This window comes from Myodes glareolus, chromosome 6 (assembly GCF_982192425.1).
Source record: "Myodes glareolus chromosome 6, mMyoGla1.1, whole genome shotgun sequence".
Taxonomy (NCBI): domain Eukaryota; kingdom Metazoa; phylum Chordata; class Mammalia; order Rodentia; family Cricetidae; genus Myodes; species Myodes glareolus.
Window position 1 is genome coordinate 76,965,319 of NC_142031.1, and position 1,153,433 is coordinate 78,118,751.

A 1,153,433-nucleotide genomic window follows, 5' to 3' on the forward strand; every position below is an offset into this window, starting at 1 on the left:
TTTATAAAATATTTTATATTTTTGAGGTTATAATATACTTTTCTCTCCTCCCTTTCATTCCTCTAAACACTCTGATATGTCATTTCCATGTTCTCTTTCAAATTCATAGCCCTTTTTATCTGCAATTGTTTTTGAATGCGTATATACTTTACACATATATGTATATTTATGTATATATGTAAATACATTGTGCATATGCATGTGTATGCATATATGTACAATATAAATGAATGGGTTTTATATATATATGTGTGTGTGTGTATGTTTTCCTAAATTTAACCTATTCAGTTATACATGTTTTCTTGTTCAACAAGTAAAACATGTTGAAAATTTGGCTTAGGACAACCAGTAAGTATACTGTTTCCTGGCAAATATTGCCCCTTGCACTATCACTTGGCTGTAGTTCTTTCTATAGGACTGAGTCCTCATGGGCTTTTTAATGAGGCACTGAACTAAGGGTTTATTTGTTTTAATTGAAAATGAATATAACTTTCTTTCAAAAAATAGAAATGTAAAGGACTGAAACTAGGCCTTAGAAATCCACTCACCAACTGTGATTTGCAAGTATCTCCTTGCACAGGGCACATTATTCTACTTTTAGAAACCTGGTTTTAAAAAGGAAGTGATCGACAAGCACCAACAGGCTAGGATTCTGGGCAGGAGATTAATATCTCAGACTTTGGTCTCTCATCTGAAAAATAAAGAAATTATAGTTAAATTTTAAAGCACTTTCCAATTATAAAATTAGGTGGTTAATAGCAAGGTCTCAATCTTCTTCTCATTGCCACTTTTCTATTGACTATTTCTTTTCCTTTTGCTTTTTGCTTAACATCATCTTCAGGTTCCTTATCCCTCAGCAAGCTCAAAAACATAATTTCTAGTCCACAATTTCATGTTCCTTCTCAGAAGTCAATTTAGGACAATTTCCTTGAGGTATCATTTTCCACTTTAAATGAGCCAGGTAGAAAACTTATCCAGTTGCTGAGTCATGGTACAGCAATTAATTCAATGCCTGACTTTTGTCTTGCCGTTTGCTTGTTCTTTCTGTCATAATCACAGTTATGTGGACTTGGTACTTATACTTGCTTTGCTTTAGGATGGTACAATCTTTTCTTTTACAACAGTCTTCTCCACAACTATGCTAAATTGTGTGCTCTATACCTTACGCAGCTCATATTTTTATTTCTTCACATTAAATGCAAATGGGAAATAATGATATAAATTCTTCCATTTCTGAACATATCAACTGCTCAACATTTCTGTATTAAAATTTAACCCCAAAAGCCATATTTTTAAAAGGCAAGCTTTTGGGGGAATATTATGTCATGAAAAATCTACCTCAACCCGTGGAGACTGGGTCCTGAAACTCTGATTATACTTAGCAAGGGAATGAATAATGAATAGACACACACACACACTCAGAAAGTCAGAATCAGGTGTGAGTATGGTCAGTCACTTTGATGAAAAGTGCCTAACACTGCCTGCAAACGAAAGCCTCGGTGATTCTTCTTAGGATTGGTTAATCTCCGTGGGAGGTCTAACAGTCTCAGGCTGTAAATATCCTAGAGAAGGAAACTATAGTTGTAGTTTTGTATGCCGTGATCAATCACCCATAAACATTCAGACTCAGACCCTAGAGTAATGATCTACCACCCCTCTGAGCCTCTACAGGGCACATATAATTAGAAACAGGCTGTACTTAGTCTTTTATGTGATAATCACTCAGGAATATTAAAGAAAGGCATACATTGTTTCTTAAATGTATTTTATATAAGTGTTATGATTGTTCGTCACTTTAAGAGACAAGCCACGCCCACTCCCTGCAGCCCCTCCCTCTCTGTCATCTTGGCTTCCCTCTGTTTCCTCTTCTGCTCCCCTTTCTCTCTCTCTCTGTCCTCTTCTCTTTCTCTCTCTCTCTCTCTCTCTCTACCCCCATCTCACCTCTTTCTCCCCCTTTTCCTTTCCCTCCATAATTCAACTAATAAATATCCAATTCTATTCTGTACGATGTGTCTGTTCATGTGCTTCATACCCACCAACTGCACCATCCTGCTCGCCACCAGGAACTTGCACCTTCACTGGGAACTTGCACTTTCTGGGTACTCATTGTCTGCGGGATCAGCCCACTGACACATGGCTGGGGACCAGGCAATGGGACCCTACACTCGGGACCCCCAGGAAAAAAAAATCATAACAATAAGAAGATCCCTTTCACTTGTCAGAACATTGCCCAAGTATGCTGCTACATGAGAATTCTGATAGTTTATGGAAAAGCAAGACAAGAGTCTTGTAACTGTCGGACGGACCCAGCCAAGACAAGCTCAATAGAGGCCTGAGTTTCAGTAGTTTACCCAGGTTCCAAGAAAGATCACAAACGGAGACTATCCAGGAACCACCCAGGAACAGATTATCCAAAGGAAATTCCTAATGTTACAACCATTGTGAATAGGATCTCCTGCCAGCACACAACCATTGCTTTTTCACCAGGACACTCCAGACCAACGTTACCCAATCAAGGATCCTGAACCTTAGGAATCTCTCACCCCCACCTTTGCTACTATAAACTGAGCTCGGCGTGGCTCTCTGATAACTCCTATGTTTTGGACAAATGGAGAGACCAGACCGAGTTTGAAAACTTGTATAAGTATAAAGGCTCCTTGTTTTTACATACAGGACTCAATCTCCTAGTTGTTGTTGTTGTTTTGGTTTTTTTTTTTTTGCTGGGGGGGAACTACAGGATCTGTGCCTCTGCTTCTCCTAAAAATGGATTTATTCTTGAAATGTACTCTCTTGCCATTCCCAGGTATTGTAAATAGGAGTATATTTACTTTTAATTACCCAGTATCTCACTATAATATAAATGATGATTGCAAGCAAGGGTTGCCCTTTTGACTGTATACAGCCTACACTTATGTGGACGTGACTTGTGCTTGTGACGCCTCTGTACTGGCTGGATTCATGAATTTTGTTTGTATGGCATTGCTTAATTGATGCTCTAAATAATGTTGTCTACAGCATGGGACTTTAGTCTGCCTTATTTGGGGACTCCATTCTTTCATGTTTAGGTCACTAACTGTGTGATAACATCATTTCCTGTTGTTTACAGCCTTCTCTCTTATTTTTTTGAGACTCATTTATGCCAAGGTCATAAGTTCTTGCTGCTTTTTTTGTTTGTTTTTATTATTAATCACATAAGTCCCTGCCCATAATCACAATGAACTCATACATAGAACAGTTGCAATTTTATATCCAGAGTGAAATTACCAGGCACGAGCAAGAATGGATCACGAAACACGCAATGAAACCCACATTAAGAGTTTATTAAGAGAAAGACAAGTGTGCAGGCCTTAGGAAGGTGGTGGAGGGACAGAGAGGGGCTGGAAGAGGGAGAAAAAGAGAGAGGGGGGAAAGAGGGAGGCAGAAGTTACCTCTTCAGTAGAGGGATGGAAAGAGAGAAGATGGAGTGGGCATGTACATCTTATAAAAGCAACCTAGCACATGTGCTCAGGGGTTTACATAGCTGTGGCTGTGTCATGCATAAATCACATGACCATGCTGCATGTAAGGCAAGCCTTCTTCATAGATGCTCTAAAGATGTAAATACTATTTAGTCTTACCTATGTGATGGGTGACAGATGTCATCACTTTTATCATGAATACAAAATTTGTTAGGGGGACATCTGCACATGCCAATGATAAAGTATGAGAACATATTAATTTTTTCTTATAATTGCTGTTACATAGATGATCAATGTAAAGTACACTTGAAACACTAGCAGATGAGAGGCAGTGACAAAGAATCATGGCAAGTTTGGCAGACTGAATTGGCAGAGTGAGTTTGAGGCCAACCAAAACTACTTAGAAAGACCATGTCTGACAATAAATTAATTAATTAATTAAAAGGTTATATATATTAATTTATGTTGTATCTTATTATTTTAGAAAAAAACGTATATTTGAAAGAAGCTTTTCAGAGAAAGATGCGGAAAAATTATATATGAGAGAAAAGATCTGAGACCATGACAGTGTGGTGGAGTTTAGCAAACAGACATATTTATCCAGCACAATAACAAAATACTCTATTCATGTAACAGTTAAATTATTTCCTGTATTATACTTCAGTCTTTATTTACTGTGCTTTGTATTTTATGCTTCTGACTTCTTTTCTTTCTCTTCCCTGTCATGGAGGTAGTTGTAATTTATAACCATTTTGCAACTTCTCTATAGCATCAAGCATTTACGAGAGTGAAAACCTGGCTGATTGCCAGCATGTTTCTATAAAGCCGTGCATCATTCGAATCTGGAGGGGTTAGAAACTAAACTCGTTATGTGAACACATGTAGGTCTTTACAGACCTCTTCAAGTAGCATTTTGTTACCTAACCTCAGGCATGGGATTTACCAGGTATAAAAACATATATACAAATACACAGATATATGAGTCTTCTTAAAAAGCTTCAGTTTATAGGTCAACCCCTTCTGTTTTCTCTGACACTCAAGGCAAGTCTAACACTTACAACTCATTTGAAATCACAAAGCCCATCTACTCTAAGTACTCTAGAGGTCAGAACACAAACTGTGTGCCAATTCCTTTATAAAGGCCAGAAGAGTTATTTTTATGAAAAAGATTGGCATATGCCTTTAGAGAAGACAGTTCAGAGTGAATTAAGTGAGAAAACTTTACAGGCCGTTTATACATCTAGAAATGAGCTCAAATTGGACTATAAAACAGTTTCTGGTGGTTGTGTAAGAACTAGCATTCCTCAGAAAAATGTGAAAATGGTTTTTCAACCCCAAATGGTGTCATTTTCAATGCCTCTAGCAGAATGAACAAATTACTGAATAGGCATGCATATGTGGTTGTATATCAAAGTCCATTCTAACCCCCAGGCTCCCTCAGTCCCTATTTGCAAGTACTTGTTATGTATTTCAAAGCATGCTGGTCCTTCCCACCTACCCAGGCTTCCTGCTTCTCAGATACCCATTTGTTTCTCTGTGTAAGGACAAGATTGTCTCTGCTGTTCTAATTACTTTTTAATTTTTGGCTTTTTGAGACAGTTTTTCTGTAGCTTTAGAGCCTGTTCTGTCCTAGAACTAGCCCTTAAAGACCAGGCTGGCCTTAAACTGAGCAATCTGCCTGTCTCTGCCTCCTAAGTGCTGGAATTAAAGGCATGTGCCACCACTGCCAGGCCTAACTTCTTGCTACCTCACTATCCCCACTATCACAGCCCTCCTTCCAATATTCTCTCCCATTTACTAGCCTCTTGCAAAAATAGTTCTGGCTATATGACCTTGCTATATATTCAGTCTGCTTTCTTTTATATCTTCTCTAGATTTTTCCAGATGCCTTTGGATGTTCTCTCTTTCTTATTCACAATAATCTCTCCCCAGTAATGTGCCAGCCATTTCAGGAGATTTTGTTTGTGTGTTTGTTTCTTACTGTGCCCTCTCTAAGCAAAACAACACCTCTATGCATAAATTAAAATATTGGAACTAAGATCATTATTACTCAAATTTAGAGAAAGAAAAGTTTGACCAAACAGGTGAAGTCGATCACAACAGGAGGCAAAGGGCTTTTTGCTCCCTTCCTCTATGGCACAGTTTGATCCCCAGCTAATAGCATTATATTACTTTGAGCATTTACTATGCATATAGTATTCAATTTGTATTCTGAACAAATATTGCAGTGTTATGAATCAAAAACCAAAATGCACAAAAATTCAGCTTAGACGGGAATCCTGGGGTGTTTCATTTCCTATCTCTCACACTGATATGAATAAACTTAAAATATTTCCTTGGACTGGGAAGAAAATGTGATTCCCTTTTAAAAATATGTTGAGCGAAACAGGTTTTAAGCTTCAGGTTCGTCAACAAAATAAGGATAACGGTATTTTCTTTTATAGAACAAGAAATGCAAATTTCAAACAATTCCATAAATTTTTTACAATTATAGCCTCATCAGAACTACCAACAATAGTTGCATTTCCTAATTGTTCATATCATAGGTAAAAGAGATTGTGACAATATCAAATCTTGTCTCCCAAATCCAACTGTTTTATATATTTCATCAGAATTCTCCCCTCCACAAACATTATTTTCTGCAGATAGATGCAGAATAAGTCCTTCTTTGATTACACAATTATTCCATTGCCTTTGCTAGTGATTCACATGTGTGGGAAACAACATAGCCGCTAGCCTTTCATTGAACTCTGCTGATCTACTCTGGGAAGTTATATTTGCTCTTAAAAGGGAACTAAAATGAAGGAATTCGTCAAACTTTTCCATTGTTTTTTGGAAGATGACAGTCTTGGAATGATGTCTATTTAATAATTAGTTGGTATAATCCAAGAAGAGTCAATTCCAGGAGTTTGAGAAATAGTATCCTGCCAGAATCTGCACCACAGATTATTTTCCTGTATTCTTTCTTCATGTTTCCTTTGGCTATCTCATAAGTTGACAATTTTCATTTTAGTTAAAAAATATTTTAATAAGAGTTCTTTTAGCTTTTGGAAAGGTAATTATAAACATAACTATACTATATAGTATTTCTTATAAAAATGATGTTAACAGAGTTACAGTCATTTACTATAAAAGAGCTTTAAATTTTTCTTTAACATTAATGCCTCTTCTTTGTTAAATTCTATCTACTAAGCACTTCTGAATATCTGTCTCTAGTTCCCAATTATGACTTATATTAAATTTTCTTTTAAGTACATCTGTATCAGTATTAGTGACAACATCACCAATGTACTATTGTTCTTACTTCTGTGTAACCTGTGATTATTTCAATTCATTAGTAAACCCATTGAAAAATGAAATTTTTTTGGGGGGGGGATCCCTGGATTTCTGCTAATATGACATTTCATGACAAAAATACCTTTCTCTTAAAAGAGACAGTAGCATCATACTAAAGCCTCCTTCACATTTTATCCATAGTTCCCTTTTCCTTTTGAATACGTTTGCATTTTTCTTTACCCCTTTCCATGCCAGGTTGCTGCACATTGATGTTTCACAAATATGCAACCCCATTACTCTTTGCTCTTAATAACTACAAGAGTGGTTAAGCAAATACTTTTTAATATGCTGTTTATTTCTCACATATTGTCAATATATACCAAATAACTCATGAGATGGTTAAACACCAGATTGTATTCTAAAACCAAGCAATAGTCAGTAAAACTATATAAATGACATATGTGACAATAACTATGGTTTTAAGTGTTTTCACTCTGTCAACAATTAATTCTTAGAATAACCTGTATAAAATTTTAATTTATTTAACTGTCCCCTTTTTATAGAAACTGTATCTATGGTTAAGTAAGTTATAAGGAATCTCCCAATTAGAAATGAATGGAGGCAAAATTTAAGTTAAAGAAAGCTTGGTTCAGAGATTGTGAAAGTAATGCTCTAGACTGTACTCAATGAGAAATCATCAACTACTCACATGAGATGAACTTTGCTTTTCACTGTAAGTGGGCTCATGTACTTGAACCCTAATTTATGAGTTACCCAGGCTGCTTTTGGGAGGTTCTAGAAAGTTTAAGGGTATAATCCTCACAGGAAGAAGAAGGTTGTCAAAGAACTAAGGGGATCTTGCATTTTTATAGCCATGATTTTTTACTTGCTTATTTTCAGCTACCTGACTTAAGGCTTTGATTCCATGCCTTCCTTACCATAATGGATTATATCCTTTGGTAAACTCAAATAATCCAATCCTTCTTTACATTGCTTCTTATTAGGTATTAAACCATAAAAACAAGAAAGGTTTTAGAATTTTAGAGAATCTGAATCACAGAACTATATGATATTAATACATACATGCATTTTGCTCTTTGCTTTACCCAGTATAACTCACAGTACTTTTTTTCCCAACATTCTTAAAAAAAGAGAACTTCCTATCAGAAACACATTCTTACCTTCCTCCTAGCTAACCTAGTGTTAAATGAGGTTTTTTTTTTTTTTTTACTGATTTTTTTTGAGCTCTACAATTTTCTCTGCTCCCCTCCCTGCCTTTTCACTCTCCCCTTCAACCCTCCCCCAAGGTCCCCAAGCTCCCAATTTATTCAGGAGATCTTGTCTTTTTCTACTTTCCATGTAGATTAGGTCTATGTAAGTCTTTCTTAATGTCCTCGTTGTTGTCTAAGTTCTCTGGGATTGTGTTGTAGGCTGGTTTTCTTTGCATTGTGTTTAAAAACTACCTGTGAGTGAGTACATGTGATAATTGTCTTTCTGTGTCTGGGCTAACTCATTTAAAATAATGTTTTTTAGCTTCATTCTTTTTCCTGAAAAATTAAAGATGGTGTTATTTTTTTTTTCTGTTTTGTGGTACTCCATTGTTGTAAATGTACCACACTTTCCTTTGTCCATTCTTTGATCGAGGGACATTTAGGTTGTTTCCAGGTTCTGGCTATGACAAATAATTCTGCTATGAATATAGTTGAGGACATGTCCTTGTGGCATGATTGAGCATCCTTTGGATATATACCCAAAGGGGTATTACTGGGTCTTGAAGAAGGTTGTTTCCAGCTTGCATTTCCACCAACATTGCAGAAGTGTTCCCTTTTCCCCACAACCTCTCCAGCATAAATTGTCATCACTGTTTTTAATCTTGGCCACTCTTATAGGTGTAAGATGTCATCTCAGAATGTTTTGATTGGCATTTCTATGGTGACTAAGGATGTTGAAAATTTCCTTAAGTGTCTTCCAGCCATTTTAGATTTCTCTGTTAAGAGTTCTCTGCTTAGGTCTGTACTCCTTTTTTTAATGGATTATTCTTTTGATGATCAATTTCTTGATTTATTTGTATATTTTGGAGATGAGTCCTCGGTCTAATGTAGGGTTAGTGAAGATCTTTTCCCATTCTGTAGACGGCCATTTTTTGTCTTGTTCACAGTGTCCTTTGCTATACAAAAGCTTTTTCAGCTTCAGGAAGTCCCATTTATTAATTGTTTCTCTCAGAGTTTGTGTTGCTAGGGTAATTTTTAGGTAATTTTATCAAGACCAGGTGAACATTTTAAACAGACCTATAAGTCGTGAGGAAATAGAAGCTGTCATAAAAAGACCTCCAAATCAAAAAGAGCACAGGAAAAGATGATTTTAATGCAGAATTTTATCAGAACTTCCAAGAAGAGCTGATACCTATACTCCTTAATGTGTTTCACATAATAGAAACAAGAGTCATTGCCAAACTCTTTTTATGAAGCTACAGTCACCCTGATTCCAAAACCACACAAAGACCCAACCAAGAAAGAGAATTACAGACCAGTCTCACTCATGAGCATCTATGCTGAAATTCTGGTAAACAGAATCCAAGAACACATCCAAAAAATTATCCATTACAATCAAGTAGGCTTCATCCCAGAGATGCAGGGCTGGTTCAACATACACAAATCTATCAATGTAATCCATCATATAAATAAACTGAAAGAAAAAAAAACATATGATCATTTCATTAGATGCTGAAATAGCATTTGACAAAATTCAACACCCCTTTATGATAATGGTGTTGGAGACGTTAGGAATACAAGGATCATACATAAATATAATAAAAGCAATATACAGCAAGCCAACAGCTAATATCAACTTATGGAGAACAAATCAAAGCGATTCCACTAAAATCAGGAACAAGACAAGGCTGCCTTCTCTCACCATATCTCTTCAAAATAGTGCTTGAAGTTCTAGCATTAGCAATAAGACAACATAAGGAGATCAAGGGAATTTGAATCAGAAAGGAAGAAGTCAAACATTCGTTATTTGCAGATAATATGATAGTGTACATAAGCCACCCCAAAAACTCTACCAAAGAACTCCTACAGTTGATAAACACCTTTAGTAATGTGGCAGGATACAAGATAAACTCCAAAAAAAAATCAGTTGCCCTCCTATGCACAAAGGATAAAGAAGCAGAGAGGGAAATCAGAGAAACATTACCTTTCATGATAACCACAAATAGCATAAAGTATCTTGGGGTAACTCTAACCAAGGAAGTGAAAGATCTATTTGACAAGAACTTTAAGTCTTTGAAGAAGGAAATTGAAGAAACTACCAGAAAATAGAAGGATCTCCCTTGCTCTTGGATTGGGAGGATCAACATAGTAAAAATGGCAACTCTACCAAAAGCAATCTATAGATTCAATGCAATCCCCATCAAAATCCCAACAAAATTCTTCATAGACCTTGAGAGAACAATAATCAACTTTATATGGAAAAGCAAAAAAACCCAATCCTACACAATAAAACTACTTCCGGAGGCATTGCCATCCTTGACTTCAAACTCTATTACAGAGCCACAGTAATTAACACAGCTTGGTATTGGCACAAAAAGGGAGATGTTCACCAATGAAAACAAATCGAAGACCCAGATATTAATTCACGAACCTATGAACACCTGATTTTTGACAAAGGAGCAAAAATTATACAATGGAAGAAAGAAAGCATCTTTAACAAATGGTGCTGGTATAACTGGATGTCAACCTGTAGAAGAATGAAAGTATATCCATATCTATCACCATGTATAAAACTCAAGTGCAAATGGATTAAAGACCACAATATAAATCTGACCACACTGAACCTGATAGAAGGGAAAGTGGGAAGTAGTCTGCAACACATGGGCACAGGAGACCACTTCCTAGGTAGAACCCTAGTAGCACAGACAATAAGAGCAACAATGAATAAATGGGACCTCCTGAAACTGAGAAGCTTCTGTAAAGCAGAGGACACAGTCATTAAGACAAAAAGGCAACCTCCTGAGAAGGAGAAGATCTTCACCAAACCCCTATCAGACAAAGGTCTGATCTCCAAAATATATAAAGAACTCAAGAAACTAGACATTAAAACTCTAATTAACTCAATTATAAAATGGAGTACTGAACTGAACAGAGAATTCTCAACAGAAGAAGTTCGAATGGCCAAAAGACGCTTAAGGTCATGCTCAACCTCCTTAACGATCAGGGAAATGCAAATCCAAACAACTTTGAGATACCATCTTACACCTGTTAGAATAGCTAAAATCTAAACACCAATGATAGCCTATGCTGGAGAGGATGTGGAGTAAGGGGAACACTCATCCAATGTTGGTGGGAATACAAACTTGTGCAACCACTTTGGAAATCTGTGTGGCAGTTTCTCAGGAAACTGCAAGTCAACCTACCTCAGGACCCAGTAATTCCACTCTTGGGAATATACCCAAGAGATGACCAATCATACTTCAAAAACATTTGCTCAACTATGTTCATAACAGCACTATTTGTAATAGCCAGGACCTGGAAAAAACCTAGGTTCCTCTCAATAGAAAAATGAATAAAGAAGGTGTGGCATATACACACTTTATAATTTTACTCAGCGGTAAAAAACAAGGACATCTTGAATTCTGTATGCAAATGGATGGAAATAGAAAACACTTTACTGAGTGAGGTAACTCAGATCCAAAAAGAGGAATATGGTATGTACTCACTCATAAGTGGATTCTAGCCATAAATAAAGGACATTGAGCCTATAATTCATGATCCTAGAGAAGCTAAATAAGAAGGTGAAGCCAAAGAAAAACATATAGTTATCCTCCTGGATATTGGAAGTAGACAAGATTGCCAGGCAAACTTTGGGTGCTCGGTTTGGGGGAAGGGGGTGGATGTAAGGGGAGATGGGTAGAGAAAAGGGAGAAGGGGAGGATTCGGGGGGCTTGGGGGAATGGGATTGGTGGGATGGAGGAAGGATGGATATGGGAGCAGGGAAGTAAATATCTTAATTAAGGGAGCAATTTTAGGGTTTGCAAGAGACTTGTCTCTAGAGGGGATCCCAGGTCCAAAGAGAGGTCCCCAGATTGTTCCTTGGGCAGTAGAAGAGAGGGTGCCTGAACTGGTTTTATCCCATAGCCACACTGATGAATATCTTGCATATCACCATAGAACCTTCATCTGGTGATGAATGGAGATAGAGACAACGACCCACTCTGAAGCACTGAACTGAGCTCCCAAGGTCCACATGAAGAGCAGAAGGAGGAAGAACATGAGCAAGGATGTCAGGACCGTGAGGGGTGCGTCCACCCACTGAGACTATGGGGCTGATGTAATGGGAGCTCTCCAAGACCAGCTGGACTGGGATTGAAGAGCATGTGATCAAACGGGACTCTCTAAATGTGGCTGAAAATGAGGGCTGACTGATAAGCCAAGGACAATGGCACTGGGTTTTGATTATACTGCATGAACTGTCTTTGTGGGAACCTAGCCTAGTCTGTTTGGATGCTCACCTTCCTAGACCTGGATGAAGGGGTGGAGAAGACCTTGGACTTCTCACAGGGCAGAGAACTCTGACTGTTCTTAGGACAAGAGAGGGTGGGGGAGGGGATGTGGGAGGGAAATGGGAGGAGAGGAGAAGGTGGAAATTTTTAATAAATAAATAAAAATGGAAAAAAATAATAAAATTAAGTATTTGAAAGAAGAGTTAGTGTAATATTTGGCAACCTCTAGGAAATGCAGTGGTATAATAAATTTGATTCTACTCTACTGAGAATGAAATTCAAGGGTAATGATGTGTGAACTTTGACTATACGATGCAATCAATACAATGTTGCGTAGGAATTTAAGGATTTTTAGTTGTCTTTGTAAAGCAAAGACTGATGTGCACAAGTAAACCAGTAGTGAACAGACTTTATTAATATTGGTTAGGAATATGGCATCCCTGTCTTTGGGCAAGGTGCTTTCTGTGTTTGTAAAATTAAGTTTTTATTTGTCTTTTTAATCAGTTTTTAATTGTTCCTGGTCTTCAGCAAACACATATTCATGAAACAACAACATTTTATCACCATCCCCATTTCTATTGCATATATATCCCATAAAGGGACTAATAGCATTCATTTTTCTTTCTGTTCAGGTTTAGACATTCTTGGTTTGATGTGCCCACTGTTGTTGGGTGACTTCACTAACTCACACATTTTGATATTGCCTATGAACTAACTGTTGTAACAAGGAGAAAAATGTGAGTGTTAAACTGTTTTTCTACTAGCTTCTCATACAGGTGAGCTTTAGAAACAACCCAGTTTAAGAATTCATACCTTGAATTAATTTCAGTTCTTTGAATGGAAAAATTATAATGACACCACTTTTTCATTCTTAGTAGGCATTTATTGATTTAGTAGATTCATTTATGTTGTTGTTGTTTTGATGCAGGATATATCTATACAAACTGGCTGTCCTATATCAACCTATGTAGACTATACTGGCTACAAGCTCACAGAGATTCTTCTGCCTCTTCTTCATTAGTGCTCAGATTAAAGGTGTACATCACAGTACCCTAACAGGTGATTGATTTTCACTGCTTTTTTATTTTTGTAATATCTTTTTAATAACATCTGGTAGAGAAATAATGTAAAGGCTGTCTAATAGAATTAAACTTGTTTTCTCACTTCACGGAAGATGATTTGATATACTGGTTATTTGCTATTCTCGTTGTAGTTTCGAGTCAGTTAAAAGGAAAGAGATTATCCTTCACCCAGATAACTCATCATGCATACGAAGAGGGATAAATGTTCAGTCTTTGATCATAAAATTCCCATTTGCTTCCTCAGTTTCTCCAAGGAACAGCAAATAGATACATAAATATAGACTCAAAATTCTTTGAGACAAAGGAGGCTTGTTGGTCAGGAAGAGTTCATCAAGAATAGCTCATACAATATAAGTATTAACAATACTAATTATTTTTATCTGGTCAGTAATATGCTTTTCCTGTTTCTTCTAACTATGTTTTCTGTCATTGTAGAAGAAAACCAAAAGTGTTGTTTTTTCTTTTCCACATACAAACACAAACACACAGATAGACTCAAAATTGAATGAAGTGGATGAAAATGATTTTCATTAATGTTGATGTATTAATGGCATAAAAGCTTTTCTGATTAGATATTTTACCTGAAGGAATTCCAGAATATCCATGACAGCACTGAACTCTAAACACAGAAGGGATTGCACAAGTGAGCGGTATCATATTTTATAATCCAAGAAATAGATTTCAAAAGAAAGCAAGTAGCTGGTTTTTTTCTCTAGCAAGCTGTAGGGGCTGCCTATGACAGGTCAAGTGTGTTTTTGTCTCCACCACAGTGTTTTTATTACTTTCATCCCAAAACACTGCTTAATTTCTGTTCAAACCAGATGAGCATATCTCAAAGGTTGCCTAGTGCAAGTCTACTTTACTTCTCTTTTTAACATATTTTCAATGAAAAGTAAAGCCGAATATTAAAGCACAGTAACATTTTTGTTCAATCTCTTCTAAAACAGTCACTTAAAATTTTTCAATAATGATTTATTAATCACTATAATAGAACCTTTATGCTGCTAAGTTACATTTTCAAATGCATAATTTGAAGTTTTGGTGAAGTTATAGAGAGGTGGACTACCTTCCATCATTCTTAAAGGATTTTAAATAAATAGATGCCATTGTCCCATGAATTTTTAATAATTAAATGAATAATGGGGAAATATGAAGAAATAAAGTAAACATTCAGGTAAAAGTGAGCAGTACTTTTGCTTCCTGAGCTTTTAATGTACTATAACAAATCAATGATATGAAAGAGATTTTCTCCCAAATATGGCAACACAATCTTTTTATCAGTGTGTACTGACCCTCATAATGGTGATGGCCCCAATGCTGCTCACTTAATTCTTAAACTTTCAGCTTGAAAAATACTGTCTTATATTACACAAAAGATAGTTGTATTTATGCCCAGACTCAACAATTTTCCATAATCAAAAATTTTAGTAATTTTTCAGTTTTGAGGGACTTTTGACAAAAATAACTCTGTAAAAAGTGCATTGATTCCTACATCAAATATCCTAGTTCTAAAAGAGCTAAGTTTAACAACATGAACATTTCAATAGTTTTTTCTGTGATGAGTTTCTGTAAGTGAATCTTTTTTTTTTTAACAGATGTTAGATATGCCTTTTTTCTGTGTTCTTTGTTTTTTTTTTTGTATAAGAAATGGTTGAGAATAGGGTAAAGTCTATAAATGCCATGGATATAAACTCTTTACTTTACCTCCTTTGCTATTATGTTCTGTGGTTAGAAGTAATACTGAGATAATCAAAGTTTGTAGAAGCACTGTTTGACAGAAGTGTGCTAGGCAGGGAAGTCTTACAAATGCTGGCAATAAGCATGCAGTCCAGTGAGAAGAGATCAGAATAGTTGAATTCAAAGGCAAAGGATGATGAATAGGTTCTCTTAAACCATGATGCTGTGTCTGCCTTCTCCATTGATGCCACTGTGGAGGTCTAGCTGAGCCACACAGAGGCCAGATCAACCAATGTTGAAAGAGTTGTATTTTATTGAGGCCTAACATAACATCTATTTCCAACACCATGGATTCTTGTTTAAAAGCTTTTAATGATAACAAAAGTATCTATATAAGAGATATACATGCATAGAATGGGTATTCTATTCTAGCAATTGCCAAAACATCTTACAATAATATTCTTTGATGAACATCCTCAACAGAAGGAGATAGTCTCACGCTATGTTCTGGTTCTTTGAGAGTCATCCACAATTCCCTCTTTAATATTCCCTTTTTATCAAATCTTCATTTTAACTGTTTCTACTTCTTTTACTTTCCTTTGTTTAAAAAAAAAGATTTCATTCTTCTACTTGGAGCTCTGTACAGAATGTTATAAGATCTACTTCTACACAAGACGTGGGTATGTTCTTCATTAATGGATTGTAGTTAAGTACATATAAAGAGTCATAGACTATGGAGCAGAAGAGGTGCATGAGTGTACACCACTTGTCTAAAACTCTTGGCTGTGTTATATTTATATTTAGGTCCCAAGAGTGGTTTCACATGCACCAAAGACACTTGATGAGGGAGTGTCTTTGAAAAGAATTCACACTTGTTGGGTAAGACAATGTCTAGTCTATGAAAGATTATTCAGGCTGTTTGAAAATGTGATTTTCTATTATCAGTGATCCATTTCTACCAAGATCTAGATGGCATAATAATAGTAAAATGTGATTGTAGTGCTTTCTGCATGTTAGACATTATGCATATTGAGTTTTCTCATGATCTCATCGGCACTTTATTATCTCAATGCAGTCTGTACTGCTATCTGTCCTCATTTTCAGAGAGAAAATATAGCACTGATAGTTTTAATATGACATCTGTTGTCACACATCAAAGGAAAAATATAAGATTTGAACTCAGACATTCTGATTTCACAAAGTGCTCTCTTAAATCCATTCTGCAGTACCCCTCTTTGGTGCTGAATCAAAAGCTCTTTCTTGAAAGCCAGTAAGTTATTTGAAGAAGGTTTGACTTTGCAGGAAATTCCACAAGGCCATTCCCGTGATTGTCTCTTCGGGGCATGCCACAGTTTCTAAACTGTATCCACTTAGTCACAATGACTTTATCTGGGTCATAGGGGTCAAGTGGTATTAAATCTTAAACACTTGAAATTTTCACGATCCAAAGTAACCTTTAAAAATACTTTCTAAATCAACTATTAAAACTAATTGTAACAAAATACTATTCTTCTACAGGCTTTTGTCACACATATTACCTTAAGACTAAAGCATACATTTTTATATTTCAATAAAAACTGTTGGAAAATTTTACTGTGTGGTAGCAACCTTAATTCTCTGCCTTTAAATTGAAAAAAAAATAGTTCAATAATGATATCTCTTTCAATGGAGAATTTATACTTTTTTAAGAGAAAAATTAAGAAATGGCTATTAATTTAGCTTGCAGGTTTCACACAAATACGGAATATTTCAACAGATGATTTAATAAAATGTATCTGGTATTTCCTTGTTTACAGTGCATTCTCCTAGAACACCTATAAGCAGGACAGAAAAGGGAGAATTCTTTTAACTAATACAAGTTAATTGAAGTCTCCTCCTTTGAGAACCAGAGTAATCCGGATATTCTGAATTCTGAGAACATGATGTAGCAGCCCTTTAAAATATCTTCACATTTTTCTAATACTCTTGTATTATTGTTTTATCTCATAGATCCCATCAGTTTTCTTTTATAAAGAATTAGAGCAGGCATCTTACTAACTGTCAAGAAGAAAGCCAACTCAGGTTCCTGGGCCCAGACTGATGGGAAGACAATCAGGGTATTGGGAGAGTTAGAGAAGTAGAATGGTTCATACACCATAGAAAGACACATAAAGGAAGAAACATAGATGTAGAGGATTAGGCAGAAGAGAAAAATAACTACACCCATATTCCCAAATACTGTTTTCAAATGTTTCTTTATATTTAAAGGGGGATATGATATAGATGTAAATAATTTGCATTGGTAGGGATCTTGGTTTACTGATACAAATTTTAGGTCAATTTTGTGATACTTATTTCTGATCTTGATTAAGATACTGTGTTCGTGTAGCTCACTTAAAAAATGTAGTGTATAATTAAGAAATATAGGTTCATAGGTAATCATCTAAAATAGTCAAGATTGTACTCATGTTAGGTTTTCTAGATATAGAAATATATTTCAGTTAGTTAGGTATTCTTCAAATCTTTCAGAGACCTTCAGAATATGGCATTTAAATGTTTTAAAAATTTAGGACTTTTCATGACAATGAAAAACTTCTGCTCCTGGCAGCACTGAGCTACTACTAAAGAATGATGGGCAATGAAAAGACTCTTTCTGGAGTTGGCTAGCCATTTAGGCAAGAAACTGCTCTTGCACGGACTGCCTCACTGGACATACAGGGCCTACAGAGAGATTACTGCTAATCTTGTCGAAAGGTGAGTCAATCCTTCGGGGTTTCTGCTTTATGACAGAGTCTGCTAGACATTCTGCAGGACACAGAAAAATGTGATTGATAAACTGCCAGTATAAGTGATATTGTCTTTGAAATTTCTTGCTTCGTGGAAAAGTCTGCTGGCCTACATGCTGAAAATGGATGTCCCAATGGTACAAAGAACTTTGGGTGACTGTTCAGGTAGTGAGATGTCTTTGTCATTTCTAGAGTTTTTGAAGTTGCTTACAATGCACTTCCTGTTTACTTAGGTAATATTATATCCTTCTGGAGTCTTTGATGGAATTAAAGAATAGATAGTTATAGTTTTCCTTAGTTATGATAAAAGATAAAATAGATATAAATATTATAACTAATTTTTATTTGATACCTATTTTGCTATATGTAATTTTACTATGTTAACGCTAAAGCCTTCCTTTTTATTTAAACAGAAAAGGGGAGGTGATGGGGGAGTCCCCTCTGTATGCTGTCATTACCATTAACGAACAAAGACAACTGCCTTGGCCTGTTGATAAGGCAGAATTTAGAAAGGCAGGAAAGACAGAACTAAATGCTGGGAGAAAGAAGGGTGGATCCAGAGAGACACCATAGAGCTGCCAGAGTCAGACATGCCAAATCTTTGCTTGTAAGCCACTACCATGTGGTGATACACAAATTAATAGAAATGGGTTAAGTTAAGATATAAGAGTTAGCCAATAAGAGGCTAAAGCTAATGAGTCAAGCAGTGATTTAATGATTACAGTTTCTGTGTGGTTATTTCAGATTTAAGCTAGCTGGGTGGCTGGAAAGAACAAGATGGCCCTCTCTTCCTACACAGTTATCTTACCCAGAGGCAAGAAGAAAGCCAACTCAGGTTCCTGGGCCCAGACTGGTGGGAAAACAAGCAGGGACCTACCTGGCACCCTTTGGGAGGAGTACTGGGAGTGTTAGAGAAATAGAATGGTTTATATGCCATGGAAAGACTCATAAAAGAAGAAACATAGATGTAGTGGATTAGGCGGGTGTTGAAAGTCAGCTTGTCACCTGGGTCCATGGTGACAGTTGTGAGAAGTAGACAAAGGAGAGAGATCTGCTTGCCATCCAGGACCATAGCGATATCTGGATCAGGTGGCTACCAAAAGTCACATGTATGTCTCTGGTCCTACTACAACCAGGATCTATATGTTAATATCCATGACTCCTGTTGCCTTTGGGACCTATGCTTACTCCAATGAGCTGGGTTGCTTCCTATGGCTGAGTTTGGGTTCATGAACCATATTGTCACTGTGTCTGTTTTGATCTGGGTGATTTTTCTGGTCTCCTGGGGCCATGGTAACATCCAGGCCTAGGCTGCTGCTGAGGACCATGTCTGTGCCTTTGTCCTACCACAGTTGAGTTCTATATTGATACCTATGACCCCCATGGTGCCACCAAAGGCCACATGAAGCCTCGTGATTGAGCTGTATCCTTTGGCCTTGTTGGTGTCCAGGGGACCTGCTGCGCTAAGGGTCATCCTGATGTGAGGAAACGAAGATATCACCCAGAACAAAACCAACAACCAGGCCAAACTGCTGAGGCTACTTGCATATGGAGTCTGCATTGAAATCTGTGGCATAGATTACCATTAAGGCCCATACAGAGGCCCAGTATCTGGGCCAGAGGCCGAGGCTTGGGTGTAGTCAGGCGATGACAGCAGAGGGCGATACAGACACGGGTAGCCTGTGTTACTTCCCAGTACCAAGCTGTCATTCAGGCCTAGGCTGCCCCCGAAGGCCATGTCTGGGTTCATGGCCTTGTAGCAGATAGGGCACTGTTTGTCATATATGGCTCTGGTTGCCAACAAGTGCCATGAAGAAGCCCTGAATCAAACCAACAGTATTAATGTCTTTTTTTCCTTATAATGAAAGGTGCCATTGGGGGTATACATAAATTATCTTCCATCAGTTAGGTTTTAATTCAAGTAAAAAGGAAATAATGATAATAAAAAAGAGATGAATTGTGTTAGTATATGTTCAAGACTAATTGGCTCAAAGATCAAGTGATGTTGGAATTCATCCAAAAAAAGGTACCACAAAGAGATAAGGGGAAATTTTTTTCGCTTTTATAGCATTTTACATTTTAGCAAAAGAGACAAAGATGTCACATTAAGTCTGGATTAAATTGATATCCCACATGGAAAGAATATCATAGACTTTTTGGTGTGAACATGATGATTGTGTCATTAACTTTTAATAAGTATCCATAGGAACAAATTATGATACTTGGGTACTATTATTTTGAGTCAGGTGCTAAGAATACTGACTCTGTAGTCATCCACAGGAATGGATACTCACTTTTTTCCATTTTATTCTGAATACTTTTTAAAGCAATATGCATTACACAGAAACCTTTTTGTCTTTACTGAACTATAGGAATAAGAGTAAAGAATATTTCTCTCAGAAGGAGAATTAGGCAAAGGACAAAGGGGTAAAGAAATAAAAATCAAGATTAGTAAGTAAAAGACCTTCATACAAGACTATGGGAAACTACTCTGTTGGAAATAAAGTGAAGAATTGAAGGAAAGGAGCTTCCAGAGGAGGGAGCTATTTGGAATTCATTACTGAGATGCGAGACTATACATGTGACCCAGCAGCCATAAATAATCTTGACTTTAAATCTCTTGGCTTTTATCTCTGAAGTCCAATTGACATGCTCTTCTATTCTGTCAGCTATCACTGGATTATATTTTCCAATAAACTTTTTATGCCGAAACTGAGCGATGGTGTTTGAGCAACTGAAAAGTATACTTTAATCCACAATATCACATATGCTTACAGTGAATCTTCCCAATGCAGAAATTTCTTTCCATCTCATTTCGATAGCCAACTCAAAGCAGATATTTACTACTAGTGGCTTAATTTTGTTACATGTGATCTCTGGCTACTGACTTATTAATTTTGAAAAGTGAGCATTGTGATCATTATGCATTTTTTCATAACCTATCTCATTAAACCCGTATTTTCCATCTTCTACTACTATAATAATTAGGAAGAATATGTGGTACATTGGATGGGTTTTGTGGTCATTATATCATGCATCTTTCTGATGAGATAAGAATTGCCACTTGTCTATTATCATGTTCTTGTAGAGAAATGAGTTAAAATACAATGCCATTTGATTTTTCTGAAGACCAGGTTCAGAGAGGTATTCAAATATTTTTGTGAAGCCTTAGAGCCTAATTATTGTTGTTTTAACTTTGCTTTTTTGAATATTAATTTTAGTTATGCATGAGAGTATCTGTGTGTGTCAGAAAGAGATAGAGTGATATCAAGAGAAAGAGCAAAAAAGAGAACAAGTGAGCATGTATGTGCATGGGAGAAAAAACATTCTCAAGTTAGTACAGTGATCAAAATTACTACGTCTGCATGCACTCCACCCACCCCAACTTTCACTTGATGATGACACTACAGGATGACACTGAGATTTTCTCTTGATCCAATTAAAGATATTTTCACATATATAAATGCATTATTGAAGGATATCTGTACTATGTAACAATAAAAAACAGGGTCTAATTTAAATGCCAGGAGGTTGGTTTTCTGAATAATCTCAGTAATAATGTTCCTGATTATCATTTGGGCTTTCTATGTCCTTGAACTGGAACATAAAACATGAAAGGTTCATTAATTCATTTCTGTCTTTCCTTTGTTATACCAAAGTTATTGGTGCTGTAATATAGACAACAAATTAAAATTAAAGCAAATGAAAGTGAAATTACTTGCCACTTTGCTCATTTAGTATATAAATATGAGTGACTGTCATTGATTTTGAGACAATGACTAACTTTACTTTATTAGTACTCTTGCAAAACATGATTTAAAACATGATTTCAGAGCCCGTCACTGAGCATATTTATCCATGTTGAGATAATTCTGCAGAATATTACAGAAAGTTTAGCACCAGGTATTGGGTGCTAATCAAATGCACAGAAGACATCTGTTCTGCATTTCCATTTCTGTGTAGATTAATTAATTTAATACTTTACCATATCCAATTTTTTCCTTTGAAAAAGTGATGTAGTAGCTTGATTTTATAATAATGCTTATAGTTCAGTCCCCTCTCCATATTTCTAATTTTACATTTAAAGTTTCAGATCTCTCACCCATATCTAGCTTGCAGGTTGATATGATGCTAGAAATTAGTTTTCAAATTACACTAGTAGCCCGGAAACCAAAACTATTGTGATGAGCACTAAAGTTAGAATGTTGAGGCTTTACTATTCTAGTGTGTTAATAAGTAAGATAACAAAGTTTTTTTTCATCTTCTTGTCAAGATTCTAAGTGTGTTTCTTGAATTTTAATCATAAAAAATGTGTTTTCCAGAATTATAGCCAGAGACAAAAAGTTGACTTAGTTGACCTCTAGACACCTTACTGCTAAAATAACATATGTAAGAGAAACATCATTTTGCTTCACTATATTTAAAACATTTCAAAATGTTCTCAAGAATAATTTTTATCTGCATAGATTTGAAGTCATTTTATTGATATATTATTTTCCTCATAATCCAGTTGATATGGCATTTGTGGAATTTCATTATGTAGTAAATAGCTATTTTGATGAATAAAGTGATTAAATTTAGTTTCAACAAAGTATTAGATTTGTAATACCATTTTCCATTATAAATGCCAATATAAGCAAATCTCTCCTATTATTGTAAGCTGAAAAACACATAATGAATACATAATGACAAAGTGAATGATAAACTGTAAAAACAAAAGGAAGAGAGGTGATATATATATACACATTTGGTATGTATGTATGTATGTATATATATGTGTGTGTGTGTGTTATGTATGGTAATGATATTAGACTCATGATGTACTTTTTTCATGAGTAATTTTGTGCCTTTCATTAGCTTAACTACATACATTAACACATTAAGAGATCTCATGTGTCAGTCAAATTCATTCACTCTACCATAAATCCTTTGAAGGAATATTCTGAAGGAAAGTCAGAAATGCAAATAAGCTTTAGTAACATTGCTTATTAAAGGCAAATATGCCTGACTTTGAAAGATTTTGCAATTATAATTGCATTTGAGTGATGGCAATTGTATTTTCTACACCTACGCCTAGAATTTTATGTTTTACATGCATACAATCCATCCTTTTTGATATTGTTTTTATATATTTGTATAAATTTATATATTTAATATATCCTGATTATAATTTCAACTCCCCCTAATCCTCCCATTTTCTCCCTACCTCCCCTCCCATCCTGATCTAGTTCCATTAGGCCTTTTATTAGAACAGGCTTCTAAGAGATAACAAGCATATAAAACTAAATATAATATAATAAAATAAAACAGTGAAATATGAAAATGAAGCTGACCAAAGCAAACCAATGTGGAAAAGCCCCAAGACAAGTAAAAAGAATCAGAGACCCACTCATTCAAACATTTGGGGGTCCTATAAAAGTACTAAAGTAAAATCTATAATATATGTGCAGGGAATCATACCACATATGGCACAAACTCATTTTGGCCCTGTGCTTGGTTCTTCAATGTGTATGTGTTCATATGAGCTTCAATCAATTGATTTACAGGGTCTTGTTCCTCTGGTATCCTCTTTTCCCTCTGGTTATTATACTCTTTCCACCTTCTTTTTTGAAGGATCCCCTGATCTCAGAGGGGAGAGATTTTATCAGAGGTTATTGGGCACCAGCCTCAATGTCCCCTCAGGGTTCAGAGAGAATGCTATAGCAAGGATGGAGACTTAGAAAAATTTGAGGTTGAATGAATAAACTCTCTCACACAAGTTTTTCCAAGCAAGTTTCTATTCTTTTGCTTTTATTCTAATTCTCCTGCACTATTCTAATTTCTCCTAGCTTCTTCCTCTAGCTTCTTCTTCTCTTCTAAAATCTCTACTTCTTCGGGAGCCTTGAAGTGATAAAGAAATTACAAAAGTTACTTCTCCTTGGTCAAATAAACATGACATACATAAGGAATGTTTTCTTATTAATGTTTTATGCTAATTCATGGACCTAGATTAACCAGCTGTGTTCCTTCAGAAACATACTATCTTTGGTTCTGGCATTTCTTTTTCTTTTTTTTTTCTATTAGAATGCTTACATGGAGGTCAATAGATAAACTGTGAGCTACCTGGTAAAACATTATGGTAAGCATTTCTAGTTATTGTTTTTAGCTTTGTTCTTATCACTTATTATTGATTGATGAAACAACATCCTAAATGAAGGAGATTTCTAAGAATCAGTATTACAATTCTGAACCACATAAATTTCAGGAAGACATTTTCTCCACAACAAGTAGCCTCTTCTAATTACTTATGGTTAAAATAAAAACATAGCAACATATTTATAGACTGTCTGTCAGGGTGTTTGCAATGTTCAAGAAACTTGTAACAGGGAAAGAAAATAAAACAAAGAATCACTGTGGCTTCATTTTATGCTAGTGTTAGTGATTCAACATACAGTGTTGCCTTGCATTTTTCTGCTTTACTGCTGTGCTACTGTGAGCAGATTATGCATTAGTATTTCATCAGGGAAATTTGAAGTGTTATTCTATTTATTTTAAGTGTCATATAATTAAGAACTGATTTACTATTCCATTTTAATATTACAAATGATAATCAATTTATTTACATAATATGTAGTCCCATAGAAGTTCAATTATCATAAAGCATTTGCTAAATGTAGCATAAAAATAGCATTTCCAGAGGGTTAGAATATGAAGCTGGAATTGATTTAGCCTGTCAGTGGATGGTCATGTCACAGATGAGTCCTTCATCTTAAGACAGGAACTGCAGTGGGGATTTCTTGGTCCTATTCAATCACACTTTTTCCTCATTTGAAAATGTATTATCCTCAGGGCATTTGTTACACAAGAGTAACAATGAAAATATAAATGAAGCTGTGGACATTAATGTTCTTAATAATCAAATTACATGAGTTTTTAACAGGGATAAAGATTTATAACTAATCTGTTATCAGAATAATGAACTGTTTGGGAATAGTCCCGGACCGCTCACATGCCAGATTCAAATGGCTTTAAATGGCTTTTCCTTTCAGATAGGCAAGAAAAGAAGAAAGGATGGGGACACCAATTACATATCTCAATTGTCTAAAAAGATGGGGGTCAGAATTATAATCCAAGGTAAAGGTTCGATGTTCTCAAGTCATAACTCAGAACAGGTGACCTAAAACCAGACTGCCTTGGTTCAAAGTCTTCTCAATACAAGCCCAGTCAGTTTTTCAATCCTTTTCCAGGAAAAAAAAAGTTCATTCTCAGAAAGAAAATGCTCAGCCTGGAATATGATACATCTCATATAACTTGTGGGTCAGCTTGCCCTGTTTGGTTTCCCTCAGTGCAGGAGGACCTAACATTTCAATACTTCAGCCTTGTGTTACTATTTCTTAAGTCGGTTTCTCAAATGATATTATGTGATTTTGTAGTGATTGCCCTGACCGATGATGAAAGAAAGATTACAGCACAATGCACACATATACACATGTATCTATATGTGTCTGTTTTTTATATTTACATTATATATACACATATATATATACCAAACCTTGTGAACTATAAGTAGCTGATATATTATATATATATTTTTTTACTTTTTGATGTACTCAAAGGCTCTAAATGGATAGATATTTTTAGATACATTTCATAATTTCTCAGTTTTATCTCTTATTTTCATTCATCTAAAAATGTAATTTGACTTTCCTAAAGATTTTATCTTTGATCATTTTAATTGCATTGTTTAATTTTTACAACTTTAAAATATCTGTAAAAACTTAATTATATTTGGTTTAATGATGTATTTTACAGGTGTTAACTATATGAAGTTGATTTGAACTGTTGTTCAAATTCTTAATCTGACTTGTTTTACACATCAGTGAATATAGTATATTAATATTAACAAATGGTGTAACTTAGAGATTTTACCCTGAATTTCTTTTGATTTTCTTCATGAGTATGTAGTGTACATGGTACTGTGTTACATCAAGATATTTTACTAATGTTATTTGATGTTATTGAACGTTCCTGTATAAAGTACAGACTCTTCTCTTTCCTCTCTACCCCAAAATATTATTGTTTTGTTTCCCTATACTATGTTTACACTTTTGTCACATATATACATATATAGTCCTTGTAATTTTATAAAATCTATAAACCATATATGAGATAAAAACTGAAGATATTTCTTTCTGAGATTGGTTTAGCTTAAATCAGAATTCTCAGTTGAATCCATTTACTTGCAGACAGCATAATACTGGTTTTTTTTAATGGCTGAAATGTTCAATTGTATGCATGTACCCCTTTTCCTTTTCCATTCTACTGTTGTTGGAAACCTAGCTTGGTTCCATAACATAGTTAACATAACTAATCCTGCAACAAATATTGGTGTACAAGTTTCTCTGTGGTATGTTCTCCTTAAATTGTTGTTGCTAGTATCCAGAAGTGTTAGCATGTGGACAATAAAATATAAATCTTCATAAGTTTTTTGAGAAAAATCTCTCTGATTTTCATAGTACTCAAATAAGTTTATGTTCTCACCAGTAACACATTTATTTATTTATTTATTTATTTATTTATGACAATTGTGGCTAGAGTACAATAGACTCCCAGTTGAGATTTTATTTGCCTTTTTCTGGAAGCTAGTAATTTTGTCTTTTTCATTTAAATATAAATTTAGCCACTTCTCTCTGACCTTTTGAAAACTGTCTATTTTATTAGCATATTTGTTGAATTTATATCTACATATTAAATGACTTTTGCTTATGTTTAATGATTATTCCTGTGTTGTAATATGGAAATTCCTTCAGATGTGTAAATAGCAAAATTTATCTCCCATCCTATATGCTGACTTTTCACTTGATTAACCATTTGTACAACTATTTGGGCAAAAAATTTATAAATCTTCACAATCCCATCTTTGAATTGTTATAATTAAATATCTTTTTAGTTTTCATTTTTGTCTATGTTGTGGTGTACTTTGTATCTACAAGAGCTCAGTGTTCTTGAGGCTTGTAAATCAACATGCGGATATTGGAAACAGAACTCAGGTTCACTGCAAGAGTAGTCAGTGCTTTTAACAACAGTTCAGGCATTACTTCTTGAGAGATTAGAATCTTATTCTCAAAGTCCATGCCTATGTCCATATTGTTTCTAATAGCTTCAGAGATTCACACCAAGATCAATAGCCTTGGTTCAGCTGCAGTTAGTTTATGTGTCCACCCAGTTTGCCAGTTTCACTAGCTGAAGAAGCTACCATTTCTTCATGTATGGCTTTCACATTGGCATAGCTATGAAAGACATTTCTTGGTTATCTACTATTATTGTGTTTTGTTAATATGTACCTTATATACAGTATTTTTCTTTAAATTGGATGCAATCAAGTTCAGTGTATACTATTTTAAAGCCATAACATTCTTTTGATGATTTTCCCTTAATCCATTGTGAAATATCTTTCTTTTTAAATCTAATTTTAATCTGAAATTTGTTTGTTCAATATTATAATTAAATAGTGTCATTTGGTAATTCATTTGTTTCATTTGCTTAGAATTCTTTTTTTTCATCTGTTTATTCTAGCATGTTAGCTTGTCTTTGATACTGAAATATGCTTCTTGGAGAAACAATTGCTCAATTTTTTTTCTTAAATATAATCTGATAAATGATGCTTTTGATTGGAAATTGATACTACTAACAGTCAGAGTTATATATAAATTTATTTAATATATATTAAATATGATATATTTAAAGATATATACTAATTTTTATCATTTTGATGATTTTCTGATGTTTGATGTTTATACATTCCTCATTTACTTAACTACTGTTTTAGTATGGTTCATTGTTTACTTGGATGTGTTCTATTTTTCTCTTTAGCTTAAAGGGATTCTTCCACTAAATTCTGCATATATGTATTGACAGTAATAAATTAATTAGGCTTGTGTTTATCACAGAAAGTTTTTCTTAATCTTTCAAGTTTAACAAATGGCTTTCCTGGTTATCCAAGTTTGGATTGTCATTTGTCTTCTTTAGCTTGACATAAATCATTCTCATTATTTTCTCAATTGTAAAGTTTCTACTGAAAATAAATTATTATTTTGCACCTATCTATATAAGTGACTTGTTATTTCTCTCTTGTTGATTTTAGTCTATTTTTAATGTTGCATTTTAGTATATGAGGAGATTACCCCAGGACATTATAATTCCTCTGGGACAGAATCCATATTTTTGTCAGGTTTTATTTTTGAAAGATTACCACTTTCTTTGAGATTTTAATACAAGTTTATGGTTGAAAACCATGTCTTCTAATAGGTATTCTCTAAATTTACCCAAGTATTTCCACTGAAGAGTGTTGCTACTTGTGTGTGTGTGTGTGTGTGTGTGTGTGTGTGTGTGAGTGTGTGTGTGAGTGTGCACACATGTGTGCATGTACCATCCATCATCCTGGACTCCAAATCACTTTCTAAGATTGTGTCAGATAGTGCTGCATATATTTGGCTACTCTCCTGTTTGGTAAATATATGTATAATTATTATGTCACTTTGATGATTCATAACTTATTAATTGGATATATCACTTCTCTCTAACAGCATTTTCTTTCTTATGTTCTATTTTTCCTGGTAATAATATCTTTGTGTACTGTTTCAGGAGTATGGGGTTTTTATTCTTTCATAGCTTATCATATTGTTATCTATATGGCAATGTATTTTTCAGATACTATTTGTTTTCTATATTTCTCACAATGCTTCTGTAATCTTCTATTAATTCCTATTTATATGAAATACATAATTTTAATATACAATTAAGTTTATTACTTTTAATTTCCTATATTTAAAAACTTTTTTCCTTATTAACAACCCAAAGTATTGTGATCAAGGTTTAATGTAGATTGAACTAAAATGACAATGACACAGTTGTGAAAAATGTGATTCTGTGAGTGGTATGTGCTTGGGTGTGTGTGTGTGTGTATATGAGTGTGTGTGTGTGTGTGTGTGTGTGTGTGTGTGAGAGAGAGAGAGAGAGAGAGAGAAATGAGAGAGAGAGAAAGAGACAACAATTAATGAGACAGAAGTCATGCATCTGCAAAGAGTAAAGGGCACAAGAAGGTATTAGGAGAGAGAAAATTTTACTATCAAAAATAAAATAAATAGAATAAAAGTAAGCTACATTAGTCTAAAATTAGAAGTCTATGTTATAGAAACATAATATCGGATTTCCCACTGTATGCTGTCAATACCATTGGTAAATAAAGAAATTGCCTTGGTCTATTGATAGGGCATAACTTAGGTAGACAAGGAAAACTAAACTGAAAGCTGGGCGAAGAAAGACATAGTTGAGGGAAGCCATGTAGCTCCACCAGGCACAGACAACTGAACTTTACCCAATAACCCACTGTCATGTGGCAATACACAGGTTACTAGAAATTTAAGTAACACAGGTTACTTAAATTAAGATGTGAGTGTCAGACAATAAGAAACTAGAGCTAATGGGCCCAGCAGTGTTTTAATTAATACAGTTTCTGTGTAATTATTTCAGGGCTGAGAAGCCAGGAACCAACAAGTAGCCTTCTTTCAACAAATTGGTGCCAATGTTGCAAACTGAAGTCCACTTAAAACCTAAGAGCTTGAAAAATAATTCTAGACATAAAAATACAGAATTTAACACAGCTTCTTGCTGTTTGCTGGCAACATATCACAGATCCTTTAATAGAGGTCTTACTGATTTAGCAATAGCAGAAAAAAAGCCATGCAGTTTTAAAATGCCGACTTTCTTAACCATGCTGCCAATATGACCTCTGGCTCTTTTAGGAGATGGAACATTTTTTTTTCCGTTAGACTTGTTTATTCAAGTATCCGAAAACACTCTTTCCACTTCCTCCCCTCCTCCCAATACCCTCCCTCTCCCCCCACTCCCTCTCCTCCTCCCTCACCATTCCCAAGAGCAATCAGGGTTTCCTGCCCTGTGGGAAATCCAAGTTCCTCCCCGCTCCCTCCAGTTCCAGGAAGGTGAGCATCCAAACAGGCGAGGATCCCAAAAAGCCAGTCCATGCAGACAAAACAAGACCCAGTGCCAATGTCAATGGCTTCTCAGTCTTCATTTGGACCTCGGGGGCTCAGTCAGCCCCCATGTCAGCCACATTCAGAGAATCCAGTTTGATCACATACACGTTCAGTCCCAGTCAAGCTGGCCTTGGTGAGCTCTCATTCGATCAGTCCCCTTGTATCAGTGGGTGAATGCACCTTTCGCAGTCCTGACTTCCAGTGCTCCAATGTGGGTCTCCGTCTCTATTTCCATCCATCGGCGGATGAAGGCCCCCTCTGATTTTGCTTTCCTTGCTCACGATCTCCCTCCCTCTGTTTCTCATTTGAACCTAGGGAGTTAAGTCCAGTGTTTCAATATGTGTCTCTGTCTCTATCTCCATTCATCGCCATATGAAGGTTCTGTGGTGACATGCAAAATATGCATCAGTATGGTTATGGGCCAAGGCCAGTTCAGGCACCCTATCCTCTGCTGCCCAGAATACAATCTGGGGACCTCTCCTTGGGCCTGGGAACCCCTCCAGAATCAAGTCTCTTGCAAACCCTAAAATGGCTCTCTTAGTTGAGATATAAACTTCCCTGTTCCCATAACCATCCTTCCTCCCTCCGCCCTCCCATTCCCCCAAGCCATTCCCAATCCTCCCCCTCTCCCCTCTTCATAGCCATCTCCCCTTAATTCCACCCCCCACCCCCGTGCACCCAAGATTGCCTGGCAATCGTGCCTACTTCTAATATCCAGGACGATAACTAGATGACTTTCTTCAGGCACACCTTCTTATTTAGCTTCTCTAGGATCACAAATTATAGACTCAAAGACCTTTAACTATGGCTAGAATCCACTTATGAGTGAGTACATACCATATTCCTCTTTTTGGGTCATTAAATTCAAGGAAGACTTTAATTTCTTTCTTTATTTCTTCCTTGACCCAGGGGTGATTTAATAGTTGACAGTTCAACTTCCATGAGTTTGTTGGCTTTCTGAGGGTAGCATTGTTATTGAATTCTAACTTTAATCCATGGTGATCTGACAAGACACAGGTGGTTACTAATATTTTTTTTGTATCTATGGAAGTTTGCTTTGTTACCAAGTATGTGGTCAATTTTTTAGAAGATTCCATGGGATGCAGAGAATAAGGTATATTCTTTCCTTTTTGGGTAGAATGTTCTATAGATATCTGTTAAGTCCATTTGATTCAATACCTCCAATAACTCTCTTATTTCTCTGTTGGGTTTCTGTCTGATTGATCTGTCCTTTGGTGAGAGAGGTGTGTTGAAGTCTCCTACTATTAGTGTGTGTGGTTTGATGACTGCCTTGAGTTATAGAAGTGTTTCTTTTACATATGTGGGTGCCTTTATATTAGGGGCATAGATATTCAGGATTGAGACTTCTTCCTGCTGAATTGTTCCTGTTATGAGTATGAAATGTCCATCTCTATCCCTTCTGATAGATTTTCGTTTGAAGTCAATTTTATTAGATATTAGAATGGCCATACCTGCTTTTTTCTTAGGTCCGTTTGCTTGGAAAACCTTTTCCCAACCCTTTACTCTGAGTAGGTGTCTGCCTTTGTGGTTGAGGTGTGTTTCTTGTAAACAGAAGAATGTTGGAACCTGTTTTCTTATCCAATCTCTAAATCTGTGCCTTTTTATAGGTGAATTGAGTCCATTGATATTAAGTGATATTAATGACCAGTTGTTGTTGACTCCGATTATTATTTTTTTGAGGGGGTAGTAGAGTGTATGTTTTTCCCTTCTTTGAGTTGTGCTTGTGAAGGGTCACTAGATGTCTGAGTTATTGTAGGCAGTGTTGGGAATGTTGGATTCCTTGGGTTTTGATTTGCCTTCTAACACTTTCTGTAAGGCTGGATTTGTAGCTACGTATTGTTTAAATTTATTTTTATCCTGGAATATTTTGTTTTCTCCGTTGATAGTGAACAATAGCTTGGCTGGGGATAGTAGTCTGGGCTTGCATCCAACGTCCCTTAGTTTCTGCAGTACCTCTATCCAGGACCTTCTGGGTTTTATGGTTTCCATAGAGAAGTCCGGTGTAAGCCTGATAGGTTTACCTTTTTAAGTTACTTGACCTTTTTCCTTTGCAGCTCTTAATATTCTTTCTTTAATCTGAATGCTTTGTGTTTTGATTATTATATGGCGAAGGGATTGTTTTATTTTTTTTGATCCATGTAGGAAGCCACCTGGAGGCACAGGTGGTCCTGCAGTTTGGAGGTATACAAGTCCATACCTGGCTTAGCCACGTGGGGCTGAGCACCCTTGCCTGCACCCTTGCTTGCACATGCTCAGACCAGCAGAATGGCATTAACCAATCAGGACAGCGTTCAAGCCTCTCCACCGTTTAAAAGCAGCTGCCTCTGGGCTCTACTTTCTCTCTCTAAGCTTTCTCTTGTCCCTGCTCTATCTTCCCTTCCCCCAATTTTCCTCAATCAAATGCTCCGAATAAAGATATGACCAGGGAAGGAATTCTCGTTTTTAGTGGCGTTCATTCCTGCTGGTCAGGATGCGCGTCGCAACTGGTGCTCGAAACCCCAGGACGCCGAGGGACCCTAACAACTACGCTGGGGGACCCTGAGAAGGAAGCACCCAGCAACTGGTGCTGAAAGCCCGGGAAGAAGAAAAAGCCGAAATCAGACACCGGACAGAGAGTCGTGAATTTCAGAACTCTGCCACGTGGAGCGGTGAGTGACGTCAGTTAAATCCTCAAGAAAGGGGAGGAAAAAGAATGGAAAAAGTATAGGCCTAAAAAGAAAAGAAAATAGAAGGAATCAAAGTTAAAGTATCTGAAAGAAGGTACAGAAAGTAACGGGGAAGAAAAACCCCTCAAGTTCAGTGCAGGTGGAGCTGAGAAAAAGCGAGGTTTACGGTTGGGAGATCCGCGGCTTCCTCCGTCCATACTCGCTGTTGGAGGCAACAGTCTCGTAGGGAGGCGGGTTTGAACATGTTTGAAGACTGCCTTCCCTGTTCTTAAAGAGCCACAGAGCTTTTGGAGGTGATTTTCGCCTAATTTTGATGAGAGCTCAGTCTCTGGCTCTCACGTACAGAAAACTTTAATTTTGATTGAGGAAGTAGCCGGCGTGGTGGCGCACGCCTTTAATCCCAGCACTTGAGCTCTGAGCACAGGCTCTGCGAAAAACCGCGTTTCCATAGCAACATGGGCGGGCGGAGGAAGCTCATCGGCGGGGCCACGTGCTGAGAGCTCGTCACTCTCCGGCCCCTGGGAAGGTCTGAGACTGGGGCCCCCCGCGGCCCTAACCGGGCCCTCCCCGAGCGGGGAGATGAGTTCCCAGAGAACGGGGCTCTGCGCGCGGGCAGACCGGGCAGGAGAGGCCCCCCCTCGTCGGAGCTTGGAAAAGACTCACGGCAGGCGGTACGAGTTCAATGCCTGAGGTGAGGCAGGGTGCACAGTTTGCAGGTACAGGATAAACGGCGAGCCCACACACGGCCCGGGGCGGGGCCATGCCTTTGGACCATGCGGAGCGTGCCACAATGGGCCACAATTGGTCGTGCCTCAGCCGCGGCCGCCAAAAATTCAGTCGGATAAAAACATTTGTCGCCAAAAATTCAGTAATTCAGTCAGATTCCCCAAAAAATGCACATTGTCCCGTCGTCAGCAGGAAGCAGCTAGATCGATTGTCGACGCCCATTTTCCCTCAAAGAACTGGTCGTAATTATCATAATAAAAGGCGTGTCAACCTGGTTACCCGTATCCTAGGTAACAAAGGTTGACCTATTGCCTCAAGCAACGGGTGGAATAAACAATGCTAACTAGAGGTTTTTTCATTTGAATGGGGGGCTGGAGAGATGGCTCAGAGGTTAAGAGCACTGCCTGCTCTTCCAAAGGTCATGAGTTCAATTCCCAGTGACAACTGTTTTGGTTTTAGACAATAGAGCAGGACTACCTACCAGTGACAGCTTCCCCCAGAGAAAGGATTTCTCTTGCAGTCTTTACATTTAATTTTTAATTCAAAATTTTGCTGGAAAAACAACAGCAGACAGAGACGCTCTGTTTTAAAGCAATTCCATCTTATTCTAAGGCCTGCTTTGATGGCACAGGCAAACAAGATTTGCTCTTTGGAGCAGAGACATGCAAGTCTCTAAGTTCAAAACCAGCCTACACCGAGAATTTTTAATACTCTTAAATGTTAATTTGGGAGGAGAGTTTTGTTTATGTTTTTCTAGGAATGCTGACATACATCTGGATGCCAGCGAGACTGACAAGAGAAATAAAGAAGAAAGATGACCCAGTGGATGCTGAGTGTCCTGCTGTGGAAGATTCATGTAGAGACAGCAGTGATGACCTTCTGGGCGGTGCCAAGAGCAGCTGTTTCACACCATCGACTTGAGCAACACCCTGTGCAACCTCTTATCTCTTACTCTATTTTGCCTTTTCCTTCCTTAGGAATGGGTGGGAGCAGAGATATTCATGGCATGCTGTGTCTAGGTGGAAGTGCTGTATGTCTTTGATTGGTGTGCTACCTGCTAGCCCAAGTGAGGTGGGACAAGGTCTTTGTGGCACAGGCCTTGGCAGCCTTGGTATGTGTATCCTCACCCCAGGTTTGGCTCTCAGCTTCAAAAGAGCTCATAGGCAATTAGCCATGCATAGCCTTAGTACCCTCTAGGGACCAGATAGTCCCACGGCATAGAGGAAGGTATGCATAGACGGAGGGTCTGCAGACACAGCCCTAGCACTCCCAGGGTAGTTGTCCCATTGCACGGGAAGGGTGTGTCTTGTTTTTTCTTTTCTTCAATCGGTCCACACATCATGAGGTGGGGACCAGATTGAAAAATAGTTTTGCCTTATTGCTTTTATTTACAGTAGAAGGGGGAGATGTAGGAAGCCACCTGGAGGCACAGGTGGTCCTGCAGTTTGGAGGTATACAAGTCCATACCTGGCTTAGCCACGTGGGGCTGAGCACCCTTGATTGCACATGCTCAGAACAGCAGAATGGCATTAACCAATCAGGACAGCATTCAAGCCTCTCCACCGTTTAAAAGCAGCTGCCTCTGGGCTCTACTTGCTCTCTCTAAGCTTTCTCTCTTCCCTGCTCTATCTTCCCTTCCCCCAATTTTCCTCAATCAAATGCTCCGAATAAAGACGTGACCAGGGAAGGAATTCTCGTTTTTAGTGGCGTTCATTCCTGCTGGTAAGGATGCGCGTCGCAGATCCAGTCTATTCGGTGTTCTATATGCTTCTTGAACCTTCATAGGGATATCGTTCTTTAGGTTAGGGAAGTTTTCTTCTATAATTTTGTTGAATATATTTTCTGTACCTTTGATCTGCAAGTCTTCTCCTTCTTCTACCCCTATTATTCTTAGATTTGTTTTTTTTTATTGTGTCCCACATTTCCTGAATGTTTTGTGATGAGAATTTGTTGGATTTGCTGTTTTCTTTTGTCAGAGTATTTAATTTCTCTATGGTGTTTTCAGAGTCTGAGATTCTTTCTTCTATCTCTTGTATTCTGTTGGATATGCTTGTTTCTGAAGTCTCTGTTCGTTTACGTAGATTTTCCATATCCAGCCAGCCCTCTGTTTGTGATTTCTTCATTGACCTCCCATTTCAGTTTTCAAATCTTGAACTGTTTCCAATACCTGTTTGATTGTTTTTTCTTGGTTTCCCAGAATTTCATTTACGGATTTACTCATTTCTTCAAACTTTTTGGACTATTTCTCTTCCATTTCTTTACTCATTTCCTGAATCTTTTTGTTATACTTATCTTCCATTTCTTTAGGGCAGATTTTCACCTCCTGTTTAAGTTCCTCTATTATTTTCATAAAGATCCACTTAGGGTCGATTTCTTCTATTTCTTCTGGAGTAGGGTGTTCAATTCTTCTATTTTCGTGATCCCAGGATTCTGGAGATGTCATGTTGCCTTTCAGGTTGTTGGAGGAATTCTTGCATTGGCGCCTGCCCATCTCCTCCTCTCTGGATGAAACTCCTCAGCACTCTCTGGATAGAACTCCTCAACACTCTCTGGATAGGATTCCTCAGCACTCTCTGGATAGAACTCCACAACACTGCAGCAGGGATAGCTGGTATTTCCAGGACCCAGGATACAAAAGGGCAGCAACAGTGGGGGCAGGGAGGGGTCCCGTGGAACACCGAAGACCCTGCTGCAGAAGCTGAGGGGGGAGGCGCTGTGCTCTCTTAGGGGACAGACCACCCAGGCGAGCATCCACTAACCTCTCTGGGTAGAACTCCTCAGCACTGCAACAGGGATAGCTGGTATTTCCAGCACCCAGGAGACAAAAGGGAGGCAGCAGTGGGGGCCGGAGATGGAACATTTAAATGGGGTTTGTGAGCAACATTCTATGGATTCCTTAGTGGAAACATTGACCAGCTGTGTGCCTAGAGATTGGGCCTTGTGCATGACTCCTGGAGGCAATGAACTTCTCCCCTATGCTAGCCTGGGCAGGGAAAGCAGATAGTTCTCTATTTTTCCTAGCAACAACATAGCTTAAATTCATAAGAAGTTCTTAATATTTTAAGAAGCTGTCCTGATCAGAAAATAATTATAAACATACAATAAAGATACATTTAGATGGAAAAGACATCTAAATGGTTCACAGTGCTATAGAAATAAACATAGGTTTGGGAGAGAGAAGAAAAATAATATAGACAGATATAAAAAGAAGTAAAAGTTTTTTTTTAAAAGGTAAAATCTTTAAAGAGAGAGTTCAGACAGTCATAGATGAAAATGAATAAAAAATAAACAAACCACATAAAGATAGAGAATACACAGAGAGTCTGGATTATGTATATTTTTGTTTTCTTTGAGTTTTCTTTTTTTTCTGTGAAGCAGCTAAGTACAGAGAGACATTTCCTTGTATGGGCTGCTAAGCAAAACCAGCATATATATTCTAAAAGTATCCTGACTTCCAAATTTGGGTCTAAGGCTATGTTGCTTTGGAAAGGAACTTGCGGATTCATTCCAGGTTAATGTGCTTTGATGGACTAAGACCCCCCTGAAAAGTTACCTTGAACAACCTTTAAAAAATTCCTTTGCCCAATGAAGAGTAGAAAGTAGTTTGGAGAAGAGCTATACCCATATTCCTAAGTATTGTTTTTAATGTTTCTTTACATTTAAAGGGTTATATGCTACAGAGGTTTGCATTCGTATGGATCTTGTTTTATTGATACAAATTTGAGTTCAATTTTGTTATACTGTATATTTGTGTATATATTATATATATATATATATATTTCTACTCTTGATTAAGGTATTGTGATTATGCAGCTCATTTAAAAATGTAGTGTATAACTAAGAAATATAGGAAAATAGAGAGTCATTTATAATAGTCAAGTTTGTAATTATGTTAGATTTTCTAGATATACAGAAATATATTACAAATGGATATGGATTAAAATCTTAAAAATCATACAGAATATGGCATTTAAAATGTTTTAAGAACTTAGGACTTTTTATGACAGTGAGACACATGTGCTTCTGGCAACACCAATTACTTCAAGAGGAAGATTGGCATCAAAGAGGCTCCTGATGGAGTTGGTTAGCCATTTGATCAAGAAAATGCTCTTGTCTCAACTGCTTGATAAATTAGACATAAAGGACCCACAGAAAAATGACTGCTGAACCTTCCTAAAGGTAAGACTGTCCTTAAGGGTTTCTTCTTCATGAAAGAGTCTACCAGACATTCTGCAGCACACAGAATATAGTGCCTGACAAACTGCCAATATAGGTGTAGCTATCTTTGAAATTTCCTGCTTCATGAAAAGTCTGTTGGATACTATGGGCCTGTAGGTTGAAGATGGATGCCCCAATGGAACAGAAGAACTTTGGATGACTTTCTAGGCAGCGAGATGTTTCTGTCAATTCTAGAGTTTTGGAAGTTGCTTACAATGCACTTCCTGTTAACTTATGTAATATTGTATCCTTCTGGAGTCTTTGATGGAGTTGAAGTATAGATGGTAATTATATAATTTTCATTAGTTATGATTAAATATAAAGTAAATAAAAATATTTTAACTATAATGCTTGCCTGCTACCTATCTTGTTATATGTAATTTTACTATGTTAACATTAAAACCTTCCTTTTCATTTAAACAGAAAAGGGGAGGTGATGTGGGATTCCCCTCTTTATGTTTGAATACCATTTGTGAATAAAGAAATTGCCATGGCATATTGATATGGCATAACTTAGGTAGGCAGGGAAAACTAAACTAAATACTGGGAGAAGGAAGGCAGAGTCAGAAGAAGCCATTTAGCCCTGCCTGACATGACATCCGAACTTTTCCCAGTAAGCTACAGCCACTTGGTGATACACAGGTTACTAGAAATGGGTTAAATTAAGATATAGGTGTTAGCCAATAAGAAGCTAGAACTAATGGGCCAAATGGTGTTTTAGTTAATACAGTTTCTGTGTGATTATTTCAGTGCTGAGCGGCTGGGAACCAAAAAGTGGCCTTCTTACAATAGGAACATGCTTTATATGTCATAATTTTTATAATAGTAGTGTACATGAGGAAAGGAATAGATTTAGTGGGAGCCATTACTGATGAAAATGCCTTCAATACTATGATATACACTATTCTTGGCTTAGACATTGCTTCCTGTTGTGTGGTCCTAAATGTTAGCAGAAGTTGACTGTTCAGGGCCTATTATATAAGTTTGTATTAGAAAGCCTTCTGATTTTCATGGCTTTCTAGATATCCAAGAATATACTGAAACTTTTGAAGTTCCTTAGTGATATCTCACTTCACAAGAATTTTAATGGTTGTGGTTAGTGTTCTCATTTTATGAATGACTGTATTTTAATATTTTCCCTACATTATTGCTTGTATCATATAGTATACAGTATTTTCGTTATTCACAAAAAAGATGATATGCCACACAATTTCCTAGGTGGATGTCAGAGCTCTCTTCTCACCATGAGTTGTAAAGTAACTAGAATGGTTTTGAGGGATGGTACAGTTGTTTTTCTCTGAGGATGTGAAAACTGGTGAATTTCCGTTTGTCAAGTATGACCACACACTCATACACACAGAGCAATACACATACACACACACACACATACACACACACACACACATACATGTACCTACAAGTACACATAAACATACACACATACACACATAAAATTTAGTTAAGGGTTTTGAGGAATAGGTAAGACAGGAAAATAGGGTGGATAGGATAAAAACGTATCCTATATGTACTCATGCAAATCTCAGTGTATAAACCAAAGCTATTATTAAAATGTATGAATAAACAAACTAAAAGGAAGGTTGCTGAACTATTTCTTGTAGTCACTTAGGGCATCTGGTACACCTGACTGAACAAAAAGTCAGGATGTTTGGGCACACAGGGTTTTTTATAAATTTATTGTTGCTAATTAACATAGAACTTGCACTCTGATTAGTTTTCAGTCTATTCCATGTGCTTATTTATTGCCATTGCCTTATCTAAAGGGCAGACACATTGAATCCACTTGTTATAAAAGACAATTTTCACAAGTAATGACCTTACATATTACTTATGCAGGATTCACATGTTTCTTTAAAAGAATTTTTTTCATATGTAAGAAATACTGTAATTCTGAGTAGTTGAAATCTGTTTGTACCAATTATTTACTATAAATGAGCTTTTCTCTGCTAAATCTTCATTGTCCTCAGAAACAGCTCTACCCATATTATAGCATGTAACTACATTCAACAAGCTAGAGCAAAATTTACATGTAATTTCATCAGAAGAATGCATTGTAATGTTACCCTGCAAATCATTTAGCCTGATCTGTATTCAGAAAACAATGCCATTACTGCAGAAGCACAACGAAGCTCACACTAATAATTTGTTTTGATTTGTCAGCATGAGCTTTGCATTGTAATGGAAATTATGCTACAGAAATTTATGAAGTTGGACTTAATTTTAAGGACAGTAAATCTCTTCTATCTAAGCATGATATTGCTAAATTATTCTGACAAATTAAGAGACATTTGGAAATATTTCCTTAATCTGGCACACTTAATAGATGCTCATAGTCCGCCTTGTAGAGAAAAAGATTATGTATTGCTTTTATAAATGACAAAAGGATGCTATTATTTCTTTATATTTTATTACAATATAAATTTTTTGTCATATATAGTGTATGTACACACACACACACATATATATATACATACACACAAACACAGCCAAGTGTATACTTATATCTATACATATACTAGACAATATACTAGACATGAAGCAGCACAGAATGAATATGGGGAATAAAGTGAATTCATCTTGAATCTTCTCATTTTCATATATTATTTAATATAATTATGAAAAAAGCAGCTTAAGTCTAAAAATAATATCCATTTAGATTATGAGTTATACCAGATCACCTAGTTGAAAGCACAGTCTGACTCTGGACTCTGGATCAGTGTCAGATTCCTTTATTTTCCATTTGTATGAGAGACTGTTTCACAAATGTTCAGATTCTTAATTAATATCTTTGTTAATTTATAACTTTAAGTCTGACTAGATTTGGTTCTATCACAGCATTAATATAATTATCTGGGCTTTATTCTGTACTTTGAAATAGATCAGCAATTGGAGCAAGATGTTTTTATAGAGTCTATTCATTGATGAGAGTTCTATTTTCTCTCAGTTGAAGTGTTAATATTTGTTGACAAAATATGAAATTATAAATTAAAATGTTTATAGTTTTAGAGTATATAAGTGGATATCTCAACCCCACTTTTGGCGTCTTTATGGTTTTTAAGAAAACTACTTAATCCAAATCACGTGTTGAAAATTTAAACCCAATTCAACAATGGAAAAATGTCAGTATTTTGGGGGAAGGTGGGATATAGGTTCTTAGTGATCCAATTTTGAGAATGAATTCAAGTGACTTTTGTAAAGGACAGAGGCCATAAGTTCTTTGTTCATCATCTCTTACTACGTTGTTTTTCAGTGATGGGATTGTATAATAATCCCAACTTGAACTTCTCAATAGGACTCATGAAACAAATTTCTAGTTCTTATAAGTAACTCTGAAGTTCTCTGTTGCAGCAGTGTTAAATAGGCTTGCATATTTAATTATGAAAAGAGGATAGTACAATTACATATAAGTCTTATCATTTTCCAGAAGATGTTTTAAGTGTAATACTTAGGAACATTAGGTACTTAACACACTGAATTAGTATAAAAAGTTATCATTGTGGCCAAGCTAGTTGCAAAATACACAGAAGCAATAGCTCTTGAGATTTATTTATAAACATATCAATAAGTTACTGCAATGTTCTAATTTCTCAACTTTTTTTTTGATACAGGGTTTCTCTGTTGCTTTGGAACCTGTCCTGAAGCGAGCTATTGTAGACCAGGCTGGCCTTGAACTCATAGAGAGCCACCTGTCTCTGCTGGGATTAAAGCCGTGTACTACCACTGATCGGTTCATTTCTCAACTTCTTGTATCAGGAAAGCACCCCTATCCCTGCCCAGAGAGTTCTTCTCTAGCTGATATTGGTGTCTTATTTACTTGTAATACTGTGAGAATGTAACCTTCCAAGTGTATAACCAGAACACTCTGGGGCATTACTCAATTAATCAAACCCTCATCTCTACCTATGTCTGTTGCCTTTCTTGAGATTCCGAATTCAGTCTCATTCTTTAGTTTTCTAGGAAAAGACAAATTGTGGCTAGTTCATTAAAATAACATTGATGTTGAACACCACTGACAGAGTTCTTTCTTTTTTTGTTTTCCTAGAACCAATATGCCAAAGGCAAGCTGATTACAACTGAGCCTCACTAACTTCCAGGCTCTATAAATTGAAATCAGTCAATCTGACTCATTTCATAATATGTGGGTTCCTCATCATTTTGATATGGGAAATTTCTGTTTTTTTTTCTTTCACCATGGGATTATCTGATGTCTTTCAATGTTTCATATCTTCTCTGAAAACCATTCACAAATGTTTCAGAACCTTGATCTCCTCAGCCCTCAATGCTTGTTTCAGTTTTCCATAATATTTAGCAATGTTTTTCAGAGCTAAAGATGCTAGCATTTAATGAGTTCATGAGCCAGAATTTGTAATAGTTAAAGATTTGACTATCTGTACTTTTCTTTTCTGACTGACATAATGTCATCTTGTTTCCAGCCATAATATGTTGTCATTTAGAATACCGTTGAATGAAAAATATGGTGCTCAATGAGTTTTCTTAAAGATTCTTATGTACTTCCTTTATGTGTGATCCAAAGTATTGAAGAAAACTCTTAGGGCTAGATGATCACAGTTGGAGTTATGGGGCTTTCTGCAGCATGTGACTCTTCTAGAAAGATCAAAAGATGAAAGGAGTGACAGAGAAAGTATCCATAACACTAATGATGGCTTTTGGTGGAGAGGAAGTGGAGTAAATGGTACACTCATCCATTGCTGGTGGGAAGGGAAACTGCAGCCACTTTTGAAATCAGTGTGGCGGTTTCTCAGGGAATTCGGGATCAACCTACCCCAGGATCCAGCAATACCACTCTTGGGAATATACCCAAGAGTTGCCCAATCATACTACAAAAGCATTTGTTCAACTATGTTCATAGCAGCATTATTTGTAATAGGCAGAACCTGGAAACAACCTAGATGCCCTACAATGGAAGAACGGATAAAGAAAGTGTGGAATATATACACATTAGAGTACTACGCAGCGGTAAAAAACAAGGACTTCTTGAATTTTGCACCCAAATGGATGTAAATAGAAAACGCTATTCTGAGTGATATAACTCAGACCCAAAAAGATGAATATGGTGTGTACTCACTCATAAGTGGATTCTAGCCATAAATAAAGGTCAGTGAGCCTATAATTTGTGGTCCTAGAGAAGCTAAATAAGAAGGTGAAGCCAAAGAAAAACATATAGTTATCCTCGTGGATATTCGAAGTAGATTGGATTGCCAGGCAAAAATTGGGATCTTGGGGGTGGGGGTGGGGTGACGATAAGGGGACATGGGGAGAGAAAAGTAAGGAGGGGAGGATGGGGAGACCCTGGAGGAATGGGATAGTTGGGTTGGAGGAAGGGTGGATATGGGAGCAGGGAAGAAGTTATCTTAATTAAGGGAGACATTTTAGGGTTGGCAAGAGACTTGACTCTAAAGGGATTCCCAGGTGTCCATGGAGATGTCCCCAGCTAGTTCCTCGGGCAGCTGAGGAGAGGGAGCCTGAAGTGGCCCTATCCTATAGCCATACTGATGAATATCTTGCATATCACCATAGAAGCTTCATCTGGCGATGGATGGAGATAGAGACAGAGACCCACATTGGAACACTGAACTGAACTCCCAAGGTCCAAATGAGGAACAGAAGGAGGGAGAACATGAGCAAGGAAGTCAGAATCGCGAGGGGTGTGCCCACCCACTGAGATGGTGGGGCTGATCTAATGGGAGCTCACCAAGGTCACCTGGACTAGGACTGAAAAAGCATGGTATCAAACCGGACTCTCTGAACATAGCGGACAATGAGGGCTGACTGAGAAGACAATGACAATGGCACTGGGTTTTGATCCTACTGCATGAACTGGCTTTGTGGGAGCCTAGTCTCTTTGGTTCCTGTACATGAATGGAGGTGGGAAGACCTTGGACTTCCCATAGGGAAGGGAACCCTGACTGCTCTTTGGACTGGAGAGGGAGGGGGAAGGCAGTGAGGGGGGAGGGAGAGGGAAGTGGGAGGTAGGGAGGAGGTGGAAACTTTTTAATAATAAAAAAAATTTAAAAAAAATTAAAAAAATGAAAACAAGTGTGGTATTACAAGGTAAGACTCAAATTCACAAATAGACTGATGAAAATAAGAAATAATAAAGCTATGAGTACATTTTAGGTGATATAAGACATATTTATATATCCATTTGTGTTATTATATGCCATTGGCAATTTTCTTGCAATGGATAACACTGAATGTGGGGATGATAGATATAATGTTTATTTTGTCCTCATGATGTATACACTCATTGAGTTGATTACAGACAAATACAGCACAGGACATATAACCCATAATTTATATACATTCTAAAATTACTAAATATATCATTTACATTAAAATTGAAAGAACTGGTGAGATCCAGAAGAAACCTGTGAAAGTAGGCAATCAGATAATGTATATTAAAATTTTTATCAAACTCTTTTCATGAATTGAGACTTTCTATATGTACTTAAATGAGTTGAAGGAAATGGTGCCATTATAGTTTCCCTAATATTATTACCATCTTTTTTCTCTAAAAAGAAAGGTGAAAAGAAAGTGTTATTTGAAAGTAGCATTCTATTAAAATAAGATATTCTTAATTTTCTCTAGAGATGTCTCCAGTTTCCACCTAGAGTTCCCGAAATAGTGTTGGTAGAGATTGTGAAAAGAATAATTTATATATTTGTGTATATATGATAATATTTAAGCATCTTCTAAACCCTTTGTGCCTGGGGACAAACTGCCTTGCCTACAGAATTACAAGAGCTAGAAAAGCACTCCAGCAGGGTATGTCTTTCGTTTGCAATCTAACCAATCCAAATATACATCCTCTACCTTAACCTTAAGATCCAATGAAGAGGAGGCAGTATTCTTTTGTCTTAGTTATCCTAATACCATATTTCAGAAACTAGAAGTTGATCTTAAATTCTTCTGTAATCGATAAAGGTAGGAAGTTATAAACTGTTTGCTCTACCCTGACTAAGCAAATCTGCAAATATCCATATATAACCCTGCGTTTAAATCTCTCCTTTGTTTTTCTAGTTGCTGACGAACTGTTGTCTATGATATCCTCTTGAATGTGGTATGACTCATATCATGATGGACATGATAAATTTTGTTTTCCTGAACTTGCATTATCTTATAAAATGACTGTATCTTGCTGACCATTTCATGAATACTGAAAATTAAGTTAGTTTGGAAATTATATGGATTTAGAGAATGCTTAGACCAGTTATCAAAAGTAAATTATATACCATATCTCTATCAATCTATCTATCTATCTCTCTATATATCTATCTATCTACCTAGCTATCTAGATAGCTATCTATGCAGAAAACTAGCTATCTTTCTATCCATCATCTATCTTATTCATCATCATCTATTTAAGGAAGGTAACATTATAAACAAAGATTCACATACTTTATTTGGAAAATATGTATGAGTGATTTCACGTATTGCTTCCCACATTGTGGAGTCTAAGTATTTTAGATTGAAAGGTTACTGAGAGCCTTGGAGGTGGGACCTAGGAAAAGGAGGGAGACTGGACACAGTTCCTTGAGGTTCTTTGTCACTGCTACTCTCTATAGTTTCTGCTTCCTGTCCTTAATGGGATGATAAAACTTCTCTGTCATTTGATTCTATCTTCATAATATTATGCATAGGTGCCAAGCAACAATGTGACAAACCTTTTGAAAGAATTATATGGCACAAATTCTTCTTTTCTAAATAAAAATCTGATGCATATACTGGTAGCAACTCACTGAAATTGCTTGTGTAAGCCCCTTGCATAACTAAAAGAATGGAATCATTGTGATCTGGGGATGCTTTGGTTTATGGCAAAGAGCATTATGCTGACTGCTCTATTCCTCTTTACTGACCCATTTTAAAGATTTTCACAATTAAAAAATATACCTGGAAAAAAATCCTATTGTTAATGCCAGGCCAGATATAATTTATACTAGGTAATAATGCCTGAATATCTCTTCTTTGTTGAAATGTGCATCTGGGGAAATCAGATGTGATCAGTTTTTTCCTGATAATAGATTGTTTTCAATTAAGTTGATTACCAATGATAATTAAATTGTCAACAGAAGTAACTGTGGATTTATTATTCTTGTTATAATTTCCCTCTCTCCTATTCTCATTAATAGTTATTCTTTAGATTAATTCCCACTGAATTTTAACATTAAAAAATAAAGACATATGTCCAGTGCTCCAGTATGGATCTCTGTCTCTATCTCCATCCATCTCCAGATGAAGGTTCTATGGTGATATGCAAATTATTCATCAGTATGGCTACGGGGCAAGGCCAGTTCATGCACCCTCTCCTCTGCTGCCCAGGGAACAATCTAGGGATCTCTCCTTGGACCTGGGAACCCCTCTAGAATCACGTCTCTTGCAAAACCTAAAATGGCTCCCTTAGTTGAGATATTTTCTTCCTTGCTCCCATATCCATCCTTCCTCCATCCCACCCATCCCATTCCCCCAAGCTATCCCGAATCCTCCCCTTCTCCCTTCTCTCTACCCATCTCCCCTTACATCCATCCCCCCACCCCTCCCTGTGCACCCAAGTTTGCCTGGCAATCTTGTCTACTTCCAATATCCAGGAGGATAACTATATGGTTTTCTTCAGGTTCACTTTCTTATTTAGTTTCTCTAGGATCACGAATAATAGGCTCAAAACCTTCAATTATGGGTTGATTCCACTTAGGAGTGAGTACATACCATATTCATCTTTTTGGGTCCAAATGAGGAGCAGAAGGAGGGAGAACGTGAGCAAGGAAGTCAGGATCACAAGGGGTCCATTCACCCACTGATACAGTGGGACTGATCTAATGAGAGTTCACCAAGGCCAGTTGAACTGGGAGTGATGGAGCATGTGATCAAAATGGACACTCTGAACGTGGCTGGCAATGAAGGCTGACTGAGAAGCCAAGGACAATGGCATTGGGATTTGATTCTACTGCATGGACTAACTTTGTGGCAGCCTGGTTTGTTTGGATGCTCACCTTTATAGACCTGTATGGAAGGGGGAGGACCTTGGACTTCCCATGGGGCAGGGAACCCTGACTGTTATTAAGACAAGAAAGGGAGGGGGAGATGGGGAGGGGGAGGTGGGGAGGAGGAGGGTAAAGGGAGGTGGGGAAGAGGTGGAAATTTTTAATAAATAAATTAATTAATTAAAAAAAATAAAGACATTAATTCAACTGATAATTGTTTCATTTCTTCTCATTTCCAGTTTCAGACGTATGGTTTACATGATCCATCTCTCTTACTTTTCATATTTAAGCCCAAGTTAAATGGTTACTACTTTATGAAAATTCTTTCTAATAAATATTTTCTTCATAAGTACTATCATTTTTTTACTTCACATATGTATTTTCTTTTACAACTAGTGTAATTTGGATTTCATCTGATTGTCAGAAACTACACATATTTACCAAAACTTAGCAACCAAGTGTTTGAGGTAGATTACCATTGACAAACATCCTCATACAAACTTAGTTGTTGTGAGTTTATATGTCTAATATATATATAGTGTCTACTATGTTATGTTTCCATGAACCCTCTCAAATGATGCTTAATATTAGCTATCCCTTTCCCCCTCCAATTGATTCTCCCATTCAAATCCCCCCACAATCCACCCATAACCACCTATTTTTTTCCCTTTTTAGGGTTATCTAATCTTCTATGCCTAGCTTATGTTGATATAGGGATCATAGCATGCCTTTTGATTAGTTTGAATAAAGTTTTGTATATTTTGTTGATTTTCTTTAAGAATCTTAACACCTTTGACATCAAAAGTTAAATCCCAAGAATGCTTGGTCAGCATGGGATTAGAACAGGGCAACATTCAGACCCTTAGAGATTTAAGATGCTTATTTTAGTGTACCTGACAACTTCCTTCATGTTATTCAAAATATAAATAACAAAACTAAAAAAAAATTCAAAAACTTCAACAAAGTTCTTCTTTATTTTTCCCAGGAAGAACAATTTAAAGTTTTCACTAAAATATTATTATTATTATTATTATTATTAATAGCATATTATTCTAAAATATTATTTTCTTCCTTAAGCAATTATTTCTCCAATGTTCTGTACATAAGACATGCTGAGGGTTCTCAGAGGAGGAATTCTTATACTTGGAGCTTGGTGGTCACCTGCCTGGATCCAACTATTCTCAAGCAGCATGAAACTGTCTCTGGAATTATTTACAAAGACATTGCAGAAGTTTGCAAAGTGACTTTGCTTTGTTCCTACACAATGGTTTGTTCCTGTCTGAATGATTGATTCTTTCCCTTGGTATTTTCATGCATTCAATCAAATAGTCAGGGATGGCTAATCTGAGAATATACTAAGGAGTGTTTTCAAATTTTGATTTGTTCCATTGTGCAGAACTTTCAAATTATAGAGTTCATTTAGAAGACAGTAAATTAGTAAGAAGCTGAGAAAACTATTTCTATCCATATCCTAGGTATACCAGAAGACGGTTATTAAACAAGATGAAGTCAACTTCTTATTGCTTAAGAAAGAATACAGCCAACAACATAAACGATTGCTAGCCTGAAGTTAATTTATGGAAAACATGCTGAATAAAGATATTTATTTTGAATGAATAAATAAAGAATTATTGACATATCATTTCAATATACTTCAAAAATACAGTTAAATAACTATTATCATTTTATATTTCCACATATACAGTTGGATAATGTTATAAGTTAAAAAAAAAAACTCCAAAGACTGCAGGTCCAAGCATGAGTCTGGGAACTTTCTGAGGGAGTAAGCTTGAGCCAGGTACTCTGCAGGTCTGGGTGCACATGAGCTTGGGAACTCTGAAGAAGTAGACAGGAGCCAGAGATTTTCGCAGAACCAGCTCCAATCCAGAAACTTCTGCAAGAGCAGATCCAGAACAGGATTTACAGAACCAGATCAAAGCTCAGAACCTAGGCTAGAACAGGCCTGAGATCACAAGTTCCAAGGAAGTGGAACAAATCCCTAGAGCATTGAATGATATCCAGAAACACAGAGTGACCAAAGGGGTAACTAGAACTGTGGCACTGACTGTATCATGGGAAACAACCATCTGAACCTCGGATTCACTAGCACCTAGAAGGTTAATCAACAGAATCATAGAAAGCCCCAACTATGCCTATTAGAGGGGGGGAAATGAGTAGAAAAGGTAAGAACACATGCAACACTACAAAGTGCAACATGCTATCAGTAAAACCTACAGATCCTACAACAGCAAGACTTAAACAACCAAATATAGATGAAGCAGAAGATAATGACATAAAAAATAACTTAAGGAGAATTTTTGAAACCCTTAAAGAAGAAATGAAAAATTCTATCAAAGAAATGGAGGATAAGACAAACAAAAAAATTGGAAGACATCAGCAAATCGTTTAAAGAAAACCCAGAAAAAGCAATTGAACATATGAAAGAAACTATTCAAGACTTGAAAACTGAAATAGAGACAATGAAGAAAAAACAACCTGAGGGAATTATAGAAAGAGAAATCATGAGAAAATGATTAGGAACCACAAATGCAAGCAAGAACAGTAGAATCCAAGAGATGGAAGAGAGAATCTCAAGCACTGAAGATACAATAGAAAAAAAATAGCATAGTCAGTCAAAGAAAACATTAAATCTAACAAACAACCAAAATTTCCAGGAAATATCGGACACCATGAAAAGTCCAAATCTAAGATATAGATATAGAAAAAGGAGAAGAAGTTCAACTCAAAAACAAAGAAAATATATTTAACAAAATCTTAGAGGAAACTTTCCCAACTAAAGAAAGATATTCCTATGAAGATACAAGAAGCTTACAGAACATCAAATAAACTGGATCCAAAAGCGTCATCTTGCCACATAATAATCAAAACACTAAATATACAGAGTAAAGAAAAAAATATTAAGAGTTGCATAGGAAAATGGCCAAGCAACATATAAAGGTAGACCTATCAGAATTACATTGGACTTTTCATTGGAGACAATGAAAGTCAGAAGGTCCTGGTCAAGTATTATGCAGACATTAAGAGACACAGATTCCAGTCCAGGCTACTATACCAGCAAAACTTTCAATCACCATAGAAGGAAAAAACAAAATACTCCATGCCAAACCAGATTATAAAAGATACCTAGCCACAAACGAAGCCCTAAACAAAATACTAAAAGGAAAACTCCAACCCAAGGAAGTTGGCTACATCAACAAAATCACAGACAATTGATAGTCTCATAGCAGCAAATTCCAAAGAAAGGAAAAATATAAAAATTAATATCACAAACCGTAAAACCTAAATTAACAGGAGAGAGCAATCACTGGTCATTATTATCCATTAATATAAATGAACTCATCTCACCTATAAAAAGGCACAGACTAATAGATTGGATACAAAAACAGAATCCATCATTCTTCTGCATACAATAAAAACACCTCAACCTCAAAGACAGACATCATCTCAGAGTTAACGGTTGGGAATAAATATACCATTCAAATGGACCTAAGAAACAAGCTGGAATGGGTATCCCAATATCTAAAAAAAATAGACTTCAATCTAAAATCATTCAAAAGAGACAAAAAAAGGACATTTTATATTAGACAAAGGAAAAACCCATCATATATTCAACATTGAAAGAAAAAGACAAGATCGTCTGAATAAATTGGGAGCATGAGGACCTTGGGGAGAGGAGAGGCAGGGAGGGGAACAGAGAAAAATGTAGATCTTAATAAAAATCAAGAAAAAAGAAAAAAACATCCAAAGATGTGTACACATATAAAAACTAGTAATTCCACAGTTTTACTGTGAAAAAGTCTAAAAAATGCCAGTACAATTAAGCAAAGCCACATGACAGGATGCTTAAATATATTTTTCTCATTCTGAACATGGGTAAGTAGACAACATAATTTTGGGATAGTCTTGTGAAAATGAGTAACCATGAGCTAATCATTTGAAATATCAGACAAGCCAAAATTATAGTTATTCTGTACAATAGCTGGCTTCTCAAATCCTTCAAGATCATAAATTACCAAAGACTGAGACAGTATTAATTAATAAGAAAAGAGTCATGACTGTGGTTGGGAACTTGGATGGTGCCTGAAGCAGAGTGAAAAATATATTAGTGAAAATTGTACAAAGGCTTCCAGAGGCTCATGGTTGTGTTCCATTAAGACTCAGCAGAATTTAAACAGCATTCATAAAATATTTCTTGTTAGTATAGCCATGAAATGTATTTCAATCTTTCTTTTCAATCTTCCCTGAAAATATTTTAAGATTCACAAACAAAGCTAAATGCTAAAAAATAAAGTTCTCAGATATTCTTCACCTAGCTTCTGTTAATAGTAGCACATTATACAATCACAATGTCATCTTAAAAAGGTAAAAATTAAACAATTTTAACCTACAAACAGTATTTGATTTTCACTAATAAGTTTGTACAATTTTGCTTTTACTGAGCTTTTACAGACATGTTATAGTTTGGAAATGTAATTTTAAACTGTAATCAAAATGCATAGACATAAAACACTAAAATACTCTCTTCTTAATCAGCAGTAATTTCTTGCAATATTCAATAAAGGTATTAAATTCATTCTTTAAGAATTTTATATATGAATATTGTGTTTCTTACTAACTTCAATTTTTTCTTTCTCTGAATCATCCCTTGAACCCTATCAAATTTATATATCTTCTTAGTCTTTGATAATCATTTTACATAAATGCATACATATAAATATGCAAATGTAACATACTCATTCATTTAATTTTGCTAATGAGTCCACGTATTTTAAGACTGACCAGAGATTTTTGTATAAATAGAGAAGGGAGTCATTCTTGGAGACTTATTCTCTTACTCGCAGAAGTTACCAATTGTCTGGAGCTCTGTATAAATCATTGAAGACTTATGAGCTTTCCTGCATTGATATTGACATGTAAACTGTTTTTGACATGATTCAGGACTTATTTACACAGTCATATTATTGACAGATCATGTGTAAAACTTCATTTCATGTATAGAAGATACAACCTCAAAAAAAATTGTCCTTGAACCCTTACAAATTTTCTCCCCCTTTGGAATATTGTCTGAGACTTATGTATCAGAGCTTGCTCCAATAAAGTCACATAGGGTACCTGAAGGTGGGTTCTGAGGCTATGGAAACATCAGATTGAAAGAAATACACAGAAATACACAGGATAGACCAGAGGGACTGCCAGCTTACTCTGAACAGTCGCAAATTTATTTCAGAGCCAGTTTATGTACAAAAGCTGAACAAAGCACTGCATAGAGAGTCAGTATCTAACCATAGATTATGCCTGTTCTTGACCAAGCAGTTTTTCTCTTCCCTCTGTATGTACCCTCCACTGGCATTCACCAGCATCTATCTTAGTAGATGATGTGTTATTTCTCATGGGAAAAATTGCTATTTCCCATGGGCTTAATCAGAACATTCTCACAGTCTTCAAGGATATTTGAAGCAAGCATAGCAGGTAAGCTTGAATTCAAAACACTTTTAAGTCAGAATGGACTCCCAATGGAAACTGAGTCACTTGTGTGCTTCCACACTTATGTGTTGAGACTATGTTGTAGATATATCAGTTGGAGATGGGCAACATGATCAAAAACTAAAGCACTTCCTTAAACCAGTATAGTTCCTAACTGTATTCTAGATGTTTATCCTTATACCCATATTGTGGTTCTCACCTCTCATCAAAGAGTTTCCATTTTTGTTACTGTTCATGTTTGAGATTATAATTTAATTGCATTTCTCCCTTCTTTTTTATGTCTCCAAGTTCTCCTATATATCCCTCACCTTCAAATTCATGGTCTCTTTTTTATCAACTGTATTGCATGCATACATGTATTTCTATATAAATACATATTCATAAACATAACTTGCTGAGTCCATATGATGTTACTGATATGTATGTTTTCATAATGGACCCTTTGACACTGTAAAACCAATTGAATTGTTTTTCCTTGGGGAGCACCACCTTTTCCATGTTCAGTTTTTTTCAGTTACCTGTACTTCTTCGTGTTTGGTTGAAGCTTGTACGCTTATGTTTGGGCTGTTATGTTGATAGACTTAACAGTGTTTCTTTTTATAGGAGATGAAAATCATTCTAGAAAGCCACAAATGATCAATAAGCAGATCCCTTTCATTTTAACCCTGCTCCAGCATACTAGAATGCCAATTTAAATACAGAATTTAGAAAGTGACATTTACCCTCCCCACCAATAAGTTATTAAAGGATACAGATACTAAAACTATAAAATATAAAACTAATAATTCCTGAGACAAAAAGTTTTCTTGTCTAGAATATAATCATTTTTTGTGTTTTGTACTTAAGAAAAGCTGAGCTGTTAAGAAATAATGGTATTAAGGGTTTTCAGGTTGAAAAGTAGTAGGTACTTGATAGTAAATAATATTAAAGTATACTATTTGGTTTAAACACTAAAATTACTTTGAGTAAATAAAGACACACATAGAAGAGCTATGTTTTATTTGACAGATCATGAATGCAAAACTACCTAAGCCCTGCACCAAAGATTACATAGTCTGTATTGTGATATCTTAACGCAAAGTCTTGTATTCTATGACTTTGGAAGTCCTTTAGATCCTATGTTCTTCTCAATACTGATTCAAAGTTTCCTCACAGAACCATTTATCATTTATGTGAATTCTTCTCCAGTTCTGGGGATAATTTCAAGATCTTTAAAGCAACAGAAGAGGCAATGGAAGGCAGTGAAATATCATGTGTTCTAAGTATGAAGAAACCTAGGAAAAATTCTCATAATTAAGGACAGAACTTGTGGAGTTTTAGGTGTGGATTCAATTCTGATAATACTTACAGTAATAATTTGTAGGAAACCACCTGGAGGCACAGGTGGTCCTGCAGTTTTGAGGTATACAAGTCCATACCTGGCTTAGCCATGTGGGGCTGAGCACCCTTGCTTGCACATGCTCAGAACAGCAGAATGGCATTAACCAATCAGGACAGCGTTCAAGCCTCTCCACCGTTTAAAAGCAGCTGCCTCTGGGCTCTACTTGCTCTCTCTAAGCTTTCTCTCGTCCCTGCTCTATCTTCCCTTTCCCCAATTTTCCTCAATCAAATGCTCCGAATAAAGACGTGACCAGGGAAGGAATTCTCGTTTTTAGTGGCGTTCATTCCTGCTGGTCAGGAAGCGCGTCGCAACTGGTGCCGAAACCCGCTGGATGCCGAGGGACCCTGACAACTATGCCGGGGGACCCTGAGAAGGAAGCGCCCAGCAACTGGTGGTGAAAGCCCGGGAAGAAGGAGCTGAAATCAGACACCGGACAGAGAGTCGTGAATTTCAGAACTCTGCCACGTGGAGCGGTGAGTGACGTCAGTTAAATCCTCCAGAAAGGGGAGGAAAAAGAATAAAAAAAATATAGGCCTAAAAAGAAAAAAAAATAGAAAGAATCAAAGTTAAGGTATCTAAAAGTAGGTACAAAAAGCAACGGGAAAGAAAAAAAACCCTTAAGTTCAGTGCGGGTGGAGCTGAGAAAAAGCGAGGTTTATGGTTGGGAGATCCGTGGCTTCCGTCCCAATCTGCTGTTAGAGACTCGGAGGCAACAGTCTCGTAGGGAGGCGGGTTTGATCATGTTTAAAGACTGCCTTTCCTGTTCTTAAAGAGCCACAGAGCTTTTGGAGGTGATTTTCGCCTAATTTTGTTAAGAGAGCTCAGTCTCTGGCTCTCACGTACAGAAAACTTTAATTTTGATTGAGGAAGTAGCCGGCGTGGTGGCGCACGCCTTTAATCCCAGCACTTGAGCTCTGAGCACAAACTCTGAACCGCATTTCCATAGCAACGTGGGCGGGCAGAGAAAGCTCATCGGCGGGGCCACGTGCTGAGTGCTCGTCACTCCCCGGCCCCTGGAAGGGCTGAGACTGGGGCTCCCCGCGGCCCTAACCGGGCCCTCCCCGAGCGGGGAGATGAGTTCCCAGAGAACGGGGCTCTGCACGCGGGCAGACCGGGCAGGAGAGGCCCCCCCTCGCCGGAGCTTGAAAAAGACTCACGGCCGGTGGTGCGAGTTCATTGCCTGAGGCGAGACAGGGTACACAGTTCGCAGGTACAGGATAAACCGGGAGCCCGCGAACGGCCCGGGGCGGGGCCATGCCTTTGGGCCATGCGGAGCGCGCCACGGTGGGCTGTGCCTCAGAGGCGGAGCTGCTGCTGCCGCTGCTCACAGCCACGGCCGCCAAAAATTCAGTCAGATAAAAACATTTGTCGCCAAAAATTCAGTCAGATTCCCCAAAAAATACACATCGTCCCGTCGTCAGCAGGAAGCAGCTAGATCAATTGTCAACGCCCATTTTCCCTCAAAAAACTGGTTGTAATTATCATAATAAAAGACATGTCAACCTAGTTACCCATATCCTAGGTAACAAAGGTGGACCTATTGCCTCAAGCAACGGGTGAAATAAACAATGCTAACTAGAGATTTTTTCATTTGAATGTGGGACTGGAGAGATGGCTCAGAGATTAAGAACATTGCCTGCTCTTCCAAAGGTCATGAGTTCAATTCCCAATGACAACTGTTTTGGTTTTAGACAATAGAGCGGGACTACCTACCAGTGACAGCTTCCCCCAGAGAAAGGATTTCTCTTGCATTCTTTACATTTAATTTTTAATTCAAAATATTGCTGAAAAAAACTGCAACAGAGAGACATGCTCTGTTTGAAAGCAATTCCGTCTAATTCTAAGGCCTGCTTTAATGGCACAGGCAAACAAGATTTGCTCTTTGAAATGGAGACCTGCAAGTCTCTAAGTTCAAAACCAGCCTACTTCCAGTACTGATTGTGCTGAATTTTTACACTGAGAGTTTTTAATACTCTTAAATGTTAATTTGGGAGGAGAGTTTTGTTTATGTTTTTCTAGGAATGCTGACATACATCTGGATGCCAGCGAGACTGACAAGAGAAATAAAGAAAAAAGATAACCCAATGGATGCTGAATATCCTGCTATGGAAGATTCATGTGGAGACAGCAGAGATGACCTTCTGGGCGGTGTCAAGAGCAGCTGTTTCACACCATCGACTTGAGCAACACCCTGTGCAACCTCTTATCTCTTAACAATTTTCTGACTGACTCTATTCTGCCTTTTCCTTCCTTAGGAATGGGTGGGAGCAGAGATATTCTTGGCATGCTGTGTCTAGGTGGAAGTGCTGTATGTCTTTGATTGGTGTGCTACCTGCTAGCCCAAGTGAGGTGGGACAAGGTCTTTATGGCACAGGCCTTGGCAGCCTTGGAATGTGTATCCTCACCCCAGGTTTGGCTCTCAGCTTCAAAAGAGCTCATAGGCAATTAGCCATACATAGCCTTAGCACCCTCTAGGGACCAGATAGTCCCACGACATAGAGAAAGGTATACATAGGCGGAGGATGTGCAGACACAGCCCTAGCACTCCCAGGGTAGTTGTCCCATTGCACGGGAAGGGTGTGTCTTGTTTTTTCTTTTCTTCAATCGGTCCACACATCATGAGGTGGGGACCAGATTGAAAAATAGTTTTGCCTTATTGCTTTTATTTACAGTAGAAGGGGGAGATGTAGGAAGCCACCTGGAGGCACAGGTGGTCCTGCAGTTTGGAGGTATACAAGTCCATACCTGGCTTAGCCACGTGGGGCTGAGCACCCTTGCTTGCACAAGCTCAGAATAGCAGAATGGCATTAACCAATCAGGACAGCGTTCAAGCCTTTCCACCGTTTAAAAGCAGCTGCCTCTGGGCTCTACTTGCTCTCTCTAAGCTTTCTCTCGTCCCTGCTCTATCTTCCCTTCCCCCAATTTTCCTCAATCAAATGCTCCGAATAAAGACATGACCAGGGAAGGAATTCTCGTTTTTAGTGGCGTTCATTCCTGCTGGTCAGGAAGCACGTCGCAATAATTCTTGATTTCCATTGGGAATCTCAAAATTTAAAGCATCAAGTAGTTATTCAGTCATAAGTTAGGTTACCACACTATAGTTTAGATTGCGATTGAGACTCCGTGTCTAAATAAATTTGTGGGATACTTGTCCTTTGTTGGATTTCCTTAAGATTGGGTGTAAGTTATTATGAAAGAATTAAAATGATAATAATAAAAATAAAGAATTACAATAAAAAGCATTCTATTTAATATTACTTCCCATTAGGAAGGAAGTAGGGAATAATATTTTCAATTTAAAAATAGAACTAGATATCCTAGGTATCCTAGGTATATAAATACTAAATTTAAAAGATTATTAAAATAGAAAAGAACATTTTTGTATGTAATAAGAGGCCTCCTAAGCAGAAGGAGGAAGCGACTAATTTTGTTTCTCTAAGCAAATAAGGTAGAGTAGGAATCAGTGAGCTTAGAAAAAAATGGAAACATTTGGATTAATAAAAGAAAGACCACTTAGCCATAATATGGACTGAAATAGTTAATTTTTGAGCTACCAGAATAGGGGAACATTGCTGAACATATACTTAAACGAGACATTGAGAGAGATTAGGTCCTATCCTGAAAGACTTAATTCAATCCTTCTCTGTACTGTTTTGTTGCTGGGCACTTCAATTATAATACTTTCTCCTCTAATAAATACTTGTTTTAATATAATTTTATGTTCATATCAGATTATTTTAACATAGCTGAAGCTAGAAACTCACAGTGAGATTATCCATGTTTTTGCTATTTTCATCTTTATTTTGTTAACTTTGAATTCCTCTGACTTCTGTTTTCTTTTATCTAAATTAAAAGATAAACCTTATTAGTCTTAATCATTAAAAAATTGGGAATCAAATATTGCTGTAAAAGTGGAATCAGAGAAGCAGAGTAACAGTCACCAGAAACTTCTTACCTATCTGAATCCCCATACGAAAGGGCCAAAATCCTATCTCTGCCCCCTCTCTTTCACTTCCTCTCTCTTATCCATAAAGACCTCCAGAACTCTATGATTATTAGTGGCTAGATATACTCTATGATTGCCAGAAAAACTTTATTTGTCAGAAGACAAACAAAATATTATACAACATTGAGTATACTTTAGGACTAAACGTTTTCTTATTATTCATTCCTCAGCCACATCTGTTAGAAGCATAAGTATCAGATAAGTGGTATCACAGTATACTGTGGGCTTTGCTTTTTATAATCCTAAGACTCACCCGCTTCAAGCAGGTTTCAAAGTTACAATGATTTATTTACTATTTCTATTTAGCATCATGTTAATTGTATTAGTTGCAATAAAATTTGACTTTTGAATTCACATCATTTTCTGACCATTGGAGGCTTGCTTCTTCTGTGTACTGAGCACTAGATGAAGAGATATTGAAAATGATAGCTCCTGGGAGAGAAGAGTTAGTTTGCTGGACAAATTTGGCCACCCAAGATCCATAATGACTGATGTCAAAAGTACACAGTGTTGTTTCAATTTTATATGCTCTGCTACAAGCACCCTACTATTGCATTGTCAATAAACTGCCATAAACTGTGTCACAGTTTCTTCTACCAAGGCCACTATAACAAACACAGCTACTCTCCATTATGTTACTGAGCATACCTAGAGGGAAAGTAATGGCAGTAAGTACTCTGACAGAGAATTTATTGGATTAGTTGAAATTTCATCTGGCTTGATCTTTTGTAGTTTTTTTTGCATACAGTTACATCCTCAATGTGTTTGTGTACACAGTTGCTCTCTTTTGTCTGAAAACACTATTTTGATGCAGTCATCTGCTATCTCTGGTTCTTATGATCCTTCCATTTCCTCTTTGGTAATAATGTCAGAGTCTTTGGAGGGAAGAATGTGCTACATATGTTCCAAAAGAGATTGAGTGCTCTGCTGTCTCCTTTTCTCTACATATTGGCAAGGTGTATCTCTCTGTGTTAGTTTCTATATTATTTTAAAAACAATATTTTATTAACTCTTTGAGAATGCCATAAAAGTTATTTCTGACATGTTTTAATATCCAAATTCTATTAGATCCACCCTCTCTACTCTCACCTTCATAACCAACCAATACAATTTTCTCATTTCTTCTTTCTGTTCTTTGTTTGTTTTGTTTCTTTCCTTTAAACAATTCAAATTCAGTTGTGTGGCCAAGTTACTTTTAGTGGGAGAATAAAGCCTTGTAAATATTTTACATGGCAGGGGTTAAAGCATTAATGAAATTATACTTTCCCTATTCCATCAGCATTCAGTTGCCTATAGCTCCATAAGTAGATGAGGGATGTTCTTCCTAGCGTAAATGTTAGGATTTTTTATGGCTTCAGACTGAACAGATATTACACACGCTGTCACTATCACTGTGTATTTGTGTATGCGACTGTCCTGTTATATGCCCTGATGTATTCAAAATATTACAGTTTCTTTGAGTGAAGAGTCACCACCTCTACTTCTTACAATCTCTCTGCCTCCCTCCATGATATTCTTTTAGGGTTCCTGAAGCTTGGAGTTCTGAATGTAATATGAGGATGTCATTTAAAGTTGATTACTCTACAATGTCTTATTATAAGCATACTGATTACTTGTGTGTCTCCATGTTAATCACCATTTAATGATTCTGGGGTATAGTATATAAATCATTCAAAGCTATTATTATGTTATGTCTATTTAGCAGCATAATTACACTTGACAGTTCTTCAGCACCTCTGTTCTACAAAGCTACAGGCTTTCCATCTTTTTAAGCAGTTCTACATACAAGTTTCAGCTTATGGAGCAGGCCTTAGGTTAATCCAGAGAATTGTTGGTAACTTTTACTACATTCAAGCCATTATTGTAAAAGTGACAATATTTTAGTTATTGCTGCAGTCTATTGCTTTCATATTTGGATAAGATTGATGCTTACTTTGTCTCTGCTGTCTATTATAGCATGCATAATGCCATTGAGCACTTTGAAAACTAGTCAGTAGAAACAAAGCTCTAGATGATTCTTAACTTCATTTCTCTATGTTCAATGATTCAAATAGAGTATCTCCAACAACATGGTCTTCTTGGAAAGTTCTACTGGATAACTAAGTGTATTCCTAATACCTTGTTATGCTTGAAGGCCTGTAACCCCATTGGTTAACAGCTCAAAGAAGGTTAACTATATCCTGAGTGTAGGTCTACTCAATTAAATCGGTTTTTTATATATTTATATATTTTAAGAAGATTCTATAGTATTCACTTTCCATTTTCTTTATCAAAAGTGCTTTAGCATTAATTATTTCTCACCATACTTATCTGCTATGCTTTGCTTCTGTCTATCACACCAATTCTCAAATGATCACATATCACAGCAATAATCTGTAAAAAAATAAATTATATTTGTGTTCAACTCATCATGACTTGAGGATCAATTAGAGAAAATATATGCAAGGAGACCAGTACATTACAGGTGTATGATTCCTCTTACCTGCTATGATAAGAGGGGTAAATACAAGTATGGTTATCACATAGTTTCATTTAGAAATGATCTCAAGGAAATTGTGATTCACTGTCTTCATATCTCTCTGAATGATGCTTACACTATCTCAAATCAAAAGCAACAGCAAATTAATGCATTCTATGCTTCTTTGAAGAGGGTTCTCTTTGGCAACAGAAGAACAGTTATTAAGTGACTGTTTTATTTAGATGTTTTAAAATTGAAACAAAGATCTGAAAAATTTGACTTCATATCTGAATTTCACAACTTTCCATCAGAGGTATTTTTAGTCCCTAGCTTTAAAACCCTAGATTATACTTCTGAGAAAGGTGCTAAAAACAGAGTTGGTCATATTGATTTTTACCCTTTAAGTAAGAAAAATCTTCAGTGGCCCTTATTTAATGCTATCCAGTTACCAGAGAGTCTGAGAGATACCACTTTTTGATTCCTGAGACCAAGTAAATAATTTCCAACTTTTCTAACTATGGGCTTACTACGTTGTAATTGCAAACTTACAAAAATATTCCAGAGTGTAAATAGTGTCATCACACATAGAGTGCAAGCTCTAGCCCAACCATTTCAAAATGACTCAATAACCTCCCATTATGCTTTACTCTTTGGACTCTAACTACCCTTTCAACATTGTATGAGATTAGATTAATGCCCATTTACTTGAAAGTTATGATACTTTTACATTGCTCATCCATTTCAGTCCCTGGGAGTGCCACAGAGGATTGTTAGCTGAAAGTAGTTTTGTTTTAGGAAAAGACTTATATTTTCATTTATCTTTTATTTCTTCATTTTCTGATAGTTAGGTGTCTGCTACATGAATCAGAATAGGAGGCACAAACTTTACTTTGGCCATTTCCTGCATCAGATCTGCAGAACAGGGGCTATCTGTGTGCTGGAACACGAGCAGGCATTCGTAACAAAAATCCAAATAACCCATTCTACAGAGTGGTTATTCACATTCCTTATTAATTCACAGCAACTTTGTGCAATGCCTATTTTTATTCTGTACTTAAGTGTTCCATATAACTTTTATCTTCCTTCTAATATGAATAATTTCTTGTGACATTTTATACCTTCACTATATTTCATATATGCATTCATATATAAACACACACATATATGATAATACACCACACACACACACACACACATAAATATATGATGTGACAATTAAGATGACCTAGTTCTTGTTCTCTTTAGAGGAACAAGCTAAGAGACAACAGTCACAATGGTCTTTACCAGCAAGTATTTCTTGAAAAACACAGAACCACAAAACAAGTCAATGCACATCCAAAACTCTAATGAAATCCTTCTTGTAATGTTTGTAGTTGTATATATAAACAGCAAATACTCATTTACAAAGTTATAAAAATAAATGAGAAGGTATATATACTTCTTCTTATGTCAGTTCTCTTTAAAAAAGCATAAATTATTTTATTTTAAATACACAGGTTCCCTCACAAGTACATGTGAGCATTAGGAAAACAGGAACTAATGGAATCAAAATAATTGCAAGATTATTGGAAATAATTACTGGATGAATATGTTCATCAAGTTCTCAGGAAACGTAAGACATTTATGGAAGACCTTTGCATAATCTTCCTGGTCTTTGATAATTTTAGCCCATTTAAGTAGAATTCCTAAATTGTTACTCCCAACCCTTACAGATATTAAATGTCATGTCCATCAAGCAGAGGCATGTACAGAAGGCATGAAATACAAAAGTGAATGGAATGTGACTGTGGAGTCCTTCTGGCAGTGAGAATCTTGCTGTATTGCTGGTTTTGCTACAGCAGGCACAGAAATATTCTCCTCTAGTTTATGAGTTAAACAATACTTCTATTTGGAGGAAACAGTAATTTGTCCCCACTCAGGTAGTCTGGTGTATGATAGACATTGTTACAGTTTCACACCTTGTGTTATCAAAAAAATTCTGAGACATTCAGCAAAATAGTTAAATTCATCTGATAAAGCATTTGTCATTTTATTCTAAAGCATGTGCTTTGCTTTTGGGAAAAACCTGAGTTATAAGTTCATAAAACCATTATTGTGCATCCAAGATACTTTAAGAGAATGTACATACTATCATGAAAAGTAAGTGAAATGTATCTGTTATTGCTAATCTAATCAGGGTCATTTGATTTCATATTTTAACAATAAGAAGACATTTCTTGGGATAGAAAATTGATTCAGCAGGAAATGATATTTTTCCCCAATCCTGAGTTCTACCCCCTTGACCCACATGGCAGAAGAAAAGAACTGACTTCTCAACATATGTCTAGGAATGTGCTATAGGACATATGCACCAAAACATGAAATGAATAAATCAAAAATTTAAAAGAACATGTCCTTTAATCATGAAGTAGTATATTACTAACTGGGTATTCTGGCACATATTGTATACTAGGGATAGGAAAATACAATCAAGAAATCATGAACATCCCAACCTTGGCTACATAGTGAATGCAAACCCAGTTTAAGTTTGTGATAAAAACTTAGTTCAAATGAATACCCATTATTATGAATGTAGCTCAGTACTGGAGTACTTGCAAAGAATGTCCAAATTTTGATACCTACTGTCATCAATAATTATTTAGACAAATATCATAAAACAATATATAAATTTCCATAGAATAACCTTCTTTCCAGAGATATATACATTCTGGATAAATTAACAAATAGGCTTTTTGTACATAGTTCTCCCAAGATAGACACAAATATTTCTGTCATGATTTCTACATAGTAGGATGATGTGGTATTCCATATGTATACTGTGAATACCATTGGTTAATAAAGGAACTGCTTTGGGCCTATACCAGAGCTGTAGGGGAACAGAGCTAGATGGGGAAGACTAAAGTGAATGCTGGGAGAAAGGAGGTAGAGTCAGGGATAAGGCATGTAGCCCCTCTGGAGCTGCACAGAACTTTGGCCTTTAGGCCACAAACACATGGTAATACACAGATTAATAGAAATGAGTTAAATTAATATGTAAGAGTTAGCCAATAAGAAATTAGAGCTAATGGGCAAAGCAGTGTTTTAAATAATATAGTTTCTGTGTGATTGCTTTGGTTCTAGAGGAAATACAATACAAGCAGCCTAATACAATAGTGGGCCCAATTAATAGTTCCAGATGGCTTTATTTTCAAGATCATGCTAACAACAATTAAAACCAGAGAAATGTAGGTGACAGTACTTACAGTATCCATAACTTTCAAAAAAAAGAGGGGGGTAGAAAATCAGACTTTTCTAAATTTTCTACTGCCTGGCTTCAAACAAAGTATAATTTATTATTTATTAAGTTAATTGGTTTTCCCCAATACATTGTAAATGATATTTGGACATGAATGTCTGTTTTGAACATTGATATAGTCTGAGCCCGTCAAAATAAGGGAACATGTTGGCATGAATATTTATGGATAGAATAACTATTTTTTAACTCAAAATAAGTCATATGACTTTCTTCTAGGTCATAATACTTCAATTTGAAAAATTTTATTCAGAACTGATTTCTGACATGTATTACACAAGCATTGCCATGTTCCTTCCTGGTTTTTATAGTTTTTACTTTCAAAAGGTTCAGAGCAAAAGTTCAAAAGAAACAGTCTTTAAAGCGTTTTCTATGTCCATCCATTTGCACGCAAAATTCAAGATGTCATTGTTTTTTACCGCTGAGTAAAACTCTAGTGTATATATGTTCCACACCTTCTTTAACCATTCTTCTATTGAGGGGCACCTAAGTTGTTTCCGGGTTCTGATTATTACAAATAGTGCTGCTATGAACATAGTTGAACAAATGTTTTTGTGGTATGATAGGGTATCTCTTGGGTATATTCCCAAGAGTGGAATTGCTGGGTCTTGAGGGAGATTGACTCCCAGTTTCCTGAGAAACCGCGACACTGATTTCCACAGTGGCTGTACAAGTTTGCATTCCCACCAACAATGGATGAGAGTTCCCCTCTCTCCACATCCTCTCCAGCATAGGCTATCATTGGTGTTTTTGACTTTAGCTAATCTGACTGGTGTAAAATGGTATCTCATAGTTGTTTTGATTTGCATTTCTCTGATCCCTAAGGATGTTGAGCATGACCTTAAGTGTCTTTTGGCCATTCGGAGTTCTTCTGTTGAGAATTCTCTGTTCAGATCAGCACCCCATTTTTTAATTGGGTTAATTAGAGTTTACTGAGTGAGGTAAGCCAGACCCAAAAAGAGGAATATGGTATGTATTCACTCATAAGTGGATTCTAGTCATAATTAAAGGTCTTTGAGCCTATTATTCGAGATCCTAGAGAAGCTAAATAAGAAGGTGAACCTGAAGAAAATCATGTACTTATCCTCCTGGAAATTGGAAATAGACAAAAGTCCCAGGTAACCTCGGGTGCATGGGGGGCTGGGTGGGAGGGTTGTTGGAAGGGGAGAGGGTTAGAGAGAAGGGAGTAGGGGAGGAATGGGGAAAACTCGGGGGACTGAGATGGGGGGAGGAAGGAAAGATGGATATGGAATCAGGGAAGAATATATCTCAACTAAGGGAGTCATTTTAGGGTTTACAAGAGACTTGATTATAAATGGGATCCCAGGTCCAAGAAGAGATCCCCAGATTGTTCTCTGGACAGAGGAGAGGGTGCCTGAACCGGCCTTGGCCCATAACCATACTGATGAAGATTTTGCTTATCACCATAGATCCTTCATCCGACGATGGATGGCGATACAGACGGAAACCCACATTGGAGCACCAGACTGAGCCCCCCATGGTCCAAATGAGGAGCAGAAGGAGGAAGAACATGAAAAAAAAAACTCAGGACCGCGAGGGGTGCGATCACCCACTGATACAAGAGTACTGATCTAATGAGAGTTCACCAAGGCCAGTTGGACTGGGACTGAACGAGCATGTGATTCAACCAGATTTTCTGAATATGGCCGGATTCTCTGAATGTGGCTGGCCCGGAGCCTTTCTCAAAAGTCATTGACAATGACACTGGGACTTGTTTCCTCTGCATATACTGGATTTTTGGGATCCAGTCTGTTTGGATACTCACCTTCCTGGACCTGGAGGGAGTGGAGAGGAACTTGAACTTCCCACAGGGCTGGAAGCCCTGACTGTTCTTAGGGATGGAGAGGGAAGAGGAGTGGGAGGGGGAAGGGGGAGGGTGTTGGGAGGAGGGGCGGAAATGGAAACTTTCATAATTTAATAAACTTTGAAAAAAAAAGAAACAGTCTTTAAATATTCATTTTCTTTATTAATTTATTTTTTCTTTTATTCTAAAAGTATAGTTATGGTTATCATGTGAGAAAATTTTGACAGAGTGAAATATGTTTAAATATTTAATATAGAAGCTTTGGTTAACTACTTTTTTCTGTACTATATACAACATATCTTAAGTTCTAGGAGAAATGGTTTCTCTTGGAGCTTACTAAACTAGACTGTGTCAGATTCAAGAGAAATAGAGCTGATTTTCAAGTTTTAACTTCTGGAATGATTCTGCATTAAAAAATTAGGTACATGAATAACTTATAAATTATCAGGTTTTCCTGTTTGTTCATTAGTGTACATTAGTACTCATTGAAATGGGTACTATAAGCAAATGTTTATATATAAAAAGTATATATATATATGTATATGTATACTGACCATAATATTTTAATGTCAATACACCATTATATTTGCTTCAAATTAGGAATATTTTTTTTGCTAACCTTCTCTCTCATATACTTACTGTATTAAATTATGTTACTAATGTATACTATATACTCTGGGTATATTGCTTAGTTTAATAATCACAAAATCTGTTGAATTAGAGATCATTTTCATTTGACAGATAAAGAAACTATTTTTTTAAGTTTGTGTATATGTCAAGATAATGTGACTTGGGAATATAAACCAAGTTTAGTCAAGTCTTTCAGAAATCAAAGCTCATCTCCCTAACATCAGACTTCTCTGTATAGATTCACACTGATGCAACTTTCATAGACATTTTTGACTTTTGCACTAGCAAGCAGAATTATTATTTTTAAAGTAATTCCATTTTCATAATTGCTTAAAGTTTATATTACATTTAGAAAAATCTTGTAATTACTCCTTTGTGATAGATTTGGTGCTATAATATCTTCAATTACAAATGAGGGAATGAAGAAATAATTTGTCTGTCCTCTCAGTAATTTGTGGCTTTTATGACCAATGATATCCTGAATCCAGATCACAGTTTCTTCCAGCCTTTGAAATATTTATATGGTTAAATGATATGTGATAACTGTGCCAACTTTAATGAGTGACCTTCAACCCATCCTTCTTTCACAATGTTTCTAATTTGCTACCCAATCACATATTCACACTTAAAGTTTGACATCTAATTCATGTCCATTTTGCCTTTAGGGATGCTATGACCTCAGTGTCTAATGCAGGCTCCATCTGTTCAATTTCCTGTACTCTTCCCTGGTCTAATCCCTCTTAGGTATTACTGTCTGGCCTCAAAACCTACAGGGAGCACAATTACCACATGCAGTGCATATCCATTTTCTATTCTTTTAGTACTTACAAAACATCTTCATCCCTGTCACTTCTCCATACTCTACCAAATACCATCACTTCTCTCTATGCTTGAGTCCTTCTTTTCTCTACAATGTGGATGTCATGAGGACAGGACATACAAAGCCTCTCCTTTCTTTTTCTTAACACCAATTGTTTAATTGTGTTGTCATCTTAAGGGCTCCAGCTTAGGCATCTAAAACTATCACACATTAAAGATGCATCAGAATGACAAAAATCAAAGGTAACATAAGTTTCAAAACCTACCCTCCCACCCCACCCCCCCAAAATAGAAAGGAATGAAGAAAGTGTGGTGAGATGGTGGAAGAATTTAGTTCCAACATTTGGGAGATAGACACAAGCCAAACAATGTGAATTGAGTTGAGGTCAGCATGGCTCACATAGTGAGTTCCAGGGTAAAGCCACTCCTTTCTAATTAGCATTCTGGGCCCTGATTTTCAGTTATTAAAAACCTCAGTTTCATATATTGTGTCTATTATGCACAATGCACTGTGGGATGATAGGGGAGTTCAGCCAATCATATTCTGTTTTCGGGGCGTGTCGCCCTCAGGCAAAAGCCTGCCTATAAACCTTACAAATGCTCTCCACTAGTCCTCTTTTCGCCTGGCTCCTGTGTCCGGACGGATCGGTTGGATTCTGGTGTAAGCTGTTGTAAGTCTTACTTCTGTTTATTAAAGCTGTATATTTTGTATCAAGGTAGTCTGGGGACTTTTCTTTACCAATCGCCCTGCAGCTTCAGTGGGATTCTTTAGAGAACATTTTACACTGACTCATATTCTCCACAGACAGCCAAGGTACCAGGGTAAAATTATATATTGTTATGGTATTTATTAAGGTTGATTTTGCCCTCAATTTACAAGGGAATGTCCTTTCCAGTTAAGAATATGCTAACTTTGGCATCTGTTTTTCTTTAATCTAGGAAGACTTAATTCTTCTACTTGAGTTTTGTGAAGTTATTAAACTCATTAAAATTACCCTATATATTGCTGATTTTTTTTATTTTATGTGTCCACTACCTATTACTCATTATATAAAAATATACTGCAAAGTCAGAGCACCTATGGAAAGCAGTGGTCACCAAATGCAAAACCAAAAATCTATACAAAAAAGCCTGGAAATTTATCTTAACTTATGTAATCTTCACACATATGGCTTCATATGTCTAAGACATTTTATCTCCATATACATGTGTGTGTGTGTGTGTGTGTGTGTGTGTTTATGAAACATTTCTTAATAGTCTTAATTAATATTAAGGGCTATAGACAGAAGTTTCTGTTCCACCCAATTCTGCAGCCATTTAGTCCCAAACAAACACAGAGAGACTTATATTGATTATAAACTGTTTGGCCTATTGCATGAGTTTATTATTAACTAGCTCTTATGACTTAAATTCACCCATAATTCTTATCTGACTTGATAACTTTTCTCAGTAAGGCATTCTCATCTTTCTTTCTCTGCACCCGATTGGTCACTGACTCCCTTCCTTTCTTCTTCTCAGAATTATCCTAGTGTGGTTGCCCTTCCTATACTTCTTGCCTGGCTACTGACCAATCAGCATTTTATTAAACCAATATGAATGACAAATCTTTATAGTGTACAACAGCATTATCCTACAGCATTTCTCCTTTTTTCTTTTCAAAAGAAAAATACTGAATATTATCCCCTTTGTTCATCTTTTTCCTGCCCATTATCCATAACAACTTGTAACCAACACACTAAACAAAGACAAACATTCATAATACATTTTTTGGAATGTGGGCAGTTTTCTAGGCTACTTCCTGCTGATTGGGGTTCTGGTGATATTATACAGACCCAAAAAACATTTATGATTGTGGTCAAATCTTAAATGGAGTATTCTGTGAGGCTTGATCATCTTAACCAGCAGCCTTGAAGCTGTTCTGGATGCAGAATTCAGAAGAAACTGCAACAGAGGTGCTCTGAAGCACTAGATTATCTGTACCTTCCATTTCCATTAGAAAATTTTAATTGGGTTATTCCTTGATCAAGCCTAATTTTTCGTAAATGTGAGTGAATCCCCAGCCTCTCACTTCCTGTGGAAGCAAAATTCTTCTCCAAAGTAACATATCTTTTGATTTAAATTTGATGTCAAGATGTTTTCAAAATATAAAGGTTGGATTAATCCAGCAGAATTTTTAATCAAATGTCTTTTTGCATCTGTTTCTCCTTTCTCAAAAGACAAAAAATTCACAAAAAATAAAATATAACATGTTCTCTGTGTATTTTCCATCTTTATGTAACATTTTAATAATTCAATATGTTTTATTTTTAAATTTTTGTTGAGCCATGGTTTATTTGTAGCATTGGCTGTCCTGAATTTAACTCTGTAGCCAAAGCTGCCCTTGAATTCATAGAGATCCAACTGCCTCTGCTTCCCTCATACTGGGATTATATGCAACAGCCGCCATAACCAATTACTCTATTTCTTTTTAATAATGATATTCTCTGTCCTTTTTCTTTTCTTTTCCAGGCACACATATATTTTTGAACATACTCAAAACTGTTTAGTATATTTTTTCATCTGATTTTATATATGTTCTCCACATTTTTTCTTCCTCCCTTCATCTCTCCCTTCCTGCCTCCATTTCTCCCTTCCTCCTTCCCTCCTTTCATTTTTGTTTGGTTCGTTTTCCTTTTTTTTTCGGTTTTTGTTTATTTGAGAAAGGGGTTCTCTGTGTATATTTTGGAACCTTTCCTGGATCTTGCACTATTCATTTGACTGGTCTATCACCATAGAAACTGGCTTGACTTTGCCATCAAGTGGTAGAATTAAAGTAATGGGTCACAACCTGATATAATGAAGCCTTCTTTCTATGTCCCTGTTATGGGTTATTTACATAATAGTCATTCAGATGTGGTACAAATAATAAAATAGGAAAGGCATAGATGGACAAAATCTAGTGTATTCACAAACCTTGAAAACAGGACTAATGGCATGTCACAAAAGAAACCACAAGTGCTAGTCATTGGCAGAACAAGTCATTCTTCTAGGTTCCAAAAGAGGATCAGAACAGAACAGTATACAAATTTTTCTAGCTATTTGAATAATTTCACCAAGCTCTAAATTATAGAGGCAGTAATTTAATATTTGACATCTGGTAGTTGAATGTTTAAGGAGAGAAACATTGTTTCCTCAGTACAGTGAACATGGCTCTAGAAGTTTCAGTTTGATATCAAAGGCTGGGAAACTGGTTGTCCTTGGAAAGGATAATTATTCAGACCCAGAAAGACCATAACATACAGAAAATGTAAGCAATTTAGAAACTATTACTCTATGTTAATGATTAGAATCATAAGTGTTAATCTGATGTTAGTAAACATATTAGCAGAATAATCATGGAAAATTTCAGGGAAGATTTTGAAAGTGATGGGAAATAAATGTTTAGAGCAAGATGCAATTCTACTAGTGTACGGATAGCTAAGATGCTGGTAAATGATGCACTTGCTTTGATCTGCTTGATAGGACTACAAAAATGTTTTTCTTCTGTGGTGATGTGAGGAGTCCATGCGTTACAACCAGAAAGAAATGGGGCATTTAGCTACGATCTAGATTGAAGAGGTTCTTTAAAACCAATCTTTCTATTTGTAAAGCAATAATCTTTACTTTTGTTCAAGTTTTCTAGAACAGTAATCAAGCGAGAAATTTTTAATTATCTCATTGCCTGACTTAGTCTGAAGTTTTGTTGTTCATGTGTGATCCTGAAATTGATCTGAATGCATGTTGAGTGTACAACACATACTATAATCAGACTTCTTGAAAAAAAATGTTTAAAGGTTTTATTCATGCATTCACTTAATGATTTAATTTTAGGGCTGATTTCAAAGAGGGAAGCAACTTTGGTCTATGGACTCTGTTAACCTTACACATTACAGTTAGAGCTCTATTATTTACACCCAAGTAACACACAAGAAGCAAAAGTTTACCACTCAAAACCAGCAACACAAAACACTACTCTCTGCATTTGTTGAAGCATTTTAGGATTGCCCTATTCATTTATCCATTGAAGTGAACATAGTAACTGAGAAACGGTTAGGAATGATAGCCCAAGAGTCAACAACATTTGATTTATTCATAAAACAATTGTGGTGTCTTGTTCCTCTCACAGACCTTAAAAACAAGTGAGTATATCTATTGCTAGATCCTAGAATCTAGATAGAGCTGAAATTAGGTGAGGATGTTCATTAAGATATGGTGAACAATCTTCCTCTGCTGCATTACCTCTAAGTCAGCAGCTGTGTAGTCAACTGGGAAAATCGATTTCTACTATCTCTTTTGGAAAACGAAAAGGTGATTTTTATAAATGAATTATAAAATGTTCGTCAAAATGCACATTGTAATAGATTCTTAAAAGTGGATAAATTATTTGATTAAATAAATGGAAAACTGATCAAAGATTTAAATCTGTAATTGTGATGATTTAATAGTTACATTATCATTTTTATTATATAATACTTATTATTTGTGTGTGCATGTATATATGATGTGAGAGTGTGTGTGTGTGTGTGTGTGTGTGTGTGTGTGTGTGTGTATGTATGTATGTGTGTGAAAGAGAGAGAGGGAGAGACAGAGAGTGGTGAGAGTGTGGGCACATTTGGGACACAGCATACTTTAAAATGTCACAGACAATTTCTTTGGGGAATTCTTTCTTTCCACCCTAATTTCTAGAAATTGGATTCAGGTTATCTGAATTGGGTGACTAGTACATTTATCTACTATGTCAAATCACTTGTCTCATTTTTAATTGTTTGATAAAAATTTTTTCTCTTGTAGAAAAGGTAACAGATATTCATAAAATAAACCAGTAAATGTGCCATAAGTTTCAATGAACAATCTAAGAAAATGCAGAAATTAAATAGGAAACATTTCTTACAATTGTATATGTTATCTTATCTTTGAACCTAAAATATTGTAAAACATAACATATAAGTGTGTTTCAATATTGTTATTTCAAAGAGCCGCCAAGGCCCAACAATGCTTGGAAGGGTCACAAGGAGGCACTGAGAGGCCATTGTGTGAAGCTGCAAAAGTGATGCTCTAGTTACAGTGAAGAACCTAAAAAGAGAGCTGAATATGAAGAATGGATCCACACCATGATGGTGATGTATGTTGCATGCAGCAAAACTAAAGGCATGAAAAACTAAGTCTTTTGAAATTGAAAGTTACAGAAACATAAGAGGGAGCTATGGATTTAGTGTTTGCCCATATGATTGTTAGAATTGGTTTTGACTAATTTTTCATAATCCTCCAATGCTCTATTTCAGAAGGGGAATATATTTATGTTTATAATTTTATAATTTTATTTTGGATTTTATTTAAACATTGTTTTAGTGGCCGTACCTAAAAGACTACCTTGATTCTAGGAATAGGCTTTGGACAATTAATCTATGATCAGATTTTTATAAGCTGTGCAAATTTTCAAAGTTGAACAAGTGACTTATGCTCATGTGTCAGGATTTATTGTGGTTTGAATGGAAATTGTGCCACATAGGCTCATTTATTTGGTTATTCCTTGTTGGTGTTCAGTGAGGTTATGTAATGTTTAAGGGGTACAGACTTGCTGGATAAAGGACATCACTGAATATAATGTATAAAGTACATGATTTTGAAGGTGTATATCATTACACCAGCTTGTTTGTTCTCACTTATGGGTATGTGATCAGAAAGAGTCCTGATCTGAAGACCCACTGTGAAGCCTTCTGTTCCAATTTGTATTCCTAGCCTTTTGGAATAATGAGCCTAAGCAAAGCTTTTCTCTCTCAAGTTGCTTTCAGTTAGAGTGCTTTATCATAGCATCAAGAAGTAAATAAAAATATATACTTATTAACTGTGTAACCTTTGAAAACTTGCTTGTATCCTAGTACCTCATTATCTCTTCCGATATTGTGGCTCATGGTGATATCACCTCATGAGTATTATTGGAAACTTAAAATACACTTGTAGATTCAGCACATAGGAAAGTATATGGTAAATGTCCTTTATCATTGTTAATATCATTGTTAATTGATATAGAAAATCCATAATTATACCCTATTAATGTTCAATAGAATGTTAATCTGGCAACAGAGATCATATTACAAGATGCTCATTCAATTCAAAACATATACACAAGAGTGTTTGAACAAAGATCATTTCCCAGAAACAATGAGGAAACTCTAAAATATTAAATGGTGAATAAAGCAAAAAACTAATTTCATCTACACATGAAGTTTTGTATCTTTCTTAATGCTAACATTTAAATATTAATTTACTTTATATTCTTTAAAAAATTCTCTATAATATATTTGTCTTATTATGTTACATTTTTGAAACAACTCTTTTCTGCGATATTATTTTGACTCTTCCTTTGAGTCTCAGAGTGATGTCTTATTTATACATATAAAATCAATTTTCTAAAACTCAGACATCCTGTTCATTCTAGCTTTTAAAGATTGTACTATTCTGCTATATTTTGCATTTGCAAAAGACCTGCGTTTGTGGACTTATAAAATCATAGTCTAGTATATCATCAAGCATAAAAAGTACTTATAGGTTTCTACAGTAGAGATAGACAAATATCATAGATTACCTTTATTGTATTGAACATATACTTATATCTGGCAAGTCGGTTATTAAAGGTCACATGGTTAATAAGTATATATTTTTATTTACTTCTTGATACTGTGATAAATCACTCTAATTGAAGGCAACAAAGAGAACAATGAAACAACATATTTCTAACCCCTCCTCTTGAGTGTATATGAATATGCATGTGTGTGTATATGTGTGAGTGTGTGTCTTTTCCTCTCTTTGTCAAATTTCTGAGATCCTAAGAGATATTGCCTTTTGCATCAAGATGCATCATTTTTTGAGTTAGAAAATAACTAAATCTGTTGAACCAAAACAGATGATACTCTTGGCTTTATTATTATGTGAAGGTATTGTATGGATATATGTTTACTCAATTAGGTCTCTCTCTGCCTTCCTTTGAAATCAAAATTATCTAATACATCAATTTCCTTAGTATTGTGCTTTTGCATTTCCCCATAAAAGAAAAATATTTCTTTTTTGAAATAATTTAAATATATGGAAAAGATATGTTATATTTGTGAAATTAAGATTGTTATAGCAGTTTCTTATATCTGTAGTATATCATTCATACATGTATATATGCATTCACATATATACATACATATGAATCATGAATTTTAGTACAGTATTACTGAACCTCATTTTTCCACAAGTTTGAGTGCTTTTGGGATGGTAGATGTTAAACTAATATACACATAGGTTTAAAGAAAGGATCAAAAAACATATTCTTGAAAGTGTGTTTATTTAACAAGCTTTATTTTCCAAAGATGAATGTAACAGTATCACCCATCCATATGATTTTCACTTAATACTACTTTGAAATTCTCTCACTAAAAGAAGAGTTTATTTCTATATCTGATTTGTGATTTTTCCGACCAATGCACTTTCTATTTATTTATTGTAATGGAAGAGTTCTTGAAGGTAAATTGCTCAATGCTTCTGAATGTCAAAATGCAGCCCTAAACGAAGTGGAATAGTACCTTTTCTTAAATGTACATACACCTTTTGCCTCCTTGTTGTAAGAAGACCACTTGTTGGTTCCTACCCACTCAGCCCCAAAATAAACACACAAGAACTATATTATTTAAAACATTATTTGGCCTATTAGCTTTAACTTCTTTTTTTTCCCCTTGTATTTTTTTTTATTGATTTTATTGAGCTCTACATTTTTCTCTGCTCCCCTCCCTGCCTTTCCCCTCCCCTTCAACCCTCTCCCATGGTCCCCATGCTCCCTATTTACACAGGAGTTCTTGTCTTTTTCTACTTCACAAAACGTGAGAATCTTTTGTTTGTTCTGTTGTGGTCTGATTGGAATTATTTGAGTTGGTATAGAGGCTCACCTAAGAAATATTCCTAACAGTATAGTGTTCTGAAAGACCCCACCACAGCCTGGCCTTCCTCAATGTTTGCAGTTCTCAGAGCTCTTTGAGATATTGAGAGCTCCTTGGTTGGGGACAAGGAAATGCGGGTGGTTACCTGGCATGAAAGCAGCGTTCCATGCTTCTGTCTTCCAAGGTTTATGAGCTGGAGTATAATTGGCTGACTGATCTGCAGTTGAGGTCCCAAAGTGCCCTGAGGGGGAACCATGGGCACTGCCCCTCTCTCCGTAGACCTCCAGAGAGAGGGGAATCTTCTCAGAGCTCTGCCTTAGAAATACACCCCTGCTGAGAGGACTGGTCCATTTTAAAGGTGAACCTTTCTGGGAGCATGTGTGGGCAGCCCCAGGCCCCCGAGAGCTTGAGCAGATGCCTTGGGAATAGCCTTCCAGACAGAGGAGGTAGGTGTGATCTCTGGGATGCCAGGCAGTCTGCTGTTGGAGGTAGACTTGCCTGTGCCACCTTCGCCAGCCTTTCCTCCATCTCACCCACCAGTCCCCATGCTTCTGGGGGACCTTACTGCTTAGCTCTGAGAACCTGTCCTTGGCAGGATGAGTCCACAGGCATTATGCCATCTGTTTGGTTAGTGAAGCTCCGGGAAGCTGGGACTGGGGATCAGGTGAAAGGAGGAGAAAGATATTAGCTTTAACTTCTTATCGACTATTTCTTCCATTTTAATTTAATCCATTCCTAGTAATCTGTGTATTGCCACATGGCTGAGGTTTACCGGATAAAGTTCCTTCTGGCTCCAGTGGGGCTACATGGCTTCTCTCTGTCTCAGTCCTTCTTTCTTCCAGCATTCAGTTTAGTTTTCCCTGCCTAGCTCTACTCTTTTGCATTATCCTAGGCAAAGACAGTTCTTTATTAACCAATGGTATTCACAACATACAGAGGGAAATCCCAAATCACTTTCTAACCTTTAGTATTTGTTCTTGGGGCATTCACTTTCAGAATTTGACTGGATTAGATAAACCTTAGCTCCATGAAAAATCAAATTTGTAAATAATTGTAGATGAGCTTCTAAATCAGATGGATCTTTAACTGAGAGCATGTGAGTGTGTTCTACTTGTTCAGCTTTGTTGAACAGGAGAGTTAGTGTCAGATTGCAGTTAAATGGTAGACTAAAGTATGGTTTTATCAGTTCATTAAGTGTCTTAGTTGGGTTTCTATTATTATTGATAAAATGCTGTCACTACAAGGCACTTGGTAAGGAGAGAGTTTATATAATCTTATACTGTCTGAGAAAAATACATCGTTAAGGGAAATCAGGAAAGCAACTCAAGCAACTGAAATAAAAGCCATGAAACATCACTATTTATTGTGCTGTGTCCCATGGCTTGTCCAGTTTGCTTACAGAACCTAAGACCACCACCCAAAGGGTGGTATTGCTCACAGTGTCTTAAGTCCTCTCATATCAGTTATTAATCAACACAAAGTAGTACAAGATGGCTAGAAACTAGTCTGAGGGAAACAACTGTAGCCTGTGTCAAGCTGACATCAAGATTTGCACTATTTCATCTGGCTATATATTTCTTTTCTTAAATAAAGTTAGTTCAAGCACTGGCTCTGTTGGTTTTGTTGCGGTATCATTGTCATGTCTTTTAGCAGCTAACTCATTCATACCCAGTTCATTTCATTATTGTGAAATCAGCAACTGTGGCATATGTTAATCATTTAATTTCTAATTCCAGATGCATATATTTATACTTGCAAGTATGTAATTAATGCTTAGAATAAATTGGACAGGTAGATAATAGGGATAGACATAATAATAATCATTTTTACAATCCTGATGGGACTGACTCTCTGTTGCTTAGCAAAGGTTTTCTTTGTTGTTCTCCAATTTAAACCCTAGCAAATTAATTTCCATATCCCACTACCTTGTATCTTAGCTCCCCAAAAGGGCAATGCCAAAAACACAGATTCTCAGATAAGGAATACCTGTATTTTTCCGGGTTGTTCCTCAACCGAGTTTGCACAGGCTGTGGGCCTTTAGAAAACTCTCTGATCAGATTCCTACAGAAGGTACCCAGAAACGAATGGCAGCAATCACAAAAGACACATTAAGGCTAGCTGCTAACACTCCATAATCAAACCAGCTCTATCTCGGCAGGAATGCCCAACACAGAAACCTCTTCCAGAAGGTAGGCTAGCAAAGCAGTCTCCAAATAAGTTCCACAGCCTTTTTCAAAGCTAATTCTTCTCCAAGCCTTGACCAAGACAAGCCAGAGACTTAGAAAGGCAGGGAGGGAAGGTCACCCACTGCTCAGTTTCAGCACTGCAACCCGCATGAAGCTTTCCAGTTGACTTTTCCCATCATCCTCTTGTTACAAAAATCATTTAAGGTCATGTGTGTGACACGAGTTGCCTTTAATGCCAACACTACATAGCAGAACAGTTGCAAACATTCCCCTGTGAGTTTAGATCTCCTTCATCTGTATAGTGAGTTCCATGATTGGTATTGCTTTAGATCTGTAGACTGCTTTAGGTAGGATGACAATTTTTTCCAATCAGGGTAGTTCCTTTTTATCTTCTTTTGTCCTTCATTCAGTGTTTAAATGTATATACATGGTTAATGCTATTCCAAGACATATTTAATTTTGGTTATTATAGTGGAGTAATTTCCCAATCTTTTTTTATTATTGATTTTTATTGATTTTTACAATTTCTTTGCTCCCCTCCCTGTATGAGGGTCAATGATGATAGGCTAAGTATGGGCAGGTCACCCAAAGAAAGTTCTTTACTTCCAACCATTATCATCTGCCAGAGTGGAATTCAGCCATCAATAAATTTAATAAGAGGCCTGAGTCTCAGTAATTTATCCTGAGGGAATACCTGGTCACAGAAAGTACCACAAACTGAGATTAGCTTGCACCATCCAAGAACAGACCATTCAAAGGAAATGCCTGGCATTCCAATAGCTGTAGATAGGAACACCTGCCAAAACATACTCACCAGGACATCCCTAGACAAATGTCAGCCAATCAGGAGTCCTAAACCTCAGAAACCCTTCACCCCCACCTTTAGTACTTTAAAACCCTATTCTAATTGAGCTTGGGGCTCTCCATTTATTCCATTATGTTGAAAATGCTGAGAGACTGAGTTTGCAAACTTGATTAAAATAAAGGCTCTTTGCTTTACATACAGGAATCAGTCTCCTTGTTGACTTTTGCAGGGACTTTGTGGATTTGGGCATAATACCTGCCTCTCCCCTTCCCTTAAGTCCTCCCACAAGGTCCCCATGCTCTCAATTTACTCAAGAGATCTTATTTTTTCTACTTCCAATGTAGATTAAATCTATATATATTTCTCTTAGGGTATTCATTGTTGTCTAGATTGTCTGGGATTGCAATTTGTGGCTGGTTTTCTTCACTTTATGTTTAAAAACCACTTATGAGTGAGTACATGTGATAATTGTCTTTGTATGTACGGGTTACCTCTTTCAAAATGATGTTTTCTAGCACTATCCATTTTTCTGCAAAATTCAAGATTTTGTTAATTTTTTGTTTTGCTGTGTAGTATTCCATTGTGTAAATGTACCACATTTTCCTTATCCATTTTCTGGTTAAGGGGCATTTAGGATATTTCCAGGTTCTGACTATGGCAAACAATGCTGCTATGAACATAGTTGAGCATATGTCCTTGTGGCACAATACAACATTCTATCAATATATACCCCAAAGTGGTATTACTGGGTCTTAAGGAAGGTTGTTTCCTAATTTTCTGAAGAATCACCACACTGACATCCAAAGGGACTGTATCAGTTTGCATTCCCACCAGGAATGCAGAAGTGTTCCCTTTTCCTCACAATCTCTCCAGTATAAGTTGTCATCAGTATTTTTGATCTTGACCATTCTTATAGGTATAAGATGGAATCTCAGAGTTATTTTGATTTGCATTTCTCTGATGACTAAGAATGTTGAACATTTCCTTAAGTGTCTTTCAGCCATTTTATATTCCTCTGTTGAGATTTCTCTGTTTAGGTCTGTACTCCATTTTTTTTTTGATTATTTGTTCTTTTGATGACCAATTTCTTGAGTTCTTTGTATAATTTGGAGATCAGACCTCTGTCTGATGTGGGGTTAGTGAAGATCTTTTCCCATTCTTCAGGCTGTCATTTTGTCTTGTTTACCACATTTCCATTGCTTTAGAGAAGCTTTTCAGTTTCAGAAGGTCCCATTTATTAATTCTCTCAGTGTTTATGCTGTTGGGGTTATATTTAGGAAGTCATCTCCTCTGCCAATGCACTCAAGTGTACTTCCCACTTTGACTTCTATAAGTTTCAATGTGTTTGGCTTTATGTTGAGGTCTTTGATTCATTTGGACTTGAGTTTTGTGCATGTCGATAGATATGGGTCTATTTTCATTCTTCTACATGTTGATATCTAGTTATGCCATCACTATTTGTTAAATATGTTTTCTTTTTCCCATTTCATATATTTTGCTTTGTTGTCAAAAATCAGGTGTTCGAAGGTATGTGGATTAATATCTGGGTCTTCAATTTGGTTCCATTGGTCCTCCTGTCTACTCTTATGCCCCTTTTGGATATCATAAATTGACCTAGCAGCTTCCTTAGAGTACCCTAAGCAAAAAAACCTTTCAATTTCCATTCATTACATCACAATTCTGATTCTTATCAAAGTTCTATTCATCTTACAATTTGGAATATTGGCATGCTTCTCCCAGGCTTTGAACCTGACAATGGACATGGTATATATTTTATACTTTTATGTCTACCTTAAGTCTCTACTCACTGGGTACTGCTTTCATCTTTATTTCTGGTGGACCCCAAAGGGAAAAGTTCAAATGATAAGCAATTTTACTGTATCCAAGAACTAAATGTTCAGGATTTGATATTAATCAAAATCAAAGAAGTCATGTAGCAATAATTATATGGATGCTGGTAGAATGAATGAGTGCCTAAGCATCTCAAAGGCTTATTAATTTTATTGAATGTTAGACCAATAATTACAAGAAAAGTGATCTAAAGGTATGCTGCTCTCAGAGACAGTCCATCTTACAGTCAAAAAATCCTGAGGTTAGTGAATGTCAATTTTTTAATGTGCTCTCTATTCTTTGTAGAAAAAAAGAAAATAAATTCTTTGTCTTCTATATTCCTTTTATAATTATCCTTGAGTCATAAAATGAATTATTGTTGATTCCTTCTCAAAATTAATACCAAACTACAGTAGGCCTATAGAAATTTTTTGCTAAAAATTTAGTCACTAGTATAATCTTATTTACCCTTTGAAACTGTTTATAAAATCCAGATTCTGGTTCCCTTTATTGGGATTTTTATCGGTTCTATAGAAACCTACTTAATTGGAGCCTTTCTTCTGTGGTAATCTTGATACAGACCATATACTTTCCAATTTGAATTTGCAAGTTCTCCAGCTGTTAATCTTCAGTTATTCATCTCAAAGTCCATATTATTGTTCCTTTTCTCCTGTCTACAGACCTACTTGTATGCTCATTTCTAGATGACTCTAGTTCTACAGACTTCCATGTTGTTTATACCAGCCAGGAGGAAATGTGCTAAATGACAGATTTGGATGTGATCACAAAAATACACTTGCTTTGATAACACAGCAATCATAAGTCTTTAGACATTTCTAGGCAAAAATTAAACATCAGTTGCTGAAATGTAGGACTTTAAGAGAATATAGTTCGCATTTTGTGGGCAGGTACTTCAAAGTCTTTCTCATTTGGCTTGCAAAACTGGTCAGAGTTAACACATAAACACACATTATTTAATCTAAAGATAAAAAGACATATGACTCAACTCCCCTGATTCTACCTCAAGTAATACATTTATCCTTATCTTTTCTTTCTCTTAAGTTGCTCTCATTTACACTGAGGTGTGGCATGGTATAATATCATTAGCCTTGATAACTGCCCTCTTCATGAAATCTTTCAAAAGTGGGTCTATTTGGACTGAGTAGGTAAATGCCATTCTTCAAATATGTGTGTATATGCAACAACTCTGAGGGAAGGATCATATGAAATTGAATGTTTGTCTGTGATGTAAAACTGGTACATAAATGAGGACATGATAATATTCATAAAATTTAAGGATAGTTTATATTTTCTATTTCTGAAAAAGAATTCTATCTTGAAAAGAAAGACACTTTAAGACTATAAGATCTTCAGCTCCTGACCACTTCTGTGACTTTATATAATATATATCATCTACTCATATGCAGATGGGCACAATAGTTCTTACTTAAATGGATGGTATCATGGGGCATTTGTGGGATATTGCATATATGCTGTTTAGCTTGTAAAATATATATGAATATAGAGGTATATTCAATTCATGATAACATAAAAGAAGACACTAAAAAACATCTATCTCATCAGTGAAAAATCCTTCACCATTTTAAAGTAAATTCTTGAAATGGGAATATCTTGATAGATGTGTATTAATATTATTTTCTTATTACTCTACACAATAAGAAAGAACAATAACAAAAAACAAAACAAAACACAATAAAATAAAGTGAAAACAATTGCAACTTACTGAGTACTTAAGTGAAAGATCATTTGTGCAGTAAAACCATTTTACCCCCCTACAAAAGCAAAACTATAAAAGGTTCTAGAATAGTTAGGAAATATGATAAATAACTCTCCTAGGTACTAGGAATTAATGACAGGTTTCGAGCTTCAATCAGTTTAGTCTGATCTTTTAAAATCTGGTGTTGTTTTAGTCACACTTGTTTTCTGGGAAAAGAAATTAACAAAGGAACCTTCCCAAGACCAGTATTTAAAAAAAAATTAAGTTGCTGCAGCCATATGTGTTCATAAGAAGCTGTTTAGATATTTAGGGCTTGTAACTGAAATGGATGGAGATGGAATATCAGTTTGCTGAAAGTGCTGCAGTTCTTGAAAGAAGCAAACAACACTGGAATTCACTTGCAGAGTGGTTACTTCAATGCCTATTCAGTTCAGAGTGCATCATCCAGAACTTTGACCATTGCATGCAATGAACTTTCTTAGTTAGGTCCCTAAAAGTGATATAATAATAGGATCAAACAAAGAACTCTTGTACTTTGTGTACATTAATTTTATTAGTTCTCTGAAGAACGTCCAAATTTGATGCCTTTATTATCTTGTTTTTCAGTTCAGCAACAAAGTAATGAGTGAGACATCTGCTTGATGTGACAGATTTCACTAAGGAGGAGGTGCACGATCTGAACCTAGGTGTCTGCTCCAGCATCTGTACACTGAGCTTTGCATTATTGCTTTCTGTGAAGCTAATTCATTCTTTCTTCCATTTTCTTCCTTATTAGGTTCTGGGCAGGGTATGGAAATTTTGTTATCAGCTCAACTCAGCAATGCTGGAAACTTTTCCTTCCTCTTATATACTGTGAATCTCTCCTCTCAAGAAACATTAATTTCAGTTCAGGATCTTAAGAGAAATCTTGCATAACTTTTCAGTGGCTTGTCTCAGAATTACCAAAGTACTTACCCCAGAATCTCTTTTAAATGAAGTAGTCAGTAATGAAAATGCTAAGCAAAACTTAGAGAAAGAATAAACAAGTGTTCTATCAGAATAATGAGTCAGATTCAACATTGGTTCAGTTGTCAACCTGTAGGCAAGATGATTTTTAAGCTAATTGGTATTGCTGTAACATTAGACAGGACATGAAAAAGAGGGGATATCCAAGTAAGTTAAAATAAGATATCTTACCATTCAAGGAAGAAGAGAGACAATAATAATTAAATGAAAATGAATCTTGAAAAGACATTTTCATCTAAAGTTTTAATGAGCCTTGGTGGAATGAAAAGTATGTATTAGAAAATTGTTCATGTTCACTAAAATATTGAAAGATTTTACAAAAGGAATTACCTGAGATATAAAAAAATCTCCTAAGAAATCCATTTATTTTTCACAAAGTTAGTTAAATCCTTAAGTGTTTAAGTATTTAATATTTTTCTAACTGAATCACAGTATTTACCAATCTGCTTTCTTATTTCCTGCTTGCCCTGACAACTCTTTAGTTCGTATTGGAGAAAATAATTGCCTTCACATCATAATTAATTGCTTTGTCTTTAATATCTAGTCTCTGTAGAGAAAATGGGCTACTTCTTACTATATTCTAATAGGCAATAGATTCATAATGCTAGTAATATATTCAAAAAAGAATGATAAAAATTTACACAAGATAGTAAACATAATTTATATAATTATGTTAGAAAATGGAATGAAATATGAATGAGACCATCAGGGGACTATTGAACTGAGGTATCTTTTAAAAAGAGATGATGTTATTTTCAAAATTACTAGAGTATTATGAAAATTGGCCAACCTATTAAGAATCAATTTCAAAATCCAGAAGAAATATGGAAACAGGGGTAAAATTGTAGTATCTCAGGAGTTAGCTTCTGTTTCTTCATTTGCCATTTTATTATTTTGCTTGTGCCCATAAGGATGAGAAGGTTCATGTTGGTGCACTGCAGTGGAGTGTATTTACATGTGTGTTTATAGGTGTTAAGGCCAGAAAACAGCCTCAGGTTTCATTCTTTAGAAGCTGTAAGCCTCATTTTTTCAGTCATTGGCTAGAATTCACTGAGTAACATAGATGTACTACCAAGAAGCTCCAAGTTCCTGTCTCTACTATTAAAGTTATAGCTAAAAGCATTATCTTTTGAAACTGAGTTCCTTGCATTGAACACATACCCTTCCCCATTTGTTTATTTATTTATACTGTAAAATTGTTCATTTCAGTTTTGAAAAAAAAAATCTCATTCTGTAGTTCAGACTGACGAGAGAGAGAGAGAGAGAGAGAGAGAGAGAGAGAGAGAGAGAGAGAGGATAGAGACAGGATTCTCTCTTTCTCTAAGAGAGAATATTCTGAGGATGCCTCAGAACCTCAAGGTCATTAAATGAAACACCTAGGAGTTCCTAGACTTTATTACCTCAGATAAAAGGGAAGGGAAGGATGTTAGGGAAGCAGTTAAGGAACACCTAACCAGAAATGAAATTTATAATCAGAATTTATACATAAAAAATAAACAATTTTATTTTTCAACATTAAAACTAAGCATAATACAGAAACATGACTTCAAACTCTACTTGAAAATGATACCAATTGTTTTTTTACAAACTGAGATATGGAATTTATCGTAGTTGAAAGTAGGTGTACAATTCTATGGCGTTGAATTCTCTTTCAGTATATGGTCTCTGGTATAGCAATTCCCTCACACATAAATATTTTATGAATCTAGAAAGTGATATGTTTTTTTCTAAATAAACTTTGCCATAAAAGATATTCTTCCAGAAGCAGAATGACTTTAGTATCGTTCAGTTTTAGGATGTATTTCAATGTTTTGGCACAATAAAATCAATTCTTTAATTCACAAAAAATAGTATAGGCATCCATATTCTCTGAAGATTGAGCTTGTTTAGAGGAACAAACTACTTCCTCAACTGTTGACAAATAGAAGAGTCCCTATTGCAGTTACTTTTCCACCATTTCTTACTGGTTGTGACTTTTCATTTTAACTGCTGCAAAGGTCACTAAATATAGAAAGATGAAGTTCTCATCTACTCTGCACATTGTAATAAATTAAAAATAAAACTAAGTTTCTTTTCCACAGGCCAAAGTCTCTTATAGAAAAAGTAGCAGGCTAATAGCAGAGCAACCTAAGCTATCCTTTTTCACAACAAATTAAAGGAATCTGAGAGCAAATATCAGAGGAGTTGAAGCAGTGTCAATGGAAGAAATCTATTCTCTTATTTAAGACTAGTGCCATAATCAGAAGAGTTTATTGTAGAGCATACCAACCTTGATGCTACTGACATTATACCTAGGGAATCCTTTGATGTAGGGTCTACTGTGGACTGTGGACTGTTCAGAAGCATATCAAACCTACACCCACTAGATGACAGTAGTCCTCCCTCACTTCCTATTATGACCAACAGGCATTGTCAAGTGGCCTCTGAAAGAAAACCTCTTTATTTGAATCTATGTATAGAGCTAGATATGTAAATATTTTCTGAATGAACAAACTAACAACCAGTGAAGGGAATCAAATTGCCTGGTACACGGGTGACCTCTGACCAAATAATTGTTCCTTCCAAATTCTAGTATGAGAATGTAAAACGCTTAAATTTTTGCCTTGGAAATGTGTTTTGCCTTGGAAATGTGTTTTGAATGAAGAAATCATTCACAAGTTCTATTTTGACATAAGTTGTTTGATTTAAAATTCACTTATTCTTTCTACTCATACCCATTAGAATGGTTAAGGAAACAAAACAAACAATAACAACAAAAGAAAAGCAGCATAAAACAACTAAAGAACAATGAAAACTTAAATTCCCAAGTAGATAAATGAAATGTCAAGCAATAAAAAATGAAGGACTTTAAATTAAAGGATCTGTAGGATATCTTCATTTATTTTAAAATACTGTATAAAATTCTGTACCCTAAAATGACAGTGATGAACACTACATTTGGAAGCCCTGTGTGTGCTGAGCAGACACAAGTGTGAGATCTTAAAAGCCAAGTCCCTAAGCTCAGCTAGAAAGGACAACAATGATCAAAGTGTGCTTATGCAAACTTTCAGTTCAAGTTGTCCTTCCTTTCCCAACAGCACATAAATTCTCTGTTCTTTTCCTGAAGCCTTAGAGGTACATGTTCTTCAACAGGTAAAACCTAAAGTTTGTGAACAAGGTAACTAACAAAAGGAATACCAAGTACTGATAAGGCAGGAAATTTCATTAAAACCAAAGATGAAGTGAAAAAACCTGTTTCTTTACTGAAGGGTGAAATTGTAAGCCCTGTTCCCAAATGTAGACTTTGGTTTATAGCTATGTAAGAGGATGTAGGGTAAACCAGATATTGGAGGAATCAGGATACCCTTTGCCATTAAGCCATGCTTCTTTAGAGAAGGTACTTGTTTTACTTTACATCCTTATTTATAACATTACAATAAAAATTGCACTAGTCACATAAAACTATAGTGTTAAATAAAATACCTTACTCTTGAATCATGCTTGTTTTTAGCTGTCATTTGTAATATTCTTGGCTGTCCTACACAGAACACTGTAGTTGTACCAGAGAAAACAAGTGTGTGAAAAGTCAAGGTCACATAAAATAGATCTACCTTTTCCTCAAGCATGGATCTTGGCTTCCATTTATTTCATTATTTATTTTTCTTTCCTATGTTAATCCTCCAGAGAAACTCTATTGAAATTTTGAAAAATCTGAAGTTTAGTTGAGAAGACTATGACTATAAGAGGAAAGGAAGCCTTGTTATATCAGCAGCCTGGAACAGGTGAGTCATGGTCCCTTCTGTTGGTGCAACTCACAGCAACATACCCTTCACTACACTTTTGGTGAAATGGAGGCACAGAAGACTATTGCAAGAACTCTTTCAGAATGCTTCCTGACTATAAAGATAACTAAGTATATTTTATTTGAAGCAATGTCCTCCTCCCTGGTTACCATGTTACTCAATATTGGGCTTTCTTTCCTTGGTGTGAATTGTTTGATAAGTCTCTTCATTGTTATAACTAATAGTGTATGCTTCCCTGGGACGAAGATTTATCTTCTGCTCATAATCCTGTAAATAAACTAAAGGTGTCCTGGTATTATTTTCTCATTTTCAGGGAGCTTAGTTTTCTAAGAGATGCAGTGGAATTGATTTTATCCCCATTTACAAACAAGGCTTTCAGGAAAGGTGGATCTTTTGGAGAAAATTTTTTTAATCATGAAAAATGTAATTGCATAAAATTATCATGTAACGATGCATATCATGTGTCCTAGGCAAATTTTTCTTTTATTCCTATGGTGTGGGACCAATAAGCCCAAGAAAAAGGAGTTCAAGGTATTTACAGTGATACTTTTCTCACATAAATTTTGAATTACCCCTCAACAATACCATAGTTGTCTACCCTCAGAATCAGCTTGGAGCTTCCAGGTAACTTTTCAATCCCCAATTTTAGATATCAGCTGTCAATCAAGAAGCGTAAAGCATTGAGAAACATCTCTAGTTTGAAGACAGACAAAGTCACCAAGAATGGTAAGGTGAAATTTCACAGAGTAATAGATAGACTTGGAGAAAATTATTATCATTTGAGAGGAGAATGTTCAGCTATGAAATAAGAGTATGTTTTGGTGCAGACATTAAAATTGCATTCAGAAAAAAAATTAGATCTCTGGTGAATATATAGTTATACAGCAGATATGCCAAGTTCAATGAAAAGTAAAAAAAAAATATGGAGTCTCCCAAAGAATACTAAGCAAAAGCAAAGAGACAGAAGAGAGAATGTCAAAGAACAGGATTAAAAGCAATCTCACCTAAATAGAGTGGGAAAGTAGCATTATAGCATGCCTAGTCTACCATAGCTAATAACAATAAAGTAAGGTAGAAGAAAGAGAGTTTCCTACATAAAGGTCCCAGATTAACCTTTTATTATGAATCTTTTTGGCAGTTTCTGTGGTGAATTGTAATTGAATACCCAATAAAGAAAAGTTTGAGGATACAAAGTGAGGCACATGAAGGTAACATCCAAATGATGCTTGCAACACCTTAGAGGGCAAATAACCTTCAGTGGAAAAGTGTCTGAAGATAAGTGTGGTGTAAGAATGGCTCTTAACACCACTGCTTGTGAAGGTGGAATGTTTTAGACTTGTTTGTAATTTAATTGTTTATGGAGCAATTTTATGTAAGTTTATCATTCTCCCACAAAATAAATGAAATCTTTCTGTATTCATACATTTGAAAGATACTAAACTTGCTAAAACACACTGCATTTGCTACAAATCTATACTTCAGCTTACAAAGTGATGAAAAATTCATGCTTGGTGTATCTTTTTTTCTAAGATGTTAACTTCACATCTTATTTTGATCTCAAAAATTTCTCATCTTCAGCTCATTGTAGTTATTTGTGTTTCTTTCCAATGTTCCTTATCTGCTCAGTCACATATATTTTGCTTTTCAATAGCAGTCTGTTCTCTTTTCATTATTAACCCATTTTGTAATCTGTCCCCTGGAAAGCAAATATTGAAAGAAAATTAAGGAAAACATCCAAGGCTTTACATGGAATATTTTTCGTTTAAGACCACAACTTTTGACCTCAGTTAGTCTTATGGAAGATATGCAGCTTATGGGGCTCAGAGGTGGCTCAGCACGTAAAGATATCAGGAAACACTGGTAGAAAGAGATAATCAATCCCTGCAGGCTGTCCAATTAGATATGACTCTATGATCTTTGAGTCAACTCTGCCATTTCTGTTTTGTAGTTTCCTCTTCAGGCATTAGATGATAATGCCCCAAATGTTAGCAGGAATCCATTCTTTTCAATGTGCACACTATTATCAGTGAGATCCATTTACTTTACCCCTGTTGACAGTCCTCTTATAAGAGGTACAGACATATGTATGTGGTTTATTTATCTGTAACATCATTTTAGGGTATCTAATACCCTTCTCTGAACCCGTTTGGCACCAGGTACACCAGTGATACATATTCATACATGCAGAAAAACATTCATATATAAAAGAAAATAATAAAATTTTTAAAAACCTAACACATTCTGAGTTAATTGTTCAGATTATTGCCTCTTGCTGGTATTTTCTCTGTTTTTCTCTAATTTGAAGTCAGACCATAACATTGTCAATTGCAAAATATGAAAAGTGTTTAGCAACATATGAAAATCTATTAATGTAATCCATCATATAAATAAACTGAAAGAAAGAACATATGATCATTTCATCAGAGGCTGAAAAATCATTTGACAAAATTCAACCCCCCTTTATAATAAAGGTCTTAAAGAGATAATGGATACAAAGATTATATCTAAATATAATAAAAGCAATATACAGCAAGCCGACAGTTAACATCAAATTAAATGGAGAGAAACTCAAAGTGATTCCACCAAAATCAGGAACTAAACAAGGCTGTCCACTCTCTTCATATTTATTCAACATAGTGCTTGAAGTTCTGACAGTAGAAATAAGACAACAGAAGGAGATAAAAGGGATTTGAATGGGACAGGAAGAAGTAAGACTTTCATTATTTGCAGATGATATGATAGTGTACATATGTGACCCCAAAAACTCTACCAGAGAATTCCAATAGCTGAAAATACGTTCAGTGATATGGCAGGATATAAGATCAACTCAAAAAATAAGTAGCCCTCCTATACACAAAGGATAAAGAAGCAGAGAGGGAAATCACCTTTCACAATAGCCACAGATGGCATAAAATATTTTGGAGTAAAACTAACCAAGAAAGTGAAAGATCTATTTGATTAGAACTTCAAGTTATTGAAGAAAGAAATTGAGGAGGATACCAGAAAATGGAAAGATCTCCCATGCCCTTGGATTGGTAAAATCAACATAGTAAAATTGGCAATACTACCAATGGCAATCTATAGATTCAATGCAATCCCCATCAAAATTCCATCAAAATTCTTCACAGACTTTGAGAGAACAATAATCAATTTTATATAGAAAAACAAAACACCCAGGATAGCTGAAACAATCCTATACAATAAAGGAACTTCCAGAAGCATTAACATCCCTGACATCAAACTTCATCACAGAGCCACAGTAATGAAAACAGTTTGGTATTGGCATAAAAACAGAGACGTTGACCAATGGAATAAAATTGAAAACCCAGATATTAATCCACAAACCTATGAACAGCTGATTTTTAACAAAGAAGCTAAAATTATACAATGGAAGAAAGAAAGAAAGCATCTTTAACAAATGGTGCTGGCATAACTGAATGTAAACCTGTAGAAAACTGAAAATAGATTCATATCTATCACCATGCACAAAACTCAAGTCCTAATGGATTAAAGGCCTCAATATAAATTTGACCACATTGGACCTGATAGAAGAAAAAGTGGGAAGTAGCCTGCAATACATGGGCACAGGAGACCACTTCCTATGTATAACCCCAGTAGTACAGACAACAAGAACATCAATGAACACATGGGACCTCCTGAAACTGAGAAGCTTCTGTAAAGCAAAGGACACTGTCATTAAGACAAAAAGGCAACCTACTGGATGGGAGAATATATTCACCAACTCCACGTTAGACAACAAACTGATCTCCAAAATATATAAAAAACTCAACAAACTAAACCCAAAAATTCTAAATAACCCAATTAAAAAAATGGGGTACTACTTTTATAATTTAATAAAATTTACTAAAAAAAAAATGGGGTACTGAACTAAACAGAGAATTTTCAAGAGAATTTCAAATGGCCAAAAGATGCTTAAGGATATGTTCAAATTCCTTAGCTATCAGGGAAATGCAAATCAAAACAACTTTGAGATGCCATTTTACACCTGTCAGAATGGCTAAAATAAAAAACACCAATGATAGATTATTCTGGAGAGGATGCAGAGTAAGAGGAAAATTCATTCTTTGCTGATGGGAATACAAACTTCAGCAACCAGTTTGGATATCAGTGTGGTGGTTTCTCAGAAAATTGTGAGTCAACCTACCTCAGGATCCAGCAATACCACTCTTGGGAATATACCCAAGAGATGCCCAATCATACTACAAAAGCATTTGTTCAACTATGTTCATAGCAGCAGTATTTGTAATAGTCAGAACTTTGAATCAACCTAGGTGCCCCTCAGTGGTAGAATGGATAAAGAAAGTGTGACACATCTACACATTAGAGTACTACTCAGTAGTAATAAACAATGACATCTAGAATTTTGCATACAAATGTACTGAAATAGAAAACACTATCCTGAGTTAGATAACCCAGACCCAAAAATATGATTGCAGTATGTACTCATTAGTGGATTCTAGCTATAAACAAAGGACATTGAGCCTATAGTTCATGATCTTAGAGAAGCTACGTAATAGTGTGAATCCATAGAAGACATAGATAGATCCCCCTGGAAATTTGAAGCAGACAAGATCTCCAGCAAAACTTGGGAGCTTGGGAGTGGGGGTGGGGTGAATGAAAATATTCATGGACAATAATTATTGCAACCTCAGAACATTGGTGCTAATGACCTTTGACCTCAAAATGTCTCATAAATTCTACAGGCTGGAAAGCACTTGCGTGCTTCAAGATGGTCTGGATTTGAATCCCAGCACACACAGGGTGGCATACAGTGTCTGTAACTACAGTTATTGCTATATAATGCTTTCTGTTCTGATAAGGGTTTTAGAGATAGATGGCTCAGCCTTTAAAGGTTAAGTTTTACAACAAAATATATGCCTAATTTGATGAGTTTGTTGTATCTAATATAAACAAATTACAGTTGTGGAATTCTATTCATCAGATCATTTTACATATCATTTTAAAAATCAATTTACTGAGGAGTTTGTCTAAATTCAAACCTGAGTATTGGAATTTCTTTTCCAGAACACATTTATGGCATATACATTATTTGTACAATATAAGAATATGTAGTCTGAACACTTTCCTATTACTAATTGTGTTATTTAATGGTGTTCAGGATGAAGAATGCTGTGAACATAAAAAGGAAAATTTGACTACCTACATGTTGCTTTTCTACTTAAAATAATTTGATCTTCATTAAATAATGGAAGTATCATTTTTGACTCCTGCCAGAGAACCAGGTAGGTTGACTGTAGATATTTATCTCTCCCTCTCTTGTATAGTCTCAAACCCAGTTCTACAACAGAACACCCAAAGTAGCCTTTCCTAATCCCTGAGCAAAATTCTTATAAATCAACCAGATCTTACCCTCCTAAAATATCTCCTCCCACTTGTTGCTTTATCCCAGGCAACAAATACAGCAGGTACCCCTGCTAAACCAAAGGCCACTCCTGTCAGAGAAGAAGGTAAACTGCCTATAGAGATTCCCTCCCCAATTCTGTTTTCTGTGATCCTGATTTTGTCTTTCAGTCCATTCCTAGTGCAATCTCCAACCTTCTCAGTGATCTTTCATCGCTATATATGTTTATTTCAAGGAGACTAAATAAGCAGATCCAGTTGGAATATTTCTGCTCTTCTCCTGCTTCCCATAGGGCACTTTAGAATCATAGCCTAACCCCTAAGTTTCAGCTCACAATTCTCAGAAACTCATTTTACCTGGGACCCCAGGTAGCCACAGATTCAGAGATAATTTTCTAACAGTCAAAATACAGTCATCACAGTCTCACAAAATCCAGAAAGAAAACAGAACCAAGGAAAAGACACCCACCAAAACCAACAAATAAACTAAACCAAACACCACAAACAACAATAAATCAAAACAAAAATAAAACAAAACCAAACAATGGATACACTAAATTGGAAAAGGACTTGGTCATATGTGAAACAAATCAAAAGAGACCATAGATGCCAGTCTGTACTACTACACCCATCCAAACCTTTAATCATCATAGCTGGAGAAAACAACAAATTCTATGGTAAAGCCAAATTTAAACAACATTTATCCACAAATCCAGTTTAACAGAAGGAACTAGAAGGAAAACCCCAACCTAAAGATGATAATTACACCCACAAAAATATGGAAAACAAATAATCTCAGTCCAGCAGAGAAAAGAGTGGAAACATACACACGCATATCATCACCATCACTACTAGCACCACCACCAAGGTAACAGGGAACAACAACCATTGGTATTGACATTTCTCAATATCAATGGTCTCAATTCCCTGCTGTGGGAGCCCCTTCAGTCTTTAAGAGATCATACCCAATTGGCTGAAGAAGCTCCCACAGTAATTTCCATTTTAAAACAAAACAGATTAATAGAATGCAAGTAAAAACAAAATCTATGCCTGTACTCCATCCAAGGAGTACACCTTAGCACCAAGTGTAGAGATTATCTTGTGATAAAGAGTTGTTAAAAGATATTTCACACAAATGTCCCTAAGAATCAAGCTGGTTTAGGATATTTCCATATCTAACAAATTAGATTTCTATTCAAAACAAATCAGAAAACAAAGAAAAGACCACAACACAATCATCAAATGAAAAATGGACCAAATATGAGTACATCTAGACTTGAAGAAAATAAAACAAAATAAAAGCAAAGACACTTTTACGGTTTAAAACGCAATGTGAGATTGGAATTTAGCTCAGTGGACTTAATCTCTAGTTCAGCAAACACAGAAATTATCAGGGGTAGAAAAGCAGGACTTCTAGGAGCCTAGGCATTACTGAGGGGCCTAGAGCTCAATTTTGCAAGATGAGAAAGTTCTAGAAACTAGTTGTACAGCAGTGTGACTATACTTTGAACGACAACAATAAACAGATCATCCAGACAGACACTAAACAAATGTACAATACTGGAACTAGCAGATGTTATAAACATAATGGACTTGCAGACTTTTACAGAATATTTCAATCAAACAGAAAATATCTTTTCTCCACCACATGAAATTTCCTCCTAAATTGACCACATGCTTGATTACAAAACAATTTTCAAAAGATAAAAAAATGAAATCACTCCCTGCATCCATTCAGATAACCATGGATTAAAGTTGGATATCAGCAACAGAAAAAAAAACCCTGAATGTTACAAACTTATGTAAACTGAATATCTCTCTAGTAAATAAAACTAGTCAAGACAGAAATGAAGATAAAAAAAAAAATCAATGATCTCCTAGAATGGAATGAAACTGAATATCCAGCATACTAAAACTTATAGGACACAATGAAAGTGGTTCTAAAAGGCAATTTCATAGCAAAATGTATGTATATAAAAATAAACAAAGAAAAAAAATGGAGAGCCCATACTAGTAACTTACCAGCACAGCTGAAAGACCTAAAATCTAACTAAGAAATACACCCAAATGGAATAGACAGCAAGAACAAAAATCAAACTTGAGGCTGAAATAAATATGACAGAAACAAAGAAAATAATAAAAACAATCAAAGAGCAAAGATTTGTTTCTTTGAAAAATTGAATAAAATAAACAAACTTTTATTCAAATTAACTAAAAATTGCAGAGAGAACATACAAATTAACCAAATTATGAGAATTAACCCTAAATGAGAAGAGCAACTTTCCAGAAGACACTCAGGAGATGAAAAGAATCCTAAGGACGTATTTTTAAAAACATAAAAAAGAAACAAATTGAGATATTTAAAAGAAATGGATAATTTTCTCGATAGGTTCCAATTACCAAAGTTAAATTAAGATAAGTTAAGCAATTTATAAAGGCCTATAACCTCTAGTGAAATAGAAATCATTAAAACCCCCCAAAACAGGAAAAGCCAGTGCAACAGTTCAGATGCAGAATTCTGCTAGACTTTTAAAGAATGGTTAAAGCCAATAATGCTCAAATTAGTTCACAAAATGGAAACAGAAAAAAAAAATTTGTCCAGCTGATTTTATGAGGATGCATTTACCCTTATACCCAACCCACATAAAGATCCAACAAAAGAAGAGTAATAGTCACCAGTTTTATGAACACAGATACAATATCACTCACAAAAATACTTGTAAATCAAATAACATATCAAAAAAATTCACCGTCATCAAGTTGTCTTCACTAGAACTGCAAAAAGGTTCAAAATAAAAAATCCATAAATGTACTATTTATATTAACAAACTAAAAGGCAAAACCACATGATCATTTCTTTAGATACAGAAATATCTTTAACAAAATCAAGTGCCCCCCCATACTGAAAGTCCTAGAGGGTACAGTGACAAAAGGGCCATACCTAGACATAATAAAGGCAGTTGACCAAGAGAACATAGCTAACATCAAATTCTATGAAAACAAAAGCAATCCACTAAAATCAGGAACCAGATAAGGTTGACTACTCTCTCAATTTTTATTCAACCTAGTACTGAAGTCTTAATAAGAGCAATAATAAAACTGAAGAAAATCAAATGTATATAAAATGAAAAGATATAAGTCTAAGTAGCTTCATTTGCAGATAATATTGTAGTATATATAAATTACCCTAAAAATTCTAACACTAAATTACTATAGCCAAAAAAATACTTTTAAGCAAAGCAACTGGATACAAAATTATCTCACAAAAATTAGTAGATCTCTTACATGCAAAGAACAGAGTGAGAAACAAAATAGGGAAGCAACACCTTTTATAATAGCTTCAAATAATATAGAGAACCTTTTGGTAAGTCTAACTAATCAATTGAAGTATTAATTTTATCTTTGAACAAAAAAATTGAAGAGTATATAAGAAAATAGGAAGATCTCTTTTGCTCATAGACTGGCATCATTAACACAGTACAGATAACCATATTATCAAAAGCAATCTGGATACATTCTCTCTCTCTCTCTCTCTCTCTCTCTCTCTCTCTCTCTCTCTCTCTCTCTCTCTCTCCCTCCTTCCCCCTCTCTCTTCCCCTCTCTTTCTGAGCACTGACCTTCACCAGGCCTGTATACCCCCCAATAAACTCCTAAGAGTGTTTGTTGTGTTTCCACATTTCCTTCTCACTTGCGACTAATTTCATTGGTGCCAGGACTCAGATGGCTCTCTTGTCCCAAGCCCCTCTCCCAGGGTCAAGATCCAGAACCCGGTATTTTTTCCACAACAATCACATGTTCCATCTGCCTGAGTGTGACCTCAAATCACACCACCAGCTTCAATTGGTGAGTTTCCCCATTCTGGTCAGCTTAATTGTTTCTCAGAATGAGAGGAATTGACCTTTGAGCTCCCATAAATCTTCTAGTGTTTATAGAAATGAGGGGAGGGGAACAGAAAAACCTGCTACAATTGAGCCCTTCACTGACATTCATCTCTGAATTGCTTCTCTTAGCTAAAATTGTGTTAGGACAACCCACGGTCAGTCCGATTGTGACTAGGGGCTCAGAGTTCCTTGAATTTTTCTTTCTCTATTTTTTCTTTTTCTTTTCTTTTGGGCCACTCGTCAGTGGTCCTCGCTATGAGAGACCACTTGGTCTCTAGCCTCTCTGGCTTCTCAGTCACCTGGAATGGAGCCAGTCAGGCTTAACTCCCCACCTGTAGATAGAGGATGCTGATCTACAAGCCCTGTGTTGTTTGCTGCTGTCACACTCCACCTATAGGGGGAAGACATCACACTAATGAGCCTTGTGGTGTTGCCATTTTCAGGGGTTTTCATGGTTTCAGCTATGGCTAGCAAGCCATCCAAGACCATGAATCCAGGGCCCCCGCTTCTATAGGATATCTTTTAGAGGTACAAAAACCACAGGCCTTAATTCCCTACTTACAGATTCCCACATTTGTCCATCTTTGTTCAAAAAATGGCGTCATTATAATTTAGATAATCATTGAAAGTGACTGCATAATGGCAACTTTGATCCCAATATTGTAAGGGAGCTTTCTAATTCCTGCTAGTACAAGGAAAATGAAAGGAGTTTCCCTATATTCAAGCCTTTTACTGTCTAAGTTATAAATCCCAATCTTATAATCTCACATTTCATGATATCTATATGATCCAATCTAATAACCTAATTCCTGAAGAGCACAGATAAGTTTGGGAGCAAGCCAGACTACATACAGGCGAGGTTCACCAAGCACATGCAACACACTCACTGGGGGCAGAGGCAGTCCTGAAGCAGGAACCACACTGGGATTATAACACTCTAGGTGGAATTTTAGCTAGGGATCGATTTTTGACTTACCTTCTCGCAGGTCTCTGTAAGGCTGCCTAGAAGCCAGTAAACTATAATAAACTTTTAGAGGCCATTCAAGATACGAAGGAAAATCCTTCTGCATTTTGGGATGCAGAAGCCCTGTTATAATACACTAACATAGATCCAGAAACCATGGAAGACAGACAGTTACTCATGACTTATTTTTTTTTCTCAGTGCTACCCTGACATTAAGGCTAAACTTAGAAATTTGGAGAAAGATCCCTTGATCCCATAGGCAGAAGTCTTAGAGTTTGCTTTTAAGGTGTACCATGAAAGGAATGACAAAGCCCAGAATTATTACTGTCATGTGCTAGCCATGGACCTCAGACTGGTCAAGGTAACAGACCACCCGATCTGTGCTCTCTGTGCAACCCCCTTGCTCCCTGGGGCTTGAGAACTGTCAAGCCTATGTTTCAAATGTTGTAGTACTTGTCACTGGGCCTGAGCATGCCCGAATCCTCATTCTTGTCCCACACGACTTTGTCCAAGATGTCATTAGGAAGGATGTTAGACAGTCGATTGTCCTCATGCACATCGTGGCATGGAAGCATCAAACCCAGATAATTTCCAAGTTGACCTTCTAGGTCTGGTCATGGATGAGTGAGGTTGCCCAGCTCCTTTGACCTGACCACAGCCATCATCTGTAACAGGGAGCCATGGGTAAACATCACGGTATCAGGGTGGCCCATCTCCTTTCTCTTGGACACCAGAACCACATACTCAGTACTGACCTTTCCTTCCAGTTTCCCAATTGTTGGGGTAGGAGGACAGGCTTATCTACCTCAGCAGACCCCATGACTTTACTGTGTTTTTAGGGGTATTTAACTCACTCATTTATTTTCAGTCATGCTGACCTGCCCAGAACCTCTTATGGGAAAAGATTTTTTGTTACCAACCGGTTCTGCATCACCCTCTCCCGGTACAGTTCGCACGCCTTCCGTACAGGCCACGAGCTTGGGGCAAAGGCCTGGGGAGTGAGCAAAAGACACAACACACAAGAGACCTGGGTCATTCGTCAAGAAATAGTCGAATGCCATTTTATTTAGCAGAATATAAGGCTAATATACCTTAGCCCTAGTAAGGGAACTTCCTCCCAGCCAGGGGGCCGAGGGGAACTGGCGCTGTGAGGGTATCTTCCCAGGCAGGGGGCCAAGAGGAGAGAGAAACTGGCACCTGTAGGAACTTTCCCGGGCAGGTGGGAAATTGCCATACCAAAAATAAAGCAAAGCCCTAGGCTGAATCACCAGGCTATAGCAGAGATAACAGAAACTAGCAGGAAACTTAGTTGGCTAGCCAAAACAGTCCTCCAGATGCACCCCAGGGAGTAAGGGGGGACAGGGCCCTACAATTTTTAGAAAAAGTAAGAGCTTCCATTTCCTTTGGTTTTTCCATTCATCTTATGTCAGACTTGCCAACAGCTCCTCTCCTCCTCCTTCTAGCCTTCTAACCTCCCAGCTCCAATGTGCCTTTCCCTCTACCAGCCTCTCAGGTGGATTCCCAAGTCTGGTACACCCAAAACCTTCTGTTGCTAAACACCAATTCCCCATCATTATCTAATTATAAGACCCTACTAAGTACATTACCACTCTCTTCAAAGCCTTAGGGGACTTAAGCCTATTATCTCTGACCTTCTAAGAAAAAAAGCTACTTTGCCCCACCTCTTCTCCCTTTAACACCCCACACTTACTATTAAAAAACCTAACAGAACCTATCCCCTGGTTCAAGACCTCTGGCTCATTAAATCCAGAGTGATCCCTCTTCATTCTGTAGTGTCTAATCCTTACACCCACTTTCCCCCCGAGGAACTTCCCACTTCTCAGTTCTAGATCTTAAGGATGATTTTTTTCTCTATTCTTCTCAGCTCTCAATCTCAAAATATCATTGCCTACACTGGGTTGTCCAAGCAGCTAGAACAGCAGCATTCCAGAACCCAAACCTATCTCAATCACCTAAGGAAATCCATAGAGTACAGCCCACATTCTCACAGACACCCCCTGACATCCAGAAAATTCTGCCCTACCTACATCAACTCTTTCATCCTAACAGCAATGCTTTGTTTCATTTTGTCAAGGTTCACCTCCAAGTCAGCCCTGAGGACTTAGAGTCCTTTTTATTTATTTATTTATTTATTTACTTTTATTAATTTATAAAAGTTTCCACTTCCGCCCCTCCTCCCAACACCCTCTCCCTCTCCACCTCCCTCTCCAGCCCTAAAAGCAGTCAGGGTTTCCTGCCCTGTGGGAAATTCAAGTTCCTCTCCCCCTCCCTTCAGGTCTAGGAAGGTGAGCATCCAAACAGACTAGGATCCGAAAAATCCAGTATATGCAGAGGAAACAAGTCCCAGTGCCATTATCAATGGCTTCTCAGAGAGTCCCTGTGCCAGTCACATTCAGAGAATCCGGTTTAATCACATGCTCATTCAGTCCCAGTCCAGCTGGCTTTGGTGAGCTCTCATTAGATCAGTCCCCTTGTATCAGTAGGTGAACGCACTCTTCACGGTCCTGCCTTCCTTGTTCATGTTCTCCCTCCTTCTGCTCCTCATTTGGACCTTGGGGGCTCAGTCCAGTGCTCCAATGTGTGTCTCTGTCTCAATCTCCATCCATCGTCGGGTAAAGGTTCCCTCAGCAAGCCGACAGCTAATATCAAACTGAATGGAGAGAAACTCAAAGCCATTCCATTGAAATCAGGAACACGACAAGGCTGTCCACTCTCCCCATACCTCTTCAATATAGTGCTTGAAGTTCTAGCAATAGCAATAAGACAACATAAGGGGATTTGAATTGGAAAGGAAGAAGTTAAACTCTCGTTATTTGCAGATGATATGATAGTGTACATAAGCTACCCCAAAAACTCTTCCAAAGAACTGCAACAGCTGATAAACATCTTTAGTAATATGGCAGGGTACAACAAGATCAACTCCAAAAAATCAGTTGCCTTCCTATCCACAAAGGATAAAGAAGCAGGGTGGGGAAATCAGAGAAACTTCACCTTTCATGATAGTCACAAATAGCATAAACTATTTGTTAATGTTGGAATAACTCTAACCAAGGAAGTGAAAGACCAATTTTACAAGAACTTTAAGTCTTTGAAGAAAGAAATTGAAGAGGATACCAGAAAATGGAAAGATCTCCCCTGCTCTTGGATTGGGAGGATCAACATAGTTAAAATGGAAATTCAACCAAAAGCAATCTATAGATTCAATGTAATCCCCATCAAAATCCCATCAAAATTCTTCACAGACCTTGAGAGAACAATAATCAAGTTTATATGGAAAAACAAAAAACCGAGGATAGCCAAAACAATCTTATATAATAAAGGAACGTCTGGAGGTATAACCATCACTGACTTCAAACTCTATTACACAGCTACAGTATTGAAAACAGCTTGGTATTGGCATAAGAACAGAGAAGTCGACCTATGGAATCGAAGAGTAGACCCAGATATTAACCCACAAACCTATGAACACTTGATTTTCAACAAGGGAGCTAAAGGTATGCAATGGAAGAAGAAAAGCATCTTTAACAAATGGTGCTGGCATAACTGGATGTCAATCTGTAGAAGAATGAAAGTTGATCCATATCTATCACCATGCACAAAAATCAAGTCCAAATGGATTAAAGACTTCAACATTAATCTGACCACTTTGAATCAGATAGAAGAGAAAGTGGGACGTAGTCTACAAGATATAGGCACAGGAGACCACTTCCTAGGTAGGACCCCAGTAGCACAGACAATAAGAGAATCAATGAATAAATGGGACCTCCTGAAACTGAGAAGCTTCTGTAAAGCAAAGGACACTGTCAGTAAGACAAAAAGGCTACCTTCGGACTGGGAGAAGATCTTCACCAACCCCTCATCAGATAAAGGACTGATCTCCAAAATATACAAAGAACTCAATAAACTAGACACTAAAACTCTAATTAACCCAATTAAAAAATGGGGTGCTGATCTGAACAGAGAATTCTCAACAGAAGAACTTCGAATGGCCAAAAGACACTTAAGGTCATGCTCAACATCCTTAGCGATCAGGGAAATGCAAATCAAAACAACTATGAGATACCATTTTACACCGGTCAGATTAGCTAAAGTCAAAAACACCAATGATAGCCTATGCTGGAGAGGATGTGGAGAGAGGGGAACTCTCATCCATTGTTGGTGGGAATGCAAACTTGTGAAGCCACTGTGGAAATCAGTGTGGCGGTTTCTCAGGAAACTGGGAGTCAACCTCCCTCAAGATCCAGCAATTCCACTCTTGGGAATATACCCAAGAGATGCCCTATCATACCACAAAAACATTTGTTCAACTATGTTCATAGCAGCACTATTTGTAATAGCCAGAACCTGGAAACAACCTAGGTGCCCCTCAATAGAAGAATGGTTAAAGAAGGAGTGGAACAAATATACTTTAGAGTTTTACTCAGCGGTGAAAAACAATGACATCTTGAATTTTGCATGCAAATGGATGGACATAGAAAACGCTTTACTGAGTGAGGTAACCCAGACCCAAAAAGAGGAATATGGTATGTATTCACTCATAAGTGGATTCTAGCCATAATTAAAGGTCTTTGAGCCTCTTATTCGTGATCCTAGAGAAGCTAAATAAGAAGGTGAACCTGAAGAAAATTATGTAGTTATCCTCCTGGATATTGGAAGTAGAAAAGAGTGTCAGGCAACCTTGGGTGCATGGGGAGGCGGGGTGAATGGAAGGGGAGAGGGTTAGAGAGTAGGGAGTAGTGGAGGATTGGGGAAAGCTTGGGGGATTGTGATTGGGGGAGGGAGGAAGGATGGATATGGGAGCAGGGAAGTATAGATCTCAATTAAGGGATCCATTTTAGGTTTTACCAAACACTTGGTTCTAGAGGGGTTCCCAGGTCCAAGGAGAGATCCCAAGATTGTTCCCTGGACAGCAGAGGAGAGGGTGCCTGAACTGACCTTGGCTCATAACTATACTGATGAACATTTTGCATATCACCTTAGAACCTTCGTCTGGCGATGGATGGAGATAGAGACAGAGACCCACATTGGAACACTGGACTTAACTCCCTAGTTCCAAATGAGAAGCAGAAGGAGGGAGAACGTGATCAAGGAAGGCAGGACTTAGAGTTCCTAAAAACTATCACTGCCTTTAAACTTATAAAATCTGTCAAATATTAGATCCCAAGAACAAATATCATAGCTTCTATTTCTCTACCCACCAGGCCAGGGGCTCCCTTCCAGGTACTGACTGGCAGCTTCATTTTCCTCATATGCCCACAGTCAGATGAGTTAAATATCTCCTGGTTTTGATGGACACCATGTCTGGGTGGACTGAAGAGTGTTCTATCACTAACAAGAGGGCCCAGACAGTTTCCAATGTTCTTTTACAAGAAATTATCTCCCAGTTTGGAATCCCATCCTCTCTTCAGTTGAATAATGGCCCAGAGTTTACCTCCCAGATCTACAAAAATTTATCTAAGGCTCTTACATTGCCTGTCATTTTCATATCCAATATGATCCTCAGTCTTGAGGGAAGGTAGAATGAACTAATCATTCCTGTAAAAATGTTTTTGATAAGATGTCACAAGAGCTTCACCTTGACTGGGTAAAACTTTTGCCTCTGGCCCTTCTTAGGCTTAGGGCTCTTCCCCAAAGCCTCCTTTTCATCTCACCCTTTGAACTTGTGTGATTAAAATAGAAGATCGGGTACGATTCTCTCCCCCAGACCAAAGACCCTCACCCCTTCCCCCTCAATGGCAGGGCCCCTTTAAAGTAATTCTTGAAACTCTCCACAGCTGCCAAGCTCGAGGGACTCTCTCATTAAATCCACCTGTCTTACCTTAAATCTTTTACTCTTCCAGCCTAAGATACCTCTTCAAATATGGTAGCTCAATCAGCGCCCTATTCCCTTAAGTTCCAGAGGACACCAAGATCAGTCACTTTTTCTCCAGTTACAGAAAAATAAAAGTTTCATCTCTGTACTCAACCCTCCTGTGCCAAAACTCCATATACTCTCTCTCTTCCTCTTTCACCTATCTGCTTTGCCAACATCTCTATAACTCCCATGTCATACTTAAATTTCCAGATCAACCACTCAGTTGTTTTTACAGGGAACATCATTAAACATAGAGCCAGAGGTACAAGAATTGTCAAGAGCCCAGGTTGTAAGAAGCAAAAAAGATCTTGAGGACATTCACAGTTCCAGACTCCAAACACTCACAAAGTAAACTTTAACATGACAGGTTTATCACTGACTGCAACAGTATCTCCTGGATATTAAGGTAATAAATACTATGATGCTAAAGGGAACAAGTGCCTTAATGTTTGCTTCAGGTAAAACATTGAGGGATCTAATAATTGCCCCTTCTTTTCATCCCTCCTAGCCACCATCTTACATTCCAACACTATATCACCATAATCATAAGCTTTTAATATTTCTAAAATTTATTTCTTTTCAAACATTTTTTTCATAAACTCCAGGGAGCCAATTGGACCTATCTAAATGGACCAGACTCACTCAGAATAAGTATCATTTAATTTTTCCTTTATCATTCCTGGTCTCAGAAACCCCTGGGAAATTTCCTGCTCCATCACCCCACCAAAAAACCCCTCTATCTATAATCTTGGGACTCTCCTTCCTTAATCACCAGGATCTAATTTTTTTTCCAGACATAATTTTCTGCCTTTCCAGCATCTCACAAGGTCCAAGCTGCTGGCAAGCCAGTTCCACAAGTCCAGAAGAAACACAAAAATAATCAGCCACCTCAGGACATTGTCATGTGTCTCATCTCTCCAACGCCTAAAAATCATCAACAAACAGTCTCGAGAGACCTTATGACATGCTGTTCCCACCCATTAAAAACCCAAAATTCCCCAAATTTTTGCCCCATTCTTATCAAATAAAAACCCTAAACTTCCCTAATTTTTATAATATACCAAAGGGTGGAATGTTATGATTTCAGCCACAATAATGTTAACACTTCCGGGTTCTAGGGCCATGCATATGTGAAAAAGCCCTCAGGCAGAAGTGCCTAATGGCCCCAGGGAAGTTAAAGGGCTCCATGTGACTCATGTGTGGTGTGGTTGCATCATCCACATTTGATTCAGCTAAGTCCTTGTACACATGCATGATTGCATCACTCATATATGACTCAGCTAAGCCCCTGTGCACATGCGTGAGCTCCGTCATCTGCATACTATGTAGTAATGCCACCCCTCTGTTTGCATGTGCTAGGTAGCCCTCAAAAGTTGCACATGCCATCTTCAGCTCTCTCTGCACACCGACCTTCACCTGTACAACTCCCCCGCTGCAATAAACTCCTAAGTCAGCTTGTTGCGTGTTCTACGTTTCCTTCTCACTCACTCCAGGTAATTTCAGTAAGAACTAATGACTGGCAGTTCTTCTCTGATCTTTCAGCATTGACCCCTATATCTGATTCTAGGTTTTTATTATTAAGACCAAGTAGAATTCATGTTATTGAGTGTTAATATCCAAACTATATAAAAGAAAAGATGTAATTTAAAAATGTGATACAGATTGAAACAGAGAATTTTCAATAGAGGAAACCTAAATGTCTGAGAAATATTTGAAGAAAAGTTCAACATCTGTAGTCATTAAGGAAATGCAAACCAATACTATTGTTAGATTCTGTCTTACACGTTTCAGAAAGGTTAAGATCAATAACACATGTGACAGCTCATGTTGGCTAGGATAAGAAATTAAGAAAACACTCATCAATTGCTTGTGGGATTGCAAACTTGTACAGAAACTATGGAAATAGGTATGGTGACTCCTCAAAGAGTTAGTAATTGACCTATCTCAAGATCTAGCCACACTACTTCTAGACCAATATCTAAAGTTTTCTTCATTCTACCATAATATCACTTGTTCAATCATGTTAATTGCTTCTGTATTCACAATAGCTAGAACGGAAAACAACCTAGATGTTCTTCAAAAGAAAAATTGATAGAGAAATCAAAATATATTTTCATAATGAAGTACTACACAGCTGCTATAAAAGTGACTCCATGAAATGTGCTGGCAAAGGAATGGGAATAAAAAGTCATTCTGAGAAAGTTAACACAGAGAGTAACAGAAAAAAATAGTAAATTTTCAATTATGTGTGTGTATTAGCTATTAAATAAATGATAAATCTATAATCTGTATAGCCAGATAGATTTAATATAGAAGTGATGGGGAAGGGCATAGGTATCCCTGGGATGGGTAAATAGAATTAATTTTATGGATGGGCAGGGGTTATGAGGACAGAATGAGGAGTATCAGATGGGGAGTGACAGGTAATGGGGTTAGGAAGGAAAGTATGGGGAGAGACAGCTAGAATTTAGGACCATTTGAGGGACAATATGGAAACATGGTACAGTGAAAACTTTCTTAAATATATAAGTGCCATCATAATGAAGTCTTAAAATGTTGTGGGAGATGGAGTTCAATCTGGCTAACTCTGGTTACCAAATGAAGCTTCTAGTACTGGGACTGCAGCACACCCAATAGAGTTGCTTTTTGTTTGTTTTTGTTTTGTTTTGCTTTTTGATGATGTAATTTTTAATTTTTTCTATTTTAAAAATTTAGATCTATTCCATTAGTTTGCATCCTGACTCCAGTAGTTTTCCCTCCCTTGTCTTCTGCCCCTTCAACCTCCCTTCTGCCTCCCTCATCTACTCCTTCTCTGCTTCTGTTTAGAAAGGGACAGGACCTCCATGGGTGTCAACAAAGAATGACATATCAAGTTTAGCTAGTACTAAGCTCATCTTCTCACATTAAGTCTTGGTAAGACCACCCAGCATGAAGAAAAGGTTCCCAAAAGCCTGCCAAAGCATTATGGATTGGCCACATTTTCACTGTTAGAAAAAATATATCATTTTAATCAATATATTATATACTAAACTTTAACTTTTGGACTTATGCCAATGTATTCCCATACTTATAGCATTATTTTTTCAACAGTTTTAGATGAGACATCTGAGGCACATGTTCATCACTATGTGATTTATTTCAATACTCTAATTTGAGAAGATAGATTTTAAATTTTAGATTCTTATATTCTTAATCAAGCTAAAATGTTTTAAGACAGTAATGGTCCCCAAGTACTAAAGGAACTATGGTTAGATAATTTAGGGTGTGGATTTTAAGGTAGGAAAATTGCTAGAATCAAAGATTTAAGAAAAAAATAAAGACATTTTAATCATAAACTCTTGTTTCTAAACTAATTTCATAATAACCATTGCACTCTTGCTTTCAGATGTGTTATGTAATATGGTTCAAAGTCATCTTTCTACACCACAAGATTTGTGAGTTCTTATTGCAGGAAAACATAAATTTTCTTTAGTCAATCAATGCCTTATTGAACTACAGTGGCAACAAATTTAGTACTCTAGAAAGTTCCTGTTTCACGTAAATTTATATTTTTAGTTACATGAAAAATTGGCAAAATACCATAAGATATGAATGAGAGAACCCTGCCTTTCATAGTCAGAATTATAGTTTCAAAAAGTTACATTAATTAACCATATACATTGAATGCATTTTCAGATTTCCTCTTGAGATCTTGCCACAAACAAAGTAGCAACGTCAACCTGCAGAAACTTGTTAGATAAACTTTTACTCTATTGCTCCTGTAATGACGCTGCACATTGCATCCCAGATACAGTAAGGGAGTTAGACTTTTTTTTTTTCTAATTGGTTACTATTACTGTTGCCACACACAGAAAACTGGATAGCTAAGATCTAGCTATCAAAGTTTTAACAAACATGAAATTTGTTTGTTTATGATTCACTTCTACAAGTCTCCACATATTAAATTTGGAATGGTTTTACAGGTTATGTGAAAAGAATATTCCATTCACAGGTCAATCATAATAAGCTCACATGGCAAACTGCAAACTATGCTATTGTCTGATATATACATATATATATGTATATATATATATGTAGAGAGAGAGACAGAGACAGAGAGAGAGAGAGAGAGAGAGAGACAGAGAGAGAGAGAGACAGAGAGAGAGAGAGAGAGAGAGTAGGTGCTGTCAAAGAAATGTCATGTAGCTGCCAAAGGAGAAAGATCCCAGGCACTACTCAGAATGTTCCCAATAGGCCACACCCTCATGATGAAGCATAGATTAATAGAAATGGGTCAGAGTTAGCTAAATATATATATAAGCTATTGGCCCAACAGTGTTGTAATTAATACAGTATTTATATGATATTTTTTGGTTCTGGGCAGCCAGAAAACTAAAAGTGTAGTCTCTGTTTATGATCATTTCCTCTGTGTTAATGTAGACCAGAGGACAAAACCTAGTGTAATAGGCACAATAAAAGAGAAAAATAAAAACGACCAGTGATTCCTATTACACTGTCATTAGCTTAGTCAATATCAGAGAAAATTGGTAACATTCACACAGTCCTAATTTTTATATTACACTTAGTTTGAATTTGAATCACAATTGCCTGTCTATCCCTGAAAGTATAATCATCACAAGCCATTTATGATGGAACATGACTTTTAGGAATGTTGGATACATGATAAAATTGAAATATGAGTTTAATAATTGAACCCTTTGAACATTTGTATAAACAAATCTCTTCCCTTCTATTTGTCTATGTACATTAAACAATAAAGAGAAAAATAATATTGGTAAATAATTTTATGAGGCATTATCATAACTGGCCTTTCTGTCTGTATTTTATATCTTTTTTGCATTCCTCTAAATTCTACAACTTTACCAGTAATACCTTCTATACCATTACATGTGTGAGTTTTCATCACAATAGATAGTCTCCTAAGAAATTATTGTTTCCATTGTTTTATTATCAGTATTTTGGGAAAAAAGATTGTGTTTAAACATAAAAGGCCTCTCTGATAAATTTCTTAAAAGGAATTTTTATGAATAACTTTACTAAAAGAAAGGATAGACCCTTAAAAAAACCTGAGTCAGATCCATCACATACTGAGAACAACACTGTTGGAGATAGCCCTGTTGAAAATGAGTAGCTAGACTCATCTAACTGGTTCTAACAATCATTTTCCTCCGCAGTTGGAGTCTTTTTGCTGGTTTTAATGAGTTTTTAAAAACGAAAGCAAGGAGGAGAAGAATAAGAAAGAAAAAGAGAAAAGAAAACCTGGAAACAACCAACCATTAAAACACCCGATACAGTGCTGTGTATATCCCATACCAAAAGATCACTAGCAAATCTGTTTAATTCAATAACGTACAAGTTTTGTTTGAACTTCATTAACATCTTAGATTCTCTGTGATGGATGTACCTATTTCAGTTGTTTGGAAAAGGATGGGAAAGTGAAGACAATCTGGAAAGAATTTGAATAGACAAAAGAAAATAATCAAAATATACTGTATAAAAAGATGATAGACAATAAATACCAAAAATAGAAGTAAAGCAGACTTTTGAATAAGAAAATGGAATGATTTAATAAATATAAAGTAGAAAGAATTTTTATTATTTCTGGTTATAAACATAATAATTATTTCACATTATGTAGTTACATATACACTATAAATTTCAACTAAACTATCTTTACATCATGGAGTTTTAAATACAGGTTACTGGCTCTGTTATTTACCTCAATATTATCAGCATGACTTAGTAGTCAGCAGGCTTATTCATAACTCTATTCTAACTCTACCATTTCCACTTTTCTTAGACCACCTTACTTGAAAACTTGAAAGTTCTAGCTGGGCTCTGGTGGAATAAGCTTTTAATTGCAGCACTTGAGAGGCAGAAGCAATGGATCTCTGTGAGCTCAAGGCCAGCTGGTCTATAAGAGCTAGTTACAAGACAGTCTTCAAAGCTACAAAGAAGCCCTAAAACTTGTAAATTCTTTTTAAGCCCCACCAAATTGTGTATGAATCGTAAGTTACTTGTTGACTTCATAAAACATGGATATCTTTAGCTGGCGGCTGAAAGTCATATCTCTTGAGGTATAATCATCTAAAAAAGTTAGTGCATTCAACTCCCAGTTTCTGAAGGAGGGTAAGAGTTTAACCATGATGGGACCAATTTACAAAAAAAAAAGAATGCACAGTAATATAGAATCTTTAATGAATTGGACACAACTGTTGGCCCAGCATTTTCTACTGATTGTCTCATTTTTTAACATTTTCCCATTCTTCCCAGTAATTCAATTAGCCCTTAAAATTCTCCTGCCTTCTATTTTATGGAATCTAGTCCAATATTTCTGGCCAATCCCAGAAATCTTGAGTAGTGGTTTTGTCTATTTAATGTTCCATTGCAGTTTTCTTTTGAAAACAAGTAGCAAATTCTTAGGACTTTATTAAACCAAAATGGGGTAAAGTTATATTTTGCATGTGTTAGGGAAGAAATATAGTGTGAAAAATGCCACAAAACAGGAAACAGAAAATAACCATGAGGCATAAAAAGAGACACAGTCCATTTTTTCAGTATTGTCGTCTTTGGAATAAGTGCCCAGTAGTTGACAGAATCCTGGACTCGAATCAATGGTGACATCCTGGAAATGTAGGCTATCCTCAAGTCTTATTTGTCCTTTCCACATTAAAAAAAATATCAAACAATTTTCTGAGATGGGATTTTCTGTCTTGGAAAGAGTTTTATGAAACTACCAGAGTTATTTCAATTTTCTATAGAAGATGGATCTGTATGCTCTGTAATTTATTGCTTAGATTCCATGTGCTATATATGACTGAACCACTTCATAAAAATAATTTATGAGAAAGGACTAAAAGTCTTTATCATTAAAATTTCAAACATTGGCTATAATGAACAAAACAGAAGGAGGGGTTAGACATTCTATAATTTATACATTTCTCTTTTCCACTTTTAATCTTTTTGAAAAATGAACAAAATTTATTTCAATTAAAAATTGAAAATATTTAACTTGGGCAAAGGATACTAATTAAGGGTAGAACACTTGAGGGCCTTGGTTAAATTCTCAACACAAAAGACAGTTTTAAATGCATAAATAAACAATACGTACTAATTGAGCATTAAGAACAGAAATGCTCAATGCTCAATAGTACGTATGTGTGGAAATTTTATTAGAGGATAAAGTTGAAGCAGTTTTGATGGTTTATCATGATATTTATGACTTTTTTCTCCTCTTCATTTTATGTTATTAATACTGTACAAATTCATATTATCAAGTTCAAATAAGGAAGACATACCGAGTTGTTGATAATGTTACTAAATATACAAGTTACAATTTCATTAATTGTGAGCTTATCTCCTTAACCTTCACATATGGGATATAGTGTTGTCCTTTTTATTATTTTGATAAGCAACAGGGCTAATTTTTTTTTTTTGATTTTCGAGACAGGGTTTCTCTGTGGGTTTTGGTACTCACCCTGGAACTAGCTCTTATAGATCAGGCTGGCCTCGAACTCACAGAGATCTGCCTGCCTCTGCCTCCTGAGTGCTGGGATTAAAGGCATGTGCCACCATCACCTGGCTAGGGCTAAATCTTTTTAAATACAAAATTAATTTCTGAATGATAGTAATTTCTTAACTAGCTTATCTTTCTGAAAATATACTGATATGATCCTCAAGGACAGCATCTCCATATGTCACCTTTAGGTAGTGTGTGCTTAACTGTGATGCTAGGCTACAGGAAACTGCTGGACAGAATGGCTTTTACATATGTGCTTAGGATTTAGCCTCAGGTCCCCTTTATTTCATAACAAATCTTTTTACTCATTCAGCAATCTTCCTAGCTCCTAATTTCATGTTATGCATCAATTTATAAGTTGCAATTGTACAGTATTAATCTTATAACTGAGAATAGAAACATCATATAAAGCCTGTTATTATATGAAGGTCAGTGGTATATACTCTAATGTAAAATAAATATATAATCTAAGATTTAGGAATACAAAACAGAAATGAATAAATTCATAAGGATGCTCATTAACAGTAACACTTGATTGTATAATCTTCTATGGTGAGTTCATTAAGAGTCTGTTTATTATTTCAGCATAATACTTATGAATCTTTGTTATACAATGTGTAATAGTATGTCGGCTTTATTCCAAACTGAATCTTGCACTTGGACTTATAAGTTGAATGAAGGATTTCATGAATGAAATCTTCTCTTAATTTAATTCAAGGGCTCTGAATTAAAAACCAACCCATTTGTGTATCAATATATAGCACAATGCAGTATCAGCACTTCACTTTAATGTCCATTAAGAACAAATATCTAAGGTATTTTTTTGAAAATAAAATTTTTGGTCTCTAATTATGTTGGAGGGGTTTGTTTGTACATATAAATAGTGTCTACAATCAAGTTAAGCATTAATCTCCATCTAATTATCAGCTAATATGCTAGCAGTGAAATATTTACTATTATAATGTTAGATTAAACTTGATCATGTCTGAAGATACAAAGTTTTTCACACATGTAAGACTTTAGGATGTTAATAACAGCTCTGCTAATAACTTATTATCTGTGGTGGATAGTTTTCTTAAAGTTGACCAAAGGTAGAGTTATCTGAATGGGGAAACTTAGTTGAGAAAATGTCTCAATAAGTCTCAGCTTTGGACATATTCTTAATTGCTGATTTACAGATATCGTGATGCCTTTACTAATTTGTAATCTTGGAGATGAGCAAGAAAGGAAATGTTGCAGCTTACCAATCATTTCTTAATATGACAAATTGCCAAGGATTCAATTGTTCTTGATAGTTTTATATCAATTACAAAAGTTGAATAGAAAAGAACTTTAAATGATAAAATGTCCCCATAAAACTTTAATTTATTTGTATACTCTTATTTAGTAATTGATGAGAAAAGTTCCAGGTCATTGTGAGTAGTGCTATCCCTGGTCTGGTGGTCCTGGGTTCTTTGAAAAAGATGCTGAACAAGCCTTGGGGAACCAGAAAGTAAGCAGCTTAATCTCTACATCAGCTGCTGCTTCCAGATTCCTGACATGCTTAAATTATTGCCCTGATGTCTTCTAATGAAGGACTATGATATGGAAGTACATGCAAAATAAAGCTTTTTCTCCATGAATTGCTATTGGTCATGCTGTTTCATCACAACAATAATAACCCTAACTAAAACACTACTTCTAAAACTATATCAACAAATTATTCTAAACCCCAAATCATTTCTACACAAATAGCCTTTTACTGCAGTATTTTTAGGCACTTTGGAGATTTTTATGTTGAATTTAAAGTTTCTGATACAAGTACCAATGAAAATTTTATCTCACTTTTATTTGCTGAACTAATTCTTGATTTTATAATATTCTTCCATCCTATAATTTGAAAGAAATTTTTTTTGGCAAATTGTTAACTAACTTAGCCTGTGGAGGAGAAGCCTTGGTTGGTAGCAGAGTTAACATTTTGATCTGATCCCAGCAGGTAAAGACAGACAAGCTGTCATCTTCCCTAAAATGCTGCTATGTAAACCACTTCTGTCTGGTGGAAAAATGCTAATTTTCCATGGAGAGAGGCTATTGAATGTAGACTTGCATTTCTCAAAGATTCACTTGATGTAGTAGGTGAATTTGGATGCAAATTCTTCTTATTAGTCTTTTTCCTTAATTTTTCTCAATGGTATTCTTCTGTAGCTACATCTTCGTTCTGTAAACACAAATCACAATTTAATGATTGTTATTCTCCCTGGAGAATTTCAGTCTCCTCTTATCCTGCTCCTCAAATTCTTCATAATCTAAAGAACTGAGCCAAGTCAGTTCTGAAATACATTTACATGATAAAGAATCTGAGTTATTTTATAACCACCTTGTTACATAAAGACAGAGAACTTTTGAATATGAAAGATGTGGAATGCTACAGACTGACCAAAGAAAATATCAATTTGAACATTAACTTCCATATCTCCTTTGTATTTTATTAATAATGGTTCAAATTAATCAATTTTTTTGCCTTACAGATTACATGGTTTGAATTATATGAATCCAGGATTGTAGGTGCCATAGTCAAAACACTTCTAAACTCAATACTTTAAACAAAATGAATGCTTATTTCACTCATTTGCCTTCACCAAGTTACTAGACACATAATATGATGAGCTGCATTTACACAACATAGGTGTCTTCAGACCTTTCTACCTTTGTAGTAAGTACAGAGAGGAAGGACAGAATAAATGACTAGTGTTAGGTAGTTCCTCTGAAAAAAGTTTGATCAGGATTGTGCACATTCCTTTGGTCTATATTTTGTTGACAATATTTGTTCCCTGACTATTTGTAAGAGAGTTATGAAGTCTAGCCACAAAAATCAGCCATATGTCAACCTCAGCCTCATACACCAATGTTCTCCAAGGAACTTCAGGGACCCTTTTCCATGAACCTACTGTAATATAGTCAATTGATTTTTGTATCTACTCAGAGGCTAGTCTCTCCAAAGTCTTCCTTTTAGACAGTGTCAAGTGAACAATAGTTTCAAAATTCTGCCTTTATTTTTGGCTCTAAATATAAGTAAACACTTGTCAACACCAAGCAACATATCACCAGCATGCCTATCTTAGCCTGTATAGCTTCAAATTCAATTCAGGTTTGTTCTGCAAATCTTTTATAGGAATCTACCAGTCAGGTGTATCACATACATCTCCTCACATGGTTGGCTCTCATTTGAACATGTACTGACATCAATCAAATTAGAGAACTTCTCTTAATAAAAATTCAATTTCTTATAACCCCATGCATTTTTGTCTTTAAGATTTAGAGTAATTTTTAAAGAACTCAGCCGAGGATTGGCCAACATGATAGTTGGACTGCAGCACCCACTGAGTGATTTACGAATAAGCTTACAGGGCACATTCTAGACTCAGTAGTTCTTTACAAACAAATTATCACCCCATAATCTTTTACTTGTCATTTTTTGAAAAAATATACAACTCTTTAACAAAGTCATCCTTATTCAAAATATTTCCTCCAGAGTTTATTACTATCTGCCTCCTATTGTATATGATTGTCATATGTTACATTCAACTATAGACACTAACTGATATCCCTAAATATTATATTACATTAACTATTCTATTGGACCAAAATATTATATGGTAAAGTATTCTTCCTTGTTAATTTCTTGTTAAAATCATACAAATAGTCAATATTGTAGTCATGTTAGTTGTGTTTTCTAGATATATGGAGATATATTTCAGTTGTTAGGTATTCTTCAAATCTTTCAGAGACTTTCAGAATATGGCATTTAAATGTTTTAAAAATTTAGAATTTTTCATAACATTGAGACATATCTGCTTCTGGCAGCACCAATCATCATCAAGAGGAAGATGGGCATTAAAAAAGCTCCATGTGAACTGTATATGTAGAATCCACAGAGAAATGACTACTGAACTTTTCTAAAGGTGAGATAGTCTTTCGGGATTCCTGTTTCATGGAGGACTCTGCCAGACATTCTGAAGGATACAGAAGAAAGTAACTGGCAAACTTCCAATATAGGCGGAACTGTCTTTGACATTTCCTGTTTTCTGGAAAATTTGGCTGGATACTATGGACTGTGAACTGAAGATGAATGTCCCAATGTTATAGAAGAACCTTGGGTGACTGTCCAGGCAGTGAGATGTGTTTGTCAATTCTAGAGTTTTGGAAGTTGTTTACAATATACTTCCTGTTTACTTAGGTAATATATTATGCTGGAACCTTTGATGGAGTTGAAGAATAAAATAGTAGAAATGAATATTGTAACTGTATTTCTTATTTGATAGCTGTTTTTTTCGAAGTAATTCTACTGTGTTAAAGTTAAAACCTTTTTTTTTATTTAAACAGAAAAAGGGAAATGGTGTGGGAGGTCCTTCTGACTGTGTGTTGCTATTCTTGGTTAATGAATAAAGAAACTGCCTTGGTCTGTTCATAGGGCAGAATTAGGTAGGAATGGAAGATAAAACTGAATGCTGAGAGAGAAAAGGCAGAGTCAGGGATCTGTTATAGAACTGCCACCAAAGTTAGACATGCTGGAACTTTAGCTGGTAACCCACTGCCATGTGGTGATACACAGATTAATGGAGATGGGTTAAACTAAGATGCAAGAGTTAGTCAATAAGAAGCTAGAGCTAATGGGTCAAACAGTGATTTAATGAAAAAAAAAGGAAAACCAAAAAAAAGAAAACAAAAACAAAAACAATGAAACAGATGAAGCAAACACTTCAAACAGTTCAAGGCTTGAAGACTGGACCAGAGACAATAAAGAACACAAACTGTGGGAATTCTGGAAATGAAAATCTGAGTAAATGAACAAGAACAACAGAGGCAAGCATAACCAATAGAATATAAGAGACAGAAGAGAAAAATCATAGGTGTTTAAGAAAATATAGAAAAAATAGATTCATCAGTCAAAAAAAATGCTCCATAAAATTCTTAACACAAAACCTCTAGGAAATCTGGAACATCATAAAAAGACTAAACATAAGAATAAAATAATGCAGATAGAAGAAGAACTCTAGCTCAAAGGCAAAGAAAATATATACATTTGTAGAAGGGAGGCAGCCTATCCTTCCTGGCCACAAGGCTATCTTATACCCAAAACAATCATGCATAAACTGTATTTATTAAATCTCTTCTAGGCCCATAAGCTCTAGCTTCTTATTGGCTAACTCTCACATATTAATTTAACCCACTTCAATTAATCTGTGTATTGCTACATGGCAATGTCTTACTGGCAAAGTTTCGGCATGTCTGACTCTGGCGGTGGCTCCAAATCATCTCTCTGACTCTACTCTTCTTTCTGCCAACATTCAGCCTAGCTTTCCCTGTCTACCTTAATTCTGCCCTACTATAGGTCCAAAGCAGTTTCTTTATGCATTAATGGTAATCACAGCACACATAGGGACATCTCACATATCTTTCCCTTTTTTGTTTAAATAAAAAAGGAGGATTTATTTTTAAAATTGTATATGTATAGAACAGGTATCAAGCAAGAATTACAGTTATTTGTATTTTTTCAAAGTTTATTAAATTATGAAAGTTTCCATTTCCGCCCCTCCTCCCAACACCCTCCCACTCCCCCCCTTCCCCTCCTCCTCCCTCTCCACCCCTAAGAGCAGTCAGGGCTTCCAGCCCTGTGGGAAGTTCAAGTTCCTCCCCCGTCCTTCCAGGTCCCTGAAGGTGAGTATCCGAACAGACTGGATCCCAAAAATCCAGTATATGCAGAGGAAACAAGTCCCAGTGTCATTGTCAGTGGCTTTTCAGAAAGGCTCCGGGCCAGCCACATTCAGAGTAAATTTTTGATGGGTGTTCATGAGAGCCTTTGCAGGGGGTCTTGTTTTATCAAACCACACTAGTCTGGAAGAAATTCACAGGTTTTCATCCTCTGTGGAAACAAGAACAATTTTTCTAAAACAACATATCCTTAGACCCAAATTTGGAAATCATGATACCTTTGTAATATACATACTGGTTTAGCTTAGCAGTCCATACAATGAAATGTCAACAAAAATGAAGATACAGTGTGCTCATACCTATGGGACACTATTAAAGCAATGAAAAGTTCATAAGAGAAAAATTCATAGCACTAAGTGGCTGCATAAAGAAAGTGGAAAAAACTCACACTAGTGACTTAGCAGCACATCTGAAAACTCTAGAATAAAATTAAGCAGACTCACTGAGGAAGAGTGGATGACAGGTAATAATCAAATAGATTGTTGAAATAAATAAAATAGAAACAATGAAAATAATATGAAGACTCAATGAAACAAAGAGCTGGTTCTCTGAGAAAATTGGCAAGATAGACAAACACTTATCTAAAAATAATCAAAACACAGAGAAAGAATATTCAAATTTAATAAAATGAGAAATAAAGAGAACAAAAGAGACACCAAGAGAATCATCAGATCACACTACAAAGACCTGTATTCCACAAAATTAAAAAATGTAAAGAAAATGGACAATTTTCTGAATAAGTACCACATACCAAAATAAAATGAAGACCAGATTAACAATTTAAATAGACCTATAAACTGCAAGGAAATAGAAGCAGTCATCAAAAGCCTCCCAACTAAAAGAAAAAAGGCCAGAGTCAGATGGATTTAATGCAGAATTTTTCCAGAACTTCAAAGACTAGCTAATCCCTATACTCTTCAAGGTGTTCAATATAATAGAAACTGAAAGAACATTCACAAACATTTTTTATGAAGCTATAGTGACCCTGATACTGAAACCACACAAATACTCAGACAAGAAAGAGAATTACTGACCAATCTCACTCAGGAACATTAGTACAAAAATACTCAATAAAATACTGGCAAACCAGTTCCAAGAACACATCAAAAAATCATTTACCATGGTCAAGTTGGCTTCAGTTTTATCCCAGAGATGCATATATGATCCAACATATAAAAATCTCCTGCACCACAAAGGAAGTAGCGGTGATGCAATGGGAACAGAAGAATTCTGGGAAGGAGAAACTCCCTCCATCATTCCTGCCCAGACCACAGAGAAGCAAGGTGTAACCTGCATTGCTGGAAAAGGTACTGAGCCACGTGGCTAACATAGATTAGAATAATGGGTTAATATAAGCTATAAGAGTTAACAAGAAGCCTGAGCTAATGCACCAACCAGTTTATAATCTTATGAAGTCCTGTGTGTGATTTTCTTTGGGGCTTTCTGGCTGTGGTGTACTGGGCAGGCCCCCTCATGTTACACATGGGAATAGATATGAATCTATTTTCATTTTTCTAGATATTGACATCCAGTTCTTGAAATAATAATAATCAATTTCATATGGAAAAACAAAAATATCCAGAATAGCCAAAAATCCTGTACAATAAAGGAACTTCCAGAGGCAACACATTGTATTCTGTCAATCATATTTTAAATAAATGCTGATTGGCCAGGCAGGAAATATAGGCGGGAAAAGCAGACCCTTCAGTCTGCCCCAAATGTCAAACAAATTCAGAGGGATGAGTTTGATTCCATGCTTGTTCATTCCCAGTCCATTTTGACTTGGAGAGCCCCCATTAGCTGAAACACATTGTCTTAGTGGGTAAACTTCTCATGTCCTTTACTTCCTTGCTCATACCTCCCTTCTTTCACTCTTCAACTGGACCTTGAGAGCTCAGGCCACTGCTATGATGTGCATCTATGCCTCTGTCTCCATCTGTTGTTGCACAAAGTTTCTATGGTGATATTTAAGATAATCATCAGTCTGACTATAAGACAAGGCCAGTTCAGGCATCCTCTCCTCTATTGCTTAGGGTTTTACCTGGGGTTATCCTTGTGGATTCCTGGGAATTTTTCTAGAGCCAGGTTTCTTGCTAACCCCAAAATGACTCCCTCAATAAAGATATCTCTTTCCTTGCTCTCATTTCTGTCTTTCCTCCATCTAAACAATCCCATTCCCTCATGTTCTCCCCAACCCTGCTCTTTTCCCCTTCTCTTCCCCTTCTCCCCTTTTTTTCTATCACCTGACCCCTTGTTCCCAATTTTATCAGACAATCTTGTCTGCTTGCAATTTCCTGGTGTATCTATATATGTTTTGTCTTCAGATTTACCTTATTAATTAACTTCTCTAGGATCATGAACTATGGGATTAATGTCCTTTGTTTATGGCTAGAATCCACTAATGAGTAAGTACATACCATATTCATATTTTGGGTCTTAGTTATCTCCCTCAGGAGAGTGCTCTCTAATTCCATACATTTGCATGCAAAATTCAAGGTGTCATTGTTTATTACCGCTAAGTAGTACTCCAATGTGTAGATGTGCCACACATTCTTATTCCATTCTTCAAATGAGGGGTATCTAGGTTGTTTCCAGGTTCTGGCTATTACAAATAATGCTGTCATGAACATAGTTAATCAGACGCTTTTGTAGTATGATTGAGCATCTTTTGGGTATATTCCCAAGAGTCGTATTGCTGCATCTTGAGGAAGGTTGACTCCCAATTTTCTGAGAAACTGAAACACTGATTTCCAAAGTGGTTGCACAAGTTTGCATTCCCACCAGCAATGGATAAGTGTGCCCCTTATTCCACAACCTCTCCAGAATAAGCTATCATTAGTGTTTTTGATTTTAGGCATTCTGACATGTGTAAGATGATATCTCAAAGTTGTTTTGATTTGCATTTTCCTGATAGCTAAGGATGTTGAACTTGTCCTTAAGTATCTTTTCACCATTTAAAATTATTCTCTTGAGAAATATCTGTGATTTTAGTATACCATTTTTTAATTTGGTTATTTGGAATTTTAATGTCTAATTTATTGATTTATTTATTTTGGAGATCAGTCATTTGTCTGATGTGTTGGTGAAGATCTTCTCCCATTCATTAGGTGGCCTTTTTGTCTTATTGACTGTGTCCTTTGCTTTACAGAAGCTTATCAGTTTCAAGAGGTCCCATTTATTCATTGTTGCTCTTATTGTCTGTGCTACTGGGGTTTTACTAAGGAAGTCGTCTCCTGTGCCCATACATTGCAGGCTACTTCCCACTTTCTCCTCTATAAAGTTCAGTATGGTCAGATTTTTGCTGAGGTCTTCAATCCATTTGGACTTGAGTTTTTTGCATTGTGATATGGATCTTTTTTCATTCTTCTACAGGTTGATATCCAGTTATGCCAGCATAACTAAATATGTTTTGTTTTTTCCATTCTATAATTTTAGCTTCTTTGTCAAAAATAAGGTGTTCATAGGTTTTTGAATTATTATCTGAGTCTTCAATTTGATTCCATTCATAAATATTTCTGTTTTTATTCCAATATCAAGCAATTTTCATTACTGTATCTTTGTAATACAGCTTGATGTCAGGGAAGAGAATCCCTCTGGAAGTTACTTTATTGTATAGGATTGTTTTGCTATTCTGAGTTTTTTGTTTTTGTTTTTCCATATAAAGTTGATTATTGTACTCTCAGTGTCTGTGAAGAATTGTATTTGGATTTTGATGGGGATTGCATTGAATCTATAGATTGCTTATGGTGGGATTGCCATTTTACTATGTTGATCCTTTCTCTCTAAGAGAATGGGAAGTCTTTCCATTTCCTGGTATCTTCTTCAATTTCTTTATTCAAAGACTTAAATTTCTTGTCAAATAGGTCTTTCACTTCCTTGGAAAGTGTTATCCCAAGAACTTTATGTTTTTGTAGCATTTATGAAAGGTGATGCTTCTCTAATTTTCCTCTCAGGCTCTTTATCATTTGTGTATAGAATGACTACTGATTTTTTGAGTTGATCTTGTGTCTTGCCACATCATTGAAAGTATTTATCAGCTGGCAAATTTTTTGGGGTCACTTATGTACACCATCATATCATCTGCAAATAATGAAACTTTGACTTCTTCCTTTCCAATTTGAATCCCTCTGATCTCCTAAGGTTGTCTTATTGCTGTTGCTAGAGCTTCAAGCACTATGTTGAGATATTTAGAGAGTGGTCAGTCTTGTCTTGTTCTTGATTTTAGTGGAATTGCTAAAGAGATTTTCTTCATTTAATTGATGTCAACTGTCGACTTGCTATGTATTGCTTTTATTGTAATAAGATATGATCCCTTTTAGTTTTTTTTTTTACCTTTTTTAAGTTTTTTTAATTGATATTTATTGAGCTCTTCTTTTTCTCTGCTCCCCTCCCTGCCTTTCTTCCCCCTTTAATCCTCCCCCCAAGGTCCCCATGCTCCTAATTTAATTAGGAGATCTTGTCTTTTTATACTTTCTACTACCCATGTAGATTAGATCTTTGTACGTCTCTTACAATGGCTGCATTGTTGTCTAAGTTCTCGGGGACTGTGGTTTATTAGCTGGCTTTCCTTGCTTTATGTTTACAAACCACCTATGAGTGAGTAAATGTGATAATTGTCTTTCTATGTCTAGGTTACATCACTGAAAATAATGTTTTCTAGCTCCATCCCTTGCTGCAAAATTCAAGCTGTCGTTATTTTTCTGCTGTGTAGTACTCCATTGTATAGATGTACCAGAGTTTTCTTATCCATTCTTCAATCAAGAGTCATTTAGGTTGCTTCCAGGTTCTGGCTATGACTAGAAAAAAGTTGCTATGAACATAGTTAAGCACATGTCCTTGTGGCAGAATAGAGTATCCTTTGGATAAATACCCAAAAGTAGTATTATTGGGTCTTGAGGTAGGTTGTTTCCTAATGTCTGAGAAATTGCTACACTGACATCCAAAGGGTTTGTACCAGCTTTCATTCCCAACAGCAATGCAAAAGTGTTCCCTTTTCCCCACAACTTCTCCAGCATAAGTTGTCATCAGTGTTTTTGACCTTGCCCATTCTTACACATATAAGATGGACTCTCAGAGTTGTTTTGATTTGCCTTTCTCTGATGATGCAATGCCCATCGAAATCCCAGCAAAATTTTTCAAAGTCCTTGAAAGAATGTTACTCAACTTCATTTAGAAAAGAAAAAAACCCAGGATAGCCAAAACAATCCTGTGCAATAAAAGTTCAAACTCTCCTACAGAACTAGAGTACTAAAAACAGCCTTGTAAAGGCAAAAGAACCGACAGGAGGCCCAAAGGAACCAAATTGAAGATGAGGATATCAATCCACACATCTTTGAACACCTGATATTTTATAAAGAAGCAAAAAATACCAAATGAAAAAAAGAAAGCATATTTAACAAGTGGTGCTGGCATAACTGGATATCAACACGTAGAAAAATGAGAATAGACCCATATCTATCTCCATGCAAAAAACTCAATTACAAATGGATCAAAGACCTCAGAATAAAGTCAGCCACACTGAACCTTTTAGAAATGAAAGTGGGAAGTACACTTGAATGCATTGACACTGGGAACCATTAGAACCCTGGCAGCAAAGACACTGGGAGAAACAATTAATAAATGGGACCTCCTAAAACTGAAAAGCTTCTGAATAGCAAAGGACACAATCAACAAGACAAATTGGCAGCCTACAGAATGGGAAAAAGATCTTCACTAACTCCACATCAGACAGAGGTCTGATCTCCAAAATACACAAAGAACTCAAGAATTGGACATCAAAAGATCACATAATCAGGAAAAAAAATGGAGTACAGACCTAATCAGAGAACTCTCTACAGGGGAATCGAAAATGGCTGAAAGACACTTAAGGAAATGTTCAACATCCTTCATCATAAGATATGATCCTTTTATCTATAATCTCTCCAAAACCTTATTTTTGAAGGGATGTTTAATTTTGTCAAATGCATTTTCGGCATCTAATGAAATGATTATATATTTCTTTCTTTCAGTTTATTTATATGATGGATTACATTGATAGATTTTCATATGTTGAACCAGCCCTCCATATCTGGAATGAAGCCTACTTGATCATCATGGATGGTTATCGTTTTTGATGTGTTCTTGGATTTGGTTGGCCAGTATTTTATTGAGTACTTTTGCATCAATGTTCATGAGTGAGATTGGTCTGTAATTCTATTTCTTCATTGATTCTTTGTGCAGTTCTGATATCAGGGTAACTGTAGCTTCATAAAAAGAGTTTGACAATGATCCTACTGTTTCTATTATGTGGAACAAATTGAGTAGTATGGGTATTAGCTCTTTTTGGAAGTTCTGGTAGAATTCTGCACTAAAACCATCTGGCCCTGGGGCTTTTGTTGGTTGCAAGGTTTTTTATGACAGCTTCTATTTAGACATATTTTGATAGCTAAAATGATTATATTTTCTAATAAGGTGAATTATACTGATATTATTTTGAATGATAACATGATTTACCTTCCTGGCAAACCTTGCTGCCTCATGTTCCATTATCACCTTTACTTTTGGCTACCACATTATAAAGGTTTGCCATATTGTTTGTGATGAAATTATGCTGTTTGTATATTCTAGCTTTAATGCAGAAATTTTATCTTACAATTTATCCATTTTCACACTCCAATCTAGACACTATTCATATTGATTTTCTCCAATCAAATTTGTTTTCTATTTCCATGCTATGTTGTGTGAGTGTGTGTGTAAGTTTCCATATCTTAAAATATCTAGGATCAACAAATGAGAGAAAATGAGGAGGTACCTGATACTTTATTCTCAAATCCTGATTCATTCCAATCAGTTTAATAACCAGTTGCATATGTTTCCTTCTAAGTTACATAATTTCATTCTTTCTGGTTAAATGAAACTTCCATATATTTATATACCACAATTTATTTTTCTAGTCATTGATTGAGGCATACATAGACTAATTCCATAACTCGGCTCTTATGAACAGTTATGTAATAAGAACTGAAATGCCAGAAACTCTATTTGGTGGCTACTAATGAGTGCTATTGCTGAGTTATATAGAAGCTCTGCTTTTAAGCATGCTTTTTGTTTTGTTTTGCTTTGTTTTGTTCTTTTTGTGACCCTGCAGGCTGTGTTTCAACTTGCTTCACTGTTTTTCATTTTCCCAACAGTTTACTTGATATTCTTATCCTCATAAATCCTTGACAGGATTTGTTTTCTTAATGATAGCCATTGTGACTGAGGAGAAATGGAATTGTGATGCAGTTTTAATTTTCATTAGGTTGGCAGTTAAAATGAGATGTAACTGTATATTTGTACTTCACCACTTGAAAGCTACCTTTTCAATACACTAGTCCACCTTTTGATTGGTTCCATGGATTTGTTTATAAGTGTAAGTAAGCAATATGTTCAAGACTGTAATACCTTGTCTGATGGACAGCACAAAATAAACTCTTCTCCCATTCATTCTTCACTCTATGGTTTAACTTGCTATGTAGAAATTGTTTAATTTCAGGGGTTTCTATTTCCCAATTCTTTGCTTTGTTTTCAGACATGTCCCTTCTATGCTTATAATTTTCTAGCAATTTACTTTTTTGTCTTGACACAAAATTCTAGTCTCACAAAATTAATTAAAAATATTTACTATCCCGCAGCTTTATGGAGATTTGTTAAACTTATATTGCTTTTTCATAATTGTTTAATAAAATTCCTCATCAAAATTGTGTAGGTCTGGAGTTATCTTCATACAATGGTTTTAGCTACAAATTTCTTTTCTTTAAATGTCAATGAACTACCTGGCCTTATTTTTTTTTGTAAATTGGGTAATTTTCTTGTTCAAGAAATTTGTCTCTTTATTTTACATCAGCCTCTATTCCCTATAAATGCCAACAAAAATGCAAGTTATCAAGCAGGTATTTTCTCTTCGACTCCTGTAGATTCTGGGATGTGTTCTTACTTGTGTACTTTTAGGGTTAAGCCATCATTCCTACGTGTGGCCTGTAGCAGTGAGGGATGGGAGTAATAATATGTGAAGATGCTGGTTGAGATCAATCCTTTGAAAATTAAAGGTACTAGAAATGTACCAAAAAGCCTCTCACCAAGCCCAGCTCACTCCCTTGACTTCATTAATAAATTTACTTCAAATGGTAAAAAAATGAAAAAAGGAATTTGTTCCTAATTTTTGCATAGAATTTTCACTGAATGCAAATCTTTCAGTCAATAGTATCTTTATTGGTGTCACTGCTTCTATCACTAATGTCTTAAAACTATTGCTTTGTGGTGATTTATCTACTTCATGGGGAAGAAAAGTACATCAGCTTCCAAAAGACTTTAGGCTTCAATTTTGGAAAATGCCTTCATATTTTATTGAAATAACTACTTCTGTCTCTATGTTTTTCCCCTTCCTTAAAATTTACCTCTTAAAGTAGTCATATGACAGCTGGGTGGTGTTGTCACATGCCTTTAATGCCAGCACTAGGGAGGCAGAGACAGGCAGATCTCTGTGAGTTTGAGGTCAGGCTGACCTCCAGAGGGAATTCCAGGACAGGCTACAAATCTAAAGAGAAACCCTGTTTCAGAAAACAATAACAACAACAACAAAATAAGTCATATTGCTTGTTCTGTGATGTGTATGAAAATATGCTCTTGATTTTATTTACATGATTCCTCTATAATGTGTTTCAATATTTTCTAAATATATTTTTCTAAATACTAAATTAAATTAATACTAAATTTTACTTTTAAGATTTTGGATTACAGTACAATGTTATGTAATTGTTCAATATGTTGGTTTCTGGCATGTATGGAATAGTGAGCCTAGGAAATAAAAACTCGCAATATATTAATATGCTGAATATATACAAGATTTTAAAGACTAATATATTATAAATGTGGTTACTGGAGGATTTTAAATTACATATTATATATCTTCTTAACAATGCTGGCCTCGTCATAATCATCATTTATGCCCCAGAAATGCTTAAGTATGTATGCAGCCTATTTATAACAGTTCTCCAATTGATTTATCCTGGGCAGTCCTAGATGCTTGTGTTATTATCATATCCAAGGTTCCAAAGTCTTCCTTTATGCTGTCTGTCCAGCATTTTTTGGAACTTCCACTTATCCCATGCTCTCCTCCAAGCAGTGCTGTCTTCAGCTATCTGCTAATGTTCATTCTCATAACATGGCCAAAGTACCTCAAGTGCCATTGCTATATCCTGTACTTTAATTTTTTTATGTAGATGGAGATGTTTCTTAATGTCATTGTTGTTCAGTCTACTTCTTCATGTAATGCCTAGAATTCTTTTGAGAAATGCCATCTCAAACATATTCACGTGTTGTTCTGACGACAGATTCAATGTCTAGGTTTCAGGGTTTTAAAGACGGGAGCTTAAGATAAATGTCTTATGTTCTTGTAATATTGTTGTTGTCATTATGTCTCTTGCTAACCAAACCTTTGCCAGTGCCTGGAATGCAGCCCTCATTATCCTTATCTGTCTCTTGACATCTGACATAGTTCACTCCATTAAAGTGAGGTTTCCTCCCAGATAAACTAAGCTTACTATTTGCTTGAGGTTCTGATTCTTTATTACAAGGTTAAACTCCTTGTGTGCCCTTCCCATTTTTTTATCTCAGTCTTCCACAGTCTGCTCCCGTCATACAGCTGTCATCAAAAGTCAGCAATCTGTGCTCTACTGTCAGAAAAACAGAAGTCATTGATTTGCACACCACTTATCTTTCCTCAGAGGACACCCAATGAAACAGTTTACCTGAGCTAATGGAAGCTCACCACCTCCAGTGGGACATGGAAAGAACCAGCATAGGACCAAACTAGACCCTCTGACTTTGGATGACAGCTGTATAACTTGAGCAGACTGTGGGGACACTGATAGAGGCAAAAAGATCTGTCCTTTGGCTTGTACTGCCATTTTGGGAACTCATTCTTTTTGGATGGATACTGTGTGCTGAATATATATATATATAATTTGCATAGCAAAGGTCAAGCAGTTGTTCCCCTTTCTGGTTCCTTTGTCTGAATCCATATGTTTCCATGACACTATAGTTCATTTTTTCTCTGGGATTCTTCTCTTGTTTTGAAGTCACTCATAATGATTAGTATGTCATTCTTATGCACCCTGATGGACTCATTCTGTAGCTATGTGTAGAAACTGATGATAACACCATCTTCTGCTTCCACTGTTGGCACATACATCTGTGTGATAGTTACTGGATGTGTCATTGTCTGAAATCTGGCTGATATAATTCAGTCATTTACAAGTCTGTACCCAAGCATGTGTATTTGGGCAACCTGGATAGAAATAAAGCTACACCTGCTGTGTGTTTTCCCTTTCCACCTAAGTTCATAATCTTGCACCCATTTACTACAAGTTCTTGTTTTCCCACCCAGTGTGTTTGTGCCAATCCAATGACGTCCCACCTGAAGTGGCTGAGCTCATACGTGAACAAGCCAGTTCCTCTGACTGTGTTTAGTGTTCTCACATTCCTGTTCCCTATGGCAGTGACTATTTTGGTGTGAAGAAGTGTCTTTCTTGTTCATTTCTATCGGTTCCCCTCCCCAATTTTAACTTTAAGAGAGACTAATCGTCTCTCCTGCGCTTAGGAAACTGAGGTACTGGGACACTATCAGATTCTGAACTTTAACCCAGGTGTTTCTGTTTATCTCGTCCATATTGTGTATCAAGGTCTGAGCTGATGACAACTAATAATCATGTCTCTTCTTTGTGTGACAGCCTTTATCTGACCTTTTTCCAAACAAAAGCTAAATTCTTCAGGTTTCCAGAGGACCTAGCTGGTCATTTCCAATTTTGTCATTGAGGAAATAGCTACTGGAAGACAATAGTGACCTGATATCTGATATTTCATTTTATAGAGTGTTTCAGAAATCATTGAGTCTCAATGATATGACCTTTCAATTTAGTAAGTGGTATCAAATCATAATACATTACATTTGTTTTTTTTCTTAATTTATTTCATTAGAAAGTTTACAAAGAAATATTTCTTATCTTTTACATAGTCTTTTAGATTACTTAATATCAGTTTTGGCAGAAGTGTTGACAAATGTTTTTAATCATTTTTCTTTGTTTCCTTGTGTTATAAATATATGGTTTCTAATATTTCAAGGTTATAAAAGATTTGATATCCTAATAAGCAGACATATTGAATATATCTCACATGTTTTAACAGATTGATACTATAGTAATGCTTAATATGTTTCCCTTGTGCAAGCAGAGCTTTATTATTTTGGTTTCAGTACACTTAAAAATATTCTTCAAATCTTTATTGCTGTTTTGCTACAAAACTTTACTAAAAATTTCAGTAATATGTTAAGCTACAGCTGTATTTCAACTCAGTCCTTCAACCTCACCTTCCAAGTCCCAGTGTTACAAAAATATGCCACACACACAGCTTGAATGTATTTTTTTTTTTTTTTGCTTTGGAGTAAGTGATGCTTCTAAGGAGACTATTCATTAATGAAATTAAGACCATAAGTTTAGATATGTTTAGTTCTGTGTTTGGCCCTGTCTCCAAGTCGGTATTAATTGTAATATACCTATATAGATTTTACAGCAATTGCACACACACACACACACACACCACATACAGCATTAAATTTTTTGAATCTGACAGGTATTCTTATTTATAGATTTCAACTATTATGTGACTATTGTTTTTTAATAATTTTGATCTCATATTAGTCTGGTTCAGAATAATAATCCACTTCAGAACAACAATAGTATAAGGATTAAAACATGATTACTGCAAAGACTAAAAAGGTATTTGGAATATAGACTGCCTATTGTATAGTATTTATTAAAAATTTATTCCTGTATCTTTCTCTACGTGAATTCTGTGGATTTTGAAGTTTAAGATCTTATTCTTTAAAAGAATAACAAGACAACAAGCATAAGTTCATGTAAAAATATTCATTTGAGTTTGAAATCTTAGATGCATTTTTGCTTTGCCTTTAAAAATGCTTAAAGCTGAGTTTTCTGAGTATTAAAGACTTGCTAGTATTTTCTCTTTTTAATGTGTTCCAGATCATCCTGTTTTTTTATTAACTGCATGACGATGTAGATGGTTAATAAAACTACTTCTCACCTCACCAGATGTCCTTGATTTGGCTTGAAGTTTTCCTGTAATTATCTATTCTCTCTTTTGTCGTTCTTATATCTGTCAAAGATCTGTTTTATTCACTTTTTCCCCTACTGCATAGAGAATTATGATGAAATAATCTTAGCATTGCATAAATATTTGAATTTGAATATTACTATTTTGTACAAAATAATGAGCCTTAATCCAAAATAAACTTGGAGTTGTCATTCTTGGATGCCTAAAATGAGATATCCCCGGATCTTGCCCAAAAGAATTATGCTGTTTACTTTGCACCTTTAAAGAAACTCACAGATCATATTTAGAATTCATTAGAGCTTAGTGCTTTAACCATGGAAAATGCACAAATATGGTGTAAATATTGTTTAAAGCTACAGTTTCTATGACTTTAATAAAATTTCTGTTTCTTCCCCATTACCTTACCATGCTTTATCATAGTTCATACATTTATAAATGACATAGCCTCTTGACAACTCTGTTGTGATTTTTTTCTCCTCCCTATCTATCCTTTATATCATCTTTATGGTTCTCACAATTTTAAGTATATACACATTGTTACAGATAAGAAACATTTCATTTTAAAGGATGTATATGAAAATATTGCTTTTTAACAATCGGTGAACTAGTATAAATGAAAAGAAAAATCCATAAGTAATAGTGAATTTAATAAAATTTAATAACAAAAATAAATAAAATACAAATAAAATAATATCTCATGGTTTTTAGTCTATTTTAAAAATTATATAGTTAATGAGATTTCAATTTAAAAACATTCTTTCAAAAGTTTGTAAAATATATTATAATTATTCCTGAAATGTTCTTCACTTGGAAGGTTTTATTTAAAACTGTTATGCTAGTTATTTTAAATAGATATATATTCAGTAATATTTGGATTTTGTAATATCCAAAAGTAATATTATTTTGCTCTTGAAATAGAATGATTAGAAACTGTTTTCATATACTTTTATTGAAAAGTTATACCTTTTGTATACCATGTAAATTTCCAGTAATTTTGAAGACAATTAAAATATTTTATCTGTATAAATTTTATCTTAACTTCAAACCCCAGGTATTCTTGGACCACAATGATATATTTTCTGTACTCCTGAAACCTTGTTCTTATTACTTGATTTTTAGTGTAAAGTCTTTTACTTGTTTTGTTTTTTTGTTTTCAAATATTTAATTTATTTTGCTATCTTCCTTTTTTCCATTAACTTACTCTTTTTCGTATTTATTGTAATTCTACATTGAGATTTGAGTTTTGGTCTACCCAACATCTAAATAATTTTTGAAAAGTTATTCTTAATGAATTATCTTTCTTGGACATGTTTGTGGTATTGGTTACATATGCAAGGATAACATTGGTTTTGTCTTTGCATTGCAGTGCCCACAGCTTCTATAATTACTGAATAGCTTTGGATACCATGTGCACCAAAGCAGAATTAAAGAAACCCACTCATCATCCATCCAGGGTATCATGAAGGGTGAAGAAACTCTGATAATCAGGAAAATGTCATGACTACCATAGTTATGCTGTTCACATGTGTTCTTTTATCCAATGGAAGTGGTATCACAGGGGTGAAAATAATATTCCTCCAACACTACGATGGTAAATCATATTGTCAGGAAGGCGGGGTTCTGGAACCTCAGCAATAAGAGCCTGGGAGCAACTTCCCTTTGTTTCTTGTGGCATATAGTCCATTACATGCTGACTACTGGATGAGCAGCTCAAAAGTTATTCATAACCCAAAAACAATATACAGTTTCCTCATAAAGTCAATGTTAGGGACAAATTTCACAAGCCGCTTTTTCTTAGTGATAATGCATGCTCCCATGTTGATGTCGCATGAAGCTAGCAGAAAAGACTTGCAATATTTATTTTTTTGTCAAAGCACAGGCATGGGAAATACACAATGTAGGAGGCACTGGTGTTTTCTTTCTATAGCTTAAGTATATATGAGAACTCAAAGCCTATTTCCACAGTGACACACTTCTTCCAACAATACCGTACCTATTCCAACAAAGCCACACTTTCTAATATTGGACCTCTCTATATGTTGCGGATTATTTGTTTAACTATGCAAAGATCTGTTTCATTTGTTTAAATATGTAGAGATGTGTTGCTCCTTTACCTTGCCTACCATGGCCCCTGATTGTCCTAATAAAAAGCTGAACAGACAATAGCAAGGAAAAAGTTATATGTAGGACTTCCAGGCAGGAAGAGTAAGTAGGAAGAGTGAGTTAAGCTTGGGAATAATGTGAAATTTCCTTCTGTATGCTGTGAATATGTTTTATTATCATTGGTTATATAAAGCATGAGTGGGAAACTGCATCTAGCAATCAATCCCATGCCCCTACCTCTGCACGGGAAGAAAGAAGAGATTTTGGAAGCCAAACAGGGAGACAAGGAAGAAACAGGAAAAAAGGACATACAGAATGAAAAAAGGTCAAAAGCTTAAAGGTAAAACATAACTGAACAGATTGAATTAAGTTAAAGGAGCTACTAGGACAAGACTAAGTTAAGGCCTAGCATTCAAAATTTATAAGTTTCTATGTCTTTCTTTGTGAGCTGGTTGGTGGTATAAAGAAATTCCAACTCCTCTTATGAGCTTGCCAGTGTCAATTACATTCAAACTACTACAGTCATAAAGTTCAAAAGAAAGTTTCAAAATGCTTACTGTCGCACACATTTTACTAAATAAATTTGTTACAGTTATGAGCTGTGTATCTAATTATTTGTGCTGAAATCTTGGTTTTGCAATTTAATATCTGAGTAACTTTTAATATGCCTTAAATTTCTTGTTTTGATGGGTAGGTTTAATTGTCAATTTGACATTATTTAGAATCAACAGGAAAATTAAACCTTAAACTGTGGGGTCTTTGTTTGGTTGGTAAGCAAGCATGGACATGTATGTGGGGAATTGTCTTAATTATGTCAACTGAAGCAGGAAAATCTAGCACAGTCTTGGTGGTTGGCACCATTTCCTAGGCAACTATCCTAAGTCACATGAAAGCAGAGAACTCAGCAAGCAAACAAGAGAGCATGTGTACATGGGTTCATTTCTCTCTGAACTGTACTGTGTATATAATGTGACTAGGTATCTTTAGCTGCTGTTTATGACATCTCTCCAGTTGACTGTAACCTGTAATTGAAAGCTGAAATAATTTTTTTTTCTCAAGTTGCTTTTTAACAAAATATGCTGTCCGTGTAGGAAAAAGAAAACCATAACAATGGTGGCTTAGTTTTATCACCAGTAAGAATAGTTAAAATTAATAATGACTACTTCATAATTTGCAAGGAAAAGTTCCTAGAAGTAGGTATGCAATCCTCTCAAGTCAAATATCATCTTCCTATAGTTTTTTGATGAAAGAATATTGTGCTATCTTGTATATACTTTTGACACAGTACTTATAAATCTCTAGGAATTAAGACAGAAATTTACTATCTTCATTATTATACGCTTATGGAATTATAATTTCAGATTGTAGAAAAACATTACTAAGTACCTTATTTATTCAATACAACCAAACCTTTAAAAAGTCTAAGGTAATTTATAGAATATTCCCCTAGATTTCATGATCAATCTGTAGGAATGGAGAATAACCTTTCCTCAGATGCTTTTATTTTCTAAGTTGGCACTTAGGTAAGTAGAAATCTAATCATGTTCTCATCTAAAATTTTATAAAATGTTAGCTATATAATTACTTTATATTTCTATCCCCTGTATATAGTGAAACAGTTATACACTGAATTATAGAAGTTCTATGTGACTGTTTGGATGATTGAAAAATGTATTTTAATAAGATTAGATCTGTTTTGTGGCAGAATATTAGAAATCCCAAGTGAATTATTTTGTCATCTTATAAGAAACAGAAAGACCTATGTAGTATTGACCAAAATGTAAAGACACTAGCAAGATTATGTAGAATCTCAGGACTGCATCAATTTTCCCAAAATAATTTCTGAAATATAAGGTGTAATCTATGATTATGTGAGTCAACAGCAAAACAAAATTAAATTCAAAGTGAATAAGTTCTGTAAGCTTGGATGGGTAATAAGGGAGGGGAGTGAAGAAAAATATATAGCTCAATAAAAACAATGAAAATAATAGATAGATAGATAAGATAGATACAGAAGTTAGATGATAGATTAAAAAATTGACCATCTCTGTGCACAGACTCATAGGCTTTCCAGAAGTAAAAAAGGCTTCCAAGTCACTTAAGCATGTCACACTAAACACTGTGACTCAGCTAAAAACAAAGAGAAAACTGAATCAAGAGCAAATTCTCTAGAATTGAGTTTGGCAAATGGGGTGTACCTGACACTTATGAATATAAAATTCATAGAAATTTAAAGGTATTATATCAGTCTTGGTGAAAGTTTCAGATAAAATAAAAATATGAAAGAATGTTGAGAAACTTATTTTAAACATGATTCAGAATTTGAAATGAAGAATCCAAGAAAAACACTGTCATTGAAAAAACTGGCCCTAGTTCAGGGACATTACCTGCCTTAAAGCAGGAGGAATATGTTTAGAAATGCCAAATCAGGTGTCATAATTGATATGAACCAGTGTCTCTCATTTCCTCTTACTTTAACTGCCATGGCTATGGTATGACCCTAACTCTATTTGCTCCCTGTGCTCTGTATCTTCTGTTCTAAAATTATAAATCTGCTGGTGACTGGTTACTACTGCTTCTCAATTCTGCAAGAGAAAACATTCATGTCCACAACTTGTTTTAATTTAATTTATTACCTATCTCTGTGTAACAGAGACAGTGGAAGCCTTGATTAATGGCAAAACAGTGAGTGCCCTGAATAAGAAAGAGATTCCTTAGCTGAACAAGGTCTTCTCTGTAAATATTCTCTCTCTCTCTCTCTCTCTCTCTCTCTCTCTCTCTCTCTGTGTGTGTGTGTGTGTGTGTGTGTGTATAACAGATGAAATACAGTAGAATAAATAAATCTGTTAAGAGCTTAAACTTTTGACTTATATGAATCACTGAGCTAAAATGTTGATTGGAAGTAAATATTTTGGAACAAAACATGAGACATTATAGCCTGTGTCTTCCTCATGCAGGATACAGTATTGGAAGAATATTCTACAATTATTCTTGAGGACATTAGGCAAGATGACCAATAGAATACTGTCCTAATGTTAGATCTATTTTTAAAAAAAATTAGAAACACATTTAGAGAATGGCACATAAAGATTTCAAGTGAAATGAATTCGGCACTGATACACATTATCTTCAATAGAGAGCGTATATTCAATGAAGGGATGGAATCAGGCTCAGACAGTATCAGGGAAGACATCATTTTGAAGATAAATTACAGATTTTCTATAAGATACATTGAGTACTTAACCAGTAAGACCTCAGGTATGGCTCTATTTAAAAATATGGTCATTACAGACATATTAAAAGAAGAGTTAGGATGTCTTTAAGACAATGAACATGTATGGAAATAATAGCTTTGTGAGGAAAAAGATAGATGGGATGATGCTTCTATACAATAAAAAGTACTGAAGATTTCTGTAAAGTCCAGTCTTTGGAAAGGGCAAAAACATGGTATTCCTCCTTGGGCTTGAGTGGAAGTATGTCCTTCTAAACTCATTTGCCTTTCAGCCTTAGGAGCTGGAAGACAGAATACCAGTCCTAGTCAATGACATAGACTTTGTTTATTTTTGTTTCTGAGAAAGATTTAAATAATTCGTGATCAAAGGGTGCTTTAAGCTATATTAAAAGAGATATAAATTACCACATCCCTAGATTAGAAATATAAATTATTCCTTATAGTCTTAAGCTACCTTTATGTTAAGACTTTAATGATTTGAACATGAATGTAACTAGCTCATAAACCACAGGAACAATGCCTTAAGAGTCCTTTAGCTTCTTAATTGTGCATTGAGATTCTCTCTCTTTAGACATATTGGGGAAGCTTAAGTCACATGAAGGGAAATTGTTCAGCAATAGAGGAAGGTTAATTTACAGACATAGCTAGAGGGACACAGTAGCCCTGAGATTCATTCAAACAAGATACCTGGAATGGTCAATCCAGTCCAAGCCTAGGCGTGTGACACCAGAAGTTTCCAGATGAACAGAGTGTAGGTACAGATGTTGGAGGAGTTATCGGTGCATTTACTCAGTGCAATAAAATATTGGACTGAAGTTGTTTTGTTATGTAACCTGAAAAACACAGAGGATTTTCATTTCTTAAACATCGGGTAGAAGACATATTGTTAGGGACTTTAAACTTATTATCTTTTTTAATATTTGCAAACATCTTCATTTTATATCCCTCCAACTTTATTTATAAAACATATGAGATTTAAAGAAGCTGGCAAGTGATGGTGCATGCCTTTAATTCCAGCGCTCAGGTGGCAGAGGCAGAAGGATCTCTGTGAGATCTGTTCTACAAGAGCTAGCTCCAGGACAGGCACCAAAGCTACAGAGAAATCTTCTTTCGAAAAAAACCAAAAAAAAAAAAATGAGATTTAAAGAAATTAATTAGAACATTTTTTTTTGGTAGTAACAGGTTAGAAAAGAAATTCAGCAAGGTATTTTAAACCCACAATTTGAAGAACAGATGTGAAGATGTGATGTGATACTCTATATCGTGTGTATGTGTGTTTATGTATGTATACATACAGATAGATAGATAGATAGATAGATAGATAGATAGATAGATAGATAGACAGATAGATGATAGATAGATAGATAGTTTTGCTTTGTTTTCAGCTGATTGTCAGCATTTTATCTATTTAAGAAACTAAGTTTTAAAAAGGTCAGTTTAAGTATCTGTATTTTAACTGCTGACTATGAGATCCTAAGAGTTATCAAATCTAGTTGCTTGAGACAGAATTGGTAAAAATTCCACTATCTAATTGAGAGCTTTATTTTTCACAAAATTTTATATACCTGAGTAACAGACATAATTTGTAGTGTGATATAGATACAGTATGAAAGCATTATAACACACTATATTTTATCTATAAATATAATATTAGAGCCTTTATTTTAAACTGGAAAATGGATGTTTATTTTAACTATTGTGATTAATATTTATCACAGTTTTTGTAATGTAATATTTATATGCACTAAGTAGAGGTGTCACATATATTAATTTAATACTCAATTTGAAATAATAAAAAACCCTGAGTCATTAACTATGGTTTAATGTTCTTTTTCTACTTTTATTGTTCTATTTATTATTCATATTTCCAACCAGTGTCAAATATTAACATTGGATATTCATTCTTTTGCTCATATTTTGCTTATCTAGAGCTAATCCTGCATGGCTGAGTGCAGTTTTTGAGGTTTTCACATCTACATTCAAACCTGCATCAGCACAGTGAAAACAGGAAAAAGAGTCCAAAGAAAATAGTGTGTTATTAAGCCAACTTAATGGCAACACTAAGAATATTGTTCTCTAGCCCGCCTGCCATCCCAGCTCCCATCCAGGTACGAATTCCTATATTTCTCCCTTCCCCATGGGGCCATAAAATTTCCCCAGCTCAGCTGCCTTGCGAGCTGGGCCTGGGCTGCAGGCGCATCCCGGCTGGAGGCAGTTGCTGGGTCTTAAAGGCTTCCCTGAGGACAGGTGGACCAGGGGCCAGCTCAGCCACATTCCTGACCAGCAGGGGCCCTGACTTCTAGCAGAGGGCCATCTGAGGGGTGAGTTTCCTTCGGACCAGGGCAGGGTCCCGGTGAGGAGGAGCTTGGGCGTTCCCCGACCCCATAGATGCCCAGGTCGCCCTGCAGTGCTGGCTAACCCCTCCCGCCTGCCATCCCAGCTCCCATCCAGGTACGAATTCCTATATTTCTCCCTTCACCCTGGGGCCATAAAATTTCCCCAGCTCTGCATTGTAAGTGCATCCCGGAAAGAGGGAGTGCCTGTGCTTCAAAAGCCTGCCTGAGGAAAGGTGGGCATTCTGTCAGTGAAGTCCCTGCCCAAGAAGGGAACCTGACCCGGTAACAGAAGTTCCAATAGAGAACATTTGAAGTAAGAGATGGGCAGACGCCAAGGCAGGACCTCATCCAACAATCTGAAAAACAACATGAAAACACCAGATCCCAAGGACCCTACAATAGAAGGACTTGAACACCTTAACCCAGAAGAAGTGGAAAAAAGTGCCATTATGAAAGCAATAGAGTCCCTTAAACAGGATATGAATAACTCCCTTAAAGAATTGGATGAGAAATATAACAAAAAGTTTGAAGAAATGAGTATAGAATTAGATGAGAAATATAACAAAAAGTTTGAAGAAATAAGTAAATCCGTGAATGAGACCCTGAGAAACCAAGAAAAAACAATCAAACAAGTAAAGGAAACAGTCCAAGAATTGAAAACTGAAATGGAGGCAGTGAAGAAAACACAAACCGAGAACCGGCTGGATATGGAAAACCTAGGTAAACGAACGGAGACTACGAAATCAAGCATAACCAATAGAATACAAGAGATAGAAGAACGAATCTCAGATTCTGAAGATACCATAGAGAAAATAAATGCTCTGGTCAAAGACAACGGCAAATCCAACAAATTCTCTACACAAAACATTCAGGAAATCTGGGACACAATAAAAAAACCAAATCTAAGAATAATAGGGATTAAAGAAGGAGAAGAACTGCATATCAAAGGTCCAGAAAATATATTCAACAAAATTATAGAAGAAAACTTTCCCAACCTAAAGAACGATATTCCTATCAAGGTTCAAGAAGCATACAGAACACCGAATAGACTAGATCAGAAAAAAACATCCCCTTGCCCTATAATAATCAAAACACAAAACATACATATTAAAGAAAAAATTTTAAGAGCTGCAAAGGAAAAAGGTCAAGTAACTTATAAAGGTAAACCTATCAGGCTTACACCGGATTTCTCTATGGAAACCATGAAAGCCAGAAGATCCTGGATAGAGGTACTGCAGAAACTAAGAGACCATGGATGCAAACCCAGACTACTATACCCAGCCAAGCTATTGGGCACTATCAACGGAGAAAACAAAATATTCCAGGATAAAAACAAATTTAAACAATACGTAGCTACTAATCCAGCCTTACAGAGAATATTAGAAGGAAAATCACTACCGAAGGAATCCAACATTCCCAACACGGCCTACAATAACTCGAACATCTAGCGACCATTCACAAGCACAAATCAAAGAAGAAAAACACATACACTCTAATACCTAAAAAAAAAAAAAAAAAAAAAAAAAATGACCGGAGTCAACAACCACTGGTCATTAATATCACTTAATATCAATGGACTCAATTCACCTATAAAGAGGCACAGACTTAGAGATTGGATACGAAAACAGGATCCAACATTCTGCTGTTTACAAGAAACACACCTCAACCACAAAGACAGACACCTACTCAGAGTAAAGGGTTGGGAAAAGGTTTTCCAAGCATATGGACCTAAGAAACAAGCGGGCGTGGCCATTCTGATATCTAGCAAAATCGACTTCAAACTAAAATCAATCAGAAGAAATGGAGATGGACATTTCATACTCATAACTGGAACAATTCATCAGGAGGAAGTCTCAATCCTGAATATCTATGCTCCTAATATAAAGGCACCCACATATGTAAAAGAAACTCTTCTAGAACTCAAGGCAGTCATCAAACCACACACACTAATTGTAGGAGACTTCAACACTCCTCTCTCACCAATGGACAGGTCAATCAGACAGAAACCAAACAGAGAATTGAGAGATTTATTGGAGGTATTGAATCAAATGGACTTAACAGACATCTATAGAACACTCCACCCAAATAGGAAAGAATATACCTTTTTCTCTGCAGCTCATGGAACCTTCTCGAAAATTGACCACATACTCGGTAACAACGCAAACTTCCACAGATACAAAAAAATATTAGTAACTACCTGTGTCTTGTCAGATCACCATGGACTAAAATTAGAATTCAACAACAATGCTTCCCCCAGGAAGCCAACAAACTCATGGAAGCTGAAGAGTCAACTACTAAATCACGCCTGGGTCAAGGAAGAAATAAAGAAAGAAATTAAAGTCTTCCTTGAATTTAATGAAAACAAAGACACAACATACTCAAACCTATGGGACACTATGAAAGCAGTGCTAAGAGGAAAGTTCATAGCAATAGGTGCCCAAATAAAGAAAATGGAGAAAGCACACATGGGAGACTTAACAGCACACTTGAAAGATCTAGAAAAAAAAGAATCTGATTCACCAAGGAAGTCTAGAAGACTGGAAATAATCAAACTCAGGCCTGAAATCAACAAAACAGAAACACAGAAAACAATCCAAAGAATCAATGAATCAAAAAGCTGGTTCTTGGAGAAAATCAACAAGATTGACAAACCCCTATCCAAATTAATCAAACAGCAGAGAGAGAACATGCAAATTAATAAGATCAGAAAAGAAAATGGGGACATAACCACAGACACAGAGGAAATTCAGAGAATCATTAGATCTTACTATGAAAGTTTATATGCCACAAAGTTGGAAAATGTAAAAGAAATGGACATTTTTTTAGATAAGTACCATATACCAAAGTTTAACCAAGAACAGGTGAACAATCTGAATAGACCTATTAGTCGCGAAGAATTAGAAGCTGTTATCAAAAATCTCCCTACCAAAAAAAGCCCAGGACCAGATGGATTCAATACAGAATTCTACCAGAACTTCCAGGAAGAGCTAATACCTATACTCCTTAACGTATTCCGCAATATAGAAACAGAAGAGTCAAAGCCAAACTCCTTTTATGAAGCTACAGTTACCCTAATACCAAAACCACACAACCAAGAAAGAGAATTACAGGCCAATCTCACTCATGAACATCGACGCGAAAATTCTCAATAAAATACTGGCAAACCGAATCCAAGAACACATTAGAAAAATTATCCATTATGATCAAGTCGGCTTCATTCCAGAGATGCAGGGCTGGTTCAACATACGCAAATCTATCAATGTAATCCATCATATAAATAAACTGAAAGAAAAAAACCATATGATCATTTCATTGGATGCTGAAAAAGCATTTGACAAAATTCAACACCCATTTATGGTAAAGATGTTGGAGAGACTGGGGATACAAGGATCATACCTAAATATAATAAAAGCAATATACAGCAAGCCGACAGCTAACATCAAACTGAATGGAGAGAAACTCAAAGCCTTTCCACTAAAATCAGGAACGCAACAAGGCTGTCCACTCTCTCCATACCTCTTCAATATAGTGCTTGAAGTTCTAGCAATAGCAATAAGACAACATAAGGAGATCAAGGGGATTCGTATTGGAAAGGATGAAGGTAAACTTTCATTATTTGCAGACGATATGATAGTTTACATAAGTGACCCCAAAAACTCTACCAAAGAACTCCTACAGCTGATAAACACCTTTAGTAACGTGGCAGGATACAAGATCAACTCCAAAAAATCAGTGGCCCTCCTATACACAAAGGATAAAGAAGCAGAGAGGGAAATCAGAGAAACATCACCTTTCACGATAGCCACAAATAGCATAAAATATCTTGGGGTTACTTTAACCAAGAAAGTGAAAGACCTATTTGACAAAAACTTTAAGTCTTTGAAGAAAGAAAATGAGGAGGATACCAGAAAATGAAAAGACCTCCCCTGCTCTTGGATTGGGAGAATCAACATAGTAAAAATGGCAATTCTACCAAAAGCAATCTATAGATTCAATGCAATCCCCATCAAAATCCCATCAAACTTCTTCACAGACCTTAAGAGAACAATAATCAAGTTTATATGGCAAAACAAAAAACCCAGGACAGCCAAAACAATCTTATACAATAAAAGAACTTCTGGAGGCATTACCATCCCTGACTTCAAACTCTATTATAGAGCTACACTATTGAAAACAGCTTGGTATTGGCATAAGAACAGAGAAGTCGACCTATGGAATCGAATAGAAGACCCAGATATTAACCCACAAACTTATGAACACCTAATTTTCGACAAGGGAGCTAAAGGTATACAACGGAAGAAGGAAAGCATCTTTAACAAATGGTGCTGGCATAACTGGATGTCAACCTGCAAAAAAATGAAAGTAGATCCATATCTATCACCATGCGCAAAAATCAAGTCCAAATGGATTAAAGACATCAACATTAATCCGTCCACTTTGAACATGATAGAAGAGAAAATGGGAAGTAGTCTACAAGATATAGGCACAGGAGGCCTCTTCCTAAGTAGGACCCCAGTAGCACAGACAATAAGAGAAACAATGAAAAAATGGGATCTACTGAAACTGAGAAGCTTATGTAAAGCAAAGGACACTGTCAGTAGGACAAAAAGTCTGCCTTCTGACTGGAAGAAGATCTTCACCAACCCCTCATTAGACAAAGGTCTGATCTCCAAAATATACAAAGAACTCAAGAAACTAGACACTAAAACTCTAATTAACCCAATTAAAAAATGGGGTACTGAACTGAACAGAGAATTCACAACAGATGAACTTCGAATGGCCAGAAGACATTTAAGGAAATGCTCAACCTCCTTAGCGATCAGGGAAATGCAAATCAAAACAACTTTGAGATACCATCTTACACCTGTCAGAATAGCTAAAGTCCAAAACACCAATGATAGCCTATGCTGGAGAGGATGTGGGGTGAGGGGAACACTCATCCATTGTTGGTGGGAATGCAAACTCGTGCAGCCACTGTGGAAATCAGTGTGGCGGTTTCTCAGGAAACTGGGAGTCAACCTCCCTCAGGACCCAGCAATACCACTCTTGGGAATATACCCTAAAGATTCCCTAACATACTACAAAAGCATTTGTTCAACTATGTTCATAGCTGCACTATTTGTAATAGCCAGAACATGGAAACAACCTAGGTGCCCCTCAATAGAAGAATGGTTAAAAAAGGTGTGGAACATATATACATTAGAGTTTTACTAGGCGGTAAAAAACAATGACATCTTGAATTTTGCATGCAAATGGATGGAAATAGAAAACGCTTTACTGAGAGATAAGCCAGACCCAAAAAGAGGAACACGGTATGTATTCACTCATAAGTGGATTCTAACCATAATTAAAGGTCTTTGAGCCTATTATTCGTGATCCTAGAGAAGCTAAATAAGAAGATGAACCTGATGAAGATTATTTCGCTATCCACAAGGAGGTAGGAAATAGACAAGAGTCCCAGGTAACCTCGGGTGCATGGGGGGGTGGGAGGGTCGATGGAGGGGGAGAGGGCTAGAGAGAAGGGAGTAGGGGAGGAACGGGGAAAGCTTGGTGGCCGGGGATGGGGGGGGGAGGCAGGTAGGATGAATATGGGATCAGGGAACAATATATTTCAACTAAGGGAGCCATTTTAGGGTTTACAGGAGACTTGATTATATATGGGATCCCAGGTCCAAGGAGAGATCCCCCAGATTGCTCTCTGGACAGAGGAGAGGGTGCCTGAATCGGCCGTGGCCCATGACCATACTGATGTATATTTTGCTTATCACCATAGATCCTTTGTCTGGCGAAGGACGGCTATGCAGTCGGAGGCTCACATTGGAGCACCGGATTGAGCCCCCCCCCCCCGAGGTCCGGAGGGGGAGGGGAAGGAGGAGGAACATGAAAGACGAAATCAGTACTGCGAGGGATGCTATCACCCACTGATACAAGGGAACGGATCTGATGAGAGTTTACCAGGGCCAGTCGGACTGGGACTGAACGAGGACGTGATCTAGCCAGATTCTCGGAATTTGGCCGGATTCTCTGACTGTGGCTGGCCCAGGGTCTTTCTGAAAAGCCATTGACTATGACACTGGGACCTGTTTCCTCTGCATATGCTGGATTTTGGGGATCCAGTCTGTTTGGAAGCTCGCCTTCCTGGACCTGGAGGGAGGGGGAGGGAGCTGGAGCTTCCCACAGGGCAGGAAACCCTGACTGTCCTGGGGGACGGAGGGGAAGGAGGGGAGGAGTGGGGGGAGTGGGAGGGTGTTGGGACGGGGGGCGGAAATGGAAACTTTTATAATTTAATAAAATTTACTTAAAAAAATAAAAAAAAAATAAAAAATGGGGTACTGAACTTAACAGAGAATTCACAAACAGATGAACTTCGAATGGCCAGAAGACACTTAAGGAAATGCTCAACCTCCTTAGCGATCAGGGAAATGCAAATCAAAACAACTTTGAGATACCACCTTACACCTGTCAGAATAGCTAAAGTCAAAAACACCAATGATAGCCTATGCTGGAGAGGATGTGGGGTGAGGGGAACACTCATCCATTGTTGGTGGGAATGCAAACTCGTGCAGCCACTGTGGAAATCAGTGTGGCGGTTTCTCAGGAAACTAGGAGTCAACCTCCCTCAGGACCCAGCAATTCCACTCTTGGGAATATACCCTAGAGATTCCCTAACATACTACAAAAGCATTTGTTCTACTATGTTCATAGCAGCACTATTTGTAATAGCCAGAACCTGGAAACAGCCTAGGTGCCCCTCAATAGAAGAATGTTTTAAAAAGGTGTGGAACATATACACATTAGAGTTTTACTCAGCGGTAAAAAACAATGCCATCTTGAATTTTGCATGCAAATGGATGGAAATAGAAAACGCTTTACTGAGTAAGGTAAGCCAGACGCAAAAAGAGGAACACAGTATGTATTCATTCACTCATAAGTGTATTCTAACCATAATTAAAGGTCTTTGAGCGTATTATTCGTGATCCTAGAGAAGCTAAATAAGAAGATGAACCTGATGAAGATTATTTAGCTATCTGCCAGGAGGTAGGAAATAGACAAGAGTCCCAGGTAACCTCGGGTGCAGGGGTGGGGGTTGGGAGGGTTGATGGAAGGGGAGAGGGTTAGAGAGAAGGGATTAGGGGAGGAATGGGGAAAGCTCGGTGGCGTGGATGGTGGGGAGGGAGGAAGGATGAATATGGGATCAGGGAAGAATATATTTCAACTAAGGGAGTCATTTTAGGGTTTTCAGGAGACTTGAATATATATGGGATCCCAGATCCAAGGAGAGATCCCCCAGATTGTTCTCTGGATAGAGGAGAGGGTGCCTGAACCGGCCGTGGCCCATAACCATACTGATGTATATTTTGCTTATCACCATAGATCCTTCATCTGGCGAAGGACAGCGATACAGACGGAGACCCACATTGGAGCACCGGACTGAGCCCCCCAATGTCCAAATGAGGAGCAGAAGGAGGAAGAACATGAAAAAGGAAATCAGGACTGCGAGGGATGCTATCCCCCACTGATACAAGGGAACGGATCTAATGAGAGTTTACCAAGGCCAGTTGGACTGGGACTGAACGAGGACGTGATCTAACCAGATTCTCGGAATTTGGCCGGATTCTCTGAATGTGGCTGGCCCAAAGTCTTTCTGAAAAGCCATTCACTATGATACTGGGACTTGTTTCCTCTGCATATACTGGATTTTGGGGATCCAGTCTGTTCGGATACTCACCTTCCTGGACCTGGAGGGAGGGGGGAGGAACTTGAACTTCCCACAGGGCAGGAAACCCTGACTGCCCTAAGGAACGAAGAGGGAGGAGGAGAGGGAGTGGGGGGAGTGGGAGGGTGTTGGGAAGAGGGGCGGAAATGGAAACTTTTATCATTTAATAAAATTTACTTTAAAAAAAAAGAATATTGTTCTCTAGTCCCTTCCAACACTGCAGGTATTTGTTGAAATGTTCTTATTAGAGAAATAGATTTTAAAGAAATACATTGCCTTTAGAGTACATTATTTTTAAAATTTCCACCTGAAGCATTATTAAGGCATGTATTAAAGTCAATTATCTTTCTTTAGTACTTTCATTTCATGGTTAAGCTTCATAAAATTAAATGATGTCATCCTTTGTCCCAAGAAGCTTATGATTTAATGGACTAATCTGGTTACATTGTACATATACATAGTATTAGATCCAATTTTGGTATACGTATGTGGATGTGGTAACAATAAAAATAAATAATAATAATATATCAGAAACATATTATATTGATATTTTCTTTATTTTAGTGGAATGTACTTCAAAAGAGCATCTCCTGGTTCAAGTTGTTTACCCTTTTACAAACTTAAACATCGAATTAACCACTGTGTGGTAGAAAGTTATACATTCACCTGTGCTAATGGACGATCTCTAACTCTTTCTCAGAAAATCGTGACTGATTTCACCTCTGTGCCTGTTTCCATCTCTGGATTTTAGTCACCTGGAATGACTTATATTCTTTGCAGTAATTATGAAAGAAAACAATGATTCAATTTTCATAAAATCAATTATAAAATTGCATTAGTATATTTTTTTCTTCAATGAAGTTTTGCTCATTTTAGAATTTTCTTCACTGAGAACAAGCTCTCAAAGTTATCTAAGCAACTTTCCAAGAAAGAAAAGAAGAACAATTATTAGTCTTTCCAAGATGTGTGGGCCTACTAACCACAACAACTACCAGTATGAAAAGATATACTCAGTGGTACAATAGTGGTGCTTATGTGTTGGGAGTAAGCAACAGTCATGTAATTGTAGTTAAGGGCCTGTCAGTTGAAAGACATTTATTCTTGGTACTACAAGCTTATTAAATACCTAATCTTAATTAGGTCATGGACTCTAGAGGAGAATTTGCTACTGCAAATACATAATCTTATGTTTATAATCTAACAACTTAAAAATTCCTCCTTTGTGGTATGAACTTCATAACTATACAGGGAGTATGGTACTATATGCAGAATGATATCTCCACAAAGACCTGAAGCAACAGTGGAGAAGACTCTTAAACTGACTGTCCCCTATAATCAGATTGATTACTACCTTAATAGTCATCATAGAACCTTCAACCAGTAACTGATGGAAGCAGATGCATAAATCTACAGGGTCACACTATGTTGAGCTACCGGAGACCAGGCCAAGAGAGTGAAGAACAATGATATGAACAAGACCATGATGGTGATACCCACAGAAACAACTCACCTGAACTAGTGAGAGCACATTGCCTTTGAACTGATAACAGGGGAACCTTCATAGAACCAAACTAGGCCCACTGAATCTGGGGGAAACTGGTAAGCCTTGGGAAGTCTGTGGGGCTACTGGTAATGGGATCAGGATTTATCCCTAGTTCTTGAACTAGCATCTTGAAGCACATTCTTTTTGGATGGATACCTTGCTTAGCATAAATATACGGGCGAAGGCCTTGGTCTTGCCTTGAAGTGACATGTCAGACTTTGTTGACTCCAAACAGGTAGCCTTACCCTTTCTGGAGAGTGGATGAGGGGAGCAGTGGGTTGGAGGGAAGGTTGGAGCTGGAGGAGAGGAGGGAGTGGGAACCATAATAACAATGTAAAATGAAAGAAGGTCGTATTAAAAATAATTTACAAAAATTTCCTCCTGTGTAGTGAGAATTTCGTAGCTATCCAGGTAGTGTGGTGCTACAGGTAGAATGACATCTTCACAAAGATCTCTCCATCCTAATACCTGAGAGTGAATGTTTTGATTGCACATCAAGGGAAAATGAGGTTGGTACTTCAGTCAAAGTTGTTGATAATCTTGAGAAGAATAAGTGATCCTGTGCTACCCATGTGGGCTTAGTGGAATGACACTAGTACTTACAAGTGGAAAATAGAGACAGAAAAAAGCAGACCATAGAGATAACAACATTGGAAACACTGCACAATATTATTGGCTTGGGGGATGAAAAAAAATTTCTTAGAGTTAAGGAATGTGGTTGTGCTCTTGAAACTCCGAGAAACAAGAATATTTTCCTTGAAGATTAAAAACTATATCCCTTCTGGAACTTTATATAATTTATGTAGATCCACTTCTGTCTTCTGAACCCCAGAACTGTGAAGATAACAAACTTTCACTTGTTTTACGGTGAAAATTATTGTCGATCTGCTATAAGGACAGCAGGAAAGTAATAAAGGTTGCAATAGCCTGAACCATTTTTTTAAAATGGGAAGTGGAAAGTAACCAGACTCCCAAATTTTTTTTTATTATTTATTGATTTATTTATTAAAAATTTTCACCTCTTCCCCGCCTCCCTTTTCCCTCCCCCTCCCCACCTCCCTCTCCCCACCTCCTCCTCCCTCTCTAGTCTTAAGAGCAGTCAGGGTTCCCTGCCCCGTGGGAAGTCCAAGGTCCTCCCCCCTCCACACAGGTCTATAAAGGTGAGCATCTAAACAAATCAGGCTCCCACAAAGTTATTCCATGCAGTAGAATAAAAACCCAGTGCCATTGTCCTTGGCTTCTCAGTCAGCCTTCATTGCCAGCCACGTTCAGAGTGTCCATTTTGATCACATGCTCTATTACTGCCAGTCCAGCTGGCCTTGGTGAGCTCCCATTAGATCAGCCCCACCGTCTCAGTGGGTGGACGCACTCCTCGTGATCCTGACTTCCTTGCTCATGTTCTCCCTCCTTCTGCTCTTCATTTGGACCTAGAGAGCTAAGTCCAGTGCTCCAATGGGGGTCTCTACCTCTGTCTCCATCCATCAACAGATGAAGATACTATGGTGATATGCAAAATATTCATCAGTATGGCTGTGAGACAAGGCCAGTTCAGACACCCTCTCCTCTGCTGCCCAGGGAATAATCTGGGGACCTCTCCTTGGGCCTGGGAACCTCTCTAGAATCAAGTCTCTTGCAAACCCTAAAATGGCTCCCATAGTTGAGGTATTTACTTCCCTGCTCCCATATCCATCCTTCGTCCATCCCACCCATACCCCCAAGCTATCCCCAATCCTCCCCTTCTCCCTTCTCTATACCCATCTCCCCTTTCATCCACCTCCCCCATGCACCCAAGTTTTGCCTGGCAATCTTGTCTACTTCCAATATCCATGAGGATAACTATATGATTTTCTTCAGGTTCACCTTCTTATTTAGCTTCTCTAGAATCACGAATTATAGGCTCAAAGACCTTTAATTGTGGCTAGAATCCACTTATGAGTGAGTACATACCATATTCTTCGTTTTGGGTCTGGGTTGCCTCACTCAGTAAAGCCTTTTCTATTTCCATCCATTTGCATGCAAAATTCAAGATGTCATTGTTTTTTACCTCTGAGTAAAATTCTGATGTGTATATGTTCCACACCTTCTTTAACCCTTCTTCTCTTGAGGGGCACCTAGGTTGTTTCCAGGTTCTGGCTATTACAAATAGTGCAGCTATGAACATAGTTGAACAAATGCTTTTGTAGTATTATAGGGCATCTCTTGGGTATATTCTCAAGAGTGGAATTGCTTGCTAAATGTGCTTTCCAGGTGGGTATCTTTTGATTGACAATCAGTTCTTAATTCTCCACTCACTTCAGTGCTTCCAGCACTTTAAAGTCCTTTTACAATATGGTACCATGAAAATTTCTCATGATTGGCCTTTAACTATTACTGAAAGCATCTGTATGTGATGATCAAATGATAGTGAAGGGATTCAACAAATCACATTCAGGTATTGGTGTAGGATATGTAACACAGAACATAACTAAGAGCAGTGGGAAACAACGCAAACACCTAGTATTTCAAGTGTTACTTGTCCTTTAAATCTAAGCCACATTAGAGTACATAAATGCTCATTCTAAGAAGGATTACAATCATCTGTCTTCTGTTTGTACTATTATACTAGAAGTTTCCAAATGAATGTTAAGAAGAATTTACATCAAGAGAGATTGATAGGGATCAATTCTGTGGAGAATTTTCAAGGAAAATAAGTGATCTGACAAGAAAATCTGACGAAACTACAGTAGCTTTGAGAATATTTTGGATTCTACCACTGTCAGTTTCCTATACTACTTTCCCCATCGGATATTCATTATGTAGTAGGTTTCAGACTCAACAAGCCTTGTTTCTGTGTCTTAATACATTGACCTCTTTTTCACCTTATCACTGATATATTTGGTGTTCCTTTCCCCTAGAATGTTCCAGCAGGTTTTACATGCCTAAATTTTCTTCTCATTATTTTTCTTAAATGACATCACTCAGGCCTATATTGATCAAACCATCTAGAGAGGATAGCAATTTCAAGTACCTATTTTTTTCCTTCTTAGCAATTGGCATGAATTGCAATTGATTCTTTTTTGCATTTCATATCTCTATTCCCAATCAAATAGAAACTCTATGGAAACATGGGTCTTGGTTATTATTCTCAGTAGTGCACCTGCAACACTGAGAATATTTCCTGAAAAATAATTAACTCCTTATTGAAATAATGAAGGGTTGTGAAAAATTCTTGACACTTCTAATGACATTATTACTTCCAATGGACTGAAATGATGATCAAGCCTCTAAGAATTAGAAACAATAAACCTAAATTATCATATGCAGGAAACAGTTCTCATGAGTTGTTTCTACTGCAAATTGCTTTCAAATTTCAAATATTTACCACTATTTAAAAATATATAAAACTGTGTATACTTGGATACAAGTAGTAAACAGAAATATTGTTGGACATTATAAACATCTATTCCTTAATTCTGTGTCAAATACTGAAATTTTAATTTACTTCTAGTTTTAATAATACATGTGGGAGAAAAGCTGGTATGTATGCAGCATAAACACGATGACATTAAAGGTGCAACTCCAGAGCCTATTCAACTGTACATGACAACTTAACAGTATGTATGATATGAACCCCACTATCTGTTATGTGCTTTAGGATTTAGAGGCTAATCTATTTTTTTGCATTACTGAAATAAAAAATAACTTCTTCATGCTATCAAAAATGAGTGATTATTTTGATGGTCATTTTCAGATTAGAAAATACAGTTACTTAGGTAAGAAAATTAGTTATTTTGTGTCATATCACTTAGTGACAACAGTAGCTATCATTTTGTTGTAATCACATAAGTATTTTCTCTGTGTGTGTGTGTCTGTCCATCTGTGTGGCTGTGTGTGTTCACATAGACACAATAATTTGCTTCTAAATTTTACAAGTAGTTGGTAAATTTCCCTTGACTGAATCAATGAATAAAGAAATGACCATTAGTGATATTAAGTACTGAGAATTCTGGTTATTTAAGAGTCATTAATATTCTAATTAAACTACATTTATTATTTCAGTATTCTGATTTTCTTGTTCTAATTTGGTGATTATAAAAATCTGAGTCTTTTAATTATCAGTGAATTTCCATTTATATGCAAAAGGCCTTGAAATCTGTATAAGGTTAAAATAAACTATTTTAATTTGACAAGCAAATAATAAAGATAATTTTCTTCTTGTCTCTATTTTATGAAATTTTTACTTAACATTTTAAAGCTGATATCGATAAACATCAAATAAAGACTAAAAATTCAATAATCTTGATGCACAGTCTTGGCAAAATTGTAATACAAGTATATTTCCAAAAAACAGTATTTATATAAAACTCAGAGGTAGCATCAAAATAAGTGGTGAAAACTTTGGGTCTTTCCTGAGGAGTTCAAAAATTTATGAAAAAACATTGCTAGTCAATCTTTACAACTCTTTTCATGTTGCACTTGATGTCTAATGGAAATAAATTAAATAGAAAATAAAGGGGTCAGAAAGGAAAATTGGAAACCAATGTTGCATTGCATACATGAATATGTATGCAGATTTTAAGTAATCCCCCCAAACAGCTAGAAATAATAAGTGAGTTTCAGATATTTTTTAGATAAATGCAAATGTGGAAATCTTAGTTTAGCATTTATATTTTAGCACAATTAAGTTACTGAAAAAGAAATTGTTCATACCAGTATGGGGAAATCATGAAATGAATACAGATACATTTAACAAAAACTTTGAAATAGTGGAAGAACTAAATACTGACTCTGATAGATTTTAAATAAAATATTTAAGTTCAAAATATAACATTACTATGGTTTATAATAGCAAGAAATATTAAAAGGTCAAGTTTCTCTAAATTGTTTATAAATTTTAAATGCAAAAAATAAGTGTAGAATAGTGTTTTGGGAGAAATTATCCAAGACTTTCTAAAATTTACATGAAAGTGCAATGAAGCTATAGTGTCAAAATAAGTTCTAAGACAAATTTCAACATTTAAGGATTCATATTATCCTATTTCAATATTTTTCAGAACAAGGCATGAAAGAAAATATTTTCCTAATAATGACAGAAAAAACAATTGGATAATCAAATCCACTGATCAGCTAACTTATACCTTAGTCAACTGAATTTTGAAAGAGATGTGCAAATTATTCAGAGTATGATTGGAAGTGTTTTCTACAATCTTTCCTGGATAATTTGCATTACCATATTCATATAACATTCTTTATAGCATAGAAAGCATTTATTTTTCTTACTAAAATTTACCAAAGTAAGCTAAGAGCATTAAATTCTAGAATGTAGTTACTGGCATGTGGCTAATGAATTATTTTTTAAATGGAAATAAGCAAAGAGCACAAATTTGTGAAATAGTAACTTAATATTTGTAAACAATTTTTCATCTATTTGTCTATCTATCATTAATATTATCTTTAAGAGAAGAAAATATAAGACATACATCAAGGACTGTGGATGTTGATTTTATATACAATTAATAACTCTTTGATAGAATATATAAATTATACTGTATGAATAATGATAAGACAAACATTGTAAAATACAGTGAAAAGGACTTGATCAGATTGGTCAGGAGACAATATATGTCAGTGTCCAGTAATTACATGCGAAAGTGTTCAAGATCTCTTACAAGGGAAATATGTATTATACAGAATATAAAGAGTCACTAAATGACCAATAATATTGATACATTCCAGAAACTGATAATGGAGAAGAAATCAAGTAAACCAAGTCTTGAGAAATATAGCTGGTTAAAATAATTCTTAAGTTTGAAGGTATTTTATCATTACCTTATAAAGTTGACAACACTACTAATATTAATCAGCATTCCACTCTGAAATTTACCTAAGAAAAGTAGAAACAGTTTAATCAAAACACTTTCACATATTTGTATAACAGATCTCATTATAGTAGAGAAGAACAAACACCAAACAACCAATTGCTCAACAACAAGTAAATTATAAGCAAATTATGGCATTTCTGTATAATACATTTCTTACAAATATAGATACATGAAACCATGTGTATGGATTTTAACTTCATTATATTCCTTGACGGAATTCAGACAGAACAATAAACACTGATTTCTTTTTCCTTTGGTAAAAGTGTAGCTCAGTCCAGTGCTCGAATGTGGGTCTCTGTCTCTATCTCCATCCATCGCCAGATGAGGGTTCAATGGTGATAAGCAAGATATCGATCAGTGTGGCTATAGGATAGGGCCAGTTCAGGCGCCCTCTCCTTAAGGGGAAGGAGGATGGGGAGAGGGTGAGGAAAATGGGAGGAGGGGGGGGTGAAATATTTTAATAGTAATTATAAAAATATTTAAAAATTAGTATAAAAGCTATAAGTATCTGTGGATATTTACTTCATAAACTTTATTTTTTTCATAAGAGAAAATGTCACCATCACTTTGAAAACAGGTGTTTACATTTACATTAAATAAATTATTTATTTCTAATATTGTGGAATTATTTTCTAACACAAGAGGGTAAGGAGAATCCTAATTTTCTTCCTTTGCATTGTGCATTGTAACATTTGTAGAGTTTTCTTGGGCAAACACACCACAAAGCGATTCTCTGGTTTCTCTGGAGTGCTACAGAAAGGGAACACTAAATCCAATAAAAATTGTTTGATTGATTTAGAATCTCTTTGATCACCATTAGCTAATGGTATAAAGGTTTCCATTTCTAAACTCATGGAATATGCCTTTGCTGTTTCAATGATTTCTTTTTTCTTGATTCCTTTTGGGAATTCCAAAGTTTGTTACTTTCATTTTTCTATCATTCTGGGAAACTTTACTCGTTGTCTTTTATAAACTCTTCTTACAGTTAGATATTGCCACTGCATTGTTGATGGTACGCTACCCATACACAGACCCTAGCATGGAACTTATTCTCTAGTGTTTTAAACTTACTGACTTTTCTTGTTTATACTTTTTGGTTTTTTTTAGAATTCTGGGAATTACATGGTATCAAATAGCATCTTTTTTCATTTTCCTACCCAAAGACAATATAACACCCACAAAGGTTATGTTTATGTTTTTTGTTTCAACCATACTTGACTCTTTTATTCACATTGACATATGAGCACTATCACTGACAATATGAGTGTCATAACTAAGAATCCATAGACTGGATTGTATGTTAGTTTGCTTTCCAGAAATTTGAATTCTAAAATTTTGGTTTACAAAAATTATTGCATTTCTCTGCAAACAATTTCAGGAATGGCTAATGTATTTTAGGAAAATATTTTAAACTCTGTGTTTATTAGTTCTAACATCTGAGTCAACATGAAGTTGAATTCTGCCTACTGTCCTTTCTCAAGCTTTCTCAAGAGAATTTGTTTAGCATTTCACCAAACTCTTTGCACAATTTTTTTCATTCATATTCCAAATACTTTGGTTATTAACTTATGACATGGAGATTTTGTACAAATCCTATGAACAATGTATTTGTTATTTTTGTATTGAACATCTAACATTGAGGTCATATTTTCAAGTGATATTGTATGAATGTTAGCTTTTAACAGTTTTCCCTGACACTTGTGTCTGTTGCAAATATATACAGTTCAAGTATTATTATCAAAATTGACTATTAATCTAAACTAAATTTCTGTTACCTTTGGATTGCACGTATTAGTTCATAGTTGTAGATATATATTGTAGTAGTTCAAGGCATAAGCATATTATTTCACATGCAATTTAATAGGAAGCCACTTCTAAACTTTCTTTTTTCTTTTTTTTTCTTAACATTTCCAAATCTACCCATGAGATCTTAGGCAGTAAGTGGCACTATTTTTTCTCCAAATGCTAAAATGAATTTCCCATGAAAAGAGCTTCAGAGAAAAGAAAGTTTAAAAGGACAACAGATTCCTCTGAGCCTTATGCTCCTCTTTTCCTGTTTTAGATGAGAAGGCCATATATTCTTGGGCCTCTTTCTTTCTCTACTTGTCATTTCTCATATGTGAAGATTGTGTATAAACCTGGAAGTAAAGGAAGTATGACAAACACAAACCACCATAGCATTTGCAGTTGAAATTTTAAATTTCTTCCCCAGTTTGTCTATCATTTGCTTTCCAGGAACCAAAGAGTAGTTCTCTGTGTCAGGCAAATTCAAATTAAATTATTTTTAAAAGATCAAAGAGAAAAAAATTATTTTTTCATTTTGCCTGTTTATTCCTAGCTATAAAATTTTTCTTTCTTCACGTTTAATGGAAAAAGCAAATGCTTTACCAAGATCTCACCATATTCTTAGATGAATCTTGGCTCCATTAATATAAGATAAATTACTTTCTACAATAAAAATAATGTTTTTTCTGGAAGGAACTAAATAAAATACCATGCTTTGTAGCTTTTCCTGTTTTTTTTAAATCATAATCAAAAAGAACTGAAGGGAGGCAAACATTACCACTTCAAATATTAATGGTACTTATACAGGTTTATGTATATGCTTCTTAGGAAAGAATTCCATAAGCTATCTTTACGAAAACTGTCAGAAAATGCTTCTCTATTTTTAAAAGAAATAAAATAAAGTTATATAAACTAAATAGAGACAACAAATGTGTGATATTGTGAAGATTAAAAAATAAGTAAAATACAAAATGAAAGAATGGATTCTATGGAGTAGATTCTTACTGAGGGAACACAGAGGTGCATAGGGAAACATTTGGGCAGACACACTGTAGAAAGGTCAATACCATCTACTTACTACATGCTTTTGATATATCCCAGAGATAAGCTAATGATTCTATTCTAAAGCACCAACCCTAATACATTGTGTGTCTAAATATTATATTTTCTTAAGCTTCCCAGTACACAACATTATTTCCCTATATTTATTTTTAAGACAAAATTAAATATATTTTCTTTATTCTTATCTCCTATAATACTTCTCCTGGAAAGGTGCTTTTACAAACTTAAAGCCTCAAAGCAGAATATTCAGAATTCTTTCCAGAGTTGATCTGCATTCCATTATGTAAAATTGGTTAGGAAAAGTTCCCTGGCTATCTCTACATAGCAAAATCTTGAATATGTTCTGGTAAAGTTCTGATGTCATTAAACTATTGTCTTTCTCCGTTAGGAACCCAAGAATCAGAAATAGTAGAAAAGATAAAGTGTGCTCTGGTATTCCACTACGTACCTGTGTGACTATGAAAAGTTACTTGATACCTCAAAACCTTGATACTTTCCTTATCTGTTCAATCACACTGACTTTGTTGCTACATTGTGCACTTCTAGATGGTGCTAGAGAAATTGGCCAGTTTTCAATGAAGCTCAAGGTTCCCCATCTTATGGTAAGTAGATAATAAACCATACTGAATAGACATTTCAGTCACCTGTTTAATTTTAGCTACTTGCTTCTGTTCTGCATGAAAACAGGGCAGAGAAATGACAGTTCAGTGCTGTGGGAACTCCTTCAGCCAATAGCCTTTAAGATACTGGCACCCCCTGGGCATGGTCACATGTACTACATAAACAGATGTAGAAACATGCATAGCATCTTGGCTGGTGGATTAAGTTTCTGTTCCCCACTCATGGAGAGGACTGTCAATCTGTGAGTCTACCTGTGAATAAAGAACCCTTTTTTATACTTCATTCTGAGTTAGTGTGGGAGTACTTTATTGCAATTGTCAACAGTTCAAGGAACAGACTGATATCTTAGATTTTTGCCAAGCAAAATGAAAAAAATATTATTTTTATTATTATTTTATTACTTAAAAAGCACCAATCCAAATACCCACTCCCTTCCCTCCTCCCACTCCCTTCCACTCCCTCCACAGAATAAATTATTTTAGGTTTAATAAGAAATCAGGACCAAAGTTTAATAAAATCTTCCATTGGTTTACTGTTTCAGTCTATGTTCCTATTGACTTTGCCTTAGTTGTCTGTTTTTCAAACAGAGAATGAATTGATTCTAACATAGAAGCCATTGAGGATATCTTCTGAACATTGAGGCAAATTTTCATTTTCTAATTTTAAGTGCATAGGCAGAAAAGACTCAGTCAGGGAATGGATATTTTATGCACTGCTGCTATGGGACAATGGTCTCTACCCTGTCACTTGTATTATTTTTAATAAAATGCTGATTGACGAGTTACCAGCTAGAAAGTAAAGGCAGGGCAACAGAAATTCTGGGAAGAGGGAAGATTCAGTCTGCAGTCCTGACCCAGCTGCAGAGGAAGCAAGATAGCAAGATGTGACTGACTCGCTGAAAAAGGTACCAAGCCTTGTGGCTAACGTAGATAAGAAATATGGGATAATATAAGTTACAAGAATTATTTAATAAGAAGAGCCCGAGATACTGGGCCAGGCAGTTTATAATTGATGTGCACCTCAATGGGATTCATTAGGACTTAACTGCTGAAGGACAAAGGGGGACAGAAAACCTCAGTCAACACACTGCTGTCTCTTTGCATTATTGAACAGAAGCTCAGTTGCTCAGATTTCTTGGCTGTTTATTTTGAGAGGCAGGGCCTCATTTTACTCTGCACTTTCCCGCTAATCAATGACCTACACAGAAAATGACTGAAAGCTGATTTCTCTGCTAAACCACTCCTATCTTTGGACATTTTAGGTTCAGAAGTACTAGCATCTTCAATGAGGATAACTTTTTATTTTGGGGACAGAAATCATAATTTAGTTCTTCATGGAAAAGCAATTAGAATTTCAAGGAAGATCTTTGAAAGAAAATTGGATGTGGAATCTCCCTGTTGATTGATTTATGAAGAATTCATCGGCAAAACTAAGGATGGGAGATAAAGGAGAGGACACTAAAGAATGGAATCAATCTTACCTTTGTTTATGATGACAAACTATTCCACAGCCTTCGTGTGCCTATAGCTTTAAGCCCCATTTCTTAATGCTCTTTTTGTATCTTCATTCCTTTCATGATATATTGCATATATTGTATAACTGAACAAAATGATTAAATAATCAAAATTTTGATGTTACCCCTTAAAGGTGCTATCTAAACATTAAGTATGGATCAAACTTCAAACTGAATTAATGTCACTTTGTAGATATATGTGAAGCTGTTTTTAATGTTTATGTAGCAGAGCTGAAGTCCCCCCACTTGTCTGTCTTTGTGGAAAACTCTAAGAAATTGACTAAATTTTTCTGAAAGTGCTTCTTAAGTACAGAAACTATTAAATGACATTTCTCCACTCCCTGTAACAATAGACAATCTGGTCCTCCAGGGAACTGTTTCACGTCTTTATTGATTAGCGTGGTAATAGTAATGGATTATATGGTATAGCATATTAGGATAAGGTGAGTCAACAGATCCTCCTATAAGGACCTTCATCTCTTCTCTCATATTCCCTGGGTGTACTGAGTCATGTAGAAGAGATGTTGGAAACTGGGATAAGTCAAGTTTGTTGTCACTTTCAGTTTTATTTTTAAATCATTAATTTATGTGCTGAGATTCATTCCCATGTCAACAAATGAGGACACTGGTTTGGAAGCTCAGGATGGCAAAGAAAGTGATTGCATCCCTCTTGTATCTGGCTCTACATTCATAATTTTCAGACACCACTCACGATTTCCTAGGTCACTGTTTCCATGCATCCTCACAATATCTACCTTGTTTAATAACAAGAAGTATTTCATTTTCACTGATGAAGGAATTATTTTTCCTTTCTCAGGAGCTCGTATATTATCTACTTGGATTCATGGTACTCACACACTCATAGTACTCAGTTACAAATCCCCATGAGCGTGACAGTTTCCTCAAATCACCATCTGCTTCAAAGGGCCTCAGTGCCTCTTACTGGTCTTTACCCACTGTTCCTCTTGCTCTTTCCCTGATACATAAGCTCACACTGATTTTTCTTCTCAGCACAAAGGCTGCTTCCTGGCAAAGCCAAATCTGGGCTCTCATCCTAGGTCAGGAATGATTCAATGATTTTCCATCTCAGAAGTTTCTTTTAATTCTTCCTTAAAGAACTTTGCTAGTTGGTTGCTATGCATTTTGTAAATATTTCATTACTTTTTTCCCCCTATCAGCTTGCCTCTGAGTTTGCAATGATAAAAACTTTGGTTACTTGGTTATCATTTAAGTATAGTATCTGACACACTAGCTGACCACTAATAGTCCTGGCACATATTTATTTTTTTGTTGAATGCATTGAAAATCTTTAGTTTTATTTTCTGAAGGCTTCTGTTAATTAGTTATGCTGATAACTTCAGTGCAACATTTTAAGTACCATATGGGTAAAAGTATAAACATAGTTCTCACAATTCTCTAGCTGGGAAAGTCTTAGATCAGGGTGTTAGTTGGTGTGAATGTGGGTTTTTTTTTCCAGTGGTGCTGGGAACCAACAAACCAGAATCCTTTCTATGTAGCTGATAGCTACCCTTTGGCCTTGTTCCTCTAATTAGTATCCTCAAAGCCTGTGATTATAAGCTCTGTACCATTACAAACTGTGGGTTTAGTTCTTCCCAGTGGCTTGTGTTCTGATTTTCAGAATGTACGACACGGTTCTCCCCGACTGAGAATACAAATTGGAAGAAAACTGAAGCCACTCAGCAGATGCCGTCTTTTTGTTTTCATATGTGTTCATGTGGAGTAGAAGGAACAAAAGGGAGCTTTCTTCTTTCCCAAAATGTCACCTTAAAAGTTGTTAGTCCAGAGAAACAAAATAATGTGTCTCTGTGTCTATCTTTCTGTTTCTCTACCCCTGTCTGCCGTCTCTGTCCCTCTTTCTCTCTGTTTCTGTTTGTGCTTCTGCTCATGCTCACATGCTTGTATCATGGGAATTGAATCATGACAATGCTGTATGAAAATTCCTGAAGTCTTCTTATGCAAGTTGGAGAATAAAGGAAAGTGGTAGACTCATTCATTTCTACTGTAAAAGGCATCTCTCAGTCTCACTGTAAAGGCTAAAGAGGAGAGGTGCTATTAGTGGGAATGTAAGTCATAAAGTATGTTAGATCAAGAAGAGGTAGGCATCTCTGCAAAAGAAAGAAAAAAAATTATCCTTCCTTTCCCATTAGATTCTGTACAAGGCTAACTGATACTCAGTAACACTGGTGTGGATGATCTACTTTACAATTAAAATATATCTTTTAGGAATATCCTCATAAACACAGCCAGAAATATTGATCTATTGGTATCTCTTGACTAATTTAAGTTGTCACATAAAATTAACCACCCTAGTCACTGGCCCTAATCATGATAGTTACTAACCTAAACATCATAATCATTAACCCTTACCACCATAGTCTCAAGCCTAATGATTGCAGTCACTGAGTCACTGATTCTATCATCATTGTCACAAACCTAAACCTCATGATAACCTAACCATTGTAACCACAAACTTAGTCATCATAATCACCAACAATCAGTTTTCAAATCTAACCATTATATGTCTCACTTTGTTGATCACAGTCACAAACCCATAATTCATTGTCACTGACAGCAACTATCAAGATCAGCAACCTAACCAATATCAGTGAATCTAGCCACTGTAATCACTAACCAAACCATAATAATCATCATCCTAACTTTCTTAATTAATGACTCTAATAATCAAATTTATCAGTCAAGCCTTCTGTCATTGAACATATTATAATCACCAATTTTACCTTCATAGTTATTGAGCTTAGACATCGTAATTACCAACCAAACCATCATGATTATTCATCCTAAATACAACAATTATCAACCTAACCATAATATTCACTGATTCAACTTTACTGTCATAGTCACTAAACTTAAATATCATAACCACAAACATAACTATGTCAAACTCTGAAACACTGTGAGTCTTAGGATATTTGTGGGGGGAGGTGGCTAGTTTGTTTGGTTTTTGTTTTTATTGTTTTTTTGCTTTGAAGGTAATTTATAAAAGAGTTAAATTGATGGTATAGGAAGTCCTTCTGTTTATGTGTTTCTTTCATTGGTTAGTAAAGGAACTGCCTTGGCCTATTGATAGGGCAGAACTTAGATAGGCAGGGAGGATGGAACTGAATCCTGAAAGAGGGGCAGAGTCAGTAGACACCATGGAGCCGCCAAAGTCAGACATGCTGAATCTTTGCTGGTAAGTCACTGCCACATGGCGATATACAGACAAAGAGAAATTGGTTGAATTAACATAAGAGTTAGCCAATAAGAAACTAGAGATAATGGGTCAAGCAATGATTTAATGAATACAGTTTCTGTATGGTTATCTTGGGTGTAAGCTAGTCAGGTGAGCTGGGAACAAACAAGCCTCCATCCCTGTTATAGATTGGTGCCCAAATGGCCAACAGAATCCACATAGGACCTCAGAGGGCTTGAAAAGGAACTCTAGGAAAAAAATACAGAGTTTAGCACAGCTTCTTGCTCTTTGTTGGCAGCATGCCACAGCTCATTTAGAAGAGGTTTCCTGACTCAGCTACAGGGAAAAAAAAAACAAAACAAAACAGTGGCGGTTTTAAATTGGTGACTTTTTGGGACATACTGCCAGCGCAAACTCTGGCTATAGTGCATTTGAATGACATTGTTGGGCCTCGGTTTTTGTGTGCACACTTAGAGATGGGAGAAATTAGCTGAGACCATGACCAGGAGCTCACTGCCTGTCAAGGCAGTGGGATCAGGTCTTCTAGGCTTACACAGGTGGGAGAGCATGGCGGATTCCTGCCACCATACACAGAGATGTTTCCAGGCTGCGGCAGTGCTCTGGATGGCAGATTTGTCTGTTGCTCAGATAAAAAGTGTTTATGTGCTGCACGCTCATTCTCAGGATTGGAGTACTGAGCACGGCTCCTACCTGGTGACCCTAGAGATAACAGGGGTGATTTTTCCACCATTTTAAAGTGGAGAGAGGCAGAGTCAGCATCCAGAACAGCTGCAACCAAGCTGCTTACCATGCTTACAATTTTTTTTTTTTTTTTTTTTTGGTTTTTCGAGACAGGGTTTCTCTGTGGCTTTGGAGCCTGTCCTGGAACTAGCTCTTGTAGACCAGGCTGGCCTCGAACTCACAGAGATCCGCCTGCCTCTGCCTCCCAAGTGCTGGGATTAAAGGTGTGCGCCACCACCGCCCGGCCCATGCTTACAATTTTAATAGCTCTTCAAAACAGTCGAGAATTACAGCTAAGACAATATGACACAGTGTTGGATAAATGTACATAGGCTTTGGAGAAAGAAGAAAAAGAGTATAGAGAGTTGGAAAAGAAGTCAATTGTTAAAAACAAAGTCTTTAAAGAGACGAAGTACAGACATCCATAGATTAAGAGGACTAAAGAAAAATAAGTCATGTAGAAATGGAAAATTAACAGATAGACTTGATTATGTATATTATTGTGTTTTCTTTGAATTATTTGACTGTAAAGTAGCTAAGTATAGAGAGGCATTTCATTGTATGGGCTGCTAAACTAAACCAGCATATGTGTTCTAAAGGTATCATGAATTATTGTGCTTATATTAAGCAGTGTTATTTTAAAACAAGAAGTGTTGAATAACCACTTATATTCCAAAAAGTGATAGATGGAAACCAAGCTGAATTCATAATAGCTTCTGCATTCCAGAGTATCATAAGTCTACAGAAAAATAAATACTTGAGTGATTATAATGAGGAAAAAGGGAGAGTGAGAGATCAAGATTTTGCAATGATTATTTGAGCTGAAATTATCAGGACTGTCATTTGTTGCAACAAGAGAGTACTTTCCAGAATTGCAGCATTTTAACTCTTTTTTAAGGATAAATGAGAAGCAAGAAAATGGACAAGATAGTGCTGAATATTAGTAGAAATGGGAAGGTCATAGCTATATATGAGGAAAAACAGTAATTTCTTACTGAATAAGAAGATATAAAGTAAGGAATGTGAAAAGAAAGATATATTTGTGAATGATATTGAGATTGGAGACACAATATATAATACAAACATAAGGCAATAAAAATATATAGCCCTGGTAGGCTGGTATTTTCCAAATGCAGAACTCTCCTAATTTGACAAACCACTTAGGCAAAAGGCACTAGTAGTCTGATTGGGGCCTGTGGACTTTGACTTAATCCTTTGTTAAAGTTAAAATAATGTTGTGCTAAACAGAGAGGCTACATTGTGTTAGAAGTCAAGGATTATTAGAGGTAAATATTAGATTTCAGATCGAAAAGTATGGTTTTTGTATTCTTAAACTTCAACTACTCAAAAGAAATCTGACTTTCAGCTGAGGTGTAATTCAGTATCTCTAGATTTACATTAGAAATGGTTCATAGAACTTTGTATTTGAAAAATAAGAGTTAATAATCTTCATTGATTTTTGTTACATTGATAAATAAAGCTATGCTATATTTTAGTTTCATTTCTGCCCCAATGGTAAAATACCCTGATTAAAAAAAAGCAAAAACAAAATAAAACAACAACAACAAAACAACTTAGTAAAGAAAAGCTTTGTTTTCGCCCACAATTCCTGGCTACCATGCTACTGTGGGAAATTTAAAGAAGAAACAAATGACAACTAGTCAAGAGCTGAGAAAGAATAAATGCATGAATCAATTTTTTATGTTTACACAGTCTGCAAATACTTATTAGATAATGATATATCTTGCTTTCAAGTTCAGTCTTCTCTCATCATTAAGGCAATCACAACAATCTTCCAGAGTCATACCCATGGCCAACTTGATCTACACAATGTCTTACTGAGACTATCTCTTTACATTGTGTCAAATTAGCAATGAAACTATCTCTTGCTTATAATTTTTTAATATTAATTTATTGAATTTTCTGTTTTATTACTTATTCATTTTATTTTATTGTGCAATGAAAGAAATGGAGACTTGTAGGTAAAATCCCAAAAAGTTACATATAAAGATGAAGGAGCTTAAAATTATTAAACTTTAATAATAAGATGTCATGTTGATTGACCTGAGCAGCTTGGATTTAAAATAAGGTATTTCAATATATGTGCTACCTCATGAGAGTAATGCACTTTTGACTGTGCCCCAAAAGTTCAGAAATTGGGTATTTGATTATTGGCTGGAAAGACAGGAAGAATGCAAAAGGAGAAAATTTCTTTCACATGATATGAATACAGACTTGTATTTATCTTGCCTGTTTGATGTCTCAATTTATTTTTTGTATCTGTGTGAATTATAAGTAATGATGATCCTTGTATTTTTCAATAACTGGAATTGAGATAATTACTTTTAATTTTGGTGGTTTCTAAGAGATACTATATTTATAATTAAATTTTTCATACTAGGATGTGATTGTTTCATAACAGAACAGGAAATATCTTCTACAGCAAGAGAATGTGCTTTGCTTCAGATAATAATGTCTTTATCTTCTTGTTTTCATAGTGCTTTCCAGTGTAAGAGCTAAAACCACCAACTAGTTACTATAAAGGTTTTGTGAGACCTTATGACTCCTTTCTAGATTTCTGTTTGCTTTGAGCCTGATCCTGTCATGGACTTTTCAACTATTCACAGGAAGCCCTCACCCGCACTGACCTCACTTGCAAAAGTCAGTGACCTCTACCACTGATATGAGAGTTTAGCCTATCTCCTTGTCCTGTTTTTTATCTGTAGCTGAATTAAGGGAATAGTATAAGAGGAAGTGGAACAAAGTAACTTCAATTGTACATGGACTATTGTTTTAGATGCTGTGAATACATATACTGCTGTTGAAAGAATTTAAAAGTAAATATTTATAAAATATGCTAAATGAATACAGAGTAGGCTTATTGGCATGACATACAGAGTGCTTCCAAATAGTTCTACCAAAATTAGAGAGGTTTTATTAATATAACAGTCATATTTATAAAATAACATTATTATTTAGTTATACTCTATTGTATCCATGGCATTATATCAATGAATATCTGGCACTGTTTTTTTCTATTGATTTTTAAAGAATTGGGTACTGTTAAGTTAGCAGTATTACAAATACTGAAGTTGTTTTTCATACCAACTGTAACAAGAATGCATTTTTCATGTAACTGGCAATCATATCATTTCCACATGAACAAATCCAAATGCCAAAATGTCAAAAGAAAGCAAGTTAGACCACTGATGTAAAGTCAAACCTGAGAATTTTTTCCCTCTTGAGAAATATACATTCTCATCATAGAAGAAAATTTCTTGCAGCAAGAGATGTCCATAGTGTTTGCTAATACCCATGATGTTTCTGCTGCTACCCTCAGTCATCTCTCTCTTATCTGCTATTAAAGAACAGAGACAGTCAGTGTTAATGCTGTTTTCCCTTATGAGCCAGTGGCTTTGTAAAACAGAATGAAAAAGTGAGAGCAAATGCAATTTGTTGAACTTATCTAGCAACTGGTTCCTCTGTGATTCACCCTGATCTTTGCATTGGAGATATTTCCATAAATAAATTGGATCCTTCTTGTTTTCCATGAAGACAACTAATTCAAATATTCAAGATATTTGGATGATAGGATCACTTTTCTTTTCTGTTGCTGTAATTATTTAGATGAATGTAACTGTGCATTGCAGCTTACAAGGTAATTGAGCAAATATGTGCTTTATTTCATGATACAGTCATGAATCTTTAAATATCAATGACCATGGTTTGCAAGTATAAAATAATGGCTGTCAGATGTATGATTATCATGAATGAGAGCACACAACTCTAAAAATGTGTTCTTTTAAAATTAATAGGTTTTAATTTATAATTACTTCATTGTAATTATTAGGTTTTTCCCTTGACGAGACAACTACATTGTTGAAAATATAGTCTTTTAATTTTTCTTTGTCTCTTTTTATTTTTTGTAGAAAAAAAATGGCTGTTTTGAAAATAATAGAATTATTTCTTCATTAGTATTTTTACTTGAATTCTTCTGGGAATTATGCTACATTTATAGTTGATACTTTCTTATTTTTCTGGGTGTTCTTCACATATTTTGTTAAGAAATTGGTAATTTTTGCTGTGCAGTGGTAGCACACACATTTACTTCCAACATTTGGGAGGCAAAGACAGGTGGAGTTCAATGAGTTTGAGGCCAGACTGGGCTACAAATTGAGTACCAGAAAAGCCACTACAGTTACACAGAGAAACCTTGTCAAAAAAAAAAAAAAAAAAACAAAAAACAAAAAACAAACAAACAAAAAAAGACAGAAAAAGAGTTGGTGTTGTTTTCATTAAATTGTTTAAATTCTGCCTTTAGAGTTAGCTAGTCATCAACGTAAATCTCAACAAAAATCTCAACTTGCCATCCAGCTTTCCTGAAGACCTTATAACTTATAAATTTACATAACTGATCATACTGAGAAGTTTAATATTTCACAATGACATAATAAGACCAAAGGAAAAAAATGTAAAGTGGCATTGTATGGGTTCAGTTTTGCTAAGCATTGGCAATATAACAGCCTGTCATCATCAATTATAAGATAATATCATAACTCAAACATGTACTCCCTTGGATCCTACAGGTCAATCCTTGCAAGAAAATACATATGCTCCTTACTGTTGTCTTCATTCCTCCAACTCCAATCCTCTAGTTTCATCCTCATTTTTGCAGCAGAACAGATGTAGCAACCTCCCTCACCACCTCATCTCTAATGGATGCTACAGATTTTCTTATACTCTCCCTCCCACAACTGTTTCCTTTATCCCACACTCAACACCAGCAGGCACTCCCTGCAAACACACAGGCCATTCAGGTCATGGAAGTGGGTTAACTGCAGATCTTCACCTCTCCTTCTACTGCTTCTCAAAATCAAACTCCAGTCAGCAGTGTGGCAGAAGGCATAGGTCTCGAACCAGAGCAATGACTCATTGCAAGGAATGTCTGCAAGTGACAATGTATGAACAGAAGGGTTTGCTGCGGGACTCTTTGTTCTACAGTTTCCAGTTTTCTTTCTTTCTTTCTTTCTTTCTTTCTTTCTTTTTTAATTTTGTTTTGGGGGTGAGATTGCAGGGTCAGAAGGCGGATGTGAGGGTCAGGAAAATGAATGCAATGGAGATACATGATATGAAAGACACAAAGAATGAATAAAAAGGAAAGCTATGAAAAATAATTGTCTTGACATATACATGTATACAGATACACATTAAATTTTTCAAAATCTATGTGACCAAATGTATTTTGTAACTAAGATGTCTTGAAACTAAAGGTGATTTTATGAGGTGTATAATATACAATAGGTTACACACTGAGAGGCAACCATTGAGCAGGCATGTATTTTAAAGAAAAATGCCTCAGTTGTCACAGTAAATGTGCTAATTCAGATTTATATCAATTCAGAGTAGGTAGCTTTTTCATAAAATGAGTTGTTACAAATCTTTCCATTTTTAGAGATTAAGTGTTTTTTTGGAATTTAAAGTAAGGATCTGTGTATATGCATCATTATAATCAAATGAATATTCCATAAAAATATATTTAAAGAAAATAAATGGAATCTACCACTCTTAGTCTGAATCACTAAACTGCATCATTCGCTTGTGTGGGCTTGTCAACTATTAAGACATGTTGATGGGAAATTAATTAGGAGACTTTCTTTTTCTGTATTGGTGAAATGCAAAAGTGATATACAACCTTAAGTTTCTAATAGAATATTGGCTAGAACAGATTGATCTGCATTTGGCAACTGTTTCATATTACTTGAAATGGAGGAACAATGTTTTAAGTACAGGCTATTAAAAAGAAGGTAGTATAAGTGATTTTAGGAAAGTATCTCTCTTGCCAATGACTTGTCATCTAATTGTTTCCTGAGAGGCATGGATCTTAGTGAGCTCTTTGCTCCACTAACTGCTTGTTTAGCTAGGTGGGGTGTTAATAATCTAGGTCTGAGAGTGCAAAGGGGCCCTGCAATTCAGCTTGCAATTCATTTTGAGATTAATAAGCATCTGTTTCTGATTGGGATCGTTTTTGTTATTTTCTTCCCACAGAGGGCAAATTTTAATTCAACATTAGTATGTATTTGAGTGTTTCAAACGTTCTAAAAGTGGATTGTCTATTTGTAATTTCTGTCTCTGGACATCTTTATGTATTTTCTGTGATTGCATTAATTTTACAAAGTTCAAAAAATTTTCAATGAGAATTCATCTTTCTTATTCTGTGATATGTTGAAAATAATTTTCTGCTATTTCTATTTTTTGTGATTTTATTTATTTTTCCTTAATTTTTTACTGATTCTTTGAGGATTTCATATCATGTATCTTGACCCAGTTAATTTACCCATCCATCTCTATTTGCTATTTGACCTTGCAACTTTCTCCCAAAGAATAAAGTAAAATTTAGAAAAAAAAAAACATTTCATACTGGAAGGTGTCATGTGACACAGTGAATCACACAATGTACCCTTTAGTTTAAAGATCTTTACTTGCAAGTGTTTATTGCAATGGGTCTTTGGCCTGGTTCCAGACTTCTGGCTTCTGCTATGGTAAGGGAAATCACTTGAGTTCTTGTTGAATATCTTCTTTATGCCCTGGATCATGGAGCTTTTCCAACTTTGGATCTGCAGGACAGGCTCTTTCATGCACTCTTTCAGTACATAGATAAATTTGTTAGGCAGGGTGGCGACTCATAGACCTGGTTCTGGTCAACAAGTTGGTCAGCCTGCTACCTCTTCCTCATCCTCACCATCAGGACTAGCTCTTCAGCACCATCCTGACTAGCTCACCCAGTACAGCAGGTAGCTAGGGAAGAGCCAGTTCTCCCTAGATTTCACAAATCTTTTGGTTGGCTCAGTTTCACCTACACCACTGCAGTCACCTTTACTGTGTTGCCCAGCAGAGGTTCAGGGCCTGCTTCCCTGAATGCTGCAGCTGGTGAGAGATGGGACCAGCTCTCCTGCTGTTATGTCTCAAAGCTGCTCTCCCATTTCCCACAGTTGTGAGGGTGCCTCTCCCACGTTCCTGCCCTCAGGGCCAGCTCTGCCACAACCTTATCAACAGTAATTTGTTTAGTTTTAAATCAATAAATTAAAAGAATTAATGTAAAGAAATTTTAATGTTTGGCTATTCTTTTTCTTTGCCATTTTGCTTGGAAAGGTTTTGCTTTCCATATATACATTTTTATTCTTCTAAATAATTTCCCTAGGATTGTATAGTGATATGTAATTCCCTACATTATTGGGAACTCATTTTGTTGGTAATATAAAAAGGATGTCTATATTTACCAAATATCCTTTAACATTTTTCTCAGCAAAATATACTAAAATATTTTCTAGAAAAAGAAATACGTGCTTTGGAGATTATTTAATGATTTTCATTCATTATTTTTTTTGTTTTTTTGGCAGCAAAAGTTTTATTGACTCCTTTTGCCTATAGTGATGTTTTGAAATATCTCACTTAATAATGATGTACATGTTCTACTTTGTTTCTGTTCTTGTCACAAAATAACCTGACCAAAATACCTTTGGAAGAAAAGATTTCATTAAAGTTACACTTTATGATCACAGTCTTCCAATGAGGAAGTCAAAAGAGGAAAATGAGTAAGAACTCAAAGTAGAAACTGTGGAAAAATACTGCATCGTGACTCACTCTCTGACCTGCCTACTAGCTTTCTTATATAGCCCATGACAACCAGCCTAAAGATGGTTTTGCTTATGGTGGACTAGATTGTCCATTAGTTATGACAATTTCTTACCAACTTAAACCCAGATCCATCTAACTAAAGCAGTTATTTAATTATGGTTTTCTCTTCCAGATGACATTATGCTGTGTCAAGTTGCCAATAAAACTACCCTGTATAGTATGTTAGTATGAAGTTTGTTCATTAATATAAATGGATCTATTTAATATAAATCTTGATATTTGATTTTAAATTTTATCAATAATGGTGCTGTTGATACAAATTACCCTTTTGAGACTGTCAATTAAAGTAGTAACTCAAAAGTCAATTAAAAATTAAATCTCCTGGAAAATTAAAAATTTTATGAAAAACACCATTGTTTTATATTGTTGTTGAACTTCATCAGACTTTTGACCATTATGTTTCTTAAAGCTACAATACTTAATTTCATATCAATCTCATACTTTTAAGAAGATCTTCATTATTTTAGATTATATTATATGTGTATATTTTCATTTGAAGTACAAAAGTAACCATTGTTCCTGAATACCATTAATACATTTAAAATGAACACTTGACTTATTGATATGACAAGGGTTTTAGTGTCAATTTATGGCTTAGTTAACTCCTTATTTGTAAGATAAAACATCAAGATTGAAACCTTGGGAAAGGACTTTTCTTTCCGTCTTACACTTCCAGTCAACAGTCCATCTTTGAGAGAGTCCATCACTGAGAAAAGTGTGTCAGAAACTTAAGACAGCAACCTGTAATTAGGAACTGAGACAGATACTGTGGAAGAATAATGCTTCTTGGACTGCTCATGGCTTGTTCAGCCTATATTCTTATACAACTCAGTACCACCTGTCCTGAAGTGGTACCATCCAGAGTAAGCTGAGCAAACCCCCATCATTCATCAATGAAGAAAACCATGCAGCATAGTTGTCTCAAACCAAAATGGTGTGTGTGTGTGTGTGTGTGTGTGTGTGTGTGTGTGTGTGTGTGTATGGGGATGAGGGCTAGGGAATTTGGTACAGGATAATTTTCTCAATTAAGATATCTACTTTTAAGAGGACTCTGAATTATCATAAAACTTGTCAGCAAAATTGCTGTCCTTTGGCATTTTATATGATGTCTCTTAGTGAAACAACATTATTAATCTAAATATAATTAAAGAATTTATGTTTACCTGTTGAGAACCTTAAATTCAGGTTGATTAGGGTAAACTTGCAGTGTTTTAGGAATAAATTTCAAAATAAGTATTGTTAGTGGTTGACATTCCTGACCATGTTTTTTCATACAGGGTTTTGATGATATATTTTTCTGGGGATGCTTTAGTGAATTCTAATATTTCCAGGCATTTAAAGTAATTTAAAATAGACACTAAACATGTCATTTAATATTGTGTGAGTATTTGTCTTGATCACAAAGAGTACATATGTTCCCTATTTCAAGTCGATAGTCTTGGAGATGGTCTGACATTTCTAATGAAGCAAGTCAGTTAAGCTTCTAAGCAATAACTCTTTTCTCTCACACAAACTTTCTCTGAAATTACTTTGGGAAGAAAAGTATCCTAATTATTGACAATACAAAACAAAGTGAGATTTTAATGCCAGGCCAGAGCCAAAAATTTGGAGTAATGTCAACTCAAAGTAGTCACATGTCCTGCCTCTGTCAACAAATTTCCTCTCTAGAAGTTTTCCAAGTTCCCTTGCAAGGCCTCTTTCAACATTCTGTTTTCATGATAGTAAATATCTCAATTTTTGTTTCAATTAAAGTGGTTTATAAAGTTACTTAAACTTTTGATTCTCAATGTTTTCATATTATATAGAAACAATGAGCAGTTAAAATAGCCTGATTTAAGTTATTAAATTATTAATTATTTTCTGACAATAAGATAAATAAGTGGAAGAAACTTCCTTTGATCTATCTTTATGATATCAAACATCTCTTTAAATTAATTTTTTTCTTCAGAATTTAGAATTTAAACTATACAATTATGTCAAGTGTATATTGCCCACTTGGGTTTTGTTTTTATTGTTGTTGCTGTTTCTTTGTTTTGCTTTTGCTTCATCAGACTCTTTTATCTGACAATATATTCTCATTACATTTCCCTATGACTATTCCTTCCATCTATCTCCAGTATCTTTTTGTCAGTCATTACAAAATAACAAACTTCTAGGAGATGATATGAAAACATTGCGTGTGTGTTTGTGTGTTAAGATACAAGAAAAATTAACAAATCAAAGTTAGACAGGATGAAACAAAAGGAATAGAGCCTGAGGGAAAGCACATGAATCAGAAACTCAATAATTTGCAAACTCAGGAATCTCATAAAGCCACAAAACTAGATATCATAATATAAAAATCTAAAGAGAGGGCAAAGGACATAGTTCACATCCATCCAGGTACTGTTCATGTTGCTTCAGTGTCTATGAATTCATACAATGCTTGCTCATGTTAATTTAAAAGGCCTTGTTTTCTTTATATTCTCTATCTTCTCCATCTCTTAGTCTTTCTTCATTTTTTGGCAGGGTTTGTTGCACTTTGAGGGGAGGAAAATGAAAGAAATTTTTGCTTTAGTGCTGAGTTTTGAAGGTATTTCACTCTCTGTGTTTTCTGATGTGGGTCTGTGTATTTGTTCCCATCTGCTTCAGGGAAAGCTTTTCTTTTTTTTTTTAAGTAATTTTATTAAATTATAAAAAGTTTCCATTTACGCCCCTCCTCCCAACGCCCTCCCACTCCCCCCTCCCTCTCCTCCTCCCTCTTTGTCCCCAAGGGCAGTCAGGGTCTCCTGCCCTGTGGAAAGTCCAAGTTCCTCCCCCCTCCCTCCAGGTCCAGGAAGGTGAGCATCCAAACAGACTGGATCCCAAAAATCCAGTATATGCAGAAGAAACCAGTCCCAGTGTCATTGTCAATGGCTTCTCAGAAAGACTGCAGGCCAGCCACATTCAGAAAATCCGGCCACATTCAGAGAATCTGGTTGGATCACATGCTCGTTCAGTCACGGTCCATCTGGCCTTGGTAAACTCTCATTAGATCAGTGGGTGATAGTATCCCTCGCAGTCCTTCGTCATTTTCTTCCTCCTTCTGCTCCTCATTTGGATCTTGGGGGGCTCAGTTCGGGGCTCCAACGCGGGCCTCCATTTGTATCGCCATCCAACGCCAGATGAAGGATCTATGGTGATAAGCAAAATATTCATCAGTATGGTCACGGGCCAAGGCCGGTTCAGGCACCCCCTCCTCTGTCCAGAGAACAATCTGGGGATCTCTCCTTGGACCTGGGATCCCATATATAATCAAGTTTCCTGTAAACTCTAAAATGACTCCCTTAGTTGAAATATATTCTTCCCTGATCCCACATTCATCCTTCCTCCCTTCCCCCCATCTCGGTCAACCGAGCTTTCTCCATTCCTCCCCTACTCCCTTCTTTCTAACCCTCTCCCCTTCCAACAACCCTCCCACCCCCCCACCCCCCATGCACCCAAGGTTACCTGGGACTCTTGACTATTTCCTACCTCCTGGCGGATAGCGAAATAATCTTCATCAGGTTCGTCTTCTTATTTAGCTTCTCTAGGATCACGAATAATAGGCTCAAAGACCTTTAATTATGGTTAGAATCCACTTATGAGTGAATACATACCGTGTTCCTCTTTTTGGGTCTGGCTTACCTCACTCAGTAAAGCGTTTTCTATGTCCATCCATTTGCATGCAAAATTCAAGATGTCATTATTTTTTACCGCTGAGTAAAACTCTAATGTGTATATGTTCCACACCTTCTTTAACCATTCTTCTATTGAGGGGCACCTAGGCTGTTTCCAGGTTCTGGCTATTACAAATAGTGCTGCTATGAACATAGTTGAACAAACACTTTTGTAGTATGTTTGGGAATCTCTAGGGTATATTCCCAAGAGAGGAATTGCTGGGTCCTGAGGGAGGTTGACTCCCAGTTTCCTGAGAAACCGCCACACTGATTTCCAAAGTGGCTGCACAAGTTTGCATTCCCACCAACAATGGATGAGTGTTCCCCTCATTCCACATCCTCTCCAGCATAGGCTATCATTGGTGTTTTTAACTTTAGCTATTCTGACAGGTGTAAGATGGTATCTCAAAGTGGTTTTGATTTGCATTTCCCTGATCGCTAAGGAGGTTGAGCATGACCTTAAGTGTCTTCTGGCCATTCGAAGTTCATCTGTTGTGAATTCTCTGTTCAGATCAGTACCCCATTTTTTAATTGGGTTAATTAGAGTTTTAGTGTCTAGTTTCTTGAGTTCTTTGTATATTCTGGAGATCAGACCTTTGTCTGATGAGGGGTTGGTGAAGATCTTCTCCCAGTCAGAAGGCAGCCTTTTTGTCCTACTGACAGTGTCCTTTGCTTTACAGAAGCTTCCCAGTTTCAGTAGATCCCATTTATTCATTGTTTCTCTTATTGTCTGTGCTGCTGGGGTCCTACTTAGGAAGAGGCCTCCTGTGCCTAAATCTTGTAGACTACCAAAAGCAATCTACAGATTCAATGCAATCCCCATCAAAATCCCATCAAACTTCTTCACAGACCTTGAGAGAACATTAATCAAGTTTATATGGAAAAACAAAAAACCCAGGATAGCCAAAACAATCTTATACAATAAAGGAACTTCTGGAGGCATTACCATCCCTGACTTCAAACTCTATTATAGAGCTACAGTATTGAAAACAGCTTGGTATTGGCATAAGAACAGAGAAGTCGACCTATGGAATCGAATAGAAGACCCAGATATTAACCCACAAACTTATGAACACCTAATTTTCGACAAGGGAGCTAAAGGTATACAATGGAAGAAGGAAAGCATCTTTAACAAATGGTGCTGGCATAACTGGATGTCAATCTGTAAAAAAATGAAAGTAGATCCATATCTATCACCATGCACAAAAATCAAGTCCAAATGGATTAAAGACATCAACATTAATCCGTCCACTTTGAACCTGATAGAAGAGAAAGTGGGAAAGCTTTTCTGATGATAGATTAACTGGACACTGATCTAAAAATGCACCAGAATATCATAAGGAATTGTTTTGCCCACTATGCCTTTTTTCTTTTCTCTTTCACATCAGTAATGTTTTGTTTTGTTCTGGTTAACTGGGATATTTAGTTTCTGGTTCTTGGTCATCCATGCAGTGTCAGACATGGGTTCTATGTCATGGAGTAGGTTAGACAGACATTTTTTGAGGGTGGGGGCAGACCAGTTCACAAAAAAGACACATAAACCTTTTATTAATTACAAAAGCTCAGCATATAGCATAGAATTGTTCTACTAGTTCCTAAATTAATTATTAACTCATTTCTATTAGTCTACATGCTGCCATTTGACTCATGGCATTTACTTTTCCTCTTCCACATCTCTGAATTTGGCTGACAACACCACCTTTTTTTCCCCGGAGCTCTCTCCGTCCTGAAGTCTCTGCTATACCTCCTGTCTAATTATGGGATGTTTAACTTTTTAGTGAACCAAACACAATGACATATCTTTACACAGTGCAATCAAATGTCTTGTAACAAAATGCACCTTAAGTCAAATTAGATATTGATTGGTTGCTCCCTCAAGCTTTGTGTCACCATTGTCCTTGAATATTTTGTAGATAGGACACCATTGTACATCAAAGTTTTATGCTTGCCATGGTACTGACATTCCTCCTTTGAAAACTATAGCACCCCTAGATTGTAGGGGTAAAGGCTGTATGGAGGTACCAGATCAACTCCAGGTTCAGTGAGTCATTTTGATATTATCTTTAGCAATGGAGGCTTGCAGTACATTTGTGGAGAGAAGCATATATACATTGACAATAGTTTTCAATTGTTTGGAAATTCCCATGGAAATCCTTTGACAAATAAGTCAGTTGTATGCCACCCGATCGTGATATTAAAAGTTTTATTTAGTGGTGAGATAGCTAGTTAAAACTCTGTCTCCCCAATTACTTGGTGACTTTATTTAAATGCTTTCATAATTTAGGAAGATTCTAGTGTTTTAAGTTTCCATATTATCCTTCAAATATCCTTTAATTTCAGTGATCTATATCCATATTCCCTCCCTCAGCAACCTCTATTCTCTTGTTCATCACTGATCCTCCTATTCCAACCACCCCCAACCATGCATAACTACCTATTCTATTTTCCTTTCCTAATGAGATCTAGCTGTTCCCTCCAGCCACTTCATCTATACCTACTGTCTTAGAGTATTATTACTGGGATGAGACATAATGGTCAATGTAACTTTTGGAGGAAAAGATACACTTGGTTTAAAATTCTAATTGTCTTCTTCCTTCTTCCTTCTTCAATGATGTTTAAAGAAAATCCCACAAAAGCTCAGAATTGAGTATAATAGAGGTTTATTTTTTTATGGGTAGACTCACAGATCACAATCCTCTGCTCAAATGGTGAACAGCAACTGGGAAAGAGATGACTTTTGATCTCTAATTCTTAATACCTTACATAACTTAAAGACTAAGATTTCATATTAGAATATTTTATAATAAACAACTGTGCAACAAATGAGAACAATGACCTAAAAATGTAACAATGTATAAACATCATGATCAGAGGTCAAAATGTATGTTGCAATATGATAAATATATCCTAAAATTCTATCAATATACAAAATGTCTTAAGCAGAGGTAGAAGCATGCATACACACGATATAACAAAATAAAGTTGCCTAGGTGTACACATACTGTAGACAAAAATAGGAACATAGTCAATATAAGTTAAAATTTGTATCAGTATAAAAGAATCTATACCAATATAAATTACCCATAAATAATAGCTCACAGGTATTTACTATATTAATCACTGTTATTATTAGTGTGAATAAGCTCACACGAATCTATTATCCCATGCACGTTCCTTTTTTTCAAAGAGATCCCTAAGCCTACATAATTCCCCCCTCCAATTCCCAACACTGTAACAATCATAACCAACTCCTAAATGATGTTCCTAACCCTGAGGAAAAATTTTGTTTGGAAAGGGGATGTAGTCTTTGAGAATTACTTCCAGCTGTCATGGGGGTGATGTTCTTTCTATGGGATCCTTTGAAAGTAAAATAACGTGTAAGTTCCAAGATTGCTGTCTGGTATAATTGCAAATAGTCTCAGAGTATGCTGTAAAGTTATTCTGAGGTTCCAACTTGGAATTTTGGCCAGAATGTTGTAAAAAAAAAAAAGTGCACCATTTCAGGTAACCAAGTTGGAACCACCTTGAGTAGGAGGTACACAGTGTAGGTCTTATAATAGTGCTATTAGCATCATGACATAATATCAACAAGGTGGAGCTGTTGTTGTGGGGCCCCATCTTCTTCTTGGAAATTTCAATGATTACTGGAGGAAAAAATCATTGTTCATTATGGAAAACTTAAACATTATATAGACATATGCAGGCATATATATTCAATGAAAGGTGAGATAGAGTAAAAAATAGATATAAAGAAAAGTAAAAAATTTTCTAAATTCTTTCTTTTTTCTGTCCCATACCAGATGGCTGTCCATAAGAGATAGAAACTCTGAATTTTTCTTTTAACAACATGCATGAATTTAGAGACAGAAATAACCATTGTCCAATTCCAAAATCAGCTCTATATATTTATATGTATATGTCTTATCACCTGTCCTCATAATTCATAATATATATATATATATATATATATGTGTGTGTGTGTGTGTGTGTGTGTGCGTGTGTGTGTGTGCGTATATGTATATATATATCCATTGTCTAACTCCCAAACATTCCATTTTCTTGATGATCCTTATTGGATAGTTATTTTTCCTGTGTCAGCATTGAAGCATCCAGGGTCTCTTGAATTTTTGAAAATGTGTGTTTTTCTATAAAGACAAGAGCAGAACGCTGCCCCCACCCTATGTGGTTTCCTTACCATCTGTATAGTTATCATTGTTGTGGAAGAGCTGTCTTTTCTCTTTCTCAAGAGTTTTATTTTTAACAAAGCAAATCTTTAATAATTTTGATGGTATCCGTAGTGTTTCCTCTTCTGTGAAAACCAGAGCAAAACACCTTCCCCAACATAGCACATTTCCTGGCCTCCATTGTGAGGTCAACACATCTTTGAAATACACTGACTCTGGGACTATTCAAATCTTTACCACCATCTAAGGTTTTGCTTAAATGAATTATTAGATCAGGTGTTGTCCCAATAGCCAATCGTAGAATGGAAAATATGCTTACAATCTTTGAAATTCATTAGAGTCCATGACCGGTGTCTTCCAATTTGTGCCTTTTGCATTCTAATTTTCTGTAAGCCTATTTTATAACTTATGTAATTGACAAAATCTCTTCTCTGTATTTTTTCAGGAGGAGTAGTTTGTAGTCCCCATTTTTGTAAAATTTCTTTACTTACTTCTTCAAACATTTTTTTCTGAAGGATCTATGTTTGAATCAGAAAACAAAATATTATCCCTGTAATGGTAAATTATAGATTTCGGAATTCTTTTCACATATTATTTCCAATGGCTGGCTTACAGTGTTGAGAGAGATGCTGTGGCAGTGTCAAGAGCATCAGCAACCACAAGTGCTAGAGATGAGGCAAGCTGTAGCCACTCAGACCCTGATGGGCTGCTTATCTGCATATGACATATGGAGAAGGCAGTGACAGGGCAAGAAGAGGTGGTGGCAGTTCCCAGCTCTGCACATCTATGTGGCATGAGCAGCAGGCTTTCCTGCAGGACCCAAGGAATCTGCACAGTAGCCAGGGAAGTTCCCTGAGTTTGCATTCTGTCCTGGCCCTTTGTGGTGGCACACACTGGTGGGATTTGCTGATTGAGGAAGAGACAGGAGGATCTGGAGTTGAGGATGACTGCCCACCTGTCCTGGCTGGGATTTTGGGATTACCATGGATGGCCGCTATTGTCACCACTGCAACCTCCTTCATGGCAGCTGGAATTGCCATCAGCAAGATGACTGCAGTGACTATTTTATAGCCAGCACCAGCCTTTAATATCATTCATGTGAAGTGTAGAATGAGCATGTTTGCAAGGGCATTTTCCAATTATATTTGTGCTACGCTTACACCAGTCTGGAACCTTAGTCTAATTACATAGAATGGGGGAAGCTGCTTGCAAGTGTTCTGAGCAAAACAACTTGTTTTCCTCTGTTCTGAGCAGCCTGCAGTTGCTCTTAGTACAAGAACTTAATGGCAGGTGACTGGGTTCTGATGGGTCTGCAGCTGAAAGATTCCAAGAGCTGAGGTGTAGCCAGAGCACTTATATAAGCTGCTCCTGAACACAAAAAAGAGGAAATTCTTTGGGAATTCAAGGATGCATCTCTGTCTCTCTCTCTCTTTCTGTGTGTGTCTTTTAATCCCCAGGCCTCTTGCCCTGCTTGTGAACATCCCATCTCATAGTGAAGGCAGTATGCTACAGGCGTAGTGCAATATTACATGTGTTACAGGACCGTAATACATGTAGTAACATGAATGCTAAAGTCATGAAGATCTTTTCTCATTCTGTAGGTTGCCTTTTTGTCTTATTGACTTTGTCCTTTGCTTTACAGAAGCTTCTCAGTTTCAGGAGGTCCAATTTATTTATTTATCTATCTATTTACTTATTTATTTATTTATTTATTGTTGCTCTCAGTGTCTATGCTACAAGGGTAATATTTTGGAAGTTGTCTCCTGTGCATTGAAGACTACTACCCAATTTCTTTTCTAACAAATTTAATGTGGTCACTTTTATATTGAAGTCTTTAATCCATTTGAATTTGAGTTTTGTGCATGATCATAGATATGTATCTATTTTCATTCTTCTACATGTTGACATTCTATTATAAGAGCACCATATATTGAAGATACTTTCTTTTTCCATTGGATAATTTTAGCTTCTTTATCAAAAATGAGGTGTTCATAGGTGTGTGGATTAATATCTGGGTGTTTGATTTGATTCTACTGGTCAACTTCTCTGTTTTTATGCCAGTACCAATCTGTTTTCACTATATTACTTTGTCATAGAGTGTGATGTCAGGGACAGTGATACCTCCAGAAGTTTCTTTATTGTGCAGGATTGTTTTGGCTATCCTGGGTTTTTTGCTTTTTCCTATAAAGTTGATATTATTCTTTCAAGGTTTGTGAAGAATTGTGTTGGAATTTTGATGGAGATTGTACTAAATCTATAAATTGCTTTTGGTAGGATTGTCATTTTTACTATGTTGATTCTTTCTATCCAAAAGCATAGGAGATCTTTGCATTTTCCAGTATCTTCTTCAATTTCTTTCTTCAAAGTCTTAAAGGTTTTTTTTCAAGTAGGTCTAACACTTCTATGGTGAATGTTACCCCAAGATATCTTATGTTATTTGTGGCTATTGTGGAAGGTAATGTTTCTCTGATTTCCCTCTCAGCTTTTTTATCATTGGTATATAGGAGGGAGACTGATTTTTCTAAGTAGTTCTTGTATCCTGCCATATTACTGAAGATATTTATCAGCTGTAGGAGTTGTCTGGTTAAGTTTTGTTGTTACTTCTGTATGCTATCATCTCATCTGCAAATAATGATCATTTGACTTCTTCCTTTCCAATTTGAATTCCCTTAAATTCTTTGTCTTGTCTTATTGCTACATCCGAAACTTCAAGAACCATTTTGAAGGAATATGGAGAGAGTGGAAAGCCTTGTCGTGTTCCTGATTTTGGTTCCTTTGAGTTTCTTTGCATTTAATTTTATGTTGACTGTTTTTATGATTTTTTTAAAAAAAATGCTTCAAGATACCCAGCAGCAGCAGGCAGCAGAAATGCTGTAGGTCCCAAATGGAGGTAGCGGGCCATGTGGCAGCAGGCAGCAGGCCCTGGGAGCAGCTAGTCCCAGGCAGAGATGGCTGCTGGTCCCCAAGCAATGGCTGGTCCCAGGCAGGGCGTCACATGGTGGGTGGGCAGTAGATAGAGACATGGATAGACATGACATGCAGAATGAGGTTGAATATTTATTCAGGGGGTTTTGGAGGGGGAAGGTAGAAGGGAGGAGAGAGAGAGAGAGAGAGAGAGAGAGAGAGAGAGAGAGAGAGAGAGAAGAGAGAGAGAAGAGAGAGAGAAGAGGAAAAAGAGACAGAGACAGAGAGGGGGAAACAGAGAAGTGGGGAGAGAGGCAGTAGCGAAGCTGCCTCTCTAAGAGGAAGACAGAAAAGAGAGTGAGTTCAGGCTGGAAGCTGAAGATCAGCCTGCCTCAGCGGATGGGGGAGGGAGTGGGCATGGCTTGTCTCTTAAAGAGACAGAACAACCATTACACCTGTCAATTTGTGGTATATTGATCTTAAAATATTTAGGTATGTTCTTTTTATTCCTGATCTCTCTAAAACCTTTATCATGAAGAGATGTTTATCAAGTATATTTTAAATATCTAATGAAATTATCATATGTTTTTTTCTTTCAGCTTATCTATATGATAGATTACATTGATTGATTTCTATATATTGAAACAGCCCTGCTTCTCTGGAATGAAGCCTACTTGATCACAGTGGGTGATTTTTTTGGATGTTTTCTTAGATTTGGTTTGTCAATATTTTATTGAGTATTTTTGCATCCATGTTCCTGACTGAGATTGGTCTGTAATTCTCTTTCTTGACTGGATCTTTGTCTGACTACAATATCAGAATAGCTGTAGCATCAGAAAATGATTTTGGCAATGTTCCTTCTGTTTCTATTGTGTGGAACACTTTGAGGAGTATAGGTATGAGCTTTTCTTGGAAGGTCTGGTAGAATTCTGAACTAAAGCCATCTGACCTTGAGCTTTTTGGAGTTGGGATGTTTTTGAAGACACTTTCTATTCCCTTGACATTTATAGATTTATTTTAATTGCTCAACTGATTTTTTTAGGAATATTGTATCTATATAGAAAAATGTCTAATTCCTTTATGCTTTTTAAATTTTGTTGAGTATAGGTTTTTGTATTGTGACATAATGATTCTCTGAATTTCCTCATTGTCTGCTGGTGTGTTCCCCTTTTCTTTTCTGATTTTATTAATCTGGTTGTTCTCTCTCTGCCTTTTGATTAGTTTGGATAACGGTTTATCTATTCTGTTGATTTTCTCAATGAATCAGCTCTTTATTTTATTGATTCTTTGTATTATTTTCTTTGCTTCTATTTTGTTGATTTTGGTCCTCAATTTTATTATTTTCTGTCTTATATTTCTCCTTGGGGAGTCTGCTTCTTTTTGTTCTACAGCTTTCTATGTGCTGTTAAGTCACTATTGTGAGTTTTCTCCATTTTCTTTTTGTTCGCACTTAGTGCTATGAACTTTGCTCTTAGTACTGTTCTAATAGTGCCCCATAGATTTGTATATGATGTGCCTTTATTTTTGTTGAATTCTAAGAAGTCTTTAACTTCTGTCTTTATTTCTTTTATGCTGCAGGGTGGTATAGTACTTCACCATTCAATTTACTTGAGTTTGTAGGCTTTCTGAGAGTAGTGATATTAAATTTTAACTATAAACCAAGGTTACCCGATATGACACGGGGGTCACTACAAATTTTTGTATCTGTCGAGGTTTGCTTTGTTCCTGAATATGTGATTAATTTTAGAGATGGTTCCATGAGATACTAAGAAGAATGTATATTCTTTTGAGTTTGGGTATAATGTTCTATAGATGTCTGTTAAGTCCATTTGATTCATGACATCTGTTAGATCTCTTACTTCTCTTTTAAGTTTCTGTCTGTTTGACCTCTCCACTATTGAGAGTGGAGTGTTGAAACTTCCTAATATTAGTGTTTGGGGTTTGATATGCAACTTAAATTTTAGTAATGTTTCTTTTACATATGTGGGTGCTCTTGTATTAGGGAAAAAGATGTTTAGGATTGAGATTACATCTTAATGAATTATTGTGATTATGTGTATAAATTGTCCTTCTCTATCTCTTCTGATTGAGTTTAGTTTGAAATTTATTTTGTTAGATATTAGACTAGGTACACCTCACTGATTTTTAAGTACACTTGATTGGAATACCTTTTCCTAATCATTTACTCTGAGGTAGTACCTATTGCCTGTATTTGAGGTTGAGGTGTGTTTCTTGTATACAGCTGAAGGCTGGATCCTGTTTTTGTATCCATTCTCTTCATCTGTGTCTTTTTATAGGTGAAATGAGACCATTGATATTAAGAGATACTAATTACCAGTGTTAGTTAATTTATATTATTTTTCAGTATTAGTGTTTGTGTGTTTCCTTACTTTGGGTTGTTCTGGTGGGGAGTTGTCTGTTTCCTGTGTTTTTGTGGGTGCAGTTAACTTCCATGGATTGGAGTTTTCCTTCTAGTATTTTCTGTGGTGGTGGATTCGTGGATATATATTGCTTAAATCTGTTTTTGTCATGGAATATCTTGTTTAATCCATTGATGGTGACTGAAACCTTTGCTGGGTATAGTAGTCTAGATTTGCATTCTTACTTTCTTAGTATCTGTAGCACATCTGCCTAGGACCTTCTGGTTTTCATTGTTATCATTGAGAAATCAGGTGTAATTCTGATAGGTCTACCTTTATATGTTACTTGACCATTTGCAGAACTTAATAGTCTATCATTATGTTATATGTTTTGTGTTTTGGTTATGATAAGGGGACTTTTTTAAATCTAGTCTATTTGGTGTTCTGTAAGTTTCTTGTATCTTCATAAGAATATCTTTCTTTAAGTTGGGAAGTTTTCTTTATGATTTTGTTGAATATACCTTTTTTGTCTTTGAGCTGGAGTTCTTCTCCTTCTTCTACCCCTATTATTCTTAGGCTTGGTCTTTTCATGGTGTCCCAGATTTCCTGGATGTTTTGTGTTAAGAATTTGTTAGATTTAATGTTTTCTTTGAACAGTGTATTTATTTCCTTTATAGTATCTTCAACTGAGATTCTTTCTTGTATCTCTTGTATTCTGTTGGTTATTCTTGTCCCTGTAGTTTCTGTTCATTTACCCAGAATTTCCAAATTCAGAATTTGCTCAGCTTATTTTTTTTTATTACGTCTATGTCAGTTTCAAGTCTTGAACTGTTTGCTTCACCTGTGTGATTGTTTCTTTTTCTTGGTTTTCTGAAGTTTTTTTGAGGTATTTATTAATTTTTCCAAGTGTTTATTTGTCTTTTCCTCCATTTTTAAGGGAGTTTTTTTTTATAATTTTCTCTCTAAAGGTCTTCATCATTTTCACAAAGCTATGTTTAAAGTCATTTTCTTCTGGGTTAGGATTTTCGAGTCTTCCTGTTGTATTACCATTGGAATCTGGTTTTTCCATATTGCTTTTTAGGATGTTGAATGAATTGTTGAATTGGTGCCTACTCATCTCTTCCTTCAAATGATGCTGGCAATATCTTTGTGCCATGGTCCAATTCTTGCAGTGGCTATCTAAGTGGTGGTGAAATCACTTTGGTCTGATCTGTACTGTCAATGTCTGCATCTCAGGAGCCTCTGAGGTATCTCTAAGTCTTTTCTCCTGGCTTACTCTTTTGGTCCTCCCTCTTGATTCCCACAGTAGTGTAGCAAGCACTTGATACCCTCAGTGCATTAGCAAGCTCTTAACTCCCCTGAGTATTGGAACAAGCTGTATTTCAGCATTTCAGTGAAGTTATAGAAGAATAGGTGTGTTTGGGGACAGGGTAGAGATAGTAGCTTCTAGTGTTTTTGGATGGGGTTGGATTTTGGGAGAGCTTTTCTGCAGGAAGGCCTCCTGCTGGCTGGCTTGAAAATTCGAGAAAGTTGGAGAAGGGATCCAAGGTTTCTTCCCCCTGTGGAGGTCCTAATGAGTGGGGTGTACTGCTATGTGGCTGTTCATTCACCACTTAAGTCCCTTCAATGTTGGAGCAAGTTTTGTTTCAAAGTTCCACCAAGGTTGCAGAAGGATAGTCGAGTTTGGTGGTAGGGTGGGTCTAGTAGCTTGAGATTCATATGGATGAGTTTGGATTTTGGGAAAGCCTACCTTCAAGAAGGTGTCTTGCTGGCTAGCTAGAAATTCAAGTGAGTTGAGGGAGAGGCCAAGGGTTTTGTCCCCCTGTGGGGGCCGTAGAAAGTGGGGAGTCACTCTGTGTGATTGTTCACTCATCTCTTTAGTCCCCTCAGTTTTGGAGAAAGCTGTGTTTTAGGGTTTCAGTGAGATCGCAGAAGGAAAGGGGAGATTGGGAGTGGCGTCTAAAGAAATTTTCAAAATGAGGTTTCTTCCTTTTATATTACATTATCTGTGTTAAATTGGAAAAAAACTATCAAACACCTGTACCCTCTGTGGATTTTCAGATTGTGTCTTGATTAGCAATGAATTACGAAAAAAATCCTAATATAAACAAATTATTACTCAAATTTGTCTCATTGTATCTGAGATAATCCATTCAGGATGATTTTACTAATTCTGCTCATTTGTTCTCTAATTTTATGATATCATTTCTTAAATGGCTAAAAATACTCTATCATGTAAATTTAGAGGGGAATCTAGGTTTTTTCTAGCTTCCAACTATTATGAATAAAGCAATAATGAATAAAATTGTTCATGCAAGTATCTATATGGTAAAATAAAAAGTCCTTTGGGTATAGTCCCAAGAGTTTTATAGCAGCATCTTAAAGCATTTTAATTTTCATCTTCCCAAGAAAGCACCACAATGATTTTCATAAAGTGTGGAAAAATTGGCATTCCCATCAGCAATCTTTGAGTGTTCCTCTCACTCTACATCTTTACAAGCTTGATCTGTCTTTGTTTTATTTATCCTTGGTATATAGATGGATATAAGATGAAATCACAAAGTAGTTTTGATTTGTTTTTCCCTTACAGCTAAGAAAGATGGACATTTCTTTACGTTTATTTTAGTCATGTGAGTTTCCTCTATTGAGAATTCTGTTTAGATTTATACACCACTTTAAATTGGGTTTTCATATATTCTTGAGATATTTATATATTTTTATATATTATTTTTCTAACAGATGTGTAAATGGTAAAATCTTTTCTAATTCTGAAGGCTGAGATTGTGTCCAAATTATCATTTGCTTTGTTGTTCAGAAGTCAGACTCTTTCATGAAGTCTCATTTGTTAAATATATATTTAAGCGTACATGTTAATTACATTTTGTTCAGAAAATTTTTTCTTATGTCAATGAGTTCAAAGCTATTCCCCAATTTTCTTTAATCTGTTATACTGTGTCTGGTTTGATAATTATTATTTTATCAATGTGGAATAGGGTAATTAAGTATAGATCTATTGTGATTCTTCTATATGCAACTTTCAGTTTTATCAACACCACTTGTTGAAGTTGCTATTTTTCCTGTGTCCATTTCTGATCTCTTTACAAAATAAGGTGTCAGTTGGTGTGTCTGTGTCTTCAAGTATTACATTGAATAGGTATGGAAAGAGCAGAAACTTAGTCATGTTCCTGATTTTAGTGGAATTATTTTGAGTATCTCTACATTTAACTTGATGTTAGTTGTAAGTTTGCTGTCAACAGCCTTTAATATGTTGAGATATGTCATTTGGACCTCTACTCTCTTCAATAATTTTATCATGAAGAGGTGTTGGTTTGTGTCAAAGGCTTTTCTACTTCTAATGAAGTGATCATGCAGACTTTGTCTTTCAATCTATTTCTATGGTGTGTTACATTTATCAATTTATATTTGTTGAATCTTTGTGACCTCCTAGGCATGAAGTCAACTTGATTATGATAGATAATCGTTTTAATGTGCTCTTGGATTCAACTTAAAATTATTTTATTAAGTATGTTTGCATCTATACCCATAAGTTTAATTAGTCTGTAATCTTTCTCTGTTGGAACTCTATGGGGTTTATGTAATAGGGTAGCTGTAGTCTCACAAAATGAATTGGGCATTGTTTCATCTACTTTGATATTGTGGAATCATTGGAGAAGAATTGGCATTAACCCTTTCTTGAAACTCTGATAGAATTATATGCTAAAGCCATCTGGTCCTTGGTGTTTTGTTGGTGGGAGTCTTTTCATGAATGCTTCTATTTCCTTAGGGGCTATGGTGGGTTTAAATTGCATATCTGGTCTTAAATTAAATTTGGTGAGTGACATCTATCAAGAAAATTATTCATTTCTTTTAGATTTTTTAATTTGGTGGGATACAGTTTTTTTTAAAGTATGTCTTTGTGATTTTCTGGATTTTGTTGGTGTCTGTCATTATACCACCTCTTTCATAATTTTGTTAAATTAGATTTTGTCCTTCACCCCTTTTAGTTAATGTGAATAAGGGTTTGTCAGTCTTATCGATTTTCTCTAAAAATCAACCTTGCTTGAGTGATTCTTTGTATTTTTGTTGGTTTCTTTCTATTTTATTGATTATAACCCTGATTGTGATTATTTCTTGCTATCTAAACAGCTATCTAGACTGTATGAATGCATGGTGCACAGAAATACATGCAGGCACATCACGCATATGCATAAAAAAGCTTTAAAAATAAAAATGGTGTTTTAGTCTTATAATATTACTTTTGGTGAGGCACAGACAGACATATTCCTGGAGTTCATCTGTCCAACAGCCTAGACTATTTTCTGAACTTCAGATCCGTGATTTTGTCTTAAGAAATTTGTTTATTGTATCTCAGAAATGACATCCAAGGTTGTTCTTGGACATCTACATACACATACATGTGTGCACTGACATGAGCACATGACTTTATTAACACAAACATACACATATGAGCACAGACACTGATTTTAAGGCTAGAAAGATGGTTCTGTTGGTAAAGATATCATACAAGTATGAGGACCTGAATTCAAACCACCAACACCTGTATTAGAGCCAGGAATGGTGACTCACAGTTGTAACCTTGGCACTAGAGAATGCTTAGGGAGGTGGTTAAGAAAGGTAGAGCCCTGTATTACCAGTTGATTTATTCAATTAGTTATCTTTATGCTCAAGAAGGATTCTCTCTCAGAAAATAGTCAAAATCAACAGATAAAGTTATCCAGCACTGAAATCTGACCTCTAAAAGTGTTATCATACATATGCATGCATACCAACAAGCATCTGAACACATATAAATAAATGTGTGCATACTACGTAAACATCTTTTTAAAAATCATAAAAGGGTTTGAAGAGATAGCTCATGGGTAAAGAACATTTGCTATACTGGCACAAACAAATATAATTGCAGCTTCAAATTCATCTAACACCATCTCCTGGACTCCATAATAAACCTGACTAATCTACAAATACACATAAATAAAATTAATGTATTTTAAAACTAATTCATCATAAACAAATGGGTGCTAAGTTATTGTATTAATAGGAAAGAATAAATGAAGTAGAGTTTATATTGTGATTATGGATTATGATATAAATGAAATCATAGCATAATTAGACTAATGTAATCAATAGGATTATATATTGGATAATTACAATTATTGTTCTTGGATAATTGTCTGCAGCATGCTTAATAAAATCTCAGAGACAGATAATCAGTTTCAACCTGAAAGTCAGAAAAATAAAACAGCCAGCTACTGGCTCTTACTTCTACCTCAGTCTAAAATGGTGATCTTGCTTCCAGGAATCCTCAGAATGAAACTGAAAACTGTCTTCTCTCTTCTGATATTCCTCTATGGTTTAGGAATTAAAGGCACTATCACCAGGTTTCTGTGGCAAACTGTTGTGGCTACTGGGGTTAAAGGTGTATGTCACCATTGCTTGGTGACCAAGGTGGCTGTTTTGCTCTCTGATCTTTAAGAAAGCTTTATGTATTATGATGCAAATAAAATATCACTACAATTATCTTATAAAAACCATAGGAAAAGTAGGTTAATGTAATCAATAAATGAATAATATGTATTAGAGAGTTACTGATATACTCAAGAACATATGCCTACTATGATAATTTAAATGAATATACCCCCCTTGTCTCATATAATGGAATACTTGTTCAACAGTGAGTGTCATTATTTTAAAGATGAGGTCATGTTTTACTAGGTGTGGCCTTGATTGAGGAAGTGTAGCACTGGACAAAGGTTTTGAGGTTTCAAAAAGCCAATTCCATACCTAGAGTCTCTCTCGTTCTGCTGCCTACAGATCTGAATGTAGAAATCTCAGATACTTCTGCATCTTGCCTGCCATGTGATAATGGACTTAAACCTCTGAAACTGTAAGCAAACCCCCAGGTATATAATTTAATTTCTAAGAGTTGTTAAGGTCATGGTGGCTCTTCATAGCAATAAAGTACTGACTTAGTTGCCTACCGAGTTTAAATATGGGTGATCAAACAACTTTGTTCAGAAACACATAGGATATGCCTTGACTTGTTCTAATATTAAAAGGAGACTTCTCCTTAAAAGAGGATCTTACAACAGTAATATCTTAAAACAACTCACTGAGTATATTGTTGTTCTTTTCCAAAGATGCAAAACTTATAACATGGAAACACTACCTCATGTCCTTTAGCACTGTGGAATTGTGAATAATAGGAGCAAAGTTTAAAATATTCTGCCTCAGATACTTTTCTTTTTTCAAACTTGGTGTAGGAGGTCCTTCTTTCTTTATGTTGCTTTCATTGTTTAATAAAGAAACTGCTTTGGGCTCTTGAGAGGACAGAACTTAGGTAGGTGAAGAAGACAGAACTGAATGCTCGGAGGAAGAGAGATGGAGTAAGAGAGTCTTTATGGAGTCACTAGAGTCAGGCATTCTGAATCTTTACTGGTAAGTCACTGCCATATGGTGATATACAGATTAGTAGGGTTAAATCAAGATGTAAGAGTTAGCTAATAAGTGGTTAGAAATAAAGGGGCAAGCAGTGATTTAATTAATACAGTTTCTGTGTGGTTATTTCGGGGCTAAGCTAGCCAGGAAGCCAGAATGAACAAGCAGTCCTTCTCCCTAAAACAATTGGTGCTCCAATGTGGTTGACTATATCCATGGGCTTGAAAAAGAAATTCTAGATAAATAAAATAGAGAGGGTTTAATACAGCTTTTTCCTGTTTGCTGACAGTATGGTACATCTCCTTTAAGAGAGTTTTTTCTGACTCAGTCACAGCAGGAAAAAAGTGGTCATTTTAAAATACCGGCTTTCTGGGCCACCGCAGGTATGAGCTCTGATTTTTTCAGGCAGGATGTCTGGCTATAGAACATTTGAGTTGGGTTTGTGTGCAGCATGTTGCAAGCAGCTTGCTTGATGACAACATGAACTTGCTGTGTGCCTGAAAGTGAGGCAATGTCCTCGCCTCAGAGGCACAAGTGGCTCAGAGGCTCAAGAGGCTCCACCATTGCCAGACTGGGCAGAGCAGGCAGGCAGACATTTTGCCTAGCAATGATGTAGCTTAAGTTTATAGAAACACTGAACATTTTAAGAAGTGCTCCCCGACAGTAAAGAATTACAGATTCACAATAGGATTGATTCAGACATAAATGATTCTAAATGGGTCACAGTGTTTGATATATGTAAATAGGCTTGGGAGAGGGAAGAAAAGGAGTTTGTAGAGTCAAAAAATAAAGTTAATGTTTTTTTTTTAAAAAAAGAAATGGTAAAGTCTTTAAAGAGACCAAGTACAGATAGTCATAGATTAAAAGGAGTAAAAAAATTAGCCACATAAAAATGGAAATTCACAGAGAATCTGGATTCTGCATATTATGGTGTTTTCTTTAATTTTTTGACTGTGATGGAGCTAACTATAGAGAGACATTCGTTTGTATTGGCTGCTAAGCTAGACCAGCATGTATATATATATAAAGGTATCTTGACTTCAGAGTTTGGGTCTAAGAACATGTTGCTTGGGAAAAGAGGTTCTTCTTTTGTTTTCAGGAAGATGATAATCTATGAATTGCTTCCAGGAAAATATGGCTTCATGGATCGAAACCTACTGAACAAACTCCCTCAAAAAATTAATTCACCCAACTGTTGTTGACTGAGATGAATCTAGCACACAAGATATACCATGAAAGATCTGATAAACAGCACCCTTAGTCATCAGGAAGCAGTATGGACAGAACTGTGCCTATATTCCCAAATATTATCTATAAATTTTTATATTTACATTTAAAAGGGGATATTATATAGATATAAATAATTTGCATTGGTATGAATCATTGTTTATTGATACAAATTTAAGGTTAGTCTTCTTATATGTATATTTCTGCTCTTGATTTAGGTGTTATGATTGTGTAGTTCATTTAAAATTGTAATGTATAATTAATAAATATAAATTAATAGATTATCATCTATAAAAGTCAAGTTTGTAGTCATGTTAGATTTTCTAGATGTACAGAGAAGTATTTCCAATGGATAGGCTTTCTTCAAATCTTTCAGAGACTTTCAAAATATGGCATTTAAAATGTTTAAGAACTTAAGACTTTTCATTACAATGAAATGCATCTGCTTCTGGCAGCATTAATCTACTTCAAGAGGAAGATAAGAATTGAAGAGGCTCCTTAAGGAGTTGGTTAACATTTGGGTAATACATCCTTTTGCCTGGATTGCTTAACTGGACATGCAGTAACCATAGAGAAATGATTGTTGAACTTGACTAAAGGTAAGGTGATCCTTTGGGGTTTCTCCTTCATAAAAGAGTCTGCAAGGAATTCTGCCAGTTACAGAAGAAAGTAACTGAATTGTCTTTTAAATTTCCTGCTTCATGGATAAGTCTGCTGGATACTATGGAACTGTAGACTGAAGATGAATGCTCCAATGGTACAGAAGAACTTTTGGTAATTGTCCAGGCAGTGAGATGTCTCTGTCATTTCTAGAGTTTTGGAAGTTGCTTACAATTCACTTTCTATTTACTTAGGTAATATTATATCATTCTGGAGTTTTTGATGGAGTTGAAGAATAGTTATTATTATAGTTTTCCTTAATTATATTAAAAGATAAAATAGAAATAAATATTGTAGCTGTTGTTTTTGTTTGATACCTGCTTTGTTTTATGTAATTTTCCTATGCTAAAGCTTTCCTTTTTGTTTAAACCAAAAAAGGGAAATGGTGTAGGAGGTCCTTCTGTCTTTGTGCTGATTTCATTGGTTAGTTAAAAACAACTGCTTTGGGCCCTTTATGGGGCAGAACTTAGGTAGGAGGAGAAGACAGAACTGAATGCTAGGAGGAAAAGAGATGAGTAAGAGAGCCACTATTCAGCCACCAGAGTCAGACATGCAAAATCTTTCCTAGTAAGCCACTGCCATGTGATAATATATAGATTAATAAGAATGTGTTCAATCAAGATGTGAGATTTAGCTGATAAGAAACTAGAACTAATGATCCAAGCAGTGATTTAATTAACACAGTTTCTGTGTGTTTTTTTTTTTTTTGGGCTAACCTAGCCAGAGTGCCAGGATAAACAAGCAGGCCCTTTCCTTGCAACATAATCAAGAACACGGAAGGAAGAAAATTCTGTCAGAGAAAGGAACACTTCATAAAAATGAAAAAAAATCTGCAAAGTTATCTTTATTTTCTTAATGTTTCCCTCTTTTTGTGTTGTTTTATTGGACTGCTTAATTTTGTTCTTATTTGGTGTCTTCATGAACATGGTTTTTATTGCCAAGAAAGGAAATGGGATAGAACGATGCTTTAATTGACAAGGAATGAGACTAACAAGAAAATTCAGAAAGGGGATTACTAAAACTTGTTTCTAATTACTTAATTGAAAGTTTGGAGGAAAGAAATTATATAATGACATGAGATTTTTAAAATTAAAAGAAAAATAGCAATAACAAGTATAAATACAAAAAATATGTAATTGACATTTCTATACACTTTTTCACAATTTAACAGGGTGAAAAATTTGAAAGGGTCTTCAAACATAAAAATATTTTTTAAAGATTTGAATTATAAATTAGTCAGAAACTTACAGTCATAACCTTGAAGTAATTAATTGTTAAAATGTGGTTGTGAATATTGAATTGTAGAGAGGTGGTTAAAAGATGCAGTTAAGAAAAGAGCACATGACAAATGAATTCAGTGTGTTACAGCAAGGCTTCATTCCTTCCACAGACAAATCAAACTGATGAAGGAATTTTAATTTTCATCTCTCTTTTTATTTAATTCAACGAAATTTTTCCAGGTGAACAGTCATTCTGGGAAACATTTCAGTCAAGCTACATATGAGCCCAAATCCCATCTCTGTAACTTCCTAACTGGGAGAACTTCCCAAAATGATATATGTAACTTTGCAAACAGAAGTTCCCTTGCAATTTATACACTTGAATGATTCCAAGATTAGTATTAAAAACCTGGTCTAAGATGGTGACTTAGTGTAATTGACATAGGATCAAAATAGTTACGATATATCTATGTTTACATCTACAGACAAAAGTTAATCAGCTTAAACAAAGAAGCCACTCCTTGCTATGAGCAGAGGTAAATGTGAAGACTCACAGCAATAAGACATTTATATTTCTCCCATTTAGAACTAAGGGAATTTTGAAGAAAGGATATGAAGAATGTAAGAGGCAGAGGATGGTGAGAGATTTGGGAAATATCATCTTCTAAACAAAGCATGCCTGTGGCAAAAATTAACACGCAGTATCTCTGCATACTGGCACTAATATAGTAAAGTAAGTCCCTCATAACATTGAGATCTAAAGGGAAGAAGGACCCATCAAACCTTACTACATACAGTGAAGCTTCTGGCAACTATCATGTTTTTGGAGACTGGAAGATATATTAAGAATACAAGTACTTAATAATAAGCTTATATACTGTTGATGGTTGGTTCCACACTCAGTGTCAAGCAGTCTTAATTAAAAAACAACACCTTTTTTTTGTGTGTGTGTCTCTGCTGATCTCAAAATATAGAATTTGAAAAAGAGATATTTGGGGGGAGAGTGAGAGAAGAAAAATAGTAGAGGATGGAGTGCAAATGGCCAGAATATACCATGTATAGGTATGAATTTATAAAAGAATACATTTTAGCAATAAAAATCATCAAGTAAATTTTGAAATTAAACCAAAACTTTTCCCCCCAGAAATGTAAACACTTGACATATCATTTAAGATAGGGCATGGAAGAGAAATTGATTTTACTAAACATTTGTGAAATAGAAAATTATAGTTAAGATTTTAAATAACCCCTAATTTATCAGAACTATGGCATTCTATACTATTGAGGAGCAAGGAGGAATCCTGCCAATGCATCCAGAGATAAGAAAAGTAATATGAACCAACAGAAGAAGATTGAAAAGATAGGTTTGTATTGACTGAGACTGTTCATTAATTTCTAGCTGCACAGACCAAAAATAATCACATAGAAAATATATTGTTTTCAATACTGTTTAGGTAATCGCTTAAGCATCTTTCTAATTAGCTCTTCTATCTTAAATTAGATCACTTCTGTTCACCTGTGTATCATCAAATGGCTATGGCTTACTTTGCAATGTTCTGACATCTGTCTACTTTGGTGGATACATGGTTTTTCCCTGACTCTGTCTAATATCTCCTCTACTATCTGCTTGAAATTTTTGCCTTGCCATATTCTGTGCCGTAATAGATACAAAAAAGATTCCTTATTAACCAGTGGTATTCACAGTACACAGAGAGGAATCACACATCACCTCCCCATTTCTGTCTAAATAAAAAGTGTTAACTTTAACATAGCAAGATTACATACATTGAAACAGTTATCAAGCAAGAATTACAGTTGCAATATTTATATCTACTTTATCTTTTCTCATAATTATGGAAAACTAATTATAGTTATCTGTTCAGCTCAGCCACATTCCTGGCCAGCAAGAAGCAGTGATCTTTTAGCAGACATCCATTGGAGGAGGGGTGAGTGTGCTCCTGGCCAGAGGGCTTTGGCTAGGAGGAATTCAGACTTTCCCCGACCCCCTCGACTTCCTGGTCATTCTGCAGTGGTGGCTTCACCCTACGGAGCACTCCCAAATCCCATCCCATCCTTCATCCAGGTACACCTTCCTCTCTTCCCTCCTTCCCCCTAGGGCCACAAGATCTCCTCAGAGCAGCTCCCTTGCGCCCTGGACCTGGGCTGTGGGCACAATCCAGCAGGGGTAGTTCCTGTGCTATGATAGCCTGCCTGAGGACAGGCCGGCCCTGTGACAGCTCAGCCACATTCCTGGCCAGCAATAGGCAATGATCTTCTAGCAGACATCCATCGGAGGTAAGGGGATTTTCCCAGCTCAGTTGCCTTGAGCACTGGGCCTGGGCTGTGAGTGAAACCCGGCAGGAGGGAGTGCCTGTGTTTCAATAGACTGATTGAGGAAAGATAGGCCTTCTGTCAGTGAAGTCCCTGCCCAACAATGGAACCTGACCCAGTACCAGAAGATCCAATAGAGAGCATTTGAAGGAAGAGATGGGCAGACGCCAAGGCAAGAACTCCTCCAACAATCTGAAAAACAACATGAAAACACCAGATCCCAACGACCATACAATAGAAGGGCTTGAACCTCTTAATTCAGAAGAAGTGGGAAAAAGTGCCATTATGAAAGCAATGGAGTCCCTTAAACAGGATATGAATAACTCCCTTAAACAACTGAATGAGAAGTACAACAAAAAGATTGAAGAAATGAGTAAAGAAATGGATGAGAAGTATAACAAAAAGTTTGAAGAAATGAGTAAATCCGTGAATGATACACTGGGAAGCCAAGAAAAAACAATCAAACAGGTAATAGAAACAGTTCAAGAATTGAAAACTGAAATGGAGGGAATGAAGAAAACATAAACGAGGACTGGCTGGATATGGAAAATCTAGGTAAACGAACAGAGACTACAGGATCAAGCAAAACCAATAGGATACAAGAGGAAGAACGAATCTCAGAGTCTGAAGATACCATAGAGAAAATAAATGCTCTGATCAAAGAAAACAGAAAAGCCAACAAATACTCATCACAAAACATTCAAGAAATCTGAGACACCATAAAAAAACCAAACCTAAGAATAATAGGGATTGAAGAAGAAGAAGAATTGCAGATCAAAGGCCCAGAAAATATATTCAACAAAATTATAGAAGAAAACTTTCCCAACCTAAAGAATGATATTCCTATGAAGATTCAAGAAGCATATAGAACACCGAATAGACTTGATCAAAAAAAAACATCCCCTCGCCACATAATTATCAAAACACAAAACATACAGATTAAAGAAAGAATATTAAGAGCTGCAAAGGAAAAAGGTCAAGTAACTTATAAAGGTAAACCTATCAGACTTATACTGGACTTCTCTATGGAAACCATGAAAGCCAGAAGGTCCTGGATAAAGGTATTGCAGAAACTAGGAGATCATGGATGCAAACCCAGGCTACTATACCCAACCAAGCTATCATTCACTATCAATGGAGAAAACAAAATGTTCCAGGAAAAAACAAATTTAAACAATTCGTAGCCACAAATCCAGCCTTACAGAAAGTAATAGAAGGAAAATCGCAACCCACGGAATCCAACATTGCCAACACTGCCTACAATAACTCAGACATCTAGTGACCCTTCATGAGCTTAACTCACAGAAGGGACACAAACAAACTCTATTAAACAAATAAACAAAAAATAATACTAACCGGAGTCAACAACCACTGGTCATTAATATCACTTAATATTAAAGGAATCAATTCATCTATAAAAAGGCACAGACTAAGAGACTGGATACGAAAACAGGATCCAACATTCTGCTGTTTACAAGAAACACATCTCAACCACAAAGACAGACATCATCTCAGAGTAAAGGGTTGGTAAAAGGTTTTCCAAGCAAACGAACCTAAGAAACAAGCTGGTGTGGCCATTCTAATATCTAACAAAATTGATTTCAAACTAAAATCAATCAGAAGAGATGGAGATGGACATTTTATACTCATAACAGGAACAATTAATCAGGAGGAAGTCTCAATCCTGAATATCTATGCCCCTAATATAAAAGCACCCACTTATGTAAAAGAAAAACTTTTAGAACTCAAGGCAGTCATCAAACCACACACACTAATAGCAGGAGACCTAAACACACCTCTCTCACCAATGGACAGGTCAATCAAACAGAAACTCAACAAAGAAATAAGAGAATTTCTAGAGGTAATGAATCAAATGGACTTAACAGATATCTATAGAACATTGCATCCAAAAAGGAAAGAATACACCTTCTTCTTTGCAGCTCATGGAACCTTCTCGAAAATTGACCACATACTCGGTAACAAAGCAAACTTCCACAGATACAAAAAAATATAAGTAACCACCTGTGTCTTGTTGGATCACCATGGAATAAAGTTAGAATTCAATAACAATTCGAACACCAGAAAGCCTACAAGCACGTGGAAGTTGAACAGTCAGCTACTGAATCATCCTTGGATCAAGGAAGAAATAAATGAAGAAATTAAAGTCTTCCTTGAATTTAATGAAAATAAAGACACAACATACTCAAACCTATGGGACACAATGAAAGCAGTGCTAAGAGGAAAGTTCATAGCAGTAAGTGCCCAATTAAAGAAAATGGAGAAAGCACATATTGGTGACTTAACAGCAAACCTGAAAGCACTGGAAAAAAAAGAAGCAGGCTCTCCCAGGAGGAGTAGAAGATTGGAAATAATCAAACTGAGGGCTGAAATCAACAAAATAGAGACACAGAAAACAATCCAAAAAATCAACGACACAAAAAGTTGGTTCTTGGAGAAAATCAACAAGATTGAAAACCCCTAGCCAAACTAATCAAATGGCAAAGAGAGAACACTCAAATTAATAATATCAGAAATGAAAAGGAAGACATAACAACAGACACAGAGGACATTCATAGAATCATTAGATCTTACTACGAAAGTTTATATGCCACAAAGTTGGAAAATGCTAAAGAAATGGATTGGTTTTTAGATAAATACCATTTACCAAAGTTAAATCAAGACCAGGTGAACAATCTAAATAGACCTGTTAGTCGTGAAGAATTAGAAGCTGTTATCAAAAATCTCCTGACCAAAAAAAGCCCAGGGCCAGATGGTTTCAATGAAGAATTCTACCAGAACTTCCAAGAAGAGTTGATACCTATACTCCTTAAGGTATTTCACGATATAGAAACAGAAAAGTCATTGCCAAACTCTTTTTATGAAGCTACAGTTATCCTGATACCAAAACCACATAAAGACACAACCAAGAAAGAGAATTACAGACCAATCTCACTCATGAACATCGACACAAAAATTCTCAACAAAATCGTGGCAAACCGATTCCAAGAACACATTAGAAAAATTATCCATTATGATCAAGTAGGCTTCATTCCAGAGATGCAGGGCTGGTACAACATACAAAAATCCATCAATGTAATCCATCATATAAATAAACTGAAAAAAAACCATATGATCATCTCATTAGATGCTGAAAAAGCATTTGACAAAATCCAACATCACTTTATGATAAAGGTGTTAGAGAGATTGGGGATACAAGGATCATACCTAAATATAATAAAAGCTATTTACAGCAAGCCGACAGCTAACATCAAACTGAATGGAGAGAAACGCAAAGCCATTCCATTGAAATCAGGAACAAGACAAGGCTGGCCACTCTCCCCATACCTCTTCAATATAGTGCTAGAAGTTCTAGCAATAGCAATACGACAACATAAGTGGATCAAGGGGATTCGAATTGTAAAGGAAGAAGTTAAATTCTCGTTATTTGCAGACGATATGATAGTATACATTAGCGACCCCAAAAACTCTACCAAAGAACTCCTACAGCTGATAAACACCTTTAGTAATGTGACAGGATACAAGATCTACTCCAAAAAATAAGTTTTCCTCCTATACACAAAGGATAAAGAAGCAGAGAGGGAAATCAGAGAAACTTCTCCTTTCACGATTGCCACAAATACAATAAAATATCTTGGGATAACTCTGACCAAGAAAGTGAAAGACCTATTTGACAAGAACTTTAAGTCTTTGAAGAAAGAAATTGAGGAGGATACCAGAAAATGGAAAGATCTTCCTTGCTCTTGGATTGGGAGGATCAACATAGTAAAAATGGCAATTCTACCAAGAGCAATCTAGAGATTCAATGCAATCCCCATCAAAATCCCATCAAACTTCTTCACAGACCTTGAGAGAATAATAATTAATTTTATATGGAAAAACAAAAAACCCAGGATAGCCAAAACAATCTTATATAATATAGGAATGTCTGGAGGTATAATCATCCCTGACTTCAAACTCTATTACACAGCTACAGTATTGAAAACACCTTGGTACTGGCATAAGAACAGAGAAGTCGACCTATGGAATCGAATAGAAGACCCACGTATTAATCCACAAACCTATGAACACTTGATTTTTGACAAGGGGGCTAAAAGTATGCAATGGAAGAAGGAAAGCATTTTTAATAAATGGTACTGTCATAACGGGATGTCAACCTGTAGAATAATGAAAGTAGATCCATATCTATCACCATGCACAAAAATCAAGTCCAAATGGATTAAAGACCTCAACAATATTCTGACCACTTTGAACAAAATAGAAGAGAAAGTGGGAAGTAGTCTACAAGACATAGGCACATGAGACCACTTCCTAGGTAGAACCCCAGTAGCACAGACAATAAGAGAATCAATGAATAAATGGGACCTCCTGAAACTGAGAAGCTTCTGTAAAGCAAAGGACACTGTCAGTAAGACAAAAAGGCTACTTTCGGACTGGGAGAAGATCTTCACCAACCTCTCAACAGATAAAGGCCTGATCTTCAAAATATACAAAGAACTAAAGAAACTAGACAATAAAACTCTAATTAACCCAATTAAAAAATGGAGTGCTGATCTGAACAGAGAATTCTCAACAGAAGAACTTCGAATGGCCAAAAGACACTTAAGGTCATGCTCAACCTCCTTAGCGATCAGGGAAATGTAAATCAAAACAACTATGAGATACCATTTTACACCAGTCAGATTAGCTAAAGTCAAAAACACCAATGATAGCCTATGCTGGAGAGGATGCGGAGAGAGGGGAACTCTCATCCATTGTTGGTGGGAATGCAAACTTGTGCAGCCACTGTGGAAATCAGTGTGGCAGTTTCTCAGGAAACTGGGAGTCAACCTCCCTCAAGACCCAGCAACTCCACTCTTGGGAATATACCCAAAAGATTCCCTAACATAACAGAAAAGCATTTGTTCAACTATGTTCATAGCTGCACTATTTGTAATAGCCAGAACCTGGAAACAACCTAGGTGTCCCTCAATAGAAGCATGGTTAAAGAAGGTGTGGAACATATATACATTAGAGTTTTACTCAGTGGTAAAAAACAATGACATCTTGAATTTTGCATGCAAATGGATGGAAATAGAAAACGCTTTACTGAGTGAGGTAAGCCAGACCCAAAAAGAGGAATATGGTATGTATTCACTCATTAGTGGTTTCTAGCCATAATTAAAGGTCTTGGAGCCTATTATTCGTGATCCTCGAGAAGCTAAATAAGAAGGTGAACCTGAAGAAATCCATGTAGTTATCCTACTGCAGATTGGAAATAGACAAGAGTCCCAGGTAACCTCGGGTGCATGGGGGATGGGGGGGTTGTTGGAAGAGGAGAGGGTTAGAGAGAAGGGAGTAGAGGAGGAATGGGGAAAGTTCGGGGGATTGGGATGAGGGGGAGAGAGGTAAGATGGATATGGGAACAAGGAAGTATATATCTCAACTAAGGGAGTCATTTTAGGGTTTACAAGAGACTTAATTATAAATGGGATCCCAGGTCCAAGGAGAGATCCCTAGATTGTTCTCTGGACAGAGGAGAGGTTGCCTGAACCGGCCTTTGCCCATAACCATACTGATGAATATTTTGCTTATCACCATAGAACCTTCATCTGGCAATGGATGGAGATAGAGACAGAGACCCACATTGGAACACTGGACTTGACTCCCTAGGACCAAAGGAGAAGCAGAAGGAAAGAGAACGTGAGCAAAGAAGGCAAAACTGGAGGGAACCTTCATCCGAAGATGGATGGCGATACAGACGGAGACTCACAATGGAGCACCGGACTGAGCCCCCCATGGTCCAGATGAAGAGCAGAAGGAGGAAGAACATGAAAAAGGAAATCAGGACCGCGAGGGGTGCCATCACCCACTGTTACAAGGGTACTGATCTAATGAGAATTCACCAAGGCCAGTTGGACTGGGACTGAATGAGCACGTGATCCAACCAGATTCTTTGAATGTGACTGGCATGGAGTCTTTCCGAAAAGCCATTGACAATGACACTGGGACTCATTTTCTCTGCATATACTGGATTTTGGGGATCCAGTCTGTTTAGATGTTCACCTTCCTGGATCTGGAGGGAGGTGGGAGAAACTTGATCTTCCCACAGGGCTGGAAACCCTGACTGCTCTTAGGGATGGAGAAGGAGGAGGAGAGGGAGTGGGGGGGAGTGGTAGGGTGTTGGGAGGAGGGGCAGAAATGGAAACTTTTATAAATTAATAAACTTAAAAAAAAAGAAAAAAAAAGAATAGCCAAACTCAAAACCACCAATGATAGTCTATGCTGGAGAGGATGTGGAGAGACGGGAACACTCATCCATTGTTGGTGGGAATGCAAACTTGTACAGCCACTGTGGAAATCAGTGTGGTGGCTCCTCAGGAAACTGGGAGTCAACCTCCCTCAGGACCCAGCAATTCCACTCTTGGGAGTATACCCAAGAGATGCCCTATCATACTACAAAAGCATTTGTTCAACTATGTTTATAGCTGCACTATTTGTAATAGCCAGAACCTGGACACAACCTAGGTGCCCCTCAATAGAAGAATGGTTAAAGAAGGTGTGGAACATATACACATTAGAGTTTTACTCAGCGGTAAAAAATAATGACATCTTGAATTTTGCATGCAAATGGATGGAAATTGAAAACACTTTACTGAGTGAGGTAACCCAGACCCAAAAAGAGGAATATGGTATGTATTCACTCATAAGTGGATTCTAGCCATAATTAAAGGTCTTTGAGCCTATTATTCGAGATCCTAGAGAAGCTAAATAAGAAGGTGAACCTGATGAAAATCATGTACTTATCCTCCTGGAGATTGGAAATAGACAAGAGTCCCAGATCCTACATCCAATATCCTCTTTGATATTGGAAGTAGACAAGATTGCCAGGCAAACTTGGGTGGAGTGGAGGTAGGGTGGGGGGTGGAAGTAAGGGGAGATGGTTAGAGAGAAGGGAGAGGGGGAGGATTGGGGATGGCTTGGGGAATGGGGGGGAAGGATGGATATGGGACTAGGAAAGTAAATATCTCAACTAAGGGAGCCATTATATGGTTTGCAAGAGTCTTGATTCTAGAGGGGTTCCCAGACCCAAGGAGAGGTTCCCAGATTTTTCCCTGGGCAGCAGAGAAGAGCGTACCTGAACTGGCCCTGGTCCATAACCATACTGATGAATATTTTGTATATCACCATAGTTCCTTCATCGGGCGTTGGATGGAGATAGAGACAGAGACCCACATTGGAGCACTGGACTTAACTCCCTAGGTCCAAATGAGAAGCAGAAGGAGGGAGAACGTGAGCAAGAAAGGCAGGACTAGAGGGAACCTTCATCTGACGATAGAGGGAAATAGAGACAGAGACCCACATGGGAGCACTGGACTGAGCCCCCAAGGTCCAAATGAGGAGCAGAAGGAGAGAGATCTTGAAAAAGGAAATCAGAACCGTGTGGGGTGCATTCACCCTCGGATACAAGGGGACTAATCGAATGAGAGCTCACCAAGGCCAGCTGGACTGGGACTGAAAGAGCATGTGATCAAACCGGAGTCTCTAAATGTGACTGACATGGGGACTGACTGAGAAGCCATTGTCAATGGCACTGGGTCTTGTTTTGTCTGCATGTACTAGCTTTCTGGGATTTTAGTCTGTTTGGATGCTCACCTTCCTAGACCTGGAGGGAGAGGGGAGGAACTTGAACTTCCCACAGGGCAGGAAACCCTGACTGCTCTTAGGACTGGAGAGGAAGGAGGGGAGGGAGTTGGGGGGAAGGAGGAGAGGGAGTGGGCAAATGGGAGGGTATGGGGAGGAGGGGAGGAAGTGGAAATTTTTATAAACAAATAAATAAATTTTAAAAAATAACAATTATCTCTTCTTCAACTGCATCAAAGGCTCCAAAAGGATAAAATATTACTTAAGTAAACAGCAAGTGAATTGTAAGCAACTTTCAAATCTCTAAAAATGACAGAGACCTTTTGCTGTTTGTACACTCACCCAAAACTCTTCTGTATCATTGCAGCTTCCATCTTCAGCCTACAGACCCACAGAATCCAGCAGACTTTTCCATAAAGCAGGAAATTTAAAGATCTCTTTTGATTTGTACTGGCAAATTTCATTATTTTCTTTTTTATGATTCCTACCAAATGTCTGGCAGTTCCTTCTTTGAGATAGGAACTCTAAATGATAATCTCATCTTTAGGAAAGTTCATCAGTCTCTGTGAAGGGCCGCAACCACATTCTCCATTACAGGATGGTGCTGGCATCCGGTTTCACCGCCAGCTGAACAAGATAATGCGCATGTAATTGGTAATTTTCCACTGCTGCGTCCCTGTCTACTCCCGAGGCGTCATCTGGGTTGATGGGCAGCAGACCAATCCAGGAGTGACACGTCCGAAGCGAGGACTGTTTCCTATATAAGGGATGGGTTCCCCTCATTCTGGGTCTCCGCTTTGGAAGCTTATGCTCTCTCTCTCAAGACATATTAAAGCTTTTCTGCAGAAGGATCCCAAGTGTGCCGCGTCGTTCTTGCTGGCGAGATGGTAGCACGGGACAAGTCTCTTTTTTTTGTTTTAATTTTTTATTACTTTAAGAATAATACCATTCAAAGTTTCTTCTTTCTCTCCTTCTCCCATTTCCTTCTTGCTTCTCCACTCTACTCCCCTTCCCCTCTCCCATTCCAGTACTAAGAAAAGGCAGAGTACTCTGCGCTGTGAGAAGTATAAGGCCCTCCACCCTCCATTCAGGCTTAGGAAGGTATGCACCCAAATAGAATAGGCTCCCAAAAGTCCAGTACATGCAATGGAGACAAATCCCAGTGCCATTATCATTGAATTCTCAGTCTGTCTCAATTGAGAGCCACATTCAAAGGGTCCAATTTGATCCCATGCTTGTACAGTACCTGTCCAGCTGGATTTGGTGAGCTCCCATTAGTTCAGACACACTGTCTTAGTGGGTGGAGTCATAGTCCTGACTTCCTTGGTCATATTCTCCCTTCTGCTCTTCAACTGGAACTTGGGAGCTCAATCCAGAACTCCCATGTGGGTATCTGTCTCTATCTTCATCTGTAGCAAGACAAAAGTTCTATGGTGATATTCAAAATAGTCATCAGTCTGACTATGTGGCAAGGCCAGTCCAAGAACCCTCTCCTCCACTGCCCAGGGTCCTAGCTAAGGACATCCCAGTGGACATCTGGGAACCCCTCTAGAGTAAAGCCTCTTGCCAACACCACAATGCATTCCTTAATTAAGATATGTTTTTATCTGCTGCCATATACGTCCTTCCTCCATCTCAACCATCCCACTCTACCAAGCTCTCCACAACTCTTCCCTTCACCTTCCTATCTACCCCTCTCCTCTTTCCCCCACCCCACCCCACCTTCATAATCCCAAATTTGCCTGGCGATCTTGTTTGCTTCCATTTTCCAAGAGGATTCTTATATGTTTTTCTTTGGGTTGACCTTATTACTTAGGTTCTCTAGTATCATGAAATATAGGCTCAATATCATTTGTATTAATAAGTGAGTAAATAAGATATTCTTATTTTGGGGTCTGGGTTATCTCATTGAGAATAGTGTTTTCAATTTCTATCCATTTGCCTGCAAAACTCAAGATGTCATTGATATTTTTTAACCACTGAGTAATAATCTAATGTGTAGATATGCCACACTTTCTTTATTCATTCATCCACTGAGGGGCATCTAGGTTGTTTTCAGGTTCTGGCAATTACAAATAATACTGCTATGAACATAGTTGAGCAAATGCTTTTGTAGTATGATTGAGCATCTTTTGGTTATATTCCCAAGAGTGGTATTGCAGGATCCTAAGGTTGGTTGACTCTCATTTTCTGAGAAACTGCCACACTGATTTCAAAAGTGGTTACACAAGTTTGCATTCTCACCAGCAATGGATGATTGTGCCCCTTACTCCACATTCTCTCCAACATAGATTATCATTGATGTTTTCGACTTTAGCCATTCTGACAGGTGTGAGATGATATCTCAAAGTTATTTTGATTTGCATTTCCCTGATAGCTAAGAAAGTTGAACATGTCCTTAAGTATCTTTTGGACATTTAAAACTCTTCTGTTGAGAATTCTCTGTTCAGTTCAGTACCCCATTTTTTAATTGGGTTATTTAGAATTTTAATGTCTAGTTTCTTGAGTTCTTTATGTATTTGGAGATCAGACTTTTGCCTGATGTGGGGTTGGTGAAGATCTTCTCCCATTCAGTATGTTGCCTTTTTGTCTTATTGATGGTGTCTTTTGCTTTACAGAAGCCTCTCAGTTTCAGGAGGTCCCATTTGTTCATTGTTGCTCTTATTGTCAGTGCTACAGTGGTTCAACGTAGGAAGTGGTATCCTCTGCCCATGTGTTGTAGACTACTTCCCACTTTCTCTTCTAACAGGTTCAGTGTGGTCAGATTAATATTGAGGTCTTTAATCCATTTTGACTTGAGTTTTGTGCACGGTGACAGATGGATCTATTTTCATTCTTCTACAGGTTGACATCCAATTATTCCAGCACCATGTGTTAAAGATGCTTTCTTTTATCCATTGTATAATTTTAGTTTCTTTGTCAAAAATCAGGTATTCATAGGTTTATGGATTAACATTCATGTCTTCAGTTCTATTCCATTGATCAATATCTATGTTTTTATGCCAATACCAAGATGTTTTCATTACTGTGGCTCTGCAATACAGTTTGATGTCAGGAATGGTAATGCCTCCAGAAGTTCCATTACTGTAAAAGATTATTATGGCTATACTGGAGATTTTGTTTTAACATTTAAAGTTGATTTTCTGTTTTCTCAAGGTCTGTGAAGAATTTTGGGAGGGGTGTTGGATGGGGATTGCAGTCAATTTATAGATTGCACTTGGTAGCATTGTCATTTTTACTATGTTGATCCTACCAATCCAAAAGCATGAGTGATCCTCCCATTTTCTGAATCCTCTTCAATTTTTTTCTTCAAAGACTTAAAGTTCTTGTCAAATAGATCTTTCACTTCCTTGGTTAGCATTAACCCTAGATATTTGTGGCTATTTTTGACTATCATGAAAGGTTACGTTTATATAATTTCCCTCTTATTTATCCTTTGTGTATAGAAGGGCCACTGATTTTTTTTCACTTGATATTTTATCCTGCCACATCACTAAATGTGTTTATCAGTTGAACGAGTTCTCTGGTAAAGTATTTGGGGTCACTTATATACACTACCATATCATCAGCAAATAACGAAAGGTTGACTTCTTCCTTTCTAATTCGAACACCCTTCATGTCCTTATGTTGTCTTTTTAGTATTGCTAGAACTTCAAGCACTACATTGAAGAGATATGGCAAGAGTCGACAGCCTTGTCTTGTTCTTGATTTTAGTGGAATCGTATTGAGTTTCTCCCCTTTTAATTTGATGTTGGCTGTTGACTTGCTGTATATTGCTTTTATTATATTTAGATATGATCCTTGTATCCCTAATCTTTCTAAGACCTTTATCTTAAAGAGGATTTGAATTTTGTCAAATGCTTTTTCAGCAATGAATGTAATGATCCTATGTTTTTTATTTCAGTTTATTAATATGATGGATTACATTGATAGATTTTCGTATGTTGAACCAGCCCTGCATCTCTGGGATGAAGCCTACATGATCATAATGGATGATTTTTTTTATGTGTTCTTGTATTCAGTTTACCAGAATATTATTGAGAATTTTTGCATCCATGTCGACGAGTGATATTGGTCTGTAATTCTCTTTTTGGTTGAGTCTTTGTGCGGTTTTGGTATCAGAGTAACTGTAGTTTCATAAAAAGAGTTTGGCAATGACTCTTTTGTTTCTATTATGCAGAACACATTAAGGAGTATAGGTATCAGCTCTTCTTGAAAGATCTGGTAGAATTCTCAACTAAAACTATCTGGTCCTGGCCTTTTTTTTTTTTTTAAGTTGGAAGGTTTTGGAAAACAGCTTCTATTTCCTCACAACTTATAGGTCTATTTAAATTGTTCAAATGGTCTTGGTTTAATTTTGGTTTATGGTATTTATGTTAAAAATGTCAATTTCTTTTACATTTTCCAATTTTATGGTGTACAGCCTTTTGTAGTAAGACCTAATGATTCTACGAATTTCCTCAGTTTCTATTGCTATGTCCCTTTTTTTCATTTCTGCTCCTGTTAATTTGAGTCTTCTCTCTCTCCTTTTGATTAGTTTGGATAGGGGTTTGCCAATCTTGTTATTTTCTCAAAGAACCACCTCTTTGTTTCATTAATTCTTTGGATTGTGTTTTGTGTTTCTATTTTGTTGATTTCAGCCCTCAGTTTGATTATTTCCAGTCTTCTACTCCTCCTTGGTGAGTCTACTTCTTTGTTGTTGTTGTTGTTTTAGATCTTTCAGGTGTGCTGTTAAGTCTCTAATGTGAGATTTCTCTGTTTTCTTTATGTGGGCACTTAGTGCTATGAACATTCCTCTTAGCAGTGTTTTCATAGTGTCCCATAGGTTTGGGTATATTGTATTTTTATTTTCGTTGAATTCAATGAAGATTTTAATTCCTTACTTTATTTCTTCCTTGAACCAGTGTTGGTGCAGTAGTTGACTGTTCCATTTCCATGAGTTTGTAGGCTTTCTGTGGTTGGAATTGTTGTTAAATTCTAGCTTTTCTCTTTGGTGATCCAATAAAAGATAGGTGGTTATACCAATTGCTTTTTATCTTTGGATGCTTGCTTTGTTAGTGAGTATGTGATCAATTTTAGAGAAAGTTCCATGAGATGCTGAGAAGAAGGCATATTCTTTCCTGATTGAGTGGAAAATTCTATAGATGTCTGTTAAGTCCATTTGATTCATTACATCTGTTAGTTCTCTTTTTTCTCTGTTAAGTTTCTGTCTGTTTGACCTGGCCATTGGTGAGAGAGGAGTCTTGAAATCTCCTAATATTAGTGTGTGGGATTTGATGTGTGAGTTGAGTTTTAGTTATATTTCTTTTACATATGTGGGCATTTTTATATTAGGGGCATAGATATTCAAGACTGAGACTTGATGAATTGTTCCTGTTATGAGTAACCAGTGTCCTTCTCCGTTTTTTCTGATTGATTTTAATTTCAAATCAATTTTGTTAAATATTAGGATATCCACACATGCTTGTTTGTCAGGTTAGTTTGATTGGAAAATCTTTTCCCAATCCTTTACTCTGAGGCAGTGTCTGTCTTTGAGTTTGAGGTGTGTTTCTTGTAAACAGCAGAATGTTGGATACTGTTTTTGTACCCATTCTCTTAGTCTGTGTCTTTTTATAGGGGAATTGAGTCCATTGATATTAACTGATATAAATGACCAGTGGTTGTTAATTCCAGTTATTTTTTTTTGATAGCAGTGCTTGTTTGTTTCCCTTCTTTGAGTTGTATTCATGGAGGGTTGTCAGATGTCTTTGATATTGTGGGTGTTGTTTGCTTCCTTGGGTTGAGGTTTTTCTTGTAGTGTTTTCTGTAAGGCTGGATTTGTGGATGTGTATTGTTTAAATTTGTTTTTGTCATGTAGTATCTTGTTTTCTCCATTGATTATGAAAGAAATCCTTGGTGGGTATAGTAGTCTGGGCTTGTATCCATGGTCTCTGAGCATCTGCAGCACATCTATCCAAGACCTTCTGGTTTTCATGGTTTCCATTGAGAAATCAGGTGTAATTCTGATAGGTTTACCTATATATGTTACTTGACAGTTTTCATTTATAGCTCTTAATATTCTCTCTTTATTCTGTATGTTTTGTGTTTTAACCATTATATGGTGAGGGGATATTCTTTTTGATCCAGTCTATTTGGTGCTCTGTTAGTTTCTTGTTCCTTCATAGGAATATTCTTTAAGTTGTAAAAGTTTTTTTCTATAATTTTGTTGAATATATTTTCTGGGCCTATGAACTGGAATTCTTCTCCTTCTTCTACCCCTATTATTCTTAGATTTGTTCTTTTCATGGTGTCCCCCATTTCCTTGATGTTTTGTGTTAAGAATTTGTTGGATTTGCTGTTTTCTTTGATCAATGATTCTATTTCCTCTATGGAATGCTCAGCACCTAAGATTCTTTCTTCTATCTCTTGTATTCTGTTGGTTATACTTGTCTCTGTAGTTTCTCTTTGTTTACCCAGATTTTCCATATCCAGCCATCCCTCGGTTTGTGCTTTATTCATTACCTCCATTTCCATTTTCAAGTTTTGAACTGTTTCTTTACTTGCTTGATTGCTTTTTCTTTGTTTTCTTGGGTATTTTTGTGGGATTTATTAATTTCTTCTAACTTTGTGTTTGTCTTCTCTTCCATTTCATTAAGGGAGCTTTTTTTTACTTCCTGTTTAAGGATCTCCATTATTTTCATAAGGTTATATTTATAGTCAAATTTTTCTATTTCTTCTGGGTTATGATATTCAAGTCTTCTTGTTGTGTGTTTTCTGGATTCTGGTGTTATCATGTTGTTTTTCAGAATGTTGGAGAAATTCTTGCATTGGCTCATGCCCATCTCTTCCTTCAAATGAGGCCAACAGAGTCTTGGTGTTCAATCTTTGCTGTTGCTGACTATGTACTTTGGAGTTTTTCTTGTTCTGCCATCTCTTAGGTCCTCACACCACTGGGGCAGGCTCTAAGATCCCCTCTGTCCTTAAGCAGGCTGTGCTTTGGGATCCAAGGGCCCTGCAGATGAAAACCCAGGCTTGGGGGTGCAGGGTAGAATTTGGTAAAGAAAGCCAGCAATCAAGAAATACCCCACGGGATGGCCAGAAAAGCTTAGGGAATTGGAGGGGGGCTGTACTCAGTTCCTGGGACTGTCTGGCCATGCAGTCACTCACTCACCTGTCTGGATCCACTCAGCACAGGAGTAGGGCCTCTTGCCTTGCTCCAAGGACTTCACAGACTAAAAGTCTAGGTTGGGAGGCAGGGTTGGGCAGCACAAAGCAGCCCCAGTGGCAAGGTCACTCCCACTGGCTCCCAAACCCCTCAGTCCTAAACTAGGTTGAGTTGGGGGATCCAAGGACCTCACAGATAAAAAGAAGTACTTGGGGGGCAGTCTGGAATGTGGTAAAGAAAGCCAGCAGCTGGGAAACACCCTGCTGGATAGACAGAAAAGCTTAGGTAATTAGAGGGGGCCTGTACTCAGTTCTCTGGGACTGTTCTGCCATGCAGTCACTCACCTGTCTGGATCCACTCAGAACAGGAGCAGGGCCTTTTGCTGGGCCATCAGTCACTTTTTTATGGGTCTTGCATGTGCAGTTCATACAGCATACCATCAATCAGTACAGACAAGAGTAGTTTCTCTGCTAACTGGCTAACCAACTCCATGGGGAATTTCTTTGATGTCAATATCCTCTTGAAGCAGATTTGCACTATCAGGAGAAGATGTACCTCATTGTCATTAAAAGTCCTAAGTTCTTAAAAAAATTAAATGCATTATTCTGTTTATCTTCAAAAGGTTTGAAGAATACCTACCCATCTGAATTATATCTCTGTACATCTAGAAAAACTTAACTAACATGATTATAAGCCTATTATAGGTGACTACTTATTAACCTGCATTTTTAATTATACATTACATTTTTAAATGAGCTGCACAAACACAATACCTTAATCAAGAGCTCCAATATACATATAACAAAATGACCATAAGTTCTAACCAATAAACCAAGTAGAATAACAATGTATAGTATTCATAATTATAGCATATTCAGTGATGTGGAGTTCCCCTCTGTAATTTGTGAATACCATTGATTATTAAAGACACTTTTTTCAGCACAGAGTAGGGCAAGGTGGGAATTCTGAGTAGAGGAGGAGAGAATAGATGGAGTAAGGGAGAATCCATTTAGCCACTTTTGGAGACAGAATTCAGAACATTGACCAGTAAGCCACAGCCTTGTGGTAACACATAGATTAATAGAAATTGGTTAATTTAGTATATAAGCAATAAGCTAGAAAGACTTTGCCACCATCTTGGCTTAGAGGCAGGTCAGGTGAACAAGTTCAGCCATCTTTATTGAGCTATAATTTGCCTGGTTCACAGGTGTTACATGGGTGATCTTACCACTTTCTTAACTGAACTCAGTAGATTTCACTGCCATCTTAACTGAGAGCCAAGTGAGGTGACCAAGTCCTGCCACTTTTACTGAGTCATACCTTGTCTGGGCCCCTGGTTTAGTATTATTTTTGTCTCTAAATTCATCATTGTTGACTTTGTTGCACATGTGTTTTGTGCAATGGCATTCCTTTGGTAGGGCCCATGAAGGGCATCCACTTCACACAATTCTTTTTTACTCTGTGTGTGTGTGTTCATACATGTATCATAAATGAACCTATGTTTACTGTTAAATGTTGTAATTGTCTGTTCATTGTATATCATTCCAGAATACAAAGCAATAAGTCTTATGTTTTAAACTCTTATGTACTTTTAAGTATTTTACAAAAATATATTTAATCCAATCCTGCTTTACCTGTTATGTTAAGAGCCAGTACAGTCAAGTTTGGACTCAGCTCTACAGGCAGATTCTATACTGTAGTTACAGCTCACCTAACCTGATAAACATTCCTCAACTCCTCAGAAATCTGGGGAATATGGCATTTAAACATTTAATTACTAAAAACTTTTCATAACAAAAAGAAATAGGTTGTCTCTGAGCAGCAGCACTCTATTTCCTCCAAAGAAGACAGAAGCCAAATGGGCACAAAAAAATTTCCATCTGCATTTTGTTTCAACTGCCAAGAGCAGACCACTGAACAAAACTCCCTTTATTCTAAACTGAAGATCACCAGACAGAGAACAGAATCACTGAAATAAACTGCTTAGCTGCTCAGGTCAAATCTATAGGTTTGTCTTCCTATAGATTTCTTAGTCCACAGTATCTTCTGGAGCCTGATAGGCCCTGAACTAAACACCAAAAGACAAATACAAACTTCAGTGATCATGAAGGATACTGAGGAGTAGCTCCAGGTGCCAAGCAAGTAAGTTCTAAGTAGTTTTTAAATTAATAACTCAAGTAAAATTTATTCTTCTTAAAGATTTCTGATGCAGTTTGACAGTTGAGAGATTCCATAAATTTAAAAGGACAACCTCCACCAAGCAAATTTTAATAAAGCCCAAATACAAATATAAGATCGGCAAGTTATAAAGGTGTGAGGACAAATATAAGTTATCAAATTTCTGTCTCATGCTGCCTTCCATAATCTTAAAAATAATTTTAATTGTGCAAAATATCTGACACTGTTATTCTGACATAAATATGCTATTGTTTATACAATGTATATTTTTAAAAGTTCTGTTTTCACAAACACAAAGAATTGTGAGTTCCTTGGACCTGAATTGAAGGATCCACTTTATACAGGTCAGATACACCCCCCTCAATTCCTCGGTACAATTTTTTTTTTAATCTTAACTTTGTCCACTGATCTGTCAGTACCTTAAACAGGTGTAGGAGATACCAGACATTTCTATACCACAAACACCCAACAGGAACAAACAGATCAACTATGCCAGAATGTGACCTGCACCCAGCTTTTTCAGGTTGCCTTCCAAGAAAACACCCACAAAACAGCAGTAAGTAGTTTTGAGAATCTGCCACCCCAATTCCTTTAACCTGTTGTGTCTAAACTTCTGCCTTTTTAATATGGAAATGTAATGGTCTGCTCTGTCCCTTTAGGAGACAAGCCATGACCACTCCTACCTCATCTGCTGAGGTAAACTGATCTTCAGCTTCCATCCCAAGTCGTCCCTACCCCCTTCCTTTTCTGTCTCCTTCTCGAAGAGGCAGCTTCTGTTTCTCCTTTTTCCCTACTTCTCCTCTCTCTCTCTCTCTCTCTCTCTCTTTCTCTCTCTCTTTCTCTCTCTCTCCCCCCTCTTCTCCCCTTCTCCCATTTCCCCTCCATAGCCTACAAAATAAATATCCAACCTCACTCTTCATGGTGAGCCTATCCATGTCTCTTTCTCTTGCCTGCCACATGGCTCCTTGCCCAGAACCAACCACCTTTGGAGACCTACAGTGAGGTGTTGTGATATACCTACTCATCTTTCTCCTTGTGGGACTGACTGCCACATTGAGGGCTCTCACCCACCATGTGATTCCCTGCCTGGGACTGGCTGGGACTGGCTGCTCTCAGGACCCACTGTGCACTGCCTGTCGCCACTTTGAGGACCTTCATTATGGTCTCAGGACCCACTGCAAGCACTTGAGAACTTGTTACATTTTACTTAATCCATTACTCTTACTAATACTGTTTTCTATACTCAGTTCTAAGATTTGGTAACACCTGGCAATTCTTATTTTTTAATGGTGCTGTTTTTGTAAACACAAAGTTGCCTTTGTAGAAATTATTTTTTTTTCTAGATTACCCAGTTATATCCCATTGTATGCAGGTACAACAGGTACTTTGCTACAAAATTCTCAGAAAAATAAATGCATTCTTCTTAATGGGTAAGTCAACAAACACAAACAAATCACAACATCAACAGAATATGGGGTTTTCCTTGTTATTGTTGGTTTTGTGTGTGTGTGTGTGTGTGTGTGTGTGTTGCCTCCATGTGAATCTTACTGCCTTCTTTGCTAATTGTCAGGAAACAAGATAGTCTGTAAAACAGAATCTTGCTTCATGTAAATGGTGAAATTTTAACTCTATTTCCCCTCTATTGTCATATAGTCTATCATTTTCCATTAGGCAAGAAGAAGAGCCTTTGCCAGGAAAATGTATATAAATCCTGACCAGAGGTTTACTTTGTTTTATCTTATATTATATTTTATTAAATTGTAACTTTTGATCTGCTTGCTTTAAATTCTTCTCCCATTATAAAATGACTCCTGGTCCAAGTTAAACTTCATCCAGAAGATTTTGAACTACATTCCAAAGGCTTACAGGATGAGCTTTAAATGTGCCTGCTTCCTTGCCCTGAAAACTCCTCTGGAGAAATGCAATCATTTACCACTATCTTGAGCAGCTTACTTCTAACCTCTATATTTTTCTCAGTTAACCTCTTCTGCCAAATGATATCACTGGCTCTAGCTAGTTAATATTTTCCATTGATCAATATTTTATGAAAACTTCAAATTTGAGAAAATTGTATTGCAATTATTTCAACATGACTGTTAATCTAGTCCTAGAACAGATGACTTTTTATCTGTACAGAGTAGAGCAGGTATTTATTCTTCTCTTTAAGCTCATAAATAGAAAATACTTTATCTTATAAATTTTAAAACATAGTAATAGGAATAAGAACAAAATATAAAGATACTTGATTGGAAAACTAGCCTTGTGACAGATTCAAACTTAAAGAGATATCTGTTATGCAATTTTTAAATATCACTGTGGCATTACTTATACACATAATATTCATGATCACAAGTAATCAAGTTCCATTTTATACAGCAGGTTGATTTAAGATGAACAGCAAATTTTAATATAGCTTTAGTGTTTTCACTATAAATATTCATAAAATGTTACTTTAGATTGTTGTATTAATAATAAAAACCTACCATTCTTTAAATTAGATGGTTGTACAAACATTTAGCCAGCATTTTCTCTTTAAATTCAGCCAGCAAAGTTGATGTTATTTTTCTGATTTTACAAATGAGGAAATGGTAGCTCTCAGACCTAAAGCTTTTGTTCCTGGTTATCTGGAAGGACAATAGAAGTCTTGCATAGACATCTAAGCTACTTGGAAAAGATTGCTAAGACAATGCTTGAATATGCTCTGACTAATAGTTTTCTTATTTAATATTTTGACTTTATTGACTTTCTTCCAATGTTTTGTGCTAGATAATTTCAGAAAGCTTTCTTAAGATCAAGAATCTTGTCTCATGGAGAAAAAAGTTTGTATTCATTGATGTATCAAATTTTTCATATTTTCTTCAGATGACATGCTTTGAAAGATATTGTGTGGGAATGATCAACAACTTTCTCTGGATATTGTTTGGTGGTATTGATTTGTAAATTTCCTAAACTCTAGTTGGATTGCTGTGTTTTATTTTATTCTCTGATATTATTGGGAGAATGAAGTGTGGATAGTAAAGTTTATTTTTTTCTTACGAACAATTAAGTCCTGCTTTTTATAATATGGAGGAAAGATGGAAAGGGATATAGAGAGTGAACTACTCTTTTATAATGTAGTGAATTCAAGATTAAAATCCATAACTTGACATTTGGAATATTCTTTTAATAAATCTGATTTTACAGAGAATAAATCTGACATACAAATTGACAACTAGGACAAACATTTATTCTTAGGCATCTAAATTGTAGAAAAACAAACTAGTCTCTCTAGAGCAATAAGTATTGTCTGTAATGCTACTTTAAATACCTTTTATGTATTGTAGCATATATAGAAATTATTAATTAAAGTATACTCTGATTATGAGAGTGGCCAACATTTGATGTGAGCACAAACTTAAACTTAACATCTGTATAGTTCTATATATTGATCACTTTTGGACTCAGTGTGATAAGTCAAAAGTTATACATCACTTTCCTATTTTATGTGTGAATGTCACCACTATGATATTTCAAAAATATTCATCATGTAATGGCTTAGAAAATAATGAAGATATACAGAAAGAAATATGATAAGGCCAAATTTTAAACAGATTAAGCATTTCTAATTTAAAAATCTATTATGTGGAATTGGACAATTAGGTTTGATTCTCAGAAGCTACAATGATTTTAGCACTGTATACTAAGGCTCTGGTTCCAGAGAATCTGATCTTTTGGCCTACATGGCTACCTATATGCATGTGGTATATCATATATACAGATAGACATTCACATACTCATAAAATAAAAAAAAATCTTTAAAGCAAATTCTAAAAGTGAAGCATTCTAAAACCAAAACTGGTTGAGTCCAGATATAAACTTACAAGAATACAATCCCACAAGTATAATCTATCTTGCCTCATTTATTACTTCTCGGTTAAAATGTGCATCCACAAAATACAATGAATAAAACTGCAGTATATGTGGTATAAAATACACATAGAATGAACACATCTCTAAAATGCCTCAATATATGTAAAGAATTGCAAGCTCTAAAGATACCAGTGACCAAACACATTTTTTAACTAGAAATGCTCAATTCAGATTGTGTTTTTCCTCTTTTATTTTAGTTTAAGATAAATTTTTATTAGCTCTTTTGAAGGAAATATATAGGGTGTTTAGACCATTTTAATGATCCCTAACCACTCCTCCCAAGTCCACCCCTTATTTTCTATAAACTCAAACTGTGTTCTCTCTCTCTCTCTCTCTCTCTCTCTCTCTCTCTCTCTCTCTCTTCTCACATTTCCATTTGTGCTGCCCAAATATTCTTGGATGTATGGTTGTGCATTAGAATGTGGTCAACTTGTTAAGAGAGACACTTTTAAAAAAATTGACTTTGCCCTGTGAGAATCTGTCAATTATCAATAGTTCCACAGCTAGTTCGTACAATTTTGTGTGTACTTCTATTTTTCAAGCTAGAATTTAGTCTATCTTGAATGTGCATGTGTTAAGGCATGCTCTAACAGCTACTATGATTTTATGTGTCCAGAAGACACAAGTTTTTTTTTATATTGACTTACCATTTCTTACTCTTATTTCTGCCCATTCTTTTATAAAGATCCATGACCCTTAAAAGTAGGAGATGATATAAATATCATCATGTAGAGTTTCATGTAGAGTTGAATGATTCATAGTCCTTTATTCTGTGCACTTTAGCTAGTTGTGCGTCTTTGTGTTTAGAACAGTCTTCTGCAAATAGTAGTCAGTTTAATCCATTGTCCATTCACATTCTCCTCTTAGCCAATGACTTTCTAGCAACAAATTCTTGGTTTGATATTGGTATCAGGTATGGGTTTCAAATTGTGGGTTGGAATGTTAATTCATTCAGAAAGAAGTTGATAATACACATGATAGTCATGCCACTATTTCACCAAGGGGGTTTGTCTTGACAGCCCAGTCATTTTGTAGCTCCCAGGACAAACAGCTAGATAAGACTACCAGTGATCTGTCTCTTTTGTTAGTTTTATATAGCACCTTCCATTCATATAAAAGCTAACCAGAAGGACTGAAGCTTCCAGGTAAGTACAAGCTTGATAAGTTCATATTCTGTGACTTAGATGCGTAATATTTTCAGCAATAGGGCATTACATTTAAATTCTTGATGGTACCTAAGATTATTGACAAACATGTAATACTTTGGTGTCTGTGCGACTTCATTAACCAACTGCTCCAAAGGAGAGGTAACATTCCTGGCAGTGAGCTTTTTGTTTTGTTAGCATGTACTTCTTATTTCAAGGTTATCCTAGATAAAATATTTTGCTACCATTATCTGTATGAGAACATAGTGAAACTGATGTTCTTGGTAGAAATCATTTGATGAATTCTCATCTTTACTATAATTTACCTTACTGAATAAAACTGAATAGACATATCCATAACCTGATTTTTGTCTCCCAGTGTTGAAATTGATCTGTTTCTGGCAAATTGCATCAAGGCATAAGTGTTGTGGATCAACTACATTAACTCCCAATACAGCAAAGAGGACACTATATCATCATCTGCATGTCTCTCAGGGCAACATAATTTTATATTTAACTTTATAAAAAACAAACACATGTATTCTATAAGTAGAATAATTACCTCTATTTATCTTTTTATTTTTGATAATTGCTTAATTAATACAAACATTTATTTTCTGATTGACTTATCATGCCAGAAAACTCCTCAGAATTAATACTCTTCCAAGCTCTAAGAATTTAGCTATGAATACTGAAAATAACTTTGTTATCAAAAACAAATGACAGTTCTTGCAAGTAAACAAAGATATTTCATCCTTCCCCTAGCTTTTAGGAATCTGAATGTCTGTGTGATGGGAAAGCAATTGCAGGAGTTAGGTAAAAATGTTTATGATGCTCTTTATGTCACTGAAAAACATGCAGATATTGTATTCAGAAATCAAAACAGAACTTCAAAAATATTTATTGAAATATTATACACCATTAACAGTAATGGTATTATAAACTTGCATAAAGTAAAATAATTGGTTTCTTAATTATTGTATGTTCATAACAACCTGTGGGATGGATACTACTAAATTAGGGCACGAGATAAATTTATCACGACTAGTAAAGAGTTAATTCAGGGCAACAGTTTGTGTGCAGAACTCAATAGTTAATATTGTGATGCAGTAATATCATGGATGGCCAATGTCTACACTGGGTATTTCAAGGATTTAGTGTATTATTTAAAACTCACATAAATTGCAAAGCACCTAAGAATTTCATTAAAGTGCATATGAAAGCACAAGCTCACTACCCTACACAGAAGAGCTGGCTACTTATGCTGTGGGGCCACATAATTTTGCATTGTATTAGCAGCAAGCCTCTCAAGTCATAATAGAAACAGAGGTGTTAAAAACATCTTCAGACTGGCTATCTTCTGATCTTAGGATATGTTGATGTTGTGCCCCTCCTTTCTTTGTAATTATGAAAATCACCTGAGAAGAAGGTTTAATTCCAAGCTAATATTAGAGCTGTGAACATGACTTTAGTCCTGCTACCCCAAGAAACAGAATGTTAATAAATTTCCCTCTCAGTTTACCTTGGGGGATAAAAGATTTTTTAAAAATAAACACAGATGATCTTCAGGATTTGAATAAACCCTTAGACTCCCTCTCAGTATTCCTGTGGGAACTTTGTCTCAATTATTCCTGCACCTCCACACCAGTCCAGAGAGACAGATTTTGTGAGAATCAGACCAAACTATGGTGTCCAATATGGGGCTGATCACTAAACCCTGAAAAAATGCCAAAAAAAAGTGACCAAAGGTATGAAGGAGAAAGTGAGAAACCTGCAAAAAAAAATTCACCACATGTGGATACGTAAATATGAGCATTCAAAAATAGAAAATAAAATTTAAAAAAATATAATAAAGGAGGAAAGTAATATTGTGAATAAAATTTGTAATTATAAAAATATGAGGCAAGAAAAAAATCAGATGACTATACAATTGATTGGAGACATATTAAAGGACAGAGGAAAGAGAGTACAGCAAATTAGATACAAAGATTTTCAAAATTCATAGAGGAAATATGCTCTTGCTTTTCTGAACCTAGGACCTTAGATTTTGCAGCACAGAAAGACGTGGGAATGAGGGTTCAACAACATTATTGTAATTATAGACCAAAAAACATCCCTAAAGTTACACCTTATTTCTGGATGCTAATATAAAAAATTATATTATAGACTATCAGGATAGACTTAAATCCTGACCAGCAGGAGATAATTCCATCCACACACCCGAGGAGTTGCTAGATGCCTTTCTAAAACAGAGCAGTTACAATCAGTCATAGACTAATGATTTAGACTATAAAAGGAAATCTTCATCTTCTTCACTAGCAACCAGCAACTCTGAGAGACAGGAAGAGAATAATAAGATTCAAAAAGAGCTAAAAGGCTTTAAAAGGATGGTAACCTCGCTATTACCAAGACAATATTTATGCAGATCCAGGATTCTTGTCAAAAGAGTAATTCTTTCCTACCATAATAGCTGGTCTAGACCTGCCTATGGTACAAAGTACTCCAAAACTAAAGCAGATACATAACAATAGCAGTGAATCCCCTCTATAAGCTTGTATCAGAAAAGACACTAACAGAGGGGAAGAAATGCAAGGGTTTCAATTGTTTCCCATCATGGAACAGAGAGATGTGGAAAAAAAAAATCTGCTGAGGATACATACTCCTATATCATTTAAGCTACTCAAAGAATTAAAAACTCCTTACACCCAATATCACACCATCGCTCCTTTTACTCAGAACATATATCTGTGAAAGCTCTTCCACCAGTGGATTCGAAACAGATAGCCAAGGCTTGCCTGCCAGGAGGAGATTATTGTAAAAAATACTGCAAGTTCCCCAGCAGTAGTAGACAGGGGGACCGCAGAGCAGCTAGTCCCAGGCAGAGACAGCTGCCAGTCCCCAAGCAGTGGCTGGTCCCAGGCACAGAGACACATGGCAGGCGGGCTGGTCCCAGCGAGCCCAGGGGTGTGAGCAGGCAGCAGGTAGAAGGCACATGGACAGACACAGTGTACAGAATAGAATTGGATATTTATTACTTAGAGGGGGAGGGGAAGAGAGAGAAGAAGAGGAAAGAGACAGAGAAGGGAGTGGGAGAGAGGGGGTGAGCGTGAGTGCCACAAAGAAACAAAGAATATCAAGATGGCAAGAGGAGGGCAGGGGTCGCTGGGAATGGGCATGGCTTGTTTCTTAAAGTGAGTATTAACAATAATATTCCCAGCTCTTTTTTATAATAAAAAGCAGGAAATTAGATACCACAGGTTGATGGAATTGGGGCGGTGGATTCTCAAGGCTGCCTCTGGCTTATTTGTGGGTGTTGCCTTTTGGGGGGGACCTCAGAAGGCTGGGTGTTGGCCACATCTTGGCATAGTTGGTCTCTTTGTTCCTGTCTGGTGTTTGTGGCATGGAAATGTTTGGAGTCTCTTATACCTGTTTGAGGTATTGGCAGAACAAAGAACAAAGTTAAATTAGGGGGAAAAATTTAGGACCAGAGAACTGAGGGGGATGTATCTGACCTGTTTAAGGTGGATACTTTAATTCAGCTCCCTGGAACTCACAAGAATTCTTTGGGTTTGTGAAAACAGAAGTTTTAGACACATAATGACTGTGGCATATTTTGTACTGTGACATATTTTTGTACAATGAAAAGTATTTTTTAAGACTATGGAAGGTAGAATAAGAAAAACATTTGATTTGAAATTTGTTTGGTGAGGTAATCTGGTGAAACCTCTCAACTATCAAACTGTATCAGAGATGTTTGAGAAGGATAAGATTTTACTTGAGTTACTGATTAAAAAGGGTGTGTCCACCACTGAGATGGTGGCACTGATTTAATGGGAGCTCACCAAGGCCAGCTGGACTGGGACTGATAGAGCATGTGATCAAACCGGACTCTTTGAAAGTGGCTTTCAATGAAGGCTGACTGAGAAGCCAAAGACAATGGCACTGGGTTTGGATTCTACTGCATGGACTGGCTTTGTGGGAGCCTGGTTAATTTGGATGCTCACCTTCCTAGACCAGGATGGAGGGTGGAAGACCTTGGACTTCTCACGGGGCAGAGAACCCTGACTGTTCTTAGGACTAGAGAGTGCTGCTGGTAGGAGTCAACCTGTATCTTTTTGTTATTAAAAGTTTTTTTTAATAATTAAATATTTAAATATCACATTCCCTGGTGCAGGAGAATTGTCTGTTTTCTGTCAATCATGTTTTAAATAAACGCTGATTGGCCAGGCAGGAGGTGTAGGTGGGAAAACCAGACAGGAAGTGGAAATGATGCAAGGAAAGCAGGAGAATTCTGGGGAGGAGGAAGTTGATTCCTGCCACTCCTACCCAGATCACCGAAGCAGCAGGATGTGATCTGCCCCACTGAAAATGGTACTGACCCACATGGCTATCATAGATCAGAAAAATGAGTTAATCAAGATGTGAGAGTTAGCCAGTAAGAGGCTAGAGCTAATGGGCCAATCAGCTTTATAACTTATAGAGATCTCTTGTGTGATTTTTTTCTCTGGGACTAAACAGCTGGGAGTACCGGGCAGGACAGAAACCTACAACAAGCAGGCCCCTTCATGTTACAATTCCCCAGAGCTCTGAGCATTTGAGGGCTATTTATTAGGTATAACTACAGTATAGAATCCACCTGGAGAGCTGGGACTGAGCTTGACTGTACTGGCTCTTAACAGGTAAGATTTACACTCTTAAAAAGACAGAAAGAAGAAAAAACTGTTTGCAATATAATGTTAATGACAGAACTGACAATGGTAGAGAATAGCTTAATATTAAATATGAGGTATTTTTATAAGAGACTTAAAAGTACATACCAGTTTAAAACAGGAGACATTGATTTTGTAGTCTGAAATTATTACACACAGAAAGAGTCAACAGGAATTTGACAAAGTGGACGCTCTTGGTGGGCCCTACCAAAGGCATGCCACTGCTCAAAACACATGTAACAGAGTCAACAAGAGGAATTTAGTGAAAACTGGTGGATAAGGCAGAGTATACTTAAATAAAACGGAAAAAGCTTATTCACAGGACCTGGCTCTCTGCCAAGATGGTGGCAAAGTCACCTGACCCCAGTCAAAATGGCGGCAGTCAGGTATTGTATGAAAAAAGCCACATTTTTATTTTAGATGTAAAGATTTTTAAGAGGAACCTAAAGGCATGATCTGCCCTGTCACTGAGCCGCCATGCCACACTACAAGCCACAGAGGGAGGGCAAAAGGCTGGAACCGAAAAAACTGCACAATGCCATGGCAGGAATTGAAAAAGCTGGCTGAAATTTAATAAAAAGCCGGGGACCTGACATGGGTGGTTGCTACCCACAGGAAGAATCGAGACAATGTGCAAAACAGTGGCACCCAAGGCCTATAAGGGAACGTCTTCCGGAATCAGCAGGGCGCAAATTGGGCGCAAACACCCAGGACTCATAGACAACCGTCCTCTGACCATGAGTGGGGTGTTATGGCCTAGCTGGATCTGGTCGGATGACTCAGAAACTAGAGACACCTGGGGATTGCTCTGAGTGGCATTTTACGGTGAAGGAAGGAATAAGAAAAGAGAAGAAATGAAAAAAAAAGATGAAGAAACTGGGGGACCTTGGATCTGCAGTCGAATGCATTGCATGGGGAGTGTACAGTGCTAAAACGCTGGATGGCTAACCCCAGGTCAGTCTTACGATTGAAGCCAGGAAGTCGGTGGTGGGAGTGGAAAAAAAAAAAAAAAAAAAAAAAAAAAAAACCTGGTTTAGGATCCTGACCTCCTGACCCTGGGAGAGGAGTTCCAGGCAGAAGCGCCTATCCAAGTCACACAGCACCAATTGTTAAAAATGTTGCAAAATCCCTGGTGGCAGCAGGCAGATGGCCCACAGAGCAGCTATTCCCAGGCAGAGATGTCTTCTGATCCCCGAGCAGTGGCTGGTCCCAGACACAGAGACACATAGCAGGTGGGCTGGTCTCAGGGAGCCCAGGGGTGTGAGCAGGCGAGTAGAAAGCACATGGACAGACACAGTATGCAGAATAGAATTAGGTATTTATTACTTAGAGGGGGAGGGGAAGAAAGAGAGGAAGAGGAGAGAGACAGAGAAGGGAGTGGTAGAGAGGGAGCAAGTGCAAGTGCCAAAAGGAAACAGTGAATATCAAGAGGAGGGCCGGGGGTCGCTGGGAGTGGGCATGGCTTGCCTCTTAAAGTGACAATTAACCATAGCAATTATCTATTGTAAAAAACTAAATTTGCAAAACAATGTCAGGGTGGAGCTAAAGTACACAGAGAAGAAATGAAAAAAAAAAAAAGATGAAGAAACTGGGGGATCCTGGGTCTGCAGTAGAATGCACTGCATGGGAAGTGTGCAGTGTTAAAAATTTTTCATTTTTAATATCAAAAGCTTACAGGTAAGGGACCTTATATAGAAAATAATCAACAGTTATAATTTGATATATCTACATGTGGTCAAATTAATGCAGGTGCTAAGAAGGGTATTTTTGCCCTGAGAGAGCATCTCATGTTTTCATTAGAAGGTTGTGGAGTGAGGTTGCTTGAGAATGTCCCCATAAGCTCATGTATTTTAGTTAATGATCCCTAGTTGGTGGAACTGTTTGAGGAGGCCAATGAGATATGGTGATGCTATAGGTAGTGTGTGACTGGGGGTGGGCTTTGAGATTTCAAATATTACTACCATCTACAGTGCTTTTCATCTGCTTCAGGCTTAGTGTTTTAGCAATAGAAAAGTCATTAATAAAAGGCCAACCCATGTAGTTGGTTATTTCTTACTCTTTTGGCTCTTTGGCGGACTCACTATGAAGCTTCTACATCTTGATCTGCAGACTCTGGTAAAAAACTGGCCTTTTTGAAACCTCAAAGTCCATTGCCATTGACATACTTTTTCTAACAAGGACACACCTATTAATCCTTTCAAACAGTTGCCATTCCTTGATTATCAAGTATATTCGAATTCATGGGGCTATGGGGATCATTCTCATTCAAACAACCACAACTGAAGTCTAACTTTGTTAACCAATGAGATTATGGGGGTCACAAGAAAAAAAATTATGGGTGTTGAAGAAAGAATTAAAGGACTAAGCAATGTAGAAGAGGGCCATAAAGTAATGTATTATGGGCAATCTATAGACTAATCTCTCATTCATTCTCAACAGCTGTAGTTGTTTTCAAGCAAACAGTTATAAATCATTCAGGGGAGCATGGGTCCAGATCCTGCCCAAGATGGCGAGTGTTAGTAAAGAGATGCTGAAATAAGAGATGTCATTGTCTTCAGTGATATAGCCTATGTTGAATTACTAGTGTTGTAATGGATAGCTTCCATATCTAGGCTCACATGAGTGACCCTGGTTACTAACAGATCAGAAAGCAAATAAAAATCAAAACAGAAGGATATGAAAATACGATAGTGACTTAATGGAAGAAATGTGTTTGAAGGTCTGATCAAGGATAGGCAGACAAAAGAGAGGTTGACGGAATGAGTATGATGAGAAAGTATTATAAAAATATGTAGAATTGTCAAATAATAAATGAATAAAAAATAGATAAAGAAACTTTTGTGTCTTTTTACACAATGATCTCAACAGCAATAGTAAAGACTGTGCATCATGTTGTTTCAACCAAACTGGAGGTAAGTCACATCTTTCACTTATATAAAACCAAGTCTTTATATACTTTGTTGTACCATCAGAAAACAAATTTAAATGTCTTTGATATTCTGCTAAGAGCTATTTTCTAAAGCAAATCTCTGGTTGTGTTATAAACACCATCATAAATTCTCTGGCACATCTACTTTCATGTTTTATTTTTTCATTATTTATCGGTGTATGTTTCTTAAATTGCTGGATTTTTAACTAAATTATTTCTATAATCTATCTGTATATTTTGCTTTATCTTATCATTTAAATTGAATGATTAAATGAAAATTTGTAAACAAAACCCCACCCTTTAGAAGCACTATCTTTTCTCATAATGTTAATCTTGATGTTAATGTAAACATTGATCTCTGAACTTTCCAAATCCTCTTCATTAGCCCTGTCTTATAGATTTCTCTTCAGCCTGATTTATCACATTTTTAGTTGAGCTTTGAATGTTATTTTTTTTACATTTCTTCACAATAACATAGAAATGTTGTGTTATAGAATTGTTATGTGAAGTATGTTAAATATAGACGTCACTCTATGAGTCTTAAGTTCCAAGATAATTCAGACCTAAACCTGAGTTAATCACCAAGATTGGTTATATATAAACCATAGCTAGTTTAGAAATTTTACCATATAGTTTATCTTAATATACATCGTTAATCAAATAATTTCATATCTTTATAAATTGGATTAGTCTTAACTAAAAGAAAATGTTTGTTTTTCTCTGTAAAATAATACTATCAATATTGTTTATTTAATAATATTAATATTTAATAATAGTATTAATGATACTATCATTATTGTAAAATAATACTATCAATAATACTATCAATATTGGTGCTAAGTTAATAGTTTCTATGATACATGACACTATTCACTGACTGTCTTAAGGACTAGTTTCTCTGTGCTGATTTCAGTTTTGTAATACTCAAGCACACTGAGGTCAGGTAATCAGAACTGACTGTTTATAATAGAACCTGAAATACTACCTCATTGGAAAGCATAGAATTGTATCATATCACATCAGACATACAATGTCTAATATAATTAAATCTATTATAATGAATTGAAGAAGTAAAAAAATTCATTAGTTTGCTATCCTTAAAATCTAAAGTTGTGGGGTGGTGGTGGCACCAGCCTTTAACCTCAGCAGTCAATAAACAGAAGCAGGCAAAATTCTGTGAGTTCAAGGCCAGTCTGGTCTACAAGAGTTAGTTCTAGGTTCCAGGACAGGCACCAAAGCTACACAGAGAAACCCTGTCTCCAAAAGTCAAAGAAAAAAAAAAAAACTAAGGATATTTATTATTATTGTTTGATTCTCATCACAGGACTAATTGTTATAGTATTTTTCTTAGAAGTTTTACAATTTTAGGTTAATTATAATTAACAATTGAAAAGTGCATCCAAAATAGTCGTTGTGTGAGATTTTCTGAAAGGACCCTTCACTGTAAATAGTTCTCATTTGGTATTTTGTACTCTCTTGACATTTAGTGCTTTTACATTATTTTTAATTTCTTTCCGGGAGAACACACTAAAGAAAAACACTGCTAGCACCAAAATTCCAGCTGGGCTTTATAAACTCCGATTTACCTCGTAACCAGACTCAATGTCTGCAAGCAATGAGAACTGGAGAGTGGAACAATTAGCTACTAAATATTGTCTCTGCAGCTGTCTTGCTCCCAGTTGTTCCTTAGTGTCATGATTATCAGAGCAATTACTTCTTCCTTTCTAGTGCACATGTCGCTGTCTCTCTATCCCCGTGGCACAAATATTGGATGAAAATGGTCCTAGGGTGGTAGAATTTCATTAGTGAGGAAACACAGCTTCTGATCACATTCTAAAATAAAGGCATTCATTTTATGTATATCAATAATTTCTTGCCTGAAAGCTATGAAAGTGGAGCCCGGTAATTTAAAATAGAATAGTTTCGGCTGTGTCTCTAAATATATTTTCAGTGGTGCTTTGAAAAGCTTTGAATTTGTGTTACCATTCGTTACCCCATACAGAGAGGATAGAATCTCGACCACTCCAAATTGGTTTCAGTTGTCAATTCTGGGGATGCCATACAACAACTTAGACAATAGAGTTGAGAGAAAAACTTTCTTCTCACAAAATGGTTCTCTTAGGAGAATGACGATTTGTCTTTGGAGCTAGTTTAAATGGTTTTGGAGAGATGAGTCTGGCGATAATGATTTGGATTTTTGTAGTGATGAAATGAAATGTATTGAGGTAAGGCCACTTACCAGTGAAGCTGTAATGGTTTGCAGTTGCTGTTACTGATAACAAGAAGGCTGGGCTTATTTATCAGAAATGGGAAAGTAAGGGTACAGTTTAAAGGTTTTAGAAAATGGGAGTCAGACATTTTAACTTGCTTCATTTTCCTAGGAATGAATATATAATATCAACTTTCTGATGATAATTTGCATGTTTTCAAGGTTCCTGGATGATAATATAAATATTCTCTCATATATACAAACATATGAGTAATATAAGTATATATGCCTATTTAACCATATATTTATATGAGTTTTCCTTAACATAACACAGAAATAAGCAATCTGCAGCTTTGTACACAGTATTATTTGGCCTGCTCTTTTATTTTAAAATGTTTGCACATGATTTTCAAAGTGTAGATCTTCTTAAAACTTTTCTAGAACTCATAATAAAACAAAAAATGGCCCCATGCTATTTTCCAGAATTCCTGGATTATTAGAATGCAGATGAACTTACATTTCTTTCAAATTGTCTTAAGTTCATTCATATTGTTAGTCCAGAGACTACATTTCCAAGCTTCTCAATTTAGGCTTTTCACTAATAGTAAATGACCATGTTAATGTCAGAGAAGAAAAAATATAACATTCCATAAATAGCAGACATATTTAGATTGCATGCTTCAGAGATGATGTTATGTTGAGATAGAAACAATCAAACACATTTGCAATTTCATTTAGAAACTGAACTTTGTAATTTAGCTGTATGTTACCATGAGAGAGAAAGAGAGAGAGAGAGAGAGAGAGAGAGAGAGAGAGAGAGAGAGAGTAGCAATTTGAAGGGTGGATAATTTATTTTGGGGAATGGATTCACATGTGAACTTCAACACCCTTTGCATGTGACTGTGTGGGGTAAGGCACATTATCATGATGGCTAAAGGCTTTGCAAACAAAGTTGCTCACCTGATATAAGGGTACTGAAACTGAGTTCAAAATGTAATTCCAAAGTCAAGTCCCAGTGACTCACTTACTCTATGTTGGCCCTTTATCTAACAGTTTCTATGATCCTTTAAAATTAATGCTACCAAATCATAAATCCGTTAATATATTATGCATTGATTATGTCAACGCCCTTATTTCTCAGTCACCACCATCTGGGGATTCTACATTTAGCATATGAATCTTTTGGGAATATACTTCCTATAAAACCTTAACAGATGCAAAAAGGGACAATCTTTTAAAGAAAATTTGAGATTTCTCTAGCAAATGATTATGGAAGAGAAGAAAGAGGAATTGGAAGACAACTGCATTACATAGATTGCTTTCTGTAGAACTTAAATACTAGAATGACTTTGAAAATTAGTATTCACCTAGATATAGGTAGTATGAAAAGATTCTGTAAGCCTCAATGGCTAATCATGAAATTGGATAGTGTGTGAATCATGACTTGGATAACTATCAGACTTTTCTACTCCTCATGAAGACAGCTTTGTAGCCTATTGAAAATTTTCTTGAGCTATTAATATGTTTCTATGAATTATGGTAGTCATCCCAATGAGTATCAAATATTTTACTTATTTTATTTTAATATAAGTATATTAAATAAAAGATTTAATGTAAACATTATTTGCATAAATTTAAGAATTTGTATCTCACACAGTATCTGGCACTTATTACTTGTTGAGTATCGTCATCAAATTTAAGACAGTCTTGGAAACATAGTGCATTAAAATAAGCTGAAAGGTACAATTTGCCTCCTTTGTCTAACAGTTTCTGGGTGTTTTCTGTCATTTTAACCTGAACATCAAGTTAGCATTCTTATTATAAGTCATCAGTCCAAGTTTCTGTTTTCTAGGCTCACTAGGCTCCCTATTCTCTATTCTTACATTGAAATATTAATTACCTATTGCAACGTTTTCACTTAAAACATACAATGAGTCTAAAATCTTTTATCTGATATTATACTCACATTTACAAACGGTTTTTATGGCTGCATAATAAAATTGATATCCAAGTTTCTTTTCTCCCAATGGTGCAAAATGTGATGAAACTTATGGTAGGTGGCACAAATCTATATTATATAATCTTACTTCTATTAAACTATGAAATAGATATCTATAAATCAGAATATGAAAGTTTCAATTTAAAATTCCAGAGCTCAAAAAAAATCCTTAATATTTAATGGCGAATCAATCCCACACCAGTTATGTTTTAAAGGGATATTTATTTTGGGGGGGGGTAAACTTACATACACATAAACCATCAGGAAAGGAGCCTAGTCACTGGAGCAGGAGCTGGAACCAAGCACCAGAACCAAGAGGCCAACCGAGGCTTGCCACTCTTCTTTTAAAGAGAAATATGCCATGCCCCAGTGGGCTGGTATTTCAGCGGCTATTGGCTGATGGAGCGGAAGACACTCCCGCAGCACTGTGGGCTTGTGCTTCAGCAACTATTGGCTGAAGCAGCAGAAGGTACTCCCGCAGCACGTCCCCCTTTTGTTTAAGTAAGAGAGTTCTAAGCCTAATACGAAATTATATACAGTAAGTACAAACCTACAAAATTATATACAATAAGTACAAATATCCTATTCTAACTAGCTAAAGTCTTGTATAATAAATAACTTGGCCAAGTCATGGGAGGAGAGTAGCAACATTTATCTAGTCTTCAACCCCATAGAGGATCTGAGAAGGGAAATAATGTTACCTGAGTAATTAGGAAGTGCAATCAAAGAACTTCCAAAACATGCAACAAATCACAGAGACAACTGGCTACCTGGGCAATCACCAAAGACCTGTTTGCAGCGTTGAAGCAACCAACTTTGACTAAGGCCTAGAATAACTGACAGATTATTTTTAACAGGCAAGAGATTTTTCAAAACCCTCTTACCCTGTCTTGGTAAGATCTGACAGTTCTGCTTATCCATTTCCGGATACCGTGTATTTGTCAGTAGTTGAGGAATGGGCAGTTCCTTGCCCAGAGGCCAGTTTTGTCAAGAAGACAAGCTCCAAGTGGAGTGTCTCTGGTGCTCAATAATCTCTCAGGAATAGGTCAGTTTTGCCAGGAGTGATTGGCAAACTCTAAGATTAAATTAAATGCCATTTTCTACAGCTCTTTGAAGAGGTTGAAGACTATTTATATATAATCCCTATGTATCTAAAGAATCTGATTAGTCTAACCATAAACATGACAGACATAGATGACTATTGACCTACAATTCTTAACATGTATCTAACTTAAAGACTAAGAGAATAAACAACTGTGTAATAAATGAGGACAATGACCTCCAAATGTAAACAATAAATATCAATACATAAATAATATATGAGTATCTTAATCAGAGGTTAAAATGTACACTGTAATATGGTATACATATATCAATACATAAAAAATGTTTTAAACAGGTAGAAGCATGCATACATACAATATTCAATATACTTTAACTTTGTATCCAAATACAAAAAATCTATGCCGATGTAATTATCTATAAACAATAACTCACAAATACCATTATTATCTATCCAATTTTCCCTCTTTTTTTTTCCAAAAAGATCCCTGAGCTTATACAATTCCTTTCCCAACTTTCAACTGTATACTAATTATAATCAATCCCTAAATATTGTTCCTAAACCTGAGGACAAACTTGGCTTAAAGAGGGGACCTCGTCCTCTAAAATTACTTCCAGCTGTCATGGGGGTGAGGTTCTTTTTGGAGGATCCTGTGAAAGTAAAATGATGGTTAAATTTCAAGATCAATGTCTTTTAAAATTGCAAACAGTCTCTGAGCATTTTGTGGAGGTCTGGCCAGAATGTTGTACAAGATGTGCACCATTTCAGCTAATCAAGTTGGAATCATCTGTGCAGCTGATACCCGAAACAGGACTTGTAGTAGCACTATCAGTATCATGACGTCATATCAACCGAGTGGAGTTCTTGTTCTGGGGGTCCCATCTTCTTCCTGAAAACTTCAAATGTCAGTGCAGAAAAAACTCATTGTTCATTGTGGAAAACTTAAACATTAATTATATAGACATATACAAACATATATTCAATGAAAGGTATGATAGATATGAAGAAAAGCAAAGATGTTTCCTAACTCATATTTCTTTCTGTCTCATATCATGGCTCTTGACATAGGACAGAAACTCCACAAACTCTGGGCTTTTCTCCTAACAGGCTTGGAATTAGAGAGGGACCGAGCCAAGAGCCCAACTCCAAAACCAGCTCTATAAATTCAGAAATATGATTTAGTATATTCCAGAGCTTCATACTCACAGAACCTATTCAGTTTTCTTGATAATCTATATTGGGTAGTTATTTTTCCATCTGTCAGTATTCAAACATCCAAGGTCCTTTGAATTTTTCAAAGACGAGTGTTTTCCTGTGGAGATAAGAACAGAACCCTGCCTCCATTCTATGTTTTTCTTACCACCTGTATGGTCAACATCATTGTAGATGCTGTCATTTCTCCTTTCCAAGAGGTTTCTTCTCTTCAAATCTGACCTTTATCAATTTTGATGGTATCCACAATTTTTCTTCTCCTGTGGAAACAAGAGCAAAACCCCTTCCCCAACGTAGCCCATCTCCTGGGTTCCATTGAGAGGTCAGAACATCCTTGATATAAACCAGTTGATTTAGTTCAGCAGACTTTTCCATTATCCTATGTCTTTCTGCCTCTGTTGTTCCCTTCTTATTAGCGTTAAGAAAATACAAGGTTAATAAGGCATTATGTAATCTATTTCTGGGGGCATTTTCCACCCCTTTCTGTTTATTTAACATATCCTTTATAGTTCGATTTGATCTTTCTATGACTACTTGACCTGTAGGATTGTATGGTATACCTGTAACATGCTTAATATTATAATAAGCAAAAAACCGTTTCATTTTCCTAGATACATAAGCTGGACCATTATCTGTTTTTATTTGTGCAAGTATACCCCTAATGGCCATAACTTCTAATAAATGTGCGATTACTGAGTCAACTTTTTCTGAGCTTAAAACAGTTGCCCACTGAAAGCCTGAATAAGTGTCAACAGTGTGATGTACATATTTTAATTTTCCAAATTCTGCAAAGTGGAAGACATCCATCTGCCAGATTTCATTCCTTTGAGTACCCTTCAGGTTAGTCCCTGCAGGTAGTGATGTTTGGTTATATAAAGAGCAAGTAGGGGATCTCTTTACAATCTTCTTAGCTTGTTGCCAGGTAATGGAAAACTCTTTCTTTAAACCTTTGCTATTGATGTGATGTTTCTTATGAAATTCAGAGGCCTGCAACACGCTTCCAATCAATAGTTAATCAATATCTGCATTACCTTGTGCTAGAGGACCTGGCAGACCCGTATGGGACCGATGTGTGTTATGTACATCGGGCAAAGCCTATTCCTGATTATGTCTTGTACCTGGATAAACAATGAAGTCAACTCTGTATCATCTGATATAAATTCAGCAATTTCAATATGCAAGATAACTCTTTCTGCATATTGTGAATCTGTAACAATATTAAGAGGTTCTTTAAAATCCCTTATTACCATAAGAATGGCATATAATTCTGCCTCCTGTACAGAAGTATAAGGGCTTTGTTCCACCTTACTCAATTCATCATCAATCAAATCATTTGTAACCAGCCTTCCCTGATTTATTAGCATCAGTATAAAATGTACGGGCTCCAGTTATTGGAGCATCATGTACAATTCGAGGAAGAATCCAAGAAGTTCTCTTTATAAGGTTAAGTCTACCACTTTTTGGATAGTTGCTATTAATTTCTCCAAAAAATTAGCACAAGCTCTTTGCCATGGTTCATTGTCTTCCCATAACTTTTTTTTATTTCATCAGTGGTGAAAGGCACTATAATTTCTGCTGGGTCTATACCTGCTAGTTGACGAAGTCTCAGTTTACCCATTATAACTAATTCAGAGACATTTTCTACATAAGTTTTCAATTTTTTACTTGGTTTGTATGGTAAAAAGATCCATTCTAAAATAGTGTCTTCCCTCTGCATTAAAATCCCCATAGGAGAAATTCTGGAAGGCAATATGACTAGAATGCAACTAAGATTTGAATCCACCCTATCTACATGTGCATCCTGTAATTTTTCCTCAACCGTCATCAGTTCCTTTTCTGCTTCAGCTGTTAATTCTCTGGGAATATTCAAATCTTTGTCACCATCTAAGATTTTGCTTAAATGAATTATTAGATCAGGTGTTATCCCAACAGCTGGTCGTAAATGGGAAATGTCTCCTAACAATCTCTGAAAATCATTAAGAATCCGTAACCGGTCTCTTCTAATTTGTGCCTTTTGTGTCCTAATTTTCTGTAAACCTATTCTGTAACCTAGGTAATTAACAGAATCTCCTCTTTGAATCTTTTCAGGAGCAATTTGTAATCCCTTTTTAGGCAAAATTATCTTTACTTCCTCAAACATTCTTTCTAAAGTATCTATGTTTGAATCAGATAGCAAAATGTCATCCATGTAATGGTATATTATAGATTTAGGGAATTGCTTACGTATTATTTCCAATGGCTGACTTACAAAGTATTGACACAGGCTGGTGTAGCATGAGGGCCTGCTTGTTGGGGTTTCCGTCCCGCCCGGTACCCCAACAGCCGGCAAATCCCAAAGAGAAATTACACACAGGACTCCATAAGGTTATAAACTGATTGGCCCATTAGGTCAGGCTTCTTGTTAACTCTTATAACTTATATTAACCCATTATTCTCATCTATGTTAGTCATAATGGCTCCGTACCTTTCTCAGCTGGGCAAGTTACATGCTGCCTCTTCAGTGATCTGCGCAGGAATGGCTGAGGAACTTCTCTCCTCCCTAGCCTTATCCTATTCTCATTACTCCGCCTCTACTTCCTGTCTGGTTGACCCGCCTATACTTCCTGCCTGGCCAATCAGCGTTTTATTAAAACACATGATTAACAGAATACAGATAATTCTCCCGCACCAGGCTGGGGCTATTGAGCATTCCCTGTGGGAGGACAGTTCACTGGTATTTCCTAGTAAGCTGGGAGTTATTATAAGTAGGCACTGTGAAGGTAAATTTTTCTCTATCTTTTTTTTGTAATGGTATAGTAAAGAAGCAATCCTTTAAGTCAATAACTGTAAGAGGCCATCCTTTGTGTAACGGAGAAGGCAGAGGAAGTCCAGACTGTAGAGCGCCCATAGGTTGAATTACCTTGTTGACAGCCCTTAGATCTGTCACCATTCTCCATTTGCCAGATTTCTTTTTTACAACAAACACAGGAGAATTCCAAGGGCTAGTGGACTCCTCAATATGTTGAGAATCTAATTGCTCCTGTACCAATTGTTCTAAAGCCTGCAATTTATCTTCAGCTAAAGGTCATTGTTTAACCCATATTGGCTTTTCAGTTAGCCATTTTAAAGGTAGGGCTGTAGGTACCTCTAAAGGTTTGTTAGTTGCTTTATGTTCTTGTACAACCTGAATGGCTGGTGACCTTTGTGCATAGTACTTTATTATATCCTTCCCAGAATTATGACTTCCTGAGACTGCAGGAATGTTAATCTGGGTATTCCATTGTTGTATCAGGTCACGGCCCGATAAATTTACTGCAATATCAGTTACATATGGCCTTAACTTTCCTCTTTGACCCTCTGGCCCAATTCAGTGAACCCATCTCGTGCTTTGTTTAATTTGAGATATGGTTCCAATTCCTAGTAATTGAACATCTGCCTCTTCAAGAGGCCAAATTGGATGCCAAGATTCTGGAGTGATGATACTCACACCTGCTCCTGTGTCTATCAAGCCAACAATCACAATTCCATTTATACATACTCTCAGCTTTGGTCTCTGATTATTTATAGAAGTTTGCCAAAATACACGTTTCTTATTTCCTAATTGAATTTCTGACTTATCCTCCAAATTTGCATCATTTAGAACCTTATGATCTTGTACAGAAGCTTCTAGAGTTTTTAATTTTCCTGGTATGACGTGTTCTCCATGGTTACTGGGAATGACTGGGCCACTTTTGACTTGGGGGCCTGGGAGAAGCCCCTCAGGGAGTTTCCCAATGGTAAACTTGTCTGTCTGTTGTTGATCTGCATTCATTCGTCCAATGTCTTCCTTTACCACACTTCCTACATATACCTGAAGGCCGAGGTTTTCTATTCCTGCCATTCCCAGATTAAGTGTTATTCCTAGAAATACCTTGCCTGCAATCCCTTTTTAGATGTCCAAATTTTCCACAATTAAAACATTTGGCAGGTTGATGTCCCCTCATCACTTTAGAAATCACTTCTCCTACCCAAGATTCATCATCGTAATTAAAGGTCTGAAAATTCATGGTATGCTGGATCCATTCATCCATAGGTGCTAATCTAGACCTTAAAGGCTCAATTATCTTTTTGCAGTCTAAGTTTGCATTTTCAAAAGCCAGTGATTCAAGAATTAGTCGTCTAGCTTCTGGGTCTGTTATTCCTGTGTTCAGAGCCTTAATTAATCTTTGCAAAAAGTCAGTATAGGGTTCTCCCTGTCCCTGCCTAACCCTAGTATATGACTCTACCTTTCTTCCTGGCTCTGGTAATCTACCCCAGGCATTTAAAGTTGCCTTGTGGCATAGAGACAATACTTCATCATCATAAAGAGCTTGGGCCTGTGGATCAGCGTAAGCTCCTATGCCAAGAATTTAATCCTGTGAAACCTCTACACCTTTTGCTCTTCTTTGCTGTTCTATATGTTTGGATTCTTCCTTAAATCTTGGATAAGTCAGTTCTAACAGGTGGTGGTGGCATTGTATCCTGCCCTTGTGTCTTCTCACCTGGATCATCAGTTCAAATAATTTTTTCAATCATTTCAAATCTTTATATCATCGCCTCTCTTAAATCCTGAATCTCCTGACCTGCATGTGTTTCTAGTGATTTCACTAAGGTATCAATTTTTTGGTCCCCATTCTGCACTTGTGAATCCAAGGTCTTAATGGTTCCTTTTAAAGATAGTATCTCCTCCTTGAACTGCCCCTGGATATCATGTAAATTGCCATCCTGGAGGTATATTCTGTCCATTACCTTATCAAAACTCTGTGATAACTTTTCAAAGTCAAATTCAACAGCTTGAATCCTTTCAGGTAATTTCTTAGTGCCCTTTGATAAGGAGTCAATTTTGCCTATCATAGTACTAATCCTATCAATTAATGCCACATATTTTCACAATGATATAACATTAAGAAGGAAACCAAAACCTAATAACCAGTAAATCGAGGTACCTCCATAGGCATATAGGCCACTTGTGATATCTACCAAAGTGGCAGCAAAAGCTGCAGCTAGAGTCCCATTAAAAAAGAAACCTGCCATTTTACCTTTCAGCCATGTCTGAAAGACATGGGGATGTCTCCGAGTTGCGACTGGAACCACTGTAGGCCTCATGACAAATCCTATTTTAAAATCTGCTCTGTTATTTGTTCAAAAACTGGGGAAAATGAGTCAATTGAGAGGTCAGATGTACCCAGAGAGAAAATCCAGAGGCCAGGTACAGAGCACAAAAGGTCAGAAAGCTTCTAGTGGCCAATAGACAAGGCAGCCTGGCCTACCCCGGCTGGGCTCTCCTGCCCTGCCGCTCTGTTCAACCTGATGCAGAGGGTTGTGACACAGCCACTGCGCTGTTGCTAAAGAGGCCTAGTGCTTTGGGCCCCTTGTCCCTGTGCTGGGATTAAGGGTCAAGCTGCTTGCAGTGCTCCCAATCAGTTATGGCGGATGGCGGGGGGTTTCAAACAGCTTGTTGGAACTTCAAAGGGAGCTTGCACTGTGAGCCCTTTGACTCATGTTGCAAGGAAAAATTTAAAAATCCGTGTAGAACAGAGCAAAGTAGGCTGGCAGAGACTGTCCGAACCTGTGTATCCTGGGAGGCAAGGAGGTTATGGTCGAGGGAGGGCTCATGCCAAGCCGAGCTGGCCAAGCTGAGCTGGCCAAGCCAACCTGGCTGCAGGCAGCCAAGCCAGAGGCCAGCAGCTGAGCCGGGGTGTGGGGGGTGTGGGTTGGTTCTTAAACCAAATGCTGGGCGCCAAATAATGGTGAATCAATCCCACACCAGTTATGTTTTAAAGGGGTATTTATTTTGGGTGGTAAACTTACATACACATAAACCATCAGGAAAGGAGCCTAGTCACTGGAGCAGGAGCTGGAACCAAGCACCGGAACCATGAGACTGAGCCGAGGCTTGCCACTCTTCTTTTAAAGAGAAATATACCATGCCCCAGTGGTCTGGTATTTCAGCGGCTATTGGCTGATGGAGCGGAAGGCACTCCCGCAGCACTGTGGGCTCATGCTTCAGCGACTATTGGCTGAAGCAGCGGAAGGTACTCCCACAGCAAATATTCAAACAAAAGTTATCATGGTCCACCAAAACCAGGTTTAGAGCATAGAATTTGGTATTTCCAAAAACATAATATTACGGTTTTATTAGTATAATGGATTAGAGGATAAATCCTTCCTTGTTCCCATGAGATTTCACATGCAATAACATTTTTTTCAGAAAACTCTTTCCTAAAAGAATAATTACTTTTCTCTTAAACTACATTTTCCACTTACCAACACACCTAAGTCATTTTCATAATTACTCATTACAAGTAGCTTTTCCAGCTTGTTCATCTTCAGCTCAGGTCACTTCCTATATCCTGTTGTCAATAGACGTTTCAATTACTCCCCCTCCCTCTCAAAAAGACACATTAATTCCACTTGTACTATTTTCCATTTTAAAACCATCATTGACATCACAGGAACATTGTTTCTGTTTGACAGTAGTTCTTTGGAATACTCTAGTTGGAATCATTGATCTCAATACTAAGCAACCAGCTCCTTAGGATCAACTACTCATCCCGGTAACAAAAACGTTGGAGAAATTATTGCTAAAATGTGAAAAGGGGCAGTACCCTTCACTTTTACTATAGATCTCTGTGTAAAAAGAGCCAAGAAGTATCTTTAAAGTGACAATAATGGCCTTGGAATAACACAGAGGAGAAGAACATATCTTAGATTTGAAGTGGTGTACACTCAACACTAGTATGGGAGAAAAAGGTGTGGATGGTGCAATCCCTAATAGCTTCATGAAGTGCTAATCTATCTACTCAGTGTTGATCCTAAAATGTGAGTTGTGATATGGTTTCCCAGAGATGACAACCAATTTTTGGTGGATAGCCAGCAAGTCTCTGCTGTTCATGGAAGGTAAGAAGAAATGCAAGATTTAAGAACCATTCCAGGCTCCAAAATATGATATTGCAAATGTCCTACAGTCTTGAAGTTAGCTTAGCTTCTATTCTGTTGACATTTTTCATCCTGAAAAATAAGAATTTTTGGTTTAGATGGATATTCCTTAAATGATTAACAGACTTTGTACAGAACTGAACAAGTTTCTAATTCAAGTTTTAAGACAGAGACAGAAAAACAAAATGAAGGCAGAGCCTCTGAAGTTTATTTTGTATTTATTTTACATTAGACATTTGCATATCCAGGTGAATACTCAGTATTTTTAGCAAACAACTTTTTTTTTTCAAAGTTTATTAAATTATGAAAGTTTCCATTTCTGCCCCTCCTCCCAACACCCTCCCACTCCCCCCCTCCCCCTGCTCCTCCCTCTCCATCCCTAAGAGCAGTCAGGGCTTCCAGCCCTGTTGGAAGTTCAAGTTCCTCCCCCCTCCCTCCAGGTCCAGGAAGGTGAGTATCCAAACAGACTGGATCCCAAAAATCCACTATATGCAGAGGAAACAAGTCCCAGTGTCATTGTCAATGGCTTTTCAGAAAGGCTCCGGGCCAGCCACATTCAGAGAATCCAGCCACATTCAAAAAATCTTGTTGGATCACATGCTCGTTCAGTCCCAGTCCAACTGGCCTTGGTGAACTCTCATTAAATCAGTCCCTTTGTATCAGTGGGTGATAGCACGCCTCGCGGTCCTGAGCTTTTTTTCATGTTCTTCCTCCTTCTGCCTCTCATTTGGACCATGGGTAGCTCAGTCCGATGCTCCAATTTGGGTCTCCGTCTGTATCGCCATTCATCGTCGGATGAAGGATCTATGGTGATAAGCAAAATCTTCATCAGTATGGTTATAGGCCAAGGCCGGTTCAGGCACCCTCTCTTCTGTCTAGAGAACAGTCTGGGGATCTCTCCTTGGACCTGGGATCCCATTTATAATCAAGTCTCTTGTAAACCCTAAAATGACTCCCTTAGTTGAGATATATTCTTCCCTGATCCCATACTCATCCTTCCTCCCTCCCCCCATCTCAGTCCCCCGAGTTTTCCCCATTCCTCCCCTAATCCCTTCCAACAACCCTCCCACCCACGCCCCCATGCACCAGAGGTTACCTAAGACTCTTGTCTATTTCCAATCTCCAGGAGGATAAGTACATGATTTTCTTCAGGTTCAACTTCTTATTTAGCTTTTCTAGGATCTCGAATAATAGGCTCAAAGACCTTTAATTATGGCTAGAATCCACTTATGAGTGAATACATACCATATTCCTCTTTTTGGGTCTGGTTTACCTAACTCAGTAAAGCGTTTTCTATGTCCACCCATTTGCATGCAAAATTCAAGATGTCATTGTTTTTTACCGCTGAGTAAAACTCTAGTGTGTATATGTTCCACACCTTTTTTAACCATTCTTATATTGAGGGGCACCTAGATTGTTTCCAGGTTCTGGCTATTACAAATAGTGCTGCTATAAACATAGTTGAACAAATGCTTTTGTAGTATGATAGAGCATCTCTTGGGTATATTCCCAAGAGTGGAATTGCTGGGTCCTGAGGGAGGTTGACTCCCAGTTTCCTGAGAAACCACCACACTGATTTCCACAGTGGCTGTACAAGTTTGCACTCGCACCAACAATGGATGAGAGTTCCCCTCTCTCTCCACATCCTCTCCAGCATAGGCTATCATTGGTGTTTTTGACTTTAGCTAATCTGACCGGTGTAAAATGGTATCTCATAGTTGTTTTGATTTGCATTTCCCTGATGAGCATGACCTTAAGTGTCTTTTGGCCATTCAAAGTTCTTCTGTTGAGAATTCTCTGTTCAGATCAGCACCCCATTTTTTTTAATTGGGTTAAATTAGAGTTTTATTGTCTAGTTTCTTGAGTTCTTTGTATATTTTGGAGATCAGGCCTTTATCTGATGAGGGGTTGGTGAAGATCTTCTCCCAGACAGAAGGTAGCCTTTTTGTCTTGCTGACAGTGTCCTTTGCTTTACAGAAGCTTCTCAGTTTCAGGAGGTCCCATTTATTCATTGATTCTCTTATTGTCTGTGCTACTGGGGTTCTACCTAGGAAGTGGTCTCCTGTGCCTATGTCTTGTAGACTACTTCCCACTTTCTCTTCTATCTGGTTCAAAGTGGTCAGATTAATGTTGAGGTCTTTAATCCATTTGGACTTGAGTTTTGTGCATGGTGATAGATATGGATCTACTTTCATTCTTCTACAGGTTGACATCCAGCTATGCCAGCACCATTTGTTAAAGATGCTTTCCTTCTTCCATTGCATACCTTTAGCCCCCTTGTCGAAAATCAAGTGTTCATAGGTTTGTGGGTTAATATCTGTGTCTTCTATTCGATTCCATAGGTCGACTTCTCTGTTCTTATGCCAGTACCAAGGTATTTTCAATACTGTAGCTGTGTAATAGAGTTTGAAGTCAGGGATGGTTGTATCTCCAGACGTTCCATTATTATATAAGATTGTTTTGGCTATCCTGGGTTTTTTGTTTTTCCATATAAAATTAATTATTATTCTCTCAAGGTCTGTGAAGAAGTTTGATGGGATTTTGCTGGGGATTGCATTGAATCTCTAGATTGCTCTTGGTAGAACTGCCATTTTTACTATGTTGATCCTCCCAATCCAAGAGCAAGGAAGATCTTTCCATTTTCTGGTATCCTCCTCAATTTCTTTCTTCAAAGACTTAAAGTTCTTGTCAAATAGGTCTTTCACTTCCTTGATCAGAGCTATCCCAAGATATTTCATGCTATTTGTGGCTATCGTGAAAGGTGAAGTTTCTTTGATTTCCCTCCCTGCTTCTTTATCCTTTGTGTATAGGAGGGCAACTGATTTTTTGGAGTTGATCTTGTATCCTGCCACATTACTAAAGATGTTTATCAGCTGTAGGAGTTCTTTGGTAGAGTTTTTGGGGTCGCTCATGTATACTATCATATCATCTGCAAATAACGAGAGTTTAACTTCTTCCTTTCCAATTCGAATCCCCTTGATCCCCTTATGTTGTCGTATTGCTATTGCTAGAACTTCAAGCACTATATTGAAGAGGTATGGGGAGAGTGGCCAGCCTTGTCTTGTTCCTGATTTCAATGGAATGGCTTTGAGTTTCTGTCCATTCAGTTTGATGTTAGCTGTCGGCTTGCTGTAAATAGCTTTTATTATATTTAGGTATGATCCTTGTATCTCCAATCTCTCCAACACCTTTATCATAAAGGGATGTTGGATTTTGTCAAATGCTTTTTCAGCATCTAATGAGATGATCATATGGTTTTTTTCTTTCAGTTTATTTATATGATGGATTACATTGATGGATTTTTGTATGTTGTACCAGCCCTGCATCTCTGGAATGAAGCCTACTTGATCATAATGGATAATTTTTCTAATGTGTTCTTGGAATCGGTTTGCCAGGATTTTGTTGAGAATTTTTGTGTCGATGTTCATGAGTGAGATTGGCCTGTAATTCTCTTTCTTGGTTGTGTCTTTGTGTGGTTTTGGTATCAGGGTAACTGTAGCTTCATAAAAAGAGTTTGGCAATGACTCTTCTGCTTCTATATTGTGGAATACCTTAAGGAGTATAGGTATTAGCTCTTCTTGAAAGTTCTGGTAGAATTCTGCATTGAAACCATCTGGCCCTGGACTTTTTTTGGTTGGTAGGTTTTTGATAACCACTTCTAATTCTTCGTGACTAACAGGTCTATTTAGATTGTTCACCTGGTCTTGATTTAACTTTGGTATATGGTATTTATCTAAAAACCAATCCATTTCTTTTACATTTTCCAACTTTGTGGCATATAAACTTTCGTAGTAAGATCTAATGATTGTCTGAATTTCCTCTATGTTTGTTGTTATGTCCCCCTTTTCATTTCTGATCTTATTAATTTGGGTGTTTCCTCTCTGCCGCTTGATTAGTTTGGATAGGGGTTTGTCAATCTTGTTGATTTTCTCCAAGAACCAACTTTTTGTTTTGTTGATTTTTTGGATTGTTTTCTGTGTTTCTATTTTGTTGATTTCAACCCTCAGTTTAATTATTTCCAATCTTCTACTCCTCCTGGGAGAGTCTGCTTCTTTTTTTTCCAGAGCTTTGAGGTGTGCTGTTAAGTCTCCAATATGTGCTTTCTCCGTTTTCTTTAATTGGGCACTTAGTGCTATGAACTTTCCTCTTAGCACTGCTTTCATTGTGTCCCATAGATTTGAGTATGTTGTGTCTTTATTTTCATTAAATTCAAGGAAGACTTTAACTTCTTTCTTTATTTCTTCCTTGACCCAGGGATGATTCAGTAGTTGACTGTTCAACTTCCACACATTTGTAGGCTTTCTGGTGTTCGAATTGTTATTGAATTCTAACTTTATTCTGTGGTGATCCAACAAGACACAGGTGGTTACTAATATTTTTTTGTATCTGTGGAAGTTTGCTTTGTTACCGAGTTTGTGGTCAATTTTTAAGAAGGTTCCATGAGCTGCAGAGAAGAAGGTATATTCTTTCCTTTTTGGGTGGAATGTTCTATAGATATCTGTTAAGTCCATTTGATTCATTACCTCTAGTAATTCTCTTATTTCTCTGTTGAGTTTCTGTTTGATTGACCTGTCCATTGGTGAGAGAGGTGTGTTGAAGTCTCCTACTATTAGTGTGTGTGGTTTGATGACTGCCTTGAGGTCTAAAAGTTTTTCTTTTACATAAGTGGGTGCTTTTATATTAGGGGAATAGATATTCAGGATTGAGACTTCCTCCTGATTAATTGTTCCTGTTATGAGTATAAAATGTCCATCTCCATCTCTTCTGATTGATTTTACTTTGAAGTCAGTTTTGTTAGATATTAGAATGGCCACACGCGCTTGTTTCTTAGGTTCGTTTGCTTTGAAAACCTTATCCCAATACTTTACTCTGAGTAGATGTCTATCTTTGTGGTTGAGGTGTGTTTCTTGTAAACAGCAGAATGGTGGATCCTGTTTTCGTATCCAATGTCTTAGTCTGTGCCTTTTTATAGGTGAATTGAGACCATTAATATTAAGTGATATTAAAGACCAGTGGTTGTTGATTCCGGTTATTATTTCTTTTGTGTATGTGTGTAGTAGAGTTTGTGTGTTTTTCTTCTTTGAGTTGTGGTTGTGAAGGGTCGCTAAATGTCTGGGTTATTGTAGGCAGTGATGGCAATGTTGGATTCCTTGAGTTCCGATTTTCCTTCTATTACTTTCTGTAAGGATGGATTTATGGCTACGAATTGTTTAAATTTATTTTTATCCTGGAATATTTTGTTTTCTCCGTTGATAGTGAACGATAGCTTGGCTGGGTATAGTAGTCTGGGTTTGCATCCATGGTCTCTTAGTTTCTGTAGTACCTCTATCCAGGATCTTCTGGCTTTCGTGGTTTCCATAGAGAAATCCGGTGTAAGCCTGATAGGTTTACCTTTATAAGTTACTTGACCTTTTTCCTTTGCAGCTCTTAAAATTCTTTCTTTAATCTGTATGTTTTGTGTTTTGATTATTATATGGCGAGGGGATGTTTTTTTCTGATCCACTCTATTCGGTGTTCTGTATGCTTCTTGAACCTTCATAGGAATATCGTTCTTTAGGTTGGGAAAGTGTTCTTCTATAATTTTGTTGAATATATTTTCTGGGCCTTTAATCTGCAGTTCTTCTCCTTCTTCAATCCCTATTATTCTTAGATTTGTTTTTTTTATTGTGTCCCAGATTCCCTGAATGTTTTGTGAAGAGAATTTGTTGGATTTGCCATTTTCTTTGACCAGAGCATTTATTTTCTCTATGGTATCTTCAGAATCTGAGATTCGTTCTTCTATCTCTTGTATTCTATTGGTTATGCTAGATTCTGTAGTCTCTGCTCGTTTACCTATGTTTTCCATATCCAGCCGGTTCTCAGTTTGTGTTTTCTTCATTGCCTCCATTTCAGTTTTCAATTCTTGAACTGTTTCCTTTACCTGTTTGATTGTTTTTTCTTGCTTTCTCAGGGTCTCATTCATGGATTTACTTATTTCTTCAAACTTTTTGTTATATTTCTCATCCAATTCTTTAAGGGAGTTATTCATATCCTGTTTAAGGGACTTTATTGCTTTTATAATGGCACTTTTTTCCACTTCTTCTGGGTTAAGGTGTTCAAGTCCTTCTATTGTAGGGTCCTTGGGATCTGGTGTTTTCATGTTGTTTTTCAGATTGTTGGATGAGGTCTTGCCTTGGCGTCTTCCCATCTCTTACTTCAAATGCTCTCTATTGGAACTTCTGTTACCCCGGGTCAGGTTCCCTTCTTGGGCAGGGACTTCACTGACAGAATGCCCACCTGTCCTCAGGCAGGCTATTGAAGCACAGGCACTCCCTCTTTCCAGGATGCGCTTACAATGCAGGCCCAGCTTGCAAGGCTGGTGAGCTGGGGAAATTTTATGGCCCCAGTGGGAAGGGAGAAATATAGGAATTAGTACCTGGATGGGAGCTGGGATGGCAGGCGGGAGGGGGTAGCCAGCACTGCAGGGTGACCTGGGTGTCTATGGGTTCAGGGAACGCCCGAGCTCCTCCTCACCGGGACCCTGCCAGGGGTCCAAAACAAACTCACCCCTCCGATGACGCTCTGCTAGAAGTCAGGGCCCCTGCTGATCAGGAATGTTGCTTAGCTGGCACCTGGTCCACCTGTCCTCAGGGAGGCCTTTAAGACCCAGGAACTGCCTCCAGCCGGGCTGCGCCTACAGCCCAGGCCCAGCTTGCAAGGCAGCTGAGCTGGGGAAATTTTATGGCCCCAGGGGGAAGGGAGAAATATAGGAATTCGTACCAGGATGGGAGCTGGGATGGCAGGCGGGAGGGGGGAGCCAGCACTGCAGAATGACCTGGGCATATATGGGGTTGGGGAATGCCCGAGCTCCTCCTCACCGGGACCCTGCCATGGGCCTGAAGCAAACTCACCCCTCGGATGGCCCTCTGCTAGAAGTCAGGGCCCCTGCTGGTCAGAGCAAACAACTGTTAATAGCATTTTATATTCTTTGCCTTCCAGTAATACAAAAGATAATTATTTTCTTCCTTGATCACACAGTCTAAGCCTAATAAGTCTTACAAATATCTTATATTGTGATGATGTTTACATAATTCAAAGAAATGAAGGCTGAGCCTTTGCCGTAGTTCACACAATGAAATCATTCTCTGTGAGTTTATCATAATCCTGGCCTTCACATTATAGTACACTGCTAAGGATGTTTGTATATTGGATTATCTTAATTCTGTACAATCTATGCATACTTAGAACAAAATCATAGATTCAGATTCCTTTTTACTTGTCTCTTGAAGTGATTTAATGCACATTTTCCTCCTCTGAAATGGTTGATTTCCAGTACCAGTTGGAGGTAAAAGTTAAAAGACTTCAAAATTTAGAGCCCTTCTGGGGTTCCAGCACATCATTCACACACACACACGCACACACACACACACACATGTGTATGCTCGAGCACACAGAAACGTGGGCTCTTAGACTGGTTTCTCATGGAGACTAGTATTAGGAACTAGGACTGTCATGTTATTATTCTTTCCTGGTCTTTCTTTTATTCTTTCTTTCTTATTTTCTTTCTTTTCTTTCTCTTTCCTTTCCTTCCTCTCCTTTTATTTTTTGTCTTTTTCATCAATAAACTATGTTTCTGGTTCAGGGCCTTGTTTTGTTGACCTATTTATATACTTTTATGTATATAGGATATGTATATGATTTGGGGCACATGCATGCCATAAAAAGATGTGGAGATATTAGGGCACATTTATGAAGTTAGTTATCTTCTTCTATTGGGGTTTCAAGGTTGTGGTCTCAAGTTGCATGGCAAAAATGGTATTCCTACCAGAAGAGACATCTCACTGGACCCAGGATTTAATACTGATTTGTATACATATCTGAAGTGCCAATTAACTTTTTAGCTTGTTTTTTAACTTTTAGCTTCCACAGACCCTTCACAGTTTCTAAATTTTTAAATATAGTCGTCATTTAGACTACTGGATATAACAAATACTTTAAAAATAAACTATTATAAAATAAAATGAATGAGACATTAAACTTCTCAGAGAAAAGTTGGAAAATTAACCTATAATCTCCACCTGCCCAAGGACCAGGTACCTTCCTGGGGTTCTGGGAATTGTAGTTCTTATATGAAAACACCTCCCAAAAGACAAGATCACTTCCTGGGATTCTGGGAGTTGTAGCTCTTGGAAAGTAGCAACAAAGCCTCATGGAAAAGTGTGAAAGTGACCTATGGGTTTTTTCCATATAATCTTGGTCAAAATGTGTCTCATGTCACACACCTGGAAAATTTCCATGTTATAGTCTGAATTAAAATTCTATCTTGGTCAGTGTTTAATATGCTTATTAAAAGGTTGCTTAAATTTGGTCAAAAGTTTTTGCCTGGTTTCTGAATTCTGGTTCTGGGGTACCCTCCTGGGACTAAAAGAGATCTGATGAAACCCAGAAAATCCTTGGTCCAGAGCACAAGGAGTTTTCCCATAATCCTGGTTAATTGGGATTTCAGTTAAAGCCACCAGTTGCTTTTTGACCTGCCTTAGACCTCTGATTGCGTGCCCTGGTGACTCCGGGGATAGGGTCAAATTTGGGGAGTTCCAACACCTTGACTTTGTCAACAGATTTCAAGTTCTTATACTGTACGATGGAGCTAATAATATCTAAGTATGTTGGGGGCCAGATTTAGAGTTTAGAGAGTCCCAATATGGGGTTGTCTGGCAGTCCAGAGGTTGTGCAAGGAGGGAACTAAAATAACCTTCTATAAAGGCTTTAAAAGAAAATATGGAAAATCTTCAGATAAAGATAAGATAAATAGATAGATAGATATATGGTAGATAGATGATAGATAATTAATAAAATTAAAAAGAAACGGCAAAGATAAAATGTAGAAGAAAATTGACCTATTTTGGAAAGAAATCCAAACTAGAAAGAAGGCCATAGTTTAGCACTGCAGGGCCTCTTACTTTTTCCTCTATTGTTGTGAATGTTACCGACACTATCTCTCTGAAATTAAGAAAACCTACAGAGTTTCTGAGGTGGTTTGAATTCTGTTCTCTTGCAATTTTATTTCTATAGTTTTGTGTCTTCTATTAAGCAAATAAATACTTATTACATGAAAACAAAATATTTAACAAAAGGGAAAGATATGGTGGAATAGAAGGTTTGCTTTAAGAAAAACAGACAGCATAACCAGAGGCAGAGGACCTTGGACTTCCCAAGGAGCAGGGAACCCAGACTGCTCTTAAGACTAGAGAGGAGGAGGAGGTGGGGAGGAAAAGGTGGGGAGAGGGAGGGAAAAGGGAGGCAGGGAAGAGGTGGAAACTGTTAATAAATAAATAAATAAATAAATATTTTAGAAAGTTGAGAGTCACATAAATTCATGATTAAGTTATAGTGCACTGTTTGGAAAATTATGGAAAATTATTTAAATTTTTAGAGAGTAAATTACTTTGATGAAAAATGGCTTTGTAGATAATTATATTCATGTGGAATATGTTAAATATTTGGAGATACAATCCCAAAATAATATAATAAACCTATGTGAATATTCTTTAAAATATTTTAAAGTACTCATTTTCAGAATTCCCACCTAATAAAATTTAACATGCCTTCCAACTATTCTTTCTTCTCATGCATATTGGCCATATTTTGTTTTTGCTAGCATTTTTCCCTTCTGTATGCATCTGCCATTATTTTTGAAGAGTCCAGGCATAAGAAAATAAAAATATAAAAATAAAGAAATATAAAGTTATAAGTCTAGGAGAATGAGAACAGACTATCAGCAGCTTTCTCGGCAGATCAAGGATCATTCATTCACAGTGAGCTATTTTCTCAGATGCTTGGGAAGCGTAGGTCATTTTACAACTGGCTGTTTTATTTATAAGGCCAGAGTGTCTCTTTACAAATTAAGAGCAGTGTCCTGACCATCCTTAATAAACAGTAGAAGTGAACTGAGTTTAACCTTTAGGAGACAGAGATATGTGAACTCTGGGTCAGACACCATCTCTGTTATGGGAAACTGGCACCACCAGAGGAGAGGCATGACCTCAGTTTGCACCCGGAGGTACCAGGAGACAGTGGATAAATAAAAAGGTTTAATTAATGAGCTATGATAATGGAGATTATAAAGTATGACAGTCAGTATCTGAAGATTTACCTGGAAATGTGAAAGGTTTTTCCTCCTAAATTCTCAGCCCAGGAACCAGTTAATTCCAAATTCCTCCTAGACATTAGCATTCACTCCCCTCCTCTGATCAACCCAAGGGTCAGGGCAAGGTTGTAAAAATTCCTTTACCCAGATCTAATGCTTGGTGTCCTAACTATAAATAGTGGGGTCAAAAACCGGCCTTTTGCCACAGCCTAACAAACACCATCTCTGGCTGTGGTCTCAGCTAGCTGATAAGCTATTGTGCCCCCGCGGTGTTTTATTTTTATTTTTTTATTTTTAAGTTTGCTTCTGGTTTTCCTAGGATCTGGTTTCTGGAATAAAGTTTGCTTCTGGTTTATTAGACTTGGTGGTGTTCTCATCTTTGCGCGACCCCCCTGGACCCAACAATTTTGATCACCAAAACAGCTGATTTTTGCTTGGTTCTGTGGCAGGAACATCCAGGAAAGTCCCATAGTGAACCTGATAATGAGCCTGGCCATGTGAGAATAGAGGTGAGGCAGGAGAATAAAGGCTACTAAAAGTGAAATGTTGTGAAAGTCCTAGAAACCCAGAGAAGACCTCCAAGGAGTCATACTCCCAAATGCACAAGCAGGGTTTCTTTTATTAAGTACTGGCAAGCATGAGTCCTGTGCTGCATAGTCTGACACAGCAGATGGAGGAAGAAGGACACCATCTGTTTTTGTAAAGGGTTTATAAAGTCAAAAACCACAAAGCAGTCACAAGGTTACAGTCTCAAAATATAAAATTACTCATCCTATATCACAATTGGTTAAAGATTTGGTAAAGCTCGGCTGTTAGTTCCTGATACACTAGGGGGATAGCATCAGCCCCCACCCCTCCACTGTTACATCCTCCAGACATCTGCTGACCTATTGCTAACCATAGGGGCTGTTTGAAATATTGTCTAGCTGATAGGTGAAGTTAGGTGGTCAACATTCTCTGTATGACTATGGGTGGGGAAATGGGCTGTAATTAGTAACTTTGTGTCTCCATTAACTAACACTTCCTCTACAGAAGGGTTCCCCAGCCTTCAGCTTCTGCTGGGGGCTAAGCTTCCTTCGGCCTTCAGCTTACCCTAGGTCTAGGGTGTAATTCAAGGTCACAAAAGAGCCCAGCACAGAAATGGAATCTTTTCTAACCTTTCAAAATGGTGATGAAAATGACTGGGTAACCAAAATCCCTGGGTTACAGATGGAAGGGTATTTGTGAGAAGGGCATCCCAGCCCTTGGACTGGGTTGAGGGTAGGGGGCAGGGCATACAGGTGTGTACTGTAGGGATTCTGGGAGAATCTGTTGACTAGGTACACTTTGATATGTTAAATAGGTAACCGAGTTAGCCATTTGTCCCAAGTTTGAAACCTAACACAGATCTAAGAGAGTTGTCAATCCAAGTGTCCCCCTTTTGTCTTTCTCAGAGAAACTGCAGGGGATTTGCCCCAACCTCTGTTAATTTCTCTTCTTTTTGTTTTTCACTATACAGTCTTTCCCCAACTTTTTACATTGGGAAGTAATGTGAAGGAAAAGAAAGTCACACTGTGAATAAATTTCCCTAATACTTACAAATAGATTCTATCTCCAGTACATGTTCCATTATTGAAAACTGAAAAATTTTTACCAACTGGTTTGTAGTTGGGAAAATGAACATGAATAATGTTTAAGCTTAATAAGTTGCTTTTTCAGATTCTTCTTTTGTACCGAAACCCACAATTACTGGGAGCTTGTAAGAACTGTCTTCTTACTTACTGTCTAGTCAGAGTCTGCTGAAAATAAAAGGGGGAGGGGGTGTTGTCTTTCTTGTTTTTCTGCTTTTTTAAGAATTTTTTTTGCATGTGTGTAAAAATATTGCAAAATTCCTTCTTTTCCTTCTTTTGCCATGATCAAAACCCAACATCAAAGGCCTGATGACTAAGTTTTTCAATTTCTAATTAGCAAATTTTATTCTTACCTTATCCATGAACAAGCCCACTTTACTCCAAATATAAAAAGAAAAAGCAAAGATTCCTTGAAACTCTAAGTTATAACACATAACAGAAAAAACCCAGGTAGGTATTATTGTCTGTTGTGGTTTAAACTCAAAGTAAAACAAGGAATGATACTTTAGTTATCAGTTCCTGAAAACTAGAAAAGGAAATTAACTTCTTTGAAGAACTGTCATTTTCATCCAAGTATGTGGTTTTTATTGCAAAATATATAAAAAAAATGTTTTTATAAAATCGCCCAGCACAATTCTTTGCACATTACAGAGTGGTAAGTAAAAATAATAAGAAAAGGCAGCTTCACCTGCACAGAAAAATCCAATTAGGTCAAATAAAACAAAATCAAAATGCCCATCATTTTTTTAAGAATAATGCTCTCTGGTGGCCGAGCACATGGCAGTGAGACAGAACAGCAGGGAGCCCATGCAGACCCCCAAACCACCAGGTGTTTCTCCTCTGGGAGCTCACTTAAATACCCTGTGGGAATGATCCTGACACCCTGCCCAGGGAAGGGTCAAAACCTGGCATGCTGGGATTTGGAGTCCAGACCAATACAACTCCCAGGCCTGGGGGCTGGGATGAATGTCAGGGGCTCGGGGCTACGCTCCCAACTTAACACAGAGAATATAGTTCAGAAGCATGTCACTTTCCTAGAATGTACGGGAACTAATATTTATTCCTTACTACAGAAAATGAAATTAAACAAAAAAAAGTAGTGCCCAAGACAGTGGTACCAAAGAATACAAGTTAGGAACTTAGGTTTCAGTGAACTAAAGGATTTCCTTTTCAAGAACAGTGAAGAAAATATTCATGCTTCAGAAAGTTGAGACACTTATCTTCCTCTGATTTGGGGTTTCCCTATCATGGTGAGGAAAGAATGTATACTCTTGAAAAAGACAATTATATTGACATTTTCATTTTATGGTGCTGATTCTTTATAGATATAGGTATTTGTCCAGAAAAGAAAAGTGATGATGTTAGACGATACCCAAATGACTTAGAAAATACTTCTCAGAAAGGTATAATGGAATTTGAAAGAGGGTTGATTATTGTGTTGTTGTCCTTTTTTTTTTAATTTCCTGCCTTTTAAATTATGGCTATTCTAGTCAGCAGGGAGAGCTGCAGCCAAGAACAAATTCTGATCCATCAAGCACCAACTCTTTCAAAACTACTAAGAGATCTCTTCTTAATCTCTGTCCTGCTAAAGAATTCAAGATTCAAATATTGAGTTTGAGGTCAGCCAGGTCTAAAAGAGCTAGTTCCAAAACAAGTTCCAAAGCTACAGAGAAACCCTGTCTCACAAACAAACAAACAAAAAGATTCAAAGGTTGAGGCAGAATCCTTCTTCCCAGAGAGGCCAAATAGCAACCAGATCATCCCAGTGTTTTTTATTAAAACAATACAAGAAAACGCTATGTCTGGCATCCAACATGGAACATTATTAAACTTTGCTATCACTGCCAGTGGTGGCCAACTCCGGGGTTTTTCTGATGCAGTCCTTGTACAGCAGCCTTCAGCTGGTTCACACCCCAACCTCAATGAGGCGACTGAGATTAGCCATATCATTGCTGACCTGTGCCCTCACTTCCTGACGTGTGGGCCTCCGCTGAACCCCCCCCCCCAAAAAAAAACAAACAAACAGAAGTTAGACGAGTATTAATTGAATCTCTAACTTTGGAAAATGCTAAATCAGAATTCAAATGGTGATTAGGCCTTTAAATCCAAAATCAATACACTTAGAAGAATGGTTCTGAAATACAATGCATATTGGATCTCAGGCAGGACCTAATGTCAAATTTGGTTCACTCATTCTCTTTGAGCATGGGTGAAACTACTCAACAGAGGAATTGATAACCTAGTTACTGTTGTTAAAAATATTCTGCTATGGATGACAGAACAACATTAAGAGATAAAACAAAAATTTTAAGAGATACCATAGAACAATTATTTTGCAAACTTCAATAAATTTGTAGAGATCAAAACTTGAAATGCAAATAAAGGACAATGAGACTGAATCTGAAGCAAGTAACTAGGAATTAAGTTTGTGTAACTCAAATATAATTAATACACAGTGGTCTTTTAATTTCTCTGGTATCTGCTGAATATGACTTTTAAAAGTATAAATTTCCTGCACTGAACTGTGACTATTCATAACAATGACCTTTGAAGGCCTCAAAAGGTTTTGGGACTCCATAATAATGAAACTACCTATTTGTGCTGACATCAGTAAGCTGACAGACAACACCTAAAGATCAGCTTTGGACTACAAACTGCTCAGAATAATGTCAACAGAGTAACTAAGAAAGTCCAGTTCACAGAATACTTCAGTCAGGACTCCTGATATGTCTTAAAACTCTCCCATTACACTGAGACTGGATAACTGCTATCTTTTCCAGAACTTCTTTTTTTCAGGGTCTCTTAATGATTTCATCACACTCAGACAACATGAAATAATCTTAAAAAGATGACACCATATTCCTAACAATGGAGTGGGTGGGTTTTTTTTTTCTCTTCTTGGATGTTTGTATCATTTGGGGTGTTTGGTCACTGTTTGTTAATATTCAACGTCAAGAAAGCAACTAAGCAAAAAAAGGTTATATTCAAGGATCTCTTTTTTTAAAGAAAAAAGATAGAAATAGGGATAATAGAAAAAGGGTAGATTATAGAATCTATAAAAATTTAAAATAAAAATTATAATTTAAAATAAAAACAACTATTAATCTCAAATATTTTTATTGGTATGGATTTTTGTATATTGTTGTAAATTTAAAGTTAATTTTGTTAGAGCATACTCTATATATGTTTCTACTCTTGTTAAAGATGTTTTTGTATACTTATACAAATTTAAGATTACTTTTGCTTAGAGGAGAGGGTGCCCAAACTGGCCTTGCCCTGTAGTCAGATTGATGAATATCTTAAATGTCTCCATAGTATCTTCATTCAGCAACTGATGGAAACAGAGGCAGGGATCTGCAGCACAGCACTGGGCTGAGCTCCCAAAGTCCAGTTGAAGAGTGGGAGGAGTGAGAATATAAGTAAAGAGATTAAGACAGTGAAGGGGCATACACTGCCGGGATAGGACCAAACTAGAAACTCTGAATGTGAGTAATAGTTGTGTGGCTGGGACACATTGTGGGGCCATTGACAGTGGCACCAGGATTTAACTCTAGTTCTTATACTGAGTTTTTGGGAACCAATTCTCTTTGGATGGATACATTGCTCGGTCTAGACTGAGTAGGGAGGGCATTGGACAATATTCCTTACTCTTTCAGGTGAGTGGATAGGGGAAGCTAAGAGGATGGAAAGAGAGTAGGGAGTGGGAACTGAAATTGGTATGTAAAATGAAAAAGGTAGTTTGTTTATTTATAGAAAGTAAAATAAAAAAGATTACTTTTGTTATACTCTTATGTCTTTCTACTTCTTGTTTAGGGTTTGTGCCTATAAAACTCACTCAAAAACATGTAAAGTTCTAGTCCATAAAAGCTATTTAGGATAAAATGAAATACTGAATAAAATAAGACTAGTCATACACTAGCATTATATATAACATAAAACTTATATTCATGTTAAATATATTTTCAACAACAATCAGAGACAAATTTCGAATAGTCTTCAAACTCTTCAGAGACCTGATTTCTGTAGTCAGATTTGTGTGTCAGAGCTTCAGTTCTGAGTGTGATATTTTTGATGTGATAACGGCCTTACTTAAATAGTGGATGCTAGTGGAAGAGCTTCTGCCACAGAATATCATCCTTTTAAAAGGTCAAAAGTTCTATTATGATGGATTGTTACTTTAAACTCAGTTGTTCTGATTCCATGTACTTTCCCTGTTCTGCCTATACCCCCTACATTTTCACTGTGTTATAGCACATTTGGGGCACATTTGAATTGATGCTGATGTCATAATTTTTGGGCTTTGTACCTTCAGGAGCATGAGCCACATAAAGCTTTTTAAAAATAACATAACCAATTTCAGGTGTTTTGTTTTCAAGACATAGAATTAACATACCTGTAAAGACATCACTACCACCAAGGTTTTGAATATACCTATCCCCAATTTGCCTTCTGCCTATTTTGCTATTAGTAAAATTTTTCTACAAATATCATGGGAAAGAAAATATAGCCTATCAGCAAATTATAAGAATAAAATAATATATCACTACATAAAAGTCTTATGCTGTATTATTGGTAACTGAAGCTTAAGAATCTTTCAAAATTACAAACGTCTACAATAAAATTCCCCTTCTCATTTCCCACTAATCTGAGACCAAAGAAGCTACCATTCTATGCCTTTCTTCTGTAACTGTGAGCACCTCAGATTTGACATTAATATCATCTAAATGTTTATGTCTTTACAAAATTCAAATACCTTGACTCCAAAATCCTATTGCAATGGCACTAAAAGGAGCATCATTGTGAGATTAGGTTGTAAAAGCAGACCATTAATGACTGGATTTCCTAGTTTTAAAACATACCACTCAAATGTTGTTCAACCTGCCTACCATGTAAGAGCACAGTGAAACAGGTCACGTATTGATCAGGTAGAACACATTTTCAATACACTGATTCCAGCGATGCCATTATTTGGGATTTACAAATTTCCAAAATTACAGAAGTTAGGTTTTTAAATTTTGTAAATTACCTCTGTATGTGCCTTGTATTAGAATCCCAAGCAGATCAAGACACATGTGAGTAAATTCATACACTTGTCTTTCTATTCCTGGTGATATTCCTCAACATAAGTTCTTCAAAGCCTTTATGTGTAGCTACAAATATCAAGATTGCCTCCCTTTTCAAAGTTGAGCAATAGTCAATTATATGCATTTACTTTCTATTTTATGGCCAATATAGATAAGATAAGGTTTTAATGAAACTGTCAGTCAGAACTTGTGAATGTGCTGACTTCAGGTTTTTTTTTGGGGGGACAGTATTCCCACAAAATTATTGTATCTTATAGCTTTTTTTTTTTTTTTTTTTTTAGTTTTTGAGACTATATTATGCTTCATTAAATGACTACTGGTTTGTAGTTTGGCTAACAAAACTGACCTTCACATCCTTACCAGAATACTTGTTTTATCTTTCTATCTATATGTCTGTCTATTTGTCTGTTTGTATGTCTACCGGTTTATTTCTCTATTTGTCTGTCTATCTATCTATATCTATCTATTAGTCGTCTATCTACCTACCTATTTGTATATCTATCTTTCTCTGCTTCTATTTTTCTCTCACAAATATTAGTTATAATTATTACAAGTTGACAATAATGCTGGTTATGGAGTGCATTTCTGATAAGTGATGTTCAACACTTTTTCATGTCTTTCATGCATAAATATGCATTCAATTTATCTTCTCACTTAAAAGTAGTTCCTTCAGAACTATTCAGTTAATCAAGTTTCTTATATGTTGTGGATGTTCACTCATCAGAGAGATGACATGCAGATACTTTTGTAAATGTGTTTCCTTCAAATATAGTAAAATGCTTCTTTACTTTAGAAAAACATTTTAAAAAGCAATTCCATGCATATGTACAATGAGAAGTATATGGGAAGCTTTGGATGGAGAACAGGGAGGGATTGATATATATAATCTCAAAAAATAAAAGAAGTAAGCAATAAATTCTAAAGTTAAAAGAAATAGTACACATAGTTTTACTTTTATTTTCCTTTTGGGGGGATACACTATCATAAATAAAACCAGCAACTAATCATGGCCAAAATCAGTGATAAAGGATATATTCCCTCCATGTTATATTAGCAGTTTTATTATTTTCAAGTATTACATGCATATCTTAATTCATTAAAGTTGATTTTCGTGTATGACATGGGATACGTATCAAAATCTTTTTGATTTGTTTTGTATATATATATTGTATAAATAATTAAATTATACACACACACACACAATCAGATTTTAAACTTATTTATCTTCATATTCAGTATGAAGTATACCACACACATGCCTAGGTTGATTTCTGAGTTTCTTATTTTTTTCCATTGTTGTTTTTATTTTCAACCAATACCATATTGTTTGATTATTATAATTTTCTTTTTTTTTGTTTTTTTTTAAGTAAATTTTATTAAATTATAAAAGTTTCCATTTCCGCCCTCCCTCCCAACACCCTCCCACTCCCCCCATTCCCCCTCCTCCTCCCTCTTCGTCCCCCAGGGCAGTCAGGGTTTCCTGCCCTGTGGGAAGTTCCAGTTCCTTCCCCCTCCCTCCAGGTCCAGGAAGGTGAGTGTCCAAACAGACTGGATCCCCAAAATCCAGTATATGTAGAGGAAACAGGTCCCAGTGTCATAGTCAATGGCTTTTCAGAAAGACTTCGGGCCAGCCACAGTCAGAGAATCCGGCCAAATTCCGAGAATCTGGTTAGATCACGTCCTCGTTCAGTCCCAGTCCAACTGGCCTTGGTAAACTCTCATCAGATCCGTTCCCTTGTATCAGTGGGTGATAGCATCCCTCGCAGTACTGATTTCGTTTTTCATGTTCTTCCTCCTTCTGCTCCTCATTTGGACCTCGGGGGAGCTCAGTCCGGTGCTCCAATGTGGGTCTCCGACTGTATCGCCGTCCTTCGCCAGATGAAGGATCTATGGTGATAAGCAAAATATACATCAGTATGGTCATGGGCCACGGCCGATTCAGGTACCCTCTCCTCTGTCCAGAGAGCAATCTGGGGGATCTCTCCTTGGACCTGGGATCCCATATATAATCAAGTCTCCTGTAAACCCTAAAATGGCTCCCTTAGTTGAAACATATTCTTCCCTGATCCCATATTCATCCTTCCTCCCCCCGCCCCATCCCCGGCCACCAAGCTTTCCCCATTCCTCCCCTACTCCCTTCTCTCTAACCCTCTCCCCTTCCATCGACCCTCCCACCCCCCCCCCCCCCCATGCACCCGACGTTACCTGGGACTCTTGTCTATTTCCTACCTCCTGGTGGATAGCTAAATAATCTTCATCAGGTTCATCTTCTTATTTAGCTTCTCTAGGATCACGAATAATAGGCTCAAAGACCTTTAATTATGGTTAGAATCCTCTTATGAGTGAATACATACCGTGTTCCTCTTTTTGGGTCTGGCTTACCTCACTCAGTAAAGCGTTTTCTATTTCCATCCATTTGCATGCAAAATTCAAGATGTCATTGTTTTTTACCGCTGAGTAAAACTCTAATATGCATATGTTCCACACCTTCTTTAACCATTCTTCTATTGAGGGGCACCTAGGCTGTTTCCAGGTTCTGGCTATTACAAATAGTGCTGCTATGAACATAATAGAACAAATGCTTTTGTAGTATGTTAGGGAATCTTTAGGGTATATTCCCAAAAGTGGTATTGCTGGGTCCTGAGGGAGGTTGACTCCCAGTTTCCTGAGAAACCGTCACACTGATTTCCACAGTGGCTGCACGAGTTTGCATTCCCACCAACAATGGATGAGTGTTCCCCTCACCCCACATCCTCTCCAGCATAGGCTATCTTTGGTGTTTTTGACTTTAGCTATTCTGACAGGTTTAAGATGGTATCTCAAAGTGGTTTTGATTTGCATTTCCCTGATCGCAAAGGAGGTTGAGCATGACCTTAAGTGTCTTCTGGCCATTCGAAGTTCATCTGTTGTGAATTCTCTGTTAAGTTCAGTACCCCATTTTTTAATTGGGTTAATTAGAGTTTTAGTGCCTAGTTTCTTGAGTTCTTTGTATATTTTGGAGATCAGACCTTTGTCTGATGAGGGGTTGGTGAAGATCTTCTCCCAGTCAGAAGGCAGCCTTTTTGTCCTACTGACAGTATCCTTTGCTTTACAGAAGCTTCCCAGTTTCAGTAGATCCCATTTATTCATTGTTTCTCTTATTGTCTGTGCTGCTGGGGTCCTACTTAGGAAGAGGCCTCCTGTGCCTAAATCTTGTAGACTACTTCCCACTTTCTCTTCTATCAGGTTCAAAGTGGACGGATTAATGTTGATGTCTTTAATCCATTTGGACTTGATTTTTGTGCATGGTGATAGATATGGATCTACTTTCATTTTTTTACAGGTTGACATCCAGTTATGCCAGCACCATTTGTTAAAGATGCTTTCCTTCTTCCATTGTATACCTTTAGCTCCCTTGTCGAAAATTAGGTGTTCATAAGTTTGTGGGTTAATATCTGGGTCTTCTATTCGATTCCATAGGTCGACTTCTCTGTTCTTATGCCAATACCAAGCTGTTTTCAATACTGTAGCTCTATAATAGAGTTTGAAGTCAGGGATGGTAATGCCTCCAGAGGTTCCTTTATTGTATAAGATTGTTTTGGCTATCCTGGGTTTTTTGTTTTGCCATATAAACTTGATTATTGTTCTCTCAAGGTCTGTGAAGAAGTTTGATGGGATTTTGATGGGGATTGCATTGAATCTATAGATTGTTTTTGGTAGACATGCCATTTTTACTATGTTGATTCTCCCAATCCAAGAGCAGGGGAGGTCTTTCCATTTTCTGGTATCCTCCTCAATTTCTTTCTTCAAAGACTTAAAGTTTTTGTCAAATAGGTCTTTCACTTCCTTGGTTAGAGTAACCCCAAGATATTTTATGCTATTTGTGGCTATCATGAAAGGTGATGCTTCTCTGATTTCCCTCTCTGCTTCTTTATCCTTTGTGTATAGGAGGGCCACTGATTTTTTGGAGTTGATCTTGTATCCTGCCACGTTACTAAAGGTGTTTATCAGCTGTAGGAGTTCTTTGGTAGAGTTTTTGGGGTCACTTATGTAAACTATCATATCATCAGCAAATAACGAAAGTTTAACTTCATCCTTTCCAATACGAATCCCCTTGATCTCCTTATGTTGTCTTATTGCTATTGCTAGAACTTCAAGCACTATATTGAAGAGGTATGGAGAGAGTGGACAGCCTTGTTGCGTTCCTGATTTTAGTGGAAAGGCTTTGAGTTTCTCTCCATTCAGTTTGATGTTAGCTGTCGGCTTGCTGTATATTGCTTTTATTATATTTAGGTATGATCCTTGTATCCCCAGTCTCTCCAACACCTTTATCATAAATGGGTGTTGAATTTTGTCAAATGCTTTTTCAGAATCTAGTGAGATGATCATATGGTTTTTTTCTTTCAGTTTATTTATATGATGGATTACATTGATAGATTTGCGTATGTTGAACCAGCCCTGCATCTCTGGAATGAAGCCGACTTGATCATAATGGATAATTTTTCTAATGTGCTCTTGGATTCGGTTTGCCAGTATTTTATTGAGAATTTTCGCGTCAATGTTCATGAGTGAGATTGGCCTGTAATTCTCTTTCTTGGTTGTGTCTTTGTGTGGTTTTGGTATTAGGGTAACTGTAGCTTCATAAAAGGAGTTAGGCAGTGACTCTTCTGTTTCTATATTGTGGAATACGTTAAGGAGTATAGGTATTAGCTCTTCCTGGAAGTTCTGGTAGAATTCTGCATTGAAACCATCTGGTCCTGGGCTTTTTTTGGTAGGGAGATTTTTGATAACAGCTTCTAATTCTTCGCGACTAACAGGTCTATTTAGATTGTTCACCTGTTTTTGGTTAAACTTTGGTATATGGTACTTATCTAAAAAAATGTCCATTTCTTTTACATTTTCCAACTTTGTGGCATATAAACTTTCATAGTAAGATCTAATGATTCTCTGAATTTCCTCTGTGTCTGTGGTTATGTCCCCCTTTTCATTTCTGATCTTATTAATTTGCATGTTCTCTCTCTGCCGTTTGATTAACTTGGATAGGGGTTTGTCAATCTTGTTGATTTTCTCCAAGAACCAGCTTTTTGATTCATTGATTCTTTGGATTGTTTTTCTGTTTCTATTTTGTTGATTTCAGGCCTGAGTTTGATTATTTCCAGTCTTCTAGACCTCCTGGGTGCATCAGCTTCTTTTTTTTTCTAGATCTTTCAAGTGTGCTGTTAAGTCTCCAATGTGTGCTTTCTCCGCTTTCTTTAATTGGGCACTTAGTGCTATGAACTTTCCTCTTAGCACTGCTTTCATAGAGTCCCATAGGTTTGAGTATGTTGTGTCTTTGTTTTCATTAAATTCAAGGAAGACTTTAATTTCTTTCTTTATTTCTTCCTTGACCCAGGGGTGATTTAGTAGTTGACTGTTCAGTTTCCATGAGTTTGTTGGCTTCCTGGGGGGAGCATTGTTGTTGAATTCTAATTTTAGTCCATGGTGATCTGACAAGACACAGGTAGTTACTAATATTTTTTTGTATCTGTGTAAGTTTGCTTTGTTACCGAGTATGTGGTCAATTTTCAAGAAGGTTCCATGAGCTGCAGAGAAAAAGGTATATTCTTTCCTATTTGGGTGGAGTGTTCTATAGATGTCTGTTAAGTCCATTTGATTCAATACCTCCAATAGGTCTCTCAATTCTCTGTTTGGTTTCTGTCTGATTGACCTGTCCATTGGTGAGAGAGGAGTGTTGAAGTCTCCTACCATTAGTGTGTGTGGTTTGATGACTGCCTTGAGTTCTAGAAGAGTTTCTTTTACATATGTGGGTGCCTTTATATTAGGAGCATAGATATTCAGGATTGAGACTTTCTCCTGATGAATTTTTCCAGTTATGAGTATGAAATGTCCATCTCCATTTCTTCTGATTGATTTTAGTTTGAAGTCAATTTTGTTAGATATTAGAATGACCACGCCCACTTGTTTCTTAGGTCCATTTGCTTGGAAAACCTTTTCCCAACCCTTTACTCTGAGTAAGTGTCTGTCTTTGTGGTTGAGGTGTGTTTCTTGTAAACAGCAGAATGTTGGATCCTGTTTTCGTATCCAATCTCTAAGTCTGTGCCTCTTTATAGGTGAATTGAGTCCATTGATATTAAGTGATATTAATGACCAGTGGTTGTTGACTCCAGTCATTTTTTTTTTTAGGTAGTAGAGTATATGTGTTTTTCTTCTTTGATTTGTGCTTGTGAATGGTCGCTAGATGTTCGAGTTATTGTAGGTCGTGTTGGGAATGTTGGATTCCTTCGGTAGTGATTTTCCTTCTATTATTCTCTGTAAGACTGGATTAGTAGCTACGTATTGTTTAAATTTGTTTTTATCCTGGAATATTTTGTTTTCTCCGTTGATAGTGAACAATAGCTTGGCTGGGTATATTAGTCTGGGTTTGCATCCATGGTCTTTTAGTTTCTGCAGTACCTCTATCCAGGATCTTCTGGCTTTCATGGTTTCCATAGAGAAATCCGGTGTAAGCCTGATAGGTTTACCTTTATAAGTTACTTGACCTTTTTCCTTTGCAGCTCTTAAAATTCTTTCTTTAATCTGTATGTTTTGTGTTTTGATTATTATATGGCGAGGGGATGTTTTTTTCTGATCCACTCTATTCGGTGTTCTGTATACTTCTTGAACCTTCATAGGAATATCGTTCTTAAGTTGGGAAAGTTTTCTTCTATAATTTTGTTGAATATATTTTCTGGGCCTTTGATCTGCAGTTCTTCTCCTTCTTCAATCCCTATTATTCTTAGATTTGGTTTTTTTATTGTGTCCCAGATTTCCTGAATGTTTTGTGAAGAGAATTTGTTGGATTTGCCGTTTTCTCTGACCAGAGCATTTATTTTCTCTATGGTATCTTCAGAATCTGAGATTCGTTCTTCTATCTCTTGTATTCTATTGGTTATGCTTGATTCTGTAGTCTCCGCTCGTTTACCTAGGTTTTCCATATCCAGCCGGTTCTCGTTTTGTTTTTTCTTCATTGCCTCCATTTCAGTTTTCAATTCTTGGACTGTTTCCTTTACTTGTTTGATTGTTTTTTCTTGGTTTCTCAGGGTATCACTCACAGATTTACTTATTTCTTCAAACTTTTTGTTATATTTCTCATCCATTTCTATACTCATTTCTTCAAACTTTTTGTTATACTTCTCGACCAGTTCCTTAAGGGAGTTATTCATATCCTGTTTAAGGGACTCTATTGCTTTCATAATGGCACTTTTTTCCACTTCATCTGGGTTAGAGTGTTCAAATCCTTCTGTTGTAGGATCGTTGAGATCTGATATTTTCATGTTGTTTTTCAGATTGTTGGAGAAGGTCTTGCCTTGGCGTCTGCCCATCTCTTCGATCAAATGCTCTCTATTGGAACTTCTGGTATCGGGTCAGGTTCCCTTGTTGGGCAGGGAGTTCACTGATAGAATGCCTACCTTTCCCAAGGCAGGGTATTGAAGCACAGGCTCTCCCTCTTTCTGTGATGCCCCTACAGAGCAGGCCCAGTGTGCAAGGCAGCTGAACTGGGGAAATTTTATGGCCTCAGTGGGAGGGGAGAAATATAGAAATTTGTACCTGGATGGAAGCTGGGATGGCAGTCGGGGAAGCTAGCAGGGTGGAGCCAGCAGAGCAGGCTGACCTGGGAGTCTATGGGGTCGGGGAAAGTCCTAGGTCCCCCTCGCCGGGCCCCTGCCGCGGGCCCGAATCAACTCACCACTCCGAAGGCCCTCTGGATGGCGATTATTATAATTTTCAATATAATTTTAAATCAATAGCTACCATTCTAAGAGTCCAAACTGAGACTCTTTCCTACTGAGAGAATTGTAAATATAGAAACATTATTGTTATATATGAATATTTTTGTTTTTATTTCTATAAAATACACTTAAGATATTTACAGATTATATCTGTAAAGGCAAAAACATTTCTTCTGCTGTCTTTTATATGCTCATTGCTGAAAATCCTTTAATGAAAAAATTAAGAAGAGATTATAATAAATTGGTACAATAATTTTTTATATTATAAAAGACTTCAAAAATGATGTATGGAAATTATTTTTATAATTTTGTTTCATACAGAAATAAAATTTAAAGAAATAGTTAATGATATTAAATTTGGAATATCTTGCAAAGTTGAAATTTTCAGAATCCTTGGAGTATCTCATTGTTCTTATTTCTTCCACAGTGTTAGAGAGGAATCCTTTAGCAGTGGAGTCTCAAATACATTTTAGAAAGAATTTGGAAGCTTGTTTCCTGTTTACTCAATGGGATGAGAAGGTCAGAGACAACTGTCGCTCCTGTTGTTTCAAATGCCAAAATATATTTTCTGGGTATGACTTGCCCAGAGAGACACTGTTATACTGGCTATTTTGATTGATTTGAGTTGTGTGGAAATATTAATTAGAATGATCTATGAATACAGGACATGCCTACATTAATTTTTCCTGAGTTTCTCATCAACATTTTAATCTACAGTAAAAATCTCATATCAACTCTCCAAATTTATACTCAAGTACTTTATAATTTTAGATTCTATTGTAAAAGGAACTGTTTTTCTCAATTTCTTTTTAGTGAGATTTTTGCTAATGTATGAACAGGTAAGTGAGATTGCATCTAAATACTTATTGAATTAATTTATGTTTAACATCTTTTGACATATACACAGGATTGTCTATGTGTAACTTGTATTTCTACAGGGAAAATTTTATTTTTTTCTGCTTTTGTTTGAATAGATTTTCTTAGTCTTTGAAAAAATATAGTATCCCTTCTTGATAAAGTCTTGCAGAGATAGACTAATATGGGACATGAATAAATATAATAAAAGCAATATACAACAAGCCAATAGCTAACATCAAATTAAACAAAATAAAAGCTTAAAACAATTCCACTAAAATCAAGGACAAGACAAGGCAGTCCACCCTTCTGTAGCTTTTCAATACTGTACTTGCCGTATTAGCTGTTGTACAGTAAGACAGCTAAAAAAAGATCAAGTGGATAAAAATAGAAAGTAAGTATATACAGCTGAAAAATGTTGCCAGTGATGTATCTTGATAAAAAAAGAGGAAAACAAAACAAAACAAAACAAAAAAGTAGCCTTCCTATAAACAGACAATAAGTGGGTTGAGAAAGAAATTAGGGAAATGACACCCTTCACAGTAGCCACAAATATTATAAACTATCTTGGTGCAACTTTAACTAAGTAAATCAAAGACCTGTATGAAGATGAATGTTAAAATGAAATCCCACACTAGCTCAGAATTCAGTATAATAAGTGGTTATTTATTAAGTGGTAGACTCAATGATCATAGTCCTCTGCATCAACAGGGAGCAGAAACCAAATCCAGCAGTGGAAAGAGAGAGGGAATGTGTGCTTTACATCAGCATTTATAGTGTGGTGGGTAAAGGCTACTAGCTGTAGGATTTCCTACAGCATCTCTCCCTTTTGTTTAAATAAGAGAATTCTAAGCCTAATGCAAAATTATATACAATAAGAACAAATATCAGGTATAAAAATTAGAATAACAACCAGCATAAATAATAACGGGTAAGAAATATGATAATTGTTTCAATAATTATCTTATCATAAGGAGTCCATGTATTGTATTATAAATAACTTGGCCAAGTCATGAGAAGTAAGTAACTACAAATACGTAGTCTTCAGCCCCATCAAAGAACTGAGAAGGGAAATAATATTACTTGAGTAAGCAGGAAATGCAATCAAGCAACTTCCAAAATGTGCAACAAATGACAGAGACAACTAGCTACCTGGGAAATCACCTAAAGTCTCGTTTGCAATGTTGGAGCAACCAATTTTGACTAAGGCCTAGAGTAACTGACAGACCATTTTCAGAGGCAGAAACTCTTTCGAAACTGTCTTATCCTTTGTTGGAAAGATTTGACAGTATTTTTTCTTGTATCCTGCTTGTCCTGTCTGGACATTTTGTCAGTGGTCAATGCATGGGCAGTTTCTTGCAAAACTCACAAAAAATACAAGTTTTGGGTCCCAGATGAAGATTGATGATAAAAAGAAATCCCACATGAAGTCAGAAGTGAGTATAGTAAAGCATTATTTATTTAAGGGTAGATCACAGTCCTCTGCATGAATGGGGAAAAAACCTGAATACAGCATCCAGAAGAGAGAGGGAATGTGTACTCTACATGGGCATTTATATTATAAGAGTCCATGCCCAAGTGGGTGAGTAACCTAAAGATCACTGGCTGTAGGATTTTCTACAGCACCTGTAAGACAAGATCTTCAAGTCTTTGAAGAAATAAACTGAAGAATTTATCAGAAGATGACAAGATATTCCATGGACTTGGATTGATACATTTAACATAGTAAAATAAGCGATTTGATCAAAAGCAATATATAGATTCAATGCAATTTCCCTCAAAATCTCAACACAGCTCTCTACAGGAAACTCTCATCTTCATATAGAAAAAACAAAAATCTCAGGATAGCTAAAACAATCCTGTACAATAAAAGAATTTCTGGGATTCTGAAAATATTACCATCCCTGTTATTAAGCTATATAACAGAACACTAGTAATGGTATTGGTGAGAGAGAGAGAGAAATAGAGAAAGGGAGAGGTTTATCAATGGAACTGAATCAAATTCCCAGACATAAATCCACATACCTATAGACACCTGATTTTTCAAAAAGAAGCAGGAAATACACAATGGAAATAAGGGGAAACTTCAATAAATGGTGCTGGTCCACCTAGGTGTAAGCACATAAAAGAATGTAGGTAGATCCACATCACCCAGCGTGCACAAAACTCAAGAACAAGTGGATAAAACACCTCAAACTAAAACATTATACACTTAACTAGATAGAAGAGAAAGTGGGGAACAGTCGTTAATGCCTTTACAAAGGAAATAACTTTGTGAACAGAACACTAATGTCCCAGGCACTAGTATTAACATGTAATAAGAGAGATCCCACGAAACTGAAATTCTTCTATAAGCCAAAGGGCATTGTCAAAGAGACAAAATAGCAACCTATGGATGGGAAAAATAACTTCACCAATGACACACCTGACAAGACTGCTTTCAAAAGTATGTACAGCTAAAGAAACTAGAAATTAGAAAAAAATTATCTAATTAAAAATTGGTAGGCAACATGATGGGCCACCTGAGGCCTTGGTTGGTTCCCTTGGTGGATGGGAGACTGCAACACATGAAAGATAGACAGATATGCCATTTGGAGAGAGCTGGTGCATAGAGTCTATTTAGTGGGTTATGAAGGGGGAAGAGAAGGGGAGAAGAGAGGAAGAAGATCTTTTTGCCTCTGTGGGAAGGGGGTGGAGGTTGGGAATGGGCGGGGCTTGTCTTTAAAGGGACAGGTTACCCAGGTTTCAGACCAACCCAGTAGATTACAATATTCCCATCTTTTTTTTTTTATAGAAGATCAAAAAAAATCAAAGATCAATGTTTATTACAACTTTAACTATAAATAACTAAAAAAAACCCCACAGGTCATCTGCTCTGCTTTGACTCAAACATCTAGGTCCTCTGTTGCTTGCCCTTTGGAGAAAACACTGCGTTGTAAGGCTGCCGTCTTTTGGGACGAGGGCAAAGATCAAGATCTTCCTTGATGTAACCCCTTTCCAGACATGTCTGAGTAGAAGGAAAACCAACTTCCCAGAAATTCTCTGGTGTGCTGGGTGGAATGTAGCGAAATCGGTGTCAGGAGCAGGAAGCCAACTTCTTTTCTCTTTCTTCTGCTGGCATATCTGCATAGTAAATTTCACACTCTTTACATGTGTGCCCAAGGAATTTCCTTCTCTCTTCTTTTTTCCGCACTACCTCAATATGAGGAAAATTCTGTATGTTACTTTCTCTCTCTTTATCTTTAAAATATGGCTCCACAAATGCTTTCTGCTTGACTCCATCTTGTTTATCACCATGTATGTTTGTTTTTTTTTGTGGCAGCAGACAATTCTTCCTCATCTGGTACCTGGGGAAAGTTATCTGTCAAACAGGATTCATATTCTTCATGTGCTGTCTGATCACCCATCTTTTTATATAATAAAAAGACAGGGGTTTAGGTATAACAGGTTGAAGGAATTGGGATATTGAATTCTCAAGACTGCTTCCTGTTTATTTGTGGGTGTCACAGTCTTTCTTGGGGGCGCTGAGAAAGCTAGGTGCTTATCACATCCTGAGGTAACTGTTCATTTTACTCCTGTTCAGGATTTGTGGTGTGGAACTGTCCAGTGTCTCTTGGATTTGGCAAGGTGCTGGTAGAGCAGAGGAGAAAGATAAGTTTAAGGAGAAAAAAACAAATTTTCAGACCAGGCTATTGAGAGAGTGTGTCTGATCTTTTTAAGGTGAATCCTTCAATTTGGCTCCCTGAACTAAGAAGAATTTTAGTTATTTCTAAATTTCTAGTTATTTTCTAGAAAATAATTTTCTAGTTATTTGTAAAAAAAATTTACAAATTTGAGTTTGTAAAAACATAAGTTTTAGACACATATATTGTATAAAGAGCATAATTTCTAGGTCAGAATGACTATGACAGATGTTTCTGCACAATGAAAACCATAGAAATTTGAAAATATTCATTTGTCCTCACATCTTTATAACTTGCAGGTACACATTTCAATAACTTATATTTGTATATCTTAAAAAATATTTAGAACATGTTAAGTATTTATACTGAAATTTGTTTGGTGAGGGTGTATTTTTTAATTGACAAAACCTCTCAGCTGTCAAACTGCATCAGAGACCTTTGAGAAGAATAAAATTTCACTTAAGTTATTGATTAAGAAAATGACAGAGAACTTACTCAATTGTTACCTAGAGCCACTCCTGTTGTGATCCAGCTGTCCTCACTCCCCCTGACTGACAGCGGAACTTCCTTGTGGTCTGTAATTGACAAGGATATTTGTGTTTTTTCTGGCCGGTGGGTCTCCACAGAAAGAGTAGAGGTGTGGAGCGCTTCCTGACCAGCAGGAATGGACGACCATGAAATCAAGAATCCTTCCCATATCACGCCTTTATTGGAGCCACTTGGTTGAAGAGGGGTAACGAGAAAGAGAGAGGGAAGGAGCAGGAGAAGGGGGACGAGAGAGGGAAAGCACAGGGACAAGAGAGAGAGAACGAGAAACCCAAAGGCAGCTGCTTTTCTAGGGTGGAGAGGCTCAAATGCTGATTGGTTGATGCCATTTTGCTAGGGCCCGAGGCCTCAGGACAGGTCAGGGAACCAAGGCTCTGAAATGCAAAACACAGGCCCCAGGCACTCTGGTCCGCGTGGCAGCACCAAAGGATCTGTATACCTCCAGGCTGTAGGACCGCTGACACCAACTCACCATGGCGACGTCCTGGCGGCCCCTTACATCTCCCCCTATTTTGTTATAAAGAGCAATAAGGCAAAATCTATTCCCCAATCTGGTCCCCACCTCATGATGTGTGGATCAATCAAGAGAAAATGAAAAAACAAGATACACCCTTCCTGTGTAAATGGGATAAATTTTTCCCTGGGAGTGCAAGGGTTGTATCCATACACCCTTGCCTATGCATACCTTCCTCTGTGCAGTGGGACTATCTGGTCCCTCGAGGGTGCAAAGGCTATGCATGGCTTTTGCCTATGAGCTCTTTAAGGCTGAAAGCCAAACTTGGGGTGAGGATTCACATTCCAAAGCTGTCAAGGCCTGTGCCACAAAGACTTTGTCCCTCCTCATTTGGGCTAGCAGATGGCACACATAATCAAAGACATATCACACATCCACCTAGACAGCATGTCAAGAATATCTCTGCTCTCACCCATTCCCAAGGAGGGAAAATGGCAGAATAGAGTCAGTCAGAAAATTGTTTAAAGGTAAGGGGCTGCACAGGGTGCTGCTCAAGGTAATATTGTGAAACAGCTGCTCTTGACACCGCCCGGGGGTCATCTCTGCTGCTTCCGCACGAATCTTCATCCTTTGTAGCATCCTTTACTTTTTTTGGTCAGTTTTGCTGGCACCCAGATGCTTGTCAGCATTCCTAGAAAAAACATAAACAAAACTCTTCTCCCAAATTAACATTTAAGAGCACTAAAAATTCAGTGTAAAAATTCAGCACAGTCAGTACTGGAAGTAGGCTGGTTTTGAACTTAGAGACCTGCAGGTCTCTACTCCAAAGAGTAAATCCTATTGGCCTGTGCCATTGCTACCAGCCTTAATATTGGGCTGAATAGCCAACCTCAAAACATCTTTTTTTATTGGTCTATCTGAAGTCATAGCCAAGTGGAACCAGAGTCATTCCAGACTCAGAGCCCCTCACAGTTTCAGGTCCATTGCAAGTCTTTTGGCTTGGCATTGTTGTGTCACCCGCCAGGCTAGGCACCGACTGGGCTGGTGCAATGTGCCTTTCACCACAGTTACCTAGCAAAGCTCTGCTCCAGCTGCCTTTTAGCCGCAGCTGCATTCGTTTTGAGTCCAAACTGGTGCACGGAGTGAAGCGGAACTCAGAGAAGCAGGCTTGCTGCTCTGTAACCACTGGAAGGAGGGAACATGGGCGTCGTCAGTCTGTCTTGCTACTTCCTGCTGAATTGGGATGTTGTAGGAGTATAAGTGGGTTTTTTTTCTGACTTTGAACAGCTATTTTTGGTGGCCGCGGCTCCTGTTTTTCGTCTGATGTGTGGTGCGCAGCAGCGGCGACTTTTGCACTGTCTGTGGGCGAGGGCCGGGCAGGACGGCGGGGTGCGTGAGCCAAGCCGCCAACGCCTGCCTCGCCCTTTATTCGCCGGCCGTTCCGCGCCCCCTGGGGGAGAGCGGCGAGCGCGGCGCGGCATGACTCAGGAGTGGGCAGCCGCACGTGCCGCCGCCTCCTTCTCCATGATTGTTTACCCGGCTGCATTGTGGGAGTTTGACCTTCACCGCCAACTGCTGCCTCAGCTTGCGCTGCCGCCCATTCCATAGCTTTTGCCTCAGTCAGGACAAGTTTTTCAAGCCAGTTTAGGTGTGGGAACAGTCCGCCAATAAGCCGCAGGCCCAGCGGAAAGGGCCGGGCGCCATGGAGCCTCTGCTGTAGTCTCTGATGTCATTCGGACTTTAGCCCGTCTATGTCACCATGGCGACATGGCTTCCCGCTGAAGCTGCCGAGGTGGCAATTTCCGCTCAGTCCCGTGGGATTCACCCAGCAGCAGGGCTCTCAGCAGTATGACTGAGAACCTGTAGGCTGAGCAGGCAATGGCTCTGGAGGCGCCACGGCCTCTGCAGAGTGCAACCATGGCCTGTGTCTGCGGCGTGCCGAAACGCAGCTGCACCCCGCCCTACCCAGCCGCTCACCTGGGCTCCTAAGAGTCGTCAGCCAGTTTTTCTCAACCAAAATTAAAGGTTTTTGTATGTGAGAGCCAGGCATCGAGTTCTCTCATCAAAATTAGGCAAAAACCACCTCAAAAGGCAAGTTATTATGATTCTGTGGCTCTTTAAGAACAGGGAAGGCAGTCCCCAAACTTGACCACGTCTGCCTCCCTGCAGAACTGCAGCCCCCAGTCTCTAGCAGCCGCTTCCTTCACAAACTCCTCCAGCACTAAACTTATGGGGTTTTTCTTGCCTGTTACTTTTGTTACTATTTGTGGATCCTTTTCCTTTGATTTTTTTCCTCTTTTCTTTAAGGCCTATACTTTAATCCTCCCCTTTACCTGGAGGATTTCACTGACATCACTGCTCCGGCGAGTCGGGTTCTGAATTCTCGGCTCTCTCTTCCTGGTCTGGTGTCTTGGGGTTCCGGGTTCCTGGGATATTCGGCACCAGTTGTGGCACGCTTCCTGACCAGCAGGAATGGACGACCATGAAATCGAGAATCCGTCCCATATCACGCCTTTATTGGAGCCACTTGGTTGAAGAGGGGGAACGAGGAAGAGAGAGGGAAGGAGCAGGAGAAGGGGGACGAGAGAGGGAAAGCGCAGGGACGAAAGAGAGAGCGAGAAACCCAAAGGCAGCCGCTTTTCAAGGGTGGAGAGGCTCGAATGCTGATTGGTTGATGCCATTTTGCTAGGGCCCGAGGCCTCAGGACAGGTCAGGGAACCAAGACTCTGAAATGCAAAACACAGGCCCCAGGCACTCTGGTCCGCGTGGCAGCACCAAAGGATCTGTATACCTCCAGGCTGTAGGACCGCTGACACCAACTCGCCATGGCGATGTCCTGGCGGCCCCTTACAGTGTGATCCAGCTGTCCTCACTCCCCCTGACTGACAGCGGAACTTCCTTGCGGTCTGTAATTGACAAGGATATTTGTGTTTTTTCTGGCCGGTGGGTCTCCACAGAAAGAGTAGAGGTATAAAAGGTTGATGAACAAAATAAAGGTTGCTGTTCTTCCTCCTGAAAAGAAGCCTCTGTGTCTCAATCCCAGCACTCCCCGCCAGTCTTGGCTATCCAGGCTGCGCTGGCTGTGGCAAATGGAGGTTCCACTGAGATCTGGAGAGTAGGGATACGTGAACAGGATCTCTCCAGCCACTGGCTAAGTGTTTTTATTTTTCATTCCCAAAGATAACTCTGAGGGACATCCTCCAAAAGATAAGCAAGTACAAAGAGATGGAAGGGTGAGTTGAAAGGCCTCAAAAAGGAACTAAATGTTCCAGACTGGGAATAATCCAAGTCAGATTAAAAGGAGTATGTGTGTCTCCATCCCCAGAGATGCTCTGAGGGGTGCCTTCTGGAAGATTGGCCAGTAGGGAAGTAATAAAAATGATGCAGGGAGGTGAATTGAGGGCCTAAAAAGATAGAATGTGTATAGATACATATTATTGTGTTGATTGTGTTGTCTTTTGTGTTCTGGACTGGAGAAAGACATTTGATTTTGGGAACTGCTAAGAAAGATATTTTGACTTTAAAATACAGGCCTAAGGATTTGATGCTTTGGAAAAGAGGTTCTGCTTTTGTCTCCAGAGAGGATGAGAACCTGTGGATTCATTGCAAATTTATGTGGTTTGAAACATTGAAACCCCCTAAAATGTTGATGTAAAATACCCCCAAGAATGCAGCACCCCTGCTCAGCATGAAGTAGCCAGAGAGGTTAATTACACCCAAATTCCCTAAAAGATTGTTAAAGTGGGGCCCCTTCAATGGTCCGGAGAAGGAGCAGTGAGCCTGCTTCCCTGAGTTTTGCTCCATTCCGTGCAGCAGTTTGGGTCCAGAGTAAGTGTGGCTGGGGCCAGAAGGCAGGTGGAGCAGAGCTTTGCCACCACAACTGCTACTGCCGGACTTTCTCTCACAGACTGTGCATATGGCTGAGACTGTCAACCAGCTTGCTTAAAAGAGATTAGCAATGCTTTGGACATATTCAATTGGGCATATTGACCTTAAACCAACAAGTAGCTCTGGTTCATGAGCAAGTGGACTATCTTGGGACTTTTCAACAGTTAATCATGTTATGTGTGTTACTCATGGCACTGTACTGCATGCTTCTGCTACTGTTATGGAACTCAACTGTCATATGAGAGGGGTTTAGAATACTGCTTTTGTCAATTTTACCACCCAGTTAGTGCATGCTAGATGGTTGTAGTGCTGGTCTGGCTTCAGTCCTGGGGATGCTTGGTTAAGGGCTATGTGTCTGGGTAGTCATGGATAGGCAATACTTTGGGGGTAGGATGCAACATAGGACAAAGAATATTAGAAGGCTATTCCCCATGACAGGCAAGGTATTATAAAATAAAATGGAGGGAGTTGTTGTGATCCAGCTGCCCTCATTCCCCCTGACTGACAGCCGAACTTCCTTGTGATCTGTAATCGATAAGGATGTTTGTGTTCTTTCTGGCCGGTGGGTCTCCACAGAAAGAGCAGAGGTATAAAAGGTTGCTGGGCAAAATAAAGGTTGCTGTTCTTTCACCTGAAAAGAAGCCTCTGTGTCTCAATCCTGGCACCCCCCGCCAGACCCGGTTATCCAGGCTGTGCTGGCTGCAGCAACTCCTTGGGACCCTCCATGGTTGTTGAGGGTTGAATTTGTCTTCTGCTATTTAGCACAGGGCCTATCAGGTTTTATTTTATTTTTTTTAGATTTATTTATTTATTAAAAATTTTCCTCTCCTCTCCACCTCCCTTTTCTTTCCCCTTCTCCCCTTTCCTTCCCTCTCCAGTCCTAAGAGCAGTCAGGGTTCCCTGCCCTGTGGTAAGTCCAAGGTCCTTCCCCACTCCTTCTAGGTTGGATGCTCACCTGTCAGGTTTTAGATGATCTTGTGGGTTAAGAAATTTTTAGGAAGACAAGTCTACCTTGACCTGAGCAGCAACGAAAGTTGATTCCATTTGTTTCTTACTCATGTCTGGAGATCTTTAATTTAGATGAAAGGCAGTTTAGCCCAATGGTTTCCGCTTTCACCAGATGAAGCAGATTGTGAATGGATGTTGTTTTGTGCCCATTTGTCTTCTGTCTTCTTTGGAGGAAATAGAGTGCTGCTGCTAGGAGACAACCTGTCTCTCTGTTGTGAAAACTCTTTTAATAATTAAAAACTCTTAAATTCCACATTCCACAGATCTCTTGAGCATTTGAGGGGTGTTTACTAGGTAGAGATATGTTATAACTCCAGTATAGAATCTGTCTGGATAACTGGGTTCAAGCATGACTGTACCGGTTTTTAGATTAAGAGATGAGAATAATACTTGTGAAAGACAAAGTAGAAAAAAAAATATTTCAAATAGAAGCTTAGTGGTAGAACTGACAATAGTGGAGAATAGCTTAATCTATTTTAAATAGGAGTTGGTTCACATATACAGTATTTTTGTAAGAGATTTAAAAGTACATACAATTTAAAATATGAGACTTATTACTTTCTTAGTCTGTAATGAGATATAATGAACAAACTTTTTAAAAAGTTTTAAAATTAAGTATATGTACATTTACACCCAGTTGAATTTAAGTTTTATACACATAAACATACAGAGTTAAAGCTAACCTATGTTCATATATAAAGTTAACTCTAAAATCACATGCATGCAATCACATGTATTAAGCAGAATTTGACCAAAGTGGGTGTCACTGCACAAAACAAACATGTAACAGAGTCAGTAAGAGGAATTTAGATACAGAAACATAAGTAAACCATGAGACTAGGCAAAGAATACCTCAGTAAATATGGCAACTTGGTCACTTGTACTGCCCTGAGTCAACATGCTGGTGAGGTCTTCTGACATGCTCTTAGAATGTCAAAATGGCTGTGGTCAGGTGTTGCAGGGAGAAACCATGTTTTCAGAACCATGGCGGGAATTTTAAACAGATGCAAATATCAAGAGAGACATAGAGGCTGTGTAGAATATACATTTAAAAAAGAATGACATATGTGTCACCACACCATTTACACATTCTGTCATACATGAAGTAGACAGGAAAATTACTCAGCACTGTGAGCCTCCAAGTCACCAAGCCGCCACAACACCAGCTGCAGAGTGGAGCGAGGGCTGGAATTGGAAACAGCCGCCTCACTGATCTGACTACTCCTGCTAGTTTCTGAGAGACCAGCGGTAGTGGTGGCAGAGATAGACTAAAAGAAATTGGAGCGAGAAAAGAAAAAGGAGCAAGAAAAAATAAGTTTTACAGGTGGGTGGTCGTGATGGGGCTGCCCATCCTAAAGAAAAAGCAGACAGGCGTAAGATGCCAGCAGGACACCAGCAGGGAAGAGCATGGCTAGACAAAAACATTTTCATCTGCCTGTTTCCTGATATAAATTAGAAAACTCCCACTTTAAGCTGTTCTTTAAAGGGTACATAGGGCACTTGCTAGTGCAAATGCAAGTAAGGCTAGAAATCTGTAAGTAAGGCAGGGGTTTTAGGGTCTGTAAAATACGTATGGGTTGGGGAGTGGGCGTTGAACAGGTAGTTTTAGAACTATTTCCCCCTGCAATAGCATGAGAAAGGGGAGAATCCAATGGCTATATTCCTGCTAATGTTTTCAGAATAGAATGAGAGTAGAGAGATAGGTCAAAGTCATCCTAAGATTCATCACTTCAGAGGGTAGGGATCGTATGTAACTTTGAACAACTGAAGAACTATAGTCCAGGAACAAGATGAGGGATATAATTGGAGAACAAGAAGCCAGATCTCAGTTCTCAGCCGTGGGGAACAGCCAGAGAGGGAAATCAGCGAAAGTCGACTTGGAGAAGTCCCCTTCCCATTTCCAGTGATGGCGCAGGAACTGGATATTGGAAAGTGGTCCAAGTCCAGGGTCTCCACATGTCCTCAGCTGTTCCATGTGAGAGTGGGAGGAACTTGGAGAGAGGCTGGCCGAGTCACACACCAATGTTATCATTTATAAAGAGATAGGACGCGAGGTAGGAGCCATGAGGAGCAGCGACTGGTCTCCCGAGGCCACAGCGGGTCCCCTTTGTGGAGACCATGGCTGGTGAGAGACAGACAGAAATGCCATGCAGAGAGAGTTGGGATATAAAGAAATCTGCTATTCCAATTCCCCTTCAACCTGCTATGCTTAAATCCCCGCCCCGCCCGCCCCCCCCCCCCCCCCCCCCCCGTTTTAATACGAAAAAGATGGGAATGTTGAAATCAGCTGACCTATATGTAATGACTTCACAAAATAGTTCTGGGGTATGTTACCTCTGCAACAAATTTTTGAGAGAAGCTTGAGAAAAACTGAGTGATAGATTTTGTAGATTTCACAGTGAAGCATCTGTCATAGGTTTCCCTAAGGTCATTCTATTTCCTTATGACACTCTTCAGACTTTCTGTTTATGTTTCCCACTGTGTGGGGTAATAAAATTCTGGGAAATCATCCATATCTTCCAGGAGACTCACTTTACTAGTCGTTATTTATTTACTTTGCTTAATGTTACTTTCTGTTGTTGCCTTTTACAAATTATCTGGTATATATTCTACTATTTTTCATTTATAATTTTGATTATTTAACATTTTCTTTTATTATTTTTAACAATTTAACTAAGGCCATTGATATATTTTCTAGTCTATGGGCTTGTTAGAAAACTTTCTGGACAATCTTGTAAACTGGGTTGGTTTGCTGTGTGCTGACACAGCCTCTCACATACCTAGCTTTCCAGAACCCTTGAAAATCTAATGTCCTCCTCTAGGTGTAAGGCACCAGCGTTTTCTGGGTGGCATCTAAGAAGGTTGAGGAAAGAGTCTAATTCATTTGTTCTCACTTTCTCTGTAGAAGAATCTGTGGTACAAGAGATTTTCCCCCTTTCACTAGAGTGATAAAGATAATAGAAAAAACAAAACAAAACAAAATACTTATGAAGATATTTCTGCCATGCATTGTTATTAAAATCAGGTGGTTTGCTGTTGTTCATTTCAGTTTTAGTATAGTCCTCAGAGCTAAAACCTCATTCTTCTGATTTTAAGCTCTTTCTTTGATTTTAGCCTTCTATTCTCAATAGTCAGTAACTCTTCTTGTATTATGGATCCTAAAATAACACTTCATATATTTTCCATTTAATTGGAAATGCTATTTTTTGCTTTCCCTCTCCTTCTCATACAAAATTTCTACCACTTCTAACACTCTTAGCTGTGTAATTAAATTACTTTTATTTACATTTAAATATGGACTACTATATTTTGTTTAAGCATTTATTATAGAGTTTTATATTTCACAAAACTGAAGTCTTTTGGGTAAATTCACCAGCAGGTTGCCCTATGTCCTGGGGTTTGATTGGCAGTAACATATTTCATTTGGAGTTCTGCCAATAGAATTTGTGTACAACAAACAAGACCAAGCCATGGGAATTGTACAGACACTTTGGCAGAGTTTCTATTATTTAGCACACTGCTGTGAATTTTAATAAAAAAATCTTTAAGATTACCTAAAAAGTTTGAAGCCATCTGCAAGCCTTATAGGTACTCAGACTTAATATTTTATTAAAAAGAATGCAAGTATAATATGCACAATGGGCAATATCTAGCACTATGTGTGTTATAATACCAAGAATAGACAGTCATAAATTAAGTATGTTGGTCTGGTAACATAGGAGAAATATTCAAAGACTCAGATCCTATGGAAACTTCTGTTAGGCCTTGAGTATCATAATGATATCATAGATAATCCTTTATGAATCACAGTAAACTGATGAAATGTGGACTTCTTTTTTATTAACTGCTTTTCTTAATTTTTCTCATTTCGCACATTTAAAGGAAGAATTAGGAGTTTGCTCAACTCAAGGATTTTTATTCCTATTATTGAAATTATATTTTATGTCAGTATTTGTGTTTACCCTCTGAGCACTAAAGTGCATTGAATGAAAAGTATATAGAGATTTGTGGTTTTGTCTTGGACTAATTGTATATTTTAAGTTTTGATGGTGTCATGACAATAAATAAATGTGTCATTTCTCCTATCTATCATGTAATGTGGATGTAAGTATTCAAAGAGTGAAAATGTGAAGATTTGGTCTTCTAAGAGCGTGAATAAATCAGGGCCATGTTCTCATTGCCTCTTTCAGATTATTTATCATGTCCCTGTAAATACATGTTCTTTCTCTGATATTCAAGGATACTATTTCCTCCTGATCAACACACACACAGACACACACACACAGACACACACACACACACGCACACGCACATAGACACATACATGCAAACTGAATTTCCCAAGGAGCTATAATGTTTAACACCTATAACTTTAGGCTTATCTTCTCACATTTCTTCAAATTTAGGTACAAAATCTTAAACCTCATTTTCCATCCCAGGATGCTGTGTTTACACTTTTCTTTTGCAACCTCTGCTGTGTCTTTAGTGACCACCTCCAACTCCTACAATAAAATATGAAGAGTGCTGCTTAATCGTTCTCTTAATAACTAGGAACTTTTGAAACTTTAAAAATTTTTCCTAACAGCTTTCCTTCGACAGGGTCTAATCAGATCATTTTATTTGAGTTTATTGGTCCATCTTTAACCTGCCAAATAAAGGGATGGTGCCAAATTGGAGTTCTTCTATTTTCCATCATTATATCTTTTGATCATCATATCTGTTTACAATAGTCCCCAATATTCTCATTCTCATTTTAGCCATGAAATAATTTCACATTAGAAAAATGAAAAGAGACTGTTTCCTTATTCGAAAAATATAATAAAATAAATTTTATGAAGAGTCTAACATTCACATGTCTGTTTGCATCTCTAAGACATATTTTTTCCACCTATATATTTTTTAACACCTATATAGCTAATCAAAATAATCCTTAGTGATCCTTAAATAATCAATTCAAACTCATCCTCATCCTCCCTAAAATATCACCGTATTGTCTTTTTTGAGAAATGAAAGCCTCAGTTAGTTCTAGGAGTCAGCCATCCTTGTTTCCCTTTTAGTGGACACTTAACTTATTGTCAATTTAATTTTACTTTTTAAAAAATCCATAGATTTCATCTATTTCTGAATCATCACTGCCTCCTGTCAGAAAATAGTCTTCACTTATCTTTGAGTTTCATTTATTTCTGATTTGTCACTGCCTTCATTTCTGATAGAGATTTGTCTGCTCTGATCTTTGACTGCATGTTTTCCAAGATGTTCCCTGTGGATAAAGTGGCTGTCTACTGCTTTTGACAATCTAGATCAAATGGGACAGTCTTCATTTCCTCTTTACTTTAAACATCTTCATGGTTTCACATTAAAATAAAAACAGAAAAAAAAATCTTAGAATGGCACCTGGACATATCTATAATCTAAGGAAATCCTTTATGTTCAGTACCTTCTATCATCACACTTACCTTTAGAGATATTGTATGTTTTTTTATAAAATATTTTTTGAACAGTATGTTCTTACAAGGGTCTGTGAATTAAAAATATTGATATACTTTTAGTAATAAATAATAAATAAAGTAATAAATTCACTTTTAGTAATAAATAGTGTGCAGTGTTAATCATGAAACCTACTACAAGGCAGTATAATGCTGGAAGAGAATGTATGTAAAAATATTCGGATTTGACTGAGAGAATTCAGTAGAATGTTCTTCAACAGTAAAACTTTCTAATCTCTGCTGTCTAAAAGTTGTTTTTATCTACTTATAATGTGTTTAATGTAAGAAACTCTTTAAAATATTATTCAAATATAAATAATTTAAATTTAAGTAAATTAAAGCAGAATGTCATTAGAATTTTTTTAAATCTTTGCTCTTTGTTTCTTGCTGTTTTTAAAGAGGGGTATTATTTGGTATTAAAGAGTTTCAGCATTAGGAAGTTTGAGTGCTCTAGCAAATCTTGTAAGCAAGATACTACTGTTAATCAAGTGTTCATGGTTTGCTTAGTGTTTACATTGCTCTTCTGGTAGCATACTGTGTAATTTACTATTCTAAATATGCTAGAAGCTAAGGGGTGAAGCCTCTGTGTATGAAGTTTGTCAATTTCTTCTTGTTGAATGAGTTGTATAGATATTATCTTCAGCAATGGAGCTTTTCTCTCAGTTTATTGACATCAACTTATTATATTGGCAACAACTTGGGATGTTTTGGGATTTCTGTGGGGATAATGACTGTGGAGACAACAAGTAATGGAAGCTTCATGTGGTAACAAGGAATGTGCAATTGAGACTCTGTACTGTCATTATTTGTAATGTAATTTACATTCCCTTTATATATGTAACTATAAAGCTTCTAGGCATTTGCATAACTCTCAAATGGCATTACTTTTAGCTCTTATTCTCCCTGAGCTACCTCCCTTATCTACCTCCCTTCTCCCATTACCAACCTGGTGCTTTGCTCAAGTCTGCACACCCAAACATCCATAATATTTATACTACCAGGTCCCTTATTCTTTATCAACCTTCGTTCTTGGATCTAACTGCCTTAAGAGCTAATAAAAACCATATATAAATTAATATATAATATATTAACCTTTCAAGATCTTTGAAATCTCACTTATTTTAAATTCCATCTATTTCACTGAAATTTCATAATGTTACTAGTGTGAAGTATTGAATAAATGTTCAACATTTTTTCTCTATTTTTCTCTTGAGGTCCATCTAAACTATTTCCTAGTTCTTGCTATTATGAATAAAGCAGAAATAACATGGTTGAACAAGAGTCTTTGTGGGAGAATGAATCACGCACAAGAGTGGTCTAGATGGTAATTCAGGTAGATCAATTCCCATCATCCCAAGTAATTCCCATATTAATTTATAAAGTGACTATGTGAGTTTACACTTCTATCAGAAACATTAGAGTATTCATTCTGGTCACAGTGACGTTTTTCTTGGTTTATTGATCTTCGCCATTTTGATGGGTGTAAAATGAAATCTCCAAGTAGTTTAGATTTCCATTTCTCTGATGACTAAGGATGCTGAATATTAAGTATTTTCCAGCCTTTTGAGTTTCCTTAGTTGAAGAAACTCTCTGCCTAGATCTGTGTCTCACTTTTAATAGGGGGAATTTTTAATTGATAGTTATCTCTTTAAGTTAGGATTATTTTTTCCTGTAATTTTGTTGAAAATATTTTCTGTGTCTTTGACCTGGTGTTCTCCGACCCCCTGCATTCCTATTATTCCTATATTTTTGGTCTTTTCATAGAGTTCTAGATTTCCTTAATGTTTTGTGCAAGGTAAATATTAGATTTAACATTTTCTTTGATTGATTATATCTATTTTGTCCTTTTGTCTCCAATAAGATTTTTCATTTCTTATATCTTATTCCTGAAGTTTGCATCTAGGTCCATAATAGAGTTCTAAAAGACTTTTATTTTCAGATCTCCTTACATTTAGAATTTTTATTTATTATTTCTATTTGTATTTTCAGGTTAGAAACAGTTTGATTTAATTCCATATAATGTTTGTCTCTTCATAGATTTCTTTAAGGACTTCATCCATTTTAAATTAAGGTTCTCTGTCATATTATAAAGATCATTTTAGGGTATTTTCTTGTGCTTCAATTTCATTAGAATATTCCTTTAGAAATATAGAAATATTCTTCTCGGTATGATATAATCTATAGAACCCCAATACTATGAGATCTGCTTTATTTATTATGCCACAAAGACTGGAAAATACGTTTTATCTTTGTTAAAATAAATTATTATAGATTGACAGGTACTTTGCAAATACTATCTAAGAAAAAAACAAAGGCCACAGAACAGAGATTTGTGAAGATAAAAGAGTAATTTAAAAATTAAATTTGTACTCAAATTTATTCCTGTTTCCATTACTTGGACTATTTCCTATATAAAAGTCAATGTAAATTTACCATTTCTCAGAGAAAAGGTAGGAGTGGAACTGGAGGGACTGACCAGAGTGGAAACTGCTTGGGATGTATTATATGAGAGAAAAATAAATAAAACAAATTAAAATAAAAAATTACCATTTCTCTCTTGATATATATGTGTTTTTGTATATGTATGTGTATATATATATTTGTGTAGATACATTCTTTTTTCTAATGTCTTCTACGTTTCATTATTCAAATATACTATAGTGAACATTTTACCATATTTTGATTATTTTTGCAAATTATTTTCCTCCTACTTCATGCTTCCAACATAAATAATCTCAAACTGAAAATCATTAACTAAGGATCCCTAATCTCTGTGTTTCAGTTCTCTTTAAAAATACACAAGTAAAATTGGCAAAATCCTAGGTTTTGTGTATGTTCTGATGCCATCCTATAGCACATTCCCCTTTTGTTTTAAAAAAAGAAGGTTGTAAGCCTAATACAAAATTATATGCAATAAGAAGATATATCAGGTATAAAAATGAAAATTACAGCCAGCATAAACAATATCGAGCAAAAATGTGAAATGTTTCAATAATTATCTTATCCTTAGTATTCTAAGTCATGTATTAAAAATAAATTAATCAAGCCATGAGAGGAAAGTAACTATGACTATTTAATCTTCAACCCCATCAAAGATCTGAGAAAGGAAATAATATTACTTTAGTAAGCAGAAAGTACAATCACATAATTTCCAAAATGTGCAACAAATGGCAGAAACAACTGGCAACTCAGGCAATCACTCAAGGGCTCATTAGCAAATTTGAAACAACCAACATTGGCTAAGGCCTAGAGTAATTGACAGACCATTTTCAGAGGCAGGAAATTTTCCTAATATTTCAAACACTGTCTTACCCTGTGTTGGCAAGATTTGGCAGTCTTTTTTTCTTGTATCCTGCTTGTCCCGTCTGGACGTTTTGCATTTTGTCAGTGGTGGATGCATGTTCAATTCCTTGCCCAAAGACCAGTTTTGCCAAGAAAAAAAAAATCAAGCTCCAAGTAGAATGTCTTTGGTTCTCGAAATTCTCTCAGGAATAGATCATTGGTGCCAAGAGCAATTGTGTTTCACATCAACAGAACCCTAAGTTATTTAATTGTCATATTCTACATCTCTTTGAATTGGTTGAAGATTACTTATCTGTGTAGAATACATTCTCTGTGTATATAAATAACCTCATTAGTCTAACTATAAGTATGACAAACAAAGATGACTATTGACCTACAATTCTCAATGCCTATATACCTTAAAATCTAAATCTTCATATTAGAATATTGAACAATCTTTAAACAACTGTGTAACAAATGATGACAATGATCTTAAAATGTAAACAATGTATAAGTATCTTGATCATAGTTAGAAATGTATATTGAAATATAATAAATATATCCTAAAATTGTGTCAATATATCAAATATCTCAAGCAGAACTAGAAGCATGCATGCGTACAATATGACAAAAATAACTTTGTTGAGGTGTATAAATATTTTAGACAAAAATAAAAACATATTCAATATAATTAAATTTGTATCAATATACAAGAATTTATACCATTATAAATTGCCTATAAATAATAGGTCACAAGTAGTCACTCTATTATTCACCACTTTTATTAGTGTAAATAAACTCACACTAATCTATCTATTATTCCATCCAATTTCCCTCTTATTTTCAAAGAGATCCCTGAGCCAATGTAATGTCTACTCCAACCCCCAACACTTTCTCAATTATAATCAACCTGTAATTGATTTCACTAACCCTGATGAAAAACTTTGTTGGGAAAGGGAATGTTGTCTTCTAGAATTACTTCCAGCTATTATGGGGGTGATGTTCTTTCTATGGGAGCCTGTGAAAATAAAATGATGGTTAAGTTTCAAGATTACTGTGTGGTATAATTTAAAAAAATGTCTCTGAGTATTTGGTAGGGTAGATTTTTTTTTTTTTGGATCCTCTTTGAAGTTCTGGCCAAAACATTGTAAAAAAGTGCACCATTTCAGCTAACCAAGTTGGAAACAACTTCAACAGCTGGTACCTTAAACAGGTCATATAGTAGCGCTATCAGGATAATGATCGCATATCAACCTGGTGGAGTTATTGTTGTAGGGCTCTGTCTTCTTCCTGGAAATTTCAAAGATTACTGCAGAAAAATTCATTATTCATTGTGGAAAACTTGGACATTGTATATACAGACATATATTCAATGAAAGGTATGATAGAGACAAAAACAGATATGAAGAAAAGTAAATTATTTCCTAAATTCTTTCTCCTTACTGTCCCATACAAGATGGCTTCTGACATGAGACAGAAACACTAATTTGTTTTTAACAATATACTTGGATTTAGAGGAGGACATAGCCATTGTCCAACTCCAAAGCCAGCTTTGATTTTTAAGTGAGTAATTGTCCCACCCAATCTGTGAAGCCCAAGCTCCAATTCAGGTGTGCGCTTCCCGAATCAAGTCCACGAGAATGGATAAATATCCTAGGAGTTGAACAGACACACACAGAGAGACCAGGCTCATTCACCCAAGGAGTAAATGGCAGCTTTATTAAGCACAAGTCGGGTATATATACTTGGGGGCAGAAGGACGAGAGCCCCCTTTCATCCAGAACAGGGAAAGAGGGTGCCAGGCGCCCGGCGCCACTGGCCAGAGAGCAGCTGAGGTGTCAGACGTATTAGGTGCCATGTTGCTTGCAGGTGGAATTACCATAACAAAAGAGGGCCAAGCTCTCTCTAAACTAATCCCCCAAGTCGGTGCAGCAAGCAGAGAAGCCAGGAAGTCAGAGGAAAAAACGGTCCTGCATAGCACCTCAAACAAAGGGGAAAAAACCCGGGTACCAACAAGTCATGACTATTATTATAGTATAGTAGGTATTATTATATTTAAATATATATCTTTTTTCTACCTTTAGATGTCCTGTCCTCCTAAGTCATAATTCTCTTTGCTTGGTGACCCTATCTGGACATTCATTTTTTCCTCTTTAGGCATTTAGACATCCCAATTTTGTTGATTTTTGAAGATGAGTATTTTCCTGAAAAGACAAGAACAGAACTCTGTCCCAAACCTTATGAGGTTTCCTTATCATGTATTTGTTTGTCACTTGTGTTTGAACCATCATTTCACTTTCTCAAGTGATTTCTCTTTTTAAAACTTAATCTTTATTAATGTTGATGTATTCTTAGCTTCTCTTCTCCTATAGAAATAAAAGCAAAACACCTTTCCCAACAAAGCATATCTCCGGGTCTCCATTGTGAGGTTAACACTGGCTGATTAAATTCAGCCAGTGGCCGAATTAATTAATTAACTAACTAATGGCTGATTTAATTCAGAATTTTTTTATTATCCACTGTCTCTCTGCTGCTGTTGTCCCTTTATCATTAGTGTTAAGAAAATTCAAATTTATTAATGCATTATGTAATCTATTCCTGGAAGTATTTTTGATTATTTTCTGTTTGTTTAACATATCATTTATAGTTTGATTTAGGTTTTTTAAAATTTCCTGACCTCTAGGATTGTTTGGTATACCTGTAATATGCCTTATATTAAAATAACCAAAAACTGTTTCATTTCTTACAGACATATACTTGACCATTATCTATCTTTATTTGTTCAAGTATACCCATGATATACCTAACTTTAAATAAATGCCTGATTACTGAATCAGCCTTTTCTGAGGTCAGAGCTGTTGCTTATTGGAAACTTGATTAAGTGTCAATGGTGTGGTTTACATATTTTAATTTCCCAATATCAGCAAAATGTAACAAATACATCTGCCAGATTTGAATCCTTTGAGTATTCTTTTGGTTACTCTGTGCAGGGTGCAGTGTTTGGTTATAGAAAAAGCAAGTAGCACATCTTTTTATAATCTCCTTACCTGGTTGCCATGTAATAGAAAACATTTTCTTTAAACTTTTGCTATTAACATGATGTTTCTTAAGAAATTCTAAGGCCTTAATCACACTTACAAACAATAATCAATTATTTTCTGTATTACCTTGTGCTTCTGGACCTGCCAAACGCATATGGGATTGGATGTGTCATATATATATATATATATATATATGTGTGTGTGTGTGTGTGTGTGTGTGTGTCATATATATGCATATATGTATTATATGTATGGGATATATATGGGACAAAGTTATTGCTTATTATATCTTGAATCTGTATAAATAATAAAGTCAATTCTCTATCATCTGGTGAATGTTTAGTAGTTTCAGTATGTAAGACAACTCTCTCTACATATTATGAATAAGTAACTATATTGAGAGTTTCTTCAATTCCCTTAGTAACATGATAATAGCATATAATTCTGTCATTTGGACAGAATTATAAGATAAGGGTTTTGTTCTACTTTACTTAAATCTTCTGATTTCTAAACTAACTTTCTTTATTTATTTGTATCAGAATAGAATTTGTAGCCTCTGGTGTGTCACATACAATGTGCAGAAGGATCCAAGTAGTTTTCTTTATAAGATTAATCCTATCACTTTTGAGATAATTGCTATTAATCTTTCCTTAAAAGTTACCATAAGCTCTTTGCCAAGGTTCATTATATTCCCATATTTTTTTTTTAAATTTCATCAGTAGTAAAAGGCACTGTAATTTCTGTTGGATCTCTTTCTCCTAGTTGAAAAATCTCAACTAGCAGAAGATCTCATCTAGTTGAATATGGTCCATTGATATCATCTAGTATGCTGAGAATTATTATAAGTAGACACTGTGAAGAAAAATTTTCTTTGTCCTTTTCTTGTAAAAGTATAGTAAAGAAACAATCTTTTAAATAAATACCTATGACTGGCCATTGGTTTGGTAGTAAAGAATCCAGAATAATTCCAGATAATAGAGGGCCCATGGGTTAAATTACCTTGTAGTCAGTTCTTAGATTTTTTTTTACCATACTCCATTTACCAGATTTTTTTTAAAACGACAAATACAGGAGAATTCCAGGAACTTCAATATGGTGGGTATTTAGTTGCTCCTTTATTAGCTGTTCTAAAGCCTGCAACTTGTCTTCTTTTAGAGGCCAAGGTTTAACCAATATTGGATTTTTCAATTAACCATTTTAAATGTAGTGGTATTGGTACCTCTAAATGTTTGCTAGTTTCTTTCTTTTCTTGTACAGCCTGAATGGCTTGTGATGTTTTTGTATTGTACCTTATAATATCTTGTACAGAAATTTGAGTTTCTAGAACAGCATGAATGTTATCTGGATATTTCATTTCTACAGCAGGTCACAACCTCTTAAATTCATTGTAAAATTAGTCACATGTGACCTAAGCCTTTCTCTCTGTCCTTCTCACCCTATGCATTCAATCCATCTCATGCTTTGTTTGACTTGAGATAGAATTCCAATTACTAGGAATTAAAATTATGTCTATTGAAGAGGTCAATTTGGATGCCAAAATTCTGGAGTAATGGTATTCAAGTCCACATCTGTGTTTATCAAACTCAAAATTACAATGCCATTAATATGCACTTTTAGCTTTGCTCTTTGATCATTTACAGAAGTTCGCCAGAATATGGTTTCCTATTTCCTATTGGAAGTTTTGTTTTTTCCTCCATGTTTATTCCATCATCCATAACAGTATGGATTTTTTTTTTACATAAAACACTGAATTTTTTTAGTTTTCTTTGTGAGACAAGTATTCCACAGTGATTGGAAATGTCTGGATCACTTTTGACTTGGAGGCAGGGAATGCAGCATTGGTGGTTGGGAAATGTGTGTTAGCTTGGGAAATTTTCAAGTTGCCACTCTTAGCTCTGCTGCAGGTGGATTTTACAAAAAAAAATCACTTAGTAGGTGAAAGCAAGCCAGGTGTGTGTGGAAGGGACACCTTCTTGGCCATCGACTGTTCGGGCCTTTTAGACCAGTTCACCCAGTAGATGTGAAGTTGGGATTCATGAGGGGCACCAGATGCAGAAGGATGCTTTAAAAAACATATACTAGCTCAGAACTGTGTACAATGAAAAGTTATTTATTTAAAGGAAGACTCACAGAAGAAACAGGGAACAGCAACAGAATCCAGCAGCTGGAAGAGAGAGGGAGTGCATACTTTATATCAGCATTTATAGTATAAGACGTCATGCCCAGGTGGGGAGATAACTTAATGGTTACTGGCTGAAGGATTTCCTATAGTACACAATAAAACAGATATTAACAGATAGGGGTACAAACAAGATTGTTCTTCCTGGTGCATACAGAGAACACACCTTAATATAATGAATAGATGTCACCTCAGTATAAAAGGTTGGAAAAAGACATTACAAGCAACGGACCTATAGAGCAATCCAGTATAGTCATTTTAATATTTAGGAAATAGATTCAAACAAAAACTAATCAAGAGATTTGAAAGGACAGTACGTGATGCTTTTCTTGATTAGTGAATAAAGAAATTACTTTGGCATGTTGGTAGGGCAGAACTTATGTAGGAGAGGAAGATGGAACTGAATGCTGGGAGAAAAGGGGTAGAGTCAAGAGATGTTATGGAGTCACCACCAGAATCAGAGATGCTGGAAATTCACTGGTAGACCCTGACCTCATTGTGATATACAGATTAATAAAAATTGGTTAAATGAATATAAGAGTTAGCCAATAAGAAGCTAGAGCTAATGTGACAAATTGTGACTTAAATAATATGAATTCTGTGTGATTATTTATGTTCTTGGTGGCCAGGACAACCAAGCGGTTTCTTGCAACTGATTGACCAAACATTGGGCCAACTAAATCAATATAGAACCCGAGAGGGCTTGAAAAGGAAGTCTAGACAAAAAAAATAACAGAGTTTAACACAGATTTTTCCTGTTTGCTGGCAGAGTGCTATAGCATTTTAAAGAGAGGTTTTCTGAATTCAGCCATAGCAGGAAAAAATCTGCTGTTGTTTTAAAATGCCAGCTTTCTGGGCTTTGCTGCCAGCACAACCTCTGGGTCTTTAGGGAGTTGGAGCATTTGAATGGGGTTTGTAAGCAGACTGCTGAAGCTTGCTTAGTGGTGGCATGGACCATCTGTGTGCCTAGAGATGGGACACTGTGCATATCTCTCAGAGGCAAATGTGGCTCTACCATGCTGGACTGTGCTGGCAAACAGGAAGTACCATATATATCAAAGGAATTGCACAGCTTAAGTTTTAGGGTGGGCTTGCAAGCAAGCAATACTGTAGATAACATAATAATTGCACAGTGTAAGTTTTAAGAAGAATTTAACATTTTATGACACACTTCTGGTCAGAAAATAATTACAAATATTGCAATAAAGACAAATCCAGATAAAAATACCTATAAACTGACACAGTGTTAGATAAATTATATCAGCTTGGAAGAGAAAAGAAGAAGAAGAGTATAGAGAGTCATAAAATAAAGTTAATGCTTTAAAAAAGGAAAAATATTTTTAAAGAGACAGAGTGCAGATAGTCATAGATTCAAAGGAGTAAAGAAAAATAAGCCACAAAAAATGGAAAAAAATTCACAGAGACTCTGGATTATGTATATTATTGTGTTATCATTGAATATTATTGACTGTGAAGGAGCTAAGTACAGAGGGACATTTCAGTCAATGGACTGCTAAGCTGAACCAACATATTTAAGTAGTATCTTGACTTCAGAATATGGATCTAAGGTTATGTTGCTTTGGAAAAGTTATTATCTTGTTTCTACAGAAGATAAGAATCTGTGGATTGCTTCCAGAGCCATATGGTTTCATGGAATAAAATTCTCTAAAAGGTGGCTGTGGCTACTCCCACAATGAAAATTCTTTGTCCAACTACTGACTGAGATGAACCTAGCACACGGATATACCATGAAAGACCTGATTAATAATGCCCCCAAATGGCAGGAAGTAGTACGGAAAGAACAACATTCATATTCCCTAATATTGTCTATAAATATTTATTCACATTTTAAAAGGGATATGCTATAGAGATTTGCATTGGTATGAATCTTGGTTTATTAATACAAATTTGAGGTCAATTTTATATGTATAATTCTGCTCTTGATTAAGTTATTGTGATTATGTAATTTATTTTAAAATATAAATTATAATAAAGAAATATAAGTTAATAGATAATCATCCATAATAATTAGTTAAGTTTGTAGTAATGTTAGATTTTCTAGATGTATAGAGATGTATTTCAGTTAGATAGGTATTCTTCAAATCTTTCAAGGACCTTTAGGATATGACATTTAAAATGTTTTAGTAACTTAGAACTTTTTATGACATTGAGACACATTTGCCCCTGGCAACATCAACTTTAGGAGAAAGATGAATATTGAAGAGACTTCTGAAAGAGTCTGTTAGATAAACTAGATTTGCAGGATCCACAGAAAAAATGACTCCTGAACTTTTCTAAATGTGAGATGATCCTTCGGATTTTCTACTTCATGAAAGAGTCTGCAAGACATTTTGCAGGATACAGAAGAAATATCCTGCTTCATGGAAAAGTCTGATGGACACTAGGGTCATGTAGGCTGAATACGGATGCCCAAATTGTACAGATAAACTTTGGGTGACTGTCCAGGCAGCAATATGTCTCTGTCAATTCTAGAGTTTTGGAAGTTGCTTACAATGCACTTTCTGTTTTCTTAGGTAATATACACTTCTGGAATCTTTGCTGGAGTAGAAGAATAGATTGATAGTTATAGTTTTCCTTAGTTAGGATAAAAGATAAAGAAGATATAAATATTGTAATTGTAATTATTGCTAGAATTTTACTATATTAAAGCCTTTTTTATTTAAACAGAAAAGGGGAAATGGTGTGGGAAGTCCTTCTGTCTCTGTTTTGCTTTTCTTGGTTAATGAATAAAGAAACTGCCATGGCCTGTTGATAAGGTAGAACTTAGGTAGGTGGGTAAGTTAGAATTGAATGCTGAAAGGAAGAAGGCAGAGTCAGGAGACGCTATGGAGCCATCACCAGAGTCAGACATGCTGGAACTTTGCTGTTAGGCCACAACCTCATGGTGATATACAGATTAATAAAAATGGGTTAAATTAATACAGGAGTAATCCAATAAGAAGCTAGAGCTAAGGAGACAAGCAGTGATTTAAATAATATGATTTCTGTGTGATTATTTAGGTTCCAGATGGCCAGTATGTACAAGTGGTTCTTTCAACAGCTATTGCAATTCTCAACATCTATGTAACAAACACAGGAACACCCATGTTCATAAAAAGAAAACTACTACAGCGTAAATCATATTTACTCTCAGACAGTGATAACCCCATTTTTCAAATAGACAGGTCATCCAGAAAGAAACTACACAGAAATACAGGAGCTAATATCATAAACCAAGTGGACCTAACAAATATTTACAGACAGTTTATCCAATCACAAAAGAATTTACATTCTTCATATCACTTTACTGTTCTCAAAAACTGTTAAAATGCTTGAATAAAAAAGTAGGGCTCAAGAGATACAAGAGTGTTAAACTAAGAACCTGATTTATATCTGACTACTATATGTTAAAGATGAATTACAACAACATCAATATAATTCCTCTTAAATATCTTTGAATGTTCTTTTTTGTTTCAAAATGTGGTTTTATGGCTCTTGATTTAATTACCTTTGTTTATTTTTATCTTAGAGGTGTTTATGTATATATTATGGCATCTATATTTCTATAAGATTCTTCTCTGTCTGTCTCTCTCTCTCTCTTTCTCTCTCTCTCTCTCTCTGTGTGTGTGTATGTGTGTGTGTGTGTGTGTGTATGTGTGTGTGTGTATGGTTGTGAGAAATATATGTCTTTACATCTATTTGTGCTTGTTGTGATTTTCCTTTGACTCTAAGTTTGTTCTTTTCTTTTGTTGTATTTGGTGTTTTGTTTTATCTTTATTTTATTTCCTTATTATATTTTAAATGATAGTTGATTTACTTATGAGATACAAATAAAGTGTGGATTTTGATTGGTAGATAGGTGAGGAGGAAATGGGAGTAATTTGGTGTGGGAAAACTGTAAACACAATAAATTATATATGCCAAAATTATTTTTTTTATTTTTTAATAAATAAAAACAGAGTATCTTTTTGCTCTTTGCATACCATTCCTAGTTCTTGCTCCCTTCCCTCCTCAATTTCCCTCTGTCTACCCCATCATCCAACCCTCATCCATTCCTCAGAGAATGGAAAGCACATTGATTTTGGAAAGGTCCAAGGACCTCCCTCGTATACCCAGACTGTGCAAGGAATATATGCAAAGAGAATACATTCTCAAAAAGCCAGTACAAGCAGTAGGGATAAATCCTGGTGACACTGACAATGGTCTAGCAGTCTTTCCCAACCATATAACTGTCACCCACATTTAGATGACCTGGTTTGGACCTATTCTGGTTTCTGCCTTTTCTTGTTAGAGTTGGTGAGCTCTCATTGGCTTAGGTAAACTGTTTCAGTGGGTGTCCCAATCATGATCTTGACATCTTCATTCATATTCTCTCTCTTCCCACTCTTAACCATACTTTATAAGCCCATCCCAGTGATCCCCTACAGGTTTCTGCCTCTGTTTCCATCATTTGCAGGACAAAAGTTTTATGGTGACATTTAAGATAGTCATCAATCTGAATACAGAGCAAGACCAGTTCTGGCATTCTCCTCTATTGCTAAGGATTTTAACAGGAGTCAACCTGTGGATTCCTAGGAATTTCTCTTTTGCCAGGGTTTTTGATAGCCCCATAATGGCATAGACCTACCCCTTGGCATCCCTCTGCTCTGTGTGCCCTGTGCTGCTTGCATGCACCACCACTACAGACATAGACCATTTTCTCTGCTTCCTTTGGCTCTGCGCCCCAAGTTCCATGCCCCACACCCCACTGCACGCACCCCCTCCCGTGCCACACAGCAGTCTTTGGGTCCAGCCACAGCTGCCATGCTGCTAGAGTGGGAAACTATTGAACAGCTAAAGACATTCACAGAGCATACTGTGTGTGATTTATATAAAAATAAATAAATAAACAAATAAATATCTTCTTGATTTGAGTATTTTTCAGTATTCCCTTTAAATTCAGCCAAACAAGCATGTGGATTCAGGTGCAACCTGACACCTACTGGCAGGCAATGGTTATTGCACCTACTCCAAATGATTGAAGCACAGGTAAGATTTATTATTTTGATTTGAAAAAGGGCAATCTGTCAGACAATTTAACCATCCAAACTTTCCATAGCCATTTCACTTACACCATGTGTGACAAATATGATGTCCATCCTACAGTGCTATTTCTAGGATTTGCTTTTTTTTCTTGTACTCTGTCTTTTTTTTCATAAAAATAAGGATGACAAAAGGAAAATTATGCATTCTTTACAGACTGAATCCAGGTTTCATAGAAAGAAGTTGGAAATCTAAGGAAGGACACCACCATCTTAACTAACAATTTTCAGTCAGCTCAGGTACATTTACACACAATACAGACTGATACCAAATTCTTCAAGAAAGAGATTGCAGATCTGAAGAAAGATACTAGGACTTTTTAAAATATGACTCAGTCAACTGAGCTATTTTTGAAAAAGATACAGTCTAAAATGGCTGATTTGGTACATAAAACTCAGTCCACGACAGTGGGTGTTGAAACATTATTTGAGAGGATTTTCACTGTTGAATGTATTAATTGAACTCTGTCAAAGGGGTATGACAGACTGACTGATAGAATGTCTCTCCAAGAAGGTAATATACATGCCTTGAAGATTATGTCCAAGGATGAGATATTAGTTCTAACGGACAGACTTCATAACCTAGAATCCTCAATGAGGGTATTAGAGCAGAATACTGGACAGGAGATCCAGACTGTGCAGAAGGCAATGGTAAACAGATTTGAAAAGATTGAGGAAATTATCAACTTTGATAACCAGGAGCATAAGGTAAGAATGCTTATAAGGTAAGAATGCTTTATCTTCAGTACGTAAAACTCTCTGGGATAGCTTTCCTACAGTTCTACCTGCTTTTCCAGTATCAACATCAGAAAAAGTATCCAGCTAGAAATACCCTAACGTTATCAAGGAATATACACAGGAGCCCATACATATGAGTGATTTAAAAGGAATTAAACAAGCAATTATTACTTAAGGACTACATTCATCCTTTGTAAGAGAGATGGTCAAAAATTGTTACTCAAAGCCACATCTCATGATTGGGCTCAGTTAATCTCAGCTGTCCTAGATAGTGGGCCAAAATTGCACTGGAGATGCCTTCATAAAGAGGAAGCAAGAGTTTTAAAGCAACAGGAAAGAGGAAAAGGAACTGAGATTCCACTAGATCAAATTCTAGATGACAGACTATACTCTGATCCTCAGGACCAAGCTCTTTATGCTGACCACAGCTTGTCTATAAGTATCTCAGCAGCTTTAAAGGCTTGGGACAGGGTTCAGGAACAAGGACAGAGAGTGGAATCATATCTTATGGTTAAACAGAGTCAGAGAGAACCTTTTAGTGACTTTTTGCAAAGACTCACTAGGGCCGTACAAATAGGGATAACTGACCCAGAAGCTAGACAAATAAAAATTGAATCTTTAGTTTATGAGAATGCCAATATAGAGTGTAAAAGGATACTTGGGCCTTTAAAAATCAGATCACCACCCATGAATGAATGAATGGGTCTTGCATACAATGAAGGTCAAAACATTTGACTATGGTACTGAGGCAAGGGTAGGAAAAGCAAGTTCCAATGGTAAGAGAAGATATCAAAATACCAAATATTTTAATTTTGGTAGAATAGGACATATGAGAAGGGATTGTTGACAATGGATTTCCAGGAATAATGCCTCTTCTGGGAATAACAGGAACAGGAGGACTCAGCCTTCAGGTTTATGTAGGAGATGTGGCAAAGCCTGACATTTGATCAATGAATTTAGGTCAACAAGAGATAGTCAAGGCAACCCAATACCATCAGGAAACACTGTTGGGGGCTTCTCACAGGCCCCCATAATAATGTGGTCCAGTTATTCCCAGTTACTGTGGAGAAGATGTCAGGAAATTTAGAAGGTCCCATGCCTGCTGTCAAAAGCAATAACAGTCTGAATGATGAGATAAGTGTTGAGAATGAGTCAAGAAATCTGGTGAGGCAGAGGAAATATATTTTCTGGCAGGCTTCTATAAGTGAACAAAGACCAGAGATAACAGTGTGTATAAATGGCATTCTTATTGAAGGTTTATTAGACACAGGTGCAGATGCAAGTATCATTACTTCACAATCTTGGCTTGGTCTCCTCAGGAGGTAGATGTTCAGTTCATGGGAACTGGAACCCTATATAAGGTAAGACAAAGCATCAGATGGGTTGAATGCATTGGGCCAGAAGGACAAATGGGAAAACTAAAGACATCTATAACCAATATTGCAGTGAATTTATGGGGTCATGATGTATTGGAGCAATGGAATACCCAGATTTACATTCCTGCAACCCCTAAAGCTTATATTTCTGAGGAAATTATTAGAGGATATTAGAGATGATGAACATCAGCTACTCAGGCTGTACAAGAACACAAAGCAATTGATAACCCTTTAGATGTACCAACAGCCCTGCCTTTAAAGTGGTTGACTGAGAAGCCAATATGGGTCAAACAATGGCCTTTAGCTGAGGAAAAGTTTCAGGCTTTAGAACATCTGGTACAAGAGCAATTAGATGCTCGACACATAGAAGAATCTACCAGCTCTTGAAATTCTCCTGTATTTGTTGTTAAGAAAAAATCTGGAAAATGGAGAATAGTGACAGATATTAGTGCTATCAACAAGGCTATTCAACCTATGGGCCCTCTGCAATTTGGAATTCCTCTGCCCTATCTGTTACCAAAGGGATGGCCAAACAGGTCTGACAGGTCCTCCTGCTCAAGGTAATGCAGAAAATGATCAATTATCGATTGGAAATGTGCTGAATTTTATAAAAAATCACATCAATAGCAAAGGTTTGAAGAAAGAGTTTTCTTTAACGTGGCAACAAGCTAAGGATATTATAAAGACATGCCCTACTTGTTTTTTCTATAACCAAATACCAATCCTGCAAGGACTACCCCAAAGGGTACTTAATGGAATGAAATCTGGCAAATGGATGTGTTCTATTTTGCAGAATTTTGTAAATTAAAATATGTACACCACACCATTTACATTTATTCAAGTTTTCAGTAGGCAATTGCTTTAAGTTCAAAAAAAGCTAATTCAGTAATCACTCATTTATTGAAAGTCATGGCCATCATGGTATACCTGCACAAATAAAGACGGATAATGGTCCAGCTTATGTCTCTAGGAAAATGAAATGGTTTTTTGCTTATTATAATATTAAGCATGTTACTGGTGTAACACACAATCCTTCTTGTCAAGCCATTATAGAAAGATCAAATCAAACTATAAAGGATAAGTTAAACAAACAGAAAGGGGTGGAAAATACCCCCAGAAATAGACTACATAATGCTGTATTAATCTTAAATTTTCTTAATGCTATTGAGAGATGGATGACAGCAGAAAGACAGTGGATAATGGAAAAATATGCTGAATTAAATCAACCAGTTTATTTCAAGAATGTGCTGACCATCCAATGGAAGCCAGGGGATGTGCTGCATTGGGGAAGGGGTTTTGCTCTTGTTTCCACAAGAGAAGAAATATTGTGGATACCATCAAAATTAATAAATGTTTTGTTTGGAGAGAATGAACCTCTTGGAAATAGGAAATGACAGCTCATCCACAATGATGATAATAATATAGGTGATAAGAAAAACATATAGCATGGGGTCAGGGTTCTGTTCTTATCTCTGTAGGAAAACACTCATCTTCAAAAAACTCAAGGGACCCTGGATGTTTGAACACTGACAGATGGAAACTATTTACAACCCAATAAAGATCAGCAAGAAAATCGAATAGGTTCCATAAGTGAAATTATTCTAAATATATTTTTAGATATAGATGAATGTACTTATATTTATAAATAAATAGATCTGGTTTTGGAGTTGGACTCTGGCTCAGATCCTCTCAAATTTCAAGCCTGATGTTAAGAGAAAACCCAGAGACTCTGTCTCATGTCAAGAGCCATGATATGGGTCAGAAGGAAAAAAGTAATTTATAAAACTTCTTTGCCTTTCCTCATATCTATTTTTGTCATTATCATGCCTTCATTGAATATGTATGTTTATTTATGTCTATGTTATTAATGCCAAAGTTTCCAGGAGGAAGATGGGGCTCAACAACAACAACTCCACCTGGTTAATATGATATCATGATGCTGATAGCACTACTACAAGACCTACATGTTTGAGGTACCAGCTTCACAAGATGGTTCCAACTTGGTTAGCTGAAATGGTCCACATCTTTTACAACATTCTGGCCAGACCTCTAAAAAAAATTCAGAGACTATTTGCAATTTTACCAGTCCAAATATTAATCTTGGAATGTAACCATCATTTACTTTAACAGAGTCCCCAAGAAAGAATGTCGCCACAATGACAGCTGGAAGCAATTTTAGAAGATGACGTCCCCTCTTCCAGCAAATATTGCCCTCAGGCTTAGAGACATCATTTAGGGGATGATTATAATTGGTATAAGGTTGAGGGATGGGGGAAGAATTGTATAGGTTCAGGGATTATTTTTAAAAGAAAAAAGAGCAATAAGTAGATGATTGGATAATATATTGGTATTTGTGAGTTATTGTTTTTAGAGAATTACATTTGTATAGATTTCTGCATATTGATACAAAGTTAAATTATATTGAAGATTATATGCATGTATGCTTCTACCTCTGTTTGAGACATTGATTTGTATTGACATATATTTACCATATTGCAGTGTACATTACTACCTCTGATGAAGATACTTATATGTTGTTTACATTTGAAGGTCATTGTTCTCATTTAATGCACAGTTATTTATTGTCTTGGCCTTTAAGTTAAATAGGTATTGAGAAGTATAGATCAATAGTCATCTATGTTTGTCATATTTATAATTAGACTAATTAGGTTCCTTAGATACATAACGATTATATTCGGTATAGATAGGTAATCTTCAACCACTTCAAAGAGCTGTAGAAAATGGTCTTTAATCTAACTTAGAGTTCTGTGATAGTGAGACACTATTGCTCCTGGCAACTCTGATCTATTCCCGAGAGATTGTTGAGCACCAAAGACACTCCAACTGGAGCATTTCTTCTTGACAGAATTGGCCTTTGGGCAAAGAAATGCCCATACTTCAACCATTGACAGAGATACAGAGTATCCATAAGTGGATAAAACAGGGCTGTCTTATCCTGTCTAGACAGGGTAAGATAGTTTTGAAAAGTTTCTTGCCTTTGAAAATGGTATGTCAGTTACGTTAGGCCTTAGCCAAAGTTGGTTGCTTCAACATTGCAAATGAGACTTTGGGTGATTGCCCAGGTAGACAGTTGTCTCTGTCATTTGTTGCACATTTTGGAAGTTTCTCGATTGCACTTCCTGTTTACTCAAGTAATATTTCTTCCCTCTCAGATCTTCGATGGAGTTGAAGATTAGATAATTGTAGTTACCTTCCTCGTTATTAGGCAAGCTTAATTTCAATGCAATGTTTATACTCCCTGAAATAGAATGTTTAGTAAAACTTTTGTTATGTATTCCTTGCTTAATATTTTTTATTGTTTGTAATTTTATATTTGGTATCTGTTTCTATTGTATACAGTTATATTGGGTTTGGATCGATCTTATTTAGATAAAAGGGGGAGATGATGGAGAAACTCTTTCAATCAATCATATCTAATTAAGGAGTGGCAACCTGGACCCCAGAAAGAAAAACTGCGAGGAACCAGATGCATTCTGTCTCTCTGCATGGTGCCTGCCAGACAGATAGGAAGTCAGACTTCCCAATCTTGTAGCATGAGTTTCCCCTTTCTAACCATTAAAATTTAACTGTTATTCTTGAGCTGTCCTGGTTACTTATCATTCTTACCTAGGTCCCTACACCTTGTAGCATGACTGAACATCTTTTGGGTATATGCCCAAGAGTGATATTGCTGGTTACTGTGGTAGATTGATTCCATTTTATTTAAAAAAACTGTCATAATGATTTTCTGAGTAGTTGTACAAGTTTGCATTCCCACTGGCAATGGAGAAGTGTTACCCTTACTTCACTTCCTCTCCATCATAAGCTATCATTTTTTTCCTACCTTACTGGTTTAAGATGTATCTCAGAATCATTTTGATTTGCATTTCCCTGATGACTAACAATGTTGAAAATTTCCTTAAGTATCTTTCAGCCACTTGATATTTTTCTGCTGAGAATTCTCTGTTTAATTCTATACCCCATTTTTAAATTGCATTATTTGGAATTTTGATGTCTAATTTTATGAATTTTTATATATTTTGGAAATAAGTCATCTGTCTGATGTGAGGTTGGTGAAAATCTTTTTTCCATAAAATAAGCTGCATTTTTGTCTTATTGACTGTGTGCTTTGCTTTACAGAAGCTTCTCAGTTTCAGGTGGTTCTATCAATTTATTGTTGTTCTCAGTGCCTGTGCTACTGTCTTTATGTTTAGGATAAAATCTCCTGTGTCCATGTGTTAATGACTACATCCCACTTTCTATTCTACTAGGTTCAGTATGTTTGGATTTATACTGAGGTCTTTAATCCATTTGGATTTGAGTTTTAGGCAAGGGGATATATATTGAACTCTTCATTCCTCTACATGTTGACATTGTGTTATGCCAATACCGTTGATGAAGATGCTTTCTTTTTTTTCATTGTATAATTTTAGCTTTTTTGTCAAAATTCAGGTGTTCATAGGTAAGTGGGTTTAATATTTGGGTCTTTGATTCAATTCCATTAGTCAACCTGTCTGTTTTTAAGTCATACGAAGCTGTTTTCATTACTGTAGCTCTGTAATAAAGCATGACATCAGTGATGGTGATGCCTCAAAAAGTTTTTTTATTGTACAGTTTTGTTTTATCTATACTCTATTTTTCCATATGAAGTTGATTATTGTTCTGTCAATGTCTGTTAGTAATTATGGGATTTTGATGGGGATAGCATTGAAACTATAGATTGCCTTTGTAGGATTGCCATTTTATTATGTTGATTTCACCTATTCAATAGCATGGGATAACTTTTCATTTTTCTGTTATATTTCTCTATTTCTTTCTTCAAAGACCTAAAGTTATTATCAAACAGTCTTTCTCTCTTTTCGGGGGGGTTACTATTGCCCTAAGGTAGTTTATGTTATTTCTGGTTATTGTGAAGGGTGATACTTCTCTGATTTCTTTCTTAATTTCTTTATTATTTGTATATAGGAGGGTTACTGAATTTGTTGAGTTACAGTTGTATTCTGCAATATTCCTGAAGGTATTTATCAGGTGTATAAGTACCCCAGTAGAGTTTTTGGGTTCACTTATATATGCTATTATATCATCGGCAAATAGTGGAAGTGTCACATCTTCCTTTCCAATTTGATTCCCCTTGATATCCTTTTGTTGTTTATTGCTTTAGCCAGAACTTCAAGAACTATGATGAATAGATATGAAGAAAGTAGATGGCCTTTTATTGTTACTGATTTTAGTGGAATCATTTTGATTATCTCTTGATTTAATTTGATGTTGGCTTGCTGTACATTGTTTTTTATTATGTTTGGATATGTTCCTTATGTCCCTGAACTCTCCAAGACCTTTATCATGTAGGAGTGTTGGATTTTGTTGAATGTTTTTCATCTTATAATAAGATTATCATATTTTTTCTTTAATTAATATGTATGATTGATTATATTGATTTTCATATGTTTGACCATCCCTTCATCTCTTGGATGAAGCCTACTTGTTCATGGTGGATGACATTTTTGATGCGTTTTCAGATTCTGTTTGACAGTATTTTATTGAGCATTTTTCCTTTTATTTTCATGAGAAAGATTGGTTTATAATTCCTTTTCTTGGTTGAGTCTTTGTGTGGTTTCAGTTTTAGGGTAACCATATTCTCAGGAAAAGAGGTTGGCAGTGTTTCTTCTGGTTTTATCATGTGGAACACTTTGAGGAATGTAAGCATTAGCTCTTCCTTCAAGTTCTGGTAGAATTCTGGACTGAAACCATTGTACCCTGGTATGTTTTTCATTGTGAGGCTTTTGATGACTGCTTCTACTTCTTTCCAGGTTATAAGTATATTTTAATTTTTCACATATTCTTGATTTAATTTTGTTAAGCAGTAACTATCAAGATAATTGTCCTTTTCTATTATATTTTCTATTTTGTGGAAACAGGCTTTTGTAGTATGACACAATGATTCTCTGGATTTCTTCAGTGTCTGTTGTTATGTACCTCTTTTCAGTTCAGATTTCATTAATTTGGATGTTCTCTCTCTGCCTTTTGTTTATTTTGGATAAGGGTTTGTCTATCTTGTTGATTTTCTTAAATGTCCGGTTCTTTGTTTCATTGATTCTTTGTATTGTTTCTTTGATTTTATTTTATTGATTTGAGCTCTCAATTTCATGATTTCCTCTCAGCTACTCCTACTGGTTGAGCTTTATTCTTTTTGCTCTAGTGCTATCAGGTGTGCTGTTAAGTAACTAGTGTAAGCTTTCTTCACTTTCATTACATAGGCAGTTAGTACTATGAACTTTTCTTATAGCACTGCTGTCATAGTGTTCCATAGGTTTGGGTACTTTGTGCTTCGTTTTCATTGAGTTTTAGGAAGTCTTTAATTTCTTTCTTTATTTTTTTTCTTGATCAAGTGGTGGTTCAATAGAGTACTGTTTAATTCCATGATTTTCCAAGCTTTCTGCAATTAGTGTCATTGTTAAATTCTAATTTTAAACCATGGTCATCCAATAAAATGCAGGGGGTTACTCCATTTTTTTATTTGTTTCTGTTGAGTTTTTTGTTGTTGTTGTTGTTACTGAGTATGTGGTCAAGTTTAGATAAAGCTCCATGAAGTAGTAAGAAAGTATATTTTTTTGTGTTTGGTTGGAATGTTCTGGAGATGTCTGTTAACTCCATTTGATTTAGGACATCTGTTAGATCTCTTATTTCTCTGTTAGGTATCTTTCTGATAGGCTTTTCCATTAGGGAGAGTGGGATGATGAAGTCTCTGACTCTAGTGTGTGGGGTTTGATTGCAATTTAAGATTTAGTAATGTTTCTTTTACATATGTTGGTGCTCTTGTATTTGATGCATTAATTTTCAAGATTTAGACTTCATCTTGATGGATTAATTCCATGGTGAGTATAAAGTGTACTTCTTCATCTTTTCTGATTGATATTAGCTTGAAGTCTATTTTGTCAAATATTAGAAGAGCTATACCTTCTGTTTTTGAAGGTCCTTTTTATTGGAAAATAATTTCTTAAACCTTTCCTCTGAGATAATGTCTGTCTCTGAGGTTGAGGTGTGTTTCCTGTATACAGCAGAAGGATGGATCCTTATTTTGTATACATTGTCTTAGCCTGTGTGTTTTTATAGGTGATTTGGGATCACTTACCTTAAGAAAGATTAAGGATCAGTGACTGTTAAATCCTGTTATTTTTCATTGGTAGTGTTCGTGTGTTTACCTTCTTTGGGGCTTGCTGGTGGGTGGTTATCTGTTGCCTGTTCTTTTTTGGGTGCAATTAACTTTCTTGGGTTGGAGTTTTCCTTCTAGTATTTTCTGTAGTGTGTGATTTATTGATAGGTATGTTGATAGGTATTGTTTAAATCTGGCTATGTCATGGAATATCTTGTTTTCTCCACCTATGATGATTGAATACTTTCCTGGGTATAGTAGTCTGGACTTATATTCACGGTTTTTTAGCTTCTGCAGCACATTTCTCCAAGAGCTTCTGACTTTCCTTGTTTCCATTGAGAATCCTAGTGTAATTCTGATATACCTTCCTTTGTATATCACTTAACCCTTTTCCTTTGTAGCTCTTAATATTGTTTCCTTCTTCTGCTTGTTTTTGTTTTGATTATTATATGGCAGAGGGACTGGGTTTTATTTTTCTTTATTTTTTAAGTTTTGTTTAGTTTGTCCAGTCAATTTGGTATTCTGGAAGCTTCTTTTACATTCCTGGGAATATTCTTCTTTAGGTTGGGAAAATTTTCTTTTAAGATTTTATTGAATATATTTTCTGTCCCTTTGAATTAGATTAATTCTCCTTCTTCAATCCTTATTATCTTTAGGTTTGGTCTTTTTATGTTGTCCCAAATGTCCTGGAAGTTTTGTGCTACAAATATAATAAATTTAATGTTTTCTTTGACCAATGAATCTTTTATCTTTATAGTATCGTCAACACCTGAGATTTTCTCTTTCACCTCTTTTGTTCTGTGGATTATACTTGCCTCTGTGGTTCCAGTTTGTTTACTCCAATTTTCCATATCCAAAATTCCCTCAGCTGTGTTTTCCTTATTGCATCGTTTTCTGTATTCAATTCTTGAGCTGTTTGAACTGTTTGCTTCAACTGTTTGATTGTTTTTTCCCCTTGGTTGTCTTTGAAAGATTTATTGATTTCTTCCAATTTTGTTTTGTTTGTCTTTTCCTCCATTTTTTAAGGGAGTTTTAATTTCCTCTATAAAGGACTCCATCATCTTCATAACATTACATTTAAAATCATTTCCTTAGGCTTTTGTCACCAGGATCCTGGGAATACCAGCTATACCTGTTGCAGTGCTGAGGAGTTCTATACAGAGACGTTAGTGGGTGCTCCCCTGGGGGGTCTGTCCGGGAAGAGAGCACAGCCCCTCCCCCCTCAGCTTCTGCAGCAGGGTCTACGGTGTTCCACGGGACCCCTCCCTGCCCCCACTGCTGCCACCATTTTGTCTCCTGGCTCCTGGGAATACCAGCTATCCTTGTTGCAGTGCTGAGAAGTTCTATACAGAGAGGTGAGTGGGTGCTCCCCTGGGCGGTCTGTCCTGGAAGAGAGCACAGCCCCTTCCCCCTCAGCTTCTGAAATAAAAAGGGGGACATAACCACAGACACAGAGGAAATTCAGAGAATCATTAGATCTTACTACGAAAGTTTATATGCCACAAAGTTGGAAAATGTAAAAGAAATGGACATTTTTTTAGATAAGTACCATATACCAAGGTTGAACCAAGAAGAGGTGAACAATATAAATATACCTGCTAGTCATGAAGAATTAGAAGCTGTTATCAAAAATCTCCCTACCGAAAAAAGCCCAGGACCAGATGGTTTCAATGCAGAATTCTACCAGAACTTCCAGGAAGAGCTAATACCTATACTCCTTAATGCATTCCACAATATAGAAACAGAAGAGTCATAGCCAAACTCCTTTTATGACGCTACAGTTACCCTGATACCAAAACCACACAAAGACACAACCAAGAAAGAGAATTACAGGCCAAGCTCACTCATGAACATCGATGCGAAAATTCTCAATAAAATACTGGCAAACCGAATGCAAGAACACATTAGAAAAATTATCCATTATGATCAAGTAGGCTTCATCCCAGAAATGCAGGGCTGGTTCAACATACGCAAATCTATCAATGTAATCCATTATATAAATAAACTGAAAGAAAAAAAAAACATATAATCATTTCATTGTATGATGAAAAAGCATTTGACAAAATTCAACACCCATTTATGATAAAGGTGTTGGAGAGACTGGGGACACAAGGATCATACCTAAATATAATAAAAGCAACATACAGCAAGCCAACAGCTAACATCAAATTGAATGGAGAGAAACTCAAAACTTTTCCACTAAAATCAGGAACATGACAAGGCTGTCCACTCTCCATAGCTCTTCAATATAGTGCTTGAAGTTCTAGCAATAGCAATAAGACAACATAAGGAGATCAAGGGGATTCGAATTGGAAAGGATGAAGTTAAACTTTTGTTATTTGCTGACGATATGATAGTGTACATAAGCGACCCCAAAAACTCTACCAAAGAACTCCTACAGCTGATAAACACATTTAGTAATGTGGCAGGATTCAAGATCAACTCCAAAAAATCAGTGGCCCTCCTATACACAAAGGATAAAGAAGCAGAGAGGGAAATCAGAGAAACATCACCTTTCACGATAGCCACAAATATCATAAAATATCTTGAGGTTACCCTAACCAAGGAAGTGAAAGACCTATTTGACAAGAATTTTAAGTCTTTGAAGAAAGAAATTGAGGAGGATACCAGAAAATGGAAAGACCTCCCCTGCTCTTGGATTGGGAGAATCAACATAGTAAAAATGGCATGTCTACCAAAAGCAATCTATAGATTCAATGCAATCCCCATCAAAATCCCATCAAACTTCTTCACAGACCTTGAGAGAACAATAATCAAGTTTATATGGCAAACCAAAAACCCAGGATAGCCAAAACAATCTTATACAATAAAGGAACTTCTGGAGGCATTACCATCCCTGACTTCAAACTCTATTACAGAGCTACAGTATTGAACACAGCTTGGTATTGGCATAAGAACAGAGAAGTCGACCTATGGAAACTAATAGAAGACCCGGATATTAACCCCCAAACCTATGAACACCTAATTTTCAACAAGGGAGCTAAAGGTATACAATGGAAGAAGGAAAGCATCTTTTACAAATGGTGCTGGCATAACTGGATGTCAACCTGTAGAAGAATGAAAGTAGATCCATATCTATCACCATGCACAAAACTCAAGTCCAAATGGATTAAAGACATCAACATTAATCTGTCCACTTTGAACCTGAGAGAAGAGAAAGTGGGAAGTAGTCTACAAGATATAGGCACAGGAGGCTACTTCCTAAGTAGAACCCCAGTAGCACAGACAATAAGAGAAACAATGAATAAATGGGACCTACTGAAACTGAGAAGCTTCTGAAAGCAAAGGATACTGTCAGTAAGACAAAAAGGCTACCTTCGGACTGGGAGAAGATCTTCACCAACACCTCATCAGACAAAGGTCTGATCTCCAAAATATACAAAGAACTCAAGAAACTAGACACTAAATCTCTAATTAACTCAATTAAAAAATGGGGTACTGAACTGAACAGAGAATTCACAACAAATGAACTTCGAATGGCCAGAAGACACTTAAGGACATGCTCAACCACCTTAGCGATCAGGGAAATGCAAATCAAAACCACTTTGAGATACCCTCTTACACCTGTCAGAATAGCTAAACTCAAAAACACCAATGATAGTCTATGCTGGAGAGGATGTGGGGTGAGGGGAACACTCATCCATTTTTGGTGGGAATGCAAACTTGTGCAGCCACTGTGGAAATCAGTGTGGCGGTTTCTCAGGAAACTGGGAGTCAACTTCCCTCAGAACCCATCAATTCCTCTCTTGGGAATATACCCAAGATATACCCTATCATACTACAAAAGTATTTGTTCAACTATGTTCATAGCTGCACTATTTGTAATAGCCAGAACATGGAAACAACCTAGGTGCTCTTCAATAGAAGAATGGTTAAAGAAGGTGTGGAACATATACACATTAGAGTTTTACTCAGCAGTAAAAAACAATGACATCTGGAATTTTGCATGCAAATGGATGGAAATAGAAAAACGCTTTACTGAGTGAGGTAAGCCAGACCCAAAAAGAGGAATATGGTATGTACTCACTCATAAGTGGATTCTAGCCATAGTTAAAGGTCTTTGAGTCTATAATTTGTGATCCTAGAGAAGCTAAATAAGAATGTGAACGTGAAGAAAATCATATATTTATCCTCCTGGATATTAGAAGTAGGTAAGATTGCCAGGCAAACTTGGGTGCATGGGGGGTAGGGGGGTGGAAATAAGGGGAGATGGTCAGGAAGAGTGGAGAAGGGGAGGAGTGGGGATGGCTTGGGGGAATGGGAGTGGGTGACAGAGGAAGGATGGCTATGGGAGCAGGGAAATTTATAACTCAACTTAGGGAACCATTTTAGAGTTTGCAAGAGACTTGATTCTGGAGGGGTTCCCAGGCCCAAGGAGAGGTCCCCAGATTGTACTCTGGGCAGCAGAGCAGAGGATGCCTGAACTGGCCTTGGCCCATAACCATACTGATGAATATTTTGCATGTCACCACAGAACCTTCATATGGCGATGGATGGAGATAGAGACAGAGACACATACTGGAACACTGGACTTAACTCCCTAGGTCCAAATGAGAAGCAGAGGGAGGGAGATCGTGAGCAAGGAAAGCAAAATCAGAGGGGGCCTTCATCTGACGATGGATGGAGATAGAGATGGAGACCCACATTGGAGCACTGGAAGTCAGGACCGCGAAGGGTGCGTTCACCCAGTGATACAAGGGGACTGATCGAATGAGAGCTCACCAAGGCCACCTGAATTGGGACTGAACGAGTATGTGATCAAATCGGATTCTCTGAATGTGGCTGACATGGGGGCTGACTGAGCACCCAAGGTCCAAATGAAGACCGAGAAGCCATTGACAATGGCACTGTGTCTTGTTTCGTCTGCATGGACTGGCTTTTTTGGATCCTGGCCTATTTGAATGCTCATCTTCCTGGACCTGAGGGAGGGGGAAGGAACTTGGATTTCCCACAGGGCAGGAAACCCTGACTGCTCTTGGGAATGGTAAGGCAGGAGGAGAGGGAGTGGGGGAAGTGGGGGGAGCGGGAGAGTATTGGGAGGAGGGGAGGAAGTGGAAAGAGTGTTTTCGGATACTTGAATAAACAAGTCTAACGGAAAAAAAAAATCATTTCCTTAGGATGATCAAGTATTTCTTTTGTATAATCATTGGGTTCTGGTATTACCAGGTTGCTTTTTAGGGGGCTGGATGAATTCTTTCTTTGGCTTCTATCCTGCTCTTCCTTCAGTTTGTGCCAGAAGTTTCTTTGACTCTTGGTCTAATGCTTTCAGTGACTGTCTGTGTCCTTGGGTGCTGGTTTTGTTCTGCTCTGTACTTCCACTCTCTATATCTCAGGGAATCACTGTCGTTTCTCTTGGCCTTCTCTCTTGTCCTGTGTTCTTGTTCTGTTCTGTTCTCTCACTCTCTTGGTTCATGCTGTACAGTCACTTCTTCTTCTTCTTCTTCTTCTTCTTCTTCTTCTTCTTCTTCTTCTTCTTCTTCTTCTTCTTCTTTTTATTTTTTTATTTTTATTTTTTTTGGTCCTCACTATTTGTTATCTATATGTAGCTGCAACTTGTGTTTCAGCATTCCTCTGAGGTTTGGGGGTGGTATGGGATAGGAGAGTTTGGGGAGAGACTGGGACATGGGAAACTTTCAGGATTCGATGGTTAGGATGGGGGTATTGGAGCAGCCTACCTGCAGGAAACTTGTCTGCTTGCTCACTTATTTTCATTAAAATGCAAAAAAACACTACAATTAAAACAAACGAAGTTCACAAAGTGATACATGAAGTATTTACTAGAATTTCATTCATCATAAATGGATGTAATACTGTGATATAGTCATTATCTATGTTTATGTCAGTACCTGATACTATGTTTAGGGACATAAATAATAAGAAAAATTTATTTCTGAAGGATTTCCTTGAACATATGTTTGCCTTTTTCTGAATAAGTGACTGAAAGTTATTTAAATTTAATTTTCGCTAAAAGTGACATAAAAGATAGTCATATTTACATAATAACAATTTCTATAGTAGATTTATATGGAGAAAAATAGATTTCAGACCCTCATAATATAGGTCAAAGTGACTCATCATGCACCAAAGAAATTTTGTTATGTAGAGAAAATATTTTCCTTTAATTGTTCCAAGAAGTTCAGTTTGATTCTTATAGTCTCCTAATAGATTTGAAATACATTGTTCATTTTATTGGCTTCTCTTCCACTAGCTTTTCATTCCATATAATACATATTTTGGCCATGTACTCTTTGGTGGCCTTTTTTCCCTCATCTCTTCTATTCCTCTCTCTTTTTTTTTCAGTTTCTTTTTTTTTTATTAAATTATAAAAGTTTCCATTTCAACCCCTCCTCCCAACACCCTCCCACTCCCCCCACTCTCTCTCCTCCTCCCTCTCCATCCCCTAGAGCAGTCAGTGTTTCCTGCCCTGTGGGAAGTTCAAGTTCCTCCCCCCTCCCTCCAGGTCCAGGGAAGGTGAGAGTCCAAACAGACTGGATCGCCAAAATCCAGTATATGCAGAGGAAGCAAGTCCCAGTGTCATTGTCAATGGCTTTTCAGAAAGGCTCCGGGCCAGCCACATTCAGAGAATCTGGTTGGATCACGTCCTCGTTCAGTCCCAGTCCAACAGGCCTTGGTGAACTCTCATTATATCAGTCCCCTTGTATCAGTGGGTGCTCGCATCCCTCGCAGTCCTGATTACTTTTTTTATTTTCTTCATTCTTCTGCTCCTCATTTGGACCGTGGAGTGCTCAGTTCGGTGTTCCAATAAGGGTCTCCGTCTGTATCGCCATCCAACGTCGGATGAAGATTTCCTCTGCCCTTGCCTTCTTTGCTCATGTTCTCTTTCCTTCTGCCTCTCATTTGGACCTAGGGAGCTAGGTCCAGTGTTCCAACGTGGGTCTCCGCCTCCATCTCCATCCATCGCCAGATGAGGGTTCTATGGTGACATGCAAAATATTCCGTAACCCTCTCTCTCATGGCCCAGATTAGTCTACTGGCTATGTTTAATGTACTCTTTTCTTTTCCTTCCCTGGGCAATTTCAGATGCCTTTAGCTTGACTATCCTTAATATCTACAATAAAACACCTTCAACTTAAATAAACTTGGAAGAGTCATGTCTCTAGTTTTTACATCTGCTTCCAACTATACCCTACTTCATAAAACATTTAATATTTAGTATAAATTTGTAGTCACAGTGACTCAGATTACATGTTAAATTGTGTTAGGTAATGCAACGTGCATGATAAGCTTTTAGATATGAGAATAAGAACAAGCAAACATCATTAAATACACGATAAGAATAAGAGAAAATAGAAACAGCACAGTCACTATGAAATTTGGAGGAAATCATACACTATTTATATAACAAAGGAGAGGAAAAAAGGCAAATCTCTAACTGATTTGGGAGACACAAACTGGACATTCTGAGACCTTCAATACATCTCATGAGAAGTCAGAATTATTTTAACATATTTTCTCCTCACAATTGTTAGTGAAAATATTTTCTTTTGATTATGGTTCCTCCTCCCTCAACTCCACTTAGATCCACCACCTACCCAAACCCACTACTTTTTTTGTTACTGTTTGCTCTTTTTATAGGCATCTAAAAATGAAATAAAATTATCAAACCAACAAAGAAAAGAACAATACACACAAATGAAGATAAAAACAAAGAGCTGAAGAAAAAGCATAAGAAACTCATGTAGACAGAAACACACATAACACAAGAATCTTATTAAATTTCAAAATTGAAAACCTAATTTATAAGCAAAAGTTCTTTTGAGTGAGAAAAGAAAAATATGCACAGATAAAGCATCATGTAGCAAAAAATAAAAGCTTTCAAAAATATCACTGTTTGTTTTGTGTTAGCTTTCTACTGCTAGTCATTGGTCCTAGTCTTAAGAATGCTGTGTATCTCTAGTAAGAGTCTATTGGAAAAAAACTAATTTTTCATTTGTGAGAATTATCAGTTTTTGATAGAATCTACATAAAGAAGGTGGGCTTGTGTGCACTTCTGTTCTTAATACTTTGCTTGGATGTGGAGTATACCATGAATACTACTTTGTTTAAGTCTATTCTCTAGGTAAGCATCATCTCTACTTTTCAACGTTAAATGAGTTTTTCAAGTATTTTTTTAGACATACATACCTTAGTATCAATTTGTGGAGAATAATCAATATCTTTGGACATTGCCTAGTCTGTTTGGGGTTATCTTGGGGTGTGTTTGACCATGAACTTGTTTGATTGTCACTCATCCATGGAAATGAAGTCGTAATTTCGTGTCATTCCAGGAACTTAAGTGTAGATGTGGTGAAAAGAAAAGTCCAGCTGTGACTCCATCTCTCCTTCCTCATTATTTAACAGTACCATTTTGAAGCATGATTAATAAAATATCAGGGAGAAAAATTTAAGTTCAACCTGAAGTCCTGAAAGGCAAAGCAGCTAGGTACTGGCCCTTACCTTGACCTCAGTTCAAAATGCCAATCCTGTCTCCAGGAATCTCTGAATTAGACTGTGTCTGAGAGCTATTTTCTCCCATTTTATTATCCTCTTTAGGGTTGGGATTGAAAATGTGCATGACTGGGATAAAAAGGTATGCACCACCCAGTTTCTATGGTAACTAGTGTGGCTACTGGGATTAAAGGTGTGTGCCACAGTGAATACTGACATTAAAGGTATGTATTATTATGATCTGGTTTCTACGGCTGACAATTCAAGCTGTTTAACTCTCAGATCTTCACGTAAGCTTTATTTATTAATACAAAATTGAAATGCCACTACACCATTTAGATTAACCTCAGTTATGTCTATGGTATGAGAAAGTTTCGACTATATCACATACAATAGAACTTTCTAATTGTCCCTTAGTTTTAACTGTTCCTCTACTTAATAACTTCCTCAACCCTTTCCCCATTTGGTTCTCCCATTCTGACCCTACTAAATACCTATCAATAGCTAACTATTCTATTTTCCCAAACTAGTGTTGAAATTTAATAATCTCTGTGATTATATGTATTGTAGTACACTTGCAAATGACTTTTTTTTGTCAGAAAACACATTATTTCTATCATCATAGGTTTGTGTTTTGGATCTAGATTATTGTCTACTAAAAATTCTAAGTAGTAATTGTATAGACTTAAATTAACATCATTTAAAACAATCTTTACATTTAAAGAAGTTAGTAATATTCTTCCTCTCCCCCAAGTCCTAAAATATTTTATTCCCCATCTACTCACTAAATACTAAGATGTTTCTCAAAATAATCTCTGAAATCAAGTAGGATAATGAAACAGCCCAAAACCAAGGAAATAACATACAAACATATAAATAAATAAATTAAAATATAACAAAAATATATTATTTTTGTAATCAAATAAAAAATGTGGAATCCATTATTTAGAGGTCAACTACTCCTCAACACGAGGCCTGGCCTGGAATGGGTGATATGCACAGTGTAACTCCTTTGGAGAAAACTTATTTTTCCTCTCTTAGCAGGGATAAATCATACTTCAGTTGTTAATCTTTACCCTAGTGACTAGGGTTTCATTCTTTTATTTATTTTTTAAAAGTATAACAAAATATACTAAGATAAAGCCAAAACTATCACTTCACAGTTGGACAAGTCAAACCAACAGAACAAAAATAACCAGAAATAAAGTAAAATTATCAAACCAATTTTTTTTGCACCTTCAAGCATCCCATAAAGACTGGAAGAGATGGCTCACAGGTTAAGAACAGTGACTGCTTTTTCAGACATCCTGATTTCAATTTCCAACACCCAAATGATGGCTCATAACCATTTATAGTGAGATCTGATGCCCTCTTCTGGCTTAAATGCAAGCATGAAGATAGCACACTGTATACATAAATAAAAATAAGAACCTTTAAAAAATTCCATAAAAACACCAATTATGAAGCTATAATTTATGCACAGATGTTCTGGTGTAAATATCTTCAGGCCCTGTCCATGCTTCTCTAATCTCTGTGAGTTCATATGAGCTTTCCTCATATTGGTTACATGGCCTACTTTTCTTATATCCTCTCTGGCTTATATATGGTTTCTGCCTCCTCTTTGGTGGGATTGTTTGAATTCTGAGAATAGGGATTTATGGAGACATAATGTTTACACTGAGTCTTGGGAGGTCTGTCACTTCCTTTGTAATGTCTAGATGTGAGTATCTGCATTTTTTCTCATTATGTACAGGAGAAAGCTTCTCTGATGTTTGTGAAACTCAGCCATTACCTATGAATATAGCATAATGTCATTAATGACCATTTTTATCATGTCTTTTTTTAAAGATCAGAATTATATGGTTTTATCCTAGGACCCTAGGGAAGTCTAGTCTCAGGACCGTGATTACCCAAGCAATGTTATGTATGGGTTCCATTTCATGGAATGGGCTTTACGTCAATTCAGTTATTGGTTAGATATTCCCACAAGTTGTTGCTACCATTGTCCTAGCATATCTTTTAGATAATACGGGATTTTAGAAAAAGGATCATTGGCTAACTTGGCACCTATGTTTCTCTTTTGATAGAGTAGAGAATACTTATCTGCTTCAAAGTTGCTAGAACATAGGAGTGAGGACTCTATGTTAACAGCAGTTTGACATCTCCATATTTATTGATTTATGTAGGCGTTGTCTTTAGTAATGGAGCCTTGTTTCCAATTTTTTTTTTTCGAGAACAACCTGTTGTTTTGGAGACAGCCTGTATTTTTTTGTGGATTCTTGTGTAAATCCTTTGGCCAAAAACCCAATAAGGTGTAACTTAATTCTGATACTAAAAGCTTTATTTGGTGACAACAGATGGGCATTTGATACTCTGCCTATCTCCATTATAAGGTAACTGCACATAGATTGTCTTTACATCTGTATCTTTTTGGGAATGTTTCTACTGTTTTAGTTATACATGCCTCTGCTTATTTACCAAGACAAGTGCTTCTGTTATCCTGACATGTTTGTAAGGAATGAATTCAGGTCATGTAGGGGGAGCTGCATCACAACTGAGGCTGTGACAATTTTATTGAGAACAATCAATCAGACTTTTTATACTTTTTTTCAGAAATGGAATATAATGCAACAGTCAAGATCAATGTAGTTGTAGTTGCCAGGACAGAGTGAAGTTTACATACCATACAGGGTACACAAAATTAAAGTCTGAGAACAATTATCCTATTAAGTTTCCATGCTTTCTTGACTACAAAGGGGACATACAGAGAAAAACAAAGTGGCTAGATTGCTTCAGGAGTATATAAGTCTTTCAGTAACTGAAAGGTACATTGTGTCCAAGGAACCATGGGCTCTAACCTAAAACAAAATAAAATAAATGAAACTTATGACACAAGTCTCTCAAGGCAGCAAGGTCAAGGTCAAGCCAACACCATGGTTACCTACAAATAGGCTTACATCTTATCTCTTATATGTCCTTTAATTTCAATTATCTCTTTCTATATTACCTAACCATATCCCTTCTCTGCTTCCTGCTCCAAATAGATCTTCACTTTTTAGGTCACTTCCATTTATATCTCTCAATTGAATTTCCCCTTCCTAATTAGATCTATTTTAAAGATGCTGTGTTTTTCCTCAGTGTGTCTTTGTTTGTGCTACCTGTGTGTCTGGCTGCATGCCAGAAGTGGGCACCAGGTCACATTATAGGTGTGGTGCGGGAGAATTATCTGTATTCTGTCAATCATGTATTTTAATAAAACGCTGATTGGCCAGGCAAGAAGTATAGGCGGGTCAACCAGACAGGAAGTAGAGGCGGAGTAATGAGAATAGGATAAGGCTAGGGAGGAGAAGGGTTCCTCGGCCATTCCTGCACAGACCATCAAAGAGGCAACATGTAAGCTGTCACACTGAGAAAGGTACTGAGCCCATGTGGCTAACATAGGTAAGGATAATGGGGTAATATATGTTATAAGAGTTAACAAGAAGCCTGACCTAATGGGCCAATCAGTTTATAACCTAATGTAGACTCCGTGTGATTTTCCTTGGGACTTGCTGGCTTGTTGGGGTACTGGGCGGGACAAAAACCCCAACAAGCCGGCCCTCGTGTTACATAGGTGGTTATGAACCACTACATGATTGCTGGGAAATGAAATCAAGACATATGGAGGAGAAACCAGTGCTCTTAACTGTTAAGCCATTTCACGAGCCCTCCAGTGTGTATTTCTATCTATCTAAACTCAAGGGTCCATAGGTGAGTGGATTTATGTCTGGGTCTTCAATTCATTTTTAATTATCTATGTGTCCAATTTTGTGCAAAAAGCTTTTTCTTTAGTACAACTAAAAAAGAGAAATGGTGATACCTCTAGCAGTCCTTTTGTTAATCAGTATTGTTTTAGATATACTTATTTTTGATGTTGTTGTTGGTTTTATTTTGTTTTGTTTTCCATATGATGTTGGAAATTGTTCTTTCAGTATCTGTAAAACATTATTATGGAAATTTAATGACAGTTACTTTGAATTGGTAGATTGTTTTCTATAAGATAGCCTTTTTAAAAAAAGAAGTTAATCTTACTAATCAAGGAACAAAGAAAAAAGAATCTTCTGATATATTTTTTATTTTTATTTCTTTCCTCAAAGACTTGAAGTTTTTATCTTGTAAGTCTTACACTTGTTTGGTCAAAGTATGGCAGGAAGTTTTATATTATTTGGAGCTACTATTAAATGGATTATTGTCCTCATTTCTTTCTTAGTCTTTTTTGTCATTTGTCCAAGATAGCTTTTGAAATTTTGGGGTTATTTTGTACACAGCTACTTTGATGAAGGTATTAGTCAGCTATCTGAGTTTCCTAGTGGAATTTTTTAGGTCACTTATATAAACTATCTTATCAGTGGCAAATAATAATAGTTTGTATTTCCATGATTTCCTTCAATTGTCTTATTGTTCTAGCTAATACTTCAGGTAATTTAATGAATAAGTATGGAAAGAGTGCAAAAACTTGTTTTGTTCCTGCTTTTAGTGGAATTGCTTTAATTTTTCTTCATTATGTCAATACTGGCTATATGCCTAATGTAAATTCTCTTTTTTATGTTGATGTGTGCTCTTTTTATTCCTAATTTAGGAGTATTGGACTTCATAAAGGCCTTTTCTACATCTAATGAGATGATCATGAGCTTTTTGCTTTTCAGTTTACTTTTGTGGTGGATCACATTTATTAATTTACAGTTTTTGCTTGTTTTTGTATTTTTGAGACAGGGTTTCTCTGTGACTTGGGAACCTGTCCTGAAACTCATTCTGAAGACCATTCTCCCCTTGAACTGGCAAAGATATGCCTGTCTCTGAATCCCAAGTGCTGGGATAAAAGGTATGTGCTACAACTGTTTACTTGTGTTGAATCATCCCTATATTTCTGGGATGGAGTCTTATTGATTATGATAGAAGATCTTTTTTGATGTGTTCTTGGATTTGATTTGCCAGTATTCTATTGAGTCTTTTTCCATCCGTAATTTCCATCTTTATTTCATAAGGGAAACTGTTCTCTAGTAGACTTTTTATGTTTGCTCTTTATTTTGTGTGCTATCTGTTTAACAGTACCCTCACAAAATAAATTGGGCAATGTTCCTTCTGTTTCTTTTTTGTGGAATAATTTGTAGAGAATTGACATTAACTCTTCTTTGAAAGTCCTATAGAATTCTGAGTTAAAACCATGTGGTATTGGAATAGAAACATGTTTCTGTCCTGCCAAGTTCCACAACCATTCAGTTCTAAAGAAACACATTGAGGCTTTTATCAGTTTAAATTGTTTGGTTTATTAGCTCAGTCTTATTATTAACTAGCTAATACACTTAAATTAATGCATAATTTATTTGTCTATGTTTAACCACATGACTTGGTACCTTTTTCAGTAAGACATTCTCATTTGCTTCCTCTGTGTCTATTGGGTGAATTGTGCTCTCTGCCTTTCCTATTCCCATTCTGGTTGCCCCACCTATATTTCAGGACTGGATTTTGGCCAATAAGTGTTTTATTAAATTAATGCAAGTGATTAATCATTCCAGTGTACAAGAACATTCTCCCACAGGATACCAGTCTCTGTTTTGTTGGGAATCTTTGAATAACTGTTACTATTTCAGTAGGGATCACAGGTCTGTTTAAATTGTTTATCTGATCTTGATTTGCCTTGGGAAATGATAAATATTGAGAAGGTTACCAATTCTTTTTAGATTTTGGAGTTTAGTGCAGTGTGAGTATTTTCTAAAGCATATGTTTATGAGTTTCTAGATTTCTTCGGTGTCTGTTGTTATGCCCCCTTTTTCATTTATAATTTTATTAATTTAGATCTTTTTTCTCTGCCTCTTAATTTATTTCCATAAGAGTTTGTTGATCTTATTGACTTTTTCTAGTAACTAAGGTTTTGTTTCATTGATTTTTAAAAAAAGATACTGTTATTGCTCCTTCTAATTGATGTATTTTCCCCTTTAAGCTTGACTATGTTTTGCTATCTCTTTATTTGGAGTATAATTTCTTTGTGTTCTAAAGCTTTCATGTATGCCCCTAACTTGCTAGTATGAGATACCGCCAACTTTTTAATTAGGTAATTTGTTCAATGAATACCCCTTTTAGTCCAAGTTTCATTATGTCTCACAAGATTGGGTATGCTGTGTATTCATTTCAATTCTATTTCTATTCTAGAAAGTCTTAATTCTGGTCTTGACCAATTTTTCATTCAGTAGAGCGATTTGCAGTTCTCATTAGTTTTTAACCTATTTTTCTCTGTTTGTTTGTTTGTGTTTTGATGCTACTCTTTAATCTGTGGTGCTCAGGTAAGATGTAGGATGCTGCATTGATTTTCCTTTATCTCGATACTTGTTTTAGATCCAAGTATGTGGCCAGTATTGTAGAAACTTCAATGAGGTTCTGGAAAGAAAGTATATTTTTTGTGTGTTTGAGTGAAATATTCTTTAAATATGTTAGAAATAATTAGTTTATAAACTCAGTTATCTTTAGCAATTCTCTCTTCAGGTTTTGTCTGAATGACTTCTCTTTTGGTAAGAATAAGATATTAGAATCCTCATTTTCATGGTGTGAGGATCACTATGTAATTTAAGTTGTAGTAATGTTTATTTTACAAAATCAAGTATCCATGTTTTGGTTAACAGATGTTCAGAATTGTAATGTTCCCTTGCTGGGATTTTTTTTTGATAGGTTTGCAGTGACCTTCACTATTTTTTTGATTAGTTTTGATGTGAAGGTATTTTTTTTTTAGGTATTAAAATGGTTACACCAGCTGTTTCTTACATTCATTTGCTTGAAATAACTCGTCTGAATACTTTACCCTGAGGTGGTGTCTATCATTGGTATTAATGTGTACATCTTGGACACAGCAGACAGCTGGGTAGTTTTCAATGTTTTTAATATTTGTGTGAACAAGGTTGATTCTTTATTTCTAATATTTTTATTATTTTATAAATAATACCAATCAAAATTTCTACTTCCTTCCCTCCTCTCACTTCCCTTTTGTTTACCAGCTCTCCCTTGTTCCCTCTCCCTCTAGTCCTAAGAGAGGGCAGGGTACCCTTCCCTGTTGTAAGTCCAGGGCCCTCCCATCTCCATCCAGGCTTAGGAAGCTATGCATTCAAATAGAACAGGATCCAAAAAGCCAGTACATGCAGTAGAGAAAAACCCCAGTGCTATTATCATTGGCTTCTCTGTTGCCTCAATTGTCAGCCACATTTAGAGAGTTCAGTTTGATCCCATGCTCATTCAGTCCCAGTCCAGCTGGATTTGGTGAGTTCCAATTCGCTCAGGCACACTGTCTCAGAAGGTGGACCAACATCTTGTGGTCCTGAGTTCCTTGCTCATATTCTCCCTTCTTGTGCTACAAGATTGATTCTGTTGATCTTGAGAGATACAAAAACCTATTTATTGTGTATTCATGTTATTTTTTAAAATATTGTTTGTTTGTGTTTTTACCTTCTTTATGCATTTTTAGTGTGGGAGTCCACTTGTATCTTCGATTCCATATGGACTCCATTCTAGCTTAAAAGTCATTTGAGTTCAAGCTTCTCTGCACTGCTTGCTCCAGTATCCTTGTGGGATGTGAAAAAGTTTTGATTAAGCTCATGGGAGAGCATCTTGCTCATGAGAAAAGAACACATGATCTAGTAGAAGGCATACTGCTGATACCAAGCCTTAGGCACATTTACATAGAAATTGAAACTGCTTGTGAGCAGGAAGTGCAGGATAGACAGAAAACTGCCTGCTCAAGGAAAAGAATAATCTTGTTAAATACTGACTGACTGTCTATGCTGTGCTTATTCTGTTTTTAAATAAACAGGCTCTAAAATAAACTTGGGGATGGTTGATATTTTATCAACAGACCTCTTGAATCTACCTCATGCTTTCAATTTTAGTTACTTTAACCTCACATTTCCTTAGCCTTAATTTCCCCCAATTCCAGGTACCCTAGCTGACTTTGTTGGAGCAGGTTCTGACATCCTAGACTTGGATTATTTTTTCTCATGTTTTCTTGAACCTAGTAAAACTCTAGCTTGGAGTTTATCTTCTTGTATCTTCTGTAGTGATAGATTCATAGATATTGTTTAAATTTAGTTTTATCATGGAACATCATGGAGAGAATGGAAATTTCTCCACCTATGGTAATTCAAAGTATTGCTAGGTATAATATGCTGAGATGATATTTGTGATTTCTTAGAATTTGTAGCATGTTTATCCTAGCCCTTCTGACTATTAGAGACTCCTTGAAAATTCAGGTGTAATTCTAATACATCTATCTATCTTTACATGTAATTTGGTCTTTTTTCCCATGAAATGTTAATAGTATTCCTTTGTTCTATATGCTTAGTGTATTTATTATTATGTGCTCAGAGTTTTTTTTTATTTTTTTCAGGCTCATTATATTTCTTTAAAGAAGTTATTTATTTTTTTTAAGAATCTCTATCATTTGCATATAAGATATATCCTGGTCTTTTACATGAACTACAAGTTTGTTGGAATATTCAGAACTCTTGGGGGTACACATTGTCCTCATTGTTACTAACTGTTTTTATGCTGGCATCTTGCCATTTGGAATTGGGAGCTTGTATTTATAGTGCTGAAATATGGGTCTTGTGTTTTGTTTGAGTGTTTTTGTTTCTTTCTGCTTCTTCTCCACTTCTTAGGAGAGTGTGTTGAATGGGAATATTATGGGGTCTTAATAAGAATAGACATGGGGATTCCAGATAAAATATATTTCTGGTTTTTGTACTAGAAGTTTATAAACTGAGAAGAGAGTAGAGGGATTTTACAAGAGCACAGCGTAGTCTACCAAAATTTTCTTTGGTAGTATGCTGGAAATCAAAGCAGAGAGTGATGAGAAAACAGAACAAAGAGTTTGCAAAAGAGCTGTGGGTGAAAATGACAGATTGGACTTGGAGAAATGGAGGAAGAGATGGGTATATGCACTTCATCAATTTGTTTCCCTGGTTGAAATAGCCTGTGACATCACAGAAAGGACCTGCCTGAACTGTGGAATGACCAAAAGTGGAGGCAAGAGATTTTGTAAAGGATGATTTGTGTGGTCCACTGGAGACAGGTGCAGGAGGAGAAGTGAGGCTGCGGATTAGACTGGGTGATTGATAAAAAGGTTACCACTAGGCTGGGAAAATAGAACAGTTAGTGGGAGTAACAGGGAGAGATTGAAGATAATCTCTTTACTTTCCTTGCAGCAGAGCCGTTTGGCTTCACAGAGTGCCTGCTGGACTTTGGAAATAAGATGAAGCAATAAGCTGGAGGGGGAATGGTAGTACGGTAAAATCTGTGTAATCACCGGAGATGAAGGCTAAGTAGGAAAAGTGGCTTCAGTAGGTCTACTATAGATCTAGGGATGAGACTCTAGAATTAGATTTGGAAAAATTTAGAGAAACATGAAGATTTGATGTTAGCCAATATGTTTACCTGACAAGGTGGCCTGTGAGTTTCCAGGGAGTTGAAGTCTAGAGAATGAAATGAGTGGGAAGAGGAAAGTTAAGAATAGAATATCTGGCTGGGCGGTGTTGTCACATGCCTTTAATCCTAGCACTCAGGAGGCAGAGGCGGGCAGATCTCTGTGAGTTTGAGGTCAGCCTGTACTACAAGAGCTTGTTCCAGGACAGGCTCCAAAGCGACAGAGAGATCCTGTCTCAAAAAACCAAAAAAGAAAAAAAAAGAATAAAATATCTGTCAGATTCACTAGAGAATAGGTGGAGTACAGGCTGCTATATTTGTTCTGCTACAATGGTGTGAATACAACTAGACATTTGGACTTGGAAGAATGGAGGTAGAGCTGAAGATCAACAGTTAGATTACCTGCTTATCTGGCCAGAATTTATTTTAAAGTATTTGGGATTATATTGCCCACATCTTTAGGGTTATTCTATATTATAAAAACTGCAGAACGTGCTTAATTTATTCAAATTTATATCCTTGTTATTTTACCACCTCTCCTGGGCTGTCTTGAGAAACCTAAGAAAACTTTGTTTTATTTACTTGCAATTTATAATAGATAGCATATTCATTTATGCTTATTTTTTTAGTAATTTTATTAAATTATAAAAGTTTCCATTTCCGCCCCTCCTCCCACCACCCTCCCACTCCCCCCACTCCCTCTCCTCCTCCCTCTCCATCCCTAAGAGCAGTCAGGGTTTCCTGCCCGGTGGGTAGTTCAAGTTCCTCCCGCCTCCCTCCAGGTCCAGGAAGGTGAGTGTCCAGACGGACTGGATCCGCAAAATCCAGTATATGCAGAGGAAACAAGTCCCAGTGCCATTTTCAATGGCTTTTCAGAAAGACTCCGGGCCATCCACATTCAGAGAATCCAGCCACATTCAGAGAATCTGGTTGGATTGCGTCCTTGTTCAGTCCCAGTCCAACTGGCCTTGGTAAACTCTCATTAAATCAGTCCCCTTGTATCAGTGGGTGATCGCATCCCTCGCAGTCCTTATTTCCTTTTTCATTTTCTTCCTCCTTCTGCTCCTCATTTGGACCTTGGGGGGCTCAGTCCGGTGCTCCAATATGGGTCTCCGTCTGTATCGCCATCCATCTTGGGATGAAGGTTCTCTCTGATCTTGCCTTCTTTGCTCACGTTCTCTTTCCTTCTGCTTCTCCTTTGGACCTAGGGAGTTAAGTCTGGTGTTCCAATGTGGGTCTCTGTCTCTATCTCCATCCATCGCCAGATGAAGGTTCTATGGTGATAAGTAAAATATTCATCAGTATGGTTATGGGCCTAGGCCGTTTCAGGCACCCTCTCTTCTGTCCAGAGAACAATCTGGGGATCTCCTTGGACCTGGGATCCCATTTATAATCAAGCCTCCTGTAAACCCTAAAATGACTCCCTTAGTTGAAATATATTCTTCCCTGATCTCATATGCTTATTTTTAACATAAATATCTAATTGTTAATTTAATAACTTCAGTGTGAAATAAAAAATAAATTATAGAACTATAGATTCATGTTTATACTAAGAAGTTGAGTTGGAATAACATATATGGTTTCAAAGAGTAAAATGCCAAGTAAGGAATAATATCCTACACAAACTCCAATGTAGAAAGTAATAAATCATTGTTTTACTGATTATTAGTGTCTTCAATTTGTTTTATTATTTCAATGTTAATCACATATGATTAAGTCCTTCCAATTATTGACATAATACACAGCTCATAAAAGAATATTAGCTATAGTTAGGTGGTGGTGGCACATGCCTTTAACACCAGTGCTTGGGAGGCAGAGAGAGACAGATATCTGTGAGTTTGAGTTTGGCCTGGTGTACAAGAGCGAGTTTCCAGGACAGAAACCAAGCTACAGAAAAACCCTGTCATTAAGAACAAAACAAAACAAAACAAAATAAAAGTATATTAGCTGGCCTGTTGTTGTAACTTGAGTCTGTCCTTCAAAAATTAACATCAACCACCTGCTCATTTTTAAATTTTCTAATGTTTGTATTAAAAATGAGAATTAAGTAATATTTTTGTTGGGCAAAAATTATTTCAGGGCCTAAACCTCAATGCCTGTAGGACAGAGAATAGCCTCACTCAAGTTTGAAGGATAGCCTCAAAGCTACTGAGTTAGGATGAGACAGCAAATTCTAGGTAGAAACCCCTCCAGCCAGAGGGAGGTCTTCACTTTCTCTCATTGGCTGGAAGTACTCCCACATCACACAATGTCACTTAACTTGTAAAGCTGATGCTCACAGTAATAAACTGAGTTCCTGCTTTGACTTGACTCCCTATTATGTCTGAATTGTCCTGTATTGTGGGCAGCGGATCTGATTGTGCTGTGACCTTAGACTGCAGACTAGGTGGATAGCAAACTCACCTTTCTTTGGGGAATAACTTTAAAGAGCCTGGAATATTTTGATAATTTATTTTAAACCCTTCTTATATTTAAAATATTTATTAAAGCACTTAATGAAACAATTTAGCTATTTTGTTTTTATCAAACATTGCTTGGAAAGCGTACATATTATATTTTCATAGTTTTTCAGTTCATATCAATGCCCAGTAGCACTTCTGTGTGGTTTATTGACAATAAAATTCTATATAAATTCATATAAACATAAAACATGTTATGCCTACTCTCTGCAGTAGTACTACTCATATAATTTTATAAAATTTTATAATGAGACCTTAAAATTGCAGATTAATGTGATGAATATTTGCAATTTGTCTTGTTATGCTTATGAAAACAAAGCTAAATTTCATGTAAATGTAATCTAAAATATCAACTTCAATTAAAAAAATCTGAATTTAATAATAGTGTTTAGCTTTATGTCTACATTCCAAACCTTAGCTTTATTTTCTTTCTGAAGCCTGGAGAACTTTTTACTTTATGAGGATATCCACTAAAGTCTGAACTCATTGTGTTTTTATAAGAGTAACACAAGCTGAACACTATCGGAGGTAAACTCTAGGAAAGTCCTTTAAACCCTCTTCTGCTATTAGATGAATATGTCTTCTCTCTTTTTGTAAGGTAAGAAAAATTATTTATTTTATGCTGGTAAACATGCTGGAAATATTTGTAAAACTAATCAAAAATTGATCAAAGGAAATGAGTCTAATTTTATCAAAGAAAATTATCCAATATTGTATTAGAAAAAAGCAAGGTTTTAAATATAAATTATGGGAGATTATATATGTAGAGAAAAAGAAAACATATACATCTGTATTATAAGAGGCTATGTAAAAGAATTCTTAACTGAAATAATGGGGAAACTCTATTTGTAAAACAACATATCATGGCTATTATGTATGTAATTAAACATACAATTATGAAAATAATCTGTCTTTCTTACCGAATTTTCCAGGTGTGAGTATTCCCAATTGCCCAGGGTATACTGTCAGAATTGGTTTAGACTGAAAATAAGTACTTATATCTTCAGATATAAGTGTTAGGAGTAATATTTGTTTTGTTCATTCCATTCCAGTGGAAAATGCCCCAAAGCATGGAAATGGTAGTTTCTAAGCCGGTTTATATTTATAATCTTTACTAAATAATCATTGATCAACTAGATTGATTTAGAAAGTTGATGTCAAAATTGTGTTTTCCTAGTTGCTTTTCTCAGTATTGAAAGCACCCGCTCAAATATTGGTTGTACGTCTGTATGCTTTTCTGAAAAACTATAAAGTATGAAGTTTAGATATTTTCAGTAGTAAATATGAAGTGGGAGGAAAACATGCATTTTAAAAAAATCATCCCCTTTTGGTAATTCATATTTATTCCTCCTCCTCCTCCTCTTCTTCCTCCTCTTTTTTCTTCCTCCTCCTCTTCCTCCTCCTCCTCTTCCTCCTCTTCCTTGTCTTCTCATCTTTGTTCTTCTAACAAGGAAGGAATTAGGAGCTGTATTTCAGAAACACAATGACACATAACTATTATGAAGCATTATACACACTTTAGTATCAGAAAATACAGTTTTAAATAATCAAAAATCTTCAGAATATATTTATTACCATAACCTTCTTCACCCATGCTTACATACAATTTCTCTGACAATTACTGAGAGCTATACACATATTTTGGTTTAAACTTAAATAGTTAGGTGATAGGATTAAATATTATATTCATTTACCAAAGTATTAACAATAGGCTATCCCAAAGGTACTATGACCTATCCAGTTCTTGGTCCAGTTTACAGTAATTGACTGGTGTTTTATTACATGGCGAAGTCTTAAATCCTATCAGAAAACATTTGAATACTCTCAAAACACTAGTACCAGTGACTTGTTTTTCCATACCAATAATCATTTTTGTTGCTGTCAAGATTCCCAACTGGAGAAGACACTCGATTGCTTTCCTTACCCAAAAGCATACAAGCATGCAATGCTCCTACTTGCGCTGTGAAAAGTAGCTATTAATGTTGACACTGATTCAATAGCAATTTTATTTCTTAATTTTCTATGATTCAAATATATTTTGTATTCAGTAATAGGATCTTACCATCAAGTTCTATAGGTTAAACAAGAGCAATAGCCTCTACCATTTGACGGGCTATGGGATCAAACCAATTAGCAGCTCAAAGGGAGATGACCTGCCATTGATACTATGCCTTTTGTTTCCTATAGTTTATGGGAGAAATATTACCCACACCACCCCTATACAAGACAAAATTATTTAAGCTGTTTGTGTATATGTATATGCTTATGTATTAGGGAGTTTATTCCATAGTAAGTACTGAAGTAGGCTTTTCAAAGATCTTACTGAGAGTTATCTCTTACCTTATCTCCTACTCTACCTTTCCCTTCAATCACCAACATCACTGAACCCTTCCTGGCCCATTACTCTCTTTTCCTCATCATAGAACCTGTATTCTACTTTCACATAAAAAATAATTGTCCATAGTCTCTTTCTAGTTCGTCTGACCTCTACAGATTTTCCAATTCAACCTTCATCAGAAAAGCTTCTTTTTCGGCAGCAGATTGTGATTACTACAGGTAATCACAAGTACTCAAAGTGCATAATATAAGAAACTGCTGTGTTCTACCACAAAAGGACAGCCATATTAAATTCATTTCACTAAAGCTCAGGGATCATGGCAAAAGTGGAGCTGAAAAGACAATAATAACCAGAGGTTGTTGAGACTGTGGTAAGTTTATAGTCTCCAGATATGATAGTGGCATTGTATGAATCAACTCAGAGAGGCTGTGAGTGCAAAAACAGCAATAACTATCCTGAAAATAAATGTGACACAAGACCCATGGAAACTTAGTCCAGTCAAAAGTTTAGCACAAAAAGAGGAGAGACTCATACATTTATAAACCTAGTTGATGAACTGTTGGAAATTAATGACTGTTGAGTGTGTGAGAGATAGAGCCAGATTTCTTCTCTTATGGGCTGCCCATGTTCCAGTTCATCTATGAACATTCACCCATAGTAGCACTCAGTTGACTCAGTGGGTTTTAAAACAAAAATGGTACTTGAAAACAAAAATCAAGATAATTAAAATTTAATGTTTAAAAAAGTATGAATAAAGTTTGGAGGGAAAAGTGGTGGGAGAATAAAACAATTGGGAAAAAATGGTAGATTTAGTCAAGACATATTATTTATATATGAAATTTTCAAACAATAAATTTTTTAGAAAGAATCTTACATTGTAATTTTAGGTCACTGGAAAGCAAAATTCTATCTTCAGACAGAAAACTGATCTCAGATATGGAAAGATGCTCATAAATAGTGTATAAGGTCACAGTTTTTGTGCGGCATGACCTTATCAAGATCCATGATAACATCTTTTATCATTTGACACCATTATATTATACTCTTATTTTTCATGTTCTAGTGTCATTAAATATCACACGATTGAAGATCATTTGTCATCTTCTTCTTCATTCTCAGCATGAATACAAATTGATTATATGAGTAAGTTTAAAATAAAGAACACTAATCTCTGTAAAATAAAAGGATCACTGAGCTCTATAAAATAAAAATTAAAAAAAGTAAAGTCAAAAAAGCGAGACTCAAAAAAAAAAAAATAGAGAGAGAGACTCAGAGGTCCCAGCCAAAGAGATGGCTTTTCTTTTCTTATTACTTAATCTTAATTTGTACTAGTGCACACTGCATTGATTTTGTAATTTTAGAGATAGAGATCAAAGTGAAGTAACTGAAATATCTGGATAGAATTTTAAGGATAGCAAACTATTTTAGCACAGGTTGTTTTTTAATTCCTATCATGTGATATGCTTAAAAGACAATTTTGATGTCGATAGGAGATATCAACTCCAAGGAGCCCAAATGATATCATCAGCACTTTAAAATATATAAACTAAATATTAGGGAGGGTATTTATTTTGTAAATAAAGAAAATTCCTCAGCAATTTAATAAAAGTTTCCCAAACTGCCTCTCTTGATTATTAAGAACAAGAAAATATTAATACCTATGATGTAGTAGACAAACTGAGACATAGAGCAAAGGTTTGTCCAGAAAATTGCATGCAGCAATTTTTCATATAGTCCTTCACAAACTCATCTAAATAATTGATTAACTTAAAGAAATCTATTCTATTTCCAAATGTCATTTAGACTCACATAAAAATAAAACAACCGACAAATATAGTGTCACCTTAAAAATTAAGGACAAGTTGTCTTAGGGTTTTCTTGCTGTGAAGAGTCACCATGACTATGCAAGTCTTTTGATGATTACATTCAATTGGGGTGGTTCACAGTTTCAGAGGATTAGTCCCTTATCGTCATGACAGTGCATGGTATTATGAATGCAGACACAATTACGGAGAAGGAGCAAAGTATTCTACATCTTGGTCTAAAGTCAATGGGAAGTGAACAGTGACAGTGGATGTAACTTAACCATTAATAGACCTCAAAAGCCATGTCCTGTGCCACATTGCCTCCAAAAACGCCATAAGCACTTCAACAACCTCCTAATAGTGAAACTTCCTATGAGCTTATGGGCCAGTTACAAAACAACAACAACCAATAAAAAAAAAAAAAACACATTTCAATCCATTTAATGCAAAAATCCAATTAGTGAAACTTCAAAATTCCCCATAGTCAGTAACAACATCAAACTCATTTAAAATTCTAAAGTTTAAAATCTGAGGATATATATTTATGTGTGTGTGTGTGTGTGTGTGTGTGTGTATGTGTGTGTTCATACCTATTACATGCTGTAATATATAACTGATAATTTGTTAATAGCTTTCACATATATTCAGGAGACCACTGGAAATACTTTTCATATTCATCTTAATTTTTTTCCATTTGGGACAGATTCTAAACATGAATAAACTAATTTCAATAACACATGACTTAAAATCAACATCTATTATCAGAAGTGTCTAGATGGTCTCTTCAGAAAACCTTACATGTTATTTGTCACGTTTGAGGATATTCTATAGCCATGAAAGATTGTAGGAACCAAGAAAGCTGCTAAAAAAAAATCTATATTTTCACTACTTTAACTTCAACCTCTTAAGTCTTCAACCCTGCTGTATTTCTTTGACAGTGTATGCCCAGCCTATGCAAGAGTTCCATAATTCTCATAGTTATTGCCTTTTCATGTTATATTTTCTTTAGTCTCCTGTGTCTCTTTTCTATTTTTTCCATAGCAATATTTCCTACTAATACTAAGTTATTGACTTTTATTTAGTCTTCTGTTGCTTTCTCTTTCATTGCTACACTACATAATCTATTGAAGAAAAGAAAAACATGTATTCTCTAAAGTAATTGAAGATTCTAGATAAATAAACCTCATGATAACACTCCATTAATATATTATCAAAGAAATAATTTAATATTTGTGCCAAGTCAGATGTAGTTAAGAATTATAAAAACAGGATAGATAAGCACAGATAGCTCAATCCACAAGAAAAATACCAAAAGTAAGTTAAAATTTAGACACAGAAACCAGGATGCTGACATAACTACAAGGAATGACTGATGAAGAGAGAAAGGAAATGAAGAGCCTTAAATATTCCCAAGCATTTAGTTTAAAATTTGTAGTCCTACCTCATAGCATTAGAATCTAAAAATACCACTACATTCTATTATATATGTTGTCAGTGTTATATATATTAACTATTGGATTTTGAAGAAGGTTAGTGAATAAAGTCTACACTGGTCTCCTCATCCTTTATAGTAAATATATTTTTTTATTTTTTTATTTGTTTGTTTATAAAAATTTCCACATCCTCCTCTCCTCCCCATACCCTCCCATTCCCCCTACTCCTTCTTCCCCCCTCCACTCCCTCTTCTCCTCCCTCTCCAGTCGAAAGAGCAGTCAGGGTTTCCTGCCCTGTGGGAAGTTCAAGTTCCTCCCCCCTCCCTCCAGGCCTAGGAAGGTGAGTATCCAAACAGACTAGGATCCCAAACAGCCAGTACATGCAGACGAAACAAGACCCAAAGCCATTGTCAATGGCTTCTCAGTCAGCCCCCATGTCAGCCACATTCAGAGAATCCGGTTTGATCACATGCTCGTTCAGTCCCAGTCCAGCTGGCCTTGGTGAGATCTCATTTGATCAGGCCCCTTGTATCAGTGGGTGAACGCACCCTTTGCAGTCCTGATTTCCATTTTCATGTTCTCCCTCCTTCTGCTCCTCATTTGGACCTTGGGGGGCTCAGTCCAGTGCTCCAATGTGGGTCTCTGTCTGTATCACCATCCATCATCGGATGAAGATTCCCTCTGGTCCTGCCTATCTTGCTCACGTTCTCCCTCCTTCTGCTTCTCATTTGGACCTAGGGAGTGAAGCCCAGGGTTCCGATATGTGTCTCTGTCTCTATCTCCATCTATCGCCAGATGAAGGTTCTATGGTGATATGCAAAATATTCATCAGTATGGTTATGGGCCAAGGCCAGTTCAGGCACCCTCTCCTCTGCTGCCCAGGGAAGAATCTGGGGACCTCTCCTTGGGCCTGAGAACCCCTCCAGAAACAAGTCCCTTGCCAACCTTAAAATGGCTCCCTTAGTTGGGATATATACTTACCTGCTCCCATATCCATCCTTCCTCCCCCATCTCATTCCCCCACGCCATTTCCAATCCTGCTCCTTTCCCTTCTCTCTAACCATCTCCCTTTACTTCCACCCCCCCACACACATATACAATGGAAGAAGGAAAGCATCTTTAACAAATGGTGCGGGCAGAACTGGACGTCAACCTGTAGAAGAATGAAAGTAGATCCATATCTATCACCATGCACAAAACTCAAGTACAAATGGATTAAAGACATCAACATTAATCTGTCCACTTTGAACCTGATAGAAGAGAAAGTGGGAAGTAGTCTACAAGATATAGGCACAGGAGGCCACTTCCTAAGTAGAACCCCAGTAGCACAGACAATAAGAGAATCAATGAATAAATGGGACCTACTGAAACTAAGAAGCTTCTGTAAAACAAAGGACACTATCAGTAAGACAAAAAGGCTACCTTCGGACTGGGAGAAGATCTTCACCAACCCCTCATCAGACAAAGGTCTGATCTCCAAAATATACAAAGAACGCAAGAAGCTAGATACTAAAACTCTAATTAACCCAATTAAAAAATGGGGTACTGAACTGAACAGAGAATTCACAACAGATGAACTTCGAATGGCCAAAGACACTTAAGGTCATGCTCAACCTCCTTAGCGATCAGGGAAATGCAAATCAAAACAACTTTGAAATATCATCTTACACCTGTCAGAATAACTAAACTTAAAAAACACCAATGACAGTCTATGCTGGAGAGGATATGGAGTAAGGGGAACACTCATCCATTTTTGGTGGGAATGCAAATTTGTGCAGCCACTGGAGAAATCAGTGTGGCGGTTTCTCAGGAAACTGGGAGTCAACCTCCCTCAGGACCCAGCAATTTCACTCTTGGGAATACACCCAAGAGATGCCCTATCATACTACAAAAGCATTTGTTCAACTATGTTCATAGCTGCACTATTTGTAATAGCCAGCACATGGAAACAACCTAGGTGCCCCTCAATAGAAGAATGGTTTAAAAAGATGTGGAACATATACACATTAGAGTTTTACTCAGCGGTAAAAAAACAATGACATCTTGAATTTTGCATGCAAATGGATGGAAATAGAAAACGCTTTACTGAGTGAGGTAACCCAGACCCAAAAAGAGGAACATGGTATATACTCACTCATACGTGGATTCTAGCCATAGTTAAAGGTCTTTAAGCCTATAATTAGCTTCCTAGAGAAGCTAAGTAAGAAGGTGAACCTGAAGAAAATCATATAGTTATCCTCCTGGATATAGTAAATATCTTACAGAAATAGTACAGAAATGAAGTGAACAGTTGTTAGTTATATTGGTTGTATATTAATAATTTTGTAGCCTTTTTATTTATACTTCCCTACATAATTCTTGAGTATAATATAGTCATTAGCGCAATAAACAAACTCTAAATGATATTATTGTTTTGGAGCTGGTAAGATGGTTTAGCAAGGCAATGCTTCTCCTGCTAAGTGTAATAAGCTCAGTTCAGTCACTGAAATCCTTGTGGTGGAAGAAAAGACCTAGTCCTTCAAGCTATCCTCTAACACCATATATACACTGTGGTATAAACATATAAATGGATAATAAATTTATAAAATATAATAAAAATAATTTAAACTTAAATTTGAAGAAATTATAGATTTGCTTCCACTTCATAACTATAAATCTAAATCTCATTTACAATTCTTATATTCATCCAATTCCCAAAGGTGAAAACCAAATCTAACTTTCTTCTAGTTCCCAAATCTATATATAAACTTTTAATAAATATATTTTATGCAAGTTATTCCAAGTAATATTCTGAAACATGAAGACAATCCATGTAAACAAAAGTTGAAACCAGCTTGCTCTTGAACAATTATCTAGTCAAGTGATTTCCCAGAGATGCCCAACATATTTGGAATAATGGCTTTATCTGCAGTTGTCCTCCTGATATCTGAGATTCCCAGGTAAAAAAAGTCTGTGGTAAAAGATATGGACCAAGGCAAAGCTAATCCTTATTACAATTCTAGACTGGAGACTCCAACTCCATACTAGGCAAACAATATAAGTTGTACTCCTGGTTTCTGCTTGCAATGTGAGTAAAAATATCTGTAAACATGTTAAAAACAATAACATCACACACTAGCTTTCCTTGGTAGAATGTGTACCTAATAACCTCATTAAACTGCCAGTATAGGCAAAACAGTCTTTCATATTTCTTGCATCATGGAAAAGTCTGTCAGATATTATAGGTCTGCACACCGAAGATGGATGCCCCCATTTTACAGAAGAACTTTGGGTGACTATAAAGGCAGTGAAATATCTCTGTCAATCTAGAATTTGGCTTTTGGCACTTTCTGCTTGCTTTTGTATTATTATATCCTTCTGGGATCTTTGGTGGAGTTGAAGAAAGATAAATATAGTCATAGTGGGGATTTAGATATGAAACTTTAGGCTCACAAGAATGAAAGAGATAATAGAATTTTTTTAATTTTCCCTGATACTAATAGACTAAATTTTGAAACTGTAAATCTTGCTTGATATCTGTTTTGGTACATGTAATTGTATTTGTTAAAGCTTCCTTTTATTTGCTTTAAAAAGATGAAATGCTGTGGGATTCCCCTCTGTGTGCTGTGAATGTCTTATTCCCACTGGTTAATAAAGAAGCTGCTTTGGCATATGGCAAGGCAGAATAAAGCTCCCAGGAAAATTAAACTGACTGCAGGGAGAAAGAAGGCAGAGTGAGGCAGATGCCAGGTAGCTAAAAAGGAGAAAGTAGCGGTAATCTTACCAGTAGACCACAGCCTTATGGTTATACAAAAGTAATAGAAATTGGCTAATTTCAGATGTAAGAGTTAGTTAATAAGAAGTCTGAGCTAATAAACCAGTGTTATAATTAATATAGTTACTGAGTGATTTTTCAGGTTGGGGCTGTTAAGAAACACAAGTAGAATCTTGGTTTACAATCAAGGAAGGAGATAAAAGGCTGTTGTAGCTATTGTAGTATGCACTTTTTTAATAAAATAGCAGGAGTGGAAACTAAACAATTTATTTCCAGCTATCTAGGAACTCTCGAGGAGCAGGCAAATATCAAACACTACTGGTAAAGTTTAAGCATCTCTTTCTACTTTTCTACCCAGTCACTAGATTAACAATAACTTTAGGATTGCCTGTGGATAGTTGTAATTGGTGATTTTGCTTTGGTTTTCATGCCACCCAAACCAAAATAAAGACACAGAAACTATATTAATTACAACACTATTTGGCCTATTACCTCTGGTTTCTTATTAAATGAATCTTATATCTTAAATTAACCAGTTTCTATTATTTCATATTTTGCCACGAGGTTTGAGATTTATTATGTCTTGTTTCTTTGGCAGCTACATGGTGTCTACCTGATTTCCATTTTTTTCTTCTTCTATCTCTGCTTGAATTTCCCACCTTTCTATATTTTGCCCTGCCATAAGTCAAAGAAGCTTCTTTATTAACAAATGGTAATGAAACATATTCACAACTTACAGAGAGAAATCCCACGACATATCCATTTTGGGGTTTAAATGAAAAGGAAGGTTTTATCTTTAGCATAGTAAAATCATATATAATATCACAGGTATCAGACAAGAATTATAGTTACATTATGCTGTCCATTTGTATCTAATAGGCCAAAGAGCATGCAATTAATATTAAGCCTCAGAGTTGTTATTTCATAAGTGGATGCAGAAACTAGCAAAGGGGTACCCAGATGCCTGCTGCAGGAGCTAGTGTGCAGTCCCCAGTGGGTGGAGAGAAACTGGTTTGAGGTGCAACAGAATAGAGACTATGTGTATCCACAGGCATTTAAGTACATAAATTGAAAAAGACAAAGGTTTAACCCCATGATTTCTTTCTGTTTGGTTAAACCTCTAACTAACAATAGATATTCACCTCTCTCAATAGTTCTTGAAGTCCATGTTCCCAGTACCATCCCTGTAGTAGAAATTCTGCTGTGGACTAGCCTCATTCCATAACTCCAATCATAGGGAATTGATAGTGAAATACCCTGTTTTTCTAACTTCTGTGAACCTTTACACCATCCCCTATAACCACTGCATCTCTATTCCTAAGTGTCATTGTCAAATACACAGAAACAGTTTTTTTTGTTTGTTTGTTTGTTTTTTTACATAGAACCATTAGTGGTCATAACTATCAAGACATCAGAGAAATTTACTACCAGGCAACACACTGTCCTAAGTACACAACCAACAATCTCTCCTAAAGAAACTAAAACTGAAGGAAATCTGAAAATAAAAAAATATATAAAATCAAAATCAATTGAGAACCACAGAGGCAAACTACAACATTAGAATAAAAGAAATGAGAGAGAAAAATCTCAGGTATGGAAGACAAGAGAGTAAGAAGATATATTAGTCAGAATGAATATTATATCTAAAATTCCTTTGTCAAAGTATACTCAGGAAATCTAAGATACTGTAAAAATACCAATAATAAGAACAATAGGAATACAAAAAAGAAAAACATAGGTCAAAGGCACTAAAATATTTTCAGAAAACTTCATAAACAATTTCTCTAACCTAAAGAAGGTTATTTCTATCAAAGTTTCATATAGAGTCACAAAATCTCAGATAGGTAAAATAATACTGAAAGGTAAAAGAACTACTGGAGTTGCCACAATTCTCATCTTCAAAATGTAATATAAAGCTATATTAACAATAACACCATGGTATTAGTGCAAAAACAGAAACATTAATTGGTGGAATCAATTTGAAGTCCCAGACATGAATTCATATACCTATTAACATTTGATAATGAAGTTAGAAATTCACCTGCAGTAATACAGCAGCATCACCAAAAAATACTTTTTTAAAATGTATCTCTGCAAGTAGAAAAATTCAAATCAATTGTAATTAAAAAAATTCAAATCGATTGTTTTGTGTGTAACATTGCACAAAACACAGCTTTAAATGGATTAAAGTATTTAACATAAAACAAGACATAGTAAAAGTGACAGAAAAGAAGGTGGAAAATATTCTTGAACTTATACGCTCAAGAGAAAACTTCTAATCAGAGCATCATTAGTTCAAGCACTACGATCAACAATAAATGGAACCTAATAAAACTAAAAAAGTTTTGCACTGCAAAGGACATCAATGTCTAGACAAAAAGGCAGTCAACAGAATGAAGAAATACTTATACCACCTATAAATCTGATTGAGGGCTAAAGTATAAAATATTTAAAGAATTCAAGAAATCAGATATCAATCAAACAGATAACCCAATTGAAATAAGGGTACAGATCTAAACTGAGAATTTTTAATGAGAGAAAACTCAAATGGATTAGCAACATATAATTGTTAAACATCATTAGCCATCAGGAAAAGACAAAGTAAAACTTGATGTGGGATTCTGCTCTCTAAGTTGTGATTATCATTGATTAATAAAAAATACTATTTTGGGCCTATAGCTGAAAAAAAAAACAGAGCTAGGCAAGGAAAATTAAACTGAATGCTTGGACAAAGAAGGCAGAGTCAGAGAGAAGCAATGCAGCCACCAATTAGGATTTCAAGAGTCACCAGCCAGACTTTACTGGTAAGTCACAGCCATGTGACAATACATACATAGAGATTAATAGAAATGGGTTAAATTAAGATGCAAGAGCTAACCAATAAAAAGCTAGAGCTTATAGGTCAAACAGTGATTTAATTAGTACAGTTACTATGTGGTTATTTCTGGAGTCTGCACAGCCAGGAATGAGCAAACCGCCTCTTCCCAACAAAAACAATTTGGAAATTTCATCTAATACCTGTCAGAACTGTCAGAATGTACAAGATAAGCAGGACAAGTGACAACTCATAGTTGGAAGAATGTAGATTAAGATGAACTTCCCCACATTGTAAGTAAGTGTCCAAACCTGTACAGTCAGTGTAGAAATCAGTGTGGTGGTACCTCTGTAAGATGAGAATCAATCTACCTTAAGATTCAACCATAGATCTTGTGGTGGTAGCACACTCCTTTAATTTCAACACTTGTAAGAAAGAGGAAGGCAGTTCTCTGTGAGTTTCAAGCCAGCCTGGTATACAGAGTGAGTTTCAGGGCAGTTAAATATACACAGAGAAATCATGTATCAAAAAGAAAGAAAGAAAGAAAGAAAGAAAGAAAGAAAGAAAGAAAGAAAGAAAGAAAAAAAGAAAGAAAAAAGAAAGAAAGAAAGAAAAAGAAAGAAAGAAAGAACAGCAGGAAGGAAAGAAGGAAGAAAGGAAGGAAGGAAAGAAGGAAAAGAAAAAAAAGAAAAAAGATCCATGTATACTACTCTTGGGCATATACCCAAAGGATGTTTCATCCTACAACAATGGCACTTACTCTGCCATGTTCATTGATGTTCTATTCATAGTAGGCAGAAATTGCAAACAACCTTGATAACAACATAACAATAAACAAAATGGAAATGTGGTACATTTACATAGTGGTGTATTTCTCAGCCATTTAAGAAAAATGACATTTTGAAATTTTCATTCAAATGGATGAAACTAAAATTTCATCCTAAGTGGGGCATGCCAGTCTTCTTGAGAAAGATAAACATATTATGTATTTATTTACATGTGAATAATAGCTGTTAAGGCAATGACAACTGAGATAACATCCATAAATACACTGAGAGTAGGTAAAGAGTAAAAGACTAGGGGCTATAGACAGATTTTGTAAGAGAAGGGAAATACCATAGGTTTTTATGGATGGTGAGGTGGTCTGAAAAGGAAAGTTTAAGTGGGAATGGGAAAAGAAAGTTGTTAGTGGTAAGGAATAAAGGTAGAGACACCCTCTTTTAAGAAACATTTGGGGGTTTATGTAGAAAATTAATAAAGCAAAAATTTTCTAAAATGTATACATATATGCAGACAGTCTAAAAGAAGCTGCCAAATAATGGGGAGTGGGGACAGAGATTCAACTTTCAATCTATTGTCACCAAATGAAGCTTCCAATACAATATTTGGACTATACTTACATGAATTATTGGCCAAAAGGATGCCAGAGAAATCCCCAAACAATCCAGGCTGTTGTCAAAATTTTATTGCTCTCCAGAAACTGGCATTAGGATTCCATTGCTGAGGAAAAGATCCAAAAAATTTACGGAACATGAAAATTTCAAACTGGTATCTACAGAGCCTTTGTCCCTATGGTCTTTGCTTCAGAAATGCACTCTGCACATATCAAAAGAGAAATGGAAAGATCAAGTGATCCCCAAACCCTTTATCTACAATAGTGGACTAGCTGCAAGCTATTCCAGGGAAATTGTGGCACAAAGCTGGTGAAAGTAACCAATGAATAAATGATCTAACTTAATGCCTACTTCACTAGATTAAACACATAGCTGACACTGCTTAGCTTACCAAGAACCTGACAGTAAACAGGTCAGGATCTTAGAGCAAAACTGATAACACTGATCTGAAGAAGAAAAAGAAAAAAAAATGAAAAGTAGCAATAAAATGATATATGATGACGTTCTGTTATGCTCACAGATCAGTGCCTTCCTAAGTAGAGAGAAGCTTCCTCCTTCAGCAGTTGGAAACAAATAAAAAGACCCAGAGCCAAACACTACACAGAGATTGAGAAACATTTGAACATTTGGCCTTACATGGAATGTCTCCTTTAAATCCTTTCCCTTATAGCTAAGGAAACTTCACTGAAGAGGAGGTGGAACATGTGTAGTAGCCAAAGAGGATGGAGGACAACAAAAAAGCAAGGCCTTGCATATTAGCTGAATGAAGTTTATATGAACTCTTAGAGACTGAAGCAGCAAGTGGAGGTCCTGTACAGATCTGTACAAGGTCCTCTATTCTTGCATTACGGCTTCCAGTTCTGTCTTTTGGAATTCCTATTCTTATGGCTTCTTATTTATTTCAATGAGATTTCTATGTGTGCACATGAATACAGACAGATCTCAGGCGCAGGAAAATTGCTAACAAAAAACAAACTCCATAGCATTTTTGTATGTGTATTTTTATTTAGTTACAGTTTGGATTGTTGTTGATAATGTTGTATTTTATTTTCTAGGCATTTTGTTGTTGGATTGGGGTTTTGGTTCATTTTTTTTAATCAGACCATAAAATTAGGGGAAGTGAAAGAGGATGACAAAATTATAAGTACATTTAAAGTTGTTTTGTGTAATAAAATGTATAAAAATAAACAATTGAAGATGGTAGAGCAGGCTAAGGAAAGAATACAATGCTAGAGAACATGGAAAGAAATGCTCCATAACAGGAGAATTTGTCAGAACACAGGTGCTGCATCTTAGAAAGTTTAACCACCCCAAATAAGATTAAAAATTAATGGATAAAAATATATGGAAGAAGATGTTGGTCGATGTGTAAATGAAAAAGTAAATGAAATACATAGATAAAGACATAAACATTTCTACTGAAGATACAAAAAATGAAAAATAAGGCAAAATGCTACATCCACGGCTGTCTCGCCAGTGTAGCAGAAATGCTGAGTGGACGGGCAGGTGTTGCTGGAGGATTGGGATCTGTGCTCCTCAGAGCTGAGTTCCAGGCTATCCCTTGGTAATTAGTTGTGGTATAATGCCACCTGAGTCGCCATTTGTACTGACTCGACCTGACTGTCCTTGGCCATATGTCTGTCTTTCTTTGGCCTTGTCTGTGTGTTCTTTGTGATCCTTGCATATTGCTAACAGATCAGACTATTTCAGGCAGTTGCGGATACAAACAAGACTGCTGAGGACATTTTTGATTTTGCCCTACTATTCATTAAAGCCTTTAAGGAAATAGCCAGTTCTGGAAATAGGGAAGTCATCGTTAAAATAATTCCTTAATGATGTGGAGCAAAAGGAGTTGCTCTTATCAGGAGAAACTTTAGAAGCCTTCTGTAGGAAAACAGCTGCAGCAACACTAGATGCTTGCCTGAGAATTACGTGCAAGAGGCCTATGCAGCCTTCATTATGGCCAGAATAAACCTAGGCTAATTACAGCATCTGACCCTGAGAGTTGGGGAGGGAAGAAAGTTGAGATTTATGGTATGAGACCAGTTTCAGACAAGTTTGAGATCATGTCTTTAAAATTTCCTAGCAGGAAGTTTTCCCAGGAAGATAGTGGCCATTTCCTCTCACACCCCAAGATATTCTGAGCACAAGGTCACTTAGCCCAGCCAGCCGCCTGGTACAGACTGGGCGAAAGTCCTTGTGCCCAAGTCAAAGCATTTTCAAAGATTCTTTTTGTAAACTGTTTTATGCTTTTTTTTATGATCTGATGATGTATGCCTTTGCCAAGTTCTTTGTTTGTAAAAATATAAAAGCCTCGCACTGAAAAAGTAAAATTGCAGCAGCATTTTCAAATCATATTGAGAGTGACTGTCTGTCAATTTCCTCAGCCGTATCCTGAAATCTTCTGTCCTTCGTCCTGTTCCCCCACGGTCTGAGTGGCTCCCCTGAGCCGGTCCATAGCAGCAAAATAAGTAAAGAATTTAGCAACTTAACAAATACTCTTTGGAAATCAATATGGCAATTTGTCTGAAAATTGGGAGCAGATCAGCTTCAATCCCAGATACACCAATCTTGGGCATGTACTAAATGATCATCAATTATACCATAAAAAGTCTTGCTCAACTGTGTTCATATCATTCATAATAGCCAGAACCCAGAAACAACCTATATTTGCTCAACCAAAAAATGGATAGGAAAATGTGAAGTATTTACACAATGAAGTATTACTCAGCTGCAAAACAACAATAACAAAACAAAGCAATGACTTTATAAAATTTGCAGGATTGGAACTAGAAAAATATCATTCTGAGTGAGGTAACCAAGTCCCAGAGAAACAAATGTGGCATGTATTAACACTTAAGTGAAAATTAGTAGTAAAGTATAGGATAATCAATCAACAAACCATAGCCACCTAGAAGCTAGGTAATTAGGGTCCAAGGAGGAATGTATGGATTTCACTGGAAAAGGACAATAGAAAAGATATCCTGGGTAAACTGAGAGTAGGGGTGAGGAGGATGAAGGATAGAAAGTTGCAGTTGGGCAAGAAATCTCTATCTGGGAGGCATGTTGGATATGTGACTGAGGAAGAAAGTAATGTAAGAGATTACTTGATAGTGAGACTCATTTCAGGGTTAGGGAGAAACCTGGTACCAGGGAAACTCCCAGAAATTCACAAAGATAACCACAGCCAAGACTCCTAGCAATAGTGGAGAGGGTGCCTGTACTGCACATCTATTGTATTCATATTGATGATTACCCTGTCAGAGAGCCTTTGTTTAGTAGCTGATGGAAGCAGATACAAAGATTCACAGTCAATCACTGGAGTTGTCTCTTGGTGTCCTGACAAAGAAAGGAGGAGGAATTGTAGAAGACTGGGGGGCCAAAGCCATTGCAAGAGAACCCACAGAGACAGCTGACATAGGCTTCAGGAAACTCAAGGACACTGAGCCAAAAGTGAGATCAGGACCTATCCCTGGCATTTAGTTCGCCACTGGGGACCAGTACTCCAGGCTGGAATATCTTGCCCAGGCTTCATGCAGGGAAAAAAAATCAATCCTGTCTCAACTTAATAAACCTGGTTTTGTTCAAGCCCAAGGGAGCCTTGTCAATTTGTGAATGGAGAAGGAAGGGGAATGGATGGGAAGAGATGGAAAGCAGGAAGAGGGAAAAGAAAGAGAAGGGGGAGGGGAAACTGTGGTAGGTATATAAAATAAATCAAAATGCAAAATGTTTTTTTCATAAATTTTACAATTAATAGAATATGTTCTCTAGTTAAGAATCAATGGCTGCCAATACAATTAGGAAAAATATAATAAGGAATAAAATTATCAAATGATATACTGGGAAAAATTTGTGAAATAAAAGGAAGGAAAATTGTTAATTGTAGAATCAATAAAAAGAATCGACAAACTTGCCTAAGATATCAAAGTAAATATACTAAGAATATGGCAAGCTAACACTGTTACTCTTGATAAGAAAAACTAAAACTCCAAAGTTGTCTATATGTTTTACAACATAGCATAACATGAGTCAGATCATAAGAAAACACCAGAAACCAAATTGCATATCATTGTGCAAATTACTTGTCATTACTTTTTTGAAATTCCCTGTCACTCTAATCAAGCTAATAAAAACAAAGAAAAGTTATAGTACACAAGAAAAGCAGATAATTGAACAGCTAAAGAGTATAACATTGTGACAATGGATAAAACCTGGAAGATGATTATGGAGCAAAGAAAAGACTTATATTATTGGTAAACAATGTGGTTTTTGTCTTTGAATCTGTGAGTTAAGTTAATAAATAATCTGAAGCTGATCATATCATATTACAACTTCTTTTGATAGTATATCATAAAGAGTAACTTTAACATAAAAATTCAAAATACTGTAGAATCAGAGGATCAGAAAGTTTTCTAAAAAACTGTGTCTCCTAGTAATGTCACATATTACACCACATAGTCTCATGACTGCCTAAACATGAGCTGAACAAGGACAATAAAAATATATGTGCTACTGTGGAAAGGGCAAAGACCGTGTGGCCTCATCCTTACAAAATGAACCTTACACAAATAACAGGTAACTTAAATATCTGAAGAGTGGGAAAAATCATGTTTCCTGAGTAAAGAACACCACTTCATTATCCTGCACTGTTGATGGAAGGAGGGCTTGCTTTTTGTCCTGGCCACCTGGCTAGCTTAACCCCCGCAATATTCACACAGAAAACTCTAGCCTCTTGTTGGCTAACTGTCATATATTAGTTTAACCCATCTCATGGCTTACCGGAATGAGTCTAACCAGGATCCATCTTGGGCAGGAGAACCATGGTATTTGCCACACTGCCCTTTTTCCCAGCATTCAGTTCAGTGTACTCCACCTATCTAAGTTCTGCCCTATCAAAAGGTCAAGTCAGTTTCTTTATTAAGCCAATGAAAGCAACACATAGATAAAAGACCTCCTACACCACTGCACCAATTGATAAGTCCTGAAAGATCAGATACAAGTAAAACATTAGAAATGCTGAACATGCTATATTTAGGAGTAAGTGGGTTTAGATACATATTTAAATAATAGAAGTTACTGAAAAAAGAGTTTATAAAACTGAAGGTGAGGAGGGGTAAATGGGTGGTTTTGAGAAAGAACAGGGGAGAAATTAAGCAATTATGTAATTATATTAAGGATTTACATGTTCCAGGGTTGGAATTTGAGAATTAGAATTATTAAGCAAAAATTAATTGAGATAAGAGGAGAAATATCATATGAAACACAGAACAGAATCGGGCATGAAATTTAATGAATGTTAAAACATCACTTTATTTTCACTTGTAGTTTTATACCCTACTCCAAAAGAAGAGGGGGGAGCAAAAGACTTCATTAACATGATAAAAGGAATAAACAGAGCATTTCTAACCTTTGATCAAGATGGAGCAAATACACCTCTAAACCAAAAATACTAATTAACTACTCTAGGTCAGGACATTTTGTTTTCAGCAACTTTGAAAGAGCAAAACAAGCTAGAACTCTCTGATCTCTCTTCAAGTTCGTTTATTTTCATTTTAATAAACCCATGCTTTTGTTACAGGAAAGATGACTGTGCCTGACTTGGGAGTGCTTTACCCGTTTCAGACATATCTTTCATCAGAACATACATTTGGTTTTGTACCTCCTGTCTTAGGATGCCTGGGGAATAAAATATTACCCATCTCTAAAGGAAAATAAATAGTTAAGAGACAGTGCATCCCTGGTCCCTGTGTACCGTTAGCCAATTTTCTGTCAAGAAAGTTCACCAAATATTTTGTGATACATATACTTCTATGGTTACAATATCTCCAAATAAAGAAGTACAAGGTATCCAGATGGGATGGTCTATTTAAATTAGCATAGGATATCTTTACTGGTTTCAAGTTGCACTCAAAATCCAAATTCATACTTTTAAACATGTCAAATCTAAGGAGTTATCATATCACTTTTATTCTAAGATGAGATCTAATGTTTCCTTATTTTTTTAGTTTTTGTTTTTTAAGGCAGGGTTTCTCTGTCGCTTTGGAGTCTATCCTGGACCTAGCTCTTGTTCCAATCAATAACAACTTCATAATGTACTAGAGAAGTAGCAGTTAAAAACACTAACAAGTCAATACCATAATTTATCATATAAATTAACAATAAACACACAGTTTATCAAATCACAATTCTCCTAAAGGTGTTCTAATCAACAACAAGAAAAGGTTAATGTAATGGGTGAGCTGTGACACTGTTCTTCTCTCCTATAGTCCAACTGAAGAGTGGTTTCTAAATTTTTTTATTGATTTTTATAGAGCTCTATATTTTTCTCGGCTCCCCTACCTGCCTCTCCCCTCTCCCTTCCAACCCTCTCCAAGGTCCTCATGTTTCCAATTTACTAAGGAGATCTTGTCTTTTTCTACTTTCCATGAAGATTAGATCTATGTAAGTCTCTCTTAGTGTCCTCATTGTTGTCTAAGTTCATTGGGATTGTTGTTTATAGACTGATTTTTTTGATTTATTTTTTAAAACCACCTAAGAGTGAGTACATGTGATAATTATCTTTCTGGGCCTGGATTACCTCACTCAAAATGATGTTTTTTAGCTTTATCAATTTTCCCTACAAAAAATCAAGATGTTGGTTTTTTTTTTCTGCTGAGTAGTACAGCATTGCGTAAATCTACCACATTTTCCTTATCCATTCATTGGTCAAAGGGCATTTAAGTTGTTTCCAGAATCTGGCTATGACAAACAATGCTGTCTTATTAACGTAGTTTAGCATATGTCCTTGTGGCCCAATTGAGCATCCTTTGGATATATACCCAAAAGTGTTGTTACTGGGTCTTGAGGAAGTTTGTTTCCTAATTTTCTGAAAAATTGCCACTCTGACATCCAAAGGGGCTGTACCAGCAATGCATTCCCACCAACAATGCAGAAGTGTTCCCTGTTCCCCAGAACCTATCCAGCATAAGTTGTCATCAGTGTTTTTTATCTTAGCCATTCTTACAGGTGTAAGGTGGAATCTCTGTGTAGTTTTAATTTCCATTTGTCTGATGATTAAGGATATTGAACATCTCCTAAAGTGCCTTTTAGTCATTTGAGATTTCTCTTTTGAGAGATCCCTGTTTAGATCTCTACTCCATTTTTTATTGGATTATTTGTTCTTTTGATGAACAATTTCTTGAATTCTTTGTATATTTTGGAGATCAGACCTCTGTCTGATGTGGGGTTGGTGAAGATCTTTTCCCATTCTGTAGGCTGATGTTTTGCCTTGTTGACTGTGTCCTCTTCCTTACAGAAGACTTCCAATTTCAGGAGGTCCCATTTATTAACTGTTTCTCTTAGTGTTTGTGCTGCTGGGGTTATATTTAGGAAACGGTCTTCTGTGCCAATATGTTCAAGTGTAGTTCCCTCTTTCTCTTCTATAAGGTTCAGTGTGGCTGGCTTTATGTTGAGGTCTTTCATTCATTTGGACTTTAGTTTTGTGCATGGTGATAGATATGGGTCTATTTTCATTTTTCTATATGTTGATATCCAGTTATGCCAGCACCATTTGTTAAATATACTTTTTTCCATATGTTTTGCTTCTTTGTCAAAAATCTATTGTTCAAAGGTGTGTGGGTTAATATCCAGGTCTTCTTCTTGGTTCCATTGATACCCGTCTGTTCTTATGCCAATACTGTAGCTCTATAGAAGAGTTTGAAGTGAGGAATTGTGATGCCTCCTAAAGTTCTTTTATTTTTCAGGATTGTTTTAGCTATCCTGGCTATTTCCTTTTCCATATGATGTTGAGTACTGTTCTTTTTAGTTCTGTGAAGAATTTTGCTGGGATTTTGATGGGCATTGTATTTAATCTGTAGATTGTTTTTGTTAAGATTGCCATTTTTGTGGTATACAGGTTTCTGAAATATGAACTGTTGGTTCTCTGTATTTCCTCTTTGTCTGTTGTTGTGTCTCTCTTTTTATTTCTGATTTTGTTAATTTGAATATCCTCTCTCTGTCTATTGATTAGTTTGGATAAAAGTTTGTCTATTTTGTTGATTTTCTCAAAGAACCAACTCTTTACCTCATTCATTCTTTGTATTGTTTGTTTCTATTTTTGTTGATTTCAACTCTCAATTTGGTTATATCCTGCTGTCTAGTTCTCTTAGGTGAGTTTACTTCTTTTTGTTCTAAAATTTTCAAATGTTCTTTTAATTCTTTAATGTGGGATTTTCCCAACTTCTTTATGTACACATTTAATGCTTTGAACTTTCCTCTTAACACTTCTTTCATTTTCATTGAATTTTAGGAAGTCTTTCATTTCTCCCTTTATTTCTTCCTTAAACCATCGATGATTCAGGTGAGCATTGTTTAATTTCCATGTGTTTGCGGATTTTCTGAAATTGGTAATGCTATTGAATTTTTGGTATTTGTTGAGGTTTGTTTTGGTATCAAGTATGTGGTCAATTTTTAAGATGGTTCCTTGAGGTGCTGAGAAGAAGTTATATTCTTTTCTGTTTAGATGGATTATTCTGTAGATGTATGTTAGGTCAATTTTAGTCATAACATCTGTTAGTTCTCTTATTTCTCTATTAAGTTTCTGCCTGTTTCACCTGTCCAGTGGTGAGAGGGGAGTGTTGAAGTCTCCCACTATTAGTGTGTGGGGTTTAAAGTATGATTTTAGCTTTAGAAGTGTTTTCTTTATGTATGAGGGTACCGTTGTATTATATGCATAGATGTTCAGTATTGAGATTACCTCTTGATGGATTTTTTTCCTGTGATTAATATGAAATGACATTCTTTGTCTCTTTTGACCAATTTTTGTTTGACGTCTATTTTGTTAGATATTAAGGTAGCTATTCCCACTTGTTTCTTAGGTCTATTTTATTTGAATATTTTTCCCAACACTTTACTCTGAGACAATGTCAGTCTTTGAGGTTTAAATGTGTTTCTTGTATGTAGAAGAAAAATGGATTCCGTTTTTATAACCAATCTCTTAGCTTGTTCCTTTTTATAGGTGAGTTGAGTCCAATTACATTATGGGATATTAATGAACAATGATTGATATTACCTGTTAACTTAGTTTTCATTGTTGTTGATGTTAATTTGTGCGTATTTCCTTCTTTGAGATTTCCTGCCATGAGACCTTCAATTGTCTCTGGGTTTTTTTATGTTTGTTTGTTTGTTCAGCCAACTTCCCTGGCTTTGAGTTTTCCTTCCTAGTATTTTGTGTAGGGCTGTGTTCATGGCTAGGCACTCATGAAATCTAGTTTTGTCATGGAATATCTTGCTTTGTCCATCTATGTTGATTGAAAGTATTACTGGGTATAGAAGTTTGGGCTGGCAGCCCTGGTCTCTTAATGTCTGCATAATGCTTGATCACAACCTTCTGGCTTTCATTGTCTATAATGAGAACTCATATGTAATTCTGATAGGTACACCTTTAAATGTTACTTGGCCTTTTTTTCCTCTGCAGCTCTTAATATTCTTTCTTTACTCTCTTTGTTTAGAGTGTTGATTACTATATGGTGAGAAGACTTTTTTTTTGATACAGTCTATTTGGTGTTCTGTAAGCTTTTTGTATCTTCCTAGGCATATCTTTTTATGTTGGGAAAGTTTTATTCTGTGATTGGGTTAATTATATTTTCTATGCTTTTGAGTTTCACTTCTTGTCCTTCTTCTATACCTATTATTCTTAGATTTTGCCTTCATCGTTTCCTATATATCTTGGATATTTTTGATTAAGCTTTTGTTAGATTTAATGTTTTATTTAACTCATGAGTCTATTTCCTTTATTGTATCTTCAGCACTTGAGAGTCTTTCTTGATCTCTTATACTCTACTGTCCATGTTTTTTTTGTGTGTGTGATTTCCTATCATTTTCTCATGATTTTTGTTTATATATTTTTCTCAGCTTGGGTTTTATTTATTGTCTCTATTTCAATTTTCAGGTCTTCAATCGTTTTTTTCATATGTTTTATTTATTTTCTTTTTTTTAAAGGGATTTGCTGATATCCTCCAATTTTTTGTTTGTCTTTTCCTCCATTTCTTTTACAGAATATCACATTTCCTATTTAAGAGTTTAAAGATTCTCTTGAAGTTATTTTTTTAGTTCATTTTCTTCTGCTTCATCTATATTTGATTGTTCAGGTCTTGCTGTTGTTGTGTCCTTATTTTTTATTGGTGTTGTGTTGCTTTTTGTGGTATTCTACATGCTCTTACCTTTTCTACTTATTTTTTTCTTCTAATAAGTGTGATTGGGGCTGTCTGAGATTCTGTTAATTAATCTAGGTGCCAGTGAATCCAAAGCTCAGATGGTTGTTCCTCATGGTACAGTCAGTGTCACAGTTCTAGTTGCCCCATTGGTTACTTAGTGTTCCCGGAGATAGCTCAGCACTCCTGTGATTTGCTCTGCTCCCTTAGAGTTTTCTGTCTTGGGCCTATTTTGGCCTAGGTTACCAGCTTTCATCTGTGTCTGTAAATCCTGGTCTGGAAGCTTCCTACAGACGCCCCTGGCTTGGAGTTGGTCCTGCAGAGGTATCTGGCTCCAGTCTACTCCCTCAGAGTTCCCAGGTTCAGGTGCTCTTAGAACTGCAGAGGCCCTAGCTCAGGCTTACTCCCTCAGATGTCATAGACTCATGCTTGGACCCACAGAGGTTCCAAGTTCCTTCCTATTACCTTTGATGTCCCAGACCAATGTCCATACCCACAGAGGTCCCAGACTCATGCTTGGCCCAGCAGAGATCTCTGGTTTCTGACTACTCTCTCAGAGGTCCCTGGTTTATCTCCTGACTGGAGAGTCCTGGCCTAGTTCCTAGGAGACCCTAGACTCACACCCAGACCCACAGGTGTCCTGGCTTATGACTTCTCCCTTGAAGGTCCCAGATTCATGTCTGGACACTAAGTAGTCTCTGTCTCTGGCTTACTTTCTCAGTGGTTTCTCGCCTCTACCTGTTCCAGTGGAGTCACTGTCTCTGAACAAGATCACTGGCTCAATCCTAGTCTGTCAGTGTCCTGGAACTGGATTCCACTTCTATTTTAATAAATCACTGATTGCCCTATAGCCAAGCTGGAAATATAGAAATGGTGACCAAACAGGAAGTTGCTGTTTCTAAATTTCAAAGATAAGTCTGAACTGTCCCAGTCTTTGAGCAGCACCATAACTTTTATGTTTGTCTCTTTTCCCCAGAGGGTAAAATTGTGGCCTTGGTTCTCATGTCCTTTATTTCAACAGTATATTGTATACTATACTCTCAAAATATATCTGTGTATCAAGATATAGTATGGATAAACCTCCAAACATTCAGTCAGCATTCTTGTATCAATTCCATAGTAAACAAGGACACACTTAAATCATAACCCATCACCAGGAACTTACTTCACTTTTCTGACTGCAGCATGAATATTCAAGAACACAAATTGTAGAGCCTCACTAAAACTCCTTTGTGGGAGAATGATCACATATGATGTCATCAGGGCAGGCATCCTTCTGCTGTACACATCAGGCCAGACATTTAGAAAGTCATCATGCCTCATTCTTTTCCTATGATAAACACAGAAAATCCTTGATCGCATATAAGGACAGGGTTGGGTCCTTTCCATAATCTATTTCAAGGTTCTTTCCACCTTTTTGCTTTCATGAATGTCACCTTGGTGTCATTAAGCCAAAATCTGTCTGCAGCAGATTCCATATATATTCAAGAAGTGTAATGATTTAAGATATTATGTGGAAACTGAGGGTATAATTCACTCATTTTAGATTTTGAAAATGTAATTTCATAAAGCCATGGGCAGACTCCACAATTTCTTGTTATTGAGGATTGCAAGGAATGCCAGTTTTATGTTTTACCTTTCTTTGGAAACAAAATTTCTGAAATGCTTTACTAATATATCTTGAATCATTGCTTATTTTAATGACTTTAAGGATTAATCAGAGATATTTTTCCTCCTAAAAGGCCTTACAATGGCTAATATATGTTTATCATTTTATTTATATAGCATTAATTTTCATAACTGCTAGCTGTTTAGCTATCAAAAGTTCTGCTTCCTTATCTCCAATGAACCTGCTTTATGTCTATATCAGCCTAGAGACAAAGCCCTGAAACAATTCACTAGATCCTTGTATTTAGGAGCTGCATTAATTTGGACCTTCACCAACAAGGATTTCATAAAAGTAGGAACATGTTGGGCTTTATTTCTCTTAGCTGCACCCTGACATTCTCTTAAAAATTGAGTTTCACACAATAAGTAGTCCCCTCATGACAGACAGGCCATGACCAACTGCTTCCAATTCCATAAGGTAGAGGTTCTCATGTCATATTCTCAGGAGGGTCTGCTTAAAAAGAGCTTTGTAAAATGTACAAGGTGTTTTTAATTCTTTGAGATGCTTAAATGATATTGTAATATGTGCCCTGACCTGATTTTCATGAGCATTTCTTTGCTTTTTCCCAGGGAACATTTGAAACCGTTGCATGTACTGTCCTCTGTGAGCTAGTTTGTAAGGGAGATGCACAGTCATTGCTAAGACACTGCCTTGCTCCTGAAGATCTCTACCAATATGGTAGGAAGAGAAATGTTCTTGTGACAAGAGGAGATATATAGAGTTTCAAGTTTTTGTGTAACTGGTGTTACCAACACTTTCAAGCCATTTTAGTTCATGCTGAATTTTGTCCCTTACTCTCAGGATTGCTATTCAGAAGCAAGGGTGGTAACAACTCCTCACTTTTTCACTTAAAACTTCTTCACCTAATTATCAGGTTTGGACTGATCAATATCATACAGCCCTATAAATTCTTCCTCAACTAGTAGCTCCTCTAGTGGTGCAGAGGGTTCTGTCTTATTTCTAACACATGCAGTACAAGCTACCTCCTGCTGCTAGGAGTTTAAAACCAAACTCTCCTGTATAAGTGACCAGAAGTAAAGAGTATTTTTAGAGACACATTCAGCCTCACATTCATATTAATGTCTTTGCATTTTCAATCTAATTTCTTTCTCTGTTATAGCATCTAAGGTCCTCTACTTGGACAAATAAGGACATTATTGTTCTATGTATTCTAATAATTTTTGTACTTGCTACAGTTGCACATGAGCGACTCTGTCCTTTAAAATATCTCTAAACAATTGTTCAGACTGGCAATTGCTTTTTCCCTGTCCTATATTTACAATTGTATACAAATATTTTATTATAGATATCTCATCCCCTGCCTTTCTTCCTTTATTACCCATTATTTTCTATTTCTCAGCACTCAATTCTCACCTCTATGTTGCTATATTCACTTCAAAATACCCTACCTATTTCTTTCCTATACTGTTTCCCACACATTCAAGTATTATCTGTTATGTATCCAAAGCCACATGTTGTGGTGCCATCTGTTGAGCATCAACCTTGACTACATTCACATATTCCAGATGAAGAGCATGAAAATTAGAATTATTAAGCAAAAAGAAACAGAAATGAGAAAGAAATAAAAGATGAAACACAGAAAAGCATCAAGAGTGAAATTCAATGAATGATGAACCACTCCTTTATTTTCCACATGTCTTTTTATACTCTCCTCTAAAAGGGGAGGGGGAAGACACAGACTTCATTAACATGATTAAAGGAATAAAAAGAGCATCTCTGACCTTTAGTCAAGATGGAGCAGATACCTCTCCACTCAAAGCACTAATTTACTACTCTAGATCAGGACTTCTCATTTATAGCCACTTGTTGATAACAATTTTGAAAGAACCAAATAAGCTTAAATTGTCTGACCTCTGGTCAAGATGGAATAGACTCACATATGTGGGCTCTGAAAATATTAAAAATTAAAAAATAATGAAAAAAATCTAAAAAGAAGAGAATAAAAAAATAGATAATTATGCATATAATAAATAAATATTTTAAACTATTTTATGTAAATATTATATGTAATATAATTATAGAAATACATGTGTATATAACAGAAATATGAATTATTATTTTTTAAAAATACATGTACAAATACAGAAGGAAATAGAGAAAACTTATTTTATGAATTCAAGTAATACAAGTCTGATGGTGTTATGCATAGCTCTGGTAAATTATCTATGACTTGGAAATGTATATAATTATCAAAACCACCAATATACTATTTTGATTAATCAGATGTGGTTTTGCCAGCTGGCTTTAGAATTCTTAACATTACTTTTTCTTCTTTCATCAGTAAATGAGGTGATACCATGGTTATTCTGTCTGGAAGTTATTCAGAATGGTATAAAAATAGCCTCTCTAGGTGATACCACACTACACTTGTATTTTCTGTGTACTGTTTCATTTCCACCACAGTTTTTTGACAAATGAGATGCTATCTTTGCTTTACAGAAAGAAATTAAAAGAGGTCAAATATGTTTTTTATAAAGTTACTGAACTAGAATAAGAGAGAAAAGATTTGAATTGTAAGTTTCCAGTTCTTTATTATAGCTTTCTGATCATTATTTCCTTACGTACTTGACTCATCTCTGTGAATATTAGAAAAATCTGCATATATGTGTGTGTATGTATATTCAACAAAAATATAAATAAAATAGAAGAAAGGTTTTATGGTGAGGTGAAATCTAATGCTTAGTAGGTAGTTTTTGGAATTTTGATATCAAATTTTGAAAATAAATATTATCTAAAAACGTCTTTGGGAAATACTACATTTTAAATTTTCTGTTAAAAAAATCAGACTAGGGACATGAGTCAGTGGCTGATGTGTATACTGTGAAATCATGAGGACCCAATCATATTAGTTAAAAATTGCATATGCTTGCATGTTTTTGTAACTCCAGCACTGAAGAGGAGATAGGTAAATTCTAGGGAATCAACAGACAATGAAAATAAATATATTTTATTTATTTTTTATTTACAAACTTATGGAACACTCAGAAAGCAGTGATAAGAGGAAAGTTTCTAGCACTGTAATCCCACATTAAAAAAAAAATGGTGAAAGCTCACATTAGCGACTTAGCAGCACACCTAAATGCTATAGAAAAAAAAAGTATACTCACCCAGGAGGATTAGAAGACAGGAAATAATCAAATTGAGAGCTGAAATCAATAAAATGGAAACACAGGAAACAGTACAAAGAATCAATGAAACAAAAAGCTGGTTCTTTGAGAAAATCAACAAGATTGACAGACCCTTATCCAAACTAAAAAAAAAAAAAAAAAAAAAAAGCAGAGAGACGATCCAAATTAACAAAATCAGAAATGTAACATGAGACATAACATCTAACACTGAGAAAATTCAGAGAATCATTAGGTCTTAGTACCAAAACCTGTAATCCACAAAATTGAAAAATGTAAAAGAAATGGACAATTTTTTAGATAGATACCATATACCAAAATTAAATCAAAACCAGTTGAGCAATCTAAATAGACCTACAAACTGCAAGGAGATGGAAGCTGTCATCAAAAACCTCCCAACCAAAAAAAAGCCCAAAGCCAAATGGTTTTAGTGCATAATTCTATCAGAACTTTCAAGAAGAGCTAATTCTTATACTCCTCAAAGTGCTCCACATAATAGAAACAAAAGGGTCATTGCCAAACACTTTTTATGAGTCTACATTTACCCTGGTACCTGGTATTTACCCTGGTATTATTTGCAGATGATTTGATATTGTATATAAGTGACCCTAAAACTCTATCAGAGAACTACAAATAATAAATGCCTTCAGTGGTGTGACAGGAAACAAGATCAACTCAAAAAAAAAGAAAAAGAAAAAGAAAAAAAAAACAGTAGCTCTCTTATACACAAAGGATAAAGAAGTTGAGAGGGAAATCATAAAAACATAACTTTTTCACAATAGTCACAAATAACATAAATTATCCTGGGGGTAACACTAACCAAAGAAGTAAAAGACCTACTTGACAATAACTTTAATTCTTTGAAGAAAGAAATTGAATAAGGTACCATAAAATGGATAGATCTCCCATGCTCTTGGATAGGAAGCATAAATATAACAAACATGGCAATAATACCAAAGGCAGTCTACAGATTCAATGCAATCCCCATCAAAATCCCAACACAATTCTTCACAGACCTTGCAAGAACAGTAATCAACTTCATGTGGAAAACAAAAAAACAAGGATAGCCAAAACAATCCTGTACAATAAAGGAACTTCCAAAGGCATTCCCATCCCTGACATCAAGCTGTATTACAGAGCTACAGTTATCAAAACAGCTTGGTATTTGCATAAAAACAGAGAAGGTAACCAATGGAATTGAACTGAAGACCCAGATATTAATCCACACACCTATGAACACCTGATTTTTGACAAAGAAGCTAAAATTATACAATGGATAAAAGAAAGCATCTTTATCAAATGGTCCTGACATAACTGGATGTAAACCTGTAAAAGAATGAAAATAGATCCATATTCATCACCATGCACAAATCTCAAGTCGAAATGGATTAAAGACCTCAATATAAATCCGACCACACTGAACCTGACAGAGAAGAAACTGGGAAATAGCCTTCAATGCATGAGCACAGGAGACTACTTCCTAATATATAACCCCAGTAGCACAGGAAATAAGAACAAAAACAAATAAATGGGACCTCCTTAAACTGAGAATCTTCTGTAAAGCAAATGACACAGTCAAAAAGATAAAAAGGCAGCCTACTTAATTGGAAAAGATCTTCAGCAATCCCACATTAGAGAAAGGACTGATCTCCAAATTATAGAAAGAACTCAAGAAATGAGACAGTAAAATTCTAAATAACCCAATTAAAATATGGTGTACTTTACTAAACAGAGAATTCTCACTAGAATTTCAAATGCCCAAAAAATACTCAAGGACATATTCAATTTCATTAGTTATCAGAGATATGCAAATCAAAACAACTCTGAGATACCATCTTACACCTGTCAGAATGCCTAAGATTAAAAACACTATTGAAAGCATATGCTGGAGAGGATGTGGAGTAAGGAGCACTCTCATCCATTGCTGGTGGGAATGCAAACTTGTGCAACCACTTTGGAAATCAGTGTGGCAGCTTCTCAGAAAATTGGGATTCAACCTACATTAGTATCCAGCAATACCACTATTGGGAATATACCCCAAAAATGCTCAATCATACTACAAAAACATGTTTTCAGCTATGTTCATAACATCATTGTTTGTAATAGCCAGAAACTGGTAACAACCTTAATGCCCCTCAACTTAAGAATGGATAAAGACAGTGTAGCACATCTACACATTGGAGTACTTACTACTCAGCAGTAAAAATCAATGACAACTTGAATTTTGCATGCAAATGAATGGAATTAGAAAACTCTATCCTGAGTAAGGTAACCCATATGCAGAAAAATGATTATGGTATGTACTCACTAATAAGTGGACACTAGCCATAAACAAAGGACATTGAGCCTAAAGTTTATGATCCTAGAGAAGCTAAGTAATAAGGTGAACCCCCACCCCAAAATCCATATAGACCTCCACTGAAATTGGAAACAGACAAAATCACCTGACAAAATTTGGCAGCATGGGGACTGTGGGTAGAAGGAAATGAAGAAGGGGAGGGTTGAGAAGAACTTGAGGGAATAGGTAGTTGAGAAATAGTAAGAATAGATATTAGAGCAAGGAAAGTGATATCTTGATTGAGGGAGGCATTATAGGGTTAGCTAGAAACCTGGCTCTAAGAAAAACCCCTGGAATCTACAAGGATGACACCAGCTAAAACCCTTAGCAGTAGAGGAGAGGGTGCCTGAACTTGCCTTGTCCTATAATCAGACTGATGATTATCTTACATATAACCACAGAAGATTTGTTCAACAACAGATGGAAACAGAGGCAGGGACCCACATAAGAACAGTGGACTGAGTTGCCAAGGACCAGTTGAAGAGTAGAAGGAGTGTAAGTATGAGCAAGGAAGTCAAGACCATGAGGGGTTCACCCACTGAGACAGTTTGCCTGAGCTAATGGGAGCTCACCAACTCCAACTGGAATGGCAGTGAACGAGCATGGAATCAAACTAGTCCCTCTGAATGTGGTTGACAGTTGGGGAAGACTAAGGAGCCACTGACAATGGCACTGTGATTTGTCTCTACTGTATGTACTGGTTGTTTGGGATCCTTTTTTCTTTGGATGTATACATTGCTCAACCGGGATGTAGAAGGGAGAGCCTTGGACTTGCCACAGGACATTAGAAGGGTTGGCGTGGGAGGGTGTGTGGAGGGAGAGGGAGGAGAGTGAGAAGAGGGGAGGGAGTAGAAATTTGGACTGCTATTTTTTAAAGTAATAAAATAAAATAACAATAAAAAAGAAAGCCATAAAAAGAATGCTATGTTTTTTTCATTATAATGATGAATATTTTAATCTGGCCACTTTAAATTGGACATGCATTATTTTTACTTGAAATAACCTTTAGGAAGAGACTCAGAATATAGCTTAAAATGGTTAAAATGAAAAGTGATATGGTACAAAATACTGATATAAAGAATTACTGGGGTAGCAGAATTAAATTTTGAAATGCATTTACTATTCTCCATTTTTAGTGTGTTGTTCTTAAAATGTTTATGCATTTCATATTGAAATAATGATATAATTATAATAAACCTGCTAGTACTTACAGTGACAAATTTATTCATATTTGATTCATTTATTTTTATGTTGGCACTTCCATAGGATTACACTTTAATTCACTATTAACTAGGCTATTATTTTAATGTGTTTCCAACTTGACAGTAAATACTGGTGATTTAGTTATAATTAAATAGAAATGAGTGTATGAAAACCCAATGAAATATTCATTATGTTTCAGTACATTTATGTTATCTGCTCTCCCAATAAATTGCTGTACCTCTATTGCAATTAACTAGGAATTTAATCATCAAATTTTAAAAAAATAATTCTGGTCTTAGAGTTATTACTATGTTACATAGCCATTACAAACCTAATTGAGAGTGTAGGAAATATATCTTTTAATGAATCAAAACAAAAAAAAATAGTGTAGGATTGCAAGTAAATTATAATTGCCTGGATTGTTTATAAAGTCATGTTTCAGCAGCAACCAGCAGTTTTCTTTATTGCATGTTTGGGATATTAAATGTTTTCCCATATTCTAGACTTCAATGATTTATCAAATACACACTGTTTCTCTCTTGTCTTTTGTTGTCTGATATAAAGCATTATCATGTTGCCTCCTGTAAGTAAGTCATTTTTAATTTCTAAAAGATAGTATATTCTTTTATACCCTTCAACTTTTTGTGACTTGTGTACAGTACTTTGTTTTCCAGTCCCCACAATATTGAGGATTCACTGAGTGACTAAAGACCATTATTTAGGTCCTTTCGCTTTATCTCTTTTCTCCCATTTTTTTAATCTCCTTTATTAACGAATCAATCCCACACCAGTTATGTTTTAAGGGGTTATTTATTTGGCGGGGGGTAAAACTTACATACACCATAAACCGTCAGGAAGGGAGCCTAGTCGCTGGAGCAGGAGCCGGGAGCAGCAGCCAAGACCGAGCACCGGAACCAAGAGCCGGAACCAAGAGAGACCTTATCCGGAACTGCTTCTCTTTTTAAAAGAGAAATATACCACGCCCCAGTGGGCTGGTATTTCAGCAGCTATTGGCTGACGGAGCGGAAGTCGCTCCCCGCTGCACTGTGGGCTCCTGCTTCAGTGATTATTGGTTGAGGCAGCGGAAGTTACTCCCACAACACCTCCCCCTTTTGTTTAAGTAAGAGTTCTAAGCCTACTACGAAATTATATACAGTAAGTACAAACCTACACAATTATATACAATAAATACAAATATCCTATTCTAACTAGCTTAAGTCTTATATAAGAAATAACTTGGCCACGTCATAAAAGGAAAGTAATTACGTTTATATAATCTTTAATCCCATCAAAGATCTGAGAAGGGAAATAATGTTACCTAAGTAATTAGGAAGTGCAATCAAACTTCCAGAACATGTAACAAATCACAGAGACAACTGACTACCTGGGCAAACACCCAAAATCACGTTTGCAGCGTTGAAGCAACCAACTTTGGCTAAGGCCTAACGTAACTGACATACCATTTTCAAAGGCAAGGAACTTTTTAAAACTATCTTATCCTGTCTTGGCAGGATATGACAGTCCTGTTTTATCCATTTACGGATACTCTGTAACTCTGTCAGTAGTTGAGGCATGGGCATTTCTTTACCCAAAGGCCAGTTCTACCAAGAAGAAAGGCTCCAGGTGGAGTGTCTTTGGTGCTCAACATTCTCTCGGGAATAGATCAGTGTTGCCAGGAAGGATTGTGTCTCCCTACCACAGAACTCTGAGTTAGATTAAAGGTCGTTTTCTGCAGCTCTTTGAAGAGGTTGAAGATTATCTATCTATACTGAATATAATCTCTATGTATCTAAAGAACCTGATTAGTCTAATTATAAATGACAAACTTAGATGACTATTGATCTATATTATTCTCAATATCTATCTAACTTAAAGACTGAAATAGTAAACAACTGTGCAATAAGTGGGGACAATATGACCTCCAAATATAAACAATATGTAAGTATACATTGCAATATGGTAAATATATATATCAATACATAAACAATATATAAGTATCTTAATCAAAGGTAGAAGTGTACAATGCAATATGGTAAAATATACATATATCAATACAATATATATATATATATATATATATATATGTCAATACATAAAAATGTTTTAAACAGAGGTAGAAGCATGTATGCATAAAATAGTCAACATAATTTAACTTTGTATCAATATATAAGAATCAATACCAATACATTTGTCAAAAACAATAACTCACAAGTACAAAGCTATTATCCCATAATCCAATTATCCCTTTTTTTTTTTTTTTTTTTTTTTTTTTTTAGATTTGCCGGCAGAGACTGTCCGGACCTGTGTATCCTGGGAGGCCGAGCTGGGGGTGGGGGGGGGGTGGGGCTGGGCGCCAATTATTAATGAATCAATCCCACACCAGTTATGTTTTAAGGGGTTATTTATTTGGCGCGGGGTAAAACTTACATACACCATAAACCGTCAGGAAGGGAGCCTAGTCGCTGGAGCAGGAGCCGGGAGCAGCAGCCGAGACCGAGCACCGGAACCAAGAGCCGGAACCAAGAGAGACCTTATCTGGAACTGCTTCTCTTTTTAAAAGAGAAATATACCACGCCCCAGTGGGCTGGTATTTCAGCAGCTATTGGCTGACGGAGCGGAAGTCGCTCCCCGCTGCACTGTGGGCTCCTGCTTCAGTGATTATTGGTTGAGGCAGCGGAAGTTACTCCCACAACACTCCTTTTTTCTTTATATAGGTTTTTCAAGGTAGAACTCACAACCTGATAATTCACCATTTTAAAGCATATGATTCAGTGGTATGTTAAAGAGATGTGTGAATCATTATAGCTAATGTTCAATAAAATAAGTTAGAAATGTTCTTGTGTTGTCTACTGACTTCCATAATTCATTTTTTTTAATAGCAGAAGCCATGGCATATCAAGGACAGTTCCACTCATAGCACCAGGAAGCAAGATCCTGAGAATGTCTGTGCTAAGGTGTTTTTTCCCTTTTATATTACGTATTTCTAAGTAGTTGTGATGGTATTGCTCATATTCAGGATAGGCTTCATAACCTCAGTATTAAGAGGTATACTTTATAATTCTTTGAGAAACTTTTCTACCTATTTGAATTTTCTTTGAACAGTAACATTCACAAATGATTTTAGGCTATCCACAATTATTCTAGACACTAGATGATCAATAAGTTCATCCAATATCTGTCACCTAAAATAGAAACATATTTTCTCTTAGCTACTTGTTCCATATTTCTGCATACAATCTAGTTCCTCTAATACTAACCATTTTTCTATTATACATATACTCATTCTCTGTTTTGTTTGGTATGTTACTGGAATTTTACAAGTAAGGTCATAGTTTCATTCACTTATTATAATATCTTGAAGCTTTATTCATATTGGAATATATATATATTCAAATAGAATTCACAGTGTGGATTCAGTATCTGTTGATCATCTGTCAGCTAATGAATATTCTCCTAATTTCTATCACTTGAATATTAGGAATTCTGCCTTCTTTTTCTAACTTATATTTTGTTAAAGAAACTATCTTTTTTGCATAAAAATCCCATTTCCTATTCCCTTCCCTCCTCCCACTCCCTCAATCTTCCCCCGACACCACCCACCATTTAATTCTCAGAGAGGGTAAATTTTCTTATGAAAAGTCGACAACGTCTAGCACATTGCTTTGAGACAAGACCAAGACCCTCCCAACTATATCTACACTGAGCAAGGGATCCCTTCAACAGAGAATCGGTTCCCAAAATCCAGTACAAGAAGTAGGGGTAAATTCTGGTCTCACTGCAGGTGGTTCTATTTTTTTGCCCCATCCATACACCAGTCACCACATCCATAGGGCCTTCTTTGGTCCTATCCTACTTCCCCTACTGTCACGCTGGAGTTGGTGAGCTACCATTAGCTCAGGTAAACTGTTTAAGGAGGTATCGACATCATAGTCTTAACCCCTTTGCTCAAATTATTGTTTCACCCTCCTTTCAACTGGACTTTGTGAGCTCAGCCCAACTGCTGTGAATCTCTGCATCTGCTTCCATCAGTGGGTAGATGATGGTTCTCTGAGAAAATTTAAGATAATCATCAATCTGACTACAGGGCAAGGCCAGCTCTCTGAGAAAATTTAAGATAATCATCAATCTGACTACAGGGCAAGGCCAGTTAAGGCCCTCTTTCCACAATTGCTCAAGGTCTTAGTTGAGTTCATCCTTGTAGATTTCTGGGAATTTTTCTACTGCCAGATTTCTTGATAGCCCTATAATAGCTCCCTCAATCAAGATATCTCTTTCCTTACTTTCCCTCTCTGTTCTTCCACCATCCCAATCCCTCAAGTTTCTCCCCATTCCCTTCTCTTCATCCTCTTCCCCATCTGCCCTCTATTCTCCCAAAAGATGTGCAATCATGCAGTAATGACATTTGCTCAACTGTGTTCATAGCAGCATTATTCTTAATAGCCAAAATCTGAAAACAACCTAGATGCCCCTCAACCAAAGAATGAGTAAATACAATGTGGTGCATCTACACAATGGAGTACTATTCAGCAATAAAAAGCAATGACATCTTAAAATTTACGCACAAATGGGTGGAATTATTGAAAGGAATGCTACTTTCTATGGATACCTCTGAACAATTTTTTTGGAAATGGATTGTTTTGGTTAGGCTTATTATTGTTATATATAAACAAAAGCAACTTGGAAGGGTGTCAGATCCCAGGTTTTTCCCCTGTTCCTCAAGGCCAAAGCACAGGATCCAAGAACTGTTTACACTAAACCAGCCTAGCTTCCTGTTAACTTCTCTGCTAGATTCTACCAGCCTGGGGGATTAGCATAGAGCCTTGTCTTTGGTATGGTAATTTCACCTGCAAAGGAGGGTTCCCACCATGCCTAAATCTTCTCTTAACTGTCTGTCACAGCTCCCAACTCGGTACTCCCTGCCTGGAAGAACCTGCCACTTGGCACTAGGCTCTCAAAACTGTGATCTCACTCCTACCTGGGTGGGGGTCCTTCTCTTCTGGGGAAAAGAGTATTTAACCTGGCGGAAGCAAAATAAAACTTGGCATTCACCTCTTGGCGAATGACTCGGACTCTCTATGTGTGTGTGTCTTGTGTTTAACCTCTAGGCCCTTGTCCAAGTTCGTGATGATATGGAGCAGCGGTCAACACTGGGAGGGTGGTGATGCAGACCTCAGGTGAATCCCACAAATGGGAAACAATTTATTTTGTTTATAGTTCATTATCAACATCATTGAGGGCAAGAACTGAAACAGGGCAGAACCTAGAGGCAGGAGCTGATGTAGTGGCCATGGATGGATAATATACTGACTTGCTTCTATTGCTTGCTTAGCATGCTTTTTTATAGAACCCAGGGCACCTAACCTAGTGGTGGCCCCACCCAAAATGAAATGGACCCTCTCACAAAAATCAGTAATTGAAGATATATTCTCCAGGCTTACCTGCAGACTGATTTTGTAGAGGCAATTTCTCCATTGAGACTCCCAATTTTCTAATGATTCTCTCTTATTTCTACTTGACATAAAATGAGCCAGTACACTGTAGCAAGAAGAGAGCCACTTGATGGTTCCAAGCCACTTAGCCCTGAAATAATCACATAAAAACTGTATTAATTAAATCACTTCTTGACCCATTAGTTCTAGCTTCTTATGGGCTAATTCTTATATGTTAATTTAACCCATTTCTATTAATCTATGTATGACTATGTGGCTGTGGCTTACCAGCTGAAGTTTCAATGTCTGTCTTAACACTTATTGTACTCTAAATTTTCTATCATCATTACTATGCTGAATGCAAAATGAAGTCTCAATGTGTTTTGAATATGCATTTCCCTGAGTAACATTGTTGAGCATTTTCCTATATTCTTATTTGAAATTGGTGTAATTTCTTTAGAAAAATACATCTTTAGGTCATTTTTCCATTTTTAAACTAGGCTATTTATCTCTTAAAATTAAGTTGGAGCTTTCAGATATTTGTAAATTTGAGTCCCTTTTCAGACACATGACTTACAAAACTTGCCCAGCTGCTTATTGGTCTCACATCACACACACAAAAAAAAATCACAGGGTGCCATGATAATTTTTTATTAGTGTCATTGCTGACACCCAGTATCTAAGAGAGTTGAGCTTTCATTTTTAATTTATTTTCATATTTTAAATTTGCAGTAGTTAGATAATTTTAGCATAAATTTGGGAATGAAAGGCTGTCCTTCTTTACTGTGTACTTACTTATTAGTATGGGCCCTTCAAAACCTCAACTTTAACAATGTCTCCTACACTTCATGTAACCACAAAACCTTTCTCTGAGAACCGCAGTCCCAGACAAAAATGTCCTCTTCTATTCTTTAATAAAAAGAGGTTTATGATTTGATAGTCAAAATTTCAACTACCAAAATCAAGGACTCCAGTAGAGAAAATATTTCAAAGCTCAGAAGAATTAAGTGGGGCACATGGCTGTTTCTCCCCTCTGATTTTGTAGATAAATTTTTCTGTTGGCCTTCTGCTCATAGGAAACAGCACAGAGAGTTATTATTAATTATGAAATCACAGTTTTAGTTTATGCTTATTATTAACTAGTTCTTACTACCTAAATTAACCCATATCTTTTAATATTTGTTCTTTTATATCGCTTTGCCTTTATTCCGTTTTGCCCATCCTGTTTCCTCCATGTCTGCTTGGTGACTTCAACTTTCTTCTTTTTCTACTTGTCTTTGTCCCCAGAACTCCCACCTATTCTCCTTCTGCTTAGGTATTGGCTATTCAGCTCTTTATTAAGGCAATCATCTTCACAGAGTCTAAAGGAACACTGCAATATATGACATTTCAATGCTTGTATTATTTAAACTCTCTTCTCAGTTGAATGTTGCTGTTGATTCTGAGAAAGTATGAGAGTACATTAGTATATTGATATATTTTTGCTCTTTTTGCTTCTTATATTATTTGGATCATTGTCTCAACAGTGGAAACCTTGCTCCCAGGACACAGAAATATAGGCAGCAATAGTCTTGTTTTTCTTACATGTGTGGTGGCATCCATGGAGCTAATTAAAGTCTGTGTTTATCACTTAAGTGCGTTTTGTTATAAACTGGATCTGTAAGAATCACCAAAGCAAACTGTTATTTTTAGAACACCACAGAAGTATTTTACTTTAACATGTTTGCATTTGTTTTTGTTACTTTTTCCACCATCATCTAGATATCAGAATGTTTTCATAGATGAGTTTCAAAGTGTCACTATTCCTTTTACATGTGGTATGCTAAGTTAAGCCTTCCACCATTTACAAATATCTAACATTAGTTAAAATGGAATACTCACACACTGGTCTTTATTTTTTAACCTTTTATGTTAGTGTATAGAATTGATGTTTCCTTCATCTGAAATCATAAATGCACATCTGTAGGAACATTTTTTTTCAGTTGTACAGAATTTGTCTAAAAATAGAAAACATCATTTTACCATCATTTCCCTTTTCTGGGTTTGTAACTTAATGCTCTTAAGTTACATTAATGTAACTTAATGTAACTATCTCAAGTTTAAGCCTAAACTGGACAAATATTTGTCAAAGAGTACCTAAAAAAAGACATGCATTTTCTTATTCAAAGATGACCAACAGATGTAAACTGCATATAGCAATTATCACATTTGAGCATATTATATTAGATAAAGGTATTATTATTAAGAATTGCTATTAAGAATAAATTAAAGAACAACCCATGTCCTTTCTTCTGTGGCCGATATATATTTAGGCAGAGGCTGCATCTTCATTTCCCAGCTTCCCAGACCCAAAATAATCACACAAAACTATATTAATTGCAACATTGTTTGGTCTGTAACTCTAGTATATTCCTAACTAGCTCTTTCATCTTAAATTCACCAATTTCGATGATTTTGTATTTTATCAGGAGGGTTGTGGTTTACTCTTAGGTACTGCATATGTCTATCTCCTTCAGCTGCTATATGATCCATCTGAATATACCTTCTTTTCTCCTTTATCTGCTTGGAACTCCCACCTTAGTCTATCCTTCCCTGCTGTTGGCCAAATAAGCTTTATTCATTAACCAATAAAAGCAACATATATACAGAAGATCTTCCAACACCATTTCCTATGTGCAGTCCAAATACAAAGGAAGGTTTTAAATTTAACATAGCAAAATTACATAACAGAAAACAGTTATTAAGCAAGAATTATAGTTGCAATACTTAGTCCATTTACACTTGGCAAATTAATGAAAATACTATAATATTTATTCTATCTTTTTGAATCTAAAGTTTTATATCTCATCTGTCTTTTATAATAATAGCTACCTTTATTAAACACCTTCAAAGACTCCAGAAAAATATATTACATAAGTAGATAGGAAGTGCATTATAAGCAACTTACAAAACTCTAGAATTGACAGAGACATTTTGCTGCCTGAACAGTCACCCAAAGTTTTTCTGTAACATAGACACATCCATCTTTATCCTATGGGCCCATAGTGCTGGCAGACCTTTTCATGAAGTAGGATATTTGAAGATCTTTTGTGCCTAGAACTGGCAAAGCTCATCAGTTATTTTTTAATGTGTCCTGCAAAATGTCTGGCAGTTCTCTTATGAAACAGGAACCCAAAAGGATCATCTTAACTCATTTTGCCAAGTTTAGCAATCATTTTTCTGTGGGTCCTGCCTGCCCAGTTAATATACCATGCCATCAAGCAGTCAAAGCAAGAGCAGTTTCTTGCCCAAATGGCTAATCAACACCATGAGAAGCCTCTCAATGGCCATAATTCTCTTTAAGTATTTGTTGTTGCCAGGAACAGATGAGTCTCATTATGAAAAGTATTAAGTTGTTAAAACATTTTAAATGCCATATTCTGGTAATCTTTGAAAGATTTGAAAAATATATATCCATCTGAATTATATTTTTGTCCATCTAGAAAATCTAACTAACATGACTACATGGTTGGCTATTATAAATGATTATCTGTTAACCTGTATTTCTTAATCATCATTGCATTTTTAAATATCTTAATCAATGAAATATATATATATATATATACTTTAAATTTATATCAATAAACAAGGATCCATACCAATGCAAGATACTCATGTCTATACCCTATCTCCTTTTAAATGTAAACAAATATTCATAAACTACATTTTTATTTTTAAATTTGGGCATAGTTCTCTACAAACTGCTTCTTGATTTTTATCGGCCAAAGTATTTTGGGGGCTTCACAGAGACCTTTCAGGGGATCTAGGTCCATCAAACCACATTAGCCTGGAAAAGAATCCACAAGTTCTTTTTATCTGTGGGGAAAAAATGAAAATTTTCTTTCCCAAAGCAAAATATTCTTAGACACAAATTTGAAGATAAAGTAATATATATATATATATACATATTATATATATATATATATATATATATATATATATATATATAATCTTGTTTAGTTTAGCAGTGGGTACATTGATATGTCTCTGTGTATTTAACTTATTCACAGTCAAAAAATTCAAAAAACCATAATAATATACATAATCCACACTCTGTGTATTTTCCATATTTTCATGGCTTATTTTTCTTTACTTATTTACTTTTTATACATGATTAATATTTATTACCTTTACTCCTTTAATCTGTGACTCTTTTATAGTATAACTTTCTATACTTTTTTCCTCTCTCTCCCAAGTCTACGTACATTTGTCCAACACTGTGACCTGTTCAGAGGTCATATTTATCTGAATCTGTCTTTATTAAGTATCTGTAATCTTTTTCTGACAAGAAGCGCTTTTTAAATTGTACGCAGATTGACAGCAGAGGCCCTGGATGTTGGCTCCGCTTCTTTTAAGCTTTCAATATGGTGTAAGTATTTCTTTTCTTTAATTAAATCTATTTATTTATTTATTAAAAATTTCCACCTCCTCCCCGCCTCCATTTTCCCTCCCCCTCCCCACTTTCCCCTCCCTTTCTAGTCCTAAGAGCAGTCAGGGTTCCCTGCCCAGTGGGAAGTCCAAGGTCCTCCCCCCTCTATCCAGGTATATAAAGGTGAGCATCCAAACAGACCAGGCTCCCACAAAGACAGTCCATGCAGTAGAATCAAAACCCAGTGCCATTGTCCTTGGTTTCTTAGTCAGCCCTCATTGACAGCCACATTCAGTTTGATCACATGCTCCATCACTACCAGTCCAGGTGGCCTTGGTGAGCTCCTCTTAGATCAGTCCCACTGTCTCAGTGGGTGGACGCATCCTTCGTAGTCCTGACTTCCTTGCTCATGTTCACCCTCCTTCTGCTCCCCAGATAGTTACTTGGGCAGCAGAGGAGAGGGTACCTGAACTGGCCTTGTCCCATAGCCACACTGATGAATATCTTCCATATCATCATAGAACCTTCATCTGGCGATGGATCGAGATACAGAGATCCACATTGGAGCACTGGACTGAGCTCCCAAGGTCCAAATATGGTGTAAGTATTTCACAACCAACTCATAGACTGCTGGATAGGAGCTGTCATCACCTCAACTCTGGGTACTACTGTGCTGCATAAAATTCTTTTTATCTGAGAAAAGCTAATTCTGCCATGCAGCATATTGTATGGCCTAAAAATATCTCTATGTATGTTCTCCTGTCAGTGCCCTCATTACAGACCCAATCCTGTTACTTCCCCAGGTAGGGGAAGGGAGCACTGAGTCACAGGCAAGGTCTCAGCTACTTTCCTTCTGCCCTGAGTGGGAACACAAGCATCCAGACCTGAAGTGGGTGACAGGTATCACCCTGAAACATTTGTTGTGTACCATTCTGTAGACAGAGATTGGTTGTTTTTTTCTAGGGGCCCAGAAATGAAATAATCACACAGAATCTATATTAATTGAAGTACCGCATAAGCTAAGGAGTCTTATTAACTAACTCCTAAACCTTAAATTAATCTATTTATTTCCCAAGGCAATAGAAGTTTTCATACTTGCCAACCAAATGAGGAAATGTTTATTGACAAGAGCTTGACTGTCAACCCTTCTGCTTGCTCAGTTCTGTTTCACTGAGTTAGGTAACAGATAAGAAGAAACTTATTGTTTTGTTTTCAGATTGTCTTTCTACCCCATTTCTGGGCAAGAGAACTAGGTTAATTTTCAAAATGATGGAGTAGGGGAATGTACCTTTATAATATTTCCTGTAGGAGTCAAATACTTCAAGATATTCATTCCTCTCCATGAATGTGCAGCCTACACTCTACCTTCTCAACATGCTTACTACTTATACCTTCCAATGAATGCACAGTAGTAAATAATAAAGATTATTTCAACTACAATCACTTTCCCTTTCAAGTGAGAAACTGAAGATCACAACTGAGGATTTGTTTAACTGTAAAAAAACTATGGTGATAACCATTACTTATAGTATTGAAAATATGAACTAAAAAGTCCAAGCAAAATAGTATTCAGTGATATTAGCATTTCAATTATTTTATGAGTACTAAAAAAGATACAACAAATTCATATTAATTTCTTAAATTTTCCAATAAATATGGTTAAATCATTGATAAATCTTTGGGGATGGGTAAATTAATGTTAAATTATGTATGATTTATGGTAATAATTATGTATAACTTCTTCAGATAAAATAAAATATTGATCTCTTCTTGTGTCTGCAATAGTATTTTATGTAATTTTTAATGTTCAGTGAAATTTTTATTTATATATTATTTCTTGTAAAATTTTACTTTCCTGCTTCTTTACAATTATCTCTTCTTTAAAATTTTCTGCTATTTTTGTATGTTTTAAGAGAACTTAAAACTGTCTCTTAAGGTGTTCTATACTTTAAATTCCAATTCCTTATATTCATTTCAGAAATTTTCTGTGTAGAGGTAGAGATATATGTACAGAGATGATTGTATCTTTGCACTTGGGAATACATACATAAACACACATATAGCAAGTAAGGATAAAACTTACGTATGTAATAAATAAGAAATAATTATGCATGTAATGTATATGTATGTAATAAATTAGAAGATAAATATATATGTGTTTGTGGGTATAAACATGTAAAGAATAAAGGTCCAGCATTTGAAACATAGCAAGGTGAAAAGGTCTAAGGTATGGGATAGAGTAAGGAAAGAAAAAGGGAACAATTTTGTCATTAAGTTTATTTTAAAATAGTAAAATAAAATAAATACCTGTCACATAATTCTCTGTTGTGAATATCTCAGACTCTGACAAAACTTAATCATCCATACTTAGAGGGAGGAATGAGGACTGAGAAAGAAATAGTCAAGAGACAACAGAATCAGTAGGGCATCCATTGAATACTGTGATCCACCTCAAGGTAATTATTATATGTTCTTAAATACTGCAGTCCAAAAGGAGGAAAGGCATAGGACTTCCTTGCCATGAAACAAAGAATAAACTAAGTAATTTCCTTCACACATCCCCAAACATTAAGTAATAACACCATTGGTCAAAACATTCTTTTATCTAGACAAGATATACTATAACCACAGCTTAGGTCAAGCATTCTTTCATATAACCTTAAAGGAGCAAGAAGAGGTCTGAATTTTCTGACCTTTAGTCAAATTGGAATGTGACATTACCTGGAGGAAGTGAGAAGGAAGCACACACACACACACACACACACACACACACACACACACACACTCACACACACACTCACAAAAAAAAACACTTAGGAGTTTATTAGAGGAGACATGTACAGGATGTACAGGCCTGGTGAAGTTGGTGTGCAGAAAGAGAGGGCTGATGATAACATGTCTGGCTTTTAAAGGCTGTCTTGCACATGCACACAGGAGGATGACATATCTACATGATATACAGATGACAGAGCTTACACATGTACACAAGGGCTTGTTAGTGGCATCATACATTGGTGATGCAACCACACTGCACATAGGTCACACAGGGCCTTATAAGGTCCCTGGGTGGCTAGGTATTTTGCCTGAGCACTTGTTCACACATTCATCCTCTGGAACCTGTAAGTTGTCAGCCATGTTGTGTGGCTAGAATCATAACAGAATGGATCCATTTCAGTGGCTCTCCATGACTTCTCCTTTTTAATTTAGTTATTAATACCTGAGCTTCTGGTATAGGACAAACAACTTTGCCTGGCTTAGGTTGTATTCTTTAACATTCCAGACATCACATCATCAGTATACACATTCTGTCACACATGCCCTGTCTTTGGTTAAGTGGAGGGTTAAAGATATTATGTGACATTGACTACCAATCTCTGTTTATAAAGGCTTAAAGGAGAGTGCATTACTAGATGTCTCATACACCTGAGCCAAGTTTTTATTGAGAATTTACAAGTAACTAGATAATCAGAGGCAAGCAGATAATTCTTAGTAATACACATGCTCCTATGGCTACAATATATCCTAATAAGAGAGAAAACAATAACCAAGATGGAGAAGGCAATTTTTAATCGGTCCAGCATGTCGCAGCATTTTTACCTGCATCTGCATCAAAACCCAAATATCCCATGTTAAATGTATCAAATATACAGATTAATTAGCCTCATGCCTCATTCCTCTCATTTGAGCTCTAACTTTATCCTACCAGTAACATTTCCATAGTGAACAAAACAGGTTATAAACTTTAAGAGGCCAATATTATAATTTTAGCATGAATATTAACCAAAAACACAAAATTGGTCAAATTACAACTCTTATCATTGTAATCAAGAAAAATATTATTTTGATGATGAGGTATCAGTCTTTTTTCCTCTGCTCAAGTTCAATTGCATTGCTGCTATCAACTTCTAAAGATATGTTTGAGTTGCTGTAGCCCCTAAGTACAAAATATGAGTAGTGAAACCTTTTTTTGATTCTTCCTCATATACTGAAGAAGGATTATAGTTACTCATTACTTCTAAAAGAGTGATTAATTACTTCAACAAATCTTTTCCCTACAGAGTGAAAGTTTGTGAGGTTTCAGTTATCCAGAACCTACATTTCAACAGCAGATGAAACACTACATTAGTAAAATTAACTTCTGCATCTCAAGATATGGCATGGATGCACAGACAAATAATAGCCAGTTTTATTTGGCTGGATACAGAGTAATAAAACCCATAGGGTCTCACTGAATCATTCAGCAGATCTACAAAGAAACTGGAAAACACCCACCATCACTGTATTCTCCTTCATTTCCAAGATCACAGAGTGATGACATTGAAGGTTAAGGAATAAAGGTCCATCAATCTTACTCCAAATCTGGGTGAGCACCAGCAGCCACAATATCATCTGAACTGGCATTCCTCTGTTATACACAACACACCAAAAGTTTAGAGAGTCATCAAGCTTCAATTTCTCACTCTAAAAAACTCAGATACTTGCCTCTGATGGCTTATTAAAACAGGATTAGATTGCTTATATAATCCAATGCAAGGATCTTTTCATTTGACACTAGCAAAAGTCTCTCTGATGCCATTACTTTAAAAATTATGGCAGTCTGCTCACAGACATCCACAATGAAGAAATTTAGAAAAAGAGGACATGATTCAGTGAATCATGCAATAGTTATGGGTATGAAATTATGTTTTCAAGTAGCCGTTGACATGCTCCATAATTTCCTGGTTTTGATGGTTATAGGGAATATCTCTCTTATACTTGATATTCTATTGGGAACAAAATTGTTAAAATAGTTTACTAATATATCTATATTTATTATCAATTGTTATAAATTTTGAATTTCCATACATGTAAAACATTTAAGTAATGAGTTATCATAGGATTAGTAACTTTTCCAGTTTGTATAGGGACCATTAAGAAACCTAAATATGTATTGACTGACACATGCACATATTATAATATGCCAAATTGCAGCATGGTGACATTCATTTGTCATAAATTACTTTTTTTAATTTATTTTTTATTTTATTTATTTGTTTGTTTATAAAAATTTCCACTTCCTCCCCTCCTCCCCATACCCTCCCATTCTCCCCACGCCCTCCCCCCCCCACTCCCTCTCCTCCTCCCTCTCCAGTCCAAAGAGCAGTCAGGGTTTCCTGCCCTGTGGGAAGTTCAAGTTCCTCCCACTCCCTCCAGGCCTAGGAAGGTGAGCATCCAAACAGACTAGGATCCCAAACAGTCAGTACATGCAGACAAAACAAGACCCAAAGCCATTGTCAATGGCTTCTCAGTCAGCCCCCATGTCAGCCACATTCAGAGAATCCGGTTTGATCACATGCTTATTCAGTCCCAATCCAGCTGGCCTTGGTGAGCTCTCATTCGATTAGGCCCCTTGTATCAGTGGGTGAACGCACCCCTCGCGGTCCTGATTTCCTTTTTCATGTTCTTCCTCCTTCTGCTCCTCATTTGGACCTTGGGGGGCTCATTCCAGTGCTCCAATGTGGGTCTCCATCTGTATCACCATCCATCGTAGGATGAAGGCTCCCTCTGGTCCTGCCTATCTTGCTCACGTTTTCCTTCCTTCTACTTCTCATTTGGATCTAGGGAGTAAAGTTCAGTGTTCCAATATTTGTCTCTAACTCCATCCATCGCCAGATGAAGGTTCTATGGTGATATGCAAAATATTCATCAGTATGATTATGGGCCAAGGCCAGGTCAGGCACCCTCTCCTATGCTGCCCAGGGAAGAATCTGGGGACCTCTCCTTGGACCTGGAAACCCCTCCAGAAACAAGTCTCTTTCCAACCCTAAAATGGTTCCCTTAGTTGAGATAAATACTTGCCTGCTCCCATATCCATCCTTCCTCCCCTTCATCTCATTCCCCACGCCATCCCCAATCCTTCCCCTCTCCCTTTTCTCTAACCATCTCCCCTTATTTCCACCACCACCACCCCCCGTGCACCCAAGTTTGCCTTGAAATCTTGACTACTTCCTATATCCAGAAGGATAACTATATGATTTTCTTCAGGTTCACCTTCTTGTTTAGTTTCTCTAGGATCACGAATTATAGGCTCAAAGACATTTAACTATGGCTGGAACCCACTTATGAGTGAGTACATACCATACTCCTCTTTTTGGGTGTGGGTTACCTCACTCAGTAAAGCGTTTTCTATTTCCATCCATTTGCATGCGAAATTTAAGATGTCATTGTTTTTTTACCGCTGAGAAAAACTCTAATGTGTATATGTTCCACATCTTCTTTAACCCTTCTTCTCTTGAGGGGCACCTAGGTTGTTTCCAGGTTCTGGCTATTACAAATAGCCCAGCAATGAACATAGTTGAACAAATGCTTTTGTAGTATGATAGGGCATCTCTTGGGTATATTCCCAAGAGTGGAATTGCTGGGTCCTGAGGGAGGTTGACTCCCATTTTCCTGAGAAACCGCCACACTGATTTCCACAGTGGCTCCACAAGTTTGCATTCCCACCAACAATGGATGACTGTTCCACTCACTCCACATCCTCTCCAGCATAGGCAATCATTGGTGTTTTTAAGTTTAGCTATTCTGACAGGTGTAAGATGGTATCTCAAAGTTGTTTTGATATGCATTTCCCTGATTGCTAAGGAGGTTCAGCATGACCTTAAGTGTCTTTTGGCCATTCGAAGTTCATCTGTTGAGAATTCTCTGTTCAGTTCAGTACCCTATTTTTTAATTGGGTTAATTAGGGTTTTAGTGTCTAGCTTCTTGAGTTCGTTGTATATTTTAGAGATCAGACCTTTGTCCGTTGAGGGGTTGGTGAAGATCTTCTCCCAGTCAGAAGGTATTCTTTTTGTCTTACTGACAGTGTCCTTTGCTTTACAGAAGCTTCTCAGTTTCAGTAGATCCCATTTATTCATTGATTCTCTTATTGTCTGTGCTACTGGGGTTCTACCTAGGAAGTGGTCTCCTGTGCCTATGTCTTGTAGACTACTTCCCACTTTCTCTTCTGTCAGGTTAAAGTGGTCAGATTAATGTTGAGTTCTTTAATCCATGTGGACTTGATTTTTGTGCATGGTGATAGATATGGATATACTTTCATTCTTTTACAGGTTGATATCCAGTTATGCCAGCATCGTCTGTTAAAGATGCTTTCCTTCTTCCACTGTATACCTTTAGCTCCCTTGTCAAAAATCAGGTGTTCATAGGTTTGTGGGTTAATATCCGGGTCTTATATTCAATTCCATAGGTCGACTTCTCTGTTCTTATGCCAATACCAAGCTGTTTTCAATACTGTAGCTCTGTAATAGAGTTTGAAGTCAGGGATGGTAATGCCTCCAGCAGTTCCTATATCGTATAAGATTGTTTTGGCTATCCTGGGTTTTTTATTTTGCCATATAAACTTGATTATTGTTCTCTCAAGTTCTGTGAAGAAGTTTGATGGGATTTTGATGGGGATTGCATTGAATCTATAGATTGCTTTTGGTAGAATTGCCATTTTTACTATGTTGATTCTCCCAATTCAAGAACAGGGGAGTTCTTTCCATTTTCTTGTGTCCTCCTCAATTTCTTTCTTCAAAGACTTAAAGTTCTTGTCAAATAAGTCTTTCACTTCCTTGGTTAGAGTTACCCCAAGATATTTTATGCTATTTGTGGCTATCGTGAAAGGTGATGTTTCTCTGATTTCCCTCTCTGCTTCTTTATCCTTTGTGTATAGGAAGGCAACTGATTTTTTTGGAGTTGATCTTGTACCCTGCCACATTACTAAAGGTGTTTATCAGCTGTTGGAGTTCTTTGGTAAAGTTTTTTGGTGTCGCTTATGTATAATATCATATTGTCTGCAAATCACAAAAGTTTAACTTCATCCTTTCCAATTTGAATCCCCTTGATCCCCTTATGTTGTCTTATTGCTATTGCTAGAACTTCAAGCACTATATTGAAGAGGTATGAGAGAGTGGACAGTCTTGTCGTGTTCCTGATTTTAGTGGAATGGCTTTGAGTTTCTCTCCATTCAGTTTGATGTTAGCTGTCGACTTGCTGTATTTTGTTTATATTTTATATTTAGGTATGATCCTTTTATCCCCAATCTCTCCAACACCTTTATCATAAAGGGGTGTTGAATTTTGTCAAATGCTTTTTCAGCATCTAATGAAATGATCATATGGTTTTTTTCTTTCAGTTTATTTATATGATAGATTACATTGATAGGTTTGCGTATGTTGAACCAACCCTGCATCTCTGGAATAAAGTCTACCTGATCATAATGGATGATTTGTCTAATGTGTTCTTGGATTCGGTTTGCCAGGATTTTGTTGAAAATATTTCTTTCGATGTTCATGAGTGTGATTGGCCTGTAATTCTCTTTCTTGGTTGTGTCTTTGTGTGATTTTGATATTAGGGTAACTGTGGCTTCATTAAAAGAGTTTGGCAATGACCCTTCTGTTTCTATATTGTGGAATACATTAAGTAGTGTAGGTATTAGCTCTTCCTGAAAGTTCTGGTAGAATTCTTCATTGAAACCATCTTGTCCTGGGCTTTTTTTGGATGGGAGGTTTTTGATAATAGCTTCTAATTCTTCACGACTGACAGGTCTATTTAGATTGTTCACCTGGTCTTGGTTCAACTTTGATATATGGTACTTATCTAAAAAAATGTCCATTTCTTTTACATTTTCCAATTTTGTGGCATACAGGCTTTTGTAGTAAGATATAATGATTCTCTGCATTTCCTCTGTGTCTGTGGTTATGTCCCCCATTTCATTTCTGATCTTATTAATTTGCATCTTCTCTCTCTTCCGTTTGATTAGTTTGGCTAGGGGTTTGTCAATCTTGTTGATTTTCTCCAAGAACCAGCTTTTTGTTTCATTGATTCTTTGAATTGTTTTCTGTATTTCTATTTTGTCGATTTCAGCCCTCAGTTTGATTATTTCTAATCTTCTTTATTTCTAGAGCTTTCTAAAGCTTCTTTTTTTCTAGAGCTTTCAAGTGTGATCTTAAGTCTCCAATATGTGCTTTCTCTGTTTTCTTTAATTGGGCACTTAGTGCTATGAACTTTCCTCTTAGCACTGCTTTCATAGTGTCCCATAGGTTTGAGTATGTTGTGTCTTTATTTTCATTAAATTCAAGGAAGACTTTAATTTCTTTCTTTATTTCTTCCTTGACCCAGGGGTGATTTAATAGTTGACAGTTCAACTTCCATGAGTTTGTTGTCTTCCTGGGGGTAGCATTGTTGTTGAATTTTTACTTTAATCCATGGTGATCTGACAAGACATAGGTGTTTACTAATATTTTTTTGTATCTGTGGAAGTTTGCTTTGTTACCGAGTATGTGGTTAATTTTTGAGAAGGTTCCATGAGCTGCAGAGAAGAAGGTATATTCTTTCCTATTTGGGTGGAAAGTTCTATAGATATCTGTTAAGTCCATTTGATTCAATACCTCCAATAATTCTCTTATTTCTCTGTTTGGTTTCTGTCTGATTGACCTGTCCATTGGTGAGAGAGGTGTGTTGAAGTCTCCTACTATTAGTGTGTGTGGTTTGATGACTGCCTTGAATTCTAGAAGTGTTTCTTTTACATAAATGGGTGCCTTTATATTAGGGGAATAGATATTCAGGATTGAGACTTCCTCCTGATGAGTTGTTCCTGTTATGAGTATGAAATGTCCATGTCTATCTCTTCTGATAGATTTTAGTTTGAAGTCAATTTTGTTGGGCATTAGAATGGCCACACCCACTTGTTTCTTAGGGCTGTTTGCTTGGAAAACCTTTCCCCAACCCTTTACTCTGAGTAGATGTCTATCTTTGTGATTGAGGTGTGTTTCTTGGAAACAGCAGAATCTTGGATCCTGTTTTCGTATTCAATCTCTAAGTCTGTGCCTTTTTATAGGTGAATTGAGTCCATTGATATTAATGACCAGTGGTTGTTGACTCCGGTTATTTTATTTTATTTTTTGGGGGTAGTAGAGTGTATGTGTTTCCCTTCTTTGAGTTCTGCTTGTGAAGGGTCGCTAAACGTCTGAGTTATTGTAGGCGGTGTTGGGAATGTTGGATTCCTTGGGTTGTGATTTTCCTTCTAATACTTTCTGTAAGGCTGGAATTGTAGCTACATTTTGTTTAAATTTGTTTTTATCCTGGAATATTTTGTTTTCTCCATTGATAGTGAATGATAGCTTGGCTGGGTATAGTAGTCTGGGCTGGGCTTGCATCCAAGGTCTCTTAGTTTCTGCAGTACCTCTATCCAGGACCTTCTGGCTTTCATGGTTTTCATAGAGAAGTCTGGTATAAGTCTGATAGGTTTACCTTTATAAGTTACTTGATCTTTTTCCTTTGCAGCTCTTAATATTCTTTCTTTAATCTGAATGTTTTGTGTTTTGATTATTACATGGCGAGGGGATTTTTATTTTGATCCAGTCTATTCGGTGTTCTGTATGTTTCTTGAACCTTCATAGGGATATCGTTCTTTAGGTTGGGGAAGTTTTCTGCTATAATTTTGTTGAATATATTTTGTGGACCTTTGATCTGTAATTCTTCTCCTTCTTCTACCCCTATTTTTCTTAGATTTGGTTTTTTTATTGTGTCCCACATTTCCTGAATGTTTTGTGATGAGAATTTGTGGGTTTGCTGTTTTCTTTGGTCAGAGCGTTTATTTTCTATATGATGTCTTCAGAGTCTGTGATTCTTTCTTCTATCTCTTGTATTCTGTTGGTTATGCTTGTTTCTGAAGTCTCTGTTCGTTTACCTAGATTTTCCATAGCCAGTCAGCCCTCGGTTTGTGTTTTCTTCATTGCCTCCATTTCAGTTTTCAAATCTTGAACTGTTTCCATTACCTGTTTGACTTTTTTTCTTGGTTTCCCAGAATTTCATTTACAGATTTACTCATTTCTTCAAACTTTTTGGTATAATTCTCTTCCACTTCTTTATTCATTTCCTCAATTTTTTGTTATACTTATCTTTCATTTCTTTACGGCAGATTTTCACCTCCTGTTTAAGTTCCTCTATTATTTTCATAAAGATCCGCTTAGAGTCGATTTTTTTATTTCTTCTATTTTCTCTGGAGTAGGGTGTTCAATTCTTCTAGTTTTGTGATCCCTGGTTTCTGGTGATGTCATGTTGCCTTTCAGGTTGTTGGAGGAATTCTTGCATTGGCACCTGCCCATCTCCTCCTCTCTGGATGAAACTCCTCAGCACTCTCTGGATAGGACTCCTCAACACTGAAACAGGGACGTCTGGTATTCCATGGACACAGGAGACAAAAGGGAGGCAGCAGTGGGGGTCGGGAGGCATCCAGTGTAACACCGAAGACTCTACAGCAGAAGCTGAGGGGGGAGGGGCTGTGCTCTCTTCTGGGACAGACTGCGGCGAGCACCCACTCACCTTTCTGGATAGAACTCCTCAGCACTGAAACAGAGATAGCTGGTATTCCAAGGACCCAGGAGACAAAAGGGCGGCAGCAGTGGGGGCCTGTCATAAATTATTAAGAAGCAGAATACAAGAAGTTGTTACAAGATGAGGAACAGCAACGTATTGTGGGCATACATAACGTTCTTAACCATCTGCTGAGCAATTTTTCTTGTGAAACCCAATTGTTTTTTTCAACTTTTATTATTTTCATAATGTAAAGCATATGATTGTTGAGCAAGCTAAGCTTGTGATAAAGTGATCAAGTGAATAGATATATCAACCAAAGCACTATCTTCAGCCATTAGACCAGGAAGAGTCAAATGTTCACTAACTGACCCACAAAGCATGACAATTTTTTTTAAGGAATGGCATTGTGAATTTGTTGGAGCAATAGTTTTGCTTGACTATTACTACTTCCAATGTAGGTACAATCTATATGACTTGAAGAGCTCTAAAATATTATGACTGTTAGTATACAAATCAAAAGAAATATTTACAAAACGCTAGAAAGACATAGCAACAGTTCATCATTCTACTATGTGAGCTGAAGTTGGATCTGCTTGTATTACATATTCTTTACCATCCTAAAATAAATTCCTCTTCCAATAGAAGAACCATCAGGAAAAACCAGTCTAGCAACTTCTAAAGTATCTTCAGTTACAATTTTAGGGAAAATAAATAGTATAGTTGTGAAAATTGCAAGAATTTATCAGCTGGAAAATGATTATTAATTTGTATTGTCAATAGTGTAATAGCAATTTCCAATAAAGATTATTTTGAAATAAACAGTCAACTTGCTGTTTGGGGAATGGTACACTAATAGAGCAGGGCTCTTTTACAAAATATCTAAGAGATTTTATTTAGCACTATTTCACCAGACATGCTCAGCTTCATAATATGGCCATAATAATTTAAGTGACAAAACAGGAAGATGTACTCATGAAAAAGAACTGGTTGGCTATAATACTGCTGTAGGGTTAAGTCTTGGAGGCAAAATATGTGCTTGCCAATGGTGACAAAAATTAATATAATGTGCAAGTTTTATGTTTTTTTATGTATTTCATATTCCACCTGAGCCAGCACTTGCTTAGCAACATCTCTAAGATGTCTGGAAGAACTAGGATCACTGCTCCCCTTAACAATCTCACAGAGGGGCTGGTGATCTCCTGTGGACAATTGTAAAGAGGGTCACCACCACTGAATATATTCCAATAACTTTTTAAGTCATTTAAATTTTGTAAGCTATTTTTTCTAATTTCTAATTTTTGAGGCTTAATTTCTTTAGGATACAAGATATGTTCCAAATATAGTATAGGTGGCTGATTTTGTAATTTCTCTGAAGCTATAGCTAAGTATGCATGGGCAGGAATCTGTTGAAACTGTTCATATGTTATAAACAAAATCTCTTTATTTTATTTTTTCTGTTGTATTTTAAGACTTTCATAGGCTTGTCTTTTCATTTTTATTTATGACAAATACTTCTGAATCTCTTTTTGTCAAAAGTTCTTTTTTCAAAGGACACCTGTAATTGTTTTTTCCTATAAACTCATGTGGCTGGGGACAAGCAGAGCTGAGTGATGGCTCCAGAGGCTCACTGCTATCCTCTGGGCTAGAGAAGAGTCAGAAATGTGGTCTCTGAGGTTCAGACATCAAACTGGGGACCAGGGATCCACTGCATTGGTGACAGTAGCATTGATTCTCAGAGGCCTCGGTGGTCCCTGTACAGGTGTGCAGGTGGACACTATTGCAGCATCTCCTAGATGATAGCACCCAAAGGCCAGAGAGACTGGGAGTTTAGGATGTTGGGATTGTACTTCCACTTCCCTGAACCCAGGAGCAGTTCAAAAAAGGCAGTGATTGTGCCACCAGTGAGTATTGTTGAACAGGAAATTTAAAATATATTGTGGAGCAGGAAATTGAAATTATCTACAAACTCTTAAAGTTTCTTGCTTTGTTACTGTTCTAAATGAGCTACTCTGGCCTTCAAATTATACCCAAGAAAATACACAGACAGAAGACTACTTTTCTTTACAAATTTATTGGGAATTTTACTTCTGAGTTATTCATACCTTTATCATACAATTCTTTCAGGACACACTTTTTATTTGTACATGCAGTGTCCATACATGTGGTGTCTGTCATATTATTCCTCCATATCTAAGTTTCACATTGGGTACCATTCCTCAGGATCCTTCCCTGTTTATTGATCTATATTTAGAGAGAGGAGAGAGAATTGAGAAAGATTTAGAGAAGAGAAAACAGATAAAATCATAAGGGCATTCAGTGAATATTGTGATCCTTATAAAGTTTATTATTCAAAGGTGGAGTATACCCTAATCCCAAAAGGGGGAAAGGGAAAAAACTTTCTTGCCATGAAACAAAGCAAAACCAAACTAAAAGAAAATAATATCTAACACACATCTCCAAACATGAAGTAACCACACCCTATGTCAAAACATCCTTTGTTCTTTGCAAGATATCCTATAGCTACACCATAGGTCAAGCACACTGCCATATATCCTTGAAGTAACAAGAATAAATCTCAACTCTCTCAGCTTCATTCAGCATGAAACAAATACATTTCTGTGGGAAACTGTATGAATAAACTCAGGGTTGGTGTCAATGGATTTCTTTTCTCAAGTTGTGATTTTTTTTTATTCTTGCTTTTATAAAGATTTGAAATTGTGTCACTGTCATTTTTGCACACCATTGTGGGACAGTCTTAATCATATTTAAAGCTTCTATTTTGTAGCATTATTAGTAAAATTTCAGAGACAGTTATAAGGATTCAAGCTGAAGATCAGGAAAGCAAAACTGCCAGCCACTGGGTCGTACAATTACCAGTCTGAAATTGGTGATCAGACCTCTAGTAATACTCAGAGAATTATAAGGTCTTAAGACTGTATCCTCCTTTTTTCTATTCCTCTAGTGCTGGCATTGATGGCATTTACCACTACTATCCAGCTTCTATGGCAAACTGGTGTGGCTACTGGGATTAAAGAGCTGTGTCACCACTACCTTGTCTGTAAGACTGAAAGATGTCTGTGTTACTCTAACCTTCAGGAAAATTTTATTTATTAATACTCAAATGGATCCTGAGGTAGGATGACTCACAATTTTTGTGTAAAATAAAAAAGAAGGCTATAACTGATATAAGAAATATATATATATTAAATACAATGACTAAATATAATATACAGACAATAAATACATCAGCAATGTCTAGCACATGTAACAAATTCAGAGAAAGAATTTCTTATATATCCTATTTGATTTATCCAAAGTCTTGTACCTTATTTGCTTGCTATCATAACTTGCTTGATGTATCAGGTAAACAAACAAACAAAAAATTATAACTATCTAATCTTTAATTTTCTCAAATACCAAAGACAGAAATAATATTAACTGAGTAAACGTTAATTACAAGCAAGAAACTTACAAAAAATGTGAGAAATGACAGACACAGCATGCTGTCTAAATTGTCACCAAAAATTCCTCTACAGCATTAGGACATATTTCTTGGTCTTACAGGTTTGGCTGATTGGTCAGTTTTCTGTCACGTAGAATATTCTAAAAGGGTTCCCCGACCCCATAGACACCCAGGTCGCCCTGCAGTGTTGGCTACCCCCTCCCGCCTGCCATCCCGGCTCCCATCCAGCAGGGGCCCTGACTTCTAGCAGAGGACCATCCGAGGGGTGAGTTTCCTTCGGGCCGTGGCAGGGTCCCGGTGAGGAGGAGCTTGGGTGTTCCCCGACCCCATAGACGCCCTGGTCGCCCTGCAGTGTTGGCTACCCCCTCCCGCCTGCCATCCTAGCTCCCATCCAGGTACGAATTCCTATATTTCTCCCTTCCTCCTGGGGCCATAAAATTTCCCCAGCTCAGCTGCCTTGCAAGCTGGGCCTTGGCTGTAGGCGCAGCCCGGCTGGAGGCAGTTCCTGGGTCCTAAAGGCCTCCCTGAGGACAGGTGGTCCAGGTGCCAGCTCAGCGACATTCCTGACCAGCAGGGGCCCTGACTTCTAGCAGAGGGCCTTCTGTGGGATGAGCTGGCTTCTGGCCGTGGCACGGTCCGGCGAGGAGGAGCTTGGGCGTTCCCCGACCCCATAGACGCCCAGGTCGCCATGCAGTGCTGGCTACCCCCTCCCGCCTGCCATCCCAGCTCCCATCCAGCAGGGGCCCTGACTTCTAGCAGAGGGCCATCAGAGGGGTGAGTTTGCTTCGGGCCTTGACAGGGTCCTGGTGAGGAAGAGCTTTGGCGTTCCCCGACCCCACAGTCGCCCAGGTCGCCCTGCAGTGCTGGCTACCCCCTCCCGCCTGTCATCCCAGCTCCCATCCAGGTACGAATTCCTATATTTCTCCCTTCCCCCTGGGGCCATAAAATTTTCCCCAGCTCATCTGCCTTGCAAGCTGAGCCTGCCTTGTATGCGCATCCAGGAAAGAGGGAGTGCCTGTGCTTCAATAGCCTGCCTGAGGAAAGGTGGGCATTCTGTCAGTGAAGTCCCTGCCCAAGAAGGGAACCTGACCCGGTAACAGAAGTTCCAATAGAGAACATTTGAAGTAAGAGATGGGCAGACGCCAAGGCAAGACCTCATCCAACAATCTGAAAAACAACATGAAAACACCAGATCCCAAGGACCCTACAACAGAAGGGCTTGAACACCTTAACCCAGAAGAAGTGGAAAAAAGTGCCATTATGAAAGCAATAGAGTCCCTTAAACAGGATATGAATAACTCCCTTAAAGAATTGGATGAGAAATATAACAAAAAGTTTGAAGAAATGAGTATAGAAATTGATGAGAAATATAACAAAAAGTTTGAAGAAATAAGTAAATCCGTGAATGAGACCCTGAGAAACCAAGAAAAAACAATCAAACAAGTAAAGGAAACAGTGCAAGAATTGAAAACTGAAATGGAGGCAATGAAGAAAACACAAACGGAGAACCGGCTGGATATGGAAAACCTAGGTAAACGAATGGAGACTACAGAATCAAGCATAACCAATAGAATACAAGAGATAGAAGAACGAATCTCGGAATCTGAAGATACCATAGAGAAAATAAATGCTCTGGTCAAAGAAAACGGCAAATCCAACAAATTCTCTTCACAAAACATTCAGGAAATCTGGGACACAATAAAAAAACCAAATCTAAGAATAATAGGGATTGAAGAAGGAGAAGAACTGCAGATCAAAGGCCCAGAAAATATATTCAACAAAATTATAGAAGAAAACTTTCCAAACCTAAAGAACGATATTCCTATGAAGGTTCAAGAAGCATACAGAACACCGAATAGACTAGATCAGAAAAAAACATCCCCTCGCCATATAATAATCAAAACACAAAACATAAATATTAAAGAAAAAATTTTAAGAGCTGCAAAGGAAAAAGGTCAAGTATCTTATAAAGATAAACCTATCAGGCTTACACCGGATTTCTCTATGGAAACCATGAAAGCCAGAAGATTCTGGATAGAGGTACTGCAGAAACTAAGAGACCATGGATGCAAACCCAGACTACTATATCCAGCCAAGCTATTGTTCACTATCAACGGAGAAAACAAAGTATTCCAGGATAAAAACAAATTTAAACAATACGTAGCTACTAATCCAGCCTTACAGAGAATATTAGAAGGAAAATCACTACCGAAGGAATCCAACATTCCAAACACGGCCTACAATAACTCGAACATCTAGCGACCATTCACAAGCACAAATCAAAGAAGAAAAACACATACACTCTACTACCTAAAAAAAAAAAAAATGACCAAGTCAACAACCACTGGTCATTAATATCACTTAATATCAATGGACTCAATTCACCTATAAAGAGGCACAGACTTAGAGATTGGATATGAAAACAGGATCCAACATTCTGCTGTTTACAAGAAACACACCTCAACCACAAAGACAGACACCTACTCAGAGTAAAAGGTTGGGAAAAGGTTTTCCAAGCAAATGGACCTAAGAAACAAGCGGGCATGGCCATTCTAATATCTAACAAAATCGACTTCAAACTAAAATCAATCAGAAGAAATGGAGATGGACATTTCATACTCATAACTGGAACAATTCATCAGGAGGAAGTCTCAATCCTGAATATCTATGCCCCTAATATAAAGGCACCCACATATGTAAAAGAAACTCTTCTAGAACTCAAGGCGGTCATCAAACCACACACACTAATAGTAGGAGGCTTCAACACTCCTCTCTCACCAATGGACAGGTCAATTAGACAGAAACCAAACAGAGAATTGAGAGATCTATTGGAGGTATTGAATCAAATGGACTTAACAGACATCTATAGAACACTCCACCCAAATAGGAAAGAATATACCTTTTTCTCTGCAGCTCATGGAACCTTCTCGAAAATTGACCACATACTCGGTAACAAAGCAAACTTCCACAGATACAAAAAAATATTAGTAACTACCTGTGTCTTGTCAGATCACCATGGACTAAAATTAGAATTCAACAACAATACTCCCCCCAGGAAGCCAACAAACTCATGGAAACTGAACAGTCAACTACTAAATCACCCCTGGGTCAAGGAAGAAATAAAGAAAGAAATTAAACTCTTCCTTGAATTTAATGAAAACAAAGACACAACATACTCAAACCTATGGGACACTATGAAAGCAGTGCTAAGAGGAAAGTTCATAGCACTAAGTGCCCAATTAAAGAAAACACAGAAAGCACACATTGGAGACTTAACAGCACACTTGAAAGATCTAGAAAAAAAAGAAGCTGATTCACCCAGGAGGTCTAGAAGACTGGAAATAATCAAACTGAGGGCTGAAATCAACAAAATAGAAACAGAGAAAACAATCCAAAGAATCAATGAAGCAAAAAGCTGGTTCTTGGAGAAAATCAACAAGATTGACAAACCCCTATCCAAATTAATCAAACGGCAGAGAGAGAACATGCAAATTAATAAGATCAGAAATGAAAAGGGGGACATAACCACAGACACAGAGGAAATTCAGAGAATCATTAGATCTTACTATGAAAGTTTATATGCCACAAAGTTGGAAAATATAAAAGAAATGGACATTTTTTTAGATAAGTACCATATACCAAAGTTTAACCAAGAACAGGTGAACAATCTAAATAGACCTGTTAGTCGTGAAGAATTAGAAGCTGTTATCAAAAATCTCCCTACCAAAAAAAGCCCAGGACCAGATGGTTTCAATGCAGAATTCTACCAGAACTTCCAGGAAGAGCTAATACCTATACTACTTAACGTATTCCACAATATAGAAACAGAAGAGTCATTGCCTAACTCCTTTTATGAAGCTACAGTTACTCTAATACCAAAACCACACAAAGACACAACCAAGAAAGAGAATTACAGGCCAATCTCACTCATGAACATCGTCGCGAAAATTCTCAATAAAATACTGGCAAACCGAATCCAAGAGCACATTAGAAAAATTATCCATTATGATCAAGTCGGCTTCATTCCAGAGATGCAGGGCTGGTTCAACATACGCAAATCTATCAATGTAATCCATCATATAAATAAACTGAAAGAAAAAAACCATATGATCATCTCACTAGATGCTGAAAAAGCATTTGACAAAATTCAACACCCATTTATGATAAAGGTGTTGGAGAGACTGGGGATACAAGGATCATACCTAAATATAATAAAAGCAATATACAGCAAGCCGACAGCTAACATCAAACTGAATGGAGAGAAACTCAAAGCCTTTCCACTAAAATCAGGAACACGACAAGGCTGTCCACTCTCTCCATACCTCTTCAATATAGTGCTTGAAGTTCTAGCAATAGCAATAAGACAACATAAGGAGATCAAGGGTATTCGTATTGGAAAGGATGAAGTTAAACTTTCGTTATTTGCTGACGATACGATAGTTTACATAAGTGACCCCAAAAACTCTACCAAAGAACTCCTACAGCTGATAAACACCTTTAGTACCGTGGCAGGATACAAGATCAACTCCAAAAAATCAGTGGCCCTCCTATACACAAAGGATAAAGAAGCAGAGAGGGAAATCAGAGAAGCATCACCTTTCATGATAGCCACAAATAGCATAAAATATCTTGGGGTTACTCTAACCAAGGAAGTGAAAGACCTATTTGACAAAAACTTTAAGTCTTTGAAGAAAGAAATTGAGGAGGATACCAGAAAATGGAAAGACCTCCCCTGCTCTTGGATTGGGAGAATCAACATAGTAAAAATGGCAATTCTACCAAAAGCAATCTATAGATTCAATGTAATCCCCATCAAAATCCCATCAAACTTCTTCACAGACCTTGAGAGAACAATAATCAAGTTTATATGGCAAAATAAAAACCCCAGGATAGCCAAAACAATCTTATACAATAAAAGAACTTCTGGAGGCATTACCATCCCTGACTTCAAACTCTATTATAGAGCTACAGTATTGAAAACAGCTTGGTATTGGCATAAGAACAGAGAAGTCGACCTATGGAATCGAATAGAAGACCCATATATTAACCTACAAACTTATGAACACCTAATTTTCGACAAGGGAGCTAAAGGTATACAATGGAAGAAGGAAAGCATCTTTAACAAATGGTGCTGGCATAACTGGATGTCAACCTGTAAAAAAAATGCAAGTAGATCCATATCTATCACCATGCACAAAAATCAAGTCCAAATGGATTAAAGACATCAACATTAATCCGTCCAATTTGAACCTGACAGAAGAGAAAGTGGGAAGTAGTCTACAAGATATAGGCACAGGAGGCCTCTTCCTAAGTAGGACCCCAGCAGCACAGACAATAAGAGAATCAATGAATAAATGGGATCTACTGAAACTGAGAAGCTTTTGTAAAGCAAAGGACACTGTCAGTAGGACAAAAAGGCTGCCTTCTGACTGGGAGAAGATCTTCACCAACCCCTCATCAGACAAAGGTCTGATCTCCAAAATATACAAAGAACTCAAGAAACTAGGCACTAAAACTCTAATTAAACCAATTAAAAAATGGGGTACTGATCTGAACAGAGAATTCACAACAGATGAACTTCGAATGGCCAGAAGACACTTAAGGTCATGCTCAACCTCCTTAGCGATCAGGGAAATGCAAATCAAAACCACTTTGAGATACCATCTTACACCTGTCAGAATAGCTAAAGTCAAAAACACTAACGATAGCCTATGCTGGAGAGGATGTGCAATGAGGGGAACACTCATCCATTGTTGGTGGGAATGCAAACTCGTGCAGCCACTGTGGAAATAAGTGTGGCGGTTTCTCAGGAAACTGGGAGTCAACCTCCCTCAGGACCCAGCAATTCCACTCTTGGGAATATACCCTAAAGATTCCCTAACATACTACAAAAGCATTTGTTCTACTATGTTCATAGCAGCACTATTTGTAATAGCCAGAACCTGGAAACAGCCTAGGTGCCCCTCAATAGAAGAATGGTTAAAAAAGGTGTGGAACATATACACATTAGAGTTTTACTCAGCGGTAAAAAACAATGACATCTTGAATTTTGCATGCAAATGGATGGAAATAGAAAACGCTTTACTGAGTGAGGTAAGCCAGACCCAAAAAGAGGAACACGGTATGTATTCACTCATAAGTGGATTCTAACCATAATTAAAGTTCTTTGAGCCTATTATTCGTGATCCTAGAGAAGCTAAATAAGAAGATGAACCTGATGAAGATTATTTAGCTATCCACCAGGAGGTAGGAAATAGACAAGAGTCCCAGGTAACCTTGGGTGCATGGGGGGGTGGGAGAGTTGATGGAAGGGGAGATGGTTAGAGAGAAGGGAGTAGGGGAGGAACGGGGAAAGCTCGGTGGCCTGGGATGTGGGGGGAGGGAGGAAGGATGAATATGGGATCAGGGAAGAATATATTTCAACTAAGGGAGTCATTTTAGGGTTTACAGGAGACTTGATTATATATGGGATCCCAGGTCCAAGGAGAGATCCCCCAGATTGTTCTCTGGACAGAGGAGAGGGTGCCTGAATCGGCCGTGGCCCATAACCATACTGATGTATATTTTGCTTATCACCATAGATCCTTCATCTGGCGAAGGACGGCGATACAGTCGGAGACCCACATTGGAGCACCGGACTGAGCCCCCCGAGGTCCAAATGAGGAGCAGAAGGAGGAAGAACATGAAAAAGGAAATCAGTACTGCGAGGGATGCTATCGCCCACTGATACAAGGGAACTGGATCTAATGAGAGTTTACCAAGGCCAGTTGGACTGGTACTGAACGAGGAGGTGATCTAACCAGATTCTCGGAATTTGGCCGGATTCTCTGACTGTGGCTGGCCCGAAGTCTTTCTGAAAAGCCATTGACTATGATACTGGGACCTGTTTCCTCTGCATATACTGGATTTTGGGGATCCAGTCTGTTTGGACACTCACCTTCCTGGACCTGGAGGGAGGGGGAAGGAACTGGAACTTCCCACAGGGTAGGAAACCCGGACTGCCCTAAGGGACGAAGAGGGAGGAGGAGAGGGATTGGGGGGAGTGGGAGGGTGTTGGGAAGAGGGGCGGAAATGGAAACTTAAGTTTAAATAATTATAAGAATAAAAAAAAAGAATATTCTAAAAGGATGTTCTTCCTTTTCTTGAAAATATATGGCAGTTATTTTCTTTTTGTTTTTCTTCTCTGATTAGGACAACATACTGTGAGCATTTGAGGCAAGGGTATCTTCTTGCTCAGTAACCTACTTTTTCTCCAGAAAAGTAAACATGTTGAGTTTCTTTGATGCCCATTATCTTCTCTGAAGTGGAAGAGTGTTGTCAGGTGCAGACATGACTCTTTGTTATAAAAAAGCTTGTGTTGTTAAAACATCTTAAATGTCACATTTTGTAGATCTCTGAAGTGCTTGAAGATGACGTGTCTACCAAAAATATATCTTTGCTTGACTTTGAAAACATAACTTATGTGACTACAAGTTCTATTATAGTTGTGACTAATTACTAACCAGTATGACCTTATTATTCTAATTAGTTAGTAATAATAACTTTTAAAGACTAGAAACATGCATTACCTTGCTAAACAAACCATATAGGTACAGTACTTTAAATAAGATTAGAAATACATATACAGTATGTTTTAACAAAATTAATAACAAATTTATATCAATATATAAAATTTGTATACAATATACAAAAGTCAAATGTAATGTAAAACGTATAAAACTAGTAGTTGCTTAGTCAAAGTGATTCAATAATTTATCTTTTTACCTTCTTTCTCTCTCTCTATGTATAGATAGATAGATAGATAGATAGATAGATAGATAGATAGATAGATAGAGATATATCCTGTCTTTTTCTTTTCAGAGTACATTTAATAATCTACTAAATTATATCATATCTATAGCTCTCCTTTTTCATTTCAAAGCAAGAAATTTCAGTCTAATTTTCTTTGATCAACTTTTCTTCTGACCATAACCAATAAAAAATTCTAACAAATGCCCCTAAAAAGTGACAATTATCCATAATTCCTTGAATGATCAAAAACTACCCACCCCATATCTCGGGAATGTGCGCATCATTTTTAAAATTTTCTTCCTTCTGTCTTCAGGCGATGGTATCTTTAGTAGATCCTGATAAGAAAAGTTTGGCTTAAATGTCAAGTCCTGGGGGAGGTAGCTGTATCATTGTTTTTTGTCCAATCTTAGTGTAATAGGAAAATACAGGTTTTGACTCAATTCTTGGCTAGAGTAGCCTGTTAGTCTGGGTCCTCTTAGCTAATCACCTCAAAATTATTCAAAAACCAATCTCCAAGTGTTGCTATCAACTGAATGACATCATATGAACCAGGTGGAATAATGAATGTGGGCCCCATCTTCATCCTGGAGGTTTCAGATACCACTCTAGGAAAAATTTATTGTTCACTGTGGAAAATGTAAACATTATTCATATCAAAATTGAAAGTTTGAATTTTAATAGACATATACTCATAGACACAAAAGTAGGTATGGCAAGAAGAAAGCAGCGTTTTGATGACCTCTGTCCCTAGATTTCTGTTTTCTTTCTGTCCCACACCAGGTCGCTCTCTTAATACGAGACAGAAATTCTAAGTTTTTATTTTAAGAACATGTTTGGATTAGAAGAATGAGAGAGTCAAAGAAACATTCCAAATCCAACTTTGACTTTTAAATGTGTCGGGACTACCATTATTTTGAGAGGTAAGGCAATCTATATATTTAGGTAGTGAGATTTTTGTGATGCAGAGAATTTGGTATTATAAATCAGATTTTTCTTTGCTTGGTGACTCCTTCTGATAGATGTCTTTTCATACTTAGTCATTGAGATGTTCAAGGTCTCATGACTTCTCAAAGATAAACATGTTTTATTTTCCTGCAAGTAACAGAACACTGTCTCAACCCCTGTGAGATTTTTGTTACAACTTATAAGATTGTCACCTCTGTGGATGAGATATCATTCCTCTTTATCAAGAGATTTCCCCTTTTCAAACTGAATCTTGAATAATTCTGATAGTATCTGGAACTTTTCTTCTGTAGAAACAAGAACAAAAATCATTCCCCAATGAAGCACATCTCCTTGTTTCTTTTCTGAAGTCAACATATCCTTGAAGTATACTGAGTAATTTAATTCAGATTTTTTTGTCCAATATCTCTTGGAAACATGATTAATAAGAACTCAGAGAGAGAAACTGGGGTTCAACAAGAAGATCTGTAAAGTAAAACAGCCAGACACTGACTCTTCCTGTGACCTCAGTTCAGAACTGGTGATACTGCCTCCAGGAATCTCAGAATGAGGTTGTGCCTGTGAGATATTTCCTCACATTTTATAATTCTCTCTTATTCTGGGATGAGAGACATACACCACTGGGATTAAAGGCATGCACTGCCCAATTTCTATGGCAACTAGTGTGGCTACTAGCACTAAAGCTGTGTGCTACCACTGCCTGATAAGGCTGACTAGTATGGATGTTTTACTCTCTGATATCCAAACAAGTTTTATTTATTAAAAAACAAATGAAATGCAACTACATCTCTCTACAGCTGTTGTTCTTTTCGCATTAGCATTAAGAAAATTCAAGGTTAATAAAGCATTATGCATTCTATTTCTGGTGGATTTTATCATCCCTTTTTGTTTATTTAATGTATCCTTTAGAGTTCAGGTTGGCCTTTTTATAATAATCTGTCCTGTAGGATGGTGTGGTATGTCTGTAATGTGGTTGATATTATAATAAGCAAAAAAAACCTGTTTCATTATTTTTAGAGACATGTGCAGGACCATTGTCTGTCATTATTTTTATAGGTATACCCATGGTGGTGATAACTTTTAATAAATGTGTCATTACTTACTCAGCCTTTTCAAAACTCAAAGCAGCTGGCCATTAAAAGCAAGAATATGTATCAATAATATGATTTGCAGATTTTGATTTTCCAAATTCTATAAAATGGTACAAATTCATCTTTCAGATTTTATTTCTTTGGGTGTCCTTTGGGTTTCTTTCTACAGGTAATGGTGTTTGGTTTTATAAAGAAAAATAGGACATCTTTTTTATAATTTCCTTCAGTTGTTGCCATGTAATGCAAAGTTTTTTTTTTTAAACCTTTGCTATTTACATGCTTTTGTAATGAAATTCTGAGGCCTTCCTCCCATGTCTAATCAATAATTGATTAATTTCCACATTATCTTAAGCTAGAGGACCTGGCAAACCCATATGGGATTGGATGTGTGTTATGTATATCCTGATTATATTTTGTACCTGAATATATAATAAAGTAAATTCTGTATCATTTGGTATTTATTTAGTGGTATCAATATGCATAACAACTTTTTCTGCATATTGCAAATTGTTAACTATGTTGAGAAGTATTTTAAAATCCCATAGCACCAAGAGAAAAGGATATTCTTTTGACTTTTGAACCAAATCAAACTTTATTTAAATTTTCTGATTTGTAGCTTGGCTTTCCTGATTTGTTTGCATAAATATAGAATGTAGGATTTCCAGGTATTGGCATGTTCAATACAGTATGAGGAAGGTCCCTATTAGTTCTCTTTATAAAGTCAAATTTTCTTGTTTGGGGGATAGTTGTTGTTAATCTCTCTTAAAATATTTACATAAGACCTGCTAGATCAGTCAGAAGAGCATGAGATAATCTCATTGTAGTGTGCTCAAGTCCCACATGGTCACCATATTTAACATGATTAATAAAAGCACAAAGACAGATACTGAAGTTCAACCTGAAGGTTATCAAAAACAAAAACAAAAACAAAAACAAAAAACAGCAAGCCACTTTCTCTTATCTTTAATTCTGTCTGAAAATGACAATCCAGCCTCCATAAATGCTAAGAATGAAACTGTTTGAGATCTGTCTCCTTCCATATTATTCCTCTCTAGTGCTGTGATTAATGACCTGCACCACTACCACCTTTTCCATGGCAAATATATATTCACAAGACTCCACTAATAGATGAGTGTCCCTGCAGAGGAAACAGTAAATATGAAAATCCTAATATGTTAAGAGCTATGGGATGCATGAGAGAAAAAAGGACGGGTTTTGATAACTGAAGAAAAAGCATTTTAAGAAAGGATTTTCAAAAGCTTAGATATTTAACTGAAGGCATTGACAGAAAAAAATAACATTTTATTTTACGTTCAATAAAGCTTCATCTATCTACTCTGTGAAAGACACTGTAACTACAGAAAGACATCAAAATAAAGATATAGATTTCATATGGAAGTAATAAAAGATAATATAGATAGATTTTTTTCAAGTGCAGAAAAGCACATTTGAGAGGAGACTTTAAAATAAGTACCTTTGGCATATCTTATTTTAAATTTGATAACTGTACAATATTTTAAATATTATTAAGGCTTCCTTAAGAAGATTTTATTATTTTTTATTGAAACTATAAGTAAGTTTATAGATTTCATTGTTTAGTGCCTGTAGGTAGATAGCCATGAAGATGTTTTTTGAGTGTCCAGAAACTCTCAACTATATTGTCTTTTACTTTTATTAAGAAAAAAATATGTAGAAGATATATGGAAGTGTTTTTCCTGCTTTTTTTTCCTTTTCTTTCTTTTTTTTCTTTTTGTGTGTGTGTGTACCACATATGTTGATGGTCCCTGGGAAGGCCAGAAGATGTTACCAAATAGCCTGGGGATGGAGTTATATAGTTGTGATTTATCGCATTGGTTCTGGGAACTTAACACCGTTCATCAACAGGAGCAGAAATCATCTTAAGAGCTTAGCCCTCTATCAGATTCCTTTTGCTTTGTCTTTTGTTTGCACTCTCTGGCTTTTGCAATGACCTCCATGTTTGATGCTTTCTTCATTTTCTTCTTTGACCTAGTCCTCCAGTGTAACACTGTTACTCCCTGAAGATAGACGTAGTATTTTTATTATTCCTAATTAATTTGCTGAGCATATTGCATCATTAATAATATATTTTATTTATATAAAGCTCAAATTATTTTTATTGTGATAAAATAAAATTTATACACCCATATTTTTATCTGTTTTAAGTTTATACCCCAGAGACTTTAAGCTATTTTACAATGTTGTACAACCATTGTCAATAGCTACTCCCATAACATATTCGTTATGCCCAAATTGGAAAGTGTGTTGATATTGTGCAAGTCTGTTATAAAGATGGCATTGATAGACCAAAGACAATGCAGGCTGATATTCTGATAACTTGTCCTTGGGGTTCCTGAACCAATATCATTCAATTTTATTTAGTTCCAGCAAATTGTTATATTTTTATATATCATGTCATTGGAAAGTCTTTGCCGTTGGGAGAGATTTAAGGCAATATTATAGTGGGAGAAGTGAGTGAAGATATAATTTAGTGGTCTGTTGTGCAGTGTTGAGATGGGACTTTAGAAAGTAAGAATGGAAATGGTAACAAAGAAGGAAGATTTAGAACTAGATTCAATACTACGTCCTTAGTTCTCTGTTACCTTCCTTTTATGCCCTGCCTCACCAGTCCTTTGCAATGAGCTGCTCTAATCAGGTTTGTCACTGGTAAGTACAAAACCTCCATAAGGCAAAGTTTGTGCCTTTGAAGCATATGCTAGCATATTGAATCAAAACATATCATTATCTGCAGAGAAAATTATATATTTAAAGAATCTAGGATATAATCATTATGCAACACAGTTATTTCATCTGGATTAAGACATTCCCCCTAAAAGGAAAAGAGAGACTCACAGGGATTACAAAACTCACAAAAATATTATACTAATCCATGCTCAACATCCTTAGCGATCAGGGAAATGCAAATCAAAACAACTATGAGATACCATTTTACACCGGTCAGATTAGCTAAAGTCAAAAACACCAATGATAGCCTATGCTGGAAAGGATGTGGAGAGAGGGGAACTCTCATCCATCCATTGTTGGTGGGAATGCAAACTTGTGCAGCCACTATGAAAATCAGTGTGGCGGTTTCTCAGGAAACTGGGAGTCAACCTCCCTCAAGACCCAGCAATTCCACTCTTGGGAATATACCCAAGAGATGCCGTATCATACCACAAAAGCATTTGTTCATAGCAGCACTATTTGTAATAGCCAGAACCTGGAAACAATCTAGGTGCCCCTCAATAGAAGAATGGTTAAAGAAGGTGTGGAACATATACACATTAGAGTTTTACTCAGCGGTAAAAAACAACGACATCTTAAATTTGGCATGCAAATGGATGGACATAGAAAACGCTTTACTGAGTGAGGTAACCCAGACCCAAAAAGAGGAATATGGTATGTGCTCACTCATAAGTGGATTCTAGTCATAGTTAAAGGTCTTTGAGCCTATTATTCGTTTTCCTAGAGGAGCTAAATAAGAAGGTGAACCTGAAGAAAATCATGTTCTTATCCTCCTGGAGATTGGAAATAGGCAAGAGTGCCAGAACCTTCATCTGGCGATGGATGGAGATAGAGATGGAGACCCACGTTGGAACACTGAACTTAACTCCCTAGGTCCAAGCGAGGGGCAGAGGGGGAGAGAATGTGAGCAGGGAAGGCAAGACCAGAGGGAGCCTTCATCCGACGATGGATGGCGATACAGACGGAGACCCACATTGGAGCACCGGACTGAGCCCCCCAAGGTCCAAATGAGGAGCAGAAGGAGGAAGAACATGAAAAAGGGAATCAGGACCGCGAGGGGTGCGATCACTCACTGATACAAGGGGACTGATCTAATGAGAGCTCACCAAGGCCAGTTGGACTGCGACTGAACAAGCACATGATCCAACCAGATTCTCTGAATGTGGCCGGATTCTCTGAATGTGGCTGACCCGGAGTCTTTCTGAAAAGCCATTGACAATGACACTGGGACTTGTTTCCTCTGCATATACTGGAATTTTGGGATCCAGTCTGTTTGGATACTCACCTTCCTAGACCTGGAGGGAGGGGGCAGGAACTTGAACTTCCCACAGGGCAGGAAACCCTGACTGCTCTTAGGGATAGAGAGGGAGGAGGAGAGGTAGTGGGGGGAATGGGAGGGTGTTGTGAGGAGGGGCAGAAATGGAAACTTTTATAATTTAATAAACTTAAAAAAAAAAAGACAAAGACTATGGGACTTTTCTCCATGGTTATATAATTTGTAAATAATTTCTGAAATAAACAGATTCCATGAGGTTGTGACTATCTGTCTGTTTCTCAGGGAATTATAGTGAGGTGATTGTGTTAATTATAATCAATTTTATGGTGGAACTTTCGGAATTGTAGTTTTCTGGGTCATTGTTACTATTATAAGTAGCCTCAATAAACTCAGGGATTTATGAAGCTAGATTTCTATTGATTAATTTCTTTGGTATGCAGTAATGATTTTTGTGTAGATAAAGAAGTTCATTCATTTTTCTAGAAAAAGTCATTCAATACAACTGAAGCCAATACAACTGAAACCTGAAAAGGAACCCATAGAGTCAAGTATATGCTAAATAAAATGTAGTAAAATCAGTGAAGAAATAAATATGATCAAGGAGTTTTGGAATATCAGAACACCAAAACTGACAGGAGCATGTTTAGCAGAGTCAATACAGAAACAAAATCATAATTGAGCAAAAGATTGGTATATAACTTTAGTGAGTATTATGAGGCTCATTTTGAAAAAAAGATTATTATAATATTGTCAATAATAAAATGATACCAGTAAGCATCCCCATAAGTTGAATAATTGTTTTTATGTCTTGATCATTTTATAATCTTCTAAAAAATTTTAAAATACATTATAAGTTCTTTTAATTAATAGTTATCCTAGGTTCTGGAGAGATAATTCAACAGGTAAAAGCACTTACCCTTCTTGAACTCAGTACAAACTTGGTTCCCAGAATCAACATGGAAGCTCATTACAAACTACAAATATCACATAATATATATACATACATGTAAGCAAACACTAAACCGTGAAAAAATTATACAAAACAATTTCAAAGGTAGTTATCTTTTTTTTGTGCTACAAAATTACTGGTGTCAGAGTGCTTGGGAATATGTGTGCACCTGTAATTTTTACTGAGAAGCAGAGAGGGTTAAACAGAAGATTTGTCATGATGATTTTGACTACAATATTTCAAATTTTAAAAATATGCATTGTCTACCACATTGATTCAGATGTACAGTGAAAAGTATAGAAAAATTAAAGCAGTACATGGCAAAAAGTAATTAAATCAAAATTTTAATAACATTAGCAAATCTTAGCAATCCTAAGACCAAGAAATATCATGTTAGGAATAAGATGAAGATTAATAAAATCAATGATCTAATTCAACACATTAATAAAGAAATTAACATAATCATTCAAAGAAGCACACAAAACCATGTATTGATGCACAATAAAATTAATCACTAAAACTGAGCCTCAAGCAATATAGAAACTTAAAAACATTTAAAGAGATTAATTGAAATGTAAAGTTTCTATGTTTGATTTATGATCAAATAATTAATAATTTTAACTAAATGGAAAGAAGAGTGCTTCTATCATTCAGTAATACTGAGGATTCTGTGAAATTTTTATCAGTGCTTGAAGTCACATTAAAATAAATGGGATAAAAAGCATTAAGGAAAGAATAAAAAAGTCTATATTGATTACTGATGTCACTTCATACAGAGAAAATCCAATTAATAATAGAATTTTCTGTAAATTATTAAACTCATACAAGAAGCTTATTACCAAAAATAAAAATATAAACAGAAGTATTTATAGTAAAGAAAGTATAGATGCAATAATAACAGAATTAAACTTAAAGTGTTGGAGTAGAAATAAATTATACTAAATTAAATTGAATGTCAAAATTACTGGGTATTTTTAAAATAAGGTACAATGTGAAATATTAAAAAATTTAATAAAGAGGAGTTTTATGTATTAATTTTCTCAATGATGAAACAAAGAAAAGAGAGATGGCAATTAAGAGAGTGTGCATTTTATCTTATGATGTGAGATCTGATTACATGTGTAATGTCCACCTAGAATTACAGAAATTCCAAAAGGCAGTTGATCACTGTGTTTCTTGTCAAGAAGCAAAGATGAATATTGGACACTACTGGAGGATTCTTCTCCCTCCCTTTTCCTTCTTTTTAAATCTACAGGCCAGAAAATGGAGTCAACCCCACTCATTGTGAGTATTCCCCCTTCTGTTAATCCTCTCTGAAAATGCCCTGTCAGAGTCTGAATCCCATCATATGTACAGTAAATATTAATCATAAAGTATATCAAAACTAATCAATTAAAAACTTGGTCAATGTTTGGAATGCTGTATACTGAAAAATATTCATTTTGATTTTATATGAGCATTTCTGCAATTACCAATGTACCGAGAAAGAAAAGGAAATTAAAACATAACATTATAAAATGTTAAATTCTTGCACATTATTTTTGTCAATAGAAATTTTATAGTACATTATGAAATTCATTTTATTTCATCTGCCTATATAAATACCTGCTTTTCTCATAAATCATGTGACATTTTATTTGTGTAGCCTATGAATGAACTTGAACCTAAAATAGCAGCTGACTAACAAATGAGCTGTTCTCATTAGCTTTTGTCCCATTTGCAAGCACTCATATACTGGTCTAAAACTAGGCCTCATGGCTCCCAAAGAATAATGCAGTTTATCACTATGTTAAATTTCTTATTCTTTACTATGCAAAATGAAAGATATTATGTGAAGTAGTCTTTTGAAAAGTGATATTCTGAGTTATTTAATATTTTTGTTGAAGTATGGGGGATTTATTTAGGTGTTAATTTTGGTCTAAAGAACCTATTCAGTTAGCATTTTATACAGGAAATTCTTGGTTTAAGTCTACTCAAGGATTAGGTTGCATTTAACCCAATTTTTATGATAGATGTCAAGTTATACTGGATTAACTTAATGGAAAAGAATGTAATGAAGAAAGAATGCAATTTAAAGAGGCTCAAGATGACATTCAGTGGTTTGTTGCTTACCTACCATGACCATATCCAAGATCCTTAATACCAGTAAAATAGAAGGTAAAGGAGAAATATAAGTAAAAGGAGATGAGATAGATGAGAAAAAAAGGAGAAAGAGGAGGAGGGGAAATACAGGCTTTGAAATTTATAATGACATCAAAAATAAATATGCCTAGTTTAAAAATCTAATCAAGAGACAGAAAATGTAAGACTATATTCTATAAAATGATTAAGTCTTATAGAGATATAATTTTCTTGAATATAGGACAAAAGAATACAATATACATATAGGATAAAAACAAAATACATATGGGATATGAAAAATAATAAATATATGATATAATCAAAAGATATAACACCCTGATTGAGCTAGGGTATAGTTACTTAGTGTTTTGGACTTCAAAATAGCCCAGAGAGGTAGATACACTCTATCTTGATCAATGGTCAGAGAACTTAAACATACTTCTGCTTTTGCAATATGAGGTTTGACCTAGGGAATGTTTACTTTCAGGATAATTGATCTAGTGTGGGTACACTACCAAAACAACAAGATGCATTTCTCAAGGAATAATGACTTAATGTCTCAAATATTGAACCATATATCTGTTCTGGTTGTCCTTTGTATCATGTTAAAACAGTATTTGGCCTTTTTCTGCCTTTTTCTTTGGGATAAGAAAGTACATGAAAAATTGAAAATGGGTGAACTCAGAACTCAGAAGTCAGAACTAAGAATTCAGCTTTCAGTATTCGCTGGATGTCCCTCCCAGTACTATCCTATGTTTCTGTTTCTTAGTTTTCATATATCTATGTTCCTTTTGCCTAAAAATTTTAAACCTCACACTCTTTCTCTGGAATATATTAGCCTGCCTTGGCTAGTATGACAGCAGCAGTCACCCTAAAACCATGGTCTACAACATATAGCACCCAGACATATGGCCAGTGATACAGGGGGACACGTGATGGACATCACCCATAAATGATACACTGAAGGTATAAGAATAAAAGGTAAATACTCGTATAAATACAGAAAATTAATATGGATGTGAAGTGGTTATGTTGGGAGTAAAGCTGTAAATATTTGTAAATATGGGAAAAGAAATAATATTCAACTGTCTACATAGTTGTTTGGATTCATTTTGATAGGCAAGGGGAGTCGGGTGGAACAGACACAAATACAGAGATTTTTAGAGTTTATAGGAAATGTAAACAATATTTTTCTCCTCCATGCTGGTGTCATACCCACTATTGCCTTCGGGCTTCTCCTGGACTTGGAGAGACCAAAATGTGGCCCCACCTTTGCCCAGGGCAAGCAGTGATGATTGTTCTGCCTCACAGAACCACAGCAGCCACCATTTAGTGGATGGAAAAATGAAAGCAGTGAGGGGCACAAGGTGTGCCTTTGCCACCAAGCACATGTACAAAACCAGGCTGTGGTCATGGAGCTGCAACCTCTGCCTCTCCTGAGCAGAGGAATAGAGAGAAAAAAGCCTAGGGCACAGAGCTCAACAACAGCCTGGATAGCCACTAAGACTGTGGCCACGCAGGCTGAACCACTAGAGCCTGGCCTGCACCACACTGTGTAACCTGGAAAGGCAGAAGACAGGAAAGTTATGCCTTCCACAGTCAGGGCCCAAGAATGATTGGTGGGAAATTGATAAGTTCTACTCTGTTCTTGTTCCCAGAATCCTGTATGGGTAAATCAATGGCTTTTTATCAGGGTAGGATTAAAGAATTCTCCTAATTTTGTGATTATAAGATTTACAACATAAAAGTAAAGGTAATAAAAATGGCATGGCTATACCCGCCTAAGCTTAATATCTCGTTTGACAGTCTCAGAGCCACTGCAAAGGTCTGGGAACCTGTAAATTTTTGACAACTGCCTCTAAGGCTTGCTTGTCTATGATAGTATGGCTGAACATGATCTGTATCCTGACCAGGCACAGCAGGCTATGAGGAACCTGCCTCCTGGTCCCAAGTTCCAGGCAGGGCAGGGCCAAGCAGTGGAGTGTAGCATGAGGGGCTGGCTTGTTGGGGTATCTGTCTTACCTGGCCCCTCAGCTGTTTAGTCCCAAAGAAAGATCACACAGAAATTTCTATAAGTTATAAAGCTGATTGGCATATTAGCTCAGTCTTCTTAATAACAAATTCTTACACCTTACAGTAACCCATAATTCTTATCTGTGTTAGCCATGTGGCTCAGTACCTTTTCCAGTGGGGCAGGTTACATCTTGCTTCTCTGTGATCTGGGCAGGAAAGGAAGAATGGGCTTTCTCCTTCCTAGCCTTCTCCTGTTCTCATCGCCCAGCCTCTACTTCCTGTTGCCATAGAGTTGTAGCGATAAACATGGCTACAGCCAATACCTCTTCCACGAGGCTGCAAATTTATGGAATGGGCTGGATCCAACTGTCAAAGCATGGCTTTAATACTCTCCTTAAAGACTCATGTAGTCAGAAAAAGAGAGATATACAGTAAAAAGAGATTCAAAGAAAAAAACCTCTAAATTGTTTATAGTGTGTTTAAAAATATATGCAGGCTTAAAAAAAAAGTTAAAGTTCCTAAAGTAAAGAAAGAAAGAGAATAATTTGGTGTGATGGTACACACTTTTAATCCGAACACTTGGGAGGCAGAGGTAAATTGACCTCTATGACTTCAAGGTGTTGTAGCACACACTTTTAATCCCAATACCTGAGAGACAGAGACAGACAGATTTCTATGAGTTCAAGGTGTGGTAGCTTACACCTTTGATCCCAGCACTTGGGAAGCAGAGGCAAGTGGATCTCTGTGAGTTCAAGGACACCCTGGTCTACAGAGTTATTCCAGGACAAAGAGATACAGAGAACCTGTCTCAAAAAGTAAAAGTAAAAATAAAAGAAATAGAATTTAAAATAAAGCCACACAATGATGGTAAATACACAGAGAATTTTGATACTGTATACTATTATGCTCTCTTTAAATTGTTTGAATGTTGAGGAAGGGGCAACAGCTGCTAAAAGATATTTGCTTATAAATGCTGCTGAATTAATCCAAGATAGGTATTTTAAAAATATCTTGTCTTCAAAATTTGCAGGCAAAGGGCGCTCAGCCCAGTGTGGCAATGCCTGCATATGCGCAATTGAGCCTTGTCCCTGGCCAATCCCGACGCTCCGGGTATCAGCAGACTGGTATTCACCAATCAGGACAGTACCCGAGTCCCTTCACCCTATATAAGCAGATGCCGCTTGGCTTTCTCTCTCTCTCACTTCCTGCTCTCCCTTCAACCAAGAGGCTTCAATAAAGTGCGATATGAGAAGAATCCTCGACTCATGGTTGTTCTTCCTTGCTGGTCAAGGGGTTCACCGCAAAAATTGAAGTCAAAAGGTATGTTATTTTGGAGAAGACTGAGCTAATAGACCAATCAGTTTATAACCTAATGTTGACTCTGTGTGATTTTCTTTGGGACCTGCCGGTTGTGGGGTACCAGGTGGGACAGAAACCCCAACAAGATGGCCATCATGTTACAATGGAGAACATGACTCTCACCTCTCAGTGTGACACAGCTTCAGTTGTGAGCTGAGCCTAGCAGAAGCTGGTTTCTAAATTGACAGGTAAGATGCAAAGGAGTCCTATCAGGAAGCTGCAGCCAAGTGTCTGTTAACATGCAAATGCACCTCCATTGAGGTTTTTGTAGAAGCCTGTGAGCTATGCTGACTAGGAGCTTGGATAAAGAAGCAGAGAGGGAAACCAGAGAAGTATCACTTTTCACGATAGCCACAAATAGCATAAAATATCTTGGGGTTACTCTAACCAAGGAAGTGAAAGACCTCTTTGACAAGAACTTTATGTATTTGAAGAAAGAAATTGAAGAGGATGCCAGAAAATGGAAAGATCTCCCTTGCTCTTGGATTGGGAGGATCAACACAGTAAAAATGGCAATTTTATCAAAAGCAATCTATAGATTTAATCCAATCGCCATCAAAATCCCATCAAAATTCTTCACGGACCTTGAGAGAACAATACTCAAGTTTATATAGAAAAACAAAAGCCCAGGATAGCCCAAACAATCTTATACCATAAAAGAACTTCTGGAGGCATTACCATCCCTGACTTCAAACTCTATTACAGAACTACAGTATTGAAAACAGCTTGGTTTTGGCATAACAACAGAGAAGTCGATCTATGGAATCGAATATAAGACCCGGATATTAACCCACAAACCTATGAACACCTGATTTTTGACAAGGGAGCTAAAGGTATACAGTGGAAGAAGGAAAGCATCTTTAACAGACGATGCTGGCATAACTGGATGTTAACCTGTAGAAGAATGAAAGTATATCCATATCTATCACCATGCACAAAACTCAAGTCCACATGGATTAAAGACCTCAATATTAATTAGACCACATTGAACCTGATAGAAGAGAAAGTGGGAAGTAGTCTACAAGACATGGGCACAAGAGACTGCTTCCTAGGTAGACCCCTAGTAGCATAGACAATAAGAGAAACAATGAATAAATGGGACCTCCTGAAACTAAGAAGTTTCAGTAAAGCAAAGGACACTGTCATTAAGACAAAAAGGCTTCCTTCTGACTGTGAGAAGACCTTCACCAACCCCTCATCATACAATGGTCTGATCTCCAAGGTATACAAAGAACGCAAGAAACTAGACACTAAAATTCTAATTAACCCAATTAAAAAATGGGGTACTGAACTGAACAGAGAATTCTCAACAGAAGAACTTCAAATGGCCAAAAGACACTTAAGCTCATGCTTAACCTACTTTGCGATCAGGGAAATGCAAATCAAAACAACTTTGAGATACCATTTTACACCTGTCAGAATAGCTAAACTCAAAACACTGATGATAGCCTATGCTGGAGAGGATGTGGAGTGAGGAAAACACTCATCCATTGTTGTTGGGAATGCAAACTTGTGCAACAACTTTGGAAATCAGTGTGGCAGTTTCTCAGAAAAATGGGAGTCAACCTCCCTCAGGACCCAGCAATTCTACTCTTGGGAATACACCCAAGAGATGCCCTATCATACTAGAAAATCATTTGTTCAACTATGTTCATAGCAGCACTTTTTGTAATAATCAGAACCTGGAAACAACCTAGGTGACCCTCAATAGAAGAATGGTAAAAGAAGGTGTGGAACATATACACATTAGAGTTTTACTCAGTGGAAAAAACAATGACATCTTGAATTTTCATGCAAATGGATGAAAATAGAAAACCCTTTACTGAATGAGGTAACCCAGACCCCAAAACAGGAATATGGTATATACTCACTCATAAGTAGATTCTAGCCATAATTAAAGGACTTTGAGCCTATAATTTGTGACTCTAGAGAAGCTAAATAAGATGAACCTAAAGAAAATCATAGTTATCCTCCTAGATATTGGAAGTAGACAAGATTACCAGGCAATCTTGGGTGCACAAGTGGGGTTGGTGGATGTAAAGGGAGATGGATAGAGAGAAGGGAGAAGGGGGGGATTCGGGAAAGCTTGGGGGAATGGGATGGGTGGGATGGAGGAAGGGTGGATATGGAAGCAGGGAAGTAAATGCTTTAATTAAGGGAGCCATTTTAGGGTTTTGCAAGAGACTTGATTCTCGAGGGGTTTCCAGGTCCAAGGAGAGGTCCCCAGATTGTTCCTTGGGCAGCAGAGGAGAGGGTGCCTGAACTGGCTTTGTCCCATAGCCATACTGATCAATATCTTGCATATCACCATAGAACCTCCATCTGGCGATGGATTGAGATAGAGACAGAGACCCATTTGGAGCACTGGACTTAGTTCCCAAGGTTCAAATGAAAAGCAGAAGGAGGAAAAACATGAGCAAAGATGTCAGGACTGTGATGTGTGTGTCCACCCACTGAGACACGGTTGGACTGATCTAATGGGATTTCACCAAGGCCAGCTGGACTGGGAATGATGGAGCGTGTGATCAAATCGTACTCTCTGAATGTGGCTGATGGTGGAGGCTGACTGGGAAGCCAAGGACAATGGCATTGGATTTTGATTCTACTGCATGTACAGGCTTTGTGGGATCCTTGTCTGTTTGGATGCTCACCTTTCTGGACCTGGGGGAAGTGGGGAGGCCCTTGGACTTCCCGTAGGGTAGGGAACTCTGACTATTCTTTGGCCTGGAGAAGGAGGGGAAGTGGGGGAAGGAGAGAGAAGTGGGAGGAGGGGAGGAAGTGGAAATTTTTAATAAAAAAATGAATGTAGTTTACAAACTTTTAATAAGTTATCCAATGGCCATGGTCCTATTTATTGTGGTTTGCAGGGGATATTAAGCCCCTCTGGGAGATTATTAAGGGGAGTAATTATCTTAATGCCCCAGACAGTTCAGAAAAACAGGTAAACAAAATGATGTCTCTTATAAAACATGAATTTAACAGACACATACAATACAATTTCAAAAATAAATAAGTGGAATTATACCATCAATCCTACTTAATGCCATAAAACATGCCTTGTTACTCTAAACTTCTTAAATATGTATACCCATGAGCAGTCAGTTGTGGATAGTTTATCCAAACTATATTTTGGGACAGAGATCTCCGAATGTCAGTGAGATGTTCAAAATGCTGATGACATTAAGTACCTCATAACTGACACAGCAATCTTCCATTCTGGAGAAAAAAAAACCTCATTATGAGAAATGGCTGAAGCCCCTCTTTAGAGATGAGAAGGAGCATAGCCTAAAGATTTTTGCTGATTCTCAGAGACTGGATCAGTAAATTTGGAGCAGAAATACAGTTGGACTCTCACTCATAACAGAAACCTTTTTTATTCTTTCAATTAAAACTGATTAAATAGAATTGTGATTTGATGAATTGTGTGTTTATTGTTAACTGCTATACTAGAAATACGATATTGATCTACTGAAGTTTGTAATTTTTAATTCATTATTTAGAATCTTCTTATTAGAAAAAAAGTTAGAGTTTTTGTGAGAGAATCTTGATATTACCAATAAGTCTTTAGATTTGATATGCTTAGTTAGAAAAATTTAGTGAAAGAAAAAAAAAAGCAGTGAAAGATACTCTGAAATAATTTAAGAAGGCAATATTACCTCTGATATGTCTCTGTGCCTTTATTAGGAAAAAATGCAACCACAGGAGCATGCATAGCACAAAGCATTATCTGCTTTCTTATCATTGTTTAATTGCTGATGTATCTCTTGATGAAAATTTGGCTCAGAGACACAGAGCCCAGAGGTATATTCTCCCTTAACTTTTGCTTACAGATGTTGGCAGTCAGAGACAGGTAAGATACATTTTTCCCCAGGTACATAAGAACAGGGCAAGCATGATTAGAATGGGTGTGTCAAATACATATAAATATGGAAATTGCGAAAATTTTCATCTCAGGAAGACAGAATCATCTGTCCTGTAGCAGGAGCTCAGTCTTTAAAAAATTAATAAAAGGGAGGAATATGTGGAGGGATATATATATATATATATATATATATATATATATATATATATATATATATATAGTACCTTGTCTGAAGGTCAGGGAACTTGAGCTTATTAAAAGTTGTTGACAATTAGGGCTGACAACAATTCCCTGACCGAGATATTGTGTGGTTACTTAGTGCTTTGGACAATATGCTTGCAACTAAGATGGCCATGAGGAACAAATCCACTCACACTGACAAAAGGTGAGAAAAATTAAGCATTATTTTGCTGCTTCTTTTGAAATAGGAGATTTAACCTAGGGAATGCCTATCTTCAGGATATTTGGTATAAGGTGGGTTCACTGACCAAACAACAGAATGCATGTTTCAAGAAATAATGACTTAATGTCTCAAGGTACTGAAGCATGTAACTGTTCTGTTTGTCTTTTGTATCATGTTAAAACCATCTTTTGCCTTTTGTATTGGGATATAAAGTGCATGGAAAATTAAAAATGGGTAAACTCAGAAGTCAAATCTAGAATTCAACTTCAAGTATTCACTAAATGTCAATCTTGATACAATTGTATGTTTCTGTTTATTATTTCCCCTGTATCTGTTTTCCTTTTTCCTAATAATTCTAAACCTCATCTTCCAATACTAGAATGACAAAACCTGCCAGAAAACCTACAGTACCATGTAGGAGTCATCCTTCAAAAGTGTCTTATGGTATTATACTTTAAAAATAAGCAATCATCTAGTTCTCAGTGAGCTTAAGAAAGCAATTTAATTTAAAGTAAAATAAATATAGTTCATCATTAATTAACCCAAAGAAAATAAAGGTGGTGCTCTAGAGCATAAGAATGTTGTTTTTAAGCATATAAAAGCATAACACCTGCTCATTTTGGAAAGAAATATTATAACAAATTAAAATATGTTCACCACACTATTGACACTTATTCAGCTTTTCAATTGGCAACAGCTTTGAGCTCAGAAAAGATTGATTCAGTAATCACACTATTATTAGAAGTTATGGCCATCATGGGTATACTTGCAAAAATAAAGACAGATGATAGTCTAGCATATGTTTCAAAGAACATGAAACAGTTTTTTTTGTTTGTTATACTATAAAATATATTACATGTATACCAAACAATCCTACAGTTCAGGCAGTTATAGAAAGATAAAATTGGACTATAAAGTATATGTTAAAAAAAAGCGATAAAAAATGCCCCCCCCCCCAAATTGCTTCACCCAACAAAAATCAGGAAGCAGTTTGGAGAGAACTATGCCCAAATTCTTTAAATGATTGTTTAAAAATGTTTGTTTATATTTAAAGGGGGATATGCCACAGATATTTGCATTGGAATGGATCATGGTTTAATCACATTTAAGGTCAATTTTAATATATGTAATTTTCTGCTCTTGATTACAGTATTGTGTTTGTGCAGCTAATTTAAAATGCAATATTTAATTAATAAATATAGGTTAATAGATAGTCATACATAATAGTTAAGCTTGTAGTTATATTAGTTAGGTATTCTAGATATATAGAGATATATTTCAGTTAGATAGGTAGTCTTCAAATCCTTCAGAGATCTTCAGAATATGAAATATAAAATGTTTTAAGAACTTAAGACTTTTCATGATATGAGACATATCTGCTCCTGGCAGCACCAATTGCTTCAAGAGAATTATGAGCATTGAAGAGGTTCCTCATGATATTTGTTAACCATTTGGGCAAGAAACTGCTCTGGTCTGGACTGCTCAATACTTTACTATATGATCTAGACATGCAGGACCCACAGAGAAATGACTGCTGACCTTGCTTAAAGGTGAGATGATATTTGGGGGTTTCTGCTTTATGAAAAAATTTGCTAAATATTCTGCATAACACAGAAAAAATGTTAGTGACAAACAAATATAGGTGAAACTGACTTTGAAATTTCCTGCTCCATGGAAAAGTCTACTGCATACTATGGGCCTGTGGGCTGAAGATGGATGCCCCAAAAATATAGAACTTTGGGTTCAGGTAGTGAGATGTCTTCCTTAATTCTAGAGTTTGTAAGTTGCTTCCTGTTTACTTAGGTAATATTATATCCTCTGGAGTCTTGGAGTTGAAGAACAGACATAATTATATTTTTTGTTAGTTATGATAAAAGATAAAGTAGATATAAAAACTGTAATGGTAATTCTTGCTTGATAACCTTCTTGTTAAATGTAAATTTACTGTGTTAAAGCTAAAACTTTCCTTTTTATATAAGTAGTAAAGGGTATGTAATGTGGGATTCCCCTCTGTATACTGTAAATACCATTGGTTAATAAACAATCGGCCTTGGACCTGGTAGGGCATAATAGTAGTAGGTGGGGAAAATTAAGCTGATCATCGGAGAAAGAAAGTGGAGTAAAGGAGACCATGTAGCCACTAGCGGTGAAAGGCATGAGCTACCAGCTGGAATCTCGCTGGTAGGGATGAGTATCATGGTAAAATATAAAATAATGGAAATGGCTTCATTCTAGATGTAAATATGGTTAAGTGATCGGGTAAGAAGTTATTTAATTAATATGGTTTTTGTATTATTATTTTGGGATTGAAGAAATGAACAAATTATCTCCTACTACATATTAGTATTCCTTAAATAATCAATAACGTGATAGTAATTCCTATCAAAATGTCATGCATTTTGGATGAAATGAGCAAGCCAATCAAAAAATCAATTTGGTAGAGAGAAAAAAACTTTCAAAGTGACTAAAACAATATATAGGATGCATTTCAAAAGTTAATGAAGACAGAATAATAAAATCACTGATTTACAGAAATTAAATAGTATGGATTTTGTCTCAGTTGAGGGTATTACTAAAAAGTATTAATGTAAATCTTTATCATAACCAAGAAAAATTGGTTGTATGTCCTTATTTCAATCATTTTGTTAAAAATACGAATATATAAACTGCAGATATAGGTATATTGATTTTTGGATATTAGAGATCTCTGACTCACTTTGACTCAAGCAAATAAGGTTCATTTTTTTTTAAATCACAAAATCAATGACATCCAGCTGGATGATTCAAGTGAAAATTTAGTTTGCTTCAATATGTTTTCATGATATTTTTAAATAATTTTGTTAGTTTTTTTTCATTTTTTTAAGTGATTGGCTTTAATCATTTCTAGGATTTTGGAAGATACAAAGGAGATACAATTCTAGAAATGGAGACAGAAATAGAAATGAAGATATTGATAGACAGATAAATTTATTAAATGTCAAGCTTAATAAAAATGACATAATTACTTATAATTTCTTGAAATAATACACTTTCATTTTAAAGTGACAAATTAATCATTTTTTTCTCATTTAGGAAATTGGAAAGTTATTTAAAAGTCAGCAATCTGAGATGTTTAATTAATAATTACAAATTAAATTTTTATGAAGTAGTAATGAAAGATATAAAAACTAGAGTCTGTCACATTTATTTTACTTCTTTCCTTTGCTAGAAGTGATGATTGTTCTCATGAAAAATAATTTAAGATCATAGAAGAAAGAAATACAGTTGCCAAGAAATATCCTTGTTTTGCTTCTGCAAGATAATTACCAATGCCCTGAGGTATTCCATTTTGACATTATCTTATTATATTTAAAAATAATATTAATTTATATAACATTTTATTAGATTCTTATTATGATAACAAAAGAAAAATATGTTTAAATTTTACCCTAAATAATTTTTATAGAATATATCTATTTGTGATTTTAATTATCTTAGAGATACTAGTTAGATTCTAGACCTTTGATAAATCAAAAATATCAGTATTTTAGATGATGCTAGACAGATGACTCACACGTGTTAGGTAAATAGTTAAATAATGAACTGGATGATTTACAAGAAAGTATGAGACAGGTTTCATAAGGAAACAATTCTGTTTAACTTATTCTCAGATACAGATTAAATAAAAAGATAGTTTTGAAAGTCCTCTTTTCACTAATAATGGTAGGTACACTACTGTGACTCTAACTTGAAACATAGGTACACTTTTTGAAATACTAGAAAATAAGTTAAAATATATAACTTCAAATTCATTTTAATTTATGTGTTTTCTTTGGTGTTTTTCATGCATGTGTTTATGTGATATATGCTTATGTGCACATACGTGGAGTTATGTGCTTATTCACACAGATCCATGTGGAGAACAAAAGTTTATATTTTAATTTCTTCTCAATCTTTTATTCTCTGATATTTTGGGTCAGTGTCTCTCCCTGATTCTAGAATCCACCACCATTTCATGACACTAAACATCAGGCCCTTGAGATCTGCTGGTCTTAGTCACCAATGTTAATTCTATCTATCTATCTATCTATCTATCTATCTATCTATCTATCTATCTATCTCTCTATCTCTCTATCATCTTCATTTATCTATCTATCCTCTATCTGTCATGTGTTTATCATATCAATAATCTTTCTACATTCACTGCATATATATGCATATATCTATCTATCTATCTATATATATAGATATGATAGATAGATAGATAGATAGATAGATAGATAGATAGATAGATAGTATTGTGTGGGGGCAATATGTTAAAGCAATATGGAATTTGGAAAAGGAGGCAAGATTTTTAATTTATTTTCTTATTCATTTTCTCAATAAGCAAACTATATGTTGGATATTGAGGTTGTCTTTCCATGCTTATTGAGCCACTCATCAAACTTAAAGTAATTTACTGAGCTTTATGCAGCTTGCAATTTTTTCTGCAGAACTGAGAGAAAATTGTTTAGCATTTATTCTATGCCCATCTTGACTTTAGGACCTTCATTTGGCTCACTGATTGCTATACCTTTCTTCTTCATGTATCCCAGTATCCTTATAAATTGGAATAGAAAAACTAAAATGAACTTCTCTCACACTGAGGCCATACTGACCTCAAAAATAAGGCTTTCAAAGATGCAGCCTGAATATCCATCTATCAGAAAACAAATAGCTTGGCAACAGGTCACACACTTAAGGCACCGTTTATTCACCATAGCTCCATCTAGAGTGGTACTTATCTTCTATCTCAATTTTGTAGTTTTTTGGGAAAAACAATAAAGCAACATGTTTCAATGACCGTGTTTGGAAATGGTTACTTTCTGTTCCCCATCTCATTATAGAGGACTGGTCTTTATAAAATGGAAAATGGATTTATGTCTCAGTATTAATTTTGCCACACAACAGTTCAGTGAATTGGCATTTATTTACATAAGTTTAGATTTCTTTGTCTCTTTTATAAATTGTGAGTCACAATGATCAAATGATATTAATTTCAAAGTCTATTTCTTTGTGTAATGCTGTACAATCTCATGACTAAGTGTTAGGACTACAGAGCAGTAGCATTTGCAATTTAAAAACTTTAAAAAGCATCTCTATCTTTCCTATTCAAGGAACTTAAAATCTTCACTAGACATTTTAGTACATCTTTTTTGTTTTTAGTTAAGGCTGTATTTAAATCAATAGCTTAGGCAAAAATTATTGCTGCCCTTTAAACAAATTTCTCTTAATGCAGTGACGTAAGCAGAGAATCTTCTATATAAAATCTTTGAAAGTCATGTCTAGATTATTGTAATAGCAAAGGAATTTCATTTAATTTTCTTAAAACAAAATGATTTAGAGTTTATAAGTGTGGTCATAGGATGTGACTAAGGGGTATCAAGTAGAATCTGACAACAAAGACAATGGCTGGAGAACAGAGGTATTCATCTCATCGCTATTGTTCATTGGTATTTACAGAAATTAATGTTCAAATATTATAAGGATTATGTGGTGAGGGTATTTTACTTCTTTTGATTCTATTTCAATGTCTATCAATTCCTAGAAAATAATATGGTTGTGGCCTGAACACTTGGTCCCTTGTTGGTGACCCTGTTAGTAAAGGCTTAGGTAAAAAAGTAAGCCACTGATTTTAGGATTTGATTTATCAAAAGACATGCACCATTTATAGCACCCTCTCTGCTACAGGCTGTGTTTTAAGATATGAGTTTTTAATTTGATACTCTAACTACCATCTCTTCCACAGACATGCCATCTCACTTTAAATATGATGGGCTGTTATCCTGGTGAATACATTCTTTTTAACTCTTATTTTAAAGGTTCTTCTTGAAGATGAAAAGGCTCTTAAAATAACCTTAATATGGAGAATATTAATAACACCGTTTATCAGATTTTCCATCAGTATCAGTAATCTAATACCTTGCTACCATGAATAGGCTTTTGTAGGTTCTATTGCCCCCAACAAATTGAAAAGCACACAACATAATCCTTTTTTCATAATATCATTTTCATGGTCTCTGATTTATTTTGGAATCTAGTAGCTGACATTTTCTTGGCATTGGTGTTCCACATTCATTATTAATTTTGAATTTTGCCTGCCTACTTACACCAAACCTATGTTAAAAGTTCCTCTTTTGAAGGACCTAATGTTGCTGGGCCTTACCAACTTCTTTGGGGAAAGAGATGATAAGGTGTTATTTTAATGTCTCAGACACTGAGGATCTGGTAGATGGTATAAAACAGACTCATTTACTTAACAACAAGGGGAAGTCTTTTACATACTCTTCCAGAACCAAGCATTTTGATCCATGGACATAACCCCTAACTAGCTAAGCACAATTAGGACCTCTGACAGCACCAGTCGGTTTCCGGATGAGCTCCACTCAGCCTGGTAAACATTATCTCCTACAATATTCCTTCAACTTTCCAAATGTGCTCCAGGATTTATTGAGTTTCTTCTTTTATTTATTTTAATTTGATTTTATTTGTGTATTAATAATCATTTTTTATACAATATGCACTGATTTTGCCCCCATTAGTACATCCCAGATCCTTTGCAATTTCCTATGCATCCAAATCCACACACTTGCTATTACTGTCTCATTGGAGTACAAAAAGGCATCTAAAAATATAAAGGAAAATAAAATAAAAACAAGAAGAGAATGAAACACCACCACCACCACCACCAACAGCAAAAATCACAATCAAAACAGCAATAAAAGCACAAGACAGACATACAGAACATGTAGGACATACAGACAAACAGGACATGAAGGCATGCAGAGACATACAGAGACATGGAGACATGCACAGACATACAAGACCACAAATATAGAAGGGTCATGAAAACAGGAAGTCACAAACCATTCACTTGAAAGGTAATGGATGAATGAATGAATAAAAACAAATAAAAAAATCGGCAAAGCATTAAGAGAAAAGAGCCTCCAAATAAAAACTCAAGCTCAAAGAGGCAGAAAATATATCCAACATAATTATAGAAGAAAAGTTTTCCAACCTAAAGAAGGATATCATTTTGAAAGTACAATAAGATTACATAATAGCAAATAGATTGGATAAAAAAAATCCCCTCACCATACAATAATCAAAGCAAAAAACATGTAGAATAAAAAAAAATACTATTAAGAGCTGCAAAAGAAAAATTTTGAGTAAAAAATAAAGGTAAAACTGTCAGAATTACACGTGACTTCTCAATGGAAACCATGAAAACCAGAAGGCCTTGCAGAGATGTGATGCAGACACTAAGAACCCATGGATGCAATATCAGAATACCATACTGAGCAAAATTTTCTTCCACCATCCATGGAGAAAACAAGATATTGTATGTAAAATCAGATATAAAAAACATGTATTCACAAACCCAGCCTTAAAGAAAGTATTAGCAGAAAAACCTAAACTCAAGGAAGCTAAAGACACTCACCAAACCACAGGCATCTGATAATCCTCCACAAGCACAACTCAAAGAAGGAAAACAAACAAACACTACTACGGATAAATAACCAGAATTAACAACCACTGGTCATAAATATTGCTTAATATCAATGGACTCAATTCACCTATAAAAAGACACGGGTTAATAGGATGAATACAAAAACAGGATCCAGCATTCTTCTGTTTATAAGAAACATACCTCAACCTCAAAGACAGACACTACCTCAGAGTAAAGGGTATGAAAAGATTTTCAAATAAAATGGACCTGAGAAACAAGCAAGGGTGACCATCCTAAACATCTAACAATATTGATTTCATACTAAAATCAATCAGAAGAAATGGAGAAGGATACTTTATACTTGTTACAAGAATAATTCATCAAGATGAAATCTCAAGCCTGAATATCTATAACCCTAATGTAAGAGCAACCACATATGTAAAAGAAACATTACTGAAACTTAAATTGTACATCAACCCCACACACTAAAAGTAGGAAATCTCAACACTCCTCTCTCGCCAATGAACAGGTCAACATGACAGACATTTAACAGATAAATAAGAGAACTAACAGGTGTAATGAATCAAATATACTTAACAGACATCTTTTAAACATTCCACCGAAACAGAAAAGAATATACCCTTTTCTCAGTACCTCATGGAACCTTCTCTAATATTGATTATATACTTGATAACAAATCAAACATCCACAGATACAAAAAATATTTGCATAACCACTTATGTCTTATCACATCCCTTTTAGTAAAGTGAGAATTTAACAACAATACCACCTCTAGTAAGTCTATAAACTCATAGAAACTGAACAGTCAACTACTGAGCCATCCCTGGGTCAAGGAAGACATAAAGGAAGAAATAAAATTCTTCTTCAAATTCAGTAAAAATGAAGGCACAACATATCAAAATCTATGGGACACTATGAAACCAGTGCTAAAAGGAAAGCTCAAAGCCCTAGGTGCCCACATAAAGAAAATTGAGAAAGCTTACATTAGTGATCTTACAGCACACCTGAAAGCTCTAGAAAAAAAAGAAGCAGACTCATCTAGGAGTGTAATGAAAGGCAAGAGAGAAGGCCTGCTTTTCATCCCGCCTGGCTCCAGCATTACACCTGAAATAGCAACACACAAATTGTATTCATTTAAACACTGCCTGGCCCATTATATTTAGCCTCTTATTGGCTAACTCTCATTTATTAATTAACCAATTTCTAATAATCTGTATATTACCATGTTACTGTGGCTTACTGGAATGAGTCTAACCTATGTCCGTCTTGGAGAGGAAAGCCATGGCGTCTGCCTGACTCTGCTTATTTCCCCCAGCATTCTGTTCTGTCTTCTACACATACCTATGTTCTAACATATCAGGCCAAGCAGATTTCTTTATTAATTATTAAACAATGAAAGAAACAGGTGGATAGAAGATCCTCCTACATCACAGGAGAAGTAAAAGACTGGAAATAATCAAACTGTGGACTGACATCAACAAAACAGAAACACAGAAAACATTACAATGAATCAAAGAAACAAAGAACTTTCATTACCATCCCTGACTTCAAACTCAATTACAGAGCTACAGAAATAAAAACTGCTTGGTATTGGCACAAAAACAGAGTTGTTGAACAATGGAATCAAAACAAAGACCCAGATCGTAATCCACAAGCCTATGAACACCCGATTTTTGACAAAGGAGCTAAAACTATACAATGGCAGAAAGAAAGCATCTTTAACAAATGGTGCTGCCATAACTGGATGTCAACCTGTAGAAGAATGAAAATAGATCCATATCTATCACCATGCACAAAGCTCAAGTCCAAAAGGATTAAAGACCTTAATATTAATCTGACCACATTGAACCTGACAGAAGAGAAAGTGGGAAGTAGTCTACAACACATGGGCACAGGAATTCACTTCCTAGGTAGAACCATAGTAGCACAGACAATAAGAATAACAATGAATAAATGGGGCCACCTGAAACTGAGAAACTTCTGTAAAGCAAAGGACACTGTCAGTAAGACAAAAGGGCAACCTACTGGTTGGGAAAACGTCTTCACCAACCCCTCATCAGACAAAGGGATTTGTATGATCTCCAAAATATACAAAGAACTCAAGAAACTAGACACTAAAACTCTACTTAACCCAATTAAAAACTGGGGTACTGAACTGAACAGAGAATTCTCAACATAAGAATTTCAAATGGCCAAAAGACACTTAAGGTCATGTTCAACCTCCTTAGCAATCAGGTAAATGCAAATCAAAACAACTTTGAGATACCATCTTACACCTGTCAGAATAGCTAAACTCAAAAACACTGATGATAGTCTATGCTGGAGAGGATGTGGAATGACTCATCCATTGTTGGTGGGAATGCAAACTTGTGCAACAACTTTGGAAATCAGTGTGGCAGTTTCTCAAGAAACTGGGAGTCAACTTCCCTCAGGACCCAGCAATTCCACTCTTGGGAATATACCCAAGAGATGCCCTATCATACCACAAAAGCATTTGTTCAACTATGTTCATAGCAGCACTATTTGTAATAGCCAGAACCTGGAAACAACCTAGGTGCCCCTCAATAGAAGAATGGTTAAAGAAGGTGTGGAATATACACACATTGGAGTTTTACTCAGTGGTAAAAAAACAATGACAACTTGAAATTTGCATGCAAATTGGTGTAAATAGAAAACACTTTACTGAGTGAGATAACCCAGATCCCAAAGGAGGAATATGGTATGTATTCACTCATAAGTGGATTCTAACCATCATGAAAGGACATTGAGCCTATAATTATTGATCCTAGAGAAACTAAAGAAGAAGGTGAACCCAAAGAAAATCATATAGCTATCCTCGAGGACATTGAAAGTAGACAAGATTGCCAGGCAAAACTTGGGTGCACCGGGGTGTGGGGGGGTGTAAGGGGAGATGGGTAGAGAGAAGGGAAAAAAATTAATTCAAGACCATGTAAGCAATGTAAATAAATGTATAAGTCATGAGGAAATATAAACTCTTATCAAAGACCTCTCTACAACAACAACCACAAAAGCCCAGGGCCAGATGCTCTTTGATAGGAACGATCAACATAGTAGAAATGGCAATCCTACCAAAAGCAATAGATAGATTCAATGCAACCTCCATCAAAATCCCAACACAATTCTTCACAGACTTTGAGAGGAAAAACAATCAACTTCATCTGGAAAAACAGAAAACCAGGAGAGCCAAAATAATCCTATACAATAAAGGAACTTCCAAAGGCATTGCCATCTTTGACATCAAGCTCTATTACAGGGTTACAATAATCAAAACAGCTTGGTATTGGCATAAAGACAGAGACATTGACCAATGGGATTAAATTGTAGACCTGGATATTAATCCACACACCTATGAACACCTGATTTTTCACAAAGAACCTAAGATTATACAATGAAAAAAAAGAATGCATCTTCAACAAATGATGCTGACATAACTGTATGTCATGTTGTGGAAGAATTAAATAGATCCATATCTATCACGATGCACAAAACTCAAATCCAGATGTATTAAAGACCTCAATATAAATCTGACAACAATTAACCTGATAAGAGAAAGAGGGAAGTAGCCTTCAATGCATGGACACAAAAGATTTCTTCCTAAGTATAACCCCAGTAGCACAGACAAAAAGAGCAGTAATGAATAAATGGTACTTCCTGAAACTAAGAAGCTTCTGTAAAGCAAAGGACACAGTAAATAAGACAAAAAGGGAACCTACTGAATTGGAGATGATCTTCAACAATACCACATCAGACACAGGACTGATCTCCAAAATATATAAAGAATTCAAGAAATTAGACATTAAATTCTAAATAACCCAACTAAAAATGGTATAATGAACTAAACAGAGATTTCTCAACAGAAGAATTTTAAATGGTCAAAAGATACTTAAGGACTTGTTCAACTTTCTTAGCTATCTGGTCAATGCAAATCAAAACAACTTTGAGATACCATCTTACACCTGTCAGAATGGCTAAAATCAAAACACTAATAATTGCTTATGCTGGAAAGGATGTGGAGTAAAAGGAACACTCAGCCATTGTTTGTGGGAATGCAAACTTGTACAACTACTTTGGAAATCAGTGTGGCAGTTTCTCTGAAAATTGGGGGTCAACCTTACCTCAGGATCCAGCAATACCACTCTTGGGAATATACCCAAAAGATGCTCATTCATACTACAAAAGCATTTGTTCAACAATGATCATAGCAGCATTATTTTTATTAGCCAGAACCTGGAAGCAACCTAAATGCCCCTCACTGGATGAATGGATTAAGAAAGTGTGGCATATTGACACATTAGAGTACTATTCAATGGTAATAAACAATGACATCTTGAATTTTGCGTGCCAACAGATTGAATTAGAAAACACTATCCTGAGTGAGATAACCAAGAACCAAAAATATTAATATGATATGTACTCACTCATTAGTGGATATTAGCTATAAACCAAAGATTTGGGGCCTATAGTTCATGAACCTAGAGAATCTAAGTAATAAAGCAAATCTAAAGACAAAACATATATAGATCCACCTGGATACTGGAAGCAGACAAGATCGCCTGAAGAAAAAATGAGGTTCTCTAATAGAAGGAAGTTGAGAAGGGGAAGAGGATAGGAGTAGGGGAGTGTTAGGGAGAATATAGGGGAATGGAATATTTGAAATGGAGGAAGGACACATATGGGAGCAAGGAAAGTGTTATCTTGATTGAGGTGCCATTTTGAGATTAGCAAGAAACCAGGCTCTAGAAAAAAAGAACCCCAGGAATCCACAAGGATGACCCCAGCTAAGACCCAATGCAATACATGAGAGGGTGCCTGAACTGGCCTTGCCCTGTAGTCAGACTGATGATTATCTTAAATAATACCAGAGAACCATCGTCCAACAAGAGATTGAAACAAAGGCAGAGACCCACTTTGGAGCACTGAACTTAGCTCCCAAGGTCCAGTTGAAGAGCAGAAGGAGGGAAATATGATCAAGGAAGTCAAGAATATGAGGGGTTCATCCATTGAGACAATATGCCTGAACTAATTGGAGATCACCAACTTCAACTGGACTGGAAACAAACAAGCATGCGTTCAAACTTGTTATTATGAATGTAGTTGACAGTTGGGGCAGACTGAGGAGCCAATGACAGTGGCACTGGGATTTTTCTATACTGCATCTACTGCCCTTTTGGGATCCTATTCTCTTTATGTATGCCTTGTTCAACCTGGATGTAGTGGGAATGGCCTTGAACTTCCCATAGGGCAGGGTGTCCTTGCCCTCTCTTAAGATTGGAGGGGGGTAAGGGGAGCATGTGTGGAAGGAGTGGGAGGGGACTGAAAGGAGGGGAGGAAGTGGGAATTTGGATTAGTATATTTAAAGTAATAAAATAATAAGAATAATAACATACTGTGCATAAATTTTTAATCTTGTTCAAAGTATTGTACCTATACAGCTCATTTAACAATGTCATGCAAATTTCTAGTTCTGAAAGTAATTGTTTAGGATAATAAGGAAATGCAGGTTAGTAATTAGTCACCTTTTACAATTAAACTTGTAATCATATTAGGTATATTTTCAAGGCCTAAAAGAAATATATTTTTATTAGACAGATCATGTTTAACACTTCAAAGATCTAAAAAATATGGCATTTAAGTTGTATTAATAACATAGTTTTTTTTTATGAAAATGAGACATGGCTACTCCTGGCAGCACCAATCTACTTCATAGAAGATAATCGAATTCAAAGAAACTCCACTCAAAACTAAGACACTTGGGAAGAAAAGGCACTTGCTTCAGCTGCTGACAGAATGATATTCTAATTGAACAAGCAGGACACAAATTACAGTGACTGTCAAACATTGCCAAGGCATGGAAAAACAGTCCTCTCAATATCCTCCCTCACTGATATACTATGCCTGTAGGCCAAAGATAGATTCCCCAACATTGAAGTGGAGCTTTGGATGACTAACTAGGCAGCTAGCTATTTCTGTCATTTCTAACATTTATTTGGAACTCTCTTGCATTTCCTTCATACTCAATTAATAATATTTTCTTCTTGGTACTGAGGGAGTTGAAGATTCGACAGTTATAGTTTTCTTTGGTTACAAGACTCATAAAGCAATTAATGATAGAAAGTAAATTAAAAACAAGACTTTGGCCTCGCCAAGACAAGATAAATAATAGAGTATTTTCTCTGAATTTGTCAAATGCAAATGGACTAGGAATTGTTGATGTATTTATTGCCTATATATATTATATAATTTAATTGTATATATTTTTGCTTATATTTGTTAGGGCCTTCTTTTTATTTTAGATAAAAAAGGGAAATATATTATTTGTGGTTTAATGAATAAGGCTTGCCTGAGGATCAATGCAAGGTAGTCACATTAGTCAATGATACAGGTCACGCAGTGGTTGCATACACCTTTCATCCCAGCCATCAAACTAGTTAGCCATAGAGGCTGATCAATGGTGGTACATGCTTTTAAATTAAAGGAGAGTATCAGATAGGAAGAGACAGGTCTCAAGATCACTGTCAGTCTGAGGATTTGTGGAGCCAGGATTACCCATTTTATGTCTGAGGTAGAGGTAAGAGTCAACGGCTGGCTGCTTTGCTCTTCTGGTTGAACTCCCTCCCCCCGAAAAAGGAAGAGACTCCAAATATAACATTGTGCATGTTTTGTTTTGTTTTGTTTCATCTACTGCAGAGTATGAGACCTGCCTTTAAGAGAGGTATGTATACCTATTTAGACTTGTGGTGCGGGAGAATTATCTGTATTCTGTCAATCATATTTTAATAAAACGCTGATTGGCCAGGCAGGCTGTATAGGTGGGAAAGCCAGACAGGAAGTAGGGGTGGAGCAAAGAGACTGGGAGTATTCTGGAAGCAGAAGCTCTCTCAGCCATTCCTGTACAGACCACCGAAGAGGCAGTATGTAACTTGCCCAGCAGAGAAAGGTACGGAGCCATTATGGCTAACATAGATGAGAATAATGGGTTAATATAAGTTATAAGAGTTAACAAGTAGCCTGACCTAATGAGCCAATCAGTTTATAACCTTATGGAGTCTTGTGTGTGATTTCTCTTTGGGATTTGCCGGCTGTTGGGGTACCGGGCAGGACGGAAACCCCAACAAGCCGGCCCTCATACTACAGACTTGGATGATCACTTTTATCTACTTCCTCTTTCAATGCTGGTACATTATCTGGCATATACTTTATGCAGTATAATGCCAGAGTCTCTGTTGTTTCAAGAAGCCCTTGTTTCCTTTTTCTTCCATACTCTCTGAATCTTTCTGAAAACATACATGAGATGAGAGAAGGAATTTGATGGAGAAATCTCATTTAGGGCAGAGTCTTCAGGATTATATATTCTATGCACAGTGTCTAGCATTGGGTCTCTCTGTCTGTTTCCATAAACAACAGGAGGAGGCCCTTTTTCTATGGCTGAGCAAAACACTGATTATGAGAATAGGAGAATGTTATTACAAACCATTATATTGTCAAATATATTTATCAGAAGAGTTGTATTGGCTTTTCCACTAGATTTCTCACCTATTTAATCTCAGAATCTTAATCACCAAAGCAGTGCTAGGATGAGTTTTCTCTTACGCAATGAGCTTCTAAGACAATCAAATATTTCTTTGTTTCCTCCCATAAGTTTTATGCCAATATTGCACTAGCATATCTTGTAAGAAATTTACCTTTGTAAATTTAATGTTTGAATAGAGTAGGAGGTCTTTCTGTCCATGTGTTGATTTCATTAGTTATATGAATAAAGAAACTGCCTTGGCCTAGTTGATAGGGCAGAACTTAGGTAGGAAGGGAAGACAGAATTGAATGCTGGGAGGAAGAAAGGCAAGGTAAGAGAGAGACACTATGGAGCCAGCAGGATCAGACATGCCGGATATTTCCCGGTAAGCCACTACTGTGTGATGATATTCAGTTTAAAAAAATGGGTTAAACTGAGATGTAAGAGTAAGCCAATAAAAGTTAGAGCTAATGGGCCAAGCAGTGTGGTTTTTTTTCCCGATTATTGATATCGATTTATTTATTGATTATACATCTGCAAGTCAGACAGGAATCAAACTCGGGACCTCTGGAGCAAGTAGTGTTTTAATACAGTTTCTGTATGGTTATTTTGGGGCTAAACAAGCCGGGCAGCCTGGACAAACAAGTGGCCCTTTCCTTTGCAACATTTGGTTGCTGCGCTGGTATTTACATTTTACTTTTAGTAGAATGTATGTACCTTCTAAACCATAAAGACAAATCACTAGAGGTGCCAGCACTAGGTAGGCACCAATTCAACTTCTCCACATATAATGAGTTGTGAACATGTTATATACAACAATATGGCCTTACCCTCAGCTTATGGAGAGTGACTGATAGCCTTAGCAATAATCTGGATTGTTTGCTGGTTGCCATGAGGCCCCTTTAGTTCTTTAATTTCCAACTTTCTCAAATTAATAATCTATTGGCATTTATTTTGTTTTATTTTAATTATATATTCAAATATAGAACGATAATAACTTTGTTCATTGCTTTGGTTCATGAATTTAATAAAATTATATAGTATTTTATACTTAATATATTTTATACTTAATACCTGAAAATTGCTTATAGTCCTTAAAATGTACTCAAATAGCTTTACAAATTTCCTTTTTATTTTTATTTTTTATTTTTGCTGTAGTAGGACTGTCAGTACTAGCTCAGGAATTTTAATGAATTACTTATATTTACTAACTAATTAAGTGATATTTTACTTAAGTTATTTGATGCAAAAAATTACGTGAAGGGAACTCACATATGGAAAACTTTCTATGTTGTACAAAAGTGTCATATTTTTATTTCTAAAAATGAATGTCATTTAGTTATAATTTTATATTTTTTAAGATACCACAGTATTTATGCTACTTTTGAGATTTTTGTGATTAGCTTTTTATTCTCTCTAGTGTTACACAATGTAATGTTTATTTCCATATAAACTAAACACATTTTACTAGATTTATTGAATTTTATTTTGTTATCTTATTGCATACTTGGATTTGATACCCTTTATGTCTATTCCTGGAATTATTATTCTTTTAATCGTATTTTAATATTTTTATGTATTTGCTATATCATTTTGTCCCACAGGTTATTTTAAAGATGTGAAAGTGAAATCCACTAATTGGTTTCTCTTGACTTTCATTTGTGATGCTCTATTTTTCACTGTAAGTCTTAGTTGTAGTTTGACCTGAAGTCCTCTCATGAGTCCATTGTTCAGATGGCAATCTCTTACAGCAACTTTATTTTCCTTTTTCTACTATCTTAGGAGCTTTATCAATCCATATGTAACTTTCAAGCTCTTTTTTTTTGAGTTGAGCATTATTTGGCCATTTTGTATATATGGGAACTAAAAATACTATATAGGGGAGTCTCTTGGATGTAAAGTTTTTACAAAAATGTTTTAATTGTAAAAGTGACTGACAATCCCAGAACTACATGGGCAATCCCACAACTTATTTTATGTGTTGATTTTCTTGTGCTGCTGAGCACTAGGTACTTTCCTACTGTAGCAAGAAATGGAGATTGTTATTTTATACATATGTATATATATTATAATATATATATATATATATATAATTATATACACACTGTAGATTTCTCAGAGCTTCTAGTTATTTAGTTTGTCATCTGACCATTTTTTTCATCAAATCTTCTGTTGTTCATGAACTGTGCATTTCACTGGACATTTGAAATATGGTTATATTTAATAAGTTGCCTCTCCATTCCATGTCTCCCTGAGCATCATACAACTCTACTTTTAAATAAAGTATTACTATTGAGTTTATTTCTTTCTTTATATGTACAGGAAAGATATTAAATTGAAGGCTTTCCTAGAAAGTGTACCCAAAAGAATGACATTGGGGTGAACAATCATAAAACAAATCAAGACTATCTACAAAAAACACGCATGCACTTGTATATACACACACATGCACACATGCACACACACACACACACACACACACACACACGCACATCCACATCCACAAACAATAAGTGGTTGGAAAACTGTTGTTTCTTTCTTATGAGAAGAATCAGCAAGAAAGTACTGGGAACTGAGCATCTTGTAGGTATACAAAACTGTGCCAGACAACTATTTTTAACTAATTTAAACAATCTTTTTATTCAGTGAAACAAATGTTTTTGATAAAGAAATGCAAATGAGCTTATGTACAAACACTTTAGAGGGATGTAGTGAGAGCCTCAGCAATATCAGGAGCTGTGCCTCCAAACTGGAGAAAAACATGCACAGCTGGCACTGAAGGAGGAAATTTGCAAATCTTAGCAGCCTACACATCTGTAGCAACATTTGGAGAATGAATCAGGCCTTGAGTAATTATATTAACATTTCCCAGTAATCATTCAATAACTCTATAAACAATCAAAATTGACTATATAATTAAAAATAGTTATACAAGTTAATCCTTAACTTGGTGAGTAAAATTAGTGTTTTATGCAATTCTGTCATCATAGACATAATTTTACAGTATACTTTATTATTATTATTATTATTCAGATGGTAGTTTTTCTTTTTAACATCTTTATTAACATTTTAATAATAACTTGGAAAGCAAGAGACCAATGATGTCATTCAGTGCTGGTTCCCTACTCACTCTCTGGCCTGCTGTATTTATTCTTTTATGAAATAATTTCAAGTGATGAGTGACTTGCATAGCATATGGTCAAATTAGTAGGTAAAACTACATTTTTTGAGCAGTGTTTGCTACCTGAATTCTTATGATATCATGTATTGATAGCTCAGGTACAGATAAGGGTAAGACAATTTAACAAATTCAAAGCAAACAATACTAGCCCACTTGCTAAGACAGAATTGATGAGACTAAACTTAAAAATAGGCAATAGACTCAAAATAGTATGATAAGCATTTTATGTTCATACATATATAATACTATGTATAGTATGTCAGCATTCACACATACTGAATTCTTATTGTTTCAGTTTAATGAATTAAATAAGCAAAATAGTGATTTTCATGGAGAGAATATTCTTGGTATGTTTTTGACCAACATCAAAAACATTTTAAAATGTTGCCACTCTTATCTTCTGGAGGGATTCTGAGTGAGATTTATTTTTCAGAAAATTCTGTTTCAGAAATCTACTTAATTTGAATAAATGTATCTTTTAAGATTTCAGAATACTGGCTCATTTAAAAATGAATTTTGAAACTAGTAAGCCTTAGTGTCTATATTAAGTAAAACTATTGAAGTCATTGTGCTTTCCAGTTATACATAAGGAAACACATCCTAGGGATATATTCTAGACAATCTGATATAATGTACACAGTGTACAACATTAAGTGATCACACACCCTCACAGAGACTCCCTTTCCTACATAATTGGTAACTAAATGGATATAAACTAATTATATCTCTACAATCAAAATGACCAAATGCCAAAGAAGAAACAATCTTACATCTTTATGATGCTTCCAGTAATTTTCTCATTTAAAACAGATAACTATTCTAACCCATACATATGAGTTTGCTTTTAATATTATTGGCATCTTATTAAACCAATTATAATAACTATAATAGTGCACGGAATGAGGTTTACCATGATTTCTTGATGAACATTGTCAGATCTAATATCAAAGAAATATCCTATGTTCCAGCTAACAGAGTGCAGGTATTGATCCCATACTGCAGATACAAGGAACACCACCAGGGACCTTGACTGGATGTTTCAGGTTTAAGTCTGGACTTAAAACTTTAAATTTTGCATTCCATGAAGATCCTTAGTAACTTAAAACTAAAGTGATATAGATAATGCACATTCTTATTCTTTGTTAATTTCTGCTACTGTGAACTTCTGTCATGCTTCTTCTTCCATGCTTGTTTTTTTATATCACAAAGATTTTAAACTGTAATTTTAGAAGCATATTCATCCATAAAACATATATTTATATTGAATAAATATAATCATTTTAAAAATAAATAACAACAAACAGAAGTTACAGAGATATTGTTATATTTCAAAAAGTCAGTATTGTTATTTAGACATACTTTCTTCTGTCATAGGGTTTGTCAAAATTTGACAATCCAGGACAGCCTGGCACTATCTTACTAATGTTTCTATTGATGTGATAAAAGCCCTCATTGATTATGGGTACTTCAAAAAATGTGTTTCCTTGGGGCTTAGAGTTTCAGAAGGATAGGGTTACATGGAACATGTTAGTAAGCATGTGCCATAATACTAGAGATGTGAAGCTGAGACTTTACATCCTGATCCTCGAATAGAAAGCAGAAACTAGAGTACTGGGACCAACCAGAATTATCTGAAACCACAAATTAGCAGTTTCAAACTATGTGTCATTACCCTTTTGGGATTGAATGGCCCATTAACAGGGATGTGTAACATGAAGGTTGAGTTGTTAGAATATCTGCCCTGCCTGGTTCCCCACAGCTGGTAAGCCCCAAAAGAAAACCACACAAAGATCTCCATAAGTTATAAAACTGATTGGCCCATTAGCTAAGGCTACTTATTAGCTCTAGTAGTTTATAGTAACCTATTATTCTTATCTATGTTAGTCATATGACTTGGTACTGTTCTTGGCGGGGCAACTCACACCTTGCTTTTTCGGTGATCGGGGCAGAACTGCAGAGGGAGCTTCCTGCTTCCCAGAAAACTCCTGTTTTCATCGCACCACCTCTACTTCCTGTCTGGTTGACCCACCTATAATTCCTGCCATGCCAATCAGCATTTATTTAAAACATGATTGACAGAAAACAGACAATTCTCCTGCCCCAGGGATCAATTAATACCTTTGAAAAACACATATATTTACATTATGATTCATAATATCAGCAAAATTATGGTTATAAAGTACCAATGAAAATGATTTTATGGTTCAGAGAACATCAGAACATGAGGAACTGTGCTAAAGAGTTACCATATTGGAAAGGTTGAGAACCACGACCTCAAATTTAAAACCAGTTACATACTTTGTCTCACAAGACTAAACCTTTTAATCTTTACCAAACTGTCCAGCGAACTGGGGACCAAGTATTCAAAATGAGACTAGGAGTCAATCTCATACAAAACACCATAGGCTCTAAAGGGCTTGTTGATACAATATTATCAGTTACTACTAATCAATATATCAAATTAATCTTATTCTCTGAAAAAGAACAACCCTTTTGGAGGAAAGAAAAAAGTTTTACTGATTTGTAAATCACTCAGACATCATAAGTTTTTAAAGTGTGAATAAATTTGGATCAAATATCTTATTTAGAAAGTTATCAAGATTCTTATTTTACTTTAGACAGGGTAAAATAAGACAATAAAATTAAAAGCAAGATGTTTACATATCATTAACATTAAAATAAACTATGAACGATATTGAGACTTGTGATAAATAATACTGTTACTTGACTGGATATAGAATTATCTAGTAGACAAGACTCTGTTTATGACTTCAAGAGACCACCTCGTTTGATTAGCCCAAACTAACTTTGGCCAATGATTATGTGGATTATGTGAACTGAGGTGGGAAATTCATCTTCACTGTGGGTAAACCTGTTTGATGATCTGGAGTTCTAGACTGAACAGAAGTAAGGAAATGAGCCAGAAACCAGTATTCCCCTTACTCTGCTTCCTTACTGCAAGCACAGTATGGACAAATGCCAAACTCCCACTGTTGTCACTTCTTCACCATGAGGACTTAGACACTCAAACTGTGAGCCAAACTGAATCCTACCTTTTTTAGGTTATTTTTGTCTCTGTTTTTTTTTTTATTTTTATTCACAACAAGAGAGGAAAATAATAGTATGTCTTAATTTTGTATACAACTGAAACTCCAGGAATTCAAGATGAAAGTCCTTGGTAATAAACATCTTAGACACATGATGAAAATTTGCCACCCTGTTTCTCCATTGTTCTATTGTGTTTAAGCTGAAAGACCCTTTCTTGGCCACTGGTGTCAAATTCATATAAATCTTTTTCTTTTATACCTTGGTAAATTCAGGTCCTCAAGAACCACACAAAGCAAAATTTGCAACATGTAAAATCTGTGGAGCTTTTGCTTATATAGTGTATGACTTTTTAAAGTTGGTTCATAGAAAATTCTTTTCTGGGTAATAAAGGTTACACATGGAGGAGGGAGAATTCTTAGAAAGAGTTGTTAAAGAACGAATGGAGAGCAAGGACATGAGGGAGAAGCTACTTTCGGAGTTCAGGGGCCAGTTAAAACTCAATATGTATGAAGTTGCTGTAAAGAAGCTTGCTACTTTGTAATTGGGGCTATTTTTAAATTTTTATAATACTACATCCTTCCCACTAAATGTTTTCTCCAATTTTGAATTAGGGAGATTTAGGTTTTCTAGATAGATTTAAGTTGATAAACTAGAATATAAATGTTGATGACTTTTTTTTGAAAAATCAATGTTAATTTTGGCTGTTGTGAAGCTGAGGTCCCACAGCTGGGCTTTGACATCTGTCTTCATTTCCACTTCTAGAAAGTCCTGGGAAATGCTCAGCTCAAATTAGTATAGCTTCTTTCCATTGGGCATCAGGATTTGGGGACTTAAACTGAACTTGGCTTTGTCCTTGAGGCTCAGTTCTCCTGAAAATTTCTCATATCCAGGTGGCATATAGCAGGAATCAGGTACAACATGAGTAAAGTTGTAAAAATAAGAATTATAGCAAACATTTTCCACGGCATACTTACTTAGGAATATATAATCATTCATTGTACTCACAAATCCAATTTTGTACTTTGTAAAAATCTTTGTTCAATACCAGTGTGAACTACAAAGCTAGTTTTAGAACTTCTAGGGGTGTTACAAAGAGAAACCCCGTCACAGATAAACAAATAAACAAGCAAAAAAAGAATATTAGAAATATAGTTTATTTGAGAAATACAAGATAAAAGCTGCATTACTTTTCTGTAGGTTAAACTGGAGGATGGAAGCTAAAAGACCCTTATTCTATTCCAGACTTTGAGCTCTATGCAGCACAGAATAGGTAACATATTAATGTAAACATTCTGTTAGGCTTTTTCTCTGTAGATAACATTTTTGCCACATCTAAGCTGTTCAAGACTTTTCAATATTTGTGAAAGAATTCTTTAAGCACTTTTTTGTGTGTCTTAAAAACTTCCCTTTTTTTGAATTATTTTCCTGTTGCATTGAGTGTATTGTTATAGATATCTGGACATGGAACCTACTTTTGCCTTATTTTTATTTATGTTCATTCTTCTTATTTCTATTTTTGCAGTTGAAGCTTCATAAGTATATTATTGCACAATATAAATTTGGATATAATATTATAAATTGATTTTTTATATTTGCACATTCCTTGAGAATCACAGGTGTTTGCTGCAATTAGTCTAATTCTTTAAATTGGATCTGTAACCTCCTCCCTTGTCTAAAGAAAAACACCAGAATATATAATCACATTCAACAGCCTGATACAAGAATGGGGAAATAAACACCTCTGTAAAGAATTTAAAGATCTCATGAGTTAGACATGTAAAACTAGATAAGGAAAAATTTTATTTTAGGTACTCCTGGCACTCTTTCTAAAAATTAAAAGAACAAAAATTATCATTTGATTATGGAAAGTGCTTACAGCTATCAAGCCCAGATGGTTTTACTTTATAGCCATTACATTATTAGAATATGTGCCATATAGTAAGTATTCAATTCAAAGTGCTAGAAATTCTGGTCCATCTTCAGAAGCATATTTTAGCATATTCTAAAAAGAGTCCTTATGTTTAAATGACCAATTACTGATGCTACATATAACATGACCTCACTTGTTTTATATTTCATATTATGAAAATAAAAAACACTGAACTTCTTAATTAATTTTTCACTGTTTATACTTTCAACTTATAAAAGTAAAAAAAAAATAAGACTCTTACCTATGTTTCTATCTGCATTAAAGCTGTTAGATCTACAAATAATTTTTTAAAAAGAAAGGAAAATTATTACTGATTGGAAGCAATATGAAAATTAACATTTAGGACCCTGACATACTTTCTGTGTTTTTGTTGGTGCTGTTATATTTTCCAGGTCTGGGGATGAAACCTATAACCTCACACGTACAGCAAGCAGTTTAAACTGAACTAAAGCACCAGCCTGTGAGTGCCATTTCCAATGGAACTACAGAAAAGAACAAAATTCTTGCAAGTAAGAAAGCTTACTCTTTACAAAATTTAGTAAACCTAATTCTTAGAGAAATACTTACTGTTCTATTACTGATTTGCCAAAATTTATGAAAGCTGTTTTATATTTTCAAAGTATCCATTTACAGACAGAAGACTATTAATAGCTTTGTCAAATATATATATATATATATATATATATATATATATATATATCTTGAAAATACGATTAGAAAAAAAACAGCCTTTCTATACAAATACATCCTTAGCCATTTAACAAATATTTAAGTTCTTATTATTTATTAGGCATAATTCTAGGTAACAGAATTCTAAGTATAAACAGAAGACAGCCCCTTATTTCAAACAAATTACAATCTAATGATGAAGAAAGGTAATTATCAACAAGCACAGTTTATTAGATTATGATTTCAGGAGCTACACAAAAAGGATCAAGTACAAGAGTTTATATTAAAAATAAAAAATAAAAACCAAAACTCAAGAAATCATCCAATGATAGGAAAGGCTAGAGGAAACATAAGAAACAGCTATGCAGGAACTGGGGAAAAGGAATAGCAGTAAATGTGGGTCCCAAGGCAAGAGTCCTCATGGTGCACTCATAGCATAGGGTGGATGTCTCATCAATGTTTGTCTGAATCAATCTGGGGTCAACAGAAGGGACTCAACAAAATAGGAAAAGAGCCAGGCACTCAACATTCAGGAAGCAGAGGAAGGTGGATCTTAAGTTTGAGACCAGTCTGGTCTACATAGTGAGTTGCAAGACAGCCACGACTACATAGACTTTACCAAAAGACAGACAGATAGACGCACAAACAGGAGATGAAAGGGGGGAAGGATTAACAGTTACTACTTTCAGGGATATGACTTTTCTAATTATAAGTGGTTATGTCTTTTAAAGATTATCTATGAAAAAATACTATAATAAATGTGTTATGTCAGCATTCATATATATGAAGAAACCCAAATCTGCATTATATGAATTATTTGACAGTTGACAAATGTCTGTAACTCTAATTCCAAGGGACCAGATGCCTTCTGGCTTCCTCAGGCACCAGAGAGGCAAGTGGTGCCCAGGTAGACATATATGTAGGCAAATGCTCAAAAACATCAAATAATAACAAATATCTCCTCTCTTCTGTTTATTTTTGTGATAAAGAAACTTAAAAGGCAGCATTGATTTCAACTTTTGTCATCAAAATCAAAAACCTCTGGTAAATACAATGATTTTAAAGTGTTCAGTTGTAAAAACCCAGTTTATTATACTGATATCTGGATGTGATCTAACACTATTGTGAAAATTAGGTAAAATCTAGGGAATGTGCTATGTACCATACTATTACCATCACTTAAATCTAAAGCTAATATTGTTATAAAATAGCACAAAAACTTATAAATGAGATATTTGCTGTCTCTACAAATATATTTGTTAAGTGAATTGATTTTGTGACTTCTTTTTCAATGACTATCAAAAAATCACGTTATCTCTCCTACAGTGGAAAGTGCAATTCAGAGTAACCTGAATTCATGTTCCTTTGCCAGTCACAAAAATATGGCTCAAAATAAACTATCTCTTATTCCCCTTGGAATAAGACCTGTGATTTAGGTTGAAATTTCGTTTTTCATTTAAACTGCAGCTTTTAGACACACACAGAAATTACTGTGTATCATAAATTCAAGGAAATAAAAAGATAAAACAAAGTCAGCATCAAAACCAGCTTTGGGGGATAAAGAGACAGATTGCTCAGGGTTTAAGCTCTTGCTGCTCCAGGAAAGACTGGAGTACAGTTCCAAGCACTCAGTTAGCAGCTTACCACTGTCTGTAACTCCAGCTCCAGGAGATCCAATGCACTCTTCTTGTTTTCAATGACACACACACACACACACACACACACACACACACACACACACACTCAAATTTTCAGACATAAAAGTTAAATACCTGTGGTTAAAAGATAGCCATTTATATTGGTTAAGTTTCTGTTATCAACTTGACACAATTATCTGGAAAACAGATAAAGAATATCTTAGATAAAGAATTGTCACCATCAGATTTCCCTCAGGATTTGTCTGTACAATCTGGTGGGAAATGTCTTAATAATTGAAGTAGGAAAACACAGTGTTCTGTGAGGGTTAGGGCTATGGCTTAGGGTTTGAGCTAGAGTTAGCGCAGTAGACCTTGCCTCTATAAAATTTAGCTGAGAAAGCCAGAGGGCATTAATAATAAGCAACATTCCTTTTGGACACTTAAGACTGATGATGACACTACCTGTGCCTCTCAACAATTCAATGATTTTCTAGATGATTTTCAATACCAATGACATCCCCTACAATCCACAGAGACAAGCCATTGTGGATAGGATGCACAGAGCTCTTAAGGAGCTGTTATTCAGGACTATCTCATCAGAGGCTAGGAGAAATCCTCCTCTGGCCTTAAAATAGGTTTGTTTCCATCAGAACTTTTTCAGCATTGATGACTGGAGGCATAAACCACCTTACAAGAATGGGTCATCTCTGCCATGGAACACACCAAAAACCCTGGTGAGTTGGAGATATTCTATCTTCTTCCAATGGAAACCACCAAACCCCCTGCTAACCTGTGGTATAGAGTATGTTCATGATTTTCTTCAGACTGCCAGAACACCAATATGGGTCCTGGAAAGCTGGCCATGGGTCATCCTCCTTCCACCAAGGAGGAAATAACCCAAGATGGACAATGTATATAGTAGCCTTTATTGCCCTCATTGTACCACAACAAATAGGTTTATATAGTGGCCTTTGACTATTTTTTTTTAAAAAAAAAAAAAGATTGGCATAACATAAAAGGTTATTTGATCCGTCCTGAAAGCTCAGATATTTATTAATTGGGGTGGTAGTTTTGTTAATCTTTAATCACTTTAATGGTCTCCTGAAACAGATCCAACACCAACAGACAGCCACTAAGGTGACTCTACAGATAATAAAGTCTCGACGTCATCCTTCTTATACTTCTTAACAGGAGATTATGCACACCTGGCTATTTGTAATTTAAAAGGCTAGTACCTAGTACTCCCACTCTGGCAGCTCTCCAGGGACTGATTGCTCTTCTAGAGTTGAGAGTCAATGATAGTTAAGGCTTGTTTGGCAGAACAACCTAAGACAGGCACAGTCTCGTTGCTGAGCCCTTCTGAGGTTCTGTCAACAAGGTCTGAGTAAAGAATTCTAACTTCTTCTGAGCATACATGTAATAACTAAAAAAGGGTGGATATGTAGAAAGTTAAGGCCTATCAGGCTAAAAGAAGCCAACCTGCAGTCTGCCTAGTGCTGTCAGAGGTCCTGATCCTGCCTAGCCAATGAGAGACAACCACATAATATCAATGGATCTAAATTCCTGGGTACTACGAAGGTATATAAAAGCTTTCCCTGTTGTTAAATAAAAAAATCTGTTTTATGTCTTATACCTGACTCCCAGTGTCTGAGACATTGACGCTGTGCCTTTTTACCTCCTCCTCCAAAAAGTCATTATGCCCCACAACAGAATTATAAAATTAAATATAAATAAAAAACACAGGAAAATTTTACCTTAGTGATAATCAGCTACACAAGGAAAAATTGAGACAGTATCTTCTTGTATAGCACTGGGTAACCATGGCTTACTATGTAGAACAGGACAACCTTAGACTCACAGCAATCCTCCTGTGTTGACTGCAAAGAAATATGCTGTGGAATATTTCTTTATACTGTGTATTTATATGAGTCACTGTTATTGGTTTAATAAAACAGATGACTGGTCAGATATTTGGCATGAAGAAAATGAGTGGGAGAGCCAGATAAGGAGATTTCTGGGAAGATGAAGGGTGGAACTGTGCGTCAACAGCAGACACAGAGAGAAGCAAGATGAGTATCCTGTACTAAGAAAATGTACTATCAGATGCCAGAGAGTAAATAAGGAATAAGGGATAACTTGAAATGTAAGATAGCTATTACTAAGAATAGTATTGGCCTAACATTTATAATTAATGGTAAGTTTTTTTTTTTAGGTTTTGTATGGCACACAGTGATACTTTGAAAAATGTTGGATTACATGGGTGTCTTAGTCACTATTTTATTAGTGAAGACACACCATGACCAAGGCAACTCTTAGAAAGTAATGTATGTCATTTGGGTCTTGGTTACAATCTTATATTATGAACAATTTAGATTTCTCTTTATGAATTTTTTCTTTATATTTTTATAACATGGTCAAGTGATGTTTATATAATTTTACATATTAAAATTTATACAAGACCCAAAAAACACATATATACATCTAGAATAAAAAGAGTAAGTATAAATGACCATAGGTGAATTATTGAAAGTACTGGGTATTTTCCATTATGACAAATAACTGTCTCTGTGTGATGATATGATAGAGAATTTGAAAATGGGATGATTAAATGAGAGAATATCTAATTTAGATGGGATTTATGTAATATCAGTTGCAAACATCATCAGCATTATGATTTTTGTTACATTACTTAAAAAGTTGATTAATCTTAGTGCTAAGTTATAGTCCTAAGAAATCTAATTAAACAGATCACAGGAAGATTCAAACACAAACAGAATAATTCAATGAAGAGCCACTTTCATCACTGAATTATAAGAATAGAGTGGAACAACCTAAGGAAAACAGACAACCAACCTTAGTATACCGAGTAACTTTACAGGAATTTCCAAATAGCAGAGACTCTATCACATATAACTGGATTTATTTGCCATTGGTAAATTTAAAGTGGTTCAAGGAGGCAAAAGTCTGATACGGCTTTCATTCCCCTTTTGTGAAGCAAATGTTAAACTAATGGTCAGTTAGTAACAGAATTTTCCCTATGGAAAGTAAAGATCTGGCTAAAGGACTTTTACAGACTGGTGTACAATTACAGTGGAGTACGTGGTATAGAGTAGAGGCTTAGATTTCTTTTATTCTTTTTCAAAGTTTATTAAATTATGAAAGTTTCCATTTCCGTCCCTCCTCCCAACACCCTCCCACACCCCCTTTCCCCCCCCCTCCTCACTCTCCATCCCTAAGAGCAGTCAGGGCTTCCAGCCCTGTGGGAAGTTCAAGTTCCTCCCCGCTCCCTCCAGGTCCAGGAAGGTGAGTATCCAAACAGACTAGATCCCAAAAATGCAGTATATGCAGAGGAAACAAGTCCCAGTGTCATTGTCAATGGCTTTTCAGAAAGGCTCCGGGCCAGCCACATTCAGAGAATCCGGCCACATTCAGAAAATCTGGTTGGATCACATGCTCGTTCAATCCCAGTCCAACTGGCCTTGGTGAACTCTCATTAGATCAGTCCCCTTCTATCAGTGGGTGATCGTACCCCTCGCGGTCCTGAGTTTTTTTTTCATGTTCTTCCTCCTTCTGCTCCTCATTTGGACCATGGGGGGCTAAGCCCGGTGCTCCAATGTGGGTCTCCATCTGTATCGCCATCCATCGTCGGATGAAGGATCTATGGTGATAAGCAAAATCTTCATCAGTATGGTTATAGGCCAAGGCCGGTTCAGGCACCCTCTCCTCTGTCCAGAGAATAATCTGGGGATCTCTCCTTAGACCTGGGATCCCATTTATAATCAAGTCTCTTGTAAACCCTAAAATGACTCCCTTAGTTGAGATATATTCTTCCCTGATCCCATATCCATCCTTCCTCCCTCCCCCATTTCAGTCCCCCAAGCTTTCCCCATTCCTCCCCTACTCCCTTCTTTGTAACCCTCTCCCCTTTAAACAACCCTCCCACCCACCCCCCATGCACCCGAGGTTACCTGGGACTCTTGCCTATGTCCAATCTCCAGGAGGATAAGTACATGATTTTCTTCAGGTTCACCTTCTTATTTACCTTCTCTAGGATAATAATAGGCTCAAAGACCATTAATTATGGCTAGAATCCACTTATGAGTGAATACATACCATGTTCCTCTTTTTGGGTCTGGCTTACCTCACTCAGTAAAGCGTTTACTATGTCCATCATTTGCATGCAAAATTCAAGATGTCATTGTTTTTTACCGCTGAGTAAAACTCTAGTGTATATATGTTCCACACCTTCTTTAACCATTCTTCTATTGAGGGACACCTAGGTTGTTTCCAGGTTCTGGCTATTACAAATAGTGCTGCTATGAACATAGTTGAACAAATGCTTTTGTGGTATGATAGGGCATCTCTTGGGTATATTCCCAAGAGTGGAATTGCTGGGTCTTGAGGGAGGTTGACTCCCAGTTTCCTGAGAAACCGCCACACTGATTTCCACAGTGGCTGTATAAGTTTGCATTACCACCAACAATGGATGAGAGTTCCCCTCTCTCCACATCCTCTCCAGCATAGGCTATCATTGGTGGTTTTGACTTTAACTAATCTGACCAGTGTAAAGTGGTATCTCATAGTTGTTTTGATTTGCATTTCCCTGATAGCTAAGGATGTTGAGCATGACCTTAAGTGTTTTTTGGTCATTCTGAGTTCTTCTGTTGAGAATTCTCTGTTCAGATCAGCACCCCATTTTTTAATTGGGTTAATTAGAGTTTTATTGTCTAGTTTCTTGAGTTCTTTGTATATTTTGGAGATCAGGCCTTTATCTGATGAAGGGTTGGTGAAGATCTTCTCCCAGTCAGAAGGTATTCTTTTTGTCTTACTGACAGTCTCCTTTGCTTTACAGAAGCTTCTCGGTTTCAGTAGGTCCCATTTATTCTTTGATTCTCTTATTGTCTGTGCTGCTGGGGTTCTGCTTAGGAAGTGGTCTCCTGTGCCTATTTCTTGTAGACTACTTCCCACTTTCTCTTCTATCTGGTTCAAAGTGGTCAGATTAATGTTGATGTCTTTAATCCATTTGGACTTGAGTTTTGTGCATGGTGATAGATATGGGTCTACTTTCATTCTTCTACAGGTTGACATTCAGTTATGGCAGCACCATTTGTTAAAGATGCTTTTCTTCTTCCATTGATTACCTTTAGCCCCCTTGTCGAAAATCAAGTGTTCATAGGTTTGTGGGTTAATATCTGGGTCTTCTCTTCGATTCCATAGGTCGACTTCTCTGTTCTTATGCCAGTACCAAGCTGTTTTCAATACTGTAGCTGTGTAATAGAGTTTGAAGTCAGGGATGGTTATACCTCCAGACGTTCTGTTATTATATAAGATTGCTTTGGGTATCCTGGGTTTTTTGTTTTTCCATATAAAATTAATTATTGTTCTATCAAGGTCTGTGAAGAAGTTTGATGGGATTATGATGGGGATTGCATTGAATCTATATATTGCTCTTGGTAGAAGTGCCATTTTTACTATGTTGATCCTCCCAATCCAAGAGCAAGGGAGGTCTTTCCATTTTCTGGTATCCTCCTCAATTTCTTTCTTCAAGGACTTAAAGTTCTTGTCAAATAGGTCTTTCACTTCCTTGGTCAGAGTTATCCCAAGATATCTTATGCTATTTGTGGCTATCGTGAAAGGTGATGTTTCTCTGATTTCCCTCTCTGCTTTGTTATCCTTTGTGTATAGGAGGGCAACCTATTTTTTGGAGTTGATCTTGTATCCTGCCACATTACTAAAGGTGTTTATCTGCTGTAGGAGTTTTTTGGTAGAGTTTTTGGGGTCGCTCATGTATACTATCATATCGTCTGCAAATAACGAGAGTTTAACTTCTTCTTTTCCAATTCGAATCCTCTTGATCCCCTTATGTTGTCGTATTGCTATTGCTAGAACTTCTAGCACTATATTGAAGAGGTATAGGGAGAGTGGACAGCCTTGTCTTGTTCCTGATTTCAATGGAATGGCTTTGAGTTTCTCTCCGTTCAGTTTGATGTTAGCTGTTGGCTTGCTATAAATAACTTTATTATATTGAGGTATGATCCTTGTATCCCCAATCTCTTCAACATCTTTATCATAAAGGGATGTTGGATTTTGTCAAATGCTTTTTCAGCATCTAATGAAATGATCATATGGTTTTTTTCTTTCAGTTTATTTATATGATGAATTACATTGATAGATTTGCGTATGTTGAACCAGTCCTGCATCTCTGGAATGAAGTCTACTTGATCATAATGGATAATTTTTCTAATGTGTTTTGGAATCGGTTTGTCAGGATTTTGTTGAGAATTTTTGTGTCAATGTTCATGATTTTTGAACAATGGACTCAAGTTATAGAAAAGACTAAAATCAAAATCTTGGAGAAGAAGATATGCTACTATGAAAGGCAGACTGCATATGATGACTCCATCCTAGATTTATGCCACAAGGCAGCTTTGAATACAGAATTGGAGAATTATAAAATAAAATTAAATCATTTACTAAAGTTATGTAAGGCTCAAAGCCTTTAAGATTTTATTTAAAGGTTGAATTTATTAGTAAATAAAACAATACCAAATTTAGAATCTAACCAAATAATAATTAAATCCCTGCCTTTTGAGAATGTCAATTCTCTGTGAAAAAGAATAAGCAGGCCTGTAGCAGGAGAAACAATGGAGGGGTAAGTGTGTGCTTGACCCATGATAAGCCCGGTAAGGGAACACAAAATCTTCCCGCCATCCTTATATCCCTGGGTATTCTGAAGCGGCGGCTTCCCCCAACTAAACACTCTCTCCCTCTACCCCATCACCGCTTTCAGCCTGGAACCCAGTCCCTTCCTCTCTCCCTTTTTCGGGGCATAAAATCCTCCAACTCAGCCTGAGTGGGCACTGCCGGGACGTGACAGTGAGTGCAAAGGGGAGGGAGTTCCTTTTGTTTTAATAGCCTGCCTGCAGCAAGGTAGGACTGCAGGCAAAGTGATTCCTGGCCAGCAAGGGGCACTAATCCTGTAGCAGAAGAACCAGCGGAGGGAAGACCCATCGGACAGCATCTGAAGGAAAAGATGGGCGGGCTCCAAGGCAAGAATTCCTCCAACAATCTGAAAAACAACATGAAAACACCAGATCCCAGCGAACTTACGACAGAAGTACTTGAGAACCTTATTCCGGAAGAAGTGGAAAACAGTGTCATTATGAAAGCAATAGAGTCTCTTAAACAGGGTATGGATAACTCACTTAAAGAAATAGAAGAGAAATATAACAAAAAGATTGAAGAAATGAGTAAACAAATAGAAGAGAAATGTAACAAAAGGTTTGAAGAAATGAGTAAATTTGTAAACGATACACTGGGAAAACATGAAAAAACAATCGAACAGGTAATGGAATTAGTTCAAGAATTGTAAACTGAAATGGAGGCAATGAAGAAAACACAAACCGAGGGCTGACTGGATATGGAAAAGCTAGGTAAACTAACAGAGACTTCAGGAACAAGCATAACCAATAGAATACAAGAGATAGAAGAACAAATCTCAGATTATGAAGACACCATAGAGAAAATAAACGCTCTGACCAAAGAAAACAGCAAATCCAAGAAATTCTCATCACAAAACATTCAGGAAATCTGGGACATAATAAAAAAAAACCAAATCTAAGAATAATAGTGATAGAAGAAGGAAAATTGCAGATCAAAGGTCCAGAAAATATATTCAAAAAAATTATCCAACTTTCCCAACCTAAAGAACGATATTCCTATGAAGGTCCAAGAAGCATACAGAACACCGAATAGACTAGATCAGAAAAAAAATCCCCTCTCCATATAATAATCAAAACACAAAACATTCAGATTAAAGAAATGATACTAAGAGCTGCGAAGGAAAAAGGTCAAGTAACTTATAAAGGTAAACCTGTCAGACTTACACCAGACTTCTCTATGGAAACCATGAAAGCCAGAAGGTCCTGGATAGAGGTACGGCAGAAACTAAGAGACCATGGATGCAAGTCCAGACTACTAAACCCAGCCAAGGTATCATAAACTATCAACGGAGAAAACAAAATATTCCAGGATAAAAACAAATTTAAACAATACGTAGCTACAAATCCAGCCTTACAGAAAGTATTAGAAGGCAAATCACAACCCAAGGAATCCAACATTCCAAATACTGCCTACAATAACTCAGACATCTAGCGACCCTTCACAAGAACAACTCAAAGAAGGAAAATACATACACTCTACTACCCCCCCCCCCCAAGAAATGACCGGAGTCAACAACCACTGGTCATTAATATCACTTAATATCAATAGAATCAATTCACTTATAAAAAGGCACAGACTTAGAGATTGGATACGAAAACAGGATCCAACATTCTGCTGTTTACAAGAAACACACCTCAACCACAAAGACAGACACCAACTCAGAGTAAAGGGTTGGGAAAAGGTTTTTCAAGCAAATGGACCTAAGAAAGAAGCGGGTGTGGCCATTCTAATATCTAACAAAATCGACTTCAAACTAAAATCAATCAGAACAGATGGAAATGGACATTTCATACTCATAACAGGAACAATTCATCAGGAGGAAGTCTCAATCCTGAATATCTATGCCCCTAATATAAAGGCACTTACATATGTAAAAGAAACTCTTCTAGAACTCAAGGCAGTCATGAAGCCACACACACTAATAGTAGGAGACTTCAACACACCTCTCTCACCAATGGACAGGTCAATCAGACAGAAACCTAACAGAGAAATAAGAGAATTATTGGAGGTATTGAATCAAATGGACTTAACAGACATCTATAGAACACTCCACCCAAAAAAGAAAGAATATACTTTCTTTTATGCAGCTCATGGAACCTTCTCAAAAATTGACCACATACTCAGTAACAAAGCAAACTTCCACAGATACAAAAAAATTAGTAACCACCTGTGTCTTGTCAGATCACCATGGATTAAAGTTAGAATTCAACAACAATACTACCCCCAGGAAGCCAACAAACTCATGGAAGTTGAACTGTCAACTACTAAATCACCCCTGGGTCAAGGAAGAAATAAAGAAAGAAATTAAAGTCTTCCTTGAATTTAATGAAAATAAAGAAAAAACATACTCAAACCTATGGGTCATTATGAAAGCAGTGGTAAGAGGAAAGTTCATAGCACTAAGTGCCCAGTTAAAGAAAACGGAGAAAGCCCAAATTGGGGACTTAACAGCACACTTGAAAGCTCTAGAAAAAAAAGAAGCTGATTCACCCAGGAGGAGTAGAAGACTGGAAATAATCAAGCTGAGGGCTGAAATCAACAAAATAGAAACAGAGAAAACAATCCAAAGAATCAATGAATCAAAAAGCTGATTCTTGGAGAAAATCAACAAGATTGACCAACCCCTATCCAAACTAATCAAACGGCAGAGAGAGAACATGCAAATTAATAAGATCAGAAATGAAAAGGGGAACATAACCACAGACACAGAGGAAATTCAGAGAATCATTAGATCTTACTATGAAAGTTTATATGCCACAAAGTTGGAAAATGTAAAAGAAATTACATTTCTTTTTTACATTTTTTTAGACAAGTACCATATACCAAAGTTGAATCAAGAACAGGTGAACAATCTAAATAGACCTGTTAGTCGCGAAGAATTAGAAGCTGTTATGAAAAATCTCCCTACCAAAAATAGCCCAGAACCAGATGGTTTCAATGTAGAATTCTACCAGAACTTCCAGGAAGAGCTAATACCTATACTCCTTAATGTATTCCACAATATAGAAACAGAAGAGTCATTGCCAAACACCTTTTATGAAGCTACAGTTACTCTGATACCAAAACCACACAAAGACACAACCAAGAAAGAGAATTACAGGCCAATCTCACTCTTGAACATCGACGGGAAAATTCTCAATAAAATACTGGCAAACTGAATCAAGAACACATTAGAAAAATTATCCATTATGGTCAGGTAGGCTTCATCCCAGAGATGCAGGACTGGTTCAACATACACAAATCTATCAATGTAATCCATCATATAAATAAACTGAAAGAAAAAAACCATATGATCATTTCAGTGGATGCTGGAAAAGCATTTGACAAAATTCAACACCCATTTATGATAAAGGTGTTGGAGAGACTGGGGATACAAGGAGTATTCCTAAATGTAATAAAAGCAATATACAGCAAGTCGACAGCTACCATGAAATTGAATGGAGAGAAACTCAAATCCTTTCCACTAAAATCAGGAACACGACAAGGCTGTCCACTATCTCTATACCTCTTCAATATAGTACTTGAATTTCTAGCAATAGCAATAAGACAACATAAGGGGATCAAGAGGCTTCGATATTGGAAGGGATGAAGTTAAACTTTCGTTATTTTCAAATGATATGATAGTGTACATAAGTGACCCTAAAAACTCTACCAAAGAACTCCAACAGCTGATAAACACCTTTAGTAATGTGGCAGGATACAAAATCAACTCCAAAAATAGGTTGCCCTCCTATACACAAAGGATAAAGAAGCAGAGAGGGAAATCAGAGAAACATCACCTTTCATGATAGCCACAAATAGCATAACATATCTTGGGGTCACTCTAACCAAGGAAGTGAAAGACCTATTTGACAAGAACTTTAAGTCCTTGAAGAAAGAAATTGAGGAGGATACCAGAAAATGGAAAGACCTCCCCTGCTCTTTGATTGGGAGGATCAAGATAGTAAAAATGGCAATTTTACCAAAAGCAATCTATAGATTCAATGCAATCCCCATCAAAATCCAATCAAACTTCTTCACAGACCTTGAGAGAACAATACTCAAGTTTATATGGCAAAACAAAAAACCCAGGATAGCCAAAACAATCTTATACAATAAAGGAACTTCTGCAGGCATTATCATCCGTGACTTCAAACTCTATTTCAGAGCTACAGTATTGAAAACAGCTTGGTATTGGCATAAAAACAGAGAAGTCGACCTATGGAATCGAATAGAAGACCCGGATATTTACCCACAAACGTATGAACACCTGATTTTTGTCAAGGGAGCTAAAGGTATTCAATGGAAGAAGAAAAGCATCTGTAACAAATGGTGCTGGCATAACTGGATGTCAACCTGTAGAAGAATGAAAGTAGATCCATATCTATCACCATGCACAAAACTCAAGTCCAAATGGATTAAAGACATCAACATTAATCTGTCCATTTTGAACCTGATAGAAGAGAAAGTGGGAAGTAGTCTACAAGATATAGGCATAGGAGGCCACTTCCTAAGTTGGACCCCAGCAGCACAGACAATAAGAGAATCAAAGAATAAATGGGACCTACTGAAACTGAGAAGCTTTTGTAAAGCAAAGGACACTGTTAGTAAGACAAAAAGGCTGCCTTCTGACTGGGAGAAGATCTTCACCAACCCCTCATCAGACAAAGGCCTGATCTCCAAAATATGCAAAGAACTCAAGAAACTAGACACTAAAACTCTAATTATCCCAATTAAAAAATGGGGTAATGAACCGAACAGAGAATTCACAACAGATGAACTTCGAATGACCAGAAGACACTTAAGGTCATGCTCAACATCCTTAGCGATCACTTTGAGATACCATCTTACACCTGTCAGAATAGTTAAACTCAAAAACACCAATGATAGCCTATGCTGGAGAGGATGTGGAATGAGGGCAACACTCATCCATTGTTGGTGGGAATGCAAACTTGTGCAGCCACTGTGGAAATCAGTATGGCGGTTTCTCAGGAAACTAGGTGTCAGCCTCCCTCAGGACCCAGCAATTCCACTCGGGAATATACCTAAGAGATGCCCTATCATACTACAAAACTATTTGTTCAACTATGTTCATAGCTGCACTATTTGTAATAGCCAGAACATGGAAACAACCTAGGTGTCCCTTAATAGAAGAATGGTTAAAAAAGTGTGGAACATATACACATTAGAGTTTTACTCAGCGGTAAAAAACAATGACATCTTGAATTTTGAATGCAAATGGATGGAAATAGAAAACGCTTTACTGAGTGAGGTAACCCAGACCCAAAAAGAGGAATATGGTATGTACTCACTCATAAGTGGATTCTAGCCATAGTTAACGGTCTTTGAGTCTACAATTCGTGATCCTAGAGAAGCTAAATAAGAAGTGAACCTGAAGAAAATCATATAGTTATCCTCCTGGATATTAGAAGTAGACAAGATTGCCAGGCAAACTTGGGTGCATCAGGGGTAGGGGTGGAAGTAAGGGGAGAGTTTAGGGAGAGGGGAGTGGGGAGGATTGGGGATGGCTTGGGGGAATGGGAGGGTGGAAGGAGGAAGGATGGCTATGGGAGCAGGGAAGTTTATATCTCAACTAAGGGAGCCATTTTAGGGTTTGCAAGAGACTCGATTCTGGAGGGGTTCCCAGACCCAAGGAGAGGTCCCCAGATTGTTCTCTGGGCAGCAGAGGAGAGGGTACCTGAACTGGCCTGGGTCCATAATCATACTGATGAATATTTTGCAGGTCACCACAGAACCTTCATATGGTGATGGATGGAGATAGAGACAGAGACACATATTGGAACACTGGACTTAACTCCCTAGGTCCAAATGAGAAACAGAGGGCGGGAGTTCGTGAGCAATGAAAGCAGAACCAGAGGGAACCTTCATCGGACGATGGATGAAGATAGAGACGGAGACCCTCATTGGAGCACTGGACTGAGCCCCCAATGTCCTAATGAAGAGCAGAAGGAAGAAGAACATGAAAAAGGAAGTCAGGACCGTGAAGGGTGCATTCACCCACTGATCCAAGGGGACTGATCGAATGAGAGCGCACCAAGGCCAGCTGATCTGGGATTGAACAAGCATTTGATCAAACCGGATTCTCTGAATGTGACTGAAATGGGGGCTGACTGAGAAGCCATTGACAATGGAACTGGGTCTTTATTAGTTTGCATGGACTGGGTTTTCGGATTCCTGGTCTCTTTGGATGCTTACCTTCCTGGACCTGAAGGGAGGGGGGAGGAACTTGGATTTCCCACAGGCAGGAAACCCTGACTGCTTTTGGGAATGGGGAGGGAGGAGGAGAGGGAGTGGGGGGGAGCGGGAGCGGGAGGGTATTGGGAGGAGGGGAGGAAGTGGAAATTCTTTAAATAAATAAATAGGGGAAAAATAAGATTAAGCAGGTCATTAAGGGTAAGGTCAGGACTGTTGGAGGGATGTATTCTATACAAAATTATTGTTGAATCTCAAGAATATTATGATGCGTGGGTAGGAAAGTTTTTTTCCAGAGGTTTGAGGAAAAATCAAAATATCAAATGCAACAATTGTGGTAAACAAAGTCACTTTAAAAGGTATTGTAGGCAGGATGTTCCTAGAGGCAATGGTTTTTCTTAGAATAATCCATTCAGAACACCCTTCTGTTCTGTATTATGCAGAAGGTATGGCAAAAATAGTCATTGTAATAATGAATGTAGGTCAGTGAGGAATAATCATGATATTCTTTTGCCATGAGGAAATTCCATGGGGAGCTTCTTTCAGACCCGTATGCCAAATTCAGTCCTTAAGTCAAATTTTATTCAGATGTTTCCTACCATTGTAGAAGAATCTCCTTTCCAGACCAATTAAAGAACCCAATGCCTATTGTAAGAAACCATACTGTTTGGATAATAGATCAAAAATAGAAGGGAGAACAAAAATTGAGGATAAACCATAAAGTGAGTATTTTGACAATCTTCTATAAATGAACAAACCAAAATTAAAAATATGAATAAATGGTGCTGTCATTGAACTTCTGATAGACAAAAGTATGGATGTAACAATAATTTCATCAGAACCTTGTCATCAAAATTTTTACAGTTTTACAAAATTTACATCTCAGAATGTAAATGTTAAATTGTTAGGTATTGAAACTTTATCTAAGATAAAGCATAGCATGAGATGGGTTGAATGTGTAGGACTAGAAGGACAGAGAGGAACATGAAAAACATATGTAGCTAACATAACTAACATAACAATTTATTTGAGGGAAGGTGATTTGTTACACCAAAGCACTACTCAGATTAATATTCCCCCATTCAAAGAAACAAACCATAAACTGACATACGTTTCTGATAAAAAAAAAATAGAAGGTTTTATAAAGAGCAGTCACCAAACATTCAAGTTGTATAAGAACAGGGCACAACAGCTGCTGATATTTTAAGGGAACCAATGGCCCTACATTTAAAATGGTTTACAGACTAACCTCTGTGTGTTAAGCAATGGCCTTTTCCAATACAAAAACTGCATGATTTAGAACAACTGGTACAGGAGCAAGTCATGCTCAGTATATTGAAAAATCAACCAGTCCTTGGAATACTTTTGTATTTGTAATTAAAAAGAAATCTGGAAAAATGGAGAATGGTAAAATATTTAAGAGCATTAACAAGTGAATCAGACAATGGACTCTCTACAGTCTGGCATTCTTTGCCTTCTTTCTTTGCAAAAGGGTGGGCTCATATATTTATTGTTTTACAAGGTTGTTTCTTCCCTATAACTTTACTAAGAAAGAAAAATGTGCCTTCACAGTGTCTACTTACAATAATTCCCAGCTTGCTAAAGGTATCATTGGAAGATTTTTCCACAGGGGATGTTAAATAATCACATCTTGTACCAATACTCTATAAGACAACTGTTGTAAGTAATATACAAGTAATTTCCTGAATCTGTAGTTTATTATTTTCTCAAACTATAGTTTACAAATTTTATTATCTGATTCAAATGCAGATACTTTAGAATGTTTGAAGAAATAACGAAAATTCTCCTTGTTGATGATTACAAATTGCTCCTGTAAAATCTATGAAGAGGAGATTTTATTAATTATTTAGACTATAAAATAAGTGTGCAAAAATTTAAACTGCTAAGGGGACAAATTAGAAGGGATCAATGGCAGACTTTTAATGATTTCCAGACTACTAGGAGACATTTTTAGCTATCCCCCATATTTGGGATAATACCTGATGGCCTGATTAATTTAACCAAACTTTAGATGGTAAAAATGACTTAACTATTCCCAGGGAATTATCCGAAGAAGATGAGAGGAAATTGATTTTGATTGTTGAGAAATTAAAGAAGACACAAGTGACTTATGTGGATTCAAATCTTAATTGCATTTTGGTCATGTTATCATCAAATTTTTTCCTTACAAGATTTTATAAGCAGAGGGAATATATTATCTTAGAATGGATCTTTTGTCACATATATCAAGTAAACTATTAAAAACTTATGTGAAAAATGTCTCTGAGTTAATTCTGAGTAAATATCACCATAGAACCTTCATCCAACAACAGATGTAAATAGAGATCAAGACCCACATTGGAGCACTGGATTGAGCTGCCAAGGTCCAGTTGAAGTGTCGAGGAGGGAGAATATTAGCAAGGAAGCCAAGACCATGAGGGGTTCAACCACTGAGACAATTTGCCTGAGCTAATGGGAGATCACCAACTCCAACTGGAATAGGAGTGAACAAGCATGGGATCAAATTAGTCCTTCTGAATGTGGTTGACAGCTGGGGCAGACTGAGCGGTCATTGACGAGGCCTCTGGGCTTCATCTCTACTGCATGTGCATGCTTTTTAGGATCCTATTCTCTTTGGATATATGCCTTGCTCTACTTGGATGTAGTGGGGAGGGCCTTGGACTTTCCTCAGGGCAGGGTACCTTGCAATCTCTTAAGATTGGAGAGGGTAGAGAGGAGGCTATGTGGAAGGAGTGGGAGGGTTTGGGAGGAGGGGATGAAATGGGAATTTGGATTGGTATTTTTTAAAGGAATAAAGGAATAAAAAACAAACAAAAAAGAAAAAATTTCTCATAACCATTTTCAAAAAGTACTGAAGCACTCTTTTATTTTTGGGAAAAATCAATTAATTCAGTCACATCAATTTTCATGAAACTCCTGATGGGACAGATTAAAGGGCTCCTCTTTTAAATCTAACATACTGTACAGACTTATTAATTAAGAAAAAGTTCTATTATTTTAAACCAGATTATAAAATATTTTCAGCATATAAAAATATATATGCCAGTGGTGTGAATTTGTATATATATGTGTGTGTGTGTGAATATTTTAATGTTATTGAGCCCAATTATCTTTACTGCCTATATGCATTGAGAATAAAAATAAGAAAGAATGTTTACTTATATTCAGGTGTCTTAAGCTTTCAATTCTGTTCATTTAATAGAGTTATGAGACATTGTTAGTAAATATTGTAATATTACACTAAAGAAATTCAAATAATATAATTCTATTGGATTATAACTTATGTGACAAGAAAAGGATGAGCATTTGTAAACTATAAGACACAGCAGAAAAATCCAATGCATTCATTTCAACAAGTGAAGATCATATATTTTACATGAAAATGCACATTCAATAATTAAGATACAGTATTTCCTTTCCTCCCAAGTAGGTGAGTAGGTAGGAGTATAGTATCTGTTATTTTCAATTTTAGATCTAAGGGATTTAATAGAGAGCCAATGACAGATCGAGTGATAACTGATGCGGTGGGGTGCAAAGTGTAAGTCATATAGTTACGCAAAACTGAGCCATACAGGAGAGATATTGGTGTAAATAGGCAGGCAAAATTCAAAACTAATAATTCATGTAGAACACCAATGCCAAGAAAATGTCAGCTACTAAATTTCAAAATGCATCAGGGACCATGAAAAAGATATTATGAAAAAAGTATTATGTTGTGTGCTTTCAGATTTGTGGGGGCAATAAGAACTTATAAAAGTCTATTCATGGAAGCAAGGTATTGGATTACTGATACTGATGGACATTAGAGTTACTCAGATTAAGGGTGTTATTAATATTCTCCATATTAAGGGTATATTAAAGAGCATTTTCATCTTCAAGAAGAACCTTTAAAATAAGAGTTAAAAAGAATGTTTTCGCAAATTTGTTACATTTTTTGGAAAAACTACGATATTCTTCCAGGTCATCTGTATTATCCCTCCCATCATCATAGATGTTTTATGCTTCCTTCTTTCTTCTCACTCATTTAATTTTTCCTCCCTCCTCTTTCATAAATTGCTTTCTTTCGTTTATTATCATCGCAAGAATGCAAATGATTGATTATTGCAATGAGAAGGCATTTTTAGATCCTACACTTGTTAACATTAATGTAATGCTAAATCTTGTTTTTATTGTACAAGGTCATTATGACATCCCTCTTATTGACATACAAATTAATTTTTGTATCACCATGTCAGGATGAATGTTAGTGTTTGTTAGTTTAAGTCAATGTACCTTGAAAAATGATGAGAGAGCACTCTGCCTCTAAAGCACAGATTATTAGCAAATATACATTATTTCTTTTTCTGGTTATTGGCTGATACAATGAACTAAAATAGAAAACAATAAGGGAATTCTGGGTGGATGATAGTCCTAACCTTTGTCTATTTTTTTGTTGTTGTTGTTTCAAAATTACATCTTTAAAGTAGTCACTTTTCATGAGAAGGAAGAATTGAAATACGGGAAAATGGTAAGACATCATTCTTTTTTTTTCTATCCCTCGACCTCAAAGTCTGAAATACCATTAATCAATTCCCACTCTAATCCTTAAGACTTCAAGAATCATCCTGATTTCTGTTCTAGACGTCAGCATTATGAGATTGTAGAAAGAAAACTCTTCAGTACTATCCAAAAGCTATAATTACAAATATAGAAAGAATATCCACTTTCAAGACTTTAAACGTTCTTGTTTTTAGAAAGTAATTGGTTTTTCTTTTGCTTTCCCTTCTTCCCAATGCACAATGCAATCTATAATGCCTGGAAGCCAGACTTTAAATGAAACAGATGCTGTAAGTTTAAACTCTGAGCCAGTTATTTTCTACCAACAAAAGTTATGAAAACATTAAGAGCACCACTTTGCTCAATATTGCTTCTCACACTTAGTTTCTTGCAATCAATGCGTTACTAAAAAGTCCTGAGTATCAAATGAACTCCAATTTGATCCTACATTAAAAAGAGCAAAAATCTACTGCATTAATTTTAAATGGTGACCTTGCAAATCCTGGGCAGACAAAAATTATGTTTATCACCAAACTTTAGAAAAGCACAGAATAAAACTTGGGGAGGATTTAACAGAAAGTGTTTGACTTAGGCCACAAATCTTTTCAATAAAAAAAAACGTTATTTTAAAATATTAGATGTCCTAGATGTCTCCACACAGGCAAATAAATGGTATTTAAATCTTATGTTCCATAGCTTTTATTTTTAAAAGGTGTTTTCTCTAATTTTGCTTTCTTAGAAGACATTAGATTTCCTAAAGTGATAAAGGCACCTCACAGTCATATCTTGATTTTTGCATTATTCTAGTTGTGGTGTCATATATTATGCAGACACTAGAATGATATACTGTGAATGTGAGAACATACCTGGACATTTTATCCATGGAAGAGATCCCATTCCTAACAGAATGCAATATTTCAGAACCCTCTGCATTAGTACAGTTCTTTAAGTCAGAAATGTGGTAAATGTTTGTTTTCCTTTTGCCTTGGGGTAGAGCTTAGGAGGCTAAATGCACTGAGATTTCTTAAGGTTTTGCTAAAAGCTGATGGGGGAGCTTTGAACTATAGAAATAAATGTAACTTCCTTCAAAAGAGAACAAATGGATGTTCTTGAAAAGTCAAATTATTAAAACACTATCATATATGTTTCTAAACCTTTAATATGAACAAAGTCTAAAATGTGGTATAAACAAACAGACAATTTGTGTAGCTATCATACTCCATTCATCTTAGTCATTTAAAAAATGAATATCTGTTATTGGTATTGTACCAAAAGGTCCTTTGTTGTGAACCAATGATTAGTAATAAATTTGAAAGTTGATATTGTCTATATGGGAGTAAAGTAAATACATGGATACTTACGGATATTGCACTAATTCAAAAGAGTATTTTTTGTTTTTGATATCCTATCATAACTTGTATAGAATTAAAATGAGGACCTATGAAAGTAAAATGTCATTACTCAACCTCTCACTAAATTTTCTTTAGAGGACTGTGTTGGGTGTGGGAAGTCCTTCTGTATATGTGTTGATTTTATTGACTAATGAATAAAGAAGCTCCTTTCGGCCAATATCTTAACAGAATATAGCCAGACTAGAAGAGAGAGAGAGAGAGAGAGAGAGAGAGAGAGAGAGCGGCAGGGTTAGTAAGTGGGTATCCCCACCAGAGACAGAAGCCAGATGGTACTTTGCCAATAAGCCACACACATAGTGATGTACAGATTAATAGAAATGGTTTCAATTGAAATGTAATAGCTAGCAAATAAGAAGCTGGAGCTGATAGGCCAATCAGTGATTTATTAATATAGTTTCTTTGAGGTTATTTTGGGGTTGAGCAGCCAGGAAGAAACAACCAGCCTCCTACTACAATTCTTCCTATCCAAGTACCATAATTTATAAAATAAATCTTCTGAAATATACTTCTGAAAGCTAGAATTTTTAATTACTTCTTTATAAAATGGTAGGAAAAACTTAATGCATCTGTTGCTCCATACCAGAAATGATTTCTGTCTTGTTGAATTAGTCTCCACACCAAACCACATAGAAAGGCAAAAAAAAAACAGGAAAAGTGGTTTTCCTTAGCACAACAACTGGTTATCCAGTAGCAAACAATCAACTCTGCAAACATACATACAAGTAGCATTACTTGACCTAAACAGATTACATTTAGAAATATATAGCCATGTGATAAAAATTGATGAAAAAATAGGTTATAATTTTGAAAAAGAGCAAGAAGGGGTATATAAGAGGGCTTGAACAGAAGAAAAGGAAAGGAGAAATCAAGAAATTAGATAATCTCAAAATTAAGAAAAATAAAAAGACATTTAGAAATATAGGAAGTTGTGCCAGGCAGTGGTGGTGGAGGATGCCTTTATTCCCAGCACACGGGAGGCAGAAGCAGGCAGAACTCTGTGAGTTTGAGGCCAGCCCGGTCTACAATAGCTAGTTCCAGGACAGGCTCCTAAGTTCTAAAGAAACTCTGTCTCTAAAAATGACAAAGAAAGAAAGAAATATAAGAAAATTTAGTGAAAAATAAAATCTATATTTAAATCTTGGTTAAAGAAAAAATTATTTAATTTTTTTGTTTGGATAATTAACAATTATACAAAATAGTACCAAGTATTATTTTATCTTTCTTTATTTTTATTTTATTTTTTACCCAAATGGCTGACCCAAAATATCAATAATACTGTACTATATCTGTCACACTTGTATTTTGATTTAAGAAAATATATTGTAAAGAAGCGGTCTAAGTTTGGCAAAGTGCTCACAGTAACTGTGTGATGAGAACTGTCTCATAGGGAGCAGCTGTAGTTTTAGATAGTGCTCTGAGTTTCTAACTACAGGATTGGGCATTTTGCTGTTAACCATCCTGAGAGGACTTGGAAAAGCAGGGGCTAATCTGATGGACTAAAGAGCATCACCAAGGGTACTTTCCTTTGCTTTGCCTAAAGATCAAATTGTTGCAGTATCATGTGTCTCTGTTCCCATGAAAACAGATTGCTTCTTTGGAGCTTTTAAATACAGCAAACACATCTCAATTTCTACAACCTTCATGAAAATGGTTTATATATTGTATACTTTAAGATTAATTTGAGATCTAAAAGGGACACAAAAATTGTCTTCATATCATAATTCTCTTCCATAATACAAAAGAAACCTGTTCAAATATAATTTAATTATAATCTGTATGTTTTAAAAATGTAAGTTGTTAAGGTATTGAAAGGTTAAGGAAAGGATGCTGAAAGTGTCTGAAGGAAGCAAAATAGGCAAGGAAAGTGATATAATTCTACATAAATGTCAAAGATATCAACATTTAAAAATGTGAATATGAGAGAGATTTTAAAAAAACAAATTTCCTGTGATAACTGAAATTATTGGTAAATTTTATGTATGAGATTTTCATATGCAAACAAATAAAAAGTGTAAAGAGCATGCAAGTTTTAATATTAAAAGACATGATGGATTTTTATTTGTTCCATCATATATTAAGCATATTGGATTTGCATATCCACTTCAATCAATAAGAAAGTGGACAAAATATGAAAAAAAAACATTGTCTATTCAGCAATGTAGGATTAGGATCACTGAGAGTATTACAATATTCTCTAGCAAATTTCTAGAGGAGTTTCAGTAAATCTTAGACAATATTGATTTTTTTGTACTGGATAATCCCTGTGTGAGACAGGCTTGTGTACCTGAGGATGCTTAACAGCATACTGAATGTCGAATACAGCAGCACTGCATGAATTGTAGCAACCTAAAATGTCACCTAGCACAACGGATGTTTGTTAGTGTTAGGTGACCGTATAGATCCAAGTTGGAAATCTCTGGCCTAGAAGTTGTTCCTATTCTGTAACATATAAAAAAACAACCAGGACAAAATGGATGGCTTTTTGGATAAGAGCACTAGAGGACCCAAGTTAGGTCTCCATAACCTATGATGGGGTGGCTAACAACTGCCTGTACAGCTTCTCTAGTGTCAGGAGATATTACATTCTCTTCTGCAATAAATATGGGATGCACACATAGAGAAAAGAAGAGGGAGAATGAGAGGTAGGAAAAGGGAGAGAGTTTTTCCTCTCTCCCTCCCTTTGGAGAGAAACAGGTGTGTGTGTGTGTGTGTGTGTGTGTGTGTGTGTGTGTTTGTGAATGTATATATTATTAGCAATTAAGAAACTGAAGGAACTTCCAGAGAACCTGGATTCAATTTCCAGGGTCCATATAGTTGCTAACAGTCATCTCCAATCCAGTATCATAGCATTTAATATCCTCTTTTGGTCTCTGTGGAATATTATATTCATGTGACACACATGCATATGTGTAGGTAGAAAACTCATAAAGTATACACATAAAATAAAATAAACAAAAACCTCAAAATATTAAAGCAATTGAACAAATTAATTTATTTTATTTTTTTCTTTTTTCTGTTTTTTTCCCCATTGGTTTTAGATCAAAATCAAGGCATCGTGTTAGCTACAGAAGACAAAGAAAATGTCAGTGTGACAAAAATTGTTAAATAAAAACTTTAACTTTATGATAAATCTTCTAGTACGTGTGTGAAAGCTTGTGCAAGGAAAGAGCCACTAAACAAGATAAAGAATAATAAGAGGGTCTGCCAAGTATGTCAACACTGTTCCTTTACTCTGAATTTGATGTAAAATATATTGATGATGGAAGTGAGTGTACGCTAAATTTAGCGGCAGATATCAAGTTAGATAAAAAACAGATTCAAACTGTATGTGATATATAGGAAACTCACTTTAGATATAAATACACCAGTTGTCAATAACTTAAAGAGGGTTTTAAAAGGTAAGTCATGAAATCTACAAGAGCTAAACTGACATATTTCTATGGGTTTTTAGGTTGGGAATATTTATAGTATTCAAAGAGAAATTGATGTTATAAGGACAGAAAGGTCAAATCAAGAAAAAGGGTTGCTCTAAAATGAAAATATTTCTAAGAAAAAGTCTTCAAATACTCCAGGGCAAAGAAAACTCTTACAAGAACCAACAGGTAAATATATAAGCATGTTTGTAAATAATAAACAATTTTCCTTGGTAGTAAAAACTTGCAGTGAAAAAAAAGACTAGAAAACAAAATTTCCCCATGAACAGTAATTTAATAAGATAATATCAAATCTACCATTATATAGGCAAAATAAAACACATGTTTAGCATAGTTATGATAAGACAATAAAAAGATATATTGCATATAACTAACAATAGTAAAAAGAGGCAATAAAGTGTGATTATCTTTATATATTCAAGAATCAGAAGGAACATTTTACAAAATGCTGACCAGCAAAGGGCAGAAAGATTTTATTGAAATAAGACTAGGCAATCTATCCTTCAAAACAATATAGAATAACTATCAAAAACTTGTAGCACCATACTTAATGAGAGTTTAGTATTTTATCTCTATAACGTTTGGAAGACTTACATCAGCAATATTTACTAATATATCCCAGTACTAACCAATTCATTAAGAAAAAGAAGGGACAAAGTGAAGAGAAAGGATAAAGAAAAGGGGGTTAAAAATAGTAACCATCAGTGTAAATTGCAGAGTGCTGGCATGACAGGATATCAACACGTAGAATAATGTAAATAGATACATATCAAACCTCAAGACCAGATATATCAAACTTTACATAAATCCAGCTACATTGAACCTCATAGAAGTGAAACTGGAAGTAATTTTGAATGCATTGGCACAGGAAATATCTTCCTGGATATAACACCAGTAACACAGACCATGAGATCAACAATTAATAAATGGGATTTCCGGAAACCTGGAAGCTTCTACAAGAGAACGAACACAGTCAATAAGACAAAACGACAGCCTACAGAGTGTGAAAATATCTTTACCAATCCCACATCTGGCAGAGAGCTGATCCCAAACATATACAATGAACTCAAGAAGCTAGATATCAAAATTTCAAACAATACAATTTTAAAAGGGGTATAGATCTAAATAGAGAGTTCTCAACAGGGGAGTCTTAAATGGTTGAAAGGCACTTAAAAAAATCAGCACCGTTAGCCAATAGGGAAACACAAATAAAAACAACTCTGAGACACCATCTGATTCCAGGCTGAATGGCTTAGATCAAAAACACCAATGGTATCTTATACCAGAAAGAATGAAGAGGGGAACACTCATCCATTGCTGGTGGAAATGCACACTTGTGCAACTACTTTTGAAATTAGTATAGTGGTTTCTCAGAACATTAGGAATCAGCTTACCTCAGGACCCAGCAAGACCACTTTTGGGCATATACCCAAAAGATATTCATATAATATTAGACTTGTTTAAACCTATGAATAATTTCACTCCCAGTATCAGAGCCTTGCCTTGCTTTTATCAAAAGTAGGTAAGCAGCTATATCCTCATTTAGGAATTATAGACTATAACCTCCTTATAATATAACAGTAGTAATAATAGGTGTCTTCTAGACTGAAGCAATAAGAAAAAATATTCAACGGGCATGAATTTATAATTCTTTTGAAAGTATGTGGTTTTATTTTATTCTGTCTTTTTTTTTTTTGCTACCACTAAGTAATTTATAAACCTGGACGCTAGTCATTAGTGGTATTGACATGCAAGAAGATATAAATTTAAAAAATCAAGTCATGTTGTTAGTTTTTATTTCATAGACAAAATTTTTAAGTCATACTGCTGCTAGCATTCTTACAAAGGACAAAAATTAATATGCAATATTCCTAATGTATGAAAAAGCAAGGAAATTATTTTTTCACCTATTGCTTATATGTCTTATAAATTATTAAAACAGGCAAATATTTAAGAATACTGAAACATGGCATGCTGTTATAACTTTCAAGAAAAAATGTTTCACTTTTATTGTGCTGAAGCGAATTAGAAAAAGTTTAGGGAACACTTTAATCAATAAGACTAAAGTATTTCTCCCTTAAGGTGCCATTTACTATAAACTATAGTATTCAGTGCTACAATGTAAAATTGATCATAAGATTCACAATCTATAATTTTTAAAATTTATATCACAAGTTTCAAGTAGATAGGAAACTTTGTAAATTATCAAACAGTCATAAATTTGAATGATTTTTTTTTTTAGTTAGAGAAAACTATGTACAGTTTAAGTGGCAAAGATGAAGTAACCTGAGAGATCACTGAGCTTGAGAAAGAAATGGACTAATCAAGGAAACAGATACTCAGTTGCATACTACTTGAATAGTAGTCCCAGCTAAAGGCAGTGAGGTAAATTGTGGACCATTTAGTTTAAAGACAAAGCTACTCATGGTTGCTACTGCCACTCTGAACCCCCTGTTCCTATTCTTAAACCTTCTTTGATGCTTGGCCAAGACAGATATTGGTGAAAAGCTTATTTGGTAAGAAAATAGAAAAAAAAAAAAACTAGGCAGAATCTTAAGTGTGGTTGACAAACAGATCAAGCCCTTTGAATTGTGATTTTCTACTGCAAATTGTTTGATTTGTTGGACCATTCATTTAATTAAGAAGGATTTGTAATCTATAAGGGAATGAATGTATAAAAATATAATTCGAGCTGAGTGTTTAAGCATATCACACTTAGAAACTGGATAATAGTGTGATCTACCTTGTAGATATTTGAAACACTCCTTGTTTTTCCTTCACTCCTTTTGTTCCTCCTTCCCCAACTCCATTCATCCATTTTTACATAGCAGTTTATATAAAGTCTCTACATGGAGTAGGGTGTTGTGCCTTATTTCTGTCACAGCCATCTTTAAATATCTACTTAGCGGACCTTGTTATCAGGGAAGACATAGCGATGGTAAGGGTCTGCACAAGGTATTCTTATACTTAAATGAGGAGACAATGTGAGGGACAGCTGCAGAATTCCTATGGCACCCAAAACATACACACAGAGTCTCTGTAAAATGAAATGCATATGTTCATACAAGAATATATGAAATTTTTGTTTTGACAAAAATCTTGAGAATATATAAAATGTACAATGGGAACATTTAATCCCTTGGGAGTAACACTGGTGAAGTATAAGTGAGGTGAGTGCTAAGCTCACAAGCAGGCAGAAGAAAAGCAATGTAAAGTTGGAGCAGATCTTCTATGCAATCACACTGGGGACCCTCACTCATCCTTTTTTTTTTTGATGCTGAACAAGAAAGGAAAAAAACAAGACAGATGACAACTTAGCCTTGTCCCAAAGTTAGCAATAAGAACTTAAGTTTTGCTTTTAAATGTGCTATTAATAAAGCATCATGCTATTTTATATAATGCATTGATTAATACATCAAAATCAAGAAAGCATATTTCTTAGTTTTTAGTCTACGTGTAACCACACAATATGAATTGTATGTATTTAAGTGTTACTGCCTCTCTTCTTTCACTTTAAAATATGACTCAGTCCAAAAAATAATATTTAAGACCAACTGTGTGTGGCCCATCTGTAGTTTACCCTATACTAGCAAAACCAGTTTTGCATTTCCAGAAATAGAAATCTGAATCTTACACAATGTGTTTATGTTTTTGTTTTTGTAAAAACAGCATTTTGAACTCAGGATCATCTAAATGTAAAATGCTTGCTGGTATTATTAAAATATAATATTTCTAAGAAAGAGATTTATGCTGCTACTGAATTTTAAATCTATTGGAAAAACTTGTTTAAAAGATTATTTGCACTGCTATTCTCATGTAGTAATCTAAAAACTTCATATGGAATTTAATTTATTTGTACTAAAAGTTAAAAAATATCTCCCACCAACTGAAAAAAAAACATTTGCATAGTTTATTCTTATAAAAATTGTATGTAATGGAAATCAAGTTATGACAATAAACTTGGATATAATGTTTATTTCTGTTGTTAATTTTTATTTATTATGTTTCATTTCACATTCCAGCACAGTTCTCCCTCTCATACTTCCTCCCTCTCTTTTTACCTCCACACCAGTCCAGCCCCTCCCCAACACTCCCACTTTGGAAATCTGTATGGTGATTTCTCAGAATATAAAGAATCAATCTTCCTCAAAACTCAGTGATGCAACACTTGGACATATACCCAAAGGATACTCAATCATACCACACAAATGAAGTTTACTATACAGATTCTCCATTTCATTTTATGTATGTATCTAAAGAAAGAAGAACGAGTGGGAGCTGTCGACCACATGATCTTTTTTACAACATTCTTTCTTCAAATAGTTATTGAAGGAAATGAGTATGGATCTCTGAAGGTAGCTCAGATGTTAAAGTCTTTGTCTTATACATAAAAGAACTGTAGTTTGTATTTCCCAGAACACACAGAAACATGGAGATTCTGAAGGGAGAAACAGGTGACCCTTAGAGCAAGGTACCTGTTTATCAAGAGTCACTGGGTTTGACTGAGAGACGATGCTGTTATAAGCAAAGTGCAGGAGTCATGGTGGGTAGAAGGTTATTCTTGGCATCAGATATAGACCTTTGGTTTTTATGTATACCATGAATGTGTGTGTGTGCATGTGCACACATATACAAACAGATACACTCATGCAAAAACATACACACAATCACACATACATCAATATGATGATGAAAACAATGAAAAAAGATATTTCCTTAGCATTTGTTATATTGAACGTTAAAAAAGTATTCTGGAAACTAAAAACAAAAACTCAAGAACACGGCTGTGTTCTGTTGTCATAGAATTTTTTGTTTGTTTGTTTGTTTGTTTTATTGATTTTTATTAAGCGCTACATTTTTCTCTGCTCCTCTTCCTGCCTCTCTCCTCCTCTCTTCAATCCTCCCCAAAGGTCCCCATACTCCCAATTTACTCAGGAGATATTGTCTTTTTCTACTTCCCATGCAGATTATATCTATGTAAGTCTCTCTTCATGTCCTTATTGTTGTCTAAGATTTCTGGGATTGTGGTTTGTAGGCTGGATTTCTTTGCTTTATGTTTAAAAATCACTTATGAATGAGGACATGAAACAATTGTCTTTCAGTGTCTGGGTTACCTCACTCAAAATAATGTTTTCTAGCTCCATCCATTTTCCTGCAAATTTCAAAATGTCATTATTTTTTTTTTTGCTGTGTAGTACTCCATTCTGTAAATGCACCACATTTCTTTTTTGTGAATGTAGCAATAATTTTATCAGAATCTTATCACCCAAATTGACCTCTTCAGCTTGTAAATGTTAAGTTTTTAGGAATCTCAGGTAAAGCAGAATACAAGAGGGTTTAAATATAAAGGGACAGAAGGACAGAGTAATATTAAAGCACCACATTTTCTTTATCCGCTCTTTGGTCTAGGGGCATTTAGGTTGTTTCCAGGTTCTGGCTATGACAAACAATACGGCTATGAACATAGTTGAGCACATGTCTTTGTGGCATGATTGAGCATCTTTTTGATATATACCTAAAAGTGGTATTACTGGAACTTGAGGAAGATTGATTCCTAATTTACTGAGAAATTGCCACACTATCAATCAAAGGGGCTGTACTAGCTTGCATTCCTACCAGCAATGCAGAAGTGTTCCTTTTTCCCCATAACCTCTCCAGCATAAGTTGTCATCAGTATTTTTTTTTATCGTGGCCTATCTTGAAGCAGTAAGATGAAATCTCAGAATTGTTTTGATTTGCCTTTTTTTTGATGACTAAGGATGTTGAACATCTCCTTAAGTGTCTTTCAGCCATTTTAGATTCCTGTGTTGGGAGTTCTCTGTTTAGGTCTGTACTCCATTTTTTTTTTAAATTGAATTATGTGTTCTTTTGATGACCAATTTCTTGAGTTCTTTGAATAAAAAACTCAAAGAATAAATAATATTTTAGAGATCAATCCTATGTCTAATGTTGGGTTAGTGAAGATGCCATCCCATTCTGTAGGCCATCATTTTGTCTTGTTAACCATATCTTTTGCTTTACAGAAACTTTTCAGTTTCAGGAGATACCATTTATGAATTGTTTTTTTCAGTGTCTGTGCTGCTGGGGTTATATTTAGGAAGTGGTCTCCTGTCCCAATGTGTTCAAGTGTACTTCTCACTTTCTTTTCTATAAGATTCAGTATGGCTGGCTTTATGCTGAGGTCTTTGATCCATTTCAACTTGAGTTTTGTGCATGGTGATACATATGAATCCATTTTTATTCTTCTATATATTGATATCCAGTTATGCCAGCACCATTTGTTAAACATGTTTTCTTTTCTACATTGTACACGATTGTTTCGACTATCCTGAGTTGTTTTTGATTTTCCATATGGAGTTAAGTATTGTTCTTTCGAGGTCATTGTACTTAATCTGTAGATTGCTTTTACTAAGACTGCCATTTTAATTATGTTAATTGTACCTACACAAGGGCATGGGAGATCTTTCCATTTTGAGGAGTCTTTCTTAATTTCTTTCATCGTTTGATAATTTGTGGAATGTATATAAGGTTTTTGAATAAATAGAATACACCATCAGCAAATTTGATATTGAACTCCAATATAGACCGCTAAGTTATGAGATACACTGGGTTCTAAAATCCAACAAAAAAAATTTAAATAGAATTATCACTAGACATTGAATGTTATTTGTGGCTTCTGTGCAGGCAGATGTTGCCCTGATATCTTTCTCAGCCCTTTTATCATCTGTATAAAGGATTCCTACTTTTTTTTTGAGTTAATCTTGTATCTTTCTATGCCACTGAAGGTACTAATGAGTTATAGGACTTCCCTGGTAGAATTTTTTGGATTACTTATATATACAATTCTATAGTCAGCAAATAGTAAGAATTTGACTTTTCTTTTCTGATTTCTATCCCCTTGATTTCCTTTTTGTCTTATTACTCTAGCTAGAACTTTAAACATTATATTGGATAGATATGTAAATAGTTGAAAGCCTTATTTGTTCATGGTTTCAATGGTATCACTTTGATTTTTTTCACCTTTTAATTTGATGTTGGCTGAAAACTTGTTGAATATTGCCTTTATAACATTTTGGTATGTTCTTTGCATTTCTGATCTCTCTAAGACTTTTTATCATAAAGTGGCATTGAATATTTTTGAAAGCTTTTTCAGCATTTAGTGAGGTTATCTTATGTTTTTACTTTAAGTTTGTTTATATGGAGGATTACATTGGCAGATTTTCATATGCTAAATCATCCATGTATCTTGGTGATGAAGCCTACTTGGTCAAGGAGGATGATTTTTGTTCTGATGTGGTCTTAGATTCAGCTTGCCAGTCTTTTATTGAATATTTTTTCATCAATGTTCATGAGTGAGATTGGTCTGTCATTCTCCTTCTTAGTAGAGTCTTTGGTTTTTGTTATCAGTGTAACAGGAGCCTTGTAAAAACAGTTTGAAAATGTTCCTCCTGTTTCTATCATGTGGAATAATTTAAGAAGCATTGATAGGAGTTCTTCCTTGAAAATTTTGTAGAATTCTACACTGAACCATTTGATCCTGGACTTTTTTAAGGTAGAGTGTATTTTAATGACTGGTTCTGTTACCATAGCAGTTATATATCTTTTTAAGAATTTTGATAAGTGATGTTTATCCAGTAAATTTTCCATTTCCTTCAAGTTTTCCAATATTGTAAAGTACAAGTTTTTGAAGTATGACCTGATGGTTCTCTGGATTTCATCTGTATCTGCTGTTTTTCTCCCATTTCATTTTTTTTCTTTTATTAACATGGATATTCTCTTTCTGCCTTTTGCTTAGGGAAAATAGAAGTTTCTTTATTTTATTGATTTTCTTAAACTACCAACTCTTTATCCCGGTGTTTCTTTGTATAAATTTCTTTGTTTCTATTTTGTTGATTTCAGCTCTCAATTTGATTATTTTCTGCCTTCTAGTCCTTCTGGGTGAGTTTGCTTCTTTTTGTACTGGAGCTTTCAAATGTTCTGTTTATTTTCTAATGTGTGTTTTTTTCAGCTCCTTTGTGTATAAATTTAGTGCTATGAACTTTCCTCTTTTCACTGCTTTCATTGTACCCCTTAAGTGTGGGTTGTTGTACAGTCATTTTCACTGAATTTTAGGAAATCATTAATTTCTTTATTTATTTCTTCTTTTGACTGAGTCTTTCATCCCACCAGGTTCCACATCAGTTTAGACCCAAAGAAATACACAGAGATCTACATTAATTAGAAACTGGTTGGCCTAGTTTATTATCAACTCTTATAACAAACATTAGCCCATAAGTCTTGTCTGTGTTTGCCACATGGCTTAATACCTATTTCTATGAGGCAGTCACATCTTGCTCTGTGTCTGGCTTGCTCTGTGTCTGGGTGATGACTGCAGACTGCCTCTTTTCAGAATTCTCCTGTTCTCATTGCTCCACCTCTACTTCCTATTTGGTCTCTCCACCTATACTTTCCACCTGGCTACTGGCCAATCAGCATTTTATTAAACAAGTACAAGAAACAAATCTTTACAGGGTAAAACGATTGTCCCACAGCATTCTTCCCTGACCCATTGGTGATTCAGGTGACAATTTTTCAATTTACATGTGATTATGAGCTTTCTCAAATTAGTGTTGCTGTTGAATTTTAATTTAAAGCCATGATTATCTGATATGATAAATGGAATTATTCCATTTTTTTTGTATTTGTTGAAGTTTGCTTTGCTACCTAGTATGAGGTCAATTTTTAGAAAGTTCAATGAGGTATTGAGAATAATGTTTAATGTTCTTTAATATTTGAATTGAATGCTCTACAGATGTCTGCAAAGTTCATTGAAGTCATAACATTTGTTACTTTCCTTATTTTCCTTTTGAGATTCAGTCTGACAGACCTGTCCTGTTGTGAGCGTGGAGTGTTGCAGTCTCCCAATATTAGTGTGTAGAGTTTAATGTGTGATTTAGTCTTTAGTAATTTTTCTTCTACATATGAAAGTGCCCTTGTATTTGGGTCATTGATGATCAGTATTAAGATTTCTTTTTGGTGCAAATTTTTCATTTGACAAATATAAAAAGCTCTTCCATGTCTCTTACGATTTATTTTAGTTTGAAGTCTATTGGATCTTACAATTGCTATACCAGCTTGTGGCTAAAGTCTATTAGAGTGGAATTTTGCTTTCTCCAACCCTTTACTCTGAGGTAATGTCTATGTTTGAGTTTGAGGTTTGTTTCTTATATGCAACAGAAGGATGGATTCTGTTTTTTATGTAATCTCTTAGCTTGTGTCTTTTTATAGGTGAGTTGTGTATATTTACATTAAAAATATTAATCACTAGATCCTGTCATTTTAGTTTTTCTAGTTGTTGATGTTATTGTGTGCGTTTTCCGCTTTTTGTAATGCTGTTATCAAACCATTTATTGTCTATATTTTGTGAATGTAGATAATTTCTTCTTGTTATTTTACTTCTAGTACTTTATGTAGGAATGGATTTGTGGCTAGGTATTAGTTAAGTTTGGTTCTGTCATAAGATATCTTGTTTTCTCCATCTATGGAGATTGAAAGTTTTGTTGGGTTTATTAGTTGAGCAGGCATCCATGGTCTCTAAATGTCTGCACAATATGTAACCAGGACTTTTCTGCTTTCATTGTTTCCATAGAAATTTGGGTGTAATTTTAGGAGATACTTGTTAAAAACCAGATAATCTTTTGCTTTCTCTATTGTGACTCTCTGTGGCTTTTGGTAATAGCTGTTACTAAAGAGAGAAGATTCTTTAATGAAGGGTGAGAGTTACACTTATTTGTGAGTATACAATATAAGTATTCAGAATGCAGTTAGGAATTATATTGGTTTTCAAAAGTAGCAGCTGTAGGTTCTTCGCTGGGATTCTTGATTTCAGTACCTAAAAGTAATTGACTTTTACAGCAACATACATAATTTCTCACCTATTACAGGGATGTTAAAACTAATTAGACAGATGTTGGTTATCACCAATACAAGAATGCTACTCTTTCACCTTTAAAGATATTATTCAATGATAGTCATTGTTTTGATGTTTAGGGATAACAGATGGTTAGGGCATTGAATTGCTTCAATTTTTTTTGCATAGGACCACGTTATTATGAAAACTACTTTGCAAGGAGAGAGCTATTGGATCAGAAATAACTCATTTCCTTGTAGCCCTGCGGCCTTATATGTGTATCATCAGCCATAGGAACTTTCCAGTACCTCAAGAAAAGAAACTAATGGCAAAAAGAGTAGCCTGTATTGCTTTGGGAGTTTATTGAAGTCAACTACCCAAAAGGAGATTTCCTATATCTGGCACTGAATTGCCTATTAAATAATCTATAGTTCTAGAATAAAAAAATTCTATATTTATGATATGGTAGAAAATGGTAGAATTAATATTATGAAATTAACTTTTTAAACAAAAGCAATTTGAAGATTTAATGCAATCGCAATCAATATTTTCATGGCTCTTTATTTCTAGTATGAGAAATAAATCATAAAATTCATGTGGAACAATGAAAGACACCAAAGAGTGTGGATATTTGGAGACTGTGATATAAAATTCAGGGATCGTGCCACCCGTGCCAGGGGAGGTGTTGAATACTGCCTTGGAATCTAAGAGAAGTTCCATGGAATGCTATGGGACAAACATTTCAGAGTGACAAGTCCTCTGGCCTTTGTTTCTAAGTAGCAAATGTCACATACCCTGTGGTTTGCGGCTGCCCTGAGGTCGCAGTCTCAGCTTGAAGCAGCTGTTCTGCTTACTGAAGGAAATCTTAGAATAGATTGGGACAGTGAGATAACATCTCTGTAGACCCTTGTTTAAAATAGGCTAGGATGTCTTGCAAGCCCCCAGACCACCCTTACTAAATTAAGCTACTTTGTGTGCATAATCTAAATAAGTCCTTGGTTAAGTCATGATCTATAGTTCCTCTTTTTGATAAAACTGCTGACTGAAGCAGTTGTTTCCAAAGTGTTTAAAAGGATGGCTTAATAAATGCGCAGTATGTAGTTAGTTGCAAGTGCTGTTTCCGCTCTGCATCCCCTGTGTCTTGGTTTTTTTCGCGACCGACACACTAGACGTCGACAAAAGAGCCACATCAAACCTGAGCAAAAAAACAAAATAAGGCAGCATAAAAGTTGAAATGAATAAATAGAAAAATGCTGGTGGTGTTATATTTCAGAGTTATTAAAATTCTCCACTTGTCTTCATCCATGCTTTCTTTCTCTGTAAGTTGCAGTTCTGGCCTGAGTATATGTTGTCTGTTTTGTGCATTTGACCTGTCTGTTCCTGTTGCTTCTCTGCTGTATCTATGTCTATTTTGTTTCATGCCTTTTCTTCACATATGCCTTTGTTCTATATTGAGAATACAGTGTAGAACATATGATATGGGAAAGAAAGTCCTTACAGAGATGTTTAACAGGTTTTTTGTATATATATTATTCAAATTTTTCATTCAAATTTCCATTCAAAATTTCCACTTCCTCCCCTTCTCCCATTCCCTTCCAACTCCCCCACTCACCCTACTCCCTCCCCCTCCAGTACTAAGAGAGGGCAGGATACCCTGCCCTGTGAGAAGTCCAAGGCCCTCCCCCTTCCATCCAGGCCTGGGAAGGTGTGCATCAAAAGAGACTAGGATCCCAAAAAGAGAGTACATGCAATAGAAACAAGTTCCAGTTCCATTAACAATAGCTTTTCAGTCAGCCCCCATTTTCAGCCACATTCAGAGAATTTGGTTTGATCACATGTTTGTTCAGTCCCAGTCCATCTGGATTTGGTGAGCTCCCATTAGATCAGGAACACTTTCTCAGTGGATGGACCAATTCCTTGCAGTCCTGACTTCCTTGCTCATGTTCTCCCTCCTTCTGCTCTTCAACTGGACCTTGGGAGCTCAGTCCATTGCTCCAGTGTGGGTCTCTGTCTCTATCTCCATCCATTGCTGGACAAAGATTCTATGGTGATATTCAGGATATACATCAGCGTGACTATGGAACTAGGCCAGTTCAGACACTCTCTCCTCTGCTGCCCAAGGACCTAGCTGGTGATATCCCTGTGGACACGTCTGATTCCCCTCTAGAGTCAAGTCTCTTATCAACCCTAAAATGTCTTCCTTAGTTAAGATATCTTCTTCCCTGATCCTATACCGCCCTTCTTCCATCTCAACCCTCCCACTCCCCCAAGCTCTCCCCAATCCTTTTCTTCTTCCTTCTCTCTCCCCCTCTCCCCTTCCCCCACCCTAATCCCAACCACAACACAAAACTCCCAACTTTTGCCCAGCGATCTTGTCAGCTTCCAATTTCCAGGAGGATTTATATATGTTTTTCTTTAGATTCACATTATTATTTGGCTTCTCTAGGTTCATGACCCAGAATAGCCAAAACAATCCTATAAAATAAAGGTACTTCTGGAGGCATTACCATCCCTGACTTCAAACTCTATTACAAAACTACAGTAATGAAAATAGCTTGGTATTGGCATAAAAACAGAGACGATGATCAATGGAATCTAATCAAAGACCCAGATATTAATCCACAGACCTATGAACACCGATTTTTGACAAAGGAGTTAAAATTATACAATGGAAGAAAGAAAGTTTCTTCAACAAATGGTGCTGGCATAACTGGATGCCAACCTGTAGAAGAATGAAAATAGATCCATATCTATCACCATGCCCAAAATTCAAGTTCAAATGGATTAAAGACCTCAATTTAAATCTGACCACACAGAACCTGATAGAAGAAAAAGTGGGAAGTAGACAGCAACACACGGGCATAGGAGATGACTTTCTACGTATAACCCCAGTAGCACAGACAATAAGAGCAACAATGAATAAATGGGACCTCCTGAAACTGAGAAGCTTCTGTAAAGAAAAGAATACTGTCTTTTTTTTTTTTTGTGGTAAAGGCTTTGGCTATTAGTTTTTTTTTTCCTTTTTTTTTATTAAATTACAAAAGTTTCCATTTCAGCCCCTCTTCCCAACACCCTCCTACACCCCCCACTCCCCCTCCTCCTCCCTCTCCATCCCCCAGAGCAGTCAGGGTCTCCTGCCCTGTGGGAAGTCCACGCTCCTCCCCCCTCCAGGTCCAGGAAAGGTGAGAGTCCAAACAGACTGGAGTGCCAAAATCCAGCATATGCAGAGGGAGCAAGTCCCAGTGTCATCGTCAATGGCCTTTCAAAAAGGTTCCGGGCCAGCCACATTCAGAGAATCTGGTTGGATCACGACCTCGTTCAGTCCCAGTCCAACAGGCCTTGGTGAACTCTCATTATATCAGTTCCCTTGTATCAGTGGGTGCTCGCATCCCTCGCAGTCCTGATTACTTTTTTTATTTTCTTCATCTTTCTGTTCCTCATTTGGACCATGGAGTGCTCAGTTCGGCGTTCCAACATGGGTCGCCATCTGTATCAACATCCAACGTCGGATGAAGGTTTCCTCTGCCCTTGCCTTCTTCGCTCACGTTCTCTTTCCTTCTGCCTCTTATTTGGACCTAGGGAGCTAGGTCCAGTGTTCCAACGTGGTTCTCCGCCTCCATCTCCATCCATCGCCAGATGAGGGCTCTATGGTGACATGCAAAATATTCATCAGTATGGTTGTGGGCCAAGGCCGGTTCAGGCACCCTCTCTTCTGTCCAGAGAACCATCTGGGGATCTCTCCTTGGACCGGGGATCCCCTTTATAATCAAGTCTCTTGTAAACCCTAAAATGATTCCCTTAGTTGAGGGATATACTTGCCTGATCCCATATCCATCCTTCCTCCCTCCCCCCATCCCAGTCCCCCGATCTTTCCCCAATCCTCCCCTACTCCCTTTTCTCTAACCCTCTCCCTTTCTGACAACCCTCCCACCACCCCCCCCCCCATGCACCCGAGGTTACCTGGGACTCTTGTCTATTTCCTACCTCCTGGCAGATAGCTAAATAATCTTCATCAGGTTCATCTTCTTATTTAGCTTCTCTAGGATCACGAATAATAGGCTCAAAGACCTTTAATTATGGTTAGAATCCACTTATGAGTGAATACATACCATGTTCCTCTTTCTGGGTCTGGCTTACCTCACTCAGTAAAGCGTTTTCTATGTCCATCCATTTGCATGCAAAATTCAAGATGTCATTGTTTTTTACCGCTGAGTAAAACTCTAATGTGTATATGTTCCACACCTTTTTTAACCATTCTTCTATTGAGGGGCACTTAGGCTGTTTCCAGGTTCTGGCTATTACAAATAGTGCTGCTATGAACATAGTAGAACAAATGCTTTTGTAGTATGTTAGGGAATCTCTAGGGTATATTCCCAAGAGTGGAATTGCTGGGTCCTGAGGGAGGTTGACTCCCAGTTTCCTGAGAAACCGCCACACTGATTTCCACAGTGGCTGCACAAGCTTGCATTCCCACCAACAAAGGATGAGTGTTCCCCTCATTCCACATCCTCTCCAGCATAGGCTATCATTGGTGTTTTTGAGTTTGGCTATTGTGACAGGTGTAAGATGATATCTCAAAGTTGTTTTGATTTGCATTTCCCTGATCGCTAAGGAGGTTGAGCATGACCTTAAGTGCTTTTTAGCCATTAGAAGTTCATCTGTTGTGAATTCTCTGTTCAGTTCAGTACCCCATCTTTTAATTGGGTTAATTAGAGTTTTAGTGTCTAGTTTCGTGAGTTCTTTGTATAGTTTGGAAATCAGACCTTTATCTGTTGCAGGGTTTGTGAAGATCTTTTCCCAGTCAGAAGGTAGCCTTTTTGTCTTACTGACAGTGTCCTTTGCTTTACAGAAGCTTCTCAGTTTCAGTAGGTCCCATTTATTTATTGTTTCTCTCATTGTCTGCGCTCCTGGGGTACTGCTTAGGAAGTGGTCTCCTGTGCCTATATCTTGTAGACTACTTCCACTTTCTCTTCTATCAGGTTCAAAGTGGTCGGATTAATGTTGATGTCTTTAATCCATTTGGACCTGAGTTTTGTGCATGGTGATAGATATGGATCTATTTTCATTCTTCTACAGGTTGACAACCAGTTATGCCAGCACCATTTGTTAAAGATGCTATCTTTCTTCCATTGTATAGCTTTAGCTCCCTTGTCAAAAATCAGGTGTTCATAAGTTTGTGGGTTAATACCCGGGTCTTCTATTCGATTCCATAGGTCAACTTCTCTGTTGTTATGCCAATACAAAGCTGTTTTCAATACTGTTGCCCTGTAATACAGTTTGAAGTCAGGGATGGTAATGCCTCCAGAGGTTCCTTTATTGTATAAGATTGTTTTGGCTATCCTGGGTTTTTTGTTTTGCCATATAAACTTGATTATTGTTCTCACAAGGTCTGTAAAAAAGTTTGATGGGATTTTGATGGGAATTGCATTGAATCTATAGATTGCTTTTGGTAGAATTGCCATTTTTACTATGTTGATTCTCCCTATCCAAGAGCAGGGAAGGTCTTTCCATTTTCTGGTATCCTCCTCAATGTCTTTCTTCAAGGACTTAAAGTTCTTGTCAAATAGGGCTTTCACTTCCTTGGTTAGAGTTACCCCAAGATATTTTATTCTATTTGTGGCTATCATGAAAGGTGATGTTTCTCTGATTTCCCTCTCTGCTTCTTTATCCTTTGTGTATAGGAGGGCTACCGATTTTTTGGAGTTGATCTTGTATCCTGCCACATTACTAAAGGTGTTTATCAACTGTAGGAGTTCTTTGGTAGAGTTTTTGGGGTCGCTGATGTACACTATCATATCGTCTGCAAATAACGAAAGTTTAACTTCATCTTTTCCAATTCGAATCCCCTTGATCCCCTTATGTTGTCTTATTGCTATTGCTAGAACTTCAAGCACTATATTGAAGAGGAATGGTGAGAGTGGACAGCCTTGTCGTGTTCCTGATTTTAGTGGAAAGGCTTTGAGTTTCTCTCCATTCAATTTGATGTTAGCTGTTGGCTTGCTGTATATTGCTTTTATTATATTTAGGTATAATCCTTGCATCCCCAGTCTCTCCAACACCTTTATCATAATTGGGTGTTGAATTTTGTCAAATGCTTTTTCAGCATCCAATGAAATGATCATATGGTTTTTTTCTTTCAGTTTATTTATATGGTGGATTTCATTGATAGATTTGCGTATGTTGAACCAGCCCTGCATCTCTGGGATGAAGCCCACTTGATCATAATGGATAATTTTTCTAATGTATTTTTGGATTCGGTTTGCCAGTATTTTATTGAGTATTTTTGCGCCAATGTTCATGAGTGATGTTGGTCTGTAATTCTCTTTCCTGGTTGTGTCTTTGTGTGGTTTTGGTATCAGGGTAACTGTAGCTTCATAAAAAGAGTTTGGCAGTGATTCTTCTGTTTCTATATTGTGAAATACATTAAGGAGTATAGGTATTAGCTCTTCCTGGAAGTTCCGGTAGAATTCTGCATTGAAACCATCTGGTCCTGGGCTTTTTTTGGTAGGGAGATTTTTAATAACAGCTTCTAATTCTTCACGACTGACAGGTCTATTTAGATGTTCGCCTGTTCTTGGTTCAACTTTGGTATATGGTACTTATCTAAAAAAATGTCCATTTCTTTTACATTTTCCAACTTTGTGGCATATAAATTTTCGTAGTAAGATCTAATGATTCTCTGAATTTCCTCTGTGTCTGTGGTTATGTCCCCCTTTTCATTTCTGATCTTATTAATTTGCATGTTCTCTCTCTGCCGTTTGATTAATTTGGATAGGGGCTTGTCGATCTTGTTGATTTTCTCCAAGAACCAGCTTTTTGATTCATTGATTCTTTGGGTTGTTTTCTGTGTTTCTATTTTGTTGATTTCAGCCCTCAGTTTGATTATTTCCAGTCTTCTACTCCTCCTGGGTGAATCAGCTTCTTTTTTTTCGAGAGCTTTCAAGTGTGCTGTTGTCTCCAATGTGTGCTTTCTCCGTTTTCTTTAATTGGGCACTTAGTGCTATGAACTTTCCTCTTAGCACTGCTTTCATAGTGTCCCATAGGTTTGAGTATGTTGTGTCTTTATTTTCATTAAATTCAAGGAAGAGTTTAATTTCTTTCTTTATTTCTTCCTTGACCCAGGGGTGATTCAGAAGTTGACTGTTCAACTTCCATGAATTTGTTGGCTTCCTGGGGGTAGCACTGTTCTTGAATTCTAACTTTAATCCATGGTGGTCTGACAAGACACAGGTGGTTACTAATATTTTTTTGTATCTGTGGAAGTTTGCTTTGTTACCCAGTATGTGATCAATTTTCGAGAAGGTTCCATGAGCTGCAGAGAAGAAGGTATATTCTTTCCTATTTGGGTGGAATGTTCTATAGATGTCTGTTAAGTCCATTTGATTCAATACCTCCAATAATTCTCTTAATTCTCTGTTAGGTTTCTGTCTGATTGACCTGTCCATTGGTGAGAGAGGAGTGTTGAAGTCTCCTACTATTAGTGTGTGTGGTTTGATGACTGCCTTGAGTTCTAGAAGTGTTTCTTTTACATAAGTAGGAGGCTTTATATTAGGGGCGTAGATATTCAGGATTGAGACTTCCTCCTGATGAATTGTTCCTGTTATGAGTATAAAATGTCCATCTCCATCTCTTCTGATTGATTTTAGTTTGAAGTCAATTTTGTTGGAGATTAGAATGGCCACGCCTGCTTGTTTCTTAGGTCCGTTTGCTTGAAAAACCTTTTCCCAACCCTTTACTCTGAGTAAATGTCTGTCTTTGTGGTTGAGGTGTGTTTCTTGTAAACAGCAGAATGTTGGATCCTGTTTTCGTATCCAGTCTCTTAGTCTGTGCCTTTTTATAGGTGAATTGAGTCCATTAATATTAAGTGATATTAATGACCAGTGGTTGTTGACTCTGGTTATTATTATTTTTTGTCTGTTTGATTAATAGAGTTTGTATGTGTCCCTTCTTTGAGTTAAGCTCGTGAAGGGTCGCTAGATGTCTGAGTTATTGTAAGCATTGCTGGCAATGTTGGACTCCTTTGGTTGCAATTTTCCTTCTATTACTTTCTGTAAGGCTGGGTTTGTGGCTGCGAATTGTTTAAATTTGTTCTTTGAAGGCGTAAGTCACAGACAATCCCACACCAGTTTGGAATTATGATTAATAGAATGGTTATTTATTCAAAGGGGAAAAAACTTACAGATTACCGTCCCAGACAACAGCCCCTCCGCGCGAACAGGAAAGGAGTCCAGGGGCCGGAAACGGAGCCGGAAGACAAAGACAGAGTGGAGGACAGCCGCTGCTTTTTTTAAAGGGAGAGAGACCACGCCCCAATGGGCTGGTAACTCAGCGGCGATTGGCTGAAGGAGCTGAAGGAACTCCCACAGCATCTCCCCCTTTTCTTTAAGTAAGAGAGTTCTAAGCCTACTACGCAATTATATACAATAAGTACAAACCTACGAAATTATATACAATAAATACAAATATCCTATTCTAACTAGCTTAAGTCTTGTATAACAAATAACTTGGCCAAGTCATGAAAGGAAAGTAACTACATTTATATAATCTTCAATCCCATCGAAGATCTGAGAAGGGAAATAATGTTATCTGAGTAATTAGGAAGTGCAATCAAACAATTTCCAGAACATGTAACAAATCGCAGAGACAACTGGCTACCTGGACAAACACCCAAAGTCACATTTGCAGCGTTGAAGCAACCAACTTTGGCTAAGGCCTGATGTAGCTGACATACCATTTTCAAAGGCAAGAAACTTCAAAACTATCTTACCCTGTCTTGGCAGGATATGACAGTCTTGTTTTATCCATTTACGGATATTCTGTAACTCTGTCAGTAGTTGAGGTATGAGCATTTCTTTACCCAAAGGCCAGTTCTGCCAAGAAGAAAGGCTCCAGGTGGAGTGTCTTTGGTGCTCAACATTCTCTCGGGCATAGATCAGTGTTGCCAGGAGTGATTGTGTCTCCCTACCATAGAACTCTGAATTAGATTAAAGGCCATTTTCTACAGCTCTTTGAAGAGGTTGAAGATTATCTATCTATACTGAATATAATCTCTATATATCTAAAGAACCTGATTAGTCTAATTATAAATGACAAACTTAGATGACTGTTGATCTATATTATTCTCAATATCTATCTGACTTAAAGACTGAGATAATAAACAACTGTGCAATAAATGAGGACAATGAGACCTCCAAATATAAACAATGTGCAAGTATACATTGCAATATGGTAAATATATATATCAATACATAAACAATATATAAGTATCTTAATCAGAGGTAGAAGTGTACAATGCAATATGGTAAATATACATATATCAATACAATGTATATACAAAACATAAAAATGTTTTAAACAGAGGTAGAAGCATGAAGCATGCATGCATAAAATAGTCAACATAATTTAACTTTGTATCAAAATATAAGAATCGATACCAATATGTTTGTCTAAAAGCAATAACTCACAAGTACAAATCTATTTATCCCATAATCCAATTATCCCTCTTTTTTTTTTTAAGATTCCTGTGCTTATAAAATTCCTCCCCCAACCCTCAACCGTATACTAATTATAACCAACCCCTAAATGATGTCCCTAAACCCAAGGACAAACTTTATTGGGAGAGGGGACGTCGTTCTCTAGAATTACTTCCAGCTGTCATGGGGGTGACGTTCTTTCTGGGGGATCCTGTGAAAGTAAAATGATGGTTAAATTTCAAGATCAATGTCTTTTAAAATTGCAAATAGTCTCTGAGTATTTTGTGGAGGTCTGGCCAGAATGTTGTACAAGATGTGCACCATTTCAGCACGTTGGAACCGTCTTGTGCAGCTGGTACCCAAAACAGGTCTTGTAGTAGCGCTATCAGTATCATGACGTCATATCAACCAGGTGGAGTTGTTGTTATGGGGCCCCATCTTCTTCCTGGAAACTTCAAATGTCACTGTAGGAAAAACTCATTGTTCATTGTGGAAAACTTAAACATTAATTATATAGACATATACATGAATACCTATATTCAATGAGAGACATGATAGATATATTTAATGAAGGTATGATAGATATGAAGAAAAGTAAAGATGTTTTCTAAACTCATATTTCTTTCTGTCCCATATCATGGCTCTTGACATGAGACAGAAACTCCAGAAACTCTGGATTTTTCTTTAAACAACAGGCTTGGAATTAGAGAGGGACTGAGCCAGAGTCCAACTCTAAAACCAGCTCTATAAATTTAGAAATATGATTTAGTATATGGTACTTACAGAACCTATTCAGTTTTCTTGATAGTCCCTATTGGGCCGTTATTTTCCATCTGTCAGTATTCAAATATCCAGGGTCCCTTGAACGTTTCAAAGATCAGTGTTTTCCTGTGGAGATAAGAACAGAACCCTGCCCCCATTCTGTATGTTTTTCTTACCAACTGTATGAATATCATCATTGTGGATGAGCTGTCATTTCTCCTTTCCAAGAGGTTTCTTCTCTTCAAATCGAACCTTTATTAATTTTGATGGTATCCACAATTTTTCTTTTCCTGTGGAAACAAGAGCAAAACCCCTTCCCCAACGTAGCACATCTCCTGGCTTCCATTGAGAGGTCAGCACGTCTTTGAAATAAACAGGTTGGTTTAGTTCAGAAGTTTTTTCCATTATCCAATGCCTCTCTGCTGCTGTTGTTCCTTTCTCATTAGCATTAAGAAAATTCAAGGTTAATAAAGCATTATGCAATCTATTTCTGGGGGTATCTTTCGTCCCTTTCTGTTTGTTTAGCATATCCTTTATAGTACGATTTGATCTTTCTATAACTGCCTGACCTGTAGGATTATTTGGTATACCTGTAACGTGTTTTATATTATAATAAGCAAAGAAGCGTTTCATTTTCTTAGATACATATGCTGGACCATTGTCTGTCTTTATTTGTGCAGGTATACCCATGATGGCCATAACTTCCAATAAATGTGTGATTACCGAATCAGCCTTTTCTGAGCTCAGGGCAGTTGCCCATTGAAAACCTGAATACGTGTCTATGGTGTGGTGTACATATTTTAATTTACCAAATTCCATAAAGTGGAACACATCCATCTGCCAGATTTCATTCCTTTGAGTACCCTTTGGGTTACTCCCTGCAGGCAACGGTGTTTGATTATAGAAAGAACATGTAGGACATCTCTTTATAATGTCCTTAGCTTGTTGCCATGTAATGGAAAACTCTTTCTTTAAGCCTTTACTATTGACATGATGTTTTTTATGAAATTCTGAGGCCTGCAGAACGCTTCCAATCAATAATTGGTCAATTTCAGCGTTACCTTGTGCTAGAGGCCCAGGCAGACCGGTATGGGACCGGATGTGTGTTATGTACATTGGACAAAGCCTATTCCTAATTATGTCCTGTACCTCGATAAACAATGAAGTCAACTCTGTTTCATCTGGTATGAATTCAGCGGTTTCAATATGCAAGATAACTCTTTCTGCATATTGTGAATCTGTAACTATATTAAGAGGTTCTTTAAAATCCCTTAGCACCATAAGAATGGCATATAATTCTGCCTTCTGGACAGAATTATAAGGGCTTTGTTCCACCTTACTCAATTCTTCCAATTTATAACCTGCTTTCCCTGATTTATTTGCATCGGTATAAAATGTCCGAGCTCCAGTTATTGGAGCATCACGTACAATTCTAGGAAGAATCCAAGAAGTTCTCTTTATGAGGTTAAGTCTATCACTTTTGGGATAGTTGTTGCTAATTTCTCCCAAAAAATTAACACAAGCTCTTTGCCATGGTTCATTATCTTCCCATAACTTTCTTATTTCCTCAGTAGTAAAAGGCACTATAATTTCTGCTGGGTCTATACCTGCTAGTTGACGAAGTCTCAGTTTACCTTTTATAATTAATTCTGAAACCTTTTCTACATAAGTTTTTAATTTTTTACTTGGTTTATGAGGTATAAATATCCACTCTAAAATAATATCTTCCCTCTGCATTAAAATCCCTGTAGGAGAAATTCTGGAAGGCAGTATGACTAGGATGGAACTAAGATTCGGGTTGACCCTATCCACATGTGCCTCCTGTAATTTTTCCTCAATCATTGTCAGTTCCTTTTCTGCTTCAACTGTCAATTTTCTGGGACTATTCAAATCCTTATCACCATCTAAGGTTTTGTTTAAATGAACTATTAGATCAGGTGTTATCCCAACAGCTGGTCGTAGACTGGAAATATCTCCTAACAATCTTTGGAAGTCATTAAGAGTCCGTAACCGGTCTCTCCTAATTTGTGCCTTTTGTGTTCGAATTTTCTCTAACCCTATTCTGTAGCCTAGGTAATTAATAGAATCTCCTCTTTGAATCTTTTCAGGGGCAATTTGTAATCCCCACCTAGGCAAGACTTTCTTTACTTCTTCAAACATACTTTCCAAAATATCTTTATTTGAATCAGATAATAAAATGTCATCCATGTAATGATAAATTATGGACTTGGGAAATTGCTTACGAATTATTTCCAGTGGCTTATTAACAAAATATTGACACAATGTGGGACTATTGAGCATCCCCTGTGGGAGGACAGTCCATTGATATCTCCTAGTAGGCTGAGAATTATTATAAGTAGGCACTGTGAAGGCAAATTTTTCTCTATCCATTTTTTGCAAAGGTATAGTGAAAAAACAATCTTTCAAATCAATAACTATAAGAGGCCATCCTCTTGGTAATAGAGAAGGCAAAGGAATTCCAGATTGTAGCGGACCCATAGGCTGAATTACCTTGTTGACAGCTCTTAGATCTGTCACCATTCTCCATTTACCAGATTTCTTTTTTACAACAAACACAGGAGAATTCCAAGGGCTGGTTGATTCTTCAATATGGTTAGCATCTAGTTGCTCTTGTACCAGCTGTTCTAAAGCCTGTAACTTATCTTCAGCTAGAGGCCACTGCTTGATCCATATTGGCTTCTCAGTTAGCCATTTTAAAGGTAGGGCTGTTGGTACCTCTAAAGGTTTGCTATTGGCTGTGTGTTCTTGTACAGCCTGAATGGCTGGTGACCTTTTTCCATAATACCTCATTATATCCTTCCCAGAATTGTGAGTTCCTGGAACTACAGGAATGTTAATCTGGGTATTCCATTGCTGTAGCAGGTCACGGCCCCATAAATTTATTGCAATATTTGCTATATATGGCCTTAATCTTCCTATTTGCCCTTCAGGCCCTATGCATTCCACCCATCTTGTGCTTTGTTTTACACGAGATAGGGTTCCAATTCCCAGGAACTGAACATCTACCTCATGAAGAGGCCAATTCGGATGCCAGGATTCTGGAGTAATTATACTTACATCCGCACCTGTGTCTAATAAGCCTTCAATAAAAATGCCATTTATACAGACTCTTAGCTTTGGTCTTTGATCGTTAATATACGTTTGCCAAAATATACGTTTACTCTGTCCTCCTGAATTTTTTGACTCATTTTCCACATGTAATTCATCATTTAGACCAGTATTACTTTTTACGGCAGACATTGGAGTTTTTAATTTTCTTGGTGAGACACATTTTCGACTGTAACTGGGAATGACTGGGCCACTTTTGGCTTGGGGGCCTGCGAGAGGCCCCTCAAGGAGTTTCCCGATGGTATCGGGTTGCCTTGTCTGTCTGTTGTTGACCTGCATTCGTTGGACCAATGTCGGCCTTTACCGCATCTCCTGCATATACCTGAAGGCTGAGATCTCCTACTTTTGTCATTCCCAGAGGAGATATTATTCCTAGGATTTCTTTGCCTGCAATCCCTTTTCAGATGTCCTAATTTACCACAATTAAAACACCTGGTAGTTTGATGTCTCCTCATAGCTTTGGAAATCGCTTCTCCTACCCAGGATTCATCATTATAGCTAAACATCTCAACATTCATTGTATGCTGTATCCATTCTTCCATTGGTGCTGATCTAGATCTTAAAGGCCCAATTATCTTTTTACATTCAGTATTTGCATTTTCAAAAGCTAGAGATTCAAGAAGTATTCGTCTAGCTTCTGGGTCTGTTACCCCTATGTCCAGAGCCTTAATTAATCTTTGCACAAAGTCAGTAAAGGGTTCTCTCTGTCCCTGCCTAACCCTGGTATATGATTCGACCCTTTTTGCTGGATCTTGTATTCTATTTAAAGCATTCAAGGCTGCTTTGTGACATAAGGACAGCACTTCTTCATCATAAAGAGCTTGGACCTGTGGATCAGCATATGCTCCTACACCAAGAATTTGATCTTGGGAAACCTCCACACCTTTTGCTCTTCCTTGCTGTTCCATATGTTTGGATTCTTCTCTGAAATAAATTCCAAACATCAAGGAAGGACCATCATCTAAAACTGCAGACACTAGCTGAGAGAAATCATGGGGGGTAGCTCTGACATTAGAAGCCCAAGTCCTTATCATTTCCTTAACAAATGCAGAGTGCAAGCCAAAGTTAACGACAGCTTGCTTAATTTCTTTTAAATCATTCATTGCTATTGGTGTCCATCTAGCTTCTTTAACTCCCTTTGAGCCTTTGGAAGTCAACCCTTTGTCAGAATAAATTACAGGGTATGTTGTTAGGACCCTGGGTAAGCCAGTTCAAACAGCTGGTGGTGGCATTGTATCCTGCCCTTGTGCCTTCTTACTCTGTTCACCAGCTCCAATAGTTTCTTCAATCATTTCTAATCTTTTTATCATTGTATCCCTTAAATCCTGAATCTCCTGACCTACCCGTGTTTCTAGTAATTTCACTAAGGTATCAGTTTTTTGGTTCCCATTCTGGAGGTTCATTCTATCTGTTACCTTATCAAAACTTTGTGGTAACGTCTGAACGTCAAATTCAACAGCCTGTACCCTTTCAGGTACCCGTTGGGCGCCAGATGAAGGCATAAGTCACAGACAATCCCACACCAGTTTGGAATTATGATTAATAGAATGGTTATTTATTCAAAGGGGAAAAAACTTACAGATTACCGTCCCAGACAACAGCCCCTCCGCGCGAACAGGAAAGGAGTCCAGGGGCCGGAAACGGAGCCGGAAGACAAAGACAGAGTGGAGGACAGCCGCTGCTTTTTTTAAAGGGAGAGAGACCACGCCCCAATGGGCTGGTAACTCAGCGGCGATTGACTGAAGGAGCTGAAGGAACTCCCACAGCAGTTCTTATCCTGGAATATTTTGTTTTCTCCATTGATAGTGAATGATAGTTTGGCTGGGTATATTAGTCTGGGCTTGCATCCATGGTCTCTTAGTTTCTGCAGTACTTCTATCCAGGACCTTCTGGCTTTCATGGTTTCCATAGAGAAGTCCGGTGTGAGTCTGATAGGTTTACCTTTATAAGTCACTTACCCTTTTTCCTTTGCAGCTCTTAATATTCTTTCTTTAATCTGTATGTTTTGTGTTTTGATTATTATATGGCGAGGGGATTTTTTTTTTGATCAAGCCTATTAGGTGTTCTGTATGCTTCTTGAACCTTCATAGGAATATCATTCTTTAGATTGGGAAAGTTTTCTTCTATAATTTTGTTGAATATATTTTCTGGGCCTTTGATCTGCAGTTCTTCTCCTTCTTCAATCCCTATTATTCTTAGATTTGGTTTTTTTATTGTGTCCCAGATTTCTTGAATGTTTTGTGATGAGAATTTATTGGATTTGCTGTTTTCTTTGATCAGGGCATTTATTTTCTCTATGGCATCTTCAGACTCTGAGATTCGTTCTTCCATCTCTTGTATCCTATTGGTTATGCTTGATTCTGTAGTCTCTGTTCGTTTACCTAGATTTTCCATATCCAGCCAGCCCTCATTTTGTGTTTTCTTCATTGCCTCCATTTCAGTTTTCAATTCTTGAACTGTTTCCATTACCTGTTTGATTGTTTTTTCTTGGTTTCCCAATATATCATTCATGGATTTACTCATTTCTTCGATTTTTTTTTATATTTTTCATCCATTTCTTTACTCATTTCTTTAATCTTTTTGTTATACTTCTCATCCAGTTCTTTAAGGGAGTTATTCATATCCTGTTTAAGGGACTCTATTGCTTTCATAATGGCATTTTTTCCCGCTTCTTCTGAATTAAGAGGTTCAAGTCCTTCTATTGTAGGGTCATTGGGTTCTGGTGTTTTCATGTTGTTTTTTAGATTGTTGGAGGAGTTCTTGCCTTGGCGTCTGCCCATCTCTTCCTTCAAATACTCTCTACTGGATCTTCTAGTACCAGGTCAGGTTCCCTTGTTGGGCAGGGAATTCACTGACAGAAGGCCTACCTTTCCTCAGGCAGTCTATTGAAACATAGGAACTCCCTACTACCGGGTTGTACTCACAACCCAGGCCCAGCGAGCAAGGGAGTTGCTCTGGGGAGATCTTGTGGCCCCAGAGGGAAGGGGGGAAGAGAGGAAGGTGTACCTGGATAAAGGCTGGGACGGGATTCGGGAGAGCTCCGCAGGGAGGAGTCGCCTCTGCCTGGTGACCAGATTGTCGAGGGGTGCTGGGAAAGGCTGAATTCCTCCTAGCGGAAGCCCTCTGGCCAGGGGAAATCTCACCCCTCCTCCAATGGAAGTCTGCTAGAAGTTCACTCTCTCTTCCTGGCCAGGAATGTGATTGAGCTGAGACAGGGCTTGCCTTTCCTCAGGCAGGCTCTCAAAGCACCGGAGCTGCCCCTGCCGGACTGAGCCCACAGTCCAGGCCCAGCGTGCAAGGGAGCAGCTCTGGGGAGATCTTGTGTCTCCAGAGGCGGGGGGGAGAGAGGAAGGTGTACCTGGATAAAGGCTGGGACTGGAATCAGGAGAGCTCCGCAGGGAGTAGTCGCCTCTGCCTGGTGACCAGATTGTCGAGGGGGGCGAGAATACTGTCTTTAAGATAAAAAAGACAACCTACTGAATGGGAGAATGTTTTTACAAACCACACATCAGACAACTACACATTAAAACTCTAAATAACCCAATTAAAAAATGAACTGAAAAGATAATCCTGAACAGAAGAAGTTTAAATGGCCAAAAGATACTTAAGGTCATGCTCAACCTCTTTAGCGATCAGGTAAATGCAAATCAAAACAACTTTGAGATACCATCTTACACCTGTCAGAATGGCTAAAATAAATCAGAAACACCAATGATAGCCTATGCTGGAGAGGATGTGGATTAAGGGAAACACTCATTCATTGCTGGTGGGAATGCAAACTTGTGCAACCACTTTGGAAATCAGTGTGGTGGTTTCTAAGGAAACTGAAGTCAACCTACCTCAAGATCCAGCAATACCACTCTCGGGAATATACTCAAGATATGCTCAATAATACTACAAAAAGCATTTGTTCAACTATGTTCATAGCAGCATTATTTGTAATATCCAGAAATTGGAAACAACCTAGATGCCCCTCAATGAAAGAACATATAAAGAAAGTATGGAATACACATTAGAATACTATTCAGTGGTAAAAAAACAATGACATCTTGAATTTTGCATGCAAATGGATGGAAATAAAAAAACACTATCCTGAGTGAGATAACCCAGACCCCAAAATATGAATATGGTATGTACTCACTCATTAGTGGACTCTAGAAATAAACAAAGGACACTGAGTTTATAGTACATGAGTGTAGATCTTTAATAGTTTTATGTAGGAGAAATTGTGGATGGTTGAATGAAAATGCCCCCCAAAGGGAGTAGCATTATTATGAGGTGTTGCTTTGTTGCAGTTGGCATGACCTTTGTTTGGGTAGTGTGTCAATATAAAGGCAGGCTTTGAGGTTTTGTATATGCTTAATTCATGCCCAGTGTCTCAGACAACTTCCTGTTTTCTAGATATAAGGGTCTAAGTACTCTCAGTTCCTCCCCTAGCACCAATCTGCCTGTATTCTTTCTTGCATCCTGCCATCTCCCATAATGATCTAAACATCTGAATTGTGAGCCAGTATAATTAAATATGTTCCTTTATAAGAATTGTGGTTGTCATAATCTCTTCACAACAAAAGAAAATACAGCTAAGCCTTGAATTCAACTAAACCAGTGTAGCCTTCAAAATCTCACACCATAGAACCTTTATTTGGCCACGGATGGAGATAGAGACAGAGACCCACATTGGAGCACTGGACTGAGCTCCCAAGGTCCAAATGAGGAGCAGAAGGAGGGAGAATATGAGCAAGGATGTCAGGACCGGGAGGGGTGCAGCCACCCACTGAGACCGTGGTGATCTAAAGGGAGCTCACCAAGGTCAGCTGGACTGGGACTGATGGAGCATGTGATCAAACCAAACTCTCTGAATGAAGCTGTCAATGAAGGCTGACTGAGAAACCAAGGACAATGGCACTGGGTTTTGATTCTACTGCATGAACTGGCTTTGTGGGAGCCTGGTTTTTTGGATGCTCACCTTCATAGACCTGGATGGAGGGGGAAGGACCTTGGACTTTCCAAGGGGCAGGAAACCCTGACTGCTCTTAGGACTTCAGAGGGAGGGAGAAAGGGTAGGGGGAGGAAAGAGGGAGGTGGGGAAGAGGTGGGGAGGAGGTGGAAATTTTTAATAAATAAATAAATTTAAAAAAATCAAACGTGGATTATATCAATCTTTATCCACATTTTTTTCCTACATAGGTGGGATATTTGTTTTCTTTTTGGTTGTTTTCAACCTGCTTGGGAGCTTTACATACATTAATATTGTTCTGTGGTATGGAAGAATAAATTTCTGAAGATTAAGCTATACATTCAGTTATTTTGTAATGATAATTGCAGAAAAATTCAAAGCATATTCAGGTTGGTTAGATTTTTTTCTTAAAGGAAGGATACGTTTAATTAGGCTGAATGTACAATAGGAAAGCAGTTTGAGTACATGATGCAAAATGATCTCAATGAACATTATTAACTTGGCCCTACATTTTTGAAAATTCAGTCTCTTTGAAGTCAAGATAAATTTTAAGGGAAATATAGAAACATGCAATACAAGTAAAGACCATAAAGTACTAGTACAAAGAAATGTTGTAGCTTAAAATAAAATGATCCCACACTAACTCAGAGTGAAATATAATAAATGTTTATTAATTATTTAGATATAGAATAAGAGAAAAGGCAGGGATAAGCAGTCCTCTTTGTGGGAGGGGAGCTAGGACTGAATCCAGCAGCCAACAAGAGGCTGCACTCACTTTTACATATATGTATATATCTACATATGCATACACACATATAACATGTGACCACACCCAAAGTAAGCCAGAATCTTAAAGGCTATTGTCTGAATAAGTTTCCAAAGCACATTCTAGTTCTGTGTAAATAAAAGAATTCTGAGCCTAAATCAAAACTAAAATAAGAATAAATATCAAGTGGATAAATTAGAATTGCAACAAGCATGTACAACATCAAGCAAGAAACATATGCTAAATGTTTCAAGAACTATCCTATCCTAAGGCATCCAAAATATGTTTTGTATTAGAAATGGATTGTGTAAGTCATGAGCGGAAAGTAACTACAACTATCTAGTCTTTAACTCCATCAAAGACCTGAGAAGGGCAATAATATCACTTGAGTAAAGAGTAAGTGTAATCAAGCAACTTCAAATGGTAGAAGAAATGACAGAAACAAGCAGCTAACCAGGCAATTACCTAAATTCTCATTTGTAACATTTGGGTAACCAACTTGAGCTGAGACCTGAAAGGGCTGACATACCTTTTTCAGAGGCAGAAGAATTTCAAAACCATATTACCCTGCCTTATCACGGTTTGGTAGTCTTTTTATCTTGTATCCTGCTATTCCAGTCTGAACAATGTGTATTTTATCAGGTGTCAAGGTGGAACAGTCATTTGTCAAAATGTCAGTTTTACCAAGAAGGCAAAAAGCTTCAAGTGGAGTGTCTTCTGTGCCCATCATTCTCTCAGGAACAGATCTGTGTTGCCAGGAGCAATTATGTCTCAGGTCAACAGAATCCTAAGTTATTTAAATGACATATTTTTCAGTTCTTTGAAGTATTTGAAAATTACCTATCTATACAACATGTAACCTCTATTCATCTAAAGATCTTGATTAGTTTAATAATAACTATGACAAACATGGGTGAGTATTGACCTATAATTCTTAATGTCTATATAGCTTACATACTTAGGCTTCATAATAAAATATTAAACAGCTGTGCAGCAAAAAAGAGAAGAATGACCTGTAAGGGTAAGCAATGTATAAATATCTTTATCATGGGTAGAAATATAGAATTTAATATGATAAATATATCCTAGAATTGCATCAATATACAAAATATTTTAAGTAGAGGTAGAAGCATGAATGCATAAAATGTGACGAAATAACTTTGCATAGGTGTGTAAATATTGTAAGCAGAAATAGAAACATATTCAACATATCAAATATAATTTGAAGTTGTATCCACATACAAGAATCTAAACCAAGGTAAGCTGCCTAAAAATAATAGTTCACATGTATTTTCACTATTACTCATTATTATTAGTGTGAGGAAGCTCACACTATTATCTATTATCTCTTACAATTCTTTTTTTCCAAAATAGATTCCTGAAATTACTTAATTTCTATCCCGAACTTTATACTATTTATAATAAATCCCTAATTTATGCCCTTAATCATGTGAAAAAAATTGTTGGGAGTGGGAAAGATGTCTTCTAAAATTGCTTCCAGCTTTCATGGGGGCAATGTTATTTCTATGGGATCCTTTAAAAACTAAAATGATGATTAATTTTCAAAATTACTGTGTTGTATAATTGCAAATTTTTTTTATTTATTTTTTTACATTTTATTTTTTTTTAGTAATTTTATTAAATTATAAAAGTTTCCATTTCCGCCCCTCCTCCCACCACCCTCCCATTCCCCCAACTCCCTCTACTCCTCCCTCTCCATCCCTAAGAGCAGTCAGGGTTTTCTGCCCAGTGGGAAGTTCAAGTTCCTCCCGCCTCCCTCCAGGTCCAGGAAGGTGAGTGTCCAGACGGACTGGATCCGCAAAATCCAGTACATGCAGAGGAAACAAGTCCCAGTGTCATTGTCAATGGCTTCTCAGAAAGACTCGGCCAGCCACATTCAGAGAATCCGGCCACATTCAGAGAATCTGGTTGGATTGCGTCCTCGTTTAGTCCCAGTCCAACTGGCCTTGGGAAACTCTCATTAGATCAGTCCCCTTGTATCAGTGGGTGATCGCATCCCTCGCAGTCCTTATTTCCTTTTTCATTTTCTTCGTCCTTCTGCTCCTCATTTGGACCTTGGGGGGCTCAGTCCGGTGCTCCAATGTGGGTCTCCGTCTGTATCGCCATCCATCGTGGGATGAAGGTTCTCTCTGATCTTGCCTTCTTTGCTCACATTCTCTTTCCTTCTGCTTCTCGTTTGCAAATATTTTCTGAATATTTGGTAGGGTTTTCCTGAAGTTCCCATCTGAAGATCTTACAGTCTGACATTGTAAGAAGGTACACCATCTCACCTAGCCAACTTGGAATGGCCTTGAGTAACTTGTAACCCAAAATCAGTCTTAAAGTGGTGTCATCAGCATTATGATATTGTATCAACCAGATGTAATGATTGTTGTTAGGCCCCATCTTTTTACCGGAAACTTTAAGATTACAGCATAAAGTTTATTGCTCATTGTGGAAAACAAAAGCACTATTCATGTAGAAATATGTTCAATTAAAGTTACCATAAAAATAAAAATAGGTATGGGGAGAAGTAAAATATTTACTAAAATCTTTCTTATTTCTCTCCTATACCAGATGGCTCCTGATATGAGACAAAAACTCTAAAATTTTCTTTACACATCATGCTTGAATTTAGAGAAGGAAAGCCATTGCCCAACTTCAAAGCCAGCTTTGATTTTTACATGAGCTGTGGCTATTTTTATAATGAGAAATATATATGTTCAGATTGTGAAATTATGCCTTGCGAAGTATATGGTACCATAAGTCAGATTTCTCTTTGCTTGGTGATTCTTTCTGATTTCTTTTCTTCTTTATGTATCTAGATGTCCAAGGACTCTTGAATTTTTGAAAATGGGCATTTTCTGCAAAGTCAAGAACAGAGCCCTGCCCCAATTCTTATGAGGTTTCCTTACCACTTTATGATTGTCATCTCCATAGATGAGTTGATATTTCTCGTTATCAAGAGGTTCTCCTTTTAAAACTGAATCTTTATTAATGTTGAAGGCATCCATAAATTTTCTTTTCCTGTGAAAGAAGATCAAAACCCCTACTCCAACACAGTACATCTCCTGATTTCCATTCTGAGGTCAGCAAATCTTTGAAATACACCAACTGATTTAGAATATTTTTCTATTCTAAGACAGAGGTAGTCGTGTTTGGATATAGAAAGAACAAATAGAACATTTTCTTAAAATATCCTTAATTTGTTGCCCTGTAAAATAAAACTCTTTTTTTTAAATCTTTGCTATGGATATAATTTTTTATGAACTTCTGAGGCCTTCAGAACATTTCCAATCAATAATTGATTAATTCCTTCATTACCTTGTGCTAGAGGACGTGGCAGAACAAAAAGGGATTAGATGAGTGTTATGTATATGTGACCAAGATATATTCCTGATTATATCTTGAACCTGAATGAATAATAAAATCAATTGTGTATCATCTGGTATATGTTCAGCAATACCAACATGCAAAACAGCTCTTTATATGTGAATCAGTAACCATTTTGAGAGATTCTTTAAAATCCCTAAGAACCATGAGAAAAACATATAATTCTGTCTTTTGAACAGAATTATAAGGGCTTTGTTCTATATTGCTTGAATCTTCTGATTTGGAACCTACCTTTAGTGATTTGTTTGCATCAATATAGAATGGATGAGTTCCAGTTACTGGTGTGCCATGTACAATATTTGGAAGGATCCAAGTAGATCTGTTTATAAGGTTAATTCTATCATTTTGGAAATTGTTGCATTAATGGCTCTTACAAACTTTAGCACAAGGGCTTTGTTAGGGTTCATTGTAACATTTTAAAATTTCATCATTTTTAAAAGATACTATAATTTCTGCTGGATCTATTTTTACTAATTGATGAAGTCCCAAAGTGAGACAATATCTTAAAGGCTTTGGCTGAAGGAGTTCCCACAATAAAGACAGACTTGTAAATCAATGGAACAAAATAGAAGACCCAATTTGAGTACACATAAAATGTATCAGAACCTCACTCTTGGAAGAGTTTTATACTGATATTATTATTTTTGTTGTTACTGATATTGTTACTAATTGATATTCATAAAGAAGCTATTGAGAAGACATTTGAGGATATGAACTTGTAATTGAACGAGATGCCTGAAATGAAGATATGAATATGGACTAAGAGAAATATAGAAAATATTAAAACCATGCAGGTCTAGAAAACATTGAGTAGATTTAGAATGACGTAAGAACTGATTTCTGGAGTATTCTAAACTCAGAAGCTCTGTAGTTCCACTATTTGTGAGTTAGAAATTTTGAGTAGAATGAGAATGTGTTAGTAAGAGTGAATACAATGTAACAATTTAGTGATAAATTCCTTAATGCAGCTGAGTGAGAACTAATTTTCCTTCCCTGGAAAGTACTCTCTTGTCAGACTTGATGTACATCTTCTATTTGGTTTTTCAAAACAACTATTCATCTATAATGAGATGCAACTATTTTGGTTTGGGAAGGTGAAACAGGGTTTCTCTATGTAGCCTTGGCTATCCTAGAACTCACTCTGCAGACCAGGCTGACTTCAAATTCATCAGAACCTTCCTGACTCTGTCTCCCTATTCCTGGGATTAAAAGTGTGCACAACCACTGCCAAGCAAGATGCAATTTGTAAGAGTCATTCTTTTATCTGCATTTGTATATTTTTTCATAAGTTTTATTGGTATTATAAAATTAAGCATCTTTAGCCAACTTCTCTATACTCATTCAAAGTTCATTACAGATTATTCTTTGTAGTTAAATATACCACTGAGCTTCTGAAGATAATTTAAGAGGACACTAGATTAAAAAAAAGAAATTAGATAAATATTAACAATTTTTGACTTAGCTTTTGCTGCTTACTAGGAAAACTAATCTTTTAATTTATTTCTATTTTATTTATTTTATTTTTTATTATGAGCAAAATAAGAATGATAATGTAGTTTCTGCAATCAACAATAGCATTATTGACATAATTCAATGCCTTAGTTATGCTGAATTGCTTACTTTAATCTTTATTATTATTCCTTTTTCAGTCTGATTCTATTTTTATCTGGCTTAGTTTCTATAGTCTGATATATAAGTATATTTTTAAAATAAATGTACATGTTATAAATGCTCTTCATGGAGTTTTTTCTTGTGATATTACTCTCAACTGAATATGTTCATTGAAATATATAACTCGCTTCAGTTATTTTTGTGTCGATACATATAACTGTTATCAACATAGGCATTAATAAAAAACAGTATTCAGAGTTCACCAAAAGATATATATTGCAGTCATTTTCACTTTAAGTACACTTGAGAACTATTGCAATAAAGGGAAAGAGGGCAGCAATTCGTAATCCTTAACCATGCAGGGCAATTATGACATAGAGTAGTTTAGATAGTACATTAAGACAGGATGATTATTGCTTCTGTGACTTTAACTGGAGAGTCATGAGACAAGTTACTAGTTGTAGTAAGAGTCTGCTCTTGAAAAAAATTGAAAGACAATAAATGGCATTCTCTCTTCTGTATTCAGAACATCTTACCATCATTGTGGAGATATCATCACTGTGTAGCCCAACAGAATGTCCTGAGAATGGATTATGCAGGAATGGATAAGGTAAGAATTATGCAACCAAACATGCCCAAAGAAGTTCTTTTACTTCAAGTGACTAATTTATTTCAAAAAATGGATATTATTTTTCTTAGTTCTTTTTCAATACACAAATTTTCTTGCAAGGAGAAATAATATAAGTTGAGATTTGCAATCTCTATTTATTCATTAATCCCTTCCTATACACTTATAACTTTTTGTGAACCCAATATGCAGTGTAGTCTATACTATTGACAAAGGATCAAAAATAAAATGTGTACATACTTTGTTTTGTGAAGGTTTGTTTTTGTTTGACACACTTGGCCAGCAAATCAAGTGGAACTGTATATTATGAGTCATCATGTTAGCTGGCTTCCAAAGGTTAGAAACAGTTTTATAGTAAAAAAAAAAATTAAGGAAGTTATAAAGATTGACATATTTAGTGACCATGGAAATTTTTATCAGAACTTTTACTTTCATCTGAGATGACAGCTGTCTGCAAAGAAATTTCTGCAGTGAAAATTGTTGATTTTGAACACATCTGAACCCATACCCTTCACTTTTAACTTATTGTCTTCTTTGAAAACACTGGTTTCTGTACTACTCTTCAAACTCCAATCCTTCTACAGTTATAATTATTAAGACATAACTATGGAATATTGATTCATCTTAACACTGAGAAGCTAGAAAATAATTGTCTGTTAACTTCCCACTTACACTACCAAAAGATATTACTAATACCATTGTGGTTTTCTTACCATTTATCACCCAACTCTGTCTCATGTAAACATGTGCCACAAGGAGATTTGTTAAAATCTATAGAATTCTTTTCTTGAGCTGTCTCAGCTATCCCATTTCACTTATACTGAACAATATAAACTCACAGCTATTAGTCATGACAGCTTGAAATAGCAGTTGATATTATATTTATATATATATATCAACTAATAGCTGTGAGTTTATATATATATATAACTAATAGCTGTGAGTTTATATATATGTATGTATGTATATATATATATATATATATATATATATGTCTACCTCTTAATTAGTAGAGCATATAAAATTAGACTATAATAAAGTGGTGACCGAGAGGATGTTTGACAAACCTGTAAATCTTTAGTTCAACAACCAGAGTGTTTCGATGCATGAAACACTTTATCATGGTGCTCTCGCAGAGTGTAGTCAGTGGGAAGAGAAAAGTACTGGGAAGAAAATGGAAAGACAGGCATACCAGTACCAAAAAAATAGGCAATCAAATAAGTAAAATATGTGATGATGCTGCAGAGTGGAAGAGAAGGGAGATATATTTAAGTTAATCAACCATTCACACTGCTTATAAGACCCAAGCAATGCTTGAAATTGAAGCAGAAAGATATGAAAGAGCAATAATGGGAAAACTATTGCCAAAAAATAAGAAACATGTTGACTGTTCTATATAGGATAAAGGAAGAGATAAACTGAAGGATAAAGAACAAAAGGAATGATGAAATACAAAAAAAGAAAAGAAAAAAGAAAACACAGAGATATTGGAGAGAGAGATGGGGCAATATCTTTAGTAATTTGACACAACAAAGCAAAACAACAACAACAAAAAACCTATCAATTAGGTTTAAAAGGAATATAAACATCATATGTGAACTCCGAGTATAAATCTCAACAAAGAGAAAGTCCAAATACTACCTTTCAAATATATGAACCAGAACTGAAATGAATCAATTTAATAGCACAGCGAATCACAAATGATGTTCTACTTCAAAATAAAGTATATGTTAGCATGAATGATTCTTTAATATGGGGGTAGCTTTGTGTTATTCATTTCAATTTCGTTTCAAGTCATATTGTAAAAAAATGGAGTTTATCAAACCAAAAGTATTAAGACAAATATTTAGGAGATAAAAATTGTCCCTCATATGTGATCAATAGATAATCACGTGTTAAACACAGAAAAAAAGTACCATAAAAACTATCAGAATGTATTAAACATTCATAGAAAAAGTTATTTTTTTAGAAAAAGTTATTTTTAATCAGATATGTAATTTCAACAGAAAACTATATAAAAAACTTCAAAGGAAATTTTAGAATTTTAAAATGTAAGAAATACAGTTTCTTAAAGAACTAAACATTGGCCAAATACAGCAACAATAACAAAATCCCTGTAAGTGCTGAAGATGATCTGAACAAAAGCATCCAAAACTTATATATAGCATAGGCACATGAAGCACCAAGATCAAATGATCTACCACATTATCTGTGACTTTAATGGAGAATCAGGCACTTAAGTATGATTTGGTCCTCTGAACCAACAGCAGGGCAATGAAGCATTGGTTGTACTGCTTTTCCCTATACAAAATAAGGTAAGTCTTTTCCATATTCCTCCCCAACAGGATTCTCTCATCTTATGGGTCTGGTCAAACCTGTTTTCTGATACTTCTGTCTATAATGCTTGTTGATCTTAGTATGGCTGTATATGGACTTATCCCTGTCATTTTTAATAGATTTGGATGCTGCTTGGTCTGTACTTAGGTATAATTTATTTATCATTCTGGATTAGACTAGCTATGACTTTATTTGCTTGGCAACATCAGACAAGCAGATCCTTCCACAAGGTTATAGTCATCTTTTTAGCTCATTATACAAAAATGTATGAGGACATAATTATAATCTTTGAAGTTTTCAGAAGATGAGTTAAGCTGTAAGTATAGGTTACAACAATATGAATACATAAATAAAATGATTTATTTTATATAAATATAAATATAATATTTATAAAATATAAATGAATGTTTATATTTTAAACATAATATAATATATTATATTATATATATTATTATAATATATATATTATAATATAATATATAATATAATATAATATAATATATTATTAAACTAATATAAAATGAATGTTTCAAGGTTTTTTTTTCCTTCTTTGGCATAGTTCTGATAAGCTGGTTGAAAAGTAACTACTTACAGTTTGGGTCACAAGCTCAAGAATTCAGATTTATTATGTTTGACATTTAAATACAAACTTTAAGGTATTTCTCATCAGGCCCAAAACATCTCTGTCCAATACATACTTGGCTCTTTGAACAGAAGAAAAATGTACATGCTTCTAATCTAAATCTGCAGCTTATGCTAGAATTCAAAAGTGTAAGTCTATTCCTGCTTTTTTATGATATGAATTTCAATATTGGTCTAAAAGTTTCAAAAACACATTATTTTTTTATGTACATAAATTTAAACTTCTGTTCCTAGTTTTAACTTGTCTCAACAGTTTTGAACTTGGCCAGAAAACACATTCAAGCATCAGTTTCTGGCTACAACCTTATCTGAATGCTTGTGAGCCCTGAACTTGCTGAAGCCTGATGTGAAATAGTTTAGCTGATTTAAATGCTCCCTGACTCTTCAAAAAGGTCTGTGGACCAGATGTTTCAGATAAATACTCCATTGCTTGAATTTCTTCCTAGCTCTTGTCTAGAATTTCAGCCTTTCTAGCCCCTGACAACAATGTGCAAAGTCAGCTGAAAGCAGATACAGAGAATAGTATATAATTCTATGATTCCTGGATGGGATACTAAGTCAAAAGAAAACTCTTACATAGACGGACTATTGCAACATTGGGTTAAGAATGTTGTTTCTATGTTGACCATTCATGATTTGTCAAAGAATCCGTGGCCAACGTGAGTGAAGGTCTAGCAAAGCACAAAAGATAGCAATCTAACTGCCACTCAGCTGAAGAATGGATAAGGAAAATGTGGTACATTTACACAATGGAGGACTACACAGCAGAAAAAAAAAACATCTTGAATTTTGCCGGATAATGGATGGGGCTAGAAAACATCATTTTGAGTGAAGTAACCCAGACCCAGAAAGACAATTATCACATGTCTTCACTCATAAGTGGTGTTTAAACGTAAAACAAAGAAAATCAGGCCACAAATCACAATCCCACAGAACATAGACAACAATGAGGACCCTAAGAGAGACATACATTGATCTAACCTACATAGGAAGTAGAAAAAGACAAGATCTCCTGAGTAAATTGAAGGCATGAGGACCTTGGGAGAGGGTTGAAGGGGATGGGAGAGATGGGGATAGGAGCAGAGAAAAATGTAGAGCTCAATAGAAATCAATAAATAAAAACAAAAAAAGAGAACAAGAGGTAAACTATTAATGATTGAAATCCTGATTACCACCCCCTCACCTGACTACCTTAATCTCCTTCATAACAGGCCACACCTCCTCATAATAATTTTACTCCTAATCTTTGGCCTTTGCAATTTATATAAGCTAGTGCAATTTATAAAAGAGAGTCTTGAAGTTATTCAGCTAATCATCAGCAGATATCAATATGTGTCCCTGTTGGAATTGAGTAATTTGAAATAAGAGTAAGACCCTTATTGTGCTCTCATAGGAACAAGAAGTAGGGAAGAATGAAAGAAAAGAGCAAACTCCATTTTGAGAAGAAAGACCATTTTGGACAGGACCTAACTAGGGGGATGAAGGCATCTGGGCAAAGTCATAAATACTTCCAAGAAACTGTGCCTGCCCCGGTAAAAGTGACCCAGAATAATGTCCAAACAACATATGCTAGCTTCAAATGCCCTTGGAGGTATCTAATTAATCACTGTTCTGAAAGATTTTGTTTGCCGACAGTCACTATTTTGAAATTTCCCTACAACCCAAACAATGAATTCAAAACTTGTATACTTTTATCCAATCACAAATTGTCAAGGGTTATGCCACCCTACATGCAGTTCTTCCCTTTAAAATCCCCTTACCCTGAAGCCACCAGGCTGTTCTTCCCAACCTGCTGCAGTGGTGTGTTTGATTATCGCTCAAATTTTCTAACTTGTATTCAATAAACCCAGTGCCTATGCATCAGTTAAAAAAAATAATTTGATCCTGTTTGTAAGATGTGTTGGGGCAATGATGATGCTGAACTTCTAGGAATGGCCAACCAATGTTTATTTTAACTTGAGGCTCTACACTGTCAAGTTGTTCTGAAACCAGAGACTGGTTAGCCCAGAAACCTAGGTTAGAACCAAATAAGACTGACAAAAAAAGAAAAGTCAATGAAATGATTCCTAATGATTGTCTTCTGTACTTGCTCATAGATTGGTGCCTTACTCAGTATATCAGAGAGGCAGATGGGATTGGTTGCAGAGACTCACAGACAGACATACTGTGGAAAGTGTAAATTGAAGGACTCCACCAGATCCCTCCTTTGGAGATAGGGGAGCCCTACAAAGATGGGAGAAAGGATTGTAGCAGTCAGAGGGGATAGAGGATACAAGAAGAATCTGTCACAGTAAATCAACTAAGTGAGGCGGTTTTGTGAGACTCCTAACTATGGGAACTGGTGTATTTTTGACAGTTTTACATGCATGTGGGATCCTTTCCTCCCATTAGATTATCTTGTTTAGCCTCAGGGTGAAGGCTTTTTTTCCTGCCTTATTGTCTCTTGTATTTTGCTGTTTGTTATCTCTTGGAAGTCACATAGAAGTAACACATATAGAATAATGCTTTATGAGGTTCTCACATTGTAATGGGTTTTTGAATAAAGTTAATTTCTGCTAAAAATGTTTTAAAATAAGATGACACAGAAAATTTATTTATCAATACAGGAGATAAAAATTATAACTATGAAAATATGTACTATGATTACTACAATAAAAAGTGGATAGAAATATCAAATAGTTAAATTTAACAATGTCAATCTTTATATCAAATGAAAATATTAAGTACTGATCAGATAACAACCTAAGCTTCACTACAAGCTGCTTCAACAAATGTTCCTGAAACAGAAAGACACATACTGAATTAATTGAAAGGATTAAGTAAATACTAAATGTAGGAGCTATGAAATCAAATGAGAATATATTTCTGTCAGAGAATGTAGTCCTCAAGTTGTTTTCTGCAGAAGCCATATGATCAGAGTTCAATTACTGGAACCTATGTGGAGGTGGAAGCACTGCATACACTCCACAAAACTGTTCTCTGATTACCACATGCAAAGACACACACACACACAAACACACACACACATACACAGAGAGAGAGAGAGAGAGAGAGAGAGAGATCATACAAACAAGTATATACACAATGAATAATATATATATATATATATATATATATATATATGAAAGAAATATAAAATACATTTTTATTAGGATACCTGAAAGTCCAACAGTGTGAATCTAATAAGAGTCTATGGAAATATGCATCAAGGTATTAACAAATAAAGTAAAGATTGACAAATTTATAATCTTATTTGGAAACTATAAACCAAATACCGAGCAACGAGACATCATCAGGGCATGGATACAAATTGGAGCCACCTGTTAAGGACTTCACTCAAATAAAGTCTGTAGAGCTCGATACTCACTGACAGAATATAAATTCCTGAGAAAAAGACATGAGAAATTCTCCAAAATAAAGGAGGAGGAAGGAAATATCACTAACTTGCGAAGGCTGGGATCAGGCAGATAATATTATTGAAAAGCATATTTACTATTTACATAAAATAATGGAAATAATAAAAAATTCAAATATTGAAAATTTAATAAGCATATTTCTGCATTTGCTTTGGATTAGCAAAGGGGAGACATTTGCACTCAGTAGAGATTAAAGAAAATTGCTGTGGATATCAAGGATATGTTCCTATGACATCATTATGTAAACATACTCATACAAAATATTACAATATTATAGCATCTAATCAATGTGACCATAGGTGAGATCACATTTAAAGATAACAATCTAAGATGCCTCTTTAAGAATCTAGAATTTTTAAAAAGTCACATTAAATCCAGGAAATAATAGGCATTAATAATAAAATATAGACAAAGGAGCTAAAAATCAAAATAATTGTCTTGAAGATATTATTAGAATTGCCATATATCTTGTAAAACTCATCAAATAATGATCAGAGAAAGGTCAAATAGCATTATTGAGAAGAAGATGATTCACAAATTAATTCAGCAGATATTAAAATAAGATTAATATTAAGAATAACTTACACATTATTGTTTCAATACCAAGAGGAATGGTATTGGGAAACTCTCTGCTTAAAAAGGTTTTTAGTCCTTTTTAAAAAAGGCAATTCCTATAAATTTACTCTGGTTTACATGTTTGGATTGTGTCATTATGTGGCATAATCACTCATTGAGCCCATCTATGGAATGAAATGTAGGATAAAAACTTCTTACTGAACATTCTGTCATGGAAATTGATGAACAAAATTTCCAATTTTCATCTTCACTGCTGAGACTTCCTGTTTTCATGGCAAACATGTGGTACCTGGGAATGCTAAAGAAGACATGAGCAAATATGGAGCATCTTGGTTCCAAGAGCAACAAGTTCACAAGAAATTCACCACTGTTAATGGTTCAAATAATTCTGACTGATGTGAAAGACCCCCACCATATATTTTTTGGGGGACACCCACCCATCTGGTATTAGTGTTTTGTAACCCATGATTCCTCACTGTAATGCCTTGGGGTTGTAAATTCCTCACTCCCCTGAAGTTGAGCTAGATTTCATAGTTAAATTTACAGTTATCAGTCGAAACTAAGGAAAATAAAAAAAACACAGCAATTTATAATAAATCCACACCTTCTACCAAAACAACTTTAAGGTGCCACATAGAAGTAAGTCTGGGGAGCAGTTGATAGCACATCCTCTGCTTAAAACATAAGAGGAAAGTCACTGCAGGACAAAAAATGGCAGTTACTAAAAAGTTAAGGGCAAAACGATTCCATTATCTAGTATATTTAAAAATTTAACTTACCCTGAAAAAATAAATAAAAAGTGTTGGCAGTGAATGATACACACACACACACACACACAAACATACACACACACACACACACACACAAGCACACAAGCACACAAGCACACATACACACACACCAAAGTACACAGTAATTTTAAAATGAAAAAAATTTTATCGAAAAAACTGAATAATAAATAATAATCAGATACATAATATTATTCATTAAGAAAATATATCTCTGTTAAAGTAAGTATATTTTCTAGGAATTATCTAGAAATTAGCCTCTTTTCTAAACATTTTAAATTTAAAAATTAAAAATTTCACTTCTGTACAAATAATGACTCCTGAGTTTCATGCCTTAGTTTTCTATAGGTTTTCTGATTTTCTTCACTCATTACTAACTTAACTATTTATTTATTATAATGAAAAAAATTTATTTCTACTACTTTATCTTGAGAAATACTAACAAGATTCCTACTCTTGTGGGTAATATTTGCTGAATAAGTAGCATCCATAAAAACAACAGTAATATCACACATTAAAGCTTATATAAAGAAAGAAATATACAGGAAAAGGGTTAATGGTGATAAGGCAAAAGCATTGATTAATTCCTAATATGACTGCATGTAGTTCGTGTACTCTGAGCTGAAGGATGAGAATAAATAAATTTTACAAATTATACAAAGACCTACAAAAAATAAGATCAAATTATAAGTGAAAAAAAGGAGTGGTAAGTCATTCCAATTTTTGTGGGAGAGTTTTGATTCAAATAAGCTATAAGATTGCTTTAATATATTTGAGGTCAACCAATTTAAAATTTTGTAGCCAATTTTTGTTATGAAATTTATAGTCCATACTTTTTAAGTATAGTTACTTATAAACTTGTAATTATTTATTATTTCAAAGTAACTTTAATAATTAGATATATAACTTTGAAAAAGAATATATATATATATAAATGAAAATGGTATTATTTAAGTAATTTCATAGAAATAAGAACAATTTAGACTCTTTCTCCACCTCTACCTTCCAAGTTCTGAGACCAAAGAAATGTACCAGCACCACTTGACTGCAAAAGTTAGGCTTAGTTATTCTCTGCATTGCATATGAAACATATTTATGACATTCATTTTCATGGAAAAAGTTTGTATTTTTACCAACTTGAGGAACAGATCTATAGATTATAAATTTTAAATATAAAAAGAGCATTCTAGAGTAACATCCACCAATAGGCGCAGAATAGTTAAGATTCAAATGGCTTCAAAGTCAGCTAAATTTCAATGAGCTATGCTAACTAGTGCACCTCCATGAATATACATACTTATTTCTGTACACATGCCTCTGTGTTATTTTAGAAAACCTGCTGATGATTCATTTCCTGTTGGCAGCCTGTGCATGAATGTGAACAAAGTAGAGGAGCCACACTGCCTTCAGCTACACTGCGGATATTTTCACCCTGGGTAGCAGCTACACATCTCACCATTATCTCAGACACAACCCATTTTCTTTCCATTCTTTCCTTGCTATTTATTCCATGCCCAATGAATTGAGGAAGTTCAGTGAGCCTTGTCCACTTTGGAAGTTTTGGATAGAAACCTGTAAAGCCAGACAAATGCTAGAGCTTCCAATTTCCTTCTAATGCTCCTCTGATGCTAAAGCATCTGTGTTCTGACTCCTAAATGCCTTTCTGAACATCTACTGACAGCTTCCCTTGTAAAGGCGCACATTCCTTTAGGCTTTTGCTGCTGCTTTGAAAGCCTATTACTGCTGCTATGCAAAGAAACCACTGAATATTACCTTCTTATGGTAAAGTAGGTTGGAAAAGGAGAGTTTAGCATCTCTTTGTTCTTTTCAGAAGTTGTATCATGGATTAAATGTGTTACAAAGAGATTATGCCAGGAGGTAAGATAAAGTCTGCTAGTGATTTTTTGTCATCTTGGCATCAGACTGCTTAGTTATTATATAATGTGGGTATGGTATTACATCTGCTTACCATTATATTATAAATTTTGCTTTCCAACAGTAGCAATATTTAAATTTAACTCTGCTAAAGTTTTTATTAAATTAAATTAATAAATTCTTAAATTACTTAAGTTCAAGGTAATATTTGGAGCTAGTTTGTTTACTATTGTCAGAAAATATCAAAATCATTTACTCTGCTAAAGCTCAATATGCCTACAATAAGACCATAGACAAATTATGTATCCTTTCTATTAGATGAGTGATTAATATGAAAGATTATTCACTGAATGACGATTGATGATGAATGGTTCCAAGATATACCACAAAATATTGCAATAAATTCACAAATATCTCCATGGTCAAGCATTGCCTATCATAACAATACTTCATTTTCTGGTACTAACTTCTATATTAGTTACTCTTCCACTGCTGTAACAAAACTTAATGACCAAGAAAACTTATAGAACAAAACATTTAATACTGGAATCTTGATCCCAAATGGTAGTGGAGTCTGTGGTTATCATGGCAAGGAACATACCATCATGCAAGCATGGTGTTGAAGGAGTATATGGGCACTCTGTGGTGTCCAGTGTGATCTGGTCAGAACTCCAATGCTCCTTCAACTCTTGAGATTACTGAAAATGAGCAATTATGTTTTTCCTGTGCATACACTTCCTATAACGTGGGGAATCATAATAAAATGTAGGCATAAAACATCAAGTAAAAAAATAAGTTATCTAAATTCTGTATTCTATTAAGAACAACTGTTAGCTTTAAATTACAACTAGAAACAAAAATTTAAATGAAATGGTGCTTAGGATAAGATCTTTAAGAGTTTCTTTCTCTTGAAGCTTTGGTACCCAGTTGGTGGAACTGTTTGGGATAGAACTGAGGTCTTGTTGAAGAAGATACTGAGACTGTGTTTTGAGGATCCAAAACCTTTACCATTTCTAGTTTGCCCTTTCTCAGATATGAGGTTAAAGTTTCAACATGGACGTTTTCAGGTACTGGCCCCTAATCATACCTGTAATGGTAAAAATAAAATGATGATGTTCCCCAAGGGGCAGCAGCAGGCCACAGGCCATGAGGGACAGCAGGTCTCAGGCAGAGAACTACACTGTGGGTGAGAGACCTTGGTGAGTCAGCCAGTTCTACAACGAGTAGAATCCAAAATGGGTGAGATACTGAGATGACTAGGCATGTCATGCAGAGTGAGGTTGAATATTTATTTAGTGGGCTATAGAAGGGAAAGAGAGAGAGGGAGGGCAAAGGGGAACAAAGAGAGAGAGGCAGAGAGAGATAAATAAAGAGAAACAGGGGGGAGAGGAGAGAAGAAACTACCTCTTCAAGAAAGAAACAGAGAAGAGGGAGAGCTTGCAGGCTTGAAAAGAAAGGAAGATCAGCTTGTCTCAGCAGATGGGTGAGGGAGTGGGTGGAGCCTGTCTCTTAAAGGGTCAGGATAGACCATTGCATTTTTTTTTAATAATAAAGAGGTGGCAGGTTAGGCTCAACAGGTAAAAGAATTGCTACCAGCTTATTTGTGAGCATCATTTTGGGAGGGAATTTTAGAAAGCTTGATGCTGGTCACATCCTTGGGTAGCTGGTTTCTTTGTTCTTGCCCAGTGTTTGTGGTATGGTTCCAAACAAGTGTAAGAGACACCAGACATTTTCATACCACAAACACCAAATAGGAGCAAAGAGATCTCTCACCATCTTCACTGCTTCATGCCCGGGGTCCAATGCCCCTTGTGGCCCACTGCCTGCTGCTGCCACTCGGGGAATGGCACTGTTTTATTTTTACCATTGCAATGTCTACCTAATTGCTGCCATGATGATCAGTTACTCAACTACCTTCTTGATCTGGGAACTCCAAATTAAATATTTTCTTCTATATGTTGTCTTGGTCATGATGTTCTTTTTTGGTAACAGAAAAAGTAACTAAGAATTATTTCTATGACAGACATGACCCTGGAGTTGATATAATATAGGACTTTCATTTTTTTTTATTCTTTTTGTCCTTTTTGTAAGTCAAGGGAGCCCAATATCCAAAAAAGTTCACACACACACACACACACACACACACAAACACACACACACACGAGATTACAAAGGAAGCCAATAATATTGAAATATGGCTTTCAGACGATGATTAAAACTTAGTTTGTGCTTTAGTCCTACTAACCCATTGTATGCAACAAATGTAAAATAATACTTTACTTATACTGTGCAGTGTATGCAAGCTTACAATATAGTTTTAAAATACCTGGGACGGATTTCCAAATATCTCAGTGTTACCTTGGTCAAACATGCATAGGTATAATGAAGAAAATTCTACAATTATTTTAGATTACCTCCTTGGTACCAATAGGTCCCAAACTTAGACCCCCAGTCTAGAGAATCCTTCCTTTTTAGGTGTGATAAATGCAAGGATAGGATACCAGAACATGTCCAATCCCACAAAACTTAATAAAAGTATTCAAGTTCACAGAAACATATTCTCCCACCAATGCCAGTGCTCTAAATAGTATAAACCCTAACATAGCTCACATTTTTCCTAATCTCACTGTAAGCATATCCTCATACATTCCTGATAAATGGGAAATTTATCATGTCTTACTTACTTGTGTCTTGTAGGTTACTGGCTTATTTTGCAATGATCTATATATCAGTCTTTCTCTTCTGATAGCCAGTGTCTGCCTAGAGAAAAGTCCTGAGTTAAATACATCTTATGACCCCACTTCTTTGAGCTGAATAGTATGTAGTAATTTTAGCTCATTACTTATTATCTTCAGTGTCCACTGTATTTTATATTTGTTCTTAGTTTCTTTCCTTAGTAGACTGAATATTTCTGATACTGAAGGCAACTGTTGCATAGTTGTATGCCTTTGCATTGCTTACCCAATGATATGCTGGGCACACTGAATGAGTAGGCAGAAGAAAAATACAATTTTGATAAGATAGGTTATTTAAAGATTAAGAGCATGTAATGTCTATATGTGAAAATGAGCTTCTCAAACTAACATAGAAAAAAATTACGGAGTTTTTATACTAACAAATAGTTTTGTATATTTTATATTTGATGCATAAGAGTGATATAAAATACTTGTTTACACTGATTACAAAAGTCAGTATTATTAATTATTCTTTGAAACAAAGATGTTAGATAAAGAATTTGTTTTAATGCTGGCAAAGAATAGTTTTGTTTCAGAACATATATTCAGGTGAATCCCACAGAGTGTGTGTGTGTGTGTGTGTGTGTGTGTGTGTGTGTGTGTGTGTGTGTGTGTTTATGCATGCAGAGGCCTGTGTCTTCCTCCTTCATTTCTCAACATATTTGAGGTATGGTCTTTTACTCAGCATAAAGTTACACTACTTAGCCAGATTGCTCTATATATTCCAGGGCCTGTTTCTAGAAAACTTAATTATAGGCAACAGCCATTCCTAGATGACCCTTATACTGAATTTGTATTTCCTAACTTCAGTCCTCAGGCTTACACAGCAAGTGATTAATCGATGAGCCACCTGCCTACTCCCTATTGTGTTATGAGGTTTCATGTTACTCTCATAATACACAAATGAATTGACTTGTCAATATTCTGATATTGCTGTGAAGGAAAGATTGAGATCTGCACATTATGGAGAATAAGGACTGACAATTTTGTGGAACTACTCAGTGCTAACATATTCCAATCATGTTGAAAATAATCAACCTTCCTGTCTTTCTCCCTCCTCTCCTCTTCCTCCTCTTCATCTTCCTCTTTCTTTTTTCCCTTTCTTCTCTTGGAGTGATGGTTTCCCAGGATGTACACATACTAAACATACCATTTACAACCAACCTACACAATCAAGCTCAAGTTCTTTTATTAACATTTTAAATACCTGCTCAAAGTAATACTTTAAAATTTCTTTGAATTTCATCATCAAACATCAGTACTAGTAGCTTATAAGTTATAAGGCAATTCTTGCCTTTCTTTCTGTTGTTTTCTTCTCTACATTATCAAAAACTAAGACTGTGAATTTTACTTATGTCTGTTTGTTGTTTTAATGTTATATAAAACAATTACATTATTTCTCCTTAAACTTGTAGCTTGTTAATTTGAATTTCACTGTCAATGTTATTGATCAAGACCATAAAGTATACAAAGAAAGCATTTAAATTTTTTAAAAATAGATTTTAAATTATAATAGAATTGTATCACTTTTTCCTTTTACTTTCCTTTCTCCATCTTCTCCCAGATAGCCCATAATCTCAAACTGATAGTTTCATTTTTATCATATTTTTATATACACGTATATGAATATGTGTGTTTTCATAATCTATAAATATAACCTGATAAGTCTGCTTTTGCTGTTTGTGTGTATATACTTTCAGGGGTGACAAGTATGTCACCCGCTGAGGATAAGAAGTTTTCAGATTTTATTTCTAGGATTACTTATCTTTTCATTTGCGCATTTTCTCTCCCGTAAATATTCACAATAAAGTCAGTTATTATTACTGCAATAATTATGTGTTTGTTTTCAACAGCTTTCTGTCATTTTCTGTAATGTTGTTCCTTTTTGATTTAAGAAGGTGTTTTCAAAAGAATAATGACTTTACCTTTTCTAGTCACCATCCTGTTTTTGTTTCAATCTATTGAATATTCTAATCATTTAAAGCAAAAAAATTATTTTAATTATTACTTAATCCTTTAAAGAAATAATATTTAGGATCTTAATGGCAAAAGGAATTATAGTATCTAATTGATGCCTAACAACCTAAATACGGTATTTTTTAGAAAATGACATGCTTTGAGAACAGTCTTATTGTTATTCCTTCCCTAATTTTTCTTTGATGCTGCAACGAATGGCAGATTACATCATAATGCACACTATGAGAAACAGTTACTTTGGGGTGACTTAACAAATAATAGCATTGGTTAACCTAAATAACTTGTTCATATGGGGATTAGACAGGAAACATGAAATCATGTTATAATATATCTTCATAATAACTTAAAAATTCACAATCCCCTTTTCTGCTTCCTTTTTTCTTTTTAAACACTTTTCAATATTCATCATACTTGGAAGTATAGGCAAATTACTACTTGAAAGGAAAAATTTTAAAAAAAGCCAAAAAAGCCTTAATTGTTTCATTGTTCTGTTTCTGTTACCATAATCTTCTAGACATAGTGAGTATTGAATAAAAATCACCATTATCACTAAATGTAAAATTCACATCAATTAGTCATCTATTTCTTGCTTTTTTCTTTTACCCATAATATTCCTCTCTTCACCAAGTATTTACATAGCATCACCTTTAAGTTTTATATTTTCTATGTGTTGGGAATGCAATGGTGAACCAAAAAGACTATTACACTTGATTACTGTTTTTAGAGAGAGACCCATTTTAGCAAAGCAGTAATATCAATGAATGAGAATGTGACAATGGTAATTTTCCATATATTATGGGTAAAAGTTCAAAATATATTTTCCATCCTTAGTAAACATCCTAGTGAAGAACCTGTGGTTCTTAGAGCGACACCCAGTAAGACTGTCCAAGAAACATCTGTGTTTCTCTGACAACTAGCATCCCTTTTTAAACAAACATCTTGGCCTGTAGATCAGCCTGGGCCCTGTAATAGAACTGAGTGCAGTCAGGTGTTTTAACTGAAAGAACTTAACAAGGGGAGTAAAAACAAAAAATAAACAAAAAAGCCATTCCTGTATTGTAGTCTTGGGCCAAATATTATACAATATTTCTACACAAGAGCTAAGTACAAAATGTCTGGCAATTATGTTGGCAAGAGTTGTGTGGAGACAGAGATAGCAAGCCTTCTTGTGTCATTTCAGTCATTCAGCAGGTGTCTACTAGGCCAAGTGAAGAGTTGGAGATTTCTGGCAAGACCATCTTCAAGTTTCTGCACCGTAACCCAGGGAACAATTATAATACATGTATCAGAGATAATGTATTCAGCAAACATATTGGGAAGTGACTAATTATTTACTAAATATATGAATTCCAGAATAAGAATATTTAAGTCAACTATAATGTTTATCCTCCAGTAATAGTTACTTTTTAGAAAAAGATTGCATTCATTTACTTGTGTGTGGCCTCGTGAGCCACAGTACATGAGTAGAGGTCAGAGAAATTGTTTCTTTCCTTCAACCATATGGTCCCACAGATCAAATCCAGAGTGTCTGCATTAGTCACAATTTCCTTTACCTAATGCGTCAGTTTTTAATTTTGCAGTCACTCTTCAATGTTAAAATGAGCATCAGAAAGTGAAAGTGTTGTGAAGGAAAGTTCAGTAGGGTAGTAAGTAAAAGGATTGCCAACAAGTAGAGAGAGTAATGTGATCAAGGAATACTTCATGGAAAAAGTGATATTGAACAGAAACAGTAGGAAACAAATGAATACTTGAGAAATTATTCTACAGAGAAATAAGAGAAATGATTTGGATACAGGATCACTCCCAGTGTGTTCAAAATATAGAATGGGAAACATTCTTCACTTGTTATTTTACATTTTTTTTTGCTTTTTAAAAATCACTATATTCAATGCTTTATCCAGAGAACTAGATATCTGCCAATGGATTTTTCATAGAAAATTGATGTAAATGTTGAAAATTTTATTGATCGTGATACTTTAAAGAGTTAGAAGTATACTTAGATGAAAAGGAGAGGGCTAAGAGATTTTCCCCGTAATCCAACTGAGATACAAAAACATCTATTGTTGATGTGGGAGTTTTTAAGGTACTATGAAGGAGTAAGAATTGGGGTAGGTTTTGCACGTAATGAAAGGGTTTGTGCATGGATTCACTGTAGAGAAGTTAATAAGAAATTTAAAATTACTGAAAGTTTCCATTTTCTGTAATATTAAATGAGATGAGAAGAGCGATATCAAGAATGGAGCATCAAGAACTTGCTTTAGAGCAGTGCAATTTAACATGATGTTTAGACTTCAAATGAGGATGCCACGAAAAGATTGTAAAACAGTCTATCTATGCTTTCAGAGATAGGTCAGAATTGAGTATTTAAAACTGAGAGTCATCTGCACAAAGTCACAAGATGAGACATTGTCATTATGGAAACAAATACACAGAAAGAAGATATTAAGGAACAGACTTTAAATGATATCAGACTAATAAAACAAGACAGGGTAAGTAAAGAGGAGGGCGAACCCAGCAGTTAATTAATTAACTTAATTAAGAAAGAATTAAGAAGCCAGGCAAATATTTGATGAAGAGCAAGTTGGTTTACCATGCTGCGGGAATTCAGGCTTTATCGAGTGGATCTCAGTTTTCTTTTCTTTTTTTTTTATAGAGTATTAGGCATAAGACTGGTGGGAATTGTAACAAAAAGTATTTATACCTATTTGTTTTACTGTTCTCTGATCAGTATATTTCTATTTGTTCCAGGGAAGGCAATGGTAGACCAAAAACAAACAAATAAACAAGCAAAAGATTTCACCAAAGTTTAGTTTGGTGACCAAATGTGTTTATTGTAGTGATCCATATTATCACTGGAAATTAAAGTCAAGTCATTACTATGAAATCCCACATGCAACATCCTGACAATTGCTTAACTGAAGAATCTTCTCATCTCAGGAACTGTTAACCTTGATACATTCCCAGAAAGTTAAAAGTCCACAGGAGCCTTATTTCTTCTTCCATATGAGAAAGGAATAGCTTTAGAGCCTTGTACACATGACCACAACTATTCTGATCCAATATGAAAATGACCAAAACCAATCTTCAGGAGACCCTCTAAATATACCTTTATAAAGGAGTTTTATTCTGACAATAAATGTAATAAGGTGGTTCTTTGTGGAGGGTCGGTTTTGAACTGCTTAGAAATTCTGTGCAAGGGTGACTTGAGGTAGCATTCTTGCTGCCATGCTTGACAGACCAAGTCAAGAGGAGGCAATCCTCTTCTATCAGTAGAATGCCCAGCCAATAGTCAGTCCTTGAGAACACAGGTGTGTATTGTAGTTCAATGGCTCAGATTAGGTTGTGAATTATCTTCTGATGAAGTGTTTTACATATTATAAAACAGCAAAAGTTATTTTCATAACAATAGGCTTCTTATTTAGTTTAACAAAGAAACTAAGCTCTTGAGATAACTGGTAACAAAGTTATTAGTTTATGTAACTATTTCCAAGTATTATGAGAACCTAGCTTGGATTATGATTTAAGTATTTTAAAAGAGCACTTGTTTTGCAATAAGGTATGCAGTTGTATCTCCTACTCTGCATTCCTTGTCCTGATTTCTGCGACACTACCCAGGGTCATCCATAACCGAGGTAGTTGGGGAAGGGTCAACAACAATTGGTGCCCAAACAGGACCCTGAACGAGTGTTAGGAGTGCTCGTTAATAAGGTAAGTATTACAGGGTAATGGGACAAGCTAACTCTTCTCCATTTCTGTCTGTGCTTAAGCATTTGCTAAAATCTCATGGCGCACATGTATCTAGTCAGAATTAGAGCTGTGTTTTGGAATTATCAAAGAATATAATCCTTGGTTTCCTTCAGATGATAATTTAATGGATATGGAATATTGGGTGCCCACATGTGACTCAGACTCCATCTGGAGTAATTTCTGACTTAAGGAAATCATCTGAGTTCAACCTTGCCTACTCTACTTTTTCGTATAGCCTTGAGGGCTATGAGAGACTTCTGATTTAGCCCGTGAGAAAAGAACACTCTAGTAGACAGTTTGCTGATGACAAACCTTAGAAACATCAAGATAGAAAGTAAGGCTGCTTCTGAGCAGCAAGCACATGATGGAAAGGAGGCTGCTCACTTAAGGCATGGGCCAAGAAAACAGCAAACAGCTGTTTGTACGTTTACATTTAAATTCTTTAAAGGTTAGGGGTACTAAGGAAGGACAACACCAATTGCTTCAGTTTTTGAAAAATATATTGGATGTGCGCCCCTGGTTTCCTGCAGAAGGGAGTATGAACCTAGAGATTTAAAAAGATGTGTGTGGATGTATGAATGTGCTTTGCTTGGTCTGTGTTTTGACTGTTACTACGTTTCTGTTTTATGTGTTCATGTATTTGAAAAGTGGTACCAGTACCTGTTTGTCTGTCATTATCATCCATTGTTGTCTATTGACTTTCTTTGTTATCCTGGAAGAGATGAGTCAGGCAGCCTCTGCCTCTAGCCTCCTGTATATTTTTATTGGATCAGTTCTAGGACTTTGAATCCTGAAAGAAAAACTTCTCTAAGGAGAGGTATGACACTGGCCACCTCCCTTCGTTGTTCTCTGGCCCACAGCCAGCCAGCAGCTTTTGCAGAGGGCAGGGGCTGCGGGTGCATGTTCAGGTAGGTAGAGGTACGACAGAGAGACATGTACTTGTGTATGATGTGGCAGAGAATTGACTGCTTGCAAGTGAAAAACTGCACAGATGTGTAACAGAGAATCTTTGATTATCGTCAGAGAAGTTAACAAAATTTTTTTTTTCAGGAATACTGGCAGTCAAGGACACTCTTCACCCACCACCTACCAGCACTACACTGCCTCTTTTCTTTCCTAAGTCAAGTTCTCCTTCGCTGTGATAACACTCAAGGTCTCTTCTGCTGGCCAGCAGTTTCTCATTTTAATCTTTTTTTGTTTTGTTTTGATACTGCTTAAAAAAGTTGTTGAGTCTCAGTCTCCATCCATCGTCAGATGAAGGTTCCCTCTGATCCTGACTTTCTTGCTCATGTTCTTCCTCCTTCCGCTTCTCATTTGGACCTAGGGAGTTAAGTCCAGCGTTCAAATGTGGGTCTCTGTCTCTATCCCCATCCATCGCCAGATGAAGGTTCTATGGTGTTATGCAAAATATTCATCAGTATGGTATGGGTCAAGGCGAGTTCAGACCCCCTCTCCTCTGCTGTCCAGGGAACAATCTGGGGATCTCTCCTTGTACCTGGGAACCCCTCTAGAATCAAGTCTCTAGCAAACCTTAAAATGTCTCCCTTAGTTGAGATATTTACTTCGCTGCTCCCATATCCATCATTCCTCCCTCCCCCCATCCCGTTCCCCCATGCTTTCCCCAATCCTCCCCTACTCCCTTCTCTCTAACCATCTCCCCTTCCTTCCACCCCCATACCTTCCCCCACACCCAAGGTTGCCTGGCTATCTTGTCTATTTCCAATATCCAGAAGGATAACTATATGATTTTCTTCAGGTTCTTATTTAGCTTCTTATTTAGCTTCTCTAGGGTCACGAATTATAGGCTCAAAGACCTTTAATTATGGCTAGAATCCACTTATGAGTAAGTACATACCATATTCCTCCTTTTATGTCTGAGTTACCTCACTCAGTAAAGAGTTTTCCATTTCCATCCATTTGCATGCAAAATTCAAGATGTCATTGTTTTTTACCGCTGAGTAAAGCTCTAATGTGTATACGTCCCACACCTTCTTTAACCATTCTTCTATTGAGATGGAGATTGAGACAGCGACCCACATTGGAGTACTGGACTGAGCCCCCCAGGTCCAAATGAGGAGCAGAAGGAGGGAGCACATGAAAAAAGAAGTCAGGACCGTGAAGGGTGCGTTCACGCACTGATATAAGGACACTGATCTAATGAGAGCTCACCAAGGCCAGCTGGACTGGGACTGAAGGAGCATGTGATCAAACCGGATTCTCTGAATGTAGCTGACACGGGGACTCTCTGAGAAGCCACTGATAATGGCACTGGGGCTAGCTTCCTTGGCGTTTACTGGCTTTTTGGGTTCCTAGTCTGTTTGGATGCTCAGCTTCCTAGACCTGGAGGGAGGTGGGAGCACCTTGAATTTCCCACAGGGCAGGAAACCCTGATTGCTCTTAGGACTGGAGAGGGAGCAGGAGAGGGAATGGGGGGAGTGGGAGGATAGTGGGAGGAGGGGCAGAAGTGGAAATTTTTAAATTAATAAAAAGAATAAAAAAATAAAGTAATAATAAATATGAATAAAAAAAGCTGTTGAGTTATACCAACTTGTGTACTTTGGAAAGCATTGATTTAAATTAATAGTTAAAGATGAATTATGTTTGGGGAAAATTATGCTTCTGTTTTCACAGGAAAAATAATATGAGTTTTAATCATTTAGATCCAATGGGTTACAAATACTTATTATCTTTAAAGAAAAATGGAAACAATTGGTTAAGATAAAGAAAGCTACTGCTAGTTTCAAAAGTTACATATTAGTACAGGTTTTTATATGTCACTACAAATTTAAGTTATTTCTATTGTGATACATGCATACAAACATACATATATTACATATTTTGTCTTTTATTTGAACTCTATATCTGCAATGTTCTGGACTGCTGGATAAACTCATGAGAGGAGACAATCATGCACATTCATTCAAACTTTGAAAAATTTAACAAATTATATACCTTAAACCCAGTTCTCACAAGTCAAAATGATTACAGTATTTTTTTTCTCTCTTCTGGTCTTGGGACTCTTCCCCTCCCTTAATTATTGAGAATATGATTAAACAAGCTTCAAATGAGTCAATAAATTTAACTTTTGTACCCAGTTTGTATCTGTTTTATCAGGTTTCGACTTGGCTGACAAATGCATCCAAGCATCAATTGTTGATAACAACCTGCTCCAAATGATTATGGGTCCTGAACTTGCGGTAACCTGATGTGGACCAATCCAGCCAATGTAATTGCTGTCTTTTCAACTTGTCAGTGATCCAGATCCTTCTAAGTTTCCTCATTGCTTTTAACTAAAATTCTAGCCTTCCAGAGCCCTGAGAACAACTTTCTAAGGCCAACAGGAAGTAATTACAGAAATGAATACATCATCCCTCACACACACAGAATGTTAGATAAAAAGGAAATTTCTCTGTTAGTCATCACAGGGATTTTGGTAATTAATGCCTTCAGTAAATAATAATTACCATCTGGGTGCCATTAAACTAATGTTACTAAAATTTCAATATCAATCTCTGGATTCATCTCAAGAATTTTCGATAATGTATAAGCAGGGCAAGGAATTATTTACAAGGATCATACCTAAATATAATAAAAGCTATTTACAACAAGCCGACAGCTAACGTCAAATTGAATGGAGAGAAACTCAAAGCCATCCCTCTAAAATCAGGAACAAGACAAGGTTGTCTTATTTCTCCATACTTCTTCAATATAGTATGTGACGTTCTAGCTATTGCAATAAGACAACATGAGAAGATCAATGAGATTCGAATTGGAAAGGAAAAAGTCAAACTTTCATTATTTGCAGATGATATTATAGTGTACATAAGCAACCCCAAAATCTCTACCAAAGAACTTCTACGGCTTATAAGCACCTTTAGTAATGTGGCAGGATATAAGATCAACTCCAAAAACTCAGTTGACCTACCAGAAAATGGAAGGATCTCCAATGCTTTCAGATTGGGAGGATAAACAAAATAAAAAATGGCAAATCTACCAGAAGCAATCTATAGTTTCAATGCAATCCCCATCAAAATCCCAACAAAATTCTTCACAGACCTTGAAAGAATAAGAATCAACTTTATTTGGAAAAACAAAAAAAAAACCAGGATAGCCAAAACAATCCTATACAATAAAAGTACTTCCGGAAGCATTACCATCCCTGACCTCAAACACAATTACAGAGCCACAGTAATGAAAACAGCTTGGTATTGGCACAAAAACAGAGATGTTGATCAATGGAATAGACTTGAAGACCAAGATATTAATCCACAAACCTATGAACACCTGATTTTCAACAAAGGAGCTAAAATAATACAATGGAAGAAAGAAAGCATCTTTGACAAATGGTGCTGGCATAACTGGATGTCAACCTGTAGAAGAATGAAAATAGACCCATATCTATCACCATGCAAAAATCTCAAGTCCAAATGGATTAAAGACCTCATTATTAATCTGGACACACTGAACCTGTTAGAAGAGAAAGTAGGAAGTAGTCTACAACACATGGGCACAGGAGACTACTTTCTATGTAGAACCCCTGTAGCACTGAAAATAACAACGATTAATATAAGGGACCACCTGAAACTGAGAAGCTTCTGTAAAGCAAAGACACTGTCATTAAGACAAAAAAGGCAACCTACTGATTGGGAGAAGATCTTCACCAACCCCACAACAGAGAAAGGTCTGATCTCCAAAATATATTCAGAACTCAAGAAACTAGACTTTAACTGCTAATTAACCCACTTAAAAATGGTATGTATACTGAACTGAACAGAGAATTCTTAACAGAAGAAGTTCAAATGCCCAAAAGACACTTAAGGTCATGCTAAACCTCCTTAGAGATCAGGGAAATGCAAATCAAAATTACTTTGATCCTTCTCATCCAAGAGCATGGGAGATTCTTCCATTTTCTGGTATTCTCTTCAATTTCTTTCTTCAAAACCTTAACGATCTTGTCAAATAAATCTTTCACCTCCTTGGTTAGAGTTACGCCAAGATACTTTATGCTATTTGTGGCTATCGTGAAAGGTGGTGTTTCTCTTATTTCCCTCTCTGTGTCTTTGTTCTTTGCATATAGGAGGGCAACTGATTTTTTGGAGTTGATCTTGTATCCTGCCACAGTACTAAAGGTGTTGATCAGTTTTAGGAGTTCTCTGGTAGAGTTTTGGGGGTCACTTTTGTACACTATCATATCATCAGCAAATAATGAAAGTTTTACTTCTTCCTTTCCAATTCAAATCCCGTTGATCTCTTTATGCTGTCTTATTGCTATTGCTAGAACTTCAAGCACTATATTGAAGAGGTATGGAAAGAGTGGAGAGTCTTGTCTTGTTCCTGATTTTAGTGGGATAGCTTTGAGTTTCTCTCCATTTAATTTAATGTTAGCTGTCAGTTTGCTGTATATTGCCTTTATTATACTTAGGAATGAATCTTGTATCCCTAATCTCTCCAAGACCTTTATCATAAAGGGGTGTTGAATTTTGTCAAATGCTTTTTCAGCATCTAGTGAAATGATCATGTTTTTTTTTATTTCAGTTTATTTATATGTTGATAGATTTTCATATGTTGAACCAGCCCTGCTTCTCTGGAATAAAGCCTACTTGATCATAACGTATAATTTTTTGGATGTGTTCTTGGATTCTGTTTTCCAGTATTTTATTGAGAATTTTTGCATCAATGTTCATGAGTGAGATTGGTCTGTAATTCTCTTTCTTGTTTAAGTCTTTGTGTGATTTTGGTATCAGGGTGACTGTAGCTTCATAAAAGGAGTTTGGCAGTGACTTTTCTGATTCTATTATGTGAAACACATTAAGGAGTATAGGTATTAACTCTTATTGGAAGTTCTGATAGAAATCTGCATTGAAACCATCTGGTCCAGGGGTTTTTGTTTTGTTTTGTTTTGTTTTGTTTTGTTTTTGGTAGTGAGGTTTCTGATGACAGCTTCTATTTCCTCATGACTTACAGGTATATTTAAACTGTTCACCTGGTCTTGACTTAATTTTTTTATGTGGTATTTATCTAAAAAAGTGTCCATTTCTTTTACATTTTCAAAATTTGTGGCATGCAGGCTTTTGTAGTAAGATTTAATGATTTTCTGAATTTCCTCTGTGTCTGTAGTTATGTCCCCCTTTTCATTTCTGATCTTGTTAATTTATGTGTTCTCTCTCTGCCGTTTAATTAGTTTGGCTTGGGATTTGTCAATCTTTTTTATCTTCTCCAGGAACCAACTTTTTGTTTCTTTGATTCTTTGGGTTATGTTCTGTCTTTCAATTTTGTTGATTTCAGCCCTCAGTTTGATTATTCCCAGTTTTCTACTCCTCCTGGGTGAGTCTGCTTCTTTTTTTTTTTCTAGAGCTTTCAGGTGTGCTGTTAAATCTCTAATGTGTGCTTTCTCCGTTTCCTTTATGTGGGCACTCAGAGCTATGAACTTTCCTCTTAGCACTGATTTCATAGTGTCCCATAAGTTTGAGTATGCTGTTTCTTTATTTTCGTTGAATTCAAGGAAAATTTAATTTCTCTATTTATTGCTTCCTTGACCCAGGGATGGGTCAGTAGTTGACTGTTCAGTTTTCATGATTTTGTAGGCTTTCTGGGGTTAGAATTGTTGTTGGATTCAAACTTTATTACATGGTGATCTGATAGTACACACGTGATTACTTCAACTTCTTTATATCTATGGATGTTTCTTTGTTACCAATTATGTGATCAATTTTTGAGAAGGCTCCATGAGATGCTGAGAGGAAGGTATATTCTTTTCTCTTTGGGTGAATGTTTTATAGATGTCTGTTAGGTCCATTTGGTTCATTACATCTGTTAGTTCTCTTATTTCTCTGTTAAGTTTCTGTCTGGTTGACCTGTCGATTGGTGAGAAAGGAGTGTTGAAATCACCCACTATTAGAGTGTGGGGTTTGATGATCTGAGTTCGAATAAAGTTTCTTTTACTTTTGTGGATAATTTTATATTAGGGACATAGATATTCAGGATTGAGACTTCCTCCTCATGAATTGTTCCTGATATGAGTATAAAGTGTCCATCTCCATCTCTTCTGATTGATTTTAGTTTGAAATCAATTTTGTTAGATATTAGTATAGCCACACCTGCTTGTTTCTTTGGTCCATATGATTGGAAAACCTTTTCCCAACCCTTTACACTGAGGTAGTGTCTGTCTTTGAGTTTGAGGTATGTTTCTTGTAGGCAGCAGAATGTTGGATCCTGATTTCGTATCCATTCTCTTAACCTGTGCCTTTTTATAGGTGAGTTGAGCCCATTAATATTAAGTGATATTAATGACCAGTGGTTGCTAACTCCAGTTATTTTTCCTGGTGGTAATATTTGTGTGTTTCCCTTCTTTGAGTGGTGCTGGTGAAGGGTTGTCAGATGCTTATGTTATTATGGGTGTCGTTGGCTTCCTTGGTTTGTGATTTTCCTTCTAGTATTTTCTGTAAGGTTGGGTTTGTGGCTATATATTGTTTAATTCTGTTTTTGTCCTGGAATATCTTATTTTATCCAACAATGGTGAATGCTAGCTTTGCTGGGTATAGTAGTTTGGGCTTGCATCCATGGTCTCTTAGTGTCTGCAGCACATTTCTCCAAGACCTTCTGACTTTCATGGTTTCCATTGAGAAGTCAGGTGTAATTCTGATAGGTTTCTCATTATATGTTACTTGAACTTTTTCCCTTGCAGCTCTTAATATTTATTCTTTATTCTGTACGTTTTGTGTTTTGATTATGATATGGCGAGGAGATGCTTTTTTTTTTTGATCCGGTCTACTTGCTGTTCTGTATGCTTCTTGTATCTTCATAGGAATATTCTTCTTTATGTTCGGAAAGTTTTCTTCTATAATTTTGTTGAATATATTTTCTGGGCCTTTGAGCTGTAAATCTTTTCCTTCTTCTACCTCTATTATTCTTAAGTTTGGTCTTTTCTCTGTGTCCCCGATTTCCTGGATGTTTTGTGTTAAGAATTTTTTGGATTTATTTTGTTCTTTAATCAGTGAGTTTATTTCCTCTGTAGTATCTTCAGTGTCTGAGATTCTTTCTTCTATCTCTTGTATTCTGTTGGTAATACTTGTTTCTGCAGTTCCTGTTCATTTACCGAGATTTTTCCATAACCAGCCTTCCCTCAGTTTGTGTTTTCATCATTACCTCCATTTCATTTTTCAATTCTTGATCTGTTTCCCTTACCTGTTTGATTGCTTTTTCTTGTTTTTCTCGTGTATCTTTGAGAGATTTATCCATTTCCTCTACCTTTTCATTTGTCATCTCTATTTCTTTATGGCAGTTTTTCACCTCCTGTTTAAGGTCCTCTAATATTTTCATTATGTTCAGTTTAAAGTCGATTTCTTCTATTTCTTCTGGAGTAGGGTATTTTATTCTTCTTGATTCATGATCCATGGTTTCTGTTGATGTCATGTTGCCTTTCAGGTTGTTGGAGAAATTCTTGCATTGGTGCCTGCCCATCTCTTCCTTCAAATGCAGCCAATAGAGTCTTGGTGTCTTGGTCCAACCTTTGCTGTGACTGACTGTGGGTGGATCTTCTCAGTGAGTGCCGGTGCATGAACTGTTCCCCAGTTGGCCAGTCTGAAAAGTAGTCCTCAAGACAGGGACAGGACTTTTGGAGGTCAAAGACCCCACAGGCAAAAGAGTGAACTCAGGGATGGGGATGGGGGAAGCTGTGCAGAGCCAAGAAGCCCCTGCAGCAGGAGGTGGAGGTGCCTTGCACTCCCCTCCAGCCCGGCAGGTGCACACTCACCCCTCTGGGTGGGTAGCCTCAGTGAAGGAGTAGGACCTGTGTCTGGGCCAAGGACCTCACAGGTCAGGTTTTGGGGGGTGAGGGGTGGACAGGGAAGTGTGGAACAGAGAAGCCCCTGCAGCAGGAGCTAATGGGGTCCAGTGTTCCTTTCCCAGATGTTCCTTCCCCAATTGTTTTTAGAATACTAGTATGTTTGCATACTTTTGTGCATCATACACATAGATTATAGCCAGCAATCTTCTACATGTTGGTATTGTTTCCAAATTAGGTATATTACCTAACATAAAGAATTAAAATTTTGATATTTAGCTGTCACAGAAATCATTTTCAGTGAAAAATTTCAAAATAATGCTAAATATATACTTTTGACTTTCATGAACATTGAAGTTGAACAAATTTTAGATAGTGGAAAGATATATTTGTGTGTGTGTTTGTGTGTTTCTGTTTGTGTGTGAGTGTGTGTATGTGTGTGTGTGTGTGTGTGCTGGTTTTCATTTATCTCCTGTGGGCAGTAATTTGGTGGAAAAAATATACTATGCACTTAATTAGGGCTTGAAAGAAAAATGCTTCTAATTCTTAATCTGCACACTTAATTTGTTATTGTGTTCTTTGAAAGTCTACTTAATGACTCATTACTTTTTTCATTTGCAAAACATAGTAATTCAATTAGACAGTAGTTATAGAAAATGTAAGTCTCCAAATACTAAACCCCTGTCTATTTTCTTCCAATATTATATCCTCACTCCCTCTAGAACAATGTTGTCAAATACCACTATCAATCGAAAATACTTGGAAATTAATGCTATATTTAATAATTCACAACACTGGGAAAAAATTAAACATCTGTATTGAGATTCCAGTGAAACAAATACTTTGCTCCTAAGGCACCTATGAAATTTAAACTAAGAGAAAATAAGCATTGATAACATCAGTCCTGCTCCTAAGTTTCAGCAGTCTTCTCAGATGAACTGCGCTAGAGATGTACAACTTTAAGAATTAAAGTGCTGAGTATGTAAATCTAATGCTTAAAACAAATGAAACTTCTTTGGCTTGCCCTCTACTAAAACCACATACTTTCCATTTAATAGGAAACACATATTGCAATTTCTATCTACGATTTAAATTCTGACTAACAAATGATAGAGAAAATTATTTAAAATTTTATAAAGAAAACCAGTCTGTTTTTCCTGATAGAAACTGCAATGATGCTATATATTAGTAAATAAATTATAGAATTAAAACCTGTGAAACAGAAATGTGAAAGGACCAAAGAGAGATCACTATACCATCTGACCCACAGGGAATGAGAGAGTAGAGAAGACATTGCAGTTGGAAGCAATTTAGGCTAAATATCTATGAATGGTTTGGGCAGCCTGTGCTGAGTCCTCAAGCTAAAGATGTCCTGAAGAGAAGAAATGTTTCTTCAATGAAGTCTGCATTTGAACCTCCCATGTTCAATCATTTGCTGGGGGTGTGCAGATGCCCAAAGGATGCAATGAGTTTCGGAGGTTGCATCACACCCTTTTGTAGGTACACAGGTCTTTCCCCATTTTGCTCGTGGTGATTTGCAGGGCCTTTTGATCTCTGGCTCTCTTGCACTAGCACAGGCCTGAGGGTATAGCTTAGAAAGAACTTGGCCATCTTTTGTTATGGTAATTCCACCTGTAAACAAGGTTCCAGCTGTGGGCCCTATATGCCTGCCACGCCCGCCTCCCGTAGCTGCTTCGGGCCTTGGGCGCCAGGCACCTGTCATCTTCTTCCACTGCTCCTGATGGGAGGGGGCTGTACCCTTTTGCCCCCCCTTGCCCACTAATATATATACCCTACTTGAGTTTAATAAAGTGGCCATTTACTCTTTGGTGAATTAGCAGGTCTCTTGTGTCTTTGTACTTCAACCCTTGTGCTTCAAGACAATTCAATGGAATTGTCTTCCATTCTCGTGGACTTGGTTTGGGAAAGTGCACGCCTGAATCGGGTGTGGGAATTCACAGAAAAGAGTGGAGGCCAATAGATGGCGTCCCTGGATGGGCATTGAAGAAGGACAACCGCGAACTGCATTCCGCTGTCTGTGGATCCACCATGAGAACCCCAAAAGGTAAGGGTCACCCCACGAGAAATCTGGCCAGTATTGTAGTGTGCAATTGTGCACATGTGATAAGGGGGTGAATAAGCTTGATGTGTAGAAGTATGGGTACCGAAAGGTCTGATCCGGAGCTGAAGGCCAGTGGGCAAATCAGCTGCTAAATTTCATAAAGAGACTAGGCACCAAGGTTAAATGACACTGCACTAGAGACCGCTTAGATTATTTTAAAACTCAGTCCCTGGCTCTCACATGCAGGGAACTTTAATTTTTACCAAAGAGAACAGGCTGGGCACAGCTAGTTCCCAGCGGGAATCCATTCCCAAGACTACAGGGCCCAATGTAGCTGGCGACTACAAAATAAAATAGCCGAGGGCCCATGAAGATGCGGACCTCAGGCTGAGAGAGGATTCAAAAGATATGTTTATGGGTTCTATTAAGAATTTTTAAGAAACAAAAGAACAGCTTCAAAGAGCTTGTCTTTCAGGGAGACTAGAAAGCTCCCATACATGTTTGAATGTGGGTCACAGGACTGCACTCGGTCCCTCACTGCGGCTGAGGTTCTACAAGGTACGCTTTAAAACAGAGAGATGGGCTGTGCAACGGTGGCTGGAGCACAGAGGCTCGGATACAAATTTAAATTATGCCCGATACACTTAAGACATAGAGAGAAAGTTACAAACAGGACCCGCGACATGCGGACTCACAGAGTCCTGGTCAAGCAGGCCTCAGAAGCAACAACTAAGGTTAAGAATGCTGCCTGCTCTTCCAGGGGTTGCAAGTTCGATCCCCAGCAACGACATGGCAGCTCACAGCTGTCTGGTTTTAAATCTAATATTTTCCTTTCTAAAGGAGGGTTATTTACACATTTTTAGAGGGCTCCAGGCTAGGAGTGGGAGAACGGTTTTCTCAAATTATATTTTTAGAGCAATAACTCAACTATGCCAGATTTAAAACAATTTATTTAGGACTTAAGTCTAGACAGTTTTAAGTTGGAGATTATTGTAGGTTCAAGGGTTCCTTAATTATGCAGGATTTTAAGTTTACATTTTTTCGTAAGGGTAATAATTATTTTGTTCAAAGTCTAAATTTTCATTATAAAATTTGATGGACATTTACGTTAAACTCATGGATTATTTTCAATAATATTGTCAATTTGGCTTATTTGATACTGTTTTCACAGAAGAACGGAGATCTCTCCATTGTCTAATGGCTTATAACTCTTATAAGGTTTAAAGTTCTTGTTATACAGGTTTTTAAATTTATATATTTAGAGTCATTCAAAAATGTTTTATAACATTTATGACTATCTCGTCTATCAGGCGTGTTAAAGAAATACATTTGGGTTGTTTTCAGGTTCTATATTAATAAAGTAATTTTGCCATATACATGGTTAAACACATGTCCTTATGACATAGTTAAACATCTTTTATGTAGGCCCAAAAGAGGTATAGCTAAATTTTGAGATGGTATGTTGTCTAATTTTCTAAAAATCCAGACTGTGCCAATTTGCATTTCCACCAATGATGGAGGAGTTTCTCTTAAATAAAAATTATAAACAATATTTAATCTTGGTCATGTCATTAAAATTAGATAGAGTCTCAAGAGTTATTTTGATTCACACTTCTCCAATGATTAAAGATGTTATATTTGAGGATTTTTAAATGTCTTTCAGTCATTTATAAGTTTGTCTATTGAGAGTTTTCAGTTTAGGTTTGTTACATATATTTTAATTTTATTAATTGTTTCTTGGAGCACTAATTTATGGAGTCCTTATGTTTTTTATATGGATTGATGACTGACAAAGATTTCCATGTCTATAGCCAGATATGTCGATCCTATTAATTATTTCTCTAAATGTTGGCGGGAGGCAATGTGCCCCCATAAAGGTAACAATTTTAATAATTCTATCCAGTTATGTAAATGCTCAAGTACTGATTATTTTCTGCCCCTGGAAAAGTTCCAGGCAAAACTAATTCTAAAAGATGTTTTGGGGCTGGCCATTCAGCCCAATTCAAAGACCTGCTACAATGGTGCAGGCCAATAAAAAAGGATGTTTTGAGGTTGGCTAATTCAGCCCAATATTTAGGCTGGTTGCAGTGGCATAGGCCAATAGAATTTGCTCCTTGGAGACAGAGACCTACAGAGCTCTATATGTCCAAGGCCTGCTTGGTTGTAGTTTAGATCCTAAACAGCTAAGCACATCGCTCCCAGATACCGACGAGGGGAGCCAATTTCAATGGCACACACAGGCAGGATTTGCTTCAGCTAGCGTCTGGCATGGTCCAGGTCATGTACTAATGTACATGGTCTGGACCGGGTTTTGATTTGGGGTAGAGGAGTGGTTTGTGTGTTTCCACAGGATGCAAAGCACCCCATCTGGGTCCCTGAGCGTCTGGTGTGGACCATAGATTCCTCTATTCAGAGACCTGAGGACAAGACAAGATCTAGAGACCCCACGGATGCCACGGCGGAGGCGGCGGCGGAGATGGCAGATTTCTGAGAGATTATCCAGTGCCTGTTTTTGCCCTTTTCCCAGCTTCCTATCCTTGCTCTGCCTTGATCTGCCCATTTCAGCCAAGGCTGCTTGACCCCCTTAGGGGAAAACAGCTGTTTCCCCTACCCTGTTTGCAGCCTTGGGTGCTGCAAAACCTTGCCAGATAGACAGAATTACCATAACTATTCAAAGTAATCTAAATTCACAATTGGATGCTGTAGTTAATCTTTACAATCCGGGTGTGGATTTTGACCTATGCTGGTTGCAGGATAAGATTTTGCTGCTTTTTCTCAACCCTGGAATACAAATTTGTTAATTGGCTTCAATTTAGTTTGACTAGTCATTCCAGGGGTCCCATTTGCCAGTGCTGTAGCCCTACTCAAAGAGCTCTATTCTGAGCAAACGTTTCAGATATTGTGCAAGCACAGTCTCTTCCAGAAATGCTTATGTGTATGCTGGAGCATCTTCACTTGGCCAATGGCTTTCAGGTCCGCCATGGCCTGGCCCTGATAGGCATTCGCCTCGGAGTAACTTTCAGTATAAAACCGGCTTTATTTCAGTATAAAAATCCATCCAGTTGGAGGATGACTTTAACCAGAGACAGGTCTAGATCACGTGGGCAGGCTTTTCCAATCTAAGACATGGGATACGTCTGGACCTGAGGCGTCATCCTGACGACGGATCCGGATTTGATCTGATTCCCGATGGCGCCTAAGGCAGGTTACTGTCATCATATTTTATATATATTTAAAGGGAGACTTGTAGGTACACAGGTCTTACCCCCCTTTGTTCGTGGTGATTTGCATGGCCTTTTGATCTCTGGCTCTCCTGCACTAGCACAGGCCTGAGGGTATAGCTTAGAAAGAATGTGGCCATCTTTTGTTATGGTAATTCCACCTGTAAACAAGGTTCCAGCCTTGGGCCCTATAAGCCTGCCACGCCTGCCTCCCGCAGCTGCTTCTGGCCTTGGGCGCCAGGCACCTGTCATCTTCTTCCACTGCTCCTGATGGGAGGGGGCCATGCCCTTTTGCCCCCCTTGCCCACTAATATATATACCCTACTTGAGTTTAATAAAGTGGCCATTTACTCTTTGGTGAATTAGCAGGTCTCTTGTGTCTTTGTGCTTCAACCCTCGTGTCTTCCATTCTCGTGAACTCAGTTCGGGAAAGCACACGCCTGAATCGGGTGTGGGAATTCACAGAAAAGAGTGGAGTCCAACACCCTTTTGCAATGTATGCTTAGGTAGATAGAATTTATTCAGAAAAACATATTCTCATAGTTATGAATCAGCTATGGTCTCAAAATGCATGTTCATAGCTTTGAATGTTTGCTGTTTATTCAGAAACTGTAGAGTTTGCAGTTTATCTGGATTCAACCATGGTAACTAAACAGATTACCAAACTCTGTCATGTAAGCATATTTTAGCATGTAGTTTTGTTGTTTTAATCTATTATTTTTAGGGTAAAAATCATATGTAGAATAGAATGTGTTCCTGTTTCTTTTTTGTCACAGCCTTGTGTATTTATTTATTTATTAATTTATTAAAAATTTCCACCTCCTCCCCACTTCCCTATTTCCTCCCCCTCCCACCTCCCCCTCCCTCTCTAGACCTAAGAGTAATCAGGTTTCCATGCCCCATGGAAAGTTCAAGGTCTTCCCCACTCCATCCAGGTCTATAAAGGTAAGCATCTAAACAAACCAGATTCCCCCAAAGTCAGTCCATGCAGTAGAATCGAAACCCAGTGCATTGTCCTTGGCTTCTCAGTCAGCCTTCATTGCCAGCCACATTCAGAGTGTTCAGTTTGATCACACGCTCCATCACTCCCAGTCCAGCTGGCCTAGGTGAGCTCCCATTAGATCCATCCCAGTGTCTCAGTGGGTGGACACACCCCTCATGGTCCAAAGAACTCAAGAAACTAGACACTAAAACTCTAATTACCCCAATTAAAAAATGGGGTCTCAACAGAAGAACTTCGAATGGCCAAAAGACACTTAAGGTCATGCTCAACCTCCTTAGCAATCAGGGAAATGCAAATCAAAACAACTTTGAGATACCATCTTACACCTGTCAGAATAGCTAAAATCAAAAACACCAATGAGAGTCTATGCTGGAGAGGATATGGAGTAAGGGGAACACTCATCCATTGTTGGTGGGAATGCAAACTTGTACAGCCACTTTGGAAATCAGTGTGGCAGTTTCTCAGGAAACTGGGAGTCAACCTACCTCAGGACCCAGCAATTTCACTCTTGGATGTCCTATCACACTACAAAAGCATTTGTTCAACTATGCTCATAGCAGCACTATTTGTAATAGCCAGAACCTGGAAACAACCTAGGTGTCCCTCAATAGAAGAATGGCTAAAGAAGGTGTGGAACATATACAAATTAGAGTTTTACTCAGGGGTAAAAAACAATGACATATTGAATTTTGTGTTCCTGTTTCTATACAAAAGAAAGATACTTTACCAGAAAGATGATGTCAAGAGAGACAAGAAAGTGAGTGACCTGTTCTATGTGAACTGAGTGGCTTTCCTCAGAAGCTAATTCCTCCCACTTTTCAATTTCAGTAGCTAATGGAATATGTTTCACTAAGGGGCAGGGTTTATTTACAAGGCTGACTGTGAAGAATATTTAGGAGTAGAGCAGATCTGCTAATAGAGTAATGAAATGTGTCACACTCTGTGAGGTGATTGGTGTTTGTTCACAGTTATCTCTGATCTGGCTCCAATTTAAGATCACCTATGTGTTTGTCATTTGAATGAGGAAAATTGATGCTATTTAAAAGGATGAAATAATTTTCCTAAAATTATTCCTCTTTGTTCTGACCACAAACCATGGCTGATTATGTGGACTTAAAGGCAAATATAGCTTGTTATATCTATATAAGTGTATTTGGTTGCTAATCTTCTCTTTGCTTAGAACATAGGAGTTGATTCTTGAGTTAATGCAATGTTTGACGTGTATAATGATGTGACAATCTCTGGCTTTATTTTTTAAGTCATAGTTTTGTTCTATAACTTTAAAAATTTTTTATCTTCTGCATTCATATACATCCTATGTCTGCTATTTCTGAAGTATAAAAACATAGAAAATGCGTTAATCATCATAATAAATTTGCTGCCTAGTGACCATGATTAAGGAGGAATGAAAGATATGGCAGTGATTTGGAAGATCTTGTTCTGTGATTCTGTACTGTGAGTGTCTGCTGATATGATAAAATTCTATGAGTAAAGAAACATACGAACAAGAATTCACTTTGGCTTATGGTACAAGTCAACACTGCCAGGATGGCTTGGCAGCAAGTGGCAGGAGAAAAAAACTCACTGACCATATTTCATCCACACGTCGGAGACAGGAAGAATGAGAGAGGGATTAGAGCAAGGTTGTAAATCCAAAAGGCCCAGACACGTGGGGATGGACTTCTTCCAGCAAGGTTCCAACTACTAAATACTCTGAAACACATCTCTAACTGGGTTCCAATTGTTTAAATGCATAAATCTATTCAAATCATCACAGGATCTTAGTGATTTTTTTTTGTGGGGAAAATTTGAGAAAACTGTTTTTCTGAACTGTGATTAAACATTGAGTAGGTATATGTAAGCAGTCTGTAGCATGAGGGGCCGGCGTGTTAGGGTTTCTGTCCCGCCCAGTACCCCGCAGCTGGCAAGCCCCAGAGAAAAATCAATCACACAGAGATCTCTATAAGTTATAAAACTGATTGGCCCATTAGCTCAGGCTTCTTGTTAACTCTTATAGCTTATATTAATCCATTATTCAGATCTATGTTAGCCATATGGCTTGGTACCTTTTTCAGCTGGGCAAGTTACATGCTGCCTCTTAGGTGGTCTGCACAGGAGTGGCAGAGGAACCTCCCTTCTTCCCAGAATTCTCCTGTTCTCATTGCATCACCTCTACTTCCTGTCTGGTTTTCCTACCTATACTGCCTGCCTGGCCAATCAGCGTTTTATTAAAATATGATTGACAGAATACAGACAATTCTCCTGCATCAGCAGTTTTTATTTATTAGGCCAGATAATGTTGTCACATTAAATATAAAAACAATTAATGTAATCTTTCTTTTTCCATAGATGGGCATTCCTATGAGGGTGGATTAATACTGAATTCTTCAATATGCATGTTATAACAGTTCTATACCATCAAGAAAAAATAGACATCAAAAATTTATTCAAATAGATGAATATGTCAAAATAAAATGCAAGAAATGAGCATGAAAATCTTGTAATTCCATTTTTAGCTTGTTAAAAATATTAAATCCAAACAGCAAAGCTTATCATTCAGTTATCAATTTATATAATCTAAACTATAAAAGTAGTTGTTGTTATTGAAAATAATTTGACTGAAAACAAATCCAATTGTTACCTTCCATAGTCTTAGATATGAATCAGTAGGCCAAATAATAAACATACATTTTATGTAGACTACTAATCCATAAATACAGTAATTCTTATCTGTAGACCTAAGTAGTAAGCAGGCAATATTTCACATATATACAAAATTAATATACTTCATATTATACATTTTACAGTAGTTGTTGATTAAATTGTACATTTTCTTTTATGTTTACAAGTCCATAAAGGGCCAACACAATTCCCAAGGTAAGACTATATAGATAACTCTCAATATCTTAAGAACATCCACATAGTTCAATATTTACAAAAAAGAAAGTAAAGGGGCTAGGGAGATGGCTCAGAGGTTAAGAGCATTACCTGCTCTTCCAAAGGTTCTGAGTTCAATTCCCAGCAACCACATGGTGGCTTACAACCATCTGTAATGGGGTCTGGTGCTCTCTTCTGGCCTGTGGGCATACACACAGAGAGAATATTGTATACATAATAAATAAATAAATAAATAAATAAATATTTTTAAAAAAGAAAGTAAATAAAGAATAATGTCTGATCACATCAGTACTTGAAAGTAAATGATTTGTTAATAAGGTAATTAGATACTCTTTTCATTATAATTCAACTCAGAAACTGTTCCATTATCATATTTCTGCATCAAAATTGCAGGATAAATGCCAACTTGTTAAAAATAGTCAATTGATGTGATCAGACATTATTCTTTATTTACTGTATGTAAGTGTCTTTTGCCTCCTGTGTGGCTATATACCATATGTAACTTGTACCCACAGAGACCCAAGAGGGCACTGTGTCCCATTGAACTAAAGTTACAGATGGTTGAGAACTGCCATTTTTATTTTGGGAATTATATTTGGCACCTTTGAAAGTGCAACCTATGTTCTTAATTGCTAATCCCTATCCCTAGTCCAAGTTTTAACTTTTCAATCCTTTCCTTAAGTTGTTTTCCCTTCCACTATTTTTTTGGATAGAATTCCTAATTTTTTTTTGTAATATATTTTGCTATTAGTAATGCCTAGTGAGAGTAAGGATGCCTGAGAAAAGGTTTAGAAGATTTAATCTTATATAATACTTAACTGCATGATCATATTCTAATTTCAAGAGTTTTCAAGAAGACAAAGGTACATGATATAACTATTGTACCTGGATGTTCCTAAGCTTTCACTATGATTCATAATTTTTTAACATATTGGTTGAGAAGGATATGTCAAACTATGAGTAAGGAGATCCATGAAAATGTAAAATTGTTTCAAAGGCCTGTTACTATTCTGACACCTCTCTTTGTATTTTAATGTTTTAATCATTTACATAGGCATTTTCATTTAAGGGCAGACCAAATGAATGTTGTTGTTATGATGATAGAGAGGAATGTAGGATAAGATTTGGGGGTATTAGGTATGATAGAGAATAGGAGATAAATCTTGACACTAAAGTAAAAACAAAGCAATTCCTACGTGTGACCCTCAATATAAACACACACACACACACACACACACACACACACACACACACACACACACACACTTTCTCAAACTTAACAAACTCTTAGAAAATTCTCTGACGCCATGACGCCATTAAAATTTCTTCAGAAAACACTCATTTCATAAGTGTTCATTTCTCACCAGTAGAAAATGAATGTTCTTCAGGTACACACCAAAACAAAAGAAATCTAATTAGGCTTTGTTAATAGTTCCCTAGTTTACTATTATATTCTTTTCCTCTAAAATTATATTTCTGCATGTATATCTGTGGTGAGTTGCGTGGAGCCGCACCTTAAAGATGGCACTGGCTTCCGCCTCCCACTATCCCAAAAGTGAGTGCTCTCCGTGGTAAACAAAGCCATATTTGGCTAAGGCCAGGCTCATGTGTTAATCACATGATGATCGTAAGCTGCTTGCATATAAGTGGACCTATGGACAGTGACCACATGACAATCCAGGATTGGTTCCCAGGCCTACTTAAGGGCTGGGAGGGGCTTGCCCGGGGAGAGAAGCCATTGTAACAAGGTCCTGAATAAGCTGCTTGCGAGAAGTGCTCCGGTGTTGCGTCTTCCTTGCTGGTCGAGGGTCAGGACAAGTGGTGGCCCATAAGGGGAAGCCACTCTCTCTCCATGGAGCTCAGAACTTGCTGCAGTCAGGGGCTGCACCGGTAAGTCCTAAAGGTAAGATTGGGGATCTGCGACAAAAGCGGGTTATTTGCTCTCGCCTGCAGACAAAGGGAGAGTGGGGAAGTAGAGCCGCGACTAGTCTACAAGTCTGTAGAGCACATTCGGTTTGCAAGCCCGATGAACCGAAAGTAAAATTCGGATACTGTTCATGGATTACTACCTGCTTTTGGCAGCTTGGATACTCCTGAATACAGTGCTCTGGTTCATCTTTTTTGCTTAATTTTGTAGGGAGTGTATTGAGGATTCTCAGGGAATAGACCTGAAGAATTCTCCTTCTCACCAAATTTTTCTGGCTCTAAATGAGCTGCTTCGTTCTAAAAATCTAAAAATTAAGAAAAGTACCCTAGAGAGGTTCTTGGAGGAATGTGACACCACTGCACCTTGGTTTGCAGACTCCGGGAGTCTTACGATCCCTTCACTGGAAAAACTAGGCAAGGACCTTGATTTTGCTGCAGAACAGGGACCGCTTAAGGGTGGAGTAAGACCTGTCTGGAAACAAGTGAAAAGCTGTCTTGTAGATCAAAAGTGCAGTGAAGCGGTAGAGAATGGTCAAGCTGCCCTTGAGATTCTACAGGAGGAGAGATCCGAAAAGGCAGCCTCTTGAAAGACTAGATCTGATGCTGGGTCAAGCAAAGGAATGAGGGACAAAAGACCAGAGAAAGGAAAAACCAGGCTTTATCCTAGCCTATCAGAGCTGGAGGACTCAGATACCTCTGATCATTCAGAATCTGATGAGGAAGAAGAGGAGGATCTTCATGTAGCCCCTTTGGAATCCATTCCTAGGAATTTAGGCTGGATAAAGATCAAAAAGAGGGAAAGAGAGAAATCAGATCAAAAACAGTTCAAAGGAATGCAAAGAAATGTAATGCCTTCTGCCCCACCTCCATATCTGGAGATTATAGGAGCAGAGGGAGGGATTTTTTTCAATCCTAAGGTATGGAGAGAAGTCAGGGCAGAAATGATGATGGCCTCAGCATTTCCTGTATTTCAGGATCCACAAGGCAACTGATTCCATGAGCCTTTGGATTTTAACGTCATAAAGACACTGGCAGAATCTGTCCGGACTTATGGCATTACAGCCGCCTTTACAGTGGCCCAGGTGGAGGCTCTGCATAGATATGTTATGACCCCAGCCAGTTGGATGAACCTTACAAGGGCTTGCTTGTCTCCTGGGCGATATTTGGACTGGAAAACTTTTTTGATTGAATTAGTTAATGCCCAGGCCGCAATAAATTTAGCAGCTGGAGAGTCCCAAGCAGTCTGGGACATAGACATGTTGCTTGGACAAGACAGATTTGTCAACCAGCAAAATGGATATCCTCCTCAAGTGTATGACCAAATTAATAATATTACTACATGAGCATGGAAGGCCTTACCCAATAAAGGGGAAGTAACTGGCAATCTGACAAAAATTCTTCAGGGACCTACAGAGCCTTTGTCTGACTTTGTGACTAGGATTGTAGAGGTGGCAGGAAAGATCTTTGGTGATCCTGACATCGCTATGCCATTTGTCAAGCAGCTAGTGTATGAACACTGTACCAAGGAATGCAGAGCAGCCATCACCCCATATAAAAATAGAGGATTAGAAGTCTGGATGAGAGCATGTAGAGAATTAGGGGGTTCATTAACCAATGCCAGACTGGCAGCTGCAGTACTTAGATTGAGCAAAAATGAGGACAATGAAGGAACTTGCTTTCGATGTGGTAAGCCAGGCCACATTAAGCGCAATTGCCCTCAAGGAGGAAATGCTTGGCAGGGGAATACCCAGGGACCAGGAATTAGCCAGAATCCAAATCCAGGAATGTGCCCCAGGGGCAAAAAAGGAAAGCATTGGGCAAATGAATGCAGGCCCATAAAAGATATTAATGGACAGCCTCTTGTAAATGTAACTAAGCCAAAAAACGGACAGCGGGGCATCCGGCCTCAGGGACCACAAATATATGGGGCAATGGAGAATCTGAATCAAGAGGGGAATCTCAAGCAGTGGCCAACTTTCAGACACCTCAAGGACCGGAGAGCCACTGCAGGTTCAGCGGGATTGGACCTCCGTGTCACCACCAGACTCTTATTAACTCCTCAAATGGGAGTCCAAACAGTGGACTCTGATTTTCAAGGCCCTCTTCAGCCTGGTACAGTGGGGTTATTAATAGGGAGATCATCTACTACCTTAAGAGGTCTACGAGTTCTTCCAGGGATAATTGACCCGGATTATACAGGCATTGTTAAGATCATGGTTGAATCACCTAAAGGCATTACTGCGATTTCTCCAGGGGATAGGATAGGACAACTTGTCTTCTTGCCTAGTTTACATGACAAACATCCGGCTAGGGACATTGAAAGAGGGGACAGAGGATTTGGTTCATCTGGTACAGATTTAACCTTTCTAATCTTAGACTTAGATCAAAGACCTACTTTGCAACTGACTATTAATGAAATTAAGATCACAGGCCTCCTGGATACAGGAGCAGACAAAAGCATTATAGCAAAAAAGGACTGGCCACAGGGTTGGTCCATACAAATTTCATCACATACCTTACAAAGATTGGGTTATGCTAGCGCCCCTGATATTAGTGCTAATCTGCTAAATTGGCAAGATGCAGAGGGGCATTAAGGTGTGCTTCAGTCTAATGTTCTTGACCTTCCAGTATCATTATGGGGAAGAGATATTATGAAATATATGGGGTTTAAGTTAAGTAATGAATATTCTGATAAGGCTCAAGCTATGAAAAGCATGGGCTGCCATCCTGGGTTTGGCCTGGGAAAATTCTTGCAGGGACAAAAGGATCCTATAGAGGCAAAACCAAGTAAACCCAGACAAGGGTTGGGTTTTTCTTAGGGGTTGCTGAGGAAGGAATTCCCATTTCCTGGAAAACAGAAGAGCCAATGTGGGTTCCTCAGTGGCCACTATCTTCCGTAAAGCTACAATCAGCCCATCAGTCAGTTAGTGCAAGAACAACTAGAGGAAGGGCATATTGAGCCTTCTTTTTCCTGTTGGAATACTATTTTTGTTATAAAAAAGAAGTCTGGAAAATGGAGATTATTACATGATCTTTGGGCTATAAATGAGCAGATGAAAATTATGGGGCCTGTTCAACGTGGCCTCCCCTTGCTCTCTGCATTACCAGAGAGTTGGCCCATTATAGTAGTAGACATAAAAAAGATTGTTTCTTTTCCATCCCTTTAAATAGCAAGGACAGTGAAAGATTTGCCTTTTCCTTACTATCAGTTAATCATGAGGAACCTGATAAAAGATATCAATGGGTTGTCCTACCCCAGGGTATGGCCAATAGTCCTACTATGTGTCAGTTGTTTGTAGCCACAGCCTTAGAATCATTAAGAACCCGCTTCTCGGATGTGAAGTGTCTCCATTATATGGATGATACTCTCTTAGCTGCGAAGGAGGAAAAGGTATTGCATGAGGTCTATAGAGTTTTGGTAGAGGCTTTACAAAAAAAGGACTCCATATAACTCCAGAAAAGGTACAGCAAGACAGGGTAGTAACTTATCTAGGGTCTAAAATAACACATAATCAAATTATACCACAAAAGGTAGAATTAAGAAAAGATCATTTGCATACATTAAATGATTTTCAAAAATTATTGGGAGATGTAAATTGGATCAGGGGCAGTTTGGGCATGACAAATTATGAGTTAAAACCATTGTATGATATTTTAGTTGGTGATGTAGCTCTGGATTCTCCCAGACAATTAATCAGTGAAGCTCGACAAACACTCTCTCTTGTAGAGGAAAAATTATCTAAAGCCTTTTTAAAATGGGTGCAGGCTGAAAGAGATATTGCTTTATGCAAGATCTGTTTTTTTTTAGTTTGTTTGTTCATTTGTTTTGCTTTCCCCCTTTCAACAGTGAAAAGTAAAAAAAAAGGAATGTATTTGAATGTAAAAGTGTAAGCACATATTTCTCTTTGACTTTGGTTCAGGAAAAGATGCACATAACATATTGACTTATTTCCCAGAGCTTAGTCTTGGAGATGCCACACAAGCAAGTGGGAAAGTGACAGACCTCAAAATGTTAAAATATTGAGGAAATCCTAGGGAGTTGGGTGACATTCTCCATTCCCAACCCTTGCCCCACCTAACTCCACATCCTCCCATCCTCACCCCTACTACCTTCTCATTAAGAAGAGCGCCAGAGGCAGGCACAGATGTCAAATACATAAAGGACACTACTGATCAGTTTTTATCATGCACTTACTGTGAGATGTAATCACTGTCCACCTGTCGAACGCAAAGAATAACCAACAGCAAAATAGAGAGGAAAAGAGATTAAAAATGCTTGAGCTATGTTGTCAAGGATAAATATGAAGGTTAAATAAATTAATAAATCAGTACATTATGTTCTGTGCTTAATTTTCTATGCCTTTGCTTGTCTAAGCTTTAGAATAAATAGAAGTAAAATGTTGGGAATTACTAAACTAGCTCATTGAAGATGCAAAATAAAAAATAACATATAAAAGTTATAAGCACAGATAACTGGTAATGGTAGCATCTGAAATAAAAATGAAAAAGGGAATTCAATATTTAATAGTTGAAAATTCTCTAACCAAAAATGATGACTCTCTCTAAAATAAAAGTATAAAACAGTGATGAAATAAAGAGGAAACCAAATTATGGGAAGATATCTGTTTTAATTCATTGTGAGAATAACTATTAAGGATGTTCAAGATTTCTAAAGCAATCTAGAGATAAAATCAATTTCTATAAAAATATCAAATAACTTTAAAAAGTCCAAACTTTGCATGGAACAAAAAAAGAATGGCTAATGCAATATTGACTAAATGTTAGATACGACATGCTATACTATCTGACTTCAATATGTACTCTCAAACTACAAGGAATTGAACAACAGGAAATTAGTTTATGTACAGACAGGGATCAATGATGAATTACAGCAAGCCCATGCGTAAACACATGTCTACAAGAAAGTGATGTTCAATGAAGCAGCTAAGAACATGCCTTGGGAAAGGACATTTTTCAACAGTAGTAGGCAAACTAAATATCTATCTGTGGGGAAAAAAATAGATCTGAACTCCTGCACACTATTTTAATGATTGAGTTACACGTGAAGCCTTTAGCTATGAAATACCCAAAAGTGAGCATGGAATTGCTTTAGAATACTGGATAGACAATTTTTAGAAAGAAAATCCACAAGAAATAAAACAAAACTTAACAAATGCAGTTAAAATGAAAAAAGACAATGAGGCAATCCACAGGTGGGGAGGCAGCTTATTTAATACTTCTCTAATAGATAATTTTATTTGCAAAATACATTATGTACTCAATAAGGGGTTAATACTCCTAATGCATGAAGACTCCAAACTCATCAATGATAGGGTAAAAACAAGGAACTGAACTAACCAAATTTAAACAAATAACAACAAAGAATTCAAATGAAAATGAACAAAAAAAAAACAAAAACAGCAAATCAGAATGAAAAACATATAGGAAAAAAAAGTCATGGGCAGAAGCAAACATTTATTAAAAGAAAATATTACAGCATATTTCATATATAAATGTATACAAAAAAATTTCTAGAAGTGCATAGGAGAAAAAGTTCTTATGTGATTTAAAAACTACCAGAACACTGAGAGAACCCTATCTCAAAAAACCAAATAATAAATAAATAGATAAATAAATAAATACAAAAGGAAAACAAGAACACTGAGAAAAATGGCAGACAATACAATTTTCAAATGAGGAAACTACATTTTACAGAAGTGTATTAATGAAGTATAAATTTGAAAATAAACAAAGTTAAGTGACAAAATTCAGAGTGAGACTTTTCCACTATTTTTTTCTTTATCATGAAGAGTTTATGTAGAACCTCTAATCTTACTTATAGATAATGTCCATGTGTTTAATGTTATTTCATAAATATCATAAATAAACAATTAAAGGGAAAATTTACTAAAATGATTAAGAAATACTCCAACATTTTCAATTCAGAGAACCCAAATTATATGGATTGGGTTTGTAGGGATTGATTCCCCTCCAGAATAACAGGAATTTATCTTTGAACGATTGGATCCATGAATAGAAAAAAAATATTCAAGGCCCTTATGTAAAATTTGTATCATTTGCACACAACTGTTAGATATCCTTCTATATACTATAAATTATACCTAAAACATTTACAATATCTAATGTGATAAATGACTATGTACATAGTTGTTTTATTCTGGGACTTAAGGAATATAACAAATATGTAAAAGATTAGCACAGATGCATTTTATTTTAATTTTTATTATTAATGAAACTTCTTTTATACTTATAAACAGGGAATATTTTGTTTAGGTACACATTGCATAGAGTTTTGAATAAGTCAGGTATACTTGGTACTCCAAATGTGTCATTCCTTTACAGTGAAAAGTTTCCAGTTCAATTCATCTGGATTTGTAAAATATATACTATAAAATAATGTGTGATTTCTGCTATATTGGGAAAATTATTGAAAAATACCAATTTAAGAACATTTTCAATTATGAGTTAGGTAAAACTACAGTTGCAGGAACATGTATGCAACTGGTTAGATACTATGTTTTCATTTGATGAATACACACTTTCATAAAAGTTTTATGATTCTCCTCAAGTTCCATATCATTTTATCACATTCAATTCCAAGTTAAGCAAAGTATCTTTTCCTGTGTGGGTAAAATCATGTTCAAGTTCCTAATATTACACTCCCTAGCTTGGTGTGTTTCTTTTGTTTTCTGTACTAGAATCCTTCTCATTTATCTGATATTCTTAACCTTTTTCTTGGAGTCTTCTTACTCAAAAATAAACTAAAATCTATAAGTAAAGAAAAATATTCATAAAAGTTGTATCATTTATTATATATTAAAATAACTTGAGAGTCATTTTAGATCATCTGGGCTTTCTATCAAGATCCCCTCTATAAAAAGATTGGAACAGCAACCTAACAACAAAATTCAATATCCCTAATACTACACACACAACTGAGCTGTGTTCATTGCTGGTAAAAATTGTGAAAGCAGACTTTCAGTGAGTTTTCTGGTCATCCCATATATTGTCTACAGTGAGAGAGTTTAACATCCCCTCTTCATTCTGAAGACATATTCCTTCTGAAATCCCTACTCTACCACAAGTAATAAACCATTATGAAATACTATAAGAAAATAATTTTGAGGATTTCAATACCTTGAGCCTATGATATCTTTTGATTTATGAAAGTTATATGAGGTAAGCCTAAGCATGTAAAAAGAGGCAAACAATTAGTTTGAAAACAGGTATGTTTTTCCTATTACATATATCCTAAGCTATATTCATAAGAGTGATCATGACTCAAAAGTTGCAAAATAATCTCTACTCTATTGTTATGGATTGGATCTAGGTTGTGTCCCAAAGGATCAAGTATGGAAAGATTGGTCCTCTCACTGCTACAATATTCAGATCTAGGACTCTGGGAAAGTGAACTTTCCAAAAATGTTGATCATGAAGACTCTGATATTACCAATGTTACTGACAATATGTATTAGACTTTAGAAAATGGGACCATGACTGGGGAAGGAGGTACTGTTACCAAGCCCTGGTAAAGAATATTTTGTCTCAATTGCCTTTTACTTGGTTCCAATAGATGAACTAGTTTAACTTCCAATCATTCTGTCATGCTTCTCTGTCTCTTTACACTCTCAGAAACAATGAAGCCTCATGACCATAGTTTAAAAGCTTTCGAGCATAAAGTCTAATAAATATTCTTGTAAGATTTTTAAGTTGAGAAATTGTCAGTGTAAATAAAAACTGACTAACAAATTAAATAGCACCTAAAAAATAAAGGTAAAGTACAATCTAAAATGAAATCTCTGACATGCCAGAAAGTGGAAAATTCCTACACACAGTATATGATATGTGAAACAATATCATTATTCAATGACTATATATCTGGAATGTGATGTTCATTGCAAGTTGTCCATTAAAGAGTAAATATGGAAGAACACTTCCATTTTAGATAAGTCCAGATGATTTTATGATTAATAAGTAGACCTAAAGTAAGGTATTTTTCATGGTAGTCATTGTCATTTTAATTTTTCCTCAGTAGTCTTAGTTATTGAGATGATCATTGTTTCAATTAGCTTTATTCAAAAGAAAGTTAAACTTAGTTTCATAAGTAGAGCCATTCTCCACATTGGAAAAATGAATATCCTAACACCAACCTGCTATGCTCTTAAAAAAGGAAATAAAAATGAAAAACAAAAACAACAAAAATCATACATGTCACGTAAATGGTATTTTTATTAAATCACATTTCAAATAAAAAGTTTCAGATTATTATTTCTTTTTTTCTTATTTTAATTTTTATTCATTTTTTAATTTTTAAAACAATTTGATTATTCTTATAAATATCAGTTCCCTCTCCCTTCCATGTTCCTATTCCTTACACCTTCTCTTGACCATGCCCCCTGTCCAGTCCTCAGAGAGGATGAGACCTCAACAAAGTTTGTCATATTACTTGACACCTCCCAGCTGCATCAAAGCTGAGCAAGGCAACCTTCCTTAGGGAATGGGTTCCAAAGAGCCAGTTTCTGCACTAGGGATAAATATTGGTTCCACTGTTAGTGGTTTTACCAACTGCTCATAACAGAACTGTCACTCTCCTTCTGAGGGCCTAGTTTGGGCTTATTGTGGTTCCTCAGCTGTCAGCCCCATGTCAGTGAGCTGCCACTTGCTTGAGTCAGTTGTTTCTGTGGGTATCTCCATCATCCCTTTGCTCAAAATGTTGCTCCTCCCTTTCTATGACTGGACTTCAGGAGTTTGGCGAGTGCTTAGTATTGTATCTCTGGATCTGCTTCCATCAGTTACTGGTAGAAGTTTCTGTGATGACAATTAAGGTAGTCATCAATCTGGTTACAGGGAAAATACAGTTTAGGTATCCTCTCCACTACTGCTTAGATTCTTAGCAGGATTCATTCGTTTGTTTTCCTGGGAGTTTCCCTAATATCTGGTTTCTTGTTAACCCAACAATGGTTCCCTCTTTCAAGGTATCTCTTTCCTTGCTCTCCCTCTCTGTTCTTAACCCAACTCGGCCTTCTTGATCCCACGTGTTCTTGTCCACCTTCCCTTTCCCCTTTCCACATTAGTAATTTGCCAAATTACTAAAAAGATCTTGTCTAATTTTTAAGAAAAGATTCCTGGTCTGAAATGGTCTGAAAATCTCTGTGAGCCTTACTTTCTTTTAAAAGATTTATATCCATTTTGAAAGACCGAAAAAAAAAAAAGAAATTCACATTGTTTCAAATATTTTGAGGGTTAGAAGAGTGTCATCCCTTTATATCATAGTTTTATTTCTGTTGAAATTTCTTTTGGCCTAAGGATATGCTATATTCTTAATTTACTTTAGACTATATACTTTGTAAAAAGTTTGTTTTCAACCATTTAGAAGATTGTACTTTTATATGTGATGACTGTATTTGATTTTAGTCAATGTGTATATCACATAAAACTGTTAGTTTTTAAGTATATTTTAGCAAAAATTAGGAGAACAAATGAATTTGAATGTTTTATGCATTGATTCTTAATATAGAAAACTGTCAAGAGTAAAATTGTTTCCCAAAAGGAGAGGTATTTGTGTGTATTGAAATTAATGTCAAGATAAAGAAAACTTTTAAGTGTGAGAAAGAGTAGATTTAAGTACAGAGATCATAAGCAACAATAACTAGGACACAAGAAATGTTTTAGCCAAACACTTTCAGACCTAAATTAAGTGCTAAAAACAGTTTCCTGGATGAGAAGAAAGACATACAAGAAACCCTGTATGAAATTATGAGCCTGTGTGTCATTTCAAAATGATTTAAAATAGTAAATAGTCACCTACATTCTAAGGGTGCTTTACAGTCTCCAGAGAATTAAATAAACTTTTATGTGAAATAATGAGCAATACCATTAAAGATTCTTTGCTGCAATCCTCAAGATGACTAAGATATGTCCATATCACTTGATAAGTGTATTAGTATAGTAATGCCATTAACAGCAGTTTTATAAAATGACTGCAAATTAGGACACTAATTACCTGAAAAGTACTAATTTTATGTTCCTGGTTTATTCATGTTTCTCTTCAGAAATGTTAGCAGTTAAACTTGAAAAAAGTAACTTAGAGGTGAGATGTGAAGAGATATTTCTAGGCATCTTAGTTGTTTTCTACTGTGATAAAACAACATGCCCAAAGCAACTTGGAGAGGAAAGGGCTCATTCCACCTTACACTTCCTTCCTATAATTCGTTGTGGAGGGAAGTAATGGAAGGAACTTATGCAAGGAAGAACCTGGAAACAGAAATGGAAAAAGTGTTGGAGGAATGGTCTTTTCTGGTTTGCTCCTCGTGGAAAGTTATCTCAACTTGTTTTTCTGTAAAACTCATAAGTTTTAACTTCATAAGTACAGTTTGGAATCATTCTTTTATATTTGGTTGGTAAGTTTGAAAATGACTGATTTTGATTCTTTGATTGTCTGGTAGAATTCTACAGTTGAAATCTTATTATTCTTAGCAGTTTAAGTTGGGAAATATTTTAGTAAAGTTCAGTCTTGAGAAAAAGTTTGAACTGTTCAGATTACTTATTTATATTATGGTTTACTTTTATTAGGTCACATACATCTATAACATCGTGCAATATTTCTGGATTTTCCAGTTGTCGAGAATGAAAATTTTAATATGTGGCCTGGTCATTTTTCTCAATTTTAATTATAACTTTTGTAATATCTGGTATTTCCTCAGTAATTTTGTTAATTTGGTTATATTATTCTTTAGTTTGATTTGTCTGTGATCTATTAATCATATTTATCTTTCTAAATAGTCAACATTATTTCATTAATTATTTGTGCAGTTCTTTTTGCTTCGATTTCATCTATTACTATCCTTATTCTAATTATGGTTTCCATTTATTGCTAAAGAATTTGATTTGTCCTTGTTTTCTCAAGGCCTTAAGTTATATTTTTAAGCAAATTTAATTCTTAATTTATTTATTTTTAAATTGAACACTGAGTATTATTCTTTTGAATGCCTTAAGTGACTCTCTTAGATTATAATGTACACTGTTGGCATTTACACTAAGTTTTAAATATTAATAAAAGTCTCTACTGATTTTCTTTCAGTGCACTGCTTTTTAATATTCATGAATTTGTGTATGTTTTGAAGTTTTCTTTTTATGAATATCTAATTTTATTTCATTATGATTGGAATAATACAAGAAGCTACTTCAACTTTTCTGTATTTGCTTAGAATTTCTTTATGTCTTATATGACTTATTTTAGAAGATATTCTAGAAACTGTGAGAATAATGTTTTTTCTTTAGTGTTTGGAGGATGTTAATTTCTGCTACAGTCTTTTGAAATAAAATGACTATTCCAATCTTTCCTTGATTTTTACCACAGTGCCTGTATATTGAATAAATTTAGAAATTTAAGTCACTATATATCAGTGTATTGGGGTTAATCCATAGTATCTCATCAAATAATATGATTATTTTGACTGGGAATAGTTGGTTTTGATGCTTGCATAATTATAATTTTAAAAGTCTAATCATCAATTTTTCCTTTTACTAGTATAAAGTAATCCTTTTATCACTTCAGACTTATTTGGATTACACATATACCTAGTCATATACTAATATAGCTTTATCTATTTGATTTCTTATTTCACATGAGTGGTTTATCTTCTTCCATTCTTTTTTTTATGAGAAAATAATTTTATTAAATTATAAAAGTTTCCATTTCCGCCCCTACTCCCAACACACTCCCACTCCCCCCACTCCCTTTCCTCCTCCCTCTCCATCCCTAAGAGAAGTCAGGGTTTCCTGCCCTGTGGGAAGTTCAAGTTCCTCCCCCCCTCCTTCCAGGTCCAGGAAGGTGAGTATCCAAACAGACTGGATCCCCAAAATCCAGTACATGCAGAGGAAACAAGTCCCAGTGTCATTGTCAATGACTTTTCAGAAAGACTCCAGGCCAGCCACATTCAGAGAATCCGGCCACATTCAGAGAATCTGTTTGGATTGCATCCTCGTTCAGTCCCAGTACAACTGGCCTTGGTGAACTCTCATTAAATCAGTCTCCTTGTATCAGTGGGTGATCGCATCCCTTGCAGTCCTGATTTACTTTTTCATTTTCTTCCTCCTTCTGCTCCTCATTTGGGCCTTGGGGGGCTCAGTCCGGTGCTCCAATGTGGGTCTCCATCTGTATCGCCATCCATCATCGGATGAAGGTTCCCTCTGGTCTTGCCTTCTTTGCTCAGGTTCTCTTTCCTTCTGCTTCTCCTTTGGACCTAGGGAGTTAAGTCCAGTGTTCCAATGTGGGTCTCTGTCTCTATCTCCATCCATCGCCAGATGAAGGATCTATGGTGATAAGCAAAATCTTCATCAGTATGGTTATGGGCCAAGGCCGGTTCAGGCACCCTCTCCTCTGTCCAGAGAACAATCTGGGGATCTCTCCTTGGACCTGGGATCCCATATATAATCAAGTCTCCTGTAAACCCTAAAATGACTCCCTTAGTTGAAATATATTCTTCCCTGATCCCATATTCATCCTTCTTCTCTCACCCCCATCCCAGTCCATCGAGCTTTCACCATTCCTCCCCTACTCCCTTCTCTCTAACCCTCTCCCCTTCCAACAACCCTCCCACCCCCCCCCCCATGCACCCGAGGTTACCTGGGACTCTTGTCTATTTCCTATCTCCTGGCGGATAGCTAAATAATCTTCATCAGGTTCACCTTCTTATTTAGCTATTCTAGGATCACGAATAATAGGCTCATAGACCTTTAATTATGGTTAGAATCCACTTATGAGTGAATACATACCGTGTTCCTCTTTTTGGGTCTGGCTTACCTCACTCAGTAAAGCGTTTTCTATTTCCATCCATTTGCATGCAAAATTCAAGATGTCATTTTTTTTTACTGCTGAGTAAAACTCTAATGTGTTTATGTTCCACACCTTTTTTAACCATTCTTCTATTGAGGGGCACCTAGGTTGTTTCCAGGTTCTGGCTATTACAAATAGTGCAGCTATAAACATAGTTGAACAAATGCTTTTGTAGTATGTTAGGGAATCTCTTCGGTATATTCCCAAGAGTGGAATTGCTGGGTCCTGAGGGAGGTTGACTCCCAGTTTCCTGAGAAACCGCCACACTGATTTCCACAGTGGCTGCACAAGTTTGCTTTTCCACCAACAATGGATGGTTCCACATCCTTTCCAGCATAGGCTATCTTTGGTGTTTTTGAGTTTGGCTATTGTGACAGGTGTAAGATGATATCTCAAAGTCGTTTTGATTTGCATTTCCCTGATCGCTAAGGAGGTTGAGCATGACCTTAAGTGCCTTTTGGAAATTCGAAGTTCATCTGTTGTGAATTCTCTGTTCAGATCAGTACCCCATTTTTTAATTGGGTTAATTAGAGTTTTAATGTCTAGTTTCTTGAGTTCTTTGTATATTTTGGAGATCAGACCTTTGTCTGATGAGGGGTTTGTAAAGATCTTCTCCCAGTCGTAAGGTAGCCTTTTTGTCTTACTGACAGTGTCCTTTGCTTTACAGTAGCATCTCAGTTTTAGGAGGTCCCATTTATTCACTGTTTCTCCTATTGTCTGCACTCCTGGGGTTCTGCTTAAGAAGTGGTCTCCTGTGCCTATATCTTGTAGACTACTTCCCACTTTCTCTTCTATCAGGTTCAAAGTGGTCGGATTAATGTTGATGTCTTTAATTCATTTGTACCTGAGTTTTGTGCATGGTGATAGATATGGAACTATTTTCATTCTTCTACAGGTTGACATCCAGTTATGTCAGTACCATTTGTTAAAGATGCTATCCATCTTCCATGGTATACCTTTAGCTCCCTTGTCAAAAATCAGGTGTTCATAAGTTGTGGGTTAATACCCGGGTCTTCTATTCGATTCCATAGCTCGACTTCTCTGTTGTTATGCCAATACTAAGCTGTTTTCAAAACTGTTGCTCTGTAATAGAGTTTGAAGTCAGGGATGGTAATGCCTCCAGAAGTTCCTTTATTGTATAAGATTGTTTTGGCTATCCTGGGTTTTTTGTTTTTCCATATAAAACAAATGATTATTGTTCTCTCAAGGTCTGTGAAGAAGTTTGGTGGGATTTTGATGGGGATTGCAATGAATCTATAGATTGTTTTGGTAGAATTGACATTTTTACTATGTTGATTCTTCCAATCCAAGAGCAGGGAAGGTCTTTCCATTTTCTGGTATCCTCCTCAATTTCTTTCTTCAAAGACTTAAAGTTCTTGTCAAATAGATCTTTTACTTCCTTGGTTAGAGTAACCCCAAGATATTTTATGCTATTTGTGGCTAGCATGAAGGGTGATGTTTCTCTGATTTCCCTCTCTGCTTCTTTGTCCTTTGTGTATAGGAGGGCAACCGATTTTTTGGAGTAGATCTTGTATCCTGCACATTACTAAAGGTGTTTATCAACTGTAGGAGTTCTTTGGTAGAGTTTTTGGGGTCACTTATGTACACTATCATATCGTCTGCAAATAACGAAAATTTAACTTCATCCTTTCCAATTCGAATCCCCTTGATCCCCTTATGTTGTCCCGTTGCTATTACTAGAACTTCAAGCACTATATTGAAGAGGTATGGAGAGAGTGGACAGCCTTGTCGTGTTCCTGACTTTAGTGGAATGGCTTTGAGTTTCTCTCCATTCAATTTGATGTTAGCTGTCAGCTTGCTATATATTGCTTTTATTATAATTAGGTATGATCCTTGTAAACCCATTCTCTCCAACACCCTTATCATAAAGGGGTGTTGAAATTTGTCAAATGCTTTTTCAGCATCCAATGAAATGATCATATGGTTTTTTCTTTCAGTTTATTTATATGATGGATTACATAGATAGATTTGCGTATGTTGAACCAGCCCTGCATCTCTGGGATGAAGCCCACTTGATCATAATGGATAATTTTTCTAATGTATTCTTGGATTCAGTTTGCCAGTATTTGATTGAGTATTTTTGCGTCAATGTTCACGAGTGAGATTGGTCTGTAATTCTCTTTCTTGGTTGTGTCTTTGTGTGGTTTTGGTATCAGAGTAACTGTAGCTTCATAAAAGGAGTTTGACAATGATTCTTCTGTTTCTATATTGTGAAATACATTAAGGAGTATAGGTATTAGCTCTTCCTGGAAGTTCTGGTAGAATTCTGCATTGAAACCATCTGGTCCTGGACTTTTTTTGGTAGGGAGATTTTTGATAACAGCTTCTAATTCTTCACGACTGACAGGTCTATTTAGATTGTTCACCTGGTCTTGGTTCAACTTTGGTATATGGTACTTATCTAAAAAAATGTCCATTTCTTTAACATTTTTCAACTTTGTAGCATATAAATTTTCATATTAAGATCTAATGATTCTCTGAATTTCCTCTGTATCTGTGATTATGTCCCCCTTTTCATTTCTGATCTTATTAATTTGCATGCTCTCTCTTTGCCGTTTGATTAATTTGGATAGGGGCTTGTCGATCTTGTTGATTTTCTCCAAGAACCAGCTTTTTGATTCATTGATTCTTTGGATTGTTTTCTGTGTTTCTATTTTGTTGATTTCAGCGCTCAGTTTGATTATTTCCAGTCTTCTAGACCTCCTGGGTGAATCATCTTCTTTTTTTTCAAGAGCTTTCAAGTGTGCTGTTAAGTCTCCAATGTGTGCTTTCTCTGTTTTCTTTAATTGGGCACTTAGTGCTATGAACTTTCCTCTTAGCACTGCTTTCATAGTGTCCCATAGGTTTGAGTATGTTGTGTCTTTATTTTCATTAAATTCAAGGAAGAGTTTAATTTCTTTCTTTATTTCTTCCTTGACCCAGGGGTGATTCAGTAGTTGACTTTTCAACTTCCATGAGTTTGTTGGCTTCCTGGGGGGAGCATTGTTGTTGAATTCTAACTTTAATCCATGGTGGTCTGACAAGACACAGGTGGTTACTAATATTTTTTTGTATCTGTGGAAGTTTGCTTTGTTACCCAGTATGTGGTCAATTTTCGAGAAGGTTCCATAAGCTGCAGAGAAGAAGGTATATTCTTTCCCATTTGGGTGGAGTGTTCTTTAGATATCTGTTAAGTCCATTTGATTCAATACCTCCAATAATTCTCTTATTTCTCTGTTATGTTTCTGTCTGATTGACCTGTCCATTGGTGAGAGAGGAGTGTTCAAGTCTCCTACTATTAGTGTCTGCGGAATGATGACTGCCTTGAGTTCTAGAAGTGTTTCTTTTACATAAGTAGGAGGCTTTAAAATAGGGGCATAGATATTCAGGATTGAAACTTCCTCCCGATGAATTGTTCCTGTTATGAGTATAAAATGTCCATCTCCATCTCTTCTGATTGATTTTAGTTTGAAGTCAATTTTAGATAGTAGAATGGCCATACCCACTTGTTTCTTAGGTCCGTTTGCTTGGAAAACCTTTTCCAAGCCCTTTACTCGAGTAGATGTCTGTCTTTGTGGATGAGGTGTGTTTCTTGTAAACAGCAGAATGTTGGATCCTGTTTTCGTATCCAATCTCTTAGTCTGTGCCTTTTTATAGGTGAATTGAGTCCAATAATATTAAGTGATATTAATGACCAGTGGTTGTTGACTCTGGTTATTATTATTTTTTGTTTGGTGTTTAATAGAGATTGTATGTGTCCCTTCTTTGAGTTAAGCTCCTGAAGGGTTGCTAGATGTCTGAGTTTTTGTAGGCAGTGTTGGAGATGTTGGATTCCTTGGGTTGTGATTTTCCTTCTATTACTTTCTTTAAGGCTGGGTTTGTGGCTGCGAATTGTTTAAATTTGTACTTATCCTGGAATATTTTGTTTTCTCCATTGATAGTGAATGATAGCTTAGCTGGGTATCGTAGTCTGGGTTTGCATCCATGGTCTTTTAGTTTCTGCAGTACCTCTATCCAGGATCTTCTGGTTTTCATGGTTTCCATAGAGAAGTCTGGTGTAATTCTGATAGGTTTACCTTTATAAGTTACTTGACCTTTTTCCTTTGCAGCTCTTAATATTCTTTCTTTTATCTGTATGTTTTGTGCTTTGATTATTATATGGCAAGGGGATGTTTTTTTTTGATCAAGTCTATTCGGTGTTCTGTATGCTTCTTGAACCTTCATAGGAATATCATTAGTTAGGTTGGGAAAGTTTTCTTCTATAATTTTGTTAAATATATTTTCTGGACCTTTGATCTGCAGTTCTTCTCCTTCTTCAATCCCTATTATTCTTAGATTTGGGTTTTTTTTATTGTGTCCCAGATTTCTTGAATGTTTTGTGATGAGGATTTGTTGGATTTGCTGTTTTCTTTGATCAGAACATTTATTTTCTCTATGGTATCTTCAGACTCTGAGATTCGTTCTTCCATCTCTTGTATCCTATTGGTTTGCTTGATTCTGTAGTCTCTGTTCGTTTACCTAGATTTTCCTTATCCAGCCGGCCCTCGTTTTTTGTTTTCTTAATTGCTTCCATTTCAGTTTTCAATTCTTGAACTGTTTCCATTACCTGTTTGATTGTTTTTTCTTGGTTTCCCAGTGTATCATCACGGATTTACTCATTTCTTCGAACTTTTTGTTATACTTCTCATCCATTTCTTTACTCATTTCTTCAATCTTTTTGTTGTACTTCTCATCCAGTTCTTTAAGGGAATTATTCATATCCTGTTTAAGGGACTCTATTGCTTTCATAATGGCACTTTTTTCCACTTCTTCTGAATTAAGAGGTTCAAGTCCTTCTATTGTATGGTCGCTGGGATCTGGTGATTTCATGTTGTTTTTTAGATTGTTGGAGGAGTTCCTGCCTTGGCGTCTGCCGATCTCTCCCTTCAACTGCTCTATATTGGATCTTCTGGTACCAGGTTAGGTTCCCTTGTTGGGCAAGGACTTCACTGACAGAAGGTCTACCTTTCCTCAGGCAGTCTATTGAAACACAGGCACTCCCTCCTGCCGGATTGCACTCAAAGCCCCGGCCCAGTGCACAAGGGAGCTCCTCTGGGGAGATCTTGTGGCCCCAGGAGGAAGGGGGGAAGAGAGGAAGGTGTACCTGGATGAAGGCTGGGATGGGATTCGGGAGAGCTCCCCAGGGTGGAGCCACCACTTCAGGGTGACCAGAAAGTCGAGGGGGGCCGGGAAAGTCTGAATTCCTCCTAGCCGAAGCCCTCGGGCCAGAGCAAACTCACCCCTCCTCCAATGGATGTCTGCTAGAAGTTCACTGTCTCTTGCTGGCCAGGAATGTGGCTGAACTGATTCAGGGCCTGCCTGTCCTCAGGCAGGCTCTCAAAGCACGGGAACTGCCCCTGCCCGACTGAGCCCACAGCCCAGGCTCAGTGTGTAAGGGAGCAGCTCTCTTCTTCCATTCTTTAATAATAAAGTAGCATCTATCTTTGACGGTAAAGCTTATTTCTTGGGCACAAGAGAAAGTGAATAATGTTTTCTTATCCTATGTGCTAGTTATCTTTTAATTGAAAACTAATACCACTCATACTCAGTTATTATTTTAAAATAATAAGAATTCATATCAAGTTGGTACTTTTAATAAGTTTTCTTATCTCTTTTCTCATTAACTCTTTTCTCAAGTGATTGCTATTATTTTTCTTCTGAGGAGGCTTCTTAAATGTCCTTCGCTTCAACCTAACATTTTTTTCTAATATCCTCTGGACAAATATCCTAGAAAACATCTGTAACATGAGGGCCAGCTTGTTGGGGTTTCTGTCCCACCCGGCACCCCAACAAGTCAGCAAATCCCAAAGAAAATCACATACAGGACTCCATAAGATTATAAACTGATTGGCCCATTTGGTCAGGCTTCTTATTAGTCCTTGTAACTTATATTAATTCATTATTCTTATCTATCAGAGCCACATGGCTTGATACCTTTTTCAACTGTCAGCTCACATGTTGCTTCTTCGGTGGTCTGCGCAGGAGTGGCAGAGGGAGCTTCCTGCTTCCTAGAATACCCGCAGCCTCTTTTCTCCACCTTTATTTCCTGTCTGGCTTTCCTGCCTATACTGCCTGCCTGGCCAATCAGCATTTTATTAAAATATGATTGACAGAATACAGATAATTCTCCCACACCAAACATCATGCATTTATTTCTCTTTTTTTCAAGATAGTGTTTCACTGTGTAGTCCTTGCTGTCCTGGTACTGCGTCTGTAAAATAGGCTGGCCTCAAATTCAGAGATCTGTTTGCCTCGTTCATCTGAGTGCTAGGATTTAGGGATGTGTCACTACTGCCCAGCAGGCCACACATATATTTCTTTATCCCCCTTTTTTTCTCAATTTTCCAGCTGTAATAGCTTCTTAGTAGAATAATTCTGTCACTTCAAATTTTTGAAACTTACAAAACATCCTTTGGAGTACTTTCCTCTTTAAAGTTCTCTCAGATAAGGCCTAATTTGATGAGTGAATTTGTCCTTTTCTCTACAATTTTTAATACCTGTATTGACTGTTTTTCTGTTGTTGTGATAAAATACCATGAAGAAAAAAACAACTTAAAGAAGAAAATGTTTCATTTTAGCTTACAATATCAAAGAAGATGCATTCCATAAGGAAGGAAAGGTATATCAGTCAAGAAGTAGTTAAAGCAAATTTCATCAACACCCATGAACCAGAAAGGTGAAGACCTTAAAGCTCACCTCCAGGTATGAGGTGACTTAGAGCTCACTTCCTCTAGCATGAGTTCACCTGGTAAAGGTTGCATAACCAAGTGGTACCACCAAACTGAGATCAATGTATTTGGGAAATTCTCACTCAAACTACCACATGCTAGCAGACCTCCATTAGTCCAATCACTAACTTGCAATATAAATTCCATTTAGGTCATCTTCAGTAATCTTCATTGTTTTTAACACTCTCTAATATCTGAAGATTCTTCTGAGACACATGGCAATTTTTTAATTATTACTCATTTTTTTCTACACACACACACATACACACACACACATACACACACACACTTCTAACTTACAATTGCACAGAGATATGTATTTCTTCATTTCAAAAGGAAATAGAAATGAGCACACAATTAGGAAATACTGGACTGAAATAAAACTGAAACAGAGCAAGGGAAGATAAAAATTCTGCAGCTTTATGTCTAATATCTGGAACGCCAGATTAAAATATCTCAGGTATGTTTGTTCTTCCAACTCTATTACCTACAACCCTTGTTGCTGTCTTGACTGTTTCACTCTTTGCATATAACTCTCTTTTGAATATGTGGCATAATTCTGTAACAAACAACAACTTGGTATCTCTATTGCAATGTAGGCTTTACTTTGAAGATCCATGAAATGTACCTTCACAGCTTCTGCATGGGGATCCCTATCCTGCCACATGTTGCCTCAGGACAAACACCCAAAATCTATTTGCAACATTGGGGCTACCAACTTTGGCTAAGGCTTAGAATATCTGATCAATGATTTTCAAAGGGAGGAAATTTTGAAAAACTGTTATCTTGTGCTGACAAAGTTTTACAGACTTTTTGTTTGTATACTGCTTGTCCAATCTGAAAGCCATGTCAGTGGTTAAGACAGGACTACTTGTTGACCCAACAGCTAGTTTTTCTAAGAAGAAAACAGATTTCAGATGAAGTATCTTCTGTGTCCAATATTCTCTTGGGAACAGATCAGGGCTACAAGGAGCAATTGTGTCTCCTGTCAACAGAACCTAACTTATTTAAATGTCAGAGTCTACAGTTCTTTGAAGTGATTGAAGATAATGTAACTGAAATATATCTCTGTCTAGCTAGAAGGCTTGACTAACATGACTAAAGTTTAACTATTATTAATGAACTATCTATTAATCTGTAATTTTAAATTTTACATTACATTATTAAATGAGTTGTATAAACACAATACCTTAAACAAGAGCAGAAATACATGTTCACAGTGTAATAAAATCAACTTTAAATTTGTATCAATATGCCAATATCTATACCAATGTAAAGTATTAATTTCTATAACTTATTTTCCTTACCCACTTATAACCAACTGTTTTAAAATGAATATAAATATTTATAAGAAATAAATTTGGTAACTGGGCATAGTTTTTTCCATTCTGCCTCCTGCTTTTTTTGGGCAAATTATTTTCAAGGTTCATGGAGAACGTTTGGAGGGACCATGTTTCATCAAACCACAAAAACCTGGCAAGAATCCACAGGTTCTCATCTTCTGTGGAAACAGAAGCAGAACCTCTTTTCCTAAGCAACATATCCTTAGACGCAAGTTTTGAAGACAAGATACCTTTATGTTGATTTAACTTAGCATTACCCAGAATCAAATATCTCTGTGCAGTCAAAAAAATTCAAAGAAAACAAATAATATACATAATTCAGACTCTATGTATATTTCATCTTCATGTGTCTTATTTTTCTTTACTTCTCTAATATATGATTCTCCATACTCTCATATTACCGTCTCTTTAAAGATTTTGTTTTATTTTTTAAAACGATTTTTTTCATAGCTGTTTATACTCTTCTTCTTTTCTCTTCTAAGCCTATGCATATTTTTAAACACAGTGTGACACATTCAGAGATATATTTTTGTCTGAATCTGTCTTTATTGCATATCTGTAATTATTTTCTGACCAGGAAAAGACCTTTTCTTAAAATAAATAAAAAGACCAAGCAAGCATGGCAAGGACCAATTCCATGACCCTGCATGTTTGCTCTACCCTGTACAACATGAAGGAGGGCTGTTAACTGCCTTAGTGAAGCATGCTCAACTTCAATCTCCAGGGATACAGTTGGTCTATGACACAATTAAACAATTTTTGGCACAATGGCCACAAATTTCGTTTAAATTGCATATCAGGAACTCCTGAAAGAACTAGAGCCATTCTTATGAAGTGGAAAGACATTTGTTAAAGGGGCCACACAATTTTTGCTGCTAATGCTGAGTAAGAAAACCTTCTGCTAAAGGAATTACACTTCTGCCTGACTCTAGTAAACTAAGCCTATATAAACAAATTAAAAAATGTGACTATCAAGAATCTATGCTTGTCTCCCATTGTTTTGGGTCTAGGAGATACCTTTTTTTATCTTAAGCTTTTTTTTTAAAATTAGGTCTTATGTGGGATCCATAGCCCAGTTTGTGGGTGCCAATTTGTTGGTATACAAAAAAGTTACACAATAACCCCGAATGCAGTATAACAAAGGTTTATTTTTCTGAGGATAAACTCACAGAAGGAGTAGTGATCTTCATTCCTCTGCAAGCACTTGGAACTGGAACCAAATCCATCAGTCAAGAGACTGGCACATGCATTTTATATGCATTTATAGTACATGAGACCACACTCATACTTGGCCAGTATCTTAAAAGATACTGGCTGAAGGTGTTCCCACATCATTTTTTTGCCTTTTGCTGACAAAAAAACCCACCATTGTCCATTGTCCAAGTTCAAGCAGTCCTATACTTAATGTTTGATGGAGCTCCAGAGCACAAATATTATGGTCACAGAGAATGAATATTTTTGGAAATGAATATCCTACTTTTGGCCTGTAAAAATTTATTTAAATGTTGTTATTTAAATTAGTATTCTTTGCATGTAATATAGAGATACCAACAGTTTTCTGCATGTAAAAATTATGATGATTTATTCAACTATATGTCAAACAAGAATAGTGTTAAATGTATAGGAGATGTTCAGAAATTTATTTGGCAGTTTAAATTGGTAATGAAAGATGCATCAAAATTAGGAAATAGGTACTTCACTTCTAAGCCTTGAGATGGGGATTCTGGTTTTAATATATAGAGTATACTTCTGTAAGTTCTGAAGTAATTTGTTAGTATCTATTAACATATCTTGGCCTCCCAGAAATTGCACTCAAAAAGTCAGGGAAGAATAAGTTCAAACTTGCCAAGCTTTCTTTATTCCAGTAGAGTCTGAGGCAGAATATTTTTTATGAATAAAAATATATAAATGGTCCTAATTTTTTAAAATCATGAAAAAATCATTTAATTGCACATAGACACATATACTTGATCTGCTATTTTGTGATGCATCCACTGGACTACTTAGAATTCTTTCTAAATATTTTGTCAGATCAATCATATAGGAGATCTTGGCATTATATTAAATATTAGCTATCCATACTACTTTCTGCTACTTTGTGTTGAAGTAAATTATATGTCATAGCACACTTTAAAAGGTTTACTCCTATATTATTCTCAAAAACTTTATAAATCTCATGAAGAAAAATTTTTTCATAACATGCAGTAAATCTGTTTAATGGCAAACATGAAATGAAATTGTGACGTTCCACACATCCCTTTTCAATTTGATGTAATTCCTCATAGGCTTTAGCTCATCAGTGGTTTAGGGCTAAGATATTAAAAGCTGCCATGTAATCCAAGCAAGGATGTTTTATGATATAAATCAAAGTATATTAGCCTTGATGTCTGAGAAATTTGGAATACTTCTCTCAAGCCATATTTTAAATATTTTGCAAAATTCATTTGGATTTTTGTAAAAATATCCTTTAAGAAATAAAGTTTATTTAATTAGTAAGGGATATATTACCATCTATTAAAGCAGAGGACATTTCAGGTCTTTTTTTTATACTTGTATACCTTATGTTTTATATTCTAAAAGTTGTGTAAACAATAAGAAACTTGATTGCACTTTGAAAATTTGTTAAGAAAGCTCAAAGTAGTGTCTTTCCATACCATTGGCTAACTGCAACTTGTGTAAAGTGGTGTATGACTAGTCAATAGCATCTAACACTTCCCCAAGAATGATGTCAATCTTTCCATAAGAAAAAAGTAAGTCCAAATTGCATTGTTTACTCAAAAGTTTGAAACTTCATCATGGTATTTCTAATGATTTATCTGGCTATTTTTTTTCAACATGTGGATATTGAATGTGCCAAAAGAAAGGAAAGATAAAACAGTGAATGATATGCTTGTACATCATACATGTCATAAGTATTTATCATTATCTCTTCAGAAATAATGCATATATATTTTTTCTATCAAGAATTTCTTCACACATAAATTGTGTATTTAATGGAGACTGTTATGTTGGAGGCAGTTATTTTTAAATCTCTGGCATTTCACTCTCTCCAGATTCATTATTTGTTATAGGAGTCATGCTGTAGTTGATTTTAACTATAGTTGCTGTAGTTAGTTTAAGTCTTTTGTAGGATGCAGGTAGGCAAGCTTCAATTTCACAGAACAGATTAGAATTTATGCTTCAACGCTAAAATCTGGCAATATGCTAATTAAAAACTTTTAGATATTTCAATAAATTATGCACCATCCATATGATCAAACAACTTACAATACTAAAGCTAAAATATAGAGTATTACATTTAATGAAGGAAAGTATTGGGTAAGTTCTAAAATTATACTTTAAAACAATATTAGATCATATCAACTTTATAATATATGATAATACATAAACATGCATACATATATTATACATAATATATTTTGGTGAAAATATCATAACATTACCTTTAAGGTATTGATTATAATGATACTAATAGACCCAAATTTATTGCAATTTTCAATTGGATTTGTACTTCTTCACACTAGGAATTATGAGTTAATATACATTGTATACTTATATGAATCTCCAAAAACAAAGATAAAAAAATAAGTACTATAGTGACACCTACTATTGCATTCTTCTCTTTGTTATAGACATTTCCACTTTGTGAAGTGGAAGAAACTATCTGCTTACAAAGCATCATGTCAGCCTCTAATTTTTTGCAGATTCTTAGGACAGAGGCCAGGTTGTGTATTATTAATCATACAGCTATGTTATTTAGCAACAGAAGTTTTGTACTTCCTTTACCACAGATTGCTATTAAACCTGTGGCGGAAACATGGATGATGCAAAGAATTTGTGCCTACTGTAGATCTGTCAGTTGAGGGACTTGAAGATTAGAAAATGTTAGTATTTTGAAAAATTTCAAGAAAACTTTCATATTCACCTAAAGTAATCTATATTATTTCTATTATCAAGTATGTAAATTCATGGTGTCAGAATGAAACAGTGTTTATTTGAAGGCAGACTGATTTATAACACATTGAAAATATATTTCAGAATAAAATCATGTGTTGATACTTCTGTTATGAAGATATGAGAATCAAGTGAGTCACAGAGAAATTATTATCTTAATCTGCTTTACTAAATTTATCAATCGTCTATCATACATGTATCTACTAATAATACCATCTATTATTTGTTACCTATCTCCTATATATTTATATATTCTTACACCTATAATATATGTTTGTATTTATATATGTATGCACATATTTTCTATCTGTCGTTTGTGTATCTATATATCTACAATCAGTCATCCTCTTTTGGCACTTTTTGATTATAATGGTTTATATTTTCTAATTTTATATTATTGAAAGAACATGACAAATAATTGGTCAATATCTTCATCTTCTAATATTATTTCTGGGAGGTCCTAGCATATATATGTGTCCTCCATAAAATTTTCAAAAGCATCACCTCTGCAGTTTTCAACCAGTTACTCCCCAAAAGTATTAAACATTATACTGCGACATAGCTAAAACTATAGGTTCTTTTGTGAAGAATAACAACTTCAAGATCTAAAACTTATAACAATTATAACCATTTATAAATAACATAATTTTACTTCTGTGGATCACAGTGGCTAACAAAGCTATCCAGGCTCCTTTCTTGTTTATTTCACTTATTTGAAACATTTTTTTTAGCATCACCTGACATATTTTTGTTTCCTGTAAGAGAAATTTTATGATATCCAATGCTGATTCATTAAGGCGATATCAATGAAATATATTTATTTTTTATTAACAGTGATTAGTTACAGAAGAAAATTAAAACAAGTATATACTTGCCATCACTTTACCCTACGTGGGGCCAAACTCAGATTCAAACAACAGCTGCTAATCTTTGTAACAAGTCTACCTGTTTTTGAAGAATAAAATGTTTTCTTTCAGAAATGATACAAATTTGACAGTGCACAAAATGCCAACAAGCTCATGACAAGACCCTTTAATCCATTCACTATTAAGGTGATGCTCTGTCTCTGTGTATGTGTGTTCTAATCTGTGATCCTTGGGCTTCCATCTCTGACAACCTGGCTCTCCATCTCACTCAGTAATCTCATGCTAACCTTCCTTGTGCTTGAGGTGATTGTGTTCGCACTTGATAGAGTTCCTTAAGAAAGTTGCTATCAATACAATGCTAGGGGATGCGAGATTGTTTTCTTTTTTTCTACAGTGTTGTCTAGGCAAACTATTTCAAGGTATATTGAACTTGCTGCAGTTCTTGATCACCGCTAAGGAGTTGAAAGGTGAGCAGAAACAGATAGCATCCCAAAAAAGCATTTCAAGCTGAATAAAAATGACAAAGGCATTTTTGAGATTCCTTGCTGATGTGGGCCTTTACAATATTTCATTGTCAGTTTTCATTTGTCAGGCCACCAAATGTAATTTTTTTGTATCATCTCTAGGAATGACATCATTTATTAAAAAAAAATCTTTCATTTTAACAACCAGGAATACCTTCCTGAATGCTATCCCCAAGAGTAATGAAACTGAATATGTATTGGTACACTGAAAAAGAAACATGCTAATTAAATCTTTTGTTTTCTTCTTTGAAAGTCACATTTAAAAGACTGTATTTAAACTTTTATAAGACCTACGAATGACTCTTGCCACTGACCAGCACAAAAGGATAAATCTTATGTAAATTTATGTGCATATTGCAGCATCTCCTTAGTTGCTTTTTAAAGTGCATGCTAAGAGTCTCTGACTTCATTTAATTTTTAAGAGGAATCCAATCCACTTCTAGGATCTTATATGCTTTAGGGAATCTCTGAAATGAAGATGTCAGTTACATGTGAAAATTGGACCTCATGTTGATTTCCAGAAAAGATCAAAACTTTCATCCTCTGGGATACATGATCATCATACACTTAAAAACAATTTTTGAACAAATGATTATATTTTTTGATGGAAAGTTTATGCTGATGAGCTGTAAAGAATTATTCCAACCATAAATTTCTGGAAATATTCCTAGAGTAAGGAACTGAATGTGCCAAAGGATTAATTTAGTTACTATTCACTGAAATGAATCAGACAAAACTACAAATTGAAAATGATAATAACAAATACTTTATTACTATCCTTTTGTGCATTTTATTATATTTTTCAATTTTAAAACTATTTACAAATTTAAATATATTTTGATCATATTCATGACATTCCAGATCCTCTCCTTCTCCCGACCCACCCAAGTTTAATTTATTTTGGAAAAAAAAAAAACAAAAACCCAATAGAACAGCAAAAGCATTCTAACCCAGAAAAATATTTAAAAAATTTAAAAATATGCCTTCTAATAAGAGAACAAACAAGCAAAGCCCACCAAACTATTACCAAATAAAATCATAAACAGACAAATAAACAAGTAAAACTCTGGATTCCAGTTATATGTCAAGTAAACTACTCCTGAACATGAGTGGTTGATATGCCCAGTGTTACTCTGTTGGAGAAACTTATTCTTTTCTTAACATCTATAAGTTACATACAGTTCAATAGTTAGCCATTGCCATCAGGGCTATGTTTTCACTCGTTTATTCATTCATTCATTTTTTTAAAGTATAACAAAACAAAATACATAAAGAATAAGAACTAACACATTGTTTTTGGCAAGACAAACCAACAGGAGGAAAAGAGTCATAGAGAATGCACAAAAATGAGAGACCCACTCATTTACACACTTGGCAATCCCATTGAAACATTAGACTAAAAGATATATGTGCAGAGAATTTGTGCAGACCCATGCAGGTCTTGTTTTATTTATTTATTTATTTATTTATTTATTTATTTATTTTTTGGGGGGGGATTCACCAATTTTCTCTTGCTTTAAACTCTTTCTGCCTTCTTCTCTATGGGGTTGCCTAAGCTCTGATGGGAGGGATTTGATGCTGACATTGCACTTTGTACTTAAAGTTGCAAGCTCTCTTACTTACTACATGTCTGCTGGTGGATCTCTGTTTGTTCCCATGTATTGCAGGTGAAAGATTCTATAGTTTAGTGTTCTTCCTTATTTTTTCAGAGTATTTAGCACAAAATATTTTGAATAGTTATTCCCTGATATGTGTGTGTGTGTGTGTGTGTGTGTGTGTGTGTGTGCATGTGCCTGCAAAATGCTTAATCTCAGACATACAATGGAAGTATTGGTTCCATGAGGGTTACAAAAAGATTGAGGATAGACCACCAAAGTCTATTAAGGCAGAAGCAAACTTTATTACAGAAAAAGAAAATAACTCTCCATGGGGCACAAAAAGCTTATCTGGTAGCTGAACTGCCCTTTTTATAGCAAGAAGCAAGCATTAGGCATGAATAAAAGAATTATTACAATCTTGAGGTAAATCTCAGATACAAATTGTATTTTTAATAGTTTCCATTAACAGTTTTTTTTTAATTGAACTAGTGTTTGTATTTAGCACATGGTCTGTTTCTGGCACTTTCTGATGATGTTTACCAAAGTTTTATACTCAGCTGATACTGCCAGTTTTGTGTGGCTGGGAAGGGATATGAAAATGCACAACCAAAAAGTTAGGTACATCCCATCATTTAAAAGTTAACTCAGTTCACATCAATTGCTGGTCATGGGTTGTTGGGTGGTAATCTGAAAGCTTACCCTCAATTTGCAGAGGGACTCTTGGAGTAGGAAGGTTTTCTTTCTGTGTTGCTTTCATTGGTCAAATAAAGAAACTGCCTTGGCTTTTTGATAGGGCAGAATTTAGATAGGTGGAGTAGACCAAACAGAATGCTTGGAAAAAGAAAGCAGAGTCATGCTGATGCCATGACTCTCCTCTCCAAGATGGACGCTGGTTAGACAAATGCTGGTAAGCCATAGTCAAGTGGTGATACAGATGATTAGAAATGGGTTAATATAACATGTGAGAGTTAGCCAATAAGAGGCTAGATATAATGGGCCAGGCAGTGTTTAAATGAATAGTTTCCATGTAATTATTTTGGGTAAAGCTAGCCGGGAGCTAGGCGGCAGGAAGCGGCCAGCTGCTCCTTTTACAACAGACTCTCATTATGCAGGGGGCTGCTACAGCCTTTAGACAGAGCTATGGGTTGTTAATCAAAGTAACCCACTGTTAATAGTTAATTCTTAAGCTGCTGAAAAAGTTGCTGACAGCCCACACTCATTTTCCTAGGCTTACAACTTCATATTTCTTTAATTTTGCATTCTTATTTCTGAAACCTACATTTTTATATTTTTTCTTATATTCTTCAGGAAATAATTTACTCTTTACCTATTGCAGTTTAAAAATTGTCAAAGAAGCCAGTGATTGATCATTTGCAAAAGTGCAAATAGCCAACTTTGTGGCATAGATTGACATACACTTTACATTTTTATTATAATATAGACAAAGAACCAAAGATTTGTTGTTTGGCTCTCTATGATTAGGATTCCCAAGAAGTTTATGTGAGAGACTTTAAAAAGTGAATCCTAGTTAGAAAAAGATAGGCCACTGAGGTATACACTGGAAGTGGATGTCGGCATCTTTCTGTTCACACCCTTAGTATGAGCTAAGCTAGCTTCTCTATTATACATTCCCTCTTATGCTGTATCATTTGCCACAGACCCAAATGACGGTAATAAGTACATATGAACTTACACTCCCCAAAATTTGAGCCAAAATAACCTTATTTCTTTCTTTCTAATTTCTTATTATTTATGTTGTTTTTTAGAGATTTTCAAATATTGTCCTCTCTCCCACCTTTCCATATACCCTTCCTTTCATTTAATTGCACTAGAGGGAGAAAAAAATGCTAATACATACACAATGCTTGTTGAGAGCCTCTTGCTTATCAGCCTAGACTCTGATTTACAAGAGGTATCTTCTTTAGTTCTCACACTAATGCTCTGAAATTGATGAAATGATTTACTTAATGACATTTTTAAATAAATTAAGATTCAAAAAATTATTTTGCCCAATAAAAAGAATGTAGTACATAATATTAGGTTTCATAAAGGCCAAAAATTGTGGGGTTTTTGTTTGCTTGTTTGTTTTAACTGAGTTTTACATAGCTTTACAATTGGTTCACAATGTTTCTCTATTTCTGAATTTCTATTTCTCACCTCTTTTCTGACTTTCTTTGCACTATTTTTTGTTCCATATTAACTATATGTACTATTGACAAACAGAGTATTTCAAAAAGGGTCTGCTTGTTCATCCTGGCTGCCCAGCTATCTTAGCCCCAAACTAACCACTGCTAGGTCCATTAGCTATTGCCTCTTATTGGCTAACTCTCACATCTTGATTTAATCTGTATATTGCCACGTGGCAGTGGCTTACTAAGAAAGATTCTAACCAGTGTCTGTCTCAGGCAGAGGATCCATGGCATCTACCTGACTCTGCTTTCCTCCTCCCAGAATTCACTTCTGTCTTTTCTAGTTACCTAAGTTCTGGCCTAACAGGCTAAGGCAGGTTCTTTATTCATTAACCAATACAAGCAACACTTAGAAAGAAGGAACTCCTTCACCACCAGAGTGTTATCTTTTGCTAGCAGCTAAGGTGGTTCTTTTCCTGTTAATTGCTAATATTAACTTTGTGATATTTGCTCACTGTAGACTTGGGTCTTTCTAATTGTTGTAGGAAGGTAATCTATTCTATCTAGAATTGTGTATCTCTGGTGTTCTGTAACATCCTGGGTTCAGACCCTAAAAATATGTGATGGTTAATTAAATTGGAGTAACAGGAAAAAGTGTCATATTATAGGAATGTTCTTGTCCTAATGGATTTTTTCTCTAAGTTTCCAAGAATAGAAAATTATTTTGGTGTTTTCTGATAATTATTATCACTTCATGATAAATTGTTTTCCTGAGAGCATTTAGAAGAAGCTGTGATGGATTTCAATGAATAGTCTTTTCTTTAAGGAGAACAAGTGTGATAGATTAAGGATGAAAAATATGGGCTTCATATTACTTATTATACCTTCTTTGTTTCTAAGTTTAACTGATACTTAATGCTTGTTTTTAATGCAGGAGAATCAAATTATCAATTACATGAGTTAAAATTAAAATGTGAGCAAATATTTTTCCAGAATCTTCATTAGTTTAATCAGTGCAATCAATATTTTAGTTGTTTTTCCAGTACTGGGGTTGAATTCAGGGTGTCAAACATGCCAGGTTAATATTCTACCACTGAGTAGTAAGTCCAGCACTGTGAGAAAATACTTTTAATGCATTTCTCTTTTATAGGCAGAAAAATGCCAATACAGTGCTAATCTGCATTTACAGACACAAATGTCTTTTTCACTTAGGAGGAATTTTAAGGTGGCCGGGCAGAGGTGGTGCATACCTTTAATTCCAGCACTCGGGAGGAGAGGTAGGCGGATCTCTGTGAGTTCAAGACCTGCCTGGTCTACAAGAGTTAGTTCCAGGACAGGTCCCAAAACTACAGAGAAACCCTGTCTCTAAAAATCAAAGAAAGAGAAAGGAATACATGCATCTATATCATGATCTATTATTTTTCTTCTCAAGTTAATTCATGACTGAATCATTTCAACTTTGTATATTACAAATCTTGAATCATTCATTTATAGGTAATCTTTACATATGTCATTTTTTCATGAGTCAGGGATACACATAGTCCTCTCATACTCTATTATAACTGATATGCTTTCTTTCAAAATTCTTGTTTAACCAGTATGGTTTAACCCATTCCAAATTATCATATAAATCTTGTACTAAAAATAACTCTTTAGATCAAAAATTTGTGATCTGGTTATCAATTACTTTTGTTAGTGAAATATTCCATTTTTCTTTGATACACATTATGTTCCTCCTTTTTTGTGATGTCATTGAGAATACACTATATGGTATTGAGTTCATTTAGTCCAAGTTAAGAACACTAACTGAAATTCTGTGACTATAGATATATTATCAAATGTGAATGGGAGTAAACAAAAACAAACAACAATCCATAAAAACAAAAACACAAACAAAAAGCAAACCCAGGAATAAGTAAAACTATGGATTAGAATGTGACAACTATGACCTTAGGATTCAACTTGATTTTACATCTTGTAAAACTTTCTTATCAAACCACTGCAACACACTCTTCTACTCCTAGCTAAAGCAAGAAAAAAAATCCAAGTTTAAGATCAAGCAGGGTTGCATGATGATTTGCCCACTGTCATCTGCAAAAGAAACTTAGGACAAATGGCTATCTGTGGTACCTGTCAGCATACTAAAATGCATGCTGGCCTCCAGACTCACTAGATACCCGTGGCACATCTTAATTTTTCTTATCCCTCCTCTTACCCTAAACTTCTCCAGCTCATGAATTTCCCTTCTGCCAGTTTCTGACTCTGTAACTCTGCCATTTAGATCATAAACTCTCTTGTATTCTTCCTGATCCCTCTGGAATCTACCCCTTATATACACAATAAAACCATTCCACTGAATCATACCTTGGCACTGTTATATTCTTCCTTTATGCATCTGGTGCCAAAACTCTCACTTACTATACACATCAGCTTTTAGCTCCTTTTGAATCTTTTCATAAGATTCCATACATATGAATTACCACATATATAAACGTTTGTTCTCATTAGTTTATAATGAAAGGAAAATCTCTCCACCTATATTTAAATTTCTAATATCTACTATAATGCCATGGTAACATAATAAATTGAAAACTACTTTTGATGACATATTAAGTAAATAATTCTTTTTATATCACTGAATTAATTTTATTTCAAAATTTTGTTCTTAATATCAGGATGTATACAATATACATCTTGTATTATATATGTGTGTGTGTGTGTTTATATATATATATATTAATGCTAGTGTATTCTCTAAACTTGAATTTGAATTCTCACTTTTAAAATAGTAATAAAAATTTTAGAAGTACAAAACTACTTTGTATTACTAGAATACTTCCAGTAACCCCCCACAAGCATCAAAGAAAATGAAATAACAATCTGATCACAATAGTTTGAGGGACAAAAAACTGACTGACAATTGTATTATCTCATTATTTTCTCGCACAGAGTACTGTAGTTAAAAAAAAACAGTAAGATCATATGGACTAAATTTAACTTGTGTTGTATTTGAGTAGGAATCACACAAGTATCAGGTACTGCTAAGGTCTTACACCTTACCATTTTTGGTATCAAGAACTATCTGCAGATTTTGGGTTGTGGATATATTTATTGATTAATACCATTTGTTCTGCGAGTATGAGGACCTAAGTCCAGAACCAAGGACCCATGTAAAATCCACTTATGTGTTACCTCCATGTCTCTTAGCTCAGTACTGCCTCTGGAGTGGAGATGAAAAGATTGCTATGGTCTGCTACCTCTCTACAAACCTAGCTGAAAATTAGTGATTTCCAGGTATAATATGGGGATCCTGTTTAATGGACATAAAGAGAAAAAGATAGAGGAGGACATCCAATTTCTTCTGTGAACTCTGCATGTACTAAGATATGTGTATATACCTGGACTCATATGCACACGCACACATGCACACACAGAGTGATATACAATTGCAGAGATATACAATTGCAAACTAAATAAATATATGAAGATAGATGATAGATAGATAGATAGATTGATTGACTGACAGATAGATGCTTATGCTTCAGATGTGAGTGATTACCATGAATTTCCTAACTCTATACTACTTCACCACCTCTTTATAAAGGAAAGTAGTCCAAGGAAGACAGCTTATTATGAAAGTAAACATCTGTTCTGCCTACCCCAGGGTGCATTAGAGAAACTGGTCAACCAAAAGAAACATAAGATAGGCTTCCTAGCCATATGTATGCAAGATAAATTCCCAAATGATGGAAGCCATGTGTGATGTTAACAAATTCACTAAATCTTACTTTTTCTTATAGTGTATTAATATGAAATGCACCTTACACAGGCAATATGAATGCAGCAGTGGGTAGTTCTTTGTCAATAATCTCATTCATTTAGTCAAGTGACCTGATAATTGACATATCAGGGATTGACCTGTGTAGCTCAAACTATCATAGTTTATATGGCAACATATCTCAGAAATTAGAAAGGAATATGGGTGTTGTTCAAATTACCAAGTAAAGAAACATAAATGTAATAGTTGTTGATAATTGTGGTCTCAAGAGTCATTTCTTGCATAAAGATTTCCTGTTATCACAGTGGATAATACAGGTTTCTCTGCCTAAGCAAAATAAATTTTAGTATGAAAAACAATTAAAGAAGAGTGAAGATCAATTCATGCAGAACAAAAAATACATTTGAAGAATTTAAAGGAAGTGAAAGTTATCTCAGATAACTGAAAGATGGATAAGGAAGGTGGGGTTGTGTGAGATGAGGAAAGAAGGACAAAATGGATGAAATGAACAGGCACTGACAAACTAACCCAGTTCTTTTTTTTAATTTCAATATCAACAAGGTTTTGAATGGTTTGAAAGTACATCAATTGTAATGTGTATAAATAATCAGTAGAATTTCAGACTTGAATCAAGTGCAGAATAGTCAAGAAGTGGAAGCAATACCTTAGGTCAGAGGTATAGATTCTTGAATAATGGGAGAGGAGAATGCCATTTAGGGAATAATATCTCCAGAACTCTCATGAAGTTTATACTTTCTGAATAAAAATGAGGCTATTTTTTATGTTTTCACTTTTACAGATTTACATATTTATTATGTATACAGAGAAGAATATGGAACACTTCACTAATTGGTGTGTCATCCTTGCACAGGGACCACGCTAATTTTTTTCTCTGTATTGTTTCAATGTTAGTATATGTGCTGATGAAGTGAGAACTGTTCTTCTATGTGACATTAGATGGTGAAGATTTGAAATATTAGATACTGGGATCCAGCATAGCTATATGCTAGTGCTCTGCTTGAATACCATATTAGTCCATAAATTCATGCTTCAAATACCCCTTGCTCTGGGAGCTATTGTACTTTGGTTTAAAAGAAACTAAAGAATACAACTACGGAAATTTCAAATGACTATTAAGGAATGTTCAAAAATACAAAGACTCACAGAAAAAAGGAATCAGTACAGTGGAGGTTTATGACACATCTGTGAGTCCAAATTAAAAAAATTCTTTAATGTTCATAAGATGTTGGCTATACTGGTTATGTCCATTAAAGAATAATTACTATGTATTTCTGTAGAGAAATTTAAATGTAAATAATGTAAATTATGAATTTTTCAAAATTTACTATTCTTTACAAATTTTCTATACCTATTTAGGGATATGTGTGTGCTTACATGACGTTGTATATCACATTGGTCCAAGACCTCAATGAAATGAGTCAAGGATACAGTACCCCAAATCAATGTTATTTACAAAGATAGGTGGAAAATGTCATGTGGTTTCTGGGAAAGAACTTTGGTATACTGCAAGAACACTAAGAACTCTTAAAAGTTGTACAATCTTTTCAGCCACAAAATCGTCTCTAAGCTATATATAATAGAATATAAATTCTGATAATTGATTTACCTATGGAAATAGGATATTACTTATATAAGTATATAAGTACTTATAAAGTACTTCTTAATTTACAAGCACTTCATTACAAGGTTCTGAAATTAAGGTGACAAAAAAATAGCTGTTAACTATGTCCAGATATTATTAATCACACTTAAGAAAGGTAAAGAATGGGGCTATATGGGAGGCAATGTCAAGATTTCTTTTTGTCTGCTAGCCCTGCTTTCCCTTACCTTTGCAGCTTAGAAAGTCAGCTCCATAACCTAGCACTTACATAAAAATAATACATTTTACAAAAAGTGTGTGACAGATTGTACCTTCTTACACTGAATACTCAAACATTGGGAAAGACTCACATTTAGGATTGTAAAGTTTGGTGTTCCACACTCCAAAGGATGACACCATTTTGTGAGGATCAAGCAATCTATCTAGTTTGGGCACTCTGAGTTTCCAGCGTTCATTGCTGAGTTTCCAGCGTTCATTGCTACCAACTGGCAGATTCTTTATGCCACACATCTAGGAAGCCAAGTTTTTCTTTTTCCTCTGAGACAGGGTTACTATTAGTAGCTATAACTCTCCTGGAACTTCTCCAGTCGACCAGGCTGTACTTGAACTCATAGAGGTTCACATGCCTCTTCCTCCCAAGTGCTGAGATTAAAAGTGTATGCCTCCACTGCCTGAAAAATATTTTTTTTGTTATTGTATTGTTTTCCTTCAAAAGGATTTTTTGTACAGTTCTGGCTTTTCCGGAACTCACTCTGTAAACTATGGTTGTGTAAAATTCAGAGCTCCACCTGACTTTGCCTCTGGAGTGAGTGGTGAGACTAAAGGAATGCACCATGATGTCCAAGCAAATTTGCATATTACCATCAACATTTTTTCTCCTGAATTGGTAGTATACTGACCTCTTTTTGTGAAAGTGTTTTTGCTTTCAACACTTTATTTTTCTGTTTTTTAAACTTTTTACTCACAGTTGGGCATACAAACATTCTTTTGTACTTTGAGAATAGTTTCTCTTCCTATTGATACAAGGGAGATTAGTGTCCCTTTTCCAATTCTTAGTCTAATTATTCAAATATTTTAAGAATAGACTCAAGCAGGAGATTGATGACAATACTTTTAGTGTTTAAAAAAGAAAACACTAGGACAGCCAGCTGTGAATTTTAGTGACTGCCTGGGTGATGGCGTGAGCTGAAAGAGAATGACAGAAAGAAGGAAAAAATCCATGTAATTTAAACCAGCACAGAGATCAGCCACATGACAGACAAGCAATGATTTAGTGGAGAGAGGAGCTTTAGAGAAAGCATAGGACAGCCCAAATGGTAGGAAAATCCAAAGAGTTATGAAACACATATTTAGAAAACAATTTGCTGAATTATCTTAAAAGGATAAAAGAGATTTCATCTACTTTTAGTCATTAAAATATGCAACCAAGATAGGAAGTCCTTTGTGAGTCAATGAAGAACTGACCTCCTTATGCATACAGAAGAGACAGTTTCATCTATGAATCAGTAAGTAGACAGCAGTTATGAGAAACTATATGTAAGGTCACTCATTAGAGCATAGAGGTTTTTTTTAAGATGTGTACTCATAGGTAAGTGTTCTATATGATTTCTATTCATTACTTCAACATTTATTTTTAGAAAATATGCCCATATTTATGAGAATATATTTTGCTATGATTTCAATGCTATTATACATTATCAATTACTAGTAAAACAAGATTACATAATTAACATGTGGAAATTATTAAATACTAAATGAAATATAAATGATTTCAAAAAACAGACTTACTTCTTGCATGGGGCTGTTTTACTTAATGTCATATCTTGCCTGCCTTTTGGTAATATTGTGAAAAATGTAACACATTAAATTTTACCTCAAATGGTATATTTTTTTTATTCCTGACATTGTCACAAAGCCATTAACAATAAGTTGAGCATTCTTTCTTTACTTCTTATTTGAGTATGTGTATGCATGTGTATGAGTTTGTGTGTGCATGTATATGTATCTTTGTATGTGTGTTAGTGTATGTGTGAAGTATGTGCAAAGTTGTACACTGGTGGTAATAATTATGTATTCCCATGATGTAAAACACAGCATGGAGTCAAGTGTCTTTCACTACTGTGTTCAACCTTACCTTTTGAGGCAGTGTGTCTCATTGACATGGAACTTATCATTTTTGCTGGTCTGGCTGGACAGCAAGCTCTTAGAATCTGGCAGTCTGCCCTCGAAGGCAGGCATTTCAGATCTTAATGCTGTCTGTCTTCTACATAGGTGCTGGAAAATTAAATACAAGTCTACTTTCTACTTAACTATTTCCCCAGTCTCAAATGCAAGTCTTATTGAATACAGTGAATTTGTGAAGCTGAGAGAGGTCAAAGGAGTAGCAAAAGCCTGAATTATCAATTATTTTTACCCTGAAGACCGATGTCATCAACGGTTGGTGAGCCTCAGCAGGATAAATACATGGCAGATGGAAATATATTCAGTAAAGGCACTATAGTCAGACTCATCCCTTAAGGTAGGCTAGTAAGAAATGGAGTTGATAACTTTATATAAGCCATCACTTGAGTCCTTCTGCTGGAGTCTTTGAAAGCTAAGGTTATGTCCATTCTTTTCAGAATGCTTCAGTGGAACTTGATAAAAAAAACACTCAGAGAGTTCTATAATGCAATCTTTTATAGTTGTACAGTTGTATTGTATTGGTTTGTTTTTCAAAGTAGAATTTTCTATAAATATTTATTAGAATATAACTATAATTTTAAGGTTTCAGAAATTTTATGTACTTCATAGATTATGAGGATTTTATTATTTCTTTTATCTGTCAGTATTCTCTTCTTATTAAAATGTAATAAATTTTTATTTGTTTCTCGAATTCTGTAGTTCTTTACTTGATCTCCATATATTAGTTTGAGATCTTCTTTTACAAAATATGTCAATTAATGTCTAGTGGAATGATAAGAGACCATGTAAATAAAGGATAGAAGACAGAAAGGACTCTGGACACTGTGACAAAATATCTGGAGACTGTTCAGATATACAAGAAAGGATCTATATATTCTCCTGTGAGTTTTCATGTTCATTATCTTATTTTCTACATAGGCAACCTGTAAACACCCACAAAAGAAGATATCTTTATTAAGGGGGCCATTTTAGGGTTGACAAAAGACTTGGCTCTAGTGGGTTTCCCAGGTGTCCAAGGGGATGTCCCCAGCTAGGTCCTTGGGCAGCAGAGGAAAGGGTCCCTGAACTGGCCTTCTCCAATAGCCACACTGATGAATATCTTGAATATCATCATAGAACCCTCATCCAGCGATGGATGGAGATAGAGACAGAGATTCACGTTGGAGCACTGGACTGAGCTCCCAAGGTCCAGATGAAGAGCAGAAGGAGGAAAAAGATGAGCAAGGAAGTCAGGACCATGAGGGGTATGTCTACCCACTGAGACAGTGTGACTGATCTAATAGAAGATTACCAAGGCCAGCTGGACTGGGACTGAATGAGTTTGATCAAACTGGACTCTCTAAATGTGACTGACAATGGGGGCTGATTGAGAAGCCAATGATAATGGCACCGAGTTTTGATTCTACAGCATGTTCTGGCTTTTTGAGAGGTCCCTAAGGAGTTGGTTAGCTTTGGGCAAGAAACTGCTCTTGCCTGTATTGTTACATAAACTGAACATAAAGAACCCACAGAGAGAGAACTGCTAAACTTGCCTAAAGTTGAGATGGTCCTTTGGGGTTTCTGCTTCATGAAAAAGTCTGATAGACATTCTACAGGACAAAGAAGAAAGTGACTAAACTGTCTTTAAAATTTCCTACTTCATGGAAATGATTGTTGGACACTATGGGTCTGTAGGCTAAAGATGGATGTTCCAATGGTATAAAAAACCATTGGTGACTGTCCAGGCAGCAAGATGTCTCTGTCATTTCAACAGTTTTGGAAGTTCCTAACAATGCACTTCCTGTTTACTTAGGTAATATATTCTTCTGGAGTCTTTGATAGAGTTAAAAAATGGTTAATTATAGTTATAGTTTTCCTTTGTTATGATAAAAGATAAAATAGATGCAAATATTATACCTGTAGTTCTTATTTGATACCTGTTTTGTTATATGTAATTTTACTATGTTAAAGCAAAAGCCTTTCTTTTTTGTTTAAACAGAAAAAGGAGAAATGGGGTAGGAGGTCCCTCCATATTTGTGTTGATTTCACTAGTTATTAAAGAAAATTGCCTTGGCTTTGTTGATAGGGCAGATCTCAGGTAGGCAGGAAAGACAGAACAGAATTCTGGGAAGAAGAAAACAGACAGGCAGATGCCATTACTCTCCTACCCAGGACAGACACTGGTTAGATTCATGCCAGTAAGCCACAGTCAAGCGGCAATACAGATTATTAAAAATGGTTTAAACTAATGAGTGAGAGTTAGCCAATAAGAGACTAAAGATAACGGACCAGGCAATGTTTAAATGAATAGAATTTCTGTGTGGTTATTTCAGGGGTTAAGGTAGCTGGGCGATGAGAGGTGGCCTGCTTCTTCATACTACAATGTTTCACTCAGTTTTCATAGCAGCAGTATATTTCCAATGGTGCAGAATTTACTTTGTATTCTGACTTTTATAAATTAATAGCAAAACATCTTTTCATTCACAATTTTTGTCTTGACATTTGTTTCATACTTTATTTGGGTAAAATATTACACCATCTTTATATTCCATATTTTTTTTTCTACATCACTCTGTCTTGGTGTACCCAGTTTGACATATGTCATGGTTAGGAGTTTTATTGCTGAGAAGAGAAAACAAAACTAAGACAACAATTATAAAGAAGAACATTTAACTGTACTGCCTTATAATTTCAAAAGTTTCTCCATTATCATTATGACAGGGCTTGGTGAGATGCTGGCAGATATGGTGATGCTGTAGGAAGTCTTATAGCCAGTGGTTACCCGCCCACTGAATGTGGCCTCTTATACTATTTATGCCGATGTAGAGCATGCATCCAGTCTCTTTTCTGGCTGCAGTATTTAGTTTCTGATCTCTGTTTTAGCAAAGGATTCTGATTTGTGAGTCTACCCCTAAATAAATAACTATTTCTCAATTTTAGTGTAGGGCTTCTTTTTTCCTTGTTATTTTTTATTGTTTTATGAATAATACCATTCAAAATTTCTACTTCCTCCCTGCCTCCCATCTTCCTCGCGCTCCCCCACTCATGCCATCTGGTCCTAAGAGAGGGCAGGGTACCCTGCCATGTGGGAAGTACAAGGCCCTCACCCCTCCATCCAGGCTTAGGAAGGTATGCATCCAAATGGACTAGGATCCCAAAACACCAGTACATGCAGTAGAGACAAATCCCAGTGCCCTTATCATTGGCTTCTCAGTATGCCCCATTTATCAGTCACATTCAGAGGGTCCAGTTTGATTCATGCTCGTTCAGTCTCTGTCCAGCTGGCTTTGGTGAACTCCCATTAGATAAGGCACACTGTCTCAGTGGGTGGACCAACCCCTAGATGTCCTGACTTCCTTGCTCTTCAGCTGGACCTTGGGAGCTCAGTCCAGTGCTCCAATGTGGGTTTCTGTCTCTATCTCCATCTGTAACTCGATGATGATTCTATGGTGATATTCAAGATAGTCATCAGTCTGATTACAGGATAAGGCCATTTCAAGTACCCTCTCCTCCACTGCCTATCTAGGGATATACCCGTGGACACTTGGGAACCCCTCTAGAGTCAAGCTTCTTGCCAATCCCAAAATGGCTCCCTTAAATTAAGATATCTTCTTTTCTGTTCCAATATCCATTCATCTCAAATAGTCCACCACCCCAAGATCTCCCCAGCCCTCTCCTTCTCTCTTCTCTTTCCCCCTCTACCCTTCCACACTCCTCACGCCCATTCTCCCAACTTTTATCTGCCGATCTTTTCTGCTTTCATTTTCCAGGAGGATCTATATATGTTTCTCATTGGGTTCGCATTATTACTTAGCTTCTCTAGGATTGTGAACTACAGGCTCAATATCCTTTATTTATGGCTAGAGTGAGTACTAGCCATACTAGCCACTAGAGTGAGTACGAGTGAGTACGTACCATAATCATCTTTTTGGGTCTGGGTTATCTCACTCACAATAGTCTTTTCTATTTCCATCCATTTGCATGCAACATTCAAGATGTCATTGTTTTTTGACTGCTGAGTAGTACTCTAAGGTGTAGATATACCACACTTTCTTCATTCATTCTTTAGTTGAGGGGCATCTAGGTTGTTTCCAGGTTCTGGCTATTACAAATAATGCTGCTATGAACATAGTTGAAGAAATGTTTTTGTATTATGATTGGGCATCTCTTAAGTATATTTCCAAGAGTGATCTTGATGGATCCTGAGGTAGGTTGACTCCCAGTGTCCTGAGAAACCAACACACTGACAACCAAAGTGGTTGCACAAGTTTGCATTCCCACCAGCAATGGATAAGTGTCCCACTTACTCCACATCCACTCCAACTTAGGTTGTCATTGGTGTTTTTGTTTTTAGCCATTCTGACATGTATAAGATAGTATCTCAAAGTTGTTTTGATTTTCATTTCTCTGATAGCTAAGGAAGTTGAACATGGCCATTTGAAATTATTTCATTGAGAATTGTCTGTTTAGTTTAGTATCCCATTTTTAATTGGGTTATTCAGAAGTTTAATGTCTCGTTTCTTGAGTTCTTTATATATTTTGAAGATCAGACCTTTGTCTGATGAGGGGTTGGTGAAGATATTTTCCCATTCAGTAGGTTTACTTTTTGTCCTAATGAATGTGTCCTTGGCTTTAAGAAGCTTCTCAGTTTCAAAAGGTCCAATTTATTCATTGTTGCTTTTATTGTTTGTGCTACTGGGTTTATAAGTAGGAGGTGGTCTCCTGTGCCCATGTATTGCAGGCTACTTCCCACTCTGTCTTCTATCAGGCTCAGTGTGGTCAGCTTTATTTTGAGGTCTTTAATCCATTTGGACTTGATTGTTGCGAATGGTGATCAATAAGGATCTATTTTCATTCTTCTACTGGCTGACATCCAGGTATATCAGCACCATTTGTTAAAGATGCTTTCATTCTTCCATTGTCTAATTTTAGCTTCTTTGTCAAAAAATCAGGTGTTCATAGGTCTGTGGATTAATAGACCAGTCTTCAATTCTATTCCATTTGTCAACGTCTCTGTTTTTTTGCCAAAATCAAGCTTTTTCATTACTGTGGCTCTGTAATAGAGTTTGATGTCAGGAATGGAAATTCCTCTGGAAGTTCCTTTATTGTATAGGTTTGTTTTGAATGGAATGAAGCCTACTTGGTCATAATGAATGATTTTCTTGATGTGTTCTTGGATTCAGTTTGCCAGTATTTTTGTATCTGTGGATGTTTGCTTTGTTACTGAATATGTGATCAATTTTCAACAAGGTTCCATGAGATGCTGAGAAGAAGGTATATTCTTTCCTATTTGGGTGGAATATTCTATAGATGTCTGTGAAAACGATTTGATTCATTACATCTGTTAGGTTTTTTATTGGTCTGTTAAGTTTCTGTCTGGTTGACCTATCCATTGATGAGAGAGGAGTGTTGTAGGGTTTGTAGGGTTTGGTGTGTGATTTGAGTTCTAGTAAAGTTTCTTTTACATATGTGGGTGCTTTTATATTAGGGGCATAGATATTCAGGATTGAGACTTCATCTTGATGAATTGTTCCTGTTATGAGTTTCTACATCTCTTCTGATTGATTTTAGTTTGAAATCAAATTTTTTAGATATTAAGATAACCACACCCCCTTGTCTCTTAGGTCTATTTACTTGGAAAAACTTTTCCTAAACCTTTACTTTGAGGTAGTATCTGTCTTTGAAGATGGAGTGTGTTTCTTGTTAACAGCAGAATGTTGGATCCTGCTTTCCTATTCATTCTCTTAACCTGTGCCTTTTTATAGGTGAATTGAGTCCTTTGATGTTAAGCAATAGTAATGAGCAGTGGTTGTTAAATCTGCTTATTTTTTTGGTGTTAGTGTTTGTGTTTCCCTTCTTTGAGTTGCATTGGTGGATGGTTGTCAGATGTCTGTGCTATTGTGGGTGTTTTTGGCTTCCTTGGGTTAAGTTTTTCCTTTTAGTACTTTCTGTAAGGCAGGGTTTGTGGATACACAATGTTTAAAGCTGCTTTTGTTGTGGAATATCTTGTTTTCTCAATTGATGATGAAAGAAAGCTTTGTCAGGTGCCACATCCAACCCAGTAGAATCTGTGTGACAAGTTCCACAGACTGAGACGTTTGACTCCAAGAGGAGGAGATCTCCTGGAACTGGTTGTGGAACTCTCTAGGTAGAGAGAAAATATTGGGCCATAGGTCTCATGGCAGTCCATTTGTTTCAATTTCTTTTCTGTACTTACAAGTTGTTCCTGATAGCCTGGGCCGAGGGGAAGCTATCCCTTTGGATAGGGGTCACTAGCCATGACCTTTTCTCTAAGATATTTATCGCTTTGCTTTATAATCATTTACATAAGTATGAAATAATACTTTGATAGAATATCCTCCCGACAATATATGCATTTCTATGACTGTGCATCTGTAGATGAGGTTGGTTTTGACATTGTGTAATAGAAAGCATTGTTTAAGTATAGTTTTAAATTAAACTTTGAGGATTATTTTGTTGTTTGGGGGGTTGTTGTTGTTTATAAAGTAAATTTATTTCTGCAGAGGAGGTGTCTTATGTTTATGTCCAGGGAGGAAGCAGAAAGAAACTCCCCCTCTCAGAACTGGGTCCCCGAGTGCTCAGAAGCAGTTATGTTGCACCATCTTTACTGGGGATCAAAGATGTTTGGGTCGTGAAGAGCCATACTGTTCACCAGTTGGTCAAAATTACCCAGGCTCCAATGTGGACATGACAGATTTTCAGGGCCAAGAGACCTGCTGTTAGAGGGGGGATGATTGAACTTTGAGGATTTTTAAGAAGATAAAAGTTAGATATTAGTTAAGGATTACACATAAAAGTTTATTAACTTGATCTGGACCTAGGAGTCATCCATTAACTATAAGTGATTTATTGAATTGTTTTGTTTAATGACAAAGGATGTTATCTGTTTCATTAGTGATTGATTCTTTAAACCCATTGTCCAGGAAATGTAATACCTGATTGATTTTGTGCCTTCCTGTGCCAAGTGATTATGATAATTTGTTCTTTATAACTGCTTTACTGAGCACATCCTTTAAGAATTGTAATACCTGTTCCTTTTATATAAAAACCCTTTTTTGAGAGCTGCAAAATAAACTCAGATTCAAACTACCTCTGTGTTTGTTTCTGTTTGTCATTGCCATATCCTTACCCACCTGGTCTTCGATAAACCATGTTCCACAAGTCACTCATACCCTGCTGGGGTGGTTTGTGGCAGCTGGGTATAGTTGTCTGGGCTTGCATCCATGGTTTATTAGTGTCTGTAGCACATCTATCCAAGATCTTCAGGCTTTCATGGTTTCCATTGAGAAGTCAGGTGTAATTCTAATAGGTTTACCTTTATATGTTACTTGATCTTTTTTCTTTGCAGCTCTTCATAATTCTTCTTTATTCTGTATGTTTTGTGTTTTGATTAATATATGGCAAGGGTATGTCTTTTATTCAGTCTATTTGTTGTTCTGTAAGCATTTTGTACCTTCATAGTGATATCCTTCTTTAGTTTGGAAAAGTTTTCTTCTATAATTTAGTTGAATATATTTTTGGGGCCTTTGAGTTGTAATTCTTCTCCAGCTCAAAGGTCCAGAAAATAATTTGTTAATATAAGTTATAAGAGCGAATAAAGTCCAATTTAAGAGTTGGGGGAGTGAGACTATGAGCAAAGAGGTCAAAGCCATGATGGGATCACCCAGTGATACAGTCCACTTGAGATAATGGGAGCTCACCAACTCCAGCAAGAGGGGAAAGGAACAAGAATAGCATCCAACTAGTTACTCTGAATGTGGCTGACACTTGCATGGCTGAAGAAGACTGAAGGGCCACTGGCAGTGGCGCCAAGATTTATCCCTACGGCATAAAATGGCTTTTTGGGAACCTATTCTATTTGGGTAATACCTTGCTCAGCATAAATTTAGTAGGGAGGGTGTTGAACCTTCCCCCAAACACTGTGCCTTACCCCCTCTGAGAATTAAATAGGAATGGGGAGGGAGGGAATGTGGAAGAAATGAGAAAAGAGAAGGGAGTGAGAACTTGGGTTTACATGTATAAGGAAAAAAGATAGTTTCTTTTTTTATTAAAAAGATAAGTAAATAAAGGGAAAATAATGTCTCATCTTTGGACATAATTTTGATGGCATGCATTTTAATTTCCTGGAGAGATACCTTATCTCTTTAATCTATCATTACTTTTTAACAGATTCCAATTATTAAATTCAGCAGCACAAGTTCTTTCAGATACTTCTCTCAGCACACTTTTACATTGATTGGATTTTGTCTGTCAAGTTAACTCTATCCCTCTCCATGGTGTCAGTTTTTCCAACTAGTTTTTCATTATTAGTCTGGAAAAACAGTATCATTTCTAAAAGTGCCTAATTCTTGGCCAAAATATATACTTGGGGCTTGAATATGCAATACTAAACAAGGAACCAGAAAATTAGCACAGTGCTAATGTTTATAAGACAAACAACTAGGAAAGCAAAGGGTTGGAAAATATTCTCAAATTCATAGTGTGCATGCAATAGCATCACTATATGGTCATCAAAATTTAAAATCACTAACTGGCCAATAAGCGGCAAGGATAGCTGGTCTTTAGAGGCATGAATGATCATTAAAAAATGTAGCAAAACTTATCAAAGACAAATTTTTTTACAACTCATAAAGACAAGACAGAAAAATATCTCATAATAATGAAGTACTGGACAAATTGGTTTCATTTTTAATTAATACTAGATTATTAAAATTTGCAAGGAAAAAATTCTGCCTAAATAAGCAAGGATGATAGGTTACATATTTTGAAAAACTTGAAAGATGACCCCTACTTACTAAAAGTCAAGGGGAAATGGAAAACAAAATTAACCAAGACAAACCTATTATAATAACTTTTATAAGGAATACATAACCAGGCAGTGATTCACATTTTTAATTTCAGCACTTGAGAGACAGAGTAAGGCACATAAGAATTGCAGTGATTTAAATTGAAAAGCACTTGCAAAAGGTAGGCTGAAACTGCAAGTGAATGTCCTTTGTGATTTAAAAATAAATACACCTAACCTTTAATTTATATAAAAATGGAAGTGGTAAATTTGTCCACATATACTAAGATATATTTAGTTTCAAAATATCAAAAGTATTTATGTTTTAATTAACAGATAATAAATTTTCTGTTGCCAGAAATTATTTTATTCTAAAAGTTTTATAGCCTGCAAAAAAAAAAAATGAAACCGCAAAATTAGAGCTGCAACATTATTTTACCTTTATCTTTCCAGGATAATAAAAGCATATAACTAAGGAATCTCAAGACCACTTGAGAAGTGAAGCAACTATAGTATAATGATAAATCATCAAAAGAAAATATTTCAAGAAAACAATAAAATGCAAAGTGGTATCATATACCTACAGCTGACCAAGATGAAATCCTGACTCTGAGCCCCAGATTAGCACTTGCACCCTTAGTGGTTGCCCCTTCCTGCAGTAGAATCATCTGATGTGTACCAGGAGTAGAACAGACTTAGCCAGTGCTCCCTTACTTTTCTTTTTATTTAGACAAAAATAAGAAAAAGTTGCAGGATACTGTGAACCTCTAGATTGCATTATTTTCTGGAAAATCTTATTTCTACTTGTGGTGTGACTCAGCCCTAGCACATATCTTTAATCCAAAAGATTTTTGTTGTAAACAATGTTAAATAAAATCTACCACAGGTTAAGAAGTAAAACAGTCACAGGTTGACAGGAAGTGAACAAGAAAAAAAGACCATAGAGAGTAAGAGGGAGTCCAGTGGATGGATAGAGTGAAGCACAAAAAATAAAAGGGAGGGATATTGAGTTCGAAAAACTTTGTTTTAGATGATATAGAAAAAAAGCTTTCTGAGACATTAGAGATGGAGGCAAGTCAGGTGGGTTCTTTCACTTCCTATCTGAGCTCACAAACTTTCAGCCCAGCATCTGGCTTCTGGGCCTTTATTGGTAAAATTGAGTGACTGAGATTTAGTTAAAGACAACAATGAATTTTTTATGCTGTCTCAATGGTTAAGAACAGATTAAATTACTTTACATTTGATTAAGGGAATTGAACAGTCTACTATTTCATATTTTGCTGTTTTATTATTTGATAGGTTTTGCTGAATTTATTAAAATGAATATCAAAAGGCATATTTTAAGCATTAGAATATGTGATGTTTATATGTTAATTTGATTTAAAAATCCAATAGTTTAGACAAACACAAGACATTGTTGAGAAAATATTTTGCAGATGTGATTGCTATTTATATTTATTACATTTTCTATTAAGGTTCACTTCTAACAATGAAAGGATTACTTTCAACTAACACACATATGTATGAAAGGAAATTGACTTTCCCTAAGAAGAAAAATTTCCCAATATAACTATATTGAAATCCTTTTGCATTTTCAGTCTGCAAACATAATCTTAAGATTTTAAATTTTATGCTTAAACATCAATTATTATCTAAATTATTTTGTTGGCTTTGACAAATATTTCTAGACTCAACATTGTAGTATCAATTCTTGCCATAGGGTACAACCATAGGGTACAGTTATATTGCTAGCAATATAACTGAATGAGTTAATGGCATGCATATATTTTGCTGTTGTTTATTTGGGTACTGGAAGTGGAGGAAATATATTTAGCATGTGTGAAAGAAATAATTTCATGAGGCAATGGTGTAAACTTGTATGGGTTGCATTTTATCTCCTAATAAAGCTAAATATTATTCTTTACCTATGGAACAGATAAAATCAGATTTTGTAGTAGGAAAATCCTCATTTGCATTTTGACTTCTCTCAGATCTGAATATTTACACAGAAACTATATTAGTACTATTGGGCCAATACCTTAAGCATATTTCTAGCTAACTTTTAACATCTTAAATTATCCTGCTTCGATTAATCTGTGTATCACATGAGACTACAGCCAACTGGAAATATTTCAGAGCATTCATATGTATGATATAGATAGATATATACCATCTCTGGCTCCAAAAGATTGGACTTAAAAATTGCAATAAATACTTTAAAGTATAATGTGTTATAAGAATATTGATATTTAAATACATATGAATACTCACATAAAGCACACACAAACTTATTTACTAGAATATAAAATTTTCATGACAAATTTATGTGTTTGTTTGCATTCTAGCAACTGATTAGGAATAATATAAAGACATTTAGAACCTCAAATTGCATGCCTATTTTTCTAAATTAATGTACTTCTTTCTCTACAATGTTTTATAAAATGGACAAAACTTATTATAAGATATAGAAAAACGTGAGTCAGGTTTTCTGTTCATGGGTATCATTGCCTCCTATATATGTATTTCAACATATTAGCTAATAATAGTCATATTTTTAGGTACTATCAATATGAGCTTCTAGATATCATAATGTGTGCAGAACTCATATTGTTTCTCACTGGAATTAGTAAACATATAATAAAACCTCTTACATGGATGAAGATCATGTCTGCCTTGAACTCTAAGAGTGATGAGATTAAAGCAGATCTTACCGTGCTCAATGTGGAAAACACGTATTAGAAATCATGAAAGCTAAGAGCAGATTTAGGGAGAAAGGTCTTTACAATGTCATCTGTGAGCCTACTATACTTGAGGGTTAATAAGAAGCACATAGAAAATCTATGTGTTGTTTTGGAATAGTTACGTTTTATTAAAACAAATACACTAATTTCAATTTTAAAAATGACATTCTAGCCTGCACACATCCAAGTCCTGTGGGTACAAGCAAGCAAGAAATGTATGTATGCCCATGCCTGACCTCCATCTGAGACAGCAGGTAAGTAAGGCCTACCCACCCATGCTGGACCTCAACTCCATATCTGAACAACATCTATCAATACCAGAACTGTGACCCCTACTCCACCATGAGGAACGATCATTTGAACCTAGAATCCATTAGGCACTGGAGGATCATGGAAAACACAGTCTTCACTACATCAATTGGAGGGAAATATGGGTGGAAAACAAGGAAAGAACACACAGAAAAACAGAAAGAGCACACAACATGACCAAAACCCAGTGGCTATACAGCAACAAGACTTAAACACTGCAAAACAGATGAAGCAGAAGAAGATGACCAAAAAATAACTTCAGGAAAATGTTTGATGTCCTTATAGAGGAAATGAAAAAATTCCTCAAAGAACTAGAGGAAAAGAAAAACAAAAATTTGGAAGAAATCAATCAGTCTTTTAAAGAAAACAAAGAAAAACAACCAAAGAGATAAAAGAAATGAATCAAGACCTGAAAAATCAAAATAGAGATATAAAGAAAGCACAAACCAAAAGAATTCTAAAAATAAATAGTATGATTAAATGTTTAGGAACCACAAAAACAAGCAGAAACAGCAGAATACAGAGGTAAAAGAAAGAATTTCAGACATTGAAAATGCGAGAGAGGAAATAGATTCACCCATCAAAGAAAATGTTAAATCTACAATATTTTAATACAAAATATCCAGGAGAAATGGGACACCATGAAAAGACCAGACCCAAGAACAATAGGGATAGAATAAAGAGAAGACATCCAATTCAAAGACATAGAAAATATATTCAACAAAATCATAGAAGGAACCTTTCCCAACCTAAAGAAGGATACATCTATAATGTTCAAGAAGCATACAGAATACAGAACAGACTGTACCAAAAAGAAAGTTCCCTGACCACATAATAATCAAAATACTAAATGTAAAGTATAAAGAAATTATATTAAGATTTGCAAAGGAAAAACACAAAGTAACATATAAAGGCTGACCTATTAGAATTAAACCTGACTTCTCAGTGGAAATAATGTTATCTGTGAGCCTACTATACTTGAGGGCTAATAAGAAGCACATAGAAAATCTATGTGTTGTTTTGGTCCTGGTCAAGTGTTATGCAGACATCAAGAGACCACAGCTGACAGCCAACTACAATAAACAACAAAATTATAAGACAAAGAAAACAAGATATTTCATGACTGAAACAGATTTAAACAATACATAACCACATATAGTATAATCTATCCTATCTTTGTGAGTCTAAATTTTGATATCTAATTTATCTTTTTTCTAACTAAGGAAAATTATAATTATAACTCTCTAGTATTCAACTCTTCAAAGACACCAGAAGGATATATTACCTAAGAATACAGGAAGTACATTGTAAAAAACTTCCAAAACTCTAGAATTGATCTAGACATCTCGCTGCGTGGACAGTCACCAAAATTTTTTTTCTTTAATATTGTAACATCTACTTTCAAGCTTCAGACCCGTAGTATCTGGCAAACTTTTCCATGAAAAGGAAAATTTGAAAGACTGTCTGGCCTATATTAGCCATTTGTCTGTCACTTTTCTCTGTGTACTACAGACTATCTGACAGTATCTTCTGTGAAGCAGGAACCTTAAAGGACCATTCCAAATTTTAGTCCAGCAGATTTTATTGGTCCCGTTTTTATGTGTCCTGTATGTCCAGTTTATAAAACATAGTGTCAAGCAGTTCAAAAAAGAGCAGTTTTTTGACTACTGTTGTCATACTGAAAGCAAATTCCATAGCAAGTTTCTTCAATGCCCACCATCCTCTTGAAGTAATTGGTGCTGCCAGAAGCAGATATGTCTCACTGTTGGGAAAAGTTGAAGTTTCTAAAACATTTTAAGTGCCATATTCTGTGGGTGTTTGAAGTGTTGTAGATTATCCATCTAAGTGAAATATATTTCTGTATATTTCTTATATCTAACTAAAATAATTAAAAGCTTGACTTATAGATAGATGACTATCTATAAATTTGTAATTTTTAATTATACATTACATTACTAATGAGCATCACACACACAATACCTTAAAAAGAGTCCAAATGCTTATAGACAGTATAGCTAATTGAACATAAATTTGTATCAATAGATCAGAGTCCATACCCATGTAAAGTATTCCTCTCTATATATCAAATCCCCTTTGAAACAAAAAAAACATTTATAAACAATATTAGGGATATTTGGGCATAGTTTTCTCCAATCTGTTTTCTGAAGATTGATGAAGAAAGTACTTTTAGAGTTCATGAAGACTTTTTAGTTATCTTGTTCCATCAAACCACATTAGACTGGAAGAAAACTACAGATTCTCATATTCTGTAGAAACTGCTAGCTTGTTGAGTCTCCTTATTCCAGCTTCCTGAGCATCCTAATTTCCTAGGCAAATCTGAGTATGCTATCCAGCCAGTCCTGGAACACCCAGACACAGGGCAATTATACACAATAGGAAGCTGAGTTAAAGCAGGAAGTAAGTTTATTACTATGAGCTTATATTGCGTAAGTGACATGGTGTGATGTGGTGTACCTCTACCCAATGAGAGGTAGCCAAACCCACCCTCTGGCTGGAGGGAAATCTACCTAATTTTTGCTGAGCAAGGCTTTTCTCTGTCTTACAGACCTTGAACTCTGGACCCTGAACTTGAGCCAGGCATTTTTTTTTATCATCCATGCCTCAAGGCACATTTTTTTTTCTTTAGTGTTTAGGCCTTAAGATAATTTTGGCCCAAGGGAAACAAAAGCAGGATCTCTTTTCCAAAGCAACATATCCTTAGACTCAAATTTGGAAGTCAAAATATGTCGAGAATATATATGTTGTTTTCTCTTAGCAGCCTGTACAATGAAATGTCTCTTTGTACTTAGCTCATTCACAGTCAAAAAAAGTCAAAGAAAACACAATAGTATACATAATCCAGGTTATCTTGTATTTTCTATCTTTACATGAATTTTTTTCACTTTATATTTTTTAATATTTATGTATTTTCACTTCCTTAATCTATGGCTTTTATATTCTTTCTTATATCTCTCCTAAGCCAGTGTAAATTTTTAAACAATTAATGACCCATTTAGATGTCTTTTTCATATGAATCTGTCTTTATTGAGTATCTGTAATCATTTATTGAATAGGAGGACCTTTTTCTTTTAAATGCTAAGCAGGTATGGCTAAGACCAACTCCATGACCATATATGTTGGCTTCACACTTTCCAACATAGTGGAGGTATGTTCTCCACTTCTGCTAGCCTTGTTCACTGCTCAAGCTCCAGGGAAACAGTGGATCATTTTTGCTGTCATTAAGCAACTTGTCACATGCTGTTCACAAAACCAATAAGTGGCCAATAGCAGAACATCCTGAAAAAGTAAGATCCAATTGTGACACCAGCATGAAGCAGGACATCATCTCTTAAATAACATGTGCAGTTTTTGCTGACTCAGGAAGTTTTCTCTTTAAGGAGCAAAGCCTCTGCTTTCCATCAGCAAACTAGCAAAAAGCTCCCATTGACTTCTGTTGTCAGTCTAGAAGACTTTTTTTAAAAGCATTTTTAGGTCTTATATGGATCCATGCCCCAGATGGTGGGCAGGCCATAACTTCAAATAAGAATTCAGAAAAACTACACTACCTACTCAGACTATCTGCAATTACATCAGACAGTAATCTTAAAACTTAACCACTGTTTTAGTTTCTACAGGATCCCATCTAATAAATAGCATTGCCCACATGACAGCTGGAAGTTTTTGATGTACAAAAGAGTATCACAGAAGTCAGAAATGGAGTATAAAACTTTTATTTGGGGAGGGGATCTCACAAAAAAGATAACAATCCACAATCCTCTGAGTGCACTGGGAACTGTCACCAAATCCAGCAGTCAAAAGGACCATGCATAATTCTCTTTTGAGAACATGTGTACATAAGACTGTAGTGCCCAGTTTGTGGGGACCTTAAATGACCACCAAGGAGACCAATTTACCAAACTGAAAAATCAAGGTTTAGTGTACACATCTGGTCAAGATGGGAGGGACCTTGTCAGTACAGTTGCAAGAGGAGGTGTGCAACCCTTCTAGAGAGCACTATTTAAAGGAAAACCAGAAAAGTTACATTAGCAAACTGTGAGGTGACTGGTTCAATCCCGATTGGCTTGTGTCTAGGAACTTTTCACAAATTTTATTTATGAACCTTGTCTGTTGCTTGACAAGTTTTCTTTTCAGCCTACCATCGGTGGAGATATTCTACAGTTATCTACACTTTCCAGATGGCTACCCTGTTACTATTGTCCTAGCCATTTCTAAGGACTGGAAAGTTTTATAGGAAATAGCTTACATAAGACACAAGCTTACATAAGACATAAGACAATTTGGAAGAACTTTTGTTCTTCAAAGACCACCCCCACAGTGGGCCAGTACCTTAAAGATTACTGGCTAAATGGTTTATGACAACACCTCCCTTTTTGTCTAAATAAGCAAGTTGTAAGCCTAAGACAAAACTGTATACAATAAGAACAAATATCAAGTATCATCCAAGGTAAAGAAGAGGAAACCCATACATGAAAATTAGAACTAAAACCAGCATGAACAAAATCAAACAAGAAATTAGTACTTATTGAATCTCTGGCTTTGAAAAATGTCACCTTAGAATGCAAAAACATACTTGGACCTTTAAAGTTTAGATAAGCACTACTTTATGAATGGATTCTACATACAACCAATATTGAGGCATATGAATGTAATACTGAGGCTTGGGTAGGAGAAGAAATTTCAAAGGTATGAGATGACATCAGAATGTCAAATATTTAAACTGTAGTATAATAGAACATCTAAGAAAAGATAGTAGCAACACATTCTTAGAAATAATGTCTCCTGTACAAATGGCAAAAATAGAAGGTCTCAATCTCTGGGTTATGTAGAAGATGTGGTAAGGGTAAATATTGAACCAATAAATGTTGATAAACAAAAGACAGACAAGGCAATGTGGTACCCTCAGAAAACTTATTGAAGGCCTCTTGCAGGCCTCTTGCCCATTTACTCCCAGTCACTGTGGAGAATATGTCCATTCCACCAAGAAGATTAAAAGATCCAGAGCCCGCTGTAAAAAAAAAATCCAATTCTGGATGATCAAATAAACATAGAGGAAGAATAAAAAATTCCTATAGAAATTGGGAAACATATATTTTGGCAGACTTACTTAAAAGACCAAAGAAAAAACCTGAGTGCATATAAATACCATGGTTATTAAAAGGTTAATGGACACAAGTGTGGATGCATCTATCATTATGCCTGAATCTGGCCATCCAAAGTGGCCTCTTCAATAGTCAGATGTTCAACTATTAGAAATCGGAACTCTACCTCAAGTTACAAAAAAGCAGGATATGGGATAAATACATAGGGATAGAAAGGCAGAGAGAAAGGCTGATGCCATATGTAACTAATATAGCACTGAATCTTGGGGTTGTGACCTACTGCAACAGTGGGATACACAGATTAACATTTGTACAGTTCCAGAAACTCATTATTCTGTGAAGAATACTATAAGGAACTATAAAAAATGTTCACCGGTCATTTAAGCTGTAACAAAAAAAAAATGCAAAATGAATAGCAAATCTTCAATGGTACCAATGGCCCCAAGTTTAAAATTGTCAATTGAGGAACCAATATGTGTTAATCAAGGACCTTTAACAGAAGAGAAACTGCAGCCTTAAGAACAACTGGTACAGGAGCAACTAGATGTTCACCATATTGAAGACTCAACCAGGCCTTTAAATTTTCCTGTATTGTTTTAAAGAAATCTGAAAAATGGAGAATGGTGATAGATCTCAGAGTTGTCAGCTAGGTAAAAGAGCAATATGGACACTCTATAGTCTGAAATTTTATTCCCTCCTCTATTAGCTAATGGAAGTCTCTTATTGTTATTGATTTAAAAGATTGTTTCTCCACTATACCTTTACAGCAAAAAGAGAAAAATGAGCTTTCACAGTGTCTATTTATAATAATTATCAGCCTGCTACAAGCTATTAATGGACCATCCTCTACTAGGAATATTCAACAGCCCCACTCTATGCCAGTGTTTTGTAAGTCAGTCATAGGAAATGACACATAAAAAATTTACTGTATGTACAATTTACATCCATTACATGGATGACATTTTTCTATATTATTCAAATGTAGATATTTAGAAAAAAAATGTTTGAAGAAATAAGAAAGTTTTGCCTAAATGGGGATTACAAATTTCTTCTAAAAAAATATAAAGATGAGATTCCATCAATTGCCTAGTTTATACGATAGGTTTCTAGAAAATTACAGCACAAATAGTACAAATTTAGAGAAACTGATTGGGGACTCCAGATGACTTTCAAAGATTGCTTTGAGACAGTTCCAATCTACAACTGGTTGTTGGAACGATGCCTGATAGAAATATTTTTTTTAAACAAAATCTTTGATGGTGACAAATAATTAAATTGCCCCAGTGAATAAACAACTGAAGCTTAGAAAGAATTAGTTTTGGTTGAGAGAAATTACAAAAGACACATGTGTATATGGTAGATCCAAATTTGAATTGCATTCTAGTCATATTACCTTCCAGAATTTTCCCTACACTAATTTTAATTTCAAGTAGAAGATATTGTCCTAGAAGGTATCATTTTACCACATAAACCAAGTAAAAAATTAAAAATTTATGTGCATCAAGTCTCTTAATTTAATATAAAAGTAAAATTGAGACTTTGCCAATTATCAGAAATAAAACGAGCAGAGATTATAGTGACTTTTACTACTGATCATAGTAAAAAAATAAGTATGAGAAGACAATGAATACTGGCAAAGAGCATGTGCTAAATTTTTAGAAACGATTAATAACAATTATCACAAAAGAGATTAAAATTAATTTTAAAGAGAGAAATACATGGATCCCTCTCCACATTGTATAAAACACACCAATAATAGGAACCAATACATTCTATACTGATGCAAATAAATCAATAAAGGCCGTACTCAATTTAGAAGTTTTAAGGTGTAACAAAGCTCTTACATTTCTGTCCAAAAAGCAGAATTATATGCTGTTTGTATAGCACTAAGGAATTTAAAAATATTTTAATATAGTTACTTATTTTCAGTATGCAGAAAGAGTTGTTTTGTATATTTTAACCACGATTTATACCAGATGATACAGAATTGACTTCATTATTTTTTCAGGTTCAAGATATAATCAGGAATATGCTTAGTCCCACGCATATAACACACATTCAATAACATGTATTTTAGCACAAGTTAATGTAGAAATTTATTGTTTATTGATTGAAAATATGCAGAAGGCCTCAGAAATTCATAAAATGCCAATAATAGAGGTTTAAAGAATGTGTTTTCTATTACATAGCAACAAGCTAAAGAGATTATAAGGATATGTTTTACTTGCTCTTTTGTAAATAAACACTACTACCTGGAGGGAGTACCTCAACTCTCTGTAATTGCCTTATGACTGGTAATATCTAAAAAACTACAAAATTTTCAATAACTATTGTCGATTTCAATAATTACTTTGCAAACACTAAAATTGTATTTAGTAAGGCTTATGTGGTTTTCTTATACATCCCTTTATTTCATTTTAGAGATTAGTTTTGTTTATCATATTACTCATTAAAAATTATTTGATAATACAGCCAATATTTTTAGAAATTATACTGTCTTTACAGATGAATAATGAAAGATAGTTGGAAAGGCAAACATTCTGGAGATACCATTCATTTAATAGACAAAATCCAGTCAATGTTTAAGGGTACTGAGACATTATTCAATAGAATGTGTGCTGTGAATTTAATAATTGGTATCTGTTGAAAAGTCATGATACTTTAACAGATAAGACATCTCTCCAGGAAGGTAATATGCATGCCATCAAAAATCATGTCCAAAGATGAGACGTCTTTACTGGACAAATTTCATATCTTGGAATCCTCAATGAGGGCATTAGAACAGAACATTGGACAGGAGATTCAGACTTTACAAAAGGCAGTGGTATAAAAAAATAGAAAAGTTTGAGTAAATTATTGAGGCTAATGAGTAGGGACAGAAGGTACAAAGGCAAGATTTAGCTTAGTCAGGATGTACCAAACTAAAGATGACTTGTTCGGAGTTTTAACTGCCTACCTGATAATTTCCTTGGAAAGACCATCTGGCATAAGGTACCCTGAGGGAGTCAAAGAATATACATGGGAACCAATACATATGAGATATTTAATATAAATTCAACCAGCAATAGTAACTTATAAACTACATTCACAATTTGTTAGAATATGAATATGTTGGCTTCAAATAATAAGGATATTCCACACAGTAGCTTCAATTTATCTCAGCAGTTCTAGAAGACTGACCTCAGCTGCTTTATAAGTGTTATTGGGAGAAAAAGCAACATTTTAGAACAACAAGGAAAAGAGAAAGGATTTGAGACTTTCCAAGATCACATTCTTAGCAAAGGCCATTACTCTGATCCTCAAGACCAGGTTGTCTATGACAAACACAACTTTACCCTTTGTAGAACAGCAGACTTAAATGCTTGTGACAGAATTCGGGAGCTAGAAAAGAGAAACAAGAATTGAACTATATATTAAAGCAAAACAGGATCTTAGAGAAACCTTTAGTGACTTTTTAAAAAGATCAACTAAGGCTGTACAAGTAGGAGTAACAAACCCAGAAGCTTTCCATTTGCTTATTGATTTTTTGGCATTTGAAAATGCCAATTTAACATGCAAAAAGATTCTTGGGATATAAAAGGCCATATCAGCTACAATAGATAAATGAATCCTACATGCAATAAATGTTAAGAGATTTGGTATATTATGGAGACTTGGGTAGGAGATGAAATTTCTGATGGTATGAGGACATACCAAAATGCCAAATGTTTTAATTGTGGTAGAATGGGACATCTCAGAAGGGATGGTAGACAAGGAAATCATAGAAATAATGTCTTCTCTGGGAACAGCAAGAATAGACGGTCTCTACCTACTGGTATATGTAGGACGTATGGTAAAGGCAGACATTGGACCAATGAATGCATATCAACAAAAGAAAGATAAAGCAACCTGATAACAATGGAAGACTCCTTTTGGGGCCTCTAGCAGGCCCCCATATCAAACATGGTTGAGTCATTCCCATTCACTTTGGATAACATCTCAAATTGAACATTTAAAAATCCAGTGCCTACTGTAATAAAATCATAATGTTCTGGATAATGGAGTAGATGTGAATGATAAATCAAAAACTCCAGTAGAAAATAAAAAAACATACAATTTGTCAGATTTCTGTAAATAAACATAAATCAAAGCTAAGAGTGTTTAGCTCTTAGCTAAATTAATTAAATGAAATTAATTAAATGAAATTAATTAAATGAAAATTTAATGTAGTAATTAATAGTTACATGTGAAGATATGAGTATCATTACTCCAGATTCTTAGGATTCAAATTGGCCAATTCAAGAGGAAGATATACAATTCCTAGAAAGTTGAACTCTATCTCAAGTGAAGCAAAGCAAGAAATGGGTTAAAAGCATAAGGCAAGAAGGACAAATAGGAAGGCCAAGGCCATATGTACCATTGTTGCAGTGATTTTATGGGGTCCTGATCAATTACAGCAATGAAATACCAGATTACCATTCCAGCAGTCCCAATACCTCATGCTTCTGGGAAGGATAATATAAAATATTAAAAACAAAGTTCATCAGCCATTTGGACTGTGCAAGAACAAAAAGCAACTAGCAAACCTTCACAGGTACTAATAGCCCTTCCTTTAAAATACCAAACTAAGAAAACAATACATGTTAAACAACAGTTGTTAACAGAAGACAAACTACAGGTTTTTGAACAGTTGGTGCAGGAGCAAGTAGATGCTCTTCATATTTCTTAAATCTAACATTTACCATTGCATGGATGACATTTTGCTATATGATTCACACACAGGTGCTTAGAAAGAATATTTGAAGAAGTAAAAAAAAATAAACTTTTGCATAAATGGGGATTACAAATCGCTCCTGAAAAAAATAAAAAAAGAGATGCTGTCAATTACTTAGGTTACAAAATAGATCTAAAGGAAATTAGAACACAAAGGTCATACACTAGAAGAAACCTATTTAAGACTCTTAATAACTTTCAAAGATTTTTAAGCAATATCTCCAATCTACAGACAGCAATTGTATAAAACACCTGATCTAATAAAATGTCTAAACAAAGCACGGATGTTTACAAAGACTTAAATAGTACCAGGAAATTAACAGCTGAAGGTGAGAAATAATTAACTGTTGTTGAAGAGAAATTGCAAGAGGCACACGTGGATAAGATGAATCCATGTTGTAGGAGTTTCTTCTGTGTGTTGCTTTAATTGGTTAATGAATAAAGAAACTGTCTTGGCCTAGTTGATAGGGCAGAACTTAAATAGACAGAGAAGATAGAACTGAATTCTGGGAGAAAGCAAAAAGCCAGAGAGAAGCCATGGATCTTCTGCCTGAGATGGACGCCAGTTAAAATCTCTGGTAAACCACTGTCATGTGGCAATACACAGATTAATGGATATTGATCAAACTAATAAGTAAGAGTTAGCCAATAAAACGTCAGAGCTAATGACCAAGAAATGTTTTAATTAATACAGTTTTTATGTGGTTATTTGGGTGTAAGTTAATGGGGGGGCAGGACAAACAAGGAGTTCCTCCTTTTTACAGTTGAGGCTCAGTGGCCAGGACAAACAAATAGGTCTCCTGCAAAAATTGGCACTCCAACATGGTTAGCTAAATCCAGTAAAACCTGAGAGGGATTGAAAAAAAAATTCTAGAAAAAAAAATTAGATAGATAGAGAGAGACAGAGAGAGAGAGAGAGAGAGAGAGAGAGAGAGAGAGAGAGAGAGAGAGAGAAAGTGTTTTACACAGCTTGCAGTTTGCTGGTGGCATGCCACAGCTATTTTAAGGTTTTCCTGGCTCAGCAGCCACAGCAGGAAAAAAGTGGCAGTTTTGAAATACTTGCTTTCTGGGCTGTGCCATCAATCTGATCTCTGACTCTTTTGGGAGACAGAGTATTTAGATGGTATCTGTGGGCAGATTACTCTGGCTTGCCTAATGGCCACCTGGACCAGCTGTGTGTCTGGAAGTTGGGCAGTGTGTGTGGCTCACAGGCTTGCACAGCTCCACCATGCTGGACTGGGTGGGGCAAGAAGGTACTGAATTATGACCTGAGCAATGACACAGCTTAAGTTTTTAAGAAGTGCTTAGCATTTTAAGAAGTGTTCCTGGACAGCAAAAAAATTATAGATTCACAATAGGACAAATTCAGACATTAAAAAAAAAAACCTCTAAATGGGTCACAGTGTTGGATACAAGTACATAGACTTGGGAGAGAGAAGAAAAAGAGTATAGAGAGTTGTAAAAGAAATAAATTGTTAAAAAAAAGTAAAGTCTTTAAAGAGACAGAGTACAGATAGTCATAGACTAAAAGGAGTAAAAAAAAATAAGCCATGTAAAAACGGAAAATTTACAGAGTCTGAATTCTGTATATTATTGTGTTTTCTTTGAATTTTTTGTCTGTGAAGGAGGTAAATACAGAGAAATGTTTTATTGTATGGGCTGCTGAGCTAAACCAGCATATATACTATAAAGGTATAATGACTTCAGAATTTGGGTCTTAGGACATGTTGTTTGGGAAATGAGGTTCTTCTTTTGATTTACAGAAGATGAGAACTTGTGGATTACCTCTAGATGAATATGGTTTCATGGAACAAGACCTCCTGAAAGGTTGCTATAAATACCCTCAAAAAACTTCTTTGCCTAACTGATGACTGAGATGAACCTAGCACACAGGATACACCATGAAACACCCGATTACTTACTCATTTTATCAGGGGGCAACTGCCTAAATATCAGCAAGAGCTAAAACAGTAACCACACAATTATAAGAAGTTACGAACTTCATGGTATACTTCCACAGATAAAGACAGACAATGTTTCTGCATATGTGTCTAGGAAAATGAAACAGATTTTTTAATTAAATTATAAAGCATATTATAGGTAGAACAAACAATCCTACATGTCAGGCAGTTATAGAAAGATCAAATCAAACAATAAATAATATGCTAACAACAGAAAGAGGTGGAAATACCTTTGAAATAGATTGCACAATGCTTTATTAACCTTGAACTTTTTTAATGCTAATAAGAAAAGAATAAAGCAGAAGAAATACATTTGGTAATAGAAAAAAACCTTCTGAATTAAATCAGCCAGTCTATTTCATAGATATGCTGACCTCATAATGGAAACCAGTGTTGTGGAAAGGATTTTGTTTTTGTCTCCACAGGAGAAGACATGCTATGTATACCATCAATTTAATAAAAATTCAGTTTGAAAAAGAGTAACCTATTGATAAAGAGAGATGACAACTCATCCACGAAGGTGACAACCATACAGGTGGTAAAAAATCCTCATAAATGTTGGGGTAGGGTTCTGTCTTAACAGGGAAATACACATCTTTGAAAAGTCAAGAGACCTTGATGACTAAAGTGGAAAAAATAACTATTCAGAAAGGAAAACCAAGCAAAAATGAACATGACTTAATATGACTTATGAGGACTGGTGATCTGAAAAAAAATTCAGTATATATGTATACACACACACACCCCACACACATACATATACATATATATATTTGTATATACATATATATACGTATACAGATATATACACATATTTGGCCTTGTAGTTGTGCAATGGCTAATCTCTAAATCTATGCATGATGTTAAAAAAAATTCAGAGTTTTTGTCTCATGTCAGGAGCCATTTAGTATGAGACAGAAATAAGAAAGATTTTAAGGAAATATTTTACTTTTTTTTCCTGCCCATTTTATCAATCAGGCAACTGATTTTTTGGAGTTGATCTTGTACCCTGCCACATTACTGAAGGTGTTTATCAGCTTTAGGAGTTCTTTGTTAGAGTTTTTCGGGTCGCTTATGTACACTATCATATCATCTACAAATAATGAGAGTTTAACTTCTTCATTTCCAATTTGAATCCCTTGACCCCCTTATGTTGTCGTTTTGCTATTGCTAGAACTTCAAGCACTATATTGAAGAGGTCTGGGGAGAGTGGACAGCCTTGTTGCGTTCCTGATTTCAATGAAATGGCTTTGAGTTTCTCTCCATTCAGTTTGATGTTAGATGTCGGCTTGCTGTAAATAGTTTTTATTATATTTAGGTATGATCCTTGTATCCCCAATCTCTTCAACACCTTTATCATAAAGGATGTTGAATTTTGTCAAATGCTTTTTCAGCATCTAATGAAATGATCATATAGTTTTTTTCTTTCAGTTTATTTTATGATGGATTCCATTGATAGATTTGCATATGTTGAACCAGCCCTGCATCTCTGGGATGAAGCCTACTTTATCATAATGGATAATATTTCTAATGTGTTCTTGGATTCGGTTTACCAGGGTTTTGTTGAGAATTTTTGTGTCGATGATAATGAGTGAGATTAGCCTGTAATTCACTTTCTTGGTTGTGTCTTAATGTAGTTTTGGTATCAGGGTAACTGTAGCTTCATAAAAAGAATTTGACAATGACTCTTCTGTTTCTATATTGTGAAATACATTAAGGAGTATAGGTATTAGCACTTCCTGGAAGTTCTGGTAGAATTCTGCATTGAAACGATCTGGTCCTGGACTTTTTTGTTTGGGAGGTTTTTGATAACAGCTTCTAATTCTTCGCAACTAACAGGTCTATTTAGATTGTTCACCTGGTCTTGATTTAACTTTGGTAAATGGTACCTATCCAAAAACCAGTCCATTTCTTGTACATTTTCCATCTTTGTGGCATATAACCTTTCGTAGTAAGATCTAATGATTCTCTGAATTTCCTCTGTGTCTGTGGTTATGTCTCCCTTTTCATTTCTGATCTTATTAATTTGAGTGTTCTCTCTCTGCCGTTTGATTAGTTTGGATAGGGGTTTGTCGATCTTGTTGATTTTCTCCAAGAACCAGCTTTTTGTTTCATTGATTCTTTGGATTGTTCTCTGTGTTTCTATTTTGTTGATTTCGGCCCTCAGTTTGATTATTTCCAGTCTTCTACTCCTTCTGGATGAGTCTGCTGCTTTTTTTCCCAGAGCTTTCAGGTGTGCTGTTAAGTCTCCAATGTGTGCTTTCTCCATTTTCTTTAATTGGGCACTTATATCTATGAACTATCCTCTTAGCACTGCTTTCATTGTGTCCCATAGGTTTGAGTATGTTGTGTCTTTATTTTCATTAAATTCAAGGAAGACTTTAATTTCTTTCTTTATTTCTTCCTTGACCCAGGGGTGATTCAGTAGTTGACTGTTCAGCTTCCATTAGTTTGTAGGCTTTCTGGTGTTCGAATTGTTATTGAATTCTAAATTTATTAAATGGTGATCCGACAAGACACAGGTGGTTACTAATATTTTTTTGTATCTGTGGAAGTTTGCTTTGTTACCGAGTATGTGGTTAATTTCCGAGAAGTTTCCATGAGCTGCAGAGAAGAAGGTATATTCTTTCCTATTTGGGTGGAATGTTCTATAGATTTCTGTTAAGTCCATTTGATTCATTGCCTCTATTAATTCTCTTTTTTCTCTGTTGAGTTTCTGTCTGATTGACCTGTCCATTGGTGAGACAGGAGTGTTGAAGCCTCCTACGATTAGTGTGTGGTTTGATGACTGCCTTGAGTTCTAGAAGTGTTTCTTTTACAAAAGTGGGTGCCTTTATATTAGAGGCATAGATATTCAGGATTGAGACTTCCTCCTGATGAATTGTTCCTGTTATGAGTATGAAATGTCTGTCTCCATCTCTTCCTATTGATTTTAGTTTGAAGTCAATTTTGTTGAAAATTAGAATGGCCACAGCCGCTTGTTTCTTAGGTTCGTTTGCTTGAAAAACCTTTTCCCAACCCTTTACTCTGAGTAGATGTCTGTCTTTGTGGTTGAGGTGTGTTTCTTGTAAACAGCAGATTGTTGGATCCTATTTTCGTATCCAATCTCTTAGTCTGTACTTTATATAGGCTAGTTTAGTCCATTAATATTAAGTGATATTAATGACCAGTGGTTGTTGACTCCGGTAATTTTTTTTTATTTATTTTTTTGTTTAGTAGAGTTTGTATGTTTCCCTTCTTTGAGTTGTGCTTGTGAAGGGTCACTAGATGTCTGAGTTATTGTAGGCAGTGTTGGCAATGTTGGATTTCTTGGTTCCCGATTTTCCTTCTATTACTTTCTGTAAGGCTGAATTTGTGGCTATGAATTGTTTAAATTTGTTTTTATCCTGTAATATTTTGTTTTCTCCATTGATAATGAACGATAGCTTGGCTGGGTATAATAGTCTGGGTTTTCATCCATGATCTCTTAGTTTCTGCAGTACCTCTATCCAGGACCTTCTGGCTTTCATGTGTAACCTGATTTTTGAACAGAAGGCTGGGAGAGGACATGATTATATACTGGTAATCTCTGTGCTAACCATGTGACTGAGACCACAGCAAATCATCTGCCATATCCTTATCCTGTGCTTCTTTTTCTCAGCCACTCCATAGAGCCTATCTTTATGGAAGATGTCACACATACTTTGAATAGATGTTTGATGTATTCATCAGGGACCAACCTTGACAAAAATTCCACTTTCCAGGTAGGGGTGTGGGGATTCAGAAATATAAGTAAAGAATATGAAGATGCATGAAAACAATAAAACAGAAATATAGTATACTACCAACAGGACATTCCAATGAATACTGAAATTGTCTCATTTATGTTTCCTTACACTTTTTACCCAGAACAAAGCGGGGAAGAAGTTAACAAAAACTTCATTAACAGGATACAAAGGACAGCTCAAACAGTTAATTGCTTTTATACTTTGGTACATGAAGTCATTAGCATTCTATTTTGTAGGCAATGAAGCCACTCTAGATCAAGTATCCTGAAAGCAGCTATTCCCTAGGTAACCACAAAATTACAAAAGAAATAGCAGAAGCACACTTGCATATCCAGACCATCTGTCAGGATAGAATAGATCTACTTGTATGAGTCATATTAATGACAAAAGAACCAAATAACCACATACTGAAACAGGACAGGACAGAACCTCTAAAGTCTCTGACCATCAGGCCAGATGGAAATAGGCTCATATTTTTGGGTCTCCACATACATTTATTACATAAGCCTCATTATCTCCTTTGACAAGTTATGCTGTCCTTAAACATGCCTAAAACATACTACTCCACATTAGACTTAGGAAATTAAAAAAAAACAGTATTTATTAAACCATGAAGAACCAAACTGCCATCTTAACACTCACATATTAATACTCTGTTGACCTTGTCTGCAATTATTAATAGATGCAATAGTGTACTCTCTGATTTCCTTGTATTTTACTATCAACATGGCATCAGAAAAGTATAAATTTAGAGGGTATTGTATTATTTAGGGAGAAATGCTCATGTATAGAAACAAATCCCAGGAACCTCATGTGTTCTATTTTGAATGGATGTTTATAGCTTAATTTTCACCTTTGAGTAGAAAACAAATTAAAAATGTTGTTTAAAGTTATTATTTTACATTGTTAATTAATGTTTTCTTGTGTCCAACCAACTTCCTTTAAGATGGTTATTTTGTCTGATGAGGCACACCTATCATCACATAACTCAGTAGGCAGAGACAAAAGGATGATGAGTTTTAGGCCAGAGTGGATTGCTTCAACAAGACCCTTGTTTAATTTGTAGATGATTACTTTGATGTATTTGCACATGTTATGTTTTTAAGGTCATTTGTCAAGTATTTTTAGCTGGCAGGGTAAATTTGTGGGCTTCCTTTTGAACTCCTTGGGAGAACAGGTCTAGTGTTGTCTTGGGTGACATATTTGGCTATTAGATTTATAGAACTAGCCACATTGTTGTCCCTGTAGAAACATATCTGGAACATACCTCCACTGATACAAGGGAATGCAGAAACAAATTCCAGTACAAAGTGTGTGAAAGCTAGATTCTTGGGTCCTAAAATGATAACAATAGAAAAATCTTAGAAGTTGAGAAGATAAAAGATGGCACAAAAGTTTTAGTTGCTTTGGTAGATTTTTTTCTAATTTAAACTTGTATGGAGAGTAGGGATAATAGAACATAAATCTCCTGAATATTATATATATATATATATGTGTGTGTGTGTGTGTGTGTGTGTGTGTGTGTGTGTGTATACATTCTTAGTTTAGTTAATTAGTTTTGAATTCTAAGCTTAAAGATTAACTGGTTGGCTCATTTTGAGTTGGGTAAGAGTTTGCATACTTAAATCCTCTTTAGTGAGATGTCCCTTATAGTATTTTGTATTATGTCATTAGACTATGATTTAGACTATAATGTTTTATCTATAAAATGCTGTGATTTTTCAAAACCAATAAAGTTATTAAAAATATGAAGTAGTTTTGATTAAATGTAATAGGGAGAAAAAAGTCAAATCTTCCCAAATTTTGGGATGTGCATATTCATCCTTTTTTGTACATGTACATCAGCATTTTATTCATCTCATTGAATGCTGTTTTTAGTAATTTTGTTACTCAACAAATTTTATTCAGTTTAGTAGTAAGAGTAGTTACCAGAAAATTGTTAAATATTAGCTCAGAGTTTTGAAAAATTTTTACTTTTAGATCACATAATGAATTTAGTACTATTTAACAATCAGTTAATAAGTCTGGACATATTTAGAAGAATAGTTCAATTAGTGAAAGATATGTAATTTCCTGAGATACTGCAGGAGAAAATCTTTCTTAGCCTCCATACTAAAAAGCCAAAAGTTCCATTAATTTACTTGCTCAGAGCAAGGAGCTGACAGGACTATTTTTCTTCTCTTACAGCTCTTTATTACCTTTCTCTAAAGATCAGTATCACCATTCCAGTGTTATTACAGACATTAATCTAAAAATACCTAAAATAATCCTAACATTTGACTTGATGGTATGATAGTTTTCTTAGCTGACTGAACATGTTAATTAGATGGATGAACTATAGGACATACTCTCATTTTTATTTTGAAACTCTCAGTTTTACAGTTTAGGACCTCTAGAAAATTAATTTGTGATTTGGGTAAGTGGGGGGTCTTTTATCTCAAACTAAAAGGAGGTAATGCAAAACTGAACAGGTGGGGGTAATGAATCAGTCTTGTTCATTAACATCTTCAGCAAACATTCTAAGATTTTAAACCCAATGTCACATTACTGCACAGCTCAGTCAAAGGACTTATGACAGTCATATGTAGCATGGTTTCTATTATACCATTTATTCTAATAAAATAAGGAGAAAAATAATTAATAGTTGTAATAAACAAAATAAAAGAAGTTTTGACCCTCTGTTTGTTTATTATATGTTGTTAACTTCCTAAAATTAAAGCAAGAGTAGGAGAAGAGAGTGATGAAGCAAGGGAAAGAGAGAGAGACAGGGGTCCTCACACACTTTAATTATATGGTATTAGTGAAAGATGGTGGGATCTGAAATCCTTATTTTGGTGCTCTGAGGGTTGATATAATTTTAAAATATAAAGAAAAATCAGACAATCAAAGTTTAAATAACAATTGGCATGGTATGATACCAAACACTGTAATTGAGCTCCTGAAGGATGCAAACCACTGAATGAAAGCAGATGCTGAGTTTAAGAGTGACCATGTAAAGTGAAGTTAGTGTTTTTCTATTGTTATTTTTAGTTTATTTAATTAGTTTAGAAATTTGTGGTTATAATATAGTTTTATTACTTTCCAATTTCTTTTTTCCCCAAAACACTCCCATTTACCAGGTGCCCTTTCTTCTTGTTCTTTTAAGAATTCATGGCTTAATTTTTTAAATTTTTGTAATGTGTGTGTGTGTGTGTGTGTGTGTGTGTGTGTGTGTGTGTATGTGTGTGTTTTACTAGTATTTTAAAATGCTGGTATCTTTTAAGTGTGAATTTTCATATAACATCTGATAGACTAGTAGGGTGTTTTTATTGTAATTTCCTTTTGCTTATCAGCTTCATTTTATATTTCATTTTGATGTTTTTATATCTGACATAGCTTGAAAGAGTTTATTAGCTGGTTTTTATAATTTCATATTGGTCCAATCAATAATATACCTGAAAACTCTTTATATACGGAAGTGCCATCAAATCTTTCCTCTGCCTGCTATAAAATACATAACCCTTTAGATAAGTTATCTGACTTGCTCACAGTCTCATCCTTCATATTATTGATATTATATTTTCATTTATAATCTCATTGGAGCTTCATAATGTTATGTCATATTCCTTGTTTTCTATGTTATTGGAACTCTGCACACCATACTCTTTGAACTTTTATTCATCAAATTAAATTCTACTGATAAATTTTCTTTCTCAGTGTAGCTTTCTCCAATATTTCACCCTGAGCATTTATTTATAAGGCTTTCTTAAGCACTGTATAAATATAATTAGTTTTCTAAAATCAAGTGTCATTAGGAAAATCAGTCACATACCACGGAAGGCCCCAAGGCCAGTACAAGATCTACTATACTTTTGCTGAGTGAGAGTGTTGAGGGAATGGGAAAGTTATTTTTATTTTATTTTTTTTTTTTTGCTTAGGCTTTCTTTAAAGTTTAATTTTAAATTTTTTTTAACTTTTCCAGGGATCAGTTTCTCTTTTCATGGAGTGCCCACCTCTCCTGTTGGGAATATATGATGTATACCAGTATGGTTGTAGTATTTTAGTTCATTTTCATGAAAATGGCTCACACTTAAGGATCTCATAAATGGACTATAAAATCAAAATAGACTCATTCATGTTATGGAAAATGTAGATTTGTAAAACAGGTAACCTAACAATACATTTAATTTCTATGTGCTCTATTTTGATTTGTATTGGTTGGTAAATTGGCTTAGTTTCCTTTTAGACAGTATCTTACTCTATAGCTAAGGATGACCTCAAAACCTTTATTTATCATAAAGTGGTATTGAATTAGAACTTCTTAACTTTATTTACCCTCTGAATGTTGAGCCATCTATATTTTAGCTCCTTTTATGGGTGTATGTGTATGTGTGTGTGTGTGTGTGTGTGTGTGTGTGTGTGTACTTGTATGCCAAGGTAGGAAGAGGATAACCACAGCTATTTACTCTTGCCTTCCACCTTGTTTGAGAGAACATCTCTTTACTGTTCATTGCTGTTTACCTCCAAGGAGATAGCCCATATGCCACCAGTATTCTCCTGTCTCTGCCACTTATCTTACCTCATGAACACTGGCATATTACACATGTACTTCCATGCCAGGCTTTTCCATGAGTCTTGAGAATTTGAACTCAGGCTTTCAAGTTGGTAATTAAATTCTGTATCTACTGAGCCTGTTTTGCTAGCCTGAATATTTATCTCTTTTCCTAACTTGAATTTAATTTCTTCTTTATAATTTATACATAAAATAATTACTTTAAGGCTCACATACTGGAGACATCATGCTCAGTGCAGTAATATTCAAAAGTAGAATTTTGATGACAAGAACAGTAATGACAAAAACCTCAAGATTAACTCACTGATGGCCTCAAAATTTGCTAGACTTTAATGGGGAATGATGAAAACTTAACACACAGAATATATAGGTAAAGGAAAGGAGTCCTTGCAAACATTTCAATTGGAGCTTCATTTTTTATCCCAATGTACCTCTCTCTCTCCTTATTATTTCTATACTCTCTTTTCTTACCTTGATGCTTGGGAATAGAGAGATTGTTCCCAACAAATATCCCCATCAGTGTTCTGTCTTACAATTGGACAGAAACAATAGGAGCAAATCATTGATGGAGCTACTATAAACCCTTCCTTTAAGGTATTTATCTCTAAATTTTTCATAATGATGAAAAATAGGCAACTTTCCTGTTTTTGACAAAAAATTCTTTCATGTGGATAGTACTTAAATATAATTTATTGTCATCAGGCTAACATTTCACAAAAGTATTCTAATGAAAAAAATGTTTTGATGGAGAAATATTTGCTTAAAATACTTGGATCAGTCTGTTAAAATATTGTGATAAATATATCAGGTCGTTGATATTTTAGGGTGTCCACAAGGAACATAGAGAACAGCACAACAGCATAATAATCTGTAAAGTAATAATATTATTTATTTTAACACACAAAATAATCATTTTATAACAAATGTGTGAATAATTGCTTATTTTTAAGATAGCAGTTTCATCCCTATGTTGATGATATAATAAAAGAATAATTCATTTTAGAGGAATAAAAAGCTTGACCTGTGTTTTGAAGCAACTTACTTCTCAATAATACTTGAGAGAATAGTATTATCATATGTTATTATGGTAAAGTACATACATGATTCATAATAGAATTTGAACTCTGTACATGTGCTTATAAAAAGTACTTAATTTTTAAATTTAAATAGTTTGAATCAATTATGTTTGCCTCCTGAGTTCATACAATATTTTATAAAAATAATATTTTATGTTATTAAAAAGGATGAAAAGAGAAATCTTTCAAATAAAACATCAGTGGATCACATAAAATTTAGCTAAATTAATTGGAAGAGTGAGAGAAAATTTGTTGATATAAGAAAAAAATTTTATGTTTGTAAAATAAATCTACTCTGGGACATAACTAAAAGTAAATTAAAATGCATACATATATATACATATATGCATGTGTGTGTGTGTATTACTATTTCATATATATTACAAGTTTAAAGGTTCCTATCTTTATGACATTTCTTATCATGTCTCTTTCTTGGTCATGTTAGTCTGATAATAATTATCCTATTTAGCTTTAATCATTGCTTTGCTTTCTCCTATTTTAAAAATAAGTTCAGAGTTGCAAAGATGTTATTGAAATCAGTATCGCCTGGAATAATTAAATTCCAGTGAAGTAATTGCAGCAGCATTCAGAGATCCCTAAGCATGGTAGATATCCCTTTAATCTTTAACAGTCACTCTCTCCCTTACTGATGCCAGTAATTGATACACTGTAGTCTAAGTTAATTTAATATGCAACTGCAGCACATGCTAACCTGTTTTTTTAAGACTTGTCTGCCAAGAAACCAAACAAACATCAAGGGGGCAACACACAGACATCACAATCATAATAGCAAGGAGAAAAGCAGAAGAGAAACAAACTAAATGCTTAAAAATTACCTTGTGCAGGTCATATGTAGTAAAATTTGTTTTAGACTAAATGAATTTCTTATTAAAACAAAGGCACAGAGATGGGAGGGCTGGGAGAAAGCTTAAGTGTTAGGCACGTGGGAAATTAGTTTATTAGAGGAACTTCTGCATATTTGATGCTAGATAATATAAATTGCTGTGTTTCTCCAAGGGTCTGCTTTATTTCACTTTTGAAGAAAGTTCAAATTAAAATCTTTCTTAGGATAGTAAGAACTCAATTTATTTTGGAAATTTCCCGGACACCTAAAAAATCATTTTTTTGTTAAATTCTTGCTTAGTGTTAAAGATGAATGATGATACTGAATACCATAGCATTGACTATGTTTTGGAAATTAAAATGAATACCATTATAAAGCAGTTTGTGTCTTTTAATCAGTTCACTGGTACAGAACAGGTGAATAAATCCTTGCACTAAATAGTTAATTTAAAGACTTCAATTTATTTCTTATTTTTGAGACAATAAAATGCACATAAGAACTAAACTATCATTCAATTCTTTAGTCCTGGCTTACCTCAAATAATCTTGCCTTGGGCTATACAGTTCTAGGAGAATAGCTTTATACAATCTCACTTGTGTTGTAGAAGTCACTTCTTTGTTCCCAGCTGCCTAAAACTGAAATAACCACACAGAAATTATATTGTTTGCAATACTGTCTGATCAATAGATTAAGCATATATCTGGCTAACTCTTAGATCCTAAACTAACCCATCTCCATTAATCTGTATATTGCCACATGTCTTTGGCTTACTGTAAATCCTGCGTTACTCTAGGTACAGTTTGTATGCCACTGTACCATTTGCAAGCTGGGCAAGGGCCTGGAGATTGAAAGAACACACAAGAGACCTGGGTCATTCGAAAAGAAATCAGTCAAATGCTGCTTATTAAAGCTTTGGAAAATCCTTGTATATATAGCTGCTGCACATTGGAATTCCTCCCAGGCAGATGATAAATTACCATGTCCGAGGTGGAGTTAACAATGTCCCTTTAGCTAATGACCTGGCAAGACAGAGGGAGCACAGGAAAAAACAGAATGTTTAGCTGGCTGGCCAGAAATTGTCCTCATGATGAACCCTGGGAGCAGGGGTAGACCCATGGGCCCTACAGCTTACTGGCAAAGTTTCAGCATGTCAGTCTCTGGAGGCAGCTTCAGGTGTTCTCTCTGACTCTGCATACTTTCTCCCAGCATTCAGTTTAGTTTTACCTACCTAGCTAAGTTCCACCTTGCTATAAGCCAAAGCAGTTTCATTTTTCATTAACCAATAAAAGCAACACATAGACAGGTGGACCACCCTCACCATTTTCCCTTTTCTGTTTAAATAAAAAGGAAAGCTTTAACTTTAACATAATAAAATTACATATAACAAAACAGGTATCAAGCAAGAATTAAAGTTACACAATTATATCTATTTTATCTTTTATCATAACTAAGGAAAATTGTAACTCTAAATATATATTCTTCAACTCTATCAAAGACTTCAGAAGGAGGGGCTGGAGAGATGGTTCAGAGGTTAAGAGCACCGATTGTCCTTCTAGAGGTCCTGAGTTCAATTCCCAGCAACCACATGGTGGCTCAAAACCATCTATAATGAGATCTGATTCCCTCTTCCAGCCTGCAGGCATACATGCAGGCAGAACACTGTATATATAATAAATAAATAAATCTTTTTAAAAAAGACACTAGAAGGATATAATAGTACCTGCATAAATAGGAAGTGCATTTTAAGCAACTTCCAAAACTCTAGAATCAATAGAGACATCTCGCTGCCTGGATAGTCACCCAAAGTTCGTCTGTACTGTTGGGGCATCCATATTCAGCTTACAGGTCCATAGTGTCTAGCAGATTTTTCCATGAAGCAGGAAAGACAGGTCTGCCTACATTGGCATTTTATCAGTCATTTTTTTTTCTGTGTCATGCAGAATGTCTAACAGACTCTTTCAAAAAGCAGGAACACTGAAAGTTTGTCACACCTTTAGGCAAGTTCAGGAGTCATTTTTCTCTGGGTCCTCCATGTCCAGTTCATACAGAATAACATCAAGCAGTCCTGACAAGAACATTTTTTCTGCCCAAGTGGCAAGTAAATTAATCTAAAAGATTGGACAAATACCTATAAAAATGAAGTATCTAAAAAACCTAAGTAACATGACTACAAGCTTGACTATAATAGATGACTATCTACTAACCTATAGTTCTCAATTATATGTTACATTTTTAAATTGGTTGCACGAGCACAATACCTTTATCAAGAGCAGAAATACATATATACAGTATAACAAAAATGACCTTAAATGTGTATTGATAGATTAAGTTTCATTTCAATGCAAGTATTCATAGCTATAGCATAATCCCTTTAAACAAACATAAACAATATTTGGGAATTTGGGCATAGTTCTCTCCAAACTGCTTCCTGTTTTTTGTTGGATAAAGTATTTTTTTGTAATCTTTAAAGCAACCTTTCAGAGAATCTTGGTCCATAAAATCACATTAGTCTGGAATTAGTCCATAGGTTCTCATCTGCTGTTTAAACAAAAGCAGAACCTCTTTTCCCAAGCAAGAAATCCTTAGAACCAAATTTTGGCATCAATATACCTTTAAAATATATAGGTTGGTTTAGTATAACAGATCATACAATGAAATGTCTCTCTGTACTTTGCTCTTTCACAGTCCAAAACTTCAAAGTAAATGCAATACTATGCATAATACAGACTCTCTGCATATATTTCATTTTGACATTGCTTATTTTTCTTTATTACTTTTTCTACATGTTCTATACTCTTTTATATTACATTTATTGACCTTTTATACTTCTCTCGCCCAAACCTACATACATTTATCCAACACTGTGACCCACTTAAAAGTCTTTTCCATCTAAATATGTCTCTATTGTGTATCTGTAAGCCTTTTTTGATCAGGACTGCTTCTTAAACTGCAAAGTGCTTGTTAAAAACCTAAGCAGCAGCATTGCTAGGGCAAATATGACCCTGCCTCCTTGCTCTACTCAGGCTAACATGACAAAAGTCTTTTCATTACCTCTGAGACTGGTGGTTGGGAATGGTCCTCACTACCTCAACACTAGTAAGCAGTTGGCCCATGCTACCACCAAGTAACTTGAACCATGCTGCCAATAAAAACCATTTAAATGCCTGGCCTCTGAAAAGAGCAGGAGTTTGTAAAGGCAACATGGCCCAGAATGCAATGGTTTCAAAAGTAATTCAGTAATTCCACTGAATCAGAGAAACTTCTTTTAATGGAACCCCTATATTAAGCCATGCTTAACTCTGTTTTCTTTCTTCCTTTCTTTCTTTCTTTCTTTCTTTCTTTCTTTCTTTCTTTCTTTCTTTCTTTCTTTCTTTTTTTTCTTTTTGGCCTAGAATCCCTTCCCAAATTCTCTCAGGCTTTAAGTTGATTTTAGTTTGTCATGTTGGCACCAATTAGCTGTAGAAGCCACTTGTTTGTTACCTGCTTTCTAGAACCAAAATAACAACATAGACTATATTATTTGCAATACTGTTTGGCCAATAGCTTAATTTCTTTCTGTCTCACTCTTATATCCTAAACTAATCAATCTTCATCAATTTATGCATCACCACATGTCTTTGGCTTACTGGCAAAGTTTTGGCATATCTGTCTCCAGCAGTGGCTCCATGACCCCTCATTATGACTCCACATTCTTTCTCGCAGCATTCAGTGTAGGTTTTCTTGCCTAGTAAAATTCTGTCCTGGTATAGGCTGACAAATATTCTTTATTCATTAACCAATAAAACCAACAAATAGGAAAAAGGATCTCCCACACCACATGTCTTTATTGTTGTGTTTTTTTCATAATTACCCGAATATCCAGTGTAATCTTGAACCATAAGCATGCATATTCATGATTGCAAATTGTCTCCATGAAATTTTTAATAATAATAGCAGCAAAATAGAGCAAGCTAGTGTTTGAAAGATATATAATATGTTTGATTGTTTAACAGTTTCAGAATGGTATTTGCATAGATGTTTCCATTGCTATAATCACTGAGTGATTGGTCCTCTTATGAGTTGTGTATTACCTGCATGATGGGGAAGCTTTGTTAACCAATGTTAACCATGATAGGGAAGCTTTGTTATCTTCAAGAGATGGAAGGAAGTTAGGGTGTGGCTTTCTGGGACCAAGAGAAAAATGGGTACATGTTCTAGGTGCCCCCTCTCTGTGGTTCCCTCACAGTACAGTTGAACTATGACTTTTTGTTCATGTCTCATGAGTTTTTCCCTTATAATATAGAAAAATATATAAATGCTTTTTCTTTAGCTTGACTTTCAATTTCCTGAATTGAGCTAACTTCTGCAGGTGGCACCCCAAATCATGGGGTGTGACTAAAGAGCCTTGGCCACCCGTGACTGCATGGCTGACTTTTGGGTCAAGTATGGAATAAGGCTTCCCTGCATTCTTGTTCTCTTTGTGCTCATGTGGCTGAGGCCCAGTCAGGGACTTCCATGGAATGCACAGTCTGTGATTTACACTAAATAAATGTTTTAAATCTGAGCTTATCTTTCAGCATTCATCGCAAAATTTAGATTCAAGCCTGCTGTGTAGTTAAAAGTACACTCTGACACCTACTGGTAGGTAAAGGTTATTGCACCTACTCCAGCTCAAAGTCAACCACAGGTAAGATTTATAATTTGAAAGGGCAAGATGATGGATAATTTAACAATCCAGAAGTTCAATATTCTTTTCACGTATACCATGTACAATGTTATGCAAGGTTTATATGATTTACTTGCTATATTCCTCTATATGATTCTAGGAATTAACTTTGTCCTTCATATTTTCTCCTTAAAAACATGGCCTTATGATAGGGCCAAAATGAGGAACTTTTAGAAATGATACAGTCTTTGCAAACTGATAATGAGCAAATAAAAGGGAATCAAAGAGAGAGGATTATAATATTAAAATAAGCACCAATCATGGAAATTCCAAAGTCAAGTTACTCAATAAAATAAGTCTTTAAAACACATATTAGTCAAATATCTGATGTTAGAGATTTTTAAGCTGAATGCCTGTAAGGTGTGACTCATGTAAGATCACAAAATCATCCTTACTAGAATTAAAGGTATCTTTAAGGACAAGGAATTATCAGAAGTCTAAGGCACAAAAATAAGTTTAAACACTTAGAACCTGAGGAAATTACTGGCCCCTGTGTTGGTTAGCTTTCGTTTCTTTGTTGGTGTATAAAATTTGCACAAGTTCAGGTCACCTGGGAAAAAGAAACCTCAGTCAAGTCCATCAGTTTTACCTGCAGGCAAGTCTGTGTGGCTTTTCCTTAATTAATGACAGAAACTGACAGTCTAAGGTGGGAAACAGCACCCGTGTTTGATGGTTCTGGGTTATATACTAATGAAAACTGAGCTAGTCATGAGGAACAAATGAAAACAGAGCTCCTTCATGCCCTCTACTTCAGTTATCAATAAAGGGTTCTGTCTTGAGTTCCTGCCCTGACTTTCTACAGTGATGAAAATTTACCTAGTATTTGTAGGATGAAATAAATTTTTTCTTCCCCAACTTACATTGGTTAATTTTATCACAGAAATTTTTTAAAAAACTACAAAAATAAGACAGCTATAAATTTTGCTACTTGCATGCATTTCATTGTGAGTGATAATGTTTAGGCTGAAGGTTAAGTTATGCCACTCTTCTGTAAATCAAAATGCAAGCATGCAACACTTGTTTGAATGTAACATTATATACACCGCTTTTACTGAATATGTTCATGGAGTCATATTTAAATTTTTACTCAACACTTTATTGTATAATAGATAAGTCATAATACTTAGTATATGTGCTTAGATCATAAAATACTTATTATAAACTTTTAACCAATCATAAATTTATTACTAAATGAAATTAGTAATTTGCAAAGCTTCAGTTCATAACTTTATTTCTCTCTTTTAGAGAGATAGAAGATTAACTTAATTTTATTCGGATTTTGAAAATTAAAAGAATGTGTAAAAATTTTTCTATGATCTTTTTGCTCCTATACCAATTCTGCAGTGAACTGCCAGAATCAGTTTTTTAGTAGTGAAATTTAAGTACATAGTTTTTATATGAAAAAATTATTTAATTGCATGATTATTTCCATTGAATAACTATAGAAATATGTTTATCTTATTTATAAAAACAATATTTTCTAATTAAAATTTAAATATCATGAAAAATATGCACTCATAAAATGTCAGTTGGAATTCATTAGTTAAAACCAGGATTCGTGCTAATGTGCATATAATGACTCTGACTGGGAAGCTTAGAAAAATTCTTTAACTCACAGGTATTAAGGGTTAACTTCTATTAGTGTTTTCCTTTTATTTTACTCTATCACAGAATTGGACAGTGGTTTTCTACAGAATATATCACGTTCTTTTGAGAAGACACAAATTATAAAATTGTTTGTTATTAATGCTTAAGCAAACATCAGTCATCCTGACTAAAGTTCATAATGATACACAGAATAATGTGATATGAGGGAAGGAAACTAATATCAGTCTTTAAAAAAACCTCAAAATACCCAGAACTTGTGGTACAAATGATCAGAAACAAAATCATTCAAAGACTTGTGGAGTGCTGTAGAATTAACAAAGACACAGAGAAAATGGTATTATGCACTTAATATATAAGAGCATACAGTGAAGACTAGCAAAAACAAATTCCATTTACAAATTAATTGACTGTATATATAAAGAGGATCAACACAATTTAAAGCAATTCAGCAAAACACAGAGTATAACAGGCCAAATAAAAATATTTAGCATCTAATAAATCAACAGACAAAAGTACAGCAAAAATATGATGCATAAATATTTTAAAAGTGTGTAGAGATGTGGGATTTCCCTCTGTAAGTTGCTAATACCATTGGTGAATAAAGAAAATTTCTTGGCCTGTTGATAGGGCAGAACTTAGGTAGGTGGGGAAAATTAAACTGAATGCTGGGAGAAAGAAGGCAGAGTCAGAAAAAAGCCATGTAGCCCCACTGGAGCCAGACAGAACTTTACCTGGCAAGCCAGTGCCATGTGGCAATACACAGATTAGTAAAAATGAGTTAAACTCATATGTAAGAGTCAGCCAATAAGAGGCTAGAGCTAATGGACCAAGAAGTGATTTAATTACTACAGTTTCTGTGTGACCATTTCTGAGCTAAGTGGCCAGAAACTAACTACCATCCTCCTTCTACAAACTGTCCCATGTGACCTACTAAAATCCATTTAAAACACAAGAAGGTTTGCAAAGAATTTTACACACCGAAAAACAAAGTTTAGCTGCAATTGTTTCTTTCTAAATGGGTTTTGCTTGCTAGTAGCATGCTATGGCTCCTTTAAAAGAGTCTTTGGTGATTATATTTTGTTCTAGAATCTTTGATGTACTTAAAGAGTAGATAGTAATAATATATCTTTTCTTAGATATGGTAAAAGATAAAGTAAATATAAATATAATAATAAACAAAATAAAATGGATTTGATGTGGGATTCCCCTCTGTATGCTATGAATAACTTTGGCCAATAAAGAAATTCCCTTGGCCTGTTGATAGGGCAGAATTTGGGTAGGTGGGGAAAACTAATCTGAATACAGGGAGAAGAGGAAGAGTCAAAGAGAAGCCATGTAGCCCAAACAGAGCCAAATGAAACATTGCCCAGTAGGCCACAGCTTCCTGTTGATACACAGATTAGTAGAAATAGGTTAAACCAATGCGTGAGAGTTAGACAACAAGACGCTAGAGCTATTTGGAAAACAGTGATTTAATTAATACAGTTTCTGTGTTATCATTTTAGGACTAAGCAGCCAGAAAGTAACTAGTGGCCTTCTCCTACAATGTAGAAATTTCATAAGTAAAAGTATTAGAAAACAATATCCTTAGCATAGCTATTCTGAACCATATGAATGTGTTCAAATATTAAGAGAAAGTAAGATTAATTGAAGGAAGAAACAACTAATTTTAATATACTGATATAATTTTAATCTATGTTTATGGTGAGAAAACACTGTGACCATAGAATTTATGAGAATATACTATGGATTGCAAGTTCAAAGTCAGGCCATATTACATAGGCTGTATGAAAATAAATATATAATAAAAATATTACATAAAATGAATGAATGCATAAAACTAAAACTATGACATATATTTTGTGAAATGAAACTTATAATGATTGAACATAGTAGCAATCTAATAATGCATGGAAAATGTTTTCTTGGAGCTATAGATATGTGAACTATAAGAACTGATCCCAACACAGGAAACAAAATAGACACATCTGACATCAACAACAACAAAAATCTGACATATTAGATAACATCATGTAATTCATTACAAAATATTGATACTGATGGTAATAAACACTTATGGGTGAAAGAATATTTGTATTTTATATGTCTGTAAAGTTTCAGAATAGCATCCAAGAAGATAAAGATTTAATTCCAAGCAGGAATTAAATAAGGAACACTAGGCAAGCAATAATCATTTTTAAGAAAACAACCTGATAAGCTTTTAGAGAATTGAGAGAAATTATTACTCAGAGAAGAGAGTAGAACAACATTCTTCTCTAAAGCTTTAGGAAATAAAAGACAACGATGCTGCAGGAATTCCTACCACCAGCAGCTTTAAGTTACCCCCATACTTGGACCGTGGCCTCTAAAACTTTTTATGCCCATGTAAAGTGCATATATGGCCTCATTTCTGGCTGCTGAATTCGGTTGCTGTTCTCCATTCCAGTAGAGGATTGTGATTTGTGAGTCTACCCCTAAATAAACAATCCTCTATTATTCTCAATTCTTAGCTAGTGTGTTATTTCTTTTAAGCATCCTTCTTCATCTGGTGCCCCACATGGATTTGGACTCCATGCCTACTGGGTGGATGGCCTGAGGGCCTAACCAGTCTATAGCCCAGAAAGTCTCCAAACCCTGTTCACTTGGCATTCTTCTACCTATGAAGATTTTTTTGTAGAACCCCTGCCACAGCAGTGCTAACTGCATGTGGCTACTTGGAAATACCCCAAATGCATGCATGTCACGTGCCCCCACTGCTGCATTCCCTGGCACAGTTCCATGGCATGGTAGTCTGTCACTTGACAACTTGTGAAGCTCCTGGTTTGTGCTCCCTGCCTGGGAGTTCTGGGTTTCTTTATTCATGTATGGAATTGTTTGAATTGCTTTTAATTTGTCAAAAAAAGCATATTTCTCAGTATTTACCAGTACTGAGACAGGAAACTAAAGTGGCTCAAAACTGTTTTTGTCGCCACTGGTTGCATTGCTGCTAGTTGTGAATCTGCAACTATAATACCTGCCAGACAATAAATATTATTGCACCTAAAACTGTTTATTGGATATTATAACAAGTAATTAATAAATCAATATAACAGAGTATATTAATACTGAAAGTTTGTGGAACTTTTTGCTGATACCAAAGATTGTGTATTGCAAAGCTTCTATGGTTATGGGATATAACCATTTATTGTATATTGGGATTTATTTATTTTCTTCATATTATATCCTTAGCAAAGAATGTGGCACTTTTAAAAATGTTACAGTCAGATTAATAATGAACAACTATTTGACAGAATTAATGCCATTGAAAATCAAAAGTTACCTGAAAAAATTAATACTGTTGAAAAGACAATTTTGACAGACAAATTGAATCCATGAATAAGGGTACTGAGAAATTATCTGAAATAATTTATATGATTAAATTTGACAATCAAAACTTGTTAAAAAGTTTGATAGACTAGCATATAAGAGTATCTCCAAGATGGCAACCTGCACACGATCCAAATAATGTTCAAGGATGGGGTGTTATCTTTAAAGGAGAAATTACAGAGCTTGGAGTCATATATGCCAAATGAGTACCATAAACTAAGTGCCTCAACAAAATCACTAGAAATATATACATGCCAGGAGATTCAGGCTTTTCAAAAGACAATATTAAAAAGATTTGAAATTATTGAGAAAATTATTGGAGCTGATGAATAGGGAAGAAAGGCAAAAGGACAGGATTCAACATTGACCATAGCTGTCAGGGAGATGATAAAAACATGAACTTCTAGCATTAAGGCACTATCACGTGGTTGGATTCGGTTTGTTTCAGCAGTCCTGGATGATGGGCCCCAGTTGATGTTTAAATTTTGTTTAAGGAAAGAGGCTAAAATTTTAGAATAACAGGGAAAATTAAGGACTTTAGACTTCCTAAGATCAAATTTTTGGTGAGGGCACTTATGCTGACACACAGGTTTAGGCTCTTTACACTGAAAAGATTTTGTCCCTATGCCACAAGCAGTTTTACATGCTTGAGGCAGGATTCAAGAACCATTAAATTGAATTAAATCATATACCAGGGTTAAAGAGGGCCAGAGAGAACCCATTATTGACTTTTTACAAAGATTATTTAAGGTTGTACAAATAGTAGTAAAAGACCCAGATGCTAGATGAATACTTACTGAATCTCTAGCTTTTAAAAATGTCAACTTCGAATGCAAAATGACACTTGAGCTTTTTTAAAAATTAAAGTTACATAAGAACCTAAAAATGAATGGATCATATATACAATGAACAATGAGACATTTGAATATATTTCTAAATCTTGAGTAGGAGAAGCAATTTCCAAAGGAATGAGGAGACATCAAAATTCCAAATGTTTTAATTGTGGTAGAATAGGTCATCTGAGAAAAAAATTATAAACAAGGAGTTTTTAGGAATAATATCTCCTCTGGGAATGGAAAGAATATGAGAACTCAGCCTTCAGGTATATGTAGAAGGTATGGCAAGACAGACATTGGACTAATAAATGCAGATCAAAAAAAGAAAGGTAAGGCAACCTGATGTCATCAGGAAATTCCTTGCGAGGCCTCTTGCATGCCTCCAACCCAAAGTGGCCCAGTCACTCGCAGTTACTGTGGAGGACATGTCTCACCAAGAAAGTTAAAACATCTAGAACATTCTGTAAAACAAACTATACTGTTCAGGATTTTGAAATAAACATGAAGGATAAACCAAAAATTCTTGTAGGAAATAGAAAATGTATATTCTGGCAGACTTCTATAAATGATGAAAGACCAAATCTAAGAGTTCATATAAATAGCATTGTAATTGATGGTTTGATACACAAAGATTTGAGTGTGGAAATCATTACTCCAGAATTTTGACAACTGAATTGGTCTCTTCAAAAGGCAGATGCTCAATTACTAGGAATTGAAACTATATCTCAAGTTAAACAAAGCAAGAGATGAGTAGACTGTATAAGGCAGAAGGTCAGAAGAAAAGCTGAGGCCATATGTGGCTAATATTGTAGTAAGTTTATGGGGTCGAGACCTTCTGCATCAATGGAATAACCAGATTAAAATTCCTGCAGTACCAGAAACTTATAATTCTGGGAATGTTATTATAAGGTACCATACACAAAGATCAGAAGCCATTTAGGCTGTTTAAGAACACAAAGAAATTACCAAGCCTTTAAAGGTATAAACAGCACTAACTTTAAAATGGTTAACTGAGAAAACACTATGGATTCAACAATGGCCTTTAACTGAAAAAAAGCAGCCAGATTTACAACAGCTGGTACAAGAGCAACTAGATGATATTCATATTGAAGAATCAACCAGCCCAAGGAATTCTCCTGTACTTGTTAAAAAGAAATCTGGTAAATGGAGAATGATAACAGATCGAAGAGCTAATAAGATAATTCGACTTATGGGCCTCTCCAATCTGGATTTGCTGTGTCTTCTCTATTACTAAAATGATGACCTCTATTACATATTGAAATATTGTTTCTTCGCTATATGTAGAGAGGAATATTTACCATCACATTGCCTACTTATAATAATTCTAAGTCTACTAGGAGATATCAATGGACTATCCCCCCACAGGGGATGCTCAATAGCCCCACCCTGTGTCAATACATACAAGAGGAGATGCTGTAGGGATTTCTATTGTCAGTAGCCTCTAAGTTACCCACCCACTTGGGCATGGCCTCTTATACTTTTAGTGCCACTATAAAGCACACATATGGACTTTTTTCTGGCTGTGAGATTTGGTTGCTGTTTTCCATTCCAGCAGAGGATTGTGATTTGTGATCACAATCCTAAATATGTAACCATTCATTATTCTCAATTCTGAACAAGTGTGGGATTTCTTTTAAGTGTCCTTCTTCACAATGATATATAGCAAGCATGTTTAATGTGCTCAAAGGTAAAAGACTACTACAAAAACCCAAGAGTTATCAAAGCAGTATGGGCTAGCAGAAAAAGCACACTAGTCAGGTATAGAACATGCCTATAGAATGCATAAAATTCTAATAGTGACATTTAAGTAACATGAAGTCACTTTCTGAGGACACTTGTATTGATTTTGGAAAACATTGACATATGAACTGGATCAGAAAAAACGGTTTTGATTATAATGTGGTTTGCATCTTATTTAACAATTCATATCAATCTGAGAATTATTTTAGATATTCTTTTATATTTTTCATAATAATAACATAATTCACAAAATTATTAACTGTATTATTTACTAATCTGGTGATGATATGTACATCTGACATTTACTTCAAAGTTTGTATCTTTCAATCTTAATTCCCGTCAAGGTTTCTGCAAATGACTAAGGAAAATAAAAGTTTGGATATGCATTCACTTAGCTTTTAAACTATGCAAATTTGTATCATGTTTATTGTTATGCACGTCTTTGTGATTCCTGATAAGGTGATATGTTTTCTGAGTTATTTATAAAATATTTCAAAAGATATACTATAAAGTTTGTGACATAAACCAACTCTCTCCTTCATAATTCTGGAATTATATATGCAAGCAACCTACCATTTTTAACCATTTGTGCATAAAATACTGCAGTTTGACTACTTCATGAATGTTAAAAGTGACATTAAATATGATTTATTTAACAAGATTAATAAGTTTTTTCTGTGAAAGTAGATTCCTTGGGTGACCATTTACATTTCTTAATACATTCTTACTTAAAGCATAACTAACAAAGGAAAACAAATTTATTTTTAGTATTCTAATTTTAAATAATGCAATTGTAAAGTTACATAGTAAACATGCTAAAATATGATCAAAATTTTTGTGCAAAACTTTAACTCCATTTTTCTTCAGAGCTGAATATTCAAATATTTACATACCAAATTTTCATTATCTGTTGGTGAACAATGAGGTTGATTTCAATTCTTTGTCACAGTAAATAAAACCATAATAAACAATTTGCTAAAATATTTCTATGGTCGGATATAAAGTTCTCTAGGTATATGTTCAGGAGTGATATACTTGGGTCATATTGTAGTACTATTTTTAAGAGAAAAAAATGGATAATGTGAGAACCTCAACTTTATTTACTATTTCTGTTTAGGAAATTCAGGGTCAATCAATGCCCTAAACCAAGAAAATAATTTGGTATTTGTTGTAAGCTATTTTATTTTATTTTTTGCTTAATTTTCATAAATATATTACATATAATAATTAAATAGTTAATATTTACAACAATCTTAACAACAACTATTCTCTTCATTTTATGCTTGGGAAGTCAAGGTACAGGAGGAAAATTTTCCATATTCACAGCAAAAATAAATGACACAATGGGTATATAAAGTGTCCAAAATGTAAAGAATAAACGCTCCATCTAACAATGTTTAGTCACTGTATTGTAAATTTCATAAAGTTGTCATGACTAAAGCCAGAAACATGTAGTATATATTTCTATAGTAAACACCATTAGCCACAGAAAATATCCATATTTGTGGTAGTCTCCTTATTTATTGGTTAACAAAATGACATCATTTTCACAACTCTTCTCTAATAAAAATACTGAGAAATGAGTTATAACAATGGTGAACAGGACTACATACAATCATGTATTTTCACAGGAAAAAACAAAACAAAACAATTAAAAAATCTTCAAGCAGAGTCAACATGGAAGAGAGTCTTTGCCAGCTATATTTCACACAGGGGTTAATATCAAGAATACAAAGAAGACTGCAAAAGATACATGATGTGGGATTCCAATTGGCATGCTGTGAATATGCTTTATTACCGTTGGTTAAAAAATAAATCTGCTTTTTTCTATGGCAGGTAGAATATAACTATGAAGAAAATTATACTCAGTTCAAGAAGATGAAAGAACTAGCTAGGAATATGCCTGAGCCAGTGGCCAAATCATATTGTTTTTGGGTCTGCGTGGGCCAGAAATAATAGCACAGTCTCTGATTTCATAATGGTGCCCAATTTTCAGCAACATCCATCTACATAAAGCCTAAAAAAGTTTAAATAAAAGGAGGACTTTTAGACCCACAAAATGGGATTCAGCTGGAACTACTTTGTAATCTCTCTCTCTCTCTCTCTCTCTCTCTCTCTCTCTCTCTCTCTCTCTTTCTCTTAGATAGGCTCTGTTTGCTGGCCTCAAACAATGGCACAGTTTATTTAAAAGACTGCTTCCTGGATAGTGCTGGTAACACTAATGGCTCTTGATCTTTTGGAAGACCCTGCTAGAGAGTAATTAAATGGGTTTTTTAAGCATAAAGGTACAAGTTTCTTAATGTTTATACAGACCTCCTGTGTCCCTGGAGCTGGTGTGGGTAGCATGGATTGCAGAACTGGTAAACATACTTCTGCCATGTTGAACATGGAACCAATTTGGAAAGCTGCAGCATTAGCCCTAGCTATGCTGACTTACCATTTAAAAAAGAAAACAAAACAAAGCAAAACAAAAAAAAATCAATAAATTGCCTTGGTCAGAAAATGATTACAGATATATAATAAAACAGATTCAGAAAAAAAATTCTTTGATTGTATCCTAGTGTCAGATAAATGAGTATGGGCTTAGGAGAGAGAGAAGAAAGAATACTGACAGTCATAGAGTAAAGGGATAAAGATAAGAAAATAAATATCAATCAAAAAGTAATAGAGTAAAAAAAGCCAAGTAAAGATTGAAAATACATAGAGAGTCTTGATTATGCATATTATTGTTCTCCTTAGAATTTTTGACTATTAATGAGCTAGCTACATGGAAATATTTGGTTATTGAGGTTACTAAGTTAAATAAAGATAAAGTTATCTTGAATTCAAAATTTGGATATAAGGATGTATTACTTTGGAAAGAAGTTTTGCTTTTGTTTTCACAGAGAATGGGAACATGTGCATTCCTTCCAGGCTCATGTGGGTTGATGGAAAAAGAGCCCATGAAACATCTCTGTGACCCATAAAAACACTTTGCCCAACAAACAGCAGGAAGTAGTTTGGAGAAACACTCCAATTACTGAAATGATTATGTATAAATGTTTGTTTTCATTTAAAATGGGTGGGGTGTAAACAATCAATGGCCACAGTCAGTCTTTTTCTAACAAAAGGAAAGGGAATATGATATAATATTTGTAATTTATATTGGCATGGATTTTGATTAATTGATATAAATTTAAGATAAATTTTGTTCTACTGTATATATTTCTACTCTGTAATACTGTATATATTTCTACTCTTGTTTAAGGTATTGTGTTTAGGTAGCTCATTTAAAATGTAATGTGTAATTGAAATTACAAATTAATAAATAGTCATTTATAATAATGAAACTTGGAATGAATCTTAGAGTCATGTTAGTTAGGAAATCTAGATAAACACAAACACACACACACATACACACAGACAAACACACATCAAATAACCTTAAATATTCAAAGACCTACAGAATAGGGCAATTAAAAGGTTTTAAGAACTTAGACTTTTCTCAACACTGAGATATGTCTGCCTCTGCCAACACTAATTACTTCAGAGAGTTTGATAGACATTGAATAAACTTTTTATGGAATTTTCCCTCAATATGACAAGGCTAGTCATTTGGGCAAGAAACTGCTTTTGCCTAGAATGCTTAATAGTGTGCTATATTAAATGGGTCATGCAGGACTCCCAGAAAAATAACTCTTGAAATTACCAAAAGAAGGTGAAATAGTTCTTCAGGGATCCTGCTTTATGAAAGAGTCTTTTAGGCATTCTGCTGCACACAGAGAAAAGTAACTGACAAACTACCAATATTGGAGTAGCAGTCCCTCAAATTTCATGCTTTTCAAAAAGTCTGCCAAATGCTATGGGCCCGTATGCTGAAGATGAATGCCCTAACATTGCAGAGGAACTTTGGGTGACTGTACAGGCAGTGAAATATCTTGGTAAATTCTAGAGATTTAGAAGTTGCTTACTTTGTGGATCTTGTTTATTTAGGTAATATTGTATCCATCTTAGTTCTTTGTTGAAGTTGAAGACATATAGTTATACTTTTCTTTAGGTTTGATAAAAATAAATTAGATATGACACTTTAGACTCACAGGGATAAATAGATGTTGAAATATTTTCTTTAAATTTATAAGATATTAGTAGACTAAATATTGTATATATAATTTTATTATGCTAAATTTAAAATCTTCATTTTTACTCAGATGGAAAGGGGAGATGACGTGGGATTTCACTCCATATGTTATGAATATGTTTTATGACCATTGGCTAATGAAGTTGCTTTGCCTATGGAAGGGCAGAATATAACTGGGTGGGAAAGCAAAACTGAATGCAAGAAGAAAAAATGGAGAGTCAGGCAGTCACCAGGTAACCACTCAAGAAGGAAGATGTGAGGTAACAAAAATATGAGTCTCATGGTAAAATATAAAATATACAATATAAAATATAAATAATATAAAATACTAGAAATGTATTAACTTATGTAAGTGCTAGAAACATTGAAATTTCTAATTAATAAATGGACCAATTAACTGAACATTTTTAAAATAGGAAAAAATGAATAAATGTATTTTAAAACTTTTCAGCATTTTTATTTATTACATAAATGTAAATTCAAATTACTTTGAGATTCAATCTCAACTCAGAATAACTGTAATCAAGAAAACAAATAAAAAGACACTCATGATAAGAATTTCAGGGATGGTAAATAAGTGTAGCAATGAAGTCACTAAATAAATCTGTGAGAAGGCATTCAGAAAATAAGAAATGATCTGCCTATCTCATAGTGTCCTCTTCACTTACTTTATTTTGTATTTTAAGCATCTTGCTAAAAATAACTCATTTTCTTGAAGATGTTTACCTTATGTTTCAATGACTACTAGGAATGCAGCTCTTCTCCTGATATTTTACTGACTGTTGTCATTATCAGAGACATTGTCATTGACAGAGACATCTCTCTGACTGAACACTCACCCAAAATTCTTCTGTATTGTTGCGGCACCCTTCTTTAGCCTGCAGGTCCATAGTATCTGGCAGACTTTTTCATGAGGCAGGAAATTTTAAAAATAGTTCCAGCTATATTGGTACTTTGTCAGTCACTTTCTTCTGTATCCTTCTGAATATCTGGCAGACACTTTTATGAAACAGGAACCCCGAAGAATGGTCTCACTTTTAGTCAAGTTCAGCAGTCATTTCTCTGTGGGTCCTTCAAGTTCAGTTAAGCAGTTCAGGGAAGAGCATTTTCTTGTCCAAATGACTACCAAACTCCATAATGAGTCTATTCTATGTCCTTCTAACTTTTGAAGTGATTGGTCCTGCCAGGAGTAAATGTGTCTCATTGTCATAGTAAGTCTAAGTTTTCAAAACATTTTAAATGCTATATTCTGAAGGTTTCTAAAAGATTTTAATAGTAACCTACCTTTCTGAATTATATCTCTCTATATATAACTAACAAGACTACAAGCTTAACTATTATAGAAAACTACTAACCTATATTTCTTAATTATGCATTATATTTTTAAATGAGCTGCACAAGCACAATACCTTCTTTAAGAGATGAAATATACATATGTAAGAAAATTGACCTTAAGTTTGGAACAACAAACCAAGATCTGTACCAATGCAAAGTATAGATCTCTCCAGCATATTCACTTTAAACATAAAAAAAGCATTTAAAAATAATATTTGGCAATTTTAGTGTAATTCTCTCCAATCTTCTTCCTGCTTTTTTTTTTGGTGAAGTACCTTTTGGGGTGTTCATGCAGACCTTTCAGGAGGTGTTGGTCCATCAAACCACCTTTGTCTGGAAGGATTCCACTGGTTCTCACCTTCTGTGGAAAGAAAATAGGAATCTCTTTTCCAAGGCAACAAATCCTTAGACCAAAATTCTGAAGTCAGTATACCTTTAAACATATATGTTATTTTAGTTTAATAGCCCACATAGAGAAATATCTCTTTGTACTCAGCTCTTTCACAGTCAAAAAAATTAAAGGAAACAAAATAATTTATATAATGCAGACTCTCTGTGTATTTTTCCATCTTTATGCGGCCTATCTTTTTTTACTCCTTTTAGTCTATGACTGCCTGTACACTTTTATGTGACAATTATTATCTCTTTACTTTTTTTCTTTTCACTCCCAATCCTACAAACGTTTTTTTAAACACTCTTGTTTATAGGTCTTTTAGGTCTGTATCTCTCCTATTTTGTATCTTAAATCTTTTCATATCCACGAACAGATCTTAAAATGCAAAACATCTTGGCTAGGACAAGGTCTGCTTTGCCTTTTGACTCCACCCAGAGCAACATGATGGAAAGGTCCATTCACTGCTTCTCTCTATGCCAGATCCAGGGTCAGATCACAGCAGGTTTGTTCTGTGTTGGAATTATGAAAGATGTTTTACTCTGTTTAAAAACCTATTTACATGATCTATAGCTCTGCTGCCCTAAAAAGTCAGAGCTAGTTGTGCTGGTGAATCAGGAAACTGTCATTCTGAAACTGGTCATTTTTTTCTGTTACTGTTGAATCAGGAAGACTTCTCTTAAAGGAGCTGCAGCATGCCACCAGGAAACAGAGCAAGAAGTTGTGTTAAACTCTGTTTTTTTTTATGAGAAAGTAATTTTATTAAATTATAAAAGTTTCCATTTCCACCCCTCCTCCCAACACCCTCCCACTCCCCGCACTCCCTCTCCTCCTCCCTCTCTATCCCTAAGAGCACTCAGGGTTTCCTGCCCTGTGGGAAGTTCAAGTTCCTCCCACCTCCCTCTAGGTCCAGGAAGGTGAGTATCCGAACAGACTGGATCCCCCAAATCCAGTATATGCAGAGGAAACAAGTCCCAGTGCCATTGTCAATGGCTTTTCAGAAAGACTCCGGCCAGCCACATTCAGAGAATCCGGCCACATTCAGAGAATCTGGTTGGATTGCGTCCTCGTTCAGTCCCAGTCCAACTGGCCTTGGTGAACTCTCATTAGATCAGTCCCCTTGTATCAGTGGGTGATCGCATCCCTCGCAGTCCTGATTTACTTTTTCATTTTCTTCCTCCTTCTGCTCCTCATTTGGGCCTTGGGGGGCTCAGTCCAGTGCTCCAATGTGGGTCTCCATCTGTATCGCCATCCATCCTGGGATGAAGGTTCTCTCTGATCTTGCCGTCTTTGCTCAGGTTCTCTTTCCTTCTGCTTCTCCTTTGGACCTAGGGAGTTAAGTCCAGTGTTCCAATGTGGGTCTCTGTCTCTATCTCCATCCATCGCCAGATGAAGGTTCTATGGTGATAAGCAAAATATTCATCAGTATGGTTATGGGCCAAGGCCGGTTCAGGCACCCTCTCCTCTGTCCAGAGAACAATCTGGGGATCTCTCCTTGGACCTGGGATCCCATATATAATCAAGTCTCCTGTAAACCCTAAAATGACTCCGTTAGTTGAAATATATTCTTCCCTGATCCCATATTCATCCTTCCTCCCTCCCCCCCATCCCTGTCAACCAAGTTTTCCCATTCCTCTGCTACTCCCTTCTCTCTAACCCTCTCCCCTTCCAACAACCCTCCTGCTCCCCCATGCACCCGAGGTTGCCTGGGACTCTTGTCTATTTCCTATCTCCTGGTGGATAGCTAAATAATCTTCATCAGGTTCACCTTCTTATTTAGCTTCTCTAGGATCTCGAATAATAGGCTCAAAGACCTTTAATTATGGTTAGAATCCACTTATGAGTGAATACATACCGTGTTCCTATTTTTGGGTCTGGCTTACCTCACTCAGTAAAGCGTTTTCTATTTCCATCCATTTGCATGCAAAAGTCAAGATGTCATTGTTTTTTACCGCTGAGTAAAACTCTAATGTGTATATGTTCCACACCTTTTTTAACCATTCTTCTGTTGAGGGGCACCTAGGTTGTTTCCAGGTTCTGGCTATTACAAATAGTGCAGCTATGAACATAGTTGAACAAATGCTTTTGTAGTATGTTAGGGAATCTCTAGGGTATATTCCCAAGAGTGGAATTGCTGGGTCCTGAGGGAGGTTGACTCCCAGTTTCCTGAGAAAACGCCACACTGATTTCCACAGTGGCTGCACAAGTTTGCATTCCCACCAAAATGGATGAGTGTTCCCCTCATTCCACATCTTCTCCAGCATAGGCTATCATTGATGTTCTTGAGTTTGGCTATTGTGAAAGGTGTAAGATGATATCTCAAAGTTGTTTTGATTTGCATTTCCCTGATCGCTAAGGAGGTTGAGCATGACCTTAAGTGCCTTTAGGCCATTCGAGGTTCATCTGTTGTGAATTCTCTGTTCAGATCAGTACCCCATTTTTTAATTGGGTTAATTAGAGTTTTAGTGTCTAGTTTCTTGAGTTCTTTGTATATTTTGGAGATCAGACCTTTGTCTGATGAGGGTTTGTGAAGATCTTCTCCCAGTCGGAAGGTAGCCATTTTGTCTTACTGACAGTGTCCTTTGCTTTACAGAAACTTCTCAGCTTCAGTAGGTCCCATTTATTCATTGTTTCTCCTATTGTCTGTGCTACTGGGGTTCTGCTTAGGAAGTGGTCTCCAGTGCCTATATCTTGTAGACTACTTCCCACTTTCTCTTCTATCAGGTTCAAAGTAGACAGATTAATGTTGATGTCTTTAATCCATTTGGACCTGAGTTTTTTGCATGGTGATAGATATGGATCTATTTTCATTCTTCTACAGGTTGACATCCAGTTATGCCAGCACCATTTGTTAAAGATGCTATCCTTCTTCCATTGTATACCTTTAGCTGCGTTGTCAAAAATCAGGTGATCATAAGTTTGTGGGTTAATACCCAGGTCTTCTATTCGATTACATGGGTCGACTTCTCTGTTGTTATGCCAATACCAAGCTGTTTTAAACACTGTTGCTCTGTAATAGAGTTTGAGTCAAGGATGGTAATGCCTCCAGAAGTTCCTTTATTGTATAAGATTGTTTTGGCTATCCTGGGTTTTTTGTATTTCCATATGAACTTGATTATTGTTCTCTCAAGATCTGTCAAGAAGTTTGATGGGATTTTGATGGGAATTGCATTGAATCTATAGATTGCTTTTGGTAGAATTGCCATTTTTACTATGTTGATACTCCCAATCCAGGAGCAGGGGAGGTTTTTCCATTTTCTGGTATCCTCCTCAATTTCTTTCTTCAAGGACTTAAAGTTCTTGTCAAATAGGTCTTTCACTTCTTTGGTTAGAGTAACCCCAAGATATATTATGCTATTTGTGGCTATCATGAAAGGTGATGTTTCTCTGATTTCCCTCTCTGCTTCTTTTTCCTTTGTGTATAGGAGGGCAACCGATTTTTTGAAGTTGATCTTGTATCCTGCCACATTACTAAAGGTGTTTATCAACTGTAGGAGTTCTTTGGTAGAGTTTTTGGGGTCGCTTATGTACACTATCATATTTTCTGCAAATAACAAAGTTTAACTTCATCTTTTCCAATTCAAATCCCCTTGTTCCCCTTATGTTGTCTTATTGCTATTGCTAGAACTTCAAGCACTATATTGAAGAGGTATGGAGAGAGTGGACAGCCTTGTCATGTTCCTGATTTTAGTGGAATGGCTTTGAGTATCTCTCTGTACAATTTGATGTTAGCTGTCGGCTTGCTGTCAATAGTTTTTATTATATTTAGGTATGATCCTCATATACCCAATCTCGCCAACACCTTTATCATAAAGGGGTGTTGAATTTTGTCAAATGCTTTTTCAGCATCCAATGAAATGATCATGTTTTTTTTTTCTTTCAGTTTATATATGATGGATTACATTGATAGATTTGCATATGTTGAACCAACCCTGCATCTCTGGGATGAAGCCTACTTGATCATAACGGATGATTTTTCTAATGTATTCTTGGATTTGGTTTGCCAGTATTTTATTGAGTATTTTTGCGTCAATGTTCATGAGTGAGATGGGTCTGTAATTCTCTTTCTTGTTTGTGTCTTTGTGTTGTTTTAGTATCAGAGTAACTGTAGCTTCATAAAAGGAGTTTGGCAATGATTCTTCTGTTTCTATATTGTGAAATACATTAAGGAGTATAGGTATTAGCTCTTCCTGGAAGTTCTGGTAGAATTCTGCATTGAAAACATCTGCTTCTGGACTTTTTTTGGTAGGGAGATTTTTGAAAACAGCTTCTAATTCTTCATGACTGACAGGTCTATTTATATTGTTCACCTGGTCTTTGTTCAACTTTGGTATATGGTACTTATCTAAAAAATTGTCCATTTCATTTACATTTTCCAACTTGGTGGCATATAAATTTTCGTAGTAAGATCTAATGATTCTCTGAATTTCCTCTGTGTCTGTGGTTATGTCCCCCTTTCCATTTCTGATCTTATTAATTTGCATGTTCTCTTTCTGCTGTTTGATTAATTTGGATAGGGGTTTGTCGATCTTGTTGATTTTCTCCAAGAACCAGCTTTTTGATTCATTGATTCTTTGGATTGTTTTCTGTGTTTCTATTTTGTTGATTTCAGCCCTCAGTTTGATTATTTTCAATCTTCTAGACCTCCTGGCTGAATAAGCTTCTTTTTTTTTTCTAGAGCTTTCAAGTGTGCTGTTAAGTCTCCAATGTGTGCTTTCTCCGTTTTCTTTAATTGGGCACTTAGTGCTATGAACTTTCCTCTTAGCACTGCTTTCATAGTGTCCCATAGGTTTGAGTATGTTGTGTCTTTATTTTCATTAAATTCAAGGAAGACTTTAATTTCTTTCTTATTTCTTCCTTGACCCAGGGGTGATTCAGTAGTTGACTGTTCAACTTCCATGAATTTGTTGGCTTCCTGGTGGTAGCACTGTTGTTGAATTCTAACATTAATCCATGGTGGTCTGACAAGACACAGGTGGTTACTAATATTTTTTTGTATCTGTGGAAGTTTGCTTTGTTACCCAGTATGTGGTCAATTTTCGAGAAGGTTCCATGAGCTGCAGAGAAGAAGGTATATTCTTTCCTATTTGGGTGGAATGTTCTATAGATGTCTGTTAAGTCCATTTGATTCAATACCTCCAATAATTCTCTTATTTCTCTGCTAGGTTTCCGTCTGATTGACCTGTCCACTGGTGAGAGAGGAGTATTGAAGTCTCCTACTATTAGTGTCTGTGGATTGATGACTGCCTTGAGTTCTAGAAGTGTTTCTTTTACATAAGTAGGAGGCTTTATATTAGGGGCATAGATATTCAGGATTGAGACTTCCTCCTGACGAATTTTTCCTGTTATGAGTATAAAATGTCCATCTCCATCTGTTCTGATTGATTTTAGTTTGAAGTCAATTTTGTTAGATATTAGAATGGCCACACCTGCTTGTTTCTTAGGTCCATTTGATTGGAAAACCTTTTCCCAGCCCTTTACTCTGAGTAAATATCTGTCTTTGTGGTTGAGGTGTGTTTCTTGTAAACAGCAGAATGTTGGATCCTGTTTTCGTATCCAATCTCTTAGTCTGTGCCTTTTTATAGATGAATTGAGTCCATTAATATTAAGTGATATTAATGACCAGTGGTTGTTGACTCTGGTTATTATTATTTTTTGTTTGTTTGTTTAATTGAGTTTGTATGTGTCCCTTCTTTGAGTTAAGCTCCTGAAGGGTCGCTAGATGTCTGAGTTATTGTAGGCAGTGTTGGAAATGTTGGATTCCTTGGGTTGCGATTTTCCTTCTATTCCTTTCTGTAAATCTGGGTTTGTGGCTGCAAATTGTTTAAATTTGTTCTTATCCTGGAATATTTTGTTTTCTCCATTGACAGTGAATGATAGCTTGGCTGGATATAGTAGTCTGGGTTTGCATCCATGGTCTCTTAGTTTCTGCAGTTCCTCTATCCAGGACCTTCTGGCTTTCATGGTTTCCATAGAGAAGTCCGGTGTAAGTCTGATAGGTTTACCTTTATAAGTTACTTGACCTTTTTCCTTTGCAGCTCTTAATATTCTTTCTTTAATCTGTATGTTTTGTGTTTTGATTATTATATGGCGAGTGTATGTTTTTTTTTTGATCCAGTCTATTCGGTGTTCTGTATGCTTCTTGAACCTTCATAGGAATATCATTCTTTAGGTTGGGAACGTTTTCTTCTATAATTTTTTTGAATATATTTTCTGGGCCTTTGATCTGCAGTTCTTCTCCTTCTTCAATCCCTATTATTCTTAAATTTGTTTTTTTTATTGTGTCCCAGATTTCTTGAATGTTTTGTGATGAGGATTTGTTGGATTTGCTGTTTTCTTTGATCTGAACATTTATTTTCTCTATGGTATCTTCAGACTCTGAGATTTGTTCTTCCATCTCTTGTATCCTATTGGTTATGCTTGATTCTGTAGTCTCTGTTCATTTACCTAGATTTTCCATATCCAGCTGGCCCTCGTTTTGTGTTTTTTTTTCATTGCCTCCATTTCAGTTTTCAATTCTTGTACTGTTTCCATTACCTGTTTGATTGTTTTTTCTTGGTTTCCCAGTGTATCATTCACGGATTTACTCATTTCTTCAAACTTTTTGTTATACTTCTCATCCATTTCTTTACTCATTTATTCAATCTTTTTGTTGTACTTCTCATTCAGTTCTTTAAGGGAATTATTCATATCCTGTTAAAGGGACTCTATTGCTTTCATAATGGCACTTTTTTCTACTTCTTCTGAATTAAGAGGTTCAAGTCCTTCTATTGTAGGGTCGTTGGGATCTGGTGATTTCATGTTGTTTTTTAGATTGTTGGAGGAGTTCTTGCCTTGGTGTCTGCCCATCTCTTCCTTCAACTGCTCTCTATTTAATCTTCTGGTACCAGGTCAGGTTCCCTTGTTGGGCAGGGACTTCACTGACAGAAGGTCTACTCTTCCTCAGGCAGTCTATTGAAACAGAGGCACTCCCTCCCGCCGGGTTGCACTCACAGCCCTGGCCCAGCACGCAAGGGAGCTGCTCTGGGGAGATCTTGTGGCCCCAGGGGGAAGGGAAAAAGAGAGGAAGGTGTACCTGGATGAAGGCTGGGATGGGATTCAGGAGAGGTCCGCAGGGTGGAGTCACCACTGCAGGGCGACCAGAAAGTCATGGGGGCCGGGGTAAGTCTGAATTCCTCCTAGCCGAAGCCATCGGGCCAGGAGCAAACTCACCCCTCCTCCAATGGATGTCTGCTAGAAGTTCACTGTCTCTTGCTGGCCAGGAATGTGGCTGAGCTGATTCAGGGCCTGCCTGTCCTCAGGCAGGCTCTCAAAGCACAGGAACTGCCCCTGCCCGGCTGAGCCCACAGCCCAGGCTCAGTGTGCAAGGGAGCAGCTCTTAGGGGCTCTTGTGGCCCCAGGGGGAAGGGAGAAAGAGAGGAAGGTGTACCTGGATGAAGGTTGGGATGGGATTCGCTAAACTCTGTTTTATTTGTGTGTCTAGTATTCCTTTTTAAGCTTTCTCGGGTTTACATGAACAAAATTGTCCATTTTGGCATGTCATTCTGGTGTTATAGTTTTCATTAGTTATGATACATGATAAAGTAGATGTAAATATTATAACTGCAATTCTTGATTGATATCTGTTTTGTTATATATAATTTTATTATGTTAATGTAAACCTTATTTTTTAGTTAAACAGAAAATGGGAGGTGGCATGGGAAACCAATCTGTATGCTGTGATTGACATTGCTTAATTATGAATCAGCTTTGGGCATATAGCAGGACAGAACAGAGCTAGGCAGGGAAAAACAAAACTGAATGCTGGGAAAAAGAAGTGGTGTCAAGAGATTTTATGTAGCTGCCAGAGGGGGATAGATGAGAGCTGCCAGGTGGAACCTTGCCAATAGGCCACTAGCATTTGTAAAATATAAAAAATGGAAATGTTTTCATTTTAGATATAAGAATTAGCTAATAAGAATCTAGAGCTAATAAGCCAATTAGTGATTTAACTAGTAAAGTTTGTGTGTGATTATTTTGAATCTGAGAAGCCAGGGACACACAAGTGGCCATTGGCTACGGCACACGACTTCTATAACTAGCATTTCATGTTTATCATGGAAGCATTTTAGATTTTGTTAAAGGTTTCTACTGCGACCATTAGAATCATTATGTGATTTATTTTTACAATTGATTTATGTGATGAATTACATACATTGCTTTATATGTAAACTTTATTTGTTCAACTGTCCTTGTATTATTGAAATGTAGCCAACTTCATTATAATGATTGTCCCTTTTGGTATGATCACGAGTTCTTCTTACCAGAATTTAATTGAAAAAAATATGTTTTAATTATAGAAATCCTGTTTATATAACTTCCTTTTTTACATTTTATTTTTCACAGGCATAGTACTAGCTTCATTAAATAGCTGCATAGCAACTTTAGTAATTTAAGCAACAATTTGTGTAGTATTACTGTGAATCCTTTGATAGACTGGTGTAATTACAGTAAATACTTCTGGATATTTATTTGTGTTTAGATTGGAGACTTTTTATTACTTCTTCTTAACATTAATTGTACTTAATTTTTTAAATGATTTATTCCATCATGGCTTATTTTAGTAGGTCTTGTGCATCTAGAAAGTCATCCATTTAGTTTTATATTTTCTACTTCACTGGAATATAAGTTTTGTAAGTCAGGTCCTTAGTATTCTCTGAATTTCTTCAATATCTTTACAAATCTCTCAATTTTGAGCACCTTTTCTCTCTTTATTTATACCTTTTCTCTCTTTCTTTTGATAAATTTCAATAAGGATATGTCAATTAATTTTTCTTTAAAACAAACTAGGTTTTCTTTTAATTGATTTTTGTACTTCAATCTTTACTAGTTTTGAATTTCTATAAACTAATCAGCTGCTATTCTGACAAACCTGATTTTACACTGAGTTGACCATTCTCTCTTATAGATTTTAACAACAATGAGCATGCTTCTCTATATTTGGATTTTTTGTCATTTTTAATTTTACTAAATAAATATTTTTACGTGTTTTGGGGAAGCCAATGTGGGTAGTGCTCAGAATTTAAGAAGAGACTCTTGAGAAGAGAAAACGAGGGAGGAAGAAGATAAGGCTTTTGGAACCATTGTGCTAGAAAAGTGAATAGGAAAACACTGAAGACAGAAAGGAGAAGACCAAAAAAGTGTGAAAATCAAAGTATGTGTATTTATCAGCCCAATAAAGTATGTATGAAAATGCCAACCCTTTTCCTCCACCCTCATGCAATTATTATTTTATGGCAATTCTAAATACAGCCAACTTTTATAAAATAATGGTCTGTTCCTTAGATCTGTCTGTTGTTAAATGGTAACTATAATTAACTTTACTTTTGATAGTCATTTTGCAGCCTCGTATTTTCATTATTGTAGTAATCACAGAAATTACTATGTCTTCAAATTGCATTGCAAAGGAGCATTCTATCCCTTTGTATGTACAATTAAGTAGCCTCTGCAATGACCTGGAAATAAGTGGAAAATATAATACTAAGAATTGAAAGTATTTTGTGCAGCTTACAAGTTTCATCTCACGTAGTGTTAATAACAGTGATGTGATTTGATTTGATTAGGAAATGACTTTTCTTGTCTTGTAGGTCCCCAAATTTCATTACGATTTTGCTTTCCTGGATGGACAAACTTATTACATCAAAAGTTTGAAAGTATCAATACACCAGAATATATCATTTCTTTAGTGAAATAAACTGATGAACTCCTCTCCATAGAATCTGTGCTATTTTACTGTTATTACATCTCTCCACTTTAGTACCTCTAGAGCTCCCCAACTAGTGTGTTCAATTAAAATTTGCGTAAGTGAATATTTTTCTATAATCTCTCCACTTGAGAAATAGCAACCAAGTTTTCAATTTACTCAAAAACAGTACTGTAAGTTCTGGTATTAGTAATTATATAAAACTATAAAAGTATGGGTAAGCTTATAATATACATATTGAACACTTTCATCTTATAAAAAGTATTCTCTTCTCTCAAAAATTTTGAATTATTTTAATCAAATATTAGTACTAATATAATTCTTAGCCTTAGCATAAGGGAGGAATACATCCTTTCATTTTATAAACATAACATCATGACAATATCTTATGGATTCCCATTGTTTTAGTAAGTCTGGTGAGGAACCAGCTTCTGGCAGGGTTCTACCTTCTGGTACTTGTCTTCATGTATATGTCTTTTTCCTTTACAGTTCATCTGAGATTATTACTCTTTTGTTATGACTTTTGTTTATAAACCTTTTGGTTTTTTTTATTTCTTACAGTTGTAGTGAAATCAATAATTTTTATAATCAGAGCATGCACTTTCCAACAAAATATACTAGTTTAGTTTTATGTCACCATTTTTTTCAGATCCCAAATATATAGCACATATAATTAAAACAAAAAGACAAACAGTAGCGTTCAAAATAAAGATCAGAAAAACAAATCAGACAAGCAACTAGAGAGTTCTTACCTCTGCCAAAGCTCAGACAAAGGGGCAACCCTATTCTTAACATGACTGCAGACTGCAATGTTCTCTACCAAACATCAGATTGTCATAAGCTTTTGGTTTCTCTTGCCTTATATACCTCTCACCACCCAGTGATATTATTCCTGGTTTCACCATCCCAGTGCTGACATTAGAGATGTGTGACTCCCGAGTGCAGGCTTCACCTTTCTGTAAGCTTTATTTCTATGTTTTAGAGATTCAATCTCTTAAATCCCTGGGTGACTTTGAATCTGGGAAGTAAAGTGTGTGTCACCATTCTCTGGCCTCTAGTGGCTTAGCTCTGTACTCTGATCTTTAGGCAAGCTTTATTTATAAAAACACAGATTAAAAATCACTTTATACCTGCTACTAATATCTTTCACCATGCCCTGAATTTCCTTTTTCTTTATTTTACACATTTGTTATATCATTAGTAGCAAATTTACCCAAAGCCAATCTTGAAATGATTTAAGACCTGTTTATTTAAGTGCTCATCCCAGGGTATAAAGAATAAATTTCAGAAAAAGTGACAATGAAAAGGAATAAAAGTGAAAAATTACTGCATGTTAACACTCATGGTTGATATTTCACAGATATATATCCAGACCCTTAGTTAAATATTGACTTCTATAAGTTTCAAATACTTTTTAATATAACGAGCTGTTAAATTTTTCAATGATTACTTGTTTTTTAAAACATATATTTTTTGCCTACATTTCAAATCCAGTGGCATTTACAGGCTTAGCTTGGCAAATATAGCAAGCTGTATCTTGAGAAGTCACATTCCAATTTAATATTCCTCTGCTTTGTACAATCCCTGCTTTCTTTCACTATGGTCCATAAACCTTAGGTGCAAAAATTATGCTATAAATGTTGTAGATATGTACTACATGAACACTTGTTCTCTGTAGAATTTTTTTCAGTTGTAGTTTTCTGTAATGGTCTCAGTCATTTACAAAAAGGCTTATTGTAACATGTAAGGGACTGGCTTGTTCGTGGGTTTTTCTAACCTACCCGGCCTCCTATCTGTTTAGTCCCAGAGAAAAATCACACTGAGATCTCTATAAGTTATAAAGCTGATTGGCCCATTAGGTCAGGCTTCTTACTGGCTAACTCTCACATCTTGATTAACCCATTTTTCTGATCTATGTTAGCCATGTGGCTCAGTACCTTTTTCAGTGGGGCAGCTCCCATCCTGCTGCTTCAGTAGTCTGGGCAGGAGTGGGAAGAATCAACTTCCTCCTCCCCAGAATTCTCCTGCTCTCCTTGCATCGTTTCCACTTCCTGTCTAGTTTTTCCACCTATACCTCCTGCCTGGCCAATTAGCCTTTATTTAAAACATGATTGACAGAATACAGACAATTCTCCCGCACCACATCCCCCTCTTTTTTTTAAAAAAGCAAAGGAAAATATCCATAGTCCATTTTTTGGGAATGCGGGCACAGTATTCCAGGCTACTTCCAGCTGGTTGGGGGTGCTGATAATCTTATGGGGACCTAAAGAAAATTTAGAGTTATGATAGAGTCCTGACTGAAGTATCCTGTGAGTCTTGATCATCTCAGGCAGCAGTCTTGAATCTGTTCTGTATGAAGAACTCAGACATCTGGGCCATCTGTTCCTACCAGAGATTTTTCAGGTGGCCTTCCTTGGTCAAAGATGATTTTTCTTAACTCTGAATAAAACCATAGCCTCTCATTTTCTGCAGAAACAAAAGTAAAATCTCTTCTCCAAAGTAACATACCTTTTGACTTCAATTTTCAAGCCAGGGTATTTTCAAAATACCTATCTTCAGCATTTATAAGCAAATATCTTTTAGCAGTTGTTGCTCCTTCCTCAGTATTTAAACAATTCAAAGAGAGCATAATAGCATACAGTATCAAGATTCTCTATACATTTTCCATCTTTATGTGGCTTTATTTTAACCTCTATTTCTTTTATTTTTACTTTTAACTTTTGGCTTTTTGAGACAGGTTCTCTACATATCTTTGTCCTGGAACTCCCTCTGTAGACCAGGCTATCTTTGAGCTCCCAGAGATCCGTCTGTCTCTGCCTCCCAGGCTACTCGTTCTTTTCTTTTTTTTTTTTTACTCTGAGAACTTTAACCTTTAGCCTGTATATATTTTTAACAAAATGTAAACCATTTAGAAGTTTTCTTACTCTTTGAATCTCTCTTTACTGTATATCTCTCTTTTTCTGACCACATGGGTCTTTAATTTGCTAAGGAATATGGAGAAAACAACAGTCAAAAGCTCCTATGGCTTTTCAAGGTCCTTGCCAGGAAGCAAGCTGTAACATTGTTTCCATACTACGGACTACCTGCTTGAAGGAGTCAAGAGTTTTCCCTGGCAGGATGGCCCAGAAAGCCGACATTTTAAAGCAGGGCAGCTTTTTTCCTGCTATGGCTGAAAACCAAAATGCTTTACTCTAATCTTTCCCAAGCTTTCTCAGGCTTTTTGTGGATGCAGTTATCCACGTGGGCGCCATTCTGTAATATGAGGGGAGCCTGCTTTTTGGGGGGTTTCTTTCTCGCCCTGCCCCCAAGCTGCTTAGTCCCAGAGAAAAATCACACTGAAATCTCTAAAATTATTATGTTGATTGGCCCATTCGGTCAGGCTTCTTACTGGCTAACTCTCACCTCTTGATTAACCCATTTTTTAAATCTATTTTAGTCATGTGGCTCAGTACCTTTTTCAGTGGGGCAGCTTACATCCTGCTGCTTCAGTGGTCTGGGCAGGAGTGGGAGGAATCAACTTCCTCCTCCCCAGAATTTGCCTGCTCTCCTTATGTCATTTCCACTTCCTGTCTGGTTTTCTGACCTACACCTCCTGCCTGGCCAATCAGCATTTATTTAAAACATGATTGACAGAATACAGACAATTCTCCCACACCAGCTTATTTGTTAAATTATAATAGCTGTACTTATATATGGGCATAATGATAAATTGTAAAAATCATTTAAAAACTATTCTGTGTCAGAGACCGGTGCTAGCCCAGACCATAAAATAATGCTCTGGACCAGAACTCAACATAAACTATCTCTCTCTGGACCAGTGTGGAGTCACAGGGATAAAGACACAACACACATGGTTTTATCAGGAGGAATATTCTCAGTAATCCCTCTTGAAGTCCTGAGTTCACATCCTGAAGAATTCCTCTTGTTTATTCTCCAAACGGTTTTATATATCAAAACATAAATTGAGGAGGAAATATATTAACATTCTGTTTCCTAGGTAATCAGGTGAATGGCTTTTAGTCACATCAACAACTTTGACCACACTTTTCTGTGCTCATTTTGTCATATCCATATCTCTGTCAATAACTTGGAATTGACACTTCTTCTCAGGCAATCTACCTAATTACAAAGCAAAGGCAGTATATCCTGAGCTTTTGTTAGGGTAGACAGACTGTCTGGAAGGTTATGTGACAACCTCAGGTGAGCAATTATGGTTTGATAGCCTGACTGTCACATCATATAGAAATAAGGGCCTACAATCCATTGTCTCTTATTAATTTTAATAAAACCTGTGCTTCTGCAACAGGACAGATTATAATGCCTGGCTTGTGCAAAGACCTCTTCATTTACTCAAATTTTTCCATCTTTGGAGCAGGCATTCATATATGCGAGCTCCTGTCTTAGGCATCAGGGGAGAAAAAGCTTAAAATCTGTCATTGACTGCTGATCTCTGTGAAGAAAAGAGATTAAGGGAGAGAGAGGCCTTTGGGCTCTGTATCTTGGAGCCATACTTTCTTGTCAGGATAAATTACAATGCGTTATGAATAATTATGCTCCCAAAGGATATAGTCTTCTATTTAAAGAAGAAGAGGTTTTCTGAGTTGAGAATGCTTCTTCAGTTAGTTTAGAGCAACACTTAAATCTTTTTATGTTGTATCAAAATCTAAAATTTTTAACATATGCATTAAATCCCAACATTTACAGGGTGTGTCAAACTTTTCTCAACATCTTATATGCAGTTGCAAATATTATTAGGTCAGTATCACAATCCTTAGCATTGTTGCTCAATAACAACTTTTCAAAAATGTGTTTAGGTCAGTACCATAATTCTCAGCATTGTTGGTCAATACCAACTTTTCCAACTATCATGTGAGCAGTACAATGATTCTCAGCATTATTGGTTAATACCAACTTTTCTCAACATCTTATATGTAGTTGCAAATATCAGGTCAATATTGGTAAGAGAAATTGTTATCAAATAGCAATTTCAGTATCTGAGCAGCTGTTGAATTCTTAAGCTGCTTCTTAACTGAAGCAGATTTTAGTAATTTCTTATTGAGTCTTTCTTTCCCTGAGGGGAGAGCTTAGATCTTAGTTCTCAGGTCTAATACATTAACCAAAATGAGTTCTGTGTCCCAGAGACTAAAACAGTCAAATGTTCAGTCTGCATCTTAGTTCCAAAGAAAACAGGATGCAAGCTGCAGCAAGTTGCAGGCATCGTCCTCACCTTAGCAGGGTCTCTTTGTCTGGAATATCTGGAGACAGAATGACACCCTGCAGTGCAGTGCAGTAGCAGTGGCAGCAGATTCCAAATCAGGCATTCCTCTTTGTGGGGGCAGGGAAGGTTGGACTAATGATTCCTCTTCAGCTCTTTTCTCCAACTCCTTTATGGAGATATTTGCAACTATGATGTCATCAGGTCTGCCAATCCTTTACTGTATATGCAGTCATATCACCCAGCTTTATTTTCTTTCTGTGAACAAAAATGTAAACACATCCTTGACTGTTATTCTTCTGCTGTTCAACAAACAGGTGGCCCCGGGCTTTTAAAATTCCCGCGGTCTTCCATTCAAACCACAACACGTGGCCGCCACCATGTTCATTGGGGTCAGGTGATTTATCACTAGATTCACTGAGAGCCAGATCAATCGACCAAGCTTGCTCATTCTCATGTATGTCCTGCCTTTCCTCCTCCCCTCCTCGGTGTTCTCATTAACTCTGATTACAGGTGTTTTGCATACTGACATGCTTTCTGATAGGGCCCATCAGAAGCATGCAGTTTGCCAAATTCCTGGTCAATCTTTCTATGTGAAAGACCCCTGAGGGATGTCTTCCTTTCGAGAGAGGCCCCCGTACCCACGAATCAAACGAAACCACACTTACGGATTCAAACAGCAAGAGGTTTATTCGAATACACAGGTACCTGGGGCGACAAGGTCTCTCGGAAGACTTGCACGCCCGTCAGGCTGGGGTGAGGGGTTTTTATAGGAGAGCAAAAGCGTGGGAACAGAAGCAAAAAGCGTGGTTATGGGGATTCATTCCATTGGTCAATTCAAATAAGGCTAAGAGTGCGCGCTCAGTGGCAAATTCTTGACCTTTCCCCTAAACACCAAGGAGGGGGTTGTCCAGGAGCTTCACCTAAATACCAAGGAGGGGGTTGTCCAGGAGCTTCCTGTTTTCCTTATCTCTTCCTGCCTTCCTAGCTGGAGACCCATCTGAATACCTAGGAGGGGGTTGTCCAGGGTGGTATTTTTCCTTTTCACTATGTAAAATAATTGTTCATTTCATCTCGTTTCAGAATACAAAATCATAAGTCTCATATTTTAAGCTGGTATGTACTTTTAAGCTGTTTTTCTACCATTGCCTAATCTTAATGTTACAAACAGTTTTTTTTTTTCTTTCTCTCTGTCTTTTAACAAATGTGGATCTTACCTATTAAGAGTCAATACAGTCAAACTCAAACCCAACCTTCCAGACAGATTCTATACTGCAGCTCTGCCTAATAATCAGCCCTCAACTGCTCAGAGATCTGGGGAATGCGATATTTAAATGTTTAATAATTTAAAAAACTTTTCATAACAAAAAGAGACAGGTTGACTCCTAACAAGCACTCTGTTTCCTCCAAGAAGAAAGAAGACAGACGGTCACGTCACTGACCACCGTCCATCTGCAGTTTGCTTCGACTGCCAAGCGCTGACCATTTGGGCAAAAACTGCCTATCAAAAACTGGAGTCCTCCAAACGTGGACAAAATCACTGGAAGAGACAGTCTAGCTGCCCAGGGTCAAGGTAGGCCTGTCTTCCTAAAGATTTCTTAGTCCACAGGGTCTTCAAAAGCCTGGCAGGCTCTACATTAAACAACAAAGGTCAAATGCAACCTTCAGCGACCAGGGAGGACCCAAAAAAGTAGCTCTAGATGCCAACCAAGTAAGTTCTCTATCATTGTTTAATCAGTAACTCAAGTAAAATCTTATCCTTCTCAAAGATCTCTGACAGTCTGATAGCTAAGAGGTTTTGCCAGGTTGTCTCACCAAATAAAAATACTTTTCATTATAATTTCTGTTTTTACAAACCCAAAAAGTTCTTAATACAATATACATATGTCTAAAACTTCTGTTTTTCTTATAAGTTCCAGGGAGCCAAATTAAAGAACCCACCGTAAACAGGTCAGATACAAACCTCTCAATTCCCTGGTCCTAAAAATTTTTTCTCAATTTAACTTTGTCCTCTGTTCTGCTAACACCCTAACCAGGTACAAGGGACCCCAGACATTTCCATGCCACAGACACCTGTCGGGAGCGGTAACATTGATCATTTTTGGAGATATATCTTAGATATTGATATGTCTTCTTTTGAGAATTGCTCAGATCTATGTCCCATTGGTAATGGGTCATCTCTTTCTTTGATTCTTTGTACTGAGAATTTTTTAATATTCTATAAACTAATTATCTTCCAGATATACAGCTTCCAAAATAATTCTCTCATTCTGTGTTTTGTTCCCACTTCATATAATTGTTTCTTTAAGTAAGCAGTTGCTCTTGAGTTTTTGAGGTGCCACCTGTCAATTTTTGGTGTCATGTCCAGGGCAAATGGAGGGTAATTGGAAATGTCTTTTCCTTCATCTGCAACCTGTGGAATAGTATTGCTTGTTACCATCTTACTTCTGAGTATGCTTTATGAACCAGGTCATAGTCTTCTGTTCCCTTTTGGACTTACCAATTATGTAAGTATCTTTATTGTTGTTGTTAACTATTTTTTAACAGCATATAAAATTTTAATATTCTTACTTTATTGAGAATAGATTTTTCATGCAATAATCTATGGTTATGTGTCCCCTTACTCACAACTCCTTTGAGATATTCCCCACAACCTCTCACATCAGATTCAACAAACTTTGAATCTCTTACAAGGAAACAAACAGGCATCTAGAGAAAAATAAAAAATACTATATGATGAGATAAATTAAAGATTAGCATATTTGGATAGGACAAAACAAACAGAAGAAAAAACTAGAAAAGGAAGCACAGGAAATGTGTATAGCCACAGAGACACTCAGAATCACACACAGAGAAACCCCATAAATACACAAAACCAGAAGCCATAATATGTCTGCTAAGGACTTGTAAGATTTAAAAACATGATAATAAAATAAAAAATAGGCACTGGAGAGATAGCTCAACAGTTAAAATTCTCAATACCTTTCCTGAGGACCCATTTTCAATTCCCAGCACCTAAATGGAAGCTCACTATTATCTATAACTCCAGTTCCATTGGATCTGATACCTTCATACCAATGCACATAAAATAAAATTAAATGAATTAGTTTTAAAATACTTTAAAAAATAAACAAAATATTATGAGACAAAGACTCTCCCAAAATATTGACTTTATTTTCTTGCTACCCATCTACTGTTGGCCATAGTGTCTACCCTTAAGGGTGCCTTGCATCCCCAGTAAGACTATATTAGAAGATATATTCTTTTATTTGCAAAGTGTATTAGGAATGGGGGCAAGTATCTACTTCTTTTTGTACTTCTGGGACCATATTTGGCTGTGATTCAAGCACGCCCTGTTCATATAGTCACAGTTTCTCTGAGTTTATAGGGATGTCTTCTCTACTATGTTCAGAAGACCTTGTTTCTTTAGTATCCTCCATCCTTCCTGGAGTACCTGATGCCTGAGCTGAGGGATTTGATGGAGACATTGCATTTAGGTTTGAGTGCCCCAAGGCTCTTTGCTATAAGAAAATACTTTTGGAACAGAACCATAACAGAGGCACTGAAAAAACAAATATAGGACCTCATGAAGGTGAATGGCAAGGCATTCCATATTATGGTCAAAGTGGTGGACTGTAGAATGGCATGTTTCTTTACCAACTATGTATTGACTAAAGGGTTAATAAGTAAACTATCCATTGTAAGGCTCAAAATGCTATTGGAATACAGATCGCAAACTTGGCTAGTATGGTAAGAAAAGACATGAGAATAAATAGTTAGGGCATAAATATGAGCTGATATTTAATTATATTTTAGAGTCAGAATAAAGATAGTAGATCATGCACAAAAAATAAATGAGATGTGAGACAAATGCAAAATTGAAACAATGGAAAATTCATAGATAATCATATTTTACTTTTGGGGAAAATATACTTTTTGACTTTATTCACCAAGTTTCCATGGATTGATAATTATCATTTACTAAGACAAGAATAAATATTATATCAAGCATAACAAATACACAGTGATGCTTAGTTATTTTATTTAGAATATGAAATAAATAATTTATAAATTGGAGAGGGAATATATGGATACATTCTATATAGAAATTCTTTTTAAAAATTATGCTTCTATTTTTGCTTGTGAGCCTAGTTTGGTGAACATTTTTAATTCTAATATTTGGAAAGCAGAGGCCTGTGGTTCTATATGAGTTTGAGTCCAGCCTGGTCTACAGAGTAATTCCTAGGACAGACTCCAAAGTTACACAGAGATGTGTGTGTGTGTGTGTGTGTGTGTGTGTGTGTGTGTTTGTGTGTGTATGTGTATGTTTAACGTTAGAGTTAGTGTTAGGGTTAAGGATGAGAGTTAGGTGAATAGTAAATCATTTCATTACATGACAAAGTGATAGATTATAGAATAGCATTTATTTCTACCAAGTATGTATCCAATAAAGGATTAATATGTAAAATATCACTTGTAAGGCTCCAAATGAAACTAGAACAAAATTATATATATATGATTTATATAATATATATAAAATTTCTAGATAGTACTAAATAAATCCTTGAATTCATAATAAATATGATTGTTTGCTTCATACCTTTACTCTTATGATTTTTTAATCAAGGCATAATTTAGTATCAAATTCTGTATTGACAAATACAATAATTAAACTTTTTTAATGTTTTCCCAACTTTAGTATACTCCTATATGTATTGTAAGTTCCATGTAGTGATCTGTTTTGGGAGCTCCTTCGGCTCCTTCAGCCTATAGCCTTTAAGATAACAGCCCACGTGGGTGTGGTCTCTTTTGCTTTAAAAAGCAGGGGTAGCGCTGTTCAGGCTCTCTTGCTTCCAGCTCCTACTTCCAACTGCTAGATTCTGCTTCTAGTTGCACTAAGGGCTGTTGTCTAGGACAGTAATCTGTAAGTCTTTCCCAGTAAATCAATAACCGTCTTATTAATCATAATTCAAAACTGGTGTGGGATTGTTCTGTGAATTATGCCTTCAGCTAGCACCCAATGTTGCTAACCCCTGGCTTGGTTGCCTGCCACTAGCTCGGACTTCACCTTGCTTGGCATAAGCCCTTGCTCAACCAGCTGTGGCTTGTGCATAGAGCCAGCAGTTCAATATAGAATCTTATGCAGCATCTTTTCTAGCTACAGATCAGCCACAATTTTTTTATAATTTCTCTTTACAATACTTGGGTTGGCTTCAAGTCCCTACTCACTCTACCATCTGCCTCCTGCAAGGGTACACTGTCGAAATCTGGGTGAGACATGGGCTTCCTTGGTCTAAACCATCTGGTCCATTGCTTTCTATTGATTTGTTTGCATTTTTCTATTCCACTGCTCTGAATACGTTTGCATAGCACACAGTTTGTGATTTATTTTTCAGCATTTCACGTTAAAATCAGATTTCAGACCTATTGCATAAACTCATGTGCACCACTACACCCTGCTGGGTTATTTTTATAGGTGGCCCGTGACACCCACTGGCAGGTAACAGTTATTGCACCTAATCCAGCTAATTAAACCATAGGTAAAATATAATATCCTAAATATAGATCATAAGTTACTAATTTAAAAGGGCAATATGTTAGATAATCTAACTGTCCAAGGTTTAAATAACCTCTTTACCTACAGCATGTGTGAGGTTTTACAAGACTTATATGATGTCCCTTCTCCATCATTAATCTTAATTCTGGAGATTAGTTTATTCCTCAATATTTTTTTAAAAAGAATGGTTTGAAAATAGAACTAAAAATGAGACATTTTTAGAAATGATTCTGTCTTTACAGACCGAAACCATGTATCTCCAGAAAGAGTTTGAAAATCTGAAGAAATATATGGCTTCATTTAATTGAAGATTAGTCTCTCTGGAGAAGAAAACAGATGATTTTGTGCATAAAAACCCAATCAATGACAGTGGGTGCTGAAACATTATTTGAGAGAATTCGCACTGTTGAATATATTAATCAGGCTCTGTCAAAGGGGTATGAAAGATTGACTGATAGAAGGTATCTACAGGAAGGTAATATGTATGCTATAAAGATTATGTCTAAGGATGAGACATTATCTCTATTGGAGAGCCTTCCTCAAAGAGGGCATTAGAGCAGAACACTGGACAGGAAATCTAGACATTACAAAAAGCAAAGGTAAAAAGATTAGAAAAAATTGAGGAAATTATTTAATTTGATGACCAAGAATAATAGGTACAAGGCAAAATTTAATCTTGTCAGTACGTTAAAATCTCCAGGATAGCTTCCCTGAAGTTCTGCCTGCCATTAAAGTAATAACAAAAAAAAAGTCTGTCCCCAAGTACCTTAAGGTTGTCAAAGAATATATCAAGGTAGCCCATATGTATGACTGATCTAAAGAAAATTAAATAAGTCATTGTAGCTTATGGACTACATTCATCCTTTGTTACAGAGATGGTCAAAACTTGGGCTTTCAGTATCAAAGCATACCTCAAGATTGGGCTCAGTTAATCTCAGCAGTCCTAGAAAGTGGACAACAATTACTTTGTAGGTTCTTTTTTTAAAGAGGAGGTGAGAATTTTAATGCAAAAAGAAATAGCAAATGAACTTGAGATTTTCCTAGATCAAATTCTAGGAAAAGGACCTTACTCTGATCCTAAGAATCATATTCTTTATGATGACCATACCTAGTCCCTATGTAGCACAACAGCTTTAAAAACTTTGGATGGGATTCGGGAATCAAGAAAGAGGGTTGAAACATATTTTAGGATTGAACAAGGTCAGAAAAAATTTTTAGTGACTTTTTGCAAAGACTAACTAGGTCTGTACAAATAGGGGTAACTGACTCAACAGCTAGATGTATAATAATTCAATCTCTGGTTTATGAGAATGCCAACATTAACTGCGACAGATCCATGGGCCCATAAAGAGCAGATCAGCACCCATGGATGAATGGGTCTTGCATACAACGAATGTTCAGACACTTGATTATGGTCCTGAATCATGGGTAGGAGAAGCATTTTCCAATGGTAAGAGAAGACATCAAAATACCAAATGTTTTAATTGTGTTAGAACGGGACATGTGAGAAGGGATTGCAGACAATGGATTCCTAGGAATAATACCTCCTCTGGGAATGGCAAAAATAGGAGGACTCAGCCTTAAGGTTTATGTAGGAGGTGTGGCAAAGGCTGACATTGGACCAATGAATGTAGGTCAATGAAAAATAGACAAAGCAACCCGATACCATTGGAAAATGCCATGGTGAGCCTCTCGCAGGCTCCCATGATGAATGTGAACCAGTCATTCCCAGTTATTGTGGAGAATGTGTCTCACTACGAAAATAAAGATATCCAATGTCTGCTGTAAAAAGTAATATTGGTCTTAATGATGGGTTAAATGCGGAGTATCAGTCAAAAATTCCAATAAGACAGAGGAAATGTATATTTTGGCAGACTTCTGTAAATGATAAAAGAACAAATCTAAGAGTTTGTATAAATGACATTTTTATTGAAGGATTATTATGCATGGGTGTGGGTGTAAGTATCATTACTCCAGAATCTTGGCATAAGAATTGGCCTATTCAAGATGTAGATGTTCAGTTCCTGGGAAATGGAACCATATCTCAGGTAAAAGATGTGTTGAATGTACAGGGCCAGAAGGGCAAATAGGAAGACTAAGGCCTTATATAGCCAAAATTTCAGTGAATTTGTGGGGTTTTGACCTATTGCAGCAATGGAATTCCCAGATTAACATTTCTGCAGATCCAAAAACTTATGTTTCTGAGTTAATATATGAGAAGATATTATAGATGATGGAGACCTGTCATTCGGGCTGTAAAAGAACACAAAGCAACTGATAATTCTTCAGAGGAATCAAGAGCCCTACCTCCAAAATGGTTAACTGAGAAACCAATATGTGTTAAGCAGTGGCTTCTATCTGAGGAAAAGTTGCAGGCTTTAGAACAGCTGGTACAAAAGCAACTAGATGCTTGACATAGAAGAATCTACCAGCTCTTGTAATTCTTATGTATTTGTGTCATAAAGAAATCTGGACAAAGGAGAATGGTGACAGATCTAAGGGCTATCAAGGTTATTCATCCTATGGGCCCTCTACAATCTGGAATTCCTCTGCTTTCTCTGGTACCAAAGGGATGGCCTCTCATAGTTATGGATTTAAAGGATTATTTCTTCACTATACATTTAAAGGATACATTAAAAGGATAAAGAAAAGCTTGCATTCACAGTGCCTACTTATAATAATTCTCAGCCTACTAGAAGATATCAATGGGCCATCCTCCCACAGGGAATTTTCAATAGCCCCACCCTGTGACAATAATTTTTCAACCAGCCATTGGAAATAATTTGTAAGCAATTTCCTAAGTCTAAAACCTACCATTACATGGATGACATTTTGTTATCTGATTCAAATATAGATATTTTAGAAAAGATGTTTGAAGAAGCAAAGAAAGTCTTGCCTAAACGGGGATTGCAAATTGCTCCTGAAAAGATTCAAAAAGGAGATTCTGTTAATTACCTAGGTAACAGAATAGGTTTACAAAAATTTAGAACACAAAAGGCACAAATTTAAAGAGACTGGTTGCAGACTCTTAATGACTTTCAAAAATTATCAGGAGACATTTCCAGTCTATTACCAGCTGTTGGGATAACACCTAATCTAATAATACATTTTAACTATACCTTAGATGGTGATAAAGACTTGAATAGTCCCATAAAATTAACAGCTGAAGCAGAAAAGGAATTGATGATTATTAAGGGGAAATTGAAGGAGGCACATGTGGATAGGGTGAATCCAAATGTTAATTGTATTGTAGTAATATTGTCTTCCAGAATTTCTCATATAGTAATTTTAATGCAGAGGGATGAAATTATCTTAGAATGGATCTTTTTACTACATTAACAGAATAAAAATTTAAAAACTTATGTGGAAAAAGTCTCTGAATTATTAATAAAAGGTAAATTGAGACTTCATCAATTGACAAGTGTAGACCCAGCAGAGTGTATAGTGCCTTTTATTGTTGATGAAATAAAAAGGTTATGGAAAGACAATGGACCCTGGCAAAGGGCTTGTGATAATTTTTTTTTGGAAGAAATTAATAGCTATTATCCCAAAAGCGATAGAAAAAATCATTATAAAGAGAACTTCTTCAGTTCTTTCCCAAAGTATATGTGATGCACCAATAACTGGAGACCGTATACATTTTATACTGGTGCAAATATATCAGGGAAGGCGGATTACAAATTAGAAGGATTAAGTAACATGGAAAAAAGCTCTTATAATTCTGTCCAGAAGGTAGAATTATATGTTATTGTTATGGTACTAAGGGATTTTAAAGAACCTCTTAATATAGTTATTGATTCGCAATTCCTCTAGCACAAGGCAATGCAGAAATTGATTAATTATTGATTGAAAGTGTGTTGCAGGCCTCTGAATTTTATTAAAAAAATCATGTCAATAGCAAAGTTTTATAGAAAAAGTTTTCTATTACATGACAACAAGCTAAGGAGAATATAAAGAGTTTTCCTTCTTGCTCTTTCTATAATCAAACAACATTGCCTGCAGGTAGTAACACTAAGGGTACTCAAAGGAATAAAATCTGGAAGATATATGAGTTCCACTTCACAGAATTTGTTAAATTAAAATATGTACACCACACCATAGACTTGCATTCAGGTTTTCAATGGGCAAGTGCCTTGAGCTCAGAAAAAGCTGATTCAGAAATTACAAATTTATTAAAAATTATGGCAATCATGGATATACCTGCACAAATAAAGATAGACAATGGTTCAGCATATGTATCTAAGAAAACAAAATATTTTTTCTTATTATAATATAAAACACATCACAGGTATACTATATAATCCTACAGGTCAGGGAGTATTAGAAAGGCCAAATCATACTATAACAGATATATTGAACAAACAGAAAGGGATGGGAAACATCCCCAGAAATAAATTGCATAATGCTTTATTAACCTTGAATTTTCTTAATTCTAATTAGAAATGAAGAACAGCAGCAGAGAAACACTGGATAATGGAAAAAATCTGAATTTTCAAGGATATGTTGTCCTCACAATAGAAACTAGGAGATGTCCTACATTGAGGAAGGGTTTTTACTCTTGCTTTCATAGTAGAAAAAAAATTATGAACACCATCAAAATTAATAAAGATTCACTTTGAAAAGGAGAAACCTCTTGAAAAGGAGAAAAGGTAAGTGAAGCTCATAAGGGTTAGGGCAGGGTTCTATTCTTATCTTTGTAGGAAAATATACATCTTCAAGAGACCTTGGATGCTTGAATGCTGACAGATTAAAAAAAAAAACTATCCACTAAGGAGCATCTAGAAAACAGAATATAGTTTATGAAGTCAGGTACTATTTACACTTATATTTACATACACATACTCATAAATGCTTTTGGAGTTGGACAATGGCTCCGTACTTCTCTAAATCCAAGCTTGTTGTTAAAAGGAATATTCAGAGTTTCTGTCTCATATTAGGAACCATCAGATACAAGACTTTAGGAAAAATTTTATTTTCTTCATGCCTTTTTTGTCTATATCACATTCTTCATTGAATGTATTTTTATATGACTATGTTTAAGTTTTTCATGATGAACACAGATTTTCTTATAGATCCTTTTCCTGCAATAATCTTTGAACTTTCCAGGAAGAAGATGGGGCCCCACAGAAACAACTCCACCTACTCCACCTAGTTGAGATGATATCGTGATGCATACAGCACCAGTATAAGACTGCTTGTTTTGGGTACCAGCTGCTGAAATCGTGCAACTTCTCATACTCTGGTCAGAACTCCAAATGAGAACTTTGAAAAACAAAACAAAACAAAATTTTATTAACTGCTCAGAAATTGTTTGCAACTATACTAGACAGTAATTTTGGAACTGAACTACCACTGAATTTTTGAAGGATCCCATTAAGAGGACATTGCCCTCATGACAGCGGGAAGCAATTCTAGAAGACAATGCCCCATATCCCAAAAAAGTTTGTCCATAGCATGGGGAATACTGTTTAGGGCTTGTTGATTATTACTTTTACTTGATAGAGGGTTTGGGTGGAAACCATGTTTGCAAAAAAAAAAAAAATAGTTGGTAATAGAATAAAAATACTTGATACTTATTAACTATTATAAATGGATAATTTACATTTGTATAGTTTTTGTATATTAATACAAGTTCAAATTATATCTGTTACTTTTATTTACATTTGTACATCGATGCAAAGTTATTTTGTCAGATTGCATACATGTTTGTTTCTACCTCGGTTTAGGACATTTTGTATATTGATACAACTTTTAGGATATATTTTCATACTGCATTATATATTACTCCTACCTCTGATCAAAATACTTACAGCTTGTTAATATTTTAAAATCACTGTCCTCATTTTTGCACATTTATATGCAGTTTATTTAATATTCTGACATGAAGATTTTCTCTTTAAGTTATACAGCAATTAACTATTATAGGTCAATAGTTATTCGTATTTGTTGTACATACAGGAGAAATCAATTAGGATCTTTAGATATATATTGCATTCTGTTTAAACATGGAATCTTCAACCACTTCAAAAATCTTAGAACATGTCATTTAAATAACTTAGGGTTTTGTTAACATAATACATGACTGCTTCTGAGTGCACCTATATATTCCCAAGAGAATGTTGAACATCACAAACACTCCACTTGAAGCTTGTTTTCTTCTTTGCAAAACTGGTCTTTGGGCATGGAATTGACAATTCCTCAAGCACTGATAAGTTACATGATATCTGGAAATGGATAAGCAGTACTGCCAAATCTTGCCAAGACAGCATAAGACAGTTTTGAAAAATTTCCTGCCTCTGAAAATGGTCTGTCAATTATGCTAGACCATAGACAAAGTTGGTTGCTTCAATGTTGCAAAATGAGACTTCAGGTAATTGCTCAGGTAGCTAATTATCTCTGTCATATATTGCTCACTTTGGAAGCTACTTGATTGTACTTCCTGCCTGCTCAAGTAATATTATCTCCCTCCTCAGGCCTTATATAAGGTTGAAGATTAGATAGTCATAGTTACCCTTCTCTTATGATCTAGCCAAGCCATTTTCAATACAAGACTAAGACTCCTTAGGATAGAATGATTATTAAAACATTTAACATATATTCCTTGCTTAATATTGTTTACACTGATTGTAATTCAAATCTTATACTTGATTTCTTTTCCTAGTGTATATTGTTTTGTATTCTGTTTGGAACTCTCTTTCTTAAACAAAAGTGAGAAGTGCTGTGGGAGCTCCATCTGCTCCTTCAACCAACAGCCTTTAAGATACCAGTCCACTTGGGCATGGTCTCTTTTGCTTTAAAAAGCAGCAGTAGCACTGCTCTTGATCTCTTGCTTTTGGCTTCTGCTTCCGACTGCTAGACTCTGTTCCTGGTTGTGCCAAGGGCTGTTGTCTAAGCTTGTGATCTCTAAGTTTTCCCCCTTAAATAAATAACCCCTTTATTAACCATAATTCCAAACTGGTGTGGGATTGTTTGGTGACTTAGGCCTCAGTGATCCAAAATTTCCATTATGGAATGAGATGGAATGAAGAAATTAGACTGTTTCATTATACAATATGTAATGTTCAAACTGATGTATTGTGGAATGTTCCTTATCTTAATATTTTAGTATGTGTTCTAATTTGACTATTATCTAATCCTAGTTTGTGTTCCTAAAGAAATTAAAATTGTTTTAAATATGCAGTGAGATATCACCAATTTTAAAAATATTTTACATTTTCAGAAATCTTGAAGATGTGTAATATTCTACTTGCAATTCCTTGTATTTTTATTTTAGAAATATATCTGACATAATACTACATTAATAATTCCCTTATGTCATAAAATTATTTATTGATATTATAAACTGAATAAAGGTTTCATCATCAGTTAGAATGATTTTTCTGTGTACCTGAGATTTCATTCCTTAAATTGAGCTTTCCTAAATATAGGTAAAAACTTAAAGATTAAATCATCCACTGAACCTAAATTATCTAACAAGCAATGTTGTCTCATGCCTTTGTGAAAATGTCTTGACAAACAAATTGAGATCTTAATATTAAAGTAACTATGAGTATTTTCATATTAAAATCATCTTGATGATGTTGGACTTACAATCCATTATAGTAATAAGAAAAAAGCATGACAAAGAAACACACTATGTATTATAACTTATATTTAAATTCTGGAAATAAAAGCTAAGGTTATATGTCAGTGTCTTGGAGTTTTCACTAATGCTGTCAAATTTGCATCTAGGATATTAATAAATATTTAAGTTTTGGGCATACACAACTGTTTCTTCTCTAATACTCATACTAGGCATGATTAAATTGTCCATTTAAAGCATAATAGCAAAGAACTTATCCATAATTTCACAACAAGGTAATAGTCCACAATTATGCAATTTTGAATTCTTGAGCTGTATTTCATGCATCAAAAATTGTATTCTTTGATTGCTGAGCATAGCTTTAAACAATTTACTCTCTTGTCTATGCCTCCCAAATACTAGTAATATAAACATTTACCATAAAACACTAAATTACATATGTGTTTAATACTTTTGCATGTTAGGGTCACATAATTGAAAATGATCCTTTTATTCATTGATTTACATAGCTCAATTACCTAAGATAAAATCTAATCAAGAATGATCATTTTTACTCTCTGACCTTGTAGTAGTTAGAGAAAAGCTCAGGTCATGTCTGCCTTTATGACTAAAATAAATATGATCATGTCTAGAATTTTGTTTTATTTTGTATTAACAACATATCAGTATGCAACTGGCCAGATGTGCTCTATGTTCCTTGATTCACAGTGATTACTGAGTATTTGCTACATACTTAATATGTTAGAATCCATTCTAAATTGTTGTCAAACATTTAATAAATTGGTTTAGAAATATCATGCATTTTTTGTTATAAAGATTAGTATGTTATTGTTATTGGCACTATATACATAACTGAAAAATTGCATCTTCTGTGGACAACAAAAGTGCCTTGATAGGGTTGGCTGCTTGTTCATTCCTAGCTGCCCAAACCATGAAATAATCACACAGAAAGTATATTTGCAGTATTGCTTTGCCAACAAACAGATTAAGGATATTTCTCTCTTACTCTTATACCTTAAACTGATCCATCTCTCTTATTTTTTGTATTGCCATGTGACTGTGACTTACCAGAAAGTTCCTTCTCTGGTGGGGCTACATGGCATCTCATGGACTCTGCCTTCTTTCTCCCAGCATTTAGTTTGGTTTTCTCACCTAACTCTATTATGCTAACCCAATGGCCAAAACAGATTTATTCATTAATTAATAAAAACATTGCATATCCAGAAGGACTTCCCACACCATTTTCCCTTTTCTATTTAAATAAAAAAATTAACTTTAACATAGTAAAATTGCATATAAAGTGTTGGACATCAAGCAATATTTAGAGTTACAATATATAAATCTACTTTATCTTTTATTATAACTAAGAAAACCTATAATTAAAAGTATCAAAGCTTCAACACCATCAAAGAACCCAGAAAAGTTTAATATTACATAAGTAAAAAGAAAGTGCATTGTAAGAAAAATCTAAATCTCTAGAATTAGAAGACATATCATGCTGCCTGGACAGTCATTCATGGTTCTTCTGTACCATTTTGGCACCCATCTTCAGTCTGCATGCCCATAGGATCCAGCAGATTTTTGTACAAAGCAGAACATTTCAAAGACAGTTCTACCTATTCAGGCAGTTTGTTAGTCACTTTCTTCTGTGTCCTGCACAATGTCTAGCAGACTCTTTCATGAAGCAGGAATCCTGAAGGACCATCTCACCTTTAGGCAAGTTCAGAAGTCATTTGTCTGTCTGTGGGTCCTGCTTGTCGAGCTGATACAGCATAACATCAAGAAGTCCAAGCAAGAGCAGTTTGTTGCCCAATGGGCTTGTAAACTTCAAAAAGACCCTCTTCAATGCCCATTTTCTGCTTGAAGTAATTTGTGATGCCAGGAGCATATGTGTCCAATTGTCACAAAAATTTGTAAATTCTTAAAACATTTTAAATGCCACACAGATTTTGAAAGTCTCTGAAAGATTTGAAACATATGAAACTGAAATATAATTTTATATATCTTAAAAACCTAACAAACATGACTATAAACTTTACTATTATAGATGATTTTCTAGAACCTATATTTCTTAATTATATATTACATTTTTAATGAGCTGCACAAACACATACTTTAATTAACAGCAGAAATATACAACATTGATCTTAAATTTATGCAAATAAACCAAGATCCATACCAATGCAAATTATTAATATATCATATAAATGTATATATGAGGATATATCATATATATCCTCCTTTAAATGTAAATAAACATTTTAAAACAATCATTTAGGGAATTGGGCATATTTCTCTTGAAATTGCTTCCTGATTTCTGTTGGGTAAAATAATTTTTGGACTGTTAATGACGATCTTTTGTGGAATCTTGTTCTATCAAATCACATTAGTCTGGAAGGATTCTATAGGTCTCCTGTGGAAACAAAAGAAGAAACCCTTTTCCAAAGCAACAAATTCTTTGACCCAAATTTTGAAATCAAGGAACCTTTAAAATATATATGTTGGTTGAGCTTACCAACACATACAATAAAATTTCTCTCCATACTTAGCTCTGTCCAGTCAAAAAATTTAAAGAAAATACAATATACATAGTTCAGAGTCTCTGTGTGTTTTCTATCTTTATGTGGCTTATTTTTCTTTTACCCTTTAATCTATGACTGTCTGTTCTGTTTCTTTAAACACTTTGTTTTATTTTATTAACAATTTACTTCTTTTTATAACTCTCTATACTCTTTTTCTTCTTTCTCCCAAGCCAACGTACATTTATCCAACACTGTGACCCATTTTGAGGCCTTTTTTAAAAATATGAATCTGTCTTTATTGTGTATCTGTAATTATTTTCTGACCATAAGCACTTTTTTTTTTTTTAGTGTTAGCTGGTGTGGCTTGAACCAACACAGATCTGCCTGCTTGATTCACCTAGTTCAACATGGTGGAATCACGCTTACTGCCTCTGAAAGCCATGTACATTGCCCCATTTTTAGGCACACATCAGGACTATGTTGCCATGTTGTCATTAAGCAAACTGTAGCACCCTGCCCACAGACCCCATTTAAATGCTCAGCCTCTTGAAAAGTCAAAGTTCATGATAGCAGCATGGCCCAAGATGCCACCATTTTGAAACCTTTTTTTTTGTCAGATACCAAAGAATTAGGAAGACCTCTCTGATGGGAATCATGCCTCTGCTTGCTTCTAGCTAAGAGAGCCCACCTAAGAAAATGCTGCTCCCCAAATGCCATGCTTAACTCTGTTATTTTGTGTCTAGAATTCCTCTTTAAGCTTTCTCAGTTTTTAAGTGGTTATAGTAGACCACATTAGCATGCCAATTTACTGGCAGAGGTTGCTTTTTTGTTCCCAGCTGCCCAGACCATGAAATAATTACACAAAACTATAATATTTAAATCTTTGATTGGCTAGTAGATTAAGCATATTTCTGATAATTCTTATATTTTAAATTAACCCATCGCTATTATTCTGTTTATTGCCACATGGATGTGACTTACCAGAAAAGTTCCAGTGAATAGGTTTCTGATGGCATCTATATGACTTCTCAGTAACTCTGCCTTCTTTCTTCTAGCATTCAGTTTGGTTTTCCTGCCTAGCTCTCTTCTGCTAAGCCACTGGACAAAATAGACTTATTCATTAACCCATAAAAGAAATACATTATTCATTAACCTATAAAAGAAATACACATACAGAAGAACTTCCCACACTAATGCCTTTTAGTTACAGTTTGGTCACTAGCTCTTCTGTTATATATCCAAAAGTAGAAATTCATAAAAAAAAAAAGGCACCAGTAATGTAACTAGAAAGAAAAAAAATGATAATTCATTCAAATAGCTAATATTTTAGAATATAGTCATTATTTGCAAATTAGTAAAGTCCCTCTAATTATTTGCAAAGTAATTCAGTATGATGAGAGACTGTAATTGTGTTTATTCCTAGAGCTTAGTAAGAGGTTTCTTCAGTGGTGTTATAGTTTAGAATTTCCATAAAGATACATGATAGAGGCCTTGGTCCCTATCTTGCTCCCAAATATTGGTAAGTGATAGAATTCCGGGTGATGCCAATGGCTTAATAAACTGAATGATTTGTTGTCATTATTGAGAGGTAGTTGAAAGTTCAGAGTTAGAACAAGCCTAGTAGGAAGAGATAGGTCACTGGAGGATTCACAAAATATTTCTGTTGTTGACTCTCTCTTGTTCTCCTGATGCCTTTTGGTTTCATTTACCCACTGCTTTCTGAAAACTATCATATGAGGATCCTCTCTCTCTTGCTTTGTCATGATAGTTCACCTTGCCACGGGTCCAAAATAAAGGGTACAAAAGATCTTGGAATAATTACCCAATAAATAGGAGTAAACAAATTCCTTTTTAAGTGACTCCAACCAGATATTTGTTATGCGTAAGCTGGTGGGGTGGAAGCAGACAAGGCTTTCCTAGAAGCCTGACAGAAATCTGAGTCTTACTTTTGGTTCAATAAAACGGGACAGAGCTAAACAGACAGTTCTCAGAAAAACCATAGCCTTTTGTTAGCTATGCAGGCACCCCATGACCCATTCTCCTGGCTCAGCATGCCCTCAGATCCCCTTTATTGGCTCAGTATGTACTCCTTTTTCTTCTGATAACTAAATAAAGCTTTCCCTACTATGTTATTGGAAGGTCACTAACCACTTAGGACCTTCCACCAAACAGCCCCCACAATAATTTTCCTCCCTCAAACAGGTCAGACTAATTCTTCCTTTCTGGAATTCCCTATCTCCGTTTAATAGGAGCTTGTGTCCTTCTTTAGGATTCACCAAGCCTCACCCCAACGTTCAGAATAATAAAGCATTCTTGTTAATATGTATTTGATTGTTGGTCTTCTTTGATAGCTTCTCATCAGACCCTAACAATTGGTGCAATTTTTCAGGAACCCTCCAAGACCCCAACCACATTGAGGGCCTGATAACCTGACCACCGATAAGTAAAGTGAACATTCTTTGTCTTGGTCAGTTTTGTGCCCTGTTGTGTGGTCTGTGGTTTTTCCCCTCTTGGAGACTTAAGCAAAATGAATCTGGAGGCCAGGGTTTGCCTTGCAAACGTGCTATATGCACTTCTACATCGTTGAATGGGAGATGTTCTAGACTCACTCAGTAAAGACAACTGGGTTCCACTGGTCGAACTGGGACAGAGGACATATTTTTCTTGAAATGTGACAATGGTCCCTTCTTCTCCTTCGTTTTTTGTTTTTGTTTTTGTTTTTGTTTTTATTTTTTTTGCTTGTTTCTTTTTTGTTTTGCTTTATTTTGTTTATTTGCAGAGACAAAGTAGATCTTACAGGCTGGCCTCAAACTCACAAATACCCTCTTGCCTCTGCCTGTCAAGTGCTGTGATTAAAGATTCCACAGCAGTTTTTATGAAATTAAAATTTTCAAGATTAAATTATTTTAGATCTGGTTCTAAGTGGTTCTCTGTTTCCCTGATGTCTTTTAAATAAGTATCAATAATTTGAACCCCAAAAAGACATTTAAAAATATGAGAAATTGAGTTGCTCACATATGTATTATTCTTTGCAATTTTGTGTGGAATTAATTTTGAAGTTAATGTATTCCCTCTCAAATTGGAAATTGTTTTCCTATTATTAGAAATGTTGATAAATCCTTAACTAACATAGGTATTAAAACAGTCTAGATCTAGCCAGATACTCTTCTACGAGGATTACTTTGGACTAAATCATAATATCTTTGTCTTAAAATTTCTTGCAGTTTGATTAGTGTTAAATCACATTATCTTAATTATCACACATACTATGATATGGAAGTATTTAAGCTTTGACATTGGACTCCAGTTATAAAATCTGTTATTACAATTCTCTCGATATCTAATTCGTATATATACATGAAATCTATCTATCTATCTATCTATCTCTCTCTCTCTCTCTCTCTCTATCTATCTATCTATCTATCCTAGATGTGTATATATACACATACACACACACATACACATATACACACAGATTGAAGATAGATAGATAGATAGATAGATAGATAGATAGATAGGTGTCTGTTACTCTTCCCTCCCTCTATTACAAGCATGATTTTTTTTTATGTGCTCACAGGCATCTTTACACTCACCACTCATCAGTCTACAGCACTAAATAAAGTAGTTTTTGAGCAGGAGTCCACTTGATACATAGTCATTTTTAATTTATTTTGACTACGCAGATTTTGAAGACATTCCTGAAATACATGATACTTGCTATTGATAAGTCAGTGGTGTTCTAGTCTAAATTAACTTCCAGCATCACATGCTGATCACTGTGTTGTTCATCTGTATAAAGCAACTAATGTGATCAATACACCATGAATGTATTTTATATTGTATTTTAAATATATTATAAACTGCAATTTAGAAGAGAAACACTGTTCCTATGATAATTTTAAAGCTTTCTTCCCTTGCAAAAGGAAAACAAAGTTCTTAATTTACCTTTTTAATGAAAACATGCATTATGACACATTTTTATAAATTCAAGAAGCAAAAATGATCAGTGCTTTTATCAGAAACTCTTTATTTTGTTTCAAATGCCATACAATAAATCTAGTTATATTTAAATATATTGCCATATAATATATTTAGTTATATTTAAAGAATCATTCTTTATAAAAGACTCCTGTTTTGTTATATGTTCTTTATTGTTATTCCTTAGATCATGCCATGTGACAATCCAATTTTCACAATGCTTAAAAGTTATAAATTTGCTAGTCAAAAATAATAGTAACAAGGAGATTTGACTGAAACAGTGCTGACCTCCAGTGACTACTTAGGCTAGTGCACTATCAGCAAAGTATAGGGTATATTTTTAAATATTTAACATATAAAAAAAACCCATCAATGTTGTCTTCCTGCCTGATCAATGAATTTTGAGTGAATTCTACAAAATGCTACTTACAGTCATTATTGATGGCATCTCAGTTTTACCAGTGACTGTTAGTCAATGCAGGCCTATAAAATAGTTTATGTTAAGGTTAATGGACCCCTGTGATGGACAAAATTTTCCCTGTGTGAAAACTTGCTTTAAAAGATATTTAAATTGAAATTCATTTTGTGAATGAAATTGGAGTCATTTATCAAAAGAGAATATGATTTATATTTTTATTAGTACTTATACAATTGCATAAATTAAACAATAATATATTTACATCTCAACTACTTCACTTACTGAAAGAAGTTTTATGTTTCTCCTCTCCTATATTTTTTTTCTAATTAAGCTCTGTATCTATAATAACATATAAAGTAGCATATATTAAACTAGTATTATATTAAAAGCATACAGATATCTCTTAATAATTTCCTGTAAGAACAATCCATTTTTTTCAAGCATTTTAAAGCATAAAAGCAATGAAGCAGATTCATATTTTCAATATTAGCTGATTTTCATAATTCAGTATATGAAGTGGATGCCAAAACACAATTTATTGTAGGTCTCATTAGTTATTTAAATACTTAAAATTCAAATAAATTACATCTCTTACACTCCTATTTGATTAAGGATTTTTTCAGATCTAAAATATAAAATACTTCAAATATACAAAATCACCCAGAACGTTATCATTAATGTTATAAATCAGTTGTGTATTCACTTTCTTCTTTAATTTTATTTGCTTCTCTCCATGGTGTTAAGTAGAAACCATCACAGAAGTGCCTCCCTCCTCTCATCAATATATTAAATTCTACCAGCCAAACTGACACTCTTTTAGTGTTGTGTACACAGCAACATCAGTATTTTATTCTGATTTTATTTTATTTCAAAGACTTTTAATCTTTACTACGATAATTCCATTCAAAATCAGCTATAAATACTTGTGCTCAAACCTGAGTGTATGTTTGTGTTTATTTGTGTATATATGTGTGTGCATGTCTGTGTGTATGATATAACAATATGTATAAGTATTTTTATGTTTGTACATAGACCCATATATATTGTGTTCATTAGAACATTTTCTCTTATTCTTTATTTACAAAATTAAAATTTCCAGTAGAAATTTAATTTTACTCAATTATTTTTAGTTTCTCTGTATAACATTTCTAACTGTCCTGGAACATGCTCTGTAAGTCAGGTAGGCTTTGAACTCACAAATATCCACCTGCTTCTGATTAAAGACATGTGACATCATCATGGCTGGTCTTTTTTACAGTTTTTGATGTATTTATTAAGATAATAATATGGAAAAGGAAATTTTTTGATATTGCTAAGATAAATTCTATTATTAATAGGCTTATATCATTGAATTGTGCCTGAACGTATAAATATTTACTACACTCTGTCACTCACTTTGAAACTTTAAGAGCACTGAGACGCTCAATGTCTTACCCAGTGAGTAGGTCAATTTCTTAGGCAATGGGAATCAGATGCCTTTTCAATATATAGAAACCTGGCCAGTGGACAAACTTTTCCATTTTATTGTATGACAAAAATTGTATCTTGGTTAGTATATGTTTAAAGGCAAAGATTATTAAAACATTTGGTTTTAGTAAAGTATATTTAGGTTAATTAGTGAATTATGGAGAAATAGTCAGAAATAACATGGTAAAACTATTCTCCACTTGAGGGATATATAAGTTGTTTCCAGGATCTGGTTATTAAAATAATGCCACTGTGAAACATTGTTGAGCACATATCCTTGTGATACGATTGGACATTCGTTGAGTATATAACCAAAAGTGGTATTGCTGTGTGTTGAGGTAAATTGTTTCCAAATTTTCTGAGAAATTGTCATATTTATTTCCAAAACAGTTATGCAAGTTTGCACTCTTACTGGCAATGAAAAATATTTACCCCCTAACCCACTTACTCTCCAGCGTAAGCTGTTATCAATATATTTGATATCAGCCTTTCGACCTAGATGTCCTTTAATCAAATAATTGATAGAGAAAATGTATTACTTTTAAGCAATGGAGTACTACATACAGATAAAAAAATAATGACATACTGAAATTTTCAGGCAAATGAATGGATCTAGAAAAAAAATATTGAATTAGGAAACCCCAACTCAGAAGGACAAATACAGTATGTACTCACTTATAAGTGGATTTTAGACATAAAGCAAGGAAAAAACAGCCTACAGTCAATAACCCCAGAGAATCTGATAATAGAGAAATATATGGATTTACATAGGAAAGAGAAAAAGAAGTGATCCCCTGAGTAAATTGGGAACACTGGGATCATGGGAGAGGGTAGGAGGTAGTGAGGAGGAAGAGCAGAAAGTGAACAAAAAGGTTTAGCTTAATAAAACCATTAAAAATAAGCTAAAACTAAGCCTAGAAAATTTCCATTATTTATCTCATAAATTTATGGCTATTTTTTTATTCACCAGTCTACTTTTAACAGCCATAAAGATAAAAAAATTGTGGTCTATAATATTGATTTTAAGTTTGGTGATGCCATACAAATATATAAACTATAGGTTAGCTATATCTCTATTGTGGTGGAATGCAGTGTCCAAGGATATTTGAGAATAAAAGTTTATTTGATTTTATTTCCAAAAGGAATTAAGAGTCTATCATGGTAGGGAGGCATGGTAGCAAGAGCAGGGTACTCAGGGCTCATGTCTTCAATCACAAACACACTGCAAAATAAAATAAAAACTAAGAGAGGTGAAACTATGAAATTTAAATCTCTGTCCCAACTATCTAATTCTTCTATTAGTTCTTCAACTTCTGCCTGACAGACCAACAATTCAGACCCTGTGCATGTGGTAATGTATTTGAGCCTATCGGGAACATTCCTCATTCAAACCAGTACAAAATATTTAAAATGTCTCTTCTCTCAAATATACTTTAAAATAGTATCTAACAAATATGTATCCAAAAATTTCCATATCATGTCAACAATGTATTGAGCATTATCATGTCTCCCTAATTTTTTATCTAGTATTATATGAACAAAATGAAAGAAAACCTGACTTGTAATGAAAATCACCAGTGTTAATTGATTGTAAATAAATGTTTGTAGTAATAAAATGAATTATTTGTTATTTTAAGACCATAATCTGTTCTGTTCACTTAAAAAATATCCAAGATATTTATAAAGTCATGTCTTTTCTTTCAAAGTTCATGTTAGAATTGTGCAGAAATTTGCAAGAATTTATATATGAGTATAAGGAGCTTCAAACCATCATTTAATTACATTGTCTCCGTAATAAACTTAAAATTATATAATCAAATTTTTAGGTTTGGTTAGGATTATAAATTGTTTCACTATTTATATATTTATACTCTAAAGACAGAGGCATATTCAGAAGTGAATTAAAAGTAGTTAACTAACCAACAGAACAAAGTCATATTTTGTTTCATTATTTCTTATAATAAGAAAGAATGTACTTAAAAAAATCATTGTATACCATTATAAGTCATCCCTCTAACAAGGCTGAAATTAGTTTATAAAAACTAATGTTTGTGAAGTTAAGACTTGGTATTCAGGTAAGGAAGATTACAAGACTATGGCAGTAACATAATTTCCTTCATTTTAATATGTTGTTAAATCCACATTTAAGCTGTGTTATTGAATTATTATCATAAATGTTCTTATTTATGCAGATGTTAGACTCAGAGTCATGGCTTCAATTTACCAGAATGGGCTTGTGTTAAGATCCTGGGAGAGTGTCCAAAGCAAGAAATCACTCAATAAACAACACTGACTGGATTTTTCTTGCTCTATAGCTGTATGCAAAGGAGAATGTGCTGCTACTAATTTTTTTCTTGTAGGTATTCTTCACTGTAATGACATATTTCTAAAGCAAACATTCAGGGTTTTTTAAATCATTTTATTTGATTTCATTATTGAAAATAAACAATGATTAATTGAACTACCAATTTTTTTCTGAAAACAAATGGATTTTGTATTTAACTTATTGAAGCTAACACTCTACTTAAGAGAAATAATATTTTAAAAAAAACATGTTATTACCTTATAATTTATCATCCTAACTCATGACACTATAGAATTATGCATTTTACAGTAAATTCTATGTATTGTTTTGGGTATAATATAATCTAGATTTAATTTAAATTTTATAGTATGTTTAGCAATACAACACCCCATTCTAATATCATAACAGCAATGGCAGTTGATTTATGGCTCTTAAACACATTCCCTAATGCACAGGTCTCTCAGACAGAAACTTAACAGAGAATTAAGACAAATAACACATGTCATGACTCAAATGGATTTAATAGACATCAATAGAACATTCCTTCCAAACACACAAAAAATATATGTTCTTTTCTGCACCTCATAGAATCTTCTCTAAAATTGATCACAAACTCAATGACAAAGAAAATTTCATCAAACATAAACAAAATTGGAGTAAACCCCTGTATCTTATCGAATTACCATGTATTAAAGTTAGAATTTAACAACAGAACTAATTGCAGAAACCCAACAAACTAATGGAAATTGTACAGTGTTTTATAGAATTTCCAATTCTGGAAGAAATAAATAAAGAAATTAAAGCTTTCCTATAATTTAAGAAAAGTGAAGGCACATTGTACCAAAACCTTTGTGACACTGTGAAAGCAGTGGTGAGAGAAAATGTCATTGCACTAAGTGACTACATAAACAAAGTGATGAAATCTCACAGTGATGACTTAACAGCACAGCTGAAAGCTCTAGAACTAAATGAAGCAGACTCATCAAGGAGCAGTAGGTGCCAGGAAATAATCAGGCTGAGGGCTAAAATCAATAAAATAGAAATAAAAACAGTAGAAAGAATCAAAAAAATAAAGACCTGATTCTTTTTTAAAAAAACCAATGAGTTATACAGCACTTATCCAAACTAATCAAAAGGCCGAGAAAAATATCTATATTAACAAAATTAGAAATAAAAAGCAGGACATAACAACATACATAACATCAGACGCTGATGAAATCCTGAGAATCATTTTAGGTCATACTACAAAAATATGTACTCCAAAAAATTGAAAAATATGAATAAATTCAAATTTTCTGGATAGGTACCACATACCAGAATTAAATCTAGACAAGGTGAACAAATTAAATAAACATATAACCATCAAGGACATAGATGCAATTCTAAAAAAACCTCTCAACCATTAAGATGCCAGGGCTGAATGGGTTCAGTGCAGAACTCCACCAGAAAATTAAATAAGAACTAGTACCTGTATCTCAAAGTATTCCACATAATTAAAACAGAAGAAACATTGTCACACTAGTTTTCATTAAGCTACAGTTACTGTGATATGGAAAATATACAAAGACTCAACCAAGAAAACAACAGACCAACATCATTGATGAACATAGATGTAAAATTACTCAATAAAATAATGTCAAACTGAATCCAAGAGCATATAAAAGATTCATCAAGTCTGCTTCATCCCAGAGACATAGGAATGGCTAGATATACAGAAATCAAGCAATGTAATCCACTGTATAAATAAACTAAAAGAAACAAAATAATAAGATCATCTCATTAGATGCTTAAAAGCATTCAACAAAATCCAAGACCCCTTCATGATACAAGTCTTGGATAATTCATGGATACAAGAAACATACCTAAATAAAATAAAAAACAATATGCACCAAGCCAAGAGCCCACAACAAATTAAACAGAAAGAAACTCAAAGTGATTCCACTAAAATTAGGAACAAGACAAAGCTGTCCTATCATATATCACATAGTTCTTGATGTTCTGCACAGAGTAGAAAGGCAACAAAAGGAGACCTAGGGAATTCAAATTGGAAAGGAAGAAGTAAAACTTTGTCTATTTGCAGATGACATGAATACATACATATACATACAGACAGTTTGACAAAAAGAATCAAATCAAAAATCCAGGTATTAATCCACAGAAATATAAACACCCAGGTTTTGACAAAGAAACTAAGATTTTACAATAAAAAAAGAAAACATCTTCAGCAAATGATGCTGGCATAAATGGATGTTTACATGTAGAAGAATGAAAGTAGATCCATATCTATCTGCAGGCAAAAAACTCAAGTAAAATTGGATTTATAAACTAAATATAAATTTGACTGAACCTGATAGAGGGAAATGTGGGAAGTAGACTTCAACGCATGGACACAGAAGACAAGTTCCCAAATATAACCCCAGTAGCACAGATACTTAGAGCAACAATAAATACATGAGAACTTCTAAAACTGAGAAGCTTTTGTAAAGCAAAGGACACAGTCAATAAGACAGAAAGATAACCTATTGAATGGGAAAAGATCTTCACCAACCCCACATTAGACATAAGACTGACCTTCCAAATATATTTTAAAAAAACCTAAGAAATTAGACATCAAAATTTCAAATAATCCAATTTTAAAAATTGTGTACATAACTGAAAAGAGAATTCTCAACAGAAGAATCTCAAACAGCCAAAACACAATTAAGGATATGTTCATCATCTTTAGCCATCAGAGAAATGCAAATTAAAACAACACTGAGATACTATCCTATACCAGTCAGAATGGCTAAAATCAAAAACACCAATGTTAGTTATCCTGGTGAGGATGTGGAGTAAGGGGAAACATTCCTCCATTGCTGTGGAAAAGCAATCTTGTACAACCATTCTGGAAATCAGTATAGCAATTTCTCAGTAAATTGGGAATCAATCTACCTCAGGATCCAGCAATATCATTCTTGGGCTTATACCCAGAATTATGTTCATTCATATTACAAGGACATTTATTCAGCTATATTCACAGTAGCATTATATGTAAAAATCCAAAACCTGGAAACAAACTAGATGCCCCTCAAATAAAGAAGAGTTAAAAAATAATATTGTGGCACATTTACTAATTGGAGTGCTACTCAGTGGTTAAAAAATGACATTTAAAATTTGCAAACAAATGGATGTAATTAGAAAAAAATCATCTTAAGTGAGGTAACCCACAGTCAGAAATATAAACATGGTATGTACTCACTCATAAGTAAATACCAGCTGTAAAGAAAAGGATATTGAGCCTTATAGTTCATAATCCTAGAGAAGCTAAGTAACAAGGTGAACTTTAGAAAACACATACATAGATCCACCTGGAAAAGGTAAATATACAATATTGCCTGGCAAAATTGGGAACATGGGAGTGTGGGGAGAAAAGAGGGTGGAAGAGGAGGAGGAGGGGAGGAAAGGAGAAGGGAACGAATTCTTGGGAAAATGTGATGGTCACAGTAGAGGAAGGACTGAGTTGTGAGCATGGAAAGAGATATTTTGAATGAGAGAGCCATTATGGGGCTGTCAAGAGACCGGGTACTGGAGCGATTTCTGGGATTCCACAAGGATGACCGCAGTTAGGACCCTAAACAATGTAGGAGAGGGTGCCCAAACTGTCCGTGCCTGTAGTCAAATAGATGAATATATTGTCAGTCTAGAACCTTCATCCAGTGTCTGATGGAAGCAGAAGCAGAGACCCACAGCAGTGCACTAGTCTGAGTTTCCAAAGTCCAGTTGAAGAGAGGGAGGAGAGAAAATATGAGCAAAGAGGATTATACCATGATAGCTACAGCGACTGAAACAGTTTACTTGAGCTAAAGGGAGCTCACCAACTCCGGCAGGACAGAGACAGAACCAGCATAAGTCTGAGTTAGTTCCTCTGAATGTGGGTGACAGTTGCATGGCTCTGGCAGGCTGCGTGGCCAATAGTGGTAGTACCAGGATTTGTTTCTACTGCTTGGACTGGATTTTTGGGAATCATACCACTTTGGATGAATGCCTTGCTCAGTTTGAATACAGTGGTGAGGGCCTTGAACCTTCTCCAAAGTAATGTGCCTAGCCCACTCTGAGGAATTGATGGGGGCAAGGTGAGCAGTAGGTGGAGCGAATGAGAAGAGGAAAGAGAGTCAGAAAAGAGATTGTTTTGTAAAATGAAATAAGAAATTTTGTTTTCTTTTTTAAGAAAATAAAAGAAATTATTAAAAAAGAAAATAGGTGTGTGATTTCTTATTGCATAAATATCTTTTGGTTTCTTTAGTACCAACAACGTTGGCTAAGATAAAATCCATAAGAGGTTATGTTTTTCATTGATTTATATTAAATATTGATACAAATTACAAAAGATTTGCTTTATGGACTTAAGAAATAATCAATAAGTAATTGTTTGTGGGTTACAATTGAAAAAGTAAAGTTTATTTTCTCCCAAAATTTTTTCCCTATCTTTGAGATGTGAACAGAATAGGGTCATAAGTTCTTAAACAAAACCAAGAAAAAGCTTTATGGAAACCAAATTATTTGTAGGTTAATTTCAAAATGCAACTTGAAAAAGAGTACAAACAATGTTGCTCTCAAATGTTTAATATAGCTGAAGAAAAATTATAGTACAAGGCCTTAAATAGCTCCCTGTAAGTTATTAGGTAAAATGCATAGGTCAGATTCTTTCACACCAGTCTATATAGCACAAGGTATTGCTATTGGCTTTGGTTTCCTATGGTACAACAATGTTGCATAAAACACCACACACTCTAACTGCAGAATATAGATAAATCAATTGCAAAATAAGTGGAAAACATCCTCTCCCAAAAGATACTATTAAACCTTCTATTCCTTGCTCTGAATGCTATAATACTTACTTGTAAGAAAAGATATATCCTCTGTTATATGTGTGGTATGACTGTTTTGAGATAAATAACTACTTTCTGATTGGATTTGAAGCATAATCTATAGAATGAAATTTCAGGCCTGGTAGTATTATCCTGCTCAAAATCCTGTAGCTATGGTGCCAATGGGCCCTAGGTTAGAAACTTCAATTGTTATTATTCTAAAAGGTTGTTTTGTCAAAGTACCTTATACCCTGGTCTCCTCACAGACATCTTTAGAGAAGGCTCTTTTGTAGAGGTTTATGATGCTGGTCAAATTGGATATCTGCATATAGAAGAACATATGCAGATACATATCCATCAACCTGCATAAAACTCAAGCCCAAGAAAATGAATATAAAAAACGCAACATAAAGTTAGACATACTATACTTTATAAAAGAGAAAGTGAGAAAAATATTGAGCATATTGGCACAAAAGACAACTCTCCTAATAGAAGTTTGATAGGGGCCAGCACTAAGACTTACAAAGAATAAATGGAACTCATAAAACAGAAAAGTTTTTATAAGGCAAAAGACACCATCAATCAGACAAAGGCAATCTATAGAATTGGAAAATATTTTTCCCAACTCCACATTAGATAGATGTCTAATATCCAAAATATATAAAAATCAAGAAATTAGATATCAAAAATAATCCAATTAAAAATGGGGTACAGATCTAAACAGCAATTTTTTTAGAGTAATTGAAGATAACTTAGAAACACTTAAAGAAGATTAATTCCTTTGGAAATCAGGAAAAGAAAATGAAACTACTTTGAGATTCCATCTTGCACCTATCAATGTGGCTAAGATCAACAAAACAAGTGACAGCTTATGCTGGTGAGGATGTGGAACAAGTGGAACACTTGTCAATTGCTTGTTGGAGTGCAAACATTTAAAGTTACTAAGGGAATCAATTTGGTGATTCCTCAGACAATTGGGATCCTCCTCTAGATTAAACTATAGTACTTCTTGGTCATATAGCCAAAGGACATTTCATCCTAACACAAGGACATCTGTTTAAGTATGTAAAAAATGGCTTTATTCACCATATTCAGAAACTTTTAACCACCTTGATACTCATTAACTGAATAATGGATAAAGAAATTATGGCACATTTATACAATGAAGTATTAGTCATTTTTTTAGAAAAAAGATATGAAATTTGTAGACAAATAGATACAACAAGAAATAGTCATCCTGTGTGAAGCAACCAGACACAGAAAGAAAAATATATCTGTTTACTTATAAGTGGTATTATCTGTTTATTAAAAGATAATCAATATACAACCCACAGACCCAGACAGGTTAGATAAATAGGAGAGCACTGGTGTGGCGGGGAGAAGGATATTCTTGGATTGGGGAAGCAGAATAATTTTGCAAATGAACTTTGAGTGAGTGACATTAGGGGTAGGAAATATTTGGTCTGTTGGAGAGGTATGGAGGAGAGGCATGTTTGAGAAAAAAATGCTGTAATTGTGAGGGGTGGCAGTTGAGAGTTTTGTGGAAATCTGGTACAGTGGAAACTTCCTGGAATCTATGAAAGTGACCCTATGAAGACCTCTAGTAATAGAGGAAATGGAGCCTGAACTGGTTATCTTTTGTATCAGACAATGAAGGTGAATGTGGATAAAATAATCCCACACTAACTCAGAATTGAGTATAATAAAGAGATTATTTAGGGAAACCTCACAGATCACACTCCGTTGCATAAAAAGGGAACAGGAACAGAGTCCAGTATCAAGGTGTGAGATAGGAGAGAGAGAACCAGCTGGCACATACATTTTGAGTACCGAAGGCCAGTCCAATCCTAGTCCAGGCTCTCAAAGGCCATTGACTGAAAGAGCTTCCCCATAACCTATACCTTTTGCCCAAATAAGAGAGTTCCAAACTCAATACAAAACTATATACAATTAGAACAGATATCAAGTATAAGAATTAGGATTACAATAAGTATAAATGATATTAAGCAAGAAACATATGCTAAGTGTTTCAGTAATTATCACATGCTAAGATTCTAAGTCTTGTATTAGAAATGGCTTGGCTAAATAATCATAGGAAAGTAACTATGACTATTTAGTATTCAACAGCAGCAATGACCAGAGAAGGGAGATATTATAATTTTATTAGGCAGGAAGTGCAATCAAGCAACTTCCAAAATGTGCAGTAAATGACAGAGAGAACTGGTCTTTGGCCAATCATTTGGCAAAATTTGGGCAATCATTCAAAGTCCTGTTTGTAACATTTGAGCAACTAACTTTGGTTAAAGACTAGAGTAATTGACAGATCACTTTCAGAGGCAGGAATATTTTCAAAGTCACCTTACCCTGTCTTTGCAAAGTTTGGCAGTCTTTTTTCGTGCATCCTGTTTGTCCGGTGCAAACAATGTGTATTTTGTCAGTAGTCGAGGGCAGCTCCTTGCCCAAAGGCCAGTGGTCCCAGAAGAAAACAAGCTCCAAGTGGAAAGTCTTCAGAACTCAACATTCTCTCAGTAATAGAATGGTGTTGCCAGGAGCAACGGAACCGTAAATTACTTAAAATCTATATTCTACAGTTCTTTGAATTGTGTGAAGATTACCTATCTATGCAGAATACAATCTCTACGTATTTAAAAAAAAACCTGTTTAGTCTAAGAATAAATAGGAAAAACATGAATGACTTTGACCTATAATTCTTAATACCTATGTAACTTAAAAACTAAGACTTCATATTAGAATATTAAATAATCTTTAAAATACTTTGCAGCAAATGAGGACAATGACCTTAAAATGTATAGTATCTTAATCAGATGGAGAAATGTATAGTGCAATATGATAAATATATTCTAAAATTGTATTAATATACAAAATTTCTTAATGTGAGGTAGAGACATGCATGCACATAATATGACAAAGTAACTTTGCATAGGTGTACAAATATTGTAAACAGAAAAAGAGCATATTTAATATACGAATTATAATTTGAATTTTATCAATATACAAGAATCTATACCAATGTAAATGATCTAAATTATAGCTTACAAGTATTCACTCTGTTATTCACTATTATTATTAGTCTGAATAAGCTCACATGAATTATTCCATTCAATTTGCTGTTATTATTTCAAATGAGATCCCTGAATCTACAAAACTTCCACCCCAAACACCCAAACCTTTACCAGTCATTCGCCAACTGTAAGGTCATTATCCTGGGTAGTAGAGATAAATATATAGGTTCAGAGTTTTTAACCTGCAGATGATTTTCCCTCATAAGATAAATTCCTCTTTTGTGATCCTTTCTATATTATTATGTTTTTAGGCATCAGAATGTCCAGAGTCTCTTTACTTTTTGAAGATAAATATTTTTCTAAAAAGACAAGAACAGAAAACTGTCCCAACATTTATTAGATTTTCTTGCTACCTGCATGATTGCACCTCTGTGGATGTGCTGTCATTTCTTTTTCTCAAGAGGCTTCTCCTTTTCAAATTGAATCTTTATTTATTTTATTGGCATCCATAGTATTATTCTCCTGCAGAAAGAAGAGCAAAACCCTTCCCCAATGTAACACATCACTAGACTTCCATTCTAAGGTCTACACATTTTTCAAGTACACCAGCTAGTTTAATTCAGAAGTTTTTAATTATCCAATGTCACTCAGCTACCATTGTTTCTATCCTATTAGCATTAAGAAAATTCAAGGGAGGTAAAGCAATATACAATCATTTCCAGGGGTATTTTTCATCCCTTTCTGTTTGTTTAATATGTCCTTTATAGTGTGATTTGATTTTTCTTTAACTGCCTGTCCTGTAGGATTGTTTGTATACTTTTAATATGATTTATATTATAATAAATAAAAATATGTTTTAATATTATTTGAGGCATATACTGGATCATTATGTCTTAAATTGTGAAGGTATAACTATGATGGCTATATGTTCTAGTAAATGCATGATTGCTATATATGCTATTTCTGAGCTCAAAGCCAGTTCTCATTTGAAAACCTGAATAAGTATCAATAGTGTGGTGTACATATTTTAATTTTCCAAATTTTGTAAAGCGGAACACTTCCATCTGCCAGATTTTATTCCTTTGTGTACCCTTTGGGTACTACTTGCATGTAGTAGAGTTTGAAATAATCTATCAATTTCTGCACTACTTTGTGCTTGAGGACCTGACAGACAAACATAGGATCAGATGTATGTTATGTGTAGGGGACAAAACATATCCCTGATTATATTTTATACCTAAATGGATAATAAAATAAATTCTGCATCATCTTGTGTAAATTCAGTGGCTTCAATAGGCAAGACAACTCTTTCTGCATATTGCAAATCAGTAACTATATTGAGACGTCTTTAAAATCCCTTAGTATCATGAGATGACATATAATTCTGCCTTTTGGACAGAATTATAAGGGATTCATTCCAACTTAATTAAATCTTCTGGTTCTTAACCTGTCTTTCCTGAATCACTTGTATTAGTATATTATGCATCGGCTCTAGTTAATGATTGGTCACTTACAATTTGGGGAAGAATCCAAGTAATTCTCTTTATAAGGTTACTTAAATTGTTTGGGATAATTGCTATTAATCTCTCCGAAAAATTAGCACAATATCTTTTGCAAAGGTTCTTTGTTTTCCCATATATTTTTTTTGGATTTCATCAGTATTCAAAGGTACTTAAATATCTGCTGGATTTGTTCTTGCTAGTTGACAAAGTGTCATTATTCCTCTTATAATTAATTCAGAGTCCTATTCTACATGAGCTCTTAATATTTTGTTTGGTTTATGTGGTTAAAATTAGCTAGTCTAAGATAATATTTTTTGCTTTCATGACAATTTCTGCAGGGGAAATCTGGAATGTTATATTATTAGAATGCAATTCAGATTTGGATCCACCCTATTTACATTTGCCTCAAGTAATTTGTCTTCTACTTAAGTTAATTCTTTCTCAGCTTCAGCTGTTAATTCCCTGGAACTTTTTAAGTCTCTGCCACCATCTAAAGTTTTGTTTAAATGAATCATTAGATTTGGTGTTATCCCACCAGCTGGTTATAGAAAGGGAATATTTCCTAATAATCTTTAAAAGTTATTACGAGTTTTTACTAATTTGTGACTTTTGAGTTTTAATTTTCTGTAAACCTATTTTCTAAACTGGTAATTGACAGAATCTACATTTTGTATTTTTTAGGAGAAATTTGTAATCCCCATTTAGCCAAAGCTATGTTTACTTCTTCATACATTCTTACTAAAGTATCTACATGAGAATCAAATAGTAAAATATCATCCATGTAAAGCTAAATTATAGATTTAAAGAATTGTTTATGTATTATTTCCAATGACTGACTTAAAAAGTGTTAGCACAGAGTGGATCACTGACCATTTCCTGTGTAAGGATGGCCCAAAAGGTATCTCCTAGCAGGCTGAGAATTATTATAAGTAGGCACTGTGAATGCTCATTTATCTCTGTTCTTCTGTTGTAAAACTTTATTGAAGAAACAATCTTGTAAATCAATAACTATATAAGGCCGTCTTTTAGATAACAGGGCATGCAAAGTAATTCTAGATTGTAGAGAGTACATGGGTTGAATTATCTTGTTGAATCTCTTTGATATGTCACCATTCTCCATTTTCCAAATTTTCCTTTAACAACTAATACTGTAGAATTCCAGGGCTAGTTGATTCTTCAATGTGGTGAGCATTTAGATGCTCCCATGCCAACTGTTCTAATGCCTGCAGTTCCTCTTGTGTTAAAGGCCGTTGCTTAACCCATATGGCTGTCTCAGTTAACCATTTTAATGGAAGTGCTATTAGTACCTCGAAGGTCTGCTCGTGGCCTTTTGTTTTTCTACAGCTTGATTGACTATGGCTGTTGAGCTTTTTCATTTTTTCTTTAAAAGAACCTTATAACATCCATCTCAGAAACATGAGATTTGGGGACTACAGGAATGTTGACCTTGGTATTCCGTTGCTGCAGCAGATCATGACCTTATAAATTCCCTGCAATATTAGCCACATATGGCCTTAGCAGTCCTTTCTGTCCTTTCAGGCCTATGCATCTGATCTATCACATGTTTCACTCACTTGAGATAGGTTTCCAATTCATAGGAATTGAACATCTGCCTCTTGAATAGGCTGACTTTGTTGCCAAGATTCTGGAGTAATGATAGTCACATCTGCACCTATTTTCAATAATCCCTCAATTGCAACATTTTTATATGCATTATTATTAGCTTTGGTCTTTGATCATTTGCCAAAATGTCCGTTTTCTATTTCTTACTGGATTTTTTTGATTCATCCTCCATGTTTATTCCATCATTCAGAACAGTGTTGCAGCATTATTCACCAAACTTTTTAGTTTTTCTGGTGGGACATATTCTCTGTAGTGACTAGGAATGACTTAACCACATTTGTCATGGGGGCCTGTGAGATGCCCCCACCAAGGAGTTTCTTAGAAGTAATGGCTTGCCTTATCGGTCTTTTGTTGATCTACATTGACATAGAAGATTGACAAATCTACTAAATCTAGAAGAATGTGACCTTGTATTTTTGCCATTCCCAGAAGAGACATTATTTCAAGAAATTCCTTGCATACAATCCCATTCTCAGATGCTCTATTCTTCCACAGTTAAAACATTTGGCATTTTGGTGTCTCCTAATACCATTGGAAATTGGTTCTCCTACCCAAGCCTCAGTATTATAGTAACAAGTCTTTGCTGTGAAAGCTCCCTCAGCTAATAGACTTTAAGATACCATTCCATTTGGGTGTGGTCTCTTATAATATCGATGCAGCTGTAAAGCATGTGCTCACTCTCTTGCTTCTGGTTCATACTTATGGCAGCTTGACACTGCTCCTGTTCACCATTCATGTAGAGAATTGTAATCAAGGACAGTGATCTGTAAGTCTCTCCTAAAGAAATAATCCTCTATTATTTATACGTAATTCTGAAGTAGTGTGGGATTATTTTGTATCTTCTCTTATCATCTCACACCCAAACGTGAGATCCAATCCACACTTTTTGGGATTGGTCCTCCAGTCCTGTGATGCATTGGGTACTGAATATTCTGCCTACAACTCTAGAAGGCCCTCAGTGGCAGCAGGCTGTTGCTTAGACTCGCCTGCTTGCAATTCACATGCTGCTTCTCTGTGCTTTACATGCCAGCCCACACACTGCTGCCTGCAATTGTCACCATGCACACAGTCTGCAACTCGCACTGATGGAAAACATTGGATTTTCTCTTTATTCTGGGCTCTAACTCTTGGCAAAATTGGATCACATTAATAACTGCTCTTGATTTTTTTAAACAAAGCATATCTTTCAGTACCTAAGAAATCAAAACTTGCCAGAGACTCTTGGACACGGGGATGCAACTGTGACACCTGCAGGCAAATAACAAATATTACACCTACTCCAATTCATTATAATTGCCTTATGACAGGTAAGATCTGAGAAACTACAAAAAAAGACTGATAATCTAGAAGTTCAATAATTATTCCTTATAGTAAGGAAGGTGTTCTGCAAGTCTTACATGATTTTTCTTCTACATCCTTTACTTGATTCTAGGAATTAGCTTTGTTTTCAATATAATCTCATTAAATAAATGGATCAATATTAAGGAAAGGGATAGCATCAATTTGACAAAATTATATAAAAGAATTTGTGCTGTTGAATTTAATTATAGGAATCTGCTTTAAAGTTATCATATGTCTAGGAGTGAGACATTATCTTCACTAGACAAATTTCGTATCTTGGAATGCTTAGTGAGGACATTAGACTAATGACTTAAATAGACAGCGACAAATACTTAAATAGTCCCAGAGAATTAATGGCTGAAGAGGAAATAGTATTGATTTTTGTTGAAAAGAAACTACAGGAGGCACATGTGAATCCAAACCTTAATTGTATTCTGTTATATTGCCTTCCAGAATTTCCCCTACAGATATTTTAATGCAGGGGGAAGATATTATCTTATCATAAATCTTTTGACCACATAAACCAAGTGAAAATTTAAAATGTATGTGATAAAAGTCTCTGAATTAATTATAAAATGAAAATTGAGACTTTGTCAACCAGCCAGTATAGACCCAGTAGAGATTATAGTTCCTTTTATGCTGGTAAAATTGAAAAAAAAAAAGAAAAGAAAAGACAATGAATCATGGCAATAAGCTTGTGTTAATTTTTTAGGAGAAATTAATAAAAATTATGTTAAAAGTGATAGAATCCACTTTAGAAAGAGAACTGCTTGGATTCTTCTCTGAAATGTACATGATGCACCAGTAATTGGAGCCCATACAATTTATACTATTGCAAATAAATCAGGAAAGGTTACAGATCAGAAGAATTAATTAAGGTGGATCAAAACTCTTACAATTCTGTCCAAAAGACAGAAATATATGCTATTTTTATAATGCTAAGGGATTTAAAGGATCTCTCAGTATAGTTACTGATTCGCAATATGCCGAAAGAGTTGTCTTGCAAATTGAAACCACTGAATTTATACCAAATGATATATAATTGACTCTGTTACTCATACAGGTTCAAAATACAGTCAAGAATAGGTTTTTCCCATATACATAATACAATCCAATCATATACATGTCTGCAAGGTTCTCTAGCTCTAGTTAATGCAGATATTGATTAATTATTCATTGGAATTATTGAAGGCCTCAGAATTTCATACAAAACATCATATCAACAGCAAAGTTTTAAAGAAAGAGGTTTCTATTACATGGAAAAAAATTAAGGAGATTATAAAGAGATGTCCTACTTGTTCTTTCTGTAACCAAATACCATTACCTGCAGAGTGTAACCCAAAGGGTACTCAAAAGAATAAAATATGGGAGATGAATGTATTCCACTTTATAGAATTTTGAAATTTAAAATATGGACACCACACCAATGACTTTAACTCAAATTTTCAATGGGCAACTGCTTGAGCTCAGAAAAGACTGATTAAGTACTCATTCATTTATTAGAAGTTATGATCATCATGGGTATACCTGTATAAAAAAGGACAGACAATGGACCAGCATATGTGCCTAAAAAATGAAACAGGTTTTTGCTTCATATAATATAAAGCATATTACAGATATATTGAGCAATCCCATAGATCAGGCTGTTATAGGAAGATCAAATTAAACTATAAAGGAATAGCCAAACAAACAGAAAGGGATAGAAAACACTCCCAGAAATATATTGCATAATGCTTTATCAACCTTGCATTTTCTTAACACTAAAGAGTAAGGAATGACAGCAGCAAAGAAACATTGAATAATAGAATACACTTCTGAATTAAATCAACCAGTGTATTTCAAGAATTTTCAGACCCCATAATGGAAACTAGGAGAGATGATATACTGGGGAAGTGATATTGCTCTTGTTTCCACAGAATAAGAAAAACTGGGTATATTATCATGAACACTAAAGAGTCTGTTTGGAAAAGAGAAACCTCTCAAGAAAGAGAAATGATGGCTCACCCACAGAAATTACAATCATTCAGGTTGGAAGACAACCTCTTAACGGTGGGGGCAGTATTCTCTTCTTGTCTTTGCAGAAAAATACTCATCTTCAAATAGTACAGAGACCTGGGACATCTAGATGCTTAAAGATGAAAGAATAGCTATCCAGAAAGAATCAAGGAGCAAAGAGGAATCTGACTTATGATGCTGTATTGTCTTCATGTTAAAATTTGGTTATCTGGACATGTACAAATCTATACTTAAATAAAAGAGCTGTTTTTGGAGTTGGACAATGGGTATCTTTCTCTAAATCTAAACATGTTGTTAAAATAAAAATTCAGAATTTCTGTCTCATGTCAAGAGCCATCTGGTATGGGACAGAAAGAAAATATATTTTAAGAAAATATTCTACATTTCTCCATTCCTGTTTTGTTTACATTATATCTTTTGTTGAATATATGTCTGTATGTCATATGGGAGTACCTTCAATGTGCTGTGGTTACCATTAATGAATAAAGATACTGCCTTGACCCATTGTTAGGGCAGAACTTAGGTAGACAAGAAAGACTGGACAGAATGCTGGGAAGAAGAAGGTAACATCAGAGAGGTGACATGAATCTGCCACCAGAGATAGATGTGCTGAAATTTTACTGGTCAACCATGACCTTGTGGTAGTAAACAGAATAAAGGAGATAGGTTAAATTAAGGCATAAGAGTGATATATAAGAAGCTAGAACTAATGGGCCAAGCATTGATTTAGTCAATACAGTTCTGCATGATTATTTCGGGGCTCAGCAGCCAGGAATAACTAAGCAGCCATCTTCAATAGGTCGGCACCCACGTGGCCAACTAAATTCACATACAACCTGAGAGGGCTTTAAAAGAAATTTTAGATACAAAAATCAAAGTTTATCTGCATTTTTCTTAAAACTGGTAGCTTGTCGTAGCTCCTTTAAAAGAAAATTTCTTGACTCAGCAGTAGCAGCTACCCAGTTTCAAAATGGAAGCTTTCCGAACATGGGCCATGCTGTTAGCATGAACTCTGCCTCTGTGGGTAACACCAAACATTTGGAATGGGTTGGTGAGCAGACTGTTGCAGCTTGGTTGATGGCAATGTGGACCAGCTTTCTGCCTGGAACGGGGACAATGTACATGGCCCAGAGGAGCAGCCCCTCTACCATGCTGGACTGTGATGAGCAAGCAGGAAGTACATATAAAACATACTAATGGCACAGCTTAAGTTTTAGACTGGGCAGAGCAAGCACACAGTATTTTATTTGACCTAGTAATGTCTCAGCTTAAGTTTTAAGAAGGGATTAGTCTTTTAAGAAGTGCTTCTGGTCAGAAAATTATCATAGATATGCAATAAAGACAGATCCAGATAAAAAGACCTATAAATTGGTCAGAGTGTTGGGTAAATGTATGTAGGACTGGGAGAGAGAAAAAAAAGAATATAGAGAGTTGTAAAAGAAATAAATCATAAAAAGTCTTTAAAGAGACAGAGTACAGAAAATTATAGAATAAAAGGAGTAAAGAAAAATAAACCATGTAAAAATGGATTGTACACAGAGAGTCTGGATTATGTATATTATTGTTTTTCCTTTGAATTTCTTTGACTGTGAAGGAGATAAGTACAAAGAGACATTTTATTTTATTGGATGCTAAGCTAAGCCAGTATGGATATTATAAAGGCATCTTGACTTCATAATTTCGGTCTAAGTGTATGGTGCTTTGGAAAAGAGGTTCTTCTTTTGACTCTACAGAGGATGAGAACATGTGAATTCATTTCAGGCTAATATGGTTTGATGGACCAATGTCCCCTGAAAGGTCACTGTGAATATCCCAAAAATGCCTCAAAAATTACTTTACCCAATAAACAGAATGTATCAGTATGGAGAGAAATAACTGTGCAAATATTCCCAAATATTGTTTATAATTTTTTTATATATTTAAAGGGGGATATGCTATAGAGATTTGAATTGGTATTGATCTTGATTTATTTATACGAGTTTTAGGTCAATTTTGTTTTATATATATATATATATATATATATATATATATATATATATATATATATATATATATATTTCTGTTCTTGTTTGAGGTATTGTGTTTGTGTTGTTCTTTTAAAAAGGTAATATACAATTAAAATATATATTAATAGATAATCATCTATAATAGTCATTCTTGTAGTCATGTTAGTTAGATTTTCTAGATATATAGAGCTATATTTCAATTAGTTAGGCATTCTTCAAATCTTTCGCAGACATTCAGAATATGACATTTAAAATTTATAAACATTTAGGACTTTTCTTGCTTCATGGAAACATCTTCTGGATACTATGGGCCTGTAGACTGGAGATGGATGCCCTAGTGGTCCAAAAGAATTTTGGGTAACTGTCCAGGAAGGAAGATGTCTCTGTCAATTATAGAGTATTGTAAATATCTTTCAATGTACCTCCTGTTTACTTGTTGGGTCCCTTGAGGACAGGCCTTTGCACTCCTACTTGATCTGTTTTGCACTCTTGTGGTTGGTTGTTCTGAAAACAAGAACAAAAACAAGAACAATCTGTTGTTTTCAGCAATGTTTTTAAAGATGTTTACCCCTATGGTCATGAGCTTCTTGCTCTTGCTGACTTGGCCTCCCCTACTGAGGGCTATATATACTGTGTGAGAAAGTGGAATAAAGGTTTGTCTGCAGAACCTGAAGTTGTGCTGTGTGTTAATCCTGACGTCCCTCATTCAAAGAACTACAGTTGCAGTGCTGACATGGCAAAGTAGAGGTTTCACTGAGATCTGAGAAAGAAGGGGTAGCAGACGGGGTCATCCTAGGCCTGTAAGGACGGATTGGGGTAAAATGGGATCCACAAGCAGTAAGAGAGACCTGATATATCAGATAACTAAATTGTTAGAGCAACAAGGAACTGTGGTTGAATGAAGAATTGTAGAGGATTTCTTTAGACTATAGCCGCAGCAAGTCCATGATTTTTAAAAGGTGGAGGTTTGAACTTCTTCGATTGGAAACAGGTAAATAGAGACGTGCAGAAACAACTACAAAAGGAGAGTGCTGATAGCTTCCTTATGTCTACCTTTTCACTCCGACGCCTGATCTGCAATGCCCTGCTTACTGATGAATTGAAAATGAGACAGGAAGTCATTGCGGCTAAAGAAATACTTGAAGAAAAACACGAGGAGACGCGCCAGTCCATAGGATCAACAGAGGAGTCATATAGGGACCAAAAGGAAATATCAGGGATACCAGGGGGAATTTTTGGAATCTGGCTCAGGACCAAGGCTAGCACCAAAGTCTGAATGCTTTTGGGTACAAAACCAGATAGTCAAAAAATGGGGAAGACAGCCTCAGCTCTAGTGCAGAGAATAGTTTATTGGATGAAGAAGAACAGCTAACACAGGAAATTAAGGTAATTTAGAATGGCCGAATGGCTGTAAGGCGAAGGATTCCTTATGTGTGCTCTCAGCCCCACCTGCTTATAATGAGGATTGGGGAAGGAGGGAGGCCCATTGGGGACTGAGAGATGAGTGGGAGACTGAAGAGGGCTCAGGAAGAAGAGGAGGTGTCTGTTTTCAGCCCTGACACGCAGTTGCTCCGGTCATAGAAGTACCTGATCTGAACAATCCAGGACAGATGTTGAGACAACATGTGATCTTGAGCTTTAAGGAGATGAAGCAATTGAAAGAAGCTGTGGAGGCACATGGCTCTCAGATCCCCTTTACTCTTGCCATAGTAGAATCTTTTGCGGCATTGAATCTTACACCTAGGGATTGGCGGCAGCTATGTTGTGCGGTACTATCTGGAGGAGATAACTTATTGTGGAGGGGAGAATATCAAGAAAATTTTTCACAAATGGCCAGGTTAAATTCTCAAGCAGGACAGGCCCAGCACAATCTAAACATGCTAACTGGAGCAGGAGCTTATGCTGACTTGTCCAATCAAATTGTACTTGACTCTCAAAATGACCATTGTGGCTACCAAAGCTTTGAAAGCCACGGGGATCAGCTGTCAAAAGTTTTACAAGGGCCTTCCGAACCATTTCAGGACTATGTGGATAGGCTATTGCAGTTGGCAGGAAAATTGTCTGGTGATGTGACCACAGCTATGCCCATAGTTAAGCAGCTGGAATTTGAGAAAGCAAATAAATACTGTAAAAAAAAAGAAAAGAAAAAAAAGAAAAGAAAAAGCCTTGCAGCCACATCAGGCAAAAAGCTTAAATGAACATATCTGGATCTGCTGGGATTTTTATGGGCACTTCATTCAGGTCCTAAGTGATTGCCACTGCCATCAGACCTGGGTGAAGACCCAAAACAACTGGGAATAAAACCTGCTTTAACTGTGGTGCCCCAGACAGAAGAAAAAAATGGTTGTCTATTGCTCCCCCAGGGAGCTTCCGCCAGATCAGGAAAGTGCCCAAGATGTAAAAGGGGGGGGGGGTAATTTTCGCATCATGGCATTCTGGAGAATGAGAAAAAGAAGTCATTGCACACTGCCTATCTGCTTTTGCCTACATGGGCAAGCCTGAGGTTATTAAGACAGATAATTTCCCAGCATATACCAGCAATTTTTTTATGCTTTTGTTCATTCTATGAAATTTCCCACAAAACAGGCATCCTGTATAACACAATGAGTCAAGCAATTGTGGAAAGAGCCAATCAGACTCTCAATATTTTCAAAAAATAAAAAAAGGGGAGTTCAACTTCCTCCCAGCAACTCAGTTATTCACCATTCATCTTAATTTAATTTTTTTGACTGTGGATGCTGAAGGGTGCTTGCCTATGGAGCGCCATACACAAGTTAGGGCTCAGAGCCAAGGATGGGTTAATTAGAAATATCAGAAAACAGGAAGATGGATGGAACCAACCACCTTCTTGTCAAAGGTGAGGAGTCTGTATGTGTTTTTCCTCCAGGAGTTGATAAACCAATTTTGGTACCAGAGTGGTGCATACCGCCAGTGACCCAGGATGAAGTCTGCAATGCTCCTTCTGCTTTGGGTGATGACTCTGGTAACAACAACAGAATCATGGGTGATGTAGAGTCTGTTGAGAAACCCACTACTTTTAATGCCAGTTAATAAAATAGTCCCCTCTTTCTTTCACTTTTTGCTAGCAACATAACAGTGTGGACAGCCTTTTCCCAAGTTGAACCGAAACAGAGAAATTAAACTTAGCAACCTGTTATTGGAGAAGGAGTATTCCTTTCATCATGGATGTTTATTATTGCATAATGCTTCTATTAATCATACTCATAGTATGGTGATAGGATTTAGAAAAATACTGCATCCCATCCTGAAACAGGGTTTGACTTATGGTCCCAAGCCTGCTACTTGGTGTTGGGATGCTGATAGAGATTTTAGTCTCCACCCCACAGTTATATGGGAAAAATGCCACTCAAGAGCCTGATTTGGTAAAAGGTAGGAAAGACATGTGGTTATATGACCATAGGCCCGTGATGAAAAATTCCATCTTTCCCGGGTATGAGTAAACCTCTCTAAATATAAATTATACTGCTGAACGCAATATGACCATTTGATTTTCTACTTGCGTTCTTGCCCCATTTTTCTTTGCATTGTGGAATGACACTTTGGAGGGCAATATTCTTAATTATTCTTCTAGGATCTGCAAGCTGAGTAATTGCTGGGACGGTTCTGATGGAGCCTTGATCGTTTGAGTGCCTGCTGTGATTACTCTGCCAGTGCAGGTGTCTCAAAAACTTCAGGAGATCATCCTTTATCGACAGCAGCAAGACTTTGAGATAACAGAGGCAATTGTTGCTGCTATTGTCTTCACTGCCACTATGGCAACGGTTGTTGGAGTTGCCATTGCACAGATGGCTGTGACTGTGGAGACTGTGCTGTCTGGGGAGGTTTGTGGGGCCCTGCCAACATGGAGCGCTCTGGACTCTCAAATTGGACTTGGACTTTTGAATTTGGAACAACGGATCTCTCTTTTGCAGGAGCGGGTGGATTCCGTTTGGCTCCTGTGGCAGGTGTCTTGTTCTCATTTTTGTAGGGCAGCTTGCATTGCACCTGATGATGTTGTGGGTGCCTCTGATGTGTTTGACCAGTTGAATGCATGTTTGGATGGCCCTTGGAATTCCTGCTTTTTGAATTTTACCCTAAAGACAGCTCATTATATTGTTAGTATTAATAGCACATGGGTCCTTCCTGTGTCTGGATCCAGTCAGTGGAATGCCATTGCCCAGTTTGGGGGCTGGGTCCAGCAATTGTCTGGAACACTTTCACTTGGACTGATATTGCTATTGGCGTTATCTGTTTTTGGATTCTCTGCCGTTTTATACAGCAATCCCATGTATAGTACACTGTCACTCAACAAGAGTTGCTCGGGCTGTCTTCTGGTAATCAGGAAGCACCCCAAGTCAGGTTGCAGATGCTGGAGAAGTCATGATGGATCCCTATGATGGTCAACTGTCTTGGTATAGAGAGCTCACCTAATACAGGGATTAAGGACTCTTGTAGAAGGGTAAGAGCCTCTATCAGGGGATTCCTAAGACAGGATCTCTCATGCTTTTAAAATAAAAAGTGGGAAAATGTTGGGTCCCTTGAGGACAGGCCTTTGCACCATCACTTGATCTGTTTTGCACTCTTGTGGTTGGTTGTTCCGAAAACAAGAACAAAAACAAGAACAATCTGTTGTTTTCAGCAATGTTTCTAAAGATATTTACCTCTATGGTCATGAGTTTCTTGTTTTTGTTGGCTCAGCCTCTCCTGCTGAGGGTTATATATATTGTGTGAGAAAGTGGAATAAAGGTTTGTCTGCAGAACCTGAAGTTGTGCTGTGTGTTAATCTCGAAGTCCCTCGCTCAGAGAATTACAGTTGTCATGCTGACACTGCATTTAATTATTATTACTATATTATTATAATATATATTATTCTGGAGTCTTTGATGGAGTTGAAGAATAGATAGTTTTAGTTACAATTTTCCTTAGTTATGGTTAAAAATAAAGTAGGTATTATCATTGTAACTGTAATTCTTGCTTGATACTTGTTTTGTTATATGTAATTTTACTATTAAAGTTAAAACCTTCTCTTTTATTTAAACAGAAAAGGGGAGGTGATGTGGGAGTCCCGTCTATGTGCTGTGATTACCATTAATGAATAAACTCCCATGACCTGTTGATAGGTCATAACTTAGGTAGGAAGAAAAAAATTGAAAGAAATGCTTGGCGGAAGAAGGCAAAGTCAGGGAGATGCCATGGATCCACCACCAGAGTTAGACATGTGAAACTTTGTTGGTAGGCTACAACCTTGTGGTGATAAACAGATTAATGAATATTGGTTAAATTAAGGTATAGGAGTTATCTATAAGAAGCTAGAGCTAATGAACCAAGCAGTGATTTAGTTAAAACAGTTTCTATGTAATTATTTCAAGACTAAGTGGCTGCGGACAACCAAGTGGCTCTCTGCAACATCTATGAATGATGCCAAAATTTTCATCAATGAACAGTATATTTTCCTGCAGTAATCTTTGAAGCTTCCATGAAGAAGATAGGGCCCCATAACAACAATTCCACCAGATTGACATGATGTCATGCTGATAGTGTTACTATGAGACAGTTTTTAAGTACCAGCTGTCAAATGGTGCACCTTCTTACAATGTTCTGGCCAGAACTCCAAATAAGAACTTCTAAAAAAAAAAAAGAAAAAAGAAAAGAAAAAAAACCCAAATATACAAATAAAAAATCCAACCAAGCACAAAGACCATATAGATTACTCAGAGATCATTTGGAATTACAAAAAATCAACAATCTTGATATTTAATCATCATTTTACTTTTATAGGACACAAAAGAAACTGCCCCCATGATAGGTGGAAGCAATTCTAGAAGACAATGTCCATTCTCCCAATAAAGTTTGTCTTAATGGTTAGGGATACCATTTAGGGGTTGATTATTACTCATGTAAGGTTGGGGTGGAAATTATGTAGGCTCAGAGATATCAAAAAAGTGGGAAAACCGAATGGGAAAATCTGTAGATTATTGTGAACTTACTCATACTACTAATAATAATATTAATAATAAAAATAATAATTGCAACAACAATGAGTAATAGAGTGCATACTTGTGAGCTATTATTTATGGACAAATTCCATTGGTGTAGATTTTTATATGCAAGTTCAAATGATATTTGTTTTGTTGGATATGTGCCTAATTCTGCTTACAATATTTATATACCCATACAAAGTTATTTTGTCAGATTGTATGCATTCATGTTTCTATATTGATATAATTTTAGGATAAATTTATCATATTGCATTATATATTTCTACCTCTGATTAAGATATTTATACATTGTTTACATTTTGAGGCCATTTTCCTCTGTTCCTGCATAGTTGTTTGAAGATTGTTTAATATTCTGATATGAAGTCTTAATCTCTAAGTTATATAGATATTAACTATCACAAGTTAATAGCCATTCATGTTTATCATACTTTTAGTCAGACTAATTAAGTACTTTAGATACATAGAGATTATATTCTGCATAGATATATGACCTTCAACCACTTCAAAGATCTGTAGAACATGGCATTTAAAGAATTTAAGATTTTGTTAATGTGAGACATGATTGCTCCAGGAATCACCAATCTATTCCTGAGAGAGTGTTGAGAATCAAAAACATTCCACTTGGAATTTATTTATTTATTTTGGCATTATGGGCCTTTGGAAAAGAAACTGCCCATTCCTTTACTACTGACAAAGTGCAGAATGTCCGGACTGGACAATCAGGATACAAGAAAATATTTTCAATTCTTGCCAAGACAGGTAAGACAGTTTTGAAAAACTTTCTGTCTCTGGAAATGGTCTGTCAGTTACTCTAGTCCTTAGCCAAAATTGGTTGCTTCAACATTGAAAATGAAATTTTGGGCGATTGTTAAGACAGCCAGTAGTCTCTCTCATCTACGGTACATTTTGGAATCTGCTTGATTCACTTTCTGTCTTTTCAAGTAATATTATATTTGTTCTCAGGCTTTCAGTGGGGTTGAAGATTAGATAGTCATAGTTTCCATCCTCTTATAATCTATCCAAGTCATTTCCAATACTAAACTTAGATTCTTTATTGTAGAATGTTCATTAAAAATTTCAGCATATGTTCCTTGCTTAATATTGTTTATTCTGGTTGCAATTCTAATCTTATACTTTATATTTGTTCCTAGTGTTTATAGTTTTGTATTGGGGTTGGAATTCTCTTATTTAAAAATTTGTAGAGGTGCTGTGGGAGCTCCTTCTGCTTCTTCATTCAATAGCCTTTAAGATATCAGCCCAGTTGGGCGTGGTCTCTTACATTATAAATGCAGGTGCAAATAATAAAATAATACACTCACTTGAAAGGCCTAAGTCACAAACAATCCCACACCAGTTTGGAATTATGATTAGTAGAACAGCTCTTTATTTAAAGGGGAAAATCTTACAGATGACCATCCCAGACAACAGCTCTCTGCATGAATAGGAAAGGAGTCATGGCCGGAAGTGGAGCAAGAAGCAAGAGAGCAAGCCGAGGGCTGCTGCTGTTTTTAAAAAGAGAGAGAGAGACCATGCCCCAGTGGGCTGGTATCTCCGTGGCTATTGGCTGAAGGAATAGAAGGAGCTCCCACAGTACCTCCCCCTTTTTTTTAAGTAAGAGAGTTCTAAACCTACTACCAAATTATACACAATAAGAACAAATACTCTATTCTAACTAGCTTAAGTCTTGAATTATAAATAACTTGGCCAAGTCATGAGGGGAAAGTAACTACATTTATATAGTCTTTAGTCCCATTGAAGATCTGAGAAGGGAAATAATATTACCTGAGTAATTAAGAAGTGCAATCAAATAACTTCCAAAACATGCAACAAATCACAGAAACAACTGGCTACCTTGGGCAATCACCCAAACTCACCTTTTCAGCATTGAATCGACCAATTTTGACTATGGACTAACATAGCTGACATACCATTTTCTAAGGCAAGAAATTTTTTTAAACTATCTTACCCTGTTTTGGCAGGATATGACATTCATGTTTGATCTGTTTATGGATACTCTTTATCCCTGTCAGTGGTTGAGGTATGGGTGTTTCTTTGCCCAAAGACCAGTTCTGGCAAGAAGAAAGGCTCCAGGTAGAGTGTCTTTGGTGCTCAACATTCTCTCAGGAATAGATTGGTATTGCCATGGAGCGATTGCGTCTCACTACCATGGAACTCTGAGTTAGATTAAAGGCCATTTTTCTACTGCTCTTTGAAGAGTCTCATCAGTTCTGAAAATTTTCTCAAATGTTCCAGATCTTTTTGCCACTGCTTTTTGAAAAGTCTGAATCTCTTGTCTTGCATGTAGTTCTAGTGTCTTCATTTATTGATTTAGCCTCTGGCCTTATTCTGCACATATGATTCCAAATGTATGAAATTTGTCCAGTAAAATAGCATTGTACATTAATTGAATTGCATGATTATTGCCTACCTAGAGAGACACCCTCTCTGTTAACCTATCATAACTTTTTAAACAGATTATTATTGTTAATTTCAACATTATGAATTCTTACAGATAATTTCTCAGCACTTTTTGACATGGATTAAATTTTTCAGTCAAATTAATGTTATACTTTTCCATGCTGTTAATTTTATCAGCTAGTTGTTCATTATTAGTCTGTAAAGATTGTATCATTTTTAAAAGCGCCTGATTTTTGTCTTTGTTATCAAAACATTTTCTTAAGGATATAATATGACAAACAAAGCTAATATCCAATATTAAATGAATGGATATATAAGAAAAACCAAATAAACCTTGCAGAATACCATCCATAGTGTAAACAAATAGGTTATTAATTTCCTGAATGCCAGAATTGTCTGTAATCATGTAACTTTCAAATTTATTAAATCACTTACTCTTTTCAGAAATTACAGTTAATTGTAGTATGTACAATAATCTTTATTGGCAAGCAGGTGCCAGGGTATCAGCTACATGGCAGAGAGACAAGTGGTGATGGAGAAATGCAACCAATGGCAGAGTTTACCTTGGTGCCTGCTTATATATTGAGGAATATACTTTGTTTGACATTTTAAGAACAATGATTATGAATAATTAAAGTGATTCTGTACATGAAGAGAGGTTCTTCATGGTCAATATAAGAAAGATACCCAAAGCTTGCCATTTGTAGCAAGCATGCAATGGGGAACTATGTGCAACTGGCTGATGTGATCCTGTGATAATTGTGGTGAAAGAAATGCTGTGATGTGGCTGGGAAATTTAAGGAGAGGCAGCATCAGGTCAGTTGAAGGCAAGAAACATGCCTGGGCTTGCCAAAAGTGTGGGCCAAACTTTTTGGTCAATTCTGATAAGTATCAACACATTCCCTGGTTGGGTAGACAAAGGCAAATAAATAAGGCAAATGCAAATAAAATAATGCCATAATATTTCAGGATTGAGTGCAATAATGGGAGAACTCACAGGTCATAGCCCTCTACATGAACAGGGGACAGAAAAGGAGTCCAAGATTCAGGTGAGAGAGAAGATAGAGAGGGCAAGCAAGAGGACAGGAATGCACCTTTTCGGTACCCAAGGCAATTCCCAACCTGATCCAGCCTCTCAAAAGCCATTGACTAAAGGAGGTTCCCAGTCAAGATAAGGTGTTCAGTGGTGGGATATTTTTGCATTCAATTGTGCTGTTAGCCAGCTGGGTTCTGTGGAGATTCGTAAACAATCAAGATTGATCCTATGGCAGAAGATCACTCTCTGAAAAATGACAGCAGGACCCAATTTCAGCAAACAACATCCGTATAGCTCTTTGAAAACAATCAGGTTGAGATGGTGTCTGCATGAATGTTTCATCCTCATGTTCTTATCCCTTTTGTTCTAGATGATATTCTTCGGGCTGTGAAAAGTGGTTCTGCCCCATTTCTTGTTGTTGTAACATCCTACCTCACCATGAACCCAGAATCAGCCTAACCAAGAAGTGTGAAATAAAATCTCAAATAATATGACTCAAAGAATTTTTCTAAGTTATTTGTTCAGTTATATTCAAAGAGTAACAGAAAAGTACCATATTCATCTTTAATTGATCTCACCAGTTAAAATTTTCCCAACAAATACTTTGTTAGGTATGTAAATGTCAGATAAAACTTTTACAACTTGTTTCCTTTAAAATTACACAAATCAACTGAATAGACAGCTAAATTACGTATTTTCAGACTGTGGTATAAAATTTCTTCAAATTGAACATGCTTTGTCTGCTGAACCTATATTTATTCTTGTGCTTACTGCATTAATTCAGCAAATGCTTCAAAGCTCAAATTTCACTGAACAATCTGTAGACACTTCCAGCAGAACATCCAGATTTCACCAGATTTCACAAAATGATCAGTCTTGAGAATCTCAGGAAAATTCCCAACAGTTCCATGTCTTGCTTGGTTTTATAGTCCAACTTTTTTCATTTATTTATTAAAAATTTCGACCTCCTCCCCACCTCCCTTTTCCCTCCCCCTCCCTACCACCTTCCCCTCCCTTTCTAGTTCTAAGAGCAGTCAGGGTTCCCTGCCCTGTGGAAAGTCTAAAGTCCTCTCCACTCCACCCAGGTCTATAAAGGTGAGCATCTAAACTAACCAGGCTCCCACAAAGTTAGTCCATGCAGTAGAATCAAAACCCAGTTCCATTGTCCTTGGATTCTCAGTCAGCCTTCATTGCCAGCCAGATTCAGAGTGTCCAGTTTGACCACATGCTCCATCATTGCCAGTCTAGCTGGCCTTGGTGAGCTCCCATTAGATTAGTCCCACCGTCTCAGTGGGTGGACGCATCCCTCGTGATCCTGACATTTTTGCTCATGTCCTCCCTCCTTCTTCTCATTTGGACCTTGGGGGCTCAGTCCAGTGTTCCAATGTGGGTCTCTGTCTCTATCTCCATCCATCGCCAGATGAAGGTTCTACGGTGATATGCAAGATATTCATCAGTGTGGCTATAGGACAAGGCCAGTTCAGGCACTCACTCCTCTGCTGCCCAAGGAACGATCTGGGAACCTCTCCTTGAACATGGGAATCCCTCTAGAGTCACGTCTCTTGCAAACCCTAAAATGGTTCCCTTAATTAAGATATTTACTTCCCTGCTCCCATATCCACCCTTCCTCCATCCCCCCATCCCATTCCCCCAAGCTCTCCTGAATCCTTTCCTTCTCCCTTCTCTCAATCCATCTCCCCTTACATCCACCCCCTCACCCCCATGCACCCAAGTTTTGCCTGGCAACGCAAAGAAAATTATATAGTTATCCTCCTGGATATTGGAAGTAGACAAGATTGCCAGGCAAAACTTAGTCCAACTTTCAATGTGGCCTTTTGAGAGAATCCTGATTAATGGAAAACAGGAAGTTCTGCAGAAGTATCAACAAAGCTTATAGTCACTCCTTCTAGTCTTTCTAGTCTGTCTCTGGTCCTATATAATCCCAGTGGACTCTCAAAACCATGGCCACAAAACTTCTCTGTGAATCAGAGTTCTACAGCAGTCACATTTGCCTAATTCCGAAATGGGAAACAGCAACAAAAGCATGGAATATTTACCCAAAAATAAAATGCCATATATTTAAACCATGAATGACTTCAAATGTTAAAACTCCAGATGACTAGATATAAACACACACACACACACACACACACACACACACACACACACGAACAATCAATATCATTCAAAAATCCATCAACTGTTATAATAAGTTTTGTGAAAAATAACCTAGCTGAATCATAGGAAAAGAGCATCACAATAACAATTAACAAAATATTAAAGGACATTAAAAATATAGAATTCAATGCCTTAAAAAAGACTATGAAAACACAAAGAACGGCCTTCAACATTAAACTAGATAAACTCCCAGTAACAAGAGGGAGAAGTAGACACAAAATTCCACACCTAACGAAGAAATTGTTTACAATTGATATTTTTTGGAAAAAGAAAACCAGTTTTTGAATGGAGTGTCACAGGGTATAAATCCGAACTCTGGGGGGTGTCCATTTTCTGGGAGTTGTTTACCAACACCAAACTGATCCCATGGTGTTCATGCATGTATGTGTGCATGCGTTCCTTGGGTGGGTACATGTTCTTTTCTATGTTGTTCTATTTGATATGTTTTTGATGGTTTATCTTTGTTTTATATTTTTATATTCTTTTAAAAAAGCAGAATTAATAGGTAAGGAGGTATAGAAAAACTGGATAAAATTGAGTGTGAGGAAAGAATATGAACAAAATACCTTGTAAGTAATTTTTTAAAATTAAAATATGAGTAAAATAAAGTATTTATAATATAAAATGTACAATTAAACTATTCAAAGATGTTGCTATTTGTGATTATTAGAAAATTGACAAGTGTGAATTCAATAAAATCTATGGTTATGAAAAATTTAACTGCAATAGGTATTAATTAATTAAAAATAGTAAAAACAACCATGAAACATATTTTGATCAACTAGAAATTCCATGAGAAAGAAATTTAAAATATGCATGGAATGAGTGAAATACAGTATATTTAAATTCAAATATGTCTGTTAATACAAAAAAAATCTAAGAAACACCAAAAACTTACTAAGGTACAAAGGTGTGGAGGTATGAAAGGTACAAAGGATAAATAAATCAAATTTTGACATATTTCAGATATAAAAGTTAACTAAATAAAATTCAAGGTGTAAAATTATTCTCCACATGGCTTTTGAACATTAAAGTGTTAAGCTAGAAATAAATAAGTAAAAGATAATTAGAAAGAGTCCAGCTTTTAGAAGTTAGGCAACATGTTCCCAATTTCCCTACAGTCAAAAAGAAATGACATTAGGAATTAAAGACATATTTTAAGCAGAAAGTTAATGAAGATGCTGCATGTGAAAGTTTATGGACAATAACTATTAAGTACAAAAAGACATTTACAGAGTTAAATGTATATGACAGCAGAACAAAAACTAAAAAGTAATGTCTACCCTATTATCTCTTGATGCTAAGAAATATACAGAAAAGTATATTTTTTTCTCTGTTACACTGATAAAACTCTAAGACAAAAGACCTTACATACAGAAGGTTTTATTTTGATTTAATGTTTCAGAGGGACAGAAGTCCATGTGTATAGTTATGATGGCATAATAAAAAGTCACTATCCCAGTAAAAGGACCAGGTAGTTAGGAGTTTACATCTTCAGTGACAAGCTCTAAGCAGAGAAAAAAATGTTTAAAGGATGAGACCCTTAATATTAAAAGCAACACCAGTGATATGAACTTCTTCAAGCAACATTTATCAACCTGAGAACAAATCTAAAACTTATTAAAATTATGAGGGACATAGTTCACTCAAACATCCATGATAAATGATTCAAAATAAATTCAAATATATAGACAAATTCAATGAAGCTTAATGAACCTAATTAAATAGTAAAAACAAGCAGAAAATAAATTAATTTTGAAATGAAATGATTTCTTGGAATTATGGCTGTTCTCAAGCAAATGTAAGCAAGACTAATCAAGGAAAATTTAGATCATTTGCATTTTTTTCCATATTATAAATTTAATTAGAGGTCATCCCAGGCTCTATGCAAACAGTGAATGACTGCTATTGAAGATTTTTGTAATACTTGTGGGTTTTATTGAAAGAAAATTAAAACAGTAAGTTGTGTAGTGGCTTGAATGAGATATCTTCCACAGGTTTGGGCGTTTGAATATTTGTTTTCTAATTGGTGGCAATGGTGGATTGGGTTTAAGAGTGCAAAATCTTAACCTATTTTCAGTTCACTCACTCTACTTTTCCCTGGAATCCAAAGAAATGATCTCTCAGCTTTATGCTTTTGCCCTTATTCATACAGTTTGCTGCAATGTTGTACTCTTCCACTGTCACCTCATAAGTCAAAATAAACTCTATCTTTCTGAAGTTGCCTTGGCCATAATGTCTTTATGATATCGACAGGAAATTCACTGACACAAGTTCATTTTGGAATTGTCACAGAAAAAAATATATGGTATACAAACCTTTTCTTTACAAAATTATGATCTACCACTAAAAAATTCCACCAAAGAATATTGATCTACCAAAAATATCTGTAAATAGTTCAAAACATATACAAATATTACAATAGTTGTGCATGTCTGAGTGTTTGTTTGTTTGTGTAGTCAAATGATTAAATTCACTAAACTCTTTTGAAATTGTAACAAGTTTTATATTAATATGTTCTCATAATTCTCCAACACTTTTTAAAATAAATTTACTTGAATGTCTAAATTATTAAATTATGTCAAATCCTTGCCAAGCCCATTATTGACTTCATTTGTGTCTCTTACTTCAGCTATTATGTTATAATTTTCTTGATTCTCATCATGAGTTCTTTGCTCTTATTATTTTGAGTTTCAATTCACTGTAGCCACACTACATGTATTCTTATCAGTTTCAGATTGTTTGCCTTTCAACCAGAAGAGAGTTACTGTTCTCTATATAGGTAAATGGAGCAAACACCAGCTTAACTCATGCTTGTATAGGTAGATGGAGTGACCAGCAACTTAACTCAAGCCCCCTGAAATCTTCCTGGAGACAGAATAGAATTTTATGAAAAATTACTTGTTCATCCAAAGTTCTTAATTTAAGATTTGGTAGAATCACTGAGTCTCCCCATGGATGACTAGAGAGATTTTAAAACTAACATGCTTTTTCAATTTTTTTCCAAAATTGAATTTCTCACATAGGATTTTGATGTATTAGTTTTATATTTGAATTCATCCCAGGCACCAGAGTTATTTATTTGTTTTAGATATTTACGGTTTTGTGGACCTAATATCCTAATATGATATGCTGATTTGCTTTTACAACCATGATCTAGTCCATTATGTTTTTATTTTGATTTGTTCTTTAATTTAAAAGTATTAGGAGTGAGACTGAGAAGTGGAGAGATAGCTCAGCAGTTAATATTTCTTGGTGTTCTCCTAGAGGTCTTTGGTTCTCCTAGAGAGCATGGGGATGCTCACAACGATCTGGAACCTCAACTGCAAGGAAGAAAATATTTTGTTGGCTTAAATGCACACCAGGCATGCTTGTGGTACACAGACCTTTATCAGTCAAAACATACACTAATATCAAATTAAATGAAACAAACATGAGTGGTAGTAAAAATATTTCCTTACGGATAAAATTTCTATTTCAATGTACATTGTAACATGCAATGCTTACTTAATTCTATATTAACAAAGAAACTTTTGTTAAACTGAGGGAATTAGAAGTTGCTAGACATGGCATAACTGGAAAAGCTGAAAATATTTTGTCTGGTCCTTATTATATTAATATATTAATATTTTCTCCATGAATAAAGCTGTCAAAAATTATTGTAATTATTATGTACTTGGCTTCTGCCACAGAATTGTCAGATTCATGTTAATACCAGTTTATAGTTGAGAATTCATGATCTTATTTTTGTCTTTCTAAAATCAATTACTATTAAGCAATATTTTTTTCATAAAGCACTAGAATTTTGTAAGCAGATATAAAAGAAAAAAGATAATTTTTGTAATTTTACTCAGGCTTTTTCTATTTTATTTACTTTATCATTACAAAAATTTTAAGTCTCAACTCTAACTACAGATAGAAGAAAACTGCTAATTTGAAGGATTTAGCTACTGGTGAATTTAAATTGCTTTCTTAGGTTAAGTTCAGTAAAAAAATAAAAGAGAAAATCTGTTAATCTTTAGGTCATTGAATATCTTCTAATGGCAGTAGAATCAATAATTTACTGATGTTTTGGATAATAAATATTGATTAGAAGTTAAAACAATGTGTAAAAATCCTCTCTTGCACTTTTGATTAAGACTACTGTTAATCTAGAAGTTTTCTGTTGCATCATTCACTATGCATGTATGCATGCGCGCATTTTATATAATAGGCTAACATAGAAACCTGTGTGCTGTCTGTGTTGTTGAGAGTATTGTGTGATACACTAGATGAGTTATTGAAATTTGTCTTTCAAATTGTTTTTGGTAGAGCCAATCATTGTTTTCCTAGTTTGGCAAATGAAACCAAAAACACTAGTTTTAGGACAGCTAAACTACACAGAAAACAATTTAAACATTACGTTGTAAGTAAAAGTTTAAAGTGTCATTTTAAAAAACAAGGTTGTTGAGAAAGGTGCTTGTAACATGAGGGGACCTGTTTGTTGGGGGTTTTTCTGTCCTCCCACCAGGTCCCCACAATTGTTTAGTCCCAGAGAAAATCACCCACACAGAAGACTCCGTAAGTTATAAAGCTGATTGGCCCGTTAGGTCAGGCTTCTTATTGGCTAGCTCTCACATCTTGATTAACCCATTTTTCTGATCTATTTTAGCCATGTGGCTCTGTACCTTTTCCAGTGGGGCAGCTCACATCCTGCTGCTTCAGTGATCTGGGCAAGAGTGTGAGTAATCAACTTCCTCCTCCCCAAAATTCTCCTGCTCTCCTTGCATCATTTCCACTTCCTGTCTGTTTTTCCCACCTATACTTCCTGCCTGGCCAATCAGCATTTATTTAAAACATGATTGACAGAATACAGACAATTCTCCCACACCTGTAAGAAGCCTGACCTAATGGGCCAATCAGCTTTATAACTTACAGAGATCTTGTGTGATTTTACTTTGGGACTAAACAGCTGGGGGGCCGGGCAGGACAGAAAACCCAAACAAAACAAGCAGCCCCCCATCATGTTTCATAAGGTGCTGAAAGTTTTTTACTTCTAGTGTCACTGTAGTATGGCTATTTATTCATTGTACCAGTTAAAGGCACATTTGCATTTAGTGTGGCTCAAAGAAATATATCTTTTTCAGATTTTATAATTTTTTACAATGTTTCTCCTAAAAGTAATAAGAAATAATTAATAAGAAATTATACATATCAACATATAATTGTCTGCATATTAAAGCAAATCATTGAATGGTATATTTCACACAGAATACATTAGAAACATGAAAACAATGCATTTGTTATAGTAAAAAATATAACAAGGCTATAGCAAAAACTATAGCAAGGCTAGAACATATTAAATGTAACTTATAACTGATCTCATAGATATTAGTGGCTAATATCAACCAAATAATAATAAGCATAATAATACTAATATAAGACACATGTATCACCTTATCATTGGTAGTGTATTTAAGTTCATATTTATACTTTAAAATACATTCTATGTTCTAGAACTTCTTTGAGTATTATGTCTATTCCTCAAATATTATGTTTATTTCTTCCTTTTCAAAATTATTATAAGGAAAACTACCAAGAAGTAGATATAATTAAAATAATTTATTTTACTAACAAACTAATTTCTACTGGACTTAATATTTATTAACAAATATATGATATTTAATGATTTTTCAGATTCAGTCAAACATTTCTTGGCTTCCTTGAAATATTAACTTGATAGATAGATTAACATTAGAGAAGCTTTGTTAGGCCTAGGTGGAAGGCAATTATACTGAATTGTTAGTAAACTGTTTGCAATGTTAACCTGGAGACTACTGAATAAGATAAAAACAAAAGAACTAAATGACTGAGTCATAGGTCTTCTGGGCATATTTAATACTTTATCATTATGAGGAGATGCTTTCATTTCTATCCTTATTTATATTCTCTTAACAAAAGTGAGAAAGTATAACCAGCCTACATTTCCATCAGTTGATGAATTAGCCTTAGGAGTGTGGCAAATATATAAATAGGATATTATTCACCCATAAAAAATAAAAAAATTCTAGAAAATAGTTAGGTCTCAAAAATATCTTGTTAAGATAGGTAACCCAGACTAAGAAAGACGTAACATATTTTTCTCTAATATAATGTTTCTATTTATGTATATAAGTGGCTTTGGCTATTGGTATAGACTATGAAACTGGACAGAATAGATAGAGGGATTTAAGGAAAGGGAGAATGACAATAAGACACAAGTGACAGAAAGGCAAAAAAGTAGTCTATGAGAGTTGGATGAAAATCTACAAAGAGGGACGCATCAGGACATGAAGGAGGGAGAATGTTGTAGATAATCAATTCGAATAAAATATGGTGAAAGTGCTTTAATGAAACAATACTGTGTATGCTGACTGAAATATCTTAAATTTTAAGAAGATACATACCATTCATGTTTGAGTTGCTTTTTTCTTTCTTTCTTCCTTCCTTCCTTCCTCCCTTCCTTCCTTCCTTCCTTCCTTCCTTCTTTCCTTTTTTCCTTCTTTTCTTCCTGTCTGTCTGTCTTTTCATGCCAACAACTTCTCCCCTCTGTCCTCTCTTCTCAGTCTTTCCAATCCACCTCCCTTCCCCACATCCACTCTTCTACCATTTCTCTACAGAAAACTGTAGACCTCCTATTGATATCAACCAAATGTTGCATACTAAGTAAGACTAGTAAGACTCCCCTCATATTATGAAAAAAACAAGGTCACCCAGTATGAGAAATAGGATGCCCAAAGCCAGCCAAAGCATTAGGAAAAGCTCCTGCTCCCACTATTAGGAGACCCAAAAGAAGACTAAGCTACACAACTGAAATATATATGCAGAAGATTAGGTCAATCAAATGGATGTATTCTGGTTGTCAGTTTCATCTCTATGAGCCCTTATAAGCCCAGATTAGTTGATTCTGTGGATTTACTTGTAGTAAGCTATACCACACTTGCTCCTACAATTCTTACTTTGCAAATTCAGTGTGATTTTCAAATTTTGTTAATTTTTGATTGTGGTTCTCTTCATCTGTTTCTTCAGTTGATGGATGAAGTTTTTTCTGTTTTTTTTTAAAATTGGCTAGACAATAAATAATCTATGAGTATAGCAGAATATCTTTCGGTTTTATTTCATTGTGCTTTCTTTCTTCCATCCTTTCTTCTTTTATTCTTTTCTTTCTTTCTTTCTTTCTTCCTTTCTTTCTTTCTTTATTCCTTTCTTTTTCTGTCAGTTGGTTTGTATCTATCCAGAGTGACTAAATTACCCAACCTCAAGATTCTGGCTGGACCTGCAAAAATTATAAAGGTATGCTTTCTCGTTTGACTTAGGACCCAAGCTTCAGAAGCCATTATTAGCTACTTTCACAATTTCTGTGTCATCTTTATCCTAGTATATATTATAGGCAGGAAAAACTTTAGGTTGAAGGCTTTATGGGTGGTTTGGATTCAAATCTCTAAACTGGACGACTTGAATGATTACAGGAGATGTTCAGTTCAGACTCAATTGCTAAGAGTCTTAGGTAGTATCAACCTCACATACTCTTTGGAGTTTCCATTGCCCTAGATTTCTAGGTTATCCCAGACATGCCCCCAAATTCCAGTTTTCTTTCCCAGAACACACTCTCTCTCTCTCTCTCTCTCTCTCTCTCTCTCTCTCTCTCTCTCTCTCTCTCTCTCTCTCTCTCTCTCCATCACTACCTTAGTCTTCCTGTTCTCATTCCTATCTTCCATCTACCCAATATTTTGGATCTATTTCTTCCCAGGAAGATACATGCATCCCCTTTTGAAACAACCTTGTTACATAGTTTTTCTGGGTCTATAAATTGTAGCTTGGTTTCCCCTTACTTTATAGCTGATAACCACTATAAATGAGTACATACAATGTTTGCCCTGGATATGTGTTACGTTACCACACTCACAATTTTCTTCTAGTTGCATCCATTTGCCTGAAATTTCAATACATTTTTGAGCTAAATAATACTCCATTGTGCAAATGTACCATACTTTCTTTATCTATTCTTCATCTGAGACATCTAGGTTGTTGCCATTTTCTTGCTATAATGAATAAAGCCACTGTAAACATAATTGTTCAAGTATCCTTGTTGTATGATTCACATCCTTTGGTTTTATGTCCAGGAGTTGTATAGATAGGTCTTGAGGTAGATAGCGTCCTGATTTTCTGGCAAATACCTTATTGACTTCCAAAATGGCTATGTAAGTTTGCACTTCCATAGATGCAGGGATGGTGTGACATATGGAAATATGTCAATGTAGTTCAACAAGCTGAAAGAAAAACAAACACATGGTCATCACATTCATGTTAAAAGTCTTGGAGAGTACAGGAATATGAAAAGAAACATACCAAAACATAATAAAGGTAATATAAACCATGTTGACAGTCAACATCAAATTAATTAGAGAGAAACTTATAGCAATTTCACTAAAATCAGAAACAAGATAAGGCTGATTATTCTATGTAAACATATTCAATATAGAACTTGAAGTTCCCCTCCCCCCCAAAAAGAAGTTGAAGTTTCAGCTAGAGCAAAAAGACAAAAATATGAGATCAGTGGGATACAAATTGTTAAGAAAAAAGTCAAAGTGTCACTGCTTGCAGATGTGAGAGAGTAAACAGAATTTACCTCAAAATTCTACCAGGAAACTCCTACAGCTGATAAACACCCTGAGCAATGTAGTTGGATATAAGATCAACTAAAAATATCATTTTCTCTCCTGTACAGAAAAGGGTAGTTTCAAAAGAGCTTAGAATATAATAATTTTGAATGCATTGAAGAAGATGGAACCATGGCTTGGGAAGTGTCAAGGGAAAATTTTAAGATTGTATCAGTGCTGCTTGCTGGTTTTAATTAAGATTCTATTGTTCTGGTCAGATGAGTCACCTATAATTAAAAAGATTCTAGCACCATTTAAATTAAAACTTGTATTAGCTGGACAATTGATGCTGGTCAGCAGAAACTGGAAAAACTAGTGGTGATTAAAAAGAGAGCATGATTACTAAGGTGTAATTTTTTGGAAAGTGTTTCCTGGGAGTTAGTACACAGAAGCTTTGTTCCAGAGATAGTCAAGTGTGTACCTCATGCTGGAAGACAGACTTGGTAGTATAAGTTTCACCCAGGTGGTACTGCTATTGAAGGCATGAAGAGTTCCATGAAATGCAGCTGATTCTTGGCACTGTTAGAAGCCAAGAGAGGCTATCAGTGAAGTTACAGTTTCAGTGACAGTTCAAGGCCCAGGACTGAACTGGCCATTGAGAGACATTGAGTCTTGGCATAATGAAGAGAGCCTATAAGAGGCTATTAGTGAATGTGCTGCCTAGTTTTATCACATTTTGGACATCCCATAACTATGCAATGATCACCAAGAAGAGAAGCAACAGTAGAATAGAGCCAGTCCAAGTTTAGTAGTCAAGTTGTGTGTGCTGTATAGAGCAGAGACTGAGAAGTGACCAAGCCCTCTGGAGTAGCCCAGATGATCATGATGTAATCCCAGACATTGCATACTAAGTTATTTATACTGCTGAATATTGATTTTGATTTGCAAAATTGTGTCTGTGCTCTGATTCTTCACTCTTGAAGTAGGAAAGTATTTTAACTGATTTTCAAAAAAATTTTACAGGATTCTATCAGTGTAGTGGTAAATTGTTGGCATTTTGATAAATATCTCTGGCCTGAAGACCAGAGGCAAAGCTAAAGCCATTAGAGATCAGGCAACGGTGGCACACAACTTTAATAACAGGATTTGGAAGGTAGAGTCAGATGGATCTCTATGAGCTCAAGCACAGTTTGGGCTACAAAGGATCAATGAAGTAATAAATCCAGTTGGTGGTGACCTAAACTTTTAATCCCAGTACTAATGAGTCATATGCAATTAATCCCAGTACTAAAGGAAACATAAAATGGGAAGAGAGAGAGGCTGTCTATTTAATTTCTGTTGCCTAGCCTTGGAAGAAGTAAGAATTCTCTGGTGGCTTGGCTGCCATGATTTTCTGGTTTTTGTTTTGCACACTAATTTCTGTCTCTGGGTTTTATTATTGGTGCAATGCTACAGTTGAGAGAATGAATTATTTATTTATATATTTATTTATTAAAACATTCCACCTCTTCCCCTCCTCCCATTTCTCTTCCCCTTCCCCCCACTGTCCCTCCCTCTCCCTCTCCAGTTCTAAGACCAGTCAAGGTTCCCTGCCCTGTGGAAAATCCAAGGTCCACCCCAATCCAAACAGGCTAGGAAGGTGAGCATCCAAACAGACTAGGCTCCCAGAAAGCCAGACCATGCAGAAGAATCAAAACCCAGTGCCATTGTCCTTGGCTACTCAGTCAGCCCTCATTGTCAGCCCCATTCAGAGAGTCCAGTTTGATCACATGCTCCATCGCTCCCAGTCCAGCAGGCCTTGTTAAGTACCCATTAGATAAGTCTCACCGTCTCAGTGGGTGGATGCACCCCTCGTGGTCCTGACCTCCTTGCTCATGCTCTCCCTCCTTCTGCTCTTCATTTGGACCTTGGGAGCTCAGTCCAGGGCTCCAGTGTGGTTCTCTGGCTCTTTCTCCATCCATCGCCAGATGAAGGTTCTATGGTGATATGCAAATATTCATCAGTGTGGCTATGGAACAAGGCCAGTTCAGGCACCCTCTCCTCTGCTGATCAAGGAACAAGCTGGGGACATCTCCTTGGACACCTGGGAACCCCTCTAGAGTCAAGTCTCTTGCCAACACTAAAATGGCTCCCTTAATTAAGATATCTACTTTCTTGCTCCCATATCCACCCCTCCTCGATCTCAACCATCCCATTCCCACAAGCTCTCCCCAATCCTCCCCTTCTCCCTTCTCTCTCCCCATCTCCCCTTACCCCCACCACAAAACGACCCCCATGCTCCCAACTTTTGCCTGGCAATCTAGTCTACTTCCAGTATCCAGGGGGATAACTATATGATTTTCTTTGGGTTCACCTTCTTATTTAGCTTCTTTAGGATCACAAATTATAGACTCAATGTCCTTTATTTATGGCTAGAATCCACTTATGAGTGAGTTTATACCCTATTCATCTTTTGGGGTCTGAGTTACCTCACTCAGTAAAGTGTTTTCTATTTCCATCCATTTGCCAGCAAAATTAAAGATGTTATTGTTTTTTACCGCTGAGTAGAACTCTAAAGTAGATATGTGCCACACCTTCTTTATCCATTCTTCTATTTAGAGGCACCTAGGTTGTTTCCAGATTCTGGCTATTACAAATAGTTCTGCTATGAACACAGCTGAACAAATGCTTTTGTAGTTTCTCTTGGGTATATTCCCAGGAATGGAATTGCTGGGTCCTGAGGTAGGTTGACTTCCAATTTCCTGAGAAATCACCAAATTGATTTCCAAAGTGGTTGAACAAGTTTTAATTCCCACAAACAATGGATGAATATTTTCCTTACTCCACATCCTTTCCAGCATAGGCTATCATTGGTGTTTTTGATTTTAGCTATTCTGACAGGTGTAAGATGGTATCTCAAAGAAGTTTTTATTTGCATTTCCCTGATCGATAAAGACCTTGAGCATGACCTTATGTGTCTTTTGGTCATTCGAACTTCTTCTTTTGGGAATTCTCTGTTCAGTTTAGTACCCCATTTTTAATTGGGTTAATAAGAGTTTTAATGCCTGGTTTCTTGAGTTGTTTATATATTTTGGAGATCAAACCTTTGTCTGATGTGGGGTTTGTGAAGATCTTCTCCCATTCAGTAGGTTGCCTTTTTGTCTTAATGACAGTGTCCGTTGCATTTCAGAAACTTCTGTTTCAGTAGGTCCCATTTATTCATTGATTCTCTTATTATCTGTGCTACTGGGGTTCTACCTAGGAAGTGGTCTCCTGTGCCCATGTGTTGCAGACTACTTCTCACTTTCTCTTCTATCAGTTTCAGTGTGGGCAGATTAATATTGAGGTTTTTAATCCATTTGGACTTGAGGTTTTTTTGTATGCTGATAGATATGGATCTATTTTCATTCTTCTACAGGTTGACATTAAGTTTTGCCAGAACCATTTGTTAAAGATGCTTTCTTTCTTCTATTGTATAATTTTAGCTCCTTTGTCAAAAATCAGGTGTTCATAGGTTTGTGGATTAATTTCTGGGTCTTCAACTCAATTTCATTGGTCAAAATCTCTGTTTTGTGTCAATACCAAGCTGTTTTCATTAGTGTAGCTCTGTAATAGAGTTTGAAGTAAGGGATGGTAATGCCTCCAGAAGTACTTTTATTGTATAGGATTGTTTTGTCTATCCTGGGTTTTTTTTTCATATAAATTTGATTATTGTTCTCTCAAGGTCTGTGAAGAATTTTGTTGGAATTTTCATGGGTATTGCATTGAATCTATAGATTGCTTGTGGTAGAATTGCCATTTTTACTATGTTGATCCTACTAATCCAAGAGCATGGGAGATCTTTCCATTTTAAAAGAAATTTTTAGAGTATAAAGAAAACTTTGAAGTTTTAAAGAGATTGAATTTTGAAGTGTTTGAATTTGTAAACTGTAGAATTTTAAAGTTTGCAAAATGTTTAATGTTGTGATGTTGATGTAAATCTTTGGACTTGGAGATGAGCAAAAAAAGAATGGTTTGGCTTATAAGTGACATATTTAGGTGTCAGTTTGTCAAGGGTTAAATTTTACTTTTACACCAGCACTGACATATTTGAGACAAAGACACATGTTTAAACTCATTTGAAAATTAGATCATTATTTTTGTCATTTGTCCTGACTAGTTTTATGCCAATGACACAAATTAGAGTTATCTAAAAAAATAGAACTTCAATTGAAAAAAAAAAACACCTAAATAAAATCCAGCTGAAAGGCATTTTCTTAATTAGTGATAAATGAGGGAGTGTTCAAAAATTTGTGAATGTTACTGTCCCTAGTTTGGTGATGCTAGTTTCTCTAAGAAAGCAAGCTGAGCAAACCATGATTAGCAAGCCAGTAAACAGCAGGGCTCCTTGATCTCTGCATCAGATATTGCCTCCAGGTTTATTTCCTGTTTGACTTCCTGTTCTGACTTCTTTTCTTGATGAACAGTACTGTGAAAGTGTAAGTGAAATAAATCCTTTCCTCAACAACCTTATTTTTGGCATTGTGTTTCATGTCACAGCAATAATACTTCTCATTAAGACAGAATGTATTAACATGGTTTAAATATTTTTGACATAATATTTTAAATATGCATTTTTTGGCAAATAGAATAATAGTCTGAGTAGGTGTAAAAGAAACACTTATTGAAGGATTCATTATACAAAAAAATTTTAAATTACAAAGAAAAATATAAACTGACTGGATTTTAAAAATATGACTAGATATGAATAGAAAAGTAAAAGGTTGATATGTAACATAGAAATGTTACCTTTTATTTTTTAACTAAGTGGTGCAAGAATGAGATGAGTAGAACTAAGACATATCAAGAAATGGCAATGCTAATATATTAGGTATTTAAGATAATTCAATTTTATTCTGACTTATGTTATATGCTAAATTGAAACCCATTGGAAAAAACACAGTATGAATTCACCAGGAGAGATAAGAAATAACTAGAGACCCCAAATGAAAATTTAGCAGCATCAGAAAAATTTCTGTATTCTATCAATCATGTTTTTAAATAAATGCTGATTGGCCAGACAGGAAGTATAAGTGGGACAACCAGGCAGGAAGTAAAGGTGGGTCAATGAAAACAGAAGAATGCAGGGAAGGAGGGAGCCCATTTCTCACAAGTCCTGCCCAGAAAAACAAAGCAGAATGTTTCCTGCCCCACTGGAAAAAGTACTGAGCTGTGTGCCTAACATAGATAAGAATAATGGTTTAATATAAGCTACAAAATCTAATAAGAAGCCTCAGCAAATAGGACAATCAGTATCATATTAAGCAAGGGAACCCAGTCTTAAAAAAAGGTAACAATGTTCTCACTCATATGTAAATTCTGAATCCTAATATATCTGAATTTTAAGAATTGATATTTTAAACAGCAACCATCAAATTTGGTTCAATATGAAATAAATCTATTAATTTTGTATTTGATAGCTATAATGAGAGAAGAGGAAATTATAATAAAAATAAGCAATATCATAATTATATTAACACAATTATAGTATTTGTTGACCAACTAAAGAAATAAAAAGTGTTATTCAATGGAACAGTATCTTCTGGACAAGCAAAGACTGATAATCATAAAATCATAGCTGTGACTGTCTGAAGGAGATGAACCAGTTGTTTCAAGTACAGAGTAGAAATGAATAAATAATGACTTACTCTTAACTAGGAAGCTTTGGATACTTGATGGCTTCTTTGGGAGACAGTGTCTGAGTTTTTTATAAAGTGTGGCTCCTGGTCCTAAATCAGAAACATATTGGTATAACAAACTGGAGTAAAGGTATGAATTCATGCACATATGTGATTTGATTACATTAGCACTTCATGCCTTCCCTTATCTTCTCCCTGATCCATCCTTTTGTCCTATATTTTTCTTATATACAGGAAAGGATGTTGTCAAAGGGAGGACAGGGGAAATCAAGAATGAGAACACATTCAAAATATATATTATAAAATTTTCAAATGAAAATATATTAAATTTTTAAAAATTGTATCCCACAATAGTCGAACTTCTCAAGAAGAAAGAGGCTATTTTTTTTAGAAACTTAAAAATTAGAAAAACATAGCAAGGTAATTATATTTGTGTAATGGAGGTACAACTTAGTATGCTTACACATAAGTATAAGAAGAAAAGGAAAAACAAGCAATACTTGAAACACATGAAAGTGTTTGAACAACTGAACTCTCAGCAGAAATCACATCCAAGTTGAAATAAGGTAGGATAAATAAATCTTTATTCTGTGCCATGAATAGCAGTGGGAAATTAAAGATAAGATAATTTTCAATTCATGAAAGCCAATCTGCTTTAGGATTTTCTCATATGCTCCAATATGTTAGCAAGGTAATACAATGTCTTGTGTTTTTTTAAATGCACAGTGTGACTGGCATGGTTTAAACATAATGTTTAGTTGTAATATCACCCAATATTATCCTAGCAGGGAGAGTCATGACAAACCACCAATTTTGACTCCACATGTATTCTAGATACAGAAAAAATGAATAAATTGACTTTTTGGGGTTCTCCTTGCTGCTTGTCTTGATGAGCGGTGGAATTATGTGGCTGAGGTTTGTAGTGGAAAGCTGTAGGAGCTCAAGCTCACAGGGAAACATGGCCTACGAGTGGACCTCGCAGTCACCAGGCTAAGAAGGTGGACATAGATTATAAGGTATGAGATAGTCATTTTAGGCAACAATCTCCACGTGTCTAGACTCCAGGGGAGTAAAGAGAAAGCCCATGAACAGGGGCTATTTTGAAAGTGATTAATTTGGTTCTTTAAACAGTTATAACTAAAAAGATTATCAATATGTTTCCAAGATCTTATAAGCTCTTATTTCAGTTTGCTGTCATTGGAACTGTATGATCTTCAACAATCCACTTAAGCTTTCTCTGCCTGAGACTTTCATTGCACAATAGAGATAATGTCTGATGAAGGAAGTGGAGGATTGCATGAGCTCCCTGTTCTCCTTAGATTTTCTGGGTCTATGATTCATAACGGCAAAAGCCTTTGTAGTAAATAAAGTCATATTAAGAACAATGAGACACCTTTGGAAATTTTTAAAATGTAATCTCGTACCTCCTGCATTTGTACTTAACATCAATCTAGATTCTCTTATTAGCTGTGCTCTGACTTAGGGACAAATTGTAAAACAACAATGCTATGTTTTCTGTACCTATTTGTCAGGGTGTTTATTGGGCTTAGCTGCAATGATGCAATTCTTTACCTAATATTTGATATATTTCAAATGTTCAACACAGATTAGACTGGTAAGTAGTCTGATAGTTATCATTGAATTGGCCATTTTAATAATGTTATTGCCTATATTTCTGATGATCTGCCCAAACTTAACACACTGAAGACCTAATACAGGAGATAGACACTCAACACTGTGACACGGTTCAAATTACCATTGTAATTTCAGCATCTTGTCTTATTTTCATTCATTTGATTCCTTGCTCAACCTTGACTGCACAATTTCGTCATTTATTTATTTATTTATTTATAAAAATTTCCACTTCCTCCCCTCCTCCCAATACCCTCCCATTCCCCCCACTCCCTCTCCTCCTCCCTCTCCAGTCCTAAGAGCAGTCAGGGTTTCCTACCCTGTGGGAAGTTCAAGTTCCTCCACCCTCCCTCCAGGTCTAGGAAGGTGAGCATCCAAACAGACTAGGATCCCAAGAAGCCAGTACATGCAGATGAAACAAGACCCAGCGCCATTGTCAATGGTTTCTCAGTCAGCCCCCATGTCAGTCACATTCAGAGAATCCAGTTTGATCATATGCTCATTCAGTCCCAGTCCAGCTGGCCTTGGTGAGCTGTCATTAGATCAGTCCCCTTGTATCTGACCCTCGTGGTCCTGACTTACTTTTTCATGTTCTCCCTCCTTCTGTTCCTCATTTGGACTTTGGGGGCTCAGCCCAGTGAATCGAATAGAAGACCCGGATATTAACCCACAAACCTATGAACACCTGATTTTCGACAAGGGAGCTAAAGGTATACAATGGAAGAAGGAAAGCATCTTTAACAAATGGTGCTGGCATGACTGGATGTCAACCTGTAGAAGAATGAAAGTAGATCCATATCTATCACCATGCACAAAACTCAAGTCCAAATGGATTAAAGACATCAACATTAATAAGACCACTTTGAACCTGATAGAAGAGAAAGTGGGAAATAGTCTAAAAGACATAGGCACAGGAGGCCACTTCCTAAGTAGGACACCAGTAGCAAAGACAATAAGAGAATCAATGAATAAATGGGACCTCCTGAAAATGAGAAGCTTCTGTAAAGCAAAGGACACTGTCAGTAAGACAAAATGGCTACCTTCTGACTGGGAGAAGATCTTCACCAAGCCCTCATCAGACAAAAGTCTGATCTCCGAAATATACAAAGAACTCAAGAAATTAGACTGCACAATTTCTTGTGGGAGACCTGTAACAGATCTCCAAGCTGATCCAAGGCTTCCTTTCACTTTTTCAATTCAGGTCATCACCCAAACTTCTCTCAGTCTGAGTTTACGCTGGGTCTCTACTCCAGTCTTGTTTGTCTTTGGTACATGGTCTGTGTCACATAATTGATTGGATCTCCTATGTCTTTCATGAAGCTGCTAAAGAGCAGATTTCCTAATTAGGTTTATGAGAGTTTAGAAGAACTAAGTCAGAAAACAGTTTTTCGCATGGATAAAACATGGTATGGTGTAGGTTTCAGTAGGCATAAGTCCAGATGTTGACTGTAATGCTGGAAGGGTAGCATAGATAGAAAAGGAAACTATCAGGCCTAGACCTTAGATATCATATCTTTTCAAAGGTTTGAGTTGTTTCTATATATATAAAATTCCTAATATCTCAAAGAAAATGTGACTAATTGTCCTCATTAACCTGCACTTTCTGCTGTGAGAGGACATGTTGGCCACATTGAAACTGATATTCATGATATTAATTAAAAAATGTAATATTTTATTTGGAATGACAGTAAGAGAATAATATTACTTTTTAATAAAACGTTCAGTTTGTTGGGGAGTCACATGTAACAACAAGTTTGAATTCATAATATAAATTTAGAAATCATAATATTTATTGTTACTGAGAAACAGACTCTAGGAAGAGAAGCTGCAAATGTAACAAACTCTCTTTCAGACAAAGTATAGAAAACTGACTTTCACAGGCCACTTTCTGTGTATCTTTGTACCAGGGCAAGACATACAAAGCTAAGTTCTAGTGTAGTTATGTTAACTTGCTGTTTGTTAAATCAGTGATCCTCTCCTTCAGAATGCTAGAATACATGTCCCATGGTGACATTTCTGTTGGTTCATTGTCACAGACTCTGTCCTTTAAGAATGGACTTTCTATTTTCCTTATCGTATAAAGTAGAATTTTTTGTCATCATCAAATGCTTAGGATTTCAGTTCTTTAAGGTATTTTAATAGGGAAGGAAATTATTTCATTTTGAATGAGTCCTGAGTCTTCCACAGGGACCAGAAGTAAACAATAAATTAGCAGAAAAGAACATTAGCACAAGGTGAGTGAGACCCAATAGTTAAACTTTCTGTCTTTCATCTCTAGCGATTATGAGTTTAAAAAAAAGCACAATACCTACTCTGATAGAATTCGCTTATTTTAATTCTTTCAATCTCTTAAGACCTGTAAGATGGTGCTAATCATTTGTGTGTATTTGTGACAAAGGTGAGGACTAGCTATACCCTTTTAACTACACTTCTATACATCATTTTAAGTTTTTGTGATGTAGAAGGAACAGCCCAGAGACATCTAACACTTGCTGGCCTTTATCAATATTGATTTCATCGAGCAAAGCAGGTGCTTACCATGACAAATCACATTAAAATTCATATTTGAAACATAGCTACTATCATTAAGCCCATGTTACAAGATGACAATGAAGAGTGTGTAAGAAAGTTTTCTATATTATGAAAAATCATTTCAAAGTAGGATTTTAACTATAGTGTGACCTGTTCATTGCTCCACCCACTGGTTCAAAAATGTCATCTCTGGGAAACACTGTATAATAATATTTGGAAATAAATATGTGTACAAATACATTGACTTAATATGTACTGTAGTGATGTTTTCATCTTCATTATGATGACAGTAGATAGATTAAAATGGAGAAAGGTATTTACTGAGAAATGAATATTGAAAAGTAATGAGTTTTTTTATGACATACACTTTCTGCATTTTCACATTCTCAACCTATATGCATTAAATAGACTCATTCTGCAAGCCTAGTTGATACACCAATTTCCTCTTACAACTCCCTTTCCAGTTTAAATTTTTATCTCTTCCCAATATTTATGCTTTCTCACTAGTATTAATCTCTCAACCATACTCCTGTCTGAATTTCAGTGAAAAGTAAACATCTGTGGCCTAAATTATCCAATTACTCCACAGAAATTACCAAAGATGCTATCCATGTCATCAGGTTATCATTATTTTTAGTATAAACTTTATCAAATAAAATAAAACATTGAAAAAAGATAAGTAGAAGGAGAACTCACTATATTTTCCATAATTTCTAAATGAAATTTATCAGTTATGTGTAATATGTAAAGATTTTTAGGACTTCTAGCAAAAAAAAAGATTTTCAACTTCTGATGTAAATTGGAGGAATAATGTCCCTAGAAATATAATTTTCACAATAGTAGCTGTTCCCAATATAATGAAGCATCTCAATAAAAGACTTAACATCTTTGAAATATTTATGTTCCATAAAATTATGATAGTAGCTATGAAAATGATCACTACACTGAGTTAAATAACTATCAACTATTTGGGTTTCTTCTTCCTATAAGTGCTTCAAGATTTTTAAATCTGCCTCTGGAAGACCATAAATGCAGTGAAGTCAGAATTTTCTACTTTGTTTATAGAGCATGAGATCATATGCCAATTCACTCTATCTGGTAGAATTGATACTCTTTTTTGCAAAGATTGATGCTCATATTTTCTTCATCACATTTTGATTTCTATGCTTTCAGTAACATCAGGATAAAGCTTCTATCTTGGCGTACTTAAGAACAGCAAGCGAGGAAAATACAAAAACTGATAAATGACCTTCAATCAGCCAGTGAACAGATTATTTCTAAAACTGTTGTTCCATAAAAAGCAAAAGCCTTAGAAGATAGAGATAATCATAGAATATTCACACTATCTTTTAGTAAAGTCAGCATTGAACTTCTTTGTATATATAAATGTAGTCACTGGTCATTAACAATATATCATGAATATGTGCTGAATTAATTTTGAAAACAGTTACTTGATTCAATTCCAATATCTAGATTTATATGCCAAATTATGAACTATTTTAATTTTAGGTTCATTTGAAATACTTAATCTGTTCAGCTTCTGTGTTTTAGGAAAAATCTATTTTTTTCTCAGCAGATTTAAAGCACCAAATATTTGTTCTGGAACCTTTATGTTTATAATACCTTAAAACTTAAAAGTCATGATACATGAATAAGTCTTTTATTTTTATTTTTAATACAGACAGAAAAGTACATTTTACAATGATTTTATTTTTTACAGAATAATTCACTCTGTTGTGGTTTGACATGATCTACCATGTTAAAGAAAAGTAATTTGCTTTCATGCACAACTGTGTATTTTATCTATATCTGTCTAGATGGTTTGCAAATTTTAAAAATAATGTATTTAGTCTCCTTTGCAACAACGGAATTTTCATGTATTTTTCTTGAATGAGGGGTCAGTGTTTTCAGTGTGCATTTGACATCAACTTAATTTGTTCAACTTGGAGGTGAACATAAGTCTGTAGTTGCCCTCCTAAATAATATTCTTAATTTGCCAATACTTTAACTTTAACTTTCTCCCACTAAAAACACAAAACAGTCATTACTTTGTAGGTTTTTTGATGCAGGACTAATAAAAGCAAGACTTTAAAATTTTGGAGGTTGAATAACATTTTAGAAAAACCATTTGTAAATGAAAGTTATCAGATATTTAATCAGAACAAATAAGTACTAATTTTGCAAAAACATGCTTTTATTAATTAAAATTCAAGTAAAGCAGTTTTAAAATAAAAACCTTATACGTAAAGAACATACCAGGATGATTATAAATGGAAAACTTTAATTGCTTTATATTTATAGAATTTGAAGTAAACTCATTTTAACATACTTCATACCTAATAAAAATATATTATGGAATGATCAGAAGAATTGTTAAAAGGTTTTACTAAAATTTCTCCGAATAAATGACTTCATATTGCTCACAGCAAAAGTTCCTGATATAGTGATATGACTGTCAAGTCCATTTCTTCACTAGCATTATAGCCTAGTTTGTTAGGATTCTGGTGTGTAGTAAAGAACAGCTAAGATACTCAGCCTCATAGGTAGAGAGCCACTATTGTATTAGCTAGACCAAAGTCTTTAAACCACTCTAATAAACCCTTTTTACACACACACACACACACACACACACACTCTCACACACACACAAACAAATGTTTGTGTATTCATTCTCTCAGTTATGATCACCTAGAGAACCCTGACTAATACAGAAATCATGTTTTCTTAGACTTCTCCTGGATGAGACAGTTCCTCCTACTCTTCATGTCTATGAGACATAGATTATTTTGGATTTTTTGGATATCTTGTAGAATGTGTCAGTGTTAGAAACTTTAAGATGTTTTTCTTAGGCTGAACCGATTTCTGATATTGGAGCAAGAGAGCCTTTATAACAATGAAATGACTTTTTACTAGATTTTATTAAAAATTGGTGTGATTTACACATTTTATCATTTTTATTGTGATCAACTTGCTAGAATAGTAGCTTCAGACAGATATATTGTAAAGTTATTTGGGACATGTTTGGGACTGGTGAGATTTTTTTCACCAGCTTCTGTAGGTATTTGGTATATACATATTGGGGTCATTTAATACCATAGTTTGTGCTGACATCCTGACTTTATATGTCTTATGCATTTGTATTTGATAATAGAATATTCTAATTTTCCATTCATCTGTATCCATTTACTTGGAGAAGACATTTATAAGAAAACAATCTCTACTTGTACTGAACAATGATGATAACAGTTGACATGTCAATATAGACAGGAGAATTCTCAAATGGAGAGAAATAGGCAATCATTGACTCCTGAAAGAGGGAGACTTGATGTTCTCCGGGAACGAATCCTCTGAGAGATCTCTGAAAGCAAGTCTTCAACTTTAAACATACACACAATGTGTGTGTATATCTGTATACCTATATCTCTCTTTATCTATCTATCTATCTATCTATCTATCTATCTATCTATCTATGTATCTCTCTCTCTCTCTCTCTCTCTCTCTCTCTATATATATATATATATATATATATATATATATATATATATCCAATTAGGTGATCTTAAAACTGTGTGTGTGTGTGGATGTGTTTGTGTGAAACAATGATAGTTAAAGATGAAGAGATTATTAATCTGAGAGCAAGATCAGGAGGAAAATAACATTACAAGTAGTTCAGAAGATAAAGTGAAGGTTAGAGTAATATAAACACAGAACTCAAAGTAGTTTTAAAAATTAAATTAAAAAAATTATCTTGGTGTTACTTTTTACTTGAATTTATTGATATTAAGATCTCTGATAAACAAGAATGAATATGTATGTGTATATTTGCCTATTTATATTCAATTCTTATATTTATAGATACATGTATGTATAACATGCATAACACACATATATGTATACATGTATAACACACACACAGAGTATTCAAGAGTACATACTGATCTCCCTATATCTGACTTATAACTTGTGTTAGTTTTGTATTTTTCACTTGCTTATTTGTAAATTATCACTGAATGAGTAAAAAAAATTGCTAGTGTTCAGCATTTATTTCAGATTTATTTCAGAAAAGTTAGAGCCATCTAAGAAGAGTGGTGAGTCCCAGTTGAGAATTTAACTCCATCATACTGTCCTGGTGGCAAAACCATGTGGCATTTTATAGATGAACAATTACTGTGAATGGGAGCAGTCACCTTGAGTGAAACTATCCCTGGGCAGGTTGTCCTGGATTATATAAAAAGTAAACTGCATGAGTGATGGAGAGCAAACCAATAAGCTACATTTCTCTCTAGCCTCTTCTTCAGTTTCTGTGATTAGGCTCCTGTTTTCCATTCCTTCCTTGGATTCCCTCAATGATATATTGAAAGTGGAAATATAAACCCAATAAATCCATTCCAATATAACTTTCGTTGGCTATTGTGTTTTATCATAGCAACATAAAATAATGAAGACAACAAACTTAGGTCCCTGAATGTTTGTTCTATTCAGTTTGTTCTATTCTGTACTTGCCTGAAATTCTTTTTACTTTTTTTCTAGTCAATAGTTTTGTATTTTAAAGATTTTTTATCTTGGGAATATACAATATGCATCAGATTTAAAGTTTCACTTGTTATTTATTTAGGATTTTTCTATGTGATTCTGATGTTTCTAAATCATTTCTCAATATTGATGAAGATGATAACAAAAATGTGTATTTATAGATGTATAAAATTGTGCTAGTCCACTCACCCATATTAGATTATTTGCATGTCCAGTTTCGAGATACAAGGAGCAAAGTAAAAGAAGCACATTTTTGTGTGGAACTGAGATATAGTTCACAGTGGGATCTAGGCCTGTGAGGTGCCATTATTCTAAGCTCTGTAAGAAACTGCTATACTTTTTGATAAACATAATTTACTTTTAATCCAAAAATAAATGATAGCTTCTTTTTTGATAATTGTTCTTTCTATGCATCCTCAAAAAATAATGGTATTGTTAGTTGTTTATATTAATCATTTCAATTTATATGTAATTGATTTCATTGTTTTAATTAGTGTTTCCTAATTAAAAACATTATTTAGCTGTACTTATGCACCGGACATCTGCATCTTTTTCATGAAATTTCTGCCCAGATACTCTACTTGTTTTTAAAAATAGATTAGTATTCACTGATTGAGGAGATTTTTAATTGTCGATTATTTTAAAATATCAGCCCGATATCTAGCATGTGTTTTGAAAAGATATACTGCTGTTGGATAAAGGATTCGCCACTCATTGATTTCATAAAAATGGTCAAGAGCCAAGCAGAAAGTATAGACAGAGCAACCAGACTAGGAGAATTCGGGGAAGAGGAAAGACAGAGACTAAGTCACCAGGCAGACACAGTGGAAGCAAGATGAGAATGCCTTATTGAGAAAAGTTAACAAGTCACTTGACTAAACATAGATAAGAATTATGGGCTAATTTAAGTTGTAAGAACTAGTTACTAATAAGCTTGAACAATAGGTCAAACCGTTTATAGTAATATAAGTCTCTGTGTGTTTATTTGGGCCTGAGTGGCTGCAGGACCATGTGGGACAAACTCTACAAATGGCACCCAATGTTCAACAACTACATTCACATGAAACCTGAAAGAGTTTGAAAAGTATTCTAGAAAAAAAAGTCGAGAGTCAAGAATAGCTTGTTAGGTGCAACATTTTCTCTGGTGGGCCTCTTTGATAGAGACAGACAGAGGTGCAGGTCCTTTAAGAGAGGCTTCCTGATTCAGCATTAGTGCCAGAAACCATGCCGCACACTTCTTTTAAGAGGCCCTGATACCAAACTGTTTAAAAGAAGCCAGTAGCATGCTTCTTGGCCATTGCATGGACCTAGAAACTCTCCAGAGTTGTGACAATAAATATGGGTCCCACCAGTACCTCAATTATGAAGCTAGACCCCCGAAAGCCAAGGAATAAAGCAGTCCCCCATTAAAGCCTCCACTTACCAGATTAAAGACTCTGTGGTCAGAAAAAAATAGACATATACACTGAACCCAGATTCAGCAAAAAATAAATTCCTCCAAGTGGTTAACAGTATATTTAAAAATACACATAGACTTGGGAGAGAAAAGACAAAAGATTAAGAAAGACCTTAAAAATTGTGTAATAGAAAAGGCTACATGAAGAAGGAAAGCACACTGAGTCTGGAAACTCTGTTACTGTGTTATCTTTGATTTGTTTGTCTGCTGAGGAATGAACATCAGCTGCTAAAAGACATTTGATTATAAATTCTGCTGGATTAAACCAACCTATATATTTTTTTAAAATATGTTAACTTCAAAATTTAAATCAAAAGGTCTATTATTTGGGGAAAGAGGTTTTGCTTTTCTTTTTACGGGAAATTAGAGGCTTTGGGTTCCTTCTGATTTAAGAAAAATCAGATCTGATTGATGAAAACTCCCTGAAATATCTCTGATAGGTGCAAGTAGTCCATCTTGATCAAATATCTCAGAGCACCTCTATTGCAGTTTCATCTAAATTCTAAATTTAGAACTGCTACATACAAAGTGACTAATTGAGGTGATCCAGTCTCAAATACTACTCTAGTCAGGATTTGACTATAATCCTAAATTTTCTCAGGGATCCTCAGAGATTGCCAGTGTCCACAGCTGACAGGAAATAGCCTAGAAAACTGTACCCATATTTCCAAAAATATGGATTATGAATGTCTGTATTGTTTAGAATATTGGTTAAAAGTTGTTATGTATAATGGTCAGGAAATAATGAGATTAGAATTAGGGTTCTTGTTTTTAAAACAAAAAAAAGGGAAATGCTATGGGACAATGCTCTTGGACATTGTAAGGTTTTGTCACTTGTATTGGTTTAATAAAATGCTGATTGGCCAATAGCCAGGTCAGAAGTATTGATGGAGTGGCCAGACAAGGAGAATTCTGGGAATAGGAAAGGCAGTGACACAGTCACCAGTCTAACTCAGCAGAAAGTAGATGAGAATGCCTTACTAAGAAAGGGTGCCAAGACATGTAACTAATCATAGATGAAAATTATGGGCTAATTTAAGTTGTAAAAGCTAGTTTTTAAAAATCGTATGCACTAAGCCAAGCATTCTTTAATTAATATAAGCCTTTGTGTGTTTATTTTGGACTGAAAGGCTATGGAACTGAATGGGACAGGAGCTTCCATATACACGTTTTAAGTCTGCAGCTAGACTTTCCATATTCTGAAAAACTTCCCTTTTCAGAAAAAAAGAGTTTGGTGTGTATTGTTTAAATTTTTCAAACAGGTCTCAAATAGTACCTTACTAGCCTTGAATTCACCATGAGTTCAGGCTGATTGCAAAATGTAGAAATTTCCTTCCTAAACCTTAAACATTTTTGTTTTAATTTATTTTGTAATAACTATATTCTATTTAAAAGTTTGTTTTTAAGTTTTATTTTTATTCTTTGAATATTTTGCATGTATACAATATATGTTTATGATAGTCATCTTTCACTCTTCCCTTTAACTCATTCTGAATTTACAATCACATCTCCCTCCTAACATCACAAGCGTCTTTCACATTATTCATAAGTTTTTGATTTACTGAGTCATGTTAATCCTACAAAAATGCTCATATGTGTAAGATTATTGACTAAGACATGCAGAATCTACCGGTAGCCATTCTCTTAAAGGAAAGTGACCGTACCTCTGCCTATAGCCACTAATTACCCCTCAAAATGTATCCCTAACTCCACCTTCCCCAAGGCTAAATAAATTGGTACAGAAATAATGCAAAAGTCAGAAGATGTGAAGAAAGACTGTGAAATTCTTATTTCTTGGTATGACATTGTTGCAACACACATGAATTTGCAGTAGCTATGATTACCTGCACACACCTGCACAAGATTAAGTCATTTGAAACTTTCGCTATGGAATTTAGAGGATTCCTGAGGCCCCATTTCCAGCTGGGGAGCTGTTGACAGTGATTTCATTTAAAGGCCACTTGATACTTGTATTATCTTTCAAAGAACATGCATTTCATATTTTATCAAAACACCCACTAGCACACTATAATATCCATGTATTTGTCAATAATAAATTATTAAAATATATTTTAATAGAAAATGATGAGGTTTGAAGCAATTAGAAGAGGAATTATTTTTTGAAAAATATAATGCACAAAAATTCATTAACCAAAATGTCAAATCAAATTACCTATGAGATTGCATTTTACTCCTAGTTTACATATCAAATACAGTACGTAAAATACATAAGTGCTTGAACAAAAAATTCATAGAAGCAGTAATCCCTATATTCATGAAAAGAAAAATGTGTAAGAAAAATGTATTATATGTATGTATTTGAAAGTCACTCACTAAATGAAATAAATATAATTCTACATACAGTGCCGTAATGTGTAAATGACCCCTAAAAATAAAAAGGTGCATTTCCTTTTGCTTCTTCCATCCCCAATGGAAAAGTTACAGTTTTGTTTTATTTTAAAATTGCAACAACTTTTATCTAAAAGACTCCTTAAAAATTTTGAATATTCTACTTGTACCTGTTTAAATGTACATTTACAGCGCATGCTATTCTTTGTTAGCCAATAATGTAATTTTTTAAAGTATATTCTTTTACTTTTGAGATTATTTTAGTTCCATTTCTTTCTTTCTTTTTCTCTCTCTGTTTTTCCTCCTATATCCCTATTTATTTCATTCAGAATGAAGGCCTTTTTATTCACTAATTACTTTTGCATGAGTATATATATATATATATATATATATATATATATATATATATTCTATGAATATGTTACATGAGTATATATTACATGGATATACATTACATAAATATATATGTGTAGTAATATAAAGATCATTTTAGATGATCTTTGGCATATCTCTTTTTGTGATCCTTGTTCAACTTATGTTTTTTGCAGTTGTGTTGTTGATGCTTTATTAGGAGACAGTCTCACCACAAACTCTCTGATCCTCTAATTTTTAAAATTTCTCTGCCTCTTCCTCTGTAATGTTCCGTGAACCTAAGGTGCTTCCTTGTTTGGTAGATATAACTTTTTTGACTGGACTCTAAAACTATTAATTTTGTTAATTTTCTGTAATGGTCTCCATCTGTCTTGTCAACTAAACTTTCGTTGCACCTGAAGGTGACATGCAAACTTCCAAAAGAGATAAATAAACCCAGAATTAATACTTTTGAGATATAACAAAGATCAAAACAACATAATAACCCTTAGGGTACAGTAGCAATTCCATATATGTGTTAACTTTCTAATTGGATTTTAATAATTATTCAATAACAGGAGAGAAAACATGCTCGAATCTGGAAACTTAACCACCTACTCAGTGTTAGTGAAGTCGTTGATCTTGGAGAAGAACCTAAAGTCACTACTTTACTAAACTAGTATAATCCCAAAGTACATCCCAAATATTCTTCCTTATACGCACAAATAAGTAATAATGTACTTTTTAATCATAAAACTTTAAAACTTCTTCTATATAATCAAATTTAAGAAGGTAAATTTATTATATATAATTTCTAGTCTTTTCTATTTTCACATTTTTAATAGATGGTTTCTAATATTTTTGTGATATGGTATCACTATGTAGTCCTGGATAGTTTGGGATTTTCTACATAGAGGGAGCTAGCATTAACCTCATACAAGTTTGTTTGCTTTTGACTTCTGAATGCTGGAAAAAAATCTCAGACACACCATCCTCAACTGATTATTTTGTTGTTAGCTTTTGTGTTTTTTTTTATAATAAAGGTGATGATCAAAGAATTCTCAGGAAGAACAAAGTATATTGTAAAAGTATAGTGCCCAGAATAAATTAAAGTATATGAAAGTATCTTATTTGATTAACATAATGAAAAATAAGTTTGTTAATATTAATTGATTTTTCAAATCTATCCATTTATTAGAAAAATTTTAGAAAGGCAAAATTCAAGTTCTAATTAGTTAAATGATAATACTTATAGGCAACATTTTATGAAACAGCGTCAAATCAATTCAAATCAATATTCTATTCTAGGTGGATTGTTCTTTCTGATACAGAAAAGACCACAGGAACTATGCAGCTTGTATTTAGATAGGCTTAGAGTAAAAACAATATATGTATTTTATATATGTCTACTGACTGAAAATGTCTTAGAATGCTGGAATTAGACATGCTATGATAGCTTGATGACAGTGTGCGTTACCTATAATACTCACTTTGAAAGCAGTGCTAAGAGGAAACTTCATAGCACTAAGTGCCTACACAAAGAACACGAAGAAATTTCACACAAGTAACTTAATAGCACATCTGATACCTGTAGAACAAGAGAAAGCAAACTCACTAGGAGGAATGAATGTGAGGAAACAATCAAAGAGCTGAAATAAATAAAATAGAAACAAAATAATATAAATAATCAATGAGACACAGAGTTGGTTGTTTAACAAAATCAACAAGATAGACAAACCTTTATCCAAATTTACCAAAAGACAGAGAGGAAATATACAAATTATCAAAATCAGAAGTAAAAAGGAGGACATAACAGACATAAAGGAAATCCATAGAGTCATCGAGTCATACTTCAAAACCTGCACACCAGAAAATTGGAAAATTTAAAGGAAATGAACAAATTTTGGATAGGTGGCACATATCACAATTAAATCAAGAACAGATAAACAATTTAAATAGACCTATAACTCCTATGGAAATAGAAGTATTCATCAATATTCTAGCAAAAACAAAAACAAAATGCCAGACCAGACGGTTTCATCACAGAAATCTACCAGAATTTCAAAGAACAGGTAATACCAATAGTCTTCTAATTGTTCTACACAATAGAAAGAGAAGGGACCTTGCCAATCTCTTTTTACAAGGATACAGTTACCTTGGTACACAATCCACACAAAGAAGCAACTAAGAAAGAGAATTACAGGCCAATTTCCCTCATGAACATGGACACAATAATACTCAATAACATACTGGCAAACTGATTCAAGAACACATCAAAATAAAAATCATCAACCATGATTGAATTAATCTCATTCCAGAAATGTAGGGATAGTTCAACATCTGAAAATCTATCAATGTAATCTACCATATAAATAAAATGAAAGAAAAAACATATAATAATCTCATTAGATGCTGGAAAAGCATTCAAGAAAATCTAACACCCTTTCATGATAAAGACCTTGAAGAGATTAAGGATACAAGGAACATATCTAAACATAAAGAAAGCAATATGCAGCAAGCTGACAGCAAACATCAAGTTAAAAGGAGAGACACTCAAAGGGATTCCACTAAAATCAGTAACAAAGAAAGGCTGTCTCTTTATACCTATTCAACATAGTACTCAAATTTCTAGCTAGAGCAATAAGACAGCACAAGGAAACCAAAGGGATACAAATTGGAAAAGAAAAATTCAAACTTTTGCAGATGATATGATAATATACATAAGTGATCCCAAAAATTCGGTGAGAGAATTCCTACAGGTGAAAAACAGTTTTGGTAATGTGGCAGATAACCAGATCAACTGAAAGAAAATCAGTAGTCCTCCTATAAACAAACAATAAAGGTGCTGAGAAAGAAATCAGAGAAATATCATGATTTGCAATAGTCATTAATAACATAAAATATCTCAGGGTAACAGTAACCAAAGAAGTGAAAAACCAGTTTAAAATAAACCTCCAAGTCTTTGAAGAAAGAAATTGTGGAAGATATGAAAAAATAGAAAGATCTCCCATGCTCTTGGATAAGTAGAATCAACATAATAAAAATGGCAATCCTATCAAAAGCAATCCCTTTGAAAATCCTAGCAAAATTCTTCACAGTTCTTGAAAGAGTAGTATGCAAATTCATATGGAAGACAATAAAACCCCTAACTACAAAAACAATCCTCCACAATAAAGAAACTTCTGAAAGAATAATCTTGTCTGATGTCAAGCTCTATACAGAGCTACATTAATGAAGATAGTCTGGAAGTGGCGTAAAAGCAGAATGGTGGACTAATGGAATCTAATCTAAGTCCCTGATATTGATCTACACACCTATGAACACCTGATTTTTGACAAAGAAGTTAAAATTACACAATAGAATAAAGAAATTATCTTAAGAAAAATGGTTCTGGTATAACTGGATATCAACATGTAAAAGAATGCAAATAGATCCATATCTGCCTTCATGCACAAAACTTAAGTACAGATAGATCAAAGACATCAACATGAATCCAGTCACATTGACCCTCATTGAAGAAAAAGTGGGAAGTAGCTTTCAACTCGTAGGTACAGGAGATTGCTTCCTAAATAAAATACCAATGACACAGACATTGAGAGCAACTATTAATAAATGGTACCTTCTGAACTTGAGACAAACAACAGCCAGCTGAATGAGAAAATATCTTCACTAACCAGCCATCAAACTGTCCAAAATATATAAATAGCTCAAAAAACTAGACATCAAATTACCAAATAATTCAATTAGAAAATGAAGTACATATTTAAACAGAGAATTCTCAAAATAAGAATTGCAAATTGACAAAAGATACTTCAGAAATTGATCAACAGCTTTAGTCATCAGGAAATACAAATAAATATGACTTTAAGATGTTATCTTACACTTGTCAGAATTCCTAAGATCAAAACCACCAATGATAGCTTATGCTGGAGAAGATGTGGAGTAAGGAAAAGACTCCTTCATTGCTGGCTAGAGCCACTTTGGAAATAATATATAATCAATGTAAGTAATGTATATATACATATTATATATATAAAAGTTTTTATTGTCTAAATAATACATTTTATTGTTGAGATGTAAACTAAGTACATTTAAGTTTGCATTTGACACAAATAATAAACACATACATCACACATATACAAAAATAAAAATAATATGATTTTAAAATTTGTATCAGAAGACTTTCTTCAGACTCATTAGAGAATCTTCCTCTAATACCTAATTCACTGGAAAATTCATGCGCACCACTTCATAATTTTCATGGGATTTGTGCTCTGGGATGCTGTTTTATCTGGAACACAGTGGCTATCCCTGATCCTAGAGGTGCTTCCTCTACTGATTTTGCCACCACTGCTGCCTCACTGCTGATTCCAGTCCAAGTTACCCTTTGAGTCCTGTGGACACTGCCTCTGCTGTTTCCATGTAGGGAGTCAAATGTTGTTTTAACTTAATCTCTATCTTTTATTTAATCCATAAGGACCTTGGAGCCAGATGCTAGTGTGAACACCTGTCGGGTCAAACAGGCACAGAAAGCAGCCAGTTTACCTTCCTCTTCTGCTGTCATCTCAGAAAAAGACCTTTCTCCTATTCTATCTGAAATATAAGCTTCTACAACTGGATGTCTCCACTTCTCCTCTCTGTGCATGTCTCTTCACATCCTCCTGACTTCCCCTTACTCTCTACGATAGCTTCCAGTCAACTAGTGTCTTGCTCTCCCTCTTCACCTGTGGTTGATTTTATTTAAATAATGCAATATTGGGGATCATAGTGTGATCAAATATTACTGAGAGTTTGTATATTTGATTAAGTGACATTAATATTCAAAGGCAATGAAAAATAGTTGACTAAAATATTTTTAATAATAATAAAAGATGCATTTTTCAAAAAGAGACTGTCATCATTTATGAAGAACAAAATATGACAAGTAGTAGTAGATTAATTTTACTGTGAAAGGCAAGATTAGTTTCAACAACAGCAGTAATTTCATACAGATAGTTTTGTATTCCTTAGTCTTTTTACAAATGCTTTCTATATTGGGGTCCATTTTCTTAAAAGCAGTTTCCTTAGCTGTGTCCCATGAGAGCCTAAGGTGGCTGTTTTACACATATCATATTCTGAATTACCCTTATCAAATCACATAGCAGGACTCACAGTAAATGCTGGGCTTGCTTGCTTTCTACTCAGAACTTTCTCTTGTTTATTCTTGAAAGATTCTTTAAATTTTATTATAAATAGGTAAGAATAAAAGTGGCAAACAGATATCTATCTAATATTTGAGCAGCAAATCCATGATGTTTTTATAGCCACCTGCTCTGAGCTGAATAAAACAGTGATTATTTTTCTGCACTTTGTACTCTGTTATTCCCTGGAGGAATTTCTCACTGGGAATTAATAATATATCATTTAATCATGTCTATATTAAAACATATTTTGAATGACTTTCACGGATTTCTCTAATGCATAACTACGCTAACCTATACAGCAATTAATATCTGAGATAGTCTTTGTTAACATCTATATCCTGAATTTTATATCAAAAAAGGAATAATGGTTCATGAACACTGCTTTTCTTTCAAAGATAAAGTAGACAACACGGCTTACATTAATGAGAAAACAAATAGCTTTTATTATGTTGAAATTCAGATTTTCTTAAGTGTATTTTCAAAGTTCTCTTGTCCCTTGAAGAAGGATCAGTTTTAAAATAGGAATGAAGCAGAGAATGATCAATAATGTATGGATACATCTCTATGTCAAGCTTTAAAAAGCCTCATTATACCAAAAAGTTCTCTGAACCTGATAAGAACAGGGTTAGAGACGACATTATCCATTCTCTGAAACTGATAAGAACAAGGTTAGAGAAGACATTATCCATCAACATCACATAAGAATGTCCGGAAATTGAACAGGTTTGTTTGAATATGATGTGATAAATTTAATTTATACTAATGCTTTCTTCATATACAATATACCATACAAAAAAAGAAAAGAAAATGACCAATTTTTCACCAAGCAGGGCCAGGAAGCAGGTTTAAAGCTTTATGGAGAAAAAAACAAAGCCAAAGGATGAGATGCTAGACTCGTATTTGAAGTTAATTTTCAACACACGAAAAAGTTTTATTGAATAATCATAACTGGTGAAAAAGTTTTTACACTATTCATAATGTTTTCCTAAATTTTGATTGTGGTATGCAAAATACTCAATTTCAAGTTGTCCAGTTCTTTTGTTGACTAAGTTTCAAATCCTTATCATTATCTGTCACTTTCAAATGGTAACCAGTGGCAAAGTGGATGCTGTATTTTATTCAGTTAGAGGAAGGATTTTCAACACTAGGACTTTTCCATCTGGTGTAGTGAATGTAAAATGTTTTCTGATCCTAATACAGCTGTACGTGCTCTACCAGGCGTTTTGAATCTGTGCCCCTGAATATCAGTGACTTCTTTGTGCCTGGCTTTAGAATCTGGAATGACTGTGCATAAATTGTCAATTTTATTACAGCTATAGAAGGCCCAAGCAGATGCCATGCTTGCTTAGCCAAGCACACTTCCCACCACCAAAACCCTGCAGCTGCAGTCATTGTGTGCCATTACCAATGACAATCTGTAAACCCTAATTTTTTAGATCATGGCAATGTCAGTAGTTGATCCAAGGTAAACATTTGCTACTTCAGTTATTTAGTGGGCAGCTATCCGCGTAGGCCATGTTTCCTGGAGGTACTAAGTCATGCACTTAAAGTCAATCTATTATTTCCTTCAAAAATGTTTAATTTATAATTTATTTAATTATTAATGTGATTTTTTTACTCTTTTGTGCTTTTAGCCTCTGCAAAGTCTTTTGTGTAAAAATAAAAAATTAATTTTTATTTGGGTTAAAATATACAAGTTTCTCATCTGAGTACACTGTCACATTATACTTGAAGTAAAGTTTTCGTAGTTGTTGTTATTTTCTTTTGCTTGTGTGTTTATGTTTTTGTTAGTTTAAAAACTACCGAGATCATTAGTTGACTAGTACCACAAAGAATAGATACAACTGAACAAGCATATTATGTAATATGGTAATTAACATAGATTCTCTACTATACCTCATTTTCAGTTTTGACAAGTACAGAAGCAATACCAAAAACTACCCTAATGATAGTTTGTCTCAGGTATTTATTGAGCCAAATGATATTAAGTATACTAGTATAGGAGAATATATTATTATAAATTTACATACATTACCATAGATATTTTATGTATTCATTAAATATCATAACCTATTTCAACTATCCACTTTACATAAATATGCCTTTTAAACCCAGTGTTCATATTTATGGTACTCTGCACAGATAAATGACAATAAGCAAAATGTATAATGTGTGTCCTATCTCCTAAATCTAGGATTTAATCTCCTAGACTGCAATGATAACTAACTTGGCTTTCTTAAGGTCTCTAAATTGCTAAGGATTTATTTTTATTTTAATGATATTTGCTTATATGATCTATAAAACTCAAATTACAGTAGTCAGTCTCAATATTGCTAATACTTAAAATCTAACATAACTGGAGGTCCTGACTCTATATTCATTTGTGAGGATGTTGACCTTGAGTTCCTTGTCCATGGTATCCCTGCACGACAGATCACAGAACGACAATTGTCTTCTGCCTGGTCAACAGTCTGAAATGTAAGAAAACAAAGTTGAATTCCTTTATAAAGAATGCTAGTCATATACCCTATTTTGCCTTATTTATTCACTAAATGAGTACTTTTTTCAACCAATACATAAAAAAAGAAATTTATTTTGTGCACATTTGAAGGTATGAAATATTGAGATTCATGTTTGAAACTTTTAACCTTTATATTTAGAGTTTGGATATATATATGAACTTATTTAAAAATTATGCTCTATTGTTTATGATGTCAACAAACAAAAATAGAAAAATATATTCTAAAGTCAGTTCTCAAGAACAAGATATTTTTTATCAACTTGAAGTTAAGATTCCATTTTATAATTAAAATGTGAAAAGACAATTGGGCAGTTTAGGCAATATTTTTAATCCCAGCACTGAAGAGGTAGAGGCAGTTGGATCTCTATATGATCAAGGCCAATAGTCTACAGAGAGAGTTTCAGGACAGCCAGGAGTACATGTGAATCTCCACCTTAAAAAAAAAAGAAAAGAATTTGAAAATATAAAAGATCATGTAAAATTGTGACAACAACTGTATAAGACTGACAAAAACTAAAATGCTGGCTAACTGATCCAAAAGCAAGGATTTGTCTCTAATAGCAAAGTGGTAATCAGATATAGGTGCTGCCTCATAGACTTTTTAGAGTCTCTTATGTATATTATCATACCATCTTCAAGTAAAGATGCTCTAACCACTTCCTTTTGAATTTGTATCCCATTAATTTCCATTGGTTTCCTTTTTGCTCTAGATAAGCTACTAAGTATTATATTGAATAGATATGGAAAATGGACAGACTTGCTTATTACTGATATCAGTGGAATTGTATTGAGTTTCTCTCCATTTGAGTTCACATTAGTTTAGGACTTGGTATAAACTTTCCTTACCATGGTGAGGCATGCCTCTCGTACCACTAGTCTCTCTAAGACTTTTAGCAAAACATACTTGCATGTTTTATCAAATGCTCATTGTGTATTGAATATGGTGATATAGTTTTTGTCCTTCAGTTTGTTTATATAGCTAATATCTCTTTCAGTTTTTATCATGAACTATCCCTATTTTACTGGAATTAAGCATGCTTGATCATGGTGGATGATCTAGTTGACCTGATCTTGGGTTCTGGTTGCAAGGAAACCTTGTCTCGAAAAACCAAAAATAAATAAGTAAATAAAGTATTGCAATTTAATTTGTTGTGGCTTTGTTTTGATAGTGAATGCGATTTCATTTGTTGTGGTTTGGTTTTGACAGTATAGCTTTCTCTTTAGCCTAGAATGGACTGAAGATCAAGTATCCAAGGCAATCCTTGTACTCATGATTCTCTTCTCCCAGTCTTCTGAGTGTCAAGATTATAGGTATGTACCACCATGCCTAACTTACAATTTCAGTTATATGTACTTACATTATCTAAAATGGTGAATGATAAAAATGAACAAATTTTAATCACAGTGCTATTATTTAAAGACCTCCCAGGACCATTTTCTTCCCACTTTGACTGCATATTGTCATTGTTATCACAGTTTAATTATTTTCCATAGAACCTTTTGAGTCTATCTCTCATAAGGATGTAGTACCTAGGGTGAAAATTACTTATTAACTCTTAAAATACTTTATTTCAAATGAGGGTTAGTAACTTTGATGGAATGGGCAGTTTGTTTTTATTCTAAAAGATAACATAGCCAAGATGTTGGGTACTTCAATCTGTGCAAAGAAAGATGTGGAGAAAGTTCTCAGATTCAAGGACTGTCCAACCCTTACAAAAAAGCATGGAAAAGGTGTTCCCAGATACTTGAGATCCTGCTTTTCCTGTGCTTTATAACTTTTATGTTTTTAATAAAACAATTTTGTGAAAATCCTTTAAAGTTCCTTGAAGTATGTTGAATACTTCAAAAATGATGTTGATAATCAAAGAATACCATAACAGTAAAAAACAAGAATTGTTTCTAATAAGAAATATTTTCAAATTTCATATGTGCTGCAGAAGTTGAAAACAGATATTTCAAACTTGGAACAGGGTTGTGCTATCATTGCAAATTCTGATTTATATTTGAAAATTAGTTTTCCCATCCCTGTGGATTGAATGAGTCAATGATATTTAAAATATTAGAGTAGTTCACTGTGCCCAGGGAAGAAAATACCACTTGGTTAACAAATACCAATAGTTAACTAGAAGCATACACAATGTTATACAGACTGAGTACATAACCTTATACTTTTGTATTTTGGGATACATATGTATATACATAATAACTACAAATGATAAAAGAAGTCAATAATTTAAAGGTAAACCAAAAAGGGTACATAGAAAGATTTGAAGAAAAGAATGGTAAGGAGGATGAAAGTAATTGTTATAATCTCAAAAATAAAACAAACAACAAACCTGAACAAAGAATAACTCAGAAATTACTGACAGTCATCACTTATATTTTAAAATTTAACCTTTTAACAGTCTTTCAATATCTAAAGATGAAGTTTTGAGAAATAACAGATATAAGCTCATTACTTGTACCTGTGGTTAATAACCTTTAATTTTTGTACTTGTAGATTGGGATAAAATTTCAAATGTTGAAATTTTTGGTCAAATATTAAGCCAAATACTTTCTGGGGTTTTTTTTTGTGAATTTGCTCTTTTTGTTTTTCTCAGAAGCTTATTTGTTTGACATTTAACAAGTCTTTGCTGTATACTAGATATACAAGTTTTTGTGAGATTGAATGTTAGAAATAAAACATAAAACTTCTATTGTATCAAAAATTATCTTAACCTTCATTTTTTCCTTAGCAATAATACAATTATCAGTTACCTATTGATGCCAAATTGTAAGAATTATACAGTCATATTTGCAAGTCTGACTGGTATTTATACAAATAAAACATTAGTAATTCTTTTAAACAGTAGATTTCTTTGTGTTCTTCTTGGAAGATATTGTAATGTTGTTTCCTTATTTCAGTCAGGACAACTTTTCTACAAAGAACATTATGGATTGAAAGAATGATGAAGTATTCAGATTTGAAAGTTCCTAGACTATTTGAAATTTTCAGCACACATATTATTCTGTTTATATTAAACAACCTGTCATCCTGATGCCTTTCTCAAAAATAACAAAGGATAACTGTTTGGTATTTGCAGTTATCTCCGCATTTAAATCAGAATGCACTCCTCCTACATGGGAGCCTGCATTGAAAATAAAATCAGATTCTTTAATGCTGTTCAGTATGTTTCAGTTTCAAGATATTCTTGCTGATTTTCAGATTAGCAGATAGTTTTTACCTGTTGAAAATATGAAACCATGTGCGAATTATATCATACAATATTTACTATTATTATTATCTAAAGAATATTCATGGAAGAAGTTGTATGTTTCATTTGAATTTTTGGATATATATTTTATGAGTTTTTTAATGTCTGGATTTTGTGCTTCAATCAAAGGTTTTTGATAATCAGATATGATGAAAAGGAAAACAATATGTTTTCAGGCGTGTCACATATGCGTGCTGGGATGTGATGCCTGGGCAATAGCAGAGATCAAGGAGAAGGCCAGAGTAAAATAAATAGCTGGCCAGAATGTGAAGGTAGCAAGTATTGGGATTGAGATGTTCCTGAGAAGTTAAATTAAAATAAATGTTTATATAATGCAATCAACTGTTATACCCACATTAAGTAACCTCTAGGAAAAGTTTTAAATAGTCAGTATATATCTAAGACTAAAAATAAAATATATATAAAGGAAAGACTTATGGACTAGAACAAAGAATATAGAAGAAAATGACAACTAGAATGCTGTATTGACTATAGCATAAAGTAAAGGCATAGAGCCATGAATTTCCTGTTTATATTAAACTTAGAAACTGCCATTTTGACCTGAACATGGCAAAAATTTTATTGAGAAAGCCATGTAATGGTGAGACACTGAAAACTCTGTGGGTGGTCACCATTGTGTGGGATCAAGTTCATTTTTGCCTTTCTCTCTATATTTCTTCAGTTTTTGTTTTCATTTGGTTCATTAGATGATGTCCTAATACACAACTCTCATCTCAAATGGGATAGAGATTAGTTATTCTGGAATTAAATATTAATGAACATAATTAAGAAATAAAATTAGTTTACCTAAAATTCTATGATTCAATGTGGTGATGGTTTGATAATATTTTTTTTTAATAAGAGAACAAAGAGTAACAAATCAGGTCCCTTTTTAGATACATTTGTGTAAGTACTGAATAGGTTGAAGTAAAGAAACCTCTGCTTAGGCTTCACAAGCTATCCAATGTCATTTTTAGCTTTTTTTTGTAATATATTATTTTGCTAATATACAGCAAAAGTTGGTAAATATTACATCATAGTATATTAGATTCAATATGAATAAAGAAAAATAATGTCTGTTTATTGGGGTAAAGATAGCTCAGGGTAAATTGTAATTGTGATATTGACATACAAAAGATCACACTCTACAGTCACTCAGTTTCTTAATCACTTACTCAGCCTCACAGAATGTTCAGTTGAAGTGTATTTTTTTCTGGGAATGTTTATTTATGTGGTCAAAGTAAATCTCTAAGAATTGGCATCAAACAAGACTTCCAAAGATCTTGAACCTGAAGTTATATGCTATGTGGATAATTCAATGTAAGAAAAAAAATTCAAAAGTGAACAGATTTTTAATGGTTTGGGGATATTGAGAGCAGTCAACAATGTTTCCTATATATATTAACCCTCAGTGAAGAACACATATAATTTCCAGAGGCATAAAATCGACTGTTTTGGGTATTCATATTGAAATCAAGGCTTAAAGTATAATATAAGTTTGGAGTCACAGTTCAGTAATAGGGTGGTTCCCCAATGTGAGAAGGCTTGAGTTTAGTTCTCAGCAATAATGAAAAAAAGAATAAATCTTGAAAAAGAGGGAAAGAGAGAGCGAGATAGTGAAGAGAATGAAACAAAATATTAGGGTTGGAAATTTGGAAATCTAAAGTAAACACTATAATTGATTTTTTTATTAAAGAAAACGCATGTTTTAAATAAAATTATAAGAACCAAACAAAATGAAAATATATTTTGAAAAACTGATAAGACAAAGTTGCTTTGAAAATTAATGTTTAATTAATAATTACTATTTTCTATTAGATAGATGATTGAAAATTAGTTTAAAGTTGATATCAATCATTAAAAATAATGGAATAAATGTGAGAGGATGAGTAATAAAGATAGTAGTCTGAGATTACAAAATAATATTATTGACAATATTAATGATATTTCACACATAGAAATGCAGATTGTCTGTAATATGATTCATTCATTTTTATTAATTTTATTAATTGTCCACATTTGTAAAGCAGAGCTTTAAGTCAGGAAAACAAAACTAGAGTGAGCAACATTTAAATAGTCCTCTGCTAGGATTAATTAAGAAAAGAGTAGTTACAAGTGTAACTTAAGTTATAATTGCAAGATAACATTTAATTTTTAATATTATTAAATAATTTAAAATAATTAGGTGTTTACCAAGTTATAAAGCTATGCCAAAAATTTTACAAAATACTTTGAGCAAATTAGCTTATTTCAGAACTAAAATACAGGAAATTAAATCAAACAAAAACCTCAATAAAATAAATGGAACTTAAGATTAAAGTTTTCTTTGTGTTACTTAATATACAACTAGAAATTATTCTTTCAAGCTTTTGTAATTAAATACATCTGTCAGACAATAAAAATAGAAATAATTGGCTTTTGTGACATTTATCTAACTCTGGTATCAGAACCAAATTAGGACAAAAAATTATTCTTTCTATTATCATTTAGAAATCGATATACAATCATTATAAATAAAATAATAAGAAAATATTCAAGTACTTTTACTCCTTTATTGGAATTTTCATATACTATTTTCTCCCTTTCTCATGAACCTACTTATGTATGTGTGTGTGTATGTGTGAGTGTGTGTGTGTGTGTGTGTGTGCATGCTTGTGTGTTTATGCACATGCCCTTTTTAAGAATGTGATGGACAAAGGATATCTTGCAAGAGTCATTTCTGTCTTTCTTTACAGTTTTGATCCAGACTCTGTCAGTCTTGTTACAAATGATTTTACCTACTATGCTATCTCATTGGCCCTCAGAAGTTACTTATAGGGTCAGCATGTTGCTATGTTAGAATGCAGTGATGCAATTTTTCTTTAAGTAATTTTTCAAAATCACCTAATGTAATTCTCATGACATGGCACTTTAATGGTCACATGATATGAACTTAATGAGCAGTAGAGATAGAATATTCTGTTATAAACATTCAGCAAATCAGTAATTAAAAGACACCTCCATCATATAGAACATCAAAAGATTAAACCATAATAAAAGCAATGAAAACTTTCTGAAATATTATTTAAATCAAGTGATGGAAAATATTTGTTATGTGTTCAGTAGGAAAGAATAAACTTAAAGAAAAATACAAATTAAAAGGTTTAGAAGCATATTAGCTTCCAAATTTTTATAAACTTTAATAAATGCCAAAGATTATTTATAAGCAAGGTAGTACATGGTGGTAAAACTTCACAAGGAGTTAGTTATTACTGGAACAAATCAGGACATGCTATTTGGGGGAAAATTTATAAGGAGTTGGAACTTTGGATTAGGAAAGAAATTGAACACTATAAGTGAAGCTGAATGGTCCATCCTAGTAGAAAATTTTAAGAAAGTAATACTAAGAATTATGCAGAATATAGGATCAAAGAATCTTTAGACATGAGCAATATTTTTCACTGGGAAAGAGATCATAATATTGTGATATTATAGCAAAGGTTGTGACAATCCTATGCTTATCTCAGGATTTGAGACTAAATAAACAGGCAATGGACTATTTTTTTGGTGAACAATTTCAAGACAGACAAATAGTGCTTATAACATGAATGTCATCAGTCACTCTTATGCAAGTCTACAAATGAAACAGAGCAATTTGGGTAATAAATAAATGAAATAAATGTACAACTTGAAAAGAAAATAGTGTTGCAGCCAAATCTTGTGCTGAGAGATGAGAAGACTATGGCAATGACTAATCAGTGTTGGGATAAAGAGTAGTTTGCTCTCAGAAGAAGATCCTAGACAGCTCATTTTAGAACTTGTGAAAAGAAAGAGCAAAAGAAATTATAAAGACATAACAAAGAGATACCACAAGAAATATTATTCAAGGCTGCCAGAGTTCATACCCAGAAGGCAATTAAACTTAACAGTATCATCATATTGTGCTAGCTATAGAGTTATAAAGGACATATGATTAAAGGGGAATAAATACCTTCCTCTTCAATTTCAGAGAACCACTGAGGCAAGATATGTAGAAGGGCAACCTATCATAGATACCTTGAAAGTTCATTACTGTTTGAAGTCGTAGAGGTGAAATGTGAGACCCCATGGGGACTCTGGATATTTAAAAATGCCATATTCATGGAATATTTACCAAAAAGAGGTCTTAGAGGGACTCTCAAAAGAAAGACAGACAGCAAAGCTACAAGAGCAAATAATCTAAGTCAGTTGGCATCACACATGGAGCTATATAATTTTGAATTTGTTCTATGATGCTTCAGTTTTTTTCTCACTATGCTCACATTCCTCCATTTTGGAAGAGCAATGGATATTAAGTTTCCTTAAATTTTGGAAGTATATAATTTACTGTTTGATTTAAGAGAGATTTTCAATTAAGAGGTTGGTTTGCATCTCTGAATATACTTCAGATATTTAAAAAAATATTGAGACTATAAAGACTAAGGGAATTTTTGAAGTTAGGCTAAATTTATTTTGCTTTAGGATAAGGCTTTGCAATTATGGGAGCCATAGAGTAAATACTAGTGAATTTAACCTATGGCTCCTATATGACTAAGAATTTGCATAATTGGTCCCCAATGGGTGATGCTGTTTGGTTAGGTTTTGGAGATGTCCTTGATGGAAAATGAAGGCATAAGTCATAAAACAATCCCACACCAGTTTGGAATTATAGTTAATAAAAGGTTTATTTATTTAAAGGGAAAAACTTACAGATACCTGTCATAGACAACAGACCTCTATTGACAGACCATTTTCAGAGGCAGAAAATTATTCAAAACCATCTTACCCTGTCTTATCAAGATTTGACAGTCCTGCTTATCCATTTCCGGATAACATGTAACTTGTCAGTGGTTGAGGCATTATCAGTTCCTTGCCCGAAGGCCAGTTTTTCCAAGAAAACAACAAGCTCCAAGTGGAGTGTCTTCAGTGCTCAAAATTCTTTCGGGAATAAATTGGTGCTGTCAGAAGCAATAATGTCTCATGTCCACAAAACCCTAAGTTATTTAAATGTCATGTTCTACAGATCCTTGATGTGGTTGAAGGTTCCCTGTTTAGACAGAATAAAATTATATACATCTAAAGAACCTTATTGACTCATGCACTAAGGCAACCCACCCACAGGGGTGAGGGTCTGCCAGCTAGGCAGGCCTGAAGGTCCCCACAAGGAAGTGCAGGGAACCTTCAGCTGCTACTGCAGGGTCATCTGTGTTCCATTCCACCTTGCCCTATCCTCACATTTGCCCTTTTGTCTGCAGGGTCCTTGGACTACCAGGGGTCCCTGTTTCTGTGTTGAGAAGTTCTATCCAGACAGGTGGGTGTGAGTCATCCCCGAGGCAGACTGTCCTGGAAGCAAGCACAGCCCCTGCCAGTTTCTGCTGCGGGGGTGTCTTTGTTCCACATGACCCTGACTCCCCCAAGTCTGCCCTATAGTCTGCAAAGTCCTTGGCTCAGGAATAGTTCCTGCTCCTGCACTAAGGCTACCCACCCAGAGGGGTGGGTCTCTGCCAGCCAGGCAGGATGTAAGGTCCCCTCAAGTGAGCACAGGGCACCTTCAGCTACTGCTACAGTTTTCTGTACTTCACTCAACCCTGCCCTCCATCCACATTTGCCCTTTTGTCTGCAGTGTCCTTGGACAGCCAGGAGTCCCTGCTTCAGTGCTGCGGAGTTCCATCCAGACAGGGACAGTTCCTACTCAAGCACTGAGAAGATCCACCCAGAGAGTCAGTCACAGCAAAGATTGGACCAAGACACCAAAACTCTCCTGGCTGCATTTGAAGGAAGAGATGAGAAAGCACCACTGAAAGAATTCCTCAGATAATCCGAAAGACAACATGACATCACCAGAATCCAGGGATCATGCAACAAGAAGAATTGAACACCCTACTCCAGAAGAAATAGAAGAAATTCACTTTAAAAGGAACATTATGAAAATAATAGAAGACCTTAAACAGGACGTGAAAAACTGCCGTAAAGAAATGGAAATGACAAACAAAAAGGTAGAGGAAATGAATAAATCTCCCAAAGATACCCATGAACACCAAGAAAAAGCAATTAAACATGTAAGGGAAGCAGTCCAAGACTTGAAAAATGAAATGGAGGTAATGAAGAAAACACAAACCGAGAGAAGGCTGGATATGGAAAATTTGGGTAAATGAACAGGAACTACAGAGACAAGTATTACCAACAGAATACAAGAGATAGAATAAAGAATCTCAGACACTGAAGATACTATAGAGGAAATAAACTCATTGATTAGAGAACAAAACGAATCCATCAAATTCTTAACACAAAACATACAGAAAATCTGGGACACTGTGAAAAGACAAAACGGAGTTAGCAGAAATCTATAGAACATTCCACCCAAACAGAAAAGAATATACCTTTTTCTCAGCATCTCATGGAACCTTCTAAAAATTTGATCACATAAATGGTAACAAAGCAAATATCCAAAGATAAAAGGAAATTCTAGTAACCACCTGTGTACTACCGAATCACCATGGAAAAAAGTTAGAATTCAACAATAATTCTAACCACAAAAGTCTACAATCTCATGGAAACTGAACAGTAAAATCCTGAACCAGCCCTGGGTCAAGGAAGAAACAAAGAAAGTAATCAAAATCTTCCTTGAATTCAACAAAAATAAAGACTCAATATACCCAAACCTATGGGACACGGTGAAAGCAGTTTTAAGAGGAAAGTTCATAGCACTAAGTGCCCACAAAAAGAAAATGGAAAAAGCACACATTAGAGATTTAACAGCATTATCTGACAGCTCTAGAAAAAAAGAAGCATATTCACCCTAGGAAGAGTAGAAGACTGGAAATAAACTGAGTGCTGAAATCAACAGAAGTTCAAATGTCTAAAAGACACTTAAGATCATGCTCAACCTCCTTAGCAATCAGGGAAATGCAAATCAAAACAACTTAGAGATACCACCTTACACCTGTCAGAATAGCTAAAATCAAAAACACCAATGAGAGTCTATGCTGGAGAGGATGTGGAGTAAGGGGAACACTCATCCATTGTTGGTGGGAATGCAAACTTGTGCAGCCACTTTGGAAATCAGTGTGGCAGTTTCTCAGGAAACTGGGAGTCAACCTACCTCAGGACCCAGTAATATATCCAAGAGATGCCAAATCATACTACAAAAGCATTTGTTCAACTCACTTCATAACAGCACTATTTGTAATAGCCCGAACCTGGAAACAACCTAGGTGCCCATAATAGAAGAATGGATAAAAAAGGTGTGGCAATGTATACTTTAGACTTTTACTCAGTGGTAAAAAGAAAAAAACAATGACATCTGGAATTTTGCATGCAAATGGATGGAAGTAGAAAACATTTTACTGAGTCAGATAACACAGAGTCAAAAACAATCAATATGGCATGTACTCAATAATAAGTGGATTCTAGCCAGGCAAAAGTTTGGTGCACAGGGTTGGGGTGGGATGGGTTTTAAGGGAGCATTTGGTTATCTATAGTGAGAGAGGAAACTGAAACCAATCCTCACAAATATTTGTTAAAGACTATTCTTATAGCCTGTGTAGTGTGGATGTGATGTTCTTCTCCATTTAAAATTGAAGTTATAACTTGCAATATGACTATTTTAATATAACACACTTATAGTTATTGTTGTTGCTTTGAGACAGTTTCTATGTTCTGTAACATCCTCTGTAGATGAGGCTGGCCAGGAACTTAGTGACCTGCCTTTCTCTGCAATATGAGCACTGGGATTAAAGGTGTGTACCACCATGTCTTGTCACAACCACCTTGACCAGCAAGGAAGACGCGACACCAGAGCTCTTCTTGCAAGCAGTTTAATCAGGACCTTGTTACAGTGGCTTCTCTCGCTGGGCAGGCTCCTCCCAGCCCTTAAGTAGGCCTGGGCCACCAATCCTGGATCGCCATGTGGGCACTGTCCATAGGTCCACTTATACGCAAGCAGCTTATGATCCTTGCATGATTAATGCATGAGCCTGGCCTTAGACAAATAAGGTGTGGTTTAGCACGGAGAGCACTCGCTTTTGGGATCGTGGAAGGCAAAAGCCGGCGCCATCTTTTAGGTGCGGCTCCATGCAGCTCTCTACAGTTCCCCCTTTTTTCTTTTTCAAAGCAGCAGGCAAGAGTAGAGGTCTGATCTCTGTTAAAAATGAAGCATATACTATTGTTTATCCAGGTGTCCTCCACCCAGAAAACAGTAGACCCGCTTGGTGCCCTTTTTACAGAGGTTGGATGTAGGCACCAACCTACATGCAATCAGACTTGCTCTTCTTGAGGTAAATATAGTTACCCTCAAGTGCAGTGCACAAGCCTCACATCCTGTGCTTATATATCTTTTAAAGTAGTTAACTAAGCTTGAGGGGACTGTCCTGCTTCAATAGCTGTGAAGTATTGAATGATCATGGCTGCACTGTGACATGTTGTGAGGCTCTCATGCAACAAATGCACCACAGACATACCAGGGAGGCAAGCACCATTAGGCCTGTCAGGGCTCCTATTGCCGCCCACTCCTTAAAATAACTAAAAGTTCATCTCAGCATATTAAGAAAAGCATTAGCAGTAGGTAATTCTAGCCGTGTGGCATTCAGGGAAATAATCTGGTTGATCAAGGTCTCTGTCAGGTTCTCAAACTCCTTGCTCCAGTTTCCCTGAAGGTATGCGCTCAGCTGCCAGCTCAGGTTATCATTCTTTGTAAAACTCTCAGCCAATCTGGAAGTAATACATAAAGAGGAAAGGGAATGAATACATCCTACACTGGTTAAAGTTACTAAATCATCCACTTGCTCTTGCAAGAGGTCTACTCTTTGGTTTACTGTCAAAATACCAGCTTTTAAATGACCCTCAATGGATTTCAAAGTGGTCATTGTGGAGGCCGTCCTTTTCACCATTTCATTAACTGTCTCTGCAATCTGAGTTGTTGCAGCCATGGCAACAGCAGCTGTCGTGGCAGTTGCAGCAGATACAGCAATTGCGGTGACTAGGGCTGCTGTTATCCCAAAGTCTCGTTTTGTTCTGAGCAAATGAGCAATTGGGAAGGTACCGGTATCAACTCTGACTGGGATGGGAACATATATGGGAACTCTCATCACCACAGCTGTGTTATAAGTACCATTCCAGCATTGACTTGTGAGGCAAGTTGCCTTAGAGGTATTACAAGAGATCACATCCTCTGTGGCATTGGTAATATTAGTCAGCAAAAAGAAGAAAGGTGCCTTTAAGCACACTGGACTGGCAGAAACAGTAAGGTTGTTCAACACTTTATTTATAGTAACAATTGAAAGAACTCCCTTCATATCTTGGCTGGCAGAGATGTTAAGTAGCCGAACAGTCAAATTACAAAGGGTAGCAAAAGGCTCTAGGGATGAAAAGGCCCCTCTTTCATTAGAAAGAATCTATTGTAACCAGGGCCAGGTATTTTTCTTATTAGTTTTCTGATTAGTCCGATTAGCAAGATTAAAGGACTATCTTCGTAAAGGAGGGTTAAATTCAAAACCTGGTGCAATCTGCTTTGACTTATGATCTGGGCTTTGACATGGTGTCCAATGAGGGGGATACCCTAAATTAGAGGCACAAGGTTATACTTGTCGAGTGGTGGAATTCCCTAATCCAAAGCGTGAACTTGAAGGTCGAAGCCCTTCCATCAACATCAATAAGGTAGTAATACTTGTGGCATTACCACCTTTTTTACTGCTGCCCGTGCCTGAGGAAGCACTCGTATTTATTGTTTGCAGTGCTTCAGCGAGCATGGTGAGAGGCACATGATTATCGGTCAACGGGTCAAGCCAAGTACCCACCGAGCCATTTTTCAACCATATACATGGGTTAGAATTGTTTTCAAAAGAAAAACATAAGGTTCCTTGAAGAGGAACATCAGTTGCATTATACATAGCCATGCTAGGGCCTAAATTTACGCAGAGTAAGCCTAATTCACAACTAGTGGGAAAAAAAGAGGGGTAAAACTTTTGATGTAGAATGAACAGGTATAGGAATTGGCCATGCTTTTGCTATGTCCCACAAGATTTATTCATTGGCCTGGATCAACAATGGGGACATCAGGACCGTCATCATCAGTAGGATCACAGTCTGAGGATTCATTTTGCTTGTCATTCCTCTGCACTTGTACTTTTCTCCCCAAGTGCTTCGGTACCCAAATAGGGTCCAAATGATCCTGTGGAAAAACACAAACAGAACCTCATGCCTATGCCAGCATGGGATCAGGGCCATGTCAGGCCCCTGTCAGAGCGTCCTTCCAATTTATCAATCCTTTTAAAGGACGGGATGGGCAAGAATGCCTGTCTGCTGCAGACTGATTGGTATTATCCAAATTTAAAAAATTGAATGTAAATAAGGCTAAGGAAAGTCTATTCTTAGGGGTCTGTTGATGACCTATTCCCCCTTTTTGTTTTTGAAGCAATTCCTTTAAGGAGCAATGAGCATGCTCTACAATATCTTGGCCTTGTGGATTATAAGGCAGTCCATGTATAAGTTGAACACCCATGTGTTGGCAGAAGGAGGTAAACTTTTGTCCCGTATAAGCGGGACCATTATCTGTTTTCAGTTGCTGGGGTTTTCCCCAGGCAGCCCACGCTTCTAGACAATGAGCAATCACTTTGGTTGCCTTTTCATCTGTCATGAGTGTGACATGGATAATGATAGAACACATATCCATGGAGATATGAACATATTTTACCTTGCCAAAATCAGAGATATGGGTAACATCCTTCTGCCAAAGTTTAAGGGGGAGCAATCCATGCAGATTGACCCCCAAAGTTTGAAGGTGATGATATATGACACATTGTGGACAATCGACAACCACGTTGCGTGCATCAACACGGGAGATGGCAAATTTTTTGTTGTAGGGTTTGGCGTTAACATGAAACTCTTTATGAAAATCATGAGCCCTCTGCAGGGCAGAGGCAAGAAACATCCATCCTTGTCTGGTACACTGATCAACCCTGTCATTGCCAGCAGCCAGAGGGCCTGGAAAACCTGTATGTGCAGGAATGTGCTATACAAAGAAGGGATTCTTATGTTGTCAGAGTAACAGCTGTAATTGTGTAAATTGCCTATGTATAGGGCTGGGGGATTTAATAGGTCCAGTGCACTCAAGGTATTTTAAGTCGTTAACAACATAACAAGAATCTGAAATCAAATTAAATGCAAATGGACAGGATTTAAACACCTCAACCATGATTGCTAGCTCCACTTGCTGAGGAGCTCCAGGAGAAAACTGATATCTAACAGGTTCTGTGGAGTCCATCATGTAAGCACCACAGCCAGTCTTAGATCCATCTGTAAATATATCACTGGCTCCTGGAATGGGCTGTAAGGCAGTGATTTTTGGAAAGACTACCGGATGTTCTGTAAAAAAGGTTAACAGTGGATGCTTAGCAAAATGACAATCGATGCGCCCAGAATAGGAGCACTGCAAAATAGCCCAATCATCAATAGTGGCACATAAAATATTAACTTGATTAGTATCATATGGGATGACTATTACACATGGTGCAACTCCAAAATGTTGCAGGCAATCTTGAAGGCCTTGCTGAGCAAGCAAAGCAACAGCAATAGGATAATAGTCTATGATTTCTGCTGGGGAAATCTTGGAATGAATCCAAAGTAATGATCCTTCCTGCCACAGAATACTCGTGGGTTGTAGATTAGTGGATAAAATGCATAAAGCAATATCTTTTTCAGCCTGCACCCATTTTAAAAAGGCCTTAGATAATTTTTCCTCTACAAGAGAGAGTACTTGTCGAGCTTCACTGGTTAATTATCTGGGAGAATCTAGAGCTACATCACCAACTAAAATATGATACAACAGTTTTAACTCATAATTTGCCATGCCCACACTGCCCCTGATCCAATTTATATCTCCCAATAATTTTTGAAAATCATTTAATGTATGCAAATGATCTTTTCTTAATTCTACCTTTTGTGGTATAATTTGATTATATGTTATTTTAGACCCTAAATAATTTACTACCCTGTCTTGTTGAACCTTTTCTGGAGCTATACATTGGCTCTTCCTTTGTAATACCCCCACCAAAACACTGTATGCCTCATGCAAAGTTTGCTCTTCCTTTGCCACCAGGAGAATATCATCCATATAATGGAGACATTTCACAGTTGGAAAACGAGCCCGTATTATGTGTCAAATAATTGACACATAGTAGGACTATTGGCCATACCCTGAAGTAGGACAACCCATTGAAATCTTTTATCGGGTTCCTCATGATTAACTGATGGTAAAGTAAAGGTAAATCTTTCACTGTCCTTGCTATTTAAAGGGATGGAAAAGAAACAATCTTTTATGTCTACTACTATAATAGGCCAACTCTCTGGTAATGCAGAGAGCAAGGGGAGGCCACATTGAAAGGCCCCATAATTTTCATCTGCTCATTTATAGCCCAAAGATCATGTAATAATCTCAATTTTCCAGACTTCTTTTTTATAACAATAATAGGAGTATTCCAAGGGGAGAAGGAGGGTTCTATATGTCCTTCCTCTAGCTGTTCTTGCACTAACCAATGGGGTGCTTGTAGCTTTTTGGAAGATAATGGCTATTGAGGAACCCACACTGGCTCTTCCATTTTCCAGAAAATGGGAATTCCTTCCTCAGCATCCCCTAAGAAAAATCCACCCCTTGTCTGGGCTTTCTTGGTTTTACCTCTATAGGATCCTTTTTCCCTGAAAGGATTTTCCCAGGCCAAACCCAGAATGGTAGCCCATGCTTTTCATAATAGCTTGAGTCTTATCAGAATATTCATTACTCAACTTAAACCCCATAGATTTCATAGTATCTCTTCCTCATAATGATACTGGGAGTTCTAGGATATATGGCTGTATTTGTCCGGAGTGTCCTTTTTCATCTTGTCAGGTTAACAAGCTTGCACTAACACCAGGGGCTTTTGCATACCCCAGTCCTTGTAAGGTATGCGTAGAGTCCTGGACAGGCCACCCTCGCAGCCAATCCTTGCTAGCTATAATACTTTTGTCCACTCCAGTGTCCAGGAACCCTGTAATCTTGGTGCCATTAATAGTCAATTGTAAGGTGGGCCTCTGATCCAAACTCAAAGACAGGAAGGTAAGATCCATTCCTGAGGAGTCGAATTATTGACTGCTTCTCTCTCTGTTCCATGCTGGAAATCTATCATGCAAGCTGGGCAGGATAACAAGCTGTGCAATTTTATCACCTGGAGATATGGCACTAATACCCTTGGGTGACTCCACCATGATTTTAACAATGCTTGTATAGTCTGGATCAATTATTCCAGGATAAACCCGTAGGCCCCTCAAGGTAGTAGATGACCTGCCTATCGATAACCCTACTGTGCCTGGTTGGAGAGGGCCTTGAACGTCAGAGTCTATCATTTGAATTCCCATTCGAGGGGTTAATATGAGCCTGGTGGTGGCACAGAGGTCCAATCCTGCTGAACCCATAGTGGTTCTCCACGGTTCTGTTTGTGTCTGAATGTCGGCCATTGCTCCAGTTTCCCTTCCGGTACCTGCTCCTCCATTGCCCCATAAAGTTGAGGGCCCTGAGGCCGAGGGCCCTGCTGTCCATTTTTTGACCCAGCATTAGGTTCGAGGGGTCGACCGTTGATATCCTTGACGGATCCGCACTCATTGGTCCAATGTTTTCCTTTCTTGCATTTAGGGCTTGTTCCTGGATTGGGATTCTGGCTACTTCCTGGTTCCCTGTCGAACATTTCCTCCTTGAGGGCAGTTGCACATAATGTGGCCTGGCTTACCACATCGAAAGCAAGTTCCCGCATTGCCCCCATTTTTGTTCATTCTGAATACTGCAGCGGCCAGTTCAGCATTGGTTAATGAACCTCCTAAGTCTCTACATGCTCTCATCCAGACTTCTCATCCTCTATTTTTATATGGAGTGATAGCCGCTCTACACTATTTTGTACATTGTTCATACACTAGCTGCTTGATAAACGGCATAGTGGTGTCTGGGTCACCAAAGATCTTTCCTGCCACTTCTACCATCCTAGCCACATAATCAGAAAAAGGTTCCAGAGGTCCCTGAAGGATCTTAGTCAAATTACCAATTACCTCCCCTTTATTAGGTAAGGTCTTCCACGCTCTTGTGGCAATGTTATTAATCTGATCATACACTTGAGGAGGATATCCATTTTGCTGGTTGAAAACCTGCCTTGTCCAAGCAACATGTCTGTGTCCCAGACTGCTTGTGCCCCTCCAGCTGCTAGATTTATTGCAGCCTGAGCATTGGCCAATTCAATTAAAAGAGCTTTCCAATCTAGATACTGGCCAGGGGACAAACATGCTCGTGCTAGGTTCATCCAATCAGCTGGAGTCATGGCGTATCTATGTAGAACATCCACTTGGGCCACCGTAAAGGCGGCTGTAGTGCCATAAGTCCAGACAGATTCTACCAACATCTTGATGACCTTAAAATCCAAGGGCTCATGGAATCGGTTGCCTTGTGGATCCTGAAATACAGGAAATGCTGAGGCCATCACCATTTCTGCCCTGACTTCTCTCCATACCTTAGGATTGAAAGAAATCTCTCCCTCTGCTCTTATAACCTCCGAATATGGGGGCGGAGCTGAAGGGGTTACAGGTCTGTGCATGCCTTTAGATATCTTATTTTTCCCTCCATTTCCCTTTTTCTTGGAGATTTTCATTTTTTTTAATGTTTTCCTAAGGGTTTCTCTATCTTCTTCATCTGTTTCTGTCTCTGTGTCTGGTGTCTCTGGGTCTGGCCCTGTCTCTGAGCTCAAGAAGACTGAAGAGTCTGATTCCTCCAATTCTGACAGGGTAGGATATAATTGGCTCTTTTGATTTTCCTGGGCCATTTTCTTCTTCCCTCTGCTTGAATCTGTATCAGATGCCACATCAGACATTGCCTTTTTAGAGGCTGCCGTTTCTGAAGCTGCCTTCTCTGAGCATTCCTCCTGTAATATCTCTAAGGCTGCTTGGCCATTTTCTACTGCTTTACTGGACTTTTGATCCTCAAGGTAGCTTTTCACTAATTTCAGATAGGTCTTACTCCAGCCTTAAGCGTTCCCTGTTCTGCAGCAAACTCAAGATCTCTACCTTGCTTTTCCCATGACGGAGTTGTAAGCTTCCCGGAGACTGCAAACCAAGGTGCAATGGTATCGCATTCCTCCAGGAACCTCGCTAAGGTACTTTTCTTAAGTATTAAATTTTTTGAATGAAGCAGCTTGTTCAAAGCCAGAAAAATTGGGTGAGAAGGAGAATTCCCCATGTCTATTCACTGAGGATTCCCAATACACTCCTTACAGCAATAAGTAAGAATGATGAATCAGAACACTGTATTCAAGAGTACCCACGCTGCTAAGAGCAATTAGTAATCCATCAACAGTATCCAACACTTTTGTCCTTTGGTTTCTCAGGCTTCCGAACAAACCATACCAGCCCGTCCACTGTAGTCACGACTCTACTTCCCCACTCTCCCTTTGTCTACAGGCGAGAGTAAAGAACCCGCTTTGGTCACGGATCCCCAATCTTACCTTGAGGACTTACCGGTACACCCCCTGACTGCAGCAAGTTCTGGGCTCCAGGGAGAAGAGAGGAGATTCCACGTACAGGCCATCACTTGTCGTGACCACCTCGACCAGCAAGGAAGACTCGACACTGGCGCTCTTCTTGCAAGCAGTTTAATCAGGACCTTGTTACAATGGCTTCTCTCCCCGGGCAAGCCCCTCCCAGCCCTTAAGTAGGCCTGGGACGCCAATCCTGGATCGCCTCGTGGGCACTGTCCATAGGTCCACTTATATGCAAGCAGCTTATGATCCTCACATGATTAACGCATGAGCCTGGCCTTAACCAAATAAGGTGTTGTTTACCACGGAGAGCACTCGCTTTCGGGATCGCGGAAGGTGGAAGCCGGCACCATCTTTCAGGTATGGCTCCATGCAGCTCTCTACAATGTCTGACTGTTAATATTACAATGTTATGGGATTAACTAAAGTAATGAAGTCATAAGTGTAAGACATTTTTTTACAGGGTTAATTTCCTTTGATGAAATTGTGAGAATACAAGAAAGACATTAGGGAAAGCTGGGTGACCATACCTTCAGAAGATGGCTGTCTACAAAAGTACATTTTTCCATATGGTTGTATTGTGTATGCTTAACAAAGTGTCTGAAACTTAGTAAAGACTTTACAGTATTTAATATTTTAAATGAATATTGTAATATGTTTTAAAGTATAGTGCTAGAAAGTAAAGTGAATTAGAATAGAGAAGAAAGAATATTGTAATTTTTGATAGTACATTTGATATGACAATTGAAGGCATAAATAAGAACACTGTGTTTAGAAAGTAAGAATATAAATGTATTTTAAATTCAGCAAACACAAAATCTTAATACATGGCTAAATTTAACAAAAATGAGCCACATGTTTTTCTCATTTTTATTTTATGTTCATATAATTCTACACACTAGTTTATTCTCACTGTTTAAACACTGTTTTTGAAAAGACACACATTCACTAGTAAGCTCATAATATGGAATAGTGTGTTTGTGTGTTCATGCATGTGTGTAGATTTTTCTAAGAATTTATTTTGGTAACAAAATAAATTGTACATGAACTTGACATACAGTTTGCATTGATTCATGTTCATATTTTCTTCCCAAAGAATGTCTGCATGTAAAGGTCATAGTATTTTATTTTATATTTGTGATTCTTTGACAAGGCATGTTGTTTGCAAAATAGCTACAGTTGTTTAGTGAGTCATAATTTTGACTCTTAAGATTTTCGGAAAGACAAGCAATTGATCTATGTGTATATTATCATTAAGCAGTATGTTGAACAGAGCAAAAGCCAGCTATTATTCACTTTCAAAGTGTTTGGGGCATGATATAAATCACTTAGTTCCTTTTGAATAGATTTTAATATGAAAATTGCATATGGAAAACAAGAAAATCACAATAATTTCTTATGTATTCTTAATTTCTAACCATCTCTTTTATATATAAAGAAGATGATTTATTTTACTTTGAGAAAGAAACATAAATAAATATTTTACATTATACTATTTAGCATATTAATAAGAACATTAGAATTTTATGATTATAATTTAATTTAATGAGTTTAACTTTAGAGATGTAATTTAAAGTTAAATATTTTTATTTTCATTGGTGTCCAGTACTTATAACCAAATATTATATTTACTGTTCAATCTTAATCAAGTGGAAGAATATAAATACAATTTTGGAATAGCATAAATATTTTGGCAAGAATCTGAGGTAAATAAGCTACTTTAACTTTTTCTCATTTCCTTTCCTTTAGGGTAGATGTTCTCAGATTTTAGACACTTGGGAATTATTCAAAAAATGGTTCATACAAATCCCAACACTTATAGTGTAGGGTAAGTTACTGATTAAGCTTTGGAAGATGAATATAAAATCAATAATTGGCCAAGATCAGGTAAATATAATACACAGGCACACATGTCTTTAAAAAAGAATACTGTTTTCATTAATTCTTTTAGAATCGCCGGCAATATATTTTGATCATATTCACTCCCTTTACCACATGCTATATCCATGACTTTTGATTCTGAATTTCATCTATCTCACTTATTTTGAAGACTTTTATATGAAGTTTATAAAGGGTTGGCATAAGGTAAGTGACCAGACCAGTGTTTTTCAACCTGTGTCTCATGTCAGGTATGAGAGTTAAACTGCTCTTTCCCAGGAATCACCTAAGACCATTGGATAACACATTACAAATACCAATTGTAACAATAGCAAAATAACAGTTATGAAGTAGTAATAAAAATAATTTTATGTTTGGAGGTCTCTACAACAAAAGGAACTATATTAAAGGGTCATATCCTTAGGAAGGTTGGGAAACACTAGTCTAGACTCTCTGTTCCCCCAGAACTATTTATCAAGTTATCCTCTAATGCTGCAATAGAACACCAACTACAGTCTCCATCAATGCCACCCGAACCTACCCCTGACCCACACCTCCTGTGGATCCCAGAGGCCATCCCTTATTTCAAGTAGTATCAGCACAATATTAATAAAAACTGCCAGACGTTAGCATAAAAGCAGATATTTTGTTCAATGGAATCAAACTGAAGCCAAATACATAAATATACAGACACATGTACACCTTGCATTTTTTCCATTTTATTTTAAAAGAAACTATCTTTTCTAATTTTACATATCAATCCAAGTGTCCACTCCCTCCACTCCTCCTGCTCTCTCTACCTTCTTTCCCAACCCACTCCTAACCCCATCCGCTCCTCAGACAGGGTAAGGTTTCCCATGGGAAGTCAACAAAGTATAGCATATTGCTTTGAGGCAGGATCAAGATACTTCCCATAATATTTTGGCTGAGTAAGGTACCCCTCCAAAGAGAACTGGCACCAGAAAGCTAGTAAAGCAGTAGGGATTATTCCTGATCATAATGCCAGTGGCCCCACAGTCTGTCCCAATCATACAGCAGTCACCACATTCAGAAGGCTTAGTTTGGTCCTGTGCTCATTTGCTCACCATCATGCTGCAGTCCATGAGCTCTCATGTGCACATATAAGCTGTTTAAGTGGGTATTCCCATTGTGATATTGACCTATTTGCTCATACTATCACTCCTCACTCTCTTTCACTGAACTTTGTGTAACTTTAGCTCAGTGCTCTGCTGTGGATCTCACGTATCTGCTTCCATCACTTGGTGAATGATTTTTATGATAACATTTACAATAATCATCTATCTGAATACAGGGCAAGGCCAGTTCAGGCACCCTCTTCATAACTGCTTAGGGTCTTAGCAGTATCATGCTTGTGGATTCCTGTCAATTTCTCTAGAGACTGGTTTCTTGGTAGACCCATAATGGCTTTCTTAATTAAGTTATCTATTTCCTTGCTTCCCCTCTCATTTCCCCATCTCAAATATCACATTCCTTCAAGTTCCCCTATCCCCTACCTCTCTCCCCTTCTCCAATTCTGCCTTACCATCTCTCCCCACCCCCACACTCCCAATTTTCTAGGATATCATTTCTACTTCTCCTTCCCAGGGAGATCCATGTATTTTCTACTTAGGATTCTCCTTGCTACCTAGTTTTTCTGAGGTCATGGACTGCAGGCTCATTATTCTTTGCTTTATATCTAATATCCACTTATGAGTGAGTACATTCTTTCCTTGTCTTACTCGGGATGTTTCTTTTTCTAATTCTATCCATTTGCATGCAAATTTCAAAATGTCATTGTTTTTAACCAGTGAGTAGTATTACTCCATTGTATAAACATCACCTTTAAAAAAAAATCATTCTTGAGAGCCAACTAGTTTGTTTCAAGGATCTGGCTATTATGAATAATGCTGCTATGAACATTTGTAAGATGTCTTTGTGCTATAAGTGTTCATCCTTTGAGTGTATTTTCAAGAGTGGCATTGCTGGGTCCTGAGGTAGATTGATTCTCAGTTTTCCGAGAAACCATCTGGTGGGGGAGAATTGTCTGTATTCTGTCAATCATATTTTAATAAAATGCTGAATGGTCAGGCAGGCAGTATAGGCGGGAAAGCCATACAGGAAGTAGGGGTGGAGCAAAGAGACTGGGTGTATTCTGGGACACAGGAAGCTCCCTCTGTCACTCCTGCGCAGAACACTGAAGCAGCAACATGTAAGCTGACAACTGAAAAAGGTACCAAGCCATGTGGCTAACATAGATATGGATAATGGTGTAACATAAGTTATAAGAGTTAACAAGAAGCCTGACCTAATGGGCCAATCAGTTTATAACCTTATGGAGTCCTGTGTGTGATTTCTCTTTGGGATTTTCCGGTTGTGGGGTACGGGGCAGGACGGAAACCCCAACAAGTCTGCCCCCTCATGTTACAACCATCATACTGATTTCCAAAGCAGCTGTATAAATTTGCACTCCTATAAGTAATGAAGGAGTGTTTCACTTAATCCACATCCTATTCAGCATAAGCTTTCCTACGTGATTTTTATCTTAGCCACATTGACAGATACAAGATGGTATCTCAGAGTTGTTTTGATTTGCACTTCCCTGATAACAAAGGATGGTAAATAATTCCTTAAGTGACTCTTGAACATTTGATATTCCTCTCTTGAGACTTCTCTTTTAAGATCACTACCACATTTTTAACTGAATTATTTGGTCTTCTGGTGTCTAGTCTCTTGAATTCTTTGTATATTTTGGAGATCAGTCCTCTGTCTGATGTGGTGTTGGTGAAGAACTTTTTCCATTTGATAGACAGCCATTTTGTCTTGTTGATTGTGTTCTTTGCTTGAAAGAAGTTTTTTATTTTAGGAGATTCTATTTATTACTTTTCAATCTCAATGTCTATGCTACTGATGTAATATCAAGGAAGTGCTCTTCTGCGCTAATGTATTCAAGGTTACTTTCTACTATGTATTCTATGAGGTTCAATGTGGTTGGATGTATGTTGATGTATTTGATCTATTTGGACTTGCATTTTGTGCATGGGGATAGATATGGTTCTATTTTCATTCTTCTATATGTCGATATCCAGTTTGTTGAAGAAGCTTTCTTTTTTTCCATTTTAAAATTTTGTTTCCTTGTCAAAAATCAGAAGTTTGTAGAAATGTAGACTAATATCAGGGTCTTTGATTTGATAACATTCGTCAATCTATCTGTTTTTTAAGCCAATTCCATACTGTTTTTATTACTATAACTCTATAGTAGAGCTTATAGTCTGGGATAATAATGCCTCAAGAAGCTCCTTTATTGTACATGATTGTTTTGGTTATCCTGGGCTTTATTGTTTTTCCCTTTGAATTTGACTATTATTCTTTCAAGATTTGTGAGGAATTATGCTGGGATTTTGATGGGGATTGAATTGTCTCTGTAGGTTGCTTTTGGTAAGATTGCCATTTTTGCTATGTTCATCATACTTGCCTAAGAGCATGGAAAATCTTTCCATTTTCTGTTATATTCTGCAGTTTCGTTCTTCAAAGACTTGAAGTACTTGTAATACATATCTTTTATTTGTTTGATTAGAGTTACCCCAAGATATTATATATTATTTTTGACATTGTAAAGGATGATGTCTCTCTGATTTATGTTCAGCCAATTTATCATCTGTGAATAGGAACAGTATTGATTTTTTTTGTGTTAATCCTATACTATACCACATTGCTGAAAGTGTTTATCTGCTTTAGGAGTTCCTAGTAGAATTTTTGGTGTAACTCACATACTCTATCATATTATATCCTCTAAAATAGTGACAATTTGATTTCTTCATTTTTATTTGTATCCCATTGATGTCCTTTTCTTTATTGTTCTAGCTAGAACTTCAATCACTATATTGAATAGATATGGAGAGAGTGGACAGCCTTGCTTTGTTCCTGATTTCAGTGCAATTACTTTAATTTTTTTTCTCCATGTAGTTTGATGTCGGCTGTTGATTTGCTATTAGTCACATTTACTATATTTAGATATCTTTCTTGTATTCCTAATTTCTCCAAGACGTTTATTATGAATGGGTGTTGGATTTTGTTGAATGCTTTTTAAGTATCTCATAATTTGATCATATAGAATTTTTCAGCTTATTTATATGTTGCATTACACTGATTAATTTTCATATGTTGAACCTTTCCTGCATCTCTGGGATGAAATGCTCTTGGATTCAGTTTGCCAATATTTTACTGAGTATTTTTATATCTATGTTCATAAGTGAGATAGGTCTGTAATTCCCTTTCTTGTTTGAGTCTTTGTTTGCTTTTGGTAATATGGTAGCTTTAGCCTTATAGAAAGAGTTTGGCAATGTTCCTTCTCTTTATATTATGTGGAGCACTTTGAGGAGTATAGGTATTAGTTTTATTTATTTATTTATTTATTTATTTATTTATTTATTTATTTATTTATTATGTATACAATAGTTTGTCTGTATGCCTGAAGGCCAGAAAGAGGTCACTAGACCTCACTACAGATGGTTGTGAGCCACCATGTGGTTGCTGGGAATTGAACTCAGGACCTTTGGAAGAGCAGGCTATGCTCTTAATTGCTGAGCCATCTCTCCAGCTCAGTATTAGCTCTTTTTTTTGAAGTTCCAGTAGAATTCTGCACATAAACCAACCAACCCTAAGCTGTTTTGGTTGGGAGGATTCTGATGACTGTTTCTACTTCTTTGAATGTTATAGGTTTATTTAAGTTGCTCACCTGGTCTTGTTTAATTTTGTTACATGGTAGCTCTCCTGAAAATTGTCCATTTTCTTTATTTTTTTTAAATATTTGGAGTTCTGGTTTTGACATATGACCAGATGATATTCTTTATTTCCTCTGTGTCTCTTGTTATGTTTCATTTTCTTTTCTGATTTTCTTATTTGCATAGTCTCCCTCTACCTTTTGTTTAGTTTGGAAAGAAGTTTTTGTCTCTTGTTGGTTTTCACAAATAACTAACTCTTTGTTTCATATCATCTTTGTATAGATTTCTTTGTTTCCATTTTATTGATATCAGTCCTTAATTTGGCTATTTTCTGGCATATAGTCCATTCTGGATGAGATTTTTTTTTGTTCTAGAGCATTCTGTTGTACTATAAAGTCATAGTACGAGATTTTTCCAAATTTTTATGTAGGCACTTAGTGGTATGAAATTTCCTCTTATCAGTGCTTAAAAGTGTTCCATCAGTTTGGGTATGTTGTGCATTCATTTTCATTAAATTCTTGGAAGTCTTTAATTTCTTGCTATTTCTTTTTTTAACCCAGTGCTGATTCATTTGATCATTATTTAATTTCCATAAGCTAGTAGACATACTGTAACTACTACTGCTGTTGAATTCTATATTTAAGCCATGATACATAAAGAAACAGGTGATTTTTCAATTTTTTTTGTATCTGCTAATATTTGCTTTTTTACCAAGTCTATGGTTGATTTTAGGAAGGTTTCATGAGTTGTAAAGAAGAACTTATACTCTTTTTTGAGGAGGTGGAATGCTCTATAGATATCTGTTAAAACCATTTAAATAATAACATCTGCTAGTTCTTTTATTTCTCTGTTAAGTTTCTGTCTCACAATTTTGCCCATTGGTGACAGTAAGATATTGAAGTCTCCCACTTTAAGTGTGTGGGATTTGATGTGATATTTAAGCTTTAGTAATGTGGGTGCCCTTGTATTTGGGGCATGGATGTACATAATTAACATTTATTATTCATGGATTTTTGCTGTGATAATTCTAAAATGCCTGTTTTCATCTTCTTTGATTAATTTCAGTTTAAATTCTGTTTTGTGTAGGTATTAGGATAGCTATACCAGCTTGTTTCTTATGTTCATTTAATTGGAAAATTTTCCCCATTCTTTACTCTGAGGCAATATCTGTCTTTGAAGTTGAGGTGTGTTTCTTGAATGCAGCCAAAGAATTGATACTGTTTTTATTTCCATCCTCATAGTCTGCGTCTTTTTATAGGTGAATTGACACCATTAATTTTAAGATATTAATGGCCAGTGATTGTTAGTTTCTGTTATCTGTGGGTTTATTGGTGGTGGTGGTATTGTGTGTGTGTGTGTGTGTGTGTGTGTGTGTGTGTGTGTGTGTGTTTGCATGTGTGCCTGTGTGTTGGGTTTTGCTGTAGTGGGATTTTCTACTGCCTTTGATTTTGTACACATAGCCAATGTCCGTTTTCAGGAGTTTTCATTCTAGTGCCTACTGCAGAACTGGATTTATGGATAGATGTTATTTTAATTTTGTTTTGCCATTGAATATCTTGTTTAATGCATTTATGGTAACTGAAAACTTTTCAGGTATATCAGTCTGGACTAGCATCTTTGGACTCTTAGAGTCTTCAGCATGTCTTTCTATGATCTTCTTGCTTTCAGAGTATCTATTAAGAAGTTGGGTGTAATTCTGATGGGTCTGACTTTATATGTTATTTGGTCCTTTTATTTGCACTTCTTAACATTCTTTATTTTATATTTTAGCATTTTTAATTATTATATTAGAAGGGGACATTGTTTTGTTCCAGCCTGTTTGGTGTTCTGTAAGCTCATGTCCCTTCATAGGTATATCTTTCTTTAGGCTTGAAGAGTTTTCTTCTATAACTTTGATGAATATATTTTTGTGCCATTTATCTGAAGTTCTTCTCTTTCTTCTATCCCTATTATTTTTAGGTCGGATCTTTTCACAATGCCCCAGATTTCCTGAGTATTAAGAATTTGTTGGATGTAGCATATTCTTTGATCAATGAGTCTATTACCTTTATTGTATCTTCAACCTCTGAGATTCTCTCTTCTATCTCTTTCATTCTGTTATTATTTCTTTTGTAGTTCATTATAATTTACCTAGATTTTCTACTTCCAGATTTCCTTCTGTTTATATTTACTTTATTGACTCTATTTCAATTTTTGACTCTTGAAACCTTTCTGCCAATTTTTAATTTTTTTCCATTGTTTTTTTTTTGCCTTCTTTTAGGGATTTGCTGATTTCTTTTAATTTATTTGTTTATCTTTCCCTCCATTTCTTTAAAGGAATTTTTCATTACTTCTTTAGAACCTTTGCCATATTCATAAAGTTTTTTCAAGATTTTTTTTTCTGTTTCAACTCCAGGATATGTTCATGTCTTCCTGATGTAGAACCACTAGTTTCTGGTGGTGCTACAAAGCTCTTTTTCTTTCCTTTTTTTTAAAATTAAATTATAAAAGTTTCCATTTCAGCCCCTCCTCCCAACAACCTCCCACTCCCCCCCACTCCCTCTCCTCCTCCCTCTCCATCCCCTAGAGCAGTCAGGGATTCCTGCCCTGTGGGAAGTTCAAGTTCCTCCCCCCTCCCTCCAGGTCCAGGGAAGGTGAGAGTCCAAACAGACTGGATCGCCAAAATCCAGTATATGCAGAGGAAGCAAGTCCCAGTGTCATTGTCAATGGCTTTTCAGAAAGGCTCCGGGCCAACCACATTCAGAGAATCTGGTTGGATCACGTCCTTGTTCAGTAACAGTCCAGCAGGCCTTGGTGAACTCTCATTATATCAGTCCCCTTGTATCAGTGGGTACTCGCATCCCTCGCAGTCCTGATTAATTTTTTTATTTTCTTCATCCTTCTGCTCCTCATTTGGAGCATGGAGTGCCCAGTCTGGTGTTCCAATATGGGTCTCCGTCTGTATCGCCATCCAACGTCGGATGAAGGTTTCCTCTGCCCTTGCCTTCTTTGCTCATGTTCTCTTTCCTTCTGCCTCTCATTTGGACCTAGGGAGTTGGGCCAGTGTTCCAACATGGGTCTCCGTCTCTATCTCCATCCAACGCCAGATGAGAGTTCTATGGTGACATGCAAAATATTCATCAGTATGGTTGTGGGCCAAGGCCGGTTCAGGCACCCTCTCCTCTGTCCAGAGAACCATCTGAGGATCTATCCTTGGACCTGGGATCCCCTTTATAATCAAGTTTCTTGTAAACCCTAAAATGATTCCCTTAATTGAGGTATATACTTGCCTGATCCCATATTCATCCTTCCTCCCTCCTCCCCATCCCAGTCCCCCGATCTTCCCCATTCCTCCCCTACTCCCTTCTCTCTAACCCTCTCCCCTTCCAACAACCCTCCCACCCCCCCCCCATGCACCCGAGGTTACCTGGGACTCTTGTCTATTTCCTACCTCCTGGCGGATAGCTAAATAAACTTCATCAGGTTCATCTTCTTATTTAGCTTCTCTAGGATCACGAATAATAGGCTCAAAGACCTTTAATTATAGTTAGAATCCACTTATGAGTGAATACATACCGTGTTCCTCTTTTTGGGTCTGGCTTACCTCACTCAGTAAAGCATTTTCTATTTCCATCCATTTGCATGCAAAATTCAAGATGTCATTGTTTTTTACCGCTGAGTAAAACTCTAATGTGTATATGTTCCACACTTTTTTAACCATTCTTCTATTGAGGGGCACCTAGGCTGTTTCCAGGTTCTGGCTATTATAAATAGTGCTGCTATGAACATAGTAGAACAAATGCTTTTGTAGTATGTTAGGGAATCTCTAGGGTATATTCCCAAGAGTGGAATTGCTGGGTCCTGAGGGAGGTTGACTCCCAGTTTCCTGAGAAACCGCCACACTGATTTCCACAGTGGCTGCACAAGTTTGCATTCCCACCAACAATGGATGAGTGTTCCCCTCATTCCACATCCTCTCCAGCATAGGCTATCATTGGTGTTTTTGAGTTTGGCTATTCTGACAGGTGTAAGATGGTATCTCAAAGTTGTTTTGATTTGCATTTCCCTGATCGCTAAGGAGGTTGAGCATGACCTTAAGTGCTTTTTAGCCATTCGAAGTTCATCTGTTGTGAATTCTCTGTTAAGTTCAGTACCCCCATTTTTTAATTGGGTTAATTAGAGTTTTAGTGTCTAGTTTCTTGAGTTCTTTGTATATTTTGGAGATCAGACCTTTGTCTGTTGAATGGTTTGTGAAGGTCTTTTCCCAGTCAGAAGGTAGCCTTTTTGTCTTACTGACAGTGTCCTTTGCTTTACAGAAGCTTCTCAGTTTCAGTAGGTCCCATTTATTTATTGTTTCTCTTATTGTCTGCACTCCTGGGGTTCTGCTTAGGAAGTGGTCTCCTGTGCCTATATCTTGTAGACTACTTCCCACTTTCTCTTCTTTCAGGTTCAAAGTGGTCGGATTAATGTTGATGTCTTTTATCCATTTGGACCTGAGTTTGGGCATGGTGATAGATATGGATCTACTTTCATTCTTCTACAGGTTGACATCCAGTTATGCCAGCACCATTTGTTAAAGATGCTATCCTTCTTCCATTGCATACCTTTAGCCTCCTTGTCCAAAATCAGGTGTTCATAAGTTTGTGGGTTAATACCCGGGTCTTCTATTCGATTTCATAGGTTGACTTCTCTGTTGTTATGCCAATACCAAGCTGTTTTCAATACTGTTGCTCTGTAATAGAGTTTGAAGTCAGGGATGGTAATGCCTCCAGAATTTCCTTTATTGTATAAGATTGTTTTGGCTATCCTGGGTTTTTTGTTTTGCCATATATACTTGATTATTGTTCTCTCAAGGTCTGTGAAGAAGTTTGATGGGATTTTGATGGGAATTGCATTGAATCTATAGATTGCTTTTGGTAGAATTGCCATTTTTACTATGTTGATTCTCCCAATCCAAGAGCAGGGAAGGTCTTTCCATTTTCTGGTATTCTCCTCAATTTCTTTCTTCAAAGACTTAAAGTTCTTGTCAAATAGGTCTTTCACTTCCTTGGTTAGAGTTATCCCAAGATATTTTATGCTATTTGTGGCTATCATGAAAGGTGATGTTTCTCTGATTTCCCTCTCTGCTTCTTTTTCCTTTGTGTATAGGAGGGCTACCGATTTTTTGGAGTTGATCTTGTATCCTTCCACATTACTAAAGGTTTTTCTCCGCTGTAGGAGTTCTTTGGTAGAGTTTTTGGGGTCGCTGATGTACACTATCATATCGTCTGCAAATAACGAAAGTTTAACTTCATCTTTTCCAATTCGAATCCACTTGATCCCCTTATGTTGTCTTATTGCTATTGCTAGAACTTCAAGCACTATATTGAAGAGGAATGGTGAGAATGGACAGCTATGTTGTGTTCCTGATTTTAGTGGAAAGGCTTTGAGTTTCTCTCCATTCAATTTGATGGTAGCTGACGGTTTGCTGTATATTGCTTTTATTATATTTAGGTATGATCCTTGTATCCCCAGTCTCTCCAACACGTTTATCATAAATGGGTGTTGAATTTTGTCAAATGCTTTTTCAGCATCCAATGAAATGATCTTATGGTTTTTATCTTTCAGTTTATTTATATGATGGATTACATTGATAGATTTGCGTATGTTGAACCAACCCTGCATCTCTGGGATGAAGCCCACTTGATCATAATGGATAATTTTTCTAATGTATTCTTGGATTCGGTTTGCCAGTATTTTATTGAGTATTTTTGCGTCAATGTTCATGAGTGATATTGGTCTGTAATTCTCTTTCCTGGTTGTGTCTTTGTGTGGTTTTGGTATCAGGGTAACTGTAGCTTCATAAAAAGAGTTTGGCAATGATTCTTCTGTTTCTATATTGTGAAATACATTAAGGAGTATAGGTATTAGCTCTTCCTGGAAGTTCTGGTAGAATTCTGCATTGAAACCATCTGGTCCTGGGCTTTTTATGGTACGGAGATTTTTGATAACAGCTTCTAATTCTTCACGACTAACAGGTCTATTTAGATTGTTCACCTGTTCTTGGTTAAACTTTGGTATATGGTACTTATCTAAAAAAATGTCCATTTCTTTTACATTTTCCAACTTTGTGGCATATAAATTTTCGTAGTAAGATCTAATGATTCTCTGAATTTCCTCTGTGTCTGTGGTTATGTCCCCCATTTCATTTCTGATCTTATTAATTTGCATGTTCTCTCTCTGCCGTTTGATTAATTTGGATAGGGACTTTTTGATCTTGATGATTTTCTCCAAGAACCAGCTTTTTGTTTCATTGATTCTTTGGATTGTTTTCTGTGTTTCTATTTTGTTGATTTCAGCCCTCAGTTTGATTATTTCCAGTCTTCGACTCCTCCTGGGTGAATCAGCTTCTTTTTTTTTCGAGAGCTCTCAAGTGTGCTGTTAAGTCTCCAATGTGTGCTTTCTCCGTTTTCTTTAATTGGGCACTTAGTGCTATGAACTTTCCTCTTAGCACTGCTTTCATAGTGTCCCATAGGCTTGAGTATGTTGTGTCTTTATTTTCATTAAATTCAAGGAAGACTTTAATTTCTTTCTTTATTTCTTCCTTGACCCAGGGGTGATTCAGTAGTTGACTGTTCAACTTCCATGAATTTGTTGGCTTCCTGGGGGTAGCACTGTTCATGAATTCTAACTTTAATCCATGGTGGTCTGACAAGACACAGGTGGTTACTAATATTTTTTTTGTATCTGTGGAAGTTTGCTTTGTTACCCAGTATGTGGTCAATTTTCGAGAAGGTTCCATGAGCTGCAGAGAAGAAGGTATATTCTTTCCTATTTGGGTGGAATGTTCTATAAATGTCTGTTATGTCCATTTGATTCAATACCTCCAATAATTCTCTTATTTCTCTGTTAGGTTTCTATTTGATTGACCTGTCCATTGGTGAGAGAGGAGTGTTGAAGTCTCCTACTATTAGTGTGTGTGGTTTGATGACTGCCTTGAGTTCTAGAAGTGTTTCTTTTACATAAGTAGGAGGCTTTATATTAGGTGCGTAGATATTCAGGATTGAGAGTTCCTCCTGACGAATTTTTCCTGTTATGAGTATAAAATGTCCATCTCCATCTCTTCTGATTGATTTTAGTTTGAAGTCAATTTTGTTCGAGATTAGAATGGCCACACCTGCTTGTTTCTTAGGTCCTTTTGCTTGAAAAACCTTTTCCCAACCCTTTACTCTGAGTAGATGTCTGTCTTTGTTTTTGAGTTGTGTTTCTTGTAAACAGCAGAATGTTGGATCCTGTTTTCGTATCCAGTCTCTTAGTCTGTGCCTTTTTATAGGTGAATTGAGTCCATTAATATTAAGTGATATTAATGACCAGTAGTTGTTGACGCCGGTTATTATTATTTTTTGTTTGTTTGATTAGTAGAGTTTGTATATGTCCCTTCTTTGAGTTAAGCTCGTGAAGGGTCGCTGGATGTCTGAGTTATTGTAAGCAGTGCTGGCAATGTTGGACTCCTTGGGTTGCGATTTTCCTTCTATTACTTTCTGTAAGGCTGGGTTTGTGGCTGCGAATTGTTTAAATTTGTTCTTATCCTGGAATATTTTGTTTTCTCCATTGATAGTTAATGATAGCTTGACTGGGTATAGTAGTCTGGGTTTGCATCCATGGTCTCTTAGTTTCTGCAGTACCTCTATCCAGGACCTTCTGGCTTTCATGGTTTCCATAGAGAAGTCCGATGTAAGTCTGATAGGTTTACCTTTATAAGTTACTTGCCCTTTTTCCTTTGCAGCTCTTAATATTCTTTCTTTAATCTGTATGTTTTGTGTTTTGATTATTATATGCTCTTTTTCTTGTTGAAAGTATTCTTACATTGTCATTTGCCTGGGACCTGTATCTTTGGCGTTTACTCTTCTTCTGGGTGCAGGTAGCCCATGCTTCTTTTGGTTGCTGATGTAACTCTGGGGGATCCTCTTCAGGTATTGTCAAGGCAAAGGCTTCTGTTGTTACAGATGTGGTGGTGGATGGTTTCAGGTGTGGAGATGCTGCTATGAGGTCTCATGGACTCTCCAGGTACATTCAGGGCCAAGGGCCTGGTGGTTGCAAATGGGGTGAGTGATGGTTTCAGCTTTGGGAGGCTGCTGCTTCAGGGTATCTGTGATTTTAATACATGGAGATGGACCACTGGATTTTGATTCTAAGTTTTACAAAGAATAAATTGGACCTAATAAAACGGAAACATTTTTATATGGGAAAGGAGACAGCCAATCTAACCATGAGGTAACCTATAGAAAAAAAATATTTTTAACAAATCTACATTGGACAAAGGTCTATTATACAAAATATATAAAGAACTCAAGAAAAGAGGTAGCAAATAGAATAATCCAATAAAATATGGGGTAGGGCTCTAAACAGAGAATTTTTATTGGTGGAATCTGAAATTACTGAGAATCAGAATCATCCTTGGCCATTGAAAAACACAAATAATACTATTCTGCGATTTCATAATTTCATGTTATACCTGTCAGAGTAACAAAAATTAATAACACAAGTGGTAGTTATACAGCCACTTTGTAAATCAAAATTGTGGTTTCTCAGATAATTGGGAGTTGATCTACCTGAATATTCATCTATACTACTATTTGTCATATACCCAAAGAGTACCACATTGTACCATAAGAACACTTGCTTAACAATGATAATTGTGACTTTATTCATAGTGACCCAGAAACTGGAAACATGTAGATGCCTTTCAACTAAAAAATGGATAATGAAAACATAGTACATTTATATAATGGCTATTATTCAAATGTTATAAAAGAAAAAAATTATGAAATTTTTAGATAAATGATTATAACTATGGAAATGAGAAACATCCTGAGTGACATAACCAAGAAACATAAAAAGAAATATTTGAATTCACTTATTAGTGGACTTTTAAGGTTAAGAAAATATTAATCAAACACAATCCACATAACCAAAAGGTTAGTTAAAGAGGAAGACTGGGAGGGGCATGGGACTTTTTGTGTATGAGAAATTGAATCAATATACAAGTAGACTGGTTGTCGGTGGGGACAGGTTAGGATTGATCTAATGTGGAGTGGGAATGCAGGGAAAGAATTTGTGAAGAGGCAGCTAGAATTAGAGGGCATGTCAGAGGTTGTATGGAAATCTAGTACAGTTGAAACTTCCTGGGACCTAAAAAAATGACACTAGTGAGAACTCCTAGTTATGGAGAATAAAGAGTATGAATTGACTATCAGAATATCATCTAGTTGTGGGTATTTGCTGCACTTAGTTGAGTTCTTTTTCAAAGAGGTCTTTTGTCTCCCTAAATAACCCAGGATGATGATTGGATAGATAGTTGGTCTCTAAAAAATGAGAGTTTTTAGAGACATTGCTGAGGACACAATCCACACAATTCATTGAATTTGGAGAGGTCGAACTGGTGCCTCCATGAATTCTTCACTCCTTTCATACAGGAAGGGATTCTGCAGGCAATGGAAAGAGAAACCAAGACAGAAATCCAATCCAAAAACCCTCTACCTAGAATATGTCCTGTCTGCAAGAAGCATTGGAGCAATGGTGGTGCACAACTTAAGGAAATGATCAACTAATGTTTGTTTTAACTTGAGTTCCATACCACGAAAGGGAGTCCATGTCCTCCATTTTCTAAATGACCAGAAATCAGAAACTGGATATGGATAGTCTAGAAATCTAGGGTAGAAGCAAACATGACTGGAAAAAGTCAATGAAATGTTTCCTAATTCATATATTCAGTTTGGTGTCTTATCCAGATTTCAACAGAAAGGCTTCCAATAGCAGCAAGTGGGAGTAGCGCAGAGACTTTATTCAGGCTGACTTTATTCACAGAGAGAGTGTGATTTGGGCATACAGGATGGAGCTTAGAGAACCTTATGGAAAAGGGGAAGGAAAGGTTGTATTCTTCAGAAGAAATGGATTATGACTGGCCCAGTCCTCAGTCAGCCCCAGGGTAAGTAAAAAAAAATCATCAATGCAGTGATTTTTTAAAAAAAAATTTACCAATCTGAGGGCTGGACATTTCTTCTGAGGTGAAAAAAATAAGGAAACACACTTGCTTCCTCACGATAACTTTCTCTTTTACTTATCTTAAAAATGCTGTCTGAAAATCTCTGTCTACATACAGCTACAAATCTATCTCTGCACAGCTGCATATTTCCACGCAGCTATATCTATACATCTTTTATACATATCTCTCTAACCATTCAGTGTTTTACCCAGTTCCTTCATACTCAGTCACACAAGTCTTTACACAGTTCCTTTGCATTACAGAAGCTCTTTCATACAGCTCTCTCTCACTCACTCACACACATACTCCTATATCATTCACACACTCTTTACTCACTTAGCTCTCATTCATTTACTCGTTCACAGTTCTCTCACTCAGCACACACACACTTCACTCACATTCTGCACAGCTCTTTCTTTCAGCAGCTCACTACATAGTTCAACACAGTTTCTTTCTCTCCACCTCTACTGCTCCTCTCAGAGCCAAAATTTAGACAATTATCAGTTACTTTTTCAGGACCTGACTCATTCTCATACCACAATATAGGTCACATAATTTTTCTTAAGCTGGAGAGATTACCGTGACTGGCCAGTGAGTAGCACTTATCCGTGCATATAGTTCTAAGTTGGTGAGAGATCCCAAACAATAAAGAATTGACTCAACCCTTAACCCAAGACTGGGACTACGTGGAAAAAATTCATTACTGAGAAAGTTTGTCTTCTAAAGTTGCTTCTATCCTGAGCTTGAATTAACAAAACACCTGGGAAAATGACCTCATATATTCATCTCTAGGGGCAACCAGATATTTATCTCCAAGAGCTATCATCCTGCTTTGAATTTGTACTAGAGTTTAAACTTAGTGGTATGTGTAAAAGGATGTCTTTTTGATTGAGAATCCTATGGCATTCGAAATAATGCAAAATATCCTAGTTTTATTTCTATTCATCAAAATTATATGGATTAAGCAGAATTCATCTTCCTGATAATTCCCAGCTATATGTGTGCCCAATAGATGGAGTATTTTCATGAGATAAACATACAAGCAGTACACCAAAAGTTGTTCTTAGGGAAGAAATGAAAGGTTCACTAGAGAAATTACAGACAAAAGCAACTGTATTGCATAGTGAGTAACCCAAAGAACTTTACCCAGGTAGGACATAGCATCAAGAATCACTCATTGGGTAGATCAATGTGCTGAACACAAGCTGTCACCTGCTACATACACCCACAGCCCTCTGCAGTGGAGGATACTAGGAGAACATAGTACATTGAATCAACTAATAAGGGATCTTATGGGTCTACAGAGATAAACGTGGTAAGAAATCAGTCTGTTAGGATCTATTCCACATCCTCTGAATATATGTTTTAGCTTTCAGCTGGATATCTTTATGGAATTCAGAAAAGCGAGAGCTAGTATGTCTCTGGCACTTTTGCCTGTTCTTGGGATTCTTCCTTTTATTGGGTTGCATTGTCCAGGCTCTATATGAGGGTTTTGCCTTGTCTTATTGTATCTTGTTTTGTAATGTTTGGTTGTTGTCCATTGGAGTCCTGTTCCTGTTATGAAGAGAAAAGGCAGAGTAGTGGATCAAGGGGAGAAGGAAGGCATGTAGTTGCTAGGGAGGGGGGAAACTGATGCCAGGATGCACTGTAGGGGACAAGAATATATTTTTGATGAAAAATAATAAAATCCAGACAAAAGGAAAGGGTCTATTATTCAATATATTCAAATTAACTACACCTTGCATATTTACCCATATCCTCTTCCCCTGGAGATTTGTTTAAATCCACATAAAGACTGATTTATTCCACTTGAGGATTTTTTTATGTGTTCCAACTATGAACTTTTGTGTTCCAACTTATTCACAAATAAAATGTGTTTACTCTATGTGCTCTTCACTATTTAAGAATTTATTATAACTAAATGGATTATGTAAAAATATAATTCAATATATGCTGAATTTTACACTTGCAGGTGGTTGATATTCACAATGTATTATTGGAAGTTATATATCCACTACCAAGTTGCCAAGAATGCTTTTCCATGAGACTATGAACTTATGTATTAAGACTTTGAACAAATTGTAAGCCAAGAAAAAAGATGTAGGCTAAATTAAATATACTACAGTGTTTCATAGACATAAATGTTATACATCTCACAGAAGAAATGGCAATACTGGCTTTTTTTTCTTTTAAGTTTATTAATTTATAAAAGTTTCTATTTCCGCCCCTCCTCCCAACACTTCCCCCCCACTCCCTCTCCTCCTCCCTCTCCATCCCTTAGAGAAGTCAGGGTTTCCTGCCCTGTGGAAAGATCAAGTTCCTCCCCCCTCCCTCCAGATCCAGGAAGGTGAGACTTCAAACAGACTGGATCCCCAAAATCCAGTATATACAGAGGAAACAAGTCCCAGTGTCATTGTCAATGGTTTTCAGAAAGACCCCAAGCCAGTCACATTCAGAGAATCTGATTGGATGACGTGCTCGTTCAATCCCGGTCCAACTGGCCTTGGTGAACTCTCATTAGATCAGGCCCCTTGTATCAGTGGGTGATCGCACCCCTCGCAGTCCTATTTTCCTTTTTCATGTTCTTCCTCCATCTGCTCCTCATTTGGAGCATGGGGGGCTCAGTCCGGTGCTCCAATGTGGGTCTCTGTCTGTATCGCCATCCATCCTCAGATGAAGGTTCCCTCTGGTCTTGCCTTCTTTGCTCACATTCTCCTTCTGCTTCTCGTTTGGACCTAGGGAGTTAAGTCCAGTGTTCCAATGTGAGTCTCTGTCTCAATCTCCATACATCGCCAGATGAAGGTTCTATGGTGATAAGCAAAATATTCATCAGTATGGTTATGGGCCAAGGCCGGTTCAGGCACCCTCTCCTCTGTCCAGAGAACCATCTGGGGATCTCTCCTTGGACCTGGGATCCCATTTATAATCAAGTCTCTTGTAAACCCTAAAATGGCTCCCTTCGTTGAGATATATACTTCTTTGTTCCCATATCCATCCTTCCTCCTCCCCCCCATCCCAATCCCCCGATCTTTCCCCATTTCTCCTCTACTCCCTTCTCTCTAACCCTCTCCTCTTTCAACAACTCCCCCACCCCCATGCACCCGAGGTTTCCTGGGACTCTTGTCTATTTTCAATCTCCAGGAGGATAACTACCTGGTTTTCTTCAGGTTCACCTTCTTATTTAGCTTCTCTAGGATCACAAATAATTGGCTCCAAGACCTGTAATTATGGCTATAATCCACTAATGAGTGAATACATACCATATTCCTCTTTTTGGGTCTGGCTTACCACAATCAGTAAAACGTTTTCTATTTCCATCCATTTGCATGCACAATTCAAGATGTCATTGTTTTTTACCGCTGAGAAAAACTCTAATGTATATATGTTCCACTCCTTCTTTAACCATTCTAATGAGGGGCACCTAGGTTGTTTCCAGTTTCTGTCTATTACAAATAGTGCAGCCATGAACATAGTTGAACAAATGCTTTTGTGGTATGTTAGGGCATCTCTTGGGTATATTCCCAAGAGTGGAATTGCTGGGTCTTGAGGGAGGTTGACTCACAGTTTCCTGAGAAACCGCCACACTGATTTCCACAGTGGCTGCACAAGTTTGCATTCCCACCAACAATGGATGAGAGTTCCCTTCTCTCCACATCCTCTCCAGCATAGGCTATCGTTGGTGTTTTTGACTTTAGCTAATCTGAGCAGTGTAAAATGGTATCTCATAGTTGTTTTGATTTGCATTTCCCTGATCGCTAAGGAGGTTGAGCATGACCTTAAGTGCTTTTGGCCATTCGAAGTTCTTCTGTTGAGAATTCTCTGTTCAGATCAGCACCCCATTTTTTAATTAGGTTAATTAGAGTTTTAGTGTCTAGTTTCTTGATTTCTTTGTATATTTTGTAAATCAGGCCTTTATCTGATGAGGGGTTGGTGAAGATCTTTTCCCAGTCCGAAGGTAGCCTTTCTGTCTTACTGACAGTGTCCTTTGCTTTACAGAAACGTCTCAGTTTCAGGAGGTCCCATTTATTCATTGATTCTCTTATTGTCTGTGCTACTGGGGTTCTACCTAGGAAGTGGTCTCCTGTGCCTATGTCTTATAGACTACTTCCCACTTTTTCTTCTATCTGGTTCAAAGTGGTCGGATTAATGTTGATGTCTTTAATCCATTTGGACTTGATTTTTGTGCATGGTGATAGATATGGATCTACTTTCTTTCTTCTACAGGTTTACATCCAGTTATGCCAGCACCATTTGTTAAAGATGCTTTCCTTCTTCCATTGCATACCTTTAGCCTCCTTGTCGAAAATCAAGTGTTCATAGGTTTGTGGGTTAATATCTGAGTCTTCTATTCGATTCCATAGGTCTACTTCTCTGTTCTTATGCAAGTACCAAGCTGTTTTCAATACTGTTGCTCTGTAATAGAGTTTTAAGTCAGGGATGGTTATACCTCCAGAAGTTCCTTTATTGTATAAGATTATTTTGGCTATCCTGGGTTTTTGTTTTTCCATATAAAATTATTTATTATTCTCTCAAGGTCTGTGAAGAAGTTAGATGGGATTTTGATGGGGATTGCATTGAATCTATAGATTGCTCTTGGTACAATTGCCATTTTTACTATGTTGATCCTCCCAATCCAAGATCGGGGAGGTCTTTCCATTTTCTGGTATCCTCCTCAATTTCTTTCTTCAAAGATTTAAAGTTCTTGTCAAATAGGTCTTTCACTTCCTTGGTCAGAGTTATCCCAAGATATTTTATGCTATTTGTGGCTATCGTGAAAGGTGGAGTTTCTCTGATTTCCCTTCCTGCTTCTTTTTCCTTTGTGTATAGGAGGGCAACTGATTTTTTGGAGTTGATCTTGTATCCTGTCATATTACTAAAGGTGTTTATCAGCTGTAGGAGTTCTTTGGTAGAGTTTTTGGGGTCACTCATGTATACTATCATATCATCTGCAAATAACGAGAGTTTAACTTCTTCCTTTCCAATTTGAATCCCCTTGATGCCCTTATGTTGTCGTATTGCTATTGCTAGAAATTCTAGCACTATATTGACGAGGTATGGGGAGAGTGGACAGCCTTGTCTTGTTCCTGATTTCAATGGAATGGCTTTGAGTTTCTCTCTCTTCAGTTTGATGTTAGCTGACTGCCTGCTGTAAATAGCTTTTATTATATTTAGGTATGATCCTTGTATCCCCAATCTCTCCAACACCTTTATCATAAAGGGATGTTGGATTTTGTCAAATGATTTTTCAGCATCTAATGAGATGATCATATGGTTTTTTTCTTTCAGTTTATTTATATGATGGATTACATTGATAGATTTGCGTATGTTGAACCAGCCCTGCATCTCTGGAATGAAGCCTACTTAGTCATAATGGATAATTTTTCTAATGTGTTCTTGGAATCGGTTTGCCAGGATTTTGTTGAGAATTTTTGCGTCGATGTTCATGAGTGAGATTGGCCTGCAATTCTCTTTCTTGGTTGTGTCTTTATGTGGTTTTTGTATCAGGGTAACTGTAGCTTCATAAAAAGAGTTTAGCAATGACTCTTCTGTTTCTATATTGTAAAATACCTTAAGGAGTATAGGTATTAGCTCTTCTTGGAAGTTCTGGTAGAATTCTGCATTGAAACCATCTGGCCCTGGGCTTTTTTCGGTCAGGAGGTTTTTGATAACAGCTTCTAATTCTTTGCCACTAACAGGTCTATTTAGATTGTTCACCTGGTCTTGATTTAACTTTGGTAAATGGTATTTATCTAAAATCCAATCCATTTCTTTTACATTTTCCAACTTTGTGGCATATAAACTTTCATAGTAAGATCTAATGATTCTCTGAATTTCCTCTGTGTCTGTGGTTATGTCCCCCTTTTCATTTCTGATCTAATTAATTTGAGTGTTCTCTCTCTGCCATTTGATTAATTTGGATAGGGGTTGGTCAATCTTGTTGATTTTCTCCAAGAACCAACTTTTTGTTTCGTTGATTTTTTTTGGATTGTTTTCTGTGTCTCTATTTTGTTGATTTCAGCCCTTAGTTTGCTTATTTCCAATCTTCTACTCCTCCTGGGAGAGTCTGCTTCTTTTTTTTCCAGAGCTTTCAGGTGTACTGTTAAGTCTCCAATATGTGCTTTCTTCGTTTTCTTTAATTTGGTACTTAGTGCTATGAACTTTCCTCTTAGCACTGCTTTCATAGTGTCCCATAGGTTTGAGTATGTTGTGTCTTTATTTTCATTAAATTCAAGGAAGACTTTAATTTCTTTCTTTATTTCTTCCTTGACCCAGGAATGATTCAGTAGTTGACTGTTCAACTTCCACGCGTTTGTAGGCTTTCTGGTGTTCAAATTGTTATTGAATTCTAACTTTAATCCTTGGTGGTCTGACAAGACTCAGGTGGTTAGTAATATTTTTTTGTATCTGTGGAAGTTTGCTTTGTTACCAATTATGTGATCAATTTTTGAGAAGGTTCCATGAGCTGCAGAGAAGAAGGTATATTCTTTCTTTTTTGGGTGGAATGTTCTATAGATATCTGTTAAGTCCATTTGATTCATTACCTCTAGTAATTCTCTAATTTCTCTGTTGAGTTTCTGTTTGATTGACCTGTCCATTGGTGAGAAATGTATGTTGAGGTCTCCTACTATTAGTGTGTGTGGTTTGATGACTGCCTTGAGTTCTAAAAGTTTTTCTTTTACATAAGTGGGTGCTTTTATTAGGGGCATAGATATTCAGGATTGAGACTTCCTCCTGATTAACTGTTCCTGTTATGAGTATAAAATGTCCATCTCCATCTCTTCTGATTGATTTTAGTTTGAAGTCAGTTTTGTTAGATATTAGAATGGCCACGCCTGCTTGTTTCTTAGGTCCGTTTGCTTGGAAAACCTTTTCCCAACCCTTTACTCTGAGTAGATGTCTATCTTTGTGGTTGAGGTGTGTTTCTTGTAAACAGCAGAATGGTGGATCCTGTTTTCGTATCCCATCTCTTAGTCTGTGCCTTTTTATAGGTGAGTTGAGTCCATTAATATTAAGTGATATTAATGACCAGTGGTTGTTGATTCCGGTTATTATTTTATTTGTGTATTTGTAGTAGAGTTTGTGTGTTTGTCTTCTTTGAGTTGTGGTTGTGAAGGATTGCTAGATGTCTGGGTTATTGTAGGTAGTGATGACAATGTTGGATTCCTTGGGTGGCGATTTTCCTTCTATTACTTTCTGTAAGGCTGGATTTGTGGCTACGAATTGTTTAAATTTATTTTTACCCTGGAATATTTTGTTTTCTCCGTTGATTGTGAATGATAGCTTGGCTGGGTATAGTAGTCTGGGTTTGCATCCATGGTCTCTTAGTTTCTGCAGTACCTCTATCCAGGATCTTCTGGCTTTCATGGTTTCGATAGAGAAATCTGGTGTAAGCCTGATAGATTTACCTTTATAAGTCACTTGACCCTTTTCCTTTGCAGCTCTTAATATTCTTTCTTTAATCTGTATGTTTTGCGTTTTGATTATTACATGGCAAGGGGATGTTTTTTTTGATCCAGTCTATTTGATGCTCTGTATGCTTCTTGATCCTTCATAGGAATATCGTTCTTTAGATTGTGAAGGTTTTCTTCTATAATTTTGTTGAATATATTTTCTGGGCCTTTGATCTGCAGTTCTTCTCCTTCTTTAATCCCTATTATTCTTAGATTTGGTTTTTTATTGTGTCCCAGATTTCCTGAATGTTTTGTGAAGAGAATTTGTTGCATTTGCCGTTTTCTTTGACCAGAACATTTATTTTCTCTATGGTATCTTCAGAATCTAAGATTCGTTCTTCTATCTCTTGTATTCTATTGGTTATACTTGGTTTTGTAGTCTCTGTTCTTTTACCTAGGTTTTCCATATCCAGCCGGTTCTCGGTTTGTGTTTTCTTCATTGTCTCCATTTCAGTTTTCAATTCTTGAACTGTTTCCTTTACCTGTTTGATTGTTTTTTCTTGGTTTCTCAGGGTATTATTCACGGATTTACTTTTTTCTTCAATCTTTTTGTTATATTTCTCATCCATTTCTATACTCATTTCTTCAATCTTTTTGTTATACTTTTCATCCAATTCTTTAAGGGAGTTATTCATATCCTGTTTAAGGGACTCTATTGCTTTCATAATGGCACTTTTTTCCACTTCTTCTGAGTTAAGGTGTTCAAGTCCTTCTATTGTAGGGTCGTTGTGATCTGGTGTTTTCATGTTGTTTTTCAGATTGTTGGAGGAGGTCTTGCCTTGGCGTCTGCCCATCTCTTCCTTCAAATGCTCTCTATTGGAACTTCTGGTCCTGGGTCAGGTTCCCTTGTTAGGCAGGGACTTCACTGACAGAATGCCCACCTTTACTCAGGCAGGCTATTGAAGGACAGGCATTCTCTCTTTCCGGGATGCACCTACAGCCCAGGCCCAGCTCACAAGGTAGCTGAGCTGGGGAAATTTTATGGCCCCAGGGGGTAGGGAGAAATATAGGAATTTGTACCTGGATGGAAGCTGGGATGGCAGGCAGGAGAGCTTAGCAGGGTGGAGCCAGCACTGCAGGGTGACCTGGGAGTCTATGGGGTCGGGGAAAGTCCAAACTCCTCCTCGTTGGACGCCTGTCGCTGGCCAGAAGCAAACTCACCCCTCTGATGGCCCTCTGCCAGAAGTCAGGGTCCCTTGCTGGTCAGGAATGTCGCTGAGCTGACACTGGGCCCACCGTCCTCAGGGAGGCCTGGATGGAAGCCCTCTGATGGCCCTCTGCTAGAAGTCAGGGCCCCTTGCTGGTCAGGAATGTCGCTGAGCTGACACCAGGTCCACCTATCCTCAGGGAGGCCTTTAAGACCCAGGAACTGCCTCCTGCCAGGATGCGCCTACAGCCCAGGCCCAGTGTGCAAGGCACCTGAGCTGGGGAAATTTTATGGCCCCAGGGGGAAGGGAGAAATATAAGAATTTGTACCTGATGGAAGCTGGGATGGCAGGCAGGAGAGCTTATCAGGGTGGAGCCAGCACTGCAGGGTGACCTGGGAGTCTATGGGGTCGGGGAAAGTCCGAGCTCCTCCTCGTCGGGCCCCTGCCGCAGGCTGGAAGCAAACTCACCCTTCCGATGGCCCTCTGGATGGAAGCCGGGATGGCAGACGGGAGAGCTTAGCCAATACTGGCTTTAAATAAAACATTGATGAAAGACTGAACAGTCTAATCAAGGATGTAACTGTTGCATTTTATGGCAGTCACTTACATTTTGCAGTTGATCAAACTAGTGTGTGTAGATTTTAGGTAAATTTTCTAAGAGACTCCTTAAAAATTAAGATTATAAACTCACTAGTTCTTTTGAATCACCTTTGAATAATCGTTATGCTAACAAAAGTCACAAGTTTTATGACAAATAGACTATAAGCAAAAGTTGTCTAATGAAAAAACTTCACATTTCTACTTTGTGTAATTTATACCTTTGTCTTCTGATTGAATGAGACATTTAGCAAATATCTAAAGCATCTGCATCAAAACTCAGCACTGGATTTCAGGAATGTATAATTGCAGCTTGAGATTCTTTCCATTGGCACCCAGAGTTATCTGGAAAATAAAACCCTGCAATGGGCGTGGTTGTATTCAGGATTTTATTTAATGAATTTAGAAATAATATGTTATAACAGTCGTATAATCCCCTGGTGCTTCTTAACAAGCGCAATGTGGTTAAGAGTTGAAATCCATAGCCATTTTTTGAAAAAAAGCATTTAATACACAAACTTGGATAATAAACTCGAGATGGTCCATCTTGTCAAGTTCACAGGACTTATAATTTCTTAATAGACAAACCTCTGTGCATGACTGTGACGTATTTCCAAACAGATTTTTGGAAATACCTGTCCTTTATATGGGTGACACACTCTATATGTGGGGCCATCAATTGGATAATAAAAAAAAAACTTTTTGGAATGCAACACTCATCTCTCTGTTTGCTAAGTACAATCATACTTTGACAAGCTGACTTAACTTTCATACATATTATCAAGTTATCTGGGATGGCACAGTTCTTTGCATCTTTACTACTAAACACACACACACACACACACACACACACACACACACACACACACACACATACCTTTAGTAAAATGCATTTAGATTGTGACCGTTTTTTTCACTTCATAAAAACTAAATAGTTCTAGAACTCCTTCCTTTCTTTATTTTTAAAATCACTTATAATTTACTTTATGGCCAAAGTTTACTAATTTTAGCATCTAGTTCTATAAGAAAAAATATATATATTGATAATTAAATATGTTGACTACCTCTTTCAGGACCAGGCAACTTGTTCACACATTCCTGGAAAAGGGGAATGAGGATTGAGAAAACTAACAGACAAGAGAAGAAGATCAATGAAGATCAATTTGTGAGGACTTCCAGTGAATACTGTAACAACAACAACAAAAAAGGTTACTTACTACTCATAGTTCTTATATACCTCAATCAAAAGGGGAGGTCACAAGACTTCCAAGACACACACAAACAAAACAAGCAAATATAATTATCCCCTTACATCTCAAAAGACCTGGTAACCAAGCCCTAAGTGATTTTTTGGAATAGAGTATCCAGTAGCAACACCTTTTTTTTTTTTTAGAAAGAAAAGAGTAAAATGGTTTATTGGTTGTTTATGAGAATTTGACCCCTTAGAATTTGAGCCTTATTTTCAAAGACCATCTGATAAAACTAGAAGCTATCAGCAGGTCTGAGGAATACGTTTAAAACCCTCTCCATCCCCTTTCCTCTCTTTCCTCTTTTCCCTTTTATCCCAATGCCCTCCTTCCTCTGTTCTTTCCCTCCTTCCCCCCTTTTGCCATTTGAACAGGTGGTTTAAACCTTCAATAAGGAGAGTGGGCAAACACGGTCGTGGTGTTCTTGGCTCCTTGAGCAGAGTGCCATGGCTGGAAAGGCACCAGGCTTTCAAACTGAAATGATTGACAGAGCACATTGTGTGTGCCAGGCACAGCCCTGGGGGTTAAAACACTATTGGAGGAAGCATCCTTGTGGGGTAACCTTCTGGGAGTCAGTTAGTGTACGTAGGTCTTAAGTAAGATTCTCTAACCTCGGCCCTAGGGACTGAAAATCCGTGATCCTGACTGAGCTTGGTCCCTGACCTGTTCAGTCATCCCCAGGTTTGTATCGTGAGGTACAAGAGACAACTTGGGCATCAACTTTCCAGTTACAAGTTATATCTGTGTAGTGACCTACAAATCTGCTCAACAGATGGCCCAACAAGTGAGGTCCACAGTTCACAGAAAGGACAGTCTCTGACTTCTAAACAGAGGAATTGTGGTAGGGTGGAGTTACCAGGAAAGGAATATTGTGGGCACTGTCATGGGGTGAAAAACATTGTCTGCTCAGAGATCGTTCACACGTGGGTGAGGATGGCCCCCCTGACATTCGATGCTCTGCTTTCTGCAGGAGAGTTTACCAAGGAAGTAAGGGGCCGCGCGACAAAGATTTCACAGGATAATTTGCTCCTCCACAACCTCTCCCTAGCCAGTTTTTCCATGTCAGTCATGAATATTTATGTCTCGTCTACTTGAAATGCTTAGAAGAGGAAAAAAACAAACTTTTATCTGTCTTAAATTTTTCTAAGACGTGAAAGTACTAGTTTAAGGTAACACGGAGGTCCTGCTAAACGAAGGCCTTGGGCAGTGTTTGGGGGACTGCGTGGCAGTTGCTGGGGAGGTGTAAGGAAACACCTGTTCAGCCTGGATAGGGCGCTGGTGGCAGAACAAAGAAGTGGATCCACCCAAGCCCAGCTCAATGACCGAGACATGGAGGGGTGACTTGCAGAAGACTGGGTGACTCAAAAGAAGCTGGATCTCTGCAAAGTCCACCCCAGCATGGGTAGGAACCCAGAAAACTTGCGTCCCTGGAATTCCCTGCACAGCCCCCAGGCTCCACACTCTCTTTATCCAGCAATTGTTAATCATTTTGATGACTCTGGAGAGGGACTTGTGAATCTTGTGAGTTTCTTGTACTTCCTGAGGCTTTTAAGTGTCCTTAGTTTCCAGAACCTTATGACTCACTGCCTGCCTCTTGTCTGATGCACATAAAAGAGCTCAGTCCAGCTCTGATTCAAACCCTAGTGTGGCAGGGTGCACTTCTAGGTCGGCATTCTGCAGTCCCAGAAGAGGCTCATTTGAGAGTCCAGGAATTTGAAATCAGTCTGGCAAATACAATGAAAGCCCATCTCAAAACAAGTTTTTAAAAACCAGGATGCTATAAGACAAAAAGTGAGAGAAAGTAGGTGCCCAGGACGTACTAGTAACTGACTCTCTGATGCTAGTATGGTTTTATAACCAAGCTTAAAGGAATCAGCCTCATGCTAGATGATAGATGCTTCCAGAGGTTTGACTTCACTTCCATTTGGTTTCCCTCAACTCACCAAGCATTTCCCCTGGGTTTTGCCATCTCTGCTCTGTCCCTCAGTAGTCTCCTCACACCCTCCTGCTGGCCTTGGGTCCTTTTCTTTGCCTCTCCCACTGTCCTTTTCTCTCCTCCTCCTCCTTTTTTTTTCCCCTTAGACTTGTTTAATCAAGTATTCTAAAACACTCTTTCCACTTCCTCCCCTCCTCCCAATACGCTCCCGCTCCCCCCACTCCGTCTGCTCCCTCTCTTCCTCCCTCACCATTCCCAAGAGCAGTCAGGGCTTCCGGCCCTGTGGGAAATCCAAGTTCCTTCCCCCTCCCTCCAGGTCCAGGAAGGTGAGCATCCAAACAGGCCAGGATCCCAAAAAGCCAGTCCATGCAGACGAAACAAGACCCAGTGCCATTATCAATGGCTTCTCAGTCTTCATTTAGACCTTGGGGGCTCAGTCAGCCCCCATGTCAACCACATTCAGAGAGTCCGGTTTGATCACATGCTCGTTCAGTCCCAGTCCAGCTGGCCTTGGTGAGCTCTCATTCGATCAGTCCCCTTGTATCAGTGGGTGAACGCACCTTTCACGGTTCTGACTTCCAGTGCTCCAGTGTGGGTCTCCATCTCTATCTCCATCCATCGTCAGATGAAGGTCCCCTCTGATTTTGCTTTTCTTGCATATGATCTCCCTCCCTCTGCTTCTCATTTGGACCTAGGGAGTTAAGTCCAGTGTTCCAATATGTGTCTCTGTCTCTATCTCCATCCATCGCCATATGAAGGTTCTGTGGTAATATGCAAAATATTCATCAGTATGGTTATGGGCCAAGGCCAGTTCAGGCACCCTCTCCTCTGCTGCCCAGAGTACAATCTGGGGGACCTCTCCTTGGACCTGGGAACCCCTCCAGAATCAGGTCTCTTTCAAACCCTAAAATGGCTCCCTTAGTTGATATATAAACTTCCCTGCTCCCATAACCATCCTTCCTCCCTCCCCTCTTCCATTCCCCCAAGCCATCCGTAATCCTTCCTTTCTTTCCTCTCCCTAACCATCTCCTCTTACTTCCACCCCCACCCCCAGTACACCCAAGTTTGTCTGGCAATCTTGCCTACTTCTAATATCCAGGAGGATGACTATATGATTTCCTTCAGGTTCACCTTCTTATTCAGCTTCTCTAGGATCACAAATTATAGACTCGAAGACCTTTAACTATGGCTAGAATCCACTTATGAGTGAGTACATACCATATTCCTCTTTTTGGGTCTGGGTTACATCATTCAGTAAAGCGTTTTCTATTTCCATCCATTTGCATGCAAAATTCAAGATGTCATTGTTTTTTACCGCTGAGTAAAACTCTAATGTGTATATGTTCCACACCTTTTTTTAACCATTCTTCTATTGAGGGGCACATAGGTTGTTTCCAGGTTCTGGCTATTACAAATAGTGCTGCTATGAACATAGTTGAACAAATGCTTTTGTAGTATGTTAGGGCATCCCTTGGGTATATTCCCAAGAGTGGAATTGCTGGGTCTTGAGGGAGGTTGACTCCCAGTTTCCTGAGAAACCGCCACACTGATTTCCACAGTGGCTGCACAAGTTTGCATTCCCACCAACAATGGATGAGTGTTCCCCTCACTTCACATCCTCTCCAGCATAGGCTATCATTGGTGTTTTTGAATTTAGCTATTCTGACAGGTGTAAGATGATATCTCAAAGTGGTTTTGATTTGCATTTCCCTGATAGCTAAGGAGGTTGAGCATGTCCTTAAGTGTCTTCTGGCCATTTGAAGTTCATCTGTTGTGTATTCTCTGTTCATTTCAGAACCCCATGTTTTAATTGGGTTAATTAGAGTTTTAGTGTCTAGTTTCTTGAGTTCTTGGTATATTTTGGAGATCAGACCTTTGTCTGATGAGGGGTTGGTGAAGATCTTCTCCCAGTCAGAAGGCAGCCTTTTTGTCTTACTGACAGTGTCCTTTGCTTTACAGAAGCTTCTCAGTTTCAGTAGGTCCCATTTATTCATTGTTTCTCTTATTTTCTATGCTACTGGGGTCCTAGTTAGGAAGTGGCCTCCTGTGCCTATATCTCGTAGACTACTTCCCACTTTTTCTTCTATCAGGTTCAAAGTGGACAGATTAATGTTGATGCCTTTAATCCATTTGGACTTGAGTTTTGTGCATGGTGATAGATATGGATCTACTTTCTTTCTTCTACAGGTTGACATCCAGTTATGCCAGCACCATTTGTTAAAGATGGTTTCCTTCTTCCATTGTATACCTTTAGCTCCCTTGTCAAAAATTAGGTGTTTATAGGTTTGTGGGTTAATATCCGGGTCTTCTATTCGATTCCATAGGTCGACTTCTCTGTTCTTATGCCAATACCAAGCTGTTTTCAATACTGTAGCTCTGTAATAGAGTTTGAAGTCAGGGATGGTAATGCCTCCAGAAGTTCCTTTATTGTATAAGATTGTTTTGGCTATCCTGGCTTTTTTGTTTTGCCAAATAAACTTGATTATTGTTCTCTCAAGATCTGTCAAGAAGTTTGATGGGATTTTGATGGGGATTGCATTGAATCTATAGATAACTTTTGGTAGAATTGCCATTTTTACTATGTTGATTCTCCCAATCCAAGATCGGGGAGGTCTTTCCATTTTCTGGTATCCTCCTCAATTTCTTTCTTCAAAGACTTAAAATTCTTGTCAAATAGGTCTTTCATTTCCTTGGTTAGAGTAACCCCAAGATATTTTATGCTATTTGTGGCTATCGTTAAAGGTGATGTTTCTCTGAGTTCTCTCTCTGCTTCCTTATCCTTTGTGTATAGGAGGGCAACTGATTTTTGGAGTTGATCTTGTATCCTGCCACATTACTAAAGGTGTTTCTCCGCTGTAGGAGATCTTTGGTAGAGTTTTTGGGGTCGCTTATGTACACTATCATATCGTCAGCAAATAATGAAAGTTTAACTTCATCCTTTCCAATTTGAATCCCCTTGATCTCCTTATGCTGTCTTATTGCTATTGCTAGAACTTCAAGCACTGCTTTGAAGAGGTATGTAGAGAGTGGACAGCCTTGTCGTTTCCTGATTTTAGTGGAAAGGCTTTGAGTTTCTCTCCATTCAATTTGATGGTAGCTGATGGTGTGCTGTATATTGCTTTTATTATATTTAGGTATGATCCTTGTATCTCCAGTCTCTCCAACACGTTTATCATAAATGGGTGTTGAATTTTGTCAAATGCTTTTTCAGCATCCAATGAAATGATCTTATGGTTTTTTTCTTTCAGTTTATTTATATGATGGATTACATTGATAGATTTGCGTATGTTGAACCAACCCTGCATCTCTGGGATGAAGCCTACTTGATCATAATGGATAATTTTTCTAATGTGTTCTTGGATTTGGTTTGCCAGGATTTTATTGAGAACTTTCACGTCGATGTTCATGAGTGATATTGGTCTGTAATTCTCTTTCTTGGTTGTGTCTTTGTGTGGTTTTGGTATCAGGGTAACTGTAGCTTCATAAAACGAGTTTGGCAATGACTCTTCTGTTTCTATATTGTGGAATACATTAAGGAGTATAGAGATTAGCTCTACCTGGGAGTTCCGGTAGAATTCTGCATTGAAACCATCTGGTCCTTGTCTTTTTTTGGTAGGGAGATTTTTGATAACAGCTTCTAATTCTTCACGACTAACAGGTCTATTTAGATTGTTCACCTGTTCTTGACTCAACTTTGGTATATGGTACTTATCTAAAAAAAATGTCCATTTCTTTTACATTATCCGACTTTGTGGCATATAACCTTTTATAGTAAGATCTAATGATTCTCTGAATTTCCTCTGTGTCTGTGGTTTTGTCCCCCTTTTCATTTCTGATCTTATTAATTTGCATGTTCTCTCTCTGCCGTTTGATTAGTTTGGATAGGGGTTTGTCAATCTTGTTGATTTTCTCCAAGAACCAGCTCTTTGTTTCATTGATTCTTTGGATTGTTTTCTGCGTTTCTATTTTGTTGATTTCAGCCCTCAGTTTGATTATTTCCAGTCTTCTACTCCTCCTGGGTGAATCAGCTTCTTTTTTTTCTAGAGATTTCAAGTGTGCTGTTAAGTCTTTAATGTGTATTTTGTCCGTTTTCTTTAATTGGGCACTTAGTGCTATGAACTTTCCTCTTAGCACTGCTTTCATAGTGTCCCATAGGTTTGAGTATGTTGTGTCTTTATTTTCATTCAATTCAAGGAAGACTTTAATTTCTTTCTTTATTTCTTCCTTGACCCAGGGGTGATTTAATAGTTGACAATTCAACTTCCATGAGTTTGTTGGCTTCCTGGGAGTAGCATTGTTGTTGAATTCTAACTTTAATCCATGGTGATCTGACAAGACACAGGTAGTCACTAATATTTTTTTTGTATATGTGGAAATTTGCTTTGTTACCAAGCATGTGGTCAATTTTTGAGAAGGTTCCATGAGCTGCAGAGAAGAAGGTATATTCTTTCCTATTTGGGTGGAATGTTCTATAGATATCTGTTAAGTCCATTTGATTCAATACCTCCAATAATTCTCTTATTTCTCTGTTGGGTTTCTGTTTGATTAATCTGTTCATTGGTGAGAGAGGTGTGTTGAAGTCTCCTACTATTAGTGTGTGTGGTTTGATGATGGCCTTGAGTTCTAGAAGTGTTTCTTTTACATAAGTGTGTGCCTTTATTTTAGGGCCATAGATATTCAGGATTGAGACTTCCTCCTGATGAATTGTTCCTGTTATGAGTATGAAATGTCCATCTCTATCTCTTCTGATTAATTTTAGTTTGAAGTCAATTTTGTTAGATATTAGAATGGCCACACCTGCTTGTTTCTTAGGTCTGTTTGCTTGGAAAATCTTTTCCCAGCCCTTTACTCTGAGTAGATGTCTGTCTTTGTGGTTGAGGTGTGTTTCTTGTAAACAGCAGAATGTTATATCCTGTTTTCGTATCTAATCTCTAAGTCTGTGCCTTTTATAGGTGAATTGAGTCCATTGATATTAAGTGATATTAATGACCAGTGGTTGTCGACTCCGGTTATTTTTTGGGGGGGTAGTAGAGTGTATGTTTTCCCTTCTTTGAGTTCTGCTTGTGAAGGGTCGCTAGATGTCTGAGTTATTGTAGGCAGTGTTGGGAATGTTGGATTCCTTTGGTTGTGATTTGCCTTCTAATACTTTCTGTAAGGCTGGATTTGTAGCTACGTATTGTTTGAATTTGTTTTTATCCTGGAATATTTTGTTTTCTCTGTTGATAGTGAACGATAGCTTGGCTGGGTAAAGTAGTCTGGGCTTGCATCCATGGTCTCTTAGTTTCTGCCATACCTCTATCCAGGACCTTCTGGCTTTCATGGCTTCCATAGAGAAGTCTGGTGTAAGTCTGGTAGGTTTACCTTTATAAGTCACTTGATCTTTTTCCTTTGCAGCTTTTAATATTCTCTCTTTTATCTGAATGTTTTGTATTTTGTTTATTATATGGCGAGGGAATGTTTTTTTTTTTTTTGATCCAGCCTATTCGGTGTTCTATATGCTTCTTGAATCTTCATAGGGATATCATTCTTTAGTTTGGGGAAGTTTTCTTCTATAATTTTGTTGAATATATTTTCTGGACCTTTGATCTGTAATTATTCTCCTTCTTCTAACCCTATTATTCTTAGATTTGGCTTTTTTTTATTGTGTCCCACATTTCCTGAATGTTGTTTGATGAGAATTTGTTGGATTTGCTGTTTTCTTTGGTCAGAGTGTTTAATATCTCTATGGTGTCCTCAGAGTCTGAGATTCTTTCTGCTATCTCTTGTATTCTGTTGATTATGCTTGTTTCTGAAGTCTCTGTTCATTTCCCTAGATTTTCCATAGCCTGCCGGCCCTCGGCTTGTGATTTCTTCATTGATTCCATTTAAGTTTTCAAATCTTGAACTGATTCCATTACCTGTTTGATTGTTTTTTCTTGGTTTCCCAGAATTTCATTTACGGATTTACTCATTTCTTCAAACTTTTTGGTATATTTCTCTTCCATTTCTTTATTCATTTCCTCAATCTTTTTGTTATACCTATCTTCCATTTCTTTATGGCAGATTTTCACCTCCTGTTTAAGTTCCTCTATTATTTTCATAAAGATCCGCTTAGAGTCAATTTCTTCTATTTCTTCTGGAGTAGAGTGTTCAATTCTTCTAGTTTCGTGATCCCTGGATTCTGGAGATGTCATGTTGCCTTTCAGGTTGTTGGAGGAATTCTTGCATTGGTGCCTGCCCATCTCCTCCTCTCTGGATGAAACTCCTCAACACTCTCTGGATAGAACTCCTCAGCACTCTCTGGATAGAACTCCTCAGCACTCCCTGGATAGAACTTCTCAGCACTGCAGCAGGGATATCTGATATTTCCATGACCCAGGAGACAAAAGGGCGGTAGCAGTGGGGGCAGGGAGGGGTCCCGTGGAACACCGAAGACCCTGCTGCAGAAGCTCACAACCCCTTTGTTTAAACATCCTGTTGTTCATCCTTGAGAAGGAAGAAAAAGTTTGATCTTCAGTCAAGATGGAATGGATCCAAAATCAAGCCCTAACACCTAATATTAATGTTTCTTCGGCAATTACTTCTGAAGCTTTATGATGTGACTTAGCAGTAGAGCTCTCACCTAAGGTTTGTGTAAGGTCCTGATTCAAGCTTCCATTATTCAAACGTAGATTTCTATTTTTGCACATTTTTGTCTAAGGGTCACTTTATGTCTGTATAGGTACATACACACACACATACACATATTGAGGGCAGAGGGCAACCTCGAGTGTTATATATCAGGCCTCATTTTTTTTTATTTTTCATTTAATTTTTAACATTTTTTTGACACAAACTCTCTCAGTAACCTAGTCCTCACCAAGTAGAGTAGGATGACTTGTAAGTCTGCAGGGTCTATCTGCCTCTGCCTTACCATCACTAGGATAGCAAACACTTATCATCTTTTTCAATTTGAAAAGAAAAAAAGAAAAGAAAAAACAAACAACTCCATATGATAACATGTCTAGCACTTTATCAACTGAATTATCTCCTTAACTCTATGTCTACGTTTTTACCACAGCCATAACAAAAATTATGTATGCATTTTATAAGAGACACAATTCAATGGTTATGTGCTTATGTTGTAAATTTTCTATTGAATTGTATTTCTGATGAAACATACCAGGACCTTATTACACATGTGCTAGATCAATAGAGCTTTGGTGGTTTATTTAGTTATCATAAACTAATATAAAAATGAATATGGTAATTCACAGCAGTAACTTAGTATGTTAATTAAAATAAAAATTTAAAAAGGAGCCAGGAACTATTAAAAGAGCCTAGTATTTCTGGGAATACAAGCAAAAATTTTATCCTGCCTCCTTTATTTGTGGATAGGTGAATGGATCAAAAATATTCAGTACACAGAGAGAATACAATTTTGTTTAATGGCAAAGAAAACTGAATTCAATACAATTTAAGGAAATGGTTGAATTAAAATTATTATGTTATATAAAGCAGTTCATGCACAAAAAGATAAATATTATATTTTGCCTTTTCTTTCACTGCTGATCCGTACTTTAATTTTGTGTGTGTGTGTGTGTGTGCATGTGTGTGCATGTGTGTTTGTGTATGTGTAAGTATGGGTATAAGTAATGAAAATATAATGGGGATCACTATTTGGGGAACTGTTTTAAAGAAGGGAGATGAGGAAAATAGAGCACATGAAATAGAAAGAATGTGCATTGTGTGTGATGAAGCTTTTAATCCTAACATTTGGTTGATTGAGGCTGTGCTATTATTAACATGAAGACAGCTCAGGTTACATGATGATATCCTACATGGAATAAACTAACGCAAACCAAAGAAAAAGGAAATCAAAGATGGTGAGATGCACCTGTTGTTTGTAATGTTTTATTTCTCTGGTGCATACATTATGTTATAATAACATAACAAACTAAATTAATCACCAGTACAAAGACCAGATACTTTTTGGTTGAAGAAGTTAAATCATGAAAAACTGAAGAAAGAGGTTTATAATACAGAAGGACTTGCTTCTTGTGCAAAATTTTGTAGGTTAAGATTTGTCTTCTGTAGTACCCCTGATCTTTACTAAAACACCTTTGCAAGTGGAACTTACTGAAAAAATGTAAATTTATTTGAAGGGAAATTTACACTTTATTTTAAGCAATTAAGGGGAAGTAAAGCATTTTGTCTGCATCTTCTGGTTCTTAGTTGCATTTAGCAAAAATGTTTCCCTTTCTGAAATGGTAGATTTTAAGAATGCATTTTCTAGTACCTCTTAATTTGTACATTTTCTTCTACACTAAATTGTAGTACTGCTTATGTCACAAATAAAGTTACCATTATTTATTATATGAGATTTAAATTGCATACTGTTTTTCATATTCTGTTATAGTTCTTCTTATGAAATGGGCATCATTTTATTATTTTTTTGTTTGAAAGGCAAACCATATTCCTACAACCATTTAAAAGCCTACATTTGTTTTCTATGCTTTTATAAGAAACTGGCTGAATGTTAATATTATTCTCATAACTCTCTGCAGCTCATCTTCCCCTTCAAAATTCCACAATACCCTTCTTTCTTCTTCTATGACTCTTAAAGTCACTGTCAAAAAACAAAAATCTCTTTAGTCTAATGACTCATGCTGTGAAGGATACATAATAAATCCAATTTATTTACATAGATATATCTTATTCAGTACTGATATCTCAGCTTAATGTTTATTATCAGTACTAGATTATCAGTAGCAACTTGATTGCAGGACACTAGCAGTCCAGATTCATCCCTCCAGAAGTCACTGAAGTAACTTTAGAACTATAGGTACCACACTGGTAATCTAAATAGGACACTGTAAAATCTATTTTATTGCTTCCATATGTCTGAGAAAAAGTCATGTTTTCATCTTGGTATCTTCAACATAAAGAGTGAAGATAAAAATATAGTAAATTCAATACTAATCAGTTATATTTCCAGTTAAGATAATATCCCTTCATTATTAGCATAGCTACATGAATAAGTTAGTGGAAATGATCCAAAATTAAATGTAGCATGAAGATGAATGAAATAAAGTGGAAAATGTGAAGTGTCAAGTTTGTTATTTATTTTCACTCTCAATTCAGATGTTTTCAAGCACACATGAAAAGGAAGTACCTTTGCATAGATGTTATATCTCTGTGCATTTACTTGTGTTTCATAATAGACAACTTTAAACTATAGATAATTATCTTATCATTAGATTTTAGTGGGGATTAAAAAACAAACTTTCATTGCTTTTTTGTAATACCTAGCAAATAGTGAGCTCCTCACTAATAGTTGTTAAATGATTGACTTGAAGAATAGTTAATAGAAATTCTTCCTTCTAGTATTGCTTCTGATAAAAGGAGAAAAGACACCACCCTCAGGAGGAATCATGGCATCTTTAATTGTTCCTAGAGATTTTTTTTAATAATCCCCATGCCTATGTCTCTATCTCTGTGTGACCTTTTCCCTCTCCCTCTGTCCCTCCCTCCCTCTCACTTCTCTTTTTATTTTAATGAGTATTTTATACAATGGGATGTTCCTTCTCCAAAGAATCCTAGACTAACTAACAAAAATTCGAATGTCAGGTAAAAGACAAATCTTTATCAGTTGTTGGTCCAGGGTTTCAAAGAGACTACAAAACATTGTAGGCTATTGCCATTATTATTGGTAGCCTCTTAGAAATTTATAGACTTCATCCCGGGATTTAAGGGAATAGCACTAGTATCGAATTAGGAGCCCTTTTCTGGAACTCTCAAAAATGAGACCATTTTAGGAGTCCTACTTCTCTGTAATGTCTGCAAAACATAGCAATGTGCAGCTAAGCACAAAATTCTCAACATTGCAATAGTGGCTCTTACAAGTTAGAGGAAACCACAAATGTTTAATTTGAACTATAGATAACTCTACTGGAGGAAACCTATACCTAACACAGTAAACATAGTCATAATGTGTTGCTAGAAATGTGGTAGACTATAGGAAAAACCTACTATTACTACTTTGCTAAATTAATACATCTTCCATTGCCTTATAAATACTTAACACTTTCATACATAGATTATTTCAGCTATTACTGCTTATCAGTGGTTCCTTTTGCAGAATCTATCAATGAAATTAACAATTGGTCAAAATGAATAGAATAATAATCTTAGGTTTCCCAGTCTCCAATAGGACATCTATAACCCAACCACTATACCTCAGGTTTAGAGAAAACCATAGAAAGTGAAACAGAAATATTTTAAGAGATTGAGGACCAGAAAGATGGCTGATAGATGGTAACTGATGATACAGGGACAATCATAATTCTTCTGAGACAAATACTCAATTCTAACTGTTCATTGTAAGTACATTGAACACTTATATTGTAAGTACATAAATGTAATTGGACTAAGTAGGCTTTATATTTGTATATAAATACACATATGTTGTTTATTATTTATTTATGTATTACACAACAGTATTTATAGAAGAGGTCATGAATTTGAGATGAGACAAGATGAGAAACATGAGGAAGTTGGAGGAGTAGTGTGACATAAACATGTTACATTCATGTATGAAGTTCTAAATATTTTTCAAAAAGCTACAAAGTATAGAAAAATAAGTGCACACTTAATAATATTAGTTAAAGATTATTACAGATAGGCTTCTAGAAGCTTATATAACTTAGCCCTTAGTTTTATGGTTTCTATGCAAAGTACAAAACAAATACATACAATCTATTATAACTCCTTATGTTTAGTGGATAAAAGTAGAAACCATACCTGTGTTTCTTCATCATAAATTATGTATATATTAAATATTAATGTTAATCTTATAAGTTAACCTAAATTTACATAAATTTCTGATAACTGTGTTAAATGACAATAAAATAATTATTCTCATTAGAAGACAAGACAAGTTTTCTGATCATCGGGCTGACTTTTGAAACATAATGAATGCTAAAATATTAAATTCTCATTCAGGTTATTTATAGAGTAAATGCATAATAACCCTTAGGACTTCAGGAGTAATTTATGACCAATATTCTCACAGAATAGAATAATTCAGTCTCAATTATCTCAGTTTAATTCAAATCATTGATTGACCCTGTTTAATAATAATTGAGTAATAATGAAATAATTCTTTTATTTTTAGATAAAATTATTAAAATATTATGGTATATTTCAACTACAGTTGAACATACGTCTTCTTTCTTCATTCATTTTTTTTTATAAGAGAATACTCTCTCCTATAAACAGTTAACTTTATAGAAATAATCTTTGAAAATATTGTTTATTGTTTTGGTTCTGTACATTAAATTAATGCCTTAATTTCATTCTTGTGTTTTCTCCAAAAGAGTTAAAAGCAGATTTGTGGGAGTCTTTCCTTTATAAATTGGCATCACAATACTCACTTCTAGAGTTTGTTAATATATGAGAATAAGCAATCATTCCTATAATTTGCTCTTTCAGAATAAAAGAAAATATTTTTCAAATATTTTATATTACAACGTCTATGTATAAAATATATTACAATCTTTATTAATTAAACATATCCTGATTCTTCTAAAATTGGTTTACAGAAAAATTTATATATTCAATACTTTTTAGGAAATGAGAAAAATTTACCAGCATTAACACAATATAAGGAAACTCATTCAAGCTGCACTCTCATTTTAATATGGTATCTTCCTCATACCATGGATTGGTTACGCATGTAGAGAACACAGATGAAATATGTCATGTCTGACAAGAAAGATATACTGTTTTACATATCATAGCAGAAACATCACTTGAAGAGAGTATTGATAATCTTGAAAATTTGATCAGAGTTATCTGATGGACTGCCAGCTTCTTTAGAAGCTATACTAACGTTTCTCTTTCTTAGGCAATCAGCTCTCATGTCATGGCACAGAGATTTAGTTTTGAATCAGCAGCCTAGTTTAGGCATATTTCTTGATAACCCTTTTAACTTTAATCAATCTTGTTTTTTTTCTACATTTTGCCTCAGGCTTATTACCTTTTTTAATCTGTATATCTTACTTTCACTTCTCTATATCTGCTGGCTAGTGGCTGGCTTCTTGCCACAGACATGTAGGAATTCTCTCCATCTTTAATTCCTTCCTTTTTCTTTCTGGGCCTTGATTTCTACTCCAATTTACTGTTTCTACCTGAATCCCTGCCCCTCCTCTTTGTTGAACCATTGACCATTCAGTTCTTTATCACATCAATCAGGTGTCTTAGGCCACCTGATTTTCCACTTCCATCCATTTGCTTTCAAAATTCAAGATGTCTTTTTTTTTCCACTGAGCAGTACTCTAATGTGTATATGTGCCACACTTTTTTTATCCATCCTTCCATTGAGGGCATCTAGGTTGCTTCCAGGTTCTGGCTGTTACATATAATGCTGTTATGAACATAGTTTAACAAATTCTTTATAATTGGGCATCTTTTGGGTATATTCCCAAGAGTGATATTGCTGGATCCTGAGGTAGGTTGACTCCCAGTTTCCAGAAAAAACTGCAACACTGATTTCCAAAGTGGTTGCACAAGTTTGCATTCCCATCAGCAATGAATGAGTGGTCCCCTTACTCCACATCCTCTCCAGCATAAGCTATCATTGGTTTTTTGATTTTAGCCATTCTGACAGGCATAAGGTGGTTTCTCAAAGTTGTTTTGATTTCATTTTCCTAATCGCTAAGGAAGTTGAACATGTCCTTAATTATCTTTAGGCCTCCAGAGCCAACCCCCCGCCAAAAAATAGCTCCCCCAATTAAGATAGCTCCTTCCCTGCTCTCATATCCACCCTTCCTCCATCTCAACCATTCCACTTCCCCACGCTCACCCAACCCTCCCCTTCTCCTCTCTCCCTCTCACTCTCCCCTTTTCTCTACTTCCTTCGGCCCATGCTCCCAAAATTTGACACGCAATTTTGTCTTTTTCCAAATTCCAGTTGGATCTGTCTGCATTAGATCTGTCTGCAACTTTTAAAAGTTGTTTATAACCAGTCATGCTGTGCTACACAATTCCTTTTTATTTTTAACCATATTTGCAGTTCTTCCATTGGAAGAGCTGTTTCAGGAGTTATGGTGGTCTGATGCTTAAAAAAAAAAAATCCCACAGTAGCTCAGAATCGAGAAATGGACAGGTATTTATTAAGGGGTATAAACCTAAATCAGAATTCTCCACTTGGCCGGTTGAATCACATGATCCAAATAGAGCAACCAATGGGAATGGAGCAAGGGGAATGAGAGAGAAGAAGGGGTGCACACATATTCGTTTCGCTTCCCTGTAAATAGTATAAGAGGGCACACCCCAGTTAATGGGCAAATACAAATTGCAATACTTGCTACAACACTTCCCCCTTTTCTTTAAATAAGAGAGTTTTAAGCCTAATACAAAAATTATATATAATAAAAAACAAGTATATTTAATAATTTTCCTATTCTAATTAATTTAAGTCTTATAAGATAAATAACATGGCCAAGTCATGAGAGAAAAGTACTACAATTATCTAGTCTTCAACCGCATCAAAGATCCAAGACGGGAAATAATATTATTTGAATACATAGGAAGTGCAATCAAGCAACTTCCAAAATGTGCAACAAATGACAGAGACAACTAGCTACCCGGGCAATCACCAAAGTCTCACTTGCAGCATTGAAGCAACCAACTTTGGCTAAGGCCTAGAATAACTGACAGACAATTTTCAAAGACAAGAATTTTTTTAAAACATCTTACCCTATCTTGGCAAGGTTTGACAGTCCTGTTCATTTATTTTTGGATACTATATATCTTGTCAGTAGTTGAGGCATGGGCATTTCTTTGCCCAAAGGTTAGTTTTTGCCAAGTAGAAAACAAGCTCCAATTGGAGTGTCTTTGGTGCTCAACATTCTCTCAGGAATAGATCGATGTTACCAGAAGCAATTGTGTTTCACTTTAACAGAACTCTAAGTAATTTAACTGCAATTTTCTACAGCTCTTGGAAGGGGTTGAAGATTTTCTGTCTATGCAGAATATAATCTCTATGTGTCTAAAAAACCTGATTAGTCTAATTATAAGTATGACATACATAGATGACTATTGATCTATAATTCACCAGGTATTCCAGGAGTTATGGCAGTCAGACGCATAAAAGAAATCCCACACTAGCTTAGATCAAGAAATAGGCATTTATTAAGGGGGTAAACTCACAAATCAGGATTTTCCGCTTTGCCGGTTGAATCGCTTGATCCAAAGAGAGCAACCAGTGGGAATGGAGCAAGGGGAACGAGAGGGAAGAAGGGGCACACACATATTCGGCTTTCCCGTAAATATTATAAGAGGCCAAGCCTCAGTAGGTGGATGAATACAAGCTGTAATATTTCCTACAGCAAAGAGTCATTTGTAAAATTTAGCACAGCATTTTTAAGGGATCTTTAGCTATAAATTTAGCAAAATACAGTTGCATGAATTGCAACAATGATCATATGGGTAAAGATTATTATTCTGAACTTTGAATTGAACAAATATAATTGTCCAAGACTCAATCTTAAAATTATTAATTAATCCACTGATTAGTATAAAAACATTGATCATAGTCAATACTCTGTTAAACTATCTCCTAGATTTTATCCTGCTCTTCTGTATTATACAAGCTGCTGCTTTAAATTAAGAATTTAATATCTTAACTGGCAAAAACTGGGAAGGTGCAGCTATAAAAAGTATTTTGTTTGTTCATAAAACTGCTGCAGAATAAGTTTTGTACTTAATACACACACTTGCAATAGCTGAATTATAATTAACATACTCTACTTGCTGATTATTATATACTTTACCTGTTGATCTATAATTTACTTGCTTGAGTACTTGTTTGGCAGATTCCACAAGCACTCTATTGGAAATTGGCTCATTGCTTCATTGAAGAATTTTATTTTGTAGCTCAAGATATCCCGTAATATTATATTTAAGGCTTTAGCCACTGTATATCTAATTAAGAGTTTTTAAGCTATCTTCCTCTTAAGTTGCAAGTCTGCCTATCTGATAGGAAAATTGAAAAAAGAAAACATATTTAACTAATGATGCTGGCCTAATTAGACATCAACATGTAGAAGAATGAAAATAGATCCATATTTATCTCTATGCACAAAACTCAAGTCCAAGTAAATCAAAAGCTTCAACATAAAACTATCAGTACTAAACCTCATAGAAGAAAAATTAGAAGTACACTTTGGCACATCTCAAATAAAGCCTCAGTGGCACAAACATTAAAAAAAAACAATTAGTAAATCAGATCTCCTGAACTGAGAAGCTTCTGTATAGCAAATGATATATTAATATCAGCCTATAAAATTGGAAAATAACTTTACTAACCACTTAATCCTCTTCAAAAACATTCAAAGAACTCAGGAAATTAGTCATAAAAAGAACAAATAAACAATAAAAACATATGTTACAGACCTAAACTCTCAATAGATGAATTTTAAATGACTCAAAGACACTTAAATAATGTTCACGTGTAATATTTTAGCCCTTACAGAAAGGCAGATTAAGACACTGAGATCCCATCTTATCCCTGTAAGAATGACCAAGATTAAAAATTACTGCAAACAACTTGTGCTTAATAGAATGTGGGGTAAAGAAAAACTCCACTTCTTGAAGTCTAAACTGGCACAGCCACTTTTGGCATTTTTTTTTTAAAATTAGGCAATCTACTTTAAAACTCAGTAATACCACTTTTGGGTCTAAATACAAAAGATGCTCAACCATACCATAAGAACATGTGCTCAGCTATGTTCACAGCAGAATTACTTTGTCATAGACAGACTTTGGAAACAACCCAAAATGTACCTCTGTTACACAAATGATGAATGAGAGACATCATACTTTTGAATAGCCATAAATATCATAAAATATTTTGGAGTAACTCTTACCACACAAATGGAAAAACTTGTATGGTAAGAACTTTAAATCTTTTAAGAGAGATATTTAAGACATCAGAAAATGGAAAGATCTCCTATTTTCTTGGGAAAGAAGAATCAACATAGCAAAATCAACAGTCCTACTGAAATCTATCCACAGATTTAATGCAAATGATCATTAAAATTATAGCAAAATTCCTCAAACTTATAAGAAAGAAATAAAAACTAGGAGAGCTTGAACATTCTTATGCATCACAATCTCTGATTTTAAAACTTTTTTACATAGCCACAGTACTGAAATATATCCACCATGGATAAAAATTTACATGCATACAACCAGCAGATTATTGAAAAGAAGCAAAATTGCAAAATGAAAAAGCATATTTAACCTGCTTATTTATTTTCAAATTGTCCTGAAGTTTTAGTTCCCTGAGGCTAGTTCCCTTTTCTGCAAACCTGCCTGTCAGCTTCAGATTGAAGCTGTACAGCATGGCAGGGAGTATGACACATGCTCTCTTGGCCTGTCAGCCAGCCTGCCATTTCCAAGCTCTGGCAGGCTTAACTTTTTGGATTTTACCCTTACTCCCCTTGTCTTGTGGGACTCCTTGAGTCCACGAGAAAACAAATACTATTCAGCAAATGTTTGCCCCATGGTATAATTTTTACCTTGCATCACGGTGTCAAAACCTAGGAATCTGTCTCACGGTCTGATTTTCTGTGGCTATTCTAGCTGAGCTGGTGCTTTTCTGCTGCTGGCCTCGGTGGCTCAAGTGAGTGGACAGGTCTGTCCTTTCTTGTGCCGTTACGTTTCTCAGATCTCCATGGTGTTTTTCAGGTCCCTGCTCAGGCGCCATTTGTCCTGACCAGCAGGACAAGAATAGAACCAAATTCGCCCTGGAGAAAAGAGGAATGAAGGGGCAAGAGACACAAGAAATGTACAGCAAGTCTGATTTTCTGATCAAGCTGCTAACTCTATAACTCTATTCATGCTTGGGAGCTGTTATGTAGTAAACAGGCAGGGAAAGGGAAGGATGCTGAAATGTCAGGTCTGTGGGAATGTCAAGTCTGGAGAAGTCTCTGACTGAGAGAAAGAGATAATAACTAACAAAAGAAAGGCTAATTGCTTCTGAAGCCTGGGGCCTGCAGGTCTCACAGGGAGATAAGATACTGGCTTAATTTCCTAGGCTGTCCATGAACAGGTGACAGAGGTGAATACTTGACTTAACTTGTGAACTTTAGATGGCTATAATCAAAATAAAGGTCTTTGCTTCTGGCAGTTGGAACTACTCCAAACCATGAAATTATTTTTGCTATTTCATAACTACTATTTTGTTACAGTGAAAAATTATAATATAAATAATTGTATGCTATAAAATAATATAGAAAAAAGAGAAAAATACAAAGAATCAATGAAACAAAGAGCTGGTCCTTTCAGAAAACCAACAAGCAAGTCAAACCTGTTTCTAAGCTAAGTAAAAAATGGAAGCACAATATTGAAATTAACATAATAGAAATGAAAAGGGAGATATAACAATAAATATAGAAGAAATCCAGAGAATCATTAGATCATAATTTAAAAAAACCTTACTATCCAAAATTAGACAGTGTAAATGAAATGGTTAACTTTCCTCATTGATACCATTTGTCAATATTAAATCAAGATAACAATCAAAAAACAACTTAAAGATACAGAAGCAGTCATTAAAATGTGCCACACTAAAATACCCAGGGCCAAATTCTACCAGACATTCAAAGAAGAGCTAATACTAATATGCCTCAAATTATTCCATGAAATAGAAGAAAATTAAGGAACACTTTCAAATTCATTATAAGTGGCCACAATCACCCTGAAACCCAAGCCACATAGAGATTAAACAAAGGAAGAAAATTACAGACCAATGTCACTCATGATGCTTGATGCAGAAGTACTCACTAAAATACTTAGTAATTACATCCAAGAACATATCAAAAGATCAAAAGCATAATCATCCAACATAACCAAGTAGACTTCATCTCATATATTCAGGGATGGTTCAAGGAATGAAAATTTATCAATCTAATTCAGCATGTAAACAAACTAAAAAAAGAAAAAAAATGATCATCTCATTAGATGCTAAAAATACCTTTGGCAAAATTCAACACATCACCATGATAAAAGTCTTAGAGAAATCAGGTAAATAAGTGAAATAATTAAACCTACTGAAGACAGTATATATCAAGGTGGTAGTCTAAATCAAATTAAATGAAGAGAATCTCAATGCAACTCCACTGAAATCAAGAAAAGAACTAGATGCCCACTCTTTCCACATCTATTAAATATAGTTCTTAAAATTATAGCCAGAAAAATAAGACAACTAAAGGAGATCAGGAATATAAAGATTAGGAAGGAAGAATTCAAAATATTGATATTTGCACATGACATGATACAATTCAGAAGGAACCCTAAAAATTCCACCATGAAACTATTAAACTTGATAAACACTTTCATCAAAAATGGATGAATAGAGGATTAACTAAAAAAAATCAGAGAATATATATATATATATATATACCTATACATATATATGAACAGAGAAAGAAATATATATATATATATATACATATATATATATGAACAGAGAAAGAAATCAGGGAAAAAACACATTTCACAATAGCCATAAATAATGTAAAATATCATGGAGAGGGCTAGAGAGATGGCTCAGAGGTTAAGAGCACTGACTGCTCTTTCAGAGGACCTGGGTTCTAGTCCTAGCACCCACATGGCAGCTAACAACTGTCTGTAACTCCAAGATCTGACATCCTCACATGGACATACCTGTAGCAAAACATCAATGCAAAATAAAATAAAAATAAATTATAAAAAGAAATATCATGGAGAAACCCTTATAGAAAAAGAGAATGACCTGAATGACAAGAACTTTAAAACTTCGAAGAAAAATAAAAATATTGGTGAAGATATCAGAAGTTAGAGAGATTCCCCATGCTCTTGCTTCTGTAGAATTAACATAGTAAATGAGGGCATCTTAGACAAAGAGATATGAAGATTGAAAGCAGTTCACGTCAAAATTTCAATACAAATTTTTTAGACTTTGGAAGAATACACTCAACTTCATATAGAAAAACAAAAAACTCAGGATAGCTAAAAATAAACCTGTACAATAAAAAAAAATGCCAGAGGTACCATTATTCCTGATTACCAGTCCTACTACAGAGCTATAGAATAAAAACCACATGGTATTGACATAAAAACAGGTAGATCAATGGAATTGAAACAGAAATCTAAACATAAATCTACACACCAAGAAATCCTGATTTTATACAAAGAATTCAAACTTATACACTGGAAAACAGAAATAATCTCCATCAAATGGTGCTAAATGCCAGCATGTACAAATGAAGCATGATTGATAAAAACTAAGAGCTAGAAATTAGGGTTCAATCTGCAGATCCCAAAAATAAAACATGCTCTTACCTCAACCTCAGTTCAAAAATGCCAAACCAGCCTCAAAGAATCTCAGAATGAGACAGTGACTGAGAGTTCTCTCCTCCTGTTTTATAATCCTTTCTAATTCTGGGATTAAAGGTAGGTGCCACTCGGTTTCTATGTCAGTTAGTTTGGCTACTGGGATTAAAGATGTGTGTTACTGCTGCCTGGTCTTTCAAGATGACCAGTATGGTGTTTTTAGTCTCTAATCTTCAGGCAAGCTTTAGTATTGAAATATAAATAAAATATCACTACATTTCCCCATTTGGTTTAAAATAAAATAGAAAGCCATAACTAATAAGAAAAACTATAGACAATAATAATAACTATATATAATATATAGGCAATAAATATATCAACAATGTTTAGTTCATTTGCATTTGACAAATTCATAGAAAATGCTCTATATCTACCCTGTATGGTAGACTTGGACCTAATTTCCTTTGTAACACATCTTATATTACCATCCAAAACTATCTTTTGATATCTCTCAACCTTATATAATTTACATTTCTTTAGTGAATTATTTCTTTGAGTCACATAAAAAAGGGAGACTATACCTATAGTTAGTTTTCAACTACCTCAGTGATCCAAAAAGGAAATAATATTAACTGAGTACGAAGGAAATGGAAGAAAATAACTTCCAAAAAATATGAGTAATGATGGAAAAAGCTGACTGCCTGGACAGTCACCCAAATTTTCTCTTAAAAATTATGGCATTCATCTTCATCCTACAGGTCTAGCATGCATGACAGACTTTTCTGTGGAGCAGAATATTCCAACGGGCTGCCTCTCCTTATCTTGACAATGTTTGACAGTCATTTTCTTTTGTGTCCTGCTTGCCCAATTAGGAAAGGTAAGCACATTTTCTTACTCAGTGTCTTACTTTTGCAGAAATGAAAGTAAACTCTTTGTGGAGTTTCTTTGATGCTCATTTCTTCTTTGAAGTCAAATGCTGATGCTAGTAACAGACATGTCTCGTTGTCAAAAAAACAAAAAGAATGAGTAGAACCTAGGTTGTGAAAACTTCTTAAATGCCATAATCTGTATATCTCTGAATTATTTGAAGATAATCTATCTAAAATGTATCTTTGTTTGACCTTGAATACATACCTAAGATGACATCAAGTTCAGTTATGATAGGTGATTAGCTACTAACTTTATATTTATTTATTATCCCAAAAAGTTGGTAATAATATTCAGGATCTAGAAATCTCCATGACAGTTTTAAATGAGTTATATAGGTATAATATCTTTAACAGGAAAAGAAATGTTTGTATATTATGTTTTAATAAAGGTAATATCAAATTTGTATCAATATATAAAATCTGTATACAATATATAAAAGTTCAATCCAATGCAAAACAATTAAAACTAGAAGCTGCTTTTAAAAAATGAATTCAATAATCTAATTTTTATATTGTATGTCTGTATCCTCCCTATTTGTTTTTTGAGTGGTACAATAATTTACCCATTTATCCTCTCATTTCTATATCTTCCTTTTATCTTTATAAAGCAGGAACTTGAATCTAATTTATTTAGTAAGACTTTTCCTTTACCAATATGAAAAATAACTTGAATCTAAGATTCTAAACAAAGAAAACAGCCAATATTCATTTTTGGGAATGTCAGTATAGTTTTGTAGACTAATCTCTGCAGATTGGTTGCACAGATAATCTTGTGGGGACTCAAATAAAAATTAGAATTATGGTCATGTCTTACTGCAGTATTTTTAGAGACTGTAACATCCCACCCAGCATTCTTGTAGCTGTTTTACATGTAGAATTCAGAGAAAACTGCAACAGAGCTACTCAGAAGTGTTGGATTATCTGGGTCATCAATTCCCATTGAAATTTTCTCAGGGCATCTTTCTCAACCAAACCTTATTTTCTTAACCAAGAATTAATCTACAGCTGATCAAACCTTATCTCTCTTAACCAAGAATGGAACCACAGACTCTCATTTCCTGTGGAAACCAAAGCAAAATCTCTTCTCAAATGCAACATACTTTTTGACTTAAAAATTTAAATCAGACATTTTCAAGATATATACATTGGGTTAGTCCAGCAGCATTTATAATCAACTGTCTTTTAGGAGCTGTTACATCTTCCTCAGAAATGAAACAATTAAGAAACAACATAATAACATACAGTATTCAGACTCTTTTTACATTTTCCATTTTTATATGGAAACTTTAGTGGAGTGAATGGGAACTGGGAGGGCTAGTTTCTCTTCTGAACCTAAGTGGTTATGTTTTTGGTTGCCAATTCCTAGAACTGGAATTCCAATTACAGCTCTAGTATATATCTGTGGCTAAAAAGTCTCAGACAAAAAGTTTTTCGATAATCTGCCCCCCCACAAGTTGGCCACCAAGTTAAGCACCATTAATAAAAGAGAGAGAGAGAGAGAGAGAGAGAGAGAGAGAGAGAGAGGGAGGGAGGAAAGAGAAATTTGTGTTAAATCTGAAGATCTGAAAAACAAAAAAGCCAGTCACTGGCTCTTACCTCTACCTCAGTCCGCAAATGGGGATTTTTGCATCATACCACAAGGATTCTTCCTCAACTATGTTCATAGCATCTTTATTCACAATTATCAGTAACTACAAATTACTTATATGACACTTGACTGAAAATAAATAAAAAATATGGTACATTTACCCAATGAAATACTACTTAGCTATTGAAATCAATGTCATTATGAAATTTGCGCACAAATGACTGAAACTAGAAAAAAACACCCTTAGTGAGATAATCCAGAAAGACAAACATTGTATGTACTCACTTACAAATAAATATTATCAATAAAGTAACAGATAATTATTGCAAAATACAAAGACCCAGAGGTACAAAGTAAAAAAGAAGTGCTAAAGGGTGGATATTTTGATCTCCCTGAAAAGGAGAAATAAACTATATTTTAGACAACTGGAAAAGATTGACATTTGAGGGTGATGGAGAAATTTGGAGCCGTGTAAACTTCCAGGAATCTATAAGGGTGACTCTAGTGATGACTTTAGAAATAGGAGATATGTAGTCTGAACTAGCCAGCTCCCATAATTGGCCAAGATTTGCAGTGGCGGGATTGAAACATTAACCCAGCCACACAGTTTTAAAACTACAAATCTTTAAAAAGATGTGCTGGGGTTAAAGGTTGTGTAGAAGTTGTGGGATTGGTGAACTGTTGAATGGTTCAGCCTGAGACCCATGCCATAAGAGGTAGCTCAATTCTGACATCACCTGGACACAAAGGTTGGGTAACTCAGACACTAAGGAATGATCCAAACAAAACTGTTTATATAAGTAAAAAAGTAGCCAATGTAATGAGACATAATAATGTTCTAATGATATACTCATAAATTGATGCCTAGCCCAATTGTCATCAGAGAGGCTTTCTCCAATAACTAAAGAAAAGTGATGCAAAGACACATAGCAAATATTAAGCATAGCTTAGAGAATCTGACAGAAGAGGGGGATGAAAGATACTAAGAATTATAGAGGTTAAAGCTACCACAAGAAAATGCAGAGAATTAAGTAATCCAGGATTTAGGTGGCTCACAGAAAGTGAACCAACAACCAGGAAGCCTTCATGGAACTGACGTAGGTCCTCTGCGTGTATGTTACATTTGTGTAGCTTTATCTTCTTGGGAGATTCCTAACAGGAAAATGAAGCAAATTCTGACTCTTTTGCCAGATTTGGGACCCATTTCTCATAAGGGGTTCCCTTATCCAACCTTACTTCTAGGGGAGATGCCTAGTCTTATTTCACATTAACGTGCAATGTTTGGTTGATATCCACGGGAGGCCTGCCCTTTCTCAGTAGAAATAGAGTAAATGGGGGAGGCAGAGGGTTCTGGGTAGAGAACTGGGAAGTTAGAAGGGATGGGAAACTGTGGGTGGGATAAATAATAATTATTATAATCATCATATTAATATCCACTTATAATATTCATAATGTAAATAAGCCTGTGTAATATATATTTTTCTAATATTGATGAGCCATAAGAAAGTATTGTGTATTCAACATCAAAGCCATAATTTCCTGAGAAAATTGACATAAACTTGAAAAATTTTCTAAATCTGTAAGAAAGATTATCTTAAAATTCATTTTATATGTATACCTTATTTTTTTAAAAAAGGTTATTTATTATTAAACATATATTTAATAATACATTTCCCAGAAGCCTATATATTAATGTTCCATAATATATATACATATATGTATTATATACATATGAATTCAAAATATTATTTAAAAATAAGATATAACATCAGACATTAAATAAAAAAGACAGACATACTTGTCTTATAGAAATGATTTTGTGAGTAAAGGAATTAAGGAACCAAATATTATCATTAAAAATAATTGAACCGGCCAGGTGGTGGTCACGCATGCCTTTAGTCCCAGCACTAGAGAGGCAAAGTCAGGTGAATCCCTGTCAGTTCAAGGCCAACCTGGTCTACAATGGCTAGTTTCAGGACAGCTAGGACTGTTACACAAGGAAGCATTTTCTCAAAATAGTAGTAGTAGTAGTAGTAATAATAATAATAATTCAGTTTTTTAAAAAATTAGTAAATACTTCTCCATTATACATGTGTACTTTAGGATCATTTTATATGTATTATTACTAAGATTACAAGAAATTTTGCTCAAATACTTAAAAGATTGCAAAGAAGTATACAGGGTAGTGACAAGTATAAAATCTATAACTGACTCTGATGAGTTTTAGCTGAAGGACAGGAGAGTGGAGGCCAACATCTGTACAGAAAAACTGACGAATTGTCAAAGTTCTTACAATGGTAACATTTTCCAGTTACTTTGACAGTCAGGCTCTAAAATAACCTGTAAAGAATGATTAAACATTTAATGTATTCTTCAATGAAACAATTTGAGTGATTTTTATTGTTTCAATTGTGTTATACATTATTTCCGTTCCTCTACCTTCCTTTCCTTCCACTTCTACCCACACCATTGATCCTCACACTAACAATTTACTCAGGTGTTCTTATTTTTTCTACTTCCAATGTAAACTAGATCCGTATGTATCTCTCTTATTGTACTTTTTGTTGTCCCGATTCTCTAGTATTATAAATTGTAGGCTGGTTTTGCTTTGCTTTATGTCTAAAAGCCTCTTATGCATGGGGATATATTATATTATTTTTTCTCAGTCTGGATAAGCTCATTTAATATGATGTTTCCTAGATCCATCCATTTGCTCTCAAATGTCAATATATCATTATTTTCTTATTTTATGTAGTACTCCACTGTGAAAATATACCACATCTTTATCTATTCTTTGGTCGAGGGACATTTAAATAGTTTCCAGGTTCTGGCTATGAAAGTAATGCTGCTATGAACATAGTTGAGCACATGTCCTTGTGGTATGATTGAGCATCCTTTGAGTATATACCCAAAGATGGTATTTCTGGGTCTTGAAGTAGGTTATTTTCTAATTTTCTGAGAAATTGTCATACTGTTCTTCAAAATGGCTGTACCAGTTTGCACTTCCTCCAGCAATGGAGGAGTTTTCCCTTTACCCCACATCCTCTCCAGCATAAGCTGTCATCACTGTTTTTGATCTTGGCCATTCCTGCGGTTGTAAAATTGAATCTCAGAATTGTTTTTATTTGCATTTCTCTGATGGCTAAGAATAGTGAACATTTCTTTAAGTCTTTTAGCTATTTAGATTCATCTGTTGAAAGTTCTCTGTTCAAGACTATATCCCATTTTTCTATTGAATTGTTTTTTCAATTGCCATTTTCCTGAGTTTTTGTATATTTTGGAGATCATCTGTCTCTTATATGAGGGGTTGGTGAAGACTGTTTACCATTCTGTGGACTGATTTTGTATTGTCTAAGAAGGAAAATAATATTACTTGAATAAGCAAGAGGTGTAAACAAGCAACTTCCGAAATGTGCAACAAATGAGAGACAATTAGCTACCTAGGCAATCACCCAAAGTCTCATTCACAATGTTGGAGCAATCAAATTTAGCTAAGGCCTAGATTAACTGACAGACCATTTTCAGAAGCAAGGAATTTTTTTGAAACCTTCTTACTCTGTTTTGAGAAGATCTAATAGTCTTTTTTCTTATATCCTGCTTGTCCTGTCTGGACATCATGCATTTTGTCAGTTGTCGATACATGGGCAGTTCCTTGCTAAGAGAAGGCCAGTTTTGAAAAGAAGAAAACAAACTCCATGTGGAGCATCTTTGGTGCTCAAAATTCTCTTGGGAATGGATTGGTGGTGCCAGGAGTAATCACGTCTCTCTTCAACAGAAACCTAACTTATTTAAATGCCATATTCTACAGTTTATTGAAGTGGTTGAAGATTATCTATCTATGTATAATACAATTTCTATGTTACTAAAGAGCATGATTACTCTAACTATAAGTATGACAAACATCGATGAATACTGATCTATAATTCTTAATACATATAAAATTTAAAGACTAAGACTTCATATTAGAATACTTTATAATAAACAACTGTGCAGCAAATGAGGACTATTACCTCAAAATGTAAAAAACATATATGTATCTTGATCAGGGTAGAAATGTATAATACAATATAATAAATATATCCTAAAATAGTATGAATATACAAAAATGTTTTAAGCAGAGGTAGAAGCATGCATGTACAATATGACAAAATAACTTTGCCTAGATATACAAATATTGTAGACAAAAATAGGAACATAGTCTGTATAATTCAGGTATATACAAGATATACCAATATAAATAGCCAATAAATAAGAGTTCACAAATATTCACTATTATTACTCCTATTATTATTAGTGTGAAAAAATTATTACTATTATTATTAGTGTGAAAAAGATCACACTAATCTATAATCCCATCCAATTTCTCCCTTTTTCTTCAAGAGATCCCCGAGCCTACATAATTTCCCTCTCAATCCCCAACCCTATACCAATTTTAATCAAACCCTAAATGATGTTCCTAACCCTGAGGACAAACTTGGTTGAAAGAGGGGCCATAGTCTTCCAGAATTACTTCCAGATGTCATGCAGGTGATGTACTTTCTATGAGATACTGTGAAAGTCAAAAGGTGGTTAAGTTCTAAGATTACTGTTTGGTAAAATTGTAAATAGTCTCTGAGTATTTGATAGGATTTTTCTGTGGTTCCAGTTTGGGGTTCAGTGTAAAAAAATGTGCATCCTTTCAGCTAACCAAGTTGAAACCAGCTTGATCAACTGGTACACAAAACCAGTTCTTATAGTAGCATTATCCGCATCATAACATCATATCAACCAGGTGGAGTTGTTGTTGTGGGTCCCCATCTTCTTTCTGGGAACTTCAAAGATTACAGCAGGGAAATTCATTGATTATTATGGAAAATTGAAACATTATTTATATAAACATGTACACACATATATGTTCAATGGAAGGTAAAATAGAGATAAAAATAGGTATGAAGAAAGTAAATATTTTTCTAAATTCTTTCTTCTTTCTGTACTATATTGATAGCTCTTGACATGAGACAGAAACTCTGAATTTTTCTTTTAACCACATACTTGGATTTAGAGAAGGACAGAGCTGTTGGCCGACTCCAAAGCAGGCTCCATGTATTCATACGTATGTGTGTATGTAATTATGTGTATATTTACATGCATGTTATAATCCCTGTCCTTACAAGTCATATTCCTTTATCTTGAGGATCTTTATTGGATAGTTAGTTTTCCTTCTGTCATTATCCAAACAAACATGGTCTCTTGAATTCTTGAAGATATGTATTTTCCTGCAAAGACAAGAGCAGAACCCTGTCCCTACCCTTATGAGCTTTACTTACCACCTGTGTGTTTGTCACCCCTGTGGATATGATGTCATTTCTCTTTCTCAAGAGGTTTCTCTTTTACAAACTGAATATTTATTAATATTCATAATATCCATAATTTTTCTTCTCTTGTTAAAACAAGAGAGCAACCCCTTCCCTAATATAACACATCTACTGGCTTCCATTGTGAGGTCAACACATCATTGAAATATACTGGATAATTTCATTCAGAAGACTTTCAATTATCCAACATCTCTCTGATGCTGTTACCCCATTCTTATTAGAAAATTCAAGGTTTATAAAGCATTATGTAATCATTTCTGGGGTTTCTTTCTGTCCCTTTTTAAACATATTTTTAACATATTCTTTATAGTTTAATTTGATCTTTTTACAACTGTCTGACCTGTAGTATTATTCTGTGGTATACCTATAATGTGCTTTATATTATAATAAGCAAAAAAATGTTTCATTTTCTTAGAGACATATGCTGGAACATTATCTGTCTTTACTTGTGCAGGTATACTGATGATGACAATAACTTCTAATAAATGTGAGAATACTGAATCAGCCTTTTCTGAGTTCAAAGCAGTTGCCCATTGAAAACCTGAATAAGTGTCAGGGTGTGGTGTACATATTTGAATTTTCCAAATTCTGCAAAATGGAACATATTTTATTCTTTTCAGTACCCTTTGGGTTAGTCCCTGCAGGTAGTAATGTTTATTTATGAAAAGAGTAAGTAGGACATCTGTTTAAAATCTCCTTAGCTTGTTGCAATGTAATATAAAACTCTTTCTTTAAAACTTTGCTATTGACATGATGTTTCTTATGGAATTATGAGGTCTCAAACACATTTCCAATCAGTAATTAATCAATTTGCCCATTACCTTTTGCTAAAGGACATGACAGACCTATATGGGATTTGATGTATTTCATGTATATGGGACAAAGCCTATTCCTAATTATATCTTGAACCTGTATGAATAATAAAGTCAATTCAGTATCATCTGGTATAAATTCAACAGTTACAATACACAAAACATCCCTTTCTGCATATTGAGAATCAGTAACTATATATAGAGGTTTTGTAAAATCAATTAGCACTATGAGAATGACATACAATTTTGCCTTCGGTACAGAATAAGACCTTTGTTTCACTATACTTAATTCTTCTGATTTGTTACCTGCCTTTCCTGATTTAATTGTTACAGCTCCAGTTATTAGAGGATAATGTATAATTCAGGGAAGAATCCAAGAAGTTTCCTTTATAAAGTTAAGTTTATCACTTTTGAGATAATTGGTATTAATTTCTTCCCAAAAATTAGCACAATGTCTTTGTAATGGTTCATTGTATTTTTATAACTTTTTTATTTTATCAGTAGCAAAGGTCAGAATAATCTCTGCTGGTTCTATACCAGCTAATTGGCAAGATCTCAATTTACATTTTATAATTAATTCAGATACTTTTTCATATATTATTTTAATTTAAATTTTTACATGGTTTATGTGTTAAACATATCCATTCTAAGATAATATCATCACTTTGTATTAAAATTCCTATAGGAGCAATTCTGGAAGACAATATGACTAGAATATAATTAAGATTTGGATTCACCCTATCCACATGTGCCTCCCCGTAATTTCTTCTCAAAAATTGTCAATTCCTTTTTTGCATATGCTGTCAATTCTCTGGGACTATTCAAGTCTTTTCCACCATCTAAAGTTTTGTTTAAATGAATTATTATATCAGGTGTTATCCCAATAGCTGATCATAGACTGGAAATGTTTTATAAGAAACTTTGGAAGTCATTAAGAGTCCACAATTGGTCTCTCCTAATTTGTGCCTTTTGTGTTCTAACTTTTTGTAAATATAATTTATAACCTAAGTAATTAACAGACTATCCTGTCTGTATTTTTTTCAGGAGCAAACTGTAATACCCATTTATTACAAACTTTCTTTATGTCTTCAAATATTCTTTTGAAAGTATCTGCATTTGAATCAGACAACAAACTGTCATCCATTTAATGATTGAGTATAGCCTTAGAAAATTGCTTATGAATTATTTCCAATGGCTGAGTGACAATGTATTGGCTTAGGGTGGGGCTATTGCTCATTCTCTGTGTGAGGATGGTCCATTGATGGACTCCTAATAGTCTGAGAATTATTTTAAGTAAGCACTGTGAGTGGAAATTTTCTCTAATCCTTTTCTTGTAAAGGTATAGTGAAGAAGCAATATTTCAAATCAATTATTATAAGAGCTCATCTTCTTTGGTAATAAAGAAGTTATAGAAATTTCAGGTTGTAGAGGGCCCATAAGTTGAATTGCCTTATTGACATCTCTTAGATCTGACATCATTCTCCATTTACTAGATTTCATTTTTTAACAACATATGCAGCAGAATTCCAAGCTTCTGGAGTAATGATACTCATGTCCGCATCTGTGTCTATCAAACCCACAATTACAATACCATTTATACACACTCTTAGCTAAGGTGTTTGATCTTTTATAGAAATCTCCCAGAATACACATTTCCTATGTCCTATCAGAAATTTTGATTTATACTTCATGTTTATTTTATCATCCAGAACAGTATAGTCTTTTACAGAATGCTCTGGATATTTTAATTTTCCTGCTGAGGCATGTTCTCCACAGTGACTGGGAATGACTGGACCACTTTTAGGTTGGGGGCCTGTTAGTGACCCCTCAAGGAATTTCCTGATTGTTTTCCATAGCCTTGTTTATATTTGTTTATCTGCATTCATTAGTAAAATGTCAGTCCTTGCCATACCTTCTACATATACCTGAAGGCTAAGTCTTCCGATTCTTGCCATTCCCAAGGAGCTATTATTCCTAGAAATTTCTTGTCTAGAATCCCTTCTCCGATGTTCTGTTCTACCATAGTTTAAACACTTGGCATTTTGATGTTTCCTCATTCTTTGGAAATTGTTTCTCTTACCCAAGACTCAGCATTATGATCAAATGGCCCAATTTTCATTGTATGCAGAATCCATTCATCCATAGGTGCTGATCTAACCTTTAGAGTCCCAAGTATCTTTTCATATTCTAAGTTGGCATTTTCGAAAGCCAAAAATATAATAAGTACTTGTCTAGCATCTGGTTCTGTTACTCTTATTTGTGCAGCCTTAATAAATCTTTGTAAAATGTCACTAAAGGGTTCTCTCTGGCCCTGTTTAACCCTGGTATATGATTCAATTCATTTTCATAGTTCTTGAATCCTGTCCCAAGCATTTAAGGTTGCTCTGTGGCATATGGACAAGATTTGTTCAGTATAAAGAACTTGAACCTGTGGGTCAGCATAAGTGCCCTCACCAAGAATTAGATCTTGGGAAGTAACAAGTCCTTTTGCTTTTCCCTTTTAAATTTTAAATTTAAAATTTTTAGCTTTTAAAATTTTAGCTTCTTTCCTGAAATAACATTGAAATGTCAGCTGGGACCCATCATCCAAGACTGCTGAAACAAACTGTAGCCAGTCATGGTGTGTTGCCTTAGTGCTAGAAGTCCTTGTCTTTATCATCTCCCAAACACATGCAGAATGAAAGCCATAAGTTATGACAGTTTGCTTATTTTCTCTTAGATTACTCATTCCCGTAGGTATCTGTCTACCTTATTTTGATCCTTTTGTGCCTTTAGAACTTGATATTTTGACAGAGTAGATTACAGGGTAGGAAGCTAATACCCTGGGTAAGTCATCTCTGACAGGTACTGGTGATCCTTATTCTGTCCTTTTGCCTTCTTTCTCTGTTCATCCTCTCTAATAATTTCCTCAATCATTTCAAATCGTTTTACTCTTGCCTTTGTTAAGCCTGAATCTCCTGGACTGCATATATTTATAGTGATTTCATTGAGATACATGGTTTCTGATGCTCATCTTTTACATGTGATTCCAAGATCTGAAGTTTTTTCTTTAAAGATAATACCTCATCCTTAGACATCATTTGGATAGCATGCAGATTGCTATCCTGAAGAGATATTCTACCTGCTTACCTATCATAAGTTTTTAACCAATTTTGATTGTTAAATTCAAAAGGATAAATTCTTTCAGATTCTTTTTTAGTAACCTTAAACATGGATTCAATTTTGTCTGTTAAATTATGTTACCCTTTTCAATGTTATATTTTTTTCCAGGTGACTTTTGATTTTTGATGGAATTAATCCTGTCAGCTAGCTGTTCATTATTAATCTGTAAAGACTATCATTTTTTAAAGTGCCTGATTTAAGGCTCTGTTATCAAACCATTTTCTTCAGGATATAATATGAAGAAAAAATTGAGTCCCAATTGTCAATAAATGAATTTATCACCATAAACAGATAAGCCTTGCAAAATATAATACATAGTATTTGCAAAAATGTTACTAAAAGTCCTAATGTTAATGCAATCTGCCATTATGATTTATTAATTAACTGTTATGGTACCCAGTAAATTGTTTTAGGTGTAATAATCTTTATTGTCCAACAGATGTTATGGTTGCAGAATCGTGAATAGCAGTGATGCATCTTATGGCGACATAAACATTCCTGAGCTGCTTTCATTTCTCACCTTGGTACTGAGAAAATATTGAGAAATATGATTTGCTTAACAAACTAAAAGCAATTAATTCAATTCCATACACCTAACAAGAATCCCAGAACTCATGGGCAGGGGGCACAGATCAGAAGCTGCACAAGTCAACTGCAAGGTACGCAGCAATGGGATTGAAGATGTTCTGGAAATTGAGAAATTTACATGTTGTCATATGCAGTTAGCTCTGTTATGGTGGGTTTTTTTACAAAAACTGCTTAGGAAAAAGCAAGTCAAGAGGACCAGGTTGGGAGTATTTTTGGATTGTGAACTAGTTAGGCCTTTAGACCATCCACCCAGTAAGAGTGGAATTCAAATTAATGTAGGGTGCCAGTTAAAGAAGGAAGTTTAAAAGAAATCCCACGCTAACTCAGAATTGAATATAATAGAGGGTTATTTATTTTGGGTAGATTCACAGATTACAATTGTCTGCCGTAATGGTGAACAGCAAACAAATCCCACAGCTGGAAAAGCGGCCAGACACATGCTTTACATTGGCATAAATAGTATAAGAGACCACACCACTGTGGGTGAGCAACTTAAATGCAACTGGTGGTAGGAATTGCAACAGCACTTCCATATTAATTTAACCCATTGTATTAATCTGTGTATCGCCATGAGGCTGTGGCTTATCAGGTAAAATTCTGGCATCTGTCTCTGGTGAGAATACATGGCTTCTCCCCAACTCTTCCATTTTCCCCAGCATTCAGTTCAGTTTTTCTGACCTAGCTCTTATCAGGTCAATAGTATTCACTGAATATAGTAAGGGAATCCCAAATCATAAACACATAAAGACTTACATCTAACTGAAAATGTTTCTAATAATTAGAATAATTAGAAGACATGTGATATACAACATCTTTTACCCTCATAGATATAACAATTCACTTTGATGTTCGGCTTTTTATTTTATTGTGCAGTCCTTTATAGAAATATGAAGAAAGACAATATTCTCATTTTGTAAAGGAAAACATCTAAGTGCGTATTGAGGAATTTATTAAAACTAAGATTTTAGTATAATATATTTAATAAGTTTTGAAAATATGCCTTATTGATTCACAAATAAAAATACAATATTTATGATTTCTTATTACATAAGCTAAAAGAATAAATGAGGAAAACATTTTTCTAAAAAAATAAATGCTGCTTGAATAAGAAAAAAATCAAAAACAAAAACCTGAAACAATGAAGATTTATAACACAGCAGGAAATACTGAAATGATAAATGAGTCAATTTAGGAAACATTTACCTAGCTCACATTAAGGTTCATATTCATCAATAACAATGAGTAAATTTAAGATAATCTATTAACTTAGAGCAGTAGTTTATGTGGGAAAGCTAAGCAAAACATATTTTACATTTAAAAATAATTAAATGTTCTAATAGAATTTTCTCTGTCAAATTTACATTTGAATTGATAATCTTCAGGGCTGAATTCACTTCTTTTAGTGTCTTTGTGTATATTTTGTGTTATTCAATGAACAATCTCTGCTTATTTTATAAATTTAGAGAATATGAAGTGCTTTCCACATTGAAAATATGAATTTTAATTTATCTAGTTTGAATTAAAGCCTCTAACTATTTAATTATGTTCTTAAGTTCATTTCAAATTTGATTACCCATCAGTTTGATAGTCAATCTTTATACTACACAGCACACACAATAACAGAGTAGGCTTTCCAGACACATTTTATTAAGTGAATGTAATATGGAGTTTTTCAATAAGAAAATAAAGAGGACCAAGTATCAAGTTCCAGATTTTAACATAATTTTATATATTATCTAGTATCAAATACTCTCTAAGTGTCAAAATTATTTTAAGCTTGTTCATTGTTGTGCCTCGTTTTTAAGTCCTTCAATGCAGCTTTTTACAATTCACACAAGCAATTTCTCTGAGTCTTCTTTCACTTTTATTTTATACCTTTTAGTTGTTTATTATTCTTGTGTACAAATGATATGGAAGAGGGACATATCACAGAATTCATAAAGAAGAAGAAATTATAGAACTGGTTTCCCTCTATTTTCATGTCATTTGTAGAGATTGAATTCAGTAGTCTGATTTGTGCAGTGAATGATGTTATCTGCTTAGTCCCTTCTTTAGTGTTTTCCTTTTATGTTCTTTGATAAGGCATCTACTATATATACTAGAGTTCAAATAATTGCATAAATTGGTGAAGCAGAGATTGTCCACTCTCTGTCTCTTTCTCTCTCTATCTCACACACAAAAGCACTAATTAAACTGTTTCATTTACTGTCCTCTTTTTGTGTAAAAAATTTTGTTCATTGGTGTTCCTCCTTTCTTCATGTGTGTGTTTATAAGTGTCTCTGTGTGTGTCTAAGAAATTTTCACTACTAGATATAGAGATTTATACACTGGCCATACAGATGAAATTTTGCTGATAATAAATCATAAATGATTTTATTATAAGATATTTTATTAGTTGTACATTACCATCCATTAAAGAAACAGGAAATTGACCTGCTAACAAGGTAATTGTATATGTTCCTTTTTTCATAAAGCCTTAAGGATCTTGATTCAGAATATCAAGAATGCTTAAAGGGGCCATATATACACATCCAGATTGCCAATAAGTAGATAGTAGGAGAACTTTTTTTGAGAAGATAGATAATAGTTACTAATTCTTATATATTCCATGGAATACCATGCTTAAAAGTTAAAAAAATTATAGAACTTTTAATATCCTCTACAATCATTACATGGCATGTAGATTCTGTGCCTTTCAATTTTTTTTGCTATATTATTTTACTTTAAACATTGCCATATTGAGTTTCAAAAAATAAAAATTAAATAACTTTGCCTTGGAATTGTTGTAGAATTTCTAACAATTACTGAAGTAAACTTTAATTTACATTAGTTTCTAAGGGGTGATTACTGTATTATTGTTGCTCATTTTAAATTTTGCAGGCTGTCCTAACTTTTTATTTATTCCTGAAAAAAGAATATATTACATAAAGCTATTTTCTTCTTATAATTTTACAAAGTATAAAATCCACACACTTACAACCAATAATAAGTATTTCATAATGGAACATTATTTTTGCAAGCAGAAAAGGTTTAAACTTTCTGTAGTGGTAAATTAATATGAATTAATTAGAAATATGCAAGGACATATGAATAAGGTTAAATACTAAAAATATGCATTCAACAGACAAGAATAAAAATTTTGACTAGAAAAGACTTTTTATAGGGGTCATAGAGCAAATGTTTTAAGTTGCCAGCCCTTTGCATGTTTGATAACACTTGGCACACTGCAAACTTTAGAGCATCCAAAGATTATGTACAAGAGTGAGATTTCTGTGTTAATACTTTCCTACAGGCAGTATAAGACTATAAAAGACAAAATGTAAAGAAAGAGTGATAGGTATAAATATTGAACATTTAGACCTTCTCAGAAGAAAAAGGGAGAGATAGCTAATAATATGGCTTTAATATTTTTTGAGGACATAATCAGTTAAAATAAAGGAAGAATGAGAAAAAAGAAAGTAAAATTTTCATTTCTCACTTCATATAAAATTTAAGTTATGAGATGGAGATTTTACTTGTGTATATTTTTTTCTGATTTGTCAAATGGTTTGCATTTTTATTCTTTTTTATTAAATTTATTTTATAAAAACTATCTTTTATTATTTTACATACTTGTTCAAGTTCTTACTCTTTCTCTTCCTCCCTTTCCTCCCACATTTTCCCCATCCCAAAGATGGTACAGCTTTCCAATTGGAATCAACATAGTCTGAAACATCACTTTAAGGCAGGGTTTAGGCCCTCCCTCATATCTAGGCTGAGCAAGGTATCACTTCAAAACAATGGGTTCCAAAACACCAGTCCAAACACAAGGAGTAAATCCTGATAACACTGCAAGTGGTACCACAGAATGCTCAAACCACACAACTGTCAACTACATTAAGTGAACTTAATTGGACCTATACAGGTTCCCCTATTATCAGTCCAAAGTCAGTGAGATATAACTAGCTCAGGTCATCGCTTTCTGTGAGTATCCCCATTATGGCCGTGACCCCTTTGCTCATATTATCACTCCTCCCTCTCTTTGACTGTTCTCTGTAAGCTCAGTGAAGTGTTTGCCTATGGATCTTTGCATCTGTTTCCATCAGTTGCTGGACAAAGTCTCAACAATGACAATTAAGGTAGTCATCAGTCTGATTACTTGGGATGGCCAGTTCAGACACCCTCTACACTATTTCTTAAATTCTTAGCTGGGGACATTCTTGTAGATTCTTGAGAATTTCCCTTAGCTATCAGGGAACTGCAAATCAGAACGACTCGGAGATACCATTGTACACCAATCATAAGGGTTAAGATAAAAAACAGCAAAGATAATTTAGGCTGGAGAGGATGTGGAATAAGGGACATATTTCTTCATTGCTGGGTGGGAGGATTAAAAACTTATACAGCTACTTGGAATTTAGTGTGGCAGTTTCTCAGAAAATTGGGAATCAATTGACCTCAAGACACAGCAATATCACACTTGGGCAAATACCCAAAAAATGCAAATTCATATCATAAACATATTTGCTCAGCTGTTTTTTATAGCAATATTATTTTTAATAGCCAGAACTTGTAAACAACCTAGATGTCCCTCTACTGAAGAATGGATAAAGAAAATTCGGTACATTTACAAAATGGATTACAATTCAGTGATTGAATTACCAGTGACATCTTGAAATTTAAATACAAATGCATGACACTAGAAAAAAAAAACACATCCTCAGTGAGGCAACCCTGAAAGATAATCATGATATGAACTTACTTATAAGTGGATATTAGATATAAAGCAAAGGATAACCAGCCCATAGTTAAAGACCCCAGATAATATAGGTAACAAGGATAACCCTAAGAGAGAAAATCATGAAAACCTCTGAAAAGGAAAATTAGACAAGATCTCCGAGTAAAATGGTAGTGTGTGGGGTGTGAGAAGGATGTGTAAAAAGGGAGGATAACATGTGGGAATGGGAAGGTTGAGAAGAGGGAATGAAAGAGAGGGAGATCAAGAAAAGAGCTTTCTTGATTGAGGGAGCTGTTGTAGGACTAGGAAAAATTGTATATTCATTTAAAAGAATAATTTATTTTATTTGTTGGTTACTTGGTATATATCCGATATAGTCCTCACACTTTGATACACTGTCACCTTCAACTCCATTCCACCTAAAAGAGATTATCATTGTTATCCTCAGTAAAGAAGACAAAATGTGAATCAACTGACCCTTTAAAACAAGTTGTGATACAATATTAAATGAATGTAAATATCCACATCTGACAATCTTGTAATAAGAAATGTATTTCCAATATAAATTTGGCTAAATTTTGTTTTATGTAATTAAAACCACTAATTCTTGGAGTTTATTGAATTTCTCTTTCTTTCTTCTTTTATAAAAAGTAGATATTTTTGTCACATAATGTATCTTTATTATGGTTTCTTCTCTTTTTCATCCAGTTCTTCCCTACATCCCTCACATTCAAATTCATTCTCTTTATGTCTTTCCTTAGACTGTGAACAGAATTTTAAGTGATCATAACAGACGTAATATGATGTAGTAAAACAGATTACATCAGAATTAGAGAAACAAAAGGAAAAAAGACAAGAGAATTAAGAAGAGTCATATATTTACTTGTTCACAAAATTGAGAATACCATAGAAATATTAAACTGGAAACCATAGCATATATACTTATATGTCTATTGTATATATGCATAAAAGTGACATATTACATATATGTATGAGAACGGTATTGACAGGGCTTGAGGGAGATTGATTCTCAGTTTTCTGAGCAAATGCCATATGGATTTCCAAAGTGTCCGTACAAGCTTGCACTCCCATAAGCAAAAGAGAAGTGTTCCCTTTACTTTACAACCTCTCCAGCATAAGCTATCATTTATATTATGCACTTTACCATTCTAAATTATATAAGATGTTATCTCATTGTCATTTCTTTTCTTTTCCCTGATAGTTAAAGATGTTGAGCAATTTCTTAAGTGTGTGTGTGGGTTTTTTTGCCATTTAGAATCTTCTGTTGAAAATTCTCTTTTTAGATCTGTACCCTATTTTTAATCTGATTATTTAGTATTTATTGTCTAAATTCTTGAGTTTTTATATACTTTGGAGATCAGCTGAAGAAGGATGCTAAAAAGAAATCCCACACTAGCACAGAATTGTAAATAATAAAAGGTTATTAATTTAGGTGTAGACTCTCAGATTACAGTTCTCTGCTTGAATTGGAACAGCAACCAAATACTACAGCCAGAAGAGAGGGAGAACTCGTGCTTTTCTTCATCATTTATACCATAAGAGGCCACATCCAAGTGGGCAGATAACTTAAATGCTACTTGTTGCAGGAATTTCTACAGCACCGCCCTCTTTTGTTTAAATAAGAGCTCTAAACATAATACAAAATTATATACAATAAGAACAAGTAGCAGGTATAAAAGTTAGAACTACAGTCAGCATAAACAATATCAAGCAAAAAACATGATAAATGTCTCAATAATTATCCTATCCTAAGGAGTTTATGTCTATTAATGTAAATAACATGACCAAGTCATGAGAGGAAAGTGACTACAACTGTCTAGTCTTCAGCCCCAAAAATCAACTGAGAAGGGGAAATAATATCACTTCAGTAAAGAGTAAGTACAATCAAGCAACTTCCAAAATGTGCAACAAATGACAGAGACAACTGGCTACTTGGGCAATCACCCAAAGTCTCATTTGCAATGTTGGAACAACCAACTTTATCTAATGCCTTGTGTATCCCACGGATTATTTTCAGTGGCAGGAAATTTTTCAAAACCACCTTGCACTTTCTTGACAAGATTTGACATTTCCTTTTATTGTATCCTACTTGTCCTGTCCAGGCATCGTGCATTTTGTCAGTTGTCAATACATGGGCAGTTCCTTGAACAAAAGTCAGTTTTGCCAAGAATAAAACAAGCTCTAAGGGGAATGTCTTTGGTGCTCAAAATTCTCTCAGGAATACATCGGTAGTTCCAGGAGCAACCATGTCTCACTTCAACAGAAACCTAAGTTACTTAAATGTCATATTATACAGTTCTCTGAAGTGGTTGAAGATTACTGATCTATGCAGAATATAATCTCTATCTATCAAAAGAACCTGATTAGTCTATTTATAAGTGTGACAAACATTGAAGATTATTGACCAATAATTCTTAATACCTGTATAACTTAAATATTAAGACTTCATTCTAGAATATTAAACAATCTTTAAACAACTGTGCAACAAATGCGAATAATGACCTCAAAATGTAAAGAAGTTATAAGTATCTTGATCAGAGGTAGACATTTATATTGCAATTGTGATATAGTAAATATATCCTAAAATTGTAACAATATACAAAATGACTTAAGTTGAGGTGAAAGTATGAATGCATACAATATGAGAAAATAACTTTGCCTAGGTATACAAATATTGTAGACAAATACAGGTGCATATTCATTATAATTTAAATTTGTATCAATATACAAGAATCTATACCAATGTAAATTGCCAATAAACAAATACCTCACAAGTAGTCACTCTATTATTTACTATTATTACTAGTGTAAGACCACACTAATCTATTATTCCATACATTTTTTAGAGATCCCTGAGCTTACAAACTTCTCCCCCAACCCGCAACTGTATAAAAGTTAAAATCAACCACTAAATGATTTCCCAACCCTGAAGATAAACTTTGTTGGGAGAGGGAGTGGCATCTTCTAGAATTACTTCCAGCTGTCGTGGGGGACTTGTTTTTTTTTTTATGGAATTCTGTGAAAGTAAAATCATGGTTAAGTTTCACAATTACTGTCTGGTATAATTACAAATAGTCTCTGAGTGTTCGGTAGGGTTTTTTCTGAGGTTACTGTTACTATTGTTGCCAGAATGTTGTAAAATTTGTACCATTTCAGCTAACAAATTTGGCACCATCTTGAGCAACTGGTACCCAAAACAAGTCTTATAGTAGTATTATCAGTATCATATCATATCAACGAGAAGGAGCTGTTTTTTAGGGGCCCCAACTTCTTCCTGAAAACTACAAAGATTACTCTAGAAAAGTTCTTGTTCATTGTGGTACATTTAAACATTATATAAACAAATTTTCAATTAAAGGTATGATAGGAATAAAAACAGGTGTGGAGAAAAGTTGATTTTTTCTAAATTCTTTCTTCTTTCAGGTTCATACTAGACTCCTCCTGACATGAGACAAAGCTCTGAATTTTTCTTTTAATAACATCTTTGGATTTAGAAAAGGACAAAACTATTGTCCAACACAAATGGCAACTTTGAATTTTAAGTGAGTCATGACTTTTATTCTAATTAATATTCAGAGATTCTTACTCTCAGATGACCTGTCCTCATTAGTAATAATTCTTTTTGCTTAAAAATTCTATATGGATAATTATCTTATCCTCTTTAGGCATCTAGATGACCAGAGTCTTGACTATTTGAAGATGATTCTTTTCCTGCAAAGAAAAGAACAGAACCCTTCCCCAAACCTTAAGAGACTTCCTTACTAGCTATGTGCATGAGTTGACATTTCTCTTTCTCAGGATATTTCTCTTTTTCAAACAGAATCTTTGTTAATTCTGATGGTATCCATAACTATTCTTCTCCTATTGAAACAAGAGCAAAATCCCTTGCCCAAGTTAGCACATCTCCTGGCTAACATTGTAATGTCAACACATTCTTGAAATATACTGGCTGATTTAACTCATAAGAATTTTCTATTATCCAATATCTCTCTGCTTCTGTTTTTCCTTTCTTATTAGCATTAAAAATATTCAAAGTTAATAAGCATTTTGTAATCTATTTCTGGAGTATTTGCACCCCTTTCTGTTTGTTTAACATATTCTTTATTTAATTTGACCTTCATATAACTGTCTGATCTGTAGGTTTGTGTGATATACCTATAATGTGCTTAATATTATAATAAGCAAATTTGCCATATTTTCTTAAAGTCATATGCTAGACAATGTCTTTATATGTGCAGATATATTCATGATGGCCATAACTTCTAATAAATGTGTGATTACTGAATCAGTCATTTCTAAGCTCAAGGCAGTTGCAGTTGCCATTGAAAACCTAAATAAATGTCAATTGTGTGGTGTAAAAATTTTAATTTTTCAAATTCTGCAAAGTGGAATAAATAAATATACCAGATTTAATTCCTTTGAGTAACCTTCAGTAGTTCTTGAAGGCAATGGTGTTTGATTATAGAAAGAACAAGAATGACATCATTTGGGTTAATTCCTGCAGGGAGTAGGTTTTTTTTTTTTGGTGAAAGAGCAAGTAGAACACCTATTTAAACCTTTGCTATTTTCATGAAATATCTTATGGAATTCTGAGGCCTTCAATATATTTCCAATAAATAATTGATCAATTTCTGCATTTCCTTGTGCTAGAGAACCTGGCAACCAGTATGGGATCAGATATGTGTTATGAATATGGGCCAGAACCTATTCCTGGTTATACCTTGAACCTGTATTAGTATTGAAGTCAATTATTTATTGTCTGGTATAAATTCAGCAGTTTCAATATGCAAGACAACTCTTTCTGCCTATTGTGAATCAGTAACTACATAAAGAGGTTATTTAAAATCCCTTAGTACCATAAGAAGAGCATATAATTCTGCCTTTTGGACAGAATTATAAGGGCTTTCTCACCTTATTTAAATATACTGATTTGTTAGCTGACTTTCATGATATATTTGCACAGTATAGAGTTGACAAAGTCTCAATTTTCCTTTATAATTAATTCACAAACATTTTCCACAAAAGTTTTTAATTTTTTTCTTGGTTTATGTAGTAAAAAGATCCATTCTAACATAGTATCTTCCATTTACATTAAAATTCCTATAGGAGAAATTCAGGAAGACAATATGACTAGAATAAAATTAAGATTTGGATTTACCCCTCTGTATGTGCCTTGTGTAATTTTTCCTCAACAATTGTCAATTCCTTTTTTGCTTAAGCTGTTAATTCTCTGAGGTTATTCAAGTTTATTACCATCTAAGGTTTTGTTTAAATGAATTATTAGATCGGGTGTTATCTATACAGTCAGTCGTACAAACAATCTTTAAAAGTCATCAAGATTCCACAACCAGTCTCTGCTAATTTGTGCCTTTTGTCTTCTAATTTTCTGTAAACCTATTTTATAACCTAGGTAGCTGACAAAATATTCTCTCTGTATTTTTTCAGGAGCAGTTTGTAATACTCATTTTGGCAACACTTCTTATTTTACTTCTTCAAACATTCTTTCTAAAATACCTATGTTTGAATTAGATAACAAAATGTCATCCATGTAAGAGTAAATTATAGATTTAGAATTTTTTTAACATATTATTTCCAGTGGCTGACTTACAAAGTACTGGAATAGGGTGGAACTGTTGAGCATTTCCTGTAGAGGCACGGTCCAATGATATCTTCTAGTAGGTTAAAAATTATTATAAGTAGGTACAGTGAAGAAAATTTTTCTCTCTTCTATTCTTGTAAAGGTATAATTAAGAAGCAATCATTTAAATCAATAACTATAAGAGACTTTTATTATAAAAATAATAAACTAAAAAATGGAATAAGAGAGAAGTAATAGAGAAGGCAAAGAAATTTCAGATTGCAGAGGGCCCATAGGATGAATTACCTTGTTGAAAGCTCCTAGATCTGTCACCATTCACCAGATTTCTTTTTTACAGCTGATAGTGAAGGATTCCAATGGCTTGTTGATTCTTCAATATAGTGAGAATCTAGTTGCTCTTGTACTAGCTGTTCTAAAGTCTGCATCTTGTCTTCTGTTTACAGACACTGTTTAACACATCTTTGCTTTTCAGTTAACCATTTCAAAGGTAGGACAATTGGTACCTGTAAAGGTTTGCTATTTACTTTGTGTTCTTTTATAGCCCCAAAGGCTTGTGAACTTTGTGTATAGTACCTTATAATATCTTTCCCAGGTTTATGAGTTTCTGCTACTGCAGGACTGTTAATATGATTATTCCATTGCTGCAGCAGGTCATGACCTCATAAAATCACTGCAAAATTAGTAATATATGGCCTCAGCCTTCCTCTTTGTTCCTCTGGTACTATGCATTCAACCTACTTTATGTTTTGTTTTACTAGAGTTAGGGTTTTGATCCTAGTATTTGAATATCTGCCTCTTGAAGAGGCCAATTTGGATGCCAATATTCTGGAGTAAAGGTACTCAGGTTTGTACCCACGCCTACCAAACCCACAATTACGATACCATTTATACACTCTTAACTTTGGTCTTTTATCATTTGTAGAAGTCCCCAAAATATACATTTCCTATTGAAAATTTTGATTCATTCTCTTTGTTAATTCAATTATCCAGAGCAATAAAGTCTTTTAAAAGGGCTCTGGGTATTTTAATTTTCCTGGTGAGACATGTCCTCCACAGTGGCTGGGAATGACTGGACCATGTTTAGCTTGGAGGCCTGAAAAAGGCCCCCCAATGAGTTTCCTGCTGTTATCAGGTTGCCTTGCCTGTTTTTCTTTTTTTGTTGATCTTCATTCATTTGTCCACTAGCAGCCTTTGCCACACCTTATACATATACCTGAAGGCTGAGTCCTTCTATTCTTGCCATTCCCAGAGGAGATATTATTTTTAGGAATTCTTTGCCTACAATCCCTTCTAAGATGTTCTGTTCTACCACAATTAAAACATTTGCCATTTTGATGTCTTCTTATACCTTTGGGAATTGCTTCTCCTACCCAAGAAACTTTACTATAATTAAATGTCTCAATATTCCTTGTGTGAAGGATACGTTCATCCTTAGGTGCTAATCTAACTTTTAATGACCCAAGTATAATTTGGTATTCTAAGTTGGCATTATCAAAAGTCATAGATTCAATAAGTAATCATCTAGCATCTGGGTCTGTTACTCCTATTTGTATAGCCTTAGTTAATCTTTGTAAAAAGTCACTAAAGGGTTCTCTCTGGTCCAGTTTAACTCTGGTATATGATTCAATTTGTTTTCTTTGTTTTTGAATTCTGTCCTAAGCATTTAAGGCTCTGTCCTAAGCATTTAAGGCTGTTTTGTGGCATAGTGACAAAATTTGTTCCGCATAAGGAGCTTGACCTTGTGGGCAGCATAAGAGCCCTCATCAAGAATTTGATCTTGGGAAGTCTTGAGTTCTTTTTCTTTTCCCTGTTGTTCTGAAATTTTTGACTCTTTTTTGAAACATCATTTAAACATCAATTGAGGACCCTCATCCAAGACTGCTGAAATTAACAAAGCCAGTCATATGACATGGCTTTAGTGCTAGAAGCCCATGTCTTTACCAACTCCCTAACAAATGTGGAATGCAAGCCATAAGTTACAATGGTTTGCTTAATTTCTTTTACATCATTCTTTTCTAAAGGTATCCATTTACCTCTTTGGATCCTTTGTGTCTTAAGAACTTTATACTTTGTCAGAGTAGATTACAGAAAAAGAAGCTAAAACCCTGGGTAAGTCATCTCTTATAGCCACTGGTGGTATTAAATCCTGTCCTTATTCCTTCTTTTCTGCTCATCATCTCCAATAACTTCCTCAATTGTTTCAAATCTTTTTAACTGCTCTTTATTATAAAGCCTGAATCTCCTGGCCTGTATATATTTCTAGTGATTTCATTGAGGCACCTAGCCTCTGGTTCTCATTCCTTACATGTAATTCCAAGGTCTGAAATTTTTCCTTTCAAGATACCATCTCATCCTTGAACATTATTTGGATAGTGTACAGGTTGCCTTACTGGAGAGATAGTCTATCTGCTAACCCATCATAACATTGTAACAAATTTTGATTGTTAAATTCAACAGTATGAATTCTTTCAGATAATCTCACAATATCCTTTGACATAGATTCAATTTTGTCTGTCAAAATAATGTTACCATTTTAATAGCATCAATTTTTCAGGTAACTTTTGATTTTACATGGTATTAATGCTGTTATCAATTACTAGTCTACAAAGACTGTATTATTTCTAAATGTGTCTCATTCTTGGCTCTGTTATCAAATCATTATCTTTAGGATATAATATGAAGAAAAAACTGAGCCCCAGTATTGAATAAATTCATGTATCATAATAACCATATAAGTCTTGCAAAATAAAATCTATAATATTAGCCAAAAGATTACTAAAATTCTCAGTGGTAATATTGTCTGCTATTATACAACTTTCAAGTTTATTGATTTATTAATAATAAAATATTTCCCTGTTATGAGATCCAGTAAATTTTTGTAGGTGTAATAATATTTATTACAAATGATATGAGATGCTTTGGTTACTTGCATTGGTGCTGGGTAAACACTGAGACATGTGTTTTGCTTGACAAATTAAAACCAATTAAATCAATTCTATAAATGGAGCAATAAGCCCAGAACTCAGGAGCACAGAGCACAAACCTGAAGCTTTGCAGGGAACTTGGCAGTGGTGGTAGGTGTGTGAAATGTTTGCAAGCTTGGGAAATTTCCAAGACACAGTGCACACTCAGCACTGCTGTGGTGAGGGTTTTACAAACAACAACAACAACAACAACAAAAATGTATGTAAAAGCAAGCCAAGTAGGCAGGGGTGGGAGACTTTCTGGGGTGTGGACTGATTAGGTCTTTGAGCCTATCCATATGGGAAGTGTGGAATTATGGATCCATGTGAACATCAGATGAAGGTGGACACTAAAAAGAAATTCCACACTAGCTCAGAATCGAGTATAATAAAGGGTCATTTCTTTAGGGGTAGACTCACAGAGCACAATCCTCTGCTTGAAACAACAATCAGATCCTGCAGCTGTAAGAGAGCGCAACTGTGTGCTTTATATAGGCATTTATAGTAAAAGTGGCCATGCCCAAGTGGGCAGGTAACTTAAAGACTACTTTCTGACTACAGCAGTAAGCTCTCTGTCCAACACGAGGTTGGTAAAGATTTTCTCCCATTCTGTAGGCTGCCATTTTTTCTTATTGATTGCATATTTTTCTTTTTTTCTCAAAGTTTATTAAAATACAAAAGTCTCCATTTCCGCCCCTCCTCCCAACCCCCTCCCACTCCCCCCACTCCCTCCCCTCCTCCCTCTCCATCCCCAAGAGCAGTCAGAGTCTCCCGCCCTGTGGGTAGTTCAAGCTCCTCCCCCCTCCCTCCAGGTCCAGGAAGGTGAGTATCCAAACAGACTGGATCCCAAAAATCCAGTATATGCAGAGGAAACAAGTCCCAGTGTCATTGTCAATGGCTTTTCAGAAAGACTCCGGGCCAGCCACATTCAGAGAATCCGGACACATTCCGAGAATCTGGTTGGATTGAGTCCTCGTTCAGTCCCAGTCCAACTGGCCTTGGTAAACTCTCATTAGATCAGTCCCCTTGTATCAGTGGGTGATCGCATCCCTCGCAGTCCTGATTTCCTTTTTCATGTTCTTCCTCCTTCTGCTCCTCATTTGAACCTTGGAAGACTCAGTCCGGTGCTCCAATGTGGGTCTCCATCTGTATCGCCATCCATCCTCAGATGAAGGTTCCCTCTGATCTTGCCTTTCTTGCTCACATTCTCTTTCCTTCTGCTTCTCCTTTGGACCTAGGGAGTTAAGTCCAGTGTTCCAATGTGGGTCTCCGTCTCCATCTCCATCCATCGCCAGATGAAGGATCTATGGTGATAAGCAAAATATTCATCAGTATGGTTACGGGCCAAGACCAGTTCTGGCACCCTCTCCTCTGTCCAGAGAACAATCTGGGGATCTCTCCTTGGATCTGGGATCCCATTTATAATCAAGTCTCTAGTAAACCCTAAACTGATTCCCTTAGTTGAGATATATTCTTCCCTGATCCCATATTCATCCTTCCTCCCTCCCCCCCTCCCAGTCCCCCGAACATTCCCCATTCCTCCCCTGCTCCCTTCTCTCTAACCCTCTCCCCTTCCAACAACCCTCCTACCCCCCCCATGCACCCGAGGTTACCTGGGACTCTTGTCTATTTCCAATCTCCAGGAGGAAAACTACCTGAATTTTCTTCAGGTTCACCCTCCTATCCAGCTTCTCTAGGATCACGAATAATAGGCTCAAAGACCTTTAATTATGGCTAGAATCCATTTATGAGTGAATACATACCATATTCCTCTTTTTGGGTCTGTCTTACCTGACTCAGTAAAGCGTTTTCTTTTTTTATTATTATTTGTTTTTAATTTTTTTTCATTTTTTTTATTTTTTATTTAATTTTTACTGGGAAGCCCTACAGAATCAAGTCTCTTGCAAACCCTGAAATGGCTCCCTTAGCTGAGATATAAACCTCCCTGCTCCCCCAACCATCCTTCCTCCCTTCCTCCCTCCCATTCCCCCAAGCCATCCCCAATCCTCCCCCTCTCCCCTCTCCCTGATCATCTTCCCTTACTCCCACCCCCCCACCCCCCACCCCCGTGCACCCGAGTTTGCCTGGCAATCTTATACAATAAAGGAACTTCTGGAGGCATTACCGACCCTGACTTCAAACTCTATTACAGAGCTACAGTATTGAAAACAACTTGGTATTGGCATAAGAACAGAGAAGTCGACCTATGGAATCGAATAGAACACCCGGATACTAATCCACAAACCTATGAACACCTAATTTTTGACAAGGGAGCTAAAGGTATACAATGAAAGAAGGAAAGCATCTTTAACAAATGGTGCTGGTATAAATGGATGTCAACCTGTAGAAGAATGAAAGTAGATCCATATCTATCACCATGCACAAAACTCAAGTCCAAATGGATTAAAGACATCAACATTAATCTGTCCACTTTGAACCTGATAGAAGAGAAAGTGGGAAGTAGTCTACAAGATATAGGCACAGGAGGCCACTTCCTAAGTAGGACACCAGTAGCAAAGACAATAAGAGAATCAATGAATAAATGGGACCTACTGAAACTGAGAAGCTTCTGTAAAGCAAAGGACACTGTGAGTAAGACAAAAAGGCTGCCTTCTGACTGGGAGATCTTCACCAACCCCTCATCAGACAAAGGTCTGATTTCCAAAATATACAAAGAACTCAAGAAACTAGACACTAAAACTCTAATTAGCCCAATTAAAAAATGGGGTACTGAACTGAACAGAGAATTCACAACAGATGAACTTCGAATGGCCAGAAGACACTTAAGGTCGTGCTCAACCTTCTTAGCGATCAGGGAAATGAAAATCAAAACCACTTTGAGATGCCATCTTACACCTGTCAGAATAGCTAAAGTCAAAAACACCAATGATAGCCTATGCTGGAGAGGATGTGGGGTGAGGGGAACACTCATCCATTGTTGGTGGGAATGCAAACTTGTGCAGCCACTGTGGAAATCAGTGTAGCGGTTTCTCAGGAAACTGGGAGTCAACCTCCCTCAGGACCCAGCAATTCCCCTCTTGGGAATATACCCAAGAGATGCCCTATCATACTACAAAAGATTTGTTCAACTATGTTCATAGCTGCATTATTTGTAATAGCCAGAACCTGGAAACAACCTAGGTGCCCCTCAATAGAGGAATGGTTAAAGAAAGTGTGGAACATATATACATTAGAGTTTTACTCAGCGGTAAAAAACAATGACATCTTGAATTTTGCATGCAAATGGATGGAAATAGAAAATGCTTTACTGAGTGAGGTCACCCAGACCCAAAAAGAGGAATATGGTATGTACTCACTCATAAATGTATTCTAGCCATAGTTAAAGGTCTTTGAGTCTATAATTTGTGATCCTAGAGAAGCTAAATAAGAAGGTGAACCTGAAGAAAATCATAGAGTTATCTTCCTGGATAGTGGAACTAGGCAAGATTGCCATGCATATTTTTCTTTATGAGAATCTTTTCAGTTTCAGAAGGTTCCATTTATTTGTTGTTGCTCTCAGAGTCTGTGCTCTTATTGTTATATTTTGGAACTGGCCTCCTATGCCCATGCATTCAAGGCTTATTCCAACTTTCTGTTCTTTGAGGTTCAGTGTGGCTGTAATTAATTTGAGGTCTTTGATACATTTGGACTTGAGTTCTGTGCATGAGAAGAGATAAGTATCTCTTCTTATTCTTCTACATGTCAACATTGAGCTATGCCAACATCATTTGCTGAAGATGCTTTCTTCTTAAATTGTATAATTTTAAATTCTCTGTCAAAAATCAGTTGTTCATAAGTTTGTGAATTATTATCAGGGTCTTCAATTCAATTTCATTGGTCTACTTGTATCTTTTTATGCTAATATCAAGCTTTTTTATGACTATAGTTTTATAGTATAGCTTGGAGTCCCTGGAGTAGGAGATGGTGATGTCTCCTGAAGTTTCTTTCTTGTACAGGGTTGTTTTGGCTATCCTAGGCTTTTAGTTACTCCACATGAAGTTGAGTATTTTTCTTTTAGGTCTGTGAAGAGTTGTGTTGGAATTTTGATGGGATTGCATTGAATCTGTAAATTTCTTTCGGCAATTTGGCAATTTTAATTATGTTGATCCTACCTTTACAAACCATGTGAAATCTTGACTTTTCCTTATATCTTCCTCAATTTCTTTTTTCAAAGACTTAAAATTCTTTTCAGACAGGTCTTTCACTTCTTCGGTTAGCATTATCCAAAGTATTTTGTATTATTTGTGGCTATTGTAAAGGGTGGTGTTTCTATAATTTTTTTTCTCAGCATTTCTCTCATTTTTATATGGGAGTGTTACTGAATTTTCTAATTCATTCTGCATCTTGCTATATTACTGAAGGTGTTTATCAGTTATGGGAGTTTCCTGGTAGAATTTTTGAGAACACTTACATATACCATTATATTATCTACAAATAATGAAAATTTGAGTACTTCCTTTTCAATTTGAACCCCTTTGTTCTCCTTTTGTTGTTTTATTGCTCTAGCTAAAACTTCAAGAACTGTGATTTCTAAATATGGAGAGATTGGTTAGCTTTGTTTTTTCCCCGATTTTAGGGAAATAACTTTGAGTTTCTCTCTCTTTAATTTGATGTTAGAAGTTAGCTTATTGCACATTGTTTTCACTATATTTAAATTCAATCCTTCTATCCCTAATCTCTTTATTATGAATGGGTGTTGGATTTTTTTGAAGGATTTTTGGTATCAAATAAGATTTTAACATTTCTTTCAGTTTATTTATATGGTAGATTACATTGATTGTTTTTCATAAGTTGAAGCATCCCTGTATCTATGGGATGAAGACCTCTTGATCAAGGTGGGTGCGATTTTTGATGTGGTTTTGTATTCAGTCTGCCAGTGTTTTATTGAACATTTTTTGTATCAATATTTATGAGGGAGATAGATCTGTTATTCTCCATGATTCTTGATTTGGTGTGGGTTTCAGGGTATTTATAGTCTCATAAAAAGTATGGCAACATTCCTTCTACTTCTATGGTGTAGAACAATTTGAGGAACAGAGGTATGAGCTCTTCTTTGGAGTTCAAGTAGAATTCTTCACAGAAACCATTGGGACCTGGACTTTTTGTTTGTTTGCTTGTTTTTTTTTTTTGTTTAGAGACTTTTGATGACTTTTTCTATTTTCTTTAGAATTATTGGTCTATTTAAATTGCTTATGTGCTCTTGATTTAATGTTGATATGTGGTTCCTATCCAGAAAACTGTCTGTTTATTTTAATTTTTCAATTTTTTTGAACAGGTTATCAAAGTATGACCTAATTGTTAAGTTTTCTGGCCTGACAAACCTCTCCACCAATGCAATAATTCAAATCAAAACACTAAGACCAAATTAGAAAAAGCCCAGGTTTAATGGATGCCAATGCTCCAAGGTGCCCCCTCTCCAGAAAAACAGAAACAGGAAAAAGGGGATACCAGCTGTTTGTTCTATGGGGAACAGTTTAAGTAGCCTATGGGAGTGGTCTTGACACTCACTGGGTAGGAGGTCACCATTTGGTGGGCTTTCATGGAGGAGTCTCAACTGTAGACACTCCCACGGGAGTGATTTTGAAATTTCCCACCAAACATTCCAGACTCCTTGTATATATGGATCCAAGGGCCTGGGTTGACATTTAAAACCAAACATTCTAGACATTTTTTTGGGTAGGAATGTTAGGGACTGAGGTGATGCTTCCTACTAAACACTAATGATTTCTTGGATTTCCTCCATGTCTCTTGTTAGATCTATCTTTTTTTTTACATTTTATTTTTTTATTTTTTTAATTTATTTATTTGTTTATAAAATTTCCACTTCCTCCCCTCCTTCCCATACCCTCTCATTTCCCCCACTCCCTCTTCTCCCCACCCCAACTCCCTCCCCTCCTTCCTCTCCAGTCCTAAGAGCAGTTGGAGTTTCTGAGAAGCCATTGTTAATGGCACTGGGTCTTGTTTAGTCTGCATGTACTAGATCTCTCTTTTAATTTTTGATTTTGTTAATGTTGATAATCTCTCTCTGCCTTTTGGTTAGTTTGGATAATGGTTTGTCTATCTTATTGCTTTTCTTAAAAACCAGCAAATTATTTCATTTAGTCGTTGTATTGTTTTCTTTGTTTCCATTTTGTAGATTCATTTCAGCACTCAATTTGATTATTTCCTGTTATCTGTTCCCCCTCGGTGAGTCTCTTTCTTTTTCTTCTGTAGTTTTCAAGTGCTTTGATGACTAGTGTAAGATTTCTCAATTTTCTTTATGTGACCACTTAGTGCTATGAACTTTTCTCTTAGCATTGCTTTCATAGTCTCCCATTGATTTGGTATGTTGTGCATTCTTTTTTCTTGAATGCTAAGAAGTCTTTAAATTCTTTCTTTTTTCCTTGTCTCAAGGATGATCAATTGAGCATTGTTCAATTTCCATGAATTTGTAGACTTTCTGCAATTAGTGCTGTTGAATGCTATTTTTAATTCATAGTGACCTAATAAGATATAGGGAGCTTTTTCAATTTAGTTTGGTGATGTTCGCCTATTTACCCAGTATGTGCTCAATTCCAGAGAAGGTTTCATGGGTGCAGAGAAGAAGGTATATTCTTTTGTGTTTTGGTGAAATGTTCTGCAGATATCTGTTAAGTCTATTTAAGTTATGGCATCTGCAGGTTCTCTTATTTTTCTATTAATTTTCTGTCTAGCAGACCTGCCCATAGATGAGAGAGGGGTATTAATGTCTCCCCCTATTATTGTGTTGGGTTTGATGTGTGATTTATCCTTTAACAATATTTCTGTTATATACATGGGGATTCTTTTCTATTTTTATTTCTTTATTTTTTATTTATTAAAAATTTCCATCTCCTCCCATCCTTCCATTTTCCTCCCACTCCCACCATTCCCCCTCCCCCTACCTCTCCAGTCCTAAGAGCAGTCAAGATGCCCTGCACTGTAGGAAGTCCAAGGTCCTCACCCCTCCATACAGGTCTGGGAAGTTGAGCATCCAAACAGACTTGACTCCCACAAAGCCAGTCCATGCAGTAGAATCAAAACCCAGTGCCATTGTCCTTGGCTTCTCAGTCAGCCCTCATTGTCAACCACATTCAGAGAGTCTGGTTTGATCACATGCTCATTCAGTCTCAGTCCAGCTGGCCTTGGTGAGCTCCCATTGGATCAATCCCATCGTCTTCGTGGGTGGATGCACCCCTCGCGGTCCTGACTTCCTTGCTCATGTTCTCCCTCCTTCTGCTCTCTATTTGGACCTTGGGAGCTCAGGCCAGTGCTCCAATGTGGGTCTCTGTCCCTATGTCCATCCTTCGCCATATGAATGTTCTGTGGTGGTATGTAAGATATTCATCAGTGTGGCTATGAGATAAGGCAAGTTCAGGCACCCTGTCCTCTGTTGCCCAAGAAACAAGCTGGGGACATCTCCTTGACCACCTGTGAACTCCTCTAGAGCCAAGTCTCTTGCCAACCCTAAAATGGCTCCCTTAATTAAGATATTTACTTCCCTGCTCCCATATCTACTCTTCCTCCATCTCAACCATCCCATTCCCCCAAGCTCTCTCCATCCTCCCCCTCTCCTTTTTCTCGTCCTATCTCCTTCCCCCCACACCACCCCCACCACTGTGCTCCCAATCTGGGTATTCTTGAATTAGGGGAATAGATGTTCAGAACTGAGACTTCATTTTTATGGATTTTTCCTGCAGTAAGCATAAAGTGTCATTTTCCATCTCTTTTAATTGATTTCAGTTTGAAGTCTATTTCCTTAGATATTAGAATAGCTACACCTGCTTTTTTCTTAGGTCCATTTGATTTGACAATCTTTACCCAACCCTTTACTTTGAGGTCTTTAAGGTTGAGGTATGTTTCTTGTATGCAGCACAAGAACAGATCCTATTTTTATATCCATTCAGCTAACCTGTATCTTTTTATAGGTCAATTGAGTTGATTGATATTAAGAGGTTTTAATAACCAGTGATTGTTAATTCCTGTTATTTTTGGTGGTAATCTTTGTGTGTTTTTTCTTATGTGGCATTTAATGGTGTGAGGTTATCTGCTGCTTGTGTGTTTCTGGGTACAGCTATCTTTGGGTTGGAGCTTTCCTTCTAGGATGAATTTGTGAATAGATTTTGCTTAAAGACATTTTTGGCATGAAATAGCTTGTTTTCTTCACCTACTGTTATTAAAAATTTGCTGAGTATAGACCATAAACATCGATGGTTCTTTTATCTAGAGGACATCTTTCCAGGACCGTCCAGCTTTCAGAGAATCTGTGGAGAAATCACATGTAATTCTGATAGATTTGCCTTTGTGTGCTACTTAGTCTTTTTCTTTTGCTGCTTTTAATATTCTTTTTTTAATCAGTATGTTTAGTGTTCTTATTTTTTATATGAGAAAGGAACTTAATTTCATTTTATTTGGTATGCTGTAAGCTTTTTGAAATTTCATAAACATATCCATATTTAGGTTGGAAGAGTTTTCTTCTATGATTTGTTGAATATATTTTCTGTGTTGTTGATCTGGAGTTTTTCACCTTCTTCTATATCTATGATTCTTAGGTTTGATATTATCATGGTGTACTAGATTTTCTTGACATTTTGTGTTAAGGATTTGTTGAATTAAACATTTTAATCAGTCAATCAATCTATTTCCTCTGCTGTATCTGCAACTTCTGAGAATCTCTTTTCCATCTCTTGAAAACTGTTGGTTATGCTGGTATCTGTAGCTCCAAATTATTTACCCAGATTTTCCCTTTTCAGAATTAGTTAATTTGGGGATTTCTTTGTCTCTATTTTAGTTTTCAAGTCTTTAACTACATTAATGATTTGCTTCACCTGTTTGATTTTTTTCACAGTTTTTTGTGGTTTCTTAAAGAGATTTATTGATTTCTTCCAATTTTTGTTTGTTTCCTCCATTTCTTTAAGATTTTTTTCCTCTTTAAGGCTTTTTATCATCTTTATAAAGCTATATTCAAGGAATTTTCTTCTGCTCCATCTGGATCAGTATGTTCATATCTTCCTTTTGTAGGAGCACTAGGTTCAGGTGCAGTCATATTGCTTTTAGGTTGCTGAATATATTCTAGCATTGACATCTACCCCTCTCTTCCTCCAAGGGGTACAGTTTGAGCCTGTGCTTCAGGGGGTCTGTCTCTTTTCCTTCAATTTGTGCAGGTGGGGCCTTGGACTAGATGGTCACTCTTCTTCCTTGTGCTGGTGGGGTTGTGCCTCTGGTAGTCACTGATTTATCTCTGGGGGCTCCACTCCTGATAGAGTCAAGACAAAGTGTTTAATGGTCATAGATACAGTAGAGAACGGTTGCAGTTTTCAGGAGGTTTCTCCAGTTTCTCTGGAGTTTGTTTGTTGGGGTGATGGAGAACAGGATACCCCTCCTTAGACTAGGAACTGGAGAGCAGGGTCATCCATCTGGGACTCAGACACTCACTACTTCAGGAGCATTCAGGACCAAGGCTGCTTTGGTCAGCGATGTGTTGGGGGGCAGTTGCAAGTGCCGGGAGGCTACTACCAGGTCTCTGAAGCTCTGCTAATTGAGGGAGGCACAGGATATGCCTCATGGCTCTGGAATCTAGGGAGCTGGGCCATCAAGTCAAGAATTCAGACACTCACCTCTCCAGGGACAGTTAGGACTAAGTTAAAAACAACTCTTAAACCAAAAATACTGCCCAATATTTTGATACTTTGACCAAATATTGAGCCAATCACATTATGTCTTTACAAAGCTAAAATGTGTTGTGGGAGATTGCTTGTTCCTGGACATCCAAACCTGGAAAACTACACAGTAACTATATTAATCACCGCACTGTTTAGCTAACAACTTAGATACAATTTCTAGCTAACTCGTACATTGTAAATTAACACATTTCTTTGAATTAATGTATTGCAGTAAGGTTTGTGGTTTACCAGTAAGGTTGTTGGGCATCTGTATCCTTCAGCAGCTACATGGTATCCATGTGACTAGGCTACTTTCTTTCTATAAGTCTGTTTGGATTTTCTGCCTGACCTTACTCTGATAAGCTATTGGTCAAAAACAGCTTCTTTATTAACCAATGGCAACAAAAATTATTCACAGGAAAATGAAGGAAATTCCACATAACCTTTTCCCTTTTATGTCTAATTAAAAGGCAGTTTTAAACTTTACCACAGCAAGAACACATACAAGAAGCAGTTATCAAGCAAGAATTATAGTTATAATATTTAGTCCATTTATATTTGATAAATTAAGGAAAATATTATCTATCCTATTTCATGAGTCTAAAGTTTTATATCTAATCTATCTTTTATAATTATAAATTTCTTTTTTAACACCCTAAAAGACTCCTGAAAGATATAATATTACCTTAGTAAACAGGAAGTACATTGTACACAACTTCCAAAACTCTAAAATTGGCAGAGACATCTTCTTGACTGGATGGTCAACCAAAGTTTTTTAGTAACATTGGTACATCTGTCTTTACCCTATAGGCCCATAGTATCTGACAGACTTTTCCATTAAGCAAGAAGTTTCAAAGACTGTTTTGCCTACATTGGCAGTTTGTCAATCACTTTCTTCTGTGTCTTATAGACTGGCAGATTCTGTCATGAAGCAGGAACCCTTAAAAATTGCCTCAACTCTTTTTAGACAAGTTCAGCAGTCATTTTTCTGCAAGTACTGTATGTCCAGTTTATTCGGTATACCATGAAGCAGTCTACCCAAGAGCAGTTTCTTGTCTAAATGTGTAGTCTTGTCACATTGAAAGCAAATTTAATAACAAGATTTTTCAATACCCATCAACCTCTCTGAAGTAGTTGGTGCTGCTAGAAGCAGGCATGTCTCAATATCAAGAAAAGTCTAAATTCTTAAAACATTTTAAATAAATAGCCTGCTGGACTTTGAAAGTCTTGACGAATACCTGTCCATCTGAAATATATCTTTATATATCTAGAATACCTAACTAAAGTGACCACAAGTTTGACAATTAAAGATGACTATTTATTAACCTATATTTCTTAACAATGCATTACATTTCTAAATGAACTGCACTAACATAATGCCTTATAAAATGAGTGGAAGTATGTATAACAAAATTGACCTTTAATTTGCATCAATAAATCAAGATCCATACCAAAGAAAAGTATTCATCTCTACATCAAACTCCTCTTTAAATGAAAGTGAACATTTATAAACATTATTTGTGAATTTTGGAGTATTTTTTAAAAGTGTTTTTTGGGGATTTAGTTGGTCAAAGTATTTTTGGAGGTTTACAGAGACCTTTTGGGAGTTACTGGGCTGTCAAACCACATAAGTCTGGAAGGAATACATAGGTGTTAATCCTCTGTGGAAACAAAAGCAGAAACATTTTTTCAAAGCAACATATTCTTAGACTCAAAATTTGAGGTCAAGATACCTTTAAAATACACATGTCAGTTTAGTTTAGCAGCCCCCACGATCAAGTATCTCTCTGTTAGAATCTATAGTTAAAAAATTAAAAGACGACACAGTAACATACATAGTATAAACTCTCTGTGTATATTTAATCTTTATGTAGCTTATACTTTTTACTCACCTAATTTTGACTGTCTATACTCTTTCATATTACTTTTACTGTTTTTAAAGTCTTTGTTAATTCTTATGAGACTATTTTTATAACTCTCTATACTCTTTTTTTCTCTCTCTCCCAAGATGATATATAGCTTTTAAACACATTTTATCTTGTTTAGACTTCTTTTATGTCTGAATTTTTTTATTGTGTGTCTGAATTTTTTTTTGACAAGGAACATTTTCAAATGGTAAGCAGTGTGGTCACAGAAACCTTTGATAATGGTTCTGACTCTCTCAGTCTTTTAATATGGTAGAGGTACCTTTACTGCCAGCTCTGGGACTGATGAATAGCAGCTGTGCTCACTCCTAAACTCTGGGAAGTATTGTGTAGCACATAAACCCTTCTTATTAGAGTAAAACTAAATCTGCTTTGCAGTGCACTGTGCTGCCTGGAAATATATCTGTAGTTGGCAGTAGGAATCCTCCATATTTCCTTTTTATTTATGCCTAGCAGACCTGATCCAGCTGCTTGCCCAGGCAGGAGTGCTGAGTTGCTGGCATGATCTCAGTTACTTTTCCCTTTACCCTTAGTGGGCACAAAAGTACCCAGACCCGAAGTATGTATATTATCATGTGAGTTAGTCCCATGTTGGGAACCATTTTGTAATGGGAGATAGATTGTTTGTTCCTGGCTGCCCAGACCCAACGTAATTACACAAAACTATATTAAGTTCCACACTGTTTGACCAAAAGCTTAGGCATATTTTTACATAACTCTTACATTTCAAATTAATTCATTTCTATTAATTTATGTATTACAACAAGGTTAGTTGTTTACTAGTAAGTTTTTTTGGTGTCTGTCTTCCTCAGCAACTACACAGACTCTGTTTTATTCTGCCTACTTTCTCTTTACATCTGTTTGGATTTTCCATGTGGCTTTACTATGTTAAGCCATCGAACAATAGCAGCTTTTTTATTACAAATGGCAATAAAGCATATTAAAATCAAGCAGAGTAGAATAACACTTCCAAAAGGTGACACATAAAGAGACATATTCACAAGAACAATTCAAAATTTAACAAAAAAAGTACTTACAGAAATAGGGGTCATTTGCCAAAAACTGTTTACATATAATTAGCTTGCATTTTTCTAACTGTTTTCTTGTCCTTATAAAGAGTTCAGCATGCCTAAGCCTCTCTATAAAAAATGTGAGAAAAAAATCAGTTTCAAAGAATTTGTTGAAAAGTATTTGGAAAAATGTGATTTTCAGGAATAATCATGTTTATCCCACATGAAAGTGACAAAATTTTTAAAAAATCACCAAAAGAACCTTTAATATTATGAGAGAGAAGAGCATGAAGGCCATATTGTCTTGGTTGCACTGTGCTGAGATCTATTGAGTTTTGCAAATTGAGAGAACGTCTCCACAAATTTTGACTCACAGAGACCTGTTGGATCAGTACTCATATGCAGATCTGAATCTAGACCACATGGGTCCAGAAAACTTAGATGTAATCCTGCAATATTTATTTGATGGCTAGAGATGTTCATTTTGGGATCTGGCTACCCCATTATTCAGTTAGGTTGCCTTCATATTTGTCCATGGTTTTGGAAATTTCTGCTGTTTTTGGTATCCATACTTTTTTTCATGTGTCCTATAAGTTTAGCTTTCTCTTCCTATATTCCATTTCTTATTTGAACATATAGTACAATCCCCAGCCATCTATAAATATCTATTCTATTTCAATTTTTTAACTACATCTACATCTCCCTTTTAGACATTTATTTTATACTCAACCTTTATGGTTCAATGAACTGTAACTTGGCTATCATTGACTTATCAGCTTAATGCCATAGTTAAAGGAATATAGATACCATATTTTCTTTCTGGTTCTAGGATACAAACCTCATAAGTTTGGGTTTTATTTGATTTTTCTAGTTTGAATTATTTACCTGAAATTTTCATGACTTCATTCTATTGACAGCTAAGTAATACTCCATTGTTAAATTTACTACATTTTCTTTATAAATTATTTTATTGAGGGGCATAAAAAATTGTTCCAAATCGCTGACTTTTTAAAAGTAAGCAGCAATGAACTTCAATTAGTAAGTTTTTCTGTGATAGAATAAAGCTTTCTTTGTGAACATACCCAAGAGTAGTACAACTGGACCTTGAGGGTGAGAATGTCCCATGTTTCTGTGCTCCATATTGATTTCTATAGTGGCTGTAAAACTTTGCCTAACCACAAGAAATAAATGACTTTTGGGAGCTGTGCAACATCGTCTCAGAACAGCATATGACTTCTTGTCCAATGGAATACCTCAGGGCAAGTCACCTGTGAAAACAGACTCGGCGAAAGCCAGTAGGTCATGAGACAGTATAGGAATCTACAAAATTCATGAAGATTGCAGGCTCTTTTGACTCTCATATTGACAATTCCTTCAGCAGTTTTTAGTTTTACTTTGTCAGTCATACAAGCAACAGCTGAAATTTCTCCTGGATATTATGTTCTTTCTTGAATATTTTACCCTAAGATTGAACAGGGGGATAATGTTTCTCAAATCTCTCATCTGAAATTATTAAATACAACTCCTAATCTAGTGGACTTTTCTGACTCAAAAGTGGTAGGTACATATGGGAAAACAATACTTGGGATACTAACAATGTATCACAATTCTGGAAAGGAGAGTAATACTTGAATGCATAGAATAAAGGGAAAGTGACATAGTGACAACTGTTGCAAGTAAGTTCCCTAGACTCCAAACATAGAATTATTGGTAGGATATAGTATTCTCCAAAAGAAAGATATGCAATTCAAAATGTGGGATGGATAGATCCATCTCTTCTATACATAAGAGCTTATATTGATGGAAGAAGTGTGATATAATGAGATGGGAAGAGTGTCTTTTCTCAAGGTCTGCTTTTACAGAGAGACTGAGACATGCTAACTTCTTTTTAAAAAACTATAAAAATCTATCTTGTAGGTAGGAAAGAATTCTTTGAATTTGAATATTGTTTGCCTTAAATCACTCTGTTGATGTCTTTTTTTTTAACTTTGTAACCACAAAAAGTTGCTAGCTGACATAAGTGCTGGGAGAGCGGGATGTGTCTAGCTTGATATTTAGCTAAACCTGCAAATATGCTGAACTCTCAGTCTAAATTAAGTTTATGTAGGGAGAGGAAAGGTACATGTGGAACAGCATAAAGAGAAACAATGGGAGACTTTCATAATGATCATGATATATTCCTTAAATTATGATGTATTCCTTAAAGTCATAAACTAATTCAAGCTATTCATGGAACTTAGGGAAAAAACTCTGTTTAACTATAAATAAAGATATCCTGAGATATTTGAGGCGACTTGAGGGCCATTTATTTGGTGGTCAGAAGTTTTTCTTTCAGCAACACTTACCTCTCCACCTCAGTACCAGAAACTGAAACAAGGCTAGATCCCAATAGATGAATGTTACCCTACTCCACATTGAAGCCAGTGTGAGCAGTTATTTGTTGATATTGATTTTCCCATTTCTAGTGGTTTAAGATAAGATCTCAAAGTAGTTTCAATTTGCATTTCCCCTATGGCTTATAAAGTTTAACCTTTCTTTAAGTTTGTCTCATCTGCTTCTGAGTATTAAGAAATCTCCTTGTAGATATACACCCCTATTTAATTGCATATTTATTTTCTTGAAATGCAGATGTTTTCTGAATGGTGATCTCTTTTTAAACTTTGTATATTAGTCCTCTATCAGATGTGTAGTTGACAAATGCATTTCCAATTCTGTAGACTGATGATTTGTATGAATGACAGTGTCATTTGTCATGAAGAAGCTCTTAAGTCTCATGAGGTCCAATTTATTAATTGTTGATTTTAGTGCCTTCTGCTTGTGGTGAATTCTTTTAAATTTCTTTATCATGTGTCAATGAGTTCCGAGCTATTATGCACAGTCTCATCTATCAGGTTCTGTCTATACAGCTTTATGTTGAGGACTTTGATCAGTTTGCTGATGAGTTTTTAATGGGTCATTCTTCTACATGTAGCCATCCAGGTTGACCAGTACAATTTGTTAAAGATGTACTTTTTTCCCAATTTGTAATTCTGGCTTTTTAATCAAAAATCAGGTGTTCATGGATGTGTGGCATCGATTTTTATAGAAGGAGAGGGTCTGATTTTAGTCCTGGCTAACCGGCTAGCTCATTCGGAAGAGCATAAAACTCTTAATCTCAGAGTCGTGGGTTTGGGTCCTGTGTTGGGTGCCATTTGTAACATGAAAGCATGCTTGTTGGGGTTTTTGTCCTGCCCAGTTCTCACAGCTGTCAAGTCCCAAAGAAAATCACGCAGAGGTCTCCATAAGTTATAAACGGATTGGCACATTAGCTCAGGCTTGCTTTGTATTAGCTCATATAACTTATATCAGTCCATTATTTTTATTGATGTTGACACATGACTCAGTTCCTTTTTCAGTTGGGCAGGTCACATCCTGCATCCTTGGTGTCTGGACAGGACTGGAGAGGAATGTAATTCCTCCTTCCCAGAATTTTCCTGTTCTCATTGCCCTGCCTCTACTTCCTGTCTAACTGTCTCGCCTATATTTCCTGTCTGGCTACTGACCAATCAACATTTACTTAAAGCATAATTGACAGATACAGAATTGTTCCACACCACTATTTTATTTTCTCATTTCATTTGTACTTCCTTGATCTTCTCTCATTGTCTTATTGCTCTAAATGAGATTTCAAAAAACATATTGAACAGGCAAAGAACAGCAGACTATTTTGTTCCTGATTTTATTGAAACTTCTATGAATTTCTCTCAATTTAAGTTGATATCAGTTATGGGCTTACTATAAACTGTGCTTCTGATTGTTAGCTGTATTCTTTATTGATCACAGTAAATGATATTTCTATGATCTTATATCTACTTTATTTTCATTTTATGGAGATTTTTTTGTATATGTTTATAAGAGAAATTGATCTGCAATTCTCTTTCCTTGTCAGGTTTTTATGTGGTTAAAGTATCATGGTAAATGTGGCCTCATAAAAACAATTATACACCATTGTGTTTTGAACATAAATTTGAGACCAACAAAAGTATTGGTCTGTGGCATGGAGGCCAGCTTGTTGGGGTGTCTGTCCTGCCTGGTACCCCACAACCGGCATGTCCCAAAGAGAAATCAATCACACAGAGATCTCTATAAGTTATAAACTGATTGGCTCATTAAGTCAGGCTTCTTATTAGTCCTTGTAACATATATTAATCCACTATCATTATCTATGTTAGCCATACGGCTCAGTACTTTTCTCAGTGTGACAGCTCACATGTTGCTCTTTGGTGATCTGGGCAGGAATGGCAGAGGAACCTCCCTGCTTCCCAGAATTCTCCTGTTCTCATTGTATCACCTCTACTTCCTGTCTCATTTTCCTGCCTATACTGCCTGCCTGGCCAATCAGTGTTTTATTAAAATATGATTGACAGAATACAGACAATTCTCCTGCATCATTTCCCTCTTTTTTTTTTAAACAAAGGAAAATACCCATAGTCCATTTGTTGGGAATGTGGGCATAATATTTCAGGCTACTCCCTGCTGGTTGGGGGCGCTGATAATCTTATGGGGACCTGAAGAAAAATTAGAATTATCATCAAGTCCTGACTGGAGTATCCTGTGAGTCTTGATCATCTCAGGCAACAGTCTTGAATCTGTTCTGGATGTAGAACTCTGTCATCTGGGCCATCTGTTCCTATCAGAGATTTCTCAGGTGGTCTTCCTTTTTCAAACCTGATTTTTCTTAACTCAGAATGAATCCACAGCCTCTCATTTTCTGTGGAAACAAAAGCAAAATCTCTTCTCCAAAGTAACAAACCTTTTGACTTCAGTTTTGAAGCCAAGGTATTATCAAAATACCTATCTTGGGTTAGTTCAGCAGTATTTATAAACAACAGTCCTTTAACAGCTGTTGCTCCTTCCTCAGCATTCAAACAATTCAAAGAGAGCATAATAGCATACAGTATCAAGATTCTCTGTCTATTTTCCATCTTTATTTTAACCTCTATTTCTTTTATTTTAACTTTTACTTTTTGAGACAGGTTCTCTGTATATCTTTGTCCTGGAATAACTCTGTAGACCAGGCTGTCCTTGAACTCACAGAGATCTGTCTGTCTCTACCTCCCCAGTGCTGGGATTAAAGGTGTTTGCTGCCACACCTTGAACACTCAGAGATCTGTCTGTCTCTGCCTCCCAGGTATTGGAATTAAAGGCTTGTGCTACCACACCTTGAAGTCACAGAGGTCAATCTATACCTCTGTCCCTTGAAGTCACAGAGGTCAATATGCCTCTGCCTCCCAGGCACTGGGATTAAAGGTGTGTACCACAACACCCTATATCTCTCTTTCTTTCTTTTTTATTTTTAATGACTTTAACCTTTTAGCCTGCATATATTTTTAACACACTGTAAACCATTTAGAGGTTTTCTTCATCTTTGAATCTCTCTTTACTGTATCTCTCTCTCTCTCTTTTTTTGACTACATGAGTATTTAAGGAGAGATGAATCCTATCCTTTAAAGCCGTGGCTTTGGTGGCTAGATCCAGCCCATTCCTTAGCTTTCCAGCCTCATGGAAGAGCTACTGCTGGAGCCATTTTTTTTATTTCTTATTTTTTTTGAAAGTAATTTTATTAAATTATAAAAGTTTCCATTTACGCCCCTCTTCCCAACACCCTCCCACTCCCCCCTCTCCTCCTCCCTCTTTGTCCCTAAGGGCAGTCAGGGTTTCCTGCCCTGTGGGAAGTTCAAGTCCCCTCCCCCTTAGAGGTCCAGGAAGGTGAGTATCCAAATAGACTGGATCCCAAAAATCCAGTATATGCAGAGGAAACTAGTCCCAGTGTCATTGTCAATGGCTTCTCAGAAAGACTACAGGCCAGCCACATTCAGAGAATCCGGCCACATTCAGAGAATCTGGTTGGATCACGTGCTCGTTCAGTCGCAGTCCAACTGGCCTTGGTAAACTCTCATTAGATCCGACCCCTTGTATCACTGGGTGATAGCATCCCTCGCAGTCCTTCGTGATTTTCTTCGTCCTTGTGCTCCTCATTTGGATCTTGGGGGGCTCAGTCCGGTGCTCCAATGTGGGTCTCCGTCTGTATTGCCATCCAATGCCAGATGAAGGATCTATGGTGATAAGCAAAATATTCATCAGTATGGTGATAGGCCAAGGCCGATTCAGGCACCCTCTCCTCTGTCCAGAGAACAATCTGGGGATCTCTCCTTGGACCTGGGATCCCATATATAATCAAGTTTCCTGTAAACCCTAAAATGACTCCCTTAGTTGAAATATATTCTTCCCTGATCCCATATTCATCCTTCCTCCCTTCCCCCCATCCCGGTCAACCGAGCTTTCTCCATTCCTCCCCTATTCCCTTCTCTCTAACCCTCTCCCCTTCCAACAACCCTCCCACCCCCACACCCCATGCTCCCAAGGTTACCTGGGACTCTTGACTATTTCCTACCTCCTGGCGGATAGCTAAATAATCTTCATCAGGTTTGTCTTCTTATTTAGCTACTCTAGGATCACGAATAATAGGTTCAAAGACCTTTAATTATGGTTAGAATCCACTTATGAGTGAATACATACCGTGTTCCTCTTTTTGGGTCTGGCTTACCACACTCAGTAAAGCATTTTCTATGTCCATCCATTTGCATGCAAAATTCAAGATGTCATTATTTTTTACCGCTGAGTAAAACTCTAATGTGTATATGTTCCACACCTTTTTAAACCATTCTTCTATTGAGGGGCACCTAGGCTGTTTCCAGGTTCTGGCTATTACAAATAGTGCTGCTATGAACATAGTTGAACAAACGCTTTTGTAGGATGTTTGGGCATCTCTAGGGTATATTCCCAAGAGGGGAATTGCTGGGTCCTGAGGGAGGTTGACTCCCAGTTTCCTGAGAAACCGCCACACTGATTTCCACAGTGGCTGCACAAGTTTGCATTCCCACCAACAATGGATGATGTTCCCCTCATTCCACATCCTCTCCAGCATAGGCTATCATTGGTGTTGCTGACTTTAGCTATTCTGACAGGTGTAAGATGGTATCTCAAAGTGGTTTTGATTTGCATTTCCCTGATCTCTAAGGAGGTTGAGCATGACCTTAAGTGTCTTCTGGCCATTCGAAGTTCATCTGTTGTGAATTCTCTGTTCAGATCAGTACCCCAATTTTAATTGGGTTAATTAGAGTTTCAGTGTCTAGTTTCTTGAGTTCTTTGTATATTCTGGAGATCAGACCTTTGTCTGATGAGGGATTGGTGAAGATCTTCTCCCAGTCAGAAGGCAGCCTTTTTGTCTTACTGACAGTGTCCTTTGCTTTACAGAAGCTTCTCAGTTTCAGCAGGTCCCATTTATTCATTGTTTGTCTTATGGTCTGTGCTACTGGGGTCCTACTTAGGAAGTGGCCTCCTGTGGCTATATCTTGTAGACTACTTCCCACTTTCTCTTCCATCAGGTTCAAAGTGGACAGATTGATGATGTCTTTAATCCATTTGGACTTGAGTTTTGTGCATGGTGATAGATATGGATCTATTTTCATTCTTCTACAGGTTGACATCCAGTTATGCCAGCACCATTTGTTAAAGACGCTTTCCTTCTTCCATTGTATACCTTTAGCTCCCTTGTCAAAAATTAGGTGTTCATAGGTTTGAGGGTTAGTATCTGGGTCTTCTATTCGATTCCATAGGTCGACTTCTCTGTTCTAATGCCAATACCAAGCTGTTTTCAATACTGTAGCTCTGTAATAGAGTTTTAAGTCAGGGATAGTAATGCCTCCAGAGGTTCCTTTATTGTATAAGATTGTTTTGGCTATCCTGGTTTTTTTTTGTTTTTCCATATAAACTTGATTATTGTTCTCTCAAGGTCTGTGAAGAAGTTTGATGGGATTTTGATGGGGATTGCATTGAATCTATAGATTGCTTTTGGTAGAATTGCCATTTTTACTATGTTGATTCTCCCAATCCAAGAGCAGGGGAAGTCTTTCCATTTTCTGGTATCCTCCTCAATTTCTCTTTTCAAAGGCTTAAAGTTCTTGTCAAATAGGTCTTTCACATCCTTGGTTAGAGTAACCCCAAGATATTTTATGCTATTTGTGGCTATCGTGAAAGGTGATGTTTCTCTGATTTCCCTCTCCGCTTCTTTATCCTTTGTGTATAGGAGTGCCACTGATTTTTTGGAGTTGATCTTGTATCCTGCCACGTTACTAAAGATGTTTATCAACTGTAGGAGTTCTTTGGTAGAGTTTTTGGGGTCGCTTAAGTACACTATCATATCGTCTGCAAATAACGAAAGTTTAACTTCATCCTTTCCAATTCGAATCCCCTTGATCTCCTTATGTTGTCTTATTGCTATTGCTAGAACTTCAAGCACTATATTGAAGAGGTATGGAGAGAGTGGACAGGCTTTTCGTGTTCCTGATTTTAGTGGAAAGGCTTTGAGTTTCTCTACATTCAATTTCATGTTAGCTGTCGGCTTGCTGTATATTGCTTTTATTATATTTAGGTATGATCCTCGTATACCCAGTCTCTTCAACACCTTTATCATAAATGGGTGTTGAATTTTGTCAAATGCTTTTTCAGCATCCAATGAAATGATCATATGGTTTTTTTCTTTCAGTTTATTTATATGATGGATTACATTGATAGATTTGTGTATGTTGAACCATCCCTGCATCTCTGGGATGAAGACTACTTTATCATAATGGATAATTTTTCTAATGTGTTCTTAGATTCGGTTTGCCAGTATTTTATTGAGAATTTTCGCATCGATGTTCATGAGTGAGATTGGCCTGTAATTCTCTTTCTTGGTTGTGTCTTTGTGTGGTTTTGGTATTAGGGTGACTGTAGCTTCATAAAAGGAGTTTGGCAGTGACTTTTTTTTCCTATATTGTGGAATACATTAAGGAGTATAGGTATTAGCTCTTCCTGGAAGTTCTGGTAGAATTCTGCATTGAAACCATCTGGTCCTGGGCTTTTTTTGGTAGGGAGATTTTTGATAACAGCTTCTAGTTCTTCATGACTAAGAGGTCTATTTAGATTGTTCACCTGTTCTTGGTTAAACTTTGGTATATGGTACTTATCTAAAAAAATGTCCATTTCTTTTATATTTTCCAACTTTGTGGCATATAAACTTTCGTAGTAAGATCTAATGATTCTCTGAATTTCCTCTGTGTCTGTGGTTATGTCCCCTTTTCATTTCTGATCATATTAATTTGCAAGTTCTCTCTCTGCCGTTTGATTAGTTTCCATAGGGGTTTGTCAATCTTGTTAATTTTCTCCAAGAACCAGCTTTTTGCTTCATTGATTCTTTGAATTGTTTTCTGTGTTTCTATTTTGTTGATTTCAGCCCTCAGTTTGATTATTTCCAGTCTTCTACTCCTCCTGGGTAAATCAGCTTCTTTTTTTTCTAGAGCTTTCAAGTGTGTTGTTAAGTCTCCAATGTGTGCTTTCTCCGTTTTCTTTAGGTGGGCACTTTGTGCTATGAACTTTCCTCTTAGCACTGCTTTCATTGTGTCCCATTGGTTTGAATACGTTGTGTCTTTGTTTTCATTATATTCAAGGAAGACTTAATTTCTTTCTTTATTTCTTCCTTGACCCAGGGGTGATTTAGTAGTTGACTGTTCAACTTCCATGAGTTTGTTGGCTTCCTGGGGGTACCATTGTTGTTGAATTCTAATTTTAATCCATGGTGATCTGACAAGACACAGGTGGTTACTAATATTTTTTTGTATCTGTGGAAGTTTGTTTTGTTACCAAGTATGTGGTCAATTTTCGAGAAGGTTCCATGAGCTGCAGAGAAGAAGGTATACTCTTTCCTATTTGGGTGGAGTGTTCTATAGATGTCTGTTAAGTCCATTTGAATCGGTATCTCCAATCAATCTCTTATTTCTCTGTTAGGTTTCTGTCTGATTGACCTGTCCATTGGTGAGAGAGGAGTGTTGAAGTCTCCTACTATTAGTGTGTGTGGTTTGATGACTGCCTTGAGTTCTAGAAGAGTTTCTTTTACATATGTGGGTGCCTTTATATTAGGGGCATAGATATTCAAGATTGAGACTTCTTCCTGATGAATTGTTCCTGTTATGAGTATGAAATGTCCATCTCCATCTCTTCTGATTGATTTTAGTTTGAAGTCGATTTTGTTAGATATTAGAATGGCCACACCCGCTTGTTTCTTAGGTCCATTTGCTTGGAAAACCTTTTCCCAACCCTTTACTCTGAGTAGGTGACTGTCTCTGTGGTTGAGGTGTGTTTCTTGTAGACAGCAGAATTTTGGATCCTGTTTTCGTATCCAATCTCTAAGTCTGTGCCTCTTTATAGGTGAGTTGAGACCATTGATATTAAGTGATATTAATGACCAGTGATCGATGACTCCGGTCATTTTTTTGGGTAGTGGAGTGTATGTGTTTTCCTTCTTTGAGTTGTGCTTGTGAAGGGTCGCTAGATGTCTGAGTTAATGTAGGCAGTGTTGGGAATGTTGGATTCCTTGGGTTGTGATTTTCCTTCTAGTATTCTCTGTAAGGCTGGATTAGTAGCTACGTATTGTTTAAATTTGTTTTTATCCTGGAATATTTTGTTTTCTCTGTTGATAGTGAACAATAGCTTGGCTGGGTAAAGTAGTCTGGGTTTGCATCCATTGTCTCTTAGTTTCTGCAATACCTCTATCCAGGACCTTCTGGCTTTCATTGTTTCCATAGAGAAGTCTGGTGTAAGTCTGATAGGTTTACCTTTATAAGTTACTTGACCTTTTTCCTTTGCAGCTCTCAATATCCTTTCTTTAGTCTGAATGCTTTGTGTTTTGATTATTATATGACGAGGGGATGTTTTTTTCTGATCCAGTCTATTCGGTGTTCTGTATGCTTCTTGAACCTTCATAGGAATATCGTTCTTTAGGATGGGAAAGTTTTCTTCTATAATTTTGTTGAGTATATTTTCTGGACCTTTGAAATGCAATTCTTCTCCTTCTTCTACTCCTATTATTCTTAGATTTGGTTTTTTTATTGTGTCCCACAGTTCCTGAATGTTTTGTGATGAGAATTTGTTGGATTTGCTGTTTTCTTTGGTCAGAGTGTTTAATTTCTCTATGGTGTCCTCAGAGTCTGAGATTCTTTCTTCTATCTCTTGCATTCTATTGGTTAAGCTTGTTTCTGAAGTCTCTGTTCGTTTGCCCAGATTTTCCATAGCCAGCCGGCCCTCGGTTTGTGATTTCTTCATTGACTCCATTTCAGTTTTCAAATCTTGAACTGTTTCTATTACCTCTTTGATTGTTTTTTCTTGGTTTCCCAGAATTTCATTTATGGATTTACTCATTTCTTCAAACTTTTTGGTATATTTCTCTTCCATTTCTTTACTCATTTCCTCAATTTTTTTGTTATACTTATCTTCCATTTCTTTATGGCAGATTTTCACCTCCTGTTTAAGTTCCTCTATTATTTTCAAAAAGAAGCGCTTAGAGTCGATTTCTTCTATTTCTTCTGGAGTAGGGTGTTTAATTCTTCTAGTTTCAAGCTCCCTGGATTCTGGCAATGTCATGTTGCCTTTCAGGTTGTTGGAGGAATTCTTGCATTGGCGCCTGCCCATCTCCTCCCCTCTGGATGAAATTCCTCAGCACTTTTTGGATAGAACTCCTCATCACCCTCTTTGTAGGACTTCACAGCACTCTCTGGATAGAGCTCCTCAGCCCTCTCTGGGAAGAACTCTTCAGCAATGCAACAGGGCTAGCTGGTCTTCCCAGGAACCGGGAGACAAAGGGCCCGCAGCAGTGGGGGGAGGGGAGGGGTCCCTTGGAACACAGAAGACCCTGCTGCAGAAGCTGAGGGGGGAAGGGCTGTGCTCCCTTCCCGGACAGGCAGGCAGGCTGCCCAGGCTAGCACCCACTCGGCTTTCTGGGAAGAGCTCCTCAGCAGTGCAACAGGGCTAGCTGGTCTTCCCAGGACCCAGGAGACAAAGGGCCCGCAGCAGTGGGGGGAGGGGAGGGGTCCCTTGGAACACTGAAGACCCTGCTGCAGAAGCTGGGGGGGGCTGTGCTCTCTTCCTGGACAGGCAGGCTGCCCAGGTGAGCACCCACTCACCTCTCTGGGAAGAACTCCTCAGCAGTGCAACAGGGCTAGCTGGTCTTCCCAGGACCCAGGAGACAAAGGGCCCGCAGCAGTGGGGGGAGGGGAGGGGTCCCTTGGAACACAGAAGACCCTGCCACAGAAGCTGAGGGGGGAAGGGCTGTGCTCCCTTCCCGGACAGGCAGGCAGGCTGCCCGGGCTAGCACCCACTCAGCTCTCTGGCCGCTGGAGCCATTTTTATTGCCACAACTCTGTGGCATTTCAAGGTCCTTGCCAGCAAGCAAACTGAGACCACACTCAGTGGGACCGCCTGCCTGAAAGAGTCAGAATTTGCCCTGGTATTTTAAAATAGGACAGCTTTTTTCTTGCTACGGCTGAAAACCAAAAAGCATGCATTCAGCTTTTCACCAACACCGTTTAAGTGTTTCGTGGCAGGACCTCTTAATGAGCTGCAGGGTTTTGCAGCTAAAGCTGAGTCAGGAAGCCTCTCTTAGATGAGAGTGCTTGCTTGCCTCTAGCAAGCAGAGCAGACCTGAAAAATTGCTGCTACCAAGAAAACATGCTTTACTCTCTTCTTTCTCAAACTTTCTTAGGTTTTGTGTGGATTCAGTTATCCATGTCTGGGCGCCATTTGTAACATGAGGGCCAGTTTGTTGGGGTATCTGTCCCACCCGGTACCCCACAACCGGCATGTCCCAAAGAGAAATCAATCACACAGAGATCTCTATAAGTTATAAACTGATTGGCCCATTAGGTCAGGCTTCTTATTAGTCCTTGTAATGTATATTAATCCATTATCATTATCTATGTTAACCACACAGCTCAGTACCTTTCTCAGTGTGACAGCTTGCATGTTGCCTCTTCAGTGATCTGGGCAGGAATGGCAGAGGAACCTCTCTGCTTCCCAGAATTCTCCTGTTTTCATTGCATCACCTCTACTTCCTGTCTGGTTTTCCCGCCTATACTGCCTGCCTGGCCAATCAGCGTTTTAGTTAAATATGATTGACATAATACAGACAATTCTCCCACATCATTGGTCTTAACACAACTTTACATATCTGAAAGAATTCTAGAATTCAGCACTAACCATATAGACCTGATTTTTTATTTTTGTTTCTGTTGGTTTATTGATGAAGTGGTGAGTTTTAAAGTAATTGTAGACTTCTGTTGTTTCTTTTGTTATTGATATCCAACTTTAATTCATCATGATCAGGTCAAATACAGGGTGCTATCTCAAATTTCTGTAACCATTGAAACCTGTTTTATGTCTGAGAATGTGGTCTATTTTGGAGAAAGTTTCATGGTACTCTGGAAAGAGTGTATGTCCTTTTGATCTTGGATTAAATATTCTGTAAATATCTTTTAAGTTCATTTGATTTATAATGTCAATTATCTTCAGCATTTGTTTGTTTTGGTTTTGATTAGACGACTTTTCTAAACTTAAGAGTAGAGTGTTTGAGTATCCCAGATTTGGTGTGTGAATGTCCATATGTGATTTCAGTTATAATGTTCATTTATGAGCTTCTTCTTTGTTTTTGACACATAGCTGTTAAGATATGCAAAGTCCTCTCCATAGATTTTTTTTAAATGGGAATGCAGTATATTTCCTTATCTCAGATTAGTTTTGGTTTGAAATATATTTTGTCAGATATTAAAATTACTCCACTATCTTATTTCTTAGGTATACTTATAATATCATTTCAATATTTATACCCTTAGATAATCTTCATCCTTGATTATAATGTATGCTTTATTGATGCAATAGGATAGATCTTGTTGCATCCATTTTATTAGTTTCTATTTTTTTAATTGAGGAACTGGAAACATTGATTTTGAGATATAATAGTAAGCAGTTATTGTTAATTCCTGTTATTTTGTTGTACTTGTCTATATGTGTTCTTTTTATGTTTCTGCTTTCTTTATTTTTCTGGTCAGAGATCATTTATTCCCTGTTTTCTTTCTGGAAGGGTTAGCTGTTTTGGGTTAGAACTTCTTTCTAATACCTTACTAAGGGCTAAATTTGTTGACTGAGTTTAGCAAATTTGTTTTATCAAAAAATGTCTTTTGTCTAAATCCATTGTGGTTTAAGAATGAACTGCCATCTGTGGTCTCTTTGAATCTGTATAATATCAATTCAGTTCCTTACAAATTTCAGAAGCTCCATTAGGAGACTTGGTGTTATTCTAATTGTTTTGTGTTTATATGCTATTTTGTATTTTCCCCTGCAGCTTTTATATATTTTATATTATATATTTCTTTGCTCTGAATGTTTAATATTTAGTGTTTCTCCCTCACTCCCTTAGGATATCAATTGACCCTCCATATTTTGTTAAGCAAACAGACCTTAGTGTACTCATGACTTTAAGATTTTTTTTACATCATTAATATTGTTAATGGCGAATAGATTATTTTAACTCATTTTTCTAACATTTTGATATATACAATCCATTTTATGATGCTTCACTTAGTACTCTCAATTTAAATCATCTTTGGTAACTTTTGCTTTCCTTTTTATAATGCGAGGTATTATGCAATATATAGAATGTACCCTTAATTTGCTAAATAGTTTATAAGCAAAATTCCATATGTTTGTGACCACATTTACTCCACTAATACAAATAGGAAAAGTTTACAATATGAAACCAAAAAAAGAAGTTTACAGAAGTTCCATTGGTAGAAAACAAGAGCAGATGTCTGAATCCTGTCAGTTCAGGTATATTCAAGTTTTCTTTCTTGGTTTGTAACTTCTATTCATGTGTTTAGTTAAAAAAACTAATTCATTCTCAATCAAAACAATGAATGAAAATAATGCAATTAGATGTGATTTAACTTAAAATGTCACCCACTAAATTTATGTGAATACTGTATTTTTTTCCTTAATTTTTTTTTTTTAGTGTATTACTTAGGATTTTTATTGTTACAGTCAAACACCATTAACAAAAACAACTTGAAGGGGAAAGCCTTTTTTCAGGTATTATTATTATTAAAAATTTTCACCTCCTCCCCTTCTTCCATTTCCCTCCCACTCCCTCCACATTCTCCCTTCCCCTCCCTCTACATTCCAAAGAGCAGTCAGGGTTCCTTGCCCTGTGGTGTAACATGAAGGCCGACTTGTTGGGACATCTGTTCCCGCCCGGTACCCCACAGGCGGCAACTCCCAAGGAAAATCACACACAAGACTCCATAAGATTATAAACTGATTGGCCCATTAGGTCAGGCTTCTTATTAGCCCTTTTAACTTATATTAACCCATTATTCTGATCTATGTTAGCCATATGGCTTGGTACCTTTTCCAGCTGTCAGCTTCACATGCTGCCTCTTCGTTGTGGTGGTCTGAGCAGGAATGCAGAGAGCTTCCTGATTCTCAGAATACTCCTGGTCTCTTTTCTCCACCCCTACTTCCTGTCTGGCTTTCCCGTCTATACTGCCTGCCTGGTCAATCAGCATTTTATTAAAATATGATTGACAGAATACAGACAATTCTCCCACACCACTGTGGGAAGTCCAAGGTCCTCCCCACTCCATCCAGGTCTAGGAAGGTGAGCATCCAAACAGACTAGGTTCTCACAAAGCCAGTCCATGCAGTAGAATCAAAACCCAGCGCCATTGTCCTTGTCTTTTCAGTCAGCCCTCCTTGTCAGCCACATTCAGAGAGTCTGGTTTGATCACATGCTCATTCAGTCTCAGTCCAGCTGGCCTTGGTGAGTTCCCATTAGATCAGCCTCACCATCACAGTGGGTGGGCTCACCCCTCACCCTCCTGACCTCCTTGCTAATGTTCTCTCTCTTTCTTCTCTTTCTGCTCCTCATAAGGGCCTTGGGAGCTCAGTCCAGTGCTCCAATGTGGGTCTTTGTTTCTATCTCCATTACCAGATGAGGGTTCAATGGTGATATGCAAGATATTGATCAGTGTGGCTATAGGATAGGGCCAGTTCAGGTTCCCCATCCTTAGCTGCTCAAGGAACAAGCTGGGGACATCTCCTTGGACACCTGGGAACCCCTCTAGAGCCCAGTGTCTTGCCAACCATAAAATGGCCGCCTTAATTAAAATCTATTCTTCCCTGCTCCCATATCCACTCTTTCTCCCTCCAGACCATCCCATTCCCCCAAGCTCTCCCAGTCCTCCCCTTTTGACTTCTCTCTACCCATCTCCCCATACCTACACCCCACTCCCACTGCCAAGGCTCTCAATTTTTGACTAGCAATCTTGTCTACTTCAAATATCAAGGAGGATAACTACATGTTTTTCTTTCGATTCACCTTCCTATTTAGCTTCTCTAGGATCATGAATTATAGGCTCAATGTCCATTATCAATGTCTAGAATCCACTAATGAGTAAATACATACCATATTCATCTTTTTGGTTCAGGGTTACCTCACTCAGGACAGTGTTTTCTATTTCCATCCATTTACATGCAAAATTCAAACTGTCATTGTTTTTTTACCGCTGAGTAGTACTCTAATGCATATATATTCCACATTTTCTTTATCCATTCTTCCATTGAGGGGCGTCTAGGTTGTTTCCAGATTCTGGCTATTACAAATAGTGCTGCTATGAACATAGTTGAACAAATGCTTAATTTGTAGAGTGTCTGGTGTCCTATCTCCAACTTTCTATTTTTTTTAATTTTATTAAATTATAAAAGGTTTCATTTCTGCCCCTCCTCCCACCACCCTCCCACTCACTATCCTCCTCCCTCTCCATCCCTAAGAGCAGTCAGGATTTCCTGCCCTGTGGGAAGTTCAAGTTCCTCGCCCCTCCCTCCAGGTCCAGGAAGGTGAGTGTCCAGACAGACTGGATCCCCAAAATCCAGTATATGCAGAGGAAACAAGTCCCAGTGTCATTGTCAATAGCTTTTCAGAAAGATTCCGGGCCAACCACATTCAGAGAATCCGGCCACATTCAGAGAATCTGGTTGGATCGCGTCCTCGTTCAGTCCCAGTCCAACTGGCCTTGGTAAACTCTCATTAGATCCGTCCCCTTGTATCAGTGGGTGATTGCATCCCTCACAGTCCTTATTTCCTTTTTCATTTTCCTCATCCTTCTGCTCCTCATTTGGACCTTGGAAGACTCAGTCCGGTGCTCCAATGTGGGTCTCCATCTGTATCGCCATCCATCGTCGGATGAAGGTTCCCTCTGATCTTGCCTTCCTTGCTCACGTTCTCTTTCCTTCTGCTTCTCGTTTAGACCTAGGGAGTTAAGTTCAGTGTTCCGATGTGGGTCTCTGTCTCTATCTTCATCCATCGCCAGATGAAGGTTCTATGGTGATAAGTAAAATATTCATCAGTATGGATATAGGCCTAGGCCGTTTCAGGCACCCTCTCTTCTGTCCAGAGAACAATCTGGGGATCTCTCCTTGAACCTGGGATCCCATTTATAATCAAGTCTCCTGTAAAACCTAAAATGACTCCCTTAGTTGAAATATATTCTTCCCTGATCTCATATCCATCCTTCCTCCCTCCCCCCCATCCCAGTCCACCGAGCTTTCCCCATTCCTCCCCTACTCCCTTCTCTCTAACCCTCTCCCCTTTCAACAACCCTCCCACCCCCCCATGCACCCAAGGTTACCTGGGACTCTTGTCTATTTCCAATCTCCAGGCGGATAGCTACATGATTTTCATCAGGTTCACCTTCTTATTTAGCTTTTCTAGGATCACGACTAATAGGCTCAAAGACCTTTAATTATGGTTAGAATCCACATATGAGTGAATACATACCATATTCCTCTTTTTGGGTCTGGCTTACCTCACTCAGTAAAGCAGTTTCTATTTCCATCCATTTGCATACAAAATTCAAGATGTCATTGTATTTTACCGCTGAGTAAAACTCTAATATACATATGCTCCACTCCTTCTTTAACCATTCTTCTATTGAGGGGCACCTAGGTTGTTTCCAGGTTCTGGCTATTACAAATGCTTTTGTAGTATGTTAGGGCATCTCTTGGGTATATTCCCAAGAGTGGAATTGCTGGGTCCTGAGGGAGGTTGACTCCCAGTTTCCTGAGAAACCGCTACACTGATTTCCACAGTGGCTGCACAAGTTTGCATTCCCACCAACAATGGATGAGTGTTCCCCTCATTCCACATCCTCTCCAGCATAGGCTATCATTGGTGTTTTTGAGTTTGGCTATTGTGACAGGTGTAAGATGATATCTCAAAGTTGTTTTGATTTGCATTTCCCTGATCGCTAGGGAGGTTGAGCATGACCTTAAGTGCCTTTTGGCCATTCGAAGTTCATCTGTTGTGAATTCTCTGTTCAGTTCAGTACCCCATTTTTAATTGGGTTAATTAGAGTTTTAGTGTCTAGTTTCTTGAGTTCTTTGTATATTTTGGAGTTCAAACCTTTGTCTGATGAGGGGTTTGTGACGATCTTCTCCCAGTCAGAAGGTAGCCTTTTTGTCTTACTGACAGTGTCCTTTGCTTTACAGAAGCTTCTCAGTTTCAGTAGGTCCAATTTATTCATTGTTTCTCTTAATGTCTGCGCTCCTGGGGTTCTGCTTAGTAAGTGGTCTCCTGTGCCTATATCTTGTAGACTACTTCCCACTTTCTCTTCTATCAGGTTCAAAGTGGTTAATGTTGATGTCTTTAATCCATTTGGACCTAAGTTTTGTGCAAGGTGATAGATATGGTTCTATTTTCATTCTTCTACAGGTTACCCTTCAGTGTTGGCTCCACCCTGCTAAGCTCTCCCACCAGCCATCCCAGCTTCCATCCAGGTACAAATTCCTATATTTCTCCCTTCCCACTGGGGCTGTAAAATTTCCCCAGCTCTGCTGCCTTGCATGCTGGACCTGCGCTGTAGGTGCATCCCGGAAAGAGGGAGTGCCTGTGCTTCAATAGCCTGCCTGAGGAAAGGTAGACATTCTATCAGTGAATTCCCTGACCAACAAAGAAACCTGACCCGCTACCAGAAGTTCCAATAGAGAGCATTTGAAGGAAGAGATGGGCAGACGCCAAGGCAAGACCTCCTCCAACAATCTGAAAAACAATATCTCCAACTTTCTGATGAGATGTCTGTGTCACAATTACACAGAGACAATGGAGACTACTAAGAAATAGAATCTAAACTTTCTCACACTTTCAATTGATGGTCTTATTAACTCTGACATGCAATTTCACTTCATTGTCTTAGTAGGTATACTTTTTCTTTTTTCAGTTAGACTTTCATTTCAAGTATTGATCTTTCTTCCATTCAAACAAAAATAAGTATCTCTTTCTTCATTTTGTCTCTACAGACAAAGTAAAATTTAGTACAGTACTTTGACTTTTTAGAGATTTAATATATCAAAGTAATTATTAAATTTATTCAATCAAAGCAATAAAAATGAAATTGAGGTAACAGAGAGATTTTCCTGAAATTGAATATACATTTTTTTGTCATTGAGTAACCTACTGGGCTAGAGAGATGTCTTAGTATATCAAATCCCTTGTCGTATACGTCTCATGGCCAAATTTACTTTCCCGGAAACTACTTCAAAGTTTTATGTAGTAAGTATTGCTAGAATCTGAAATGTAATACATTAAATAGAGAGACAGAATATGGAGACGTAAGAATCTCAGTAAAGTTAATGGCAAAATAGCATTGCTTGCTGAGTAGCAAAGAGATACTGTCTCAAGCAAGGTGGAAAGGCTAGGACAAACAGAAAATATTTTTCTTCAAGTTTTTTAATATTTCAAGAAAATATCTATCTTTTCCTTTTGTAGTGTAAAAAATGCATGTCATAGACTTATTCATGTCATGTCATGTTAAGCAACACTTCAGGAATGTGCTTTTATTCACAGCCCCATTTCTCCTTAAAAAAACTTTCTTACCCTATGTTTGAAATCTCCTGTAATGTAACTGTTTCTCTGCATTATATGCCTAGAACAGACAAATGGTGTAATCATTTTTTTTTGTCCATAAACACAAATGAATAAGCCTTTGGCTGTTTTCTTTTTTTCATGAAGGAATACCTATTGTGAATATATATTGATTAAGAATGGAATTCATTGCTTTTCTATTTGCTCCTCATCTAAATTTTTTATAGAGATTCATACTTTTAGTATAACTACATTTACAAAAATTGTATCATAAGATCTTTCAAATAAAATGACTATTTGATTTTGTTTTTTTGATTTTCTTAATAATTTTGACATCAAGTTAAAAATACTCTGTATAAATATCAGAAATATGCATATCTTTTTAGTTAATGCTAGTGTGTAGGGTTATTTCATTTGTATTTAAGTAAATAAAGCTGATATGAAGATCAGAGAGTAAAACATCCCCACTGGTCAGCCCTAAAGAGTAGGCAGAAGTAATACACACTTTTTATCCCAATAGCTACACAAGTTTTCCATAGTAACTGGGTAGTAACACTCCCAGTCCTAGAGGAATATAAGATGGGAGAAGAATGCTCTCAGACACAGTCTCATTCTGAGATTCCTGGGAGCAAAATTACCATTTCAGACTGAGGTTGAAGTTAGAGTCAATGGCTGCATGTTTGTTTTTCTGACCTTCATGATGAACCCCAATATCTACCACTGGGTTTTTATTAATCATGCAACCCTAGTGCACAACTGTCTTTTGACACAATGGTTGATGGATGAGGATTTCTGAAATTATATAATTTTTCTGGTCCTTTCATTTTATTGAATTAATGTGAGAAAGAGATTTCCTTAACTAGTTTTAGAAGTTTGTATCCACTCCTATTCTATACAATCATAGTTCATCCTAGTTATACATGAATTATATTTTTTTCTTCAAAGAGACTGAGTGCCAGAAATCACATTTCTCTCCACTGTTTTACATTGCAATTGCGTCTTTACTTAAAGCTTTGAAAACTTATTTGGTTTCTATGTGCAACTTGTATTTTGGTTTACTAATAAAATCTCCATATTTTTTACAGTGATGAGTATAATATAAAATATGTAAATAATATTTCAAGATATAAATTCTGAGCGCATTTAAAGGGGTTTATTTGAATGTGTGAATCCCTAATGTAGGTGTTTATAAAGTGTTACAAAATGAGCCTTAAACTCCTATTGATTGATGAACTCAAAAGGAGGGGAAACCTTAACAAGAAAACATATTTGCAATAATGTGAATATAGATAATTCAACAGGCCTTAGAATAATGTTTTCTTTAAAATCCATGAAATAAACTTCTATATACATGCAAGATTTTAGTTATATCAGTAACAGACACTTTATAATAATGAGATAAAATACACTAGACTGCAAATAATTTACATTAAGATCAACTGATGTAATGCAACAAGAGATGAAAGTTACTATAAATCCAATTGTTATCTGTCATATTAGAATATGAAGATATTGTACAAAAAACACTTTACAAGTTAAAGTTTTAAGGGAAATCTTGTTTTTATGCTTTTAAAGTACTTAAGAACAGGTAAAATAGACTTGTCCAAACTTTCAGATGTAAAATGGTGGTGAAATGACTGCCTGCCTACAGTCCAAAGAACTTAAATGTCATAGTGATATCTCAGAGTATCTATTGAATTCTAATCATTATCCAGGTGACATATGTAATGGTAGGCATCCCCTGGTATCTAAGGAGACACTATATAGAGAATACTCATTTTGAGATTTTGACTTTTCTAAAACCATGTTTCTATCTCTCATATATGACATATTTGAATAATACATGTCAAAAATACATATTTAGTGTTTTCCTTTCTGTTATCATGGAGCACTGTGATTAAATTATACACAAATAAGAATGAAGGAAAACACTTTGTTTTCTGTCCAATTCATGCTCTTAAAGTGAGCGTGTCCCTATTTACTTTCTTGTGCATCCCTGCCACAAAGGATATGGTATTTATGAGATTAAATTTAGTCCTTTGGTCTCAAATATAAAGAGAAGCATGTTGAGCTAGAGTGGTGTGCATACCTGTAATCTCAGTATTAGGTACATAGAAAGATTCCCATGAATTTGAGACCTATCTAGCAATGACACAAAGACACAGACTAAGAATTGATATAAGAAAAACATTTTTGTTAAACAAAAAATGTATTATATTTAGATAGTTTAGTATATAACTCTTTACTACAGTAACAGACATAGTAAAATATTCCTTATTTGAAATTGAACATAGATAAGTGCCTTGTATTTTTTCTTTCATTTATATACAAACATACTTGAGAGTCACTCATATTATGGGATGGATGATTATATTAACAAAGTGTTGCATTATTTTCCAAATTTTTGTGTGCTTTGTAACTACAAAAAAATCAATCAACAGAAATAGCACTAATTATTTATAGAATTGCAGTAATTGATCTTGAAGTAATGACTTCTAATTTGTTTGCTACAGGTGAATATTTAGCACAGATGAATGTAAACTGAGAATATATTTGTAAACATTTAACTATAGTGTTTGCCTCATTTGGTTGGAAACATTGAAAATATAAGGATAAGAAAAAATTCAGTTCCTTGCCTCTCAGTGATCAAAATGTTCACAGAAAATTATACCAAAATGAAATTACATAAGTCATTTATATGTGGAGTTATTCAGATATAGCTATAATTTTTACACCATATAAGTATGAAGAATGGGACATAAGATCACAATTTAATGTTGATCTTTCATTAAAGTCTTTATAATTCAAGTTAGGGCAAGATTTCTTAGATATTTTTTCAGCATTCCAGTAGTGAATCTGGGATTCAGACTCAACCTTCATTGATATAAGAGAATGTATCTACAAGGAAAGACAACTCAACTTCTTAAATCATCATTGGACAACCAAGTGGTATTTCTCTAAATAAAATTTCAATAGCCATAACAACATTTTACATGCAATTACAGATATAAATTTAAAATATTAATATAATAATATGACAAGTTACTAAATATATAGCATATACTTCATGGTTTGCTATAGTTGCTTATTTATATCTAAATGTATATAGATTACAATATCCATACACACAAACACTCACATAAACACATAAATACACATTCAAAAGCTCACATAAACATACATACATACACCCCCCCCACACACACACACACTGAAGTAATAAAATGTCTGATTCCTGACTTTTCCCAGTTGAGCTGTGTCCAACAGTCCTGAGCAGTGAATGAAATTTTATAAAATTTATCATGTCATCTTTCTAATTATTTATTTCTCTCAGCAAAATTTAGCTTGAAGAATATTTAAATATTCAATAAATATAGAAGGAGAGTAACTGAAAAAATCAGAGGAATCAAAAATTATTTTAGTCAATCGGGAGTTTATTTTACCATGTTTATTTTAATCATGGACAATCAAAAATAAGATGTTTTGGAATGTTGTCTATAAGTGAGGAATTTCATAATAAAAAGCTACTATAAAAGGAACCTACAGAAATGTAATGGTGATAAATAAAAGTAATTAAATAATAAAAATAAAAATGAACCAAAAGGAAAGAAAGATTTCATGCTGGAATATTTTATGTGTTATGCAGAAAACCTTTAACAAAACAAACAATTTTCCCTAATTTGGTATTTCAACATATGTCACAGGATTGCTTGAATTTCTAATTTTTTGGCCTCAATCCAACAAATGGTGGAATTTCAAGCATACATCACCATGCCTTGTTAAAAGTGGTTTTCTAAAGTGATGATTTTCTATATTATGAAATAAGTGAAAATATCACCTGACTTAAGAAAACGGAGTGTAAAAAAAATCTGAACAAATGAAAAACATATGCAATATTCAGTTCTACAAATACCAACAAAATGTTTATTAGCACAAACATATACTACATTAAGTAACACTTAAACAGTTGTACCTGGGTGGTGGTGGCACATGCCTTTAATCCCAGCAGTCAGGAGGTAGAGGCAAGCAGATCTCTGTAAGTTCGAAACCAGCCTGGTCTATGAAGTGAGTTCCAGCACAGCCAGAGCTGTTACACAGAGAGACCTGGTCTTGAAAAACAAACAAACAAAACAAAAAAGAAATTTAATAGTAAATTAATATTTGTTTGTAAATGCATTAAAGTTATCATAATACTTGTCATTCTTTAAATACAAATGGCCCCTATAGGCTCATATATTTAACTGTCCGTTTCATAGTTATTGCACTGTTTAGGATGGAACAGAAGAGGTGTGGTACTGGCTTTGAGGTTTCTAAAGCTCACACCATCACTACCTCTATTCTGTGGATCAGATATTTGCTCTCAGCTACTGTTTCTCAGCCATACTCCCTCAAGGTTGGAAACTGACTCTCCTGATACTGTGAGCAGGTCCCCAATTAAAAGTTTTCCTTTATAAGTTGCCTTGGTCATGAAGTCTTAATAGCAATAGAATAGTAACTGAAAGAAGCATTAGCATAGTTTATTATTCCTAGCTTCTTCTGGACTTTTAGCATGGGGAAATGTAGTGTTCCATCAAAAGCTTTTCTTTACCTTTTCAATGATAAATACTTTCCTTAATAACATTGATGTGCTCTGTGGAAGCTTATTGAGTTGCATATATTGAACTTTTAAATCCCTGGAAAGCAAGAAACTTGTCTATCAAGTTTTAAAATTCAATTTGTAAGCATTATATTAAGTTTTCTTTTGTTGGTATTAATCTAGGGAGTATTTTTTGTTTTATTTTTCGTATTTTGAGACAATGTTTTACTATGTAATCATGGGTGATCTGGAAAGCCCTTTTTAGAGCAGACATGTTTAGGACAATTAGAAATTTACCTCCCTCAACCTTCTTAGTGTAAGGATTATGTGAGTGTTCCACAACATCCAGCTAATTTTCTTTAATTTTTTATTTCCGTTTTATTGACGTTTGGTGTCAGAGCAGTACTGGCCTTATACAATGAGTTTTGACATATTTATTCCCATTGATTTTATTTTGAGAATAATTTGAGAATTTTTATTGCTTATTTTTAAAAAACCTAATGGATATGTTTGTGTGTGAATGTGTGTGTGTGTGTGTGTGTGTGTGTGTGTGTGTGTGTGTGTGTATGCATACATATATGCTTTAAAGTTTATTGGTTGCTATCATCGATACGGTTAGGTTTTTTATATCCATGTGTTCAATTTGGGTACATCATACATTCTTAAGGAATTATCATTATCTTCGAGCTTTTTTCTGTTTCAAAATGCAAATATTCAAAGTAATTCCTGAATATATTGAAGTAATTTTGAGACTTCAATATTTGTTGTAATAACCTAGATTTCTGTCTTCAGCAATAGGTTCTCATCAAGTTATGGAGGAAAGCGAACATCAATGGTTACAACCTGTAATGTTGGAATTTGTGTCTATGGAACCCTCTGACTAACCACTTGAAAAGAGATAACCAACACCTCGCTATGTTCTTGTTATTTGATAGTCCATGATATCTGGAGGAGGCAGTGTTCCTTCATATAGGTTAAGTATGTTTAAACTCACTATCCTCTCTCCTGAACTTCATTTTCCATCTCCCACATTTTAACACCTTTTTTCAAATAATTTTCTGTTTTTTCATAACAACTATGTTCTATCTTACATCCCTTAAAATCTAACAATAGCTCTTTATTACTGTGTAATTTCAATAGGTACTTCAAATTTAAACACACAGTTCTAAAGATTCAAAGGTCACATTCTCATGTGGTTTCTCTTTTGGAGATTGAGTAAAGCAGAGTCAGAAAACAAAAAGACTAGTTTCCTTTATAGTGGCTTACACTTTGCTTGCAGGGAGATTAAAAAACAGCAAATGGATTTGTACATATATTGTAGTTGTATAGAAATGAAATATGAATATAGGCTGGTTGTAAGGTACTAGTGAACAGTTAATGAAGTGGGCCCTTAGTTTCTGGATCATAATTTAAAATGAAAGTGTTTCTTTCACTCAGAACTAATTACAGAGAGGAATAAGGTTTGGATTGGATATGAACAGAGGTGAGGGGGAGAGTAGTAAGAGAATCAGGATTAACCTTATTGACACTGTGATGAACAATAGTATCTATATTGGTTATGGAAGCAAAAATGAAGTGTTTGAACTTGAAAATAGTATAGGTCAGAAGTCCAGGTAAATAAATATAATAATTGGTAAGCACTATCATTTAGCATTATAAAACTTACAAGTTAGAGAATAAGGAATCTTGAAATACAAATAAAATTACAAGTGGAGAAATGTAAAAATCATGATTTCTTAGAGTCAAAGAGCATAAAGTGCCAGTGATTGTTGACTGTGCTGAATTCTGATAGTCTGACAGGTTTAGACATAAGTATTTGTCAATGAAAGCTGTGATATGTCAAATATTAGTGCAATTCAATCTCATAAATAGAGCTTAAAAGTGAATAAGGTAGATGTGGGAACAAAAGCACACACATAAATGTCTTTTGAGAGGATTATTAATAAGGACTAGAAGATAACTATAATGTCAGAAATTAGAAAGTCTTACTGTTTTTCTAGAGTAATTTGAAATATGAAGTACTTGGGAATATAAGTAAAGTGTTTTTCAAACTAATCCCTCTTAGTAATTTAAGTTAACTTTTAATTAAGGAGCTAGAATTCCAATTTAGTGATGCACTTATATGCTGTAAACATCATCACATTTAAATACAAAATTTGATCATCTGTTAAAAAAATAATATACCTATCAATAGATGAACACAAAAATATTTTTAATTTTGTGTAAATGATATAAGAACTATGTATAATGGCACTAGAACCACTGTAAAGAACTTTCTTATACCCTGCTGAAGTTAACCTGTTTCCAAAATGCCCAGCTTCAGATGATCACTAATCTTAATTTATTCCTATATTTTTCTTAAAATGTTATAAAAATGAAACAATTGCTATGAAGTCATTTACACATAGTTTTTTTCACATGTGTAATGCTTTTTAGATTCAATCATGAAATAACAAAAAATCTTTTAATTTTACATTTCTGAAACTAAGGCGTTGGTTGGGCATCCCAAATCCTGTTAGTTTTATGGAGAAAGATTTTCTGTACCTTAAAAAATTTTCTTAAAATGAAGTCTTTGTGGGACTCTCTTTTTTATGTTTTGCTTTATCCTTTGAAGTGAAATGACTGTATTCTACCCAGAATCTGGTAGTTAATATGTAGTCTATTAATTTTTGGTAAAATATTTATTGTGTGAATTTTATTCTAAATTTATTTGCTGAAATATTATTGAAAATATGTGGATTAATAAACTACAATCCACAATGCCAGAGAAACGAGGTAAAAAGGGAATCCTAAGAGGGACACACATGAAGGGCCATGGGAAGGAAAATAGTTAAAATCTCCTGGGTAACTGAGAGTGGGTAGATGTAAAGGGATGGGATATTGGAGCATGAAATATTGGGAAAATTGAGTTGGGAGAGGGAGAGAAGGACAGAGGAATGAAAGAGATATCTTGAGTGAGAGAGCCATTTTAGGGTTAAGGAGAATCTTGCTGTTAGAAAAAATCTCAGAAATCCATAAGGATGACCTTAGCTAAGACTTCTAGCAATATTGGAAAGGGAGTCTGAAAGCGTCTTCCCCTTTAATCAGACTAGAGACTACCCTTATTGTCGTCATAGAATGTATATCCAGTAACTAATGGAAACAGATGCAGTGACACACAGTCAAACACTGGGCCGAGCTCCTGGAGTTCAGTTGAAGAGAAAGAAAACAGATCATAAGAACAAGGAGTTCAAGAGTATGATGGAGGAAACCACAGAGACTGCTGATCCAAGATGCTGGAAGCTCACGGACTTTGACGAGACAGCAGCGAAACGTTTGCGGTACTGAACTAGACCCTCTGATGTGGGTGGCAGATATTTGGCTTGATTTGTTGGAAAGGGCCCTGTAATTGGAACCAGGACCAACACAGGTGCAAGAACTGGCTTTTTAGAACCCATTTCATACGGTGGGATAGGCTTCTGAGCCTTGATACGTGGGGAGGGGCTTGGTCCTTCCTCAAGTTGGTATGCCAGACCTCATTGACTCCACAAAGGAAGGCCTTACCCCCTCTGAGGTGTGGATGAGACATGGGAAAGGGGAAGAGGGAAAGTAGGGGTAACTTGGGTTGGTTTGTAAAATGAAAAGTATTTTTTCATATAAACTAAGATAAAAGAAATACAATGTTTTTATGTAATCTAATCATAGTTTGATCTCCGTCTACTTCCATATCTTCTTCCCTACCTCCCAATCTATTCAGCTCTATTCTCTCTCTCTCTCTCTCTCTCTCTCTCTCTCTCTCTCTCTCTTTCTCTCTCCTTAGATGAAACAGCTCAATTTTACAAAAAAGGACTAAAACAAAGCAAGAGCTAAAGAAGAAAAAAGTAGAAAAAAAAGCATGAGAAACACAAATTCACACACACACACACACACACACACACACTCATAAAATCACAAAACCAGAAAATACTATAGATAAGTAAGACAAGAAAGGGAAAATAACATTATGAGACAAAATACCTCTAAAAATGTAACTGAGTTTGTTTTGTTTTGGTCATCTACTACTAGACATGGGGCCAGTGTGTTTGTATTCCTAGCAAGTCATCCCTATTGAAAACTAGATTTTTCTTTACAACTATTTTCAACCGAGTATAGTTTCAGGGTCAGGGATTGAAACCTGGGTCTCTGTTGTCACTCTTTTCTAAGCTCTGGATCTTCAGCTTGCTTGGACTTGTGTGGGCTCTGCATGTGTTGTCACAATTCTTTCAGAATTCATGTGTGTCTCTCCTGCTGCATCTACAAGGTCTTGTTTACTTTGTGGATGTGGGATTGCCCCCTATATGCTGTGAATCCTATTGGTTAATAAAGAAACTGGCTTGGTGTGGTAGGATATATCATAGCTAGGAGGGGAAAACTAAAATGAATGCTGTTAGGAAGAAGTCAGAGTGAGGAGAAACCACGTAACCTCACTGGAGATGGACATCTAAACATTACCAGGTAAGCCACAGCCACATGATGTTACACAATTACTAGAAACTGGTTAAATTAAGATATAAGTGTTAGATATTTAGAACTAATTGGCCAAGCACTGTTTTAAATAATATAGTTTCTGTGTTTTTATTTTGGGCCTGAGCTGCCAAAAGGCAGGAAAAAACAAAAAACAAACAAAAAAACAACAAGCAGCCTTCTTCCAACAAATTGGCGCTCATGTGGTCAACAAAAATCCACTTAAAGCCTGAGAGAATTTGGGAGGGAATTCTAGGCACACACATACACACACACTCACACACACAAAATGAGAAAACAGAGTTAAGCATGGAATTCTAGGCACAAAAATTAAAAAAAAAAAAGAAACAGTGTTAAGCATGGCTTAATACCACAGCTCTTATAGGAGAGGTTTCCTGACTTCGTGTTAGGAGAAAAAAAAAGGTGTGACATTTTGAAATGCCGGCTTCCTGGGCCATTCTTCCAGTACAAACTCTTGACGAGGTCTGGCTATGGAATGTTTAAATGTGGTTTGTGAACAGACTGCTAAAACTTGTTTAATAGCTACATAGACTGGCTGTGTGCCTAAAAATGAGGCTGTGAGCATGACTCTCAGAGGCAGCAAACAACTCTGCCATGTTGGGCTGGGTGGGGCAAGCAGGCAGTGCCACATTTCCGTAGCAATGGAATCACTTAAGTTCATAAGAAGGGCTTAGCATTTTAAGAAGCACTTCTGATCAGAAAATAATAACAGATACACAATAAAAACAAATTCAGATGAAAAAGACTTCTAAATGGGACACAGTGTGTTTAAATGTAGGCTTGTGGGAGAAAAGTAAAAGAGTCTAGAGAGTTGTAAAATGAAGTAAAGGGTTTATAAAAATGAGTCATAGATTAAAAGAGGAAAGATAATAAATAAATATTAAAAAGTAATATATTTAAAACTAATAAACCATGTAAAGATGGAGTACACAGAGAGTCTGGACAATGTATATTATTGTTTTTCCTTTGAATTTTTTATTGCAGAGAGACATTTGACTCTGGGGATTGCTAAGCTAAACCCACATATATACTTTAAAGGGGTCTTTTCTTCAAAATATGGGTCTAGGTATATGTTGCTTTGGAAAAGAGGTTCTTCTTTTTTTTCCACAGAGGATGAGAACCTGTGTATTGCTTCTGTTCTAATATTGTTTGATGGACCAAGATCCCCTGAAAGGTCACTTTGAAAACCTCTCAAAAACTTACTTTGCCAAATAAACAGCAGGAAGCAGTTTGGAGAGAACTATGCCCAAATTTCCAATAATTTAAAGGGAGATATGATATAGAAATGAATATTTTACATGGGTATGGATCTCGGTTTCTTGATACAAATTTGAGGTCAATTTTATTATACTGTGTATACTTATTTTTGCTCTTGATTAAGGTATTATATTTGTCTAGCTCATTTATAATTAAGAAATATAGGTTAATAGACTATCATCTATAAAAGTCAAGCTTGTAGTCATGTTAATTAGATTTTCTAGATGTGCCAGAGATGTATTTCAGATGGAAAGGCATTCTTCAAACCTTTTAAAAACTACAGAATATGGCCTTTAAAAAGTTTTAAGAACTTTGATCTTTTATGACAATGAGACACATCTGCTCCTGGCAGCACCAATTTACTTCAAGAGGAAAATGGGCATCGAAGAGGTTCCCACATGGAGTTTGTTAGCCATTTGGGCAAGAAACTGCTCCTGACTGGACAGCTTGATGGTATGTTGGGTCATCTGGACATGCATTACCCATAGAGAAATGACTGCTAAATTTGCCTAAAGGTAAGGTGACCCTTTGGTGTTCCTGTTATATGAAAGGGTCTACCAGACATTCTGCAGGACACAGAAAAAATGACTGACAAATTGCTAATATAGGCAGAACTGTCTTTGAATTTTCCTGCTTTATGAAAAAGTCTGCTGGATACTATTGGCCTGTAGGCTGAAGACAAATGCCCCAGTGTAACAGTAGAACTTTGGGTTACTGTCCATGTAGCAAGATGTCTCTGTCAATTCTTGAGTTTTGGAAGGTACTTACAAAGCACATGCTGTTTACTTAGGTAATATTACATTCTTCTGGAGACTTTGATGGAATTGAAGACTAGATAGTTATAATTATAGTTATCCTTAGTTATGATAAAAGATAAAGTAGATATAAATATTGTAACTGTAATTCTTACTTGATACCTGTTTTGTTAAATGTAATTTTACTATGTTAATGCCTTCTTTTTTTATTTAATGAGAAAAGTAGAGGTGATGTGGGATTTCTCTCTGTATGTTGTAAATATCATTGGTTAATCAAAAAAACTAGCTTGTCTTGATAATGTAGAACAGAGCTGAATGAATGTAGAACTAAACTGAATGCTGGAAGCAAGAATGCAGATAGAGGAGAAGCCATGTATTCTTGCTGGAGATAAACACCGGAAGTCAAAGTCAAATGGTGATACACAGATTACTAGATATGGGATAAATTAAGATGTGTTAGTCAATAAGAAACTAGAGCTAATGGGCCATGCAGTATACCTTCTGCATGATTATGTCAGGTCTTAGCTGCCAAGCATTCAAGAAACAAACAAACATCCTCGCAACAACTCTTGGTGTATTCCATTTCCTCTGGCTTCTAATCATTATACTCCTCCCTCCCTTTTTTTTTTTCAAAGTTCCCTGAGCAGCAATGAGAGAGATTTGAGGAAGCATCCCATTTAGGAAACAATGTTTCAAGATCTTTCTTTAATTTTTTCAGCTGTGATAATCTGTTATTTGTTCCCATCTGCTACAGGAGAAAGTTTCTGTGATGTTGGCTGATCAAGATACCAATCTTTTAATATAGCAGAATTTTATTTGGAGTCTCCCCCTATATCAATGATCTACCTAGTCTCTAGCTCTTGACTGCCAGAAGAGTATTGGATGGGTCTATCTGATAGAGTGGATCTTAAACCTATCAGATATTGGTTGGTCACTCCTTATACTTTTGCCATTATTACACTGGATTAATTTGCATTCAGGTCCTCATTATAGACTGGAGGTTCTGAAACTAGTTTGATGTTTATCTTTCTTCTTTGGTAATGTCCAGAGTACCTTTTAGTATTATGAACACTAGTCAACAAAAGTAAAGTCTCTAGTTAAGTGCCAGATTGACCTCTTCATGTTCAGTGAAATTATAAATGTCTTAAGCACTAATGCCTTCCCACCAGTCTGTATAATTTCCAATAAACTTGGCTATCCTCTCAGAATTTTAGGAGTATCAAGGGGGCCCTTTTTCGACAACCCAATTAGATGTGTAACCCATTTACAGCACTGGAGGTTTCACTTGATAACAGGAGAGGTACATGTGGGACTTTGTTCCCCCTACATTATTTAGTGATTTCAACTAGATTACATTCATATATGTATATATTTTTAAAAGATTGCTTTATACCCATATTCCATCTTCTTCTCTATTTATTCTTTGTTGCAGAACCTCTAAACTCTCCATTGCTTTATACTTTTCCTGTGAAGTCACCACTCCTTATTTCTTATTCTGTATCTAACTTCTGTGGTTATATTATATGAAGATAAGTAGTTACAAGCTAAGTCTACATTTAAAAGAATACATACCATATTTGCATTTTTGTCTGGGTTACCTCACTTGAGATGATATCTTCTAACTCAACCCATTTATTTGTTATTTCATGATCTCTTTTTTTCAGTTTTGCTATATTTCATTCTGTAAATATGATGCATTTTTTCTATCACTTCTCTGTTGATGTACAGCTCAGCTGTTTCCATTTTCTAGCCATTATGAGTTGAGAAGCAAGCCAATATTTCCATATCAAGAAGTGAAGTCATTTGGGTATATCCCCAAGAGTGATGTAGCTGAAACTTGATGTAGATTTTATTTGCAAGGTCCCTGGGGAACTCTCATATTAATTTCCATAATAACTTTACAAGTTGTTACTTCTACTAGCAATGAATGGATGTTTTCCTTATATCATATCCTCAGCAACATAAATGGGCCAAGTTTTTTTTAATTGTTGTTTTGGGCACTCTGAGAGATATGATGTGAAATTTCAAAATAATTTGGATTTTCATTTCCATAGACAAAGGATAGATATTTAAATTTTCTTTGAATATTGCTAAACTGTGTGATTTTTGTTTTAACTCTCACAAACATCTATCTATCTATCTATCTATCTATCTGTCTGTCTATCTATCTATCTATCTACCATCTTTCGTCTATCTCTTTATTTATTTATTTATTTTAATTTTCTCTGTAGTTTTGGCACCTGTCTTGAAACTCACTCCATATACTAGGCTGGACTCAAATTCAAAGAGATCCAACTGTCTTGCTCCCTGAATTCTGGGATTAAAGAAGGGAGCAACTCTGCTCAGATATTGTGCTATTATTTTTAAAAACAATTTCTCTATTTAGTGGGAACCTCATTATTAATTGGGTTATTTGTTATCTTGATGTCCAGGAATTTTTTAGATATTTATATATTTTAGAGATCATCACTCTATTGGATATGCAATTTTTAAAAATGTTTTCCCATTCTGTGTCCTCCTAATTTGCCTGAATGATGGTTTTGTTAGTAATATAGAATCATTTTGGTTTCAGGAGGTTCTATTTATTACTTATTGTTCTGTTCTTGGTATTTTGCTACTGGGTTAATAATCAAAACTTTTTTCACATGCCAATTAGTTCAAAATTATTCCCTATTTTCTCTTCTCCTAGATTCAGTGCTGTTAATATCATGTTATGGTCCTTGTTTTTTCAGAGTTGAGATTTCTCTATGGTGATAAAAGATCTCTTTGGTCTGATTTCCATGCAGCCATCAAGACTAGCAAGTACTCTTCTTAAAGGTGCTTTCTATTTTCTACTATTTTATTTTGGTTCTGGTTTTCTTATTATTAATTGTTTGTTCATGGGTGTATGGAATCTATCTGAATCTTTATTGGAAGTCTATTGACCAATATGGATGTGTTTATGCCAGCACCATCATGTTTTTATTTTTATACCCTGTATTACAAATTGATACCATGATGGTGATGCATCTAACTGTTCTTTTATTGTTCAGGAGTATTTTAGCTAATCTGTTTTTTTTTTTTTTTAGAAACTGAAAATTATCTTTTCAATTTCTGTGAAAAATTTTGTTGGAATTGCTTTTAGCACACAGAATGCTTTTAATGGGATGAACATTTTTACTCTATAGAATTGATAAATCAGTGAGCATGAGAGATCTTTCCATATTTTGATTTCTTCCTCAATTTCTTTTTTCAGTGCCTTTAATTTTTATCACACAAGTCTTTTTTTTGGTATAAGTTACTACAATATATAATTAATGACTACCAAGAAAGACATCTTTCCTTTAATTCTTTCTCATTCTTTTTGTTATTTGTATATAGAAACCGCTGGGGGTTTTTGTGTGTTAATGTCTGTCATTTTTACTTTGCTAAAAGTGTTTATCAGCTATAAAAGTGTCCTAGTGGATCCATTTTAGGGTCCTGTATGTATAATATCTGAGGATCTGCAAATATAGACAGTGTGATTTTTCTGTTGCCAATTTGTATCCTATTGATCTCATTTAGTTGGTCTTAATGTTCTAGTAATGTCCAGTTTTATACTGAATAGATCTAGTGACAGTAGAAAACCTGGGTCTTGCTCATGACTTTAATGAAAATGTTTTGAGGTTCACTTTATTTAGCTTGATATTAGATGTGGGCTTAAATATGTAAATCATCTTTATCAGATTAGGTTGGCCCCTTGTATCCATAATCTTTATAGTAATTGTATTATGAATGGATGTTAGATATCTCAAATGCCTTACCAACATCTAATGATATAATTATATGATTTTTGTCTTTCATCTTGTTTTTGTGCTGGAATACATTTATCAATTTAGGGATGTTCAACCATCCATAAATCTCTGGAGTGAAACCTACTTGATCATGTTGGATGATCATTTGGTATGTTCTTGGATTCAAGTTGCAAGTATTTCATTGAGAAAATGTGCAATTTTCTATGATTTTTGTTTAATTTAGGTATTAGGATTATTCTTTCTATTTCTATGTTGTCTAATAGTATTAGGAATATTGAAATGTATTATTGCGCTAAACTTAGGAATATAAAATTAGGTAGAATTTTGTCTAGAATTTATCTGTCTCTGTCTTTACGAGGTTGAAAGAATTTTAGTTATTCTTTACTAGTGTTATGTGTCTGTTTAAATTGCTTATGTATCTTGGTTTAACTTTAATAGGTAGTAAAATCAAGAAATTTATCCAATTTTTAAGGCTTTCCAATTGTTTAGAATATAATTTTTATATTCTTAGAATATATTTTTGATTATTCAAATTTCTTCCATTTCATTGTTGTTATCTCTAATTTTATTGATTTAGATGCTTTCCCTGTCTTTCAATTAATTTGACTAAGGGTTAATTAATCATGCTCATTTTTCTCATAGAAAAAAACTTCGTTTCATTTATTTTTGTATTGTTTTTGTTTCTTTTAAATTTATTTCAATTATCACTTTGACTATTTTTTTGCCTTCTCCACATTTAGTGTTTTCTTTCCTCATTTGGTGTTATGATTTTAAGGCATGCCCCTAACATCCCATTATAAGACCCCCTTCTCTCTTTTTCATATTCTTAGTTATGGATTTGCCTCTTAGAACTTCCTTTTTTGTCTGATATGTTTGAGCACATTGTGATTTGAGGTATGTTGTATTTTCATTTGCATTCAATACTAAAATATTTCGACATATGCCTGCCTGGAAGTGAAGATTCTGTATGTAGTTTGCACTAAGGCAACAAATTATATGTTAAGGATAAGTGATTAGAAGGTTCTTTGATCCCTCTTAAAAGAGTTGGAATCTCCAGTGAGAGAATTTAAAGTGCCAAGAGGTTCACTTGTCAGCAGGTAGTAACCAGATTGAGAATGAGAATGTAGAGATCATAGTGAAAAACAGCAAGAATGGCTTAATTCAACAGCCTAAGTGATTGTCAGATATGGAAGCTGCAGATAGTAAAGGATATGGGCTAGAATTAGATGTTAATAGTAGCCAGAAGAAATAAAAGGTTTTGTAGAGTCTCTGGTAAACAGATGTAGGATTGTCGCACAAGTGTTACAAAAGTTTTGCTAAAGGCTTGGTTATAAAACTATTTTTAATTATTTTAATTAATGGATACTGCTTCATTATATAATTTTTGTGTGCATATCATATCTTTTGTACTTAATTTATTTGTTAAAATGTTTTTCCTCTTTAGGGTTTGGTAAATTATATATTATTTGATAAAATAATAATCTGTTATTTGGCTTTAAAAGTAAAGTTTTTCCAGTGCTTCTATCATTTTACCCTTTAGTTTACGTCTTCAGCTGTCAATTTAGCCAAACAATCCCATAATATTTATATTTTCATTTTTAAATTTATTTAAACTTTTTTCAGTCAGTATACAAATATCTCTTTTTCCTGAATGACTGTGCAGCTATAATATAGTCAAGATTATGCACTAACAGCAGATAATGTATGTCAAATCTTAAATTTTATAACTTTTTTTTCTGTTAATGAGATTAAAGCTAGGATATTTTTGATATTCAAGTCTGTTCAGTGTTTTTCCACTTCTCAAGCTTTTTTCTCATTATATCTGTATATGTTCAATTTGTTAATGTATCAACAGTGAGAGAATAAACACATGTTCCACCCCAGAGCTGCTTATTCAATTTTAAAAAAATTGTTCCTTTTATTAACATTTTCCAAGAAAAATAAATGTTGCAACCTTTAAAATCACATTTATTCCAAGACTGATTGAAAAGACATATTTATATATGCATACATGTATTTTATTTTGCTACTTTATACTGAAGTGTAACATTATAATATTTTTCCTCTTATATTTTATAAAAATACATTGTGGGATGATATTATTTCTAGCAATTATGATCTTGTACTTTTATTCCTATGATATTTGACAGTATTTACTGCCTTCATCAACTTCATTTAATATAACCAGTATTTTAGAGGAATATGAATGGAACATAGAAGATTTCTAGAATATCAAAGAACAACAAATCTATGAAGAATACAACTTGTGAAAGGACATAAATTTCTTAATAAAGGCATTGAAAATATTTTCAATGAAACCACAAAAAAAGAACAGGAAATAATAATTTTCATTACAGCTCCAAAAAACCTTAGAATAAGATATTCCAAAGAAGTAGAGGACCTGTACAGTGAAAGTTTTATAATACCAAATGAAGGTTTTGAAAAATAAAACAATAAAAAATGTAAAGGCTTTCTATATTTCCAAATGTACAATACTGATATTGTGGAAACAGACATTCTATTCCAATACCAACTTATGAATTAAAGCCAATGCCAATCAAATTTTGAGTGATATTCTTTTCAACACTAAAAAAAAATCTTCAAATTTTATAAAAACACAATAAACATTGAATTTTCTAAGCAGTCTTGAGTATAAAAATGATACTAGAAGTGTCACTACAATTAATTCCATGTTGTGCTTTAGAGTCTTATCTATCAAAAAATTGTCCCACTGACATGACACATACATGGAGATCAGTGAAGCATAACAAAAGAAATATAAATGTCCATATAACAACAGATACTAGTTTTTTTCTTTTATTTTGTTTTGTTTTTTAAAACAAAGAGAGAAAGACTACAACATAGAAAGATATCTTCAACAAATGATGAGGGAAAATCTGGACATTGACAGTTATAATTTTGGACTTGGAAATTTTTTTGTTGTTGTTGTGTTGTTTTTTGAGACAGGGAAGCTAAGCAGGTTTGGGCCTGGTTAGTACTTAGATGAACATGGAATTTTTATAAGCAGCCATTGTATCAGAGACCTCAAAATAAGATCCAAAACTCTGAAACTGCCTGAAGAAAAAGTAGAGAGAATATTTCAAGATATAAACTCACAGGTAAAAACTTTGTAGATAAGAAGACTCTGGATGCACAAGATAAACAGATAACAATTGGTAATTTTGCACAGCCAAAATAAATGTGTTGCACCAGCTATATAAGAAGACAAAATTTTTTGGAACATACAGAAAATTACTATCTAGAAGTTTTAAGAAAATCTTATAAATAAAATATCCATTAACCAAAAAACCCCAAATTATTTTTCTAAGTAAGCCATGAACCTGATAAAATTTCTTAAAATATTAAATAAAACGGTTAGTCGATGTATGTTTAAATTTTATAGCATCTTTATCCATCAGGGAAGTGAGAATTAAAACTACACAGAGATATCATCTCATCACAGTCAGGAAAATAAGTTGCAAAAATGCTAGTGAGAATGTGACAAGGGGAAACGCTCATATACTTTTGCCAGGAATGTTTATTAGTGTAGCTACTATGAAAATAAAAGTGGAGGTTTCTCTTTCCCCTTCCCATTTGTTTAGGATTTTAATCTATAAAAAAAAATTAAATTACATCCTGACTGTGATTTATCCTTACTCCAGTCATTTCAGTCCATACCTATCAAGTCCCTTCTTCCCCAGATCCATGCTTCCTCCATTTTACTTTAAAAACAAAACAAATAAACAAAAAGGAGCAGGCCTCCCAGGCATATTCACCGAACATGGCCTAAAAGGATATATAAGAATAGGTACAAGCTCTTTTATCTAGACTGAAATAGGCAACCCATTAGGAGACTAATGGTCTTAAGCCAGGGAAAAAACAGGAAACACCACAACTCCTATGCCTGGGAGTCCCACAGGAGCAACAAAATACACATTCGTAAGGTGTATGCAGAGCACCCACCTCAGACTCATACATGGTTTAGAATTGTTGCTTCAATCTGTCAACCCCTGTAAACACTACTTATTTAATTCTGTGTGCTATGTTCTCATGGGGTCTTCAATCCCTCTGGCTCCTACAATTAATCCTTGCCTTCTTTTTCAGGTTTACCCTGGTTCTGCCTAGTGTTTGTCTCTGCACTTATTCCCAGCAGTTGCTGGGTGATTCTCCACTGATGTCATATGAAATCTATAAGGATAGCATAATATCATTATGAATTATGTCACTGACTTTTTCCTCCAGAACATCTTGCAGTCATGACAGACTATAGGTTGAAGGTTTTGTGGCTGGGTTAATGTCCCAGTCCAACTGCTAGGAGCTTTGCCTTTGTTTAGAAGATAACCAGCTTGGACTCTGTAAACCTCATTACTAGGAGATTTTTCTATAGCCACTATTATAGATTCCAGGTAATTTCCACTATACTAGGATTCTACATCTACTGGGTAACTTTCAGACACTTGGGATATACTGTGAAATCTGTTGGCGAAGGAAAACACATTGTTGCTGCAAAGTTATGTACCTACATAATCCACTGATGAGAATAACTATATTCCTGGCAATGCATGCTATTGGGTACTAACCAACTGCTTTTAGTTTGGGGTTATGCTTGCTATGCAAGATGGCACTTATGGCCGGTACAACAAACCTAGTTAAGAGTCCATAACCATGGAGTTCTTAAGTCCTAGAAAGCACACACTTCTGGTGCGTTTTTGTTTTTTTTGTTTTTTTTTATTATATTATAAAAGTTTCCATTTCAGCCCCTCCTCCCAACAACCTCCCACTCCCCCCACTCCCTCTCCTCCTCCCTCTCCATCCCCTAGAGCAGTCAGGGTTTCCTGCCCTGTGGGAAGTTCAAGTTCCTCCCCCCTCCCTCCAGGTCCAGGGAAGGTGAGAGTCCAAACAGACTGGAGCACCAAAATCCAGTATATGCAGAGGAAGCAAGTCCCAGTGTCATTGTCAATGGCTTTTCAAAAAGGCTCCGGGCCAGCCACATTCAGAGAATCTGGTTGGATAACGTCCTATTCAGTCCCAGTCCAACAGGCCTTGGTGAACTCTCATTATATCAGTCCCCTTGTATCAGTGGGTGCTCGCATCCCTCGCAGTCCTGATTAGTTTTTTTATTTTCTTCATCCTTCTGTTCCTCATTTGGACTGTGGAGTGCTCAGTTCGGTGTTCCAATATGGGTCTCCATCTATATCGCCATCCATCGTCGGATGAAGGTTCCCTGTGCCCTTGCCTTCTTTGCTCACGATCTCTTTCCTTCTGCCTCTCATTTGGACCTAGGGAGCTAGGTCCAGTGTTCCAACGTGGTTCTCTGCCTCCATCTCCATCGATCGCCAGATGAGGGTTCTATGGTGACATGCAAAATATTCATCAGTATGGTTGTGGGCCAAGGCCGGTTCAGGCACCCTCTCCTCTGTCCAGAGAACCATCTGGTGATCTCTCCTTGTACCGGGGATCCCCTTTATAATCAAGTCTCTTGTAAACCCTAAAATGATTCCCTTTGTTGAGATATATACTTGCCTGATCCCATATCCATCCTTCCTCCCTCCCCCCCATCCCAGTCCCCGATCTTTCCCCAATCCTCCCCTACTCCCTTCTCTCTAACCCTCTCCCTTTCCGACAACCCTCCCACCCCCCCATGCACCCGAGGTTACCTGGAACTCTTGTCTATTTCCTACCTCCTGGCGGATAGATAAATAATCTTCATCAGGTTCATCTTCTTATTTAGCTTCTCTAGGATCACGAATAATAGGCTCAAAGACCTTTAATTATGGTTAGAATCCACTTATGAGTGAATACATACCGTGTTCCTCTTTTTGGGTCTGGCTTACCTCACTCAGTAAAGCGTTTTCTATTTCCATCCATTTGCATGCAAAATTCAAGATGTCATTGTTTTTTACCGCTGAGTAAAACTCTAACGTGTATATGTTCCACACCTTTTTTAACCATTCTTCTATTGAGGGGCACCTAGGCTGTTTCCAGGTTCTGGCTATTATAAATAGTGCTGCTATGAACATAGTAGAACAAATGCTTTTGTAGTATGTTAGGGAATCTCTAGGGTATATTCCCAAGAGTGGAATTGCTGGGTCCTGAGGGAGATTGACTCCCAGTTTCCTGAGAAACCGCCACACTGATTTCCACAGTGGCTGCACAAGTTTGCATTCCCACCAACAATGGATGAGTGTTCCCCTCATTCCACATCCTCTCCAGCATAGGCTATCATTGGTGTTTTTGAGTTTGGCTATTGTGACAGGTGTAAGATGATATCTCAAAGTTGTTTTGATTTGCATTTCCCTGATCGCTAAGGAGGTTGAGCATGACCTTAAGTGCTTTTTAGCCATTCGAAGTTCATCTGTTGTGAATTCTCTGTTCAGTTCAGTACCCCATTTTTTAATTGGGTTAATTAGAGTTTTAGTGTCTAGTTTCTTGAGTTCTTTGTATATTTTGGAGATCAGACCTTTATCTGTTGAAGGATTTGTGAAGATCTTTTCCCAGTCAGAAGGTAGCTTTTTTGTCTTACTGACAGTGTCCTTTGCTTTACAGAAGCTTCTCAGTTTCAGTAGGTCCCATTTATTTATTGTTTCTCTTATTGTCTGCGCTCCTGGGGTTCTGCTTAGGAAGTGGTCTCCTGTGCCTATATCTTGTAGACTACTTCCCACTTTCTCTTCTATCAGGTTCAAAGTGGTCAGATTAATGTTGAGGTCTTTTATCCATTTGGACATGAGTTTTGTGCATGGTGATAGATATGGATCTATTTTCATTCTTCTACAGGTTGACATCCAGTTATGCCAGCACCATTTGTTAAAGATGCTATCTTTCTTCCATTGTATAGCTTTAGCTCCCTTGTCAAAAATCAGGTGTTCATAAGTTTGTGGGTTAATACCCGGGTCTTCTATTCGATTCCATAGGTCGACTTCTCTGTTGTTATGCCAATACCAAGCTGTTTTCAATACTGTAGCTCTGTAATAGAGTTTGAAGTCAGGGATGGTAATGCCTCCAGAGGTTCCTTTATTGTATAAGATTGTTTTGGCTATCCTGGGTTTTTTGTTTTGCCATATAAACTTGATTATTGTTCTCTCAAGGTCTGTGAAGAAGTTTGTTGGGATTTTGATGGGAATTGCATTGAATCTGTAGATTGCTTTGGGTAGAATTGCCATTTTTACTATGTTGATTCTCCCAATCCAAGAGCAGGGAAGGTCTTTCCATTTTCTGGTATCCTCCTCAATTTCTTTCTTCAAAGACTTAAAGTTCTTGTCAAATAGGTCTTTCACTTCCTTGGTTAGAGTAACCCCAAGATATTTTATGCTATTTGTGGCTATCATGAAAGGTGATGTTTCTCTGATTTCCCTCTCTGCTTCTTTATCCTTTGTGTATAGGAGGGCTACTGATTTTTTGGAGTTGATCTTGTATCCTGCCACATTACTAAAGGTGTTTATCAACTATAGGAGTTCTTTGGTAGAGTTTTTGGGGTCGCTGATGTACACTATCATATCGTCTGCAAATAACGAAAGTTTAACTTCATCTTTTCCAATTCGAATCCCCTTGATCCCCTTATGTTGTCTTATTGCTATTGCTAGAACTTCAAGCACTATATTGAAGAGGAATGGTGAGAGTGGACAGGCTTTTCGTGTTCCTGATTTTAGTGGAAAGGATTTGAGTTTCTCTACATTCAATTTCATGTTAGCTGACGGCTTGCTGTATATTGCTTTTATTATATTTAGGTATGTTCCTTGTATCCCTAGTCTCTCCAACACCTTTATCATAAATGGGTGTTGAATTTTGTCAAATGCTTTTTCAGCATCCAATGCAATGATCATATGGTTTTTATCTTTCAGTTTATTTATATGATGGATTACATTGATAGATTTGCGTATGTTGAACCAACCCTGCATCTCTGGGATGAAGCCCACTTGATCATAATGGATAATTTTTCTAATGTATTCTTGGATTCGGTTTGCCAGTATTTTATTGAGTATTTTTGCGTCAATGTTCATGAGTGATATTGGTCTGTAATTCTCTTTCCTGGTTGTGTCTTTGTGTGGTTTTGGTGTCAGGGTAACTGTAGCTTCATAAAAAGAGTTTGGCAGTGATTCTTCTGTTTCTATATTGTGAAATACATTAAGGAGTATAGGTATTAGCTCTTCCTGGAAGTTCTGGTAGAATTCTGCATTGAAACCATCTGGTCCTGGGCTTTTTTTGGTAGGGAGATTTTTAATAACAGCTTCTAATTCTTCACGACTGACAGGTCTATTTAGATTGCTCACCTGTTCTTGGTTCAACTTTGGTATATGGTACTTATCTAAAAAAATGTCCATTTCTTTTACATTTTCCAACTTTGTGGCATATAAATTTTCGTAAAAAGATCTAATGATTCTCTGAATTTCCTCTGTGTCTGTGGTTATGTCCCCCTTTTCATTTCTGATCTTATTAATTTGCATGTTCTCTCTCTGCCGTTTGATTATTTGGATAGGGGTTTGTCGATCTTGTTGATTTTCTCCAAGAACCAGCTTTTTGATTCATTGATTCTTTGGATTGTTTTCTGTGTTTCTATTTTGTTGATTTCAGCCCTCAGTTTGATTATTTCCAGTCTTCTACTCCTCCTGGGTGAATCAGCTTCTTTTTTTTCTAGAGCTTTCAAGTGTGCTGTTAAGTCTCCAATGTGTGCTTTCTCCGTTTTCTTTAGGTGGGCACTTTGTGCTATGAACTTTCCTCTTCACACTGCTTTCATAGTGTCCCATAGGTTTGAGTATGTTGTGTCTTTATTTTCATTAAATTCAAGGAAGACTTTAATTTCTTTCTTTATTTCTTCCTTGACCCAGGGGTGATTCAGTAGTTGACTGTTCAACTTCCATGAATTTGATGGCTTCCTGGGAGTAGCACTGTTGTTGAATTCTAACTTTTATCCATGGTGGTCTGACAAGACACAGGTGGTTACTAATATTTTTTTTGTATCTGTGGAAGTTTGCTTTGTTACCGAGTATGTGGTCAATTTTCGAGAAGGTTCCATGAGCTGCAGAGAAGAAGGTATATTCTTTCCTATTTGGGTGGAATGTTCTATAGATGTCTGTTAAGTCCATTTGATTCAATACCTCCAATAATTCTCTTATTTCTCTGTTAGGTTTCTGTCTGATTGACCTGTCCATTGCTGAGAGAGGAGTGTTGAAGTCTCCTACTATTAGTGTGTGTGGTTTGATGACTGCCTTGAGTTCTAGAAGTGTTTCTTTTACATAAGTAGGAGGCTCTATATTAGGGGCGTAGATATTCAGGATTGAGACTTCCTCCTGATGAATTGTTCCTGTTATGAGTATAAAATGTCTATCTCCATCTCTTCTGATTGATTTTAGTTTGAAGTCAATTTTGTTGGAGATTAGAATGGCCACACCTGCTTGTTTCTTAGGTCCGTTTGCTTGAAAAACCTTTTCCCAACCCTTTACTCTGAGTAAATGTCTGTCTTTGTGGTTGAGGTGTGTTTCTTGTAAACAGCAGAATGTTGGATCCTGTTTTCGTATCCAGTCTCTTAGTCTGTGCCTTTTTATAGGTGAATTGAGTCCATTAATATTAAGTGATATTAATGACCAGTGGTTGTTGACTCCGGTTATTATTACTTTTTGTTTGTTTGATTAATAGAGTTTGTATGTGTCTCTTCTTTGAGTTAAGCTCATGAAGGGTCGCTAGATGTCTGAGTTATTGTAAGCAGTGCTGGCAATGTTGGACTCCTTGGGTTGCGATTTTCCTTCTATTGCTTTCTGTAAGGCTGGGTTTGTGGCTGCGAATTGTTTAAATTTGTTCTTATCCTGGAATATTTTGTTTTCTCCATTGATAGTGAATGATAGCTTGGCTGGGTATATTAGTCTGGGTTTGCATCCATGTTCTCTTAGTTTCTGCAGTACCTCTATCCAGGACCTTCTGGCTTTCATGGTTTCCATAGAGAAGTCCGATGTAAGTCTGATAGGTTTACCTTTATAAGTTACTTGCCCTTTTTCCTTTGCAGCTCTTAATATTCTTTCTTTAATCTGTATGTTTTGTGTTTTGATTATTATATGGTGAGGGGATTTTTTTTTTTTTGATCAAGCCTATTCGGTGTTCTGTATGCTTCTTGAATCTTCATAGGGATATCATTCTTCAGATTGGGAAAGTTTTCTTCTATAATTTTGTTGAATATATTTTCTGGTCCTTTGATCTGCAGTTCTTCTCCTTCTTCAATCCCTATTATTCTTAGATTTGGTTTTTTATTGTGTCCCAGATTTCTTGAATGTTTTGTGATGAGAATTTGTTGGATTTGCTGTTTTCTTTGATCAGAGCATTTATTTTCTCTATGGTATCTTCAGACTCTGAGATTCGTTCTTCCATCTCTTGTATCCTGTTGGTTATGCTTGATTCTGTGATCTCTGTTCGTTTACCTAGATTTTCCATATCCAGCCGGCCCTCGTTTTGTGTTTTCTTCATTGCCTCCATTTCAGTTTTCAATTCTTGAACTGTTTCCATTACCTGTTTGATTGTTTTTTCTTGGTTTCCCAGTATATCATTCATGGATTTACTCATTTCTTCGATGTTTTTTTTTTATATTTTTCATCCATTTCTTTACTCATTTCTTCAATCTTTTTGTTATACTTCTCATCCAGTTCTTTAAGGGAGTTATTCATATCCTGTTTAAGGGACTCTATTGCTTTCATATGGGCATTTTTTCCCGCTTCTTCTGAATTAAGAGGTTCAAGTCCTTATATTGTAGGGTCATTGGGTTCTGGTGTTTTCATGGTGCTTTTTAGATTGTTGGAGGAGTTCTTGCCTTGGCGTCTGCCCATCTCTTCCTTCAAATGCTCTCTACTGGATCTTCTAGTACCAGGTCAGGTTCCCTTGTTGGGCAGGGAATTCACTGACAAAAGGCCTACCTTTCCTCAGGCAGTCTATTGAAACACAGGCACTCCCTACTACTGGGTTGCACTCACAACCCAGGCCCAGCGAGCAAGGGAGTTGCTCTGGGGAGATCTTGTGGCCCCAGAGGGAAGGGGGGAAGAGAGGAAGGTGTACCTGGATAAAGACTGGGATGGGATTCAGGAGAGCTCCGCAGGGAGGAGTCGCCTCTGCCTGGTGACCAGATTGTCGAGGGGGGCGGGGAAATGCTGAATTCCTCCTAGAGGAAGCCCTCTGGCCAGGAGAAAACTCACCCCTCCTCCAATGGGAGTCTGCTAGAAGTTCACTCTCTCCTGGATAAAGGCTGGGATGGGATTCAGGAGAGCTCCGCAGGGAGGAGTCGCCTCTGCCTGGTGACCAGATTGTCGAGGGGGATGGGGAAAGGCTGAATTCCTCCTAGAGGAAGCCCTCTGGCCAGGAGAAAACTCACTACTCCTCCAATGGAAGTCTGCTAGAAGTTCACTCTCTCTTGCTGGCCAGGAATGTGCTGTTTTTTTGTTTTTCAAAACAAGGTTTCTCTGTAGCTTTTAAGAGTGTTGCATAACCAGCTCTTGTAGACAAGACAGGCCTCAAACTCACAGAGATCTGCCTGTCTCTGCCTCCTGAGTGCTGGACCAACACTGCCCAGCACTTCTGCTGCTTTATTAAATAATATTGATCTCCCACTATTTTTGACTTTTTATATTTATCTATTGATTAGTAATGTTGTTACTATTTGTTGCAGAAGCTTCTTTTGTCAATAATATGAGGTTATTGTAAAAACTTCTTATCGGTCTGTGCCTTGCATTGGTTGATTATTGGATACTCATCTCCAAGTTAAACATAATTCTCTGTAAGTTTTACAGAACCTCCAGACAAGGAAAGAACAGAATATAGGGACTCAGAAGATAGGGAAGAGTGATACAGAACAGTGTCTCCTGTGTTGCATGGAGGACCCATTTGTTCCGGCTCTTCAGAACCAAAATAATCACACAGAAATTGTATTAATTAAATCAATGTTTGACCCATTAGCTCTAGCTTCTTATTAGGTAACTCTTATATTAATTCAACCCATTTATATTAATCTGTATATTGCCACTTGGCAGTAGCTTACTGGTAAAGCTTGTTTATCTCTGATGGAGGATCCAAGGCGTCTCTCTGACTCTGCCTTTTTCCTCCCACCATTCTGTTTAATTTTCCCACCTACCTATGTTCTGCCCTATCAATAGGCCCAAAGCAGTTTCTTTATTAACCAATGAAAGAAACACAAAGACAGAAGGACCTCCTACAACATTTCCCCCTTTCTGTTTAAACCAAAAGGAAGGCTTTAATTTTATATTAGTAAAATTACATATAATAAAGATATCAAGCAAGAATTATATTTGCAATATTTATGTATACTTTATCCTTTATCATAAATAAGGATCACAATAACTATATATCGTTCAACTCCATCAAAGGCTCCAGATGGATATAATATTACCTATGTAAACTGGAAGTACATTGTAAGCCACTTCTAAAAGTCTAGAATTGATAGAGATATCACAATTCCTGGATAGTCAAGCAAAGTTCTTCTTTATCTTTGGGGCATCCATCTTCAGGGTATAGGCCAATACTATTGAAAAGACTATTTCGTGAAGCAGGAAATTTTAAAGACAGTTAAGTCATTTTCTTCTGTGTCATGCAGAATCTCTCACAGACTTTTTCACGAAGCAGGAGCCCGGAAGGATTATCTCACCTTTAGGCATGTTCAGCAGTCATTTCTCTGTGGGTCCTGATTGTCCAATGAAACAGTTCAGGCAAGAGCAGTTTTTTGCACAAATGGCTAAGGAGCCTCATTGATGCCCATCTTCCTCTCAAAATAATTGGTGCTGCCAGGAACAGACATGTTTTATGGTCATGAAAAGTTCTAAATCATTAAAACATTTTAAATGTCATATGCTGAAAGTCTCTGAAAGATTAAAAAATACCCATCAAAATGAAATATAACTCTTTAAATCTAGAAAATCTAACTAACATGACTACAAACTTAACTACTATAGATGATCATTTATTGACCTATATTTTAAAATATACATTACAATTTTTAATGAGCTACACATTCACAAAACCTTAATCAAGAGCAGAAATGCATATACATGTAACAAAATTGACCTTAAATTTGTATCAATAAACAAAGATCCATACCAGAGCAAATTATTCATATCCATATCACTCCTGGACACTCACAAACTCGTTGTAGCTGTGATTATATCCACAAACTTATACAAGAGGTCAGTCACTATCTCTTCATACTTGTAAAGTGGGCCATGAGAAAACCTATCCTTCTGTGAGGGTCCTTGCAAAGCTACTGGTTACTGGAATCAGGGGTGGTATTTTCTTCAGTGGTGTATCCTTGAAAAGTTGCCTGTCTTTCATCAAATGGTCACACTCATGCTAATGCAAACAATCTGAAGTTAACTCAGTAGGTCAAAATAAGGAAAAGGAGAAGGGACTGAAGAGATGACAAAGTTGTTAAGAATACTATTGGCTTTTACAGAGTATGTGGGCTCAGAAACTACATGGCAGCTAAAACCTGTCCATTGCTCCTCTTCCAGGGTGTCTGACAATATCACACAGACATGCATGCAGGCAAAATACCAATGTACATAAAATAAAAATAAATCATTAAAAATTTTAAGGAGGAAAATGACAACCAAATAGGAGGATTCTTGGGATGCTTGTGAGGAAGAAAAGTTTCAGAAGTAAATGGAGAGAGTTATTGGTGGTTAAAAAGCCACAATATAATATGCATATATGCATGCAGGAAACTGTCAAAGATTTATATATATATATGTATGTATATATATATACACATATGAGTCATTTATGATATGGAGACATTATTAAGCCTTTGATTTCTCAGTGAAGAATGAAGTTATGTAATGACAAAAGTGGTTTAAGTCACTATTAGAAATGAAGAGATAAAATTAAAAGAGAAAAGGAAATATTTATGGTATCATATTTAGGTTAACAGAGGTTTTTCTTACTAAATACATGTTTAAATAGGAATCCAAATTTCCTTCCATCAACTTTTGTGTCTAGCCATAGTGGGCATCTATCACTCTCTGTTCCACTGAAGACACCGTTCTACTTTGGAGAAATGCTTTTATATAATTTCGGTTTCACAAGAAATTTCTGTTTTCATAGTAGGAATAAATTCCATCCTTATTTAACAAAATTTAAAATACTTTAAAACCCTACTCACTTGAAAGGAATGTCTTAGACTTGATAGTTATTCTTTACATATTGCATTAGTGAACTTTCATTGACAGCAGATTAGAGATTTATGCTTGGTGAATTACATTTTGGATGCATTTAATTACAAGAAAATGACTTTTAGTTCATCCAAAGACTAAGCATACATGGGAAATCAGGAAAACTGATGGAAGAGGAGGAGATAAAATGCAAACTTTCATAGAGTAGCACCTTGGGAAATCAATGATAGATGAAATTAAAAACTGCTCAAATCTGTACAAGCACCATAAAATTCTTGCCCTTGATTGGAGAGGATGCTTATAAATTAAATTAATAAAATTAGAATTTCTGTAAGGATTTCTAAAATCAGAGAAGAAAAACAAGAGTTATCAATGTATTTTATCCTTCCTCTCACATGCTATAGAATATCCATCAATTAAAGGCATCTTTGTATGTTTGTTGCCTGATGACATTCTTATTCAGCAATAAAGAGTGATTGGAATAGATATCAAAAGCAGGTCCAAAATAAGTAGGATTGAATAGAAGAGGAAAATCAATTTATAAATGCTGAAGAAGTAACATGAAACACAAATGTGATAAGACATTAATTGATAAAGAACAACTGAAGATCTCTTCATGAAGATGCACTGCAGAATACTATTCAAGAGTGAAGAGAAATTATACGAACCAATAATTTTTAAATTCCTAATGCTGTGAAGCTTTAATACAATTCCTATTTTACTTGTGATATTTTATTCCAAACCATTAGATTATTTTGTTGCTACTTCATTTCAAATTGTGTTACTGTTGTGAATCATAATGTAAATATCTGATATACAGGATATCTGATACACAACACAAAGAGTAGCAACACACATGTTGAAAACCATTGATATAGACTGAAGTGAATGTGTTTCATTTCTTCATGAAATAAGAGTAAGTTTAATGCATGATGAATATGAGTTTAATTGATTGATTAATTGAAATAATACCTTAAAATTATTGTCTCAATCCATATATACAATAATTTATCAAGATCTACTACTGTTTTGAAGAGATACAATCTTTGTCTGTAATAGGAGGAGCCTGATCATTGGGATTTATGTCCTGCCCAGTTCCCACAGCTGGTAATTCTCCAAGAAAATCACACAGAGAGTCTACATTAGGGTATAAACTGATTTGCCCATTAGCTCAGGCTTCTTATTAGATCTTATCACTTATATCAACCCATTATTCTTATCTATGTGAGCCATCATGGCTTGGTAACTTTCTCAGTGAAACAGGTCACATCTTGCTTCTTCCATGATCTGGGAAGGACTGGGGAACAATGGGCTTCCTCCTTCCAAGCATTCTCCTGTTCTCATTGCCCCACCTCTACTTCCTATTTGGTTTACCCATCTCTATTTCCTGCCTGGCCAATCAGCGTTTATTTAAAACATGATTGACAGAATACAGACAATTCTCACATACCATTTGTAATTGTTTCTGGATATTGAATTTTACCACATTGTTTGCTCCGACAAGTTTTTAGCATATCACATATAACAACCTTGAGAGCTTGGATTTGTGGCATACACGTAAATTCCATCACTCAAGAGGCAGAATAAGTTGGAACTTTATCAGTCAGAGGCCAGCCTATTTTTTAGCATGAGTTCCAAGATAGTGAGACAATGAGGACTGTGTAAAAAGATTACACCTATAACTAATTAACTACATAACTAACTAGCTAGCTAAATGAATAAATGAATAGAATTGATAAATGTGTGTGCCTATTTCTAGATGTATTTTAGTGCCATGATATTGTCATGCAGATACATTTGACAAACTTATACATGTTCAAGAGCCACATGTGATATAATTGAATTGTAGTTATCCCCAACAAGGATAACTTGGACAACATTAACAGAATTTCTTAGACAACTCTAGAAATCATACAATTTAATACATATATGTAGATGGAGGCTCTTTGTTTGTTCCTGGACACCCATATCCAAAATATTTACACAAAATTATATTAATTAAATCAATGCTTAGCGAATAGCTTAGGCATCTTTAAAGCTAACTCTTACATCTTAAATTAAGCAATTTGTATTATTTTGTATTTTACCATAAGGCAAGTGGTTTACTGGTAAACTTCACAGGCATCTGTCTCCTTCAGTGACTACATGGCATCTCCGTAACTCTGCCTTCTATCCTCCTCTATCTCCTTGGAATTCCTGCTGTACTTTATTTTATTCTATTCCATCCATAAGCCTCAGTAGTTTTATTCATTAACCAATAAAAACAAAACATGTATACAGAAAGACTTCCCTCACCATTTCCCCTTTTCTACCCACATAAAAAGAAATATTTTAGTTTTAACATAGCTAGATTACATACAACAAAATAGTTATCAAGCAAAAATTATAGTTACAATATTTAGTCCATTTACATTTGGCAAATTAAGGAAAATACTCATAGTCTCCAATAACTAGATGGTAAAAAGAAACAGTGTTATCATACAATGTAATTCATCTGATTCTAATTTACAAAATAAAGAGGTTTGATTGTTTTAAGAGTTTTAAAAATCAGTGATCATAAAACCTCCATTTTCTCAGCTTTAAAGAATTTCATGCTTCTCCACCCATGGCAGAAAAACAGAAGGAAGAAAAGTTACATTCAGAGAACAAACTGGAAAAAACAAAAGGATAGGGAAAAAAGGGTCTAAACTCATCATAACTCTCACCCTTGTGAGAGCTAAACTATTTCAGAAAGAACTAAGTCATTGGCAGAGTTGAACAACAATCTCTGAACTATCTCTCAATATCACTCGACTGGGAACTATATTTCAATGTGATTTAATTAGACTCAAACCATAGTAAGTAGGTACAAAAATTATCTGGATCATAATGTATAAAAGGGTCAGTAATAGTGTGTACAGGAATGTATAAGGTAACACACTGATTAAATATTTTTTTCTGTAGAATTGATTTTATTTAATTTTTAAGTGGCTTTCTCAGAGAACAGTCTAGATTAACTAGAATGCCACCATTTGGCTATAATATTTGATAAATTTGATACATGAATGGCTGATATTTCTTTTTTATAATTGATCTCCTCTCTAATGTATAATACAACAATTGAACTACTTTCTTTCAGTATTTGATTAATTAACCTCTCAAAAATTTTGCATAAATACAATGAAAAATCATTCATTCTTTTGTTTTAGCATCTTTTCTTTGGAATAATTTTTAAAGACTTATTTTATGCTTATTTATTTGTATTTGAATGTATTTGTGTGTGTGCGTGCATGTGTACACCTAAGATCCTCTGCAACTATAATTTTAATAGAAATGATACCTAAGAGTTTATATAGTACTAGACTTTATTGTTGATTTCATGTAGAATTATCCATAAATTAAAATCCTTTATAACAAAAATTTCAATAATAAGATAGGTAGATATTTCTGAAAATATATTTTGCAATTAATTACTTTTGGACTTTATGTCATTTTGCCAATTCTTGTGTCTGCTTTGAATTTTCAATTGGCCTGTGGGTAAGCATAAAACTGTTTAATACTGTATTCACTCAAAATGTGAAAACACTTTCACAGATCAAAGTGGTGCGCCAGGGATGCCACAGACACAAGAATGAACAAAACAAACTCCTATTTCCATTGATTTTAAAATACTACAAATATAATCAAGAAGGACCTATCTTATATTGAGTTGTTACCATCTAATGAAGGAAATAGAACAAAAATACGCTTGAAACAATTAAACACATTTAAGTATTAATATCTGTATTCTTTGGTTTTTATGATCATTCTTTCACTATCAACTTACTATGAAGCAAAGATATATCATTGGAACTTTTAAATTCATGTGAACCAGTGTGCTTTATGTGGATCATTTTGTTTCCAGCAATTTTCCATTTTATAAATATGCCTGGGGTATAATGATTTATTTCTATTTTCCTTTATTTTCTTAAATTGGGAGTAAAAAAAATATCCAATTACAAAATTGAAGTTAGGCAATAGAACCACATTCTTCACATTTCCATGATATGCTGCGAGATTTTAAAGTTTATTTAATATATTTTTAGTGTTTTATATAATACATCTCAATATCCCTTATCTGAAAACAAACTAAAACAAGATAAAAACAATAAATCAAATGTTCTAAATGTTCACATTTTTATGACTACACAAATTTATATCTAGAGCCTTGGTCTTTCCAACAGCCTTCATACCTCAAGTTTTGTTCACATCAATCTATTTTCACTGTCATTAAGTTGAAGTCCTCTCATAAAATATGACACAACGTATGGCATTTCTCTCCTCAAAACTCTAAGGTCTCTCACTTTCACTGTTTCCTACATCATGCAGCCATCTATTGCCATTTATCTCTTCCTTATATCCTACTTTTCCTGGTTCCAGGGCCACTGTGTTCTATGTTAAAACTCAAATAATACTCAGCATGGTTTCACATATCAGTTCAATTATGTTCCTTTCTCTCTAGTTCTCTTGCAAGTCTTTTTGATTCAGGCTTAAAGGTCACTCTCTACCCACCTACATAAACTTAAAATCACTTTCTATCTTTCAATATACATTTCTTCATCACTATCATAATTTTCTGCACAGTAAGAATCATCTCAAACTGCTTCATTATCATCACCATCATCATCTTTATTCATCATCACCATTATTCATCATCTATTATCTTAGGACAGAATATGACGGTACAGCTCTGGTTGCCCTCAATGCAGGCCTCAGATTGCCAGCATCTGCTTCGCAAGTGCTGGAAATGAAGATATCATCACCTCTCTGGTCTTTATTATTATTAGAGTTAGCGTTCAATATATGTGATTTCAATAGAAAATAAACAGTTCAAAAATTAAGAGTTTATTTTATTTTGTTCACCTACTTACTATAGTTAAAAGATACAGACTAGCATAGTACATCTTTTAAAAGTTACTGTTGAGATGACTCAGCAGGTAAAGTGCCTTGCCATAAAGCTTAAAGAATTAAGCTTAATCACTATGGAAACACAAGATGGAAAGAGAGAACACACTCCTGTCAGTTGTCCTCTGACTAAATATAATTCGGTACTTAAACATATATAAAATAAAAATTAAAAACTATATTTTTCAGTCTAGAGAGATGGTTTAACACAGTGCTAGCTTCTCTACCAGAGGACTGTGGGTGAATATCCAGCAACCTCAAGGTGACTCACAGCTATCTGTATGTCTATATAACTTCACTCTCAGAGAATCTATTTCCCACTGTGGGGCTGTAAATATAACAATTATACATACGACATGAGATGTATAATGTAAGCAAAGCACCCATATAGTTATAACTAATTAACTAATCAATTACATGGAAGAAAGTACCACACTTTACACTTTAAAAAAATTACATATACATGTATATTTATCAGCATTTTATATAACTGATTAAATAAGAGACTCTCTCCAAAACAAAATGGTCTGTCCTTATCTCTTACTTGATGAAAAATACAGCATTAAATCTCTTCATGTATTATATTTAATTAAAATTGTTTTCAAAATTCTTTTCATATTTTTGTCACTTTGCACTAAAAATTATGAAAAACTTTTGGGCCTCTGGATTTTCTGACCTATATATTTTTTATTGAATTTAAGACACCATTTGAAACAATGAGTTTTATAATGACATAGTCATACATCTTTATTCTGTCTCTAATTTTTTATTAAGAGTCAGACTGTATATCCCTGACTGGCCTCTAACTCACCGAAATCTACCTGCCTTTACCTACAAAATTCTGGGGTTAAATGTTTGCACCATACTGCTTAGTCATAATTTTTTTTCATTTATTCTCTTCACCACTTCCCTCTCTTATAACCTTGCCTTCCTCTGACAAGTCACTCCCCCAACAAAATTAATCTACTTTGTTTACAAGACCCTCTTTTTACTTTAATTTGTATATTTTTTTGGGGGGGAAATAAACTGGTTATGTAACATTTTAAAATCATTGTGTCAGGCTATTTTTATTTGTTTGTTTGTTTGTTTTTTCTTTCATATTGTGTTAAAACTTTCTACCTTCTGTGGAGGGGGCAATTAAGCATGTCATCACTGTTGGCTGAGGACACACTATTTGGCTTCATGTGAAATAAGACCTATTTTTTCCCTTTAAACTTTTCTGCTGGTGGGGAATTCCTTTCACCTTCTGGGTATGCATGGTGATTGTTTAAACAAAGAAAGCATGGTTCCAGTTCTCTGGTGTGGTTCAAAGATGAAGGTACTAGCTACTATTGACTTCTTCTAGCCAGAGATTACACTAGTTTATTTCTTACTATAGAACATAGGGAAACATTTTATTATCTGATATTTCTATGATCCTGTGGAATAGGGAAGTAACTAGCAGAAGAACATTATTATGAAGGTTTTTTTTTCCTTAATTCAGCCAAGAATCTCTATCAAGTTTTACTAAATGTCTTGACTTGATGAAATCTGATTATTTTCCAAGATGTGTCAGATCTGTAGTCCTTGCCATCTGCTCAATAAGATGAAGATTAATGCTGATTTATTAACATTGAGGCAAGTACTCATGTAAAACCTTATGATTTCTTTCCTATTCTTAGATTGAAATACCCAGCCCTTTGCATATATGTTCCTTCATTCTTCCTACTCAAGATAGATCCTAAGAGAGCTGTGATATAAAGGTTAATTTAAGGTTAATATTTCTACTAGACATAATAGAATAGCCTAAAAAATAATTTAGTTACAGTGGACTCTATAATTAGGGTTAAAATGTTCTATTTATTCTTCAAAGAATCATCATTTTATCCTTCAACAGAAAATGAATTATGTAACAGAAGTAACTACAGATGGAAATAAACTTTTCTGATGACAACTAAATAAAAGTTATAGTAATATATCCACTAACTAATTTATTTAGATACTTTCTAAAAACGATAAATTAATCACAATTTTATATGAGATTGGAAAATAATGATAATTTGACAGAAGACAGGAATATCTACTATTTTGTAGTCTAAAAAGCAGATCTTCTTACCTACATTAACCACATAGACATGGACACCTTTGAACATTTAGCTGCTTCCAGCTCAAGACATATTAGTTACTTCCAATTGACACCACCAAAATAATATGTAAAAACAATAAGTGCGGCAAGTGTTTATGTTTATTTTGGCTTATCACTTCAGAGATCTGCCAGTGCCTTGGCAGTATAATCATTGTGGAGTTCACAGTTACAGCTGCATAGGGTATGGATTCCTTACTTCACAGAAACAGAACCACAAACTGGGACCTGGACCAAAGAAAGGTATTACATCCCCAGGTGAGTTCTTAGTCATATCCACAATCGCCAAAGTAGCATAAGAAACTGACACTTCAAAAATAAACTGACAGAGGTGCTTTTCAGATTCATTCATTAAAGTGAAATGTTCTATTGACCTATTAAAATTGCTAACATAGTTGCAACTGCCTACTCTAGGTTTCACTTTTACTTGTCCTCCCTATGTGTGTCTACCAACATATTTCTAACTAAAGTTTCAAAACCAAGTACTTAGACAGCTGACTCAGTTCACTTGGTGAAATTCTGGTGGTACACTGGTTTAGATGATCACCAATCAGGAAAAAAGACTGTTTTGGGGCATAGCCCGCAATTCTAGCACTAGATAAGCAGAGACAAGAGGAAGGATACCTGGAGCTGGCTGACCAGCCAGTGTAGGCAGCTCACAAACCCCAAATTCAGTAAGACACCTTCTATTAAAATAAATTAAAGAATGATTCAAGAATCATTGAATTCTGCCATCTGTGTACACACTTGTGTACACATGCTCATCTGCATACACATACACGTATATACTCATGTGCGTAATAGAAACAATTAAAATGTGATAACAATATTTATGTATTATCTCAAATATTCACTCACGTAACATGTAGAAAATATTTCTAAAATGAAAAGTAGCTCTATCTTTATTACACAGTTTACTTTTCAATTACCCTTCTAAGAATTCTAGAAATACAAGTACAGAGTAACCATATAATAAAACACCTCATATAATCTATCTCAATATGCCTTGAAGGCTTTATGATTCAGAAGAATGAAAAATCATGTATCTGGGTTCTGAGAAATAGTTCTACAATGAAAAAAGCACTAGTTACTCTCACAGGAGACTTAGTTTCAGTCTCCAAACCCAATAGGGCCGCTCTGTAGTTCCAGTCTCAGAAAGTCCAAAGTGCTCTTCTAGATTATATGGGCCCCAAACATGAACATGATGCATTTCTATACATGTAGGCAAAACTTTCAAACACATAACATAAAATAAAACTTTTATAAAAAATGATGACTTAAGGTAACTTAAGATAGCATAAAATCACAATTTAAGGAGATAGTTCAATAAAAATTAAGGATACAAAACCATTTTATGTGAAATATTTTGCTTATTCTGGAGTGGTCTTTGGGAGCTAAGGAGTTTTTTATACATGGAGATAATGTAGAAAACACAATCAACTGTATTGTATCATTCAGTTGAGAATGCTAATATGAAAACCTTGGCCAAAAATAAGCAAAATGAATATATCTTTATTAAAAGACTGTTAAAATATAATACAATACCATTAATTTCAGAATTAAAATAGCAATTTTTAATTGTGACAAAATATTTTTATTCTAAAACAAAATCGAAAGGAAAAAAATTAAGTTCTAAATAATCCTAACAGATTTTATTTTGTTGTGCTATTTATCATATCTTTTAAATTTTCAGGGAAATAAAATATTAAGATTCATACACAAGCATAGAAACTAAGATATAAAAATGGCTAAAAATAATGGAATTTTTGGACATGATTTATCATATGCTAAAGTATCTGTCATGAAAAACATAAAAAGTTATTTTAATCTACATCAGTTAAGCTCTATATCACTCTTCTCAATTAAAATAAGATTCTTTCATATCTAAGATATGAGTCAGATTCTTTTACAGCAATGAAACTAAACTATGCAATCCCTAAAATTTTAATCACTTCATCATACAATTTACATCTGAAAAAAGAATCAAAAGACTCATTTTTTACTTGTTGACTCAGTTCAAAACCATTTGCATAAAGAAGGCTGTCTTTTGCCTGTGAGGTGGTCTTGTAAGAGGCAATTTGCCTTATGAAATTTCCACAGGAAGGTAGGGTTTATTCAAATAACGAGCTTCTTAATCATTGAGTTATTCATAGGGAATCCATAACCAAGATGGGAGGAAAGGAAGAAACAAAAGTGAAAATAGAATGGAGCCCATGACAAAAGTGAAAGGCTCAGGACAAGTCCATATGGAAATAAACAACAATGCAATATAGGCCACTCTTAAGAATGTATAAGAAAAACTAAATACTGCGATAGGGAGCTTAAGGAAAAATTGCAGTCACTAAAAATTAGAACATGAGCCCATTAAGGGATTTATTTTATTTTTTATGTTTTAAATATTTATTTATTATGTTTGCACTGTTAGTTTCCATGTCTGCATACATTCCAGAAGAGGGCATCAGACCTCATTATAGCTAGCTGTAAGCCACTATGTGGTTGCTGGGAATTGAACTGAGGACCTCTGGAAGTATAGTCAGTGTTCTTAACCTCTGAGCCATCTCTCCAGCCCAGGGATTTATTTTATTAGTTCAGTAAAAAGGCAGAGGAAACAATGGGTAAAATTATACAACTTAAAGAAATATATACACTAAATTTTAACTGAGAACATAGAGGTAGAATTTTCAGACATGGCACAGGAAAGGTAAGAGAAAATAAAGGCTTTTTGAAACTGAATCATTTAAAAGGATCATAAAGGTCATTAGTTATTTGTGAAATTAAAATCCTGAGATCATGGGGAACATGGTTTTGTTTGTTCCATGATCATGACTTTCAGTTATTAATGTGTTGGAAGCAAAACACATATCATCTAGAAAGAGTATAGATATGCTTTCTCACTACATCCTCTTTCCCTTGCCATGATTATTCTCTCATTTAAAATAATGCACACGCACTGAACTAATTCAAAGATAAAAATATATGTTTCTCAACTCTTGTCAATGCATTGAACACACAATGTTGCCAGTCTGAACTATTACCAATTCAACTAGATTAAGTAGCCTTACAGTACTATGAGTCATGTCAAATTTCTGTAGATAACAGACAACTGAATTTTGAGCGGTTTACTGGGAAATATGTAATTGCTTTGTGGTAAGCACAGTTGCTGCTGCCTAGATTATTATGTTTGATGCAGTGAGTGAAAAAAGATGTTCATATAATTTCCTTATCTAATTATTTCTTCAGATTAACTTTCTATATAAGCTGAATGTTCCTAATGAAATATTTAAGGAAAAACAGAATTACACTTATCACATTCACCAAAAAAGGTCATGTGAACACATTTGATACTTCATCATTTATTTTCAAGTGGAAATCAAAGATATAATTTTAGAACATTTTCTGTTAAAGATGCTGACATTTCCTCCATTTTCTGGGGACAAATAAAGCATTTGTAAAGAAAATTATTGAAAAGCTAATAGGTTATGTGTTGCCTTGATTAATCAATTTTCAGTTATTTAATAACCGTTGAATATGGTGACATAAATAAAAAATAAATACTTGCAACTCATACTTCAATGAAGATATTTTTAATACAACGAGAAAAGTTAATTTACCTAAGTTGAAGACTCTTCCTTTACTGGTTACATTGGTACTTTTTGCTTTAAACATTGGTTTACACCTCAAACTTGCTATTAAATACATTCCTTTAATAATTATGATGTTATTCAGACTCCATTTCAAAATAATTTCAATCACTTATCTTTTAATTTTCACCTTTTCCTCCCATGAAGTGCAGAAATTGCTCCCTGTCATAATCTTATTCCATTCTTCAACTTTGGAACATTTTTGTATTATGGTACCCAACTCAGCACCTTTTATGTGTAGATGGTATCTCAGAATTAGAGGGAATTTATGAATATAGTTATGGTTTAGAATCACAGACATAGAGTGGATATCAGAATTTTAATAAGAATGCCAATATTTTCAATCAATAACTGTCTATATCCAAATATTCTACTCTAATGAAACATCTAGAAATTGGAACTTGTTGGTTTAATCAAAGAACCAATATAGCCTTAAAATATTTTTTAAACATCTAAAAAGTCTATTATAAATCACCCAATTTGGAAGTATCAAAACATATATTTGAGAATCTAAGCAATTACCTAATATATTAATAATTATAAAATATTCACAAGTATCATTTTATCATTCCAAATAAAATAAAGGAGTAGAAAAGAAGAAATAACTTCAGGCATATGCCTTCATGAAAGCAGATACTGAGAGATAGAGAGAAAAGTGTGACCATTTTATGCAGCCATAATGCTGCAAGTAAAGAAGAATGTGTTGTCATTTCTTTCTGCTATTTAGTTCTCCATTATGCAAATGTATCACATCTTCTTTATTCATGTTTTGGTTGTTTCCAAGTTCTGGCTATGACAAATAATTCTGCTGTAAACATAGTTGAGCACATGTCCTTGTAGCATGATTAAGAATCTTTTGGGTATAGAACCAAAAGTGGTATTGCTGGATCTTGATGTAGGTTGCTTTCTAATTTTCTGAGAAGTCACAATACTGATTTCCAAAGCACTCCCACCAGCAAGGAAGGAGTGTTCCCTTTACCCCACACCCTCTCCAGCATAAGCTGTCATCAGTGTTTGATCTTGGCCATTACTAAAGCTATAAGATGGAATCTCAGGGGTGTTTTGATTTGCATTGCTCTGATAGTTAAAGATGTTGAGCATTTCCTTAAGTGTCTTTGAGCTATTTTAGATTCATCTGTTGAGAGTTCTCTGTTTAGGTCTGTATCTTAAAATTTTCAGGCAAATGGATGGATCTAGAAAACATCATATTGAGTGAGGTAACCCAGACCCAGAAATATGAAGATAATATGTACTCACTCCTAAGTGGCTTTAAACATAAATTAAAGGAAAAAAAGCCTAAAATTTATAATCCCAAAGAACCTAGACCACAAGAGGAGCCTAACAGAGACATTCATGGATCTAACCTATAAGGAAAGTAGAAAAAGACAAGATCTCCTAAGTAAATTGGGAGCATGGAAATCGTGGGAGAGGGTAGGAGGTGAGTGAGAAGGGAGGGGAGTCGGAAAAAATATATAGCTCAATTAAAAACAATAAAAAAATGCATGGAATATCAGAACTAGAAAGCTAAAAGTTATATTAGCGTAGATTTCTTGTGTGGTGGATGCAGACATGTTTTATCAGGTGGAGACTTGTTTTTTTCTAATGGTTTAGGAGAATATTGAACAACAGTGGGCATTATAGCTTTTCCCACCAAGGATAAAAGTTATGAAGGACATGTGTCTTTGCTAACAATATGTCTCCCATTATCCCCATACCTTTTTTATTTCCCATCTCAGATGAGACGTGGTGAGTGTTTATAATAAGCAAATGAAGTGGAGAAAAGATAAAAGTATATTACAAAAAAGAATAGAATAAGAATAATGAAATAATCTAGCATGTAAAATCAATATTAATGCAAAAGTATATTTCTGATCACCACTGTGCCTCAGAAACATTTTGACATCAGTAAATTAAGGAGGAGTGAGGAGATTTCTTACATGTATCTTTGATAGAAAGATAATGCTGTGAAGTGAGTACCACAAATGGCAGGAGGAATGTAATCACTATAATGTCACTAGACTTTCCTATTTCACCTCCCCAAGACTTATAAAGTTCTGGGCTACAAAATAAAGAAATATCTTCTGGCACCAAGAGATAGATGGAAATGATGAAAATTGTCTTTACTTATAAATATGGCCTAGTGATAAGGTGATGGCTGATAATTTAAAATATCAAAAAAAAAGGCAACAAGACAACAATCCAAAAGGTATTAATAAAAGCTGTAAATGTTTTATATTTTTTATATATAATAATATTTCAGGAATTTCTCTGTCTGTTTCTCTTTCTCCCTGTCTCTGTATCTCTCTTTGTGGGTGTCCCTGGATGGATGTGTGTGTGGGTGTGTCCATTCATTCCTCAGAGAGGGTAAAGCTTCTAATGCGGAGTCAGTAAAGTCTAGTACATCCCTTTGAGGCAGGACCAAGGCCTGACATTTCTCAATTGTGTTCTTTGACACAGATCCCTGCAAATGCTCTCACCTTGCTGCCCATATCATAGTTAAGTATTGTTCTCCCATTTGTACATGGACTATGCTGTCAAATGAGAATAAAGCATAATATGAGCACCTATTAGGTGATATTCCAGCCTCTGTCCACATGCTCTATATTTACTTTAGTCTGAAATTAAGTTGAACTGTCTTACTGAAGCTAACTCCTGGAAGGTTATTTTCATTGTACTCAAAGTTGGCCAAGCCTTGCCTTGCACAAAATCTATGCTCCATTTGCCCTCAGGGTGTGGTGACCAACTAACCACAAGAAAAAGCGAAATACCACATATAAAGAGAGATGTGTGTGAGAGAGTAGGGGTGGGATTGCATCTTTGTATTTTCCTTATTAGTAATGAATGCAGTTTGTACTTAAATATGTGAAAGTAGAAAGTTTTGGATACATCATGAATGAGGAGGGTAATTCAAGTTTTTAAAAATATGATGCAATTTTTCTTAAATGATTAAATAATAATTAAAATCTTTCCTAGTGGTTAAAAATTATAAGACTAATTGTTTTTAAAACTGAATGAAATGCAATATGCTAGTACATATAGGACAAAAAAACATAGTAATAAGAATTTATATCTACAATGCTAACATTGAAATTCCTGGGAGATTTCAGTCAAAGAAGTTGATGATATACTATATAAATCTTTGAAAAGCTGGAGAACAATTTAAAAATCTAAATATGTAAAAAATCTTGTCAGAAGCAAAAAAGTAAAAGAATAATGAATGAAAAAGATAAATAAATAGAATAAATTCAACAGAGTGAGCTCAAGATAAATACAAATGATGATAAATATTTAGCTAAATTAAAAAAAGAATAAATACAAATAGTTAAGTATGAAAAAGTAAACATAAGAATAGACAAAAATAAAAATTTAGAGCATCACTGAGGCTGAGTTCTTACATGTAAATTCAATGAAAAACTTTTTTAAAAACTAATACACTTAACATGGTCTATAAAAATGAAGTCAAGAGGACATAAACAAATGAAACATATCTATAAGCATCTGTTACATTAAAAGTGTAATTAAAAGCCCACAACAACAACAATACCCAAAGTCTGGATGGATTGCTTGATAAAATATATGAAATAATTAAAGAAAACTGTATTGCAATGTTCCTTAATTGGTAACATAAAATATAGTAGAATGGACATGCTTCTAAGTTCACTTTATAAAGGTTCCATTCCTTCAATACTAAAAGTAGATAAAGACAAAGACAAAGTTATAATACTATCTCCTTGGTGAACAAGGGTGTAGAACTCCTCAATAAAACACTTGCAAACCAAATTCAACACTTACAAAAGATCATTCATCATAATCAAGGTGGCTTCGTTTAAAGACAAAGAGTAGTTCCAAACATATAAATCAATATATATAATACAACACATAAATGGATGCAAAAACAGAAATTATGAGCTGACATCAGGGAAACAAAAAGGGAGCTTTTTATAAAGTTTGACATCTCTAAAGAATTTTATCCACACAAACACACAAAGTGAAAAAACTGAATAAAGGCTATCTGTGACAAAGTTGAAATGAACACAATGAATGGGGGGAAATTAAGCAATTTGAATAAAGTTAGAAATGGAACAAAATTATCTGCCTTATATCCTCATAGTGAATTAATACATCAGATCTTAAATATTAAAACAAGAGATAGAAATAAAGGACTTAAAAGAAGAAAATATTAATGTAAAGTTTAGTTATTTACAGATGATATAATTCTAAGCATATAATAACTTAAACGCTCCACTGGAAAACATAGTTCTAATAAACACTTTTAATGATTAAACAAGACAAAAATTAACATTCATACTAGTAGTCTTCTTGTGTACAAAAAGGCAGAATTCTAAAAAAAAGTTCAAAAAAATAGCTTTCAGTCCAGTGCTCTGATGTGGGTCTCTGTCTCTATTTCCATCCATTGCCAGACAAAGGTTCAAAAGTGATATTTGAGATATTCATCAGTGTGACTATGGGACAAGGACAGTTCAGGTATCCTCTCCTCTGCTGTCCAAGGACCTAGCAGGGGACACTCCTGTGGACACCTGGGATCCCCTCTAGAACCAAGTCTCTTGCCAACCCAAAAATGGCTTCCTTGATGAAGATATCTTCTTTCCTGCTCCTGAGCTCCCAAGGTCCAAGTGAAGAGCCGAAGGAGGGAGAAGATGAGCAAGGAAGTCAGGACTGCGAGGTGTTGGTCCACCCACTGAGACAGTGTGCCTGATCTAATGGGAGCTCGGTCACCAAATCCAGCTGGACTGGGACTGAACAAGCATATGATCAAACCAGACTCTCTGAATGTGGCTGACAATGGGGGCTGACTGAAAGCCATTGATAATGGTACTGGGACTTGTTTCTACTGCATGTACTGGCTTTTGGGGACCATAGTCTATTTGGCCCATAGTCTAGTCTTTCTAGGCCCGGTTGGAGTGGGGAGAGCCTTGGACTTCACACAAGCCAGGGTTACTTGCCCTCTCTTAAGACTGGAGTGGGAGGGAGGAGGGTGACTGGGGGAGTGGGAGGAAAATAAGAGAAGGGGAGGAAGTGGAAATTCTTAAATGGAAATATAAAAAATAGCTTTCACAATTGCTTAATAAAAAAAATAAAATCCTTTGTAATATACTAACTCTTTAGTTAGCGCTGAAGAAAGATTTTGAAGAAGACACTAGAAGGTAAAAAAAAAAAAACCTTCTTTTTCTCCATGGGTTAGCAGAATTAATATTATGAAAATGCTATATTACCAAAGGCATTCTACAAATTCAACAAAATTCTCATTATAATTACAATAACATTATATAAAGAGATTAGAAAATGAATTTTAGAATTCATATGGAAATACAAAAAACCTCAAATAGTCAAGTAAATCTTGAATAATTAATAGTGTGACTGATAACATATCTGAATGCAATATATACTGCAGGATATAGAAACAAAAATAATATAATACTGATAAAAATTGTAGCATATTAATCACTAAAATAGAATAAAAGGTCCATAATTAAAACAATATGATAATCCCTTGCTGTATTTTTGACAAATATGCTAAAGGCTTTCGTTATACAAAGAGATAGCTCCTTTAACAGGTTGTCTTAGAAATGTCATCTATTTGCCTCTGCTTCAATTGTACTGGTATTAATGATATATACCACCATTCACGGTTCTTCATTTCCTTTTAATGTGGTTTAAATAGAACTCTTTTGACTTCTATGTTCTTGCTTTGTAATGATTTAAGTGTTATATACACATTTTTCTTAAAAAACTGCAAATACACATGTAAAATCCTTAGAAATTGGTACACATTCATGTCACCATAGAACCCTCATCTGGCGATGGATGGAGATGGAGGCAGAGAACCACGTTGGAACACGGGACCTAGCTCCCTAGGTCCAAATAAGAGGCAGAAGGAAAGAGAACGTGAGCAAAGAAGGCAAGGGCAGAGGAAACCTTCATCCGACGTTGGATGGCGATACAGATGGAGACCCATATTGGAACACCGAACTGAGCACTCCACGGTCCAAATGAGGAACAGAAAGATGAAGGAAATAAAAAAAGTAACCAGGACTGCGAGGGATGCGAGCACCCACTGATACAAGGGAACTGATATAATGAGAATTCACCAAGGCCTGTTGGACTGGGACTGAACGAGGTCGTGATCCAACCAGATTCTCTGAATGTGGCTGACCCGGAGCCTTTTTGAAAAGCCATTGACAATGACACTGAAACTTGCTTCCTCTGCATATACTGGATTTTGACGCTCCAGTCTGTTTGGACTCTCACCTTTCCTGGACCTGGAGGGAGGGGGGAGGAACTTGAACTTCCCACAGGGCAGGAAACCCTGACTGCTCTAGGGGATGGAGAGGGAGGAGGAGAGGGAGTGGGGGGAGTGGGAGGTTGTTGGGAGGAGGGGCTGAAATGGAAACTTTTATAATTTAATAAAAAAAAAAGAAAGAAAGAAAAAAAATAAAATATGGGAGCCAGAGAGTTATTTTGAAAAACCCAAAAGAGTAGAATCCTCCTTATGCCTCATGAATTTTTTTTCACCAAATGAATGGAAAATACAAGAGTGGTTGACTTGGTGCATCTGTCACAGGCCTGTAGAGACTGGGTACCTTATAAAGAAAACAAATTTAGTCTATGACAGTTCTGAAGTCCAGGAGGTCCAGATTAAGGAAGTGGTATTTAACCTGGTGAGAGCCTTTGTGGTGGTTTGAAAGAATATGTCCCCCAAAGTAAGTGGTACTTTTAGGAAGTGTGTCTTTGTGGAATAGGTGTGATCTTGTTTGCGGAAGTATGTGGGGGAGGGGTTTAAAGTCTCCTTTATTCAAGTTCTACTTACTGTAACACTCAAGTTCACTTCCTGTCACCTGCCAATCAAGATGTAGGACTTTTATCTCCAACACCATGTCTGCCTGCATGCTGTCATGTCCCACCAAGATAATAATGCACTAAACCTCTAACTATAAGCCAACCCCAATTAAATGTTTTCCTTTACAAAAAAAAAGTTATATTTCTAATTATAAAACCAAATCAAATAAAACAAAATGCCTTTTTAAGTAAAATCATAAAGTTTCATGGAGGAGGTATCCCTAGTAATTGTTGGCCAAGGACAATTCAAAAGTCAACAAATCAATCCAGACTATTAACATGGCTTCTGATTGTCTATCAAGAGAGTTAGACAGCATTTTTAAAGACACCTTGCCAGTTTGTTGTGGGATATATTAATCCCACTACTTATTGATATTTCTGCTTATGTAAATAAATTTTGTGGTTTCAGTTTGGCTTTTATTCCAGAATAATTAATAATGTAATACTTTCCTATCTTCCCAGTAATACATTATTTAACCACACTTTGATGAAAGATTACAGATGTAATTGACAAACTATTATGACCTACAGATCTAAACCAAAAGAACAATAAGGAATCATTAGGCATTGACATAGATCTAATTGTTTTTATTTTTTCCTATAATTAAGTTGTTCAAACTGTTTCTTTTAGTATTCTACAAGCCACATTAATATGTGTGACATACAAATTAATGTCATTTAAACATCCTGAAGAGTATATCTATACATGCACACAAACAGTTTACACATTTTGTTAAATTTTTAATTATGTGTATAATTTTATCTGTGCATTACTTATAAACATGAGTGTATGTTCAGGGAAGAGAGAATATTGCATTAATCTCATGGATCTGAAGTTGCAATTGACTATGATAAGCCAGAAAACAAAGAGCTGAAATTCATTTGCAGGTCTACTGAAAGATGAAAGAGCACTATATACTCTGAACAATTTCCCCATCTCTTACACTCCAGGAAAAGTACATTTATTGTATTTAAAAGATTATTAATGTTCTACTATTGGATTTTATATTTTATGCTCATGTAAAATATTTAAATATATGATGTCAAAATAGATTTAAATATCTCCCATAACATTATTTTTGTGTTGTAGTAAGAGGTTCCTTGTTGGTTCCTGACCATATGACTTGCTTAGACCAGAAATAGCCACACAGAAACTATATTAATTAAATCACTGTTTGGTCAATTTACTCTTTTTATTGTCTAACTGTTATATTAATTCAACCCATTTCTATTATTCTGTATGTCACCACGAGATGGTGACCTACCAGCAAAGTTTCAGCACATCTCTGGCAGTAGCTCCATGGTGTCTCTTTAATTCTGCTCTTTTTTCCCCAGCATACAGGCTAGCTTTTACTGCCTAGTTCTCTTCTTCCCTGTCATAGGCTCAAAACAGTTCTTTTATTCATTAACCAGTAAAAGCAACATGTTATAGGAATTCCTTCTGCCAGTAGCCATTAAATTACATGTCCCCTTCAGCGTGGCCTCTTATACTATTATGCCAATGTAAAGCATGCAACTGGTCTCTTCTCTGGCTGGAGGATTCAGTTGCTGTTTTCTGTCCCAACAGAAGATTGTGATTTGTGAGACAACCCCTAAAAAAAAAAATAACCCTCTATTATTAGCAATTCTGAGCTAATGTGGAATCTCTTTAAGCGTCTTTCTTCATCTGGCACCCCATTTGGATTCAGACTCTCCTCCTACCAGGTGGATGAGCTGAGGGCCTAGCTAGTTCACAGCACAAAAAGTCTCCCAACCCTGCCTTCTTGGCTTGCTTTTACCTAAGCGACTTTCTGTTGAACCCCACCACAGCAGCGTTAATGGCACTGGGCAACTTAGAAATTTCCCAAACACATGCACACACCCTGACCCCACTGCCACATTCCCTGGCTCAGTTCCCTGGTGTGATTCCCTGCCACTTGGCGACTTGTGCAGCTTCTGGTTTGTGCTTCCTGTCCCTGTGTTCTGGACTTCTTGCTCCGTGAATGGAACTGTTTTAATTCATTTTTGTTTGTCAAGTAAAGCATATTTCTTAGCATTTAACCAGTACCAAGGTGGGTAACTAAAGTGAATCAGGACCATTTGTGTCACCACTGGTAGTATCACAACTATGCAACTACGACACCTGCTGAACAATAAAGATTATTAAAAATAAAATAATTTACCGGATCTCATAACAGGTAATTAATACATTAAATTGAAACTTTGAGTGACTTTTTTCCGCTAATAATATGGCTTGTATTCTACAAGGCTTATATGGTTATGGTGATACAACCATTTATTGGGTATTTTTCTTAATTTTTTTCTTTATATTATATTATTAAGAAAGAAAGTACTACTTTTAGAAATGATACAGTCTTAGAGACTAGTAATGAACAACTAATTGACAGGATTAATACTAAGGAAAATCAAAAATTACCTGAAAAATTAATGCTATTAAAAAGATAACATTAATTTGACAGACACAATTGAATTTATGTCTAATCAGAATTCATATTGATTAATTTGACAACAGAAATTGTTAAAAAGTTGTGATAGGTTAACAGATAGAGTATATCTCTAGGATGTCAATTTGCACACTATTGAAATAATGTCCAAGGATAAGGTATTATTTTTAAAGGAGAAACTTCAGATCCTGGAATCACATGTTCAGAATGAGGACTAGGGTTTAGGTGCCTCAATGAAATCACTAGAAATATATATATAGGCCAGGAGATTCAATAGTTGTAAATGACAATAGTAAAGAGATTTGAAATGATTGAAGAAATTATTGGAGCTGATGAAAGGGGAAAGAAGGCATAAAACATTACTCAACATCACCAGTAACTGTCAGAGATAATTCACCTACTCAGTGACTGAAATTAAAGAAAGGAAGCAAAATCAAATGATGAACAGAAAATGCCGTGCATTGTTTAGCATTTTATGTAGGAGGAGTATTATGCAGAAATTTAAGTGTATTTAAATTAATAACTTACATATAAATTGATGTAAATTTACATGTAAATTTGTCACTAACTGCAGCTAGCTTAAAAATAGTGCAGCAGTTGAATTGTTCTACACGAGATTAAGATTGGTCAGATTAATGAAGACTGATAAAAAAAATCATGCAAATAATGATTTAATTAATTCAGAAGTGAAAATCATTCTTTGTTACATTCATTTTAGTAACAAGATAAAATATAAACTTTTCTTATTTAATGAGAGTTTTTAAAGCTATCACACATCTATGTTTGTATCTTGAATTTTTAAAGAAAATGCTAGGCTACATATTGAATTTCTTCAATCATAACTGTTCATTTCTGAGTATGTATCTTCATTTTTTTTTCTGCTGCCGTGGAAAATAAGCAACTTAAAGGAGATAGGATTTATGTTATCTCCCTGTTCGACATACAGAGCTCCTTGGTGAGGAAGTTGATGGCAAAAGCTTAAAGCATCTTGTCATGTGGTATCAAACATCAAGAAGCAGGAAGCAGTGAATGAGTGTCTGTGTTCAGTCCATTTTCCTACTTTTTACATAGTGTAATGACCAAGCCCAGGACATGGTAATATCTACTTTTAATGGTAGTCTTCCTGCTTTAATTCCCATAATCAGTGTAATTGAAATCTTTGTGTTAAGTGGCATAGTAGCCCCTCATTGGTATGCCTAGTGACTAGTTCCCTGAGTAATTTCAGATTCCATAAAGTTGATAAAAATGAACTGAACAAGGATGACACCAACAACCCTGCCAAAGTGTGTGTGGAAAAATCTACAGGACCTCAAATCTACACAAAGAACTATAGGCAACTGAGAAAAGCTGGAAGTAAGAGAGATGATGCTCCCCAGGGAAGTGTATGTCTATTGGATGTCCAATGCTAAGGGCAAGCCCTAAAACATACACAAAAGTAACAATATATAGAATTACAGATTTTATTTTGAAATATATATAATTATGCAACTATATATATATATACATATATAAGCAATAAAAATAGATATTTTAAAGGCCATAAATTTGAAGAAGAGGGATAAATGGAACGGATTAGAGGGATAAAAGGAAAGCAAGAAATATAGCAATCAAAAATTTTTCTAAAAAGCAAAAAGAAACTATTTCAATTTTGCTTACTAAAATATTTTATCTGTAGTCACTTTTTTATAATATATGCTTCTTTACAAAATTACAAATTAACTTCAAACTTTGAAATAGAAAAATTGTGAGAAGCCATGACATTTAGAACTATTGACCTAGATCACAAAGGTCAAATCAGACTGAAAAAGCGTATTCATAATGTAAAATATCAATTTTGGAAATTGAGAAATAGATATAGAATTCAATTTCTCTAATATCACACATATCAGATTAGCAAATTCATTTACATTTACAAAAGTCCAGTTTTGATTATTAAGTTATACTTTGGAAGATGTTAGCATCATTTCAATGGGAAGATAATCTAACTTTGCTCCAACCTATTACTAAACAACACCAAAAATATCTCAAAGTATTTCTATTATCCTTGTAAATTCTTAACTGGTCTTTGTTATCCAGAATATATTTCTCTGCATTTTATAATCTCTTCTCTATGTTAGAACTGGAATGAGCCTTTGCAAATAAATGTCAGTCCAAGCAATGACTTCTTATTTGCATTCACAGAAAGTATTTGCATTTTCTGTCAATTAGTGACTAAATACTTAATCTGGTCTCCTGAATCTTCACACCTTCTATGGATTTTCTTACATTATTCTTTTTTAGCTTAGTTCCTCCTGCCATCTGTGCTTCTTTTTCTTAAACAATTTATATATTTTCTTCCCAAACAGTTTCACCACCCTGCACTCCTCCTTGTTCCCCCAACACCTTGTCTCTTCATCAGATGAACCACTCTCATAGCTAAAGATCCAGTGAACCAAAAGCCACATTACTAAACTTACTTGTGATAGGAGACCTACATTGCTAATCAAGAAATAAGATGTCTGACTTTATTACAAGTAAAACTATTCTTCTTTATTTGAAATTAAATAATTTGTTTTCATTAACCTACAGTTGTCACATTCTCTAAATTTATCCATTCTTTATATACTATATATCTATATACTACTTAGAAGTATATATTCTTACATACTGCCTACCTGTAAAATTATATAAATTACATTTCTTTATAGTTTAACTAACTACTACTTTTGGGTTTTTTTGTTTCTCCTTCCTGACTAACATGCAAATTCTATTAAGAATAGTGCAGAATGCATACATTAAAACTAGGTTGTAATATTTTGTTAGAAAACAAATGTCATTGTTTTCTGGTAGAAGATATTATTGAATATTTGAAACTAAGGATCTTCACAAGATTAAAAGATTTATTTCAACTTTCAATGTACATTAGGACTGAAATATATGAATGATATAGAACCTCTGATTTATTTTACTTTATTTATTTTATCAAACCTATAATAGCTAACTTTCTCCTGGAATTGAAAGTGGTGGTTTTGAAGCTCTGGAGTGTAACCACTTATTTTGCACAGTAGGCAGTAATTTCTGGAACTTGAATTCATGGTGCCTAGGAAACTAAATGTTACAATGCATTTAACAGAATTTTACACAATATTTTTGAATCACAGAATCACTTCTGGGGATGATTTCTTGGCAGCAGCATCCGATCTGATGATTTTACCATCACATATCATGACAAAGACATCATTGGAATGCTGGATCTTGATTTAACTCAGTATAATTTTTATGCCTACAGATTTATGAAACATTTAAACATTGTAAGAGGTGCAGCATTTTCTGTTTGTATAACATGGAAAGAAAGTACTCATTTATAAACATAAAGTGTTGTATACCTTTAATTCCCTGGCTCAGGAGGTGAAGGCAGGAGAATTCTTGAGTGTTCCAAGCCAAACAAGACTACACAATTAGACTTTGTCTCAAAAAGAAAAGAAAGGTAAATGCCCAATCGTACATGAATCTCGCATATTTAAAAAACTTTATTTAATAACAATTCTAAAGCAATGTGTTTTGATCATATTCTTCCTGTAAGTGTTCAGGCACACTCTGCACAGTACTCCTGAGCAGATTTTACCCTGTCTCTTTAAGAGGCAAGTTCTAGCCACTCTTGGTCTTTCTCTTCCTCCAGGCAAGTGGTTCTCAGTCTCTTTCCTTCCTTTTCTATCTTTTTCCTCCTTGTGTCTTTCTCTCTGTGTCTCTTTCTCTATCTCTTTCTCCCTCCCTCTCTCCTTCCAATACTCTCCTTCTAAACAAAACTACATGCTCAACCTCTCTCTGTATGACTTACTTCGAACTTGTGAAGGTTTTGGCCCAGCCTTCTCCTGCCCTATTTTACAAGGGTACCTTGCATTACTTAACCAGGCTCTCTCACTGTTCACCCCGTGCCTGGTGACAGAGGGCTTGAGGCACACAGATATCCTGGAGGTGGAATAACAGCTCACATTCCAAATCCATTTATGTCTGTTGGAATTTCACACAACACTTGTAGGTAATTCCACCAACTCTGCCCATGCTTCCATGAGTGAAGATTTGTTTCTCAAACCTCTCTCTCTCTCTCTCTCTCTCTCTCTCTCTCTCTCTCTCTCTCTCTCTCTCTCTGTGTGTGTGTGTGTGTGTGTGTGTGTGTGTATGTGTGTGTGTGTGTATGTGAGTGAGTGTGTATGTTCAAGTTCCAGTCTGTAATGGTCTGTCCTGTCCTTACACTTTAAGAGAAAGCCATGCTCACTTCCCTAATTCCCCAACCCCATTCCACCTTTGTTTGTTGAGGCAAGCCGATCTTTTTTTCCCCTTCCCCCCTCTTACCCTCTCTTTATCTTTCTTTTTCTCTTTCTCTCTCTCTCTCTCTGCCTCTTTCTCCTCATCTCCCTTCCTTCATCTCCCTTTTCACCTTCCTTCCCATAACCCACTAAAATATCCAACATCATTCTGCATGGTGCGCCTATATGTCTTGGACTCTCACCCATGAACATATGGCTCCCTTCCTGAGACTCACTTCCCCTTGTGGTCCAGTACTGGACAGCCATACATCTCTCAGGACTGACTCCCTGTGACAACATATGGATACTGTTTGTGCCCACCTAATACCATGGCCCCTGTACCTTATATGTGATGACCCAAGCCAGGCACATTTGGGATGCTGAAGTTTAGAATCTTATACTTCTTTCCTACCTCACTCATCGACCTGTGCCTCCTCCCATTAGGCATTCCTCAACTCTGTCCCACCAGGACCCTCCTACTACCTCCTATCATGATTATTTCTGTTTGGGGCAGAAGCCTCACTCTTCCTGGAAACATTGTTCTAGTCTTCTGTTTAAAATGTCTCTCTTTTCCATTTATTCCATCTGCACTGTTCACAGAGTCCTGTCTCTGCCATTACTGCCACCAAGTGATCCATCCCAGAGGGTGATGGATCACTCTTTCTTGTCCAACTGTGGACTGATAATGCATCCTGGGGAATTTTTCTGTATACTTAGTGTATGAAAGAATGTGTAAATTGTGTGGCTACATGGGTGTGATTCTGTTCTAAATATGTGTTTTGCACATCCTGTATAAATGCTCTGTGAGACACATAGATTCTCAGTGACTTGCAACATTTGAATAGGCAACATCTGGGCTAAGAGCAGGCCAGATGACCTCACTATCATCTTTGCTAGGGGTGACTATGTGACCTCTGCCATCTTGACTAAGGACAAAGATAGCAGGTCAGAAGATCTAACCTCCATTTGCTATGGCCAGTCACATGATAAGCTGCCCATGCAACACTCAGCCCCAGGTTTGGACAGGGAGGAGCCACAAACTCACACAGTTCTACCCCTAACTAAGTGGCACCACAGTCTACCCCTATGCAAAGATTCTATCTACCTATAACAGTACTCTCACACCTCTAACAAATCTGATTTTCACTGATGGCTTTGATTCTCCACTTTTTTTTTCTTTGCGTCAAAGACCTACATGTCAGTGTGACATGTTACAAGTGACACGTGAGTCTGAGATGGCAAAGTCATCTTCCACTCACTCACTTTACATTTAATTTTATGAGTAAATGTAAGCAATATAAACCAGCTTAAAATCTTTACATGTATCTGTGTATGCAACTTAAATTCAACTGTTCATATATAAAAGTTAGTTCACTGTACCTCCTTTTAGACTAAGCGGCAATAAGTCTCAAATATTTCAAATTAATTTGTACTTTTAAATGATGATAAATATATGATCATAACTGTTACAACATATTGTCTATGTAATTGAACTATGCTTTAAAATATGGTCTATATAATGATAAAATTTGAGCTAATAAAAGTGTATTTCAGATTAACAAAAGTTAGCATTCTCAAACGTAAATCTCACCTATTTACTTAAAGCCAGCTACAGTCAGGATGCTGCATAAAATAATCCTCCACAATCTCTCAGTTAGGGTTCAAATCTCCAGGTTGATTCTTCTCTGTAGTTGTAACATATATATACCCAAAAGCCTGCCCACAAATGCACAGAGTTCTTAGGAATATGGCACTTAAATGACTAATTACTAAAAGTGTTTTCATGACAAAGAGACATGTTGGCTACTGGCAGCCACCCCACTTGCTCTAAAGAAGAAAAATGGATACAGAAGAATGTTTTTTCATAAACTGCTTCATAATGTGAAAGCAGTAGTCACTGGGCAAAACTGCTTTTCATCTAAACTGCAGAAGGTCTCCAGAAAATGGACAACAGGACATTGAGGAATTAATAACTTGGTTTCCTAGGACAAGGTAAGCTGGCCTTCCTACAGACTCCTAAACCACAGGATCTTCTAAAACATGTCAAGGCCCATGCTTTCAGTCATAGAACTGATGTTTCCCTAAAGTCCCTGTCCTCAGTGACAATGGATGACCCTTGGAAGTGGCTGCCTACGTAGCTAATCAAGTGTCTGTCATTTTTAAATCAATAACTCCAATAAAATTTATTCTTCTAAAGTTCTCTTATGCATTTTGATTACTGGTTTCCTTGCCAACTGACTTTTCAATACTCAGTGTAGAATTTATCTCATAGGCCTCATGCTCCTAGTTCTTTACCAGAATCAAAGAGGGTATAAACTCACAAAATGATTTTCTTTTCTGAGTGTTAAGGTAATGTCATAATGATAGGGGAAAATATGTCCTTTTAGGTTTATTTATGTAAAGGCATAAGAACTCAGGGGTGAGCATCTAAAATGTTTTAGGGTTTAAAATGTGATTTAAACTGTACAAATGCAAGCTATCAGACTTCTCTCTCGTTATGCTGTTGTTCATATTCTTAACATTAATTAATAAAATTTTGACAAGCTATTTATCTAGCTTTGTCAGAGTACTACAACTACCATAACTGCAAGATCAAGATTTTAAATTCTCTTTTGTTGTTTTCTAGCTATATAACTAAAAGACAATTTTCATTGTACAGAAAACATTTGTCACCATCATTTCTGACAAACTCATACTGCTATTTCACAAAACAATTTCAGTACAGATTATAAAGATTAAAAATGCTAATATGTCTAAAATTTATGTTTTCACAATCTCAAAGTATTTTTATAAGTTTCAGGTATCCAACTTGGAGAATTCACTTCAGACATGTCAGGTGTACCCATCCCTCATCTACAAAGCCCTAATCAGCCCAAGTCTTTCCAAATTTTTCTGGCCCTGATATCCTCCCTTTCAGTCACCAGGAAATAAAGAATTTTTTTCTAATCTTAACCTTATTCTCTGTACTTTGAGAACCTTGTCAGATTCAAGAGACACCAGACAATTACACAGAACCTGGACAGCAATGAAAATCAGCAACCCCAGGTTATGGCAGCACTCTAGCTGTCTCAGGTCACCCCATGCCTCAAATTCGCAGGAAGAAGTCTCAAGACCTTGACACTAAATTTGTTAAAGCTGCCATACCTTTTTAATAAAAACAGAAGTGAGAAACTTTATTATTCAATCATACCCTGGCATAGTTTGTCACTAGCAGATCGTAACCTGTACTTTTAAAAAGAGCAAGCTCTGGGAAGAACCTTTAGGAGAAGGCAAGCAATGCCCAAATGATCTCCAGAAGTAGGCAAGCAAGACCTGAACACCTGGGAGAAGGCAAGCAAAACTCCAGTGACCTCCAGGAGCAGGCAGGAAGGTCAGAACAACCTCAGCAAACGACCAAGTATAATCCAGAAGCAGTGAGTAACCTCTGGGAGAAGGGAAACAAGGCCTGAGCAACCTCCACAAGTAGGCAGGAAGGACTAAGTGACATACAGGAGTGACTGATGAACCTCCAAGAATGATGAGCAACCTCATCAGGAAACAGACAAACAAGGTCTGAGTCACCTTCAGGAGCAGGAAGGAAGGCTCAACCATACTCAGGAAGTAACAAGCAATCTATGTGACTGAAATCATTGTAAGAAATCCACCTTGAGGAGCAAACATGTGAGCCTGCCACCTGGAAGAGTGATCACTAGAGAGTCATCTCCAACTGTACATATTAGAGGAAAAGATGGGTAGACAGCAAGGTAAGAACACATTCAACAACACAAAGAGCACCAGGGACCAGTAAAAACTACTGGTTCTACAATAGCAAGACTTGAACACCCCATCACAGATGAAGGAGAAGAAAATGACCTTAAAATAACATTAGAAAAGTGTTTGAGGCCCTTAGAGAGGAAATGAAAAATCTCCTCAAAGAAGAAGAGGGAAAAACAAAAAAATTGGAAGAAATCAACAATATCATTAAAGAAAAGCAAGAAATAGTAATCAAACACATGAAAAAAATGATTCAAAACTTGAAAACAGAAATAGTGACAAAAAAAGAAAATACAAACCAAGGTAATTCTGGAAATGGAAAATGTGAGTAAATGATCAGAAACCACAAAAGCAAGCATAAAAATAGAATACAAGAGATTGAAGAAAGATTGTGAGGTATTGAAGATACAAGAGAGGAAATAGAATCAATCATCTGTCAAACAAAATGTTACATCTAAGAATAGTTTAACACAGAATATTCAGGAAATATGGGGCACTATAAAAAGACCAAACATAAGAAAAACAGACATAGAAGGAGGAGAAGTTCAACTGAAAGGTACAAAAAAATATTCAACATAATTATAGAAGAAAATTTCCCCAACCTAAAGGAGGACATGCCTATGAAAGTAGAAGGAGGTTACTGAACACAAAATAGACTAGACAAAAAAGAAAAGGTCCCCTTCCTACCTAATTTAAAAAAAAAAAACTATGCATACAGAATAAAGAAAGAATATTAAGAGCTGCAAAGAAGAAAGTCCAAGTAACATATTATTATTATGTTATTTTGCCCAACTAGTTCAGACCCAAAATTATCACACAGAAACTATATTAATTAAAATACTGCTTGACCCATTAGCTTTTTTCTTATTGGCTAACTCTTACATGTTAATTTAACCCATTTCTAGTAATCTGTGCATCACCATGAGGTTGTTGCCTGCCAGCACAGTTTCAGCACATCTATCTCCTTTGATGATTACATAGCATCTCCCTGACTCTGCCTCCTTCTGGCATTCAGTCCAGTTTTCCCCACCTAGTTCTATTCTTCCCTTCCATAGCTCAAAGCAGTTCTTTATTCATTAACCAATGAAAGCAATACACAGAAAGAAGAACCTCCCAAACCAATGGAGATATCTCAGAGCACATAGAAATATGTCCTTTAGCGTCTTTGATATCATATATCCCTTTAGCAGAGTACAGTATGTGCTACTTATAATGTTTGTGACCAATCTATTCTAAAGTTCTATTCCTGTTAATGGTGTCAATGTGGTATATATTCTATTTGCCTTTAACCAAAATTTTAAAAGTGATTGGTTATTCCCATAACAGTTGTCTTACTATTATCACTGTATATATTTTAGGCAGGACTCTAGAATCAGTCTCAGGATTTGTGCATGGGTGATACTTTGATTACTTTTCTTCTCATCCTAGTGCCATGAATACTAGACAGTAGTGTAAAACTTCCAGTTAGAAACCAGATCAATTTTTCTATGTCTGACTAAATAGATTGTCTTCAGCAGTAGAGCTTTACCATCATCAGGTTATAGAGAGCATTCAATAGCCTTGGAAGTAGCATGTAAATATGCTCAGTTATACATGAAATTTATAATTTAAAAACAGAAATATATGGGCTTAACCCAATACAACCATTTGTTGTTTTATAATTTTATTTTTTGCCCTAATCTTTCACTTGAATATGTAATCAGGTAAGTTTAGGGATTTGTATTCATTGTAAAAGGACATGGCTTTATACTGTTTTTTTTTAAAGTTAACATATTGACTGTAGCATAATTTGGGAAATAAAGATTTGAAGTAGAAAAATGTATGCACAAGAACTGAATTGGTGATAAAATTCTGTGTGTAATAATTATTTATATTATTGACATTGTTAAATTTTCTCTAAATTGTTGAATATTCACAGAGTAGTATTGATCAAATAGGGGCTATCATATGGGAGGACAGTGAAATGTTTTTGTCTTGAGCTCTTAAAATATACCCTTATCCAAGCTTAAATCTGTAGCTGAGCCTCTGCTTTTCTGATTATATGCTAAATCAAAGAATTCTCACAAATGGAAACTGATATTCATTGAAGAGCTCAAATGAATATTCACAACATTATAGAATCCCTGGAAAAAGGTAGAATGGTAATTATAAAAAACATTTTCATTAAAGATTAAAATTAATTTAGAATGTATTTCATAGGTCTGTGTTGCATCATTATGATTTTAAAAAAATTATTGTCACCAGGGAAAAGTAAATTAATATACCACATCACCATATTCATAATGGCTGTTATTCGCAAGTCTGACAAGTATTGCTAAGGATGTAGAGAAAGAGGAACTCCTATTCATTGCCAGTGGGAGTGCAAACTTCAGAGCTGTTGTGGAAATTAGTACAGAAAGTTCTGAAAGTATTTTTAAAAAGAACTACCTTATGACTCAGGTAAACCACACCTGGGTATATACACAGGGTTTCTATACTCTTTCACGTGGATACCTGAAAGCCCATGCACTACTGCAAATAGAATGAGTTTAGGTGTTCATCTGCTGAGAGACAAATGGATAATGAACAAGTGTAAATATAAATGGTATGAATATTTTCAAGTATGAAGAAAAATTAAATCAATACATTATAGGATAATGAGTAAATCTCAAAAGCATTTTATAAAGCAATTTGACCCAAACTTCCAAATTTAGAAAGATCAAAAATTATATAATTCACATAATTTATGTAGTGTGTGTGCATGGTGTGTGTGTGTGTGTGTTTGTGTGTGTGTGTATGTGTGTGAATATAGATAAAGATAGGAAAACAAGAATTGAAACCAAAACAAAATCAAAATTTGTGATGAAGAAGAATGGAGGATTAGAATATGAATACATGTGAAAGAAAAGAGAAAAAGACTAGGAGGATGAAAAGTTATAAGAGTAGATAAGTGAGAATGGTGGCTGGGAAGAGATAAGAGTAAAAGATAATATACTAAAACATACTTTGTACAAAAACATCACAATGACAGTTACTTGTATACTAATTTTAAAAAAGTCAAATATCATTTACTAAGAAATATAACAATGAGTGCATGTTATTAGAAAATTTTATCTTCTCAAATTTGCAAATAAAAACTTGACTATATGGTCAAATAATTTTTAATCATTTAGGCAATAAAAATTTTTAACAAGTTATTAATGTAAATAATATTCAATATAAAATGTGCAATTTATAGAATAAAGCAATTGTAAACATTTTATTTCACATGTAATACTCTTATAGAGATTGAATACGAATCATTTGCTATGATATAAACTTTGATATGTTAGACCACAGAGTTGTAGAAGAAGCTTATGTGGGTTGATGGATTAGACTTACAATATTAATGATATAATTATCAGTGATGTCCACTGATAAATACTCCATGAAACACCAGCATATTTTGTATATAGCTGGTGAACAGTCAGTAGATAATAAAGGTCATAAATTAATAATAATAACTTTTACCTATGTGGACCATAAGATTTCTGTCACAGATACTCAATTTTCTCTAAAAACGAAGAAAAATTACAAAATTCTATAGAACATACCAATCAATAGCATTTTACTTAGAAAAACAGATAGTTGGGGGTTGCACAACCTTTTAAACTGAGCACTCAGGAGATAGAAGTAGACCACCCTTGTCTACACAGTGAGTTCTTGGAGAGCTAGGACTGATACACAGAAAAAACCTGCCTAGAAACAAGCTCATGAAAGAAAGAGATGACTGATCTGCCAGTAATAGTGCTAAAAGCCTTGTTCTAAAGCATGGATAAAATAAAATATTTATTATATCCAAATTTATAGATGGGATTTGATCATATAATGCAGTTTTTTATTTCTAAATTGCTAAAAACCTTTTATTGTTAATGTTTTATCAATTCAATGGGTACATGTAGTACATAATCAGGAATTCCCATGATTCTTTAAATATCACATGAGCATGCTACACTCACTTTTAAAATGGTTACTGTAATTTTACTTTAATATGGGATCATATATACATTACCTAACCATCCTCTGAGAAATTCAGGATATATTTTATATATATTTCCACATCTTCCAATCCTGCCTTTTCCCTCTCACTGCCCCCATACCCCCTCCCCCACCCTCTCCAGTCATAAGAGAAGTCAGGGATCCTTGCCCTGTCGGAGGTCCAAGGCACTCCCCTCTCCATCAGGGTCTAGGTAGGTGTGCATCAAAACAGAATAGGCTCTCAAAAAGCCAGTACATGCAGTAGAATCAAAACCCAGTGTCAATATCATTGGTTTCTCAGTCTGCTTCATTTTCAGCCACTTTCAGAGTCCGATTTGATGACATGTTCCATCAGTCCCAGTCCAGCTGGCCTTGGTAAGTTCCCATTAGATCATTCCCACCACCGTCTCCGTGGATGGATGCACCCCTCGTGATCCTGACTTCCTTGCTCATGTTCTCCCTCTTTCTGCTCTTCATATGGACCTTGAGAGCTAAATCTCATGTTCCAATGTGGGTCTCTGTCTCTATCTCCATCTATCACCAAATGAAGGTTATATGGTGATATGTAAGATATTTATCAATGTGGCTAAGGGAGAAAGCCAGTTCAGGCCCCCTCTTCGCTGCTGTCCAAGGACCTAGCTGGGGACAACCCCTTGGAAACCTTGGAATGCCTCTAGAGCCAAGTCTCTTGTCAACCCTAAAATGGCTCCCTTAATTGCGATATCTTCTTCCCTGCTCCCATGTCTACTCTTCCTCCATTTGAACCATCCCATTCCCCCAAGCTCTCCCCATTCCTCCCCCTCTTCTTTCTCTCTCCCCATTTCCCCTTCACCCCCCTCTGCTCCCAACTTTTGCCTGGCGATTTTGTCTACTTCCAATACCCAGGAGGATAAATACATATTTTTCTTTGGGTTCACCTTCTTATTTAGCTTCTCTAGGATCATGAATTATAGGATCAAGGTCCTTTTTAAATTGCTAGAATCCACTTATGAGTGAGTACACACCATATTCATATTTTGAGTCTGGGTTATCTCACTCAGTAAAGTGTTTTCTATTTCCATTCAGTTACATGCCAAATTCAAGACGTCATTGTGTTTTACCGCCTAATAGAACTCTAAAGTTTATATGTGCCACACCTTCTTTATCCAGTCTTCTGTTGAGGGGCACCTAGGTTGTTTCCAGGTTCTGGGTATTACAAATAGTGCTACTATGAACATAGTTGAACACATGATTTTGGAGTATGATTGGGCATTTCTTGGATATATTCCCAAGGGTGGAATTGCGGGATCCTGAGGTAGGTTGACGCCCAGTTACCTGAGAAACTGCCACACTGATTTCCAAAGTGGTTGCACAGGTTTGCATTCCACCAACAATGGATGAGTGTTCCCCTCATTCCACATCCTATTCAGCATAGGCTATCATTGGTATTTTTAATTTTAGCCACTATGACAAGTGTAAGATGGTATCTCAAAGTTGTTTTGATTTGCTTCCCTGATTGTTAAGGAGTTTGAGCATGACCTTAAATCTTTTGACCATTTGAATTTCTTCCATTAAAAATTCTCTGTTCAGTTCATTACCCCATTTTTTAAATAGGGTTAATTATAGTTTTAATGTCTAGTTCTTTGAATTCTTTATATATTTTGGAGATCAGACCTTTGTCTGATGTGGGGTTGGTGAATAATCTTCTCCCATTCAGTAGGTTACCTTTTTGTCTTAATGACAGTGTTCGTTGCATTACAGAAACTTCTCCATTTCAGGATGCCCCATTTATCCATTGTTGATCTTATTGCCTGTGCTACTGGGGTTATATGTAGGAAGTGCCCATGTGTTGCAGACTGCTTCTCACTTTCTCTTCTATCAGGTTCAGTGTGGTCAGATTTATAGTGAGGTCTTCAATCCATTTGGACTTGAGTTTTGTGCATGGTGATAGGTATGGATCTATTTTCATTCTTCTACAAGTTGAGATCCAGTTATGCCTGTACCATTTGTTGAAGATGCTTTCTTTCTTCCTTTGTATAATTTTAGGTCCTTTGTCAAAAATCAGGTGTTCGTAAGTTTGAAGATTAATATCTGGGCCTTATATTTGATTCCATTGGTCAACATCTCTTTTTCTGTGCTAATACCAAGCTGTTTTCATTACTGTAGCTCTGTAATAGAGTTTGAAGTCAGGGATGGTAATGCCTTTGGAAGTACTTTTATTGTATAGGATTATTTTGGCTATCCTGAGTTTTTTTGTTTTCCATGTAAAGTTGATTATCGTTCTCTCAAGGTCTGTGAAGAATTTTGTTGGGATTTTGATGGGGATTGCACTGAATATAGAATGCTTTTGGTAGAATTCCCATTTTTACTTTGTTGATCCTCCCAATTCAAGAGCATGGGAGATCCTTCCATTTTCTGGTATCCTCTTCAATTTCTTTCTTCAAAGACTTAAAGTTGTCTTCAAATAGATCTTTCACTTCCTTGGTTAGAGTTACCACAAGATACTTTATGCTATTTGTGGATATCAAGAGAGGTGATGTTTCTCTGATTTCCCTCTCTGCTTCTTTGTTCTTTGTGTATAGGAGGGCAACTGATTTTTTGAAGTTGATCTTGTATTTTGCCACATTACTAAAGGTGTTTATTAGCTGTAGGAGTTCTTTGGTAGAGTTTTTGCAGTCACTTATTTACACTGTCATATCATCTGCAGATAATGAAAGTTTGACTTCTTCTTTTCCAATATGAATCCTCTTGATCTACTTCTGTTGTCTTATCGCTATTGCTATAACTTCAAGCACTATAATGAAGAGGTATCGAGAGAGTGGACAGCCTTGTCATGTTCCTATTTTTAGTAGAATGGCTTTGAGTTTCTCTGCATTTAATTTAATGTTAGCTTTTGTCTTGCTGTATATTGCTTCTGTTATATTTATGAATGAATCTTGTATCTCTAATCTCTCCAGACCTTCATCATAAAGGGATGTTGAATTTTGTCAAATGATTTTTCAGCATATAATGAAATGATCATATTTTTTTTTATTTCAGTTTATTTATATAATGGATAACATTGATAGATTTTCGTATGTTGAACCAACCCTCATCTCTGGGATGGAGCCTACTTGATCATAATGTATAAATTTTTGAATGTGTTCTTGGATTCAATTTGCCAGAATTTTATTGATAATTTTTGCGTAAATGTTCATGAGTGAGATTTTCTTGTAATACTCTTTCTTGGTTGAGTCTTTGTGTGGTTTTTGTATCACGGTAACTGTAGCTTCATAAAAGGACTTTGACAATGAGTCCTCTGTTTCTTTTTTGTGAAACACATTAAGGAGTAAAGGTATTTGCTCTTCCTCGACATTCTGGTAGAATTCTGCATTGAAACCATCTTGTCCTGGGTTTTTTTGGTAGGGAGGTTTTTGATGACAACTTCTAATTCTTTGCTACTTACTGGCCTATTTATATTGCTTACCTAGTCTTGATTTAATTTTGGTATATGATACTTATCTTAAAAAAATGTCCATTTCTTTCACATTTTCCAATTTTGTGGCATACAGGCTTTTGTAGTAAGATCTAATTATTCTCTGACTTTCCTCTGTGTCTGTGGTTATGTCCCCCTTTTCATTTCTGATCTTGTTAATTTGCATGTTCTCTCTCTGATATTGGATTAGTTAGGATAGGGGTTTGTCAATCTTGTTGATTTTCTCCAAGAACCAGCTTGTTGTTTCATTGATTTTTTTGGATTGTTTTCTTTGTCTCTATTTTGTTGTTTTCAACCCTTGGTTTGATTATTTTCCTCCTTAGTGAGTCTGCTTCTTTTGTTTTTTCTCAAGATTTCAGGTGTGCTGTGAAGTCTCTAATGTGTGCTTTCTCCATTTTCTTTTTGTGGGCACTTAGTGCTATGAACTTTCCTCTTAGCACTGCTTTCATAGTGTCCCCATAGTTTTGGGTATGCTGTGTATTTATTTTTGTTGAATTCAAGAAAGACTTTAATTTTTTTCTTTATTTCTCACTTTACCAAAGGGTGGTTCAGTAGTTGACTGTTCAATTTCCATCAGTTTGTAGCCTTTATGAGGGTAGAATTGTTGTTGAATTCTTATTTTATTCCATGGTGATCTGATAGTACACATGGGGTTAGTACAATTTCTTTGTATCTATGGATGTTTGCTTTGTTACCAATTACGTGATCAATTTTTGAGGAGATTCCATGAGATTCTGAGAAGGAGGTATATTCTTTTCTTTTTGGGTAGAATGTTCTATAGATCTGTTAAGTACATTTGGTTCATTACATCTGTTAGTTTTCTTATTTCTCTGCTAAGTTTCTGTCTGGTTGACCTGTCCATTCATGAGAGAGGAATGTTGACATCTCCTACTATTAGAGTGTGGGGTTTGATGTATGCTTTGAGTTCTAGTAATGTTTCTTTTACATATGTAGGTACTTTTATATTAGGGGTGTAGATATTCAGGATTGAGACTTCCTCCTGATGAATTGATCATGTTATGAGTATAAAGTGTCCTTTATCATATCTTCTGATTAATTTTAGTTTGAAATCAATTTTGTTAGATATTAGTATAGTCACACCCGCTTATTACTTTGGTCCATTTGATTGGAAAACCTATTCCCAAACTTTACTCTGAGGTAGTGTCTGTCTTTGAGTTGAGGGGTGTTTCTTGTAAGCAGCAGAATGTTGGATCCTGTTTTCATATCCACTCATTTTTCCTGTTATGAGTATAAAATGTCTGTCTCCATCTCTTCAGATTCATGTTAGTTTGAAGTCAATTTTGTTGGAAATTAGAATGGCCATACCTTCTTATTTCTTAGGTACCTTTGCTTGAAAAACCTTTTCCCAACCCTTTACTCTGAGTAGATGTCTGTTTTTGTGGTTGAGGTGTTTTTCTTGTAAACAGCAGAATGTTGGATCCTGTTTTCGTATCCAATCTCTTAGTCTGTGCCTTTTTATAGGTGAGTTGAGTCCATTGATATTAAATGATATTAAAGACCAGTGGTTGTTAACTCCGGTTACTTTTTTTCTGGTGGTAGAATTTGTGTTTCCTTTCTTTGAGTTAATCTGGTGGAAGGTTTTCAGATGCTTGTGTTATTGTGGGTGTAGTTGGCTTCCTTGGCTCATCATTTTCTTTCTACTACTTTCTGTAAGGCTGGATTTGTTTCTCTGTATTGTTTAAATCTGTTTTTGACCTGGTATATCTTGTGTTCTCTGTTAATGGTTATTAATTAATTAATTAATGCAAGATTTGCTGAGTATAGTAGTCTGGGTTTGTTCCATTGTCTCTTGATGTCTGCAGCACATCTATCTGGTTATTTCATGTTGCCTTTCAGGTTGTTGGAGGAATTCTTGCATTGATGCCTGCCAATCTCTTCCTTCAAATGCAGCAAGGAGAATCTTGGCGTCTTGGTCCAATCTGTGCTGTGACTGACTGTTGGTGGATTTCCTCAGTGCAGGACCAGGAACTGTTCCCTTCTGGGTGGATAGCCTCAGTGAAGGAGTATGCACTGTTCCTGTGCCAAGGACTTCCCGGACAATAGGGCAGGCTTGGGAGAGGCAGGATCGTGTGGAACAAAGAAACCCCTGGAGCAGGTGCTGGAGAGTCCCTGTACTCCCTTCCCTGACTATCTGCCCTGGGATGGCACACACTCACCAGTCTGGATGGAACTCCTCAGCCCAGGAATAGGGACTACCGTCCAGGCGGAAAGCCTCAGTTCAGGAGCAGTAACTGTTCCTGGGCCTGTCACTTGTATTTTAAATAAAAGTTGATTGGCCTATTACCTCAAGCTTCTTATTAACTCTTCTAACTTTTATTAGCCTTTGTTAGCCACATAACTTGCTATCTTTTTAAATGAGACAGTCCAAAAAATGGATTATGGATATGTATCTTTGTTTAAAATGTTGATTACAAGTTGTTATGGATAACAGGAATAAAGCTAAACAATGGAGATTTGAATCAGAGTTCTTGTTTAAATAAAAGGGAGAGTGCTCTGGGACAATGGTTTGTAACCTGTCACTTGTATTTTAAATAAATAGTGACTGGCCAGTAGCCAGGCAGTAAGTAGAGGCAGGGCAAAGAGAACAGAAGAATCCTGGGAAGAAGAAAGATTCAGTCAGCAACCATCGCCAAGACACAGAAGAAGCAAGATGAGATTGTCTCATCAAAAATGGTACCAAGCCTCATGGCTAACACAGACAAGTATTATGGGACTACATAATTTATAAAAGTTAATAAGAAGCCTGGGCTAGTAGGTCAATCAGTTTATAATTAAAGTAAACCTCTGTGTGTTTATTTGTGAATAAACAAAAGTGGGGCATAGGGGGATAGAAAACCTCAGTCAACAACTAAACAATGGAGAACTAGGATTAGAGGTATGATTAAGTTCCTTCCTCTACACATTCTGATCTATAACCTGCTTCATTTCCCATCAGGAAACAATTGAAAATAGACAAATGTGAATCATGAGTAGGTATGATTTTCAAAAAAAAAATCACATTTCTCTTTAAACTGATACAGACCAAAAGAATACTCACGTTAGAAATAATAAAAAGAAAAAAGAATGTAAAGTTGAATCATAAGAAATTTGTTTCTGTTATTTCATTGGGTAGAAATAAGCAATTCAGTGTTTCACATGATCATCACAACCATAGTAATTTAGCTATTAGTTACTAGAAATACAGATCCAGAGGTGGTTTAATTATATATATCACCTATGATTCCTATTAACGTTCTCAGTGGGAAACTGCTTTGAGTTTGGTAAATGTTGATTCAGTGATCATACATTTGCTAGAATTTATAGCCATCCTGAATATATCTGTACAAATAAAGACAGACAATGCTCTATCATATGTCCCTAAAACCTGAAACAGATTTTTCTCTCCATAGTATCCAGCATATTATAGGCATACCACAGACAACTACAGGGCATACCATTATAGCATGATTTAAATTGAACTCAAAAGGATATGTTAAATAGAAGAAAGGTATGAAAAGACCTCCAGAAACAGATTGCATAATGCTTTACTAACTTTCAATTCTTTGAATGTTAATGAGAAAGGAAATACAGCTGTGGAGAGACACTGGATAGAAAAAAAAACTACAGAATTAAATCAGCTAGTACCTTTAAAGTTGTGTTTACCTGAGTATGAAAACCAGGACATGTGTTAGACTGAAAAGGGGATTTTGTTTTTGTTTTCATAGGAAAAGAAAATCTATGGATATGATCTATAGATGATTACAATAAATTAATCCCACTCTTGGTCAGAATAGAGTAATGTAAAGGGTTCTTTATTTAGGAGTGAATTCACAGATCAACAGAATGCCCAGACAGGGAACAGGAACTTATTCCAGAGCAAAAAGAGGCCACACAAGCTTTACATCTGCATTTATAGAACAGGAAACCATGCCTAATGGGGCTTGTATCTTAAAGGCTATTGGCTAAGAAGTTCCCACAGCACCTCCCCCTTTGACCTAAATAAGAGAGTATCAAATTCAGTATAAAACTATATACAATGAGAGCAAATAAAGTATAAAATTTAGAATTGCAACCAGCATAAACAATATCAAGAAAAAAAACATATGCTAAATGTTTCAATAATTATCCTTTCCTAAGAAATTTAAGTTTTACATTCAACATGGCTTGTATATATTATGAGAGAAAAGTAACTATGACTCTCTAGTCTTCAACCTCATTGAAGACCTGAGAAGGGAAATCATATTACTTGAGTAAATAGGGAGTACAATCAAGCAACTTCTAAAATGTGCATTAAAGATAGAGACAATTGGCTACCTAGCAAATCACCCAAAGTCTCATTTGCAACATTGGAACAGCAAACATTTGCTAAGACCTTGAGAAACTCACAGATCATTTTCAGTGGAAGGAAAAATTTTAAAACCGTCTTAACCAGTATTGTCATGATGTAACACTTAATTTCCTGGTATCCTACTTGTCCGGTCAAGACACCATACAGTTTATCAGTGGACAATGCATGGGTAGTTTTTTGCCCAAAGGCAGAATTTGTCAAGAAAAAGCAAGCTCCAAGAGGAGTGTTTTTGGTAAGGGTACTGTCATGTCTCACATTAACAGAAACATAAGTTGTTTAAGTATCATATTCTACAGTTCTTTGAAGTGTTTGGAGATTATTTATCTGAAGGCATAAGTCACAAACAATCCCACACCAGTTTAGAATTATGATTAATAGAATGGTTATTTATTCAAAGGGGAAAAAACTTACAGATTACTGTCCCAGACAACAGCCCCTCTTAGCAAACAGGAAGGGAGTCTAGGAGCTGGAAGCGGAGCCGGAAGCCAGAGAGAGAGAGTGGAGGACAGCCACAACTTTTGAAAGAGAGAGAGACCACGCCCCAATGGGCTGATATCTCAGCGGCTATTGGCTGAAGGAGCGGAAGGAGCTTCCACAGCATCTCCCCCTTTTGTTTAAGTAAGAGAGTTCTAAGCCTACTAAAAAATTATTTACAATAAGTACAAACCTATGAAATTATATACAATAAATACAAATATCCTATTCTAACTAGCTTAAGTCTTGTATAACAAATAACTTGGCCAAGTCATGAGAGGAAAGTAACTACATTTATATAATCTTCAATACCATTGAAGATCTGAGAGGGGAAATAATGTTACCTGAGTAATTAGGAAGTGCAATCAAACAACTTCCAGAACATGTAACAAATCACAGAGACAACTGGCTACCTGGGCAAACACCCAATGTCACGTATGCAGTGTTGAAGCAGCCAACTTTGGCTAAGGCCTGACATAACTGACATACCATTTTCAAAGGCAAGAAACTTTTCAAAACTATCTTACCCTGTCTTGGCAGGATATGACAGTCCTGTTTTATCCATTTACAGATATTCTGTAACTCTGTCAGTAGTTGAGGTGTGGGCATTTCTTTACCCAAAGGCCAGTTCTGGCAAGAAGAAAGGCTCCAGGTGGAGTGTCTTTGGTGCTCAACATTCTCTCAGGAATAGATAGGTGTTGCCAGGAGCGATTGTTTCTCACTACCACAGAACTCAGAATTAGATTAAAGACCATTTTCTACAGCTCTTTGAAGAGGTTGAAGATTATCTATCTATACTGAATATAATCTCTATGTATCTAAAGAACCTGATTAGTCTAATTATAAATGACAAAATTAGATGACTATTGATCTATATAATTCTCAATACCTATCTAACTTAAAGACTGAGACAATAAACAACTGTGCAATAAATGAGGACAATATGACCTCCAAATATAAACAATGTGTAAGTATACATTGCAATATGGTAAATATATATATCAATACATAGACAATATATAAGTATCTTAATCAGAGGTAGAAGTGTAGAATGCAATATGGTAAATATACATATATCAATAATATATATATATCAATACATAAAAATGTTTTAAACAGAGGTAGAAGCAAGAATGTATACAATAGTGAACATAATTTAACTTTGTATCATTATATAAGAATCAATAATTGATACCAATATATTTGTCTAAAACCAATACCTCACAAGTATAAATCTATTATAGATTTTTAGACTATAGAAAATATCATAGACTATAGAAAGATTTATAGACTATAGAAAAGATTATAGACTATAGAAAGATTTATAGACAATAGAAAAGATTATAGACTATAGAAAGATTTATAGACTATAGAAAAGATTATAGACTATAGAAAGAGAAAGTAGGACATCACCTTATTCTGCTTATTTTGTTGTCATGTAATAGCAAAATTTTTCTTTAAACCTTTGCTATTGACATGATATTTTAATGAAATTCTGAGGCCTTCAGTACATTCCAATGAATAATTAATCAATTCTGCATTACCTTGTGCTAGAGGACCTGAGAAACCTATAAGGGACCAGATGTGTGTTATGTATATGGGAAAAAAATCTTAATTATGTCTTGAAACTGAATGAAAAGGAAGTCAATTCTGCATTATCGGGTATAAACTCAGCAGGCTCAATATGTAAAACAACTCTTTCTACATATTGGAAATCAGGAAATATATTGAGAGAGAAAGTCACCACATGGAGGAGAATGTCTCTTAAAAAGTATGTATATATATATACATATATATATATATATTGACTTTCCAATAATATTAACCATATTACAGGTATACCACACAAACCAAAAATGCAAAGTCATTATAGAGAGATCATATTGAACTGTAAAAGTATATGTTGAGTCTTTGTTTTCTTGAGGCATAAACTTTTTCTAAATAATTATATGATTGAAAGGTACATTTTCACATTTAATTTGCAGAAAGTGATGATAAAACTCCAGCAATAGATTGCAAATTGCTTTATTAACTTTTGATTCTATAAATGCTAGTTAGAAATTCACAATAACTGTGGAGAGACATTAGATAGTAGAAAATCTACAGAATTAAAGCAGCAAGTATACTTTAAAGTTTTGTGGACCTTGGAATGGAAACCAGAACATCTTTTATGCTGGGGAAAAGGTTTTGGTTTCGTTTTTACAAGAGAAGAAAAGCTATGGATACCATAAAATTGATAAAAATTGGATTTGAATAAGAGACACTCCTTGATTAAAATATATAATATTTAATCAAACAGGAAGGTCATTCATTCTGAACTAACTTTAAAGTAAGAAATGTTTTCATTTGATTAGATATAACTTGCCATATGGGAATCTCCTAAAATTTAAGGCAGGGGAATGGTTTCAATGTTTTCCTTTAAGGAAAATAAAGACATACTGCTTAGGATTCTGAAGACCACTGAATAAATGAGACATCTGCAGAAAAAGTGGCCAAAGAAAAACAATAAATTGATACATTGGTATATCACTTTTCTTACAAAATATAATTTCATAATGTTTGTTTCTGCTTTTCTCTACAAACATATAATGTAATTGGCAATTTGCAGTTTCACTTCAATTAAAAATTATAAGTGTTTTTGGAGTTAAGAGTGCAAACATGCTTTTTAAAGTCCAAAATTTGTCTCACATGAGAAGAACCACCTGATATGGACAAAAAAAAGCTTTGGAATACAAACTGCTCAGGGCAATTTTAAGGTAATAACTGAGATAATCCAGCTAACCAGACTACTCTAGCCAGGACCTGATATAAGTTTTATACTTTCCCATTATGGAGACTGGACTGCACAACAAATGATACAACTACCTCTCCTAAGACTTGAAAATAAACCCAATTTTTTGTTTTCATGATCTACTAAAAAGGTCATCATCCCCAGACAGCAGTAAGTAAATTTCAAAATATGATAATATTCACAAGAGTAGGGGTGAAAGGTAATTTGCTGTTCATTGGGTTATAAATATTTGCCATTGTTAGCAGGTGTTGGTTACAAGTTGTTATTATTTACAGGAAGAAAGCTGAACAGAGAATATTAGATTTACAAATCTTCAAAAAAAGATTATATATATATATATATATAATAGGATATAAAGTTAGAAAAGAAATAAGGATGATATAAAAGGGATTAAATGTAGATTATTAAATCTACTTTTAAAGCAAAATATTTACTAATTTTAAATATTTTACATTGGCTTGAATTTTTTCTATGATGATACAAAGTTGAGATTATTTTTCTTAGAACATACACTACATATATTTTTAATCTTGTTCAAAGTATGGTACCAATGCATGCCTTTTAATAATGCAGTACAATTTTCTAGCCCATGAAAGTAATTATTACTACCTATTTTAGATGACAAGAAAATGCACTTTAGCAATCAATCACCTTTTATACTAACTTGTAGTCATATTGGTATATTTTCAAAGTCAAACAGAGACATATTTTAGACAGACTATTTTCAAACAGTTCAGAGATATGCAATGTGACTTTAGAGATGTTTTAATAACACGGGTTCTTTTATATTTTTTATCACAATGAATCCTATCTGCATCTGAAATCACCCACCTACTTCAGAGAAGATGATGGGAATCAAAGAAACTCCACATGGAGTTTGCTTCCTTTGTGACAGTGCTTAGCCACTGGGTAAGAAAGTACTCTTGCTTCAACTGTTGACATTATGCAGTAAAAATTGGACAAGCAAACCACAAAAGTACAGACTTCAGAACAATGCCAAGACAAGTTCAAATAGCCCTTCAAAATATCCTGCTTCACAGAAATGTATGTCAGATATGCTACACCTATTGGCTGAAGATGGATATGCCTACATTGTAAAGGGACCTTATGTGACTGTCCAGGCAACCAGCTGTGTCTTTCATTTTCCACAATTTTTTGGAAATCACCTGCTTGCACTACCTTCTTACACAGGCAATATTATCTCCTTATTGGAACTCTGATGGAGTTGAAGACTTTATTTATAATTTTCCTTGTCACCAGATTCAGAAAAGAAAAAAATCTAAAGAAATGTAAAGTATGTAAGAGTTAGAGACACACAAAAAATAGTTTTGGTTATAAAAATTATAATGGACTTAAATTATGTTCAAATTTTGGGCTCACTATGATAGGATGAATATAAAGTAACTTCTCTGAATTTTTCAATTGCTAATGGACTAGATTTTTGAAGCATTTATTGTCTGTATATATTATATACAATTATTATGCTTATTGTGTATAGGTTTTCTTATATTAGTCATAATCATCTTTTTAACATTTTTAGACAAAAATGGAGAAACATGAGATAGCCTGTTTATATAAATAGAGCTTCCTTGAAGATCAGAGAGCAGAGCTAGGCAGTAGCTAACCAGAGAGGTCTGGAGGTCTGTATAGACAAACAAAATGTGATATGGCTAGGTGAAAAGAGGAAGTGATAACGTGGGAAGAAACAGAAATTTATTCTCTTTTTGGTTGGGAAGTTGAGGAGTAAGAAGCTGTGGTCTTGTTACTTCATCTCTCTGATATGTCAGCATTTTACCCAATATCTGACCTTGAACTTATTAACTTATGTTGCAAACAGTGGGAGAATTCTTCAAAATTCATGCTCAATAGAAATCTCTGCTTGACATTTATCAAATCACACAGGAAGAAGGTGCTGAATTTTGGCAAATCAAAGTGGGTAGGTCCTTAAAATTTGCTGCGTCACAGAAAATTCTGTCAGGTATTTTAGGTCTCTATGCAGAATATGGATGCCACAACATTGCAGAGAAACCTTGTTTTCTTGTGGTAATTGTGCAGTCTGCACATATACCTGGGCAGTCACATGTCTTTCCTTTCTATAGGTATAGAACTGATTTGTACTATACTCCCTGGTATCTCAGGTAATATTATATCTTTCAGTGGTCTTTGATGAAGTGGAAGACTAGATAATTATATTTAGTGCTTACCTTAATTATGATAGAAAGTAAATTAGGTAAAAAATTTTGAATTTATCAAGATAGGATATGGCAGATGCAGTTGAACAGAACACTTTGAATTTTGCCTGATAATTGTCCTTATTGTATACAGTTGCATTTGTTAAATTTAATATCTTTTCTTTCCATTTAGACAATGCTTGATAATTTCTCTCATTGTATACATTTCTACTATGCTAGAGTTGAAAGCTTTTCTTTTTATTTAGACATAATTGAGAAAAGTTGTGGAGTAATCTTTTTTCACAATGTTAATATATGTCACTTATATTGATTGAATAAAAAGCAGGATATTAGGGTCAAACAGAAATCTGGGAAGAAGATGGAGCTACCTGGCAGGCAATAAGGAAGCAGAAAAACAGTGTGAACAGTACAGAATAAAGGTAATAATTCCATTAGGTCGAAAGTAAGTTAATACAAATGGATTAACTTGTTATAAGAGCTAGTTAGAAACAATCATAAGCTATTAACTAAGCTTTCATAATTAATAAGAAATCCCCATGTGGTTATTTGGCAATTGAATTTCAGAACACATAATCCATCTACAGATCATTAACACTACTGAATATTTGAAATTTATACCAATGTTGACCCTTACCATATTATTTTCAATCCATCTACAACTACTACAGAGCCATTAGCTAAGAAAATACTTTGCATGCTGTTCTTGATAATAAAGACATCTGTTCTAATTTCAAAATACAAATATTTCAAAACATCTCAAGTTGTTTTGTCTAGAAACTATGTGCAGTTTCCACACTTATAACATGTATATGTAACAATACAAGAACCCTGTTGCTATTAATCCTCATTAGAAGACAGTATATTCAACAGTCATTGGTATGAGAATACATTTATACATATGTCAAGTTTTCTGAACATATTAAGTAAGAAGACTTTATTTTATCTAGGAGCATTGAAGAAACAAGTATGGGAAAATAAAGGAAATGAAACATAATTAAGCATATGTTTTGTTAATAACTTGTTAGTGTTGTAGTTATTTGTGCATTTTTTCCACTTTTTAATTTGAGTGTTTCATTATTCTATATCACTCCTAAATATTAAGAAATAGTTAAATAGAAAATAAACAAAAAAGAAAACACATGGAATGCAACTATGATGAGTCTACCATTATTAGGACCCTGAGTTCCACATTTCCAAGTGCAGAAGTTAAAATTTAGACACTCATAAAGTTGAAATTCTATAAACTTGTAGTCACAGAGATTTTTCTATCACATTCCTCTGACATGAACTAATAACATTATAACAAGAAACTGAGAAGAAATTTCTAATGTGAATTATCAAGAAACAGTTTTCTACTAAATATAGCCAAATATGGATACCATTAACCATTTATCCTACTCTTCAAATTCACTGTATATGAAGAATATATAGATAATTGATAAAATTTTCTTAAGTGATTAATGAGATCAAGAAAGAGACAGAGAGAAATAATTAACATAAAAGATATTTGAGTAATCTAGTGTGATAAATGACACAGATGAAATTCTAAACTGCATTAACATATGTAAAGCTATTTCAGTAAAAGAGGAAATTAACAGAATTATAATACTAATATCATTTTTGATCAGTATAAATATGACTCTAATTTTTTTATATATTTAAATTCAAACGTTATTAAATTATAAAAGTTTCCATTTCCGCCCCTAATCCCAACACTCTCCCACTCCCTCCACTCCCACTCCTCCTCCCTCTCCATCCCCAAAAGCAGTCAGGGTTTCCTGCCCAGTGGGAAGTTCAAGTTCCTCCCCCCTCCCTCCAGGTCCAGGAAGTTGAGTGTCCAGACAGACTGGATCCGCAAAATCCAGTATATGCAGAGGAAACAAGTCCCAGTGCCATTTTTGATCAGTATGAATATGACTCTAAATTTAATAACTGTCCACAATTAGCATTGTAAATTTTATTGTTCTAAATCTTGCACAGCACAAAATATCTGAATAAATAACTTTAAAAGCAATCTTTATGTTATATTAAATGATCTAGTTAATTCAATGTGGTTTTTACTTTCCTAAATTTTGTTTTCATTTAAAGGACTTTTTAATTTAAAGCATTCCTCAAACATTCTAAAAATGCTAAATAGACAAACTGATTCTTTCTCAGTGACATTATATTTGATCAGCAACCAGTTTGTTGATGATAGCTTCATATAATATAACTAAAATTTTTACATTATTTGCAATGCTATTGTGTGAATGTTATTTTATTGAATTTCGCATTCAAGTGCTAAATATATTAATGATATCTTGATATTATTGCCTCATCAACCACTCATATTTTAATTGAAACCTATTACATTGTAACATTATAGTATTAGCACACCTGAAAAATGTCTATAACATATGTAAAAACAAGGATAATTTTTATAAGTTATAATCTGTGTCACCACTTTCTTTCCTTCTTTTTTATTCATATTTTGTGTGAACCTTGCAAGAACTATACTATACTACATCTCTCTTTCTTTCTCTAGAGATATTTCTCTTTTGTGGTACACAATATTCCAAGTGTCACAGAGTAAACTACAGTAAATTTCATAGCATTATAGAAGACTGACCTGAAAACAGAGGTTTCTGTTTTCCAAGACTTGTAAATTCATAAAACGAGGAGATATGATGTTTAGAAGCATCTTTTTTTCTAACAAAGAAGATTTAGAAAATGTTACTGAAATAACATTTTAAAATTTAAAAATTTAAACATTTTAAAAATAATTGTTTTTAAATTTACATTTTTTACTCCTATTGTGAAGAAAACTATTTTAATAATTTTAATGAGTGTTTTTGGTATTCAGATATTAATAGAAATTTAAATATTGTTGGCATTATAAAAGCAAACTTCTATATGCCTGAAACCACACAGGAAAGAATATAAAGGCAATATATAAAAAGTATAAAGAGATATGAAAACATAAAAAAAGAATTCAATGGAAACTAATACTTCAAGACAGAAGCTGTATTTGAGTTTTGTTTGAAGTTCTGGTATAAACAGGAAGGTGGGGAGTCAGGTTTTCATGTGAGAAACTTGAGCCTGACATCCTAGTGTTCTGAGGCACAGTATCTGTCATGTGAAAATGATAACAAATGTACAATCGGTATCTAAAATATATGAATACTTTAAAGTTTATTTTGAATAATAGATTTGAAATGCTTACAATCATTGCATAGGACTCCTTTAATAAAATGCCATTATTTTCTTATAAAGAAAACATTGAAAATGTTAATTTGTCACACTCAGATATTGTTGGTAAATTGCTGCTGAAAGGCCAGTTCTCAACAGGTCAGAAACTGAGGAGGGGCTGTGGAGTAGATGGCTAATTACACAATTGGCATTTTTAGTGAACAGGACAAACCTTTACTTTCCAGTACTTTCCAGTTATTAGCACTGGAAATTTGGCTACATCTCTACTTTCATGCATGGTTTCATTCTTGTTGAGTGGGTCTTTGAATCCAGTTAGAAAAATTTGGGTTATGATCAACATGTATCATTTACTAAAACATTACGGTTAGCTTGCCATTCTAGTTATTACTGTGGTTCACTGATGTCACCACTGAGTAAGATAACTAATAGCTTCCCTGCTTGGATGTTTACATAGTATTTTCTCATGCTATGGAAACTAGACAACTTTCAGGTTAGATCCATCTCAAATAATTCCAATCCCATGACCCAAGGGTTCAGGACATTCAACAAAGGCAATTTACCTTCAACCTAAGAGACAACCAAGGGAAAAAGCCTAAGCCTCTATTGTTTTAGGAGTTACTTCTACTATCCTGTCTAAAGATTTCTAATGCTTTGTAATAATGGTTCTTTTAGGGTGCATTGTTAACTTCAATGACATAACTTCCTGATATGTATGTATTTGTTTGGACATATTTATATGTGCTCTACATAATTTTATTATAAAGCAAATGATTTCTTGAAGCTTAATCAAATAATTTTTGTATTATTTGTCTCTCTTATCTTTATCTCCTTTCAACTTGAATTCTTCATGTCTTTCCCCACTGGAGTCCCTTCTGTGCTTTTGAATTTTCTGCTTCATATCAACTGTGTCCTATTATTTTTCTTTCAAAATCTCCTCCCACATTCTGTTTCTACCTTTATGGGATTTTTGTTTACTTCATGCTGTACACTCATATCTGAAGATTGGTGCTAAGAAATTCAGATGAGAGAGAACATGTGTCCTCTGGAACCCAACCCACAAGGATATGTCTACATTATATTTCCTACCTTTATGACTTAGAAATATTATAGAAAAAGTAGCAAAATAGCTTGTAAAACCAGTATAGCAAAAATATCTCCTATGAAATATTCCCAGAAATTGATGAATAATCAAAATCTGGACAATGACTATAGCAGTAAACATAGTAATGTAAAAAGGAACATTTTGCATGTGGTTATACTTCTGGACAAGGAATTAAGGCAAATAATGGCCGGTTTATGAGGTGTATAAAGTCTAACTGCCATATATATCATAACTGCTCATCCAGTCTTTTAATTTTTTGATTGATGTGAGCAGTTCCCCATATTTTCTGCAAATGATAAATTTTTAATTAGACAGAATTCCTAATTTTTGTAAAAAAATAAAAATAAAGTTTGCATATAGTTTCTTATAGTGTGATATAATTGCCTCTAATTGGTATATAAATTTTATTTGAATCTGAAATAGTACAATGTAGTCTCACTATCACCAGTGTTTTAGAATAATACATTGGCAGTTATAAGAAAATAACTGGTCTAAAACTAAATAAATGATGTGTTAATGATATTTAAGAAATAAATAAAACAAATCTTGGAATTTTCTGCCATTCTAATTTTGATCAGATGACAAAAGCAGTCATCCAAGAGGCAAATTTGAAAGGGTAATTTTATTGTGGATCATTGTGAATGTAATTCTAGTCAAATATTTATCATATTGTTTAATCATAAATTTGATTTAAAGTAAAATCCAACCTCAATTAGAGGTTAAGTGAAAACTGAGTATTTATAATTTGAATATGCAGATTGGCCAAACCACAATTTACTTTTGTTACCTTTAAATTCAGATCTAAATATACTAGAAAACAATTTGTATTTGTAAAATTAATAAAGAAATGGTTCAGAGAAAACTTGTTTAAATTCTCTAAAATACCACCTATGGTTAAATAGATTATCATGGTAAATTTTTCAGTATTTATTATATCATATCACTATGTGACAAGAATGTGAGAAATAAATAATAGTAAGTGAAAATTCTGAACTAAGAGATTTTTATCACTTTGTTATCACTGTAATATATATATATATATAGATACATTGAAAAAATAGAGTCTTAGAAAAACAGCAAAAATGTTCAATAACTAATTAAATTAACTTTTGAATAAAAAGAGAATGTAGTAAGTAGAAAAATGAATAAAAGTTAACAACATGAAGTTCATCAGGCTTCAATTTATAATATAATATCACATAAATTTCTCTAAAAGATGCCAAATAGTCATCTCATTGAAGCATCTAATAGTAGCAATTATACTGTGCCACTCAAGTTTCAGACACTTTAGGTGTTATATTTAGTTCAGAATTAGATATCAAGAATTAGATATCAAGAGGATTATTTCATGTTCATAAAATTACTGCCTTGATGATAGTGTTACATTTTCTCGTCTTTTACTAAGAAACTGAAAATGTACTGCAAAGAATTGAGGACTCAAAGAATTATACATTTTTGAAAAGCAAAATGAGTGTGCTTTTATTATTTTCCAGAGCAGTGAGTGGATGTGTTTGAAGACAGACAGGGATTCTCTATAGGAAAGGACTTCTCTTGCCTTTGTACTTCATTGCAACTGTCTCCCTGAAAGGCAGTAAATTTGCCATTGTGGGATGCCTGAAAAAATTGAAAGAACATTTCCCTCAGAAGCTGTAGCTAGACCATATTCTTTCAATATAAAACTTTCATAATAATCTGCCTCTGGTCTTTCTTTTAATATGAAAGTCACTTGATCTGGGACTTGCAAGGATAGTTGGCATCAGGACAAGAAATAATTTTAACCTACATAGATTTGTATGTAATTAGCAAATGCACTACCTCAGTAACTAAATATGCAGATATAATCTCAATTATATGTGGTATCAGAAAAATAGTGATGGAGGAGGGTTGTCAGTCTATGTGTTACTTTCATTGGTTAATGAAGAAACTGCTTGGCCTGATAGGTCAGAACATAGGTGGGTGGAGTAGACAGAACAGAATGCTGGGAAGAAGGCAATGAGGCAGATGCTATAGCTCTCCTCTCCATGATGGACACATGTTAAGATCCTTCCCAGTAAGCCACCACCTCGTGGTGCTACACAGATTATTAGAAATGGGTTAATCAAGATGTGAGAATTAGCCAATAAGATGCTACAGATAATGGGCCAGGCAGTGTTTAAAAGAATACAGTTTCCATGTAATTATTTCAGGTGGTAGGAAGCCGCCTGTATAATCTCAATTATATGTGGTATCAGAACAATAGGCTACATAGAAGATAAAAAAAGATTTCTTGGCAATGGAAACCTTCTTTATTGAAGACATATTGGTAAATTTGAAGTGATGCTTTTTGGGATGTTGAGGACTGAACACAGTATCTCATTAACATTAGGCAAGGTTTGTGTCACTAAGATGTACCTTATTCATGGTCTTCGTAGTTAACCATCAAATAAGAATTTTATTTCTTACAATAGTAAAGATGATTCACTCAGACCCTATCTTTTTTTGTTTTTATAACCTGTAATGCTGTTTCCTTTGTACTTCCTCTCATCCAAACATGAATATTCTTCGCATCCACAGATCACTAAATGTCTTCATAATTATAGATCTATTTTAGCTATAATTAAAGAGCAAATGCTCTTACAAATTGGAATAACTCTTCTATTCAGTCTCTCACACTCTTTGAGTACATTAAAGATTTTGGTATGAAATGTTATGATAAAAAAAGACAGATTAGGCCAGAAAAAAATAGTATTGTGGGCCAAGAAAAAAGTATGCAGCTTTTTCCATGAAAGAGGCTTATACTAAGACCAGACCTTGAGACTCTTAGGACTTCTCAAACATTAGGCATATAATAATTGGCATGAAAGGAAAGTCTTAGTATACTACAGGATGACTCATTCCCCACTCATTAGTAGATACTGAACAAGGCAGAAGTAAACATCACTATTGAAATAACCTCTGAGTGCCAGAGGAAAATAAGAATTATTTTATTCTAAATCATCTACTTATTTGACAATTTTTGCAACCACTTTGATTTATAAAACAATACCTTGACTTAAGCTTTAATGAATTATTCATTAATAATAAATTTCTAGTCCTTAATATAGCTTTTGATGCATATATATACATATATGTATTTTGTAGCAAAAGTGCATTATAAAGCTTAATTGTAAAAATAGTTTCCATAAATCTTTCACTTTTCCCATAGAATTCAACAATATCTAAGATGAATAATGTATTCTTTCATGAAATCTCTGCTTAGGCATAGTTCCAAAAATATTCAAGGTGTGATCTATGTTATGAAGTCATCTCTCACATTAAAATTTGTTGTATTAGTAATGGTAAAGTTGGCCATTTTGGATTTGAAATGGTACAAATTTCGCCTAGATATTAGACACAAATTATTTTATTTTTCTGCTGAAATCACATTATTTGGTGTTAATATTTCCTTTTCACGTTGAGAAATTAACTTTTAATATTTAGATGTAGTTATTTTATGTGTATGAGTGTTAGATTGTATGTCTATATGCAAATACATTGAGAGCCTGACTCATCCCTGGGGAGTCTGAAAGGGGGTATCAAATTTGACAGAATTGGAATTGCAGAACCTCATCAAGAGCAGTAAATGTTCTTAACCACTTAGTCATTAGTAGAGTCCTAGAGAATCCCATTTGAACATGTTTATCCTTTTGTTTTTCTCATTAATTCATATTTTAATGACATAATTTATTAACTTTATACTCAGACATAACTCCTAATTGAACACAAGTTCAGGAATAATAATAATTTAATATTTGCCTCTTCAAAGTTATATTCAAGTCACCCACATGGATAGAAGCATATTTTTTCATATGCTAATAACATCATTTAGAAATAAGGAATGAGATGAGAATTTTGCTTGTTTGAAATTTGTGTGTAGCATAAACTCATTGTATTCATAATAATTCAATTATTTGCAAATATATTCAAAGTCAGCTTGTCATTTTTGCCAGAAACTGATTTTAAACAATAAAATTCTATATAATAAAAAAATAAATGAACCCACTGTGCTGTATTATACTATTATTCCAGCATTCAAAAAAGTGAGTTAGGATTGCCATAACTTTGAGGCTGGTCTGGAATACACAGTGGGGGCCCAACTAGCTTGGATTACAGGATAAAGTCATACCCAAAACAAACCAAACAACCAGACCAAAACATCAGAACTATGTTAAGAAATATAATAAGCTTACTTACAAAGTTATAACTGTTGTTGAATTTTAAGTAGACTGTTTTAAGAAGGTTTAAATATTTATATTTAATATGATAAAATTTTCTTTGTATGTGGGGTTAAGTTAAACACTGTCCATCTTTGTGAGGTTCGTAAAAAGCATTTTGATGAGTTAAAATTATTTTTATAAAATAATGGTGTCATAAGTTATACTTTCAATCTCTGCTGCTAAATTTTCTCAAAAATGAGTCTTGGAATCGAGAGAAATGTGTGAATCATTCAACCAAGGAGATTACTTTTTAAATTAACAAGGGTAGTCAGAAATATTGTGGGAGAATGCTCTCTTACACTGTAAAGATTTTTCACTCATATTGTTTTAATAAAATACTGATTGACCAATAATCAGGCAGAATGTATTGGTGGGATGACCAGACTCAGAAAATTCTGAGAAGAGGAAAGAGAGTCACAGTCACCACCCAGACATGGAGGGAGCAGGATGAGAATGCCTAATTTAGGAAAGCTAACAAGCCACATTGCTAAATATAGATAAAAATTATGGTTTAATTTAAGTTATAAGTGGTTGGTAATAATAAGCCTAAGCTTATTATTAATTATAATATATAATTTATATGTTATAATTAATATAAATCTCTGTTTATGTGGGACTGAATGACTGTGGGACCAAGCTGGACAAAAAAATTCCATCAACATTGTAATTATTTTGAGATAGATTAACAATATTAATAATGTAGACTTATTGAAGGTAATCTCTAGTTCAGATATTTTTGCCTAAATTTGAAGATGTCACTGGTCTTTCAAAGAACAACTCTGAAAAGCTGGTGAGTTTTCATTGTTGCAATCTTGGCTGTGATGTTAACTTTCACAATGATATGTAGGAAAAGAAAGAGAAAATCAGAACAGTGAAAGCAAGACTCAAAAGACAGAGAAAGTTTATAATGTATCTAAAAGAATATATATATTTACAGATATATGGAAATTTATTGACACTTTAATGCATAAAATGTGTTTGAAACACTTTGTATGTAGCTATTGTTATTCCAAAGATAACAGGAAAAGAAATGAATTACAACAATGAATGTTCATAATGAGATATGAACTGTAGTGAATTACTTAATTCCCTTGCCATTTCCTTTTGCGTATCTATGTACTCTGTAGCAGTTTTCATTATTACTTTGGTACCATGAAGAGTGGATTTGACTTCTGCTTTAATTTGTACAAGGTTGATCTTAACGGCCTGAAAAAAAAAAAAAAACCATATTCCTATTCATTTGTGTCATGGTTTTAGTGATTTTAGTCAAAGAAGTTAATATTTTAATATTTTTCATCCAAAATGTATAGTCCAATATTTTAACCCATTAATCTATTAAAATGTAAAGCAAACCCAAAGTCAAGTTTATTTAAACAATTATTGTAATGCTAACTTTAAGCTAATAGCTATTTTTCTGGAGGTGTGCTAAATTAAATAGTTTATTCCTAATTTGTTATTTTACCATTGAAAGATTTGAATATTAGAACATAAATCTGTTAAACCTGAAAATAGAGATTTTTAGAAATAAAAGCCCCATAATTCATAAATTCCAAAAATCTTCTTTAAAATATATTGTTGGAAATTGCTTTACATTAGTAATAGCTTTTTAAAAATACACTAATCTCTGGTATAATAATCAAAGACCATACATCCAACACTATGAGATCACATTTTATAGCTAATGGGTTTTAAATAAAGCAACAAAAAAGGCACAAATCTGAATATGTAGCGTATATTGGTGGTTATGGAAGACGTTTCAGAAGGGGTTAAGTATAATTAAAATGCAGCACACAAAATTATCAAAGAACAAATAACATATGAAAAGATGTTTTTGAAAATATACAAATTGATTCTAGTTTTTGTAGTTGCCTTATGTTTAACTTTATTCGGATTCTATTTTTAGTTTTTGTGCAATTTTCATTATTTATTAACACTCTTCAACTCAAACTGCAGGATTCCTGTATTATCATGCAGGGCAAGTGTGTTAGTAACACCATCCCCTTCCTGGAATATATTACTTTGGAATATATTATTTTATTCTGTAATTCTGAAAGCAGAATTTTAACAGCTTAACATTGTTCATTCAAAATTGTTTCCATTCCTAGTACTGATCTGAATATATCATTCTATTACTTTCTAACCTAAAACTGTACTGCTGAGAATTTTGCCATATTTTTTGACACTCACTTATCTCACTGTTAGAACTTTAATCTACATAATCCTCAAACTCTTTTTTTTCACTTGTCTAATCTTTTTCTTTCTGTTATACATATTCAAATATATCTACTTTCCTAGTTTCTGCTTCATTGACTCATTCTTCTGCCTACTCAGATCTATGCCTAAATGTACCTAATAGTATTTATTATTTTCGTAATTGAACTTGCTTAAACATTTTTCATTTTTAAAATAGTTTACCTGTTTGTCCTTCCTTCCTTCCTTCCTTCCTTCCTTCCTTCCTTCCTTCCTTCCTTCCTTCCTTCCTTCCTTCCTTTCTTTCTCTCTTTCTTTTTCTTTCTTCCTTCCTCATTCACTCCCTTCTCTCTTCTTTTCTTTTTTCAAATGGGGATCTATGTGTAACCAAGGTAGCACCATACTTCTCATCTGGTCCAGCCTAGCTTTGAACTCACTATGCTGTCCTGCTTATCTCAAAAGTTATATCAACTCTCCTGTCTCAGACTCTCAAATGTTGGAATTACAGACAATAATTACCATGCTTCGACTTACAATGGCAATTTGTGTGTGCATGCATTTTCTTCTTTCATAGATAACTTTAGTTTACGGAACAATGTTAAGAAAATTATTCTGATGTCTTTCCTTAGTGAACACACCATCTTTTCATTTTTATTTACAACCATCTTTTAAATAAATTAATTTTGAGCTGGATTAAAACATATTATTTCTATGTACATTATGTGCGTTCTAAGTAAGTAACAAGATTTTTAATACTGTAATGCAGATTTAATCTAATCATAATTGAAATTAGAATTTATCCTCCCTAGATTAGCTAAGTAATTTTTGTTGCTGTTGTCTATGTCTTCTGTTGCTTATATTTGGTTGTTGTTGACTGTGTCTAATGCTGTGTGTGTGTCTAATGCTGCTTGTGTTTTTCATTGCTGTTGACTCTGTATACTGTGATTTGCATTTGCTTGTTGCTATTGGCTACTACTACTGTTGTTTGTATTTGATTAATACTGTTTGTTGGTCTCCTTTTTGTGTTTGGTTGCAACTGTTCTGTCTACTGTATTTTGTGTTTGGTTGCTGTTCTTTGTGTCTAATGTTGTTTGTATTTGAATGTTGCCATTGCCTTTGTTTTCTGTTTTGCTGTTTTTGTTGTTGTTGTTGGTGGTGGTGGTGCTGCTGCTGCTGTTGGCTATGTATAATGTGGTTTGTGTTTGGTTGTTGCTGTTTACTCTGTCTACTGAGAATTTAGTCTGATATGCAAAATATGCAATTCATCTGGTTGATTTTAGGCATAAGAATTTTTGTGGGTATAAACAGTACTCTTCTAATATCTCTATATATGTGTTTTTCTTTTTCCTGTATTTATGAGTTTACAACTTTGATGTATGGATGTGTTAATGTGCAAGTGTGTATGCATATGTATGTATACAAATGTGATGTCTTATATGTGTCTATATGTGTATATAGTTTTATTGCCTCTTATAACACATTTTTAGGCAAAAGGTCAATATCAGATGCTTTTTCAAGTGCAACTCCTCCTTACTTAATTGATATAATGTCTCTCAATTAAACTCAAGTGGCTCTCCAGAAAATCTCAGAACTTAGATAAAAAAGAAGTTCTACCAAAACTATATTTTATGTGAGTTCTTAATATTCAAACTCAGGTCCTTGTGCAACAAGCATTTTACCAGTTGAAATCTCTAAATAATCTAGTGTTTAGTGATTTAAAGCCTAAAATTATATAGATAGAAAATAAAACTCTAAGATTGAGAAACAATTAAAAATTCAAAAGGCTAAGGTCCTTGTGAAAATTGCTTCAGATAAAAGGGTACAGTGTGAGATCTTTCTCTACATTTGTCACTAAAATATTGGAAACGTAGTTCAGATCAGAAGACATTGCACAGTATTTGAATAAATTTCTTGATGTACATATGAACTACTGACCATAAAATTTTACCATGATACTCTTCTTCAATTCAGCTCTAAATTAATAGGGATAATTGATCACTAATTGAAGCCTCTGAAAACATAAGCCCATGCTATATTTTCTTTCCATATATGTTTATTTACTTAACTATTGGTTGAGGTGGCAAACAGTAATATATGGCAAATTTCATATAAAATTATTACAAAAATGCAAACTCACAGATAGTCTAGGCTAAATTTTCCTGAATGTTGTAGATTTTCATGTATCATGGGTTCTAATCATTCTTAGTAAAAACCCAGAGTCACATATTAAGGAATGAAAGATAAAGGGTTACAAAAGTAATGTGGCCAGCCAGTAGAGAGAACTTTGACATCTACCAATGCTCAGAGAGAAGAGATGATCCTGTTCTCAGGTTGTCTCTTCAGACTGCATTCTGAGACTACAATAGTGAACCTCAGACTGCAGTGAGCTCTTGTCTCCTCCAGTCTTCTATTCCTATCTCTGTCCTGCCATATAATTAATATCTCCACCTCCCTAGTGCCAGGATTAAAGATGTGGGATTTCAAATGCTGGGATTACCATTGTGTGTGCTCTGTTCCTTTTTTAGACAGATTCAATCTTATGTAGCCCAGCATAGCCTTGAACTAACAAATATTTCTCTGCTTCTCACTCACAAATCCTGGGATTAAAGGTGTATGTTGCCTCTCCTTGGCCTCTAATGGCTTAGCTTGTCCCTTTGATTTTCAGGCAAGCTTGATTTGTTAAATCACAAGCAAAATATTACTACATTTTATACTACCTTTGTCTTTCCTTGTTGTTCCTGCTTTTCTCCATTTCTGTGCTATAAAATTTCATTTCTTAGAACTCATTAAAACATAAGAGAATAAGGTGATCATAGTGATATTCGTTGGGACTGTCAGGATATAGAAAATTTTCCCACATAAGGCTCCTGTTTATCACCTCAAGAAGCAAGGTTACAATTTTATATTAAAGTTTCTTAGTGATTTAACTGGCAAATTGACTTTTTCCCCATCTACGTTTCTTACATGGCGATTGCAAATTGAGTTACATATTTCCTCTTTCTGCTTTCCTCATGGTATGACAGTTTATAGCAGTTTTGATATTTTGATAGCAAAAAAGATTGAGAAAATAACACTGAAATGTTGAGGTTTTTTTAAAAAAAATTTCTTACCCCAATTGTGAAGAGAACTGTTTAAGGATTTCAGTGGGTGCATTTGGAATCCAGACAGTGATAGGAAATTAAAAAAATCGTTGACCCTATAAAAGAAGGCTTCCACATGCCTGAAAACATACAGGAAAGAATATAAAGGCAATTATATAAGATGTTTAAATCAAAACAAAAACATAAAACAAGAATTATATTGAAACTCGTATGTCAAGTCAGAAGCTGCATATAAAATAAGCTTGAAAGTCTGATATAAACAATAAGAGGGAGAGAAAGAATTTTGGTGTGATAATCTTGCATCTGACATCCAAGTGTTCTGTGACAATGTGCCTATTATGTTAATATACAAATGATGTATACAAATGATGTCAATTTTTTTAGAATATTTTGAAGTTTATGTGAAATAATGGATTTTAAATGCTTATAATGCTGTATAGGATAAAATTAATGGAATATATTCTTTTCCCGATGAGAAAACAGTAAAGTAATCTTATGTAGCCTAATTAAACAATGTTGAAATTGAATTTTTAGTAAACTAAGATAGACTTAATATTTATAAGCTTGAACATTAGCCATGATTTTGATCATATCAATGACCCAATCCCATCTGTAGTTAATAGATTAAAGGAGAATATCTAGCATATCCAGAAATGGAGAAAAGTAGATATATAAAGTGCAGAAAAACTGTGAGCATGAAATACACAATCAGGAATGGGACAATCCATCGATGATGAACAAGTCTGTAGTAAGAAACTGTTGCATTTAAAATAATGAATATATTTAATTAATATAAAATTCATATTAATTAATATAAAAACATAATAATATTTTTCACATCCATATATCAGCATTCTTCTTTACCCATGATATGGTGTTAACACTGCTGTTTCTTATGGTGACATTAAGATAGGCAAAACTGTCTAGTAGCTCATGTGAATTGAAGAGAAATGTCTTTTGCAAATAGAGCACATATATTAACATGTTAAAATGTATTAAATGGAAGAAATATTTTAACAAAAGACATTAAAGATATAAATTGTACCAAGACAGCTAATGACAGTCTACCTTCTGCAGAATGTTTAGGTAAGAAGAAACATAATCTAATTTGAAATTGTCTTCAGAGACAATTTGTTTGAAGATTAAAATTCTAAACACCTTACTTTTCAGTTTGATTACTTTGAAAAGCATTTAGCATCTAATGTTGAAAACTATATTGATGGTAAACATGTCAGATGGAGGGAATATGAATAAAGGAATTTCACACTAGCTCTGAAAGTAAACATGTCAGATGGGGGGAATACAAATAAAGGAATTTTACGCTAGGTCTGAATAGGATAGACTAGGGTTTTTTTTTTATTAAGGGGAACTCACAGATCACAGCAAGGAACAGAAATGGAATCCAACATCCAGGTGGGGCAAGTGAGGAGAGAGAGAGAGTTAACAGGCAGACACATGAGAGTTTTATTACCAAAGGCCATGCCCAACCTGGTCTGTCCTTTCAAAAGCCTTTAGCTGGAGTAGATTTCCCATCACCTTACCCTTTTGTCTGAATAAGAGAGTTAAAAACCTGATATAAAACTATGAGCAATAAAACAGATATCAAGCAGAAAAATTATAATTACAACCAGCATAAACAATATCAATAAAGAAATATATATTAAATGTTTTAATAATTATCCTATCCTAAGGAGTCTAAGTTTTGCATTAAAATGGCTTGGCTAAGTCATAAGAGGAAAGTAACTATGACTCTCTAGTCTGCAACCCCATGAAAGACCCGAGAAATTACTTGAATAGGCAGGAAGAGCAATGGAGCAGTAGATGACAGTGTCAACTGGCTACCTGGGCAATCACCCATAATCTCATTTGTACTATTGGAACAACCAAATGCTAAGGCCTAAAGTAACTTGACCCATCATTTTCAAAGGCAGAAAAATTTTCAAAATGATCTTGCCCTGTCTTGGCAAGGTTTGGCAGTCTTTTTTCTTGTATCACGCTTGGCTAGTCTGGACACCATGCATTTTCTAAGTGGTTGATGTATGGGCAATTCTTTGCCAAAAGGCCAATTCTGTCAAGAAGAAAACATTCACTGAGTGGACTGTCTTTGGTGCCCACCCATTCTCTCTGGAATAGATTTCTTCTGCCAGGAGCAATTGTTTCTCAAATCAACAGAACCAAAATTTATCTAAATGCCATATTCTACAGAAGTTCTTTGAAGAGGCTGAAGATTGCCTATCTATGTAGAATACAATTTCTTTGTATCTAAATAAACTGATTAGTCTAATATAAGTATGACAAATTTTGTAAGCAGAAATAGGAGTATAATTAGTATGACAAACATAATTTGAATTTCTATCAACATATAAGAATCTATACCAATGTAAACTTTTTATAAATAATAGCTCAAAAGTATTCACTCTGTTACTCACTGTTATCTTTATGAGTGTGAGTAAGCTCACACTAAACTACCTACTATCCCATTCAATTACCTATTTTTGTTTAGATCTCTGAACCTACAAAATTTTCACCTCAAACCCCAACCTTGTACCCTTCATAATCAACCCCTAATTAATGTCCCAACCCCGAGGTCAATTTTTGGTTGGAGAAGAGCATTTGTCTTCTAAAATTATTTCAATCTGTCATTGGGGTGATGGTCTTTTAATGGCATCCTGTAAAACTAAAATGATGGTTAAGTTTCAAGATTACTGTTTGCTATAATTGCACATAGTCTCTGTGCAGTCAATTGAAATTATATGAAGTTAATATTTAGAGTTCTGGCCAAAAGATAAAAGGTAGGTGCACCATTACAACTAGCAAAGTTGGGACCATTTTTGAGTAGCTGGTACCAAAAACCAGTTCTAAAGTAGAGCTATCAATATCCTGATATCATATCAATCAGGTGGAGCAATTGCTGTGGGGCCACATCTTCTTCCTGGAAACTTCAAACCTTATTGCAGGAAAATCTTGCAAATGTAAATATGGAGAGAAGAAAATTTTTTCCTAAAATCTCTTATTCTATCCAATGCCAGATGGTTTCTGACATGAGAAAGAAACTGTGATTATTTTCTTTTAACAACTTGCTATTTAGAGAAGGATAGCCATTATCCAAATCCAAAGCCAGATTTGAATTTTAAGTGAGTCTATAAATTTTTATACCCTCATACAATCTGCTGAATTTTTGTAGGGGAGTATTTTCCTGCGAAGATGAGAACACAACCCTTCCCCAATCCTTATGGGTATTTTGTTACCTGTATGATTGTCACCTCTGTGATGAGCTACCATTTCTTTCACAAGAGGTTTCTCCTTTTCAAATAGAAAATTTATTAACTTTCATGGGATCTATGACTTTTCTTCTCCTGTAAAAACAAGACCAAAACCCCTTCCCCAACCTAGAACTTCTTCTGGTTTCCTTTCTAGGGTGAACACATCTTGAAATACACCAACTGATTTAATTCAGAAGACTTTTCTATTATGCAATGTTTCTCTGCTTCCATTATTCCTTTCTTATTAGCATTAAAAATTAAAGATTAATAAGTAATTATGCATTCTATTTCCAGGATTATTTTCCATCCCTTTCTGTTTTTTAACATATTTATAGATTCATTTGATCTTCCTATTACAGCCTGACCTGAAGGATTGTTTGGTATATTTGTAATATGCTTTATATAATAAGCAAAAAATTGTTTCACTTTCTTAAATAAATATGCTCGACAATTATCTGTCTTTATTAGTGACGATATGCTCGTGATGGCCATAACTTCAAATAAATGCATGATTACAGAATCAGCCTTTTCTGAGTTAAAGGCAGCTGCCCACTGAAAACCTAAATAAGTATCAATGGAGTGGTGTACATATTTTAATTTTCCCAGTTCTTTAAAGTGGGCCACATCCATTTACTAGATTTCCTTCTGTTGAGTACCCTTTGGGTTACTTCTTGCAGGTAGTGGTATTTGGATACAGAAAGAGCAAGTAAGGGCATCTCTTGGGTATATTCCCAAGAGTGGAATTGGTGGGTCCTGAGGGAGGTTGACTCCCAGTTAACTGAGAAACCGCCACACTGATTTCCACAGTGGCTGCACAAGTTTGCATTCCCACCAACGATGGATGAGTGTTCCCCTCATTCCACATCCTCTCCAGCATAGGCTATCAATTGTGTTTTTGAGTTTGGCTATTCTGACAGGTGTAAGATGATATCTCAAAGTTGTTTTGATTTGCAGTTCCCTGATCGCTAAGGAGATTGAGCATGACCTTAAGTGCCTTTTGGCCATTCGAAGTTCATCTGTTGTGAATTTTCTGTTCAGTTCAGTACCTCATTTTTTAATTGGGTTAATTAGAGTTTTAGTGTCTAGTTTCTTGAGTTCTTTGTATATTTTGGAGATCAGACCTTTGTCTGGTGAGGGGTTGGTGAAGATCTTCTCCCAGTCAGAAGGTAGCCTTTTTGTCTTACTGACAGTATCCTTTGCTTTGCAGAAGCTGCTCAGTTTCAGTAGGTCCTATTTATTCATTGTTTCTCATATTGTCTGCGCTCTTGGGGTTCTGCTTAGGAGATGCCCTAACATACTACAAAAGCATTTGTTCAACTATGTTCATAGCAGCACTATTTGTAATAGCCAGAACCTGGAAACAACCTAGGTGCCCCTCAATAGAAGAATGGTTAAAAAAGGTGTGGAACATATACACATTAGAGTTTTACTCAGCGGTAAAAAACAATGACATCTTGAATTTTGCATGTAAATGGATGGAAATAGAAAACGCTTTACTGAGTGAGGTAAGCCAGACCCAAAAAGAGGAATATGGTATGTATTCACTCATAAGTGGATTCTAACCATAATTAAAGGTCTTTGAGCCTATTAGTCATGATCCTAGAGAAGCTAAATAAGAAGGTGAACCTGATGAAAATCATGTAGCTATCTGCTTGGAGATTGGAAATAGACAAGAGTTCCAGGTAACCTCGGGTGCATGGTGGGGTGGGAGGGTTGTTGGAAGGGGAGAGGGTTAGAGAGAAGGGAGTAGGGGAAGAATGGGGAAAGCTCGGTGAACTGGGATGGGGGGGAGGGAGGAAGGATGGATATGGGATCAGGGAAGAATATATTTCAACTAAGGGAGTCATTTTAGGGTTTACAGGAGACTTGATTAAAAATGGGATCCCAGGTCCAAGGAGAGATCCCCAGATTGTTCTCTGGACAGAGGAGAGGGTGCCTGAAACGGCCTTGGCCCATAACCATACTGATGAATATTTTGCTTATTACCATAGAATCTTCTTCTGGCGATGGGTGGATATAGAAACAGAGACCCACATTGGTACACTGGACTTAACTCCCTAGGTCCAAATGAGAAGCAGAAGGAAAGAGAACGTGAGCAAAGAAGGCAAGATCAGAGAGAACCTTCATCCCACGATGGATGGCGATACAGACGGAGACCCACATTGGAGCACCGGACTGAGCCCCCCAAGGTCCAAACGAGGAGCAGAAGGACGAAGAAAATGAAAAAGGAAGTAAGGACTGCGAGGGATACGATCCCCCACTGATACAAGGGGACGGATCTAATGAGAGTTTACCAAGACCAGTTGGACTGGGACTGAACGAGGACGCAATCCATCCAGATTCTCTGAATGTGGCTGGATTCTCTGAATGTGGCTGGTCCGGAGTCTTTCTGAAAAGCCATTGACAATGACACTGGGACTTGTTTCCTCTGCATATACTGGATTTTTGGGATCCAGTCTGTTTTGATACTCACCTTCCTGAAGCTGGAGGGAGGGGGGAGGAACTTGAACTTCCCACAGGGCAGGAAGCCCTGACTGCTCTTAGGGATGGAGAGGGAGGAGGAGAGGGAGTGGGGGGAGTGGGAGGGTATTGGGAGGAGGGGCGGAAATGGAAACTTTTATAATTTAATAAAATTTTAAAAAAAAGAAGAAAAAAAATAGAAAGAGCAAGTAAGTCATCTCTTTATAATCTCCTTAGCTTGTTTCCATGTAATAAAAAAACTCATTCTTTAAACCTTTGCTATTGACATGATGTTTCTTATGAAATTCTTAGTTCTTCAGCACACTTCAAATCAATAATCAATTTCTGCATTACCTTGTGCTGAAGGACATGGATAACCCATATGGAATCAGATGTGTAATATGTGATATATACTTGGGAAAATATATATTCAGGAAAAGCTTATTCCTTATAAAATCTTGAACCTGAATGAATAATGAAATTAATTCTGTATAATCTGGTATAAATTAAGCAGTATCAACATGTAAGACAACTCTTCCTGCATATTGCAAATCAGTAACTAAATTGAGATTTTTTTAAATGATTATTGGATAAGCTTTAATAAAAGCTCTTGCTACAAGTTTACACCAGTAAGACTATTCACATGAAGGGTATTGTAGATTTTTGTGGACTACTCTGGCTGCAAATTTGACATGTGTTTCTGAGATAAGCTTTATGACTATTGTAGAGTCAGGTTTTTACATTACACTTATCAAGAAAACTGATTGACAAAATATATAAAACTATTCAAGTTTATTGAAATTTAAGATTGAAGAAATTTGTTGGGTGCTTCCAAATCTGAAAAATAGTTCAGATCTCAGTTATATAAACCTTATTTAATATCATAATTAAAATCAAAATTATAACAAATATAATAATACTGGTGACCTTATAGAAAGGTGAATCATTCAAATTATACTAAAATATTTTATTTATTTATTCATTTATTTATTTAAAATGTCCACCTCCTCCCATCCTCCCATTTCCTCCCCACACCTCCTCCCCCATGATCTCCAGTCCAAGAGAAGTCATGGTGCCCTGCCTTGTGGGAAGTTCAAGCCCCCCCTCCTTCCTAGGAAGGTGTGCATCTAAACAGACTAGGATCCAGAGAAGCCAGTACATGCAGTAAAATCAAAATCCAGTGTCATTATCATTGGTTTCTCAGTCTGCCCTTGTTGTCAGCCACATTCAGAGAGTTAGGTTTGATCACATGCTCGTTTAGACCCAGTACTGCTGGCCTTGCTGAGCTCCCACTAGATCAGTTCCACAGTCTCTGTGGGTGGATGCACCCATCACAGTCCTGCCTTCCGCTCTTATATTTCCCTCCTTCTGCTCTTCATCTAGGCATTGGGAGCTCAGTACAGTGCTCCAATATGGGTTTCTGCTCTATCTCCATTCCTCACCAGATGCAGGTTCTATGGTGATATGCAAGATATTCATCAGTGTGGCTATGGAAGATGTCCAGTTCAGGCACCCTCTCCTCTGCTGCCCACAGACCATGTTGGGGAAACCCCCTTGGAACCACTCTAGAGACAAGATTCTAGCCAACCCTAAAATGGCTCCCTAAGTTAAAATATCTTCTTTCTTGCTCCCATATACACCCTTCCTCCATCTCAATTTTCCCATTCCCCCAAGTTCGCACCAATCCCCCCTTCTCTCTTCTCTGTCCCCAACCCACCCCAGCTCCCCTACTCCCAACTTCTGCCCAGTGATCTTGTCTACTTCCAATATCCAGGAGGATAACTATATGTATTTCTTTGGATTCACCTTCTTATTTAGCTTCTCTAGGATCATGAACTATAGGTTCAATGTCCTTTGTTTATTGCTAGAATCCACTTATGACTGAATACATACCATAATTCTCTTTTTTGGTCTGGGTTATCTCACTCAGTAAAGTGTTTTCTATTTCCATCCATTTGCATGCAAAATTTAAGATGTCTTTTCTTTTACCTCTGAGTAGTACTCTAAAGTGTATATGTGCCACACCTTCTTTATACATTCATCTATTGAGGGCACCTATATTGTTTCCAGGTTCTGGCTACTACAAATATTGTTACTATGAACAAATTTGAAAAAATGCTTTTGTAGTTTGATTGAGCGTCTCTTTGGTATATTCACAAGAGTGGAATTGCTGGATCCTGAGGTAGGTTGACTCAAACTGATTTTCAAAGTGGTTGCAAAAGTTTGCATTCCCAACATCAATGGATGAGTGTTCCCCTTACTCCACATCCTTGCCAGCAGAGGCTATCCTTGGTGGTTTTAATTTTAGCCATTCTGACATTTGTGAGATGGTATCTCAAAGCTGTTTTGATTTCCCTGACTGCTAAGGAGGTTGAGCATGACATTAAATGTCTTTTGCCATATGAACTTCTTCTGTTGAAAATTCTCTGTCAGATCAGTATCCCATTTTTGAAGTGGGTTAATTAGGGTTTTAGTGTCTAGTTTCTTGAGTTCTTTATATATTTTGGAGATCAGACCTTTGTTTAATGCAGGGTTGGTGAAGATCTTCTCCCATTCAGAAGGTTTCCTTTTTGTCTTAATGACAGTATCCTTTGCATTGCCGAAGCTTCTCAGTTTCAGGAGGTCCCATTTATTCATTGATGCTCTTATTGTCCGTGCTACTGGGATTCTACGTAAGAACTCTACCAAAGAACTTCTACAGCTGCTAAGCACCTTCAGTAATGTGGCAGAATAAAAGATCAACTCCAAAAAATCAGTTGACCTCCTATACACAAAGGATAGAGAAACAGAGAGGGAAATCATAGAAGCAACACTTTTCACGATAGCCACAACTAGCATAAAGTATCTTGGGGTAACTCTAACCAAGGAAGTGAAAGATCTATTTGACAAGAACTTAAAGTCTTTGAAGAAAGAAATTGAAGAGGATACCAGAAAATGGAAGGGTCTTCCATGCTCTTAGATTGTGAGCATCAACATAGTAAAAATGGCAATTCTACCAAAAACAATCTATAGATTCAATGCAATCCCCATTAAAATCCCAACAAAATTCTTCACAGACCTTGAGAGAACAATAATTAACTTTATACGGAAAAATAAAAAAATTCAGGATAGCCAAAACAATCCTTTACAAGAAAAGTACTTCCGGAGGCATTACCATTCCTGACTTCAAACTCTATTACAGAGCTACAGTAATGAAAACAACTTGGCATTGGCATAAAAACAGAGATGTTGACCAATGGAATCTAATTGAAGACACGGATATTAACCCACAAACCTATGAACACCAGATTTTCAACAAAGGAGCTAAAATTATACAAAGGGAGAAAGAAAACATCTTTAACAAATGGTGCTGGCATAACTGGATATCAACATGCAGAAGAAAGAATATAGATCCATATCTATCACCACGCACAAAATCAAGTCCAAATGGATTAAAGACCTCAGAAAAAAAAGACACCAAACCTGATAGAAGAGAAAGTGGGAAGTAATCTGCAACATATGGGCACAGGAGAGGTTCTTTAAAATCTCTTAGTACATTGAAAATAGAATATAACTCTGTCATTTGGGAAAAAAATATAATGGCTTTGTTCCACCTTTCTTAAATCTTCTGATTTGCAATCTGCCTTCCCTGATTTATTTATATCAGTTTAAAATGTTGAGTTCCAGGTATTGGTGTGTCACTTAAAATTCAGGGAAGATTTCAAGTAGTTCTTTTATAAGGTTAATTCTATTGTTTTGGGGATAATTGTTATTAATCTATCCTAAAAATTAGCACAAATTCTTTCCCAGGAATCATTGTATTATGATTGTTTTCACATATCATCAGTAGTAAAAGCCATTATAATATCTGCTGGGTCTATTCATGATAGTTGACAAAGTCTCAATTTTCCCTTTATAATTAATTCAGAGACCTTTTCCACATAGATTTTTTTTTATTGGTTTATGTGGTCAAAAAAATCCATTCTAAGACCATATCCTCCCTCTTTATTAAAATTCCTATAGAGGTAATTCTGAAAGGAAATATGAGTAGAATACAGTTAAGATTTGAATCCATCCTATTCACATGTTCCTCCTGTAATTTCTCTTCAATGATAGTTAATTCTTGCTCAGCATCAGTTAATTCCCTGGAACTAATTATGTCTCTTTTACCACCTAAGATTTTGTTTTAAAAAAGATTATTAGATCAGGTGTTATCCCAGCTTCCAGTCTTAGATTGGAAATGCCTTCTAACAGTATTTGAAAGTCATTAGGAATCCACAATAAGACTCTCTAAATTAGTGCATTTGTTTTATAATTTTCTGTAAAGCTATTTTGTAACCTAGGTAATTGAATCTCCTTTGTATATTTAGGAGCAATTTGCAATACCCATTTAGCCAAAACCTTCTTTATTTCTTCAATAATTCTTTCTAAAGAATCTGCATTTAAGTCAGACAGCAAAATGTCATTCAAATGTAATGTTTCTTTTACATATGTGGGTGCTTTTATATTAGGGGCATAGATATTCAGGATTGAGACTTAATCTTGATGAATTGTTCTTGTTATGACTATAAAATGTCCTCCTCCATCTTTTCTGATTGATTTTAGTTTGAAATCAATCTTGTTAGATATTATGATAGCCATTCCCTCTTGTTTCTTAGGTCTGTTTGCTTCAAAAACTTTTCCCCAACCATTTATTCTGAGGTAGTGTCTCTCTTTGAGGATGAGGTGTGTTTCTTGTAAACAGCTGAATGTTAGATCCTGATTTTATAACCATTCTCTTAATCTGTGACTTTATATAGGTGAATTGAGTCCATTGATATTAAGTAATATTAATGACCAGCGATTGTTAACTCCAGTGTTTTTTTGTGATAGTGTTTGTGTGTTTCCCTACTTTGAATTGTGTTGGTGGAGGGTTGATAGATGTCTGTGCTATTGTGGGTTTTGTTGGCTTTCTTGGGTTGGGGTTCTCCTAGTACTTTCTATAACGCTGGATTTGTAAATATATATATTTTTTTATTTTGTTTTTGTCATTGAATATTTTGTTTTCTCCATCGATGGTGAAAGAATGTTTTGCTGGATATACTAGTCTGGGCTTACATCCATGGTCTCTTAGTGTCCATAGCACATCTACCCCAGACCTTCTGGCTTTCATGGTTTACATTGAGAAGTCAGGTGTAATTCTGATAGGTTTACCTTTATATGTTACTTGACCTTTTTCCTTTGCAGCTCTTATTATCCTTTCTTTATTTTGTTTGCTTTATGTTTTGATTAATATATGGTGATATTTGTTTTTGAACCAGTCTATTTGGTGTTCTGTAAGCTGATTGTTCCTTCATAGTAATATCTTTCATTAGGTTGGGAAAGTTTCTTCTATAATTTTGTTGAATATATTTTCTGGTCCTACGATCCGGAATTCTTCTCCTTCTACCCCTATAATTCTTAGGTTTGGTCTTTTCATTGTGTCCCAGATTTCCTGGATTTTTTGTGTTAAGAATTTGTTGGATTTGCTGTCTTCTTTGATCAATGAGTCTATCTCCTCTATTGTATTCTCAGCACCTGAGATTCCTTTTTCTATCTCTTGTATTCTGTTGGTTATACTTGTCTCTGAAGTTCCTGTCCATTTACCCCAATTTTCCATGTCCAGCCATTTCTTGGTTTGTGTTTTATTTATTAACTCCATTTTTGTCTTCAAGTCTTGAACTATTTATTTTTCCTGTTTGATTGTTTTCTCTTGGTTTTCTTGGGTATCTTTGAGGGATTTATTAATTTCTTCTAACATTTTGTTTGTCTTCTCTTCCATTTCTTTAAGGGAGTTTTTCACTTTTGTTTAAGGGTTATAGCTTTTTATGAGGTTACATTTAAAGACGAATTCTTCTACTTCTTCTGGGTTAGGATGTTCAAGTCTTCTTGTTGCATGTTTGCTGGAATCTGGTACTATTGTGTTGCTTTTTAGGATTTGGAGGAATTCTTGTATCTTTAAGTATATCTAAAAGATATACTTTATCTTTTAAAAGATAAAGTGAATAGTTTATAATATTGTGATATTATAAATATCACAATGATATTTATAGTTTCATAATAAATATGAAAGTGAATAGTTTCATAAAAAATAAAAAAAACTCAAGTCATTATAGAATTAAATGGAAAAGGCTATCAGAATATGGAAAGATCTACCATGTCCATGAAATGGTAGAATTAACATCATAAAATTGGGCATTTTACCAAAAATATGATACGGATTCAATGCAATCTTTGTCAAAATTTCAATGCAATTATTCATAGATCTTGAAAGTAAAATTGTCATGTGCCCATAGAAAAATAAAAACCAGAACATTTAAAACAATCTTTAACAAGAATGGTATTGCCAAAGATTTCATCATTCCTGATTTTGAGTTATACTAAAAAGCTATAATATCAAACACACATTGTATTGGTATAAAAATATTCACATTCATCAATGAAAGCAAACTGAAAGATGAGGACATTAATCCAAACAACTTTCAGTGACTGATTTTTAGTAAAGAGCCAGAAATCCACACTGGAGAAATGAATTCATCTCAAATAAATTGTACTGTTCAGCCATGAAAGAATACTAGCATCATATCTGATTTAAGTAAAACTGAAGAAAAACATGATTTTAAGGGTTTTGCTAAAATATCAGTTGCTCATGAATGTCTTCTCTATCTGAATGTAGCTAATCACAGAAGTTAAACCCATAAGTATTTGAAATATATCTAAGTTATTTATGATAGCATTTGCTTTAATGATTTTATTTTTCTTCTTTCATTCCACCCATTAATGGGTTCCTACTACAATACACATCACTGAGTGATGTAGGATTCTCCTCTGTGTAGTATGAATATGTTTTATTACCATTAATAAAAAATTGTTTTGTCCCATAGCAGGTCAGAATATAGCTAGGCAAGAAGAGAGAGAGAGAGAGAGAGAGGGAGAGAGAGAGAGAGAGAGAGAGAGAGAAAACATGTGGTAGGTTAGAAATGAACAGGAGGTGTCCTTCTACAACTGAGGAGACAATTGAGATTATTCTAAAGAATTTTTGTCTTCTGTGAGATTTTTTAAAATACCTTGTTAAATCACAGATGCTTCCTTTTGAACTGAAGTCTCTTTTAACTACTAAATGGAAATTTTTGACTTAACTTGTATACTGGTTCACAGATTTTGATAGTGACATGCTTATGTTTTTGCTCTGAGTGAGATGTTTACCCTTTTTTAGTTTAAAGGAAACAAAAACACAAAAATTTATATCTTGTCCTGTTTTCTACAATTGTTTTTAAATGTTGGCCTATTTTAATGTTATGTGTGTGAGAACCTTATATATGTGCATCACATATGTGCCTGCAATGCTCAGAGAAGACAGAACAGAGTATCATATCCAGTGAAAATGAAGCTAGAGAAAGGAGTTAGTCATGATATACTGTTGTTCCTCTGTGAGAGAAGAATTGCTATAATCCACTAAGCCATCACTGTAGCTCCTATTTATAAATTATTTTATGTATGAACAAATTTGAAAACAGAATCTGAAATTCCACCCTGTCAAACACAGACTGAGGCAATGAGAAACCTTTATCAAAATTACTCAGTTAATGTGAGAGATAATACTTGTATCTATCTATGTTTTCTAAACTCAGTGTCAGAGATTTCTGTTATTAAATCTTTCTGTAGTTTCCTGTCTAAAATCCTTGTCATAAAGTTTCTTTGCCAGCCTTCATTTGCTGCAAATTGACTTTAAAGAAGGTGGAATCAAATCCCTCAATTATCCACATGGTAAAAATCCAAATGTGTGCTGTTCATGAATATTTATACATCGAAAACTACTACCAAAACAGGCTGGATTGTACTAAGCTCTGAGGAACAAAGAGTGAATTGTGATATGAATGGATAACTAAACTTCTGGAAGTGATACAAGAAATTGATCCCACTCAGACAGTTCTCACTTCCAGATTTATCTCCGTATAACCTCATCATCCCAGAGTGATCACATTACCATAAAATGAAAAATTCTAAAATTATAGGAAAGCAGGGAACAATTCTGGCACTAATGGGTTCGTTATAACTCTATGGAAAATGCAATTGCCCCTGGGGAAACTTTTGATAAGGAAAATAGCTCAGATTTATCCCAATGCCTCTCACCATTAGTTCTTTTCCTAAATGGGCCCATTAATCTCAATATTTCTAAGATAATTGTTTGTGGCTCAGTGATAAATAGCAAGGCACCATCTGTACATAAATCCTTTTCCTATTCTTTTTCTCTTGTTATTGTATTTTAATCATGACACTATTTTTAAGACAATGTATATCTTGGTTAAAGAACTAGTTGCACTCTTTCTTTGTTTAGGCCTCAAAATTTTATAATTACTTAAATGTGTTACAAAGGTATTTCATTGCAAATAACTTTCTCGTAATACATATCTTTAGCATTCTGTCACTCAAACCATTTATGATATATACTCCTTATAACATTGCTCTATTGAAAGGATAATGACAACTAGTGTTAGCATTCAAAGTCAACTTTTTACACTGATTCTTGCTGTAAATTAATTTTCCCAGCTGATTAGTTCTGACAAAAGTTAGTATTTAAAAATGAATACTCAGAGTTGTGAACTTACTCTAGATTCACTACAAAGTAAGGAAATAATTCTTCAACCAAGCTATACATAGTCTTAAAATCCACTATCAATAACTAAGGTTTGAAAAAAATTTTTTGACCACTTGGCAATGAGCCAAGAAAATTATAAATAAATGTCCTTTTTGTTCTTTGTATAACAAAACTCTACTACTTGCAGGAAGTAATGCAAAGGATGCTCAAAGAAATGAAATTTGGAAAATGGATGTATTTTATTTTTCATACTATGGAAAATTAAAATATGAGCACCATACCACAGATACTAATACAGGATTTCAATGAACAACAATTTTGAATTCTGAAAAGGCTGATATACACACTTATTAGAAGTTATGACTATCATGAAAACACCTATACAAATTAAGGCTAACTATATTTCAGCATGTCCCTAATAAAACAAAAATGTTTTGTGAATAATATTATATAAGATTTTATAGTTATACCACAGAAAATTTCAGGCCATGGAGTTATAGAAAGATCTAGTAGTACTTTAAAAGATATGCTTAATAACGTGAAAGGGGTAATAAAGACACCCCAGAGATAGATTACACAATGCTTTATTATCTTTAAGAGTTTTAAAATGCTATTGAGAAAATGGCAGATGCAGAAAAAACATTTAATTGAATCAAAAACAGCTGAATTAAATCAACAAAAATGCGTTGACCTCTTTAAGGAAACCAAGATATGTGTTATTTAGGGTAAGATTTTTTTTGTTGTTGTTTTTACAGGAGAAGAAAACTATAGATACTGTCAAGATGATAAATATCAGATCTGAACAGAAGTTATTTCTTGATTCAGAGAGACAATAGTTCATACAGAATATGAACAAATTCTACAAGTAGGCTTCATCTAGCTTCCTATGTGAGATTTTTGGCTTCCATCTGAGGCAGAAAATTAGGAACTAAGCTTGTTTATCCCAGGTTTATTTAAAAGATAGTGTCCCTTCAGTCACTCCAAGATCTGTTGATATGACATTTAAAATGTTTAAATTTTCTGCAGTGAACCATAATTATTACTTACAGAAATCTTTGAAGTCCCCACAATGTTGATGGATCCCCACAACAACAATTTCAACAGAATTGTGCAACATTACTAAGCTGACAAACAACAACCAATGGTTAAGTTTGAAGTAAAAACTGCTCAGCTTAATCTTAAATCAGTCTAGCTTCATAGACTACTCAAGCCATGACTTCAGATAGACCCTTCATATCCCCATCATACAAAGACTGTACAACAGCTAATACTCCCAATACTTCATCATTATTTCATCTTTTTCAGTATTCTCTGGATATGTTATTTGTAACAGTCTGCACTTCCCAATGGATACCCACACCCGGTTTAGGCTGCGCACTTTCCCGAACTCGAGCCCACGAGAATGGATGATTGTCCTGAGGGTTGGAAAAGAGACACACACACAAAAGAGACCTTTGCTCATTTACCAGAGTAAATGGCAACTTTATTAAACTCAAGTCGGGTATTTATACCAGTGGGCTAGAAGGACCGAAAATGCAAGGCCTCCTCCCATCCAGGAGCAGGAGGACAAGATTAAAGTCCTCCCGGCACCTCGGGCAGGGTCAGCTGGGAAGCCAGGCTAAGGGCCCATTGCTAAGACCTTAAATACAAGTGGAATCACCATAACAAAGAGTACCAGGTTCTCACTAAGTTATCCCCTCAAGCCAGAGCTAGTGCAGAGTCTCCAGGAAGCCGGAGGTCACACGGCCCTACAAATCGCCAGGAGAAGGGAAAAACCTTGGCAGCTACAAGTGTTATTGTCCCTATAGAGAAAGAAATAATTTGAAGAACACAATACCCATATTTCCAAGAGGGGAATGGGTGGTTATTGGTATTTCAGTGGATATTTGACATCATTTAGACAGATTGGCTACAAGTTGTTATTGGTCATGGTAGGAATCAAACTAAACAAAAGAAATTAAATCCAAGAATCTCTCTTACGCCAAAAAGCAAGTGGTAGAATGTAGGAATGATATAAGAAAAGAGTACATTATTTAATCTATGTTTACAGCAACCATTAGTGTCAAATATTTTACACGACTGAATTTTTTTATACTGATACAAATTTGGCATAATTTTCCTTATACTGGATATAGGTTTCTACTCTTGGAGATATTTTTCCTAATAATACAAATAAAATATTATTTTATTATACTTTATATATGTTTCTATTATTCTTTACCTTCCCGGATGAAATTTCAACAAATGTGTATACTATCTAAACTGACTCAAGGATAAATAAATGTTAACATTTATTAGACTAGGCTGAGGAGTTCCATCCAGAGGGGTGAGTGTGTGCTATCCGGGCCATATTGTCCCGGAAGAGAGCACAGTCCCTCCACCTCCACCCGCTCTTGCTGCAGGGTCTTCTGTGTTCCACTCGTCCCTGCACTGCCCCCATGGTTGCCCTTTTGTCTCCTGTGTCATTGTACTATCAGCTATCCCTGTATCTGTGCTGAGGATTTCCATCAAGAGGGTGCTTAGGAGTTCCTTCTAGAGGGACACGAACAATTCCTGCTCCTGCATTGAAAAGATCCACCCAGAGAGTCAGTCACAGCAAAAACTGAACCAAGACACCAATACTTTCCTGGCTTCATTTGAACAAAGAGATGGGCAAGCACCAATGCAGGAATTCCTCCAATAACCTGAAAGGCAACATGACATCACCAGAATCCAGGGATCATGAAACTAGAAGATTGAACACCCTACTCCAGAAGAAATAGAAGAAATCGACTCTAAGCAGAATTATATGAAAATAATAGAGGAACTTAAACAGGAGGTGTAAAACTTCCATAAAGAAATTGAGATAACAAACAAAAAAGTAGATGAAATGAATAAATCTCTCAAAGATACCCCCCCCAAAACCAAGAAATCCAAGAAAAAGCAATCAAACAGGTAAGGGAAACAGTTTAAGACGTGAGAAATGAAATGGAGGAAATGCAGAAAACACAAACAGAGGGAAGGTTGGATATGGAAAATCTGGGTAAACGAATAGGAACTGCAGAGACAAGTATTACCAACAGAATACAAGAGATAGAAGAAAGAATTTCAGACACTGAAGGCACTGTAGAGGAAATAAACTCACTGATTAATGAACAAAACAATTCGAACAAATTCTTAACACAAAACATCCTAGAAATCTGTGACACTGTGAAAAGGCCAAACCTAAGAATATTAGGTGTAGAAGAAGGAGAAGATTTACAGCTCAAAGGCCCAGAAAATATATTCAACAAAATTATTGAAAAAATCTTTTCCAATCTAAAGGAGGATATTCCTATGAAGGTAGAAGAAGCATACAGAACACCAAATAGACTTGGGGAAAAAATCCCCTCTCATTATAATAAACAAAACACAAAACATACAGAATAAAAACAAATACTAAGAGCTGCAAGGGAAAAATGTCAAGTAACATATAAAGGGAAACCTATCAGAATTACACCTGACTTCTCAATGGAAACCATGAAAGCCAGAAGGTCTTGGATAGATGTGCTGCAGAAACTACGAGACGAATGATGCAAGCCCAGACTACTATACCCAGCAAAGCTTGTATTTACCATTGATGGAGAAAACAAGGAATTCCAGGACAAAAACAGGTTTAAACAATACGTAGCCACAAACCCAGCATTACAGAAAATACTAGAAGGAAAACCACAAACCAAGGAAACCAAAAATACCCATAATAACACAAGCATCTGACAACCCTCCAACAGCACATCTCAAAGAAAGGAAACACACAAACAATAGAACCAGGAAAAATAACCGGAGTCAACAATCACTGGTCATTAATATGGCTTAATATCAATGGACTCAACTCACCTATAAAAAGGCACAGTTAAGAGAATGGATACGAAATCAGGATCCAACATTCAGCTGCATACAAGAAACACACCTCAAACACAAAGGCAGACACTACCTCAGAATAAATGGTTGGGAAAAGGTTTTCCAATCAAATGGACCAAAGAAACAAGCAGGTGTGGCTATACTAATATTTAACAAAATGATGTCAAAATAAAATCTATCAGAAGAGATGGAGGTGGACACTTTATAATCATATCCAAAACAATTAGTCAGGAGGAAGTCTCAATCCTGAATACCTATGCCCCTAATATAAAAGCACCCACATATGTAAAAGAAACATTACTAGAACTCAGAACATACATCAAACTCCACACTCTAATAGTGGGTGGTTTCAACACTCCTCTCTCACCAATGGACAGGTCAACCAGAAAGAAACTTAACAGAGAAATAAGAGAACAAATAGATGTAATGAACCAAATGGACCTAACAGACATCTATAGAACATTCCACCCAAACAGCAAAGAATATACCTTCTTCTCAGCATCTCATGGAACCTTCTCAAAAAATGATCACATAATTGGTAACAAAGTAAACATCCATAGATATAAACAAACTGGAGTAATCACCTGTGTACTGTCAGATCAAAATGGAATAAAGTAAGAATTCAACAACAATTCTAACTCCAGAAAGCCTACAAACTCGTGGAAACTACTAGTCAACTACTGAACCATCCCTAGGTCAAGGAAGAAATAAAGAGAGAAATTAAAGTCTTCCCTGAATTTAACGAAAATAAAGACACAACATACTCAAACCTATGGGACACAATGAAAGCAGTGCTAAGAAAGCATAGGAAAGTTCATAGTACTAAGTACCCAATTAAAGAAAACAGAGAAAGCACACATTGGAGACTTAACAGCACACCTGAAAGCGCTAGAAAGAAATGAAGCAGACTCACCCAAGAGGAGTAGAAGACTGGAAATAATCAAATTGATGGCTGAAATCAACAAAATTGGAACAGAAAACAATCCAAAGAATCAATGAAACAAAAGGATGGTTCCTGGAGAAAATCAAAAAGATTGATAAACCCCTGTCCAAACTAATCAAACAGCAGAGAGAGAACACAGAAATTAACAGGATCAGAAATGGAAAGGGAGACATAACCAGAGACACAGAGAAAATTCTGAGAATCATTAGATCTTACTAAAAAAGTCTGTGTGCCACAAAATTGGAAAATGTGGAAGAAATGGACATTTTGTAGATAAATACAATTTGCCAAAATTAAGTCGAGACCAGGTGAGCAGTTTAAATAGACCTGTAAATCATGAGGAAATAGAAGCTATCATTAGAAATCTCCCTACCAAAAAAAAGCCCTGGCCCAGATGGTTTCAATCCAGAATTCTATCAGATCTTCCAAGTAGAGTTAATACCTATACTCCTTATGTGTTTCACAAAATGGAAACAGAAGAGTCATTGCCTAACTCCTTTTATAAAGCTACAATCACCCTGATACCCAAACCACACAAAGACTTAACCAAGAAAGAGAATTACAGACTAATCTCACTCATGAACATTAATGCAAACATTCTCAATAAAATACTCACAAACAGAATCCAAGAACACATTCAAAAAAATTATACATTATGATCAAGTAGGCTTCATACCAGAGAGGCAGGCCTGGTTCAATAAAGGAAAATCTATAAACGTTATCCGTCATATAAATAAACTGAAGGAAAAAAAACTATATGATCATTTCATTAGATGCTGAAAAAGCATTTGACAAAATTCAACACCCCTTTATGATAAAAATCTTGGAGAAATTAGGGATACAATTTTCATTCCTAAATATAGTAAAAGCAATATACAGCAAGCCAGCAGCTAGCATTAAAATAAATGGAGAGAAACTCAAAGACATCCCACTAAACAAGGAACAAGACAAGGCTATACACTCTCTCCACACCTCTTCAACATAGTGTTTGAAGTTCTGGCAATAGCAATAAGACAGCATAAAGAGACCAAGGGGGTTCAAATTGGAAAGGAAGAAGTTAAACTTTCATTACTTGGAGATGATATGATAGTGTATATAAGCTGTTGGGAGCCACCTGGAGGCACAGGTGGTCCTGCAGTTTGGAGGTAGCCACGTGGGGCTGAGCAACCCTGCCTGCACCCTTGCCTGCACATGCTCAGACCAGCAGAATGGCATTAACCAATCAGGACAGCGTTCAAGCTGCTCCACCGTTTAAAAGCAGATGCCTCGGGACCCTACTTCCTCTCTCTAAGCTTTCTCTCGTCCCTGCTCTATCGTCCCTTCCCCCAATTTTCCTCAAGGGAATGCTCCAAATAAAGATGTGACCAGAGAAGGAATTCTCGTTTTTGGTGGGGTTCATTCCTGCTGGACGGGATGGCGCCCCGCAACTGGTGCTCGAAACTCCGGGACGCTGAGGGACCCTGACAACTACGCCGGGGGACCCTGAGAAAGCCCGGGAGAGAAAGCCAAGATCAGACACCAGCACAGAGAGCCTTGAATTTCAGAACTCTGAGAACATGGAGCGGTGAGTGACGTCGGTTGAAATCCCCAGAAAGGGGAGGAAAAGAAATGTAAAAAGGAATTTCAAAGGATAGGCCTAAAATAGAAAAGAAAATACAAAAAAAATCAAAGTTAAGGTATCTGAAAGAAGGTACAGAAAGCAACGGGGAAGAAAAATCCCTTAAGTTCAGTGCAGGAGGAATGTAAACAGCAGCAAAAAGGGCGAGGTTTACGGTTGGGAGATCCGCGGCTTCCTCCGTGCGTACTCGCTGATAAGAGACTCGGGGCAACAGTCTCGTAGGGAGGCGAGTTTGATCGTGTTCTAAGACTGCCTTCCCTGTTCTTAAAGAGCCACAGAGTTTCTGAGGTGATTTTCGCCTAATTTTGTTAAGAGAGCTCAGTCTCTGGCTCTCACGTACAAAAAACTTTAATTTTTGACTGAGAAAGACAAGCTGCTTGATCGTGCTGAGAGTGCTGGCGGCAGCCGGCCCGCCTTTGAGCGGTAATGCCTGATTAGAAACACGGAAGTGGGCCAGGCACGGTGGTGCACACCTGTGATCCCAGCTACTCAGGAGGGAGACGCAACCAGTTGCTGGCGGGGAGTTTGCTGGAGGCCTACGAACAGCCAGGTCGCGGGCGGGCTAAAGTCCGTGTGACATCAGAGGCCTTCTGGCGGGGCTATGGTTTTTGGAGGACTTTTTCAGCACCTGAGCGGACTCGCCTGACTGAGGCGGAAGCTGCGTGGTGAGCAGCGGCGCCATAGAAGGCAAAGAGGAGCTGAATCGGCTCTGCGGAAAAACTGTGTTTCCATAGCAACATGGGCGAGCGGGGAGGTGAGTTCCCAGAGAACGGGGCTCTGCGCGCGGGCGGACCGGGCAGGAGAAGCCCCTCCACGGGTGGGCGGATGCCCCCCCTCGCCGGAGCTTGGAAAAGGCTCACAGCCGGCGGTGCGAGTTCATTGCCTGAGGTGAAACGGCGAGCCCGCGCACGGCCCGGGGCGGAGCCATGCCTTTGGGCCATGCGGAGCGCGCCATTATGGGCTTCAGAGGCGGAGCTGTGGCAGCCGCCGCTGTCCGCTGCTGCCGCCGCCCTCAGTCAAGGTCGCCAAGAATTTAGTCAGATAAAAACATTTGTCGCCAAAAATTCAGTCAGATAAAAACATTTATCCCCCAAACAACGTCCCTTTGTCAGCAGGAAGTAGCCAGATGATCGACGTCCATTCTCCCTCAAAGAACTGGTCCTAATTATCATAATAAAGGCGCGTCAACCTGGTTATCATTACCTATTGCCCCTGGCAACGGATGAAATAAACAATGTTACCTAGAGGTTTTTCCATCTAAATAGGGGAGCTGGAGAGATGGCTCAGCGGTTAAGGGCATTGCCTGCTCTTCCAAAGGTTATGAGTTCAATTCCCAATGACAACTGCTTTGGTTTTTAAACAATAGAGGGGGACTACACTACCAGTGACAGCTTCCCCCAGAGAAAGGATTTCTCTTGCATTCTTTACACTTAATTTTAATTCAAAATTTTGCTGGTACAGGCAAACAAGATTTGCTTTTTGAAACAGAGACCTGCAGATCTCTAAGTTCAAAACCAGCCTACTTCCAGTACTGATTGTGCTGAATTTTTACACTGAGAGTTTTTAGTACTCTTAAATGTTAATTTGGGAGGAGAGTTTTGTTTATGTTTTTCTAGGAATGCTGACATACATCTGGATGCCAGCGAGACCGACCAGAGAGATAAAGAAGATGACCCAGTGGATGCTGAGTGTCCTGCTGTGGAAGATTCATGCGGAGACAGCAGAGATGACCTTCTGGGCAGTGCCAAGAGCAGCTGTTTCACACCATCGACTTGAGCAACACCCTGTGCAACCTCTTATCTCTTACTCTATTTTGCCTTTTCCTTCCTTAGGAATGGGTGGGAGCAGAGATATCCTTGGCATGCTGCGTCTAGGTGGGGACCAGATTGGAAAATAGTTTTGCCTTATTGCTCTTAAAGACAAAAATTAGGGGGAGATGTTGGGAGCCACCTGGAGGCACAGGTGGTCCTGCAGTTTGGAGGTAGCCACGTGGGGCTGAGCAACCCTGCCTGCACCCTTGCCTGCACATGCTCAGACCAGCAGAATGGCATTAACCAATCAGGACAGCGTTCAAGCTGCTCCACCGTTTAAAAGCAGATGCCTCGGGACCCTACTTCCTCTCTCTAAGCTTTCTCTCGTCCCTGCTCTATCGTCCCTTCCCCCAATTTTCCTCAAGGGAATGCTCCAAATAAAGATGTGACCAGAGAAGGAATTCTCGTTTTTGGTGGGGTTCATTCCTGCTGGACGGGATGGCGCCCCGCAATAAGCGACCCAAAAAACTCTACCAAAGAACTCCTACAGCTGATAAACACCTTTAGTAATGTGGCAGAATAAAAGATCAACTCCAAAAAATCAGTTGCCCTCCTATACACAAAGAACAAAGATATAGAGAGGGAAATCAGAGAAATATCACATTTCACAATAGCCACAAATAGCATAAAGTATCTTGGGGTAACTCTAACTAAGGAAGTGAAAGATCTATTTGACAAGAAATTCAAGGTTTTGAAGAAAGAAATTGAAGAGGATACCAGAAAAATGGAAGAATCTTCCATGCTCTTGGATTGGGAGGATCAACATAGTAAAAATGGCAATTATACCAAAAGCAATCTAAAGATTCAATGAAATCCCAATCAAAATCCCATCAAAATTCTTCACAGACCTTGAGAGAACAATAATAAAGTTTATATGGCAAAACAAAAAACCCAGGATAGCCAAATCAATACTATACAATAAAAGTACTTCCAGAGGCATTATCATCCCTGACTTCAAACTCTATTACAGAGCTACAGTAATGAAAACTGCTTGGTATTGGCACAAAAACAGAAATGTTGACCAATAGAATCAAATCGAAGACCCAGATCTTAATCGACAATCCTATGAATACCTGATTTTCAACAAGGGAGCTAAAACTATACAATGGAAGAAAGAAAGCATCTTTAACAAATGGTACTGGCATATCTGGATGTCAACCTGTAGAAGAATGAAAATAGATCCATATCTATCACCATGCACAAAACTCAAGTCCAAATCGATTAAAGACCTCAATATTAATCTGACCACATTGAACCTGATAGAAGAGAAAGTGGGAAGTAGTCTACAAGACATGGGAACAGGAGACCACTTCCTTGGTAGAACCCTAGTAGCACAGAAAATAAGAGCAACAATGAATAAGTGGGACCTCCTGAAACTGAGAAGCTTTTGTATAGCAAAGGACACTGTCATTATAACAAAAGGGCAACCTACTGATTGGGAGAAGATCTTCACCAACCCCTCATAAGACAAAGGTCTGATCTCCAAAATATACAAAGAACTCAAGAAGCTAGACACTAAAACTCTAATTAACCCCATTAAAAATGGGGTACTTAACTGAACAAAGAATTCTCAACAGAAGAACTTTGAATGGCCAAAAGACACTTAAGGTCATGCTCAACCACCTTATCTAAACAACTTTGAGATACCATCTTACAACTGTCAGAATAACTAAACTCAAAAACACCAATGATAGCCTATGCTGGAGAGGATGTGGAGTGAGGGGAACACTCATCCATTGTTGGTGGGAATGCAAACTTGTGCAGCCACTGTGGAAATCCGTGTGGCAGTTTCTCAGGAAACTGGGAGTCAACCTCCCTCAGGACCCAACATTTCCACTCTTGGGACTATACCCAAGAGATGCCCTATCATACCACAAAAGCATTTGTTCAACTATGTTCATAACAGCGTTATTTGTAAGAGCCAGAACCTGAAAACAACCTAGGTGCCCCTCAATAGAAGAATGGTTAAAGAACGTGTGGAACATATACACATTGGAGTTTTACTCAGAGGTAAAAAAGAATGAAATCTTGAATTTTGCATGCAAATGGATGGAAATAGAAAACACTTTACTGAGTGAGGTAACCCAGACCCAAAAAGAGGAATATGGCATGTACTCACTCATAAGTGGATTCTAGCCATAATTTAAGGACATTGAGCCTATAATTAGTGATCCCAGAGAAGCTAAATAAGAAGGTGAACCCAAAGAAAATCATGTAGTTATCCTCCTGGATATTGGAAGTAGACAAGATTGTCAGGCAAAACTTGGGTGCACGGGGTTATGGGGGGAGTGGATGTAAGGGGAGATGGGTAGAGAGAAGGGCGAAGAGGAGGATTCAGGAGAGCTTGGAAGAATGGGATGGGTGGGATAGAGGAAGGGTGGATATGGGAGCAGGGAAGTAAATATCTTCATTAAAGGAGCCATTATAGGGTTTGCAAGAGTCTTGTCTCTAGAGGGGTTCCCAGGTACAAGAAGAGGTCCCCAAATAATTCCTTGGGCAGCAGAGGAGAGGGTGCCTGAACTGGCCTTGTCCCATAGCCACACTGATGAATATCTTGCATATCACCATAGAACCTTCATCTAGCAATTGACGGAGATAGAGACAGAGACCCACATTGGAGCACTGGATTGAGATCCCAAGGTTCAGTTGAAGAACAGAAGGAGGGAAAATATGAACAAGGAAGTCATGACCACGAGGAGTTGGTCCACCCACTAAGACATTGTCATAGTGATTTCTAAAGTATACAAGCTGGCACTCTCATGGTAGTGGAGAAGTGTTCCCTTACTCCATATCATCTCCAACACAAGCTCTCCTTACTATTTTTGAACTTAGTCATATTGACAGGTGTAAGGTATCTTAGAGTCATTTTAATATGCATTTCACCATTGATTAAAGGTGTTGAGGAATTCCATAAATATCTTTCAGCCATTCTTCTGTTGAGAATTCTCTGTTTAGATCTGTATACAATTTTTCACTGAATTATTTTCAACTTCTAGTTTCTTGAGTTCTTTATAAAATTGGAGAGTAGTCCTCTGCCAGATACAGGGCTAGTGAAGATCTTTTCCCATTCTGTAGGCTCCCAATTTGTCTTCTTTACCATATCCTTTACTTTAGAAAAGCGTTTCAGTTTCAGGTGATCACATTTATTGATTGTTGCTTCTCACCGTCTCTGCTACTAGTGTTATATTCAGGATGTGGTCTCCTGTGAAAATGCATTTAAGGCTAATTTCAAAATTCTATTCTATCAGTATCAATGTAACTGAATTTATGTTGAGGTCTTGAATTCACTTGTACTTGAGTTTTTGTGAATGGAATAGATATTGATCTATTTGCAATGTTCTACATGTTGATACCCAGTTATGCTACCACCATTTGTTGAAGATACTTTCTTGTTTCCATTTTTTTTCCTCTTTGGCTTATTTGTCAAAACTCAGATGTTCTTAGGTGTGTGGATTATTGGCGGCATCTTCTATGTATTCCACTGGTCCACCTGTGTGTTTTTATGCAAATACCAACTTGCTTTTAATACTAGATCTCTATCATAGATCTTGAATTCAGGAATGGTGATAACTCCAGATTTTTTTTTGTACAGAATTATTTTAGACATTCTGGGTTTTTTTTTTTGATTTTTTTTGTATGAAATTAAGTACTGTTCTTTTGAGATCTGTGAATAATTGTCTTGGGATTTTGATAGGGATTGCATTAAATCTGTAGATTGCTTTGGAAAGATTGCCATTTTTGTTATATTATTCCTACCAATCAATGAGCATAGGAAAATCTTTTTATTTTTGTACAATATATTTTTCTAATAATTTTTTATATCTTTATAAATAATATCATTCAAACTTTTCACTTCCTCCCCTACTCTCACTTCCCTCCCGCTCCCCCATTCACTCTGCCCTGTGGGAAGTCCAAGACCCTCCCCTCCACATTAGGCTAAGGAGGGTATGCATTCAAATAGTATACCAAAAAGCCAGTACATACAGTAGAGACAAATCCCAGTGCCATTATCATTGGCTTCTCCATCTACTCCAATTGTCAGCCACATTCAGAGGGTCCAGTGTGATCCCATGATCATTCAGTCCCTATCCAGCTGGAGTTGGTGAGCTTCCATTAGTACAGGCTCTCTGTCTTCCACTGATTTTGATTATTCTATTTATGGGTCAACATTTTTATAAAATTTGGAAAAACTATGAAATTATTTCATAGGATATTTTAAATTGATTCCTAACATTCTCTTCTCCCCTTCTACAAACTCAGTAATACCTAAGCTTATCTAAAAAACTACTAGTTTATTTTTAAATTGACTGTATACTTAATGTTTCTAAAAATGCAAGTTTGATGTTTTTTTCAGATTATTTATATCGATTTATTGATCGACTATACATCACTCAGATAATGTTTTTATCTTAAATAGTTGGTCAATTGTAATCAAGACTAACATAATGTTAGGCATTATAATTTTATATTCAAAACTCTTTTAAAATAACTTCCATTTCCTTATTTCCTTATTTATTATTTGTTTTCTTTAATTTTTATCCACTTCCTTGTATTTTGGAAGATTCTTTATAAATATCCCGTTTTTGTCATTTTCTGAAAATCATTGTGTCTATAATATATATATATATATATATATATTAAACTTTGTCTTTATTTTTTTCATAATTTTCTCATTATATACATTATTCAGTAATATCTTAATAGTGACACACATGATTGTATTTGATTATATGTTTTCTAAAAGGGTTTTTATTGATTTTTTAGATTTAATATGCAACAAAATTGTTAGCCTCCGCACTTTTCTGTGAATACCCACACCCGATCCAGGCGTGCGCTTTCCTGAACTCAAGTCCTCGAGAATGGACGACTGTTCTAAGGGTTTAAACACACAGACACAAGAGACCTGCTCACTTACCAAAGAGTAAATGGCCACTTTATTAAACTCAAGTCGGGTATTTATATTAGTGGGCAAAAGGGGGCAAAAGGGAAAGGCCCCCTCCCATCAGGAGCAGTGGAATAGGATGACAGGTGCCTGGCACCTCAGGCCAGAAGCAGCTGGGGGAGCCAGGCATGGCAGGTGTATAAGGCCTGCAGCTGGAACCTTGTTTACAGGTGGAATTACCATAACAAAAGAGAGCCAAGTTCTTTCTAAACTATACCCTCAAGCCAGTGCTAGTGCAGAATCTCCAGGGAGCCAGAGGTCAAATGACCCTGCTAATCACCAGGAAGAAAAGAGAAAAAGACCTGTGTACCTACACAAAATATTTGAAGAATTTTACTTACATTGTAATTATGTGTGTGTGTATGTATTGTGCATACAGAAATGTGTATGTTTATGGAGACTGGAGTTTTATATTGAGTCTTCCACAGCCATTCTCTACCATGCATACTTAAATTTTTGTTTTTGGTTCACTCAATCAAGATACCTTTTTCCTTGCTCTCATCTCTGTCCTTTCTCCATTTTTACTATAGCATTCCCTCAAGTTTTACTCAACCTTTCCCTTCTTCCTCCTGTTCCCCTTCTAACCTCCCTTCTACCCACACCTCTTCCAAGCTCTCGATTTTATAAGGTGGTCCTGTCTGTTTCCAAGTTCCAGATGAGTCTATATATGTTTTTCTTTTCATTTACCTTCTTACTTAGCTTCTCTAGGATCATGAAATATAGGCTCAATGTCTTTTGTTTATGGCCAGTATCCACTTATGAGTGAGTACATACCATATTCATTTTTTTTTGTGTGTGTCTGGGTTACCTCACTGAGGATAGTGTTTTCTAATTTCATCCATTTGCTTGTAAAATTCAAAATGTCATTGTTTTTTACTGCTGAGTAGTGCTCTAATGTGTAGATGTGCAATACTTTCTTTACCCATTTTTCAGGTGAGGGGAAACTAGGTTATTTCCAGGTTCTGTGTATTACAAATAATGCTACTACGAACATAGTTGAACACATGCTTTTGTAGTATCATTGAGTATTTTCTCGGTATATTCCAAAGGCTGATATTGTTGGATCCTGACATAGGCTTATTCCAAGTTTTCTGAGAAATCACCACAGTGATTTCCAAAGTGGATGCGCGAGTTTGCATTTCCACCACCATTGGATAAATGTTCTCCTCCTTCACATCCTCTCCAGCAAAAGCTATCATTAGTGTTTTGATCTTAGCCATTCTGACAGGTGTAAAATGGTATCTCAGAGTTGATTTGATTTACATTGGCACTGGACATGTCCTTACGTATCTTTTGGCCATTAGAAACTCTTCTGTTGAGAGTTATCTGTTCAGTTCAGTGCCCCATTTTATTAGTTGGGATATTCAGAATGTTTCTTCTGTCTCAGTTCTTGAGTTCTTTATGTATTTTGGAGATCAGACCTTTGTCTGATGTAGGGTTGGTTTAGATTTTTTTCCATTCAGTATGCTGTTTTTTTGTCTTATTGACTGTGTTTTTTGCTTTACAGCAGATTCTCAGTTTCAGAAGGTCTCATTTATTTATTGTTACTCTAATGTCTGTGCTAACAGGGTTATATTAAGGAAGTGGTGTCCTGTGCCCATGCATACTTCTCACTTTCTCCTCTATCATGGTTCAGTGCGGATGGATTTATATTGATATCTTTAAATCATTTGGACTTGAGTTTTGTGCATGGCAATAAATATGGATCTATTTTCATTCTTCTACATCCAGTTATACCAGAATCATTTTTTTAAGATGTTTTCTTTCTTCCATTGTATAATTTTTAGCTTCTTTGTCAAAAATGAGGTGTTCATAGTTGTGTGGATAAATATCCAGGTCTTCAATTTGATTTCTTTTGTCAACATTTCAGTTTCTATGCCATTACCAAGCTGTTTTCATAACAGTTGCTGTGTAGTAGAGCTTGATGTCAGGCATGGTAATGCCTCTGGCATTTCCTTTATTGAATAAGATTGTTTTGGCTGTCCTGTTTTTTTTTTATACAATGTTGACTATGATTCTTTCAAGGTCTGTGAATAATTGTGTTGGGATTTTGATGGAGATTGTATTTAATTTATAGATTGCTTTGGTAGGATTGCCAATTTTACTATGTTGATCCTTCCAATCCTAGAGCATGGGAGATCTTTAAATTTTCTGGTATCTTCTTGAATTTCTTTCTTCAAAGAATTGATGTTCTTGTGAAATAGGTCTTTCACTCCCTTGTTTAGTGCTATCCCAAGGTTTTTATGTTATTTGTGCCTGTTGTGAAGTTTGATGTTTCTCTGAATTCCCTCTCAGTTTCTTTATCCTTTGTGTATAAGCGGGTTACTGATTTTTTGATCTTGTATTTTGCCACATCACTGAATGTATTCATCTGCTGAAGAAGTTCTCTGGAAGAGGTTTTGAGGTCAATTATGTACACTGTCATAATATCTGTAAATAACAAAAGTTGGACTTCTTTCTTTCCATTTTGAATACCCTTGATCTCCTTATGTTGTCTTATTGCTATTGCCAAAATTTCAAGAACTATGTTGAAGAGATATGGAGAGAGTGGCCAACCATATCTTGTTCCTAATTTTAGTGGAATCACTTTGAAGTTTCTCTCCACTTAATTTGATATTAGCTGTCAGCTTTCTGTATATTGATATTTATCATATTTAGATATGATCCTTGTATCTCTAATCTTTCTAAGATTTTTTTATCACAAAGGGGTGTTGAATTTTGTTGAATACTTTTACAGCATCTAATAAAATGATCATATGGGTTTTTTTATGTTATTTATATGATAGATTGCATTTATAGACTTATATATGCTCAACCAGCCCTGCATCTCTGGGATGAAGCATACTTGATCATGATGGATCATTTTTTTGATATGTTTGATGTGTTCTTGGATTTGGTTTTCCAGTATTATATTGAGAATTTTTGCATCCATGTTTAAATGTGAGATTAGTCTGTAATTCTCTTTCTTGGTAGAGTCTTTGTACAGTTTTGGTATCAGGTTAATTGTAGCATCGTAAAAAGAGTTTGAAATAATCCATTTTCTTTCTATTATTTTAAACACTTTGAAGAGTATAAGTATTAGCTCTTCTTGAAGGTTCTTGTAGAATTCTGTATTAAATCATCATTCTTGGGCTTTTTTCGGTTGGGAGATTATTGATGACAGGTTCTCATGGCTTATATGTGTATTTAAATTGCTTAAATTGCTAACCTGGTCTTGAGTTAATTTTGGTATATGGTATAGATCTAAAAATTTGAATTTGTCCATTTCTTTTTTATTTTCCAATTTTGTGGTATGCAGTCTTTTGTAGTAAGACCTAATGATTCTCTGAATTAATTCAGTGTCTATTGTTATGTCCTTTTCGTTTCCAATTTTGCTAATTTAGATTTTCTCTCCACCTTTTGATTAGTTTGGATAAAGGTTTGTTAATCTTGTTGATTTTCTCAAAGAATCAGTTATTTGTTTCATTGATTCTTTGAATTGTTTTTTGTGTTTCTATTTTGTTGATTTTAGCACTCATTTGGATTATTCCCTGTCTTCTACTCCTCCTGGGTGAATCTGTTTCTTTTTTTTAGTTCTTTCAGTTGTACTGTTAGGTCGCTATTGTGAGCTTTCTTTCTTTTCTTTATGTGGGCACTTGGTGCTATGAACTTTCCTCTTGGCACTGTTTTCATAGTATCATTTAGGTTTTGATATGTTGTGTCTTTATTTTCATTGAATTAAACAAATCATTTAATTGCTTTATTTATTTCTTCCTTAACCCAGGGAGGGGGGTTCAGTAGTTGACTGTTCAATTCCATGAGTTTCTAGGCTTTTGGGAGTAGGATTGTTGTTGAATTCTGACTTTACTCCTCTTTGATTCGATAAGACACTGGGTTAATCCAATTATTTTTTATTTGTGGATATCTGCTTTGTGATCGAGTATGTGATCAATTTTAGACAAGGTTCCATGAGGTTCTGAGAAGAAGGTATATTCTTTTTTGTTTGAGTGATATATTCTATAGATGTCTGTTAAGTTTATTTGATCCATTACATCTGTTAGTTATCTTATTTTTCTGTTAAGTTTCTGTCTGTTTGACCTGTCCATTGTAAAGAGAGTAGTGTTGAAATCTCCTACGATTAGTGAGTGAGTTTTGATGTGTAATTTATGTTTTAGTATGCTTATTTTACACATGTGGGTGCTCTTGTATTATGGGCATAGATATTCAGGATTGATACTTCATCTTGAATAATTGTTCATGTTATGAGTATATAGTGTCCATCTCCATCTCTTCTGATTGATTTAGTTTGAAAACAATTTTTGTTAGATATTAGCATAGCCACACCTACTTGTTTCTTAGGTATATTTTGTTGGAAGACCTTTTCCCAACCCTTTACTATGCCAAATTTCATTCCTTTTAATACCCTTTGGATTAGTGCCTGCAGGCAATGGTGTTTGGTTATAAAAAAGAGAAAGTAGGACATTTCTTTACAATCTCCTTAGCTTGATGTCATGTAATAGAAAACTCTTTCTTCAAGCCTTTGCTATTCACATGATGCTTTTTATGGAATTCAGATTTCTGCAGCACACTACAAATCAATAATTGATCAATATCTGCATTACCTTGTGCTAGAGGACCTAACAGACCCTTATGGGATCAGATATATATTATATACATAAGGCAAAGCCTGTTCCTGATCATGTCTTGTACCTGGATAAACAATGAGGTCAGTTCTGTATCATCAGGTATAAATTCAGCAGTTTCAATATGCAAAATAACTCTTTCTGCATATTGTGAATCAGTAATTATATTAAGAGGTTCTTTAAAATCCCTGAATACCATAAGAATGGCATATAATTCTGCCTTCTGGACAGAATCATAAGGACTTTGTTCCACTTTACTCAATTCTTCTGATTTGTAACCTGCTTTCCCCGATTTATTAGCATCAGTATAAAATGTACGGGCTCAGGTTATTGGAGCATCATGGACGATTCGAGGAAGAATCCAAGAAGTTCTCTTTATAAAGTTATGTCTCTTGCTTTTTGGGTAATTTTTATTGATTTCTCCCAAAAAATTAGCACAAGCTCTTTGCCATGGTTCATTGTCTTCCCACAACTTTTTTTTATCTTATCAGCAGTGAAAGGCACTATAAATTCTGCTGGGTCTATACCTTCTAATTGACTAAGTCTCAATTTTCCTTTTATAATCAATTCAGAGACGTTTTCCACATAAGTTTTTAATTTTTTACTTTGTTTGTGTGACAAAAAGATTCATTCTAAGATAATATCATCTCTTTGCAAGAAGATTCCTGTAGGAGAAATTCTGGAAGGCAATATCACAAGAATACAACTAAGCTTTGGATTTACCCTGTCCACATGAGCCTCCTGTAATTTTTCTTCAACCATTGTCAGTTCTTTTTCTGCTTCAGCTGTTAATCCTCTGGGACTGTTTAAGTCTTTATCACCATCCAAGGTCTTGTTTATTAGAATTATTAGATCAGGTGTTATCCCAACAGCCGGTTGTAGGCTGGAAATGTCTCCTAATAATCTTTGAAAGTCATTAAGAGTTCATAACTGGTCTCTCCTGATTTATGCCTTTTGTGTCTTAATTCTTTGTAAACCTATTTTATAACCTTAATAATTAACAGAATCTCCTCTCTGAACTTTTTCAGGAGCAATTTGCAATCCCCATTTAGGTAATACTAGTTTTACTTCTTCAAACAGCCTTTCTAAGGTATCTTTGTTTTGATCAGATATTAAGATATCATCCATATAGTGGTATATTATGGACTTAGAAAATTGTTTGCATATAATTTTCAATCGTTGGCTTACAAAATATTGGCACAGGGTGGGAGAGTTTAACATTCCCTGTGGGAAGATGATCCACTGGTACCTCCTTGTAGGCTGAGAGTTATTATAAGTAGGCACTGTGAAGACAAACTTTTCTGTATCTTTTTCTTGTAAAGGTATAGTGAAGAACCAATCTTTCAAATGAATAACTACAAGAGGCCATCGCTTTGGTAACAGGGAAGGCAGAGGAATTCCAGATTGCAGAGGGCCCATAGGTTGAATAACCTTGTTGATATCTCTAAGATCTGTCACCATTCTCCATTTACCAATTTTTTTCTTAACAACAAATACAGGAGAATTCCAAGGGTTGGTAGATTTTTCTATATGTCGAGCATCTAATACCTCTTGTACCAGCTGTTCTAAAGCCTGTAACTTTTCCTCAGCTAAAGGTCATTGTTTAGTCCATATTGGTTACACAGTCAACCATTTTAGAGGCATGGATGTTTGTACCTCTGAAGGGCCATCAATTGTGTTGTGTTCTTGTACAGCTCTAATGGCCAGTTTCTGCCATCTGTAATATTTGTAATATTTTCCTCAGAAATATGGGCTCTAGAAGCAGCAGGAATGTTAATTTGGGTATTCCATTGCTGCAATAGGTCATGGCCCCATAAATTCACTGCAATATTGGCTACATATATGGCCTTAGTTTTCCTATTTGTCCCTCTAGACCTATACAATTAACCCATCACATGCTTTGTCTTACTCGAGATAGGGTTCCAATTCCTAGGAACTGAATATCTACCTCCTGAAGAGGCCAATGCGGATGCCAAGATTCTGGAGTAATGATGCTTGCATCCTCACCTGTGTCCAGTAAGTCAGTAATAAATTTGCCATTTACACACACTCTTAGCTGTGGTCTTTGTTCATTTATAGAAGTCTGCCAGAAAATTTGTTTACTTTGTCCTCTTAGATTACTTGATTCATTCACCACATTTAACTCATCCTTCAGGCTGTTATTGCTTTAAACAGCAGGTATGGGGCATTTTAATTTCCCTGAAGAGGCATGTTCTCTGCAGTGACCAGAAATGACTGGACCACATTCACCATGGGGGCCTGCTAGAGGCCCCTCATTGAGTTTCCTGATGGTAACAGGTTGCCCTGTTAATCTCTTGTTGACCACACTCATTAGTCCAATGCCTATATAAACCTGAAGGCTGAGTCCTCCTATTCCTGTTATTCCTAGAAGAGGAATTATTCCTGGAATTCCACTGTCTGCAGTCCCTTTTCATGTGTCCCATTTTGCCACAATGAAAGCTTTTTGTAAACTGATGTCTCCTTTTATCTTTGAAAATTGCTTCTTGTACCCATGTTTCATTCTACGTTGACATTCTCATAAGCCAAAGACTCAATTACTATATTTCTTGATTCTGGATTAGGTATCCCTATTTGTACAGCCTTAGTTAGTCTTTGTAAAATGTAACTAAAGGGTTCTCTCTGACCCTGTTTTACCCTGATATATGATTCTAGTCTCTGACCTGAGTCTTGGACCCTGTACCAGGCCCTTAGAGCTGCTGTAGCACATATGGATAAAATGTTTTCATCATAAAGAGCATACTCCTGATTATCAGAGTAAAGTCCTTCCCCTATAATGTGATCTAGAGAAACCTCAATTCCTTTCTCTGATTCTTGTTGTTGTAAAAGTCTGGTCTCTTGCTTGAATAGGCATTTGAAATGCCATAAAGGTCCATTCTCAAGGACTGCTGACGTGATCTGGTTCCAATCATGAGAGGTTGTCCTGCTGCTGAAAGCCCAGGATTTTAACATCTCTCTAACAAAGGGTGAATGTAGTCCATAATTCACAATTGCTTGTTTAAATTCTTTCAGATCACTCATAAGTATAGGCTCCCATGTATGTTCTTTAATGACCTTAGGGTTTTTAAAGATGGTTATCTTTTCTCATGTTATTACTGGAAAGGCAGGTATAACTCTGTGTAGACTGAGAGTTTTTGGAGGTAAATGTTGCCTTTCTACCTTTTGCTCCTGTTCATCAGAATCTATGATTATTTCAATGTTATTAAATCTGCTCACCATTGCCTTTTGTAAGTCCTGAATCTCCTGTCCAGTATTATGCTCCAAAGCCTTCATTAATGATTCTAAGGCATGGACCTTGTCTGTTAGAGACACCATTTCCTCCTTGGACACAATCACCTTCATTGATAATACTAAGGCATGGAGCTTGTCCGTTAGAGATACCATATCCCCCTTGAACATAATCCTCATGGCATGTACTGTGCCTTCTTGTATGGAAATCCTGTCTATTAATCTATCATACTCTTTTGATAAAGTCAGATTTTCACATTCAATGGTTTTAATCCTCTCAGCTAATGTTTTAGCACTTACAATCATGGACTGGAGGTTAGGAGTCATTTTGGTTGTTCCCTCCTCCAGAGCAGTGAAGCTCCCTTCTAAAGAAGTAATATTAGACTGCACCTTCTGGATATTTTGGTCAGTCGGCCGAGTCATATCAGACAAAGATCTAGTCTCCTCCTTGAGAACTCCAAACTCTTTTTTGAGGAGGTTGGTGTTAGTCTGAATTGTCCTTAAGGTTTGAATCTGTGCCCTCAGAATTCTGCAGTCAGTCTGTAAGAACGGCATCCTTCTTAAAACACCAGAAAAACGATAAATCCCAGAAATAACCACGTAAGAGGAATATCATAAACGTCTTGCAGAATATCCTTCATTGTGCAGTTAAAAAGGCTATTGAACTTTTGGACAGTAATATTTTCTGACATTTTCAATCAAAAGAAATCATACTGGTATGTATGTATGTATATGTATTTATTTATTTATTTTCAACCGAAAAGAAAAATCTTACCTGTAATGACCATTGCCTGCAAGTAGGTGGCGGGGTGCACCTGAATCCATGTGACAAAGAAGTCAAACCAGGAAGCAAATTCTGAAATATATATATATATATATATATATATATATATATATATATATATATATATATATATATATATATACTCAAATCCAGAGGTTAAATTCACAGATCGTGTGCTCCGGCGCAGGTTGAGCGCTGGACTCAGCCGGACAGTGGGGAAGACAGTGTCCGAGGGGGGTAGCAGAAGCCAAGAAGTCCCCTCCCCGATCCGCCGAGGTCGGGGCCATTCAGGAGCCAGTAGCAGTGTGGACTCTGGTAGGAAGTTCTCCGCCCTGATTCTATTGAACAGAGCTGGGATCTAGCATGCAGGCTTTATGGTGCACACAAGGAAGTTAGCTGCCTGCTGTTTCGGCTGCGGCCCCGCGAATGCGGTTCGCACTTAAGCTAGGAGCTGGCTAGTCAGGGTAAAGGCTGTGGGGCTGCAAAGAGACTCCAGGTGCGGTGCGCGCTCCAGCTACTCCGCCCACGCAATGAGGGGGGAAAAACCCACACGTTCGGGTTCCAGATGATGCCGCAGGGCAATAAGAAATGAAAAATCCCCAGACTAGCTTAATACAAAATATACAACTTTAATAAACAGAAGGAAGACTTACACCAGAATCCCAACAATCCATCCGGACTCAGGAGCCAGATGAGAAAGAGGGATAGGGGAAGTGCACTGGCCAGATTTATAGGTAAACTTTTGCCTAAGGGTGAAACGCCCCACGAACAGAATGTGATTGACTGAACTCCCCTATCATTATCAGGTATCTGTGTTATAGTGGGTGTAGTTAGCTTCCTTGGGTTGAGGTTTTCCATCTATTACTTTCAGTAAGGCTGGGTTTATGGATATGTATGTTTAAATGTGTTTTTGTCATTGAATATCTTGTTTTCTCCGTCCATGGTGAATAAAAGTTTTGCCGGGTATAGTAGTCTGGGCTTGAATCCATGGTTCTTAGTGTCTGCAGCAATCTATCCAGGACCTTCTGACTTTCATGTTTTCCATTGAGAAGTTATATGTACTTCTGATAGATTTATCTTTATACATTACTTGGCCTTTTCCCTTTGTAGCTCTTATATTATTTCTTTATTCTGTATATTTTGTGTTTTGATTAATCTATTGCAAGGAGATTTTTTCATGTAGTCTATTGATGTCCTGTAAGCATCTTGTACCTTCAAAGGAATAACCTTCTTTGTGGAGAAAGTTTTCTTCTATAATTTTGTTGAATATGTTTTCTGTGTCTTGTAGATGGATTTCTCCTTCTTCTACCCTTATTATTTTTAGTTTTAATCTTTTCATGGTGTCCCATATTTTGTGAATGTTTTGTGTTAAGAATTTGTTGGAGTTAATGTTTTCTTTGACCAATGGGTCTATTTCCTTTATAGTTTATTCAACATCTGAGATTCTTTCTTCTATCGCTTGTATTCTGTTGGGTATAACTTTCTCTATATCTCCTCTTTGTTTACCCAGATTTTCCATTCTGAAAATTCCCTCAGTTTGTGTTTTCTTTATTTATCTCTATTTCAGTGTTCAAGTCTTGAACTGTTTCCTTTATTTGTTTGATTGCTTTTTCTTGGTTTTCTTCGTTTTCTTTGAAGGATTTATTAATTTATTCAAGCTTTTTGTTTGTCTTCTTTTCCATTTCTTTAGAGGAACTTTTTACTTCTGCTTTAAAAATCTCCATCTTTTTCATAAAGTTCCATTTAAAGTCGTTTTCCTCTACTACTTCTGGGTTAGGATGACCATTTCTTCCTGTTGTGTTTTCACGGGTATTGGGTGTTACCATGTTGCTTTTTAGGATGTTGGAGGAATTCTTGCATTGACACCTTACTTCTCTCTTCCTCCAAATGAGACCTGCAGTTTTTGGCCTCTTAATCCAATCCTTGCTGTACCTTGAAGGTATCTCTTAGGTCCCTTCAGAATTAGAGAAAGCTGTGTTTCATGGTTCTATGGAGCTCATAGGGAACAGGCAGTTTAGGACGTGGGGTGAGTTGGGGAATAGCAGGAAAACTCCCAGCTGGTTGGCTAGAAAAGCCTAGGAATTTGGTGAGGGGCCCTGGGATTTGTCCTCCAACAGGAGACACAGAGAGAGAGAGCCATCTGGCTGCCTGATCCTGTGGCTGTTTCTGACTCACCTCTTAGGTCTCCTCAGTATTGGAACAGGCTGTGTTGCAGGATTCCATGGAACTAGCAGAGAATAATTGGGTTTGGTTTTGGGGTAGGGAATCACTCATTTTCTTTCAAACCAGCACATCGAGCAATTTGGAAACCTAGGGCAGTTGAAACTTCTTGGAATCCTTGAAGATGATCCTACCAAGGACTTTTAGTACAATATGATATGGAGCCTGCATTGGCTATCTTTTGTAAGCAGGCAAAGCTTCTAGTGTTAAGACTGGGATATAAATTCAGCAGGGATTATCCCTGGCTACTGCTTTTCTCTGTATATCCCATCCCAGCTTGTCCACAAGAACCCCTTGACATCTGTGGGGTCATAGGATACTCCAACTCAGTCTGCTTAGGGGCTGAAGGTCTGGGGAAATGTGGTGAATGCAACTACTGAAAGAGTTTCTTTTTCCCATTGAGCCTGCACCTAGTAAGCCTGCCCTTTTGTCTGTGAGGTTCCTGACCAGCAAGTGACCCTGATCTTGTACCAGGAGATACATTTGGAAGCGTAAGTGTGTGCCCGCCTGGCTTGCTGAATGCCCTGGCAATGGAGCACAGGCAACCTCCAATCCCCTAAACTTTCTGGCCATTCAGTGGGGATTCTCCCTTGTTACTGCCATTTTCTACTTATCCCAGCTTGCCCCCCAAGCACTTCTTTCCATCTGTGGGGCCCTTAGATCCACCACCACAGTCTACTACAGGGTGGAGAGGATCTGAGAGCCAACTCCAGTGCTGAGGGGACCTAAGAGAGGACAGACCAAGAAAAAAAAATCCAAGTACACAGTTAGTCATTGCAAAGATCAGAGCAAGCCTCCAAGACTCTCCTAGCAGCATTTGAAGGAAGAGATGGGAAGGCACAATGCAAGAATTACACCAACATCCTGAAAAACAATATGATAACACTAGAATCCAGTAAACATATAACAGGAAGACTTTAACTCCATAATCCAGAAGAAGTTAAAGAAATAGACTTCAAATGTAACATTATGAAAGTGTTAGAGAACATTAAAGAGGATGTGAAAAACTCCTTTAAAGAAATGGATGATAAGACTAACAAAAACTTAGAAGAAATGACTAAATCCCTCAAAGATACTCAAGAAAGCCAAGAAAAACAATCAAGCAGGTAAGGGAAACAATTAAAGACTTGAAAAATGAAATGGAGGCAATTAAGAAAACGCAAACCAAGAGATGGCAGGATATGGAAAGTCTGGGTAAACATTGAGAAGAATAACCAACAGAATACAAAGAATCGAAGAAAGAATCTCAGATGCAGAAGATTCTATAAAGGAAATAAAACATCCAGGAAATGGGATACCATGAAAAGACCAAACCTAAGAATAATAGGGGTAGAGGAAGGAGAAGAATTACAGCTCAAAGGCCCAGAAAATATATTCAACAAAATTATAGAAGAAAGCTTTCCCAACCTAAAGAATATTCCTATGAAGTTGCAAGAAACGTACAGAACATTGAATAGATTGGAATAAAAAAAATTCCTCTCACTATATAATAATCAAAACACAAAACATGCAGAATAAAAAAAGCATATTAAGAGCTGCAAAAGAAAATGGTCAAGTTACATATAAAGGTAAACCTATCGGAATTACACCTGACATCTCTATGCAAACCATGAAAACAAGAAGGTCTTGGATAGATGTGCTGCAGAAACTAAGAAAACATAGATGAAAGCCCAGACTATTATAGCCAGTCAAGCTTTCTTTCACCATCATTGGAGAAAATAAGACATTACAGGAAAAAAAAATTAAACTGTATGTAGCCACAAACCTAGCCTTACAAAAATTAATAGAAGAATACTCACAACCCAAGGAAGCCAACAACAGCAACAATGACTCAGACATCTAACAAATTTTTACCAGCATATCTTAAAGAAAGGAAACACACAAACAATACCACCAAATAAAATAACTGGAGATAACAACAACTGGTCATTAATATCACTTAATAACAATGGACTCAATTCACCTATGAAAAGGCACAGGCTAAGAGAATGGATACGAAAACAGGATACAACATACCTCATCCAAAAAGACGACATTGCCTCAGCGTAAAGGGTTGGGAAAAGGTTTTTCAATCAAACAGACCTAAGAAACAAGCAGGTGTGGCTTTGCTAATATCTAACAAACTTGATTTCTAACTAAAATCAATAAGAAGAGATGGAGATGGATACTTTATACAAATAACAGGAATAATTCATCAGGATGAAGTCTTAATCCTGAATAACTATTTTCCTAATATAAAATCACCCACATATGCCAAAGAAACATTACTAGAACACAAAGCACACATAAAACCCCACACACTAGTAGTAGGAGACTTTGAATACTCCTCTTTCATCAATGGACAGATCAACCAGACAGAAACCTAACAAAAAATAAGAGAATTAATGGAGGTAATGAATCAAATGACATTAACAAACATCTATAGAACATTCCTTCCAAATAGGAAAGAATATAACTTCTCCTAAGCATCTCATGGAACCTTCTTGAAAATTGATCACATACTTAGTAACAAAGCAAACTTCCACAGATACAAAAAAAGTTAGTAACAACCTATGTCTTATCCAATCACCATAAAATAAAATTAGAATTTAAAAACAATTCTACCCCCAAAGAGCCTACAAACTCAAATACTGAACCACCCATGTGTCAGGAACGAAATATAGAAAGAAATTAAAGTCTTCCTTAAATTTAATGAAAAGAAAAACACAATATACCAAACCTATAGAACATTATGAAATCAGTGCTAAGAGGAAAGTACAATGCACTAAGTACCCACATTTAAAAAAATGGAGAAAGTTCACATTAGAGATTTAATAGCACAGCCAAAAACTCTAGAAAGAAAGAAGCAGACTCACCTAGGAGGAGAAGGAGACTGGAAATAATCAAACAAATGGCTGAAATCAACAGAATAGAAACAAAGAAAACAATTCAAAGAATTAATGAAAGAAAGAGCTGTTTCTTTGGAAAAATCAACAATATTGAAAAGCACCTATCAAAACTAATCAAAAGGCAGAGAGAGAACATGCAAATTCGCAAGATCAAAAATTAAAAGAGGACATAACACCAGACAATGAGGAATTTCGGAGAATTATCAGATCTTACTATAAAAGCCTATATGCCAAAAGATTGGAAAATGTAAAACCAAAAAAAAGCCCAGTAACAGATTGTTTTAATGCAGAATTTTACCAGAACTTCCAAGAAGAGCTGATACTTATATTCCTAATGTGTTTCACATAAGAGAAACCAAACAGTCATTGCCAAACTCTTTTTATGAAGCTACAGTTAACCTGGTACCAAAAACCACACAAAGAATCAACCAAGAAAGATATTACAAACCAATATCAATCATGAACATCGATGCAAACATTCTCTATAAAATACTGGCAAACTGAAAACAAGAACACATCAAAAAATTATCTATTATGATCAATTAGGCTTCATCCCAGAAATCCAGGGCTGGTTCAACATATGAAAATCTATCAATGTAATCCATCATATAAATAAACTGAAAGAAATAAAAAAAAAACATTTGATCATTTCATGACATGCAATAAAAGCATTTGAAAAAATTCAACACCCCTTTATGATAAAGGTCTTGAAGAGGTTAGGGATACAAGGATCATATCTAAATATAATAAAAGCAAGGCACAGCCAGTCAACAGCACACATCAAATTAAATGGAGAGAAACTCAAAAGCCATTCAATTAAAATCAGGAACAAGACAAGGATGTCCACTCTCACCATATCTCTTCAATATAGTGTTGAAGATCTAGCAATAGCAATAAAACAACATAAGGAGATTTGAATTGGAAAGGAAGAAGTCAAACTTTCATAATTTGCAGATGATATGATAATGTATATCAGTTACCCCAGAAACTCTACCAAAGAACTCCTACAGCTGATAAATACCTTCAGTGATGTTGCAGGATACAAGATCAACTCAAAAAAAATCAGATGCTCTCCTATACACAAAGGATAGAGAAGCTGATAGGGAAATCAGAGAAACTTCACATTTCATGATAGCCACAAATAGCATAATGTATCTTGGGGTAACTCTAACCAAGGAACTGAAAGATCTATTTGACAAGAACTTTAAGTCTTTGAAGAAAGAAATTGGAGAGGTCACAAGAAAATGGAAGAATCTCCCATGATCTTGGATAGGTAGGATCAACATAGTAAAAATGCCAATTCTGCAAAAGGCAATCTACAAATTCAATGCAATTTCCATCAAAATCATTATAAAATTCTTAAAGATATTGAGAGAACAATAATCAACTTTATATAGAAAAAAATAAAACCCAGGATAGCCAAAACAATCCTACACAATAAAGGAACTTCTGGAGGCATTACCATCCCTGACTTCAACCTCTATTACAGAGTTACAGTAATGAAAACAGCTTGGTATTGGCATAAAAACAGACATGTGGACTAATAGAATCAAATCAAAGACTTGGATATTAACCCACAAATCTATGAACACCTGAATTTCGACAAAGGAGCAAAAATTATGCAAAGGAAGAAAGAAAGCATCTTCAACAAATGGTGCTGACATAACTGGATCTAAACCTGTAGAAGAGTGAAAGTAGATCCATATCTATCACCATGCACAAAACTCAAATCCAAATGAATTAAAGACCTCAATATAAATGTGATCACACTGAAAATAATAGAAGAGAAAGTGGGAAGTACACTGCAACACATGGGCACAGGAGACCACTTCCTACATAGAACCCCAGTAGTTCAGACAATAATAGCAACAATGAATGCATGGGTCCTCCTTAAACTAAGAATGGACACAGTCATTAAGACAAGAATTCAGCCTCCTAAATGGGAGAAGATCTTCCACAACACTGCATCAGACAAACGTTTGGTCTCCAAAATATATAAAGAACTCAAAGAAGTAGACATGAAAATTCTAAATAACCAAATTAAAAAATGGGGTACTGAACTGAACAGAGAATTCTCAACAGAAGAAGTTTAAATTCTCAAAAGACAGTTAAGGTCATGTTCAACTTCTTTAGCAATCTGGGAACTGCAATCCAAACAACTTTGTCATACCATCTTACACCTGTCAGAATGACTAAAACCAAAAACATCAATGATAGCCTATGCTTGAGAGAATGTGGAGTAAGGGGAACACTCATCCATTGTTGGTGGGAATAGGAACTTGTGCAACCACTTTGGAAATCTGTATAACAGTTTCTCTGGTAATTGGGAATAAACCTACCTCAGGATCCAGCAGTACCATTTTAGATAATACACCCAAGAGATGCCCAATCACACTATAAAAGCATTTGTTCAACTATGTTCATAGCAGCATTATTTGTAATAGCCAAAACCTAGAAACAACCAAATATCCCTCAGTGAAAGAATGGATAAAGAAAGTATGGAATATATACACATTAGAGTAATACTCTGTGGTAAAAAGCAATGGCATCTTGAATTTTGCATGCAAATGGATGGGAAGAGAAAACACTATCCTCAGTGAGATAACCCAAACCCAAAATTTATGAATATGGTATGTACTCACTCATTAGTGGTCTCTAGCTATGAACAAAGGACATCAAGTCAATAGTTCACAAGCCTAGAGAAGCCAAATAAGGAGGTGAACCTCCAAAACACATATAAAGATCATCCTGTAAATTGGAAGCAAACAAGTTTTTCAGACAAAAGTTGGAAGCATTGGGGTGGGGGTAGGGGTCTGGGTGAGTTTGGGGTAAGGGGAAAGGGGAGAGAGAAGGGAGAAGGGAAAGACTAGGGAGAGGTTGGGGGAGTTGGAGGGTGGAGATTGACGAAGGGCAAATACAGGAGCAGGGAAGCAGATATCTATCTTAAGGGAGCCATTTTAGGGTTGGTGAGAGACTTGATTCTAGAAGGGATCCCAGGTGTCCATGGTGATGACCCAGTTAGGTCCTTGGGAAGCAGAAGAGAGGTTGCCTGAACTGGTCTTGCCCTACTATTACACTGATCATTATCTCGAATATCACCATGGAATCTTCATCCAGCGAGAGATGGATAAAGAGACAGAGTCTCACATCAGAGCAATGGACTGAGCTCCCAAGGTCCAGTTGAAGAACAGAAGGAGGGAGAAGATGAACAATTAAGTCAGGAATGTGAGGTGTTTTCCACCCACTGAGACAGTGTGCCTGATCTAATGGGAGTTCACCAAGTCTAGCTGGACCGGGACAGAATGAGCATGTGGTGAAACCAAACTCTCTTAATGTTGCTGCCAAAGGGGGCTGACTGAGAAACCATTGATAATGGCACTGGGACCTGTTTCTACTGCATATACTGGCTTTTTGGGACCCTAGTCTATCTGCATACATACCTTCCTAGGCCTGCATGGAGGGGGAAGGGCCGTGGACTTCCACCGGGCAGGGTACCATGCCCTCTCTTAAGGAGTGAGGGGGAAGGAATGAGAGGAGTGGAGAAAGTGTAAATTTTTGATTGGAAAAATAAAAATAAGTAAATAAATAAAAAGACTGAGATACCACCCCTGCAGCAAAACCTTTGTCCTAGAACTCATCCTGCCATCAAGAATTGTTGGGGCATTTGGGGCTCAGAATTTGTGGGAATGGCAAATCAATCAATGGTCTTATTTAAGGACCATGCAGGAAGAGGTTCTCATGCCTTTAATTTCATGGATTGCCAGGAAACAGAATCTCAAGAGGCCATACAATTGCAGTACATCTAAATATGACTCTCTCCCCCTAATATCAATAAATTATTTCCTAATGATATTCTGTTATACTCAAAAGTTGGTGCCTATTCCAATTATCATCAGATGTGTTTCCTCTAGCATTTTATGGGAACAGATGCAGAGACACCCAGACAAATACTAGAAGGACCTTGGGGAACCCCACTAAAGGAAGGAAAGGAAGATTGTGGGAGCCAGAGGGGTTGAGGATTGCAGGACAAAATTGCTCACACACTCAAGAAAGCATGCTTCATAAGAACTCACAGAAACTTAAGTGACAATCATAGAGCCTGCCTGGGTCTTTATTAAATACTCTGCATATATGTTACAGTTGTTTAGCTTAGGTTCTTTTGGAACTTCTAACAATGGAATTCAGGGATGTCTCTGACCCTTTTGCCTACTCTTGGGACCATTTTCTGCCTTATGGACTGACCTTCCCAGTCTTACTATGAGGATTTGTGTCTAATCTTATTGTGCTGTGGGAATCACCCGAGTCTGCATCACAACACTCCCGGCATTTACCGCAGCTCCATACCTTTTACAAGCTGGGCAAGGGCCTAGGGTTTAAACACAAGACACACACATAGAGAGTTCGGGTCATTTGCCAAGAGGTGAATGTCAAGTTTATTTTGTTTTTGTTAGGTTAAATACTCTTTTCCCCAGAAGAGAAGGATCCCTTCCCAGCCAGGAGTGAGATCACAGCATTGAGAGCCTGGCGCCAAGTGGCTGGTACTTCCAGGCAGGGGGTACTGGGTTGGGAGCTGTTAAGAGAAGATTTAGGTGCCATGGGGACCCTCCTTTGCAGGTGAAATTACCATGCCAAAGATGAAACAAGGCTCTATGCTAATCCCCCATGCTGGTAGAATGGAGCAGAGAAGAAACAAGAAGTTAGGCTGGTTTAATGTAAACAGTTCTTGCATCCTGTGCTTTAGCCTCTAGGAGCAGGGGAAAACCCTAGGATCCAACAGGTCCCCCTATTTTATATAAAATATGATGACTAGACTTGTCTTGGGTGTCATTGATGTCAGGCAAACCCATTTACTCGTCATGGGAGAATGCCCAGGTCCAAACACATTCCTGTCTTAGGTTGAGGTAGCCCCCCAAAGAAACCTTACCCATCTTTGGCCTACTAGTCATACATCATTGAATTTAGCCAGATTTACGCTGAAAGATTCTCCGAGGTGAGTGCCAAAAGGACTTGCCATGTGGCAGCATTGACCTGAGCAACCACTGGTTTTGGCACTATGAGATCATGACGATGACTCTCCGGCGCATACAAGCATTCCTAAAGGAAATTGTGCCTGCACAATCCTTAAAAAGTCTGTTCAGAATGGAGCCCTTTAAGTAAGGACTTCAGCACCGGTGAAAAGGGCCCCAGGAATAGCTAAGTAGAATAAAGGACAGCCAATTATTAAATCTTGTATTCCAGGGTTTATGAAAAACAGCAAAAAGCATTTTCTGTGGCCGAGGTAAAAAATCATAACCAATCCGTAAAGATTAACCTCAGTATTTAATTGTAAATTTAACTCAATTAGAATGACCATGACATTTTAGCCTGCCCTGAGTAGATACCCATAGCACCCAGAAGCAGCTGACAGGATAAGGGGAAAAAAAGGGAAAAACTGATAGCAAGCTGCTTCTGGCAGCCACAGCAATGACTGACAGATCAAAGGGAGGGAGTGGGGAAAGGTGGAGTCCAGGCACTGGACCACTTCAACCTGCTGCAGTCAGCTCATCTCAGCAGGATCTCTTTGTCAGAAGTCTCCCTGCAGCAATGCGAGTTGGGGCTGCAGGTCTGGACCAGGTTCCTCTCTGTGGACTGGATTACTGGTTTCTCCTGGAGCTTTTCTCACTCTGTTTTTTTTTTTTTTGCTGGGCGCTCGTCAGCTAAGCTGTCCTCAGGTCTGTTGTCCTTCTTCTGAGTGTACCGAATTAGTCACTCTGGAAGCCATCTGGCTTGATTTTCATCCTCAATCCTATTAGAACAGGGCCTGGACATTTTTTGCCTTTGACCATTTTAGAAACTCACTTTCTAGTCCAGGCTGACCTTGAGATCACAGAGATCTGTAGGTCTCTGCCTCCAAAGAACTGGGATGGAAGGCATGTGCCACCATCGTCCCCCGGGGGGCTGCTGTTTGCCAGGGCGGCTGCCGGGGTCATGTGTGAGCGCGCACCCCTCCCTGTGCCACGGAGACAATCACTAACTAGCTTTAGGCCATTGGCTTTGGTTAGCTCGCAGGCTCCGCTCCATGCGACTCGGCAGAGGCCTGGCTTGCCACAATGAAAACAATTTCTAGATCTAATTTTGCCGGTAACTTTCTCAGGGGCAGAAGCAGTTATTTGAATTTCTTTAGCATCTAGCATGTGAGTGTCATCATATAATTGGATAAAATTATTAAAATTGTCATTTTATAGGGGCACATAGCCTCCCGGTAGAAAATCTGTCAGCCTTTTAAAGGCTATCCGTTTTAAGGCTGTTACATACGAGTTTATATTTTTAAAAATACAACTTTAAGAAAATCGCTCTCCTGTTTCTTTGTCTGGACAAGCAACCCCCCTTTTGTTTAAAAAAAAAGAGAAAGCACCAAATCTTAAAACACATGGTGGCTGAGATTTGAACTAAGGACCTTTGAAACTGCAGTCAAAGCTCTTAATCTCTGAGCCATTTCTCCAGCCCCTTGTTAGGTAAAAATTTCTTGAGCTTTGCAGCCACGGTGCTATGAGCCCCACCTGCCGCCGCAGGGTATTGTGTCCGCCACTGTTGCCTAAACCCTGCCACCACCACCACCATGGGCAACGGACAAAGGGGAGCACGGGGCGCAGGAACCGCCGCATCCTCTCTGAGCGAGCCCAGATGCAGGCGGGAACTGCTCACCATCCAACCGTGGGCCCCGTGGCCTCCATTGGTTCATAGCGTTTGTTATCATGACCGTGTTTTTCCCTGTTGGTCCTTGTTTGTTGTAGTCTGTTTTTGCATCCGTGTTCTTTGGGAATTTACCTCCCCGCTCGGTACATGGCCCTGCCCCGGGGGCCCTATGTGTCTCGGGCTCACCAGCTTTATGACACCGGAGCCCACCAGGCTGACTGCGTCCCGCCCTAGCATGCAGGCTCATTAGCCGCAGGTGCCACTGCTGCCCATGTGGCCAGCCCTCTCTCAGCCATTTTGTTCCCGTATGTAACTCTTTCTCTCTGGCTCTATGTGCACCGGCCATTGGCACTTTTGCCCAGTCCGATGTGGCTCCCTAACTATGGTGAAAACTCCTGGCTCTGTCCCAGGGGCACCGTGCAGCTTGGCTATGGCGTGCGCCTGTGGGCGGACCCTGCGGCCTGCCTCAGCTGCGGCAGCCTCCGTGACCCCCCCATCTGTGTAGCGTGGCCCACGACTCTTCCCACTGTGTTTCAGGTGCTGCCACCCTCCAATCTCCCTCGGCTGCCTATGTTTCTCCTCACACCATTTGACAGTCCGCCGTTCTGCTCTGTCTTTAGCAATTTTTAATTTTTATTTTTTAAAACTTTTAATAAAATTTATAGCTACTGTTTCCTGAATCCCCTCTCAGCCCGAGGTCCGCACTCCCATGAGTCTTCGGCCATTTGTTAGTCGCCAGCTGCTCTGGGCCCTGCTGCCTTAGAAACAGACTCCCGCTGGGTGCTAGTCGTGCCAGTCTGTTCTCTAGTAAAAATTAAAGCCCCCTGCAAGTAAAAGCCAGGGACTGAAGTCTCTCAAAAAAAAAATTAGGCATTTAATCACCTTATATAAAAGAAAACTGTCTTAAGGAACTCTCGTGTTGTCTACATTAAAAATACTGGTTCTCATTCTCTTCCAAAGACCTAACAATACCTGTTTACCCAGCATTTACCCTGGAGCAGAAGTTCCCACACCCATTTGCCAAATACTGGCCAATTCACCCTCTGTACTCACTTACCGCTGGCCAGCCTCTCCTGAGAGTGACCCCTACGGATTCTTGCCTTCCCAGAAATTCGTAGGTGGTTCCCACAGACGAGTAGAACATAGCTGCTTCATCCTTGGGCCCACCCAGGGACGCCATGTATGGGAATCACCTGAGTCTGCATCACCACCCTCCTGGTATGGACCGCGGCTCCATACCTTTTATGAGCTGGGCAAGGGCCTAGGGGTTAAACACAAGACACACACACATAAAGAGTCTGGGTCATTCACCAAGAGGTGAATGTCAAGTTTATTTAGTTTTTATCAGGTTAGATACTCTTTTCCCCAGAAGAGAAGGACCCCCTCCCAGCCAGGAGTGAGATCACAGCGTTGAAAGCCTGCTACCGAGTGGCTGATACTTCCAGGCAGGCGGTACCAGGTTGGGAGCTGTGACAGACAGTTAAGAGAATATTTAGGCACCATGGGGACCCACCTTTGTAGGTGAAATTACCATGCCAAAGACGAAACAAAGCTCTATGCTAATCCCCCAGGCTGGTAGAATGGAGCAGAGAAGAAACAGGAAGCTAGGCTGGTTTAGCGTAAACAGTTCTTGCATCCTGTGCTTTGGCCTCTAGGAGCAGGGGAAAAACCTGGAATCCAACATTGCACCTTTAAATGCTGTGCTCAGTTGATATCCCTGGGAGGCCTGCTTTTCCTGAACGGAAATGGAGGAGCAGTGGATCTAGGGAGAAGAGAGGTGGGAGAATGGGAGGAGTAGAGTGAGGGAAAAATGCACTCTGGATATATTGTATGAGTGAAGAATAAATAAAATAAAAGAGGAATTAAGAATTTATCTGATATTGTAAGGGTTAAAAACATTCAGCCCATAGCAGCAGGAAATTATAATTATTGATAAGAATGAGGCCAAACTGCATGTCTTCCATACTGTCAATCTGCAGCGCGCATCCTGACCAGCAGGAATGAACGCCACTAAAAACGAGAATTCCTTCCCTGGTCACGTCTTTATTCGGAGCATTCCCTTGAGGAAGATTGGGGGAAGGGAAGATAGAGCAGGGACGAGAGAAAGCTTAGAGAGAGTGAGTTGGGCCCCGAGGCAGCTGCTTTTAAACGGTGGAGAGGCTTGAACGCTGTCCTGATTGGTTAATGCCATTCTGCTGGTCTGAGCATGTGCAAGCAAGGGTGCAGGCAAGGGTGCTCAGCCCCACATGGCTAAGCCAGGTATACCTCCAAACTGCAGGACCACCTGTGCCTCCAGGTGGCTCCCTACATCAATCAGAATGAGGAATTTTATGGCTTCTTTAAAGATAGGTTATATACATTCCATAAAGTTGAACCTAAAGTTACTAAGCAACCCATCTATTCTTTTCCTTGAGTGAGAATTCTGTATGCTTTATGCTCCCCTAATCATAAGAAAATGTTCAAAAGACTTCTTGTTAAGGCTACTGATCTTCTGTTTTGGGGATGATTTACTTATAAGAAATCATTTTCTAGAACCTGGATGGATGCCATCACTTTAAAATATTGTCATCAAAGTACATATTACCGCTACTTGACAATCATAATGAGGGATTAGACTTCCAACAAATTGAACAAATTAGACAAATACAATATATTCTGAGGTCACATGGCCTAGATGCCTCTAGATCTTTGCTTTTGACTCACTGCAGCATTAAAAAATGTTTCTATTCTTTGTTTTTTTCAAGAATAGTGTCAATCTCTTATTTTGCATTATTTATGTTTATGCATGTAAGTATCCATGTAGTTATGCATGTATATGTGGGTATTCATGGAGATCTGATGTGATGAATCCACCTTGAGCTGGACTTAGAGACACCCATTATGGATGTTGGTGGTGTAGGAGGCCCTTCTGTATTTGTGTTGCTTTCATTGTTTAAATAAAGAAACTGCCTTGGTCTTTTGATAGGAAAAAAAAAAACTTAGGTAGGTGGGAAAGACATAACTGGATGCTGGGAAGAAGCGTAATGTGAGATAGACGCCATGGTTTTCCTGCCCAAGCCGGACACTGCTTAGACCCATGCCGGTAAGCCACAGTCAAGTGAAGATACAGATTATTAGAATTGGGTTATATCAATGTGTGAGAGTTAGTCAATAAGAATCTAGAGATAATGGGCCAGGCAGTCATTTAATTAATGCAATTTCTGTTTGATTATTTCATGTGTAAGCTAGCTGGCACCTCGCTCCTCCATACTACAGAGAGGCAACTCAAAGTGGCGACTAACTCCATGTAAAACCTTAGAGAGCTTAAAAGGGAGAGAAAGTTTAACACTGCTTTTTGCTATTTGCTGGTAGCAATAAAAAAAAAGCCACACCAATTTAAAACGTGACTTTCTGTGCTCTGTTACCAATGTTAACTCTGGCTATAAAGCATTTGAATGACATTTGAGGGACTTGGTGCTTCTGTGCCCACTAGGGTTGAGAGGAAAGTGGCTAAGATCATGCTTGTGACTCCGCACTTCCTGCCTGAGCAGGCAGTGGGATCAGGTTTACTAGGCAAGCACAAGCAGGAGAGCATGGTGGATTTCTTCCGCCATACAAAGCGATGTTTCCAGGTTGTGCAGTGCTCGGCCTGGCAGATTTGGCTGCAACTCAGATAAAAAGCTCATTCTCAGAGTTAACGTGCTGAGTGTGGCTTCTACCTGATGGTCCCAGTGATAGCAGAAATTGTCCACCATTTTGAAATTGGAGAGATGTGGAGCAACATCCAGAGCAGCTGCAAACCAACCTGATTAACATTTTAAAAGCTCTTCAAGACAGTAGAAAACTAAGGACAATGCAATAAAACAAATTCTGACATAAAATACCTCTAAATGGGTCATAGTGTTAGATAAAGCTTGGGATACAAAAAAAGGAGTATAAAAAGTCATAAAATAAATTTAATGTTTTTAACAAAAGGGTAAAGTCTTTAAAGAGACAGAGTATAGGTAGTTATAGATCAACAGAAATAAAGAAAAATAAGCAACGTAAACATGGAAACTTCACAGAGAGTTTGGATTCTGTGTATTTATGTGTCTTCTTTAAATTTTTTGACTGTGAAGAAGCTAAGTACAGAGAGACATCTCATTATTTGATCTGCTAAGCCAAACCAGCATGTATATTATAAAGCTATTATGCCTTCAGAATTTGGGTCTAAGGATATGATGCTTTGGAAAAGAGATTCTTCTTTTGTTTTCACAGAGGATGAGACTCTGTGGATTGCTTTCAAAACAATAGACCACTCACTTCTGAAAAGTTGCTGTAAACACCCTCAAAAAATTACTTCACTCACCTGCAGACTGAAATGAACCTAGCACACAGGATATACCATAAAGGACCTGATTAACAGCGGTCCCATACAGCATGAAGCAGTATGGAGAGAAAAAATTGTGCCTATATTCCCAAATATTGTTTATAAATGTTCTTTTACATTTAAAGGAGGAAATGATATAGATATGAATAATTTGCATTGGCATAAATCTTGATTGTTTGATAAAAGTTTAAGGTCAATTTTGTTATTTGTATGTGCATTTCTGATCTTGATTAAGGTGTTGCGATTGTGTAGTTCATTTAAAAAGGTAATGTATAATTAGGAAATATAGGTTGTTAATGGATAATCATCGATAATAGTCAAGCCTGTCGTCGTTAAATATTTCTAGATATATAGAGATATATTTCAGTGAGATAGACATTCTTCATATCTTTCAAAAACTACAGAATATGGCATTTTAAAATGTTTTAAAACTTAGAACTTTTCATGACTATGAGACACATATGATCCTGGTAGCACAAATATACTTCAAGAGGAAGATGGGCATTGAAGAGGCTCCTTATGTAATTGGTTAGCCCTTTGGGCAAGAAACTGCTCTTTCCTGGACTGCTTAACTGGACACAAAGAACCCACAGAGAGAGACCTGCTGAACTTGCTTAAAGGTGAGATGATCCTTCAGGGTTCCTGGTTCATGAAAGAGTCTGTTAGTTATTCTGCAGAATACAAAAGAAGTGACTGAACTGTCTTTGAAATTTCCTGCTTCTTGGAAATGTCTGCTGGATACTATGGGCCTGTAGGCTGAAGATGGATACCCCAATGTTAGAGAAGAACTTTGGGTGACTGTACAGGCAGAGAGTTGTCTCTGTCATTTCTAGAGTTTTAAGATGTTTCTTACTTCTTGTTTACTTAGGTAATATTATATCCTTCTGGAGTCTTTGATGTAGTTGAAGAATAGATAGCTTTAGTTTTCCTTTGCCATGATAAAAGATAAATTAGATATAAATATTGTAGCTGTAATTCTTGCTTGATACCTGTTATATGTAATTTTCCTATGTTAAAGACTTGCTTTTTTGTTTAAACAGAAAAGGTGAAATGGTGTAGAAGGTCCTTTTGTGTTTGTGTTGCTTTCAGTGATTAAATAAAGAAACTACCTTGTCCTTTTGATAGGGCAGAAACTTAGGTAGGCAGGAAATATGGAACTGGAAGCTGGGAAAAAAACAGAGTAAAGCAGACACTATGGTTTTCCTGCTCGAGATGGACGCTGGTTAGACTCATGTCAGTAAGTCACAGTCAAGTGGCAATACAGAATATTAAAAATGGGTTAAATCAAGATGTGAGAGTTAGTCAATAAGAAGACAGAGATAATGGGCCAGGCAGTAATTTAACTAATACAATTTCTGTGTAATTATTTCGTGGGTAAGCTAGCTGGGTGGGACTGAACAAGGGGCCGTGCTCCTTCAACATGCTGGCATTTAAACTTGGATTGCTCCTGGAGCTGTATGTATTCATTAACCACTGAGCCATTTCTTCAGTCCCTGTAGGACTTTTGCATAAAGCTTCCCTTTTCTTTTTAGTTTTATTAACTGCCACAAAATATATGACGTAGAGAAAAAGAAAGAACTATACACAAATAATTTTGTATGGATAGTCACAGTAATTTGATTTAAAAAACAACAAAATGTTGAAGCAATTGAAATGGCCATTAACTTATCAAGGAAGAAATGCAATATGTACATGCACCAATGAAATTTATGATCCTAAAGAAAGCATGGAAAGCTATTAACATGAATAATAGCATTTCTGATTCTAAAAGTACCATGAAAAGTGGGAAAAGTTTATATATGCTCATGTGATGTACTCTTGAATTTTTAAGCAAATTTTCCAGAGTAAAAAGAAAAAAATAAGTGAAGCTGATTGCAATTATTCATTGATTAATATTGGAAGACTGATCAGATGTCTTCATTCTCTGAGTACAAAGATGATGTACTCAGGATTTTCCTTAAAGAAGATGAAACATTCCCAACTTAGGTTATTGTATTGATTGTACAATGGTCCAAATGGTAACATGGGATCTTGCATTTCATATGAGTAAATTGTACTCTGTGTGCATTTAATCTTAAAATTATCTACTTTTCAAAGGTTCACTGCATGCAGGTGTTTCCCTTACTTTATACAGGGTTACATTTATTGCTTTACATTCTGCTTATATATTGCCCTTCTTTTTGTTGCTTGCATTTCCACCAGAATGTAAGCCAGGTTTTTCGTTTACTTAAATTTGATTATCATAAGAGTTTCTGGAAAACGTGTCTGAATTTATCTGAGAAAAGCAGAGGGAGGATTTCCTGTGGAAAAGTTTTTGTTTGTTTGTCTTGGGTTTTCTGTTTTTTTTTTTTTTTTTTTTTTAAAAAACATCCCAGTGGCACAGGTGTGGAAGATTGAGAGCATCAGAGTAAAAAGAAGGAATGACAATAAATGGATCAATGTGCTGTCTCCAACTGTAGAAAATGGTGTTTGCTTTAATCGGTTACTTAGAACATGGTTTTACATATCCAAATAAACATAAATAAACAGTAAATATTAATTAACATATATTCTCTTGATTTGTATAATTTTTTCATTAAATTATTCTTAACAGAGGGCACACCATGCAGAAAAGTTCATATAAACTCTCCTTCACCAATGAGCCCAAATGCTCAGAGACTCTGACCACTTCTGAAAAATTATTTTTCTTGTCCATCTTGATCTTTTCTAAAGAAATGATCTCTCTTCTTCATTAGAAATATCTTAAGTGTTAATGATTTTACTTTGATTCTCTGTTTGTAGAAACAAATTAATAATATTGAAACATGTAAACATGTCAAAAAGTGGCACATACAACAAGTCCCTTTAAAATATTAAACAGTTTATAGATAGGTACAGACTCAAGAAGTTATTATGTCACTGTTACATGCACTTTTGGACATTATATTTGATATAGGAACTCAAGAAACCATGCAGCTTTTAAAAGAGATTTAATTTTTAAATGTTTTAATTAAAATAGAATTACTTGAGTTTCCTCTCACTTTTCACCCTATATCACCTCACGCAAACACTTCCCACAAACCCTCTTCCGATGGGCCCTTTCACTGAAATCAATAGCATATTTTCTTTGATTATTATTGTTTTATATTATATAAATATATGTGTATATAATCACATATACATATATAAACTGTGCATATGTGGTTTCATGAATAATCATTCTGCATTAGACTAGCAATAAAGTTCATGGTTCTTCCCTGGGAGAAAGTCATATATAGAAATATATAAGTATGTGTGTAGTAATAATTTTAATAATAAAAAGTTGGAAAAAAGCTAGAAGTGGTCTATGGGACAGTATAGAAATAGAAAGTAAATAGAACAATCAAATAATTATATTATAATCTCAAAATTAGGTAATAACTTCTAAAAATTTGACATTCTAATATTTCAGAAAATGGTTATCACAGTTTCACCCAAGTTCATGAAAAATAATTAGAAGAATTTGCTCTTGTTAGTATATACTAATTCTATATCACTTAATAGTGAAGGTTTTATTTTGAGAGAAATATTGTTCCAGATTTCTTAAAACATATAACATAATGAGACTGTGTTGTATTTCGTGAATGTGTTTATAACACGATACAATGAACAATGATGTATGCAAATATAAAAATAAAAATGTATTGTAAGAATGAGCTCCTACAACATTAACTAATTAAGGTATATAACAAATATTAAATAAATGCTACTAGATAATTAATTATTCAAATGTGTAGACTATTTCTACATCATTTTTGTTGTTATTTTTGTTTGTTTGGTTTATTTTGTACTTTCTTTGCTATACGTTTGTAAATAATTGTTATTTAAAAACAAAGTTACTTTGTTAACCAGGCTTTCCCAAACTCAATATATATTCTTATAAAACTTGGAAATGTTCTTTCATTAACTTTCTAAGGTGGCGAATTATAGGTGTTTTTGATTTTTTATTAAAAATAAACCCTTTGTATCAAAATAGTAGGACATTCTCAATCAATGTAATGACACACTTTGATTTTTACATTTTCTTTTATTCATATTCTTAAATTGTTAATTAATAAGCAAATTTAAGAAACTAGTAAGAACATATTTGGTATAAAGTAACAAAACATCAATTATTCTGTGAACAAACTTTAGTATTACTCATAGTAAGAATTTTACAAGAATTCTGTTTTTGAAATTAAGTAATTAATTAAAGACATCAAATGTGATTGTATTTCTTGTGAAGGTTTGGTGATGAGTAGTGTATGTGGTATAAGCAGTTGTGGAATCTGCATGTGTGAATGTGTATAGTATATTTATTGCAAATATGCAGGTATACATGCGAAAACCATCAAAAAACTTATGGGATAATATTGTGTTTCTCTCTGTATGATGCCCTTAAGGCAGGGTTTCTCAATGAACTTTGAACGAAATTTTTAGCCAATGATCTCCCAGGATCCAATGTGTTTGCCCACTACAGCTGAAATTAAAAGCACCCAAAACAATACTCATTTTTTTGAGGGTACCTGTAATACAAATTCAATCCCTCATTATTAGAAAATATGCAATCGCTATATACAACTCAGTGTACCCATTTCATTCTCTCAAGTAGTTCTATTTTAGCTTGCCTTTATTCTACTTAGAAGCTCTCCATAGGACTTCTCATATGAAATTCAGAAATATTGACATCTGGGTTAATAAGGAAATTATTTTCTTCTAATATTTTCTCTCTTTCTCTTTCTCATTTTTACACACACACACACACACACACACACTTTTATCTCTACCTCAGAAAGAAGGGAATATAAGTCAGTCCTGTATAGTAACATAGTAACAAATATTCCTTCATTTTTTTTTCAATTTAGAAAAAGGTATATACCCATCTATAAATTTATCACTAGCAAACCTGAAACATCGTAGATCAGTTCTTGTCTCTGACTCACATGGTAGGGCTTCTGGCATTTGAAAACAGCTATGACTACAAGGAATGTCTGCAATCTGGTTAATCAGTTTGTTTTGTCATACCACAAAATTTTAAAGATACTGAATTGCACAATTCAGATTAAATTAATAGTTTAATGATTATATACATAAAATTAATAATTAAAAGAATAAAACCAGTTAATAGACTAGAACTGCTTTAGTGACTGGAATATTGAGATGACCTTTAACGGCTTCCCGGATGTGGGGGGAGCTTATAGCAGGTAAGCAGAGCTGCCCTGCACCTTTCTAGGCATCTAAACCTCTCCTGAACAACTCAACATTCCAAGACACCATCTTTTTTGGATAAAATGAAATGGTCGACATTGTTGAGGTGTTTCCTAGGCACTTTGTCAAGTCGATTTGTTCATGGTGGTCTATCCATCTGCTTCCTGTAGCCAAAGGTGTGTTTGGGCCACCTATCACTTTCTAGACCTTTAGGGAATTTTGTCAATCTCTTCAAAATCTTCATGGTGCCAACTTTGCGCCCTGTGGAGACTCTAAGGTGGATCCTGGGTCACAAGTAGAATGTTTATTTGATGACAGACACTTAGATGTTTGGCAAGATCTCAACAGAGTAGAGTATCATAACAACATACAGATGTACAAACCTAGGTAGAGGAGACAGCATGAGTGGACTTTGTCCTTAAGGGAAAACCCATCATTATAGATTCTTGCTCTGCCCATTTTGAGTTCAGTTGCCAGTAGTTTAGTATCCTTAGCCTTAGGAGAAATTGCTGTGTACTCTTGTTCACCATGTACCATTGTGCTATTCACACTTTTAGTCAATGTTGCTGAGTACTTTAATGTGTCTATATTTTTCCTACATGAAACTTTTTTGAGCTTAGCCGATGGTTGATATCTGTGGGAATAATATAATGGTATATGTGGTGTGGGGTTTTCTATTTTTAAAGGTTTCTTTTGAAAAAAATTAATTATCATATCCAGTATTAGGTTTCATTACATTTTCAAATAAAATTTATTGATTGTCACCATCCCTTTCTTCCATATTCTTCCTGCATCCTTCCAAAACAAGCATGGTTGAGCACCAAAATTTTTCTGCTACATTTGTGGTACTCAAAGACCTTAGTGCAAAGACTATATTTTTTTCTTTAATTTAGTTATTTAATGTAGAGAAAAATTCAAAAGAGTATTTTAATCAATGTTTTTCTGTTTGATTTAATTCTTAAAATTTAAAAATTTTAAAAACTTAAATTTTAAATTTTAAAATATAAATTTTATACTTATAATCTATTTTGAGATTTATTTTCTAATTTATAATATTTAGTATATCAAATTTTAATTAAATATTTTATTTAATTTATAATCTTGTTAAATTATTACAAAGAAGTTTTAAAATTTATTTCAAAATTTATACAAAGTTTTAAATACACATGATTCTGTTCATAAATGTTAATGTTCTAATACTGTGTTTTCCCATGCTTACTCTATACCAAACACTGATGAAGCTGTCCTTGGTATTGGAAGACTGAGTACATTCAATGTATTCACAATTCCTTGTTCTGTCTCTTTGTGTCTTGACCTGTGATTATGAACAGAGCTCATTGTTGATGCAGGTGAAAGGTCTTATGAAAATATAGTACCTGACATGCATTATGCTGCATTGGAGGTTACAAATCACACTTGTCTTCAGTTTTTGCTTGACCTAATGTCTGAGGTCATGCCTAAAGTGCCCTTTACTTTATTGCAGAGAACATAAAGAATTTCTGAGGTCAGTAACCACTGTTCTTTTAGTCAAAAAGATTTTTCAGTTTTCTTTTGTTATTCTGTTTTTTTTTATTTCTACTTTTGACCTGGAATTATCCTTATAGATTATTTTTCTCTTTGGATGACCCAAAAGCCCTGGTAAATCTTTTTGTAAAATTTTTCTCTCTAAACCAAGACATATGTACTCTCTTATGGATCCAAGAATCAATGATGGATGTATGATATAATCTTTTCTAACTTTAAGATAAGCTAAAAATGATTGGCATATACTTTGCTACTTTTCCCAAACTAAGCTTTTTTTTATCATCTTTGGTTTTCCATAACATCTTTTCATTTGTTACTCAATGTCAATGTAGCAGTGCTCAATTGACTTAGTCTCCTGAGAGATTCAACAGCATCTAATTCTCAATATTGAAGTCACATCTGACTTTTTTGGATTCCTTTACTTAGAATTTGGCCTATTAATATAATTAGATTTTAGTTTTTAATTTCTTATTATTTTGAACTTTTTACATTAAGATATGGTGCTCCTTTAGAATTTTCTAAATGCATTTATTAGTTCATATTTTATGTACTCTATAGTATTTGTATGTGTAAATAAAGGAGCTTTCTCTTTTATTTATACCAATAATTCCTTTTGTGGTTAATCTTGTCAAATACATTCCATCTTTCATCAACTTTGGAGACCAATATCTAAGTATGTCTGTGAGGCCTCTTCTAGACTATGTTAGTAGAACAATGAATATATACTGTTAGACTAAATAGAGAAATCCAGCTGAGCAGCAGCATTCATTGATATCTGCTTTTGTCCTGGCTGAAATACTGTTGTGAATGTTAGATACACATTCCTGCAATTATACCTTCTTTAAAGGACCTACTTCCCTTAACTTTTAACACAAAATTCTATTATCATTATCATCATTATTATTATTATTTATTAATTTTTTCTATTTATTCACAATAATGACAAAATTAATTAATACAGACTCATAGCACTGATCAAAACTTCATGAACACAACTGAATGTAGTATGTTGTCTATTCTTTTTTTTTTTTTTTTTTTTTTTTTTTTTTTTTTTTATGTTGTCTATTCTTGATTCAAGGAATTTCTTTCACTGACAATTATTATTGATGATCTGCTTGCTTTTATACCTTTTACAGTGGCTAGAATGTGTCCATATATTACTAAGGAATATATTTTTGAGATAGTTGTTGAAATTTTTCATGTCTTTTCTTCATGAATTAGGAAGATAATGTGATATGTAAGTACATATATTTTAAAGGTTTGTGTGTGTGTGTTTATATATATGTGAAGGTAAGATCTTGAATCTTGTTTTATCACATCTTCCTACTTATGTGTGGTAGAATGCTTTCTCCTGGTTTGGTAACTTCTAATGGCAGAATACGTGGGTCATTTTTAATAATTAAGGACTAGATTTGGCACAAGATTTCAAAGCTATAGAAGGTGACATGAAAGCATCCAAGTAAGTGTTATAATTAACATCGAGCAGAGTTATGACATCTGTGAACTACATCAGTGACTAGCATCGTTTAAATCTTCTTGGTGTACACATAATTTAACTGTAATCAATAGTTCTCTGATTGGACTTAAAACCTGCTCAACAAGAGAGATGCCATACCTCATAATAGAAACCCAGATAAGTGCTAGATGCAAGTGAGTCACAGTTATTGAAGGACAAATATTAATTTGCTAAACCTGCAAAATTCCTAGTACCAACTTATAGACCATTTCCCTTATACCCATAGATAAGTATAGTTTTTACCCTTATCAAGGAAACTGGATGTCAAAACGGCACAGAAAAAAACATCATTGTATGCATGCAGCAGAATATATATGAATATACAAATGCATGTATGCATACAATAATAATTAATTAAAAAGATGTCATGAATTTGAAGGTATCTGGGAGGATATCGGAGGAAAAGAAAAGCAGAATAAATTTAACTAAAATGTAATCTTTGTTTGCCTTTCCAGAATGTACATTACTAAGAGGAACGTATATTTTGAGTTTTGTGTAATTTTGCTGTCTAACGCTCTTCTCCTTACACATTCAAGGCTTACAAAAAGATCTGTGCCATTAATAAGTTTGTTGACTTTGGTCATCACTTGCAGCCTTCTCCCTCCAGTTTTTGACAGACTTTTTTCTCTATAACTTTGTGTTTCTTTATGATATGTGTGTAAAACCTCAGAACCCTGTCCATAATCTAGATAGGGTTTGGCTGGACCAGAGTAATGATGTTTCTTTATCTTCTTTACTTTTAATCTTTTACTGATTTTTATTGAGCTCTACATTTTTCTCTGCTCCTCATCCTAACTCTCCCCTCCCTTTCAACTGTCTCCCAAGGCTCTCATGCTCTCAATTTACTCAGGAATTCTTGTCTTTTTCTACTTCCCACGTAGATTAGAACTATGTATGTCTTTCTTAGGGTCCTCATTGTTGTCTAGGTTCTCTGAAATTGTGATTTGTGGGCTGATTTTCTTTGTGTTATCAGTACATGTGATAATTGTCTTTCTGGATCTGAGTTGCCTTACTCAAAATAATGTTTTCTAGTTCCATCCATTTTCCTGAAAATTTCAAGATGTTATTATTTTTTCTGTTGTTTGGTACTCCATTGTGTAAATGTAACATATTTTCCTTATCCATTCTTTGGTTGAGGAGCATTTAGATTGTTTCCATGTTCTGGCTATGAGAAGCAAAGCTGCTATAAACATAGTTGGACACATGTCCTTGTGAAATACTTTATTATAATTTACAGGTGAATTCAAAACCTGGAGCTTTCCTTGGTGTGATATTTTTTAATAATACAACTAACAGATTTTATATCTATACTGTTTGTTATCTTTTAATATGTTCATAGTATATAATTGCATTATTTTAGTATATATAAGTATTTTATATATAATGGGCCACATATGTTGTGTTTATTCATACATGTTTTATCTGTGACTTCAGATAAAGATTTAAGTATGTGTGTATTTTGACCCATTATTCAAATATGCATTCTTCTTTGACCTTTTTGATAGCTTACATCTTTTAGAAATTGAATTTTATTTAAGAGTTTGAGTTTATAAATGTGGATATTTTATAATAACTTTTACTCTTCTGATGTATGTGATTTAAAAATCCTTTCCTGGTATTATTTAGTAAATTGTTTCTTACACCTTAGTCAACTTATTCAACATTTATAGGCTTTAGAGAAACATATTTTTGGTATATATTTGTGACAATTCTGAATTTCTTCAGTCTGTGCTCCTTCATTTTGTATGACTCTTTTGTGCTTGTTCTGTGCTTCATTTGTTCTTTAATTATGGATGGGCTAACTTGGCTTATGGATCTTAGTCTTTTATAAGTCATTCTTTATAAGTCATACACTATCTTAACACTGACACTCATCGATTTCATGTGCTTTTTCTGTTTTAAATGTTTTTTATTGAATTACCATTACATCACTTCACCCTTTTCTCTTCCCTCACTCTATCTTTTCTGTTACCCTCCTTTGAACTCCTTCCATTCCTCTCACTCTCAAATTGAACACCTCTATTATTTTTATTATTATTATTATTATTATTATTACTATTATTAGTGTATATAATAGCATGTGGGCACAAATATCTTTAAATACAATATTTATGGACAATTTATCTTTTATTAATTAGTTAATTTGCTCTAATTTTGTGTTTTCTTAGTTTAAAATAGTTTTAGTTTAAAATAGTTTTGAGGCCAACGTGGTCTATAAGAGCTAGTTCCAGGACAGGTTCCAAAACTACAGAGAAACCCTGTCTTGAAATGCTCCCCCCAGAAAAAATAGTTTTAAACTTCCATTCATATTTATACTTTGACTCAGAGTATATTAAATATGCAATATAGAATTTCTATCTCTCTTGGGATATCCAGAGAATTTTTCAGATATGTTTTTAATTTTGGAGTTGTTTTTTATGTAATTTAAATATATACTTTCAAAACATTCTATAATAATGAATTTGAAGTTTTGTAGCTTTGTTTGTTAGTCTTTATTGTCAATTTGAATGAATTAGAATCACTATAGAAATAAATGTTTGAATATGTCTGTGAAAGATTATTAGGTTAGATGTATTGAAGTAAAATAACTCACCTTAAATTTAAAAAGTACTATTTAGTGGCCTGGGGTTCAGAACTGGACAAAAGTACAAAAAGTGATCTGAACATCAACATTTGTCACTCTGTATTGTCTGAGTGTGGGAACAATGTGACCAGGTTCTGAATGTTCCTCTTATGTAATGAGTCCCCTGTCAGGGAGGACTGTATCTTCAAACTGTGAGTGAAATCAAATACTTCTTTTCCTAAGCTGTTTTGTCAGGTTTAGTATTGTAACAATGCTCCATAATCTCTTATAATTTGTCAATGTTTTATTAGACATCTAGAAGAATACATGTTCTTCTTTGTTTAGATAAATTTTTCTATATATTCAACTTAGGTCACTTTGATTAATCAACGATTTTTCAAAATATAACCATATCCAGAAATTTAGGAAAACAACTGGTAATATTAATATTCTTTCATAATACAAATATTAATTGGTTGTAGAAAAAATGGTTCTTATATGATAGAATCATCCAATGAAAGAAAATTGCTAACACTATATATGCATGTATGTATTTGGGCATATATGTTACATGTACAATGAATATGTATAAATATAAATAAATGTTTATATATCTTATATATTAAAACATTCACATTATCTATCCTATATAAAAAATTAAATCTTTTCATTTTACTTTCTCAGTTATATTCATATTTTATTTTGTTATATTGCATTCTTTGGAAATCCACACATGTCCATATCATACTTAGTTAATACACAGCAAACTATTCTTTGTGTTCCACCTCGACTACATTATTTTTATCAAATAGGTCAATCAATATGCAAATTCAAAATATTACACTTGATTTTTGTCACTGCCTGATTTTTCTCAAATATTTGCATAACATTTCCCCTTATTAATGAATCATTCCATAAAGACTTCTAAAATAATCATTTCATAAAGGCTTTCTCCTAGACTTCTTTATGTCTTCTATTGTGCTTTATGTTGTTATCTTCCTAAATACTACCTACTGCATATATTTATGTACCATCTAACATTTTACTACAATATACATTCTTTTGGACCCAAGTTCTCCTTTGTCTTCATTAGTTCTGCTTTCTCAATGACTCGATGTGTGCCAAATATTTATGACCAAAAGCTCAATAGACAAATAAATCTTTGACATCTAATTGACCCTGGGAATTTTTCCACAAGAACAAGTTATTATAACAGAACTCCTTCTGTAGACCAGATTGTCCTCAAACTCAGATGGTGTGGGAGAATTGTCTGTATTCTGTCAATCATGTTTTAAATAAATGCTGATTGGCCAGGCAGGAGGTATAGGTGGGAAAACCAGACAGGAAGTGGAAATGATGCAAGGAGAGCAGGAGAGCTCTGGGGAGGAGGAAGTTGATTCCTCACACTCCTGCCCAGAACACCGAAGCAGCAGGATGTGAGCTGCCCCACTGAAAATGGTACTGAGCCATATGGCTAAAATAGATCAGAAAAATGGGTTAATCAAGATGTGAGAATTAGCTAATAAGTAGCCAGATCTAATAGGCCAATCAGTTTTATTACTTATTGAGATCTCTTGTGTGATTTTTCTCTGGGACTAAATAGCTAGGGTGTAACATGAGGGCCAGCTTGTTGGGGTATTTGTCCCGCCCAGTACCCCACAACTGGCAAGCCCAAAGAAAATCACTCACACAGAGATCTCTATAACTTATAAAGCTGATTGGCCCATTAGGTCAGGCTACTTATTAGCTCTTATAACTTATGTTACCCCATTATCCTTATCTACGTTAGCACATGGCTCAGTACCTTTTCCAGCAGGGCAGATAACATCTTTCCTCTCCGGTGGTCTGCGCAGGAATGACAGAGGGAGCTTCTGCTTCCAGAATACTCCCAGTCTCTTTGCTCCACCCCTACTTCCTGTCTGGCTTTCCCACCTATACTGCCTGCATGGCCAATCAGCGTTTTATTAAAATATGATTGACAGAATACAGACAATTCTCCCACACCAGCTGGGGGGCCGGGCAGGACAGAAAAGCCCCCAACAAACAGGCCCCCTCATGTTACACTCAGAGATTTGCTTGGCTTCCTTCCTGAGTGCTGGGAATAAAGGCTTGCAATATTACTGCATGCACAAAGAGACTTAATAAATAGAATCTAGGTTTCGATCCCTCTAAATTATATAGAAGCTGAACATCTATATCTTTATGAATCTATTAGTGACTAGAAATACCATTATCTACAAGGAAATATTTGTAACAAAGGAATTATGACTAAAAGTTTTGGTCATTTTGCCTCTTCACCAACCCCACATAAGACAGAGGACAGATCTCTAAAATATACAAAGAACTCAAGAAATTTATCATCAAAATAACAAATAATCCAATAAAGAATGAGGTACTGACCCAAACAGAGAACTCTTAACAAAGGTACCTAAAATGGCTGAAAGATACTTAAGGAAATGCTCAACATCCTTAGTCATCAGAGAAATGCAAATCAAAACAATTCTGAGATTCCATCTTACTCCTGTAAGGATGGCTAAAATCAAAAACACTGATGACAATTTATGCTGGAGAGTTTGTGGGGAAAAGTGAACACTCCAGCATTCTGGTGGGAGTGCAATCTGGTATAAGACCTTGGATATCAGTGTGGTGATTTCTCAGAAAATTAGGAAACAACTATTCTCAAGACCCAGTAATACTATTTTTGGGTATATATCCAAAGGATGCTCAAATGTGCCACAAGGACATGTGCTCAACTATATTTATTGCAGCATTGTTTGTCATATCCAGAACCTGGAAACAACCTAGATGCCTCTCCATTGAAGAACGGTTAAAGAAAATGTGGTACATTTACACAATAGAATACTACACAGCAGAAAAAAGAATAAGGGCATCTTAAAATTTGCAGGCAAATGGATGGAGCTATAAAACATCATTTTGAGTGAGATAACCGAGATCCAAAAATACAATTATCATATATACTCACTCATAATTGATTTTTAAACATAAAACAAAGAAAACCAGCCAACAAATCACTGTCCCAGAGAACCTAGACAACAATGAGAACCCTAAGAGAGACATACATAGATCTAACCTATATGAAAAGTAGAAAAAGACAAAAATCTTCTCAGTAAACTGGGGACATGGGGACCTTGGGACCATGGTTGAAGGGGAGGACAGAGGCAGGGAGGGGAGCAGAGGACAGTGTAGAGCTCAATAAATCAAATTTAAAAAGTATTATCTACAAGTCAAATTACTTATATATGATAATGCAATTAAAAGTTTATATTATTTTATGATTTTTCTGATAAGTAACTGAAATGAACATTTAATGAAACTAAATCATATTCTTATATTGCTAATATTAAGTCTTTATTTTAGAGCATTTATGTTATTTTAAAATACATTACAACATTGATAATAACATTCCAAGAGGAAGGAGGTACTTCATGGTTGTTTCAGAGTAGCAGAGATCTCAGAGAGTTAGCAGAGTCCACAGCTAGTTCTTAGATTCCAATAGAATGAACATATTCTTTAATTCAAATGAAAAAAGAGCTTTTATAGCACTTTCCATTTTAGCCACTTAGCATGAAACAAAATGAATGGATCTAGAAACATCATATTGTGTAAGTAACCCAGATCTAGTTTATAAATTGTTTATTCTTTCTGTATATCATTAATTAAGTGCATCTCTTATTGTACCAAAAGATATATAAGCAGTAAAAAACACATTTTCCCCCAAGGTCCTTATTTTTCACCCAGTAACTATCCTATCACTTTTTCAATAAAATTTCTCACCCTGGTACTTATCCACATGGTGTCTATTTCTTCTCTAGTCCTGAAATCTGCTTTTCTTCAGTCATTGTGCTCAAAACTATCAATGATAACAAGTTACTCTCAGTGTTTGTTTTCACAGTCTGTACATTCAGATGATTTTATATTTCTTTGAATTTTATCTCTAGAACAACAAACTTCTCGTTCCTTCAAATTTAACCATCTCTACCAAAGTTACCATAGACAAAACCATACTTATTTTTCCCTTGGCAATTACCAATTTCTTCTTGTTGTTTATTTGTTTTTCTTTAGTCTTTACAGAAAAGCCAGATAAAATATTTAAAAATACATCCCTTTCCAGTTTACAGTATTTTCAGTGGTTTTATTTTTACTTGCAAATAGTCTCCATTTACTTTCAAGTTCTTCATGTCTTTGTTGCCTAGTTTACATTAAATTATGAACACTATTTACATAAAATTGGTTTTATTTATTGTCTTACATTTGTTTCTTCAAGAATTGAAATGTGTTTTACCTAAGATTTGTGATCTTACACTACTATGGATATTATCTATTCCTCAAAGAAAGAGTAGGGATTGAGGAGTTTTCATCATTTCATGTTTAGGAGGTTGACATGAAACCATAGATAAATAAAAGTTACATTGATAAAGGCAGAGTAATAAAAAGCAAACACTTTTATGACTTTGTAACTGTTGTAGTTATTCAGAGTCTTGAAAAATATTTTAGTTCTTCTAACTCTGTTTTTCATAGGAACATAAGACCTTAATAATAGATAGAAGACTGGAAAATACCAGTGATGTGCTCTCATCAGAACGGTGGAGCTGGATGAAGCAGGACTGTAGAATCTATTCCTATCTGCTTCATTTTCTAGATACTTCCTTTTATGAAAGATAACCAGGCTTTACTTTGTGGGCTTTCCAACCTTTCCAAATTTAATACCTCTCTGTACCAACAAATGTTCTGAGAAGGCTGTGAAGTAACAATATATAGTTTGACTGAGACTCATTCATATACTCCTTTTACTTTTTAAATTGTATTTGTTTTTATTTCATGTACATTAGTGTTTCTCCTGCTTGTACGTCTGTGTGGGGGTATTCAAAGCCTCGGAGCTGGAGTTAGACAGACAGTTAATAGATGTCAAGTGGGTGCTGGGAGTTAAACTTGGGTCCTCTGGAAGACAGTCAGTGCTTTGCACCTTTGAGCCATCTCTCCATAACCAGATAGTACTTTTATTTTTGCCAAATATTCTGATATAAAATGTTTGGTATTTAATTGCATTGCCAAATTTCATATTGTATAATTAATACTGTGTTTAGAAAACACTAATAAGGGTCAAGTTTCACCAAAATTATAAAAAATAAAATCACAGTAAGATCTATCACGTCACAACTCTAAAAATATCCGATAGGACTTTTTTTCTTAATTGAAGAATGCCTTTTAATTTTGTTAATGTGCTAAGCATCTACCTTTGAAACTCTCATTTTTTCCCTTTCTTCCACCAACTATTTTCAAATTCTATCCTTTGTCAATGTTATTGTGATCAGTTTTCTTATGTTTCTGTCCCTCTTAAACTCATATTACAACTCAGTCTTCTACATTAGTTGTCCTGAGTAGAGTGCTCTATTGATAAGAGATTGAAATTTAAATCTTGCCTTAATGAATGTTATGAATGTTGTTATGAAAGGCCCTTCAGAAATCTGTCTGGCTTTTAAATTTATTCACTCCTAATTGAAGGACATTCATTCCTTTGACATCCAGACTCTTCTGCTATGTAAAGAGCTGAAAACAAAGTGTGAGTCATTCATGCCAGCTGCTAGTTTCTTGATCTTTGACTCAATAAAACCAGGAGAAATAAAATTATACTTGTCATTAACTACCTCATATAAGATAAATCATTATAGCTGTAAATGATGAAACAGGATGCTCAATTATCTCCAACTTTTGTATCTGAAGGTCTCCTGCAGTGCCAGCAAAGGTAAAAAATGTTAACCACTTTATTTTATCTTTCAAATTGATCATTTTAAATTAACCTTCTTGAAGACGGTCTGTGTAATAAGCACTTAATAAATGTTTATTAACCTTCCCAGTACATTCCAATCTTATTCCATCACTTTTATGTTAAATATAAAAGTTGAAGTGCCGTTTATAGTACACTTAGACCTGGCCTTTCAGTGTTGTCATTTTCTAACACTCCCTGAGAATTCCAAAGTAAGAAAATGGTTTTGTCGAGACATTACAACTGCCACATATCTATGTCAAATAGACAAACCACCATATTCTTTACCAAAGGTCACTAGAAGGCATCTTCTAGATCTAACATCTAAAGATATTAACAAAGCACAAAGCAATAGTTGCTCCTATCCACAGAAAATTAGAATGCACTTCCCAGAGAAACACTCAGAAATGAATCACAAAGACACTGGACCTTTACTAAGCAGATGTATATATCATGACGTTAATTGAGTTGATAGTTGTCAACTCAAACAACTTGAAAAGAAGTTTAGAATTGTATAAATTTACTTAGATTATCCTGTATAAATGACATCACATTAATTAAGCTATGATGTCAGCTTTGCTGTTACTAACGTAATTTTAATGACAAATGTGTGAGTGTTTTTTCCACATCAACTACCAATTATCTGTCTAGATAGAGACTTGTTCCAGTTCAATTCAAGTCAGACTCTAATATCTGCAATTAACTTTATGTGCCAGTGTCAAGGGCTCAGAACCCCAAGGAAAACCTTTCTGTAAATTCTATTCACAAGAACAGGGTAAATAAGATACAAACATCAAACTGTCTTGTTGGAATGTTGAGGTCCCAAATAACAACCATTACTTAGGTTTGGTAATTTGATAGCCTGTCTTAAAGGAGTAGGAAACCAATTAATTTACTGTCATCAGGATGAAAGAGGTCATTGGCCTAACCAACTCCATTTTATTCCCCACTGTCTCTGTTTTGTTTATCTAATATTTTTTTCCTCCTCAATCATTATTCTCCAGTCATCTTAGATTACAAGGTCTGATACAACAAGGACCTAAAATCATCTCCAATTAACTGAAAATCTTGCAGGGCTAATGACCCTATAATGTGATCAATCAGTGATGATGATGACGGCAGGCATTATCTCATGACAGAAACTGAGGTTACACTTAGGCACAAACAATCATCACATAGAAAACACAGTCCAACAAGTGATGACAGTAATAAAAGCTGTAGAACTTCTTCTCACAACAACAACTAAGACAATGAGAAGTCAGTCCCTGATGTGGGAATAAATGGTTAAAAATATATAAAGTCTTTAAAATGACAGAGTACAGGCAGTCATAGATTAGAGAAATAAATATTATAAAATAAATATTAATAAATAAGAGATTTAAAATAAATAAGTCACATAAAGAAGGAGATACACAGGGAGTCTGGAAAATGTATATTATTGTGTTTTTTTGAATGTTTGACTGTGAAGAAGCTAATTAATGAACATATACACTTTAGGGTGCTTTGTTTCAAATTTTCAGTCTAAGAATACGTTGCTTTGGAAAAGAGGTTCCTCTTTTTTTCCATAGAAGATGAGAACATGTGGATTGCTTCCAAACTAATGTGGTTTACTGGACCAAGAACCCTGAAAAGTCACCTTGAATACCCCTCAAAAAATTACTTGGACCAATAAACAGCAGGAAGTAGTTTGGAAAGAACTACACCCTTATTCCCAAATATTATTTATAAATTTTTGTTTGCATTTAAAAGGAGATATTCTATAGCGATTTGTATTGGTATGGATCTTGGTTTATTGATACAAATTTGAGATAAATTTTGTTAAATTTTGAACATGCATTTCCAATCTTGATTAAAGTGTTGTGTTTCTGCAGCTCATTTAGAAATTCAATGTATAATTAAGAAATATAGGGTAATTGATTGCCATTTATAATAGTAAAGCTTGTAGTCATGTTAGTTAGGTTTCCTAGATATATTTCAGTTAGATAGGTATTTTTCAAAATTTTCGGAGACCTACAGAATATGCCATTTAAAATTTGTTAAGAACCTAAAACTTTTCATGAGAATGAGACACAGCTGCTCCTGACAGCGCACATCTACTTCAAGAATAAGACAGCCATTGAATAGCATTTGATGCTATTTGATAGCCATCTGGGCAACAGTCTACTCTTGTCTGGTCAGCTTGTTGGTATGTTGGGCAAACTGGATATGCAGGACTCACAGAGAAATGACTGTTAAAGTTTCCTATAGGTGAGACAATCCTTCTTGGTTTCTGCTTCATAAAAGAGTCTGCTAGATATTCTGCAGGACACAGAAAAAAGTGACTGACAAATTGCTAATATAGGTGGAACTGTCTTTGAGATTCCCTGCTGTGTGAAAATGTCTGCTGGATATTATGGGTCTGTAGGCTGAAGGTTAATGCCCCAATGGCACAGAAAAAAATTGGGTGACTGTCCAGGTAGTGAGATGTCTCTGTCATTTCTAGAGTTTTGGAAGTTGTTTACAATGTGCTTCCTGTTTACATAGGTAATATTACATACTTCTGGAGTGTTTGAGAGAGTTGAAGTACTTATAGTTTTCCTTAGTTATGATAAAGTAGATATAAATATTGTTACTTTAATTATTGTTTGATACCTACTTTGTTATATATAATTTTAGTACATGAAAGATAAAACCTTCCTTTTAAAAAAAAAGAAAAGGGAAGGTGATCTGGGATTACCCTCTTTATGCTGTGAATACTATTGGTTAATAAAGTAACTGCCTTGACCTGTTGATAGGGTAGAACAGAGCTAAGCAGGTAAAACTAAGCTGAATGCCGGGAGACAGAAGGTGTAGTCAGAGAGAAGTTATGTAGCCCCACGAAGACAGACATTGGACCTTTACCTGGTAATCTGTGGCAATACACATATTATTCAAAACAGTTTAAATTGAGATGTAAGACTTTGCCAATAACAAACTGGAGCTAATGGGTCAATCAGTAATTTAAATAATATAATTTTTGTGCAATTATTTTAGGTCAAAATAAACAAGCGGTCTCCTTCAACAAGTCCCCATTGCCAACATCTTTCAGTGATACATGCGCTAGGCAGCCATGCACTTTGTTCCTTATTCTACAAAATCTCAAAGTTCCTATCATTCCATAGAAGTCTAACTTGCAATTGCACTGATCATTTTTATTTCATTGCTCAACACAGTGCATTGATTAAATTTCACTTATCTTTCCTCACTCCACTACTCATTTCTTTGCTGTATTGTTATATGGGACTGAACCTTGTCTGTTCAGACTTCCAGAACTAGAATTTTGCAAGAAAATTCTTGTAACACAATTACTACCAAGGATACTGATGAATAGTCAGATGAGAAGCTATACTGAACTCCAGAAGGAATCTGAGTACTGCTGCTTCTGACTTTGTGGAATAAAGACAACCTATCCTCTTGACCTCAAATGGACATATGAATGCAACTACAAACCAAGAAGGTCCAAGTACACTGTAACAGTGTAGGGATAGTTATGGAGATTCATTACACAGACAAGACTGATTACATTACTATCTATTAGTGAATGACTTAGAATCCAGAACCCCTCTTCTCTCCAGAGGCAGGAGTAGGTCTGTGAGAATGTGTGACCTGGGCACCTAGTGGAGTACTGAAATAATAAGTGCTTAAAGTTCCAACATTCTAAATCCTATTATTCCTCTGGAGGCCTGGTTATATCCTAAACTAATCAAGTCAAGCCAACCATAAATCACATCATTAGCATAAAGTCACAACAAGTTGAACATGTCATATTAATAACATGATGAACATGTTCCTCATATGAATCACTAGGCAAATTTCAAGTGCTACAGAAATTCATATGTCTAGAACCAGGAACAAACACTAAATATCAAAAGAAAATATATTTCTACCAACTCTTTCCTCAAGATAAGACAACAGTTTTAAGGACTCTGTACCTGGAATTAAAAACAACGTTCAAATGCGTAAACACACACACACACACACAGAGAGAGAGAAAGAGTGAGAGAGATTCTATCATAGCATAATATAAGGAAATTTAGCATTAGAACTCTGACTAACAGATTCTTTACTAAAGAAATATATTAATAAATTAAGAGTGAAATTTGTATCATTGGTCCCAAGTGTATAGACTTTTGTAGCATAATTACTAAGTTATTTTTTCCACTATTGAAATAGTTTTAAGACCCCAAAGTAACAATGTTGATAGATATTTCATTATCTGATTAAATTCATAATGTAAAAATTATTTAAAACATTCAAGAAGCTACTTAATTAAATAACTATCATAGCCAAATAATTTTAAATGCTTTTATTATTTACTCCTAAAATTAAACCTTTAATATAGGTGTTATTAGAGATATTTCACCAAGGAAGTATTGAGACTAATTAAGTTTACATAGTTTTCTATGGAAATGGAGCTAGTGACAATGAAAACTTCCATCCAGAAATGGTATTCACAATTTCAAAATGCCGATAATAATAAATATATGTGGTGGTTTGAATAGCAATAGCCCCCATATTCACATATGTTTGAATTTGTCATCATACACAGTCAGTGAGTGGCTGTACATGAAAAGAATTAGGAGATGTGCCTTTGTTAGTGGAAGTATGTCACTGGGAGTTCATTATGGGATTTCAAAAGCCCACACTAGGCCCAGTGTTGCACTTTCTAACTACAGAAAATGATTTAGCGATAAGCTACTGCTACAGCACCTGCCTGCATACTGCTGTGGTCAGGGTTATAATGAATGTTAAGAGACTAAAGCTCTGAAACTGTAAACAAGTCCTTATCTAAATGTATTCACTTATAAGTGTTGACATTGTTATAGTGTCTCTTTACAAAGCAAAGCCAGCCAACAAACCACAATCCCAGAGAATTTAGACAACAATGTGAACACTAAGAGAGACTTACATAGATAATCTACATGGGAAGTAAAATGTAGAAAAAAAACAAGATCTCCTGAGTAAATTGGGAGCATGGGGACCTTGGGGGAGAATTAAAGGAAGGAGGAGAAAGGCAGGGAGGGGAGCAGAGAAAAATGTGGAGCTCAATAAATATGAATAAAATTATGTAATAAGTAAAAAATATAGAAAAGTGCCTAAGATAATATCTTTCCAAGTTAATATGATTCTTAAATTAGGGATTGAATCAGATTCACCCATCAAAGAATTAAGTTCACGTTAGTATTGAAAGAAAGCTGCTTCTTTTCTAGTTTCAAGGATGTTTCAATACACCAAGGCCTTTAGCTGCTCTAAAACAACCAATATACTTGATTGCTCCTGCTTAAATTTCATGACAATAGGTTATAAATTAGAATGTCTTTTATTTGGCCTTTTATTGAAAATAGATTTCCTTCTCACAAAATATATCCTGAATATGGTTTCCCATTCCTTCACTCTTCCCAAAATTTCCCCACCTCTTCTACTATCCATATCTCATCAGAAAAATACAGGCATCTAAGGAATAATAGTAAAATATAACAAAATAAAATATAATATGAAGATGGGTGCTAAAAAGAAATCCCACATTAGCTCAGAATTGAGTATAATAAAGGGTTGTATATTTAGAAGTATACTCACAGATCACAGTCCTCTGCATTTATGGGGAAGGGGAACCAAATATAGCAGCCCAAAGAGAAGACTAATGCGTGCTCTTTACATTTGCAAATTTATAGTATATGAGGCCACACCGAAGTTTGTGGGTTACTTAAAGGCTACTGGCTAGAGGATTTCCTACAGCAATAATAGGAAAAATCAAAAGCTAACACAATGTAGTTGGAAAAGACAAGCAGATAAAAAAGAACTGAAGAGAAAGCACAAGAATCAGAGACCCACTCATTCACATACTCAGAAATCCCATAAAAACACTCATATATATGCAGAAGACCTGCAGCAGACCCTGCAAGCCCTTTTTTGTGAGACAGTTTCTAACCCCCTCACTATCTGTGAATTTATATGAACTTTAATCATGTTGCCTTAAAGAACCAAGTTTTGTGATGACTTCCATCTCCGTTGGCTCTGACATTCTTTCTGTCTCCTTTTACCTGAGCTCTGAAAGGAGGGATGTAATGGAGAATACCATTTACGTACAATGTTCAGTTATGTGTATTTATTTATTTAAATATTTGTTTATTTATTCCTATCTGCTCTAAGTGGAAGTTTTTTTGATAATAGCTGAGCAAATCACTCATCTGATTATCGAAAATATCACAAGGAGGCATTTTATTACTGATTTTGTTGTTGTTGTTGTTATTTAGGTCATCAGCATTTGCTTTTCCTTTAGCCTCCTGTGCTATCTAGTCTCTGGTTGTTGGTCACCCATGTAGTTTTGGGTATAAGTTCTATCCAGTGAAGTGGGCCTTAAAACAAAACAAAAATTGTGTGGTTATTCCCATAATCATTGTGCCACATTTGCCCTCTTATAACTTTCAGGCAAAATATCAACTTTGTAGATCAAAAGGTGTGTTACAGGCTTAGTGTTTACGTTTCTCTTTTGGTAGTCTGTGTGCTGCCATACTCCCAAACATTTTGATAATGCACTGAACTCTGAAAATGTAAGCAAGTGACAAGTTGAATGCTTTCTTTTGTAAAAGTTGCCTTGTTTATGGTGTCTCTTCACAGTAATAGAATTAAGACACCTAGTAATATCATAACCTACACTAATAATAGGTCACCAACATAATTGTACAAACATGAGATGAACAATGTGAAATTTGACAAAGGAAAGGACACAACAAGTCTTTAACCTAACACAAAGAAGTATAGGGATCCAGTGAAAGCTGGGACCTGGAGAGGTAGATTTCCCTAGCGAAGAACATGACAACTGGTTGTTCAGTGTCAAATTGTGAGCCTTGAAAACATATGTACAGGTAGTATTATATATACTTTATATATATATATATATATATGTATTTATATATTCATATAAAAACAATTAGTGGGAAAACACCATGAATTTGAAGGAAAATAGGGAAGGGAATAAAGGATAAAATTTGGAGGGAGAAAACAAAGAGAGAAATGCTATAATTATTAACTCAAAAACAAATAAAATAAATTATCTTTGGAAAATGGAAAACTAGAGAAGCTGAAATTTGATGTATATGTTAACATTAGCCAGATTGCATTGGGAAGAAAAATTTAGAGGATGTATTCCAGACTAAAGAGACAGACTAATAGTGGTATTCAAGCTGCTGAATATCTGGATTTATGAAAGAAATTAATAGTATGGATTTTTTAAATTGCAATACTTCATAAAAGAATAATAGTGAAAGTTGCAGAAATGCAGAAAAAAAGTCTCAATAAAACATTATGTGCATCTCAAAGCATTTTGATTGACCTTTCAGGTTTTCTGCATATCATGTGAAACATATCTTTATATTATTATATTAGATAAAAATTTAAAACGAGCAGGTTACAACTTATATTTATATTTATTATCTGTCACAAATATATATGATGTATGTATTTTATGATTCATACTTCTAATTATGCAGAATACATAGTTTCTTGGGTATTGAATGACTGAACGAATGAGTTGCTGCAGAATTATATGACTATAAAGATTATTTGGCCTAGAAAAATAGAAATTTGAGTGTAAAATCTTCGTAGCTTTATATAAATTGGAATTTACTGGAATTGGGGTCATTGAATGTATTACAATATTACAGTATGATTAAGAATTTCTTTTAATTCAGCTAAAGACATAAGAGTCATAGGTGATACTTGTTGTGATTGAAAAATAGATTTTGTCCTGTGTATGTAAGGCAGGTTTCTATGTATGTGAATTTTGTATGTTTGTTATAGTAAACTACCCTCAGATTCTCATGTATACTTGTCATATTGAACATAGCTGTCAGATATTACACAAATGATCACAGTTTACTGATAGGTATGTAGAAAAAATATCATTTATTAAATAAGTCATAAGCAAAATTTAGATAATAGTAAATAAGTTAAAGTAGGGAATAAATAAGTGATGATTAGCAACAATCTTTTAATATAATCATCTGGAAAATTTTAGAACTTAGAATATTCAGCAGTTGTGGAAATGTCTCAGTTAAGGGTTTGCTATGAAAACATTAAGAACTGAATTCTCATTCCTAACACACGTATAAAGAGCCAAACAAGGTGATGAACATTCATAGACCCTAGAAAGACAAAAAAAGGACAGGCCCTGAAACTCATTGGTCAGTCAGCCTAGAAAAATTTGTGATGTCTATTCTTAGTGAGATCCCCTATGTGAAAAAAATGCATTGCTGGTGGGAATGCAAGCTCGTAGAGACCTTTGGATGTCACTGGGGTGATTTCTAACAAAATTAGGAAACAACCTTCCTTAAGACCCAGTAAAACCACTTTAGGGAATATATCCAAAGGATGTTCAATCATACCACAAGGACATGTGCTCAAGTATGTTCGTAGAAGCATTGTTTGTCATAACCAGAACCTGGAGACAACCTAAATGCCCCTTGACAGAAGAATGAATGAGGAAAATGTGGGAGATTTACACAATGGAGTACTATACAGCAGAAAAAAAAATCTTGAACATTGCAGGCAAATGAATGGAGCTAGAAAACATCATTTTGAGTGTGGTAACCCAGACACAGAAAAATAATTATCACATGTACTCACTGATAAGTGGTTTTTAAACATAAAGCAAAGAAAACCAGTCCACAAATCACAATCCCAGAAAACCTAGACAATAATGAGGACCGTAAGAGAGACATACATATATGTAATCAACATGGGTAGTAGAAAAAGACAAGATCTCCTGAGTAAATTGAAAGCATAGGGATCATGGGAGAGGGTTGAAGGGGAGGGGATAGGAAGGGATAGGAGCAGAGAAAAATGTAGAGCTAAATATAAATCAATTAAAAAAAAAGAAAAAAGAAAATGAAGTGATTAAGGAAAATATTGAATGTCAATTACATGTGCATGCTTATCTATTCACACATATAATAAAATCACAGAAGCATACTACAAACACAATTATGAAATTAAAAAGCAGAATATGAGCCAGGAGATGGTGGCACACGCCTTTAATCCCAGGCAGAGGCATGCAGATCCCTGTGAGTTCGAGGCCAGCCTGGTCTACCAGAGCTAGTTCCAGGACAGGCACCAAAAACTACGGAGAAACTCTGTCTCGAAAAAAAAAAGCAGAATATGCATTTTTGTGAAATTTAGAAATGTTTTAATTACAATAATTTGAGTTTTCTTTAAAAATTGAAAGTAGGCTGGAGAGATGGTTCAGTCATTAGGAGCACATTCTGCTCTTCCAGAGGTCCTGACTTCACATCTCAGTACTCACATGAGGCAGCTTATGACTATCTTTAAATCCTTTTCCAGAGAATCCTATGGCTAATACCTCCCTGGGTACCTACACCTATCTGCACATATCCACAAGTTGGTATATACGCCAATCCATCGTTAACAATAACACAAATAAACATTTTTTTTCAGATCAGAGAAGTTGAAATTATTTGAGAAATTGTCAGGTAAGGAATAAACATTAGAGTTAAGAGTCTACCCAAGCTAGAATAAAGAAAGACTAATGTCTTAGGCTTTAATACTGAGTAACAGAGTTGTACCTCAGGCATTTGTGCATCAGAAATAGAACTCCTCTCAGAGGAATCAAAACTGGGTCCGGAGTCATTCTAACTGTTAATCTGATAGGATTGTTTTAAAGATACAAATTCTTATCACTTTTTTTGCAGTACAATATTGTTCTTATTGTTTGCTACTTCAACACTTATTCTCACACATAACTTAAAACTAGAAATTACAATATATAAACCTAATTACATACAGTTATCAATCCAAACTAACCTGACATATGAGATTAACAAAACTTGCATATTTTAAATACAGAAGAATTACAGGTATATAACAACAGACTTCTAAAACATGGAGTTTGAAACAAATGTTCTTAATACATATAGAACAAACATCAGAGCAGTTGTCATATAGACAAGCAAGCTTGTGGTCTCCTCTTATAAAGCAAATAGGCTAAAAGTGTTTATTAGAGATTCACATACTCATAGAAAACAAAATAAACAATTGAAAACAATACAAGAATGGAATGTGACTTTAAATTATACAGAAAAGTAAACATACTTACTATCCTGTATATTAAGTGAGAAAAGATCAACTACCATTTTTTTATAAATAACTAAATAATTATTTCTCCTTCTAAGAAACCTGTTCTTAGTCTTGGAAAAATGACTTCTTAAGGTCATAAAACCACAGAGTTTAGTCCATGAATTTGCAGAATATGTCATTATGGACTCACAGGCAGAAATGTGACTTGGAAAATGAACAAGAGCAGATATACATAAATTATTAGCAATATACATCACAATCATGTAAAAATCTTATTCTCTAACTAATATGTTTTTCTCTTTGAAAATAGTTATCAAAATTGGTTACAAGAATAATCACACTGACAGCTATATATAGATAAAAATTAGAGATTAACCACCATTTGAGAGTCTGATTTATCAGTAGCCATATTTCAATGTAAGTGCTTTGATTAAACACCCTATTGTGCTCAATCGATCAACTGAGATCACTGAAAATGTTAATGACATTAAAAATATTTTGTTTCTTAAGTTTATTTTCTATTCTTCTGATGTAATTTATTAATTGCTTATTCTTTTGTATTTTAACATAAAATAATCAATAATGTTTCATACTTCCAACATTCTGATAACATCTCATTTATAATTTCACAATACAAAATATAATGTTTTACTTTAGCAAATAGTAAAATACTTGCTTTAAATATGTAGTTCTATTTGTAATATAAACTTTCCTCCATTTATAGTTGTTGTTCTTAAAAAAAAAAGAAACAAACCCATCTAATAAAAGTCTTAGTAGTATCTGTTTGGAGTTATCTAATAAATAATGACATTTCACCCACTGTTTTAAGCTCCAAAGGCTGAAAGATGTATAAATGGTTAACTTTATCACTCTATGAAAACTAAGAACCAGAGAAAAAGAGGTTAAGGTCCATAGAGAAAAGCAGAAGTGTGCAAATCGAGAGACAAATTTTAAATCTATGATTATGTGAACACCACTGAGAAATTTTCAGAGCAAGAATGGAAAAAATAATTGTAGTTAGGGTTAATAATATAAAATATTTTAAACTGTTAAAAAGGAAAACTGTGCCATAGATTTGAAAAAGAATGGGAAAGAATTCAAATGATGTTTAAAGGAAGGAAAAAGAAGGAAGAAGGGATATAATTAAAAACCAATCACAAATATAAACAGCAACAGCAAAAAAAATTGCACTAACACCCCTACCTTCAATAAAGGAGATGTCATTTCATAGTTCATGCTTGAAACAAAAGTGTTTATATTTAGTTTAAATACCAAATGAGAGTATAAAACAATGAATTTCATTATAATGTATTCCCACTTGCATATCATAGATTTTTTTTATGTTTACCTCAATTTACCTTTTTGTTCCACCTCTCTTTAGATCCCATTTTCTTCTCAAAGTAGTCTATTTTATTATTTCATGCCATATATTATTTTTGCATACAAAAGAAAAATCAGTATTTGACTTACTCTTACTTAGTTTTGAAAATCTCAATATCCATCAATTTTCTTGCAAATGACATAATTGTTGTTAATTACAATTGTATTAAGTAGAGAATATATGACACATTTTATTTATTTCCTCATCTTATGATAGATAGAGAGGCTAATTTTATGTCTTGGCTATTTATTGTACTGTAATAAATTTTCTCATACAAGTCAGCTGACATATATTCTTTATATTCCTGAAAGTAATGCAATCAGTTCACATTATTAGTTTAGTTTTAACTTTCTGAGTATATTCCACTAATTTACATCATGTAATTTTATTAGCAGACCAAAAGTTATAGTACATGATCTATAAAAAAAGGTGGATGAATATAAATTTAAAAAAAATGAGGTTAAGACCTTTTATCCTGAGTCCTGTGTAAGAGAATATGTTACCTATACTATTACCGATTGAGGAATGTGTCAGAGAGCCTGGGCCATAATTTTTTGATCCTTCTTCTATCTTGGACACAGGATATAAATGTGTTGTGGAAGGACTAATGGTGGCCAAAAGAGCGGAGAACGGGAAAGAGACAAGTATCTCAGTTTCCCTTTCAAGGATATGAGACCAAACATCCTTCAGGATATTTTTACTAATTCTCAATAGTTCCTCAGACTGAATATCAAGATTCAATTTAAGGCTTGGATTATTTCTTCAGTGGACCATCCCAGATACAAAAGAATATATTTTGGCTGCACTAAAAATAACTCACGCATATCTTACAATACAAAATGAATTCAAATCATTTCTAAAATTTTAAAAATCTTAACAGTTCTAGCAATACTCAGTTACAAAGTCTCTGATACTCCATCATGGTCATCTGTAATCCCTTTTTTTATATAAAATAAAAGTTTCATATTTCTATAATACAATGATGTAGCATATACAAAGTTCACTTTTCTACTCCAAGAGTGATGGCATGTAAATTGTACAAAAATATTATTGAGCACCAAAAGCCAAAGATCCTAAGCATGGAAGATGCTAAGTTCCATCTTGATATCTAGGCTAGAAAGTATGAGAAAATCAGATAGCATGGGCTTGGTTAGAACTACTCCTGCGACTTTGCTAGTTTGAATCCACATGACCACTTATTTATTTATTTGTTTGCTTCTTTCTTTCTTTCTTTCTTTCTTTCTTTCTTTCTTTCTTTCTTTCTTTCTTTATTTATTTAACTCTGCTTACTGATGATTTCCTTAGAAAGTGTTTCATATTTCTGACACTTCTAACTGCCTGAAGTCTCCACTGAAGTTTTATCTTCCTTTATTATCCTGTCAGAGATTGCGAGCAAGGGCTCAGACACAGTCACACAGTTGCTTGCATCTCAGTTTTTACCTGAAATCCTGGTTAAAGCTCCCAAGTCTCAAGGATTCCTCAGTGAGACTCAAAAATTCATATATTGCACAGATCTAGAAAACCAGCATCTTGGAGTCATCACTGTGTCAGCAACATCACAAGCACCATTGCGACTGAACCTTGATGGCAAAGACTTGTTAAACTTTTTGTGGGAGGACTCAAGGACATTTAATCTCAGGAAAACAATTACCTAAATGCTTCAGTACAAGCAGAGTGCCACTGGCCCTCCTTTTCAAACCAAAATGAATCAGTACTTTTGTGTTGCAATGGACATGGTCTTGTTAATTCCTAAAGTTTCCTAAATGCCTTTACAACCTGAATTTCAATCAGCATACTGCAGAGTCATACTAGACTTTTCAATTGTACTCTGTTTGCCACACTTACAGATTTCTCGAACCTTCTTCTTCAACAATTCCCAGATATTCTTTCACAACCCAATTCCAAGAACTTCTGAAGAATTTTGTAAATTCAATATAAGGATCTGTTTTCAGCATCACTTTTCATTTTTGTAACCCTGATAACATGACAGAGGTTAAGCATCCCAGCAGGAAAATAGGTATATTTTGCCTCATAGTTTCTGTTGATTATTATTATCATTGTCACTTTGTGGTCAATAGTAAGATATGGGTAATTTTCTGAAGAAACTGTTTATTTCATAGAATTAAGGAAGCAGATCGAAAAAGAGTAATAACTTAGCATTTTTGTGTACTCTTTAGTTATGAGGACTCGATGAGCTAATTTATGTTCACTAGGTTCTACCTTCTCAGAGTTCTGACACCTTCTGTAATCTACCACCTAGAGACAAAGCCTTCAGCAAAAGGGATTTTAAGAAATAGTCTTGATTCAAACCACATCAAGGCCATGAACAATGAATGAGTTCATGGATCATCTGACCTGGTTTTCATCCTGGTCTTTCAAGAAGATGCCAAATTAGTGATGGGACACCTGAAAATACATTTCTTTTAAAATTGGGAAACTGAAAGATAAAGAAACGACACTATGGGATGTTAAGTATTAACATGTAATAAAAGAAAAATATAGATGAAAGACTAAGTGGTGTAAATGACATGTTCTATTAGAAGCTACAGAATAAAACTTTAATGAAATGACCAAAAGAAAAATTTATAACTAGAAAAATTGTACATATAGAATAAGATTTGAAACATTTTCTTGGAACATATACTTGATAAACTAATGAAATATATTTCTCCTTTCAAACACAGGACATACATACTAGGATATCTTTTTTGAATGAGTTCTTGTGAGTGATATTTGCAATGAGTGTTAATGGGTCAACAGTAGGAATAAAAGAATTCAATCCAAATATGTATATTTTACCCGTTTCATAAATTAAGTTTGGTATGTTTCCAAATTAGTTCATTCATTTGTGTGTTCATAGTACAATTTGTTGACCTCAACCTGTAGCCCCATATGGACTAATTACTTGTTAATTTTTAATATTTCACAAGAAAGTCTCTAATTTAAACTTTATGATCCCATACATAACCTTACTCATTTTAAATAACAGTTGATAACCCACAGATATCATTGAGGAGTGAAATGACCTTTTAAAGAAAAACTTGTTGATTTAATACAATGAAAAGATTTTTTAAAAAATCACTGAATGACTTGAAAAAGCATACAATTTTAACTATCAAACTTTATGACTTTACCACTAGAATTCTAGGAATATGAACACCTGCACACTTAGTGATCCATCAAAATTACACTCATATGCTTCAATAAAAAATTCCATTTGAACAACCTTGGATGGGTGTTGATAGAAGATTCTGTCATGCCTGGTCCTACATTCAGTCACAAAGAAATACACAGAGGTTTAAATTAATTATAAACTGGTTGGCCTATTAGCTCAGGCTTCCTTATTAACTAACTCTTACATATTAACCCATACTTCTTTTTTTAATATTTATTTATTTATTATGTGTACAATATTCTGCCTGTGTGTATGCCTGCAGGCCAGAAGAGGGCACCAGACCCCTTTACAGATGGTTTGAGCCACCATGTGGTTGCTGGGAATTGAACTAAGGACCTCTGGAAGAACAGGCAATGCTCTTAACCTCTGAGCCATCTCTCCAGCTCCTAACCCATAATTCTTGTCTGTGCCAGCCACATGATTTGGTACCTTTATCAGTGAGGCATTTTCATCTTCTTCTTTTGTGTGTGGGTAACAGCTGCAAACTGAGTCTTTACTCTTCCCAGAATTCTTCTTTTCAGGTCACTCCACCAATACTTCCTGCCTGGCTTCTGACTGATAATCATTTTATTAAACCAGTTGAAGTGATAAATCTTTCCAGGGTACAAGGACATTGGCCCACAGCACTCCCCTTTTGTTTTCAAAACAAGAAATCTAAATCCAATCTCCTATATTTAGCTTTTAGAATGTCCATTATTCATAACAACTTGTAACCAACACTCTAAACATAGATAAACATCCATAATCCATTATTTGGGAAAGTAAATATAGATTTCTAGGCTATTTCCTGCTGATTGGGGCACTGATAATCTTATGGGAAACTAAAGGAAATTTACAATTATGGCCAAGTCATGACTAGAATATTTTGTGAGCCTTGAACATCTCAGCCAGCAATTTTGAGGTTATGCTGGATGTAAAACTCAGAGGAAACTCCAGCATCGGTCCTTTGAAGTATTGATTCATATGGGCCATTCACTTCTATTGGAGATTTTTTCAGGGGGTCTTCCTTAACAAAACCTGATTTTTCTTAATGCAAAATGAAACCACAGCCTCTCATTTTCTGTGGAAACAAAAGCAAAACCTCTTCACCATAGTATCATATCTTATGACTTAAAGTTTGAAGTCAAGGCATTTTCAAAATATATGTTGGATTAATCCAGCAGTATTTATAATCAAATGTCTTTTAGCAACTGTTGCTTCTTCCTCATTTGTCAAAGAATTCAGAGAAAATGCAATAATATACAGTAATCAGATTCTTGGTGTATTTTCTATCCTTACATGGCTTTATTTTAAACTCTATTTCTTGTCTTATTTTAACTTTTGTTTTTTTTTATTTATTAAAATTTCCACCTCCTCCCATTTCCCTTCTACTCCCCCCATTCCCCCTCCATCTCCAGGCCTAAGGGCAGTCAGAGTTCCCTGCCCTGTGCAAAGTCCAAGATCCTCCCCTCTCCATCCATGTCTAGGAAGGTGAGCATCCGAACAGACTAGGCTCCTACAAAGCCAGACCATGCATTAAAATAAAAACAGAGAATTATCAGCAGAAGAAGTTCAAATGGCCAAACATTTGACACTGAAAGTCATGCTCAATCTCCTTAGCGATCAGGGAAATGCAAATCAAAACTTTGAGATACCATTTTACACCTGTCAGTATAGCCAAAATTAAAAAAAAATAAAGCCTATGGTTGGAGAGGATGTGGAATAAGGGGAACACTCATCCATTGTTGGTAGGAATGCAAACTTGTGCAACCGCTTTGGAAATCAGTGCGGTGGTGTCTCAGGAAACTGGGAGTCAACCTACCTCAGGACCAATCAATTCCACTCTTGGGAATATATCCAAAAGACGCCCAATCATACTACAAAATCATTTGTTCAACTATGTTCATAGCAACACTATTGTAATAGCCAGAACCTGGAAACAACCTAAGTGCCCCTCAATAGAAGAATGGAAAATGAAGGTGTGGCACATACACTTTAGAGTTTTACTCAGCAGTAAAAAACAATGACCACCTTAAATTTTGCATACAAATGGATGGAAATAGAAAACACTTTACTGAGTGAGATAACTCAGACCCCAAAATAGGAATATATGGTGATAAGCAAAATCTTCATCAGTATGGTTATAGGCCAAGGCCAGTTCAGGCACCCTCTCCTTTGTCCAGAGAATAATCTGGGGATCTCTCCTTGGACCTGGGATCCCATTTATAATCAAGTCTCTTGTAAACCATAAAATGACTCCCTTAGTTGAGATATATTCTTCCTTGATCCCATATCCATTCTTCCTCCCTCCCCCCATTTCAGTCCCCCGAGTTTTCCCCATTCCTCCCCTACTCCCTTCTCTCTAACCCTCTCCCCTTCCAACAACCCTCCCACCCACCCCCCATGCACCCGAGGTTACCTGGGACTCTTGTCTATTTCCAATCTCCAGGAGGATAAGTACATGATATTTTTCAGGTTCACCTTCTTATTTAGCTTCTCTAGGATCTCAAATAATAGGCTCAAAGACCTTTAATTATGGCTAGAATCCACTTATGAGTGAATACATACCATATTCCTCTTTTTGGGTCTGGGTTACCTCACTCAGTAAAGCATTTTCTATGTCCATTCATTTGCATGCAAAATTCAAGATGTCATTGTTTTTTACCACTGAGTAAAACTCTAGTGTATATATGTTCCACACCTTCTTTAACCATTCTTCTATCGAGGGGCCCCTAGGTTGCTTCCAGGTTCTGGCTATTACAAATAGTGCTGCTATGAACATAGTTGAACAAATGCTTTTGTGGTATGATAGGGCATCTCTTGGGTATATTACCAAGAGTGGAAGTGCTGGGTCTTGAGGGAGGTTGACTCCCAGTTTCCTGAGAAACCGCCACACTGATTTCCACAGTGGCTGCACAAGCTTGCATTCCCACCAACAATGGATGACTGTTCCCCTCTCTCCACATTCTCTCCAGCATAGGCTATCATTGGTGTTTTTGACTTTAGCTAATCTGACCGCTGTAAAATGGTATCTCGTAGTTGTTTTGATTTGCATTTCCCTGATCGCTAAGTATGTTGAGCATGACCTTAAGTGTCTTTTGGTCATTTGGAGTTCTTCTGTTGAGAATTCTCTGTTCAGATCAGCACCCCATTTTTTAATTGGGTTAATTAGAGTTTTATTGTCTAGTTTCTTGAGTTCTTTGTATATTTTGGAGATCAAGACTTTATCTGATGAGGGGTTGGTGAAGATCTTCTCCCAGTCAGAAGGTAGCCTTTTTGTCTTACTGACGGTGTCCTTTGCTTTACATAAGATTCTCAGTTTCAGGAGGTCCCATTTATTCATTGATTCTCTTATTGTCTGTGCTACTGGGGTTCTACCTAGGAAGTGGTCTCCTGAATGTGGTTGGCCTGGAGCCTTTCTGAAAAGCCATTGACAATGACACTTTGTCTTGTTTCCTCTGCATATACTGGATTTTTGGGATCCAGTCTGTTTGGATACTAACCTTCCTGGACCTGGAGGGAGGGGGGAGGAACTTGAACTTCCCACACGGCTGGAAGCCCTGACTGCTCTTAGGGATGGAGAGGGAGGAGGAGGGGGAGGGGGAGAGTGGGAGGGTGTTGGGAGGAGGGGCGGAAATGGAAACTTTCATAATTTAATAAACTTTGAAAAAAATAGGAATATAGTATGTACTCACTCATAAGTGGAATCTAACCATAAATAAAGGACATTTAGCCTATAATTTGTGATCCTAGAGAAGCTAAATAGGAAGGTGAACCCAAAGGAAAAAAATATAGTTATCCTCCTGGATATTGGAAGTAGACAAGATTGCCAGGCAAAAGTTGGGAGCACAGGGGTGGGGGTAGGGTGGGGGTAAGGGGAGATGGGGAGAGAGAAGGGAGAAGGGGAGGATTGGGGAGAGCTTGAGGGACTGGGATGGTTGAGATGGAGGAATATGTGAGCAGGAAAGTAGATATCTTAATTAAGGGAGCCATTTTAGTGCTGGCAAGAGACTTGATTCTAGAGCGGTTCCCAGGTGTCCAAGGAGATGTCCCCAGCTAGGTTCTTGGGCAGCAGGGGAGAGGATGCTTGAATTGGTCTTATCCCGTAGCCACAATGATGAATATCTTGCATATCACCATAGAACTTTCATCTGGTGATGGATGGAGATAGAGACAGAGACCCACATTGGAACACTGGTCTGAGTTCCAAAAGTCCAAAAGAAGAGCAGAAGGAGGGAGAACATAAGCAAGGAAGTCAGGACCGCGATGGGTATGTCCACCTGTGGAGACGGTGGGACTGATCTAATGGGAGGTCACCAAAACTTGCTGGACTGGGACTGAATGAGCATGTGATCAAATCAGACTCTCTGAATGTGGTTGACAATGAGGGCTGACTGAGAAGCCAGGATAATTTTTGTTTTTTTGAGACAGTTTTTTCTGTGCATATTTGGATGTCCTGGAACTCACTCTGTAGACCAGGCTGTCCTTGAACTCCCAGAGTTTCACCTGGCTGTAGTTAAAGAGTGTGTCATCACAACCAACTACTTTCACTCTCTTTTATTTTAAAAACTTTATCCTTTTTCTTTTCTTTCCCAAGCCTATATAAATTTTAAACTCACTGTATAACTTTTTAGAAGCTTTTTTTTCATGTGAACCTATCTTTATTGTATATCTTTGTTTTTCTGACCACATGAGTATTTAATTTGCCAAGCAATATGGCTAGGATTAAAGCTGTGGCTTTGGTGGCTGAATCCAACTCATTTCTTAGTTTTCTGAGAGTCTAATTTCATGGCTGAGGTACTAGATGGTACCATGTTTATTGCCACAACTCTGTGGAGTTTCAAGGTCCCTGCCATGGCCAAGAAGCATGGTGTTGGCTATTCATAAACACCATTTAAGTCTTTGGTGGTGAGGCCTCTTTAAAGGGCTGCAAAGTTTTTGAGCTAAAGCTGAGTCAGGAAGCCTTTTAAATAAAACACAATTGCCTCTAGCAAACAGAACCCACCCAAGAAAATGCTGCTACCAAAAAAGTAATTAACTCTATTCTTTTGCATCTAGAATTACTGCCCAAGCTCTCTCAGGTTTTATGTGGATGTAGTTATCCATGCTGGTGACATTTGTTGACAGAGGTTTCTATCTCACCTGGTCCCACAGCCATTCAGCGTCCCCAATAAAAACCATAGAGGCTTACATTAAATTACAAACTGGTAGACCTATTAGCTCTGGCTTTGTTATTGAATAACTCTTAGACCTTAACTTATAATTTTTGTCTGTGCTAGCCATGCGGCTTGGTAACTTTATCACTGAGACATTCTCATTTTGCTTCTTCTTTGTCTGGGTGACAACTGTAGACTGAGCTTTTCATCTTCCCAGAGTTCTGCTCTTCTGTTTGTTTCACTTATGATTTCTGCCTGGCTACTGGTTAATCAGCATTTTATTAAACCAGTACAAGTGACAAATTTTTACTGGGTCCAAAACTATTGTCCCATAGCAGGTGGAAACAAATGTTATCATCAGACTCTTCTTACTTCTTTCTTATATACAGGCATGCAACTTTGTGGGTGGTTCATATCTCATTCTAGATTAGGACCTAATTAAAGGATTTGTTATTGAAAACTTTGATTAGTTTGACTTTTAATTGTAAAAGGATTGCATGGGTTACTTATAGGATGATAATTAATCATTCAGTTTTTATGAAGGGTCACTCTATGAAGAACACTTGTCATACCAGATGCTGCAACTTGCTCTGATTGATCTAATGTCTTTCCCTATGAAAAAAATGTATATGCAAACAAATACAAACACATATGTTCCATTTGAATAACCTTGGTAATGCTTAAAGACAGAGTTTGTAATTTTCTCACATAATTCTTTCCATGTAAAGATTATATAAAGATTATATCTCCAAAATAATTAGTTTTCTTATTTTTGGCAAGCACCTTAAAATGAAAAAAGTTAATTGCTTAATAAGAGTCATCTCTAGTGAAGAAGAAAACTCAGTGGAATATTTTAGATGTATGTTCCAAACCATGCATCTGGAAGACATATCACCAATAAGCAGGTTGAGGAAAATTTTAGGAGTGAGAGTCTTCACCATATGGGATATGGTAAATTTCAAACTGAAGAATAAAAGGATTGACAAAAAAATAAAAGTCACACATATTTTAAAAGCACTTACCAACAGTACTTTAAATTTATGTCTTCTATTAAATAAAAAAACTTAACAAAGTCAAATAAATGTCCAAAATATTTTATGTGATTATTCAAATATATTGAACTTCACATATAAGAGTAAGAAAAAGTGATTAGTTTATATAAATAGAAATAAATCATTAAGTCACCCTCTGAAAAAAAGGAGCATGAAAGATGTAGGAGAGAATCCCATTGAACCATACAAACCTGCTTATAATAATATTAATTAGACATTAATTCCAAGAGCAATCTAAGAAGTGGGATCTTAATAAATAAGAGATGATAAATATTCAATTCTTGAAACTTAGAAAATAAAAAAAGGAACTTATTTTATTACTGCTGTCTGTCATTAGCCACCTTCACATGTGTAGATAATCAAGGTTTATATGAATGGATCCTTACCATTGCTTTTGTTATCAAGATTTTAATTTTATTTATTCTTGTTCAAAAATAGCTAATATATACCTACTAGAGAGCTCACTACACTTTTAAAATTGTTTATATGTTGTTTACAAATGTTAGGTCAATGCAAGCTGTTTTTCAATTTTGATGGAATAATTTTGTCTCTTATCATTACTATAAGCCTTCTTTCTTGAAAATTTTACCATTTGATTCAAGGTCTTTTCAGTGTTCTCCTTCTCATTCCCTCATACTTGATAATATTATCATTAAGTTCAAAGACATTTTACTGTGTTGCCTTTCATTTTATAATAATTTAAATATATTTTCTTTGTTATATGTTCTTTTATAGGAAGAAAACTTGTTCTATCATCTTTTGAAAAAAATAATATAAAAAACAATAATAATTAATCATTAGGTATCTTATGCTCAGGATACCACCCAGTGTGTCAGCCAAAACCCTGTTTCCTACAAGATGCAGCACTCTCCGCTCCAGTACTACACCTCTCTCCATGCTGCCATGCTCCCACTCATGATAATAATGGACTGAACCTCTAAAACTGTAAGCAAGCCTCCTAAGTTAAATATTTTGCCACTGTCACAGTGTCTCTTCAAAGAAATAACACTAAAGTACTAAACTCTTGTTTCTGGCTGTATTGTATCAATTATGTAGATGTGAAACAATTAGATTTCTTTTTCATGCACTATAAGTTTACTAAAATACCCCCAAAAATTGCTATTTCATATACTAATGTCAAGCATATAACTTTAAAAACCCTACTCAGATATCTTTTAGAACAAATTTATAAATTACAAATAAGCAAAATAGGTGTTTCCAAGACATTTGTCAACATTGAACCTATCTTTTTCAATCCCTTAGAGTAAAGAAGTCGGGCTTAACATCAGGGAGAATTTGTTTCAAATTCATTAGGTCTGGTGGAAAATAGAGAGCCTTTAGAACTATGACTTATACTAGTGAGTATGAGTTGAACAAGACTTAACATTTTAAAGCTATAACCAGGATAACCCAAGAAAGATTTTTATATAGATCTCTGGGACAGGAGGATCTTATCTTACTATTCCTGTCAAGATTCTGGCAAAGGCTGCAGTAGAAAGATGTATTTAGCTCCTAAATGTCTCTTACAAGTTCTTCATTTAGAATTTTCTTACTTTGGATGGGATGTAGTTTTCCTTTCATAAACACTTTTATGCTTATTTTATAAGAGCTCTAAAAGATAAAGTGTTTCTTTTTCTTTTTTGTGAAGTATGAAACACAAAACAGAATGAATCTCAAAAACAAAAATCTTTATTAAGATCACAAAAAGAACCGGGCAGTGGTGGTGAATGCCTTTAATCCCAGCACTAGGGAGGCAAAGGAAGGTGAATTACTTTGAATTCAAGGCCAGCCTGATCTACAAGAGCTAGGTTCAAGATAACTAGGACTGTTATTCAGGGAAACCCTGTCTCAAACAAACAAACAAACAAAAAATTACAAAAAAATAAATAAATCACCAGTGCAGGCACCCTCTCCTCTGCTGCCGAAGGACCTAGCTGAGGACATTCACTTGGAAACCTGAGAACCCCTCCAGAGTCAAGTCTTTTGCCAACCCTAAAATGGCTCCCTTAATTAAGATATCTTATTCCCTACTCCTATATCCACCCTTCCTCCATCTCAACCATCCCATTCCTCCAAGCTCTCTCCAATCCTCCCATTCTCACTCCTCTCTCCCCTTTTCCCCTTCCCTCCATTAAACCCCCACCTCCATGCTCCCAACTTTTGCCCTGCTATCTTGTTTTCTTCCAATTTGCAGGAGGATCTAGATATGTTTTTCTTTGGGTTCACCTCATTATTTAGCTTCAATGTCCTTTGTTTATGGCTAGAATCCACTAAATCCACTAATGAACATACCATATTCCTCTTTTTGGGTTTGGATTATCTCACTCAGTAAAGTGTTTTCTATTTTTATTCATTTTCATGCAAAATTCAAGGTGTCATTGTTTTGTTTTTTTTTTTTTTTTTACCGCTGAGAGGTCCTTGGGCAACAGAGGAGAGAGTGCCTGAATTGACCTCATCTGATAGTCACACTGATGACTACCTTTAATATCACCATAGAACCTTCATCCGGCATTGGATGGAGACAGAGACAGACACCTATATTGGAACACTGGACTGAGCGCCCAAGGTCCAGATGAAGAGCAGAAGGAGGGAGACGATGAGCAAGGATGTCATGACCGTGAGGGGTTTGTCCTCCCACGGAGACAGAGTGACTGATCTAATGGGAGCTCACTAAGGCCAGCTGTACTGGGACTGAACGAGCATGTGATCAAACCAGACTCTCTGAATGTGGCTTACAATGGGGGCTGACTGAGAAGCCAATGATAATGGCACCGGAATTTGATTCTACTGCATGTACTGACTTTTGGGGATCCTAGTCTGTTTGGATGCACTCCTTCCTAGGCCTGGATGGAGGGGCGAGGGCCTTGGACTTCCCAAAGGACAGGGTACCCTGTCTTCTCTTAGGACTGGAGGGGGGAGGGGGAGATCGAGTGGGGGAGCGTGAGGGAAACGGGAGGAGGGGAGGAGGTGAAAATTTTGAATTTTGAATGGTATTATTTATAAAGCAATAAAAAGAAAAAAAAGAGAAAAAAGAAGAAATTACTGACAAAAGACAAAAGAAAAAAAAAACCAGTCAGTACTTAAATCCAGGTTTCCAAGCACATTTCTATTTTATTTTATTCTACCTGCTTGTACTCATCTCTTCATTATTCAAGATGGATGTCATATGCAAAGTGCTCTTCCCTTTCATGCCTCTATTTGATCGTATCTGGTATTAGAAGCCAGAACTAACTGAGAAAATATACTTCATTCCTGAATGATTCAGGGAAAATTACAGAATAAATTTTTCATGATTTTCTTTTCTGTATAAGGAATTACCATGAATGTATCATTTCATGTACCAAAATTCACTTATGATATTAGTTTTTATAATCAAGCAGTCCATCATAGTGTGTTTAAAAATTTCTCCTACAGCTGATCTCAAGATTTCACGCATGCTATGGTTCTCAATAGGGTCCTTGGAACATATGTTATAAGTCACTGGGCTTAGAATCCTTCTTTTCTCAGTTTCACACTGGATCTCCTCATCACCAAGCCAACATTAACAGATCTCTTCTCGTTAGCAGTTTGAATGACTCTGATTTAATTTCCTCTTTTCTATTCTGCTTTACAGGTTCCCTTTTAAGAAATACCTTGAGACCTTGGTCTCATCCTGTCGGTGTCAGACAGAATGTGTAACCTTAGAGATCTTGGAAAGTTTGATCTTTCCGGTTCAAAGACATTGGAAACATTGAAGTCAACATATTTCCTTTCAATAGATTATATGATACCAAAAAATCACATTATGATCTCTTTTAGTTCTAATTTTAATAAATGTTAATGATAGTTTAGTAGTAAAGATGTACCTTTGCCAAATATATTTCAAGATTCCTTGATTGTGCTTGATAAAAGTTCATTAAATTAAAAACAGCAGAAAGATGACTATGAGCAACAATTTTCCAGGTTCCCATATTCCACAAAGGGGAAAATTAAGCAAAAATAATAGAATAATAGGATTCTCAGATTCATAACCTCTCTGGAAGATTTATGAATTTTATTAAATGTTGATTCATGTGAAACCTAGTAGATGGTAGCTATGAGTCATGAACAGCATTTAATTAGCCTGAGTCACTCAAAAGGGAAAAGGATGTAATTCAAAATGGATAGAAGTCTATTTATTGTCTCTTTAAGGACTGATCTACATTTTGGGAAATCTAGCTGTACCTATAACCTTTGGACTACTGAAAGTCCCATTCTATGTGATTTTTGAGATACAGCCACAATTATCCTGTTGACCATAAACTCAGTGCACATACAGCTATTAAACACAATAAAATTTTATTGCTCAGCATCAAAGTTGTAAATAAACAACATCTTTATCCCATCCTCACACTTTCATTCTATACAGTCAATAAATGCTCCCCACAGGGAAAGTCTGAGAAGGAATGTTTATAGATTTAAGAGAATTCTTAGTCTTAAGTATTTTAGATATTCATTTCAGTTAGTCCTTAAATGTTCACTCTTTTTTTTTCCTCTAAACTAAACTTCCTCTAAGCTCAACTACTAAAATCCCCTTTTCAATGAAATTTTCACTCTCTTCCTTCCTCTACCAAACTACTGTGACCATGAAACCTCTAAAATATTGTTCTGTATACCTCTGAATCTTCTGGACTTGTAAACTAACAATTCTTCTGTATGATTTTTTTTTTGGTTGTTGGTGCGGGAGAATTCTCTGTATTCTGTCAATCCTGCTTAAATAAATGCTGATTGGCCAGTCAGGAGGTGTAGGTGGGAAAACCAGATAGGAAGTGGAAATGATGCAAGGAGAGCAGGAGAATTCTGGGGAGGAGGAAGTTGATTCCTCCCACTCCTGCCCAGATCACAGAAGCAGCAGGATGTGAGCTGCCCCACTGAAAAAGGTACTGAGCCACATGGCTAACATAGATCAGAAAAATGGATTAATCAAGATGTGAGTTAGCCAGTAAGAAGCCTGACCTAACTGGCTTTGTATGATTTTTCTCTGGGACTAAACAGCTGGGGGACTGGGCAGGACAGAAATAAAAACAAGCAGGCCCCCCTCATGTTATAGGTTGGGAGCCTATCCATCTAGAGAGATAGCTCAGTGGTTAACAGCACTGCCTGCTCTTCCAAAGGTCCTGAGTTCAATTACCAGCAACTATATAGTGGCTCACAGCCATCTGTAATGAGATCTGATTGTCAGCATCCTTTACTAGTAAGGTCATAGCTGCTATTATTAAGTCACAGGGAGGCCACTCAGTTTACATAGGGTCAAATATTTTTGGACATATAGGTTATTGGTCATTTCTAAGGACATAAGGTCTGGGTCAGGACACCTTTAAGCTTTTCCTTTGTGCTTATCCACAAAAAAGTGAAGAGGCTTAGTCACATCTGGAAGGCCTAGTACTGGGTCTGAGAGCAAGCTCTGTTTGAGTTTGTATGATGTACTATCCGTAAAAAGTATTGCCCTTCCTTGGTAATCTCCTATAATGGCTTAACCAGTTCAGCAAAGCCTGTAATCCACAAATGTCAAAAGCCTCTATACTTAGGAATTCTCTCACTCCAGGCATGCTAGCTGTTGCTTGCAGATTTAGGCTTCCTTGACTGAGGCATGATACCCTAGGTACCTGAGGGCTTGCAGTAAACATTCAGTCCCAGTAAAGCGGGTCTCCCAGTCTATGGCTGAAATCAGTAGGTCATCAACATACTTTAACAGACTGACATCTGGTTTCTGTTTCTGGTATACCCCCAGGTCCTCATGAAGAGCTTCACCGGATAAGGTGGGAGAAGTTTTGAATACTTGTGGTCTTCCATGTCAGCTGCCCCCAATTTCTGGGTCAAGGCATTCAAAGGCAAAGTACAGTTGGAGCCAGAGGCAGACTGATAAGGACATCTTTTAGGTCCAGAACAATATACAATTGATGAACCAAGATAATGAGTTGTGTAAGGTATATGGGTTAGGCACTGTAGGTTGTCTATTGGTCACCATCTTATTGACCTCCCTAAGGTTTTGGACTGGCCTATAATCATTGATATGAGGTTTCTTAACAGGCAGAAAAGTTATGTTCCAGGCTGATTGCATAGGCTTGAGGACCTCCAGGTCCAGTAGCTGCCTAATGTGTGGAGTGATGCCTTTCTTGACCTCTGGGGAATGGAGTACTGGTGGACTTTGAATGAACCTGACCTGACCTGACCTGACTTTGGATTGATTTTACATAAACGGGGGTGGGGGTACAAGGCTTTGCCAGTCCCATTTCCTGTGTTTTAGGTCAGCCCAATGGTTATTACTTGAGCCACCTCTGCAGCTTGGGGTCAGCCCCAATGGTCACTTGTTGAAGTCTATACTTTTCAGTTAAGCTACTGATCACCAGTACTTGAAAGGGTTTTCTACCCTCATGGAAAAAAATTGGCTTCTCCATCAAAAAATTTATCTGGACTTTCATTTTAGTCAATAAATCAGGGCCCAACAAATGTTATGGGATTTCTGGAATCACCAGAAATGAATGAGTTATTAAGCTTAGTCCTGAATCCACTCTTCTTTAAATAGTCCATGAGTAGGGCTTTTCCCCTATAGCCCCTTGGACACAAATATTTTTTATCTGTAATGGACCCATCAACATTTAATAACAATGGATTTTAAGCTTCTGTATTCAACATAAAATCAATAATTTTCCAGCCACCTTTAGGATTACCTAGGTTCAGGATAGTGTCTGAACCCTGTCTCCCCGAGCTACTGTCCATCAAAATTTGACTAAGTACTTTGCTGTTACCCTTAGTACCCTTCGATGGATATTCTCTAGACCAGCATCCTTCCTACCTACAATATGTGTATTGGTCCTTTTCCAGTCAGAGCCCTCTATTAACTCTTGGTTCTCCTCATTCCTGGATGTCTAGCTGCCATAGTCTCCTTCTGTGGTCTTCAGGATTGGCTGCCATGGCCAATGTTGATGTTTGCACCTTACTTTTTAAAATCATTTGCCTCAGTACTTCCCCTTACACAGTATATTTTCTTAGTCACTGTATCTAACTCTCGAATGCTTTTTTCTCCCAAATGCTCTAGTTTCTGAAGATTCCTTTTAGTATCTGGCTGCCTGATTAATAACGGGAAGCTGTATTTTCCTGTGATTCAGAATTACATCTTCTGAAAGCTTCATGTAGTACTTGCAGAAATGCTACTTGACTTTCATCTAATCCCTGCCTAACATCATAAACCTTGCTCAAATTTGCAAACTATCATGCTGTTTCTTTGAGATTGGGCAATAGAGTCTGGTGATAGACTAGGATACTTTCCTTACTCTGAGCCATTTCTTACTCTGAGCTTTTATCCCATTCAGAGCAGATCACAGTGAATAGGGTGTCTATGAGAGTTTGATTGGCTGTAGGCTCCTTGGTAGAGCTTGGAACCAATTTCTGGGCTTCCACTTGGACTCTGACCTTCTTCTTTGTGGTGAATAGGAACTGCAAAATACATTGACAACCATCCCAAGTGGGATGGTGGGTGAAAAGAACAGTTTAAAGGGGATTAATCAGGTCTTGGGAGTTCTCAGAGAAAGGGTCATTCTGAGACTTCCAGTTGTAGAGATTGCTAGTAACAAAGGGCCAGAAATGAAAGAGTTAATTCCCATCTTAGGTGGGGGTCTATCAGCTCTCAAGAGAAGAGTTCTGAGCCATTTTCAGGTGTTCATCCTATTCCTATGGTGACTCTATTCGGTCTTCCCTTTTGGTCAGGATCTACAGGGCAATGGGGGGTTTCTTCCAGGCTACCACTGTTGCAGACCTGGAAGCTGGAATGTAGACATAGGAAGGAGGAAGGAAGTTGTCTTACTCAGTGTTTTCACTCTGAAGGACTCAGGCTAAGGGGCTAAGGAGCCCCTGCTTACTGGGTACTTTTTCTTTGTTGCTACTAACTTAATCTCTTGTGGAAGGAAAATTAAACTAAGGGAGAGGATTCTCTTGTAGAACTCACCATCTTATCATGTGCACAGTCCATGGCCGGAGCATGATGTCTTCTCTGGCCCCAATTAGGCCAGCATCTGGGAACCAGTTGATACCAAAGGTAGAACTTTCTTGTTTGTAAAAGGTAACAAATTTTCCCTTGTGAATTTCAACTACTTGACTATTAGCAATGGCTCACATGTCCTTCAAATAGGCTAAAGAGTGGCTTACAGGAAAGGAAGGAGACCATTCCACAGCATTTACCACATTCAAGTCCAAAATAAGAACAGTTAACAAACCACACAAAAGACCAAGAGCACACAAGATTATTTTATTTGAAATAACTCTGCCCCAACAAGATGACCAGTAACATTTCAGAAATAACAAGGGTTTGGTACTGTGCTGAGGGAACAATCCTCCAGGTTCAATTATACCAAATACCATTCCTGCTCTATAGCTCTCCATCTTAAAACAAACACACTTGGGGTTCTCTGTCTTCTCTAGCAGGGTTTAAAATGTCTCTGGATCCCCTTGTTTACAGAACTCCAGTGCCTCTGCTCTGACCATTACTGAGTCACAATACAGATTTGGCATGCCACAAAATGCAAAGTACAAGCACACAAAGAAACAGACACAAAGAGAATTACAGACAAATCAGAAACCCCTCAGTCTGGGATCTGGGGGTTGCAGGAAATCCTGGAAAAGCCATAAAAGGTTGTGCCCATATTAAGAGACCCCCAAACAAGACCAATACAGAACCAACATTCAATGCAAACAAGCAGGGGTTTATTTAATAAAAGTTTGAGCCTGAAACCAACATCCAGAACTCCAACACAGTGTGTGAACAGCGGCCATGAGCCTCTGGGTTTAGTTACATAGAGACTATAGTCTACATAGATAGGCAATCTTCAACCACTTCAAAGAACTGTAGAACATGACATTTAAATAACTTAGGTTTCTGCTGGCAAAAGTCATGATTGCTCCTGGAAGCACCAATCTATTCCCAAAAGAATGTTAAGCACAAAATACACTCCTCATGGAGTTTGTTTTCTTCTTGACAAAACTTGCCTTTAAGCAAAGAAATTTTCATGCCTTGACCACTGACAAAATAACCATGTTTAGACAGAACAAGCAGAATACAGGAAAAAGGACTGCCAAACCTTGTCAAGATAAGGTAAGACAGTTCTGAAAATTTTCCTGCCTTGGAAAATTGTCTGTCAAATTTTGTTGCTTCAACATTGTAAATGAGACTTTTAATAATTGCTCACATAGCCAGTTATATCTGTCATATACTGTGCATTTTGGAAGCAGCTTGATTATATTTCCTGCCTACTCAAGTACTATTGTATCCCTTCTCAGGCCTTCAATGGTGTTAAAGGTTAGATAGTCATAGTTACTTTCCTCTTATGATTTTGCCAAGTCATTTCTAATATAAGACTTGGACTCCTTAGGATAGAATAGCTATTGAAATGTTTAGCATATGTTCCTTGCTTAATATTGTTTATGTTGTTTGTAATTCTAATATTTCTTACTTGATATTTTCTGATATTGTGTATAGTTTTGTGTTAGGCTTAGAACTTGTTTATTTAAAAAAAGGAGAAGGTGCTATAAGAACTTCTTCTTCAGCAAGTATCCTTTAAGATACCAGCCCACTTGGCATGACTTCTTATATTATAAATGCCAATATAAAGCATATTCTCACTCTCTCTCTCCCATCTTCTTGATTTGAATCCTGTTCACTATTCATGAACAGGACTGTGATATATAAATCTACCCCTAAATAAAGAACCCTTTATTATAATCAATTCTGAGCCAGTGTGGGATCATTTTATAACTTCCATTTTTAACTATTCCCTTTGTTATACATAATGCATTGCTGTATCTTCAAGGAAGTTTTCTAATACAACTGATGAGGAAACAATTATTATGTTATTCTTAAAGAATATAATTGTGATATAATTTTATGTTATGGATTAATTGTTTTATACACTGTGAAGAAGTGTCACTTGAATTAGTTTAAGGAAAAGGTAAATGACCAATAGCTATGTAGGATTTTTGAGTCAAAGAGAATTCTGGGAAGAACAGAGAAGCCACCCAGATGTAGAGCCAGTTGGACACTAAAATGGGCTAGAAATAAAACTCATGGTAGAACACAAATCAATAAAAAGTATGTGTTAAAGTCATAAGAGCTAGTTACAAACAAGCCTAAGCTGTATACAGTTCTTTCATCATCAATAGGAAGTCTCCGTGTGAGTATTTTGGAGCAACCTAGCAGAACAGAAAAAAAAAAAACCTGCATACAATTTATCAGTTAAAATTCAAGTCAAGAGACTTTAGCTCAAATATATAGGGAGATATTAATACTATGCCAGTGCTTTACTTTTTATAAATGGATGCTAAGTATCAAAAATTAGATGGTTAAATAGTGAAAATTACATGTTTCACTTTCAAAGTTAAAGCCACACTGAGCATTTTTAACCTAATTGCAGCTTTTAAATGTATGCCTAGTAATTATCCAATTTCAGAATATAATGTAGGCTGCAGCATACAGAGATATTTTATTCATAATGCAGTTTCATGGAAAGAATTTAAAATATATATTACCTAAATGTAATTAATATTATGAAATTCACCTGGAAAACACTGTAATTTGCTTCATCTTTGGGTAGGGCCTTCACAGTAACAAAAGTACATGAAATCCTCTTAAATAATTACACAAACATGATTAATATAGTTACTTGTCTCTACAAATAACTTGTAAAATGGAGAGATGAAGATTTCTGAATCTCTTTATAAAAAGCAACTCTAAAACCACACTTATTGTGACAGCAATGGTTTCACTGACTTAAAAATTGGAAACATTAGTATATTCATGAAAAATTAGCATGGTAAAATAGTACAGATGAAAAGAACTTAGTTACTACTAAGAATGTTCAGCTCTGTTTGTTGTAACAATAGCTAGGAAATGGAAAAGGCTTAAATATCTTTCAACAATGAGGGGATAATGAAATTGTGGTCTAATGGAATTCCTTTTAGCTTTAAAGAAAAATAAAATCTGTAGATAAATGGATGGAACCAGAAAATATTATATCTAGTGAGATATTCCAGAAACAGAAATAAAAATACATACTGATCTCTCTTATTTATAGATCCTAGCTCTGAATATTTAGATATGACTATATAACCTAGAGTAAACATAAAAAATCAGGGAAATGTAAATGAAAAAAATTAAAAATGACAAGCTATTTCTAAGACAATGCTCAGAGGGAAAATTTTTACTTCTGAATATTCAAAAAAGAGAAAGATATTTGAATTAATTGTGTTTCCACAATAAGAATACAATAATGAAGTGAGAAGGACAAATTGAAAGTTTAAAGTGAAGAAACATGAGTGAAAGTGAATGTCATAGAAAGTCGATTACTTATAGAGAGTCATAAAACTAACAACTTATATAATCTGAAAAAAGAGAAGAGGAAAAGAAAGGAGAAAGAGAAGGAAAAGAACAGGAGCAGGGAAAGAAGAAGAGAAGGAACCAGGTGAAGGAGGAAAAGTAGGAGGAGTGGGGTAGGAGAAACAGATTATATGCATATTTTATATAAACCAGCCCAAGAACATGCCTTTTTAATAAAAATAAATAATCATTATGGGATTTACAATAAATTTTCAAGTTACATGCACTAATAAGTGGTAGTCAAAAGCAAATGAATTATTCAATTTGGATGGGAAATAAAATCTGCTATGAATTTCTCACCATAAGTGTCACTAAATTTTGTTAGAATAATTGCCACATAAAACTATCCTTGTGGATCCCAGCTTCCATCCAGAATGCCATCGGAGGGGTGAGTTTGATTCGGGCCTGCGGCAGAGGCCCGGTGAGGAGGAGGTTGGACTTTCCCCAACCCCATAGACTCACAGGTCACCCTGCAGTGCTGGCGCCACCCTGTTAAGCTCTCCCGCCTGTCATCCCAGATTCCATCCAGGTACAAATTCCTATATTTCTCCCTTCCCCCTGGGGCCGTAAAATTTCCCCAGCTCAGTTTCCTTGCGCTCTGGGCCTGGGTTGTAGGTGAATCCCAGCAGGAGGCAGTTCCTGGGTCTTAAAGGCCTCCCTGAGGACAGATGGACCTGGTGTCAGCTCAGTGACATTACTGACCAGCAAGGGACCCTGACTTCTAGCAGAGGGCCATCAGAGGGGTGAGTTTGCTTCTGGCCGGTGGCAGGGTCCCGGCGAGGAGGAGCTCGGACTTTCCCCGACCCCATAGACTACCAGGTCACCCTGCAGTGCTGGCTCCACCCTGTTAAGCTCTCTTGCCTGCCATCCCAGCTTCCATCCAGGTAAAAACTCCTATATTTCTCCCTTCCCCGCTGGGGCCATAAAATTTCCCCAGCTCAGCTGCCTTGCGAGCTGGGCCTGGACTTTAGGCGCTTCCCGTAAAGAGGGAGTGCCTGTGCTTCAATAGCCTGCCTAAGGAAAGGTGGGCATTCTGTCAGTGAAGTCCCTGCCCACCAAGGGAACCTGACCCAGTACCAGAAGCTCCAATAGAGAGCATGTGAAGTAAGAGATGGGCAGATGCCAAGGCAAGACCTCATCCAACAATCTGAAAAACAACATGAAAACACCAGATCCCAACGACCCTACAATAGAAGGAATTGAACACCTTAACCCAAAAGAAGTGGAAAAAAGTGCCATTATGAAAGCCATAGAGTCCCTTAAACAGGATATGAATAACTCCCTTAAAGAATTGGATGAGAAATATAACAAAATGTTTGAAGAAATGAGTATAGAAATGGATGAGAAATATAACAAAAAGTTTGAAGAAATAAGTAAATCCATGAATGATACCCTGAGAAACCAAGAAAAAACAATCAAACAGGTAAAGGAAACAGTTCAAGAATTGAAAACTGAAATGGTGGCAATGAAGAAAACACAAACCAAGAACTGGCTGGATATGGAAAACCTAGGTAAACGAACAGAGACTACAGAATCAAGCATAACCAATAGAATACAAGAGATAGAAGAACGAATCTCAAATTCTGAAGATACCATAGAGAAAATAAATGCTGTGGTCAAAGAAAACGGCAAATTCAACAAATTCTCTTCACAAAACATTCAGAAAATCTGGGACACAATAAAAAAAATCAAATCTAAGAATAATAGGGATTGAAGAAGGAGAAGAACTGCAGATCAAAGGCCCAGAAAATATATTCAACAAAATTATAGAAGAAAACTTTCCCAATCTAAAGAACGATATTCCTATGAAGGTTCAAGAAGCATACAGAACACCGAATAGACTGGATCAAAAAAAAAAAATCCCCTCACCATATAATAATCAAAACACAAAACATACAGATTAAAGAAAGAATATTAAGAGCTGCAAAGGAAAAAGGTCAAGTGACTTATAAAGGTAAACCTATCATGCTTACACCAGACTTCTCTATTGAAACCATGAAAACCAGAAGATCCTGGATAGAGGTACTACAGAAACTAAGAGACCATGGATGCAAACCCAGACTACTATACCCAGCCAAGCTATCATTCACTATTAACAGAGAAAACAAAATATTCCAGGATAAAAATAAATTTAAACAATTCATAGCCACAAATCCTCCAGCCTTACAGAAAGTAATAGAAGGAAAATCACAACCCAAGAAATCCAACATTGCCATCACTACCTACAATAACCCAGACATCTAGCGACCCTTCACAACCACAACTCAAAGAAGAGAAACACAAAAACTCTACTACACACACAGAAAAAAAATAATAACCGGAATCAACAACCACTGGTCATTAATATCACTTAATATTAATGGACTCAACTCACCTATAAAAAGGCATAGAATAAGAGATTGGATACGAAAACAGGATCCAACATTCTGCTGTTTACAAGAAACACACCTCAACCACAAAGATAGACATCTACTCAGAGTAAAGGGCTGGGAAAAGGTTTTCCAAGCAAACAGACCTAAGAAACAAGCTGGTGTGGCCATTCTAATATCTAACAAAATTTACTTCAAGCTAAAATAATCAGAAGAGATGGAGATGGACATTTTATACTCATAACAGGAGCAATTAATCAGAAGGAAGTCTCAGTCCTGAATATCTATGCCCCTAATATAAAAGCACCCACTTATGTAAAAGAAAAACTTTTAGAACTCAAGGCAGTCATCAAACCACACACACTAATAGTAGGAGACTTCAACACATCTCTCTCACCAATGGACAGGTCAATCAAACAGAAACTCAACAGAGAAATAAGAGAATTACTAGAGGTAATGAATCAAATAGACTTAACAGATATCTATAGAACATTCCACCCAAAAAGGAAAGAATATACCTTCTTCTCTGCTGCCCATGGAACCTTCTCAAAAATTGACCACATACTTGGTAACAAAGCAAACTTCCACAGATACAAAAAAATATTAGTAACCACCTGTGTCTTGTCAGATCACCATGGATTAAAGTTAGAATTCAACAACAATGCTACCCCCAGGAAACCAACAAACTTAGTCATGCACTTGGGAAATGTTTCAAAGACATGCACTTTCCACTAACCCTTTCACATTTTTCCCTTCTCTGTTTCTAAGTTCTGGCACACATTTGAATGTGCTACCATAATTCTTTTCATTTCCCATTTACTCTAAGATAGAATTGTTAAGTACAATTCTTTTGATATTTGATTTTTAGAATATTCTGCATTAAAGAAATCAAGATAAAATAAAATAGCAATAGACACATTTTTTACAATAAATAAAGCACAAATTAACAAAATTCACTAATAACCAAATCACACACATAAAAGAAATACTTTCAACTTCACTAAGAGAATCAGAAACATTCTCCCACAAGGAAGTATAAAGTTTCAGAAAGAAATGTAGATCAAAACACTGAAATGTGTGAGGACAAATTAGAATCTCTATTGGACGACTATCACATAGGATTTAAAATATAGAATAGGAATTGAAGGAAAGAAAACGTAGGCTGTTTTCAAGTAAGTTTATCATATCCTGCATTAGTCAAAGGGTAGAAGACTGCTTCAACACAGCTAGAACTTGTGAATTCTCTGTGGTTTTGTTCAATGAAAAGTGTGGGGTTGCTAAAAATTTCAGGTATAAATTTAAGTCCTTTACTTCGATATGGAGAAAATCAAAATTGAAATAAACCTGTTGAAGCTTACCTTCATCATAAGAGACCTTCAGAATCAGAGCCTTCTCTCATTGGGGCTAGAGGGAAAATAAGCAGTCTAGGGAAAAGGAGAAATGATGGTGAAATACAAGAAAGGGGAAACTACATTGCCAACTTTGGGAAAAAAAAGACAATTGATTAAATGACCTTACACTTGAGACCTCATAATATCCTAGAGGATTAGAATGACTTCCACGCTACAACCAGAAAGAAATCATTATGGGGGTTTCTCAGAAAATACAGAGATTTCTCAGAAAATTTTTAATATGCCTTAAGATCCAGATATAACACTCTTGGGAATATACCCAAAAGATGTTCTAACCTACCACAGCGACACTTGCTCAGATATGCTCATAGAGTCTTTATTAATAATATCCAGAAACTAGATACAATCTAGATGTCTCTAAGTCAAAAAATGAATAATTAATGAAATGTGGTATGTTTACATAATGGAATATTATTGAGCTGTTTTAAAAAAAAAGTATATGACATTTATAGAAAAGTGGATTAGAATAAAAAAGTACATCCTGAGTTAGGTATTCCAGATCCAGAAAGACAATTTGTCTTTTTGGTATGTACTCACTTATAAGTGAATATTCGCTTAAAATAAAGGATAGTCATTCTACAATCCAAAGGCACAAGGAGAATAAATAACAAGAAGAGTTCAAGGGTTGATACATGTGTAATAGGGGGCTGTGCCTTCATTAAGTGACTTTTCAGACCTGTATAAGTACACAGAAACTTATTCAACTATATACTTCCTTACCTGTTAGCTCGGGATTATTATTATTAAAAAAATTTCTATAACTTAAATTAACCCATTTCTATTATTTTACATTATTTATATTAATCTTTATTTTATATTAAATATATATATATATATATACATATATAACATATTCACATCATACATGGGACTATCTCATATCATGCATAGACTCCCTGGGAAGGGTAAATAGATTTTGACAGGAGACTGAATTTTGTAGGGATGGGAAAAGAAGAGATCAGTTAGGGGAAGGAGATAGTACAGGGAGAGTTAACTAGAATAGGTAGGCGTTTAGAGAGCAATGTGGAAACCTAGTGCAATGAAGACTTTCTGCAACCAATGAGGGTGACTCTAATAAAAACATCAGGTAATGGAGGCTATGGAGTCTCAACTGTCCATCTTCTGTAACCAGGATAGGATCCCCGTGGTGGGACTAAAACAGAAACCCTCACCTAAAAAGTTTGTCCCATAACCTGTCCTGCTTGAAAGATGTAGGAAGACTATAGTGGCTAAGAGCTCATGGCAGTGTTCAACCAACCAATGACTGATCTAACTTGAGACCAATGACACAAGATCGAGCTTATGTCCAACAGTGCATGGACAGCCAGAAACTGGAAGTTGGATGGTTCAGAGACATAGGAGAGTACCAAACATAACTGGTAAAATATGATTGATTCCTAATGACATTAGTGATAATCTGCTATACTCATTTATTGGTGCCTTGACTAAACATCTTCAGAGAGGCATCTTCTATTAGCTGATGGTAGCAAATCTATAACCTATAGCTAAACATTAGCTGGAGCTTAGGAAACTTTTCAGAAGAAGGAGGGGGGATGTAGGGACCAGAGTGGTTAAGGTGACCAGAAGAACACAGCCAATAGAATCAAATAAGCAAAGCTAATGAGGGCTTAACTCACAGAGACTAAATGACAACCACAGCCTATTTGGATCTGCTGCTAGATCCTCTGCATACATGCTGTGATTGTTTAGCTTAGGGTTTTTTTCTTATTTTATTTTTTATTTTTTTTGAGCTCATAATTATGGGAGTGGGAGTATCTCTGACACTTTTGACTGTTCCCAGTACCCTTTTTCTCCTACTAGATTGCCTCATTCAGACTTGAGATGAGGGTTTATGTCTAGTCTTATTCACCTTGTTATGCTATATTTTGTATTTGTTTGATATCACTGGGAGGCTGATATTTTGTAAAGGGAAATAGGGTAGCAGTGAGTGTGGGAGAGAAGAAATATGAGGATCCAGGAAGGAGGGGAGGGTAGGAAGCTGTGGAAAGGATATATTTTATGAGAGAGAAATAAATTTTAAAAGTTATCAAATAATAAACGATAAAATCAACATGGTGTAAATTTATTTCATAAACATATGAAGAAAAAATAAAAGAAAAGATTAACTTCTATCCTGCATTCTAAAGACATATTTCTGACATCAACCCATGTTTTTGGCAAAATAAAACATAACTCGAAAAAAAGTGGGATGGAAACTGAATATCCTGGATTCTGAGGCACAGGCACTGTGAAAAAAATCAAGCTTCTGCTATTTTAGTAACTTCTTACCTTCACTGAAGTTCCTGTAGCTCTTGTAGCTGTCAGGTTAAAATAGGTAGAATAGAATTTGGTGAATAAAAACCTACAAGAGACAATAAGAAATGCTTTATAATAATAAAAGAACCCACTGAAACTATAACAGGCCAATTATGTAACATAAAATATTCTGAAATTTATATAAATAAAACATTAAAATTTAACACAAGAAAGTGGTAAATCCTGCATCTATGACAGATCGTGTTGTACCCTTGAGGTAACAGGTTTGCTTCCAAGTCTAAGATACCACTTGAGCAAAAATAGTTTTAGTTATAGATTTTGAAAAAAGAAAGTGAATTCTAATAAAAAAGAATGTGAAGAAAGAATCAAAGTGAATTCAGAAGTCAGTGTAGATCAAAATTGCATTTTGAAGGAAATATATATAAAGCTTACTACTTTAACAATGATTTAAAACTTCAGACTGGAAAAAACTTTCACATTTTTGATTTTCTGCACATGGTTGTATGATTAACATACAAGATCTATGTTTTGTCTGGTTAGAGTAATGCTCAGATTGTGGGGTCTCCCAAAAACCACCAAGCAGTCCCAACTCATACGCAAAAGCAAAGAGCCTTTTTTCAAGCTCAAACTTGGACTCTCAGTCCATCTGACACAGAAGTTGAGAGCAGAGAGTGCCAAGTCCAGTTTAGATAGGATTTTTTAGAATAGTACATGTTGGGTTGAGGGAAATTCTAGGGTTCAGGACCCTAATTGGCTGACATTTGTCTATGTGTTATGGAAAAAAAGGAAAAAGATGAGTACAGGGCTCAGGGACTTCTGGTGATCTTATCTAATTTTATCTAATGGTTCGAAGGTCAGGTACTTCCTTTTGGACATTGTCCCTCCCTTGGTGGTGACAGCTTATGCCTTCTCTTGGAATCGTGTGCTGCCTGTCATGGGACCCACATGTAACCAAACTGTCCTTAGCCCCACATGACCTAGGACCCATTATTTGTGACCAGGCTGCTCTGAGCCCTCTATTTAGCAGAGCTAAAGAATTCTTATTGCATTTTAATGCCACTGCTGGATTTGTTTCAAAGGATAGTAAGTATCTAATTAAGGAATAGCTATCATTGAATAATAACACTGAATAAAAATGGGGGAATTTGTACATTCTGTCTTATGCAAATATATTTTTAATTCAGGATAAGTTGTTTCACTTTCTGTAATTTATTTTAAGATAAATCAACGTGCAGCATTAGGCAAGCGGGTGTTAGTTTATTTCAGAAATTGAGAAGTCAACTACTTCATATCAAAATGCATGCTGTATGAGTTGCCATGAAACCATTTAAAGAAAATCTGAGGATGGAAGCTACATAGGAAAATGGCACTTATATATCATTATAAACATTTAATATATGCATGACTTACTGTTATTAGGAACATATAAATTAATGCCAGTATGCTTCAAAACTTATTGTCTGTGACATAAGTAAAAAGTATAAAATAAGTGTAATATTCCTAGATATATTGAACTTTTGAAATCAGTGAACTCTCTGAAGTTTTCTGAAGAAGGGCACTTGAAGTTTCTCTCTTAAGTGTCTTAAAGATAATTCTCAGGCAGGAGTTATCCAAAGTCATTGTTATAAGGTAAAAGAGAAAAACATCTTACTTCTGAAATATTGTTGTATTTACTTGGCAGAAGTTTTTCATATAAAATTGTGCTTAAACCACTAAAAATGTAATTGGACTTAAGGGTTTATTCAATATGTGGTTTGAAATATTATACTGGTATTTATAAATGCTAACTTACAAGTACTTGAATCTCTTGCTGAATTTATTCTGAGATTTTCATAATTTTGATATTGTGAATAAGACTGTTGTAAATAGATAAAGTTCATTTATATGATATATAAAATTTTTAAATTATGTAGTAGCTATTAATGACATTTGTTAATGTTGGTCCATTATCAATAGGTTAGAAATAAAATAATGATAATGACTTTGAAATGCTTTATGAACTTTCAATGGAAATAACAGACATTCTTTGGTTCATAGGAAATATATTATGCATAAAACAGAACCAAGTATAATTGTGGAAGCCCACAGATGTAGATCTGTCCCACCTTGACCAAAGTCAGAGAGTTCAGGTCTATTCTTGCTCTTTCAAAGTTGCGATAAATGTTTGACCTAGTATGTAGTTACTTGATGCTTTGGGTATTGGTATTGAGAAAGTGATTATTTTGTTTATTCCTTGTATCATGATAATGATAAAGAAATCTTTAGTATTTCTCCTCCTTTTTGCATGGGGTATTTAAAGCTTTTGAGAAATAAAGGATGGGTGAATTAAAGAACTTACTAGATGACCACCCCAACTCAATTCTGTGTCATTTTCTTTTCTCTTGTATCTCTTTTTTTTTTCTACCTGCCATTTCTTAATCCTCATGTTCTCCTCAAATCACTGACAAATAAGCCTGGGAAGACCCAACAGAGGTTTCCACCCTGACATGGAATATGACACAATGAGGAAAATAAGACATGTATCAACTTTTGCCCAGCAATCTTCTTTGCTTCCAATTTCCAAGAGGATCTATATATGTTTTTCTTTGGGGTCACCTTGTTATTTGGCTTCTCTAGGCTTAATGTCCTTTATTTATGGCTAGAGTCCACTAGTGAGTGAGTCCAAACCATATTCATCTTTTTTTGGTCTGGGTTATCTTACTCCGGATAGTGTTTTCTATTTCCATCCATTTGCATGCAAAATTCAAAATATCATTGTGTATTACCACTGAGTAGTACTCTAATGTGTATGTGTTCCACACTTTCTTTATCCATTCTTCCATTGAGGGGCATCTAAGTTGTTTCCAGGACCTGGCAATTACAAATAATGCTGCTATGAACATAGTTGAAGAAATGCTTTAGTAGTATGATTGGGCATCTCTTGGGTATGTCCCCAAGAGTGGTATTGCTGGATCCTGAGGTTGATTGATTCCCAATTTCCTGAGAAACCACAACACAGATTTCCAAAGTGGTTGCACAAGTTTGCATTTCCACTAGCAATGGAAGAGTGTTCCCGTTACTCCACATCCTCTCCAGCATAGGCTATCATTGATGTTTTTAATTTTAGCCATTCTGATATGTGTATGATGGTATCTCAAAGTTCTTTTGGTTTGCATTTCCCTGATCACTAAGGAGATTGAGCATGACCTTAAGTGTCTTTTGGCCATTTGAACTTTGCTGAGAATTCTCTTTTCAGTTCAGTACCCCAGTTTTAATTGGATTAATTAGAATTTTCATGTCCAGTTTCTTTATATATTTTGAAGATCAGACCTTTGTCTGATGTGGGGTTGGTGAAGATCCTCTCCCATTCAGTAGGATGCCTTTTTGTCTTAATGACAGTTGGGAGCATGGGGGTGTGGGTAGGGGTGGGAGTGGACTTGGGGGAAGGGGAAAAGGGGAGAGAAAATGGAGAAGGGAAATACTGGAGAGAGGTTGTGAGCGTGGGAGGGTGGAGATGGCGGAAGGGCAGGTATAGGAGCAGGGAAGAAATTATCTACAATAAGGGAGTCATTTTAGGGTTGACACGAGACTTGGCTCTAGAGGGAATCCCAGGTGTCCACGGGGATGTCCCCAGCTATGTCCTTGGGCAGCAGAGTAGAGGGTGCCTGAATTGACCTTGCCCCACGAACACACTGATGATTATCTCGAATATCACCATAGAATCTTCGTCTGTCGACAGATGGAGATAGAGACAAAGTCCCTCATCAGAGTAACAGACTGAGCTCCCAAGGTCCAGTTGAAGAGCAGAAGGAGGGAGATGAGAAAGGAAGTCTGGACCGCGAGGGGTTGGTCCACCCACTGAAACAGTGTGCCTGCTCTAATGAGAGCTCACCAAATCCAGCTGGACCAGGACTGAATAAGCATGTGACCAAACTGGACTCTCTGAATGTGGCTGAAATGGGGGGCTGATTGATAAAGCCATTGATAAAGAACCTTCATCTGGTGATGGACGAAGATAGAGATAGAGACCCACCTGGGAGCACTGGACTGAGCTCCCAAGACTCAGATGAAGAGCAGAAGGAGGGAGAACATGAGCCAGGAAGTCAGGACCACGAGGGGTGCATCAGCCCACAGAGGCGGTGGGACGGTTCTAATAGGAGCTCACCAAGGCCAGCTGGAACGGGACTGAACATATGATCAAATCACACTCTGAATGTTGCTGACAATGAGGGCGGACTGAGAAGTCAATGATAATGACTTCGGATTTGGATTCTACTGCATTTACTGGCTTTTTGGGAGCCTAATCTGTTTGGATGCACACCTTCGTTGACCTGGATGGAATGGGGAGGGCCTTGGACCTTCCACAGGGCAGGGTACCTTGACTTCTCTTAGGACTGGAGAGCGAGGGGGAGGGAGAGGGGGGTAGTGGGAGGGAAATGGGAGAATGGGAGGAGGTGGAAATTATTAATAAATAAATAAATAAATAGAAATTAATGACACAAAAGAAAGAAGAAAAAAGACAGGTATCAGAAAAAAAATTGATAAGCAAAAGCCTGTGGAATATTATGGGAGTAGGACATTGTATACAATATAATGCTCAGATACTAAGTGCTCAGAATAGTAATTATTAATTAAAAGGAGAAATCAATAAATGGCTACATTACTAAGTAATTTTATAAAAGTAAAATTTTGAGACTTTTAACATATACTTCATTCATCTTTAAATATTTTGATAAGTAAGTAAATAGCTGATACTCTTTCTGTAAATATAAAATCAAATCATGTGTCTCAAGTCTGTGTTAAATTAAAACATAAATTCAATGAAACATCAGGACCATTTCTGAGGACTTATCAGGTTCTAATACTTCTTTAAGTGTTATACCTGTTATATCACATTTTTCAACAAATATAAATTATTTAATATTATTTCTATTATTTTTAAGATAATAGTAATAATGCACAACACATTTAGAAAGGTTGCTTGAAGGAGTTAATTTCAAATCTGAGAACTCAATAAGAATAAATTCAAGAGACCAAGTTGATAAACAGCATGAAATGGGATGCAAAGTGATTGAATATAGTGTCCAGTAGGGAAAACACACACACACACGTGCACCTAAATGCACACAGACAGAAACATATGCATAGATACTTTTCCACACACATGCCTTTATGGTCTGGGAAGTCCTTTGGTATACGTATTTCTTTTATTCGTTAATAAATAAGTTGGTTTTGGCCAATAGCTTAACAGAGTTTAGCCAGACTGGACATCTCATATATATATGAGATGTGACGATGTGACGATGTACAGATATATATATATATATATATATATATATATATATATAGAGAGAGAGAGAGAGAGAGAGAGAGAGAGACAGAGAGAGAGAGAGAGAGACAGAGAGAGACAGAGAGAGAGACAGAGAGAGAGACAGAGAGAGAGAGACAGACAGAGAGAGAGAGAGAGAGAGAGAGAGAGAGAGAGAGAGAGAGAAAGAAAGAAAGCAGAGTAAAGGAGACACCATGTAGTTACTGCTGGGAAAAGATAAGCCAAAACCTTGTCAGCAAGCCACAGGCAAGTGGCAAAACACAGATTAGTAGAGGTAGCCAATAAGAAGATAGAGCTAATAGGTCAAGCATTGATTTAATTAATACAGTTTCTGTGTGGTTATTTCTGGATGTTGACTTGTTGGGAAGAAGCAAGCAGCCTCCTACAATACAATGGCACTCCAAAGTGTGCTAGCCATTTCCATGTAAAATTTGACAAAGCTTTAAAAGGAATTCTAGACATAAAAGGTGAGAGTTAAGCATGGCTTAATACCATGGCTCCTTTAAGAGAGGTTTTCCTGATTCAGCAGTAGGATACAAACAAAGGAAAACAAAACAAAACAACATGCACAGTTTTGAAAAAGCTGCTTCCTGGGCTGTACTGACAGCATAAACTCTGGATTGTTCAAGAGACCAAGCATTTAAATGGGGTTTGTAAACAAAGTGCTATAACTTGCCTAACGGTAATACAAGCCTTCTACTACCCAACCCTGTATCTGGGGCAGAGAAAATGGGTCTCAGAAGCAGTGAACAAACCTCCAACATGTTGGATTGGGCAGAGCCAAAAGGTAAAGCCGCCTTAGTCCTAGTAATGTTGCTTAACGTCTTAAGAATTCTCCAGGACAGAAAAGGATTTCAGATACACAATAAGACAGATTCAGACATAAAAGCCCTATAAACGAGATACAGTGTGTTTAAAAAATGCACATAGGCTTTGGAAAGAAAAGAAAAAGAGTATAGGAATTTATAAAAACAAGTAAATGATTTTAAAAAAATAAAACAAAGTCTTTAAAGAGACAAAGTAAACTTATAGAAAAAGTAATAGAGAAAGAAAAATAAGCCACATAAAAATGAAAAATACACAGAGGGTCTAGATTATGTATAGTGTTGTACTTTATTTAAAATTATCGACTATGAAGGAGCTAAATACAGAGAGGCGTTTCATTGTACAGGCTGCTTAGATAAACCAATATAAAGGTACCTTGACTTCAGAATTTGGGTTTGAGGATATGTTGCTTTGGAAAAGATGTTCTGATTTTGTTTCCACAGAGAATATGAACCTGTAGAATCCTTCCAGACTAATGGGTTTTATGGATGAAGACCCCCAGAAAGGTAGCTGTGAACACCCTAAAAACATTTCACCCAACAAAAAGCAGGAAGCAGTTTGGAAAGAACTATGCTCATATTCACAAATATTATTCATAAATATTTGTTTACATTTAAAGAGGGATATGTTATAGAGATTTGTATTGGTATGGATCTTGGTTTTTTAATACAAATTTAAGGTCAATATTTATATGCATATTTCTTCTCTTAATTAAGGAATTGTGCTTGTGCATCTCATTTAAAAATGCAATGTGTAATTAAGAAATAGAGGTTAATAGATTATCATCTAAAATAGTAAGGCTTGTAGTCATGTTGGTTAGGTTTTCTAGATATGTAGAATTTTTTCAGCTAGATAGGTATTCTTCATATCTTTCATAGACTTTCAGAATATGGCATTCAAAATGTTTTAATAACTTAGGTCTTTTCATGAAAATGAGATACATCTGCTCCTGACAGCACCAATTATTTTAAGATGAAGATGAGCATTGAAGAGACTCTTTAAAGAGTATGCTTGCCATTTGGGCAAGAAACTGCTCTTGTCGGGACTGCTTGATGTTATGCTACAAGAACTGGGCATGCAGAACCCACAGACAAATGACTGCTGTACTTACTTAAAGATGGTGAGACAGTTCTTTGAGGTTCCTGCTTCATGCAAGAGTCTGCCAGATATTATGCAGGACATAGAAGAAAGTGGTTGACAAACTGCCAGTATAGGTGGAACTATCTTTGAAATGTCCTGCTTCATGGGTAAGTCTGCTTGATACTATTATCCTGTTGGCTGAATATGGATACTTAATGATAGAGAAGAACTTTGAGTGACTGTCCAGGCAACGAGATGTCTCTGTCAATTCTAGAGTTTTGAAAGTTGCTTACAATGTACTTCCTGTTTAATTAGGTTATTCTTTGATCAAGTTGAAGTATAGATATAGTTATAGTTTTCCTTAGTTATGATAAAAGATAAAATAGATATAAATTTTGTAAGTATAATTCTTGTTTGATAACTATTTTGTTATATTTAATTTTAATATGTTAAAAATAGAACTTTCCTTTTTATTTAAACAGAAAAGGGGAAATAGTGTAGGAACTCCTTCTATATATATTTTGCTTTTATTGGTTAATAAAGTAGCTGCTTTCAGGCAATGGTTGAATATAGTCCAGTTGGAAGAGATACATATATATAGAGAGAGTAGGTGGAATCAAGGAGATGTCATGTAGCCACCACCAGAACAGATGAGCAGGAACCTTACCAGTAAGTAACAGTCATGTGACGATGCACAGATAAATAGAGATGGGTAAAATTAAGATGTAAGAGCTAGCCAATAAGAAGCTAGAGCTAATAGACAAAGCAGTGATTTAACTAACACAGTTTCTGTGTGGTTATTTCAAGAGACTGAGCAACCAGAAACAAACAAGCGACCTCCTACTATCACACCTTTACACATGCATGGGCAAGCACAAATAATTTAAGACTTGAATATAACTAATTAAGACAATTATAATCTAATTAAGGGTGTTGAGTAAATTTTCAGATATTTACAATATGTGCCATTCTGAATTGTAAGAAAAATAAAGGAAATAGAAAGCAATACTGAACAGCTTTCAGATGAAAGAGTAGTTAAGCAAGAACTCAACACTGTAAGTACTAAGTAAGCATCAGGGAATGCACTATGAAGACTAATCTTGGGGAATCTCTAAACAACTGCATTCAATGCTATGGAAGGCTTTTGTCATTGTGCACATGCATTCAAAATTTATAAACCATTATGTGGTGAAGTAATGAAGAAAAGTTCTCTAAACAGCTCATATAGAATAGCACTGAATGTTTTCTTAAGAACATTTCTCATCTAGATTTCACTGCATGCATAAATGCATCTGAGGAGATGTGTAAGCCAAGTACATAATTTTCGTTATGTATTTGTTAATGATACAGCATTTTTCATTTAAAATTTGCTGAGGCAACATTTAGTGCAAAAATAATGTTTTTTTTCCATATTGTTCAGCAATGTAGTCTGTAAAACATTTTATAGGATCATTAATTTAAAACTTTATTTTACTTTGTCAAGTAAAAATTTATTTTTCAATTATTTCAACTTTAAAATGTTTGATGAAAAGAACAAAAAAGCAATTCCTGACATTTAGAAACTACCCAACACTAGAGGTGAAGCCATGTTATTCTCCATTAGATGTAAAAACATCCAAGAATTTCAGCATCTGAAAAGGTTACTCAGAGCCCATTATATAATGAGACCAAGCTCAGTCATTTCATTTCTCTCTATGCACAGACAAAGCACAATTCTCCTGCTAATTGCAAGTACCAGTGACTCAAATTTCCAGTGCAGATATCTGATCGATGCTTTCACCTTGACTTCTTGTACATTCTTATGGTTAACACTTGATGAGTGTCTTTACTTTGATTTGACAACCAATCAATTCATTGTTTTTGACATAAGATAATGTTGCAAGACATTGCTGACCAGATGTTGTAATCAACATTATACCAGCAGCTTTCTCTAAGTTTGGCAACATGGAGAACTCTCTCTCTACCCAGTCTTATGTAGAAGATGTATTAAGGCCTAGGATGCCTGACTTATGTCAAGGGTGACATCTAACATGGTTCTCTTTGCATGACCAACATGGCAATTCAGCAAGTTCTCTAACCATTTTGAAAGGACACTATTGGCATATACTAAGTCTCATCATAGGAGTATGCTATTAAATGCTAATTAGGGTTTTCCCCAGGCTCCCCAATCTTGTATATTCCTTATACTTTGGAAGAAAGTTGAACTGATTCACCATTTTTTATTTGTCTCCCAGAGCTGTCTGTATCTACAACCATCTTGAACCCTGTTTCCTGTGTCTGTTCTTTTTACTTCATGGGCCAATGAAGCCAACATTCCCAATGAGGAGCAGAATTACAAGATAATGTTCTAATAATTACTTCAGATACTTTACAATGCCAAAAAAAGGCTTGCTATATGATCAGCACCAAGACATTGAGAATGTAAACAGGATAAAATTCGTGGACTCTAAACATCTGTAAATCTCTTAGCTAATGAGAGAATTGAAGGGAAGTACATTATGAGACTGGTAATGTTCTGAGTAGAAAGTTCTGTGATATTATTCCTATTTTTAGTAGCACTACTTTTATTTTAGAACAAATATCTAAGGTTAGATCGTGTAAATTTAGGAATCAAACTCCATGGACTTTATTGTGGTAGTAGTCAGATGATATTGATTCATTGAGCTACATTACTAATACTAATATATGAATTTTTGCCAGTTCTGGGAAAGATACACAACCACTTACAAATTCTTTTATCTCTTACCTAAAGATTTGACAGTTAGTTTAGACAACCTGCACTAGAAGATCAAAGAAAGGAAAGCAGTCATTGAAAGCCAACATCAGCTTAGAAACTGGTTTGTTACACTTATCATAGTAATTAAATGTACAAAAATGCTCGTGACTCATATGCTGAAATTTCTACTGGAATTTACATGTTAATGCTTTGCATGACAAGGAGAAAAAAGCAAAAAACAAAAAAGTAAAGATGTACTGTTTTATTTATTTAGCATGTAGTCACTCTCTCCCTTAACAGGCTTGACTACCTAACAGTGACTATGGTCTATGGCCATGCTTTGGATAAATGGATCAGGGCTTTTCTGCTCTTTTTGCTTCCAAGATACTATGAGGTGAACAGCCTTTCAGCATAAGACATACAAAGATTGGGAAGCATTTTGCAGTCCCAAGTTGAAAGCGATTGAGCCAAGCAACTATTAAGTAAGCCCACCTGAAAATGAAAACTAAAATAAATACTACTTATACAAGTAGTATTTATTCTACTAAGTATAAGTATTAAACTATAAGTATAATTTCTACTTATACAAGCTGATCATGTCAGTCATTTTCTTACAGAAAACAAATAATGCTAACTAGTGAATTTGACTACTTGATGAGAAAAATAAATTCTTTAATTTATGTGAGATACATAGTCAGTAAGTACACAAATAATGAAAAACCAACCCTTACACATAGCATTCTCTGCCCTTTGTCACACACTCAATTTAAATGTTAGTTAAAATTTAGTTCCAAAGTAGGATCATTAGGAAATGTGAAACATAATGCATGCAACAGAGATGGATTAAGAGAGAGGTTATTAAGAATAAAAATGTATATACAAGCACAAGTACACAAGCCATCCATACATCTATTTGTACAGCATTGGCCGTGGTTTCCAAAAATTGGAAGACTATCTACATCCTCTCCTCTTTTTTATTCTTCCTCTCCTTCCCTCCCTCCCTTTCTCTCTCTCTCTGTCCTTCTCTCTATATCTCTATCCCTCCTACCCTCCCACACTCCCTCTCTTTATTTCCCTCCCTTTCCCTCTCTCTCTACATCCCTCTATAGCACTCTGTTTACTTCCCTCTTTCCCTCTCTTCTTCCACCTATGCCTCCCTCTTTCCATTCCTCCATCTTCTTTTTCTGTTCCTTCTTTACTTGTTAATTTCACAGGCATTACAGAAAAATATTTTAAATATATATTTTAATTTTACTGCACATTTTACAGATTATACCTTTATTACTTTCATGCACCTTTTATTGTTAGAGATTTAACTTGCTTTTAATTTACCATTTTGTTAACTTTAATGACTAATATTTTTTATTTATGACTCTTTTGTGTGTTTGGTTTTTTCAGACAAGTTCTCACTATGTAGTCCCAGCTGTTCTGGAACTTGTTCTGTAGTGGCCTGGCAGGCCTTGAACTCACAGAAATCTACTTGCCTCTGAATTCCAAGGGCTGGATCAAAGGGATATAGCACCACATACAGTTCGTGTATGACTTTTTAATATTTTCTCCTTTAGAAAATTCTTAAAAATGAATTGGCAGGCTAAAGGATACGACCAGGTGTTACTATAACCTATCAATTTACACTAAATAAAATGTATTAACTTAGTGTTTCATTCTCATGTTGATTTTTATGTGTAGAGTAACAGAATTATCTAGTAATATTAATAAGAGTATTTTAGGATATTATTAGAAGAAAAAATTATTATAAAAATTGAGAAGTGACATTTGCCAAACTTTTAAACATCCTTTATGCTCTCAAATGTAAAATATCTAAAGGACTTTGTGGTCAGATGTCCTGAAGATATTTTGTCAAACCACTTTTGCAGAGACCTGAAAATGTGAGCCTATTTTCACATAGGTCAAAGGTCAAAGAACTGGAACTCTACTCTGGAGAAATATACTTTTGTCGATGCTGGTCCCTGACATACTTTGTTAAAACTAACATTTTTTTCCAATATGGTCAAATAAAATCTATTCATTATTTAGTTACTCATTGTCATAACATTATTTTCTTCCTAAATATTCTCATTCTTTTCCCTGTGTGTGACCACATTTATTCATAAATAATATTACATATGTATATTTATTAAGTGACTGTATAAGTTGGACAACTTTTTAAGGCCTTCTTTTTAGTACTTGAAATTTTCCTTCTCATTCTCATTTGTATTACAAAGTAGGAATATCCCCAGGCTTCCAAAGGTCAGTGTCCTTATTGTTATATAATACATCATATACATCTATTTCTCATAAAAATTACAGGTAATCCGAGGTTGAGCAGCTTTTGGCAATGTAATATAAGTTGGTCTCTAAGAAGGTGGCTCACAAACTGGAAAACAAACACAATAGCTTCAAATGCCTTTGGAATGGTAAAGTTTATAATTATGAAACTCAGCAGCTTGTTGACTTTGAAACAATATTACTGAAATATAAATCTATCTGAAAATATGTCATTTTGAGTTTAGATTTCAAATTATGACCTTTGAGATCAGTTATTTTCATCTAGTTAAGTGTGAGCTCAGGAAAAAAATTACTTACTTCTAGAGTTATTTGTGTATTGAAGGCAAATATGTGTAACAAATATATAATTCAATATTCAAATATTAGCTTAGACAAGAAGATGCTTTAACATGCTTTCTAGTCATGTTATCACAATATTGGATTTACATAATAATTTGCTCCTTTTCAAATCAAATATAAGGTTGGGGTAGTACAGTATTGATTGTTTGCTTGGCACATGTCCCTAATTTCAAGTCCCAGGGGCTGAACCAAGGAAATACAAAGAACCATAATAAAAACTAAAGTAAATATATTCCCTCTTAAGCCCAATTCCTCATTTTATTATAGCTCTCATAAAATATAAATATAAAGTGAATACAATTATTACATTAATTAAATTAGCCAAATTCACTCTTTGGTAACTTAAAACATGTCTATTTTGAAATCAGTGTTAAAATTTGTTTATCCCTTCTTTTTAATTTTAGCATCAGCCAGATCTGTCAGCTGCCAATCTTAAGAGGTAAAGGAGATGTTGTTCCTTTCCCCTCTGGTGACTGTCATTGCTAGTATTTTCCTGTTTCTTTCTTTATAAATAAATATAATTGAAAGTGACCTTTGTGTCATCATTTACATCTCTTACAATATCATTTGCTTATTCCTCACTAAATAATGGATCTTTCTCAATGATTTCTTGAAACAAAATCTATTGGTTACTCCCATAATTCACAATAAGACTTTATCTGGAACAGGTTTTATAAGCTTCTAGATTATTAATTAGTTAATGTTCTGACCTTTATTTGTTTAATAACATTAAATAATTTATTTGCTTCTAATATTTTTATGTAAATATATATATTTTTCTGTACAATAAATAACTACCCTTATTTTGAGGACTGCAATATAGTTTTATGAGCCCTACCTCTTTCACATTTATTAGCTTAACATTGTATTTCTAGAAATATTAGTGATCTGTTCCAAAGCCCAATTTTACTTGTTCTGGAAAGACTGTGATATTGTGATATTGATGAAAATTTTTACACGTGTAAAATGGATAAAATTAGAGTGAAGATATAGATCCTATTTTTAGTGATATTAAGTAAAGTAAAAGCAAACTAATATTAAAGGGGATAGGAGGAGGAGGAACAGAAGCTATGTAACCAGAGTTGTTCAAATGAAGAAAACAAGAGAATTATATTTCTTGCTTGTGTGACAAAATTTTTATTGCATTTTAAAAATGCAGCATAAAGATATAAAAAAGGAAAACTATGTAAAACAGCAAAAGTAAATATGCAAAAAGAAGATTTTTATTCAGAAATAAAGATGTTTTTTTCAGGAGCAGCAGGAAGGGGGCAGCATCTGTTACTGTCCTCCTGATACCCAAGCAGCAGAATAGAGCACTTGCATTCTGTACAGTATTATAATATACCTTATTTTTTATTGGAGCCATTGCTTTCTATTTCTGACTCACCATCACATCATGATTTGTCATTAATACTGCCATCATGACTATCATTATGTATCGTGAGACTCCCAATCACGAGCAATACATCATTATTCCTCCATTTTTTACTTTAAGCTTTAACTATCTCTAAAGTATAAATGTTTATTATTGCCTCAGAAAGAGACAACACTGATCCACTCAGGAACTGTCTATACTTCTAATGGCCTTGCTCTCTGTTTTTTAAAGCTGACTGCTTTAAAAGTAAAACAGATAGACAATGTATACGTGTATGTTGGCACTATTCCTTTTTTAAACCTGTATTTGAGAGATGGATGCCACTTTATGCAGCATGTACTCAAAGACCATGAAATTTTGATGGACTACACTCAAGTGAACTGTAATTTAAATACCTTACCCCAGTTAGTAGGGACAGTGTAGTGGAAATAAAGTTGAATTCTGAATCATGGGTTCAAATTCCACCAGCAGCATTCAGTTTTGTTTTATGCTTTTAATGAATTATATATAATTTTTTCCTGTACTCCTTTCCCCCCTCACCTTCTACCCTCTCCCATTGTCTTCATGGTCCCAATTTATTCAGGAGATTTTGTCTTTTTCTATGTCCCATGTTGTTTAGATCCTCATATGTCTCTCTTATGATCTTCATCGTTGTTTAGGTTCTCTAGGATTGTGAATTGTAGGCTGGTTTTTCCTTGCTTTATTTCTAAAAGCCAGTTATGTGTGAGTATATTCTTTGCTTATGTTAAAAGCCACTTATGAGTGAGTACATAAGATATTGTTTTTCTGGGTCTGTGTTACCTCACTCAATATGATATTTTCCATTTGCCTGCAAAATTCAACATGTCATTTTCTTTTCTTTTTTTGCTGTTAGTATTCCACTGTGTAAATATACCACATTTTCCTTATCAGCCTCTTTGTATGTCAGTGCAGCGATGTCTCAGAAAATTAGGAAATAACCTTCCTCAAGACCCAGTAATACCACTTTTGGGTATATATCCAAAGGATGCTCAATTGTGTCAAAAAGACATGAGCTCAAGTTTGTTCATAGCATTGTTTGTCATAGCCAGATCCTAAAAACAACCTAAATGCCCCTTGACCAAAGAATGGTGTACCTGATTTAAAAAAAAAATGTTAAATTGTCCCCAAACTTACCTATCCTTCTGCAACCTAGGGGCAACTCTGAAACACAGCTTGCTCCAATACTGAGGGGACTAAGAGTTTGCTAAAATGCTGAGGAAATCGAGAGTGTGATAGAATACTAAGAGGACCAAGAACTTGCTACAGCACTGAGGGGAACAAGAGAGAGGACCAAGAGAGTGTACCAGGAGAGATGATCAAAAAGCAGGCTTAGATAGACCTCAGAGACTTCCTGAGACACAGACATTGAATGTACAGAGCAAACAAAAAAATAATTTCCAAACACGCAAACAGCCACTGCAAGGACTAGACCAGGAAACAAGGACACTGTCAACCTCAGTTAAAGAAAGAGATGGGTTGGCACCAATGCAAGAATTCATCCAACAACCTAAAAAGCAACATGGTAACATCAGAACCCAGTGATCATACAACAGGAAGAATTCATCCTTCTATCCTAGAAGAAACAAAAGAAAATGACTTTAAATGTAACTTTATGAAAATGTTGGAGACCTTTAAAGAGAAAATGAAAAACTCCCTTAACAATGGAGGAAAAGACAAACAAAAATTGAAAGAAATTAATAAATCACTCAAAGAAAACCAAAAAAAAAAAACCAATCAAACAGGTGAAGGAAATAGTTCAAGACTTGAAAACTGAAATAGAGGAAATAAAGTAATCACAAACAGAAGGAATTATAGATATGGAAAATCAGTGCAAAAAACCAGAAACTACAGGGACAAGTATAACCAACAGAATACAAGCGATAAAAGAAATAATTTCAGGTGTTGAAGATACTATAGATGAAATAGACTCCTTGGTCAAAGAAAACATTAACTATATCCAATTCTTAAGCCAAATCATCCAGAAAATATGAGTCACCATGAAAAGACCAAACCTAAGAGTAACATGGGTAGCAGAAGTAAAAGAACTCCAGTTAAAATGCACAGAAAATGTACTCAAGAAAATCATAAAGGAAAACTTTCCCAACCTAAATATTTAAATAGGTTTAAACAATATGTATCCACAAACCCAGTTCTACAAAAAGTACTAGGAGGAAGCCCTCAACCCATGGAAGCTCACTGGATCCACAAAAGCACAGGCAACAGATAACACCCCCTACCAGCAAAACCCAAAGAAAGGAAACACACAAACACTACTACCGAAAAAAAAAAAACAACAGGAATTAACAACCACTAGTCATTACTATCTCTTAATAATAATGAACTCAATTCACATATAAAAAAATAAAAACCACAGGCTGAAAGAATGGATGAATGCACCTCCCACCACAGCTCCACCAGGGCTAGGCACTGACTGGGCTAGGGTGATGAACCTCCCACCACCACTGCCACCTTCTCAGCCTCTCCATGAGTGGCACCTCCAGGAAGCCGGCTCATGCTCTGGAATCGCAGAATTTCCCCCCCCCCCGCCCCCGCCCCAGGCTCCCTCTTCATCTTGGACTCACAATGGCGGACAGGCTTCCGAGCCCCACTTACTCCAGTAAACAATCATTTAAGGGGTGTTTTTCCTCCAAACTGGAAAGGGGAAACAGACAAGATCGCCTGAAAAAAATGGAAATATGAGGTTGGGGGAAGAAGGGAGGGTGGAAGGAGAAGGGAAAGGGAGGAGGTGAGAAGTGAGGAGAACTTGAGGGACTGGAACAGTCAAAAAGAGGAAAGACAGAGAAGAGACAAGGAAAAGGACATCTTGATTGAGAGAGCCATTATAGGGTTAGCAAGAAACCTGGCTTTAGAGAAATTTCCAAGAAACCACAAGAATGACCACACCCTAAGCAATAAAGGAGAAGGGGCCTGACCTTCACTTGCCCTGTATTAAGACTGATGAATGTCTTAAATGTCACTATAGAACCCTCATCCAGCAACTGATGTAAACAGAGGCAGATGCCTGCATCTGGACAATGGATTGAGATACCAACGTTCAGTTGAAGAGTGGGGGGTATGAAAATATGATCAAAGAAGTTAACACCATGAGAGGTTCATTTACTGAAACAGTCTAATTGAGTTAATGGGAGCTCACCACCTCCAGTCAGAATGGGAAGGAACAAGCATAAGACCACACTAGTCCCTCTAAAAGTGGTTGACAGTTGCATGGCTGGGACAGACTGAGGAGCCACTGGCAGTAGCACCACAATTAATCCCTACTTCATGTACTTCAGAACATATTTTCTTTAGATCTCCTTGATCAACCTAGATATAGTAGGGAGGGCCTTGGTCCTTCCCCCAATCTATGTGCCTTACCCTCTCTGAGAATTGGATGGGGTGGGGTTGGAGGGTATGTGGAGGGAATGGGAGGAGGAAAGGGAGAAGAATCTTGGTTTGATATATATAATTAAATATGACAGTTTTTTCTCTTTTAAAAAAATGAAACAAAGAAACAAGAAATAAAATTTAAAATTTAAGAAATTGATAAAATTTAAATAATAATAGAAAATTCTATCAAATTCAGATCTTTATTATCTGCTGACATTGAGCTTCATAAAAACATTCTATGTAAGAATTATATATTTTGAGTTCAATTGCAACAAACACAAAAAATGCTACCTGCAGGCAAGTGAGTGTAGGTGGAGGAAAGCTCACAAGACTCCACCCAAAGATGAAGAGAAAAAGACAATTAATGGCAGCTTAGGGGAAAATTTTTCTTCACAGGCATGCTACATGATAGGTACCTAATCCTAAGCGGTCAAATTTGAACACATATAAATCCTAGCAAACAACACTAAACAGACTCAGCACTCTTTATGTATAGGTGTGTGTACTGTGTGTGTGTATGTGTTTGTGTGAGATAATCATCACAACAGGTATGTATGAAGAACATAAATTTTATATAAAACTCTATAACTAATTAATGTATAAAGTGATCTACTATTTAAATGTTATTTTAAATGATTTCATGTTATTATGTATACAAATGAAAGTGATTTTCTACTTTTCTATGCTTTTCAATAACATCTGAAATATCTTTATTAGAGTACTTTGATTGAGTTATTACTACAGTAAAAATTAATAATTCATTAATTAAAGGTTCAGAGAACAAATTATATAATTGTACAAACCAGTTTTTCCTTGGTTTTTCTTATTTTGAAAGAAGTAATATCCATTAGTAGTTTTTCATGTGTAGTTTAATTGCCCTCTCAGGAATAATAAGTGCAAGCTGAGTACTATATAGTAATCATTCATGTGAAGATGGTATGTTTTTGTTAGATGGTTTCTAATGTTTAAGTCTTACAATAGTGTGACCAAATGACTAAAAGATAGATTCATTTGCCATAGAAGATGCATTTTGCTAAACTTAATAGAGGTTATCATATTGCTTTCTTCGTTGACTTATCCTGAATTACACACACTCATCAATAGTCTGTTTTTTCTAACATTTGCAATTGCTGGATACTTTATTCTATGCAAAAATTCTCTCTCAAAAACTTAGAATAAGAGACATCAATCTCCCCAAAGCCTGAGTTCAGGTTCTGAGACAGGAAAAAGGTGAAAATATGAATAGTCTCAATACTAGGTGAGTTCCATACAAGTGCCCAACTCGGAATATCCTGAGCTAGTTTTTTTCCTCAAGAACAAGCATGCTTTTCCATACTAACAAATATATTTTTCCCACCTTCCAATTTCAACTACTGACAAAAGCAAATAGGCAAAATATGTCTCATTCCAACTGCTACAACAAAATATCTTTCAAATCAAAACAAAATTTATCATTTTGCTAACTTGGCCAAATATTATGCCAGCTATATCCTGTATTTACAAAAATAAAGATAGTTGACATACCAACACATTTTCAAGGAAAACAAAACCTAGAATCTGGAGTGACAGTATCACCAGACAGGAAACCTGAGAAGCATAAGGCCCCAGAGAATTTTAGGGAACATATTGAGAAAAATTGGTGTTTCTTGGAATGATCACATTTGTCCCTTGTATGACTGCCAAGGTGATACTAAAGACTGCAATTCTATGAGAAACAAGAGAGTGTACAGGCTGCTCAGTTTCAGTTGTATTTTGTAGTGTTCTGAAGTCCACTGGATCTTGTCAAATAAGATTGTCCTTCATCTGGAGACCCATGAATACTTGAATCCAGTCAGAAAATAATACCATTAATGTCCAGGCTGGTGCTCTGTGTTTGTGTGTATTATGGAGTACCTGGAATAGAAACTAAAAAGATTTTATTCTTGTTGATTTTATTGCATTTTTTTCATTTTGAGATTATAATATAATACAATTTCTTCCTTCCATTTAGACCTTTCTTGTTCTTTTTCAAAACTATAACATGTATTACATAATTACCTATGTTGCATGCATGTATTAATATGTATGTTTATATGTATTCCTAAATATAACATTCTCAGGGTGTATAATTTTACTCATGTGTATGTTTTCAGGACTTATCATTTGGTATTGGTTAAACAATTGTTATCCTCCCTCCTGCAAAAGAATGTTTCTCTTCCTAATATGTTAAGAATCATGTTCATGAGATTTATAGGATTAACTTTTGGCATTACTAGGACACACACTCTCAAAGAAAACTCCCTGGTCTTCTGGCTTTTAAAATCTTTCTGCCTCAAGCTGGGCAGTGGTATCACACACCTTTAATCTCAGGACTCAGGATTCAGAGGTAAGTGGATCTCTATGAGTTTAAAGCTAACCTGCTCTACAGAGCAAGTTCCAGGATAGGCTCCAAAGCAGCACAGAGAAAGACTGTCACAAAAATAAATTATCTTTCTGCCTCCTCTTCTGTCAGGTTCCCTGAGATTTAGCCACAGAAATGTTTTGAAGGTTTTTCTACTGTGACTGGGCTACAAAACTCTGCATTTTGATTTACTGTGGTTTTTAATAGTGGTCCTATTGTAATTATTTGTTTGAGTGTTAAATTAAAACTGATTTTCAAATAACCTTGCCCTGTTTTCACAATAGAGTTAAATAATGTTTCCAAACTTAATGATCAAATGGAAGCTCCTCTAAATATCATCTCTTCAATTATGTAAATGTGCCTTAACTATGTTAAAATTTCCTTCTGTACTTAAACATTTTAATTAACTAACTTGATTTAAATTACTACATGACAACATATCAATTTTCATAAACACATATACATACACAGTGATCTTTTTATACAGTGCTTAAACTGTCCTTCTCTGGTATACCTATTTAAATTCAATTAGCCAAAATTTGCACTAGAACACATGTTTAGTCTTTAATTGCTTTGTGATGTAATTTATTATTGATTCATCATCTCTTTTAGTGTGCTGGATACTCTACAATATAAACAGGAGCTCTTAGCTTGAACAGTGAATTCCCATACACTATGACAGAATGTTATCCAAAGACAGAATTCAATTCATGAATATGAAAATCTGAATTCATTCATAAATGAGCTGTATTCTGATCTTTCCCAATGCAGGCAGCCTGGTGAATCGCGATTTTATTCTGAATCTTTGAAGAATTCTCCCTCACATCCACATTAATCACTAATATAAAGCACAATATTCAGCAAACTGTATACTGCCTTGGTATCAACCACAATCTTAGTGTCAATTACTACTGAGTAAGCACTCAGATTTTCAGCACTCTTATTTTCTTTCTGAGAATAGCCATAAATTTCTATCATGTTAACTTGTTTAATTTCAGCAATCTGTGTTTTCTGTTTAGTACAATAAATTTTCAATTTTCTATACATATTTTTAACATTAGATGGTGACAAAAGAATTTGGGCTTTAATTCATTTCTTTCATTAAAACACATTTAACAGTGTGATGTAAGATAAAAATAGAAAGATGTGAATTTGTGTGAAGTGGATATTTCCACTTATTTTACAAAGTACATTATTTTGCTACCATTGTTCAAGTATGTAAAAAGTAAGTACAAGACAATACCTCCACCCACATCACACTCTTGCTTCAAGGTCATCATGACTTTGCCAAATTTCCTGTTGAAATCATAATCAGACTTTTATAATCCTTGTTCTCCCATTATTATGCTTTTTAAGTCAATGTTCACCAAAGACAATATAGTCTTATTTATTAAATTTCTAAAATATCTGGAGGTCAAATTTAAATTTAAATTTAAACTAACAACCAACTAGTTGAGCAGAACTAGTAGACTACCCATTGTTTAATGACAGCAAAAAGAAGACTATAGTTGTAGAAAAAACAGTAATCTGATAAAAATGTATGATCTCCAACTCATCAAAAGAAAAAAATTAAACACAAAAATATAAGAGGGTGGCATATGTATTTGTGATAGGGAAGAAGAGAGCAAAGGTGTGCTTCATGAAGTTCAATTTGTTCATAAATTAACTGTAGACTTTCTTGGTGCTTTATTACCCAAGAAGTAACATCTCTGTTCATGAAACAGTCATAAAGGAACTTTTGAGAATAATCAGATATTAACTAATATTCCAGTTTCTTTACTTTTGTTTCCCAAAGTACAGTATCAAACAGATGGCTTGTGGGTTATTACGTTACTGAAGTACACAATCCCAGAGAACAATAATAAGTTTTAAGAGAATGAAAATGTAAAATATGAAAAGATAGCTCCCAGAGATGTTTCAAAAAGCATAGAGCAAGCATAATGCAGGCCTCAGTCTCTTAGCTTTACCTGCTAATCAGTTAATAAAATTCCCTAGACATTAGGATGGGAAAAGGAAGGAATAAAATTATTATTAGCCCTAAACTTTCAGTTTCTTACCATATGACTACTCTTCTAAGATCTCTGAAGTACAGTAGTATGTTACTTTTAGGAGGTAGTACATGGGGAAGAGGGACAGTAGATGTGACTCACAGAGTTTTGTGATAAGATATGCTTGAAGTACTTAATGAAATTAAGTTTGCAGCTTGCTTGAAGAACAGCTAAAATATGATATAAGCCAGGTTATTAAGAAATAACATATCCGAATGAAAATGTACTATGACTTTCATTCACAGTAAAATTCACTTCACCAAGTGTATTTTATGTCACTGTATGCATGTACTTAGTAAAGTACTATAGATAATGATTCAAAAACAATTAAATATGTAAAAATTAATATTGAAATGTAGTAGATAAAAGACTGAAACACCTAATATTAATCAATGCATTTATATAAAATTAAGACAAATAGAGAAGATGATTTAATTTTCATGTGAGAAAGGAATTATGGGTTAAAAACAGAAATAATAGAGGTTTTGGTCTGATTTCTAAAGTGAGATTTGCTATAAAATTTTTGCCCATATTAACATGAATAAAGAAAAGAGAGTTTCAAAGATTCCTATAGGTTCAATTGTCAAAATGGTGTTAGATGTGGCTGAATGAGTTGGAAAAAATAAACAGAGATGTACAATATAATTGTCAAAACCTCAGATATATATTGTAATAAAAATAAAGTAGATGCTTAATGATCATTTGTTCAGTAAATAAATACAAGGAGGATAGATCAATTGTGTCTCCAAAACACACACAAATAGGTTTCTCACTTTTGTTTAAGAAACATTATTCTCACCAGGCAGTGGCAGCACACACCATTTATCCCACACTCAAAAGGCAGAGAGAGGCAGATCTTAGTGAGTTTGAGGACAATCTGGTCTACAAGAGCGAGTTCCAGGACAGGCTCCAAAATTACAGAGAAACCCTGTCTTAAAAAACCAAAAGAGAGAGAGAGAGAGAGAGAGAGAGAGAGAGAGAGAGAGAGAGACATAATTCTCTGTTTCAGTCCTTGGAAATATTTTGATAAGGATAACAGCAGGTATTTGAAGTGAATGATTCCTTATATTTATTTTAAAATAAAACTAAGTTTTGTTCCAAATATTTTATAGGGTTTAATTTAATATGTTTTAAGAAATTGTGTGGTATAATAGTGTGTGATTGTGTGTGTATGTATGTATGTGTGTGTACATGCTCATGTGTATATGTGTGTGTAGAGATAAAGAAAGAATTGGTAAATATTATCCTAATATGTGGGAATAGGAGAGTTTTCATTTTAATAGGTCATATACCAAAGTCATGCCCAAAATTAAACATGTTTTATAAAAGAATTGCAATTCTCTTGCAAAGTACTTCACCACATGCAATTCTATATTACAATGAGTTTTAGTGAGCTTTTCATAAATCTTCAATGATTATCCTCCACATTTCTATGAGTTAGATTCTATGACTACTATATTATGCTCTATCACAGGCCTCTGAGGAAGCTTTAGTGTCACAGTCTAGCTGGCATTTATTTCACTGCCCATGATATTGAGGAATAAACTATGCTAAATATTGTAGAGGGAATAGAGATTAGCAGGGCAAAACACTTTGCCTCAAGAAACTGCTGTTCTGTAAATGTAAACATGTTATATAAATGGCAAATCTATTTATGAAATGCTATAGTCATTATCATATAGCATATGATTAGTTTTTGGGTGAGTTCTAGAGGAAATAACATTTTTAACAATGGACTGTGTACATAACCCATTGTGAGATGGCTTGTGAAGGATTCTGAGCCAATCAGTCACATGAATACTCCTCTACTCATGGAAATGCTGCTCATAGAAATGGCAAGTTGTGTAGGAATTTTATTGGTATCAGTATTAAAATATGACTCTATATCAACTCACAATTACATATGTATATAAAATTGTAAACATCAGTTCATATTTTCTTTCCCTGAAACAAAAGCAACACATCTGATCTTTAAGAGAAGAGTCAAGTGTGCATTGCTGTTCACATTGAAACTACTCATTGTCTTTGCCTAACTTTATTCTGGTTTCCATTATTTGAGGAATTACCATGATGTGAGATTCCCTTCTGTATACTATGAATATTTTCTATTGCCATTGATTATTAAAAAAGCTGCTTTGGTGGTTGGCAAAGTAGAATAAAGCCAGGTGGAAAATCTAAGCAGATATATAAAGAGAAATTAGGCTGGTATAAGAGGGTCTCTTTTCTGTGTTGCTTTCATTGATTAAATAAAGAGACTGCCTTGGCCTTTTGATAGGACAACAGCTTAGATAGGCAGAGTAGACAAAACAGAATGCTGGGAGAAAAAAGGCAGATACAGAGAGAGCTGCCATGAAGCAAGCTGCCAGATCAGACATGCTGAATCTTTCCCGGTAAGCCACAAGCTTGTCGTGACATACAGATTACTAGATATGTGTTAAAGTGAGGTATACAAGTTAGCCAATAAGAAGCTAGGAATAATGGGTCAAGCAGTGTTTAAATGAATAGAGTTTCTGTGATTATTTCTGGGGAAAGCTAGCCGAGATCCAGGTGGGAATGCAGCCTGCCTCTCCTCTTTACTACAGATTGTGATATCCAGATTATTAGAAATGGGTTAAGATGTGAGAGCTAGCCAAGAGGAGGCTAGATATAATAGGCCAGGCAGTGTTTAAATGAATACAGTTTTCCATGTAATTATTTCAGGTAAATTCTGCTCCATGAAAGATATTTTCAGACATTCTCAAAAATACAGAAGAAAATGACTGACAAACAGCTAATAGAGGCAAAAACAGTCTTTTAATTTTTCTGCTTCCTGTCACACACTATCAGACAGTAGGCTGAAGATAGACTGTCCTGGAAGTGAGCTATCTCTGTCAGTGCTAGAGTTTTAAAAGTTGTTTACAATGCACTTCCTGCATACTTAGATAATAGCATATCCTTCAAGAGTCTTTGATGAAGTTGAAGAAATGATAATTACAATGATAACTTTCCTTAATTAGGATATAAGATAATGTAGATATAAATATTGTAACAGTAAATTTTGCTTAGTGCCTGTTGTGTTATATGTAATTTTCTGCTGTTAAAGGTAAACCTTTCCTTTTTATTTATAAAGAAAGAAGAGATGATGTAGGATTCCCCTTTATATGCTATGAATAAATTTTATTACCATTGATTACTTAAAATAGTTGTTTTGACTAATGACTTAGTAGAGTATAGCCATGCAAGAAATCTGAACAGAGATATATAGAGAGAGTAGGCAGAGTAACAGAGACATCATGTAGCTACTGAAGGAGACAGATGCTGAAAATCCTCATGCTGATACACAGATTAATACAAATGGCTTATTTTAAGGTATAAGAGTTAGTTAATAAGAACCCTAAGCTTATAGGCCAAGCAGTGATATAATTAAAATAGTTTCTGCATTATTATTCAGGTCTAAGAGGCTAGGAAATGAATAAGCAGTTTCTTATTATATTATTACCTCAGTAAGATATGATCCCTGCTCTTACCTCTCTTGCATATTTTCTCAACAATATTAAAATGGAACATGCATTTCATTTTTCCCCAAGTAATCAATGTATTATTCATGCTCTGGCCTTTTATAAATCAATCCTCATTTTGGTATTCAAGACTCATGTTGAGCCATATTTTTTTATTATTTGATAAAGATGGTACACATTAGTGAAGATATGATAAATGAAAGAAAATGGTATAATAAAAACTAGAAGAAATGTGATGTAAGTAATAATGAAAAAGAGAAATAAGAGGAATGAAAAGAAGGGAACATAGGAAGAAAGAAGGAAAGGATAGGAGAAGAGAAAGACACAGCAATTTAATTTTCTTAACACTAATATTGCTCAGGGATGCATGTAAGGCAAAATAACATTAAAGGGTCTATATGTTTACATCAGTGTTTCTCAACTTATAGTTTGTGACACCTTTAATTGCATATCAGATATCATATATATCAGATATTTACATTGTGATTTATTTTGTTTTGTTTTTTGTTTTTTGAGAAAGTGTTTCTCTTTAACTTTAGATCCTTTCCTGGAACTAGCTCTTGTAGACCAGGCTGTCCTTGAACTCACAGAGATCTGCCTGCCTCTATCTCCCAAGTAATGCGATTAAAGGTGTGTACCACCACTGCCTGGCTATATTGTAATTTATAACAGTAGAGAAATCACAGATTACAATAATTTTACAGTTCTGGTTCACCACATCATGAGAAAATGTATTAAAGGATCACAACATTAGGAAAGTTGAGAAAAACTGGTAGAGATGTTTGTCAGTTTGTGGGGTGGTAGAACATGAAGGTTATATGATAACTCTGAGTTGTACAGTTATTTGGCTTATAAATACCATATATATTCCAAGAGATTGCACAATTTCCTGTATCCCAAAGTAGATTGCTAATGTTACAATAGTCAAGCTTGAATAAATTTACCAGATCCTCTTTATTTGGCAGGTAGGACATATTTTATGCAATCATTCATCTGTTCTGTCTAATGAAGAGCCATACCTTGAAATGGCCTTTTTATTGTGGCTTTGTTTTATTTAAAAATAAGAAAACAATTTTGTAACCAATCGAGATTTGCTATCAGTTTGTATATACACCACCCCTCCTCATAGCAAAGGAAAGAAGAGGTTCCAAAAGAAATGCGTACCCAATGTATCCATTTATGGCTGAGGTCACTGGGATGAACAATTCTTAAATATTCAAAGTCAAGTCATGTCTTGGCTTACAGTTATCATTCCTCTCTTCAATCACACAAATGAAGAAAACATACAATTCTTTAAATTCTAACTATTGTAAATATATTTTTCCACATATTCAATAAATGTACTAAATCAGTTAATCAGGAATCACAAATATTAATACTTTATCTCTTTTCATACTTTCTGAGCATCCATAACTTATTGGAATAAAAATGATTCATTTTAATTATTATTGATTTGTGAAAAAGCAACTCCATTTTTGCCTCCAGCATTACAACATTATTGCATTTGTTAAAACACAGAATAAGATGTAAGTAATGTATACAGGAAACACTTCAATGAAATGAATAGCTAACATTCCTCTAAGCTTCTATTTGTCACAATTTGTTTCTAGAATGGTTATAAATGAAATAAATAAGAAAGCTAATGGTTTCTATGTCCTTAGTAACACACTTCAGACTTTCACAAGACATGCGAGGAGAGGATCAGCAGAGACGGATGATGAATAGTCAAATTAAAATCCCTTACACCCACACAGCTAATACTCCCAGTGACAATTTATCCAGTTACTATTCTTGTGCAAAAACCTATGCTCTGCCAGTCTTATTCAAATATACTAAAAGTTTGCAGGCTTGGAAAGTGAATTTTCACTTTCTCTACTTTTAACGTTTAAGGTAAAACTAATATATATATATATATACTTTACATAATTTATATTAATCACAGCGTAGACTTTGTAGTATCAGTCATGGTCTAATGTGAAAAGCTGAACTGTTGTAGGGGGTGCGGCCTGCGTCTCACCACGTGGCTAGCTTAACCCAAAATATTCAAATGGAAATTGTATTAACTATATTGCTGCCTGGCCCATTAGTTCTAAGTTCTTATTGGCTAATTCTTACATATTTGTTTAATCCATCTCTATTAATGTGTATAACCACTTGACTGTGGCTTACTGGCATGAGTCTAACCAGCGTCCATCTCAGAGAGGAGAGCCATGGCATCTGCCACACGTCCCTTCTTCCCAGCATTCTTTTCTGTCTACTCCACCCACCAAAGAGCTGCCTTATCAAAAGGCCAAGGCAGCCTTTTTATTCAACCAATGAAAGCAACACACAAAGAGAAGGACCTCCTACTCCATTTCCCCTATTTCTGTTTAAATAAAAAAGAAAGGTATCATTGTAACAAGTATCAAGTAATAATTAAAGTTACAGTATTTAGATCTATTTTATCTTTTAGAATAACAAAGGAAAACTATAAGTAACCATTATTCAACTCCATCAAAGACTCCAGAAGGATGTAATATTACCTAAGCAAACAACTTCCAAAACTCTAGAAATGACAGACATCTTGCTGCTTGTACAGTCACCCAAAGTTCTTCTGTACCATTGGGGCATCCATCTTCAGCCTATAGGTCCATATTATCCAGTAGACTTTTTCATGAAGCAGGAAATTTCAAAGACAGTTCTGCCCATATTGGCAGTTTTCAGTTACTTTCCTCTGTGTCCTGCAGAATCTTTCGCAGACTCTTTCATGAAGCAGGAACCCCAAAGGATCATCTCACCTTTAGGTAGGTTGAGCAGTCATCTCTCTGTGGGATTTTTGTGTCCAGTTTATGCAAAAGTCCAGGCAAAAGCAATTTCTTGCCAAAATGACTATCAAACTCTATAAAGAGCCATTTTAATGCCCATCTTTCTCTTGAAGTAGCTGATGCTGCCAGGAGCAGATGTGTGTCGTTGTTATGAAAACCCTAAGTTATTAGAACATTAAAAGCCTTATTCTGTAGTCTTTGAAAGATATGGAGACTGCCTATCTAACTGAAATATATCTCCATATATCTAGAAAATCTAACAGGACTGCAAGCTTGACTATTATTGATGATTATCCATTAGCAACCTATATTTCCTAATTATACTTTACATTTTTAAATGAACTATACAATCACAATACCTTAATCAAGACCAGAAGTACATACACATATAACAAAATTGATATTAAATTTGTATTAATAAATCAAAGTTCATACCAACGCAAATTATTCATATCTATATCATATCCCCTTTAAATGTAAAAGAACATTTATAAACAATATTTGGGAATATGGGTACAGTTATTTCTCTCCAAACTGCTTTGTGCTGTATGGGGTTGCTGTTATTCAGGTCTTTCATGGTATAACCTGTGTACTAGGTTCCTCTCAGTCAGCAGTTGAGTAAAGTAATTTTTTGAGGGTATTCACAGCAACCTTTCAGGAGGGAGTGGTCTATCATACCATCTTGGTCTAGAAGGAATCCACAGGGTCTCATCTTCTGGGGAAAACAAAAGAAGAATCTTTTTTCCAAAGCACCATATCCTTAGACCCAAATTTGGAAGTCATGATACCTATAGAGCATATATGTTGATTTAGCTTAGCAGACCACACAATGAAAAGTCTCTGTGTATTTAATTCCTTCATAGTCAAAAAATTTAAAGAATACACAATGATATACAGAATCCAGTCTCTCTGTGAATTTTTCATTTTTATGTGTCTTATTTTTCTTCTTTTAATCTGTGACTATTGGTACGCTGTCTCTTTAAAAACTTTACCCTTTTTTTTAAAGTATTGACTTTACTTTATGACTTTTTAATACTTTTTTTTTCTTCTCTCTCCCAAGCCTACATATGTCTATCTAACACTATGACCCATTTAGAGGTCTTTTATGTCTGAATCTGTCCTATTGTGAATCTTTAATTCTTTACTATCCAGGAGCACTTCTAAAAATTCTAAGCACTTCTTAAAAACTTAAGTTGCGCCATGTAGAGGCAATATGGTACCACCTGACTGTTTCCTGCCCAATCTAAACCTTAAATGGGCTGTTATTATGATAATTATGATGGTTCCTGCCTGATATCAGCACAGTTCAGCATGACAGAGCCACACCTTTGGTGCCTCAGAGCCATTTGGTTCCCCTGACTGCAGTTCCAGCCACACAGCAGTCCACATTTCCATCAAGTAAGCCAAAGATTCCATCAAGAGTTCTCAAAGATTGCCAGCACCTCCAATCAGCAGGAAGTATCTTAGAAAACTGTATCCACAGTCTTAAAAATGGATTATAAGTGTTTGTCATTATTTAGGGGATTTAGTTACAAGATTTTGTTGGGAATAGAAAAAAAATGCTAAATGAAAAAGTTAAATTCAAACATTTCTTTCTAAAGGAAAAAAGGGATATATGAAAAATAAATGAAAGATTATTGAATCTAATCAAAACCAACTATTAATCTTACATATTTTATAGTAGAATTGGCTTATTGATATAAATTTAAAGTTAATTTTGTAATACTATGCATATATTTCTATTCTTGTTTAAGGTGTGTTTATGTAGATTATTTTAAAGTATAATATATAAATAAGAAATGCAGGTTAGTAATAATCTATGATAGCAAATGTATAGTCACTTTAGGTATGTTTTCAATGTCATACAGAGTTGTATTTCAGGTAGACAGGTAATCTTTAAATACTTCTAATACCTACAGATTATGCAGTTGAAATGTTTTCAGAGATTAGACTTTTCTTGAAAGGGAGTCACATCTGTTTCAAGCAATACCAATTACTTCAAATAAGATGATGATTATTAAAGAAGCACCACATGAGTTTGCTTTCTTTATGTCAAAAGCTATCCATGGGGACAAAAACAAACTACCCTTGTCTCGATTGCTGACAGTTATTGTCCACACTGTATCAGAAGGACACAAGAAAGGCAACTGCTGACATTTGCCAAGGAAAGGAAAGACAGTCCTTCAAAATTTCCTGCTTCTGAAAAAAAATGTCCAGATGTATTGGGCCTGTGGAACATAGACGCATTTTCCATTGTAAAAGGCAAACTTTGGGTGAAAGGAGATGCCCCTGTCATTAGGTTACATTTCACCCTTGTGAAGTCATTGATGATGTTGAGGACTAAATAGTATAATTATAGTTTCCCTTGGTTGTAATAGAAAGTAAATTAAAGCCAAAAACTTTAGTTTTTGTATGAAAGTTAAGATAATTATTTTCTCTATTTTTTCCAAATGCAAATGGATTAGAGATAGTTACTATAATTCTGACATAATAGCTGATTTTGTTGTATATAATTTTACTACATTAAGGTTAATACATTTCCTTTTTAAGTAGACAAAAGGTTTAAATGCTAGAGAATAATTCTCTTGTATACTGAAAAATATTTCTCACTTGAATTAGTTTAGTTGCGGCGCGCTTCCTGACCAGCAGGAATGAATGCCACGAAAAACGAGAATTCCTTCCCTGATCACGTCTTTATTTGGAGCACTCGATTGAGGAAAATTGGGGGAAGGGAAGAGAGAGTGCAGGGACGAGAGAAAGCTTAGAGAGAGGAAGTAGAGCCCAGAGGCAGCTGCTTTTAAACGGTGGAGAGGCTTGAATGCTGTCCTGATTGGTTAATGCCATTTGCTGGTCTGAGCATGTGCAGGCAAGGGTTCTCAGCCCCACGTGGCTAAGCCAGGTATGGACTTGTATACCTCCAAACTGCAGGACCACCTGTGCCTCCAGGTGGCTCCCTACATTTAGTAAAGTGCTTATTGGCCAGAAGCCAGGCAGGAAGTATAGGCAGGGTGATCAAACTATGAATGATGAGAAGGAGAAAGACATAGTCAGGCATCAACAGCCAAAGGCAAAAGAAGCAAGATGAGAATGCAATACTGAGAAAATACACAAAGCAAAGTGGCTAAATATAGATAAGAATTATTTGTAGTTTTATCAGACAATTTAAGTATAAGAGCTAGTAGGTTAGTGTGAGCTACCAGTCAAGCTTTTATACTTAATATAGGCCTCTGTGTTTGGGAAGCATCTGCTGAATGTTTAGGAGTTGTGGATGGGACAGTAACTTGCCTACACACTTGGGTTGATGTATGCAAAAGTAAATGTTGCAGAACAAGAGAACTAGCCTTGCACTCTTAAAAAATGTTATCATATGGCCCAACCTCTGTGGGAACAGTCAGTCAGGAGGCCTGGCACAACCTCCACAGAAACAGCCAGCCACCATGCTCTACCTCCACAGGATCAGACCCCAGAAAGCCAGACCTTCAGGAGTATGAGAAACCTCTGGCATGGTTTGAACCTTGACCCTGACTACTCCATGAAGAGCAACATTCTAAGCCTTGGAACTGCTGGTACCAGGAGGAGTCATTACTGGAGACTCAGCCTCAACTACAGCTATTGGAGAAAAAGATGGGTAGAAAACAATGTAAAAGTATACTCAACATCAAAAAGAACAGCAAGACACAAACAAAACCTAGTGGTTCTACAACAGAAAAATTGAATACCTCAACACAGAGGAAGCAGAAGAATACAACCTAAACACAGAGGAAGCAGAAGAAAAATACATTTAAGAAAAATTTGAGGCCCTTAAAGAGGAAATGAAAAATTCACTCAAAGAAATGGGGAAAAAACAAAAAACAAAAATCGGAACAAATGAAAAAAAAACCATTAAAGAAAACCAAGAAGAAAGGAATCAAATAGGTGAAAAAAATGAGTCAAGATTTGAAAACTGAAATAGAGACAATAAAGAAAACACATAATGGGGGAATTCTGGAAATGGAAAATGTGGGTAAACAATCAGCAACCACAAATGCAAACATAAGCAGCAGATTGCCAGAGATGGAAGAGAGAATCTCAGGTGTTGAAGATATGATGGAAGAAACAGATTCATCAATCAAGGAAAATGTTGAATCTAACAAAAGCTTAACATAAAATATCCAGAAAATATGGCACAGTATGAAAATGTCAAGCCTAAGAATATTAGGGATAGAAGAAGGAGAAGAATTAAAACTCAAAGGCACAGAAAATATATTCAACAAAATTATGCAAGAAAAGAAGAACATGCTTATGAAGGTACAAGAAGCCTACAACACATTAAATACACTGGACCAAAAACAGTTCCCTCACCACATAATGATCAAAACGCTAAGTATTCAGTATAAAAAAAGAGTATTAAAAACTACAAAAGAAAAAGAACAAGTAATATATATATATATATATATATATATATATATATATATATATATATATAGACAGACCTATCAAAACTATATCTGACTTTTCAATGGAAACAATGCAAACCAGAAGGTCCTGTTCAAGTATTATGCAGACATTAAGAGAACACAGGTGCCAGCCCAGACTACTATACCCAGCAAAACTTTCAATCAACATAGATGGAGAAAACAAGATATTCCATGAAAGAATCATATTTATTCAATACATTACTACAAATACTACCCTATACAAAGTACTAGAAAGAAAGCTCCAACGCAAGGAAGCTAGGTACACTCACAAAATATAGACAATAGATGATCTCACAGCAGAACATTCCAAAGAAGGGAAAAGCACACAAAATAGCATCACCAATAGTAAAAGCTTAAATAATAGGAACTAGAAATCACTGATCATTAATATTGATTTATATGAATGAACTCAACTCACCTATAAAGAAGGACAGATGAACAGAATTGATACAGAAGTAGAATTTATCCTTCTGCAGCAAAAAGAAACATACCTCAACAACAAAACCTTACCGTAAAGGGTAAGGAAAAAATCTTACAATTAAATGGACATAAGAAACAAACTGGTGTAGTTATTGTAATGTTTACTAAAATTGACTTTATACTAAAGTCAATAAAAGGAGACAAGGAAGAACATTTCATACTTGTCACAGGAAAAAATACATCAAAAGAAAATCTCAATTCTAAACATCTATGCCTAAAATACAAGGACACATTCATATGCAAAATATAAATTCCATACTAAAACATAAATCACAAATTAAGCCATACATACTATAATGAGAGACCTCAACATCCAACTCTCACCACAGGACAGGTTTGAAAAGCAGAACATATCAGAGGTATAGGGAACTAACAGATGATATGACCCAAATGGTCTTAATAGACATTTATAAAACATTCCATCCAAACGAAAAGAATATATCTTTTTCTCAGCACCTCATGAAAATTTCTCAAAAATTGATCACATATTCAGCAATAAATATCAACAGATACAAAAATTTGGAATATCCCCATGTATATTATCGAATCACCATGGCTTAAAGTGAGAATTCAATAGCAACACTAATTTCAGAAAGACTACAAACACATGGAAATTGAACAATCCTCACCTGAATCACCAATGAGTCAAGGAAGGAATAAAGAAAGAATTTAAAGGCTTCCTAAAATTCAATAAAAATGAACACAAAATATACTCAAGTTTATGGGTCACAATAAAAGCAGTTTTAAGAGGAAAGTTCATAAATGCTTACATAAAGAAGTTTGAAAAATCTCACACTAGTAAATAAAAAAGAACACCTGAAAGCTCTAGAACAAAAAGATGCAAACTCACCAAGGAGGACTAGATGATGGGAAATAATCAAATTGATGTCTGAAATAAACAAAATAGAAGTAAAGAAAGCAACACAAAGAATACATGAGACAAAGAGTTGGTTCTTAGAGAAAAATTAACAAAAGACAAACCCTCATCCAAACTAACCAAAGGACAGGGAGATAATATCAAAATTAACAAAATAAAAATTAAAAGGGGGACATAACAACAGACATGGAAGAAATCCAGAAAATCATCATGTCATACTTCAAACACCCATATGCAACAAAATTGGAAAACTTAAAGGAGGTGGACAATTTTCAATATAAACATCATTTGCTAGAATTAAATCATGACCAGATAAACAAATTAAATAGACCTATATCCACAAAAGAAATAGAAATAGTCATCAAAACTTTCCCAACCAAAGAATGCCCAGGACCAGATGACTTCAGAACAGAATTCTATCAGATTTTCAGAAAGATTAATAGTAATATGCCTCAAATATTTCCACATAATAGAAATAGAAGGAACACTGTCAAATACTTTTTAGGAGGTTACAGTTACTCTGAAACCCAAACCACATAAAGACACTACAAAGAAAGAGAATTACAGATCACTATCACTCTTGAACATTGATGTAAAAATATTCAATAAAAAACTGCCAAATCAAATCTAAAAACACATCAGAAATATCATCTACCATGACCAAGTAGGATTCATCCCATTGACATAGTTATGGTTGAACATACAAAAATCTATCGGTGTAATACATTATATAAGCAAACTAAAAGAAAAAAAACCATGATCATCTCATTAGATGCTGAAAAAGCTTTCAACCAAATTCAATACTCCTTCATGATAAGAGAGAGAGCATTATACAAGGAGTATACCTAAACATACTAAAGACAATAGTCAACATCAAACTAAGTGGAGAGAAACTCAAAGCAAATCCACTGAAATCAGGAACAAGACAAGGCTGTCTACTCTCTATTCAGTATAGTACTTGAATTCTAGCTAGAGCAATAAGACAACAAATGGAGTTCAAGGGAATACAAATTAAAAATGAAGAGGTCAAAATTTTATTATTTGTTGACAATATGAACATATAAATAAATGACCCCACAAGGTCTACCAGGAAACTTTTACAACTCATAAACAATTTCAGTAATGTAGCAGAATACAAGATTAACTCAAAATCATCAGTAACCCTTCTTACTGCAAATGATAAATGGACTGAGAAAGAGCTCAGAGAAAGAGCCCTACACAGTAGCCACAAACAGCAAATAAAATATCTGGGGTAACTCTAACCAAACAAGTGAAAGGCCTGTATAACAAGACTTTTAAATCTTTGAAGAAAGAAATTGAAGAAGACACCACAAAATGGAAAGATCTCCTATGCTCTGTGGTAGGTAGAATTAATATGGTAAAAATTACAATCTTATCAAAAGCAATCTACAGATTCAATATGATTCCCAGTAAAATTCTGCACAAACCTCAAAAAAGCACTCAACTTCATATGAAAAGAACTGAAAATCCAGGATAGTCAAAACAGTCCTGTACAATGAAGGAACATCTGGATGCATAACAATTACTGACTTCAAGCTCTATTATAGAGCTACAGCAAAAAAACCAGCCTGGTATTGTCATAAAAACATATAGGAGGATCAATGGAATCAAATCAAAGACCTGGATATCAATCTATACACCTACAAAACACTAATTTTTGACAAAGAAGTTAAAAATAGATAATAGAAAAATGAAGGCATGTTCAACAAATGGTGCTGGCGTAACTGGATTTCAACATGTAGCAGAATGCAAATAGATTCATGTCTATCACCATACACATAAATCAAGTTTAAATGGATCTAATGCCTCAGCATAAAACTAAGCACACTGAATCAACTAGAAGAGAAAGTGGGAAGTATGCTTGAAAGCACTGGCACAAGAGACAACTTCCTAAACATAACTCCAGTAGCGCTGACACTGAGAGGAACAATTAATGAATATGACCTCCTGTAACTAAGACACTTCTGCAAAACAAAAGACATGGTCAACAAGATAAAATGGCAGCCTACAGAATGGGAAAAGGTCTTCATAAACCCCATGTCAGACAGAGGACTAATCTACAAAATACAAAGAACTCAAGAAATAGTCGAATAATGATAATGGTGCACAGACCTAAACAGAGAACCCTCAACAGATGAATCTGAAATGGCTGGAAGACAGTTAAGGAAATGATCAACATCCTTAACCATCAGAGAAATGCAAATCAAAACAGTGCTGATATTCCATCTCACACCTGTCAGAATGGAGAAGGTAAAAATTTCTGACAACAGCCTAGGCTGGAACGACTGTGTTTTAAAGTAGTGGTAGTGCAACTTGTCCAACTGCCTTGAAAACTGTATTGCAATTTCTCAGAAAACGAGGAATCAATCCATCTCAATAAGTAAACAGCAATACCACTTTTGTGTATATCCACAAAGGATGCTCAATCATAATGCAAGGCAATGTGTTTAGTTATGTTCATAGTGGTACTATCCATAATAACCAGAACCTGGAAACATCCCAGATGTCCCTCAACTGAAGAATGGATAAGGGAAAATGGTACATTTACAGAATGGAGTATTACAGAGTGGTTAAAAAAATAATGGCATTTTGAAATTTGCAGGCAAATGGATGGATCTAGAAAACATTATACTGAGTGAGGTAACCCAGATGCAGAAAGGCAAATATAATATCTCTTCACTCATAAGTGTCTTGTAAACATCAAGCCAAAAAAAAGCAGCCTACCATTCACAATCCCAGAGAACCAAGATATAAAAGAGGACCCTAAAAAGGTATATATGGTTCTACAAAGGAAGAAGAAAAAGACAACATGTCTTGAGAAATTGAAATCATGAGCATCATGGGGGAGAGAATAGAGGAATAGGGGATGAAGGGAGATGAATGGAGAAAAATGTACAACTTAATAAAAACAACAAAAAGTCAATTAATGGTTCCCTCTTCAATGTTAAAAATTCTATCTTTTGTATAATGGAACCAAAACTCATAAATCCAAGCAATAATAGAAAAAAAAGAAATGTGTTATCATACTGTTCATACATGATAAAAGTTAGCTAATTAGTATTTGTGCTGTAATCTAGAAATAAGAAAACCCTACTAGCAGGAAACAAATGTATTGTTAATCAGCAATTCTAATCACCCAATTTCTCCTCTGATGAACTTTGAAATTAGAATGCTACTTAGTTTTTATACGTTAAAATATAAGTAGCAAACACTGATAACAGAAATGGGAAATAATAGATATGACTGCGCTGAGACCAGTTTTCTGTCTCAAATGAGACATAAACTTAAAATGTGAAATGCCAGAAAAGTACTCTTCTTGGGGAGATTGAAACATATAAAGCATGATTATTATTCAAATCTATAATTAATGACATTGGTAAGCAAGCTAACATATGTAAAATAAGGTAAAAGGGAATACTTACCAGTGAGAATGCTAAAAAAAGTTATTCTTACATAATTTAATAAATTTAGTAGAAAATCAGGAATTGTCATGCTTGAAAAAATACAGTAATGTATTTATAAAACTTGACAGTACTAACATTACTTAGAAATAGTACATAGAAATTGCTTCTAGTATAATGGTGATTTGATGCTATTGGGTAATGATTTATAAATCATTATAGAAAACTTCATGACTCATTTGTACCATATCATCCTAAGTCAATGTGTCTGAAATACCAAATATCAAATGTTACTGGAAAAGATAATTGCTTGTAAGTTAAGCAAACCAATGACTGTGTTTGAGAAACTTAGAGATCCCTTTGTTTTTTCAATACTCTGAGTCTTTACTAATGTTTCCAGTGATAACAAATACATATGAATTTCAATGAATATGTGTGCTACTAATCTCGATGATGTGTGTGTTTGAGTGTGTATAAAAATATATATAACACAATAAATTACAAAAAGAATAGTGGATATTGAGATATACATATTGAGCCTCCAGGTTTTATTTTTGGCTTTTTAATTATCATTAATACTAAATAAATAAACCTATTAATCCTTTAATTAAAATGTACAGGTAATTCCACTCCTTTATTAAATTACATGTATCCAAATTAAATTTGAAATTTAAATCATCAAAGAAAAGTTTAGGTATCAAGTTCCATTGAGGCAATATATACAGAGAAAAATATAATATATAGAAAATCATAGTAAATGAATTTGAGGTTTGTCAAACTAAACATGATCCCTTTTAATTTTTACTGTTAATGTCTCGATACTTCTTTTTACAATATGTTGGTGTTTATGTGAAGAAGAAAGAAAATTAGGAGTATTGGATTGTTAAAAATAAAACTGTAATAGAACATGACATCAAGCTGAATGTGGCTATGACTCGAGTTGTGAAACACACATGTGGTGGGTTGAATTATAATGATTCTCATAGGTTTATACACTTGAATATTTTGTTAGCCAGTTAGTGGTGAAGTTTGGGAAGGATTCAGAGGTGAGATCATGTTGCAGAAAGTATAACCTTGTTGGAGGTTCGTCACTGGGCTTAGAATTTATGGTTTCAAAAATCCACTCTGAGCCCAAACTTACTCTCTTCTTGAAACTTGTGAATCATGTGTGAGCTCTCACATATATCCCTAGCACCATGCCTGTCAGCCTGACAACATGCTCCTTAACATGGTGGTCACAAAGGAAGCCTTTAAAGCTGAAAATAAGTCACCAGCTGATTTCCTTCCTTCTTTTATAAACTTGTCTTGTTCATGGTGCCTCTTTACATTGGTAGAAAAGTATCTACGACAGCATAATATAATTAGATTAGGTAGAATTGAGGTCTGCATTTGTGAAGATGATGCATGGAATTCTAGATCATAATGTCCTCAGAGTGTCATGATGCCATAATTAATAGAAAGTAGGTAAGTTAACTATAAACATAGGCTATGAAGATGTGACATTTTTCACAGTTTTGAAAATTATCATATCTTTTAAAGTCTGATGTACTAAATCAGAGGACAATCAACAGCAATTATAGTAAGATATATAGTGAGTGCATACATAAATATTTTATTCAATAATTGCATATGTTCAAATTATATTACAATTCTTATTTTAAAAAATTGTATATGAAGGTAAAAAAGAAGAATAAACAAACAAATTAAGTATTGCCTCATCAAAAGTGGAGTTTGGAGAAAAGAAGGTAGTACTACAAGAAGAGACAAAGCGTCATTGAAAAGGGAAGCAAAGAGGAGTTTGAATTTTTTGTTGTTTTTCTTTTTCACAAAAAGTAGTTGGTAGTACAGAGCTAAATTATTTCATTTGCAACATTCTATGTAAAATATTCAAATTTAAAAGAAACACTTGGTAGCATCAAATTATTTGAGTAAAAAAATAAGAGATATGGATCATATACTAAACTCAGAATTGGCAAATAATGGGGTAACTAATGGTTCATCTTATAAAGAATGTCATTGGAAAACCTCACTTTTCCCAAAGATATTAATCAAAATGATGGAGCTGAGATATTTCTCTTGTTGTGATGGAGTTCTACATTACTAAATTTGAAAAGAGTTTTCAGTAACATTAAAAATAAAAAAATAAAAAATAAAAATTTCCATAATAGACAAAGGCTTCTTAATCTGAGGCAAAACAAGGGAAATGTATCTCCAGTAAACTATTCACAGGAACTGTTTGAACCCTTGGTAATCATCAGCTGAAGTCCCCAAGAATATGAAAAACTGATACTAGAGTTATCAGGCATGAGACAGGAGCTGTTCCATACCAAGTTCTCTAGGGCATATAAGACTGTGATCAGAGATAGGACAAATTAAACTTAACAGTGACTTTGCGATTGGTGTCAGGCTTTAGGGCTTTGCTGAGATTCATGGTGGGACCTGATCTTTGTAAGGTAGGGAAGGTTCTGGAGATGTGAATGATTTATATAGGGTTTTAAATGTGCTAAAGCAATCTAGAGGAGATGAGAAAAATAAACATAAAAGGGCCTGTCTTAGCAGTTTTAGAGTTCCAATATTTCTTGAGCCAGATTTTATAATGAAAAAAAATTGGAAGAAGCCAAGTTTAGCACTTATAAGCCTATGTTTGGCTTTCAAAGCTAAGCAAGGAATTAATGATTATATAAATGACAAAACAGTGAAAGTTAAATACTAAGATTTTCCCAGAGTGGGCAAATATTGCCCAAGACTAAATGTACATTTCTTTTCTGCACAAATTTACACTGGGAATGAAAACTCTTCATTCAACCCAGGAGTCTCTGTAAATTTTGATGGGACCAATGAAGAGTGAAGAGCCAACCATATCCCTTGCCCAGAGATTATCAGATAAATGGAGGCTGAGTGTTTGCATAAGGTAGCATCCAAGGACATACCCCACTTATAGCATTGACCAATCAGAGTCAAGGAGAAACCACCATACTATTAAGTCTAGTAGAACCAAGCATATTAATAGAAGGCATATGGAGTAAGTGACTGCTGAATGCTCAAAACAAAGGGTACAGCTATATTACCCCTCTTTAGTGCAGAGACTATTAAGGAAGAAGATCTAACAAAATGTCAGAACCAAAGGAAGGAAAAAAATTTGTTCCCTGCTATTGATAATCACTTTCTTGAATTGTAAGTCATTGTGATTTTACTCACAATATTGCACAAGATTGAACTTATTATTATTTGTTCATGGTAGAGAACTTTACAAAGGCTTTCTCTTCTCAAGGTTATCTGGATATATACTGGTTGATGGAATGGATGCTCACTAGACTATGCCTCTCTCTTGGTTTTATCAGAAGGTAAGAATTGCTGAGAAGAGTTTCTCACAAGATCCTAGTCCTCTCTGCAGTTAAAGACTGCTTTGAGAAAAATATATTTTCTTCTGTATAATGATTTCTTTTAAGTTTCTATAATCCTGTTCATAACTCTCAAGTGTTTACTTTGTAAATAACCCCCTGCTCATGCTCAACTTATACTTGGATGAAATAATTTCTTGGTCTATTACTGGTGTCCTTGTTTTCCTTCTCAGGAAAAATTTTCAAAGTAAAACAATAAAGAATATATATTTTTCTTACTTGGCATTTTCTTCTGTAAGCAGTGAAATATAATAATAATTGGACACTATTTTTTTAAAAATCATGAAATTAAATTGTGTGAATATAAAAGTGATTTCAAATTATTTTTGTGTGAATTTTGGAAGGTTATACTACTTAATTGAAATAAACATGGTAACTTGGTCTGAGATCTACAGTACTTCATTATTCTGTGATATTACTTTTGGGTCCATTTTCAAAATATGTGATAATAATTAAGAATGAGTTGCTTTGCTTGCAGTTCTTCTTAATTTGTGATGGCCACCTGGAGAATAAGTATGCAATGGCTTTGAATGAAGAAAACCAACATCACAATTTTTACCTGTTCCAATAAGAAAACGGCCACTCACAAAATACTCTTTGAACAACAGTAATGTCAGTTGATCATATCTCAGAACTAGATTTTATTTTAACTAGAAACTCCAGAACAATTTATGTTATATCTGAAGTTACAAAAATTAGTCACCCCAAAGAAAAAGGAAGAAAAAATTGGTGCAAAAGTTTAATGCACATACTACTTGAAAAAAATTCCTACTTGAAGAAGATAATCTAGAGAACAGATGCCAGACCTCCTGACATACTTCATGTCAGTGTTCTAAATTTCTAGCTATATTGAGGAATATGAACACATCAAGGTCGAACTGATTCATAAATGGCAGGTTAGGACAATTTGTAGACTATTAATTACGTTTTTGTTCTATGTAGAAAATTTTTAAAAAATTAACAAACTTAAAGTTATAGCCTGTAAATTGAGGTATAAATCTGTAAATAGAAAATATGATAGGGGATCTTTATTCTTTTTGTTATCCATACCGTAGTATGAGAAATAATGCACTTTTTTAAAAAAGTTTTCAGTATTGCATCTTTTTGATCCAGAAATACTGGAAGAAACAGGGTTTTTAAGAAGAATCCTGTGATTATTCCTGGTCAATTTTCCCCAAAGAACCATGCAAGAAATGGGCTTATAAACCATATCTCTTTGACAGAGAGACAGTGTCTAAATAAGGTCATTTTTTATAGAGAGAATTTTTGCTCTCCTTTTGATACATATGATAATATTTACTATTAATTTACTATTAAGGCTTAATTCAAATTCTTATACATTATCTTATAAATATTTGTAAGACATCTTTTCATGTGTAATCTTCCAAATGTAGAGGTATACAAATTAGGTCTCACCTCTGCATTCGAAAATTTATTGTGCCAGTAATGTAATGCAGACAGTTTAGAAAAGCTGCCCAGAATATATGCTGCAATAAAGACATTATCATCAGCAAAAGGTGCTGAGAAACCTGATATATACACATAGAAGATTAAAATTAGGCCAGTATCTCACATCCTGCACAAGAATCAACTCACAAAGTATGAAAGACCTCAGTATGAAACTTGAAATGATGAATGAATTTGCTAGAAGAAAATATAGGCAAGATATGCGTATAGGAAGGGAAATTTCTGAATAGGTATCCATTTGCTTAGGAACTAAGGGTAGTAATGAACAAATGAAACAACACAAAACTATAAAGCTTTTGTACAACATAGAGAAATGAGAGAAAAAAAGAGCAGAGTGGGAGAAAATATTGGCCAGCTACTAACATGATATAAAATTATATCCCAGATTATATGAAGACCTAAAATAGTACAGAAAAGAAAATAACTCATATGAATAAACAACACCAACTAAAAATTGGCAATGGGTATAAAATGTGTTCTCAAAAGAATAAATGAAAATGGCTAATAAATATCTCAAAATGTTTTCAACATTCTTAGCAGGTATGGAACTGCAAATTAAAGTTACTTTAAGATTCCATTTCACAAGACCAGTTCAGGCACCCTCTCCTGTGCTGCCCAAAGAACAAGCTGGGGTCATCTACTTGGACCTGGGAACCCCTCTATAGTCAAGTCTCTTGCCAACCCTAAGATGGCTCCCTTAATATCCACTTCCCTGCTCCCATATCCACACTTCCTCCATACCAACCATCCCATTCCCCCAAGCTCTCCCCAATCCTCCCCTTCTCCCTTCTCTTTCCCCATCTCCCCTTAGACCTACCCCACCCCCATCCCATGCACCCAACTTTTGCCTGGCAATATTGTCTACTTCCAAATTCCAGGAGGATAACTATACAATTTTCTTTGGACTCACTTTCTTATTTAGCTTCTCGAGGATCACGAATTATAGACTCAATGTCCTTTATTTGTGGCTAGAATTCACTTATGAGTGAGTACATACCATATTCATCTTTTTGGTTCTGGATTATCTCACTCAGTAAAGTGTTTTCTATTTCCACCCATTTCTATAGCCACACTGATGAATATCTTGCATATCACCATAGAACCTTCATCCGGCGATGGGTGGAGACAGAGACAGAGACCCACATTGGAACACTGGACTGAGCTCCCAAGGTCCAAATGAGGAGCAGAATGAGGGAGAACATGAGCAAGGAAGTCAGGACCGCGAGGGGTGCATCCATCCAATGAGACTGTGGGACTCTTCTAATGGGAGCTCACCAAGGCCAGCTGGACTGGGACTGATGGAGCATGTGATCAAACCGGTCTCTCAGAATGTGGTTGTCAATGAGGGCTGACTGAGAAGCCAAGGACAATAGCACTGGGTTTTGATTCTGCTGCATGGACTGGCTTTGTAGGAGACTGGTTTGTTTGGATGCTCACCTTTAATAGACCTGGATGGAGCGGGGAGGACCTTGGACTTCCCATGGGTCAGGGAACCCTGATTGCTCTTAGGACTGGAGAGGGAGCGGGAGGGGGAAGGAGAGAGGGGAAGGGAAATGGGAGGTGGGGCGGGGGTGGAAATCTTTAATAAATAAATAAATAAATAAATAGATATTAAAAACCTATTAAAAAAAAGATTCCATTTCACTACAACCAGTATGGCTAAGATCAATATGAGAAATGCTGCTAAGAATACGAGCAATGCTAGACACTTTCACTGGCAGTGGGATTGCAATCTTGGATAGCAGCTCTGAAAATGAGTGTGGAGAATTGTCAAAAAGGTAAAATTAAATCTACCATATGATGCAAGTGTACTACTTCTTAGAATATGGTCAAAGAAATCAACCTCTTACTCCATAGTTATTTTTCAATACATTTAGTAGTACCCATAAGCACATGTGTGTAGAACCATCTACTTCTGCATGGGGAAACTACCCAAAGTCACAGTCTCAAAACAAAACAAAACAAACAAAAAAACATGACTCTTCCTCTTTCAACAGCTATTAATTAACCACCAGAAGTTCTACAGATATGACTGAGGACTTGGAAATCCCTCACAGATCCTTGCTTTGATTCTTAACTGGCTTCATCTACTGCAGGTATATGTGCACTATCCTCAGATAACTTTTTCATCCCCAAGAAGTATGGCGGGGAATGAGATCAGAAGAAATCACATTGTTGGTCTAGAGGTGGGGGATTAAATATTCTGTAGGAGCAGTCTTGAGCTTCAGGTAAGGATCCTAGATGTGAGGTAGTCATTCTGAGGGAGTAAGATCTGGAGAGGGAGGAGTGGTACTGAGTTGGAGTTTCCAACCGAACAGCTATCTTTAATAAAAATATGGTGTATAACTTCAATGACTCAAGTAAATCCAAAAGCTACCAGTAATTCATAGAATTAATGATTTAATTAGTAAATCATGAAACAGAAGATTAAAAAATTTTCCGCACTAACTTCTTTGTGTTTTCTACAGATCACGAGAACTCAAGACAGAGAGAAGGAAAGACTGTACTCAAATGATTCTACTAGACCATGATTATCACAGAAATAATTTTTAGGCCAAAGAATACTTTTAATGGTTTTAAAGAGGGTAGGTATCAGATCTTCAGTAGTACCATTATCTACTTTGATCTTATCTGTCCTCTAAATATAGAAATATCTTTAGAAGCTACATATAACTTTTGAAATAAGTGGATCCTCAATCCACATTTATTTTTATTTTACCTGTTTTTGTTCATACTTTCTCATCAGCATGCTTGTAAAAGACAGGATGGATTATTTGTTCTTTTAATGACCAATTTCTTGAGTTCTTTGTGTAATTTGTAGATCAGATCACTCTGTCTGATGTGGCATTAGTGAAAATCTTTTCTCATTCTATGGGCTGTTGTTTCGTCTTGTTGACCATGTTCTTTGCTTTATAGAAGCTTTTCAGTTTCAGGCGGTACCATTTATTAGTTGTTTCTTTCAGTGTCTGTGCTGCTGTGGTTATATTTAGGAAGTGTTCTCCTGTGGCAATGCGTTCAAGTGTACTTCCCACTTTCTCTTCTAAAAGGTTCAGTGTGGCTGGATTTATGTTGCGGTCTTTGATCCATTTGGACTTGAGTTTTGTGCATGGAGATAGATACGGTTCTATTTTCATTCTTCTACATGTTGATATCCAGTTATGACAGCACCATTTATTAAATATGCTTTCTTTTTTTCATTTGATATTTTTGCTTTTTGTCAAAAATCCGGTGTTTGTAGGTGTGTGAATTAGTATCCAAGTATTTTATTCAGTTCCATTGGTCCTCCTGTCTGTTCTTGTGTCACTACCAAGCTGTTTTCAGTACTGTAGCTCTGTAGAAACGTTTGAAGTCCAGGATTGTGATCCCTCCAGAAGTTCCTTTATTGTACTGGATTGTTTTGGCTATCCTGGGATTTTTGCTTTTCCATATGAAGTTTAGTGTGGTTCTTTCCTGGTCTGTGAAGAATATTGCTGAGATTTTGATGGGCATTGCGTTGAATCTGTAGATTGCTTTTGGTAAGATTGTTGTTTTTTATGTTAATGTAGCCTACTCAATAGCATGGGAGTTCTTTCCACTTTCTGGTGTCTTCTTCAATTTCTATCTTCAAAGATTTAAAGTTCTTGTCATACACATCTTCCACTTGTTTGGTTAGAGTTACTCCAAGATATTTTAATCTATATGTGGCTATTTTGAAGAGTGTTGTTTTCATGATTTCTTTCCCAGCCCTTTTGTCATCTGTGTACAGAAGAGCTCCTGATTTTTTATTTAGTTAATCTTATATCCTGATACCTAAACTGAGAACTCTCAACAGAGGAATCTAAAATTGTTGAAAGATACTCAAAGAAATGTTCAACATCCTTAGTCATCAGAGAAATGCAATTCAAAACAACTCTGAGATTGTATATTACACCTATAAGAATGGACAAGAACAAAAATACTGATGACAACTTATGCTGAAAAAGTTGTGGGGAAAAGGGAACACTTCTGCATTGCTGGTGGGAATGCAAGTTGGTACAGTCCTTTTGGATGTCAGTGTGGTGATTTCTCAGAAAATTAGGAAACAACCTTTCTCAAAACCCAGCAATACCACTCTTGGGTATATATCCAAAGGAGGCTCAATCTTGTCACAAAGACATGTGTGCAACTATGTTCATAGCAGCATTTTTTGTTATAGCCAAAACCTGGAAACACCCTAAATGCCCCTCTACCAAAGAAAGGATAAGGAAAATTTGGTACATTTACACAATGGTGTACTACACAGCAGAAAATAAAATCTTGAAAGGAAAATGGATGGAACTAGAAAACATTATTTTGGGTGAGGTAATTAAGACATATAAAACAATTATCACATGTACTCACTCATAAGTGTTTTTTAAACATAAAGCAAGGAAAACCAGCTTACAAATCACAAGCCCAAATAACTTAGACAACAATGAGGACACTAAGAGAGAATTACATAGGATTACATATATCTAACCTATATGGGAAGTAGAAAATGATAAGATTTCCTGAGGAAATTGGGAGCATGGGAACCTTGATGGAGGGTTGAAGGGGAAGAGGAGAGGCAAGGATGGGAGAAGAGAAAATGTAGAGCTCAATAAAAATTAATAAAAACATAAATTAAAAATAAATAAAAAAGAAAAGAAAAAGATAGGATGACCTGATCTTGTTTCCTGGTATTATATATGCAGACCTCTGTAATAAGTTTATCCAAAGACTTTTAAAATGAATATATTTATGGAACACTAAAGTCTGAAAAAAATAAATAGAAGTAAATTAGAATAAAAAAACATATCTGAATGTTAAAACACAACATAAGGGGGCTTGAGAAATGGCTCAGTAATTAAAAACAATGGGTGATCTTGCAGAAAGCCCAGACTTGGTTCCCAGCACCCACAACCAGGCAGCACCAATCACTTTTACCTCCAGTTTCACAGAAACTGCTGCCCTTTTCAGGTCTTGGTGAACTGTTGTAGATTTCTCAAAGCTCAACAATGTAACGTCCCTTTCGAGTAGCAAACACACACCATGTATCAAATATCTTGACTGTTTTCACTATCAAGTAGCTTTTGTGATTAAAACAAAATATCTAGATGTACACTCAGATACACCTACATACAGATAAAATTAAAAATAAATTAAATAAAAAAGAAATGTGGACTTATGGAGGTGTTTTAATACTAGGAGTAGGTTTTATGGTTTAAAAAAATCTACAACTTTCCAATTATCTCTTTCTCTGTCTTGTGAGTTTTCAATTACTACTCCAGCACATTGCCTCCCTGTCCCTTTAAGAGACAAGCCCCACTCACTCCCAATCCTCCCCTTCTACCTAGGCAAGTGGATCTCCTACCTACTCCAGCCAGCATTCTCTCTTTTTGCAGTATCTCCTCTGAAGAGATAACTTCTGCTCTCACTCTCCCCTCCTCTTTCTCTCTACCTTCTTCTCTCTACTTCTCTCTCTCCCTTACTCCTCTTCTCCCTTTCTTTTTCCCTTCATAACCCACTAAATAAATTCTATACCCAAATTCTCTCTGCATGATTTCATCTGTCTATTTCTCACCTACAACAATCTCCCACCTGGAGTACCCACAAAGGCCTCTGGTCACCCAACACCTCATGGGACGACCACTCCCCATGGGACTTGCTTCCCCCCCCCATCGTATATCTTTAAAAAAAGGAATAACATTTGTTCCATGATAACACTGGTGCTTGACTTGGCCAGGCTCTCTTCACATTCTCACAGGCAAGCTGGCTGAGGATATGTAAGGACTCTGGAATTGGACCTCTTTCCAACTCTGCAAATGGTAAGGTACTCTATCAGCTCCTTTGTAAGTTCTACCAGAAAACAGGACTACTGGTGTCCCACCACCAGCATCTCACTCCCATCTTCTTTTCCTTGTGCTGGGCAGTCTCTTGCCCACCTACCTGTAAATGCTCTTTTCTCTCACTCCTATTCCTTCTATTATATCTCTGCCACCACTATTGCTGGACCCACAGAAACTGGCAAGATTAGTTGTATCCACAAGGCAGCTGTTTCCAGTTTCAGCCCTCGCTCCCTGCCACAGCTGGGTGACACAGCAGCTCGCAGTACTGAGTAATTTTCCTCTCTAATTCATATATGAAAGAATGTGTGAATGATGTGGTCACATGAATGTAATTCTGTTTCAAATGTATTATCTACATGGCCTCTAAGTCTCTCTTTTCATTATATTTAAAACTCCTGTAGCTCAAAAATTATGGTGTCTCCATACAGCACATGAGAGCCACCATTTTTATTAAGGTCAGGTGACCTCACTGCCGTTTTAACTAATATCAGGTGACCTCACCACCAGCTTAACTAAGGTCAGGTGACCTCACCACCATCTTAAGTAAGGGCAGGCCAGGTGATCAAGTCATGCCATCTTTACTGATGTATTCCTTGCCTATGCTCTGCCCAGATCACGAACCCCAGAGGGAGACCACCAAAAGCCAGAGCAGATTGGAATGCAAAATGCAAAGTTACTCCTTTACTGCAAGTACATGCTAGCCAGGAACGTTTCCAGTACCCAGCAAGGTAGAGAGAGAAGTTAAAAGTTCCATTGCCGGGTTAGTTATTAAAGGTGAAACTACAAGAAGGCCTTTCAGAGCCACTTTGGCATGGGTGCAAGGTCTTTTGCTCTTCTCCATTCTGCTATGTCAGCTTGTTGTTTGTTTTTAGAGCAAGGTTACTCCATTTGTCTTTATCACAAGGTGACTGGATGAGTTTCCTTGTGCTTTGGAATTTCTCAGGTGGGAGAGGGGAAGGAAAACACTATCTTTTACTGGGAACGTGAAACTAGTCTGTGTTTTTAATTTTAAAATATTCTGCTAGAAAATTCTCATACCTATGAGAATAAGGAGTGAGGGTCTCACATTCCCCACCCCTCTTGGTCCTAAGGGGGCTCAGTTATGAGCCTGCTTGCTACAACTCTTTGTCAGCCCTATTAATATCAGCATACATCCCAGTTGTATAAGGCCTGATTAGAGTACACCCCTGTTACCCCATATGTTGTATAGTTCCCAAACTTTGTTTTACATATTTGAGTATTCTATTAAAAATATAGGGCCCAAAGTTGAGTATCAGGAGGAAGAGTAACAGAGATCTTATCAGGGACAAGATGAGAGTGGTGAGTTCCCAAACTTTGTTTCGTATATTTGAGCATTCTATTAATAATATAGGGCCCAAAGGTGAGTATCAGGAGGACAAGTAACAGAGATCCTATCAGGGACAAGATAAGAGTGGTGAACCAAGAGGGTTTGGAGTACCAGGCCTCAAACCAACTTTGGTTGGCTTCATGTTCCCTTTTTCTCTTTGCTAAGCCTTCACGAACTTTGGCAATAGAATCTTTTACAATTTCTGAGTGGTCTGTATAGAAGCATCATTCTTCTCCCAAAGCTGTGCATAGCCCTTTTTCTTTTAGGAATAGTAAATCTAGGTCCCTTCTGTTCTGTAGTACCACCTCTGCTAGTGAAGACTGAGACTCCTGAAGGTGGGAGAAAGAGGTTTCTACTCTCTGAATGTCCTCATCTATTGATATGTGGAGATCCATATAATAATGCTGTTGGGTGACTAGGTAGGCTGCTCCCAATCCCTATCCTGCTAAGCTGGTTCCCATCAGAATGGCAAAGGTAAGGCCTGTAATCGGCTCTCTATTGTCTAAGAGCATATTTGGTGGCCCAACTATGGCTTAACAACTCCGCAGTAGCATGGTAGGTTATCTTGAGAATGAGGCATACAAGTACACAAAATCCCTTGGTTTGATTCAGGACAGTCACATGGGTACAGGGTGTCAGGCCTGAGGAACATACCCTCCAGGTATCTTTTCCTGGGACCAAATATCCTGATTAGTTTGTGAGTAGCGTAGTGTGATGGCAGAGGGGTAAATATCAGTCAGGTATTGATGCTATAGATAGTCCCTGACCTGAGACTTGTTCCTGCCATAGGCAGGAACCTGATACTCTTTTTTCTTTCTGCCAATTAGAATTGTGGTTGGGGTCATCACAGCTATTCCTTCATAATAGGGCATTCTCACTTTGTAGCCAAGCCAACAGGAGGTAGTTAGTTCTGGGTTGGAACTATTTAGAAGTAAGAATGACTGCTGTAGGACTGTAAACAGGGGGCTTGCACTTTTAGAGGATTTACTAGGTGTAGGGTCAGCATCCCAGCCTGTCATTAGTGCTAGTAAAACAGAGGCACTGAGGTTAGTAACTGGGGTGGTTGTAGTTACCTTGAGAGGAGGGTGAGGTTGCTTCTTATTTGAGCTAGTGTTAATCACCTTATTGGGGCCTAATGCTATGGTCACGGGAGGTGCTGCAACAATTCTCAGGGAGAACAGTATCCCTATGTCTTCTCCTCCTGGAACGTACAATCATAATCCCCAAGTCTTGCCTGTTGACCAGTTAGCCTTTTTCCTTCTTCACTAAAGGTGATATTGATTTTAGCCCTCTTTGTTTAGTACGAGTGAATGAGACTGTCTCTTTTGCTAGTTCTCCACTGGGAGGCACTGGTTTCACATCCCCAAACAGCAAAGTAAAACACTTCAGGTCCCCCACATTGACAAGTTTGCTTACCCTGGGACAAATATGTCAGAATATCTACATGCAAGATAAGGGTCCCAGAGAGTTCGTTCAGTGTTCTCCCACGAGTCTTTTGCTAAAGTGCATAGGCCAAAAGTTAGCTGGGAGTACTATGTTTCTAAGGGATGAACTTCAGTGGCCAGCCTTAAGACTTGCCCAGTCTCTGGGTTAGTCAGGGTCCAGGTTAAGTTCCAAGGTGCATGAGGGTTTTCAGTATTCCCAGGCACAGATGAAGAAGCAGGTACCATGCTAGAAGGGTGAATTTCATTTTTAAGTTTCTGTCACAGTTTCAGCTTCAGAGGATCGGTGGGGTGCTTGGAGATCTTCCAGGTCCCATCCGGAGGCTTTTCTGCCATAGGTGCCACTGATCTGGTGTGGGAATGGTGAATCCAGGGAGAGTTACCATCCACTTTGAGAGCAATTGTAGTGGTCAAGATGATAACATAGGGCCCTTTCCACTGTGGCTCCTGGGACTTGCATTGGTGTCTGCAAATCAGGACCCACACACCAGGCTTGAAACTGTGGGGCTCAGGGAATGAGTGGGATGAATATAAGGCCCACAACTGAGGCCAGATATCTGCCTGTGTTTGAGACAGCACTTTTAGGCTCCCTAAAAGGTAAACTTCTTTTGGAGGCAGAATCAACTCGTCCTGTAAGTTAGACAAAAGGGGCATGGATAGTCCATGCATAATCTTAAAAGGGGTTAATCCCGTCTGGTATGGGGATTTCCTTACCCTGAACAGGGAATAAGGGACGAAAGTCACCCAATCACTGCCAATATCCAAGACTAATTTGGTAAGGGTCTCTTTTAGGGTCTGATTTATTCTCTCAACATGTCCTGAACTCTGAGGGTAGTAAGCACAATTTAATTTCCATTCAGCCCCCAGTGCAGTGGCTATTTCCTGACATACCTGAGAGATGACGGCAAGGCCTTCATCTTTGTCTGACCCTATCATGTGTGGAAAGCCAAACCTGGAAAGGATCTCTTTGAGTAATTTCTTAGTCACCACATAGGCAGTTTCATGTTTGGTAGGATAAGCTTCAGTTCATCCTGAAAAGGTGTCTATAAAGACCAACAAATATTTATAACCATATTTACCTGGCTTGACTTCTGTAAAGTCCACTTCCCATTATGTACCTGGGTGAGTTCCTCTTGTTTGGACACCTCTTGTTCCTTGTGTTTTATAGGAGTTTACCAACTGGCATGATTTGCAGTCACTTACAATCTTATCAATAAGACAGTTTGCTTGTCAAATCTTTAGTGGAGATCCAGAGATTAATTCTCTAAGCTTTCAGACTGCCAAATGGGAGGTTCAGTGAATTCTTTGGAGTTGGTGCTTCCCTAATAGATTTGGAAGGAGCACCTTTCCTGTTGAGGGTCTCTACCGTCCACCTTTTTTATAGGCTCCCTCTATTTGGACAGCCCAGATTTCTTCATCTTATTTACAGTTTGACTGGGAAGACAAGCTATCAAGACCTGGATCGGTTAGTATGGATAGAGTCACTGCAGTTGTGATCAGAGCTGCCTTCTTTGCTTTTTAGTCTGCTATATTTTTTCCCCTAAAGATAGCATCTGTTTTCTTTTGGTGTCTGGAACAATACATTACTTCTTGCTTCTTTGGAATACAGAGTGCTTTTAGCAATTATAATATTTCTTCTTTGTTTTTATTAGCCTTTTCCTTTGCAATAAGCCGTCCCCTTTCCATATAAATAGCCCAATGGATGTTCAGGGTGGAAAATGCATACCTGTTTTCTGTATAAATATTGATGCTCTTGTCTTTCCCTAGCTGCAAGTCCTTTGTTAATGCTATCACTTCAGCCTTCTTGGCTGAGGTACCAGTGGGCAGGGACTACCAAGTGGGCTGTTGTCACTGCAGCCCCAGCATACCTGTGTCCATCTCGCATGAAACTGCTTCCATCTGTGAACCAAGTTTCTTCTGCCTCTGTTAATGGTATATCACAGAAGTAAGATCAAATGCAATATGCCTGAGCTAGAATTTCAGTAGAGTCATGGAGGGGAGCCTCTATGTCAGGGTCAAGCAGCATGGTAGCTGGGTTCAGGGTAGTCGATGTAAGAAAGGTTATTCAGCCAAGGTTTAAGAGAAGAGTTTGGTAATGAGTCATTCTGACATTGCTTAGCCACCTGTCAGGAGGTTGCTTTAAGATAGATTCCAAAGCATTGCGGTACAAACCTCAAGATTTTGTCCCAAAGTCAGCTCATCAGCATCTTTGACTAACAGTGGCACAGCTACAATGATGTGTAAGCATGGAAGCCACCCAGAGGCCACAGTGTCCAATTTCTTAGTTAAGCAGGCAACTGGCGTTTTCCATGGTCCAATGTTCTGAGCCAATACTCCCTTTGCTATTTCTTTGTTTTCATCCACATATAAGAGGAAGAATTTATTGATATTAGGGAGGCTTATGGTGGGGGCCTCCAACAGTCTCTGCTTGATGGTATCAAAAGCCATCTGTCTTTCTGAGTTCCAAGTTAAATTTTTCTCCTTTGTGGCCTCATAGAGAGGACGGTCAATTTCAGTGTATCCTGGAATCCAAAGTCTGCAAAGTCCTGCAAAGCCTAGGAATTCTCTGACTTGTCTCATTATCTCAGATACAGGTATTTTTAACACAGTCTGTTTTCTAGCTTCAGACAGCCATCTCTTACCTTCTTTCAACATTTATCTGAGGTAAATCACCTGCTTCCTACAGATCTGGGTCTTCTTTGCTGATACCTGATAGCCTAATGTTTCCAGAACTGTCAGAAGGTCTCTGGTTCCGCCCAGGCATTCTTCTGTTGACCTGGTGGCTATTAATATGTCTTCTACATATTGTAAAAGGGAGACACAAGGGTATAGATATCGATGTTCACTCAAATCCTCTTGAAGAGCTTCGTCAAATATGGTAGGAGAGTTCTTGAATCTTTGGGGCAGCCTTGTCCAGGTAAGCTGTCCACGTACTCCATTGTTTGGATGATGCCATTTAAAGGCAAAATACTTCTTGCTGCTGGGGCAAGCAGGAGAACAAAGATAGCATCTTTTAAATCAAGAACTGTATACCACCCTTTTTCTGGTGGGAGCATACTCAGCAAGGTATAAGGGTTAGATATAGTGGGATGGATCTTTTGTTGACTTCTCTGAAGTCTCAAACAGGTCGATAATCATTAGTGTGTGGTTTCTTAACTGACAGGAGGGGCATGTCACATGTGGACTGAATGGACCACAAGATCCCCACCCATAGACACCATCTTCTGTGGGGAGTAATTCCCTTTTTGTCTTCCAGAGTCTTGGGGTACTGTTGGGAGTCACCTGGAGGCACAGGTGGTCCTGCAGTTTGGAGGTAGCCATGTGGGGCTGAGCACCCCTGCCTGCACCCTTGCTTGCACATGCTCAGACCAGCAGAATGGCATTAACCAATCAGGACAGCGTTCAAGCTGCTCCACCATTTAAAAGCAGCTGCCTCGGGGCCCAACGCTCTCTCTCTAAGCTTTCTCTTGTCCCTGCTCTATCTTCCCTTCCCCCAATTTTCCTCAAGGGAATGCTCCAAATAAAGATGTGACCAGAGAAGGAATTCTCGTTTTTGGTGGCGTTCATTCCTGCGGGACAGGATGGCCCCCCGCAACTGGTGCTCGAAATCCCGGGACGCTGAGGGACCCTGACAACTACACCGGGGGACTTTGAGAAGGAAAAGCCCGGGGAAAAAAAAGCTGAAATCAGACACCAGCACAGAGAGCCTTGAATTTCAGAACTCTGAACACGTGGAGCGGTGAGTGACGTCGGTTGAATTCCTCCAGAAAGGGGAGGGAAAAGAATTTCAAAGGATAGGCCTAAAAAGAAAAGAAAATACAAAAAAAAAAATCAAAGTTAAGGTATCTGAAAGAAGGTACAGAAAGCAACGGGGAAGAAAAATCCCTTAAGTTCAGTGCAGGAGGAATGTAAACAGCAGCAAAAAGACGAGGTAACTAAGGCGGGACATTGAGGACGATGGGGTACGGGAGACCGCGGCTTCCGCTCCCTTTCCGTCCACCTGCGTACTCGCTGTTAGAGACTGGAGGCAACAGTCTCGTAGGGAGGCGAGCTTGATCACTGCCTTCCTTATTCTTAAAGAGCCACAGAGCTTTTGGAGGTGATTTTCGCCTAATTTTGATAAGAGAGCTCAGTCTCTGGCTCTCACGTACAAAAAACTTTAATTTTTGACTGAGAAAGACAAGCTGCTTGATCGTGCTGAGAGAGCTGGCGGCAGCCGGCCCCCCTTTGAGCGGTAATGCCTGATTAAAAACACGGAAGTGGGCCAGGCACGGTGGTGCACACCTGTGATCCCAGCTACTCAGGAGGGAGACGCAACCAGTTGCTGGCGGGGAGTTTGCTGGAGGCCTACGAACAGCCAGGTCGCCATAGCGACGGGCGGGCTAAAGTCCGTGTGACATCAGAGGCTATATGTCCCGGCCTTCTGGCGGGGCTATGGTTTTTGGAGGACTTTTTCAGCACCTGAGCGGACTCGCCTGACTGAGGCGGAAGCTGCATGGTGAGCAGCGGCGCCATAGAAGGCAGAGAGGAGCTAAATCGGCTCTGCGGAAAAACTGTGTTTCCATAGCAACATGGGCGGGCGGAGATGAGTTCCCAGAGAACGGGGCTCCGCGCGCAGGCAGAGGAGAAGCCCCTCCACGGGTGGGCGGATGCCCCCCCTCGCCGGAGCTTGGAAAAGACTCGCGGCCGGCAGTGCGAATTCAATGCCTGAGGTGAGGCTGAGTTACAGTTCGCAGTTACGGGATAACCGGCGAGCCCGCGCACGGCCCGGGGCGGAGCCATGCCTTTGGGCCATGCGGGGCGGAGCCATGCCTTTGGGCCATGCGGATCGCGCCATAATGGGCTTCAGAGGCGGAGCTGTGGCAGCCGCCGCCCGGCCGCTGCTGCCGCCGCCCTCAGCCAAGGTCGCCGAGAATTTAGTCAGATAAAAACATTTGTCGCCAAAAATTCAGTCAGATAAAAACATTTATCCCCCAAACAACGTCCCTTCGTCAGCAGGAAGTAGCCAGATCGATGATTGCCGACGTCCATTCTTCCTCAAAGAACTGTCTCCCTCAAAGAACTGGTCCTAATTATCATAATAAAGGCGCGTCAACCTGGTTATCATTACCTATTGCCCCTGGCAACGGGTGAAATAAACAATGCTACCTAGAGGTTTTTTCATCTGAATAGAGGAGCTGGAGAGATGGCTCAGAGGTTAAGAGCACTGACTGCTCTTCCAAAGGTCCTGAGTTCAATTCCCAGTGACAACTGCTTTGGTTTTTAAACAATAGAGGGGGACTACTACCAGTGACAGCTTCCCCCAGAGAAAGGATTTCTCTTGCATTCTTTACACTTAATTTTTAATTCAAAATTTTGCTGGTACAGGCAAACAAGATTTGCTTTTTGATACAGAGACCTGCAGATCTCTAAGTTCAAAACCAGCCTACTTCCAGTACTGATTGTGCTGAATGTTTACACTGAGAGTTTTTAGTACTCTTAAATGTTAATTTGGGAGGAGAGTTTTGTTTATGTTTTTCTAGGAATGCTGACATACATCTGGATGCCAGCAAGACTGACAGGAGAAATAAAGAAGAGAGATGACCCAGTGGATGCTGAGTGTCCTGCTGTGGAAGATTCGTGCGGAAGCAGCAGAGATGACCTTCTGGGCAGTGCCAAGAGCAGCTGTTTCACACCATCGACTTGAGCAACACCCTGTGCAACCTCTTATCTCTTAACAATTTTCTGACTGACTCTACTTTGCCTTTTCCTTCCTTAGGAATGGGTGGGAGCAGAGATATTCTTGGCATGCTGTGTCTAGGTGGAAGTGCTGTATGTCTTTGATTGGTGTGCTACCTGCTAGCCCAAGTGAGGTGGGGACCAGATTGAAGAATAGTTTTGCCTTATTGCTCTTAAAGACAATAATTAGGGGGAGATGTTGGGAGCCACCTGGAGGCACAGGTGGTCCTGCAGTTTGGAGGTAGCCATGTGGGGCTGAGCACCCCTGCCTGCACCCTTGCTTGCACATGCTCAGACCAGCAGAATGGCATTAACCAATCAGGACAGCGTTCAAGCTGCTCCACCGTTTAAAAGCAGCTGCCTCGGGGCCCAACGCTCTCTCTCTAAGCTTTCTCTTGTCCCTGCTCTATCTTCCCTTCCCCCAATTTTCCTCAAGGGAATGCTCCAAATAAAGATGTGACCAGAGAAGGAATTCTCGTTTTTGGTGGCGTTCATTCCTGCGGGACAGGATGGCCCCCCGCAGGGTACTGCTGAACTTTCACAGGATCTGCATTAGACATTAGTTCCACAAATATTGGAGGCCAATGTCTGGCCAGCCCCATTCCCACTCTCTCTGCGCAGATTGTTGGAAATTCTCTGAGCCATATCTGATTTGGGGGTAGATTTCTGTTTGTGAAGGTGGTACTCCTCCTCCAAAGGCATAGTTAAGAACACTCCTTCGGCTTTTCCATTTAGGTGTTTGAAGTGTGTGTCTGCATCAGTAAAATGGATCTGTACTCTCATTTTGGTGAGGAAGTCAAATCCTAGCAAGGGATATGGATATTCAGAAATGACTAAGAATGAATGGGTTACTCGTCCCACTCCCAAGTTCACTGTTCTTCGGGTAGTCCATTTATAGGGTTTGGTGCCCATCGCACCTTGCACCCAGGTCTGTTTTCTAGGCAGGGGGCCCTCGAGTGTCAAAAGTACTGAACTTTCAGCCCCTGTATCTACCATGAATTGAACAGGCTTACCCTCTACTCTTAGGGTTACCCTATGCTCGTGGAGAGGAACAAGCCCCATGTACCTTAGTCACTGTCTTCTTCCAAGGCAGCAAGGATAGGAGCTGGCTTCCTTTCCAATCTTGATGCTTCTCTTTTGTTTCTTATTTTGGGGTACTTTCTGGCCCATTGTCCTTCTTCCTTGTAGTACTTACATTGATTCTTTTCTAACTTAGTTCAAAATAGTTGACCTCACTCTGTCCTCCTGCCTCAGCGGCAAGTATTACTTTTCCATCTGAACTCGACGCCTATCCAATATTTTGGTTAGGTTCCTTGCTTGCCTTTTGTCTCTCTTTCCCTTCCTTTCTTGATGTTCTCTTTACCTTCTCTCTTCTTTCTGGTCCTCTGTTTCTCTCTTATTGTAAACCTTTTCTGCAACTGCTACTGTCTCTTATGCTTCTTTCTCCTAGTCTTTCCAATGACTGTAATTTTCTCTTAATATCTGGTGCTACTTGGTTGACATAGGCTAAGATGATAGCCTGCTGTGCTTTCCCAAACTCCAGGTCTTAGGGGGAGTATTGTTTGAAAGCCCCTATCAACCTTTTCAGGTACATACCCGGGCTTTCATCCTTTCCCTGCCTTACATCATAAACTTCGGCCATATTAGCAGGGCTGCTGCTGCTGCTTTTATACCCCCTAACAAAGCCTGATGGTAGATGTGGAGACTCTCCCTACCTTCTGCCGTGTTAAAGTTCCAGTAAGGCACAGAAAACATATTCAACAAAATTATAGATGAAAATATTTCCATAAAGAAGGATATGCCTATGAAAGTACAATAAGCTTACAGAACACCCAATAAACTGGATAAAAAACTCTTCATCACATAATAAGCAAAACACAAAACATACAGAACAAAGAAAGAATAATAAGAGCTGCAAAAGAAAAAGGTCAAGTAACATATAAAGGAAAACCTATTAGAATTAAACATGACTTCTCAATGGAAACCATGAAAGCCAAAAGGTCCTGGATAGATGTGCTGCAAACAGTAAGAGACCATGGATGCAAGCCCAGACACCCATACCCGGCAAAGCTTTCATTCACCGTTGATGGAGAAAATAAGACATTCAATGACAAAAACAGCTTTAAACAATATGTATCTACAAACCCAACCTTACAGAAAGTACTAGAAGGAAAGCCACAAATCAAGGAAGGTAATTACACCCACAATAATATAGGCATCTGATAACCCCCCACCATCATAAGCCAAAAGAGGGAAACACACAAACACTGCTACCAAAAGTTAACTGGAGCTAACAACCACTGGTCATTAGTTTCGCTTAATATCAATGGACTCACTTCACCTATAAAAAGACACAGGTTAAGAGAACGGATGCGAAGCAGGATCGAACATTCTGCTGCTTACAGGAACACACCTCAACCACAAAGACAGACATTTACTCAGAATAAAGGGTTGGGAAAAGATTTTTTCCACTCAAATGGACCTAAAAAACAAGCAGGTGTGGCTATACTAATATCTAACAAAACTGATTTCAAACAAAAATCAATCAGAAGAGATGGAAAAGGATATTTTATACTCATAACAGGAACAATTCAACAAGATGAAGTCTCAATCCTGAATACCTATGCCCCTAACTCAAGAGCAACCACATATGTAAAAGAAACTTTTAAGTCTCTTTTCAAGTAATGAAACTTGAATTGCTCATCAAACCCCACACATTAATGGTAGGAGACTTCAACACTCCTATCTTTACAATGAATAGGTCAAACAGTCAGAAATTTAATAGAGAAGGTAACAAACATATGTAATGAATCAAATGGACTTACCAGACATCTATAGAACATTCCACCCAAACGAAAAAGAATATACTTTCTTTTCAGCATCTCATGGAACCTTCTCTAAAATTGATCACATTCTCGGTAACAATGCAAACACCCACAGATAACCAAAAAAAAAAAATGAATAATCCATTGTGTCTTATCAGATCATCATGGAGTAAAGATAGAATTCAACAAAAATACTACTTGCAGAAATACTACAAACTCATGGAAACTGAACAGTCAACTACTGAACCACTCCTGGGTCAAGGAAGAAATAAAGAAAGAAACTAAAATCTTCCTTGAATTCAATGAGAATGAAGGCACAACATATTCAAACCTATGGGACACAATGAAAGCAGTGCTAAGAGGAAAGTTGATAGCACTAAGTGCCACATTAAAAAAAAAAAGAAGAAGAAAGCTCACATCAATGGCCTAAAAGCATGCCTGAAATCTCTAGAAAAAAAAAAGAAGCAGACTCACCCAAAAGGTGAACAAGACAGGAAATAATCAAGTTGAGGGCTGAAATCAACAAAGTAGAAACACAGAAAACAATCTAAAGACTCAATGAAACAAAGAGCTGGTTCTTTGAGAAAATCAACAAGATTGACAAACCCTTATCCAAACTAATCAAAAGATAGAGAGAGAATATCCAAACTAACAAAATCAGAAATAAAAAGGGGGCATACGAATGGACACTGAGGAAATTCAGAGAATCACTAGGTCCTACTACAAAAATATGTACTCCAAAAAACTGGAAAATGTAAAAGAAATGGACAAATTTTTAGATCAATACCACCTCCCAAAATGAAATCAAAACCAGATGAACAATTTAAATAGACCTATAAACCGTGAGGAGATAGAAGCTGCCATCAAAAATCTCCCAACCAAACAAGATCAACTCAAAAAATTCAGTAGCACTCCTATACACAAAGGATAAAGAAACTGAGAGGGAAATCAGAGAAACATCACCTTTCACAATAGCCACAAATTATATAAAATATTTTGGGGTAACGCTAACAAACGGTGTGAAAGACCTATTTGACAAGAATGTTATGTCTTTGAAGAAAGAAGTTGAAGAAGTTAACAGAAAATGGGAAGACCTCTCAAGCTCTTGGATAGGAAGAATCAACACAGTAAAAATGGTGAACTTTCCAAAGACAATCAATAGACTCAATGCAATCCCCATCAAAATCCCATCACAATTCTTCACAGACATTGAAAAACGATACTCAACTTCATATAAAAATTCATGAAACCCAGGATAGCCAAAACAATCCTGTTCAATAAAGAAACTGACAGAGGCTTTACCATCCCCTGACTTTAAGCTCTATTACAGATCTACAGTAATGAAAACAGCTTGGTATTGGCATAAAAGCAGAGACGTTGACCAATGGAATTGAATTGAAGACCCGGATATTAATTCACACACCTATGAACACCTGATTTTTGACAAAGAAGAAAAAAAAATATACAATGGAAAAAAGAAAGTTTCTTCAACAAATGTTGCTGGCATAACTGGATGTCAACCTGTAGAAGAATGAAAATAGATCCAAATCTGTCTCCATTCACAAAACTCAAGTCCAAATAGATTAAAGACCTCAATATAAATCTGACCACACCGAACCTGATAGAAGAGAAAATGGGAAATCACCTTCAATGCATGGGCACAGGAAATCTTTTTTTAAATATAACCCCAGTAGCACAGACAATAAATAAATGGGACCTCCTGAAACTGAGAAGCTTTTGTAAAGCAAGGAACACAGTCAATAAGACAAAAAGGCAGCATACTGAATGGGAAAAAATCTTCACCAACCCCATATCAGACAAAGGACTGATCTCCAAAATATATAAAGAACTCAAGAAATTAGACATTAAAATTCTAAATAACCCAATTAAAAAGTGGTGTACTAAACTAAACATACAATTCTCAACAGAAGAATTTCAAATGACCAAAAGATACTTAGGGACATGCTCTTCGTCCTTAGATATCAGGGATATGCAAATCAAAAAAACTTTGAGATACCATCTGACACCTGTCAGAATGGCTAAGATCGAAAACTCTAATGATAGCTTATGTTAGAAAAGTTGTGAAACAAGAGGAACACTCATCCGTTGCTGATGGGAATGCAAACTTGTGCAATCACTTTGGAAATCAGTGTGACAGTCCCTCAGAAAACTTGGGATTAACCTGCCTCAGGATCCAGCAATTCCACTCTTGGAAATATATCCACAAGATGCTCAATCATACAATAAGAGCATTTGTTCAACTCTTTGGCATTATTTGTAATAGCCAGGACCAGGAAAAAACCCAGATGCCCCTCAAAGAAAGAATAGATAAAGAGTGTCACATCTACACATTAGAGTACTACTTAGCAATAAAAAAAGATATGTTGAATTTTGCGTGCAAATGAATAGAATTTTTTAAAAAAATCATCCTGAATGAGGTAACCCAGACCCCCCCCAAAATGAATATGATATGTATTCACTCAAAAGTGGCTATTAGTCATAAACAAAGGGAAACAAACAAATATCTCAGGATCCTAGAGAAACTACATAATAAGGTGTACCCAAAGAAAAACATATATAGATCCTCCTGAAAATTGGAATCAGACAAATATTTGGGAGCAAGGGGGTGGGAGATAGAAGCAGGGGAGAAGGAACATGGAGGAGAACTTGAGGGAATGAGATGGTTGAGATGGATGACAGATAGATGAGAGCAAGGAAAGAGATATCTGATTGAGGGAGCCATTGTGGAGAAAGCAAGAACCTGGTTTAGAAAAATGCCCAAGAACCTACAGGGATGAACCCAGCTGAGATCCTAAGCAATAGAGGAGAGGGTGTTTGAACTGACCTTACCCTGTAGTCAGACTGATGATTATCTTAAATATCACCATAGAACCTTCTTCCAACAACAGATTGGGAACAGAGGCTATGACCCACATTGGAGCACTGGACTGCTCTCCCAAGATCCAGTTGAAGAGTGGAGGGAGTGAGAGTATTAGCAAGGAATTCAAGACCATGAAGGGGTCATCCACTGAGAGAGTTTGCTTGAGCTAATGGTAACTCACCAACTCTAAGTTGCCTGGGAGTGAATGAGCGTGGGAACAACCAAGCTCCCTTGAAGGGGGTTGACAGCATGGGCAGACTGAGGGGCCACTGATAGTGACACTGGGATGTGCCTCTACTTGCATATACCGGCTTCACAGGATTCTATTCTCTTTGGATGTAAACCCTATCCAATTTAGATGTAGTAGGGAGGGCCTTGGATTTTCCACAGGGTTGGGTGCATGGCACTCCCTTAGGGTTGGAGGGTCTGTGGAGGTCGAGGGAGGGGACTGAGAGGAGGGGAGGAAGTGGGAATATGGATTGGTATTTTTTAAGTAATAAAAAGAGAAAAAAAGACAAATATAGACTGTTCAGGTTATTGTGATCTTTGTTCAAATGACCACAAATTGCTTCTCTTTGCCTAGACACATATAGAACATTCATGTTCCTCATAGTCTTTTTCTTTATCTTCACTCATTTTCTCCATTTTTTTGACATGGAAACAGGTCCAAGCTGCTAGATTTTACTTTTTATTTTTCTAATTATTTTATATTAATAGTGTGAACATTACTTCATTAGAAGTTCTTTTCTGTTTCTCTCTCCCTCTCTTATTTTAATTTTCTTCATCTCCAGTTGGAGGTAATATATTACTAGTCAATTACTCACCTGTATTTGAGTATGTCTGAACTCCTAATTTTGGTTTGTACATGTGGCTTCACTTTAGTTGCTCATGTAATTACTGACAGAATGCTTCACACATTCTTAGTATTCACAAACATATATCAAATGCAGTCAAGAATGAATGCTATAATTTCATTTTTATTCATTGTCTTAGAATTAAATATAATATATTTTGATCGTGTTCACTGGCCTCCATACACTCCTCCCAGATGAAATTTCTTTCTTTAACCACTCAACTTTGTGTCCTTCCTGCCCCAACAATCCAGTCCAGTTGTGCTGGCCATAAAGTTTTGACAGTGTGACCTTCCACTGGAACATGGTTGTTTTATCAGGAATAATACTTTAAGAAAACTATTTCTCCATTCAGCAACTATCTAAGCCAATAGCTGATGCTACAGTGAGACTCTGTATCTCCATGTTGTGATTTGGTCTGGCTTGAGCATACACAGGCTTTGTGAATGTTGGCATGAAAAAACTTTAAACATTTCTCAGTGTCATTAAAACTCATAAACAATGACTGATTCTAGATTTCCAAAGCAGCATACAGTAAATTGTTGATTTGGGGACTGAGGTTTATAAAGATTGAGATATATATGATAAGAAAAATAACAGTAAAATATTTTCTACAATTTATCAGCAAATACAGCAAAGAAAAATGGTTTATTGTAGGATCTGTCAAAGTGTTTATATGTTATAAGTGTAATGTTGTAAATGTGAAACCTTACTCAGTATAACAGTTTACAGAGGTGGAAGATAAGAACTCAGCTTGTTCTTGACAGCTAAAAGTTATTATAACAGGTTTTATTTTTTCGATAAAGTCTCTCACATTATTATAGTGTTCTAGTTCTTACATAACAAAACACACTCTTGAAAACTGTTTATTTGACTTGGCTTTTACAAGATGAGGATTGTAATATTCTGAAGGTTAAGTTCTGAAAGCCTCAACTGGGAAATACTCAATAGTTGAATCTAGGTAACTGAAGGCGAATATGGAGAGAAGCATATGCATGGTAACTCAAGGTGGGTATGGAGGGGAGTGTTTCCAAACCCAGCACTGGGAAGGTAAGGTTAGAGCATCACAAGCTAGGTGACAGTATGATCGGTATAAAGAGATGTTGCTAAAAACAGAACAAAAAACATGTTTAAACAAAATTGACAGCATAAAAAATGAAACAAAAATGTTAGAAATATCTAAGTGAACAGATATGATGTAAGAACTTTTCCTAGGGAAAATGTAAACAAATACCTAGCTTTTACTTATAGGCCACTCACTACAAATCAAAATACAAGTCAAACAAAGTATAAGTTGGGGAATAAACGTACTTGAAATTATTTGGTTTGCTTATTGATCATGTGTGCAGGATTACAAAATTGTGAATAACCTTAAAGCCACACCACCGAGGAATCTTTTCTCCATTATGGATGATGACTTCTCATAGCTATACAGATGGCATACCTCCTTCAGATATTGTCCCACAGTGTTTAATCTGTAGCACTTTCCCAAATCAGGAGACCACTTGTAAGTAAAGTAAAATTAAATGTAAATGGTCATCAGATACAGGAAGGAGCATTCTAAATCTCAGGTAAAGCTACAATAATCCGCATCTCCCGCTCTGTTTATGAGGGAACATGGACAAACAGCAGACCTGCTCTCATACATCTTATAAGTAGCCATAAGTGATCTGAAGAAATGACAACTGGTATTCTCAAAAGATAGTGTTTATGGCATATGATAGAATGTGTTTCCTTTTAAAAGTTATATTTTCTTAGATTCTTTCTAGAATGATAAAAATGAATTTTGACACTGCTAATTAGTATTATGCTAGGCATGCATCAAATATTTTTTCTCTATTCTTGACTATTTTTGCTTATTTATCTTTAATCATGCCCACATACTTCACCAAATTAGACTGTCTGTCTATTTTTAGTATAATTTTCTACCAGATAAATGCCAAAAAGAGATTCTCTTTCAAGCTTCTGGGAATCTCTGTTATGTACAGCAGGAGGATTGTTAAATTTATAAATTATTTGGGCATTTTCCTTGGTCTAAGCTGTCATTTTTTTAGGCACATAGTACAAAATCTGAAACATTTTGGATGAGACATTTGAGACAAAATGAATTTAAAAACTTATAGTTTTTGAGATTCTTGTTCTCTTCCCCCACTTCAGCTGCTCTGTTCACTGATACAAGAGTACTAGATTAATTTTCACAGCTGCGGACATCATTACACTCAGTTTCACATAAAACACTTCAAAAGAAAGTTCTAAAGTAGACAACTGAGAATATTCTGAAACCTTTGAACTTTTAACTTTCCCTATCATTATTCCAAAGTGTAAAATTAACATGGAATTCAGAGTTTGAAAGTCGATTATCAATTTATAGAACAGGACCTCTCACAACTTTCTTCCATAGTTATTGCCTCATTAGTTTTGTCTTTCATTGGTAAAGATTGTGCAAAAATTGCAGCTACTTGCCTAAATACCTTATTGCATATTCAGTGGAGAACTGCAGAATTCTTAATTATTAAAATAAAAATAGTGCCATGACATAGTTACTATATCAATACTTCTAAAATTTTATTCACATATTCAAATTTATTTTTCTGTGTTTCTTCTCTATTTTTCAGTATAGGTATAGTGTATATGTGATTATTTGTTTGCCTGTATGAACATGTGAATATGGTTTGTGTATATATCTATGTAAATATATAATAGAAAGGTTTTCTTCTACTGGACTCTACCTCCTTTTTTGTAATTTTCTCTCACTGATTCTGTAGCTCAAGACTTGATGGAAGCAGATGATCAATAAGATCTGAGAATCCATTTGTACTTCCTCCAACTCCATGTACTAGGGTTACAGACACATGCCACCATACCTGTTTTTTTTTCTTTGTGTGTGTGTGTGTGTGTGTGTGTGTGTGTGTGTTGTTTAGAATCAAATTCAGGACTCCATGACTGGAGCATAAGTATTTTACTGACTGAGTCATCTGACTATTTATTTTATTATCCACTACTATTGCACATATAGGAAATGGGCTCTTTTCGTGAGTAGGGTACAAAGCTTTCCAATTTTGTGGACTCTAAATTCCACTTTTGATATGTAATCATACTGTTTTCCTAATGTACAAACTCATTAATATTATTCTCTTTCCTTCTCGTACAGGCTCCTTTTGCTAGTATAGTCCAACCTCTTTAAAAACGCAGCTAAGGCCTTAATTGAGGAACTGTCTGCAAATATCACATACAGTTGTGCCTTCAAATGTTTCTCAAGGTGCCTGACAATCTTAAGTACACTCTTATGATCCAGGAAGCATTCGTGGAATGATTTCTTGCATGACTCATAATAATAAGTTAATGTTTTTGTAGCAGTTCTTAATATTGTTTCTTCCATATATTTTTACATTTTTTCAAATTATTATTAATTGCTCTATGTTGTTATATTATATTTTATTAATTTAATGTAGTTTATAGGTCACATTGCTATATAATTAGTGAAATACAAAGTTAATCACAATTTTTATTTTAATCAAATCAATAGTCACTAGTACATCTTAATTCACAGATGTCCCATGTACTTAATCTGTATGCCCCTGATATTTTAAATTTACTTTGTTTACTGTTTTTAACTCTATACATTTGATATCACTAATGGGATTAGCAATAAGCACTTATCAAGTTCATACATGTGGTTATCAAAATCTACACTTGCTCTCCCATCTTGCATGTTACCTGTTTGGTTTTATGCTTTTCGTTCTAGAGTTATCCAATTTCAAACAATCTGGTAAACTTCCATTCAGTTATTACATGTTAGAAATTGCATTAGTTTTCACCTTTTAAAAGTATCTGTAGCAGACACATAAGTAAGGTTTGAAAAATATACTTCTTAACATTTTTAAGATATTTTCCACCTAATTTATGATATTAAAAAAAGTAGCAGGACTACTCAATTTACATTTGGTAGAAGGGAACTATTCTCATCTTCTGTGTTGGGGGTGTCTTTAGTTTCATTATATTAACTGAATTTAAAATGATTTTAAAAAATGTTAGGTATATTTTCCTATTTTTTATCTTTCAAGTTTTCGTATAACCCTTGAACAATGCCTGGTCTCATGACTGGGTTGGAGCTGTCATCCTCCACATAGGTTTATACTTGGAGCACTCAAAGTTTCAGAAAGCATGAAAACTTCAAATTCTCTTTTTGCCTTAAGGATTTTCATGCTATATAATGGAAAAAAATACCCTTGAATTCAAAGTCTGTGTTCAGATTTTATATCTGTTTTTATATTTTTTTCTTATTCCTATTCGACTCTGAGCAAGGTCAAAGGAATATAATCTTCCTTGGGTTTAATTTGTTTTAAGTTCACTTTTTATTGCCCCAGATTTACACAGAATCTTTTGTTAAACTACACAAATCAGACTTGTTTCTTGCCTGTGTTCCATCAGTATCAAGTTCATTGTCACTGAAGCTTGAAGGAAACACCTGGACAAAGGCTGACCTTTGGACCAAATTCTCTGTCTAGCTTTTTATTTTTACTTTTTGCTTTGCTATGCAGTTTCTGACTATTGATTTCAGAACTCCTCTGTTCTGCAGACAATTCTGACTGACTTATCTTAAGATATTTTAACCAAACTAATAGCTATTGTCTTTTTGGTCAAATAGCAGAAAACAGAATTTCTTTTGATCTCTTCCTGTGTAAGCCTATTTCCCCCAAACATCAACAATTTCTGTAAATAATAGATACAATCCACATGGATTCATTTGCTATTTTTCTCTTATGTACTTGTGAAAAAATCTTTACAGCTCAGGTCTTTGGGCATCCATTGCTTGATGCCCTCAATAGTCTACACAATTATGATTTACAATTCCAGTCATTTTCTGAGTTTTTCCCTGCCTCCTCCCTCACCAGTTCTGTACAAAGTTGTCTGGAATGCAGCCTAGTCTCAGATCAGCATATAACCACCTGCCCAGTGGGTTTCCTCAAAGCACCCATGGAAATGGATTCTCCTTTAGCAAGGACAACTAAATATCAGGACAGCGTAGGAATTTGCAGAATTTACATGAATTGCAGGCTCTTTTCTCTCTCAATATATTTTTTATTCTTTGGGAGGTTTTTAGTTTTATTTTGTCAGTCACACATTTAATACCTGTCATTTTCCTTGGAAAGTCTGATCATTCTAGAATGTTTTCCCTAAGATTCATCAGAGCACTAAAGCCTCTCACATTTCTTATCTTGAATTACTGACTACAATGCCTAAGTCTGAGAACTTTTTGACTCAATAGAGAGAGTTAGGTACATAGGACAAAATATCACTTGGAACATTAAACATGTATCAGAGTTCTGGAAAGCAGAGTAAGACAAACATACACAGAATAGAAAGAAACCTCGGAAGACACATAGTGTCAACTATTGAGAGTAAATTCCCTGGATATCGATCATATCAATGTTAGGATTGATGTTAGAATCAATGTTAGAATCCAGTATGATCCAAAAAAATGCAATTCATTGTTGTTACTTTAACAATATGAAACTTAAATAACAGGAATGAAGATAGAGTAAAAGTCTTCAACAGTCCATAAATACCTGTCTTCCCTAATGAAACTGATTGTCAAATGGTATAAAATTGTTGGGTGAATTTCTACCTTAAAATTTCATTTTAAATGCTACTTTTATTCTTTGAAAAAAGTATACAGTTATGATATAGGATTCCCCTCAGTGTATGTTTTACTACCATTGGTTAATAAAAGAAGCTCCTTTGTCTAATAGTAGGGCAGGATATAGTAAGGCTGTAAGACATGTATATAGACAGAGTAGGTGGAGTTAGAGAGGTGCCATGAAGAAAACAGAACTTCTTTGTTTGGGAACTTAATCGGTAAATCACAAGCCTCATGGTAAAATATAAAATAATAGAAATGGGTTAATTTAAGATTTAAGAGCTAGATAGAAATATGCTTAAGCAGTGTTTTAAATGGTATAGTTTCTGTGTATTTATTTTGGGTATAGGTGGCCAGAAATTAACAAGCAGCCTCTGTCTACAGAATGGTGCTTGAATGACTGGGGCTGACACATGGCCTGCCACCCACTTCGGGTCAAGGTATTATACACATGCTCAAGGTTAGGAGAAAAGTAGCAGCAGATCAGCACTCTGTGCCTGGGTAACTGGTCAGATCCGGTCTACTAGGTATACACAGACAGGAGGGCATGGTGAATATTTCCAGGCAGCACAGTGTGCAGCAATAGATTTACATTTTACTAAGATAGAAAGGGCTTATAGGTTGCACGGTGCTCCACAGAGTTGAGGTGGTAAAGGTGGTTTCAAGTGTGCAGTCTCAGAGGCAGTAAATATTTCTACAAAATGTTGAACTGGGCACAGAAAACAGGCAGGGCTATGTTGGTCTTAGACACACCTGCTTAGCATTCAAAGAAAAGTCCTCCTGATCAAAACATAGTTACAGATATCTATGCAATAAAGACAAATTAAGATGAGAAAGACCTCTAAATGGGTAACAGTGTTAGATAAATGTATATAGACTTGGGAGAGAGAGAAAAAGAGTATAGAGCATTAAAAAATAAGTAAATCATTTTAAAAAGTAAAACAAAGTTTTTTGAAAAAAAGAGCACAGACAGTAATAGATTAAAAGAATAAAGAAAAGTAAGCCACATAAATATTGAAAATATACAGAGTGTCTGCATTATGTATATTATTATATATTATTTTAATTTTTGACTAAAAATGAGCTAAGAAGAGAGATATATTTAATTTACAGGATGCCAAGCTAAACCAACATATATATTTCAGAGGTATCTTGTCTAATAATATGTTGCTTTGAAAAAGAGGTTCTGCTTTTATTTCCACAAAGTATGAAAAGTCATATATTCCTTCCAAAATAATGTGGTTTGGTGGACGAAGATCCCCTAAAACATCTCTGTGAACCCTCAAATTAATTTGCCCTTCAAATGCAGGAAACAATTTGGAGAGAACTACACCCAAATTCCCTAAGTGATTGTTTTTAAATGATTGTTTATATTTAAAGGGTAATATGTTATAGAGATAAATACTTTGCATTGATATGGATATTGGTTTATTGATACAAATTAAAGGTCAATTTTTTATATGTTTATTTCTGTTCATGATTAAGGTACTATATTAGTACAGCTCATTTAAAAATGTAATGTATAATTGAGAAATGCAGGTTAATAGATAGTAATTCATAATAGTCAAGCTTGTAGCCATGTTAGGTTATCTAAATATGTAGAGATATATTTAAGTTAGATAGATAATCTTCAAAGACCTACACAATATGGCATTTAAATGTTTTAAGAACTTAAAACTTTTCATGACAATGAGACACATTTGCTACTGGCAGCACCAATCTTTTTCTAGAGGATGATGAGCATCAAAGAGGCTACTTATGGAACTGCTTGGCAATTTGTGCAAGAAACTGCGCTTGCCTAGACTGCTTGTTGTTTTGCTGTATGAACTGGACATTTAGGACCCAAAGAAAAATGATTGCTAAAGTTGCCTAAAGGTGACGTATTCCTTCAGGGTTCTTATTTCATGAAAGAACTGCAAGACATTTTGCAGGACACAAAAGAAAGCAACTGATGAACTTTGCCAGTACAATGCATGAGAGATTTTCATATTTCCTGGTTCATGGAAAAGTCTGCAGGACACTATTGGCCTGTAGGCTGAAAATAGGTGGTGCCCCAGTGTTACAGAAGAACTTTGGATGATCTTTCAGGCAGTGAGATGACTGTCAATTCTAGAGTTTTGAAAGTTGCTTACAATGCACTTCCTGTTTACTTAGATAATATTATTTTCTTCTGCAGTCTTTGATAGAGTTGAAAAATAGTTATAATTATAGGTTTCCTTAGTTGTGATAAAAGATAAAGTAGATATAAATATTTTAATTGTAATTCTGCCTTGATACCTGTTTTTTATATATATTTTTTCTATGTCAAAGTTAAAATCTTCCTTTTTATTTAGACAGAAAATGGAGTTGATAAAGGATACTCCTCTGTATGCTGTGAATATAATTTACTACCATTGGTTAAATAAAAAAAAACTGCTTTGGCCTATAGCAGGACAGAATATAGTCAGGCTAGAAGAGATGTACATATATATGTAGATGAATTTAGGGAGATGCCATGTAGCTGCCACTGAATAAGACAGACACCTGAGAACTTCAATGGTTGAGCCTTGTAGTAAAATAATAGAAATGGGTTAATTTAAGATTTAAGAGCTAGCTAGTAATATACATAAGCATTAGAATAAGTAGTGCCTCAATTAATATAGATTCTATGTGTTTATTTAGGGTCTGGATGGGTGGGAAATGCAAAAGCAGTCTTTGCCTTCACAGTCGTATTATCTATTTTCAATCAAAAATTTTATATAATTTGTTTTGATTATATATTCCCCTACCTTAGCTCCTCCGAGATCCTCCTCTACACATATCCTGACAAAAGACTATGCTTTTTTCTCTCTCCAAACAAATAAAAAATCTCCACTAAAAATGAAAATGAAAACAAAGAAACGAAAGACATACCAGTAAGTTATGAAGAATGCACAAATAAACCAAAATGAAGCAGAAAGTATTGCAAACAAAAATATAAGATCATTTTTTTGGGAGGCCAACAATTTCAGAGCATGACACTTGCACTAGAGTGTGGTTGGTATACTCAAGGAGATGCCTTTGTAGAAAACTAATTTTCCCTTTGTTAGGAACTATCATTTCTTAGTTATGAGTAGTACTGAATGTCCACTTCAGTACAGATATTGTATCTGGCTTGATCTTGTGCATGCTTTGTACCTGCCATGTGTATGCTGCATCAGTATCTGTGAGTACATGTGTCTGGAAGACATTGTTTCCTTATAGTCACCCATTGTTTTTGACTCTAAAAATCTTTTCATTCTCTTCTGCATAAATCTCTGAGACTTTAAGAGAGGATTTAGATGAAAATGTGACTTTTTGGATTGGGTGCTCCAAAGTCTTTTAGTCCCTGCTCATTGTACAGTTGTCGGTCTCTCTATTAGTTCCTATCTACTGTAAGAAGTAGAAATTTAACATTAGTTGAGTGAGAGTGATCTGTGCCCTTGCCCAGTCCAGTGTGATCACTGGAGTTCTCCGGAAGAAAGTGTTTCTACAGGGCAGCAGGAGATACAAGTAAATGGAGATGGAATAGAAGAAAGTTTAACATAGAAGAATAGAAGAGGGACAAAGTTAGAGGAGGACAGGGTAGGTATCAAGAGTAAAAGTTAAAACCCTTATTATTATTCGTTATTTATTTGTACATTGATATATATATATACATATATATATGTGTGTGTGTGTGTGTATGTGTGTGTGTGTGTGTGTATGTGTGTGTGTGTGTGTGTTTACTTATTTTGTGCTGGCATCTACAATGCAAAGGCAGCTTTGTGGAATTTTTATGGAAGTGTGTTGATACTAAATAATATCCTTTTTGCATTTAAGTGGCTTTAGAGATGTGCAATATTATTGTTAAACAATAATCTGACAGTCATTCACTCACATAATGTTTCTTCATGTCAAATCAAATCATTTTTCTTCAAAGCATTTGTTATTCCAGCCTGAACATACTTATTCCAGGACTACTTTCTTCTCAGAGAAATCTTTTCAGGAAGAAAGAAGATTTCATAAAGCCTCGTAACTTTTAAATTTATGGATTTATAGTTAATAATGTTTCTGAAAAAAACCTGAGACTTCAGTTTTCTAAAGGTATATACTATCATTCCATAAGTTACAGATTAAAGCTATATTATTATTTTTATCATTATTATTATTATTATTATTATTATTATTATTATTATTGGGTTAGAATGCGTTAGTTTAGCTCTAATTCCTTTTGTTCTTCCACTGCCTGACAGCATTTCAAGAATAATGTATCAAGAACTTTGCTTCCAATAATAGATTTCATGCTGTTACAGAGGATCATGATTCCAAATTTCTTTATTCTCCATAATATGACACTAACCTCTAAGATAAATCACATGCATCACATGGTTGATAGAGCATTGTCTGTCAACTGTATAATTTTTTAAACATCATTTAAACATATTTACCCAGAATCTGATCACTAATTACTTTGAATTGTAGCTGAGTTTAGATAATATTGATTTTATGTTTATATCAGTTACTTAAGTCCTAAACGAGTAATTTATTTTTTTTCAGTTTCAGTTTGTTATAACAAAAGTCATGATAGCACAATATTAGCAGTTTTCATATTTGCCATACTATGACATTGCTTCAACATAAGAAATGAACATTGTAAATAAATTACATATCAAAGCATACATTATAAAGATCAAATACCTTGATCATTTGTTTTTAATGAAAATAATTTACATAGCCAGTCATACCTACTAACAATATATTCATTTTTAAACAGAAAACAGATTTTTGTTTGGTATTTTTATAGAAGACATGATGAACATTTGCAGACATGGTTTTGTTCTCATATGTAGTACTAACAGTATACAGAAAAAAGTTATTAAAGTTTTTTTTGGTTTTGGATCATAGTACTCTATAATGTTAACCTTGGTTTTATATTATTGTAAAAAAAATCACTTCCCCATAAATTCATTGCTATATTGGCCACATATGGCATTAATTTTCCTATGAACTTTGTTTTACATGTAAAAAAGGTTCTAATCCTTATAAGTTAAAATTTTATCTGTTAAAGAGAACAATCTGCTTGCCAAGATTTTGGTGAAATTATTGTTGCATTTGAGCCTGTGTTTAGTAAACCTTCAATCACAAATTCATTTATCTGGAGTTTTAGCTTTAGTTTTTGATCATTTATTAAAGTTTGCCAGAATACTTGTTTTATTGTCTCTCCTAAAATCTTTGAATTATCTATTAAAGTTGTTTTGTCTTCCAGAGTGTAATTTTATTTTTTACAACAGGAATTGATAGGAGAAGAGAGTTCCTGGTCACTTAGCCCCAAAATATTTACACAAAAACTGTATTAATTAAATCACTGCTTGATCCATTAGCTCTAGCTTCTTATGGGCTAACTATTATATATTAATTTAATTCATTTCTATTTATCTGTAGCTGTGACTTACCAGCTAAAGTTCTAGCATTTGTCTCCAGTGGGGGCTACATGATGTCTCTCTGATTCTGCCTCCTTTCTCCCAGCATTCAGATTAGTTTTCACTGCCTAGCTCTGTTCACCCATAGCTGTGCTATAGGCCCAAAGCAGTTCCTTTATTAACCAATGCTATTCAGAGCATACAGAGGAGAATCCCATATCAATCTCTTAATTGCTCTGTGGAGGAGTTTCCCCAATTCTAATTGGAAAATATTGAATCAAAATTGGCATGGGGACCTGTAAGAGGTCCTCTAAGGCATTTTCCAGTGACAAAGAGTTACCTTGACTATTCAACGCAATTCATTAGCCTAATGCTGACCTTTTTTACTTCTTCTGTATATTTCAAAAAGCTCAGCCTTTTGTTTGTATTATCTCATAGAAAAATCATGTCTTACCTACAATTTCTTTTCAGTTGTCCAGGTTTACTACAGTTCAAACATCTAATATTCTGATGTTTCTTAAAATTTTTACAAACCACTTCTTCTGTCCAAGTATTGGCATCAGTGAGAGATCCAATATCAGTTGTATTTTTAATTCATTCAGCTATTGATACTAATTCTGCCAGTAAAGGACTAGTCACCTCTTTACATTTTGAATTAGCATTTTCAAAAGTCAAAAATGTGATTAATATTTGTCTAACTATTGAATCTTATTCATTTACATCTAAAGTCAATCTTTGGGAAAAATCAAAATGTCAATACATTTTTCTATGGTCAGTTTAGATCAACTAGTAGTTAACTCGACCTTCTGATTAAAAATTAACTGTGTTTATCAGACTTGGGGGTGTCAGAGTGTGATCAAAGTATATCACTACACCTGAGAAAATTAATTTGGATCTTTGGTGAAACACAGTTTTTGTTTTTAAAACTGCTTATTTTGTGACACTTCAGTCATTGTGGGTTTTTTCTTGTCATTTTTTCAGTGTTTCATTTATTTATTTATTCATAAAAATAATATTGCAGTTCCTTCTCCCTCCCAACCTCCTGCTACCCTTACTTTCTCCATTTTCACAATCCCACCACCCATCCACTCCTCAGAGAGAGTGAGGCCTCTTGTGGGGAGTCAAAAAAGTCTGTTATATCACCTGAGACAGGACCAATTCCCTCCCCCATGTATCTAGACTAAGGAGGGAATCCCTCCATATGTAACGGGCTCCAAATAGTGAGGAAGTATTATTGGATTAGCGAGAAAACAAGTACTGAATAAAAGTTTATTAGTTGTTTTCTGCATGGTCAACAAGCTGTCACTGAAGTAGCTTTAAAGTGGATTTAGAAAGATGCTATTGCTTATGCTATTTAAATTACAGTGGAGTTGTCAGAAGGAGAAGAAATGGTGACTCAGTTCATCATGGTGACCTTTATAACAGGAGGTTCTGTTGAGAGAAGAAAACAGAAGCAGAATAAATTAAAGATATAGAGACTGTAATGACTGAGGAGACTTTGTGGCCAAGAATAACTGTAAACAAGGCAATACATAACAGATATGTTACAAAGATCATGTTCTTTAGAATATTTTAACATTAATTGAAAAAGAAAAAGTTTGAAATTGTGTAAGATATTTCATGATCTATCCCTTTTTATTAAACTATGAAGTTTCAACATTAAACATATTCATTAGAATGTGAAGTACCACATATTCTTATGAGTTAATTTTTATTGATTTTTATTGAGCTCTACATTTTCCTCTTCTCCCCTCCCCACCTCTCCCCTATCCCCTTCAATCCTCCCTCAACCAAAGACCTCATGCTCCCAATATATTCAGGAGATCTTACCTTTTTCTACTTCCCATATAAATTAGATCTATGGAAGTCTCTCTTAGTGTTCTCATTGTTGTCTAATTTCTCTGGGATTGTGGTTTGAAGGCTGGTTTTCTTTCCTTTCTGTTTAAAAACCACCTATGAATGAGTACATGTGATAATTGTCTTTCTGGATCTGGGTTCCCTCACTAAAAATAATGTTTTCTAGCTCCATCCATATTCCTGAAATATTCAAGGTGTCATTATTTTTTTCCTGCTGTGTAGTGTCCCATTGTGTAAATGTACCATATTTTATTATCCATTCTTTGGTTGAGAGGCATTTAGGTTGTTTCCAAACAATGCTATGACAATCAATGCTGCTATGAACATAGTTGAGCACATGTCCTTGTGACACAATTGAGCATCTTTGGATATATACCCGAAAGTGGTATTACTGGGTATTGAAGAAAGTTGTTTCCTAATTTTCTGAGAAATCACCACACTGACATCCAAAGGGATTGTATCAGCTTGCATGCCCACCAGCAATGCAGAAGTGTTCCCTTTTCCCCACAACCTCTCCAGCATAACCCCAGCAGCACAGATACTAAGAGAAACAATTAATAAATGGGACCTCCTGAAACTGAAATGCTTTTGAAAATCAAAGAACATGGTCAACAAGACAAAACAACAGCCTTCAGAATGGGAAAATATCTTCATTAACCCCACATCAGACAGAGGTCTGATGTGGGAGAATTGTCTGTATTCTGTCAATCATGTTTTGAATAAATGCTGATTAGCCAGGCAGGAAATATAGGTGGGTCAACCAGACAGGAAGTAGAGGTGGGGTGATGAGAACAGGAGAATGCTACGAAGGAGGAAACCCATTCCTCACAGTTCTGCCCAGATCACCAAAGAGGCAAGATGTGAGCTGCCCCTAAGTGAAAGGTACCAAGCCATGTGGCTAATATAGGTAAGAACAATGTGCTAATATAAGCTACAAGAGCTAATAAGTAGCCTGAGCTAATGGGCCAATCAGTTTATAATCTTTTGGAGTCCTCTGTGTGATTTTCTTTGGGTCTTGCCAGTTGTGGGGTACAGGGTGGGACAGATACCCCAACGAGCAAGCACTTCATGTTACAGTCTGATCTCAAAAATATACAAAGAACTCAAGAAATTAGTCATCAAAAAAACACATAATCCAATAAAAAAATTGGAGTATAGACCTAAAGAGAGAGCTCTCAAAGGAGGAATCTAAAATGACTGATAGACACTTAAGGAAATGTTCAACATTCTTATTCATAAGAGAAATGCAAATTAAAACAACTCTGAGATTCCATCTTACACCTGTAAGAATGGCCAAGATCAAAAACACTAATGAAAACTTATGGGTTAATGTTTTAATAAGAAGCTAATAAAAATCAAATCAAATTTTGTGCATGGTGAGTATATTTCAGTGATGAGAAATTGTTTTGTATCATGAAGGAAAGAGTAGAATAAGTTAGTACTTAGAATAAAAAATTAAACATTTAATTATGTTATTTCAAAATTACAATGTAAGATTATTAAATAAAGAGATAAGTTTTTTTCCCTAACATAAGCTAGTATTACTAGCCTATTTATTTATTTATACATACCTGTATGTATGCCTGTGCATTGTGTATGAAGAGTGTTGGAGGAAGACATTTTATTCCCAGAGACAGGAGTTACAGATGAGTGTTAGCTGCCAGGTTGGTCTGGGAATTGAATCTAAGTCCTCTGGAGTATGAGTCAGTACTCTAAACAGTGTGCTACTTGTCTAGCCTCAAGAGGTATTAATTTCTCTTCTAAAAAGTGTGCATGTGTGCTAGGTTAAAAATGCTTTACCTCTTTACGTTAAGCACAGAAGACATGCTAAAATATTCTAAATGTCCCAGTTTAGAAAGATAGACAGAGAACTGCAGCATACCGTGCTTAAGCTCTCACAATGAGGCCCTTTATACTGTGCATATTTTGCAACAGATCTGGTTTATGTTGAATCAATGTGACTCTGACGATTTAATCCACCATAAGCAAAGGAGGATAAGGATGCTGGTCTGGTATGGTGGTAGGATACGAGTCAGCACAAAATGGCAGACGTTTAATGTTCTGTGAGAGTCCAATACGTTTGGAGTGTGAGTTCATTCAGACTCTTTCATCAAGCAGAAATTAGTATAGTCAAACCCAAAGAGAGTCAGTCCCTGAACTTCAACACCAGGGGTACAAACAGTGGAGATGGCAAATGAAGTTATTCTTCATTACTGTTTCCCTCTAGAAAAGGGCCTATATTTTTAATTTGATTATTTGTTCTTTTGATGACCAAATTCTTGAATTCTTTGGATATTTGGAGATCAGCCCTCTGTCTGATGTAGAGTTGTTTAAGATCTTTTCACATTCTGTAGGCTGACATTTTTTTTGACCTTTAATGACCATTTATTGTCTGTTTTTTTTTTACTTATAAAAGTTTCCATTTCTGCCCCTCCTCCCAACACCATCCCAATCCCCCCACTCCCTCTCCTCCCTCTCCATCCCTAAGAGCAGTCAGGGTTTCCTGCCCTGTGGGAAGTTCAAGTTCCTCCCTGCTCCCTCCAGGTCCAGGAAGGTGACTATCCAAACAGAATGGATCCCAAAAATCCAGAATATGCAGAGGAAACAAGTCCCAGTGTCATTGTCAATGGCTTTTCAGAAAGACTCTGGGCCAGCCACATTCAGAGAATCTGGCCACATTCAGAGAATCTGGTTGGATCACGTGCTTGTTCAGTCCCAGTCCAACTGGCCTTGGTGAACTCTCATTAGATCAGTCCCCTTGTATCAGTGGGTGAACGCACTCCTCACGGTCCTGCCTTTCTTGTTCATGTTTTCCCTCCTTATGCTCCTCATTTAGACCTTGGGGGCTCAGTCCAGTGCTCCAATGTGGGTCTCTGTCTCAATCTCCATCCATCAACTAGTGAAGGTTCCCTCTGGTCTTGCCTTCTTTGCTCACGTTCTCTTTCCTTCTGCTTCTCATTTGGACCTAGGGAGTTACGTCCAGTATTCCAATGTGGGTCTCTGTCTCAATCTCCATCCATCGCCAGAGGAAGGTTCTACGGTGATATGCAAAATATTCATCAGTATGGTTATGGGCCAATGCCGATTCAGGCACCCTCTCCTCTGTCCAGAGAACAATCTGCGGATCTCTCCTTGGACCTGGGATCCCCTTTATAATCAAGTCTCTTGTAAACTCTAAAATGACTCCCTTAGTTGAGATATATACTTCCCTGATCCTATATCCATCCTTCCTCCCTCCCCCCATCCCAATCCCCCGAGCCTTCCCCATTCCTCCCCTACTCCCTTCTCTCTAACCCTCTCCCCTTCCAACAACCCTCCCACCCCCGTGCACCCGAGGTTGCCTGGCACTCTTGTCTACTTCCAATCTCCAAAAGGATAACTACATGATTTTCTTCAGGTTCACCTTCTTATTTAGCTTCTCTAGGATCACGAATAATAGGCTCAAAGACCTTTAATTATGGCTAGAATCCACTTATGAGTGAATATATACCATATTCCTCTTTTTGGGTCTGTGTTACCTCATTCTGTAAAGCGTTTTCTATGTCCATCCATTTGCATGCAAAATTCAAGATGTCATTGTTTTTTTACCGCTGTGTAAAACTATAATGTATATATGTTCCACACCTTTTTTAACCATTCTTCTATTGAGGGGCACCTAGGTTGTTTCCAGGTTCTGGCTATTTTTTTATTGACCATTCCCATTGTTTTTAGAAGCTACTCAGTTTCAGGAGTTCCATTTATTAATTGTTTCTCTCAGTGTCTATGCTACTGGGATTTTATTTAGGAAGTGGTCTCCTATGCCAATGCATTCAAGAGTACTTCCTACTTTCTCTTCTTTGAGATTCAGTGTGGTTGGCTTTATGTTGAGATCTTTGATTCATTTGGATTTGAGTTTTGTGCATGGTGACAGATTTGCATATATTTTCATTTAATACATGTTGAAATCCAGTAATGCCAACACCATTTGTTAAATGTGCTTTCTTTTTTCATTTTATATTTTTTCTTTATTTGTCAGAAATCAGGTGTTTGTAGGTGTTTGGATTAATATCTGAGTTTTGTTTCAGTTCCATTGGTCCTCCTATCATTTTTCAGGCCAATGTCAGGTTGTTTTTAGTACTGTAGCTCTGTAGGAGAGTTTGAAGTCAGGAATTGTGATGCCTCCAGAAGTTGCTTTACTGTACAGAATTATTTTGGCTATCCTGGGTTTTTTACTTTTTCAAATGAAGTACATTATGGTTCTTTCCAGGTCTGTGAAGAATTTTGCTGGGATTATGATGGGCATTGCATTGAATCTGTAGATTGCTTTTGCTAAGATCGACATTCTTTCTATGTTAAGTCTATCTACCCTAAAGCAAGGGGGTCTTTCCACTTTCTGGTGTTCTTGTTATACAGGTCTTCCACTTGTTTGGTTAGAGTTACTCCAAGATTTTTTTTTTTTTTTTGCTATTTGTGGCTGTTGTGATGGATGATGTTTTTCTGATTTCTTTCTCAGCTCTTTTATGAACTGTGTAATGTGGGCTACTGATTTTTTTGAGTAAATCCACAAAATATACAAAGAACTCAAGAAATTGGTCAATGAAAGAAAAAAATAACCCAATAAGAAAATGGAGTATGGACCTAAACAGAGAACTATCAAGAGAGAAATCTAAAATTACTGAAAGACACTGCCGGAAAAGCTCAACATCCTTAGCCATTAGAGAAATGCAATCAAAACAACTCTGCGATTCTATCTTACACCTGTAAGAAGGGCCAAGATCACACGGATAACAACTTATGCTGGAGAGGTTTTGGGGTAAAGGGAACTGCTGCATTGATGGGAGTATAAACTGGTACAGTCCCTTTTTATATCACTATGGTAATTTCTCAGAAAATTAGGAAACAGTCTTCCTCAAGACCTATAAATACCTTTTGGGGTATATACACAAAGGATGCTCAATTGTGCGGCAAGGATCTGTGTTCAATTATGTTCATAGAATCATTGTTTGTCATAGCCAGATCTTAGAAACAATCTAAATGCCCCTCAACCAAACATTATTGTACACAATGGAGTACTATATGGCAGAAAAAATAATGACATCTTGAAATTTTCAGGCAAATGGATGGATCTAGGAAATAACATTTGAGTGAGGTAACCCAGAACCAGAAAGACAAATATCAGATGTACTCACTAATAAGTGGCTTTTAGACATAAAGCAAAAATAAAATAACAGCCTACAATTCACAACCCCAGAGAACCTAGACAAAAATGTGAACCCTAAGAGAGACATACATGGATCTAATCTACATGGGAAATAAAAAAAGTAAAGATCATCTGAGTAAGTTGCGAGCATGGGTACCATGGGAGAGGATTGAAGGAAAGAGAGGAATGGAGGGAAGCAGCGAAAAATGTATAGCTCAATAAAATCAATAAAATAATACTAAATGAAAAAATAAAAATATAAAATGCCTACAAGTCCTATGAATAGGAAATTTTTAGCAATACACACTAATGAGTTGAGTGAACATTCAGCATGTCTGCCTTGTCCTGAAGATGAAAAGTTGTCAGAAAACATGAGTGATCACCTACAATAAATTAAAGATAAAAGAAAAAGTTTAAAGCTTCCCCCAGTGATAAAAGTTGAAACACATGCCCTTAATCCCAGGATTCTGGAGGCAGAGACAGGTAGATCTCTTTGTGTTCAAGGCCAGCCTGGTCTACAAGAGCAAGTTCCATGACAGGCTCCAAAGCTATAGAGATGCCTATCTTCTAAAACCAAAAAGAAAAAAAAAACAAGGTTTCTCTCTGCTAGAAACAATGAGCTTTAATGTGGGAACTACATAGCTGGTGTCTAAGAACACTTCAGGTACTACTGCTGCCCACACTACAGAACCCAGCAGTGATACAAAGAGTTCTTGAAATGTAAACAAGTACTTTGGACCTCAACAGATAGAACTTCCTCCATGGGAACCTTGAGGTGGGGCCAATGTACCCTGGAACTACATAAGACTGGTAGTTTCGTGTTGGATTAACCATTCATTGTTTCACACTCATGTAAAGAGAGTGTTAGTCCTCGTTGATATTGAAGTTGTCTCATACATTAGTCCATAGGCACCTATGTTCCTTTCCTTTGGCAGGAGCAATTATATGGCAGTCACATGAATAAAATCAAACGAGTGACAGTGATGCTAGTTATGCATATAATTCTATGATTTGTTAAAGTTTGGTGACTCAGAACTTGAAGTTCTGCCATAGGTGTTCACTTTGTATGTTTATGTTGATGTTACTAAGCTAACCTCCAGTTCTCTTGCAAATCTGGTATCTGTGGCAGTGATTCTGAGAGTTAGTTGTTCTGAGAACAAAACTAAAATCATTGCGCTGAATGTTGAGTAACTCTAAGGAATAATGACTTGAATCTGTACCAAAGAGGGATACCTAAATAGTAATCATAAAAGGTCTTGAGACCAGCACAATACAAACAGTAGTATGAGATATGGGCCCTCAAAAGAGAGATGCTCAGTACACTGACAGTTTCTCTAGGAGCCCACAAGTCACAGGAAAGGCAGCAATAGTAAAACTATCAATAAATGTTATTTGGTAAAATCAAATGTTGACTAACACAGAAAGAAGGGGTGTTAAAATTGTGTGGCTAGTAGAAAGGATCTTAAGAGCATGGAGAATGAAAAGAGCATAGAGCTACACATGGACTTAAGTTCCTAATGGGCCTGAGAACCTAAGTTACATATAGAGACTTAGAACTTAAAAAATAGTAACAAAAGTTGTCATTTCCTATAATGTTACTATTGATTATGAACCAAAATAGGACCATAAGTGTTTGGTTTGATGAAGCACTAACTCACAAAAGAGAGAGAATGATGGGAGCAGAGGGTTTAAGGTTAAGTTTATGTTTAGATAATTTGACACTGATAACCAGACTAAGATGCTATGAGTTATTGAAAAATGGCTGACCCTTGAGGTCTAGGAAACCCAAAAGCAGAGAATGATGTCATACTTTGTACAACTATTTTACAAGAAGGCTACTTTAATTAGTTCTGACTTTGTTATCAGAGGCCCATCCTTTTTTTGATCCCCTTGCCTCTGTCCTGTCAGCCTGCCTGTCTATAGGCCTGTGTGTGTACCTCTACGAGACACATCTATGTTATCTGTGCTTGACTGTATTAAACCCATGTGTCCTGGCATATGCCTGTGTATTTGCTGGCAGCTGATTTCCTAAAAGACTATGTGCTGCTGAATAAAGTATGTCATATTGATTGATAGCTACCCACAGTCTCCTCAAGTTTTTCCTCAACATTCTATGATCTACCCCCTTTCCTGGCATCAGAACATGAACGAAACTCTCACAGTTATTATAAAAATGCTAGAGATTTTAACTTTTAAAACAGATTCACTTTTGTTACCTATGCTTTATCATTATGAATATAATTAAAATGAAAATAAAGCTTATACAAAAGATTAAAAGGGATTATATTGGTTGATTATGTCACACCAGTAATTTCAACAGAAAAATAAGTCCTTAATAACAGTTTTGCTCACAAGTCTGAACATAACCTAAAACATGAGTCTCATTCATGTTTGCAACTTCATAGAAATTTGCATGTTTGTTGGATGTTTCCAGTTAGAAATATCCTTACATTTTTGTGAATTCTATTTGATCAGGTGTTTTAATATGCATGTCTTATATATCACACCAGTATTTTCTTCTACACAATGTATTTCAATATGGTTTATTTAGTTAATTTATTTTTTCACATGGATAAAGCAACTCTAAATTCCTATTGTTTTGTTTACCTGCTTTAGATGAACAAACATATTAATAGGTAAGCCTGTCAGGAGATAGTCCTCTTAATGAGTTGTCATTTTCTAAGAAAAGCAATAATCATTATGCACACATTCCCTGGAAACCCAAGGCAACAACATTCACCTGAAAAGTAGCAGAGATCAATTATAAGCAAAGTTGCTCAACAGAAAGCATTAATTTCCCATTGTCATCATCTGCACTGACATTCTAAAGTCATCATCATCTCATTACAGCTCCAACATTGCCAGCTCCACACAACATACACTTGTCTTCCTTGTGGCAGGAACATCTGTGGAAGCAGGAACAGAAGGTCTCCCAGGAGAGGTTTGTTTCTATCTTTATAATTTTAATACACAGTGCATGATAAGGCATTATTAGTACCCTGATAGACTGTTCTGCATTCCTTTGATTAAAAGAATACCCAAATTAAATATCAATAATTTTAACTCTTGACCAATATATTAAAACACCAGAGAGTTAATATTTTTTATTACTGTAGCCGTACAGACAGTTGGATGATTTGAATTTCAAGTCAATCCACATCTTTGCACTGAACTAAACCAGATTTTGAGAAATCCAAAGGGATTCCAAGTGTGTATTTCTCTCCTCTTTGAAAATATTTTCTTTCATTTGACTCAAGAAATGGAAATATATATTAAGATTTTAAAAAAAATTGAAGTCTTTTCTTAAGACACCTGTAAGAAGGAATATCAAGAGTCTCATTTTGTTTGCCAGTGTCCTGAAAGCTATTCATCAACCATTCATATGCTTATTGCAATGGCATGGAAGACTAGACAAAGACTTTAGCTTGAGTAAGCTTCACAGAGATGGTCACAAAAGGAGAAAACAAGAGAGTTTAAAAGCTAACACTAAATTGTCCTGCTTTGCATAAGTTAGAAATATGCCCCTATGTTTAGTGACATGTTTATTTTTTACTTTAGGTCTATATTACTATCAAAAACAAAACAAAACAAAACACTTACTTTAAAACCAATCCTAAGAGATTTTTAATAAAAATAACTAAATTTAAGTGATAAAATTGAAAATAAATACTGTTACTTAAATTACATACAAAATAAGACAGTTTAAACGGGACAATGGTGGTTCATGCCTTTAATTCTAACACTGAGGGAATAAGGAGGCAGACAGACTTCTGTGAGTTCGAGGACAGCCTGGTCTACAAAATGAGTTCCAGGAGAGCCATGGCTTCACAGAGAAAACCTGTCTCAAAAGTCACCTCCTCTAACAAAATTGAGCAGTTTAAAAAATTATACACTTTTCAGCGCTTACCATTTGTTACTAGATAACCAGTTGATGTGCTCTTCCCTGGGGAAGACTATTTGTCTGCCAAATTTCATTTGTTCCCTCTAATTCTCAGTGAAGGATTTGAAAGATTTCCTTCATTCATGTTAACATATCAGTGGGTATCATTCTTGTTCAGGTCATGCTTAGGCAATCATATTGTTTTATGTACTTAGTAGCACATACATGTATATGTAATGACAATTAATAACAATGGTGAAAAATATAAAAGAAATCAAGGAGGAATATATGAGGGGTTTTGAAATAAAAGGTGGAACAGATAAAGGGAAGCTTTTATGAGCAGGAATAGGAATATTTGATGTGAGAATGACCAGGAAGTTTAACAGAAGGGGGTCAATCTGCTAGATGTTTCTTTCATTTTCCTTGGTCTCCAGACATAGTAATAGTCATCAACTTCCCAGGGCCAGCACCTGCATATTCTTTTCAAACATATTACTATTCTACAAGTAAATGAATTTACTTTCACTAATTTATAGCACAACCAATAAAGATGAATCATTGAAGTGATGTGGTCAATAAATATTCTAAACACTAAAGGGAGATCACTTGGGCAATTTAATTTTGATCACAAAAGCGAGCCTTGGGATAGGCTGAAAAGAAGTAGAGAGCAATAGAAACCTCCATTGCATAATATCCCATACTTTGATGAAACTTTTTCCTGACTGTATTATAATTTCCTTGTCTGTAAAATGTGTACAAGCAAAACATTTATTATAGAATTTTGACAATATTTCTCATGAAAATATGTATAATTGATCATGAAATACTTGGTGTATGAAATATTATAAAATCAATTAGAGAGGAGTTCTTCCCAGAGAGGTGAGTGGGTGCTCACCTGGGCGGCCTGCCTGCCCAGGAAGAGAGCACAGCCACCCCCCAGCTTCTGCAGCAGGGTCTTCAGTGTTCCAAGGGACCCCTCCCCTCCCCCCACTGCTGCGGGCCCTTTGTCTCCTGGGTCCTGGGAAGACCAGCTAGCCCTGTTGCACTGCTGAGGAGCTCTTCCCAGAGAGCTGAGTGGGTGCTAGCCTGGGCAGCCTGCCTGCCTGTCCGGGAAGGGAGCACATCCCTTCCCCCCTCAGCTTCTGCAGCAGGGTCTTCTGTGTTCCAAGGGACCCCTCCCCTCCCCCCACTGCTGCGGGCCCTTTGTCTCCCGGGTCCTGGGAAGACCAGTTATACCTGTTGCATTGCTGAGGAGTTCTTCCCAGAGAGGGCTGAGGAGCTCTATTCAGAGAGTGCTGTGAAGTCCTACCCAGAGAGTGCTGAGGAGTTCTATCCAGAAAGTGCTGAGGAGTTTCATCCAGAGTGGGGGAGATGGGCAGGCGCCAATGCAAGAATTCCTCCAACAACCTGAAAGGCAACATGACATCGCCAGAATCCAGGGAGCTCGAAACTAGAAGAATTGAATACCCTACTCCAGAAGAAATAGAAGAAATCGACTCTAAGCGCTTCTTTATGAAAATAATAGAGGAACTTAAACAGGAGGTGAAAATCTGCCATAAAGAAATGGAAGATAAGTATAACAAAAAAATTGAGGAAATGAGTAAAGAAATGGAAGAGAAATATACCAAAAAGTTTGAAGAAATGAGTAAATCCGTAAATGAAATTCTGGGAAACCAAGAAAAAACAATCAAACAGGTAATAGAAACAGTTCAAGATTTGAAAACTGAAATGGAGTCAATGAAGAAATCACAAACCGAGGGCCGGCTGGCTATGGAAAATCTGGGTAAACGAACAGAGACTTCAGAAATAAGCTTAACCAATAGAATAAAAGAGATAGAAGAAAGAATCTCAGACTCTGAGGATACCATAGAGAAATTAAACACTCTGACCAAAGAAAACAGCAAATCCAACAAATTCTCATCACAAAACATTCAGGAACTGTAGGACACAATAAAAAAACCAAATCTAAGAATAATAGGAGTAGAAGAAGGAGAAGAATTTCATTTCAAAGGTCCAGAAAATATACTCAACAAAATTATAGAAGAAAACTTTCCCATCCTAAAGAACGATATTCCTATGAAGGTGCAAGAAGCATACAGAACACTGAATAGACTGGATCAGTAAAAAACATCCCCTCGCCATATAATAATCAAAACACAAAACATAAATATTAAAGAAAAAATTTTAAGAGCTGCAAAGGAAAACGGTCAAGTAACTTATAAAGGTAAACCTATCAGGCTTATACCGGATTTCTCTATGGAAACCATGAAAGCCAGAAGATCCTGGATAGAGGTACTGCAGAAACTAAGAGACCATGGATGCAAACCCAGACTACTATACCCAGCCAAGCTATTGTTCACTATCAACGGAGAAAACAAAATATTCCAGGATAAAAACAAATTTAAACAATACGTAGCTACTAATCCAGCCTTACAGAGAATATTAGAAGGAAAATCACTACCGAAGGAATCCAACATTCCCAACACGGCCTACAATAACTCGAACATCTAGCGACCATTCACAAGCACAAATCAAAGAAGAAAAACACATACACTCTACTACCTAAAAAAAAAAAAAAAAAAAAAAAACGACCAGAGTCAACAACCACTGGTCATTAATATCACTTAATATCAATGGACTCAATTCACCTATAAAGAGGCACAGACTTAGAGATTGGATACGAAAACAGGATCCAACATTCTGCTGTTTACAAGAAACACACCTCAACCACAAAGACAGACACCTACTCAGAGTAAAGGGTTGGGAAAAGGTTTTCCAAGCAAATGGACCTAAGAAACAAGCGGGCATGGCCATTCTAATATCTAACAAAACCGACTTCAAACTAAAATCAATCAGAAGAAATGGAGATGGACATTTCATACTCATAACTGGAACAATTCATCAGGAGGATGTCTCAATCCTGAATATCTATGCTCCTAATATAAAGGTACCCACATATGTAAAAGAAACTCTTCTAGAACTCAAGGCAGTCATCAAACCACACACACTAATGGTAGGAGACTTCAACACTCCTCTCTCACCAATGGACAGGTCAATCAGACAGAAACCAAACAGAGAATTGAGAGATTTATTGGAGGTATTGAATCAAATGGACTTAACAGACATCTATAGAACACTCCACCCAAATAGGAAAGAATATACCTTTTTCTCTGCAGCTCACGGAACCTTCTCGAAAATTGACCACATACTCGGTAACAAAGCAAACTTCCACAGATACAAAAAAATATTAGTAACTACCTGTGTCTTGTCAGATCACCATGGACTAAAATTAGAATTCAACAACAATGCTTCCCCCAGGAAGCCAACAAACTCATGGAAACTGAACAGTCAACTACTAAATCACCCCTGGGTCAAGGAAGAAATAAAGAAAGAAATTAAACTCTTCCTTGAATTTAATGAAAACAAAGACACAACATACTCAAACCTATGGGACACTATGAAAGCAGTGCTAAGAGGAAAGTTCATAGCACTAAGTGCCCAATTAAAGAAAGCGGAGAAAGCACACATGGGAGACTTAACAGCACACTTGAAAGATCTAGAAAAAAAAGAAGCTGATTCACCCAGGAGGTCTAGAAGACTGGAAATAATCAAACTGAGGGCTGAAATCAACAAAATAGAAACACAGAAAACAATCCAAAGAATCAATGAATCAAAAAGCTGGTTCTTGGAGAAAATCAACAAGATTGACAAACCCCTATCCAAATTAATCAAACGGCAGAGAGAGAACATGCAAATTAATAAGATCAGAAATGAAAAGGGGACATAACCACAGACACAGAGGAAATTCAGAGAATCATTAGATCTTACTATGAAAGTTTATATGCCACATAGTTGGAAAATGTAAAAGAAATGGACATTTTTTTAGATAAGTACCATATACCAAAGTTTAACCAAGAACAGGTGAACAATCTAAATAGACCTGTTAGTCGCGAAGAATTAGAAGCTGTTATCAAAAATCTCCCTACCAAAAAAAGCCCAGGACCAGATGGTTTCAATGCAGAATTCTACCAGAACTTCCAGGAAGAGCTAATACCTATACTCCTTAACGTAGTCCACAATATAGAAACAGAAGAGTCATTTCCTAACTCCTTTTATGAAGCTACAGTTACCCTAATACCAAAACCACACAAAGACACAACCAAGAAAGAGAATTACAGGCCAATCTCACTCATGAACATCGACGCGAAAATTCTCAATAAAATACTGGCAAACCGAATCCAAGAGCACATTAGAAAAATTATCCATTATAATCAAGTCGGCTTCATTCCAGAGATGCAGGGCTGGTTCAACATACGCAAATCTATCAATGTAATCCATCATATAAATAAACTGAAAGAAAAAAACCATATGATCATCTCACTAGATACTGAAAAAGCATTTGACAAAATTCAACACCCATTTATGATAAAGGTGTTGGAGAGACTGGGGATACAAGGATCATACCTAAATATAATAAAAGCAATATACAGCAAGCTGACAGCTAACATCAAACTGAATGGAGAGAAACTCAAAGCCTTTCCACTAAAACCAGGAATGCGACAAGGCTGTCCACTTTCTCCATACCTCTTCAATATAGTGCTTGAAGTTCTAGCAATAGCAATAAGACAACATAAGAAGATCAAGGGGATTCGTATTGGAAAGGATGAAGTTAAACTTTCGTTATTTGCTGACGATATGATAGTGTACATAAGTGACCCCAAAAACTCTACCAAAGAACTCCTACAGCTGAAAAACACCTTTAGTAACGTGGCAGGATACAAGATCAACTCCAAAAAATCAGTGGCCCTCCTAAAGGATAAAGAAGCAGAGAGGGAAATCAGAGAAACATCACCTTTCATGATAGCCACAAATAGCATAAAATATCTTGGGGTTACTCTAATCAAGGAAGTGAAAGATCTATTTGTCAAAAACTTTAAGTCTTTGAAGAAAGAAATTGAGGAGGATACCAGAAAATGGAAAGACCTCCCCTGCTCTTGGATTGGGAGAATCAACATAGTAAAAATGGCAATTCTACCAAAAGCAATCTATAGATTCAATGCAATCCCCATCAAAATCCCATCAAACTTCTTCACAGATCTTGAGAGAACAATAATCAAGTTTATATGGCAAAACAAAAAACCCAGGATAGCCAAAACAATCTTATACAATAAAAGAACTTCTGGAGGCATTACCATCCCTGACTTCAAACTCTATTATAGAGCTACAGTATTGAAAACAGCTTGGTATTGGCATAAGAACAGAGAAGTCGACCTATGGAATCAAATAGAAGACCAAGATATTAACCCACAAACTTATGAACACCTAATTTTCGAAAAGGGAGCTAAAGGTATACAATGGAAGAAGGAAAGCATCTTTAACAAATGGTGCTGGCATAACTGGATGTCAACCTGTAAAAAAATGAAAGTAGATCCATATCTATCACCATGCACAAAACTGAAGTCCAAATGGATTAAAGACATCAACATTAATCCGTCCACTTTGAACCTGATAGAAGAGAAAGTGGGAAGTAGTCTACAAGATATAGGCACAGGAGGCCTCTTCCTAAGTAAGACCCCAGCAGCACAGACAATAAGAGAAACAATGAATAAATGGGATCTACTGAAACTGAGAAGCTTCTGTAAAGCAAAGGACACTGTCAGTAGGACAAAAAGGCTGCCTTCTGACTGGGAGAAGATCTTCACCAACCCCTCATCAGACAAAGGTCTGATCTCCAAAATATACAAAGAACTCAAGAAACTAGGCACTAAAACTCTAATTAACCCAATTAAAAAATGGGGTACTGAACTTAACAGAGAATTCACAACAGATGAACTTCGAATGACCAGAAGACACTTAAGGTCATGCTCAACCTCCTTAGCGATCAGGGAAATGAAAATCAAAACCACTTTGAGATACCATCTTACACTTGTCAGAATAGCTAAAATCAAAAACACCAATGATAGCCTATGCTGGAGAGGATGTGGGGTGAGGGGAACAGTCATCCATTGTTGGTGGGAATGCAAACTCGCGCAGCCACTGTGGAAATCAGTGTGGCGGTTTCTCAGGAAACTGGGAGTCAACCTCCCTCAGGACCCAGCAATTCCACTCTTGGGAATATACCCTAGAGATTCCCTAACATACTACAAAAGCATTTGTTCTACTATGTTCATAGCAGCACTATTTGTAATAGCCAGAACCTGGCAACAGCCTAGGTGCCCCTCAATAGAAGAATGGTTAAAAAAGGTGTGTAACATATACACATTAGAGTTTTACTCAGCGGTAAAAAACAATGACATCTTGAATTTTGCATGCAAATGGATGGAAATAGAAAACGCTTTACTGAGTGAGGTAAGCCAGACCCAAAAAGAGGAACACGGTATGTATTCACTCATAAGTGGATTCTAACCATAATTAAAGGTCTTTGAGCCTATTATTCGTGATCCTAGAGAAACTAAATAAGAAGATGAACCTGATGAAGATTATTTAGCTATCCACCAGGAGGTAGGAAATAGACAAGAGTCCCAGGTAACCTCGGGTGCATGGGTGGGTGGGAGGGTTGATGGAAGGGGAGAGGGTTAGAGAGAAGGGAGTAGGGGAGGAATGGGGAAAGCTCGGTGGCCTGGGATGGGGGGGGAGGGAGGAAGGATGAATATGGGATCAGGGAAGACTATATTTCAACTAAGGGAGTCATTTTAGTGTTTACAGGAGACTTGATTATATATGGGATCCCAGGTCCAAGGAGTGATCCCCCAGATGGTTCTCTGGACAGAGGAGAGGGTGCCTGAATCGGCCGTGGCCCATAACCATACTGATGTATATTTTGCTTATCACCATAGATCCTTCATCTGGCGAAGGACGGCGATAAAGTCGGAGACCCACATTGGAGCACCGGACTGAGCCCCCCGAGGTTCAAATGAGGAGCAGAAGGAGGAAAAACATGAAAAACGAAATCAGTACTGCGAGGGATGCTATCACCCACTGATACAAGGAAACGGATCTAATGAGAGTTTACCAAGGCCAGTTGGACTGGGACTGAACGAGGATGTGATCTAACCAGATTCTCGGAATTTGGCCGGATTCTCTGAATGTGGCTGGCCTGAAGTCTTTCTGAAAAGCCATTGACTATGATACTGGGACCTGTTTCCTCTGCATATTCTGGATTTTGGGGATCCAGTCTGTTTGGATACTCACCTTCCTGGACCTGGAGGGAGGGGGGAGGAACTTGAACTTCCCACAGGGCAGGAAACCCTGACTGCCCTAAGGGACGAAGAGGGAGGAGGAGAGGGAGTGGGGGGAGTGGGAGGGTGTTGGGAAGAGGGGCGGAAATGGAAACTTTTATAATTTAATAAAATTTACTTTCAAAAAAAATAAAAAAAATCAATTAGAGCATTCTTTTTGCAAGCAATTTGCGTTCAGATAAGGAAAATGATGTATTATGAGAAAAGACTCCAAGCAGTCACACTTATATCCCTGATTAGAGACAGAATGTTCCACATGTGAAAGTATTTTTCTTTGAAAGAATTTGTATTCATACTTCTTAAACTAATTAAAAGTCCGTTTCAATAGCTTTAGATTCTTCAATATATATTGCTCTCTACTTCTATACTATTCTCATGGTACTAAAGAATTATAAAAAACTCCCAATATAGTTACTGACTTGCAATATGCAAAATGAGTTGCCTTGCATATTGAAACTACTGAATTTATACCAGATTATGCAGAACTTACTTTATTATTCATACAGGTGCAAGATATAATCATGAATGGGCTTTGTCCCATATACATAACACATATTCAATCCTATAAGGGTCTGTCCAGTCCTCTACCACAAGGCAATGCAGAAATTGATAGATTATTGATTGGAAATATGCTGAAGGCTTCACAATTTCACTAAAAACATTATGGCAATAACAAAGGTTGCCATGTATTACAAGGCAACAAGCTAAGGAGATTATAAAGAGATATCCTACTTGTAATTTCTATAACCAAACACTGATAACTACAGGGACTAACCCAAAGGGTACTCAAAAGAATGAAATCTTGCAGATGGATGTGTTCCACTTTACAGATTTTGGATAATTAAAATATGTACACCACACCATTGACACTTATTGAGTTTTTCAATGTGAAACTGCTTTTAGCTCAGAAAAGGCTGATACAAGTATCATGCATTTATTAGAAGTTATGTCCATCATTGGTATACCTACAGAAATAAAAACAGATAATTTTTCAGAATATGCCTCTAAGAAATTGATAACTTTCTATTTTATATTATTATTAATAATAATTTAATAACATTAAATTATTATTTCTATAATTACCAAAATTAAATCAAGATCAGATAAGCAAGTTAAACATATCTATAACTGCTGAAGAAATAAAAATAGTCATCAAAAGGCTCCCAACCAATAAAAGCCCAGGACCAGATAGTTTCAGCTCAGAATTCTATAAAATTTTCAAAGACGAACTAAGACTGGTCAAATTATTCCACACAAAGGAAACAAAAGGAAATTTGCCGAACTCTTTTTATGAGACTACAATTACACTGATACCCAAACCACAGAAAGACATTACTAAGAAAGAGAATTACAGACCAATCTCACTCATAAACATTGACGCAAAAGTGAAAGAGTTTTTTACTCATTTTACTATAAAGGATATTACAGGTATACCAAGCAATCCTACAATACAACCAGTTATAGAAAGATCAAATTAAACTATAAAGTATATGATAAACAAACAGAAAGGGATAAAAAATACCTCCAGAAATAAACTGTATAATGATTTATTAAGCTTGAATTTTCTTAACACTAATGAGAGAGGAATAACAGTAACAGAAAGACATGGGATAGCAGAAAATACTTCTGAATTAAATCAGCAAGTGTATTTCAATGATGTGTTGACCATACAATGGAAGCCACGAGATGTGCTACACTGGAAAAGGAATTTTGCTCTTGTTGCTACAGGACAAGAAAAGCAATAGATAAATCTTTTTAAAATTAATCAAATTAATAAAAATTTGGTCTGAAAAAGAGAAACCTCTTAAGAAAAAGAATTGGGCTCCAGTACCCTAAACTTTCTGGCCATTAATTGGGGCTTCTCCCTGGCTACTGGCTTTCTCTACTTATCCCATCCCAGCTTGTTCTCAAGCACCCCTTTCCATCTGTGGGGTTCTAGGATCCCCCAATTCAGCATGATTCAGGGCTGAGTGTCTGGGGTCACAGTGGTGAGTGCAACAGATGCAGGGTTTTTTTGTTCCAACTAGCTGTTACCTGCCAAGCCCGCCCTTTTGTCTGTGAGGTCCTTGACTGTAGGCCCATATTTCTGTATGGTATGGCAGTCAGACTCCGAAGCCATAGGCCCCAACTGAGGTGGTCACATATCCCTGCAGACAGGGTGTCACTGCCCTAAGGAAAGCCAGGATGTACTACTCCTTTCTCCTTTGTTAAAAATGTAGATCGCCTGGGAAGAGATGTTTGCCAAAGCTGATGACTAAGTTGCAGGTTTTTCTCTAGCCCCTCGTCCTCTGGAAAGAGAATATTAAAGAGGTACCCACCTTGGGTTTCCTGGAGTTTAAAAGATGTTTTGTATAATAAATGCGGTAGATCTTCAGGATGTAGAGAAGCCTGAGATACCTTTCCCTGATGAAGGTGTAAACTGTCTGATTATTTCTCGTGCCTCCTTACCAGTCAAGAGAGGGAAAGATAGTTTCTATGTTGGGGTCCACGGTCCCTGACGCTTGGGCAGCAAGTGGCCCTGATACAGTATCAGGAGATCCATCCAGATGAGTGAGTGTGTGCCCCTCTGGCTAGCTGGACACCAGGGATCCAAGTACAGGCACTCTCCAGTCCCCTAAACTTTCTGGCCATTCAGTGAGGCATCTTCACGGCTACTGGCTTTCTCTACTTATCCCATCTCAGCTTGTCCCCAAACACTCCTTTCCATCTGTGGGGTATTTAGATCCACCACCAAAGCCTTCTTCAGGGAGAAGGGGATCTGAGAGCCAACTTCAGTGCTGAGAGGACCTAACAGAGGGCAGAACAAGAAAAAACCCCAAGTACACAGTTAGCCACAGAAAAGATTGGACCAAGCCATTGAGACTCTCTTGACTGCTTTTGAAGGAAGACATAGGCAGGGGCCAATGAAAGAATTGCTCCAACAATCTGAAAAGCAACATGATAACACCAGAATCCAGCGATCATGCAACAGGAAGACTTGAACACCGTAATCCAGAAGAAGTAGAAGAAATTGATGTTAAACCTAACATTATGAAAGTGATAGAGACCATCAAACAGTATGTGAAAAACTCCTTTAAAGAAATGGATGAGAAGACTAACAAAGGTTAGAAGAAATGAATAAATCTTTCAAAGATACCCAAGAAAACCAAGAAAAAGCAATCAAACAGGTAAGGGAAACAGTACAAGACTTGAAAACTGAAATGGTGGCAATGGAGGAAAGACAAACAGAGGGAAGGCTGGAGAGGGAAAATCTGGGTAAACGAACAGGAATTACAGAGACAAGTGTAACCAACAGAATACAAGAGATAAAAGAAATAAACTCAGATGTTGAAGATATTATATAGGAAATAAACTCACTGATCAAGGAATACAGCAAATCCAAACAATTCTTAACACAAAACATCCAGGAAATCTGGAACAACATGAAAAGAACAAAGCTAAGAATAATAGGGGTAGAAGAAGCAGAAGAATTACAGTTCAAAAGCCCAGAAAATATATTCTACAAAATTATAGAAGAAAACTTTCCCAACCTATGATATTCCTATGAATGATATTTCTATGAAAGTACAAGAAGCATACAGAACACCAAATAGACCGGATCAAAAAAAAACATCCCCATGTCATATAGTAATCAAAACACAAAACATACAGAATAAAGAATGAATATTAAGAGGTGCAAGGGGAAAAGGTCAAGTAACATATAAAGGGAAACCTATCAGAATTACACCTGACTTTTCAATGGATACCATAAAAGCCAGAAGGTCTTGGATAGATGTGCGACAGACACTAAGTAACTGTGGATGCATGCCCAGACTACAATACCCAGCAAAGCTTGCATTCACCATCAATGGAGAAAACAAGATATTCCAAGACAAAAGCAGATTTAAACAATACATAGCCACAAACCCAGCCTTACAGAAAATACAAGAAGGAAAATCACAAACTAAGGAAGTCAACAACACCCATAATAACACAAGCATCTGACAACCGTCCACCAGCACAACTCGAAAAAGGGAAACAGACAAACACTACCACAAGAAAAAATAACTGCAGTTAGCAACCACTGGTTATTAATATCACTTAATATCAATGGACTCAATTCACCTATAAAAGGGCACAGGTTAAGAGAATGGATATGAAATCAGGATCCAACATTATGCTGCTTAAAGAAAAAACACCTCAAACTCAAAGACAGACAGTACCTCAGAGTAAAGGGTTGGGAAAAGGTTTTCCAATCAAATGGACCAAAGAAACAAGCGGGTGTGGCTATACTAATATCTTGCACAATTGATTTCAAACTAAAATCAATCAGAAGACATGGAGATGGACACTTTATACTCATAACAGGAACAATTTATCATGAGACAGTCTCAATCCTGAATATCTACACCTTTAATATAAAAGCACCCACATATGTAAAAAAAAATTACTAGAACTCAGAACATGCATCAAACCCCACACTCTAATAGTGGGTGATTTCAGCACTCCTCTCTACAATGCACAGGTCAATCAGACAGAAACTTAACAGAGAAATAAGAGAACTAACAGATGTAATGAACCAAATGGACCTAACAGACATCTATAGAAAATTCCACCCAAACAGAAAAGAATATACCTTTTTCTCAGCATCTCATGGAGCCTTCTCAAAAATTGATCAAATAATTGGTAACAAAGTAAACATCCATTGATATAAAGAAGTTGTAATAATTACCAGTGTACTATCGGATCACCATGGAATAAAGTTAGAATTCAACAACAATCCTAATCCCAGAAAGCCTACAAACTCATGGAAACTAAACAGTCAACTACTGAACCACCCCTGGGTCAGGGAAGAAATAAAGAAAGAAATTAAAATCTTCCCTGAATTCAATGAAAATAGAGACACAACATACCCAGACCTATGGGACACTATGAAGGCAGTGCTAAGAGGAAAGTTCATAGCACTAAGTGCCCAATTAAAGAAAACGGAGAAAGCACACATTAGCACAGCTGAAAGCTCTAGAAAACAAAGGAGCAGATTCATCAGGAGGAGTAGAAAACTGGAAATAATCAAACTGAGGGCTGAAATCAACAAAATAGAAACACAGAAAACAACCGAAAGAATGAATGAAACAAAAAGCTGGTTCCTGGTGAAAATCAACAAGATTGGCATACCCCTATCCAAACTAATCAAACAGCAGAGAGAGAACATGCAAATTAACAAGATCAGAAATGGAAAGGGGGACATAACCACAGACATAGAGGAATTTCAGAGAATCATTAAATCTTACTACAAAAGCCTGTATGCCACAAAATTGGAAAATGTGAAAGAAATGGACACTTTTTAAGATAAGTACCATATGCCAAAATTAAGTCAAGACCAGGTGAGCAGTTTAAGAGACCTGTAAGTCGTGAGGAAATAGAAGCTGTCATCAGAAACCTTCCAACCAAAAAAGAAAAGAAAAGAAAAGAAAAGCCCTGGACTAGATGGTTTCAATACAGAATTCTTCCAGAACTTCCAAGAAGAGCTAGTACTCCTTAATGTGTTTCACAAAATAGAAACAGAAGAGTCATTGCCAAACTCCTTTTATGAAGCTTCAGTCACCCTGACAACAAAACCACACAAAGACTTAACCAAAAAAGTGAATTACAGACCAATCTCACTCATGAATATCGATGCAAAAATTCTCAATAAAATACTGCCAAACCAAATCCAAAAACACATCCAAAAAATTATGCATTATGATCAAGTAGTCTTCATCCCAGAGAAGCAGGGCTGGTTCAACATACAAAAATCTATCAATGTAATCAATCAAATAAATAAACTGAAGGAAATAAAACATATGATCATTTCATTAGATGTTGAAAAAGCATTTGACAAAATTCAACACCCCTTTATGATAAATGTCCTATAGAGATTAGGGACACAAAGATCATATCTAAATATAATAAAGCAATATACAGCAAGCCAACAGCTAACATCAAATTAAATGGAGAGAAACTCAAAGCCATTCCAATATAATCAGGAGTAAGACAAGTCTGTCAACTCTCCCCATGTCTCTTTAACATAGTGCTTGAAATTCTGCCAATAGCAATAATACAACATAAGGAGATCAAGTGAATGCGCATTGGAAAGGAAGAAATCAGACTTTTATTATTTGCAGATGATATGATAGTGTACATCAGTGATCCCAAAAACTCTACCAAATAACTCCTACAGCTAATAGATACCTTCAGTGATGTGACCGGATATACGATCAACTCACAAAAATTCAGTAGCCCTCCTATACTCAAAGGATAAAGAAGCAGAGAGGGTAATTGGAGAAACTTCACCTTTCATGATAGCCACAAATAGCATAATATATCTTGGGATAACACTAACCAAGGAAGTGAAAGATCTATTTGATAAGAACTTTAAGGCTTTGAAGAAAAAAAAATGAAGAGGAACCAGCAAATGGAAGAATCTCCCATGCTCTTGGATTGGTAGGATGCACATAGTATAAAATGACAATTCTACTAAAAGAAATCTATAAATTCAATGCAATCCCAATCAAAATCCCAACAAATTCTTCACAGAACTTGAGAGAACAATAATCAACTTTATATGGAAAAACAAAAAATCCAGGATATCCAAAACAATTCTTTATAAAAAGGAACTTCTAGGGGCATTATCACCCCTGACTTCAAACACTATTACAGAGATACAGTAATGAAAACAACTTGGTAATGGCATAAAAACAGAGATGTTGACCAATGGAATTGAATCAAAGACCCGGATATTAATCCAGAAATCTATGAACACCTGATTTTCAACAAAGGAGCAAAAATTATACAATGGAAGAAAGAAAGCTTCTTCAACAAATGGTGCTGGCATAACTGGATCTAATCCTGTAGAAGAATGAAAATAGATCCATAAGCACATCGCCATGCACAAAACTCAATTCCAAATGGATTTACGACCTCAATATAAATCCAATCACACTGAAGCTGATAGAAGAGAAAGTGGGAAGTAGAGTGCAACACATGGGCACAGGAGACCACTTCCTATGTATAACAACTGTAGTACAGATAATGAGAGCAACCATGAAAAACTGGGGCCTCCTGAAACCAAGAAGCTTCTTTAAAGCAAAGGACATGGTCATTAAGACAAAAAGGCATCCTACTGAATGGGAGATCTTCACCAACCCCACATCAGACAAAGGTCTGATCTCCAAAATATATAAAGAACTCAAGAAACTAGACGTTAAAATTCTAAATAACCCAATTGAAAAATAGGGTACTGAACTGAACAGAGAATTCTCAACATAAGTTCAAATTGACAAAGGATACTTTAGGTCATCTTCAACTGCTTTAGTGTTCAGAAAAATGCAAATCAAAACAACTTTGAGATACCTTCTTACACCTGTCAGAATGGCTAAAATCAAAAACACCAATGATAACCTATGCTGGAGAGGAAGTGAAGTAATGGGAACACTCATCCATTGCTGGTGGGAGTGAAAATTTGTGCAACCACTTTGGAAATCAGTGTGGCAGTTTCTCAGAAAACTGGAATCAACCTACCTCAAGATCCAACAATACCACTATTGGGAATATAGCAAAGAGATGCCTAATCATACTACAAAAGCATTTATTCAACTATTTTCATCGCAGCATTATGTGTAATAGACAGAACCTGGAAACAACCTAGATGCCCCTCATGGAAGAATGGGTAAAGAAAGTGTGGAACAGATACACAATAAAGTACTACTCAGCGATAAAAAAAATGACATCTTAAATATTGCATGCAAATGGTTGAAAATTGAAAACACTATCCTGAGTGAGATAATCCATACCCCAAAAATGAATATAGTATGTACTCACTCATTTGTGGACTCTAGCCATAAACAAAGGACATTGAGTCTATAGTTCACAGAGTCTAGAGTAGCCAAATGATAAGGTGAACCCAAAGAAAAACATATATAGATCCTCCTGGAAATTAGAAGCAGACAAGAACATTGGGAAAAGTTGGGAGCATGGTGGTTGGGGTACAGGTAGGGGAGGGACGGGGAATGGGAGAGGGTGAGAAAAAAGGGAGAAGGGAAGGATTGGGGAGTGCTTGGGGGAGTGGGAGGGCTGAGATGGAGGAAGGGTGTATATAAGAGCAGGGAAGAAGATATCTACATTAAGGGAGCCATTTTAAGGTTGGCAAGAGACTTGGCTCTAGAGGGGAACACAGGTGTCCATGGCGATGGCCTTAGCTAGGTCCTTGGGCAGCAGACGAGACGGTTCTTGAATTGGCCTTGCCCTATAATCACACTGATGTTTACTTCAAATATCACCATAGAATCTTCTTCTGGCATTGGATGGAGATAGAGACAGAGACCCACATCAGAGCATCGGACTGAGCTCCCAAGGTCCAGTCGAAGAGCAGAAGTAGGGAGAAAATGAGCAAGGAAATCAGGACCTCGAGGGATTGATCCACCCACTGAGACAGTGTGCCTGATCTAATGGGAGCTTACCAAATCCAGCTGGACTGGAACTCTTCGAATGTGCCTGACAATGGGGGCTGACGGAGAAGCCATTGATAAATGCACTGGGACTTGTTTCTACTGTACGTACTGTTTTTTTGGACCCTACTCTATTTGGATGCACAGCTTCCTAAGTCTGGTTGGAGGTGGGGAGGAGGGCCTTGGACTTCCCACAGAGTCGGGTACCCTGGTTGGAAAGGGAGGGAGGAGAGTGAGAGGGGAACAGGAGGCGAATGGGAGGAGGGGGGTAAGTTGAAAATTTTGAATGGAAAACTAAAAAAGAAAAGGAAAAAGAATTGGCAGCTTATCCACAGAGCTGACAACTATACAGTATTAAGGAAACTTTGTAAGGGTTGGGGCAGGCTTCTGTTCTTGTCTTTGCAGGAAAATATTCAGTTTGAAAAAGTCAAGAGATGGTCGACATTTGGATTCCTAAAGAGGAAAAGATAACTATCCAGATAGTATCACCAAGCAAATGGAATTATGACTTATGAGGGCAGGTTATTTGAGGGTAAAAATTAATGAAAAAATATAAATGCTGCCCACTAGAATAATAGTCATGAAGCACTTCAATATTAAGGCTGGCTTTGAAGGTGGATGATGGCTCTATCCTTCTCTAAATCTAAGCATGTTGTAAGAAAAAAAATCAGAGTTTCCATCACGTGAAATGTCAGGAGCCATCTCCAATGGGACAGAATGAAGAAAGAATTTAGGAAAAAGTTACTTTTTTCCATACCTATTTTTATCTTTATCATACCTTTCATTGGATATATGTCTATATAAATGTTTAAGTTTTCCAATAAGAACAATGAATTTTCCTGAAGTAATCTTTGAAGTTTCCAGGAAAAAGTTGGAGCCCCACAACAACAACTCCACCTGGTTGATATGATATACTGAGGCTGATAGTGCTACTATAAGAGCAGTTTTGGGTACCACCTGCTCAAGTTTCAAGATTTTTGTATGGTATAATTGCAAATAGTCTCTGAGTACTCAATAGGATTTTTCTGAGATTCCAACTTGGAGTTCTGGCAAGAATGTTATAATAGGTACACTATTTCAACTAACAACATTGGAATCATCTTGAGCAGGGGAGGTGATATGGTATTCCCCTCTGTATTCCATTGGTGAATAAAGAAACTTCTTTGAGCTGATAGCAAACCAGGGCAAAAGAGAGGTAGGCAGGGAAAGCTGAACTGAATGCTGGGAGAAGGAAGACAGAGATTAGAGAGAGCCATGACCTCACTAGAGGAAAAAGACACAAGCTGCGTGCTGGAACTTTGCTGGTAGACCAGATTCTCATGGTAAAATACAAAAGAACAGAAATGGGTAAAATTATTAAGTAAGTGTTAGTCAATAAGAAGCTAGAGTTAATGTGCCAAACAGTGATATAATTAATTCAGCTTCTGTGTGGATATTTGGGCAGTTAGCAACTGGAAACAAACAAGCAGCTTTCCTAATACAGAAATTGGATGGGATAATAGGTATATTAGTGTGAGCTTATTCACACTAAAAATAATAGTGAGTAATAGAATAAATACTTATGAGCTCTTATTTATAGACAATTTACACTGGTATAGATTCTTATATATTGATATAAATTCAAATTATATCGAATATGCTCATATTTATGTGTACAATATTTGTACACCTAGGAAACTATTTTGTCATATTGTATGCATGCGTGATCCTACTTCTATTTAAAAGATCTTGTAAACTGATACAATTTTAAGGTATATTTATCATGTTGCACTGTATGTTTCTACCTCTGATAAAGATAATTTTTGGTCATAGTCTTCATTTGCTGCACATTTGCTTAAAGATTTTTTAATAATCTAATATCAAGTTATGGTATTTAAGCTATATAGGTATTATGAATTATAGGTCAATAGTCATCCATGTTTGTCTACTTATATTTAGACTAATCAATTACATTAGATATATAGAGATCACTTTCTTCATAGATAGGTAATCTTCAACCACTTCAAAGAACTGTAGAATATGGCCTTTAAATAATTTAAGGTTCAATTGATATGAGATACATTTGCTCTTGGCAGTAATGATCTACTCTTGAGAGAATGTTTAACATTGAAGACACTCCATTTGGAGCTTGTTTTCTTCTTGCTGAAACTGGCCTTTTTGCAAGGAATTTCCCATTCCTCAACCACTGACAAAATGCATGTTGTTTACACAGGACAAGCAGAAAACAAACAAAAAAAGAACTTTCATATCTTGCCATGACAGTGTAAGACAGTTTTAAATAATTTCCTGCCTCTGAAAATGGTCTCTCAGTCACTCTAGGCCATAGCCAATGTTGGTTTCTCTAACATTGCACATGAGGCTTTGGGTGATTGCCAGTTGTCTCTGTCATTTATTGCACATTTTGAATGACGATTAATTGAACTTCCTATTTACTTAAATAGTATTATTTCCCTTTTCACGTCTTTGATGGTATTAGAGACTAGATAGTTGTAGTTATTTTTCTCTCATGACTTAGCCAAGTTATTTCTAATACAAATTTAGACTCATTAGGATAGAATAATTGTTAAAACATTTATCATATGTTTCATGTTTGATATTATTTTTGCTGTTTGTAATTCTACTTTTTGTACTTTACATTGGTTCTTATTGTATATAGTTTTTATTGGTTTAGAACTTTCTTATTTAAACAAAAGGCAGAGGTGTTATAGGAACTCCTTCATACAGCAAACTTGGGAACGCTGGCAATTTTAGGGTGTTAGAAACCATTAGGAAACCAACCCTAAAAAACTAAGCATATTAGTATTTATATATACTTTTAATTGTTAAATTTTGTTGTTATTTGTCCTTACATTCAAAGTCATTGTCCATAATTAGGGAATTGAATTAGAAATTAAAAAAGTATATTTTCTATTCTGAATTTTGGTTTAATAAAGGGTAATAGAGTAAGCAGTTCACAAAAATGAATTAGAGTAAGAGAAAATACAAAATTTATATTGTATAATCATTAAAACTTAACACACACAAAGCATATAAATATGTACCATAATCCTCAACTGTATGCTGAGTTCTCATTATCTTTATTGTCCATGCAAATTGGGCAGAAATAAGTAATACATATAAAATGTACCATTTTGAGTAGCATGATGAAATTTTCCCTGTCATTAATTTTGCCTGAAGAGTATATCTTTCTTTCTGTCCTATGCATACACATTGTATATCCTCAGATACTTTGCAGCCATATTAGCTATGATAATGACTGCCATGACTTTATGGTGTTTTGTGTTCAGCTATTTCTAATTTTTACCTACTAATAATCTCAAGCTTGCATGAAGACTGATGTTGGCTGTTTGAAGTTGATATAACAAAATAATTTCCTATCTTTTCACAAATTGTTGTTATATGGCACATTGATTCTGTACTAATATCTTTAAGAGTCTCAATTTATCATCTTTATTGAACAGATTTATTATGTATTTCAGTAAGAAGAGGTGCTTGTTTGTTCCTGATTGTCCAGCCCCAAAATAATTACACAGAAACTATATTATTTAAAACATTGCTTAGCCCATGAGCTCAGGCTTCTTGTTGGCTCACTGTTACATATTAATTTATCCCATTTCTATTAACCTGTGTATTGCCATGAGGCTGTAGCATACTGGGTAAAGTTCCAACATCTGTCTCTGATGGTGCTAAAAGCCTTCACCCTGACTTCACCTCCTTTCTTCCAGCATTCGTTTACTTTTCTCCACCTATCTCTACTCTACCCTATCACAGACCTAAGTCAGTTTCTTTATTAACCAATGGTATTTATAGCATACAGAGGGGAAACACACAAACATGTTTGACATCCATTACTGTGAATTAATTCTACTTGTACTTCACTGAGTGTTTGGATGTATGGATGAATGCATTTCATTGAAATTAGAAAGATTTTTATTCAGAAGCTTATTTTTTAATTTTTACTTTTGAGCTAAGAGTGTTATGAATGCCATGATGTCCTCTAGTCTATTTGGCAAAGAGAAATTTACCTTCAGATTTTCTTTGTTTTTTACACTTAACATCTTCTTATACCTTTGTATTTGGGGAGAAAACATTATCATGCTTCTTTTGTGTCCTTATATAGTTTATTTAACCATTGATTGTTAAAATTCATTTATTAAAAGTTCAGTAGTGTAATTGTTTCACATTTTTCTGTAACAGTTTCTATGAAATTTTCATTATTTTCATGTAGAAATTGTACTTCATGTGTTTTTTACATTTCTCATCAGCATGTACATAAAATTAGAAATTTTACATATGATTGCAGTGAAGATGGAAAACACATTATGCTTTCTTTACATGAATGTTATTGCTGTTACTTGTCGATTTAATTGTGTCCTATTTCAAAATAAAACAAATGACAGCTCACAAATGTGTGTAGTAGAGGAAACATTTATCTTTTTCTGGAGGGAGAACATAGTTGCACAAACACTATGAAAATCAATTTGGCAGTTTCTCTGGAAACCGTCAATAAATCAACCTCTAGATCCAATTATTTATGGGAACATACCCAAAGGATTCTTTATCCTAATACAGAGAAACTTGTTCAACCATGGTCATTCCTGACTATTTCTAATACTCAGAATTTGGAAACAACATAAAAGTCCTTCCATAAATGAACAATATGGAAAATGTGGTACACATAGACAATTGACTATTTTTCATCTGTTAAAAATGAAATTATAAATTTCCAAGCAAATTTATGGAGCTATCAAACAAATATCCCATGTGAAGTAACTCCTAACTGAAAGGAAAAATATGGTATAATTTTGCTTATATGTGAATATTAGCTGTTAAATCTTCAAAGGGCATGAAAATATATAAATAAGAACAGAGGTTATGTATAGATTTAAAGACTAGATGTAGATATAGTTCTCCCTAGGGAAGGAAGATAGAACAGATTGTTGTAGATGGATGAAGAAAGCTATAAAAAAGGATCAAATAGGGAGAACAAGAGAAGAGGAGTACTGAAGAGAGAATAAAGATGGGCAACTAAAACTAAGGGCCATTTGGGGATTCCTATGAAACCTTAAAGCTATAGAAGAATATATGTATACCTATGTATATGATCAGAATGGAATCAGCAAACAAACAAACAAAAACAATGAAACAGGGTATATTAAACACCAAGAGGATATCTCCAGTCAACAAATGGTATAATTATCCAATTAAAATAGCAGTTTTCATTTATGGATTAGTTTCACAAAAGGGCCCCCATGGGAATTCATAAATAAACTAGGCTTTTGCCAAGACTATATTTACTCACCCCAAATTGATGTTAAGATGCTGTTTCAGAAGATAACACTTACATAGCTCATTGAAAATTGGTGAATCTAAACATTCTAGATAAATACCACTTACAAAAATTATGTAAATACCAGAGAAGGAAATTAAATAGATCTATAATGGCTAAAGAAACAGAAACTTATTAAAAGTCTCACAACCAATAAATAAATAAATAAATAAAAATAAAAAAGCTTAAAACCAGATGATTTCAGCTCAGAATTCTACATGATTTTTAAGAACTAATACCAATACTCAATACTCAAATTAAACTAATACCAGTACTCAAATTGTTCCACACAATAAAAACAAATGGACATTGCCAAACTCTTTGTATGAGGCTACAATTACCCTGATACCCAAACCACATAAAGACATTGCTAAGAAAAAGAATTGCAGACCAATCTCATTCATGAACATTGATGCAAAAATACGCAATAAAATAGTGGCAAATCGAATACAAGAAAACATCAGAACCATCATCCACCATGATCAAGTTGACTTTATCCCAGAGGTGCTAGAATGGTTCAACATACAAAACTCTGTCAAGTTAATCCACCATATAAACAAACTGAAAAATAAAAACCACATGATTGTTTCATTAGATGCTGAAAAAAACACTCAAGAAAATACAATATCCCTTCAAAATAAAAATCTTGGAGAAAGCAAGGACACAAGGAACATACCAAAGCTTAAAAGGCAATATACAGCAAGCTAACAGCCAACATCAGACTAAATAGAGAGAAACTCACAGCAATCCCATTGAAATCAGGAACAAGATAAGGTTAATGTCTACTCTCTCCATATTCACTCAACATAGTTCATGAAGTCCTAACTAGAGCAATAAGAAAACAGAAGGAGATCAAGGGTATACAAATCAGAAAAGAAGTGAAAATCTCAGTATTTGCTGATGATATGATAGTTTACATGAATAACCCCAAAATTCTACCAAGAAACATCTTTTTTAATGCCTTTTTTTTAAAAAAATTATTTCTTCTTGGTCCTCTCTCACACGCAGGAGTGCTAACACTACACATCTTTGAAATTTCCCAAATCACACCTTTTACAAACTTCAAAGGTTCCATCCTGGAAGGTGAGGTTCTCTCTCTCTTTTTTTAACCATACATAAAGAATTTATTTTATTTTTATTTTTTTAATTTGTTTTTATTTTTTCCATTCAAAAATTTACACTTCCTCCCCTCCTCCCATTCCCCTCCTGCTCCCCTACTCACCTGCCTCCCTTCTTAAGAGAGGGCAGGGAACCCTGCCCTGTGGGAAGTCCAAGACCCTCCATCTACATCCAGGCCTAGGAAGCTTTGCATCCAAATAGACTGGGGTCCCAAAAGCTAGTACATATAGTACAAACAAGTCCCAGTGCCTTTATCAATGGCTGTTCAGTCAGCCCCCATTGTCAGCCACATTCAGAGAGTTCGGTTTGATTGCACGCTCATTCAGTCCCTTGCTAGCTGTATTTGGTGAGCTCCCGTTAGAACAGTCACACTGTCTCAGTGGGTGGCTTTCAAAATGTAGCAGGACACAAGTTTAACTAAAAAAAAAAATCAATAACCCTCCTTTACACAGATTATAAATAGACAGAGAAAGAAAGCAGAGAAACATTACCCTTCAGAATAACCACAAAGAGCATAAAACATCTCAAAGAAAATGTAACAAAGCAAGTTGAATGACAATAAATTTAAATTTCTGAAGAAAGAAATTTAAGAAGACACCAGAAATTGGAAAGATCTCCCGTGACCTTGGGTAGGTAGAATTAACATAGTAAATATGATAATCTTACCAAAAGCAATCAATGCTATGCCCATCAGAATCCCAGAAAAATTGTTCACAGACCTGGAAAGAACCATACTAAACTCCATATGGAATAGCAAAAAACCCAGAGTAACCAAAACAATTCTGGACAATAAAGCAACTTCTGGAGGCATCACAATCCTTGACTTTAAATTCTACTACAGAGTTACAGTACTGAAAGCAGCCTGGTACTGGCATAACAACAGAGAAGAGGATCAGTGGAACTAAATCAAAGACCCAGATATCAATCCACACACCTACAAACATCTAATTTTTGACAAAGAAGCAAAAAATATAAAATGGAAAAAGGAAGGCATATTCAAAAAATGCTGCCAGCATAACTGCATATCTACATGTAGAAGAATGAAAATAGATCCATATCTATTACCGTGCATAAAACTCAAGTCTAAATGAATCAAAGACCTCAATATAAAGCCAGCCACACTAAACCTTATAGAAGAGGAGTTGGGAAGAGTGCTTAAATGCATTTACACAGGAGTCCACTTCCTAAATATAACCCCAGTAGCACAGACACTGAGAGAGTCTTCCAGGTCAGTTACTGCTGAGTGTTTTAATATCCTGTGTCCAAGTGTCATATGTCCCCAATAAGTACTCACTTTCAAGTTCTGGGGTCCAATTATAGTCAATGGCAGCAGTCTACACCATTTCCAGAATCTCTTAGTCAACCCTTGACTAACAATTCAAAGGGCCATATCTGATATTTAGTACTGGATGTTTTGTTAGAATCTACAGTTCTTATAGGAGCATTTTCTCCCTATGTAGTGGAGTAATTCCAATTAAACTAGGTGTATATGCAACCACATACAAACACCCATGCACACACACAATGCATTTTAAGTAAGCTTACAAAATAGTATTTCCTATGGCATTTACAAACACACACACACACACACACACACACACACACACACACACACACACACACTGCATCTTAAAATGTCTTATAAAACCAGAAGTTTACCTTTTTACTTTTGTGCTTCTTATTTAGGTCGTCACCATTCTACCAATGACCATATGATAAAGCCTGGTCATTACTCAATATTGCTTTGAAAAGGAAGAAACTATTGGGAGGAATTTAGATTATTTGGGGACCTTCACTTGGAATATATGTCTAAGCTCTGCATCCTCACCTCTCTCTTTATTTTGAATCATGACAACCATGATGTGGATATTCCTTCCACCACATACATCTACTCTGCTATCACAGGCTTGGTGTGACATGGCCAGAGAAACGTTAAGCCTCTAATATCTTGAATGAAGATAAATCTTTTTCCATCACATATGTTTATCTCAGTTATTTGTTGCAGAGTTGAAAATCTTGCCAATAAAATACCTATTTAGTTCTTTTCAATGCATTTTCATGAGTATGCCATTCAGCATAGTTGTTGAATGCAGAGTTGTAGCATACGTTTTGAAAATATGCTAAGCAATTCCCCAATGAGCAGCACCAAAGTACAAGCTAGAAAATCCAATTGCTCTTTTAGCTTTTTTTCCATGAGAATCCATATTTACAGGTTAGCTGACAATGACTCCATGGAAACAATAAATATTTGTAAATGTTTAATCTTACAGATGGAGCCCCTGTGAAACATCATTAAAGAAGAACTTATATTATAACTGAAATTTTATTTACTCTAGAATCAAGCTTATTTTGCGACTTTTCTCTGTCTCTTAAATCACAACAAATACTTATTTACTTCTTTGCTTTTAATAAAATGATTATAATTAGGCAATGAGGGATAATTTTTCCTTAGATTCCTTGACTTATTTTTGTTGGGCTGTGAGCCAAGCCATGCTTACCTTTTTAATATTCTTAGTAATTAGTCTACATAGTGCTGTTATTGCTCATTCTGCTCTACCTTTGGAATGAGGAGCCAGCACTGATTAATTACCTTCAATGCTATTTGTTAGGTTTCATCAGTCAGGCAAAATATATTGCACATCTTGGAGGATAGGCCATTTTCTGAGGCCTCTTCATTAAGTGTTATTGCTTCTTCCTAGACATGATTCAATACTCCCTTGGTTATTTTTCTATTCAATATAAAGAGAAGGATGGGCCTAAGCTCTCAGTCTCATCTTGTCCAAGATCCTTATTTTTTTGCCTTTGAACTTTACCAAGAACTGTGAGCTACTAAAGGAATCATTTTATTTTCTGAGTACTAAGGTGATAAACTGAATATACTATTTTCCTGATGGTCTGAGAATACTGAAGCCTGGAAATGTTAAATGAGTTAAGCTTTATGTCAAATATCAGTACTCCTGAAAACTTTTTCTTATCTCTGTAATATTTTACTGCTGTTCCAGGATTGAGTGACTTTAGGAATTTAGTAGAGAAAAGAATTGACAAACCAATTATTCTGTAATTTCTAATCCATGACCTTGAATTTTTAAAATATATATATACACATTTAGTTATTTATTAAAAATTTCTACCTCCTCCCATCCAAAGAATCCCACTACATTATGCAACATGGCCTCAAATTTGCTGTTTAGCCTATGACAGCCTCATATTAGAATCCTTATTCTCATCCATTCAAGTAGCAGGGCTATAGGCATAATTCATACACTTCACACCTTTATCACCTTTCTTATGGGCTAGAAACACTAAAAGCAGAGATATTTTTAAATATTTTATATTATTTTAGTACCATATTTGCACAGAAAAATAGTGTATTGTATTTTTACCAAATGAGGCAATAAATGCCCAACAACTAATGAAACTTAAGTAAACATATGTTACATTACAACATAACTTATGGATATATTGTTGTTCTCAGTCCTCACTAACAAACATGTAAAGAACTAAAACCATTTTTTTTTTGTTTTTCAATAAGGTTTTATTTGTGTAACCCTGGGTGTTCTGGAACTCACTCTGTAGACAAGGCTGGCCTCTCACTCAGAGTTCTGCCTGTGTTTGTCTCACCAGTGCTGGGATTAAAGGCAAGGACTCCCATGTCTTGTTTAAGAACAAAAGGCATTTATTTTGATGTTGAAGCATAATATAGTCTAGATTACAAAGGCAATGTTATGAGTGACATTTAAGTATTTCAAAATGTAACCTGCATTTTTTATAATTTAGCCAACTTAAACACATTATTCCCGATATCCCTTTTTAAAGTTATAACTTGGTGTTTCTGTTCTCTATGTCTTGAATTTTTAAACCTGAGTAAGAGTAAAGTATATAGAAATATAATCCAAATGTTGATGAATTTGGAAAGGCTTCGTCCTTTTACTACATATCTCAAAGATTACTAGAACAAATTTCTGTGATGAACAAAATGGACAGGGTGAGTGACATTCTCTTTTATTATGTCGTGTAGCTTACTTCAACTTTCACATATTTTCTTAAAAATATCTTGCTTGAAGTTGTAACTAAGGACAAAATTACTGAGGGGGGGACATCTGGGTAAAATTGTAAAGAGTTTATGAAAATCCAGGTAAAATATCCAATTTTATTATCTATACTATACAGAGTATTTATGATTGGAAATAACTTTTAAGCTATAATATTTTGCCAAATAAAATTCAGAACTAGAAAGTTAAGCACCCTAATCAATTCTTCCACAGAGAGAATTTAGGTATGTAGTTCTACCACTTGTTATTTTTAACGTTATTATGATATCTGCATTGTACAGAAATAATCTTATCCAAACCATTTTTTATATAGGGACTTGATGGTGTAGACAACTGTAACAACATTACAGCTGTTCCTTTATGGAGAGTAACAGCTGTGTTCTCCTACAAGTAATATGTTCATAAAAAACTTAATTCAAATAGATGTTATCTAATTAAAACATAATAAGATCTTTTTGTCTTTCCTTCAGACTACTAAATCTACATATTCCAGGTACTGCTAAAAACAAGACCATAAATTGATGCAGAGCTTTAGAGTTTATACGTGTTTATAAGCCAGTAATCTGTTGATAACCAAAGGCAATCCCTTGTGACAACTTTTAAATTGAGAATTTAAATAATTGTAAGGCAGACCAACTTATACTTTTCCAAGTTTTTTGAATCAAATTCTGGTTTATTTTTTTTTTAATTTCTGGATGATTTCAGGATCATTGGTATTGTTATCATGCAGGTTGATACAGCAGTTGTTCCACACAAAGTGATCCAAATGTCAGATTTCAGGATGGTTTCCTCTTCATATCTGTGCACTTGTCCTACTCTTGTTTTCAGAAGACCCACTTCTTTCTTTCTTTTCCTTTCATAAGTGGAACATATATATATGCAATCACTAAGGTAAACATTTTGTGTGAAATATCTACAATTTCTTTTTCTCAGGTGCAACATGATGGGGACAGTCTTTATATAGCAAGTGGACTAGGACATTGAAATTAAAAATGGCCACTAGAGTAGAATGGTCTTCCATGACTTGTCATCAACATAGTAATAAGTTCATAGCTAGTGAAAAATGACCAGTTTGTTGTAAACAGAAAAAAGGAGTAATTATATTCATGACCTGTTCAAACTTGGGATTGGAATGCAGTTTATAATAAGGCTTAGAAACAGCAGAAACTTGCAGCAATTGAATACATTTTTTTGGAAAAACATTTACATTTTTTCCTTTGATTTTTTTAATAATAATGAAATTGATATTGTATATACTATGATTGTAATTTTCTGTTTTATATATTAACATCCTCTTTTTAAAAAATATTTATTGAAAGGAGACCTCTTTCTTCATTTAGTATTTTCATGCTTCTCAGGGTTATTACTTGTATAGGAGGTGTGTGAGTGTGTGTGTGCGTGTGTGTGTGTGTGTACAGTATAAGAGACCATGCCAAAGTGGGCTGATATGTTAAAGACTATTGACTGAAGGAGTATGGGAAGTTCATCTGTTTATGTGTTGCTTTCATTAGTTAATAAAAAAAACCTGCTTTGAGCCTATAGCAGGGAAGAACAGAACTAGGCTGAGAAAGTTAGTTGGTATGCTGGAAAGAAGCAGGGTAGAGCCAGAGAGAACTCATGGATCCTCCACCTGAGATGGACATTGGTTGAAATTTTGCTGATAAGCCACAGACACATGGTGATACACAATTATTGGAGATGGATTAAATTAAGATGTAAGAGTTAGCCAATATTTTTCCCCTGTGAGGTCCTTGGAACTACGCAACGCAACCTGCTCCAGTGCTGTGGGGAACAGAGAGAACCCTGCAACAGAGCTTGCTCTAATATTTAGAAGACCTAAGAGAGGCCAGACCTAGAAAAATTTCCAAGTATTCAGACAGCCACAGTAAAAGATTGGACCAAGATGCCAAGATGCTGCTGGCCTCATTTGAAGGAAGAGATTTGTAGTTGTCAATACAAGAATTCCTCCAATACCCAAAAAGCAGCATGTTAACACCAGAATCCAGTGGACACACAACAAGAAGACTTGATCATCCTAACCCAGAAGTAGAAAAAAATGAACTAAGCATAACTTTATGACAATGATGGAGACCTTAAAAGAGGAAGTGAAAAAAAATCCCTTAAGGGAATGGAATAGAAGACAAACAAAAAAAAATAGAAGAAATTAATAAATCACTCAAAGATACTTAAGAAAACAAAGAAAAACAACCAAACAGGAGAAGGAAACAATTCAAGACTTAAAGACTGAAATGGAGGTAATAAAGAAAACACAAACCAAAGAATGGCTGGATATGGAAAATCTGAGTAAACAAACAGGAACTACAGAGACAAGTATAACCAACAGAATGCAAGAGATAGAAGAAAGAATCTCAGGTACTGAAGATACTAAATAGGAAATAGATTCACTGGTCAAAGAAAACATTAAATCCAACAAATTATTAACACAAAACTTTCAGTAAATCTAGGACACTATAAAAAGACCAAACCTAAGACTAATAGGGGTAGAAGAAGGATAAGAACTCCAGCTCAAAGGCACAGAAAATATATTCAACAAAATTATCGAAGAAAACATACCCAACCTAAATAAAGATATCCCTGTGAAGGTACCAAAGCTTACAAAACACCAAATAAGCTGGGTAAAAAAAAATCCCCATATAATAATCAAAAGACAAAACATATAGAATAAAGAATGAATACTAAGAGCTGCAAAGGAAAAATGTTAAGTATCATATAGAGTTAAACCTATCAGAATTATACCTGACTTCCCAACGGAAACCATGTAAGTCAGAAGGCATTGGATAGATGTGCTGCAAACACTAAGAGACCATGGATGCAAACTCAGAACACTATACCCAGCAAAACTTTCTTTCACCATCGATGGAGAAAATAACAAAACCAGATTTATACAATATGTATCCACAAATGCAGTCATACAAAAAATTCTAGAACGAAAACCTCAACCCAAGGAAGCTATTCACACCGAAAATAATGCAGATATCTGATAACTCTCAAAGAACACAGCCCAAAGAAAGACAACCCACAAACACTACCACAAAAAAAAACTAGAGTTAAAAACCACTAGTCATTAATATCATTTAGTTTCAATGGACTCAACTCAACTATAAGAAGATACAATATAAATATAATGGATAGGAAAATAGGACCCAGCACTCTGCTGTTTGAAAGAAACACACCTCAACCTCAAAGACATTCACTTGCTTAGAGTGAAGGGTTGGGGAAGGAAAGGTTTTCCAATCAAAAGGACCTAATAAACAAGAGGATGTGGTTATCCTCGTTTCTAAAAAAAAAATGATTTCAAATTAAAATCAATCAGAAGATATGGTTAGCACACTTTATACTGTTAAAGGAAACAATTCATCAAGATGAAGTCTCAATCCTGAATATCAATGTCTCTAACATAAGAGCACCACATATAAAAAAGAAACATTGCTAAAACTTAAATCGCACATTAAACCCCACACACTAATAGTAGGAGACTTCAGCACTCCTCTTATCAATGGACAGGTCAACCAGACAGAAACTTAACAGAAAAATAGTAGAACTAACAGATGCAATGAATCAAATGTACTTAACAAGCATCTATAGAACATTCCACCCAAACAGAGAAATATATACCTTCTCAGCATCTCATGAAACCTTCTCTAAAATTTATCACATACTTGGTAACAAAGCAAACATCCACAAATACAAAAGATTGGAGCAACCATCTGTGTCACATGGGATTACTATGGAATAAAGTTAGAATTTAGCAACAATACTACCCCCAGAAAGCCCAGAAACTCATGAAATCAGAACAGTAAACTACTGAACCACCTCTGGGACTAGGGAGAAATAAAGAAAGAAATCAAAGTCTTCCTTGAATTCAATGAAAATGAAGGCACAACATACACAAACCTATGGAACAGTATGAAATCAGTGCTATGAGGAAAGTTCATAGCACTAAGTGCACACATAAAGAAAAAAGAGAAAGCTCGCATTAGCAACTTAGCAGCACACCTGAAAGCTCTAGAAAAAAGAAGACTCATCCAAGAGTAGTAGAAGACTGAAAATAATCAAACTTAGGACTGAAATCAACAAAATAGAAACACAGAAAACAATGCAAAGAATCAATGAAACAAAGTGCTGAATTGTTTATTAAATCAACAAGATTGATAAACCATTATACAAACTAATCAAAAGGCAGAGAGAGAAGATAAGGAAAGCCAAAGAATTATTAGGTCTTACTACAAAAACTGTAATACACAAAATTGGAAAATGTAAAAGAAATGAGAAATTTATTAGGTATATATCATATGCCAAAATAAAATGAAGATAAGGTGAGCAATCTAAATAGACCAATAAGTCATGAGTAAATAGAAGGTGTCATCAAAAAACTCACAATTAAAAAAAAATCCCAGGGCTGTATGATTTTAGTGCGGAATTCTACCAGAATATCCAAGAAAAGCTAATACCTATATTCTTCCATGTGTTCCACATATTAGAAACAGAAAGAACATTGCCTAACTCTTTTTATGAGGCTACAGTACCCTGACAAAAAAACCACATAATAACTCAGTCAAGAAAGAGTATTACAAACCAATCTCACTCATGAACATTGATGTAAAAATTCTTAATAAAATACTGGCAAACCAAATCCAAGAACACATCAAAAAAATCATTCATTATGATCAAGTAGGCTTCATTCCCGAGATGCACGTCTGGTACAATATATGAAAATCTATCAATGTAATCCATCAGATAAATAAACTGAAAGAAAAAAAACATAGGATAACTTCATTAGATGCTGAAAATGCATTTGACATAATTCAATACCCCTTAATGATAAAGGTATTGGAGAGATTAGGGATACAAGGATCATATCTAAAAATAATAAAAGCAATATACAGCAAGCTGACAGCTAACATAAAATTAGAGAGAAACTTAAAGTGATTTCACTAAAATCATGTATAAGACAAGGCTGTCTACTCTCTCCATATCTCTTCTACATAGTGCTTGAAATTCCACCAATAGCAATAACACAACATAAGGAGATCAAGGGAATTCCAATTGGAAAGAAAGAAATCAAACTTTCATTTTTTGCAGATGATATGATAGTGTACATATGTGACCCCAAAAACTCTACCAGAGAACTCCTACAGCTGATAAAAGCATTCAGTGATACAGCAGGATACAAGAGCAACCCCCAAAAAAATCAGTAGCCCTCCTATACACAAAGGATAAAAAAGCTGAGAGGGATATCAGAGAAATATCAACTTTCACAATAACCACAGATAGTATAATGTATTTTGGGGGTAACAATAAGTAAGGAAGTGAAAGACCTATTTCACAAGAACTTTAAATCTTTGAAGAAAGAAATTGAAGAAGATAATAGAAGATGGAAAGATTTCCCATGTACTTTGGTAGGAAGGATCAACATAGGAAAAATGGCAATCATAAGAAAAGCTATTAATTAATTAAAAATGCATTCAATGCAATGGCCATCAAAATCCCAAAAGATTTCTTCACAGACCTTGAAAGAACAATAACCAGCTTCATAAGGAAAAAAAAAGCCAGAATAGCCAAAATAGTCCTATACAATAAAGAAACTTCCATAGGCCTTACCGTTCCTGACATTAAACACTGTTACAGAGCTACAGTAATGAAAAGAGCTTGATATTGGCATAAAAACAGAAATGTTGACCAATGGAATAGAATTGAAAACCCAGATTGTTGGGAATAAGTGTAATGGTTAGCACTCTGGACTTTAAATACAGCGATCCGAGTTCAAATCTCAATGGGACCTACAATTGTCATGCACCACGGCCCTGTTCTGAGCTCTAAGCGCAAGACGCCAGTTCGAGAGCTTCGGGAAAGGGGCTGGAGGTTGAGAATACTCACGCAGAGACAGACAGACACACAGACCTTCAATCACTGGTACCAAAAGTCCTCCTTTAATAGCACCATGGAGGCTTAAATACACTGCAGTCAATGGCCAACTGGTGAAAATAACATCCTCTGATCCTCTAGGCAAAGCACAGCTTTCAGTAACTTCCATTAGAAGGCTCTAGACAGGGAAGCGCAGCTGAAGGCCAGGACTCATTAGTCCCAACAACAGATATTAATCCACACCCCTTTGAACACCTGATTTTTGACAAAGAAAATAAATTATACAATGGAACTAAGAATGAATCTTCATAAAATGGTGCTGGCAGAACTGAATGTCAACCTGTAAAAGAATGAAAATAGATCCATATCTATCACCATGCACAAAACACAAGTAGAATTGGATTAAAGACCTCAGTATAAACCTGACTACATTGAAACTAATAGAGGAGAAAGTGGAAAGTAGCTTTCAATGCATAAGCACAGGAGACCACTTCCTAAGTATATTCCCAGTACCACAGACAATAAGAGCAACAAATGAATTAATCGGACCTCCTACAACTGAGAAGCTTCTGTAAAACATAGGGCACAGTCAATAAGACAAAATGCAACCTACTGAATGGGAGAAGATATTCACCAACCCCACATCAGACAAAGGACAGATCTCCAAAATATATAAAGAACTCAAAAATTTAGACATTAAAAATCTAAATAACACAATTGATAAAATGGTGTTCTGCACTAAACAGATATTTCTCAACAGAACAATTTCAAATGATCAAAAATACTTAAGGACATGTTCAAATTCCTTAGCTATCAGGGAAATACAAATCAAAACAACCTTGAGATACCATCTTATACCTGTCAGAATGGCTGAAATCAAAAACACTAATGATAGCTTATGCTGGAAAGGATGTGGAGTAAGGAGAAAACTTATCCATTGCTGATGGGAATGCAAACTTGTGCAACCACTTTGGAAATCAGTGTGGCAGTTTCTCAGAAAACTGGAATCAACCTACCTCAGGATCCAGCAATACCAATCTTGGGAATATACCCAAGAGATACCCAATCATACTACAAAAGCATTTATTCATCTACATTCATAGCAGTATTATTTGTAATAGACAGAACCTGTAAACAATGTTGCTCAATGGAAGAATGGGTAAAGAAAGTGTGGATTATATACACAATAAAGTATTACTCAGTGGTAAAAAACAATGACATCTTGAATTTTGCATGCAAATGGATGGAATTAGAAAACACTATCCTGAGTGAGGTAACCCAGTCGAAGAGTCAAAGGAGTGAGATAATGAGCTAGGTGGTCAAGACCATGAGGTGTTCACCCACTGAGACAATGTACCTGAGCTAATGGGAGCTCACCAGCTCCAACTGGACTGGGAATGAATGATCATGGGATCAAACTAGTCCCTCTGAATGTGGTTGACAATTGGGGCAGACTGTGTGGCCAATGACAACAACACTGGGATTTGTCTCTACTGCATGTTCTGGCTTTTTGGGATCCTATTCTCTTTGGATGTATACCTTGCTCAACTTAGATGTAGTAAGGAGGGCCTTGGACTTTCCACAGCTCAGGTGCCTTGCCTTCTCTTAAGAATGGAGGGGGTGGGGAGAGGGGGTGTGGAGAGAGTGGGAGGGAGAGGGAGGAAAGGTGGAAGTCGGAATTTTTATCGGTATTTTTTAAAGTAATTAAAAAAGACATACATTAACTAGAGAGTCTTATCTGCTATACTCATCAAAAAAGGTGTTAATTAACTAAAGCCAAGAGTCATACGAGACCACAGCATAAACCCTTGATTCCAAAAGTTGTGTGGACAAAACAATGAGTCACTTTTGGAAAGTAACTACTTTTCACAGCAGAGATATGCACCAAAAACTGTTGTTCTGGTGAGATCAGGTAAAATCAGGGTGGCAAATTTGTGTGGGAAGTACTTCTGTCAGTGTGTTGCTTTTGTTGGTTAATAAGTAAATCTGTTTCAGCCAGTGGCTTAGCAGAATAGGGCAAAGTGGGGGTTCCAAGCAGACAGAGGAGGAGAGAGTGGGCAGAGGTGAAGTGAAGCCATGTAGCCTCTTCCAGATACAGATGCTCTAGAAACTTGCAGGTAAGTCACAGCCACGTGCCAATACACAGATTAATAAAAATAGGTTAATTTAAGATATAAAAGTAAGCCAGAAATACACTTAAGCTATTGGCCAAATAGTGTTGCAATTAATACAGATTTCTGGGTGGTTATTTTGGATTGAAGTGGCCAGGAAATGAACAAGTGACTTTCCCAACAATAAATAAACAGAAGGAAATGTTAGCCAGTAATAATGGGCCTAGCAGTGTTTTAATGAGTGTAGTTTCTGTGTGATTATTTAGGTTCTGGGAGACAGGGATGAACAAGAAGCATCTGAATGCCGAGGTTCACAGGTAGCTGTAAGATACCCAGTGTGGGTGTTGGGGACCAAATTCAGGTCATTATAAGATTAGCAAGTATTGTTAACACTAAACAATCATTCCAGACCCAAGAATTAAGCTTTAAATCATAATATTTTTAAAACAAGTTTCTGTTCAGATTGGTCGATCACAATAAGTAATCCTGATGCAGAGAACACTGTGTTATGTGGTGCTACGGTTTATTTTTCAGATGTTATTTGTTATTTTTGCATTGGGATGTGCCTTATCTATGATTCTGTACTGTTCCATCAGTCTAAATATTAGATGTATTTCATACTGTTTGAATAAGATTTACTTTGCATTATAGTTTGAAATAATGAAATAAAGTGTTTCCAGCAATATTGTATCTCATGATTGCTTTGGTTATAAATGGCTATTATGCTGCTATAAAATTTTATAATGTTTTAGGCCATTTTTCTGAAAAATAACTCATATTTTGGTAAGGAATACTGGATTCAGATATTGTTTTGGTAATATGGACATTTTTTAAAATCTAGAATTCCTTTTTAAGTTTAAAAAAAAAGCTTCTCAGGTTTACATGGATATAGTCAACCATGTTGGATGCCAGTTGTTACAAGAAGGACCTGCTTGTTTATTCTGGCCACCCAGCTAACTTAACCCTAAAATAGCCATATAAAAATTGTATTAATTAAATCACTCCTTGGCCCATTAGCTCTAGCCTCTTATTGGCTATCTGTCACATCTTGATTTAACCCATTTCTATTAATCTGTATATCATCATGTGACAGTGGCTTACTGTGAAAGATTCAGCATGTCTGTCTCTGGTGAGTTCATGGCATCTCTCTACCTGCTTTCTTCCTCCTAGAATTCAGTTCTATCTTCCCTACCTACCTAAGTTCTGCCCTATTAACTAGACCAAGGCAGTTTCTTTATTTATTAACCAATGAAAGCAACACACATACAGAAGGACCTCCACCTATAGATCTGGGTACCCTGTCCCCTTAAGAGACAATCCCCACCCACTGCCCCCCTTCTGTCAAGGCAAGGAGATTTTCATCTTCTTCAAGTGTGCAGGTGCTCTCTCTTCTTCTAGCTCTTCTGATGGCTGCTGCTTCTCTCTCTCTCTCTCTCTCTCTCTCTCTCTCCCGCTCCTTCTCTACCTTCCCCTTTCCTACCACAACAAACTAAATAAACACTATACCCAAACTCTCTCTGAATGGCATAACTGTCTGTCACCCACAATGATCTCCCACCCTCTTGTCACTCATGAAAAGGCTGTTCCTCGTGTCCTGCTGCTAAGCCTCCGGGAAATGCTGTCCTGCTTGTGATACCTGCCATGGTTTCTGGGTCACTGATACCACAGTCTCCCGGCTGCTGCTGCTCTGCTTGGGACCCTCATAATTTTTTTGAAAATAACACTCATGGTTCTAATTCATGAACAAATAATTGTTGTCATTATTTTACAGTTTTCCATGTAAAAATCTTTCACTTTTGGAGAATATAATTTCATGGCAATTTATTCTTTTTGTTGATATTATAATTGAGGAGATAAGAGGGTTTTTATTGCTGTTGTTTTGCTGTGTTTTCTTTCCACGTGTTTAAATGGTTTATTGGAATACTGGTGAACTTCTATGTTGATTTTGTGTTCTGCAAATTTACTAAACATAATTCATTAATTTTAAAACTCTTAGCTTGAGCAACATTTTAGGCTTCCCTACACACAATGAAATACTTCTGTAAAAAGATTGATTGCATTTCATTTTCCAGTATGGATCTATTTTATTTCTCATTATTTTTGATGCTTAGATATTCTTGGATATATTTCCTTCTATTACATGATAGTGGACTTAATATGAGCTAAACTCTGGAAAAAACTTGCCTTCGCACAGCAAGTGACGATTGTAAGTAACTCCTTGGCTATGAGTGGACTCCCTCAACCCCTTTCTTACTTGAGTATGTTCTGAGGCATGTTTGATAGATTTTGTGTGTGCATTGTCTCAACTTTC

The 1,153,433-nt window shown here is 35.9% G+C and overlaps 1 protein-coding gene, 1 long non-coding RNA gene, 1 other non-coding gene and 4 pseudogenes across 4 annotated transcripts; 6 read left to right on the forward strand and 1 right to left on the reverse strand.

Moving 5' to 3' along the window:
• Positions 1-32,942: 32,942 nt before the first annotated feature.
• LOC148121857 (Nuclear RNase P) lies at positions 32,943-33,199 on the forward strand (annotated as a pseudogene).
• A 20,891-nt stretch (positions 33,200-54,090) lies between these two features.
• LOC148121858 (uncharacterized) lies at positions 54,091-947,668 on the forward strand. The gene is made up of 2 exons (XM_087907271.1): positions 54,091-54,118; positions 945,769-947,668. Exon 2 carries the CDS (start codon positions 946,219-946,221, stop codon positions 946,555-946,557), a length of 339 nt encoding a protein of 112 aa, XP_087763397.1. The 5' UTR covers positions 54,091-54,118; positions 945,769-946,218; the 3' UTR covers positions 946,558-947,668.
• On the forward strand, positions 54,285-54,539 carry LOC148121859 (Nuclear RNase P; annotated as a pseudogene).
• On the forward strand, positions 79,002-90,899 carry LOC148121860 (uncharacterized). 2 transcript variants are annotated; one of them, XR_015737996.1, is made up of 4 exons: positions 79,002-79,049; positions 85,522-85,619; positions 86,290-86,366; positions 90,781-90,899. It is a non-coding gene; the product is annotated as an uncharacterized LOC148121860 (long non-coding RNA). The 2 variants fall into 2 exon arrangements; XR_015737997.1 differs by lacking the exon at positions 90,781-90,899 and adding an exon at positions 86,779-86,968.
• Positions 554,736-554,845, reverse strand: LOC125388335 (U6 spliceosomal RNA). Its single transcript, XR_015738233.1, has one exon. It is a non-coding gene; the product is annotated as a U6 spliceosomal RNA (small nuclear RNA).
• On the forward strand, positions 946,186-946,375 carry LOC148121861 (Nuclear RNase P; annotated as a pseudogene).
• A 139,546-nt stretch (positions 947,669-1,087,214) lies between the features above and the next one.
• Positions 1,087,215-1,087,423, forward strand: LOC148121862 (Nuclear RNase P; annotated as a pseudogene).
• Positions 1,087,424-1,153,433: the final 66,010 nt, after the last annotated feature.

What these genes read in the sequence shown, in the direction of transcription:
- LOC148121858 (XM_087907271.1), top strand. Translation starts at nt 946,219, where the DNA reads ATGGGCGAGCGGGGAGGTGAGTTCCCAGAGAACGGGGCTCTGCGCGCG.